The sequence below is a fragment of the Oryctolagus cuniculus genome, chromosome 5 (genome assembly GCF_964237555.1).
Source record: "Oryctolagus cuniculus chromosome 5, mOryCun1.1, whole genome shotgun sequence".
Lineage (NCBI taxonomy): Eukaryota > Metazoa > Chordata > Mammalia > Lagomorpha > Leporidae > Oryctolagus > Oryctolagus cuniculus.
The window spans coordinates 2,620,330-3,773,762 of NC_091436.1; the positions used below are offsets into that span (position 1 = coordinate 2,620,330).

Sequence of the window (1,153,433 nt, forward strand, 5' to 3'; positions counted from 1 at the left end):
CAGGCGGATGTTCCCAGTGCTGAAGGTGAACGTGTCGGGCCTGGACCCCAACGCCATGTACTCCTTCCTGCTGGACTTCGTGGCGGCCGACAGCCACCGCTGGAAGTTCGTGAATGGGGAGTGGGTGCCAGGCGGCAAGCCAGAGCCTCAGGCACCCAGCTGCGTCTACATCCACCCCGACTCGCCCAACTTCGGGGCGCACTGGATGAAGGCGCCTGTCTCCTTCAGCAAAGTCAAGCTCACCAATAAGCTCAACGGGGGCGGCCAGGTAGGTGAGGGGGTGCCCAGAGCGAGCCACCCTGCGCGGCGCGGAGAAGCGATGCGGGAGTGCGGGTGGGGACTCCGCTGGCACCGCCGGCGACTCTGCCTGTCTGCACTCCTCCGGAGTGAAGCCTTCGGTGCCGTTTATTCCGGCTGATAACGGGCCACGACAAGGCAGCGAAGCGGGAGTGGGGCGGCTCCAGCCTCAGAGCCTTCCAGTTCCAGCCCCAAGCTTAGCTGCAAAGGCGGAGGTGGTGAGCAGGCCGGCGGAGGGCAAGGGCCGGCACCAGTGTCCGCCGCCGCCGAGCGCGCCCTTGCAGGAGAGCTTTGTTTAGCCGGGAGTCGTTCCTGGAAGACTCCACGTCCCAGGACAAGTCGCCCTCAAGCCCGGGCTTTTCATGTTATCCGCGGAGGCCTGGCCCTCCTCGGACGCATCCCTGCTGATCCCGGGGTGTGGAGCCAGTGGCGCACACGTCGCTGCTGGCTGCGCGGGGCCTCCTGCGAGCCCTCCCAGAGGACCTGCGGGGCGCAGGGAACCGCCTCCTCCCCGCTTTCGGCCTGGCAGGCAGCGGGACCGCAGGCTGCGTGGCTGTGCCCCGAGGCAGCGCTGTGACGGCTCCTCCGTCTCCCGCAGATCATGCTGAACTCCTTACACAAGTACGAGCCCCGGATTCACATCGTGAGGGTCGGCGGTCCGCAGCGGATGATCACCAGCCACTGCTTCCCCGAGACGCAGTTCATCGCCGTGACCGCCTACCAGAACGAGGAGGTGAGGGCAGCCCAGGAGGCCAGGGCGCAGGCGCCCCGGGGCCGCCCCCACTGGGGGGCCGCACACGCCCAGACCCCCAGGGTTTAGCGTCCTTTCAAATGATTAATAAAGTCCTCTCTCAATCATCTCCCCCTGAATTCTCCATAAAAGTGTGTACACTGCACGCATCTACTAAATGCACGAAGTGAAAAGAACAGCGTTTAGAGTAAGCACTCAGTTTCTTGAAGGAGATGGGGTGTGAGGGGCGTCTTCCCAAAGTCAAGAGGTACAACACCCCAGTGGGGGCAGAATTTGCCACTGGTTAAGCCTTTGTGTTAACCACAAAAGAGAACTAACAGGCCACTGTTTCCAAAAGCAGCTCCAGATGTTCTGAGCCACTTCAAATTTTTTAACCGTGGCATATTGTCAGTGGTGTAGGCTAAGGTTATTTTATAAACGTGCTATTTTAATAGAAAAATATACTCGGGAAGAAGTCAGGTTATACTTGAATATTTAGAGGAGGTTCCTGGTGTTTTCGCTTTCTTGATGCCAGATTTAATCCTGTGGCTAAGAAGGAATACACAAGTTAATGCTGATTCTTGTTTCTCAGATCACAGCTCTGAAGATTAAATACAATCCATTTGCCAAAGCTTTTCTGGATGCAAAGGAAAGGTGAGAGGATCCCAGCTTCCCCTGGGCAGAGAGGTTTGCGGGGGGCGAGCCCTTGCTGCATGATGACCACTCCCGGCACTCTCCCCGCAGAAGCGACCACAAGGACGCGATGGAGGAGGCTGGAGACGGCCAGCAGCCGGGGTACTCCCAATGTAGGTTCCGCGCCCTCTCCGGCACCTGCGCCCTGTGTTGAGAACTCGTAGCTGGAGGTGGAGCAGCCAGCTGCGGGTGTGGGTGGGGAGTGGCTCCCACTGCTGCTGGGCAGGTCACTCGGATGCTGGGGCTGTGTCACCCGTCTCTGCCCTCACTGCTCCCCGGGCTCCTCTGTTCCGTAGCTTGCTGGTCAGGGTCCTTGACACCTTGTGGGGGCTCAGACCCCCTGTCTGGAGAGTCTGGCTCTCCTGTCCTTTTGGGGACGGATGCTGCTTGTGTTAATGTTGGGGAACTGGAGGGCCTCTCTGGGGTGAGGCTTGTGACCAATGTTTCCCTCATCCCACGCTGGTTCTGGGGATGGCGCATCCACTCGCTGGTCTGGTGAGGAGTGTGGCTGTAGGAGGGGCGGCTCTGGCTGCAGGTCTGTAGCGACACTGCTTGTGGAATCCTTCCCTTCCCCCCAGGGAGGGCGCGTGGACATTCAACCAGAGGCCTGCGGGGTTGCTAAAGCCCCTGTTTTCTGGTCACTCCAAGAGGCTGCGCCTGGCGTGGGCCTTTTGCCTTGATGGAGTTCTGGGCTAATTCGGCACACAGCTCCTACTGGGGAGCAGCGTGGGAGGCTGGGCGAGGCTGCGCGCCACTGCCTCCTCTATGGGCCCAAGAGCCGTCTGTAGTTTGAAAATCAGAGCCAAGACTTGTCCCACTGAGGGATATATTCTCTGATTTAAAAAAAAAAAAAAAAAAAAGAGGCCGGCGCCACAGCTCACTAGACTAATCCTCCGCCTTGCAGCGCCAGCACACCGGGTTCTAGTCCCGGTCAGGGCGCCAGATTCTGTCCCGGTTGCCCCTCTTCCAGGCCAGCTCTCTGCTGTGGCCCGGGAGTGCAGTGGAGGATGGCCCAAGTGCTTGGGCCCTGCACCCCATGGGAGACCAGGATAAACACCTGGCTCCTGCCTTCAGATCAGCGCGGTGCGCCGGCCGCAGTGGCCATTGGAGGGTGAACCAATGGCAAAAGGAAGACCTTTCTCTTTGTCTCTCTCTCTCTCACTGTCCACTCTGCCTGTCAAAAAATAAAATAAAATAAAAAAACAAAAAAATTTTGAAGTTGAAGAAGGCAGAGCAGGTCAGACAGGGCAGCTTCAGAGGACTTTCTGACGCCCCAGGCAAGACCAGCGGCTCCCTGAGTGCCACTGAGAGAGGCAGGTGCAGGTGCAGGGCGGGAGCGGGAGTGGCACCCATGGCGCTCTGCCTCTGTCTGTCTTTAGATCACGTTCATTCTTCGCTGGATCTGGGCCCACAATGCTGCCCTGCCCTGGGGGTTGGTGGATCCCAGGAGAGGCCAGGGAAGCCGCTTGACTGGCTGTGGCCCTGGGCACCTATGGGTGTGGGCACCTTGGCTGAGCGGGCGCCTTGGCTGCCCTGGGAGGACATGGAGGGAGCAGCGTGCCCCCTCAGGCTCCCCAGCATTCTTTCCTCACAGCAGGGGGGTGGCTCATCCCCGGACCCAGCGCCCTGTGCCCGCCTGCCAGCCCCCACCCGCAGTTTGGAGGTTCCCTCTCTCTGCCTTCCGCTCATGGCTGCGAGAGGTACCCGGCCCTGAGGAGCCACCGCTCATCGCCTTACCCCAGCCCCTACGCTCACAGGAACAACTCTCCAAGTAAGTGCCGGCCCTTGTCCCCCGGGGGCCTGTGGGTGATGGGCAGGACTCTGCAAGGTGTTAGAACCCAGGACTGAGAACCCACGGCTGAGAACCCATGGCCGTACCAGCTCCCTGGGGCTGCAGAGACGGTCACTTCCTGTCTGCACCACTGCCGGCGGGGCGCTGAGGCTGGGGCCCCAGGGGACAGAGAGCCCAGGGCGGGTCTTCAGCTTTGTGTGTTTAAGACCCTCTCTGAAGTGGTTTTGTTGGATGAGTCTGGCATCGGAGTCCCTGGGCAGCCCAGGAATGTGCCAAGTGTGGTCCCCAGACCAGCCACCAGGGCATCACAGAGTCAGAAGCCCTGGGGGCGGGGGACAGCGGGATGGGTGTGTGATCTGATGCCTGCCCGACTCTCTCTGACTCCCTCTGTTCCCAGACTTCACTTTGTCTGGCTCCCAAAGGAGGAAAAGAGCTGAAGAACACCATAAAACAATTAAGCTATTACAGTGATCGCCAATGAAAGGCACTCAGTGGGCAAGGAAATGCTTGGGACTTGTTCAGCCGTGAGCTGAACTCAGGCTGCACGATCCGAGTTTTACTTTGCTTTTGAAAAAGGTTTATTTATTTTGAAAGAGTTACTGAGACAGGGAGAGACGGGGCAGGGAGGGGAGAGAGAGAGAGAGAGAGGGAGAGAGATCTTCCATCCAGTGGTTTACTTCCCAGATGGCTGCAGCAGCCAGGAGCCAGCGGCTTCATTCAGGGGTTCCCAATTTAAGAGCAGGGGCCCAAGCACTTGGGCCATTTTCTGCTGCTTTCCCCAGGCTGTTAGCAGGGAGCTGGGTCAGACGTGGCGCAGTCTGATGGGACGCCAATGTCTCAGGTGGCTGCTTTACTTGTTACTCCACGGCGCAGTTTTAATTCCGTCCCAGCTGCTACCGCCCATTCAACTCTACATAACAATCCTCGGCAAAAAGGGGGTGGGAATTACAGCCTTTTAAAGTTTTTACAAAGATGAAGCCTCCCTAGCCAAGTGGCTAGGATTCACCTTCTACAGTGTGTCTACCGTTCTGATGATGCATTTCCAAGTGTATACATTTGGCAGTAAATCCTAGCCCTGGGCGACAGTTAGGCACCGCAAGTTTGCTGTCGCTGTTGGGTGGTTCCCATGCGTTTTGCCCTGAGAGCCTCCGTGCAGTGACTCCACTCTCCCGTGCCCTTAGCCTACCCCGACAGCTCCTCCGCCTGCTTGCCCATGCTGCCGTCCCACGACAGTTGGTCCAGCCTGGGGGTGCCTGCTCACAGCGGCGTGCTCCCCGTGAGCCACAACGCCAGCCCGCCCGCCGGCTCCAGGTACGTCTGCTGAGCGGTGTCCGCTGCTGGGAGCTGCGACGGCCCCATGCTCTCTCCACTCCACTCCCCTCCACCCTTACCCCTTACTCTTGCCCCGCCCTGTACCTGCCCATGATTGGGTTCTTGTTTACAATCCCGCCATTAGCCCTGTGTGTCCCTGTGCCCCGGGTCTGTGACAGCTGCCTTTCTGCTTGCTCCATTCTCGGGGAGGACCCGTGTCTTTCTCTAGAACAGTGCACCTTCATGGCGGGGTGGCCAGCGGCCGGGTTGGCTGGCACCCTAACAGACCCCGGCTCTCGCGTGCAGCCTGCAGAGTGGGGTGGACAGCCTGCTGACCTTGCTGAGCCTTGATCTCTCCGTGTGTAAAAAGGGGACGTTAAGTGACCCCAGCCTCAGACTGTCTCTTCCAGGCTCGTTGGAGCCAGTAGGTGTCGTGGGAAGAGAAGAACGGACGGAAACCAGCTGTTAAATTAAGGAAATGAGCCTGCTGGCTTTTCTATCCCAGAGCCCCGCACCCCTCCCAGAATGCCTTTCTCTCCTGGGGCTTCAGCAGGGGCTGGTCTCCGTCCTGAGGACCCCTGAGTAGAGTGGGGGGTGCTAGCTAAAAACACACTGCAGCCTGTCTCCCAGAGCAGAGTGCCCGAGCTTGTGTTCCGAATGTGAGCCGGGCCCAGCCGGCCTGGAGTGGTGGCCACAGAGCCTCGGAACGCTCCGCCCTGAGCCGCGTCTGTGTCACCAGGCCTTTCAGTCTGCGCTGGCTTCCGGCTTGGAGACGATAACTCCCATGCCCCCATGCCGGTCACGCAGTGATTACGGACAGGACTCGGCTCACGGGCTCCCCCATGGCTGCCCTGTGACCCCTGTGCTTTCCCTTCCAGCCAATACCCAAGCCTGTGGGCTGTGAGCAACAGTGCCATCACCCCCGGCTCCCAGACGGCTGCCGTGTCCAGCGGGCTGGGGGCCCAGTTCTTCCGAGGCTCGCCCGCACACTACGCTCCCCTGACCCACGGCGTCCCGGCCGCCTCCTCGGGCTCCCCGCTCTACGACGGGGCTGCCACGGTCACAGACATTCCTGACAGCCAGTATGACGCCTCGGCCCAAGGCCGCCTGCTAGCCTCATGGACGCCCGTGCCGCCTCCCTCCATGTGAGCCAAGCCCGTGTCCTCCAGGACACAGAGGCCTTTGGGGCTGCCAGTGCTGAGCGGATCCAGCCCCGGGGACAGGACGGCAGCCCCGAGGATCGAGGGATTGCAGCCAGGGTCAGCGGCCTGTGAGAGCCGTCCACTTGGAGCCCCACCGTGCCTTGCCGGGGTCTGCTGGCTGGCAGCCTGGCAGCCACGTCTGGACGGTGGGCCGTTGGCCTGGTTCCCCGCTGTTGATGGTGACAAGACTTCTTGCACAGCTCCGAGGGGCCTCGCCGTGCGCTGGCTCTGTTAGTGAGGCGACAGCACCCTGTGGCTCCCTTCCTTGTTGCGTTCCGTGTAGTTAGGGCGGGCTGTTCTGGACAGGAGGGATCGTAGCTGGGGACAACAGGCTGTAGTTGCGTTGTGCTCACTAGCGGGTGTTCATCTGAAGCATATGTAAGCGAACCTCTTGTATTGTGAGACCTATAACTGTTTTATATTTTCCTTTTGACAAAGTAGCCAGAGACAATCAGCAGAAAGCATTTTCTGCGAAATAAAGGCAATATGCAAAGTTTGGTTGCTGTAGTTATTATTCAAACCCCTCTTACTCCTCCGGGTGAGATGTTGCTGTTGAATTTAACTGGTCGTGAAGAATTGGCCCCAAAGAAGCATTGTAGTCTCCTGTGGACTTGTAGATTCTAGCTAGTCAGCCGCGGAAATGGAAGCGAAATTTGCACATGCTTATTCAGTGCTAACTGCCCGCCGGTGCAAAATGTTGAATGGTTTTCAGAAGGTTTGAAAACTCAGGACCAAATCAGAGGAACGTGGGTGACGCCGACGCGCCAGGACCGGAAGAGGCCACGCACCTGACGCGTGGGAGCGCTTGAGTGAGTTCCCAGCTGAAGCAGAGTTGAACAGATGCGGTTGATAGATTTCTGTCCCGCTGCTTGTTTGGGGCTGGATTGGGGTGACTTCTCCATCTAGTGGTGGAACCCTTATTGCAGACCCCCAAACTCCTGCCTCCTAAAAGCTACAGACGGCCTTTAGAGCTGGCTCAGGAGGGGCCGGGACCCACGCAGGGGCAGGGACAGGGGCAGGGGCAGGGGCTCTAAAGGCCAAGTGGGAAGAGACTGGGGCTTCGGAGTTGCTGGAGCTTCTTCCAGGAGGCCCTGCTGGCTCTGCTGCTTCCACTTTAGACTGACATTTCCAAGACAGAAATTAGCTTTTCTGCCATCCTGAGCACAAACGCTCAATTTTTAGTGTAATTTTAGTCGGCTTTGATCTGGGCAGAATATGCATATTGTATGTAAACTTCCATTCGCAGTTCTCCTTGCTTTTATTGTTATTCGTGGTGAGCATCCCCAACTCATAAATGTGTTGGGAGAATATTTTGAGTAGACTCCCCATCTACTGGCCCGCCGGGAGGGAGGTGGTTCCTCCCCAGAGTAGGTGCCTGTCTGCTGGGCACGGGGACCAGGGCCACGGTGCTGCCTTGGGTTCTCAGCTCCCCGGGCCATGGATTTGCAGAGATGCTGTGGGGCACACACCCTGTCCCATCACTGAGGGCTGTGGGGAGGCTGAGTGACATGGCCCCTCCTGAAGGGGCTTGTACAGGTAGAATGAGGGTAGGGTCCTGGTTCCGAGTTCAGATGCCAAAAAGTACAATTTTGCCAATGCAAACAGTGTCTTCCTGGTTATTCCGTGGGGACAGTGGGGCACGCATGGGAAGAGGCTGCAAGTTGGTTCGGAGGAGGGAGAGCTGACCATTAAACCTCTCCTTTTTAAACTAATTCCAAAGAAGGGAATTATAACATTATTGTATAATGAGGCTAGAAAAAAATTCAATTTCTCAATTTGTGGATTTTCTTCCATGATGTTATTCAGAAACATCTGTTGCTAGTAAATTAACTTTATATGAACTCAAAACCTTTAGAAGTGATTGTTTTATCTTTGTAACAATAATGCCTGGACTGCAGAATATGAGAATGAAAATACACAAGTGACATCTTTTAATCCTTTCCAGGATTCGGACTTGAGCACAATGGCTGTCGAGTTCACACTCCCCACACTTCCCTCTCGCCAGATCATTATGTGAATGCGTCATTCCCTAAATGGGCAAACTGTAAATGCTGAGTTTGCCGTTGTCTGTTACATCCGAACAACTCATGGCTGCAGCCGAGCCGTTTCTCGAACACCCCTGAACAAGATCAAAGCTGTTTTTCTTTACTTTTTAAAAACATATTTAAATATTTGAAAGGCAGAGTTAAGGAGAGAGAAAGGGAGAGCCACAGCCAGAGAGAGAGAGGAGAAGAAGAGAGATTTTTCACCTGCTGGTTCACTTCCCAGGTAGCAGCAATAGTAGAGCTGGGCTGGCCTGAAGCCAGGAGCCAGGAGCTTCCTCTGGGTCTCCCACATGGGTGCAGGGGTCCAAGCACTTGGGCCGTGTTCTGCTGCTTTCCCAGGCCATTAGTAGGGAGCTGGATTGGAAGTGGAGCAGCTGGGACTCGAACCAGTGCCCATATGCGATGCCGGCCCTGGAGGAGGCGGCTCCATTTGCTGCGCCATGGCGACCACAGTGCTTCCCTCCCTCCCTGAGTGTGTCATTCCCCTTGGTTCAGGGTCATCTCCTTAGTAATCAGGGTCTGGAGCAAGCCGGCTGCTTCTTTGAAATTTGTGATCTCAGTATTGTCTAACAAGCACCAGTCCTACAACTGCTTAAAATAGGAGCAGAGATTCTGCTAGTCTTGTTCTTCCTCCGTGACAGACAGGAGCTACATGCTGCAGATGGTCTAGAGGCCCGTGGTGCTGCTGTTGGCACTCGTCTGGTGGTTTGGTTGTGATAAACAACACTTACTGTTTTGTACTTGTTGGGTATGTGTGTTGGCAGATACATAACCATAATCCTCCCTACACTGTATGCATGTTGCAATAATGTTTCATTAAGTCAGTCTATGCCCCTATGGGTTAATAATGACCCAATCAATACTTTAGGGCAAATTCTGCAAAATAAGGGGGTGGAAACAGGACTCTGCACAATTGTGTAGGTTTTGCTTTAACAGAATAAGAAGCAGGTACCCTCAGTGTTGATGCTGCCATTTATTTAAAATTTCCAGTCTAATTGCAAAGTGAAGTCACTGACTGTATCAGACTGAAGGTTGAGCCTTTTGGTCCAGGGATGACATTTTACTGAAAGGAATCAGGAGTCAGAGTTGTGGCACAGCTCTGAGCCGCCTCCTGGCACACGGGAACTGGACGTGGGCGCTGGTGCAAGTCCTGGCTGCTCCACTTCCAGGCCAACTCCCTGCTAGTGGTCCCAGGAAAACAACAGAAGATGGCCCAAGGACTTGGACTCCTACCACCCACGTGGGAGACACATGGGGTCCATGCTCCTGGGTGCAGCCTGACCCAGCCCTGGCCATTGAAGCTGTTTCGGAAGTGAACCACTGGATACAAGATCTCTCTTTCTCTCTCTCTGTAACTTCATCTTTCAAATAAATAAATAACTCTTCAAAAAAAGAGAATTAAAAAAATCATGTAAGGTATTATAATTTGCTTTCATGTAAGAATAATGTTCGGGAAATAGTCCTCTAATTCTGACATCAGAGAAACAGCAGGGGCCAGTGTTGTGGTGCGGTGGGTTGAACCACTGCCTTTGATGCTGGCGTCTCATACTGGAGCCCAGTGCAAGTCCTGGCTGCCTGGCATCTGATCCATTTCCCTGCTAGTGTGCCCGGGAAGGCAGCAGAGGGACGGCCCGCGTACTTGGGCCCCCGATATCGATGTGGAAGACCCAGATGGAATCCCCGGCTCCTGGCTTTGGTCTGGCCCTGCCCTGCCGTTGTGGCCATCTGGGAGTAAACCAGAAGGTGGGAGATGTCTTTCTCTCCCTGCCTAACCCTATTTCTCTGTCACTCTGCCTTCCAAATAAAGAAAATAAACCTTAAAATAAAAAGAGCATGAAGCAGTAATGTTAGGAAACAATACACAGCATGTATATAAAAAGGCAAAACAGTAGAATAAATTATACTGGGCATTTTAAAAAAATTTATTTGACAGATAGACAGTGAGAGAGAAGGACAGAGAGAAAGGTCTTCCTTCCATTAGTTCACTCCCCAAATGGCCGCTATGGGCGCTGCGCCCGTCCGAAGCCAGGAGCCAGGTGCTTCCTCCTGGTGTCCCATGTGGGTGCAGGGGCCCAAGGACCTGCGCCATCCTCCACTGCCCTCCTGGGACACAGCAGAGAGCTGGACTGGAAGAGGAGCAACCAGGACTAGAACCTGGCGCCCATATAGGATGCCTGTGCCGCAGGTGGAGGATTAACCAAGTGAGCCACGGCGCTGGCCCCATATACTGGGCGTTTTAAAACTAATAAAGCATATGACACAAGCACTGAAGAAGGGAATTGGAAAATATTATTTGTTGCTTAAATCATTCTAGTGATAATTGACTTAAAATAACAACTCTACAGTGTGGGATGATAACGTGTTGAAGAAAACAAATGACAAAATTAGCTTTAGGGTTGGGGGGAACATTTAAAAAAGGAATAAAAATGTATTTATTTTGGTACAAACTTATTTCTAATCCATGTTTAGTTTTTTTTTAAAGATTTATTTATTTGAAAGTCAGAGTTACACAGAGAGAGGAGAGGCAGAGAGAGAGAGAGAGAGAGAGAGAGAGAGGTTTTTTATCCGCTGGTTTACTCCCCAATTGGCTGCCATGGCTGGAGCTGTGCCGATCCAAAGCCAGGAACCAGGAGCTTCTTCACGGTCTCCCACGTGGGTGCAGGGGCCCAAGGACTTGGGTCATCTTCTACTGCTTTCCCAAGCCATGGCAGAGAGCTGGCTCGGAAGTGGAGCTGCCAGGTCTCGAACCAGCACCCATATGGGATGCCAGCGCTTCAGGGCAGGGCATTAACCTGCTGCACCACAGCGCAGCCCAACATTTAGTTTTTAATAATGTATTTTCTATGAAATGTTTGGAGGCTTCTCATATTACAAGGTTCTTAAGCTATACACAAAACGGTGTAATATTACTTAAAGGTAGAATGTTACAAGTTAAACTCTGATGCATCCCTTAAATCCCAGAGTTATAGGTAATAAGCTGACAAAGAAGATAAAATAAAACCATAAAAGCATTCATTCTGGGGCTGGCACTGTGGTGGTGGGTAAAGCTACTGCCTGCAGTGCCGACATCCCATATGGGCACCGGTTGGAGTCCCAGATGCTCCACCTCTGATCCAGCTCTCTGCTGTGGCCTGGGAAAGCAGCAGAAGATGGCCCAAGTGCTTGGGCCCCTGCACACATGTGGGAGACCTGGAGGAAGCTCCTGGCTCCTGGCTTCGGATTGGCACAGCTCCAGCTGTTGTGTCCACCTGGGGAGTGAACCAGCGGTTGGAAGACCTCTCTCTCTCTGTGTCTCTCTCTGTCTCTCTCTTTCTCTCTCTCTCTGCCTCTGCCTCTCTGTAACTGCCTTTCAAATAAATAACTAAATCTTTAAAAACAAATTCAGTCTGAAGGAGGGCAGAACAAGAGGAGAGAATGAGCGGAGATGGGACTGTTGGCTTCGCTGCCTCAGTCGTCACTGTGAATGTAAACGGTCTACACACCTGAGTAGAAGACACGGGTTGTCAGATCTGAGTTTTAAAAAAGGCACAACCCAGGGCTAGCACTGTGGCAAAACTGCTGCTTGTGACACCGGCCTCCCATGTGGGAGGTAGTGCGAGTCCCGGCTGCTCCACTTCCGATCCAGCTCCCTGCTAATGGCCCAGGACAGCAGCGGAGGATGATTCAAGCGCCTGGGCCCCTGCACCCACGTGGGAGAAAAAGGATGAAGCTCCTGGTTTCAGCCTGGCCCAACTCCGGGCCATTGCTGTGATCTGGGGAGTGAACCAGCAGATGGAAGATCTCTCTCTCTCTCTCTCTCCCCCCCCCCCCCCCGTGTAACTCTGAATTTCAAATAAATCTTAACAAAGAAGGCACAACCCATCTTTGTGCTCCCTACAATGAATGCAATTGATGTAGAAATACACGAGGAGTGAAAGTATGGGAAAGATACACTGTACATTAACAGCAATCAAGGCAGGCCATGTTCCTGGTCCACAAGCCAGTTTCAGGGCCAGAATTAACCAGGACTGAAGGTGGTCGAGCAGATGAGAACAGTGGCTTCGGGAGCCGAGGTTAGCCCACTCCTGGGTCCAGGGTCCAGGACCTGGCAGCAGCTGTCCCACAGGCTACGGCCAGTCAGCGCATTTCTGACCCCGGCTCGTTCGTTCGTTCTTTCTTTCTTTCTTTCTTTCTTTCTTTCTTTCTTTCTTTCTTTCTTTCGGACAGGCAGAGTGGACAGTGAGAGAGAGAGAGACAGGGAGAAAGGTCTTCCTTTTGCCGTTGGTTCACCCTCCAATGGCCACTGTGGCTGGTGCACCGCGCTGATCCGATGGCAGGAGCCAGGTGCTTCTCCTGGTCTCCCATGGGGTGCAGGGCCCAAGGACTTGGGCCATCCTCCACTGCACTCCCGGGCCACAGCAGAGAGCTGGCCTGGAAGAGGGGCAACCGGGACAGAATCCGGCGCCCCGACCGGGACTAGAACCCAGTGTGCTGACCCTGCCACTTTCCAAGGGAGCTCTGCTCTCTCATGTAGGGAAGAGACCTAGTGTGATTTCGGGGATCTCTTTCTCAAAGGAGCTTCACACAGAGCTGAGGTGGTGGTAGACCCTGAAGGGGTGGTTGTTTCCAAGAGGGCGGCTCGTGACCACGGCACCGGTGGTCCTCATTCTTGCTCCTCCCTCATCCGTGTCCTTGGCCGTGTCACCTGCACCGCTGTCACGTGTGGGGGACAGCCAGGGATATGCCAACTCTGAGACAAGGCTTTGGGGGCCTTCCGTGCCTTCGCTTGGGAACGGCTCTGGGAACTCCTGCCTTTCACCCGGGCCTGGGAGGGTCCCCCAGGGAGGGAGAGCCCTGCCCACTGGCCCAGCAGACCCACGGTTCATGGACCTGGTGTCACGTCACAGACTTCCGTGGCAGCTGGATGTGCAGCTGAAGCAAACTGGCACGTAAACTGGTACCCAGAAGCCAAGTGAGACTCAGCCAGGGCCCGGACACCAGCACTGGCTCTGGGGTGTCTGGTGAGAGGCAGGGAGACTTTCAAAGCTGAGCAAGGGGACTGCCTGTGCCACCCGCGGGGGGCTGACGTGCGCTGGTTCTACCTAAAGGATGACGGCGTGAAGTGACACAGACTCAGAAGCCTACTTGGAATTTCGATCTTTTCCCCGGCACTGCTGTGTGGTCTGGTCTTTGTGGCACTGGGCTGTGGCTGCAGCCCCCAGTCAGCCCCACAGTCACGGAGAGGAACCACTGATGGCCCCAGGCTGCGTGCTGCGCTGTGCTCTCTGGCGGGGGGAGGGGCGTGGCCTGCATTCTTCATGCATGGTATTCTGCACTTACGATGGGTTGATCAGAACAAACCCCACTGTGAGCTGAGGAACCTCTGTAGTGTAAAACCCGGGGAGAGCTGTTCACCTGGAGCAACCAGAGAGTAGGAAACGGACATATGGAACCTGTGGCGCTGGGCCAGGTGGTCCCACACAGGACACTGGAAGTGTCATCCGGCTTCTAGCAGCTTGTGCGACAAAGCATGTAAGTTAGAGAGGGATTCAGAAAGCAAGTAGTCAGTTTATGCACGACATTTAGGACGCATGTGGAGACTCTAGAGCTTGCTAGCAAAATAAAACCATCTCTCATTTCCAGTCTGTCCCAAGATCAAATCGAGAATAGCCAGCACGACACAGCGTGGTAGAGAGTAAGTCAAAGCTGAGACCTCGGGACGTATTGTGCTGGGTTCCAGAACTCTCTCCAGCGAGACCGAAGCTCCTACAACTTTACAGGCAGGAGCCTGTAATACCTGATGGATCCGGGCGTCCCACTGGGGGTGGGGGTGGGAGCGTTGTCCCCTGGCTCAGCCATCAGCGGGGGGTTTGCCCAGCAGTGCTGTTGTCCAGGGTCGTGGAAGTCCTTAGTTTCCCCGTGACCTTGACTCAGCAAGCTTGTGCTGGAAGAGGGAAGGGAGGGGGATGGGGGAAGGGGGCAGAGGAGTGGAGAAGAGCCATCAGCCCGGCTCCCCAAGTGTCTTGGACATCAATGTTGCCTCCGAAAACAGGAATGTTGCTCGTGTTGGGGTCACAGTCGGAGCTGGCTGGGAGGGAGCCGGCGTCTTCCATCGGAGCAGTCAGCCCCAGCTGCAGCAGCTCGGACGCGTGGTGCAGGTGAGGATCTGGGTTGCTGCATGCTTTGGTGGCGGAGCCCATCCTCCTGGCTGTGCTGGCCCGCTGAGCAATGCTCTGAAACCCCAGCAAGAAGAAATGTGGCCGAAAGACGCCAGGAATCCCAACCCACGTACAGAAGGAAGAGGAGGGTTGGCTATGGAAGAGGAAGCCGAAGCCGCCAGCCAAGACAGAAGTCCACATTGCCGGCGTGCACGTGTCGGAGGGGGCATTCCAGGGTTCAGGACCACACGTGACTCCATGCTGCCACAGACAGCACAGGGTGGCCTCCAGCAAGGGAGCCATCAGTTTGGAAAGCACCAGGTAAACACTGGAATATTAACAGAACCCGAACCAGCAAAGCCCGGGGACCGAAGGAATCCAGGGACCAAGCACGCCCCTCTGATGCAGCGGCTGGGCTCCTCCGCTGATGACAGAGGAAGCCTTGCACCCGGGAACTACGCACTGGGCTTGCAGCCTGATGAAAGGATGGCGTTGGAAGCCCAGGAATCAGTGGAAACAGCCTAAGAGTCCCCAAAGAAGTCTTCAAAAGTGAAATAAATGTATCTTAATGCATAGGGAAGTCAGGGTGTGAAGGGTGCGAAGGGTGCAAGGGGCATGGAGCAGGCGCCTGTGCCGAGAACAGGGGCTGAGCTGGCTCCAGCAGGTGAGATCCCAGGACCTGGGGCGATGCAGGCGACGTCCTCCCTCCTGAGGGTGGAAACGGACTGCACCCAATCTTGTTCTCAGGTGAGGGGCGAAGAGTATGTTGGTAATCGTGAGATGGCACAACACTCGGGCAAGAAACTCACACTGAAGCAGAAGAAACAAGTGTTTCCTGGGAGGACCTGCATTCACAGCAGAAGCTAAGAGAACCTGCAGCCAAGAGGGTGAGGCGTGGGAGCCCTGGGGGTCTTGTCTGGGTCAAAAACCGGGAGAGTGGCCACACGCGCACCTGAAAACCAAATTTACTTTCTTCCTCCCTCTCTCCCTCCCTCCCTCCCTTCTCTCTCTCTTAAAATTTATTTATTTATTTGAAAGGCAGAGTTACAGAGAGGCAGAGAGAGAGACAGAGAGAGAGGGAGAGGTTTTCCATCCACTGGTTCACCCTGGGTAACCTGCCCGGTGCTGCACTCGCTGGGGTTCCATCTCATCTTCAGCCTCTCGGAGCTCCCACGACAGATGCTGGTTCTCACTCCCATCGAGAGTCGGCAGCTGCAGATCAGGCCCGAGCCTCAGCTCCAGCCCGGTGGGTCCAGGGACGGGCCGGGGCCTTTCCCTCACTTGTCTGTGCCGCCGGTGGGAGCTTCAGTAGAGCCAGACGAAGCTTTTGCTCATGCCCGGCTCTCTGCCCCCCTCTCTCACCTGCTCTGTTCCCCAGAGCGAGTCCCGCGGATGAGCCCTCCATGGGCTGTGCTCTGTGCGACTGTGGTCAAGTGACTCTGTTCTGAACACATCCGTCACTGTCCCACCAGCAGAGAGAGCCACCTGTTAGGTGACAGCCTCGTGCCACCCTTGATGTGTATCATTGAAAAAATATTGAGCTTAAGGTCTAATTAATGAAGCCATGTGTTTGAAAAATAATGTCAAATGTCATTGGATACGCTGTTAAAAATTCCTGATAAAATCTCAAAGGAGGCACCCATTTGGCCCAGCGGTGAAGGTGCCCACGTCCCACACTGGAGTGCCCGGGTTCTATTCCCAGCTCTGAATGTAGACCCTGAGGGGCAGTGGGGACGGCTCACGGGATTGGGACCCTGCCTGTCACATGGGAGGCCTGGGTGGAGTCTGGCTCCGGGCTCCAGCCCCTGCTGTGCTCTGCCTCAGGTGTTGTAGGGGACTGGAGAGAGAACAGCGACTGGGAACTTCCTCTCTCTGTGTCTCTAAATAAACACACACAAACTAAATAAATAACTTTAAAAAAAAACACACAAAGAACACAAGAAAATGGCTGAAGTGGTGAGTATGTTTAATACCTTGACTGTGGTGATGATAACCCCGGGTGTGGGCTGCGTCACAACTCATCAAAATGTATTAAATGTTACATAAATTGTATCTCAATGACGCTCTTACGGAAGCCCTCAGAGGAGGAAACGCTTCTCCATCTTCGTTTCCTTCTTTCCTTATTTGTTTATTTTCATTGTACTTGGAAGGTGGAGAGACAGACCAGGGAGAGGGCACACCTGCTGCGCCACTCCAGCGACAGCCAGGGCTGCGCCACACGAAGCCGGGAGCCAGCGGTGAGCCCTGGTCTCCCACGCGGGCGGCAGAGGTCCGAGCACTCGAGCCATCGCTGCTGCCTCCCGGGGCGCACATTAGCAGGAAGCTGGACTAGAAACGGAGCAGTGGAACCTGAGCCAGGCCCTCGGATGTGGGCTGGCTCTGCCGGCAGTGACTTAGCCGCTGCCCAAGCACCTGCGCCCCGTTTCTGCATGTTCACCCTGAAGCTGCCGCACGCCAGGGAAGTACAGAGGATGTGCCCTAATAAACGTTCTTCTTAAAATAAAATTTGGCTGTAAAAACAAGAAACACTGTGATGACAAAAATACGTGTTAATGGGGGCAGCAAAATCACCCCGGAAACAAGCCAGGCAAACAGAGCCGGACCCTGCTCTCCACGGGGACGGTGGGGACGGGCGTCTGGGCCAAGTCCTCTGGTCCACCCTCGTTGCCTCCCCGAGAGCTCTCTCTGCAGGCGTTTTCACAGCAATGCTTTTTCCTGCCCTCAACATCCATGTACCCCCTTTCTTAGCTCCGCTTGACGAGGTCCCGGGGAGCCCACTCCCTCTCCACCCTCTCTCACTCCGGACAGGGGCTTGCTGCTGACTCATGGACTCGCCTGGCCCAGGTGTGAAACCTCCGGACATCAAACGGAAAGACAATTGGACAATTCAAGGCGTCGTAAAGGCCCCAACACTGCCCCCAATAAACTCCGGTGAGAAGGCACAGGAGGACACGTTCACTCCCAGCACCCGAACACGCTGGCCCCCTACAGAACACACGGGTCTGCAGCCCAGTTTAAAACTGCTGAGTCAGGGCTGGCGTGGTGGTGGTGGAGCGGGTTTAGACATCACCTGTGACGCTGGCATCCCATATGGGCGCTGGTTCGAGTCTCGGCTGCTCCACTTCCGATCCCGCTCTCTGCTATGGCCTGGGAAAGCAGTAGAAGATGGCCCAAGTGCTTGGGCCCTGCACTCATGTGGGAGACCCGGAAGAAGTCCCTGGCTCCTGGCTTCAGCCTGTCCCAGTTCTGGCTGTTGCTGCCATCTGGGGAGTACTTTATTGTCTTTTTTCCCCTCCTGGAATGCTATAGTACTTCTCCCTGAAAGAGGTGACTAACCCCGAGGCCACTCCAGGGTGGCCTGAAGTGGGGCCCATGTCTCCCACCTTGTGTCACCCTGGCAGACGGAGCTCCTGGGGCCTCCCTAGAGCAGGCAGCAGATGCACCCCTGACTCCGGCTCCGGTGCCTCAGTTTCTCTACTGCACATTTGCGAGAGCTCAGGGCAGCGCGCTTTCTCCACTGAAAGGTGACTGGGGGTGTGTTTACCCGGTGGTGCCCTGGTCACATAGGCGTGGGAGGCCCCCCTTGCTCGGGTCCCTCTGCGAGTTCACACACAAAACTCAGCCTGCCCGGAGGCTGCCGCGTGTCCTCAGTCAGCCGCTCCATGCTTCGCTGGGACAACGCCCACGCAGCGCCCGGCCTCCTGGGAAGCTGGCCCTGCATGAGGAGCTCCTACACGTTTCTGTGGCCCCCACTGGACCGAGGGCATTTTTTAGTGCAATGCCTTTTCTATTGGAAAATGATTACAACGGTTTTCTCCTTAAGATGCAGACACTGGGGTGACGCGTGGGGAGAGAGGCACCTGTGACGACAGACAAAGCTGACTGCTTCCTTGTGTCCCTGTGATACTCAGAGCCACGTTGCTGGCCAAGCCCCCAGCCCTGGCCCTCGGGCCCCGTCAGTCAGCTTTTCCCAGGTCCCTCGTGGACAGGTGCAGAAGCGTGTGGCGTGGTCACACCCAGGTTCACCTGCAGCTCAGGTGGCCCTGGCCGTCCAGCTCCGGGACCTGATGGAAGTGGCTGCAAGGAGGGGCAGGTCTGACATGCGCGGCTCTCAGAGTTCCTCCACGCAGCCCGCCTGAGCTGCAGGTCTGGGCTGTTCCAGGAACGACCAGTTTGATTGGGTGGCTCTTGGTGGGCCTTTGTGGGCTACAAGGCTCCGGTCAGAACTGTCTCTGTGTATTCAAGACTGCTTTGAGTTTTCCAAACACCATGAGGTCTCGGATCTTCCTGGGTTAAATGGGATTTTCTCTGCCTCATAGGGTGGGGAGTCCAGGATTCTCCACGAGGCTTTGGGGGGAGCTTAGGAACATAGATACCTTCTCCCTCTCCATCTCATGGTCTTTGCTGTTTTGGTGTCAAGCCTTAGGTTTGCACCTAGCCTGAGGACTGCTAGGTACTTCTCGGTGCCCACTGCACGTTTCCAGCAGGAGAGAACAGGAGGAGCCGTGATTGTCAGCTGTCATTGTTTTTTTGGCCAGAACTGTGTCACAGGGCCGCACCAAACCCTCTGAGAAGCTGAGAAAAGCCCTAAAAATAGCTCCTGTTGCTTCTACGAGGAAACTTGGAATGACAAGAGACACCCATTCCCAGGGCCTTCGGCAGTGCCTTTGTCTGACTGATAGCGGCTCATGTAGGGATTAACTGCGACCCCCATCTCCGTTGTCCCGGCTGCGGCCCCCAATGGCAGTCAGACTAGCTAGAGAAAAACTGCATCCGTCTGACCCCAGCGTGGCGAGACACGGGAGCCTGTGGACACGAAGGAGAGCCTTCGTCCCTTCTGGGCTGTGAGGTGGGCGGCCGTGGGGAAGGCTGATTGACAAGGGCACGTGTGCCCCAAGGGTCCCGCACTGGGGGTCATGGCAAGGCTGTGTGTTCAGGTTCTTCTCTGTGTCCCGCTCCTCCCCTGCAGGTGCAGGGGTGAGGCTCTCACATCCTGCTCCAGGGAGGGCAGAAGGTCCTTCCTAGGATTTACGACCCGCGTTAGGGGAGACGGGAGGGGCGTGTGAGTGAGGCCCTCCTTCTCCTGCTGTGCTCTGAGAAGCCAGGTGCCGGGTTTGGGGTGGCCCCTGCTGACCCCGTCACCAGCTACTCCAGCAGTAGTGAGTGGCATGAGCCACCTGGCTCGCTGACCTGTCTGTGGCTCAGGGACGTCCCAGGAGGCAGGAACGGGGGTGTGGGGAAGCCAGGGCAGTGCCCAACAAGGCGCCTTGTTGAGCCCCCCCCCCCCCATGAACCACCAGCAGGGACAGGAGTGCAGCCCCCTCCCACGCCTGCCCCACGGGCTTTGTCCTCAACCTCTTCTCGAGGCCTCGCAGGTGGGAATTCCACCCGAACTTTCTACCTAGTGACTGCCTTGTGCTGTGCCAGAGGTGAGCCAATACCGATGGAGAAGTCGTCCGTGAGGGGCAGGGTTGCCCTCCGTCTGCATGACTCCTGGCTGTGCCGCGACCTTGCTGGTAACGTCCCTGCAGTCTCTCTGGTGCTATTCGGTCACGCTGTGAGTTTGCTAACAACGGCTTTTTGTCAGCTCCTGCAGGAGACGGGAAAGCACAGAGACCGGGGCTCCCTGGGGCGCCCCGCTGGGCCCTCACTGCCTTCTGGGGGTGGGGAGCGAGCGGCTGATCCTGGAGGCAGGCAGGGCCCGTGCAGGGTGATTTCTGTGTGCAGTGCTGTTAGAGACCAAGTGTTGGAAATGCACGCCATTCCTCACCTAGGTAGGAGAATGTCCTGGCAGGACAAACACGGAGCCAGACAGCGCCCGCCCGGAACATTCCTTGGCTCTGAGTGGCCCGCGGGGGTGGGCTGAGAAACTGCAGGCGGGCGTCCGCTCCGCGAACCGTGCACCGTGCGTGCTGCTGAAGGCGGCGGCGGCCCGAGCCTGCCGTGGGGCTTTGCCGGTGCCGAGGAGAGGGAGCCACGGCTGGGGCCGGGACTCCCCTTTGATTTCTCTGTCAAGGTCTCCCAGGGTCGCTCCCGTTGACAATGAGGTCGTGGGACTTGCGTGTGCCTTTCAGTTCTGCCTTGGGACGAACGTTCTGAGAAGCTCGCACGTACCCACGAACACCCCAGAGAGCAAGGCGTTGTGAACGGAGCCGTTTGTAATACGGCCGTGCATTGCTATTCACCACATTGAGGTGAGCTGAAGACAAAACACATTTAAATTGTTTTGGAATTGGAGATAACCTAGCTCTGTCTTTTTCAAAAGAATATTACTATATTGACGGTATTGAAACAGTCGGAGTAGCTTTTTAAAAATCTCGCATCAAGGGGCTGGCCCTGTGGTGTAATGGGTTGAGCTCTGGCCTGCAATCCTGGCATCCCATATGGCCACCAGTTCAAGTCCTGGCTGCTCCACTTCCTATCCAACTCCCTGTGAATGGCCTGGGAGAAGCAGTGCGAGATGGCTCAAGGCCTTGGGCCCCTGCACCCACGCCGGAGACCCAGAAAAAGCTCCTGGCTCCTGGCTTTGGCCTGGCTCAGCACTGGCTGTGTGGCCACCTGGGGAGTGAACATGCAGATGGAAGACCTCTCTCTCTCTGTGTCTCTCCTCTCTCTCTGTAACTCTGACTTTCAAATAAAGAAAATAAAAAAGTAACTCTAAAAAATCTTGCATTAAGATCATTGTAAGAATTTATTAAATATTAATTATCTATTGGATTTTTAGTTTACTATGCTATCAGAAATCAAATATTTTGAAAATTATTCATATGCTTCAAGTTTTTGGTTTTGAAATATGGCCACAATCTACTTGGCTTTTGCAGGAAATGTGTTGGCGTAACGACCCAGCCTTGCTGGGCTGCTTCCATGCTGCGTGGCATCCTGTCGACACCTGACTCCGGTCCCCCGCGCCGGTTCTCCGTGGCATCCTTGGCAGCCTCCTGCCTTCCGCCCTGCTCTCGTCGGCTTTAGGTTCAGCCCGTGGACGTGGCTCCCCTTACTAACCCACCATGTCCTGCTCCTTCCAGGACACCCCTTCCACGCCTTCAATTCTATTTCTGTTACAGACCCCGAGCTTCCCAAACCAGGCAGGACTGTGAAAAAGCATCATGGTTGGAGCCAAAGTCAGACTCACTCAGTGGCAAAGCTGTGTCTGACGCTGTGTGCTCCACACAGCCACCTGGGGGCATGGACACTGTGACTGGACACACCCCTCCCTGCCTTTTTAAAGATTTTACTTGTTTATTTGAGAGGTAGAAACAGAAAGGTCTTCCATCCACTGGTTCACTCCCCAAATGGTTGCAACGGCTGAGCTTCTTCTGGGTCCCCCATGCAGGTGCAGGGGCCCAAGCACTTCGGACATCCTTCAAGGCTTTCCTAGGCCATAAGCGGAGAGCTGGATGGAAGAGGAGCGGCCGGGACACGAACCTGGCGCCCATATGGGATGCCGGTGCTGCAGGCGGAGGCTCAGCCCACGATACCGCACGCCGGCCCCAACTGGGCGTCCTTGGCTGAGCTGAAGCACCGGGATGCTCCTCTGGGAAGCAGCCTGTTCCGAACTCCGACGTGACGCACAGCCCAGGGAGCAACGTTGATGGCTCACACACGTGCTACCCACGTGGGAGACTCAGCTCGAATTCCTGGCTCCTGCATTCAGCAGTGTCTGGCCCTGGTGTTGTGGGCTTTTGGAGAGTCAACAAGTGGATGGAGTCCCTTTCTCTCTCTCTCTCCCTCTCTCTCTCTCTCTCGTAAAAGTAAGTGCACACAAGTTATAGCAAGAAGACACATATGTGTTGCTTTGTGTTTCACATATTGGGGTGTATTTGGGGGAGGGTAGAAGCTTGGCTGTAGGCATGGGGGCTGCCATAATCCGCAGAGTGGGAGGGCCCCCCAGGCTCCCCCAAGCGGAATTTATCCCAGCCCTGCTGCCCCAGCCAGGCCCTCACTTCCTGTCTGTTACCTGCCATGGGCATGGACACAACTGTGGGCCGCACATGTGATTGACAACGATGACCTAAGACTGTGCCACTGATCGCTTATTTGAGAGTAAGTGCTCATACTAAGTCTCAGACCTCAGGGTCAGCGCTTCTCTGGACTGCACGTGGTGTGACGGCCGGCAGTTCCTCGGTTGGTGGGAGTGAACCCCGTGGTGTTCCTACAAGGATGGAATCGCCCATGGCCCGACTGCTCCTGCCTGGTCATTCAAACAGAATTCATGGTGCCTCCCACGGGACTGGTGGTTCACTCCCCAGTTGACTGCAATGGCTGGAGCTGCGCCGATCTGAAGCCAGGAGCCAGGAGCTTCTTCCAGGTCTCCCACACGGGTGCAGGGGCCCAATTACTTGGGCCATCTTCTACTGCTTTCCCAGGCCACAGCAGAGAGCTGGATCAGAAGTGGAGCAGCCGAAACTCGAACAGGTGCCCATATGGGGTGCTTGCCCTGCAGGTGGCGGCCTTACCTGCTACGCCACAGCGCCAGCCCCTGAACTGTGTCTTTCAAGACATGTACATTACAGAAAATTCAACTCAAATCTAGTTAATCTACAGTCATTTGAGTTCTCTACTTTATCTCTTTTTTTTTTTTTGACAGGCAGAGTGGACAGTGAGAGAGAGAGACAGAGAGAAAGGTCTTCCTTTGCCGTTGGTTCACCCTCCAATGGCCGCCGCGGCCGGCGCACCGCGCTGATCCGATGGCAGGAGCCAGGAGCCAGGTGCTTTTCCTGGTCTCCCATGGGGTGCAGGACCCAAGCACCTGGGCCATCCTCCACTGCACTCCCTGGCCACAGCAGAGGGCTGGCCTGGAAGAGGGGCAACCGGGACAGAATCCGGCGCCCCGACCGGGACTAGAACCCGGTGTGCCGGCGCCGCTAGGCGGAGGATTAGCCTAGTGAGCCGCGGCGCCGGCATCTACTTTATCTCATAATACATCTCATATTTGATGTATTGTCATTTTTATCACTTAATTATTAGCATTAATCTTGTTTGGAGTTTCTTGCTGTATAACATAGCTGAGAAAAATAAAGATGCGGAGGAATGGGAGTTCAGTCATGATCTATGATCGTGAACTAAAAGACGTAACACGGGCACCGGCAGCATCCATAAGTACACCGGTTCAAGTCCCAGCTGCTCCACCTCCAATCCAGCTCCCTGTTAATGTGCCGGGGAAGGCAGTGGAAGATGCCCCAAGCACAGAGCCTCTGCACCCTTGTGGGAGACTTAGATGAGGCTCCTGGATTTGGAGTGGCCCATTGTGGTCATTGAGGAGTGACCAGCAGATGGAAGATCTCTCTCTCTTCTCTCTCTGCCTTTCAAGTAAATAAATAAATCTTTATAAAAAAGACAATATTGTTATGATGTCAGTTCTCAAATTGATGGAGACTTAAGGCTATGCCTATCAAATCCCTGTTTGTTCTATGTTGAGAAGTTAATTTAAAATTTAAATGGAAATTCAAATGACCTAATTTAGTCAAAATGACATTTAAAAAGAATGAACTTGAGGGCTGGCACCGCGGCTCGCTAGGCTAATCCTCTGCCTGCGGTGCCAACACTCCGGGTTCTAGTCCCGGTTGGGGTGCTGGTTCTGTTCCAGTTGCTCCTCTTCCAGCCCAGCTCTCTGTGGTCCAGGAACGTAGTGGAGGATGGCCCAAGTCCTTGGGCCCTGCACCCACATGGGAGACCAGGAGGAAGCACTTGGCTCCTGGCTTTGGATCAGTGCAATGCGCCGGCCGTAACAGCCATTTGGGGAGTGAACCAATGGAAGGAAGACCTTTCTCTCTCTCTCATTGCCTAACTCTTCCTGTCAAAAAAAAAAAAAAAAAAAAAAGAATGAAGTTGAATGTTGAATAATATCCTATAGGATCTCAAGACAACATAAAACTATGCTAAACAAAGATGTATGTTGGAGTTGTAAAGATGGATGAATTAAGTCGGGAGTGCAGAAAGGGATCTACATTTCTATTATTAATGGATTTTAATAATTTTTTTTTAATTTGAAAGACAAAGTGACACAGAGAAATGGAGATACACACACAGACACACAGAGAGAAAAAGAGGGAGAGAGAGGGAGAGAGAGAAAGAGATCTTCCATCTACTGGCTCACTCCCCAAACGGCCACATTTGGAGCTGAACCAGCCTGAAGTCTGGAGCCAGGAACTCCATCTGAACCTCCCACATGGGGGGCAGGAGCCCAGATTCTTGGGCCATCTTCTGCTGTCTTCCCGGGTGCACTAGCTGGGTGCTGGATAGGAGGTGGAGCAGCTGGAACTGGAGCCAGTGCTCGGATATGGGATGCTGGCGTCTGTGCCACAAAGCTGGTCCCTAATCAATGGGTTTTTGACAAAGGTGGCAGGGCAGTTCAAGGGTGATCCCCTCAGCAGATGGTCCTGGGACAGTTGAATAGTGGCGCAACAACCAACCAACCAATCAAACTTGAGGAACAGACCCTGATCTTACACCATTTAAACATCAACTTGAGAGCAGGCACTGGCGAAGTGGTCAGGAGCGCCTGAGTTCACATCTTGGCTCTGCTCCGGATTCCAGCTTCCTGCTAACGTGCATCCCGGGGGCAACGGTGGTGGCCCAAGTAGCTGGGTCCAAGCCACACGTGGGAGACTTGGATTGAACTCCTGGCTCCTGACTTCAGCCCCGAGCAGCTGCTGTGGGCATTTGAGGAGTGAACCAGCAAACGAGTGCTCTCTGCCTCTCTGTCTCTCCCCTTCTCTCTCTCTCTCTCTCTCAAATATAAATAAATAGAGCTGAAAAATCAACTTGAAATAGGTTATAGATCCAAATGCAATAGAAAAACCACAAAACTTCTGGAAGAAAACAGAAGAGAAAATCTTAGTGACTTTGCATTTGGAAAAAATTATTTAAAAGGATCCCAAAGCCTCAAAGTTATATTAAAAGGTGAAAAAAATCAATTTGACTTTATTGATGTTAGAAGTGTTGTGCTTCAAAACACTGTTGTGAAAGTGAAGATAATCCACTAATAGAAAATATCCGTGAAATATATAATATCCAAAAAAATAGCTCTGATTTCTAAATTAGAAGATGATGCAGCAGAATGGGCAGAAGATATGAACAGACACATCACAACCTAAGATGAAGTGGACAACAAGCAGGAAAATGAAGGTGTTCTGAACACAATAATACTTATGTAAATGCAAGTTGGGGCTGCAGTGAGAGACCACCACACGCCTCCTACAATGGCCATATTCAGAAGACGGATCCTGCTACGTGGAGTATGGTCATTTCCAGGGAGTGGGGGAGCTGTGTGCAATTCCGCATCCGTGTTAGAAAATGATTGGTGGTTTCCTAAAAAAATTAGAGACGTCTGCCATATGGCCCAGGATTTTTCCTCTAGAGAAACGGAAACTCTATTCCACATTAACAGCAGCACACAAATGTTCCACGAGGCCTTATCTGCTACAGGCAGACACTGCAAATAGCCCGCGTGGCAAGCATATGCTGATGTAGCCACATAATGCGATGCTACGCAGTCTTGCAAAAAGCAGACTCTCAATACACGCAACAACACTGAAAGATCTCAGTCATTACGCTACGTAGAACAGTCAGAAAGAGAAGTCCAGAGTGCTATGGCACTTACATACAATGGCATGTAATACAAACCTGTGTTTCATGAAGACAGCACAGCTGTGCTGGCCTGAGCGACAGGAAGCTGGGCGGGAGAGCTGCCTTCAAGCAGGGCGAGGAAACACTGGGTGTGATTGACATGTGATTGACATGTGATTGACATGTGATTGACATGTTCATGATCTCAGTTATGGGGATGACTTCCCAAGAGCCCGCCCACATCACATCTTCCAGCTGAGCAGTTGACTACCTACATGTTCATTACATGCTCTCATACACCACCGAGCTGTGAAACATTGTAACAACAGACAGAGTGGAGAGCTTTGGGGCAGCGCAAGTTGGGTCAGACTGGGGAACGCAGGGAGGGGCGAGGGTCTGGGGGGTGAGCAGCAGGCATGAGTGGAGGGAGCAGCTTGGTGGGCTGGTGCCGGCCATGTGGTGGGCACCGGGCTGACCGGTTCTAGCTGGACGGCCTGAGCACACGACAGCTTTCTCCCGTGTGCCCAGCAAGGGGTGCCAAAGTCTCCGAAGGGCATTGTCTGGAGGGGCTGCCATTTTGGGGGAGCATCTCCACCTGCAGGGGTGTGGGCCACGGGGAGGGGATGAGGATGTGGTCATGGGACAGCCACTTTATCTGCACATAACCGGATCCGTACGTGTAGACACATACATATCCATATCCATAGAGAGAGACATAAATACACGCACATTCATGTAAACACACATACATACTACCTCTACCTATTCCTCTACACACATTCCCATTCATGTATGAACAGACTCACACATGCACACAACATACACATTCATATGTATTCACACACAACATAACACACATGTACACACAAAATGCCTGGTCACACACATATCCATACATGCACATATACATATGGATACGCAGAATGCAATATATACACAACAGTATATGTATTCATGTGCGTACACACAATGTACACATATGTACTGACAGACACACAACAGCATCATATTCATATGTGTACACACAATGTGTACATGTGTACTGACACATACACAACAGCATGTATATTTATGTGTGTTCCCACAACATGTACATGTGTACTGATAGACACATACACAACAGCATAGGTGTTCATGTGTACATGTGTAGTGATAGACACAAACAACAGTGTATATATTCATGTGTGTATGTGTACATGTGTACTGATAGACACATACACAACAGCATAGGTGTTCATGTGTGTACGTGTACATGTGTAGTGATAGACACATACACAACAGTGTATATATTCATGTGTGTACACACAACATGCACATGTGTACTGACAGACATGCACAACAGCATAGGTATCCGTGTGTGTACACACCATGTGTACATGTGTGCTGACATGTACACCGTGTACACACACACCTTCACACACACACACAGCGTCTACATCCACACGCTCGTGGCCTCGGGATTCACATTTGTGTTCAGTGTTTGTGTGCACACACCTAGAGCGTCCACACGCAGACGCACAGACGTCCTTGGAAGCCTGCTGCCACCTGCCTGAGCGCTGCACCAGGGGAGGGACCACGCTCGCTGCCTGCTGACGCACAGTGCATCCCGGCTGACTGACCGTTCCGGCACGTCGTCCTGGCCGCCCACTCCTGCAGGTCCAGAGTTCCCCTTCAGGAGACGCCTGAGAGGCAAACAGCCTGAGAATTCTGGCCGCTGTGCCCCAGCGGTGCAGCCCGGCTCCGCTCCCTGGGCTGACAGGTCCTCACTCTCGCCCTGGGTCTCAGCCAGCACCCGCCCCTCTCTCCCTGCCGACAACGCGGCAGGTGTCACGTCCCACCGTCTCTGAGCCATGACTCAGCGTCCCGGCTCCAAGGCTGTGCTCCATGGTCCCCTGGGACCGGGGTCAACCCCTGCCGCTCTGTCCTGTGTCTCCCGTCTCTCCTTGAAGCGGCTGTGCCTGGCACTTCATTTCGGGTCGGGCTGCCCTCCTTCATTCCCCGAGGCACAAGGCTGGCTGGAGGTGAGGGGGGGAGAGCAGTAGGGGACTCGGCTGTTTCAGGAAGATGCTGTTTTTCTCGCAGCTCATTCCCTGGCACATTTCTTTCCTGGGGGGGTGGGAAGGTGGGGCCCCAGGTCCCCCCGGGGGAGGGACAGTGAGGCATGCTCTCTCACCCCCACCTGGCCAGGTTTGCTTACACCCGAGACCCAGCAGCTCCCTAAGCGGGCGCCCCTGCGTTTTCTCTGTGCCAAAGCCCACGCAGCTGTGGCCCAGCCCTGTCACTCCTCTGCCCCGTGACCTGGCATTGTCACTGCGCCATCGCAGCTCTCCGCTCTGTAAGGTGACACTGGCAGGACTGTTCCTCCCAGCCCCGGCTCCCTCTGAACTCCCTGCAGGCTGTCCAGGAGGGGGCGCTGCCTTCTGCTTGCTGTGCTCCTGAACCAGGGGCGCTGGTGCAGGGTGAACAAGACGTGATGGAGAGCAGGGAGGGACGACAGGCCCCGAGCAACGCCCAGGTCTGCCATGAGCCAGGAAGACGGGACAGGCACAGCTCATGGAGACGGAGCCGCTGGACAGACCGCGCTGGGGTAGAACGGACCTCACTGTGCGGCTGCACCACTTCCAAGCGCTCTTGTGGGCCTCCAGGAGAGAGGCCAGGGTCCGGTGTGCTACCTCAAGAAACGCACACGGTTCGTGCTGACCCAGTCACAGCAATTACTGTTTCTAGCTCCTTATCACCTCCTCGTGTTCGGAGCCTTGGAGGGCCTCTCGTCTATTTATTGAGAAGATACGTAATAGGTTACTCGGATCATAGTCACCCCACTGTGCCGTGGACATCGGAGCACAATGATTCACTGATGTAAAATCAAGAATTCCAAGTTCAAGGGGGGGAGATGTGTGTGACTTAGTGGCTAAGAATCCAGTTAGAATGCCTGTGTCTCATATCGGAGTACTCGGCTCAGCACCCAGCTCCGGTTCCTGTTCCGGCTTCCTGCTAGTGTGGCCCCTGGGAGGCAGCGGCGGTGGCTCAAGTCACTGTGCTCTGCATGAGCTTCAGGCTGCCAGCTTCAGCCTCTCCCAGGCCACACTGGGCATCTGGGGAGTGCTCAGACAGAGGAGCTCTCTCTCGGTCTTGGATCCTGTGCCTGTCTCTCCGTCCTGCTGCCTCATAAATAATAAAATATGTGAGAAGGAAATGCTTTGATCAACCCACATCATAGGCCTGTATCAAGTCATCACAGGCTTTTAATAAGCATGCACAGCTGAAGTAAGACTAATAATGCATAAAAGAGAGAGGCCTGGGCTGGAACGCGCACTGGGCACGCAGGTGGACCCTAAGGTCAAAAGCATGGACCGGTGTCTGAAGCTTCGTTCTGGGGGCCTGATGCAGGGACCCAGCAGAGCAGCCTGGGTAAGAGAGGGGCTGGGGGCTGGCGGAGAGGAGGGAGGGAACGGCCGCGTGGCAGGGAGATGCGGCCCTGATGAGCTGAGGAGGCAGCGAGGAGACAGGACCACAGCGCGCTCGCAGCTCCGAGAGATACGAGCCGACCATGGAAGGCGAGAATCCCGCCTCCAGGAAGAGGCCTGGAAGTGCTGGAAGCCGGCTCTGGCTTGCCCTGCTCCTCACGCACCTGCCTCTGGGCAGTCCCTGTCCATGTTCAGCGCCAGCACCAAGAACCAGGTGGCCGCACGGACCACAGGCGGCTCCCAGCCTTTGGAGGCCAGGAAGCTGAAAGGAAACCAGGATTCTCCCTCTGAAGGCTGAGAAGGCCGCTGGAGGCCGCTGGGCCCGCAGCTGTGTCCGTGCTGGAGCTTCGGCTCTGCCCACGTGCAGCCGCCGTGATTCGAAGGTGGGCAAGCTGGGATGATTTTTGTCTTACGTCACACAAGGCTCGCAGCAACAGCAAAACAACGGTTTCCATAGGAACGCAGAGAGCCTGGAAGTGTCGGCGGTTGCTAGGGCTGGGTCGGTGTTGCCTGCCGGCTGGAGCTGTGAGTCAGCAGCACAGGCGTCCACGCTGGCTCGCACGCAGCTCCCAGGGAGAGCTGCACCCCGCCCCTTCCCGACCGGGCGATGGCATCGCAGGGAGAGCCAAGCCGGCCCCGCCGCAGAGCCAACAGGTGGGCAGAGCTCGCCTCTTCCCCCCCCTGCGGCTCTCTCGCCCCCCGTCCTGGGGACAGAGCAGTGGACTTTTTCTCTGCGTTCGTGTCCAGCGGCTGAGCTACAGGTGCTTCTGTGGAGCCGATGCACTCCGCAACGGCGACGGCGACGGCAGAGCCTGCAGCCCAAGGGCGGCAATCCCCAGACGCGCAGCGGGGCGGGAGGTTCCTGGGCTTTGGCCCTGGTCCCGACCGCAGGGGCTTTCCTCAGCGCACGTAGTACCTGAGCACTGATCACCAGAGTGTCGCCTGTCGCGCCACAGGAGAGCTGGACCCTGCGTGTCTCCCTCCTGCTCCCGGGTGCAGGAACACGGGCTCCTGCGTCTGCTGCTCATTCCCACGTGATCGCTACACTTTGCAACATATGTACTTATCCCAGACCTCTCATGGTGATGAACATTTAGCTTGCTATAACCTAGATTACAAACATGCTGCAAGACAGGACAAAATTCTCACATGGGTGTCAGCCAGCTTAACCTAACATTAACAAATCAGTAACATTGTACAGTGGCATTAACTAAGCTGGAGACCCTGTCCATACTCCATCAGTGCATACTCTATCTTATATATTCAGATATGTTGACAGCTACAGATCCATCAAAGCTTTTGGGTGTGTACATGAGTTTTAATAGAACATTTTCCTAGAATTGAGAATTCTGGGCCAAAGGATATATTCTCATGAAATATAGAAACAACAAAGGTATACACATTTTTTAAAGCTTTAGGAGTTTTTTTTTTAAGATTTATTTATTTATTTGAAAGGCAGAGTTACAGAGAGGCAGAGGGAGGAGGGGTCTTTCATTCACTGGTTCACTCTTCAAATGGCTGCAGCGGCTGGAGCTGTGCTGATCTGAAGCCAGGAGCCTGGAGCTTCTTCTGGGTCACCCACGCAGGTACAGGGGTCAACCTGGGCTGAGTAGGACTCAAAATCAACGTAACGTTTACCTGTGATGAGACAGTCTAAAATCGCTTCATGCATGCAGAATGGGGGACAAGTGGCTGATCGTCGGGTGAACAAACCACAGACAGATGTCAACCCTGACGTGCCAGCTGTCAGCAGCGTCAGCCTGGGCCTTTAAGGCAAGCATCGCCATGACGCTCCATGGAGAAACGGCAAACACACTTGAGACAGGGAGAGCGACAGAAGTCGACAGCAAAGAAACAGGAACTGTCTCAACAAGAAAACCTGGGGCTGGCACTGTGGTGTAGTGGGTAAAGCCACCATCTGCAATGCCTGCATTTCATATGGGCATTGGTTCCAGTCCCGGCTGCTCCACTTCCAGTCCAGCTCTCTGCTGTGGCCTGGGAAAGCAGCAGAAGGTGGCCCGAGTCCCTGAGCCCCTGCACCCACGTGGGAGACCCGGATGAAGCTTGAGGCTTCTGGCTTCGGCCTGGCCTAGCCCAAGCCATTTCAGTCACCTGGACAGTGAACAAGCAAATGGAAGATCCTCCGCTCCCCTGTCTCTCCCTCTCCCTCTGTATCTCTGCCTTTCAAATAAATAACACAGCCCTTAAAAGGAAGATCTGCAGCATTGCCACGTGGCGTTTTCAGCGTGTGCAGACCCAGTACTGCGGCCAGTGTAGCCTGCAGCTGGGCGGGGCCCGACAGGTGCAGGTCTCCTCCAGTTTACCTGAAGTGGGGCAATGTTGACTCTAAGCCACATGTGAGACCAGGCACGCGTATTTTAATCTGTAGAGCAACTGCTGAGACACCCACAAAGATATCGCTGAAAAGCACAGAGATAAATTAAAACGGGACACACACAAAACCCCACACACACTACCCAAAAGGAGGGAGCAAAGGGTTAGGGTTATGAGGCACCAGGAAGTGAAATCAACACGGACGCCTTACACCCAGCCAGATCCGTCTTCACATTAAACGCCAGTGGTCTAACCACTCTCATTAAAAGCCAGGGGTGTGTTGAGCACGGGAGGCACCCGTCACACACAGAGACAAAGATGTCACAGAAATGTTCGTGTTTTTATAAGAGAACCTTTGACGCAACGGACAGAACTGGGAACACGGACAACGTCACAGTTAGAGCTTCGAGTCTTCCATCTTCCCCTATCTGCAGCAGATAGGACAAACTAGGAAAAAAAAAAAAATCCGTGAGGAACGGGTGACCCGAGCCGCGCTCCGCAGCGCCCCTGTGCGGCGGGCGCTGGTGCAGCAGCTCACCTGCCGAGCGCGGCGCACAGGCCCTCACCTGCGCACCTGGCGCATCCCCCGGGACTGAGCGCGCTGGGGCCCAGGACACGCGTCACTCAACGCGGAATCTTGCAAAGGCTGGGCTCCGAGCTCGCCCGACTTCGATTAGAAATTGATAGCGACAGGTGCCTAGGAAAACCCCGGATACCTGGCAATCAAACGCGGCGCAGCTCCGAGTGGCTCACGAGTCAGAGGGAATCCCGGGCAATCAGACAGTGCACTGACCGGCAGGACCGCAACACCTGGCAAGGGACGTTCGCGGGTGGCGCGTGGGGAGAACCCGCCGCGGCAGGCCGCGGGGAAGGGTCGGGGCCGAGACGCCTCGGGAGCGCTCGCAGCTGCGGGTGGAGGGGAAGCTGGTCCCCGCGGCGCGGGAAGGCGGGAGCCGCGCTCCACACCGGGCAGCGAGGCCGGCACCTGCGTGACCCTCTGCTCCCGCCCGGGAAGCGCTCCGCGGCAGTACCTCCGGAGGCCACACGGTGGCGGGCGGCGCCGCCTCGTGGGTGCGCGCAGGTGCGCGGAGGCTCAGCCCTGGCTCCCTCTGCCCCAGGGTGGTTTCAGAGCGTGGCAAAGGTTTGAGAACTACAGATCCAGGCCTTCTGGACGGCATGGTGCTGGTGGAGACGCTTCCGGGCCGGCCCCGGCACGACTGCACGGGCAGGGCCCCGGCCCCTGCCACACTAGCACCTGCTGTGACCATGCGGGCTCCTGCTCAGGTACCCATTGGAGCGCATAGGGTCACACGCGCCGTTTCTGCTTCTCATCAGCCTTCTGCACTGAAATCAACTTTTGTTCGCCTGTGATTTTGACTTATTATAAATCCAGTCTGTCCACCCACACATCCATCCATCCATCCCTCCACCCATCCACCCATCCATCCATCCATCCATCCACCCATCTCTCCATCCATCCATCCACCCAACCACCAATCCACTCACCAATCCACCCACCCATCCACCCACCAACCATCCATCCTACCTTTCATCTATCCACCTACCCACCCACCCACCCACGAATCCACCACCCACACATCCATCCACCCATCCATCCACCCATCCCTCCATCCATCCTACCTTCCTCAAATCCACCTACCCACCCACCCACCCAAGCCAGAGTTGGTGAATTGGGATGGGTGCTGTAGCAGAAGAAGGAACTTGGCTGATACCTGGAGAAAAGAAATTTCAGGGTTAAAGGAAAGAAAGGAGATGACAAGGATAAAATCAGGAGCAAAAAAAAAAAAAAAAAAAAAAATCCGTGAAAAGCTACAGCAGTGCAGGTGCTCATGAGGCTGTCCGTCAGGTGGGGAGGCCGGTATTGGCCAAAGAATGGCTCAGAGAAGCGTCACCTTTTAGCTGGGATAGCAGTGTAGGGCGGAGTGCCCAGGACAGCGGGAGTGGGCCCCACCGGGGCACTCGGCACTCACGGAGCTGGACAGTAAACGCTGCCCCACCAGGGGCACTCACAGGGCTGGACAGTGAACCCTGCCCCACCAGGAGCACTCACAGGGCTGGACAGTGAACCCTGCCTCACCAGGGGCACTCACAGGGCTGGACAGTGAACCCTGCCCCACCAGGGGCACTCACGGAGCTGGACAGTGAACCATGCCCCCGCCCGGGGCACTCGGCACTCACGGAGCTGGACAGTGAACCCTGCCCCACCAGGGGCACTCACGGAGCTGGACAGTGAAGCATGCCCCCGCCCGGGGCACTCAGCACTCACGGGGCTGGACAGTGAACCCTGACTCCGGGCCCCCACTGCTGCCCCCAACCACCGCCCCTGGCTGCTCTCACTGTTCCCCAGGCTTCAGCAGATTACCGTGGGCCGCTGGGATGGAGGGGGCATGAAAATCAGAAATCATCCCAATCTCCGAATTATCCTAAACATGCTCATCATCCCGAGAGTTTGCAGTAGCACACGCCCTTGGTACCGTGGAGCCACGCAGAAAATCGCTGGTATCAAGCCAAGCAGAAAATTAAAGAGAAGAAATCAGATCTCTCCCAAGCCCGTAATCCTCTGTAGGACTTCCATCCACTTCCTCCCCAGAGTCCTTCAGCGCCAAGCACAGACCCCAGGGGTGGGGATGGCACCTGCCGTGCATGTGGGCAGCTCTGCCCGCAGTGCCAGGGCTGCCCGTGAGCACTCTGCCTGCTGTGCCAGGGCTGTCCGCGAGCACTTTGCCCGCGGATGGGCCATTTCCATTGAACACAGAGTTGGGTCCCTCGCGTGCGTAGCCAGTCCTGTGTGGGTGGACATGAGCTCATCTCCAGCTTCCCATGATTTTAAATCATGCCAAGGCTGGAATCTTGGCACACACCTGTTTGTCCTGTCGGCTCGATTCTGTACTTTCAACTGTTAACCCGTGACAGGGGCTGTGGGTGGTCCTCAGCTGGGCGCAGCGGGCAGGTCCCTGTCCTCCGTGGTGTGGCAGGGCCAGCACGTGAGGGCTGCCCCAGGGCGGGCTCGGCCCTTGGGAAACTGGAAGTCGGGTGGGCTGGGGCCTCTTCTTGCTCCTGCCCCTCCCTGCTGCCGTGTGCAGGGAGTCTCCTGGGACCGAGTCAGGGGCACCCAGAGGGGCTCCAGGAGGGGAGTGCGGTGGGGACGCCTGGACTGCCCAGCGGGAGGCAGATGGCTCCGGCCCCGGGACTGCCGCGGGCTTCCAGGCCACGGGCCCTCACTGGGGTGCAGGCCAGTGGCTTCTCACCGGGCTGGGCCCTGCCTTGCAACCAGCAGGCCTATGGGAACCGTCTGAGCCGCGTTGTTCTCCCCGTGGGTCAGGCAGTATGCACAACACCCCCCCCCCCCCCCCCCCCCCGCTTACTGCGATGAAGCCATGCGGCACACGATTTCCCGTTTCACCTGTTCTGCGTGTGCAGTCGGCCTGCTCGGCGCGTTCACTCGCTGCCTGACATCCTCCAGAACTTTCTCTGTCCATTCTGAGACCTCTACCCACTAAGCTACCACCCCCTGCCCCCACCCCAGCTCGCCAACCACAGTCCTAATTCCTGGGTCTGAGAATTGTTTTTAAAGATTTATTTATTTATTTGAAAGGAGTTACACAGAGAGGGGGGAGAGAGAGAGAGAGAGAGAGAGAGAGAGAGAGGTCTTCCATCTGCTGGTTCACTCCCCACTGGTTCACTTTGGAGCTGCGCTGATCCGAAGCCAGGAGCCAGGAGCTTCTTCTGGGTCTCCCATGTGGGTGCAGGGGCCCAAAGACTTGGCCCATCTTCCACTGCTTTCCCAGGCCATTGGCAGGGAGCTGGATCAGAAGTGGGGCAGCCAGGACTTGAACTGGTACCGTGTGGGACGCCGGTGCTGCAGGAGCCACAGCGCCAGCCTTGAGATCCTGCTTTCATTTTTGGAGGCACAGCCACAGCCAGGGCTGGCGGATCACGCGGCACCCATTTTAACTTTCTGAGAGAGACTTCCGTGGCGTTTTCCTTAGTGGTTACACATTTTCTCGTCCCACCAAGTGTATAAAAGTGTTCTAATTTCTCTACACGCTTGCTAACCCTCATTTTTGTTTTCTGGTTTATTTTCTAAGAATTATTTTCATTCTACTTGTACATATTTGTGGGGTATAGCGTGATAGTCCAACTCATGTATACAATGTGTACTCGTCAAGTCATCCTAAGATGGCATATCCTTAGATATTGCAAGCTTCTTAAATTCATTAAGGTCCAAGTTTTTGATTCTGTGTCTACTTCCATGATAAAGCACTCATTTTAAAGCCGCCACGAGTGTTATATGTATTGCTCCATCTAAGCCTTTATCAGTGCCCTACACGGAACACCACGTGGCAGCTGTACCTCCTCACGGTTTGCTGCCACATTTCAATCCATGTACAAAGATTGCAGACCAAATCACGGTGATTCTCCTTTCTACTTTGGAGTCCCTGAGCTCCTCTCTTGAATTTGTTCATAGAAAAACGATGGTGTATTCTGAACGCCAACCGTGCACTGTGCTGTGGACGCCACACACCGCCTGCTCTGTCTGCCAGCCTCCTTCTCCGCCCCCTGCCTTCCCGAGATCCTCAGTAACCACTAGTCCACATTCAGGTCGGCACACGGGGCACAGAACGTGTGGCTTTTGTCTTTCTGTGTCTGGTTTATCTCACTTAACACAATGCCCTCCGGGTCCATCCACGGTGCTGCAAGGCTAGGATTTCACTCTGTCAGGGATGGACAGTGCTGCACTGTGCGTGTGGCCCACATTCCCTCCGTCCTCCCGTCCACGGAGGAGGTCGGTTCCGTGTCCCAACTGTTGTGAGCGGTGCTGCGATGGCCCTGGGGGTGCAGGTGTCTGTTTGAAAGGCTGGTTTTGTCTCCTTTGTGTGCACACCCAGACATGACGTAGGAGGACCATACGGCAGACCAAGTCCTAGTTTTGTGAGGATCCTTGTGCCGTTCCCCACTGCGCTGGTTTACAGACCGCCATCATGTCTCAGGGCTCCCACCCCCACCCACACTTGTTATCTTGTGTCTTGGCTAATAACCACGCTAATGGCGTGAGATGACCCTGACTGTGGTTTTTATTTGCGTTTCCATGATGGTTAGCGGTACTGAGCATTTTTTCATAAATATGTTGGCCAGGCCAGCTTCTTCTTTTGAGAAGTGCCTATTGATATCATTGGCTAATTTTTAAATTGGATTTCTTTCTTTCTTTCTTTCTTTCTTTCTTTCTTTCTTTCTTTCTTTCTTTCTTTCTTTCTTTCTTTCTTTCTTTCTTTCTTTCTTTCTTTCTTTTTGCTGTTGCACTTTTTGAGTTCTTTATGTAGTCTGAGTATTAACCCTGTGTGGGGTGAATGGTTTGCAGATTCTCTCTCCCATGCCATAGGCTGTCTGTTGCTTTGCTGGTGGTTTCCTTCGCCCTGTAGAAGACTCTTAGTTTGATAGCATCTCATTTGTCTTATTTTCGCTTTTGTTGTCTGTGCTTTTGGGGTCTTGTCCAAGAAAAGCATCGTCTCTGAGAGTGGCTTGGAGGGCCTCTCTTCTCTTTCTTTTTTTTTTTTATAGATGTATTTACTTATTTGAAAGTTAGAGTTACACAGAGAGAGAAGGAGAGGTAGAGAGAGAGAGAGAGGCCTTCCATCCGATGGTTCACTCCTCAGATGGCTGCAACAGCTGGAGCTGCTCCGATCCGAAGCCAGGAGCCAGGAGCTTCCTCTGGGTCTCCCATGCAGGTGCAAGGGCCCAAGAACTTGGGCCATCTTTACTGCTTTCCCAGGCCATAGCAGAAAGCCGGATCAGAAGTGGAGCAGCCGGGACTAGAACCAGAGCCCATATGGGACGCTGGCACCGCAGGCAGCAGCTTTATCCATTATGCCAAGTGCTGGCCCCTTCTCTCTCCTTACAGTAGTTTCATATTCCAAGTCTCACAGGTGGTGTCTCGCCTGTTTTGAGCTGATCTTCACAGAGTGAGAGGCAAAGGCGGCGTGTGGCTGTCAAGGCTCAGTCTTCTGCATGTGGGTGTCCAGTTCCCCCGCTCCATTAATTTAAACTGCTGTCCTTAGGGGTGCGCTGTGGTGTGGCAAGTAAGCTGCTGCCCGAGATGCCTGCACCCAGCCCAGAGCTCCTGTCAGAGTCCTTCCTGCTGCCGGGCCTGGGAGACGGTGAGTGGTGGCCCCTGCCATGCAGCAGGGGCCTGCATGGGTTCCTGGCTTCAGCCTGGCCCAGTCTCAGCTGTTGCGGGCATTTGAGGGGTGAAAAGGCAGCTGGAAGATTTCTCTCTCTCTCTCTCTCTCTCTCTCTCTCTCTCTCTGTCTCTCTATCTCTCTCCCTGTCTCTCTCTCTCACTTTTGGTGAGAATCACCTGGCTGTAGATGCACAGACCCATTGCTGGGGTCCCTTCTTCAGCCCTGGACCACTGTTATGCCCGTCCCATGCTGTTTTCATTACTGTGGCCCTGTGGAGGGTCTCATAATCAGGCGCTACGGGGTCTGCAGCTTTGCTCTTTCTGTTAGAGACTGTTTTGCCAGCTGGGGGGTCTTTTGCGCCTCCATGTGGATCTCAGGGTTGTGTGTTCTAGTTCTGTGCAGAACGCCGTTGGTTCCATGGGCTTTGGGTGGAGTCTGTCACCTGCTCTGATGGTGGGCGCTCACGTGGGAGGGAGACCACGCAGCGTCTGCCTCTCCGTGTCTCAGTCCGCCCCCCAGTTTCATCCGTGTTGCTGCAGAAGCCAGGATTCCATTCTTGTGCGTGGCTGAACAGTGCTCCTCCACACACACGTGCCCCGCGGTTTCCTCCTTCCCTTCTGGGTGCCTTTGTGGCCTGTGGTCCACAACACAGAGGATGCCTGCGTCTCAGCCGTGCTTCCTGTGTGCCATCTCTTCTGGTGGGCACTGCACCTGCACCTGTTCTCAGCAATGGGAATTATCTTCCCTTTGCTGCTGGGTGCGGGTGAGGTGTGGGTGCGGGGGGGGGAGCATCTTTTAAGGGCGGTCTGGTGCTGATGAATTCTTTCAGTGTCCCCTTGTCTTCATAAGTCTTCATTTCCCGGGGCCGGCGCCATGGCTCACTTGGTTAATCCTCCACCTGCAGTGCCGGCATCCCATATGGGCACCGGTTCTTGTCCCGTTTGCTCCTCTTCCAGTCCAGCTCTCTGCTGTGGCCCGGGAGGGCAGTGGGGGATGGCTCAGGTCCTTGGGCCCTGTACCCCATGGGAGACCAGGAGGAAGCACGTGGCTCCTGGCTTCAGATCGGCACAGCACCGGCCGTTGCGGCCATTGGGGGAGTGAACCCATGGAAGGAAGACTTTTCTCTGTCTCTCTCACTGTCTATAGCTCTACCTGTCAAATAAAACATGAATCTCCTCTCCCTCTCTCTTGTGAAAGGCAGCACTGCTGAGTGTGGTGTATTTGCTGAGAACTCGGGACTCAGCAGCCCTCGCCTGGAGGCCTCTGCCTAGCACTCTGCCGCCAGTCTAACGGGGACCCCGTAAGTGTGCCCGATGCCTTCCCCTGAGGTTCTGGGGTTCTCTTTGTGCTGCTCCTTGGAGTACTGGTGCAGCGTCGCAGTGAGGATCTTTTCCGGTCATGGCTGCCGGGGTCTGTGGGCCTCCCGTGTCTACACGTCCGTCTGACCCCCGAGACTGCGGACGCTTTGAGCTGCTCTCTCTTTGCATACGCTCTCTATGACTGCCCTCCTTCCTGCCTGTTTAGTGCCTCTTTTGCGTCTGACTGGGACGCTTCACAGGACCTGTGTTCCAGCTCCCGTGTCCGCTCTCCTGCCCACTTAGCCCAGTCTGCCGCTGGCTTAGCTCCGCACTGCATCTGACTGTGAGTTCTCTCTTTCAACATCTCTGCCTCCTCGGCGAGCGCCCCCGCTGAGCCAGGCCTCGCTGTCCCGGTTCCGTGCGTTGCCCCGTGCACCCTCTGCTACCTCACCGAGCTCCCTCACCAGCGCTCTTTCGATTCCTTTCCTCTGGAGTTTGCTGCTGGACGCTGTGCTGCTTTGGGGCACGACGGGCCACGGGGACTTGCACGTCCCTGTTTGGATGTCTGCACCCCGGTGGGTCAGCTGCCGCCGCTGCTGTGCCAGCGTGGCCCTCGTGGGGCCGGCCTCTTCCTGCATCAGCCTGGTTGGCTGCTCCGGCTGTGGCCCCAGTTCAATGCCCTGTGTAGTCCCCACACGGTCTGGCAGAGCGCCGGGGCCACATGTGTCCAGTCCCAGTGTGGCCTTCAGGGTCCACCTCCAGGAGCTGTGTCTATGTCGGCGTGGGACTGGGGGATGGGCTCCAGGTCTGGGGTCCTGGGTGCAGGATTCCCCTGCCGTGCTGACCCACCTGCTGTGGGTCTCCTTCGGTTCATGAGGCCACAGCCATTTTTTGGGTGGAATCTGTGGGGCTCTAGGCACAGGGGTGGGCAGGGGCTTCTAAGAACTTCCTCTGCATGGCCGCACCTGGCCACAGCCTGTGCTCAGGGCTGCGCAGACCACGCGAGCTCCTTCTGTGTTCTCCAGGTCTCGGTGTGCGCTCCTCATCTGGGATTACGTGGATCCTCCCGTAGCCAGGGGATGCTGGCGTCTGGTGAGTGGGCTCTCCTCTGTGCCCGGCCCCCTGCAACGGTCTCCCGGGCCGCGGGTCGGGGTCGCAGTGGCTGCCTCGCCCTGTGCTGCCCTCCCAGGCCTGCGTCCTACACGGCTCCCACATCTCCCCTGCTGAGGTCCACCGTTCTCCCTAGGGCACTCACCCCCAGTGCTGGGATCTGTCTGTCGCTTTGCTCGTCTCTGCTGGGCAACTATTTGGCGATCGGCGAGTCTCTCAGCAAAGAAAACATTGTTGGTCTAGCGCTTAATGCTGCCGGCGGCGGGGGGCGGTCGCTGTGCGCAGGGAGAGGCGGGCTCCTTCCTCTATCTAAGGTGATTCTCGCAACTCGGAGTGGCAGCGTGGCCGCGCAGACGCACGCTGCGGCCGCCAGGGGGCGCCCCCGCTCGCCGCAGAAGGGGGATCCGCACAAGCGTTCACTCGCCCGGGCTTTCCTACTGTTTCACGTGACAAAGCGGGACGGGGAAGCCGTGTTTTCCCATTTCGGTAACGTTACCTGTTTTCCAGAACGAGGTCGCGTACGAAAGCCGAGGAAGACAGGGCACGTTGGCTGCTCCCATTCCGTGAGAACGGCAAGAAATAAAACTCCAGGGCTTTCAAAAATTATTTTATATTTTGGTTACTTTTTAAAAAGCTTCCTTTTTATTTATTTTAAAGGCAGGGTGTGAGACGGAGAGAAATCATACTTCCGCTGGTTCATTTCCGAAATGCCGGCAACAGCTGAGGATGGACCAGGCTGAAGCCGGGAACCAGGAACCCCTCCTTGGTCTCCCCGGGATGGGCAGTGGCCCAGTACTTCTGCCTCCCGGGGTGCTCCGTCGCAGGAAACTGGGTCAGGAGAGGAGGTGGGCGTTGAGCCAGCCTCCAGTACGGGTGTGCTAAGCAGTGGCTTTGCCTGTGGCACTGCAGTGCCCGCCTTGCAATTCCTACTTGGAAAAATCACTGTTTTCATTTATTTGGGAGGCAGAGAGACACGCACACACACGGAGACAGAGACAGAACAGAGAGATTTCTTCCGTCTGCTGGTTCCCTCGCCCAGGCCAAAGCCAGGAGGCGGGAGCACCGTCTGAGTCTCCCACGTGGGTGGCAGGGGCCCAGCACTCCAGCCATCGCCTGCTGCCTCCCAGGGTGCGTTGGGAGCAAGGCTGGGCTGCAAACCCAGGCCCTGCACGTGGGGTGCGTGTGTCCAGGGGCCGTATGAACTGCTGGGCCAAGCCTCTGCGCCTCCACGTGCTGTGCTATCCGGGAACAGCTTGTGTGTGAACACTCACCAGCACACCAGAGGGCTCCAGCATGTGCACGGAGAACTGAGACGGAAAGATAACGATTGCTTTCCAGCGTGAGCCCCCCGCAGAAGACACGATGCCGGCCGTTCACCGCCTCTGGAGGGCTGAGAGTCCGGACCCTAACCCCTCACTGCGCCTTTTGTGCACTGGTGCACTGGTGGGTTAGAATTCTTCCAAGTGCCGCCCCCCCCCCACTTTGTTTTTGCTGAGAGGCGTGGGCAGGAGCGTGGACTCCCTGTTGGTGCTCCCTGTGTTCCTCAGCCTGGGCTGACTTCCCTCCAACGCTCCTGATGCTGTTCTCTGGCCTTGCATCCACAGAAACCGTGGCCATGACCTTGGCTCCCAACCGGTCCACTTTCCGCTGCGCTGGTCCACTCTCCCCTCTGGGCGGCTCCGACTGCTTTGTCTTCAGGAGCATCCTGGCAAAGCCGCGTTTCGTCTCCTGTCACCGTTCCACAGACAAAGCTTCGGGATCCCGACCCCCTCCTGAAAACTCCCGTGGGAAGCCTGGCTCGTGTGGGCCCGGCTCGGGTGTGTGGGTTTGGCACTCCTGGAGCAGACAGCCATCCACACGCACCCGGAGGTCTGTGGTGCTGCCCTAACCCGCTGGGCAAGGTCAAGCTGAAGGGGTGGTCTCCCGTGGCAGGCTTCGTCTTCAACTCCACCTCCAGCATCGTCTCACCCCTCCCTGAAAGGGCGGCGTCTGCGCCTGCGCCGTCCCCACAGCCTCTGTAGAGCCCTGGAGGTGTCGGCGTCCTCCCGCCCACGCTGCACGGGAAACCTGGTGCTTGCTTTTCTCCAGGTCTCGCCACACTCACGTTCTCTGACTCTGGGGGCTTCTTACAGACCAATGCTTCCTCCTCCCGAGTGTCTTGGATTAGATCCTGCCCGGACGTGTTACAACAAGCTAGTATGAGTTTACTTTGGGGCAAATAACTTTTAAACCCATGCATTTTTTTCATAGTCATCGCTTTCTGTGAATTTCAGGCCCTTCCTATATGCTCAGCAGGTAAAAGACTGATGGAGTTTAGTTACTTTGCAGTTGCAGAGCATTTTCCAATCTCGCTGTTTAATTGCATTTGCCTAACCATACCGTTTAATTTTCCATACATGAAGTATGCAGTGGAGGGTTTATTAGCAATTATTCTACTTATTAAGTGCTACTATTTAGCAGGCGTTGTGCCAGGTGCTCGCACACTGTTAAATAAGACAGTGTGCGCTCAGCCCAAAGAGCCTGCTGTAGGGCCGAGGGTTCCCACACTGGTGCTGAGAAGGGGACGGAAAGCCTTCCTATGGAGTTTTGTTGAGACACAGAGCCCACGGAGGGCTACGAAGACGAGCAGTCTAGATGGAAGATTCCAGGCAGGGCAGCCAGCACTCGCAAAGGGCCCTCCAGTTAAGCACGGCCTAGGACGTGGCGGAATGCCTTGCGGGTGGGTGGGAGAGAGACGGACTGAGTCGCGATGAGGTTGGAGAGAGACGGAAGGGCCCGGGGGACGTGCGGGGTCGAAGTGACGAAGAGTTTAGGAAACCACGGACGGTCTCCCTAAGCGGAAAGGAGATGGGTGAGGCTGAGGGACACTTGCGTGTGCAGAATGTTGCTGGGTGCCGCTGTTTGTCTCCGTGGAAGACCACGTTGGAGCAGCGGCAGGCAGCTCAGGGTGGATCTTGGCAGGTTGTGTGCAAGTCGAGTGGCTGGGTTTGCCTGGAGTTTGGTGTGACCGTTCAGAGAAGGAGAGCTTGCACACCATGTCTGGTTTCCGTCTGAGCCCCTGGGTGAATGGTGGGACGGAGTAAGGGAGGCTGGTGCGGGGGGCACGTTTCAGTTTCCTTGGGGATGCGCTGGGGTTGAGCTGGCTGGGCTGGCAGCTGGATAGTCAGGGTTGCAGTGTGGAGGGAGTTGTGGGCTGGAAAGGGACAGGGAGGGGAGGAGAAACCCAGGGAGAGGATGGAGGAGGCAGCACCCAGACAGAAGGGGACCCAGCGGGAGTGCCCTGGCAGGAGCCTAGGAGGAAGGTGGTCCCTGCGGGAGTCACCTGCGAGGGTCTCTCTCGACAGATATGGACAGAAACGTAACCAAAGAAAGTCGCGCGTGATGGTGGCAAGAACAGAGCCAGTGGCATAACACGGGTGGAAGCCAGGTTGAAGGGAGGGAAGACGTAGAAGCAGAAATGAGAGCAGCAGAAGTAGGGGTGTCTTTGGAAGGGTCTCTGCGCCTGAGAGCAGGAGCGGGGCAGGATCTTAAACAGCACCACCCTGGAGCTGGCCTTTGCCTTCCCCGGACTCTTCATTAGAAACAGAGCAGTTGCCGGTGCAGGGGCAGGGACCCCTGTCCTGGAGGCTGGGCCTGTGACGGGGCGGAATCCTCGGGTGCAGGTGCCGCTGAGCCTCAAGGCAGTGAGGGACGAGCTGCGACAATGCCCCCCCCCCCCCAACAGAGGCAGAAACAGTCTCAAGCAGGTTCAATGATTTTCTCAGGGTGATGTGGAAAGCAGGGTTCGGGCCAGTTTGCTCGGTTTTGTTCTGCAACAGAGCGTGCCTGGTGTGCGTGACGGAGTTTCTCCTGGACGCTCAGGCCTCCTTAGTGCTCCTGGCTGGATCTCCCGAGAACCCGCTTTCTCGGATTTGTGCCCTCGCCTGCTCCTCTCCTGCTCCCAGCCAAGGACCCTGGGGCTGCGGCGCTGCGGCCATGCACAGACTGGACAGAGGTGACCACACGGATCTCCATGGCCACGCAGCTTTCTGGACCAGTGGCTGAAGTCATCTTTGCTGAAGACCTTGAACTAGAACCCTTGGCAGATTCCAGGTGGTTCTGTTATTGGGAGGAGAACTTGTGGCAGATAGCATCCTGGAATATCTCTGAATATGATGACAAAACAGCAAGGCGGCTGAAGTCTAAATTCCCCTCTCAACAGTTTTCCAGGCCCCAGCGCTGGCCCCAGGAGGGATATTTTAATGCTAATTCTGCGCTGTAGCGCGGTGGGTTAATCCTCCACAGCGACTCTGACTTAATTCTCAGGTGCTTTATAAAGGAATTTGTGACAGTGTTGAGTGTATGTGGTTTGTGGCTGGCCTGTACTCAGGAGTTCCCCTCTCCCCAGTTTCTTATGCATTCAGCAGGTTAACGCTTCGTCAGACGAAGAGTTGCAAACGTTCTCTCCCATTCTGTCCACCCTTCATTGTTTCTTTGCTGTACCAAAGCTTCTTAGTTAGATACAATCCCATTTGTCGATTTCTGTTTTTGTGGTCTTATCCGAAATATCATTGGTTATCTGATGGCTTGAAGTATCTATCTTGTTTTGCCCTGGAAGTTTAGAATTTCAGGTCTTATGCTTGGGTAGCTGACCCATTGTGAACTGGTTTTTGTATGAGAGACAGATGTGTGCGCAGAATCAAGTTCAGTCACTTGAGGATTCCAGTCTTTCCTTCGCCATTCGACCAAGAGCCTGTCCTTTCTCTGATGGAGGTTTTTATGTCTTTGTCAAGTAGCAAGTGACTGTCGATGCCGGGACTTGTTTCTGGAAACTCTATTCTGATTCCAACATCTGTAGTCAAGTTTTATGCCAGTGCCATGCTGTTTGGTTTCTGTAACTCTGTAGCGTGTTTTGAAATCAGGTAACAGGATGCCTGAATTTTGTTTTTTATGTTCAAAAAAAATTTTTTTTTTGCCTTTTAACCATCTTTTTTGATTCCACATGAATGCTCAGATGTGTTTTCTAGGTTTGGGAAGAATGCCATTGGTACTTTGATGGGGATTAGATTGAATTTGTAAATTTCTGTGGGTAGAATGGATTTTTTTAAAGGTTTATTTATTTATTTGAAAGTCAGAGTTACACACACACACACACACACAGAGGTCTTCCATCCGATGGTTCACTCCACCATTGGCCATAAGGGCTGGAGCTAAGCTGATCTGAAGCCAGGAGCTTCTTTTTGGGTCTGTCACATGGGTGCAGGGGCCCAAGGATTTGGACCATCTTCTACTGTTTTCCAAGGCCATAGCAGAGAGCTGGATTTGAAGTGGAGCAGTCAGGACTAGAACCAGCACCCATATGGAATGCCAGCACTGCAGGCAACGGCTTTACCCACTATGTGCTGGCCCCAGGATGGACATTTTAATTATACTAATTCTGGGGGCCAGCGCTGCAGGCTAGGAGAGAATGGAGAGCCATAGTTCAAATTCTAAAGGAAAGAAACTGTTATCCCAGAAGACTGTATCCCATAAGGCTCTCGTTTATAAATGAAGGTGCAATAAAGACATTCCAAAACAAACAGAAATGAAAGAATTTGTCACCACTCATCCAGCCTTACAAATTATTCTCAAGGATGTGCTACACACAGAAATAGAGAATGATAGTCATGATCATGAAAGACTGCAAAGGCAGAATATCTCCTAGTAAAAGTATAAAGGAAATTCAAAGCAAACAGTAGGATTATTTATGGAAAAATGGTAGGATCAAATTGTTACTTATCAATAATAACATTGAATGTAAATGGCCCAAATTCTCCAATTAAGAGACACAGACTGGCTGAATGGATTACAACACAAGACCCATCTATTTGCTGACTGCAAGAAACACGCTTCACCAACAAAGATGCCCACAGACTGAAAGAGAAAGAGTGGAAAAATCGATTCTGCTCCAACAGAAAGTAAAAACGAGCAGCTGTGGCCATCCTAATATCAAATAGACTGTTGAAAGAGATAAAGAAGAATGTTATGTAAAGATTAAGGGATTAATTCACTGGAAGATGTGACTATAATAAATGTATATGTACCCAATGCCAGGGCTCTTGGCTATTTAAAACAAATGTTAATGGATCTAAAAGGAGACATAGACACTAACACAATAGCACTGAAGGACTTCAACACCCCTCCTTCATCATTGGACAGATCAATAGACAGGAAACCAACAAAGAAACAGCAGAGCTAATCTACACTGTGGCGCCAACGGACTAACTGATATCCACATCCCACAGTTGAATTTACAAATTCTCCAGCTGAACGTGGAACTTTATCTAGGACAGACCATATCCCAGACCATAAAGCAAGTCTCAGCAAATAAAAAAATTGAAATTGTGCCTTGTATCTTTTCTGACCACAATGGAATGAGGCTGGAATTTAACAACTTACAAATCTCTAGAAAATATGCAAACAATCAAGACAGACCATGCTCCTGAATGAATAGTGTGTCATGGAAGAAATCAGAACATTCTAAAAGTGAATGCAGATGACAACACAACATATAAAAACTTTTGGGTTATGAGGGAAGTTTATAGCAATTGGTGCCTACATCAAGAAATTGGAAAGGCTTCAAATAAAGGAGCTATTGATGCAACTCAAGGACCTAGAAAAACAAGAGTAGAAAGAAATAATTAAAATTAAAGAGAAGAAATAAACAAAAATGAAGCAAAAAAACACCAAAAATCAATGAAACAAAGAGCTGCTTTTTTGAAAAATTAAACAAAATTGATACACCACTGACTCAATCAATAAAATCAGGGATAAAAAAGGAGATGCAACAACAGACACCATGGAAATAAAAACAAATCATAATTATTACTATGAACAGCTATATGCCAACAACTTAGAAAATCTAGAAGAAATGGATAGATTCCCGGACACATACAGTCACACAGTTGAGACACAAAGACACTGAAAACTTAAACAGACCAATAACCAAGAAGGAGATTAAATCAGTAATAGAGACCCTCCCAACCGAGAATAGCCCAGGACCGGATGGCTTCACTGTTAAATTCTATCATGTTTTTAAAGAGGAACTGATTCTAATTCTTCTCAAAGTATTCAGAACAATTGAAAATGAGGGAACCCTCTCAAACTACTGTGATGCCAGCATCACCTTAATTCCAAGACCCGAGGAAGGCAGAAGAAATGTAGACAACTGTAGACCAATATCCCTGATGAACATAGGTGCAAAAATCCTCAACAAAATACTAGCCAATCAAATCCAACAACACATCAGAGAGATCATTCACTCAGACTAAGCTGGATTTATCTTTGGCATGCAGGGATATTTCTTCTTCTTTTTTTTAAAGATTTATTTATTTTTTATTTGAAAGTCAGAGTTACACAGAGAAAGGAGAGTTGGAGAGAGAGAGAGAGAGGGAGAGAGAGAGAGAGAGAGTGTGTCTTCCATCTGCTGGTTCACTTCCCAAATGACCACAATGGCCAGATCTATGCCAATACGAAGCCAGGAGCCAGGAGCTTCCTCCAGGTCTTCCACATGGGTGCAGAGGCCCAAGGACTTGGACCATCTTCTACTGCTTTTCCAGGCCATAGCAGAGAGCTGGATTGGAAGTGGAGCAGCTGGGACTTGAACCGACACCCACATGGGATGCCGGCACTGCAGGTGGTGGCTTCACCCGCTATGCCAAAGTGCTGGCCCCAGGGATATTTCAACATAGGCAAATCAATAAATGTGATGCGTCACATTAACAAACCGAAGAAAAATTGTATGATTATGTCAATAGTTGCAGAGAAAACATTTGATAAAATACAACATCCTTTCATGATAAAAACCTTAAGCAAATTGGGTATCAAAGGAACATTCCTGAACACAATCAAGGAAATATTTGATAAGCCCACAGCCAGCATCATATTGAATGGGGAATGTTACAAGAATTTCCACTAAGATCTGGAACCAGGCAAGGATGCCCCTTTCATCACTGATATTCAGTATAGTTCCAGAAGTGTTAGGCCATTAGGCAAGAAAAAGAAACCAAAGAGATACAAATTGGAAAGGAGAAAGTCAAATTATCCCTATTTGCAGACAGCATGATTGTATATAGGGGAAACGAAAGACTCCACCAAGACACTATGGAGCTCATGAGAGAGTTTGGTAGAATCGCAGGATATAAAATCCACACAGAAAGATCAGTACCCTTTGTACATGCAGACAATGCCGTGGCTGAGAAAGAACTTGTAAGTTCAGTCCCATCACAGTATCTACAAAAAATTAAATACCTTGGAATAAATTTAACCAGAACATGAAAGATCTCTATAATGAAAATTACAAAACATTAAATAAAGAAATGTAAGAAGATACAAAAATGGAAAAATCTCCTATGTTCACGGATTCAAAGAATGAATATCATCAAAATGTCCATACTACCTAAAGCAATATGGAAACACAAGAGACCCCAAATAGCTAAAGCAATCTTAAACAACAAAAAACCCAGAGAGACATCACAATACCAGATTTCAAGAATACTACAGGGCAGTTATAAGCAGAATAACATGGTACTGACACAAACATATACATGTAGGCCAATGGAGCAGAATAGAAGCCCCAGAAATTAATCCACACCTCTACAACCAGCTCATCTTGAGAAATGACTTGCAATCAATTCCTGGAGAAAGGAAAGTCTCTTCAACAAATGGTGCTGGGAAAATTGGATCTCCATGGGACGAAGTATGAAACAAGACCCTTACCTTAAATCTTGTACAAAAATCAACTCAACATGGACCTAAATATACGACCAGATACCATCAAATTACTAGAGGAAAACATTGGAGAAACTCTGCCACACATTGGCATAGGCAAAGACTTCTTGGAAAAGACCTCAGAAGCACAGGCAATCACAATAAAAATAGAAAAATGTGATTACATCAAGCCAAGAAGATTCTGCATTGCAAAGGCAGCATGCGGCAAAATGAAGAGGCAACCAACAGGATGGGAAAAATATTTCAAATTGTGCAACTGATACAGGATTAATATCCAGAACCTGTAGAGAGCTCAAGAAACTCAGCAACAACAAAAATAACGGAAGCAAAAACCATCCAGTTAAAAATGGGCAAAGGACATGAACAGACACTTTCAAAAGATGAAATTCGAATGACTAAAATACACACGAAAAAATGATGAAGAAGACTAGCCACCAATGAAATGCCACGAAAAACCACAGTGAGGTTTCATCTCACTCCTATTAGAATGATCAGCATTGCAAAAATAAAAAAATAACAATTTCTCCTGAAGATGTTGGGGAAAAGGTACCCTAATACAGTGCTGGCTGGAATGTCAACTAATACAAACTCTTTGGGAAACAGTATGGAGGTTTTCCTCAGAAATATGAAAATAGATCTACCATATGACCCAGCAATCCCACTTCTGGAATTTACTGAAGAGAAATGAAATCAACATACAAAAGAGTTATCTGTACGCCCTGTTCACAGCAGCTCAATTCACAATAGTTAAGATACGGAATCTACCCAGATGTCCATCAGCTGTTGACTGTATAAAGCAAATGTTGTATACATACACTCTATAAAAATGACTGAAATCCTATCTTTTGCACCAAATGGATACAACTGGAAACCATTATATTTAGTGAAATAATCCAGTCCCCAAAAGGCAATTATCATAAGTTTTCCCTGATCTGTGCCAACTAATAGAGTAAAAGAACTGTAATATTTATGAGCAAAATTGACATTTTGAGAACTGATTATTGTTTACATCTTTTGTCTCCACTGTTGAACAGTGTTTTTGTTTTTGTTTTTGCTTTATTTCTTCTTAGTATTTGTTGAATTCTTTATTTAGTGGAGGGTTAAGCTTATGATTATAAAATATGCTGAAATTATGTCATTACAAAAATTAAAAGAAAGAATAAGAATATGAAAGGAGTGAGGAGGGAGGGTGGGGGGAGCATCACTGTGTTCCTAAATCTGTGTATTTGAAATACATGCAATTTGTTCACTTTAAGTAAATAAAAAAATATACAAATAGTAACCTGACTCTTCCAGTCTATGAACATGGAGATCTTTCCATTTTTTGTGTGGGTCTTCTTCAAATTCTTTTGTCAATATTTGATAACTTCCACTGTAAAAGTCTTTCACATCTTGGTTAAGATGGTTGCTAGGATTTCTTTTGCAGCTATTATGAATGGGATTGGTTTCAAAATTTCTCTCTCAGCAAGCTGGTTGTTGGGTTATAAAAGTGTTATTGGCTTTGTATGTTGGCTTTGTGTTCTGCAACTTTACTGAATTTGTTTCTGTTTCTAATAGTTTTTGGTGGAGTCTCTACTGTAGTTTTTTGTATATAGAATCATATCATCTGCAAACTGGGATAGTTCGCCTTCCTCCTCCCTTCCTGTTTAGTCTGTTTTTCATTTCTGTTTCTTGCCTGATTTCTCTGGTTGAACTTCCATTAGTAGATTGAATCAGAGCTGTGAGAGTGGACGTCCTTGTCTTGTTCTAGATCTTGGAGGAAACACAAATTTTCTCCATCACTCAGTGTGATGTTGGGTGTGGGTTTGTGATATGTAGCCTTTATTACGTTGACAGGCAAGCCTCCTGTATCTACATTGTGCAGGGTTTTCTGAAATCATGAACGGGTGCTGTATTTTTTTCAAGTGCTTTTTTGCATCCATTCAGATGATCATATGTTTTTAATTCTGCACTCTCTTGCTGGCTGTGCTATGTTTATTCATTTGCATTTGAGAATCATCTTGCATTCCCGGATAATTCCCACTGGGTCATAGTGAGTCATCTTAGATGTACTTTAGGATTTTATTTGATAGCATTTTATTCAGAATTTTTCATCTCTGTTCATCAAGGATTTTAGTTTAGTTGTTATGTGTTCCTACCTAATTTTTATACCTGGATAATATTTGGTCATATAGAATGAGTTTGGAAGGGTTCCCTCCCTTCAAATTTTTTGGAAGAGTTTGGGAAAAAATGGAGTTAGTTTTTCTCTAAAAGTTGGGGAGAATTCAGCAGAGAAGCCACCAAGTCCTGAGCTTTTCTGTTTTGGGGGAGATTTCTCATCACTGATTTAATCTCATTAGCAATGATTGGTCTGTTCATGTTTCTTAGGTCCTCATGGCCAGTCTGGGCATGTTCTGTGTGCACAGAAATTTATCTGTGCTCCCTAGGCTTCCAGTTTGTTGGGTTTCCATGCTCATAATAGTCCTTGATGATACTTCGCATTTCTGTGGGATCAGTTGTGATGTCTCCTCTCTCACCCCCGATTTTATCAACTTGAGATTTTCCTTTTTGTCCTGGTTAGTCTAGCCAAAGGTTTGTTGGTCATATTTTTAAACACTGACTCTTCATTTTATCCATCTTTTGTATAACAATGCAGTTTCTATTTTATTTATGCTCTGATATTTGTCATTTCTTTCCTTCTACTTATTTTGGTCTTGGTTTGTTCTTGCTTTTCTACACCCTTGAGATAGACTCTTTCTTTTGAGATGTATTTTTACTTTGGTTGTTTATTTTTAAAATTGATATAGACATTTATTGCCATAAAATTCTTTCTTAGTGCTGATTATACCTTATAAGTTCTGGTTTGAAAGGTTTCCATTTTAATTCATTTCAAGACATGTTCACATTTCGCCTTTTATTTCTTTAATGACCCATCATTCACTCAACAGCATGTTGTTCACTCTTCTTGTGTTTGCTTAATGGCTGAAGTTTCTGTTTTTGTTGATTCAAAGTTTATTCCATTATGTTCAGAAATTCATGACACAAATTTGTTGAGACTTATATGGCCTAATAGATGGACTGTTTTCCAGCTCTCTGCTGTGGCCCGGGAGTGCAGTGGAGGATGGCCCAAGTGCTTGGGCCCTGCACCCCATGGGAGACCAGGAGAGGCACCTGGCTTCGGATCGGCACAGCGCTGGCCGTAGTGGCCATTTGGAGAATGAACCCATGGAAGGAAGACCTTTCTCTCTGTCTCTACCTCTCACTGTCTATAACTCTCCCTGTCAAAAAAATATGGACTGTTTTAGAGAATGCTCCAGGTCCTGATGAAAAGAGTGCATTCGGCAGCTGTTAGATGAAATGTCCGATCTGTCTGTAGTAGAGGTAACCCCTGATGATTCTTCAGTGAGTTTTTGTCCTGGATGCTCTGTCTATTGATGCAAGTGGGGAGTTGAAGTCTCCCATTTTGATTGTGTTTGAATTCATCGCTCCTTTAGCTGCAGTAATGTTTGTTTTATAAAATTGGGTGCTCTGGAATGAGGTAATTTGATTTTTTAAAAAGACTTATTTATTTATTTATTTAAAAGGGAAGAGAGAGAGAGGAGAGAGAGAGAGAGTCTTCTGTTCACTGGTTCACTCTCCCACATGGCTGCAAGAGTTGGGGACGGGCCAGGTTAAAGCCAGGAGACAGGAACTACATCTGGGTCATCCATGGGCATGGAATGGGCCATCACCCGTTTCCCAGGTGTGTTAGCTGGTGCTCTGATTTGGGATGTGGGCATCCCAAGTGGCAGTTTAGCCCACTGTGCCCCATTGCCTGCCCTGCAAGTACCTGGTTATATCTCTATTGAATTGGTCCCTAGGTCATTTTATAGTGACCTTATTTGTCATTTTTTTTCTTACAATGTTGCCTTACGGGCTATTTTCTCTGACTTACACATTAAAGCCCTCAAAAATTTATGGAGTAGAATTAAAAGCTTATTTTGGTACAAATTTTTTGAAATCTATGCGTTATTTTCTCACAGTGCACATTTCCTGTGGATTTTTTGAAAACTCTGGGTAGAATTGCTCCTGCCTGCGTTCGGTTCTGTTTGTGTGGAGTGGCCTCTCCCATGCACACTCACCTTCGGTGGTGAAGTGAGTTTCTGCAGGCACTAGTCTGGATCTTTGGAGGATTTTGTCTGTGTGCATTCAGGATTATTGCTGATAGGCAAAGTCTTGCTCCTGTCATTTTATCGGTTTTGCTGTGCTTGGTTTGAACACCCTTTGCTCTTCTCTTGTTGGCCATCTTTGTCATTTGCTGGTGCACCATATCGCCGAGGTCTGGCCTTGTTCTGTCTCTGTTTTTCATCTGCCCATCTAGTTTCTCTTCTAACCTACGCTTTCACATGTTTCCACGGTGGTGTGTATCTTTCTTTTATCTCTGGATATAGGACTCCCTTAAGTATGCTTTGTGAGGCTGGTACGGGGGTGGTGAATTCCCTCATGTTTTGCTTATTTTGGAAAATATTTCTCTTTCATTTCTGAAGATAGTTTTCCTGGTTGTAGGCTTTTTTTTTTTTTTTTTTTTTTTTTTTTTTTTTTTTTGTAATCATTTAATGTGGGTCCTCAGCCAGAGCTGAGGGCCAGATCAGAGTCCAGGTGATCTCCAGCATTTAAATGCTCACTCTTTTTTTTTAAAGATTTATTTATTTATTTGACAAGTAGAGTTACAGACAGTGAGAGAGAGACAGAGAGAAAGGTCTTCCTTCTGTTGGTTCACTCTCCAAATGGCTGCAATGGCCAGAGCTGCACCAATCCGAAGCCAGGAGCCAGATGCTTCCTCCTGGTCTCCCATGCAGGTGCAGGGCCCAAGGACTTGGGCCATCCTCCACTGCCTTCCCGGGCCACAGCAGAGAGCTGGACTGGAAGAGGGGCAAGTGGGACAGAATCCAGCGCCCCGACCGGGACTAGAACCCGGGGTGCCGGCGCCGCAGGTGGCAGATTAGCCTAGTGAGCCACGGCGCTGGCCCCTGGTTGTAGTATTCTTAGTTCTTTTTTTTTCTTTCATTCCATTCCCCTGTCCTGTAAGGTGTCTGTGGGAAAGCTGCTGTCTTTCCAGCTGGGTTCTCTTCGGCGCGATTTGGTGCTTTCTCTGCAGTCTCAGAATTCTCTGTCTTACACTTCTGACCTTGACTGTCACAGGCTGTGGTGAGGACTGAGTTTGGTCACATTTGTTTTCACAGACTCCTGTTCCCTGATGTCTTTGTCTTTCCCAAGCTTGGTGGTGTTTTTATCTATTATTTAATTGAACAAATTTTCTATGTCTTTTCCATTCTCTTCACCTTTTACAACACCCAAAATTTAAGTATTTGTTTAGTGGTGTCCTGTAATGGCTGAAGGCCATTTTTATTCTGTTTTTGGTCTGATTTGGATTTCTAAATACTTAAAATTCAGATTGTTTTCCTGCTTGATGTAGTCTGTTGATTATATTTCAACTATATTTTTATTTGGTTTATTGAGTTCTTTATTTCCAAATTTCTGCTTGATTCTTTTTGTGATCTCTATCTCTTTGCGGAATTTCTCATTCATATCATGAATTGTTCTCCTAGTTTTATTAAATTGTTTCATGCACTCTTAAATCTCATTGAATCTCCTTATAGTCACTCTTAGAATTCTTTTTTTTAAAGATTTATTTATTTATTTGAAAGTTAGAGTTACAGAGAGAGAGGAAAGGCAGAGAGAGAGAGAGAGAGAGAGAGAGAGAGAGAGATCTTCCATCCACTGCTTCACTCCCCAACTGACTACAACGACCAGAGCTGTGCTGATCTGAAGCCAGGAGCCAGGAGCTTCTTCCAGGTCTCCCACATGGGTGCAGGGGCCCAAGGATTTAAGCCATCTTCTATTGCTTTCCCAGGCCACAGCAGAGAGCTGGATTGGAAGTGGAGCAGCCGGGACTGGACTCAGCGCCCGTATGGGATGTTGGCACTGCAGGTGGCGGCTTTACGCGCTCCTCTGCAGCACCGGCTCCACTCTTAGAATCCTTTATGAGGCATTTTGTGAGCATCCTTTTCCTTGGGGTCTGTGCCTGGAGCATCATGGAGTTCCTTTGGAGGGGTCACATTACTTGCTTATTTCACACTTCTGCGGCCTTGTGTTGAGATTCCTGCAGTCCGTGGATCAGCTGTCTTCATCACTTGTAAACATGTATTTGGAGGCAGAGACAGACAGGCAGACACAGAGGCAGACCCTGTCTGTTGACTCATCCACCAAATGCCCACGATGGCTGAGGCAGGTCTGAGGCTGAAGGCAGGATGGGGACCCAATCAAGGTCTCCCATGCAAGTGGCAGAAACTCAGCCACTCAAGCCAGCGTCCACTGCCAAAGTCGGGGGCTGGAGCAGACATCAAACCTAAGCACGGCGACATGGGGTGAAGGTGACTCACCTGACAACACAAACTGCTAGGCCAAGTGCCAGCTCCTTCCACCACGCTGATAAGGTGGCTTTCACAGTTAATGACCTTCTCTGAAGATGTGTTTTAGGGTGTCAGTGTGGCTACTTTGACCGTGGTCCCAGCTGGGTATCATGATAGAGTCTCTCTGTGGCACCTGCAGCTGTGAGTGGTGCTTTGGGCACAGAGCATGCAGCAGCGTTGTTGGGGAGCCCGTCTGTCTTCAGGGGCTGCATGGGATATACCCTGGCATCCCCTGCAGGAGCAGTGCATACGGCAGTGGGGGCGGGCACTCCCCACGTCACCACTGCACCAAATGGAGCCAGTGGGCGCGTGTCTCCTCAGCAGGGGTGGCCGTGGCAGCATGGGGACAGAACACGGAGCGCACGTCCTCAGGCCCGTGGTACTACCAGGGGGACGTGGCCATGAACTGCTCTGTCGTGGCTCCGCCCCCAGGACGGCGCTGTGCTGTCGCAGTCTGGGTTCGGGGGTCTGGGAGAGGACATGGTGCAGCTTCCTCCCCTGGAGCAGGGCGTTGGTCTGGTTCCAGGGAGCTCTCCTACCTGGGCTCCCAGCCCATGGCGGCTGTGGGACTCTGCTGTGCCGGGCTGCATGGTGGCCGCGGTGATGACTGTGCTGGGCTCTCCCATTCACCCTGTCCCTCCCGGGGAACCAGGCCACGGCTGTCTGTGCACCTGCTTCTGCTGCCCTCCCAGGCTCTGCTTCTCACCTCTCCCTCCCTGGGTTCGGCCTCTCCCTCCTCCACACACCTGGAAATGCAGCTGCTACTTTGTTTTTCTTGTTCCTGGTGGAGGACGAGGTGGTGTTGGCACCTCTGTGTGCCTGTCCGTCAACATTGTCCATCCATCAGCATTCCCTAAGCCTTTATTTGTCACGATAAGAAATTCAAATAAAAAAGAATGATTCCAAATACTTGTCAGATGGAAGTGCGCGCTTCTGAAGGCTGGGTCTTCTGGGAGTCCGGGATCCCTCCCAGCTTGGGGAGGGGCCGGGTAGGAAGCAGTTCTGTGAGTGACAGACCTGCGGAGCCAGGCACAGAGGACTGGGGTGCCGAATCTGTTGCTGATTTCTGCGTTCCTTTTTGGGGTCTGCTTGCAGTTAAATCATTTGCTAGATTTCGGATGTTACCTGAGATTTCCCAAAAGGCAGCTAACTTTCCTCAGGATATAAATTTAATTTCCAAAGTGGGACCTCCACTCCACCCATTGGCTCACTTCTTTCCGTCTCAAAGGAGTAAAACCATTGTTCGTGTGCACATGTGATTTTTTGTAGCAAGGCTTTTATTTCACACACAAAATCACACGGACTGAAACCATAATTAGTATCTGTAACTTCAGTAAGAAATTAAAGCCACTTACCCCACATGGGGGGTTGCTGTGTGGGGCCACAGGCCTGTCGCTTACTGCAGCCCAAGTTGGAAATGAGGCCATATAATTTGGCATTTACTGAGCACATCTGCCCTGCGTTTTCTTGGTGTTGTCAACAGCTTCTCCCGTATCGCTGTATTTTTATATTCAGGGTCTGAAAACTGGGCAGAAACTTTGATTGTAAGCGCTCTGAGTGCAGCTTGAGTGTTAACTGTGACTGCAGTGGTCTTTTCTGGACACAAAGACAGACATGTGTTTCTCTCTCTCTCACACACACACACACCACATCCAATCACAAACGCGCACACACAACCACACGTCTAGACACAGTCACATAAGCATACATACACAATCACACATGTGCACAAAGCCACACAATCACAATACACATACAATCATGAATGTGCGTACAAACACATCTAAAGACACACACAAACAGACATTGCATTCTGCCACATAGGCACACACTAAACCATACACACCCCCTGTACTCAATACACCCACACAGGCACACCCATCTGGGCAGTCTGGTTAGGCAAGGTTTAACCATGACCTTGACACCGGAGAAGCAGTGTGGCATGAGTTAGCACTGGAGTGAAATAGACCTTTGGAATCCTGGTGCCCCTTGACCCCCAACTTGCCAATACTTTCTGACTCCCCTACCAAAGATCCTGTCCCCTGCTGGGCTGTTGTGAGGTCCCCTACCAAGGGTCCTGTCCCCTGCTGGGCTGTTGTGACGTCCCCCTACCAAGGGTCCTGTCCCCTGCTGGGCTGTTGTGATGTCCCCTACCAAGGGTCCTGTCCCCTGCTGGGCTGTTGTGACGTCCCCTACCAAGGGTCCTGTCCCCTGCTGGACTGCTGTGACGTCCCCTACCAAGGATCCTGTCCCCTGCTGGGCCCCACTTGTGGCTGCCTCAGTCCTGGTGTGCCGTGCAGCTGGGATGCTCTTGGCCAAGAGCAGAAGGGGCTCCGATGTCCATCTTCCCTGGGCGATGGGTGGGACCTGAGCACAGCCCACGGCTCCTCCAAGCCTCACCACTGCTATTCTTCCTTCATGGATTGATTTGATCCCGCCCTTCCAGTCCACCAATCCTCATTACTCGGACCCATCGGCAAGGGTTAGTAACCTGGCTGTGACGGTCAGGTGGCTGTGGGGAGGCCGTGTGGGAATTCCCTCCTCCTGCTCCTGGCCAGCTCACGGGGAGCCCTGCAGCCGAGGTGCTGTGTGGCGGGGCTCTGGCCAGTGCAGGAAGTGGTGTCCACCCCAGCACACCTGGTCCCTGAAATGCGCGCTCCCTCTCTCTCCCATTCCCTACCACGCGAGTGCAGAGGACTGGGTGAGTGCGCCTCTAGGGAATGTGGTGCTTCCAAGAGAAGCCGCCCGGGCCCTTGATGGGCGACTGCAGCCCCTCCCCATGTTGGCCAGAGCTGGACCTGCTGCTCATCCCAGACACAAAGGACTTTATTTCTTAGTAAACACAGCTCTGTGTTATTAGACTGCATGGTTGGTGTGGCTGTCAATCAACCTGGGTACGCACATGCAAGAAAGATAGGTCTAGCCACGCGCAGGCGGCGGGTGGAGCTGACACCGAGGCACCCAGACGCCGGGTCCTGGCGGTCCTGGCAATGCCTGTTGGTTCCTGTTCTGACCTTCCTTGGACCACCTTCTTGGTTCTTTAAGCCGCGTCTCCCAGCCAGTCGGAGCCTGCGATGAGTTAACCTGTGCTTCCTCCGGTGAGGACAGTCAGGGAGCCACAAAGGTGGCCACCGATCGCCTGAACCACGTCGTCACAGCATCTGGTTTGTACGGCACAGGAACCTCTGGAAGAACAAGGCCCTGAGCAGGTGACCACTGCCCACCTCTGCCTGGGGCTGGGGTGACTGTCCCCACCGAAACGCTCAGGACACCCTGGGGAGACCTTGAGTTGTTCAAGTTTCCAAGTGCAGATTCCACCCGAGCTTTCGGAAAATCTGACGGCCACGCCAGTCTTCAGCACGTGGCCTTCTGGGGCTGAACGGCCGTGAGTCAGCACCGCCCAGGCTGCGCCGCCCTGGGCCAGCTTGCAAGGCTTTGGGGGAGGAAGCGCATTGTGCAAACTTGATTCAAAACTCAATTTTTTTCCTAAGCTTTTACAACCATCAATAAATTTGGTCAGAGGAGTCGGCTAAGCAGCCCAGCGATATTCTTAAAGGTCGTTAAGGATTTCATGGTCTACTAACAGCAGACACAGACCAGAAGGAAAGAGAACAGCAGAAGGGTGGAGAGACCTACATGTCGAGGCTTTTAAATGCAGGACGGAGACTTCAGGTCCTGGGAATCCCCCAACAAACATGAGCATGTACATACTGTGTGCCTGTGTGTGTGTGAGTGTGTGTGCAAAAGTGTTCCTGTGTGTGTGAGTGTGTGTGCCTGTGTGTGTGTCTATGTGTGTGTGAGTGCCTGTGTGTGTGCCAGTGTGTGTGTGCCTGTGTTTGTGCCTATGTGAGTGTGAGTGCCTGTGTGTGAGTGTGTGTGCCTGTGTGTGAGTGTGTGCCAGTGTGTGTGTGTGCCTGTGTGTGTGTGTGTGTGTCTATGTGTGTGTGAGTGTGTGCCTGTGTGTGTGTGAGTGTGTGCCTGTGTGTGTATGTGTGTGCCTTTGTGTGTGTGCCTGTGCGTGCATGTGTGGGTGTGTATGTGCCTGTGTGTATGAGTGTGTGTGCATGAGTGTGAGTGTGTGTGCCTGTGTGGGTGGGTGTGTATGTGCCTGTGTGTGTGGGTGTGTGTGTGTGCCTGTGTGTATGAGTGTGTGTGCATGAGTGTGAGTGTGTGACCTCCCAGTGCAGAAGCCACTCTCCCATTCTGGGTCAGTGTTGATCCTCACACTTATCTGGGAGGGAGAGGTGGCCGTTCTGAATTTCTGGGTGAACAAACAGGTTTTTAGGCCGGCGCCGCAGCTCACTAGGCTAATCCGCCTGCAGCGCTGGCACCCGGGTTCTAGTCCCGGTCGGGGCGCCGGATTCTGTCCCAGTTGCTCCTCTTCCAGGCCAGCTCTCTGCTGTGGCCAGGGAGTGCAGTGAAATCTTTTTTTAAGTTTTATTTAACAAATATAAATTTCCAAAGTACAGCTTATGCATTACAATGGCTTTTCCCCCCCATAACTTCCCTCCCACGCGCAATCCTCCCGTCTCCTGCTCCCTCTCCCCTTCCATTCACGTCAAGATTCATTTTTTTTGACAGGCAGAGTGGACAGTGAGAGAGAGACAGAGAGAAAGGACTTCCTTTTGCTGTTGGTTCACCCTCCAATGGCCGCCGCGGCTGGTGCGCTGCGGCCGGCACACCGCACTGATCTGTAGGCAGGAGCCAGGTGTTTCTCCTGGTCTCCCATGCGGGTGCAGGGCCCAAGCACTTGGGCCATCCTCCACTGCACTCCCGGGCCACAGCAGAGAGCTGGACAGGAAGAGGGGCAAGCGGGACAGAATCCAGCGCCCCGACCCGGACTAGAACCCGGTGTGCTGGTGCCACAGGCAGAGGATTAGCCTACTGAGCCTTGGTGCCAGCCCAAGATTCATTTTCAATTATCTTTATATACAGAAGATCAAGTTAGTATATAGTAAGTAAAGATTTTAACAGTTTGCTCCCACACAGAAACATAAAGTGAAAAATACTGTTTGAGCACTAGTCATATCATTAATTCACATTGAACAACACATTAAGGACAGAGATCCTACATGAGGAGTAAGTGCACAGTGACTCCTGTTGTTGACTTAACAAATTGGCACTCTTGTTTATGGAGTCAGTAATCTCCCTAGGCTCTTGTCATGAGTTGCCAAGGCTATGGAAACCTTTTGAATTTGCCGACTTTGATCTTATTCTGACAGGGTCATAGCCAAAGTGGAAGTTCTCTCCTCCCTTCAGAGAAAGGTACCTCCTTCTTTGATGGTCCCATTCTTTCCACTGGGATCTTACTCGCAGAGATCTTTCATTTAGGTCTTTTCTTTTTTTTTTTTTTTGCCAGAGTGTCTTGGCTTTCCATGCCTAAAATACTCTCATGGGCTCTTCAGCCAGATCCAAATGCCTTAAGGGCTGATTCTGAGGCCAGAGTGCTGTTTAGGACATTTGCCATTCTATGAGTCTGCTGTGTATCCCACTTCCCATGTTGGATCGTTCTCTCCCTTTTTAATTCTATCAGTTAGTGTTAGAAGACACTAGTCTTGCTTGTGTGATCCCTTTGACTCTTAGACCTATCGTTATGATCAATTGTGAACTAAAACTGATCACTTTGACTAGTGAGATGGCATTGGTAAATGCTACCCTGATGGGATTGAATTGAATCCCCTGGCACATTTCTAACTTTACCATTTGGGACAAGTCAGATTGAGCATGTTCCAAATTGTACATCTCCTCCCTCTCTTATTCTAATCATAGATTTAGATCTTTAATCCATGTTGAGTGGATGTTTGTGTAAGGTTAAGGTAGGGGTCCTGCTTCATACTTCTGCATGTGGAGATCCAGTTTTCCCAGCACCATTTGTTGAGGAGACTGTCCTTGCTCCAGGGATTGATTTATCTCCTTGCTCAAATATAAGTTGGTTGTTGTCGCTCCCCGTCTTCGTGGAGGAACGACACAGGACCCTGCGCTGTTCTTTCGTCTGCTCGGCCCTCCCTGGGTTTGCTGCTGGTTCTTCCCGGGTTGGCTACCGTCCTGCCACATTCCCCACTTCCGCGGGGGAGCGGCACACCGTCAGCCGGCTCTCTCGGGGGCTGCACAGGTGTTCCCCTTCGATGTTCCTGGTGCATGCCGTTTCTCTCCTCCTTTATAGTCCTCCTCCGCCAATCCTAACTCGGCTGCCCACACACCGAGTACGCTGCTCTCCTCCAATCAGGAGCAGGTCCTGCAGCTTGTCAAGTTGGTGAGAGGCAGCTGGGTAGAAGCTGTTGCCTCCTCTCCCAGCGCCATATTGTGGGAGAGCAGATGCATAGAATAAGTCTTAATTCCAGTAACTCAGTCCAGTCCGGGTTGCTCCCCACAGTTGTAGATACTTGGAATGATTTCTGGCATTTATCTTCTGTTCCATCGGTCTACCCATCTGTTTTTGTACAAGTACCAGGCTGTTTTGATTATAACTGCCCTATAGTATGTCTTGAAATCTGGTATTGTGATTCCTCTGGCTTTGTTTCTGCTGTATAAGATTGGTTTAGCTATTCGAGGTCTCTTGTGTTGCCATATGAATTTCAGCATCATTTTTTCTCGATCTGAGAAGAATGTCTTTGATATTTTGATTGGTATCACATTGAAACTGTAGATTACTTTCACAAGAATGGACATTTTGATGATATTGATTCTTCCAATCCATGAACATGGAAGGTTTTTTCTTTTTTTTGTATCTTCTATTTCTTTCTTTAATGTTTTGTAATTCTCATTACAGAGATCTTTGACTTCCTTGGTTAAATTTATTCCAAGGTATTTGATATTTTTGTAGCTATTGTGAATGGGATTGATCTTAGAAGTTCAGTCTCAGCCATGGTATTGTCTGTGTGTACAAAAGTTGTTGATTTTTTCTATTGATTTTACATCCTGCTATTTTACCAATTTCTTCTGAGTTCCAATAGTCTCTTGGTGGAATCTTTTTGATCCCCTCTATATAGAATCATGTCATCTGCATATAGGTATAGTCTGACTTCCTTCTTCCCAATTTGAATTCCTTTGATTTCTTTTTCTTGTCTAATGGCTCTGGCTAAAACTTTTATGACTGTACTGAATAGCAATTGTGAGAGTGAGCATCCTTATCTGGTTCCAGATCTCAGTGGAAATATTTCCAGTTTTTCCCCATTCAATAGGATGCTGGCCATGGATTTGTCATAAATCACCTTGATTGTGTTGAGGAATGTTCCTTCGATACCCAGTTTGCTTAGAGTTTTCATCACGAAAGGGTATTGTATTTTATCAAATGCTTTCTCTGCATCTGTTGATATCGTCATATGGTTTTTATTCTTCAGTTTGTTAATGTGATGCATCACATATATTGATCTGTGAATGTTGAACCATCTTTGCATACCAGGGATAAATCCCACTTGGTCCGGGTGAATGATCTTTCTGATGTGTTGTTGTATTTGATTGGCCAGAATTTTGTTGAGGATTTTTGCGTCTATGTTCATCTGTGAAATTGGTCTGTAGTTCTCTTTCTCTGTTGTATCTTTTTCAGGTTTAGGAATTGAGGTGATGCTGGCTTCATAAAAAGAATTTGGGAGGATTCTCTCCTTTCCAATTGTTTTGAATAACTTGAGAAGAAGTGGAGTTATTTCTTTACATGTCTGGTAGAATTTAGCAGTGAATCTGTCTGGTCCTGGGCTTTTCTTTGTTGGGAGAGTCTTTATTACTAATTCAATTTCTGTCTTGTTAATGGGTCTGTTTAGATTTTCTTTGTCTTCATCACTCAATTTAGGTAAGTTGTATGTGTCCAGAAATCTATTTCTTCTAGGTTTCCCAGTTTGTTGGCATAAAGCTCTTTGTAGTAATCTCTGATGATTCTTTTTATTTTTGTGGTATCTGTTGTTACATTTCCTTTTCATCTCTAATTTTATTGATTTGGGTCTTCTCTCTCCTTTTTTTGGTTAGTTGTTGGCCCATCTTCTGTTGCTTTCCCAGGTGCATTAGAGGGAACTGGATTGGAAGTGGAGCAGCTGGGACTGGAACTGGCGGCCATATGAGATGCCAGCACCACAGACAGCAGCTTTACCCACTGAGCCACAGATGGCCCCATGAGGTGGAATTTAAAACGTTGTTCTCAGAGGGTGTAATTATTCAAGGAGAGGAGATGCCGTGTGAGATTAGGCCAGGTCTTACTCTGATGTAACCTCTAAAGAGGAGGGAAAATCGCACACACACAGAGAAAGATGCCGTGTGGAGACACAGAGCATCCAGCAAGAGACTACTGGAGCTGGAGGCAGAGCCTGGAGGGACGGCCAGCAATCAGCCAAACCTGGAAGAGAGAAGGGACCTCCTTGGCGTCAGAGGGAGCAGTGCTCTGCCAACACCTTCGTGTCCGCCCCTGGCCTCCAGAGTTATTAGCCGGCACATGCTCGTGTTCAGGCTGCCCAGGCTGTGGCACTGTGGTGTGGTGGCCGCAGGAGGCCACGTGGAGATCTTCCACGCCAGGGTTCCAGCTGCGTCCGCTCCGTTCTCACCTCCCTCCTCCGTGCTCTGTTCTCACCTCCCTCCTCCGTGCTCTGTTCTCACCTCCCTCCTCCGTGCCACGTGTGTCCTCATGCCCAGCTGCCATTCCACCAGCCCCAGGCCTCTCCACTTGGGTGGAATTTCTCTTCCATCTGCATCGCCAGCTTTTCAGTTTACTTAGGAGCTCCACCCAAGCCCAGGAAAGGGAATCAACACCCGTGTTTGCTGGATGTGCATCTTTTTTTGGGGGTGTTTGACGCAGTGTTTTCTGTTTTAACCCTATGTAACCGTGCTGCCTTCCATCATTTCGCTGACTGACAGGTAACATCTACACAGTCCTTTGGTTATTAGTGGGTATCTGTATACATGTATTTTTAAAAAATACTTATTTTTATTTATTTGAAAGTGAGTTACACAGGCAAAGGAAGGCATGTGCTCATGTGCGTACACACACACACACACACACACACAGATCTTCTATCTGCTGATTCACTTCCCCAATTGGCTGCAATGGCCAGGTCTGGGCCAGGCCGAAGCCGGGAGTCAGGAGCTTCTTCGGTATCTCCCACGTGGTACAGAGACCCAAGTACTTGGGCCATCCTCCACTGCTTTCCCAGGAACATTAGCAGAGAGCTGTATCAGAAGTGGAGCAGACAGGTCTCCAACTGGCACCCATATGGGAGGCCTGTTTTGCCCATGGTGGCTTTATCAACTGTGCTACAATATTGGCCCCTATTTTTTAAAAAAAGATTTAAAAAAGTATTTGAAAGAGTTACACAGAGAGAGGGAGAGACAGACAGACAGACACACAAAGTATATGTGTGTTTTTAATTTTTTCCCATATGGAGCTATTTTAGTAATTTTATGTCATGTGGCAAACTAGTCCAAAACTCGGTCCTGAAACCTGTAACCACTGGTTTCCTTGCTGTTCTGCACTCTGTACTGGGCTCAGCGGGGCAGTTCTTCTGCTCGTCCACTTGGTGTCACTCTTGTGGCTGGGGGACAACTTGACTCACAAATAGGTGTTTCTGCTGTAGGGCTGCCACAGGTGGGCCGCGCCAGGTCTCTTCCTCTCTGCGTGTGATGTCTTCGGGAGGGTAGCCACGTCTTATGTGGGGTCAGACGGCAGTAACGAACATCTGAGGAGGTTTAGGATGTGTGCAGCCTGCTGAGATCTTGGCTGGAAGGTGCCTTTGCCACGCATGTCTGCTGGTCTGGTGGGAAGGCCCAGCCCACGGAACCATGAATGTTCTTGCCGGTCTTCGGTCCCAGGTCTGACTCCGTGCACTGTCTAGCTTCCTCTGTGTTGTAACCCTCTGAGAGGCACTTTTGGAGGAAAACTTTGCATCTGTCCTTAGAGCCTGCCTCAGAACCTCCTCTCCCTCTCAAGAGGACAGTGGTGATGTATCTGGAGGGTGGCAGCCAGCCAGCCTTCCTGTGCCTGTAAGGGCAGCAGCTGCCCATCCTCCTCCCAGATCGGCACAGCTCTGGCCATCGCGGCCAGCTGGGGACTGAACCAGCTGATAGAAGACTTCTCTCTCTCTCTGCCTCTCCTTCTCTCTGAGTGTAACTTTGACTTTCAAATAAATAAAATAAATCTTTTTAAAAAATTGGCAATTGGCCATGTTTTTCTCTTTGGGTGGTGGAGGAACAGAGCCAGACTTCCAAGTGCTATGGTATATGTATTTTGAGTACTAATTTCACAATCCACCTTTATCTTAGGTTTTCTCTCCTACTGGGTCTTGTCTCCAAATTTCTATTATTCATTTCCAATTGTATGTAATTTTTTATTTTAATAACTTCTAGTGTTTTTTTTTTTTTAGACAAGACCAACATTTGTTATTGCACAGGGTTGTCATCTACCTAACATTTAACATTCTCCACTTTCCTAGGGTGTGCTATGAAATACATTTGTCCTGGAGAAGTTATCCTTTCGCTTAGGTACCTACAAAGATTTCACTTGCTTTTCAAGTCTCTGTTCAAAGATTTGGTTGATAACCTTTTGCAACTCTTTATGGAAGACTTAGGTACTCCTTTTCTTGTTGCTGTGGATTTGTTCTGAGAGGAGGAGCATGATGGGGGCAAGAGGCGCAGAGTCACGACCCAGACCCCAGGAGTTGGGTGAAAGTGGGCCAGAGGTGAGCAGCCTGTAGACTCGTTTATTTCAGTTGGTACAGCAGCTTATATAGCTGAAGCAGCCAATCCGGTCAAGGGGTGGTTTATGCCCTAACCAATCACAGCCCATTGCCAGGCAGCTTCTGAAGCCATCCAATCAGAGCCTGTTGCCAGCCAGACTCTGTTGCCAGGTGGTTTCCCAGGGGGTTTCCAAAGCCTCTCCTGAGTAACTGACACTTGCTTGCCAGAGCCATCTTGGCATGGCCCTCTCATTCCACCACATTTTCTGACTCTGTTTTTTAAAGATTTATTTATTTATTTGAAAGTCAGAGTTACACACAGAGAAAAGGAGAGGCAGAGAGAGAGAGAGAGAGAGAGAGAGGTCTTCCATCCTCTGACTCACTCCCCAGATGGCCGCAATGGCTGGAGCTGCACTGATCTGAAGCCAGGAGCCAGGAGTTTCTTCCAGGTCTCCTACACGGGTGCAGGGGCCCAAGGACTTGGGCCACCTTCTACTGCTTTCCGAGGCCACAGCAGAGAGCTGGATTGGAAGTGGAACAGCCAGGACTTGAACTGGCATCCGTATGGGATACTGGCGCTGCAGGAGGTGGCTTAACCAGCTACACCACAGCACCAGCCCCTGACTCCCTATTCTTATCCCTTACGTCTGGTCCATGTTTATCGCACACCAAATATTGCAGGATGACTCTAGCTTTGCTACATATGGCTCATCCGTGAGCAGTCGTTATTCACCACTAATGACCTCCTGCTCTATCATCCTGCCACGCCTCCCTGGGGCCCTACCGGGCTGATGGCTGGGAAAGTCCAGCTGTGTCTGCCTCCGTGCCGACACACAGCACAAAGGACCCTGTGCCGGACAAAGGTTCCAGTTCTTCTGTGTTGCTTGCTCAGCCGAATGACCAAGAGGAGACGTGTGAGATGTCTCCATTGCAGGAGGGGTGTGTGACGACTTCAGTAGACACTTCCTGGATGTTTGGTTCAAAAATCGCCCTTGCGGACGCGGTGCTTTCAGGGCCGTGAAGCCGAGGGCCTCAGCAGTGGGTTCCGACCCCTCTGTGTCTGCCGACGCTGAAGTTCTAGGGGCTGTACTGCTTGTTGCGTTAGTTATTCCCACGTGGTACTGAAGCAGCAGCCCCCGATACAATCTGTGAGCAGGGGCCGTTCGCCAGCCCGCCAGGCCCAGCATTTCCTCGTGTTCTCAGGAAGAACTGGTTCCCAAATCCTGGAGAAGAAGTCCAGGAAATTGGAGATAGTTACAGAATCCGGAGGTGCGTATGATTCTGGTTATTTCAGCTCCAGCGCTCTTACTGAGAAACATCTGTCGGACAAAATGCTAGGGAGCTGAAGTCTTTAACACTTGCAAATTTATGCATTTATGATCTTAATAAATGCCCTCAGTTTCACGAGACCGCCTAGCACCGTATGGGCGCTCCTTAGAGATCACTTAAGGATGTGTAGTGGGGAATCACTTTCTAGGACTGAGGGAAAGGCAAAGCAATGGCTTACTTTTCAAAAAACGGCATCTGCTGGAGTTTTCAGTTTGCGAAGTCCTGAATTGCTGTAAATGAAACTCTTAGAAGAGTGCACACCACAGCCATCCTGCCAGCCGCTGTTCCATCGTGGATACTGTGGCAAAGCCCCCAAGAGTCTTGCTGTGTGGGAGAGGCAGGGGGAGCAGCTGGGACACGGGTGCAGTCCGAGTGTGGCCATTGTCTCCCGAGGCTGGGCAGGACAGCCGGCCAGCTCTCCCAGCCCCTCTCTGCCTGGGCTTCTTTCTGACTCAGGAATTTCAGAGGCCTTCTCTTCACTGTGGTGCTGACAGCAGTGGGGTGGGCAGAGGTGAGGCCGCCCACAGGGGTGCAGGCGTCGTGACGGAGGTGAGCCTGGCCTGGCCAGGGCCTGCGGCCTCAGGGCAATGGGTGAAGACTAGAGGGCTGTGATGCCCCCAGGGTTCCGCTAGCTGCTGGCCCTCAGCCTCCACAGCAGTTGGATGGACGAGAGTGAGAGGAGGCCCCCGCACCAGTGTGTGCTGGCACCAGTCCTCGGCCTGAGGCTGTCATCACACTCACAGATGTTCCCTGGTTTCTGGATAAAGAGGTGGAAAAAATGGAAATCAGAATAATTCCGACTGGGAAGCTCTCGGCCCAAGCCCTTTCTAGGGATTGTTGATGGACCTGTAATTGATGCTTTGTTTCCATTTCTTTGGAAATAAAATGAGCTTAAAAAACCCCATATCCATTATGGGAGCTAGACCAAGATCTGTTATTGCTAAGACAATAGCACACGCATCACACTAGGTAAGAAAACGTCTCACATTGGCAAAGTTCTGGTGAGAAACCATCCTGGCTGTCAGTGTTTGCCTGCTGGTGGATGGAGGCCAGCGGGGCTCCTGGTGCCTCGGGCACGGGACAGTCACATCTGATGCCCCTCGGCCCACCAGTTCTACCTCAAGGGAGACCGTCTTGCTGCCTGGGCAGCCCCATTGTCTCATGATGGGTGGGCTGTGGGAAACCATCTTCCCCTCTGACCCTGGGCTACCTCAGGCAGCCAAACCCGTACCCCAAAGAGAAGGCAGGATATGGAGCTGGAAAGAGATGAATATTGAGTGACCATTGCTTTGGATACAAGGAGGAGTGAAACCATCAGACCACTCTCTCCCCCTCTCTCCCCTCTCTCCCCCTCTCCTCCTCTCTCTCCCCCTCCCCTTCTCTCTCCCTCTCTCCCTCCTCTCCCTCTCTTCCCCTCTCTCCCTCCCTCTCTCCCCCTCTCTCCCCCTCTCCCACTCTCCCCTCTCTCTCCCCCCTCCCACTCTCTCCCTCTCTCCCCCTCCTCTCCCTCTCTTCCCCTCTCTCCCTCCATCTCTTCCCCTCTCTCCCTCCCTCTCTCCCTCCCTCTCTCTCTCTCCCCCTCCCTCTCTTTCTCCCCTCTCCCCTTCTCCTCCTCTCTTTCCCCTCCTCCCCCTCTCTCTCCCTCTCTCTCCCTCTCTCTCCCCCTCTCCCACTCTCTCCCTCCTCCCACTCTCTCCCTCTCTCCCCCTCCTCTCCCTCTCCTCCCCTCTCTCCCTCCCTCTCTTCCCCTCTCTTCCTCCCTCTCTCTCTCTCCCCCCCTCCCCCCTCTCTCCTCCTCTCTGCCCCCTCTCCCCTTCTCCTCCTCTCTCTCCACCCTCCCCCTCTTCTCCCTATCTCCCTCCTCTCCCTCTCTCCCCCTTCTCCTCCTCTCTCACCCTCTCTCCCTCCTCTCCCTCTCTTCCCCTCTTCCCCTCTCCCCCTCTCTCTCCCTATCTCTCCCTCTCTCTCCCCATCTCTCCCCCTCCCTCCCCCTCTCCCCCTCTCTCCCTCCTCTCCCTCTCTTCCCCTCTCCCCCTCTCTCTCCCTCTCTCTCCCTCTCTCTCCCCATCTCTCCCCCTCCCCCCCCTCCTCCTCTCTCTCCCCCTTTCTCCCCCCTCTCCCACTCTCTCCCCCTCTCTTCCCCTCTCTTCCTCCCCTCTCTCCCTCTCTCCCTCCTCTCCATTCCCCTCTCTCCCCTCTCCCACTCTCTCCCCCTCTCTCCCCCTCTCTCCCCCTTCTCCCATTCTCTCCCCCTCTCTCTCCTCTCCCTCTCTCTCCCCCCTCCCTCCTCCTCCATCCCCCTCTCCCCTTTTCTCCCCCTCTCCCCCTCTCTCCCCCTCTCTCCTTCCCTCTCTCTCCCTCTCTCCCTCCTCTCCCTCTCTCCCCCTCTCTCCCTCTCTCCCTCCTCTCCCTCTCTCCCCCTCTCTCCCTCTCTCCCTCCTCTCCCTCTCTCCCCCTCTCTCCCTCCTCTCCCTCTCTCCCTCTCTCTCCCTCTCTCTCCCTCTCTCCCTCCTCTCCCTCTCTCCCCCTCTCTCCCCCTCTCTCCCCCTCTCTCTCCCTCTCTCTCTCGCTTGCTCACCTCTCTGCAGGTGCAATGTTCTAAGGCAGCCTCACCCTACACGTGACAGTCTGGAAGGCAAGCAGCCCCAGTGATAACTGACAGAGGACCGCTGTTTGGCGTCCATGGGGAATCGTCAAAGGCTGTTGCTAGGGTTTGTCCCCACTGAGACTCATGCGGAGCCTGGTGTCCAGCGGAGGCTGTTGAGAGGTGGGGGCACCTGGCGGCCTCCCCCAGGGGAAGAGATCAACAGCGTCCCCGCCATAGCCGGCGGCTGCAAAGTGAGTTCAGCTTGCTCTGCGTGGTCCTGCCTGCTCTCAGCAAGCCTGCTTGCTCCTCCTCTCTCCACCACGCAGGGGGCAGCCTGGGGCCTTCACCAGAAACCAAGCAGACACTGACCCCATGGCCTTGCACTTCCAGATCTTTCTTTAGAAATTGCCCGGTCGGGGCTGGCATTGTGGCGTAGTGGGTTAAAGCCACCGCCTGCGATGCCAGCATCGCATACACATGCTGGGAGTCCCCGCTGCTCCACTTCCGATCCAGCTCTTGGGGAAGCAGTGGAAGATGGCCCAAGTGCTTTGGGCCCTGAACCTACCTGGAAGGCTCCCGGCTACAGCCTGACCCAGCACTGGCTGTTGTGGCCATCTGGGTAGTGAACCAGCTGATGGACGATCTCCCTCTTTCTTCCTGTCTTTCTCTGTAACTCTCCTTTTCAAATAAATAAACAAACCTTTAAAATAAAAGCAGTCTCAGGCATTCTGAGATGGCAACAGTAGGTGGATGAGGACAACTGTGAAGTGTGTGGAACTGGATTAGGAGCCCATACGCCTTGAAAGAGGCCCCCGGAAAAGCCATGAAGACTCTGGGTTCTGTCACCACTGGACCTCTGACTCAGCAGTGTGACATTCCCTTCACCAGTCCCGCCCTTCCAATGTGTGCAGTCGGAGAGGAGGGGGAGAGTTGTGAAAGCAGCCACGGTGGGAGGGGCTGGGGGCAGGGGAGGAGAGGCTGGGACCTGGCCTTGCAGGGCTACCTGCTCCGGGCACTGCTGGGAAGGTCACTCGCTGACCACAGGAGCCACGCTGGTTTTCGTTCCTGAAAAATAAAGTCTAGATGAATCTAAAACGACCGAGCTCAAAACTCAACCATTTTAAAGATTTTCTTCCTTGTATGTGAGAGGGCAAATTCTGCGTGAGTTGAGATCAGGAAGTTTATGGGCAAGAACACACCAAGTTAAAAATAAAGACCATGAAGTAGGAATAGATCAGTGTGGGATTTCACAAACTGAGATGAACTACTGAGAAAGGGTTGCAGGTGTGGAAGCTCGAGAACAGAAGAGAAACCCACGCGAGGATCGTGAAGGAGTGCAGCGGGCACCAGGACACAGCACGTCTGTGACATGGGGGCCCGGAAACCCTCGGCCGGAGCTCAGGGCGAAGGGGCTGAGAAGGCCTGGGGGAGAGGCTGGCCCTGAGTGCTGGCAGCAGTGCTGAGCCAGCTCGTGACCGATTCATCCACATTTCTGACCAAGCGAATGAAAGCAAAACCCAAGAAAGCGGGACCAGTCTCCTGACTGGACGGCATGGGCACTGAACGGAGGCTGGAGGCACTCGGCGGGCCGAGCAGTGAGAGCGAGCAGCAGCGCCCGGTGGGTTTCGTGGTCTTCCCCACCTCAGGGAGGAGGCAGAGCCTGGCTGATGGCGTCCCAAGCAGGACAGCTAAGGGTGACAGCGCATGCACATGCGGGCGCCTGGGAGCTGTGCTCCCTGGTGACTGAACCCACGGCTCTGAATGAGAGCCCCACACTCGGGGAACATGGGCCGCTTTTCACATCTCTTGCCCCAGGAAGAGAAGCCTGATAGACCTGCAACCAAATCGAAGGTCACTGCCCTGCTTCCTGTCTTCGCACGCTGTGCACTGAGTGGTCGGAGTTCCTGGAATAACCCATGACCAGGGGCTTCCTTGGAAGTGGTGACCTCCATGGCCCGGTGGTCGGACGCTGGAGCTGACTACCCAGGACGCGTGCCACCACGCAAACCTCAGATCTAAATGCAGGTGGATAAAACCAGCCAATCAAAGAAACAGCAAAGAGAAAATGCAGGGAAGAGAACTGAGTTCCGTTCCAGACAAAGTATCCAGAAAACCCGGAGAGAGCGCACTCGCTGTCTTGTCTGGCACTGGGCAGGCACGGCTGCCCTCCGCTCACGGCAGGGGCAGCGGGAGCCTGCGTGTGGCAGTGGCTTCCCTGGGGTTAGGGTGCTCCCTGCACCGTCCACTCTCCTCTGACGCATCCGGAGCTGCTGTGAGTGTGTTCAGGAGGAAGGGTTATGTTTTAGCCCCTAAATTGTCATCTGTGTGTTTTGATCAACATGAAAGTGTAGTGAGAAGAAAAATACTTCTTAGAAAATATACTGTTTTCTTCATAGTGATACGCTCATTCAAATTGTTTATATTTCAGTGGATTATTTTGATTTCAATGCTTAACAATAAACAAAGAAAATAAAATTAAGCCTTGCATATGTTCTTTGGATCATTTACACACTTTGCATTTATCAGTCTTTAAATCTACGCCTGACACTCACGGGGCAGTCTGCCTTTTAGTTCGAGTACATCGTTCTGAACAAGCTGACACTCGGTGATTAACCTTCAAGTCAGCTTGCTCTTTTAAGGTTTATTTTATTTATTTGAAAGACACAGTTACAGAGAGAAAGGGGGGGGGGAGAGGAATTTTCCATCCACTGGTTAGTTCTCCAAATGACTGCAAGGGCCAAGGCTGGCTGAAGCCAGGAGCCAGGAGCTTCTCCCTGGTCTCCCAAGTGAGTGCAGAGGCCCAAGGACTTGGGCCATCCTCCATTGCTTTCCCAGGCCATAGAAGAGAGCTGGATTGGAAGTGGAGCAGCCAGGAGTCGAACTGGCACCCATATGGGATGCTGGCAAGGCAGGTGGCAGCTTTACCCACTATGCCACAGTGCTGGCCCCCAAGCTTGTTCTTGTAAAAACGTCTTTTTAGGAAAACTGTGCAGGCCACACACTCTAAAAAACATGGTTGTGAAAGATGGAGACGAAGGGGGTGTTCCGTGGGAAAGGAGGCTGAAGAGACAGGGCCACCAGCTGCAGCCCTGACCCCGGGCTGGAGCCCCAGTCAGGGTCTCGTGTGCTTGCTCCTCTCTGAAGAACGCGAGTGGGACACGTGACAGAATTTGAAAGGGTCGTTAGGCTGACCATGAGCACCGCATCACGGATAGTTCCAGATTTTAAGCATCGCACTGTGGCTGTAAGAATATCCTTGCGTGTAGAAAACGCACACCGAGGTGCTCATGGGCGAAGCAGTATCAAGTCCTTGCCATCTGTGCGTAGTGCAGCAGGTCGCGTGCTGGAGGTGAGGACTACCCAGAGAACAAGAGGAAAGACTCGGAAAGCATCATGGGACTAGTGAGGATTGCCGTACATCGAAAGTGGAGGAACAATGCACAGAATTATAAATACATAGTCTGCACATTTCTGCAATAAGGACTTGGGTCAGTTATCACACAGGACACGCCAGGTCAGACATCACACAGGACACGCCAGGTCAGACGTCACACAGGACACACCAGGAGCAGGTCAGATAACACACAGGACACGGACACGCCGGGTCAGATGTCACACAGGACACGGACACGCCAGGTCAGATGTGACACAGGACACGCCAGGTCAGATGTCACACAGGACACGCCAGGAGCAGGTCAGATGTGACACAGGACACGCCAGGTCAGATGTGACACAGGACACGCCAGGAGCAGGTCGTACCCATTATTAAGCTACACTTGTGACCCAAGGGTTCAGGTAATCCTGAGACTCAGGCAAAGCCAGAAAACTCAGACGCCAACGTGACGCCCAGGTGCTGGGAGAGTCACTGGATCGGGCTGGCACTGTGCGTGCCTACAGTTATGGATTTGACTGGGACACTGTCCGGGACTTGTGTGCAGAACCGAGGTGTCAAGCCCGGCGGCTGGGAGAACCGCGTGCGTGGGAGCGGCCGTCACTGCCCTGCTGGCGCTGGGCACAAGGACGGGCATCCTGCTCACACGCAGCAACAGGAGGTCGCTTCTCTGGGAGTGGGCCACAGAGCACGGCTGGTCCTTCCCCAGCCAGGTTTGTTCAGGAGTCTCTTGTATTTATTTTCTTGATGTGCATCCGGCCAGCACTCATTTTCACTCTTGAAAGTGACACTTTGGGGACTGGTGTTTGGTGCAACGGTTAAGGCACCACTTGGGGTACCTGCACCGCATATCAAAGTGCTTATATTCAAATCCTGTTACTACTTTTAAAAAATATTTATTTATTTGAAATTCAGAGCTACAGAGAGAGAGAGAGAGAGAGAGAGAGAGAGAGAGAATCTGACAGAGAGAATCTGGGAGAATCTGCCATCTGCTGGTTCAGTCCCGAATGCCCACAACGGCTGGAGTTGGAGCCTGGAGCGTCATCGGATTCTTCCATGGGTTCAGGGGCCCAAGCACTTGGCCCATCTTCTGCTGCTTTCCCAGGCGCATCAGCAGGGAGCTGGATGGGAAGTGGAGCAGCCGGGGCTTGAACCAGTGCCCATTTGGGATGCCAGCATTGCAGGCGGTGGCTTAATTTGCTACACTAGAGCTCTGGCCCCTCTACTTCCGATTCCAGCTCTCTGCTAATGTGTGTCCTGGGCAGGAACAGGTAATGGCTCGCGTATTTGGGTTGTTGCCACCCACATGAGGAATTTAGATTGAAATCTGGTCTCCTGGCTTCAGCTGTTGGAGAAATGAACCAGTGGATAGAAGATTAATCTGTCTGTATGTCACACTCTCTCACTGCCTTTTGCATAAAAATAAGTAAGTATGTAAGTAAATAAATAAATAAAGATTTTTTTAAAAATGAAAGTGCTTCAATTTTTTTTTGGCTATTGTATGTGTAATCAATCATGGAAACATATATATATATATTTTGACAGGCAGAGTGGACAGTGAGAGAGACAGACAGAGAGAAAGGTCTTCCTTTTCCGTTGGTATGCCCCGCAATGGCCGCTGCAGCCGGCACACTGTGCTGATCTGAAGCCAGGAGCCAGGTGCTTCTCCTGGTCTCCCATGGGGTGCAGGGCCCAAGGACCTGGGCCATCCTCCACTGCACTCCCGGGCCACAGCAGAGAGCTGGCCTGGAAGAAGAGCAACCGGGACAGAATCCGGCGCCCCATCTGGGACTAGAACCTGGTGTGCCAGCGCCGCAGGTGGAGGATTAGCCTAGTGAGCTGTGGCGCCGGCCCGGAAACATATTTTTAAAAAGGCATTAGGCGCAGATGGTTTTATGCAAACAACTTCAGAAGTTAAAAATTTTGTGTATCATGTACCCTTGCGGGAGATGGAAGAACCGATGGAAATCGTCCTGACACTGGCTTTAAGTAACAGGAACAGCTCTGGCACGACAGAATGAGCAGTGCACAGTGACAGCTGCCGCCCACGTTAACTGGCTCTGGCGGCACACCTGGATGTGGAGTGAATGATCAAATGCAAATGTCTGCTCTGTATTTGCCTCTGATTCCCCAGGTGCTCCTTGTGTGCGTGCAGTCGCCAGTGCACACGGGAAGAGAAGTGCTGGTCCTGAGAACCATCCATCTCCACGCTGTCTTTCTTGTTAACAATGAAAGTTCAGTTAGAACCGTCTTAATCTACTTGTTGATCATGATAACACCTACTGGGTGGCAAAGACAGAGGAAAAGCCAGCAGGAGTTTCATTAGCAGCAAATCCCCGTAAAGCAAGACAGAGTGTGTCTCACAAGGAATTTAGGACGGAGCGGTTTTCTTTTTCCTTTTTTTTTTTTAAAAAAAGATTTATTTATTTACTTGAAAGAGTTAGATAGAGAGAGAGAGAGAGAGAGAGAGGTCTTCCCTCTGCTGGTTCACTTCCCAGATGGTCACAATGGCCGGAGCTGCACTGATCTGAAGTCAGGAGCTTCTTCCAGGTCTCCCACGCGTGTGCAGGGGCCCAAGGACTTGGGCCATCTTCCACTGCTTTCCCAGGCCATAGCAGAGAGCTGGGTTGGAAGAGGGACTTGAACCGGCGCCCACATGGGATGCTGGCACTGCAGGCGACGGCCTTACCCACTACACCGCAGTGCCGGCCCCAGGGAAGAGCATTTTTCCTGAATCAATCAGATGCACTTAGGATCTGAGCTGCCTCGACTTACATTTAATATTTTGTTAATGCCTCTCTTCCCCGCTCTCATCAGGAAAACGTCTGCAAAGCCTCCCTTTCTGCCAGACTCCGGGCGCCTCCGGGGAGGGGACATTTTATTCCCCAAAATGCCCTTCTGGCAGAAGCAGCCAATCATGTTTGTGTGATGAGGGAATTCATTCATCCTTGCGGTCTCCAATCCCTCTTCTAAATTCTGGTATCTGACAGTTTCCGCTCTGACTCCTATTTCAAGCAGATGAAACACAGAGATGAAGATCCTGGTAAGAGTCCTAATTAGGCAAGCTGAGTTCTCCCTACACACAGAGAGGCTTCCTGGAAAGAACGGTTTCCTACCTACTAAGTGAGGGAAGTCTGCTAACCTAATCCCCCGGGCCGGCCACAGACGGGTCTCATTCTTCCTCCAAGACGCGGGCGTTTATGGTTGGAAAAGCATTGCAATAAAATATTGTGTAGGGTTTCTGAACTAAGGGCCCAGAGCCAGGCTGGGGAGACGAGGGCTCCTACAGCCACACTGTGGACATGCACCAGGCATTCCCTGCTGCTGGCTGCCCAGCCCATCCCAGTCCTGACCCGGCCCCTGAGAACCTGGCTTTTCCAGGAGCTGTGAAGACCCCCAGGCTTCTCATATCGACTGTCTCAACTGCCACGGCCCTGTTCCTCTGCCTACTGCCTCCTCCCTCTGTCTATCTGCGCTGCTCCACACCTCCAAGGACCGCCCACCACCTCCAAGTACCACCCTCTGCTTCTGTCATTGCCTTTGTGGGTCTCTTATCAATATTTACATTGTCCCCCCAAAGATCCCAGTGGTCCTATGGCTCCCTGGGTGTGTGTCTGGAATTCAGGCACTGACCCTTGGGCTGAGCAGTTGTGGCAGGGTGCTGGATTGCAGGGGAAAAAACATGGTTTAGCAAATAGCTTTCAGGTCTTCTTAGCAGCATTACCAATCACTACTGATTATAGATGCGCCATCTTTCTGACAACTTGGTACCAAGCATGTTGTAATAATTAAAGGTTGAGATTCAGTTGGGCCCCACAGAGATATTATTATTATTATTTTATGTGAAAGACAATTAGAAAGAATGAAATAGAGAGAGACATCTTGCATCCACTGGTTCATCCCCCGAGTGGCTTCGATGGCTGGGGCTGGGCCAGGCTGAAGCCAGGAGCCTGGTACCTCATTAAGGTCCCAACTGCAGGGCTCCAAGCACTTGGGCCAATTTTCCACCGCTTATTGGCAGGGAGCTGGGTTGGAAGTGGAGCAGCCAGGACTCAAACCAGCACACGTATGGGATGCTGGCGTCACAGGTGACAGCTTGACCTACTACACCACACACAGGCTCCTCCCCAGAGATGAACAGACAGACCCCCAAGCAGATACACAGCTGGGCTTTGTGGTCTTAGGTAGTCCTTTCTGCGGGACTTCAGGTACAACTGTTGAGTCTGACAGCACCCCAATGTCAGTGTGAACCCCGTGTTCCCTTGGCTTGGGCAGGGATGGCCCTTGGTCCTTGCTAACTGGAGAATCTCAGATTTAGAGCCTGCTCCATATGTGTGGCAGGAGACTGAGTGTGCTTGATTTTTTCACTTTGCCAATGCGAGAGCAGAGAACCTGTAAACTCTTCCATGCAATATTCTTCTTGAATATTATTTATTACACCAAACTCATTAATTAAGAGAATCTCTATGGCAGATTTATGTAACAGTGCTCTAAATTCTGGTTACAGTTACCTTTAAAATGCAGATTTCTAATTAGCTACAAATCTCTAAAATTTAAATTCAAAATAAACTTTCAATTCCCCACCCCCCCACCGCCCTTTGTTCTGAGTTAGACCTTGTCATGCCTGGAGGTCCGCATGGCAGGGGCTGTCCTAGTGCTGCTCCAACAGCCTCCAGGAAAGGAAAGGGAGTGGGATCTCTCAGAATTTCCAGCCTGTGTCAATCCCACCAAGGAGAGGACTGAGCAAGGAACGGCTCATCCCTGAGCCCACTGACTGTGTGCCTGTGAGCAAGGGCGTGCGTGACACAAAGGCACAAGGTGTGGGTGACTCTGCCTTCCCCTTTGTCTCTTTTGGAAATAGAAAGCTGATTTATGCTGTTTCTCCTGACTGCTGAAGCTCCTCCAGTACTACGGTTTTCCATCCATTTCTTACAAAAGCATTTTCCACGCCTTTGGAAACAGTTGGTTTAGGCCAAGGACCTCATTAGCAGCAACAATTTCAAGAGTCCGTTTTCTATCGCAGCTATGTCTCCTCTTACCCCCTTCTGTCTGCTTTTAGCAGACGGCTGTGCTGGGCGGTGCTGTTTAGTTGTCACTGAGTTGACGGGCGGGAACCCGGGGGTCCTGAGGACGTGTGCGCATGGGCAGGTGCCAGGGTCCACGCTGGAGTTTCCTCTCCCTCTTTCTCCTTTGTGGACAAGCACCATCACTTCCCTCCACACAGACGCAAATGCCCAAGACACCTCTAACCCAAATGTGAGACCCGAAGAAGATCCAGAGACGAGCTTAGAGAGCCAACATCTTCCCCTGTGAACGTGAGGTCACCCGGACACGGCGGAGAGGCAGGGGCTGGTCTGTGAACCACAGACAAAGGTGTGAAGGGAGCAGGCTTTCAGTTCAAGGTTATTTTCTGTGTCCAGTGACCAGGGAGTGTCAGCTGCCTTGAGCCTGGACTACCGGGCCTCATGTCACCTGTGGAGTCCTTAGAAGGACTTAGAAGGACTAGGAAGCAGAAACACTGGAACCTTCCACACCTATGGGTTTCTGAAGGCAAAATTCTGCCTCCTGGCTGGAACAGAACAGAGCTTGTTGGGAAATTTCCCTTGGTCATGGAAATGCTGGACTCACCCCTATAGTTTGCTTCTAGCACTTGAAGTGTAGGGTGTTTAAGACCCATTCGTATTTGGAGGGAAAGATGGGCAGCGATTTGGAGAGAGGTGGCAGGCACGCTTTCCTTGGGCTTCCGGGTGAGGAAGGCAGGGATGGTAACAGATGTCGGGACTCGAGCACTTTAACCCAAAATTGTCTACTATGGGCTGGGCGCTGTGACTCAGCGAATGTAGGAAGAGTGAGAAACAGATGGTCCCCAAGAGGAAGAGGAATGGAGTCCTGAGACTAGTGACGCCAAAGGCAAGTCCTCACCGCTCCTGTGGCAGGGTCTGGAACTGGGGTAACCACATCTTTAATTGGCGCCTGGAATGTGCAGATAAATATAACGTTAGAACATCTCTCTGTTCACTATGGCTGAAGGCTCAGAAGGTTTTCTTGATGATTTCTACTAAGCTTTAAGAAATAATTAATTCCCACTTTATACAAGTTGTTTCTCCCCAACTATAAAAGAGACCACACACTACAATTTTCCTTCTATTCTGGGTGAGGACAATTCAAGAACAGAAAATCATGGTTATAGTTCATTCTGAACAGAGATGTGAATATTTTAAATAAGATATAAGAAAATCTAACACTATGTTTAAAAAGACCTGAAAATTAATAGAATATTAATGAATGCAAGATGGTGTAGTATAGCAAAATATATAAATGAAATTCACTTTGTCAACTAAGACTACAGTATAAAATTTGTGATTATCTGAATTGATGCAAAAAAAGTTCTTGGTAAATTCAACAAATGTTCATAGTAAAAATTGCTAGCAAACTGGAAATAGAAAAGAATTTGTTCAGTTTGTTGAGGTTGTGTTCCTTAAATATTAAGATATTTTTATATTTCCTCTAAAACTGTGAATAAGTTAAAGATGCTTATCATCACTCTTCTCACTGGACGTTTGTACTTAAGCTCCTGACCAATGCTATAAGGAAAGGAAAAAAACAGGAGATACAAGAATTGAAAAGAGAGAGAAGACTGTTACTATTTGTGGGTCATATAATCATCAACCACAAAATTCCTTCATTGGAAACGGAATGATAATTCAACAACATTTTCAGAAAAAAGAACAACTTATGAATATGAAGTCATAGCACCTTATACATTGACAACACTTAGAAAATTTAGTAACATACTATTCCATATAGCCATCAAAACACTAGGGTACATGAGAACAAATCATTAATACATAGGAATTTTATAGAAAACCTGTTAATTTTAATGAATGACACAGGAAATGAAATGGAAAGGCAACACATGCTCTTGAATGGGACATGTTAATATGATAAAGTATGAACTCAAGACAGTTCTAATAACATTCCCAGTTGAATCTTTTAATAGATTCAAAAATATTACCAGAAAATTTATATGACGGTTTAAAAGTTTGCATAAGGAGAAGTAAAATTTAGAAATGAAATTCAGACAAACGATACTTCCCTGCCAGAGATGAATACGGTACCTGCGGTAAGAGCGCATCTAAGAGCAAGTCAGTGATCAGCGGCAACACCCTATCTCAGGGACAGATCCCTGCATTTATACGGGCACTTAGTGTGTAAGGAAGCTGGTGACACACATGTTCCCTGCATTTATATGGGCACTTGGTGTGTAAGGAAGCTGGTGACACACATGTTCCCTGCATTTATACGGGCACTTGGCATGTAAGGAAGCTGGTGACACACATGTTCCCTGCATTCATACGGGCACTTGGCATGTAAGGAAGTTGGCGACACACATGTTCTCTGCATTTATACGGGCACTTGGTGTATAAGGAAGCTGGTGACACACATGTTCCCTGCATTTATACGGGCACTTGGCGTGTAAGGAAGCTGGCGACACACAGGGGTTGAAAATGCAGACCTTGGGTAGATGGTGTTTGGAAAGCTGACGCACATGGAGGCACGCGTGACCGCACCCCAGCCAGCACCATTCTCGGAGACGAGTGTGCGCACCGTGGAGGTAGCACAGGAGAATGCAGGAGGCTGTCTGTGACGTGCACCTGGCGACACACGTCCTAAACAGAACTCAGAAGCACAGTCCACAGGCGGAAATTGGACAACTGTACTGCATTCGAAAGGCACAGTGGAGAGAGTTAGCGGACGGCAGATCAGGAAAAGACACTTGTAATATTTACAGCTATCAGTGTCCTGCAGACTCGTACATATGACGTCCTTCAGCTGACTGAGGAAATGCTGGGAGTCTTAATAAAAACACCGCTTAAGGATGGGAAAAGGTAATTTATAGAGCGGAAGCTACTCAAGCCGACAAGCACATAACAAAGTATTCAAACTCTTTAACAGTGGAAAAATGCAACATAAAGCAACTATGTCAGTTGATGCCTATTAAATTGGAAACATTAGAAATGTGATGACTGATGCCAAGCCTGGTGTGGTGGAAACGTGGGAAACCTCCTGTGTGAACCAGGAAACCACTTGCAGAGTTACCTGGAAAACTGAGCCAAATTCACACGTTCCCCAAAGATGCTGTCACGTGGTTCTCCACGGATCATCCTGGAGGCTGTTCCTGGCCGTGCTGTTTATGGAGACGGGGGTGGGTAAGATGCTGGCGGCGCACCATGCTGGACGAGGCAAAACGAACGGCTTTCAGAGTGCTAAAGGAATCAAAGCAGAAGCAGAGTAGGAGCTACTTACAGTCTCCTTCGTGTAGTCAAAATACACACTCAGCTCAAATGACCCACATTTTACGGAAAGATAACAAGTGAGAGTACACACAGAGCTAATCAAAGCTACTTAGCGGGGCACGCATTTGGCCCAGCTGCTAGGTAACGGCTTGGGGTGCCTGAGTTCCGTGTGGCAGCACCTGGTTTGAGTCTCAGCTCTGCTTCGAATCCAGCTTCCTGTTAATGTGCAGCTGGGAGGCAGGAGGCGATGACTAAAGCACTTGGGTCCTCCACTCATGTTGGAGACCTGGGTGGAGTTCTAGGCTCCGGTTGGACCTGACCCAGACTTGCCTGATGCCGGCCTCTGGGGATTGAACGAGAGGACGGAAGATCTTGTGTCTGCATCTATTGCTTTCCACATAAAATGAAAATAGAGGGGCCGGCACTGTGGCACAGCAGGTTAAACTGCTGGCAGCAGTGCCGGCATCCCATGTGGGTGACGGTTCACATCCTGGCTGCTTCACTTCTGATCCAGATCCCTGGGAATGCACCTGGGAAAGCAGCAGAAGGTGGCCCAAGTGCTTGAGTGTTTGCACCTGCCTGGGGAAACTTGGGTGAAGCTCCTGGCTCCTGGCTTTGGCCTGGCCCAGCCTCGGCCAATGTGGCCATGTGGTGAGTGAACCAGTGGATAGAAAACCTTTCTCTCTTTCTCTCTCCCCCACTCTGTCTATTCTTCACTCTCTGTAGCTCTGCCTTTTAACTAAAATAACTAAATCTTAAAAAAGATAAATTTTAAAAAAATATTGAATAGCTCATACAATAATGCAAATTCATATATAAATCAAGAAGTAGGGAAATATTTTGTCTTCATCTTTAAACTCTGCATCTTATTTTTTTTTTTTTTGACAGGCAGAGTGGACAGTGAGAGAGAGAGAGACAGAGACAGAGAGAAAGGTCTTCCTTTGCTGTTGGTTCACCCTCCAATGGCCGCCACGGCTAGCGCGCTGCGGCCGGCGCACTGTGCTGATCCGATGGCAGAAGCCAGGTACTTCTTCTGGTCTCCCTTAGGGTGCAGGGCCCAAGCACCTGGGCCATCCTCCACTGCACTCCCTGGCCACAGCAGAGAGCTGGCCTGGAAGAGGGGCATCCGGGGCAGAATCCGGCGCCCCGACCGGGACTAGAACCCGGTGTGCCGGCGCCGCAGGGCGGAGGATTAGCCCAGTGAGCCACGGTGCCAGCCTAAACTCTGCATCTTATTAAACTGCTTATCAAGTGGTAGGGTGAGATGCAGAGTATTCGCTATTTGCCAAATCATCTTTTTCATTGATTTGTTAGAGGCTGTTGATGCGATCCTTTCTGTGAGAGAGCAGCTGGGGCCACTTCCCCTGTCTGAGCGGTGGTTCAACACAGGAACTGCTCCAAGCCCGTGGAGGGACCGTCCAAAGAGGTGATTGCCAGAGCTGACAGGACACCTTCAGGCCCTTGGGACAGGGCCCCCCAGGGCGTGGCAGGCACCCCCAGCTGTTTCCATTGCCCAGGGTCCCCTTCCTCCACCCCTCTCTCTGCCTCCGCTCTCTCCCCACCACTGCTCAGACTGCACTGAAAGGAGACGATGCATGATTTGAGCTGCTGGGAGTGCGAGCCAAGAGGAGGAAGACAGAGAGAGGCTGAGGGGAGTGGACGCTTCCCTCTTTGTTTCCAGAACTGCATCAGGAGCCCACGTCCTTGCTGTACCAAGGGTCACTGAGGTGCAGTTGGTTGAAGCCCAGTTGCTGAGATGGTAACTGCACGAGAAAGGAAGACAGGGAAGAACCGATGTGCTGGGGGGGTGTCTTTGCCTGGAGCCAGGGAGCTCCGCTGTGGCTGCACCTGCCGGGGAGGGAGCAGGTGAGCACTAGGAGAGGGACAGATGGAGGGACACAGAGGTGTCTCCTCTGTGACAAGTCACGTTCTTCCTTTCAGATCCCCTCATAATTCACAGGAACCCAGGGACAGCTACACCCTGGCCGGAAGGAAGTTGTCAGGTAAGCTCCAGCTCCTCCAATCCACCTGCAGGGGTTGTAACCCCACGATGGGAGCAGGCACGCTGCACCAACACTGGCCTGTGCTCATGGCCACTGGTGCCCTCAGCTGCTGCCTGACTGTTTCCAACTTTCTAGGGTAAGGTTAGACTTTTCCCACAGAAACTTCCAGAACAAGCCATCTTCAACTCAGCTGTGTGGCCCCAATGTCTTACCCAGAACTTTTCAGGATATATATTTTTAGAAGATTTATTTTTGCTTATTTGAAAGGCAGAGTTACAGGGAGATACAGGAAGATCTTGCATCTGCTGGTTCATTCCCCAGATGGCTGCAACAGCTAGGGCTGGACCAGGCTGAAGCCAGGAGCCAGGAGCTTCATCCAGGCCTCCTAAGCAGGTGCAGGGGCCCAAGGACTTGGGCCATCCTCTGATGCTTTTGCAGGCACACTAGCATGGAGCTGGATCATAAGGAGAGCAGCTAGGATGGGAGACGGTACCCGCTTTGTCTTCAGTGGATTGTGGAAGTTACTAATCTATAAGGTACCTTCAGCAGCGTCTGGATTGGTGCTTAACGCCTGAGTATCAGTCTAGCCAAGTGGATACAAGCTTCACCATCACACCGAGTAAACTATGTTAAAATATTTATTTGTTGTAATATAATATAATAAATATAATTTACCAAGGGGAATATAACTATTGCAGAGAGTTCTGACTAGTCCTGGATACAATTCAAACTTGCTAAATCACAGGGTGGCCAAGAAATGTGGGGGATGGAGAGGAAAGGGAGTAAATAGAGAAATACATCAGTCGATAAATAAAACAAGGGCAGGGCTGTGCATGGGCAGTGATGGCCGAGGCCCAAGAACTCAGGAACGTTATGAACTTGAACTTTCATAACTGATTCTTCAAGCAGAATCTTTTTAAAAAACTTGGCCCTGATACCCAGAAATCAAATGAAAGGAGTGGAAGCCCACCCCCACTGGGAGGTTCCACAGGAGGGGTGGGTCTGGCTCAGTAGTTGAGGCACTGGCTGATGCCTGTGTGCCACATCAGGATGCCTGGGTTCGAGTCCTGGCTCCAGGTCCTGAGTCCCTCTTCCTGCACACATGATGACTTGTCACAGGACCTGCACATATGATGCCCCATCACACAACCTACCACGTGACAACCTGCACACATGATGACCTGCACATGTGATGACCTGCACACGTGATGACCTGCACACGCGACGACCTGCACACGATCTGCACACGTGACGACCTGCACACATGATGACCTGTCACGACCTGCACATGTGATGACCCATCACCTGACCTACCACACGACGCCCTCTTTCGACCTCTAGCCTACACGACCTGCACACAGACTTGGGGTGGGAGGAGCTGCTGGAAGCCATCCATCTGCTTCCATAAAAAGCGCTCAATGCGTCAGATTCATAGAGCTCAAGAGGGAGCAGGAAGTGTTAGAGGCGGCAGCTGCACTCTGCCGGGTTTGAAGTGGATGCTGGGGGCCTGCCTTCCTGCTCTGATAAACCTCACTCACCTTAGTACTCTAAGTACTGTTTGCTCCCCAAGTCTCTCCTCGGGCTGTACCTGGTGAGAGGCACCCATATGTGGATTGCGATCGGCAGTTTATCTAAGGCTCAGAGAAGGGGGGACTAATATGGAGGCCAGGAAACAAAGGCTTGGAGCAGGTGTCCCGGGGCTGAGGACACACGGGGGAGGCACAGTCTCAGGTGAGCCTGAACCCAGATGCGGAAGGGAACACAGGAGAAACTGGGGAAGCTGCCGACGCCTCTGGGCGAGTGGAACCTTAACAAAGTAACTTCCCACCGGAAATGCACCTGTGGGCTTCCTAGAATCAGTGAGAAGCAGAGGGGAGCGAGGACTCAGAGCTGGGTCAGGAGGGAAGTCGCTCCCTCTGCCTCTTTTCTTCTTTCTTTCTTTCTTTCTTTCTTTCTTTCTTTCTTTCTTTCTTTCTTTCCTTCCTTCCTTCCTTCCTTCCTTCCTTCCTTCCTTCCTTCCTTCCTTCCTTCCTTCCTTTCTTTGACAGGCAGAGTTAGACAGTGAGAGAGAGAGAGACAGAGAGAAAGGTCTTCCTTTTTCCGTTGGTTCACCCCCCAAGTGGCCGCTATGGCCAGTGCGTTGAGGCTAGCGCACTGTGCTGATCCGAAGCCAGGAGCCAGGTGCTTCTCCTGGTCTCCCATGGGGTGCAGGGCCCACGCACTTGGGTCATCCTCCACTGCACTCCCGGGCCACAGCAGAGAGCTGGCCTGGAAGAGGGGCAAGCGGGACAGAATCCGGTGCCCCAACCGGGACTAGAACCCGGGGTGCCAGCGCCGCAGGCGGAGGATTAGCCTAGTGAGCCGCGGCGCCGGCCCCTCTGCCTCTTTTCTGCTTCTGCTAGTGGACATTCAAATCCTGTTGAGTTGGGTTAGATTGCCAACACTGCAGGGCGCATTTCACATTAAAGCCAATGCCAGCATAAATGAGACTCTTAGCAGAAAACATGTCTTACTTCTATCGGGAACTGTACTGGGTTTGTTCCTCCCCACCCAGTTATGCACTAAAATACGGAGAGTCCTGCTGGTTTGTGTGCACACCAGAGTGACAAAGAGGTGAGCTCTTGATAAGCCCACCAGGGCTGACGCTGTGTCTTCACCTGCAAACTGAAGAGCAAAAGGCGAATTCCACGCCTTGGCGAGCAAGTAAGGAAAGTGGGTCCAGCAGCTCCTGCCGTCTTTATCTGCAGGTAGCTGTGTTGTCCTGCTTCGCAGCTCCTCTGTGCAAACATCGTCTTGCTCTCAGACACAGAAATGCAAGACACAGCACAGCGGGGCTGGGCATTTTCAAAGATGAACACTAATGTGTTGAGAAACTGATGTGCAGCTCAGAGTGTCATCAACGGGGCCGATTCACACTCATGCCTGTATTTCTCATTGGCATGGGCAGCCGCCGAAAAAGATAGGACTGAGAGTGTCCGAGGGCCAGCAATTTTCCAGTGGACACAGAAAACTGCAGAAGATGAGTCTGAACACCGAGAAGCAGGAGCGCCTGGGTAACACATAATGGAAAGAGAAGCGAGTGGGAGGCAGGCTGCGTGTGACTCCTTCCCACCGGGCTCTGCCAATTGACGTCAGCGAGCCGGAGCCTCCCCCAGACACTGCAGACCAGCTGGGCTCGCCAACTGTGCAGGCTGCAGGATTGCTGCTAAAATATCTGCAAATGGCTGTGTGCGGCAAACTGACTCCCCGAATCTCGGGCTGTGTTCAGCGTCGCGGGAGCCTCGGAGACTAAACTCCTAGGAGGAAGTGTGTTGTCCTGAACTCATTGTTGTCCGGTGCATAAATCAGAAAATCCACAACTGTAGACCCAGATTTGCATTCAGTCATAAGATCAATGGGTTCACAGCACACATGATGTTGAGTCTCTATGTTGGGGGTCAGGAGTGTGTCTTCCATGAGGTGCACTTCTTTAACTGGGGGAGCTCAGGGCTCAGTCCCTGGGGAGTCTAAGCTGTCACTGATGGGTGCCACCAGCCATTCCTGGGGACTTACTGTGGGCAGGCCACGGCCTAGAGCTTGAACAAAGTCACTGCCCCACAACAAACTCCCCGCCCTCATAGAACTGACAGCCTGGTAGGGGAGACAGAGAAGAAAAGGCAGCTATAGGTAAGCTGTTATCTTGCATCCTGTGTTATAAGATGTTTCTAGACGTCAGGGAAAAAGGCAGAGCGAGGGCAGAGCAAGTGTAGCAATGGGCTGGCAGTTACTGGGCGGGGACTTGAAGAAGATGAAGGAATGAGCCACACAGAGGAGCATGGCTGCGGCAAAGGCCCTGGGCAGAGCCACACTCGGTGTTCACAGAACTGCAGTGCAGGGCCAGGCAGCGCTGAGCTCGGGCCAAGAAGCAGGAGCAGAGCGCCCCCCGAGGGCGCCGGGGGCCCTGCAGGGACCCCAAGGGTGCTGGGGGCTCTGCAGGGACCCCAAGGGAGCTGGGGGGTTCTGCGGGGACCCCGAGGGCACTGGGGGGCTCTGCGAGGACCCCGAGGGTGCCGGGGGCTCTGTGAGAAGCCCGAGGGCACCAGGGTCTCTGCGGGGACCCCGAGGGTGCTGGGGGTCTCTGCGGGGACCCCGAGGGCGCTGGGGGCTCTGCGAGGACCCCGAGGGTGCCGGGGTCTCTGCGGGGACCCCGAGGGTGCCAGGGACTCTGCGGGGACCCTGAGGGCGCTGGGGGCTCTGTGAGGACCCCGAGGGTGCTGGGGGTCTCTGCGGGGACCCCGAGGGTGCCGGGGGCTCTCTGAGGACCCCGAGGGTGCTGGGGGTCTCTGCGGGGACCCCGAGGGTGCCGGGGACTCTGCGGGGACCCCGAGGGTGCTGGGGGCTCTGCGGGGACCCCAAGGGAGCTGGGGGCTCTGCGGGGACCCCAAGGGAGCTGGGTTGCTCTGTGGGGACCCCGAGGGCACTGGGGGCTCTGCGGGGACCCCGAGGGAGCTGGGGGCTCTGCTGGGACCCCAAGGGAGCTGGGGGGCTCTGTGAGGACCCCGAGGGTGCTGGGGGGCTATGTGAGGACCCCGAGGGTGCTGGGAGGTTCTGCAGGGACCCCGAGGGTGCTGGGGGTTCTGCGGGGACCCCGAGGGCACTGGGGGGCTCTGCGAGGACCCCAAGGGTGCCGGGGGCTCTGCGAGAACTCCGAGGGCGCCAGGGTCTCTGCAGGGACCCCGAGGGTGCTGGGGGGCTCTGCGGGGACCCCGAGGGCACTGGGGTCTCTGCGAGGACCCCGAGGGTGCCGGGGGCTCTGTGAGGACCCCGAGGGTGCTGGGGGGGCTCTGTGAGGACCCCGAGGGTGATGGGGGCTCTGCAGGGACCCCGAGGGTGCTGGGGGGGGGCTCTGTGAGGACCCCGAGGGTGCCGGGGACTCTGCGAGGACCCTGAGGGTGCTGGGGTCTCTGCAGGGACCCCAAGGGCACTGGGGGCTCTGTGAGGACCCCGAAGGTGCTGGGGCCTCTGCGGAGACCCCGAGGGCTCTGGGGGTCTCTGTGAGGACCCCGAGGGTGCTGGGGTCTCTGCGGGGACCCCGAGGGTGCTGGGGGCTCTGTGAGGACCCCGAGGGTGCTGGGGTCTCTGCGGGGACCCCGAGGGTGCTGGGGGCTCTGTGAGGACCCCGAGGGTGCCGGGGGCTCTGAGGGGACCAGGCCATTGTGAAGCTCAGCCTTCTACTGGGAATAGCAGGAGAGCAGCAGAGACTTTTGTGCAGAGCCGGCCGGGGAAGGGGCTCTGATTTGGTTTCCCATGGGCGCTCTCAGTTGGATTTGCCAAGGGTCATCGAGGTGGAATCCGGAGACTCGTCCCAGGATGGCGGCAGTGACGGGGAAAGGGTGCTGGATTCTGGAAGCGTTGTCCCTCGGAGGTGGAGGAGTGGAAGGGGGTGTGAAGGGAAAAGAAGAGTGAGGCACCCGTGTGGGGAGAGGAGCCTCTCTCTGCCCCCACTGCGGGTGATGCAAGCGCCAGGCGCCAGCTCCCGCAGCGTGGGTGAGGTCAGTGTGCTCCTGCTGCAGGCCCTGGCCAACTCTTGCTGGAATTCAGTGATTCTCAACCAGAACTCTTAAAAAAATCAGATGAGATAACACTATGGACATGTTGCTGTCCCACCAACGGCCTAACGGGGACTGGGGACATCAGCTCCTCTTGGCGTGGCTGTGGTCCTCAGTGGCAACAGCGGGGGCTTCAGGGACCAGCCTTGGCCAAGGGGGAGTGCAGTGACTGCCTGGCTGGATTTCCATTTGGCAACCACTGGAAGGGTCAGTTCAGCCCAGGACTCCCAGGGGATGAGCTGAGGGCTCAGTGAAGAGGGCGCCATCTTCCTGTCTCGGGACCCAGAGGCAAATCAAGAGTCAAACGCCAGAGAGAGGCCCGTGTCATCGCACAGCGGTGAACCGTCGCCTGGGAGGCTGGCATCCCGTATGGGCATCAGTTCAAGTCCCAGCGGCTCTACTTCCGATCCGGCTCCCTGCTGATGGCCTGGGAAAAGCAACGGAAGGTGACTGAAGTGTTTGGGCCCCTGCCACGCGTGTGAGAGACACGGATGAAGCTCCTGCCTCCTGGCTTTGTTTTGGCCCAGACCAGGTCATTGTGGCCATCTGGGGAGTGAATCAGTGGATAGAAGATCTCTCTCTCTCTCTCTCTCTCTCTCTCTCTCTCTCTCCCCCCCCCCCTTGCCCTCTCTCCCGTTATCTCTGTAACGCTGTTTTTATTTTTCTATTTTTTAAATTTATTCATTTATTTGAGAGGTACAGCTGCAGATAGAGAGAGAGGTCTTCCATCTGCTGGTTCACTCCCTAAATGGCAGCAATGGCCAGAGCTGGACCAACCTGAAGCCAGGAGCCAGGAGCTTCTTCTGAGTTTCTCATGTGGGTACAGGGGCCCAAGCACTTGGGCCATCTTCCACTGCTTTCCCAGGCCATAGCAGAGAGCTGGATTGGAAGTGGAGCAGCTAGGACTGGAACCGGTGTCCATATGGGATGCTGGCGCCATAGATGGAGGCTTTAGCCCACTACGCCACAGTGCCAGCCCCAACTTTACCTTTCAAAATAAATAAATGTTCAAACACTAGGGAGGTCTAACTGAGGTACGCCAAGCTTCCCACGCGGGTAGTGGGGCTGTGTGTAGAGGAGAGAAACAAAAGGATGCAGGCAACAGCACCGGCAGGGCCAGGGGCCTGTGCAGAGCAGGCAGGGGCTGGGATTTCAAAGGTGGCTCCCGGTCCTACCTTCCCAAGGGCTTGTGCGGCACGGGTGCAGACGGTAGGTGAGCTCTGCAGGCGGGGTGCGGCGGTGGGTGCTGTGGGTCAGGAAACAGCTCCATCTTGCGCTGAGATGGTACGAGTCACGTTGTCCAGGGCACCGTGCAGCACAAATCTATAAACCTGGGTTTGTTTACCATACGTGTACACCCAGCCAAACATTCAGTGCACGAAGGCTTCTCTGGGAAGCACAGCCTGTGAGGAGGTCCAGCTGTCCGTGTGCTCACACAGCAGTCGGAGTCGGCTGCGTTTTCCTTCCCTGGGAACCGCCTTGCTGATCTCCCCTCAGGAATTCTTTTCCACGACGGAACACTTGACACTCTGTCACACACAGTGCAAACATGAAGAAAGGAGGACATAGAATTTTGTACGGGAGGGCTTTTTTTTTTTTTTTTTTTTTTTTAATTTGACAGAGTTAGCAGTGAGAGAGAGACAGTGAGAAAGGTCTTCCTTCCATTGGTTCACCCTCCAAATGGCTGCCACAGCTTGAGCTACGCTGATCTGAAGCCAGTAGCCAGGTGCTTCCTCCTGGTCTCCCACGCGGGTGCAGGGCCCAAGCACTTGGGCCATCCTCCACTGCCTTCCCAGGCCACAGCAGAGAGCTGGACTGGAAGAGGAGCAACCGGGTCTAGAACCCAGTGCCCATATGGGATGCCGGCACCACAGGCGGAGGATTAACCAATTAAGCCACGACGTTGGCCCCGAGCGGATGGGTTTCTCTACGAGGTGAACTAGGAACGCCAACATGGTAAACGATGGAGGGAGAAAGCTTAAAAACTTGGGGGTGAATGAGCACAGCGTCAGCCCAGAGAACTCAGAACTCACTTCTATCTTGGGAATGCTGAGAGCTTCCATTCACTGTACTAACTCAGAACGTGCCGGGAACTCCCTCCTCCAGCCCAAAGGAAGTGTAGAGGGAACGGATTTACCCTCTGAGCTTAAATAACCACACCAACACACAAAGTGTACAGCAAGATGGTTGGTAGACGTTGGAGAGCGTGCAGCATGGGAATGAGATCCTACAGGAAGAGAAACAATGAGACTCTGACTGTGTCTGTGCACTCCTGCCCTGTGACTGTGTCAGCACTCCTGCCCTGTGACTGTGTCAGCCCTGCCTGCTCTGTGACTGTGTCAGCCCTGCCTGCCCTGTGACTGTGTCAGCACTCCTGCTCTGTGACTGTGTCAGCACTCCTGCCCTGTGACTGTGTCAGCACTGCCAGCCCTGTGACTGTGTCAGCACTCCTGCCCTGTGACTGTGTCTGTGCTCACTCCTGCCCTGTGACTGTGTCTGTGCTCACTCCTGCCCTGTGACTGTGTCTGTGCACTCCTGCCCTGTGACTGTGTCTGTGCTCACTCCTGCCCTGTGACTGTGTCAGCACTGCCTGCCCTGTGACTGTGTCAGCACTCCTGCTCTGTGACTGTGTCAGTGCACTCCTGCCCTGTGACTGTGTCAGCACTCCTGCCCTGTGACTGTGTCTGTGCACTCCTGCTCTGTGACTGTGTCTGTGCTCACTCCTGCCCTGTGACTGTGTCTGTGCACTCCTGCCCTGTGACTGTGTCTGTGCTCACTCCTGCCCTGTGACTGTGTCTGTGCTCACTCCTGCCCTGTGACTGTGTCAGCACTGCCAGCCCTGTGACTGTGTCAGCACTCCTGCCCTGTGACTGTGTCTGTGCTCCCTCCTGCCCTGTGACTGTGTCTGTGCTCACTCCTGCCCTGTGACTGTGTCTGTGCTCACTCCTGCCCTGTGACTGTGTCAGCACTTCTGCCCTGTGACTGTCAGCACTGCCTGCTCTGTGACTGTGTCAGCACTCCTGCTCTGTGACTGTGTCTGTGCACTCCTGCCCTGTGACTGTGTCTGTGCTCACTCCTGCTCTGTGACTGTGTCTGTGCACTCCTGCTCTGTGACTGTGTCTGTGCTCACTCCTGCTCTGTGACTGTGTCTGTGCACTCCTGCTCTGTGACTGTGTCAGTGCTCACTCCTGCTCTGTGACTGTGTCAGCACTCCTGCTCTGTGACTGTGTCAGCACTGCCTGCCCTGTGACTGTGTCAGCACTCCTGCCCTGTGACTGTGTCAGCCCTGCCTGCTCTGTGACTGTGTCAGCCCTGCCTGCCCTGTGACTGTGTCAGCACTCCTGCCCTGTGACTGTGTCTGTGCACTCCTGCTCTGTGACTGTGTCAGCACTGCCTGCTCTGTGACTGTGTCTGTGCACTCCTGCCCTGTGACTGTGTCTGTGCTCACTCCTGCCCTGTGACTGTGTCAGCACTGCCTGCTCTGTGACTGTGTCAGCCCTGCCTGCCCTGTGACTGTGTCAGCACTCCTGCTCTGTGACTGTGTCAGCACTGCCTGCTCTGTGACTGTGTCAGCACACCTCCTGGGGTCTTTTCCCTACTCAAGCAGTCCAGATGGGCCATCCTATAAAACTTAGCCAAGTGTGTTGGACTCATTGAGCTCACTGAGGCTAGAATATGCAGGTGCAAGTTAAGGAGATGAGATTTTGAGAGGCAGAGACAGGCAGAGGGCTCCTCCTGAGTCACTGTGTGGGCAGTCACCTGTACATACATTAAAGACAATTGCCCATGGACAACTCAAAGAAGAAAGCCACACATAGGAGTAGATAGTACAATATATGTTGCGCTCTTGTAGCTCCCGAGAAACTGGGAATGGTTCAAGTACTCACTAACAAGAGTGAAAGACCTCATAACACACAAGGTGTCCATATCAGCCTCAAACTAAAGACTGTTGTGGCCTTACTGTAACTCAATTTTAGAGACAGCCTCTGAAGAATGTAACCACTGTCACCTGTGATTGAAAAAAAATCAAAGTTTTAAAAAGAATACGAGAAATCCAGAAAGCAACAAAGCAAAATTCATATAACCAGGAAATAATGCAAAGCCACTTGGCAAGAAAAAACAGGAAAACACAAGTCACAAATCAGTAAGTAGCTGCAGAACCACAGCTGGGAGGACTACGGACTTAGCAGAAAGGAGATTTGAAAGCTGCTGCACGCGTGTGGCCCGTTTCGTAAAAGCAGAGGTAGGAAGGGTGTGGTGACGATGTGGAGGACACAAAGGAGACTGTGTTCAGCTTCTGCAGATGCAGGTGCAGCGTCTGCGTGAGCTGTCCCTGGGTGGGGTTAGCGGCAGATCGGATGCCGTGGATTTTGACCTGAGCACACAGAGAACTGAAATTATTCAAGATACAGCGCACAAAGAAAAGATGGAAGATAATGAAGAAAGCCTCAGTGGCCTACGGGAAAGGGGAAGCAGTCTAATAGTGTACAAAACAGCTGGAGTCCAAGAAAATAGGGGAAGGAGAAGAAAAATGTATTCAAAAAAATAGTGGCAAAACAGCTGAAAATTCCAGAAAAATCATAACCCCCAAATCCCAGAAACTTAAAGAACTACAAGGAAGAAAGGAAGAAAAGAGGGAAAGAAAGCAGGTAAAAAAAATTTGAAGGGGGCCGGAGCTGTGATGTAGTGGGTAAAGCCGTCGCCTGCAGTGCTGGCATCCCATATGGGCGCCGGTTCAAGACCTAGCTGCTCCACTTCCAATCCAGCTCTCTGCTGTGGCCTGGGAAAGCAGTGGAGGATGGCCCAAGTCCATGGACCCCTGCACCTGCATGGGAGACCTGGAGGAAGCACCTGGCTCCTGGCTTCGGATCAGTGCAGCTCCAACTGTTGTGGCCAACTGGGGAGTGAACCAGCGGATGAAAGACCTCTCTCTGCTTCTCCTTCTCTTTCTGTGTAACTTTCCAAATAAATAAATAAATAAATCATTAAAAAAGTGAAGATACATTATTAGTAATTTTCTTGAAATCATTATGAAGTGAAAAATCTTAATATTCAGAGAAAAGGGGCAGAGGAGCATGCTAAGAAAGACATCAGACTTCACGTCAGAAGCTGCTCAAGGCAGGACACAAAGGAAGACAGAGAACAATAAAAAACTTTAATCTAGAAGTCTACAAAGTGAAATTTTCAAAATTGTAGCTAAGTGAATACCTTTATAAAGAAACAAAAGATGAGGCCGGTGCCGCGGCTCACTAGGCTAATCCTGCACCTGTGACGCTGGAACCCCGGGTTCTAGTCCCGGTCGGGGCACCGGATTCTGTCCTGGTTGCCCCTCTTCCAGGCCAGCTCTCTGCTGTGGTCCGGGAGTGCAGTGGAGGATGGCCCAGGTGCTTGGGCCCTGCACCCCATGGGAGACCAGGAGAAGCACCTGGCTCCTGGCTTCGGATTGGCGCAGCGCGCCAGCCCTAACAGCCATTTGGGGAGTGAACCAATGGAAGGAAGACCTTTCTCTCTGTCTCTCTCTCTCACTAACTCTGCCTGTCAAAAAAAAAAAAAAAAGAAAAGAAAGAAAAGAAACAAAAGATGAGAGAATTTGTCAGCAGCAGAGTAGCGTTCAAGAAATACAAAAGGAAGTTTTTCAGGCAAAAGGAAATGATTTCTAGACAGAAATGGGATCTAATCAAGGAATAAAAGTACACAACATGGAGGCAGCTTTGTGCCACAGTGAGTTAAGCGTCTCCTCACAATGTCATTGTCCCCTATCAGAGAGGGTAGAATCCTGGCTGTTTCAATTCTGATTCATTTCTCTGCTGGGAAGGCATAGAAGATGGCCCAAGTCCATGGACCCCTGCCACCTACGTAGGAGACACAGATGGAGCTCCTGGCTCCAGGCTTTGGCCTGGTCCAGGGCTGGCTGTTGTGGCCATTTGGGAAGATCTCTCTTTACCTATGCCTTTCAAGTAAATAAATCTTAAAAAGCAAAGTCTACAAATAATAAATACATGAATATATGAGTTTTTCCTCATTTCTTATTTCTTTTTTTTCTTTTTTTTTGACAGGCAGAGTGGACAGTGAGAGAGAGACAGAGAGAAAGGTCTTCTTTTGCCGTTGGTTCACCCTCCAATGACCACTGCGGCTGGCGCGCTGCGGCCGGCGCACCGTGAACAAAGCTTATTTAAAGGATCAGAGAGGCGAGAGGACAAATAAAAAATGGACAGGAAAGTTGGCATTGTCAGTCTGCTCATGTTAATAGCTTCATGGACTGGGAATGACCTAAATACTATCATTAAAGTCATAAAGCAAGGTACAGCTGTTCACTGTCTGTAAGAAATGAGTTTGGGGCAGGCATTTGGTGCAGGTCTTGCGATGCCCACACCCTACATCGCAGTGCCTGGTTCAAGCCCTGGTTCTCCACTTCTGACCCAGCACCCTGCTGATGCGTCCCGGGAGGCAGCAGAGGGTGGCTCAGGTGCTTGGGTCCCTGCTGCCACATGGCACACGCAGACTGAGTTCTCGGCTCCTGGCTTTGGCCTGGCCCAGCCCTGGCTGTTGCAGGCTTTTGGGGAATTTTTTTCCTTTTTTTTTTTAAGTCAGAAATCTAGCTTTATTGTCATAATATTTCATAATCTAAAAACTTGTTTTTCAAATTCTGGAATAGGCTATTCCAACTTCTGTACCACTGACTGACCATGCAGAATACTGGAACGCAGTGTCTAAGCAAACCGAACTTGCAGGTTGAGAGTCTGTAACCTAGCACAGAGGAAAAGAGGAACGCAGGTCAAGTGAAGGGTTCTTCCCTACAAAGCACTTGACAAAATTAGGTCTACTCTCTGGCTTAACCTTGACCATGTTTCTCCAGAAATTTTGGTGGCTCCTTCAAAAAACCAAGTGCCTCAAGTCTAAAGTCAACTGCCCATGGGGACAAAGAAAATGTTTACAAATAAGACAAAAATGTGGCATGGCACCCAGCTGAGGCCATGAGGGATGGATTAGCCTCCATCCCCTGATGAGTCAGCTCCCGTATTTCAACACTAATTCATGCCTCAAAGCAAGCACAGCATATTTAAGACTGTCTCGTGTAAAGTCATAATTTAGTCCTAACCTTAAAGAAACATTTAATAAATGAGTCACAAAACCATTTGTCTTGTGTTTGCAGTAGATATGGCGTTCTGGTGCTTTCTGAATATCACTGGGTACCACTGTCAAAGAAGGCTGACATGCTCCCTATGTATGTTACATGAAAATCAAAAATGTAAGCTACTTTAATGAAAATGAAACAGAAAAAGATCTGGCTATCCCATCTTGGTCATTGCATGTGTGTTACAGGAACTTTTGGGGAGTGAACCAGCATATGGAAAATGTCTTTTCGTCTCTCTGCCTTCCAAACAAAATGAAAAAGAATATATTTTAGATATAAAACCACAGGTTAAAGGGAAAAGGGTAGAAAATGACATCTCACAAAAGCGCTAATCAAAAGAAAGCTGGAATGACTAGTTTGACTGACAGTCAAAATATTTACCGGACAAGTTACGTGACCAGAGAACCAAAAGGGACGTTTCACGGTGTCACTTCAGAGGGACAAGTCATCAAGAGAGGACGATCCTCTGAAAGGCGTAAGAGGTGGAAAACACTGAGGCGAAACCAGGCGGGACAGCAGGGAACTCCCCCAGCTGTGCAGTTGTAACTGGAGGCCTGCACACTCCGTCCTCAGGAGTCAGCACAACAAGTAGAGGAGGGAGAGTGCAGAAGACTGGGGCAGCATTATTGTATCAGCTTCCTACGGCCCCTGCAACACATTGCCTGGTGGTTTAAAACAAAATTAACGAGGTTTATCAATGATGACCAGCGTTGCATTCTGAAGGGGGTGTTGGTACGCGGGAGGGGCAGCTTGCATGGGGAGGGGATGTACAGGGGCTCTCTGCACCTTCCTCTTAGGTTTGCTGCAAACCAGCAACAGAAAACCAAAGGCCTTCGAAAAATAAAAATAAAAACCACCACCACCAAAAACCAATTGATAAGAACAGCACGTGGTTTCCAGGGTTAGGTTTGGGGTGGTGGGAGGGGTGTGCAGGGAGCGCAGGGGAGACTCCGTGGGGGGATTAGTTCTATTCCCCCACTGTGGCACTGGTTTTCTGCATCTACACATGGGGCAAAATGACACAGAAATAGAGCTCCACGCGCATTGCGTCCAGGTCTATCTTTGGCTTTGACATTGCCCTGCAGGTCTGTAACTGCTGGGGCCGGGGGGCACAGGGCTTCTCGGCACTGTCCTGGCAATTTCTCATGAATCTCCAACGATTTCCAAATAAGATCAGCAAGATCACTCTCTGGCAGTTCTGGAGGTCAACATCCGGACATTCATCAGCTGGGAGGCAGGGGAGGGAGAGCAGCCAGGAAGGGACGTCCCGCGGCTCTGGGGGCCACATCCCCTGGCCTTTCGTACTGCTTCAGGCTGCACTCTTTTTTTTATTTATTATTTTTTTTATCTTTTATTTAATGAATATAAATTTCAAAGTACGACTCATGGGTTACAATGGCTTCCCCCCCCATACCGTCCCTCCCACCCACCACCCTCCCCTTTCCCACTCCCTCTCCCCTTCCATTCACATCAAGATTCATTTTCGATTATCTTAATATACAGAAGATCAGCTTAGTATACCTTAAGTAAGGATTTCAACAGTTTGCTCCCACACAGAAACATAAAGTGAAAAATAATAGATGATTTTTTTTAAATGATGATGAAATCAGATCAGACCTATTGTCATGTTTAATCCCAGTGAGAGTCAAGTTGGGAATTGATAATTTCTTTTTTATTTATTTTTTTTTTACAGAAGATCAGTTTAGTGTACATTAAGTAAAGATTTCAATCGTTTGCACCCCCATAGAAACACAAAGTGAAATATACTGTTTGAGTACTCGTTATAGCATTAAGCCTCAGTGTACAGCACATTAAGGACAGAGATCCTACATGAGGAGTAAGTGCACAGTGACTCCTGTTGTTGACTTTACAAATTGACACTCCTGTTTATGGCATCAGTAATCTCCCTATGCACCAGTCATGAGTTTCCAAGGCTATGGAAGCCCCTTGAGTTCTCCGACTCTTATCTTGTTTAGACACGGTCATAGTCAAAGTGGAGGTTCTCTCCTCCCTTCAGAGAAAGGCACCTCCCTCTTTGAAGACCTGTTCTTTCCACTGGGATCTCACTCACAGAGATCTTTTTGCCAGAGTGTCTTGGCTTTCCATGCCTGAAATACTCTCATGGGCTTTTCAGCCAGATCCGAGTGCCTTTAGGGCTGATTACTATACTATACCGCAGTAAGAAACAACGAAATCCAGTCATTTGCAACAAAATGGAGGAATCTGGAACACATCATGCTGAGTGAAGTAAGCCAGTCCCAAAGGGACAAATACCATATGTTCTCCCTGATCGGTGACAACTGACTGAACACCAAAAAGGAAACCTCCTGAAGTGAAATGGACACTATGAGAAATGGTGACTTGATCAGCATAGCCCTGACTGCTAATGGACAACTTAATACATTATCCCTCATAGTATTTTTTTTTGTCTGTTCTACTTAATATGACTGGTTTAATTCTGTAATTATCACACAGTTATTCTTAAGTGTTGAAAATTAACTGAAATGTGATCCCTGTTAAACATAAGAGTGGGAATAAGAGAGGGAAGAGATGTATAATTTGGGGCATGCTCAGGCTGACTTGCCCCAATTGGTAGAGTTGGAAACATACCAGGGGATTCCAATTCAATCCCATCAAGGTGGCATGTGCCAATGCCATCTCACTATTCCAAGTGATCAATTTCAGTTCACAATTGATCATAATGAAAGGACTAAGAGTCAAAGGGAGCACATAAACAAGTCTAGTATCTGCTAACACTAACTATAGAATAAATAAAGGGGAGAGTGATCCAACATGGGAAGTGAGATACTCAGCAGACTCATAGAATGGCGGATGTCCTAAATAGCACTCTGGCCTCAGAATCAAGCTGCACTCTTTGTGTGACTCAGCTTGCGACCCCTTCATCATCGTCAAGCCCAGCAGGAAGCCACCTCAAGTCCCTCCGCTCAGTCTTCAAGCAGCCTCTTCTTCTTCTGTTTCAAATTTCCCTCTGCCTCGCCCTTAGAAGGACCCCTGTGATCATGTGCAGGGCACACCTAGACAGTTCACAATAATCTCCTGTAATTCAAGACCTTGAATTTAGTCACATCTCCAAATCTGCCGCAGGCGCCAGGGATTAGGACTGGGCTGTCATTAGGGGCCACTATTCAGTGCTCTGTAGCAATCACGCTATTCGGTGCAGTGGGTGTTCAAAGCACACGCCAGCCATTCCAGTCCTTATGAGTCTGAACAGATTCAAAGGGAATTAAAGCATAAAGGTGCAATCACCTTTCCCAACAGCAAAAAACTAGACACTGACAACAAAAATAGAGAAAATCTCCAAATGTGTGGATACAGAAGAATACATTGTGAATGATTATGGCTAAGAAGAGATCAGGAAGAGAACTGGAAAGTGTTACTGGTAATAGAAAATGGAAGCAGAAAAACACAATGTTGCAACACTTGCGGCTTATAGGTAAACCGCGCCTAGATACTTTTATATATGAAGGCTTAAAGTATAAAAGAAAATTGGTCTTGGGGCAGTGGGTTAAAGCCTCAGCCTACGGCGCTGGCATCCCACGTGAGTGCTGGTTCTAGTCTTGCCTGCTCCACTTCCAATCCAGACCCTTCTAATGTGCCTGGGAAAGCAGTGGAGGATGGTACAAGTCCTTGGGCCCCTGCACCCATGCGGGTGACCAGGAAGAAGCTCCTGGCTTCAGATCAGTGCAGTCTGGCTGTTACAGCCACTTGGGGAGTGAACCAGTAGATGGAAGACCTTTCTCCCCCCCCCTCTCTCTACCTCTCTCTTTCAAATAAATAAAATAAATCTTAATTTAAAAAAAAAAAAAACAAAAATGGTCTTCAGTCAGTCATCCAGGCTTTCACTCCAAGAAATTAGGAAAGAAGAGCCAATGAGATCTCAGCAATCAGGAAGAAATATTGACAACAGGAGAGAAACATCAGTGAACTAGAAAACAGAAAACCAGTAAAAATCAATGAAACTACAACTGCATTATTGGAAAGGTTTCATGAAATTAATCAACCATAACCCCTTGATCAGATTAAACAGAGAAGACAAAATCTACAGAAATCAGGTGTGAGAGAGGGCCATCCTCACAGACCCTACAGCTATGGGAGAATAAGAAGGAGTACTGTGACTACTTTAATCCACAGCACTAGTATGCCAGTGCAGCGGAAACAGACACATTCCTTAAAGGCCTGAGCTCCCAACGCCGCTCAAGAAGACGAGTGGCTGGAGGGCACTGTGTCCACAGTGCAATGGCTTGTGGTTAAAAATCTCCCCATAAATAAACCAGGGAACAACCCCTCCCCGACTCCAGGCGCAGATAACGTCACTGCCAAAGCCATTCACTCCAGGAGGAAGTGTCCGTCCGGGACACGGAGGGTGGAGGGTTTCCCGGTGCAAATCCTGAGCCGTATGACCCCATCCGACACCAAAGGCAGATCAACCTACCTCACAGAGCCGCAGGTGCGCCTATCAAAGCGTTGCAAATCAAATCCTCAAAAAGTAGCACATGACTCAAAAAGTAGCACGTGACTGCATGGTGGCAAGGTCGACTGCACATTTGAAAGCTGGAGAAGTTCACAACAACAAACTGAAAAAGAAACATCATAGGGGGGTTCCAACAAATGCAGAAGACACGTGGGCAAAATTCACGGTTTACTTTTGAGAAGTCAAATTCTTGGAAAACGAGGCGTCTTGGTAGATTTTATCAGCACGCCACATAAAGAACACCAAAAAGACTACATCCAGCATTGTTCGAGGGTACATCAAAAAGGTTTTGAAAAAGTGGAATTAAAAGATGTTATGTTGGGTGCAAAAAATGAAGTTTGTACACAGCCTTTTCATAATATGTATTTCATAAACGTTTTGTAGCCTCCTCAGATGAACGGATTTCAGAAAACTTTGGACGAAAATAACTTCTTTGAATTTCATTTCCCATGAACTTTGTGAACGCCATCCTCTGTGATGGTGAAAGACTGGAAGTTTGTTCCTGAGACCTGGAGTTAGCAGTGGTACTCATTGTCTCTTCTTTTCAACAGGCAAGGAAAGAGAAGTAAAATCATGCAAATTGGAGCACCAACATTAAGGCTGACCTTATTCACACATTACATGTTGTCTGCAGAGAAAATTTTCCAAGAATCTAAGCAGAAGCGGCTATAACTGTTAAACGATTTCAGCAAGGTTGCAGGTTCATAATCCCAGAGATCAGGTATATTTCTTCATATGATGGTGCTGGTTGACAAAGGGAATAGGAAAGGAAGCTGGTGTTGAAATCCTTGCAGCATTTTCTCATAGCATGCATTTCCCCAAACTCTCTGAGGACATCATGATTGACTGGAAATTAAAAAATTAAACTGTACTATTTATGAAAACACCAGAATCATTGAGTACTTAGGGAGGGATTAACCAAAATCCATGCAAGGCCTCTATGCACGTATGCTGAGAAAAAAAAAAAACATTGTCAGAACAATGGGAGATGAAATAAATGCAAACACCATACTCAGGGAACATGTATGGCCTCATAAAAATTAAAAGAAAAGTAAGACAGGAAGAAGGGTGGGAGTGAGGGAGGAGGAGCAGGTAGGGTGGGGAGCACCATGCTCTTACACTCATAAGGATGAAATACACAAAATTTATTTCCTCTGTATAAGTAAAAATAAAAGGATAAAAAGTTAAGATTTCCTATCTGGTGTGAAACAAATGAAAGTTCCTGGAAAATGTGTTCCATGGAAAAACTATGCGTGTATTTCAAGAACATTTTGAACCAGAAAAAGCTAACTGGAAAAAATTAACGTCAGCTTAGACCAAGCTGCAACTCAGAAGACATCAAGTAGTTTTTCCACTTGACTTTTTTGAGACAATTTGTCAAACTGCTGTCCTATCCCCACTAATACTTGAGTATTTCTGCATAGCTGTAGGGACATTTTCCTATGTAACACAAACAACCATTAATACAGAGGGATGAACAATGGTGACGTTATCCAGCTTCAGCCTCCACCAGTGGAAACAGAGGTTGTGTCAACGTAGCTGGTGACAGTTCCAGCCCTCAGTGAGGTGGCAGCTCAGCTGAACATGCAGAGCCGCCTGACAGGTGCACATGCAGGGAGCCCCGGCCTCTCTGGCTTCTGGAATCACTGTTCCTCTGTGAGCCTCAGCTCTGCTTTCCCTGTCCTCTTCTAGCTCTTCCATCAAAGCTGTGTAGCAAGACAGTTTCCCCCAGGATTGAAATCTCCCAGGTGGGAGACCCAGATGGGGTTCCTGGCTTGGTTGGCTTGGCCCAGTCCACATGGTCATGGCCATTTGGGGGAGTGAACCAGCAGATGGAAGATCTCTCTCTCTCTCTCTCTCTCTCTCTCTCTCTCTCTCTCTGCCTCTCTGCCTTTCAAATAAATCTTTAAAAGAGAATAAGAGTGACGTTTCATTGAGAACACTGATGATACGAAATGCCAAGGAAGCTAGGGCTAAAATAGTTCTGTTTGCCTCCAAGGTTTTCATTCGTTTGCTTGTGGATGTCTCAGCTCCCTCTCTCTGCAGCCATGCTGGGGAGGACTGCACCGTGCAATCCCAGCACTGCGTTGACAGGCGGTGCTTCAGGAGGAAGTCTGCAGAGCCTCGTCTGGCTGTGTGGGCGCATGCGTCCAGGATGGCTTCCGTCAGTCTGGCTCCTCAGTGACCACAGCGAGTGACCACCTTCTGCCTCTGCAGTGAGCCGGAAGCGAGAGCAGGGAAGAACTGCTGTGTCCGTGCACTCGGATTTGGGAGCTGCTCGTCACCTGAGCAGGACCAAGACGAAGCTGACGCAGCCGCTACCGTGCACGTGGGAATCACAGGACTGCTCCTCCCCAGAGCAGCAGTGTTCACACTGAACTGTGGAAGTCACTTTCTCACGAAAAGTACTCTTTCCCAGGGTTGGCACATGCCTCCTGCTCTTCCCACCTGGCTCCCTGGAGGCGGAATTTTTGGCACCTGCTACAGGCACAGTGTTCTCATTTCTTTCTTATTTATTTATTTATTTATTTATTTTTTGACAGGCAGAGTGGACAGTGAGAGAGAGAGACAGAGAGAAAGGTCTTCCTTTGCCGTTGGTTCACCCTCCAATGGCCACCACGACTGGTGCGCTGCGGCCGGCACATCATGCTGATCCGAAGCCGGAGCCAGGTGCTTCTCCTGGCCTCCCATAGGGTGCAGGGCCCAAGCACTTGGGCCATCCTCCACTGCCTTCCCGGGCCACAGCAGAGAGCTGGACTGGAAGAGGGGCAACCGGGACAGAATCCGGCGCCCCAGCTGGGACTAGAATCCGGTGTGCCGGCGCCACAAGGCGGAGGATTAGCCTAGTGAGCCGCGGCGCCGACCAGTGTTCGCATTTCTTAAAGACGAGCGCTGTTAAAGCCTCCAGCGGCTGGAAGAGCAAGGGACCACGTTTCAGCCTCCTCCCTCCCCCGTTCTGTGAGTTAATCTTTCTTCTACAGGTGGAGTTTGCCCTGCTTGGAGGTCTGTCTCTCTTCTCTGTGTACCTGGCCCCCACACGGGCATCGAGGAGACTGCTGCTGAGGACAGCTCGGGGAAGGTGGCCGATTTCCGGGAGTTTCCGGTCCCAGGCCTCTCGGGTGCACTGCAGACACGTCATATTTCTCACCCCCATGGAGGTTTCGCTGCTTATTTTCCATGACTTTATATTTTAAATAAAGACATCAACATTTGGAAATGCGTCATGTCGCGAAATCAGCAGTGATCAGCAGTCCACGTCTTCACGTACATTTAACGATTGTGTGTGTTTACTCTGGCTCCATCAAAGCGCTGCCTTTCGACAGCATCTAGGGGAGTGTGGAAAAACGCGGGCACGATTTTCTGTATCTGAACTCTCTGGGACACCGTTTTCCCTCTTCTTCACCTGGCTAAGCCTCACTCAGATGAAGAACGCAGCCTCACAACCAGCTTGGAGCCTCCTGGAATTTTCTGTAGTTTTGGGAACAATGTCTCCCATGCCACAGCTATGTGTAGTGTCTGTGACGGCACCATGTCACCCACACGGAGGGGACAGGGCCCACGAGAGCAGAGGACACTCACCGCTGTGTCTGCATCCCCAGGAGCCCTTCCTGGCATCAAGCCATGACTCCACATGTGTTGTGTCGGGTTAGTTAATGGGTTCGTTCCATGACGTCACTTGTATTGGGTTAGTTGGTTGCTAATGTGCCTGGGAAGGCAGCAGAAGATGGCCAAAGGGCACATAGACAAACATATAAACACTTAAAAAATAGAAAGTGTTGCAAAGTATGGAATTCTGGTCTTGAAAAATACAGCTAGTGATAACTTTTTTCTTTTTTTTTCTTAATTTTAAATGTATATATTTGAAAGGCAGAGTTACAGAGAGAGAGAGAAGGTGGGACAGAGAGAGATCTTCCATCCTCTGACTCACTCCCCAGATGGCCACATGACTGGGGCTGGGTCAGGCAGAAGCCAGGAGCCAGGAGCTTCATCCAGGTCTCCCACAAGGGTGCAGGGGCCCAAGCCCTTGCTTTCGCTGCTTTCCCAGGCTCATTAGCAGTGAGTGGGACTGGAAGTGGAGCAGCCTGGACTTGAACCATTATCCATATGGGATGCCGGCATCTCAGGCATGGTCTTAACCCGCTACACTACAGCACCAGCTCTTGATGATATTCCAAATTCAAAATCCACAGAAGACGATGGAGCGGCTCCAGGAGCCAGTGCTTTGTGAGTCTCCACATGTGACAGCACAACCAGCCACTGTGAGGACGCCGCCTGTATCCACAGGCTGTGAGTCAGGGCAGGGAGGACCAAGGAGGTGCACAGAGGGTGACGCCACACCCACGGAGCACTCACATTTGAGACTTAGGAAGAACAGGCCCACAGACCATTCCTGATGTCAATTTCAGCAAGTCTGTACCCTGGCTGTGAAAATTCACCCTTCAGTCAAGAGACGTGCAGGCTCTGGGGTTCCCTCCTTGTGGGCTCCAAGTGGGCGTGCAGCAGCCCCAGCCCCAGCCAGGGATACCAGGGAGGGGAAGGAGAGTTTCCATGGGCCCTGAACAGAGGCCGGCAGCTCAGCCCCCACCCAGCTCCCACCACACGGGCAGAGAGAACGCTGGGATTCGCAGCACAGGACAAGAACCGCAGCCTGTGGTCTGTAACGTGTCTAAAGGGCAGGTGCGCCCTTCGCTGGTGAGGGGCCGTGGTCTTGGCTGAGCTGCGCTCTGTGTGGAGGGAGCTGCTGGTCAATCCTCCAGGGCAGGGCGCACAGGAGCACTCAGAAATGCCGCCGTCCAGCTCTCACAGGCGTGAGGCATCTTGGGGCTTGTTCCTGCCGCAGGGCCATGTCCCCTCTGCAAAGGCTGGGTTGCTCACCGGTCCTGTTGCGGGCATCTGGGTAGGGGTTAAGGGTCGTGAGGATGGGGCCCACGGGAGCACACAGGAGCTGTCAGTTCTAGATGTGTTACCCTTGCTCACTTCCACGCACCCGTGTCCTCATTTCACATTTGCCTCAGATGTAGAGTGCTGTGGGACTCCCGGCTGGCTGGGACCCGCCCTTCCAGGGTGCTGTGACCTGCACACAGCTGTGGGGACGCCGAGCTGCGTCCTCTCCCCCCAAATGCCACTGCTGCCATCCGTGGGGCCATGACCAGGGCATGGTGGAGCATCATCGCCTATTAAATGTCGGATTTTTAGCAGGAAGCATCCAACTCCCAGTCTGCGGTGAGATGAACGTGCTGAGGGCTGCATCTCTCCTGCTCACCCTGTTGTCCACACACGGCTGCAGAGTCCATGGAAACAGACGCACACGCTGACGTACTGTGCAGGAGGGAGCCAGCACCAGACGCAGGCCGTGCAATTCGTGACCAGCACCTGCTCTGCCTTTCCGTGTCTCTCCTGGGGCCGTCTGGATGCATCACGTAGCTGACGGGGAATCCAGCAGAATGGCGAACAAACAATCCTATCACACAGCCCTCTCATTTCAGGGTGATAATTGTAAATTATCAAGTTCCCACAGCTCACCTGAAGTTCTCTTATTCCATGCTTTTTATAGCAGACTGAGTATGGAAGAAGGTTTTCACAAGATCGCCTGTTACTTAAGCTCTTGATTTGCTGTTCGCACCCGGACAGACTTCTGAGTGCAGTCCACAGAGCTGAGCCCCTGCCCCCGACTCTGGACCTGAGCACGTGCTGACCTCTGACCTTCCCATCCAGCTCTGGGGCTGGGCACTGTCTTAGCTCCTGGTCACTGTAACATAATGGACGCGAGCCCCTCAGGAGGGCAGAGGCTTGCTCCGGCTCTCAGTTTGGAGGTTTGTAGTCTGAGACCCAGTGGTCCCATTAATCTGGTGCCTGGTGGCGGTGGGCAGTGGCGCAGTGTGTGTGGAGGAACCTCACGTGCCCAGCCAGGCAGCAGAGAGGCTGGGAACCGGCTTGCACCCTCCCTCTCTGCCGCCTCTCCTGATAATGCTGTGATTCGATTATGGGCTCCATCCCAGCAGCCTAATCCAATCCAATGGCTTCCCGTAAGCCCCACCTTCAGACACCACAATTGGATCAGCCTCTACCCTAACTAATCAATCAATAATCCCATAGCCATTAACATTAAACTGGAGTTTAGGGAGCTGAATCCTAAGCTCACGGCAGAGACCATCTCTCCATGGAACAGTAGACGCTCTCATGGTGGACAGTTTGGAGGGTATAGCAAGCTGTAATGTAGAAAGACCACACATGCAGGTGCACACACACACACACACACACACTTGTGCACAAAAGCAACCACAATTAACACTGGGTGCGAGCAGAAGTCGTTCTTGCTGGTGAACAGCTCAAGAGGGGAGAAGCTGGGCTCACTCAGGGTCCCTCCTGGACCAGGGCAGAAAGGGTCCAGTGGTCTGACTTCCTCATGGACACCTGACTCAGGGTCCCTCCTGGACCAGGGCAGGAAGGGTCCAGTGGTCTGACTTCCTCATGGACGCCTGAGTCGGGGAGCACCAGGAGGTCACCCCAGGAGCATTTCGGGGTTTAGGTTTTTGGATCTGTGATGCTCACCCTGTATGTTTCTGAGATGTGTCCCTGCTTTAGTGTGTATCAGGAGCTGCGTCTTTTTGTTAAGTTCCATTGAATGGATTTGCCACAGTTCATTTCCTGGCTCATGAACACGTGGGCTGCTCCCTGCTATTAACGCTGACATCCAAGTCTCTGTGTAGTCACACAGCCTCATTTCCCTACAAGTGGAGCTGCTAGGCCATGTCTCTCGCCTGTGTTTAGCTGTTAAAGAAACTGATAAGCTGTTTTCTAAGTGGCTGCGTGTTGCGTGCTCAGATGTCTCGTATGAAGGTTTCGCCTGCTCGGCACTCTCACCAGTACTTGGTATCGCCTGCCGTTTTGATTTTTAGCTGTGCTAGTGGATATGCAGTATGAGCGTAGTAGGACTTCACTGTGGGCTGATTTTACACTGTTCGGGTCACAATGACATTGATCGTCTTTTGACATACATGTTAGTCATTCAATATCTTCTTTTTGGTGGAGTCCATTCAAATCCATTGCTCATTTTTTTCTCTCAGTTGTTTGCCTACTTATTATTTAATTGTAAAAGTTCTTTCTGGCTGGCGCCGCGGCTCACTGGGCTAATCCTCTGCCTTGTGGCGCCGGCACACCAGGTTCTAGTCCCGGTCGGGGCGCCGGATTCTGTCCCGCTTGCCGCTCTTCCAGGTCAGCTCTCTGCTGTGGCCAGGGAGTGCAGTGGAGGATGGCCCAAGTACTTGGGCCCTGCACCCTATGGGAGACCAGGATAAGTACCTGGCTCCTACCATTGGATCAGTGCGGTGCACCGGCTGCGGCAGCCATTGGAGGGTGAACCAATGGCAAAACGAAGACCTTTCTGTCTGTCTGTCTCTCTCACTGTCCACTCTGCCTGTCAAAAAAAAAGTTCTTTCTACCAAATGGGTAAAAATACATTGTCTTGGGGACGGTGCATGGCATAGCGGGTAAAGCTGCCACCTGCAGGGCTGGCATCCCATATGGGCACTAGTTCAAGTCCCAGCTACTCCACCAGCGGATCCTCTCTCTCTTTCACTGCCTCTCCTTCTCTCTCTGTGTAACTCTAACTTTCAGATAAATAAAAAAAGTCTTCAAAAAATACATTGTTGGTGCAGGTGCTGTAGCATAGAGGGTAAAGCCTCTGCCTGCAGTACCTGCATCTCATATGGATCCTGATTCTAGTCCCGGCTGCTCCACTTCCAATCCAGCTCTCTGCTATGGCCTGGGAAAGCAGTGGAGGATTACCCAAGTCCTTGGGCCCCTGCACCACGTGGGAGACCCAGAAGAAGTTCCAGGCTCCTGGTTTCGGATGTGCATAGCTCCGCTTGTTGTGGCCAATTGGGGACTGAACCATTGGATGGAAGACCTCCCCTTCTCTCTCTGTGTAACTTTGACTTTCAAATAAATATATAAATAAAGCTTTAAAAATACATTGTCTACTTTGTCAGATCTATATTTTATAAGCATTTTCCCCAATTTTTGGCATGCATTTTCATTTTCTTCTTCTTCCTCTTCCTTCTCTTCCTCTTCCTCTTCCTCTCCTTTTACAGGTTTTTACAATTTTACTTGAAAGTCAGAGTTACAGAGAAAGAAGAGACAAATCTTCCATCTGCTGGTGTGTGGGGAGCAACTGGGAGCAACTCAGACTAGACTAAGTTACTGGAATTAAGACTTATTCTATGCATCTGCTCTCCCACAATATGGCGCTGGGAGAGGAGGAAACAGCTTCTTCACAGCTGCCTCCAGTTCAACCAATAAACAGCAGGACCTGCTCCTGATTGGAGGAGAGCAGCGTACTCGGCGTGTGGGTAGCAGAGTTGAGATTGGTGGAAGAGGACTATAAAGGAGGAGAGAGACAACATGCACCAGGAACATCTATCTGAAGGAACACCTGTGCAGCCCCCGAGAGAGCCGGCCGGCGGTGTGCCGCTCCCCCGCGGAAGTGGGGAAAGTGGCAGGGGGAACCGCCCTTCCACGGAGGTGGAAGGGTCGGTAGCCAACCTGGGAAGAACCAGCAGCAAACCCGGGGAGGGCCGAGCAGACAAAAGAACAGCGCAGGGTCCTGTGTCGTTCCTCCACGAAGAGGGGGAGCGACACTGGTGCTCTCCCCAAATGGCCACAATGCCCAGAGCTGGGCCAGGTCAGACCCAGGATCCAGGAGCTTCTTCCAGGTCTCCCTCGTGGGTGCAGGGGCCCAAGCACTTGGGCCATCTTCCACTGCTTTCGCAGGCACATCAGCAGGGAGCTGGATCAGAAATGGAGCAGCTGGGATGTGAAACGGTGTCCTTACAGGATCCTGTAGTCGCAAGCAGTAGCTTAACTCACCATGCCACTATGCTGGCCCCTCATTTTCTTAGTAGGATTACATGAAAAAAAGTGTTTTAATTTTGATAAAATCTAATTATCCATTTTTTCCTTCTATGGTTTGGGTGTTAGAAATAATTACCCATCTTAAGATGCCAGGATCTTCATGCTTTCCCGCTTGTGCAGCAGGGTGCCTTTCCTGTTACCTAACACTCTTTAGTGGGATTCCGCGGCGACGAGACGGCCCAACAGCGGCCTCACGGAAATGCTGGCATCGCGCTTCACTGCGTTTAAGGGGCCGTTCCCCCACTCCCCAGCTTTCACTGAAGCTGTGGGTCTTCCGTCTTCCTGGCTGCTTCCTCATTTTCTCGGAATTCACCTGCCAGGTTCTTGCTCCTTTGAAGAGATCCGTTTACTTCTCTCCCGGCCACTTACTCTTCCCATGATGCACTTAGGTGAGCACGTTGCTCTCATTGCCCTGTCTGAGGCTCACTGGGCTTCCTGGCTGTGTGATGGAGGGTCTCTCTTCAGTTCCGGGTGATGTTTTCTCAGCTATTGCCTCTCTCCTGTCCGATCACGTCCGTCTTTCTGGGATTCTAGATAAGCCAGTTCCGTCCTCTCTAGCATACCTTCCCCTTTTGTGATGTTCATTCCCTGTGTCTTGTGCCCCTGGGTGCCTTCCAGATGGCTCCTGATGCACCCTCTGTCCTGTCATTTCCCTTTAGCTGGATCCACCCACGGGACCCAGAGACTCGTCTGCTGGCTTCTTGCTTTTGCTGATTGCATTGTTTCAGTTCCAGGGTTTACTTTCGGTTCCCTTTCAGACACCGTCTGTTTCTCCCATGTTGTTCAGTTCCCTACTAAAACATCCAGGCTTAGCTTTTACGTCTCCGGCATGATGCTTGGCTCCTCCTTCGTGATGTCCCATGAGACAGTGTCAGTGCCGTCCTCAAACTGTCTTCAGAATGCGATCTCGCCCAGCGCTGCTGTCCCTCTGCGCAGCCCTCGCCTCCCACTTGCACTCCTGCCGGGCCTCCTCCCGGGTATTCCTGCTTCCAATCCCGTAGCTGAGAGGTGCGCATATGATGCACGACCCAGCGTGCCGTTCTCCAGGCAACAGAGCAGTGGTGGCCTCATGTCCTTCAGAGCGGAGCCCAAAGTCCTCAGCAGGACCTGCACGGCTCCTGCTCACCCTGCCTGCTGGCCTCTGCTCCTTGCGCCAGGCCAGCTCTCACCCGGGTACTCCTGCACTGGCTCTTCCCTCTGCCCAGGAACTCCTCACTGGTCTCAACGCTACTGTGATGCCATCTTCCCGATAAAGCCCGCCCCCGCTCTCCTGTTGTCCCGTTGTCTTCCTGTGTCTGCTTTTCCCAAAGCCCCAGCTCACCTCCTACCACGATGGTTCTCAAGTGTTGTCCTCAGTCACGTGTCCGTCATCTAGCAGGGACCACCATCCATAGGTGCAGAGGTGCTCCTGTCCCTGCAACTGGGTACTCCACATATTTATCAAATGGATAAACCCCTTAGTTCTTTAATTTGTCCTTTCCTTCCCTTGGATGAAACTCTTTATAAAACTCACCTATACACTCATGAAACTCAAGAAACTCAAGTGGTGACTTCCAACCTGAGCTGGGAGGCCCAGCATCTTACCGGGTTCATCCTTGTTCCGTGGGGTACATGCGGTTCCGTGGAGAACCTCTTCTGAATGCCGGGATCCTGTGAAATTCAGCTGCAGAGTGCCGGCCTGGCTGTACTGCAAGTTGTCACACTAAGACACATCTTGGTGGCCACTGAAGTGTGGACACAGAAACCTGGAATCAGGGTGCAGTGAGAGACTCAGCGAATCTGCTCACTGTCTGACCTGGTGCTTACGGACAGAGGACGGAGGATGGGGGTGAGGGCAGGGCCAGCAGAGCTCTTGGTGCTGGGTCCTCAACAGAGGACCCAGCCTGGCTCCCGGCACAGCCCTGCCCTCCCTGGTATTTTTATTTATTTTTGGCTGTTGGGAGGAGAGGCTCAGCTGCTTGGGGGGCTGCCTGGGCCACACCTTCGGGGGGACACGCCCCATTCAGAGTTCCCTTCCAGCTGCGAATGCTGGCCTGGTTTTCCTCGAAGCTGTAAACGCCATCAGGCGCGGAATTCTGCAGCTGCTGCATGGTGTGAAAACTCGGCTTCTTCCCTCCTTTCCTGCTCGACTCAGCGGCTGTCGCAGTGGTTCTGTCGGGGGCCGAGCGGTGTCCTCTGGAGGGAGAGACCAAGTCTGAAGCCCATCCCCACTCAGGGTGACCTTCTTGGAAACAGGGTCTCTGAAGATGGAGTCAGGATGGAGTCATTCGGGAGAAGAACGGAGCTGCAGATGGATCCAGGGAGCGGCCGGCTGTGACATCAGAGGAGTGGCCCGGCTGTCAGGCACCGAGCGCCCGGGTTGGCCACATCGCCATTGGCTGGCTGGAGTGGGAAGGACCCTCCCTGTGTCTCAGAGGGAGCCAGGCCCTGTGGACACCTCCACTGCAGATTCGAAGCCTGCAGAACTGAGAGAGAGGAAGCCTCTCATGGGTGGAGCTCCCAGCTTCCAAGACTGGTCAGGTATCCCTAGCAAACGCACACAGTGTCCACTTAGGTCAGTGTCCACTCAGGTCTGCATCCTCCCACGCCGGTGTGATGTCCTCTCATGTCTGTGTCCTCTCATGCCAGTGTGATGTCCTCTCACACCAGCGTCCACTCACGCTGGCGTCCACTCACGCCGGCGTCCACTCTCCTTTCCCGCGGGGTTTCCTCACTCCTGGAAACTTCCACGGTTTCCAAGGCTGCACCTGCACTTTGAGATGCATCAGTCCTGGGGCAGCCAGACCCGAGCACCAGCTCTGCAGAGGAATCCATCGCAGTTTGCAGAAGACCCAGGCACAGGGGGGCCCGGTCGCGGCCTTGCAGGGTCGGCAGCCCTCAGACAGCCCGGCTCTGCGCGCGGCTTTCACACCTCCGTGCCTCTGTGCAAGGCCGACGCGAGGGGCCCGAGGCTTTGCGCTCATGGCCTGCGCTCTGCACTTGCTTCAGTACCCGGGACAACGACACGGAGCGCAGCGGGGCGGGACTGTGGGAAGCCGCGCGGCCGCAGGCCCACGGGGCTCCCCTGGGCCACCGCGGAGCTCTCGGGCTGATCCTCTCTCTGGGAAAAGCATTTAAAGCCGTTTCACGTTTCCGTTGCGGCTCTCTCTCTCTCTCTCTCTCTCTCTCTCTCTCTCTCTCTCTCTCTCTCTCCTGAGTCCTTCCTTTCGGGGAACTGAACTGGAATCTTCCCCAGGCGGCAGAGCGCGGGTCCCAGCCCGCAGCACATCTGCCCGGGACCCGGGTGCGGGCGCCCTGATGCGCAGACCTCGATGTCGCCCGGGCTCCCCCCAACCCTCGCCGAGGGCTCTGATGACAGCGCGGAGGACCTGGAGCGTCTAAGGGACGCTGGAGGATTTCAGGGTCGTTGCTGGCAGGGCGCGTCTGGGACTGCGGTGCGGGCCGGGGCTCAGGCATGTTTCCGCGCGTGTCCGTGCACGCGCGCGCACGCCGCTCAGGCCTCCTGCGGAGACAGGCAGGTATCGCGCGCGTCTCACGTCTGCCCTGGAGGCGCACGTATGCGGGGCCAGCCGTCCCTTCAGGTTTTACCCTGGGTCGGGGCAAAGCTACGAGTGGTCCCGCCCCTTTTCGCCTCAGCATGGCGCCTTGCGGTACAGGCGGCCGCTGGCAGCGCCTCCTACCCGCCCCGTCCTTGTCCTTGGCGAAGGTCAGAGGCAGGACCCCTCACCTCCGCCTCCGTCAAGCCGTTCTCTTCCCCTCCACGCAGGTCCTGGGCTCCTTTCTCCCCACTACATCCATGGGCACCTGCTTCTTCGTGTGCTTGCAAAATGCATCATTTTGCTCCTTCTTTGGATACACAAATTATGAGTTAATAATTTTCTAGTAGCTTCCCTTGTGCCAGCCTCCTAATTTGGCATTAAAAAGCTCGCTTTACAACTGTTATAACTTATTTTATGCAAGTGCTAACTGCCTAAATGGAATCTTCCAGGGACCTGTCTTGTGGCACAGGGAGTTAGCAAATGTCTGCAAAGCCAGAATCTTCTGGGCTGCTCCACTTCCCTTCCAGCTCCCTGCTGAATGTGCCTGGGAAGGCAGCAGACGGAGGCCCAACCCACGTGGTAGACCAGGATACAGTTCTTGGCTTCAGTCTGGCCAGCCCTTGCCTTGTGACCATCTGCCCAGTGAACCATCGCATGGAAGCTTGCTCTCCCTGCCTCTCCCAGTGTCTGAAACTCAGCCTTTCAAATAAGTAAGTAAAACTTAAAAAAAAAAAAATCAAACTTCCACTGAAGTCCATCAACTCACATTTGAAAAAAAAAAAGATTTATTTATTTGAAAGGCAGAGTTAGAGAGAGAGAGAGGGTGAGACAGAGAGAGGGATCTTCCATCCTTTGGTTCACTCTCCAAATGGTCCCAACAGCCAGGGCTGGGCCAGGTGGAAGCCAGGAGCCAGGAGCTGCTTCCGGGTCTCCCATGTGGGTGCAGGGGCCCAAGCACTTGGGCCATCTTCTGCTGCTTTCCCAGGTGCATTAGCAGGGAGCTTGATTGGAAGTGGAGCAGCCAGGACTCAAACCGGCACCTATATGGGATGCTGGCACTGCAAATGGCGGCTTTACCTGCTATGCCACAGTGGCAGCCCCATCATCAGCTCACATTTTAATCCAGGTTTTATATCTATTGCATTTAGTCCACTTTCATCATTCAGATCAGTGCGGCTTATACGGGATGCTGGAGGTAGTGCTTGCAACAGCGTCCTACAGCTACAACATCTTTTAAAAAAGACTTCATTTTATTTACTTGAAAGCCAGAGTGTGGGGGAGGGAGAGGCAGAGTGAGAGGGTGAGACAGGGATCTTCCATGTGCTGATTCACTCCCCAGATGGCTGCAGTGGGTGCCAGGCTGAAGCCAGGAGCCAGAACCTCCATCTCGGCCTCCCACATTGGCAGCAGGGGCCCACGCACCGGGGCCATCCTCTGTGACTTTCGCAGGTGCGTGAGCAGGGAATGGATTGGAACGGGTGCTCCAGTAAGGGATGGTGGTGTCTCACCAGGCACCGGCCCCTGCCATGTCTTCATGCTGGTTTCCTTTCCTTTTTCACCCCCAAACCTGCAGGTGCCACGTTCAATGCAAGAGGCAACATCCTGACCGCCCAAGCCACGGAGATGTCACTATCCATTTTGCTTTCCCACATCCCCTGCTTTAGCCCCTACTGGGCGCCCACCTCTTGCATTGCCTTAATCCTCGTCTCTTGCCAGGTGGAAAGATGCGGGGCAGGTGGGCAGTGGGTAGGATTGCAGCGGGGAGAACTCTCGGCTTCCAACTGCACACGGATATCCCGGCACTGGTTGGGCGGGGACGAACGGCCCTCTGCAGCGGCAGCCTGGCCCTTCAGCTCCTGCCCTGCTGCTCGCCCCGACTCCAGGGCACAAAGGCCTCGCTGCATCTGTTCCCGGGTGCCCTGGGGTGTGGGGAGCACAGGCTGGGAAAAGGGAGCTAAAATTATCATGAGTTCAGTAAAACGAGGCGACGGTGGTCTCCAGGGTTCTTTGCCAGCGAGGCAGCCCCAGCCTGGGCACGTGACAAGCCAGCCAGCCCTTGCGTGGGGAGAAGCTTTGCGCCTCGTGGAAGCCATGGGTGCCTGGCTTCAGAGCCGGCAGGCGGTCACTGCACGTCCTTTGCTGGTCTGGGTAGGGGCCCCCGGGCGCATGTGACGGCTCCTGGGGAGTGGTCCCTAGAGGTGGCACATGTTCTGCGTCTCTTTCTGGAAGCTGGGACCTCCTCCTCCCCAGAGCCAAGAGCGCGGCTCTGCCAGGCATAAAGAAGGGGTTCCTGAGGGATCCTGGGCCGGGTCGGCGTTGGAGGCGGGGGGGGGGCGGGGGGCGCCAGCTCCAGGCTTGTGACTTCTGCTGGCACGTCTGCGTGCGCGCCGACCTCCGCCAGCGGCACAGCCGCGCGCAGCGACGCCCAGGTCTGGCTCTAATCGGATGGGCGAGCGCCACGCAGAGCGCATCCCGCATCGCCCTCCCCCACCCCCGCTCCGGGCTGCGGGACCGCTGCTGACGTCATTGCTCCGGATCCGCAGTCGCGCCTGGGCTTTGGTTCCGCGTCGGGAACGCAGGCGCGGGAGTAGGCCGCCCCGCGGCAGCTGCAGACCCCTGCCCGCACCGCCCCCGCAGAGCCCGCAGCGCGCGTGCGGGGCCGCAGTTCTCGCGCGCTGCCCCCGCAGAGGGCGCGGCGGCCCATCCCCCCGGCTCGGCTGCGCGCGCGCGCGCGCGCGCGCCGGGCGCGACGGCCCTGCGGTCTGATTTATGAGCCTGATAATAAAAATCCCATTAGGCTCCTCTCATTGAGAAAAAGGAGAGGGAGGAAAAAAAAGCCGCGTGTGTCACCGGGCAGCATTGACGCAGGCGGCTCTGACGTCAGCAGCCGCGGGCGGGCAGGCGGGAGTGGGGGGACGCCGGGGAACCAAGAGGGACGCGCGAGGGACGGCGGCCCCTGCGCCCCTGCAGCTCCCGCTCCCGCTGCCGCCTCCCGCGGGACCCACGCGCGCCTTTGGGGTCCCCCTAGTCGCCACCCCTTCCTCGCGGGCCTCCCGCAGCCCGCGGAGGGGGGGTGCCCCCCTCGGAAGGCCCTGAGAACCCCCTCCTCTCTGGCACCCACCGCTGTCCCTGGAGGACACAGAGCAGGGCAGGGGGAGGCGGCGCTGGTGCGCCCTGCGGAGGTGGCCATTCCAGGAGCTCCCTGCAGACCCACCTACACCAGACCTGCGCCCCCCTCCCCCAGCCAGGTGCCCCTTGTTCAAGGCCTGAGAGACAAAGCAAGCAGTCAGGGTTATTTTTCTATTTAGAAAATCAGCAGGACAGGAGGAAAAGTCAGTGTGCTGGGCGGGGCTCGTCCAAGGCAGGAAGGGGTCGGGGGTGGGGGGGATCGGGGGCCAGGCAGGTGGAGCCACCGTCAAAGCCACTTTTGGTGGCAAAGCAGAGCTGACTGAATTTCCCCCAAATCCACCACGTAACATAGGCTTGACCTTGGCCACCATAGTCCAGCCCTCCAGGAAATCTGTGCCTCTGTCCTCTCTCTCCACTTGGGGAGGCAGAAAGGCCTGGAATTTCCCAGCGCAGGTGCCGCCCCCCCGCCCCCCCCCCCCGTCCCTGGAATAAACACCTGCATGTCTGGTTCTCCCACAGCAATATTTGTCTCAGCTCTGTTAGCATAGCCAGGAGGTGGGGACGCCCAGACGCCCAGCAGCTGATGAAACAAAATTGGTCTGTCTACACGGCAGGCCTCACCGGCCAGGGAGAAGATTTGAGACACTGCCGGGTGCCAGGACGAGAACGGCCCTGGAAGACAACGGCGGAGTGAAGTCCTGTGTGATCCCACTCACTCAAGTTCCCTCAGAGTGAAGTCCTGTGCGATCCCACTCACTCAAGTTCCCTCGTGGAGCTGCGTTCCTGGGGAGAGGAAGTCCGAGGCGCTTGCCAGGGCCTGCGAGAGGGGAGTCGCCGTGTGATAACACAGAGCTGCTGTTTGGTGATGGGAAGACATTGGCAGTAGGTGCAGGCAGAGTTTCAGAGCTTCGTGAATTGAACCAGCAGTACTGAACAGGCCTAAGGTTGACCCAGTCAGCAGGAGCGTCTCAGCTATGATACTTTGCCCACGATTGTTCCTCTTCCAGCTGCCCACGAGGCGAGCATCACCCTCCAGCTGGCATCGACCACGGCGGTCACCCCGCCTTAAATGAGCCCCTGGCCCCCTGGGAAGCAGAGCGAGGGGAGACACCAGGCGTCACCAGGACTGGCTTGCCCTCACGTCTCCTGAGAGGTCCCCCTACCTGTTGGGCCGAGCTGGGAGAGGGCTGCATCCCTGCATGGCCGGGCTCGTCCCGGTGACGGTACTTTACCGCGAGCCCCGCCCCTAACACAGCACACATCAGCATCATGGGGTTCTGCTTGGGAGACCATTGTGGGTCCCTACTGACCCAGGTGTCTGTTTCCTACTACTGCTGTAATAGCTCACTACACGTCTACCTTGCGATTCTGCAGGTCGCGGGTCTGAGATGGGGCTCCCTGGGGTGACCCCAGGACAGCAGCTCTAGGAGCTGGCTTCTTCCAGCTCCTGCACGCCTCAGCTGGGGCCCCTTCCTCCGCCCCCTCTGACCACAGCTGGGAAATCCCTCCTTTAAGGAGTCCCATGATTCAACGGGGCAGGCCTTCTGGGTAATTTAGGCTGGTCTGACATCTCAGGATAATCACCTTTAACCTCGTCCACTGAGCTCCCTTGGCCGCGTCGGCTCCTTGCTACGGGCTCTGGGGCTTAAGACACAGACACCTTTGGGGACCTCATCTTTCTGTCAATCACGCAAAGGGATGTCATGACTTATGATTACATCTTCGGGAATGTGACTACCCAAAGACTTTCGAAGGGAATTTGGGGCTGACTGCATGCATAGGAGAGCCGGGGAGCTTCCAGAGCTCTGGAGAAGAGAGAAAGCAGCTGTCATCTTCCTGCTGAACACCTGTCCACGGCTACCTGCCGCCTTAGCATAGACCTAATCCTGAGGACCAGTCACAAGCATAGACCTAATCCTGAGGACCAGTCACAAGGGCTCTCACTCTCCTGCCCGGCCCCTCTTCTGCTGAGAACCAATCACAAGGCAGCCCCTGGGTGTCTGTCTCACCACTGCCTCTGGCAGGCTCTTTCTCCCCTTCTTCTCCCTGAGTTTGGGTGCCCCACCAGAAGTGCCACTTCCAAGGACTCTTCCTGTCCCGTGTCCCGGCCCCGCCCCCAACACCATAGCTCCCTGGCAGGTGTCCTGTCCCTGGCCAGCCGTGGTTGCCCCTGCTGCCCGGAGCCCAGCCACTCCCGGGCACCAGGGAGAGAGTCCGCCCTGATTCTCCCCAGCCTGGGCTCTGGCGTGCGAGGTGCTGCGTCCGGCACGTGGGCCCTGCTCAGCAAGTACATCTTCTTGCAAGCAGCCCTGGGCAATGGGGTCCTGCTTGTCTGGACGTCTGAGTGCAGGTTCCAGCGCAGATCAGGCCGGAGCCAGAGCCCTCCGCTGGGGCTGCAAGCTTCCTTCTCTCTTCTTCCTTACCTTGTTCTATCATCGGTGAACTTCACTCACTGTATCACTCGCAGTTGAAATATTTTATTAGCTATTTTCCACTTGTATTTAAAATTTTTTTATTTTTTATTTATTTATTTTTTGACAGGCAGAGTGGACAGTGAGAGAGAGAGACAGAGAGAAAGGTCTTCCTTTGCCGTTGGTTCACCCTCCAATGGCCGCCGCGGCCGGTGCACCGCGCTGATCCGATGGCAGGAGCCAGGAGCCAGGTGCTTTTCCTGGTCTCCCATGGGGTGCAGGGCCCAAGCACCTGGGCCATCCTCCACTGCACTCCCTGGCCACAGCAGAGAGCTGGCCTGGAAGAGGGGCAACCGGGACAGAATCCGGCGCCCCAACCGGGACTAGAACCTGGTGTGCCGGCACCGCTAGGCGGAGGATTAGCCTAATGAGCCGCGGCGCTGGCCTGTATTTAAAAATTTTTAAGAGAAATTGGTAGATGCAAGCAAAAAGTGAATTAAAAGTGTTCCCTGGTTCCCTGCTTGTGTGGAGTTTCTGCCATCTTGGGTCTTTGTTCAAATTGAATATGTGCATAAGCACGTCTTAATAGTTCCCTTACAGCATCATTGCACACGTATATGTTTTATTTTAACATTGCTATGGTTACCAAAAGAAATCATTGAAAAAAAATTCTTGATCAGAGATCAAATTATAAATGGGTTCCATGTTGTGACCGCGTGTTCTTTCACTTGTACATTAGTCAAAAATTTTAGCATTTCTCCATGGAAAATTCCAAAGCTGCAAAGGACCCGCAGAGTGTCGAGCACTGTCTCGAATCTGGAAGCAGCAACGTCTCGACTTTTGGTGACATATTTACTTATTTTCCATGTCGGAAACCCCTTGTGTTCTCACAGATAGCAGGGGGCGGGGGCTGTGAGACCTTAATGAGTAACAGAGACCCTGCAGGGTTCCAGGGAGCGCTGACTTCCCAAGCAGCCTCACTGCCGTCTGCAGCTTCCACGGCACTAAAAAGCCGTCTTCTTCCCGAGAGTGCAGAGTTGAACACACGTAGTCCAGGTTAACTCTGAGCAAAACGCTGCCTTTAGTTATCCACAAGAAGGGACAATTTGTAAGTTGGCCTAGCAACCCCCCCCCCTTGACAGCTTTCATGTCTGTTCCTAGCTGACTTCTGCCTCTAACTCATTAGCGCTGGTTCTGTTGGAGCATATCCCTTGCTGTTCTGAAGTCAAAATGCATGTGGCACCTCTGTTGACTGCCCTACAAATTGGCCAAAGTCTACAGTCACTCACACGGAACAAGTGACATCTCACAAGGAAATTGGGGTACCCTGAATTAAGGCGTGTTCGGTGTGGGGAGCACAGTACCTCCTGTGCTTGGTTCCTTCCTTGGATTCATGCTGAAGTAGAACATCGGAGCTGTGAAAGCGGAAGCGCCCAGGATGTCAGGCCACACGGGTGGGAGCCAGGCACAGAGGACTGCTGGGCACTGACCAGAGGGGCCTGGGCCTGTGCTCGAGTTGGGAGGGGGAGGGCCATTGGCGGCAGTTCCAAGTTCTGACCTCCCATCTCCTTTTCTGGCTGGCCCCTCCCTGGTCATGCTGGGGAGGTGACAGGCTTAGTCCAGTGACAAAGTCCCAGTGAGGGAGGTAGAACAATCTGCTCAAGGCATCAGGGAAAAGATGGGCGTCCGTCTCTCCCCTCACCCCATACCTCACACAGAAAATGGTGTTGGGGTCTCGGTGGCTAGTCCTGCTGTGAAGGGACCGGTATGGGGGGGAGACAGAGAGACACTGCTGGGCGGCCAGCTCTGGCTGCACTGAGCCCCTGATCAGTGGGCTGATCCCACAGCCACTGTGAGTGGGAACCAGCGGTGGGGGCGGGAGGAGGGTCCCTCGCTCACACCCTCTGCTGGCTGCGAGGCAGTGGGGCCAAGCCTGGGCAGGCTGGTCGAGCCTACTGACCTCATCCCAAGGGGTCAGGGAGTATGTGAGCTCCCAGGTGGAGGCATAGGCGGGACTGGAACCCAAGAGGGCTCAGAGCCAGGGGAGGGCCGAGGCAGGGTGCTGGGCAGGGGCGGGCCTGGTGAGGGTGGGGAGGCACAAGGGGCTGGGGGTCGCCTGGAGAGAGAGGAGCTCTGGGCCAGGGAGGGGGACGAGGCTGGAGGCGCGAGCGGGAGCCTGCGCTGACCACCCTTGAGGGACTTCTTGGATGCTCTGCAGCCAGTCAGACGTCCCCTGGGACTGAGACAGGGACACGCCAGGTGGCCGCCTGTGGTCGTGGGTGCTGAGTTACACCACGGGTGGTGATGGGACACTGAGTGGTGGGATATCTGGGGACAGAGGGGTGTGGGAGAGAGGGGAGAGGGGAGGAGTGATCAGTTTTCCTGGGAGCCGCTGGGAGGGTGAAGGAGACAGAAGCCTGGCACTCAGCCCAAGGGGTTGAAGATCGCCGAGCAGAGGGTACAGTTTGGGGCAAGGGGTGGTGATGCTGAGCGAGGGTCAGAGGGGGCGTGCCCATGGCACAGTGCACGGCTGCCCCTGCCCTGCTCGGCGCAGGCCAGGAGAGGCTGCTCCTCGGATGAGGCCTTTGCAGCCACCGATGAAGCTGAATTTCAGAAGTGCAGGTGCAGGTGCAGGTCGGTGTGAGCGAGGGTGTGCGCTTTCCTCCCACAGCCCACAGGCCCCTCGGATGCTCTGGTGTCACCTGAGCGGAGCATGTGTGAGGGGAGTGGGCCTTGAGACCCTCCGCTCTCCCCGCCTTTCTTCTATTTTTTTTCGGGGGGGGGCAGTCTTTCTTTGCTAGCGAACTAAATTCAGTCATGATTTTAGCTCTCAGGGAGAGGCAAGGAAAAGAATGATGTATTTTCCACAGAGTCAAAAGCGTCTGGTTCCACCCCTCCGAGCTGGAAACGTGATCTTCGATTGAAGACACTGTCCCAGTTCTCTGTTAAAAGTTTCCTTTTCAGAGACTTTATTTCTTGGTGAAGCCCTTCAAAGAGGGGGCGTGGAATTCGGCTCGGCCCTCCGTGCCCTCACTGACAGCCTCACAGGAGCTGGAAGGAGACTCACAGGTGAATGAGTTTGGCTCTCTCCTTTTATAAAGGTGGCGGAGAACACCCAGCAAGGCAGAACAATCTTTCCCGAGTTAAGCCTGAGTTAAAGGTGGCGAGGACAGCCATGAGCAGGCGTGCGGGTTCCCTAAATTCAAATTCTTTCCTCTCATTATCTTGGTAGGTAGTTCTCTTTTTTTAAAGATTTATTTATTTATTATTTGAAAGGCAGAGTTACAGAGAGGCAAAGGCAGAGAGAAAGAGGTGGGGGGGGGAGAGAAAGTCTTCCACCTGCTGGTTCACTCCCCAAATGGCCGCAATGGCCACAGCTGGGCCAATCCAAAGCCAGGAGCCAGGAGCTTGTTCCAGGAATCCCATATGGGTACAGGAGCTCAAGGACCTGGGTCATCTTTTACTGTTTTCCCAGGCTATAGCAGACAGCTGGATTGGAAGTGGAGCAGCTGGGACTCAAACCAGCATATGGGATGCTGGCACTATAGGCGGTGGCTTTACCTGTTCCACCACAGTGCTGGTCCCAGTAGGGAGATGTTTCAAAGATGACAGGCATACATGCCACAGACAGATACTTGCTAGATAGACAGGTGACAGGTAGATAACAGGATCGATATGTAGACAGATGATCAGAAGCCTGATGGATGGTAGAGATATATAGATAAGTGGATTGCTGATGGTTATGCCTTTAAGTGATGCACTGTTTGATCCTGAAGCCTATCAGGAAATGATGGAAAACACTATTTTATCCCTGTTTTACAGATAAGGAAGCAGACGTTTGGTTGTATTAAGGATTTCCCCAGATTCGATGAGGAAGAACAGGATATCCTTGTTGGCTTCCAGTGGACTGATTTTCCAGAGTGTTTTATTCCATCCAAAGCAAATACTGGGTGGAAATTTGTGTGGCCAACTTGGTGGGCAGGTGTTACAGACGCATGCCCTCATGTACCAGGAGCTGCTTCCTGCGTCGCATTCCGAGTGATCTCAGAGGAAGCAGTCCCTCACCCTCATCACTTCTGCTCGGGGAGCCAACTTACCTCCTTAGAACTCATTGAATACTTCCTCATTGAAGGACATCTGCTCGCAGTTGGGGCATTTTATTTATGGTTCTTCATGGAAAGACAACGATGGGCGAGTTGCAAGCCGGAGCAGTTCTCAAACGACCGTGCCCGCCTCGGATGAGACTCTGGGTGCCTGCCCTGTGCTCCAGCTGCCTGCTTCCAGAAAGTTCCCCTGAAGTTATCCCGCCCACAGGATGAAATCATAAACTCACAGAGTAATTCACCACCGCATTTTTGTGACTGGAAACGACTGGAAATCACCTAACTGTCCACACAGGAGGCCGGCTGCGTGTGCTGTGGTCCCTGAACACGCAGGGCAGGGCCGCTCCCAGAACAAGCTGGTGCAGGTGTGGGTCCATGACCCAGAGATGGCTGCCGCCGGGTGTGAAGCCTGCAGCCGCGAATGGGAGAGAGCATGCGCGGTGCGCCGCAGGTGGTGGAGGAAACTCGGACAGTAAACGCACATCTGCCTGTTCCTGGCGGCTCAGGGAGGAACCCAGACCTGAGGCCGAGAGCAGTGGTGAGCGAGGCCGCAACGTTTTCCTGACAAAGTGAGGACGCAGGAACTCCTACGCCCGTGTGCACTCAGACTGGAGTCTTTATGGCCATGGGCCTGGGTCCGCTGTTGCTTCTCCCTGCCTCCCTCTTGTGGGAAAGTGTGGGTGGGGGATTTCTGGACGTGGAAATTCCCCTAAACAAACCCCTCCGGACAGAGCTGGCCCTCGGGATTCTTATCCTGGAGGAGCACGTGGCTCCCTCAGCCCAGGGCTTAGAGCCTTGTCGGCCAGCTGTCTTAGTTCCTCAAGTCAGAGAATTCCTTTTATTTTTTAATATTTATTTAATTTGAAGAGTTAGAGAGAGAGAGAGAGACAGAGACAGAGACAGAGAGAGAGAGCTCTTCCATCCACTGGTTCACTCCCCCAGATGGCTACAGCAGCTAGTGCTGGGCCAGGAGCTTCTTCCAGGTCTCCCTCATGGTGCAGGGGCCCAAGCACTTGGTCCATCTCCCACTACCTTCCCAGGCACATCAGCAGGGAGCTTGATGAGAAGTGGAGCAGCTGGATCGCAAACTGGAGCCCCTGTGGGATGCCAGCCTCCTGGGCGGTGGCTTTCCCCACTGCACCGCAGCGCCGGCCCTGAGTGAGTGCTTTCTGATAAAGGGCAGGCAGGGGCACCTCGGGCTGAGGCAGGCAGACGGGAGGCTGGTCTTGCTCGCAGGGCTTCTTTCCTTGTTCCATTGCACATAAATGCATTTTCTACAAGTTCTCGTGTTCTTCAACCCCTCTTACACAGGCAGGCTACCATCCTCCTAGCAGCCTCAACACGCCCAGCTTCACAGCAAGTCACACAGGTGGATCAGCAAACACGGGTGCTGGGAGCCCCAGTCCTCACTGTGATGGAACCGACGCACACGGATACAATGGGGAGAGGCAATGAAGACCCCTGCGTTCTGAAATGTGTAAGGATCGACCGTGTGCGTCTGAATGTGTGTGTGTGCCTGTGTGTGTCCATGTGTGTGGGTGTGCCTGTGTACCTGTGTGTGTGTGCCCATGTGTCTGTGAGCCTGTGTGTGTGCACCTGTGGCTGTAGGCCTGTGTGCTCTTGTGTGCACCTCTGTGTGTGTGCCTGTGTGGGTGCTTCTGTTTGTGTACACCTCTGTGTGTGTATGCGTACCTCTGCATGCATGTGTGCCTGTGTGTGGGCCTCTGTGTCTGTGAGCCCTCTGTGTGTGTGCCTATGTGTGTGTTTGCCTGTGTGTCTATCTATGTGTGTTGGTGTGCCTGTGTGTGGGCCTCTGTGTGTGTGTGCCTCTGTGTGTGTATGTGTACCTCGGCATGTGTGTGTGTCTGTGTGTATGTCTGTGAGCCCTCTGTGTGTGTGCCTGTGTGTGTGCTTGCCTGTGTGTCTATCTATGTGTGTTGGTGTGCCTGTGTGTGTGCCTCTGTTTGTGTACACCTCTGTGTGTGTATGCGTACCTCTGCATGTGTGTGTGCCTGTGTGTGTGTCTGTGAGCCCTCTGTGTGTGTGTTTGCATCTATGTGTGTGCGTGCCTGTGCGTGTGGATACATCTGTGTACAAGTGTGTGTGTGCATGTGCACAAATGTGTGTGCCTGTGTGTGTGAGCCTGTGTGTGTATCTATGTGTGTGAGCCTGTGTGTGTATCTATGTGTGTTGGTGTGCCTGTGTGTGGGCCTCTGTGTGTATGTGCCTCTGTGTGTGTATGTGTACCTCTGTATGTGTGTGTGCCTGTGTGCGGGCCTCTGTGTGTGTGTGCCTATGTGTGTGTGAGCCTGTGTGTGTGTCTGTGTGTGTGAGTCTATGTGTGTGCATGCCTGTGCGTGTGGATACGTCTGTGTACAAGTGTGTGTGTGCATGTGCACATATGTGTGTGCCTTGATTGCCTAGATGTGACTGCTGCAGGGACACCCCAGCAGCAATGAGCACATCAGGAAACAGGTCTTGGTGTCTAATTCCACGAAAAGGAGCTGTGTTCCTCCCGGAGGTGTCTGGCTCCCTGACAGAAGCAAGGTAGGCTAGGAGGAGCCTGGGACATCTATTTTGCCAGAGTGAGGATGTCCTGGAAGTGGGGGGCTGGCTGTGGGGGCACAGGCACCCACTCCGAGTTCTCTCACTGGCTCTTTTACTGGATCAAATGTGAGCAGCGGGATCATTGCATTAGGGAATGAATTCTTAGCCACTAAAAATGGGCAACACTGCTGACCGGCTGATGAGTAGTTGAGGGGAAGGCTCCCCCCCACCCCCCAGCACAGGCACTGAGTGGCAGAGGCTGATGAGCCGGAGCCCTGAGCGGGTGCTGATTCCAGGAGGAGCCAGGTATCTGCTCCCCATCGTGTCTGCTCACCGACCAGCTGCAAGTGGAGCAAAGTTAGAACACAGACAACGCCTCGATCAGAGTCCCCTGCAACCACGGGGACGGAGGCCACGGTGGGCTCCAGGCATGTCCTGCAGCCATGGGGACAGAGGCCACGGCGGGCTCCAGGCATGCCCTGCAGCCAAGGGGACAGAGGCCATGGCGGGCTCCAGACATGCCCTGCAGCCAAGGGGACGGAGGCCACGGTAGGCTCCAGGCGTGCCCTGTAGCCAAGGGGACGGAGGCCACGGTGGGCTCCAGGCATGTCCTGCAGCCACGGGGATGGAGGCCACGGTAGGCTCCAGGCGTGCCCTGCAGCCAAGGGGACGGAGGCCACGGTGGGCTCCAGGCATGTCCTGCAGCCATGGGGACAGAGGCCACGGCGGGCTCCAGGCGTGCCCTGCAGCCAAGGTGATGGAGGCCACGGCGGGCTCCAGGTGTGCCCTGCAGCCACGGGGATGGAGGCCACGGCGGGCTCCAGGCGTGCCCTGCAGCCACGGGGACAGAGGCCACAGCGGGCTCTGGGTGTACCCTTCTGGAGAGCACAGTGCCTAAGTTCCATGCTGCGACACATCCAGGCCCTGACAGCTGCATTACAACTGGGAAGATGCTCTGCACTCTTCAGAAACATCTATGTCGGCACAAAGGAGGCCAAGGATTGTCCAAGCTGAAGCCAAGGATTGTCCAAGCTGAAGGACTCCCAAGTGGGGAAGGACATGCGATTCTTTGTCCCGGACTGCAGGGGGCGGTAGACCAAGGTACCACGTCAGTGCCCTCACAGATGACAGCCCTGTGTTCCTATAGGGAATTACCTCTGGTTTTAGGAAACCACACAGGGAAGTGAAGGGCCCACAAGTATGTAACTCCCTCTCCTAGGACCATAGAATGGGAATGAGTGTGTAAGTCGTAAAATGGGAGCAAAATGCCAGCAACAGGTGAATCGGCAACAGGTGTTTGTGTATTTCTGTACGGTTTTCATTGCAACTTCTTTGTAAATTTGAAAATTATTTACCACTGAAAACGTGAGTGATGCACAGTGTTTAGCTTCTGAATTTTTAGGTTTTACGGGTTCATTCACAAATTGAGGCATGCTAGTTCAGGTCTGCTGAGTCTCCTGCACTCACTTAAAAGCAATTTTCCATAACTTAACTTAGAAATTCCTTTCGGGCTAGAGATGACTGTGCCAGCACCATGGGAAGAGTGCCAGCTTTTCTACCCATGGGTGCTTATAAAGTGGCCTTTGGGTCAAGGTGCTCTGGTGCATGGGGTCCAACTGCTGCTTGCAATGCTAGCTTCCCATATCACAGTGCTGGTTCAAGTCCCGGCAGGTCCGCTTCCAATCCAGCTCCCTATTAATGCACATGGGAAAGCAGCAGAAGATGGCCCAAGTGCTTGGGCCTCTGCCACCCATGTGGGAGACTCTGATGAAGTTCCTGGTTCCTGCCTTTGGCCTGGCATAGCTCTGACTGTTGTGGATATTTGGGGAGTGAACCAGCAGATGGAAGACCTCTTTCCATCTCCACCTCTCTCTGTGTTGCTCTGCCTTTCAAATAAACAAGTAAATAGAAATCCTTTACAAAATGTCTCAAGGCTTTCCTTATGCTGTCAGGACTCCTGAGTGTGGTTTGAAGGCTTTGTTACATGTTCACCCTTCAGCCACGTGTGCACGGGAAGGACCAGGGCAGTAGTGCCCAGTATTGGCTGGGGAGGTGTCCAGAGAGGATGCGGGTGGGGAGGAACAGCCCTGCTGATACTCCCGACACGCAGCAGACCACTATGGAGAGGCATCGGGGCTGCCCCAGTGTGCGGGTGGGTTCTGGGATGGCCATGGAGCTGAGGACCCAGGAGCAAGGCAAACGAAAGAGACAGGCGCAAGGCCTCTCCCTACCCCCACGCCCAGCTTCCAGGAGCATTTCAGGGTCCGAGCTTCTCTGAGAGGGTTTTAGCAGTGCCGTGGGTTTCAACAGCACAGTCGTGGCTGCTGCCCTGGAATGGAGTGAAGGGGTGTGGGCTGGGAGGGGGCAGCAGCAGCCCCAGTGTGACGGGAGCAGGGCCAGGAGGGAAGACCCCGGGGACACAGGGAATGGGGGTGAGCACAGCGGTCACTGTTATGCTGGTGGCTTGGGCTTGAGGGCAAAGGGAGCAAGAGGTTTCCATCTCCTGAGACAGCGGTGGGTGTGAGGGCAGCTGAGGTTTCAGATCCCCTGGACACCCACAAGGAGCTGCCGTAGAGACGGAGTCCAGGCTGAGCAGAAGTCATCAGTGCCCAGATACCACTGAGAGCCTGCAGGCCAAGTCCTGAGGGCCACCCGGACCGCAGCAGCCGTAGATGAGATCAGGGCACAGTGCAGGGGACAAGGGGTGTGGCAGGGTGTAACTGTGTGCATATGTGCATATGTGTAGGTGTGTTTGTGTATTTATATATATGTATTTTTTTTTTATTTTTTTTTTATTTTTTTTTTATTTTTTGACAGGCAGAGTGGACAGTGAGAGAGAGAGACAGAGAGAAAGGTCTTCCTTTTGCCGTTGGTTCACCCTCCAATGGCCGCCGCGGCTGGCGCGCTGCGGCCGGCGCACCGCGCTGATCCGATGGCAGGAGCCAGGAGCCAGGTGCTTTTCCTGGTCTCCCATGGGGTGCAGGGCCCAAGCACCTGGGCCATCCTCCACTGCACTCCCTGGCCACAGCAGAGGGCTGGCCTGGAAGAGGGGCAACCGGGACAGAATCCGGCGCCCCGACCGGGACTAGAACCCGGTGTGCCGGCGCCGCTAGGCGGAGGATTAGCCTAGTGAGCCGCGGCGCCGGCCCTATATATATGTATTAAAGTGTATGCACACACATGTACATATGCATGTGTGTATACGTATGTGTGCATGTGCACCTGCACATGTGTATGTGTGTATGTATGTATGCGCTGAGCATGTGTCCATGTTCGTGTCCATATGCATATATGTGTGCACATGTACATGAACGTGTATACATATATGTACATGCATGCATGTGTATATGCATATGTGCGCTGAGCATGTATGTGTTTACATGCTTTTGTATGTTAATGTGCACGCACACATATGTGTATACGCACACATGTGTGCATATGTATATGTGTATACGTATGTTTATGCATGTATGCATATATGTGTGTGCATACATGTGTGTATGTGTGCATCTGTTAAGAGCTTGTCTGTGTGCATGCACGTGTGTGTGTGTGTGTGTGTGTGTAGTAAGGGGACGGAATGGTAGGAAATGTGGGGGCTGCTGCCAAGGGCTCCCCCAGGGTAGCACGGGAGTGGGATTTGGTGGCCAGGTGGCCTCCGCTGGGGCAGGGCCAGACCGAAAAGGAAACGGGCCTCCTCCCTACGGCCCGGGGTCAGGCCTGCCCGCTCAGGGCCTCAGGTGCTCAGACACCCCCTCCGGGCCGTCTGCTGTGCCCGACCAGCGCACTGGTCTCACTGAGGTTCACATGGCCAACGTTCGCGCCTTGAGCACAACTGGAAACCACTGGGTGCGTTTATGAAGCTCCCGCAGTGTACAAGACACCGCAGAACCCAGTCCTTCGGGATTCTGTGTGAGGACCAGAAGCCGCGCCCAGCCGGGGGCAGGGGTCGGGTGCCGGGTGGGGGGGCTCGCCCTGCAGCAGCTCTCGCGCAAGCCTGCGGATTCCGTGCGGGCGGACCCCGCGGGGGAACAGGCGCTGCGGCCCCCGCACCCTCACTCCGCGCCTCCTCCTGCTAAGCTCGGGTCTCGCTGCTCCCGGAGCGCGGGTGCGGAGGAGGCTACATTCTGGGCGCCAGCCACTGCCCTGAGCCACGTGGCCACTCTCCTCTCTCTGGCTACCCTCTGTACTGCAGAACGGCCGTGGTCCGGGTCCCCACCCGGGCTCTCGGTAGTGCGGGGGTGGGGGTGGGGGTGAGCGCAGCTCTCTGCTTGCGTTCCAGCATCTTAGAGGCAGAAAAGACCCCAGGGGGTGGGCTCCAGGAACGGGAGAGGGTAGACCTTTGGCCTCTTAAGAGTGCTCTTTTGCCCCCTCCCCCCTCCCGCCCCCATCTGGCAAGGGCGCCCCCAGCGCAGGCCACATCCGCCAGGGCCTGGTGGTCCCCGCGCGCGCGCAGCCATCCATTCATAGACTCCCGGAGCTGCGGCCCCAAGACTCCAACCGAATCTATGAATGGGGAGAGGCTGCAGAAGCCGTGTCTGTTTCCACTCGCTACCTCCCCGCCCCCCGCCTCCCTCCCAGCGGAGCGACCCCCGCACAGAGTGACAAGGGGCGGGGGCGTGCGGAGAGGGTGCGAGTCTGGCTGGAGACCGCACTATTTATATACACTCGCGAGCTCAGGACAAAGCGGGCCGAGCGGAGTCGCCCCCTCCGCGCTCCCCGGCGGCGGCTTTGGCTTCAGCCCCCCTCCCCCGGGGCGGGCGGGCAGGTGCGGGGGTGGGAGCCGGCCCTGCGGGAGCGGCCTCGCCGAAGGTCCGGCTGCTGACGTCCGAGCGCCTGCTCCTGTCAATGAGCGGCAGCGGCAGCCTGGGGACGGTTCTGGCAACGAGGCTGCAAACGTCATCGCCTCCTGTTGGACGCGGGCGGGGGGGGGGGGGGGGGGTCCGAGCAGCCGCGCCGGCTTAAAGGAAAACTCTCCAAGTTCCAGGCGGCCAGGAGAGTCGCACCCCCAAACGCGAAGCGCGCGCGGGCACACGCGAGGCACACACGCGTGCACACGCGTGCACACGCGGCCCCACACGCAGGTGTGTGAGTTCAAAGTTGCTTCGGCTGTGAGCTGGAACCCAGATGGACCGGCCTTCGTCCGCGCTTCGCGCGCTCCGAGACCCCGGGCTGGACTGGAACGAAAGAGGAGCGTTCACGCGGCCCAGGGTTGCGCGCCCCTGTCCGGGAGGATCAGCGCCGAGACCCAGAGTGTCCGTGGCCCTGGGGATGCCCCCGCTGAGTGGACAGACGCGGCGTCTCGGACAGGTGCTGAACTTGGGCCAGCCCCAGGCACCTTTGGCAACTACTTCTGAGCAGTTCTCGCTGCTGCCAGGGACCCTCCTGGCTGCGGGCGCCCCGAGTCCCACCCCCACCCCCTTCTGCACTCGTGAACTTGACATGCAGCGGAGAACAGGGATGCGCTTCTGCACACTTTGGCGGGTAAGTTGACAATTCCTTTTATCTGTTATTTAACCCTTGACGGTTCAGAAAAAACTTAATTCTAATCTTTTCCTTACTTAAAAAAAAAAAAGAAAACATGCCATCATTTCCCTTCGTCCCTCCGGCAATAATAAAATGTGCGTGCGTGCGTGTGGCTTGCTGTGTCCGTGGTCGCCCCGTTTTGGGGGAGGGGCAGTGAGTGGGACCGGGAAGGGGGACCCGGAGTTTGCAAAGCCAGAAGTCGCGAGGGTTTGCAGAGGAGGCACCGGGGCGGCAGCAGCCCGGGTGCACCGCTACTGCCTCTGGCGAATGCCGGGTCCGCCAGGCGCCGGCCCCAGGCTCCGGACGAGGCTGCGCGCCAGCTGCAAACCGCAGCGGCTACCGCGCCAGACCCGCAGGTGCCTCCGGAGGCGGCCCGGACAAGGGCAGCGCGTGCGCCCCAACTTCCCTCTGCTCTCCCGCCGCCCTCCGCTTCTCAGCGGGGACGGGACCCCCTCCCCCGGCTGCGTCTGCCTTCCCAGCCTCTTTGATCCCTGATGCCATAGGGGAGAAAGAGGTCCGGAGTCCCCGCACCTGACAGCGTCACATCGCGGTGCTGCGTTCTGCGGCGCTGTATTGTCTTCATTCCACACAGTTTCCCTGGCAGTCTCTTAGTGCCGCTGACCCCCAACGCCCCTCCCCACCAGACAGAGCACACGGGGCACCCCGCCCCCAGCACACACGGCCAGAACGCAGCTCTTCCCAGAGTAGACCGGGGGCCTGGGGACAGAATCTGCCCTTGCACCAGCAGCTTCTCTGGGGGGGGGGGGGGTTCTGGTCTCTCCTCCCCTCTGGGCTCACCTTTGGAGTTGAAGGAAGAAGAGGAAGGGGGAGGGGGGAGAGAGAGAGAGGGAGAGAGAGGCGCCAGCAGCCCCTAGACGGAGGGCTGCACGGATGAACCGACTCCAGGATTTCTGCACCGAGTCCCTGCCCCCTCCTGCCATTCCCTCTCCCTCTGTAAGCAGCGATTTCCTCCAGGCTGCCTCCCTGGTCTCTTCGCCCCACCCCTCAGTCTCCACCTCACCACCCCCCCTGCTCTTAACCCCACCTTCACTCTCCTCTCCGAGGGGGGAGGGCGAGGGGGGGCTGGAAAACCCCCAAAGCCCCAGCCCTGGGCCGAGATGTCCAAGAAGCGGAAAGCCCTCGAGGGTGGAGGCGGTGGAGGAGGCTCCCGGCGGTCCGAGGAGGAACCCACTGCCTGGTTTGGGGGCAGCGGCAGCGAGGAGCAAGGTAGGGGGAGGGGGAGAAAGCAGAGGGGGCAGCAGGAGGGGAGGGGCTGAGGTCCCTCCCCTGGAGTGCTCTGCCTGGGCCTCGTCCTCCTCCGGGCTTCCATAGCAAGACTACTTGAGTAGACTTAGCCGATCTGTGTGTCTCCGGGGAGTCAGGGTGGGTGGCACTAGCTGCCTAGGCCAGGCTGCAGACCCAGCTCCGGGTGAACTTGAAGCCCTGCGGGGAGGAAGGGTTGCAGAGGTAGGGCCAGGAGGTGCTGGCTGGGGATGGGCTTGGCTGCCCCCCCACCCTGTGGTCCTGTGCCTTGGAGGGGATGGACGGTGCTCGGCATGGCATGCACAGCCTGTGTGAGTGTCTGTGTGCAGGACTCCTGCATCGGGGCGGGGGGGGGGGTGCCGGTGCTGGCCCCTGGGAGGGCCAGCAGGGAGGGACCACGTCCCTGCCCCTCCAGCCCAGGGATGCTCAGGGCTGCGTCATGTGCAGCCTTCTGCCCTGCCCGGCAGGCCTTTCCGAAGCCTCCTCAAGTTGGAGCTGAGGTCCGAGGGAAGTGCACTGGCTGCTGGGATTCCACGGAGGGCTTGGCCGGGGAAGCAGCTGGGTCCCTCCAGGCCGAGAGTCATGCCGATGGAAAATTCCCTGGAGAGACACAAGTGATACTTGGGCATCTGATTTCCACGTAAAAGGAACCCAGACAGACACGTTTTGTTTCACCAAAAGCATCCTGGATTTGGCTAAAGTAGGCCCAAATGAGCAAGTCAAGCTTTTCCCAGGCTGCAGTTATCATACGAAGGAAAACTGGGCTGGCAGCAAGGTTTTGTTGTTGGCTAAGCTGTGGAAAATTTGGTGAAATGACATGTGGGGGCATAATCCGAACCCAGGTGGGTAGGAAGGTGGGAAGCTCGGGGATTCTCCTGCGTGGCTCGGCTCTCGTCTTCCTGTAGCCTGGCCTTGGGCTCGTGGCCTTGGCTGGTGGCAGGTACAGCTCCCGGTACAGCCTGGGAGACACGGGCTCGTGTGTCCAAGATGGAGTCCATGCCCCTTCTCCTTTGATGACACGGTGGTACCGAGTCCCCTTCAGATCTGTGGTGCACTCGGGCCCTTGGGCACGGCTTGCTTGCATTCTGAACACACAGCACTGGGGCTGGCTGCCCCTGGACAGTGGTTTTTGGTGTCGGTAGCAACGGCGGAGGACAGTGCTGCGCCCGTACCCCGATGGAGGTGCCATGCTCCTCACTGCCCTTGGTTTGACTTTCTTCACCCCATTAGGATTTTAGAGCAAAAACCAGTGCATTTATGAAGTTAATTTTACTGGAAAAAATGGTATTTGGTAAGAGCTTCAAGTTTTGCAAATGACTTTGTTTGTATGGTTGGTGTTTTTATGGTTGGTGGAATACCTCGGTATCGCCACAAGGGTCTGGCAAATCCATCAGCTCTGAATGCAACATTTGATTCTGGCTGGAGTGTGCTCCAGAGAGGAATAGACCCTCTTCTCCAGGTTGAGAAGTGATGACGTTTACAGGAAAGGACGTCATTATTACGGTGAAGAGCAACCTGGACAGCTCTAACGCGGTTGCAATAATGAATGCGTGCATGGCTGCAGTCCTAATAGGAAAGAACTGGGTTTTCACAAACATTTTCATTCTTTTGGTGGAAATATGGGCTATTAGAGCTTTTTTATTTAAAAAATATGCTATGGATGTCCTGCACCACCAGCAGCAAATCATTCCTTCACCCCCTGGTGATATACGCTTGGCACAGGGCATTTTGCCAGTTAGAATAGGCAATAGGAAGTACCCATGTCCATATTATTCAGTGCTTAGCATAATTTTGAAGTGACTGATTGTGCAAGCTGGTGTTATTTTAGTGCTTACAACGCCTGAAGGTTTTACTGTACCTCTGTATTTGGCAAATATGGTTGCTCCTTGCTCATTGACTGGGAACGTAACTGCAGAACCCGGCGAGGGTGTGAACGCTCACCTGCTCTGCTATTGTTAATGCATTTCCTAGGGAGAGAGGAGTCGCGGCACACAGCCCAGGTGGCCAAAGCCTGTCCAGTGCTCCACATATCTGATCAACGGCGTATGTCGTGTGTAGCTGACGTGGGGTGTGAGTGCCTGCCAGTGGTTCCGTGTGGTATGTGCTGTATTTGGTATGTGTCTGGCACATGGTTTACATGTCTCGTGTGTGACTGTATGCATACATGACTGCAGTCCTCGACGTGAGAATTGGGGAGGTCAAGTGCGTACTTCTCTTGATGTGGCAGCTGCCATGACTCAGACACTGAACTGCGACCTCGCGGCAGGACTTTGTTGCCATTTTTGTTTCCGCTTTGGGTCTCCGTGCAGGCAGAGGAACAGACAAGGTCTTGTTGGCCTTGAAACCCAGAAGCGGCTTCTTCTGAGTCCTCGCAACTTGGAAGGCTGGTGTGGTTGTCCATGTCAGCCCGTGGAAGTATGTTACAGCATGTGTTAAACTACGAAACTGGAACCTGCGTTTCAGTGGTAGTCACCGATTGTAAGACCACCTCCCGGCAGGCTGGTTTGATCTAAGGGTTTGAACAGCCGGTAAGCATGGATGCTGCCGGAGTAGAGAGTGGAAGGAGCCTTGAACCCAGCCACAAAGCCAGATTGCTCCTTTCTGTGCCCTCAGCCAGCGCCAGTCCGTGTGCAGGCATTCCCCGGGCACAGCTGGCCTCCACCATTTCCTGTGGTTGTGTTGCAATGGTGCCTGTGTTGTTAACGGGTTCTCTTTAGGACATTCCTTCTGGGAATGAAGACAGGCTCCTGAGTGGGTCATTGTGCACACACATGGATGACTTTTCTTTCCTCCCTGACCTTGATAGAGCCATCCTGCGTTATTTAACTGGAGGAAAGGAAAGGGAAGTGCATTATCCTCGCCCGGGCTGAACATGTCTTTGGTTGTCCATTGCAGCTGTTCGATGTGTGTGCACACGTGTGTGTGTGTGTGTGTGTGTGTGTGAAATTGTGATGAGAACATGGTCCTTCCGTGGACGCCAGCTGACTTCAGTCCTGACCTATGTGCAGATTTTACTGGCGTGGATATTTGTATAAAATAAGAAACCCATGAAGGTTGGGACTCTGACTTGGAGAACTTTGGTGTGCAAATGGCCCATGTTGGTCAGAATTTGTCCTCTGCTTGGTTGCTGTTTTTCATTGCTTTGAACTCAGATCTGCCATGTGCTCCAATACACATCTCGCTGTGAGAATGACGAGATGGGAGGGGCAGGGCAAATACTGAATAACTGCGCTTGGTGATCTTGTAAAATACTTCCAATTCTTTGTACATTCTTTTCATAGTAGTCTCTTTCTGAAAATTACTATTTACTTAGAAACCTGCTTAATCGCAAGGTATCTCATCTGTTATTCTTCACCGAGGTTCATTATCAACCCTGGCTGTCCCGCGGTTACTCTGTGGTTAGAAACCTGTTCTGTTAGCCCAGGTAGATTCTCTGAACTCCTGCTCCACTCCCCCATCCCCTCCTCCTCCCTCATCATTCTTTATTGTTTTGTCTTCTGGTTTTGACCCCCATTTCCATTAAGATGGTCTCTGGAGGTGAAATTATGCCAGCTATACATCATTACATTAAGCTAGTCTCATTAGTGTTTTAAAAATAAGCAGTTTCTACTTTGGATGAAATTGGAGGAGATGCTCTCCAGCCCAGCGCCCTGGGTTCCTGCCGCAGTGATGTGTGAAGTCAGGTAATCTGGGGCCTCCAGCAGAGGGGCCTGGACGTGAGCTACTCCGGTTCTCATTCCTTAGATCTCTTGAGCCACAGTGAAGCCATTTATGGGTGGCTCTTCTGTTGCCCAGTGAACCAACGACCGAAGCAAACACATGGTTTCCTATAAGCGTGCCCCTCTCCCGTTTCAGACTGGCACTTGGGTATTGTGGCTTTCTTGTGTCATTAGTGGGGAGAGCCTGCACCTGAGTCATATCTATTCTCTGCTGCCTCAGAAACTGACCTGCATCTACATGGGCCCCTAATGTCGGCCAGACCCAGCTTCCCTACAGACGAAGGCTTTTAGTAGAGTTCATCGGACGACTAGTTTTTATGTCAAATGAAAAACCTCTTCTGGGTGGTTTGCAATCATTGATATTAAGGAGCTGATCTGGTCCTGGGGGAAAGAGATCAGTCTTAAAGAAATCAGACCAGCATGGTCCCAGAGGAGTTCAGTGCCAGGAGGATTTCATCTCAGATTGCTTTTTTGGGGGGGTTGTTTGTGTCTCTTGCGTTCCACACTCCACATCAGAAAGGTCCCTGCCATGGGGAGGGCCCAGGGAGGTGGGAGGGGGGAAGAGGTGAGTCTGGTGAAGAATCGGGACAGGAATGTGGGCTGGAACGGAAGCTGTGGGTCTCGTTCCCTGTTTGGTTCCATCCAGAAAGGAAATTATTTATTTGAGAGGCAGAGTTACAGAGAGAGAGAGAAGTTGGTTGCAATGGCTGGAACTGGGTCGATCCGAAGCCAGGAGCCAGGAGCTTCTTCCAGACTGCAGGGGCCCAAGTACTTGGGCCATCTTCCACTGCTTTCCTAGACATATTAGCAGGGAGCGGGATCAAAAGTGGAGCAACTGGGATTTGAACCGGTCCCCATTTGGGATACCGGTACTGCAGGTGGTGGTATTACTTGCTGTGCACAGCACTGGCCCCTCAACCTCCTTTTCAAAAAGAGTTACTGGAAAGTCAGAGACAGAGACAGAACGCACACGCACAGATTAGATGCACATACACAGTTATCTTCCCCAAAGGGCACCAATCTTGCGAAGTTCCTATGTAGCCGACCGGGAGCAGTCTATGCATATAGAAGTTTGCACAGTCATTTGTGGCTTAACGACAGGCTGTGTTCTGACAACTGCGTGGTTGTGCCATGTTGTGTGAACATCGTGGTGTGAGTCACACAGCCCAGATGGTGCCAGTCCATCGTTTCATGTGGCCCCTGGATGCCAGCGACAGGAGACGTAGGAGGCTGCTGTGCGCACAGCGTGGCATATGCCTTGACAGTGGACTTTTTTATAAGTAGAGGTACGCTCTAAGGTAATGGTAAAAAGTTTACTGTGGTATAGCAACTATATAAATTAGTAATGCAACATTTTATTGTCATTATCAGATGTGTTCTGCACTGTACATAATTGTATGTGTTACACTTTAAAAAAAAGATTTATGTGATTATTTGAAAGACTCTGTGTGTGTGTGTGTGTGTGTGTGCATGTGAGAGAAAGAGAGAGAGAGAGAGCGAGCCAGGGCCAGGCTGAAGCCAGGAGCCAGGAAATCCACTGAGGACTCCCACGTGGTGGCCATGCCCCAAGCATTTGGGCCATTGTCTGCTGCCTTCCAAGTGCGTTAGCAAGAAGCTGGATCAGAAGTGCAGAGCCACCAGTGCTGGAACTGGCACTGTGACAGGGAAGCTGGCAGTGCAAGCAGAGGTTTAACCTGCATCACAATGCTGGTGCACACACACACACACACACACACACAGAGAGAGAGAGAGAGAGAGAGAACTTCCAACTGCTGGCCCACTCCCCAGATGGCCACAACACCGGGGGCCAGACTCCATCCTGATCTCCCATGTGGATGGCAGGGAGCCAGGCGCCAGGTCATCCTCTGTTGCACAGTCGGTTTGCTGAAGACAGATGTTCCCATGCTGGGTGTCCCCGGCAGTAGGAGTTTTCAGCTCCAGTGTAATCTTTCGGGACCCCTGGAATGCGTGCCGGTTGCCATTGACCAGAACCTCCTGTGGGCACGTGAGTGTGCATTTAACACCTCACTCTTCCATGAAGACAAGTGCCCTGTGCACACTAGCCTCCTGCACTTTGCTTTGATGACTTACTTATTGGAAATTTATCAGCATATATAGTTCTGCTTTATTTTCATTATCTGTATGTGTCTTGTTGTGCAGTGTACCGTAACTAAGTTAATTAAGCTCCTGTAGAATGGTAGTCAAGACACCAGTCTTTGGCTTTTAAAGATAATGTTGCAATAAGCAAGCACAAGGCACTTTCTGGACACGTGTATGAATTTATATGTTGGTAAATTCCTAGACAGAGTTGTTGGGTCAAAGTGACGATAGCCATTTCAACTCCACTGAAGACTGGGTCATCCCATGTGGTCGTCAGCCTGGACTCCACACTTCGGGGTGTTTGGTAAATGAGAGCGTATTCCTTGAGCCATTGGTGTGAACTGGTCAACAACAGAAACGGTGGCTGATGCAGGTGCCCAGCTCTGTGGTCGAGTTTGGGATCTATGGGACTGGTTTTCTTTCTCTGTTTACAGTAGCTGTTGGGAAGAACAGTGTTGTGTTGAATAAATGGCCACAGGCTTCTGATCTCACTGCAGAGCACACACTGAAGGAATTTAAGTATGACAGAGAAATGATTGTGCTATTTTAAAATACAATTTTTTTAAAAAAATTTAAAAATTTTAAAAAAGGTCCTAAAAGACTTTTTTTTTTTAAAAAAGATTTATTTATGTGAAAGACAGAGTGACAGAGAGAGTGGGAGAGACACATGCAGAGAGATCTTCCATCTACTGGTTCATTTCCCAAATGGCTGCAATGGCCAGGGCTGGAGCAGGCTGGAACTTGGAACTCCATCTGGGTCTCCCAAGCAAATGTTATCCAGGGCCCCTTCTGCCACGTATTTCTATTCCATTCCATTGTGTTGGTCAGACGTGCCCTGTGGTCTGCCCACCCGCTTGACCTGTGCAGAGTGCTGGGACATGGTGTTGCTCGGTGGCAGGGCCCTAAGTACCTGCTGCTTTCCCAGGTGCATTTGCAGGGAGCTGGATCTGAAGTGGAACAGCCGAGACTCGAACTGGTGCTCTTATGGGATGCCAGCATCACAGGTGGCGGTTTAACACACGGCGCCACAATGGTGGCCCAGAAAATGTGTATTATATTAAAGTAGGATACTGATATTCTTCCTGAGGACAACCATGAAAACTATAAAACTATAATTGATATGATATTGATGTGAATTCTCACAAAACCACAATGTCTGTTATGACTTTTTTTTAAAGATTTATTTATTTATTTGAATGTTAGAGTTACACAGAGAGAGAAAGAGAGGCAGAGAGGAAGAGAGAGAGAGAGAGAGAGAGGGAGAGGTCCTCCATCTGATGGTTCACTCCCCAGTTGGACGCAACAGCTGGAGCTAGGCTGATCCGAAGCCAGGAGCCAGGAGCTTCTTCCAGGTCTCCCATGTGGGTGCAGGGGCCCAAGGGCTTGGACCATCTTCTACTGCTTTCCCCAGCCACAACAGACAGCTGGATCTGAAGTGGAGCAGCCGGGACTCAAACTAGAGCCCATATAGGATGCCGGCACTGCAGGTGGTGGCTTTATCCGCTACGCCACAATGCTGGCTGTTATGACATTTATGCGTTTTATCTATTTAGATATTCCAATTTTTTTCAATAGGATGTAAACCTGTTTCGGGCAGTGGGGGGGTCTAACTGCTGAGTTCCTCTCTGACTTTGGGGACTGCCAATCCCTGTCCTGCTCATGGTTTTGTACTCCCTGGGCCTGTGTGGGGTACAGTGGACACCCAGTGACTTCTTGGTGCCTGAAAGGGTGAGCGCTTCCCAGCTGAGCATCCTGCTTATAGAAGCGGTGGTAGGAGCATTCACGGAAGGAGCATTCGCACTGAGCTGTACGATTCTTCTCTCATGAAGGAAATGTGCTCTGAGGTTAAACGTGGCGAGGTGATTAGAACCCAGTGTCGGGATTAAACATGACAATAGGTCTGATCTGATTTCATCATCATTTAAAAAAATCATCTATTATTTTTCACTTTATGTTTCTGTGTGGGAGCAAACTGTTGAAATCCTTACTTAATGTATACTAAGCTGATCTTCTGTATATTAAGATAATCGAAAATGAATCTTGATGTGAATGGAAGGGGAGAGGGAGTGGGAAAGGGGAGGGTTTTGGGTGGGAGGGACGGTATGGGGGGGAAGCCATTGTAATCCATAAGTCGTACTTTGGAAATTTATATTCATTAAATAAAAGTTAAAACAAAACAAAACAAAACAAAACCAGTGTCACACATTTGTAGTGGTGTCTCCCCGAGGACTTGACTTTGAGTCGCGGATGCCTGGGTGGAAGGATGAGACGGAAGTGGAAACACTGTGCTCCAACTCTTCTACCCACACCTAGGCCAGCTGGGGAGCGAGATCACGCACTGCTCCCTTGGTGTCAGTGGGGAGTACAATCCACACCAGCCGTGGCCAACACGCATGGCCCCTCCCTCCAGCCACACCTGCTAGCCACAGCCAGTGCCACACCTATGCCCCTGCCCAGCATGAGGCTGGTAAGGACCTGAGGGTCCAGGGGTGACTGCTGTGTGCTGACGTCTGCCCGAGTGACTCCAGGGCTTTGGTGGGTCTGTCGCATCGGTAGAAGTTGGCAGTGGCGTCTCGGTTGAGGTGGAGTAGACCTGGTGTGTGTGCGTGGGAGTAGCCGCCGGAGCCTGGGAAGCCCTGCAGACTCCAGTGCAGTGTGTTTCTAGAAATCTTGGCTGTGGGTGTCTCCAGGCGGTGATACTGTGCCATCCAAGGTGGGTCTCCATGTTTCAAGGGCCAGGCTCTGATACTGAGCTGTGTTTAAGCCATATTTTGCCTTAATTTGAAATTAATTGCACCATGTGGAGCACAGTCACAGCCTTGCCTTCTATTTCTACCACCATCCACCTGTGGCTGAGATTCAGGTAAAGACTGTACGGTATTGTCACAGGCCCGGTTTCACTCCGGCTGCACAGATGTCAGCAACTGCCTCACGTCACTGGCGTTGGGTCCCACTCAGCTGTGTATCTTAAATGATAAGATAGTCATTCGTATGCACACACAGCAGTACTTTGTAGCGGCTTCTTTAGCTTCATCGTGAATGCGCTAACGTGTAGGGGGAGGAGTCATCTGCCACAGCACCCAAGACAAATCTGTAATTAACTGACAACGTAGCGCTGTAGCCCTGACGCCTCTCTACTCGCATCAGGCTCTCTTCTTGGGTGTTGCCCGCAGTGTTTGCTCTGACTGTCAGACGTCCAGGATCACTGCTGTGTGCCTGCGTGGAGCACAGTGCAAAGCAACGCACGGGGGAGCTGGAATGTTGTCAGTTGCGGGGATTCATGAAGTCCACGAGAGCGACGTTGGGGACGGCGCCACTCACGCGCCACGCCGCTGAACTCCGTCAGGCTTTCGACGGAAGAAAGAGAATCAGCAAAACTTACCCAGGACCCCTTTGCCCGTTCCATTCTGTTGGTCAGACACCCGAGGTCTGCCCGTGCACCTGACCTGTGCTGAGTGCTGGGGATACTGCAAGAACAGGCCACATCTTGCTGGCCACGCGGGGACGTGTTGACGACATCGCATGGGAGGAGATGACAGAACGTGGAGCTATCTGAGACGCTCTTATTTTTGCTTATGTGTTCGGTTAGCCTCTGCCTGTGAGAACTTACTCTCCGTAAGGGCAGAGGTCTCCTAGGTCTTTGGCTCCGCTCCGTGCTCTGTGGGGAGTTGCCAAATGACTGCGTGAGTGGATGACAGAACTCCTCTCACAGGGGCCTCCCTCCAGGCCCGGTGCCCCCTGCTGTCTGTGCTCCAGTGAGAGGGGAGTATGTCCTGGGGTGGGGGGTCACAGCAGATAAGACCTCTGGGGCTTGGAACTGGGCTTCTTCTCCCCCCTCCCCATTCTCCCAGATCCCAGGATGAAAGGCAGCCAAGACAGAGCCTCAGACAAACTCTCTTGTTCCTTTAGGAAGAAGTAGTCGGCAAGACTAGGTGGACAAGCGCAGCAGCCACCCCTGTCGCCCGCCAGGTCCCTGTTGCTGTCTCTCCTTGCATGTGACAGCTTCTTATACTGTCCAGGGGATGAAGGGGGCTTCCCCACCCCCCGGCACTGGTGCAGAGCCAGGACCAGCGAGGCTGCGTCACTGCAGGGGAAGGCGCCCGGCGGAGTCCTGGGGTCTTGTGCTCCTGCCTCTGCTCCGCTCACGGGTGCCTTCAATCGGCTGCACAGATGCTGGCTTTCCGCAGCAGCTGGCGCCCTCTCTGCCCCGGAACCCTGCTGTCCTCCGGGTCTCTCATGGAGAGTATGAACATCCTTGGGATGCTGCCGTTTCTGCCTCCTCCAGGAAGCCAGAGGCGGGCGCTGGGCGGTGTGGCGAGGTCCTGGCAGTCGTGTCTGGCTGCCTCCGTCCCCCACGTCTCGACCGATGCTGGAGCAGTGGGAGCCGGCCTCACGCTGGTCCGTGCTGCCCTTGGAGGAGCCATTTGAGAGGAGGCCACTGTTTAGATGAGATAGAGACGGAGCCTCTGGAAGTTGTCACTTGTCAGAGACGTATGGAGGAACGATGTGAAGAGGGAAACCAGGCGTGTTTGCATTGCTGAGAGGCGGTGGCTAGCGATAGCGATGGAGGGTGGGAGTTTCCAACTTTACACTAACTGGTTTTATTTGGCATTGTCTGAGAATTATTAACCACGCAGTGGTCTGGTTCAGGTGATGTTTCGGACATGACCAAAAATGTAAGGGTAAAGCCATCTGTTTCAGATAGTGGTTTACTGCATGGTTGATTTTTGAGAAAAAATGCTTCCGTTTTCTTGACAAATTCTGTCATGTTTTTGACGAAGGGGATTGCCTGTGCGTTAAAGAGTTGAACTATGATAAAGACAGAACTTTACGAATCCCGCTTTGGTCACATTTACAAACTCAGCCACGGGTGCCCGGTCACTTTCCAGTTACGTGGATTTCCATAGAGTCCTGTGCTCACCTTCACTGTGGACTGCCTGTCTGTGGACGGCCTGTTCTGCGTTCCCGGGACCCCCCTGCTCTTATCTCCTTGTCATCTCTCAGTGCATCTTCTTTGGACGGCCAGGAACTACGGAGCTTTTCTTCAGATTATCGGTGTTTTACAGAAAGATTTTAAATTTTTGTTAGTGCAACCCATTCCTTAGTTAACTTTGACAAAACTTTGGTCTGTCACCCCCAAAACATGTGCGGTGTCCTTAGCAACCCCAGTTCCGTAACACCGTGGACTGCACTCTGCCAGCGGCTTCAAATCGTGGCCGGCAGCCTGTTTGTAAGTCGTGAAATTCATTAATTTGTCTTCGAGTCCTAATCATGGTTTGAACAACTGAATAGCATGGCAGAGAAAGGGAGTTAGAGCGGAGATCCGGGGAAGGGGAGAGCGGCGGCGCTGGGGCCCAGGCCGCTGGGTCCTCCCGTTCCCCCCTTCCTGTGGGGTCTGACTGCTGTGTCGGGCTCAGGGTGCGAGTCCCGGCTCCTCAGCTGGATGGGAAACAGGTTCCGAGCACACGCAAGTCTTCCTTCCAGCAATAAGCATCGGGCAGGTGTTCTAGGACACACCTCAGCCCAGGTGTGTGAGGTAGGAGCAGGGGACAGTCAGGAGTGTCCACTCTGGGTGCTCTGTCCATGCAGAGAGGGCTTGGTGGGGTCCCTGGGGGCAGAGCGCCCTCCTGCCTGGGCAGGTAGCAGAGTGTCCTCTTCCCTGTCTCCATCTCAAGGAGCCCTGGGGCGTCTCGTGCCCACGCCCGTGGAGCGAGCGGCGTGAGTAGCTCTCTAAGATCACGTCTATGCTCTTGAGAACTTCTCACGCCTGCTTTGCAATCCTGGTTCCAATGGACTTGGGGGTAATTGTGGCTTTTTCTCTTCACGAGGTTCCTTTGGGACCCTTTGTTCCCAGCGCCCGTTCTTTTCACGCCCCCTCACCCCGGGAGGCTGGACTGAAGCCTTGGGTACTTGTACTTTGATTGCTACCTTGTCAGTTATCACTCTCTATTTTATTCTTTATACGCTTAAATTCAACCCATGTCAACACGATGAGTACATGTAGTTCTTTATTTTTGCCATTCAGAGTGAAGCCTGGTGTGTCTGGATTTAATAGGTAGACAGGGAAAATAATGAAATAAATAAAGAAAAGCTCTGGGGATGCCTACCTGCCAAGTTGCAAAAATTATGCAATTCTCTTCGGAGCTGTCGCTCAGCTGTGGCTTCCGGTCCGGGTCTGATGATGCGAACTTTTCAGTTCTCTCTCTCAGCACCAGAATCGACAAATTCTATCACCTTAGCCACCTTCCTCCATCTTTGGTAAAACTCGCGTCTTAGTCACCAAGGCACCGTCACATTGAGAGCTGAGCTTGGGTCAAGGGTCTAAGAAGAGAAAGCACAAACCTCGCGGCCACACAGTGGTGTGCCAGGCACAGGCACTGCCGTGAGTGATGGGCCTGAGCTTACCGTTCCAGCCCGTGAGGAATGTTCAGTCTTTACCGGAAGATAAGAACGTGTTGCATGAGCCATTACGCCAACAGCTTTATGGGGGTCATTCAAAGTGTTTTACGCGTTTCTGGAAGGGAGTGACCTGTTGACTCATGGGCGACCTTGAATTCCGGCTGGAGGTGCTCATGGGTCCGCGAGGAGCCATCCGTCATGTTCAGTGGATTGCGTCTCCCCAGCACAGTCATCTCAGTGCACCGTGGGTCTCCCCCGAACTCAGCAGAGATTTCTTTATGGCATCTTTCGCTGGGTTCACAAAGGCCCACTGCAAATTCCTGTCTTGTTGTCAGGTTATGGATGGGGTCCAGTTCGTGGTCTGGAAATACTTTTTTCACTGCACTGTTGCATTGTGATTTTATCCATTTATCCTTGAATAAAAAATAAATGCACTTGGCAAAAATCCAAAAGATATAAAAGGAATATGATTAAAATAAGTTCTCTCTCTGTGTTCTGGTCAAAGTGTGCCAAGTTTTCCTCACAGAAACTGCCCACTTCCTGTACATTTATTCTTAGTTATGTTTATCTTTTTCTATTGCCCTTATATGTGGAGTTATTTCTTCCATTACATTTTTAAGGTAGTAATTATAGGTGGTGAACATAATGGATACTTTTTTTTTTGACAGGCAGAGTTAGACAGTGAGAGAGAGAGAGACAGAGAGAAAGGTCTTCCTTCCACTGTTTCACCCCTCAAATGGCTGCTACGGCTGGCGCGCTGCGCTGATCTGAAGCCAGGAACCAGGTGCTTCCTCCCGGTCTCCCATGCAGGTGCAGGGCCCAAGCACTTGGGCCATCCTCCACTGCACTCCCAGGCACAGCAGAGAGCTGGACTGGAAGAGGAGCAACTGGGACAGAATCCTGTGCCCCAGTCGGGACTAGAACCCGGGGTACAGGCACTGCAGGCGGAGGATTAGCCAAGTGAACCGCGGCGCCGGCCCCATAATGGATACTTTTATAAACAAATTTCAAAAGCTTGAGATAACCTCAAAGGTACGGGGAGGTTTCAAGTGCAGTAGAAAGAGCTTTATTCCCCAGAACCATTTTCCTGAGTACCTGAGTGTGTGTTTCCCACAGAGGCATTCCCTTGCTCATTCAGATACAACTACCAAAATCAAGAACGTGATACTGCTACGTCTCCACCGTCTAACCTCCGGCCCCATTCACAGTTTGTTGGCCGATGCAGCCGCATCAGTCACACCTGCTTCTGTCTCGTTGGTCTCCTCCGGTCTGGAGCAATGCCCGTCTGCGTGGACTCCCATGCCTTCGGCGTTTTGGAAGATAATGAACTCTGGGTTTCTCGGTTGTCCCTCGGGTGAGTCTGTCCGGTGTACACTGTGGTTAGCTCCCAGCTGTGCCCTGTTGGGAGGAATATCGCAGATAACAGCTATGCTGATCCGTTGGTGGTGGTGCCCACTCTGACCGTCTGAGGCAGCACCTACATGTTCTCTCCGCGGTGCAGTGCACGCCTGTCCCTGGAGCTCCGTGAGGAGTCTGGAAGAAGGTGCCGTGAAGTCGTGTGCACCGTCTCACCTCTCAGCTTCCCGCTGCCCACTCGTATGGACTCGTGGTTCCCTGCTCTCTGTGGTGGTGATAACGCACGGTTTCCTGATCCATTTTGAAGCCCACATTGCCTCCGGTTGGGCCGGTGGGAAGCTCGCCCGGGCGGCTTCGGCGTCTGCTCTCCTCTCGGCCTTGACCTCTGGCTCTGTTTATGTGCGGAGATAAACCAGCGTGCACAGGAACATTAACGGCTGCATTTTTCCTGCATTTGTCTGTGTTCACAATCTGAAATTCGGGGCTGGTGTCGTGTAGTGGGTTAAGCCACTGCCTGTGATGCCAGCATCCTATGTGGGCACCAGTTAGTGTTCCGGCTGCTCCACGTCCCACCCAGCTCCCTGCTAATGCACCTGGGAACGCAGCAGAGGATGGCCCGAGTGTTTGGGCCCCTGTTCCCTTGGGGGAGAGCCAGATGAAGCTCCTGGGTCCCGGCTTCAGTCTGGCCAGCCCTGGCTGTTGCAGCCATCTTGGAGAGTGAACCAGCAGATGGAAGATCTCTCCGCTCTCTCTCTCTCTCTGATTGACTTTTGAATAAATAAAAAAGAAAGAAAAAGAAAATTCATACCAACACTTTGTTCCCATCCAGCGTCACTGAGTTCGGCCTGGTTTGCTCCCGTTCCGTGATCGTAACCCACTTTCCAAGAGTGGGGAACTGGCCCAGCTGCGTGTGTGTCTCCCGTGGCCAGCCGCCCTGTGGAGCACGTCTCTCATAACTGCCTGGACTTGGCCTCTGCGCTCCCCGTCCCGCCCTTGCCTGGGCGTCCACAGAGCAGCCACAACTGCTGTTCATCCTTGGCAAAGCCACTGAACTGCTCAGGGCGAGAGGACAAAGAGGACGGAACGAGATGCGGTGTCTGTTTTCAGCTGTTTTTCCCTAGTCCTGTGGTCAGTGACATAATTTGCATAGTGGTAGTTTTACTTTTTCTTTCCGAGTTTTGTCTCATCCCTTCCTTGTGTGGTTGTGTTGCCTCCTACATCCACAACATCACCAAACAATCCTAAGGATGAAGACTTTCGGGGTTGCTTCTTTGGTTTTCCCACCAGTGCTGGCTTTGGGGAGAGACAGGAGGGCGCCACCTAGAGGACAGTTCTCAACACCCACTGTTTCTCCCTCTGCCCCCAATTAACCTTGGGTGGGTTCCCTGGGACTCTAGGGTGTGGTCTGCGAGGCCCTGTGCACTCTGACCTCTGCCGCCTCCAGCCCCAGCCCAGGAATTTTTATCTCTAGTTTTCCTTTATATCAAAGGTGTGTGCTGGAGACAGAAATGGCATCAGATGGCGTTCTAGTCTCCATAGAGAGAATTTGTGAATTTTCCTTTTTTGTCAGCTTCACCCCGTTGGGATGCTCCCCATGGACAAGGAAGCCGTGGGTCAGCCGCAGCTGTGTTCCGTGTCTCTTGGTCAGGGCCACTCACTCAGAGTCTCCCGGAATGAGTCTGTAGCTCTCCCTCTCCCAGCTGGGAGCCCTCGCTGTGGCAGACAGCTTGGAGTCGTGTCTGATTCTGCTTCTCCTGGCTGGGAGGAAGTCATCGTCCTGAGCGCTGTTGACCTGCTGTCTGGGAGTCCACAGCGGACGCTGGCTCCACATTCCCTTGTGACGGCGGTGGTTGTGCTAGGCTTGTGGAGTCGTGCCGGCAGTGAATAGGGCTGTTGGTGGTGTTTCCATAATGTGAGAGCCTCCACCCATCACTGGCCACTGGGGCTGGGTGTCCGCACTTGAACCCTGCGCGGCCGCACCTGTGTCACCGATGCTGTGCACTACACCCACCCACGTGGACTTCTCGGCGACTCCTCCTTGCCTGGTTTCCGAACACCTTCCTCAGAGCAGAAGTCCGACTCAGCCAATTTCAACCTTTTCGTGCCACTTGGCTGCGAGGTTTGGGTGGCGATTGGCACCTTTCACCCACATGGTCTCCTGGTCTTGGGTCTCACTCTGCCTGCTGGGTTCCCGTGTGTGTCTGATACCCGTGCAGATACGCCTTGGAGGAGGGCTAGCAGAGTACGTGGCTGAGGAACGCTATTGTGAGACCTAGGAGACAGAGTTTGTGGGGAAAACAGCTACCCGTGTATTTACACGTTCAGTAAAACATGGGAATCACTTCCTACGCATAAATGCATGGAACGCGATTGCAGACTGGGAAAATAATACTTAAGTAGTCGCCGAGCTATCTCACAAGCACACTGAAAACCTGGACCCAGAAATTAAAAGATACACACCTATTATTTGGAGAAAATGCCTGAGACATTTCTTTTTTTTTCCCTGCCCTGTATCTCTCATGTGCTGATGTTATTTCTTAATTTAAATCACTCTTTTCTTTATATTTCATTTTAAGAGGTTTTTTGGCTGAGCCTAGTGTTGTGGTGCAGTGGATTAAGCTGCCACTGCATTTCCGGCATGCCGTGTCCGAGTGCTGGCTCTGCCCCTGGCTGCTCGGCTTCTGACCCAGCTCCCTGCTGATGTGCCTGGGAAAGCAGCAGGTGGTGGCCCAAGTGCCTAGGCTCCTGCCAACCAGCTGGGAGACCCGGATGGAGTTCCTGGCTCTTGGCTTGGGCCTGGCTGTTGTGAGCGTCTGGGGAATGAACCACTGGATAAAAGATTCTCTGTCTCTCTCCGTTTCAAATAACTAAGTAAATAATTCTCCTCTCTAAAAGTGCTTTCAATTGTTCTGGAATAAAGTTTAATTTCAGTGGTTCTCAAAGTTTTGTCACCCAAACAATTCCTTTCTGTTTAGTCAAGATTATTTTTTCAGCTCGAGACACAGGCATGAGGGTAAGAATCAGAGTTCAGGGCATGTGTGGGTCCCTGCTGGGCCCCCTGGTGTCCAGCAAGTACTTTGCACCCCGAGTATCCGTGGGTCACTCCTCTCACTCACTTCTAGAAGCCTAAACTTCTGTGTCTTGGCCAAAAATCCAGAAGCTCTTACCATAGCTTTCTCTCTCTCTCTCTCTCTCTCTCTCTCTCTCTCTCTCTCTTCTTTCTTTCTTTCTTTCTCTCTCTCTCTTTCTCTCTTTCCTTCCTTCTTTTTTTAAAAAGATTTGCTTGTTTATTTTGAAAGTCAGAGTTACAGAGAGAGAGAAGCGACAGGGATTTTCCATCTGCCGATTCACTTCCTAGATGGCTGAGCCAGGAGCCGGGAGCTTCCTCCAGGTCTCCCACGTGGGTGCAGGGGCCCAGGTACTTGGGCCATCCTCCACTGCTTCCCCAGGGCACAGCAGGGAGCTGTGTTGGAAGTGGAGAGCTGGGACTCGCACTGGTGCCCATGCGGGGCGTTGCAGGTGCAAGGGGCAGCTTCCCCTGCTCCCTCACGCCGCCAGCTCCTCACACTAGCCTTTTGGCGTTTTACCCTCACTTCCAGGTTGGTCTTGTCTATCCTTCCTCATGCTTCTTTGGTAGTTTTTCTGATCTATTTATTTTCTCTTAGTCTTATGTGTGCATTTTTGTAAGCTGCCCCAAATCTTTCGGCATAAAATCAGACTGCAAAAGTGTGAATGATTTCTGTGAGAGAAACAAACATGGCATCATCTGGGCACCTGGCTCACGTCCTTCACTGCCTTCCCACCCTCGTTGTCCCTGGCGTCCCAGGTCCCAGACTCGGGGAAACGCAGCAGGCACAAGGAGAACCGCGGCAAGAGTGCAAAACCCACGGGCGAGAGCCAGCGGCGGGATTCTAACCCAGACAGGGCTGGGGAGCCTCACCTGCTCCTCCTCCGCGTGCTCTCTCCAGGAAGTGTGCAGGCAGCCGGGGCTGCACCCTGCAAACGCCACTCACAGCTGACACAGCTGAGAGGGAGGTCTCCCCTCTGTGAGACAGAGCCCAGCGCCTGCACGGAAGCTCTGCGAAGCCCAAGAAGAGAAGTGAGGAAAGTGCAGGGGAAGTGCTGGGGGGACCGCGGCTTTCCTGCCCGCCTGGGACTCTGCATTTCCGTGTCTTTGCCCTCGCTGCTGAGCTGTCTGGGAGGATGGGCTCCTGTCTCTGCCCCTTGGCCGTCTGTGTGCAGGTGCTCAGCGGTGCCTCCCCTGAGTCTGGATCAAATAGGAGGCCACAGAACTCACAACCGTACCAGCTGGCCTAGTCACTGACCCGTATCCCCGTGACCTGACCCGCAGAGGGAGCAAGCTGTCCCAGTGCCCTGCTCTGCAGCTCGTCCCCACCCACTCGGCCCGCTCCTGGGATGCCCTTCGGCGCCCTGCACTGCCCTCGGCGATGGCGGGCACCCCACAGAATCAGCCTACTGCTCTGTGTTGGGATTTAAGACCAAATTCAGGCTGTCCTCAGCCCAGACTTTTCTGAATGTGGGCAAAGATTTCTCAGTGCTCAAGCACAAACCCAAAGCCTCTGCTAAATTCAGCTTTCTTGGCTTTGACGTGTCGGGAAAGACAAAGGATTCTAGAGATGCTGACTCTAATGCTAGCACGTGGGGCAGGCAGCAGGGTGTGCCCAGGGCACCACACTCCAGCAAGGGGGTCGTGTCTGCCCCAGAGCCCCCTTCAGCTCTGTATTCCCAAGTTCACCTGCTTGGTGCACCTGCTTCCTGGTGTAGACCTCAGACTCATCAGAACCACAGGTGGCCTCTTGTCTGCTCAGACCAGCGTCTCCTGCTGAACTCTGCACCGAGGGGGTGGTCACCCCATTCACCCCTCATCCATCCTGGAAGCTGGGGTCATCCCTTTTCTTTCCTTAAGATATACTTATTTATTTGAAAGGCAGAGTTACAGAGACAGAGAGAGGTGTTCCATCTGCTGGCTCACTCCCCAAGTGGCCCCAGTGGGTAGGGTTAGGGCTTCCTGGTTTTGGTTCATATGACCTTTAGATGGAACCTTCTAAACTGAAACCTATCAGCAGTGCAGGTGCAGTGCCAGCCTTCAGGGCCACGTTTGGGCACAGAGATCCTTCCTTCCCCCAAGCCTCACCCCCACACCGGGCCGCCACCTGTCTGTCCCACCCCTGTTCACCTGACTCGGCCTGTTCTGCTCTTTCCTTCGCCGTGTCTGCCTGGGGAACGTCTCTCTCTCCTTTAGTACTCGCTGCTGTGGGTTCGCTATGAAGAGGGCCTGGGCTCCTCGGGCAGCGGCTTCACCCTGGTCTCTGCGTCGTCTCGTGTTTCCTGCTAAGGCACGGCTGGCTCTGGGTGCTCAGGGCAGGTGAGGGCATAGGAGATGTTTAAGCTACTGTTTCTTTCACACCTCTGGGGATGGAGGCTCATAGGGCTGCCCCTTCTTTTTTTTTTTAATTTTTTGCCAGGCAGAGTTAGACAGTGAGAGAGAGACAGAGAGAAAGGTTCTCCCTCCGCTGGTTCACTCCCCCAATGGCCGCCACGGTTGGCGCTGTGCCGGTCCCAAGCCAAGAGCCAGGTACTTCCTCCTGGTCTCCCATGCAGGTGCAGGGCCCAAACACTTGGGCCATCCTCCATTGCCCTCCTGGGCTACAGCAGAGAGCTGGCCTGGAAGAGGAGCAACAGGGACAGAATCCAGCGCCCCAACTGGGGCTAGAACCCGGGGTGCCAGTGCCGCAGGCAGAGGATAGCCAAGTGAGCCACGGCACCAGCCTGGGCTGCCCCTTCTAAAGTGGGCACCGCTTAATAATAGGGACCAAGGCTTATAAAGTTTGATATCCCTGAGCTTAGCACAAGGGCTGGTAGGTAAGTGCTCCACACAGTTTTTCATGGTCATGATTATTATGGAGAGAACCAAGTGGAATTAATTGGCAGTTTTAAAGAGTTTCATTGATTTATTTTCATTTTATCTGAAAGGGAGGGAGGGAAGGAGATAAAGGCACAGAGAGACAGAGACATAGAGAGAGGTCTTCTCTCTGCTGGTTCATCCCCTAAATGCCCACAACAGCTAGGGCTGGGCCAGCACAAAGCCAGGAGCCCAGAATTCAGTCTGGGTCCCCACATGAGTGGCAGGGACCCACGTACTTGGGGCATCACTGCTGCCTCCCGGGGTGAGCGCTAGCAGGAAGCTGGACATGGAGGTGCAGCCAGGGCTCAAACTCAGGCATTCTTATACAGGTACCCAAGTAGCACCTTAACCACTGCGCCAAACACACAGCCCTCGATGGGCATTTTTTTTAATTATGACTATTTCAGATCTTACCTCCACCTTTTAAAAACAGAGCAACAAAACAATACAAACAGAATAGAAGAAAACAATTCCAGAGATGAAAGACACCAGGTCCCACGAGAAATAAAAAAAGAGCAACCGAGGTGCCTCCCCCACTCGGGCTCCTAGACAGTGGGGCCCCCCCTTGCCCGCAGCGGCCCAGGCATACCAGGTGGGCTGGCTGATATCGAGCATGGGACCCCATCGGACAGGGCAGGATACAGATGAAATGAAGACTTTCTTGGTGGTAAAAAAGAAAATAATGAGATAGCTAAGGAGGCTTTGTGTCTGTGGACTTTCAACAGAGACGTCCAGTTCCTGCTGGCGCCCCTGGGGGTCCACCTGCTGGGGAGCCCAGCCTCTCCGATGCTGTGGTAACACCTTCACTTCCTGACTCCACCTCTCTCTCGTGCTCGCTCTGGATTCCTGCTGGTGGGTGTCGGGTGGGTCCTACGCGTGCCTTTTCTACGTGTGCCTTCCGTGTCTTTGGGGCGTGTTCCTAGGAAGCGCTGTGCTCTGCTCCACGAGAATTGCTTTGCGGGAACAATCGCCATGTTTGTGTGACTGTTACACTCTCCCCAGCCTTTCGTAATTTTTCTGGGTTAAGAACTCTGTTATTCTGGGACTGGCGTTGTAGCACACAGGGTTAAGCCAGCCACTGCCTGCAATGCTGGCATCTCCTATGAGCACTGGTTCGTATCCCAGATGCTCTGTTTCTGATCCAACTCCCTGCTAATGTGCCTGGGAAAGCAGTGCACAATGAGTCTTTGGGCCCCGGCACCCACGTGGGAGACCTGGATGGAGCTCCTGGCTCCTGGCTTCATTCTGGCCCAGCCCTGGCCATTGCAGGCCTTTGGGGAGTGAACCACAGGATGGAAGAGTCCTCCCTTTCTCTGTCTCTGTCTCTCTCTCTCTCTCTATATATATATATATTATATATATCTGTCATTCAAATAAATCAATAAATTTTTTAAAAAATTCTACTTTTCTATGGTCTTTGTTGGTTCTTGTTTATTTTACCTATTCTTTTCTTTTTAAAAAAGATTTATTTATTTATTAATTTACTTGAGAGGCAGAGCTGGGCTGATCCAAAGCCAGCAGCCAGGAGCTTCTTCCAGGTCTCCCATGTGGGTGCAGGGGCTCAAGGACTTGGACCATCCTTTGCGGCTTTCCCAGAGCAGAGAGCTGGATGGGAAGAGGAGCAGCCGGGACTCAAACTCGTGCCCATGTGGGATGTCTGCATTGTAGGCGGCGGCTTTACCTGCAACAGCTCAGGCTGGACCAAGCCGGAGCCTTTGCTTGTGTAGACCTGACAGCTGGGTGGGGGGTGGACAACATGGCATCCTGTGCGTGAATCCCCAGCTGATTCCAGCGGAGGTGAGGAATGGGGAGGGTGTTCGGCACCTGTGTTTTCAGGGCTGGCTGCTCCTGATCGCCTCCTGGGTGCTGGTCCTCCGCTGAGGGGCTGCAGGGATGGTGGAGCACAGGTGCCCCCGAGCCGCCCAGCCTCGCCTTCTCCCTCCCACAGCTCTTGTCACCCTTACCGCAGTCGCTTCTCCCGAGACTGAGGGTCCGGGCGGGATGTTACTCAGGACACGGACTCTTCAGTGGACTTCAGGAACGCCGTAGACAACTGAGCTCCTGAAACAGGGCAAACACGAGACGGGCGTGCGTCTCCCATTCCATCACCTGGAGCTGGCGTGCAGTCGTCTTCATAGGGAGCACAGTGGACCAGCGGCTCACAGTGTACACGTGGTCAAACGCCGGGGTTCTTTCCACGCCTTCACAGAATCATTAGAAATCGAGAGGCAAGCCAGAGCCTCCACCTGACCCCCACCCCACCCAGCCGCAAGGGAAGATTGGTTCTTGCATGCCAGCGTGGAAACCCCTGGCTGGAGGCAGGGAGCTGAGCACTTCTGGAGAATGGCCTCACCTTCGCTTTTGCCGGCAGAGAACTTATTGCCCGTGTTTCACTCTCATATGGACGCGGCGTGCCAAGAACAGCCCGAGGCAGCGGTGCCGAGCCCCGTTTGCAGTGCTTGGTCGGAACCAAACGCCGACACTCTCACTACACATCCCGGCCACTTGCATCCACCCTGTCTGTCTGGCTGACTCAGCGCACTCAACACAGGGAGAGAGAAGCCTCAGGAAACAGAGCTCTGAGGGCTTGGTCACAAGGGAAAACTCTTTCTTTTGAAAAAAATTTTAAAAATTCTAAAGTTTTGTTCATCCATTTGCAATGCACAGAGTCACACACACACACACACACACACACTCACAATTGTCTTCCGTCGCTGGCTCACTCCCCAAATGGCAGCACCTAAAGCCAGGAGCCTGAGCTCCATCCAGGTCTCCCACGTGGGTGCAGGGACGCAAGCACCTGGGCCGTCTGCTGCTGCCTTCCCAGGCCATCAGCAGGGAGCTGGATTGGGAGTGGAGCAGCGTGACTTGATCCGGCTGGCACTCGTACGGGGTGCTGGTGCCACGGCTGGGCCGCGGCTTAACAGCTACAAACGACGCCCGCCCCCATCTCTTCCTTTTATGGTGCTGTGGCCCACGTCCTCCTCCGGGCTTCTCCCCCCACCCTGGGCCGCTGGGCACTTTGCTTGTGGGTGTCCCACCCTCCTGCCCAGCCTGGCTCCATGGAAGAGCCCAGGGTGGTGAGACCCAGAATGACGGACGCCTGGCCCGGGATGGATTGTTCTGGCCAGGTTGGGCCTCTGTTCATCAAACCCCTGTGAGCGCTCGCTCTGGGCAGGATCAGAAACACGAGTTTTGTGATTCTCCGCTGGGGCTGGGGCTGGGGCTGGTTTCCGTGACAGCCCCACAGCCCAGCCCAGTGCTGCTCCAGGGAGCATCCGGCCTCGGTGCATCGTCCTGCAGCCTTGAGCGGTGCCGAGCTGAACCCGGGAACTGGCTCCGAAGCCTGGGTCTGCACTGTGGCCTGTGCGTAGTTTGAACTCCCACACACAAGAGGATTCCAGGGTGTGATGGAGTCACTTTGGGCTGTAAATATTTTAAATTTTTCTGTTTATTTATCAGAGACAGAGAGAGAGAGAGAGAGAGAGAGAGAGAGAGAGAGAGAGAGAAGCTGATGGCAGGAGTTGGGAACTCAATCCAGCTCCCCATTGTGGGTTTCAGGAGCCCAGCTACTCGGCCATCCCTGCTCCCGGGGTCTGTGTTAGCGGGAAATGGCGGCCAGGAGCCAGAGGCAGGCGGCAAACCCAGGCCCTCCTGTGCGGACCCTGCCCCTTGGCAGCCTGGGAGCCCGTGGGCCGGAGGGCCACCCGGCTGTGCTGCTTCTGTAGGGTCACTCATCCGCGAACCCGTCTGCCGCCTCTGCATCATCCCCTTAACACCCGCAGTGCGGGGCCCAGCACCTGGGGCGGGTGGGGTGCTCATTCCTACGGAGCTGGACCTCGGGAGGTTGTGTGTCTCCCAGCTTAAATAAGGCCATTCCTGCGCAGAGCTCCGCACGGCGACTGGCAGAAGGAGGCCCCAGAAAACATTCCCTAGGCTTCTTTTGGGAGGTGTGCGCCCCTTGCGTGAGTCTGTGAGCAGAGGCACGGCGGGGGGGGGGGGGGCGGAGTTGTGCTCACCCCCCTGCACATCTGGCATCCCATGGAGCAGTGTGCGTTTCCTGCGTGCCGGCAGGAAAGTCGATGTCGCCAAGCCTCCTCCCCCAGAGTCAGGGCAGGTGCTCCTGGCTGGGCTGGCAGGAGCGCGGTGCACCCAGGGCTGGTTTTGGCTGAGCAGTCCGCCTCCGGGTGTCCCTGACCCAGCAGAGGCCTGAGGCCATGGGGGCAGTCAGGCCCTGCGGTTAACCGCTTTTCAGAAAAGGATAGATATTCATCTTTAATTTTTATTTATTTGTTGGAGAGGGAGGGGGGAGAGGCAGAGGGGCAGGAGGAGGGGAAGGGGGAGGGGGAGACAGGGGGAGGAGAGAGGGGGAGGCAGAGGGCAGGGGGGAGGGGAGGGGGAGGCAGAGGGGCAGGTGGGAGGGGAGGGGGGAGGGGGAGGCAGAGGGGCAGGGGGAGGGGAGGGGGGAGGGGGAGGCAGAGGGGCAGGAGGAGGGGCAGGGGGAGGGGGAGGGAGAGCGAGCGCTCCCATCTACAGCCTTGCTTCCATAGACCCACAATGGCTGGGGCTGCAGCCAGGAGCCAAATTGTCATGGGTATCAATTACTTCCCTAGAACTCAAAAACACGAGAAATAGCAGTAATTGGGGTGCTTCTGATGCTACCGCGGCCCCTCCCCTGGACTCTCGCTCAGCCTAATGTGGAGTCAAGGAGACAGAGCTGAAAGTAACATGCGGCTGCCAGGATGTGAATTTTAACAGCTTTTTTTTTTTTAAACATTGCTTTGTTTCTGAAAAGGAACTGTGTCAGATATTTTAAAGCTAGAAGGGAATCCAACAATTTTTCTGGACTCTCATTCAGACTTCTGCCCATTTTACAGGTGTGAAAGTTGAGGCACACACTGTTAGGGATACACTCAGAAATTGTGGCAAAACTGAATGCACAATATGCATTTCCCTGTTACGCTGGAAATTTCATATGAATGGCATGTATATTTTTATGTTAAGTAGCCTAGCACCATCGAGCAGCTCTTTTTCTGTTTGTTACAGTATCTTGTTTCACTGCTTGTTAACATGTTACTGGGATAAAGGCTCTTAAGCTCTCTGGTCTGGTGTAGTTGGTTTTATTTGAAAGTACTCTGGTACTAAGAAATGGCTTTTGCACTCACATTTCAGATACTTTAGTAAGTGTCCTTATTAAAATGTTGCGACGTGGATTCGTGTCTTTTCTGAAGCAGTGGATTTAGTGAGAAGTCGTTATGGACAGAGGGAGCAGCGAAGGTCCTGGGGCAGGATCTGTCACCAGAACTGAACATGGCGAGATCAGACAGGTCGCAGGAGCGGGTGGATGCTGGGCTACGGGCGGGCTCTACCCGGTGGCTGGCGGGGGGGGGCAGTGTAGGCTTCAGAGCGAGGGAGGGAGCAGCCAGTGCTGTTCCAGGAGGATTCCGCTGCAACAGGAGGACGGGCTGGAGATGGGAGCTGGCACAGGAAGGGACCACAGAGACCCAAGTGAGAGAGAACGGGGCCCAGATGAGAGCGGTGAGAGTGGAGAAAGCTCGAGAAATGCCATGGAGATGAACCTTCCCCTCTACTTCCCACCCGACACCAGAGCAGCACCCTAACCACCAGGCCCCAGGGACTTGGCCCACCCAGGCTGAGTCGGGTCCTGGCAGTGCAGGCGTCAGCCACCAGGAGGCAGCCCGGGGGCGCCGCTGGCCCACCGGTCTCCCTTTGTGCCACAGGACAGCCTTGTGCACCTGTGAGGGTGGCTGGGTGGCCTGCGCCACAGCCACGCCATTTCTCCATTTACCTGTGTGCTGCTGCTGTTAGTCTGCACAGCAAGACCCGAGAGTGTGGCCACCACAGCCTCTGCTCCCCGACTGCGGCTCCTGCAACACCTCCCTTCCCAGCCCCTCTGGCTGCCCCAAACCCAGGAGCAACCAACGTGTCCTTAGTGCGTGATGGCACTTCCACATAAAGGCATATTACTCAGCACTGCCCGGGAGCGAGCAGGGCGTGTGGACACCGGGGAACCTTCAATGCACGTTGGCCGTGGAGGAAGCAATCGGAGAAGCCTGTGCTCGCTGTCACCTGACCTTCTAGAAAAGTCGGAACCACAGAGACATTAAGACAGCCTGTGGCTGCCAAGGCCGCAGCGGGCAGCAGGGGGCACAGGTGGAGCACGGGAAATTCTAGGACCAAGAACGTGTCTGTGGGACACCATCGCAGGGGGCACACGTCACTACGACCTTGGTAAAACCTGCAGATTCACACAACACAGACAGAGAGGGAGCCCCTGTGTAAACCATGGGCATCAACTAGCAACACTGTGCCAATACTGGCTCACCTGTTGTAGCAAGAGTGCCAGTGGGAGGAGGTGTGGGTCCATTTGGGAAGTCTCTACTGTCGGCTCACTGGTCGAAGCCCAAAGCTGCTCTGAACAGCCCATTACTTTTTTTTTTTTTTTTTTTTAAAGATAGGTATTGGACAGCTACAAAAAGTAAAAGCTTTCTTACCCCATAGTTGGTACCACATCCATCACGTATTATACAGAATGGGAAAGGGGTGTTGTTAACTAAGCAGGTTAGGAATTCTTGGCAGTCACAGAGCAAATCCCCATTGCACCTTACAGCAGGCAAATGCTGACCAGTCACTTCCGGTCCACGCAGAAAACGGATTTGGGCAGCAGGCTGGAAAGCTGTGGGTGGGAGTGTCTGTTTCCCTCGGAAGCGTGGTTTCGGGAGAGGACGGGAGGAGCTGCTGGGTGGAGACCCGCGCATGTTGGCTGGGAATGCACTGCGCTCATTTTTCACTCCTATAAAAGTAAAAGGCAGCCAAGGGAACCCCTGGAGCAGAACAGCCGAGCGGTTTGCAGCCGGCCGGCTGGCCGCCATCGTGGCTCCGTGGCTGGGACCCAGGCATGGAGGCCACGCGGGAATCTGCTGAGCAGGCAATGCAGGGTGGGGCTTCCTGCCTCTGCCACGTTTCTTAGGCTTGGGGCACACTTTTCCCATTTCACAGGAAAATAAAATTATGCGCTGGAAATTTTATCGCGATGATTGTGTTGAACCGTCACCCCCAGTCAGGTGTGCACATTGCCAATGTGTGTGGCCGTCAAGTTTGGGGCTGTGTCCTGTGCTGGAGTTCGCCCCTGCGCATCAGCCGCAGGCTCCTTAGCAGGGTTCAGACGTCGAGTCGCGATCACGCCAGGCACCCACACGGCTTTTTGGCAGCCACAGGCCCACGTGTAATGAGAGATGCAGGATCTGTTAACCCTGGGGAGTGGCGTGGGCACAAGAGGAAGAATTGGGAATGGGGCAGTGGAAGGCAGGGAGGTCGGGGCCACAGGTGGGACAGAGCCTCCTGGACCCAGGCGACACCTGTGGATCCTGTGGGCACCTGCTAGGTTCACAACCTGGGAAAGCTGTTAACATCTGTGCCTGGCTCTCTCCTAGGAGAGAGAACCTGAGGCTGAAGACAGCACCTCTTCCCGAAAGAACAGCACTCACAATGTAAAGTACTTGCAACATCTCCTGGCGCCGGAAATTCTGGTCAATTCTCCAAGAATGGGTAATAAAATACCACCAGATGAGACACGCTGTCTGTAGCAGTGCCTGGTCCTCAGTCAGTGTTTGTCGAATGAATAAATGGAACCGGGACTGTGGGCCAAAGGGGCGTGAGATCTCCCATGCGTGGATGTGGAAGATGGTGGGTGGGGGAGTTGGAAAGAACCCACAGCAGAGGCCATGCGCTTGGGGAGGTGGGAGCTGCAGGAGACCAGCCCCGAGGGGAAGGTGGGGCGCAGAGGTCCTGGCAGGGGACTTCACATCACAGGCCCGGGGGGCTGTGTGCACCGAGGGCAGCATTGCTCACGGGAACCCTCGGGGCGGGGATCAGCCAGTGGCAGGAAGCCTGCGGCACAGCCTTGAGGACCCAGCTGGGAGACGCTGGGGACAGGAAGGAAGGGGGTTGGTGCACAGGTCAGTGAACACGTGAGAAAGAGGCCGCAGGCCGGGCAGGACCACCGGTGGCAGAGCCAGCAGCTTGCCCTGGAGCTCCGGGGGCTCGAGGAGGAGCAGTGGGTGTGAGGGTGGTGCTCCTGCGGGGTGGGGGTGGGGATGCTGTCGGAAGTGATGCCAACAGCAGGGCATCTGTGGTGCCGACTTGGATCCAAGTTGTCACCCTACGCAACGGGCTTCCTGTCGGTTCCCACCCCTCCCCAGGCCCATGTGCCCGTCCAGCGAGCAGTGCCTGCGTCAGCCTCAGCAGGGCCTTTGCCATCCCATAAACCGACCTTCGGAGCTTGCAGCACCTACATTTTTCATGTTTCTGACCGACGGGAGAGAGCATCGTGCACAGAGAAACCAGTAACTTCCAGAGAGGGCGCAGACTCATCTGCAGGCATTTCCGTTGTTTGTGGCACCAGAACAAATTTATCCTTCAGTTCTGTTTTCCCTGGACTTTCTCAAGTGCGGTGGCATCCAGCCTCCCGGCTTGTCTCCAGGTGTCCGTGTCGCTGAGTTGTTGCCGTCGACTTAACTGTACTTACGCGGAGTCCCACACCTGTCTGGGGGTTTGAGCAGCTTGGCTGTGCAGCACCCCTGACGCAGGCTCCCCCGTCAGGGCTTGGTCCCAGGGCTCGGTTGAAGATGGGTGTAGTTTGCGTTTGTCCTCTGTCTCCTGGTCCAGCCGCCCTCCTCCTGCCCTGACCAAGACCACTTTCTATGTCCCGGGCAGGCCTGGTCTGAGTAGGTATTGGGGCTTCCCACGGAAGGCCACTTGCACAAAGCACTCCATATTCAAGAAGAAAGAGCAGACCGTGGCGAGGCCAGGTGTCCTGTGCAGGGACCATGCCAGTGAGGGGCAGGTGGCCACCCTCAGCCCCAGGGCACAGGGAAGTGAATCCGTCATGCATTCTTTTAGCAGAGACCACGAGCTCAAAGCTGCAGCGGCTCTCCGGGTGCAAACAGAGTGGTCACAGCTACTGAAGACCATGTTACTACGAGCAGATTGTGTTGGCTAAAGACTTACACACAGCAAGCCCTATACGCCTGTGTGTGTGCTTTTGTGTGTGGGGAAAGCATGAGTCATGTGACTCTTCCTGGGCTCCCCTTTGCAGAGTGTGTTCCATTTTATTTTCGTTTCAGACATCTAGAACCCGTGAGCGAGAGACCAGTGTTGGCGCAGTGGCTAAGACGCTGCTCGGGACTCCCACTAGCCGTATCCGAGTGCCTGGGTTCCAGCCCCAACTCCGCTCCCCATCCGGCTTCCTGCTCATGGACACCCTGGGAGGAAGTGTCCACACGGTCCCTTCCACCCTCGTGGGAGACCTGGATGGAGTCCCTGGCTCCTGGCTTCTGCCTGGCCCAGCCCTGGCCATTATGAGTTCTTTGGGTGTGAACCAGCTGATAGCCCCTCTCTGCCTTTCAAATAAATATATATATATATTTTAGAAAAAAATTGAAATAAATGGGACATATTTTTCAAATCAGATTCATTTCACTTTTAAGGGAGGTAATATAGCAATAATGAAGAAATCCAGATTAATAAGGACAAATAAAACAAGAGACTCAATTTGTGAAAATAACTGCTTTTTAATATATATTTTCTTTACGTTATGCACGTTGCATGTATCTCCTTTACACCGTCACAGGAACACAATGGCACCTCCCGACCACCCCTCATGTGCACCAACATTTCTGTTCCCCTGCGTATTTTAGCCACGGCTGGCGCTGCTTTTTCTTATTATTTCATTTTTTAATTTTCCCAGTATCCCAGGTCAGTTTACTTTGGACTGACAACAAAATGTGGGAGGGGTAAAAATTGTAGGCTTTTCTGGTGAAACTCAAAAGATAACTGCAGACGGCAAATGTTTTCTTCTGCAGTGAGTTCTCTTTCCCTCTTCTTGGGGAATTTCTGGACCCTGCTGATAAGACACAGAATTTCTTTTATTGTGCATCCTAAAACCTTTAAGACTCCCCATTAGGTAGCCAGTCGTTCCTAATCAATGAGAATAGAATTCTTTGCAAAAGAGCTCTGGTGTGTTCCTTTAGGGCAGCCTCTGACGTGGGGGCTCCCAGGGAGGCCACAGCCCGCGAGGTCCACTCAGCTCCCTGTGCCGCCGCCTCCGGTGTCAGCCAGCTGTGGTTGAGCGGGGCGGGCGGCAGCGCTTCTCACAGGCCTGCCCTGTGCCCACCTGCAGCCCGTGGGCCTGACTCAGGAGGACCGGGGACAAAGTGCCCTGAGCTGTGGTCGAGGACTGGCCTGCTGGGCTTCCAGTAGACACATTCCAAACGGGGTGAACGCAGCCCATGTGCCGTGGAGTCTCCGTGCCCGTCCACCCTGGGAAGCAATATGCTTCTCAAGGAAAGCAGTGGTTTCTTTTGCATGAAAACTGCTTCTTTTTGTGAACTTGGGATTCTGAATCCATCAGCTCGGAGCTCGGAGTCACCACGCAGCTTTCTGCCCACTCCTTTTCCAGAGCGGCCGCGGTTGCCAGGTGTCCGGGTGGTTTTCTGGCGCTAGGGGAAGACGGTGGTGGTCTGCTGCATGCTGCGAACTGGGGAGGCCATGGCTGCTCTCACCCGAGCCTCCCAGGGCCTGCCTCCGTCCTTCCTGCCCCCTCCACTGAGGGGCCCAGAGCTGCTGCGGCTCAGGGCACTTCTCTGGGCATGGCCGAGGCTGGCCGGTCTTGTGCATCCAGGGACTAAAGGAAGTTAATTTTAAAATTTGAATTTGCTAAGTGACCTTACTCTAGAGACCTTCTTTATCCCAGAGGGTAGGAAATACAAATCGCAATATATATTATGTAAATGTGTATATTATATGTAAATGTGTGTGTGATTCTGTTCATCAGAAAAGTCCATTGTCAAGATGCAGGGGGAATCGTGATTTGGCAAAGTTTCCCCTCCCTTCCTGTAATTTATATATGACATTCTGAGAATAACGTAGAGGCTCATGGCTTCCTGGTCTGTTCCCTGAGACTCTGCCTCCTGCTCTTTTCAGAAGGTTTGGGCCGAGTGGCATCGGCTGTGCCAGAAAGCAAAGGAGATTACAGAAGCTGTCGGTGCAAAGCAACAGTGCACTAACACAAACAGCAAACGTGCTCAGTGAAAATCACCGAGTTCCTAATGATATTCAAAGCAAAAGGCAGGAAGATACTCTTACTCCATAATTGGGGTCGGCTATTAAACCAACTCGTTACATTAGCATTTTGGTACCAAAGAAGAAGAACTTATCTGTCTACCTTGTCTTTCCTCTATAAGTTGATGGCTGAGTGAAATGAGTTGGTAAGAGGAAGCTCTACTTTACAAGAGCAGAAAAGCCACCAAACCTATGGGAGGACGGGTAGAAAGCAGGGACTGACGTGGTCAGCGCAGAGCTGGACATCAGAGAGGAAAAGTGGCCATCTCCTCACCCTCTTACTTCCTTGTCAGCCTTGGCACTGGCAATGGGTCCCCCAGGTCTTAGGTCTGGGCTGCCGGGAGGCGGTGGGTGCAGGGCCAGCGCACAGACAGCCTCCCCGGGACATGTTCTCTCCCAAAAGTCAGCCTGACTCCCTCAAGCCCTTAGAGAGGAGAGAGGGGAGCGAATGAAGTGTCCTTGGGAGAAAATGCCCAGACAGACCCAGAGGGGGCAGCAGTCTCGCCCGGCGCCCAGCGTCTATGCAGAGCTGTGGCAGGGCAGACGCAACCCAGGGATGCAAGAAGGTGGAACGAGTGGTGCTCCATTGGCTATGTGTGGAGGAGCCAGCCGAGAGCGTGCCAGGAGGGACTGGGAGCACTGGAACACGCACTCGAAATTTGGGAAGAGAACCCGGAGCTTATTAACTGAACAGAGCCATTATAAAATCATATCGAACAGCAGGTGGCCCAGAGTGACTTCCTTCTAGGGCTGCATATGGAGGAGATCTGAGTGGCAGTCACGCAGGAGTTTGGGGTGCCCCTTTCTGGGTGGTGGGCGTTTTTATCTTCTTAACTTGGCTTATGTCATGTAGGATAGCGTGCATGCTGAATGATACCTTTACTTTTTGAATTGACAAATTGTGTATATTTGCCATAGCAACACGTTTGGAAATACCAATTTACACTGTGGAATGGTGAAATGAAACTAATTAACATATGCATTGCATCACAATAGTTGCCATTGTGTGGTGAGAACACTTAAAATCTGCCCTCTTAGCATTTTTTTTTAAGAATTATTTTATTTATTTGAAAGACAGAGAGAGAGAGAGAGAGAGAGGTCTTCCATTCTGCTGGTTCACTCCCCAAATGACCTCAATGGCCAGAGCTGTGCAGATCTGAAGCCAGGAGCCAGGAGCTTCCTCCGGGTCTCCCACGCGGGTGCAGGGGCCCGAGCACTTGGGCCATCTTCCACTGCTTTCCAAGGCCATAGCAGAGAGCTGGATCGGAAGTGGAGCAGCCAGGACTCGAACCAGCGCCCATATGGGATGCCTGTGCTGTTGGCTGGGGCTTTAATCTACTGTGCCACAGCGCCAGCCCCAGCATTTTTTTTTAAAGACTTATTTGTTTATGTGAAAGAGTTCAGAGAGAGGGAGAGATAGAGACAGAGAGAGACAGAGAGATCTTCTGTCCACTGGTTCACTCCCCAGATGTCTGCAAAGGCCAAAGCTGAGCCAGGTTGAGTCAGGAGCCAGGAGCTTCTTCCAGGTCTCCCACATGGGTGCAGGGGCCCAAGCACTTAGACCATCCCCTGCTGCTTTCCCAGGCCATTAGCAGGGAGCTGATAGAAAGTGGAGCATCCGGGACTGAACGGCGCCCGTGTGGGATGCTGGAGTCACAGGCCGCGACTTGACCAGCATCCGGGACTGAACGGCGCCCGTGTGGGATGCTGGAGTCACAGGCCGCGACTTGACCAGCTGTTTCACTCCAGCAGCTTTATGTCACCCAGAAACTTTTCAGAGACGTAAAATTGTGAGTCTCTTGCCCAAACCAACCCCACCATGGCTGATTTCAGACTCCCAGTGCAACATCACTGCACACAGAGTTGGGAGCAGAGGCACGGAATCTGCCCTTTGGGGCGAGGGTGCTGGCACGCAGGCTGCCAGTCCTGCTGGGACATGTGTCTGCATTTCTAAAACTCAAAGGCATTATGCAAGATTGTGCGTCAAAAGCCGCAGGGCTCGAGGGGAATGGAGTTAGGGACACGGTGCTCAGAAACCTTATTAGCAACACTTCATAAAGCGACAGGAACCCAATAAAAATGGAAGCAGAGTTTATCCCTGTTAACTGCTTAGGAAATGCATCGACACTATGATCAATGTGTCACTGGAAACACACGTGACGTCTGCTTCCAGAAAGAGTGCTGCATGCTCTGTCCTGCTGGGTCCACCACACTGTTTGCAAGGGACGGGAACAAAGAGAGACATCAAGAGAGAAAGAGCAGAAAGCAGAAGAAAAAGACAAAAGAGGGGAGAACCGAGGAGGCGGGGAAGGCAGGCGGCTGCTTGGCAGGAGGAAGGGTTGAAGAGGGAGGAGGGTTGGCTGATTTCAGGTGCAAACTTGGCTGGCCTGGGGGAGGCCCAGAGAACAGGTGCGGCACCATGTCGGGGTGTGAAGGGAGGGTACTCCAGCTGCGCTCACATCTGAAGCAGTGCAGGGGGCAAGGAAGATCGTGCCCCCCAGCATGGGCACGAGTCCTCCGGTGAGGGTTCCGTGAGGGTTCCAGGGTGAGAAAGAGAGGAGGGGGCCTGTGGCTCCTCCTGCCCTCCCACCCCTGCTCCTCCAGGCTCCTGGCTTTGCGACTCCAGGTCTTGCGTAGTTCCCAGGCTTGGGAGTGAGGGACACCCCCGGCTTCTCTGGTTTTCCAGCTTGCAGGTGGCAGCTCAGAGTTGCGTGAGCGAATTGTCATGAATCTCCTCGTCTCTATCTGCCGCCTGTCTGTCCGTCTCTTCCCTCTTGGAACGTTTCGTAGGAGAGCCGTGGCTAATGCAAGTGTGTCTGGAACTCACCAGAAAGTTCCCTGGCAGGTGCAGGCGTGTGTGGCTCACCATCCCGGGAAGGGGGGTGTGGTGGGATTTGTGCATTCCTTCTGCGATCCCCTGGGGGACAGAACTGTGCATGAGCAAACTGAAATGCACACCACACTCAAGCCATTCCCTAACGTACCAATCAGGTGGCAACCAACGCTCATTTTCAACAGGGGCCTCATAGCTGAGCTGGCAGTAGTTACAATGTAGAAATTGGCAGACATGAACACGGGTGTTTCCCCCTGGAGAAGCTATCCTTAAGTACCAACAAGCACACTGTTGATTTAAAAATACTTTATGCAGCAATTGGTAGACAGTAAGTGCCTAATAAATGGTCAGATATAACATTTTTTTCCAAGTTGGAGGTCAGGTGCACCTTGGATGGAACAAGCTGACAGTGGTAGATGAGTCACAGCGGTGAGTAGGGGCCCAGGGCTGGAGCACAGGGGAGCGGGCCTGTGTGGAGCTCCCTTATGGACAGACAGGGGAATAGAAATTTGCGGAACAGTCTACTTCAGTCTCCTGCCCAGGCAGATACAATGAAGATGGCATGCATAAATCGTTAGCCAGCAGAGGGCCGTGACCCGCTCTGGGGAGGGCGTGGGTCGTGAAGGTGCGCACATCCCCACGTTCTCTACACTGGCATGTTTGAGTCCCTCCCCACCTCCAGGACACGGGTGGTGGTGTGGTGTTCTGCAGTGTGAGTGTTGGCAGCTCCCACTGGAGAATTTAATAAACAAGACGTCAGCAGGCATTTGCTGGACAGGGTTTTTATGAGAACCAAGATGTGTGGCTGTGCAGGTGCGTGTGCTGTGGCTTCTCCGTAGATCGTGGGCCCTGCAGCACAGGGAGCTGAGGCCGCACGGAGGGGGAGACTGTGGAGCCCTGTGGGGCGAAAGGGGCCCCTTCAGCTGGGCACGCTCAGAGGGGCACCGTCCACGGGGCCTTATAGCTGACCACGGGACCGAATTCAAGGCTCAGCGAGGACGTGACGTTGAGGGAGCCGCGCTGCGTGCAGGTGACCCTGGCTGCGTGTGCAGCCCCTCCGAGGGCTGGGTGAGTCTGGTTTGGACAGAGCACTCACGAGGGGGGGTCACGACTACAACACGGGGGTTTCCGTGGGCTTCAGCAAGGCTTGTGGCGATTTCCTCGCGCAGGTTTATACTAACGACTCGCTGATAGCCCGGGTCCAGTCGTCATTCTAAGTGATTTACCTTAGTCTCCTTCAGCCCCCAGGAGTGGGCAGCATCCGTGTGGTGCCAGGGGAGACTAGCTGCCTGGCCGCGGGCTCCTAATGTCCAGGTGCGCCCCTGGACCATCTCATCACTCTGCACCCACTGCGCTCCGCACAGAGAGGCCGTTAGGGAGGGAGAGGCGGCCCCTGAGCCCTGCTCCGTGTGCTGGAGCCGGGGTTTGTCTGATTCGCTTGTCTGGCTTTATTTGGCAGGAGCTAATTCTAGTGTCCTGAATTTTGGCCTTGACAGGTGAGAGTCTCAGAAATTAGCCAGCCAGTTTGGCTCAGAGCAAGTAGCCCCTTAGTTAGATCCTGTTTATGGAACGTAGGCAATGCGTATTTTTAAAGTGTGTTTGCTGCTCTTGACAAGTTTCGCATAACTGACAGCAGCTCTTTCTCTATTTCTATTTAGTTGCTAGAATGACTTTCACTATTCATTCATTGGATAATGACTGTTGACTCTTCATTCAACAAATATTTACCGGGTCCCGCATGTGCCAAGCACTGCACAGGCTACACCGACACTGCAACATGTGCTGTGTCTGCTCTCCCAGTAAATATTTCTTTTGTGAGTTATAAAAAAATATGATTCAGCCACATAAAAATAAGAAGAGATCTGCTAGGGACAGGTTGCTTTTTTAATAGGTAAGTTTGTTTTGGAGGCGGCATGAGGCTGAATTCCTATGCAAAGTTGTTTTCAGAGAATGCAGGTCTCCCCATTTGCACGACTTTGAGAGCGGGTTCTGTGTGAATTCATAGCAGCCACCCGGAAGGCAGAAGGAGACAGTAAAATGTCAATGTTGGCGAGCATCTGCTTATCTTGCATTTTGGCGGGGCAGGTATCTCATTAAGTCTCAGGCGGCTGCCCCCTGGACCGTCCCTATTCAGAATCCGACAAGGGCCTGGGGCGGACGGGGCGCTCTGAGACCCTGGGAGGCTGCAGAGGCTGCCGCAGAAGCCCCTCAGAGGGGCCACGGGCACCGCTGCTCACCCCAGCCTCGGCAGTTCCCTCCTACCTGAGGGGAGGGGCACATTCCGAGGGCCCTGTGGACACCTGACCTCTCCCCGCCCCGAGTCCCGAGTGTGCACTGTTTTCTCCATCCCTGCTGCACAGCTGTGATGAGGTAAACCACCCGCTGAGCATCATGGTTCTAACAACCACAACTCATAAAACAGACCCGTTAGACCGCACACTTCCGTGCAAAGTTAGTGAAAACTGATACAACGTTTCATAAAAGCTTCCAAAAACTTATAAAACATCTGGGATGTTCCACCTGATGTTTTCCATCTGCGGTGGACCAGGGGTGACTGCGGGTCAGAGAGGAGCTCCGTGCCAGGGCTGCTAGGGGCTCCCACACTTGGCGGTCCAGGCTCCATGAGCCCCGGGCAAGACGCCGCTGGTGCATCCTTGCCACGGCATAAACATCTCTGCCCAGCGCAGGCCTGCTGGGCCCTTCCCACGCTGGGCGGTGGACACGTCTGTCTCCCCGTCGTCGCTGCGTCTCCCCCATCGTCACAGCTTCAGGGCTGTGCAGTCCGTTCAGCCTGCCGCGCGGGGCCTTGCTCTCCCTCGGGGAAGTCGGTTGGGTTCCTGTTTTGGGGATGGCACCGCCTGCCTTGGCTACCTCACAGGTTGTGCGACACCGAGTGTGACAAGGTGTGTGAAAGTGTTCCTCAGACTGAAACTTCTATGCCAAAGTAAGAGATCATTGTCATCGCTCTCGCTTTGACTCACTTTCCAGCTTCGGCCCCAAAACCGCAATGGGCAAAGTCGTGTGACTGTGCCGAGTGGTGGGGTGGAGTGAAGGCCGTGGCTGGAACCCCGCCATCCTGAGAACGGGCTGGGCACACGAGCAGGAGGTCTTCTTCGATTTAGTTTTTACATTAAAAACGTGTTTACTTGATTTATTTGAAAGGCGGGGTTGGGGAGAGAGCGTGTGCCCCTCTGCTGGTTTAGTTCTCAATGCCCACACTAGCCAGGGCCGGACCACACCCCATCCAGGAGCCTGGAGCTCCACTCTGGGTCCCCGGTGTGGGCAGCAGGAACCCTACTGCCTCCAGCAGGAAGCTGGGAGCAGGAGTGCGCGGGACTCACGAGCCTCGGACACGGGAAGCAGGCTTTCCGAACGCCCTGTCAGCGGCCGCCCCGGCACCTGCTCCTTGTTGCTGTCAGGTAAGCATGTGTTGCAGCGACCACTTGCTTACGGCAGCTCAGCGATGCACAAACTGAAGCCAGATTTAATAAAGGCAGAATGCAATTAGATCACAGACAAAGGGAGGTCTGTGTCTGGATGGTGAGGTGGACCACTCAGGAGAGGGAGTCGCAATGTAGGCAAGATAGCCATTCACACTCAAACCAGCAAATATGCCTTCATGGTATGAAGACGCCAAGTGAGGCAGAGTGAGGCCGTGGTACATATTGGGGGGGGGCAGACATCTCAGCATGAAAGATCATAGAATGCAGTTGTGCCCGTGTCCCTAAATCTATGCCTGTGACTTGCTCCTCCCACGATGTGAGGGACACGGTGCTGGCCCAGCAGGGCCTTCAGAGTGGTTACCATGGCCTTGACCTTCCACCAGCCATACCTGGGATGTAGCCTGAGGTTTCTCCCTGTGTGCTGCTTTATTCTGGAAGGTTCTAAGAAATTTTGTGGTATGTAAATTTTTCCTATTGTTGTACTGAAAAGACCCATGCATTTTCTGAAGTTTGGGTTGTAAACACCTAGTCCCGTGCTGCTAACTCTTGAAGTGTGGAGATGCTCCTTGGAAGGCGTGTCTTTAATTATTCATATTTTAAAAGCGTTCTCAGGTCTCTGCAATCCCACGTGAGTTTGTACAAATGCTCATGACACATGGGGACTGCTTTATTTTTGAATATATCCTTTCCTTGGAGGTGGGCATTCGCCTGTGTTTTTCAGGAAGGGATAACCAACGTCCACTTGTTCTGAGTTCCTTGTCCTCCACGGTGCCCAGGAGGCTGACGCAGGCAAGGCTGGGATTCCCTGGCAATACCCTGATTCCGCAGTGGGCATCTGCTGTCTGCCAGAGCCTCTGCAGTGGGCTTCCAGGATAGAGAATTTAGTTTCTGTCCTGAAGAATCGCACAGGGTGTGAGCAGACATAGGCACGCGTGGGAAGCGTTTTACTCTCCCAGTGTCAGCCGTGTGGGAATAGAGTACAGGGCCCCTAACCCGCCACGAGGACTCGGGAAGGCTGGGGAGGAGGGGGAGGATTTCAGATGCAGAGGGAATGGCGCCTGCAGTGCTGGGCGGGGCTCTGCACAGCTGGGGTGGGGTGTATGGGGCTGGGTGGGGCTCTGCACAGCTGGGGTGGGGCGGATGGGGCTGGGCGGGGCTCTGCACAGCTGGGGTGGGGTGTATGGGGCTGGGCAGGGCTCTGCACAGCTGGGGTGGGGCGGAAGGGGCGGGGACAGGAGGCTGTGGCGTTGGTCTTCCCACAGCCAACGGCCTGTCACGTTTTCTCCGTGGGCACCAGCAGCACCACCTTGCAGTCACCTGTGAACGTGAATTCACCTGTGAATCTCCCACCGTTCACTCCAGGCACGTGCTTGGTGCCAGGCCCCATCTTCCCCACATTCTATGAGTTTCTTCAGGACATGCACACCACTTCTGACGCCGCGCACGCCCGAGCACTGCTCCAGCAGACACCAGCTGAGGCCCTCTGATTCGGCCTGGACACTGTCTGCCCCTCAGGTGAAGGGCTCAGCCCCACCAGGGCCTCCCCACGTCAGAGGCCAGGGGCAGCCCCTGTTCTCGTGACCCCTCCTTGGGCTTGGTGAACTTGCACAGAGCTCTGAGAAGCACACCACAGGTTATAGAGTACGTCTCAGTGGACGCAGGTGAACAGCTAGAGGGGACAGACGCCTGGGGCAAGGCCAGTGGAAAGGGGCGCAGAGCCCCTGTGGCCTCTCCTGGCCACATGTGCACCCACTGGAAGCTCCCCAGTGCTGCTGTGTGGAGGCTTGCTGCCGAGGCGTGGCCAATGACATCACAGCTGCCAAGGCGTGGCCAATGACATCACAGCTGCGGAGGTGTGGCTGATGACATCACAGCTGCGGAGGTGTGACTGATGACATCACTGTTATGGTGTTGTGACTGATGACATCACGGCTGTGGAGGCGTGGCTGATGACATCACAGCTGTGGAGGCATGGCTGATGACATCACTGCAGCGGAGGTGTGACTGATGACATCGTCGCTGTGGAGGTGTGACTGATGACATCACTGTTAGGGGGTTGTGACTGATGACATCATTGATGTGGAGGTCTGGCTGATGACATCACTGCTGTGGAGGTGTGGCTGATAGTGTCATTGGCCATCGGATTGGCTCAGCGCTCAGCCCCTCTCCCCTCTCTGGAGGTGGAGGGGTGGGGCTGGTTGCCAGGGGGAGCTTTTGGGTCCCACCCCCAAGCCCTCCAGGGGCCCCGTCCATCTGTCATTAGCCTACAGGACACTCATGATTTCTGAAGTTCCAGGGGTTTTAGGATTGTGTACCAGGAACCAGGTCAAAGACCAACGAACAGAACAAAAGATTTCACCTGTTTAAGGGTGTGTGGGAAGGTTTAAGGTTGTGGCCTCTGCATGCCCACTTGAATACTCCTGCTGTCTCTCGGCATCAGCTCCCAGCCCTGCTGTGTGGACCACTGGCGTTCCACTGTCCAGAGATGGGAGGAAAGTGGCTCCCAGTCCATGCTGTCCCTCCCGTTCCTTCCTGCGGTTCTGCCCACTCGAGAGTCCAGCCCAGGGATCAGGCGGGAGAGCCTGGAAGAGGATGCAGTGGGACCTCCCTCAGGCCACACCTACAGTGGTCACATCACTCACTCACAGCATCAGCTGGGACTCAGCCATGGCCACACCTCCCTGCCAGGAAGACAGGGTCCCAGGGGCCCTGGCCCATGGCCGTGCACAAGCTCAGTGGCCCTTCCTGAAGGAAGGTCCACGTGGCCTCTGACCCACGCAGGTTGTCGCCCCCTCAGGGGCCTGCAGGCTCCTCCAAGCCAGTTTTCTGCCCTTCCCCGGGGCTGAGACCTTTCCCTCGCTCTCTTGTGTCCTCTGGGGACTTAGGGGCCATCAGGACTTCTCACTGCAAGCACTCAGGGCCCTTTGCCCCCCTTGAGTGCTCAGCTCTCTTGGCCCGGGGGCTTGCCTCCTCGGTCCTGGCCAGGAGCAGTCTCATTGTCCCCAGGTGCCCTGACCCAGCCAGGGGCTCTGTCACCTCCCCAGCCTGCCCAGGCCACGTTCTCACTGCTGAGCTTTGAGACTCTGTGTGTTCTGAGACAAGGCCTTGCTGGGCAGGGGCTGGGCTGGTTTTTGTCTCTCACATCAGTCCCCTGCAGAGCCGAGTTTTTAATTTTGATGGGGTCATGGTTCGTTTTCTGCTGTGAGGACGCCCGAAGTTAAGGCTTGGCTTGTGGCTGCAGAGGAGGGAAGCCCAAGAGTGTGGGGCCGGCACCTGGGGAGGGCCCCCCGTGGGGGCCGGGCGGGGGAGAGCCAGTGACCAAGAGGGCACTGGGCTCGCTGTGCTGTCAGAGCCATCCCTGTGTGTGACAACAGCGTCATCCCACTGCCGGGGCACAGCGCTCGTGACCTGATTGCCCCGGCACCGCGGCCTCGGGACCAAGTGTCCAGCACGGGTGGTTCAGGAGCCACCTCCACGCCAGAGCGCACCAGGTCCTGGGCCCCGCCCTCCCGTTCATGGGGGCTTCTGGGCTCAAATCGGAGGACTCTGTGTCCTCTGGGTCCCAAAGAGTTTCTCCCTTGTCTTTCTGAGTGGTTTCTTGGGAGTTTCATGTTTTACGTTGAAGTTTGCTACCGATTTTGAGTTAGCTCCATATAAAGGGGATTTAGGTTGGAGTCATTCCTCCTCCTCCTCCTCCTCCCCCTCCCCCTCCTCTTCCTTCTGTAGGTGATGCCCTGGAATTTACTTATCCAACAAACATTTGCTCCATTCACTCCGGGGCCCTGGCACTGCCCCGTCCCCACCACCAGGGGGCGCCGTCTCTGCCCCATGAAACTAGCTGCCTCTTTGGTAGCAAAAGCAGGGTCTCCTGTGTGTGTGAAGCCAGAGTTCAAATGTCAGCTGTGCCTCTCTGAAAGGCCAGGAAGAGCAGAGTGTGCCATGGAGATGAAAAGCCAAAAGGGCTACCTCTGGCAGGCCTGGGGCGCCCTGTGTCGGTGCCCTGGCCGCGGCTCGCCTTGTCCTTGTGTGTTTTGAGCTCCTGTGTGCCGGGCCTCAGCGCCCCCTTTCCAGGGCTTTGGAGGAGAAGCGCAGGCACCCCTCGCACACTTCAGGTAGTCTGAGCTGATTTGGGGAAGTTTCCCAGCTCAGCCCTGACATCAGGAGTGGGGGTGGAGACACAGGGGCAGGCCAGGTCCCAGGTGGCTGTGCACACACAGGGGCCTGCACAGCTGTGTAGCGGCAGCCTCACCTTGACGGCCGTGGCCAGAGACCACACGCAGGTCTGGGCCACAGCCGTGCCACGTGGCAGGTGGTGCATCCCTTGGTCTCATCCCCCCGCTGCTCCCATGTCCCCGGGCTTTAGGCTGGTGTCTGGGTCTCCTGGGTCAGTGGGCAGGGCTTGCTCAGGGTTCACTCCCTCAGTTCCCTGCCTCACTCTGTTACACACCCGGCCGCCCTGCTGTGTAGACTGCCTGATCACCGGGTTCTCTGTTCAGGCAACGGCCCCGTGGGGGTGAAAGATCCCCAGCACGTGGCCTGGGCCCTCTGCACACGCAGCCCTGGGCACTGCCTGCGTGTTCTGCACTGACTGGACCCAGCGGGACACTTCCAGGGTCGGAGTCAGCACCGTTCTCCTGGACTCTGACTGCCCTGCAGCTCCGCGGGGTCAAGGACACCTCCCATGCTCCTGCGCACCGTGCCCCTCAGGGGTGTCGCTGTGACGGACAGCGGGGGTCACGCTCTGATCCGTTGAAGAGCAAACACGTCGTCCTGGTTCATGAAAAAAAGAGGCCAGCCACTCTCGCTGTCGGGAGCGCCCTGCTGTGCCTGGGACGAACCTTCCCTCAAGACAGAAAGTCTGTGTTGGCGCAACCCCGACTTTGTCTCCCCTCTCCGGGTCTTTCTGGGTCTCTCCTTTCTGATCAAGCTCATTTTGCCTTCTGAGCTGGGTCACTGCACCCACCTCCTCCAGTGCTGGCTTTGCTCCCATCTTAAAAATCCTGGAGAAGGTGCGTGGTATCTCGATCGTCCGTGTTTGCAGACGTTATTAGTAACGCAGACTATGCTGCGGGGATCCTGGGGCCGCGTGAGTATAGGAAATGGCTACTTGCACTCAAGTTTGCCATAAGCCCAGCTCTGAAGGAATCGTCTATTAGAAAAGAAAAAAAGGAAGCAGCCATGCTCGGTCCAGCCTTCCAGAGGGTCCGTGCCTGGCGCCCCTTGTGGTTAAACTCCTGCAGACCCCAGAATGTGGAGTTGGCCCGCTCTGCTCCATGTGGTCCGATCTCACCCCGGCGTCATCAGGTTACAGTCACGCTCCTGGGTGGATCGATCTCGGTGGATTGGAGCGCCCCCTGGGGGCCAAAGAGGAGGTGCTGGCAGCGCAGCAGGAGGCACACGGGGCCTGGGCCCTGAGCTCAGAGACACAGCCAGGGCGGGGCCTGGGGAAGGGATGCATGGGTGGGAGTGGGCCAGTGGGCTGCTCGCAGGGTCTGTGCAGTTGTGGGGTCCAGACTGAGGGTCACACTCAGCTGGGCTTTGGAGAAGCAGAGGCTGTGGCTGGGGGGCTTCGGAAGGACCCAGTGGGAGGAATTCTCTGACGCGTCTCTGGGCTGGGACCGCCGGGTCCCAGCTTCCTGCACCAAACAGAGTGCTCGGCCTCTGCTCCTTCTCTGTTCTGCTCCGGTGAGTTCCTGTGAGTCCACTTGTGCAGGATTTGCAGTCCTGCTTCGAATCCATCATCAGCTTCCAGCAGGGAGCTGAGCCCTGCATGGTGAGGGGGGCTGGGCTTGGCACCTGTGGGGCGGACGCTTGCACACTGTTCCTCATCCTGGAGGGTTTCCAGTTCAGCCCACGTTTCTGTCTCGTCGTCCAGCGTGCAGTGGGATTGATCTAAGGGTACCTCTCTCCTCTCTGTGAACCGTGGTACAGCTGGGGCTGTAACCCGGCTCCGGGCTCTGGGGCCCTGCCCTTGACCTCTCTGAGTGTGGGTCTGGGTGCCCTGCCCCAAATCATAGCTGTGGGGCCAGGAATCCTGAAGTCTTTGGAGGAGCTGTCCTGACTTAACCAACCCTGGTACCACCAGCCCCAAGACAGCTTTCCAGAAACCTTCAATTCCGGCTCCCCCACTTCACTTTTCCTGGGGTTTTCTGCTGCTCTAAGGAACACCAAACCTTGACACAGTTGCTGAGGGATGTGACAGTGGCCCTGAACAGAGGGCCTTGTGTCCCACTCCAGTGTCACACCGCGTGGCCCGGCCACACCCCGTTCAGCAAGTTACAGTTCGCTGTGACACCCACATGTTAGTAATCGCTGAAGGCCAAGAGAAAACCATTTTTAAAATTTGGTTTGTTCATTCCTTTTTACAATCTGTCAGAGGGTGGAGGCCGGAGGGCTGGAGGAGAGGACCCCGGGCTGTGTCGGTCGCGCTTTGGTCGTCGTTGTCAGCTGTGGAGTGACCGAGTCAGACCGGGCAGCCGGTTCTGGATTGAGCACTTGCTGAGCAGTTACAGCGGAGAACATGTGGAAATCAAACTTGGAATCGCAGGACGCCACAGACATTTTGTGGTTTTTGGTCCTGGCGGGCTTTACAGAAACTTGTTTGGATCAACAGATTGCAAATGAGGAGCTGGCGCTGGTTCTGACATTGCTGACAACGTGTTTAAAGCATGTTTAAAATGGAATCGTTACACGTTCCAGGGCTCACGTTCCCATAGCAATGTGAGCACAGCCACTTTGTGCAAATGCGGCTCCACGTGGGGTGCTGCTGTTTACATCCTAACGCGCAGCATCCGCTCCTGACAGCAAGGAGTTAACAGTTCACATCCAAATTTCTCCCTCCTGTGGCCTTGTAGCATCTTAACCCAGGACTATCTCAGCCTTTGCACTGTTTCCGAAACACAGCCAAAGAGAGAGGGGGAGGCATGACTGCCAGAGGCCACAGCTCCTCCCCAGGTGAACCCCACAGGTGCGACCCCTGTATGACGGCTCAGAAGGAGAGTGAGGAAGCCTTGATGCACGCACACTTGACCGCCATGAAGTCTTCTGCAACAACCTTGGCTTTCGGAAATGAAGGCGGGGCTTGGGGCAGGGGTCCCACGACGCAGCCTCATGCTGCGCTGATTTTACAGAGTCCGGGTGCTCCTGGGCTGGGGCTTTCACTGGAATGGGACGGCAGGAGGAGCCAGTCGGTACATTGGGCGGTGGCCAGCCCGGCGCCTTCCCCTGCCCTGCTGTGCGGGGAGCTCTCTGGTGCAGAGAAAGCGAGACTGAGTGGTGACAAACCTCAGCAGGTGTGGGACAGCCGCCCCCTCCAACTCCAGCCCTCTGTGCACTCCAAGAGTCTTTCAAAAGTTCATGGAAAATGTGTGTTTTGAAAATACTGTGCAGGAATTTCAAACTTTTTCAAAATTTCAAACCCAAACTACACTATCTTTTAATTCCATGAATGTCCATCCCAGCCTTCAGGTGCGCACGGGGTCTGTGCTAGGTTTGATCTCCTTGCGTTTTCTTGTCTTCTCAAGCTATTTCTCTTTTGTTTACCTTATTTGTCTTTTAATCTGCTGCTTTTATTCTTTTTAACTCATTAGAATTTGAGGGAGGCCCAGCCACTGCCGTCGGTTGCCTTCTGCCTCAGCATCGGCCTTGGCCTTGTCCAGTCTGGTATTTGGACAGGGCTGCGTGGCTCAGGCCCACTGCTCAGTCCAGTGACACGTTTCCCTTTTGCAAAACCAAAGTGGTTTGGAACCCACCCATGTCCTGTGAGAGCTCTGTGCTGCCGGGCAGAGCCCCCGGGACTCGTTGCAAAGTACCTAATGATGCTTGAGTATTCGGGAAGCAGACGTGGGCGAGGACAGCATCGCTGTGCCCTGAAACCAGCGGGCGAACACTGCCAACCCCTGCGTGTCACTTTCTTCCGGAAACGGCCTGCTCCACATCTGTCACTCAAGGAGACCCATTGGGAGAGGGACTGGAGGGAGCATGGGTTCTGGATCCAAACCTTCTGATCTGGCCTGCATTTGAGAGCATCCCAGCCTGCGGGGCTCAGGAACAGGACAAAGCTGGGATGGGCGTGTCTTCCTGCTTCGTGGCCCGGGCTGGGTTTGGGGAGGAGGAGCTGGCCGAGGACGGTGGGCACAGGTCGGCAGTGTTTCCTAGAGTGGCCCCTTGGGGGGGTGACAGGATCACTGGACGCTGTTCCCGCCCTCGCTGCCCCGCAGCTGTTGTAGTCTCCCCGCACTGCCGTGCGGCCGTTGTTTCAACACCTGTTCTGCAGCTGGGAACGTCTGCCCGGGATAACACGAGGGCACGAGGTTGGCGTCTGTAAACCCCTCGAAGGTGAAAGATGCTTTAACAGGAAAAATCCCAGAATCTGTGAAACGCCTTGTAATCCACCCCCGCCCCGTCCCAGGGAAACCGCACTGGGTACACGGACCTTTCAAAACTCGGAGGGCAACTTCGAGATGTGGGCGCAGCCGGGAGGAAGTGTCTGTGTGCTTTCTAACTTAGTTTAGCTCACTGGTGACATCATAAGATCACTGTCACCTAGGCGATGGAACAGGTTGCCATGGGAACCACAAGCGTATGGTAACACGGCTCCCAAATGTTGACAGTTGGAAAAGCTCTCCACTTCCCCGTACTGCCAGCCAACAGAGGTGTGTATGCGGGGGCCGGTGTTTTGTTTAAAATATTAGCTTTTAAAGTTTGCTAATCTAAACTCTTGGGAGATAAATCATTTGTTGACGTCTAAAATATTTAGAATATTGAGATGTTTGAGAAGTGTCACCATCTAGCTGTGTTAAAGGAAGCCCTCAGTTTCTGGATCTCTTCCAGGCCCCGACAACGTCAGAGCTGTTGTCAGAAAGAAGTGCCATCTCTTTGCCACGTGAAGAGCCGTGGACGTGTGGACTGCATGTCCTGGGCAGGGCAGATCTGATAGCCAGCCTGGGACCCGGATGACCGGTTTGGGCACGGCGTCTTCTTGTGTTTCTAGCTTTGAGTTCTCACCTCCTCAGGACGTTGGGTTCGCTGGGGGGACTGTGAAGCCATGAGTTCCTGCCATGGTTTCAACGTGGCCCTCTAGTGTCTGTGTCGGACTTTGCACCCTGTGTAGAGGCGTCTACAGTGCTGAGCCGGCCCCTCTTGCTCTCTGGCTGTCACTCTCCACCGGTGCCTTGGCCTGGTGGGACACTGCTGCAAACCCCTTGGTTTTGGAGTGTGGAGCTTCCAGGACTGTAAGAGATAAGTTCCCGTTCTTCATCACGTACCCAGTCTGCAGCGTTGTGTTACAGCGTCACAATCAGCCAGAGGCAGCCTCCCAGGCTGTGCGTCTTATCCTCCCACGCATGTTCATTCACACATCCATGTGTGCATATAGTGTGTGTCTGTGTACTTCTTTAAACCTTACAAGAATGAGTCTTTTATTTATTCATTTTTTTTATTTTTTTTGAACAGGCAGAGTGGACAGTGAGAGAGAGAGAGAGAGAGAGAGAGAGAGAAAGGTCTTCCTTTTTCCATTGGTTCACCCCACAATGGCCGCTGCGGCCAGCGCACCATGCTGATCCGAAGCCAGGAGCCAGGTGCCTCTCCTGGTCTCCCATGTGGGTGCAGGGCCCAAGCACTTGGGCCATCCTCCACTGCACTCCCGGGCCACAGCAGAGAGCTGGCCTGGAAGAGGAGCAACCAGGACAGAATCCGGTGCTCTGACCGGGACTAGAACCAGGTGTGCTGGCGCCACAGGTGGAGGATTAGCCTAGTGAGCCACGGCGCCGTCCAGCGTCATGAGTCTTAGAAACCCTTTCGTAACACCAGGATCAGATAGGCTGATTTAGTGGTTTGTTTTTGTTTTTATTTATTCATTTGAGAGATGGAGACAGAAAGAGACCTCCCATCTGCTGGTTCACCCCCCAGAGGTCTGTAGCATGCAGGGGCCTGGGAATGCAGTGCAGGTCTCCATTGTGGGCGGCAGGAGCCTAACTAATGAAGCCCCCTGCCACCTCCCAGGCCCGCGTTACAGGAGCTGCAGTCAGGCAGGGCCGGGGTCAGAATCGGGTACCGTACGGGGCCGTGCGTCGTGCTGCAAGGTTCGACGTTAGCCCTTGTTTTGGTAACTGGAAAAGCGCAGATTGGCACCACCGCGCCAGAGCCCGTGCCGTGTGCTGGTTCTCTCCTGGGTGCTGCCGTGACCCCGGTGGGGGCCTCTAGTGCCCTGCGTGTGCACACCAGGATGCCCATCTTCAGATGCTCAGACCAGCTCGGGGCCGCTGGGATGGGACCGAACACACTTGCAGCCCGAGAGCGTCTGCTCCCCAAACCAACATTCTTTTCCGTTGGCTCTGTAAGTGTGACTCTAAATATAAGCCAGATTTTATTGCCGTAATTTGGAAGGTTTTTTTTGGGCAAATTTTAACTCCAATCTAGTTATACAATTTTCTAGTATTTTGGGAGTGGGGTAGGAGTAAAAAAATTGAGGAAGAAAATGCATTTTAATAAGAACTGAAGCATTATCCCTTTTGTAGAACCAATTAAGGCTTCAAAAAAATCTCTTGCTTTTAGCACCTCCAAGATGTTATTAAAAGAAACTCGCAAAGATAGCTTTATTCTGGCAGTGCTGCCTCCAGACTGGTACACACCAAGTACACACACACATGTACACACACACATGCACACACACACACACGTGCACACACACACACACAAAAACACACACTCATGCACACACGCACGCATGCACACACACACATACACGTGCACACACAAACACACACGTACACACACACGCAAATGCATGTATTTTGTTGCCCTGTGAATCTTCCAGACAGAAAGCACTGCACTTGGCAAATGTGTCGTCATCTTATTCAGACGAGCAATCAGAACGCCGACATCTGCTCGCAGGGCGAGGGCTGTGGGTGGACGGACCGTGCCCGCTGCCTGAGCTTTCCGGCCTTCTTGTCGGCCGCGCCACCTGCATCCTGTCCACGGCCACCTGCTGCCTGATTCAGCCCTGCGTCTCTGTCCAGCCTGAGTGGTTCTACCTCTTCACACCACGCCATCCACTCCCTCCGTGCCGTGGCGTGTGGAGCACCTGGCTCGTGTCAGACACTCCTCCTGGCACGGAGAATGCAGCAAAGAACCATTTGGAGCAAGACCCCTGCCTAGTCTTGCATTCTAGTGGAGACGAGAGAACACACACAAGGTCGCTACACTTCTTAAAATCCGCTGAGGCCAAGGGGCCCGGGTGACAAGGGCAGGGCAGTCGGGGAGTGAGCCCTACAGGTCCTGGAGAGAAGGTGGGGAGGTGCCCAGGGCGCAGAGGTGAAAGGTCAGGGGTCTGCAGATAGGGGAGTGGACGGGGGCACCTGCTGGTCGAAGGCTCTTGGCTTCCACTCTGAGCAGACAGGATGCTGATCAGGGGACTGCCTCACGGCCAAGGGACAGCCTTATGCAAGGCCAGGGGAGCAGTTTCTTTCTTTTTTCAAATTATTTATTTTCTTTTAAAATTAATTAATTAATTAATTATCTATTATTTGAGAGACAGAGAGCTGCCACCCACTGGCTCCCTCCCCAGATGCCAACACTGGCCTGAGGCCAAAACCAGGTGTCCTGAACCCAATCCGGGCCCCACCCAGGAGGCAAGGACCCAAGTGCGGAGCCATCGCTGCTGCTCTCAGGGTGCATGCTTGCAGGAGCCTGGAACTGGGAGACGGAGCCAGGATTTGAACCCAGGTGCTCCATGTGGGATGCCAGCGTCCCAACTAGCATCTTTTCTTCTTCTTCTTCTTTTTTTTAAAGCATTTTATTTATTTTTTTTTTGAGAGGCAGAGTTACAGTGAGAGAGGTCTTCCATCTGCTGGTTTTTTCCCCAAATGGCCACAATGGCCAGAGCTAAGCAGACCCTAACCCAAGAGCTAGGAGCTTCTTCCTGCTCTCCCACGTGGGTGCAGGGCCCAAGCACTTGGGCCATCTTCCACTGCTTTCCCAGGCCACAGCAGAGAGCTGGATTGGAAGAGGAGCAGCCGGGACTTGAACCGGCGCCCATATGGGATGTGGGTGCCTCAGGTGGAGGCTTTACCTGCTACACCACGGTGCTGGTCCCCCCAACTGGTGTCTCACCACTGCACCGAAGGCCGGCCGGGGGACCTTTCTGAGCTTGCTTGTCAGCCTGGCTCCAGCTCTGCAGGGAAGCTACTGCCCGGGACGGGCGGTGCGGCAGTGCTGCCCCCTGAAACCTTTGACCAGTGTCTCCCACGCAGCTCAGTAAAGAACCAGCCCATTGCCTCCATCCCCCTTATCCCAAAACCACATTCTTATAAGGCAGGGAGCCAGTTTCCATCTTGTTTCCTAAGAGTGTACTTCAAAGAGTTCATGGAAAATAGCATTAAAAGGCAACTTTATTTTGGGGCCAGAGTTGTGGTGCAGTGGGTTAGGCTGCTGCCTGTGGCATTGGCAGCCTGTATGGCACAGGTTCATGTCTGGCTGCTCCACATCCAAGCCACTCCCCGCTAATGCACCTGGGAGGCAGTGGAAGATGGCCCAAGTGCTTGGGTCCCTGCACCCGTGTGGGTGACCCAGAAGAGGCTCCTGGCTCCTGGCTTTGGCTTGGCCCAGCCCTGGCCTGGCCATTGTAGCCATTTGAGGAGTGGGCCAATGGATGGAAGATCTCTCTCTCTCTCTGTAACTCTGCCTTTCAAATGAATAAGTGGATCTTTCAAAAGAGATACATTTATTTTGACACAGAAGTTTCTGGAAATGCATGTATAGCTTTTCTAATGCAAATTTTCACAAACTTTTTGAGGACCTCTCATATGCATGCATTTCAAACTTTGGTGCACCCAAATTAACATTTGTTAATTCCTCTTTCCACATGTTTCCAGTTACAGTGTTCAAACCCGACAACTAACAAGGCAAGTGACAGAAAATGTATTCGAATTTTGCATCTTGCTACCCAACACTCTCAAGTAGAGACCTTCTGTTCACAGAGTAATAAAAACACGATAGCAGCCGAGGTTTGGCCTAGTGGAGATGCCAGTGGGATGCCCACCTGTCGTACCAGAGTCCCGGCTTCCTGCTGATGTGCACGCTGAGGCAGCAGGTGGTGGCCCAAGAAGTCGGGTCCCTGCCTCTCATGTGGGAGGCCTGCGCTGTGTTCCTGGCTCCTGGTTCCACCTGGCTCCATCCTGGCCTCTGAGGAGTGAACCAGGGGGCGGGCTGTTTCTCTGCCTCTTTAACCAATGAATTACTTTCCTACAAATGCTAAGGTAGCTGCAAGGCATCTCGCCTCCTGCAGTTTCTTTCTGCGTGGCCAGCAAAACCAGGAAAGGTCGGGCTCACGCTCAGCCCCAGCAGCAAAATTCGTTTTCCCTGGAATGCATGCGGCTTCTCTGCTCCCAAGTTGGATGAAACCAAGTCTGGGGCTTCCGTGTCTCCCTTCTCCAACGTTCCATTGAATTATCAAGGCACAGCTTTTTTTTTTTTTAAGTGGATTCTTAAAAAAATAAAGTGAATTCTTAAAAGCTGCCACGTAGCTGGGGCACAGTGCGACAATTCAGTCTGTTCAAATCAGTGTAATTAGCACTTCCATCTCCCTAAATATTTATCACTTCTCGGTGTTAGGACGCTCCCGACTCCTCTCTCCCGGCTGTTCTGAACTGTTTCATAAACAGCTGTAAACCCAGCTCACGCCTGTGCACAGGGCTGCCCCCGCGCTGCGCTGTCCGTCCTCCTCCTCCCTCCCTCCCTCTGCTGACCACTACTCTGCTGTCTTCTTCTAGGTCACAGGGTGCCCACAGGGCCACAGAAGGCCCTGGAAATCATTTGGTCTGGCCCTGACAAGGCTACCGCAGGAGGGACTCCGAATTCAATAACTCTATAGCAGGCTCATTGTTAAGTTGATAATTTTGTATGGCCCAGGAACAACCTTATAAATAGCCACGTGGCCCTTGGCAGAGAGAAGAGTCCAATTCTTGTGTGATGAAAGTCAGTTTTTTTTTTTTTTATTTTGACAGGCAGAGTGGACAGTGAGAGAGAGAGACAGAGAGAAAGGTTTTCCTTTGCCGTTGGTTCACCCTCCAATGGCCGGCGCGCTGCGGCCGGCGCAGCGCGCTGATCCGATGGCAGGAGCCAGGAGCCAGGTGCTTTTCCTGGTCTCCCATGGGGTGCAGGGCCCAAGCACCTGGGCCATCCTCCACTGCACTCCCTGGCCACAGCAGAGGGCTGGCCTGGAAGAGGGGCAACCGGGACAGAATCCGGCGCCCCGACCGGGACTAGAACCCGGTGTGCCGGCGCCGCTAGGCGGAGGATTAGCCTAGTGAGCCGCGGCGCCGGCCAGTTTTTTTTTTCTAAGATTTATTTGTTTATTTGAAAGGCAAAGTTAGAGATAAAGAGAGAGAGAGAGGTCTTCCATCTGTTGGTTCACTCCCCAAATGTCTGCATCAGCTGGGGCTGTGCCAATCCGAAGCCAGGAGCTAGGAGTGTCTTCTGGGTCTCCCATGTGGTGCAGGGGCCCCAGGACTTGGGCCATCCTCTACTGCTTTCCCAGGCCATCAGCAGGGAGCGGATGGGAAGTGGAGCAGCCGGGACTCGAACCCGTGCCCGTATGGGGTGTCGGTGTTGCAGGTGGCAGTTTGACCCGCTACATCACAGCGCCAGCCCTGAGAGTGACTCTTAATTTCCGCGAATGCGGGACAGCGAGCGGTGTTTGTCCTTCCGTGTGTGGCTTGTTATCCGTCCCCGTGGCCACACGAGAGAGGATTTCACTGCTTCCTGTGGCAGAACAGCAAGCCTGCGTCCATCAGGGACGCCTCGGCCAGTTCCGCGTCCAGGCTGATGAAGCCTGCTCCCACAGGCGCTGCTTCTCTTCGAGCTAGGGAAGCGGCCATCTCCCGACCTTCATGTGCGCTTAGGAAATGGGGCCCCACGTGGGCCCCACATGTGTCCACTGCATCAACTCGTAGCTGAAGCTGGCTGGGGCTGGGGCGCCACACAGCCTGGGCTTGCCTGCTCTCCCTGACCGTGGAGTGGCAGCGACTTCCATGGAGTGGCTGTGTCATTAACTCACAGACAGCCGATTGGCCAGCTCAGGTCTTTAACCAGATTTGCCTCCTTTGGGGTCTCCGCCTCGCCCGTGCCTGCTCGTGTGTCCCGAGAGGGGCTGAGTGAGGTGGTTTGCACTTCTGCAAAGTCAGTTACTAAACCTGGCTTTGAGCCTGATCCTGAAGCGGGGGGCAGGAGGGGGCTGTTACCAATCAGTACTCCCTGGGCTAGGGAGGAGGGTCTTCTGCCACAGCCCTCATCCTCTCCCACCAGGCGTGTGTGGGGTGGGGGGCAGGGAGAGAGACGCAGAGCCGCCCCCCGGTCAGGACTCTCAGTTTCTGCTGGGTCTAACTGCACCTAGCTCCCGTGCCTCTGGACACAGGGTTCAGTCCCTGGGCTTCCTTCTAGCACCCTCTCTGCTTACAATGCAGGGGGCAGGGGCACGCCAGGAACCCTGGGGTATCGTGTATGGGAGCCCTGCTCCCTGCCCTGGCCTGGCAGCCCCCTGAGCTCCCACTGGCCTGGCTCATCGGACTGCCTGACCAATCAGCCCTGTTGAAAGGACCAATGAGAGCCGAGGGGACCAGGAGGTTCCCAGGGAGAAAGGAAGACGCCAGGTTGCCCAGCAACCACACTGCGTCAGCACACGGAGAAGCTATTTTTAATCTGAGAGGGTGGCTGCGGCTGCAACCTCCTTGGAGAGCTACATCCCCTCAGCCAAGGTCAGGGCTCCAGGTGCCCCCAGGCCTCAGCTGGGTCCCTCAGAATGCCCTGAACATGTCCTGCACAGTCCGACCAGAGCTGGCGGTGAGAGGGCGGGTGCTGGCTGCTGCACTTCCGATGCAGCTCCCTGCTAATGCACCCACGAAAGCAGCAGAGGACGGCCCAGGTGTTTGGGCCCCTGCACCATGTGGGTGCACCCAGGCTCCTGGCTCTGAACGGACACCTTTGCAGCCATTTGGGGGTTGAACCAGAGAGGAAGATCTCTCTCTCTCTCTCTGTGTATCTCCCTCTCTATAACTCTGCCCTTCAAATAAATCAATCTTTAAAAAGACTAGAATTGGGTTGGCGCCATGGCTCACTAGGCTAATCCTCCGCCTTGCGGCGCTGGCACCCCGGGTTCTAGTCCCAGTCAGGGCGCCGGATTCTGTCTTGGTTGCCCCTCTTCCAGGCCAGCTCTCTGCTGTGGCCAGGGAGTGCAGTGGAGGATGGCCCAAGTCCTTGGGCCCTGCACCCCATGGGAGACCAGGAGAAGCACCTGGCTCCTGCCATCGGATCAGCGCGGTGCACCGGCCGCAGTGCGCCGGTCGTGGCAGCCATTGGAGGGTGAACCAACAGCAAAGGAAGACCTTTCTCTCTGTCTCTCTCTCTCACTGTCCACTCTGCCTGTCAAAAAAATAAAAATAAAAAAAAGACTAGAATTGGCTGCTAGAAAAGGATTTTTGAGTTTTTTTATTAAAGATTTTTATTTGTTTATTTGACAGGTAGAGTTACAGACAGTGAGAGAGAGAGAGGGAAAGGTCTTCCCTCCATTGGTTCACTCCGCAAATGGTCGCCACGGCCAGAGCTATGCCGATCCGAAGCCAGGAGCCAGGAGCTTCTTTCCTGGTCTCCCATGCAGGTGCAGGGCCCAAGCACTTGGGCCATCCTCCACTGCCTTCCTGGGTCACAGCAGAGAGCTGGACTGGAAGAGGAGCAACCGGGACAGAATTCGGCGCCCATATGGGATGCTGGCGCCGCAGGCGGAGGATTAACCTAGTGCGCCACCTCTCTGGCCCCGCATTTTTGAGATTTTCTCAGGAGACCCCTGCACCGGTGGGCTGGAGGAGCCCAGGGTAAGAGCAGAACTGGTGTCTGTTCCCCCGTGTCCGCAGCACACATGGCCTCGCCTGCCCCGTATGTCCCGAGAGTGGGTTAGGGAGCGCACAGAGGTTTATGAATGACTGTTCTAATAAAAACCTTCATTACTACCTGTCAACTCCCATCAAAATACAGGCAGGGAATCAGGGTCCCCTCAGCTAACAGCTGCCTCGATTGCAGCACTCGCTAATTGAGCGTGTCCCAGATTAGCTAATGTGCTTCCACGAAAGCAGCCCGTCACAATGCAAGCAGTCTCCTGGGAGTGGAGAGACCACGGATCCACAGGGCCCGCCCCAGTGGCACCCCCGTTGCCACCACGGACTGTGGTCTGCAGAACAGGGAGGCAGGTGAGGCCATGTGTCACACGGACACCTGGAAGAACTTTCTGGAGATGCAGAGGCCCTGAGGCTGTGAGCTGTGGGCAAGGGAGGAAGAGCTGGGAGCTGGGGCAGGGTGTGGACATGAGATGGAAGGGCCTCGGGGGCCCTGGGAATGGCGGAAAGACAGCCAGACAAGCATGTGGCTGGAGGGAGACTGGTGGTGGGGAGGAAGCTGTGTGAGGCTCGTCGGTTCCGGCATTCACCAGGATTTTTTTTTAAACTTTTTTTTTTCAATTTGTATGAAGGGGAAAAATTTAATTTATACAGATTTTTAAAAATATTTTATTTATTTATTTGAGAGGTAGAGTTACAGATAGGGAGAAGGAGAGACAGAGAGATAAAGAAAGGTCTTCCATCCACTGGTTCACTTTCCAAATGGCTGCAACGGTCAAAGCTAAGCCAATCCGAAGCCAGGAGCCAGGAGCTTCTTTGGAGTCTGCCACATGAGTACAGGGCCCCAAGTACCTGGGTCATCTTCCACAACTTTCCCAGGCCACAGCAGAGAGCTGGGTCAGAAGTGGGGCAGCCGGGACTTGAACTGGTGTCCATTCGGGATGCCAGCTCTGCAGGTGGATGCTTAGCCTACCATGCCACAATGCCGGTCCCCCGGATTTCGTTCTTTTTCACAGTGTAGACATGGAGATTCTGCACCAAACTCCCACACCACAGTCTCCCTGGGGTAGGGACTCTCAGCCCTCTGGTGACTGATGCTGAGCCCGAGCTGACAGCAGCTGCTATGCTAATGAGGACCCCAGAGGGGGTTGCATCCTCAGGGTGTCCGTCCTAGGACCCCTCACCGTCTGGAAGAGCCATCACCAGTGTTTCCTGGAGTTTGCATCCGGAATCGTGGCCTTCCCACGTGAATACAGTACTGGAGACACTGGGCGGCCAGCCCTGAGCGTGGCGGGACCTCTCCTCTGCTCCACTGGCTCCGTCCTGTGGGTGTCGACGGAGCACAGACCTTCCCGGTGGCTCCCGGTTCAGTCTGTGGCCTGTGAAATCCCCTCCCACATGTTTTGCACAAAGCAACTACAAATGCAGGTTTTCCCACCCAGCACTTACGCACTTGACTGTAGGGAACCTAAAGCAGACCTTGACGCTGATCTCCGTTTAATTTCTTCTTGTGGCTGCAGCGGAGTAATGGGGCCCCCGGGAGGCCCCCTGCTGTCGTTTGTCACTTTTGCGCCATCTCGCCAACTTGTCACCTGCAGATCTGATAAACTTGTCTCCCCCGGCTCCTCCGGAACGGCTGAAGAACGGGTGAGACACATCACGGAGACAGACCTGATTCTCCACCACGCGCGCCAGGGCGTGCCGTTCCCGGAGCAGCCGAGCCACTGCACCCACTCTGTCCTCAGCTTTGCTGTGATCTCGAGGGTTCCTGAACCACGGGCACCCCAGGAGGCGCTGCAAATGCATCACTGTCTGTGCAGTGTGGCAGGCAAGGTCGACCAGTTGGCACCGAGAGAGCTCGGGCCACAGCTGGAGGACATTGTTGCCAACTTCGATCCATGAGAGGTCCACAAGCCGAGGAAGCACACAGTGACCACCAGTGGGCAGCAGAACCGAAGAGTCGGCAGAGTCCAATTGGGAAGTTAGAGAGACAACGGGCGATGCTGACGTCCAAAGCCTGAGTCCGCCACAGTACCTGGAGCCAGAGGCCGTACTGAGCGCCTGTGCACCTGGCGGCTCTGGCGCGCGTGAATTTGAGGGTCTCTGGGAAAAGGCGAGGGGAGAGGTGGGATGGGTGATGAGAGCTGGGACGTCCGTGCAGTAGATGTCTGAGCGAGGAGATGTCAAGACCCCTCTGAGGACGCAGCATGGCCGGAGACAGAGCGGGTGCCAGGCTCCGGGACGGACAGATCTGGTGGGAACGCCAGGGCTGCCTGGGTGACCGCCCTCCCGTTGGTTCGCTCCTCTGAGTTCCATCCTAGCCCAGCGTTGACAACCCCAGCGGCCGGGCTCACGAGACTGGGAGGATGAGTGACGCGGAAAGCACCCGACTCGCAGTGCGCTGCACCCACAAGTGGCCCAGCCGCAGCTTCCCGAGGTCTGGCGGTTAAGTAGGGCGGGGACCTTGGCCGGGAGGACCTGCTGCCCTGGGCGTCGCCTGCAGCATCGCGCCCAGTGCTGTCGGTGCCCGCCGCGCGCAGTGCGTGGGCTGGGGCCGGGCAGCCTGTGCTCAGAGCGGCCTGGGCGCTCCCGTCTCAGCTCTCCTTCTCCCCCTGCTCTGAGACCTCGTGCCGGGCTGTGCGGGGTGGGAGAGCATCACGTGTCGGGAGGATTCGGGGCGCCCAGTCTGCTGCCGTCTGCAGCGCAGCACAGATGCCCCTGCAGGAGCTGGGCTGCCGCGGGCCACGGGGCTCACTGACCGCCAGGAACAAGGCCCCTCGCGCACGCACTCGCTCACTCTCCCGCTCTTCGCGCTCTGTGCTACTCCTAGACCAGTCTGCGTGACTTGAGCTCAGTGGGACTTACAGGGCCCTTGTCTCAGACAAGAAGGGCTCACCCCTGCAGCTCAGAGGCGGCGTGGTCTCTCCTGGCCACTAGATGGCAGCAAACACCAGCAGGTGAGCGCTCCAGGCAGGCAGGCAGGCGAACGTAGTTGAGGGAGAGAGAAGTGATGGACGGGGTGAGTGAGGAGTGCCCGAGTAATTGAGTGACCCAAAGCCCTGAAGTCTTTCATGGCAAAGAAGCCAGGAGGTTCCTTCTCACTCGTTCACTAACCAGCCCACTTCACCTCGAGAAAAAGCCGAACGCCACTGGTGAACGCCTCGTTTCTCGCAGCTGATGTCCCCCTGGTGTGGGGGACCCCGCGTGCTAGGAGTGGACTCTCTGACGCTGCTACCGTGGTGAGAACAGGCGACCCCAGGGAACGCTGTTTCTGTGGGCCCTGGGGATGCGGGCAGCGCCGGCCCCCACGTGTGCTGGCCCGTAGGGAAGAAGCCCTGTGCTGCTGCATGTGGCCCTCAGGGCTGAGCTGTGCAGAGCTGGTGGGGTGCACGGCTGGACAGACTGGACGGGAGCTGAGGGAGGCAGCGTCTCCCCAGACAACACTTGCACGTGGTGCTGGCGGGGGTGGGATGGGTGGCCTGGGGATGCCGTGGGGCTGGAGGCGGCCGGGCAGATGTTGAAGGGAAGATTTGGGGTCCAGGAAGAAAACGCGCCTCCCAGTGCGTGTTCTGCATCCCTGATAAGATGGTTTCAGAAGCCGGGGTTGGGGAGCAACGGCAGAACAGAGAACAGGTGCAACAGGGGAGGCTGGGGTGCACGGGGACCTGGGCGTTGTCCTGGGGACCGACGTCACACGGGCGGGGGCCAGGCAGGTGGCTCTGGCGTTGGCGGAGAGCCCGGGTCTGAGGGTGGTGGGAGAAACCCTGGGGATGTGGGGCCGCCTCTGCGTCCACACCCGTCCTTCAGGTCCCTAAGCCTTTCTCCAGCGGCGTCTAATCTGCGTCCACACCCGTCCTCCAGGTCCCTAAGTCTTTCTCCAGCAGCGTCTAATCCGCCGTCCATCCATGCTCTGATGTTGTCCTCTTTTCAAGTGATCTGTTTCACTCGTTTTTCTCTCTCTGGTCTCTGAAAATAGTTTCTGTGCCTCGGTCATGGCTCCTTTACTTGTTAAGTGCAGTAAACACAAGTCTAGCATTGCAGACTCCATCTCTGCAGTGCCGGAGCGACGGAGCCTGCCAGCTGTTGTCCCCGCGTCCCTGTGGGAGCTCATGGCAGTATGGCACCTCTGTGGGGCCGTGGGCCAGGGGCCTGGGGTGCCTGCGCCAGACAGCAGACGCATGCTGTGGCCCCCGATCTGGCCTCACCTGGAAAACACTTTCCTGCCCAGTTTGAGCTCGTGGCATAACCGGGAACCCAGGCCGGGCCAGCCCAGGGTGTCAGAGCCCGAGTTGGGTCCTGTTTACTCCTCACAGAGCCAAGTCCAAGGAAGAGATTTTCCCACTGTGTCCTTCTTTCTCTTTCCTGGGCGTCCCTGGGTGCGGGGCCTCCAGCCCCGACCCCACTCACGGTGCCTGCGCAGCCCCCGGCCGTGGCCCAGCTCCCAGCAGGAGCCACGAGCAGCCCCAGGCTGCCCCAGCTCCAGGCTGCTTTCCTGCATCTGGTCTCGCGTTGCTGTTTTGCTTCGTGGTGGGGGAGTCCTCGGGCTCTCTGAACTGCTGTGACGGTTGCCAGAGACAGATGTGGCTCCTGGGCGCGGTGCAGCGTCTCACAGGAGCCTGAGGTGTGTCTGAGGGGGGAACGTGGGTGAACTACACTCTCACGTCATGTCCCTGTGCGTGACCCAGCCACACGCGTGCGCCTTCATCCACACAGCAGGTGCATGGTCTGAAAGAGAACAGCAGAGAGCAGCTGCCCCCTCCCCAGGGCCTCAGGCCATGTGGACGTCACCCCAAGTGCTGTGAAGCCCTGCCTGTGGCCCCTGTCCCCGGGGGTCTTCAGACCCCCTGCATCCCCAGCCCATCCCCCTCCCCTCCCCTCCCCTCCCTTCCCCCAGGGCTGTCTCCAACACGCACGCTTCTGATGGACTTGGGGGTGAGGTACTCCCCCACACTTGGGGATCTTAGTGGATCTGGGAAACCACAGCACACACCCCTAAAACTGCCAGTTCGCCATTGTGCTGGCTCTGTGTGGTGCACAGCGCCCCCTGGTGGCTCTTGGCTGCACAGCCCAACCTTGGTTAGGCACTGGCACCTGCCTCCTCTCCCCTGCGGGACCCACGGCCACTCGGCCACTAGGTCACTCCCGGAGCTGCCCGTTGTTCACTGAATCTGATCCACCACTGATTGCTCCCAAGGATCCACTGCGCTTGACTTGAGTTCGTCTCCGGGTTCATTTCAGTATCATTAAGACTTCACAATTTGTATGAGTTGGAGGTTTCTTTGTGTGATTCGAACTGATTGAAATCATGTGTGCTGCAGAGTGGTTGCACATGTCCAAGAGGAGACACATGGAGTGGAGAGATGACAGTGGCCCAGCCCCCGCCAGGGCCGTGCCGCTGGATGGGTCGTGCGGCTGTGTCGTCCCGAGCTTCCCCTCGAATGCTCCCCGGGACCCCAAACCTTGCTGCCCTGCTTCTTCCACGGGGGAGTCAGGCTTTCACACGGGAGCTGACGGAAGAGGCTTTTCTCAACACATTTTGTGAAACCCTGGGAAGAAACTCAGTGTCCACACAAAGCCCCCGCTTTCCCCTGCCTTGCTTCCCGCCCTGGGCTTGTGGTCCCCAGCAGGTCCCCTCCGGGAGGCCGCCTGCACTTCCTGGGGTGAGGCTGACCCCAGGCCCCGATGGTGACTTGGCTCCACCCTCAAGCCTCCTGCCCACTTTGGTTCTTTTACCTCCTTGGGTGCACTCTGGGGTGCATCCTGTCTGCTTCTCCTTGTGGGCAGCTTCTCCCTGTGGGCAGCTTCTCTCTGTGGCCCACACTCCTGGGTTTCCTGGAAGACCAGTGGCTGAGTCATGGAGACAGCAGGCCAGAGCCCATAAGGGTCCAGCCTGGGGCATGCCCTGTCCTTTAACCCTGACTCACGGAGGTAGACCCCACTGTTCCACTTCTGGTGTGAGACACCCTCTTCCCACGGTGGACACCCTGAGCGTCCCCCCTTCCCCGGCTGCATCAGTGAGGCATCCGGCTCCCTGAAGGCTGATGGCAGTGCTGACTGCTCCCGGCCAGAGCCCCTGGGGCCACCAGGACGGACGCCTCCACGCCCCACACGGGCTTACCTCACGGTGGGGGTGAGGGGCTCCTCTGCCGCCTCATCCCTGCTGCCCCCAGACCCCACAGGTGGCCCTGCTGCCCCCGCGTGCACAAAGAGGGGGCCACAGAGAAGCCCCCGCCCTCTCCTGGATGAGGCTCCCTGTTAAATTACTAACTCTGTGAGTTTCATTTCCCTCTGTAGTCTGGCTCCTGAGGTTGAGAACAGAGGTGTGAGGAATCGAAGCGTCAGAGTTCCCCCGGAGGCCCTGGGAATGCACTCTGAGAGGGGCTTCAAGGCCAAGGTCAGGGTTGGCCACACGGGGGGGACCTTCTTCTTCGTTCTGAGTGATCCTTTCAGGTGCTAAGAAAGATTCTGGGCCTCATTCTGTTAGCAACGGAAGGGCACTGGATTCCCAGGTGTACTTGCCCGACGCCGTGGGCGCTGCTCTCCTGTCGCCGACCCCGTGGGATCTGCCATGAGGAGCGCAGAAGTGCAGGTGCAGGCTGAGAGAGGAGCCTACTGTTCCCTCCACATCAAGGGCAGGGATGCCTGGCCGACGCCTTTCCTAGATTGGCTGCGTGCCTGGTTCTGCTGCACACGGGCATGCTGTGCTATCGGTTGATGGCTGTGGGTTCCTATGGCCCCGCTATTGCTCTGTGATGTGTTGGCCCCGGGGTGGCGGTGATGGCCAAGATGCCTGGAGAGGCCCACGATGTAGCTGCCGAGGCGGACACGTCAACAGGTGTGTGGAAGCAGGTCCAAGTCCCACGTGTGACCAGGCCACTGTCACCGGACTCCACGTTTCAGCTCATATGTGTGCACGGCGTCACAGATCAGTTGTGTGCTGGGCCAAAGACAGGACAGTGTGGGGTGGAATGAGAGGTGCATGGGAGGGGGCCACAGCCAGGGCGGTCCCTGGTGCTCCAGGTCGCTGGGAGTCACTCCTACACCTTTCTGCCTGGGGCCGCGCGTGGCATGGGGAACCAATATCGCCACCCAGCTTCCAGTTTTCAAGTGCCCCACATTCCGTATGTGTGTGTGGTGGAGGGGGCAGTTGTACAGGCAGAGAGTGAGAAAAAAATCATGCCCCTGTGTGGTGGCAGCAGGAACTCGCTGGGCAGGGAGGCCGCCCTGGAGCGCCCGCCCACGCCCTGGCCTGAGCCGGGGACCCGTTTGCAGAGCCTCCCTGGCTTGCAGAACGGAGAGTAGGTGCTATCTGTCTTGACACTTCCGTTTTCGGAGGGCTGATTTTTTGGGGAAAATTTCCACCACTGGTTGCCAAAGTCTTTCCCAATGTTCCGGTTCACGGAAGAAGGTGAAGTGTCCCGGACACGCCCCATCACGTCTTGCGTCGTCGTCGTCTGTCTTCCGAATCCGCAGCCAATTCAAGTCTTCCGAAACGCTGCCTTTGCTGCTGTTCTTTCCTGTTCAAAAATGCGGCTTTTGTGGTCTGGAGAACAAAAAAGAAAGGCTTTTGAAACCGCACAGAAGGCTTCTCAAACATCAAACGCTCTTGGGAGATGACAGAATGATGAGTGAAGTGTGAAGGAACGAGAGACATGTGGATTGCATTTCCCTTGAAGGCACCCAGATTTTAAAATCAGGGGGAAAGAATGCTTGGCAAAACGCGCTTAGGGCTTCCTGAGCCCGGAAGTTCTGATCAACGACTTGCAGCACCAAACCAGCCGCCAGCCAAGCCTGCGCCAACGAAGCTGGGCACAAGCGATACTGCACACCAGAGACATGGCGTTGTGGCATGGCCACGGGACTGGCCGAAGCAGAGGCAGAGAAACCGTGTCAGCGCCACACTGCTGGCCCCTAAAATTTCACTCTTAATTTTCCAAGTCTTGGGGCCGGTGCTGTGCCATAGCAATTTAAGTTGCGAAGCGAGGCTGGCATCCCATATGGGCACGGGTTTGAGTCCTGGCAGCTCCATTTCTCATTCAGCTCTCTGCTAATGGCCTGGGAAAGCAATAGAAGATGGCCCAAGTGCTTGGCTCCCTGCACCCACGTTGGGAGACCTGGAAGAAGCTTCTGGCTCCTGGCTTCAGCCTGGTCCACCCCAGCTGTTGCAGCCATTTGGGGAGTGAACCAGCATATGGAAGACCTCTCTCTCACTGTCTCTCTGTCTCGCTGTGTGTCTCTGCCTTAAATAAATAAATAAATAGTTAAACATGAATAAAAACACAGAATTTCTGAGTCTTGTCTTACCCAGCACAGGAGCCTGAATGGCGCTTTGTGGGCGTGGTCACCTACGAGCCGTCCCAGCTGACCTAGGAGAGTGCAGAAAGAACGGTCGCCTGGGCACTGAGCTTGAGGCAGCTGGCCCGCAGACACCGGAACTGATTCAGACGGTTTCTGGTGAGGGTGAAGACCTTGCGTTTCTTTTCCTGAGGTGTGCTGGGGTTTGAAACAGGCCACTGGTCTGGTTTGGACCCTCCAGGGAGAGCCCAGGTCCCTGTGTTCCTTGAGGCTGGAGCCCAAGGCAGCTCCTGACCCGGCCTCCGCTCGTCCCCACGCCCCCTGCAACCTCGGCTCCCGACGCACCTGGCTCCACTTGCTGCTTTCCGTAGAGACAACCTGGGCTGCAGAGAGACCCTGCGCTGCTGCAGGCGATGCAGGGTGGGCCCGAGCTCCTCCGTGGTGTAAGTGACTCCGCACCCTTCACCCTGCCCCCCAGCCCCTCTGTGGCCGAGCTGCCTCCACCGCCTCCGTCTTGCCTGTGGAGGCGACAGGTGTTGAAGTGAGAAGAGCTCCAGGGTCGGGTCACGTGTGCTAATGGAAACCAGGGACCTCCATGCTTAGAAAGTGGTGGCCTTGCTCAAATCCCGGCTTCTCTTCCTGTCCGACCTCCTCCGCCACTGGGACGCAAATTCCCACCTGAGCAGCTTGCTGCAGGACGGAGCGTGGACTCGGGGCCACGCTCCACACACAGCTCAAACACAGCTGAGGATCGCAGTCTCTGGGCCTTTCATCTGGGCTCTAACGGTGACCTCCGGCCGGCCTTCCCACCCCCTTCAGTGCCCCGCACTACACTGGGAGACGGGCGCCGCGCGAGGCCCTGCCGTGTGCCCCTGGGGCTTCTCAGGGCAGTGATGGCAGCTCTGGGCCTGCCTCGGGTCTCAGGGTCTGGCCGACCTTGTGTCCCCTGGTGTGGGACACAGACCGAGCCCTGGCCCAGCTCTTACTGCGGCCTCCCCTGCGTCAGCCTCCTCTGCGTGGACACCAATCCGCCCCAAAGCTGCTCTCGCCAGTACCGCCAGCTGGGTGGGATGACAGCAGAAGTGTGTTCTTTCATGGTTAAAGATGGGAGAAGGGGGAAGTCGGAGGTCAAGGCTGCAGCAGACCCTGCCCACACCTCCTCCCCCATACCCGCCCTGCCCCCACTATCTGAAGGTGAAGCAGGCACACGATGGAGGCCCCCGGCTCCCTCTGCCCCCGGCTGAGCGCTGTCATCATTAGCTTTATTAAAAACGTTGTGAAGAGGCAGGGTAGCTGGGATTTTCCTGTGGGCATTTAGAATGATCCTAACTACAAATGTGAATTAAAAAAAAATAAAATCGCATCAATTTATAAGTCCAGAAGGTAAAGCAGGTTAATGAGCTCCATGGAGCCATTCCATAGCAGGACGTCCTTCAAAAACACTGCCATGTGTGGGATACATATATACAATCTTTGTCAATTAAAAAAATGGAAGGCTAATCCTGCGGCACCGGCACCCCGGGTTCTAGTCCCGGTCGGGGCTCCGGATTCTGTCCTGGTTGCCCCTCTTCCAGTCCAGCTCTCTGCTGTGGCCCGGAAGTGCAGTGGAGGATGGCCCAAGTTACTGGGTCCTGCACCCACATGGGAGACCAGGCTCCTGGCTTCGGATCAGCGTGGTGCGCCTGCCGCAGCTCGCTGGCTGCAGCGGCCATTGGAGGGTGAACCAATGGCAAAGGAAGACCTTTCTCTCTGTCTCTTTCTCACTGTCCACTCTGCCTGTAAAAAAAAAAAAAAAAAAAAAAAAAAAAAGAATGGATGTCCGGATGCGAGAAGATTTGGGGAACAAACGATTGGGAAAAACTGACCATGGACATGGTCACTCTGGCCCAAAGAATGGCCGTGAGCATAGGCTGTGGTCACACTGAGCAGAGATTTTAAATGGGTTTGCTGGCAGGTGGGGGCTGAGGACTGGCACCGGCCCAGGGGGGCTGGGGCGTCCCGGGTGACGGACCCCTTGAGGAGGGCACCCAGGGCAGCGCCGGGACAGGAAGAAGCTTCACTCCTGGAAGGCCCAGCCAAGGGCTCGCTAAGGAGCCGAGAGCCTGGAGGCCCACACAGACTCACCCTGCAAGCAGACAGCGCCCCTGGGAAGGACAAGAGAGCCCTGCACGGTATCCCCAGCAGACACACCGGGCCCGCGTGGCGCAGGGTCCGGCCGATTCCCACCCCAGTGCTAGGTCTTCGCGGGCAGGGGGTGACGCAGACACTGACCCCCCTCAGGCCACCCTCAGGTACTCTCAGAAGACGTTTGGTGGGAGGCGAACTTGAGTCTGAGTTGGTGGCCCCAGGCTGTGCCGCGGCGGGGCGGGCCTGCTGGCCTCCGCTCGGGTTAGCCTCCCACTGTGAGCGTGGGGCTGCCGCGGAGGCCGGCTGCGGCCCGCGGACTGGGAGCTTTTCCAAGTGCTTTTGCCTCTTTTGTAGAATTACGCATCCAGTCCTGGGGACACCGCCCTCCCCTGCCGCTTCTCGCTGGCCTCGGGGGTCCCAGGAAAGGCTGCCTGCCTGACTCTGGGCTCGGAGGCCCCGGCCCAGGCCGGAGCTGCTTCCCAGGTGTCTGCGGTGCTAATGGGCTCACACGGTCCTCACACCGCCCAGCTCTGAGGGGCATCTTTAGTTCTGGCTGAGGCTGCCGGGCGCCCAGAGGCACCCCCTTCATCCACGGAAGCTTCTTTGAAACGCCGCTGGACGGGACGGCCTGGGCTGCTGGTCTGGAAGCTGCGTCCCGGGTCCTGGCCCTCACAGCCCTTTCACCAGAAACAAGGCCTCTGGTTGCTCCGACGCCACACTTAAACCTGGCAGAGGAAGGAGGCAGAGCGATGACCAAGTGCCCGGCAGGCACGGCGCTGGGTTCAATCAGAACAAAACCGCTATTACAGGACATCGAGCACAGGGGCAGAAGAGAGGACAGGAGGTGTCTGTTCCCAGGAAGGCCGGACCTCGGAGCCTGCACCGGCTCTGGGAGTCTGTTCCTGGGAAGGCCGGATCTTGGAGCCTGCGCCGGCTCTGGGACTGGACTGCTTTCCCGAGTCAAAGCCTGCAAGATGGATGACTCGGTCTCGTGTTGGTCAATACGCGCTTAGCACTGAACTCACCGAGGGCTGGGAAGGTTTTGCCTCTGAGGACAGAAGTGATTCCCGGGGCTGAGGCTGAGCAGGAGCGTACGCTGGCGAGCACCTCCCGTGCGCCAGGTGGAAGCCTGGCAGCGCTGGCCACGAGGTGGACAGAGAGCCACAGCCAGGGCGGCGGTGCTGAGAGCCGGGCTGCTTCCCAAGGACTTTCAGAGGCAGAGCAAGCTCTCCTGGTGTTCCGGACGGCACGGGTGCAAGTGCCTCCTCACCAGGCACTGGAAGAGAGGCGGCTTATCTGCACAGTGCGGGGGCAAGGCTGACCTCAGCCCATACCACCAATCCCGCAAGCACTGCTCACGAAGGCCGGCTGCCTGCCTCTCTCTGTCTGTCTTAAACATTGCGCACATCTCGTTGTTTCCCCTGCATTTCTTCTACTTCTTATTCTCCAGGAAACTGATAACCAACTTCGTATGAATGGAAAGACCAGCGTCCCTACTGACCCCATATCCTTTCTTAGCCTGACTTCTGTGTCTCATTCCGAGCCCTGGGGAGGTGCGGTAGCAAACAAGGTTACAAGATGCCTTTGGGAATCTGACACCCCAGTGCAGACCAGTGCGTCATCCTGCGTCTCTGACACACCACTGAGAATTCGTTGGAACTTTTTAGTGGGCTCAAAATCTATTTTTAGTTTCCTCTCTGTCTCCCAGTTCCATGAGAATACTGTGGACTGTGCTTGCAAAGTGATGTTAGGACACATAAAATCACCTGCTATTTAACCCTGGTCACCAGCACCACACCTTGCATAACGCGTGTTGATTTTTTTTTTTTTTTTGACAGGCAGAGTGGACAGTGAGAGAGAGAGACAGAGAGAAAGGTCTTCCTTTGCCGTTGGTTCACCCTTCAATGGCCGCCGCCGCCGGCGCGCTGCGGCCGGCACACCACGCTGATTCGATGGCAGGAGCCAGGTACTTATCCTGGTCTCCCATGGGGTGCTGGGCCCAAGCACTTGGGCCATCCTCCACTGCACTCCCTGGCCACAGCAGAGAGTTGGCCTGGAAGAGGGGCAACCAGGACAGAATCCGGCGCCCCGACTGGGACTAGAACCCGGTGTGCCGGCGCCACAAGGCGGAGGATTAGCCTAGTGAGCCGCGGTGCCGGCAACGCCTGTTGATTTTAAAACTGTTGTCTCATGGTCAATTCTATTATTTTGCACAAACCTTGTGATGCCATCTTTCTTACCTTGCATGGAAGAAGAACTGAATTCACAGGATAAATTCATGCCGTTGTTAGCATGTCTCAGGAGCTGAACTTCAGATTGCTGAAATTGTTTTTGATGCAAAATAAATTCCCTTCCTCTGTGTGGGGGAAGAGACTGTGTATTTCTCCCCGGACCAAGTAGGGTCATCAGCTCTGGGTCCCAGCCTTGACCTCCAGTATCCACATCCGTCAACCAGGGGTGGTTGGAGACAAAGTGAGGAAGCAGCTGGGCTGCATTGGCCAGTTTTGCGTGACTACAGTGAAGAACCTGAGGCAGGCGACTGATGAAGCCAAGAGGCTATGTCAGCTCGTGGGGGCTCAGGGCTCCGTTCTGCACGGGCTCTGGCAGCGGCTGCAGTGTGGGCGGGGGAGCAAGGCTCACTATGCCAAGCAGGAAGCCAGGCCCAGGCTTTGTAACAACCCGCCCTCGGCCCCCCGGGATCTCTCTCCAGGAGTCCATCACCCTCTTCAGAGAGCAGCAGCTCAGGGACCCACAGAGCTCCCACGGGGGGCAAACAGAGGACACAGTTCCAACCCATGCAGCTCTTGGGAATAAAGTGGACGTGAACTGCAGTGCCTGTTACTGTAAAAACCGAATACACGCCTGTATGAAGGCTCTGTGAAAAGTTCACAAAGATACATGAATTTTGGTGTAAGAAACTTTGAAATCCATGCACAGTTTTTTTTCATAAAATACACTTCCATGAACTTTCTGAAGACCGTGTGTAACTAGACTTCACAATTTCTTGCACCAAAATAAAAACAAATCTTTTCATCCTATTTCCCTCACCCTCTGGGGTGAGGGTGATTCTGCTGTGTAGTTGTTGGTCCTTGTGTGCAGAGCGGCCGTCAGTTCCGGCTGTTTCGGTTTTCTGGCTGGCTCCCTATCACAGCGATCCCGTCTCCTTTTCTCACACACTGCTGCTTGCTGGGCCTAGAACAGAGCGGCAGCTCCAGCCCCGGGGGAAGAGGGGCTCACACGTGGAGGATGCTTTCCATTTATGGGAGAAGCCACAGCGTTCTCAGCAAAACTCTGGTGGAGCCTGAAACCATGCGCACTTGCATTCCTGGGTGATCTCTGGAGGCCAGTGGGGAAGGAGGCGTGCACGCTCACACATTTATGTGTTTCCCACCAGAGCGTGCACTCCAGTGAATGGGCAAGCCACCCAGCCAGGGGAGAGCAGCCTTGTGTCCGTCATCCAGATGGGTGGACACTCGGCTTTTTATTTTTTTATTTTTTATTTTTTTATTTTTATTTAATGAGCATAAATTTCCAAAGTACAGCTTATGGATTACAATAGCTTCCTCCCCTCCGTAACTTCCCTCCCACCCACAACGCTCCCCTCTCCCACTCCCTCTCCCCTTCCCTTCACATCAAGATTAATTTTCAATTATCTTTATATACAGAAGATCAATTTAACGTATATTAAGTAAAGATTTCCACATTTTGCTCCCACACAGAAACACAAAGTGTAAAATACTATTTGAGTACTAGTTATAGCATTAATTAAACACCTAAGAGTAATTGTGTATTAATTACAGAGTTCAACCAATAGTTTCAAGTAGAATATAAAATGCAACTTTTGTATTGTTGTGGCTTCCCCCCTCAACCTCCCTCCCGCCCGGGGCCCTCCCCTCTCCCACTCCCTCTTCCATCCCGCCCTTCATCACGTTTCATTTTCAATTACCTTCATATACTGAAGATCAACTTAGTATATACTAAGCAGGGATTTCAACAGGCTGCACTCACACAACTGAACCAGGTATAGGGTATTGTTCGACTGGTAGTGTTGTTTTTGAGTTTCATAGTAAAACACATTAAGGACAGAGATCCTACGTGGGGAGCATGAAGCCAGTGACTCCCGTTTTTGAGTTAACAATTGGCACTCTTATTTATGACATCAGCAATCACCCGAGACTCTTGCTATGAGCTGTCTAGGCTATGGAAGCCCCTTGAGTTCACTGACTCTGAATTTGTTTAGTCAAGGCCGTATCACAGTGGAAGTTCCTTCCTCCCTTCAGAGAAAGGCGCCTCTCTCCTTGATGGCCTGTTCCTTCTGCTGGGGTCTTGTTCACCAGGTTCTTTCATTTAGATTGTTTTTTGCCACTGTGTCATGGCTTTCCATTCCTGTGAGACTCTCATGGACCTTTTAGTCAGGTCCGAATGTCCCAAGGGTTGATTCTGAGGCAGGAGTGCTGTTTTGGGCATTTGCCATTCTATGAGTCTGCTGTGTGTCCTGCTTCCCCCGCAGGATCATTCCCTCCCTTTTGATTCTATCCTTCATTATTTGCTTACACTGGTCTTATTTGTGTAATCTCTTTGACACTTACCCTATCTTTTTGATCAGTTGTGTATTTATATTTGTCTCTTTACCAAGTGTGCTGGCATTGGTACCTGCCTCCTTGGTAAGGTTGAGTTGAAATCCCCTGGCACATTTCCAGTTCCACCATCGGAGGTAGGTCTGAGTGAGCATGTGCCGTCCTATATATCCCCTCCCTCTCTTATTCCCACTCCTATGTTTCACAGAGATCACTTCTCTGTTAATTTTTAAACACTTAAGAATGGTCGTGCATTGATTGCAGAGTTCAACCAGTGGTCTTGTGTAGAGCAAACCGAGCAACAACAACAACAACAACAAAAATACTAAAGGAACAAAATAGTAAGTTGTTCCTCAACAGTCTAGACAAGGGCTCGGCTTTGTTTTAAAACACATCGTGTGCATCTCCTTTAAAACATTCATCCTGATCACAAAAAGTCTGCATCAGGTTCAAATCTGGAATTTAGCCCCCAGTGATTATTTTTTTCAAGCCACGGAAAGTTCTTTAAAGACCCAAGTAAAAACTTCCTGTAGTGGAAAGCTACAATGAGGTCAGCAGATGCGCGTGCCCTTTCAAGAGGCGAATTCACACCGTGAGGCAATGCTTGTGCAAATGTTGAGAGAACAGAGCGAGGCTCACGGCCCTCCCTGCAGAGCAAGTTCTGGGAGGAGCCGGAAGCCAAGGGCAGAGGAAGCTCCTGGCTGCCCAGGAGGGTCCTGGCGGTGTGCAGGGTAGTGTTGGATGTGCTGAGAACTCAGCGTTTAAGGAGGCCAAACAGTCGGTGCCTGGGGACAGAGGTTCTTTGATGTGGTCTTTCCTGAGCCTGGGGTATGAGTGGGCACCCAGTCTTCAGCTCAGGACATGGGGGTGTCTAGGATAAGACACTGGTGGGACCCCCTGCTGCCCTTGTCAGTGCGTGTGAGACCTGAGACCACTGGAAAAGGGATTTGGACATGCTGGCCTTCTCCACGGGGCGTTCCCACAGTTGCTGGTTCAGGGCTGGGGCCTGGGCCGGCCTTGGGGGTCTGGACTCTGGGACAGTGCGTGCTGTAAGGGGACAAGGTACATGGGCCTCCGCTTGGGCCCTGACTGTTGGGGCGCTGCTGCTGATCTGGCAGGTCCCCGGGATGAGCTCTGCTCCCACTAGGGCCTCTCTGAACGTCCGTGGGGTTTCAGTTGCATTTCTCTCCTTCCTTGAGAAATCTTCCACGTTGTGTGAAATGCTTGTGGTTGAAGCAAGCAGCTCCTGCATCGCTCAGCAGGGACCCCTCATGGGTGCGAGGCTCGGGAAGCAGGGGGATGATGTGGAGGAGGCAGCCCACCCAGGTCCCCCGGCCCTCCCCAGCGTGCTCAGTGAGTCTTGCGACACCTCCAGCACCCGGACACCCACCAGGAAGTGACAGTCCCCGCCAAGGGAGGGGCTCCTTGCTGCAGGTCCATGGAAGCCACACTTCTCAGCACCTTCCTAAGGTCAGGCTCAGTACCTCTTGTCCAAAATGCTCGGGCCACAGGTGTCAGATTTGGAATTCTTTTTATGTTTCAGATAAATAATGAGGTATGTCGGGAATGAGACCAAAGTCGAAACAGGAAACCATTTGTGTTCTGTGTGCACCTTACACAAATCTGAAGCTAATTTTGTGCAATAGTTTTGGTGCATCTGTTTTGACTGCTGGCCATCGCACAAAGTCAGGGATGGAACTCCCATTGGTGGGGCGAGGTCAGCTCTCAAAAAGTTTCTGACTTTGGAATGTTTCAGATTTCCGCTTTTCGGATGCCCAAGCTGAGCTGGTTGAAAACCAAAGGAAAATGTTTTACTCGCTTTTGTCTGCTAAATGCAAAGGACACAGACTATCACAGAGAAACTGTACATGTCATGAACAGAGCGTGGTGGATAAAAGTCAGAGGACAGTGGCACCGACAGCCCATTATTTCACAGTGGCATGGGACAGCTGGCTTTGTGGCTACCTCTGTTGGGACTTTTGGAGTTACCAGGAGAAAGGTATGGCCATGAAACTAAACGTCACAGCCCCTGCCTGAGCCCCACTGACTTTCTAACTTACTTGGACGCTGTGCAGATGAAGTTTTTGTTTTTTATAATACTCGTTTTCCATAAAGCCTTTGAAGACCCTGTAGTTAAATTCTAAAAAAACTATTGTAAGATCATTAAAAAGTCAAAAGGAAAATTTCAATAATCTAGGAAATTGTTATACGGGGGAAAATACCAGCCTGTAATATTAGGGCACTTCAAAAGGTTAATGGGAAACTGGGAATCAAAGATAAATAACAAGGAAGAGAGGGGCAGTGTTGTGGTGCAGTGGGTCAAGCCAGCGCCTGAGACTCCGGCGTCCCACATGAGGACGCTGGCTCCATCCCAGCCACTCCACTTCCAATCCAGCTCCCTGCTAACATGCCTGGGACAGCACGGGAAGATGGCCCCAGTGCCTGGGCCTCTGCCACTCAGGTGGGAGACCTGGAGGAAGTTCTGGGCTGCTGGCTTCATCCTGGCCCAGGCCTGGCTGTTGTGGCCATTTGAGGGAATGAACCAGTGGATGGAAGACCTCTCTCTCTCTCTCTCTCTCTTCCTTTCTCTGACTCTGCCTTTAAATACATAGATAAGCCTTTAACAAAATAGGAAATGTAAGCGTTTTCCTACATAACCTCCACCAAGTTCAAGACACTTGTTTGTTTGTTTTTAATTTGAGAAGGAGACAGACGAGTGAGAGAAACGGGAGAGAAGCAGGGAGGGCAGGGAAGAAGAGAGAGACACGGAGAGAGAGAGTAAGACAGAGAGAGTGAGACAGAGAGAGACAGAGAGCAGGAAGAGAGAGTGAGACAGAGCAAGACAGAGAGTGAGACACAGAGAGAGAGCAAGACAGAGAGAGAGACAGAGAGAGCGAGACAGAGAGAGTGAGACAGAGAGAGTGAGACAGAGAGAGACAGCGAGAAGAGAGAGAGAGACAGAGCGGGACAGAGAGTGAGACACAGAGAGAGAGCAAGACAGAGAGAGAGAGACAGAGAGAGACAGAGAGAGTGAGACAGAGAGAGTGAGACAGAGCGAGACAGAGAGCGAGACACAGAGAATGAGATAGAGAGCAAGACAGAGTGAGACAGAGAGAGTGAGAGAGAGAGAGACTGAGAGAGTGAGACACACACATACACAGAGAGTGAGACAGAGAGAGAGCAAGACAGAGAGAAAATGAGACAGAGAGCGAGGCAGAGAGAGTAAAACGGAGAGAGAGTGAGACAGAGAGACAGAGACAGAGAGAGTGAGACAGAGAGTGATACAGAGAGAGTGAGACACAGAGACAGAGAATGATATATAGAGACAGAGAGAGAGCGAGACAGAGTGAGATGGAGACAGAAACAGAGACAGAGAGAGAGTGAGACAGAGTGAGAGCAAGACAGAGAATGAGACAGAGAGTGAGAGAGAGAGAATGAGACAGAGAGAGTAAGACAGAGTGAGACAGAGAGCGAAACAGAGAGTGAGACAGAAAGAGCGTGCTCTCACCTGCTGGTTCCTTCCCCAATGCCTGCATGAGCATGGTCTGGGCCAGGTCCAGACTCAGAGCTGTGAACTCAGTCCACAGCTGCCATGTGGGTGACAGGCACTCAACTACGTGAGCCATCATCTTTGCTTCCCAGTGTGCACTGGCAGGCAGGTGGGGCTGGAGCCGGAGCTGGGCCTGGAACCCAGGAGCTGCCAGGTGGGACATGGGCGTTCTTAGAAGTATTTGAACAGCTGGGCTAAACGTTGGCCCCTTGAGAAACTATTGTAGGTGAGGTCATCAACTCTTTGGTGCATTCCTAGAGCTGAGGTTCTGGGAATTTAGCCAGGTCAACACCATGTTTTTCACGTTATAAATAGAAGAACAATGGTGCCCTTGACTTTTTTAAGATTAGGAAAGGAAAAAGATGTCAGGGCTGCAAGGTGGTGCTTGTCAGGGTTCAGACAGGATTTGGCCCCCAAATTCAGGCAGCTGTTTAACCACAAGCTCTTCTGGTAACAGAGACTGGGTCATGCATTTGATGGATTCTGGTGCAGGTGTGATCCAGCTATGGGGTCTGAGGTGGGGCCTCTGGGAAGGGCCTGGAGTGGATTAGGGTGGAACCTGGGGATTGAATCTCGCCAGCTTTGTGAGGGAATAGAGGGCACAGAGAGACCACGATCCTTGTGCCTCTTTGCTTCCTGCTTCATCATGTATTTGTCTCTCCACCACCCTCTGGCATCACCAGACACCCGAACCAGTGGGGACCCCCTGCTCCTCAACTCTGAGCCTCCAAACCAAAACCAAAATAAACCTGCCTCCTTCCTAAGAAATCTCTCGGGTATTTCAAAGGGATGAGAAGCCCACTAGTACAGTGTTTCACAATTTCCCATCAAAACTCTTGCAAAATCACCAGAGATGAGAGGAATGGAGGAGCCCTGCTGGGTGGGAAAGGACTCTTGGTTGAAGTTTCTTAGGCGCTTTTCTGCCGAAGCTTTGACTGACGTCCCCAGAACACTCTCCTAATGAGCAGATGTCACCGTTCACTGGTTAGCTGGAAAGCCAACAAGCCAAGCCCCCTGAGCATCCAGAACGTCCGTCTCCATGCCCCTTGCTCTTGACCCGTCTGCGTTTGCCCTACTGGACCACTTCCACCCCTTGGTAGCCATTGCTTAGATCCTGCTTTGTCTTCAGGATTGTACTGGCAAAGCTGTGTTTCATCTCCTACTTCAGTTCCTCCAAGAAAGGGGGCAGCATTTTGATCCCACTTGTTCATTTCTGCTGGAAGCTCCTGTCTGCCACCTATCTAGGTCCAACAGGTTGTCCCCTGGCGGCAGAGGTTTGCTCAGGTTGTCACCTGGCGGCAGAGGTTTGCTCAGGCTGTCCCCTGGGGGCAGAGGTTTGGTCAGGCTGTCCCCTGGGGGTGAGGTTGCTCAGGCTGTCACCTGTGGGGTCACGGTTGTGACTGGTTCCATTGTCAATCACCGAGGTGAATTTTTAAGTTGATGTTGTGGACTTCGCTCTCAAGGTCATCTGTCCCTTCTGAAGACAGATTATCCATTTGTCAATTGTTGCTTTCTTTGGGGCATTGCACCCGTAAGCTTTTTGTAAAACATCTATGATTGTGCCATTTTCCATGTAAGCTTCACCATAAATCTTATCATTCTTCCCGCTTCAGTTTGCACAATCCACGTTACTCTGACACAGGCTGTTTTCAAATCGAAGGCTCGTCTTTCTCACTGCTTCAAACTAGGCTTTTCCAGTCGTGTTATAACAAGTAGTATGAGTTTATTTTGGTGTAAAAACATTTAGAAATCCATGTATGGATTTTGTACATTCCGATTTTTGCTATTATAACATTCTGTGTACAACTTTATACCTAAACCATTGTCCATGTATTTATTTATTTATTTTTTTTGGCTTGACTCCTAGAGAGAGAATAAATAGGTCAAAATAAGTGAACATCATTAAAGGCCTGCGTGCTTGTCGCATAGCTCTCGAGAGAGGCCACGCACCACCGTTCACAGGCGACTTTTGAGAGCATTGTACACTGGTGACTGAAATCCTGTGCTAGTGCCCTGGGTGGGGACTCGGTTATCTTATGTCTCCTTATGTGGTGGGGTTGAACACCTATTCAGGACCTTAGTGTGTGTTCCAGTGCTTCTATTCAGGTCCTTTGCCCGTTGTCGTGGGGAGAGGGGACAGGTCACTCGCTGTGCATGGGTTCTTGGCCGTGAACCCTCTCCCATTCAGGCACAGAGAGCTATGGCACAGCCTGCAGTTTTGTCAGCGATTTCACAATCCTTTCTGACGAGCCGAAGAAGCACCAGGAAGCTCTTGAAGTCTTTTAAGCAGGTGACGATGAGGTCGGGCTTCCTCTTGGAGGCGTCGCTCCAGCCGCTGTGTAGCCGGAGTGCTGGGGAGGCGAGGTGCAGATCTGGGGCCCGCCAGGTGCCACACAGCCCGGCCTTGCAATACTTTTCTCTGTTTTATTTTAAGAGCTACTGTGCTACATGTGTCACGTTGTCTCTGTTCATTTTGTTTATTGATCGATAGGGGATGATCTAGGACCAGCTCCCATATAATGAAGTAATTGGGAGAAGTGTACGAATTTTAAAAACCAGCAGCAGAGAAACTGTAGATCAGAGAGTGCCAGGCCAAGGAAGGAAAGGACTTACGTGTGCTGTGGTGCCCCAGGAGCCGGGCTGAGCCTCACACGGCTCTGGGCTGCCTGTCCGTGTGAGAGACAGGCGGTGGTGGCGCTGTTGGCGTGGCCTGTGGGGCCTTCCTGACATTTGTTTCCAGTGAAGTTCCGCTCCTGTTCCAGGCATTGGCTCCAGAAACAGCTCCTCATGTAGGTTTCACTTCGGGCTCACGGAGCAGTAAGGACAGCGTCCCCTGCCACGTCCCCAGCAGAGGATCCCGGAGTCCCAACCCCGGCTCCTAGAGTGCCCCAGTGTGACGGCAGAGGCATCAGAAACTGAAAGGCAGGGACCAAGGCTCTGTATCACAGGGGTTAAGGTGCCACTTGGGATGCTACATTCCAGAATGGGCTGCTTGTCTCGGATCCTGGCTGTGGTGGGCATTTGGGGAGTGAACCAGCAAGTGGAAGATCTCTGTCTTGGCCAGCGCTGCAGCTCACTAAGCTAATCCTCCACCTGTGGCGCCGGCACCCTGGGTTCTAGTCCCGGTTGAGGCGCTGATTCTGTCCCGATTGCTCCTTTTCCAGTTCACCTCTCTGCTGTGGCCCGGAATGGCAGTGGAGGATGGCCCAAGTCCTTGGGCCCTGCACCCTCATGGGAGACCAGGAGGGGGCACCTGGCTCCTGGCTTTGGATCTAGCAGCCATTTGGGGAGTGAATCAACCAAAGGAAGACCTTTCTCTCTGTCTCTCTCTCTCACTGTCTGAAAAAAAAAATCTCTGTCTGTCTTGCTTTCTGCCTTTCAAATACATTTTAAAAATAACTTAGAATTTTTAAACCAAGCAAAAGACAAAAAAGTCAGGTGTAGGGTCTGGGCCACCTTGCTACCTGGATCGTGGTCCTCAAAGCCTGGCTCGTAGACATGGCCTGATTGAATTTTCTGTTTTGGACAAATGGCACAGAACTCAGATCTGCAAGTGCTAAAGACATTGTCACTCGAACATGGGACTGAGTGTTGAGATGTGAGCCCCGTGTTCTCTGAACTGCTGGGTGGGGCAGGAGCTCCGTGGGGCCATCCTGAGCTTGGGAGGATTTTGCTTACTGCTCTGTGAGCCCCACCCCCTCCTTCCTTGGTGAGGGGCAGTGGGCATTGTGCGTGGAGGCATGAGGGCACCTGCAGCCTCCAATCCATAAGCCAATCCTGAAGACAAGGTGCACGTGTGCTGCGGTCCCAGCGGCCCAGCTGTGCCGAGGCAGCGAAGCCAGCCTCTTTCTCACCCTTCCTCCTTGCACCTCACCTGACTCCCCCATAAACCCTCCCCCGGGTTTCACCGTCTGTGCCAGCCATTGGCACAACGTATAAGGTCAGCAGAGAGGGACCACTGGGTTGCTCTAAACGCCAGGGTGGTTGTAACGTGAAGCATAGACCCGAGTTCATTTAGAGGCAGTATCTGGTCAGCCCTGGTTCTTCACTGGCCACAAGTTCCTCCTTCCATGGGAACGTGGGGGTGGCTGCATCAGGAGAGAGCCTGAGTTGGAGGTGTGACCCCGGGGTCGGACGCAAGTGCAGGGATCTAAGATTCTCTCTCTTTCTTGAAAGATTTATTTATTTATTTGAAAGAGTTATGGAGAGAGAGAGAGAGAGGGAGAGACAGAGAGAGAACTTCCATTTACTGGTTCACTCCCCAGATGGCCACAAAAGGCCAGCGCTGGGCCAGGCTGAAGTCAGGAGCCAGGAGCCTCTTCTAGGTCTCCCATGAGGGTGGCAGGGGCCCAAACACCTGAGCCATCCTCTGCTGCTTTCCCAGGTGCCCTAGCGGGGAGCTGGATGGAAGGGGAGCAGCCGGAACAGGAACCAGAACCCCTGTGGCGGGCGCGACCTAACCTGCCATGCCACAGCACCGACCTGATGCTTCTCTTTCAAAGGCAGACTGCAAGGTCCCTGCAGCCTGGACCGTGTCCCCCCTGGGCTGTGGCTCCTGGCAGCACCTTCAGGCTCCTCCACAGTCACAGTCCATCCTGGGTCTGACCAGGGGCCTCTGTCCTGTCCTGGACCTGACCTGGGCTCCCCGTCCTGTCCTGGACCTGACCAGGGTCCCCATCTTGTGGTGGGTCTGATTAGGGGGTCTTCATCCTGTCCTGGACCTGACCAGGGCTCCTCGTCCTCTCCTGGACCTGACAGGAGCCCCCATCCAGCTCTGGACCTGAGCAGGGCTCCTCGTCCTGTCCTGGACCTGACCAGGGTCCCCATCTTGGTGTGGGTCTGATTAGGGGGTCTTCATCCTGTCCTGGACCTGACCAGGGGTCCTCATCTTGTGGTGGGTCTGATTAGGGGGGTCTTCATCCTGTCCTGGACCTGACCAGGGGTCCTCATCTTGTTGTGGGTCTGATTAGGGGTCCTTGTCCTGTCCTGGACCTGACCAGGGGCCCCCATCCAGCTCTGGACCTGACCAGGGCTCCTCGTCCTGTCCTGGACCTGACCAGGGTCCCCATCTTGTGGTGGGTGTGCCCAGGGCTCCCCATCCTGTCCTGGAGGGCACAGATGCCCCCCTCCTGGCCTGTCTGCCTCTTGCTCCCACCCCCATCCGTCTGTCCCCCCTATAGCCCCCAGGGCTCTCCTGGGACAGCGGCCCCAAGGCTTCAGCTGTCTGGGAGCCCTGGGCAGCTCGCACCCTGCTACCCACGGCAGCATCCCGGGCAGTGGCAGGAGCCCCCTCCACGGTTACTGAATGAATGAATGAATGAATCAATGAATGCCCCCCCTGCCTGCCGGCTCCAGCTCTGATTAAGTCACAACTCCGGAGGCCGCTCGCCAAACGCTCTTTTGGGAGACGGGGGTTGGATCCGAGCCCAGTTCCTCCTCCTGCGAATGAAGCCTCTTTAGCTCCGCCCTCGCACCGCGTCCCGCCCTCAGGGCCAGCAGGCAACAGGCAGGCGTCAGTGACGGCGAATCAGCTGCGAGGAGCGCACCGTGGGGAATGGGGGCGCCTGCTTCTAACCTGCACACGTGGGTGTTGAGCAGCCGCTGCCGCCCGGGGTGGGGAGCTGGCGTGTGGCCTTGCTGTCCTCGGGTCAGCCCTCGGCCCCCGCAGAGTCCGTGCTGGTGGACGCCTCTGCTTGCCGACCGCAGCACAGCCGCTCCTGCGCCTGGCGGACCTGAGCCAGGATGCGCGCGGAAGCCGAATGTGGGGCTGGCGAGCCCCCCCACGCCGAGGCTGCTCATGGCCCTCGGCGGGCCCCTCCCCGGGCACGGCCAGTGCTGTGTTTCCCACTGTGGGCCCTGCTTTTCGGGCGCCTTTGCCATCGACCTCCGCCCCGAGGGAGCGGGCCATGGGTGGGTGCAGACGCGCCCACGATGGTGGCAGTGCCACGTGGGGAGCCTCTCGCAGCCAGGGCTTAATCGTTTGCCGGGCCGAGGCGTTGTGTGTCTGGGCGTGAGGTGCGAGTGCGGGTTCTCCCGCTCCAGACGCCAGGGATCTGTGTACCCTGAAAGATATGGCGGGAGGCTGGCGGGAGCCCAGGCCCGAGTCTCCCGGGGAGCAGGGCCGACTCTGGAGAGCAAGCGGCCTCCAGCGAGGATTCTAAATAAGCCCCTAAAGGAGGGTCAGAGGTCAGGAAGTGCACCTGGAGGGACCCAGCTGGAGAGACCCACCTGGACACACACCTGGAGGGACACACCTAGAGACACACACCTGGAGACCCACACCTGGAGACACACACCTGGACACACAAACCTGGAGACCCACACCTGGACACACACCTGGAGGGACACACCTAGAGACACACACCTGGAGACCCACACCTGGAGACACAAACCTGGACACACACACCTGGAAACACACACCTGGACACACACACCTGGAGACCCACACCTGGACACAACCTAGAGACCCACACCTGGACACACACCTGGAGGGACACACCTAGAGACACACACCTGGAGACCCACACCTGGACATAGACACCTGGACACACAACCTGGACACACCTAGAGACACACACCTGGCGCACACACCTGGACACACATACCTGGACACCACCTAGAGACACACACCTGGACACACATCTGGAGTGACACACCTGGAGACCCACACCTGGAGACCACCTAGAGACACACACCTGGACACACACACCTGGAGACACACACCTGGAGACCCGCACCTGGACACCACCTGGACACACACACCTGGAGACCCACACCTGAAGACACACACCTGGACACCACCTAGAGATACACACCTGGACACACATCTGGAGTGACACACCTGGAGACCCACACCTGGAGACCCACGCCTGGACACACACACCTGGACACACACACCTGGAGACCCACGCCTGGACACACACACCTGGAGACACACACCTGGAGACACACACCTGGAGACACACACCTGGAGACCCACACCTGGACACCCACACCTGGACACACACACCTGGACACACACACCTGGAGATGTGCCCCTGCAGAAGCACACCTGCAGACGTCCACCTGGGGACCTGCAGGTGCAGGAGGTCGCATGAGGAGCTCCTCCCTCCTACCCAAGGAAAGCCAGGATTTGGATGCGTTCTCTCACTGTTCCGTCCAGAGCTCCCCAGGGAGACCTCAGTGCCTCCGCCGTCTTAGATAAAGAACGGTTCTCCAGTCTGGGTGTTCGCGGCTGTTGAGGCCTTCACACGTGCTCACTTGCCTGTCTTTGGGGTGCATCACTTGCCTGCACACAAGCAGCTTGCAGTGTGTTCCCTGTGTGCTCGGTCTGGTCTCGGTATCTGCGCCTTGCAGTTAGAAGCCCGTGAAGACAAGAGATTGACGTGCTGCCTGCGGCCGTTCGCACCCCTCACTGGGGAGGTCTCAGCGGGGCGACGTAATCGGGCTTGAACTCGAGGTTCTCATAAACAAGAGGCAGACAGCTCTCAGCGTGGAAGGGCACCCTCCCAGGGCTCACGGCAGGTGGCACAGCATCTCTCGACCCAAGGGCATCTGAGAATGGGCTGAGGGTCTACTGCAGGTTGGAGGGTGCAGCTTTGGGAGAGGAGCCATAAAGAATTTCCTAAGTTGTTTTGTGTGTGTTTGTAACATTCCTGTAAGATATCCGTGAGTAAGGGCTGGTGTTGTCGCCAGCATCCCTTAGAAGCGCCAGTTGAAGTCCCAAGTCCCGGCCACGCCACTTCTGATCCATCTCCCTGTTAATGTGCAGCAGGGAGAAGCAGCAGAGGATGACCCCCGTGATTGGGCCCCCAGCTCTGCAGTGAGCTGTCAGGCCACAGGGGCTGATCAAGGTCCATCAGGAGAGGTGGCCTCCGGCCAGGCAGGTGCACGCACCTTTGGGGTCTGGGGAGCACCTGTGGGGCCTGGGGCGCCACACACTGGCAGCCTCTGATTATTGGCTGCCTGGGCAGGGCCCCTCACCCTGGTGTCCAAGCCGTCCTGAGGCGATGCACACTGGCCGGCTTCTGCTCCTTTTCCAGGTCTTCGCCAGGCCAGCGCCTGTCCTCTTTCTGTCCTGCCTCCTCCCAGAAACAGTCGCTTCTCTGAGCTTCTGCAGGAGGCTCGGCTCCCGGGACCTCTCCACTTCTCATCCGAATCCTGCTTTTCTTAGGGCCCAAAGCAGACACCGTACCTCTGAAAGCTTCTGATCCACTGGGCCCTGGCCACCCTCTCCGGTTTCCCCAGGGTGCTATCTTTTCCAAAGGGCACGGTAGCTGCCAGCCACGGGCCCCTCCGACCCCTCTGGGGCCGCCTTTGCAGGGTGAGGCCGTGGGGAGCAGGATACCTCGGACACTGGAGGAAGCGACAAGCCCAGCCTCATCGGGGCCCAGGCCCCTTCCCCACTGCACTCTCAGCTCTGTGCCCGCGCTCACATCCCCAAAAACCACACTCTGTGCCCCCACTGGGCCTCGTGTGGGTGCCACGTGCTTCCTTCCAGTCCAGGCGAGATCCCCTCTGCCTGCTGTCCTGGACAAGGAGACCCCAGCCTCCCTGGGCCCGCTGCTGCATGTGCTGGGAGGCGGCCTGGGGCATCTTCAGGCCAAACCTCCTGCAGGGTCCCTGTGCACTCAGCCCAGTGGGCTCTGGGGTGACCACTACATGCAGGGGCTGCATCTCAGGCTCCCAGCAGAAGCCGAGGGAACCTCCCGCTGCTCCCCCAGCCCTGGCTCATCCCCCCCGCCAGCTCCTCCCTCTCCAGCTCCAGGGTGAACCCCAGGTCAGGCTCTCCATCTGCTGAACCCAAGTGAGGCCTGCTGGTTCTTGGCTGCGGCCCGCTGTGCCACAGGTCACAGTTCAGGGGACTGATCACAGCCAGCTCCCTGTCTCTGGGCAGATGGTGGTGCTGCATCCATCACGGCCCACCCAGAGTCCCTCCCCTTGGCCCCAGGCGCGTCCCCTGGACACCACATGTCCACCCCCGTCCTGGGGAGCCTCAGCCCCCATCTCGCCCCGAGACGCTCCTTCCCCACCTTCCTCTTTCCCTGGTAAAAGCGTCTGCACCGTCCAGGCTCGCCCAGGCCCCCAGAGGCTTTCTCGGGTGCAGAGTGTGAGGGGGAGTGGCCCTGGCTGGCTCCCATTGCAAGTCCCAGAGGACAGGAGGGAAGCAGTGTGGGTGGCAGGGGTTGTCCAGGGTGGATGGTGACCGCTGCTCCGACGTTCAGAAACCCGAAGCTGTTCCCGAGAGCTGAGAGAGTGACACAGCAATGGTGCTCACTGCGGTGTCTCACTGGAAACATGGTTGACATGCAAGTTAATCCTTATTATCAATCTTGGGCTGTTCTGTCGCTTACAAATATTATTTATTTGAAAGGCAGAGAAGGATAGAGATGGAGCGAGACGGATGGACAAACAGACTTTTGGGGTCCCTGCCCAAGTGACAGTCAGGGCTGGGCCAGCCTGAACCCAGGACCCTGGAGCTCAGCCCAGGTCTCCCACGTGGGTCACAGAGACTCAGGTGCTTGAGCCCTCGCCTGCCTCCCTCAGGATGCACATCAACAGGACGCTAGGTCAGAAGGGCGCCTGTCCAGGCCTCAAGCCCTGGTGCCCCCAGGGGCGTCTTCACTGCTCTTCAGTGTGCGGGTTGGTTATTGGCCTTGGCACTTGTGCATATATCTCGATTCCTTAGCCTGTGAAAGACTGCGAAGGAAGGTTCTGCGGACACTGGAATTCGACACAACGCCTCGCACAGAAATCCTGAGCACCACTCCCGTAAAAACACCATGGGGAGCCTCACACAGGACAGTTCTAGACAAGCAGCTAAAAGCACATGTTTTGATAGAAAATATAAGAGCAGTTTTCTTTCTTAAAAAGATTTATTGATTTACTTGAAAGGCAGAGAGAGAGAGAGAGAGAGAGAGAGAGAGAGAAATCTCTCTGCTGGTTTGCTTCCCAGATGGTCACAACAGTCAGGCTGTGCCAGGCCAAAGCCAGGAGCCTTGAACTCCATCAGGGTCTCCCACATGGGTGCAGGGGCCCAAGCACTTGGCCCATCTTCTGCTGCTTCCCCAGGGTCATTAGCAGGGAGCTGGATGGGAAGTGGAGCAGCCGGGACTGAAACCCTTGTCTATATGCATGGGATGCCAGCATTACAGGCAGTGACTTAACCCGCTGCACCACAACACCAGCTCCAGTAGTAAATTTATGAAACTTGAGCTTTCTTGATGTTTTATTAGTTTCTGGTTCATCTGTTTCCATTATGAGACTGTGAGTAGGCGTTGGGACACCAGGTCCTTTATGTAGTTCTCACCCAAACCCAGTAACCCCGCGGATCAAGTAAGCAAATGCTTCTAGTGCAAACGTACAGGAGTCATTACGCACTTTATTCTGAACGAAGAGAAGCTGCCAAGGCCAGAGGCATCGCTCCGATCGGGCTCAGTAGCGGACGGGGCTCCGGGGCCCCAGACTGTGGAGGAGCTCACAAAGGCTCCGGTTATCGGAAGACCCTCGGGCCAGAGAAGATGCAGAGCAAGCTGCTGGCATCATCCTGTCTGCATCAGTGCCTCTGTCGGGTGTTGCCACGTCCCTGGCATGGGCCACCACAGGCGTCCACGAGCAAACACCCGGTCAAGTCGCTCGTGTGTGGGGAACAGAGCAGCTCTGGCTTGAGGCAAAGTGCACGGCCACTGTCTGCCCTTGTGTGGCTGCACCCCCATGTCTCAGGACGACGGGGCTCTGAACCGAACCAAGCAGCCAGGAGCTGGGACGCAGTTGGAAAACACGTGTGAGCTGGCTGTAGGTGGATGACCAGCTCTGCACACAGGGAGGACGGGCCGTGGGACTCGGCATCCACACCCGCCTCCCACCTGCTGGAGCACACCCAGCGGCTTCCTGACCTCCAGCTGACTGCACAGGAAATGACAAGCGTGGCAGAAACCATGAAGAATGCCAAGGAGAGGGTGTCATCACTGCTCACAGAGGGCTGGGCACAGGCTCACGCAAGGACTCCCCACACTGACAGGTGCACGCCGGCAGGTGCACGCCATCAGGTGCACACCAACAGGTGCTTGTTGACAGGTGCACACCAACAGGTGCTTGTTGACAGGTGCACGCCAACATGTGCACACCGACAGGTGCACACAGATGGGTGCTTGTTGACAGGTGCACACCGACAGGTACACACCGATGGGTGCATGCCAACAGTGGGAAAGGCGGTAGTCCAGGACGCTGACGAGGGAGCCTGGTCTTCGTGATGCAGCCATAAAGAAGCACCGTGTCCACACTTTCTGGTGACTCATCTCAGTGCCGCAATCGGCATCGCGGGTGGCCTGAATGTGCGAAAGATGAGGCAGTGTCACGTTTCAAGGCATCGTAATTTTGTTAAAGAGGGCCAACCACCAGGACTGAGACAGTGCACACTCAGCCAGACTGGGCCTTCTATTGCATATACTTTATTTTATTATTTTTTTAAGATTTATTTATTTATTTGAAAGAGTTACACAGAGAGAGAAGGAGAGACAGAGAGAGTCTTCCATCCAGTGGTTCACTCCCCATTTGGCTACAACGGCCTGAGCTGTGCCGATCTGAAGCCAGGACCCAGGAGCTTCTTCCAGATCTCCAATGAGGGTGCAGGAGCCCAAGGACTTAGGCCATCGTCCACTGCTTTCCCAGGCCATAGCAGAGAGCTGGGTCAGAAGTGGAGCAGCCAGGACTTGAACTAGCACCCATATGGAACACCGGCACTGCAGGCGGCGGCTTTACCCACTATGCCACAGCGCCAGCCCCGTATTGCATATATTTTAAAATGATACCCGTGTGCCTAACCGAGTGATAGAGATCAGAGGGAGGGTCAACTCGCCGTGGTCTTCCAAGCCGGAGCAGCAGCCTCAAGTGTGCGACCTGCTAGTGGTTTCGCACAGGAAGGCACACAGCCATGCTCAGGCTGCACTCCAGGGCTGCCTCAGGGGTGTCTCTGCACAGTGGCGTCCACCAGAGCAGAGCTGGTGAGGCGGCAGAAAGAGGAGGAGGCGGGAAAGTGCACCGTGAGAGCCGCAGTGCGCAGGAGGGGCGGGACGTGGCGGCTGCAGGGGACGCACGTGGCCAGTTTCCCCTGCTTGCTGTTGTACAGTCGCTACTATTACTTTTGGAAGGTAGTGCCTGTTGCGCTCATTTACGAAATGGATTCGCAGCATCCCTGACTGCAGGCTTCTGCTTGTGAGCTCAGCCAGCGAAGAACGAGCCGTTTCTGCCTGCTGGCAGTCACAGAAGCTTCGCATCTGTAGCAGGTGAAAGCTCGGGTGATGCGGGCCCTCGCCCGCGTGGACGCCGTGCAGGCTGGTAACGAGTGTTCGGCGTGGCCGGTGAGCCTTCTCAAGTTGGCGGAGCCATTGCGGGGATGCTGAGCACAGGAGCTGGCACCGGACAGAACCAAGCCAGCCGCAGCCGGTGAGCGGGAAGCAGTTCAGTGAGGGGTCCTCGGTGCCGACGAGCCTGACGAGTCTGACGGGGATTTGAATGCAGCCCTCTTGGCGCAGGTGCTGGTGATAAAGTTAGGGTAGCGAGGTAGGCCGGAAATGGTTTCCTTTCAGTACTGTATTTTCTCTTACTGAATCCACCTGTCCACTTTCTCTCCACACACACACACACTCACACTCACATAACACACACTCACGCACACACTCACATAACACACACTCACACACTCACATAACACACACTCACACACATACTCACATAACACACACTCACACGCACACACACTCACACACACACTCACATAACACACTCACCCACATGCACACACACACACTCACATAACACACACCCACATGCACACACACATACTCACATAACACACACACCCACACGCACACTCACCCACATGCCCATACATACACTCACACACACACACTCACCCACACGCACACTCACCCACATGCCCATACATACACTCACACACACACACTCACCCACACGCACACACACTCACCCACACACACACACATTCACATAACACACTCACACACTCACACTCATACACACACTCACACACACTCACCCACACATACACACACTCACACACACATACACACACACTCACACACACTCACCCACACGCACACACGCTCACCCACACACTCACCCACACATACACACACGCCCACACATACACTCACACACACTCACACACACTCATACTCACACACTCATACACACACACACTCACACACACTTGATGCTCCCACAGTAAGACTCTCTCAACTTCCATGGCTCGTGGTGTAAACAAGCAACACAGACACCACGCTTGGTTTTTGCTTTTCAGCTTCCCCGATGGGATGCCTGGACATGCTACGAAAAGTAAACTCTTTCTAATGATGTTTGATACTGAAGAATATTATTGATTCTGTAAACACTTTTCTATTATTGAAGAATAAATTTGTAAACATTTATTTTTTGAAAGGTAGAGTCTTTTCCTCTTTCTGTCTCTGCAGAAAGTGAAAGAGAGAGATCTCTACGCTGTTCACTCCCCAAATGGCTGCAACGGCCCCTGGGCCAGGCTGAAGCCAGGAGCCAGGGCTACATCCAGGGAGGGCCCGAGCCCTCGGCCGCCTCCTGCTACCTGGCCAGGTGCACCGGCGTGGAGCTAGATGGGAAGTGGACTGCAGGGACTCTGATACGGGAGGCTTGTGTCGTAAGCAGCAGCTGAACCCACTGCGCCACAGCGCCGGCCCGGAAGGTTCAATTATTGAAAATAACTGCGTGGTTAGAAAAGCTTTTAATCTCTGGATCGGCTTCTTAAGGGAAACTTAGAAAGGAGCTGGATCTGAGATGAACTACACAGCGCCGACCAGTAGAGGGCGCCCATCCCTCAGCGCTGACTCCTGGCTCTCCTTCCAACCGGAGCTGACGCCACTGTGCGCTTGCCCGCGTTGTTTTTATAGGAAAGAGCGTGTGACCAAAGTGAGCTACTTCTGACTTGGTTTTGTAGTATGTGAGGGATATCGGACTTCTCAGCTCCTGATGATTGCAACTGTGGGAATGAGAGGCCCAGCTCCCCCTGGATTCAGTTCTACAAAGGTGGCCCCTGGACCCCACGGTTGCCGACTCACTGTCAGGCGGTTTGAAAGCCAAGAGGCTTCTCATAGAATCACTAAGCCAGTATCTGCCTCTTCCTTATATTTTTCTTTCTTTTTTTTAAGGATTTATTTATTTGAAAGTCAGGGTTACGGAGAAGGAGGGAGGGAGAGACAGAAAGAGGTCTTCCATCTGCTGGTTCATTCCCCAGATGGCTGCAATGGCCAGGCCGAAACCAGGAGCTTCTTCCAGGTTTCCCATGTGAGTGCAGGGGCCCAAGGACTTGGGCCATCTCCCACATGGATGCAGGAATCCAAGGACTTGGGCCATCCTCTACTGCTTTCCCAGGCCATAGCAGAGAACTGGATTGGAAGTGGATCAGCCAGGACTCGAACCTGCGCCCATATGAGATGCTGGCATTGCAGGCAGTAGCTTTACCTGCTACGCCACAGCACTGGCCCCCAGTGAGCTCAGGCTTTCTTAAGGTAGAGGCATAAGAATGGCTTCAGAAGTTCATGGCAACATGGAATTGAAAAATAAGCCTAATTGGGTTCAAAAGGTTTTTGAAATCCAAATATAATTTTTCCTTAATACAAATTTCGTATGAACTTTCTGAAGACTCCTCATATGCATAGACTTCAAATTTTTTTGCACTAAAGCAAACATCTTTTAGTTCCATTTTCCATGAACACTTTTTCCTCAAATTTTTATTTTATTTATTTGAAAAGCAGAGAGAGAGAGAGAAGAGAGATCTCCCGTCTGTGGTTCACTCCACAGATGCCCACAACAGGCAGGCCTGGGCCAGGTCTGCAGCCAGGAAACAGGAACTCACTCCAGGTGCTCCCCGTGGGTGGCAGGGGCTTAGCTACTGTGCACACCGGCAGGAAGCTGGTCTGCAAGCAGAGCCAAAACTCAAACCCAAATCCTAACCACTGCACCTTGCACTTTTTGAAAAACCTCCCCTCCTACAGAGAGATCCCCGGGCTCCTGGGAAGCCAGACCTTGAAGGGGTTTGCAAGCTAGAACACAGCGTCCTCTTCTGCCTAAGTGTTTTAATTCTGGAAACAGTTGTTCACGGCACTGTGCTGTTGACAATGAGTTTATTGCTAGCGTTTTTAATGAATTAATAAAGAGCTCAAGTTTTCTCAGCATTAATTTCTAACATGGCTAATGTTGATGCCTAAAAGCCACAGTAAAACTCTTTGTTTTTACTTTTATTTGTTTGAAAGACAAAGTGATGGTGTGTGTGTGGGGGGGGAAGACACACACACACACACACAAAGAAACAGAGGGAGAGAGAGAGCGAGAGCGAGAGCGAGAGCGAGAGCGAGAGAGAGAGAGAGAGAAAGAGAATCTCCAAATGGCCATAGGAAGCCAGGAGCCCTGACCTCTGCCATGGATGTCATGGATGGAAGGGCCCAAGTCCTTGGGACATTTTCTTTTTTTTTGCCAGGCAGAGTGGACAGTGAGAAAGATAGACAGAGAGAAAGGTCTTCCTTTGCTGTTGGTTCACCCTCCAATGGCTGCCGCGGCCAGCGCGCTGCGGTCTGCGCACCCCGCTGATCCGATGGCAGGAGCCAGGAGCCAGGTGCTTTTCCTGGCCTCCCATGGGGTGCAGGGCCCAAGCACTTGGGCCATCCTCCACTGCACTCCCTGGCCACAGCAGAGAGCTGGCCTGGAAGAGGGGTAACCGGGACAGAATCCGGCGCCCCAACCGGGCCTAGAACCCGGTGTGCCGGCGCTGCAAGGCGGAGGATTAGCCTGTTGAGCCACAGCGCCGGCTAGGGACATGTTTGCTGCCTTCCCAGGTGCACTGGCAGGGAGCTGGATCAGAAGTGGAGCAGCTGGGATTCCAACCAGTGCCCCACATGGGATCCAGCACAGGTGACAGCCTAACCTGCTGTACCATGATGACAGCCCAACCTCCGCCGCTTTTAAGAAGGAAAGAGCAGCTCAGAGACAAAAATGTATTGGAGCCTCGGGCCATTGCTTGGGGTGGACGCCGGGGGAAGCAGGGCCGTCTGCCCGAGGTGGCGTGACCTGGCCAGGGTCTGTTGGTGCCCCACAGAGTAGCGGGATCCTTCATCTGAACCAAGGCAGACATTAGCAACCTGGAGTCCGGAGTCCCACCGGGCCAGGAGAGAGGAACGGGCCCAGACTAGAAGCCAGGCAGAAGCCCCGGGCTCAGACAACGGCGAAGGAGTCAAGGCCTGCGGCGTGGGCGTGACTCAGAGGTGGGCACCTGGGGTCCAAGGCGAGTGAGGGCCCCATCGGAGGCCCACGTCCAGCACTTTGCAGATACTCTTAGTGAGCTGCCGGTCTATGACAAGCAGGATATTTCGTGTAAATACCTCAACTCCCAGACTTCCGTCAGAACTGGGAGCGGCGGCCAGTGTGGGTCGGCGCTCCCCTCGGTCACAGTCAGCCCCGATTCTCACTGCGATTCTCACCGTCCTCTGGGCAGCCGGCACAGCCAGTTCCAGCGGTTGGTCCCCTGGGAGTGGGGCTCAGAGATGGACTTGGCTCGGACTGGGAGGGGATGGTGGGGCCTTATGATCACCAGGCCTGCGTGACACTGAGCCAGGAGAGCCGCAGTTTCAGCAGGAATACGGGGAGACCGTATTTCCCCGTGGGAGGGGTCATTCCTCCCAAGGGGTGGACACCTGTCCTGCCCCCCTTTCTCAACATTTTCCGGCCTCGGCAGGTACTTAAAACATGATACCCACTCTTGTTCGCCTCCGAAGAAAAAGAGGCCCCGGTGCTACTACAGCGGGCAGAGAACATGACTTTAAAAATAGGGGAGTGAGCGAGAGCTGGGCCTTTCAGAGGCTGCAGCTCAACAAATACACAGTCCTTTAAAGCGTGGCTCTACCAGCCCCACCGTGGTGCCACCTGGTCACCACAGCAGAACCAGTTAACATGCATGAATAAAGCCATCACCATGAGCGATGTCCAGGAAATTTTACAAAGCGGGAAACACGTGCACGTGGTTCTCCCAGGTCCCTGGTGTGCGTGGGCTGTGGTGTTGGGGGGCCGGAGCAGGTGCTTGTGTTTGGTGCCTTTGGCAAATCGCCACCCACCTTTGGCACCTTGCGACCTGCAGGCCAGAAGTCTGCAGTGGGTCTCCAGGGGCAAGACAGGCGTGAGCAGGGCCGGCCCCTCCCGCGGGCTCCTCTGCAGCTGCTGCAGGCAGTTGTGTCCTGGGCCTGGCCTGGGCCCCTCCCCATGCACGGCCAGGGCCCGCTGGTCCTCGTCCCACATCCGAGTCCCCTCTGCCTCCCCCTTCCTGCACCAGGGCCCTTGTGGTTGCCCTGGGCTCGTCTGCCTGGGCTCGGGTCCACGGGTGGGCGGCCAGCACTTGCACCACAGTCTCCATTCCCGCTTGCTGTGTGAGCTCTTGGAGAGGCTGCAGGGACTGGACGTGGAGACCTGCAGGGGCTATTGCTCCATCATGGCCGTGCCCCATGCTTTCACGCATGTGGGCTCAAGGGAACCCTGCTGCAGGCTCCCGTGGGAACCACGGTGCAGCCCATGCGCCCTGATGGGCACCCTGTACCCTTTCCTCACTTCCCACAGAGCAGAAGGTGTTTCCTGGAGCATCTTAGCTGTCAGGATGGGGCCCGAGGCACTCAGGCCAAGTTTGCTGGGCACCTGCTAAGTGGCAGTCATGGTGGCCAGGACAGGATGCTCACGGAGGGCTGTCCCTGTGCACACAGTAGGCCAGGGACTTTCCTGCATCATTCAACAGTCATGAACAGGTGATGCTGGGGTCACCTCTTGTGCACAAGTGGACGCTGTCGTGGTCACCTCTTGCCATGGTCACCCCTTGTGCGGGAGGGGAAGTGGTGTGAGAGCAAGGTGGGGACTCAGGGCTGTCCCCATGGTGGGTGGCTGGGCTCGGCTGGGAGCTCCAGTCTTTCTCAGCGGCCTGGACCACGTGGCTGCTGGCCTCGCGCCTGCACAGGAAGAGGACAGGAACCAGGGACGTCGTCTGAAAGGGGCGGGTGCTGTTGTATGGTGCATTCGCACAGTGGAACACAAATGTTCGCATTATTCAAATGTAGCTCATAAATCCGAGGCAATCAACGCTTCTATACAGCCTGTCGCATCGGCTCAGTTGCGGCCGCTGTGCAGGCATCGGGAAGTGCTGAGCAGTGGTCCGAGGGCCTCCCCTCATTGTGTACCGGCTTCCCATGGACGTCTGCTCAGCCCTGCCACACTCCGAAATAGCTCAGCCGCTTCCTGGGAGCAAAGGGGCAGGAAGGGAATTCAGGCCTCCGGTCGCCATGATTGGATTCCGTGGCGGAACAAGGAAGTTAGCACTGTCTGGGAAGACCCTGTGACCACAAGGCGCAGGGCTGCTGGTGCTGGCCAAGTACCCTGCTGTCAACGCAGCAGCCAGGGGCACATCCTGGGCGGAGGCCAGCCACGCCACGTGGTTTCCTCTCATGCCTGCTTGGGGCTTGAGACATCTTCACCGCGCCAGCAGCAGCTCGGGCAGGGCTGGGCTGCCGTGCGTGCCGTGAGCTGGGCAGTTTCTTCTCAGGGCCGCTGGATCGGCTCCACCGCCACAGGCTCCGTGGCTCTCCCTCCTCATCTGCTTGTGCTTTCGTGGGCTTGGCCATGCGGAGGACTGCCCACGTGCGCTATTGGAGCCCCGGCTGCCAGCCATCCCATGTGCTGGACCTCACGCCCTCGCCCCTGGTGGCTTGGGCAAAGCGACGTGGGTGCAGGTAGGGAGGATCCCCTTTAAGGCCAGTTTTGTCAAGTGACGTAACTTTGCTGACTGCTGCTGGCCGCGTCACGGCTCCCACTCTGGTGGATGGGCTGGCGTGGGGCTCAGGGCCCTGCTCCCCAGAGCACTGCCGTCCCAGGCTTCTGCGTGGGACGGTCACATTTACATCAAGTGTGGTCCCCTGAGGGGCGTGCGTGGCTGCTGGCCAGCGAGGCACAAAGCGTCCATTTTCCAAAGCTCCCAGGAGCTCTGCCAGACGGCGACAGAGATGGATGCGGGCGACGGTGCATTCTGAACACGGCCCCAGGGCGCCGCCCTCCCCAGGTCCCTCGCTCAGCTCCGACTCCTTTTTCTGCTTCTCCATTCACTGTTGGGGTCGCACAGACGGTCGGCGAGGGGAGTCGCATTCCCATTTAATTAGTGAAGGAAGGTTGGGAGGCCTCAGACCTCGTCGGCGGCCGCATTTACAGCCTCCTCGCTAAACACGCCGCGGAAAATACTCTCAGCCATGGCGTACTTAGCAGACGCTGGCAGATTTATGCACCGTAGGAAGTCGCGTGTCGAATGGTACAATTTAATGCTTGTTTCGTGTGTTCAGTTGACTCCAGATAGCTTTAATATTTTCCTTATGAGGTTTAACAGCACATAAATAATGTCCCACAAGCCTGCTAGAAGCTTAAAAGAGAAACGCGCCCCTGGCTGAGCTGCCAGCTCTGCCGACAGCGGCCGTTGCAGTCCCCCCTGGGCCAGGTCCTGGCCGTGCCCACTGCCCCCCGTCCCCGGTCTCCCCAGAAGTGGGTTGCACGGTGTGCCCCGGGCATCAGGAGCGAGGAGCCAGTGAAGGTGTGCTGTGGGGTAGATAGCTCAACCCTTGTTTGCACTGCTCACGCTCCACGTTTCTGAAAATGTGGTTTGCTAAGTTCCCTCCCGGGCGGAGCTATCATTTAGGATTCCACTGCTGCAGGTGTCACGGCCTTGACCTGTGTCCTCGCAGTGTTCAGTGTGGACACGCGTGTTACACTCCACCTGCTTTCCCTGCCTCGTTCAGTATTCACATTTTCTGTAACTTTGCACCACCTGATATTTAAATTCGCACTTCTCACTCTCATACCTGGAGGTCCCTGGAAGCTTCCTGGGTGAGACCTGTGATATTTAAGCCACTCCCCACTGTGTGCTCTTTTCCAGAAGAGGGAGGTGGTGATTCTCAGAGGCGACTCACTGCCCCCAAGTCAATAGCAGTGCCTTACATCTGCACGAGCGTTCGTGTTCAGAATTGCACCGTGTTTGTGTTTTGTGTAAGTCTCTCAGACAGCCTGCCTTGATGTTAATAAGCATAGCACCTCATATTCTGCAAATAAAAGGCAGAATTCAGAGACTGACGTTGTGGCATAACGAAGTAAAGCTACTACCTGCGAAGCCAGCATCCCATATAGGAGCCAGTTCAAGTCCCAGCTGCTCCACTTCCTATCCAGATCCCTGCTGATAGCTTGAGAAGGCAGCTGAGGATGGCCCAAGTGCTTGGGCCCCTGCACCCAGGTAGCAGACCTGGAAGAAACTCCTGGCTCCTGGCTTCCGCCTGGCCTAGCCCCGGCTATGGCACTTGCAGCCATCTGGGGAGTGAACAAGCAGATGAAAGAGCTTTTCTCTCTCTCTCTCTCTCTCTCTCTCTCTCTCTCTCTCTCTCTCTGCCACTCTGCCTTAATCCACAGCAGTCCATGGAAACTGTGTCTGAGGGTTAATTGATGAGGACCACATTTTGTTTTTTATACTTTCTAGGGTCTGTCTTGGCCACGACCCAGGTAGACCAAGTCCCTCTGGGCAGTGGGACCCATGAATGGGCAGCTTAGCAAACTCCTGGGCAGCTTCAGTGCTGGGGTTTTGGTCTCCCTGCCCTGTCCAACAATGCCAGTATCATCAGACTAGGATTTCTTTCGTGTAATTCTGTTCACTCTCCTTACTTTATAACTAAGAGGGAAAAAAAGTGGAAAAAAAAATCAGTGAAAGAGAAGGGAAGCCATCGTGTCCAAGTGTGCAGCGTTTGAGGAGGGCCTCTCTCCTGTCTGCAGGTTTCAGACATGCTGTTAGGAAGACTCTGGTCTCCCGCATCTGGGGACAGACACTGCCTGTGTCTCCCTGTGAGCCTTGGGCAGCAGCGCCCGCTGCTGGCTTCCCTCCTGGCCAGGGACTGCCTGGTCATTTAGGGAGCCCCCTGAGCCCACCTGGACTTCTTGCTGCCCGGATTCCTGTCTCCCGCACTCACTCAGCACCTGATGGGCTGGCTCCCTTCCCCCAGCTCCTGGGACCCCTGGGCGATGTTGTCCTCAGGCTGGCTGGGCCGAGTGGGACCTCTCTCCTGTGTCTCTGTGAGCCCTCCTTTGTCACCTTCGAGAACTGCTCGTACCTGTGTGCCAGCTCTCAGCTTGCAAAGCCTCGCTAGTCTTCACTGGGGCTCTGGGGCTCCGTTTCCCAAGGAAGCATCAAAGCTCGGGGGAGGGGGATGAGTTGTATGAGGTTAGGCGGCTAAGCCTGCGAACAAGAACAAGAGGAGGTGGACGCGCTGCTTCCCAGCCCACGCTAATTGCATGCTACAGTATCGAAGCTCGGAGGCGTGCGTCTTGCCTCTTCTACTTCGAATTTGCTGTGTGACCACGGGCAAGTCAGTGCACACCTCCATGCAGCCCGAGATGGCAATGCAGGTGAAAAGAAACAAACTGGGCACGTGGTCCCTGCGGTGAGTGCTGGGGCTGTTGCAGCAACCCCACTGTAAGGACAGTCACACTCGCCAGCCCAGCTGTGTGCACTCCCTGGGTGTAGGAACCTGGAGGGACTTGCGGGGGGACTCGCATCCTCTGTTGCTCCTCTCAACTGCCGCTGCAGCCTGCATGCAGGGGAGCTGGCGTTCAGTGCAGACGGCTGCATTTCTGATGGCATTTACGGAGCTGCGGAGGGCCCCGGCGGACGCACTGGCAGCACCGAGTGGCTCGTGCAGTGGGAGTCAGGGTGCCCCATCAAGAGGCTGGGTGCACCAGGGGTCACCCTTGTCGTCTTGAGCTCTGAATTACCCGGCTCTGTCTGCTTGATTGATTGTGACAATCTTAGCACTTAAAAACCTATAACATTATCTTCCAAGGTTTTAATGTGTCAAAGACAGGCGAGTTCAGATTTTGCTTAGGTGAAGTTGTCAGGTGTGTATAACTTCAGGGGGACAAGTCACACAAGTTCACTTTTTAAAAGTGCATCTATACGATCTTTTCCAAATTGTGCATATATGCTTTTTCTATCGAAGTGTGGGGAGTGCGGTACAACCGTAGTGTTTCTTAGCAATTCGGGCCGAGCAGAACCCAGTGGAGACGCTGCAGCCATGACAGGCTACTTCATGGTCACTGCTGAGGTCACTGAGGTCCTGCCCTGCTCTGACCATGCTGATTCTGAGAAGCTGGACGCCGGCAAACAAAGGCCCAACCGCTCATTCATTCAGCAGCGGTCTGCTTGTTCGGATGAAAGAATCACGCAGCGTTCTCCAGCTGAGAAGCACCGTGAAAAGGCCTCCTTGCCCATGGGACCTCCTCCTTACATCCCAGGGAGCAAGCGCCCACCAGCCACAGAGAGGACTCCGGATTCTGAGGCCCTGTCTCAGGACGTGTTCCAGCACAAAGGCGAGGCAGAAGGTACCCCTTCTCACGGACTGTGCCGACTTTCCGTGCCGTCTGCACGGGGCCAGACTAGAGATGTCCACATGCTCCAGCCAGACTGAGGCCAGCGGTGGTGGTATCTGCTCCAAAAGCCAGAGACAAGAGTCTTCAGCCCTGGGTCCACAGAGCCCCTTGGAGCAGGGCCCCGCACACTGCAGTGTGGGGAGCAGCACCCGCAGGCCTTCTCTCCTCTCAGCAATGCCCTGACTCGAGGCGCTGACTTTCAGCAGTGATTAAACTGAGTTTGCAATGGTGCTGATCCCAAAGGGACTGGAAGCCCAAAAGGAAACTGGAGAAAGAGCTATTCAGTTCTTAAATTACTGAACACTCGCTGTTGGCAGATTTCACGCTGAGAGTCAAGTCTACCAGTGTAGACAAAACCTGTTGATTTTAGGTGCAGCTAAAAATAGCTGAATTTTGGGGCTGGCTCTGTGGTGTAGTGGGTAAAGCCGTTGCCTGTAGGGCTGCCGTCCCATATGGGCCCCAGTTCGAGTCCCAGCTGCTCCTCTTCTGATCCAGCTCTCTGCTATGGCCTGGGGAAGCAGTAGAAGATGGCCCAAGTGTTTGGGCCCCTGCATCCGCGTGGGAGATCCGGAAGAAGCACCTGGCTCCTGGCTTCTGATAGGCGCAGCTCCAACTGTTACGGCCATTGTGGAGTGAACCAGCAGATGGAAGACCTCTCTCTCTCTCTCTCTCTCTCTCTCTCTCTGCCTCTATCTCTCTGTAACTCTGCCTTTCAAATAAATAAATAAATCTTTTAAAAAAATAGCTGAATTTGAATGCCCTCTGAAGTCAGGGTACAGGGATACTCTCCTTAGAACATTCTAGAAGGGTGGTCTCCAAAATGGGATGCTCCCACCCTACGGTGAAGTTAGGAACTTTCTCTGGGAGTGAAAAGAAAATTTCAAAACATCTCTAAATAGTATCTGTTGTGTTTCCTTTTTTAATTTCAAATTTTAGGGTGTATTTTGTAATCCACATGATATGTTGGTCATCTATTGCTTGAAGTAGGCAAAAAATGGAAATTCTTTTAAGGGTAGAAATAGGCAACCCAAGTCATTTGGAGCCCACTGTTGGAGAACACGTTAGCACTGCAGACGCGCACTCTTAGGGCTGACAGCACTTCCTCTGCATCTTCCCACATCCATCAGCTGTGGTTTTGGTGACCCTGGGGCTGTGCAATCGCGAGGGGAGCCGGCACCTTCAGCTGGCCCCGTCAGGCCAGCTTCTGTTCTTAAGGGGACTTCTGCCTGCCTGCTCTCCTACGTTAAGGGCTGCATGGGACTGTTGAAGACCAAGAGCGTGCAGGCAACATTTCAGGGAAAGACAGATCAGCTCTGGGCTGGAACAAAGGAAATCCTGCAAGAAAATTTAAAATTGCGTGATTTCTCACGCGCCTGCTAGTGCTGAAAGCTGATTCCCAACTGCAAGACAACGAACCCAGCTCTGACATGCCCAGTAGGATTGCAGCCACCTGCAGGAGCTCACTGGGAGAAAAGGACGGAGATGAGCAGAGAGGAGCTGGAGGTGATGAGCACACAGACAGGGGTGAGACGGAGGTGGGGTTGGGGTAGTGATGGGGATGATGATGCAGATGAGGAGATGAAGATGATGGTGGAGATGGAGGCGTCTGGAAATGAGAACAGAGAAACTGAGAGAAGTAGCAGAGGAGCCCGAACCTTGGGGGGACAGCACCTTTTCACCTTTTCAGAACAGCTCCCGAAGTTGCAAAGATCCTGTGTGATTAGTCAATCTACTGAGAGTAGCATTGGATGAAAAGAAATAATTTGTATTTTTAAATGCCTGCTTCATTTTTTTCCCAATTCTTGTATGCAAAAAGTCTTGACCACTTGTTGAAGGGAACATTTGCCATTGTAGTCGGCTTTCCATTAAAAGTTCGAGATAGAAGTGACAGCTCTAAAGGAATCTCTTGATAATTGATGGCGCAGCTATAGTGATTATAATTCTCTGAGCTCCTCTGCTAGAAGGCACTATTTAAAGCACAAAGTACTTTTGAATATTAACTCATGAATTCTAACACCAACCTTGTGGGGAAGGTGGGTGGCTAGATGACACACGCAAGGTCGTGCCAGTCAGTCAGGGAAGAGTTTGGCATCGGGAAGGAGACTTTCTGCACTTTCCTGCACTGTTCATCTCCCTGGTACCATCCTGTCATCCAGGAAATCCACAAAAGCCGCAGTGTCACATATCTGCCCTCACCCATTCAGCAGTCCAGGGTTCTTCCTGCCAACCGTAGAAACCAACTCAGAAGCAGAGAAGGAACCACTGGAAGGACTTGAGCTGGCTCAGGCTCTGGGGAGTCTTTGACCCAAGTCCACGTGACAGACAAGGACAGAGGGAGCCTGGGTCTCACACCACACCCAGGGCCGGTGTGCACCCTGGGAAGCACAGGCAGTGTGGGCAGCGTCCCGGGTGTGCTGCCCCTTTGCATCGTTCAGAGTCCCAGAAGTAATACGGAGAACAGAGCAGGCACCCTAGCAGGCGAGGCTGGGACAGAATGAAGGGCTTCCTGGAAGAGGTGAGATGTGACCTGTAGCCTTGCAGGAGAGGAGGGAAGGCGGGACCAACGCAGGGCCCATGACACAGACCTAAGGGGGAATGGGCGCACTTGACCTTGTGACTGAGGCAGGGGAGGGGAAGGTGGAAAAGGTGAGCCGTGAACCAGATGTGAATGCCTGGCAAGGTGTGCTGGAGACCAAGACAAGGGCCTGGAGGGAGGCAGATTCATAGTGCTGCTCTAACTGGTTCCAAGCCTCTGCTTGCACTGCAGGACCACTTCCTCGCACACTCGCTCCCGCCCTCGTGGCCCGCCCTTGCATCTCTCGCATCTACTCTGCAGAGAGGCGGTGCTGAGCGGAGGCTGGACGCTGTCTGTGGGCAGAGGTTGTGTCCACTCTGCTCAGCTGGATGTGCAGCTTTTCCTACCATGGAAAGTAAAAGAGACAGAAAGAAGAACCAGAATCTGAGGACATTCCCAGCCACTGACTCAGTAACTGAATTTTTAATCTCTTGGACTCTTCTCCTTGGCCTTGACTTGAGCAAAATATTCAGATCTGCAGGGATTTGAATCCTCCTATTTCTGAGTCTCTGCTTTTACTCCTTTTGGGGGATGAAAACCCAGAAACAAAAAGACTGGCTCATGGCGATCAGTCTATGTTAGATTCCAGGGATACCACCATGCTGTCGGTCACCACGGCTGCACCGTTCCACATCTACCCCAGGCGTGCACAGCGATGCCGGCTTCTCCTCGTCCTCGCCAGCTCTTCCTTCCGTGGTTGGTAACAGGGGAGGGTAGCGCTGCCTTCTTTTGGCACCCCGTTCATTTTTAACTCTGAAAGGCATCTTAAATCAATTTCCTCTTTGTACCCCACCTCCTGGGTACCCCAGCTGCTCCCTGTGATGTTTTCTGTGCTGGTTTGCCCTGCACTGAGCTGCCCTGGGCCACCATGAGGGGCACAGACATGAGTGCCGTGCCCCGAGGTGGGCAGGAGCATAGACAGTGGGCTCCACGGTCCCACCTCGGTGGTTCCACTCGCTGCTCGTGGTCCACGGTCTCCTTTTCACACATCCATTCTCATCCATTTTCACGACGGCAGCCCTATGAGTGCCCTTTCTGCACCTCACTCTTCCTGCTTCACAATCTTGGAGATTATGGCACATCAAAGCAATGAACGAACTCAACAGTACTGGTCGCTCGACTGGTGTGCAGTCACCATGTTTGCCCCTGCGCTAAGCACTTACCTGTGTTGACTTCTTTGAGTATTCACATGACAATGGCACGTATTTATAGGGTGCAGCATGGTGTTTTGATGCATAGATACATTGTATCATGATCAAAGGAAGGTCATTATCATCTCCATCACTTTAAACATTCCTTTGTAGTGACGACACTCAAAATCTTGGAGCTTTTCTGAATGGACAGTGCCTTATTGTTAATGACAGTCTCCCTTCTACATCAGAACTTAGCTCTCCCATGCTGTCACATGTGGAACGACCACAGAGGGACCTCTCCCCATGCCTGTCCCCTCCCCAGCCTCTACACCCAACTCACGGCAGATTGCACCTGTGCGCCAGGTCGGGCGGCCTCCGAGGGCGACGTTGCTCCCATCTCTTGAACAACCCCAGAGCCTCACAGTCCCGGCACTAAGGAGACGCTTCACAGAGCTTGCTTTCTTTGTATTTATTTATGTAAGAAGCAGAGGGGTGGAAAGAGATTCGCCCGTCTGCTGGTTCACTCCCCAAATGCTCACAGTGGCTGAGGCTGGGGAGCTGGCAACTCAATCCAGGTCTCCCACGTGAGTGATGGGATCCAACCATGTGAGTCGTCCTGGCTACCTCCCCAGGTCTGCATTAGAGGGAGGCGGGAATCAGGAGCTGGGGCCCAGAATCCAGGCACTTCCTGTGGGATGTGGGCATCTTAACCCCTGAACTAAATGCCTGCTCCCGACAGAGGAGTTTTCTGGGGCCCGGGCTGAAGGACGGATGGGAGCGTGCACTTGCTGCCCTCTCGTGTGCTCCTTCTCTTCTGCCGATCCCTGGAATTCTCTCCTCCCCCACCCCCGCCTCTCTAACCCCTCTGGCTTCCTACGCTAGTTCTACCTCCTCTTACAGCCTGCTGCGGGTTCACCTTCTCCTCTCTAAAGAGCACTGGCCCCTCTTCAGTTCCCAGATAAGGGGAGAGGTTTGCGGGGCCCAGAACCCTGAGCCACAGATGTGCTGGGACCAGCACCCACCTTCCAGCCAGAGCTCCTCGCAGCGCCACACCCTCTTGTTCTCCCCTGCTCTGGATTCTGGGTCTAGCTGCGTTCTAACCAAGGCTGAAGGAGACGCCACAGGCTAATTCCTGGCCCAGCCTGGCAGCCAAGAATTTGGTACTCAGATGGGTTTATGAGCATTTATTTAGTGGGGACAGAGGGACACTGATTTCCTATAAATAAATAAATAAATAATGCATGCAGTGTCGCTGTGAGCTCACATCTTGAATGTACTCATGGTTGAACACAGGTGAACGTTCTAACTGGTGCGGCAGTATCTTCCCCACCGTTTTCCTATTGCTCGTAACTGGACGGCGTCAACCACTTAGAGGAATCAATTCGTTCATTTGACCGGTGTTTATGGAGATCTGTTCCGTGCCATGCACCATGCCAGGCTCTGGAATACAGCAACAAGGACCACAGTCTGGGGTCCTGCTGGCCAGGGCGGGCAGGGAGAGGATGAGGCCGGAGCATCTTCCTAGTGACTACCTGGAGGGAGGGGCAGCAGGGTGAGGTCAGAGACGGTGCTCGAGCCAGAGCTGCAGGGAGGAGAAAGGCAAGAGTGGTCCCAGCAGAAGAGCACTGCTGGTGGGAGCAGGCCCTCGGGAGCTGCTGGAAGGCTAGTGTGGTCGCAGCATGGTCAGAGGGCACAGGCTGGGGGGAGGCTGCAGGGCCTGGGCCGGGCTCAGGCTGGCCGTCCTGAGGTTTTCCAACCGGGTGGGAGTGACAGGGACAGAGAAGTTTGCCTGGGCTGCAGTGTGGAGTGCAGGAGGGAAAAGCTGTCCTTGGGAAAGCCCTGGAGAGAGGTGACAGCCCTTGGAGCTGGCCGGTGCGGTGAGGGGTGAGAGCAGCAGAGAGGACTGGAGATGTCTATCGGGGCGGGGTGGGGGGGCAAAGTCAGGGGAGTGGTGCAGGATCCGTGTGGGGAGGGGAGAAGGGGACACAGACGGTTGGAGCTGGTCTGGTGACTGTCAGGGCACCTGAGAGAGGAACAGCTGGCGGGGGACGGGTTTGGGGCCTGGGCTTGATCTTCAAACCTGAGAGACTGTGAGCCGCCCCTGGGGAGGCACCAGGTGGACGCTGCCCCCGAGGAGAGGGCTGGCCCAGAGCCCAGAAAAGGTAGCTGTGCGGGTGGGCTGGGCCTGCCCGGGGGGTCCATGGCAGCAGGAAATGCTGACCTGGCCGCATGCTCTGTTCTCCCTTGGGTGTCTCCCACACCTGTGTCCGCCACATTTCCAACAGGGGAGCAGGAGGGGAATGCTCATGGAAGCACGTGTGAATATGCACACGCGTGTGTCTGTGGGTGTGTGCGTGTGGCGCCACCAGCTGTCTGAGCTCAGGGAAGATGCAGCCTCCCCTGCTGGGCAGCTGGGCTAGGAGAGGTGCGCACGGGGAGCTGCGAGTCGCTGTGCTGGGCCCTAATCACACCTGCGGGGGCCGGCGGGGCAGCCTCTTGTCGGCGTTTGGGTAGGAGCTGGCGTCCACGCAGAGACGGTTTCAAAGCAAAGGGCCGTACTGGCCTTGGAGCTGGGATGGCCTCAGGACACTGCCACCAAGACCAGCACTTCTCCATGGTACCTTGGGTCTTCCCACCCTCCTGAGATTTTTCTCTAAAAAGAACCTTTAAAAAAAGATTTATTTATTTATTTGAAAGGCAGTCACAGAGGCCGGCGCCGCAGCTCACTAGGCTAATCCTCCACCTTGCAGCGACAGCACACCGGGTTCTAGTCCCGGTCGGGGTGCCGGATTCTGTCCCAGTTGCCCCTCTTCCAGCCAGCTCTCTGCTGTGGCCCGGGAGTGCAGTGGAGGATGGCCCAAGTGCTTGGGCCCTGCACCCCATGGGAGACCAGGAGAAGCACCTGGCTCCTGCCATTGGATCAGAGTGATGTGCCGGCTGCAGCGCGCCGGCCGCGGCGGCCATTGGAGGGTGAAAGGAAGACCTTTCTCTCTGTCTCTCTCTCTCACTGTCCACTCTGCCTGTTGAAAGAAAGAAAGAAAGAAAGAAAGAAAGAAAGAAAGAAAGAAAGAAAGAAAGAAAGAAAGAAAAGAAAGGCAGTCACAGAGAGCGAGCGAGAGAGGAAGACAGAGAGAAAGCTCTTCCGTCTGTTGGTTTACTCCCCAGATGGCCTCGATGGCAGCGGCTGGACCAAGCCCAGGCCAGGAATCTGGAACTGCAGGCAGATCCCCCACAGGGATGCAGGGGGCCAAGCACTTGGGCTGTCATTTGCTGCTTTCCCAGGTGCGTTTGCAGGGAGCTGGATCAAACTGGCGCCCATATGGGATGCTGGCGTCCCAGGTGTCAGCTTAATCTGCTACGGCCACAGCACTGACCCTCCCCTCCCACGGTAAGTTTGACCTTGGTTTTTCAGTCCAAAGCCTGCAGCGTTTGCAACACCCAGACTCACATCAGAGCCCCGGGAGCTCCTCACACCGGCCTCTGACCAGCCACAGAGCTGGGTGGGGAACTCCCCTCCCATTCCCAAGGTTGAGCAGAGTGTCCCCGCCCTCTTGCCCAGGTCCTGCCTGCCAAGTGCTTTGGCACACATGTGCTCCCATCTCTCCCGCCTCCCCCTGCCTAACCACGTGGGAACCCCAAGTCTGCAGTTGAGGCATCAGAGGAGGAGAAAGTCCCAGGGACCAGCCTGACACCTCCCGGGAAGGCAGGAACAATAGGGTGCATAGCCCAGCGCCTCCAAGCCCTCAGGGGCCCACTGCACGGCACAGCTGTCTTCCAGAGTAGCCTGGCAGCCCTGAGAGAACCCTACGTGGTCCAGCAAGGCGTGCTTGCCTGGGCTGCGGGAAAGGACCTGCACGCACAGCCAGTGGGGGCTCGGGGCCCCGTGGGGGCTGATGGGAATGTCTGGAGTTGTGCAGATGGTTGCAAAATCTTCTGACTACACTGGAAACCAGTGGCTTGCACGCTTCAAAGGGATAATTGCAGGGCATGCATATTTTATCTCAGTGAAAACGTGGAAAAATATTATGTTAAAAAGCGGAAAAATATTGTCAAAAATGTCTTACATAAAGAATAACAAAAGTTTTTTTTTTTAATCTTAGAAAATCTTGGTTTACATTCATAATTTCCTGGCTTGGGCTGGTCTCAGCCAAAAGCCACCTCATTGATGTGGGCTTTTTGGTTACTACAGGAAGTGATGAAAGGGGTGGTTTGGGAAACATGACGCCCCCAAGGGGTGTGACCGGGGCTGCACACTGTGGGAACAGAGCGGGGCTGTTGTGAGCCGTCCGCCTGGCAGCTGTGGTAGGGTTGGGTGGTCCTCCAGGGCAGGGAATCCCCACCGCTTGGAGGGTCTTCAAACTCCTGTGAGTCACCAGCAAGGCACCAGCCCCATGGGTAACTGCGAGGAGCTGCAGGCTCCTGGAGAGGTCGGGGGGGGTCATCCAATCCCTCCCAGCTGGGCAGGTCCCACGGCCCCATCAGTGTCTCCAAAATAACTGAGGCAGCAAACGGTTGCTGATATTTTCAAATGGAAAACTCGAGCCAAAGGTGAAACCTAGAGCCAATGTAATGTGTGATGCAGGCAGAGATGTTTGCTAGCGGGGAAACATGGGATCCCACGGGAGATGCGTTTCCATGCCCCCCCCCCCCCCGCAATGTTCCTGGTAGACAGTGTGCCGAGGCCTGGGCACCACGACCGTAGACCAGCACTGCACTCAGGAGCTGAGACACCGGCTGGTGTTAGTGTGTGCCCCGCATGGAGCAGTGAGTACTGCAAAGTACCCCACGGGCATAGCCAGGCCCTGGCCGGGACGTGGTCCTGAGAGCAGGACTCAAACCCCAGGCCCCGGGGCAGGGGCTTGCAGTCCCCATGGCCCTGTCTGCTGGGATCCGGCTGCAGGGCCCTTCCCACCCTCCAGGGACATTCTCTGCAGACGCGTCTGCTCCTTCTACACGCACGTTCCTGGAGGCGGCACCCTTGGTTCCCCTTCAACCCCCGGGAGAGAGCAAGGCCCCACCCAGGGTCTGTGTGGGGAGGGAGGTGCCTGCCCTAGCCCAGGGATGAGCTGTGAGCCAGGAGGGGCGGTGCCTGCGCTCCGGCCCTGCAGCTTCTCCCAGCCACCCTGCACGAGGCCCCAGCGAGGGGACAGCCACGCCATGCAATTGCTCACTGCCTTCCTCTGCCGCCACTCCAGCGGCCAACATGTCCTCCCTCGTCCCTCCCCACGCTGGGCTTCCACAGTGCACTGCACTGCCGGGCCTGAGCCCACCGTGCAGGAAATCCCCCGACCGCTGGGCCCAGCGTAGATCTTCTGGCCAACAGCCAAACTCTCTCAAAGGTAACTTGAGTTTGGCAGCTTCCCATCACATGAGCATCCGTGAATGCCGCTGACAAACTGCAGATCCCACAGCTGAAGAGAAGGGGGCTGATTCAGGACTATGAGATGGAGAACGAGCGGACTGCTGACTGTTACAGCTGCCGACGGTGCTCACGGGTGTGCCGCTGTTACAGCCGCCGACGGTGCTCACAGGTGTGCCACCGGCCTGGCACGGTACACACAGCACACACACACTGACCAGAGCCGTGCATCCACTGGGGCTGGGGCACACCTTTTGGGTGAGTTCCTGGCCCTTTAGAATTAGAATTTTAAATTCTGCAGCATGGAGATCACTCTCTCTCCCTTTCCCTCCCCCCACCTTACACACACGCGCACACACACACACACACTCTCCCACTCCCTCCCTCCCTCCCTCCCTCCCTCTCTTGCTCTCTTGCTCTCTCGCTCTCACTCTCTCTGACACCGGAACCTCACACATGCCCTGATGGTGAATCTTGTAACAGCTTTATTCCTGTTCCTTGGCTGGGCTCAGCCCCCCGGGAGGAAGAGGGCTTGCTGAGGTGTGTGGGCAGGTGAGGCCCTGTGGGGGTCGTCCAGGACCAGCGAGGTCAGGGGACGGAGCTGGGTGCCCCGTCTGGGGTGGGGCTAGCAAAGCAAGGTCCTCCTCCCGTGGAGTACAGTTCTTAATGGCCCAAGGGGAGGCCCCCTGCTCAGTGCACCTCAACAATCTCAACTAAAAGACCACAGACACAAAAGTTCCTAAGTCAGGATTCTAAATTCAGTTCCATGAACAGTTTACTCTGAAGTCTGGGTAAATGGGTGAGCCTCTCTGAGACAAGCATTCACATTGGAGCAACATCAGGAAGCTGAAGGAGAAGCGGGACAGTGCCTCCCCCAGCACGGCCGCCCCCTGGTGCTCTGTCCGGGGCAGGAGCCTGGCCTTCAGTAGCTCCCACATGTACTCAAGAGCAAAGTCTTGGCGCCAGCGCTGGGACCCAGTAGGTTAAATCTCTACCTGCGACGCCTACATCCCATATGGGCGCTAGTTCTAGTCCTGGCTGCTCCACTTCCAATCCAGCTCCTTGCTAATGGCCTGGGAAAGCAGTAGAAGGTGGCCCACGTCCTTGGGCCCCTGCATCCACGTGGAAGACCAGAAGAAGCTCCTGGCTCTTGGCTTCAGATTGGCCCAGCTCCGGCTGTTGCAGCCTTTTGGAGAGAGCTGCAGTGGGTAGAAGACTGATTTCAAATGAATAAATAAATCTTAGAAAACAATGCCAAGTACAGAAGCACTCCCATGTGTGAGAATAGAGATTAGAACTTGGGGTGGGGGGAGAGCAGTCCTAGAGACTTTCCCGGGATTTAGGCTCAGACACTCATTTTCCTAAGCAGCTCTTTGATGTCCCCTCTGACTTCCTGCTGCCCTGCCACTGGGTTTTGTTGTGTTTTTTTTTTTTTTTTCATTGTTGCCTTTTGTCTCTGAGCAAAAACAAAACAAGATGACATCCTGACGAGTGGAGGGCAAGCTGAGCACAAAGCAAGGGCCCCGCTCAGATGTCAGCAGACTTCTGCCCTGGCCAGAGCAGCTTGGCTCCGCTCAACTTCAAAGCCGGAAATTAGTAGCACTGACAGGGCGGAACCTTAATCCAATCACAGAGTTAGGGGCTGGGGCCCGGCGGGAGGGTCAGGTCCCAGGGGCTCTCCCACAAGCTCCTTCTGGAACAGGGTTGGCTCACATGGAGTCGGCCACGCCCCTGGCTCTGCTTCCTGACCTTTGTTCCAGCATCCACCCACCCCCCCCCCCCCCCGAGGCCATGCCAGTGGCATCCTGATCTTGAACTTGAAACTCCAGGACTGCTTCAGATATTTGTTTGTGATAATTAAAACCTGGGGCCCACGCCGTGGTACAGCAGGTAAAGCCACTGCCTGTAACACTGGCATCCCATACGGGGGCCGGTTCAGGTCCTGGCTGCTCTGCTTCTCAGCCAGCTCCCTGCTACTGACATGGGCAAAGTGGAGGAAGATGACCCAAGGACTTAGGGCACCTGCCACCCAGGAGACCCCGAGGAAGCTCCTGGCTCTTAGCTTCCACCTGGCTCAGCCCTGGCCCTTGTGGCCACCTGGGGAGTGAACAAGTGGGCGGACGCTCTCCCTCTCTCTCCCCCTCTCTCTGTAACTTACCTTTTAAATAAATAACTGAATCTTTAAAAAGAAATAATGAAAACCTGACTGATACTGTAGCCAAGACACCAGTATAGAAGGTAAGAGGAGGGATTATCTTTTAATAAGAAAGTGATTCCAACAATTTTTAAGAGTACGGATAGTTACAAAATATTAGAAGAAGGGGTTGGTGTTGTGGCACAGAGGGTTGAGCTACTACCATGATGCTCGCATCTCATGTGGGCGCCGGTTCGAGTCCTGGCTGCTCTGGTCCCCACACAGCTCCCTGCTCATGTGACTGGGAAGGCAGCAGAAGGTGGTCCGAGAGCTTGGGCTGCTGCACCCACGTCAGAGAGCAGGATGAAGCTCCTGGCTCCTGGCTCTGGCCTGACTCAGCCCTGGCTGCTGGAGCCACTGGGGGAGGGAACCAGCGGACGGGAGATCTCTCTCTGCCTCTCTCTGTGACTCTGCCTTTCAAATAAATAGACAGGTGAGCCTTTTCTTGAAAAACATAAATTTGGATGTGAAAGCCTATCCTGGCAATCATTTCTTTTTTTTTTTTTTTTAAACATTTTTTTTTAAGATTTATTTATTTGAAAGGCACAGTTACAGAGAGACAGAGGTCTTCCATCCTCTGGTTCACTCCCCAGATGGCTGCACTGGCTGGATCTACACCAATCCAAGGCCAGGAGCTTTTTCTTGGTCTCTTACGTGGGTACAGGGGACCAAGAACTTGGGCCATCTTCTGCTTTCCCAGGCCATAGCAGAGAGGTGGATTGGAAGTGGAGCAGCTGGTACTCGAATTGGTGCCCATATGGGATGCCCACACTGTAAGTGGCAGCTTTACCTGCTATACCACAGTGCTGTCCCCTAATTAGACATTTTTAATGAAGCAAGAGAAATCTGATTTTTCAAGACTAAATGCAAAATTATCTATACTCAAGGTGAATTTTGACTCCCCCATCTACATCATCAAATTTGGAACTCTCATGTGCAGAACTGTATTGATAATTCTTTATTCAAACACAGTTGTTGGTACTATCACTGGAGATAAGGCCTTGGATGCCTTGGGGTTCTTGTCTCCACTGGCAATCATTTCTTGCCGAAGGTCCTGACTACTTTCTTGAGAGAGGGGCTCTGTTTCAAAGGTTATGGGAAGCTGATTTTATGCAGAAAATGTCACATCACCAGGTCGAATCCTCGGTGGACAATCAGGGAGGATTCCAGGGAAGTCAATGCGCTTCCCTGTGACTCCTCGGAGTTTAGATTCAGTTCTTGAGGTCTGGATGGAAAATGGACGTCAAGAGCTAACAGTCTCTAACTGCTGAGATGAAGCTGTACGCCAGCTCCAGATTCCGCTGGATGACTCATGTGCGCCAGCCTGCCTCTGTGAGAACGTGCGTCTTATTAGCACAGGGAACAGAGGAGAATGGAAGTCTAATTAGCCCTGCATTTATTTGATTTTAGCAGTGTCAGGTGCTCAGATTCTCTACAGGGTAACTGCACAGATCTTTTTGTTTTAAAAATCATTTTTAATTTTTTTATCTGATTGACAGGCAGAGAGAGAGAATGAGAGAGAGTGTGCTCCCACCCACTGATTTGCGTCCTAAAGCCCACAGTGGTCAGGACTGGGCTGGGCTGAAGCTGCGAGCTGGGAACTCAACCCATGTCTCCTGTGCGGTGGCAGAAACCCACAACCACTCGGCCCTCACTGCTGCCCTCCAGGGTCCGCATGAGAAGGAAGCTGGAGGCAGGACTGTAACCCGGGCACCTGGACGTGGGGCATGGGTGCCTTTACCACTAGGTTGAATGTAAGCTCCCAAATCTTCTTTAGATCCGCAGAGAAGGACAGGATAGTAGACACCCAGTACCCTGAGGCCACTGCTCTGACCTGCCCCGGCACAGAGCTTCAGTGGTGCCCAGACCCCATGTGGTGTGCCCCTTTCTGCTCTGCCCGTGTGCCAGTGGAGAGCCCGTGACACAGCACTGCTTCCTGACACCGACGTGTGCAAGTGTAGACGTCGACGTCCAGCTGAGCTGTGTTTGGAAGGACCCAGGAAAGCTGGCTTTCAAATGTATTACGAGTGAGAGTATTAATGCGAATCCCCGTGTCTCATCGACTCACCTGTTAAAGAAGACTTCCAAAATATTTGGGAGGGCACCTGCAGTTCCGGGCTATTATCACAAAAACAAAGTGTGAATTTCAATTTTCACGTTTCCTGGTGCCTGTGTCCACGTGAACCTGCTGAGGTGGCCAGACCCTGGCACTGCTCCTCCACGGGCAGGTGGGAGCCCGGAGGCTCCGATGAGGGCCATTGCCTTTTGCTAGAGGACAAGGGCATCTCCGGACAGGGCACAGGGTCTGCCGAGAAAGGCACCACTGGGGAAAACGGAGGTCCAGAGCACTCGCGTGGGATCTGTCCACAGGACGGGCCCCATCGGCTACCTCGGGTGCTGACAGCTTCTCCACCGAGAAACCCTCAGGACGTTGGTGAGCTGCGGCTGCTTCGTGCATGAGACCCTGCCCGTCTCCTGCGTGTTCCTGATGGCAGAGCCGGGGAGCCTCCTCTGGGAAGTGTTCAGGGAAGGGAGCCTCTGGGTGCTTCTGCTTCTCCACGGTGAGGCTGCAGGCACGGGACACGCACCGGGCTGACTCTGCACGCAGCGGGGCGAGCCGTGACGTCAAGGAGGCTGCCGTGTGAGAGCTCCTGCCGGGCCTGCTCCACCCCAAAGACCAAACGCAGCTCAGGTCAGGGCGTGTCCTCACTGGTGGCTCCACACGCCCCTCCCAACCCTGCCAAGCACTGAGCCCACCCTGATCCAGCAGGGGCCAGATTGCTTGTATCCGCTGCTGTTACCGTGCGTCTCGATGAACTAGCCTGAACTTCTAAACCCCGATGGCTGCCTCACATAAGCCTTTGTCTGCCTGCACAGGGCGTTTCTTTGTTAGAGAAGACTTCAGACAATCCCCAGGAAGGGGACGTTTGAGGGGAGGGAGCTGCTACCCACCAAGCCTTGAAGGAAGATGGGTCTGGAATTGAGGGTGCCAGGTGTCCCTGTCCCCAGGGGACCCTGCTTCCCCAGGGGGCTGTGGCCGCTGAGGTTTCTGCTCAGGCTTGGGCAGGATCTGGTGGAAAAAGAACAGCTTCAAGGAGCAGACAGATCGGGGGGCGGGGCAGATACTCAAACTGCAGTTTTGCCAGCTGGGCGATCTTGTCGATTTTACCTAATTCCTCAGAACGCCAATCTTTTCATAAAATGAGAATTTTAACATCTACCGTTCACCATTGATGTAAGAAATACATATGTGCCTGCAGGCATATACAAGAATAAACACAATTATAAATGCATGTGGGTGTGTACACGTGTGTATGCACACATATATGCACATAGATAAGAACATGGCAAAAAGCTCATGTAAATGGAATTAAAAGATAGGTTTATTTCGGTGTAAAAGCTTTGAAGTTGTGCATTTGGGGGGCCTTCAAAGCGCCCTTCTCGGCAAGTTCACTCTGGGCTGCTGCTGCTGCTCAGTGCCTGTGGCAGTGAGACAGTGATGCCCACTGCTGGCTGCAGGGCTCCCAGCCAAGGAGTGAGCTTCAGCCCCGGCCCCGTTCTCTCACCAGGGCTTGCTCTGGCTTGTGAGAGTCCAACCATTTCTCTTCCACCGCAGGGTGAGCCCTGCCCGGTGCTGACCGCGCCTGTGAGCCCTGCACCAGCTTCCCCGGTGCAGGCAGGTCAGGAAGAGTTCGTTTGTCTAAATAATCTTAAAAATGTGTCAGCAAGAAAATAGACATAAAACCATGCATGGCGTTTGTGGTGCGTGTGCCGGCATCACCTCTCAGCACTTAGCATGCACTAGATTGCGGTTGTACTTGGATCCACTTGAATGAAACTGCTCCTGAAATTCGGGCTTTCCACAGGTGCTGAAGTTCTGGGTTCCTTTTCTTGTTGGTAGGGGGGTCTCCAGTAGGAGGGGCAGGTAGGCATTTCCAAGCGTTAGGAGGGCATGGCAGTGCAGAAGTTGCTTCATGGGATTTCGTCGCTGGTGGGGACGCGGGTGGATGTTGGCACCGTCCCAGCCGCGGGGCACACGGTGTGAGCGGTGTGCATGGTGCCCTGTGCTGCGCACGGTGTAACCAGCATGAAGTCGGTGCGGATGCAGGTGTCGCCTTCATGAGGTCCCTCCCGTGTTGCTGCAGCTGGGGCAGGGGGTGAGCACTGAGGGGTGGTCCCCACTACGGGAGGGGCTATCCTGTTGGATCGCTGAGCGGGGACAAAACACGCCCCTGAGCTCTGCCTCAGGTCCCAGGTCCTGCCCCGAGGTCCTTGTCTGTCTCCAAGGCTGTTCCCCAGGCAGGTGTAGGAAACCCAGGCTGAGCACAGCGGTGCCACTGTAGGCTCCGCGCGCCCTGGCCTGGTGCTGCAGAGTCCTCGCTGTCCCGCCTGTGCCCTCCCCCCACGCCCTCACTCAGTGTCCTCTCCCTCTCCCCCTCTGTGAGCCCCCAGACTCCCCAGGCCGACCCCACCTCCAATTCTGTTCCCTGTGCACCCCCAGCCGCACTCTCCGGGGCTCCAGCTCCATCTGTCCAGCTGGGTGTGGAGACCCGGTGACCATGCACTGACCCCAGCCAGGGAGACCCCTGGGACAGGGGCCAGCCGGACGGCAGCCCTGGATGCCCGGGGGACAATGTGGGTGGAACTCAGGACAGATGGGCGGGTGCCTTCCTGCCATGAACACAGGTGGGGCTCCAGGCAAGGGGCTGCATGAGGACAATGGAAGGCAGAGACACCTCTGGGAGCAAATGCAGACACTGTGCTCTTCTGTAGGAGTCAACCCCTGGCAGGCAGGAGGTGGCCCTGGGGCTCTGGGTCAGTGTGGGCCTTGGGCCCCAGGCAGCTGCTGCAGGAGGCCCCGGGAGGTCCAGGGTGGTCCCCCGAGCAGACACAGCCCATGGGTTGGCAGGGACACAAAGCTGCCACGGCAAGGCCACTGACTGACGTGCAGGGAAACAGGGCTTGGGGCAGAGCAGTGGTGGAGTGGCTTCCCTAGCCCCGCCCAGCCCGCCTGGGGAGCAGTTTGTATTTGTGGCTTTTTACTCTGTGGCTGTCCAGGTGGCGGGAGGGGCCAAGCTGGAAGCGCTAGACAAGAAATTCGAGGGAGGGGCTCCCGAGGAGAGTGTAGGGGAACCACCAGGGGCTGAACCTGAGCTAAATCCGGCTTTGGGGACCACACAGCTCGAGGCCCCACTGCTGCAGCACTGATTTCCAGACCCTCAGATCAGTTGGGCCTTTCTCAGGCAATTAGAAACCACCACACCAGAAGACGGGAAAAAGAGGCCCTCGGCCACCAACAAGTCCTGTTTCTGCCTTGGGAGGCGCTGAGCTAAGCATGGGCATGGCTTAGGGCAGCAAGGCAGACCTCAACCCAAACCCAGCGATGGGGCGGGAATTCCATCTTCAGCCAATGAGCGCCTTTCACCATCATTCAACCCCGCCCCCAAAACTCAGGGCGTGAGAATGAAATTGAAAGCAATCTTTTCTGCAGGAAATAGACATCAATAGATCACCTTAAAAAAAAAAAAAAAAGGAGGGCATGGGGCCGACACTGTGGCACGAAGGATTTAGCTGCTGCCTGCAGCACCAGCATCCCATACCAGGACCCCGGTTCAAGTCCCGGCTGCTCCACTTCTAATCCAGCTCCCTGCTAATGCACCTGGAAAAGCAGCAGAAGATGGCCCAAGTGCTTGGGCTCCTGCACCCATGTGGGAGACCCAGATGTAACTCCAGGCTCCTAACTTTGGCCTGACCCAGCCTCAGGCCCTATGGTCATTTGGGAAGTGAACCAGCCCATGGAAGATTCTCTCTCTCTCTCTCTCTCTCTCTCTCTCATTCTGTCTTTCAAAGAAATGAAACAAATCTTTAGAAAAAAAGAAAATAAAAAAGGACAGGAAACTGTTGAAAAACTCCTTCTAAGAAATATCAAGGTGGCATCAACTACCTTTGTGATGTTGATCTGTGAACCAGGGTGCCTTGGCCAATGCCACCTGCAGGCACCAACAGCACCTGCTTTGTCCTGGGGTGAAGGGAGGTGGGGCCCCTCAGGATGATGAGTGGCAGCCACACAGCTGAGCTGCTGGGGGCTCAGGGCAGAGAAGCCCTGTGCTGGGACACAGCGGGGTGTGGGGAAAGTGCAGCTTCCCGGGCTGCCCCGACGAGTTACCCAACAATTGTGTAATCTGCACCCCCAAACGAAACACTTCTCAGGTCTGCACCCTCCCATTCAAAAACTAGTTAAAGTTTCAGGATGCTTTCTGAAACTTAGAGATGGAACTTCTCTGTTGGAAGCAAGTTTTGCTTGTCTGCTTTACCTTTACCAAATTTAAGTCTGTGATTCCCTGGGAAAAATATTCAGACACTTTGAAGACTGAATGACAACTAAAAATCCAGTTTTGATGAAAATAATCTATGATAGGTGAAGACAACTGGTGAGGCACAGGCGCCATCAAACGCCCCACAAAAACTCCCAGCAATCTCACAAAGAAGGCACTTGAGTCCAGATTAAATAACTTTCTAAAGATCACAAAGCATTTAAGTAGCACAATCATAGCTTTAACCCAGGCATTTCTGAATCCAAAATACTCAGGACTTTTCGACGAGGCAAACCAATGGGACGTGTTTGTGCAGCGGGAGGAGATTCTGCCAGATGCATGGACTGCCCGAGTCTGAGCGCTGACGTGTGGAGGTGTGAGATGGCCAGGCAGCGTCGCAGCTTCCAGTGCAGAGCCCGTGGTCATCGTCTCGCTTCGCGGCTGCCGAAGCCACCACGTGCTTCCTTCCATGAGCACGAAGCTGTCACCACTTTTAGTGACAAAGCAAAGAAAAAGCCCAGCAACCCACTCACTGCAATTGGCGACACGAATCCTCATCAAAGCAGTTATATGCAAGTTACACACGCGAGCGCAGTTCACGCTTGTCTCCTACATCCAGACCGTGCTGCCCCCTGTTCTGTAGTATCACAATTACCAGCAATTAAACATCCAGTGCTTCGTCCTCGAGATGCATTTGTCTTTCGTGTGCTGTCGAGAAGATTTTTAGTTTTTGCTCTGAAGGCAAGAGGGAAGGAGAGGCCAGGGTGACAAGAAGCACGCAGGGGAATTGCATAGGAGGGTGTGGGTGAGGCAAACTCAGCGCCCGTGTTTGCATGCAGCAGCCCCAGGCGCAAAGCAGTCCAGCACGCACTGCCAGAGTCTTCGCCGCTTGTCCTGGCTGCTGCCCCGCGTCCTTCCTCTCAATGCCGGGGACTGGTGGGGCGGGCAGCATCCTCTCTATCTTCGATTTCTGGATAGTGTTCGCTGTGAACAGCCCCTCTCAGCCCTGACACCTGCTGTTTCACTCGCACAGTTTGCATTCTGAGCTCCTTAGGCAGATGGTAATCTCCGCTTCCTAAATGTACAACACCACGGTAAGTGCAGCACTGGGCACTCGTTGTCTGCCAAGTCCTGCTCCAGGCAGGTGGCCCTGCTCAGCTTTTGACAGTTTTGCTCCATGCTAAATACTGCACTGCGAAGGGGGAACATCAGAGGGCGGGTGTTCAACACACTGAGTAAGGCACCACCCGGGACTCCATCAGTATCGGAGTGCTTGGCGGGAATCCTGGCTCCTCCACTTTCCACCCAGCTTCTTGTTAATGCAGTCTGGAGGCAGGAGTGCTAGGGTCCCTGCCACTGACGTGAGAGGCAAGCATTGAGCTGCAGGCTCCTGGGCCAGGCCCAGCCCTGGCTGTTGCAGGCATTTGGAGAGTAAACCAGCCAATGGAAGACCTCTCTCTCTCTCTCTCTCTCTCTCTCTCTCTCTGCCTCCTCTGCCTTTCAGACAAAAATGAAAATAAGTGATTCTAAAAAGGGTGTGAACTTGGGCTCTTATTTCACTTTTCTGGAAGCTCAGGAGAAGGCAAGAGCCTCCCCCAGTTTGTGGGCTTTTGTGGTTCCTGCCACAGACAAGGGCCTGGCTGCAGGTGCACCTCTGCCTCTCTGCCCACCCCCATCCTGCCTGCAGCGGGAGGGGAAGCTGGCGGGTGTCTGCCATCACTCGAGAGCTCCACAATCGAGAAAGAGGAAAGAACAGGTAGTCTGCATCGTTCGCATGTTCTCCAGTTGCCAGAAGGCTGAACGAGACACCAGAAATAATGTCCAGTGCTGTCGCTCATTTATTCAAAAATGTACTGAGCATTTGCTCCGTGCCTTGCAGTGGGCGAGACGTGGTGAGAACACGGCCAGTACGACGCGGCCCCTCCCTGAGGGGTGTCCAGTCCCAGGTGGAGGGGTGGAGGGGGCAGGGCAGCAGAAAGGAAACAGGAGCCAATGGGAGGGAGGAAGTGGCAGAGGCTGTCCTCGGTGTCTCCTGGTTACTAGGTAACCCAGTCCGACAGGAAGTGTGGACCAAAAGCTCTCTTTCCAGATGATCTCACTGCAGTTCTGCTGGATGGGGTCAAATACTCATGTCGTCTGTTTGCAGTCGTACTGGGCTCTGTCTCTCTTGTGGAAATTCATAATTTAATAAACCTCCTGGAAGCGGGGTACAAGTTTTAGGAATTAGCTTATTTCCTGGGCGATGATTTCGAATATGCATGGTTATCAATGAAATATTTTTCCTCCAACTCAAAAGTAGTTTCCCTCTCTTGAAAGACTGATTCTAAGACTGCCACTGGTTCTGTGCGACAGCGACTCAATTCCGTCCTTTCTCCGGAAGCAACTTGGAGTGTGTGCATGACTAGCTGAAGGAGTAACATACTCCTGGCTGCTTTCCAGTTGTCCAAACCTGAGACTTACAGTGTCACATCTGATGTGTATTTGGCTTTAACCCAGTTAAGTTGATTGCACTTAATAAATAGCTATCAAGTCACGTTTGAGTGGTCCCTGAGCTTAAAACATTGACGGCACAGTTAATTGAAGTCTAATGGAATAATATTGCAATGCGCATTGATTCTGAATTATGGTAGCCACTTGGAAAATTACTTCTTACACTCACCAGATCTTAATATTTGCCATATTTTAAGGCTATGCACATGGCAATGAGCGCTGTGACTATTAATGGGATCACTTTGGTCAAAATGTTGCACAGTTAGGGAAGCTTTCAGGGAGAGAGGTCTGGAGAACTGAGCTGGCCAGTGAGCGGGTGCTGAGGTTGCAAGGCTGCCTTTTACCTTCCTGGAGGTGAGCATCCGTCCTTGGGCCAGGGAAGCCCTTGGGGGCAGGCCCCCTGCTCGGGGCCCAGGGTCCTGGGAGGGCCAAGCTCCCTGCCTGTCTCACCGCCCTGTGCTCTCAGTCACAGCCCCGGCTTCCAGGGCCGACAGACTCAAATGCAATCATCGAGGACACTTCCAGTTGGGACTGAATTAGGCAGCTGATCCAGTGCACCTGCAGCAACCTGAGAGAGAGAGAGAGAGAGAGAGAGAGAGAGAGAGAATTTGGAAAGTATAGGGAGGTGCCAGACCACCTGGGAAGGCAGCAGAGGATGGCCCAAGTCCCTGGGGCCCTACCACCCACATAAGGAATCTGGAGGGGGTTCCTGGCTCCTGGCTTCAGCCTGGCCAAGTCCCAGTCTATCGTGGCCATTTGGAGAGTGAACGAGCAGATAGCTCGCTATCCCTCCCTCTCTCTCTCTCTTTCCCTCTCTCTCTATGGAAAAAAGCATAGGGAAGAAGAGGAGGAAACCAATCATTATTTACGCTGACCTTTTGAGATGATTCTGCTGATTTGTGGGAGAAACCTATAGAAGTTTCTCTAATCCTGTCCTCTACAAGTTAATACCATTCCCTGTAGATTTTCCAAATACAAATAAGTAAATATAAGAATGGAAAACCTGCCCTGATCCCGCATCAGTGATCAGGATCCTGCTAGAGCTTCTTGCTTCAGAGACCTGTGCTTCATTCATACACACATTTTTCAGTGGAAAATGATTTGATCATCATGCCCTATAACCCGTGTCGAGAAGTTAACGAATACTTTGACAAACAGCATTGCTGCGTTGCTGAGTAGAAGCAGAGACGAGGAACATACGTGCGATGACGTGGGGCTCTGATCCTGCTGCCGTCTTCATGCATTTACTCATTTGTGGGGAGCTTTCGTGAGACCGCTCGTATGCAGGCACTGGGGTAAGTCTGGAGCCGCCCTGAGTGGGTCGTGAGCCTGCAGTGCAGGCAGTGCTGAAATGGGGCTCAGGAAGCACAGAGGATGAGCAAGTGGACTCTCGTGGCTGAGCCAGGGCGCCTGGAGGTGACCAGTGGGGCAGGTGATGAGGCCCAGGGGACAAGGAGGTGACACTCTGCACAGGTCCTGGGGAGCTGGTGTCATCCCACAGTCTGACGGGACTGTGTCAGGGTGCAGGATGTCCCCTGCCAGGGCTGGCAGTGCAAGGTGGATCTCACGCGATGGGAACAGGCACAGGGGCTACTGGGGCAGGTGCGACAGCCCCAGGAGCTGGTATGGAGCCTCCGAATGTCACGGGGAAGTGGCATTTGTAAAGAAGCCACAGATATTTCAGAGGTAGAAGCAATGAGACGTGGCACTGATGAAATGTGGACTGGGAGAAAGGGGTCAGAATCTATCGTGAGGTGTCCTGCTTGGCCAGCGTGTGGCGAGGGATACAGGGGAGGGCGCAGGCGCACAGAAGATGAACTAGGTTCAGGGTGATCACCATTGTCTCAAATCCTTGGGAGCACAGGTGTTCATGGTTTTTTTAGGTTTTGAAATATTTGCCTATATGTGATGAGGTGTCGCAGGGGGTGGGACCCAGGTCAGACTCACGTGTTTCATATACACCTTTCATACTTAACGATGTGTCGTGGTTAGAATTCTCCACTTGTGGCTGCCAGTGGACATGCCAACAGATCCTGGAGAATTACGCATTTCTGAGTGTCGGCCGAGGGATGCTCAGCCTGTGTGGGGCTTGCTGTGCCTGCAGGACACCCCACGCCCAGCGTGGATGCAGCACTCAGACCCAGGTGGACAGAAGCTTCCGGAAGGCACAGGGCAAATGCATTTTCCTGCCCAGCCCCACAATCCGTGTAGAGCCTCTCACAGTTCATAAGAAATCATGCAACCCAAGCTTTCTCGAGTCTGGACTGATCTGACTGTGCCAAACGTGAATTGCTGCCGTCCAGCGCAGCGGCGGTAGGAAGCCAGGGCCATGTCCGTCTGCCGGTTGAAGGAAGCTTGCGTCCTCTGTGGGACAATTGCTCCCCAGAGGCCGGTGAGGACACTGCCGCCCATCCTCGGTTCTGGCGCCCGAATCTCCAGATGAAACATCTGCATTTCAGGGCCTCCGGTCATCGTTCAGAACATCAGACGATCCTTGCCCTCAGCATTTCCATGGTGTTCGCAGTTTCCCACAGACAAGTAGACTGGATTTCTAATTAACAGCTTTGCACATTCGGTCTGTGCAAGTTAGCTTGCGTTTTCTTCTAGTACTTGCGTCTGCTCAGCCTCCCTCACCCCCACCTCGCCCCTCCCTCACCCCTGGCATTTAAAGCTTTGGTTTTGGCTTTCTCTCCGCTTTCTCTAGGAGAAGCGTTTCTAAGTGAGAGGTGTTTGTGCCAGGACGTGGCACACCCCAGCAGGTGGGAAATGAAATTCCCGGGATATGAGGCCCTCGGGGTGGAGAGGCCTGCTCTCTGCTTCCTGGGACAAGGACCACAGTTCCGGGTCTCTTTATGGCCACACGGAGGACTCCTTCCACGACCAGCTCCCCCAGGAGAGGCACAGCAGAGACACATCTGGGTCTGGCAGCTCAGGACGCTGAAGCTCCGAGTTTCAGTTGTTTTTCTAAACTCTCTGGCAGGCAAAACAAGAACCCAGATCTCCCATTGCTGATCCCAGCGCCCCCAGCTCTGCTGAGCCTGGGGCTGTTCTGTGAGGCAGAACAGGGGGCCGGGCCTGCTCAGCTCCTCCCGTGGCTTCTTCGCATCTGCACGCGGGTGACCTAGAGACACCCACCCTAAGCTTCCTGTCTGGCAGGCCCAGCCCGTCACATCCGCCACGCGCACTCGGGGGAGGCATCCTGGTTGGATGCCCTCCAACTGCCTCCTCTTCTGGGAACAGCCCTGCCCCAGTGCACGCCAGCAGGGCTCACTGTCTGGTCACAGTGCTTGCTCTAGGGTTGGCCTTTGGCCCTGTGTGCTAATGGGTGTCTTCCCAGGGCTGGTGTCCCCGAGGCCACCACTTCCATGGCTTGAGATGACACCGTCAGGCCTCAGCAGGGCTCTGATCTGTGAGAAGAGACGCAGGCCCAGAGAGGTGGGGATGCTCTTTAGAGGGGTGGCTCCCAGGCCCAGGTCTTAACTCTTGGCATCTGCCCCTTCCGCCCACCCCCAGGGTTTCCTGTCTTCCTTTTCCCCCCTAACACCGGCTGATGCTGGGCTCGTGTCCTTGGCACCGGAGCCATCCTGACTGCAGCCCTATCCCCTTCCTATGCCTCGCCCGTCATCCCTGGTGAAGGCCTCTGCTCACCCGCAGGCCCCCAGTGATGAGAAGGCCCCCAGCCCCCTTCCCTTCACGAACCCTTCCCCAAGCCCAGCTTCTTCCTCTCTCTCCACTTTCTTTTAAGACTTTTTTTTTTTGATATTTATTTTATTTATTTGAAAGACAGAGCTATAGAGAGAGGTAGAGACAGAGAGAGGTCTTCCATCCATTGGGTCACTCCCCAAGATGGCTGCAACGGCCGGAGCTGCACCAATCTGAAGCCAGGAGCCAGGAGCTTCTTCCGGGTCTCCCACGTGGGTGCGGGGCCCAAGGTCTTGGGCCACCTTCTGCTGCTTTTCCAGGCCATAGCAGAGAGCTGGATTAGCCAGGACTAGAGCCGGCACCCATATGGGATGCCGGCGCTTCAGGCCAGGGCTTTAACCCACTGCGCCACAGCGCTGTTACACAAAGTACAATGGAGCCATTGCACAAAGTACGCCATTCTGAGGCTGAGGAAAACAGAGCTTGAGGCTGCAAGAGTCAAAGAAGCTGGGTGTCCAGGTGAGAGGACCTCAGACCTCAGCTCTTCCTGCCTTCTTTCCTCCCCTGGGGACACCCCCCCCCCCCAGCCCTGAAGGCCTCATGACATCCAGGTCACACTAGGCACCTTGGGACTCGTCCTGTCCCCTCCTCACCCACGGTCACCCCATCACGCTCGGCTGCTTCTGCCCTCTCTTTTCTCTGGGATCTTGTCAGTCCTGCACCAAAGGGCTGTGCCTGACCTCTGCTTAACCCCAAATCTGGATTCCCATGGCAAGGTTTCAAAACCAGTTAAATGCCGGTCCCTTACAGAGAAAACCGCAGCAAATTCCATGCATTACGATGGCACAGCAGGGAGGAGATTTTTTTTTTTCTGTTGTCAACTGATGGACTCATTCAGTGGCCAGATATTTTCGCGCAGGCGGAGCTGGGTGCAGGGTCCTGGCACGCACTGTGATGAAAAAGACTTTCGCTGCTTTGTAAAAATCTGTTTTTGCTGCAATGTTGACCCCGACGGTGTTTGTTTTGTAAAGATTTATTGATTTATTGGAAAGGTTTTGCATGCACGGGGCCCAGAGGCAAAGCACATGCCTGTAAATCTCTCAGCCTCCTTTCCACACAGGCGCGCAGGGTTCATTCCATCACGTGACTCATTCATCTTTCCGGTGCCAAGGGCCGTTTGCTGATAAAGCACGGGAAGCCTTGGGGTTTGGCTTGTCGGTTCCCACGTGGTTGCTGAGTCCCTGAGCGTCAGCAGAGGACAGGACAGAGGCCAGGGCTGGCCTGCCGAGCTCCACAGCGACGTCTGCTCTCCGACTGTCCTCGCTGGGAGATCGCTCACCCAAAGGCAGACTTTGCAGATGCGTTCGGTTCTGCTCTGTTTTGTCCTTGGTTTTAAAAATAAGAACACCAAATGGAAGAATGTACCAGGGGGTTTCTAGAACTTCTAGATTTTCCTTTCTGCTTTATTGTGTCTGCATACAAAGCAGTTAGGAATTTAAAAATCATATTTAATGAATCACAAGTTCAAGAATACAGAACTGGGGCCAACGCTGTGGCACAGCAGGTTAATGCCCTGGCCTGAGGAGCCGGCATCCGTATGGGTGCCAGTTCTAGTCCCGGTGCTCCGCTTCTGATCCAGCTTTCTGCTATGGCCTGAATGCAGTAGAAGACGGCCCAGGTCCTTGGGCCCCTGCACCTGCGTAGGAGACCTGGATGGAGCTCCTGGCTCCTGGCTTCAGATCAGCTCAGCTCTGGCCGTTTTGGCCATCTGGGGAGTGAACCAATGGAACCCTCTTCTCTGCCTTTCCTCTCTGTGTAACTCTGATCTTAAACTAAAATAAATAAATCTTTAAAAAAAAAAAAAGAATACAGAACTGTGGAGGAAACAGGTTGGCACACAGAGTTTGGTGTTAGATTTTTGTGTTGCTTTGATCTTTCTCCATTGCTCCAATAATTTAATTAGGGTGAACTTTTTTAAACTTTATGAATCACTCTGCAGGCTTTTTGAAATCCCTTATTTCAGTTGATGTCCTATGAATGCTGGGTGGAGCGCAGGGCTGTGGCCATTTCACCGTGTCTATGGCAGTGGGGGAGTGGGGCGCTGGTGGCTGGGACAAGCTGTGTGGTTTGTGAGCAGCACTGTGTGCCTGGGGCCCCACGAAGCTCGGTGGCCTGGCTCTTCCCAAGGCTGGATCCTGTTCCTGCTTCCTCAGGTCCACAGCCTCATATCCAGAGCCCCCATGACCTCATGAACAGCCCACACATGTTGGGCACGATTGTTTTTCAAGTCTTTTCTGCCTGTAGTTGGTTGCTGCATTGGTGTGGAACCTGTGTTTAGCGAGCACTGGCTAGGGTAACGGCTTTCCTAATTTCCAGAACTGCTGCAATCACAACATTGGCCCAGGAAGACCAAAGCCATTAGCATACAGCAAACACGAGTGAAAGAACACACAGAAGTAATAAGGGCAGCGATGGGTCAGGCATTGCCATTGTGGGTACCACGGAGCAAGCAGCCCGCGCCCTTCCCAGCAGAGGAAGCACAGAGCGAAGATGTCCGGTGGTTAGCTGGTTACTCACCTCTTGGTCAGCATGAGGCTTGGTAGTTAGCTGGTTATTTCTCCGTTCTGATCAGTGTGAGGCTTGGTAGTTAGCTGGTTATCTCTCCATTCTGGTCAGCGTGAGTCTTGGTAGTTAGCTGGTTATCTCTCCGTTCTGGTCAGTGTGTGGCTTGGTTGGAGTCCAGGAATAAGGCCTGGTGGCCAGAGGAGGGAGGTGGGGGTTTTGCAGCACAGGCTGTGCCTCACCCCGTGAGTGAGTGGGCAAAGCGGCAGCGGTGGCAGTGCTAATGTGCACTGCTGGCCAACCACCCAGTAGAATCCTGGAGACAGGTCATGGTCACGGGTATGAAGGATATTTTAGGAATTACCGACGTGGATGTGATCGTTGGCCGTGGGAGTTGGGAGTTCTGAGAAAGTGACTCTGGAGTGGATGAAGCCTTGTGGTCTGCAGGGAGGAGCCCCCGGCCGGGAAGGAGCAGCCTGTGCCCATTTCCTCAGAGGAGCAGAGGCAATACTCAGGAGATGTTCAGACACCGTGGCTTCTCACAGCACCTCAGCAGCTCAGAGCAGCTTTGGACCTTCTGTTTGCACAAAGACAAGAGCAGCTGGACAGGCCATAGCAGCCGCACATTGATTGTACCACAACCCAGGCCCTTCTCTGAGCCTGTCAGAAATTAATGTGCTGGGGCTGGTGCCGTGGCACAGTAGTTCATCCTCCGCCTGCGGCGCCAGCATCCCATGTGGGTGCTTGTTTTAATCCCAGCTGCTCCACTTCTGATCCAGCTCTCTGCTGTGGCCTGGGAAAGCAGTAGAAGATGGCCCAAGTCCTTGGGCCCCTGCACCCGCATGGGAGAGTGGGAAGAACCACCTGGCTCCTGGTTTTGGATCAGCATGGCTCTGGCCATTGCATCTATTTGGGGAATGAACCAATAGAAGGAAGACCTTTCTCTCTCTGTCTCTCTCTCTCACTGTGTAACTCTGTCTCAAATAAATAAATAAAAATCTTAAAAAAAAAGAAATCAATGAGCTTCAAACAGTTCAAGGGGGGAATAACACCAGTTCACCTCTCCTGAACCAGCTGCCTCACTGGGTCTTAGGCTGGAGAGTGTGGCTATGGAAATCCTCACTGCTGGTGACAGACGCCCACACTCCCCCCGAGGAGCCCCCAGAGGCTGCGTGGGTTAGCGGCCAGCCAAGCATTCACATGTGCTGCCAACGTAATCCTGTAACACCCCACAGGGCCCATCCATCATCCAAGGGAAAAAGCAATCTCGTCCGTCTTCATTTTCCTGGAGGCGGTTGTGTGTCTTCGTCTTGCTGGCAGAACTGATTTCACAGTGTGCCCGTTCCAGGGTTGGCACTCGAATTCTCCTGTGCACTTTGCCCGCTGTGGAGCTGCAGGAGCCCCAGTAGTGTGTTCTCCTTTCCCTATAAATTTTGAAAAGCGGACCTGAGGCTTCGTTGTTTACAAGTATTTGTTAGAGGCAGAGGAGGGATTGAACCATCCTTGCGGTGTGGCATGGGAGGTGCTGAGAAGCAGGTGTGCAGGGCATGTGTGCAACAGGTGTAACCGCAGGGGCCCAGCCGCAGGGCTCAGAGCAGAGCGTGGGAGTCATGGAGCAGCAGAGCAGCGGGCAGGGATTGGCTAAAGCTGGGCTTTGCTTCCAAGACGTGGGGGTTTCACCTTGACCTGAGTGCCTCAGGGAACGAGGGAAGGAGTAAAAACAAAGGAGTGGCAGGCTCAGCTGTGCAGAGGGGTGGGGGACTGACTGCAGGGGGTGAGGATACAGCCAGGACCCCCCAGCGCTGCACACAGCTTGGCCCAGGGCTGCAGGGGTACAGGGAGGGGCCAGCCCTCAGAGGAGGAAAGCTGCATGGCAGACTTCAGTGCCTCATAGTTCAGCTACATGACCCGTGTGGGCTTCCATTTTAGTCCTGGAGCCAATAAAGCTCGCATGCCTGTCACATACCTGAAATAAACTGTCTCCAACGTCTGTGTGCCTGAAACTCAGGACAACTGGCCGGCCGGAGTTAGCTGTCTCCTTAATTTGCTCAATGCTGGCAAAATGTGGGACAGAGAATGCTTGGATTTGTATTTACTGCCCGCATTGCAGGCCCTACATCAAGGGAAAGTAGCGGGTGGTGATGTATTCCATTTCACATGAAGGAAGAAGCCCAGCCTGCCGTCGGACACACAGCCTTCAACTTGCAAACCGAGAAGAGCATTTTCAAACGGACTCAAAGAACTCTTTCCATTTTGACCTTGGCAAATGTGAGGGCATCAGTCAGTCTACATAAGTGATGGCCTCCTGATTTGATTGCCTTTGGCGAGTAACAAGGAACGGACCTCTGTGATCCAGGAAGTCTGAGGACTTGCATTTCAGCGAGGAACATGATGGCAAATTCTAGAACCATGAGGCCATGCGGGGTAGCACGGAGAGTGCCTCAGCCCCAGACCCCCAGCAGGAGAGGACACGGGTCCAACCGCAGGCTGGACAACAGACTCTCTGATCTGACTTCTTCCATTTTGCAGAGAAGATGGCTTGGGCCTGGAACAGTGGAAGGACCTTACCAAGCCACCTGGTTAGTGTAGAAAGAGGGCTGGGCCCGGTTTGCCGTGCTCCCTGGTGACACCAGGTGTGACTTCTGGGAGGCGTCCCAGAGCAGCGGCAGTTACTGCAGACGCCATCCCTCACGGAAGGGTCACTCGCTCACAACCAGCGTCCTGCTCGGGAGTGGCCCTCAGAGGGTCCTCCAGGGTGAGTGGGAAACAAATGCTCCCCGAGAGCTTTCCTGGGAAGCCTGGGCTAGGAGGGGCGGTCCTGCAACACCAGTGCAAAGCAGGGGACAAAAAACAGAGAGCAGAGGCCCGGAGGTGGTGGCCACAGAAAGCCCGCTGGGCCCAGCCCGACCCCCGGCCCTTGCTGGAAGGCTTCCCGAGCAGACAGCAGATGTGAATCCTGCCACGTGTGCTCTTGCTCTCCACTGCACACCTCTGCCTTCCCAGCACACGGCCACGTTGCATTCAGTGGCAGGGAGCCTGGATGCAGCATCACAGGCACAGACTCACGCGTGGACCCAATCCAGGTGGCCTGGAGGGAGACGCTCGTCACGGCCCTGCGCCAGCCACACCGTGGCTTCCGCACCGAGCTGGAATCTGAATTTCTAAGAGGACGTTGGGGAATGGAAGCGTGTTCTTCTCCAATGTGCCTGAAGCTCTAAATAAACGGAGGCTGACGTTGGTCTTGCCCTTTTCTTCTTTCCAAGTCGTGCTCAGCATTTCCATGAGGCGCAGCCCTCCCTGGACTCCATGCCGTTCCAGGCGGTCCCCAGACCCCTGCCGGGAGCAGCCCCCAGTCCTGGCTCCAAACTTCCCACTAGGCCTGCTGTCCTCACTGCTTCCTTGCCACGGGGCAGGCTGTAACCCAGCCCATGCACCACGTGGAGGCCATGGGGCCCACCTGTTGATGAGAGGCTGCCATCCTCGCTTTGTGGAATTGCGAGTGACTGCCTCCTATTTAGCGTAGCAAAAATCTCCTGGGTGAATCAACTCTGGTGCTGTCAACAGGCATCTTACCAGCATCAAATAGGAGATTATGCAGGTGTGCACACAGCTGCATATTTGACTTATGAACACTGTGCTATTCGTTTCTCCGAGAGAGAGGGAGAGAGAGAGAGAGAGAGAGAGAATCAAATGCACAAGGTAAAGCGATGAAAGGCACAGCGAAGGAATGGTCTCCCAGCTCTGCCTCTGAGCAAGGGTTGGATGTAAGCAGGAAGACCCCTGCCCGACCCTGGGGAACCCTGTGTCACAGACAGCCAAGGCTGTTTCAAGCTGTTGGGAATGGCGCGGGGCCCACCAGGTGGGTGTAGAGTTCAGAAGAGAGTTCAGGTGGGTGTAGAGTTCAGTGAGAGTTCAGAAGGAAGTTAAAAAGGGGGTAGGTTAGACACCTCAGTGATAAGAATTTCTGTCATGGTGTGATCAACTTGTCTGCTAAATTTGCTGAGTAAAATCCGGAATTCTGGCATGACAGGTGCCTTTGTTTAAGTCTGCGAGATCCTGCGAGGCTGCACTCAGAGCCCCGAGGGCTGGAGGACACTCAGGGCCATTGGGGATGAGCAGAACTCATCATCAGGGCAGTGCCGATCAAAACTACATCCGTCCAGTTAGAATGGCCATTGGGGACTGGCGTTGTGGTACAACAGGTTAAGCTGCTGCCTGTGATGTCATCCCATATAAGCATCCCATATAAGCTCCTGACCCAGGAGCCCCTTGCTAATGTGCCTGGGAAAGCAGCGGAAGATGGCCCAAGCACACAGGCACCTGCCATCCATGTGGGAGACACATACGAAGCTCCAGGCTCCTGGCTGTTGCAGCCATTTGGGGAGTGAGCCAGTAGACAGAAGATTCTCTCTCTCTCTCTCTCTCTCTCTCTCTCTCTCTCTCTCCATCTCTCTCTATAACTCTGACTTTCAAAAAATGGCTATTATTAAAGAGACAAAAGATGAGAAGTATTGGTGAAAACATGGAGAGAAGGGAGCCCTTGCATGCTATTGGTCGATTAGTGCAGCCATTGAGGAAATAGTATGGAACCTCCTCAAAAATTAACAGTAGCGTCTCCACATGATACATAGCAATCCCACCGCTGGGTATCTACCCAAACAAAGGAAGTGAAATCAAAATGCGATGAGACATTTGCACTGCCATTCTTGTTGCAGTGTTCCTCACGCTACCCAGTGGCCATCCGCAGAGGAAAGCGTGGACTACAGGCACAGCGACACACTGTTCAGCCATACAGATGGACCGAGTCTGGCATTTGCAACAGGGACGCAACCGCAGGTCATCATGTTGTGTGAATAAGCCAGAGGACTGCAAATGCCACATGGTCACACTCGCACGTGCAATCGAAACATTGATCTCGAAGAAGCTGAGCGGAGGACAGCAGCAACTAGAGGCTGGGAACCGTGGGGGAGAGGGAGGGAGAGGTTGGCACCAAGTTACAGTTACGTAGGAGAAGGAAGTTCCGGGCCCCACCGTAGCGGCATGTGTATGTCTGTTTTTGAGAAATGCCTGCTTAGGTCCATCACCTGTTTTCCAATCATATTGTGTATTTTGCTGTTGAGTTGTCTGAGCTGCTCTGGTAATCTAGCTTCTGACCCCTGGTGCTGTGGCTGTACGTGTTTTCTCCTTTATGTAGACTGTCTCTCACTAAGTCATTGTTTCCTGTGCTGTGCGAAACCTTTTTAGTTGGATGTAATTCCATTTGATTATTTGTGACTTTATTTCATTTTGGAGTCTGACCTGAAAATCCTTTGCCCATTCCAATGTCCAGAAGTGTTTCCTATTTTTTTTTTCAGCACTTCCACAGCTTTTGGTTCAATGCTTCTGTCTTTAATCCATTTGGAGTGGATTTTTGAGTGTGGTGAAAAACAGGAGTCCATTTCCATTTTGCTTCATGTGGACATCCGCTTTTCCCGGTACCATTTACTGAAAGATGGCCCTTTCTCCAATGCATGCTCTTAATTCAGTTGTCAAAGTTTAGGTGGCTGTAGATGTGTGAGTTTACTTCACTCTCTGTTCTGTTCCCTGGGCCTAAGTGGTTATTTTTCTGACAACACTGTGCTATTTTGACTACTATAGCTTTGCAGTATATTTTAAAAATCAGGTAGGGTGATGCTTCCTGCATTTTTGTTTTGGCTAAATATTGCTTTGCCTATTGGGGGAGTGGTTTTATATGAATTTTAAGGTTGTTTTTCCTAGTTCTGTGAAGAACATCACTAGTTTTGTGATAGGGGTTGCATTGAATCTGTGGATCACTTTGGGTGGTATGGACATTTTAATAATATTTATTCTTTCAATCCATGAACATGGGATAGTTTTCCATTTGTTCTGTGTGTCTCTTCAATTTATTTCATCAATGTCTTTCACCCCTTTGGTTAAATTCATCCTTGGCTGTCTTACTTTTTGTGGTTATTGGAAATGGATTACACCCTTGATTTCTTTTTCAGAGAGTTCACTACTGATGTGTAGAAACACCATTGATTTCAATATGCTGGTTTTATATCCTGAAACTTTGCAGAATTCATTTATTAGTTCTAACAGATTTTTGGTGGAATCTTTGGATTTTCTGTACACAAGATCACGTCATTTGCAAACAGGGACAACTTGACTTTGTCCCTTCCAATTTGGATGCCTGTGATTTTTTTCCTTTGCCTAAATGCTCTGGCGAGGACATCATTACTCTGTGGAATGAAAGTGGTGAAGTGGGCATCCCTCCGTTGCCCCAACCTTCCCAGGGAGCCATCAGCTTTTCCCACTCAACACAATGTCAGCTGTGGGCTCCTTACATACAGCCCTGATCACACTGAGGTACATTTCTCCCTGTAAGCCCAAGTTGTTGTTTTTATCATGTGGGGTGTTGAATTTTATCAAATGCTTTTTCTACATAGATGGAAGTAATCGTACAGTTTTTCTCCTTTGTTCCATTGATGCCATGCATCACAATGACTGATTTGCATATGCTGAACTGTCTTTATGTCCTGGGATAAATCCCACTTGATCATAGGGAATAATATTTTTAATGTGCTGTTGGATTCAGTTTGGTGGTATTTTGTTGAGGATTCTAACAAAAGCATAAATCTTTGGCTAATATGGGCCTATAGCTTTTTCTGTTTCCTTTTTCCCCTTCATCCCTCCTTCCTCCCTCCCCTCCTCCCTTTTGTTTAGGATTTATTTTATTTATTTGAAAGGCAGAGTTACAGAGAGCGGTAGAGACAAAGAGAGAGGTCTTCCATCTGCTGGGTCCCTCCCCAGATGGCCGCAATGGCCAGAGCTGTGCCCATCCGAAGCCAGGAGCCAGGAGCTTCCTCTGGGTCTCCGACATGGGTGCAGGGGCCCAAGGGCTTGGGCCATCTTCTACTGCTTTCCCAGGCCATGGCAGAGAGCTGGATCTGAAGAGGAGCAGCCGGGACTAGATCCAGCTCCCATATGGGAAGCTGGCACTTCAGGCCAGGGCATTAACCAACTGATCCACAACGCTGGCCCCTCTTCTTCCCTTCTTTCCTTTCCTCTCCTCTCCTCTCCTCTCCTTTCCTTTTCTCTTTTTCTTCTCTTTTCTTGTGTGTGTGTGTGTGTGTGTGTGTGTGGTTGTGATCTCCTTGTCTGGTTTGGTATCAGGCTAATTCTGGTCTCATAAGATGAGTTTGGAAGACTTTCCTCCTCCTGCACTTTGTGGAACAATTTCAGAAGACTCGGTATTAGCACTTCCTTTATTATATGGTAGAGTTCAGCAGAGGAGCCATCTTTGCTGGGAGTTTTTGTTATTGATCCAACCTTGTTACTCATTGCTGGTCTTTTTAAGTATTCTGTTTCTCCACAATTCAATCTTGATAAAGTGCATGTCTCCAGGAATTTGTCCAGTTATTCTGGATTATAAAATGTGTCGGCACATAACTGCTCATAATAATCTGTAATAATCCCTGTATTTCTGCAGTGTCAGCTGTAATCTCTCTCACTTAACCTTCAGTTTGTTTACTTGAGTCCTCTGTCTTTTTATGGATCTAGATAAGGTTTTTCCGATTTTGTTCACCTTTTCAAAAAACAAACTCTTCCTCTGTTGATTCTTTTGTGTTTTTTTTTAGCCCTATTTCATGTATTTCTGCTCTGATAGTTATTATTTACTTCTTTGTATGAATTTTGGAGTTGCTTTTTCTTGTTTTTCTAGGTCCTTTAGGTGCAGCGATAGATTGTTTGAGATCTTTCTGCTTTTTGGGTGTAGATGTTGATTGCCACAAACCTCCCTCTCCGTGCGGATTTTGCTGCATGGATCTTGGAACGCTGTGTCTCCACTTTCATTTGTTTCAAATGACTTTTAGTTTCCTTTTTAATTTATTCCTTGATCCATTGGTCTTTCAGGAGTAAGTGGTTTTATTTATGTGTATTTGTGAAGTCTCCAATTTTTTCCTTTTTATTGATTTCTGGGTTGACTGCATTCTGGTCTGAAAAGATATCTAGTATGATTTCTACTTTTTTGAAATTGTTGAGACTTGTTTTGTGACGTATCAGATGGTCTGTCTTGGAGAATGCTCCACGTGCTTTTGTGAAGAACATGAATTGAATTCTGCGGCCGTTGGATAGAATGTTCTGTAGATGTCTGTCAGGTCTAGTTGTTTTGGGTAGTTTAACTCTGCTGTTTCTTTGTTGATTTTCAGTCTGGATGGCCCATCCATTGCTATAATTGGGGTGTGGAAGTCCTCCACTATTATCATATTGGCATCTATCTCTCCCTTTATGGCTATTAATATTTGCCTTATATATTTAGATGCTCCAATATTAGTAGGTGTATATATATTTACAATTGTTATTTCTTCAGGCTGAATTGATCCCTTTTTCATTATATAAAGACCTTTCTTGTCTCTTTTTACTGCTTTTCATTTTAAATCTATTGTGTCTGATGTAAGTACGGTGGCTGCTGTCTTTTTTATTCCATTTACATGGAAAATTTTTCTCCATCCCTTCACTCTCAGCCTGGGCACGTCCTCAGAAGTGAAGTGGGTTTCTTGTAAGCACCACGCAGTTGGGTATTTTTTTTATCCATTTAGTCACTCAGTGTTTTTTAACTGGAGAATTTAACCCATTTACATTTAAGGTAATTACTGGTAGATAAGGTCCTATGGCTGCCATTTTGTTACTTGCTTTCTGGTTTTATCATAGTCTCTCACTTTCTGCCTCTCTTCGAGTCTTCTCATGGTTATGTGATTTTGTCAAGTAGTGTGTTTTGATTCTTTGCTTAGTATTTTTGGTGTATATATTTTTTTGTGGTGCCCATGAGGCTTACAAAAATCTTTTGAGTATATGTTATTTTGAAATGATAGCAACTTGATATTAATTATGAAGACAGGAAAAGCAGCAAAAATATAAGAACTACTAATAGAGAACACTGCACTGGCACTGCATTCCTTCCTGAATTTTGAATTTTTGATGTTCTGTTGTACATCTCCTTATATTACATGGAAATGACATAGTAATGTAGTTGTTATTTTTAAGTTTTTATCTTACTACTAAAGATATAAATGGTTTGTGCACTGTGTTTGCAGTATCAGAGCATTTCTGAATTTGTCTGCATGGTCACTGTTCTAATGAGATTTACGCCTTCCAGGGCTTCCTTCCCGCTCATTAGCATCTCTTTCTTCCGGTTTGAAAAACTCCCTTAGTGTTTCTCAAGGGACAGGCCAGCTTTGGTTTGTCGGGGAGCTGTCCATTTACTGTACACTTTGGGGAGACATCTGGATACCCCAGCCAGGCTTCAGAAAGGATCCTACCACTGAAGAATCTGAGGTTGTCCTCTTTTATTCCAGAAATGGGTAGCTCTAGAAATGTGATGTGCTTTGTAAAAGTGAGCTGGTGCTGTTGTAATGGTTTTTCTCTGACACTCGGCCTCTGTGCTCAATGGCCTCAGTTTTGCCAGCTTGGAATGAACATCCTGGGGATGGAGAGGGGGCTGGTGGACTCTGCCTTTGGCAAATGAGCCGCTTCATTGGCAGCGGTTATGTCTGTGTTCTGAAGTTAACAGGACTCACTTTGGTAATGATTGTCTAGCACCAGGGAAAGAAGACATAGAAGAGTCCCCACGTGCAATTCTGGGTCAAGAGAGCACGCGTGTCGATCAAATTTCCAAGGTTAACAAGCTCCCGTGCCTGATGGCCCTGGGAAGAAGGTACTATGTCACTGCTGGAGAACAGACGTGTTGACATCAGCACGCACTACCCTTCCATTCAGTGGGGGTTTGTATGACGGGTGACACCCCAGGATTCGGTGTGGGCAAAGGAACAACAGGTGAGCCTGGCTCAGGCCACTGGGGACAGGACACACAAACTGTCCTTGGAAATCTTCCTCTGCTCTCTGTCTGCTAAGACCCTGGGAAGGGACGGTGACCGTGTCAGGCAGGGCCCTGAGAGCAGAGGGGTGAGTTCATTTCCCCATCTACAAATCTTTGGAGCTATTAATGTAAAGTTTCCCACAGATGGAAAAGAGTATTTCAAATGGCCAAAGAGAGGGCAGGACTCCCAGCTGGGTGAGACTGAGACAGCGCTTCTTGCTGGAAAGAGGACAAAGCGGAGAGGACATCAACATCTGGCTGCTTCAGGCAGATCACGGATTCCTCTTCGCTGCATCTCGGAATTCGGCAGTAGACGGACACCTTTCCAGGTGGAGCTATTTCTCTCCACTTTGGGATGGAAACAGTTGCTCTGTGTGCTCCAGGGGAGTCCACACAGTGTGATGGCTCCAAGACTTCTAGCTATTCAGGGAAAGCCTGGGGAACGTGTCCCATGCTTGTCTGGCCATCGCTCGTGGTCCTGCAAAGCACACCAGGGCTGGCAGAGGGAGAGAGCTGGGGTTACTGAGCACAGCACTTACTAAATTCCATAGCCAGCGCTGGAATGGCTTCCTTCTCTAATTCTTTCAAGAAGCGTAAGACGTACATGCTAGCCTTTCTCTTTAGTTGAAGGACTGAGTTCTGGAAGCTTCTGTCCTGGGTGGGCTCCATGCAGATGTCAGGAACTGGGTCCAGACTTCTCACCCAAGGTGGCTGGACCCCGAAGCCTGTCCCGCATCCGCACTCCAGCCCAATGCTCCTCACTTCTGTGCTGCTTCGCAGACTCTTTCTTGAACTGTGGAAAAGTTCGAGTCTTGGAAGGATGGCGTATTCCAAGCAGAACTAAGTCGTCTTTGCTAACTAGTGCAGAGCTCAGCAGAATCAGGTGAAAGTGTATTGTTCATCTGCCCCCTGGTTCATGTGGCCACACTGCCAGATGTCAGGGTACGGGGACAGATCCAAGCAAGGGCCCTGATGCAGTGTCCACTCGAGCCAGCTGAGCACCCCTTCTCTGCCCCCTCTTACCTTAGGAGAAATGCTCAAATAACTGTAAAAAGAGTAACGAGAGCTCTCAGGCTAGGGGGCTGGAGGAGGAAGGGGAGGATGGAGCTGGGCTTGGAGCTGCCCTACCTGGCCCACTCCGCTGAGGACTGGGCCCCCTCGCCTTCAGCTTGTCCCTGCACCTGCACCCATTCCCAGGCCCGGAAGCCCTTGGAGAGAAGAGGTCCATGCGCATGCGCTGAGGCTCAGAAGCGGGGTGGGGCGGCCTTGCTGGAGGGGTGAGCCTGGCTCCCCGAGTCTCCCCGCTGCAGGCCAGGGTGGCCCAGGCCCGCCTGCTCATGTGACTCGGGCCGGGGACCTCGCTCTGGAGCTAGCTCCTCCAGCGCAGCCTGGTGCTCCTGAGCACTGCGTGGCTCTGCGGCACTGCTCACGCGCACCGTGAGAGGAGGGACATCCCCCATCGTCCACCGCCTCTGTGCTTGCAGGGGACCGGCCCTGCATGGCGGAGCTGGGCTTGCGCTGGCGCCATCCCTCACTGCGCCAAGCTCCCCCTCGGCTGTCTGCCTCCGCCCTCGTGGCGCCCACAGTGTCTGCCCACCTGTGCCACCTTTGCCCTTCCCTCACCTGCCCAGACCCCCCTGGAGCCCGCTCCCCAGGGTCCCTCTCCACCCTCTGGGCATCTGAGGTGTCCAGAGCTTCTAGGCGGTGCAGGGGAAGTGGGCTGTGGCCACATCACCAGAGACCCCTTCTTCCTAGTCCCCTTCTGATGGTTGGCGGCCTTTTAATTGCCGGTGCCTCCCTGCACCCTATACAGCCAGTGAATATTCTTGTTTTCTTACTCAGCATAGGAGCAAAAACCAAAGCAAGTAAAAGCGCATGAGTGATTGCACGTGGGGAAATTATAGTATCAGAATGGAATTTGAAGCACATTCCTGGACCAGCTGTCAACATTGTATCTTGGGTTTGTGAGACAGTGTTACAATTTGAGGACCTTTGAATACAGAATGAGTCATTATTTTCATAAAATATTTCCCCTAAGTCTTTCCCATCAATCTGTCCCATCAGCCCACCCTCCAGACACACCTCTTTCCATGGTTTCTTGGTGTCTAACTTTTAAAACCCATGTTGCCACTTACAAAGTGAAGTTTACTGGAGAAACAGCCCCTGGGTAAACGTGGGCTCACTGCCCCCTCGCTATGTACTTCCTTTATTAGAAGCGCCCACCTGTGGCAGGTGTTCCGCGCAGTGGTTGGGACTCCACCTGGGAAGACTGCATTTCCCACCGGAGCGCCTGGCTTCCAGGTCCTGCGTCCGATTCCAGCTTCCTGCTAATGTGCTCCTTGGGGAGCAGGAGGTGGTGGCTGAAGTACCTGAGTTCCCGCTGCTCACAGGGGAAACCAGGATTGCCCTTGGCTGCAGCCTGGCCCAGCCCTGGCTGTTGCAGGCATCTGGGGACTGAGTTAGCAAATGGGAGATCTCTCTCTCTCTCCCCTTCTCTCTCTCTCTCTCTCTCTCTCTGTCTGTGTGTATCTGTGCCTCTCAGATAAGTAAAATTACAAAAATTTTTTTAAAAACACCTGCCTTGCAATTCTCTGAGATGGAGCCAAGCTCTGGACCAGGGGTACCAGGGAGATTCAAAGACTTGGTGGAGGGTGCAGCTGACATATAGTGCAGTTTGTCCATGGACTTTTTGAATCGCTGGCATGCATTTGAGGGTCATTGGCATGAGTGAAAAAGCTGGCGTCAGGGGAGGAGGAGTTGAAATCCCCTGGGGAGCTGACAAGAGCGAGGACCCAGTCCCGAGACTGTGTCTGTCTGAACGATGGATTTGGGAGGATGCCACTGTGTGTTCTGCAGGCGCTCCTCTGCTAAGACTGGAGGCATTGTAAAAACCACGTAGGCACTCAGAAGCCTTGGTCCCCAGGGATGGGACTATAAAGTCCAATCGTTCCTTCCCCTGCGACTCAGAGCTTTTTTTTTTTTTTTTTAAGATTTATTTATTTATTTGAACGTCAGAATTTCACAGAGAGAAAAGGAAAGGCGGAAAGAGAGAGAGAGAGAGAGAGAAAGAGAGAAAGAGAGAGAGAGAGAGGTTCCATCAGCTGGTTCACTCCCCAATTGGCCACAACAGCCGGAGCTACACTGATCCACAGCCAGGAGCCAGGAGCCTCTTCTGGGTCTCCCATATGGATGCAGGGGCCCAAGGACTTGGGCCATCTTCCACTGCTTTCCCAGGCCATAGCAGAGAGCTGAATTGGAAGTAGAGCAGCCGGGACTTGAGCTAGTGCCCATATGGGATGCCGGCCCTATAGGCAGCAGCTTCACCGGCTACGCCACAGCGCCGGCCCTAACTCAAAGTTTTAATCATGGGTCCTATGCTCCATAGGAAGCCAGGCATGGTGGTATCTGGATTATAAAGCAAAGCCCTGGTCTCTGGGGTCTTAGAATTTATTTGTCACAGTAAATCTAATCTGAAACAATGAAAACTTCCGAGAGGCTGTCGGTGGCGTAGAAGCACTAAAAGTGCCACAATGTATTAAGGAGAGAATTAGGGGAAACCAGTCCGTTAGGAGTGTCCTTATAGAGAAATCCAGACAAATGGGGTCAGGTCCAGTTGGCAAGGTTTCAACTGGGAGAGGGGACTCCAAGCAGAACGTACAGATCCAACTCTTCCGGTGAAGAGCGGAGAGGATGCAGGCCTTGTACACCAGGCACACCGGGCTTGTACCAGATGGCCCGGTGGGGCATGGGCCCAAGCTTGGGACTGCTGATTGGTGATCATAACCGTGGGACACTTGTCTGCAGAAAGTCCCCCAAGGCCATAAACACCCTTGGCTGTGCCCTCCAGCTGGGTTGCAGGGGGAGGCCAGCAGGCGGAGGCCTTCGTATCTCACATGGACCTGGACTGGGGGCGTCCTCACCAGGAATCTGAGTCCAGATGACCCCAGAGGCATCACCGACCTGCGAAGTCTGGAGAGGTGATGCTGGGGAGGTGTGTGGCCTTGAGTTTGGCCTGGCTTCATGCAGTAGGGAGTCCTTCCAAACTGCTGCGAGTGGAGTGGACATCGCGTGGGAGAGGAGAGACGGCCATCTCCATGATCAGAAGTGAGGCGAGGAGAGAGACTGGACCTGTGTCTGATGATCATGTGACATCACCACCACTAAGCTCATCGCATTGCTCACCAGAGCGGTCAGCAGCTATGACCATCTCCTTCATCCATCCCTCCCCACTCCACTGTGGGAATTTATCTGAAAGCAAACCCTCTGGCGTCTTGCATCGCGTTCTGCGTGCCCACCTCCACTGCTGGCCCCGGGAGCACCTACCTGTAGTACCTACTGGGTCGCTTGTGCTGGAGCTGTCTTAGTTAAGGCTCCATGAGGCTTTAATAGAATGCAAGGCCAATGACCATGAGCTTGTGTTTTTATGTTGGATACAGAAAACGTGAAAAGCTCAAAGCCTTAGCCACAGGACCAATTGTTCCTGCAGTTCCACAGCAAAATATGTGCCAAGAATTATCTAAACACAAGGTGCTGACTTGGCTTGAAAATGGGTTTAAACTTGGAGCCACTTGCCTCTCTGAATAGGGTCAGTGACCGTGTCCTACGAGTCTAGCAGTTTATCTCCAGGAAGAATGTGGCTCTGTGCAGAGTTCCTGAGCCCAGCCAAGGGGAAGCTGTGAATGGAAAAAGACCGATGCTGTTGGAACACTGCTCACGCTAGCGACGCGGGCGCAGCCAGCTCCCCGCTGTGAGCTCGCTGTGGAAGGAGACGTGCAGAGAAGGACTTCAGAGGGTGAGTCAGGGCTGGCGACCCCTGCACGACTACTAAAAGCCAATGCCTTCCAGATCAGTCTTCCGTGGGGCACGGCCCCTTTTGTTTCAGACTGGAATCGGAGTTGGAGTCTGCTGTCGGCTCTGTGACTACAAGAACGTCAGTCCGCAGAGACCCAGTTACCGCCTTCGAGTCGGGCCTCTGTGTCCTCAGAATGGAGGGTGCTTTATAAACAGACTCCAACAGTGACATAGTCTAAGGTCTGGAGAGACGTCATCAGCAACCACTCCCCATCCGTTGCTCCAGGGGAACCGAACAGAGGGTGCAGTTCAGTTGTTCCTCAGGGCGTACTGGCAGCTTGAACTTGGACAAGTTCCTTCGCTTCTTAAGTTACATCATGTTACACACCCTGGTGTCTAGACCGTAAACCTCGGCACACATCGGTGGGTGAGACTTCAGGGCCCCAAAGGCACTCTGGCTCCGTAAATCGAGCATCCCCCTGGCTAGATTCCGGGACAGGCTCTGAACGCTGCTTGAGCAGAGTCGAGGCACGTCCTTGGCGCTGGGGCTGTTGCACTGGGGTCGCTGTGAAGTTGGCACCACTCCAGCTGATGGCCTCGGCCCTCCAGCCTCCCTGCCCAACTGCATGTGCCTCTCTCACAGGGCAGCCTTCCCAGCTCACTGTGTGACTCCTGTAATTTCTGGCATCTTTACAGGAGGGTGGTCCCCAGGCCCTGTGATGTGATACAGGCCAGTATAAGAAGATAGAGGAGTTGAGGCCAGTGCTTTGGCATAACAGGTAAAGCCACTGCCTGCAGTGCCGGCTTCCCATATGGGCACTGGTTCTAGTCCCGGCTGCTCCACATCTGATCCAGCTCTCTGCTATGGCCTGGAAAGCAGTAGAAGATGGCCCAAGTCCTTGGGTCCCTGCACCCATGTGGGAGTCCTGGAAGAAGCTCCTGGCTCCTGGCTTCAGATAGGTGCAGCTCCGGCCATTGCAGCTATTTGGGGAGTGAACCAGCAAATGGAAGACCTCTCTGTCTTTCTCTCTGTCTCTCTTTCTCTCTCTGTAATTCTGATTTTCAAATAAATAAATAAATCTTTAAAAAAATAGAGGGGTGGGCATGTGACCTATCAGCTAAGATGTCAGTTAAGACCCCTTCATCCTGTATTGTAGTGTCCAAGGTCAATGCCATCCTCAGCTCCAATTCCTGCAGACCACAGGAGGCAGCAGGTGTTGACTCAGTCACTGGGTGCCTGCCACCCATGTGGAAGACCTAGACTGAGTTCCTATTCTCGGCTTCAGCCCTGCCCAGTCCTAGCTGCTGCAGGTATTTGGGCTGAGGACGAGGGGACGGGAGACACCTCTCTCTCTCTCTCCCTGTCTCTACCTCTTGAATACATTTAGGAAGAGAAGAAAAAGAGTACAGGGCCTGGTTTATGCATCTCTCAGCCCAGACAAAGAACATCTAAGATTTCTTTGCTCTAATGCAGGGCTCAGCAGAGTGTTTCCCTGCTTGGGGAGTTACAGGGGTATGTTTGTATATTAAAAAGCTCTTTAGCCTACTGTAGCGCAACTGTCCATCCTCGTTCCGCGCACCTGTGCTCAGGAGAAAGGTGCCGGCGCTCCCACACTCCAACAGGGAGACTGCAGCGTCCTCCCGGGCAAATCCACCATGCCAGGACCTGCACGATTTAGCTTTCATTTCTGCTCACAAGAGCAAAGCCAGGCATTGCCTGCCAGACATCCCGGGGGAGCTGCAGACCCATGCTCTTCAAATGACCCAGTGAGCAGCAGAAAGCCAGGCCAGGCAGAGCAGTGAGAGGCGCACACTGCGCCGTGTGCCTCCACACTTAATGCGTTTAGTGCTCGTGTCCCGGAGCTGTGGTCTCTTTAGCAAGGATATAGCGGCTGAACAAGGGGAAGAGGGGTGTTCAGCTGAAGTGAGTTTACCAATTTCCTCTGTCTTAAGTCTAATAATCACTTTGCCAAGATGGTTCAAGATGAAGTTATATAGCGTGTGCTTCATGGCCAGTAGGGAAAGCTGTCAAAATCTATGAGTGTGTGCTCACAGATGCCTGCTGCAAATTTCGCCAGTGGACGAGCTAATGAAGAGTTGGTGACACGGTGCTTCATGGATGGAGCAGTACAGAGTCCCCCACAGTAGGCATCTGCAGGCTTCGCCCAGGGGAGCCCTTCCTAATGAGAGAACTTGCCTGTCATCAGTCTCTGGGCAAGCAGGGAACAGTGTGAAGAAGTGGTCTGACACCCAGAAGCAAAACAAAAATAAAACTCTAACTTTGACAGTTTCATTAAGGAAAAATTTCCTCTGTTTCCCTACCCACTTTGGAACTCCTACCCAGTTGTTCATTTTGCAGGATTGCAAACCACTGACCAACCAGGAGTCCTGGATGCCAGCAGAGGTGGAAATCGGCACAGTGTCGACCCGCCTCCTCTGTCTGCTCCTCCTGCACTGTGGGTCCTCATCACCTGGTTTTCACTCACTGCAGAAGCATGATTTGGGCTCCACAGGAAGTCCAGCTTGGACAACATTTGAATGGGAGTAGCTGGTGTTTCCACAAAGTAGCAAAGAATGCACGGAGCAGCTGGTGCTTCCACGGGGTATCTGGAGCTTCCACGGAGTAGCTGGGAGTAGCTGGTGCTTCCAGAGTAGCTGATGCTTCCACAGAGTACCTGATACTTTCACAGAGTCTGCTGTCTTATTGTTTCGGGTGGATAAACATATGCTCATTGAAACACCTCCCAGTAGGCAACTGGCTTAAAGTTAACTTGGAAGTGAGTCCCATGAAGACATTGTATTTTCATGCGAAGATTCCATAATCTTCCTGTTGAGGAGGCAGTGTCTGTCCCCGCTGGTGGAGGGCTCTGGGTTTTGCTCTGCTGCATCTCACACCTGTCTCTAGCCACCCTCTAGTGGGGGAGTGCTATTCTGAAACATTGGACAAGGGTTGCAGGTTCTGCAAACACATGAATGTCTGGATTCTTTCTTCTGGGGAGCTCTGGAAGTGACCCGAGTGGCCATGTCCTGACTCAGGCTGGAACGACTTAAACAGAATCGTCCAGCCTGCAGAAGGCCCTCCTGAGATTGCTCGAAGGGATCTCAAAATGATTGGGGAAAAATGAGATTGAAAGGTTGGGTTATTCAGGTACAAAAAGCTTTGGAATCCATGCATTTAAGACATCTTCACAGAGATCAAGGAAATGCATGCTATGAAATAACTATGCATAGATTTTGAAACTTCCTAGTTTATCTTTTAACTCCATTTCCACAAACTTTTAGAAGTATTCTTATAACTTATCTCCCCAGTATGTCTCTATTACAGTTTTTGTCTTGATTTTCTCCAACAAAAACCCAATTTCAGAAAGTCTACCTTTCTTTATTCACTTCTTATTAGAGCAAACATGCAGAATAAAATTGGGAATTTTATGGCATATATATCGTTGGTCTGGATGAACATTTTGAGAAATACGGTAACATCAGTAAAGTCTTCAACCTTCAGATAACTTGGTTTGCTGGTGAAGCCTGGGCACGGCAGCCTTCTTGATGACAAGTGTGTGAGTGTGGACTGAGAGCCACTGCGGAACCTCAGCCGTGGTTCTTCAGCTGAAGGGAAACCAAAAACAGCACTGCCCACTCTCAGTGCCTGGACTCCAGCTTGCCCGGTGATGCCAGCTGACGACCTTCCCAGTGCCGGCACCCTGGCTACTCTCCTGCATCCTCAGATTAATTAGACTACTGCAGCCCATGGCGTGGGGTAGAGAAACGTCACATGCACGCGCACACACATGCACACGTGCACACGCATGCACACACACACACATGGTGAATGAGCCCAGGCACGCCATTCTACGCTCTGCTCAGACACAGGAGACATTGGGGTTTGAACGTCACTCTTGTCTTCCTCTGTTTCAAGACAAAGATTTGGCACGCATGTAAATCTACTTCCTTTCACTTGACAACTGACCGCAATGTTTCTCCACTTGCTGAGTTTTCAGGCTATAATACACTTCAACTGTTCATCACACTGGAAATTTGCTTGCCTCTGAGGAGAACAGTTATATAGGTGATGGTAAAATACCTAATAAATAATCTTGATGCAGGGGTAATACTAAAAAGAAAGAAACTCATTGTACCCCTATGTGAGGTCACCATTATTCAAGTCCTTGTTTGAAAAATTCTAAATTAAAGGGAAAGAATTTCTCCTGTTTCTGTAGGAGCTTACCCTGGATGATGGGAGAAAGCATTTTATTATGAAAAATACACACTAATTTATGTAGAATAAATGGAGGATACTTGATTTTCAACCCCTAGTTAAATCACAGATCTGACAAGAATCACCAATGCTTTCCAAGACAATTTGATGGGGTCAGCCGTGAAGATGCCACGTGGGCTGCCTGCATCCCTTATCAGAATGCCTGGGTTCCAGGACTGGCTCTGACTCCAGCTTCCGCTAACTTGCACCCTGGAAGTCAGCAGGTGATGGCAGAAGCAGGTGGGGCCCCGCCACTCCCATGGAAGACCTGGGTTGATTTGCCATTCCTGCCTTTGGTCTGCCCCAGCTTCTGTGGGCATTTGGGGAGTGAGCCAATGAATGGGAGATCTTTCTCTATGTCTGTCTGTCTCTCTCCTTGTCTCTATGTCTGTCCTTGCCTTTCAAATAGATAAATTTGTTAATGTGAAACAATTTCATGAAAACTTCCCCAGAGCAAGATTTTCTCAATGTGTCTTTCCCCAAATGATCATCCCCTGGCTTACTTGTTTCTAGCAAATTGTAGAGACCAGGCCGGTACCACAGAGATCAGATGATCTCCATTCTCCCAGTAACAGCATGGTGGCAGCTGGGGACACGCAGAGCTGCCTGCATGTGCCTTGCCTGAACGCTCCTCCTGAACTTGGGCCTTCAGACAGAGAGTCACCGTGCACCTCTTGACTGGGCTAATCCTATTTCCTACTGCCACTACAGTGTAATTGTTAATAATGCCCTTTCACTTCCTTGGTTTGGACATTGATGAAGTTATCCTACTGAAACTTCTAGTACAGGATGCAAAGGGGATAGAAGAACAAGGTAAACGAAACCATGAGCATTCATCCAGAAAACCTCAAAGTGGCAGAACATTCTAGAAGAAAACTGGCCTGGATTGTCCACAGCTTCTGTGTCCTGATAGTGAGGAGAAAGCTGGGGGCTGAGTAGGGCTTTGTGGACAAACCAAGACTCAAAGCACAGAATCAGCGAAGTGTGAGGCCGGAGCCCCGGATGGGCCTTGGTTGGAAGAACAAAAAATAAACACTTCCCTAAGAGCCATTTGGGGCAAACTGGGGAGATGGGAGTGCAGCTGACACGTGAGGGTTATTACAATTTTGTGACAGACACGTTGAGAGGGAGGATTCACCACCAGCTGCGTGGGAATCCCCTGCCTGACGTGTAAGCTCAGTGGTTTGCCCACGCCAAGCCAATGCTGCCCACATTGGTGCAGCCACAAGCAGGGAAGACCTCCACGGGCCCGACCAGAAGAGCACAGGGCACAAGGCGGGGTCTCCTGAGAAGTGTGGAGAGGGAGGTGTGCCGCTTTCCAGCTGAAGACCTCCAGGGCTGTGTGCAGTCTCCCTGTATTGAATTCAGGCTTCCCATGAGAAGTACCAGCAGAACACGGAGGGGACGGCAGCCAGGAAAAGCAAGACTTCAAATGCAATTGCAACTGCAGGCCGACCCGAGGACAGTCTGAGCAGCCTGGGCAAAGTGGGGGCTGTGGGAGGACCTTCCAGCTGGCCCCTTAGGAGCACCCCCGTCAGCCTGTAGTGCCATCTTCAGGGGCCCTTGGCAGGGGGAGCATCCTGGACTCAGCCACTGGACAAGCTGAGGGCCCCATTGTTACCAGTGCCACCCACACTGAGCACCGGAAGTCAGCACCGGGGGTCACCTGTGCTGGAGAGGGTACACACTGCAGTCAGCTCGAGGCCACTGCCACGCAAGGAGGAAGCAAGAAGAAAGAGAGCAGAGGGCGGGAGCCGTGGAGGGTGCGGGCGAGGCCCCCGGCTTGTTCTGTCCCGCAGAGCCACCCCCACCACTGAGCGCTCAGGAACAGGAGCCCAGGGGGTGGGGGGAGAAGCCACTCCCTTCTTGACGTGACAGTGACAGCTCTGTTGTGACAGAGCTCTAAAAGAAGCCCGTGTCATACAAGGTTTTCTTTTGTCACCGAGGGTCTATATAATCTTAATTTTTTCTATTATGGGATTGTGTGCAGTGCAGAATAATAGGTGCCTTCATGTTTATTCATTAACAATCTGCTGAATCCTTTTCAGTAGCATGGTGGGTGCCTTGTCTGAGAAAGTTTCCCCAGCTCTCGGTTTCCACAAAACTGCGACAGAATCGTCGCTTCCCCTGGGACCTGCCCTCTGCCGTGCAGGTGCAAGGCAGCCCCCAGCATCCAGTTGGTCAGTGGTGCCCACGTTGTGCTAAGTAAGAAACTAGTTGTGTGTGTGTGTGAGTGTGTATGTGAGTGTGAGGAGTGAGTGTGAGTGCACGTGTGAGGAGTGTGTTCCAGTGTAGTGTGAATGAGTCGTGTGAGGACTGAGTGTGACCGTGTGGGGGAGCACATGTGAGAGTGTGTGTGTGTGTGTGTGAGGGGTGTGAGAGGAGTATGTTAGTGTGAGTGGGTGAGAGAGGGGGGGAGGGAGGGAGGTTCCTGTGTGAGAGTGTGTGTGTGAGGAGTGAATGTGAAAGGAGCGTGTTAGTGTGAGTGGGTGAGTGTGTGTTTGTGTGAGAGAGGGAGGCTCCTGTGTGAGGAGTGTGTGTGTGTGTGAGGAGTGTGTGTGACTATGGGGGAGTGCGTGTGAGTGTGTGTGTGTGAGGGGTGAGTGTGAGAGGAGTATGTGTGTGTGAGGAGTGTGTGTGACCATGTGGGGGAGTGCATGTGTGTGTGCATGTGAGTGAGGAGTGTGTGTGAGAGGAGTGTGTTAGTGTGTATGAGAGGAGTGTGTTAGTGTGAGTGTGTGAGGAGTGTGTGTGAGTGAGGAGTGTGACTGTGTGGGGGAGTGCATGTGAGAGTGTGTGTGTGTGAGGATGTGTGTGTGTGAGGAGTGTATGTGCATGAGGAGTGAGTGTGACTGTGTGGGGGAGTGCATGTGAGAGTGTGTGTGAGGGGTGAGTGTGAGAGGAGTGTATTAGTGTGAGTGTGTGTGTGAGAGAGCGTGTGAGGGAGGCTTGTGTGTGAGGAGTGTGTGTGTGTGCGAGAGCGTGTGAGGGAGGCTCGTGTGTGAGGAGTGTGTGTGTGTGTGAGAGAGAGAGAGCATGTGAGGGAGGCTCGTGTGTGAGGACTGTGTGTGTGTGTGTGTGTGCGAGAGCGTGTGAGGGAGGCTCGTGTGTGAGGACTGTGTGTGAGGAGTGTGTGTGTGAGAGCGTGTGAGGGAGGCTCGTGTGTGAGGACCGTGTGTGTGTGTGTGTGTGTGCGAGAACATGTGAGGGAGGCTCGTGTGTGAGGAGTGTGTGTGTGTGAGAGCGTGTGAGGGAGGCTCGTGCGTGAGGACCGTGTGTGTGTGTGTGTGTGTGTGCGAGAACATGTGAGGGAGGCTCGTGTGTGAGGAGTGTGTGTGTGTGAGAGCGTGTGAGGGAGGCTTGTGTGTGAGGAGTGTGTGTGTGTGTGAGAGCGTGTGAGGGAGGCTCGTGTGCGAGGAGTGTGTGTGTGTGTGAGAGAGAGAGAGCATGTGAGGGAGGCTCGTGTGTGAGGAGTGTGTGTGAGGAGTGTGTGTGTGAGAGCGTGTGAGGGAGGCTCGTGTGTGAGGACCGTGTGTGTGTGTGAGAGAGTGTGAGGGAGGCTCATGTGTGAGGACTGTGTGTGTGTGTGTGTGCGAGAGCATGTGAGGGAGGCTCGTGTGTGAGGACCGTGTGTGTGTGTGTGTGTGTGCAAGAACATGTGAGGGAGGCTCGTGTGTGAGGAGTGTGTGTGTGTGAGAGCGTGTGAGGGAGGCTTGTGTGTGAGGAGTGTGTGTGTGTGTGAGAGCGTGTGAGGGAGGCTCGTGTGCGAGGAGTGTGTGTGTGTGAGAGCATGTGAGGGAGGCTTGTGTGCGAGGAGTTTGTGTGTGAGAGAGCGTGTGAGGGAGGCTCGTGTGTGAGGAGTGTGTGTGTGTGAGAGCATGTGAGGGAGGCTTGTGTGCGAGGAGTTTGTGTGTGAGAGAGCGTGTGAGGGAGGCTCGTGTGTGAGGACCGTGTGTGTGTGCGAGAGCGTGTGCGGGAGGCTCGTGTGTGAGGACCATGTGCGAGGAGTGTGTGTGTGTGTGCGAGAGCGTGTGCGGGAGGCTCGTGTGTGAGGAGTGTGTGTGTGTGCGTGTGTGCGAGAGCGTGTGAGGGAGGCTCGTGTGTGAGGACCGTGTGTGTGTGTGTGTGTGCGAGAGCGTGTGAGGGAGGCTCGTGTGTGAGGAGTGTGTGTGTGTGTGAGAGAGAGAGAGCATGTGAGGGAGGCTCGTGTGTGAGGACTGTGTGTGTGTGTGTGTGTGCGAGAGCGTGTGAGGGAGGCTCGTGTGTGAGGACTGTGTGTGAGGAGTGTGTGTGTGAGAGCGTGTGAGGGAGGCTCGTGTGTGAGGACCGTGTGTGTGTGTGTGTGTGTGTGCGAGAACATGTGAGGGAGGCTCGTGTGTGAGGAGTGTGTGTGTGTGTGTGTGCGAGCCCGTGTGCGGGAGGCTCGTGTGTGAGGAGTGTGTGTGTGTGTGCGAGCCCGTGTGCGGGAGGCTCGTGTGTGCGGAGTGTGTGTGTGTGTGTGCGAGCCTGTGTGCGGGAGGCTCGTGTGTGAGGAGTGTGTGTGTGTGAGAGAGCGTGTGCGGGAGGCTCGTGTGTGAGGACCGTGTGTGTGTGCGAGAGTGTGTGCGGGAGGCTCGTGTGTGAGGAGTGTGTGTGTGCGAGAGCGTGTGCGGGAGGCTCGTGTGTGAGGACTGTGTGTGTGTGTGTGAGAGCGTGTGCGGGAGGCTCGTGTGTGAGGACCGTGTGTGTGTGAGAGAGACCGTGTGCGGGAGGCTCGTGTGTGTGTGTGTGTGTGTGTGTGCAAGCCCGTGTGTGGGAGGCTCGTGTGAGGAGTGTGTGTGTGTGTGAGAGCGTGTGCGGGAGGCTCGTGTGTGAGGACTGTGTGTGCGTACGAGAGCGTGTGTGGGAGGCTCGTGTGAGGGAGTGTGGGCGAGCGTGCAGGCCGCAGCACAGAGCCGTGAAGCCGGGACGCCGAGGCGCATCGCTCCGGAACCCCGCGTCTGTTTCCTGATGTTGACCAGGTTCCAGTTTCCGCGAGACTCACCGTTAGCTCTGTGACATGAGAAGGATGCTACCCGTTTATGGGACTTCTGTGATGATTAGGGAGGCCCCGGGGGCACACGCAGATCCCAGACCCCGGCCTGTCACAGGGGCCTGGCACCTGCTAGCTCCCGTCACCCTGTGCCATCTCCCTCTCCTTGGATGACTCTCACATGGACATCTCGGCACCGCCTTCGCAAACCCCAAAGAGCCTGCTGCAGAAGAGAACGCGGGCGCCGGCAGCCCCGGGCCTGGGGTCTGAAGCCCCTCCATCCCCCAGGCTCCCAGAAGCCGCTGCTGCTCAGTGGTGCCCCGTGCCCCGTGCACCTGCAGGCGTGACAAGCTCGGCAGTGAGGGCCCTGGGCTGCACTCCGTGGCTCCGGGGGCAAGGTCCTCAGTGTGGCAAAATAACTTCTAACACAAGCCCACATGGCTCTGATAACCAGATTTTCGAATCTGTAAAACGGAACGTTGTCTTCTTCATACTGATGAGGCCTGTGACGTCTTAGGATGAAGATGCAGAAAACGGGAATGGGGAGAGAGGAGGATGGCGATGTTTGGTAACATTCAATGCCTCTCTGCCACCAGTGATCCACTCCATAGAAAGCCAGCTTTTGAAGTCCATCCGGCCAGGGGCAGTCTGTGTGGTCCATTGTGCAAAACGGCCGCGGGCTTTGTTTTTGTCTTTCCATGCATGCTGTTTGCACCGTGGAATGAAGACCTAATTCTTGAGAGCATCGACAGGCACCGTGAGCAGCTGTCCCTCCCGCTTTGCACCTAGTGGGCTTTGTCCTACCAAACAGGACGCGTCTGGAGACATTTTTTTCAATCAGTGGGAATTACAGCAATTAGAAAAGAAAAGAAACTCTTAAGATATTTAAAGGCGTGCTTGTTGGTAAACTATTTTGGCTTGATGCCACAAGAATCACTGGTCGCCCCATCCCAACCTCTGTTACTCTTTCTCTGCCCACACGCCTTTGGCAAGTAGCCAGAGGATGCGCCCCCTGTCACCTCTCTGCATGAGCCGTGGACGCAGCTCTCAGTCGTGAAATGATGGAGGGACACGGCATTAATTTTTAACTCAGCCATGCATGCCCAGCCTGAAAGAACAGATCCCTGGCCGCATGTCTACCTTTTTGCTTAGGCTTTGTTTTCTCGAGCAGTTTTAGGTGTATCAAAGATTTGAACAGCAAGTACAGAGAGTTCTCATAAACGCCCTCTCCTCTCCAGTCCCCCTGTTATCAGCATCCTGCATCAGTGTGGCTGTGGCGCCTGTGTCACAGTTGGGGCGCCAATCCTGATACATTGTTACTCATTCTCCCCTGAGCTGCAGCTCCCATTAGGGCCCACCTGGGTGCTGCACAGTTCCGGAGGCGATGGCGAGTGCATGACGTCCAGGACCCACCCTTGCAGTCAGCACAGCAGTCGCTCTGCCTGAAGCATCCTCCTGCTCACCTTCCATCCCTCCCATCCCAAATACCTGGGAGCCATGATTTCGTTAAAGGTCCCCATAATTTTCTCTTTTTCAGGGTCATATATTTGGACCGCGACAATAGGCAGCCTTTACACGCTGGCTATTTCACGCAGGAGTATGCACCTGAGCTTCCTCCACGTTGTTTCGTGATTTGATTGTTGACTGCTTTTTATCTCAGAACAAGATTTCATTGTCTGGGAAAACGCCAGCTTATTGGTTGCAGTATGAATAAGACTGTGTCTGGGTTTCTGTACGGTCCAAGATCTTTGTGCAACTAAATAAATGCCAAGTAGCACACTCTGGATGCTGCCGGCGTCGCGGGTCATGGCCACCCTAACCGGCGTGCAGGGTCTCTCATTGTTGCTTTAATTTGCACTGCCCTGTTGGTATGTGATGTGCAGTGTCTATTCAAGGGCTTCTTTCCCATCTTTGCATCTTCTTTGGCGAGGAGTCTGCATGGATCTTACGCCCATTTTTAAGTCTTTTTTTTCTTCTTGCTACGTTTGAAGTGCTCGCTGCGTGTTTCAGATGAGGTCTTATGAAATAAAGACTTTCTCCCCATCATGCCTCGTCTCTAGGCTCTTTCACAGAACAGGAAATGTTCATTGTAATGAAGGGCGGTGCATTAACTCCTGCTTTGTGCAAAATGCCTTTGATGTATCCAAAGGTCATCGCCCAACACAGGGTCCCTGGATTTTCTCCTGTGATGTCTTGCAGGTATTTTATCGTGTGTGTTCTACATTTAGATCTGTGATCCATCCGGAGTTAGTGTTTGTGTACAGTCGATGTCTGGGCTCAGGGTTTTGCATGTGGGAGTCCAATTATTCCAGCACCACTGGCTGAAGAGAATGTGGGTCCCCACTGCGTGGCCTGAGCGCCTTTGTCAATGCTGGTTGACTGTGTTTGTGAGGGTCCCTTCCTTGCTCTCTCTCCCGCCCTGTTGACCTGGTTGTCTAATCCCTGAACCACACCCCACACTGTCCAGGTGGCTGCAGTGTCACGCTGAGTCCAGAAGTGGGGCAGTGTCTGCTACTGCTTCCTCTTCACGCCAACACAACTCGCGCACCGCTGGATTCTTAGGGCAGCCCCTATCTGCGTGGCTTGGCCTTAACCCATGCCCTGACTGAGAGGAACGCCCTGCTGCTGTCCGCAGCCCTCCTTCCCCACCTGCCTGGATGCCCCGCTCCCAGTTCTGGAAGGAAGCTGCTTTGACGCCCACACCTGCTTTAGCAGGAAGTCAGCCTCTGCTTCACGCTTCTGCCTTTGCACAGGGCTCCGTGTCTGTGGGTTTTGAGCAAGTGCATTTGAATCGATGCTCCTTCTCCATCTGTGGCCACGCACAGTGGTGAGGGCCCTGCATGCGAGGGCTAATGTTCTGGTTGGGGGTGGCAGTCAGGGGTCTCACTCGTGAAGCCCAAAGGAACATGGCTGCGTGCAGCTCCGTCAGGGAGTCATCCCCACAGCCTGGCATTGACGAGAGGCTGGGAAGGCAGGAGTTCCCAGGGGACACCTGTGGGCAGGTGCTCCAGGCAGAACAGCAGCGCACGTGAGGACCGGGGTGGGGGGCACTGCGGAGTGTGCTTCAGGGAGCTCCAGCAAGACTGCAGCAGGTGCAGTTGGAGTGGAGGGAGCCAGAAGGGCGGCGGGGCCATGGAGGCCTGGGCCTCCCAGGGCCCAGTCGCAATGTGGGACTTGAATTTTATTTTGGGCAATTAAGAAAAATCATTGCAGAGCTGGAGCAGAGGAACGACAGGACAGAGCCCGCAGTTTAAAATATTGCAGGAGACCTCATTTAGAGCTGAGACTGTGAGGAGGGCAATGGAGGAAGCAGTGAGATGTACAACAGGGTGACTGAAGTATTTCAGGTGCGGAACGGTGCCTTTTCACCCATCTTGCAGGCAGAGCCAACGGCAGTGTGGCTAGAGTAGGAGAAATGGGCAGAGGTGGACGCGTCCGAGTGATGGATGGTCAAGACCTTGAGCTGTGTCAGGGCTGACCCTGATGTCCTGCACCTGGAGGGACATGGAGGGTATGGATGGTGCCTGGAGTCGGGAGCTTTGGCTGCAAGACAGCACCTCGGGCTCAGCGCTGGCCATGTCACAGGCAGAGAATGGTAGTGGCCCAAGGACTGAGCCCTGTGGGGTCTGGGGACCAGGAGAGGAATGCATTGGTGGAGGCCGGGGAACAACAGGTGTGGGCTGCAGAGAGAAGCCAAGGAGCACCCTTGCAAACAGAGCAGAGGTTGATGTCATCTGTGCCAGGACTAAGGGCAAAGTCAGCTCTGCCCACCCCCCAGCATTTGTCCTGGGCTTGGGACATCTTGAGTGGGAAAACCTGCACATCTCAATATTCCACTCTGCCATCAGCAGTCAGCACGGGCTGTTTTCCTACATAACGATTTGTTTAAAGTAATGCATCTTATTGAAAATCACTAGGGGTTGGGAATCAAATAATCTGGAGTTGATTATACATTTTCTTTTTTTTTTAAAGATTTTATTTATTTGAAACTCAGAGTTACAGCGGGGGGCGGGGAGAAAAGAGGTCTTCTATCCGCTGGTTTACTCCCCAGATGACTGCAATGACCTGGGATGGGCCAGCCGAAGCCAGTAGCCAGGAGCTTCATGCAGGTCACCACTAGGTGCAGGTGCCCAAGTACTTGGGCCATATTCGGCTTTGTTCCCAGACACATTAGCAGGGAGCTGGATAGGAAGTGGAGCAGCAGGGACTTGAACCGTCTCCCATATTGGATGCTAGGGCTTCACATTGCAGCTTAACCTGCCTCAGTGCTGGCCCAGAGTATCCATTTTCCCCGTAGGCATGGAGGCCCCAGGGAACAATTCCCAATGCATGACAGAGTGTGCTTCTGATCATGTCACAGACTGACGGGAGGGGCTCCACAGCCAGATGCGTGCTGAGCTCGCTCACCTGTGGTGGAGTCCAGCGAGCCGGGTTCTAGTAGATTTGTGTAAATGTGGCTGCATTTGTATTTGCAGGCCAGAATCTGTTGAACAAATCATATATTTTAAGTGAAAAGACATGCGAACTTCTGAGCTCTGCGAGTGTAATCAGCTTTGTAAGGCGGGTTCTCTGCCCACCTCTGTGCTGAGCTGCAGACCCCCGAGCTGCACCACCCTGGCTCTCCCTCGTCCAGAGTCCCTGGGGTGGGCTCTGTGCTCCCCTCTCCCCCCTGTGCTGAGACTCCAGGGACTCAGGCCACGTGGCCATCAGCAAGAATGGCCCCATTCATTACCTTTGCCTGTTCTGTCCCTCCCCACCCCTACCCACAGGAGTGACCCTTGAACCAGGCATCCTGTTTATCTCCAGGAAACACCTGGTTGATACACCTGAGGTTTCCTCTGTCCTCCAGCCGTGGAAAGATAGTGCACCCTAAATCACAGCCCAGGTTGTAGAGTATGAATCTAAAATAAGATGCTTAAACAACCACCACTCTTTAATGCCCGAACTGAGTTACTTCCTCCAGACTCAGTCAGCAGTATTCCCAAATAGTCTACAAATCTGAGGACCAAATTCAAGCCCTGTGAGGGCACGAATTTAAGGACTGTTGGATGAAATGTGCCTTGCAAGCTAACAGAAACCAAAAAATCACACTGGAAAGCAGCGTATTCCTAAAGGATACATCATATGTGATGGCTATCTGAAATACAACTCCAGTTATAAAATATCATTCTAGATATATACCCCAAATTAAAAAAAATCAGGTTTTGTAATTCTTCTATTCTAAATAAAACAAATAGCTCTTTAAATTTTTTTTTTTTTGGCCGGCGCCGCGGCTCAATAGGCTAATCCTCCACCTAGCGGCCCCGACACACCGGGTTCTAGTCCCAGTCGGGGCACCAGCTTCTTTCCCGGTTGCCCCTCTTCCAGGCCAGCTCTCTGCTGTGGCCCAGGAAGGCAGTGGAGGATGGCCCAAGTGCTTGGGCCCTGCACCCCATGGGAGACCAGGAGAAGCACCTGGCTCCTGCCTTTGGATCAGCGCGGTGCGCCGGCCGCAGCGTGCCAGCCGTGGCAGCCATTGGAGGGTGAACCAAAGGCAAAAAGGAAGACCTTTCTGTCTCTCGCTCTCACTATCCACTTTGCCTGTCAAAAAAATAAAAATAAAAAAATAAAAAATTTTTTTATTTGTTCATTTGAGAGGTAGAGTTACAGACAGGGAGAAGGAGAAACAGAGAGAGAGAAAGGTCTTCCACCCACTGGCTCACTCCTCATATGGCAACAATGGCCGGAGCTGAGCCGATCTGAAGCCAGGGCCAGGAGCTTCTTCCACGCCTCCCATGCGGGTGCAGGGCTCAAGCACTTTGGACCATCGTCCACTGCTTTCCCAGGCCACAGCAGAGCGCTGGATCAGGAGAGGAGCAGCCGGCACCAGGTGGAGGCTCGGCCTCCTATGCCACAGCACCAGCCCTCATAGCTCTTTCTCTGATTGTAAAGGTAACACCGACCATTGCAAAAGATGCACTTAGAAAAATATTGAAATCACACCTCAGCTCACGGAGGTCGTATTTTTCTCTATTTCTCTGCAGACTGTGCATAATACAGGGACGTAGATGCCTGTGCTAACCATTGCTACCACGACACGGAGCAATCTACGGAGCAGCAGCAGCAAGTCTGCCGACTTAGGAAAACAGGTCCCGCCACAGGGAGGAGTGCAGGTCTGCAGGGTCGGTGCCCGCTGTGGGTCAGCCGGCCCCTCACTGATGAGCAGGGAGGTGGTCTCTAGCCCATTGGTCTTGTCGTGCTCAGAGCAAATGCACCATGGAGCTTCCGGGGCCAGGAGTGTGGATGCAATCAAGATTTCAGATCATCGAGCTGGTTCTCAGGTGGCCTTCCTCCTGGCCCTTTATTTCTTTTATTCATTCTTTCAGTAATTTTGGGGCGTTTTTTAGGTGCTACCAAAATCAGTGAAGGACCTCCCTAGGAGCAGGACAGGCTCTGGTTGTGGTGGGGAAATCACTGTCAGAAGTACTAGGGGCCGGTGCTGTGGCGCAGTGGGTTAACACCTTGGCCTGAAGGGCTGGCATCCCATATGGGCGCTGGTTCGAGACCCGGCTGCTCTACTTCCCATCCAGCTCTCTGCTATAGCCTGGGAAAGCAGTAGAAGATGGCCAAAGTCCTTGGGCCCCTGAACCTGCTTGGGAGACCTGGAGGAAGTTTTTGGCTCCTGGCTTCGGATCGGAGACCTGTCTGTCTCTCTCTCTCTCTCTCTCTCTTCCTCTCTCTCTCTCTGCCTCTCCTCTGTGTAACTCTGACTTTCAAATAAATAAATATTTTTTTAAAAACTAAAAAAGAAGTACTCCATCTCCGCCTCTGAACGGCGGAAAACTTCATAGTTTCATTTTATTTCTTGTACAAAAATTTACTATTTCTTAACACTCAAAATCTCTAGGACCTTTTGTGGCCAGGTAGTCTCTTGATTTGAGGGAGATTATTTCAGTTTTTCTTTGTAAATGTATTTGTTAATTTGGGAAGCAGGGAGAGGGAGACCTCGAATCTGCTGGTTGAGTCCCCAGATGCCCACTGACCATGACTCAGCCCTGGTCTCCCGTGTGGGTGGTAGGAGCCCAATCCCTTGAGTCCTCTCTGCCTCCCAGGGTCTGCTATCAGTGGGAACTGGTCTGCAGCTGGGGCTGGGACTGGGACTCGACCCAAGCCTTGGAAATGGGATTCGGGCATCCTGACCACCACTCCGATGCCGGTCCCTGCTGTGGGCTGTTCTGATGGCTGTCTGTTGGCAACGTCATGATCAGAGCACCTTGTTTACACTTCTACTTCAGTAGCGATTTCATTCATGAAGTCTCTCCTTACTTCTTTTAGAAACAACTGACGTTTTATTCATGTGTATATCTTCCATGCCATCAACCATGAGACCTCATTCAGTACCCTGAATCTAAAATATCCATTGAGAATAATTAGCAGCTGGAGAAATAATACATTTAATTACTCAGACATCTAGTTTGTTGAATGAATTAAGAAAATGTTAATAAACACTCATTTAAACTACAGAATAGTTACTCGTGTGGCTGCAGTTATGGCTGAACTTGAAGACTGGAACTTAGGAACCGAGTTTAAAATATGAAGGCCACAGTAGTAAGTATCTTAGAAATTCCAAGTGGAAAGACATCTATAAATGTCCAGTTTTGTGATTCAGCATTTACGACTCACGAACGCACCCGTGCAGAGTTGCTTCCCCGTCTGATCTCATGCATAGCAGAGCTCTTCCACATGTTTTCTCTGATGGAAGAAGTCTGGTACCAGCCTCATGTGACATCGCTGAATTTCAGAAACAAAACACTCAAGTTCCGGGCCAGCGCCCTGGCTCACTTGGCTAATCCTCTGCCTGCAGCGCCGGCACCCTGAGTTCTAGTCCCGGTTGGGGTGCCGGATTCTGTCCCGGTTGCTCCTCTTCCAGTCCAGCTCTCTGCTGTGGCCTGGGAGGGCAGTGGAGGATGGCCCAAGTGCTTGGGTCCTGCACCCGTATGGGAGACCAGGAGGAAGCACCTGGCTCCTGGCTTCAGATTGGTGCAGCGTGCCAGCCACAGTGCGCTGGCCGTAGCGGCCATTTTGGGGATGAACCAACGGAAAAGGAAGACCTTTCTCTCTGTCTCTCTCTCTGTGTCTAACTCTGCCTGTCAAAAATAAAAAAAAAAATATCCATGAGGTCAGACCCACCAGTCTTGCTTGGATAAAGAGCCAATTGGTTACCTCTGATTCAGAAAAGCTGCAGGGGAATACCGTTCCAAGAACAATCATCTGGAAAATAAGTTTTCACATGAAGGGAAAATGCTCCTTTACTCTCACAATAAATTTAAATTGCTTCGATGTTCACTGAGTTCAGTGTTCATCTGCAAAATGAGTTAGTGGTGCTTTGGAAACTAACACTGCTGAGCACAGAAACCAAGGGTCACCCCTTCCATGCAGGCTGTGCTGCCTCATAGCATTGTCAACACTGTCTTTATTTTCCTTTTTGGATTTGTTTATTGTATTTAAAACTCAGGGCTACAGAAAGAGAGGGAGAGAAAGAGAGATCTTCCATCTGCTGGTTCATTCTCCAAATGGCAGCAACAGCTGGGGCTGGACCAGGCCAAAGTCAGGCACCTGGAACTCCATCTGGGTCTCCCACATGGCTGCAGAGGCCCAACGACTTGGGCCATCTGCTGCTCCTTGCTAGCAGGAAGCTGGACCAGAAGTGGAGCAGCAGGGACTGGATCTGGTGTTCATAGGGGATGCTGGTGTCCCAGGTGGCGACTTAACCCATTGCACCACCACGCCAGCCCCCATCAGCACTCTGTTAGGCTGAGTCTCCCCAGCCCGGGGGTGGTCGCTCTGGCAAACTCTGGGGCACTCACGGCATCTCCTCCCCAGTTTAATCAGGGACCATTTCTTTCGTGTGAAATTCTCTCTCCAGCTGGACGTGTCCTCTCTTACAGGCTGAGTCTTAGATGATTTCTCTTTGCTCCAGGAAGTAGAGGCTAAGGAAATTGACTACGTAGCTGAACCCATCTTTCAGGCCTGCATTTTAGGAAGCTGCAAGTCACTGAGAGTGTTGATGAGTGGAGTTGAAATGCCGTGACTGCTAATGAAACAGCGGTTACTCAAACAGTTCTGAAACAGATTAGAAAGTGGGTGCTGTGCACGTCGGTCAGGGGCCCGTCGTTTGCAGGATACACATCCTGAGCTCTGTCAGGATGCGGAGGGCCTCCTGTCTTTTGTTGAGAACGTAACACTCTTTGGCAAGGGGCAGCAACTTGATCTAAGGTTCTGTTTTTCACAGGACAATGAGTTTAGAGGCTGTGAAATTTTGATAGTGCCAAGATGATAGTTTGCTGGTACCCAAAGACGTAACATCAACAATAATGCATTTTTATCAGCATGGAGACGTCGTCAGTGAAGCCTCACGTCTTTGTGAGGATGTCTGTGGTGCTACTCACAAGGTCCCCTGAATTAGAACCTGAGCTTTATTTTACCAACTTAGAGCTGACTCAGAGAGCAAGCAGACTTGAAGGCTCCACTTTGCTAGAGTTTCTGCTCGCGGTGGAGGAAAGGAGTGTATAGGGCGACATGAGAACACCCGCTAATACTTACTCAGTAGCTCGTGATGTCGGGCTCTGCTTCATCTGTGTAGTGTTAGAATAACCTCCGTCCGCCCTCACCACAACACAAGGAGGTGCGACTGTAGGCCCACCCACCGTACAGAGCCACGGACGGTGCTCTGGGGCTGCGGGAGCTCTCCAGTGCTACACGAGGTGGACAAGGCCAGCTTCAGGAGAGGAATTCCTTTATCTGATGCCCACTGGGTTCTCCCACTGAGCTTTAAACCTTGTTCCATGATGGAGATGTCCATCCTCCTTGAATGGAGACGTCCATTCTCCTTGAATGGAGACGTCCATCCTCCATGAATGGAGACGTCCATCCTCCATGATGGAGACGTCCATCCTCCATGATGGAGACCGTCCATCCTCCATGATGGAGACGTCCATCCTCCATGAATGGAGACGTCCACCCTCCTTGAATGGAGACGTCCATCCTCCATGAATGGAGACGTCCATCCTCCTGAATGCCATCGAACGAAAGTGATCAACAAAACTATATTTTTGCCTTTCTTCTGCCTTTTATATTCTGCAGCGTTTAAAACCTGTGCACACATCCGCACACAATACAGTGGACGTGGATTTGAAATTCGATGGCTTTCTTTCCTGCTCCCCACACTGGGGACCATTACAATGTGTCTGCAGGTGCCAGGTGGAAGCAGTGACCACCTCGGTGGCACCCTGGAGCCTGGAGTTCTCGATGGTTCAGAGTTCGTGACGGATGCCATGTTATATGTGAGCCTGGGGAGCAAGGATGAAAGGGTGAGCTGAGGCCCCGGCAACACAGGCGATGCCGGGAGCGGGTTGGGTAATTGAGTCCCATGCTCGGCTCTGAAGGGCAAATGAAGAAAAGGAAACCCAGCCTGATGTCGGATGTGGATGCAGCGCCGGGGTCCGTGGGCGCAGCCCTGGGCGCTGCCTCTTCCAGGCAGCTGGTGCTGCTGGTATCACATTGCCCGCCCCCGGCTCTGCTGTGGACTCTGACGAGGTTACAGAGCGCTTTCCAGTTAGGCCGGCCAAATACATTCTGTAAATTGAAGTAAGGCGGCATGTCTACGGAGAAGCCTGCGGGGCAGAGTTGAATTAGCAGCAGGATTTCTCTGAAGCGATAAATCAAATTCGTGAGGAGGCTGACGGTGAATTTCAGAGGACAATTAACTTGTCAGAGCTGCTCGTGACTTCGTCCTTCTGCTGAGCTATATGCTAACTTTGCGATTCAATTTGGAGTTATTAAGAAACTTTGGATGGAAGGAATCCAAGGTGAACGTGATCCCGCGGAGCTTCAGCAGTCAATCAGCTACCTCCCTGCTCTGTTCCTGGTTACCCTCTTCCTTCTGGGTTTTTCCCCTCACTATCTGGGGTGCTGTGTTATTTTTCTGTGGCTGATGTAGCAAAGAATCAGAAATGTAGCGAGGTTTGAAACGATGTAACTTAGGCTTTGCAGTTCTGTGAGTGAGACCAGCCCAGGTCTCCTGGGCCGAAACCATGGCTGATGTTAGCCGAACTGCCTTCCTCCTGGGGGCTTTGAGGAATCTGTTTCCCCACCTGTCCTGGCTTCCAGGGGCCTCTGCTTCCCCTCCCTGAGGCCGTCTGTCTCTGGCACAGCGTGGGGATCGGCTGAGCCGTCTCCAGAGCACCCCTCTGCCCTGCCTTGCCTTCCAGCTGTGACTGGACTCCCAGGAATAAGCCAGGGCTCTCTCCCCTCTCAAGAGCCTTCATTTCATCAGAGCTGTGGCTCCTGTGTCTGTGACGGGGCCGCAGGCTCGGACTCGGATGCAGACGTCCTTGGAGGAGGAGAGCGTGTTGGCCTGCCGGGCGCTCAGCGTGATGCGTGGTCAGTCTTGACTTCTACATCTCAAGATCCCCGGCCGGGAACACTGTTTCTTGCTTCTCTAACTCTTTGCATTAACTTTGGTTCATTTATTCAGGTGCCTGTTGCTGGGGTTGAATGTTCCAAACAAAGCAGTAGCAAAGCCTACACCAGGGAGAGAAATAATCAGGCAGCAGAGGCCACACAGGAAGGCCACAGTCAGGGTCAGACGTGGGACCGTGGGCAGAAGGGGAGTGCAGAGGGTCGGGCCGTGGGCAGGCTCCTGGCCGACAGCCTGGCCCAGTATGGACCTGGTACGGTGGTGGTTAGATGTCTGGGGAGGATTTGGCTTCCTGAAAGAGAACAAAGCCGGCTGAGTAATCCTCGCAGAGGATGCCTGTTTGCAGGTGGATTTTGCTGAACGCTCGAGGTGCGGACAGGTTGGAGCGCTGCCCTCTGGCCTTGCCAGGTGCGCTCCATGGGCCCTCTGCCTTGCCAGGTGCGCTCCATGGGCCCTCTGGCCTTGCCAGGTGCGCTCCATGGGCCCTCCGCCTTGCCAGGTGCGCTCCATGGGCCCTCCGCCTTGCCAGGTGCGCTCCGTGGGCCCTCTGCCTGGCCAGGTGCGCTCCGTGGGCCCTCTGCCTGGCCAGGTGCGCTCCGTGGGCCCTCTGCCTGGCCAGGTGCGCTCCGTGGGCCCTCTGCCTGGCCAGGTGCGCTCCGTGGGCCCTCTGCCTGGCCAGGTGCGCTCCGTGGGCCCTCTGCCTGGCCAGGTGCGCTCCATGGGCTGCTGAACCCGAGAGCCTGAGCATCAGCGCGGCCGTGATATCTTACTGCATCCCTTCCCGTCCCCGCTTTGACAAGTGTTCTTTGCTTTTTTATTTCTTTATTTATTTGATAGTTATGGGGAGGGGAGGGGCAGGAGACAGAGAGAACGAGATCTTCCACCCATTCCCCAAATGGCTGCACCGCTGGGTCTGGGCCAGCCTGAAGCCAGCAGCCTGGATCTCCATCTAGGTCTCCCGTGTGCGTGGCAGGGGCCCACGTACTTGAGCCATTGTCTGCTGCTTTCCTGGATGCATTAGAGGGAGCTTGATTAGAGGTGGAGCAGCCGGGATTTGAACCTGCTCCATACGGGATGCCAGCATCACAGGTGGAAGCTGAACCCATCATGCCACAGCTCCGGCCCCGTGTTCCTTGTTCTCGCATGATCCAGGCTGTTCAGTGTCACTTGGAAAATACAGCATTACAAATTAGTCGTGTTAGGCGTTGACCTGGGGTGGAGATGGTTAGGCGTTGACCCTGGTTGACCTGGGGTGGAAATGGTCATTTAAATACACACTTGTAATACGATTACTGGATTCAGCAACCTTAATAATCATTTCACCCATTGGGATTCACTAAGCATGAACATTTTAGATGGACAATTTGAAAGAAAATGACTAGCCTGTTTGAATAGGAAAGACTATTTTGTTTCATTGCATTTTCATACCTGTTTAGACAGAATCAGATTTTACCAGTTTTTTGTTTATATATTGAATTGAAGGCTCCCTGCAATTTAATTCAAACTCATGGCATGTAAAAAGCAAAGTGATCACGCCATCCGAGAAGGGGAAATGGAACAGTGTGAGGGAAGCCCAGAAAGCGATGCAGGACTCAGCCGTGCACAGGAGCAGGTGCCTCTGCCCGAGCAGGGGTCTCCTTCTGGCCAGCGCGGGGTCTCACACGAGGTGACTTTGATGCCCTCGGACCTCCACGTCTGCCCTCCCAACAGCTGCTCTGAGGTCTGCACAGCAACCTCCGTGCCCTCCCGTTTTTGATGTTGGCTGCGGGCTTCTCCTGGTGGGGCTCCTGTAGGTGGTGTGGCTGTGTCCTGAATACAGCTCCCCTTGTGCGTGACCAGGCAGCCTTACAGGAAAGCCATGGAGGCTGTGGGTGTTCGCACCCCTTTCTGGGGCTCACAGCTCCCCAGCTTGGTTCTGTGCCCAAGTTTCACTGCTGCGTTTGGCAAAAGGGATGCGCTGGGACATGCAGGAAGAAATGCCAGCATTCAGGACCACACCAGCGCCCTTTCTAGTGCCTGCTGTGTGACGTTGACGCTCCATCGCTGTCAATGTCCTGTTAAACTTCTGTCTGGCGCAGGCTGAGTGCAGTGACAGAGATTGCTGTCGGGGTGCACATGTTCTCCAGGTGACAAGCGGAGGCTCCTGAGGGGCATCCCAAGCTTCCATGGCAACGAGGTGCCAGAGAAAGCTGTGCCGGTGTCCGTGTGATCCTGGCTTAGGGTGCACACAGCAGCTTTGGAGAAGCCCCCAGCAGCCCATCACCAGGAGAAAAGGTGAACAAATGCTCTACCCACAAAATGGACTGCTGTGCAGCAGTGGGGATGGCTCCCCACGGGCTGGACCAGGGATGACTCTCAGAAACCAGCAAACAACAAGAACCAAGTGAAAACAAGCGGGTGGTGAGAGTCAGCATCTTCTGCTAAACCCCAAACTAAGCAAACTCAGTGTCGTGTCCTCCAGGAGGTTCACATATTGTGTGACAAAACTACTTTCTCTTAAAATTCGTATCCTTTTATTTATTGGAAACAGAGAGTGACAGAGAGTTCCAACCTGCTGCTTTGCTCCCCAGATGCCCACAACATCCAGGGCTGAGCCAGATGCAAACAAGGAGCCTGGAACTCAATCTGCGTTTCCCGCGTGGGCGGCAGGGACCTGAGGACTTGAGTCATCACCTGCTGCCTTCCCAGGCTCGGTGGCAGGGAGCTGCACTCGGCAGGAGAGCTGGGACTGGAACCACGGTGCTCGCACACAGGATGTGGGCACCCAGTGCCAGAGCCAGGCCGCAGAACTGCTGTCTGAAAGGAGGCGATGATTACACAACATTCCAGAGCCAAGGCACTGGGGCAGCAGGAAGTGGGAGGAGGAGTGGGAGGGTGCAGGCTGGCCTGCGCAGTGGGTCAGAAGCCTTCTGACTCTGGTCTGATGGTTGGCCTGTGCTGGTCGGTTTATCATTGTGCTTCTAAATAGCACACCTCTTTATTTCACGCAGATATTCTGTGGTGCGTGTGTGTTATGATATTAAACAGTAAACGTGAATGTGAATGCCCCAGGGAAGGTCACCCAACCGATCTTGTCTGTCCACTTGGTTTCCGAATAGTCTTGCACATCTGGCATTCTCCCTAGAAGGGGGTGTGATGGGGACAGGAGAGTGTGTGACGGGAAGTTCAGCCCGCTGACTGCGGTTCTCCTTCTGGAGACAGGCTGCCCCTGACAGCAAGGATGAGGCCCTGGCACGTCCCCCTGGCCTGGATCATCAGTGCTGCCTGTGGCTTGTCCTTGTCAGCACGACTCCTTGGGCAAGGGTCTCGTGTGAAAAATTTGGCTGCAACTGTAGCAGAGAGAAACCACTCAGCTTGCTTCCCAGGAGAGAGACCAGCCCTGTGCACCCCTGAGAGGCCTGTGTCCTGTGTCCTCCCTCTAAGCCATCTCAAACACTCAGTCTAGAAAAAGCCATTTCTTCTACTGAAATGCAATTGTAGGGCTGCAGCAACAGGTGTCTGTCCCCATCCTCTCTGTCAGGCTACACACATCCCAGCATTGTGAATGGATTTTTAAAATGCAGCTCATGGGGTGGGATCTGTGGTGCAGTGGGTTAATGCCCTGGCCTGAATCGCCAACATACCATATGGGTGCCGGTTCTAGTCCCGGCTGCTCCACTTCTGATCCAGCTCTCTGCTATGGCCTGGGAAAGCAGTAGAAGATGGCCCAAGTCCTTGGGCCCCTGCACCCATGTGGGAGACCTGGAAGAAGCTCCTGGCTCCTGGCTTCAGATCGGCGCAACTCCGGCCGTTGCGGCCAACTGGGGAGTGAACCATCAGATGGAAGACCTCTCTCTCTCTCTGCCTCTTCTCTGTGTAACTGACTTTCAAATAAATAAATAAATCTTTAAAAAAATGCAGCTCAGTACACTTGGTTATTTTGACCTATTTCTTCCTGAATATACCACTCTAATACAACTAATTACTTGAAGATTTGGGGATATGGAAGTGGATAAGTTTATTAATCAAGTGAGTTCTGTAAGAATACAAACCAATCACTTTCTGGAAGTAATACAGCCGTTGACCACTAAGTATGAGTTTCAAATTAAATTCTAATGCAAGTGATAAGTTGAATAATTCTACATATTGGCTATTTTTGTAATGGTTTTACAGGTATACTTTAATCAATGCCTTTAAAAGATAAACCAAAGAAGGTTAAAATTGCTTAAACAGGAGCCGGCGCCGTGGCTCAATAGGCTAATCCTCCACCTTGCGGCGCCGGCACACCGGGTTCTAGTCCCGGTTGGGGCGCCGGATTCTGTCCCGGTTGCCCCTCTTCCAGGCCAGCTCTCTGCTGTGGCCAGGGAGTGCAGTGGAGGATGGCCCAGGTGCTTGGGCCCTGCACCCCATGGGAGACCAGGAAAAGCACCTGGCTCCTGGCTCCTGCCAGGATCAGCGCGGTGCGCCGGCTGCAGCGGCGGCCATTGGAGGGTGAACCAGCGGCAAAGGAAGACCTTTCTCTCTCTGTCTCTCTCTCACTGTCCACTCTGCCTGTCAAAAAAAAAAAAAATTGCTTAAACAGGGTGGTTTACGTGCAGCTGGACTCATGTCTTCTATCAGAATAATAAATAAAGTGTGAGCCGGCACCCCCAGGACATTGCTTTTCCAACATCCCCCCAATAAAACTGTGCTTTCCCTTTAGCAAACTGTGGGAGAGTGTTGTTTCCTTCTCAGCATGTGAGGCTGTCTGTGCTGCAACCTGATGGGCCCAGCGGATGAGGGGGCGTGGGGTGCGGCCGGAGGAAGCCAGGCCAGCTGGCTTTCAGCTGATGACCTTTTGAGAGTTCATGAACGGTAAATATTCATCCTGTTACCAAAGTGAGGGCTGATTTCAAAGTCCGGGCGTGCAGCGGGTTGCTAAGGAAGCGTTGCCGCGGCTGCTGCTGTGCAGTGAAGTGGTTGTCACAGCCCGTCTGTGCGTTAGACAGATGCCAGCCACTCGGAAGACGGGGGACTCCCACCTGCACCTGCTCCACCGCGGTCATGATGACATCACCGCCTTGTTGTAGCAACAGACTCGCGTCCTCTGATGTGCTTTGGCGTGGTTTGCGTTTGTTTATTCCGTTGACTATTTTCTTGACAATGTTCCCGAGATAAACTAGAAGGAAGAGAAAGGTTTCCCGAGGGTCAGCTGGACATGTCTGCATTTTGGTTTGGTGGGATGGGTTGGTTGCAAGGTCGCCAGCAGGAGCAGGAGCGTGCATGCTGCATCATGGCACCAGGTCATCGTTTCTGTCCCGGATGGCGTTGTGGAAGGGTCTCTGTGCACAGCTCCTGGCCCTGGAAGGGTCTCTCATCGCTCTCTGTCCTCGGAGTCAGGATCTGCATGCTGGTGAACTCTGGGAGTTTTTCTTTTAACTATTAAACAAGCAAAATCCTACAAAGTCATATAAAAAAGTGAGCTCCAGTCCAGCCACCCAGACGTGGGAGTTGTAATTTGGTCAAATTAGCTTCTGTTCTTTTCAAATAGAGAAAAGCCCCAGGCCCCTTTGCACACCCCTCCCCCAGAAGCAATGGCTGTCAGGGATGTGCTGCGCTTATATTTACATCTATAAAGCAAGAGTAGCCCTCCCATGTGTGCTTTTATGGTTGCATTTACTTACTTGAAACGCAAAGTAATGGGAAGAGAGAGACAGAGAGATCGCCTACCTACTGGTTCTCTCCTCAAATGCCTGCAACAGCTGGGACTGGAGCCAGGAGCCGAGAACTCCATCCCAGTTTCCTGGGGCGGGGTGGGGGTGGCAGAGACCAAGCATTTCATCCTCCTCTGCTGCCTCAGGAAGTCACCCCTGGAACCGGCGCTCTGGTGCGTGGTGTGGGCATCGCAGGCTGCAGCTGCACCTGCTGCCCTAGAACACCCCTCCCTGGGGCACATTTAAAATGCACATGGAAATGTATTTACTTCTGTGTGCTCCTGCCGTTTGTCTTCTTCCTTCAGCAGTATCCTGAAAGATAAGTAACTCCAGAGGCCGCAGACCTATTCCCTAAGGGTCTTGGTATTTAATAGTCATCTTCAGCACACAATGAAAGAAGGAACAAAGGAAGAGAATCACTTCCAAGTCACATTCTTCTCCCCTTTCCATTTTTAGACATTCTTTCACTTTACATTGACTTTTTACTTTCTTTTTTTTCCATTTGGTGCTCAGAGCGTTTTAATTTGAAAGGCCTCTCTTTAATTACTGGGAATTCTTAATGAGGTTGATGTCACCTGTAAGTGAGTTTTCCAGACAATTGAAATGCCAGATCTTTTTTTTTTCTAATTGAAAAGTTTTGATGGGAGCTTTTCTGAAATAACATCTTAAAAATGTCTTTGCTTTGAAAAAAAAAAAAAAAGCCAGCGACACTGGGCCGGGTGTTGGGCTCCTGCGATTGGCTGTGAGATGGCACTGCTGTTCTCTGTGCGGTTCTGATTTCCAGACTCTGTGTCCATTCACTGACAGCCGGTTCTGGCTCTGGTCAGAGGCGAGGGCTCTGGAAGGCCTCTTGTTCTTTCTTTCCCTGCTTCTTAATAGACGGTTGTTGGGAATTCTGACAGTGACCTGGTGCGCCAAGCTAATCTTTGATCGGTAATCCATTGAGTGTGCTCCCTTGAGTAAGAGGTCTTTTGTCTTTCTTTATCTTCTGTTCCTGCTGTGTCCTGATCCAATGAACAGAACTTGAAGGTCTGGACTTTTACAAAATTGGATTTGTAAACAGAAAAATTAAAATGTATAAATTAGCAATAATTTCTATTTTTAAGCTTAGAACTTTTGTTCGATAATAGGAAAATGGTACTGACGCATCAGGGCACGGGTTGTGATCCCAAGATATGACAGCAGCCTCTCCGGAAACATGAAGTAAACTTTCCAGGGAATGTCAACGTCAACACACATTTCCCAAATAAATAAACAGAGAAAAACGGTGCTGCCAAGGAAAAGTAATGATTCTTCTTCCGACAAGATGCAGGAGCCCAGACACACGCGTGCGCAGACTGAAACAATCGCATGTGCGCTTCAAGTCAGAGTAAACACAGGTTCGCTCATTTGTGCCTGAGAAGAGAATGAAAATTCAGACGGACGTGAGCTGCCATGGTTCCTCCAGCCAGCCTGTTTTTAAAAGATGATCAGGCCTGGGGAAGCAGCAGAAGTCCGTTTATCTAAGGACAGCAGCTAAAGAGCTCACCATGGTACAAAGCAATTCCTGTGCAAATGATGGCTGTGTCGGGGCAAGTCCCACGGAAGCAGGGTGCACCTGCTTCCAAAGGGTGCCATTTTGCATCTTCTAGAACATTCTTATCAGATTCTACTATCGTATGGCTGTGTTCCCCACAAAATTGGTGACGTGTAAGTTTTCCTCACTCCCTCCTCCTTGCCAAATTTGCTTTGCCATCTCCCAGGCCCACATTTCACAGGTGAGGAGACAGCGGCCCTGAGCATGGGTGAGGGGAGAGGGGAGGGGAGCAGGAGCCTTGGACAGCAGGTGGCGCACTTGGAAGTGGCAGGGCTTTGAGGAGTCGAGTTGGGCTTTTCCAAAATACTTTTCCGGCTTTAGTAAATGAGAATGAATGACATAAATACTGGGGACGTAGAAAAGTCCGTGTAGCCTACAGGACGCATACAATCACAACACGCATCACACATGAGCACCAGAAGTAGTCATTCTAAGGTTTGTGTTTTGCCAGCTCTGTAGTCTCCCCATTGATGTGCTTTGAGAACACAGGGCTTTATCCTTCATCTTGGTCCCGGGACCTAATGTACTTGGTAGTGTTCAGATAAGATATTGTCACGGTCAAGCACTATTTTGGTGTCCCAGAAGTGTGAATATTTGGGGCAGGTGTTGTTCCCTGGGATGCCTGCATCTCACGTGGTAGTGCTGGTTCGAGTCCAGCTACTCTGCTTCTGATCCAGTTCCCTGCTGAAGTGCCCAGGAAGCAGCAGATGGCAGCTCAAGTAGCTGAGTTCCTGACACCACTGAGAGGCACACACAGAGTTTCTGGAACCTGGCGTTAGCCTGGCTCAGCCCTGGCTGTTGGGGCCACTTGGGGAGTGACCAGTGGATGGACGATCTCTCTATATTCTATGTCTCTCTCTCTCTCTCTCTCTCTCTCTGACTTTAAATCAATCTAAAAGAAAAAAAAGAAATCCAAGTATACAAGTATTTAAAAACACACGGTGGATCTTTTAAAGGTGCATTTCAGACATGGTAAAAGGTGTAGACCGGCTGCTTCAGAAAACCTGGTCTGTGAGGAGTGGCCTCAAAGGCAGAGGTGTTGTGAGACCAAAGACAGAGGCAGACAAATCAGGGTCACCAAGAGGAGCTGATGGACAGTCTTGGATGGCTACAAGGCCTGAGAATCCCTGTAGCACGTGGCTTTTATTGAGACAGGTGGCCCAGGACTGATCAGAATGTACCCGGGCCTTCTCAAGAAATATTAACATTCCAGGCATCAGATAAGAGATACATCGTGGTCTCAATACTTTGTTTATCCCAAAGGTTTAGGGATCTCTGCCAGGGTCCTCTGGACAGCAAGATGGAGGTGATAACCAAGATGGCTGCACTCACGTCAAGCTAAGTCCCTCGAGGGCAGGGCAGCAGCTACTGCTGGCCTGAGTCAGAGCCATGTGCCACAGGTGCTACAGCACCAGCCTGGCAGTGAGGCTCCTGGGTGCGGCACACAGGTGCAGGGGGCGGCAGCTTAACCCACTGTGCCACAGTGCTGGCCCCGATACCTTGCTTTTAGACTTCACTGAGAGAGAACCCTCGCAGAATCTAATTTCCATTTTGTGCTTGTGACTGGTGTGCTGTCATTGGCTTGTTTCCATTCCGGGGTGTTTCTATGGCGATGTCTGTGTGGTCAGCATTCCTCTCTGGGCAGAGAAGTGGTTTCCTTGAGAGGTTCGTGGATCTGGGAATACTTCCTCCTCAGAAATTACGTTGCGGGAGAACGTCAGAGCCACACAATACCGGCAATGAGTCTATCTGTAAGGAATTTATGTCTGTGGGCTCCAGCGCTTCAGATCCTGTGCTGTGTGCATGATTCATGACGTTTGTGCTGCACACAAGAGCCGGCCTGGGCTCAGGCACCGGTCAGCGGCACGTTCGCTGACAGCAGAGCCGAGCCCCTCGTGGCAAAGCAGGCTTTTCAGTCTTCGGAGAGTCAGACGCTGCTTCTTGGTTCTCAGGCAGATTTGCTGCTGCTGCACGTTTCTATCGGCGTGTCATCTCCATGAATATGCGCTTTCCAAGATTTTCAGAGGGTATAAAAAACTATTAGCAATTACACTTTTGTTTAATTTTAGTTACGTGTTTGGCAGAGCATGGGGAATATTTCAGCAAGGAGCCCGCGTGTTCTTTCCTTTGGCCGAGAGAGGGGAAGTGGTTCTAGCAATACGCACCGCTGTTTCGATTACCCAGCACAGATTACTCCCAGGGCCACCCTCCTCTTGTCACTGCCTTTGAAACACGTTGTGGTTTCCGAAGACCGTGCGATCTGCCCTGAGACTCACGGTGCTGGTGGCTTTTCTAGCAGGCTGGTACTACTGGACGGCATGCACGGCAGAAGCCACCTGCAACCTGCAGCTATTTAAATTTAACTTAATTAAAATGAAATGATGGGGGCTGGCGCTGAGGCATAGTGGGTGAATGCCTGCATTCCATATGGGTGCCTGTTCAAGTCCCAGCTGCTCTTCTTCAGATCCAGCTCTCTGCTATGGCCTGGGAAAGCAGTAGAAGGCAGACGAAATGCTTGGGTCCCTGTATGGATGGAAGATCTGGAAGAAGTTCTTGGTTCCTGGCTTTGGACTGGCCCAGATCTGGCTGTTGTGGCCATTTGAGGAGTGAACCAATGGATGGAACAGCTCTCTCTGTCTCTCCCTAACTCTGCCTTTTAGAAATAAATGAATAAATCTTTTTAAAAGATATCTAGTTATTTATTTGAAAGTCAGAGTTACACAGAGAGAGGAGAGGCAGAGAGAGAGAGAGAGAGAGAGAGGTCTTCCACCTGCTGGTTCACTCCCCACGTGGCTACAACGACCAGAGCTGTGCTGATCCAAAGCCAGGAGCCAGGAGCTTCTTCCGGGTCTCCCACGTGGGGGTACAGGGGCCCAAGGGTTTGGGCCATCTTCTACTGCTTTCCAGGTCATAGCCAAGAGCTGGATGGGAAGTGGAGCAGTCAGGACTAGAACTGGTGCCCATATGGGATGCCAGCACTTCAGGCTAGGGCGTTAACCCGCTGCCCCATAGTGCCAGCCCCATGAATAAATCTTTTTTAAAAAATGAGATGACATGAGAAATTGAGCTCCTTGGCCATGATAGCCACACTTAAAGTACTCAGCGGCCACGTGTGGCCCAGGAGCCCTGTTGGACAGCACAGTGATGGACTGTTCTGTCGTGCCATGGACGCTGTTAGTAGCATTGACCCGCGTGTCCATACTTCATAGAGGAGGAGTGGAAATGCTTCTGTAATGATGGATGAGGTGCACTGAAGGCAGAGATGCTGTTTCACGTGTATTCTTTGTGGACTAGGACGCAGGGTATGAGACTTTCCGGGTTTTAGAGCAGGCGTACTTCCTGTTTTCACTTCACAGTGCAACTCAATGGGCTTTGGGGACCTCTGCACTCTGGTACATTTTGTTTGGCTTTCTTCTCTAGACAAAGGGAGGGAAGTTTGAGAATAACAAAGATGATTATGCCTCAGTGTTTCTCTGACTTCATACTGCAGGAGTTTGCTCAAACTCGGCACTGCTTTGGGTGGAGTTACTGAGCGAATTTCCCTGAATTGATGTTGATAGGGTTCTTCCTATAGTTGTTCAAACACTACAAATTGTGTCGAATAATCTACTTCTCCATATACGTGGAAACTCGAAAACTAAGTGAAGCACATTAAAATAAACTACCTTAGACCCTGTATAGAAAACATATATCAAAGAGCAAATATGCCAGCTAAAACTATAAAGTTCTTAGAAGAAATCATTTGTATATATCCTCAAGGCCTTGGATCAGGCAATGATCCCTTAACTATGACTCTTGGAGCAAGACAACAAGAGGAGAGAGGGACACAATGGACTTTCCAAAATTAAAAACTTCCGTGCTTCAAGGGGTGTTATCAAGTGAAAAGACCACTCCAGGATGGAGAAATACTTGCATACTGGACCTCAAGTCAATGGTCAATGCAAAGAATGTGTAGAACTCACCCAACTCAACAAGAAAAAGGCAACCCGAGTTTAAAATGGGCAAATGGTCTGAACAGACGTTTCCCTAAAGGCGATTTACAAATGGTCCCTCAGCCTTTGAAAAGATACCGTACTTCATCAGGCCTGAAGGAAATACCAAGCAATATCACCACGGAACACCCTTCCCGAGCCACACAGGTGCCAAACAAGAGAAACCGCAGCAAGCTTCATCGAGAAGCAAGGGCACTTTTGGATGCTGTGAGAGTGTAGAGATGGCACAGCCACTTTGGAAAACATTTTGGCAGTTGCTCAGACCGTGAGACCTGGAGACGACCTACGACCCAGAGACTCCTCTACTAGACACACAGACGGTAACTCAAAGTAAGCGTGTTGTTAAATCTTTGTCTTGGAATGTTCATTGCAGCATCATTAAGAATGACCACAGAGTGGGACAACCCCAGTGACCACCAACTAATGCATGAATAAAGCATGTTCTATGTGTTTCTCCAGGCCCCACCCATGCTAAGACACCCAGGAACTCTGAAAGAAGCTGGTCACAGAAGAACACGTGTTGCACAATTCCATGAGCTTTTGGAAGTCCTGCTGTGTGTCCTACTCATATGAGATGCCCCGAATGGGCCACTCCATGGACAGAGATAGACCATGGTGGCCAGGGGCTGAAGGTGGGAGCCCAGGGGAACAGACTGCTCACTGGCACATGTGTCCCTTGGTGGTTCTGAAAATGATCCTGAATTAGATAGTAGTGGTGCCTGCACAGTCGTGTGAGTACACTGAACCCTCTGCCTTGTGCACTTTCAAAGGATGAACTTGATGGTATATGGACGTGCGTTATTTGCCAATGCAACCTTTAAAAAATATCCATTTGTAGGGACATAATGCTTAGTTGTTCTTTTTTACCACCTAATCTAATCCTAAGACATGTTGCTTCAGTGTCGTCTGACCCCATCGTTCAGGGAACTTGAGGAGAAGATATGCAGGGAGAGTGAGTGTCAGCGGGAAGAGCTCACAGGTGACTCTGGAAGTCTGTGTGTCACCTGCAGGCACAAGGAGATGTCATCTTTCATGCTAGCTGAGAGTACAAATTAGAAGTGGAGATTGCTATTTTTGAGCCAGAAAATTCAATTATAAAACAATGGAAAGTTTAAAAGACTCAAGTAGTTAGCATCTCTTAGTCAAAATCTCACGTTACATAAGTGTTCAACAGTCACATTAAAAAAAGCTCTGAACCGCACAGGATTTTCCCACGTCTCTGAAGTTTTAGATAAATGGAATGGTTCTGAGTGCACTGGCAAACTATTAGACACATTTATTTCAATTTATTTGTCATTGTCTGCGTTTTTTATTTAAATATCTCTGAAGCGCCAGCTTCTCTCAGGAAAAAAAGGTTGAATCACTGCCCAGCCTGCACCTCTGCTGACTTCATTCCCTGGGTTTTGCAAAACCGCAGCTCCAGACTTGCCACCTGCGGGAGTGTTTTCCACGTAACCAATAAACAATAAAACTAGGGGGGCATTCAGCGCAAAAGCACTTGACTTGCTTGCAAAGCGACTGCACCTAGAATTGCACTTAATTTGCAAAAGCTTTGAGATTCCGTGAGTGCCCTCTAAACCTGATCTGGAGCTTCCCTGCTTGGCACCAAATCCTGGCTTCTGTGCCAAGTTAATGGGGAGTTCAGGACCAATCCCACCATAACTCAACGCGTTTACAAAGGGCCTGTACAAAGTGCTAATGACATGCGATTATCACACTTAAGTATAAGGATGGCTCTTCTGTGATCCAGGAGGGCTGGCTCCTTCCAGCCTAAGTGCTTTCTTTCAGAATACTACAGGTGGATGTCGGAGCACACAGGGTGCCCAAACACACAGCCACCTCCTTATCCACAGGGGACACATTCCAAGACCCACTGGATGCCTGGAACTGTGGATAGTACTGGACTTATTCATATTATGTTTTCTTTCCTGTACACATATACTGGTGAGAAAGCTTCATTTATATAGTAGGCGCAGTAAGAGATTAACAGTAATAATGATAAGACAGAATAGTTGTAACCATGTACTGTATTGAAGGCTATGTTAGGAGCTGGCATTGTGGTATAGCAAGTCACACCTGTGATGCCTGCATCCCAGTAGGTGCTTGTTCAAGTCCCGGCTGCTCCACTTGGGATCCAGCTCCCTGCTAATATGCCTGGGAAAGCAGTGGAAGATTGCCCAGGTGCTTGGCCCCCTGACACCCACTTGGGAGACCTGGATGAAGTTCCTGGCTCCTGGCTTCAGCCCCAGTCCTTGCAGCCATTTGGGGAGTGAACCAGCAAGTGGAAGATCTCTCTCTCTCTCTCCCTCTCTCTGTAACTCTGCCTTTCAAATAAGTAAATCTTAATAAAAAAAAATAATGATCATGTTAGCGTGGTCTCTCCCACACAGTATCTCACTGTGTGTGCTGAACTCTCCCTTCTTGTGGTGGTGTGAGAGGATACAATGCCACGGAAAGTGAGACCAGGAATCACAGGGAACCACGGAAGGCGAGACCACCAGTTAGGAGGGACCAGTGCAAGGTGGGGGGAAGGTATTAGTAGTCTAAGAAAAGGCTTCGTTGCTATTGTTTACTTATTCATATTTTACTGAATCTATCCTTAAAAATATATTCTCAATCTTTTAAAGGAAATTTTTGGAAAATGCAGTAATTTTTTTAAAAAGAACTAGAAATGAAAAGTTTTCAACCAGTTGCCTCACTATTTAAATGAATTGCTACAAAATAGGACAAAGGCTGCTGTGTCTAAACTTTGTGGATTTTTCCAAGAGAGAAAAGAAGCACAATGTTGCCCATCGCCTGCGCGTGAACTTTTCTGCAAACAGACTTTTGACAGTGGAATATATTAACACCAATGTGATCCGCTAAATTGGCTGATACTAACATTCCTCGTTTCTCGAGTGCGGTTGAGGAAAGTGCTCACAGCGTCCTTATTTGCCGGATGGCAGAACCAAGATCCACAGATCGCTGACACTTCTAAGGTGAGAGCTGGCATCAGGGCGAGGGCTCGGTAGAGCCCGAGTTCTGCTCCTCTGTGGCAGAGCTCGCAAAAAGGCGGACTGCCAGGTTCCCCTGGGCTCGCTCCCACCACGGATTCTGAATGGAATTTTGGTTTCTAAGGCAGCATTTTGCAGTCAGTCACCACGCCCCCCATCCCACCTCCTACAAATCAAGGGTTCTCAGTTTACGCATGTGTAAAGTGGGGACAATAATGTCATTTCTACTTTTTGATGATTGTTAAGATTAAACGAATGACTGCAAGTGTATTGCCTCGAACACAGCTGGAACTTGGCGAGCATTTGGTGAGAGGCAGCTCTTCCTGCGTACAAAGCTTTCCACACTTAGAGCTCATAGACATAGTACGAAGGCACCTACGTGTGAATGCTTGTGGTGGTCCTGGTGTCGCCGCAGAGACAAAGCTGCAACAGCATGAGCAGGTGCTGCTTGCAAAGCCCTATGGTTGGGTTCTCCAGATAGAACAGAAACATGAAGTGACAAGTGGAATAAAATATTCAAACACGATCTCAAGCAGAAAAGGAGTGTCAGGCTGGGGCTGCCGGGAAACACATGGGGAGGTCTTTAAGGAAGGGAGAAAGTGAGGTGAGCTGACGGCACTCCAGGGGACTGGTGGTAAGCTACGCAGAGACAAGCAAGGGGACCTGTAGGTGTCCTGGGCTCCGTGTGGGACGTGTGCTCTGCCCCATCAGCAACACGGAAGGCATCCCAGCTGCTTCCTTGTTAAGTCCCACTCACATGAGGCCACAAGGCCCAAGAATGTGGATCAAGTCGTGTACGAGTCTGTGGCCAACTTCCCTTTTCCCTGTCCCGAGGCTTTATGAAACTTCCTTGTTGTTCAGTAGGAGTTTGTTCCTCCCTCTCTCTCTCCCTCCCTCCATCCTTCCTTCATTTTCTCCTCCTCCTCATTCCTCTCTCTCTCTCTCTCTCTCTCTCTCTCTCTCTCGAATTCTGTAGCAGTCTAGTCTGTGTCAATAACAGGAAGCAGCATCATTTCTCATGGCCTCCCTGCTCTCTCAGGCATGTCTACCTGCTCGAATGTGGCTCCCTTTAGGGGCAGACCAGTAAGAGGCCTGGAGACAGTTCAGTTGCTAGAGACCAAAAGCCCACGACAGGAATCTCCTCCCTGCAATGGGGCCTGGGCCAAGTCACTGAATGTCTACGAGCTCAATATTATTCTTTTTTTTAAAAGATTTATTTATTTATTTGAAAGTCAGAGTTACACACGGAGAGAAGGAGAGACAGAGAGAGAGAGAGACAGAGAGAGAGAGAGAGAGGTCCTCCATCTGCTGGTTCACTCCCCAGTTGGCAGCAATGGCCAGGAGCTTCTTCCAGGTCTCCCACATGGGTGCAGGGGCCCAAGGACTTGGGCCATCTTCTACTGCTATCCCAGACACATTAGCGGGGAGCTGGATCGGATGTGGATTAGCTGGGTCTTGAACCGGCGCCCATATGAGATGCCAGCAGTGCAGGAGGTGGCTTTACCTGCTACACCACAGTGCCAGCCCGGAGCTCATTCTTCTAAAATGACAGTGCATTAAAGGGATAAGAGAGACCAGGTCTGCAAACCACATGGAGCTGCCCAACAGCTGCTAGCCTTTGTCTTCCTGCATGCTAGGATGCGGGAGTCTTGTCCTGAGTCCTTGAATGCATCCAGCAACAGGTCCAGCACCCATAATAAATAAGCCATCCACACGAGAAATATTTAACAAGGACCTCTTACCCGGGGGGAGGGAAGTCAGAAAATCAGATGGAAGCCACAGAGCAGCTATGTAAGCCAGAGCACTGGCTTGGCTTTGCCCAGGCACTGGTCCCCTGGCCTTCAGTGGGCAGTGGGTGAAGATCTGGGCAGAGGGAGGAGGAAGGCAAGAAGACCAAGGGCAAAAGAAATGCTGGGTGTTGACCATAAGTCCTGAGAGACAAAAGACACCTGTGCTTATGCAGAACGTGACCAATAAAGTCAATTGAAAATAGATCTCAGCAAAAAATAAGAGTGAGAGTAAGAGAGGGAGGAGGAAGTTTGTAACAGTAAAGCTGTATAGTTCTGCATACATTCCCATGGATTTACTTTTTAAAAAAAAAAAGATTTACTTTATTTTATTTGAAAGAGAGTTACAGAGAGAGGTAGAGACAGAGAGGTCTTCCATCCACTGGTTCACTCCCCAGATGGCCGCAACAGCTGGAGATGCGCCAATCCAAAGCCAGGAGCCAGGAGCTTCTTCCAGGTCTCCCACACAGGTGCAGGGGCCCAAGGGCTTGGGCCATCTTCTACTGCTTTCCCAGGCCATAGCAGAGAGCTGGATCTGAAGAGGAGCAACCAGGACTAGAACCAGGGCCCATATGAGATGCCAGCACTTCAGGCCAGGGCATTAACCCACTGAGCCACAGCGCCGAGCCCTGGATTTACTTCTAAGGGTACAGTTTAAAAACTTGCCGTGGGACCTCAAATCCCATGAAGCTGGGTGGTAAAAATACCGTGTTATGTGTTAAAGTAACCACATTAAGTGTTAAAGTGATCATGTAGAAAGGATTAAGTGTTAATAAGGTCAAGTGTATGGTAATAATAATAATAGATAGATAGAAAGGAGAGAATGTTCCAACAGAGGAAGCAGTCCATACAGCAGTCATAGAATGACAATCACTTTAGCACTCTAACCTAAGAATCAGCCCCTTAAGGCATTCTGGTCTGGCTTAAAAGTTCATGAGAACATTTCTGTATGGAAAGCCAAGAAACTGTGGCACAAATTTCCTGTGCGAAGTGAGTGAGACCCCAGTGGAAAGAAGGGGCCATCAAAGAAGGATGCACTTTTCTCTGAAGGGAGGAGAGAACTTCCACTTTGCTTATGGCCCTGTCCCAATACTGACAGAGTTCGTGGATTCAAAAGGCTTCCATAGCCTAGGCAGCTCGTGTCAAGAGCCTCAGGTGATCACTGATATCATACTTCAGACTGTTAATTGTTAGATTAACAACAGGAGTCACTGTGCACTAACTTCCCATGCAGGACCTCTGTCCTCAATGAGTTGTATTATGAGAACTAACTGTAAAACTTGTCTCAAACAGTTTCGTGTGTGTGCAAATTGTTGAAATCTTTACTTAGCACAAAGTTGGTCTTCTGTGTATGGAGTTAATTGAAAATGAATCTTAACAGAGAATAGGATGGGAATGGGAGAGGGAGGAGGAGGTGGGTGGGAGGGTGGGGATGGTGGGAAGAATAACTGTATTCCTAAATTTGTACTTATAAATTTGTACTCATTAAATAAAAGGTTTCTTTTGGGAAAAGTGATAATATCCAACTTTTTGGGCATGGCTGGAATATAAATTGATAGAACCTCACTGATGGGAAATCTGTCTATATGAGTCAAAACCTTCAGAGGAAAACAGTCCACAGTTCTGCTACTGGAATTTTATCCTGAAGAAATAAGCCAGCAACATAAGCAGATGTGTACACAAGTATTTTTGTCACAGCACTGCTTATAATAGTGAAATGCTTTCCTAATCTAATTGTCCATCAACTGGAGGTGAATTGATACTACCAGTTCTAATAAAATGACATACAGCACGAGTTATGTAATAGATGTCTATTTATTAATATTGAATGATGCGCCTAATACGGTAATACAAGTATCAGTTTACAAAAAATAAAAAAAGAGAAGCAGATGACGAATGGCTGCCACGAAGCAAAGAAGTAAATGAAAACCCTGCGTTGCGTGTGCAGCCCGCGATCGGGAGCTGCAGGTGCTGATCTCAGGTGTTCATGCCGTAGCTGGCCTCGGCTGAACAGCCTAGAAATGCGCTGAGCCAGCCCTGCCCCATGGGATTCAGCGCTGGGCTTCTCAGTGGCTGCGTGGATGGCCAGGGGCAGGCGGGAGAGGTCAGGGGTCCAGTGTTTGCTTTCTCAGTGGCTGTGTGGATGCCCAGGGGGCAGGCGGGAGAGGTCAGGCAGCCTTCAGGTTCCTGGAATAAATTACTCTCTTCTTTATCAATTACAATTTTATGGTAATTAAGATGAAAACCGTTGGTGCCTGGGCATGCGGGCTACATTGTTGCACAAAGTAAGAGACTCTGAATTCATATTGGAGATGTTTGTGAAAAAAGAAAAATCGGAATTAATTTCTGGATAAGAGACAGGGTGTTAAGTTTCAAACATTTTATTCTCACGTGAGGTTTGACTTTATGTGCAGAATTATAAGCCTGATACCAGTATCAGTGAATGTAGATCTCAACTGAATAGAAAATGCATTCACATGGAATGAAGTAGGTGACAGACAAAAACAACCCCAGGTACTAGATGAGCTGTGCAGTCCACGTTCTACCCACTTCCACGATGCTTTAATAAAAACAGTGGGAAACGTGAAAGTAGAAAAAAATTAAGTCCAAGAGGTCGGTCCAGGGCCTCTGTGGCCGCGCACACCTGGCAGCTACCTGCAGTCTGACTTCCTGGTTCTCCGTGACGAGCTTGGATGTCTCAACTCTGGGGAAAGCACTTCCAGATGTGGCTATTTTGTGATCTGTCGTACAAGCAAGGCGGTATCGTCAGGTGGACATTGTCCACAGCCACCTGCGAGCAAGGAGCAGGCCGTGGCCAGCTAACCTTCGCGCTGGTGGTAGGTCTGTGCTTTGGAGCCGCCTCGCCACTGGGTGGAAGGAGGTAACCGTGAGGTCAGGGGGCTGTGTTCCCTCCCCTTCAGAGCAGGGCCCGACAGGTGCTGAACTCGGATGGCGGTCCCCGCCCCTGGAAGAGCGGGCAGGTCCTCGCCGGGCCAGTGACCACACAGCAGGAGAGTCAGGACGGCCACACAACCCTTTCCCTGGCGCTACACTTCTCACCTGCCACTCAGCGCACCTGTCAGGGGGTGACTCGGGAAACAAAAGTCATCCCAGGTTATTAAAAGCCACCCCCAGGCTCTCCATAAACACTTGGTGCTACGCACCACCTTCTTTTGTAAATGTGTCTGGGGCTTATCTCAGAAAGCTGTCTCTCCTTTTCCACAACAGAGCTGCCCAAAGGACCAGCTCTGTCGACTCCTCGGGCTCTGCTTCAGGTGCAACACAGTTACTTCTTGGCGGGGGGGTGTGGGCCCGGGTCGGGGTGGCCTTCACACCAGCAACTTCTAGCTGGAGCTGTGGCGGCCAGTCACCGTCTCCTCACATGTCTGCGTGTACAAACAACAAGCATATCTGCTACCTTTTCACTTTTCTGTAATTAAATGAATATTTTCCAGAATTTTGCGAAGAATGAGAAGAATTGGGTTTCTATAGGCAGCTAAAGGAGAAACTCAACACCCTGGGTTTTGCAACGATGTTGGAACTGGAAACATATTTTGAAAAATAGCCTTATTAAAGATCTGGGGTTTTTTTTTTTTTTAGTTGAAAAATACAAGCTGATGGAGGACAGCATGACAATGTCCACCAAAACAGGAAAGACGGAGACCAGGGTTGTACATGGGTGAAGCCACCGCCTGTCAAGGCAACATCCCGCATCCACATTCACGTGCCAGTTCAAGTCTCAGCTGCTCTACTTCCAATCTAGCTCCCTGCTAATGCACTTGGTTCAATTGCTTGGGCCCTTGTCACTCACATGGGAGATCCAGATGCAGTTCTGGTCCCCTGGCTTTCACTTGGCCCAGACCTGGCTGTTTTGACCATTTGCAGAATAAGCTAGCAGATGGAAGTTCTCTCTGGAGGGCCCCTCTCTTCTCTCTCTCCCTCTATCTCTGCTACTTGGCTTTTCAAATAAATGAATGAATAAATATTTACCAAAAGAAAACCCAACAAAAAACCAAACAGGAAAGATGGACAGCTCTGCAAATCTTTAAACCATCTGCCACACCTTCACGTTCAGTGTGGTATTTCTGCAACACAAAAGACCGAGAACAACCTAAGCGTCCTTCAGTATGGAACTAGTTAAATGACATCTGCTGCTTCATCCACCCGTCCATCTGTCCATCCATCCATGCATCCATGTATCCGTCCATCCATGCAATTAAAGAAGAAGGAAGTCTGTGAACTGGAGAGCTCTCACAGACACATTATTAATAGACACATTTAAGATGCAAAAGTTTAGTGTTATAACAGGGAGAAGTATGGATTCATATCTGTGCACTTCTAAGAATCTGGAGGGATGGAAACTAGTCACTATGGCTAACTAATGGGGGTGGTGGGTAGTAATGGTAAGTGGAGACCGTGGATGGGAAGAGGAAAACTGAGACATGATTTGTTTTCCCACTAAAAACTGGACAATGTGAATGCATGCCTGCAGAAACTAGTATTTTTTAAATGAAAAATCAACAGAAAAAAAGAATTTTTGGACATATCCATCCTCCCCAAAGGACTGTGCAAGGCTTCCTGTAAATGAAATTTGAAATAACGTGTCTAGTATTTCCAGCACCACCTTCCTGCCGAGCAGTACACCGTGCTGGCCCACGTGTCCCTGGGGCCTGGCTCACCTGGCATCGTGTGGGCTGTTGGGCTTGCATTCGGGTGGGATTTTCGCGGTGTCTGAGAACATTCTAAGCATCAGGAAAGGGATTCTTGAGCGGCAGACAGGAGCATCCGCCCTGGGCAGAGGGAGCAGGAGGCCGAGGAGAGTTGCTGGAAGTGGCTCCCCGGCCTCCGTGCACACTTTCCTGCCTGTCCTGTGCATTCTTCCAACCGTGGGGTGTGTGGGGCCACTGCGAGCTGTGCCACTCACTGAGGTGACAGCTGGATTCTCCGTCCTGGCCCACTGCCGGGTAGGAGCCTCTTCTCCAAGCGGGCACCCACTCTGCTTTCCACATCCAAGTCCTACAAACACCCCTCGCCTGGCAGTCGCCCCAACCTGGAAACCCTCTGGTTCGGTGGTCTGGATAACTTCTCGTCAGCCAGTCTTCCCACTTACTGTAAAGACACCCCTGTAGCCCGTTTGATGAGGAAGGCCAGACATCCTGTTTCTGTGCAGTGTTTTAAGGAAAAGTGAGACTCTCAGGGTGACGTTCCTGAGTGAAGGCAGAGCCACGCTCAGGAAGAGAAGCAGGCGACACAGGTGTCTCTGTGTGTGACAAGGTCATTTCCCCAGGACACCCCTTTATTTTACCAATCTTAGAAGGAAGTCCATTAAACACTTTGAAGTTAATGCCTTGTAATTGCTCTCTTTCTGTACAAACAGAGGAGCACCGCACACTGATAAAATCTGATGGTCCTTTATTGTCGACAGCCAACAGTGGGCTCCTGCCCCAAAGAACTCTTAACCCCAAAATTCAAAGCAACGGGGTTTATAAAGGCAAAATCCAAAGGCGGGAAGGGGGAATCCATGGTTGCTAGGATTGGGCTTGGGGGGAATACGTGGTTGCTAAGGTCAAGCTGACCTAAGGCCTATGTGAAACTAATATCAATTACAGTCTTGACAATCGACAAATTACAGTCTGAACAGTTGTACAGGTGCAGCCTGTCTGTTTCACGCTTGAGCCATCATGTTGGGGAGATTCCGTGCTCTTTCGGGTGGGATGCAGTGGACTGTCGGATCACAGTTTCAGACCAGAGCCCCAGGGTGGGGGGTCCTTTCTCAAGATAAGTCTCAGGCGCTCTAAACTGCAGTCCCTACTGTGAAGGTGTCGCTTCATTGATGGGGGGTTGTGACCCTCTTAGGGTAAGACCACGCCTACCACCAAGAGTGCTGTTTCCGTGAGAGTTGAGGCTCCATTCAGTGTCGCTCAGGAAGGCTGGGGACGGACGTTCCCCACAGCGCAGGTCCCACTGGGGCTGATGCCTCCGTCTCTTTGTTCTCTGTGAAAGGGGCCACACACATCTTCAGAGCAGCTTGGTAGAGAACCACACACAGTCTTGGGCCTTCATTTCTGTTTCTCCGTGTCTCTCCTGTCCCTATGCTGGCCCCATCCAGAGGGTGGGGGGCTGGGGTGGGGTGGGGGCATGTCCCCTTACTCCCATGGTGTCCTGTGTAGGATGGACATAGAACAAGGCACAGATCAGCCTTTTCCTTCCGCTCCTAATGTAGGGTTGACATCCAAGCTGATGAGAACTGCACAAGTGTTCACGAGGGAACTCAGCGTCTCTTAGGTGAGGGCTTCGTGTACCCATGTCTCTCTCAGGGCCTGCACCGTGTGTATTCCTTGCCTGTGTTAATTTTGTGAATCCGCTTTATCTCTATACTCCAGGTAGAAATATAAAGCTAAATAAAACATTAAGTAGGGGAGTGAGCGCTTGGCCTATCACTTAGGATGCAGCTTTGAGTGCCTGTGTCCCGTACGGGACTGCATTGGATCCCAATTCCAGCTTCCTGCTGAGACAGCTGTGATGGTTCAAGTGGTTGGGTCCCTGCCACCCATATGGAGGACCTTGACTGAGTTCCTGGCCCCTGGCTTCAGCCCGTCCAGCAGTTCTGGCTGCTGCAGGCATCTGGGGAGTGAACCGGTGCATGGGAGTCTCCACTGCCTTTCCAATGAAATAATGAAAACTTAAGTACTTTTTTCCAAATCACAGAACTACTAAATGGTGAATCAAAGATTAAAATGCAGAGAAGATCAGCTCTCCAGAGGGTTTCAATTAAAATTTGGCAATCTTCCAGCCGGGTGCCACCTTTGGCTGGACAGCAATGACTGCCCACTTGTGGACATGACCGTGGGCGACCCAGCTCATGTCTAACAGCGTTAGGTCTGCACAGACTCAATGCCTTATTTCTGTTGTAAGAAAAACAAATGCATAATGGAATCCAAGCAATGCAGCCGTTGGGTTACCGTTCTCCATGGCTCTTCCAAGCCAATTTGCTGTTTCTTGACTGTCATGTACCATGCAGCAACTGCTTGGTTCTCGACTCCCAGTGTGAACACAGAACGGAAAATTGAGATTAACTCAAACACGGACCCAGAAGGGAGCATTGCCATCACCATCTGCACGGAGAAAGGGCCTGGGCGACCCCGAGCCCTGGGTGCAGCACTTGGTGTTGGAGGGTGCTCATCTGAGGCTGTTTCCCATGGATGTCTCTTTGAGGACACTCCCCACACGAGTAGCTGTCTTTCACCCACTATGTGTAAACCCATCTGTCTTATAGTTTTATCTTTACAGCTCTTTAATATGTGAAGTTTGCATAATGCATTTTATTTCTAGGATGTCTACAACCTGTCATATTAGTGATTTGTATGAAGACAAAAGAGATCTGTCCCTGAGTGAGCACTCCCACCTGTCTTTGACCTTGCCTTTGTGGTGGCAGACAGAGGAGCTCCCTGACCCCTGCCTGACCGAGCGAGGGAAACCCCTACCCTGGCTGTCAGTGGACTGAGAGAGAGAGGGAGAGATCTTCCTTCCACCAGTTCACTCCCCACATGGCAGCAACAGCCAGCACTGGGCCAGACCAAAGCCAGGAGCCAGGAGCCAGGAGCTTCTTCCGGGTCTCCCAGGAGGATAAAGGAGACCAAGCACATGGACCATCTTCTACTGCTTTCACAGGCCATCAACAGGGAGCTGGACCAGAAGGGGAGCAGCCAGGACACAAAACTGCACCCATATGAGGTACTGGTGTCACAGGCAGCTGCTTTGCCTCCCACACCACAATGCCTGCCCGTGGTTAGTCTTAACATCAGATATTGTGTAGTAATTAAGCACTCTTTTAGTTCTCGGGGCTTTTTGTTCAGCTTTAAATGTAAACATTTATTGTTAAAACAAAATTCCGTTTTTGTGTCATCTCTTAATAAAATTCAGGATGCAGGCCCTCTGAGAGAAGCTGGTTTACTGTGGCCCACAATCCTAATTTTCAATTCATTAAATGATTTGGTCTAAGATTCTTGGCCCCAAAAGAGCGAGCAGCCAAGTGTTTTACAGGTGTTATCTAATTGATTCCCCACGCAGCACAACCAAGAAGGTGCAGCAGGCTGAACACTGCTAATCTCAAAACCCCAAATCCAAATGCTCCAAGCTGTGACACGTGCTAAGTATGGACATGATACCATAAGAGGAAAATTCTGTATCATGACACTCTAGTTCATGCACAAAATTATTAAAAATATATAAAAGCACCCTCAGCCTATGGGCATAAGGTGTATGTGAAACATAAATGGGCTTTGTGTTTAGACTTGTGCCTATCCCCATGATGTCTCATTATGTATTTACAAGTATCCCAAAGTTCAAAAAAATTGGAAATTTGAAGCACTTCTGATACCAAGCATTTCAGACAGGGTACTCGCCAGCGTTTCACACAGGGTACTCGCCAGCATTTCAGACAGGGTACTCGCCAGCATCTTATCATTACTGGCATTTTACAGATGAGGAAATGGGAGCTTTGGAAGGTGAAGTGCCCTGCCTAAGCATACACGGTTCATGCAGTGGAGCTGCGGCTCCTGATCCAAAATCTGCGTTCTCACCAGCCCTCTCACAGACGCATCCGTGCTTGCGGGAAGTGCCTCTTGGCTGCCCAGACCTCGAGGAGGACTGATCTATTAAAGTGCAAACCTGGGGCAGGTGTTGTGGTGGCCTGGGCTAAGAGCCCTTTGGGTGCCTGGCTCCTATGTCAGTCAGGGTTCCAGTCCCGCCTCTGCTTCTGATCCGCCTTCCTGGGAGGCACCAGGTGATAGATCCTTGTCACCCATCTGGGGGACCCAGAAGCAGTTTTTGGTTCCTGGCTTTGGCCTGACAGTGGAAGGAAGAGATTTTCTCTCTCTTTCTCTCTCTTTCCCTCCCTTCGTCCCTCTCTCCCTCCTTCCCTCCCTCTCTCCCCTCCTTGCCTTTCAAATAAATAAAAATAAATGAATAAGCCCCTTTAAAATTCAAATCTATTTTTTCAGAAGCTATTCTAATGCAGTGCTTGTCTGCAACAATGTGCTGATGGACCTCCAGAGCTGGGACTGGTAGTCTTTGCAAACAGGAGTGATGGTGGGTCTTCCTTCCTTCGCAACAGGGAAATGTAGTTTGTTTCCTGGGAGAGTGCTTCAAGTCTCTTTCAAAAACTACGGAGAGTTCATTATTCACCACCGGCTGTAGGCCGGGCACACGTGTGAGCCAGCCGACCGTGTACCCAATATCCGGTAGAAAGAAAAGCTAATAATACTCAAGGAGAGGCAATTTTCAGATACTGACTGCAAAAACCTGTGCGGGTGATCCCATACCTGGCAGGTGACTATTTCTCAGATGCCTTTAGTGGCTGGTGTCCTCCCAGGGCAGCGTGTGGTTGTGCGTGAATCAGATGCCCTGGGAACACTCACAGGGTTTTCACAGTGGTGCATGGGAAGGGGGGGGGGGGCAACAGGAAGATCTTATGTTAAAGCTCTATCAAGGGGCTGCCCATTAAAACTGCGTCTTACGAGCCCTCACTAATTTAAGACAATGACGGAAATGATCGTAGAGTTATTGTCTATGTTATTTCCAGCCATTTGTGGGCATGCTTATTGCAAAATGGAAAACTTCCAAGTGTAGCAGCATGAGAGGTCCTAGGGATTTTTTGTTTCTGGGGAAGAAGTGAAATTTTGTGACTTACAGGAAGCTAACCACAATTTTAATAAGCCTGCAGTAAATTATTAAAAGTCATGTAGTTACAATGTAAGCAAATTAACATCTGTGGTAGGAAATAAACTAAATACTAAAATTAAGATTATGTCTATTTTCAAAGTAGAGCCTGAGAATTCCTAGCATTTCTACTTAAAATAAGAAGCAAGGCTAGTGAACAAACCTTCCGTTGCAAAGGGAAAGCCCTCGCTCAGCTGGGAGGACCCTGCCTCCGTGGAAAGCCTCCCGTGGGAGTTGGAGCCCTCCTAGCGCTACAAGACTCAGCCACCCAACAGAGTCCAAAAGCGGACGCCATCCAGCTGCCCTTCCCTCTGTGGGGCGTGTTCCCTCCATCCAGGCCACAGATCCCCCAGGGTGGCTGGTGACAGTCATTATTTAATTGGCTAAAGGCTCAATGCAAGATGCCCTTGAGTTATTGGCTGTTACTGATGACACAATTGCCTACAATTTGGGTTATTTAGTTTTACGTTGCATTGCAAACAGGTGATTGAAAGTTTCTCTCAATGCTAGCAGCAAGTCTTTCTTCATGTAAGTCTTTCTTTCATGTAAAGTGTGGACTTCACATTAAAGGTAGTTTCCAGGTACACGGGGACACATACATGTAACATGTGTGTTGCAGGTATATGGCAAGTAAATGGGCATGCGTTCCCTCTTGTGATCTCATTGGGGAATGACTTTGTCTCCAAGCAATGTGGTTCACACTTTAAATAACACCACTGCAAGGCCATCCCTCACCTCTCTGCTGACTTAAACAGCACAAACACATCAGCATTGTCATGATGCTTCCTTCTGCACCAGGCCCTGCAGGGATGTAAGCCAGGGGATGAGCTCCTGAAAACGTTAAACACTCCAGTGTGGATGTGACAATTAAGACTGGTTTGGTGCAGATGAAGTAACCAGTCGTCTGTGTGATCTATTATGTCCCACATTACCTCCTAGCGATTTAAAGTGGAGCGGGTGGAGTGCGTGCAGGTGTAGCCGGCGGTGGTGGAGTGGCCCTCACTCTCCTGGCTGCCTTGCTCTGGCCATCAGAGAGAGCCACGGAGAGGAGGGAAGGGTGACACAGGAGTTCTAGCCAAGGACGGGGTCACACAGGTGCAAACTCCAGACAGGGAATCACCTAAGCCGCCATGGGTTCTGCCTTCTATGCCAGAAAAGGTAAAAGGTGTCATAAAGATGGGGGTACCTCGTAGTGTCTAGGGCAAAAGTGTACCTGGGTCTCTAGATGGCAATGACAGTGGGGAAGATGACTGGGGGTGGCCTTGGTCGCTGGTGGAATGCCACGTGAATGTGCACCTCACACACCTGCAGATAATGGCGATGCCCACACCATCTCCCTGCCCATCATAGCCTGCATGTGCCCCGGCTTCAATGCCTTCTCCACCCCTGCAGCCCCACGTGGCCTGATGGAGCCGCACTCAGGTACTGTCAGATTTCAGTACTGTGGCTCGTGTCTCAGAACCGACTTCTGCCAGCAGCCGCCGAGGACGGTGACAGCAACGCACTGTGTCAGCAGAGCTGAGGGTCTGCGGAGGTTGCCCACGTGGAGGTGTGGGCCCTGTGCAGATGGGGCTCACCTCAGCGGACACTCAGGCTCTGGGCTCTGTGGCTCCTTGTTCCTGCCCTGTGCTGAGATAATGTGAAAAACTGTGTCTCCAAGACGAGTCCAAAGGTTGGGTCTGAGTTGGCACTGCTGCAGAAGCCAAGCCTAAAGGTGGCTGCATCAGAACAGGGAAAGTCCTGTGAGCACAGAGCCCCAGTGTAGTGGCAGCAGGTGTGCCCATGTGCACTTCTGCTGCGTCTGTCCCTGGCATCTCCAAAGCCAGAGCAGAACACAGTCATCCTCCGTGTGGGACAGGGAATCCTCCAGCAACGAGTCTGAGAGCCAGGCCCAGTGGCAGAGTGGCCAGCCCAGCACGTGGCATCATGGGACTGGTTGTGGCCACCTCCCCACCGCTGGACTGGCCTCCCCTGTGGCCACAGAGGCTCCAGCCATGGTAGGGTCCCTGCACCCCCTCACCCACTCAACCCATTTCATTCTTCGACAGACATTTTTGCGAAAGCCCATGAAAACCCTCCAGGACTAAAATCCTCCTCTCACTTCCTTTTTAAAAACTTTTCACTTGATAGTGTTTGACCACTTGGTTTAGGATCCCTTTGACTTTTTACATTGAATACATTGAATTCAGAAATGCTCCCTAAAGAACTCAAGTCTGTTCCCTGGTCTCAGGAGAGCGCTGGCTCTCTCTGCACTCCCTCCCATCAGCATCTTTCAATCCAGTGGGACGAGGGGTTGCTCACGGCCCCCTTCTCCTCTGTGCCATCTCCATGCAGTCCTCATGTCTTCTTGAGCCTTCCACAGCCCATGACTTACCCATCGGAGTGTCCTGTGCTCTCCATTCAAATCGTACCTGAAGAAACTTCAATAGATGGGTGAGGACCAGGAAGGGCCAAGCCAGTGGCTGCACATCTGAACGCCTCCTAATTCATGAGGTCATTGCCTGAGTCTTTATCCCCAGGGTGATGCGAGAGGAAAGTCATTCCCTGTAGTGTCAGGAACTATGAATGCTGGGAAAGTGTAAAGCAGGATTCAGGTTGGAAACCTGAGGCATTTCAGAGACAAATTGTGATGTTTCTCTTTTGTCTATCTAGCATCAGAATTGATAATTAGTGAAAACTCAGGAATTTAGAAAAGGAAATATTTTTCATTCACTCACAAAACTTTAAACAAGTTAGATTGCGTGGCCAGAATTGTAAGTGTGCCAATTTGGAGGTTCATAAAACGGTACATCCAATATAAAATATGTGCAGGCCTGACCAGGAACCATTGTAGTTACCTTTTATTGGATTTATTCTTTCTTCATAACTTCACTGAGAAATAATTCATGGGTGATCAGGATGATGACAAAGGTGATGTTGATGGTGGTGGTGGTGATGCTGATAGTGGAGGTGTTGTGCTTCTCCTGAGGATAGTGATGGTGACAGTGTTGATGATAACCCTGATGTTAATAGTGATGATGGTGATGTTGACAGTGATGAGGGTGATGGTGATGTTGATGGTGATGATGATAGTGGAGGTGTTGTGCTTCTCCTGAGGATAGTGATGGTGACAGCTGATGCTAATGTGTGTAGTGGTGATGGTGATGCTGACAGTGATGAGGGTGATGCTGACAGTGATGAGGGTGATGTTGCAAGTGATGATGGTGATGTTGACAGTGATGATGGTGATGTTGACAGTGATGATGGTGATGACAGTGGTGGTGATGGTGACGTTGACAGTGATGATGGTGATGTTGACAGTGATGATGGTGATGCTGACAGTGATGAGGGTGATGCTGACAGTGATGATGGTGATGTTGTTGGTGTTGATGGTGATGACAGTGGTGGTGATGGTGATGCTGACAGTGGTGATGGTGATGTTGACAGTGATGATGGTGATGTTGTTGGTGATGATGGTGATGCTGACAGTGGTGATGGTGATGCTGACAGTGGTGATGGTGATGCTGACAGTGGTGATGGTGATGTTGTTGGTGATGATGGTGATGCTGACAGTGGTGATGGTGATGCTGACAGTGGTGATGGTGATGTTGACAGTGATGATGGTGATGTTGGTGATGATGGTGATGCTGACAGTGGTGATGGTGATGATAGTGGTGGTGATGATGATTTGGATAGTGAGGACGATGGTGATGATGCTGATAGTGATGATGTTGTTAGTGATGATGGTGGTAATGATGTTGATAGTGGTGGTGTTGGTGATGATGGTGTTAATGATAGGATGTCTTTACTGAGTGCTTTGCAGATGATGTGCTAAATTCTGACCTCATGCTTAGTGCCTCCACCGTGCATTAACTCATTTAATTCTCATAGATCTTGGCAAGAGTGATTCTCTTATTGCCCTCATTTTATAAATGAGGAAACTGAGGCAGAGAAGGTTTAAATATCTTACCAAATCCTGCAGTGGCAAGGACATACATTAGAAACTCTGCCCCTGAGTCTGTGAGTTGAGCCACACCACAGTATTTCTCCATGTCCCACAGGGGCAGGTGACTCTCCCTTCTGCTTCTGAGAGGACTTTCCACTGGTGGATCTCACACACACACACACTCACACTCACACACACACTCACACACACACACACTTACACATGCACTCACTCATACACACTCACACACACTCACACATACTCTCACACACTCACACATACTCTCACACACTCACACACTCACACATACACACACTCACACACACACTCACACTCTCACACACACACTCACACACACACTCACACTCACTCACACACACACTTCCCTGAATGCGCAGCTTCTGAACCTACCGGCCCTGTGTGTGTGCATAGCTCCTGTGTTCTGCTGTTCCCCTTTCCGGATGACTGCTCCTCTTCTTGGCCTTTGTGGCAGTGTCGGTGGCTGTGCTACTGTGAGCAACTCGTTACCACAGCCCACACATTTCACAGAGAAAGCACAGCTCTCCATCACGTCCTTGACACTGAAATAGCAGTGCTGCTAGCAGAGCCAGCGGCTCTGAAGTATGTTGGCAGAGGAGTATTTGAAAGAGGGGAAAAGTGCAAATCTTACCATTCCAACACAGAATTGTGCATCTCCTCTTTGTCCAAAGCATTGGGTGCCTTAGCCCTTAATATTTTTTCATGGTTTTCTGCGTCCATTTTCAGGGCAGGAGCCACTTACTAACACTTCCATGCTCCAGGAGTCTAAGCGGCATAAATAATGAAAAGGGAACAACAGTGAAATGCTAATGGACTTTTTGGGGCAAAATATTCACATTTAAGTAACAGGGCTAGGGACAGCATCGTGGAAAAGCAGGTAAAGCCTCCCCCTGAGATGCCAGAATCCCATATGGGTTTCAATTTGTCTCCCCATTGCTCCACTTCTGGTCCAGCTCCCTGCTGATGGCCTAGGAAAAGTAGCAGAAAATGGCCCAAATATTTGGGTCCCTGCCAGCCGTGTGGGAGACTTGGAAGAAGGTCCTGGCTCCTGGCTCCTGGCTTTGACCTGGCCCAGCACTGGTCATTGCCATCTGGGTAGTGAACCAGAAAACATTTTTATTTTCATGTTTATTTTGAAACAAAGAATGCTAAAGAAAGATACAAATATATCAGATATTTTTTCTGAGTTGTAGTTTTTTTATTCCTCGTTAATACTTTATGAATCTTCCAAGTTTTATATACAGTCATTATATGTGTAACAATTTCCTCACAAAGATAGAAATTGTTTAAAGCAAGATTTTGTATTTAGCATTTATTTTAAAACCGTTGAATTCTTTAAATGGTTCATTTAAGAGACAAAGAGACTGAGCTAGATAAAAAGTGCTTCCACCTTCTGGTTCACTTCCCAAAAGCCTCCAATGGGCCCAGGCTGGGGTTGAAGCTGGGAGCCAAGAACGCAATTCAGGATTCTCCCACGGGTGGCAGAAGCCCAGGTGTTTGAGACCCCACCACTGCTTCGTGGAGACATTAGCAAGAGGCTGGAGTTGGGAGCCGGAGCTGGTCATTGAGTCCAGGCATTTTGATAATGGACATGTGTGTCCCAATGGGCAGTTTAACCACTTGGCCAAATGCCTGCCCCTAAATGCCACTGGATTTTTCAAGAAGCACTTTTACAGAATGTAAAATTAAATTATTTCAGGCTCTGTATTAATAGACCTCAGAATCATAGATTTTCGACGAGTTCCTAGTAAGTATTACAGATATATCAAAAACTTGCAATTTTCCAAAACACAATAGCTCGAAATATATCTCTTTATTTTGAAATATGGCAATCAAATATCGAGAGAATTTGCCAAGCACCTAAATTTCCTTACATCAACTAGAGGCAAAATGGGAGAGGCTCACAGATTCAGGAGTCAGCCTGAGGCCTTGCCCGTTGTCGTCAGCTGTGACCATTCCAGGCTCCCACATCTGCACCTGGCTGGGTCTGGCCTGGCCTGGTCTGGCCTGGCCTGGGTCTGGCCTGGCCTGGTCTGGCCTGCTCATGTAGAAACTCCAGGGACCACGGAGGTCACTGCATCCCCAGTGTCTGGACATGCACTTGTGAGCCAGTGAATATTTGTTGAACAAAGGGAACTCGGTTGTTTGGTTAGGAGAGGCCCCGTCTGCGTGATTAGTCCCTGGAAGAGAAGTGGGAGCCATGTGGGCATTCACTTGGTTCACGTTGTTCTGCACTGTGCTCCTGGGATCCTGTGCAATTTCTAATTTCTGCAAAAAGTAATATTTGACAGAATCTGGAACGAAAAAACACATTGTCTGACCACCACGGGCCCCATTCTAGACCAACGTACTTATTCCTAGATTTCTGGAACGTTTGCTGTGTTACTATTAATATCCCCTCATTTTAGGCTAAAAAGTCTTCCAGGATACAGAGCTGCTCTGTATCCTGGTTGTCCCCTGCCCTAGCTTCTGGGATGTTTATTAAGATTGCAGACATCTCAGACTTCAACAGCCGGGGGGCAAACACACACAAGTCTATCAGTATCCTAAACATATCGCTCAAGCATCGCGTGGTGAGTGCCCGTGTAGCTCCCACCCTGTTGACGCCATCAGAAGTACCAGCCGGTGAGAACAACGCCCGCCCTACCCACAATCATGCGTTCTGTCTCAAGCTCATCACCTTCCCTCTGCATCCATGGCTTCACTGTTGAAAGTTGGTGTTTCTCTTTCTCTCCTGGGTTTTTAATATTTTCACACCATATGAGCTACATGCAAACAACACTTAGTAATGATTTGCAAATTTAAAATGAGGTATAAACAGTATTGTATTTATTATTCTGCAACCTAGTTTTTCTATGTCGATAGTTTTTTTCCAATGCTGTATGAGATTTTTTTATACAAATATGCTTCAATTCTGTTTATTTTTCTTTTGAAAAATAAGCATTGAAAATAATTTTGCTTTAGGTTCTTTTTGGTTTTTTTAATATAAAAATTGGTTCAGTGCAGGTTTTCAGGACCTATCTCCTTGTGAACATTTGTGAGGATTTGGGGGACAGGTTTTCCAGGGGTACAATCCTTGGATCACAGAGTGTCTGTTTTTAATGTTGCCTGATGTGGCCAACTTGCCTTCCAAAATCATCGAGCAGATTAGAAACGGAGCCACATTCACCCTAGCTCTTGGATAGTTTAGCTTTTTGCTCCCCCAAAGTGAGTTATTACCCAAGTAACAGCTTTCGTGTTCTTCAGTGTCCGTTTTGATTACTCCTGGATTTGACCACATTTCCGTGTTTCTTGGATGCTGGAGTTTCGTCATTTGTTTTGTTTTTCTCCTTTGGAGATTTTCTATCTTCCTGTTGTAGTTCTCTCAGTACGCTGGATATTTGTTTTGCAGTTTATACTCCCCCAAACAGCTTGTTGTGTATGTCTTTATTTTTCTCAATTCTTTTTATGTCTGTTGATGAATGGCTTTTAATTTTGAAGTTCCCACTTTTGTCAATCATTATTTTTGATTTGTGTTTCTAGATCCTAAAGATCTTCTCCCAAATTTTCTTCTATGTCTTCTGAGCTATCTCTTATCTGAATTGATCTGTGTACAAGACACAACGTAGGGAGGCAATTTGTTGTTCAAGATGAGACCCAATTGTTGAACTGCTCGTTTAAACGCATATTGTACATTTGTCGCATTGTAATTTCCACTGGTGGGTGACTCTGTTTCCTGATCTCCCTACTGCACCTCATTGTCTTGGTAAACAAGAGCTTAAATAAATTCCTGCTGCCAGGTAAAGAAAGCACCCTCCCCACCTTTTCTTCCTAAAATGGTCCAGGCTGTTTTTGGCTGTTGGCTTTTCCATAATGACTCCAGAGTCTCTCATCAGAGAGACCCTGCTGGGATTTAGGGTACAGCTGCACAGACCCGTCAGCTGAATTGGGGGGAATCGATGCCTTTTTAGTTACGCATCTATCTCAGGAATAGGATATATAGTTTGGTCTTTTTAAGTATTTTTCAACAACACGTTCGTAATTTTCTGCATAATGATAATGAATAATTTTTATTAGGTTTAATACTGGTTACTCTAACTATCTGGTTGCTATCAAAACAGCGTTTGCTGAGTAGTTGTTAGCTCCATGCAGGTGGTTGGTCTTTCATCCAACAAATATCATCCAAAAAAACTTAGCACGTTGTTTTTACATTTCCTTGGGTTTCCTCTGTCATTGGTAATAATACCGTTAAGTGTGACAGCTTTATGTCTTTCACTTCAATAACTAAAATAGTTTATGTCTAGTACTGCCCTGACTAATGACAGTGGACATCTGTGTGACATTTCTGATATGAAATGAAACGCCAGACAGGACATAGGGAAAAAAAATACATCATAAGCTCATCATTCTTATGAATACATACATACATATACAACTCTTTCAAAAATCATCAAATTGCATATGATTGACACTTTAAAAAGCCGTGAGCAAGTTGAACTATTTGTTAAGATCCTCCCATATCAATACATTCAGTGTGCATCCTAATGGATATAGGAAAGTATTGGGGACATTTCTAACCTTGCTGCTCAGTTTTTTAAAAAACCCAAAAAAATTTTGGGCCAGCACCATGGCTCACTTGGTTAATCCTCCGCCTATGGTGCCGGCATCTAATATGGGCGCCGGATTCTGTCCTGGTTGCTCCTCTCCCAGGCCAGCTCTCTGCTGTGGCCCGGGAGGGCAGTGGAGGATGGCCCAAGTGCTTGGGCGCTGCACCCCATGGGAGACCAGGAGAAGCACCTGGCTCCGGCTTCGGATCAGCGCAGCGCCGGACGTGGTGGCCATTTGGGGGATGAACCAGCAGAAGGAAGACCTTTCTCTCTGTCTCTCTGTCTCTCTCTCTCTCACTGTCTAACTGTCAAATAAATAAAAGTTTAAAAAATTTAAAATAAAAACAGAAAATCTAGTATTGAATAGCCACTCTGAAGCTCAGCTCACTCTCCACCTGGTGAGGATTCAGGCATTCTCAGTCAGCTCAGCGATCAGAAGTCTGGCTGTCTAGCTCCCAGAAGCCTCTGCTCCCTCAGAACGTGTGTCACAGAGAGCACTCCGCATTGGGCGCTGGTCTGCTTTTGAGAGGCATGGGGGGGGGGGGGTGAGTGCCCAGTGCAGCAAGCCCACCCAGGCCCTCCAGCACCTGAGCGTGCAGGGTTGCGTGTGCACTGAGTGGCCAGGGGCGTTTCCTGCCTGACTCCACTCCTGGGGACCCAAACACACCGCTCCCCCAGCCACTGTCCTGGAAGGTAGAGCAAACACTGTGGTCTGGCAGCCCCTGCTTTGCCTCATGTGTGTGATGTGTGTGTGTGTTTTTTTTTTTTCTTGACACAGTGGACAGTGAGAAAGAGAGAGACAGAGAGAAAGGTCTTCCTTTTGCCGTTGGTTCACCCCCCAATGGCCTCCGCAGCCGGCGCGCTGCGGCCAGTGCATTGCACTGATCCGAAGCCAGGAGCCAGGTGCTTCTCCTGGTCTCCCATGGGGTGCAGGGCCCAAGTACTTGGGCCATCCTCCACTGCACTCCCGGGCCACAGCAGAGAGCTGGCCTGGAAGAGGGGCAACCGGGACAGAATCCGGTGCTCCTACCGGGACTAGAACCCGGGGTGCCGGCGCTGCAGGCGGAGGATTAGCCTAGTGAGCTGCGGCGCCAGCCCTCATGTTCTTTTTTTAAAAAAAGTTTTATATTTATATAAGGGGAACAAATCTCATGTATACGGGTATTTTTTTTTTTTTTAAGATTTAATCTATTTATTTGAGAGGCAAAGTTACAGAGAGAGGTAAAGACAGAGAGAAAGATCTTCCATCCATCCACTGGTTCATTCCCCAAATGGCCACAACAGCCGGAGTTGGGCCTACCTGAAGCCAGGAGCCAGGAGATCCTTCCGGGTCTCCCACATGGGTGCAGGGGCCCAAGGACTTGGGTCATCTTCCACTGTTTTCTCAGGCATTGCAGAGAGCTGGATCAGAAGTGGAGCAGCCGGGACTCGAACTGGCGCCCATATGGGATGCCAGCACCGCAGGCGGAGGATAAGCCCACTGCGCCACAGCACCAGCCCCCATGTGTGCAGTTTTAAGAACATGAGGATCCTTCCATGCTACCCTTCTCCCTCCCTGCTCCCACTCTCCCTCCTCCTTCCCTTCCCAGTTTTCTTTTGATTTTTTATTATATATTTTATTTAGGATATATATTCCATATATTTCCTTTATACCATTACCCCTACCCATCCTCCCACCCATGTTCCAACTCTTCCTCCCCCTCCCTCTCATTTTTACAATGGTCTTATTTTACTACACTTTAAGATCATATAGCTAACACTACCCGAAGTAAAAGAGTTTAACAAACACAATGAAGAGAAAATAAAATAAAACAAAACAAAACAAAATACGGTTCCTCAATGAAAGAGACAGGGCTATAACCACCACTAACTGTCAAAATGTCTATTTTACTTCTGTACATTATATTTTAGTTAATCTATTCGTTACCTCTGATCAGGGAAAACATACGGCATCTGTCTTTTGGGGATGGCTTGTTTCACTAAGTATAATGTTTCCAGTTGCATCCATCTTGTTGCAAAAGACCTGATTTCATTTTTTTTTTCTTATAGCTGAGTAGTATCCATAGTGTATATATATGATAATTTCTTTACCTAGTCAACGGTTTTTGGACACCTGGGTTGATTCAAGGTCTTAGCTATTGTGAACTGTGCTGCAATGAACATGGGGGTGCAGATAACTCTTTCAGACGCTGAATTCTTTTGGTTTGGGTAAGTTCCCAGGAGTGGATGGCTGGGTCGTATGGTAGGTCCATGTCCAGGTTACTGAGATCTCTCCATACTCCCTGCCACAGTGGCTGCACCAGTTTACACTGCAAAATACTCAGTGCAAGGATCAGTTCAGCAGCTCATTCCCAGCCCTCCGTGCCTAGAGGCATGAGACACTGCTGCGAGGGAGGGTTGGTGTGAGAGCAATGTCCTCAACGTTACATGGGACGTTCAGCAGAGCTTGCACGAGACAGAGACCTCGACGCTGTGAGAATCTTCATGAAAGAAAAGATGAAGATGAGATCCATGGCAACTGGAGCCAATAACCAACTTTTAATTTTGACATCACCTGTCCAAATGCTTGAAAACTTATTATTTGTTTGCTTTATTTAGTTGAAACGCAGGGGGAGACAGAGGCAGAGAGAGAGGGGGAGAGAGAGAGAGTTTCCTATCTGCTGGGTCACTCTCCAAACGCCCACAACAGGCAAGCATCTGGGAGCGGGACAAAGGTGGGAACTCAGTCTGGGGCTCCCCTGCAGCGGCAGGGCCTCAGCTTTGTGAGCCATCATGGCTGCCTCTCAGCGTGTGCATCCCCAGGTGCTGGGATTGAGAAGGGGGCCAGGACTCTGACCCAGGCTCTCCAATACGGCACACGGGCTCCCCGGCCGGCCTCTTCACTGCTAGGCCAAATTCCTCCCCCAAAATCTACCCATTTTTATTTTTATATTTTTAAAGATTTATTTATTTACTTGAAGGACAGAGAGGCAGAGGCGAGAGAGAGAGAGAGATCTTCTGTCTGCTGGTTCACTCCCCCAAGTGGCTGCAATGGCTAGAGCCGGGCTGATCCAAAGTCAGAAGCCAGGAGCTTGTTCTGGGTCTCCCACATGGGTGCAGGGGCCCAAGCATTTGGGCCATCTTCTACTGCTTTCCCAGAGAGCTGGATCGGAAGTGGAGCAGCCGGGACTCGAACCTGTGCCCATATGGGATGCCAGCACTGCGAGCTGCGGCTTTACCTGCTACCCCAAACCATAGCGTTGGCCCCAAATATATCCATTTTCCCTTAAAAAGGGAAAACACTAAAGATACTTTCAGTTACTTCTGAAAAGATATTAGTTAACTGTTCAGAACCAACAATATTCTAATAATTGGAGCAATTTAAGGGAATTACAAAGTGAAAGATGAAAGTCATGACTTTTGTACAATAAAGCCAACACAACTAAAATACAAATAATGTGAAAAATCCTGAAGAAATATTTGTGAAAAGTTATGGACGAGGGTCAAGATGTATGGCACAGCACAGCAGTAGCTGAAAATAATTACAGATGCAGCAAATGGGCAGAGAGAGGGCAAGCGTTTCACATAAAGAAACTGGCGGGACCTTCCCATGATGCTGAGAGCCAAACATGAGGACACTCTTATCAGACTCATAATTTGGAAAGTGATTACATTTGCTGGAATTGAAATACAAGTGGATGGAAACAGCAGTGTACTATTACCTGAGCCGTGTGAAAGCCAGCACATGCTGCCTTGACCATGGAGCAGAGTGCTGGAGAGGTTTCCAGAAGGTGAGTGTGCTAGAAACCCACAGCCGTACCCTAAGTTGGAATAAGACTTTTCTGCCCACGAGACGAGGACTCTCAGTATTAGAAAGCCATCATAGATAAAAGAGCCCAACATGATTAAAAAACAAATGCAGCCGTGGTGCACACCCCTGAGCCAAAGCCCAGGTGACTGTGGTCCAGAGGCCAGCATGAAGTTGGGCTGGGTGTCTGCCCCAGGGTGCTAAGCACCTGGACCTGGCACCCCCAGCCTGACTCCTGAGTCCTTCCCCCATGGCCCTGTGTGGGTGTCCACTGTGAACAAGATAGAAACCCCTCAGTGAGTTTTGAGTTCAAACTTCAGAAAAAAATTGAATTCTGCATGAAAAATTCATAACAATCGTTCAGTGCTTTTTAATGACATAAATGTGTATAAGACCCTTATCTTACAGAGATATCAGCAGTATTCATATCACAAATAAAATGAACATAATATTGCTCTATAAGAATTAGGTAAATTTAAGATTTCCTGTAAACATTACTACTTGTAAAATGGATGTTTTTGCCAAAAATATCAGTGAAACTAATGTATTCTGCCATTTTTCTGAGAGATTTTTAAAACTGCTGTAAAAAATATCCCTTCCCAGTAGATGATCAATTACCCTCAATTTTCCCCAACAGAGGATCAGTCACCATCCAAAGTCGCAATGGGGCTGTGCCTGGGTTTTCCACACACATCCACTGGCCTCTGCGAGGGTGAACGCAGGCCAAGTGGCCTGTTCCTTTTGTCAGTGTCCTACATGGGAGATGCATCTAAATGAAAATAAAGTTAGTATGAAGACAAGGGCCTCTGCCTTTTGATCTTTACAATGAGGATAATGATACCACTTACTAGAACTCGTTGAAGATTCGGGAGGGTGCAGAACATCGAAGAGCGAATCTTTCCATTTAATTCGCTCTGGGATTGACACCGAGTGAACGGTCTGCATGAAGATGCCCATTGCTCCTGGTCTGATCTCGCAGGGGCCACGGCGAGAGTGGAGCTAACTGAAGTGGGCAGGGTGTGCATGTCCTCACTGCACGCGGAACTCGTGGATCCATCTTACAGATTGAGAAACTGAGGCACTAACACCACATAAGAGAACACAGAGCTCTCCTAGCGCTATCGTTCCACGGCTCTGTAGACAGAAATGCAGGCAGGGCCTGGGGGGTACATCACGGGCAAGCATAAGGCCCACTTTCACCACAGTAGAAATTCGAAATAAAGATGGGGTAGAATCCAAATAAAGATGGGGCTCAATGGTCAGTGGAGTACAGACGCTGTATTTCTCAGTCTTGGTAAATGCACCACAGCTCTGTACCACGTTAACCACAGGGGAAAGACGCCAGTTGACACTTGGGAAGCATGGGTGACATTTTTGCAATTCTTCTGTATACCTAAGATTATTTCAAAATGAAAGGTTTTTAAAAAGTGACATATCTGGGAACATTTATACAACCACTGCAGTGGTGCCCAGGGTAGCAATTAGTACCGAGTAGGCTATAATGCTGAGATACGGAGCAGGGAACAGGCACTTGGTTAAGCGGTTAAGACAGTGATTGACATTGCAAAAATTAACAGAAAAATAAGGGAAGGAGGAGGAGGGAGGGTGGGAGTGAGTGGAGGAGGGAGGGTAGAGTGGGAGGTATCATTATGCTCTTAAAACTGTATATATGAAATATGTGAAATTTGTTCCCTTTCTATAAATAAAATAAAAAAGACACAAGTGGAAGTCCGCATCCCCTATCGGAGGTGCCTGGGTTCAAATTCTGCTCTGCCCCGACACAGCTTCCTGCTAATGCAGACCTGAGGAGGCAGCAGTGGATGGTGGCTTTCGTTCCTGCCACCCACGTGGGACACTGGAGTCTCCCCTGTTGCAGGCCTCTGGGGAGTGAATCTGTGGATGGGAGATCTGGCTGTGTATGTCTCCCTCTCTGTCTCTCTGCCTTCCAAAGAAATGATTTTTTTTAAAAGACATAGAACAAGTGTTACGTGTGCACTGTGGTCCGCAGTTCCCTGGGAAAACCCAGTCCCCAGGGTCTCAACAACTTTATAGCAACATCTTTCCCTGGGAAAAGACGAGGGCTCAGCAGTGGGAGCATGAACTGAGCGAGGGCTGCCCACTGAGGGTGACCCGTGTCGTTTACCCTGGCCTACCCCAGGCAGATAGTGCTGCGCATCCGTTTCTGTCCTGAACTTGAAACCTGCTCCAGGAGCGTCAGGAGGTGTCTGGAGCTGGGAGCAGGCATGGTGGGCACAGGTGGCCAAGGCTCACCCCCAGGAGAGCTCCTGTCCCAGGGGTCATCGTGCCTCCTGACAGCAAACCTTCGGCCAGGACTGGAGTCTGGTCTGCGGGAGTCCTCTCTGTCAGATGCATTTTCTCAGGAGTAGTTGTGAAAAGAGCCATCAGTCACCAGAGGCCAGCTGCAGGGCTCCTGCAGTGTGGACAGCCCTCCCTGACCCTAACGGGAGTGGGTGGCTCCAGGGTGGGGTGGCGTGGCGAGGAGCCAGGCTCCTCCACTCCCAGGCGGGTTGCTCCACTTTGGGCTTCAGTCGTCATCCAGAAGTGAGTTAGACAGCAGGGCCCTGTCTGCATAATCGCCCATGTGGGCATGGAGGGACATTGTGCCCAGAGCAGACTGGAGGCAGGGAGGGAGCTGGCAGCACCAGGGCCTCCAGGGGCCCTTTTGAGCTGAGTTAGGAGTCAGCACAGATTTCGACGGCAGACAGACCAGCTCAGTTCAGGTTGTGCTGCTTGGTGCCCTGAGTGTGAGTTTGATCTTGTCTGAGACCGCCATAAATCCTACCTGTGAGATCAGTGTGACGGCGAAATGGGATTAGGACTACCGAGCACCCGGGCACCCGGTCCACGGCTGTGACTGGGAATGTTGCGTGACCTGAACCAAAGCGCCAGGCTTGGTTTAACTCCTGCACTTCTTTCACACCTAGCTGCCGGTGTTGTAAGGCATCATGCATTTTACTGCTTCCATGAATCATTGGTGCAAAGACCTATCAGGAGGATTGAAGTTAAATCTCTCAAGCAAACCCTTCTGCTTACAGTTTCTGACCTTGTATTTTGCACTCAGGCTTTGCAGAGTTTTTCCAAAAAGTCAGTCAGGAGGCCAGCGTTGTGCAGCGGACTGGGTCACACCTGTGACACAGGCGTCCCGTATCAGCACCAGCTCCCTGCTGATGTGCCTGGGAAAGCGGCAGATGATGGCCCAGGCGCTCTGGCCCCGGTCACCCATGTGGGAGACCTGGTTGGAGTTCCAGGCTCCTGACTTCAGCCTGGCCCAGCCCCAGCTGTTGCTGGCATTTGAGGAGTGAGCCAGCAGAATCAGATTCTCTCTCCTTCTCCATTTCAAATAAATAAAACTAATAAGTAAAAATGTTTTCAAAAATTGTGCCTATTTGAGGCCTACAGCATGATGTTTCATTATATGAGTATACATATATGCACATACATACATATGTGATTGACTACCACTGTTGAGCTAATTAGCATATCAGTCTCACATAGTTATCTCTGTGTGTGGTGAGCACATTTAAGATTTACTTACTTAGTGAATTTCAAGTACCCAGGACAAGTTCTACTAGAACAGCCAACACTCCGTGTGACATCTCCCAACTCAATCACCCCACATGACTGGAATGGTGAACTTTTAAGCAACATGTCCATGCACACCCTCCCCAGCCCCGACAACCACATTCCACTCTGTGCTCCTGTGGTCAACTCTGTGAGTCCACACGTAAGAGAAATCAGATGGCAGTCACCATCCTGGGCCTGCCTTCCCCCTAGCCTGTGTCCTGCAAGCTCACCCACATTGTCTCGATGAGGATCCCTTCTTTTCTGAGGCTAAATAATAGTCGTGTGCGCGCGCACACACATCTCACTTTCTGCTTATCCATCATCTGTCCTGGGATGCTATGTTAATGTCCTATCTCGGCTACTGTGAATGATACTGTAATCAATGTGGCGATGCAAGTGTCCCTTCAAGATACTGATTTCATTTCTTTTGGATATTTACCCAACAGTGGGATTGCTGGAGCCTATCCATTTCTGAGGAACCTCTGTACTGTTTTCTGTAGCAGCTGTGCTGTGCATTCCCCGAGCAGTGAGCAATGCCTCCCTTTTCTCCACATCCTTTCTTCACTTGTCCCCTTTGTCTCTTTGCTGTTCTAACTCAGTGTCATTTTGGTTTGCACTTCCCTGATTTTAGTGATGCTAAGCATTTATCATACATCTATTGGCCATTTGTATGTCTTCTTTTAAGAAATTCTGTTCAGGTTCATTGCCCATTTTTAAATTATTTGTTTTTTTATTTATTTGAGAGGTAGAGTTACATAGAGGGATGGAGAGAGAGAAAGAAAGAGACAGAGAGTGAGAGAGAGAGAGAGAAAGGTCTTTCATCCACTGGTTCACTCCCCAAATGGCCACAATGGCCAGAACTAGGCCAGTCTGAAGCCAGGAGCCAGGAGCTTCTTCCAGTTCTCCCACGTGGATGCAGGAGCCCAAACACTTGGTTGTCTTCCATTGCTGTCCAAGGGCTTAGCAGAGAACTGGATTAGAAGAGGAGCAGCAGGGACACAAATCGATGCCCATATGGGATGCCTGTGTCGCAGGCAGAGACCCAGCCTACAATGCCACAGCACCAGCCCCAAATTCTGTATTTTGTTGCTACTGAGTTGGTCGAGTTCCTTTTGTAGTTTGCATAGGAACCACTTATCAGATATACATTTCATAATTATTTTCTCTGAGTCTGTAGGTTGCTTCCTTTGCTGTGCATAAGCTTCTGAAGTTGACGCAATCCCATGTGTCTATTTTTGCTTTTGTTGCCTGTAGTTTTGGAGTCACATCCAAGAAGTCATCATCAAGACCAGTTTTAATGAGACATTTCCTCTGTTTCCTTCCATAGTTTTAGTTTCAAATCTTTGTTTAAGGGTTTAGCCCATTTTCAGTTGATTTCTGCAAGTGGTATGCGATAAGTGTCTGACTTCATTCTTCTGTCTGTGAATATCCAATTTTCACAGAACTGGTTTCTGAAGACCCTGACCCCCATTCTCTGTCCTCCTTTGTTGAAGACTGACTGTCGGAGTGTGCATTTATTCCTGGGCTCTGGGTTCTGCTCCATCTGTCAACAGGTCTGTTCTATGGCAGTGTCACACTTTGATGACGGTTGCACAGGGTGATGCCTCCAGTTTTGGTCCTGTTGTTCAAGATTGCTTGTGACTATCTAGACATTTGAAATTCCATGTGAGTTTTAGGATTTTTTCTATTCCTGTGAAAAATGCCACTGGCATTTTGACAGAGGTCTCATTGAACTCGTGGATCACTTTAGGTGACAGGAACATTATGACAATATTAATTCTTCCAGTCCATGAACATAGCATGTCTTTCCATTTCTTTGGGTCCTCTTCAGTGTCTTTCACCAATATTTTACAGTTTTCACTGTATGGGGTAAGCACTGTGGCATAGTGGGTAAAGCTGCCACTCACAGTGCTGGCATCCCATGTGAGCGCCAGTTTGATTCCTGGCTGCTCCACTTCAGATACAGCTCTCTGCCAATGCACCTGGGAAAGCAGTAGAAGATGGCACCCAAGTCCTTGGGCCCCTGCACCCATATGGGAGACCTAGAAGAAGTTCCTGGCTCCTGGTCCAGCATGCTGGCCATCTGGGGAGTGAACCAATGGATGAAAGACCTCTGTCTCTCTCTGCCTCGCTGTAACTCTGCCTTTCAAATAAATAAATAAATCTTTAAAAAATATTTTCACTATACATATCTTTCACCTCCTTGGTTAAATGTAATCCTAAGGGTTTTTTTTTTCCATATTGCAAATTGTATTGTTTTCTTAATTTATTTTTTGAGTAGTTTTCTGTTAATGTGCAGAAATACAACAGATTTTTATGTTAATTTTGCATATGTAACTTGACTGAATTCCTTCATTCATTCTAACTTGTGTGTATGTGTGTGTATATGGTGTCTTTAGGTTTTCTATGTATAAGATCATGCTATACATAAACAGAAACAATTTTACTTTTTTCCAATTTGTATGATTTTTATTCCTTTTTTCCTAGACATTTGACTTCTTTTTTTTAAAGATTTATTTGTTTACTTGAAAGTCAGAGTTACACAGAGAGAGAAGGAGAGAGAGAGAGGTCTTCCATCCGCTGGTTCACTCCTCAGTTGGCCACAATGGCTGGAGCTGCACCTATCTGAAGCCAGGAACCAGGAGCTTCTTCCTGGTCTTCCATGCTGGTGCAGGGGTCCAAGCACTTGGGCCATCTTCTTCTTTCCCAGGCCACAGCAGAGAGCTGGATTGGAAGTGGAGCAGCCGGGACTCAAACCGGCGCCCATATGGGATGCCAGCACTGCAGGCTGCGGCTTTACCTGCTATGCCACAGCACTAGCCCCATGGCTTCTTTTTTTAAAAAAGATGTATTTATTTATCTGAAAGGCAGAGCTACACAGAGAAGGAGAGACAGAGAGAGAGAGAGGTCTTCCATTCGCTGGTTCACTCCCAGTTGGCTGCAACCACTGGAGCTGCACCGACCCAAAGACTATTTAAATATTTTCTGATCTGTGGAGAATTCCTGCAGGCCCCCATTTCATGTTTTTATAAGCTAAATATCTTTATTTCTTGGTTTTCTTGGTTTAAAAAAATACTTTCCTTTGGTTTTTGGCGCTCCATAGGTTCACCGAGTAAGCAATCTGTGCCTGTTGGTTTCGTGTGTCAACCGGCCTGGGCCACACAGTGCCTGTTGTTCAGTCACACTGCTCTGAGCGTTTCTGTAAGGGTGCTTTGGGGTGAGACTAATGCTCAATATCAAACCGTGAGTGAGTAGACTGAGGAGAGCAAAGTGCGCTCCATGACCAGCTGAAGCCCTGAGTGGAACAAAAGATGGACCCTCCCCCACATGAGAGAGAATTCTCCTAACCGGTGGGTGGCCTTTGAACTGGAGCTTTGGCTCTTCCTGGCCCCGTTTCAACTTCCAGCCTTCAGACCAAACTGGGATGCAGTTCCTACAGGATTGGGACTTGCCAGTCTCATAACCCAGCAGCCAATTCCCGGTAGCAAATCTCTGACCACAGCTGTTGTCTGTCTGTCCGTCTGTGCCTGCATCTATCTCTATCTGTGTCTGCATCTGAATCGTCCTCTCTATGTCTGCTGTGTCTGTCTCTATCAGTCAGTCTGTCTGCCTGAGCTCTTACCGGTTCTGCCTCACTGGTGATCCCTGACACCGAGCCCCAGTGTGGATTTCGTGCTGCTCAGAACGCTCACGTTTTGCCAGTCTTCACGATCCTGAAAATCCTCCACCATCGTCTCTTCCCGTCTTCTTCTTATTGATGTCTTTCTCTTTATTTTCTCCCTCAGATTCTCTGATCAAGAATACACCCGACGTCTCCCTCTGAAATTCATGTCTCAACTTCCTCTGGTTCCTTCGGGGCCGTCCTCAGTTTACCTTCCTGCCCGCTAATTCTCTCGTGAATATCACCCGATGTGGTGTTTATTTCAGCTCTCTGCATTTTGGTTTTCAGAAGCGATTCTTTGATTCTCTCTCAAATCTGCTTCTCCTTTGCATTGTAATGTTTCATTCTTTGTGACTTTGCATCCTTTCTGAGAGGCAGAAACATCTACGGACGTTTTGCTTGCCGTAACTTCTGAAGCCTGGGGAGCCCTAATCACTGCTGTAAGCGCAGATCTCGCATGTGTGTGCTATCGTTTCCACCCCATCTTTTCCTGTGGGAAGTGTGCAGGGCTTAGATCCCTCTGCAGGAGTCCCCTCCTGTTCCTGGCAGCTGTCCTGGGCTGTCAGCTCCCCGAGCCCCAGCGTGTGGTTCCTACCTCACGCATGCAGGGAATGTTCAGGTTCCGCCCCAGGCTGGGTGCAGAAGACAGACCAGGGAGGGATGCTCCTTTGCCGTGCATGGCTCCCTCAAGCCTCCTTTTTCCATGGGGAGGCCACCCTTCAGGTATCCTGGCTCTGTGTGGCCAGCTCATCCCATCTCCCCACCTCGCCTGGACCCCAATCTCATGCCCTATCCATAAAGAAGAATTAAATATTGACCAGGCACGCGGATGTTGCATGTTGGGTCTTGTAATCGTAAATCCAGGTACTGCTGTGGACTAAAGAGCAGCGTGGCCTGCCTGGCCAGACTGTCACCTTGTGGCCCACCTGTGCCAGAACTTCTTTATACACGGCACCTTCTTGACTCCAGTGACAGCTCGGTGCAGGAAGAAGAGGTGGTGGGCTACGTGGGGAATGAGAAGGTGGCATTATATCTTCTGAGACAGGAGAACAGTTTAATTTTCTCCTGTCAAACAACTGGGTGTTTTAATCATGCCAGCCTTTTAAAGTCGGAGACTTTTGAGCTTCCTTACATCTTTGACATGATTTCTCTTTGCAATTCCACCCACTCCTGATGAGAATAATAATGTGCTAATTCTCTGTTCTTCTGCTGCACTCTGTATTCAGGGAACTCCACGCACGCCATTTATCCTCACTATACCTTTGCGTGCGGTGGTCGCCGCTTTGTGAGTGCAAAAGTCTGTTTTTTGGAACATGGAGACAAGGCATCCATTACAACTGCCACCCCTCCCCAAAACAGAATCAGAGTAGACCACGAGTGACAAGTTCACACAGCAGGAAGACAGGAAGTGTCCTTCCGCTAATCCAAGTACAGGCCGGCTGTTCTGATTCAAAGCCACGAGCAAGGCGAGTCGATTCGCATCCCAGGCGTTCTCTAAGGAAGGAGTTTTGAAGGGATGGTTCCTCTGTGTCTCCAGCCCAGGGGGGGGCAGGGCAGCGTGTTCTCCCCGTGATGACAGCAGGATGTACCAGGATCACCATACCAGGAAACATGATGGGGAGCCCAGAGGGTGCATGGTGCTGGCTGACAATGTGCTGGACGAGTGAGGGCATGGCTGGCACCGTTCAGACTCCTCTGAGAATGTTTGGAATTTGGAAAGGTGGTGGTTGTCCACTGACATCCCAGAAAAGTCACAGGGAACAGAGGCTAAGAACCAGGGGGTGGTCCCGACCTTACAAAAGGGACCCCCGGAAGGGGGGAGGGCCCCAACCCTGGAGAGACCAGCTGTACCAGCATAGAGTGACCAGCAGACGATGGTGCCAACCAGGCCCAGGCAGGTGCCCGGGGTTGTCCTGATGGGACAGAGCTGGACAGAGAATTGGAGATGGGGCTGATGGGCCAGGTAGAAGCTTCACGGCCACTGCCACTCTGAGAAGCTTTGGATTTGAGGGAGGGCATGAGGTTGCTTGTTTCCGTCGCATCCAATGTTTCTCTTTGGAAATCTGTACAAGGTCAAGATGGTGCCCTCAGCAGTGGACTCTGCTCTGGCTGCTGCTCTCATTGGGGACGAGCTGATCCAGATCAGAGCTGATGGGGGTCCCGGAGAGGACCTGGGCTTGGCTGCAGGCTGAGCAGGCCACGGGACAGCCTGCTGTCTGTCTCCCCCACGGGGCGCCCAGATGCGAGAGGCTGCTTCATGCCTCTCAGACACCTGGGGCAGGGGTGAGGCTTCCTTTGCTGATGATGCTAGAAGTCAGCGTGTCCACATAGCCAGACCACCCCCCACCCAGAGGGGCATGGGCTCTGTCTCTGGCTTCCTGGTACATCATCAGGTGCCTTGTGGACAGATGGAAAGCGTATGAAGACTGCCAGGCTCTCGTTTCGAGTTAGGGTGAACCGTGCAAGCCCAGGGAGAGCACAGCCACGAAACACGAACACGGCAGAGGACAGGCGGTTCCTCAGAGAGCTGAGTGGCCCGGCTCAGCGCACCGTTTCCCTCGAGCTTCCTGATTGTCTCGGCAAAAACAAAAACAGGAGGAGCTCGTTCGTTCCCAGGATGAGGGTTCTAGTTGTGGTCCATCCTGGCCCATTCCAGCTGACACAGGTGTAATGTTCCAATAAGAGAGCACTGCCAATGTTCCCCACCAAAATCAGAAAAGTCACTCCGAGAGCTTCACGGGGAAAGATCTGAACAAAATCATAGAAAACTACAGCGCCATCTTTATTTGGCTGCTTCTGCACCTTGGATTCTGGTATCAGATGGGAGCACAACATACTGAGTTTTCTGGGGCTGATGCTGCGTCACAGAGGGTTAAGCCTCCGTATTGGGCTTCTGATCTCAAAGACACACTTAAATGTTGATGCATAAATGATGAATTCCGGAGGTTTGTTGCCATTCTTTCAAAACAGCTGTTGGGCTTTCTCTTTGTAATACTGCTATGCGTTGCGGCCTCGCATTCACCTCCCCATTCGTCTGTCACTCACACAAAGCCCCTCTGCTTCTCTCCGCCCACCCCACCTCCTCCTGATTCCTCAACGTGCAGGCAAGCTCCCACCTTGGGGCCTTGAACCGGATGCTTCTGCCTGCCATCTCTTCTCTGGACCGGCACAGGCCCCTCGTTGTCTGCAGCTGTTGATTTCTCCAGAAGGCTGTCTTGGACCCTCCTCCTGCACCCCAGCCCTCCGTGTCATCCTCCGTGGCTGGCCTCCATGGTCAGCCTCCGTGGTCAACCTCCGTGGCTGGACTCTGTGGTCAGCCTCCATGGCTGGCCTCCGTGGCCGGCCTCCATGGCACTCAGCACTGCACGGCATGCTGTGCATCTGACTCCAGTCTGCACTGTGCTCCCTGCAGTGCCTTCAGCATCCACAGGGCTGTGGTTCCCTCCTCGGGGCCACAGGACGGGGACAAGGGCAAGCTCCAGGGGCTCTGGGCTACTGCAGTGCTCCGGTTCTTGACCTGGGGATGGGGGCTCCACACTGTTGGCCTCTTTTTAAATTGTACATGTGCTGGCATTTGTGCATACTGTTATGGCTCAGGATGACACAGAGAGCACTGAGATCCCAGTGAAGGGCTTATCTGACACAGGAAACGGGACTAAGGGACAACTTCAGAGGGAGTGAGTTTTTGAGCTCGGCCTTGTAGGGCGGCTGAGCTGTTGGCAGAGACACCAGGTGTGATGCCGAGCCCAGCGATGGATTATTACCCCTGACCTCTGTGTTTGCTGGGTCTCAACATTTCCCGCCACTTTTAATACCCAGTCTGGAGTTTGTGGGTTTTTTTTTTCTCTCCCCCGCCACCCCCATCTTCTTTTGATTGAACTGCATCTTCTAGCCACTTTTCAGGGAAGATATTTGATGGCATGCTTCTTGGAGATATTTGCATATTCGTATATGCATAAGTCAGCGACTGCATAGATCACTCTTATGTCTGAAACAATAGAAGTGACCCCATTGTTTTCCACCTGGAAGTGTTACCCAGAAGTCTGAGGCTGGTCTTTTTTTTTTTTTAAGATTTATTTTTTTATTTGAAAGTCAGAGAGAGAGGGAGAGACAGAGAGAGATCTTCCATCTGCTGGTTCACTCCCCAAATGGCCACCATGGCCAGGGCTGAGCCAGACCAAAGCCAGGAGCTTCTTCTGGGTCTCCCACATGGGTGCAGGGGCCCAAGGACTTGGGCCACCTTCTGCTGCTTTCCCAGGTACATTAGCAAGGAGCTGGATGGGAAGTGGAGCAGCTGGGGCTTGAACCGGTGTCCATATGGGATGCCGGGTTTGTAGGGGGTGGCTTTACCCACTATACCACAGTGCTGACCATACCCAGCATTTTTTAAAGAACAATTGATTTATTTATTTGAAAGAATTACAGAGAGACAGGGAAGAACAGAGAGAGATCTTCCATCTGCTGGTTTACTCCCCAAATGGCTGGGCCAGGCCAAAGCCAGGAGCCAGGGGCTTCATCTGGGTCTCTCACATGGGTGCAGGGGCCCAGGCACATGGGCCATCATCTGCTGCTTTCCCAGGTACATTAGCAGAATTAGCAGATGTGGATCGGAAGTGGAGCAGCTGAGACTCAATCAGTGCCCATATGGGATTCTGGCACTGCAAACGGCGGCTTAACCTGCTGCGTCACAGCGCTGGCCTCCAAGGCTGGTCTGCTTTTTCCCTTTAAATAACCTAGGTGGCTTTTTCTGCACTTAGTATTCCACACCTACTGTAGTTATTTGGTAGCAAATAGGTAGAAGGATGGATTTTCAGTACTGTCCCTACTTGTTCCACTTGTTTAAAAGGCTCACTTCCGAGGTGACTGCTACTGTGGGCCTTGCTGAACATATGGCTTTCAATGCCCAAGTCTTGTCTCGATTACGGTTCCCCTGAACACCATGATCCCCAAGTCTTTGCATCCCTGTGGTTGGGTCCCAAGGCCACCTATCTGGGTGCCCAAAATTGGTGAGTTTTGGGTTTGCTGCCCCTCAGTGGTAGCAACAGGGAGTGTTCATTTATGATTTTTTTTAAAGATTGATTTATTTATTTGAAAGGCAGAGTTACAGAGAGGCAGAGGCAGAGAGAGAGAGAGAGAGAGAGAGAGGTCTTCCATTCGCTGATTCACTCTCTAAATGGCTGCAATGGGTGGAGCTGGGCCAACTGGAAGCCAGGAGCCAGGAGCTTCTCCCAGGTCTCCCACGTAGGTGCAAGGGCCCGACGACTTGGGCCATCATCCAGTGCTCTCCCAGGCCATAGCAGGGAGCTGGACTGGAAGTGGAGCAGCCAGGATTCGAATCGGTGCCCATATGGGATCCTGGCACTGCAGACAGCAGCTGTACCTGCTACTCCGCAGTGCCGGCCCCTTATGATTTTAAGATTGTGTCTAAATATCTCACTACCCGGTCCTTTCTAAAACAGGTTTCCACTTCTCCATATGGGAGAAGATGTTTCAAGTAATTTATCCAAATACTTTTATACTTTTATGTTTTCTTCTCATCTCTTCACAAGTTGGAGGATAAAATTGGTTGTATAAAAGCCCTTGCTATATTTTTGGGATTTTTCTGTCTGAAGGTTGTTACTGCATTTCACTTGGGTGTAAAAATCGAGTTTCGCTGGAAACCTTTCCGTGCACCCGTTGTCTCCCAATCTCTCTTTAATTAGCTTCACTACAGATGAAGAGTTGCTCGGCCACAGGAAGTGCCGTAGCTCTCACATGACACGAATTAGCTGAGAAAGAAGACTGTCCTGAGGAGTCAGCGGCCAGCTCTTGTCCCATGGTTGTCTCTCTCGGCCCAGAAAGTGCGTCCACCTGTTGTGAGCCTTGGGGCGTGGCATTCCCTGCTCTCCCTGCACCTTCCGAGTCTCATCTGTGCTCTGGACGGCATAAAGTGCGTTTGTGCATTACAAATGTCGGCCTGAGAACATGGTTCCAGAGCGCCAGCGCAGCTCTCCCGCGGCTGTGCGGTCGTTCTCACAATGGTGAGAAGGCGATGATGGCTAGACTGGTATGGCAGACAGAGTCGCTCTCTTCCAACCATCAACAGGTGTATGCTTTCTTGTGAGCTCCCCCAGCTCAGTGGACCCGTGTTGTGCACCGTAGTGGCTGTGCTGGGTGGTGCATCAGGAGCTGACTGAGCGTGTCCCCTCCACAGCTGCACTAGGCTTAAGGTCCCCCCAGTCTTGATTTGCATCCTACGCTATTGCACACTCTCAAAGCATTGGTGTGGGGGCCGAGTTGACTCCAGCAGGAAGTGGGGCATGGGGTGGGCAGCTCTTACGGGGTTTTCAGACATTCTGCCAGGGACACAGTTCTCATGGAGGGCTGACAGTGCACCAGGCGCACTCCTGCCGGCTGCCCTCCATCTGCGCCACCACGCCCCTGGATGGTGTGTGTGTGTTGGCAGTGGGAGAGTCTCTCTCAGACGGTTGGATTTTTTCCCCCTGTTTTTCTACTGAAGACCAAGGCCTCATTGTCTTTCTGAGAAATAATGAACTAAACCTCCTTCTCCATTCCCATATCGCTCTTCTCGTGTTTTCAAAGTTGCAGCGGTCTCAGCACTGCAGGCTGAAGCAGGTGGACGAATCAAATGCCTTCTGTTCTCTCGGGAAACGTGAACGTTTCATTGCATTAGATAAACAGATTAGCATTATTCCTTGCAAGGAATCGAGTGATTGGACAAGAAGGCCAATGGCGCATCCATTCCTACAAATAATGTCTGGCCTCCTGCACATTAGCCACAGTGCTGGGGGTCGGGGGGATCTGCCTGTGGGGCGTGGCCTCACTCAGCCCCTGGGAAACCAGCGTGGAGCGGCCACTCACCACCGACACTTCTCCTGGGCTCCAGGTCCTTTGGATCTGGTTTTCCAACTTCAAGGACCCCTCCCCAGATTGCAACTCCTTTCCAGGGAGGAAGTCAGAGCCTCTGGGGGGCTCACCTGTATGCTGCTGCCCAGTGTCAGGATGGGGGACTCTGCTGTCTGTCCGGCCTGAGCTCCCAAGGGAGCATCCCCACACCCAGTGAGTCAACCTGCCCCAAGCTTGTGAACGTGGCTGAGAGGAAGAGGGTGGCCTCCAGGCTCAGAGGGTCCCCCTCTCCTGTGTCCTGAAGCACGCATGGTCCCTGCTGCTGGTGGCTTCGTTGTTGGTCTGGAGCACACTGGGCTCCTCCGGCAGCTACATTCTGGTCCAACATGAAGTGGAGAACTTTTCCCAAAAGGGATTGCAGCCTGGCTCCCCGTGGTAGGCGTCGGTTCTTGTAAGATGCAGGGCTGCAGGTCAGTTCAGCGAGCGAGGCCTCCCAGAGTGTGTCTGTGTCATCCTGCACCCTTGGGTGTCCAGGGAAGCCGGGGATCCGTGCAGGGTGGGATTTAACCAGGGGCACTCCCTGCTGACTCCAGCCATGATCGTGCTGGCTTCGTACTCGTCTATCAGCATGTGCAGAACCAGAGTGGGTGCAGGGTGCCAGCCCTCCTCCTATCCAGGCTCAGCACCCAGCGTCCCACGGTGCTCAGCTGCGTGGTGCGAAGTCGTGAGGCCATGGTCTGGGGAGCCATTTCTTCTGGGGATTGGTGAGAGCGGCCATGCCCACCACTCCTGTGAAATTCTGAAGCTTTCTGTACGACTATCAAAAATGATCATTTTCCCCGGGAGGAGGTTACCTTTAACAGTGATATTTCCTCTTGGTGTAATTCTATCAGCACTGTGTTTCCTGGCCCTTGTCATGTCCATCTATTTATCTGTGTGTTTGTTCGCTTGCCTCAGACGAGAGACCCTGGAGTCTCCCAGTCCTTCTGCTCTGTTCCTGCGGAAGCTGGGGCCACAGGGCACCGTGGCCTCTGCTCTTCCCGGCCCCAGCCCCTTAGCTCGCGTCCCTGGGTGCGTGCTCTGCTGTGTGCCGGCAGCACGCCACTGAGCAGCAAGATGGCGTGTTCTCTTAGCGAGTGTGTGCACCTCAGAAGGAGACAGGCGACAGGCTCAGTGCATGGACTCCACGTCCATCACGTTGCACCTCGTGGGCAAAATCCCTCAAAGCCTGAAGGTACAGAACCACCCTGCTGAGCTGCTGAGCGCTGTGGGGGACGTCATGGAGCTGGTGAGGGCATCAGACACGGCATGGCGGCAAGAGACGCAGAGCTGGCGTGTGTTCGTGGAGGGTGGGAGGCAGAAGATGGCAGCTGAGAAGCCACGCTGGGGAGGCCGAGGGAGGGGTACGCCAGTGTGGGTGAGTTTCAGGTGACGCGAAAGGAGGGTGGAGACATGGCCAGGAGCTCCTGGGTGCACAGACTCAGCTCCTCATGCTGCACCCTGTGGGGCTCAGGAATCCAGAGAAGTGCTCAGAGAAGGAGAACCATCTCCAACGTGGGACCCACGGGGCTCTGGCTCTCAGTCCTTGGGCAGGGCAGCTGCCTCTGCCCTGGTGAGAGGGACGTCCCTGGACGCCGGGCTATTGACGTGAGCCTCCAGCAGTCTCCTGGCTTTCTGCCCCTCTGCAGCCCCGGACGGCATGCGTGTTTCCTCCCACCTAAACCCTGGTGATACCACTAAGCCCTGTTTGACGGCAGCTGTCTTTGGTCAATGAGGAAACCTGAGCACCTTCAATGGCATGTCTAACGAGAGTTACAGGGCCCGCTGGGTGTGATGAAAGAAACTTAGAATCACATTTGGCATATTCCAAGATGGAATGGCTCAAGATGGAGCCCACACGGCTGCCAGGAAGGAACTCTGCCAACCTGGAGGTAGTGCGACAAGACCATACGCCTGGCTTCCAGCTTTGGCCTTTCCTGGTGTTTAGCTGTCTTCCTCTTGGGCTGCAATAATGATGGTAAGAGGGGAAAAGGACTTAAATGGGAGCTTTTCAAGGGAGGAAACCCAAATGGTCAACAGACACTTGCAAAAATGCTCAGGATCACTAGCCGTCAGGGAAATGCAAATCAAAATCACAAGGAGGTTTAACTTCTCTCCAAGTAGAATGGTTCTCATACAGAAATCAACAAACAGCAAATGCTGGCGAGGATGGGGGGGAAAGACACCCTGATCCATTGTTGGTAGGAATGTAAGCTGGTACAACCACTATGGAAGACAGTACAGAGATAGCTTGGAAATCTGAATATAGACCTACATACGACCCAGCCATCCCACTCCTGGGAACTTACCCAAACCAAAAGAGATCAGTATATGAAAGAGATGTCTCCTCCCTCATGTTCATTGCAGCACAATTCACAATAGCTAAGATATGGAATCAACCCAGGTATCCATCAACTGTTGACTGGATAAAGAAATTATGGTATCTGTACACTATGGAGTAGTACTCAACTGTAAAAAAAAAAAAAAAAACAAACACCGAAATTCTGTGTTTTCCAACAAGATGGTCACAACTGGAAACCATTATACTTAGTGAAATAAGCCAGTCCCAAAAAAGACTAATACCATATGTTTTCCCTGATCCGATGCAACTAACAGAATACCTGAAATGTACTGTATTCTAGCGCAATAGTCATTTGGACAATGGATGTTTTGTTTGTAGCCCTTGTCTCTTCCACTCAGGAACAATCTTTTGTTTAGTCTAGCTTTGTTTTGTTTTCTTGTCTTCCTCTTCATGCTATTTGCTGAACTCCTCTACTTAGAGTAGAGCTCACTATAAGATCACTACGTAAACTGATAATAGATCATCATAAAAATTAGGAATGGGAATCGGGGGGGGGGGTGGAAAGTGGGCAGGAGGAAGGGGAAGCCCCACTTGCTCCTAAAGTTGTATATATGAAATATATGAAACTCATATAACTTAAATAAAAAATAAAGAAAAAGCAATAAAATAGAGAGGTAGTGATGTAATTTGGCATTTGTCAAGTTCTTCTGATGTTCTCGCTACACTCTCACCCATGGGGTACCCTCCTGCATCTCACGGAGGCCCTGCAGTGGCTAGGAAAGATTTTATGACCTTGTTTTTAGAGAGGAAAGCCCCTCGGAGGTTAGAGCAGGTGACCTCTGTTGTCCTTTCCAGCTCTTAACGCCTGCGGGTCCGTGGGTTTAATAACACTCTCCGGTTTGCCCTAACAGGCATTCGGCAACCTCCCAGCCTAGCTGCTCCACGTGGACCCTGTGGATGTGCACACACAAAGTAACTTAATTGTACCTGGTGGTTTACTGACTCATGTCCAGTCCTTGTATCTGAATGTCGGTGGCATACACGCTGCAAACGCTAGGCTCACAGCACCCGGAAGTCCTGGAGAGCCTGGTCCTTGAATAGCGCACTTAGCTCATTGCTTGCACTTTGCAGTGGCATCACCCTGTTCTTTCAGCATCTTATTTTTCAGGATCTTATTATTTGAATAAAAGTTCATTGACCGACCTCAAGGGAAAACAAAGAAATAATCAGCTCCCTTGTTTGTTCCCACACCTTCAAAATTGTCTTGACAATGGTTAAGTGACCAACTCATTAGAAAAAGAATTTGTGTCATAAACAGCTCAAAATGAGAGCGTTGAAATGCATGTCCTACCTTAGTGCTCTGGAAAAACTTAGGGCTTGTTCCTTTTCCATCTGTCTCCAAACTGTAGAGTTTACGCTTGGAACTGGGGGCAACCATAGCACAGCACTCTCTGCCTTGAGCCTGGCACAGGCTCTGTGGTGTGACCAACGGGAGACGGAGTCCCCAGCAGAGCTACTGCATGGCTACACTTCATGGCAGCACCCTCCCTGGTCGATGGAGAACATAAAGGACAGACAGAGTGGGCTGCCTCAGCAGATGACCTGCCCCGTGGGATGCCAGCCTCCCTGCTGAAGGAACTAGGTTCGAATCCTGGCTCCTCTTCCAAATCCAGCTTCCTGCTAATGCACGCCCTGGGAGGCAGCAAGTAATGGTTCGAGTACTGGGGTCTCTGCCACCCACATGCAAGACCCCAGTTGAGTTCTGGGCTCCCGATAGATGGACATTCTCTCTCTCTCTCTCTCTCTCTCCTCCCACCCACTTCCCACCCACCCCCAATCTCTGCCTTTCCAAGAAATACTACTAATAAAGAACAGAGAAAGCAAAGAGAGAATGAGTCACAGGAGGAACCTTAAGCCCCCGGGGATTACCAAGAGCAGCGCTCGGAACTTGAATTCTGCTCCAGAGTAGGGCTGCACAGCCTGTGCCTCTGTCTTTCCCACAGACCTCGTGAGAGAGTGAGAGAGAGAGAGAGACCTCGTGCTGTGCAGCTGTCCTCACCGTGTGCTCTGTAGTCACATTTATCTACTCTGAAGATGAGATGGAGCAGGTGGAATGACCTGACATAATCATGTAGATACTCCTTGAATAACTTGGGAAAAATGCATCTTTGATTAAATACACAATTTTTTTTTTTGTTAAACTCCCATTGAAGGAATCACCTGGAATTCCCAGGATTAGAAGACTGTGGAATGCTGTGAGGTGGGTGATTTCAAGCCCGATGCTTTGTAGCTAGTTGTGGGAAGACGGTAATGAATAGTGCTCAGATGCAATTTTTTGTAGCTTGGGGAATTTTATTAGTATCTTAGTGTCAGTATCTTTTGCATTAGACCATGTTCCCTCTATGTTATCTGACAGACAATGAATGAATTCTGAGAGACATGGCGCATGCACACGTGGGACTGAGCACTGGCTGGGTGCACAGGCACACAGACCTCCCTCACGCATCCAGGACCGTCTCAGGGGAAGTCGACAAGAGCCTGCTTTTCCTGCAGAGGAAATGCATGTGGACTCCACTGCTGTTCTGGCATGTGGGCCACCACAGTCTGTAAGTGGCACGTAGCATACGGCCAGCAGAGAAGAATGGCAGAAGTCTGTCTTGAGCAGTTCAGGAACTCTAAACCCACCAATCTTTTTACTGAATTTGCTTGGGTCTTAACTCACCCCACAGATCATTGAACCTGAAGCAAGTAACAGGCTTGACGGCAGTTTCAAGTTGGGAAGTGATGGATTGGATTGGAGATTAAATCATTCCTAACCAAACACCAGACTCAAGTATTTTCTGAGTAGACAGTTCGGGGTTCAGGGAGTGATAAATACTTCAAATCTTAAGCACTCAGCACTGGAACGTTGTGTCAGCCACATCAGGAATGCTGCGTAGACTTCACCCTCTTGTCCTACCACACAAGGGCCCAGTTTTTTTTTTTTTTTTAAGATTTATTTACTTATTTGAAAGGCAGAGTTACAGAGAGGGAGAGGCAGAGAGAGAGAGAGGTCTTCCATCTGCCGGTTCACTTCCCAGATGGCTACAATGGCCAGAGCTGGGCCAATCTGAAGCTAAGAGCAAGGAGCTTCTTCTGGGTCTCCCAAATGGGTGCAGGGGCCCAAGGACCTGGGTCATCTTCACTGCTTTCCCATGTGCATTAGCAGGGATCCAAATTGGAAGTAGAGCAGCTGGGACTTGAACCAGAGCCCATATGGGATGTTGACACTGTAGGCATTGGCTTTACCCGCTATGCCACAGAGCTGGCCCTGTTTTGTTTTGTGTAAGATTTATTTATTGGAAAGGCAGAGTTTCAGAGAGAGAGAGAGAATCTTCTATGAGCTGGCTCATTCCCTGCAAGAGCCAAGTCTGGGCCAAGCTGAAGCCAGGAGCCAGGAACCCCCTTGGGATCTTCCACATGGGTGCAGGGGCCCACGTATTTGGGCCGTCTCCCGCTGCTCTCCCAGGCGCATCAGCAGGGGACTACATCACAAGGAGAGCAGCCAGGACTCCAACCAGCACTCTGGATGGGATGTAGCATTGCGGGTAGTGGTTTAGCCTGCTGGGCCACAACACCAGCCCCAAGGGCCCAGTCTTGATCCCAGTGGTGTCAGGCAACACCTTTTGTTTGTTCAAAGCTCTTTGAGTGAGTGAGGTCTGCTTCACATTGATTTGCTCCCTCTCCCCCTTTAACTGTTTACCTCCATTGAACAAGGTTCTGACATGTGACCACTCTTCCCTTTGAGACTACGTGCAGATAACTCGTGATCTCGGGCCTCCTGCCTGCTGTAAAAGGACTGTCCAGTCCCTGAACACTGCAGGCCCCTCGCTGGGCACAGGCGATGACCTCTGAAGATTCCCAGGCCACACAGAGCCTGGCCAGAGCGCAGGATGGTGCAGCCATCTTCCATTTCTTCTTGAGACCAGACTTTCATTCTCTCATCCTGAGGTTGGCCCGGCGCTCCCTCCCTCCCTGCAATCACACCCATCGGTGGTTGACAGTTGAGTAAATGCACCTGCAGTACCTACCTGTGCCTTCCTCCCCAGGGCCCCGTGCTTGCCTAGGGCAGCCAAACCCTGGCCCTTTCACGGTGTTTCTGATGGTGTTCATTTCCACTGCACCATGTCACCACAGCTGTTCGCAGGCAAACCACGAGTTTAAAAATTTGATCTTAGGAAATTTCAGGTAGGTTTTTCCCTGGTCCTGTTTTTCTGCCACACTCTCTCGCACTGCTACCATCTTTAGTTTACATGGCTTTAATGGCAGGGCTTATGTTTTATAACAGGGCTGCTGTGTGGTTTCCTGATGTGCTCAGAGCCAATGGAGCTGAAATCCAGCCCCCGTCCTGCCCTTTGGCCCTCTGCAGACCCCATGTGCTGGCCCGGGGCTGCTTCTGTCCCAAAGAAAGAATGTCTTCCTTAACTCGCACGTTAGGGATTGTGTAAACTAGAGGCGACCCCAACAGCAGGGCACAGTGGAACTTCAGAGACTAGAGAGAAGCCACACAGTCAGCCCAAAGAGGTGACAGTTTTTGATAAAATGTCCAGCAGAATGGAAGCACTTAGAATCAGACACAGAATCACCCTCTTCCCTCCTCCTCTCCCGTCTTGCATCCAAGAAACCACCACTTCCAGCCTCTTATTTCCGCTGTTTCAAATATTTCTTCCTTCTAGATCAGACGTTGCACCGGTGTTTCATGTTGGCTTCTTGTTTTCGAGAGGTCATCGTGAGGAAGATTGAATTCTCTCGGCTGTCACCTGGACCGTGCACAGGCTTTGCGCTCCCCAGGGTCCAGGGTCTAGCCGTCACCATGAGCACTTAAAGCTGCAGCATTTGAATTATTTAATCCATGTGCATAATCCGAATAGGACTTGGCTTCTATGTTTTCTCTCGTGTGACTTATTTCCCTATCGTTAACATCAGCCTTGGTTTCTCATGTGCTTATTTTGAGCTACGCATGGGAATTTTCAAAATGTCCTCGCAGATCTGTCACTGTCCTCACGTAGCATATCATCATCTGCTCTTCTTTCCTACTTAGGAGCGAGTCTCTCAGAGACAGGCTGGGGGCGCCCGGGAAGGCTAGGTGGCCCTCAGAGACCCTTGTCCCCGAGCTGGCTGTGTAGGAGGTGAGCCCCTGCCCAGCCAGATTCAGTAACATCCAGTCTTTTCTGCGGCCTGGTTCAGTTTCTCCAGGAAAAGCCCCCATCCCTTGGGCCGAGTGCAGGTGTGCAGTGTAGGTAGGCCTGGGGCATGCAGCCTAGGGCCAGCCAGGGACAGGGGCACCTGGTGGGGAGGAGGGGAACACCTCCCAGTCTGGCGTATTGCCTCCTTGGGTTCTGCTCCCCTCCCCTGCACTGTGCACAGTGTGGCTGAGTTCCAAGTCCCATTGGTTTAGCTACTCCAAGACAAACCCTTCATTGCTTCTGGATATGAGTAGTAGTATCACACGCCAAGTTCATTTTCATATCTTTATGATAATGCCTTTCTTCCCAGGACTTCCTTTCAGTGGGTGCTTCAGCAGCACACTGACTAAATTGTTCAGAGAGCTTTAGCCAGGCCCCTGCACAGGGAGACAGGCAAACTCATAGTGTGTTCCACATTTTAAAGAAAGAGGTTGGAGTGAACCAAAGACCTAAAGTTATTCTAAAATTACAAAGCTCTAAGAAGAAAGCATGGACAAAAGCTGCATGACATTGGATTTCGCAATGACTTCTTGAATATGACACCAAAAACAGAAAAGAAAAAAGGGATGGGGTGGACTTCCTCAAAATTAAAAACATCTATTCTTCAAAGAAGACAGTCAACAGAATGAAGAGGCAATCCACAGAATGGGAGGAAAAAATTGCTAATCAAATATCTGGCAAGCAATTGCTATCCAGACTACATAAAGAACTCCTGCAACTTAACTATAAGCAACAAAACCAAACAACCTGATTAAAACTTGGACAAAGGACTTGAACAGACATTCTCCAAAGATGATTTGCACATGGCCAACGTGTACATGAAGAGATGCCCCACATCAGGAATCATTAGGGAGATGCAAACCAAAACCACGGTGAGACACCGTTGCACTGCCATGAGGATGGCTATTATCAAAACAGAAACAAAGACGAAACACAACCTGGAGAATAACAAGTGTTGATAAGGACATGGAAACATGGAACACTTGTGCATTGCTGGTGAGAATGTTAAGTGGTATAGACACAATGGGAAATGACACAGTGGGGAATGGATGGTTAGCCCAGTGGTTAAGACAGCTTGCAATGCACATCAGAACAACCTGGTTCAGTCGCCACCTCTGGCTCCCAACTCCAGCTTCCCACCACTGTAGATCCTGGGAGACAGCGTGATGCCTCCAATGTTGACACCAGTGTTGGAGATCCGGATCGAGTTCTCAGCTCCTGATTTCAGCCTTGGCCCAATCCCAGCTGTTGTGGGCATTTGGGTAGTAAATCAGCAGATGAGAGCTCTGCCCATCTCTCTCTCTCTCCCTCTCCCTCTTTCTCTTTCACCTCCCCCATCTGCTTCTCAAATAAAATAAAATAATTTTCTAATAGCCATTAGCCAGATGTATAAAAAACAGAAAAGAAAGAAAATAGTTTGGTGGTTCCTACAAAAGAGTTGACGGAGAATTACCTTCTGATGCAGCGTTCCACTTCTGTCTGTACCCCCCGAGGAAGGGAAGCAGAGACAAGAAAAGGGGTTTGTACAGCAGGCCCAGCAAAGGGCAGCAGCCGCTCAAGTGCCCCTCGGTGGATGAACCGCGGTCTGTATGAACAGTGTGCCCCTCGGAAGATGAACCGTGGTCTGTATGAACAGTGTGCCCCTCGGTAGATGAACCGTGGTCTATATGAACAATGGCCACTCCTCAGCCGTAGGAAAGAAGGAAGTTCTTGCAGAAGCTACGGCGTGGATGACTCTTGAGAATACTGTGCTAAGTGACATGAGCCAGTGGGAAACAAAGATGAGGACTATGAGACTCTGCTCACACGCCGTGCCTGCCTGCGCAGAAGCGGTAGGGAGTTAGTGTTGGATCACAGGTGCTTTGGAGACGATGGTGGAGATGGCTGAACACCATGGATGTACTTAGTGCCACGGAACCCAGGACTTTAGAATGGTTGCTTTGGTAAATTTTATGGTATGCAAATCTTAATAAGGTTTTAAAATTACTTTTTAAAAATCAAATATAATCATCTAAAAGAAAAGATTGTGCTTCCCAGATACTGCATTTCACAAAATCGTGTTTGGCTCCTCCTCTCCCTTATGGTTCTTCAAGGCAGAGTTCTCTCTGTCAACACCCACCTCCTCCGTTTTCCTATAGGCAAGGAAAAAGAGCAGTCCTCATCTCTCCCGGGGACCTCACACTCCATCCCTCTTCAAAGGGTCCCTGGTGTGCTCCTCTGAGTCCCGCCCATGGCCCCAGGGTTCTACTGAGACTCCTCCCACACTCACTAATAATGCCCGTCTTCCAATCTACCATCTCTTCCTCCAGTCTGATGCTTGGAACCCTGCTTCTTGCAAATGTTACAGTTGTTTCTCTCTTCCTAGTAAATTCTAAGGCTGCCCGGCACTCAGTTTCAGGCCCTCTGGATGACTCCCACCTCCCTGGGAAGTCCAGGTGGCTGAGCACAATCCAGGAGCACCCTTTCCACGCAGCCCCTCAGTAGGTCTGTGCAGATGCAGGGGTAAAGGGAGAAGAAGGCGTTGTGAAGCAACCCTATCGTGAGTTCCACAACCAAGTCAGCTTCTCAAATCACTTGTGAGTGCTGTGGTGTGGAGACTCCAGCCCAGGCTGCACCTCTACTTGCCGAATGGCCCAGCGCTCAGCAGGCACCTGCCGTGTGCAGTCTCTGCAGGCCCAGGCTGGGAGGCGGGGCTGGGGCTCCATCCAGGGTGCACTCCCAGGCTGGGGCTCGTGCTGGGTTGTTCTGGCAGAGTGCTTGTCTTCATCCTCGGCTGTGGCCCCACAGCCAAAGCAGGGCCTTCCAAGGGAGATTAGCGGGGGTTAGCAGTGCCCTGGACTCCCAGGCGTGGCGAAGAGAAAGGGAGCTAAACTGCTGGTGCAACAGAGGGGTCCCCTCAAGCCACTTGATCTGTCTTCCAAGCTGTGACACGCTGAAGGAGGCTCAGCGCACACATGTGTATATGCATGCATGTGAGCATGTGTTGTGCATGTGTGTGAGTGCATGTGTGTGAGTGTGTGTATACTGTGTGAGTGTGTGTTGTGTGCATACATGTGTGCATGTGTGAGCACACATGTATGTGTGTATTGTATGGGTGTGTATATGTATGTGTGTACATGAGAGCATGTGAATGTGTGTGCATATGAACATGTATCAAAGTGTGTATTATGCTTGAATATGCATTGTGTGTGCATGTGTGTATATTGTATGTGTGCACATGTGTGTGTGCATCCATGCATATGTGCATGCATGTGAATATGTATTATTTGTGTGTGTATGGTGTAGATGTGTGTATGTATATATACGTCCATATATGAATGTCTGTATGTGAATGTGTGTGAGGGTGTACATGTATGTTGAGTGAGCATGTGTGTGTGCATGGGAATTAATGGTGTGTGTGTGTGCATGTGTGCCCTTTTTGCCTTTTCTCTTTCCTCCTCCTCCCCTGCATTTCCTTGGAATGTATTATTTCCCTTCAGGGAAGTGCGCTCCTCTCACTGACTCAAAACACAGCATTGCAGAATGTCCCGACAGCACAAGACATCACAACAGTCGGGGGCGACCTCTCGGGGCACCGGCTCAGATGCTGAGCTGCACAGCTGGGGCACGTGCAGCTTCTGCTGGCTGACTTTCGAGTGCACGGGCAGCGTGTGGTTCCGGGATGAATGTTTTGATTTTACTGTGAAACATTTAGAGCCCTGATTGTTGTCAGTGTAGAAATGATTGCTTGTCCCAGAGTCACACGTCGTCTGTCTGTCCCTGAACTCACCTGTCCAGTGTGAGGAAGGGCACAGGCTGGCTACAGCACTTAAGGCTCAGGAATGTCCCAGGCACGGCCACCACCTGCTGGCCCATGGGCACTTGCCCCGTGTCGTCCTTCCTTAGCTGTCCACTGTGGTCACCCGTCTCCTCCCCTTGAGCTCACTGCCCTATCCTGGCTACCCAGTGGGCCTGACCTCCAGCCAAGGGCATGTCCATCAGCCCTGCCCAGCTCATGCCTTGGAGTTCACCCAGGCTCTGCCTGTTGAGCAGAGCTTTGTAGAATTGGAAAAGGAAGAACCCACAGCCACTTGGCTGGGGAAGGTGGGTGTGTCCTGTTGCTCTGGCCCCAGAGTGGCGCCCTTTGCATATGCACACACAGCTGTGCGCACACACACACACACAGAGCCACGAAAACGCTCACACACATGCATGCACACACATATTCTTCTGCACCCCTTGGTTGGGACTGGGTGACAAGTGGCAGCCGCTTTGTATGCAGGGGGATCCCACCCCTCCAACCTTAGGCACCGGGCAGAATCCAGCCTGTCTCACAGTGTCACTCTCAGCTACAGGGATTTTCTCCCCAGGCTCAAAGGTACCCTTTGCAACTATGTTACCGTTTCTCCTGCTCTGCCAGATACCCTCACATGCCTGAAACTCATCCGATCCTCTGCAGATTCCACCCCTGGAGGCTCCCTTGCACCCTGAGAAGTGGGGTACCATCTGGCTCCCACTCCCGTCCCCCGTGTTATGACCCACAACTTACCAACCTTCTGTTCGCTTCCACCTGCCGCCTCCACGGTGGGATTCCACTCGCTGGCCATTCCTCTTGCTTGAGAAAGGCTGGCTTTGGTCTTAGATCCGGCATCAGGGGAACACTCTGTGATTCTGGAAGGAAGTGCGTGGTCACACACACCAGGGCTGGGGGACTGTGGCTTCAGAAGCAGCAAGCCTGTGACGAGGCCGACTCCTGGCACCCTGCTCTGTGGCTCTGCACGGGCCAGGGCAGCAGAAAGGGGGGAATCCTGACTGCCCACTGCGGCTTGGTTCCGTGTGGGAGGCGTGCGATGGGTTCCGTGTGGGAGGCGTGTGATGGGAGTCGTCTGGTGCTGCTCTGGAGTTATCAGAACACGAGCCACAGACGGCTCACTCCTGTGACGTCCCTGTTGTTTGCACGCAACAGGAAGCCCCTCCCAGTGCTCTGCTGATGATGTCAGTGCTGGTGTTGTGCCCAGCACACTCCCCGCACGAGGACAGGGTATGTGAGCATTGCAGCCCGTCGATGTGGTCTCGGAATATTCTGCGATCTCAGGGGACATAGTTAAACCCGAATTATTTATTATGCCCCAAAGACCCCAGGCCAGTAAGACATTCGGGTGTCTGGCTCGGGACTCAGGAGGCATCTGCCAGGTGCTTGGCGCGTGGTCTCCCCTCTGAGCTTCTGTGACGTCCGCTTTCTTCTGTCAGTTGTGCAGAGATCTGCAAACGCTGCTTCGCAGTCACGTGCGGTCAGCATGCAGAAGTTTGCCAGCGCCGCAGCTCAACAGGCTAATCCTCCGCCTAGCGGCACCGGCGCACTGGGTTCTAGTCCCAGTCAGGGTGCCAGATTCTGTCCCGGTTGCCCCTCTTCCAGGCCAGCTCTCTGCTGTGGCCAGGGAGTGCAGTGGAGGATGGCCCAAGTGCTTGGGCCCTGCACCCCATGGGAGACCAGGAGAAGCACCTGGCTCCTGCCATCGGATCAGCGCTGTGCGCCGGCCGCAGCGGCCATTGGAGGGTGAACCAACGGCAAAGGAAGACCTTTCTCTCTGTCTCTCTCTCTCACTGTCCACTCTGCCTGTCAAAAATAATAATAAAAAAAACATGCAGAAGTCCTGTGTCACTGTGTAGAGGCCTGGATTCAACCTTCCCAAGAGCGCTGGCATCCGGGTGCTTCTACCTGGGCTTGCACTGATGCCCCTCCCTGGGAGTCAGCTTCTCACCCATCCAGGCCGCCCCTGCTCTGTCCACACTGGGCGCCGCCACTCGGAGCCGGCCCCTCTGAGGCCGCACAGGAGTTTCCCGTTGACCACCCCCTTCAAGGCCAGCCAACCTCCTTGGCACTCCTGTGACAGGGGCCACCCTGCTCCTTCCCTCTGTCTGAATTAAATCCTCAGGATATATGCATATTTTAAATTTCTTGTGGTCAGTCCATGTGGAAGTGGACGTACTATCTCTGCAAGGCGGTTCCCTGGCAGGGTGTCCCCACCTGTCCCCTCCTAGGCCACCTGCAGCCACCGCTCCTGGGAGTTCTCTCTGCACTGCCCTGGGGTGTGTGCTCTGCCAACCAGCGTCCCCCAGGACCCTCAGGCCGAAGCCATCCCTCCTGCATTGTTTATGGCTTCACTGCAACCCTGGGACCCTGAGTGGCTCTCAAGCCGTGTCTGTCATAACCATGGGATGACACTGTGCACTACTCTCAGTCGCAGAAATTCCCAGTGCCGGGGCCGTTCCCACTGCATCATTGAAACCCCAGTCCACCTCTCTCCCTCGCTAGAAAGCATTTCAGACTGCAAAGGGGATGTATGAATCATCCCAATTCATTCTTCAGCGAAGGGAAACCTTCCCCATGCTTTAGTTTTACAACTGTGTTTATTGGAACAAATTCTTTGCAACAGTGGAAAAGCAGCGGTTGCAAACTGACCCCAGTCACTTCGGTCTTGCAGTTTTCTGTTCTCACCGTGGATGCCCGGGGGTCTAGTAGTGCTTTTTCAGTTGGGCAAAGAGCTGCTGTCTGACTGTTCCATCCTCACTCCCGATGGAACCTTCTAGATGAAGTCAATCTCATCAAGCCAACAGTGGCAGCAGGCACACATCCTAGGCTCTGAGCGTTCTGTCCGCCACTCCTCGCCAAATGCTCCCCCAGGCAGGTCAGTGTCATCCTCGCAGCAGCGATGAGCCTGGCTAGATGCCAGCCCTGCCCATGAAGCCCACGTTAGCCTGCCCACCTCTCTTGACTTCTATTCCTTTTGCCCCGAAACCCATGACTGCACCTGTGCCGCCAGCCACAGCTCTTGGGCACAGACCAGTGGTGAGGAGAGACAAAGGACACTAAACACCTACAAGTGTGTCGCCCAGCAGGGGCCCAGCTGCTAACCAGTTGCCTCTACAGGGTAGATGGGAACTGGCCAGCACACGGCCGCATGCCAGCATTCATGCTACAGCATTTTACAGATGGATCTGTGTGTGGGTGGGTCTGTGTTTGTGCATGTGTGGGTTTGTGTGTGGGAGGTCTGTGTGTATATGAGTCTGTGGGGGGCTGTATATGGATTTGTGTGTGTGTAGATTGTGTGTGTATAAGTCTGTGTGTGCCTGTGTGTGTGTGGATCTGTGGATGTGAGAGTTTGTGTGTGGATCTGTGTATAAGTCTGTGTGTGTAAGTTTATGTGTGGGTCTGTGTGTGTGTGGGCCTGTGCATGTATGTGTGTGTATATATATCTGTGTGTGTATAAGTCTCTGTATGTGTGTGGGTCTATGTGTGTGTGAGTCGTGGGGGTATCTGTGTGTGTGTGGGTCTGTGTGTGTGTGTATCTCTGCGTGTGTGGGTTTCTCTGTGTGTGTGTGTTTGTGTGTGCGTAGATTGTGTGTATAAGTCTGTGTGTGTGGGTCTATGTGTGTGTGAGTCTGTGCGTGTATGAGTCTGTGTGTGGGGTTTGTGTGTGTATGGATTTGTGTGTATGTAGATCTGTGCGTGTGGTTCTGTGTGTGTGTGGATCTGTGCATGTGTGGGTTTGTGCGTGTGTGTGTAAGTCTGTGTATGTGAAGAGGGGTCAGTGGGGGAGGATCTGTGTATGTAGATCTGTGTGTATGTGGGTTTGTGGGGGGTCTTTGTGTGTGAGGGTTTGTGTGTGGGTCTGTGTGTGTGACCTGTGTGTGTATAAGTCTGTGTGTTGTGGATCTGTGTGTGTGTGGGTCTGTGGGGGGGTCTGTGTGTGTGTGTGTGTGTATCTGTGTGTATGTGGATCTGTACCTGTGTGTATAAGTCTGTGGGAGGGTCTGGGGGGGATCTGTGTGTGTGGGGGTCTGTGCGTGTGTGGGTTTGTGTGTGTGGGTTTGTGTGTGGGTCTGTGCGTGTGTGGGTTTGTGTGTGGGTCTGTGAGCGTGTGGGTTTGTGGGGGGGATTTGTGTGTGGGTCTGTGGGGGGGTCTGTGTGTGTGTAAGGATCTGTGTATGTGTGTATCTGTGCGTGTATGGGGTTGTGTGTGGATCTGTGTGTGTGTGGGTTTGTGTGTGGATCTGTGTGTGTGTGGGTTTGTGTGTGGGTCTGTGTGTGTGTGGTTCTGTGTGTGCGTGGGTCTGTGTATGTGTGTGGGTCTGTGTGTGTATCTGTGTGTATGTGTCTGTGTGTGTGTGTGTGTGGGTCTTGTGCGTCTGTGTGTGTGGGTTTCTGTGTGTGGATCTGTGTGTGTGTCTATGTGTGTGTGTATGTGTGTGTGTATCTGTGTGTGTGTGGGTCTGTGCATGTGTGGATCTCTGTGTGTGGGTCTGTGTGTGTGTGGGTCTGTGGGGGGGTCTGTGTGCGGATCTGTGCATGTGTGGGTCTGTGTGTGTGTGGGTCTGTATGCATGTGTGGGTCTGTGTGTATGTAGACTGTGTGTGTGGGTATGTGTGTGTGTGGGTTTATGTGTGGGTTTGTGTGTGTGTGGGTCTGTGTGTATGTAGACTGTGGGTCTATGTGTGTGTGGGTCTGTGTGTATGTAGACTGTGTGTGTGGGTCTGTGTGTGTGTGGGTCTGTGTGTATGTAGACTGTGTGTGTGGGTCTGTGTGTTTGGGGGTCTGTGTGTGTGTGGGTCTGTGTGTATGTAGATTGTGTGTGTGGATCTGTGTGTGTGGGTCTGTGTGTGTGTGGGTCTGTGCGTGTGTGGGTTTGTGTGCCCCACATTTTGTGGAGGCTGTGCCTGCTCCACCTGTAACGAGGCGAGAGGGCCCCACATGGAGGGCAGTGGAGGCTTGGTCACAGGGTTCTCACCTCTGTGCATGGTCCACCAAGACGGAGACGTCCAGGAGAGCCCAGCTCGGGACGGGTGCGGGCAGCCGTCCGCCGTCCGCCGTCCGTCACTAACGCCGTCCTTGTTCTCTCAGCCAGCTGCCTGCCCTGCACGCTTAGCAGTGGGAACAGAGGACCCGCCCTGCTGGCGCTGCGAAGCCGGACGGACTCCCAGGAGCAGATGAGCAATGACCCAGCAGAAGGCGCCCCGGACTCCTGCCACGCCACAGGTACCCGCATCCCTCTGCTTTGCCCGCCTCCCTGGGGACTGCGCCTTCCTGTGCCCCACGGTGCTGAGCTGGGACCTTGTGGACAACGTGGCAAGGAGACTCCCCCGATTGAAAAGGAAATGGGGGTGCCAGGTGTTAGGGAGGGCCTGGGAGTGTAGACTCAACCGGACGTGAACGTCTTGAAGCCCTGCATACGGATATCTCCTCGTTGATTTTCTGAAGTTAGGTCCTGCACTTTCTTCATAAGAACAGCTGCCAGCTGGCAATTTAATGTCACAAAGAACAGCACCCGGGCTTGCTACCAAGCCGGTCTTTAAAATACAACACAAAGGTGCCGTTCTCTGCAGGGAAGGTGGTGACGGGACAAATGTGTGTGCTGTGTTGAGAATGGGCGAACACTGACTTCTCAGCCGTCCCCTTCTGCATGCTCGTGAAAACTAGGCTTCGTGCACGGCCTGTGGAGGGCTCCGTTTGGTTAGAGTGCTCCTCAGGCAGCCTTGTCGGTCCAGGGTTGAGTCCTGGTGGTGTGATGGTTGGTCCTAGTCGTCCAATTAGGACCAAGAGATGGTCCCTATCCCCCTGGGGCTTACGTACCTGGGGAGGCAGATGCTGGACCAGCAAACAGGTGCTGTCGTTTCAGAGAGTGGTGGTGTGTGAAGAAAAGCAAGCCAGGTGAGCGGCCAGCTAGCCCAGCAAAGTCCAGTGCTGCCGGTGACAGTCAGGGAAGGGCGTTCCCCACAGGGACAAGAACGAGTCTCTGCTGGTGCGCTCAGAGGCTGAGCGGAATGCAAGGTGGTCCAAACAGAGCCAGCATGGGAAGGGTGGAGGTCAGCCTGCGGAAGGAGCAGGAGCCTCTGTCCTTGGAGGCCACGGGGCTCGCCTTCCAAGCTCTGAGGAGTCCTGAGCGCATCGGGAGCCGAGAGTGAGGTGACGCGACGTGGAACTTTGGAAGAACCCTGGGTCTGGGCTGCCCTGAGTGGCAGAGATGCCAGCGAGGCAGGACAGTGGCCGCAGCCCAGCCGTGGGGTTAGGCAGCGGTGGCCTCAGGTGCATTGGCTGCGATGGGGAGTGCAAGAAAGGGAAGAAGGAATCTTCCCACGTTTGTGGCACGTTTTCCCCAGGGCCCCTTTGTTATGATGGAGCAGAGTAGGCAAGGTAGAGATTTGGGAACCAGAGACACTGAGAATTGTGTGCTGGGTGAGCTATGAGTGGGACTCAACCATCCATGCAAATGGCTCCGGGAACACAGCAAACTGCGGGGTTTTGTGGGGTTTTGGGAGGGGACGGGTTTGAGCCGAAGGTGCAGACTGGGAAGCCATAGGGAGGTAGCTGGTGTGTGACATCATCGTACAGCACGCAGTCTCCCAGGGCGCAGAATCAGCGCACAGCTGAGTGAGCCTCCGGGTGGGAGAGGATCTGGGGACAAGGAGAGAGGAAGGAGTGGATGCCGCAGGGGCACGTGGCGCTTCCAGGGAGTTTTGTTTTCAGAACAAAGAGTGGGACGATCCCTGGCAGGGAGGTGAGGGTCGGGCGAGTTTGTTGGTTGTCTGGTTTCTTTGAATGCAGTGTGGATTATTCGCAACCCCTCAGCAACACAGTGCTTGTCTCAGCCAGGGAGAGTTCTGATTTGTAGGAAAAGACAACTTTTATTTTCAGCTTTGAGCACAGGAAACAGGCTGCTTATCCTGGTATTCTTAAGCCCTCAAAGGAAAAGAGACTTCCGGAAGCTCAGCAAGCATGTGCAAATATGTCAAGCTCACAGCAGGTGTGGAAAGCTGTGAACATGTTCTTAGGTGATTTGGTAGCCTCTGGCCATGTGTGGCTGTTGTAATTTAAGTCGGTTAAAACTCGGTGAGATTCAACCTTCAGTCTCTGTCACACCACGTGTTGCAGGTGCCCAACAGCATGTGTGTGGAGTGGCTACCCTGGGAAGAGCTCAGGGCGGGGCTGTGCCCATCATCACCCCAGGGTCCCTTGGTCAGCGCAGCTCTCGGTCCTAAAGGAAAGGAGGCTTAGCATGGACAGGGAAGAGGTATTTGCTGGAAGGGTCCGCTGAGAAGAGACCCCTCCCCTCGGTCCCGAATGCAATGCAAGCAGAACACAGTGAAGTACTAGGAACTCCCCACTTCCCAGGCCTCCCCCGAGGACCTGAGGGGGACTCCAAGCCCCTGACTGCTATTCAGAGTTGCCAGAGGCAGCAAACCAAGCAGAGATCAGAGAAAGTAAGGACAGGTGCAAGCACCACATCCCAGGTATACTCTTATTTCAGTTCCGTCCTGCAGCTCAGAACACATTTCCTTGGGACAGACACTGTTCTGACTTACGGAGGCGCTCCGGGTCCCCGCCAGCAGCATCACTGAGTGGTGGGAAGTTATTTTAACAGCTGCGGCTGGGGATGGAAGTTGAGGAGGCCCTCTGAGTCGTGGCTCAGGGCTGTGATGGGGTTGTAGGCATCCCTGAGTGAGCTCCACACAGAGCTCTATGAGCAGGGCCCTAACGAGGGGCTGGGGACCCTGAGCCCTGGTTCTGAGCAGAGAAAGGCTTCGAGCTGGAGCAAGACCAGACCAGGACTGGGGGCAGCTGCCGCGGCTGGGAGCAGCTGGGACCCAAATCAGGCGTTTGGTCAGGGTTCAGCTAAGCTCACTGCAGGTTCTACCAGCAACAGAATTCAAAGGCGGAGGCATAGAGACGCTCGGGGCAACAGGAGTTCTCTGGAGCAAAACAAACGTGCAAGCTCAAGACCCAGGCAGTGCTTGAACTAAATAGCAAAAATGCAAGAAGGCCCTCCAAAAGCCCCTCTTTAAGGAAATACTTCCAATGGCAAAAAATCCTGCAAAGGAGAAACCCCACAACCCAGAAAAAGCCTTCCCTAAGGGAGAAGCCCCCTCCACAGGCTTAGGCCAACCCTTTTAGGCCCCAGATGCACTGGGGGTGACGTCTGAGGTGGAGCCCTATTGGATATTCAAGAGGGGGCGGGGCTGAGGAAGGACTCTAGCACCGCCCATTCTCCTGCCCATTTTAGGAAGCGGCAGGAATCTCAAGGCACCAGATGCATGATGGGAGTGGACGTGCCACCATGGCATCCTGCGGCCATGTTGGAGATTTCCAGCTAGGTGGGCAGCATTGGGGAATTTGCCCTTTCTGCGGCTCCAAGGGCTGGGGCTTGCTGGTACATGGGAGCAGCGGAACGAGGCTGAGCGGTCTGGACGGGCACTCCATCCCCGCTGCTGTGGGATCCCAGAGCCGTCCCGGGGCCCAGCTGAGAAAACCTTTTCGTGACTTGGGCTCTTTCGTCCTCTTCCCCAGATGTAACAGCGTGCATTTCCGAAGCCAGCTTGTGCACCCCAGAGGCCCGTCCCTACGTTCATAGGACAGTTACTCTCCCCGTGTTTCAGAGCTGTGTTGTCCGGAGGTAGCCGGCCTCCCTGGACGGCCAGCGTTTCCTTTTCCTCTGAGTTCTTGGAGGAGCTGAGGACAGGAAGTGCGGCAGCTTGGGATTTGGTCAATGCAGTCTCTGTCCCGGCTGTTGCACCTGCGCGGTTATTGTAAACAATCTGTTCTTTTTAAGATTTATTTATTTATTTGAATGTCAGAGTTACAGAGAGAGAAGAAGAGGCAGAGAAAGACAGAGAGAGAGAGGAGAGAGAGAGAGGGAGAGAGAGAGAGAGAGAGAGAGAGAGAATCTTTCATCCCTTGGTTAGCTCTCCAGATGACTGCAACGGCCAGGGCTGGGCCAGGCCACAGTCAGGCGCCAAGAGCTTCATCCGGTCTCCCGTGTCGGTGGCAGGGCCCAGACACTGGGGCCATCTGCTGCTGCTTTCCCAGGCCATTAGCAGGGAGCTGGACAATCCCAGTTCTTGATGGACGGAGAGAGCACTTTGATTCTGAATGCACATGAATAAAATTCACATGTCTGTGTCGATGGTGGTCTTCATGTGCCCAGCCAACTGTAGCATTTCTAAAGTTATGGCGTCTTTTCTAAAAGAGGGCTCCACAGTTTGCCTTTTGTCAGCGTTATGTATCGCCTACACTGTAACAACCCCCTGAAGAGCCAGTGCTGCCGCCCAGTGGATTAAGCTGCTGCTTGGGATGCCTGCCTCCCCTAAGAGTGACAGTCCTGGCTGCTCCACTTGTGATCCAGCTTCCTGCTGCTGTACCTCGGAGGGCGGCAGATGATGGCCAAGTACTTGGGTTCCTGCCACCCACCTGGGAGACCTGGCTCCTGGCTGTGGTGGTTGCAGGCATTTGGGCAGTGAACCAGTGCATGGAAGAGCTCTCTGCCTCTCCCTCTCTGTCTTTTTTAAAAGCAGCCATCTTGGGGCCAGCATTGTGGCGTAGCATGTTAAGCTGCCACCTGTGTTGCTGCCATCCAATATAGGTGCTGGTTCCTGTCCCAGCTGCTCCACTTCAGATCTAGCTCCCTGCTAATGGCCTGGGAAAACAGGGAAAGACTGTTCAAGTGTTTGGACTCCTGTACCCACTTGGGAGACCAGGAAGAAGCTCCTGGCTCCTGGCTTTGGCCAGGTCTGGTCTGCAGCCATTTGGGGAGTGAACCAGTGGGTGGAAGATTCTCTCTCTCTCTCTCTCTCTCTATCTCTCCAAATAAATAAGTAAATCTTTAAAAAATAAATAGAAATTCATCTATCATATCAAAAGAATTATAAACAAAAGCTACATGTGGCTAATTTTCCTGTTGAAGGTGTGCATCTTGTCAGTATATCCAACACAGCACACTTTGCTTACATCAAATTGTGTGAATAATAATTTGGCCTTACCACTCCAGCAAGGGTTCTGTGAAGACCCATTCTGCATTCAATGGTGTTGCAGGTGCACAGAGTCTAAAACAGCACCTCCGGTTTAAAAGGGTTTATCTTAGAAAGCTTCCCGATAATCTCCTGCCCACTGCCTGGGTAGTTGTGGGCGGGACGCTGGGGTCTGGGGAACTGACAAGCAGCTCCCACTCCTTCCTGTCTTGGTGAGATAAAAGGTCTGGCCAGCCACACAGCTGAGGTGGTCTCTGGCTGTTCTTAACCTCACCTGCTCTGGAGCAGAAAAGCATGCAAGCCCCAGCACGGGGTGCAGTGGCTTAGCCCACTCCTCAGCCGGTTGCTGGCGCCTTCTCAGCCGGCACAGAGCTGGGGCTGGCAGTGCGGCGAGCACACTGTGGGGACAAGGCTTTCCTCTGGGATGCGGGGGCACACGGGGCAGTCAGGTTTGCTGTGAAGAGGACACAAGGAGGGAAACCCCGTAGTTGCTAGGACCAGGTGTCTGGCCCGTGGATGTCACGGAGGGTAGAATTTGCTTTTTCAGTTTTTAAGTCTGTTTTTCCCCCTTGACCGAAAAGCACAAGAGGATCGAGCTCATCATAAGATCTCTACATTTACCTGATTAGTGTTGCATCTCTGTGTGTTTATTTTCATCCCACCCCTCCCTGTGGAGCCACAGAAAGGGGTATTTTCCTTGCGTTGAAACCTGTTCACAAAACCGCATCCACGGGATTTTGTCTTTGGGTGCTGGAGACATCGTGCTGGTTCTCTTCCCTCTTGGTGGCTCACAATGGCATGTTTGCAGGTGTTGTGGTAAGGGCCAGGATGCCTCTGACAGGGCAGAGGGTACTGTGTGTGAACCCTGTTTGAACTGCTCTGGGAAAAGACTCCCCTTACTGAAATCCAAGGTTGTGGTGAAATTTGCACCCCTATTATTCTCACTGAGTGGTTCCTGAGGTCATCTGGGGCGTGGAGTCCTCTGCTGCTCACTGGGTTGGGCCACCACGGGGCCGGGCGTTTGCTTCGTAGCTGAAATGGGCACCTCCTGCGCTCCTGTCTCTGACAAGGAGCACAGCCCATCCTTCCCTAGCCGCGGCCATTGTACTAGCCTGTTCATCTGGCTGTGGGCATTGTTCAAGGCCTGCGGCCAACAACTCCCACAGTTTGTGCTGGCCCCGAGCCTGGGAGCTTGAGCCAGTTCCCAAACGCACACAGAACCCCTCTGTTAGGACACCACATGCCGCTGTAGGTGACACCACCACAGCTCATCTACCCCCGCCTCGGCGAATGCCTGTGAATGTGTTTGGGTGTGCCTGGCAGCCCTGACACCGTGTGGGGAGAGGAGTCGCGGGAGGCTGCTTTTCCTCCTGCCACCGATCGCCCGTCCATTCATGCCCTCATAGGCTTTCCTGCCTGCACAAGTCACACTCTCGCAGTGTGGCACCTGCCCCAGAGCACCCAAGGGTGTGAGACTAGGAGAGATGGGCCACTGGCCACAGTCTGCCTCTCAGCCCCACACCCTCCCGTAGCCGCCAGAGCGACGAGGAGCAGCAGTGACAGGGACGGCTGCCCACAGAGCTCTGAGAGGCAGGGCAGAGACGGGGGATGGAAGGCCCCGTGCAGGTCAGGTTGCAGTTTCTTGCTTTTGGTCCAACGCCAGGATTCACAGAGCAAAGAGCAGGGACAGCAAGACCTTTGCAGTCAGTTCACAGCCAGGACATGGACTGCACATGCGAGAGTGTGATGTTTCTTACCTGCATCCTGAAGAGCCAGCAGCCACCCAGTCACTTCCCATCTGAGCCCACTTCCAAGCTCACTGGTGAAACTCGGGTCGATCTTCCGCCTGTGCTGGGCCTCGTCTGCCCTTGGCCGGCGTCGGGAGGAACGTGCGTTCATGGCAGGGGTGAGTGACAAAGGCCACGCAGCCAGAGCTCAGCTCTGTGCTCTCCCCCTTGGGGCTGGACTCACAGAACCCTTGCACACCTGGGAGCCCTGGCGAGACCATGTATGTGTTCAGGAGGGACAGGTAGAGGCCACAGCCACAGCTGTGTGCCTGGACCCCTGAGAAGAGCAGCCCCTGTGGGGTCACCAGCTCAGGGTGGCGGTCGTGTTCAGCCTTTCCCACTGCAAGGGTCATAGCTGTGTAGTGGGGGTGGCAGGGCCTCATGTGCATGGGGTTCTCATGTGGATGAGCTCAGGAGAGAGACCACAGAGCTCCTCTTCACGTGGCGCCTCCAGCAGAGGTGCTAGGCTGGCTCCTGGCGTGACCAGGGGTGTGGGTGGTGAGGGATGCTGTCCAGGCCACGTGTCAGAGATTAGAATCAAGCCCTCAGGGTGGGCGGTGAGGTCCTCTTTCAGGTGAGAAGCCCATTGACGTCAGCAGCCCGGGAACAAGGTCGGGCTTCATGTGAAGGTAACAGTGCTCGCTGTCAGAAGGAAACGGAGAGCAGCCAGGGTGTTTGCAGAAAGTCACGCTGAAAACAGGAGCCTGCGCGGCTTTCCCGGGCCGCCTATGGCACCCAGAGCTCGGCCTTTTAAAGCAGCCCTCTGTGGTCTCAGGGCGCGTTCCAGCCTCACCAGCCCCGATCTGCAGGAGCACCACCCTCTAGGGCTTGGGGGAGAACGCAGCCTCCAACAGCTGACCCAGCCCTGCCTTCCCCTGCCCCTGCACCCCACGCGGCGGCAGCCGGTTCCAGGGGGCAAGCTGTTTCCCTGCAGGCTGCCTTCTTGGTATCTCGTGGGGACCCCGTCTAGCCGGGGGAGTTCTCCTACCTTTATATCAATACCAGGCATTCTTCAAGACTCTCCTCCCCTCCCTAGCCCTACTACACACACACACACACACACACACACACACACACAAGGATAGAAAGCCCCTCACCTCGCACCTTGTTCTAACACTGCCTGCTGCCCTGCTACCTCTGACCTCTCACTCCCCTTCCAGGCTGGCTCGCCTGGTGGCAGAAGCCGTCCTACTCACTTCTGTTCCCAGCACCTAGCACAGTGTCAGCACATGTTAGAAGTTTTGGGGGAGTAAAGAAAGAGTCCAAGTCCAAGCTCGCCCTGCCCACTGCTCGCCTGTGCAGTGTCTTGAGAAACACAAAGAACAGTGACAAGGATCGACGTTGCGGTTGGTTTTCTTGGCTCTGCACTCAGAGGACAAAGGAAGCTCGGGTACCTGTGGCTTGTGGCCTCCCCAAGTCCATTGGACGGTGTCTGTCAGTCGGTGCCTGGACAAGCGGCTCTCCTGACAGCTCTGATATTTCCCCAAGAATGTTCTCCCAAGCGTTTGAAGTCAAATGTTTCTCTTTCTTTCTATAGAACAGTGGGATGCTTTATACCTGGTCTGTTTGTTTTGTGTCTCTGAGGCATTTTACTGAGTTGCTGAAACCTACCAGGGACAGAGAGTTCAGGATTGCATGAAGGGTCTCTAATTTTGTCCTTTATATAACACTGGCTGGGTGGAGGTTTCGGGTAGACGATGACTTCCCTCAATAGTTTTCATAAGGTGGATAAGCTAGAATCACATGCTCTTAGTTTCTGTTCATCTGGATATTCTTCATTTTGCCTATAGTTGTAAATTACAGTTTTGTTAGATTTAAGACTGTTTGAAACATTTGTTTTTCTTCTCCCAGAACTTTTAATATATGGTCCCATTGCTTTCTGGCTTTTGGTGTTCAGTTGAGAAGTGAACACACAACCTACTGGGATTCTTTTATGGTACATTACTTTGCTTTTTCTTCTTTTGAGATTTTCTCCTTTGGCTTTAATCACTTTTGTTATGATGTATATTTTTGAGTTAACCGTAGTTGAAGTAAATTAAGCTTCCTGGTTTTTAATTGTCTCTCAATAAATTTAGGAAGTTTCATCCATCTTTGTTTTAGTTTTTTTATAATTATCCTTTCTTTCTGTCATTGTGGTAGTTCCATTGTGTGTATTCCAGTGGCTTATGTGGCACCTGCATCAGTCCATTTCTCATTACTGTAACAAAATATTGGAAGCAGACTAACTTTATAGAGAAAAGACATTTATTTAGCTCATGATCGACGGCACTGCCTTTGGCTTGGCAGTGGTGAGGACAACATGGCAGATGGCAGGAACTCCTGTAAAAGTAATAGATCACATTGATACAAGGAAGCCAACAGCAGCGCAAGGGTCAGGCTGCCTTCTACAATACCTCACGCTTGTGAGGGCTAAGATCCTGTACCCCTCCGAGGGTAGCGCCTCTCATGACCTAAGGATCTCCTGGTAGGTTCCACCGCTTAAAGGTTCCATACTGTCCCTCAGCACTGCCCTAACACTAGAGATGAAGCTTCCAACACATGAACTGCTGGGAAATATGTTCCCAACCACAGCAGTACCCCATTGTGTCTGAGGCTCCGCTTGCTTCTCTTGCTTCTTCGCTCTGTTCTTTAGCTGACGTAAGCTCTGTCAGCTGAGTTTCTCCGTTCTTCCTCCTGTTGGTTCAGTGCTACAGCTCAGCCCCTCTGGTGGGTTTTTTATTTCAGTCATTATACTTTTCAACTCTAATTTCCACTTGGCTCTTTTTCATAATCTCTCTTTCTTTATTGATGTTCCCTACTTGATGCAACATTGTCATCGTATCTTCCTTTACTTTGATCATGTGTGTGTGTGTGTGTGTGTGTGTGTGTGTGTTTGGTTTTGTGAACATATTTATAACGGATGGTTTGGAATCTTCCCCTGTTAAATCTGACGTTTGTCTACTCTCACAGCACTTCCTGTTACCTGCCTGCTCTTCAGCTCTGCCCTGTTATATGGGGCAAGCTTTCCTGCTTCTTTACATTTCTTGTAATTTTGTCGTTGGATATTGGGCATTCCGGATAATATAGCAATCCTGGGTCCTGGTCCTTCCTACCCTCAGGGACTATGATTGCCATGTGCTTGTGCATTCGTCAGCTACTGGCTGGATTATTTTTGTGATACCTACCACACACACACACACACACACACACACACACACACACACACAGATATGCCTGTAATGTTGCCCCTCAGGGAGGCACAGCTCTGTGTACAGTCACTCTGGGGTGAAATAGTGTTTCTTCTCTTTCCTTAACCACACAGCAGCTGTTCAACTCCACTAATTGCCTTTCTGGCTGATTGCTCAATTATTTTCACCGGTGCCCCGGGGCATAAATTGCTGTAGAAACGAATTCAATTCCTTGAAGGAATTGTTTCCGAGGTCAGTTTTTGATATTTGTTCTGACCTCGTCGGAGGCCTCCTGCCAGCTGCCTCACTTCCTGGCCGTCTCCTGCAGGCTGGCCAGTCAGCCGTCCAGGCTGTGTCCTCTTTAGGGCCACAGATCACTTCCCTGTCACCTTCACCACCATCTTCACTGTTCTTGAGGATGTCCTCTGGGTTAAACTTCTCCAGACTCAGTGTCAAACACAGTCAGTTCCTCTGGGAGGAGCTGGGGGTCACCTTGTTTTCCAGGCCGCTTCTGCCACCCCAGGCCAGCAGCTAGCTCTCCGATGCTCCCACCCTAGCCGTTCGAGGGGGAAACAGAGTGGGGATCTCAGTATTTTGAGAGGCCATAGCCAAGGTAGAGTCTCCATTCTGTATGTGGGGTTCGAGCCTGTCCACCAGGCTCACCTGGTACTTGGTCTCAGCTCCAGGCAGCTGCTGTCCCCAGGAAGAAGGCCCTCCGCTGGGTGCCGGGGCAGGGGCCCCGCACTTCTGGCTGCAGCCATGTGGGTAGAACGTCCCCTCTGCCGGCGTGGGGCCAGGCAGCCAGGGAGCAGAGTGGCCTCCTGTCTCAGTGCCCAGCCTCTTGCCTTTCCTTCCACATCTCAGCAGCTTTTCTTGAATCGCGTTTCTTCATCTGCTGTGTGCTCCGAGGACCATTTCCAGAAGCGCTAAGTGATTGTTTTCTTATAGTTTTCAACACTTCCACCGGGGAGCAAGTCCAAGGGGCTCCTCTCACTGCCGGGCAGGAAGTCGGTCTCTACATGACTCACGCAGCGTTAGGCATGCTGTTTGTCTTAGAGCAAAAAGTCTCCTTTATGTCTGCACACAGCAAAATTGTTCACTTCAGGGGAAGGCGTCAGAGAAACGTGGCTGCACAATAAATGCAATTTTCCATTGACTTCATTTTCAAATAACAGATTTATTCCCAGGGAGGAAAATCCCGTAATTGACTGCACTGAAGCTGTGGCCAACACGGGGGAAAGCCGTCAGCTGGTAAATGTCGTGCTTCCAGGGAGCCGACGCTCTCAATGAGCAGAGCTTTGCCTTATGTTTTGTAGCCTGATTTTGGTCTAATTTTGCATCTTCTCTTCACCATTAATGTTCCCTTCTCATCTACCCTCTGCCCCAGATATTTTAAAAATAAACAAAACAAAACCCTCCTGGGTGAGGGTTTTGACTCATCGAAGCTCGCAGCTGAACAGGAACTTGGAGCTCCGGCGTTCAGTCTCCCCTGGCTTTATAGATGAGGAAATGAAGTCCACAGGGGTGAGCAGGTTCCTTGTAACGGCTGAGTCGCGGGGCAGCCAAAGAGAGACGGAAGCAAGGAGAGGGAGAGGGAGACTGGCCGGGCCTGCAGCGCCCACCTGCTGCCTCGCTCTCTCTGTGACAGGGCCCAAGGCGCAGCACCGTGGGCTTCTGCGGCCTGTGTGTGCCTCTGACCTCTGCTGTTGCGGTGCCAGTGCAGGCCGGCTGCTCTCTCCCTCCTGGCTGGCAGTTTCTTACAGCTGACGCGGTGCACGACGGCCTAATGATGTCTGATTTTAGAGACAAGAGTGACTTTAGGTGAAGTAAAAGGAGTCGCTCTTTCTCTGATGTGGTGAGTTTGTCTCTGCGTTTGATTGGCTTAGCCTGAGATCCACATGTGCACTGCCCCGAGAAGGGACACTCGGCAGAGAGCCAGCTGGTGTCTGCTCTGGGCGCCTTGAATCAGGGACTGGCTCACACGTGCACAGAGTGTGGTGTGGTTTTATGTGATGGTCAATGCGTATTCATTAAGAGTAAAACATTTAAGACCTAGAACATATGGTAGAAAATAAGTTTGCTTCCTAGAATGATGTGTTAACTGGGGTGTGTGTGTGTGTGTGTGTGTGCTGAAAACGTTCCTGGGCACTGTGGGGACCACTGGTATCATCGGAGGTCTGAAAGCTGCCTCCTGGAAGGCCCGTGGGTGTCTCGGTTGCTCACCTTCTTGCCTGAGGTTCACTGGCCACACTAAAGCTTAGAATGAAACAAATGTGATTGAAGAGAACACAGAGCCGCCCGTGTAGACTGGCGAGCACTGTTCAGACAGATCAGGGCCCCAAACCAACGACGGAACAGCCAACTCATGCTACAAGTTTTAAAATCATAGAGTAAAGAGAACCAGGATGGCCACCTGGAGCATGATACCTGCCTCCTGTGCGTGTGCTAAGCAATTTAGAGCCGCTCCAAATGCTTCAGTAAATGAATGATTCCATGTCGCGTTTCCCTGAGCCAAGTTTACACATCACCAACTCATACATTCAACACGGAAAACAAATAGGAGGACACAACTAGTTTTTAAAATATCCAAAATTTAAAAATATCCACTGGGACTGATGCATCTTTTAGGCTGATGGTCATCTAGACCCATCCTTTGCTGTCTGTGAGGTTGTAAGGATGAGGAGGGCCCCGTCCTGGGAAATGTGAAACCCCGCACATGTGTGTCTGCGGTGCAGCCACCGTGGGCCTGGCTAGAGCTGGGGAATAAACCCTGCCCCCCCTGCCTCCTGCTTATTAGACTTTCCCTTGGTGTGCTTTTGCTCCAGTAGAAAAGCAGGCAAGGATCAAAATGACTACGAATGCCGAGCTAATCTTGTTAGTGCGAATTTTCTCGTGAGCACAAAATCTACTAAGCTTAGCAGGGCTTGTTTCTGCATCGTATTGCTGAGGAAACGCTTTATGATGGAGGGTGGGAGGGCGAGAGGCTTTGGCCAGCCGAAGGGCGGGGCTCGAGAGCCCCTGTGCACGCAGTGGGCAGACGGCATCCGGGTCAGCGACCCGGACGCTGAGCCAGCACAACCAGGGTGAGCCAAAGTCGCCATGATGACGGCATCACGAGGGCTGCCATGCCCTCCCCCACCGATGCAGGGAGGGGACAGTGCGTGCAGGCTGACCCCTTTGCCCACCCCCTCAGCGGAATCCCTGATCTGAATACAACAAGAACCTAGCAGGCACTGTTCCCCCGTGAGGCTCCCCTCTCCCCAAGGCTGGGACCCACTGTCGCCTCTACTGCAGGCAGGCAAGTCTGAGGCTGAGCAGAACTGAACCCGTGTTCCCCCCCTCCTCACATCCTCGCTGCCACACTGCCCTCTGCACTCACTGGCTCGAGGACCGGGTGTGTATCTGAGAGCTGGGCCACCACGAAGAAGGTGCTGCTTAAAGTCAAATCTCAGCTTAAAATTACTGAGCAGAAAAAGGGGTGTGTTCAAGAGCTGATCCACTGAGCACTCCTCAAGGCACGCTGTGAGCTGCCTGCCCTTCTACCGTCGTTCAGCGCGCGGAGCCTGTGCCGGACGCGATGGGAACCACTCGCTCAGGAAGTGCTCGCTGAGTGCTGGGTTCTGAGCGTGGCAGACAAAACGGTAAACCGTTCTGCATACTCAGGGGTTATAACCCAGTGGCTGTGCTGGGAGCTGGGAGGGAAAGACCCTGGCAGGAAGCCCCCGACAAGGTGGCTGGTGCTGGGGGCTCCGTCGGCAGAGGCCTCCTGAGGTCATCGCGGCTGAGGGCAGCAGGAGCTGGCCAGGGGGTCACTCAGGCTACCCCAGGGAAGCAGAGACACCAGGGAGTTGGACGCCCTGACTCTGCAGGCTGAGAAGCCCGGGCTCTGCCCGCCAGCAGGCTGAGAAGCCGGAGAGCCGATGGTGCACGCTCTAGTCTGTGTCTGGAGGCCCGAGGCCCAGGAGAGCTGGCGGCCACACTGGGGAGGGCAGCCCACCTTGATGTGTCCATTGGAGCATCGCTCTCATCCAGAAAAGCCTTCCAGATTCTTGGCAGCACATGGGGCGGCCAAGCAGACGTGTGAGATCAACCCGCAAGCCTGTTAAGGTTAGGAAGCAGCAGAACAGGAGGATGGGGCAGCTTGTGGGAACACCTGGGAGAGGAGGGAGCCGCACGTCCCGGACTCGGCAGCGGGGCCGCAGACCTCCTGGACTTCCGACCAGCGCACCGTCCGGTCTGGACTTGACCCCAGACTTTTGAGCAAGGAAGTGGTAAAATCAGCCTGATTCCTGAATGAAGGGGGATGGGGGAGAGGCAGGCTGCAGGCAGGTGAGAGACATGGTGGCCCCGGAATCATCTGGTGTGAGAATTCGTGCAGAAGGTTCCAGGGGAACAGTGGCTGAGCAGCTGCGTGGTGAAGATGATGGGAAACCACGCAGAGGGCAGGGGCGGAAAACGTGCTGGGGACCTGGGAGTGGTCCTGCCCGGCTGGCCCGTGGGGCTCGGCTGCAGCGATCCGGCACAGCAGGGAGACAGGAGGAAGCTGGGGAGGCAGAGGCAGGAGCTCCGACCTCAGGCCGCCTGGATCTGAATCCTGCCTCTGCCGATTCTGCTGTGTGCTGAAGAGAAATGGCAGCACCTCACGGGGGCGGGGAGGGGGGCAGACCCTGGAGAGGGCACGTTCACACGCCCAGCAAATAAAGCCGTACAGAGCCCAAAGCAGCCTCCCTGAAGACAGGCAAAAGCAAGCGACCTCAGCCATCAGAGAAGAGAGGCCCAGCTCCCAGACCCTGGAGAACTGTGCTCGGAAATTGCACCAAAGTAGGAGCTATGGCTGGGTACAGTCACTGCCCACTTATCTACACTTGCACCTCCCACTGCTGCACGTACCCACATTCAGACAAGTTCTGAAAACACTGAATGGAAAATTCTAGAAATAGGCAGTTCCTAAGTTTTGAGTTGCATGCATTTGAGTAGCTAGCGTGATGACATCTCACAGCATCCTGCTCCATCCCACCCACGATGGGACACATCCCTCGTCCAGTGTGTCCATGCTGCATATAGCTGCCCATTGGCCAGTCACTGGGTGTCCCTGCTAGCACGTGGAGTGTCACCTGAACACAGGGCTTGCATGCCAGTGACCCTTATCTTAGTTGATGATGGCTCCGAAGCCCGAGAGTAGTGATGCTGGCAATTTGGGTATGGCCAAGAGCAGCTCTAAAGGGCTTCTTTAAGTGATAAAGTGACAGAGAGAGACAGCATTCCTACAACTTTTAATCAGCTGTTAGTTTCAGGCTGTGCATCACAGGTGTGTACTTACAGGGAATACAGCACAGGGAGGACTTGGAGCTTGCTGCAGCCTCGGGGGTCCACCGGTGGTCTTGGCTTCTGAGGATAAGCGGAGCGGGCCACTGCCTGGTCGTGTTCTGAGCAGGTGGGATGAGCTGAGCGCTTTTAGAGACCTTACTCCAATGACCCTGAAACAGCATCAGGGTTCCAGCCGTCGTCTCCTTGTTGAAGGTATGGAGGAGACCATCACCGAGATTGCACAGCTTGACCACAGCCGTGCAGCCCCTGAGAGGCGGAGTCTAAACTCTACCCAGGCATGAGAGATGCCAGTGCCTGCAGTAATTCTCACATGCACAGGATACACATCCTACATCAACGTGCCAGTGGAGGGTAGGGTTTGTGTTTCTGTTTCTGTTCAACACATGACTTAACTTTTTTTAAAAAAAATTTAAATTCAAATTATTTGAAATAAAAGGGATAAAAGAAGGCTTGGTTCAGGAAGTCTCATACCCACCCCTGCTACCTTTCATCACGGTGCCGTCTGCACACACAGAGGGAGGCAGGGAGGGACAAGACAGACCCGATCCTTGGACAACTTCCCCACGTCCCTTTCCACAACGTGTGTGGGCGTGGCCATCTACTGTTTTGCTCTGTGCCTCACCTTGCTTCCTTCATTGACAGTGTGTCCTGGAGATCTTTCTAGATCAGTGGGTGGGTCAGTGAATTCTGTCCCCATGGTTGTGCATTAGAATTGCTCTACTTGGCCGCGACGTCACAGGACTTCCCACTGAGCCCACGCAGGCTGCTCTCAGCTGGGCTTGGCAGCCTTCGCTTTGACTTGGAAAATCTCAGGTCTCAGCAGCTTCATCAGCAAAACCCTGAGAACGTGCATATGGGCCCCTCAGGAGAAGGGTCTGACACACCCATTTCCATTTGGGATCTGTTGAAATCTTGCGTGGGCTCGGTGTCTGACCCGATGGTCAGGTGCCGGTGGGACTCCCCAACTCATACCGCAATGTCTGGGTTTGATTCCAGCTCTGCCCCCGACTGCAGCTTCGTATTAACGCAGACGCTGGGCGGCAGCAGGTGGTGGCTCAGGTAATGAGGTTCCTGCCTCCCGGACGGGAGGCCTGGGTTAAGCTCCCAGCTTCTGGCTTTGGCTCCAGCCCGTCCAGTGCTGCCATTCGGAGAGTGATTCACTGGAGGAAAGCTCTCTCTGCCTGTCTGTTTCTGTCTTTGAAGGAAAATCTTAAAAACAAAATCAGAAATTATGCTCAAGTTAGTTCCTCATTTTGCATTTTCCTCTTTTGGACTTCTTTTCAATGGCATGTAAACCGATTCTCTATGGATGCTTGAAAGCACACGAGACGCAAAGGCCTGGGGGTTGGGACAGAGGTTAAGCTGTTGCTTGGGACATCTGCATTGCATCTGGGGCTTCCTGGATTGAGTCCTGGCTTTGCACCTGATTCCAACTTCATGATAATGTGCACCTGGGAAGGCAGCCCTGATGGCTCAAATGCTTGGGTTTCTCCTACCCACGTGGGAGACCTAGAGTGAGTTCCTGGCTCCTGGTTCAGGTCTGACAAAGCCCTATCTGTTGCAGGCATTTAGCGGGGTAAATAAGCAAATGGAAGATATGTCTCTCTGCCTTTCAAACAAACTAAAGAAAACATTTTTTAAAAATGCATCACTATACCGGGTAGAGACGGAGCTGCTCGTAGCTCCTCACAGGCTGCTTCTGTGCAAGGAGAGGGAGCCCTGCCGGTGTCTGAAGTCGCTCTGCTTTATTGCACCAGGTGGTGGTTGGGTGAGCTGTGGAGTCAGAACTCAGGGGCTCACAGTCCCAGCCCAGCTCTGCCACCGGCCCCCTGTGGTCACCAGCCGCCTCCTGACTTCTGTGGGCCTCCATTGCCCAGTTCCCACCTCAGCAGGCTGTGCGCCGAGCCCATGAGTGAATGTTTGGGAAGCACTTAACGTAACATCTGCCCAAGAGCAAGCACCATATGGTGTTTATTTTAAAAAAGTGAACCTCTCCAGGACCCTTAACCTTGCACTTGAGACTGTGCACCTGGACTATGCGGCCAGGAACAATAAACTGTGGGCTGTGTGAGATGAAGTGCATGGAAACAACTTCGGAGAGAGAACCTTGGCACATTACACACGTGTTCAATGGCCTCTGTGTTGTTGCTCCTCAGCCGGTGCCTTGGTAACACCATCAACTTAGTGAAAGTCCACACAGATCTGAGATCACAGCTTGCTGGTGGGAGGGAAATGGGTTAGACTGTATTTAAAGTTTGTGTCCCTAGATGGGGTGACGGCTCAGAGCCGAAGCCTTTCATTCAAGGGTCTTCTCAATGTTGAGTCTACAATTCTTAACCCGTGTGGAATATGATGTCGTTACCATTTGCTTTATTGTAAAGATGTTTGAGTCCATTGTTAGACAGTCTTCCTAAGCAGTGTGGGTATAAACTTGCACACCAGTGGTGTGCCTCCTGGCTCCGTCCTTGCCCTGAGAGGCTGGCTGAAAAAGAGAAAGTCGGGAGCTCACGTCAGAGGTGTGTCCGTGGGGACACAGGTGGCCATGTGTGGGCAAAGAAGGGAAAACGGAGGGTGTGGGGAGCGGCCAGCTCTGGGTGGTTTGGGGGCCCAGATTCACAAAGTTGTCGACCTCTCTCTCTGGCTGTTCTGCAGAGCGACTCGAACAGAGCACATTTTTAGACTCAGTTGAAGGACCGATTCTTTCAGCTGGGTAAACCGTGCCGCTCTCCTTACCATGCATCTCTTGTACGTCTTCCAAAGCCTTCCTGAAGCAGACGCACCAGCTCTGGGGAAGCAGTGGACCTGCAGGTGCACACGTGCAGGTGAGGGCTGATGACCGTAGCGAGCTGCGGGGGCCGTTAGCAACCAGCAAATGAGTCGATGAGGCTGTGTTTGCATTTGTGCTTTCAACCAAATGGCCTGTGGCTGCTGCGCTGTCTGCGCACTTTACAAAAAGCACTTACAAAAATGTTGGAAACAAAAGCACCGATACAACGTAATCCACAATTTGGTGAGAACACTTTTGTTTTTCTTGTGCCTCTGATACTATGGTCCTTTGTTTTAGAAACTCTGCCCTCCTGATACGTGATTCTAAACATTGCTGCTGCAATAAAAACTGACACACTGCACTCTGGGAGTGTGGCCCCAGCTCCTCTGAGAGCAACAACAGGGTGCACACACCTGAAGCTGAAAGTAAGACTCAAACAACACATGCAGCAGCCAGGATGATGAAGATAGAGGCCAGAGGCAGCAGGCTTGATGCCCTGTGGGTCTCCCATTATCATCAGGCACTGGGTCCTGCACAAAAGACCCACGGGTTTAAGGCTGAGATTTGAAATCCATGCTACCTCAGGACCTGCACTGCAGTGTGCAGAGGGTGCTGGCCTGGGCGCATCTCAGGTGCGGTCCATCCCAGTATGTGGGCGTCTCCGGTCAGGCTAAGGATGCAGCCCCATCAAGTACGCGTAGCACGAGGAAGCACGTTTCGTCCAAAGGCAGCCTGAATTGCACTGCCGTGACTACAGCCGGTCCTCAGATGAGCCGCTCGTAAACCTGGAGAATGACTGCCTGTTCGCCCAGCTGCTCACAGAAACAGGTTCTGGGCGGGACTTCATTTTCATTTATTTGAGAAGGAGAGAGACAGAGCAAGATCTCCCAACTGCTGGATGGCCTCAAGGCAGGAGCTGGGAACTGAATCCACGTCTGCCCTGTGGGTGGCAGGGACCCAACCTGAGCCGTCAGCTGCTGTTTCCTCGGATGCACATTCGCAGGGAGCTGGAATTGGGAGTGGAGGTGGCACTGGCACCCAGGCACATCCGCTTGGGATGTCACATGCCTGCCCCCAATTTCCTCCTCTTCTTACGTGTTGTAGCTTTTATAACCATTGATCTGAATCTAGTAGAACGGGGAATCAGATGGCTCATGACACACATCCAGCTTGGCTTCCTCCGTCGACATCTGAAGGTTCACACGCACGTTGCCAGCTGAGTGTGTTTGGGAATCACACTCCTCTTTCCGGCATCCTCCACAGGCACTGATGTGTGTGCTCCACGTCCGTCTGGAGCTCAGGGTGCCCCCCATGCCCCTGCACCCCAGTCTGGACAGTGGTCTGCAGTCTGCCACTTGTAGGGGAGCCACTGCTGGCTAGGTTGGGTGCATGGAGCCCAGGGTAGGGCTGTGGTGCTGCAGCCGTCAGAGCACACACGATGCTTTTGTCTGTCTTTAACCAGTGCTGAAAGTGGGCAAACCTTCCTTATTTAATTTGCAATCACAATTCACAGTCCGATTTCCCCGTGATTAATTTTGGAATTACATACTGAAACATGGCCTTAGGATAGACACAACACATGCACACACCTGCACATACACACACAAGTGCACACGCAGACACAGAGTAAACCAGCAAACAGAAGGTTGCAGGGGCCTCTACATGTGACTTATCTGCAAACATGGACCATTTCTACAGCCAATGTTTTTCTTTTTCCTTAAAGATTAATTTTTTATTTTTTTAAACGACAGAATTAGAGAGAAAGGTAGAGCCAAAGAGAGAGGTCTTCCATCCGCTGGTTCACACCCCAAATGGCTACAACAGCCAGAGCTGAGCTGATCTGAAGCCAGGAACCAGGAGCCTCTTCCAGGTCTCCCATGCAGGTGCAGGAGCCCAAGCACCTGGGCCATCCTCCATGGCTTTCCCAGGCCACAGCAGAGAGCTGAATTGGAAGTGGAGCAGCTGAGACTCGAACTGGCACCCATTTGGGATGCCAGCACTGCTGGCCAGAGCTTTAACCCACTGATCCACAGTGCCAGCCCCACAGCCAATGTTATGGGCTGATGAGGTATTCTCTTTTGGGGAATTTTCCAAAATCTAAGTGCTCAGGTTAACAGTTCATCAGAAGCTAGCTTGTTTGCTGTATTCTTATGTGAGCCAACCATTCCCAATTTTCACAAAATCAGACCTTTGGCAAATGGAAAATCAACCCTTCAAGGACTCTCAAAAGTATTGGCAGGTACAAAGAGCAATGCGGCACAGATGACGCTGGAATTGTGAGCAGCGCTGGCAAAAAATATAATTTCAGAAATCACACATGCATTACCGTAGCTCACGGAGGTGTTGCGTGTTGAGCAGCCGCGTCGTCAGCATTCAGGAAGTTAGCGTCTCACTGTGCCTTTCTTGGTTTCCAGTTACTTCAGTGACTCAACTGATGGCGGTGTTGTTCAAGTCCCGGTGCCACGCCGGAAGAGATTTTAAAAGAAATCTAAAATTGCCATGCGGCACACAGAGCTTTCAGTGTGATATCTGCATCAGATACGTCTGTGGGAAGTCAGACACAGCGCATTCATTCTGCTCAGCTAACCTTTCAGTGTGGCCTTGAGGGGAGTATCTCTAATGCACCCACACGTGTTTCCCTGAAGGTTCTCCTCCCACCAGCAGCAGCAACAGTACAGGGAGCACAGGGCTGGGACAGCCTGGGCCACTGTGCGGTGACACAGGAAGAGTAGACCAGAGCACCCCACCATTCCAGGGGCAGGGGCACTGGCTGCAAATGGGCCACCACGGCAGGGAGGAGCCACCGGGACAGGGCTGTGTCGGTGTGAGAGCAGGGCAACCATCCTGGAGAAATCATTCATTCAACCACTTATTCCTGAAGCATATTTCTTGATTTCTGGGTGTGTGGCAGGTGCTGCTGATCCCTATCGGACATCCTCACTCGTGGGACAGTATTTCTGAGCGTCCACCTGAGCGGACTCTTCTGCTCTCTAGGAGACAGCGGGGAGCAAACCACAAATCCCCCTGGTCTTGGGGACCTCAGCCAGAGGAGACGCAGTCTGTTCCTAAACACAGTGCCGCTCGGGTCTGACAAAGGTTACAGAGAAAGGGTTGGCCAGAGGGCAGAGGGCGGGCGCCGTGGCCGGAGGCCTGAGCGGTGGGAGCAGGTGAGTCTGGGAAAACCTGGAGAAGGTGGGTCTCCGGATGAGGAATGTTCCAGATGGAGCAAGCAGCAGGGCTGTGGGCCGCCAAGCTTCTTTCCTGCCTCAACACCGGGCGTATCTGAGAAGCAGCAGGGCGGCCGGTCAGTGTGGCTGCAGCAGAATGGACAGGGGGAGATCATGCAGGGTGGGAGATGAGTCACCGGAGTCGTGGGGGGTGCGGGAAGTGGAGAGCAGCACAAAGCTCGCCGAGCGATGTTTTCAGTGGCGTGTTCACGGGCAGCATGGAGTGAGTGAGCCTTCGATTCGATCCAGCCCTCCAGCCCTGCCTGCAGGACCCAGAGTCTCAGCCCGGGCTCCTGGGAAGAGTGAGACTTGGTTCTGCAACCTCAGTTTGTGAAGTTGGGGATGTTTAGGACACACTCTGGGAAGTGCGCCACTTTAAAAATCACAGGGACAGGTGTTTGATACAGCGGTCAAGATGCCACTCGGGGCACCCACGCCCATGTTGGAGTGCCAGCGTCAGAGTCCAGCTCTGCTCCAGACTTCGGCTTCCTGCTAACGAGCACTCTGGCAGGCGGCAGGGCATGGCTCAGGTACTTCAGTCCCTGCCCCCCATGATGAGAGACCTGGTCAAGCTCCAGGCTCCTGGCATCTGCCTGTCTCCACCCCAGTCACTGAGGACATTTGGGGAGTGACCAGCAGATGGAAGATGTCTCTCTGCCTTTCAAAGAGAATAAAAATAAATAATATTTTTAAAGAATCGTAACAACATGTGGCGCTTCATCTTTGTGCATCCGAAATAAAAACTATGTGAAATTTCAGCAGCATCTAAAGTTAAGTACACCTGAGATGAAGCTTTGCCCTCCCCACACGCCACACCCACAGCACTGTGACAAGTGTGGCTGCAAAGCTGCTTCACTGAAGTCTTGTAGAGCAGTGTGTGTGAGTGTGCACGTGAGTGTGTGAGTGTATGTGAGTGTGAGAGTGTGTGTGAGTACATGTATGTGTGTGAGAATGTGTGAGTGTGTGCAAGTGTGCATGAGTGTGCGTGTGAGTGTGTGAGTGTGCATGAGTGTACATTGTGTGAGTGTGTGTGCGTGTGTGTATGTGTGTATGTGAGTGTGCATGTAAGTGTGTGAGTGTGTGTGAGTGTGCAAGTGTGTGTGTGAGTGAGAGTGTGCGTGTGTAAGTGTGTGAGTGTGTATGTGTGTGTGTGTGTGTCTTGCTCTAGCGTCCCACCCACGGGGCTGTCCCCTGGAAGCCCATTTGTGAGCTGTCCACCAGAAGGTCTCCAGTGTGTCCTAACTGCCTTGTGGTCCATGCCACTGTTGAGTGCATCCTTGCGTTTGCGGTTGGAGAGCCATGGTGGACCCCTGCTGACAACTCTTCCAGAGAACTCACTGTGTGAGCGGCTGGCTGGACCTTCAATCTTCCTTGCTGCCCACCTTCCATCCATGCCTCCATTCACAAATAACCTTGTGACTGTGTCCTTGGGCAGGCGCTGTGCTGAGTGTTGCAGAACCTCGGCCCTGCAGACCTGGCTCTGCCCCCAGCACTTCTACATTTGGTGGGAGAATCAAACAAGTAGCCAGATAGTTTCAACACAGGCTAGATGCTATAGCAGGGGACAGTTTAGGTGTCTATGTGAGCAACTCAGAGAGACACCTAACCCAGCTCAGAAAGTGCAGGTCCAGATGGCTGGAGCAACAATTGGTCAAGTGTGAGCCCACGGTCCATCAGATTCCCGATCTGCATTGTTGGGAACCCTCACGCTCCTAGTGTGTGATAAATGTGGGTGTATAGCTCGTGTAGGCCACCAGGCTGCTGTAGCCATATATCCAGGACAGAATGGCTCCTAAACAACAGAATGCATTTCTCACAGTTCTGAAGCCTGAGAGGTCACCGTGAAGGCACCGGCAGATTCAGTGTGGAGTTGGGGCTGCTTCCTGGGTGCTAGGCAGCCATCATGTTGGTGTCTTCACAAGGCCTGCCGGCCAAGGCAACTGCTCAGGGTGTCTTCCCAGGGCACTGATCCCGTCCGAGAGGGGCCTGCTTCCATGATCATGACAGAGTCATCTCCCGAAGCTCTCACCTTCCACACCAGCAGACCTGGGGGTCGGATCCAGCGTGGGAATTTGGGGAGGGCCTAGCCATTCCTCCTTTCACAATGGACAGATCTGGCTTCTTTACAGACTGGTGGAAAACCAACCGTCAAAACCAGGGCAAAGGAGAGTATTTTATCACAGCTAGATGGAGTGTCTTCTGGAATTCCACTCACCATTCTGGGAGGCAGCTTCTCTTTCTGATCATGATAAGCGATTTCAGATAAACGCGTTACCACCAGCACACACAGGTGACTCTTCGGGTTGGTTTAGAATCTCCGGAGCCTGTCTAAGCCTCTCACCTCGGCTAGCAGTTCAGTGACCTGTACCTGCAGGCCAGGCCGGCATGAGAGGGCCTTTGTGAAGTGGACCCGTTCACTGTGCAGTCCAAGGGCTCACCGACCAGAGCTGATTCTGTGTGAGTGCCCAGCAGACTGCAGAAGACTAACTCACAAGTGCAGGCTGCATCCCGACCCTGGTCTGCTTTTGAAAGAAGGAAATTTCATCTAAAACAGCTATGGATTCTACCAAGCTTTTACAGAATAATAGCCCAACGCTGGGCCAGCAATAGTGGTATCTCCTGGGACGCAGTCGGAAATGCCAGTTCTCTGTCCGGTCCTCCGTTTGGCCTGGAAGCAGTTCACCCGGGACGTTCCTGGTTTTCTGTCTGGATGAAATGTGCTTGTTGAAAGCAGGGTGTTGCAGCCCCTTTCTGCTAGTGTGCTGAGTCTCTCCCTTTGGGCCTATTCGTGTCTGCTCTGTGTGTATAGATGCCCCTATAGAAGCACACATTTATAATCATCACAGCCTCGTGCTGAATCATCCTTTTATCACTGCATTAATAGAATGACCTTCTCTGTCTGCTTTCACAGATGTGGCATTCAAATCTATTTTATCTGCTAAAAGGTCTTCAAGGAGCTCATAGACATGCATATTATGAAAAACATGCATGGATTTCAATTTTTTGCACTAAGACAAACATCTTTTAATTCCCTTTTTTTCCTTCCATCAGCGTTCAGAAGTCCCTTTGTGTGATACTCCTGCCCCTTTCTGGTTGCCGTTTGTGTGGCCTCTCCTTCCCACACCTTCACTTCCCTTCTCTGTGTAGGAAAGGTACAGTAACCAACAGTGGGTTGGGTTTGGTTTGGTTTGGTTTTACTCCATTTGGATGCCCCATGTTTTACTTGGAGAATTTAATCCATTTTCATTCAAGAATCATTATTGCTAGATGAGGGCTTACTATTGCCATTTCATTCGTTGTTTTCTAGTGGTTTCTATATCCTGTCCAACTCTACTATTATCTTCCTTTGTGGTTAAAAGTGATTTTTCTCTTTTTCTCTAGTAGCATGTTTTTGGCTCCTTGCCTTTTATTTTTAGTGTATCTATTACAGGTTTTTGCCTTTTGTTACCATGAGGCTTATAAAACCAACTTAAAACAGGTTATATTAATCAGATCACAACTCACCTTTGATCACATAAAAAAAATCCTCTAAACATTAATTTCACTCCCACCTCACAATGTGAGTTTTTAATGTCTCAATTTGCATAGTTTTATAATGCATATATCTTAAAATTATGGAGTTATTACTTTTAACAGGTTGGCTTTTGGCCTTCATGCCAAAGATTCAGTGGTTTGTATCCCATCATTAGATTATGAGAATCTTCTCATCTCATTGTATACTTGCTTTCACTACCAAGTTTCAGATTTTTTCTGCATTACTCACTAGCATCCTTTTCCTTCGGTTTGAAGAAATCCCTTTAGCATTCCCTACCAGGCAGGCCTGGAGGTGGGGTGCTCTCCCAGCTCTCTCAGCTTTTGCTTGCCTGTGAAAGTCTTTCCCTCTCGTTTATTTCCGCAGAAGAGTTGTGCAGGCATCGTGTTTTGGTTGGCAGTTTTTCCGCTCAACGCGTTGAGGGTCCCCTCCTCTCTCCTGGTTCGTGAGGGCTCTCCCGGGAAGCTGGCTGCTCCTTATTCGCCATTTGCTCCCTTTCTCTTGCTGCTGCCTTCAGGATTCTTTCTTTGTTTTAGAATTTTGACAATTTGATCATAATATGTCTAGGAGCCATCTCACTTGGATTGACTCTAGTTGGTGAACTTTGACCTTCCTGTGTCTGGATATTTGTGTAATTTTCTGGGTCTGGAAAGTTTCCAGCAACAATTTTGTAAAATAAGTTTTCTATGCCTTTGCCTCCAATGACCTAGTAGACATCTACAGAACATTCCCCTTAACAACTGCAGAATGCCCACTCTTCTTAACAGCACATAGAACTTTTTCCAGGGAAGGTCATATGTGAGACCATGAAACAAGTCTTAACACATTTTAAAGGCTTGAAATAATTTCATGTGCCTTTGCTGACTATGGTGGTATAAAACTAGAAATCAGTAACAGGAGGAACTTTCAAATTTTTACAAATACATGGAAACTAAACAACATGTTCCTAAGCAAACCAATAAAGCAGTTAAAAAGGGAGATTTTTAAATCTCATTAGAAGAGTAAAAAATGGAAAGATAACCTACCAGACCTCTGAGATGCAATGAAACCAGGTCTAAGAGAGAAATTTATGTCATAAACACCCACATCAAAGAGGAAGAAGGACCACGGATATACGAGCTAACATTGCACCTCAACAAAATAGAAAAACAGAACAAATTGGACTCTAAAACTATGTAAGGAAGAAAATGACACAGATCAGAGAAGTAAGTGGAATACAGACTACAAAACAACATAAGAGATGAACAAAATGAAGAGCTGGTTTTTCAACAGATAAACTAAATCGACAACTTTATCTAGATAAAATAATAAAAAAGAAAGAAGACCCAAATAAAATCAGAAATGAAAAAGGAAACATTATAACTGATACCACAGAAATGCAAATAAACCTAAGATACTATTATGTACAATTATATGCCAAGAAACTGGATAATCTAGAATAAATGAATAAATTCCTATACACATACAACTTACCAAGAACAAAACGTAAAGAAATAGAAAATATGAACAGATCGGTAACAAATAAGGGGGTTGTATCAGCAATAAGGTAGTTTCCTATCATAGACGAGCCCAGGACCTGGCCAGTTCACTGCTGAATTCTACAAACATTTAAAGAAGAAAAACCCATTCTTCTCACATTATTTCCAAAGATTGATGAAGAGGGATTTCTTCCAAACTCGTTCTATGAAGCCAGCATTACTCTGATCCCAAAACCAGGTGAGGAAACAAGAAAGGAAACTACAGACCGCTGTCCCTGATGAACATAAATGCAAAAATCCTAAGCAAAACACCAGCAAACTGAATTCAATAGCAAACTGAAAGATCCTTCACCATGACCAAGTGGGGTTCATCCCAACTGCAAAGACGGTTTGTCTGTAGAGAAAAAAGGGTTAGAGATAATCTACATTCCTTCATTACAAAGCTCTCAGGGAGTTATGCGTGGAAGTAAAGTACCTCAACATAGTGGAAGCTATGCATGACAAACCCACAGCTGACATCACACTGAATGGGAAAAAGTTGAGAGCTTTCCTTTAAAACCTGGAGGAAGACAAGGATGCTCATTATTTCCACTTCTATTCGACACAGTAGTGAAAGTCCTAGGCAGATCAACTGCACAAGAGAAAGGCGTGAAGGCATCCAGATTAGCAGCAAAGATGTTAAATTTTCTCTGTTTGCAGATAGTATGATCTTATTATATAGAAAAATATATAATATATAATATATTATATATTATATAAATATATATTAAATATATATTAAATAAATTTATTTAAATAAATTAAATATATAAAATATATTTATATATTTATATAAATATAAATATACATGTATATATTTCTAATATATAGAAAATACTAAGAGCACTATTGAAAAAGCCTGTTAGAACTCACAAGTGGAGTCATTAATGTCACAGGATGCAAAATCAAAGTGCCCATACATGTCTACATAATAATAGCAAACTGTCTGAAGTAGAAATCAAGAAAACAATCCTATTTACAGTAGCTGCAATGTTTCTTTTTTAAAATTTTTTTACTAATATGAAGAGCTACAAATTGCTTTAAAATACAAATGACTTAACCAGGGAGGTAAATTATTTCTAAAATGATAACTAGAAAATATTGATAAAAATAAGTGAGGAAGACACAACTAAGTGGAAAGTTATCCTGTGTTCATGATTGGAAGAATTAATGTTGTTCTTGCGGCGCCGGCACACCGGGTTCTAGTCCCGGTCAGGGCGCCGGATTCTGTCCCGGTTGCCCCTCTTCCAGGCCAGCTCTCTGCTGTGGCCAGGGAGTGCAGTGGAGGATGGCCCAAGTGCTTGGGCCCTGCACCCCATGGGAGACCAGGATAAGCACCTGGCTCCTGGCTCCTGCCATCGGATCAGCGCGGTGCGCCGGCTGCAGCGGCGGCCATTGGAGGGTGATCCAACGGCAAAGGAAGACCTTTCTCTCTCACTGTCAACTCTGCCTGTCAAAAAAAAAAAAAAAAAAAAAAAAAAAATTAATGTTGTTAACATGTCCTGCTTACTCAAGGCAATCTACAGATTTAGTGCAGTACCAATGAAAGCATCAATGGCATTCTTCAAGAAATAGAAAGAAAATCCTAAAATTTATATGAAACTGCAAAAGACCCTGACTGTCCAAAGAAATCTTGACTAAATACAATAAAATTGGGGGCATCACCCTACCTGATTTCAAACTAAACCTCAAGCATGGAGCAACCAGTCAGCATCACGAGAATAAAAAGAGGCACGAAAATCGGTGGAACAGAAAGGACAGCTCAGAAACAATCCCATGAACCTTCAGCCAACTGATTCTTGACAAAGACACCAGGAGCACGCACTGGAGAAAGGACGCGCTTTTCAATAAATGGGGCTCGGAAAGCTGAATATTCGTGTGTTTCCACATGGGGTTAGATGCTTCTCTCTCACCGTACACAAAAAATCCACGAAAAGATTTAAGACCTGAAAGTATAACAGTACTAGGAGTACACGTAAGCAACAAAAGCAAAAATGCACAAATAGAATCACATGAAAAGTAAACACTCCTGCAAAGCAATGCCGTAATCAACTGAGTGGAGAGACACCCTACAGTAGAAGAAACTGTTTGCAAACTATTCGTTTGATAAGAAGTTAATTCCAAAATAAGGAATTCAAAGAAGTTAATAGCAAGAAAACAACAAATAACTTGATTTAAAAATGAACAAGACTTGAATACAGACTTTTTTTTTTTCCAAAGAAGACCTACAGCTGGCCAACGGGTACACGAAAATATATTCAGCATCACTAGTTGTCATTGAACACGAGGCAAAACTACAGAGATATCACCTCACCCCAGCTGGAACGGCTACTGTCAAGAAGAGAGCGGCCAGCCGGAGGCAAGGCTGTGAAGAAAAGGGAACCCTTACACACTGTTGGTGAGAACTGTAAATAATTACAAACATTATGGAAAACAGTATGGAGCGTCCTGAAATGATCGGAAATAGAACTACCCTATGATCCAGAAATCCCAGCACTGAATATGCATGTATAGCCAAAGGAAATAAAATCAGTCTGTGGAAGAGACATCCGCATTTTATTTCAGAATCATTTTAAATTTAAAAATAAAAATTAGGAAGCAGTACAAAGAGTCCCCTGTACCCCACACCCAGCTTTCCCAAGTGGTAAATGCACTTGGGTTTTTATTGTAGCCTGCTCACAATAACAAAGATGGAGAATCAATGTAAGTGTGCCAGCAGATGAATGGATAAAGCTGATGCAGAAAGTGTACACTGTGGGACATTGTTTGGCCATAAAGATAGTTATACCTTGTCACTGTGCTGTGTGCCCTCACCCACAGATGAAACCTTACAAAGCTGATAGTGTAGAAGTCCGGAGTAGACTAAAAGGGTACTTCAAAAAGTCTGTGGAAAAGTGAGATTAAAAGTGAGATTATTTGGGTGTAAAAATTTTTGAAATCCACGTATGGGTTTTTCTTAACATTTATTTTCCATTAACTTTTTGAAGACTCATTCATGTATGTAATTTCAAAAAACTTTTAACTGAAATTAACTTACTGTTTAATTCTGCTTATCCACAAACCTTTGGAAGTCCCTGTATGGTGGTTACCAGAGGCTGGGGGGGGGTAGGTGTGGAGTGATGAGGGGGGCAGCTGGTTCGTGGGTCCGGGATTACACAGAGGGAGGCTTAGGCCCTGGCGTCCTGGTGCACTGTAGATGACTACGATCAGCAGCAACGTGTGCGTCCCAGTAGCCAGAAGAGAGGGTCTTGATGTTCTTGCCACAAAGAAATGATAAATATTTCAGGTTATGGATATGCAAATTATCCTGGTTTGCTCATTATACAATGTGCGAAATATCACACCACATCCCATAAACATGTACAATTATTATATATCATTCAACGATGAAGCAAAAACTTACGAAAAGGAATACAAGTTCTTCGCTCTGCACCAACCCTACTGAATTCTGGGGCAAGGGCTGTTTTGATATTCTCCAGGTGATTCTGAACCATTGTTGTAAGGGAAAACACACACACACTCACACACACCCTTGCACAAACACTTGAAACATTTTTTCATAATTACTGAGGTTAATATTGAGACCTAAAAATATAGTCTTGACATTTCCTTTGAAAAGTTCTATCTTCTTCTATAGCTATATGGAACTAAGTATGAGGAAACTGGTTTTTAAGCTCTGTTTTGAACAGCAAATGTTTCTATACCATCTGGAAAACCAACTGAATTCTACAGACTCTGACAGCTATCACCAGGCATGTTGGCTGTGGTGGACCCACATCCCTGCAGCTCTCTCTTGACGCAGGCATTGTTATCATCAAAGGAGATTGGGAGATTGGTATATAACACGCTGCTAGGGAAAGTGTCCCGTGGGTTCCATCTAGGAGCTTTACCTACGCAATTTACCAAATTATTTGAGAGTCCTCAGAATTGCAGCCTCCAAAGCAGTGTAAAGATATTAGCATGTAAAAGCATTTTCTTCAAGCTGGCCACCTGAAAATACCTAAGAGGAAATAGGTGTGTTTAGGCAGGAGGTAATGAGTATTTTTGAAAGGAAGTATTGTTGTGTGTATTTGTTAGACAGTGGTAGAAATTGTCCAAAGTTCCTGTATCTTTATCTAACAAATGTCTACAGATTATGACTCAAGTTCCACGTCAATTTACGTAAACACAACTCCATTTATCTTTTGTCCCGTACCCATCTCCAGAGAAAACACTTCAAACTGTAGCTGGAAGCTTGCCTTCTGCTGAATCGGAGAGTGTAATGCTACCCTGATTTTCCCTAGGGAGGCTGCTACAGTTGAGTGATGGTCCTTTTTTGATTTGTTTTGGCACTTACTCACCTAAATTTTAGAGCTTGCAAAATATTATATTTGGCCTGATTCTCTTTTTTGCTGCAGTGTTACTCTCAAAACATTACAGGGGAAATACCCTAATGGGGTTTTGCCTTTATCTGATGCTATATTCCTTAAAAGAAAGAATAAAGAGTTCTATTTTTCTTCATCTCAGTTCCAATGCTGTGACTGTACCATCATAAGTACTCAGCAGTACTCAACATGTACCCACCATGGGTACCCAGCCGTTCTCAGCAGTACTCAGCACAGGTACTTAACAATATTCAAGAGCACCCATTATGGGTACCAATACAACATATTCAATAGTACTCCTCACCGGTGCTTGGCAGTATTCAACAGTACCTACCATGAGTACTCAATAATACTCAACAGTATCTTCCGAGGATATGCAACAGTACTCAGCAATAATCACCACGGATACCTAACGGTTTTCAGCAGTACTCATAACAGCTATTCAACACTACTCAGCAGTTCCCGTCATGGGAACTCTCCCAACATTACTCAACAGCATTCATAATGAGTACTAGACAGTACTCAACAGTTCCCATCATGGGACCCCAAATACTCGCAATATCCATCATGGGAACCCAGCATCACTCCACAGCACGCACCATCCATTGTGGGAACCCAGCATCACTCCACAGCACGCACACGTCAATGCAATAGTGTTTGTTGTGATCTGTCAGCAGTCAGTCCTCTGGAATCATGGTCCTTTCTTGGCTGTTCTGGCATTTTCCTGGGGCTAAAGTGGCTTCCCTATATTCAGCCATCTTGGATTCCCATAAAGTGGAAACTATTCCAGCATTGCCACCAGGACACTGAAACTGAACCCGTGAAATCTCCTGGCCCTGTGTCCTAAAGGAAAACAAAAGAGGGCACTGTGTGTGTGGCAGTGGGCCATGCAGAATCACCACTGGAGTATCAGCAATTTCATAGGTCTGTCTTTCTGTGTTTACTCCAGCTGTGAACTACAACACACATTGGCATTAAGGGGATTGTAAAGTATTTCCTCACAGGCTTGCTAAGCTCATGCATCGCCGGGGGGTTTCTGTGACGCGTCGTCAGCTCTGCAGGCTTTCAGAGCTGGAGGGGTAAAAGCTGGGTTAGGATCCAGGATTTATGCTTCCCAGTGGTCTTTGGGAACCTGGTATCTGTCTCCAGCTTTGACAGGTTACAAGGAGGTTCTTCCCTCCCTCTGTGAAGCTGCTTTGTTTTCTACCAGTATAAAGGACTACTTAGCATGTATAACTCTGAGGTAAGGATTGGGTTACCTGGGTTTAACCTAAAACTTAATCTGTGGCTGGCGCCGCAGCTCACTAGGCTAATCCTCCGCCTGCGGCGCCGGCATCCCAGGTTCTAGTCCCGGTCGGGGCACCAGATTCTGTCCCGGTTGCTCCTCTTCCAGTCCAGCTCTCTGCTGTGGTCCGGGAAGGCTGTGGAGGATGCCCAAGTCCTTGCACCCGCATGGGAGACCAGGAGGAAGCACCTGGATCCTGGCTTCGGATTGGCGCAGTGTGCCGGCTGTAGTGGCCATTTTGGGGGGTGAACCAACAGAAGGAAGACCTTTCTCTCTGTCTCTCTCTCTCACTGTCTAACTCTGCCTGTCAAAACAAAAATTTTGAAAAACTTAATCTGCATAAATTTTTTATTCTTAAGTGGAGCTAAATTACGTCAATCTTCTCTCACCACTTCACCTGTTACACGAATTTGGTCTTCACTACCTTCCTGTGAGGTCGTTTTGGAAAAAAACCTGAGATGTTCTGTAGGACAGTCCCTTCTGCAGAGCACTCCAACCCCCATTGCCTCAGCTGGCCAAACGCTGCCAGCATGAAGTGCCTGTCATGGCGAATGCGCCTTCAAAACACTCTCAGGGAAATGCAGAATCTCCACCAGGATCCTTTCAGTGGGATTTTTTAACCAGACAGCCCCCCGCCTTCTTTCATCTAATAATGCACTTCTTAACATAAAGGAATCTGGAAAAGTCTGAGTGGTTCAAATCGTCTTTGAGAAGAAAACAGACCAGATCCTTGCTGGATGACAGTTGATCTGGCGCTGTTGCTAGGATAGAATTTCATCCACATACAGAAAGAAATGTGCATGCTAATTTATCATTCAAGGGGATTTTTTTTTTTTTTTGGTAGGAGCTGATGTACAAAACCTGTCAGTACAAAGAAAGAAAGAGAAAGGGAGGAGCTGAGTGTGGGTGGTGAGGTTGGGTCTAGTCCTGAGTCTGAGGTTGAGCTGCAAAGGCACTGGCTGCAGATCAGAGGTCAGGACAGAAAGTGTAACGAAGGATTTTCCCTGCCTCCACCAGTGGCGCGTGGGGCGTGGGTGAATCACTTTACTTTGGAACCCAAGTGAACTGGTGGTGGGGACTGGAGCTTTTTCACTTCTGAGAAATAGGAGCGATGGAAGAGATACACACAGATGAAAGTATACACACACTATACCCACACACATATCTATACACACACATGTGTATGCAGTAACACACACATACACAGACTAGCACACACATATACACAAACACATGCACGCACCTACCTGTCATACACTAGCACACACTAACACACTAACACATACATGTACACACACCAGCACATACATATATATACAAATGTGCATACAAATCACCACACACACATACACAAACATACACACACAGCAGCACACACATACACACACTAGCACACACAAACACACGCATACATGTATACACCAGCACACACATACACATATATATACAAACGTGCATACAAATCACCATACACACATACACAATACTTACATACACATTAGCACACACATATTTTATACAAACCATACACATATAGATGACATACATATATAGATGGACATACACACAAACACACACACAAAGGGTCTTCAAAGCATTCATGGAAAATGTGCATTACCTTTAATTCCATTTTCCATGAACTTTTGTTTAAACATGCATTTATTTATTTGAAAGGCAGAGTTACAGAGAGAGAGGAAGAGACAGAAAGAGAGAGAGGTCTTCCATCAGCTGGTTCGCTTTCCAGATGGCCACACTGGCTAGCCGTAGGCCAGGCCATAGCCAAGATCCAGGAGCTTCAAACAGGTCTTCCATGTGGGTGGCAGGGGCCCAAGTACTTGGGCCATCCTCCTCTGCCTTTCCAGGCCATTAACAGAGGGCTGGGTTGGAAGTGGAGCAGCCAGGAGACAAACCAGCGGCCATGTGGGATGCCAGTGTTGGCAGGTGGCAGCTTTACCCGCTATGCCACAACACCAGCCTTTCATGGACTGTTTGAAGCTTCCTGGTGAGGACACACAGAGAGAGGAAGGAATTGACTCACACAATTGTGCCACTGAGTCAAAATCTGCAGAGATGCAGGGAGGAGTTGATGGTGAGGGTGTGGCAGCATCTGCAGGCAGGATTCCGTCTCCCTTTGTGGACTGCAGCATTCCTCTTAGAGTTATTTGTATTATTTAAAAATGTATTTATTTTCATTTTATTTGAGAGGCAGAGAGAGAGAGAGAGAGAGAGAGAGAGACCTTCCATCTGCTGGTGCACTCCCCAGATGCACACACGAGCTAGGACCGGACCAAGTTGAAGCCAGGAGCCCAGAACTCCATCTGAGTCTCCCACGTGGGTGACAAAGGCCGAAGTACTTGGGTATCTTCTGCTGCACATTGGCAGGAACCTGGATTGGAAGCAGAGCAGCTAGGATTCGAAGCAGGCACTCTGATATGGGATGCAGGTGTCCCAAGAAGTGATGTGCGTCGCTATGCCAAAGGCTTGCCCAGAGTTTGCTCTGAAGGCCTTCAGCTGAGTGGATAGAGCACACTCACAATGCGCTCCTCTGCTTTGCTCAGTCAGCCGGTCTCCATGCTGGCCTCCTCTGCAAAGCCTCTGCGGCAACGTCGCAAACAATTGGGAGGAGACAGCAGGTCACTCCAGCTGCACTTTTCCTTCGGAAGTTGTTCTCAGAACAGACGCATTTCTCGGGAATGAGCGAGTCCTGGCCCTGCGGTTGGGTCTGGGTCACCCTCAGCTCCCTTGAGTTTTGCTGCCTCCCAAGGTTGCCAGCCCGTCCTCACCCAGGAGGGGGCGACAGCGTACCCTGCCCCCTTGCCAGCCCGTGGTGCCCGTGCCTTTCCACAACAATTCAGCGGAAAGACGCACACGACACGTGGTGGCTCTCAAACACACGAGTGCAGAGACGTGGTCCAGCAATGCTTCCCCGCTGCACACAGCCTGAGAGGCCAGGTCCCGGGGCCTCACGCAGTCCACGGCTGGGGGGCCGCTCCCTTGGCGACCATCCCTGAGCCGTGTCCCTTCTCCTGGAGCCTTCTCCACTCTCCTCCTTCCAGAGTGGGGGAGCCACCAGCTCACAGGGCCCTGCCCCTCCTGCTGGCACTGTTTACCTAATGAGGCTGCTGGATGCTTTGTAGTCTCTGTCCTTGGACGTCAGCTTCATGGGAGCAGGTCCTTTGCCTCCATCATGTTTTCCAAGAGCCTAGAATCGTACCTGGTGCGTGGCAGGTGCTGAATGAATGAGTGAATGGATGCGTTTTGCAGTGGGACCTAAGGCTTGGCAGTCACTACCCCGAGTCGCTCGCTGACCGTTTCTCGTTTCCCCTCATTGGCCTGGTGGAGGTTCCACTGCTTTTCTGTCAGCAGCGCCTCACACACAAACACCCTGGGAGAGGACTCACCTATCAGATTTTTTTAAATATTTATTTGAAAGGCAGACTTAGAGAGAGAGGGAGGGAAGGAGAGAGAGAGAATTTTCCATCTGCTGGTTCACTCCCCAGCTGGCCACATTAGTCAGGCCAAAGCCAGGAGCTAGGAGCTTCATCCAGGTCTCCCATGTCGGTGCAGGGGTCCAAGCACATGGGCCATCTTCCACTGCTTTCCCAGGCCATTAGCAGGGAGCTGGATCAGAAGTGGAACAGCCAAGATACAAACTGGCACCCACATGAGATGCCAGTGTCACAGGTGGTGGCTTTACCCACTACACCACATAGCCGGCCCTCACCCATAAGATTTTAAATGATTGTATTTTAACTAAATATAGAATACACATATATAAAAATGAGCTTAATTTTTAAAGGCTTCTTCCTCTTTCTTAATATCTAGAGTAGACAGGGAATAAAACACTCTTATCTTATTAAATAAAAACAAACCCTAATTTATAGGCCTGTGCATCAACACTGCTCACGTCTCAGCAGCATGCAGCCCCATTTATATTTTACAAGGATGAAATGTGCAGTTTAACGTTTTAGTCTTTTTGCTTCACACGTGTCTTCCAAAACGAGAAGCAATCAAAGCAGGTGCTTAAAACTCAGGCTTGGAAAAGTACATAAGGTTTGCCTGTTTGCAGAATAATAAACTCGCATTACTGAGTCAGCCAGATTCTCAGGGCAGACTCAGGAGAAAATCCGCTGGTTTTCCAATGCAGATTATTTGGGTGTCTCCTCCTCCTCCTCACTGGGGTGGCTGCCACTGAAAACTCCAGCTTGAGGCTTAGATCCCTCCACTCAGAACAAAGTGTCCAGGCAGTGCAGTGGGCTGGTCACACCACGGGCGTTAGGATAATAACAGCAAAGTCTCAGAGACGGGGTGAGGCCTCCCGGTGGATAATGAAACCCCTCAGATGACACCGGTCTTCCAGTGGCTAAAAGAATCGGGGATGAAATGCCCCCAGCACGCAGGAAAACCCCGATGTGACGTTAGTGCTGGAAGCCAGCCTCACAGAACCCAGGGGTGGCTGTGTCAGTTCTGCCTCCGTGCTCTGGTGTGGAGGAGCGGTCACGGCCGCGGCATTGTGAGCTGCGGGTGCCTTCCATCCACCCTTCTTGGCTGTAACTTCGCCAGCTTCTGTCAGGAGTGATGAGCTAGGCTGCAAGGCCATCAGTGAGAATCCAGGTCAGTGTGGGTCGTGTCACTGCACAGTGGGTCCCAGCCGGGTGTCGGCTCTCTGCCGTTCCCTGCATGGTCCCCGAAGCCCGACAGCTCTGCCTCCGGGTGTCCCACTGTCCAGGTGTCCCACTGTCCAGGTGTTCCACTGTCCATCGCCAGAAAACTCAGTGTGCAGTGACGTGGCTGAGAGCACCCAGGACGTGGCAGATCAAATTCAGAACCAGGCCTGTTCTGACGGCAGAGACAAAGCGTGCTTTTTATTATTATTATTATTATTATTATTACCCAACATTGCTGTTTATGAGTGCTTGCTGCATGCCAGGGACCATTCTTGGCATTTTTGCCCAATCTTATCCCAGGTAACTTTCACAGCAACACTGAGAGGTGCATTTTGCTACCGCTCTCATTTTACAGGTGGAAAACGAGGCTCAGAATTCTCTGTTTTGTCCAAAGACGCAATGGGCAAGCGATTTGTCTCCAGAATACAAATTTGAGTCTTTGCTTCTGCGTGAGTCTGACCGGCTCTGATCCCCCCCTCCCCTCAATGTGGGGCCTTTATAAAGTTTTATCATAGGTGCGAACATGAAGAACGCTGTTTTTTTTTTTTTTAAGACTTATTTTATTTTTTATTTGAAAGACAGAGTTACAGAGAGAGGTAGAGACAGAGAGAGGTCTTCCATCCACTGGTTCACTCCCAGATGGCCCTAACGGTCAGAGCTGAGCTGATCCAAAGCCAGGAGCCAGGAGCTTCTTCTGGGTCTCCCACGTGGGTGCAGGGGCCCAAGCACTTGGGTCATCTTCCACCAGTTTCCCAGGCCATAGCAGAGAGCTGGATCGGAAGAGAAGCAGCCAGGACTAGAACCAGTGCCCATATGGGATGCTGGCGCTTCAGGCCAGGGTGGTAACCTGCTGCGCCCTGACCAATAACACTTTTTCACAGAATCTAAGAATAGAGATATTACAGGTCCTATTCTTTTACTATAATGCAATAATAATAATAATAATGTAGCTGAAAATGTCAACTATTTGGGAAATAAAACACACTTCTGTAGAATCTCACAGATCAAAGAGAATGTTATAAATTAAATTCAAACCATTTAGAAACTTATGAGCCAGGGAAAATTTAATGGGGTCCCTGAATGCTCATCTCAGGGAGGGGAGTGGACAGAAATGCCTTCGATATTAAAGAAGAAAGACTGGAAGACAAAGGAGCTAAATGCACATCACAAAAACACGCAAAAACCAATGTGTGGTGAGAATCAACAGCTGAAACTGATAGCAGTTACACTAGGAGAAAATAAAAGCAAATGCATAAACTGATTCTTTGACACTGGAAGTAGCTAACGATGCCCACGGACCCAGGCTTGGGCCTTCTCCCAACCCCACAACACAGGCACACGGAATTCCACAGAGATACACCGGGAGGGTTTGGGCACTCTGGGGAACCTGCAGTATTCATTTCTAATGAATTATCCTGTTCGCATGATCACTCTCTGAGTCAGTTCACCTGGATGTGACAGCACTAGGACTTCTTAAGTGGTTCATCCCAGGCCTAACTGCTAAGGGTAGCAGGAGCAGCAGGGGCCTTATTGAAAGAGGTGATATTCTTCTGTACCCAGCAAACACTGACAACCCCAGTCGCCCACAGAGAATCCCTGAGATTATTTTTAAAGGCATTGGTCAAGCTAAAAGGTATTGCTTTAAACCAGTGTAAGAGATAAATGAAGCATGCAACTCTTTATGTAGCAAGTGAATTTGGTAAACTTTTGGAAATCTTTCTTATGGATAGAACCAAGTCCTAACGGCAGGACACAGTCTTCAGTGTTCATGGGGAGAGTTGAGTGCCTCACAGGTTTCCCTGCTTGTATTGATCTCTCTTCTGAAACGTATTGATACTGGGTTTGTTTAAACTGGGTTTCAAAAAACTAGATGGGACTTCACCTGTATTTTATAGTTGCTTCAGAAAAAGGCTTGACTGAAAGCAGATGGGATATATTTTCACAGCATATGTTCCTGTGCTTTTTTTTTTTTTTTTTTTTTGACAGGCAGAGTGGACAGTGAGAGAGAGAGAGAGAGAGAGAAAGGTCTTCCTTTTTGCCGTTGGTTCACCCTCCAATGGCCGCCGCGGCCGGCGCGCTACAGCCGGCGCATCACGCTTATCTGAAGCCAGGAGCCAGGTGCTTCTCCTGGTCTCCCATGGGGTGCAGGGCCCAAGCACTTGGGCCATCCTCCACTGCCTTCCCGGGCCACAGCAGAGAGCTGGACTGGAAGAGGGCCAACTGGGACAGAATCTGGTGCCCCGACCGGGACTAGAACCCAGTGTGCCAGTGCCGCAAGGCGGAGGATTAGCCCAGTGAGCCGCGGTGCCGGCCTCCTGTGCTTTAAACAGTTTAGACAGGACAACTCCACGTGGCAACTTGCTTTTCCTATGGAAGAGAATTTTGAGGCCCCAGTGAATTTGAATAAACACAGAAACCTGGGGGTACTGACTCAGAAAATAAAGTACATCATGTAAATATTTAAAGATGGCATCCAAATCTCTAATTTGTCCTCAAAAGCTGCCTTTTTCTAATTAAATCAATTTTGTGATCCTTATGTACAAAATCTGTGAAATGGGCCTAAATCTTAGTTTCTAAAGCTGCCTCTAGGCCTCGTATGCCGGAACCCCATGTGAGCCTGGGTTCAAGTCCCAGCAGCTCCATTTCAGACCCAGCTTCCTGCTCAATGCATTGGAGAAAACAGTGGAGGATAGCCCAAGTGTTTGGGCCCCTGCCACCGATGTGGGAGACCAGGCTGGAGCTCCAGACTCCTGGCTTTGGCCTGGGCCAGCCTGGGAGGTTATGGACATTTGGGGAGTGAACCAGCTAATGGAAGACCTGGCTGGCTCATTCTCTCTCTCTCTCTCTCTCTCTCTCTCAAATAAGTAAATCTTTTTAAAAAGAAACTAATAAAAACTGCCTCTAGGACTACTATGAGTCGTGATGAGAGTGAATTAATTGAGTCTTTGGGTAGAGTCATAATGAAAACTTCCCAGAGAGATATACAAAATAACCAGAATGAAGGGGACAGAAGGAGCAATTTATTTTCTCTTCCTGGGCTGACTTCCCTCAGAAGTGGCTGTGTAAGTGGAGTTCGTGCTCATTCATTCCTGTGTAGGATTCAGGCTGTTCAGAGGTTATATGAGGGCACATCAAACAGTTGGTGAGAAAAACAGAATTGAAAAAAAGATCTGGTTGAATGCAAAAGAATTTGAAATCCATGCAGTTTTTTTCATAATACACATTTCTCATGAACTTTTTGCAGACTCCTCATATCTACAGATTTCAAAAGTTATTTGCACCAAAATAAGTTTATCTCTGCAGTCCATTTCCATGAACTTCTTGAGGTGCCTTGGTACTTACTCTGTGATCATGCAGAGTGCTCACTATATGCCTAAAAGATAAAATTATCGTGTTTACCAATCAGAGGAAGAGGGCTAGAAAATTTAATCAAATAGTTAAAAAAAAAAAAAAAACAGAAGAAAAATTGCTCTAGCCTCTCACTGGATAATATTTAGAAAGGCGAGCAGACTTTGGGAAAGTATGTCAAAGACCATTTGCTCCTGATTCTTCAAAAATTGAGAACTTCTTGCCAAAACAGGTGGCTTAATGTTGATAGACTGAAAACCTCTGAAATTAGTCTCCTCACCCAGCCGTCTCATCTGAAAGGTGGGTCAGATGACTCAGGCCACGGGTATGTAAAGTGTGCCCACTTACTGCACCCCAAATCTTAGAAGGCAGTGCAACGTGATCCTCATCAGCAGAGACATCGTGCAGCTACAGATAATGTGGTCGACACCCCTTCTGTCTGCCATACTCATCTGGAGGGCCCCATTCCACTTTAGCTTCTCAATTTTCTTGAATAATTTTTTAAATATTTTATTTATTTATTTGACAGGTAGAGCTACAGACAGGGAGAGAGAAAGACAGAAAGGTCTTCCATCTGCTGGTTCACTCTCCAAAAGGCCACATTGGCTGGAGCTGGGCTGATCCAAAGCCAGGAGCCAGGAGCTTCTTCCGGGTCTTCCATGTGGGTGCAGGGGCCCAAGCACTTAGACCATCCTCTGCTGCTTTCCCAGGCCACAGCAGAGAGCTGTATCAGAAGAGGAGCAGCTGGGACTCAAACCAGAGCCCATATGGGATGTCCTTGCTGCAGGCAGAGCCTTAATCTACTACGCCACAGCTCTAGCCCCTGAGTGCTTATTCTTCACTAGAGGTTTGCAGAATGCTGGCAGCTTACAGTAGCTGAAGACCTCAGTTTAGTCAGTGGCCATCACTACCACTCCTAACCTGCATAGTTTCTGTATAACAATGCCATTGCTCTCAGTAAACCCGGAAACTAGTGAAAAACATTCATAGGAAATATTCATTTTTCAATAAGCTTATTATATTATGATTTATTTGTCAATTATATGAGATTATCAGATAACAGTCCCTGTGATTTTTGGCTGACTTTTCATCATTCAATTCCATTTTTTTAATCAAGTAAGAGAGTCATTCGGTATGCACATGTTAGCATTGCCTAAATTTGGTATCAAATGAGTTGAATGTAAGCTAATGATGTTACATTGTATTTCTCAGTGCACCTATTGTTACGATCTTTGTGGTAGGGGTGGGCAAAACAGCAGCAGCTGTTGAATGGAGACTAAGACCGATTGCCTTAGAGCCATCCTTGCCTTAAAGCCATCCTTGGTTTCTTGTGTTCCATTCAAATGCACTTGTGAGTCAGGCTAAGAAGTGTATTAGGGAAATGTCAGCCTATGTGCAATCAAACAAATGTCCTTGGATCAGGATGCTCCGTGTAGGACCAGAGCCTGCATCAGACAGTGGGGAAGAGAGCTTGTACAACATCTACCCTGGATGCACCAACTGTTGGCCTGCCTGAAGCTTTTGCCCTTTGATGTGCCAGGAGCCACCTTAGCCTGATTGCCTCTTCTGGCTCCCTGCAAAAGCAGCCTCCCAGATGTGCCTTCCTGCCCAGCTCAACCACAGGGGCACATTCCTGGGCATGGGCCAGATGCTCCTTTCAGAGATGACCAATAGGACATGGAAAGCAAAACCAGCAAGTACTTCAGTGGTGTTCCGCCTGGGTGTGGTCTTCTGTCAGCTTTGAACGGGTCTTGCTCACTGTCATCATGACCTTCAACCCGGGGTTCTCAGGGTACAGCGGATGATGTCTCACAATAAGTAGGAGGTGACACTGAGGTCTATTGTGGGTAGGTCAAGGTCAGAGAATGATCTGATTTTTAATATTTTTTTCAACTAGGGATTATGTTATATGTTATATATATATTATAACATATATATATATGTTACAAATAGCAGGTTATTTGAAAGGGGTGAGAATTTTTATTAAGAATTATTTTGAAGGCTAGAAGGCATCGTGTGCCAGGAATACAAGACTCCTGAGTGGGGATTTCTGGAAACTTCCACTGAAAATCTCTACCAGAATTGGTCATGCTGGATGCAGGAGAAAGGGGTCACCATCACTGACCTGGAGACATGGATTCGAGCGAAGAGTCCATCTGAGTTCAGGAGGTTCCGCAGCACTCGGCTGTCACGCCGTGCCTGTTGGCTACACTCTGTCTGAAACACTGGAGCACCTGTGGATTACTGCTCAGGCGAATCTTCCACTGTTGGAGAAGAACAGGAGCGCCAAGAGTCCCCAGGGTTGGGGGAGAGGGAGAGGAAATGTCCTACTGTCAACAGTGCCTTACTCAACTCCAATTTCAGAACCAAAGAAAAGAAATTGACGAGCCATTCTCCAGGTGCTTTGCCCAGGGTCAACTCCCCTGCTTTCAACTCCCATCTGACCCAGGTTGGCAGAGTTCTCTTGCTCTCTGTGAAACTGAGACGAGGAATGCTGGGAAAACGCCGCCGATCCTGTGGCTTCTGAGGGCTCTCTTCCTCATGAGGGTCCATGTGAAAAGGCTGAGTCGGTCTGGACTTAGGTCTCCATACCAGAAAATCCAAGCCTTTGAAAGCGTGGCCTGGACACAGTGTCTGACAGCGTCAGTGGGACCTCAATGGCAAGAGGGCTGGGCTACTGTAGCCCTCTCCTTCTTCCTGTTGGCGCTTTAACAAGACAAAGCTCAGCACAAAAAAAGAGTTGCTTTCTCCCCTTTGAAAGCTGTCATCCTTAGAAGTCCAGGCCTGGCATCCAAACAATTCACCCAAGTGAATGAACCCTGCCTCAGCCCCATGTCCTTAAGTGTCCCTTTGTGGGGAGCAATCCGGACTGGACTAAGTTACTGGAATTAAGACTTATTCTATGCATCTGCTCTCCTGTGGGGAGCAATCCGGACTGGACTAAGTTACTGGAATTAAGACTTATTCTATGCATCTGCTCTCCTGTGGGGAGCAGCCCGGACTGGACTAAGTTACTGGAATTAAGACTTATTCTATGCATCTGCTCTCCCACAATATGGCGCTGGGAGAGAAGTAAACAGCTTCCGCACAGCTGCCTCCAGTTCAACCAATAAACTGTAGGACTTGCTCCTGATTGGAGAGCGGCGTACTCGGCGTGTGGGCAGCCGAGTTAGGATTGGCGGAGGAGGACTATAAAGGAGGAGAGAGACGGCATTCACCAGAAACATCTATGGGGAACATCTAGCTGAAGGGAACCCGTGCAGCCCCCGAGAAGAGCCGGCCGGTGGTGTGCCACTCCCCTGCGGAAGTGGGGAAAGTGGCCAGGGGGAACCGCCCTTCCACGGAGGTGGAAGGGACAGTAGCCAACCCGGGAAGAACCAGCAGCAAACCCGGGGAGGGCCGAGCAGACAGAAGAACAGCGCAGGGTCCTGTGTCGTTCCTCCACGAAGACGGGGAGCGACACCCTTCAGTTCTGGTCTGCAGGAACAATGCTCTGAGTGCCTGGACTGTGCCTTGCCTCCCCTCCACCCCCTTCCCCACCTCACCCCTTCCCTTCCCCCTCTCCCCTCCCCTCCCCTCCCTCCCCACCCCATCCCTTCCCTTCCCTCCCCTCCTCACCCCTCCCCTCCCCACCTCAGCCCTCCCCTCCCCTCCCCACCCCACCTCATCCCTTCCCTTCTCCCCCTCCCCTCCCCTCCCTTCCCCTCCCCTCCCCTTCCCTTCCCTCTCTTTCTTTTTTCTTTCTGAGATTAATAGGAAGGAGAAGTGAGCCATACTGGTCCTTATTTTTGAGACACATCTGGAAAAGCCAAAGTTCCTTCTTTTTCCATAACTACCTCAGACACATCATGTACATGTCCTTGCCCCTTGTGAAAACCTGGCCTGGTTATTCACATTGACAGTGTTTTCACGGCAAAGATCCTTGAGTGGTAGAGGAAGACCTGCTTATTCCAAACCATGCTGACCTACAGGATCCAACATCACACCATGATCAGTCAGCACAGTGGGGTGGAGGCAGCTCTGGCTGACCCTGGATGTTCCTTTGCGTGGAGGACATTTGTGGAGAACAGGACATGCTGTCTGCCGTGACTTCAGCCCGTGGAACCCATTAGAAACCAAACCCTCAGATCACTAATGTCCTCTTGGTTCCCTTCCACTCCAGTGCTTCACCCGGACGTCAGTCATCCACAAGAACACTTTCTTTCAGCCTTATTTTATTATTATTTTGAGATACAGTTCTCTCACGCTCCTTTCCTCTGATTCTTAAGACAAAGTCAAAGAAAGTTCCTAGACCTGACTTGTTGAAGTCTATGGAAAGCACAGGTTAGAAGCAGAACTCACGATTGTCTTCTGATGGGTATCGGGTTTTGAGAACAGAGGATTTTCGGCACTCTAGAAATACTCATGACTTTGACATTTTTTAATGGCAACATCTCTGAAATGGAGTTCTGTGGCATAGAATGGAGCGTGACCTGTGAGAACTGATACTCGGTTGCTTAGCACAAGAACTTAGAATCTATTCTAGAAACCCAATAGTGCTGTGATCCCCAGGGCTACATACACACAGACATCATGCTTACGTCAAGAGGGAATTAAATGTTCTTCTTTATTTGCAAAAATTCCTACTGGGATGTTATTTGAATCAAAAAATGGAAAACCCCCTTTCTCAGATAGAATAATTACTGAAGATGATTTGGAACATGCCTATTTTAGCCACCACCTACTATTAAATATATTCTAACAGTTGATACTAGTATATTATATTCATATTTGAAAATTAGATACTATTTTACTGTTTATTAAATTAAGAATCATATAACCTCCACTGGTTTTTACTTGTGTTGTAACACAATCAAGTGATAATAAAATAGGAATTTGTTTCATAGCTAATTTGTTTGAATTCATAAAAATAACTTACTTGGAATTGAAATTCTAGGAATAGTAGTGGTAATTGAAGTTTTTTTTTAATGTTTAGTCTGTTTTCAAGACTGTCTCATTCAGTGTATTGACGATAATATTTTCCTACTAAAATTATAATGACCTTGGGGCATTTTAGGCTTGACTGTGGTAATACCTTAAGAATGTACCCCTCACTTCAGTCAAGATTGGTTAGCATCAACAGTAGTTGAAATTTGTAAGGTATTGGCATGCAGGGGACAAGAAGGATAGCAATTATTGAGTGCCTGCGGTATGCTGACCTTTTTTAAAGGTTATGAATGATAAGAGAGGTAGGACTCCGGATGCCAAGCTGTTTAAAACACAATCGTTGATGCCAATTACGTGTGCCTTTGATCTCTTCTTAGGAAATGTAATGCAACATGTTAACATGTGCAGACAAAACACCTGCGTTCCAGGAAAGGCGACAACAGAGCTGTGGGGCTGGGGTAAGATCGGGGCGAGAAGGATTGCAGGAGAGCTCTTGGAAAGAGAAGCTTACAACCAGTAGTGAGCTTGGGAGCAGCTGAATGAACGCCTGGAAGCTGAACTCCTTTTAACTTAGCAGATGGTGAATAAATTATCTTACTAGCATGCAGAGAATTTGTGTGACAGGACATACCACACTTGAACGGCATATATGTTCATAACCTACTGGCTGTGACACTGAAGGTCTGACATGTAAATTCACATGTTCTGATTGAGCTTGGGAACAACGTCCACTGTTTATGGGTTATTTTGCTGTATACTTAAAATAAATTACAAAATGTTTTAACAATGTAAAAGCAAATGCCTTTAAAATAGATTTTATTTCTATTAGTAGACAAGTTCAACATTTAATTTTTATTTTTATACTTATAGAGAGGTAGTTTTCAAGAATCAGTGACAGCTGTGAGTCCTACTAATGACTGCTGTAAAACAAAATCAGTTGAGACATAGTCCTGCTTGTTTGCCAAAACGTTCCCAGAATATTCACCATGTGAATTCATGTTAGGAATCTAGCTGTTAGGTTATTAAAAGGGGTGCATGGTTAAATTATCATAAAGAAGGCTTACAATTTTTTGAGGAAAAGAGTCTTTAAAAATGTCTTGGGCTCTCCCTTGATCCACGTTTTTAATTGTTTTTTTAAGATCATATGTTCCAAATTAGGTAGTGATTAGGCAGGTGTCATCTCCTAAAAATGCATTTTTAGGAATAAAATGCTGAAGGTAATATAGAGTTAACCTCATCTAAACGTGTGAAGAAAGTCTGGAGAATTTAAATCAACTTATGGTTTACGGGTCCACTATGCAGGGTTTCACTGTCTGCACGGAACTTCCCTGGTCATCTTCCTTGGCAAACGGTGGCGACCAAGCCTTCCCTTCTCTGACAACGCTGAGCTCCGTCCTGCGTACCCGGTGTCTGGCCCCTGACCGGTTCTTCATTGCCATCTTACTGTTCTTCCGGTTCTCAGTCCCCGCGACCCGGCCGGCGTCGCCTCAGCAAAGAGTGATTCCCCAGGAGGACGCCTCACTCTTCCTAACTCCAGCGCCTGCGCTGCGGTCCCCTGGCTCTCACAGAGAGCCCTGCGCTGGCCGGCTTGTTCTGGACAGGTTTGGAGTCACGACACAGTTTGGGGGAGACACAGACTTTGCCCTTTCCTGGTACACGCTGGCGAAGGGGAAGTAAAGAAGAAACGCGTTCAACAGGTGTGGGACACCTGCGCAAGGCAGAGGGGCAGAGCGGCAGTGCGTGTGTGTGTGCGCGCGCGCGCGTTCTCCACCCGCACGTGGGATTTCCCAGAAGAAGGCAAAGCGGCTGAACACGGATTAGGTTTCTATTCACAAACGTGGACTCTCATTTGGGGTCGGGACAGCCCTGACCCGAATTCCGTTGTCGGTCAGAAAGCATCTCCCCTGCGTGCCCCTAGTCCGTTGTGCTGCTCTGCGATCTTTGCTTTGTCCAGGGGAGCGCTGGAGAGGAGAAGGACATACGGACAGGAAGAAGGCGGAGCCCGGGACAGGGTTCGTGAGGATCCCACAGTCTGCGCCCGGGTGTAACGGAGGCCCGCGGGACACGGGCTTGACGCCTTTGCTCGCCTCGCTGCGCCCACCAGGTGGTTGGGACCCAAGTGAAATGCGTATTTTCCTGGAGCTGCAAACTCGCCCTCACGAATCCAAAAATACAACTAGGGAAACCCCCCTGGCAAGGAGAAACATTTTGCTTGTGAGGGAAGGACCCCCTAAACGCTGGCCGAGAAGCTAGTCCTCCCGCAAAGCGTGGACGGCCCCCGGGGACCGCGCCCACCGCGTCCACTCCGCCTCCGCACAGATGACGGTGATGGGGGCAGCAGCGGAGCCCAAGCCTGGGCAGCGCGCTCCATCTTTCCGGCTTTTCCTCCTGAGGGTGGGGTGGGAGGAGTATATAAAAAAAGCAAAATCGACGGAGGCGCCGTCCCCTCTTGCCCTGGCGAGGTAAGATCCGCCGCAATCCTTCTCTTGTCCCACAAACCAAGGGATTCGGATCCTACGCGTGTCAGAGCTGGCAGCCGGACTTGCGACACCCAGAGTCAGCCTGGGAGACGCGGGGACGCCGTGGAGTTTCCTGGGGGCAGGAGCCGCGCCGTGGCCCCAGAGTCCCACCTGCTCCGCTTGGAGCAAACGCGAGTGCGCCCTTTCCCGCTGTCCGGGTCTGGGCCAGAGCTGGTGGCAGTGCTAACGATGTCTCTAAAGCACGCTTTCAAACAAGAGTCGTGAATCTGGAGTTTGAAGGAGACCCGGAGGGCGCGGCTGGGAGCAAGCCGGGAGCTGGAGACCTTCTGTCCGCGGGGGCCTGGGCGCACGCCTGGAGCTCGGGTGACGCCCAGCCCTTTGGCTTGCGGGCAACACCACAGGGAGTCCGGCCCGCCCGGCCCACCGTGGGGCAGCAAGGGCACCGCCCCCACAGGCCCTGCCCGCCTCGGGGGCCCAGCCGCCTGCACCCACCCGGCGCAGACACCTGCGCATCTTTGCGTGCGCTCCAGCGCTCCCACTTCCCAAACTTCGCGCGCCTCCTCCTTCCGAGCGCCTGCTGGGCGCCACATTTCCCTTCCACAGCAACTGTCTGGATTCTTGGCAGAATCAGGGGACGGCAGGGTCCCAGGAGAGCCACAGTGGGCGAGGGGGTTTCAGTTTGGAGGCGAAGGTCTCCTGGTTACCCTCCAGCTATAGCCGCGCTCCCATTCTGTAACCCCTGCGGGGCAAACCGGGCGTGCGCACTCTCAGCTCCGTTGAAAGTGGGGATGGGACAGCGAGTGCTGGGGACAAAACCTCCTCCAAACCTTAGGATTGTGGGAAGCACCCGGAGTTGCCTAAACTATCAGCAAACGTCCGAGTTCCAACTCTCCTCCTGGGAGTTTTGACTGAGCGCAGCTCCCTTGGAGCTGCTGGCCGGCCACCAGGATGACTCCTGGCTCGGGCGACCCACAGGCCGACGTGGCTGGCCCGGGAGCCCGCAGCGGCTGCAGCTGCAGGGCTGCGGGTTCAGAATCCCGAAAGTTGCCCCAGCTGGGACAACGCCCCGCAGACCCCCGGCTGGTATTTTGCCCGCCGGCCGGCCAAGCAGCTCGCGGCGCGCGGAGGGCCGCGGCGGTGCAGGGGCCTGGGGCCCATCGGCCGCGTCCCGGCGGGGCGCGCAACGTGGGCGCGGGCGGCAGCGGCGGCGGCGGCGTGGGGAGCGCCCTCTCCGCCAGTGGGCGTCTTCTGCCGCCGCCGCCGCCACGGGCAGCGGCACTGCGGCGCTTCTCTGCGCGCTTTGGAGCAGTGGCCCAGGCACAGCCGCCCGAGCGCGCACGAACCGCGCCACGCCCGCAGGCAGCGTCTCCGCAGCCCCTCGCCCCGCCGGCGAGGACGCCGATTGTGCGCGCCAGCCGGGAGCCGGGCGCAGCCGCCGAGGACGCGCCCCCCGCCGCGGGTCCTCCCGCACCCGCCGCGGATTCCGAGCGCGATGTGAAGCCTGAACCGGGAGGGGAGGACGAGACGGCCGAGCGGGACCAGCCGGACGCTCGGGCCGCCCGGCCGGGGAGGGCAAGTCCTGCGGGGGCGGAGCCCGCCGCGCCCCTCCCGCCCGCGGCCTGCCCCCGCCGCGGCCCAGGGAGGAGGGCCATGGCCAGCCCGGAGGAGCTCGCCGCTCCCCGCCCCCAGGCGCCCCTGCCAGCGGCCGGGGACGAGCCGGGCTCCGGCCCCGGCAAACTCCGCCCGGAGCCCCGGCGCAGCGCGGCCGGCGGGGGGAGCGCGGCGGGCCCGGGCCCGGCCCCCGAGCGGCCAGGCCGCGGCCGGGCCGAGCGCGCCGCGCCCCCGCGCCCGCCCCCCGCCCCCGCAGGCCGCGCCGGCCCCGCTGGGGGCCCCGGCGCGCTCTCTGCGCTCGGCGGCTGCTGGGTGGCTGCCCGCGCTCCCTTCGCGCTCGCCCTCTCCTCCCCCGTCCCCTCCTCCTCTCCATCTTCCTCTTACTTCTGGCCGCCGCCCCCCCTGCCCCCTCCCTCATTTCTCCCCTCCGCGTCTGCCTTTCGCCTCCCCGTGCGTCTCCCAGGGAGGGAGGGCGCGGCGGCGGGAGGCGGCGGCGGCGGCGATGCTGGCGGCGGCGGACAGGAGGCGAGAGCTCCGCTGAGCGTCCCCGCCAGCAGCAGTCCCCGCGGCGGCGGCGGGCGGCGGCGGCTCTTCCTCTCGCCTGCGCTCCACGGCTTGCTGCTCCCAGCCCGCGCCGGGCCGCGGCCGCGGCCGCCGCCGCCCCGGCTTCCCTTTGGCGCGGCCGTCCGCCGCGCGGGCTTCCCCGGCTTCCCGGGCGCTGGCGGGGGCTGCTCCGGCCCCGGCCCCGGCCCCGGCCCCGGCGGCGGCGGCCGAACTCCACGGCGGCCCGGAGGCGCCGGCTTTGCGCTCGCCTCGCTGCTCTTCGGCCCCGACATGGAAGATGGACCTTCTAATAATGCGAGCTGCTTCCGAAGGCTGACCGAGTGTTTCCTCAGCCCCAGTAAGTGGCCTGGCTCCACGTCCCGGCGCCCGGGGCGGGCGGGAAGGGAGCCTGGGGGACGGGCGGCGGGCAGGGCGCTTGTGCCTGGGCGGTTGGCGCCCAGCGGCCTTCTCCGGAGGGGCCGGGAGCTGTCGGCACCCCAGGGGCGTGCGGGAGCGGTCGTCAGCGCCGGGACGCTGGGGCTCCCCCCAGCTTGAGCGTGCGACCGGGAGAGCAGCGGGAGCCGGGCTTGGACGCCTGGACCTGCCGCCCGCCCCCGGCCCCCGGCCCTGCTCGCGGCCACGGCTGTCCCGCACGGCTTTCTACGCTCAACTTTGTGCTGGGGGTGAAACACGCTTTCTTCCACCTGGCGGTCCTGCGGCCGCGGCTCCGCAGCCTTGCGCCTCCAGGAGTGAAGACATCCGCCCTTCCCCGGGGGGGCTGTGCCGGCGTCCCGGGCCCCTCCCCGCAGTGGCCGTGGACTCGCCCGGTGGCGGCGGGTGCACCTCTCACTCCTCCGCCCGGATTCCACTTGGTGTGGAGCCTGGGGGCTCGCGGGGGGTCGTGTTTGTGAGGGAAAGGAAGCACAATGGGGCGCTAGCGTGGAAAAGACGCCGCCGGTTCCCACCCGCCAGACGCGCTCCCGGCCGACCGTGCGGGGCCGCTCCGCCTGGCCACTCGCGGGCGGGGGGCTGAGGGCGCGCCGGGGCAGGGGCGACAGCAGGCATGTCACAGGGGCCGGGGACGAGATCGAGCAGAAAACTGAACGTCGAGCTGCGCTGGAGGGAAAGAGGCAGGCGGGAGACTAAGGAGAGAGGCGCCCGGCGCGCACCGGGATTCGCCGCTGCGGTGGATGGAGGGCGAGCAGGGTGAGGACGGAAGCCCCGGGCGGGGCCGGGTGGGAGCGCCTCGCGGTCCGAGAGGTCGCACCCGTGGGGCAGCGGGCGGCTCCGGCGCCAGCCTGGCCGGGCGCGGCTCCCCGAGGCCCGGAGCGCGGCTCGGGCGCCACCGTCCACCGCGTGCGCACCCGCGCCTTTGTCTGCTCCTCGATCGGGAGCGCGTTTCCGCGGCGCCTTCTCCTGGCAGATTCTCTTCTGAGGTGGCCCTTTCGGCTTCCTGCTCCCAAGTGCTGCTCACTCTGCGGTCCCAGCTGACCCGCAGCTCCCGGGTACCCGAGGTCAAGCCGCTAGTCGTGGCCTGGGGCTGGTCCTGGCCCACTGGCCCTGCTCAGCCGCCTTTAGGCTGCAGCCCCTTCCCGGGAGCCTGGGCAGGGCAGGGCCGGGCCGCCCCCAGCTTGCCTGCCTCCCAGACGCGGCCGGGTCCCCCAAGATCTCGTTCCCCTGCGCCAGTGGACTGTGGCCGAAGCTCTGCTGGTGCTTGGGGGTGGACTTGATTGGCCGGCGGGCGGGCGTGGGCCCTGTGCTGCCCGCTGGGCGTTGTGTCCAGTGCCCGCCGCCCCCAGGTGGCGGTTGAATTAATGGATGCCGCTCTTGAAAGCCATGTGGGTCTGGGTATGAATGGAGTGAGCTGTGGCCACGCCTGCCGCCCTCAGATGTGGTCAGGAGAGACTGAATTGGCTGTGAATTGAAAGTGGTGCCCAGAGTGCGGGGCCCACCAGCTCTCTGTGCTGGAGGTTGGTGGGGGAAGCCTCAGCCAGCCCTAGGACTAGCGTTCCTGCAGGTCCGCTTCCTGGACGCGGGTGAATTCTGTGGAGTAGCAGGCTGGCGAGCAGTCATCCAGGATGGCGGCTAGGTTGCCCAGGGCATCTCTGGCAGGCTTCCCTTGGAAAGGCACTGTGCCTGCAGCAGGAGCCAGTGGTCAGAAGGCGTCCACTCTGCAGAGTCCCCCGGGAAGACCTGCCAGCCTCAGAACCTTGAGGGGGGGGGTCCTCCCACTGGTCAGGAGGAGCCCAGGGCCACCACTGCACTGGTATTTGGGGCAGTAAGTTCCAAGATACTTTTAGACAAAATGTGTCCTTGGCCTTACTCACTGGATAGTGGGGAGAGGAGAGGCTGCCTGTCCCAGGGCCTTACTCCCGGGCCGTCCCCGCCCTCGGGTCTCTGTTTCTGTCTGTTGCTGAGACAAGCTCCCATGCCATGTGCTGACCTGCCAGAGTTCCAAAACTCCACACTCTTTTTTTTTTATCTTTGCCATTCAGAATGAGCATTGTTGAGAGGAAAATTCTAGATCCTGTAAGAAAGAAGGAATGCCCAAATGTTAAGTATGTGTTCCTTGCTTTCCTTTCCCATCGACTTCTTCAGCTGACAACCAAGGCTGCCGTTGTCCACTTACTGTTTGCTGTCAGCACGCAGATCATGTGTTAGAGGTCTAACATCCCAGTTTGATTTTAGCCCTCTGTTTGGTTCATATTAGTCCCAGCTAGTGGGTCTCAGCCTCAAAGAAGCAGCCTGGGCATTAATGTCTAGGGCCACAGGTGGTCGCTGGTCACACGCCTGATGACTGCATGGTCATTAAATTAGTGACGTTCCTGATATCGGCCCATTTCCTGCCATCTGCCCTTAATTCCTTAGTCCTTAATTCTGCCTCAGACACTCAGCCTCACGCTTCATTGCTGGGAGCATTGCTGATTGGAATAGAAACAAGTCCTGCACACGGAGAGCCCAGATCTTCCCTGCACGCAAAGTTTGAAGGTGCAAGTGTGTGTACAAAGAAGAGCTGAGAAGCTACACAGGGAGAGGCTGGTGTAGCGGCATTCACTCTTTGCGACAAACGGGTCCCTGGGCTGTCTGCCCTAGGTGGTCAGTGTCCTTGTTCCCTGTGACATGGCTGGACAAGCACACACCTGCAGGAGAAAGGACTTGAGTTGAGAAGCTGCCTCGGGGACACTCAGATACCCCAAATCTGTTCTGTATCTATTTCACTAGTTTGCTGCTGTGAGTGACAGCAGTGAGGAAACAGGAAGACACAGAGAAGGAAAAAAGATGAAATGAGATACGTTAGTCTGGGGCAGATTTCTGAATGCAGATGGCAGGTACCGGAAGGCAACAGTTCTTGTCATGTAGTTCTCAGCTATTCAAAGTAGAGCCCGCGTGCAACTCCAGGAATTGTGGATTCTAAATGTGGTCCTCGCCCATCACTCACCACTCTCACTGTTCTCAGGACAAACGATACTGTGTGGCCAGCACGTGGACAAACTGAGATAGATGCAGTCCCTCCTGAGAGCAAATGCGTTTGCCACACCGAAGTGACTTTCACAGGCACAGGAGTGCAGGCCAGCAACACAGCAATAGGAATGGGTCCAAGCCAATCAGCAGCCAGCCTGGAGATGTGTACTGAGCACCTGCTGGGTGGAAAGGGTTTGAGGGAGGTGAAAGCAACCAGTGCGGTTCCCTGGAGGACAGGAAGTGTGGGTCTGGGTGCCTGGGACGGGGAGCAGCAGGGCAGGCCTGGGTGTGGGCAGTGGTGACATCCAGGGGCCAGCTGCTCTTTGGGTCATCAGATGGGGTGGAGTTAAATAGAATATTAATAATGTAATTTCACTTTTAATCTGATGCAACAGCTCATCCCCACAGAGGTGAACGAGAAGCAGTAGGAAGATGGTGTCTTCTGTTAGCTCAGCCTGACGAACGCGGTGACATTTTTTGCACAGACAACCTTTTCTACCCCATTAGGCCAAAAAAACTGCAGTGCAATAGATAGAGAAATACTGGGGTTTTGTTTACTGTATGGCAGATTAAACGTGGTGTTGTGAACATTTCACCAATTACTGCACTGTGCATTTTTGTTTAAAAGCAGCTGATGCAGTTTGAGAAGAACAGAGGAAGCAAAAGTAATATTTTCCCTTAAAAGGAAACTCTTAGCTGTAATTCACAACATTTTAATTTCTTTTAAAATGCTAATCAGGCTCCTTGCAGCTTGACTGTAAGACTGTCTAAAGGAAAGCTCTGTAGTGACACAGGAGCTCCTGATCCTGCAGAGAGAACGGAAGGAAGCTGTCCGGCCGGCGCTGGCACTTACCTGTAGCACTTGCCATCTCCTGGCTTACTTTGCTCACTGACTGGCTTACCTGCTGTTTGCTGATCTTGCGCTCTATAAGGTGAGCTCAGCAGGCATCTGAGGGCAGGGTTTGTCACTTGTGATTATAACCCTGACCCTGACAGTGGCTGACACCAGGCTCTCAAATATTTGCTGGAAATTCAAAGATCAAGGCAGAACCTGGTGCCTCTCTTCCAGGAACGTAGAAATGGGTGAGTGCTGTTGAATGCTTACTTCATGCCAGCATCTTCTAGGGACCCAGGGGTCAAAACGGACAAAGCTGAATTGGTCTTCCAGGGAGCACGCGGTTCATGAACATGTTCCTGCCGGGGGATCACATGTGACACTCACAAGCTGCCTTCTGACCATAAGCCTGTGAGATTTCACCCGAGGTGGACGCCGTGCCTGGATCTGGAGTGTGGAGGGCTCTGGAAGCCCACGGGAGCCCTTGCAGACCAAGAGACGGGTTCCTTCTGAGCCTGCAGACTGGGAAAGAGCCTGGGTAGGAAGAAGAGAGAGAGGAAAGAGATTCTTGAGCTAGGCTAACAGTCTGCCAGGAGCCCTCAGAGGACTGCACAGAGCAATCACGGGAGGAAGGCAGGAAGACCACTGTCAGTGGTGGGACTGGGGCTCCCCGTGACGGAGCAGAGGGCTGGTGGCTGTGGCAGAGAGGAGGAGAGAGCTTGCATCCAGACGGGGACCATGGATGTGAACAGTCCAGGGTGGTGGAGGTGACCGGTGGCAGATCACACTAAGTTGGCTGGTGACTGACCGAGGAGGGAGGACGCAGTGATTCCCAGGTTTCTGGGCTGGAGGTTGGATGTGTGTGGTTGGGTATAGCAGTGCTCAGAGAAATACCAGAATGGCAGCTATCAGAATGGACCCCCTTCGTGTATCCAGCAGTGTTCTTAGAGTGGGGCTCTCTGCTTGTGTGGGGCCTGGGCTCAGTGGTGTAGACAGAAACACAGCAAGCAAGCAAGCACATCAGAGGAGCTGTGCAGGGGCAGGCGTTGGGTGCAGCCATGAAGACTGTGCTTGGGTCGCCCGTATCCCACAGCAGGGGCACCTGGGTTTGAGTTCTGGCGTGGCCTCTGTTTCTGGCTTACTGCTGATGTGTGCCCTGGGAAGCTGCTACCCTCTAGGGAGATCCAGATCGAGTTCCAGGCTCCTGACTTCAGCCTGGCTTTTGCGTGTTTTTGGGGAGTACTTCAGACTTGGAAGATCTGTCTGCCGGCGAAAGAGCTGTGTGGCGAGTTAGCAGAGTGAGCTGTGTGGCTCCTTCAGTTTGCTCTGGGAAGGACTCTGGGTTGGTGCAGCTGAGCCGGGATCTGAATGACCCAGTATAGCCCACGTGCAGATATCGGGAGCAGAGTGCCCTGGGCAGAGTGAAGGCCATGTGGCTACAGCTTCCCTGGTGCCAGGAGGTGACCAGACCCAGCGTGGAATGAGGCAAGACCAGCAGTCAGGACAGATTAGGGGTTTGTAAACCAGGGGAGCACTGCATGTACAAGGGGAAGCTTTGGAAAGTTTGGAGCAGATGGGGGCTGTGTGATCTGAGGTCTCAGAAGCTCATCCCAGCTGCAGTTTGGTGACTGGATCCAGGGAGCTGTGGGTCAGACGGAGTGTGTGGAGGCTTCTGGAGCAGTCGAGATGCTAAACGATGTTGAGAGTAGAAACCAAGTGCAGTGGAGATGCAGGAGTGTGGTGGTGGAGTGGATAAGACAGCAGGTGCGTCGGATTTGTGGTCAGGGGAGGAGGTGAGGATCCCGGCCTGGGTTTTTGGCTGGGGCAGCTGGTGCATGGTGCAGCTGTTCACAGGGCTGGGAAGGGGGCAGGAGGAGCCCAGTGGGACTGGGTGCAGAGTCAGGAAGCGCATGTGGTGGGGTGAAGTCTGAGATGCCCACGGCACAACTTGGAGGAGAGGTTGGGAAGGCAGTTGGATGAGCAAAGCCTGGATCAGGGCCAGATCAGGAGTGGAACAGTGATGGAGCTGGGATTTTGGGGACCGGACACCGCAGGGGGCATGTGTGGATGCTTCCTGTGCAGTCTGAGGGTCTGGAGGAGGGAGTCCAGAGAGAGCTGGGTAATGAGCAATCTCTGGGTGCCGTGGGAACACACAGCTAAGATTTGGTGGATGGAGGCTGGCCCCCTTGCGTTCTGCAGGGTGACCTGCTAGAAGTGGAGATGGGTGGTTTTTCGGCACCGAGGTAAGAGTTGAAGCTGCAGTGGAGATGAACAGTGGGAGTGAGAAGAGGGCAGAAGACAGGTGCGACAGGAGACGTGCGGAGCGCCCTGAGCAGCAGTGGTCTGAGCGCGGAGGGGACATGGAGCAGAAGGCACCACGGAGCCCGAAAGAGAAGCCTCGGGGTGGGAGGAGCCCAGTGCCCTGGAGGTCCAGTAAGTTCCAGCCAGCGGGTCCTGAGAGGAGAGATGTGGAGTGGCCGAGAGGGAAGTCCAGTGTGGGTGGGGTGAGGAGCTGATGACCATGGAAGCTGCAGGTGTGTCCTCGTGGGTTCCAGAGCTGCTTTTCTGGAAGACTGACTTGAGAGTGTCCATGTGCTGAAGAGAGGAGTGAGCAGCAAGAGGACAGGGCTGTGTGTGCACCAGGTGCTCTGCTCTGCCCTACAGAGGTGCCCTGTGCCCTCACCAGGTGGGGGAGGATGGACGTGGGTGCTGAGGCATTTGCAGGGGCCACAGGGGGTGTGAGGCATCACCCGTGTTCCCTGCACACACTACCAGCTCCCCGGACTGGGTGGCATCACTATCCGAGAGTGAGCTGCAGAGGGGCCGGGTGGGAGGCAGCAGGGATGGGGACACAGGAAGAGGAGAGGACCCACCCAGTGCCACAGAGAAAGGCAGGCATGCGGAAGGCCCTGCTGAGCTCCCGCGATGCTGTGGGAGGTGGGCGGAGGCTGGGAACCTAGGAAAGTTCTGTGTTTGAAGTTGTGGTGTGGGAAGGTTTATCCCCTAGCGGTGTGCAGAGGCGGCTGGACTGGGAGCCGGCGTGGAGTGATTCACGTGCTCCCTTTGCAAAGCAGACTGAGTGAGCCTGAGCGTGCACCTGCATCAGCACGCGGGGTGGGAGCCTAGTGCTGAGGCCTGTTTGTTATGTGGCGCGTGCACGAGGGGAAGAGTCTGGGGGAAGAGAACCCGGGAGGGCCGAGAGGCGGCAGGGAGCTGCCAGGGAGCAGGAAGCCAGAGGAGGCCTCCAAGCAGCAGAGGAGTGGAGACGGGGCTGGTGTGGCCCGGCAGGGAGAGGTGGCCCTGCCTGGTTGTGGTCAGCCACGCTGTATATTGGGGGAGGGGACACACAAGGATTTCCTGTTAGCACCTCACCGTGGCAATGCTGATGTCAGCAGAGAGGCGCTCTGTGCCATCTCAGGATGATCCAGACAAGATAAGAGGTGGTGATAATCAGCTGCACAGCACATGAGTGGCCCCTGACGGGGGAGTGCTCAGAGGGGACCCAGCACGTGTCGTTCCAGTGAGGCCAAGGCTCCTATACGCAGGCCCATGGACCACTCAGCCTCTTTGCCCCAGCGTCAGACTTCTTGGAATGGTGACCAGGGTATACTCTCCTCTGATCCAGAGTGTTGCCTCCTGGGGGCCAGCTGCTGGTCCCTGGGAAGCTTCCTCCCGAAGCTTCCTCATGGGTGCTTTCAGAATGTCTGCTGTCCACTGCTTGTGCTTGTCTCCCATGAGCTGTGTCCTCCTTGGAGGCAGGGGATGCATCTTCCTCCTTTTCTTAACTTTGGAGCCCAATACACTGCCAAGCACAAGTCTCGCGATTGAGTAAGAGCAGGTGTTGTAAGTGGACGAGTGTGATGGAGACGGCCCTTCAACAGTGCTCAGTTTTCCCAAAAGCAGAGAAAGTATGAAATGAGGAGGTCGTAAGATTTCACTGGTGTGACTTGCGTCTTTATTCAATCCATGACTGTTGTTATTAATGTAATCAACACACATTCTTTGGTACCAGTGACTGGGGCTCCTGGGATGCCGTGGGCTCAGGACTCCCTGTGCAGGTGCATCAGCGTGGGGCACCCTGGAGTCCGTGGGGCGAGGGAGACAAGTGCTGAAAGCCACTGGGACACCTCAGCTTTCTTTCCGCAAGCAGAGAGAAAAAGCTTTTTGCTTTGGTGAAGTCATTTTCCATGTGGCAGTGAGAAAGTGTTGCTTGTGTGGTGTGGTGCGATGCCGTGTGTTTGGCTCGGATGCATTATTGATGGAGACACAGATGTAGTCGGACGTTCAGGCTTGGTGAGTGCGGGGTGAGAAGCACTTCTGCAGGAGGCGCAGCTCACTGTGATGGGAAGGGGAACACGTGGATGGGAAGGGGAACACGTGGGATTGTAGCCCAAGGAGGGTGGAGGTTGCTGAAGAGTGAGGGGGGAAGCAGTGTGCTTGCCTGGCCTTCAAGTTGCGCTTGTTTGTGTCTGAAGAAATTCCGTGTGTTTCTCTATGACTGTTTTGGTGACTTCCGAAATAAACATTCCAAATGACATCCAAAGGGGCTGCCTTGGCGTCCTGGATTTGAGAGTGCTGTAGCACGGCTGCTGCTTTTAGGGTTACAGACATGTGCAGGTTTACTGTGTGTTCCACAGCTGGAGTCTACTTACACCATAGGCATCCTTGTGCAGTCAGGCACCATGCCTTTTCAAGACCCTACTCTGTTTCTGTTGATGAAATAGATCATCCCCCTCTTTAAAGGTGTGCCAGAGACCTGCTGCAAATCTTCAGCGGTTCAAACAGCCTAGTTCTAGCAGTGGAGGGATATATTAATCAGTGCAGCTGATCAGACAAGTCTTTTTTTTTTTTTTTTTAAACAATTTATTTAGTTGAGAGTGGGAGTGAGAGAGAGTGTGTGTATGTGTGCTCCCATCCTCTGGTTCAGTCCTCAGATGGGTACAACAGCCAGGACTGGGCCAGGCCTATCTTCATCCAGGCCTCCCATGTGGGTGGCCAGGGCCCAAGTAAAAGCCTTCTGCTGCTGCTTTCCCAGGCCATTAGCAAGGAGCTGGATTGGAAGTGGAGCAGCTGGACGTGAACCTGCACCCATATGGGATGCTGGCGTTCCAGGCACTGACTCCACCTGTTCTGCCACGACACTGGCCCCATCAGAAAAGTCGCTCTTTTAAAAAAAAAAAAAAAAATCAGTTACTTATTTGAATGGCGGAGCTACAGAGAAAGAGAGAGATGGGTGGAGATAGAGAAATCTTCTATGCACTGGTTCACTCTCCTAATGACTGCAATGGCTGGAGCTGGGCCAGGCTGAAGCCAGGATCCGGGAGCTGCTTCTGGGGATCCCACATAGGTGCAGGGGCCCAAGCCCTTGGGCCATCTTCTACTGCTTTCCATGTGCGTCACCAAAAGTGGAAGGCAGGACTGGAACTAGCTCCCATATGGGATGCTGGCACTGCTGGCAGCGGCTTTACCCGCTGTGCCACAGCACTGGCCCCAGAAAAGTCTTAAATAGACTCAGGCACAGAAAAGGAGGCAGGATACTGTGACAATGTCATTTTATAAAGTAGGAGGGGAGACAAGACTATTGAATGAGTGATTTGGAGAGTGCTGGACAGCTATCTAGGAAAGCCAGAATTCCTTCAACTGTAGTTCCAGGATGTATTCCAAGAGTCATATGTGGGGGATTCAAGACATTCATGGGAAAATGAAAATTAAATCTGTTTCGGTGTAAAAAAGCTTGGTAATCTGTATGTGCAAGGTGTCTGGTTTAAGTTTTTGGAAAATGTGTTGTATGAAAAGAGCTATTCATGGATTTCCAAATTTTTTGCCCCCAAATAAACTTATCTTGTAATTCCATTTCCCACAGATGGTTTCAAGTACTCTCATGTATTTCAATGTAAGGAAGGAGAACCATAAAAGGAAAAAAAGTGTGAAGATTCCTTCCTTGCCCTGGACTGAGGAGAACCTTTGACTGTGACTCAGAACTCAGAAGTAATCCAAGGCTAGATGAAGCTAAGAAACAAGGCAGGTTGTTACAGCCCTGCGTGGCAGGAATGCAGCAGCAGTGCCCTGTGGGAGCTCCCTGTGGCTCCCCTGCCTTGCCCCCCGGACCCCCCGCCACAGCCCCCAGATTCAGTTCCTGTGGGGTCTGAAGCTCCAGCAGCACCACACTGCCTTTCCTCCTTCAACCTTAGCTTCAAACAAACAACCTAAAGCTCTTACCACAGCGTAGGACGGGCCTCCTTGATGCCTAGGGAGCTCCTAGAAATGCTTACGAAAAAGAGCAACGTGCCATAAAAAATAACCATACCCAGTTCACCGAAAAAGAGAAGTAAATGGTTCATTGAGAAAGTCAGACGTTCAACTTCTTTCATGATTACTGTGTTAAAATAACTCCAAGGTGCTATTTTCGCTTGTCAAGTGTGCACAAATAATAAACATTGTGACACACCGTGGGCAGTGCCGTGCAGAAGCCGGGACGCTCATTCACCCGTCAGGGAAGGACCAGTGGCCCAGCCCAGGTGGCCCTTAAAGAGTGCACTTTGGCAGTGTCGATCGAAATTAAAAATGCATGCAGCCATTGAGCCAATGATTCTCTTCTGGGAATCTTTCATTCAGATCGGCTCCCATGTGGGCGAAATAGCAGTAGGCATTAATACAGTATTGTTTGAAAGAGATCATTGCAAGTTGCCTGAACTTCTGTCAGTAGTGGCCTGGTTCAGTAACAGCTGCAGCTTGCCAGCTAATGTACTGTGATCTTCCAAGTGCATTGCTACGTGGAGGAAGCAGGGCACGAACGGTACACATGCCCGCACTCTCACATGAGTTTTTGTGTTGAGTAAAAGTGCATGCTTGCTTGTATTTGCTGGTAATTGCATACAGAAACTTGGAGGAAACACAAGACTCTCTCAGCAACACTGGCCAAAGGGAGAAGGGGACGGGAGTTGTAGGGAGACTTTGCAGGGCGTACTGTTTTATAGCTTGTGATTTTTGAATCACGTAAATTGATACCTGTTCACAGACTGAGTTGAAGAATTCAGCGAGGTACTGCTTTACTCTGTCGTCACCACTTCATTGAGCTGAGTCTTCCCATTGAGCACATGGTTTTATTTGTCAGCCCCTGAAGCGTGTTCAGTTGATTTCTGTCTTCCTCCAGCCTCCCACTTAGCTCTGCTACACACAAGATCCCCAGATGTCATTAAAAAGGATCGCATGCATCAGAACCCCTCACAGTGATCTGATCAGCTCCTTTTCTACGTCACAGGCAGATTAGAGACTGGAAACAAAGACGCTTCTGTTGTGTAATTTCCGACTCTGACAGCCTCAGCGGTTTTGTATTTAAGAGGTGAACCTCTTAAATACACTCACGGAGGGCTGCCCGCCGGCTTCATCTGGGGGGATTTGGAAATCAGTACGTTCTGGCGAGAACCCCAATGTCTTCCTTGTGAGAACAAGTGCGTTCCACTCCTAGTGCTTGAAAGTGGAACCTCCTGTGGTGTTTGCCATTTAATGATGCCACCGAAGGGGGTCCCAGTAGCTTGTGCTGAACAGCTCTGATGTGACAGTGATTTGATTACTGGTTCAGAGCAGGGACCATGGGACGTCTGTCTTCATCCCTGTGCCAGGTGCCAGGCCACGGAGGGGGTCTCCTTGTTCTGATCAGCTCGGATGGACCACGGCCTTGCTTTGGGGTGGAACTGGAGTGCTTTAGGTCCTTGTGTTCCATGTCTTTCCTGTCTGTTTTGGGCTCAAGTTGGGACTGCTTGGATTTCTTTTCTCCCCCTTCCTCATTCCGCACTTTGCCATGGAGATCGGCCCTGCTTATTTTCCTGTGTTGTGCTCATAATGTTGACATGTTTCTTTGTCTTATCACTTAATATTATTTCCTTCGAGTCTACCCGTCGGTTTTATTTTAGCTGCTACTTCCTTCCTGGTTCCTGGATTTTATGAGGACCCTTTCCTAACCTTGAATGGCAGCCTGCTGCTACCCTGGCACTCTCGTCCCCTCTCCTGAGGTCTCCAGCGTGAATCCACGCCGCGTGTCCTGGGCCTCTTCCTCCCAGGCTCTGTCTTCTCATCGCAGCCCGTGGTTCTGGTCAGCCGGTCTGACTGTTCTCTTTCTCTCGGCATGGAGCCGGAAGGCTTGTCTGTGTCCCCCCGCACTCCAGCTTGGAGCCACCTGGAGGTGTTTATGCCGAAGGTGCTTTATGAATTGTGAGGGTGCCCCGAGTCCGCTTCACTTCTCACCAGGCCCTACTGTATCTGCACCATGGTGTTCCTTTTTACCATCAGGGCATCTGTCAGTTTTTTTCTAAATGAGTTTGAATTTTCTTTCTGCTTCTGTTGTATGCTTTAGAATGTATCCAGGCCAAAGTTTTGAGGTGCAGAGCTGTTGTGGCTTCCTCTTGTGGGTCGCAGCCTGATGGGACGACTGCGTTTTGCCAGCACAGTGAGCTCTGCACCACCGGGTCTGGGTGTGACTTCGGGTTTTCCTCTTCTTTCAGAGATTTATTTGTTTATTTATTTGACAGGCAGGGTTACAGAGAGGGAGAGACAGAGAAGGAGAGAGAGATCTTCCATCTGGTGATCTTCTCCCCAAATGGCCACAATGGCTGGGGCTGGACCATGCCAAAGCCAGAAGCCTGCAGCTCCATCTGGGTCTCCCACGTTGGAGGCAGGGGCTCAAGCACTTGGACCGCTCTCTGCTGCCTTCGCTGGTGCATCAGCATGGACCTACAGCCTAAGGCGAGCCGCTGGGCCTCAGACCAGTGCTTATATGGGATGGAGGTGCTACAGGCAGCAGCTTAATCCCCTGTGCCACACCATAAGCCCTCATGATCTCTGTTGTTATCTTAATGGTATTGTTGGATTCAGGTCAGCTTCAGGCAGGGGTGTGTAGACAGAGCTACAGTTTACTTATTCCAATGCATAACAATGTGTCTGTGTTGATAGACTGTTGGCCCTTGGCATTCGCCTTGGACTTGTAACTGGTAACTTCTCAGCAAGAGTGGGGAGTCTGATGAGTGGAGAAGTGAATTTTGTGTCTGTAATAGTCAGGTGCGTGCACAGGAGGTGAGACAACACAGGGCCCAGTTACCAGTCTGGTTTCCTAGTGGGAGGCACCTGCTCAGGGGTGCTGCCTTGGCCCCATGTGCAGGGAACCTATCCTGGTCTGTCGGTGTTCACGGTGATGCAAAAGTGTCCAAGCCCGTTGACCCGGGTCGTTTCCTGGGATTCTGAGTCTTCTCTGAAATGGTAGCCCCCGCTGTGACGTCCAGGGGAGGGGGCATGGCCGGGAAACCGAGGGCAAGGCTTCCAGAAGCACCCGCTTGGCTGGGAAAGGTGTTTCTTTGTAGTTACAGGAAGCGCAGCTCCTGGAAGTGGTGACATCAGGAAACGCTGGAGTCATCCAGCAGTTGTGTTTTCTTGGCAAGAAATTAAAGGACAATGTGTTGAAAATAAGAGGGAAGAATTTTTAGAAAGAGAAAGAACTAAAAACAAACAAACAGAAAGTGGTTGTCACTAGATTTCTTCCATTTAGGGGAGCTGTTTTCCGAGAGGCTGTTGGAGTCATTTCGCACTGAAGGAACCACTGTACCTCCCAGCTGTGCCCTCTGCCCCCCACCCCCACACCCCCCGCACCCCCGGCTCGAAGCCTTCACATTCGGGTAGCCCTGGCTGAAGGAGGAGTGTTCCTGGGCCTCCTGCCGCCCAGGACGGTGGGAGCCAGGGGCCCAGGTGGGGTACATGTCTCCTCCTGCCCCGTGCCCGGCCTTACCTGGCCCTTATCTCCTGCACGCTGCCACTGAGGAGTGCTGCACGTGGTCCGTTTCTCTGGGCGCTGGTCATTTGTTTCTTTGAGATTTTGTAGACCACTGGTCTGGATTCTGCACCTCTTCAATCAACAGGGACGGCGTTAGCCCCCTGGGTGCATCGGAATTTTCTGTTGTCGTCCACTGCACTGTCACAGAAGAAAAATGAGATTGTGGCCACCAGAAACTCTCCCCTCCAGGTACCTCTAAAGAAAGCTGTGCTGGAAGTCCCTTCAGAAAAGCCAGTCTCCATCTGGTCTGCATTTGTCTGAAGCAGAAGGGTGCATTTGTTCAGTTTGAAGCTCAGGAAGTCCCTGGAGGACCGCACCTTCACCTTGCGGGGTGTTTTGGGATTCCTTAATGCTGTAGAACGGACACGTGTACTTCTTGGCAAGTTACGACTGGCTGCTGTTTTGCAGTGGGCAGCATTTCATGAATGGCCGGAGGAACTGGCCACAGGTGCTCCCCTGCATGGCCAGGGCCCCGTGCTCCTCTCCTGTCCTCTGCCCAGAGCACCAGGTGGGGAGAGCAGACAGCAGGGCCCACTCCCTGGGCTCTGCCTTTCCTCCGTGGTGAGCTCAGCCTGGGAGGGTTTCTGGGGGCACGTGCACCCGAGATGTCCGTGCTGGATACGACTTGGCCTCAAATCTCAGCTCTGTTGAAGTTTGTAGAACTTCAGTTTCCGCTAACAAAGTTGTTCAATAATTTTTTTTCCTTCCAAAGAAGAAATTGTACACTTGCTTTTAAGTTGTAAATAGCTTGGAATTTTCTTAAGGTGCAAACATTTTACATTTGCAGTGTACTTTATATTAAATAGGAGAGGCTCAGCTTTTTTTTTTTTTTTTTTTTATATATCAAAAGAGGAAAAAATGGACAGCGGCTTTCAGAAGTCTTTGCAGGGTTGCTTCTGATCTTTCAAAGGAACTGAGACTTCACCGAAAGGTCTATAAATGAACCCTCATGCGCCAGGCGGGGATGGAGCTGCCACGGCCTCTGCCCTCCCGTTCCTGAAGCTGCGTGAATCCTTCCCGGCCTCTGCCGCTCTGGCCCATTTTCCTGAGCAGACTCGGAGGCCTATTTTGGGATCTGACCTGCGTGCAGCTGGCTGAGCTGTGCCCGCGTCCTGCCTTACATAAGGATGTCGTCCTTGGTGGGCGCCTCTGGGCAGGTGTGTCTGGGAGCCGCTGGGTGGGTGTGAGTAGCTGGTGGAAGGAGGTGAACTTGGATGGCCAGCGTGGGTTCTGGCTGAGCTTTCGTGAGTGCAGTGGGCTGACATTGGATGGCGATTTCTCTGAATCACGCGGCTTCCCTGAAGAGAGAAGAAAGCACTTTGGGTTTCTTGCGCTGGGTTTCCTTGAAGTCAGAGCCTGGCATGAGGACAGGTAGCTGGGCGGAGAGTGGGGGAGAGGAGGGGGGGAGGCAGCAAGGGTCCTGGGCAAGGGGGCAGCAGAGGAGGGCAGTGTTGAGATTGCCCTTGACCGGGGCGGGGTGGGGGACACTTGATTCCTGCGGGACCGCTCCCCCCCAGGGACGGGGCAGCAGCACCCCAGCTCGGCGTGTCTAGGGGCTTCCTGCTACAGGGCCCAGTGGGCACCCCTGGCCTTGCCGGGGGCACTGGGTGGAGAGCGGTGAGGCCAGGTATGGCCTGAAGTAGGGTGAGGAGTGGGCAGTCAGACCCTAAGGGGAGAGGATGCTAATTTTCTGCATTCCACTTTGAGAGACCAAAGCAAACAATACCCACTAGTCGTTTTAAGTCCTGAGATTTTTCTTGAGGTCGGTGTGTGTCTGAATAGTTGCACTTCTTAGTCATGTGCTTTGAGGTGAAGTCGTGCCTATTCAGAGGCAAGGCGTTTCACTCCCAAAGAGAGGCTAACTTGTGTTCTGTTAGAATTATTTATTCTTATGTCAGGGAGAGGCAGAGAGAGACAGAGACGGACAGACCTCTCCTCTCTGCTGGTTCACTCCCCCCAAAACCAGCCAACAGCCAGGGCTGGGCCAGACTGACGCTGGGAGCCAGGAGCTTAATCCGGGTGTCCCGTGGGGAAGCTGGAGTCCAGAGTGCAGCTGGGACTCAGATCCAGGCACTGTGGGATACAGGTGTCCAGAGCAGCATCTTAACTGCTGCGCCGAGGGCCGGGCCCTTGTTTTTGTTCATTTATGCCACGTGATGAAGTGGGAATGTGAACAACGACACTTTAGAAAGGGTCCTAGCCCCTCCCCCCATCCAAAAAACTTGGAAATAGAAAAGATTTTCTGATTAACCCTCAGTGCGAATGCTCAATGCGTGAGAAATCTAATGAGAGAGCTTTCCAAGTACCAGGTATTTCCACCATTTTCTGCTGTTTTCATGCGTCTAGTCTTCAGCTTTTAAAAATGACTTTTCTAGATACTGTGTTGAAACTGCATGGGGGACGGGCCTCATGGCATAGTGGGTATGACTGCCCACTGCCTGCGATGCCAGCATCCCATGCAGTGCACCGGTTCGAGTCCCAGGTGCTCCACTTCCTATCCAGCTCTCTGCTGATGGCTTGGGAAGGCAATGGAAGGTGATCTGAGTGCTTGGGCACCTGCACCCACACGGGAGACCCGGATGAAGCTCCTGGATCCTGCCTTGGCCTGGCCCAGCAGTGGCCACTGTGGCCATCTGGGGAGTGAACCAGCAGGCTGAATATCTTTGTCTCTCTATGTCTTTCCCTTTCTCCTGGTAGCTTTGAGTTTCAAGTACATACGTAAGTCTCAACAGCAGTAATGAAATAACCACGTAAGGAAAGTAGCTTTGCTCTTAAGTTTGGCACAGATGGGATTTAGTTTAGTTAGGAAGCCTTTATTACTGAATTTTTCTGGATCAAAAAATTATATACAGTGATGAATTGTGAAGGGATAACTGCGAGACTGGTGATAAAGAGACTGTCTAAAAATAAACACTGGAAACAGTGTATCTTCTGTGACGGTGCCCTGTGGAGGAACATCGCCTTTCCCGGTGCAGGGCCAGGTCTCTGCATTTTAGGCTGTGTGAGAGTCATCGTCCCTGTTGCAGTTCGGACATCCTGGTGTTTTGTTTTCCCTTTGAAATCCTGATCGCTGGTCCCCGTGCAGCGGTGTGAAGTGTGCAGTGTTCCGTGTGATTTAGACAGGCTAGGAAGCTTTCCGCAGGCCTTGGGCAGTGCGTGTGCAGCACTCCACGTGTGCTGTCTAGTGATGCGTGCCCACTGTGGGACGCGGTATCTAGCAGCAGGCAGTGACGAGAGAGTAGCAGCAGCCTCCAGGGACGTCCGGTGTCCTCATGTGTGCAATGCCCACAGAGGACCCTGCGGGGCCCTGTGTGTGTGCACAACACCCCTGGAGGAGGTCCATGTTCAGGGCAGGTGGAGGGGCACAGCAGGTCCTGTGGGGTCTCCAGGGGTGAGAATTCTCCGTTGGCTTCCTCAAGCCACTCTGTGCAGAGCGTGCAGGGCAAAGGGGACCTTAAAGGGAGCAGTTTCTGTATTTCTACCTTCGCAGAGATGTTTTAAGAATGGATTTGCCTGAGAATGTCTGTCTGACAGTGGCAGGTTTGCCACTTCTCCCCTTCTGACTTTGAAGAAAAAATATTTTAATTTAAATTTGACAAACAGTAACTGCCTATGCATTTGTCTGTGGGACACCATGTGATGTTTTGACATCTGCGTACGTTGTGGAATGATTAAATGCTGCTCATTTACTTTGTGGTGAGAACAGTCACAAGTCTCCTTCCGCGGTTTTGGAACATACACCTGGCGGCTGTTAGCTGCGGTCAGGTGCCGTGCACTGGAGCTCTGGCACTCCTGGGGTCTGGCTGCACACCTGCGTCTTCCTCCCCTGGCAGCCACCTTTCTGCTCTGCACATCTGTGAGGGAGTTTGGCTTTTTCAGGTTCTGCACAGGTGGCCTTATCTTTCCACACCTGCTTTCCTGTTCTCCACTGCCCTTCCCCATCACGGGAGAAGAAAGGTGCACCTGTTGGCTGCGCAGAGCCTTGCCATGGTGGTGGTCAGGGCCACCGAGGGCAGGACTCTGCCTGCATATGAGCCCAGGGAGGGACGGGCAGAGAGCATCTGTGACTGTGGAGACTCCCACCTTACGGAGCCAGCAAAGTCCGGGCGAGGCTGCCTGCCTCCAGCCCCCCACCCCCCCACCCCCCAGCTCAGGCTTGACTTCAGAAGCGAGAGGTTGTCACAGGAATGCGAGCTGGGGTGTGCACTTGAATGATGCCGTAGCCTTTTTGGCTGGAAGTGGGGTCTGACTGACAGTGAAGACGGCCTTCTTGGGGAGGTTGGATGGTGGGTAGGCTCCGTGAGCTCAATGAACAGTTCCTCTGTGCCCAGGTTTTGACAAAAATACCCATAAGGCATAGTGGCTGTAAAAATAGGTGGGAACGCACATCATTCACAACTACTTACAGCTTGTGAGAAAAATTTTTACATTGTCAGTGTACAGATGTGTGATTGGCACTTTTTTTTTTTTGGAAGTTTGCTGCCTAAGAGTGAGTAAGTGTAAATGGAGCTTTTGATGTGAATTAAGAGGCTAGGTGTGAGTGGCCCGCCTGGCCCAGGCGTTGGGCCTCCTGGAGTCTGAGAGCCACCAGGCCGGGCGGCCCACCAGGCTGGAGTTTCACACCTGCAGGAGAGAGTTTTTCCTGCCATGTGCATGCAGGTCTCTTGGAGAGCAGAGAGCACCCAGAAGAGCTCGTGCCACTCCCCAGCGGGGACACCACCGCCTGTTGTGGGCCCCCCGCCCATGCTGTCAGAGCACACCGCACATCTCTGATGGCCATTTTATGGTTGTTTATTGTAATTTCCATGTTGGAGTTGCATTCAGCAAATGTCTTTGAGTACCTCCAAAGGATGTAAAAGTCTTGATGTTACTTAGGTGATAATACAGAAGCAAGGGGCCTACAACTTTTAAAGGATTTTTGAAGAACTGGTAAATAAAAGGCATTAAAATTGTCATGATTTGAGGGGTTAGCATTGTGGCACAGCCGGTTAAACCACCGTTTGAGATGCCGGCATCCCGTAGGGGCTCTGGCTTGTGTCCAAGCTGCTTCAGTTCTGATGATCCAGTTCCTTGCTAATGTGCCTGGGAAAGCAGTGGAAGATGGGCCACGTGGTGGGCTCCTGACACCCACGTGAGAGACCCAGAAGAAGCTCCTGGCTTCAGCCACCCAGCCCTGACCATTGCAGCCATGTGGGGAGTGAACCAGCGGATGGACGATCTCTCTCTGTGTAACTCTGCTTTTCACATAAATAAGTAAATAAATACTGACAGCTATTTACAAATATTTTCATTTAGGAATTACGTGTTAATTCAGTCTACGTATTTTGTCTCTTAATGGAAAGAGTAACACATGTGCAATTTGAAGAACTTTGATCCATTGATGTTACATAGATTGTATGTCTACATTTTAAATCTTGATTAATTACAGCTGGGAATTATAATAGTTATGGTTTCCTGTTAACTTGAAATTATTTTTACTTGTAAAAATAATGTGGTATTTTAAAAATAGATTAATTATTAGAGACAGAGACAGAGAGAGGGAGAGTGAGCGAGCGAGCGAGCGAGCGAGAGCAGGCTCCTGCATGAGTTCACTCCCCAGATGCCCACAGTGGCTGGGGCTGGGCCAGGCCGGGCCAAAACAGGGAGCTGGGGACTGAATCCAGGTTTCCCAAGTGGGATGCAGGAATCCAGTTTCTGAGCTGTCACTGCTGCCTCCCAGGGCTGGCGTTGAGGGATATCGAAGTCAGGAACTTGGGTCGGGAATCAAACACAGGTCCTAAGATGTGGGACAATGGCATCTTTTTTTAAAGATTTATTTTTATTTACTTGAGAGAGTTAATGAGATCTCTCCCATCTGCCGGTTCACTCCCCAGGTGGCTGTGGCAGCCAAGGCTGGGCCAGGCTGGAGGCAGGAAGGAGGTGAGTCTCCCACATGGGTGCAGGGGCCCAAACCCCTGGCTGTCTTCCGGTGCCCATGGGTGCCTCCTCACGGCTGGCCCAAGGCCTTCTCCTCTTCTCTTACTTAGTTTTTGATTGTGGAAGCTCATGTGCCCATCAAGTGGACGCAGCAAACCAGTGAACTTCAGGGATCAGAGGTCATGTGAACAGCCTAAGCCTTGCAATCCAGGGGCCGGAATTTGATTTTTAGTGTTTGAGTGTGGGTTGCATTTGACTTCTGAAAAGTTTTCCTTCATCTGCGAAATGGCAGTGATGTTCTGTTGTGCAGCTCGATTCCCGCTACCCCCTTCCCTCCCTTCCGCCCTCTCTTTTCTCCCTGTTGCACCCTTTTTGGCCAGGATGAAGCTGAAATAATGAATGTGGAAGTGCTTTGTAAACTGTGAAATTCAGCACAAATACGATGCATTGTTAGGGCATCGTTACGCAACCCGAGGGGCACAAGGTATAAACGCTAACGATCCTCGTTATGTAATGTTGGAGTGGCAGTTGTGTGTTCTGGGTACTCAAAAGACTTCAGTTCCCCCTCCCTGGAGTGGCTTATTTGCTGCTGTTCTTGGAATATTCTATTTCAGATTGCTAGGTAGGCAACTAAATACATACCTGATTATGCAGTGTGGGCGTCCTGTGGGAGACTTCACCTTGGGGTGACCAACGTAAGTTTTCCCAGTGCATGTTTGAGTGACGGAGTTCCGGATGTCGCAGTGTTTGTCCGCGTTCTGTTTTTGGCAGTGGCCTGGCTGGTGACCTCAACAACGTAGCATGTGGAGCGCCAGGGTTGTGTGTCGGCAGCCGGGGCCGGTGAGAGGGTCCCAGCCCGGGACTGAGCCTGTGTGCGTCCTCTCGGAGCACAGCGCCCTGGCAACGATGGGTGGGAGGAAGTGACATTCCTTTACTTTGACAGCTAGATTTTCCTGGATGTCAAATGACTGACTCTTTTCTCCCTCCCCTGCTCTTTGTTAAAAATCTGTTTGCATTTAGCTTGGAACTGTACTGTGCTTAAGGTGAGCCGAGTTCTAAGTGGAAATCTGAGGGAAGATGGGTGTGCTGCATGGCAGACTCGTTCCCAAGCAGAGAGGGTTAAAAATCTCCCCCTCTTTGCAGGCAGAGGGAGGAATGGGGGTGGGGGAAAGGCAGGGAAGGGAAAGGAAACTGCTGAAAGGGGGCTGATGGTCCTAGAATCTGGTTAGATGCCATTTGGAGTTGGCCAGTTTCGCCCGGCATAAAGGAATTCTGACCCGTCTTTGAAAGGGATGTCACTGACAGCATTTCCCAGCAGTCCTCTAAGGAGCAGGAAAGCCTACGGGAAAATAAGATTGTGAAGAATAATTGCTAAAAAGCCTTTTCTTCTTTCCGGAGGTAGAGACAGGTGTGTCATTAGAAATTGTTTTCTGGCTGTGGGGAAACCAGAGCCGGGTTTCGCCCTGTGCCCTGACGTCCTGTTCATGGTAAGCTTTCGTGGAGGAGCCATGGGTGGCTCTGTGTCGGCTGCCCACTGCAGAGCTCCAGGCCTCGGCCAGTCCTCCGTCCATCCTTTCTCTTTTCACCTCCCATTGGGTGAGAAGACCTATGGGGTCCTGGGGCAAAGCTGCTCAGGCTAGGGTTAGGGTCAGGTCTAGAGTTAGGGTTAGGATTATGGCTAGGGCTAGGGCTAGGGCAGGTTAGGGCTAGGGTTTGGTTTAGGGTTAGGGTAGGTTTAGGGATGGGGTTAGGATTTCGGTAGGATAGAGTTAGGGTTAAGGCTAGGGTTAAGATAGGTTTAGTGTTAGGGCTGTTGGGAGTAGGATTAGAGGTAGGTTTGGTTTAAGGGTTGGGTTTGGTTAGGGTAGGATTAGGGATAGGGTTAAGGTTTGGGTAGGATAGGGTGACAGTTAAGGCTAGGGTTAGGGTCTGGTTAGTGGTAGGATTAGGGTTGGATAGGTTAGGGTTAATGCTAGGTTAGGGTATGGTTAGGGATGGGATTAGGGGTGGATAGGTTAGGGCTAATCCTGGGGTTAGGGTATGGTTAGGGGTATGATTAGGGTTGGATAGGTTAGGGTTAATGCTGGGGTTAGGGTATGGTTAGGGGTGGGATTAGGGTAGGATAGGTTAGGGTTAATGCTAGGTTGTGGTAGGATTAGGGTAGGATAGGTTAGGGCTAGGGTTAGGGTACTGTTTTTTGTTTTTTTTTTTTTTTTGTTTGTTTGTTTTGACAGGCAGAGTGGACAGTGAGAGAGAGAGAGAGACAGAGAGAAAGGTCTTCCTTTGCCGTTGGTTCACCCTCCAATGGCTGCCGCGGCCGGCGCGCTGCTGTCGGCGCACCGCGCTGATCCGATGGCAGGAGCCAGGTGCTTATCCTGGTCCCCCATGGGGTGCAGGGCCCAAGAACCTGGGCCATCCTCCACTGCACTCCCTGGCCATAGCAGAGAGCTTGCCTGGAAGAGGGGCAACTGGGACAGAATCCAGTGCCCCGACCGGGACTAGAACCCGGTGTGCTGGCGCCGCAGGGCGGAGGATTAGCCTATTGAGCCACGGCGCCTGCCAGGGTACTGTTAAAAATGGTGCCTGGTGGTAAATACGAGCTTTTTCTTGTGACCCTTTGAAGCCGTTGACTCCTGGGAAGTCTCTGAAAAACTGGGATGGGTATCAACTGAAAGATTTAGGTCCAGTGGTGGGTAGTGTTTGTCACCATCAACCACCATGAAGCTTAATTTTGGGAAGGGAGCAGGTGGCGTGATCTTTTCGGGGGTGTGGTCCTTGCACATTACCTGGAGTTGCTGGGTTACAGCACACGCCCTGGAAGTCCAGGTGGCCCTCAGCAGTGCTGCCCCGCTCGTGGCAGAGATGGAAGCCTGTGTGAGCTGCGACCCTGTAGGACAGTTTCTTTCTGTGTCGGCCTCCGCCCCGCTTGCTGTCAGGTACAGCGTTCCCAGGGTCACCCTGCCTCGCTTCAGTCCTGGCTCCATCTCTTGCCATCTGAGAGAAACCAGTGGCCTTGCCACATCTGTAAAATGGGATGGAAGACGTAGTACCAGTGTCATTGCCATGAAGTCATCACTTACACGTGGTCACGGTCACTGTCATCATCAGGTGTGGCCTTTGCGGTCAGCTAGAGAGGTGGGCCATTGCAGCCATCTCATTATTTCATGGGCAGGAGAGGGGGTGTGAAGTGGTTTATGCTTTGGAGGCAGGGGTGGGTGACTGGGCTGTGCGGGCTGTGGGAAGAGGTGCGTGCAGTGGGTACTCGTGCCTCCAGTTAGTTTTCCGCAGCCGTGTTCATGCGGGTGTGTAAACAGTCTGTGCCGTTTGTGCAGAATAGTTGCCTGTGTGGCAGGTTGCCGTCTCTGAGCTGTGAGTGTGGCACTGGCTGCAGGAGCCGGAGGGGAGCAGACAGCTGCTGTTCCTGGAGGTTCCGCTGGGGCCTACTCCGTGGAACGCCTGGAATGTGAGGTTTCCTGTCAGGGCTGGTTCTGCCTGCATTCTTCCTTGGGAAGATTTTTCCAAAAGCTGTAAATTGTAATAAGATTAGAGGGCTGCTTTTTAAGTGATTGGTATTTAATCCTCCAAATTCCATATCACTGGAAAGACTTGGCAAATGACATTTCTATTATTTTTTTACCCACGGTTTTGTTCCTGAGAATTCTTAGAACTTGGGTTTGAGGTGGGTGGGTATTTTTGTGTCTGAACATTTCCTTTGCAGGGAGCCAATGGGACTAGCTTGTGTGCTGGCCAGGGACACACAGGGACATCTGTTGCCCAGGGTTTGTCCTACCTGAGGACAAAGAAGAGGTGCTTCATTTGATGAAGTAGACCGAGGCCCCTGGCAGCCAAGAGATTTTTCTCGACTGCAGGAATGCGAGGGTCTACCTGCAGACTGAGGTACGTCTCTGAGATTGGTGGAGACAGAAAGAACCAGAGCTGGGGGACTCCCAAGAGGTCCTGGGAGTGGCTCTGATGACACTAAAATGCTTCCCCGATGCTGGCGCTGAGCTTGTGAGAGTTCCAGTTACTGCAGTTGGGGTGTGAGGCAGTGTAGCCTTTGTCTGTTACAACATGGAATCCTTTTCCACGGAATTAAGTTACGAGATTCCAACCTCTTTTTTTGTTTTTTGCTCTTATTTCTTATTAGATCTTATTATAGATCTTATTAGATCTTATTATAGATCTTATTAAAAGCGAATATACTGCTGTGCTCACTCTGGTCTCAGGAATTCTGACCTGCATAGGTCTGTATGTGTTCGTGTAAATGCAGCCATCGTCTCCAAGAAAGAATTCCCCGTCTCTGGATGAAAGTTACGAAACAGGCAGGTGAGAGAACACTTAGATTTGTCACTCATCCCTTTGGACAAGTTGAAAGTAGACATCCCTTCGCCTGAGGCACCCTCTGCTGTGTGCGGCGTGATTCCAGACCTGTGATACTCGCGCTGGCAGGGGTTTCCTGGAGTAATTGTTGACAAATGCACACCTTAGAGTTTGTGTGGTTTGCTACCTGCTCACTGAATGAATGGACGGGTTTTGCTTGCCCGTTCATTGAGAAGTGATACACACACACACACACACACACACACACACCCCACTTGGCACCGTGAGGACAGATCCAGGCTGGGATCCTGTGCCTGTGCCAAGACTAAATCGGTGCTGACATTCTGTCTTATGAAATGATAAATACGGTCCGCTGCCCCCACTAAGGGACTCAGAAGTAATATCGTTGTGTTCACTCAATCAGAGCAAATCTGCACGTTCTTCCAGTGCAGTTCACCAGGTCTGGCCCCCACCAGGTAACACCCGGGGCTGCCTCCCAGTGATGGCCAAGCGGCCTCGGAATATCCTCCACCCGTCGGCTCCCCTGTGGCAGGTGGCAGCCGGCAGCCGGGAAGAGCCCTCGTCTAATCCCCTGTTCTTCAGGCTGTGTTGACCCCGCTGGACCCCGTCAGTGGAAGCATAGGTCTGTTTGGGGGGTGCTGTGATGGGATTGTGTCTCAGAGGTTAGTTAGGAAAGCCCGTCGCTGGGGGTCGTGCTTGTTCACGTAGCACCAGGGATGAAGTTTCTCTTCTGCCTTTCCTTCTGTGGAGTCTGCGTTTTGTAAGTGACCAGTTTACATCTTCACCTTGAAAGTTGCTGGCCTTTTCTGTGGTTGCTGTTTGCCTTACCTCCGTTCCACCTTCTGTTGATGTCCCTATCTTTTGTTGGCTTGCTTCGTTTCTGTTTAATGTTAGGCTGCCTTTGTCTCTCTCTTTCAGGTGCACTTGTACACTCTCCAGTATTCTCTAGAGAATCTTCATTGAGTCATTGTTTGGGACGATCTGGAGACAGTGGAGTGTATCGCATTAGGGTGGTGCGCTGTTTTGGGGTCACTTAGCCGAGGGAGTGAGGTATGGGGCTGAGCCTTGGCTTTGGGCCTCTCTCCTGGGAAGCCCGGCTGTGAGGTGTTCTCTCTGGGGAAAACCAGCACCCAGGACACAGCAGCCCGTGATACTCCATACACCCGAGCCTCAGGCTGGCGTGAGGGACACCCACTGCCCAAATCCAGCAGGTGCCTTCCAACCACAGGGTCTAAGGCAGTGGTTCCCAAAGTGACTGCTGGGAGTTCACAAGAAACAGATTCCTGCCCTCCTCCCCAGACCTATTGAGTCAGAAGCTCGCGGGGGACCCAGCAGTCCTTGTTCCTCCACTTGCTATTCCTGGCTTCCCAGTCACTCAGGAGAGTCCTCACGTTGGAGAAATGATTGTTTCGCTGATAGGATTTTCTTAAATGCAGGTCCTGTTCTACTGTTCATGTCCACGTTCAACTTGCAAGGACTGAGTTTGTGTCTGTGGCTTTAGTACGGTGTCTGTTGTGGGCAAAGGGGAATTTTATAAAAACGAAAGTGATGTCAACTCTTCCTGATCTCTGGCATTCCTCCAGAAGGCCCTTCCCTGTTTCCCTTGGAAACGTTCTGGCTGGCTTTTTGAATGTTTATTTGTTGTTTGGCTTCATCTCTTCAGGTATTCCACGTGCAGTCTTTCTTCTGAGGGGAGTTCCTTCTGTAACTAGAAAGCAAAGCTAACCGGTGGGGAAGGCTTTGGGCTACACGTGGAGTTCCCAGCCTTGCACTGCACCCTCAGCTCTGATTGATGGCTAAGTGACTCCCGCCATCTGCCTTCCCTGCTGGGTGTGTCCTTGTCCACTCACTGGTGGCACGGGGCTCCTGGGCTGCTGTGCTGGGGCGTGCCACCTTCAGCCTGCAGAGGCCACTCCAAGCGACAGTTCAGGGATAGGACCCTCGTGGGCCCCTCACGACTGACTCTTGACTTTCTCTCGCTGCTTTTGGAGCTAAAGGCACGGAAAGTCTTTGAATCGGCATCTCACAAATCTGTCATCCACAGGCGTCTGCTTGATTCCACAGGGCTAAGGTCCCACGAGACGAAAGGCTACCGAGGCTGTGCGGTCAGCTCTTCCGACAGATCGGTTTGCCGAAATTCACAGGGGCTGCGGGGGTGCTGTGACTCCTGGCTGCCCCTGTGGCTGCCTTGTGTGGTTAGGCTGGATCCGAGATCCCGTAGTGGCAGATCATGGGTGTGTGGCACCAAAGGGCAAACTGTATCTTGCAGGAACGTCCGTAAGCCCTGAAGGGTTCTTTCTATCTTGAGTTTCTGTGCCCAGAGAACCAGCCGTTGTTGTTTGTAAGGAACTTACCAGACGCATGCATACTTCTGTCTCCAAGCCACGTAACCCCACGGGGTTGGGTCATTTGGTGCAGAAACCTTCTGACCCAGATGTACCGAGATAACACAGGTCACAGTCACAGAGTAAGTACATCTTTTTTTGGTTCCTTTTCAAAATTTATTTAGTTTTTGCATCTTATTAGAAAGGCCGAGACGCAGAGTGAACTCTCCATTTGCTGGTTCCTTCCCCAGGGTTGGGCTGGGCAGAAGCCTGGGAACTCAATCATTTCCCACAAGAGTGGCGGGGATCCAAGTACGTGGGCCATCACCTAGTGCCCCCCAAGGCGTTCATGTGTAGGAAGCTGGATTGGAGGTTGTGAAGCTGGGGCTTGAACTAGGCACCCTGACATGGGGTGCGGGTGTCCCAAGGCATGACCTAACGGCCGTCCCACGTGCCTGTTCTGGGTTCTTAGTTCCGAGTCGCAGGATTATCCTGAAATGCAGAGACTTGTGAGGAGCCCTTTTCTTCTTGCTGGCTGCTAAGACTCAGCACATAGTTCTGGTTTCTTTAGGAGTCTCCCGTTCATATTTCATAATGCGTCCCTGCGGTATAAAAAGTCTGTGAAAATTACCGTGCAAAGAGATTTCCTGGTGGGGAGAAGGTCCCACTGTAGTCTTCCTCGGGGATGTTCTCTGCAGCTGTGATGGAACATGGCCTTCGTACCTGAGCTTTCTCGTGAGCCTTCAACACAAACTGAATGTTCATATCCTGTGATTCAAGACCAACATAGCTTCTTTTTTTTTTTTTTTAAGATTTATTTATTTATCTGAAAGTCAGAGTTACACAGAGAGAAGGAGAGGCAGAGAGAGAGAGAGAGAGAGAGAGAGAGAGAGAGAGAGAGGTCTTCCATCCACTGGTTCACTCGCCAGATGGCCGCAACAGCTGGAGCTGTGCTGATCCAAAGCCAGGAGCCAGAAGCTTCTTCCGGGTCTCCCACATGGGTCCAGGGGCCCAAGGACTCAGGCCATCTTACACAGTTTTTCCCAGGCCATAGCAGAGAGCTGGATCGGAAGTGGAGCAGCTGGGTCTCTAACCGGCACCCGTATGGGATGCTGGCGCTGCAGATGGCGGCTTTACCTGCTGTGCCACAGTGCCGGATCCCCAACATAGCTTCTGTGGCTTCTCACTTTTCAGGCACACACCCCAGTCTCCTGTAATCTGTAATTGTCTGTATCTCTTATTTTTAAGAAAAGATTTATTTATTTAGTTGAAAGGTAGAGTTATAGACTGAGAGGGAGAGGCAGAGAGACACATAGACATTCCATCCACTGGTTCACTCCCCAAATGTCCACAATGGCTGGAGCTGTACCAGGCTGAAACCAGGAAACTAATTCTATTTGGGTAAACTACAGGGATGCCAGGGACCCCAAGTGCTTTGGCCATCTTCCATTGCTTTCCTAGGTGCATTATCAGGGAGCTAGATCAGAAGCAGAGCAGCATGGATTTGAACTGGCGCTCTGATATGGGTTGCCAGTGGCTTAATCCACTATGCCACAAAGAAGGCCTCTCAGGGGTGGCTCTGTGGTTTAGCAGGTAAAGCCTCCACCTGCAGTGCTGGCATCCCACATGGGCTCAGTCCCAGCTGCTCCACTTCCCATCCAGCTCCCTGCTGTGGCTTGGGAAAGCAGTGGAAGATGGCTCAAGTGCTTGGGCCCCTGCACCGTGTGGGAGACCCAGAAGAAGCTCCTGGCTCCTGGCTTTGGATCAGCGCAGCTCTGGCCATTGTGACCATCTGGGGAGTGAACCAGAAGATGGAAGACCTCCCTCTCTCCTCTCTCTCTCTCTCTCTCTCTCTCTGCCTCTGCTTCTCTGTAACTCTGCCTTTCAAATAAATAAATAAATGTTAAAAAAGAAGGCCTCTCTCTGTATCTTTTTAAAAAAGTGTTCAGTGAAGTTATTATCACCTCTAGGTGGGTGCTATCTTGTTGCTCATTTATATTCCATTTCTACCTGTGTAAGGATATTTCTGTTAAACTTAGAATTTATGAGATGGAATATCTATCTGATAGACATTTGTAAGATGCTACAGAGGTTATGCTCTTCTTCCTTCTCTTTACTCTGGATAATTGCTGGAAGTTCTAATTTATTTGTGTAATGTTACTGTTTATTCATGGCTCTGTAACAATAAGTTTAATCATGTAACTAAAAACATAGAAATTATGCAATGCAGACATGCAAATAATTACTGTAATTAATATATCTACTCTCTTGTGGGTAATGCAGCATTTCATTTTTGGAAGGAAATCTTTGATGATGGCTTGCTTTAACTAAATTGTCTCATTTAGAAAATGCCAAGGGAATTGATATTCACCCTTACTCCCAGGGTAGATGTTAAGGATAATGGGTATATTTCTTTGGACCTAGAAATTTTAGTAAGTTTTCTAAAAAGAAAAAGTTTCATTTTAGAAATGTATGTATGTAACAGTTCTTGTCAAAACAGATTGAGATTAGTACATATGTCATTTGAAATTATCATGAAACCTGGGGTTTAAAGATTATGCATTGACTCTTGGACCAAACTGATGATCTCAATAATCTATGATATTGAATAAATTAGCCTATTTCTTCAAAACTGTCATGCAACAAAGAAAAACATGAAATGCCCAGGGTTGAGCTGAAATTCTATCAGAGAAAATTGTCAGCTGGCTTCATACACACAGCACAGGAAACCAGTGCTTCCATTATTTGTGGTCCCCGACATCTGGTTTATTGCTAAGAGGATGCAGCGCTGTGGTCTTGAGCAGGTGAGGATTCCACGCGGCTGACTCTGGAGGATTCTGTTTGGATTCTGTTGGGCCTCTCTGAGGTTTCCTTTGTTGTTGGCCTTGGCTGCCTGGAAGGGCGTGAGTGGAAGGGGCCTGGACCTTGACCTTCGCTGGGCTGCCACCCTCAGGCTTTGTGTGGGGCGGCTTCCCCTGTGTACGGCGGGCATGCCGAGTGTGTGTCTGAGAGTTTGCACCGTGTTCTCACGGTGCAGGTCACTGCGGTCCACGTGCCGTGCAGAGTGTCAGGGTTGTCGGATCTGTAGCCCCGTGGTAGGTGTGCCACTCCCTCGAGTCCCTGTGCTGCAGACAGCACAGATTCACAGCGGCCACTTTCCGTGGAGTCACACTTCTCAGGTGCGTGCAGATGGACGTCGGGTCACTGTACTGTCTCAGCTTTTGTGCTGAAGTTCCGAGTCTTAGAGGAGTTAGAAGTGCTGTGTCAGGTGATGACTGTCTCACAGACGAGTTCCCTCATTGCGGACGAGCTTCCGTATTGACAGTGTCTTGCAACCAAAGTGACTGAGTATGATATCAATTCAAAGCTGTTAGTGTGTAATTGGAAGCGATGGCTGCTCCTCAGCTGAGTACCACTCTCTGGTGTGCTCTAATGAAAAGCAAAAGGTTGTAATTCAGACGAGGATCATGGAAAGTAGTTTTTTTTTTTTTTTACTAACTTCAGGGTTCACTTGGACAGTGTGTAAACTAGTTTAAGTCTAAATAAGAAGAGAAAAGTGATGTAGATTTGAAGATGCCAGGCACGTGACCGTTTTCTGGCTGTTTGGATGCAGTGGGGTGACGCCTCACAGCCCCGGTTCAGGGCACCCATGGCTGCTCATTAGACTCATCCCGGGCACACTTCCTGGAATTCTCGTTCCCTCATGCCGTTTTCGCCAGGTATCGAAGCAGCGGAAGGGGCTGTGGGGAAGACTGCTCTGCAGGTGTTGCCTTGGTGCTGTGCCTCTGAGGGCGGTGCCGCTGGCCTTCGGCCGTGTCTTGTCTCTCACAGTGCATGGATTGGCTTTTCCAGCTCCTAGGAGCTCTGCAGAAGTTTGTTCAACTATTAGTCATCACGCCCTCCCACACCATCCGCCCACTTGCACATCAAAAATCCTGAAATAGCACAAAGTCATTTATCTCTGTATTTAAAAAACACCATCAAATCGTGATATTAGGGATTCTGACAACTGTGACAAAAGTCTGGTCTTTTTAAATACAGATCTGCTGCCCTTATTTAACTAAGGGGTCTTTCAATATCTGGATTTTTCTTTTTTATATAACACTTTGAATATTCAGAGTATTACGATTCTTTTTATTTATTTATGTACTGTGAGAAATGCAATAGTAAAACCTCAGTTATCTGCAGTCCTGGATCAATTTAGTGGATTAGTGAACTGCACTTGAAATACTTGGCAACATTTTAAATAATTAACCATTTTGGGTGAAAATCTTCTAAGTGTTGTTTAAAAATGATGCATGCTACTCCGGGTTCCAAATCAAAGCAGACTAGTACCATGTAGCCTTTCCTTTGAGGCACTGTGCCAAGCATTCTGCCTGGGATTTTTATTTAAGCCCGAGTACGTCCCTGCCAGGTAGTAATGACTGTCATTTCCATTGCACATTTAAGGAAAATGTGTGTTAGCAGCTGGCCTGTGAGTGGTGAGCACACTGAGTTTTAAAACTGAGCCCCGTGGCTCCTAGGGTGCTTCTCTGTACTGTTTTCTTGAATTCTGGTGATTTAAGGCTATTATAACTCACGGAGGTTTGTTGTCCTCATGCTGAGGGACTCTGATGGCGGTTTACAAGCCAGTAAGTGAGGTCTTAGCGTCGTGTGTGCAGCAAGAACAAGTTGCTTTCCAGTGCAAGCCTGGGAGCAGCCTTGTTAGTAAGCGGTTTTGGCTTTTCTGATGGGACTCCTGGCAGCTTCAGCGGCTTCTTGAGACAGCATTCGGGCTTTTCTCTCGACTCAGAGTGTCGTTCTGAGAGGTACGGTTGCCTGTTGCAGTAGAGGGAGAGGCTCCAGAAAACAAAGATATTTCCTGGCATTTCATTGAGCATCCTCAAGGGTTAGCAGGTCTCCTGCTGTGAAACTCACATGAAAATCCCTGCAGGCTGGAGCCGCTGCTCCCTAGGCTAATCCTCCGCCTAGCGGCGCCGGCACACCGGGTTCTAGTCCTGGTTGGGGCGCCGGATTCTGTCCCGGTTGCCCCTCTTCCAGGCCAGCTCTCTGCTGTGGCCAGGGAGTGCAGTGGAGGATGAACCAAGTGCTTGGGCCCTGCACCCCATGGGAGACCAGGAGAAGCACCTGGCTCCTGCCATCGGATCAGCGCGGTGCGCCAGCCGTGGCAGCCATTGGAGGGTGAACCAATGGCAAAGGAAGACCTTTCTCTGTCTCTCTCTCTCTCACTGTCCACTCTGCCTGTCAAAAAAAAAAAAAAAAAAAAAAAAAAAAAAAAAAAAAAAAGAAAAATCCCTGCAGTTGATAGACTGAGTGTTTCTGTGTGAGGGGCTTGAGTGCAGGGAGAAGTGGCCTTTCTGTCCTGGGGTTGATTTGATGCTCTGTTACACCTGTGTAGCAGTGGTTGCGATGTTTGCAGGTAGCCTGTGGACATGCAGGCCCAGGGAGCAGCGTTTTCTTGGAGTTCCCATTTGCTTTGTAAGAATAAGTAGCATGACGCGATGACTGTTGACCACTAGGCTGGAGCGCAGATTGCTTGGAAACAAAAGGTATTAGCAAGGTTGTGTTTCCTAAAGAATCGGGTTGTGCTGTATCGCGAGACCTTCAAAAAAAAATGGCTAATGTTTTATGTCTCTTTCCTCTCACTTGCATTGTCATTAAGGCCTCATATAAAGCTTCTGTATGTCCCCAAGACAGTTGCGTGGGTTTTGAGCCCATGAAAAGTCAGCCAGAGAACTCTGATGTGGTGGAGTGATACTTTGAGTTTCTCTGCTGTCTCCGACCTGCTGCTTGTCCAGGGCTGGTCTGCGTCACTGTTGGAAGTCTTGCCTGTCCTTGAGACTAAATGGAGCCTGCATCTAGAAGGATCCAGAAGGATCACTGAGTGCCTCCCGCTTCCCCATGCAGGGGTCTGGAGACCCCTGGTGCTGGCTGTCCCCTCTCCCCACCCCTCCTACCCCTGGTGCTGGCTATCCCCTCTCCCCGCCCCTCCTACCCCTGGTGCTGGCTATCCCCTCTCCCCGCCTCTCCTACCCCTGGTGCTGGCTGTCCCCTCTCCCCGCCCCTCCTACCCCTGGTGCTGGTGGTCCCCTCTCTCTGCCCCTCCTACCCCTGGTGCTGGCTATCCCCTCTCCCCGCCTCTCCTACCCCTGGTGCTGGTGGTCCCCTCTCCCTGCCCTCCCTACTTCTGTGAGTTGTCATAATAGGAAACAGTGCCTGAAAGGGAGACCCCCCTACCCATAAATGGCTTTTAGTTTCTCTTAACCCTTAGTGGTAAGAAATTCTTCTGTTTTTTTTTTTTTCCTGACAAATTAATGGTTTCTACTGTAAGCTGTGAAAGCCTAGAGAAGTGATTGCTGTCAAGAAGAAATAATTATCCCCTTTCAAAAAAATTGTACATTCTAAATATTTTCTCTCTGTGTTAGGCTAACGAAAACTCTATTATTTGAACAGTTGTTTCCTATTACTTGTGATTATTAACTCAGAATTCTGCTATATGACTGTGTTTATTTGAAAGTTTTATAGGAAGATTGGTGATCTGCATGTCTTCTACAGTGGAGCTGTTAATGTTGGAACATAGGAGAGGAGTTGTACTCAAAGGACAGAAATCTTAACATCTAATCCCAAAAGAAGGCATCTGGGATAAACAGCTTCATGAAAATCTGTTCAGCGTTTATTTCAGGCTTTTGTGTGGTTTCCTGGGAGTCCCTCCCTGATCTGAGACTTTTCCTCCCGGGAAGGGAAGAGCTGGGGATTGGCTTTCTGTGGGTAGCATTTGACAAGGCTGGTGGCTCCTCCTCAGCTCAGCCCCCAGCAGCTGGGAGGCTGCAGGGCCAGGCCTCCTGCCCTTTGCACACCGCCACCTGGTTTTCATCTGTTTTCGCCATTCTCAAGTTCATCTGCAAACTTTACCTTTCAAACCATTTATTCAGCATTTTCATTTAAAATTAGGTGTCTGAGACTTGTTCAAACCTAGCCCTGAGCTGGGGCCCAGCTCTGGAGGTCCTGACTCTCCCTGCCCTACCCTCCACCTGCCGGCAAATCTGCTCGCCTCCAGCTCCACCAGCCCTCACCGCCTGTTGCTGCTGCTCTCGGCCTGGCACTTCTTGCTGGCCTTCGGCATCTGTCCTGGCTCTGTACGCTCTGTGTGGACAGGAACGAAGGTTTGCTTAATTCCCTGCGTGCTGTCCCCAGTGGAGTAGGGGCTCAGTACACTTCTTATGAATGAATCAGTGAATGGTTAGTGATTCAGTTACACAAAGTTAGGACTTAAAACTCCTAAGCTGGTAATAAACATCATCTATTCAAGGTCTCTCTATTTTTTTTAAAACATTTATTTATTTATTTGAAAGAGTTACACAGAGAGAGGAGGAGAGGCAGAGAGAGAGAGAGAGAGAGAGAGAGAGAGGTCTTCTACCTGCTGGTTCACTCCCTAATTGGCCACAAAGGCCAGAGCTGGGCCGATCTGAAGCCAGGAGCCAGGAGCTTCTTCTGGGTCTTCTAAGCAGGTGCAGGGGCCCAAGTCCTTGGGCCCCCTTCTACTGCTTTTCCAGGCCATAGTAGAGAGCTGGTTTGGAAGTGGAGCATCTGGGACATGAACCGGCACTCATACGGGATGCTGGCACTGCAGCCGGAGGCTTTACCCACTCCTCCACAGTGCTGGCCCCGCTTTCTATATTTTTTTAAAGATTTATTTTTTTTTTTGAAAGTCAGATTAAAGAGAAATTGAGATGAGATCATCCATCCGCTAGTTCACTCCCCAAATGGCAGCAATGGCTGGCCCAGGCCAAAGTCAGGAGCCAGGAGCTGCATCTGGGTCTTCCATGTGGGTGCAGAGACCCAAGAACCCAGGCATCTTCTGCTGCTGTCCAAGGCACATGGAGAGAGCTGGATTGGAAGTGGAGCAGCTGGGACACCCTTTCGGATGCCTACATCACAGACAGTAACTTGACCTGTTATGCCACAACACTGGCCCTTGTCGCTCCCCCATTCGCGGAGGAACGACACCAGACCCTGCACTGTTCTTTTGTCTGCTCGGCTCTTCCCGGATTAGCTGCCGGTCCCTCACTCGTGGAGGAACGACACTGCCCCGGGTAGTGGTGCTATGATATGGGATGCCAGTGTCCCAACCTGCTGGGCCAGAATGCCAGACATAGGAGCCTTTTCGTACAAGGGACTTGAGTGTCTGAGGACTCTGGTGTCCACAGGATGTCCCAGAGCCAACCCCTGGAGGAGGCTGTGTGTGTGTGTGTGTGTGTGTGTGCGCGTGCGCGTGAGCTCAGGCACCTGTTTGTGCCTGGATGAGTGAGCTCTGCAGAGCAGCAGCCTGCAAGCTATAGAGGGTTTCCAGGTTGCAGTCTCGAGGAGGGATCCTTCTTGCTGGGGGGATCTCAGTGTTTACCCACCAGGCCTTCCACAGATTGGATGGGGCCCCTCGTGCCTACAGGGTCATCTGCTGTACTCAGTGCTAGCTGACTGCAGTGTTGGTCACACTGAATAAACACCTTCCTAGCTGCGTCTCCACTGGTGACTGACCAAGCCCCTGGGCAGCACGGCCAAAGTGACAGAAAAGTAATTACCACGACGAGATAGGAAACGGCTTAGGGAAGTGATTTGTCAGTCGGTCGGAAGCAATAGTTAGGACAGAAAACGAGGGCAGGTGGCGCGTGCATTGGGGGTTTGGTCCTGGGACTCCATGTCTGCCGATTCTTTACCGACAATGTGGACCTCGTAGAACCTGTTGGAGATCTTGGAGAGCAAAATGGGTTTTTCTTTTCTAGAAACTTTTGACTTCCTAAATTTTGCATCATAAACAATACTTTAAGAAGCTTAGTTTATTTTTTTTAAACTTAAGTTTTTCTACATGAGGATTTACTGACACACCAATGCCATTTTTTAAAAGGAGTTCGCTAAATGTTTTGATTGTGTCTTTGAAATGCGTAGATTTTTGTTTTGTTTTGTTTTACTGGACTGAAAAATCAGTTTAACATCTCACACTGACCAGATTAATTTGATGAAAGTCTTCTAAAACTTTGCTACCCGGTCAGTCCTGGCTCTACTGTACTGGGCACCACGGCAAGCAGCAGCCCACCTGCTCAGCCTCTGCCTCTAAATACATGTGTAGCTGCTGTCCTCTGTCACATTGTATCCAGCCCGAGTGTAGATACTGTCTTCTGTCGCACCGTATCCAGTCGCTGTGTAGATGCTGTCCTCTGTCACATTGTATCCAGTCTGAGTGTAGATACTGTCTCCTGTCACACCATATCCAGTCCCTGTGTAGATGCTGTCCCCTGTCATACCACATCCAGTCCCTGTGTAGACGCTGTCCGCGTCACACCACATCCAGTCCCTGTGTAGACACTGTCCCCTGACAAACCACGTCCAATCTGAGTGGAGACGCTATCCCCTGTTATACCATGTCCAGTCCCTGTGTAGACACTGTCCGTGTCACACCACGTCCAGTTCCTGTGTAGACACTGTCCCCTGTCACACCACGTCCAGTCTGAGTGGAGATGCTGTCCTCTGTCACACCACATTCGGTCCCTGTGTAGACACTGTCCCCCGTCACACCACGTCTGGTCCGAGTGTAGATACTGTCTCCTGTCACACCGTATCCAGTCCCTGTGTAGATGCTGTCCCCTGTCATACCACGTCCAGTCCCTGTGTAGACGTTGTCCCCTGTCACACCATGTCCATCTGAGTGGAGATGCTGTCCCCTGTCACACCACGTCCAGTCCCTGTGTGGATGCTGTCCCCTGTCACACCACGTCCAGTCCCTGTGTAGACACTGTCCCCTGTCACACCACGTCCAGTCTGAGTGGAGACTCTGTCCTCTGTCACACCATGTCCAGTCTGTGTAGACGCTGTCCCCTGTCACACCACGTCCGGTCCCTGTGTAGACACTGTCCCCCATCACATCACGTCCAGTCCGTTATGTAGACACTGTCCCATCACACCACGTCCAGTCCCTGTGTAGACGCTGTCCCCTGTCACACCACGTCCAGTCTGAGTGGAGACTCTGTCCCCTGTCACACCATGTCCAGTCTGAGTGGAGACGCTGTCCTCTGTCACACCACGTCCGGTCCCTGTGTAGACACTGTCCCCCGTCACACCACATCTGGTCCTGTGTAGACACTGTCCCCCATCACACCATGTCCAGTCCCTTATGTAGACGCTGTCCCGTCACGCCACATCCAGTCCCTGTGTAGACGCTGTCCCGTCACGACACATCCAGTCCCTGTGTAGACACTGTCCCCTGTCACACCACGTCCAGTCCGTGTGTAGACGCTGTCCCTGTCACTCCACGTCCAGTCTGTGTAGACGCTGTCCCCTGTCACACAAGGTCCAGTCCCTACACTGACACTTCTGTCTTCCTGTGTCCCCCGTGCTCTATATAGCACTCCACCATTCCTACCCCCTCAGGTACACTTTGTGGCTTCAGTTGGTGCAAGACTAGCAAGAAATTGCTCAACTTTGTGGTGTTCAAGATACTTCATTCAGATACCATTCAGATACCTTCATTCAGAGGACATATTTTTCTCTTCCATTTCTACCACCCATCATCCCTTCCCCCTCCTCACAACTCCTGGGGTCTTGTGGGATACCGGGAGATTGACACAAGAGTAAGCACAGTCTGCTGTGTTTGGTGTTACTATCCTGTGAGCGTAGAGACTGGCCCTGCGTCTGCAGTTCGTACATAGATGACAGGGATTGACGGGAGTAAAACCCCCAGTGGAGGGGACTGAGGGGTCGGAACAGGGCCAACTGAAATGTTTCACAGCTTCTTTTCTTTTCTTTCTTTCTTTTTTTTTTTTTTTTTTTTTGATAGGCAGAGTGGACAGTGAGAGAGAGAGAGAGACAGAGAGAAAGGTCTTCCTTCCGTTGGTTCACCCTCCAATGGCCACTGCGGCCGGCACACTGCACTGATCCGAAGCCAGGAGCCAGGCGCTTCTCCTGGTCTCCCATGAGGGCGCAGGGCCCAAGCACTTGGGCCATCCTCCACTGCCTTCCTAGGCCACAGCAGAGAGCTGGACTGGAAGAGGAGCAACCAGGACAGAATCCGGTGCCCCAACCGGGACTAGAACCTGGTGTGCTGGTGCTGCAGGTGGAGGATTAGCCTATTGAGCCGCGGCGCTGTCCTGTTTTCACAGCTTCTTTGGAAGAGAGTCTTCATGTCAGAAATCTGTCTTACTGTAGGTTGAAACCTTGAAAGTTGGTGTAGGTAGTTATTATGTCATGAAAGACTGGGTGCTTACCTTTCTAAAAAAGTTTATTTATTTGAAAGAGTGATAGATAGAGATCTTTCATCCATTGGTTTATTCTCCAAATGTCCATAAAAGCCGGGGCTGGACCAGGACGAGGTCAGGAGCCAGGAGCTCCATCTGGGTCTTCTGCATGGGTGTCGTGGACCCAAGTCCTTGAGTGGTCATCTGCATCCCAGGATGCGTTAGCAGCGAGCTGAATCCCCACTGGAGGCAAGACTGAATCCCAGGCACTCTGATATGGGAGTGGGCAAACCCCTCGCAGACTGGGTGCTTGTTAACTATCCTCTAACCAAGTCTTATCGCGCCCTGAGATCCAGATGCTGACGCACACGCAAAGTCCCGGCAGCCTGTCCCGGGCACTGTGTGCTGGGTGAGCACACAGGTTTGTCCCATTGCAGAGCTTACGCCCTTGGTTTCAGCCCCACTCGTTGCTTGCAGTCTGACCGGGGACGAGCCCACTCTAGCCCATGTCCTCAGGGCTCCTCTGGCTGCCTTCTAACATGGCTCCCCTTCCTCCTTTATCCAATACTCCCTCAACCCATTTCATCTGTCATGTGTCCTCTAAGGGTTTGCACCTTTAGCTTTGCCTCTGGAGTGGACCAAGCTCACTTGGGAGAGGAGCAGAAGCCAGGACAAGGGGAGCAGAGATGACTAGGGACAATGCTGTCACGGAACCGAACGAGCTGACCTTGGCTGGAGGCCAGCACATGCTGTCTGTGGGGGGTCCCAGAACTTGATCTTGGAGGCTGCCCGCGTGGACGGGGCCGGGCGATCTTTGCCTGCTGGCTCCGATCCTCCCTTCCTTCGTGTGACTCCTGAAGGAGAGAGGGCGTGTGTACGTGAGTCGCAGCTCGCGGTGCACCTGTGGGCACTGAGGCACACGCCAGCGTGGCTGCCAGCTCTCTGTGGTGATTGGATATACAAGGGTGGGGTGGGTGGTGGTGTCAGGCTCAAAGTTTAGACCCCAGAATTGCTACTGGACAGCAAATTCCTGCCCTTTCTATTCCACCTGTGTAGTCTGTTAGGTTTTTGTTATACTAAGTTAAAGGAAAAAAAAAAAACAAAAACAAAACAGAAACCTCCCAGTTTCTACAAACTCCATGAGATCAGGTGGTTTCCTTAGGTATCATCGTTTTCCCATTTAGCAAATACACTTTTTTTTTTTTTGACAGGCAGAGTGGATAGTGAGAGAGAGAGAGAGAGACAGAGAAAAAGGTCTTCCTTTTGCCGTTGGTTCACCCTCCAATGGCCGCCGCGGCTGGCGCGCTGCTGCCGGCGCACCGCGCTGATCCGATGGCAGGAGCCAGGTACTTATCCTGGTCTCCCATGGGGTGCAGGGCCCAAGCACTTGGGCCATCCTCCACTGCACTCCCTGGCCACAGCAGAGAGCTGGCCTGGAAGAGGGGCAAGTGGGACAGAATCCGGTGCCCCGACCAGGCTAGAACCCGGTGTGCCGGCGCCACAAGGCGGAGGATTAGCCTGTTGAGCCACGGCTCCGGCCCAGCAAATACACCTTTAAACAAATCACAGCAAAGACTGACAGGTGGCACTGCTTGTCCCTGGCTGCTATCTGAGGGATGCTGAGCCGGGCGGGTACATGGCGTCACCGCCACTGAGTGCACTGGGCAGCTTTACGGCTGCCATCACACGTGCGGTCTGTCGTGGACTGAAGCTCTCTGTGGGAAAGTCCGGGTGCACACGAACATACATTTAATAATGTTTGGATGACGTCACTGTGTCTTCTCTGCTTGTTTCACTGGTCACGTTTCCTCCCATGTAGTTAACGCCTGTGCTTTGTTTGGGGTCCGGCAGCCTTGGTTTCTGCTTGGTGACTTCGCTGTGGCTGCCGCTCTGCTGAGGGTTCTTGGACTACACGGCAGTCCTCGGGCGTGAGGGGAGCCGGGCTTGTCCCGCCTGTGCAGGTGACCTCCGTCTGCTCAGCCAGGGCTGTGCAGGTGAGGCTGACCACCGGACTTCCTGTCTTGGCAGCGACAGTCCCAGGCAGACAGGGATGGCCGCTCACCCCTGGTGCCAGGCCTGCCTTCCTTCCTGTGCACTGCCGCAAGTCGCCAGGGTCAGCCGTAGTGGCCGATTTCAGCTGGTGCATATTACAATTAAATGTGCTGACCCTGTGGTAGGTGTTGTGATTCCCACAGTGGCCCCTCTTCCTGCTGTTTGGACATGGCTTCCTTGATTGTGTGGCCTTTGTAGGGGTCAGCGATAGGAAGTAGCTCTTCCTTCTATAGGAGCAAACGGGCTCTGTTCTCCTGGGCTTGTTTGAGCGCTGCTCCTACAGTCTGTGTTTGGAGGTTGAAGGTGACCGCATTGGAGGAGGGACTGCGCCCTTGAGAAAATTTGAGTCTTTTCTTTGTCACCGCGAGTATCTTTAACATTTAGATATGTTTTCTTGGATTTATGCCCATAGCTTTGATTGTAGCCACACAATACGGAATTAACAGGATTCCGCATGTAGAACAGAAATAGCGTTGACTCATTCTGAGTACATTGAAGACACGTTTGGCAATGCAATTAGAAATATTTTCACTAAAATCAACTGAGAAATTCTCTGTTCTAAAATTTTGTGTACATTTTAAAGTCTTTTATGGGAACTCTGGTGGTGTGCAGTATCTGTGTGCCTTTCTCTCTGTAGATCAGAGATCAGCTCTGTTTTCCTTTTATTTGTGTAGGAACCTGTACTGCGTTTTCCTATCCAAGTTTTTGGACTCGGTACAAACTGATTGTAGTAAGTTGTCTATTAACAAAATAATTCATTTGTGCCAGAAGGAAACTAGACTTTGAAATTCAGTAGCTGGATAATCATTGGCTAGTAGGATGTTAATTTAGCATCCAAGCCAGTGCATGTGGCTGTGCCACTGTCTGTTCCCCTTGCAACCTGTGTGCTGTTAAGTCTGGTAAACACGAGGAGACTGGAGAAAAGTCTGCAGATGGCCCCTCCCATAGGCTGGCTGCCTGAAGGAAATGGTCTCCTTAGGGAGTGACTGCAGGCTGGGGGACGCGTGAACTTTTTAAAGGCACGTTTACTAAGTAGTTTTACGCTTGCCTGAGAAGGAGCAGTTGTGTCCTGAAGCTGTGCAGGGGCTGCCAAAGGTAGCTCCTGGCACCTGGCAGTGTCTCCTTGCTAAATGTGGCCAGGGGGCGGCACCCCTGTTCAAACCAGGCTTCGCCGCAAGTGGAGCACTCATTCCTAGAATAATTCTGTGAATTGGTTCCTGATTGTATTCTGGGGAAGGACAGTGGAAGTGTGGATTTGAACACTCATGGGGATTAAAACACACCTGGCCTGGAAAACGCCTTTGTGCAGATGGAAAGCAAGAGAAGAGGAAATGGGGCTGAAACAACTTTCTAGAAAGTCAGTGTTTCCAAACTGTGTCAGGTGTAAAACCGGAGAAAACAAATTTGAGTTTGTGGTAACAGTCTGGTTTTCAGAGTATCAAGTGTAAATCAATGAAAACAGATTTTGCTCTCTTGCCCTCTGTTCTGGTCTAAAGGGTGTGGATTCATGCATTCCCCTGCAATGCTGCAAACCCACCAAGAGCATGAGGTCAGATCATAGTGGCCAGAGAATGAAAGTGACCACAAACGGGAACTGGCGTTAGCTCAGAGCAGAAACTGAGCCAGGCTCCGAGAGAAGGCAGCATCAGTGTGAAGTATACTGAGTGGTAACCCAGTGGAATTAACATTAACTGAATCTGACCACATTTTCTTCAAATATTTTGATATCGCTCATTTTCAAAAGGAACTCCGATTCACAAATATAATGCTTTATCCCTAAAAACTCATCTTAAAAAAAAAAAAACAAACAAAGTGAAAACGCCCACTTGCTTTCATCATAAGTGGATAATCTTTGCCTCCTGCTTCTGTTTGTTGCAAATGGAAAAGAAAAAAATCCAGACTTGACTTTCACCAGTTTGGTATCAGAAACATTTGACAGAGTTTTTGGAGAGTATCTGAGTAAAACATGTTTTAAGAAAATAGATTTAAAAATGATAGATTTCTGGGGCCAGCGCTGTGGCGCAGCAAGTTAAAAGCTCTGGCCTGAAGTGCCGACATCCCATATGGGCGCCGGTTCTGGTCCCAGCTGCTCCTCATCCGATCCAGCTCTCTTCTATGGCCTGGGATAGCAGTGGAAGATGGCCCAAGTCCTTGGGTCCCTGTGCCCATGTGGGAGACCCAGAAGAAGCTCCTGGCTCCTGGCTTTGGATCGGTGCAGCTCTGGAGTGGACCAGCAGATGGAAGACCTCTCTCTCTGTCTCTATCTCTCTTTGTAACTCTGTCTTTCAAATAAATAAATTAAAAATCTTTAAAAAAAGCAACATATAAGAAAGATAGATTTCACCTAATTGTTATGACTTAGCCACCCGATTGTTTTATCTGAAAATAGTGACTGGAATTAAGCTGTTTATCTTCTATGTATTTCTGTAAATTCTGTGCACTGAGTCTGACATTCACTTGCATTCTTGTTGCATCATAACACTTTGCAAGGAATGGTTCCTGCGTTCAGCTTGGTCAAGAGTCTCTGAGCCTGTCTAGGGATTTATAAATATTTTCTGCATTTCAAGTCATTTAATCATTTGTTCAAATTGTCACTGACTGCCTACTATGTGCCAGGAACTCTGCTAGATGCTGGAGCTATCACAGGGTACGAAAAAGTAAACCTTCTTTGCTGGAAGGAACACCTGTAACCCAGGCTTGCTGTGTTGGGGAGAAACTTGACTGGAGTTAGTGCTGTCCAAGTGAGGCGTGATAAACCACGAGGAGGAGTTTACCTGGCTGGGACAGAGGCAAGGCTGCAGGAGAGTGGCTGTTCTGGGCCAGGTGTGATGCACGCGTGTGTGGCACATCCTGGGGCTGACACAGCCCCTGTGCATGCAGGAAGGCAGCGGGGAGCTGGTGGTGGGGAGGAGCTGGGAGGGGATTCGGATCCACTGCCCGGAGGCTTTTCGACTGGATGGGAGTGCGGAGAACATTCAGTTAGCATGGCACACGGATGACTTTGGCCCTTATGAACAGGGGTCTGCAGAGAAAGAACTGGAGGCAGAGAACAGCTGGCAGAGGGGTGGGATACTCCAGCGGAGTGTTTATCAGCTAGCAGTTGATGAAAGCAGTGGGGACACGTGAGAGATGTCTGGGTGGCATTCTTAGCACAACGTGGGGATTATGGCTGTATGTGGCAGACATGTGAGCTTGGGCTGGGGTCCCAGGGGGACCTCCAGTTCAGGCCAGTGCAGGTGGGTGGGCAGTGCACAGGGGAGCAGGCTCAGGGAGAGAGATGCGGAGCTCAGTGTGGGGCAGCTGGCTCTGTGGCACTTGCTGGACAGGTGAGTAGAAGCAGGTAAGAGTAATGTGTTGTGTCAGTGGTCAGTGTAGGGCTCTGACGCTGAAGACCGGGCAGTAAGGCTGCAGTGTGGCTGCCACTTGAGGCAGGTTTTCCACTTTTACGTTGCCTTCTGGAAGTGGACGCCAGGGCTACGTACTGACTACCATTAGGAGAGTGCGCTCCTAGTTTTGAATAGTAAGTTTCATAACTCCTACAATAGTATGGTTCTTCTGCTTGGTTCACTGGGTACTGGACTGTGCAGTGTGATACATTAAAGAATATCCAGATGCTTGCGAAAGAACGTGCAGCATCGCTCTTCAGAAGACAGCTTCTTCTAGGAAAGCAGCGCCACCGTCTCTTCCATCACATGGTATAAGGGACAGAAGTAGAGAGATTTGTTTTTCAGTGTAAAGTGTGCCTGGACAGAGGAAAATGGGTAAGTGCAAAAGAGAAACCATCTTCTGATTGAAGAGAGAATATCCTTTTGGGTTTTTGTTTTCTTTGTCATATTGAATGTGTTTTTTTTTTTTAAGACTTATTTATTTATTTGAAATGTAGAGTCACAGAGAGGCAGAGGTAGAGGCAGAGAGAGAGAGAGAGAGAAGGAGATGTCTTCCATCGGCCCCAAATGGCTGCAACAGCCTGAGCTGAGCCGACCCGGAGCCAGGAGCCAGGAGCAGCTTCTGGGTCTCCCACATGGGTGCAGGAGCCCAAGGACTTGGCCCATCTTCCACTGCTTTCCCAGAGAGCTGGATTGGAAGTAGAGCAGCTGGGACTCGAACTGGCGCCCATATGGGATGCCGACACTGCAGGCGACAGCTTTACCTGCTATGCCACAGCGCTGGCCCTGTATTTTTCATCTTTAAACATTAATTTTGATTGCTAGTGTAATAAAGGACTTTGTTAATCATTCGCATTTGATTTGTGGATAATGTGTTTGAATTTATGCCACATTAGTTGGAATGGTTAGATTTTAGTTTCTGTATGAATGCCTAGATAATTTTATAGTTAATCATGAAGGAATTACAGTGAGATGAGACACCAGCCAGAAAAGGTACTTTGGGGGCTATTTCAGTAGTCATTTCCGTATTCATGTTCATTTCTCACATTTTCTAGTGTGAGAACTAGAAACCCGTGTGCTAACAAGAAGCAGAGCGTTCCGATGTTTGCTTGCACACTGTCGGGTTGGGGAAGGGTGGCGCAGTTGGGAGTCGAGGTCGTCACAGGTGTTTCGTACTTTCTTTTATCCTCTGGGCAGCGTGCGTCTTGTTTGTTCTATTTTACATTTCTCAAGGTGATTTAGCGTGGATAGTCTTCTGTCTACTGATGATCACTGTTTGGCATACAGTGATCTGTGTGGTGATAATGGGTGTGTTCCAGTACGAAGGAGAAAAGGATGTGAGGGCTGTGCAGGGACAGCGGGGGAAGTCACTGCTCCATACTGGCCGCCAGATTCCGATGTCTGCAGCATGCTTGATGGCGGGGTGATGGTCAAACGGAAGCAGTAAAGTTGTTTAACAGGCTGAGAAAGGGTTGATTTGGAATGAAGGAGATCGGAGAACCTAAGCAATACAGGATCTCCGTGAAACAAACCTCATCCAGTGCAAACACGGTGGTAGGATTTCTTACAGAAACTCATGTCAGTGCTTTTTTGAGGATTGTGTTTTGCTTTCGAGGAAATGAGGGTGTGAGGTGGCTATGCTCACAGTGAGAGGGGCTGGGAGGACCGATGGCTGAGGTGTCGTGTTGGATTTCAGCGAAGGACCTCTAGGTGGTAGTGCTATCGCTCGCTCTTTGTGCAGCCAGCTTTTGCAGACCCTCAGGCAGCACATTAGCAGGTGCGCCTGGGCCCAGCACCCCAGAGAGTCCATCATCAGGCAGGGCATGGGTGGACGGCATGGGAAGAAGCGTTCCTACTCCACTGCAGCCACGAGGCAGGGGTGGCTGGGGCGCAGAGACACCTGTGACTCGGGTAGTGCCGGCTAGGTTCTGATCAGAACAAGTGCCCTGGACATCTCAATTGCTTGGTTTCATTAATGCAGAAATGTACTTTTCAGACACAGCTTGCCACACATCCAGGTGATAGCTTCACAGGTCAATAACATTGTTTAGAGGAGCTGTTGTGTCCCAGGGTCCCACAAGGGGGCTTTCTTTCTGCTCTCCATTTGTGAGCGCTGGGAATGATCTGATCAAAGTCACGCTCTGTGACTCCAGACCCCGTGTTCCTGAAGGCCGTGCTTTCCCCGACCCGCTCGGCTGTGGAACCCCACGGAAATCTGTAAGCACCTGCTGCGTGCCCAGCTCTGTGCCGGGTCTGAGGATCAACCGATGAGGCAGAAAAAGGTTGTGTAAGGTAAGGGTCTTCCAGGGAGGAAGAGAACCTGAAGCAAGTGCCGTGTCACAGAGCTCATGCAGCTTTGTGAGCCCTGGCAGGCTGTGCAGGGTAAGTCTGTGTCCTTCACTGGTCTGGGACAGAGGTCTCAGGGTCTCTCACCTCATCCCCCTTCTAACTTCTGTTTTCTGATTCCTAAATGTGGAAAACTTTAAAGTTGTATAAGCTGTATGCTATACATGGCTACCTTCCTCAGTAGCATTGGTGTGAAGCCCTGGGCACTCAATAGTGGATGAGAAGTGGTACTTTCTGATTTTGTGTTTTAGTAGAGCACAGGGGAAGGAGAGAGAAACTTGAAACTTGCCCGAGGGAAGAGGAACAGAGGAGTTTACAGGCGATGACGGCATTTGGCTTGCATCCTTAATCAGAAGCAGTTTGACTGTGACGTGGGGTCTAGGGAAGGGAAGTACATTCCAGGATAAAGGAAATAGCACAACGTTGTGAAACATTTGGGGAGCTACCACAAGTTTATTGTCAGAAAAATGTGCAGTACTGCAGTTCACATGGCAGGAGCCGTCCTGAGAGGCACTGGACAGCCTCAGCTGACCGAGCCTCCTTGCACAGGCCGCCCAGAACCACGGGCAGGGTTCTAGAAGCAATGGCAAGGACGGGAGGGGAAGGAAGCCGGCTGGTAGACTGCTGGGGATGGGGGGAGAAATGATGGAGACTTTGATTAAGATAGAGATGACGGAAAAAGATAGGACAGACATAAGCAGATCAGACATTCAAATCGGTCAGACGTAGTCCTACATTACCGTTTCAGGAGTGAGAGGAAAAGGGCGGCTCCAAAGGCCTCGCTTGTGGGTAGCTGGGAAGATGTTTGTAATTAAGATTGAGGGAGCAGAAACATTTTTTTTTAAGCTACGAGCTTTCTTTTCTGAGTAGGGATTATTCACTTAAAAAACTCAACCTCGGGTGGGGCGTTTGGCACAGCATTTAAAATGCTGCTTGAAATGTCCGCATACCACATCAGAGTGCCTGGATTGGGGTCCTGGCTCTGCTCCCAACTCCATCCTCCTGCTAACACACGCCCCGGGAGGCAGCCGCTAGAGCTCTGCTCACCCAAGTGGGGGGACCTGCATGGAGTTCCTGCTCCTGGCTTTGGACTGGCCCAGTCCTGGCTCTGGTGGGCATTTGGGGAGTGAGCCAGTAGATGGGAGATCTCTGTCTCTGTGCATCTCTCTGCCTTTCAAATTAATTAATTAATATAACATAAAAATGTCCAAAGGGATAAATAATACTCCCCATGTGTGATCCTCCTAGCTTTATACATATATTTAAATATATTTATTCAAAATCACATATATGTTTAATGATCATCTTCAACATTCTTTTCCAACTGTCTTTTGTGATTTAATATCAAGAGCAATATTCCTGCTATTCACTTGAGTACACGGAGCTGCTGGATCCACCTTACCCATTAGTGTAAGATGATCAGTATCCCATTCCATTTAGAGGTTTCCAGCTTAATTTTTTAAACTTTTTTTTTTTTACAGGCAGAGTTAGACAGTGAGAGAGAGACAGAGAGAAAGGTCTTCATTCTGTTGGTTCATCCCCAAATGGCTGCCACGGCCAGTGCTGCACCGATCCGAAGCCAGGAGCCGGGTACTTCTCCTGGTCTCCCATGCGGGTGCAGGGCCCAAGCACCTGGGCCATCCTTCACTGCACTCCCGGGCCACAGCAGAGAGCTGGCCTGGAAGAGGGGCAACTGGGACAGAACCAGCGCCCCAACTGGGACTAGAACCTGGAGTGCCAGCGCCACAGGTGGAAGATTAGCCCAGTGAGCCGTGGCGCTGACCTATATTTTTAAACTTTTACAGGCTATCAGAAACATTCCTCTGTCTCTATATGCACCCTTTTGATGGCACAGAAACATTTCTGAAGGCAGACGGTCTGCACCTGTGCATGTGGCTTCTACGGTAGTTAATGGACACTCCTGTGGTTACATCAGCGGGGCAGCTGGACCAGAAGGGACTGCTGCTTAGGAGAGGCGTCTGAGCCAGAGTCAGGTGTTTGTAAGGCATCAAAACGGAGCTGGTCCTCGATGGTAAAGGCGTGGTTCCTTTTTAGAGAAAGCCTATTGAAGGTGTGTAGTTTGGCAGATCTGGTATTATCCTTGGGGTACAGTGGTTCCTTGCCTCCCACATCTCTGCTGCAGGATGAGGAAGAAGAGTTAGTGAACAGTCACAAATAATTTTTTTTATTGGAATTATGATAAAAGTTCCAAAAGAAGGGTGCCAGGAAGGAACCTGATTTTTGATTTGGTGGTAGAGGACTGTAACCTCTCTCTGGTCCTTTTCTTTGCTAACCACAAATAGTATATTTTTTCATGTACATCTTGATTGTTGCACTTGTCATGTATCCTAGAAGGGACTTCATAAGAATTAGCTTAGAGGCCAGCATTGAGGCATAGTAGGTAAAGCCATTGCCTGTGATGCTGGCTTCCCATATGGGCACTGGTTCAAGTCCCAGCTGCTCCTCTTTTGATCCACCTTTCTGCTTATGGCCTGGAAAGCAGCAGAAGATGGCCCAAGTGCTTGGCCCCTACACCCATGTGGGAGACCTGGAGGAAACTCCTGGCTCCTGGCTTTTGCAGCCATTTGGGAGTGAACCAGTACATGGAAGATTCTCTCTCCCTCTCCCTCTCCCTCCCTCTCCCTCCCTCTCCCTCCCTCTCCCTTTCCCTTCCTCTCCCTCCCTCCCTCCCTCCCTCTTCTCTCCCTCTCCTACCTCCCCTCCCCCCTCCCTCCCTCCCTCTCCCTCTCTCTCTGTGACTCTGCCTTTCAGATAAATAAATAAATAATTTTTGGGGACCTAAATGAAAGATCTCTGCGAGTGAGATCCCAGTGGAAAGAACGGGGCCATCAAAGAAGGAGGTACCTTTCTCTGAAGGGAGGAGAGGACTTCCACTTTGACTATGACCCTGTCAGCATAAGATCGAAGTCAGTGAACTCAAAAGGCTTCCATAGCCTTGGCAACTCATGACTAGAGCCTAGGGAGATGACTGACGCCATAAACAAGAGTGTCAAATTGTTAAGTCAACAACAGGAGTCACTGTGTACTTACTTCTCATGTGGGATCTGTCCTTAGTGTGTTGTCCAATGTGAAGTAATGCTGTAACTAGTACTGAAACATTATTTTACACTTTGTGTTTCTGTGTGGGTGCAAACTGATGAAATCTTTCCTTAATATATACTGAATCGATCTTCTGTATATAAAGATAATTGAAAATGAATCTTGATGTGAATGGAAGGGGAGAGGGAGTGGGAGATGGGAGGGGTGCAAGTGGGAGGGAAATTATGGGGGGGGGTGGAAAGCCAATGTAATCCATAAACTGTACTTTGGAAATTTATATTTACTAAATTAAAAAAAGGAAAAAAATAAATAAATTTTTTTGAAAAAGAATTAGCTTAAACAAGTGGAACAGTTGCAGTTTGGTTGATGCGGTTGGATAGCAGTCCATGTTTTATTACTTGCTTCAGCTACTTGAGGGATAGTGTTCCATTGTTTCCTTACACCACTTTTAATTTATCCCTTTCCTCAGTGGATGCATGTTTAAGTTACTGCTAATTCTTTGTTATTAGTAGAAACACACACGGCGTTGAGCTTGCCTGCTTTCTCAACCTTCCAGCCGTGTCTCTGTGTCCAGGAGTGGGTGTGGCCGTGGCTGTGGTGATGTCACTCTGGAGTCTGCAGTGTTGTTCCACCTGGGCCCGCCGCAGATGCCCTTCCCGTGAGCGATGTGGGAGAGGTTTCCAGTGCATCTTGAGGGCTGAGTGCTTTCTGGAAGACTTCCTTGGGTTACTAAAAAGCTTTCTACGGAGAATATTTCCTGTTTTCACTGGAGTGCATTCCAGTTACAACCTGGGGTGCTAGAATTGTCATCTTTGCTACTGCATGTTACTTCTCTGATTCTGTGTTTTCAGTGCTTCCTGCTTGTGGGTTGCTCTTGCCTTGTCCCTTATGTAAAGTAGCACTGCATTTTTAAGGAGTTGCTATGGGGTCTAACCCTGGAGGTCTCTGGCGGGGCTCACTGCTGCCGGTGATTCAGCAGAGCGTCCCTGTCCCCGCCCTAGACTTATCCATGCAGATGCGGCGGGAAGTACATTTTGATTATTTTGTTCTTTTAAAAACCAAACTTGTTTTTATTTCTTGTGTTCCTTCTTCTAAAACTTAACCAGATTTTGTATTCAATTTGGAGGGAACACAAATTCTGATGTTATATGAGTATAAAAAAAATACAGCACAAACGAGGTTAGACTCCAGGTAGGCAGTCTGCCTCGGAACCGGAGCTCACAGCTGCTCAGGAGATAGTGTTGGGACGCTGGGATTTTGTGAGGTCTGAGCCTTACATCACATGGGGGCCCTCGTGTTGGAAAGGATACAAAAATACCTCACTTTTACAAATTTCACAGAAATGCCATAATGTGAACTCAGTGCCAGGGTCACTCCCAGGACCTTGGTAGGGGCCTTCCCGAGCACTGGGCCTGTAAAATGAGCACTTTCGTCGATCTGTCTAATCTTCCCCAAAATAGTGTTCCCACTCAGTTTCTCCAGTGACTGAAATTGCACGTTTGGAAGGATACTCTAGTGGTACATTTATTTCTCTGGAACTCTTCCATTATAACTGAAATTCCCCTTGAGAGACCAAAACACTTAAGCCACAGAGGCAAATAGATTTATTCTCCAGGGCCGGCTTGCATGGGTTGGCAGCTCCATCCCGGAGTGCTGTGTTGAGAAAGGAGTGTGAGAAAGATTTGCGGGCCAAGGGAGTAGTGAGAAGGAGGAACTGGACGTGTTCGCGTGCTTTGCCTTGCTCGTCCTGCTTGCCAGCCAGCGGGAGCCACTTCAGGGTCTGTGACGTTGCTCTCTTCCGTCACTGTCACTGCCTGTGGAGGATGCAGTTTGAAGACAAGCGGACCATGGACTTGGAGGAAAAGGGCTAGATGAGAGCGCCAAGGAGACGAGCTGCCGAGTGCTCCTGTCTACTCTGTCTTGTCTTACTTCTGTCCTTAAACATACTGATTATCAAAGGCAGGTTTTGTTCTCTTTTCTTTCTGCCCCTTAGCATCTGACAGTAATTACTGCATCCAGGAGAGATGTTGCTGTGGTAGATAAGGCTCTTCAGTTCTAGGGCTGTTTCTGTGTGGAGACTTTGAAGGGAGGCGGTACATGGTAAACTATCACGGATAAGTGAGACGGGCACTGACCACTTGCAAGTAAACGAGCACCTCAGAATACAGGAGACAGTCTGCCTGACCCATGTTTGCACATTTTCAGAAGGACTAGGGAATTCTCGGCTAGCAAGTTCTGAATGTAAAAACATCGGTGGGGGAAGGAGGAGCTGCAGCATCCAGAGACCAGGGAGTCTGCAGTTAACCTGGCCAGATGAATGTGGGGCGGGGCAGTTGCTATTAGAGCACTAGAGTCTGCTGGCTCTTGGACGTGTTAGCTTCTCATCTGTCCCCTCACAGGGCTGCTGTAAGCATTCTACACTGTAGTGACACCAAGTCACCTAAACACTGCAGAGTACGTGGCAGGCACTCAGTAAATGTTAGCAATTGTGGGTGATACAGAGGTGTTTGCAAAACAAAATGTTAGTATTACCATATTTGACTAAGTGGAGGAAAAATACTGAAATCATATTTAAACCTTTGTGCACCAGATTTGGCCAACAGTGCTATCAACATCAGATTTGTTTAGACAGGTCTATTTGTGAGGCAGGAGTATAGGGCACAGAGTAGGAGTAACGCTTGAAAACACTAATTTTTGATTGTACCTTACACTGTCATGTCACAATGCTCAAGGTCTAGCAGGCCCTGCAGCTTCCACTGTGGGAACACACTTCAGTTCAAGGCCGCATCGTGGGAGTGGGACAGTCTGATGAGGAACCATGAGATGGAAGTCTGCTGGGGAAAGATTAGTGGGATGAAGCCAGGCAGTGGAGGCCAGGAGGTGCTGGCAGGACACGCTAGGGAGAGGGTGAGACAGGGCGTGGGCCTCTGATGTGCAGTGATGAACCCCGGAAGGCAGTGTGATGCCCTGTGAAATGCAAGCACACTAGGCAGTGTGACATACCTGCATGCATGCGCACACACACCCACACTCACACCCACACCCACACACCCACACCCACACACACACCCACACACCCACCCACACACACACACACACACCCACACACACACACACCCACACACACACACACACACACCCCAGGCTGAGAAAGCAGCCCATTTCCCCATACTACTAAGTCTTCCCAGATCTGAAACCTCACTTCATAGAGAACTCATTCACTACCACCTTCACGGACAGCCGCTCTCCAGAACCGAGCACCGGCCTGCCACCCTCTGTCTCTGCGGGGCAGTTGGGATCTTGGAAGGGCTGGCGGCTGTCTTGGCAGTGTGCCCCAGCCTGTAGCGCTGACACCCAGCGAGTCTTCCGTGGCCCTCAGACTCACGAGGAGGGAAGGCGATTGATCAGGAGTCAGAGTCTTGTTTGGAGAGGAAGTGTTGATCTGACAGAGGCGAAAGCCTTTGGCTCGAGACCGCCGTGAGGTGTGGAAGGTGAAGATTCCAGGGTGGGACTGTGATGTCAGCAGCCCTGGAGGGAACGAGCTTGTACTTGGCCTTCAGCAGTTGGAATCTGTTGGAGGTCGGTTGGTGGATCTGTGGCCTGAGAGAGTTGGGCGGTGCAGGACCCCAGCAGGGTGTCACCTTTCTCTCTGAGGAGGATCGGTGCAAATCCGTGGTCCCCGGACAGTCTGCACAGCTGATGCCAAGCCCGGGAGTCAGGCTTTTGACGAGGCCGGGCTGTTGGCCCGGAGAGCCTTCCTGCCCCTGCCTGCGAGCCGGCGGTTAACGGTTACCTGTGGTATGGCAAGATTATATGGTGAGGAGGATGCTCGTCCAGCTAATAGCAGTGAATGTTTGCTAAGCTCTCACTGTGTATCAGGTATTCTGCTAAGCCTGTTCAAAGACCCTAGGTTCTCTAAGGAGTTTTCCTTTTCTTAAGTATCCTAATTAATTTGGATGGGTTAAGTGATGGAAGTAATGGCTTCAAGGGTTCCTCTGGCTCTTCATTACTCCAGGAGGTCAAAATAGAGACTGGTGAGGAAAACAAAGCCAAAGTGGATGTGGTGAGTTATCAGAAGCCTAGAAAGAGGTAGTGCTGAAGGAGAAACAGAGACAGCTCCAGAGGTGCTCTGCTTTCCTGGAGCGGAGAGAGGCGTCCCTGCTGCCAGGAGCGGGTTGAACCAGTCAAGGCTGCACGTGGAGGTTTGTCTGTCTCGTGACGGGGAGGGCTCATGCTTTGCGCCTGCTGCTTTTGGTCCGCTTGCCTTTGGAAGTGTTTGTGTTCACAGGGCACTGACCACATGCCAGACACACAAGCAGTCTCGGTGGCGAGAGAGCTGGCGTAAAATCCGTTACGATCGATTGTGCCCTTCAAAAGTCATTCACCGTTGTCCTGTAGGGTGATAGTTCTAAGATTATGAGAACAAAATGCGAGGGTGCTTCAGAAAGTTGATGGAAAGATGGAATTAAAAGATGGGAGGTTTATTTGGTGTTGAAATCCACACATAGATTTTTCATAATATGCATTTTCCGTGGATTTCCTGAAGACCCTTCTTGCACGAGGAAGTCGGGTTCGTGTAAGGCTGGTCTGGGTGTCCACGGCGTAGGGCTGTTTCTTGGCTCTGTTGAAAGCTTGGAGAGGTACCGCTGCGGAAGGAGAGTGTTGAGACAGACTGGAGACCTCTTCCAGGAGTGAGCGGGTGCCGTGGTGCGGAGGCGGTTGAAGGCACTGACCCCATGGCTTTGTTTTACTTAAGTCAGCATCCAGCAGCACACCCAGCTGGTAGCAAAGCCGGGCCTTCTAATTCCCAATCCACCTTTAGTAGCTTTTAAAATTTTCCTTTTGAAAATTATAGGAATAATGGATTTTTTCTTTTACAATTGATTTGTGATTCTTCCCACGGTAGAAACCATTTATTGAGCAATCATGTGCCACAAATATGTTAAGAATTTGACATGTTCTATCCTAGTCTTCATGATACTTCTCTTACGATTGGTGCTATCACTGTTACTTTACAGATCTGAATGTTAGGAAGGATAGATTCATTGCCCAAGGCAGGACCATGATTTGGACCCTGATTATAAATGAAGGAAAAAATTTCATGATGTATAGCAACTTCTATATCAGTGACTTAAGTTTGGGAACTTTAAAGTCCAGTTTTGTTAAAAATATTTTCCCTGTTTCAAAAGAAATTTTGGCATGAAAATATCAATGCCTTGCATGTAGCTCCTACAAGTTACATCTTTAAAGATCTTTTTGATCTTCTTGATGTTTTGGTATTCCCTCCATGATGTAGAAATAAGAGGAGCCAAAATTAAATACAGATAGCGAAGTTTGTTTTCAAACCTTGCAACAATAAATGCTACCATTTTCATATGCAGTTATGAATCACTAAAATGCATATTGGTATTTTAAGATATAGCCAGCAAACTTATGGATTTGGGTCCCCACCAACAAAAACATAAATGGAAAAAAGTTTTTAAAGCCAGACTGCTGCGTGGCTGCGTGGCTGCATGGCATGGAGTGGTGCAGGAGACCAAGACGCTGGTGTTGCTTCTGTCCTTGTGCTTCCTGTGGCTGCACGCGTGTGGCTCACGAGACATCGACTCTTGCGTGTGGCTGGCCTCAGGAGATTTTCCTCCTCTTAATCAGTCACATTTATTATCTTATACAACTCATCTTAATACTTACTCATCAACTCAGATAACCTAAAGAGAGAATTTTTAAAATAATTTGTTGTCCTACTCTTTTTTTTTGAAAGCTGTATTTATTTGAAAGGCAGAGTGACAGAGAGGGAGGGAGAGAAAGATCTTCCATCTGCTGGTTCACTCCCCATCGCTCAAAACAGCCTGGCCTGGGCCGGGAAGCCGATGTGGGACTTGATTCCAGACACTCCAGTATGGGAGGCTGGCGTTCCAAGCAGTGGCTTTCCCTGTGGCACCACAATGCCTGCCCCAGGAGAAACATTTGTTATAGCTGAAACTTGAGGTCCCTGTAGGAAAGTGCCCAGGTGCAAATAAAACAAGTCCATTGGCTTTTCTGCATAGTCTTTTGTTTGTTTGTTTTTAGGAATTGAGGTAACTTTGCGACTTGTTCAGGGTTAAGCTTGACGTGGCTTTTAGTACTGTGTATGGGTAGACAACAACAACAAACCTTCCAGAGGATAATTTTCTTTATGTGTAAGTTTATCCTGTTTTTGTTTGTTGAACACATATTAGGTACCTTCAAATGCCAGGCATGTTTTGAATAATTGGGATTATAGCAGTAAAAAAATAGATTTCAAAAAAAAAAAAAAAAACCACCCAAAGTCACTCTCCTCCTGGATACCGACGTGAAGGGTGAGAGGGGATAAAGAACAACTCAGTAAAATCCCCAGGGAGTCAGAGGGTGACAGGTGGTGTGGAAGGAAGAAAGCAGTGAAGTTGGATATGGAGTGAGGTTGTAGTTCCAATATGGGTGGAGAAGGCTGCACCAGGATCCGAGCCAAGGTTTAGAGCAGGCAAGACATGCAGATGGCTGGTGACGAGCGTTTCAAGCAGAGCAAACAAGCATCAAGTGCAGAAACTGCAAGCATGGCTGGCCCATGTGAAGACATCGCAAGGAGGCCTTGTGGGTGGGGGGAAAGAGCCAAGATCTCACGGGGTGTTGAGGGCCCAAGATCTCACAGGGTGTTGAGGGCCCAAGATCTCACGGGGTGTTGAGGGTCCAAGATCTCATGGGGTGTTGAGGGCCCCGTGGAGGCTTCTGTCTGTGCCTTTAACTAAGAGAGAAAGCCACTGAGGGGCTGGACACAGAGTGGCCTGACCACTTAGCAAGACCGCGTTGGCTACAGTGTTGAAAATGGACTTAGCAGAAGTGTCCAGAGTGGTACACGTGTTAGGAGGCCAATAAACTACCTGGGCAAAGGAGGAGGGTGGCTTTGCTTACGAAGGAAGCAGTAGACTGGGTGAGAAATCGACAGACTGTGGATACGTGTTACAGGTCTAGCTAACAGGATTTCCCAGTGGACCGGATGTGAGGTGGGAGGGAAAGATGTCAATGATGGTAGCCAGGTTTTCGCCTATGCAACTGGAAGAAAGGGGGACCAAGGTCAGGAGGAAAATCAGGTGTTTGAGTTGGATGCTGCTATGGTCTGAATGTCTCTGCTCCCCCCTCCCCAATTTGTGTGTGAGAAATTCAGTCACCAAGGTGATGGGGGATTAGAACGCAGGGTCTTTGGAAGGTGATTAGGTCATGAATGGAATTAACGCCCTAATAAAAGAGCTAGCTGCCTTCCCCTGCTGCCGTGTGAGAACACACAGAAGGCACAGTCTGTGAGGAACAGGTCCTAACTAGACCGGAACGTGCCGCTGCTTTGATCTTGGATTTCCAAGCCTCCAGAACTGGGAACGATAGGTTTCTGCTGTTTGTAAGTTTTGTTATGGCAGCCCGAGTAGATTAAGGCAGACATGTTGGTTGGAGAGGTTGAGGAGTTTTCTGACTACATTATGATAGAAGTGTAGAAAGCTGATTAGAATGAGCATTGCTTTTCATTTGAGGTTGTATTATAATGGGACATGGACAAGCACTTCAAAGGTATCTATCATAATTGATTTTATTCACAAACCGATGACAGTAATAAAATGATAATTGCTTACGTTTGGTTGTTCTATAGGCCTGTTTTCATGAACTGTGCAGGGATCCCTCTGCATGATAATTGAGCCCGTTTTCTTGGGTCTGTTACATAGCCAGAGATTTGCAGCCACCCTTTCCTAACTGCTGTTGCACAGCTGTAGTGGGGAGGCATGGGAGTCTGAATTTTGTAAGAGTGTCCTAGAGACAAGTAGGTTTGCAAAGGAAGGTAGGAGGCTAGGGTAGATAAGCAGCGGTGTTGGCGCCTGAAGGATTTGGGGAGTGTTTAAAGCAGCAGTCTACGCATGACTGGACCTAGGCTTTAGACCTAGTGATGTTTAGGGTTGCCAAGTCTCTGACGTCAAAAGAATCTGAATTTTAGAATCAGATTGACTTGGTTCAGGTTCCAGCTTTGCCACTGTGCCAATTCCTAGATAGTTGACTTTGGAAAGACTCCTCTGCATTTCAGTTTCTTCACCTGTCGATTGTGGATGACATTAACTTTGTGATCAGGATCTTGGTTACCGTACAAGACTTACCTCCTGACATTCCTTCCAGTGTACTTCTCTTTCAAATTAGGCAGGAGGGTATGTGGTTCTAGGACTTGGCACAGATTCCCACTGCATCACATAATGTCGTTTCTATTTTGGGTGATGCTAAATTTGCTCACTAGGTTCAGATGATGGCTTCCAGATGTCTCCACTGTAGAGGTATCTTTTCTCCTCTGTAAGGAGTCATCTGTGGAATGATACTCTGAGACTGTAACTGTTGTGTTTCTCAACACCCTGCCTTTCAGTGATTTTTTTGCATTCATTGAGGATCTTTGCCTGAATTAATGCTTACTTTGGGCCTTATAAAATGATGTCTTTTGGAAAAACTTCTTGTCCTTTGACATTTAAAGCTTGAATTCTTCTGCAAAGAAGGGCTCTCTTCCCCTCCTGCCTTTTAGTTTTGCTTTGGGTATCATCACTTACGGACTCATGGAATCCTCTTACACTCAGTATTATTTTACATTGTTCAATATTTTTTCCTTTTACACTTATATCTTTTCCCCTTTTTATAATGTATTACTGTGTTTATTATTTCTGATCATAAGACTGCCCCAAATTTGGCTAATCTGATTGTTTTTCAAAACTTGTTCTTATTCTGTTTGCATGTCTCCATTGGCCTTAGGTACTTGCTTATTCTTCCAGTACAAAATTTTCCACGTTTGCTTTATGCTTTCCTATCCTAGACCTGGAGTGGACCATTTCTTCCAGGAGTCCTGCTTCTGTTCACTGGGGAATGGTATTTGTTAGCTAAGGCCTGGGCACCAGGTGTGCTCATTGCCACATGAATGTTATTCCTTTTAGCTTTCTTGGTGGATAAAGCTAGAAAATTTGTATTTACGTAATGAGTCTATAATGCCACCTCCAATTCAAAACCAGTACCATAGGGTTCTTCCTCACCAGCAAAGACAATTTACAGATTCTTATGTAGAGTAACTGGTATAGGAAATATTTGCTGGAAACCTTATATATTATAGGTTAATTTGATTTGATGAGAATCTTGTTTTATGATACAGGTATTAATGCTGGTGATTTAGCTCACTTAGTAGAATAATTTATTTTGTGGCCCTTGATCGAACAAAAAATCTGAGGAAAGTTTTCATTATCTTCAGAATTATAAATGTTGCAAATGAGGCTTTTTTTTTTAAGTGTGTCAAGAATGTTTTTCCCCTCTTGGTTTAGTTTTTTTTTTTTTTTTTTTTTTAAGATTTTTTTATTTGAAAGGTGGAGTTACAGAGAGGAAGAGGCAGAGGCAGAGAGATTGGTCTTCCAAATCTTCCATCTACTAGTTCACTCCCCAGATGGCTGCAATGGCTGGAGCTGCACTGATCTGAAGCCAGGAGCCAGGAGCCTCTTCCAGGTCTCCCTTGAGAGTGCAGGGGCCCAAGGACTTGGGCCATCTTTTACCACTATCCCAGGCTACAGCAGAGAGCTGGATCGGAAGTGGAGCAGCTGGGACTTGAACTGGCGCCCATGTGGGATGCCGGCACTGCAGGCTGCGGCTTTATCCGCTATGCCACAGCGCCGGCCTCAAATGAGGCTTTGAAGAAATTGAAATGTGTCTCACATGATGTCTTAATGTTAGTCTAGATTTTGGTTATGTAATAGTTAAGTATATGCCTTATTTATTTATGGTTTATTTTTAAAGTTTATGAACCTGTGTTTGTGCTGCTTTGTGCACACTGGAGTACTGATTCACGTGATCAGCTCTCTTAATTAGGATTTTCTGAACTGTAGGTTGATCATATATATGTGAGGTGTTCAGTTAAAACTGATTATGCTGTAGGGATTGGTTTTTATCTACTAATATAGTTTTTTTGTGTGTATTTGCACTTTAAAATAGATATTTGATCTTTTTGTGAAGAAGATACCCAAGTACTTTGAAAACTTTGTGGAATAATGGAATCTTAAGTTGAATTTTTTTGAAATTGATGCATAATTTTTTAAGGATATGCATTCACATGCACTTTATGTAAAAGTCTTTGGTGAATGAATGGATCAGTCTGTGGATTTTAAAGTTGCTTTACCGTAGTAAGCAGCATTAAACCCACAGATGGTAATGACCGTAGGTGGCACGCATTCCTAGTTTGTATCCGCTGAATATAGGCAGCGGTTCTGAAAAGCTGTTTTTCCACATCATTGGAGGTTTCAGCTCCCCTTCTCGTGCGTCCCGAGTGGGAGGTGAATCTGACATTGCCTTTTGGCCAAGATTGCAGAGCAGGGCAGGACCAGATGAGTAATGCTTGTGGTGCCGCAAGTCTCTGGCGACCCGATCCATACAGCTGTGGTTCTTGTCACGGAAAACCTGGGCTTCCCAGCCGCGACAAGCTGGGACTAACAGGTTCACTTACAGTAGTGGAGCAGGGAAGATGAGAACAATGCACGGTTTCTATGCTGACACCCGCCACAGCCTCAGCAGGTTTACTTCAAGTGCAAAACTTAAACCTCATTCCAGGTTCTGCCTTCAAAGAATAACAAACAAAGGCTCCCTGAAAATACTTGTCAGGGAAAAATGCTTGAATCCATTCAGCCATTTTTCTTTCTGTGAGAGAAACTTTCTCTGGGCTGGCCTTAGGACCTGACAGACAGGAGGGTTGGAACTCCACCCCCTTCCCAGCGTGCTTTCAATCTCTTGGGCTCCATCCCTCAGTCTCCCAGTTCAGGCCACCTTCTGCTCCTCCCCTTCTTGTCCCTGAAAATGCCTCGCCTTGCTTCGCTGTTTCTGTACCGATGTGGTAACAGTGAGAAAAGCATCAGGGTGAAGTGACCGTCGCATTTCCTAATTTATTTTAACTACTTTGTTAACTGAGGGCGAGTAACTATACAGAGGTGTGATGTCATCGTGGTGACTGGCATTGGGTTAAATGTGTAGACTGCTTTGTGTAAAATGATGTTTCTGAAGTCATTTTTTTAAAAATTTTTTTGACAGGCAGAGTGGACAGTGAGAGAGAGAGACAGAGAGAAAGGTCTTCCTTTGCCGTTGGTTCACCCTCCAATGGCCGCCATGGCTGGCGCGCTGAGGCCGGCACACGGCGCTGATCCAATGGCAGGAGCCAGGTACTTCTCCTGGTCTCCCATGGGTTGCAGGACCCAAGGACTTGGGCCATCCTCCACTGCACTCCCTGGCCACAGCAGAGAGCTGGCCTGGAAGAGGGGCAACCGGGACAGAATCCGGCGCCCCGACCGGGACTAGAACCCGGTGTGCCGGCGCCGCAAGGCGGAGGATTAGCCTAGTGAGCTGTGGCGCCGGCCCTGAAGTCATTTTTTGTTGTTGTCAGATTGTGAATTTATGCATTACATGAAGAGAACAGGGAGCCGCCCCAGAGTGGCTGTTGGGTGGAAATGCAAAGCATGTGCTGTGCTATGGGCATGCGTGATGGTGCAGTTGGCTCCACGTGTGGCTCTGGATGCAGAATCTGTGTTTCAAGTCCAGCTCTGCCACAGACTAGCTGTGTGACGACTGTTTGACTTCTCTCTGCAGTTTTCCTTACTGTAAAGTGCGGAGGAAAATAATTCTTATTTTACAAAATTCTTGAGAAGAACTAAATGAGTTTATATGCTAGTTCATTATGACTTCTTTCCTGTAAATCAGTAGTATCTGCCTCTGTATTCTCTTTCTGAATTTCTTCTAGTTTGTATAAATACCTGTGAAAACATATTCACCAATAATCTAATAATTTACTCCAATACAACTGAAATTCCAAATTCTTCAAGTAATTTTCCAAAGAATCTAATGTCTTTTATACTTTTATTCTGGTTCATCATACAAACTGAAATAGCGTGGTATACCTATTTAAACTTTATAGTTTAATTTCTGTAGTATTTTCTTGTATTTAACTTTTCATATTTTCTTGAAATTAGTTGTATACTGCAAAGTAGAATTTTAAATGTAGCTTACATTGTTTTATGTACCGGGATAGTCAGACTTGTTGAAAACCTATTCTCTTGCCTTCTCGTTTGTTATTTACTCTGAAACATGTTCTTTGGCCTAGGCACACAGAAAACTCCAGTCTGTGACTTCTTTTTCAAATTTATACTTTTTCCCATCTACCCATTCAACCAACTTTCCTTCCTTCTTTCCATCCCAAAATAAACATTCTTTGTTCCAGGCACTGGTATGTGTCTGGGGGCTTAAATGTATTCCTAATTAGTTAAAATATGTGAAGGAAATGAACACTCAAGGACTCACAAACCAGCCTGAGAAATACTAACTTGATTTTGAAAAGTTAAAAAAAAGTTGTGTTCATTTTATTTGTTTCGATTGTCCTTACTTAAAGCTAAAAATGAAATCATAGAGAAAGCACTTTTCTAAATTTGAACAAGTTTTAAATTGTAAAGTAATAAAATCTTTAAGAGAATGATGAAAAACAAGGGCACTGAATATTATCCATTCCTCCAGCATGTGGAGGTCATGTGTGCTGAGTGCTGTAGGCGACACAGAACCAAGCACGGAGACCCTGTGGAACTGACATTCACTGTTACTCAGATCATTTTACCCAGTTAAACTTTTTCCCGTGTTTGTCCAATAAATGGAATTGGAAGCTATATAATGGCTTATGATATTTTAATGTTTGCAATTGATGAACTTGATGAACTATGGTAGTATTTTAGAAAAATGTGTAAATGAGTTTTATATGTTGGCAGTATGTTCACTTGTATTAAATGTGTTAGTTCTGTGGCCATAGCTGATTTGAAAGGAACTGCCTTCTTAATGATCTTACTGGATAATAGATTTTTGTTTTATGACTAAAGATGTTTAAAGGGCTACATTTTTTGTGACTGCTTTTTTCAGATATTTTCTGAGTATTTCTTGTGTATTAGGGTTGTTGTAGGACCTTTACCTAAATCATCTCATTTAACACTCAGAAAGCCTCTCTAGTGGAGATGAGATTATTCAGAGAGAGGTTATGTTAGTAAGTGGCAGAGTTGAGAGTCAAGTCCATGTGTCGGATCTTAGAACATGTCTGCTTTGTTATATCAGTAGTTCACAGGTGTGTGAATTTCATGAACCAATAAGATTATTTTTCTTAAAATAGAAGAGTGACCTAGGTTCACCACTTTTATTTTGCTGGCTATAATGTTAACATTATCATTTTATTCAAAAAAATGGTTTGCCATCCTGAGAGTGGTAAGACATCATCTTAGCATAAAAGGCGGCTCTTGGAACAAACAGGTCTGTGAACAGCTCATCCAGTGAGTGCACCTCTGCCGCTGCAGGGCACCTTGTACCGTTCCTTCTCCCCTGCGCTACGGCATCATTTGTTCAGTTAGGGAAGGCTTCACTGAGGTGCTGGCCCAAGGAAGGACACAGCAGGTGCAGAACTAGCGGAACCTGCAGCCTGTTCTGCAGGCATCCGATGCTGGACTCTTCATTGGGTGTATTTTACTCACATACACTGTTGGGCTTCTGGGAAAGATACCACGTGTGAGATTGTGTGTATTTCAATATATGGGTTTGTATTATTGCCAGGGGTTGTTGACTTGCTGTCTGAATCGCTTAAGTGAATATTAGAGCACATTTAGAATTTTTCATGTTTCTTGTACTTTTCATGGAGTTATGACTGGCAACATGAACATGATTTTTTTCTTAAAAGGAGTGAAGAAAAACCTGATTGTCATAGAGTCTTACTTATGTAAGAATTTTATATATTATACATATGTTGTACATAATATACATTCTATGTACATATATTATAGACCTTTTATATAATATATGTGCCTTTAATGATGTTTTGTATATTTATACCGGTATAATATATTATATACACTTAGATGGAGTGTCTATATATAGTGGTATGTGCGATCCTTTTTCCTAGAGCCCTTATAACATATGGGAACATGTATGTTACATGCAGTTTAAATGTAGCCTGGCTTACTCATCTTGGAATGTATCTGAGGAGAGGATCCAGTCAAGTCATGGGGCCGACTTGATTTCCCTGACTCCATAACACTTGCATGCTCTCAAGATGTTCAATTTTCTAACAGTTAATACTCCTATAACATGTTTCTCTAACTTGAAGGTGGAGGAGGAGGGTACCTTCCCTGTATCAATGATAAAAAGGATAACTTAGTTGGAGAGGTGAAGATATGGTTAAAGGTATCTGTCTTTACAGCGGCATTTACTTTGAGATGTTCTTCTGGTTGTTGATAAGAAAAATATAAATCATTATAAAAAGATGATTTGATAATGGTCACAGTATAACTGAGTCATTTAGTTTGATAAGGAATGGCAGCAAAAACAAAACATAAAGAAAGGATCTGGGTTTGATTGCTGGGTCTTTGAGTCCCGCCTGACCTCGACATTCATATGTCAGCAATGTTCCCTGGGTGTTTTCTGTGTACAGAGACCTTTATGAAGTGTTTAACCTCATTTAACCTCTGTAGTTTGCAGCTAGAATTTTAAAAGGCCAAAAATGATTGTTTCTCTTTCCTGGAATACATGTAAAAATTGTACCTTGTATTTTTTTTTCCTAACAGTTCTTTCCCAAAGGCCTTATACTTATGTTTTCTGTCGTAGCAGTCAGGCAAGTCAGAAATTCAGAGTTTGAATCTTTTCTGTGTCTGCTGTCAGGTGCTCTGGGAAAATATCCCCTCTCTCCCCAACCTTTGCCCTGAGCAGTCATCTTCCTTGCAAGGCTGTAGAGTGGAGCGTCCCTCACAGCCAGCCCTGAATCACTGTGGGTGGGTCTGGAATCCGCTAAGTCCCAGTTTTACTTGATGCATTGTGCAATGATTACATCTTCTCTAAGTCCTACTAGTGCTAATAAAACAAAATAGTAGATTGCACGAGAAATTCCCTTATCTTCTTAAGGAATAAATGCTAAAAGTCTGTAGCAATATAATCATTTATCCTAATTTAATATCTGAGAGCCTATGGAATTGATTCATTTTGTTTTCCTTGAATTGCTCCTAAGGATAAGAAATATAACAGTTAAATGTAACTTTGAGAACTGGGTTTTGGTATGTAGCTTTCTCCTTGAACTGTTCTAACTGCTTTTTCCCCATGGATATTTTCAAAAAGTCTGTGCTCTTCCCCTCGTTCATTCCATTTTCCTCTTCTCCCTCCTCTTGCATGTGCTGACCAGTCCATAATAAGTGTTTATTGAGTGGCTGTTTTGTTTCACACACAGGAGACATGGAGAGAGCAAACAGGGCAAAAACTCCCACCCTCCAGAGCTGTCTGTGTGTCTGTCTGCTCTCCTCTCCCAGTCCCCCAGCTCTGCCGTTTGAGAATTGAGCTCCCTCGATGATCCCAGTGTAGCGCTGACCTCCCAGCCTGCTGACCCTGAAGAGGCACACATCACGTGCAAGGGACGGACTCCAGAAGGCTGCTGCCTCAAACTTGCTTGTAGGCTGATTGTCCACACTCAGATTTTAAGATAAGGCTTCCACGATTCTCTTTGGCCATGAGCTCAGCACCTTTATTGCTGGTAAACACTGATGAGATGGAAGGAAGACTGCCGTAGATAACATGGATGATCACATTCTAGATGGGACTTTTTGTCGTTTCAAATCCAGTAAATGAGGTGGTATTTCAGCTTTTGACAGAGCCAGCATTCTTGTGAGAAGTCACTTATGAGAATCACATACTTAGGGGGCTTCCCCACCTTCCCCGCAGGTAGGTTCTTTGGCAAGCTGCAATGTCGTGGTATGCTACAGAACATTATTATTACAGTTCAGTTTCAGACATTTAGAATGTCATTTGCCCTTCTGGGCATCATTAGACACTTTATATTAGTGCTTTGATTTCCGTATTTTAGGCGTTTTTAGGCAGAGTGGCGGTTGGCTTCTGAGATGTGGTTATTTTCCAAACGGGATCAGAGCCCTGAGGAAATGGGAACACAGGAGAGGAAGTATTGAAGCGTTCTGGAATTCGTGTATGAGGAGGTAGGGGAGGGAAGACGTCTTGTCTTTGCATGTTTGAATAAGGACTCCATTTTAAAGACTGGGTTTATGTATGCAGTGGCTTAATGGAAGCGTGGACCATCTTGGTCTTTCTCCTTGATGCTACCTGACTCCTATTCTCTGCTTTATTACTGAGTAACTGTGGGAGTCTCCTAGGGCAGCTGTAACACATTCCACCAAACTTGAGTTTGTCCTCTCATAGTTCTGGAGAACAGAAATCTGAAACCCAGGGACAGGCTTTGCTCAGTCTGCAGGCTCCTCCTCACCTCCTGCAGCTGCTGGTGCGTCCAAGCCTCCCTTAGCTGTGGCTGCCTCTCTCCAACGTCTGCCTCCGTCCTCGCATTCCTGCCTTAGGATGCATGTGATCACATCGAGGTCCTGAGGGCCCGTCTGGATTATCAAGGATGATCTCCTTTAGTTTGTCAGATAAGCGTAGTTGCTAATCACCTCTGTAAAACCTCTGTAAAAAAAAGTTGCTTCAGAGCAACTCTTTGATTAGTGTTTGATTGGAGGATATTAGGCTAGTGAACTTCACACATGAAGCTGAAACTCAGAGCTCATATCTTACAAATCTGGCGCTAATACACATCTTGTTAGATCCTATTTAATATCCAAATAAAGACAACAAGGTTAGACTTCCATATAGCATGATTCAGCTATCCTAACCCGTTCCCCAAACAAGAGTGCAAAGATTCTTGATGTCCTGTAACATAAATACTGTAAAGTTAAGTATCATTAATATATCATATGTTAGATGATAAGGGGGTAAGATACAGAAGAAAACAAAAATATGTGCTTAAAAATGTAAGTGAATACACATCACAGTCACAGTCCTCATTTCTGCAGCTGGCTGCCTGGTCTTAGCTGCCTTCTGTTCTTACTTTTGTTCTAGAGCACCTCAGCTGGCCACAGTCCTTTGCTTGTACAGTATTCTACACCTTTATTACTGTGAGGGCCTGCGTCATTACCAGTCCTGCCAGAACTGGGTTATTTTCTCATTCACTGTACTACTTTTTTTTTTAACGGAGTTCTGTTAGCAGGTTTTATTTATATTGGGGATGTATGAGTCAATGAAATATTTTTTTAAAAATTAATTAATATAGACAACAGATTTTATACATTCCATAGGTATAGTTTCAAGAAGAAACCACACTTCCTTCACCCCCCTGCTACCTCCCCCCCCCCCCAGTTTCTCTCTCCCTCCCTCCCCTCTGAAGAGAGGTTTTGCTAGGATACAATTGTGATCTACTCTATATTCACAGGCTTAATCTGCCAGTAATCATAACATTTAACAAGTAAAAAAATAGGAAGACCTTAGTTCCACAGTAGTGTAAACAAGGGCTAAAAATGACAATCATATCCCAAAATGATCACTTCGTTCCTGGTATTCTATATTAACTGCTACATATCAGAGAACACATATGATATTTGTACTTTTCTGACTGGCTTATTTCACTAAACATAATGGGTTCCAGTTGCATTCATTTTGTTGCAAAAGACAGGATTTCAATTTCTTTTATACAGCTGAATAGTATTTCATAGTATATACAGATCACATTTTCTTTCTTTTTTTCTTCCTTTCATTCATTCATTCATTCATTCATTCTTTCATTCTTTGATTTATTTGCAAGGCTGTGTTACAGAGAGGCAGAGGTAGAGAGAGGTGGTTCATTCCCCAAGTGGCCGCAATGACCTGATCCAAAGCCAGGAGTCAGGAGCTTCCTCTGGGCCTCCCACATGGGTGCAGGAGCCCAAGAACTTTCCCAGGCCATAGCAGAGAGCTGGATTGGAAGTGGAAAAGCTGGGACTCAGTACACTGCCCATATGCAATATTGGCACTGCAGGCAGTGGCTTTCCCTGCTACGTCACAGTGCCGAACTTCACATTTTCTTTATCCACTCATCAGTTGACAGACATTTGTGTTGATTCCATATCTTGGCTATTGTGAATTTACCCACAATAAACATGGGAGTAGAGATAACTCTTTCATTTGCTGATTTTACTTCATTATGGTAAATTTCTAGGAATCATATGGTAGATCTATTTTCAGATCTCTGAGGAATCTCCATACTGTCTTCCATAATAGCTGTACTAGTTTATATTTTCACCTATTAGGGTACCTTTTCCCCATATTCTTGCCAGCATATTTTTAAAAAATTTTGATTGATAGCCACCATAACTGGGTTGAGGTGATACCTCATTGTGGTTTTTATTTGCATTTCCCTTATGGCTAATGATCCTGAGCACTTTTTAAAGTGTTTGTTGGCCATTTTATTTCATTCTTTGAAAGTTGCCTGTCCACGTTCTTTGCCCATTTCTTAATTGGCTTGTTCTGTTGTTGAATTTCTTGAGATCTTTATAGATCCTGGATATTAACCCTTTATCAGTTATATAGTATGAAAATATTTTTTCCTATTCTGTCATTTGCCTCTTCTCTTTGCTCAGTGTTTCATTTGCAGTACAGAAGCTTCTTGGCTTGATGTAACCCCATTTGTGTATTTTCGTCTTTATTGCCTGTGCTTCTGAGGTCTTCTCCAAGAAGTCTTTGCCTGTGCCACTGTCTTGGCAGAGTTTCCCCAATGCTTTCCTCTAGTAATTTGATGGTATCAGGTCACAGATTTAGATCCCCGGTCCATTTTGAGTTGATTTTTGTATAAGGTATAAGGTAGGGGTCTTGTTTCATCCTGCATGTGTAAATCCAATTTTCCCAGCACTGTTGAAGAGACTGTTCTTTCTCCAGGGATTGATTTCATCTAATTTGTCAAAGATCAGTTGGTTTAATTTCTGGGGTTTCTATTCTGTTTTATTTGTCTACATGTCTATTTTTGTGCCAGAGGCAGGCTGTTTTGATTATAACTGCCCTGTGGTATGTCTTGAAGTCTGACACTGTGATGTCTCCAGTTTTATTTTTGTTGCTTAAGATTGTTTTGTTTTAGCTATTCAGGTTTCTTGTGTTTCCTATGAATTTTAGCATAATTTTTTCGAGATCTGAGAAGAATGTCCTTGATATTTTGATTGGGGTCACACTTTCAGTAGTATGGGGGCATTTTGATTATATTAATTATTTTAGTACACAAACATGGAAGATTCTTCCATTTTATTGTATCTTCTATTTCTTTAATGTTTTGTAATTTTCATTTTAGAGATCTTTCACATCATAGGTTAAATTTATTCCAAAGTATTTAAGTTTTTTTTTTTTTTTTTGGTAGCTGTTGTGTATAAGAACTGATCTTACAAGTTCTTTCTCAGCCGTAGCTTGTCTGTGCATACAAGGGCTATTAATTTTTGTGTGTTGATTTTATAACCTGCAACTGTACCAAGCTCCTATCAGTTCCAGTAATCTTAGTGGAGTCTTTTTTTTTCTTTTTGACAGGCAGAGTTAGACAGTGAGAGAGAGAGAGACAAAGAGTAAAGTCTTCCTTCTGTTGGTTCTCCCCCCAAATGGCCGCTATGGCTGGTGTGCAGTGCTGATCCAAAGTCAGGAGCCAGGCGCTTCCTCCTGGTCTCCCATGCGAGTGCAGGGCCCAAGCACTTGGGCCATCCTCCATTGCACTCCCAGGACACAGCAGAGAGCTGGCCTGGAAGAGGAGCAACCGGGCAGAACCAGCGCCCCAACCGGGACTAAAACCTGGAGTGCCGGGGCTTCAGGTGGAGGATTAGCCTAGTGAGCTGTGGCGCCAGCCACTTAGTGGAGTCTTTTGGTACCCCTATATATGGAATGATGTCATCTGCAAACAGGAATAATTTGACTTTCTCCTTTCCAGATTGTATCCCTTTGATTTCTTTTTCTTGCTTAATGGCTCTAGTTAAAACTTCCAGAACTATATTGGATAGCAGTGGTGAAAGTAGGCATGCTTGTCTGGTTCTGGATCTCAGTGGAAATGCTTCCAGCTTTTCCCCATTCAGTATGATGTTCTCATCAAATGGTGCTGACTTGTTAGTGTTCCATTTTCCCCTAAAGAGTGGTTCTTCAGGAGAATCAGGTGTGAATGGGTTTGTCACAAATTGTCTTGATTGTGTTGAGGAATGCTTGGTCTATATATAATTTGCTGAAGTTGTTTTTTTTTTTTTTCATGAAAGGATATTGTTATCAAATGCTTTATCTGAATTTGTTGAGGTAATCATATGGTTTTTATTCAGTTTGTTAATGTATCACATTTATTGTTTTGTGTATTTTGAACTATTCCCGCATACCAGGGAAAAATCCTACTTGATCCAGGTGAATGATCTTTCTGATGTGTTGTTGGATTTGATTAGCTAGTAGTTTGTTAAGAATTTATGAGAATTTTTCATCTATGTTATAGGGATATTGGTCTGTAGTTCTCTTTCTTTTTTGTGTCTTTTTCTGGTTTTGGAATTAAGGTGATACCAGCCCCATGGAGGGAGTTTGGAGGGATTCCCTCCCTTCAATTGCCTTGAATGTTTTGAGAAAATTGTAATTAGTTATTCTTTAAAAGTTTGGTAGAATTATTCCATGTATCTTGTCTGACCACATTGGAATGAAGCTAGAAGTGAACAGCTTTAGAAAATAAGCAAACACAGTGGAAACCAAGCAACACACTCCTGAATGAACAGTGGGTCATAGAAGAAATCAAAAGGGAAACCAGAAAATTCCTGGAAACTAATGAAGATGACAACACAACATATCAAAACTTATGGGATACAGCCAAAGCAGTGTTAAGAGGGAAGTTTATAGCAGTTAGTGCCCACATCAAGAAATTAGAATGACATCAAATAAATGGTCTATCAGTATATCTCAAGGACCTAGAAAAATAACAACAAACTAAACCCAAAATTAGTAAGAAGAAAGAAATGATTAGAGAAGAAATAAACAAAATGGAAACCAAGAAACAATACAAAAATCAGTGAAATGAAGAGCTGTTTTTTTGAAAAAATAGACAAAATTGATATACCACTGGTCCAACTAATCCAAAAAAGGGAGAAGACCCAAATCAATAAAATCAGAGATGAGAAAGGAGTTGTAATGACTGATACCACAGAAATAGAATCATTAGGAATTACTACAAACAGCTATATGTCTACAATTGGAAAATCTAGAAGAAATGTATAGACTTCTAGACACATACAATCTACCAAAATTGAGTCATGAACACACAGAAAAACTAAATAGACTAATAACCAAGCTGGAGATTGAATCAGTAACAAAGACCCTCCCAACAAAGAAGAGCCCTGGACTGGATGGCTTCACTGTTGAATTCTACCAGACTTTTAAAGAAGAACTAATTTCCATTCACTTTCATCACAGCCATGATAGTACTGAGATGCCTTAAGGGATTATTGGCACTTTGGATGTGCTCTTCCTTCCCTCCATTGTGTGTTGACAAGCACCCAGGGACACAGGTAACAGCACAAGGGTCAGACCAGTGATTAAGCCTTTATTCACTTGCTGGGACAGCGAAAGCAAGAGACACCAAATGGTGCTGGCTTGTTAGTATTCCATTCTCCCCTGCAGAATGGTTCTAGGAGCGACTTAGGTAGATCCGCTCAGGTGGGGAATTACTTCACCAATGAGGAATCCCAAACAAAGGGCTTCTGCCTCTTGATGGGTTTGTTAGCTGCAGGAAGGGCTTTCAGTGGAAAAATACTGAGCATGAGTATGAAGGTCACTGAGTGGTGGCACCTGGTCTAAGGATGAAGCTTTGCGAGGGAGGATGGCTGACCCAGTTGGGGAAACCCCTTCCAGAAAATGACAGTGCACCAAGTCTGGCCTGGGGTTAGGGGGGAGGGTGGTGTCCCATGAGGGCTGCCAGGCAGAGCTTTGTAGCTGCCTACAGTTGGACTTGAAATATCACGCAGTGGGTTGGGGCCTGGAGCTGGACCTCTGAGTGGCAGCCAGGTTTCCTGTTGGCATTCAGGATTGCCCACCACAGTGACCACAGTAGCCACTTTCTCTGCCTGTTGGTTCAGAGGCATCAGGACTGCAAAGGGCCTGAGGGACAGTCCTCACTCCAGTTTGGTGGAGTTGTGTGTCTTTCAGTGCAAACTTTCCTCCTTTGAAATTAAGAACTCTTGCCAGGACCAGAAGGCATCAGTTTCTGGGACAGGTAGTACAGGTTTCAGCAGGAGAACACCAGGTGTAATAGTGAGCCATTCCCATCTGGATGGTGGTTTAGGGCCTCATAAGCAGTCTCACAGAGGACACTGCCCTGCCCCACGGGCTGCCCTACCTTGCTGCGACTGAGTCTGCACAGCTGTTCTACTTTATCATCCAGCCACTTCATGTTAGGGCAGCAGGGTTTGACTAGTGAGTTCCATGATCTTGGGTCCATGGCCACAGCTCATTCATGGTTAAGTTCCTTGATCAGAGGAATGCTTGGTGGAATACCATGGCAGTGCTTACAGTTAGAGCCCACTTGGATACTGTAAAGGGAACTCCTCCTCTCAAGATCTTTAATCTCATATTTTGCCATGTAAGGTGATATTCACAAGTCCCACAAACTTGATGTAGATATCTTTTGAGAAGTCGTTTTTTCACCTACATAGCATCTGACTCTTTTACTTATAAATGAGAGGCAGTGAGGCTTGAGAGATATTAGAGAGGATAGGTGCTAAAATGTATGGAATCTGAAGGAACACTAATTTGATTTGAAATGTAGCCTAAGTACTTATTTGCTGGGTAAACTCTGGACAGTTACGTAACTTCTTACTCTTCTTTTCTCCTGTAAAATGAGGATAATGCTAACACTTTATCATAGGATGATTTTGAAGATTAAGTGATTTGGTAAATGTAAAGTGATTAGAATAGTGCCTGACATATAGTAAGTACTCAATAGATATGGACCAATGGTAACACAAGCAGTTGGCTCAGAAAAGCTCTAGTTTTTGGAGGTAGATCCATTTGATGTATTTGTATTTATGAAGGTTCAACCAGTTATTTGCCACATGGAGAAACATTGGTAAGACACACAGGGAGACAGCTGTCTGTGTGTGGTGGGGAGAATGTGGTGGGATCGAGACTACTCCCGATACATTTTTCAGTTGTTTTAATTGTTCAGTGTATGCACATTCAAAAAGGACAACTAAATTAGAGAAAGTTTGATATCAAAGTTCTTATTAAAAACAAATTAGTAAAAATACCCAAAATATAGATTTTTTGTTTGTTTGTTTTTCAGGTCTGTTCCAATGACTCATGAATTCACATTGTTTCTTTTGGTAGATGGTGACTTTTTTCTCTTGTTCAGTTTTTGTACTCATTATTCTTTCTAAGCAATTTTCCATTTAAATGCCATTAGTTTTTAAAAAGTTGTGCTTTTACTGCATTTTAGAAAAATACAGTTAATTTGAAATACATTCTTTTAGTTAACTTGTTACTGACATAGAAATCATATGTTTATAATTTAAAACATATGCTTCTGCATACTTAAGCCTCATACAGTTTTTATTTTTTCCATTTTTGGTATCTTTTAATGTTACATCAACTATAAGTTAACACTGTCTTGCAATTCACTGGCTTTTTTTAAATGTAAGACTTATTTTGTGTATTTGAGAGGCGGAGTGATAGGGAGAAAGAGATAAAGATGTCTTTCATTTACTGGTTCACCACTTCCCAAATGTCTGCTAGAGCCAGGGCTGGGCCAGGCTGAAGCCAGGAGCCTGGACCTTCATCTGGGTTTCTCATTGGGTGGCAAGGGTCCTTGTACTTGGAGATCTGCTGCTGCTTTCCCAGGCACATGAGCAGGGAACTGGATTGAAAGTGGAGTAGCTGGGACACAAACTGGCACCCAAATGGGATGCCAGCATTGCTGGTGTGGCTTAACTTGCTATGTCACACTGCTGGCCCTCACTCACTGATTTCTTATTGCGTGGCACTGTATTTCTAGATGCTTTATTAAGTTCATTATTAAGTAACATAATGACCACACTGCCCACATGGAGAAATGTTATGGTCAACAAGTGCCTTAAAGTATTGGCACTTTACTTCTGTGAACAGCTTTATTTTATTTTTGAAAACATTTTAACAATTAATTTATTTTTCTTATGTATTTATTTTCATTTCATTTGAAAGAAAGAGATATAAACACAGAAATCTTCTGACTTCTTATTCATTCTCCCAAATGCTTGAATCAGCTGGGGTGCTGGCCCAGGCTGAAGCCAGGAGTCAAGGACTTATTCTGGATCTCCCACAAAGGTTACAAAGACCAAATACCCAATAATCCACCACCTGTTGCCTCTCCATGTGTGCATTAGCAGGAAGCTGGATTGAAAGAGAAGCTGCGATTCAAAAATAAATGGGATGTTGGCATCCCAGCTAACATCTTAACTGCTATGTCTGTCGCCTGCTTGCACAGTTTGTTTATTTAAGCTTAACAAAAGCTCTGGGACATAGGTGGCTCAGGCATAGCTAGTGTTACTTATCTTTATCTGTTCTTACCGTTTCTCTGCTTGAGTAAAAGGCAAAGGTTGTATTTTTGTCATTCTTAGATTTCCTTTAGTACCTCGCATATTGTTGGCATGCAGAAAAGTTACTGAATGTACAAATAAGTGCACAGTTGGATGGAGAAGTAAGAGCAGTCACTAAGTGTGATATTAGTGTAAGATTTTGTATCAAGTAAATGGAATACCTAGAACCAGAACCCATGTTCTTAGACTTATACTCAGTGTTTGCTTTAAATATGAGATAAGTTTAGGGTTATTCAAACCCTTTGTACCAAACAGAATAAATTAGTCCCTTGTCCATGTAGATTTAGCAGTTGTGTTCATGAGAATAATCAAAGAAAATTCATAGTCTCTGATACATGCTAAATTATTTTTGTTTTACTGTTTATCATGGGTTTTAAGCAATATGTGTCTTCCTATCTGTCTTAGTCAGTTTGGGCAGCTTCAAACAATAGCATAGGCTGGATAACTTAACAAGCATTTCTTTCTCTCAGCTTTGGAGGCTGGGAAGCAAGATGAAGGTGCCAGCAGATGCAGTTTCGGGTGAAGGCCCTCTGCCTCCTTTGCAAATGGCTGGCTTCTCACTGTATCTTCATACTGATGAGAGAGAAACTTACACTAATGCCAACATGAAGATCCCACCTTCATGAGATCATTACCCCATCCTCTAAGTCCTCGGACACTTGGGGATTAGGTCTTCAATATATCAATGTTGGAGGGACATAAACATTTAGTCTGTAGCACTATTCTCAACAAAGTGTAGTAGTGTCCAAATTAGTATTATATGTTCCAAACTATACTTTTTAGCTGGGAAGATTTAAGTTGTTAATGGGACATTTTTATTTTTTTTCCTTGGTAGGGTATTGTGGCAGGTTATTGTTAAAACAGTTAACAGGAGCCGGTGCTGCGGCTCACTTGGCTAATCCTCCGCCTGCGGCACCAGCGCCCCGGGTTCTAGTCCTGGTTGGGACGCTGGATTCTGTCCTGGTTGTTCTTCTTCCAGTCCAGCTCTCTGCTGTGGCCCGGGAGTACAGTGGAGGATGGCCCAGGTCCTTGGGCCCTGCACCCGCATGGGAGACCAGTAGGAAGCACCTGGCTCCTTCCGTAGCGGCCATTTGCGGGGTGAACCAACGGAAAAGGAAGACCTTTCTCTCTGTCTCTCTCTCTCTCTCACTGTCTAACTCTGCCTGTCAAAAAAAAAAAAAAAAAAAGAAAAAGTTAACAGGTTTCTTACCTCAAATTTCTCTCCATGGTGTCACCATATGAATCTAAAGAGAAAATTCATGTTTATTTTATCACCTGTTTTTATTACTGAATATGCCAAAAATTATTTCACTTGACATGTCCCAAATTGAATTTACCATCTTTTATTAGTTATGCCACACACAGAGCTATGCAAGCATGAAAGCTGGTACTCACTTCTAGTCTCAGTCACTGCTGCCCTACCACATTTAATCAGAAAGTCCTGCTGGTTATGTCTCTGAAATGTATCTCCACTGGCTTGTGTAGACATTATTTTTTCCCTAAAATTAATCATCCTCCATAATATTAGAGACTTTGTTTTCATAAACTCACAACAGACTTACTTGAGCTAGGATACCAGGCATTCTATAATCTAGAACCTTGGCTAGTTGGTAAGTACCAACCTCATTTCTACCTCTCTGCCTCTTACTTAAGTTCAGAAACACCAGGCTATTTGTAGTTCCACGCATGCCCTATTTCTTCCTTTGAATCCATGTCTTCTCACGCTGTGATCCCTGTCTGGAAATTCCCAAACCACTTACATGCTTGTTTAGTTTCTTCTCATTTAGATTCAGCTCTGAGATTTTCAGCAGAAGTCATAACTGATTCCTTCCCATGCTTATCTCTTGACACCCAGTGCTGGGTTTATTTGTTCAAACATTCATTGATTTAAATATTTATTATTAAGCACCTATTCTAGGTGAACAAAAGATTTCTAGCCTTGTAGTTCGCATATTCTAGTAGAAGATAAAAAGCTAAATAAATTATGTAGAATGTCAGAACATTAGAATGACATGGGAAACATGTTTAAGTAGAACAGAATGAGGATCAAGAGCTGAGTCAGTGGGGGTTGGGAGACAGCAATACTAAATCTTGTTGTATAATTCTCATTGGGGGTAGTATTTTGAACAATAATTTGAAGAAGGTGAAGGGTTTACCCATGTAGATGTCTGAACAAAAATGAGGCAGCTCAAAGGTCCCAGAGTGGAAGCCTGATTTGTTCATGGAGGTCCAGGAGGTCGTGGGGCAAGGCATGAAGGGCTTCACAAACCATCATGATGACTCCGACTGTTACTTGTGTGAGCTTAGGAGAAAGGCAGCATGATCTAAGTTAGGTTTTGACAGGGTGGTATGTTGAGGCACGGCTATCAGTAAGTGCAGGTTAGCCAGCTAGGTGGCCATTGAAATATCCAGATGCAAGATGCTGATGGCTTGGATCACAGTATGGACTGTTGTGATGGTGACAACTGGTCAGATTTGGGATGCTGTTGTGAAGTTTGAGACAACAGGACTGCCTAAAGGTTTAGATGGGAAGTGTGAGAGAAAGGAGGCAAGGATGATTTGGGGGTTCCTTACTCTTATTGTCCTTAATCCCGGGCATCTTACTGGTATCCAGTCTTGTCAGTCTACCACTTAATTATTCTTTTATTCCCCTGTTGTTCTTTGTTTCTTTTTAAAGATTGTTTATTTATTTGAAAGGCAGAATTACAGAGATAGGGGAGTGAGGGAGAAAGAGAGAGAGAGAGAGAGAGAGAGAGCGAGCGAGCGAGAATCTTCCAGCTGCTAATTCACTCCGCAAATGGTCTTATTGGCTGGGGCTGGGCCACGCCGAAGCCAGGAGCCAGGAGCTTCAACCAGATCTCCCATTTGGGTGGCAGGACCCCAAGTACTTGGGCCATTTTCTTTTTTCCCAGGAACACAAGCAGGGAGCTGAATCAGAAGCATGTATGTGATGCTGATGTCACAGGCAGCAGCTTTACCTGCTGTGCCACAGTATCTGCAGTAGTGGACTAATGGGCAAGACTTCGCCTCAATCAATTCCTTTTATGAGAATACAAGTAATTTTAAAATATGAATGTTTATAGAGATTTATAAGAGTGATGTGTATCTTTTCTGAGGTGAAATCCTGTGTACTTTCAGTTGTTTGCAGATAAAAGTCTAAATCCTTAGCATAACATGCAATATCCTAAAAGTGCTTACTGTGAGAGCTGCATCTTCCACCTGTTCTACCTTCCCTTTATCCTCTATAATTCCTGAACTTCTGAAAGGTCGATCCTTCATGCCTCCTTGGGAAGGTAAGTGCTGTCTGTCCTCCGCATCTTGCTGGTTAGTGCACTTCTAGGCCAACTTTGGGTGTCCAACTGTGAGAGCCTTCCCTGACCCTGGTTCTCACCTAGTTCAGGGCTTTGCTCCTTTTCCTGTGACCTCCTGCACAGTTACTACACCTATTCCGCTGTGTTGTAGATGTCTGGGGTCTGTCTCTGACAACTTTTCTGAATGCTTAAGGTGGGAGCAGCAGTAGTAGTACTGGTATCCAGAACAGGTCCAGGTTTAGGCTGCTGGGGCATGAAGGCAGAAGTGGGTAGGAGATAGTGACATTCATTATGTACCTAAGAACGAAAGAGGAAAAAGTTTGTTTGGTGGCCAAAAATGGTAGATACATTCGGGGGTTAAGAATTGGGGTCTAAATGTAGTTTTCACGTCAGTGTCAGAGCCGCAGGCAAGGGGGGCTTGCAGCAGAAAATGAAAGTAGTTGGGGGCCCAGTCATGGAGATGCCTCCACATCTCATGAGTTTTTCACTGTTCTGATGGTAAGGAACTGATCCAATACTTTTCATTTTTGTGAAAATCTCAATATTGTCGTCCTTTGGTGAAAACGCACTTTGCTTCTCTTCTGTTTCACTGGGTCATAGCGCTTACGAAAGGTAATTTACCAAAGTCCACCAGGCCTCTGGGTTCTGCTGGGAGGTGAGGAATGGGGGCGGGTGGGAGAAAGGCGTCTCCCTGAGGAAAGATCTGACCAGCTGAACGGTCCGGGGCGCCCGCGTGGCCAGGCCGGCCGTGGACAGTCAGGCGAGGCAGGCAGTCCCAGCAGGCCCGCTCAGGTGGGCTCCTGGACCATGCCGTCCTTGGCCAAGGCTGTGGGAGAGGCCAGGAGCCAGGAGCTGTGGGCAGCACGGTGGACGCAGGCAGCGGGCAGTTCTGGGTTCTGGCCTGTCCTCTGGCCATCGGCCGGATTCAAGGCGTGGGGCTGGGCCCGCCTCGGCCGGAAGAAGCCTCCTGCTGCGTCTGGGCGCCTTTTCTTGGAGGCCTGAGGCGGGTAGCGGCACTTCCGGGGAGGGCTGGACGACGCCGGAAGTAGCGCTGTGGGCTTGACGACGCCGGAAGTAGTGAGTGCCATGGGCTGGATGTCGCCGGAAGTAGTGCCATGGGCTGGACGACGCCGGAAGTAGCGCCGTGGGCTGGACGACGCCGGAAGTAGCACCGTGGGCTGGACGACGCGGAAGTCGGCTGCCTGTGGTGCCCGAGGCTTGTGAGCAAGGTGGCTGCGGGGTGCGGGAGGACAGCGGCCTCAAGGGTGTGGGCTTGGCCTGGCTGGGCCTTGACGCACTCGGTGCTCGGGAGGCCACGCTGTGTGACCCATCACTGACCTCCCTGGTGGGGGAGGCCGAGGGGCAGCGGCCCGCAGCCATCTTGGGCCGGGCAGCTCAGGGGCAGCCTGCGTAGCTCGCTTGCGGAGACGGGTCCCGGTGCCCCCAGAGCCCGGGCGTGTGACGTTGCCCCGGCGCGGTTAGTGGCAGCAGGGCCTGTGATGGGGACGAGGACGTGGTTCCAGCCTCCCGATGTGCGGAGGCTGTCAGAGGTTGCTGACTGACCTGGGCGTGGAATGGCGCGCGGAGTCCCGCGGTGTTGATATTGGAAGTCAACGCTGCCAGCGTGCGTGGCACCACGGGTGTCTGGGTCACAGACTTTGGACTCGAGGACACCCCCGCCCCAAATTCCCGCGAGTAGAGTGAAGAAAGATTTATCAGCAGACTGGAAATTAGGAAGGCTGGATTTCGAAGGGGACGGGTAGTTTGACAGGGTTCCTTTTGGCAGGAAGGAGAAGAAACATGGCTTCAGACTGTTGAAGCAATAGGACATTTCATGTCCAAAAATGAGAAACCCTGAGGCAGGGCAACCCCAGGACTGATGAACCTCCCTAAGGAGCCATTTTTATCATTCCCATTCTCATTGGCTTCATTTTGATGGAGGCAAGATAGGTGCTTTGACTACAGGCCTGGTGTGCACCTTGCAGAAGAGTGGACTTTTTATGGTGATTGCTGAACAAAGAGCTTGCAAGGGAATGGGAGTATCGTGATTGAATTGCCTAGTCGGGCAGATGGTGACCTTTGCTACGAATGCAAAATGGTGGTCAGCAGTGTTTGGAGCAAAGGCAGCGTAGACATCTTGTGGAGGAGTTGATGCAGGAATTGGATGATTTCAATTTGGAGACTGGAAGAGAGGATGGATTGAGGAGGTCTCAGGTGAGGAGGAGGTGGCAGAAAATTTCTCTTAGACACAAACACAGTAGAGGGAGCAGCAGAGTCGTGAAGGCTGAGGGATAGTGGTGCAGAGGGTTTTCTCATGTTTGACTCTTGTGTTTGTTTTGTTTTGTTTTGTTTAGAAGCTAATGGTATAGATATAGAAGTCACCCACAGAGATGTTACAGTTGAAGAGATGGGGGTAGAGAAGACTTTGAAGGAAAAGAATGTAGAATGAGGATAGAAGAGAGGAAATCCCAACATTTCACAGGTGAGTAGAGGACACTAAGTCAGCGAAAGAAATTTAGAGAGTACATTCAGATAGGCAGCAAAATAGTACTTCGTAGCTATAAGTTTTAATTACCAAAATCATTAAATTATCAGTTCACTAGAATTTGCCCTCATCATATGTTTGATTTGTTTTGAACTCTCCCACAGCATTATAGGCAGGGTTTTGCTGTGTTAAGTTTATGGTATTTTATGCTGGATGGTTACTTTTAATAGCTTTTGAGTGTTTCTATAAAGTTCTTGTTGGCTGATTTTCATTTTGTTTTTCGTAGGATGGTTGGCCTGTTTAATATTTGCTTTAGGCAAATTGATTATTGGCAAACTGCCTGCTTCTTTGCTATGTTGTTTAGGAGTTTTTTTTTTTTTTTTTGAAGAAAATAAGGGATTGGTTAACAATATCTGATACTGTTGAGAACAAGGAAGATAAAGATTGAGATAAAAATCAGATTAGATAATGCTCTTTAACAATTTGGGCAGTTTAGTTTGGTGTATATGTTAAAAATCAAATGCTTTCAGTGCAGTGCTATGCATGAATTAGTGAAGGACATTAAATTACTTGTTGGACTTACTGCTTTGGCTTTTATGGCAAAAAAAGAAAAAAATGAAAGTATGATGGGCTTGCCAGGTTTTAAGATGTTTTATTTTTGTTGATGGTGATGTTTCAGAATTGGGGGCAATCAGAGCATTTTTGAAATCTAGTAGCAGGGATTAGAGAGTTTATAGACATGAAACATGGGGAGGACTAACAGAATGAGCAAGGCAGAGAAGGAATCGAGACCTAAGAGGGGGAGCTAGCTGAATCAAGAAAGAGAATAGAAAGTGGTAGCGTTTCAGAGGAATGTTGAAGAGATGAATTCCCTCAGGAAAAAAGCAGCCCTCATATGTCCAGGAGATATTGATGTGTATATGGGTGCTCAGCGGTAGTGGCATGGCCTTTGTTAGTTGCTGTGGAATCAGGATAGGTTGTCATCCAGGGGGAATAAAAGAATTGCTATGACTGTTTTTTTTTCAACCAGTTAGAAATACTAGTGATGAAAATTGTTTGGATGGGTTTACCTAGTAGTGAGGATAAGAAAGGGATTCTATGGCACTTGCTAAGGTGCCATTGGAATAATTGGCAAAGGTTTTCAGACTTTATAATATTATAATAGAGAGATGGAATTAATCCATGTGGCAGGGAAACCAGATGAACAGAGACAAAAGAGTATAATGGAGGGCAAAAATCAGACTTACTAGTAACGAAAGAAAGAACGAGATATAAGGATAGCATGGTATGATCAGGCATGGAGTTTTGTCATGGGAGGAAGAAAACATGTTTTCTGTTTATTCATAGTTAACAATAGCATAATTTCCAACCCATGTAGAGGAGTGTCTGAGTACAAATTAATTGTGAACTTGAAGGCATAATAAATATTATGCTTAAGGTAATATTAGATATCTCTTGTTTTATTGGCTTTATAAACAGAATGCCAGTGTAGTTTGTAAAGTATAATACTTTAGAATAGTTGTAAATCATAGTATAAGTATGCCATTACTTTTTTTTTTAATTTAAAGGCAAGATTTATTTTTTATTTATTTATTTTTTTCTTGATAGGCAGAGTGGACAGTGTGAGAGAGAGACAGAGAAAGGTCTTCCTGTGCCGTTGGTTCACCCTCCAATGGCTGCTGCGGCCGGCGCACTGCGGCCGGCACACCGCGGCCGGCACACCATGCTGATCCGATGGCAGGAGCCAGGTACTTATCCTGGTCTCGCATGGGGTGCAGGGTCCAAGCACTTGGGCCATCCTCCACTGCACTCTCGGGCCACAGCAGAGAGCTGGCCTGGAAGAGGGGCAACCGGGACAGAATCCGGTGCCCCGACCGGGACTAGAACCCGGTGTGCCGGTGCCACAAGGTGGAGGATTAGCCTAGTGAGCCGCGGCGCTGGCCTAAAGGCAAGATTTATTTATGTCGGAGACCTCCTGGCAGAGTGGACAGGAGGGGGGCTGTAAGAGAGGCAAAACTCAAAGGGGCTGGTGGTACTGGGTTTTTTAAGAACAGTTTTGGAGAAGAAAAGAACTTGACAGGTTGACATTTGGTTACAAGGCTTGAACAAAACCTGCTGAAAGAGCTGATCTGTAATCTTACTTGCTGAGGAGGTGGGATAGGTAACTGGTTTTTACAGTAAACTGAGCTAGGAAGGATGGAATCGCCACTCCCTTGCTATTCGCATGGTAAAAATGGAAGCTCCTAGGGAGTGAGGTGGGCACTTGACCTTGATAAAGATAACTTCTGGGGGAAGAAAGCATTTTGTGTCCTAAATTTCCATTGGGACCAACCTGACTGCCTGTTAATCCGTCTGACTCCTCATATTCCCTCCCCGAGAAGAAGGGACCCTAACTTCTGCCCTGGCTTCTTCAAGCTGAGTAGGGGTAGAGAGAGTAGGGAATGGCAGTCAAGATGGGGTTCCAGCAGGAGGTGGCCTCTTGGAGGGGACGTGGTGCCAGCTTGCAGAAACTGCTTCCATTTGCCTTTTCATGTCTGTTACAAGTCTGGAAAAAATGGATCTAACAAGCAGATTAAATACACAAGATCTAAAACAAAGTACATGGTCATTATTAGAGGACCTAAGAAAGGTGTTGTCTAAGCCTCCAGGAAGTTTCTCATTGAGGGGCAAATAGAAACAGACAGGAGGTTGCTTGATGATAATAAGGGGGGGCGTTAAGGCCTGGCCAGACCTACCTATCTCTTCACATGGGGTGCTGGAAGAGGCAAAAAAGGAAGGTGTGACCCTCCTTAGGGAAAGCACCCTGCTGACCTCCATTACCTAGCTGGGCTGGGAGGACAGCTGGCTTGAAGAGAATGCCAGTGTCATCGCTAAAGGAAATGTACAGTTCTGCCTGCAGAGTTGCTGACCCTACTTGGCTGACCCTCAACAGTGGTGGTTCTTTGGAAGCTGTGCCGAGTGTAGGGCTTTTTTTCAGCTTAGAGCCAACAGGATCTGTAGCTCTGACCAGGAGTCCTTCAACCCCCAGGACGGTTTTGTTTCCAGTGATGCAGATCTTGGGTGGAAGAGCTGCCAGGGCTTTTCATGGGCTGGCTGCTGTGTGCAGCTGCAGCCCTGGCTTCCACACGGAAGTCTGGTGCATTTGGGCAGGCTGCAGTTGGGTCTCCTTGCTGCAGATCGCTGAGGAAAGCCTGCCAGCTGTCCTGCACTGCTCCTGCTGCCCAGCTTGCTCCTTGTCCTCCTGGTTTCGCTAAAGTGGACCACAGAGGCAGCCTTCAGTGCCAGCCAGGAGGGTGCTCAGTCCCCTCCTTAGTCTTTGGTGGCTTGGGCTAGAAGTCTGTAGTTACAGACATGTTCTGATAGTGGTTTTTCTGTGAGGTAGACAGTGCCCATGAGAAAAGCTATGACCTCACTTTAAGAGCAAACATGATGATTGCCTTGTCTGTAGATTTTGAAGTCATGGTGAAACTTTCTCTTCCATAGGGTGGTTTAAAAAGGAGGTTTTGCTTGTTTACTGTGCCCATGGTGAAATAAGCTACATAATTTCTTGTATATGTAACAGTCTATTATTACAGAAATTTGTTCTCCATCCCTTTTATAAGGTCTAAAGATCAGATTGCACATCCTGGAGACTCCTTCAGAATAGAGTTAGTTTTCCCATCTTTGATGAGAACAGAGAAGAAATGAGGGAACAAGTCAGGCTTCCCAGATTGCTTACTCTTGGTAACCTAATATCAAGAGAAAACTTAATAAGCAGTTTTAACTGTTAAGTAACAACTATGAAAATATTTACCAAAAGGCCCAATGCCTTCCATAAATTTCAAGAAAAGAATACATGATTTGGACACATTTCTTAAATGTCTAACTCAAGTGTAACTTTTGACCAGCAGACCCAAGCACAAACACCTCAATGACTTAAACACTGTTAGCTTCTTTGTACCAACAAATTTAAAGCATCTGATACAGAGATTTATTTAGGTCACATGAACCAAAAAGGTATCTTTAGTTAATTTAGCAGTTTAAATTTCTGAGTAGTCTTTTATCCATAAGCCAATTAAAACATAGCTCTTAATAAATTTTCCCATGTAGACATATAATATGTACACATGTATAATATAACATGCAAGGTAGAACAATAAATCAATTTCAGTAATAGCTTTTTAAAATCTTTAACTTTTCAAAAAAAATTACCATCAATCAATTAGAATTATTTCCTGCTCTTAGTAATCTAATTTTGTCATACTTTTTCTCAGTTGGAACGTTACTATAATTTTTAATAGAACATTATTTTTTAACTTTTATTTTATTTTAAAGATTTATTTTATTATTTATATGAAAGTCAGAGTTACACAGAGAGAGGAGAGGCGCAGAGAGAGAGGTCTTCCATCCACTGTTTCACTCCCTAATTGGCCGCAACAGCTGGAGCTGCACCGATCTGAAGCCAGCAGCCAGGAGCTTATTCAGGGTATCCCACATGGGTGCAGGGGCCCAAGGACTTGAGCCATCTTCTACTGCTTTCCCAGGCCATGGCAGAGAGCTGGATTGGTAATGGAGCAGCTGGGACTTGAACTGATGCTGGCACTGCAGGCAGCAGCTTTACCCGCTACACCACAGCGCCGGCCCAATAGAACATTATTTAATATACAGTTTGAGCTGAAACAAGTAAATCAAAATCTTTATTAGCCAAGATATTTGTTTACTGTTGACAAAATTAGTTTTCACTTAGCAAGCGTGGTGTTTCTGTATTTGTTTTAAAATGATTTTTTAATCAGGGACAAGTTTTTAAAAAGAATTAATTTGTGGTGAAGTCGTTTTTATGACAGTGTTTTTTCTCGTCAGGAAACTGTTTCTTAGAACCCTTCACTCCTGGTTGGAGTGGTATGACTGAGCTGCAGTCAACTGTGGGTGACTCTGCCTCTGGCCCGTGTTTAGACATTAATGTTGCAGTTTTAATCCTACTGCTAACCCCCAAATACCCTTTTTTCCCCAAGCTAATGTTAGAGTCATCTGGACATTTTCTACATTTTCTCACAAATTACTTTTTCTGAAACCCTTCTAAATGAAATGTAACGAAGCAGTAGCTTGGACATTCACCCGCATAAATAGGAGGAGAAGCTGTTATATATAGCTAGAGCACTCTTTTGAAGAAACCTCACAGGTTGAGTTTGGGTTCGACACGTTCAGGATAACTAATGTAATATGTTGGACAGTTTGTTTTGTTAGTAAGTTGCTAAAACCTGCTTAGCTCATAACTAACCTGTGCCCTCTCAGTTACATGCACACCTTCCTTCCTTCAGCGTTCACACACTAATGGCTGAAGTGCCAGACACTGTGAACTGATAAGATAAGAAGCACATGGTCCATTGCCATGAGCCAGGGGTCCGGACGGGGCCTGCTGACGCACGCAGTCCTCCCCTGATGTCAAAGGGCTGATAAGTAGCACCTTGGCTCCCTTCCCAAACTTTCTACCAGAGCGGGAAAAGACTCTTTGTCTGCAAGGCAGCTGGATTGAAGGATTTTTTTTTTTAAATGACTGCTTTTCTTGACTGAAAGCCAGGTTCCCGTCTGTTTAAATGGTTTAGTATTATTTCTGAATTGTTTGGCAAAAATAATGTTTGTTAGCAAAAATATTGTGAATGCATTTACATGATATTTTATGGTATGTTTGTTGCCACTTATAAGGCGTCACACTTGGAATTTTTTGGTGAGAAAATAAATGTGGCAAAGATTTATAAAAGGTAGATTTCAGTAGGTCTTACATAAAGAAACTGTGGTACTGTTACCAATGTCTCTGCACTTACCCCATTTAAATACATCTACAAGGAGGGAGAAAAGCTGAATATACACTAGTGTCATTTCAGCAACCCTTAACATCTCACAAGTATAGCAGGAAGTATCTCAGCATACTTACTGGCATTTAAAAATATCAGAAATATGGTGAAATATTATGTTTGTGACATTGAACTGTTAAAATCAAGTGGTAATCTTCCAGTGTATATATCAGACATTTTTTGTTCTACTGATAAAGAATCTGGACATGAGAACTTGCTCTACAACCAGACTTGTCCTTACAGTGGTAAGGTCTGAGCAGTGTGTCAGCCTGTAGAATGTCTGCTTAACTACTTTAACGGCTCATTAGGAAATCCTAAGGAATGAAGATAACTGGAAGCCTGTAACTGACTATCTTGTTCGAAAGCAGGGTGCCTTGGTAAGAATGAAAAATCGGAAAATCTGAACAGCCTGGTGTGTTATATAGCAAGAATTATCAGTAACTGATGATGGGATCACCCCAAGTTAGTGAAATTTAATTAGTTTCACCTTATCATCTAAACCTGAATTCTCATTGTACACACTAGTTGAATAAGGTTAGCAATGAGCATTGTGGATTACAGTAAGTATATATAACTGGTTAAAACTATTAAGGATGGTTACATGCAGATATTGAAAATGAGAGAGCTGAGGACAATGATTAAATAGTCATTGTCCATATTTTTGTTACCATCGAAGCCAAAAAAATGGAACTGAGAGCTGCCACTGAGTTCTTAAGATGTAATTTTTGAGTTAAGATGTATTACTGAGGGCACTCTGGTAGTCTTGTGTCTTTTGCTGACTCATGTTTATTGATGTATAAACTAGTGTTTTATTCATATCGTGCCTAGTAATAGCTGATAGGTACTGACCACTATTGTTAGCAGTTTTCATCTGTGATCCATATTTAGCCTTTAAAACATTCTGGTGAGGTATAAATATTATTTTTATCTCTGTTTCCCAGATGAGGAAATTGAGGCACAGAAATGTGAAGTGACTTGTCATAGTAATTCCGTAGGTGCTAGCACTAGGAGAACCCGTGAGTCTGTCTTTGACAGCTCAGATTTTATGATATAAATTAAATTAAATGGGTCTGACTGGCCAGGCCAACAATGCCACCTTTCTTCAGCCATTCTCTGTACTGGATGGCTTAGTACTGGAAGAGGAAATTGGAGTTTTCCAGCTTACAGGATGCCGCACATGGAGCTTTCTCGATAGTAGAAGTACTGTGTTTATATTTGAATCTTTTTCTGTCATATAAAAATAAGTGAACGCAGGTTTGTGCCTTTCTACTTCTGTGCACTAAGTTCACATTTGTAATGGGCAACATTTATTTTATGCTTATATCCCTACTCTTAGCATTTCTTGGTCACCAGTGGGAATTTGGCCCTCTAATTGTCAAGTATTAGCAGCTGTTACAGTGGTTTAGCAAGATGTGTGAGAATAGCTTAGCAAGTGAGGGCTGAGTGAACTGGAACAGCGCCAGCGGGGACAAGTGGATGGTGACTTTGGGGTATTTGCAGCATAAATTCAAATGGATTATGAAGTAAACACAGGCAGATCACCAGTGCCAAACATATAGGATTAGGAATTTTTTTCAGTTTGCCTAGGTGAAATGTAGTATTTTGTGAAGTTATCACAATGTGCTAAAATAGCTAAAGTCACGAGTGAGAGAACTCTCTCCAAGATCAAAATGTGATGAGAAGTTACCCTTCTGTGTCAGCCACTCTGGCCTGACGTGGACTCAGATAACATTATCCATAGCAAAGATACTGACTGTTAGGTATAGGTCTGTTTTTAACATCACAGGGTCGATACCTGAGTTGTGTGTGATTTCTTTTTCTAGTCTCCTGGCAGACTTGAGTTCTTAGGTGTCCCAACAGAGTTTTGTGGCATGCTCTTCCAGTGTTATCGTACATATGACCTAAGAACTAGCAACATAAACAAAGAAAGTAACCTTCTGTGCTAGACTGGCAAGGCTGAGACAGCTGACGTAGTTCCTGTAACCCTAGGCTGCTTGACTGCTCACCAGTGGCTTGGGACATGATAAATACCATTTTTGCCCTGCTGACTTCAGTGTTCCAAGAGTGTTTCTTAAACAAGAATGAAATAACAAAACTATCAGTAGTAATGAGAGCACCTTTATATCATCTTGGTTTCATTCATTTGCCTATGAAACAGTTTTTGAATGACTTCTGTGTGAAAGCATCTTCAATCCTCATTATTTGTGGGTTCGGTACTTGCAAATTTTCAGACTAATTAAAATTCATTCGTAATCCCAGAATCAATACTCATCCTACATTCACTGTCATTTGTGGGCATACACATGTGTGGAGAAAGGTTATTGGTTGATGAAAATATTGTCACCAGAGGCTTACAGGAACCTAGGTCTATTTCTGCTAGGTCAAATGCTTCAGGATTTGCTGATTCAGTGTTCAGGTTATACACTATATTTATTTCAACAATAACTGGCTGTAATTACAAGGCACTAGGAATAGAGGATGAATTAGGTGTAGTTTCTACTTTCAAAGATCCTGCTAATGGTGGAGACAGAATTTAAGCAAGTGTTTTATAAAACTGATACACAGGGTCCTATAAACATAGTATTTAAAAGATTTACTTATTTGTTTGTTTATTTGAAAGGTAGAATGACAGAGGGAAGGATCCAGAGAAGTCTTTCATTTGTGGGTTCATTCCCCAAAAAGCTGCAGCAGCTGAACTGGGCAGAGTTGAAGCGAGCAGTCGGGAGCTCCATCTGGGTCTGCTGTGTGGGTGGCAGGAAGTCACATACTTAAGTCATCGTCTTCTGCATCCCAGGCGCATTAGCAGGAAGTTGGACTGGAAGCTGAGCAGTGGGGACTCAAACCCACACTCTGAGATGGGTGTGGTATTGGGCAGCAGCTTAACCAGGCTGTGTCATAACACCTACTCTTATAGCATTTATTTTTTAGCAAACTTTGGTGACTCTTATATGTTGAGGTACAGTTTATTAAATTTATTAAGGAGAATATTTTCTTTTTAAAATCAAGTGTTTGAAAAGTTTGTTTTGATTCTAGAAACATTAATCTTTCTTTTTTTAATATTTACTTATTTATTTTAAAGGCAGAGTTACAGAGAGAGAGGGAAAGAGAGAGAGAATCTCCTATCCACTGTTTGACTCCCCGTATCGCCACACAGCTGGGGCTGAACCAGGCTCAGCCAGTCTGGCAGTGGCCCAGGCATTTGGGCCATCCCCTGCTACTTTCCCAGGTGTATTAGCTGGGAGCTGGGTCCAAAGTAGAACATCTGAGACTTGAATCAGTTCGCATATGGGAGCCTGGCATAAAAGATGGTGGCTTAACCCATTTCACCACAGCATTGGCCCCTGGAAATATTAATCTTAAAATAAATTATGTTGCTTCCTTAACATTAGTAGAATAATACAGTGTGAATTGTGAAATTCAAGTCTATGCTTTTTGAAAGTATCTGGTGAAACATTATTATTATATGTACTGCATTAATTTTTACTCAGGAACTGTCCATTTATCATGGTTCATTCTCTTGGAGGGTTCAAATGAATTTAGTCTTGTCTTACCTGTTTTAGGATTGAACTAATCATATGTGTTTTTACATGTTTATTATCCATTGACACAATATTCAATTATTAAGATAATTTATTCTGTCTTTTGAAATTTGTAGGCATATGTGTAAGATTTTCCCCAGAGCATTACTGCATTAGCCTGTCATGCTCTGGCGGGGGCTGGGGCTCATTGCAACTGAAGCATCTCTTTAAAGGCCCTATTTACAAATACAGTCACATTTGCAAGTATTAGAGGTTAGGACTTTTTAGAAGTTTTGGGGGAACATGACTTACCCCATTACAAAGAGAACGGCTTGCAGTTTAGTTTCTGTCCTAAGCTATCTAGACTATCCACTGCGTAAAACACGCCACTTCTGTTACCTCATATTGAAAATCCCTCCTGGTTTTTCCCCTGTTCAGAAAATAAAAACTTTTTGGCACTTTCATTTTTTTCTATTTTCCCCAACAGCAACAATCAGGTGTGGATTTATACAACTTTATGCAGTTTTGCTTCTCTTCCTTTTATAATGTTCATTGATAATATCTACAAACATAAATCATCTGGATGTGAGGAAGAGTCAACTAGAATGAAAGTATGAGAGTGTCCCAGAAGGTCAATGGAAAAATGAAGTTAAAAGGTTTTTTTGGTGAAAAAAAATTGAAATCTTTGCATAGTTTTTTTTTCCTAAACATTTTTTCTTGAGTTTTCAAGTTTCCTTGCAGGAGTTAACATTTCCTGTTAAACATTCTTCCTTGGTTAAAAAACTATATTGAAGATGGGATTTGAGAAGAGATGAGTCTTTTACAAGACAGGGGAAACATTTCATGTTTCAGAGACAGGAAGTTGTCCATCTGCCACAACCGCCAAGTGGACGACAGGGAGAGGCACAGACCGGGGAAACAAGGCGAAGGTGAGATGAGAAGAAAAGGAGGAAACTGGAAACCAGCTGTCAGTTTTAATTCTCAGATGATAGAAATAGAAGGGATTAAGTCAGAATTCATGGAATGTGTTTCATAGTTACATTTCCAGAGTAAAATTAAGGAAGTATTGATTAAATAGTATAACCTGCCTAAGAAAATAAATGCAGTAATGGGAGTTGTTTAGGACAAACAAGGTTGTCTCAAAATGCTGAGCCTGGGACTGGATCAGAAGGCACATCCAGTTGTGTTGTGGGCTAGGTTGGGCCTAAAGTTCTTTTCCAGACTCTGTCTTTAACCTAGAGAAGAATTCTAAGCACAGGCACAAACACAACGTGCAACATGACAACATTTACAAAATGAGGAAAATACACAAGCTTTATTTAGGGAGGAGTGGGCCAGGAAAGGTAACGAGGGACTTTTATACCCTGTTCACTCTGGGTACAGGAGAGAGGAGAGCTTCCACTTTACCTGGCTTCTTAATGAGTTAGAAAACGGAAATGTCCTGGGTACGGGGAAGTACTTCCTGCGGAAAGAGTCATCTGATTGACAAGTGGTAGATGCAATAACACTGAGTGGGGGAGGTGTGGCTTCCAGCTTATGAACTTGATTTGTCTCCCCACTATCCCACATCAGTTGGGTCAATTGACAAACAGACCTGTGACATTTTGAGACGGGAAAGTATGGAAATGTGGTTTAACTGAAGGAATAATTCATTGTAGTCTTATGGACAACCCAGAAGTTTAGATGGGAGGTTAACAACTGCTGTGGTTGGAATGCATGGCCCTAGAAGCATGTGTTGGAAACGTGAGCAGCAGCACTAGGCATACGACTTGAAAGTAATGTGTTCAGGTCTTGAGCAGGTCCACCTCGTGAATGGATTTACGCTGATCAGCGAAATGCTTGAGGCTGAGTTTGGTTCTCTCTGTGCCCTTCTGCCCTGGGATAATGCAGCAAGAAGGCACTCCCCAATGCTGGCCCTGGATCTTAGATTTCCCTGTCTCCAGAGTAGTGAGCTGGTGTGTTTTGTTCATTATAAGTGGTCTAAGCACAAAATAGACTAAGGTAGTAGCTTTTATGAACACTCCTGGAATCAGTGAGAGGATGTTGTCTACCACTCGTTCCTCTCTGATGTTTTGCAGCATGTAAAATGCCAACCTTAATGAGCAACTGTTTTATTTCTTGAGCCACACTGCTTCTCAGTCTGTTCTCCTGTTGACATTTCTATCTATTCTAACATTAACACTTGAAGGAAATGTGAGCTAAACAAATATCTCAAGTCCAACATTTTCTCCAGAGATTAATTAGTATCAGCAATGAAGGGTCACCCACATGTGTGAGGTTCTTCCGGCTCATCTTGCTCTGAAGAGAACTTCTGTCCCCTGTGTTGTAAGTGTGTGCTGCAGGTGTGGCAGGTTTTACTGTATTCTTAAGTCTGGTGCCAGTTATAGGAGGAAACAAGGCTTTGATGAGAGACTTTGTCTCCCTTTCTGCAAATGGTTCAAGTGTTCTTTTCAATAAAACATTTAGTAGGTGTAGGTCATGCAGAGCAAGCTAATCTTTATAAAAGGTTTGCAAATTTGATTTGTTTCTTTAAGTAAACTTAGTGTTGAGTTCTTTTATAAATGAAAGGACCCTTTTGTGATGCACACATTCATCCTTTTAGTGAATTCAGAGTTTCACATGATAGTTTGCTTAAAGCGTGCATAACAGACATTCAGTTCATAAAATAACCCCTGATATCATTTGACTGAAGGTATACATCTGGAAGAAGGATGGGGGTGGGTGATGTTACACAGTGCTGGATGGTTTACTTCTTTTCTCTTTTTGTCTTTGATGATCATAAAACTCCCATTAGGTGGGAAGGGCATCGGGCATAGTGGTAAAGATGCTGCTTGGGATGCCTGTATCCCATATTAGAGTATCTGGGTTCAAGTCCTGGTTATGCTCCCAATTCCAGTTCGTGTTAATTTGCATTCTGGGAGACAACAAGTGGTTCAGTTACTTGGATCTTTGCCACTCTGTGTAAGACCTGGATTGAGTTCTGGGCTCCTGGCTTTGGCATGGCTCAGCCTTAGATGTTGTGGGCAATTTTTGTGGAGTAAACTAGCAGATGGGAACTATCTCTGTCTCCCTCTCTTCCTCTCTCCTTCTCTCCCTTTCTCCTTTTCTCCTTTTCAAATACATGTTTATAAAAGCTATCAGGCCCATGTCCTGTTTTCTGTTAAACAGAAGATACAGTTGAGCCCAGAGAGATTGAATAATTTATCCAGAGTCACACAGTTACCAAAGGTTAGAGCTACTTTCTTGGTACAGGCATACCTGACTGCAGATTCATACTTTTCCCTAATCAGTAATCAAAAATGTTTTTTTTTGATTGTTCTTTTTTAAAAAAAATCATTTCTGGAAACATAAAGCAGGATATGTGAACTGGAGGCTATGTTATGGAACATTCAAAAAACTGGCTGTGTTACGAAGGAAGGTAGACATTAGCCTATGGGTTTGAGAGGGGCTAGAAAACAATAAATCTTTGTGCAGTTGAATGATGGCAGAAGCTTAGAAGCAGGCCTTGGAAGCAGATCCACCTGTGCTCGACAAAAGTTTTGCCCAAGTCCTGTGATCCTGTTAGATGGGTCCCAGCCTTCTTCTGGGGCAGCTTATGGGAAATCTTCCATCTCCACTAATCGTTGGAGGAATAGCTATGGAACTGCTGAAACTGGGCTCGCTCCCTGATGTGCAGCGGGCCAGTTACCCTGGGGTGGTGGGAAAAAGTAAGTATTTATTGCAAAGCTCAAAGTGCAGATCCAGGCAGTTGTCACTCAATTTCTGGGCTCTTTAGGGTTCTTGTAGATTGGGGTAAAGGTTCTTGTAGATTGAAGTTGGGGTTGAGAGGTATGTGTTTAGCTTGTGTCCATGTTACTCATTGGTCTGTGGTATTCATGGCCCTCCTTGATTGCTCAGTAATATCATTTGTAACGCTATTTTCATGATGGCCAAGTAGGCTCCAGTTAGCCTGGGAGCTGTGTGCAGGTGGTAGATAATTTTTGCTAAAAGAAACTCCTCAATACAATACTGAACATCAAGATGATCTCTGTAGGAGAAATAAATGACCTTATGAGTCTTTTCAGGGATTTTGTAGGGCTGCCCGCACCACTCCCTCATTTTAGTGAGTTAATTTTGTAAAAGCAGATCAAGGAAACTTGAAGGGAGGACAGCTGGAAGACCGTGGGAGATGAGGACCTGCTGGTATTTAGCATCTACATCAAAGGTGCTGGGTAGGGTCTTGGTGTTAGATAGGTAAGTCACCGGTCAGAGCCATAACTGGTGCAGGAGGTGGAGGTGACAAACAGTTGAACCTGTGAATGTCAGTCTTTGCAAATGTTGCTAAGCTATGGACCTTGAGATGAAATCATCTGGATTACTCCAGTTGGCCTTAAATCCAGTGACAGATGTCCTTCAAAAGAAAGGCAGAGGGACATCATAGAGATAAAGGAGGAGGCAACAGTGTGACCATGGAGGAAAAGATTAAAATGATGTTGCCACAGGTCAAGAAATGCCAATAGGCAGATTATCTGTGGAGTCCTCCTGATGTAAGAGAGTGGATTTCTGTTTCAACCACCCAGTCGGTGGTAATTAGCTTTGGCAGCCACAGTAATCTAATACAGGGAGTAATTGCTCCTTCTGAGGCACTGCCATGAGGGGCCTGCTAACCTCACTTGAGTCTCCTCCTCTGCCAGCGACTATCCCTGTCTCAGGTTTGTCGTCACAGTAGGGAAGGTGTACTGCATTGATGTAATTTGCTTTTTATGAATCCAGTGACTGCTGTTTGTTGGATCTGTGGTTAAACACTCTTCCTCCATTCAGGATCCTATAACAAAACAGCTGAGACTGGGTGGCCTGTAAAAAGCAGACATTTGTTTTTATAGTATCCAAACTCGGAGGTTGGGAACTCCCAAGATCAAGCTGCCAGCATTTTCAGTGTCTGGTGAAGGCCTGCTTTGGTTCCTGAGTGGCTCCTTAAAGCCGCATATTGTGCAAGCAAAGGAGAGAGTTCGCTGAGGATCTCTCCGAATCAGGAGGGCTCTGCTCTTGTGAGCCTATGATCACCAGAAGCTCCGCCTCCGAATTCTAGGACGATGAGGAGCAGAGTTGAATGTGAAGATTTTGAGGACACATGAACATCCAGACCAGTGTAGTCACTTAAAAATAGTGAGGTCAAGATTACTTTTCTAGTAAATTGGCAAAGTTGGAATGTACACTTTGAGCAGTAATAAGTCTTATGGCAACATTGCAAGAGAAGAAAAAATAGTAAATTCCACTTTTCCATGCAGAATCCAGGACAAAGGATGGCAGCTGTGTGGGCTGTCAGTTTCTTCTATGCATTTTAGTAGTCACTGTTAAGGTAAGGGAAATGAGATCTTGAATAAGGGAAAAAAGTGATCCTTAGAGCAGTGCTGCCCGATAGAAATGTAAGAGGAAGCAAAGATGACAGATCAGATACAAATATTTTAGTGGACACTTTAATTTGTAAAATTGATTTTAATGCTAAATTTCACTTACTCGAACATGTCTACAATATTAAAATTTTAGCTCATTATTATAAAATAATTTAATGAGCTATTTTACATTATTATGTTCACACTTTTATATTCAGTGTATATTTCATACTTATAGCTCATCTCACTTTGGAAGAGCAACTTTAACTTTGCAAGCATTTAAGGATGACATGTCCCCAATGGCTACAATGTTAGACAAACAAGTCCTATAAACTTTGTGATACCAGATTACAGTGTCTTGTTAGTTTTCTTTCCCCAGAAAACCTCACTTGGTTGGTATTTGTTGCTGTTCTAACTCAGCCTTTATCATACCTGTCAGTTAGGCCTCGTTGGGTGCCTGCTGTATGCCATGCACTCTGCTTAGGGCAGTTGTTACAAAGGACATAAAGACTCGGCTTTCAAAGAAGTTAGAATCTTGAAAGCAAAGCAGATCACTTATCCATGGATAAACTGGAAGATGAAAATATGTATAATACAGTAGAAAGATCTTAGGATTTAGGTTCAGAAAGGCTTTAGTTTGGATACTAGTTTTAGTGTTTTTAGCCATGTGACCTTGGATTATTTCTCTCTTCAAACTCCTTTGTTTTTATTGAGAAAAGGCTGATCAAATGCACATCTAGTAGAGATTTTTTTTTGAGAAAACATTGGGATACACAAAAGCTATTAACTGTTGAGAACATGATGGAGCAACTGGCAATGGTTTTGTCATAGAAGTAATGAGTAGATGTATACATGGAAGTGATCAGGAAGTGAAGGACACTACTAACAATGGCATAAAGGCGTAGGCAGAAATAAAATGTTTGTTAAAGAACGTTACAACAATTTTTATGAATAGTTTTTAATTCACTGCCGTATTTTTAAAGATGTATTCATTTATTTTGAAGGCCAGAATTACAGAGTACAAGCTGGGAGAGAGACACACACACACAGAGGGAGAGAGAGAGAGAAAGAGAGACAGAGAGGGAGAAAGAGAGAGACACAGAGAAAGAGAGGGGAAGAGAGAGAGAGAGAGAGAGAGAGAGAGGTCTTCCATCCACTGGTACAAACCCCAGATAGTCAGTGGCCAGTGCTAGGCCAGGCTGAAACTAGGAGTTTTATCTGGGTCTCTTCTAGGTGTGGCAGAAGCCCAAACAGTTGGGCCATTTTTTTTTTTTTTGCAGGCCGTTAGCAGGGAGCTGGATTGGAAGTGTAGCAATCAGAACATGAGCAGGTGCCCATATGAGATGCTGGTGCTGCAGGTGGAAGCTTCACCCACTACACCACAATGCTTCCTCCCATTGTTCTGTTTTACAAAATGAGATAAATCTAGGTTTCTCTGTTTCTACCACTTACTCACTTAGTTGTAATTTAACTTCTGAGTATTAGCTTCTTTTTTTTTTTTTTTTTTTTTTTTTTTGACAGGCAGAGTGGACAGTGAGAGAGAGAGAGACAGAGAGAGAAAGGTCTTCCTTTTGCCGTTGGTTCACCCTCCAATGGCCGCCGCTGCAGCCGGCGCACCGCGCTGATCCTGGCAGGAGCCAGGAGCCAGGTGCTTTTTCCTGGTCTCCCATGGGGTGCAGGGCCCAAGCACCTGGGCCATCCTCCACTGCACTCCCTGGCCATAGCAGAGAGCTGGCCTGGAAGAGGGGCAACCGGGACAGAATCCGGCGCCCCAACCGGGACTAGAACCCGGTGTGCCGGCGCCGCAAGGTGGAGGATTAGCCTATTGAGCCACGGCGCCGGCTAGCTTCTTGACTGACAAATGGGGGTAGTAAACATCACTTTTCACTTCTTTAAATACTTAGGAATAGCTTAAAAATCACAAGAAATGGACGATTGTTTTTCACAGTGAAACCATTCCTGTTAGCAAGATCTGAGAACTCCAGTTGCTCCTCATGCTGGCCAGCGTTTGTTGGTCTACTATAGTCATTTTAATGGGTACGTGGAGGTGCCTCATGGTGGCTTTCATTTGCATTTCTCTAGTGGCTAATGAATTGGGGGTCTTACTTGCTATCTATATATCTTTGGTAAAGTATCTTACCAAGTCTTGCTTATTTTTTAATTGTGGTGTTTTTTTTTAATTGATTTTTGAAGTTCTTTACATGTTGTAGAAACAGGTCTTTTGTTGCATGTGTGGTTTACAGATACACTTAGCCAGTCTGTAGATTGTGATTTCATCGAACAATTTACACATCAGAAGTTTTTAATTTGGTGATACCTAAAATTTGTCATTTGCTTTCATTTTAGTGTTAGATTTTTGATGTCCTCTTTAAGAACGGTCTGTGTAATTTAGATATATTCAGTTTTCAGTTATTTCTGTATTTACTAGACATTGTCTTGGGCTGTTATGCTGAAGATTAAATTGCTTCAGTCAGTGTTTTGACTATTTTTATTTTTTTAGAAATCTCTAGTTGTCTATCTCAATAGTCCTTTTCTCCTTATTCCCTAGAAATGAGGGGAAGGGAAAAGATGGGGAGGAGGGGAGAGAATGAAGGAAGGAACAAAGACAAAAACCCCATCTTTTTTTTTCAGTTTGATTATGTTTGTTTATTTTTCGTTTTAAAATTTGACAGTTTTTAACATTCTGTGATATTCTTTTCAAATGCTGACCATAATTATATACATACACATATACTTTAGGATAATGCCATCATCACTTCCATTATAAGATTTGCTCCCATGGTGCCCCCTGGGGAATGTCTTTCAAAGCTAGCCTATTTGGTTACCTTGAAGTCATGTAAAATGACCAGAGCTCTGTCAGTGGTCCTGAACCTTGAGGATGTGGTCTCTATAGTCCGGAGTTAGAAAGATGGCACAGTCTTATTATAGCACTGTTATTTTGGGTTTTCCCACGATGGACAGCAGAGTTTAATCTTAAGTATTACAGAGGTAGCTTCAAGTCATGGTACAAGGGCAGGTGATCCCCACCACCCACCCATACCTCTCACTTCATGCAACAACATACTTTATGTAGGTTTTTAAATCAACTGCCATATAGATCAGATCTGAGTATTCCTTGAGCAAGATAAATTCTCATTAATTCCTGTGAATTTAAAGAAAAGGTATAATTCACACAAAACATGAGTAAGTCATGTGTTTGGCTATTCCGTAAAAACAAACATGGTTAATGGCTAATTTAAATGTCTTTATTATTTGGTTATCATATGTTGCTGGAAGTTAGAAAATCAGATTGCAATAAAAATTACTTCATTTAACCTGAACTAATTTTATAAAGTGATTATTACTCAAGTTATGAAATAGTAATAGGTAGAAAATAATGAACTGGGACTAGCATTGTGGCATAGCAGGTAAAGTCATCTCTTGTGCTGCCTGCATTCCAAGTGGGTACTGGTTTGTGTCCCAGCTGTTCCACTTCTGATCTAGCTCCCTGCTGTTGGCCTGGAAAAGAAAGGCAAGATGACTCTGGTTGAAGCTCCTGGCTCCTGGCTTTGGCCTGGCTCAGCCCTGGCTATTGCGGCCATCTGGGGAGTGAATCAGCAGATGGAAGATTGATTCTCTCCCTCTCTCCCTCCCTCTCTCTATGTAATGCTGCCTTTCAAAATAAAAAAATCTTTTAAAATAATGGACATTTCCAGAAGATTGCTTTGGTTGTAAGTTTTAGCGCTTCTTTTCACTAGGTTATCTTAGTTTAATATTTGTAAGATGGAATCAGAATATTTCCTCCAAAGGTCGTTGTGAGCATTAAGTTATATATTGTCTGTAAGCTATCTTCAAACTGGTATGGATGTTATTCTGTCTGCTTTATGTTATAGTTAAATAATTTTGTTCTTTTTGCTATATGTGATGGTTAGCATAAACTCTGATGATCTATAATTTGAAGGCTTAAAGAATCCACTTTTTTGATAACTATTTCTGCAACTGATAACAAGTGTTATTCAGTTGTTGCATGACTACAACTTTTTTCCTGTACTGATGCTGTGAGGTCCAGAGAGATAGGACTTCAAAATTTTTTATTTCTCATATTGCCGAGTGTACCTGCAGTACTCAATGGTTTGATGAATCTTTCTGTTATTTTCATGACAATGAAGCTGAGTTTTGTTGTTACTGTTGTTTTAAATTGTGTTGAAATTCATGTAACATGAATAACTATTGTACAGTACACATCTCATTGGCAATTAGTATATTCACAGTGTTGTCTACTCCATGCCTCTACTATGTTCTGGACATTTTAATCTACAAACTCTGTACCTGTGAAGCAATCACCCTCTCTTTGCCTCTCCCATTAGTCCCTGGGAAGCATGAGATTGATTTCTGTTGATGGTTTTCCTTGTTTTCTCATTTACATAATGTATTCAAGATTGATCCATATGGTAGCATCTACATGTTTCATTCCTTATTGTGGCCGAGTAACACATACATGCACACTCATATATGCATGCAAATGTCTGTTTACCTTTTTACTTGTTGCTGGGCATTTGGTTGTTTCAACCTTTGACTTTGGTGATTATAGTGCTGCTGTGAACATTTGTATATAAATATTTGATTGGAGAACTGTTTTAAGTTAATTTGGCTAGGATTTATGTTTCTACAGTGAGTGGGGGTTTCAGTTTCTCAGCATATCCTCACCAACACTGTTTTCTGTTTTGTTAGCTTTATTTTTTTAGCTATATTTTTACTTGAAAAATATTTTTTTGACAGGCAGAGTGGACAGTGAGAGAGAGAGACAGAGAGAAAGGTCTTCCTTTACCATTGTTTCACCCCTCAATGGCCGCTGCGGCTGGCGCACCACTCTGATCCAAAGCGAGGAGCCAGGTGCTTCCTCCTGGTCTCCCATATGGGTGCAGGGCCCAAGCACTTGGGCCGTCCTCCACTGCACTCCTGGGCTACAGCAGAGAGCTGGACTGGAGAGGAGCAATTGGGACAGAATCTGGCGCCCTGACCAGGACTAGAACCTGGTGTGCTGGTGCCACAGGCAGAGGACTAGCCTATTGAGCCGTGGCACCAGCTTTGAAAAATATTAACAATAATTGTACCTTTCAAGACACGTGTGCAGCATGTTCTGAACACATCAGGGTAATCAGCATTTCCCCTTCCTTGACATCACTTTATAATTGGACGCTTGGAACTCTATCCTCTATTTGCTTCTAAAATACCTAATAAATTATTGTGGACGATAGTTGCCTGAATGTGCTGTGCAGTTAGGAGCGTATTCCTTTAGTCTAGCTCTAATTTGTAACCCATTATTCAAACTCCCTCAATTACTTACTGCCTCTTCATTCTTCTGTTATTGCTATTCTGTGTTGATTGAGTTTTAATCTTACACATTCGAGTGAGAACATGTGGTATTTGTCTTTCTGTGTGTGGCTTATTTCATTTAACATAATGTTCTCTAGTTCTATCCATTTTGTTTAAATTTTTTTGCAAATGACAGGATTTCATTTGGGTTTGAGCTCTTAATATATTCTAGATTTTAATCCTTTGTTTGATAAGTAGCTTGCGGATTTTCTTCTGTTGGGTGTCCCTTCCCTCTGACGATTGTTTTCTTGGCAGTGCAGAAGCTTTTGAATTTGATTTAATCCCATTGTCAAAGTTTCCTTTTGCAGTTTTGGGGAATTATAAAAAATAATAGTCTATTCCAAGGTATTTGACTGTTTCCCCTCTATTTTCTTCCAGAAATTTCATAGTTTCAGGTCTTACATTTAGAGCTTTGATCCATGGTAAGTTGACGTTTTTATACAGTGACAAGTCAAGATCTTAATTTTGTGTATATCCAGTTTGTCCTTCACCATTTGCTGAAAAGATTATCCTTTTAAAATGGCTGGCACAGTGAGGAGCCAGAAATTGCATTTGGGTCTCCCAGATGTGTAGCAAGGGTCTGAGAGCTTGGGCTATCATCTGCTGCCTTCCCAGGTACATTGGCAGGGAGCTGAATTAGAAGTGAAACATCTGGGGACTTGAACTAGCACTCTGATATGACATACTGATAGCAAGCAACAGCTTGAACCTTAAGCTACAAGAGTAGTCCCAAAAATACTATCTTTTATCTGAAAAAAGTTCTTAACATATTAGTAAAAAAATCCGTTGGCTGTATGTACATGAATTAATTCATGGGTTCTCTGTTATTTTCTGTGGATCTATTTATAATTTTTATGCCAGGACTATGCTATTTTAATTAATATAGTTTTATGGGATGATTTTAAGTCATATATTGTGATCTTCCAAGCTTTATTTATTTATGTTGTCCTCAGGATCACTTTGGCTATTTTGTTTTTTTGTTTTCTAGTGGTTCCATGTGACTTTAAGGGCTGTTTTTTCCTCCCAGTTTTATAAGGAATTTCATTGGTATTTTGATTGGGATTACATAGAATTGTAGATTGCTTTAGATATTGTAGACATGTTAACAATGTTCTTTCTGTTCATTAACATGGAATGTCTTTCCTTTTCTTATGTCTTCTATTATTTTTCTTTAGTTAAATTTATTTCTAAATATACCTTTCTATAGCTTTGTCAATGGGTTTGCTTTCTTGATTTCCCTTCAACAATGTCATTATTGTTATATAAAAATTAGCATTTTTGCATGTTAATTTTATGTCCTGCAACTTTACTGAATTGAGTTATCAGTTTGAACAGTTTTTTATTCGATTGTTGAAGTCTTTCTACATATAAAATCATGTCATCTGCAAGCAAGGATATTTTGATTTCTTCCTTTCCATTTTGGATATCCTTTATTTATTTCTCTCCTGTAATTGCTCTTGATGATTCTTCCAATACGATATTGAATAATAGTATTAAAAGTTGAGGTCGGCGCTGTGGTGCAGTGGGTTAAGCCCTGGCCTGCAGCACCGATATACCATATGGTGCTGGTTTGAGTCCCAGCTGCTCCACTTCTGATCCAGCTCTCTGCTATGGCCTGGAAAAGCAGTTGAAGATAGCCCAAGTGCTTGGGTCCTGTGCACTCATGTGGGAGACCCAGAAGAAGCTCCTGACTCCTGGCTTTGGATCAGCTCAGCTCTGGCCATTGTGGCCATTTGGGGAGTAAACGAGCAGATGGAAGACCTCTCTCTCTCTCTCTGTAACTCTTTCAAATAAATGAAATAAATATTAAAAAAAGAGTGTTAAAAGTGGACATTCTTATTTTTTTTCTATATCTGAGGGGAAATGCTTTCAGGTTTCTACAGTCTGATGCTGGTGGTAGGTCTTTTCTAACTTAATAGCTTTTTGTTTTTTTTTTTGGGGGGGGGATAATATTTTTAATTTACATTAAAGACAAAGGCTTAATGACTCTGCTAAACAGAGTTCAACAAATAAAAAAAGCTATTACTTTGATATGTGTTCCTTCTATACCTAATTTTTGAGAGTCTTTATTGTGCAAGGGTGTTGGTTTTTTATATTTAAATGGGCCATTTATTTTTTTAAAAGAAGTATTTTATTTTTGAAAGAGTTACAGAGAGAGGTAGAGATGGGAGAGAGAGAGAGAGAGACAGAGAGAGAGAGAGAGAGAGAGAGAGAGAGAGAGGTCTTACATCACTGGTTCACTCCCCAAAGGGCCTCAATGGTCAGAGGTGAGCTGAACTGAAGCCTGGAGCCAGGAGCTTCTTCCAGGTCTCCTATGTGGGTGCAGGGTCCCAGGACTTGGGCCGTCCTCTGCTGCTTTCCCAGGTACATTATCAGGAAGTGGAGCAGCTGGGACTCAAACTGGTGCCCATAAGGGAAGCTGGTGCTGCACACTGGGGCTTTAACCCATTGTGCCACAATGCTGACCCCAGTTCTTCCTCCCTTCCCCTCCCCTCCCCTCCCCTCCCCTTCCCTCCCCTCCCCTCCGCTCCCTTTCCCCCTTCCCTTCCATTCCCCTTCCCCCCTTTTTAAGATTTAATTATTTGTTTGAAAGGCAGAGCTGCAGCGAGAGAGATGGAGACAGACAGTGAGAGACAGAGAGATCTTCCATCTCCTGGCTCACTCCTCAAATGGCCACAAAGACTGGGACTGGTGTCCCACGTGGATGTCAGTGGCCCAAGTACTTGGACCATCTTCCACCACCTTTCGAGGCATAAGCAGGGATCTGAATCAAAAGTAGAGCAAGCAGCTGGGACACAGTGTGGTGCCCACATGAGATGCTTGTGTTGCAATCAGTGGCTCAGCCCACTGTGCCACAGTGTTGGCCTGAAGGGATGTTGGTTCCTTCAGATGCTTTTTCTGTATCTATTGAGATGATCACCTGGTTTTCCTTTTGTCTCACTTAAGTACAGCCATGATAGTGGGTGTGAAGTCATATTTTATTGTTATTATTTACCATTCCTTAAAGACTATAATGATGTTGAACGTCATTTCATGTGCTTATTTTCTTTGGAGAAATGTTTACTTGAATCTTTTGCTCATTTTAAAAACTGGGGTGTGTTTTTTCTTTCTTTTATTTTAAAATATTTATTTATTTATTTGAAAGAGTTATGGGGGGGGGGGAGAGGTGTTTTCTATCTGCTGGTTCACTCCCCAGTTGGCTGCAACAGCCGGAGCTTCACAGATCTGAAGCCAGGAGCCAGGAGCTTCTTCTGGGTCTCCCACATGGGTATAGAAGATGGTCCTTGGGCCATCTTCTAATGCTTTTCTGGACCACAGTAGAGAGCTGGATTGGAAGTTGAGTAGCCAGGACTCGAACCGTTGCCTGTGTGGCATGCTGGCACTGCAGGTGGTGGCTTTACTCACAATGCTGGCCCCAAGTTGGTGTTTTCCTTTGTGTTGTTGAGCTGTCATGATTCTTTGTATATTCTGGATACTAGACCCTTATCCAATATTGATAATGTCCTTTGATAATACTTAATATGATTTCATTGTTTTTAAATTTAGTGAGTCTTTTTGGTTCTAACACGGTGGCTCTCTTGGTAAATGTTCTGTTAGCCCTCAGAAAATATATACTCTGTTGTTAATGGGCAAAATGTTTTGTATAGGTTTGTTAGATTTAGCTGGTTTATAATGTTTATCAAGTCCTCTATTTCCTTATTGATTTTCTGTCTAGTTTTCCTATGCCTTATTGAAAATGAGGTCTGGAAGTTTCCAACTAATATTGTAAAATTATATTACTCCTATCAATTCTGTCAATTTTTGCTTCATGTTTTTGGAGCTGTGTTAGGTTTGTATATGTAATTAATCTTGGTGCACTGATTCTTTTTTTTTTAATATTTATTTATTTACTTGAAAGAGTTACACGGGGGTGGAGGAGAGTGAGAGAACGAGAGAGGTCTTCCATCTGCTGGTTCACTCTCCAGTTGGCCGCAACGGCTGGAGCTGTGTTGATCCGAAGCCAGGAGCCAGGAGCTTCTTCCAGGTCTCCCACATGGGTGCAGGGGCCCAAGGACCTGGGCCATCTTCTACTGCTTTCCAAGGCCATAGCAGAGAGCTATACTGGAAGAGAGGCAGCCAGGACTAGAGCCAGCACCCATATGGGATACCAACACTGCAGGCAGCTGCTTTACCCATTATGCCACAGCACCAGCCCCTGATTATTTTTAATATATAATGTCCATCTTTGTCTTCTAAAAACTTTGATTTAAATTCTGTTTTGTGTGGTATTATTTTAGCCATCTTAGCTTTCCTTATTTTTTTTGACATTTTAACCTTTGTTTCCTATCTAAGACAGTTTCTTATTTTTCAATAGAATTTTAAATACTTTACAATTAAATACATTTATTTAGTTTAAATTTTTGATTATCACCTGTATGCTTTTATTAAATAATTAAGCTACTTTAAAGGATAGAAATTTTTATCACAAATAATAGGTAATGTGGAAGGGAATAATAAATATTATTACTATTGTGACACTTATCTCTAAGTTTCCTCACACAAATTAAGAAAAACAGTTGTGTTTTCTAATTCTTAGTGAGAGGTTTTAAAAACTAGACTTTGTTTTTTAGAGCAGTATTAGGCTTATAGCAAATTGAGTGGAAGGTACAGATATTTCCCAAGAACTATGTGGCTCTCCCATTATCACCATCTCCTAGGAAGGTGTTAAATTTGTTATAATTGGAAAACCTACATTTATTTATTTATTTGAGAGACTGAGCTCACATCTGCTGTTTATCCTCCAAATGTCCACAGTGGCTGGGATGGTGTCAGGCCAAACTCAGTCTAGGTCTCCTACGTGGGTGGAAGCCCCCATCGGCAAAGCCATCACCTGCTGCCTCCTACAGTGCCTGTGAGCAGAAAGCTGGAATGGGGACAGAGCACATCACTGGGATACGGGGCAGGGGTATCAGGGTCCTGACAGGTAAAATGCCTGTGCCTCATCGGTGTGTCTTTTTATGAGTAGTGTGTTCAGATCATTAGTCTTCATTTTTTTTTTTTTTCTGATTGAGTAATTTATTTTCTTACTCTTAAGCTTTAAGGGTCCTTTGTATATTTTAGATAACAGTCCTTTATCTGATGGATGTTTTGTACATGGTTTCTTCCATTCTGGATCATCTTTCATTCTCTTGAGAGTGTCCTTCATGGAGTGGAAAGTTTTAATTTTATAGAAATCCAGCCTTGATGCTGCATCTAAAAAGTCAACACCAAACCCCCAAGATCGTTTAGATTTTCTCCTGTGATATCTTCTAGGAGCTTTGTACTTCGTGTTTTATATTAAGGTCATGATCCGTTTTTTTGTGTTAATTTTTATGAAGATTGCAATGACTATAGTTTTTTCTTCTTTTGTACGTGGCTATACAGTTGTTCTGTCACAATGTGGTAAAAGCTAAGTTTTGCGTCATTGCATTTCCTTTCCTCCATTGTTAAGAATCAGTTCAATATATGAGAGTACTTCAAAAACTTCATGGAAAAATAGAAATTATAAGATTATTTTGCTATAAAATTTTTTGTTTTGAAACCCATGCCTATGTTTATCATAATACCCATTTCTTTGAACTTTTTAAAGTCCGCTTGAATGTGTATGGGTCTATTGATGGCTTCTTTATTCTGTTCTATTAATCTATTTGCCTGTTCTTTGCCCCAGTAACTGCACTGTCATGATTATTATAGCTGTCCACTATGTCTTGAAGTTCAGTATTTACAGTATTCCAACTCTGATCTTCTCTTTCAGTATTGTGTTTGCTATTCTAGGTCTTTTGCTTTTCTTTGTGAACTTTGGAATCAGTTTCTGAATATGCACAAACAACTTTCTAATACGTTCATTTTGGTTCCATTTGAATGTACATACGAGAAGAAACGGCATCTAACACTTCGAATCTTCCTGTGCATCAGTATGGGATAGCTATACACTTACCTAGTTCTCAGAGTTTTATAATTTTCTTCATAAAGATCTTATGTGTGTTTTGTTAGTTATATCTAAGTACTTAATTTTGGGGGGTATTAACGTAAGAGGTATTATATTTTTAATTTCAAATTCTACTTGTCAATTCCTAGTATATGGAAAACAGATTGACTTTTGTGTGTTAATCTTGTCCTGTAGGCCTGCTATAATTGCTTATTAATATTAGGAATTTTTGTTGATTTTTCCAAGTTTTCTTTGTATTCTGTCATGTCATATGGTAACAAAGGCAGTTTTATTCTTTCCAAAATGACAAAACTTTAGTTTCCTTTTTTTGTCTTAGTGCCTTAACTAACTTCCTAGCTATATTTTGGTTGGTATTTTAATGGACTATCTTTTTTCACTGTTTAGCTCCTTGTCAACTGATACCAGGTCCCATGCTGGGCATGTGGGCTGCCAACTTCAAGGTTGCTGACAAGCCAGGGACTTGGTGCAGGGCAAGGGGAAATCAGAATGCTGCAGATCTCTTCTGTTGTTGTCTTGTAGGTGTATTTTTGCTATATTGATTTGAAATGGAGAGATAGATAGATAGACTGACCATTTGATCTATCTTCTTCTTCTTCTTTTTTTTTTTTTATTTGACATGTAGAGTTGTAGATAGAGAGACAGAGAGAAAGATCTTCCTTCCGTTGGTTCATCTCCAAATGGCCACTATGGCTGGCGCTGCACCGATCTGAAGCTAGGAGCCAGGGGCTTCCTCCTGGTCTCCCATATGGGTGCAGGACCCAAGCACTTGGGCCATCCTCCACTGCCCCCCTGGGCCACAGCAGAGAGCTGGACTGGAAGAGGAGCAACAGGGACTAGAACCAGGCGCCCATATGGGGTGCTGGTGCTGCAGGCGGAAGATTAACCAAGTGAGCCATGGCGCCGGGCCCTTGATCTATCTTCTATCTCTTGGTTCACTCACCAAATGCCAATGACAACTGGGGCTGGGCCAGGCCAACAGCCAGGAGTCGGGAGCCAGGAATTCCATCTGGGTCTCCCATATAGGCATCATGGGCCAAGCACCTGAGCTATCTTCTGCTGTTTCCCAGGGTGCATATTAGCAGGAAGCTAGATGGGATATGGAGGTGGGACTCAGTCCCAGGCATATGATACAGGGTGTGGGTGTCCCATCCTGAGGCTTAACTCAGTGTATCACAGTGCCTGCCCTCCTTCCACTATCTTTAAGTTGCCTTTCTCTTGATTCCACATTTGTGTGGTTGCTGTAAACATCTGACCGTTTCTCAGGGTTCTGACAAAGTTGATTCTGATAGTTATGTTTGATGTTTCTGAGAAAGTATAATCCCTTGGAGCTCCCTGCTTGGCCATTGTTGTTCACCCTAAGTATCTTTAAAATTGACCTGAATTGATTTCAGTTTATTCTCTTACAGTGAGAATTACTGTGATTTTGCCCACTGAACATTCCATGTAAACATTTAATTATTTTTAAAAAATATCTTTTGCCTTGTTCAGAATACTTCCACTGTGCTGTCTTTTGAACTAAGGGATTTGTATTGTGCCAAGCTAGCAGCACATGATAGTCTCAGAGGCAGGAAATATTTTTATCACCAATGGCATTGTGGAAGTTAGTATAAATTTGAAAGTCACTAAAAGGCTTAAAAAGGGCCATGAGGAATCTTTTATTATTTCTTTAATTAAAGCAGAGACTTAGAATTCTGTTGGAGAAGAGATGTTACACAAAGCGGCGGCACATCTGGGTGCTTCTATGACTAGCTCACATGCTATGGTCCCTTTTCTTGACCTTGTACATGTTGTGGTGTATAACATAACATCTCGATACAGATAGATCCCATAAGCCTCCCACAATTATAATTCCTATATTGGAAACATAAGTGTCCACCAGTTATCTTACTGTGCTGTAGATGCTATAGAATATCAGAAGTTACTGCTGTTATGCAGGTGGACTCCTGAAACTCATAACCCATCTCTTTCCAACACCTCCTGCCCCTCCTTCTCCCAGGCTCTGTAACCACTATTCTACTCTCTGTTTCTGAGATCAACTTTTTAGCTTCCACATGTAAGTGAGAACATGTGATATTTGTCTTTGTGTCTGACTTATTTCAGTTAACATAATGTACTCCAGTTCTCTCTCTGTTGGCACAGATGGCAGAATTTCATGCTTTTTAAATGACTGTAATATTTCACTGTGTGTGTGTATCATTTTCTTTATCCATTCATCCACTGATGAACACCTTGGTTGAGTCCATATTTTGATTATTGTGAATTATGTGATTGAGATACTTCTTTGATACACAGATTTCCTTTCTTTAGATTATGGTCATTCTAATTCTGTGTTTTTGAGGCAATTCCTTACTGTTTCTCATAATGGCTGTACTATTTTACATTCTAACCAACAATGTAGGAAGATTTGCCTTTCTCTTCATTCTTATCAGTATTTGTCATTTTTTTGTGTGTTTTTGATGATAGCCATTCTGAGATGATAATATCATTGCCATTTTGCTCTACTTTCCATTGATGAGAGAAGTTGGGTATTTTTTCATATATATTAACTTTTTCATTTATATGAATTTCATATATAAATATCTTTGGGCATTTGTATATCTTCTTTTGAGAAATGTCTGTTAAAATCATTTGTCCCTTTTTACTTTTTTTATTTTTGCTGTTGAGAGTTGAGTTCCCTGTGTATCTTGGAAATTAATCCTTTGTCAGATGAATGATTTACAGACATTTTTCCTAACATGTAGTTTGACTCTTCACTGTATTGATTGTCTCTTTTACTATATAGAAGATTTTTAGTTTGATGATCCTATTTATGAAGATTTTTAAAGATTTATTTTATTTATTATATAATAAGCTGATCTTCTGTATACTAAGATAATCGAAAATGAATCTTGATGTGAATGGAAGGGGAGAGGGAGTGGGAAAGGGGAGGGTGGTGGGTGGGAGGGACGGTATGGGGGGGAAAGCCATTGTAACCCATGAGACGTACTTTGGAAATTTATATTCATTAAATAAAAGATAAAAAAAAAAAAAAGATTTATTTTATTTATTTGAAAAGCAGAGTGACAGAGAGGGCAGAGACACAGAAAGAGATCTTCCATTGTCATTCCCAAATGGCTTTAACTGCTGGGGTTGGGCCAGGTAGAAGTCAGGAGCCTATAATTACATCCAGGTCTCTCCTGTGGGTGATAAGGACCCAAGGACTTGGACCATCTTCTCCCACTACTGCTGCTTTCCCAGGCACATTAGTGGGGAGCTAAAACAGAAGCAGAAAGGCCGGGACTTGAATTAGTGCTCCAAAGTGTGTTTCTGGCTTTGCAGCCAGTGGCTTAACCTGCTGTGCCACAGTGCCAGCCCCCCATTTGCCAAGAGTTACTTTTCTTGCATGCTTTTGGGGTTGTTTACAGACCAATGTTCTGAAGCATTTCCCTTACGTTTTCTTTTAGTAATATCAGGTATTACATTTAAGTCTTTGATTCACACTGATTTTTGTGTATGGTGAGAGATGGAGGTGTATTTTTCAAATTCTGAATAAAAATACCTAATTTTCCTAGCACCATTTTTTGAAGAGATTTTTTTCTGTTTCCAGTATATGTTCTTGCTGCCTTTGTTGAAAATCAGTTGCTTGTAAGTATGTGGATTTATTTCTGAGTTTTGTTCCATTCATCTGTGTATTTGTGTGTGTGTGTGTGTGCATGTGCCAGTGCTGTGCTCTTTTGGTCACTATAGGTTGGTAGCATTTTTTTTTTTTTTAAGATTTGTTTATCTGAAAGAATTACAGAGAGGGTGAGGCAGAGGCAGAGGCAGAGGTGCAGAGAGAGAGAGAGAGAGAGATCTTCCAAACGCTGGTTTACTGCCCAAGTAGCCACAATGGGTAGGGCTGGGCCAGGCTGAAGCCAGACGCCAGGAGGTTTGTCTAGGTCTCCTATTTAGGTTCAGGGGCCCAGAGACTTGAGCCATCTTCTGCCTTCCAAGGCACGTTAGCCGGGAGCTGGATGGGAAGTGGAAAAGTCAGGTCTTGGCACCAGTACCCATTTGGGATGCCAGTGTCGCAGGCAGAGGCTTAACCTACTATGCCACAACAACAGCCCTGTAAAATCTAATTTTAATCATGAAACTCTGTATGTTGGGGGGAGGATGTTATGTGGTTAAAATATATAAAATTGAAGTTAATATGATTAATAATTCATAAGTTGATGTTGGTGATCTTGGCCTAATTTCAATTATCTGTTGTCAACATAATGTTTTAGAAAAATTAAAATTTTGTTATTCATAAATGCTGAATGCTCTTTCAGTATTGCAAGTCACAGGTATTTTGACTTTACTTGTTTCAGTTCAACTCAGCTATTTTTATTTCGTTTTTCTGATGAATTTGCAGATGGAACAAAGTTGTATACCTCGGCTGCGGCTTGCTATGCTGCGGACGGGGAAGGTACTGACTGACATGTGTCCTTGTCCTGGAGAGCAGACAACCTGTCCCATGTGTCTGCATAGGCCCCAGGTTCTGTTGTTTGGATGAAGACTTTCATTGAGTAACAGAGAAGGTCATGATTTGGGGATATGCAATGAAGAAATTTCTTCTTCATAAACCGTAGCCTTGAAGATCTTTAGTATGGACTGAGTCTAAGATAAATTAAAATTGATCATCTACGAGAAAAAACTAGGAGCATTCATTCATTTCTGTGGAGTTCTTTTCATTTCCTGAAAGAACAGTTGTTCATAGCTTTTCTCTCCATGGGCATTTGTATCCCTTTCTCTTTTTCTCTCTATTTAAGAGACATTTTAAAGATCAGTTTATGCCTCAATGTAGAAATATATTTTCATATTTTTTCAAAACTCATCTAATTTACTTGTCAATGACAAGTTGACTTTCATTAGAACTCTTTCATCCTACAGAATATTTTTGGTGTAGCCAGATTTATTTCTGAAGTAGAAATTCATTGATTATAAAAATGCTGCCTTCAACAGCAGGAGTCGCTGTGCACTTACTCCCCATGTAGGATCTCTGTCCTAAATAAGTTGTACTATGCGAATTCACAGTAAAACTAGTATTCAGACAGTACTCCATACTTTGTGTGTCTGTGTGGTTGCAAACTGTTGAAACTTTACTTAATATATACTAAGTTGATCTTCTGTATATAAAGATAATTAAAAATGAATCTTAATGAAGAATGGGATGGGAGAGGGTGTAGGAGATGGGATAGTTTGTGGGTGCGAGTGTGGTTATTGTGGTAAAAACCACTATAATCCAAAAGTTGTACTTTTGAAATTTATATTTATTAAATAAATTTTTTAAAAAAGCCCTAAATCTTAAAAACTAAAAGAAATAAAAGGTTGACTAAACAAAAAAAGCTTCATTACCTTTCTGCCAGAATATGATGATTACAATTCAGCAAATATTAAAAGTAATAATACTAACATTCTCTATCCTAGTAGTTCTTTAGTTTTTATAAAAATATAATGGAGTTTTCTTGTGAATAAAATATGTAAGTAAATGAATTTTGAAAATCTGAAACAGGTGTCCTAATTCTTCTCGAATATGTTTCTTAAACACCTGAAACATATTAGTTCATTATGTAGAAAAAAATGTATTACGGGGCCAGCACTGTGGCATAGCGGGTAAAGCCACCACCTGCAGTGACAGCATCCCATATGGGTGCCTGTTCGAGTTCCAGCTGCTCCACTTCTGATCCAGCTCTCTGCTATGGCCTGGGAAAGCATTAGAGGATGGCTCAAGCCTTGGGCCCTGAACCCGCATGGGAGACCTGGAAGAAGCTCCTGGTTCCTGGCTTCAGATCTGTGCAGCTCCGGCCATTGCAGCCAACTGGGGACTGAACCAGCTGATGGAAGACCTTTCTCTTTCTCTCTCTCTCTCTCACTCTGTCTCTCTCTGCCTCTCCTCCCTCTGTGTAACTCTGACTTTCAAAGAAAGAAAGAAAGAAATCTTTAAGCCAAAAAGGGAAAAAATGTATTTTTAGTTTTTACAGCAATGAATATTAGTTTTTAGTGTTATTTCTGTTTTTTAATTTTGGCCAATTCCAACCATTTATGTGATTTTAATCGAGTCATTCTTTGACTCTTGTTTATTTATATAGAAGTCACTTTAATGATATTTTAATTGGGAGTCATTTAAAGATACACACATTCATTCATTTAATGGATCTCTGCTGGGTCTTTATTCTACATCAGGAACTGTGCTTCTGTGAGAAAGCAAACAACAGTGGTAGTTAGCAGTACCCTCCAGGGCTTCACTTCCCTTGGTTTCAGGTACTTGTGGTCAACTGTGATCAGAAAACATTCAATGGAAAATTTCCAGAAGTCAATAACTGATATGTTTTAAATTACCTTTAAAATTGTGCATTGTTATAATTGTATTAATAGCTATTGTTATAACTCTCTTAGTGCATCCAATATATAAATTAAACTGTATTACGTAATGTGTTACTGCCTCACTTCCTGGCCTCTACTACTATTTTAAAATATAAGTAAATTCAGAATCCTTTTTAAAAAAGAGGTAAAAGTCACTGAAGCAATTCAAGATGCTCGGGTCGAAGAGCTCTGCTTTGTACTCAGATCTGGAACGTTTTCCAATTTGTGCTGCGACCTAACTGAATACTTAACATCTCCTCTGCCCTGCTTTTCAGGAAGCCGGGCTGGACGCTCGCCATCATCTGCTGGGGCCGTCCCAGGAGTTAGGAGTATTCCCCTGCTATGCGCTGTGTTCTCTCGGAGTCACACACAGATTTCCTCTAGCATTGTTGTCATTGTGCCACTCTGCATTTCGGTGCTAATATTGGGGAAAGTAGAGCTGTTCTTTCCTGAGTTTGTGCTTCCATTAAACAGTTTTTTTTAATCCTTTTAACAAATTTGACAACTCGTGGCAGTTGTACTTTTTGCTAAACTGGTTAAAGATTTCATAGTTTTTAGAACTATATTGTGTTCCTTTTAATTGGATTAATAATAAATGTAATCCAAGTTTCAAACGTACACCAACTTTTTTTTATTGTCTCCTAACAAAGACATCACAAATGTAGTAGCTTAAAACAGTAGCCATTTACCGGGTCACAATTCTGTAGACCAACATCTGGCGTTGTATGTTGTTTTTTCTATCCCAAGAAGGAAATCAGAGTGTTGCTCCCCCTCTTCATGGAGGAACGACACTAAACCCTGCCTAGGCTTCATATCCGAGTCACGGCACCATTATGTCGCTCCCCCTCTTCGTGGAGGAGCAACACAGGACCCTGCGCTGTTCTTTCGTCTGCTCGGCCCTCCCCGGGTTTGCTGCTGGTTCTTCCCGGGTTGGCTACTATCCCTTCCACCTCCGTGGAAGGGCGGTTCCCCCTAGCCACTTTCCCCACTTCCGCAGGGGAGTGGCACACCGCCGGCCGGCTCTCTCGGGGGCTGCACAGATGTTCCTTCAGATAGATGTTCCTCTTAGATGTTCCTGGTGCATGTTGTCTCTCTCCTCCTTTATAGTCCTCTTCCACCAATCCCAACGCTGCTACCCACATGCCGAGTACGCTGCTCTCCTCCAATCAGGAGCAGGTCCTACAGTTTATTGGTTGAACTGGAGGCAGCTGTGCGGAAGCTGTTTCTCCCTTCTCAGCACCATATTGTGGGAGAGCAGATGCATAGAATAAGTCTTAATTCCAGTAACTTAGTCTAGTCCGGGTTGCTCCCCACATCAGAGTGTTGGCCATACTCAATTCTGACCAGCAGGCTCTGGAGAAAGTTGCATTTCAGAAGTCACATTTGCCAGTGGAAGCACTCAGTTCTTTGTCGCTGTGGGACTCGGGGGGGACATCTGTAGCCATGCCCAGGAGAACATGGCTCTCTATCTTCACATCAGCCATGGCTCTTGAAGTGTTTCTTGTGCTTTGAATTTTGGGCTACGTCTGCCACCAGCAGGATGAAACTGTTCTTAAAGGACTTGTGTAGTTAGGCCAGGCTCAGTTGCATGATCTCCCTGGTTTAAGACCAATCAGCAGTGTAGCATGTCCCTGCATGAGAGTAAGATCCAGGTTGTCAGCCCTGTGGTACAGAAGCTTAAGCAACCACCTGTGATGCTAGCATCCCATATGAGCGCTGGTTCGAGTCCTGGCTTTTCCACTTGTGACCCAGCTCCTTGCTAATGCACCTGGGAAGGCAGTAGAGGACGGCCCAGGTGCTCAGGGAATCTAATGGAGTTGGAGGCTACTTGGCTTTGGCCTGGCCCAATTCCAGGCAATGCAGCCATTTAAGGAGTGAACCAGTGAATAGAAGATCTCTTTCTCTCTCTGTCCCTCCCTCCTCTCTCTCTGTAACTCTGCCTTTCAATTTAACAAAATAAATCACTTTTTAAAAAGAGTGAAATCCATTCTTTTCATGGTCCTGAGGATTATGCAGGCTGTAGACATTGGGACAGTCTTAGAGGCAGTCTAAAATTTTTGCTACCCACGGGAGGCTATATTATAAATTACTAAGTGTGTAGTTTTGATTTTTAAATTTTATAAAGGGAGGATTGATTAAAGGGTGTACTAGATTGAAGTTATCTAGAATGACTTAAAAATCTTTTTGACCACAATAAATAATTTTCTGTTACTATTTTTTTAAGGTTTATTTACATATTTGAAAGAGTTACACAGAGAGAGAGAGAGGCAGAGAGAGAGAGAGGTCTTCCATCCAATGGTTCATTTCCCAATTGGCCACAGTGGCCGGAGCTGCACCAGTCCGAAGCCAGGAGCCAGGAGCTTCCTCCAGGTCTCCCACGCGGGTGCAGCAGCCCAAGCACTTGGGCCATCTTCCACTGCTATCCCAGGCCATAGCAGAGAGCTGGATCAGAAGAGGAGCAGCCAGGATAGAACCGGCGCCCATATGGAAAGCCAGCACTGCAGGCCAGGGTGCTAACCTGCTGCGCCACAACACCGGCCCCGTGTTATTATCATTATTATTATTTGTATTTTATACTTTTTTACTTAATAAATGTGAATTTACAAAGTGCAACTTTTGTATTGTTGTGGCTCCCCCCCACCTCCCTCCCTCCCGTGGCCCTCCCCTCTCCCACTCCCTCTCCCATCCCGCCCTTCATCGAGTTTCATTTTCAATCACCTTCATACACAGAACATCAACTTAGTATACACTAAGCAAGGATTTCAACAGGCTGCACTCACACAACCGCACAAGGTATAGGGTATTGTTCGACTAGTAGTGTTGTCTTTAAGTTTCATAGTAAAACACATTAAGGACAGAGATCCCACGTGGGGAGAATGTACCCAGTGACTCCCGTTGTTGATTTCCATGTTATTATTTTTAATAAGAATGCAGAACAAAGATGGAGTGAACAGTTTTTTTTTTTTTTTGCAATATGCAATATGATACTTCTTGGAAATAGAATCCATGTGCAACTGTTTTCACTATGGATTACTCCCAGGTACTCCTCCTTAACCCTTATTTTCTTTCTAGCAGCAGATTTATATTTCCTACAGAACTGAAGTCTCTTTGTAGATGTCCTATGTCTGTAAGCAGATCTAACTAAAACCAGTTTCTTTTGCAGAAATCCTCTCTGTTGCTATATTTTTTATCATGTCTGGAATCAATGTCTGGTCAGTTTCTCAAGATAGAAACCTCAGAGTCTGCTTTGACATACCTTACTGCTTCATTGTCTTTTCTTTCTTTTTTTTTTTTTTAAGAGATACCTTTTTATAAAGATTTATTTATGTATTTATTTATTTGAAAGGCAGAGAGTTACAGAGAGGAGGAGAGACAGAGATCGATCTTCTAGCCACTGGTTCACTCCCCAGATGGCCGCAGCTGCTGGAGCTGGGCTGATCTGAAGGCAGCAGCCAGGAGGTTCCTCTGGTTCTCCCATGTCAGTGCCGGGGCCCAAGTACCCTGGCCATCCTCTGCTGCTTTCCCGGGCTCACTGGCAGGGAGCTGGATTGGAATTAGAGCATCTGGGACTTAAAACTGGCACCCATAATGGATGCCAGTGCGGCAAGTGGCGGCTTTACCCACTGTGCCACAGTGCTGACCCCTTCATTGTCTTTGCCACCAGTTCCCGTTGGCTAGGCTTAGCCAGTGTTAAAGAGAATTAAAAGACTAAGGTTATTGATACTGTTTGTTATGTATTGTGTGTGTATCAGTTATGCTGGGCATGGGTCACTGATATCTGTCCATTTGATTATTGTTCATAGCTCTTGCCTATATTCCTGATGAACTATGGCCTTGTTACTTCTTGAACTCTTTATTTAGTAGAACATTAAGCCTTTAACTATAATGTAAGTTGAAAATATGTTATCTCAAAAAGAAAAGAAAAAGAAACCATCCCAACTAAAGAACCACTTGAACTCTGTTGCCATCATCTGAAAAATGGAACTTTATTCCTCCAGCTGTCTTCAAGATGAAAACCTCAGCTTTTCCTGGATTACTTCTACCTTCACCCTTGGCTGCTTAGTCCTCTCCTGTTTTTAGCCACCTGGATTCATTTCTTTGTGCAGGAAAGGCTCTCAAATGCACTTATAAAGTTTCCTCTGCACTCAGGGCTTTTGCCTTCTACTAGCCTTTGACTGCACATCTCTCTGGCTGTAACTGACTGGCTGAGGCAACCATGTGTACCATGTACCCTGCCATGCAGTCCAGCCTACAGGTTCTCCCTCTGTGCGCCCTGCTGGGTACTGTAGCCTGGAGGATGTCTCTAGTGCCCCACTCCTGGTCCAGCTCCCCCTCTGTGCGCCCTGCTGGTTACTGTAGGCTGGGGGATGTCTCTAGTGCCCCACTCTTAGTCCAGCTCCCCCTGTGTGTGCCCTGCTGGTTACTGTAGCCTGGGGGATGTCTCTAGTGTCCCACTCCTAGTCCAGCCTGCAGGTTCTCCCCCTGTGTGCCCTGCTGGGTACTGTAGGCTGGGGGATGTCTCTAGTGCCCTACTCCTTGTCCAGCTCCCCCTCTGTGCGCCCTGCTGGTTACTGTAGCCTGGGGGATGTCTCTAGTGCCCCACTCCTAGTCCAGCTCCCCCTCTGTGCGCCCTGCTGGGTACTGTAGCCTGGGGGATGTCTCTAGTGTCCCACTTCTAGTCCAGCCTGCAGGTTCTCCCCCTGTGTGCCCTGCTGGGTACTGTAGGCTGGGGGATGTCTCTAGTGCCCCACTCCTTGTCCAGCTCCCCCTGTGCGCCCTGCTGGGTACTGTAGGCTGGGGGATGTCTCTAGTGCCCCACTCCTAGTCCAGCCTGCAGGGTCTCCCCCTGTGCGCCCTGCTGGGTACTGTAGCCTGGAGGATGTCTCTAGTGCCCCACTCCTAGTCCAGCCTGCAGGGTCTCCCTCTGTGTGCCCTGCTGGGTACTACACCCTGGAGGATGTCTCTAGTGCCCCACTCCTAGTCCAGCCTGCAGGGTCTCCCTCTGTGTGCGCCTGCTGGGTACTGTAGCCTGGAGATGTCTCTAGAACCCCACAGCCTGTAGGTTCTCCCTTTAGACTTGCTTTAATTTCCTTGAAGTACACACTGAGGTACGCTGTTTGTCAATGTGATTGTTAGCTGGATGATTTTTTGATATGATAATTTTCAGTTTCAGTACTCCTGGATATATCTAAACCTTATTCTGAAATGCACGTACATGAAATGTTCTTGCATATAGGTAGATGGAAGATTTGTAAAGTCATTTCACATTTAAATAGTAGTACAGTCTTTTGTATTCAAAAACCCTTTCTTTAACAATCATAGATCTTTGTGGTTCTTCATACAAAATTGCTCATTGTCACGAAGGTAGATGGTATGGGTATAACTGTTGGGTAATGATGTGTTCAGATATTTGTATATATCCTAGGCCTGCTGAGTTAGTATTATTGGGGCCATTGTCGTTTCATGAAAAATAAGGCTTACGGGGTTGACTTTCTGAAGGAAAACAGCCTGTATTTGTGTATCTGGTGACTCAGGGCCCTGAGCCTCCTCAGATGTTACAGTAGGTTTGGTACTACATGAAGCTAGAGGTGGGAGTACTGAATTGTTCACAGGATGTACCCTGCACCTGAATGTCTGTCTCCATTTCAGACTCCTCTGTGGAGATAAGGCTTTCTGAGTTACAAAAGGGTAAATTTTCTGGGTTTCAGATTACTCTTAATGGCTTTACTTGGAAATTGTTGTTTTCTTCTTTAGCTTTTCACTCTGAGCAGCTCAAGCTTGTAGTTCGATTTCTCAGTGAAAGAAACTCTTGTTGTCCTCATCCAGGTTAAAGCCTGCAATTAATTTCATCTTGGTTAGAAATACAGTGTGCAGTTTATCTTCTGATAAGGACAAATTATAAACACTGGAAACAATGTCTTCTTTGTAGGTCCTTGAGCTGTTAATTTACTTGAAATAGGTAATCAATTATATAGGTCAGAATTCTGGCAGTGTATTAAACTGAGGTTCATTAAGGGGCTGTTTTCTAGGTTATAGGCAGGTCACCTTTCAATGGGAATATACTAGAGTAGAGAGCAACTACTGAGGTGATACATGAGAGGCAAAGGTAATTACAGGAAGTTGTTTACTTTTACCTGGCTCTTTGTTTTCCCTTCATGATCACAATAATTATATTAGTGTCTTTGCAGTTTCAAAAAATCTGAAGAAGCATCTCATCTCTTTGATTCTGTAAAAATTTAGAATCTTTTTTTTTAAAAAAAGATTATTTATTTGAAAGGCAGAGTTACAGAGAGAGAGGGAGAGACAAAGACAGAGATCTTCCATCTGCTGTTTCACTCCCCAAATGGCATCAACAGCTGGGACTGGCCAGGCTGAAGCCAGGAGCCGGGAACTGCATCCAGGTCTCCCACATGGGCAGCGGGGACTCAAGTGTTTGAGCCATCTTACTGCTTTCCCCCATGCATTAGTAGGGTACTGGATCCAAAGTGGAGCATCTGGGACTCAAACCAGCACTTTTATGGAATACTACCATTGCAGGTGGCAGCTTAACCTGCTGTGCCACAATGCCAGCCCCTTTAAAGACATTTTAATAAGAGTGAAGACTGTTTATATTTAGTCATGTGATAGCCTCCATTCATTTCATGCAGTGGACTTTGACGTTTTAAATAAAGGCAAAAATAGGCTGGCGCCGTGACTCACTTGGCTAATCCTCCACCTGCGGCACTGGCAACCTGGGTTCTGGTCCCGGTTGGGGCGCCGGGTACTAGTCCCAGTTGCTCCTCTTCCAGTCCAGTTCTCTGTTGTGGCCCGGGAGGGCAGTGGAGGATGACCCAAGTGCTTGGGTCCCTGCACCCTCATAGGAGACCGGGAGGAAGCACCTGGCTCCTGGCTTTGAATCAGCACAGTGCCGGCTGTAGTGGACATTAGGGGAGTGAACCAACGGAAGGAAGACCTTTCTGTCTCTCTCTCACTGTCTATAACTCTCTCTCTCTCTCTGTCTAACTCTGCCTGTCAAAAAAAAAAAAAGCCAAAAATAAACTAAATTTAGAGCCTTTTCCTTCCCTTGTTTGATAAGTGATTATAAGAACTGCTTTAAATATCCTTTTGTTTAGAACTTTTATATAAAGGATGAGATGCTATACTAGGGAAATATTTACAGAATTAGTGGGAGTTATTGGGTGTTAAAATTAATAAAGTATACTTGACATATAAAGATCCTAATTTGTCAGAAAACTTGATACAGTTCTTTAAACTCTTCAGAGAAGGTCGAAGTCAAAGAAAGAAAGGAGTCTGATGTATACTCGGGCAGGAATAGAACTTAGGCCAGGGCAGCAGGCTACCAGTGAGTATTTGGGCGCTTGCTTGAGGACTTGGATTGCTGCTGGGCACATCTGAGATGCTGAGTACTGGCACCATTTCCAGCAAACACTTGCATACCGCCCCCTTCCCAGCCTGCTGTGGAATCACGTAAGACAGAACTGCTCACTGATTCACTTACTTAATGATGGTGGTTCCCGTGTTGGAACTGTGTCCCTACAATTACCCTTAAGTCTGCTGGTTCATTAGAAAGATTCACAGGACTTGGTTTAGAGTTATACTCGTAGCTAAGATTATTACAGCACAAGTATATAAGGCACAATCAGCAAAGGGAAAAGTACACAAGCCGAAGTCCAGAAGAAGCCTGCTGCAAGGTGCTGGGAGCCCTCCTGCTGCAGCCCAGGACGCGCTTAGTTCTCCTGCAGTGACCTGCAACCTTGCACGTGCAGTGCTCAGTACCAGGGAACCGTGGTGGAGTCAAGCACATACCACACTGGGGACTGATTGTGCAGGCACCCTCTGCCTGGCACATCCCAAAATTTCAGACTTACAGAAAAAAAACAGGTGTTCCACATAACCTCCACTGCCTGCCCTTTGCTAACTATTGACTGAGAACAGTCCCAGAGCCAAGATCCCAGATGCCAGTCAGGGACTGACCTTCCAAGCTCCCTTTTCAAGGAGAGCACTCAACAGGTCTGTGGTGTTAACTCTTCTTGCACAAAGCCAGCCACCGTGCTGTGTGCAGAATGAAACAGCTCCTGTGCTGCCTTGATGGGGCTGATAGTGGGGTTGGAGAGGTGGATGTTTACCAAGTGCCTGCTGAATACATGGGGGATTGCAGCTCATCATGAGTGACCTGAGTGAGCAGGGCATGGTGAAAGGATGGTGCAGCAAGGCAGAGGTGGACTGTGTGGCTATGAGCATCCTGGGAGACTCGCTTTTACGTTCCCTGAACGTCTGTCTCAGCTAGTGACGAGTGGACGATGCCATGAATGGGGAATGGACTCAGCACGTCGGAAGGGAGAAATGAAAGCAGCGTGGGGGAAAGTGGGGTCATTTCCACTGCCCACCCCCTTCCATCTCCAAGCAGGTTTATTTTTAGGACTAGCCACATGGTTCTGGGGGAGTTTCTGCCATAGAGATTCCTTTTTCCCTCATTATCAAAGCCCGAGATTTAATAGTCAGGTTTTTCAGTAGATAATTTAAAGTAAAATGTAGTTTCAACTTGGACGTAACACTGACCAATGGCAGTCCATTAAGGTGTAGTAAGTTTATGCAGGAGAATGTATGGACTCTTTAAACAAGAGGCAGTTTGGCTTTAAGAGGTGAACTCTTGGGCTTCTGTCTTTGTTCTGACCTTAATTATTGCTTCTGTAGCCAAGAGAAAATCCAGATAGTTAACTTCTCTAGGCTTCATTATAATTCATTTATTCATCAAATATTTACTGAGCATTTACCATTTGCTAGGCACATAATGTTCTGAGACCTTCAACAGCGTTGACACATGTAATGTGCATAGCACAGTGTCTTCTGTGTGGAAAACTCGGGGAAGGTTCACTGTCACTCCCAAATGCTGTTAGCTGTTGTTTTTCCTTTCTACTAGGGAAGGAGGTTAAAGGGTTGGAGGTAGATGTAAGGCAGGTAAATTTACTGTACACATCTGCACATGCTCAGGTTGGTGGCAGTATTGCTCTTAGTCAGTGTGGCAGTCCAGCTTTGTTTCATATGACACAGGTACTTTCAACCTGATGCATTTAACCTTCATATGTTAAAATGATGCGTTGATATTGAAACATATATTAAGAAAATCCTCCAAAATATATTTTGGAACTTTCTTTTAAAACTAGCAAGAATTTCTGATGTGAGTTTGTGTATACCTGAGTCTCAGGTACTGGAAGACGAGATGATGTCTCAGCCTGGGAATCCCTCTCCCGCGATTGGACTTTCCTCTCACGGAGCCTCTGCCCTGTCTCCTGCAGTGGCTCCTCCAGTTAGAGCAGCTTCTTTCCTTAAACACTTTGCTTAAAGTTGGGAGACTGTCTGCCTTCTAAACTGCTTATTGAAACTTTCCTCCTGGGTTAATACATGGAAAAGCAAAAACAAATAAACCAAAATCTGTTCAGCTGTTTCTCTGCATAGCACTCAGAATTAGCAGCAATAGTGCCCACACGAATCTCGTGTTCTGCAGTGAACCATTTGTGTTCATTCACCCACTGCTCACGTGACGTGTGTCTCAGCATTGCTGCTCCGGGGAGTTCAAGCTGTTCTTTGAGAGTTGAGCAGTTCCAGTACAGTACTTGAGAACATGGATGGTATCCCCCCCCCCCCCCAATCTGTCTTACTCTGGGACTAAGACTTTAAGAAGCTCCAGATGATTTTCCTTATGGCTCACATCTGGATGAAACACTGAGGAAATCAGAAAATTGAGACATTCATTGGACAAACTCAGGGAAAAGATTTTCGGTTACATATACCTAAAATTTTTAAGAATAGCGTTTATGTTGTGGCTGAGATTAGTTACAGTGAGATAAAAGGAAATCAGTCCCTCTCCCCTTTTCTGTGATAGTGGAGGGGCAGGGGCTTGGTAAGAACCCCTCCTTTGGAGGACAGAGTTCCTCGAGGCCAAGAAGAACTGGGTTAGGATAATGTAAGGTGGACTGTGACGGGGAAGTTTAGGAAGCAGAACTCAGTTGTCTGGGAGACAAGGCACCATGAAAGCAGAGGGAGGCTGAACTGAACTCTTGATGTTTTCAGCTGGTTCTTTTAAAAGTCATAGAGACACCAGATTGTGCTTTCTTCCATTTAAGATGACAGAATTAGTACTTGAAAAATAATGCCTTTTTTCTGTCTTTAACAATAACTCTTTTGGTACCTGTGATTAGTAATTTAAAATTATTCTCAGGGGGAGAAAGCAGTTCCTTATCATCTTATTTGAAAGTGATTTTAAAAGAAGTAATTTTCATGGATATTAAGGTGCTAAGCCTTCAGAAGTAAGTGCTTAAGCATATAGATAACCTTTTTCAGAATAATGTTATAAGAAAGACATATTTAAAGATATATCTGAAATGAAGCCTAATTTGCATCCAGTGGGTGACGTAATTGCAGAGAGAGAACAATTCCGGGTGACTTGAAAGAGCAGTGATGTGCACACCTGTGGTGGGATATTTCCTAAAGGACAAGCATACCCCATATGCTTACAGGGCTCATATTATATGGTGCGATAGACAAATGAGTAATTCTGTGACCTGATTCCTTCAGTTTCTAAATTTGAAGTGCCACTGCCCACTAAAAGAAACCACAGATCCTGAGGAAAAATGTCCGAATCCAGACAGATGTGGGGCACAAAATGAACAGGATGCACCCGAAATATCCTCTCCTAGCAGGTGGGAAGGAGGCTTTAAGGGAGTACTAGGTTCTTGTCAGAATGTCCTAGACCCAGCTTAAAGAGATTCTTCCCACTGGTTGGAAGATGGGGCAGTTTGAGCACCAGTGAGAATGATAGTTATAGTGGAGGAAACAGATCAACACGTGCCAGTCTAAAATTTCAAAAGAATGCTAGTGTTTTAGTTGCTTCTGCCGGGGAGAATGTTACCATAACCATGCATTAATCTGAAAACTGGTGAGGGGCAGGTGTTGGACTTGGTAGTTAAGACATTGGATACCCACATTTCATATCTGAGCAACTGGGTTCAAGTCCTTCCTGCTAATGCAGACACTGGCAAGGGAGGTGTTGGTTCAGATAGTTCAGTTGTGCCGCTCATTTAGAAATGTAGATTTAAGTGCCTGGCCCAATCTTGACTGTTCCAGACATCTGGGGGAGTAAACCAGGGAGTAAGAGCTTTCTCGCTCTGTCTTTCAAATTCAAAAACAAAATGATAACTTATACAAAAGAAGAACAAATTATGAATTTGTCCTGTATTATCTGAATTGACCCACTGAGTAATCAAACAGTAGATGAGGTAAAGTTTCTATTTAAATTATTCCAGAAAATAAATGAACACAGTGTAATAGACTGAGGAAATCACCATTGTCAAGCCCTAAAGAATTAGTTGAGTCACTGGGGCCGCTAACATCACAAAAAGAGAGACAGCCAGATGGCTTGAACTGTGACAGCAGAACGCATAGCTGTTACAGGGTCACTCAGCTATAAGACTGAACCCCCATCTCTGCAGGCTGGGGATGCAGGGGGAACATGTGAAATAATACCACGGGAATAAAGTAAGAAAAATCCAGACTGAAATAAACCCTGGGACCAAAGACATATTTTCTCCAAGAAACAATCAAGAAAACACAAGAGATGAAGGGGGAGCATACAGATAAGAGGAATTAAATATAACAGACAATAAATCAAATAACCCAGCTGAGGTGAGTGTTGTTCTGCAACAGGCTAAGCCACTGCCTGCAGTATCAGCACTGGTTCAAGTCTCGGCTGCTCCACTCCCAATCCAGCACCCTCCTAGTACTCCTGAGGAAGCAATAGAGGATGGCCCCAGTACCTGTAACATTCGGCAATAATTTCTCTGCCACCCACACAAGAGACCCAGATGGAGCTTCAGGCTCCTGGCTTTGGCCTGGCCCTGTGCTGGTTATTTTGACCATTTGGAGAGTGAACCCATGGATAGAAGTTTTCTCTTTCTCTATCTATCTCTTACTTTCAATAAATAAATAAATATTTAAAAATAACCCAGCTACTTTTTACAAGTAGGTCTTTCTTGATCCTGATTCAGAATAACAGCCTGTAAAAATATTGGGAAAAGGGGAGATCTAAGATGGCTGCATAGTGAGGAGACACATTGACCTTAGCTGCAGAAAGATGCCAAAATATCAGGGGAAGGACCACGCTCCTAGGGAACTGCCTGAGAGAAATTGCCAGTGGAGAAGAGGCAGACAGATAGACTCCACAGGGCAGTGAGGAAGGAGGGTGGGCACGCTGCCACAGCTGGCAGCGTCCCAGCTGGGAACACCATCTTCCCCAACAAGGTAGAAGAAGTTGCTGTGGTGTCCGAGCTGTAGTGCCCTACTGCCTGCAGCCTTAACGGCAGAATTCCACAGTCACTCACACACTTCAAGTCCAGCCTGTGCAGCTGACTGTGGTCTGATCAACTACTCTACTCCGAAAAGGGAGGCTGTGTTGTCTGACCCCTAGAAGTGCCAGACTCAACTGGCTCTGGTAGAGTCGTGGGTGGAATGTGTTCCAATTCAGTAGACAGTGAGCAGTCATGCTGTTGCCACAAGCGAGCAGAGCCAGAGTCAGGGCAACTGAGAGGGTGGAGAGCAGATGCCCTGCCTCCTGCGACTGTGGGAGTTCTGGGCGTCAGCCCTGCAGCTGCACTCAATCACGCTGTGTGATTGGAAGGCTTTCCTCAGCTTTGTGGTGACAGAACCAGCAGTATCCCATAACAGAGTGGAGCTGAACTAACCAAGTTTCCTCTGCACTTCCTGACTCGAGGTGCGCAGATCCCTGAGCAAGAGCTCCAGCAGCACCTTTGCACACTGTGTGAGGACTGAGGGCAGTTCCAGCTGTACCATGCAGAGTGGGGACTGTTTGGGATCACAGTCTGGAGCAATTACCCGTAGTATCTGAAGTGCTCTATCTGCATTGCCCTGTTTTAATCAGGTGGCTACCAACATCCCCATCACGTGGTCCCACCTGGGAGATGTGAGTAATGACTACTGTACCCTGCAACACCAGGGCTGTGACATTCAGCACTAATTTCCTCAAACCCCTGGATCCTACCCAGGGGGACTTAGGGAAGGAAGTGCTAGCATACCACCTCTCCAGACCCATTGTGACTCCCCTACAGAACTCTGCAAGGTTCAATTCATATCCCCCAGTCCTGGGTCTAGGGCCTTTGGATCCATAAACTCTAATACCAGTTGGACTATTCCAACAGGACCTGTTGAAGATCCTATCCACATCACAAAGTCCTTGAGCCATAGCTATTGGTGCATCATGCAGGCTTGGCAGTGGGATCTTTGTATCCATCAGTACTGAGAACAAGCCCCGGGCTTTCAGAATTCCTAGTGTAACTGACAACCAGCTCTCTGAGGACTGAAAATACATACCGTATGAAGCACATATTAACCTCAGAGTCACACTTCTACCCCATGAGCTGCTGAAGACTACACTGTGTCACTCACAGACATAGCTGACATTGATAAAAATCAATACAGATCACTCAGAAGTTACACTTTGGAGCTCACGTTGAACCAAAGCCAAAGCAAGAAGCCAAGTGATGTCTTGCATTCAATATAAACAATAAACTCTTTTCCAATAAGATGTTTTCCATGAAGAAGGTGTGATTATTACATTTGCAAGGTGTCAAGATAGGGACATAGGAAACATGAAGAAGCGAGGTAACATGACACCTCCAAAGGAACACAGTAGTTTCGCAGAAAGAGATCTTGATCCGAAGTAAATCTATGAAATGTCATAATAGAATTTAAAGTGATGATTACAGGGAAACTCATTGTGATGTGAGAGAATACAGATGGATAGCTTAGGGAATGAGTAAAACAATGGGTGACTTGAATGTGAAATTCACTGAAGATATAGAAATCATTAAGAAGAACCAAATAGCAGTTTTGAAAGTCAAAGCTTCCCAAGTCTTAAGAAACATGGACATCCTAATACAGAAAGCTTAAAGAATCCAAACCAAATACAACCACAAACGATTTTTTCTAAGACATATTGCAGTAAAATTGTCAAAATTTAAGGAAAAGAGAGAATGCTAAAAACATTGTGAGCGAAGTGTCACATTACATAAAAAGGAAAACAAGTTAGACTAACATCAGACTTGTCAGAAATTTACAGGGTAGAAGAGAGTGAGAGAGTGGGATGATGTGTTCAAGATACTAAAGAGAGAGGGAGGGAGAGATGGAGGGAGGGAGGGAGGGAGAGAAGGAGGCGGGGTGGGGGAGAGAGAGAGAGAGAGAGAGAGAGAGAGAGAGAGAAAATGTTCCAGACAAGAATGTTGTATCCAGTGAAGCTATCTTTTAGAAGTGAAGAAGTAAGGTATTTCTTTGATAAGCAAAAACTCACAGACTTGTCATCATCAAGCCGATATTGTAAGAAATTTGGAAGGGAGTCTTATGTAAAAAGTAAACGTATGGAAACATGACATTACTAGGTCCACTAACAAAGCAGATAAAATTGGTAAGTAGTCTGCACAATGACAGGTGTTAGTTTTTATCTGTCAGTACTAACCTTGAATGCAAATGGCTTATGGATTAAAAAATACCCAAGATCCAACTATCTGCTACTTAGAAATAACTCACATCACAAAGATACATATAGGCTGAATGTGAAGGGCTGGGAAAAGATATAGCAGGCAAACCAAACTCTAAATCAAACAGGAATAGCTGTACTCATGTCAGGTAAAACAGACTTTAAATCAAAATTGGTAAAAATAGACAAAGTATGACATTATATGTTGATAAAAGAATCAATTCAGCAATAAGATTTAACAACCATAAATAAATATGCACCCAAGACCACCTAGATATATATAGCAAATACTATAAGACCTAAAGGGAGACATAATTCTAAAACAGTGATAGTGGGGGATATTAACACTACATTGTACCCAATGGACCTATCATCCAGGCAGAGAATCAATGGAGATAACATTAGAGTTGAACCATACTATCGATCCCATGCACCTAACAGACATTTTATAGGACTATAGAATACACATTCTGCTCATCAGCACATGGAACATTTTCTAGGTTAGGCCATATGTTAGGCCACAAAATAAATCTTAAGTAAATTTAGAAACATTGATAGTATAACTAAATTTATAAACATTGAGAGTATACCATGTATCTTCTGAGATCACAAAGGAATAAAACTAGAATGTAACAGTGAGAACAATAGAACATTTACAGATACATGGAAATTAACATGCTACTGAATGACTGAAAGATCATTGAAGAAATTAAAAAGGAAATCAAAAAATTTCTTGAAGTAGAGGTGAAAACCTGTTCACCACAGCAAAAGCAATATTTAGATGAATGTTTGTAGCATTAAGTGTTTATAACAAATAAAAGGGAAAGGTATCAAATGACTTAATGATGCTCCTTAAGGACTTAGAAAATGAAGAATAAGCCAAACATAAAATTATCAGGAATTAAGAACTAATAAGGACCAGCGCAGAAATGATTGAAATTGAAACCAAAAAAATAAAAAGTGAAAAAACCCAAAATTAAAAAAAGAAGCTTGTGTTTTGAGAAGATAAGCAAAATAGAGCTTTAGCAAGATTTAGAAAAAAAAAACATTTCAAATGATATTAGAGTTGAAAAAGGATAAAACTAACACAACTGAGATACATGTAATCATAATAAACTACTATGTACAACTGCACACTAAAAAATTGGAAGAGAAGTGGATAAATTCTTGGACACATATAACCAGCCTAGATTGAATAAGTATCGTGTAGAAAACAGACCCGTAAGAAGCAATGAAATTGAAGCAGTAACTAAAGTCTCCTATCAAGTAAAAGTTCAGGACCTGATGGTTTTACTACTGAGTTCTGCAAAACATTTAAAGATGAATTAACTACAATGCTTTTCAAACTGTTCCAAAATACTAAACAGATGGAACTGTCTAAACTCTTTATAAGAGAGCAGCATACTATGATATCAAAATTGAACAAAGGCACAACATGAAAAGTACAGACCTATATACTTGATGAGCATAGTTGGAGAAATTCTCAGCAAAATACTAGCAAACTAAATCCAAAACCACATCAAAAAGATCATGTGTTGTGATAAATTGGGATTTATTCAGAGATGCAAGGATTGTTCAACATTCAAAAATCAATAACTGTCATAAATCCAATCAATAAAATGATGAATAAAACCGATATAGTTGTCTCAGTAGTTGCAGAGAGAGCATTTGATAAGAGTCATCATCCCTCCAGGATCAAGAGCTTCCAAAAATTATAGAAAGATGTATATATGTAGAAGAATGAAATTTGACTCCTACCCCTCACCATATAGCAATGTTAACTCAAAATGGATCAAAGACCTAAATTTAAGACTTGAGACTATAACGTTGCTGGAAATGTAGGGGGAGCACCTCAGGACATTGTTGTAGGTGATGACTTTTTGGATATGATGACCTCCACCATCTCCCCACCCGCCACCTACAGGCAGAAAAGCAAAACTAGACAAATAGGATTAGATCAATCTCAGGAGCTTCTATACATCAAAGGAAATGATCATTAAGGTGAAAAGACAGCCAACAGAATGCAAAAAATATTTACAAGCTACCTGTCTGACAAAGGATTAATATTCAGAATATATCAGCAACTCAGAAATCCTCAACAAAACCAAAATCAACCAGTTAAGAAATGGGCACTGGACCTCAATGGACAGTTCTCAAAAGAAGGAATTCAGATGACCAACAAATATATGAAAAAATGCTCAACATCACTAGCCATCAGGGAAATGCAAATCAAAACCATAAAGAGACATTTTGTCAACCCTTGTCAGGATGGTTATTATCCAGAGACAAAGAGTAACAAATGCTTGTGAGGGTGTTGAGAAAGGGGAACTCTGTGGGAATGCAAATGAATGCGGACACTGTGGAAACAGTGTGGTGATTTCCTAAAAATGTAGACAGGCCTGTCGTACGATCCGTTAATCCCACTGCTGGGTATAAACCCCTAAAACATGAACACGTGGTACCAAAGAGATGCCATGTTTATAGCATAATTGTTCACAATAGCCAAAATATGGAATCATCCATGGTGTTGATCATCAGATGAATGGATAAAGAAAATGTGTATATTTACAATAGAATATTACTCAGCTGTAGAAAATGATGAACCTCGTTGTCATGTAGATGGTTTCAGTTGGAGGACATCATGTTGAATAAAGTAAGCTGGGCACAGAAAGACAAATAATGCACGTTCTCCCTTATATACGGGAGTTAAATTAAAAAAAAAAAAAACAAGAAACAGAAGCAAAAAGAACTGTTTATGTATATGTTTTGTTGCAGATATAGTGTTTTGTCAAACTTTTAGATCTTTGTTACATTTTTAAGGATAATATGCTACTAGTAATGAACTGTACTTTTAAATTTATGTAAGTGAAATAGATATCTTTACAGTTTTTTAATTTGTGTATTTGAAAGGTAGAGTTACTGAGAGAAGGGGGGAGGGGAGAAAGAAAGAAAGAGAGAGAGAGAGGGAGGGAGAGTCTTCCATTTGCTGGTTCAGTCCTCAAATGCCCACAACAACCAGGGCTGGGCCAGGCTGATGCCAGGTGCCAGTAATTTCATTTGGGTCTCCCATGTGGGTGCAGGAGCCCAAGCATTTGGGCCTTCATCTACTGCTTTCCCAGGCCATAATACAGAGCTGGATTGGAAGTGGAGCAGCTGGGTCTCAAACCGGTGCCCCTTATGGGATGCCGGCCCTGGCCATTGCTTTTATTCCTGCTGAACTGTGGTGTTTTAATCCTTGCTTGTTGAACTCTTAATTTAGTAGAAAATTAAAGTTTTGGATATAATGTATATTAAATGTTAATAAAAAAGTGAAAAAGAATTAACAATAAACTTGAATAATACCTAACTATTTGATGGCAATAAAAAGAATAATTTATCTGTAGGTGTGATAATAGCACTTATGGTTAAAATTGTTCTTCCTTTTAGAGATAGATACGGAAATATACAATATTATTGAAATGATGTCTAAGATTTCTTCAAAAATATACGAGGGTGAATGAATGGGAATAGGGATGGGAAAAATTGGATACAAGTTAGTAATTGTTGAATTTGCTGTTGAATACATTAGATCTATAATATTTTCTCTGAGTTAAAAAAATTTAAATTTATATATGTATATCTGTGTGAACACACAATATCTGTACAAAAAAGAAAGTTGAATTTTGTGGCTTGTTGCAGCAAATCCCAAGGGGTAGCATAATTAATGTGTTGCATATTTAGAAGACTAGTATTTGAGGACACAAGAAAGTAGACTAGAGTGTTACATTTTCAAGAAGATATAATAAAAATAGGTGGTCAGAATTGCTAGTATTTTGTCATTTATATTTTCTCTCATCATATATGGAAAGCTACTGGTACTAATCGTTTCATCACCACCCTGTAGTTTACTAAAAAATATTGAAGTGGGAGAAATCGATGTGGCTTTTATCTGTCTCTCTGTCAATCGGATTCTTTAAAAGAATTACCAAGCATCAGAGTAAAGCTTTTCCTTCTCTGTCCCCAGGACTGCTTGCTGGGTTGTTAGCAATAGAGGAGTTATCTTTCCTAAAACGTTTAGCAGGCCTTGCAGTGTTCAATATTCTCTGTTGTTTATCCTCAGGTTAAATGGTAAGTCTACCCATGACATGTACCACTCTGCCTTTCAGCTTTGTTTTTGTTGAGATTATAATCCTTCATGGCAGTTTCAGTGAACACTTACATATTTCAATTAAAATTAATGAAATTAAAATTAAGGAAAAGAAAATTCATTATAGTTACTGAAACCCACTCAACTTTCCCTAACTCAGTCTGCTCACTCAGCTTACCAATACCTTTTTGCTTCTCTTTGACTCAGGACTTTAAACCAGCCCCTGTTCCTTAGCACCTTAGCCAGGTGTTAAAAAAATGGAAGACGAGAGTCAGTTTAATCAGTTAAACTCATGCAAAATGTTTTATGTAGTTTATCAGCAGAAATGTAATATCTTACATTGCATTGGTTCAAACATACATATTACCTTGGAATAGTTACGTATACTATTACATTAATTTATATGATTCATTGTGTGGGTTTGGTGATCAATTTTCATCATTGGGCTGCTCTAACATTATCTTACGCATTTCTGTTCCTGTCCTAAAATCAACCATTTCTCCAAGGATTCTTAGTTCCTTTTATTGGAGAGCAGCATTAGAAACAAGATTTGGGTACTACAAGTGCCCCGTGGTATTGAATGTTGTTTCTAGGGCCTCTCAGCTAACATAGCAAGCCAAAATATGTGTGTGTGCTAACTTGAGTCTATATGCGTATTCTGATCTATAACCATCTGCATCTATATTGAGTCATTCATGAATTCATAGTGACATCGCCAACTCTAATCCATTGCCTCACAGATCACGCTGAGCTCCTGTCATTCTGAGTTCTTACTTTCTGTACATCAGACTCTGCTGTTGAGAGATCTTGTTCCCTTTATTTAGTTTTCCAATTACAGTGTACCTGCATGGCGGTGTCAGAAGTGCTGAACTCTGCTCCCATGGGATAACAACTCTGTCAGCTAAAGTTCAGTGCTCATGCACAGGTTCTTTTGCGTTTAATCTTTCATTCTGCACTTATTAACAGGTATACAGTCAGTGCATTATGCCTCTGCCCTCTTCAGTAGGTTTTTTCCCCCCAAACATTTGAGTAGATTTAGATCCTTTTATTACATTCTACCTTCCATCCTAGGATTCCCCTAATATTCTAAGTGATTTTTTTTTTCAAAATTTGCTTATACCATGATCTGTTCATTGTGCAGTCAAGTTTTCTGAGTTTGGACAAATGCATAGTGCCATGTATTCATCATTATAGTATCATACAGATTAGTTTTATTACACTAAATATCTCTTGTCCCTCACCTGCTTAACCTTTCTCTCTTTTCTTAGAGCCCTTGGTAATTCTTCTTTCCTAAAACATTTGGTAGATATATCTAGACAATATATAACCTTTGTAGACTGTCATTTTTTATCTCAGAAAAGAGTCATGTCTATTCATTGCTTGTTAGCTAAATAATACTTAGTTGTGTGGACATATTACAGTTTGTATATGTTTGCTTATTGAAGGATAGCTTTGGATTTTGCAGATTTGAGATATTATGAATAATGCTGCCATAAACATTCATTGAGTGTAAGTCTTCGTATCAGTTGGGTAAATATCTAGCATGATTAGATGGTGTGTAATTGTTAGTCCTACAGAAACACTGTATTTGTTTTTGTCAGCAACTGCCAGTCTTCCAAAAAAACTAGAAGTTTACTTTATTATTAGAAATGAATGAGAAGTTTTATTGTTCTTCTTATTTGCCAACAATTGGTATTGTAGTTTTCTCCTCTCCTCTCCTCTCCTCTCCTCTCCTCTCCTCTCCTCTCCTCTCCTCTCCTCTCCTCTCTTTCCTCTTTTTCCTTTCTTTCCTTTCTTTTTCTCTTTCGATTTTAGCCATTCTAACTGGTGTGTAGTAGAATGACATTTGAATTTGAATTATTGTATTTTATTTTTGCTTATTTTATTTTATTTTTAGGAAAGCTTTTATTTAATGAATACAAATTTCATAGATAGGTGGTGGTTCTTCCCCCCATACCCACCCTCCTACCCCCACTCCCCTCCCAGCCCTACTCCCTTCCCACCCCCCACTCGTTCTCCCATCCCATTCTTCATTAAGATTCATTTTTAATTATCTTTATATACAGAAGACCAACTCTATATTAAGTAAAGATTTCAGCAATTTGCACCCACACAGTCAAAATATAAAGTACTGTTTGAGAACAAGTTTTACAGTTAATTCTCATAATACAACTCATTAAGAACAGAGGTCCTACATGGGAAGTAAGTGCAGAGTGACTCCTATTGTTGACTTAACAATTAACACCCTTATTTTTCACGTCAGTGATCACCCGAGGCTCTTGATATGAACTGCCAAGGCTATGAAGGCTTTTGAGTCCACAAACTCTGTCAATATTTAGACAAGCCCATAAACAAAGTGGAAGTTCTCTCCTCCCTTCAAAGAAAACTACATCTATCCTTGGTGGCCCCTTTCCACTGTAGTGTCATCCATAGAAGTCCTTCATGTGGAACATTCTTTGCCCCGTCTTGGCTTTCCATGCCTGAAATGTTCTCATGGGCTTTTCAGCCTGATCTGAATTGCCTTAAGGGCTGATTCTGAGGTCAGAATGCTGTTTAGGGCATTTGTCATTCTATGAGTCTGCTGTGTGGACTGCTTCCCATGTTGGAACTTTCTCTTCTTTTTAATTCTATCGTTATTAGCAGACACTTGGTCTTATTTATGTGATACCTTTGACACTTAATCCTATCTATATGATCAATTACACACTTAGTATGATTACTTGAACTTGTATGATGGCATTAGTACCATCCAGCTTAATGGGATTTGGAGTCCCATGGCAAGTTTGTAGCTTTACCCTTAGGGGTAATTCTGTGGGAATGTGTGCTGTACAGCTCCTCCTTCTCTTAGTCCCACTTTGATTTTTTGCAGGAATCCATTTTCAATTGACTTAATACACCTATGATTAATTCTATGTTAAGTAAGGAGTTCAACCAATGGTATTAAGTAGAGAAAAGTAATAAAAATAAAATAAAATAATAAATTATTCCTTGACAGTCAAGACAGGGGCTGTTCAGGTCATTGCTTCTCACAGTGTCAATATGACTTCTACAGGTTTCTTTTTAGGTGTTGTTAGTTATTACAGATCAGGGAGAACATACGGAATTTGCCCCTTTGGGACTGGCGTATTTCACTAAGTGTGATATTTTTAAGATTCATCTATTTTGTTTCAAATGCCTGGATTTTTTTTTTACCAATGTTTAGTATTCCATAGAGTACATATCCCATAATTTCTTTATCCAATCTTCTGTTGATGGGCATTTAGGTTGATTCCATGTCTTAGCTATTGTGAATTGAGCTGCAGTAAACATGGGTGCAGATAACTCTTTTATTTACTGATTTCATTTCCCTTGGATAAATTCCAAGCAGTGGGTTTGCTGGGTCGTGTGGTAGAGCTATATTCAGATTTCTGAGGTATCTCCAAACTGTCTTTCATAGTGGTTTTACCAATTTGCATTCCCACCAACAGTGGGTTAGTGTCCCTTTTTCCCCACATCCTCACCAGCATTTGTTGTTTGTTGATTTCTGTATGTGAGCCACTCTAACCAGGGTGAGGTGAAACCTCATTGTGGTTTTGAAATGCATTTCCCTGATGGCTAGTGATTCTGAACATTTTTTCATGTGTCTGTTGGCCGTTTGGATTTCTTCTTTTGAGAAATGTCTAAGTCCTTTGCCCATTTCTTGACTGGGTTGTTTGTTTTGTTGTTGTTGAGCTTTTTGATCACTTTATATATTCTTGTTATTAATCCTTTTTCAGTTGAATGGTTTGCAAATAATTTCTGCCATTCTGTCAGTTGCCTCTTTACTTTCATGTTTCTTTTGCTGTATAGAAGCTTCTCAATTTGATATAATTAACATTTGTTAATTTTGGCTTTTATGGCCTGTGCCTCTGGGGTCTTTTCTAGGAATTCTTTGCCTGTCTTTGCCTGTACCCGTGTCTTGCAGGGTTTCCCCAATTCTCTCTAGTAACTTGATGATATCAGGTCATGAACTTAGGTCTTTAATCCATTTTGAATGGATTTTTGTGTAAGGTGTAAGGTAATGGTCCTGCTTCATACTTTTGCATATGGAAATCCAGTTTTCCTAGCACTGATTGAATTTCTGTCTTGGTTAGTGGTCTGTTTAGGTTTTCTATGTCTTCCTGACTCAGTTTAGGTAGGTTATATGTGTCTAGGAATCTGTTCATTTCTTCTAGGTTTTCTGATGTGTTGGTGTACGGCTCTTTGTAGTAATTTCTGATGGTTCTTTTTATTTCTGTGGTGTCTGTTGTTACATTTCCTATTTTTATTTTTTATTTTTTCCTCTCTCTCTCTATCTCTCTCTATTTTTCATTTTGACTGCTTTACAAAGTCCAAATAAGAAAACTGATACGACTCTTTATAGATTATTACAGAAAAGATCTTCAGAATCAGACAAGTAATGTAGGTGACTACTATGAAGAGCACTGTGTCCTAGATTTTGATGTAGGCAAGGCCTTTATGTCATCCCATTTGGTATTTCCCAAATGTGGTTACACATTGAGTATTCAAAGGAATGAGAGAGAGAGAGAGAGAGAGAGAGAGAGAGAGAGAGAGAGAGACTGATTTTCTGACTCCTTTCTTAAACAACTGAATCTATAGTGGAAGATAGTGGAAGAAGACTACATTTCCTTTTTTAATCTCTTAGTTTTATTGATTTGGGTCTTCTTTCTCCATTTTTTGGTTAGTTGGGCCAATGGTATGTCAGTTTTGTTTGTTTTTTCAAAAAACCGGGGAAGTTCTCTGTTAGTATTTCATTGAGAAGGCCTTCTAATCCTTTCTCTGTACACCACCTGGAATTCTTAGAATCCATATGTTGGATTGTTTGATAGAATCTTGTAGATCTCCAACTGAGTTTTTCAATTTCCTAATTTCTTTTTGTGTTTGGTCTGACTGTATTATTTTCAGAAATTTGTCTTCTAGTTCTGATATTCTTTCTTCTGTCTCACTCTATTGTTAAGGCTTTCCACTTCATTTTTTATTTGGTTTATTGAATTCTTCATTTCTAGTATTTCATCTGACTTCTCTTTCATATCTCAATTTCTTGGGGACAGTTTTCATTTAGATTATAAATTTGTTTCTGATTGCTTCTAAGTAATCTGACAATTAATGATCTGAATTCCATTTCTGGCATATCCTCAATCTCTTCTTCCCCTTCGATTATTGAAGAAGAGTTGTAGTGTTCCTTTGGGGGGCTCATACTGTCTTCCTTATTCTTATTAAGGTTTTTGCCTTTGTTGTTTTTTTTTTTTTTTTTTTTTTTGACAGTTCCTCTTGCTTTTCTCTTTATTATATCTTGGTGCTTTTGGTGAGATTTTCCTCTGCTATGAGCTGCTGTGTGTGTGTGTGTGTGTGCGTTGCAAGTGGTATCACGTAGCCCTGCCTCTGGGAGTCCTGCTCACTTCTCACTTCTTCATGATGGGGACCGTACAAGAGCTCTGGTGCACTAAGGCATGCCCACGGCGGGGGGCAAGCTTCACTTCTCAATCATGCGTGAGACGAGCTCTTGATTTCAATATTTAGGACTACTTCTTGTTGTACAGCTTGCATGGTGGTGGTGGGGGGGGGAAATTTCTCTGAATGTAATCCTTGTTCCAGGGTGGGAGTGTTGTGAAGTGGCCCCCACAATTGATGGCGTGTGCATGGGAGGCAAATGTGGTAGCCCCTTGCTTACATCTGTATATGTAAACCCAGAATATGGCTTTTCCCATCTAGCTGCAGGTCTGATTGTGGAGTGGGAGGGAGATGGACAGGGATGGGCCAGACCCCTCCATTTTTTCTCCTGTTCTTCCCATTTGGAACTAAAAACAGTTTGCCAGACTCCCCCGCCTGCTGCTGTCCACAGCTCCGTGGACTCTGGACCTCATGTCTCACTGGTCCTATGGGGGGTAGGGAGTGGTGGCAGTCTCCCCATTCGGCTTCGCCACCATGTCTGCACTGTGCTCTTCCACTTTTTGCTACCTCAGCATGGACCTGCTCAGTCTCTGTTGGACTCCTGGGCTTCTCTGTGCTAAGTTCTCACGGCTCTGTCACCAGCTTGTATTCCCTTTCCTTATTAACCATCTATTTTGCCCCCCCATGACTCAGAATGTCCTGTTGCTATATTGCCATCTTGGCCTCAAGTCCCAAAAGATAAATGTATTTTGATGGAAAAAAATTTGAAATCCATGGATAATTTTTTCATGAGTTTTCCATGAATTTTTAGAAGACACCTTTATTTGTTGTATCTGCATATCTGCAACTTTTATGACATGTCTGTACAAATATTTGGCTCATTTTAAACTGGGTTGTTTGTCTTATTATTGATGAATTGCAGGAGTTCTTAGCACATTTTGAATGCAGGTCTTTCATTTGATACATAATTTGGTAAGTAAGTTATGTATGATAATACAGTGAGATGAAATGAGATGAAAGAGAGGAGTGAGTCAGTTTTGACCTTATATTTTCAGGCTAGGTTTCTGGGAAGATGGAGAAGTGAATACAAAAAGAAAAATTGAGAGTGAGAATCTCTTGAAGAAGAAGTGGAAAGGAGATGACTCATTCAGTTTTGACTTAAGCTTGAATATCCAGTGACTGCATATTAAAAATATAGTAAGATTTATGTTACCAGTTTTGGTATAATCATCATGGATTGTTGAAGAGCAAGCAGAAGTATAGAGCAATTAGACAGTTTGGGTAATGACCATTTAGTGTTATGTCATGGAAATGACAGAAGAAAGTTTTAAGAAGGAACAAAGAGTTGAATACATCCCACTGTGCAGAACATAACTGAAGAGAGTGTGCAGTTTTCATTGTCTGAGTTCTTGAAGGTCAAGTATGCTATCAGGTTACTTCAACATCCTGTGCGTTTTGAGTCAAGGGACCATAACTTGCTGGGTCAGGAGCATGTTCTTCTACTTTAATGTCTCCTACTTTTAGCACCTTGCAGAATATCTCAATTTGAATTCTCTATCACTGAGGCGCTTTTGCAGGGTGAATGAAGACAGAGGGGTCTCATATTTCTTCTTTTGAACACTATTATTTTATATGACTTGTGTGTGGGTTGTATATATGATTATGCACCTGATTAGTCTGTTGTGTTTGGGGTTGTTTAATGAAATAGAATACCCAAAGCAAGGTAATTTTACATGTTCATCATGAAAGCAAGGAAAGTTCTTTGTCTGAATGTCCTGTGTAGATTCTGTGGTTACTATTAGACTATGAAAATTATTTTAGTGAAACTGGCTACATATATAAAATATTAATGAATGAATGCCATGTTTATGCTGAATTGAATATTTATTATACCACTAAATTTGCTGGCCCTGAGAAAATTAAGAATTTGTTCCAGAAGACAATAAAATATGAAAATTTAATCAATAACATTTTTGACACCTATGATGTTCTGGAGCTGCATCCTTCTGTTTGTAATATTGCTAGAGTTTTATTTGCTTTGACTATGACAACTATTAAAACTTTATAGAAATAAATATTTTGTAAGGCTTAATATACTTCACATCAGGGCACAGCATTGATTCATATGTAACCCTGATATTTTACTGCTGGAATACAGTTATGTAACATGATGTAATATCTATAATTTAATGCCACTGAAGTTCTAATTTTGCATTCATTTAAAGAAGGCTTTTATTGCAGTAAAATATTTATGACATGAAAACACTATTCTAATTGATTCGAGTGCAGAGTTCAGTGGCATTAATTATACTTATGATGCTTTGCAGTTATCTTACCACGCTACTTGTAATACTTAGCCTTCATCCCAAACAGGAACACGTTCCAGGAAACAATAATTCCTCGTTGTAATGCTCTCCAGCCCTCTCCAGCAGATTAGAGGTTATTGGGTCTTAGCATAATGTGTCATCATACTGCATCTTTCACATTCATGAAGGTATTGCTTAGGTGAATTTTATTGTCTTCAATTCTTTTCCAGGTTTGACAGATGAAAAAGTGAAGGCGTATCTTTCTCTTCACCCCCAGGTATTAGATGAATTTGTATCTGAAAGTGTTAGTGCAGAGACTGTAGAAAAATGGCTGAAGAGGAAGAACAACAAACCAGAAGGTAAGATCTCATGTAGATGGAGTGTGGAACAATTTTAAACTTTTTTCCTAGTTTATAATGATAAAAGAATGAACATTTAATCCACTATAGAAAGCAAAAACATCGAATAGAAGTATTAGCATTTTAATTCTGTCTTTTACTGTGTTTAAAAAGCTAAAGTAACTTACATAGAGGAAAAATCAAACATAAAAGTAGGATTCTGGACCTACGAAAATCTTCACAAACAATTCTTGAGAATTTAGCTGATTGAGAAATGACCACATCGAAAAGTGTAGAAGTCAGTGCTCTACAGATTGAGTTTCCCTTACCTGAGGAGCTCGGATTCAGAATTGTCAGATTTTGCAAGCGTTTGGTTTTCAAATATTTGCATAGACTTTAGGGTTGAGTGTCTCTAATCTTAAATCCAAAATCTGGATTTAAATCCAAGTACTCTGGAATCTAAAGCTTTTAAGAGTCATTTCTGCACTCAAAATATTGTGGATTTTGAGTTTTCAGATTCAGGATGCCCATTTGTGCTTGATTTTATTTAAATGTTTATTGTTTCTTGGAAGCTATTATTTGTATTTATGTTATTACATTATTGTCAGCAGAAGTCTTAAAATAACTTCTATATATTTATCCCATGGAAAGAACTGCTGATTTGACCTCTGACTTTTCATTAACTATCATAAAGCTTTAAGATGTGGAAGGAGGATGCTCTTTTCTCTATGAACTACAGGGAAGGTAGACCATGTGTGCAGAGGCTCAGCTTTAGGTTTCGAGTTTCTGGAATTTCGAGCACATTGTGCTTTTAATTTTCTGCCATGTAAATGTCTACAGGAGGCTCCTTTAGTATTTTTAATGCAGACACTGCTTCAAATTCAGTCGTGTTCATAAAGAAAGGTAAGGACAAAAGGAATGTGAAACAAAGTCAATTCTCCCTTAAACTGAACATTTATAAGTGTATTTGATTTGAATATTATTGTATTATTTTTTCCTTCTAAATGATTTTTATTTGTTTGAACATGGCGCCTCATTTCTATGAATATGGTTTTTACAGTGCCAATTATTTTTATATATGATTTTGACTATATATACAACTTCATTATTAAAGTATGAAAATATTACTTTTGTGGAAATTGTATTAATGTAACAAAGATGCTCTATCTAAAATACAAAAATGGTTGTTATTGAAATTTTCAATGCTAGAAGTGTTGGTAACTTTTTTCTGGCTTTTATTTTCTGCAATTTTCTTATATAATTTTTACCATAAGAATAAGTATACAAGTAAATTTTTAAAAGAGGGCTTTCACATTGAAATTTGAAATAGTTTATAAAGTGAGTGTTTATGAATATGTGTGTATATATGTAATGTGTGTATATGTAATGTATAATGCATATCTATACACATCTATAATGTGTCTGTATATATATATATATACACACACACACACACACACACACACAAGTATGTGCCAATTGAGAAGGCTGGAAGGGGAGACATAAAATTAGAGAGAGGGATTTCTTCTCATAACAGCCATAACACTTACTATCAAGAGCAAATCTTGGCATAGCACGTTTCACTTACTGTAATCCTAAAACCTTCAAAAACAGCTTGAGATGCTTGACTTCTCTACAGTGTGGCTGAGCTTTGCTTAACACCCATCGTGAATGAAGGGGTAGACTTCAGCCTGCTGCGTAATGAGGAATAATATGTGTAAGAATATGTGCTGCCTGTAGCGTATGAAATTTTGTGCAGGTCTTAGGAAATTAAGACTTTACCTCCTGTGTTAATGATACTGTGAAAGGTAACTCTTGACATTTTATAAATATTTATGTGTGTCATCCCTATTACTTAAATCCTTATTTTCTGTATTTGTTCATCAAATAGTACTTTAAGCTATTGAGTGCATATACAAATGACTTAAATGAGTACTAAGAATAGCAGTATGTAACCAAAACCATTTTCAGTTAACACCGCTCCCCCTTTGTACCCCAGATTACCCTTATAAGGAGGTATTAGGCCCAAAGGCAGGGCTAATGCATCCTGCTCCCCAGGTGAGGTTTCTTTCCTCACCCTACAGAGGGTCCGAGACCAAATGGACTGAGTGAGTTGGGGCTTGCAGCTTGCCCTGCAGAGGGGGAGGCAGGCACACAGCGGAACGCGTCGGAGTAAACAGTGCAGGTCCTTGGCAGGGTTGTGTATCTGAGGGAAGCTGCAGCTCAGCTGTGCATTCTGGGAGGAGCCGCTCGACTTGGTCTCTCCAGCGCTTTCCTCAGGGGAGGCATCTGCCTGTAGCACCCCGTGCCCTGGGCGCTGCAGCCCTGAGGGCTAGGAGCAGGGCTGCCTGCCTACGCTCACTCCACCCCTCCCTCCTTTCTGCGCTCATTTCTTCCCGTTATTTCTAAAATTCCTCTTCTCGGCTCGCCCTTATTCCCCCGCCAAGCCTCTTCATTGGAAACTTTTTGCGGAAAGGATCTTTAGGGAGTGTTTCCATGGCCCTGCTGGATCCAGGCAGAAGCTGTGAGTGATAGAAGCCGTGTGATAGAGAGCAGTGTGCCAAGCGTGAGACCGGCTTATCCTGAGGATTTCCTTTTGGTCACTCAGAAAACAGAAAACAAGTAAGGAAAACTGTGCTGCAATAAGTAAGTTGTGCAACACTGTCCGGTGCAGCCGTCCAACATTTGTTTTTCTTTTCTAACAGCTGATTCACCAGCCTGATACGGAAGTGATGTATGCTATAGAAACGAATGGTGTGTCAAGGCAGATAGTACCTGAGAAAATCATATCTAAAAGCTCACATTTGTAAGCAAAGGGAGCCATTTTTTAACATCTAGAGCTGCCTTTCATTCTAGAACGGTCAGCGTCTCTGTTCTGGAGGCTGCTCTGCAGCAGTGGTGGTTTTGTGGAGAAGGCTCATTTCCCTTCCTTGGTGCTTTATTGATCACCTACTGTTTGACTGGTATTCCCAAACAAAACGTTACTTTTGCTTGAACCACACTCTGCTGTTTTTAGTACATCAGATGTGTTCAGAGGGCACTGACGTTCATCGTCTGTCCGCCCTTTCCAGGGAGTGACTCCGTGAGCGTCAGGTGCAGCCGTGCTCATCTGGGAGCTGCTGAAGCTGCCTGGGGAGCCAGAGGGTTTCTGGAGATGAAGCATCTGGTTTGTGGAAGGGACAGCGCAGTCAGGGCAGGGCTGTGCATCGTGGGTGTGTCATCCCTCACCTGAGCACACGTCTGACACATGGGGCCTGCGAGCGAGCCCCCTCAAGTGAACGCGTAGATGAGGTGGGGGAGACCGGAGGAGACTCTGACCGTCCAGAGGAGCTCCCACGACACTGTGAGTGGACGGCCAGCACACTGTGCTGGCACAAGAGCTGCTTTCTTTGTTCTTGATTTTTTTTGAAAAAAGATTTATTTATTTTATTTGAAGGAATTACAAAGCAGGAGAGGTAGACACACCACACACACACACACACACACACACACACAGAGAGAGAGAGAGAGAGAAAGAGAGAGAGAGAAGGATTTTGCATCCACTGGTGCACTCCCCAGATGGCTCCACGGCCAGGGCTGAGCTAGGCCAGGCCAAAGCCAGGAGCTTCGTCCAGGTCTTCGTGTGGGTGCAGGTGACCAAGGACTTGGGACATCTGCTGCTGCTTTCCTAGACACATTAGCAGGGAGCTTGATTGGAACTGGAGCAGCTGGGAATCGAACCAGCGCCCATATGGGATGCCAGCACTGCAGGTGGTGGCTTTACCAGTTTCTTCACAGTGCTGGCCCCAAGACCTACTTTGATACCAATCCGATCTCCCCCATAGTCATTTAAAAGCTCTGTTTTAAGAAAAAAATTTAGTAATTCTTGATTCAAGATGACTGTATAGAGAAGCCCAGCATTTGCCCCCATCTTCCAATGCGAGGAAGCATACACACAGCTGGCTCATATGGTAGATTTATTTTAGTTTTCTGAGGATTCTCTTTACTGTTTTCCATAATGGTTGTACCAGTTTACATCACCACCAGCAGTGTATAAGGACACCTTTTTCTCCACATCCTCAACAGCATTTGTTATTTGGATGACTGTCACTCTTAACTGGAGTGATTCCTCATTGTGATTTTTATTCACATTTTCTTTTATGTATAGTGATCCTGAGCAATTTTTCGTGTGTCTGTTGGCCATTTTATTTTACCCTTTAAAAATGCATGTTCATATCCTTCGTCCATTTCTTATCTGGATTGTGTTATTGTTGCTAAGTTTCTTGAGTTCTTTATATCTTCTGGATATTAATCATTAATCTTTTATTGGATACATAGTCTTCAAATATTTTCTCCCATTCTGTTGGCTGCCTCTTTACATTGTTTCTTTTACTGTACAGAAGCCTCTTAGCTTGACATAATCCCATGTGTCTGTCTTTGCTTTTATTGTGTATGCTTTTGAGGTCTTATGAATGATTAGAAATAGGTATATGCTAACAGGCAATGGATAGAATTCTGGATACATATAATTTACCACAGCTGAGGTACAAAGACACAGAAAACATGAGTAGACAAGTGACCAAGGCTGAGATCGCATCTGTAATAGAGAGCCCCTCAACAAGAAAAGCCTTGGGCCTATGGCGTCACTGATGAATTCTGCCAAAGTTTTCAGGAAGTACTAATTTCAGGGAGTCATTTCAAGCTCATTAAATGAGGCCAACATTACCTTAATCCCAAATCTACAAAAAGATATGAGAAAAAAAGGGAATTATAGATCAATACCCCTGATGAACATAGATGCAAAAATCCTCAACAAAATAGCTAGCAAATCAAATCCAAAACAACATATCCAAATGATCATCCACCCAGACCAAGTGGGATTTATCTAGGGATGCAGGTGTGCTCCAGCATATACAAATCAGTAAAGGTGATATATATCATAAGCCAAATGAAGAATAAAAATTATATGATTATTTCAATAGATGCAGAGAAAGATTTAGATAAAGTACAACATCCTTTCGTGATAAAAACATTTTAAAAATAGCATAGATGGAACACACCTTGACATAATCAAGTCCACATGTGACCAGCTGACAGCCAGCATCTTATTTAACAGGGAAAAGTTGAAAGCATTCCCACTAAGATCCAAAACACACAAGGATGCCTACTCTCACCATCATTATTCAGTTTAGTTCTGGAAGATTTAAGTATGGCCATTAGGCAAGAAAATGAAATCAAAGGGATACAAATTGGAAGGAGGGAAGTCAGATTATCTCTGATGACATGATGTCAGATGACATTATCTTTTATGTAGGGGAACCAGAAGCCTCTACTAACTGTTGGAACTCATAAGAGAATTCAGTAAAGTTGAAGAATATAAAATCAACACACAAAATTGAATAGCATCCTTATACAAACTCTTAACAATACTCTGGCTAAGGAAAGACTTGTACACTCCATCCCATTTACAGTAACTACAAAAAATTGAAGTACCCTGGAATAAATCTAATAAAGGCTGTAAAGGATCTCCCTTCAAGGAAAACTACAAAACCTTTGTGAAAGAAATAGAGGGAGACATAAAGATGGAAAAATCTTACATATTTGATGATTGAAAGGATTAAAACCATCAAATGTCCATATTCCATAAAGCAGTTTATAGATTCAGTGAGATCCAAATCAAAATTCTAAAGACATTCTTCACAGAATTAGAAAAATAATCCTAAAATTCAGGTAGAAGCACAAAAGTTCCAAATATCCAAACGAATATTAAACAGTAAAAACAGAGTTGGTGACATCACAATGAGATTTAAAGACGTAGAACAGGGCAGTTATGATCAAAATAGCCTGATACTGGCACAAAATAGGTGGACAAATGGAACAGAGTAGAAGCCCCAGACATTAATCTGAACATCTAAAACCAATTTTTGACAAATGAGCTACAACAGTTCCTTGGAGAAAGGGCGGTTTCCTCAACAAACGACGGATTTCCACATGCAGATGTTTGAAACAAGTTCCCTACATTATGTTCAACACATAATAAATGAAGAATAAATGGAAAACTTGAAACCATCATATTATTAGAGGAAAACATAGCCGGAAGCAGTCTAAGACATTGGCCTAGGCAAAGACTTCCCAGAACACAGTATAACTTCTATGCAGGATTTTAAACAGATTTTACCAAATAACTAAGCATTTATTAGGAAAAAAAATCTTAAGAATGAAAGAACATTATTTAGTCATTTTTGTTTCACTAAACATGATACATTTATGCTAACCTTCATGCAATAACAGGCCCAATTTGTACTATTCATGACTCAGATTACTGAATTATTTACAATCCATACATCTATACTTTTAAAATTATTTTATTTATTTGAAAGGCAGAGTTATAGAGAAAGAGAAAAGGAGATGTACTGGCTCACTCCCCAAAAGGCCAGAACAGTCAGGGTTGGGCCAGGGTGAAGCCAGGAGCTAGGAGCTTCTTCTGGGTCTCCCACGTGGGTGCAGGGGCCCAAGCACTTGGGCCATCTTGTGCTGGTTTCCCAGGTGCATTAGCAGGGAGCTGGATCAGAAGTGGAGCAGCTGGGAATGGAACCAGCACCCATATGGAATGCAGGCACTGCAGGCCGTGGTTTTAACAGACTGAGTAGCAGTGCTGATGTTTACACATCTATAGTTACATAGATTATAGAGATAAAATTTTTAAATAAACACTGGGATGTTATGGGGAGCCAGTCTTTTGCATTTTTTGTAAGAGCTACTGTGAGATGGAACATATTTTTTCATCCCTGATGCCATTGTAATATTTGAGTTATGTGTGGGAAGAATCATGAATTATTTTGAATATCAGAAATGTTTCCTTTGGTTTCAAGTGTAGAAAATATTTTCACTGACACAACGTTGGCATTAATAGAAAGGGTCCATGAAGAAGTGGACATCAGCATGACTGTGCTTGGCAACATTTGATATTAGCAGACTATTCAAAGTAAGTAGTTTAATTAAGAAATTTGCAAAATATAATTGTTATAATAATTTCATAAGAAGGGGTTTATTTCATACTCCAGAGCATGATTGATTAATCTTTTAACATTTAAATATTACGAGAATGCTATCTTTTGTGGCCAGTAATTGGTATTATAGTTCAATTTCTAGAATATTCAGAAGACCATGTCACTGTCAATATACCTGTAAACTTCAAATAATTAATAATGAAAATTTTCATGCTATCAACTGCCATAAGTTTTTTGCAATAGTACATAAATAGTATTCTTTTTAGCACAAATGTAATTATTATATATTTCTTCTTTCTGTTATTCTAGAAATAGAATTTAATTTCCATTCAATATAAAACTGTTGGATATGTCATACTTAGAATAAGTAGGATTTAAATTATGCTGTTGAAATCTACTATTTGATAGCCTAAAATTCAGATTAAACTAAAGCATTTGTACTGTTTAATTTGTAACAGATGATTCATATGCTAGTATGTGTAATGTGATGGGCAGTTCAACTAATGGTTCATAGATCACTTTGCCAAAACAAGCAGTGTTGTTATAAGGTGTAGTAAGTAGGAAATTAATCAATGATGTGTTAACTATTAGTACATATTATAAAGAGATGCTCTGTAGAAATAAATTATGACATTGCTTTTTCTCCTTTTCTTGAAACTACTTTGTAACAATTACGTAAATTATTTTCTCTCATAGGACATGTGTGTACTTAGTTTATTTTTATTGGTAATGGAAACCAGAAAATTTCTTGAATCTTTTAATATGAATTATAAATAGACATGATAATATCTATGAACAATTCTATTGACTTCTAAAAAGTACTGTAAAATGGATCTCGAATGGGTAGAGAGACAGAGGGAGAAAGAGAGAAAGAGATCGTCTCTGCTGGATTACTCCACAAGTGTCCACAACAGCTCAGGCTGAGCCAGGCTGAAGCCAGGAGCCGAGAAATCAATCCAGATCTCCCACAGCGGTGGCGGGACCCACGTTCTTGAGCCGTCACCTGCTGCCTTCTGGGGTACTCATTAGCAGGACTGTGAAACTGGAGCTATAACTTACACCCAAGCACTTCAGTATGGGGTTCAGGCATCCCAAGCAGTATCTCCTCCTTTGTGCCAAATGCCACACCCTGCACTTAACTTTTAATTCCGTTTTCCATGGGTGTTTGAGGTACCCTATACTTGTTTTCATTGGTATTCCTTTTCATAACAGCTTTGGATTTGTCCATTGTACATGTAATAGAAAAAAAATGTTTCCTAAAAGTAATTATATTTATTTAATAGAATTCACATTAGCATTTAAAAATAAAATTCCCATAAACATTTTTTTTGACAGGCAGAGTGGACAGTGAGAGAGAGAGAGACAGAGAGAAAGGTCTTCCTTTAGCATTGGTTCACCCTCCAATGGCCACCATGGCCGGCGCATTGCGCTGATCTGAAGCCAGGAACCAGGTGCTTCTCCTGGTCTCCCATGCGGGTGCAGGGCCCAAGCACTTGGGCCATCCTCCACTGCCTTCCCGGGCCACAGCAGAGAGCTGGCCTGGAAGAGGGGCAACTGGGACAGAATTCGGCGCCCCGACCAGTGTGCCGGTGCTGCAGGCGGAGCGCCGGCTCCCATAAACAAATTTTTAAAAAATGAATTTTAAACCTGTAAATATAAATGGCATTAACATTTAGTTTTTTTTTTATATTTACCTCTTAAATGCTTCCTTAATATTTAAGTGATTTAAATCATTTGATCCGAGATTGAACAGTCATTATTATAAACATCCATTTAAGTGGCTGGTTGTACCTACCTGGAATGTGATCAACTACTACTTTTTTTTTTTTAACCTAGCTAGCCATTTAAAATGCCAATTTAATAAGGATTTATTGAGTACCTACTTTGAGTATTAATTGGATAACAAGAAATATAATAGAACCTTACTCTCTTGTGTTGGAGAAGTCAGATAATAACTACATAATCAAAGAATATTACTTAAGTATTTGCTGACTATGTATATTGGGAAAAAACTAGCATATTTTCTAAAAATGCAAATTTTAAATAGAATGAAATTTTCTTGAAATGTAAAAATCCACATTGTTTGCTTTTAGCCTGGAAGGATGGGCTCACAGATTAATTTCGCAGTACCTGTCTCACTTGTCCTAGACTCTTTATATGTCAACAAGATCACTATTTCTTGTGCTACTTCCTTGAAGCACTCTTCTGTTCCTGTGAGATATGTTACTACAGGTTGAGAATCCCTAATCTGAAACCAGGAATCTGAAATCCTCCAATATCTGGAACTTTTGGGCATTGGCAGCATGTCACCTTGGAAAATTCCACACTCAATTCATGTGATGCATCAGAGTCAAAATCACCTTGTCTAATGACAGGAATGAAGCCTTGCCATCGTGGCACATTCTCTGTGAAGCTTTTCCAAGGTTTTTTTTTTTTTTTTTTTTTTTTTTAACGATTTACTGACTTTCTGAAAAGGTGTTATCATACATTGGTCCTCTAGAAAAAGCCTGGGGCACCCCCAAAATGGTGGTCATGGTCTTTGGTCTTCACCCCTCCCTTTTGTTTTGACTGTACCAGCCATCCCTGGACAGCCATTGCTTGGTTTTCTTTGTCTTCAGGATCATACTAGTAAAACTGTGTCTCATCTCTCATTTCACTTCTCAGAAGAAATGCTTCAGATCCTTGATCCCACTTTTTAAACATTTCTGTTGGAAGTGCTGCTCTTGTCTGCAGCTCATCTAAGCACAACAGTGTTTTCAACCATGGAGCAGAAAATTCACCTCACTTTAATCTTCCAGTCAGAATTATGTGAGCTGAACCAACTGGGAAGTCTGTGTGCTGACTGTCGGTTTCTACTGTTAATTGTTGTTCTTTCCAACTAGAGCATGGACAAGTTAATTATTCCCTCACAAATCGATGTGGCGAGGCTGCCATTGCACACTTCCTTTTCAAAATGGTCTCATCTTAAAGTGAGTTAACTTCTTGGAAACTGCAGCTTAATTTAGAGCATGGTACCCCTAACTTTTCTTAAAAATCAATGATTTCACCATTTTTCATCCAAGTTTCATCATAAATTTAATGGTTCAACTGTAATAGAACATGTTGCGCTGATAGGGGCTTTTTTTTCAAACTGATATGTTTTTCATCTGCATTTGATCTTAGCCAAAAGGCCGAGAAGCTGATATTTTTTTTCTTCTTAGTGGTTCTAACTAGATCCTGTTTAGACATGTAATACCAACTTAATATGAGTTTATTTTTGTGAAAAAAATTTAAAATCATGTAGTTTTTCATAATACACATTTCAATGAATTTTTTATGGAAAGCTTTTATTTAATAAATATAAATTTTATAAGCACAACTTTTGGATTATAGTGGTTCTTCTCACCATTCCTGCCCTCCCACACCCAAACCATCCACTTCCTACTCCCTCTCCCATTCCATTCTTCATTAAGATTCATTTTTAATTATATTAATATACAGAAGATCAACTCTATGCTAAGTAAAGATTTCAACACTTTGCACCCACACAGACACACAAAGTATAAAGTACTGTTTGAAGACTAGTTTTACTGTTAATTGTCATAGTACAGCACATTAAGGACAGAGGTCCTACATGGGGAGCAAGTGCACAGTGACTCCTGTTGTTAACAATTGACACTCTTATTTATGATGTCAGTGATCACCCGAAGCCCTTGTCATGAGCCGCCAAGGCTATGGAAGCCTCTTGAGTCCACAGACTCTGACCTTATTTAGATAAGGCCATAATCAAAGTGGAAGTATTATCCTCCCTTCAGAGAAGGGTACTCCCTTCTTTGACGGCCTCTTCTTTCCAGCGGGATCTCACTTTCAGAGATCTTTCATGTAGATCATTTTTTGACAGAGTGTCTTGTCTTTCCATGCCTGAAATGCTCTCATGGGTTTTTTAGCCAGGTATGAATGCCTTAAGGGCTGATTCTGAGGTCAGTGTGCTATTTACATGATTTGTCATTTAAGAGTCTGCTGTGTGGCCTGCTTCCCATGTTGGATCGTTTGCTCCTTTTTAATTCTATCTATTATTATTAGCAGATATTTGGTTATATTTATGTGATCCCTTTTACACATATTCCTATCTTTATGATCAGTTATGAACTTAAACTGATCACTTTTGCTAGTAAAGTAGCCTTGGTACCTGCCAACTTAATGGGATTTGGAGTCCCATGGCAAGTTTTTAGCTTTACTCTTAGGGGTAAGTCTGAGGGAATGTGTGCTGAACTATACATCTCCTTCCTCTCTTATTCCCAGTCTTATTTTTAACAGGGATCACTTTTCAATTGGATTTAAATGCCTAGAATAATTCTGTGTTAAGTAAAAAGTTTAACCAATAGTATTAAGTAGAACAAGAAAATAGTAAAAAGAATAACATAGTAAGTAAGCTGTTCCTCAACATTTAGGACAAGGGCTGATCAAATCATTGCTTCCTATAGTGTCAGTTTCACTTCTACAGGTTTCCTTTTAGGTGCTCAGTTAGTATTCACAGATCAGGGAGAACATATGATATTTGTCCCTTTGGGACCAGTGTATTTCACTTAGCATGAAGTTATCCAGATTCCTCCATTTTGTTGCAAATGACCAGATTTCATTTTATTTTTTACCACTGTAAAAAAGTCCATTCTTCCATTGACATTTAGGTTGATTCCATGTCTTAGCTATTGTGAATTGAGCTGCAATAAGCATTGAGGTGCAGATAGCTCTTTTATTTGCCAATTTAATTTCCCTTAGGTAAATTCTGAGGAATGGGATGCCTGGGTATGGCAGGGTTATATTGAGATTTCTGAGGTTTCTCCAATCTGTCTTCCATAGTGGGTTTATCAGTTTGCATTCCCATGAACAGTAGATTAGTGTCCCTTTTTCCCCACATCCTCACCAGGATCTGTTGTTTGTTGGTTTCTGTATGTAAGCAATCCTACCGGGGTGAGGTAAAACCTCATTGTGGTTTTGATTTACATTTTCCTGACAGCTATTGATCCTGAACATTTTTTCATTTGTCTGTTGGCCATTTGGATATCCTGTTTTGAAAAACGTTTATTTAAGTCCTTGGCCCATTTGTTAAGTGGGTTGTTGTTTTCTTGTTGTGGATTTTTTTGATCTCTTTGTAGATTATGGTTATTAATCCTTTATCAATTGCATAATTTGCAAATATTTTCTCATATTCTGTTGGTTGCCTCTTCACTTTCCTGTTTCTTTTGCAGAACGGAAACTTCTCAATTTGATGTAATCTCATTTGTTAACTTTGGGTTTGGCTGCCTGTGTCTCTGAGGTCTGTTCCAAGAGGTCTTTGCCTGTACCAATATGTTGCAGGGTTTCTCCAATATTCTCTAATAATTTGATGGTATTGGGCCATAGATTTAGATCTTTAATCCATGTTGAGTGGATTTTTGTGTAAGGTGAAAGGTAGGGGTCTTGTTTCGTACTTCTGCATGTGGAAATCTAGTTTTCTGAGTACCATTTGTTGAAGAGACTGTCCTTGCTCAAGGGATTGGTTTTACCTCCTTAGTCAAATATAAGTTGGTTGTAGGTTCTTGGATTGATTTCTGAAATTTCTGTTCTGTTTGATTGGTCTGTCCATCTGTGTTTGTATCGGTACCATGCTGTTTTGATGATAATTGCCCTGTAGTATGTCTTGAAATCTGGTATTGTCATGCCTCTTGCTTTATTTTTGTTGTATGATTACTTTAGCTATTCGAGGTCTCACGTGCCTCCATATGAATTTCAGCATAGTTTTTTCCAGATCTGAGAAGAATGTCTTTGGTATCTTGATTGGGATTACATTGAATCTATAAATTGCTTTTGGAAGAATGGACATATTGATTATATACATACTTCCAACACATGAACATGAAAGATTTTTCCATTTTTTGTGTTATCTTCTATTTCCTTTTCTAAAGTTTTGTAATTCTCATCATAGAGATCTTTAATATCCCTGGTTAAGTTTTTCAAAGGTATTTGTTTTTTTTGTAGCTATTGTGAATGGGAGTGATATTAGAAGTTCTTTCTCAACTGTGACATTGTCTGTGTATACAAAGGCTGTTGATTTTTGTGCATTGATTTTTTTAAAACTTTTATTTAGTAAATATAATTTCCAAAGTACAGTTTATGGATTATAATGGATTTTACCCTCCATAACTTCCCTCCCACCCACACCCCTCCCATCTCCCACTCCCTCTCCCATTCCATTCACATCAAGATTCATTTTCAGTTATCTTCATATAGAGAAGATCAATTTAGTATGTATTAAGTAAAGATTTCATCAGTTCGCACACACACAGAAACACAAAGTGAAAAATTCTGTTTGAGTACTAGTTATAGCATTAATTCACATTGGATAACACATTAAGGACAGAGATCCCACATGAGGAGTTAAGTACACAGTGACTCCTGTTGTTGACGTAACAATTTGACACTCTTGTTTATGGTGTCAGAAATCTCCCTAGGCTCTAGTCATGAGTTTCCAAGGCTATGGAAGCCTCTTGATTTCATTGACATCAATCTTATTCAGATAAGGCCATAGCCAAAGTGGAAGTTCTCTCCTCCCTTCAGAGAAAGGTACCTCCTCCTTTGATGGCCTGTTCTTTCTGCTGGGATCTCACTCGCAGAGATCTTTCATTTAGTTTTTTTTTTTTTTTCTAGAGTGTCTTGACTTTCCATGCCTGAAATACTCTCATGGGCTCTTCAGCCAGATCCAAATGCCTTAAGGGCTGATTCTGAGGCCAGAGTTCTGTTTAGGACATCCGCCATTCTGAGTCGGCTGTGTATCCCACTTCCCATGTTGGATCGTTCTCTCCCTTTTTGATTCTATCAGTCAGTATTCGAAGACACTGGTCTTGTTTGTGTGATCCCTTTGACTCTTAGACCTATCAGTGTGATCAATTGTGAACTGAAATTGATCACTTGGACTAGTGAGATGGTATTGGTACATGCAATCTTGATGGGATTGCATTGGAATCCCCTGGCACATTACTAACTCCACCGTTTGGGGCAAGTCCGATTGAGCGTGTCTCAAATTGCATCGCCTATACAATGTAATACTTTATCCCTTTTAGTATTTTTTTTTTGTTCTAGTTAGTACTATTGGTTGAACTCTGTAATTAACACACAATTACTCTTAGGTGTTGAAATTTAACTGAAAAGAGAGGGAGGAGATGTGCATTGATTTTATATCCTACTAATTTACCAAACTCTACTATGAATTGCAATAGTATCTTATTGGAGCTCTTTGGATCCCCTAAATAAAGAATCATATTATCTGCAAAGAGGGATAATTTGACTTCTTCCTTCCCAATTTGTATCCCTTTGATTTCTTTTTCTTTTTTAATGGCTCTGGATAAAACTTTCAGTACTATATTAAATAGCAATGGTGAGAGTGGGCATCCCTGTCTAGTAGCAGATCTGAGCTGTAATTATTGCAACTTTTCCTCATTCAATAAGATGCTGGCCTTGGGATTTTGTTGAGGAATGTTCCTTCTACACCCAATTTTCTTAGAGTTTTCATCATAAAAGTGTGCTGTATTTTATCAAATGCTTTTTTCTGCAACTATTGAGATAATCATGTGGTATTTGTTCAGAAGTTTGTTGATATGGTGTATCACGTTAATTGATCTGTGAACGTTGAACCATCCCTGCATACCAGGGATAAATCCCACTTGGTCTGGGTGGATGATCTTTCTGATGTGGTTTTGGATTCTGTTGGATAGAATATTGTTGAGGATTTTTGTGTCTGTTCATCAGGGAAATTGGTCTGTAATTCTCTTTCTCTGTTGCATCTTTTTTTAGCTTTAGGAATTAAGTTGATGCTGGCTTTGTAGAAAGAATTTGGGAGGATTCCCTCTCCTTCAGTTGTTTAGCATAGCTTGAGAAGAATTGGAGTTAGTTCTTCTTTAAATATCTGGTGGAATTCAGCAGTGAATCCATCCAGCCCTGGGTTTTTCTTTGTTGGGAGGGCCTTTATTACTGATTTAATTTCTGACTTAGTTTAGGTCCTTTTACATTTTCTGTGTCTTCATGGTTCAATTTAGGAAGGTTGTATATGTCTAGGAATCTATCCATTTCTGATAGATTTTCCAGTTTGTTGGCATACAGTTCTTTGTAGTAATTTCTGATGATTCTTATTTTATTTTATTTTATTTTATTTTAACTTTTATTTAATGAATATAAATTTCCAAAGTACAGCTTATGGATTACAATGGCTTCCCCCCCATAACGTCCCTCCCACCCGCAACCCGCCCCTCTCCCACTCCCTCTCCCCTTCCATTCATGTGGGGAGCAATCCGGACTGGACTAAGTTACTCGAATTAGGACTTATTCTATGCATCTGCTCTCCCACAATATGGCGCTGGGAGAGAAGTAAACAGCTTCCGCACAGCTGCCTCCAGTTCAACCAATTAACTGTAGGACTTGCTCCTGATTGGAGAGCAGCGTACTCAGCCGAGTTGGGATTAGGCGGAGGAGGACTATAAAGGAGGAGAGAGACGGCATGCACCAGAAACATCTATGGGGAACATCTAGCTGAAGGAACACCCGTGCAGCCCCCCAGAGAGCCGGCCGGTGGTGTGCCGCTCCCCTGCGGAAGTGGGGAATGCGGCCAGGGGGAACTGCCCTTCCACGGAGGTGGAAGGGATAGTAGCCAACCCGGGAAGAACCAGCAGCAAACCCGGGGAGGGCCGAGCAGACGAAAGAACAGCGCAGGGTCCTGTGTTGCTCCTCCACGAAGAGGGGGAGCGACATAATGGTGCCGTGACTCGGATATGAAGCCTAGGCAGGGTTTAGTGTCGTTCCCCCATGAAGACGGGGAGCGACATAGTGGTGCCGTGACTCGGATAGGAAACCTAGGACGGATAGAAAACTTAGGAGGGAAGAAACGTGACTCGGATAGGAAACCTGACTCGGATAGGAAACCTAGAACGGATAGCAAACTTAGGAGGGAAGAAACGGGAAGAATTGGGAAAATATCGGAGAGAGAGACTAGCAAACAGCCTAGGGAAAATACCGGAGAGAGAGACTAGCAAACAGCCTAGGGAAAAGCCGGACGAAAAGGGTGCCGGAAGAAGCTATTGAAAGCCTAGGCATAGACTCGGATACGGACTACGGGGGGAAGCTGGGAGGAATCTCTAAGGTCGAAAGCGAAAGTGAAAGCTAGAACAAACAGACTCGGACGCGGACTGTGGGGAGAGGCCAGGAGAAATGAGGGAGGAATATCGTTGGAGGAAAGCTTGGGGAAACATACCGGGTAGAGAAAAATGTTAGGGAAATTGAAGCCGCGGGGGGCAGGCCAAGGCGGAAACGAAAGCCACTTTGGGATTCTCAAGTTAGCCCGGGAATAGGGGGCGAAAAGTTAAAACCAGAAGCTGAGACGCAAGCCAGATTGGGATCCGTCTGATTAGCCCGGGGAGCAAAGGACGGGAAGCCAAATCGTGGGGCGGAGACGTACGCTGGGTTGAATTCGCCAGGCTAGCCCGGGGAACTTAGATTGAATCCTAGTGGCGGAGACGCAAGCTACGCTGTGTTACTCGCGGAAGCCGCCGCGTGCAGAGAGAGCACGGGGCGTGAATAGATAGGGAACGCTGGCGTAGGCCGTGGTTTAGACGCGAAAGGGTTAAGCGTGGAGACCGCGGAGCGCGCGAAGCCGAGCCGCGCAAAGCCGGGAAGCTGCGCAGATGAGAGAGGCGCGCGGGCTGAAGCGGCGCAGAGCCGGGAACCCGCCGGCGGGGCGAGGTGCCGGAAAGCTGCGGGGATAAGAGAAACAGAAGTTTGGAAGTGAAGTAAAAGAGAAATGGGAATGCTGGAAGATAGAAGTGAAATGGGAGAGGTAGGAATGCCCGGAGATAGAGAAATAGAGAAAAATAAGGCCTCCCCTCAACATGCCAATTGGAAGGCTTGGATTCGGTCTGCCCGATTAGTGAGGCGATGAGCACCTGGGCGGCTAGCCGCAGGTCACCGAAGACAGGCACGAATTAACATCAGTAAGGCTTCCCCACAATACAACAATATTAAGCTTGGATTCGGTCTGCCTGATTTAAGGCGGTAAGCGCCAGCAAAGCTCGACCAGAGTATGAGCTGCAGGTCACCGAAGATAGGCACGAACCAACACTAATAAGTCTCCCCCACAATAAGGCAATGAGAAGGCTTGGATTCGGTTTGCCTGATAGGTTTTGTAAGCCCCTGCGGGCAGAGCAGAGCATGCGCTGCAGGGCACCGAACACAGGCATGCATCAGCGCCTAAAAACCTCCTCACAATGGCGAAGAGAGGACCCGGATTCGGTTTTCCTGATTGATAGGACTTGTAAGAGCCTGTGGCAACTCTAGCAAGTAGAGCAGAGTGTGTTCCGCGGGACACCGAAGACAGGCGCGTATCAACGCTAAAAAATAAAAAGAAAGGGGGATCTGTGGGGAGCAATCCGGACTGGACTAAGTTACTCGAATTAGGACTTATTCTATGCATCTGCTCTCCCACAATATGGCGCTGGGAGAGAAGTAAACAGCTTCCGCACAGCTGCCTCCAGTTCAACCAATTAACTGTAGGACTTGCTCCTGATTGGAGAGCAGCGTACTCAGCCGAGTTGGGATTAGGCGGAGGAGGACTATAAAGGAGGAGAGAGACGGCATGCACCAGAAACATCTATGGGGAACATCTAGCTGAAGGAACACCCGTGCAGCCCCCCAGAGAGCCGGCCGGTGGTGTGCCGCTCCCCTGCGGAAGTGGGGAATGCGGCCAGGGGGAACTGCCCTTCCACGGAGGTGGAAGGGATAGTAGCCAACCCGGGAAGAACCAGCAGCAAACCCGGGGAGGGCCGAGCAGACGAAAGAACAGCGCAGGGTCCTGTGTTGCTCCTCCACGAAGAGGGGGAGCGACATAATGGTGCCGTGACTCGGATATGAAGCCTAGGCAGGGTTTAGTGTCGTTCCCCCATGAAGACGGGGAGCGACACATTCACATCAAGATTAATTTTCGATTCTCTTTATCTACAGAAGATCAGTTTAGCATATATTAAGTAAAGATTTCAACAGTTTGCTCTCACACAGAAACATAAAGTGAAAAATAATAGATAATTTTTTAAATGATGATGAAATCAGATCAGACCTATTGTCATGTTTAATCCCAGTGAGAGTCAAGTTGGGAATTGATAATTTCTTCTTCTTCTTCTTCTTCTTTTTTTTTTTTTTTTTACAGAAGATCACTTTAGTATACATTAAGTAAAGCTTTCAACAGTTTGCACCCCCATAGAAACACAAAATGAAATATACTGTTTGAGTACTCGTTATAGCATTAAGTCTCAATGTACAGCACACTAAGGACAGAGATCCTACATGAGGAGTAAGTGCACAGTGACTCCTGTTGTTGACTTTACAAATTGACACTCCTGTTTATGGCATCAGTAATCTCCCTAGGCTCCAGTCATGATTTTCCAAGGCTATGGAAGCCCCTTGAGTTCTCCGACTCTTATCTTGTTTAGACAAGGTCATAGTCAAAGTGGAGGTTCTCTCCTCCCTTCAGAGAAAGGTACCTCCTTCTTTGAAGACCTGTTCTTTCTGCTGGGATCTCACTCACAGACATCTTTCATTTAGGTTTGTTGTTTGTTTGTTTTTTTGCCAGACTGTCTTGGCTTACCATGCCTGAAATACTCTCATGGGCTTTTCAGCCAGATCCGAATGCCTTTAGGGCTGATTCTGAGGTCAGAGTACTGTTTAGGACATCTGCCATTCTATGAGTCTGCTGAGTATCTTGCTTCCCATGTTGGATCACTCTCCCCTTTATTTATTCTATCAGTTAGTATTAGCAGGTACTAGACTTGTTTATGTGCTCCCTTTGACTCTTAGTCCTTTCATTATGATCAATTGTGAACTGAAATTGGTCACTTGGATTAGTGAGATGGCATTGGTACATGCCACCTTGATGGGATTAAATTGGAGTCCCCTGGTATGTTTCTAACTCTACCATTTGGGGCAAGTCAGCCTGAGCATGTCCCAAATTGTACATCTCTTCACTCTCTTATTCCCACTCTTATGTTTAACAGGGATCACATTTCAGTTAAATTTCAACACTTAAGAATAACTGTGTATTAATTACAGAATTAAACCAGTCATATTAAGTAGAGCAGACAAAAAAAAAACTACTAAGAGGGATAATGTATTAAGTTGTTCATTAACAGTCAGGGCTATGCTGATCAAGTCACCGTTTCTCATAGTGTCCATTTCACTTCAACAGGTTTCCTTTTTGGTGTTCAGTCAGTTGTCACCGATCAGGGAGAACATATGCTATTTGTCCCTTTGGGACTGGCTTACTTCACTCAGCATGATATGTTCCAGATTCCTCCATTTTGTTGCAAATGACTGGATTTCGTTGTTTCTTACTGCGGTATAGTATGCTAAAGAATACATATCCCATAATTTCTTTATCCAGTCTACCGTTGATGGGCATTTAAGTTGGTTCCAGGTCTTGGCTATTGTGAATTGTGCTGCAATAAACATTAGGGTGCAGACCACTTTTTTGTTTGCCAATTTAAATTCCTTTGGGTAAATCCCAAGGTGTGGGATGGCTGGGTCGAATGGTAGGGTTATATTCAGGTTTCTGAGGAATCTCCAGATTGACTTCCATAGTGGCTTGACCAGTTTGCATTCCCACCAGCAGTGGGTTAGTGTCTCTTTTTCCCCACATCCTCGCCAGCATCTGTTGTTGGTAGATTTCTGTATGTGAGCCATTCTAACCGGGGTGAGGTGAAACCTCATTGTGGTTTTGATTTGCATTTCCCTGATTGCTAGTGACCTTGAACATTTTTTCATATGCCTGTTGGCCATTTGGATTTCCTCTTTTGAAAAATGTCTACTAGGTCCTTGGCCCATCTCTTAAGTGGGTTTTTGGTTTTGTTTTTGTGGAGTTTCTTGATCTCTTTGTAGATTCTGGTTATTAACCCTTTATCTGTTGCATAGTTTGCAAATATTTTTTCCCATTCTGTCGGTTGTCTCTTCACTCTCCTGACTGTTTCTTTTGCAGTACAGAAACTTCTCAATTTGATGCAATCCCAATAGTTGATTTTGGCTTTGACTGCCTGTGCCTCCTGGGTCTTTTCCAGAAATTCTTAGCCTGTGCCAGTATCTTGAAGGGTTTCTCCAATGTTCTCTAATAACTTAATGGTGTCAGGTCGTAGATTTAGGTCTTTAATCCATGTTGAGTGGATTTTTGTGTAAGGTGTAAGGTAGGGGTCTTGCTTCATGCTTCTGCACATGGAAATCCAGTTTCTCCAGCACCATTTATTGAATAGACTGTCCTTGCTCCAGGAATTGGTTTTAGCTCCTTGATCAAATATATTTTGGCTGTAGATGTTTGGGTTGATTTCTGGTGTTTCAATTCTGTTCCATTGGTCTATCCATCTGTTTCTGTACCAGTAGCATGCTGTTTTGATTACAACTGCCCTGTAGTATGTCCTGAAATCTGGTATTGTGATGCCTCCGGCTTTGTTTTTGTTGTACAAGATTGCTTTAGCTATTCGAGGTCTCTTGTGCCTCCATATGAATTTCAGCATCATTTTTTCTAGATCTGAGAAGAATGTCTTTGGTATCTTGATTGGTATTGCATTGAATCTGTAAATTGCTTTTGGGAGAATGGACATTTTGATGATGTTGATTCTTCCAATAAATGAGCATGGAATATTTTTCCATTTTTTGGTATCCTCTTCTATTTCTTTCTTTAAGGTTTTGTAATTCTCATTGTAGAGATCTTTAACGTCCTTGGCTAAGTTTATTCCAAGGTATTTGATTGTTTTTGTAGCTATTGTGAATGGGATTGATCTTAGCAGTTCTTTCTCAGCCATGGCATTGTTTGTGTATACAAAGGCTGTTGATTTTTGTGCATTGATTTTATATCCTGCCACTTTGCCAAACTCTTCTATGAGTTCCAACAGTCTCTTAGTAGAGTTCTTTGGTTCCCCTAAGTAAAGAATCATATCGTCTGCAAAGAGGGATAGTTTGACTTCTTCCTTCTCAATTTGTATTCCTTTAATTTCTTTTTCTTGTCTGATGGCTCTGGCTAAAACTTCCAGAACTATTTTAAATAGAAGTGGTGAGAGTGGGCATCCCTGTCTGGTTCCAGATCTCAGTGGAAATGCTTCCAACTTTTCCCCATTCAATAGGATGCTGGAAGTGGGCTTTTCATAAATTGCTTTGATTATATTGAGGAATGTTCCTTCTATACCCAATTTGCTTAGAGTTTTCATCATGAAAGGGTGTTGAATCTTATCGAATGCTTTCTCTGCATCTATTGAGATAATCATATGGTTTTTCTTCTGCAGTCTGTTAATGTGGTGTATCACACTGATTGATTTGGGAACATTGAACCATCCCTGCATACCAGGGATAAATCCCACTTGGTCTGGGTGGATGATTTTCCTGATGTGTTGTTGTATTCTATTTTCAAGAATTTTATTGAGGATTTTTGCGTCTGTGTTCATCAGGGATATTGGTCTATAATTTTCTTTCAATGCTACATCTTTCTCCGGCTTAGGGATTAAGGTGATGCTGGCTTCATAGAAAGAATTTGGGAGGATTCCATCTTTTTCGATTGTTCTGAATAGTTTGAGAAGAAATGGAGTCAGTTCTTCTTTAAACGTCTGATACAATTCAGCAGTGAATCCATCTGGTCCTGGGCTTTTCTTTGTTGGGAGGGCCTTTATTATGGTTTCAATTTCTGTCTCAGTTATCGGTCTGTTTAGGTTTTCTATGTCTTCCTGGTTCAATTTAGGTAGGTTGCATGTGTCCAGGAATCTATGCATTTCTGATAGATTTCCCTATTGGCTGGCATACAACTCTTTGTAGTAATTTCTGATGATTCCTTTTATTTCTGTGGTGTCTGTTGTTATGTTTCCTTTTTCATCTCTGATTTTATTGATTTGGGTCTTTTCTTAGTTAGTTGGGCCAATGGTGTGTCAATTTTGTTTATTTTTTCAAAAAACCAGCTCTTCGCTTGGCTGATTTTTTGTAATTCTTTTTTTGGATTCAATCCTGTTAATTTCTTCTCTGATTTTTATTATTTCTCTTCTCCTACTAGATTTGGGTCTGGTTTGCTGCAAATTTTCTAGGTCCTTGAGATGTGCTGAAAGCTCATTTATTTGGTGCCTTTCCAATTTCTTGATATAGGCCCCTATTGCTATAAACTTGCCTCTCAATACTGCTTTTGCCGTATCCCATAAGTTTTGATATGTTGTGTTGTTATCCTCATTTACTTCCAGAAAGTTTCTGATTTCTCTTTTGATTTCTTGAATGACCCATTGTTCATTCAGGAGCATGTTGTTCAATCTCCATGTGTTTGCATACTTTCTGGGGTTTCCTGAGTTGCTAATTTCCAGCTTCATTCCACTGTGGTCTGAGAAGCTTTATGGTATGATTCTAATTCTTTTGAATTTGCTGAGACTTGCTTTATGACCTAGTATGTGATCAATCCTAGAGAAGGTTCCATGCACTGCTGAGAAGAATGTAAAGTCTGTAGATGTAGGGTTGAAAGTTCTGTAGATATCTGTTAGATCAATTTGGGCAATAGTGTCGATTAAATCTGCTGTTTCCTTGTTGATCTTCTTTCTGGATGATCTATCTATTTCTGAGAGTGGAGTATTGAAGTCCCCCAGTACTATTGTATTGGAATCTGAGTCTCCCTCTAAGTCCCTTAACAAATCTTTTAAATAAACCGGTGCCCTGTAATTAGGTGCATATACATTTATAATAGTTACATGTTCCTGTTGAATTGAACCCTTAATCATTATATAGTGCCCCTCTTTGTCTCTCTTAACAGTTTTTGTATTAAAGTTTATTTTGTATGATATTAATATGGCTACACCTGCTTTTTTTTTTGGTTTTTGTTGGCATGGAATATCTTTTTCCAACCTTTCACTTTCAGTCTGTATGCATCTTTGTTAGAGAGATGTGTTTCTTGTAGGCAGCAAATAGTTGGGTGTTGTTCCTTAAGCCAGTCAGCCAATCGGTGTCTTTTAACTGAAGAGTTAAGACCGTTAATGTTTAATGTGACTATTGATACATAGTGACTTTGCCCTGCCATTTTCCTGGAGATATTTTCTAGTTTATGCTTTCAGCTTCCCATGCTCTTTTACTGGTAGGTGTTCTTTCTTCATATTGATGGCCGTGTTTCTGTGTTTCTGAGTGTAGCACATCTTTAAGTATCTTTTGCAGGGCCGGACCAGTGGCCGCAAAGTCTTTCAATTTCTGTTTGCTATGAAAGGTCTTTATTTCACCTTCATTCACAAATGAGAGCTTAGCAAGATATAATATTCTGGGCTGGCAATTTTTCTCTCTTAGCACCTGTGCTATGTCTCGCCATTCCCTCCTAGCCTGTAGGGTTTCTGATGAGAAGTCAGCTGTGAGTCTGATTGGAGATCCTCTGAAAGTAATCTGACGTTTCTCTCTTGCACATTTTAGGATCTTTTCTTTATGTTTCACTGTGGTGAGTTTAATTACAACGTGTCATAGTGAGGATCTCTTTTGGTCATATTTACTGGGGGTTCTATGAGCTTCCTGTACGAGGATGTCTCTGTCTTTCTCCAGACCCGGAAAGTTCTCTGCTAGTATCTCACTAAAAAGGCCTTCTAATCCTTTCTCTCTCTCCATGACTTCAGGAACTCCTAGAACCCGAATGTTGGTTTTTTTAATAGTATCCTGTAGATTCCCAACAATATTTTTTAGATTTCTAATTTCCTGTTCTGTTCTTTGGTTTGACTGTATCCTTTCCTGTTCTCTGTCTTCTAAGTCCGATATTCTCTCTTCTGCTTCACCCATTCTGTTTTTAAGGCTCTCTAATGTGTTTGTCATTTCATCTATTGAGCTCTTCATTTCATTTTGATTTCTCTTCACTATCACACTTTCCTGCTCTACTAGTTTCTGTGTTTCATTTTGATTCTTCCTTAAAATTTCATTTTCACGAGAGAGATTCTCAATCCTGTCCAATAAGGATTTCTGTAATCAAGGATTTGCTTTTGAAAACTTCTAAATGTTCTTATCATAAATTTTTTGAAATCCGTATCTTGCATTTCTTCTAACTCATCATCTTCATAATCTTGGCTTGGGGTGTTTTGTTTATTTGGAGGCATCATAATTTCATCGTTGATCCTGTTCCCTCGATGTCTGTGTTTATTGCTTGGCATGGTTTATTCTGTTTCCCTCACTGTGAGGTTTTTTTTTTTTTTCTATTATACTATGTCCGTGTTAAGTGTACTGCCTGCTGTTGGAGGAGCCTTGGAGGCTTGAGATGGGTGTGGCCTGAGAGCTCTGCTTGGTTCTTCAGGGTTACAGGTGTGCAAAGGTGACACCCTCAGGTTACGCGTGGTAAATCTCTCTTTATTTACTTATTCATTTATTTATTTTGTTTTATTTTATTTTTTGTTCAGGAGGTAAGTAATACTGCAAGGCTGAGCAGAATGGATGGTATTTAGGTTCCACTGGCTTCTACCCAAAGAGTCTGTGCAGGCTTGGTTTCTCCTGTGGACTCCCACTGGGTTGCCTAGGCTACTGAATTGTAGCCTTAACTCTCCCCTTTTATTATGTATATCCCAGCTCTTTGTCTCTTGCTTGCCTTTGCAAGGTTGGAGGAGAGTAGAACTTTTCTGTACCAGTATGCCCCCACCTTTTTATTTATTTATTTTTCCTTCTCTCCTGTTGTCAGTCTGTTGGACTTTCCCCCTTCAAAACTCGCGTCCCTCTAAAATTCTGTCCACCGTTTCCCCGCCAATGTCTCCGGTTACTGAGCTCACCTCCGCTTCCAGCACCGATGTGTGGACTCGGAGCCCTGGGCATCCCTCCTCTCCCCGCTGGTGTCTTTGTCACATAGACTCCCCTTCCCGCACTGGCGCTCAGACTCTGCGGCTCCCGCGGTTCGGTTTCCGCATGGTGGGCGACCCTGCTCTCCCAGTAGGTCCTTTGAGTCACGGCGAAAAGCTCCGGAAGAGTTTCCTCTGCAATTTTTCCTGATCCTTTTTCTGAGGCTACCATAACTCCACTTTTATTAAACTAAATTTTCCCGGACTATCGGTGCGCGCCCTCACTATTTTGCCATCTTGGCTCCGCCCCCATCGATGATTCTTTTTATTTCTGTGGTGTCTGTTGTTACATTTCCTTTTTCATCTTTAATTTTGTTGATTTTTGTCTTTTCTCTCCTTTTTTTGGTTAGTTGGGCCAATGGTGTGTCAATTGTGTTTATTTTTTCAAAAAACCAATTCTCATTGTGCTGATCTTTTTGTTTCTTGGCTTCAATTTTGTTGATTTCTTCTCTAGTTTTAATTATTTCTTTCATTCTACTGTTTTTTGGTTTGGTTTGTTGTAGTTTTTCTAGATCCTTGAGTTGCATTTATATCTCATTTATTTGGTGCCTTTCCAATTTCTTGATGCAGGCTCATATTGCTATAAACTTTCCTCTTAAGACTGCATTTGCTGTATCCCATAAAGCTTGATATATTGTATTGTTATCTTCATTTGTTTCCAGAAATATTTTGATTTCTCTTGATTCTTGTATGCCCCACTGTTCATTCAGGAGCATGTTGTTCAGTCTCCATGTGTTTGTATATTCTTTAGGGATTCCTGAGTTGCTGCTTTCCAGCCTCATTCTATTATATTCCGAGAGGATGCACGGTGTGATTTCAATTTTTTTGAATTTGCTGAGGCTTGCTTTATGGCCTAGTATGTGGTCAATCCTCGAGAAGGTTCCATGTATTGCTGAGAAGAATGTGTATTCTTCAACTGTAGGATGAAAAGTTCTGTAGGTATCTATTAGGTCCATTTGGTCTATAGTGTCGATTACAACTGTTGCTTCCTTTTTACATTCTGTCAGGTTGTTCTGCCCACTGCTGAAATTGGAGTGTTAACGTCCCCCATTACTATTATATTAGAGTCTATGTCTCCCTTTAGATTCCCTTGCCATTTCTTTTAAATAGCCAGGTGTCCTGTAATTAGGTGGATATACATTTATAATAGTTACATCTTCCTGTTGAATTGATCCTTTAATCATTACATCGTGTCTTTCTTTGTGTCTTTTAACAGTTTTTGTGTTAAGGTCTACTTTGCCTGATATTAGGATAGCTATGCCAGCTCTTTTTTGGTTTCTGTTGGCATGGAATATTTTTTTCCAACCTTTCACTTTCAGTTTGTGTTGCATCTTTGTTAGTAAGATGTGTTTCTTGTAAGCAGCAAATAGATGGGTTTTGTTTCTTAATCCATTCAGCCAGTCTGTGCCTTTTAACTGGGGAGATGAGGCCATTTACATTCAATGTGACTATTGATAAGTAGTAACTTTGCCGTGCCACTTTCCCAAAGATATTCCTAATTTATACATTTGAACTTCCTTTGATCTTTTACTGAGAGATTTTCTTCTTTTACCTTCTTTTGTATTGATGACCATGTTTCTTTGTTTCTCTGTGTAACACATCCTTAAGCATCTTTTGCAGGGCTGGACGGGTGGTGAAAAATTCTTTCAATTTCTGTTTGTTATGAAAGGTCTTTATTTCTGTTTCATTCACAAATGAGAGCTTTGCAGGGCATAATATTCTGGGATGGCAGTTTTTTTTTCTCTTAGTTGTTGACCATATCTTGCCATTCTCTTCTAGGCTGCAGGGTTTCTGATGAGAAGTCTGCTGTGAGTCTAATTGGAGATCCTCTGAAAGGAGTCTGGTGTTTCTCTCTCTTGCACATTTTAGAATCTTCTCTTTATGTTTCACTTTGGTGAGTTTGATTACAGTGTGTCTTGCTGAGGATCTTTTCTGGTTGTGCATATTGGGAGTTCTGTGTTCTTCCTGTCCTTGGATGTTCATTTCTTTCTCCAAACCTGGGAAGTTTTCTGCTAGTATCTCACTAAAAAGGCCTTCTAATCCTTTCTCTCTCTCCATGCCTTCAGGAACTCCTAGAACCTGATTTTTTTTTATATAGTATCCTGTAGATTCCCAACAATATTTTTTAGATTTCTAATTTCCTCTTCTTGTCTTTGGCTTGACTGTATATTTTCCTGTGTTCTGTCTTCTAAGTCTGATATTCTCTCTTCTTCCTCACTGATCTGTTTTTAAGGTTCTCCATTGCATTTTTTATTTGTTCTATTGAATTCTTCATTTCATTTTGATTCCTCGTTAAGATCTCAATTTCGTGGGAGAGACTCTTTCATGTCCTGCATGAATTTCAGTATTTCATGCATTTGCTTTTGATTACTTATATGTAATATAATTATGATCAATTTTTTGAGTTCCATTTCTCGCATTTCTTCTATCTTGTATTGAAGTGTTGTGTTCTTTTGGTAACATGATGTTGTCTTCCTTATTCTTGTTTCTTTGATTGTTGCATTTGTTGTTTGGCATTTGTGGAGTTACCCGTTGGTTTCTTCTCCCCCCACCCCCGGCTGTGGAGGCTTTTATCATTGTACCATGGCTCTGTAGAAAAGTGGGCTGTCTGCTTTCAGTGACACTCTAGAGGCTTGTGCTGGGTGTGGCCAGAAAGCTCTGTTCAGTTCTCCAGGGTTAAGGGTGTGTCTAAAGTGACACTCCCAGGATTGGTGTGGTAAATCTCTCTCTCTCTCTCTTTGTTTTAATCTGCTCAGCTGAGCTCTTTTCCTCAATGGAGACCAGTGCCTGAGCGCTAGCCCCAGTGGGTATGATATTCGTCTGCTCTGTCCCAAGCACCACACGAAGGATCTGTGCAGTCCTCAGTGTAAGTTCAGATTCCCCAGCAATGTCTCTCACCAGGTAACCAGGAAACCCTGAGTTTGTGGCGTCTCCCACTGAGACTGCTCAAAGCCCAAGCCACAACGTGAGTTCTCCCACACACCCTCAGTTTTTTTCAGTCTTGGTTCAGAAGCTTCACACAGTCACAAGCTCCTAGCCCCCAGTTGTTTGCCCCCACCAGAGTCGGGAGATTCCACTCGGCTGGTTTGCGGGTGCTGACTTAGCTGGTGCAGCTGGTACACATATCCAACATGGTGTCCACTCTTTAGCTTGTCACAGTATACCTTGGTAAAGTGATCGGAGAGAGAGAAACGTGTCTATCCTCTCCTTTTTTTTTTTCCTCTTCTAGTTTGGCTGCTACACTTTCCCCCACAGGTCTTCAGGCCTCATTTTCTCTAGGCTTTTCCTGCTGCTTTTTTGTCAGTGGCTTGGGCTGTTGTGGTCTGGTCCCACCTCACTTTCCAGTGCTGGTGTGTAGGCTCTTGACTGCTGAAGTCCCGAGCCATGGGTGCCCGTGCCCTGCACATAGATCCACTGTATCCCTCTAATTTTGGTAGCGTTTCCTCTGCCATTTTTTTCCTAACTCTTTCCTGAGAGTACACTTTCTTCACTTTTTTAAAAACTATCTTCTCGGCTATAGCAGTAAGCTCCCTCCCTACTCTGCCATCTTGGAACCTCTATCTCCGTAAATTTTTTAGACAGCTTCTGCATAGTACCACACATTAAAATATTTTACTTTAAAAATTAATTTCCATAGTTTTATTTATATTAATGTGATTATATTTTCTTCAACATTTTATTTTATACATTTAATGCCTTCATTGAAGTTGAGAATCTAGTTTTTTTAAAAACATTTGTGGAAATACTTGCTGCCTATTCTAATTTGTTCTTAAATGCCACTGATATCAATGTGAAGATATTCACTATAACTTTTCACATCCCAATGTGAAATGACAGGTTCATGATAGATCACTGTATTTACTAAACATTATGTTACTCCCTTTGATTTTTACAGTTTTAAATGCTTTCAATTTAAGTAAATAAATATTTTTCTTTATCTGTCCATAGTCATTTTTAATTTGTAGTACATATTTTTTTTACCTTAATTTGTTCTGTTTTTTATAATTCATAAATTTAAATAATGTTGTAATTTTTAGAAGATTGTCTTTCAGATATAGTGTTCAAAAATATTTTATGTAGTCTTTAGAATTAGAGAACCTTGGTTTTTTATTTTTTAATTTTATTTAAGATGCACAAATTTCATGTATTTCATAGATACAGATTTAGGAACATAGTGATACTTCCCACTCTACCCTCCTCCCATCCATGTTCCCACCTTTTTCCTCCTCTCTTTCCAATTCCCACTCTGAATTTTACAAAGATCTACTTTCAGTTTTCTTTATACTCATAAAAGTAACCCTACACTAGTATGAAGAAACCAAAAAAAAAAAAAAAAAAAACCAAAAACACTGTTCCTCAACAGTCGAGACAAGTGCTGTAAAGAGTCGTTGAATATCAAAACGTCAATTTCATTTTAATACATTACATTTTAGGATAACTTTCATTTTAAAATTGGTATCTACCAATTAATATTTTGCTTAGTAAACACATTTTATTACTTAACCTTGTCTTAGTCTCTTTCCTCAAAGCTTAAATGGAAATACAACCTTCACATATTTATTTTTGAATAGTATTTTGTTGTATATTCATACAGTAGTTTGTCTGATTACCTATTAAGCATATTGGGGCTAGTTCTGGTTTCTATAAATTATGAGTAATATTAATGAACTTCAAGTTATTCTTTAGAATGATGGCTTTCCAACTATAGAAATGATCCTTGAAAGTATAATCTTAGACTGATAGCTTTCTGTCTGCCAACAGTGCTGGGTCGTAATTATTCTTACTGGTATTTATATGTGCTGACAACTTGTCTTACGTTCTTTGCCTTTGGTATTTTTTTAACTTTTATTTAATGAATATAAATTTCCAAAATACAGCTTATTGAAATATCCTCTCTTTGACAGAGATCTGACAGTCTTCTGAGTCCATTTAAGACTTGTCATAAGATGAATTCAACCTCATGAAAAACTGTTGTATTAGTATTTATTCTATTAGCTTAGATTTCATAGACATATATATGTTACTAGTTTTCAAACTCTAGGAAGGGATCATTTGGAGCTGGTGCTGTGATGTAGTGGGTTAAGCCGCCCCTGCAGCGCTGGCATCCATATGGGCACCGGTCCAATCCCAGCTGCTCCACTTCTGATCCAGCTCCCTGCTAATGTGCCTGGGAAAGCAGTAGAGGGTGCCCAAGTCCCTGGGCTCCTGCAGCCATGTGGGAGACAGTGAAGCTCCTGGTTTCTGGCTTTGGGTTGGTCCAGCTATGGCCGTTGTGGCCATTTGGGGATTGAACCAGTGCATGGAAAATTCTCTCTCTCTCTTTCTCTCTGTGTGTGTGTGTGTGTGTGTAACTGTGCCTTTCAAATAAACAAATAAATCTTAAAAAAAGAAAAACAGAAGGGATCATGTGATGGCATAGATTCCCTGCATAACTATCCTTGAACAAGGGGGTGTATTAAACACTCATTTCTGGAGTAAGTATTTAATGAATAAATGAATAATTCAGAAGCATGGCTATGGTAAGATAATGATGTATGGTTGTATTTTTATCACATTATGTTAAAAGTATATTTCTTTATATTAATTGGAAATTTATATTGCTTACCACAGAAAATGAGTCTTAGTACCCTGGGATACCTTGTCTAAAGGCAGGTTTTATTGTGTTTTGCTATGGCCTTGTTGTTACTGATAAGAATACAGTAAAAGTTATTATGCATTTGGTTTAAAGTAAAACTTTGGAGCAAACTTCCAATTGATTTCATGGGGCTAAATAATGCAGGGGAGATGTGTGACCTAATCTGAAGCACCTGAGGCTCTCGTGTTAACTATGTTCTTCTTTCTGTTAATGAAAATGACTTTTGGAGATGTGAAAACTGCTTAAAATTTGTCCTTGGGTTCTGAATCTGTGAGGTGGGTCAGACGGTTAAGTGCTTTTGTGTTGTCAGCAGCAACACTGCTGTGGAGAAAGCTTTTATGTGTGATGTGCCAGAAGGCTCTTTAATCTGGATCCATAAAAACAGAGGTGAGAGCCTCTTTTTATGTAGATCTTTGGGCATAATGTGACACACTTGCAGATAGAGCAATATACGGAAGTCTCTTTAATATATTTATTTATTTGAGAGAGAGAGAGTTTTCTGATCCATTGGTCATTCCCCAAATACCTGCAATGGCAAGAGCTGGACTGAGCTGTAGCCAGGAGTCGGGAACTCCATCCCGGCATTTCACATGGGTGAAGTGAAGTGGGCCATCACTGCTGCCTTGAGGGGAGTGTTGGCAGGAAGCTGGAGTCAGGAGCCCACACTGGGCTTAGACGCCAGGTGCTGCAGTGAAGGATGTGGGTGTCCTCATCAGCGTCTTAATTCCTGGACCACAAATCTGCCCCTGCGTAAGTCTCCTGAGGTTTGTGCAGAAGGAGAGGATGGAGGTCGTCATATCTGGAAGGTGGGGTTTCCTTTTGTTTTAGCAGGGGAGCAGTAAATCCTGTCTGTGTGCTGGGGGAGGATTCGGGGGTGAGGGAAGTCCCCACTGATGCAAGGGCAGGTCCCGGAGCTGGTGCTCGATCACAGGCAGGGACGGGTGCGGCACTGCAGTGATGGTCTCAGAGGAGAAGTGCAGTGATGCAGTGCATTCATGCCGATGGAGCCACGCAGGCTTGTGCGGTGGGGGAAGACTGTGGGCGTTTTCTCAGGTGGCATCAGTTTCCGTTTAAAGTGGTAAGTGCATGGAGGAAGTATTATAAGGTTCAGAAAACAGCAGGAGATGGGACTGGTTGTCTAGGATCATAACGTGCCCCAGGTAAACTGTGATGTGCAGCACTGATGCCCCATTGAGAACTGAGCCATCTCTACAAGCAAGCATCAGCTATATGTGCTGAGCTGTGAAGCGGACACAGTTGGATGTGACCAGGGCTGGGATTGTGGACGAGAGGAGAGCAAGACAGCAGAGTGGAGGTGAGGGTGGGCTATAGTGATGTGTGGAGTTGAATCTGGACAAGTTAGCAAGAGCGAGCATTAGGAAAGAGACTGTGTGGAGCACAGGCCAGCAGCCGCTCAGTTCATCTACAGTAGGGCACATCTGGTCCATAAATACCCACCTGTCTGAAAAGAAGTGGTTGCCCTGCATTCCTCGAATGGCCCTCCCAGCTCCACAGCTCTCACTCCAACCCCCACCCAGGATGTGGCTGCCCTTTTTGAGAAGTTGTGTCCCTTGGAAACCCCACTCTGAGATGGAGGTGAATGTGGAAGAGGTTTTCCGGGAATACTTACCAGGTGGACACCTGTGGAAGGAAGGAGAAAGAGTTCCACAGGGAAGTTAGGCAGAGCGCAGCTGGCCCCACGTGGAGTTCAGAACTGGTATATCCAGAGATGGAGTGAGCAGGTGGGCCTTTCTTTATAGCTCAGTCCAGCCAGGCACCAGATAGAACCTCTTGGGAGGGAGGGAGGAGAGAGGAAGGGAGAGAGAGAGAGAGAGAGAGAGAGAGAGAGAGAGGAGAGGGACAGGGGAAAGCAGGGGGAGGAGAGGGGAGAGAGGAGGAGAGGAGAGCGCTGACTTCGTCACTGAGGAAGTCCTGATAGAGTGGGCTTTATTCTGCAGTATTCCCAGCCACTGGGGATATCAGCCCTCCATTGCTGAGAGGGAGTGGAACGATAACCCCTCTGCATCCACTACGGAAACAGGAGCACAAAGGGCATTGTCAGGTCTGCAGCACCCACAGTTCAGCTTGTGTTGGAAGACTGTCAGTTAAGTGTGGTGTAATACATGAAAGACTTGTGAAATGTTGCTCCCTCTTCCAGCTCTCTCCATCATGTACTTGTAGGTATGGATTTCAACAAGTTTTGGCTCCCAAATAACCTTAGCTTTCTTTTTAAAAATATTTTTATTTAGTTGAGAGGCAGAAATGCACACGCACGTGTGCGTGCACACACACACAGAGAAAACACTCCTCACTGCTGATTCACTTCACTAATGCCAGCAGTGGCCGGGGCTGAAGGTGGGAGTTAGGAGTGCAGCATAGATGTCTCATGATGGTAGAGGAACAGCATCAGTTGAGCCATCCTGTCTGCCTCTCGGGGTGGCATTAGCCGAAAGCTGGAGTCAGGAGCTGGAGACACAACTCAACCCACGTGCTTGGATTAGGATGAGCACATCTCAGTCACTGTGCTACCCTCCTTCCCCTCCCTCTCTTTTCCTCTCTCATTTTTCACAGATATTTTCAGTTAAATTTATACTCCTAAGATTAACCCTACCCTAAATACAGAGCTCAACAAATAGTATGAAGAAAAAACCATGAAAACAAGAACACTGCCCCTCAGCAGTGGAGACAAGTGCTGTTAAAGGGTGGGGTGTGGGCAAGAGGAAAGAAGGTGGAAACTGCCACTCTGTTCCTGGATCTGTGTCTGTGAAATACATGAGATTTGTATACCTGAAATGAACTTGAAAAATTTTTTAAAAATCACTATGCTACACACCCACTCCTAAACTTACCTTTTAATTCCATTTTCCTTGAGCTTTTGAAGTACCTCATTATTTCATCTGAAATTACATACCACAAAAGGTTAAGTGTAAAGCAGATTAGAGAACCCAGCTTTTTTTCAGTTAAGCCAGTCTTTTAAAAGCATTTACAAAAAGTAAAATTATGCCATGTTTCCTAGTATATTTTTTAGAATATAGTAATTTCTCATAAAAATTTATATGTACATTACCCATAATAGGTTCCCTGTTTTTAAATAAATTAATAAATAGGCATTTTAAATGAACAGTTTTATCTTCTATATCAACACTTCTAAATATGTTGGTGTCTTTGGGATCTTCATTAATTTTTAAGGTTGAAAGGGGTTTGTGCTGACTTTGCTTCCTGGCTGCAGCTCCTGACTCGGATCTTGCAAATGCAGATCCTGGGTGGCAGTGACTGCTACCCACGCAGGAGACCTACACTACATTCCTGGATCTTGGCTCCAGCATTGACACAGCCGTGGCATTTGCAGACCTTTAGGAAGTGAACCACTGGGTGGGAGCTGTCTGTATGTCTCTAGGTCTGTATCACTCTGTCTGCCTCTCAAATAATTAAACAAATGCAGTCATTAAAATAAAGTGATGGGAGATAGAAAGTTTAAGAACCAGTTCTATGTATGAAATTTCTGTATTTCCCATGTCTGGCTTTGAATCAAGACTAAATTTCTGTAAGAAATTGTGACCTGACAGTGGAGGATGGCCCAAGTGCATGGGTCCCGCACCCACATGGGAGACCAGGAGGAAGCACCTGGCTCCTGGCTTTGGATCGGCGCAGTGCACCAGTCGTAGTGGCCATTTTGGGGGGTGAACCAACAGAAGGAAGACCTTTTTCTCTGTCTCTCTCACTGTCTAACTCTGCCATATAATAAAAAAAAGAAATTATGTCCTGAAAAGAGAATTCTGTATACTTAATATAAGTACCTTTAAATTTTTTTAAAAAAATTTAGTTGAAATACAGAGTTACAGAGAAAGAGGGAGAGAGAGAGGTCTTCCATCCACTGCTTTGCAAAGGCCAGAGCGGGGCTGATGTGAAGCCAGGAGCCAGGAGCTTCTGGATCTCCCATGTGGGAGCAGGAGCCCGAGCATTGAGCCATCTTTCACTGCTTTCCCAGGCACATTAGCAGGGAGCTAGATAAGATGTGGAGCAACTGGGACTTGAACCAGCTCTCAAATGTGATGCTGATGCTGCTGGTGGTGGTTTTACCTGCTGTGCCACAGCACAAGGCCCCGTATATAAGTACTTTATTAAGTAGAGTTCATGATGTGTATAATCATCTGGTTTACCCAATTCTATATCCGTGTTTATTTTCTGACATTGTTTGGTATACACTACATGATGTGTTTGTCCTACTTATGCTGGTTTGTCTTGCTAAATGAAGGTCAATTTAATACATTGGTGACATTTTTATTTGCCCAAATTATTTAACATAACATCTTAATATATTTGGAATCCAAATCTAAAAAGTGTTTGAATAGCTAGAGGGAGAAGTAATCTTTGAGAAATGTACCATTCTTTTAAAAAGTATATTCATTTTATTTTTCTTCATAAAACATGAAAATCATCACTTTATAGTTGCTATGCAGTTAATATCAATCATGTAACTTAGGATTTTCAATCTTATGACCGTTTCAGGAAAAGTTTATAGTCTATAAAATAGTTAACTTTGCTTCTTAAATGTCTGGCTCATATAAATGACCCACTTCATAAATCTTGAAATGTATTTTTTCTTTTTATATTATATTTACATAATTGTGTCTTAATCCATAAGATATGTAAAGTAATTCATTAGGGGGCGGAGCCAAGATGGCGGAACAGTGAGAGCACGCAATGATAGTCCGAGAAAAGATAGTTTAATAAAAGTGGAGTTACTGTAGTCACAGGGAATGGGTCGGGCAAAAAAAATTGCAGAGGAAATGCTTCCGGATCTAGTGGATGTGGTACAGAGGACCTACAGGGAGAGTGTGGGGAGCAACCCGGACTGGACTGAGTTACTGGAATTAAGACTTATTCTATGCATCTGCTCTCCCACAATATGGCACTGGGAGAGGAGGCAACAGCTTCTACCCAGCTGCCTCTCACCAACTTGACAAGCTGCAGGACCTGCTCCTGATTGGAGGAGAGCAGCGTACTCGGCGTGTGGACAGCCGAGTTAGGATTGGCGGAGGAGGACTATAAAGGAGGAGAGAGACGGCATGCACGAGGAACATCTAAGGGGAACACCTGTGCAGCCCCCGAGAGAGCCGGCCGGCGGTGTGCTGCTCCCCCGCGGAAGTGGGGAATGTGGCAGGGGGAACCGCCCTTCCACGGAGGTGGAAGGGATGGTAGCCAACCCGGGAAGAACCAGCAGCAAACCCGGGGAGGGCCGAGCAGACGAAAGAACAGCGCAGGTTCCTGTGTCGTTCCTCCACGAAGAGGGGGAGCGACATAATGGTGCCGTGACTCGGATATGAAGCCTAGGCAGGGCTTAGTGTCGTTCCTCCACGAAGAGGGGGAGCGACATAATGGTGCCGTGACTCAGATAGGAAACCTAGGAGGGAAGAAACGGGAAGAAGTGGGAAAATACCAGAGAGAGAGACTAGCAAAGAGCCTAGGGAAAAGCCGGACGGAAAAGGTGCCGGAAGAAGCTATTGAAAGCCTAGGCATAGACTCGGATACGGACTGTGGGAAAGAAGTTAGGATTTAAAGTGAAAGCAAGAAGAAACTTAGACTCGGATATGGACTGTGGGGAGAAGCCAGGAGAAATGAGAGGGGAATATTGTTGGAAGAAAAGTTAGGAAACATGCCGGGTAGAGAAAAATGTTAGGGAAGCCGCGCAGAGCTGGGAAGCAGCCTCGGGGCGGGCGCCGGGATGCCGCAGGGATAAGAGAAACAGAAGTATAGAAGTAAAATGAGAGAAATAGGAATGCTGGCAGATAGAAGTAAAATGGGAGAAATAGGAATGCCCGGAGATAGAGAAATAGAGAAAAATAAGGCCTCCCCACAACACAGCAATGAGAGAGCTTGGATTCGGTCTGCCTGATTAGTGAGGCGGTGAGCACCTGCGGGCGGCTAGCAACTTACGCGTCGCAGGTCACCGAAGACAGGCATGAATTAACATCAATAGTCTCCCCACAATACCACAATGAGAAGGCTTGGATTCGGTCTGCCTGATTAGTAAGGCGGTAAGCACCAGCAGGCAGCTCGACCAGAGTATGAGCTGCAGGTCACCGAAGATAGGCACGAATCAACACCAATAAGCCTCCCCACAATATGGCAATGAGAAGGCTTGGATTCGGTTTGCCTGATAGGGCTTGTAAGCCCCTGCAGGCAGAGCAGAGCATGCGCTGCAGGGCACCGAACTCAGGCACGCATCAGCGCCTAAAAACCTCCTCACAACATGGCAAAGAGAGGACCCGGATTCGGTTTGCCTGATTGATAGGACTTGTAAGCACCTGTGGGCAACTCTAGCAAGCAGAGCAGAGTGTGTGCCGCGGGACACCGAAGACAGGCGCGTATCAACGCCAAAAAATAAAAAGAAAGGGGGATCTGTGGGGAGCAACCCGGACTGGACTGAGTTACTGGAATTAAGACTTATTCTATGCATCTGCTCTCCCACAATATGGCACTGGGAGAGGAGGCAACAGCTTCTACCCAGCTGCCTCTCACCAACTTGACAAGCTGCAGGACCTGCTCCTGATTGGAGGAGAGCAGCGTACTCGGCGTGTGGACAGCCGAGTTAGGATTGGCGGAGGAGGACTATAAAGGAGGAGAGAGACGGCATGCACCAGGAACATCTAAGGGGAACACCTGTGCAGCCCCTGAGAGAGCCGGCCGGCGGTGTGCTGCTCCCCCGCGGAAGTGGGGAATGTGGCAGGGGGAACCGCCCTTCCACGGAGGTGGAAGGGATGGTAGCCAACCCGGGAAGAACCAGCAGCAAACCCGGGGAGGGCCGAGCAGACGAAAGAACAGCGCAGGTTCCTGTGTCGTTCCTCCACGAAGAGGGGGAGCGACATAATGGTGCCATGACTCGGATATGAAGCCTAGGCAGGGTTTAGTGTCGTTCCTCCATGAAGAGGGGGAGCGACAGGAGAGCAAGGATGCCCACAGCTTAGAAGCCCAGCTGTGGAGTCTATGCACCAGTGCTGGAAGGGGAGGTGAGACAAAAACCTTGGTAGCCTGAGACATTGGCAGGGAAATGGCAGAATGAGCTTAGAGAGAACAAGGCTTGAAGCCCCGCAGGCTGACTGGAGGAGAGAAAAAAATGAATAAATAAGGGGAACCTGCACGGACACGAGCCTCTCTCTCCACTCACCTTACAAAGCCAAGCGAGACAAAGAGCAGGCGCCATTGTGGACATTCATAAAGCGGCGCCTGCCATCAGCCAAGCAGAAAAACCTGACTCTGGTGGGGAGAAATAACAGGTTAGGACCTAGTGAAGGTGTGGAGCTAATGAAGTGAGACTGTGAAAATCTGAGGGTGTGGGAGAGAACTCATGGAGTACACAAACTTGGTAACCTTGACAACCCAGTGGGTGACTGCAGAGAAATTTGAGACCACACTGAGGGCTGCATAGACCCTTTGTGTGGTCCTTGGGGTAGAGCAGACGAATACCCACAGGGGTCAGATTTCATATATCGACTACCCTCAATTCCACTCAGCTGTGCAGAATTACTTCCCTTCTGAGTCAAAAAAACCAAAAAGAGCGAGAGCAAGCGAGAGAGAGAACAACCTGGGTGAGTCACCTTTGGCACACCCTTAACCCTGAAGAACCAAACAGAGCTCTCTGGGCACACCCATCACAGCCTCTAAGGATCCATCAAAAGTAGACAGTCCACTTAATCTAGAGTCATAGTATAATGAGAAAAACCACTACAGCGAAGAACTTAAAGAATATCTCCACAATGCCAAACAACAAGCGCAGAAACTGAGGAAACAAGAACAAAGAAGACACTATGATGCCCCCAAATGAACAAGACACCCCAATTCAAGATTATGAAGATGATGAGATAGAAGAAATGCAAGAAACAGATCTCAAAAAATTGATAAGAACATTAAGAAGTTCTCAAAAACAAATTCTTTAAATCCAGAACTCCTTACTGGACAGGATAGAAAATCTCTCGTGAAAATGAAATATTAAGGAGGAATCAAAATGAAATGAAGCAACTAGTAGAACATGAAACTGTGATAGTGAAGAGAAATCATAGTGAAATGAAGAATTCAATAGATCAAATGACAAACACATTAGAGAACCTTAAAAACAGAATCAGTAAAGCAGAAGAGAGAATATCGGACTCAGCAGACAGAGAACAGGAAAGTATACAGTCAAACCAAAGAAAAGGAGAGGAAATTAGAAATCCAAACAATATTGTTGGGAATATACAGGATACTATTAAAAAAACCAACATTTGGGTTCTAGGAATTCCTGAAGGCATGGAGAGGTGAAAGGATTAGAAGGCCTTTTTAGTGAGATATTAGCAGAAAATTTCCTGGGTTTGGAGAGGGACAGAGACATCCTAGTACATAGAACCACTAGTAAACATGATCAAAAGAGATCCTCACTACGACACGTAATTAAACTCACCACAGTGAAACATAAAGAAAAGATCCTAAAATGTGCAAGAGAGAAACGTCAGATTACTCTCAGAGGATCTCCAATTAGACTCCCAGCTGACTTCTCATCAGAAACCCTACAGGCTAGGAGGGAATGGTGAGATATAGCCCAGGTACTAAGAGAGAAAAAACTGCCAGCCCAGAATATTATACCCTGCAAAGCTCTCATTTGTGAATGAAGGTGAAATAAAGACCTTTCATAGCAAACAGAAATTGAAAGAATTTGTCTCCGCTCATCCAGCCCTGCAAAAAATGCTTAAAGATGTGCTACACACAGAAACACGGTCATCAATATGAAAGAAGGTAAAGGAAGAAAACCTCCCAGTAAAAGATCATAGGAAGCTCAAAGCATATACTAGAAAATATCTTTGGGAAAATGGCAGGGCAAAGTTGCTACTTATCAATAGTCACATTGAACGTTAATGGACTCAACTCTCCAGTTAAAAGGCACAGACTGTCTGAATGGATTAAGGAACAAAACCCATCTATTTGTTGCCTACAAGAAACACATTTTTCCAATAAAGATCCACACAGACTGAAAGTGAAAAGTTTGGAAAAGATATTCCATGCCAAAAAAAGCAGGTACAACCATCTTAATATCAGACAAAATAAACTTTAACACAAAAACTATTAAGAGAGACAAAGAGGGGCACTATATAATGATTAAGGGTTTAATTCAACAGGAAGATATAACTATTAAAAATGTATATGCACCTAATTACAGGGCACCGGTTTATTTAAAAGATTTGTTAAAGGACTTAAAGGGAGACTTAGACTCCAATACAGTAGTACTGGGGGACTTCAATACTCCACTCTCAGAAATAGATCAACTGGACCGAAGATCAACAAGGAAACAGCAGATTTAATCGACACTATAGCCCAAATGGATCCAACAGATATCTACAGAACTTTCAATCCTACATTTAAAGATTTTACATTCTTCTCAGCAGTGCATGGATCCTTCTCTAGGATTGACCACATACTAGGCCATAAAGCAAGTCTCAGCAAATTTAAAAGAATTAGAATCATACCATGCAGCTTCTCAGACCATAAAGGAATGAAGTTGGAAATTAGCAACTCAGGAATCCCTAGAGAGTGTGCAAACACATGGAGATTCAACAACATGCTCCTGAATGGGTCATAGAAAAAGAGAAATCAAAAACTTTCTGGAAGTAAATGAAGATAACAACACAAGATATCAAAACTTATGGGATATAGCAAAAGCAGTGTTAAGAGGAAAGTTTATATCAATAGGTGCCTACATCAAGAAATTGGAAAGGCACCAAATAGATGAGCTTTCAACGCATCTCAAGGATCTAGAAAAACTACAACAAACCAGACCCGACCCAAATCTAGTAGGAGAAGAGAAACAATTAAAATCAGAGAAGAAATCAACAGGATTGAATAAAAAAAATTTACAAAAAATCAGCCAAGCGAAGAGCTGGTTTTTTGAAAAAATGAATAAAATTGACACACCATTGGCTCAACTAACTAAGAAAAGACCCAAATCAATAAAATCAGAGATGAAAATAGAAACGTAATAACAGACACCACAGAAATAAAAGGAATCATCAGAAATTACTACAAAGAGTTGTATGCCAGCAAACAGGGAAATCTATCAGAAATGCATAGATTCCTGGACACATGCAACCTACCTAAATTGAACCAAGAAGACATAGAAAACCTAAACAGACCCATAACTGAGAAAGAAACTGAAACCGTAATAAAGGCCCTCCCAACAAAGAAAAGCCCAGGACCAGATGGATTCACTGCTGAATTGTATCAGACATTTAAAGAAGAACTGACTCCATTTCTTCTCAAACTATTCAGAACAATCGAAAAAGATGGAATCCTCCCAAATTCTTTCTATGAAGCCAGCATCACCTTAATTCCTAAGCCGGAGAAAGATGCAGCATTGAATGAGAATTACAGACCAATATCCCTGATGAACATAGACACAAAAATCCTCAATAATATTCTCGCCAATAGAATCCAACAACACATCAGAAAGATCATCCATCCAGACCAAGTGTGATTTATCCTTGGTATGCAGGGATGGTTCAATGTTCCCAAATCAATCAGTGTGATACACCACATTAACAGACTGCAGAAGAAAAACCATATGATTATCTCAGTAGATGCAGAGAAAGCATTTGATAAAATACAACACCCTTTCATGATAAAAACACTAAGCAAATTGGGTGTAGAAGGAACATTCCTTAATACAATCAAAGCAATTTATGAAAAACCCACTTCCAGCATCCTATTGAATGGGGAATAGTTGGAAGCATTTCCACTGAGATCTGGTACCAGACAGGGATGCCCACTCTCACCACTGCTATTCAATGTAGTTCTGGAAGTTTTAGCCAGAGTCATCAGGCATGAAAAAGAAATTGAAGGAATACAAATTGGGAAGGAAGAAGTCAAACTATCCCTCTTTGCAGATGATATGATTCTTCATTTAGGGGATCCAACGAACTCTGCTGAGAGACTGTTGGAACTCATAGAAGAGTTTGGCAAAGTAGCAGGATATAAAATCAATGCACAAAAATCAGCAGCCTTTGTATACACAGGCAATGCCACAGCTGAGGAAGAACTGCTAAGATCAGTCCCATTCACAATAGCTACAAAAACAATCAAATACCTTGGAATAAACTTAACCAAGGACGTTAAAGATCTCTACGATGAGAATTACAAAATCTTAAAGAAATAGAAGAGGATACCAAGATACAGATGTTGGCAAGGATGTGGGGAAAAAGGGACATTAACCCACTGTTGGTGGGAATGCAAACTGGTTAAGCCACTATGGAAGTCAGTCTGGAGATTCCTCAGAAACCTGAACATAACCCTACCATTCAACCCAGCTATCCCACTCCTTGGAATTTACCCAAAGGAAATTAAATTGGCAAACAAAAAAGCTGTCTGCACCTTAATGTTTATTGCAGCTCAATTCACAATAGCTAAGACATGGAATCAACCTAAATGCCCATCAACGGTAGACTGGATAAAGAAATTATGGGATATGTATTCTTTAGAATACAGCAGTAAAAATCAATGTAATCCAGTCATTTGCAACAAAATGGAGGAATCTGGAAAACATCATGCTGAGTGAAGTAAGCCAGTCTCAAAGGGACAAATACCATATGTTCTTCCTGATTGGTGACAACTAACCGAGCACCAAAAAGGAAACCTGTTAAAGTGAAATGGATACTATGAGAAACGGTGACTTGATCAGCCCTTGTCCTGACTGTTGATGAACAACTTAATACTTTATCCGTTTTAGTATTTATTTTGTTTGTTCTACTTAATACCATTGGTTGAATTCTGTAATTAAAACACAGTTATTTTTAAGTGTTAAAAATTAACTGAAAAGTGATCCCTGTTAAATATAAGAGTGGGAATAAGAGAAGGAAGAATGTACCGTTCAACACATGCTCAACCAGACTTGCCCCAAACGGTGGAGATAGAAACGTGCCAGGGGATTCCAGTACAATCCCATCAAGGTGGCATGTACCAGTGTCATCTCAGTAGTCCAGGTGATCAATTTCTGTTCACAGTTGATCATAATGATAGGACTAAGAGTCAAAGGGATCACATAAACAAGACTAGTGTCTGAAAATATTAACCGATAGAAAAAAAAAAGGGGAGATAACGATCCAACATGGGGAGCAGGATACACAGCAGATTCATAGCATGGCAGATGTCCTAAACAGCACTCTGGCCTCAGAATCAGCCCTTAAGGCATTTGGATCTGGCTGAAAAGCCCATGAGAGTATTTTAGGCATGGAAAGCCAAGACACTCTGGCAAAAAAAAAAAACACACACACACACACACACACACACACACACACAAAACCTAAATGAAAGATCTCTGTGAGTGAGGTCCAAGTGGAAAGAACAGGTCATCAAAGAAGGAGGTACCTTTCTCTGAAGGGAGGAGAGAACTTCCACTTTGACTATGACCTTCTATAAGTAAGATCTAAGTTGGCGAACTCAAAAGGCTTCCATATCCTTGGCAACTCATGACAAGAGCTAGGGTGATTACTGATGCCATAAACATGAATGTCAAATTGTTTAGTCAACAACAGGAGTCACTGTGCACTTACTTCTCATGTAGGATCTCTGTCCTTAATGTGCTGTACATTGTGATTTAATGCTATAACTAGTACTCAAACAGTATTTTTTACTTTGTGTTTCTGTGTGGGTGCAAACTGTTGAAATCTTTACTTAATATATACTAAATTGATCTCCTGTATATAAAGATAATTGAAAATGAATATTGATATGAATGGAGTGGGAAACAGATCAGTAGATTGGAGGGGTGTGGGTGGGAGGGAAGTTATGGGGGGGAGCCATTGTAATTCATAAGCTGTACTTTGGAAATTTATATTCATTAAATAAAAGTTTTAAAAAGTGGCAATTCATAAGGTATTTGTATGATATAATTAAATGAAGGAGTATCAATTGAATATTTTGAATTTTATCCACATTAATAATCATTTTTTGGAAGACTTCTGTGAAAGACTATTGTCTACACCAATTAATTTAAAGATATAAACATAGTGTTTACTTCTTCTGTAAGTGAACTCTTGCACACAGTTAAAGTTCTCATGTTTGAGCCATTCAGAATTGTATTATCATTTTCCTTTTTGCTTCAAAGAAAATCTGTGAAATAAATATTTTTAAAGGTAATTCCTAACCCATGCTTTGCTCCATGTGGCTTTTTGCCTGCTCTCTGCCTGGTATGGTTTATGCTTCTGCACTCCTTTCTGTCTTAAATAAAGCCCTCACCTCTCTGTGTATTTCTCTCACTAAATACATACTGAATGTTAGCAAAAAAATTCTGAAGCATTTAAGAGATGTAGCAGTAGATTCATACAAAGAACAGACATTACTTATTGAACTTTCATGGTGTCATGAGAACACAGAATTTTATAGAACAATCAATTTTTGACAAATTTAAATAGAAGGAATGACTGTGTGTTGGAGAGAATTGTATTAGCTCAGCCAACTGATAAATTTCTGGGAAATTTATGAATCAATGTATATCAAAGTTGATAATTTAAAATCAGCCCTGGCATGAAGTGTTTACATCGCAAAATTGGCAATGCTAAAAATCAGGGGTTTTTGTTCTTTTCAGAAACACTTGTTAAACATTTTCTAGCCCACATTTGGATATTCAATGGATCTACTATACCAGCAAAATTTTTAGGTGTTCAGCGATCTGAGTCATTATCTGCAAAGTAACATGAAAATTACTGCTTCTTGCACTTCCTTCTACAAAGAAGACAGTGCACTCCTGGCCGTCTGTTCAAGTTCTGGGAGGAAGAACCCCTGTGGACATGCTCTGTCCTGGATCTTGGATCCTGTATCGTGGACGACAGGAAAGGCTGGGCTTCAGCTGGGGTCTGGAGCAGGAAAGCTCTCTGCAGCAGATCCAGTCTCTTTGGCCATGGGATGTGGCGTATCATATACACATCTTAGGTGGAAGAGAAGACACTGTGCCGCACACCAGGGAAGGAGGAATATGCTGGCACTCAGGTCATTGTTGTAAATGGGAAGTGAGAGCCCCCAGTGGGTCTTTAAGGATCATTTCAAAACTTGACCCTGGAAATTGCACATGAAATGAAAAGATCTGTTATACTCACAGGTCCTAGAGAGGGAGGCATGGCACATCCGGAGATCCATGCAGATTAAACCAAAAGCTGCAGATTTGGTCAAGGCAGGCAGAGAGGGAGCAGACCACGGACCTGTGGGAAAGTACCACATTCAGAGTCCTGGGCGGGATCGTCCTCTGGCAGAGGGGCAGCGTCCCTGTTGTGGGATTTGAATGTGATGCACCGTGTTTGAAAGCAAGGTGGGATAAAATGGTGAAGGCATCCTGAGGCTTACGGCTTGAATACACTCGTTGGGGATGGGTATCGGAGTTAGGCAGTGACTAGGTAAGGACAGCAACTCCCGTTGCCAGTACTCAGGGAGTCACTGAGACAGCCAGTAATGGCCTCACACTAATGGTCTACCTGGGTGCCATCAGGTGCGCTCTTGTTTCCCCTAGTGGGTGGTCAACCCGCAGGTTCATCTGAGACCCCCTTGAGTGGAACAGGCTTTACATTTATTTCTCCACAAGTTGTGAAATACCCTGAAAATCATTTAACACTTATATTTGTTGCCTAATGTTTACGTGAGAGGTTACATGTTTTGTGAGCACAGTGATAACCAGCATAGTGTGGGTCATTTTCTTCCTTGGTGCTAAGCCACCAGCACTTCTGCCTGAGGAAATATCAGTTTTCCCAGAATAAGCTATAAAACACTCTAGGAAGGTATTCAGTACTTTGAATATTTTGCACAGTTTGTCTTCATTGCCTAATATTCACAAAAAATCATGGGTCATTAGAATAAGACAATGAGTCCAATCGTAACTATAGATTGTTTACTGTAAGAAAATTTTGCAGATTATTACCTTAGTCTTTATGTGTGCAACTAAGTCTCTAATGAGTTAGTGTGTCATTGGAAAAGCAACAACATTGTGATTTCTCTGACTGACTTTTTATACAGCACATTTTCAGCAGTGTCAACATTACCACCTTCTCAGCAGTTGTGTGTGCTGGCCAATAATAGTAGTAACAATTGCAGTAACAACTTTCCCTGAAGTCAGGGTTTTGACATTTCTAGTTGGAAAAACTACCGAAATTCGGGGCTTCTAAAGAATACATCATGTTTACATTGAAAATATTTAATTTCTTCTTCCTTACACCCTGAAAGATTGGTTTAAAAACAACTTGGAGCTTAACTGGTAACACAGTACAGTTTGGTACCAGTTTCTACTGCATTAAGGCAGGAAAAGGCAAATTACCAAAGCAAAATGAATGATATTTGATCATGTTTTTGTTTCTTATTTACAGTTTCAGTTTTTTTAAAGTAAATTTCTCTCTTCCTTTAATCAGAGAATCTACTTATATGTCATTTTCATCCTCTTCAGTATTTTTAAGTATAAATAATGCAGTGGTAGGTTAAAAAATTAATTAATCTCATTTTTAAAACCAATGATTCGGTCTTAAATAGAAGAAAATATATTATAAATAAATTTTATTTGGTGATACAATAATTAAAACATTAACATAAATAAAGTAATAGCTTGGATAAAAAGATAGACATTTTACATTATTTTGTGGCTGCAAATGATTTGGGGATTTGCAATAACTATTTGATATTAGCAGAGTTACAGAGATTACAGTAGGTGTAACCAAAGGTAATAAGTAGGAGCACTGTAGAAATATTGAGACTGTATTGGCTAGCTGCTAAAGGCCTGGACACGTGTTAAACTGGACATAGAAGCATTTTAGAAACACGAGAACACAAGCTCAAGGGATGCCCTCTGCGAGCCGTCAGCATCATGTGGCTTGTGAACACTGGAGTGTGCACTCTTGGGAGCACAAGGGGAAGTGATTGGCGTGGAGAGTCAGGGGGAGAGCAGCTGTGGTCTGCGTGCCCTCTGCCTCGGCGTCTGAGAGCACAGCACCGAGAACTGCAGCCTGGAAACAATGTGGAGGTGGAAAGGCTGGGCTTCAGCTGAGGCCAGAGCAGAAAGCGACAGTCTGCCTTCCCAGAGTGGCTGTGAGGGGGACACGTTGACAGAAGGGGCCATTTCAGTGCTCCAGAAGCTGTTCCACGACATACAGCAGTCCCGAGGAAAAAGTACCCATGGAAGATACTTTGAAAACTTCATGGAAAATGGAATTCATGATTGAGTTTATTTTGGTGTAAATTTTTTTAAATCTATGTATTGTTTTCTTCTAAAACTAATTTTCCATGAACGTTCAGAGTGTACTTTGTATGTATGAGTTTCAAAACATCTTATACCAAAGCTGTTACCTTGTAAAATTGTCCCCCTGGGATTTTTGAAGTACCTTTACATGCTTTAAAAACCGCTGACCTTCAGTAGTCACTGTGACCATTTCTAGTGTTAACAGCTCAGAGCTGCTTTCATTTCCTTCCATCCCCATAGTTGGCTTGATGCAGATTCGGACAATTTCTCTTCCACAGTTGAAGATACTCAGTCGACTTGAAATAGTGACCATCCTCTCACATCCCTCATCCAATGGCATGATTGGGGAAGGCTGACCAGTGATCTAACTCTTGTAGCCTGAGCTTTCCATCACGATTAGGGTTGACCTGTGCAGTGGAGACTGGAAAAGACACTCTCCTCCCCACCCCATCTCTTTAGAGTTGCCACTGGTCAACCCTTGAAGAGGGTCCCAGGGGAACATACAATCAAGTAGATTTGAAAGTGGCCTGAGGTCTAGGTATGCTCTCCCCTACTGATGTAACAGAGCAATGCATAAAGGATGGAGCATGACCTACTTTATGCCAAAAGTTAGAGTGCTTAACTGAAATGGACAGATTCCTAGAAAGATGACAAACTCTAAAACCCAAGAACAGATAGAAAACCTGAACAGACATTTAACGTGTTCCCACAACAAGAAAGTTGGTCCCAGATCTCAGATCTCTTCCTATTGGTGAATTGTATCACATATTTTAAAAAGTAATAATTCCAATCCATCACAAACTCTCAGAAAACAGAGGAGGAAAAATTTCCCAACTCATACTGAGTTCTCTTATCAAAACCAAGATATCACGAGAAGACCTCAGATCAATGTCCCTCGCAAACAGAGATGCGGCAGTCTTTAAAAAATCAGGAAAGCTAAATGCAGTAAAATATTGAAAAGGTAATATCAATTAGTATTTCTCCCAAGAATGCAAATTTGGTGTAACATCAACAAAGTAATATAGTAGACCATATAGATAAAAGCACAAGAGAGAAAGGTCATCTTTATGAATACAGAAGTGCGTTTGATAAAATTCAAAAACTGTTCCAAATTTGTTAAAAACATCTAAGCAAATTAATAGAAGGGAACTTGTTAACTTGAGCAGTGAGGTGAAAAATATATACATATTTGAATTTTAAGAACTAAAACTGTCTTTTGCACAAATCATGTGACCATGTATGTAGAAAATTCTAAATATTCCACAAAAATACTAAAATTAATGAGTTAATGAGGTATCAGAACACAAGGTCAATATGCAAAATTCAATGGTACTTGTATTTGTGTGTACAAAAACCAACCATTTGTAACAAATGATGACATCCTTACTTTCATCAGAATTACTTAGGAATAAATTTATGAAATTTAGCAAAATAAGTGTAAAATTCCCATTCTGAAAACTAAATAAATGGTCATTTCTCATGGTCATTCACAAAGGACTAAAGGACTTGTACTATACACACACACACACACACACACACATATATATATATGATCTTTTTTTTTTTTTTTTTTTGACAGGCAGAGTGGATAGTGAGAGAGAGAGACAGAGAGAAAGGTCTTCCTTTGCCATTGGTTCACCCTCCAATGGCCACCGCGGCCGGCGTGCTGCGGCCGGCGCACCGCGCTGATCTGATGGCAGGAGCCAGGTGCTTCTCCTGGTCTCCCATGGGGTGCAGGGCCCAAGCACTTGGGCCATCCTCCACTGCACTCCCTGGCCACAGCAGAGAGCTGGCCTGGAAGAGGGGCAACCGGGACAGAATGCGGCGCCCCGACCGAGACTAGAACCCAGAGTGCCGGCGCCGCAAGGCGGAGGATTAGCCTAGTGAGCCGCGGCGCCGGCCAATATATGAGCTTAAGCAGTAAGAAACATATGTATAGTCTTAACAAACAACTCAATTTAAAGTGGGGTTTGAATATATTTATCCCAAAGAAGGTATATGAATGGTTAATAAATATGCTTAACATTATTATTTATGTAAATTCAATGAGATGTCAGCTGCAGTCATTAAAATAAGTATAATAAACAGTAGCAAATTTTGTTAAGGATAAGGCTTAGTGGTAACCTTTCTGCATCAATTTGGGAAAATAAAATGTTACAGTACTTTAGAAATCAATTTATCAGTTTCTTATAATCATGGCACTTATGTAACTCATCAATTCCACTTTGAGAATCTACCCGAGAGGCAAATATGTCCATGTCAAGGCATATATCCAAATCTTCATAGCATGATTCACTGTTTCTCCAAATTGTAAATAATTCGATGGTCCATCAGCTGGTGAATGGATAAAATAAATGTGATATGCCCATATAATGAGGTACTATTTGGGTATTTTATTGAGCAATAAAAAGGAAGATTAGGACATGGATAAAACTCTGTGGCACTGTGCTAATTTAAAGATACAGGATATAATGGACGACATTGTCTTTGATTCTGTTTCTGTGCAAGGTCCAAAAAGTAAGTCTGTGAAGGAGGAAAGCACGTGCCTGTGGATGGGAGCAGGGCATAAACGGAAGGGAACTTGGTGTGGCAGTGGGTAAGTGTTGGTTATTGTGGCGTCCTACAACAGTTTCAGTTTGCCACCATTGAGTTGTATACTTAGAGTGGACCAGTTTATGACATGTAAATTAGACCTCACTGAAGCTGCTGATGAAACATCACAGTGAGATGTTACTAACAGAGTAGCTGAAATTCAGCAGACTGACCATCCCAAGGCCTATAAATCATGGGGGTGTCCTTGACTGCTCCTGTGTTCCCCAAGGAAGTATGAAATGTCATATCCATGTGGGAGAACGTTTGGCAGTTTCTTAGAAGTTAGACCCTATCATGGGACCCAGCCATTCTTCCTTTTATATTTACCAAAGACCAATGAAAACTTGAGTCAGTGCATAAACTTGTGCAGAAGTCAAACTGGAAGCAGCTCATGTGCAACTAGAGGGGAGTGGGTGCATTTCCATACCCATACCGTGGAGTTCTCCCCTGTAGGAGGACTGCCTGACTGATGCAGGCAAATGTGGGTGATTGCCTGGCAGTTCTACTGAGTAATGAGGCCATACAGAGGACTGCACTGTGCTGCTGTTCCTCTAAAACTTCAGGTAATGCAGTGTAGTCCATAGTGACGGAAAGCAGATTGGCGGTTGCCCAAGAATGGGAGTCAGGAGGGATTACAGAGGTTCTCTGGAAGCTTAGCAGGGGTGGGGATGATACCCAAGTAAGTTATTTGAATTCTGGCAGTGATTTCATGTTTGCATTCATATATTCAAACTTACCAATTTGTTTGCTTTGAAATTGTGAAGTTTATTTTGGTAAAATATATGATAATAAAACTTTTTTGAAAATAAGGATTTTTTAATAGCTGTTTTTTGCCCAATGTTCTCCAGTAATTTGATGGTATTGGGTCTTGGATTTAGGTCTTTGATCAATTTTGAATGGATTTTTATGTAAGGTGTAAGATGGGGATCTAGTTTCATATTTCTGAATGCGGAGATCCAGTTTTTCTAGCATCATTTGTTGAAGAGATTGTTCTTGATTCAGGGATTGATTTTAGCTATTTTGTCAAAAATAAGTTTATATCCTTTCCATTGCTCTACAAGTCTGTTTTTGTGCAAGTACCAGGCTGTTTTGATTATAACTGCTCTTTAGGATGTCTTGAAATCTGGAATCACAATGCCTCAACCTTGTTTTTGCTGTATCAGATTGATTTAGCTATTTGGTGTTTGCTGTGTTTACATATGAATTTCAGCATCTTTTATTTCTAGAGAAGAATATCATTGGTATTTTGACTAGGGATCACATTGAATATGTAAATTGCTCTCTATAGTATGGACATTTGGATGATGAGTCTTCCAATCTGTGAACATGGAAGATTTTTTCCATTCTTTTTGTATCTTCTACTACTTATTTAATGTTTTGTAATTTTCATTGTAGAGATCTTGACATCCTTGGTTAAATATATTCCAAGATATTTGATTCTTTCTGAAGCTATTGTGAATGAGACTGATCTTAACAGTTTCCTCAGCCATGACATTTTCTGTACTGTTCATTTTTGTGTGTTGAATTTATACCCTACAATTTTAGAAAACACTTTTATGAGTACCAATAGTCTCTCAGTGGAGTCTTTTGGACTACACACACACACACACAGGCATTTATGTATGTGTGTGTATATATATATATGTATGTGTGTATATATATATATATACACACACAGAGAGAGAATATGTCATCTGCAATGAGGAATAGTTTGATTTCTTCCTTTTTGACTTGTATCCCTTTGTTTTATTTTTCTTGCTGAAAGGCTGTGCCAAAACCTCTAGGACTACAGTGAACAGCAGTGGTGGGAGTGGGCATGCTTGCATGGTTCTGAATTTTAGGCAGAATGCTTCCAGTGACTCCCCAACAATAGGATGCTGGCCATTGATTTGTCGTAAATCATCTTGATTATGTTGAGGGATGTTGTTTCACTACGCAATTTGTTGAATATTTTCATCATGAAATGATGTTGTATTTCTTTTTTTTTAACTTTTATTTAATGAATATAAATTTCCAAAGTACAGCTTATGGACTACAATGGCTTCCCCCCCATAACGTCCCTCCCACCCGCAACCCTCCCCTTTCCCACTCCCTCTCCCCTTCCATTCACATCAAGATTCATTTTCGATTCTCTTTATATACAGAAGATCAGTTTAGCATACATTAAGTAAAGATTTCAACAGTTTGCTCCCACACAGAAACATAAAGTGAAAAATACTGTTTGAGTACTAGTTATAGCATTAAATCTCAATGTACGGCACACTAAGGACAAAGATCCTACATGAGGAGTAAGTGCACAGTGACTCCTGTTGTTGACTTAACAGATTGACACTCTTGTTTATGGCATCAGTAATCACCCTAGGCTCTTGTCATGAGCTGCCAAGGCTATGGAAGCCCCTTGAGTTCACTGACTCTGATAATTTTTAGACAAGGCCATGGTCAAAGTGGAGGTTCTCTCCTCCCTTCAGAGAAAGGTACCTCCTTCTTTGATGACCCATTCTTTCCACTGGGATCTCACTCGCAGAGATCTTTCATTTAGGTTTTATTTTTTCCCCAGAGTGTCTTGGCTTTCCATGCCTGAAATACTCTCATGGGCTTTTCAGCCAGATCCGAATGCCTTTAGGGCTGATTCTGAGGCCAGAGTGCTGTTTAGGACATCTGCCATTCTATGGGTCTGCTGTGTATCTCACTTCCCATGTTGGATCGTTCTCTCCCTTTTTTATTCTATCAGCTAGTATTTGCAGACACTAGTCTTGTTTATGTGATCCCTTTGGTTCTTAGTCCTATCATTATGATCAATTGTGAACTGAAATTGATCACTGGGACTAGTGAGATGGCATTGGTACATGCCACCTTGATGGGATTGAATTGGAATCCCCTGGTATGTTTCTAACTCTACCGTTTGAGGTAAGTCAGCTTGAGCATGTCCCGAATTGCACATCTCTTCCCTCTCTTATTCCCACTCTTATATTTAACAGCGATCACTCTTCAGTTAAGTTTCAGCACTTAAGAAGAATTGTGTATTGATTACAGTATTCAACCAAAAGTATTAAGTAGAATTCAATAAATGCTTTCTCTGCATCTATTGAGATTTTGTTCTTTAATTTGTTAATGTAATAATGTTACCAGCTTTATTGATTTGAGAGTGTTGAACCATCCCTGCATACCAGGGTAAATCCCACTGGTCTGGGTGAATCATCTTTCTGATGTGTTGTTGGATTTAATTAGCTAATATTTTTGTTGAGGATTTTTGCATCTGTTTTCATCAGGAGTAGTCCTCTATAGTTCTCTTTAGGAAACTCTGCAAGGCATTGACATAGGCAAAGACTTCTTGGAAATGAAGCATGGGTAGTCAAAACCAAAATTGACAAATGGTTCACTTGAAGCTGAGAAGCTTCTGCCCTTCAAAAGAAACATTTGGCAAAGTGAAAAAACAACTGACAGAATGGGAGAAAATATTTGCAAACTATGTAAAGGATAAAGGGTTAATATCCAGAATCTGTGAATAGCTCTAGAAATTCAACAACAACAAAACAAACAGTCTAGTTAAGAAATGAGCAAAGGACTTGAACAGGCATTTTTCAAGAGAAGAAATTCAAATGGCCAACTGATACTTGATAAAATGCTCAGGATCAGTAGCTTTCAGGGAAATGTAGATTAAAACAACAGTGAGGTTTCCCTTCACCCTAGTGACAATGGCTATCAAACAGAAATCAACAAACAACAAATTCTGGTGAGGATGTGGGGAAAAAAGGTACTCTCATCCATTGTTTGTGGGAATGTGAACTGGTGCGGTCACTGTGGCAGACAGTATGGAAATACCTCAGAAATCTGAAAATAGACCTACCACATGATCCAGCCATCTCACTCCTGGGAATTTACCTAAACCAAAAGATGTCAGTACTTGAAAGGGACATCAGTGGCCCTCATGTTCATTGTAGCACAATTCAAAATAGCTAAGATATGCAATCAACCCAGATATTCACCAACTATTGATTGGATAAAGAAATTGTGGTATATATACACTATGGAGTACTATTCAGCTGTAAAAAACAACAAAGCAATAACAACAAAAAAATGAAATCTTGTCTCTTGCAACAAAATGGATACAACTAGAATCCATTATACTTAGTGAAATAAGCCAGTCCAAAAAGATACTATATGTTTTTCCTAGAGTACCTAAAATGTAATGCATTGGAGTGAAATGGACATTTTGAGACTCATTGTTTATTTACAGTCCTTGGCTCTTCTGTTCAGGAGCAGTTTTTTTTTTCATATTTTTGGTGAACTCTTCTACTTAGTGTAGGGTTAACTTTACGATCATTAAGTAAAATGAAGTAGATCTTTGTAAAAATTAGAGTGGGTATGGGAGAGGGAGGAGGAAGAAGGGTTGGAGTGGGGGCAGAAGAGTGGGCAGGGTGGGAAGTGTCACTGTGTTCCTAAATCTGTAATATGAAATACATGAAACTTGTATAACTTAAATACGGTTTTTAAAACATAAAGTTATTTTTTGGAGATAGGCAGTTAAGAGATGGCTGCCATCTGCTGGTTCACTCCCCAGATGTCTTCCAAAGGCCTTGACTGGGTTGAGGCAGGACCTAGGAACACTCAGGTTTCCCACATAGGTGGCGGACGTTCTATTATTTGAGCCATTACCACTACCTCTAAGGATGAGCTTAGCAGAAGGCTTGAATAAGGAGCCAAAGCCAGGAATTATTCCAAGTGGGTGGCATGAATGTTCTAACCATGAGGCCGAATGCCTGCCCCAGTAATGACTTCTAAATATTGCCTTCCTGTTTCAGTAATGTCTGTTCCATACTCCTGCTGTTTATATAGATGTATTCTTTGAAGTAGTTTATTTTGATATACTCTTTTTTTGAGATGGTTTATTTAAAGTTTAGAAAAAACATGTTTTATTTTAGGTGACATTTTGTACATAGCTCCAGAATTTGTTGATAAAAAATGTTACAATTTGTATAAAATTTCAAAGCCTTTATTAAGAGACTGAAACATATGAAGTATTTATATACTCTAAAATTCCCCAAAATACTAGGATATATTGATGAAACTTGCTGGTTCCCAAGAAGTGTGCAAAGTGTTTAGTTGGAAAGAGACATAGAAAGGACAAGGCGCTAAAAGTCATCAGCTGCGACAGTGCTTCCTGTGCAGTTCAAGTCTGTGATAGGGATCGGGACAAGTCTGGCAGACAGAACAAAGCCCTGCATGACTGCAGAGCTTCTGGTAGAGACTGCTGGTGACGGTGGGCATAGTATCGGAGGGTGCTGCTGCCTGGGGCGTCTGCTTCCTAGTTGATCGTAAGTGGTGACTTCGGCATTTCAGAGGAAGATGAGCATGGCATTAGAGAAGACAGCGTTTGCCAGTTCTGTCCACTCAGCTGTCCTACACAGAAGTCAGAAAGCTTTGTCCTAGGTGTCGCTCCCCGTCTTCATGGGGGAACGACACTAAGCCCTGCCTAGGCTTCATATCCGAGTCACGGCACCATTATGTCGCTCCCCCTCTTCGTGGAGGAACGACACAGGACCCTGCGCTGTTCTTTCGTCTGCTCGGCCCTCCCCGGGTTTGCTGCTGGTTCTTCCCGGGTTGGCTACTATCCCTTCCACCTCCGTGGAAGGGCGGTTCCCCCTGGCCACATTCCCCACTTCCGCAGGGGAGCGGCACACCGCCGGCCGGCTTTCTCGGGGGCTGCACGGGTTCCCTTAGATGTTCCCCATAGATGTTCCTCGTGCATGCCGTCTCTCTCCTCCTTTATAGTCCTCCTCCGCCAATCCCAACTCGGCTGCCCACACGCCGAGTACGCTGCTCTCCAATCAGGAGCAAGTCCTACAGTTAATTAGTTGAACTGGAGGCAGCTGTGTGGAAGCTGTTTACTTCTCTCCCAGCGCCATATTGTGGGAGAGCAGATGCATAGAATAAGTCCTAATTCCAGTAACTTAGTCTAGTCCGGTTGCTCCCCACACTAGGGTTTAAAGTCCTTCCTCTCTATACTCCGTGGCAGTGCCTCCTCTGTGCAAGAAGGTACAGGCGTCTGTGTTGTGAAGAATCAGTCTGCTCCAAACAGGTCTCCAGCTCGCCTCAGCTGTGGGAACAGTGAGCAGGGGATAGCCCTCTGTGAATACCTCCGCCCCAGATGGGGAGAAGACTCTTGTGGGAGTTACTACGCAGCCCGTGTGGGTGTTGCCATGCACGTTGGGATGTAGGGCATTACAGTCGTGGTTTGAAGCAAGTTCTAGGCAGGGGAACAGAATTCTTAATTGTGAGACAGCAGGAATAACTGATGATCTCAGCCAACCAGGACTCTTTCCAGGATCACCAAATGGTGCTTTTCAACAGTGTGAAGCCTACACCTCCGCTGCTAATGGAACCAGGCACTTAGAGCCCCTGGCTGGTCATTAGTGGTTAGAGGACAGTCTGGGAGACCGAGCTTCCAGAACAGAGGCATCAGCGGCTGTGGTGTCAGGGAATGGGGCAAAGACAAAATTCTGGGATTACTATGACTGTATTTCAATGTACTGGAATAAACCAAAGAGAAACCAGTGTGTTAGCTGTCCAAAATTAAAATATAAAGGGCTATGTATACTCTTCTGAATGACAAAAAAGGCACGTGGTCTTATTTTGGCTTAGGCTGCTTGAAAGCAGTATGAAGGCAGAGCTGGTAGATGCCAGGGGTTGCCTGAGACTGGAAGCTCCTCCATCAAACACGCATGTCAGTGTGTCTTTACTTGGAAGCAGTACTGTGTTGTATGTGCCCACAGTGCTCTGTGCTTATTGTCTGTTGCATGTTATACGAATTCTGCTCTGCATGAAGTAAACTTTCATCTGTAACTTTTTCCTGTAGGAAATAATATTTTTAAAGTAGCGAGAATGTCCCATACATGGCACAATTTTTAAAATGTATTTTAATTGTTGTAATGAATGGCATATTTATTTGAAAAGCAGAAAGAAAGATGAAGAGCAGAGAGATCTTCCATCCACTGGTCACTCCCCAAATGGCTGCAACAGTCAGGACTGGGCCAGACCAAACCTAGGAGCCAGGAGCTTCTCCTGGGTCTCCCACAGGGGTCCAGGGACACATATACTTGGGCTATCTTCCACTGCTTTCCCAGGCCATTAGCATGGAGGTGGATTGAAAGTGAAGCAGGTGGGACTCGAACTGGTAGCCATATGGGTACCACCATTGAAGGCAGTGGCTTAACTCACTACACCATAATGCTGGTCCCTATTTTAATTTTTAAAATTTATGAGATTTCGGTCAAGATGGCGGAATAGGAAGGGAGCACACTGATAGTTCGGGGAGAGATAGTTTAATAAAAGTGGAGATACTGCAGGTTCAAGGAAGAGTAGGGGAGGAAACAGCAGAAGAAACTCTTCCGGAACGCGTGATTCACAGTGGACCTGCGTGGAGAGCGTGGGAGCCCACAGTTCGGGACACCAGCGGCAGACTCAACACACCAGCGCTGGAACGCGAGGTGAGCCGAACCTCAATAGCCCGAGACACCGGCAGGCAAGCGGAGAGAGGAGACTAGAGGGAACGACCCCCGGGGGGGGGGGAGTTCACCAGGCTAACTGGAAGAGAGAGAGAGAAAAAAAAAAAACAAACGTGACTGGTATGGACACGGGTTTCTCTCTCTCCACTCACCTCTCAAGGGCGAGCAAGACAAAGAGCAGGCGCCATCTTGGACATACGTCATAAGCAGAGCGACCTCAGGTCTGCACCGGCCCTGAGCCTAGCAGAAAAACCTGACTCTGGGTGGGACGAATTAACAGGAGATTAGGACCTAGTAAATTTGTGGTGCTACTGAACTGAGACTGAAAAAAGAGACGGTGGGGGAGAGAACTCACGGAATTCACGTGAGTACTCTCCAGAGACGCTACAATTCCGTAACTTTGGCAACCCAGTGGGAGACTGAAGGAGAATTTGAGCCCACTCTGAGGGCCGAACAGATTCCCTGTGTGGTCCTTGGGAAAGAGCTTCTGATCTCTGGCTCCTGGGGGTATATCATTTGCCTGCTAACTACCTGGAGGTAGTTGGAACTTCGTTCAGCTGTGCAGAATTACTTCCGTTCTGAATCAAAAAGGAAGAGAGAGAGAGAGAGAGAGAGAGAGAGGGGTTTACCACGCCTAACCTGGGAGTGTCACCTTTGGCACACCAAACAGAGCTCTCAGGCCACACCCATCTCAAGCCCTAAGGCTCCATCAAAAACAGATAGTCCACTTAATCTAGAGTCATAGTATAACAAGAAAAAGCACCACAGTGAAGAAACCAAATATCTCCAATATGCCAAATAACAAACGCATAAACCGAGGTAATAAAAACAAGGAAGTCACCATGACGCCCTCAAATGAAAAAGACACCCCAACTCAAGATTATGAAGATGATGACATAGAAGAAATGCAAGAAGCAGATCTCAAAAAATTGATAAGAACATTAAGAAGTTCTCAAAAACAAATTCTTGAACTACAGAAATCCTTAATGGACAAGATAGAAAATCTCTCTCGTGAAAATGAAATATTAAGGAGGAATCAAAATGAAACGAAACAACTAGTACAACAGGAAACTGTGATAGTGACTGAAGTGAAGAATTCAATAGATCAAATGAAAAACACAATAGAGAGCCTTACAAACAGAATGGGTGAAGCAGAAGAGAGAATATCGGACTTAGAAGACAGAGAACAGGAAAGGATACAGTCAGACCAAAGAAAAGAAGAGGAAATTAAAAATCTAAAACATATTGTCGGGAATCTTCAGGATACTATTAAAAAACCCAACATTCAGGTTCTAGGAGTTCCTGAAGGCATGAAGAGGGAGAAAGGATTAGAAGGCCTTTTTAGTGAGATATTAGCAGAAAATTTCCAAGGTTTGGAGAAGGACAGAGAAATCCTAGTACAGGAAGCTCACAGAACCCCTAATAAACACGACCAAAAGAGACCCTAACCATGACACGTTGTAATTAAACTCTCCACAGTGAAACATAAAGAAAAGATCCTAAAATGTGCAAGAGAGAAACGTCAGATTACTCTCAGAGGATCTCCAATCAGACTCACAGCTGACTTCTCATCAGAAACTCTCCAAGCTAGGAGGGAATGGCGAGATATAGCCCAGGTACTAAGAGAGAAAAACTGCCAGCCCAGAATATTATATCCTGCAAAGCTATCATTTGTGAATGAAGGTGAAATAAAGACTTTTCATAGCAAACAGAAATTGAAAGAATTTGTTGCCACTCGTCCAGCCCTGCAAAAGATGCTTAAAGATGTGTTACACACAGAAACACAGAAACACGGTCATCAATATGAAAGAAGGTAAAGGAAGGAAACCAAGGAAGGAAACCTCACAGCAAAAGATCACAGGGAATTCAAAGCATATATTAGAACTTATCTTTGGCAAATGGCAGGGCAAAGTTACCACTTATCATTAGTCACATTGAACGTGAATGGCCTGAACTGTCCAGTTAAAAGACACCGATTGGCTGATTGGGTTAAGGAACAAAACCCATCTATTTGCTGCTTACAAGAAACACATCTTTCCAACAAAGATCCATACAGACTGAAAGTGAAAGGCTGGAAAAAGATATACCATGCCAACAGAAATGAAAAAAGAGCAGGTGTAGCAATCTTAATGTCAGACAACATAAACTTTACCACAAAAACTGTTAAGAGAGACAAAGAGGGACACTACATAATGAATAAGGGATGAATTCAACAGGAAGATATAACAATTATCAATGTATATGCACCTAACTACAGGGCACCGGTTTATCTAAAAGATTTGTTAACGGACTTAAAGGGAGACTTAGACCCCAATACAATAGTACTGGGGGACTTCAATACTCCACTCTCAGAAATAGATCAATAGGACAGAAGATCAACAAGGATACAGCAGATTTAATCGACACTATTGCCCAAATGGATCTAACAGATATATACAGAACTTTCAATCCTACAGCTAAAGATTTTACATTCTTCTCAGCAGTACATGGAACCTTCTCTAGGATTGACCACATACTAGGCCATAAAGCAAGTCTCAGCAAATTCAAAAGAATTAGAATCATACCATGCAGCTTCTCAGACCATAAAGGAATGAAGTTGGAAATTAGCAACTCAGGAATCCCTAGAGCATACGCAAACACATGGAGATTGAACAACATGCTCCTGAATGAACGATGGGTCATAGAAGAAATCAAAAGAGAAATCAAAAACTTTCTGGAAATAAATGAGGATAACAGCACAACATACCAAAACTTATGGGACGCAGCAAAAGCAGTGTTAAGAGGAAAGTTTATATCAATAGGTGCCTACACCAAGAAATTGGAAAGGCACCAAATAGATGAGCTTTCAATTCACCTCCAGGATCTAGAAAACCTACAGCAAACCAGACCCAAATCTAGTAGGAGAAGAGAAATAATTAAAATCAGAGAAGAAAACAACAGGATTGAATCAAGAAAAACATTACAAAAAATCAGCCAAACGAGTAGCTGGTTTTTTGAAAAAATAAACAAAATTGACACCCCATTGGCCCAACTAACTAAAAAAAGAAGAGAAAAGAACCAAATCAATAAAATCAGAGATGAAAAAGGAAACATAACAACAGACACCACAGAAATAAAAAGAATCATCAGAAATTACTACAAGGACTTGTATGCCAGCAAACAGGGAAACCTATCAGAAATGGATAGATTCCTGGACACATGCAACCTACCTAAATTGAACCAAGAGGACATAGAAAACCTAAACAGACCCATAACTGAGACAGAAATTGAAATAGTAATAAAGGCCCTCCCAACAAAGAAAAGCCCAGGACCAGATGGATTCACTGCTGAATTGTATCAGACATTTAAAGAAGAACTGACTCCAATTCTTCTCAAACTATTCAGAACAATCGAAGAAGAGGGAATCCTCCCAAATTCTTTCTATGAAGCCAGCATTACCTTAATTCCTAAGCCGGAAAAAGATGCAGCACTGAAAGAGAATTACAGACCAATATCCCTGATGAACATAGATGCAAAAATGCTCAATAAAATTCTCGCCAATAGAATGCAACAACACATCAGAAAGATCATCCACCCAGACCAAGTGGGATTTATCCCTGGTATGCAGGGATGGTTTAATGTGCACAAGACAATCAATGTGATACACCACATTAACAGACTGCAGAATAAAAACCATATCATTATCTCAATAGATGCCCAGAAAGCATTTGAAAAAATACAACACCCGTTCATGATGAAAACTCTAAGCAAACTGGGTTTGGAAGGAACATTCCTCAATACAATCAAAGCAATCTATGAAAAACCCACAGCCAACATTCTATTGAATGGGGAAAAGTTGGAAGTATTTCCACTGAGATCTGGTACCAGACAGGGATGTCCACTCTCACCACTGCTATTCTATATAGTTCTGGAGGTTCTAGCCAGAGCTATTAGGCAAGAAAAAGAAATTAAAGGGATACAAATTGGGAAGGAAGAAGTCAAACTATCCCTCTTTGCAGATGACATGATTCTTTATTTAGGGGACCCAAAGAACTCTACTAAGAGACTATTGGAACTCATAGAAGATTTTGGCAAAGTAGCAGGGTATAAAATCAATGCACAAAAATCAACAGCCTTTGTATACACAAACAATGCCATGGCTGAGGAAGAACTTCTAAGATCAATCCCATTCACAATAGCTACAAAAACAATCAAATACCTTGGAATAAACTTAACCAAGGACGTTAAAGATCTCTACGATGAAAATTACAAAACCTTAAAGAAAGAAATAGAAGAGGATACCAAGAAATGGAAAAATCTTCCATGCTCATGGATTGAAAGAATCAATATCATCAAAATGTCCATTCTCCCAAAAGCAATTTATAGATTCAATGCAATACCAATCAAGATACCGAAGACCTTCTTCTCAGATCTGGAAAAAATGGTGCTGAAATTTATATGGAGGCACAAGAGACCTCGAATAGCTAAAGCCATCTTGTACAACAAAAACAAAGCCGGAGGCATCACAATACCAGATTTCAGGACATACTACAGGGCAGTTGTAATCAAAACAGCATGCTACTGGTACAGAAACAGATGGATAGACCAATGGAACAGAATTGAAACACCAGAAATCAACCCAAACATCTACAGCCAACTTATATTTGATCAAGGATCTAAAACTAATTCCTGGGCAAGGACAGTCTATTCAATAAATGGTGCTGGGAAAATTGGATTTCCACGTGCAGAATCATGAAGCAAGACCCCTACCTTACACCTTACACAAAAATCCACTCAACATGGATTAAAGACCTAAATCTACGACCTGACACCATCAAGTTACTAGAGAACATTGGAGAAACCCTTCAAGATATTGGCACAGGCAAAGAATTTCTGGAAAAGACCCGGGAGGCACAGGCAATCAAAGCCAAAATCAACTATTGGGATTGCATCAAATTGAGAAGTTTCTGTACTGCAAAAGAAACAGTCAGGAGAGTGAAGAGACAACCGACAGAATGTGAAAAAATATTTGCAAACTATGCAACAGATAAAGGGTTAAAAACCAGAATCTACAAAGAGATCAAGAAACTCCACAAAAACAAAACCAACAACCCACTTAAGAGATGGGCCAAGGACCTCAATAGACATTTTTCAAAAGAGGAAATCCAAATGGCCAACAGGCACATGAAAAAATGTTCAAGGTCATTAGCAATTAGGGAAATGCAAATCAAAACCACAATGAGGTTTCACCTCACCGCAGTTAGAATGGCTCACATGCAGAAATCTACCAACAACAGATGCTGGCGAGGAAGTGGGGAAAAAGGGGCACTAACCCACTGTTGGTGGGAATGCAAACTGGTCAAGCCACTATGGAATTCAATCTGGAGATTCCTCAGAAACCTGAAGATAACCCTACCGTTTGACCCAGCCATCCCACTCCTTGGAATTTACCCAAAGGAATTTAAATTGGCAAACAAAAAAGCGGTCTGCACCCTAATGTTTATTGCAGCTCAATTCACAATAGCTAAGACCTGGAACCAACCTAAATGCCCATCAACGGTAGACTGGATAAAGAAATTATGGGATATGTACTCTTTAGAATACTATACCTCAATAAGAAACAACGAAATCCAGTCATTTGCAACAAAATGGAGGAATCTGGAACACATCATGCTGAGTGAAATAAGCCAGTCCCAAAGGGACAAATACCATATGTTCTCCCTGATCGGTGACAAGTGACCGAACACCAAAAAGGAAACCTGTTGAAGTGAAATGGACACTATGGGAAACGGTGACTTGATCAGCATAGCCCTGACTGTTAATGAACAACTTAATACATTATCCCTCTTAGTAGTTTTTTTTTTGTCTGCTCTACTTAATATGAATGGTTTAATTCTGTAATTAATACACAGTTATTCTTAAGTGTTGAAAATTAACTGAAATGTGATCCCTGTTAAACATAAGAGTGGGAATAAGAGAGGGAAGAGATGTATAATTTGGGACATGCTCAAGCTGACTTGCCCCAAATGGTAGAGTTAAAAACATACCAGGGGATTCCAATTCAATCCCATCAAGGTGGCATGTACCAATGCCATCTCACTAGTCCCAGTGATCAATTTCAGTTCACAATTGATCATAATGAAAGGACTAAGAGTCAAAGGGAGCACATAAACAAGTCTAGTACCTGCTAACACTAACCGATAGAAAAAATAAAGGGGAGAGTGATCCAACATGGGAAGTGAGATACTCTTCAGACTCATAGAATGGCAGATGTCCTAACTAGCACTCTGGCCTCAGAATCAGCCCTAAAGGCATTCGGATCCGGCTGAAAAGCCCATGAGAGTATTTCAGGCATGGAAAGCCAAGACACTCTGGCAAAAGATCTCTGCGAGTGAGATCCCAGTGGAAAGAACAGGTCTTCAAAGAAGGAGGTACCTTTCTCTGAAGGGAGGAGAGAACCTCCACTTTGACTATGACCTTGTCTAAACAAGATAAGAATCGGAGAACTCAGAGGGCTTCCATAGCCTTGGAAACTCATGACTGGAGCATAGGGAGATTACTGATGCCATAGACAGGAGTGTCAATTGGTAAAGTCAACAACAGGAGTCACTGTGCACTTACTCCTCATGTAGGATCTCTGTCCTTAATGTGCTGTGCATTGAGATTTAATGCTATAACGAGTACTCAAACAATATATTTCACTTTGTGTTTCTATGGGGGTGCAAACTGTTGAAATCTTTACTTAATGCATACTAAACTGATCCTCTGTAAAAAAAAAAAAAAGAAATTATCAACTCCCAACTTGACTCTCACTGGGATTAAACATGACAATAGGTCTGCTCTGATTTCATCATCAAAAAAATCATCTATTATTTTTCACTTTATGTTTCTGTGTGGGAGCAAACTGTTGAAATCCTTACTTAATGTATACTAAGCTGATCTTCTGTATATTAAGATAATCGAAAATGAATCTCGATGTGAATGGAAGGGGAGAGGGAGTGGGAAAGGGGAGGGTTGTGGGTGGGAGGGACGATATGGGGGGGAAGCCATTGTAATCCATAAGTCGTACTTTGGAAATTTATATTCATTAAATAAAAATTAAAAAAAATAAGAAAAAAAAGAAAAAAAATTTTAAATTTATTCAATTGAAAGGCAGAGAAAGTGAGTGAGGAAGCACAAGCTTAATAGCTCCTATCTGCTGGTTCATTTTCCTGATGCCTGAAACATCTGGGGCTGTGCCAAGCAAAAACCAGAACTTAGTCTCAATTTGGATTTCCCCTGTGGGTGGCAAGAACCCAACTGCCTGAGCCCTCAACCTGCTGCCTCCCAGGAGGCACATTAGCAGGAAGCTGGAATTGCTAGTGAAGCCTGGGGTCAAACTCGGATGCTGGTGTCTCTCAGCAGTGTTATCTGCTGTGCCGTACGCCTGTCCCAACTTGCCAAGGTGTTTATTGGAGTCTTGCTTATAGAATATGATGATTATATTGAGAAGGTTGAGTTAGAGACCAGAAAAGAACTGTTCCAGAAGTTAGCATGGGTTATTCCTGAGGGGCAAGTTTGGGATTAGAAAATGGAATTGAAATATTAGAACAATAACATCAAGTAAAGATTTCAATCGTTTGCACCCCCATAGAAACACAAAGTGAAATATACTGTTTGAGTACTCGTTATAGCATTAAGCCTCAGTGTACAGCACATTAAGGACAGAGATCCTACATGAGGAGTAAGTGCACAGTGACTCCTGTTGTTGACTTTACAAATTGACACTCCTGTTTATGGCATTAGTAATCTCCCTATGCACCAGTCATGAGTTTCCAAGGCTATGGAAGCCCCTTGAGTTCTCCGATTCTTATCTTGTTTAGACAAGGTCATTGTCAAAGTGGAGGTTCTCTCCTCCCTTCAGAGAAAGGCACCTCCCTCTTTGAAGACCTGTTCTAACTGATCTTCGGTAAAAAAAAAAAAAAAGGAATTATCAATTCCCAACTTGACTCTCACTGGGATTAAACATGACAATAGGTCTGATCTGATTTCATCATCATTTAAAAAAAATCATCTATTATTTTTCACTTTATGTTTCTGTGTGGGAGCAAACTGTTGAAATCCTTACTTAAGGTATACTAAGCTGATCTTCTGTATATTAAGATAATCGAAAATGAATCTTGATGTGAATGGAAGGGGAGAGGGAGTGGGAAAGGGGAGGGTTGTGGGTGGGAGGGACGGTATGGGGGGGGGAGCCATTGTAACCCATGAGTCGTACTTTGGAAATTTATATTCATTAAATAAAAGATAAAAAAAAAAGAACAATAACATCATTATTTTTCTTCACCATGTATTTGTTACTGCCTTATTGGTTATATGTATGCCTTGTGAATGAATGCTACTTTTAGATTACAAAGTAATTTTTTAAAGATTTTTTTCTTAAAAGTCAGGATTTAAAATATTTTTTATAGCAAACAACTTTGAATGAATCCAATTTACAACTTGATGATTAGAAAACCCAAGCAGATGCTTGTGGCCCTATGAAATTCTGTATGAAGTTTAGGAGTGTATATCCCTATTTTTGAGAGGAGATCAATGAGGAATTTTGGGCCAATGTGGTTATGACTAATTCTTAGAGAAAAAGTGAGAAACCACTTAGTGAGGAAACATGTGGACATGCCTGGGCTGTGGTGCAGACTAACTCGGTGTTTTCAAACGACACCAACTTTCCCAGATGTGGTTTTGTGATTTGTCTACATTCTGTCTCTGGTGCACATGAGCACATTTACTGTGGGGTTATTCACTTGTGCCTGTTCAAAGAGTAAAACAGACATTCTGATCCCTTCTAAAATGCTACGTGATGGCAGCATCAGCCTTGAGGCATTTTGCTTTGCCACGCTGTGGTTTATCTTCCTCTGACTCAAAGCGACAGGCTCCTGGCTGTCCCCTCTTGGCCTTCCAAACTGCACTGCCTGTGGCCGTGACCCTATGAGAATCCCATTTTCTGAGGGTCTTTTACCACCTTGTGTCTCTTTGCTTGTTCAAAACCTTGAAATGACAATATCATGTATCTGGTCCTCCTACCATCTCTGTTCTTTGAAACTTCATCTTCCCCTAGAGTTTTCCCAGCTCTGATCCTCTTTTTTTTTATTTGACAGATAGAGTTAGACAGTGAGAGAGAGAGGGAGAGAGACAGAGAGAAAGGTCTTCCTTCTGTTGGTTAACCCCCCAAATGGTCGCTACGGCCGGTGCTGTGCAGATCCGAAGCCAGGAGCCAGGTGCCCCTTCCTGGTCTCCCATGTGGGTGCAGGCATACAAGCACTTGGGCCATCCTCCACTGCCTTCCCGGGCCACAGCAGAGAGCTGGACTGGAAGAGGAGCCACCGGGACTAGAACCCAGCGCCCATATGGGATGCTGGCACCACAGGCGGAGGATTAACCAAGTGAGCCACGGTGCCGGCCCATCTGATCCTCTTTTGGTTCCTGTCAACACTGACTGAACCTAGCATTTTTAAGATTAGACCACGTTAGAGAAATGGCAGCCCTGGCTGAATTTCTGCATAACCTTGCCTTCTTGCCTTCTCTACTCCTCTCCACTGTGCCCCTGCCAGATGGTGAGTGGAGATTGACTACCCCATTCCCCTGCCAGGAGCAGGCCATCCTGGAGCGGGAGGAACATGTAGCCAGGGAACACAGTGGCCAGGTGACAGTCTGCACTGGCAGTAATGTAGGAGACCTTATTATTGTTTGATCGCAATCGACAAACAGATGGGAGTAACTACTGCACACCAAGCAGGAACCTAGGCACAGGAGCTGCATCACTGAGCTGAATCCGTACCCCTGCTTGTCTTGTGGAACTCAGTTTTATGGTAGTGAGGAAGGAGATGATTTAACACATCAAAACACTTAAGTGGAGTTAGCAGGAACGAGGTGCGAATGGTGGGAATCAGGGTGGGCACTGGAATCAGGGCAGATTTTGGTCTTCCATCAGCTTGCAAAGCTCCAGGGAAAGAGGCTGCACTGCTGCTCCATAAGTATCTTCTGGCAGTAGAGATTTTGTGGGTTAGGATTAGTAAGTGGAAATTTTCTGGATGAGCATTAAAATAGTATTACTTTAAACCAATCATCCTACTGGGAAAAGACTGCTTTAGAAACATTTTTAAGAAAGGATGTTGTTGGTAGAAACCAACATTTTAGGACTTAGATTTATTATCATGAACAAAATACATATAGCCACACAGGTGTGCACACAGATTGTATCTTTTTGTTTGTTTGTTTGTTTTTGACAGGCAGAGTGGACAGTGGGAGAGTCTTCCTTTACTGTTGGTTCACCCTCCAATGGCCACTGCGGCCAGTGCACTGCGGCCAGCGCACCGTGCTGATCCGAAGGCAGGAGCCAGGTGCTTCTCCTGGTCTCCCATGGGGTGCAGGGCCCAAGCACTTGGGCCATCCTCCACTGCGCTCCCTGGCCACAGCAGAGAGCTGGCCTGGAAGAGGGGCAACCGGGACAGAATCCAGCGCCCTGACCGGGACTAGAACCCAGTGTGCCGGCGCTACAGGCAGAGGATTAGCCTATTGAGCTGTGGCACTGGCACAGATTGTGTCTTTTAACAGAGTGTATATGACACTGGGAACTTGTGTGTGTGTGTGTGTGTGTGTGTGTGTGTTAAATCAATAGAATCTGACCAGCAGAATACAATGTGGTGCTTCATTTTATTTAATATATACACAATGCAGCATACATATACATTAGAGTACTACTGTGTACCATTATCATAAGATGATTTGTCATGCCTGTATTTACTTCCATTTAAAGGTTTTGATAATATATTTTAAGTTAAAATTAAATAATTTGTATAGAGTGGCACTTCTCTGAAGTCTCAATTATATTCACATGCTTCTTAGGCAGAGAATGTAGGAGATACTGAAAAGCTTCAGGATGCTTGCCTGATTTTTATGTTATTGAGTGACCTAAATTTTGGTTTTATTATATTTTTAGTTCTACTTTGTACATGTGTTATTTATAGACCAAAAGGAAATAATTCAAGTTTACATTGTACTTTTATGAGCATGTCTGAAAGTATCAGAAGATTGTGATTTGATTTTTTCAAATATTTGCTATACATACATCATAGCTTTATAAAAATACAAATAATGAATATGCCAGTAAGTCTTTGCCTGTAGAGTCAGTGATTAGAGATGACTAGAAGATCTAAAAAGAAATGATGGTGTTCCTCACCGTTTTCATTTATTTATGGGTAATGTAAGTGAAATTTAAATTATCTGATGTATTTTCAGAGGGTCATTAAATTTTCTGTTAATATGATAGTGGCTTCATCTCTATTGTACAATCAAATTATTTCTGTGTATACTTTGGTGCTGTGATATATATACAAATTTTTAATTAAGGCAATTTATTGTAGGAAGATACAACTTTTAAAATCCAAGAGAAATAGTTGAAAAGTTGAAATTTATGTGTCAATATGATTTATGTAAATCTACTTGAACTTTATATTTAGTGAATGAGTAAGTTAAATCATTAACATGTTTCTGGTTATCAATGGAAGACCAAATGTAATTATCAGGCGGTTGAGTTGGTAGGGGGAACAAAACTGCAATCTGTTGAGTACACAGATTTTGTCCAGTCTGCAAGAACTTTATATACATTACCTCATTCAATCCAAATATTTTAAATCATCTCATGTCATAAATAGGAGGTAGGCAGGATTGGAAGGGTTCAGTAACCCACACGTCATGGTAAATCTGACATCTGAAACGAGACCTTCATTGACTTCAGTCCTCTTTTTATTTTCTGTAGTTCCTGTCTTCCTATTTTCTGTAGGAATTTAAATATTCTGAGAAAAGAGGGATCAGTGGGTCTGGTGCTCTTGTAAAGACCTCATAGACAACTGGAATTTGAGCTGAACTGAGAAAGACATGATGTTTAGAACGTGGAGTCTGTGCTCTGTGGCAGGTGTGCAGCAGGGTCTGCTTGGGGGTTGCTGCCTTTGCTTGTGATGCTGCAGCCCCCCCCCCCACTGCCTTCTGACCCCCATCCCACTGGACCCCTCCCCTGCCAAGCACTCAGTGCTTCCAGTGTGTCGCAGACTTCAGTTCCCGTCAGCTGTGTCCTCCCTTTAGAATAAGGCTTCATAAAGACGAGGACCATTGTGTTTCTGGCTTTTGTCCTGAGATATGGTAAGCACATACTTAGCAGGTGCTCACCTGAAGATATGAAGAAGTGGAATTGATGGGCCTAGTGAGATCAGTCCTAATGGAGCAGAAAAGGAGTCTTGCATGGACTGGATTCCCATTGAATAAATACAGCAGAACTGGGTTGTTAGGGCATGAATATGAAACAAAGGAATTTGTTTCTTGTTTGTTAGGAGCAGAAGAATTTTCTGAAGATTTTATTTTAAATAACAGTGCATTAATTTAATGTCATAAAATAATATCCTAGTAACATTTGATGGCATTGCTTTTTGAATGCTCTTGAATTTTTTTAGACATTTATTTTATTTTATTTTATTTTGAAAGAGTGTCAGAGAAAGAGTGGGAGGCACATTTATATTATCGGGATATTGTTTCACTTCAGATCTGTAAGGTGACAAAAGACGTTAGACACCCTGCCCAAAGCAGGACAGTCAGTTGCCGTGATCTGGGTGTCCAATTGTAGCTGTGCTCGGAGCCCCTGTGGAAACAGCTCTGCTTAGGTGTTTCAGCAGTTCAACTCCACAGTGGAAGAGACGCTGAAAGTTCTATCTCAGGCAACAGATTCCAACTAAGTAGAAATACAAGTATAGGAAGTAAGCTAGAGGGTTCTCTTATTCTAGAACATTCTGCTGTACTCACTGATTTCCTCAGCTTTCTAGAATACTGTATTCCCAACATAGAAAAGACTTGTCATTTGTTTAATAAAAACTAGCTGCTAAGTTGGATGCAGGGATAGGAAAGTGGCTGAAGAGGCGAGATGGCTTGTGGCTACCTGGGGCCCCTCCTCCCGGGCACCTACAGGAGGAGTCTCTCTCCTCGCCATCAGGCGTAGAGATACTTCATATATAAAGTCTTGACATTTGGTGTGTCTTGGAAGTGCAGGGGCACACCACCAGCTGCCCCTGGGGTCCTTTTTTATTTTCTGAAAAATCACTCCCGGTGCTGCGGTCCTTGCTGGTAGAGGCATATGCCCCAGTCCCTACACCACCCCTGCTGTTGCCTGGGTATGCGTGAACCTGGAGGGCAGTTCCTGTAATTATTAAACATGAATCCAATTAAGAAATAGATGTCTAAGCTCATAAGATTAAAAAAATCCAGAAATCATCTATAGGCAAAATTTCTCTCATTTTTTTAAAATTAAGGGAGTCCATCAAAACAAAAAAATTGTTGGTTTTGTACATATGTACCGGTAGGATATCATTCACACACCCAAGTTTCAGAAGCACCAACTAATCAAAACTACCAAACAAAGCAAAAGGAACATTTACTTACACATGTCTGGGTATTTCAATTACACTTAATTGAAACGACTTTCATGTTTGTTGTAATGATTACTAGAGAGGAGGAAACTCCAAAGTGCTGTAGCTTGATAGATTCCCATCTCAGTTCTCAGTTTTCTATGTATTCACCAGGTCCTGCTTTTCATTATTTGACCTTCTCATCCATGCTCGTTGAATTTCTTGCATAAAAACTTAAAATAATCCAAATGATATGAGCTTCTGTACCTTTAGAATATGTTAGTAAACCATATGAGCTTTTGTACCTTTAGAGTGTGTTAGTAGCACTTGTCACAGTGGTTATACTAGGCCTCTCTTCAGAGATTTAAGTTCTGATAAAGTGTGAAGAGTTGAAAAGTAAATGAAACATTTTTGTAATGTGACTTCAGTGTAGAAGATAAAATGCATTTTTCCTATAACATTGTTATATTAGGGAACTCAGATGTAATACTGTAAACATTTTTCAACAATTGTAGCATATATAAATGAGTGTTTATTAATCATGAAATTAAAAAATGGACACTGTTTATTGAGTGGCTACTGTTATCTGATAGCACTGAGCTTGGTAAATTTTGAAAGGTTCTCAGGTTAAGTCAATGTTTATATTGCTGAAATCCAGTATAATTTAGGAACTTAAGCACTTGAGAGGTATAATAACAAATATTTTTGAAAGACAAGCTTGGAATGAAAGGTAGTGGGGGTTGAGGGTGTGGAAAGAAAGAACTTACTCATGCTTGCACGCTGTGTAGGCATGATTGCCAATGCAGAGTCTAGATTGAGGAGCCAACTTGGATGCTACTGGTTGGTGTATGATTTGAGACTAGACCTGTGGACACAGATGGTAAACAGTAAACCCAAGGCTGTAGAAAAGAGGAAACTTGAGACTCACTGATTCGGTTAACGTGGACTTTGAAGGAGAAAGGAGAATCACAACCTTGTGTGAGCCTGGGGAACAGAGATGAAAGATGTGGTTTGGGCTGTGTCAAGTTAAGTCAGCCCGTGCTTGGATAGTCACAGGTATGTTCAGTTTTAGACATGTTGAGGGACCTGGATGGTGACAGCAAGTCTTGCAGACCTATAATTTGTTGCAGGGAAAAGGGTGCAGCATAGCAGCAGCACTCGATGAGAGGCCACGTCCCAGAAGGCTCTGGAGAGGTCAGGCTGTGCTCCAGTAGCCACTCCTCTGTCAGAGCCAGACGCCTTGTCTAGGGTCAGAACCAGTGAACTCTGCATGAGGCACTGAGAACCAGTGACGCTGGAGGAGGCCTGCAGCAGCTGGCGTGTCCCAATGAGAGAACCCACGGGGGTCTCACTCAGACCAGGTGCACACCACCAGTGTCCCCGTACCAATAAACAATGCTAGCAAATTGGTGTAAACAGCTGGCACCCCTTGCACCGTGGTACAAGGCAGCACTACCTTGGCCAGGGGACTGAACAGGTGCATTCAGTTCAGTGAAACAGCCAGGGCCGCTCCAGGTCATGGCATGAGGGACAGTGGTTTTTTTGGATATTCGTATGTGCTGCACCTTGAGGAAAACTCCAAGTGTTATAAATCCCATGGTAGGGTTTTGGTATACTTGGGTATAGCACAGTACAGTTTATAGGCTGTTCTGGTTGAAAATTTCTTAAAAAGTACTCTGGAGAAAGGCTGTGTATTTCATTTGCCCTCTGAAGTTCCTGTATACTTCTAACTCTTTAAGTTTGGTATGTTTAACTTTTTACAATTAAAAAAAAATCAAATTGTGAGGTTTCAGCAAAGACACCATTGCGAACGAGCCTTTGAGTTTCTTGAGCCTGAGTGATGTGTCCTGTATTTCAGTAGTTACTCAGCTTCTAACCGTGTCTTCCCTTTCCTCTCCCCTCTGCAGATGAATCGACTCCTAAGGAAGTCAGCAGGGTAAGTGCTGTGAATTTAATTTCTACCTGCACTGCCATGAGCAGGACATATTGGCCTCTTCTGTACATTTTCCCAGTGTACTCACATGTTAACATATTGGAAAAATAATAAATATTAACGACTAGTGAATTCAGCCAGTAGAGAGAGGATGCAGATCGGAGGCCTCTGGAGGCCAAACATAGCCAACAGAACACTTTGTTTGATGTGCACGCGTGTATGGAGTTGTCTGAATCAGTTGCCAATTTTTAGAAGTTGAGAGGCTTCCTGTAAAGATTGGATCTCTGGTTCTCTTGACAAACCAGAAAATGAAGCAGCCTGGATGCAGCATGCCCACGGGGCAGAGCCTCCCAAATCAGGTAGCAGAAGTCGGTTCAGATGCCTGCCCTGCTGTCCAGTCCTCACCTTCCTTCCCTGAGCTTCATGTAACCCCTGCCTTTGAGCCCATGCACCTTTCTTTTGGGAGAACAGAAAACTAAAACTCACATATTGAAGGCATGACATTGCTTGACACTTTTAGAAATATTAATTGCCCTGGTTTTTATATCCTACAGAAGCACCTAGTTTTAATGTTAGGAGACTTAGCAAACTTAAAAAATTCATAGCCAATGAGTAGTAAAAGCACTGCAGAGTTCTTAATAATAACATGTGGGTAAAGTATCTGGTTTTCTGCATACAGATAAAGATTCTAAATGTGGATTGTATAATAAAAATAATCAGTCTGAATTGCATATAAGCAACATGGTGTAGGAGATCCCTCTTTACTGTGAGGTATAAGCTAAATAACTGCAAATGGAGTTACATCTGTAGACCTCATCCTTTATTTTTAATATCTAAAATGGCTAGGTCCAGGGCTGGGAAGAACTGCCCGGGCTTGGCAACCAAATACACCTGTAAGATTTCTCTGCATTGCAGAATTCCACTGAGTACCTTCACTATTAATGTCACATTCACAGAGCTCACCCCTGGATAGTTCCCTGGATAGTATCAAGAGGTGGATTGGTCAGCCTAGAATTTTAGCAGCCTCTAGGAGCCACAGAAAATGCCAGAGAGTCATGCATGAGGATTAAAAGGAGATTTTCACAAGTGAACATGGGCAGAGTTATAAAATAGTGGGGTATTGATGTTGGCAAAGCTGCTATTACAGATTTCTGAAGTAGCACCATGCATTTTATAAACCAGGGGCCATAAAACTGCAATTCACTCCTCAATAATCCTCTTTTGTAAAATCCCAAGCTAACTTTACTGCACAGGAAATGCCTAAGCTCAATTTAACTTTTACAGCCTTGAAGGGATTTAAGATTTTGGTGTTATTTTTGAGGGAGATTGGAGGAGGAAAGTCCAGGCCAGATGTTTCAGATCCATCCTTGTATTTTCTTTACATCCTGTTTAACATAAAGGTTGGGATTGCACTTCTGACACCTTATTTGTGTCAGTGTTTCACCTCTGTTCACCTGTTTGGTGGAACAACATCTCTCAGCCCCTGGATCCCAGGTTATGAAGATTTCGTATCATAGTAACATCACAGATTCTGTAATTTCTTCCCACTCCTTCAATGGCAAACTATATTGTATATGGAGAGAATAGTAATATGGGCAAAGAGTAGATTTCTTATGTAACAGAAATGTGTATATTTTCAGTTACACAAAACATTTCTTTAGAGCCTCTTGGATCCTGAGTGTTGCATTGTGCAGGTGCTTCTTCCTGCGTCAGGGCTTATTTCTGATTGAAGAGGGAAGAGACAGTCTGTTCAGCCAGGGCGGCTGATGATGCTGTGTACTATCTTTGAGGCTGTTACAAACAGTGATGCGAGCATACATTGCTGTTATTTTGTAAGATTCTCTTATGCCAGATTTGGAGAAAGTGCATCTCTGGGAAGTGCTGGCTTTCTGGGCTGAGGACCTAGAATGCCACCAGTTGGTGGTGTTTAAAGCTCTTTCTGCATATGTGCCATATGCTGCCCGATGCTTCTTTGACTGATACTCAGAGAGAGATAGTGCAGCACTGCTCTAAACTGAGAGCAAGAATCCGCACTGTGGTGCCTGCCCAGGGCTTCGCGCTCTGGAGTGAGGCAGGTTGTTAACCACCCAGGCGGCTCTGACAGTGAGAGAGAGACAGAGAGAAAGGTCTTCCTCCCGTTGGTTCACTCCCCATGACTGTATGTGTTCTGTTTAGTGTTTTTGTATGCCAGGTTAAAGGAATGTTCAGTTATGTTTGTACACATGAAGTTTCTGTGGGTCTTCATTGTGTCTTTCTGAATATAGGGCCATTTTGGAGAGAGAGCAGGAGCTTATCTAATTGGTATCATGTCCAGCAGAGTTGTCAGGAAAGTTATGGCATGCAGCAGTGACAGTCACCTAATTTCATTACTGGTTTAGCTTCCTTCTTATTTTTACATTTCTTTGAATATTTAGTAAAGTGAGTAGGTAGAAGTTTATAGGATGCCAACTTTAAAATAATTGTTTTTTTTTTTCCAGTGTAGCTGGTCTTTTGCTTTTGTTTATTGAATGTCAGTGCATTTAATACATTGTTGGGTTATCTACTTAATACCCATGAGTGCTTGTTTTACAAATTAATCTGACAGTATGTGACATGTGATAATCCTCCTCCTCCTCCTCCTCTTTCTTCTTCTTCTGTTACAGGAGGCACTATCACCAGGAAGGCAGGACAGTTTGAGTTAGGGCAAAAATGGAAGCATTGTTCATTTCTGAGGAGTTTGAGAATGGAGTTTGCTGTTGACAGTGAGTTCTAAGGACAGTTTGGTTGGCAGGGTGGTGTGTCAGATGGGTAGATCAGTGGAGCCTTATGGATTGAGGGTCCAGGTGATTTGATCCATTGTAATATGAGATGGAAAAACTGTAGCCTGGAAGCACTTAGCTATTTGCTTGTTGTTTTTTACCCTCTTGTCTCTTGCTTTCCATTTCTCCATCTCAGTATCAGAAATTTATTGTATGTTTTCTTCAATATAGAAAAGTAATTCTATTTTGTTTATCACATTGCTCTTACAGTAATATTACCTAGAAGTTTAGTATAGTAACATCCATAGAATTACCTATAAACAATGTTGGTGGAGTTAGCCCTCATTTACTCCTAACTAGAATTTGAGTAAAATAGATTTCTTCCTTCAAAATATCTTTACTACAAATTCAAACTGTGAGAGCGACAGATAATTTTAGACAGAAGGAAAAAAGTTTATGAGGAGCTGAGTGCCATTTCTTTGAGGACTCTTTATATAATTCCACAAATTTTTTTCTCCATGCTACTCAAAACTTATTTATTGTATTATCTATATTCTTCTTTGCAATTTAACTTTTTTTAATTCAGCACTTTTGGCAACGTGTTGGGCCCTGAGCGATTGGGTGGGGCTCCCACCGTAATTGGCGTCTGCTCTTCCAGTGCAGGCTGGGACCCTGTGGGTGTCAGGTGGAGGGAGCGATGCTTTGTACTTCAGCTGTCACGTATGCATCTCCTCTCAGAGAGGAGGGCACCCTCTAAAGAGCTGCCCTAGACGAGGGGGTTAACGGGATCAGCTGCATTGTGTGACTTCACGTGGAACATCTGCTAGATGGCCATCATGATTGTGTTTAGTAACAAATTGGAGTCAGGGATAAAGAATGTAGAATGGCCAGGGTTTCTGTGGGAGTCTGTTGGGAAGTTTCCTGTCAGTGAATGAATGACTTTGCAATTAAGAGCACCTGAGCCCTGTGCCAGTCATCAAGCTGCAGGGCAATCGCTATGCAAGCTTGTAACTCTTCTGGGAAGGGCATTTTCTTAGAGCACAGTGTAGAAATCCCAAATCTCTCCCATACACTGTTCTAAATGCCACCATTTATTTAGTGGTTACTTATGTCATTATGTTTTTTCCATTTGAACATGGGCTTCCTTTGTTGATTGGGTGTATTGTTTGCCTGTGCTTGATAATACTCAGATTGGCTTGATGAGATTGAATTATGAGAAAGGTGTTGTAGAGGGTTTTTATCCCCACTTAATCATCCACTCTAACCTCCTATACACCATTCTGAAATTACAACTGCATCTATATTATTTTTAAATGTTTTTTTGAAAGGCAGAATTACAGAGAGGCAGAGGCAGAGAGATATAGAGGTCTTCCATCCATTGGTTCACTCCCCAGATGGTTGCAATGGCCAGGAATTTCTTCCAGGTCTCCCTCACGGTACAGGAGCCTAAGGACTTGGGCCATCTTCCACTGCTTTCTCAGGCCATAGCAGAGAGCTGGATCGGAAGTGGAGCAACTGGGACTTGAACCGGCACTTGAACCAGCATTGCAGGCAGCGGCTCTACCTGCTATGCCACAGTGCTGGCCCAACTGCATCTATATTTATGAGAAGACTAACACTGTTTGACATGAACTCATTTGGTTTTCCTAGTTTTTCTATCAGAATGTCTCTCTCTTCTTATTTCTATACTCAAAGTTTATCATCACTTGTAATTGACCCTGCAGAGGCTTGACCCTGATCCCATCCGCTTCCACCAGAGCCGCCTGCGTGTGTTCAGTGAAAATCACTTACACTGCATTTTTAGAGGTCAGAAGTATGTCTGTGAAATATAGTGACGCCACCGTAGTTGCACGAGTAATATTAATTGGGAGTATTTCTTCTGATTGACTCTTTAATGCTTATGTTTACATAGTAACTATTACAATGCTTGTTAACTATTTTGATTTTTTCTTTGAATTATAACAAACGTTTACGTTATCTTATGCCACATAATATTATCTTTAATGACTAAAACTATCCCTTTGACTTTCTTGTGGTTATTTTTTGCTTAATTTTTTTATTTGATCTTTGGATTGTTCTTAATTTTTCATAGACCAGTTCCTTTATGTATGCCACAGTTTTACTGTTGTGAAATAATTCCTAAGGAAAAATGCTGGAGTTAGTATGCTTGCTAGGTCAGATGACATGACTCCTTTATGGCATTTAATAGACATTGCTAAAATAGCTTATCAAATTATTGCTTCAGATGAAGATGCCATTTTAACTCCAGTAAAATAGCAGTTACACATCTTCCTACATGCAAATGACATGGCATCGTTTTTAATGTTTTTATTTAGAGTAAATTAGTATACCATATGCTAACTAGCAGTATTTCCACTTGTGTGAATGCATCTTAGTGTCCTCTGTTTGTGACACATTTAAAAGAGCTTTTCTCATATAGTGTACATCACGCTTAGACAGGCATTCCTGCTGGATGAAATGTTTGGAACACCTTTTGAAAATAACTTAAAAACTTCAAGTGTAGCATGAGAATAAAGCTTATCAAACACAGTGGATGCATCAAAAATAAGCTGAAAATTTAAACTTGCATTTAATTATTTGAAAGTCAAAAAGAAACTTTAAAAAAATAACAGAGGGAATAAGTTAATAAAATGTGAGAAAATGGGCCCAGCGCTGTGCTGTAGTGTGTTACGTTGCCACAAGGGATGCTGGCATTCCGTATTGGAATGGTTATTGGAATCCAGTCTTTTCTGCTTCCAATCCAGCTTTCTGCTGATACACCTGGGAAAGCAGCAGATGAAGGGACAAGTACTTGGACCCCTGACACCCACGTGGGAGACCCACATGGAGTTCCAGGCACCTGGCTTTGGTCTGGCCCAATTCTGGCCATTGGGGGAATGACCCAGTAGATGGATAATCCCTGTCTCTCCATGTCTCTCTGTCACTCTGCCTTTGAGATAAATAAAATGAATCTTAAAAAAAGAGAGGAAATTAATTGAAGTTAAACAGATCAATTAAAGAGTATCATTGGCAATGTATTCAAGAACTTAGAAAATGCAATCATGAGGAAGGAGAGAAGAGCCCACAGGCAGGTTGTTAGTAACTTATAGAGAATGCAGTTTGCTCACATATTTGAAAACCTAGATGAAATGACCAATTTGGGAGAAATTATGTGTTACCCAAATTGTTTGTAGGATATTTAGGAACCCTCAACATACTATTAGCCAATGAAAAAACTGAAAACTAAAATACCACCTGAAGTAGTATTATTTCAAAAGGTTTTGCTGGATCATTGCCACCAAACATTAGAAAGGAGAAAATTCCTGTGTTACATGAAGTCTGTATTTCAAGTGCTAGAAAAGGAGCTCATTCCGTAAGGGAAGATTATTCATGACAAAAAATTAGGCATAATAGGAAAGTGTTATTAATCAGTTTTATGAGTGCAAATGTCAGTGCAGAAATACTAAGTGGATGAATCCAATAGTGCCTTAAAAAGTAATCTTTCATTGTCAACAGTGCGTGGTAAACAGGCTGTTGCCATCAGTCTGGGAAGAGACAAGGGTGGTCTGGAGGCGGCTGGTGGTGAGAGGGGAAAGGAGAAATGCTGGTATTTGATAGATATCCTGAATTCTGCACATGTTTTGAAGGGGGAACTAGCAAGATTGGCACTTAATCCAGATGTGTGGTATGAAAAAGTGAAAGGAAGGAGGGCATCGGGTTTCGCCTGAGCCGCGTGGGCAGCTGGTGGTTACGTGGGAGGCCTTGCGGGCGACACTCAGGGTGTCTGTGTCTTGGGTCACTACTCAAGTGCTCGTGTTGGAGAAGCCAAGTTGGGACACCTAGAGGATTTCGAAAGTGAGATGTTAAATGGGAGGTACCAGTGTGAGTCTCCTGTAGAGGTGAACTTTCTGGGTTAGAGATAGAAATTTGAGATCCGTAGTGGAACGGATAGTTTAAGAAGTGAACTGTGGACCAGCTTGAGTCAGGACCTTGAGAAGTCTGATAAGAAGACTGAAAGGAGGTGCCCAGGAGGCGGGAGGAGAGCCAGGGACACGCGTGCCTGCAGTTGGGAAGTACAAATTCAGATAAAAGATGCTATTGTACTTCAAGGCGGAGGAACACCGAGAGTTGACCTCAGGATTCGGCAGTGTCAGGGCATCAGTGACCACAGGGAAAGCCCTTTCATTAGGGCAATTAGAGTGGGTTTCAGAGAGACTGAGAGAAGAGAACCCGCATGCGGAAGACATTGTTCCACAGAGCTTTATCTGACAAAGGAGGAGAGAAATGGAGTGCTAACTAGACAGGAAGGGAGTGAAGATAAAGGTTCTTTTTAATTGTTTTTAAAAAATGGGGCACATGACAGCATGCTTTTATATATGGAAAGGAGTCAGTGGAGCGGGAGAAGGTGCTGACAGAGGACAGGGAGCGGAGTCTGACTGCAGAACCATCCTTAGAGCCTGGAGGGGCGGGTCGACTTCCTGAAGCCTCCCCAGCGCAGCCCTCCTTGTCTTTCAGATCTCACCACCCTCAGCTCATGTTTGGATTCCTTCCTTACTGTGTCATTTAAAAGAGATTTTCTAATTGGTTCTCATCATGTCAGTTATAACAAAACCAACAAAACAGAGGAAGAAATAGAAAGAAACAAACTAACAATGAATGCTTTTCTATGAACGAGTAGAAAACCTGGTTTTGAATTTCCAATTGAAGAAGACTAGCCAGCTTTCTTCAAGTCAAAGTCTGCATCAGCGTGCAAGTCCACATTTATATATCTGGTTTACAACTGTCTTCATTTAGGTCAAATGCGCAGTATTAAAATGTGTTTCAGCGTTCAGTAAGTGAAGGTGACCATACCGATTAGTGGGCCGTGTTAGAATTACGGGGGTAATGTCTCCCTCCAGCTAATACCCACAGTGTTACTGTGATGTAATCTAAGGAATGAAGTGAGAGCACAAGGAGAAGCTGACAGACGCATATCTTTTAAAAAAATCTTTCTAAATATGATTTTCTTTAGATCAGTCTCTAATAGCTGGGTTTGGGGCAGTTCGAGATAATCCTGCCAGATGAGAACTTGGCGGCAGGAGGTATTCTGTCCTCTTGTTCATCAGTGTATCTGAGATCTAGAGGAAAGGGTGCCTGTTCCAGGTAGGTGAAGCGAATCTTGATAATCAAGCAGCATTTTTACCATGAAAGGATGCTGAGTCGTATCAGATGCTTTTCTCCACCTATCAAAGTAATCATAGTGTTTTTGTTCTTCATTTTGTTGATGTGTTTTATGACATTTACTGATTAGCAGATGTTGAACCACACTTGTATGCCTGGGATAAATCCTTCTTAATTGGGATGTATAATCTTTTTGATATAGTGTTGGATTTGGTTTGTTAATATTTTATTGAGAATGTTTTCAGATATGTTCCTGAAAAATATCAGTGTGTAGTGTTTTTTTGTGTATGTATCATGTTTTTGATTTTGGTATAAGAGTAATGCTAGCCTCATAAAGAAAGTTTGATAGACTTCCATTCTTTCCAATATTTTACAATAGTTCAAAATGTTTTGGAGTTATTTTCATTGTAAATCTTTTGTAGAATTCAGTTGTAAAGCCATCAGGCTCTGAATTTTATTTGATGGGATACTTTTAATTACTACATCAGTCTTACTATTTGTTATGAATCTGTTGATATTTTCAATATCTTTTTGATTTAATCTCCATGGGTTATAATGTATCTAGGAATTTACCTATTTCTTCTAATTTTTCTAGTTTGTTAGCATCTATATCATGTTACATCACGTTACTAGCATAAAACCTGACAAATAGGTCTAGGAAATCTAATAGAGAGCCAGAAATAACCCCATACATAACAGCTTAGTTTTTGGAAAGATGCCAAAAGCATACATTGGAGAAAGGATAGTGTTTTTAATAAATGTGGATGTCAGAACTTGACACATGTAGAAGAAATTAGATTCATACCTCTTACTATGTAAAAAACAATCACCTGAAGATGGATCAAAGACTTCAATATTATGACCTGAAACTCTGAAATTTCTAGAAGAAAACAGGGGAAACACTTGAAGTCATTGCTATAGGAAATGATGGGTTTTGGGGGGGTTAAGACTTCAAAAGCACAGGCAACAAAAGCAAAACTATATAACTGGATTTTTATCAAACTCGGAAAGTTCTGCAATTGAATGAAGAGATGTCTGACACAGGGCCTGCTCTGTGGCACAGTAGGCTAAGCCTCTGCCTGTGGCGCTGGCATCCCAGGTGGGCACCAATTCCTGTCCTGGCTGCTCTTCCTCTGATACAGCTCTCTGCTATGGCCCAGGAAAGCAGTAACAGATGGTTCAAGTCCTTGGCCCCCTGCACCCATGTGGGAGACCTAGAAGAGGCTCCTGGCCCCTGGCTTCAGAATGGCCCAGCTCCAGCCGCTGTGGACATTTGGAGAGTGAACCAGCAGATGGAAGGCATTTTCTCTCTCTTTCCCTCTCTCTGATTGTAACTCTACCTTTGAAATAAATACATAAATCTTAAAAAAAAGATATTTAACAGAATGGAAGAAAATATTTGCAAGCTACTTATCCAAGAAAGGATTAATATCCAGAGTATATCAGGAACTCAAAAAACTCAACAACAAAAATAAGCAATCCAGGCCGGTGCTGTGGCTCACTAGCCTAATCCTCTGCCTGCGGCTCCGGCACCTCAGGTTCTAGTCCTGGTCAGGGCCAGATTCTGTTCCAGTTGCTCCTCTTCCAGTCTAGCTCTCTGCTGTGGCCCGGGAAGGCAGTGAAGGATGGCCCAAGTCCTTGGGCCCTGCACCCACATGGGAGACCAGGAGGAAGCACCTGGCTCCTGGCCGTGGTGGCCACTTTGGGGGGTGAACCAATGGAAGGAAGACCTTTCTCTCTCTCTCTCTCTCTCTCTCTCTCTCTCTCTCTCACTGTCTAACTCTGCCTGTCAAAAATAAATAAATAAGCAATTCAGCTAAGAAATGGTAAAAGAAACTGGATAGTTCTCAAAAGAGGAAATACAGATGGGCAACAAATATATGAAAAGAAAATACTAAATAACACTAGCAATGTGATACTACCTCACCCCTTTTAGATTTGTTATTGCCACAAAAAAAAAAAAACAATATCAGAGATGCTGGTGATGTGGAGAAAAGGGAGCTTTTATACACTGTTGACAGGGATGTAAACTGGTACAGCTAGTATGGGGTTGCCTTGGCAGGGCCAGACCAAATGATTTCATGCACTTTATATGGCCTGCAGGCCAGACATTCCCCATCCTTGCTCTGTGGAGTAAAAAGGCATGGAATCATTTTATCAGAGAGATGCCTGCTCTACCACATTTGTTGCAGCACTATTCACAGTAACCAAGATATGGAATCAAACTAGGTTCTCACCATTGGATGAAGGAATAAATAAAATGTGGTATATATTCAAAAAAGATACTCTTCAGCCATTCCAAAGAGCAAAAACAACGTTTTGTCATTTGCAACACAATGGATGAAACTAGGGGACATCATATTAAGTGAAATAAGCCAGAGATGCATATACCACATTGTTCCTCATATGTGGGAGCTAATAAAAATTTTAAAGAAATAAACAAATAGGCCAGCGCCGTGGCTCACTTGGCTAATCCTCCACCTGCGGCGCTGGCACCCCAAGTTGGGTGCTGGGTACTAGTCCTGGTGCTAGGTACTAGTCCTGGTTGCTCCTTTTCCATTCTAGCTTTCTGCTGTGTCCCGGGAGAGCAGTGGAGGATGGCCCAAGTTCTTGGGTCCTACACCCGGATGGGAGACCAGGAGGAAGCACTCGGCTCCTGACTTCAGATCGGCACAGCGCCGGCCGCAGCGGCCATTAGGGGAGTGAACCAACAGAAAGGAAGACCTTTTTCTCTCTCTCTCACTGTCTATAACTCTCTCTCTGTCTCTCTCTAACTCTGCCTGGCAAAAAAATAAATAAATAAACATAGTGGGAGATGGTAGTCACCTGCAGTTAGGGAGGAAGGAGCCCTCAGGACGCTTGCCAGGGGAGTCCCTGTCCTTACTCACAGACTGGAGCTCTGCAGGTGCTCGACCTTGTGTTTTCAAAACCCTCAGTAATAATTCTTTATTGCTTTGTTTTGCTTTCTAAATATTTTATTGAAACACAGCATACATACCAAAAACTGTTCATGGCTGCACAGATAAATGAGTTTTTGGTCCTCTGATTACATATCCAAAACCCAAATTAAGAATAAAGCATCACTGGCCTCCACGAGTTCTCATTCTTCCTCTCTTCATTTCTTTCAGTGAAGCACAGTTTGTAACTATGTTCCAAGAGGTGTAGCACCCACACAGTTTTTATACTCTGGACGAGGCTGAAGCCAGGATCTGGGAATTCAGTCTGGGACTCCCACAGGGACGGGCAGGGAGCCAGGTTCTTGAGCTGCCACATGCAGCCTCCCAGGGTATGTGTTACTAAGAAGCTGGAATCAGAAGTGCATCTAGAACCTGAACCCAGGCCTTCAACGTGGGCTGTGGGCATTACAAGCAGTATGTTAACCAACCCACCAAATGCTCCCCTTCCATTTTAAAACTTTCTGAAATCAGCATTAGCAAAGGGCCGGTAGCGCCCTCTGTGCTGCCTCCCACTGCTCTACCCCAGGGCTGGAAAGCTGACAGATCTTCCTAATTTTTTTATTGTGCTTGTCTGTGATGTTTGTGTGATTAAAAATTGGCTTTATTTATAACTTACTTTCTTTTAAACATTCTAAAATCATTTTTGATGACCTTATCCTTAAGCATATAAATCCTGGGAAAAGGTTTGGCAATCTTCTGTTAAGTGAATCATGCCTTTACCATGTGACCCAGGAATTTTGCTCTGGTGTTTGCCTAAGATAATTGCAAGCCTGTGTCCAAAAAAAAAAAGCCTTCTACAGGGATTTTCAGAGCCTCTCTATTCACAGTAGTCCGGAACTGGAAACATGATGTCCAGTGACAGTAGTAGATCTATACGTTAGAAGCTGTGAGTGATGGAGAGGAACATCCCACTGAATCACGGGCTGGGATGGGAGGTCTCACTTATATCCCCCGGAACAAATGCACTGGGTTCACAAATGCACATGTCGCTTGCTTGCTTCCATTTACATATACTTCCCAAAACAGCAAAAATTTATGTGTGGTAGAAAAAAGTCAAAAAAGAAAGGCTTCCTTCCAAGCAAGAATTGTTTAGAAAGGACTATGGGAGAAGCTTTATGAAGACTGAGGTATTCCGGGTCCTGATAGGGTGACTGTTAAAAGGATTCACCCATTTGCCAAAATGGCATGACTTGTATATTCCAGTGTACTTGTAACTGTTATTACCTCACCCCCAAAAAGAAACCCTCTAAAGTGTCCTTCTAGTTAGAAGGATTTGAAAGGCCACCATAAAACACAGCAAACACTGGAGTTAAAGGAAAAGTTTATTGTTGGGGGAGAGAGAGAAGGAACCCAAAGGCTGGAGAGGGGCAAGAGAGTACAGCTTTGCAGAGGTAAGGAAGTGGGAGCTGCGAATCCCATTAAGGTAGGGGTGGAGCTGATACTTGTGGTTGGGCCATTTGGTCACCTGACTTCTAGTAAGCCAAGCTGGGCTTAGGAGCAAAGCTATTGTACAAGATGGCTGCTGAACTAGAGCCTAAGATGGCACACAGGGCTTAAGATAAGATGGTGTCATTTCACTAATGTGCTACCCCCATTTTTTTAAAAAAATGTTCATTTATTTATTTTAAAGTCAGAGTTATACAGAGAGAGAAGGAGAGGCAGGGAGTGAAAGAGGTTTTCCATCCACTGGTTCACTCCCCAATTGGCTGCAACAGATGGAGCTGCGTTGATCTGAAGCCAGGAGCCAGGAGCTTCTTCCGGGTCTCCCAGGTGGGTGTAGGGGCCCAAGGACTTGGGCCATCTTCTACTGATTTCCCAGGCCATAGCAAGAGAGCTGGATCTGAAGTGAAGAGCCAAGACTCAAACCAGCGCCCATATGGGATGCCAGCAATGTAGGCAGCAGCTTTATCTGCTACGCCACAGTACCGCCTCCCCCCTCCCCTTTTTTATAAAGCAAGTGTTATATGGGATTACATTGCCCCCCAAAAGTCCAGGAAGGGTGGAAGGACGTTAATCTATCTTCTGGAGCTACTTCCTGCTGACTTGGAGTGACGAGTCTCTCTCCACTTGTGGGACAACATCTCAAGTCATGATCTCCTGGTTGGGGAGCTGAGTACATCCCTGTAGTAGCAATTGGTCGATCACCTAGTTGATGAAGGCTTTGGTTCTTTCTATTATCACATCCTATAAACACTTAAACAGACAAGGCAGTATAGAAGCCAGGGTGAGGATAGCAGCCAGTGGTCCTAAGAACAGCATTAACCAAGTAATGAGAGGGCTCCATAAAGAGGGAGGGAGGAGGGATTTTGGACCCTGGGGCAAATTGTTAAATAGATGTGGCAATTTGTTGGAGCATTTTAAAGTCTTGTTTTACCTGGCCTGATTGATTAATTAATAGCAACATTGTTCTCCCAGAAAGATACAAGTCTGCCCCCTCCCATTTTGTTATGAGGTTTAAGGTCCTTCTATTCTGTAGTACCACACCTGTTAGGTGATTTGGCTTTGGAGACCTTAGATGGCATCAGCTGAGGTCTCAGTGGTTCTAGTGACCTCCTCTTGTAGCTGTTGGAGTTGTTTTGGAATTGGTTGGTTGAGATAACATTGTGGCCCAAAATCTGTCTTTGAGATCGCTACTGGGAGAAAGGCTGCTCGTCTCTTGTGGGTAGAGGGGTTTGTCTGTAGAAAAAATTATGAATAATCATACAACATTAAGTGGGGGAGATGACCACCAATACACATGGGCCGGGAGTAAAGCTATTGATTTAAGAGCAGAGGGGATGATTACAAAGGAATGAGGTCCCTCATGGGCTAGACAGAGTCTAAAAGAAAGGACAGAGTCATTATTAGTCTAAACCATGAGCCAATTTTCCCTCTGAGTGGGCAAATAGAAACTGGCAGAAGAGGCTTGATAATCAGTTGGGCTTTAAGGCCTTGTCAGTTAGAACAATAAAGCAGTTTCAATAATAGCCAGGAGCCCACGGCCTTGCTCCAGGTTGTGCCCAGTCTCACGAACCAGTCAGTCTCTGAGGAAGGGAGAACAGAATGCAGTTTTCACACACAATGGCTGAAAACACATCAGAAGACCAGATGATTCTGTCTGGCATGCTCATGCTAGGACAAAGAATGGGACAGGTGACTGTTTTACAATAAACTGTGAGCTCAGAAAGTTGGAATTGCCACTTTCTTGCTATTCTTACGGTAAAATTGGAACAGGAGGGGGAGGGGCCAAGGCGAGCTGGAGGACGGGCTGATGGCCAGAGGAAGAAACTACCTGAATATCAAACTGATAGAGTATGTCTCCTCCCAGAAGGGGGGTAGGACATTGAAGAATAACAAGGAAGGAGTGAGAGGTGGGCACCTTATCAATCATGCAGAAGAGATTGAGAGTCTGTAGAGGTAAGTTTTTCCTCTGCCTCAACTGTGAAGGTTGAGGCAGTAGAGGCGGGCCCCCAGTAGTGGGAAGGTTGAGGCAGTAGAGGCGGGCCCCCAGTAGTGGGTAAGGACTGAGAAGGTTGCCTCTGTGTTGAATAAAGGAAGAAATTAGCCTACCTCCTACCATCACCATTACCCTAAGCTCCCATGAAGTGATGGTCACATCAGGTGGTGGGAGTCCAGTCTTCTTTAATCCTGGAGGCCAGTCCTAAAAGGTCAACTCGGGGCATTGATGGAGTGGATGGCCTACTGATCTGATGAACAAGAGAATAATCCACTACCCAGTGGCCATATTTAAAGCATGGACCCGGAGGACTCCTGCAGTCAGTGGGTCTCCTGTGGTTGGTAGAGTTACTGGAGGCAGCAGGCTGCTGAAAAGCCTTTTGTTTTGAGCACTCTCATCCCTCCTGTTGTGCACCTTACAGGCCAGCTCTAGAATTTCTGCCTCAGGAATTAATAGGCCCCTCTCGAGCTGCTTTAACTTTGTCTTTCTGGTGGATTTTTTTGAGGCCAGCTAATAAGCAGGTAATGAAATGATTTCTGGCAGTTATGCCATCGAGAGTCTGGGGTCTTGTCTGGGTCTGCATCCGCTCCTCTGGGATGGGCTGAGTCAGTTTGATGAGTCTCATCGCATGAAGATGAGCCTGTTCCCAAACTCACCTTTGTTTCCCAGAGGGGAGGGTGTTAAAGAAGATTGTAGATAAATGTGGGAGTAGAAGTGGACAGGGCCTGGTCCTAAGATAAGGGTGGGCAGGACACAGAGGGAGTGGAAACAGATGTCTGCAGGACTGAAAGCAGACGAAAGGGATTTTGGCCTTTTAGTGGGAGCTTTGGAAGTTACGAGAACCTGAGCCAGAGAACATGAGGTATAAAGAGAGAGTTTAGAATGGAGATAGGAGAAGACTTCGACATAGGGAGTCTCCTTCTGCTTTCCTGAATGCTCACAGAAATGATAGAGATCCCGAAAAATGTCGAGATCAAACGTGCCGTTAAGCGGCCATTTGGACTGGTTGTTGAAGTCATACCTGGGCCACACCTGATTACAAGGAAAGATGAGGCGATGGCATTTGAGATCTGGGGCCAGTTTGAGATGGAATGTGTGACGAGGAAGTTCCCATAGCGACCCCTGTAAGACTGGCTGATAGCAGGCGTCCCCAGTATCACGGCAGTCCAATGAGGAGAGCAAAGAGCAGAGCAGAGGGTGGGGTCATCACCTACACCCACTGTTACCCAAGGTGTAAACCATGGAAGGGCATAAAGCCCATGGGAGGTTGTGGTGCCTGGTACCAGGACTTCGGGACGAAGCAAAGTGGGGCCACAACCCATAGTAGAGATCACTGTGAGAGAACTTCCCATTCCCTCTCTTACTTCAGAATTTTGGAGAGCCAGTGTGTGGATTGAATCTCAGACCATTCAGTGGCAAAGAAGGAGGTGCAGGGGTGTTTTGTGGTTGGCAGGAATCCAGGAATCAAAAACAGCTCAAATCCCTGAGGGGAGAGCAATGCTGACAAGAGAGCCTGTCAAAAAAAAAAAAAAAAAAAAAAAAAAAAAAAAACCAGAAAGAAAAGCAGGGAATACTGTGTAGACACTGTGTTGTTGATTGGAACTGGAGGTTGGCAGAGTCCAGCTACAGATTTTAATCTCTTCCTATATGTATCTGTGGGTAGACAGATAAATGGAGGATTACATGATATGTTTATATACACTAGCTGTGCGTGTTTGTGTGTGTGTATGTGTGTGTAAAGTGACAGCAGTGTTCGCACACAGCTCTTGGATTTTATGTTGTTCTTGGGGCCGGCATTGTGGTGCAGCACGTTAAGCCTTCTCCTGTGATGTTGGCGTCACGTATGAGTGCCAGTTCCAGTCCTGGCTGCTCCATTTCCAATCCAGTTCCATGCCACTCCTCCTGGGGAAGTAGCAGAAGATGTCGCCAGTATCTGGGCTCTCGTCACTCACGTGACAAGGGATGGAGTTCCAGACTCCTGACCTATCCCAGACTGTTGTATCCTTATAGGGAAGTGACACTATAGATAGAATCTCTCTTTCTCCATCTCTCGCTCTCCTTCCAGCTCTGCCTTTCAAATAAATACATAAATAAATCTTATAGTAAGACTAAATAAGTACTGTTCTTTCCTGAAAGAAAACTTCTTTGAGAATTAAAAATGACTAGATTCAAGAGGTGGCTAAGTATGAGATGAGAAAGTTTCGCAAGAATCATAAAGACAGGTCACAAGGGTACAGGAGCTATTGTGAAGGGCTGTTGGCTAAATTTGCAACAGTTGGAGTACCCAACTAAATGGCAAGGTTATTGGATTAAGCCCTGTTGAATAAAATAAGAATTGGTGAGTGTGAATTTATTTTCATATCAATGAATAAGGGAGGATGGAAAGCTCTTCTTTCCAGAAGAATACGAAGTAAAAAATACATCAGGGATGATGCAGTATCTGCGTCCTGGCTACATTGTATCGCTGCCAACAATGAAGAACCTTAGTCAAATGTTGAGAAAACATCAGGCAACTTCATACTGGCCCATGTTGTTAAAGAATGTCAAGTTCACAAAGCACAAAGAAAGGCGAGGGACTGTTATACTTTCAGAGATACTAAGGAGACCTGATAGCTAAATGCCATATGTAATCTGGGACTTGAACCAGGACAGGAGGTGAGACACTGCTGGGACGGCAGATAAGATGTGACGGTGGCTTTTTAATTAATTGGTATTGCAGCAATATCACATTTTCTCACCATGGTAACTATGTTGTGACTGTTTAAGAGAATGTTGTTCTTCTTGGAATATGTACAGTAAAGAGTTCAAACACAGAGAACCACACTAACGTGCACTCAGCTATTAAGAAAATTAATGGTTATGGGGCCAGTGTTGTGGCATAGCTGGTTAAGCCCCCACCTTTGATGTTGCATCCCATATGGGCTCCGGCTTGAGTCCTGGCTGCTTTACTTCGATGCAGCTCCCTGCTAGTGTACCTGAGAAAGCAGCACAAGATCGCCCAGGTGCTTGGGCCCTTGCACCTACGTGAGAGATCCAGATGCTGTTATAGGCTCCTGGCTTTGGCCTAGCACAGCCTTGGCCATTGCAGCTGTTTGGGGAGGAAGCCAGCAGATGGAGGATCTTTGTCGCTGTTAATCTATAACTCTGCCTTTCAAATAAAATGAATCTTTGAAGCAATAAAAGAACAAGATAGCCATTATTCCCCCTCTCTCTGCGTGTGTTATATGTGTAGATATAGAAAGATAGCTAATATGAATTCACTGAGAGAATGAAAAAGAAAATTTAAAGCAAGTGTGTGTTTGTGTGTGTGTGTGTGCGTGTGTGTGTGCACAATAACAGGCAGTTATTCCTCACCTTTCTGGAGACTGAGACATCTGAGGTCCAGATGCTGGCAGGTTCAGTACCCTGATTTCTACACAGCCATCACCATACCATATTCTCAGGTGTTGAAGAGCAGAGATAGCAAGTTCATGTCTATCCTTATTACAGCCCATTCATGAGGACTGCATCTGCGTGACTTAGTCATTCAGGGACTCTACATACTAACGTCATCACATTAGTGACTAGAATTTCAGTACAGAAATTTGAGGGTATGTAGACATTCAGGAAATAGCACTGAATAATTTGCATAAGGTGTTTCTTGTATTATTTTTCAGTTTTCTGTTAGATTTTTCAGTTAGATTTTATTTATTTGAGAGCTAGATAGAATTACAGAGAGATGGAGAAACAGAGATAAAGGTCTTCCATCTGCTGGTTCACTCCCCAAAGGGTAGCAATGGCCAGAGGTGTGCTGATCCAAAGCCAGGAGCCAGGAGCTGTTTCTGGGTCTACCACATGGGTGCAGGAGCTCAAGTACTTGGGCCATCTTCTGCTGCTTTCCCAGGCTATAGCAATGAGCTGGATCAGAGGAGGAGCAGCTGGGACTCAAACCAGTGCCCATATGAGTTGCCAGTGCCATAGGCAGAGGCTTAGCCCACTATGCCACAGTGCTGGGCCCATTTTCTGTTAGATTGAAATCATGTCAGAATGAAAAAAAAATAAGATAAATTTGATAAACCATTGAGGTTTATATTAGAAATTGAGAGCTTCTTTGTGGTGTGAAGTAATTATCAGATTTGATATTTGTCTCAGGCTTGCTGAGTGACCTACAGTTGGCCTTTAGGATGTGCTGTTGCTATGCTGTTGCATCAGGGATTCTCAGGACTGATGGAGATCATATGATCCCATCTGATTCGTGGTTGCCATGAACTGTTCTGGATAAATGGGCTTCCAGTCTGTCTTTAACGACCTAGCTCACCTTAACAAGACTGAGAACACTGGTTTGCCTGAGTAAAACACCTTTTACGTTCTTTGAGAAGCAAGGATTGATACTAGTGCAACCATCATCATTATATCTCATAAAATATTATTTTCCCCTGGGTAAGAGAGTGGCTCTTCCCCTAATTCCAAAACTGTGTCTCAGATGCCCTGGGACATCACAGCAAACTCACAGGGGGCCATTCAGGCCACATTAAAATTCCTGTCAGGCTGCCTTCATGTAGTTTACAGCTTGAGACTTAGCTTGACACAGTGTAGTTTCACTGTAGAAGGGCTCCTGGCCATTCATTGAGGTTGTTTCTTTGCAAAGTTGTGTTTTTAGTGGTATTTCTTGTAAAAAGCAAGTGTTTCATGAAATGAGTATGGAATAGAAAATGAAGATAGAGGTTTCCAATTTGATGCCAAGATTTGAGAGTTTGAACAGTGCCAATCTTGTTCTACCTTAGAATTCTAACTCATCTTGAATTATAAATATCACGGTGGTATCTAGTATAAAGCTTATGTGGGTTCCTATAATGGTAGGAAATAACCTTTGTGAAGTTTAAAGTGCCATGCAAATACCAGTGCTTAACAAGTCATTTTAAAATGCTGTCATAATTTTCTTTGTCAAGCCATTAAGCATAAGGCTTATTCAGTCAGAATGAATTGGTTTTTACTTAGCTTGCTTTATCTTTGTAAGAGCAGCTGAGAGTCTCAGGGAAGAGTTAAGGAGAAAATGGCAGAGGAAAACCCATGCAAATTAGAGGGATGCAGTGGACACATGGAAAGTGTGGATGTGCACAACTCAGGACCCCAGCAGCTGAGAGTCTCTGCACCAGCTCTGGAGAGTTAGATGAGACCAGACTGCAGCACCCAAGACACTAGTGATAAAGCTCCAGGAAGAGCCTGGAGGGAAGCTGGCTTGGAGCTCTCTGGGGGATAGTGAACCTGCCAGAATAGAGGAGAAAAAAAGTGATGATGATCTCTCCCCAATCATCGTGCAACAGTGTCCTGTAACAAGTCAATAGAGAGCAGGCACCATTTTGGACATACTTAACAGCTGTGCCAGTTCATGTCCACACCCAGCAACCAGCCGAGCGGAGACTCCTAAGTCTGGTGGAGAGAACTGACAGGGGGCTGAGTGCTCGTGACTGGGAGGCTTTTGTGCTGGCACGGTGAAAACACTGAGGCTGCATGGAAGGGTGCAGGGCGTGGCTGGGACTTTGGGCAGTCACTGTGGGAGGCTTCACATACTCAGGGCTTCCTGGTTCCCTGGGAGGCACATTGCTGGGGAATCTGAGCTTATACCGAGGTCCACACAGATCCTTTGTGTGGTCCTTATGGCAGTGTGGATGAATGTTATACCCACTGGGGCTAATGCCCAAGCACTGGTGTCTTTTGAGAAGAGGTGGTGAGCTGGGTCTATGCCAATAGAGCAGAACAAACCTTCCCTCTGATAAAAAATAATTAGCACTCCCAACCTGCATGTCACCTTAGACACTCCCTTCACACTGGAGCACTGAACAGAGCTCCCTGGCCATACCTACCACATGCCTCTAGGTATTCATTGAAAAAATAGACATGCCACTAATCTGCAGAGGAATAGTCATAATATAAAAACCACCACAGTGGAAAAACAGAGAAGAAACCGACCAGTATCTCCACAAATGCTGAATAGTAAACACACTGATTCAAGAAACAAGAACAAGGAAGATAACATGACACCCCCAAAGAACACAACACCTCAATACTGGATTGTGAAGGTGATGATATTGAAGAAACACTAGAAATCCAGAAATGGAATTAAATTAATCATATGATTACTTAGAAGTAGAAGCAAATGCACGAACTACTGAAATGTGTATAGGACATGAAAGACAATTTTTCCCATGAAATTGAGATCTTAAAAAGAAATCAAAATGAAATCTTGGTAATGAAGAAATCAGTAAAACAAATAAAAAATGAGTGGAAAGCCTTAACAAGCAGAAGAAAAAAATATCTGACTCTGAAGATAAATTGTAGGAAATTATATAGTCAGAGCAAAAACAAGAAGAATAAATTAGAAAACTAAAAGACACTGTTGTATTGGGAATCTACAGGACACTGTCAAGGAAACTAACATACGGGTTCTAGGAGTTCCTCAAGGTGTACAAAGAGAGAAAGGATTAGAAGGCCTTTTTAGTGAAATAATAACAGAAAACTTCCCTAATTTGGAGAAAGAAAAAGACATGCAAGTACAGAACGTGCATAGAACTCCTAATAGACATGATCAGAAAAGATCATCAACATGACACATTAAAAGATGTTAAAATGTGCATGAGAGAAATGACAGATTACTTTCAGAAGCTCTCCAATTGGACTCACAGTAGACTTCTGATCATAAACCCTACAGGCTAAGACACAATGGCAAGACATATTCCAACTCTTAAGAGGAAAACTGGAACAACAGAGTTAATGGATACTACAGACCAAATGAGCCTAACAAATATGTACAGAACTTTATATCACACAGCCTCAGAATGTACATTCTTCTCACCAGTGCATGGAACTGGAATGCTGTACCCTGCAAAGCTCTCATTTATGAATGAAAGTGAAATACAGAACTTGCATAACAAACAAATTGAAAGAATTTGTCATCACCCATCTAGCCTTGCAAAAGACACTCAAGGATGTCCTGCACACAGAAACACAGAAAGATGGTCATCACTACAAAAGAAGGTAAAGGCAGAAAATCTCTCAGTAAAGTACAAAGGAAATCCAAAGTAAAAAATAGGAAAAATGGCTGGGCAGTCATTACTTATCAATAGTTACCTTGCATGTAAATGGACTCAATTCTCCAGTTAAAAGATGCAGTCTGGCTGAATGCATTAAAAAGCAAAACCCATCTGTTTTATGCCTACAAAAACACATCTCACCAACAAAGATGCATGCAGACTGAATGTAAAAGGATGGAAAGATATTCCGTGCTAACAGAAACCAAACAAGAGCTGGCATAGCCATCCTAATATCAGACAAAATGGATTTTAACACAAAAACTGTTAAAAGAGACAAGAGCACTATGTAATGAAGAAGTGATCAATTCAACAGGATGATGTAACTATTATAAATGTATATGCACCTAATTATAGGGTACCTGGCTATTTAAAAGAAATGTTAAGGGATCCAAATGGAGACACAGACTCAAATACAGTAGTAATTGTCTTCAGCATCCCACTTTCAGCAGTGGACAGATCAACCAGACAGAAAATCAGCAAGGATATGGCCTTGGAGAGCAGTAGAAAGTGACCCAAGTACTTGGGCCCCTGCACCTGCATGGGAGACCCCGAAGAAGCTCCTGGCTCCTGGCTGCAGATTGGCCCATCTTCAGCCATTGTAGCCATTTGGGGAGTGAACCAATAGATGGAGACACCTCTCTCTGTCTCTGTCTCTGTCTCTGCCTCAGCCTCTCTGTAACTCTGCCTTTCAAATGAATAAATAAATAAATAAATCTTAAAAAATAAAGGAAATCAACAAAGAAACAACAGAGTTAATGGATAATACAGACCAAATGAGCCTAACAAATATGTACAGAACTTTATATCCTACAGCCTCAGAATATACATTCTTCTCACCAGTGCGTGGAACTTTCTCGAGGATTGACCACATACTGGGCCATAAAGAAAGTCTTAGAAAATTAGAAAAAAACTGAGATCATACCATGCATCTTCTGAATGACAATGGAATGAAGCTGGAAATCATCAGCTCAGTAATCTCTAGAACATGTGATACACAGGGAGACTGAACAACGTGATTCTGAATGAACAGTGAGTCATTAAAGAAATCAAAAGAGAAATCAAAATATTTCTGGAAACAAAGGAAGATGACAATACAACACATCAAAACTTATGGGATGTAACTAAAATAGTGTTAAGGGGAAAGTTTATAGCAGTTGGTGCCTAATCAAAGAATTAGAAAGGCAGGAAATAAATGAGATATCAGTGCATCTCAAGGATCTAGAAAAAACAACAGCAAACCAAACCCAAGCTAGTAGGAGAAAAGAAATAATTAAAATTAGAGAAGAAATGAACAAAATTGAAACAAAAACAATAAAAAGGTCACTAAGACAAAGAGCTGTTTTTTGAAAAAATAAACAAAATTGGCACACCATTGGCCCAACTAACAAAAAAACTGTGAGAGCAGACCCAAATTAATAAAATTAGAAATGAAAAAGTAATGTAATGACACCACAGAAATAAATATAATTACCAAAAATTACTACAATGTTCTCTATGCCAACAAATGCAGAATCTCATAAGAAATGGATAAATCCCATACAACCTACCTAAACTGAGCCATGAAGACACAGAAAACCTAAACAGGCCCATAACCAAGATGGAAATTGATTCAGTAGTAAAGACTCACCCAACAAAGTAAAGCCCAGGCCCTGATGGCTTCACCGCTAAATTCCACCAGAGAACTAACCCCAGTTCTTCTCAAGCTATTGAAAGCAACTGAAAAGGAGGGAATCCTCCCAAATTCTTTCTATGCAGCCAGCGTCACCTTAATTCCTAAATCTGAAAAAGATGTAACAAAGAGAACTACAGACCAATTTCCCTGATGAACATATATTCAAAAATCCTCAACAAAATTCTAGCCAATCAAATCCAGCAACATATTAGCAAGATCATTCACCTGGACCAAGTGGCATTTATCCCTGTTATGCAGGGATGGTTAAACATTTGCAGATCAATCAGTGTGATACAGTACATCAACAAACTGAAGAACAAAAACCACATATTATCTCAATAGATGCATAGAAAGCATTTGATAAAATTCAACACCCTTGTGGCAGGCACTGTGGTGTAGCCAGTAAGTTCATTCTCTGCAGTGCCAGCATCCCGTATGGGTGCTGGTTCAAGTCCTGGCTACTCGACTTCTGATCCAGCTCTCTGCTATAGCCTGGGAAAGCAGTGGAATATGGCCCAAGTCCTTGGGCCCCTGCAGCCACATGGGGGACACAGAAGAAGTTCCTAAAACAGACAGAATGGGATAAATTATTTGAAAACTATGCAACTGATAAGGGATTAATAACCAGAATATACAAAGAGATCAACAAACTCCACCATAACAAATCAAACATAACAGTTAAGAAATCGGCAAGTGACTTAAACAGACATTTTTCTTTTTTTAAAAGATTTTTATCTATTTATTTCTAAGGCAGAGTTACAGCAAGGCAAAGAGAGAAACAGAGAGAGAGAGACAGAGAGAGACAGGTCTTATAGCCACTGGTTCACTCCCCATGTGGCTGTGATGGCCGGAGCTGGGCCAAACTGAAGACAGGAGCAAACAGCTGATTCCAGGTCTCATACAGGTGCAGGAGCCCAAGCACTTGGGCCATCTTCTGCTGCTTTTCCTGGCCACAGCAGAGAGCTTGATCAGAAGTGGAGCAGCCGGGTCTTGAACTGATGCCCTAATGGGATGCCTGCATTGAAGGCAGTGGCTTTACCGAATACGCCACAGCACTGCCACCTAAACAGACATTTTTCAAAAGAGGAAATCCAAATGGCCAACACACATGAAAAAATGCTCAAGAATACTAGCTGTCAGAGAAATGCGGATCAAAACCACAATGAGGTTTCACCTCATCTCTGTTAGTATGGCTTTCATACAGAAGTCAACAAACAATAAATGCTTGTAAGGATGTAGGGAAAAAGGTACCCTAATCCACTATTGGTAGGGATGTAAACTGGTAAAGCTACTATGGAAGATAATATGGAGATTCCTTAGAAATCTGAATAAAGACCTACCATATGACACAGCCATCCCAGTCCTGGGAATTTACCCAAAGGAAATGAAATCAACATATGAAAGAGTTAACTCTACCCCAATGTTATTGAAGCTCAGTTCTCAATAGCTATGACATGAAATCAACCCAAATTCCTGACAACTGAATACTGGATATAAAATTATTGGATATGTACAATGTGGAGTACTATACAGCAGTAAAAAAAATCTGGTCATTCACAACAAAATGGATGAAACTGGAAAACATGATATCTAGTGAAATAAGTCCATTCCAAAGAGCCAAATGCCATATATTCTCCCTGACCTGTGATAACTAACAGAGCACTTAAAACACAATCTGGGCCAGTGCCGCGGCTCACTAGGCTAATCCTCTGCCTGTGGCGCTGGCACACCGGGTTCTAGTCCCGGTCAGGGCGCCAGATTCTGTCCTGATTGCTCCTCTTCCAGTCCAGCTCTCTGCTGTGGCCCGGGAAGGCAGTGGAGGATAACCCGAGTGCTCAGGCCCTGCACCTGCACGGGAGACCAGGAGGAAGCACCTGGCTCCTGGCTTTGGATCGGTGCAGTGTACCAGCCATAGTGGCCATTTGGGGGGTGAACCAATGGAAGGAAGACTTTTCTCTCTGTCTCTCTCTCTCACTGTCTAACTCTGCCTGTAAACAAACAAACAAACAAACAAAAAACACAATCTGTAGAAGTGAAATTGACACTAAGAGAAGTCATGTCTTGAAGAACCCTTGTCTTGACTGTTGAGGAAGTTTTTTTTAATACTGTTTGTTGAATACTTTATTTAACATAGGGTTAATAATATATGTATAAAGTCACTTGAGAATAGATCTCAGTATAAAATAAATAAGAGTGGGAATAAGAGAGAGAGAAGAAAGGGGGAGTGGGAGTATCGGTGGGAGGGTGCGCATGGTGGGAAGAAATCACCAAGTTCCTAAAGTTGTTATTATGAAGTATATGATGTTTGTACCTATAAAACTGTATAGTTAAGCATACATTCCTACAGATTTATATCTAAGGGTACAGTTTAAAAAAAATCCCCTTAAGCTGGATGGTAAAAATACCATCTTAACTGTTAAAGTGATCATGTGGATAGGAATAAGTGTCTGGTAATAATAATAGATAGAATTAAAAAGGGGTGAATGCTCCAACATGGGAAGCAGTCAGTACAGCTGACTCATAGAATGACAGTTACTTTAAGTAACATCCTGACCTCAGAATCAGCCGTTAAAGGCATTCTGGTTTGGCTGAAAAGTCCATGAGAGCATTTCAGGCATGGAAAGCCAAGGCACTATGGACAAAATGTCCTACATGAAGGACCTCGGTTGCTGAGACCTCAGTGGAAATAAGTGGTCATCAAAGAAGGATGTACTTTTTTCTGAAGGGAGGAGAGAACTTCCACTCTGCTTATGGCCTTGTCTAAATACTGATGGAGTTTTGGATTCAAAAGCCTTCCATGGCCTTGGCAGCTCATGTCAAGAGCCTCGGGTGATCACTGACATCATACATAAGAGTATTAACTCTTAAATTAACAATAGGAGTCACTGTCCACTAACTTCCCATGCAGGACCTCTGTCCTCAAAGTGTTGTATTATAATTATGTCTAAGTGCTCACAAAAGATGTATTTCTTGGGTCCTTCTCCAACGTTAATTAAGTTTATAAAAATGAGAAGTGAACTTGTATAAGCAATGACTTTGAACAGCCTTGTCTCAACTGTTGAGGAACAGTTTGTTTTTTGTTTTCGTTTTTTGGGGTCTTTTTCATGCAAATTGGAGTGGAGAATGGGACTAGGAATGGGAGAGGGAGGAGAAGGAGGGCTGGAAGTGTGGGTGGGAGGGTGGATATGGTGTTAAGAATCACTATATTCCTCTGCTTGTACTTATGAAATGCATAAAGTTTGTATTCCTTAAAGAAGAGTTTTATTTGGGAAAAAAGAGCAGCTGAGAAGTGTACTGTTTGACAGTGATCTTCGTTTGTTGCTCTGCCTTTCCTGTCATAGCAGTACTGATGAGTAACAAAATAATCCTAAGGCTAACAACCAGATATTAATTATCCCTGTTATTTCATGTTTGAAAGTCATTGCAATTTTTATACTATATGATTGTTTGAATGATTCACTGAGTACGTAGATATGCCCCTAACTTGAGAGTTAATGTTATATAAACAGAATAATAATCATAGTAAAATATTTTGCTGTGATAATATTTATACAATTATAATCAGCAACCAAAGGAAACAGGATGTGCTAACATATTTTTTTAGGTTAAAGATTAGAATTTGAAGCCTATCAACAAAATAATTTAAAACCTTGGTCATAAATTATCATAGAAAGTTAGTTTTGAAAAGTATTTTAAAGATAATATGATCCATCCTTCTTGTTAAACAAATGAAAAAATGACAGCCCAGACATGTGAAGTGAAGCTTCATGATAAATTGTCCATACCCCAGAATGTCTCCATGTTCTCAGTTATCATGACATCCTGTTCCCTGCCCTACAGTGACAGATACCAGCTGGGGACTGATCTGAGCACACACAGGGTCACTGTTAAAGCTCCTGTTCTTAGAACTGCATGGGGAGAGAAGAAGTCAGTATGCCAGCTGCATAGGGACAGGAGCCCCGTCCTAACCTACCCAGGGCTCCTTCCCGTACCCCCACCCCAGCATGAAGAGCTCTTCAAAGAACGTGTTGGTTCACATAGAAGACGTGTCTGGAGTAGGTTTATAAGTATGAGAGCTTTCGCATGGCTGCATCTGGGGTTCAGTGTCTGCTTTTGTAACTAAGTCTGTCTCATGACTCACCATTGCTGTGCATTAGAATCCTTTTCAGATAAGCTTGTTGGGGGAGGGGTTACAGAACTAGTGGTTCTGATTAAAGCGGGGTTATGTTAGAGTAGAAAATTTTATCTGGAGTCCTTCAAAACTTGGAAAACACTCTGATAGGATCTTGTGCATAGTTGATAAAATAAACACCTGTGACACTACACAATGCTGCCATGTGTTAGAGGCATCTGAATCTTGGCTATTAATGATTTCCATGAAAATTCTAACAATCCTAACACTACTTGTCTAAGAACTGAACTTGGAAAGAATCCGGAGCTAGAACATAGCTCGGAAGTCATGGCTGCTAACGGGGTAAAACTTTAGCAATGGGAAGTCAACAACTGCATCTGAGTGGTGTGGAGGCAGTGATTCACCATGGCTGTGTGTGCAGCCAAGTTGGTGAGGTCCACGAGGCTAAGTTAGGGGATATCAAATCTCATATACGCATAGCAAAGCCCAGGAAAGCAGTGGATGTGAGGCCAGACACACCTGAGAGCTAAAGTTCGCTCTGTTCAGAAGAGATTTGAGTGGCAGCAATAGGGAGGAAACTAATAGTAGCAGGCAGTGATGAAGCATAGAAACAAAGAGCTGACAGGGATATGGGAACTGCTGCCATTCAACAGGGTTTCCTGATTCAAAGGAAAGACACGATGTTGGTGTGGCTGGGCCCAGTGGCAACACTGAATATCCTGAGAAAATGTGGGTGCTGGTACTACAGTGGAGCTGGCATTGTGGTGTAGTGGGCTAAGCCTCGGCCTGTAGCACTAGCATCTCATATGGGCCCTAGTTCATGTCCTGGCTGCTCCTCTTCCAGTTCATTTCTCTGCTAAGGCCTGGGAAAAGCAGAGGAAGATGGCCCAAGAGCTTGGGCCCCTGCACCCACGTGGGAGACACAGAAGAAGCTCCTGGCTCCTGGCTTTGAATTGGCTCAGCTTTGGCCATTGCAGCCATTTGGGGAGTGAACCAACAGATGGACGACCTTACTCTGTCTTTATATCTATGTCTGTAACTCTACCTCTCAAATAAATAACTAAAAAAAGATTTAAAAAATAAAAAGTCATGGCTGGGCTGATTTCTAGCTTGCTGCTCTTTGGCCATATTCTTTTTTATACCTCTAGTATTTTTTTAATCCCTGTCTGGGAAGGTCTTCCATCAGATTTCTGCAAGTCCACTTTCCTATTTGGAGATCCCTCTTCACAGGGACTCTGCCAGTTTTCTCAGCATGTCTGTCTGAGAAGTATGTTCTAAAACTGTGGTTTCCACCAGGTATGTTTGAGAAATGAGTGGGCTCGGTTAGGAGATGGACCTGAGCCAAAACTCTGATCACCTTATCAGCATAAGCCCTCTGTCTGGTGTACCCCATGCTGCTAGGGTCTCTCGAGAATCATTGTGCGTGGAGAGCTCTGCCCCCATGTGCAGTTACCAGGGAGACAGCTGCAGCCCTTTTGTGGGAAGGTAGGGGATAATCTGTGCTGTGAATCAAGACCCTTCTTCATTAACTTTGCTCACATCTAGGCATCCATAGAGGTTTTCTGACTTTCTTTTCTAAACAAGTCAGACTTATGTGTGCTTATGCCAGAAGTTTACTTCTTAAACTATCAAACCCCAATACTTTTGTAGGCTTCACTGTTTGCTTCTAGGGACACCATGATCAGGTAGTCTATGATGAAGATCTCTGCTGTCAAATCAGGTTGCAGCTTCAGTTCTGTCCACTGTAGTACCAGCACCCACATTTTCTCAGGATATTCAGTGTTGCCACTGGGCCCAGCCACACCAACATCGTGTCTTTCCTTTGAATCAGGAAACCCTGTTGAATGGCAGCAGTTCCCATATCCCTGTCAGCTCTTTGTTTCACTGATCTCTTATATCTTTGGCTACAATTTTGTTCATTCTCTAATTTTAATTATTTCTTTTCTCCTACCAAATTTGGTTTTCCTATTAGTTTTCTGGGTCTTGGATGCAATGATAGTTCATTTATTTGGAGTCTTTCCAATTTCTTGATGTAGGTACCCATTGATATAAACTTCCTTCTTAACACTTCTTTTGCTGTATCCCATAAGTTTTGATATATTGTCATCTTCATTCATTTCCAGAAATTTTTTTATTTCTATTTTGATTTCTTCTATGACACACTCTTCATTCAGGAGCATGTTGTTCAGTCTCCATGTGTTTCCATATGTTCTGGGGATTCTTGAGTTTTTAATTACCAGTTTCATTCCATTTCACTCAGAAAACTTGCATAATAGGCTTTCAATTTTTTTTTAAATTTGCTGAGACTTGCTTTATGTTCTATCCTAGGGAAAGTTCCATGAACTGATAAAAGGAATGTATGGTTTGCAACTGTGTAATGAAAGGTTCTGTAGATAACAGTTAGGTCCATTTGGTCCATAGTGTAGATTAGCTCTGTTGTTTCTTTGTTGACTTTTCTGTCTAGTTGATCTGTCCATTGAGGAAAGTGGATGTTGAAGTCACTCATTATCATTGTATTAGAGTATGTGTTTCCCTTTAAATCCATTAACATTTCTTTTAAATAGCCAGGCACCCCAGCTATGCATATACATTTATTATAGTCACATCTTCCTGTTGAAATGATCCCTTAATCATTGCATAGTGCTCTGCTTTGTCTGGTTTAACAGCTTTTCTGTTAAAGTCTGTTTTGTCTGCTATTAGCATTGGCTATGCCTGCTCATGTTTGCTTTCCATTAGCGTGGAATTTGTTTTCATCTTTTCACTCTCAGTCTGCCTGCATCTTTGTTGATGAGGTGTTTCTTGTAGGCAACAAATTGATGGCCCTTTTTTTTTAAAATCCTTTCAGCCAGCCTGTATCTTTTAATTGGAGAGTTTAGGCCATTTACATTCAAGGTTACTATTAATAAATAATGGCCTGGCCTGGGCCAGCACCATGGCACAGTAGGTTAATCCTCCGCCTGCAGCGCCAGCATCCCATATGGGTGCTGGTTCTAGTCCCTGCTGCTCCTCTTCTGATCCAACTCTGCTGTGGCCTGGGAAAGCAGTGTAAGATGATCCAAGTGCTTGGGCCCCTGCACCCGCTTGGGAGACCCAGAAGAAGCTCTTGGCCTCTGGTTTCAGATTGGCTCAGCTGAGACTGTTGTGGCCATTCGGGGAGTGAACCAGTGGAGGGAAGTCCTCTCTGTCTCTCCCTCTCACTGTCTGTAACTCTGTCTCTCAAATAAATAAAAAAATAGAAAAAAAATGGCTTGGCCCTGTCATTTTTCCATAAATATCCCTATTATTTGCTTTGGATTTGCTTTGTATTTTTACTGGGAGATTTGCTGCCTTCATATTCTTTCATAATAACTGTCTTTCTGTGTTTCTCTGTGTAATACTTCCTTAAGCATATTGTAATTCTGGACAAGTGGTGACAAATTCTTTCAACTTCTGTTTGTTATGGAAGGTTTATTTCACCATCATTCATAAGTGAGAGCTTTGCAGGTTACAGTATTCTGGCTTGACAGTTGTTTTTTTTTTTTTTTAAGACTTGCAATACATATCTGCATTGTTTCCTAGCCTGTAGGGTTTCTGATGATAAGTCAGCTGTGAGTCTAATTGGAAATTCTCTGAAAGTAATCTGACATTTCTCTCCTGTACTTTTTAGGATCTTTTCTTTATGGTTTACTGTGGGAAGCTTGGCTACAATGTGTTAAGCGGAAGATCTTTTCAGGTCATGTCTGTTAGGATTTCTATGTGCCTCATGTACTTGGACATCCCTTTCTTTCTACAAATTAGGGAAGTTTTCTGTAGTTGTTTTACCTAGACCTTCTAATCTGTTGTGCCTTTCCACACCTTCAGGAACTCCTAAGACCTGTATGTGTTGGGTCATTTGATAGTATGCCATAAATCTCCAACACTGTTTTTAATTTCTCCAATTTCTTCTTCTTCTGCTTCTGCTTCTTTTTCTTCCTTTTTTTTCTTTTTTTGGTGTGACTAAAAAATTTCCAAAGATTTATCTTCTAGCTTGGGTATTCTTTCTTCTGCCTCACCAAGTGGGTTGTTAAGGCTTTCCACTGTACTGTTTATTTGACACTGAATTCTTCAATTCTAACATTTTACCTTGATATTTCTTCAAAAGCTCAATGTCAAGGTAATATTTTTCATCCATGTCATTTATGAATTTATTTAACTCATTAATTTGCTTCTCATTGCTTCTGAATGATCCTGTCATTAATCTTTAATTCAGTTTCATTCATTTAATTAATATTTTTGTCTTTGAATTCTAATATTGAAGTGCTGTTGTGTTCCTTTTGGGAGGTCATCTTGTTTTCCTTCTTGTTTCTTGAATTTATGCATTTATTTGTAGACATTTGTGTAAATGGTTGTTGGGTTTTCCCTCTGAAGTCTTTTATCTTTGAACTGTGCCTCTGTGTCTTAGAGGAGTGTCTGTCCTTCCAGTCAGTACCTGTGGTGTGTTATGGGTGTGGACTGGGAGCTCTGGTCAGTGCTCTAACACGGGGCAAGTCTCCAGGGTGACACCCAAGTTGAGTGTGAGAGATTTCCTGTTATTAGCAGAAAGAAGGGTATGACCACCTCTGTTGGCATAATCGCACCTTCACCGACACACACATGAGCCTCTGCAGTGGGTACTGATGTCACAGTGGTCCTTCTCCCCACCTGTTGACAGCTGCAGGCACCCCAGCTGCTGCCACCACTACTGCTGACAAGATGGCCTCTTGTCCCCGCCAGTTGCTGGGCACACACACAAGTGCTACTGAAGCTGCTCCTTATGTCCAAAATGGCAGGCACCCTCTGTCAGCCAGTTTCCAGACACCACTGGGCTGGGGATAAGGAAAGAGAAATATGCCCCTTCTTTTCACTGTATTAGCAGGTACACTGTGTTAACCCCCTTAGGGCTCCAGGCCAGGCTCTCCATCCAGCTGTAACACCAGTGGAATGGGCTGTGACAGTCTGATCTCATGCATTCTCCAGCTCTCAGCTGCCGGATCATGCGTTATGTCCATGCACATCTGCAGCTTCTGCACACATCTCCTGTGTCGCTCTTCCTTCCATAGAATTTCCACTGCAGTTTTCTAACTCTCCTTTGAGAATGTACTTCCTCTTTATTTTATTTTTTTTTATTATTATTACTTTTACTATTTTCTCCTAGTGTAGAACATTATTCTCTTTCCCTGTTCTACCATCTTGGAATCCCGTGGAAGATTCTTGAACATAATTTAATTTTGTTCACTGCTACAGGATCTCTACTGCTTAGAAGAGTGCTTGCTGTAGTACATCGTCAGGATGTTTGGTGCATTTTTGTTGAAAGATTGACTGGTTCATTTTTTTAAATTTATTCCACAAATATTTATTGAGAACTGTGTTCAGGAACAAGGGGTGAAAGATACTTGAGAGAAAGGTGGCTGGGGTTGCGACAGTGAGGCAGAGGGGACTGGGAGGTAAGGAATGAAGCTTTCAGGTTGGGAGATGACCACATTTTGTGGGGTGTGGCGGGCCATCCTTGGGGAGTTGTGTACAATCCCACATGCAGCGGGGGAAGCCCAGGAGTAATTTAAGCCCAGGAGTTATGGCATTATATTTTGTTTTGCACGTTTACAGTGTTTGTTGTTTGGAGGATCAGTTTACTCAGGCAAACTTTATAGAAATTAGCCAGAAGCGTCTGTTTCATGACTTTAGAGAAGAGACAGCACAGCTTGTCCTGAGACGGGCTGGGGACTGGGGGCTGCCTATTCAGCTGCTGTTGTCGCCTAGTCAGGGGGCCTTCCTGTGGGACAGCGGCAGTGGAAATGGTGGGTGCGGTGCAGGCTCCCTCTCCTGTTTAGGTACTGAGCTATGAGTGAGAGCAGAGAAGCCTGGAGCAGGTGCAGTGCCTGGGGCTGACTTCCCAGTGTATTACCCTTCCCACCCTTGCACACTCTGTACTCTCTGTGCTAACTCAGTAGCCTACTACATTACATATGAAACGTCAGAGACAAAATTATAATGTTAACATTTAGTATAATAATTTGAAATAAATCATAGCAATTGTCATTCTGTTTTATATAATAGATGATTATATTTTAATCATGCTCTAAAAGCAGCTGGTATATGAAGTCATATATTAATCGTATATCTTACAAAGCAATGCTGTTTGTTGTATACTATTTAGCTCTGTCATTTATTTTTTTGTTATTTTTTATTCAAAGTACCAAGATACTAACATGCAAGGGGTTGTGTATGAACTGAACAGCTACATAGAACAACGGCTGGACACGGGGGGAGATAACCAGCTGCTACTCTACGAGTTGAGCAGCATCATTAAGATAGGTAAGGAGTGTTGGCATTCCTCACAGAAGTGTCTACCAAAGATTCTTGTACTCCATTGTGAAGTAAGTGGAAAAAATAGTTAGCTTACTAAGAGACAGGTGGAATTCACTTGTTTCCTTCTATGGTTGGACTGAGTTTGAAATGAAAATATTTTGTGATGAAACTACCAGAATTAGTCAAACCTAAAAATTCCTAAATTGTTTAATTTCAAGCAAATATCTGCCTGGTGTATAAAGGAATATACTATTATCTTCTAACACCTAGTTTTGAGTAGAAAATATTTTTATTGAATCAAATCACAGGTTTCTAAATAAAACAGTTGATTCTTAGGAGAGAATAAGTATTTTAAATTTATTTAGTAGATTAAAAACTTCATATTCTATGTAAGAAATGGCTGGTATTGTGAATAGAATGAGGCAGCTTATATCAGAAAATAGGTTTTTAGAAGGATGCACTTTTCTTATTAGCACATGATTTTTTTAAAAATACCCACTATGATAATTGTATCTTTTAACTTTTTATTTGAGAATAAAAATATTCCTGTTATAGGATAGTGATAACATTTATTATGTTCTAAACCACGTGGTAGGTACTTTCACATGCATATTGTGTATTAAATCACTTCTTTTATTACAAACTTATGAAGTGGTTTCTATTATTGTCACTGTTTTGCTAATGAGGAGGCCATGGAATAGAGAAGCTAAATATCTTACCCAAAGCACACAGGTGAAAAGGAGCTACACAGCAGTTTATATTCAGGCAGTACCCCTACGAGTAATGCTGTTAATTCAGAGACTCCTGAAACGGTATCAGATCAGACACATCGGGCTCACTTTAGGAGACAGGTGAATGTATACATGATTCTTTTTTGTTGAAGTGTTTTGAATATCATTTCTGGTATTTCTTAACACCTTAAAAATTAAATACAGTTCTCTAATTTAAGAAATATTCTCAAACTTTAATATTTGAAGCTTAACATAGACATTCTTATGCATTATGTTGATTGCTAGATGCACTTGAGGATGTTAAATCTTAAAAATTGCAGTCATTGATGAAAAATACATGAAAATATCCTAAGTATGTTATTGAAAAAAAACCATGAATTACCTTATTAACTGCATGGACATTGATCATTTTCACAAATCCATTCAAAAGATATTTATATTCTGAATCTGATTTGTGTCTTCTGATTATTGAAAATTCATGTGTTCTGTTCTTTCACTGAGATCGGTGACTTCCCTTTTTCTTTCTTCGGCAGCCACGAAAGCTGATGGGTTTGCACTGTATTTCCTTGGAGAGTGCAATAATGTAAGTATCTAAATTTAGACTTTGGTGCTCCAGATAAGAAAATTTAAGCTCTTAAAAAGAAAAAACTCTTACATTACAGTTGACTTAACACCCATATCAGAAATAGATGCTGTAACTCGTTTTTACTGTGTTTCTATTTGGGGTTGTTCACAGTCAGGAGTTTTTCTGATGTGACAACATTTAGGCCTGACCTCTTGCAGCTTACACACTTGTTGGCTTCGGTTTGCATTTCCCTGCATTACAAACAGCATCTCTTGGCCGAGTCTTTTGTGTTGGATTTATTTCAGCACTCTGGGCTGGGGCTTCCTCCAGGAAATCCTGTCCCCTTTCTACAGGGGCCTACAACTGAAGACAGCACAAGTTCGTCATTTCTATGTGATTTTTTCAGGTTTTGAAAGCCCGGGGGTAGAGTTACTGAGTCTCTCACTAGAATACAACGTCATGAAGGGAGGATAATGCTTGGGCAGTAATTACTCTGCTTGTTCCTGTATTTTCCCAGCATGCACTCTTTGCACCGAAGTAAGTGGGCCCTTCCTGTTCCCTCCGCCCAGGGACTTCTGGGCGTGGCAAGCCCTTGCTGAAGTCGGGTTCACTCAGGCATTTCTTTCCACCTCCTTTGCTCCACATTTCTTCCTGCATCTCAGCTCTTTGCTTTGGGATCATCTTTAAAGCGTGTGCTGATAGGAAGCACTCCCCATTTTTGTTGTCTGAGTGTGTCTTTTGCCCATTTTCTTGAAAGTACCTTTGTCTGATTCAAGTTTCAAATCCGCCCTCAGATGAGAGTTTTATTTTCCCTCCAGTACTAATTTCAACATCACTTGGTCTTTCTTTTTTTTTAACCTTTATTTAATAAATATAAATTTCCAAAGTACAACTTTTGGATTACAGTGGCTCCCCCCCCCATAACTTCCCTCCCAACCACAACACTCCCATCTGCTGCTCCCTCTCCCATTCCATTCACATCAAGATTCATTTTCAATTCTCTTTATATACAGAAGATCAATTTAGTATATATTAAGTAAAGATTTCATCAGTTTGCACCCACACAGAAACACAAAGTGTAAAATACTGTTTCAGTACTAGTTATAGCATTAATTCACAATGAACAACACATTAAGGACAGAGATCCTACATGAGGAGTAAGTGCACAGTGACTCCTGTTGTTGACTTAACAAATTGACACTCTTGTTTATGGCATCAGTAATCACCCTAGGCTCTTGTCATGAGTTGCCAAGTATGGAAACCTTTTGAATTTGCCGAATTCAATCTTATTTAGACAAGGTCATAGTCAAAGTAGACGTTCTCTCCTCCCTTCAGAGAGAGGTACCTCCTTCTTTGATGGCCCGTTCTTTCTGGTGGGGTCTTACTCACAGAGATCTTGTATTTAGGGTTTGTTTTCTTTTCTTTTCTTTTCTTTCTTTTTTTTTCCCCAGAGTGTCTTGGCTTTCCATGCCTAGAGTACTCTCATGGGCTTTTCAGCCGGATCCACATGCCTTAAGGGCTGATTCTGAAGCCAGAGTGCTGTTTAGGACATCTGCCATTCTATGAGTCTGCTGTGTATCCCACTTCCCATGTTGGATCGTTCTCTCCCTTTTTGATTCTGTCAGCTAGTATTTGCAGACACTATTCTTGTTTGTGTGATCCCTTTGACTCTTAGACCTATCAGTGTGATCAATTGTGAACAGAAATTGATCACTTGGACTAGTGAGATGGCATTGGTACATGCCACCTTGATGGGATTGAATTGAAATCCCCTGGCACGATTCTAACTCCACCGTTTGGGGCAAGTCCGATTGAGCATGTCCCAAATTGTACATCTCCTCCCTCTCTTATTCCCACTCTTATATTTAACAGGGATCACTTTTCAGTTAATTTAAACACCTAAGAATAATTGTGTGTTAATTACAGAGTTCAACCAATGGTACTAGAACCAAAAACATAATAAAATGGATAAAGTATTATGTTGTACCTCAACTGTCAGGACAAGAGCTGATCAAGTCACTGTTTCTCAAAGTGTCCATTTCACTTCAACAGGTTTCCTTTTTGGTGCTCAGTTAGTTGTCGCTGATCAGGGAGAATATATGGTATTTGTCCCTTTGGGACTGGCTTTGTTCACTCAGCATGATGTTTTCCAGATTCCTCCATTTTGTTGCAAATGACCAGATTTCACTTGGTTTTTCTTGCAGTCCCTTGGTGGGACTAAGTGGCTTTTCCTTCAGCCTCAGATGAGAAAGTAGCCTGTTGTCTTCCTGGGCCCTGTGCAAAGTTTCTTGTGGCGCTTCCCACGTAGAAAGGTTTGAGTTTTGTCTGCAGTCATATATTCACCCTGGGAGTTGTCCAGGATGCCGTTGATGCCCTCATGAAGAAGTCAGCTGTGGGATTCAGTTACCTCACAGGGGCCCTTTATTTCCTTTTAGATTTTCTGTGAATTGTTCCCATTCTTCCCAGTGCAAAATGTATTATAAATTATTTGTAACATTTACTCTATTCAAGCTTTAAGTAATTTAAAACTTTTCCAAAAATGATTTTTTGAGAGACGGAGTTAGAGAAAGAGAAAGAGACAGAGACCAAGAAAGGAATCTTCCAACTGCTGGTTCACCCCCTACATGGCTACAGTGGGTAGGGCTGAGCCAGGCTAACGCCAGGAGTCACATATTCCATCCAGGTCTCCCTGTGGGTGGCAGGAAGCCAAGTGTCTGGGCCGTCACCTGCTGTCTTCCCAGGCACTTAGCAGGGAGCTGGTTTGCAAGTGGAGGACTAGAGCTCAAACTGGTACTCACCCGGGATGCCAGTGTCACAGGCAGCAGTGTCACCCACTGTACCACAACTTGCTTAATTTTCAAGAGTGTTGATCAAATTATCTAATCTGTGTTTCTTGCAAAGAAGCTCTATACTTTTGATATGTAAGCTAACCATACAAAATAAAATAAAGCTTTTTTTACAAGTAAAAATTGATACTGCATATTTTCTTACATTCTTTGTTTTATACATAAATAATTATCAATCTCCTTAAAAGTGGACTTTTTAAAATTATAGCCAGTAAGTCTTTCTTAAATAATTCAATTTTCAAGACAAAAATTACATACTTTAGCAACAAAAGTATAATAACACAACTCAAACACACTGAGATAAAAATTTTCAGGCTGTATAAACTAACATCAAGTGATAAGGAAAAGGACGAACATTCAGTGCAGTGTTTAAAACGCCACATCTCATTTTGGAGTGCCTGGGGGTGAGTCCTGGTTCCACTTAAACTCCAGCTGATGTGCACCCTACGTGGTTCCAGGTGATAACTCAAGTGCTCGGTCCCTGCCTCTCACGTGGGAGAACCAGACTGAGTTTTGGCTCCTGCCATCAGCCAGGGCCAGCTCGGGTTGTTACAGCCGTTTGGAGAGTGAACCAGCAATTGAAAGATCACTCTCTCTCTGTTCTCTAACTGCTTTTCAAATAAATATGTAAAAGAGAGTAAAGATGAGAAGCATTATAAAATTTTAAATAATTTTTATTTAGAAATCACAGAGCGAGAGAGAGAGAGAGAGAGCGAGCTCTCCCAACTGATGGCTCATTTCCAGTGTCCACAACTGAGGCTGGGCGAAGTTAAAGCCAAAAACCAATAACTCAACTGGGCCTCCCTTATGAGTGACAGGGGCCCAAGTGCTTGAGCCATTACCGGCTGCTTTCCAGGGGTCACATTAGCAGGAAGCTGGAACAGGAAGTGGAGCCGGGACCTTAACCCAGCCCTCCAAGATGGGATATAGGCATCCCAAGCAGCATCTTAAATACTACACCAAACAGCCACCCTGGGATCATAACACTTTGCACCTAAAAAGTAATTATTTATTTTTCTTGTAAGTTAATTTTGAAATTGATATGAAAATTATAATTTAAATTTGCTAGTAGAATTCACAGATGATAGTCCCATTACCAGAAAGGGAAAATTTAAAGAAAACATGGAAAGGTAGGCGGAAAATAGAAAGCAAACTAAATAGTTAATGCACTAAAAATTAAGCATAAAATATGATTGTGAAATTCATTATGTAATTCCAAGAAAATTACAAGGGTGGTAGACACAGCTATTGAAAGAAAAGCCCTGTTAAATCAGCTTTACAAAAATCCAAATTGTCCTTTGTTCCTGGAAAGTGCAGACCAAAGGAAAGCAGGTGCCGTAAAGTTAATCAGGAAGTTTAATTCAATGAATAAATGAAGTAAATTGGAAAAGGTCACTTTTTGTTTGTGATTGGTTTAGTCTACAATGAAGGGAGAGCTGTAATGAAGTTTCTACAATAGATATTTCGTGGGTTGAACTTTATAAAGCAAAATGCCACATACAATGGTCTTTCTGCCTTCTGCTTGTTGAATTCATTAAGTGGAGGACTAAGCCCATGGCTGTAAGGTAAATTAAAAGTACAGTATCACAGAAATTAAAAGAATAAAAGGAGGGATAACAAATTATGGGCTTATAATTGTATATATGGAATATATGAAATCTGTTCTCTTTATATAAATAATGAAAGATAGCTTTAAAATATTGCAATCTTTGTATTTAGATTTCCATAGTTATGAATGTTTTCAATTGCATGATGCACTCCAGTGGGTTTATTTTTAAGAATTATGGAAAGGAAGCTAGTTATTCATATTTCAAGTTCCAGAGGAATGTGGGACCCAATCATGCCCATCTGCGTAGAATTTATTTACTATCCAGTGCCATCTAGTGTTTCCGAAGGGGAATTACAGTGAGCGTAAATGTTTTTAATCTTAAAAAGTATTTCTAAAATTTAACTGGTTGTGAGTTGAAGTGTTCCCATTACAATGAAGTTTTATGGATAAAGTGATCTTTGAATTGCATGTGGAAAGGAAGGTGAGAGCAAGTGTTTACCAAAAGAAGTGGACATCTATTTGGTAGATACCAATAAATCAAATTTTCACATTTCATTAAAAAATGATGTTTTATAGCTTCATTAGCATGTTCTTTTGTTGATTTTCCTCCAAGTCATTTCTTTCTGCCACATTGTTTTTTATAATTCGAATGCTTTTACATGACATCACTGAATCAATTTACTTGTTATGACTACTAGTTGAAGTCATCTAACTTTAGAAATATGCACACAGTTTGGCTGTTTCGTGAGAAAACAGAAAAATTAAACACCATTATGTTTATCCCCTAACGCTAGCTGGCCTCCGATTGAGTTGACTTCCCGCTCTTGAGGCAGTGTCGTCTGTGTGAGTTGGGCCATGGGGGTGATAGCTGTGGTCCCCCAGCCCAGTTCCCAGGTGTGGGTGAGGATTCCGCACAGCCCTGCCCAGGCTGATGCCCTAGAGGCAGCTGGTCTCCTTTGGATAGGGTAATGATGGGTGCTGTTTGAATTCCCCCAATTTTTCCCTGTTTATACTTGTTTTTGTCTCCAGCCTAAAAAATATGTACACTAATAACATTTTTCATAAATCTATACAATATTAAAGTAAAAATTAATTGCAGACTCAATTCATGCTAGATTTTATAGATGAATTAGATACAATAAACACATGCCTAGGAGTCTTCCGGAAATATTATCTGAAGATGATTTCATTTATCCTTTTATGAAAATAGAGGGAGTATAATATTTTCATTTATCTTCTATTAACCTGAATTGTCTCATGAGTGAGATAATGATACTGGCAGGTTAAGCTGTTGGGACACTGGCATCTCAGACCTGAGTGCCAGTTCAAGTTCTGGCTACTCTGCTTCCCATCCGGTGCCCTCCTAATGCACCTTGGGGGCAGTGGATTAATAACCTGCAGTACTTGAGTTCCTGCCACCCATGTGAGAGATATGGACGGGTTTCCTGGCTCCCAGCTTTGGCCTGGCTGAACCTCAGCTGTTTCATCCATTTAGGGAGTCAGCCAGGGTCAGCCAGTGCATGCAAGATCTCTTTCTCTCTCTTACACACACTTTGTCTCTCAGTGCCTGAATTCTAGTCCTGGCTCTACTCTGGTTTCTGGCTTTCTATTAATGTGCACTCTGGCAGATGGCAGATGGTAGCCTAAGTTATTTGGTTCCTGCTTCCTGTGTGGAGGACCTTGACCGAGTTCCTGGCTTCTGGCTTCAGCCTGACTACGCAAGCATGGGCCAATGGATGGAGGCTCTCTTGGTCTCTCTGACTCTCAAATAAAATAAATAAAAAGCAGACCTTATTTAACAACAAGGAAATTTATATCATATTATAGAAAGCTCTAAAATTCTATTAATTTTTAAAAATAAATCCCCTTCCCCTTTTGTAAATTTCTTGAAATTTAGTTACACATTTCTGAATATTAAAGTAGACTTTTCACTGATGAAAAATGCTGCATATATATATCTTTATTTAAATTATTATTTTGAAATATTAAGCAAAGTAAGTAAGACTTGCTTTGATATAAAATGTACAAAAATTAAAACAGTCTGATGGAAAAATTAACCCAGTGTTGTGAAATTGAGTATTCAGAAACAGAATCAATTATACTGGAGGATTTGGTATATGATGAAAGTGGCAAATAAATAAGTGGGCGGAAGATAGCTATTCAATGCACGACTGTTCAGGGGACTATCTCTGTGTAGTAAATACAGCTAGATTTCATCAACCTTTTCCCATCCCTAAGTCTGTTTAAAATTCAGCCTTCCTCACTATCTGCAATTAACAGGAATGTATCAACTTATTCAGCTACAAAACAATAATCATAAAAATCAAATGTCACAAAACATTCGATTCAAACCAACAATTAATCTTCAGTCAGAAATGAAGGGAGCTTTTACATGGATGAATTGAATGGAGGCAAAAACGAGTCAATAAAGAGTGGAAACCCCCTGGTAGAGAGGACAGAAAGTGTGAAGTGTGCAGTAAACACGGGAAAAGGTGTTTGTTCTTAGATTAGTCCTCCTTTCAATTCTGCCTACGCTTCCGGCCTTCGTAACACAATGTACTCAATATCTTATTAACAGTTACCCTCGGCCAGCGCCGCGGCTCACTGCACGGCTCACTAGGCTAATCCTCTGCCTAGCGGCGCCGGCACACCGGGTTCTAGTCCCGGTTGGGCCGCCGGATTCTGTCCCGGTTGCCCCTCTTCCAGGCCAGCTCTCTGCTGTGGCCAGGGAGTGCTGTGGAGGATGGCCCAGGTGCTTGGGCCCTGCACCCCATGGGAGACCAGGAAAAGCACCTGGCTCCTGGCTCCTGCCATCGGATCAGCACGGTGTGCCGGCCGCGGCGGCCATTGGAGGGTGAACCAACGGCAAAGGAAGACCTTTCTCTCTGTCTCTCTCTCTCACTGTCCACTCTGCCTGTCAAAAAAATATAAAAAAAAAAATAAAAATAAAAATAAAAAAAAGTTACCCTCAGCTTTCTTTGGAAACATTTTTTTGGTAAATAGATGAATAAAATCATGAGTTAACTAGTAAATTAAGTATTCAGTTCCCACTGCAAAGAATTCCATAATTTTTCATAGCTATTGTGTATAGAGAAAGTTCACAGATTTTCTGAAATAATGAAAAGGTTTTTTAGTCTTTTATTTCAGCAAGCCTGATAGAAAGGCTAGCTTTCCATATACCCTGGGATGTGGCATTTGCTTATTTGTTGTGCATCACATAGAAACTCGACTTAGAGATAGTTTACCTTTTATAATATTAAATAAATCATCATATAATAATAGAAGAACATTTAAGGTATTCCACCATTATTGAACTGTACAGCTAAGTATAGCTTGAAGATGTTAAATTTAGCCATAAAATGCCCCTAGCTAAGTCATCTGGAAAAGACGTGTTATGTTTAACTTCAAACAAGCCAAGCCAACAACTAGGACTCAAAAAAGGGAAAAAAAAATCCAACACTACTGTTGGAAGCTTGTTCCAGAGTTTGCTTTCTGTTACTCTCATGGCATGTTGTTTTAAAAGTTTTTCAAACCACTCAGTTCAGTTTATTTGCTGCGGTTGTGTCTTTGGTAGAGAAAAGGAACAGTTGCTCGCATCCTTCTTATGATTAGCTTTCTCATGGTCTGGTAAAATCACTGTCAGTTCTGACTTTTCTTCATGGTAGATATACCATAGCTAATTTTTTTGCAATCATTCTCTTACTGTACTAGGATCAATTTTCTACTCTTCCTGCAATCCTAAGACAGAGTGACGACAGCTGAGTTATACCTAGACAATGACAGATATGACATCTAGTGACAGAGCTGCTTTTTCTATCCTATTTGAATATTGGTTCATGATAGAAATACAGTAATGTAAAAAACATTGGCACTAATTTCTAGTTTTTTAATAAAAATATGTTCTTGTCATTTACCATGTTACATGTAATTTTTATCACAAGTACATAACGTGCTTAAAACTTAATCCTATTTAGGAGAATCACAATATATTCTTCAGAAGCATTATACAATAGCAGATACTAATAAACCCAGCCTTAACCTTGTATGTACACTTGGGAATGTAAGAATTTTGAAATTAGCTTCTAATCACTTATAGTGGTGATTTTTTTTTAAAGCAGCCAGGGTTAAGCCAAGTTCTGCTTCCTTTCTCTTTCTTGCTGGTTTAGCTAAGGAGTTCAAGTTGACGGGATTTATTATCTTACAATTCTAAGAAAAATGTTTGAAGAGTTTTCTGATATTACAAATATTGAAAACTACTTATTTGTTAATAGATACTTGCAATTCACCATCTCACTCTTAAAATTACCTTGATTATAGTGAATATTAGTAGGAATATGTTTAGTTCAAGAAGGTTGTATAATACTGATTGAAAAGGTCTTCAGTCTTTTAAGTAACAGCAATCCATTTGAGATAAAGTAAAATGAAGTATAAGGAGAATTTACCTAAACTTTAATCTTTTTCAAATTTAGTAGATAATCCTGATAAATTATATTAAAATATTGCCCCCAAACCTTAAAGGATTTATTTCAATTAGCACTTTTTATTTAGTGGAAAATTGAGAATTATTATTGCTTTCATCAAAATAATGATCCTACTTTTAAAAATATCTTCAGTACTTTATTTTCCCACCCAATAATTCGAAAAATTTTGAAACATCACCCAGATGTGCCAAGAAGTTTGCACAGACTAAACCTGACTCTCTGTTGAGAGGCACTGGCATTGTAGTTCAGTGAGTTAAGCCACTGCCTGTGACGCAGGCATCCCATGTCTGGGTACCAGTTAAAGCCCCAGGTACTCTGCTTTCTATCCAGCTGCCCCCTGATGTGCCTGGGGAGGCAACAAGAGATGGCCCAGGGTCCTGGGCCCCTGCCAACCATTTTGGAGGCCAAGATGGCTTCTGGCTGCTGGCTTTGGCCTGGCCCAGTCCAGGCTGTCATGGCCAGAGTGAACCAGTGGATGAAAGATCTCTCTCTCCTCCTCCTCCTCCTCCCTCCCTCCATCTCTGTTGCTCTGCCTTTCACATAAGTTCAAATAAGTACTTAAAACGGATTCTGCCAAGAGAGAAATAATGTCCTGTGACTTGTAGCCACTGCTCCTGTTTCCAGATACACCTTGTGTCACATCTGTAGGAAGTTTGGGCAGAGGGTTTGTTTTTGGTATGAGATCGTGAGCCCAGTGACAAGATACATTTTTCTCCCATTTTGTTAATTTTTTAAAGATTTATTTATTTATTTGGAAGTCAGAGTTATACAGAGAAGGAGAGGCAGAGAGAGAGAGAGAGAGAGAGAGAGAGAGAGAGAGAAAGTCTTCCATCTGCTGGTTCACTCCCCAGTTGGCCACAACAGCCAGAGCTATGCCAATCCAAAGCCAGGAATCAGGAGCTTCTTTTAGGTCTTCCACATGGGTTCAGGGGCTCAAGGACTTAGGTCAAGCTCCGCTGCTTTCCCAGGCCATAACCGTGACACCACCTGGATAGGAAGTGGAGCAGCTGGGACTCTAACTGGCCCCCATATGGGATGCCAGCACTGCTGGCAGCGACTTTCCTCACTACGCCGCAGCACCGGCCCCTGTTATTTTTAATTTATCTAAGTAGGAGGCTATCTGAAGGGATTTTGCACATGTGCTTTCATCAGAGACCTGTTCTGAAGCTATGACATTGTGTGTGAGTTTGAAATATGAAGGAACTTCTGTCCCAGGTACTCCAGTTTAATCGTGAAGCACCTTCCCTTGTTCCACATCTTTTCTTTTTCAATTGGCTCACAGACTTCTCATGGCCACTAAGTAACACCCAAGTGCCTTTTTGTACTGTGCAAATGTACAGGAAACTCTCACTCTTCCTAGAGCCTGTGTGTGTTCACCCCGCCGGGCTTAAAGGAAGGCAGGCCCCGCCTCGTCCCTGCCGGGCCCATCACCCAGGGTACGACCATCTCTGCCTACGTGGCCAAGTCCAGGAAGACGCTGCTAGTGGAAGACATCCTTGGGGTACGTGACCTTTTGACTCTTTGTGACAGTTCTAACCTGAAGTGTTTAGTTCAGAAGTAAGATATATATATATATATATATATATATATATATATATATATATAGTTTTTATATTATAGTTTAAGCCATTTCATTTTTTAAAAAGGAATGAAGCAAGATATAGATGAAAAATGAAAAATGAGTGTATATGTAAACTCACTTTTTGTGTTCAGAAAATCCTGTTTTACAATGCCCACTACGAGCTGCATTTGGACAATTCTTATTTCAGCACACGATGGTATGAATAACACAAAGCATATATTTATAGTCATTTAAGCTGAATGACTGCTGTGTTGTGTTTCGTGTCTTGCCAGGATTTATAAGGATAGAAATGAGTTAGCTATTGCTATTGGCAAACGACTTAAAAAATTTTTGTGATGTTATACATGTCCACCTGTTATTTTCATGAGTGTAGGGCTGGGCCACTCAGCTGATCTGGGCTGCAGTCTGCTGGGATTGCCCTGACTGTGGGGTCAGTTGGTCATCCTGTTGGGTGCTGGCTGGTCTCTGACGGTCCCAGGTCTCTGTGTATCTCACACCTTTCCAGGAAGGCCAGCCTGCAGTTTCTTATGAAGAAGTAGCTGGAGTCCAAGTGAAGTGAGTTTTCAGGTGTCGGCTTCACCACATTTAGTGCCCTCTCTTATGCAGAGCAAATCGCATGAGTGAGCTCAGGCTGTGCTGGGGGTGCTGACAGAGGTTCTGGGAACAGAGAGACAGACGTCCTCAGTGCAGCCTTCCCCCCACACACAGGGCTCTTCAAGACATCCATGGGGGTGTAGTTCGCAGAGCAGGTGTTGTGGTGCCCAAATAACTGAAATCCACATGTATGAGAGTCTTAGGAAAGCTAATGGAGTGTGTATTATGCAAAAGCTATGCACGGATTTCAAGGTATTGCACCAAAATAAATTTATCCTCCAATTTCATTTTCATGAACTTTTTGAAGTACATGGGAACATGTTAACGAAATGACACCACCTGAAGTACAGACTTTAAAAGCGAGAAGTACCAACAGGTATATAGATGTCAGGAATTGGCTCTGAGATAGCATTAAATTGAAATCATGTAACACGAGCTTTAATTTCATTTTTGCCACTAAGTATCTATATGACCGTCAACAAATCAGCTAGCTAGTTATTTTATGGAAAAAAAGAGAGAGTGAAAGTTCAAAGTAGGTGCTATATATATTCATTTGAAGATGCCCTGTTGTATATGTGAGTTTTAAATTATCTGTAAGTTGAAGTAGAGATTTATAGTGTTGTTGATTCATGAAAAGATCTAATTCACACCTAACAGTTTCCTGCAGGCAGCAGGACTTCAACAAGTAGAATTGGTGTTTTTGATATTATTGCATTGTTTCCCTGTTTCCTTTGTCTGATTTTGCTAAGACAGAAAATTATTGAAGTTGGAGAACCAATTTCCTTTCTTATACTAAATAATTGATAATTATTAGATGATTTGAATATTTAACATGTGCTTTGAGATTCAATTTAGTGAGTATTTTTAACTTATTCTGTGTTGTCTTCACCTTAAAACGAGAAGACACAAATGTTCATGTGTGTTCCTGATCTGGTGTGTATGTGTAGACTAATGTTCACTGTGACATTGTCCATGTGCAGCCCTGAGGACGCTAGTGCACACAGAAGGTGATGGATAAGTGTCAGCCTGTATGATTACTTTTCACATTATTGCACAAAGTTAACCTTCCTTGTTCATTTATTAATTTTCTGCTACACCAGATAAAGACAAATTAAAGCCTTATTGACTTAAAGGTTTCAATATTCCTACAAATAAGCATTTTCTTGAACATAATTGGTGGTAACCATCATCACTTAGCTTTCCTTTGAAAAGACCTGCATATCATGGGTTACAAAACCATGGCAATTTCTGATAGAAATAAGAATCCTAACGTAATGATTTTGTTTCTTTCACTGACTTACAGCTTTTCCCTTTGGTTTTTCAGGATGAACGATTTCCAAGAGGCACTGGGCTGGAGTCAGGGACTCGTATCCAGTCTGTTCTTTGCTTGCCCATCGTCACTGCCATTGGTGATTTGATTGGCATCCTTGAGCTGTATCGGCACTGGGGCAAAGAAGCCTTCTGCCTCAGTCACCAGGAGGTGAGGTCTCCAGGCTGCCATTAGGACGGTTACCTGAGCCCCTCTCGTTAATACTGCTCATGAACACTCCCTGAGTGCATGAGTGAGTGTGTAATGCCACGGTTTGCTCAGCAGTGTGTTTCTACTGGTGCCGATGCTTGTAAAAGCCTGTTTCTGTTTTGCTTCACAGTTATTTGTAGAAGAAACTGCTGAGATGAGGAATTCAGTGCTTTTTTTAAAAAAATTGTGGAAATACATTTTAATAATAAAAAATATGCCACACTGTGAGTCAGATAAAGAAACGGGATAACTCTGGAGAGTTTTGGCCTCCTGGTTGCCATTATGTCTTCTTGAAATCGTCCTCTTCCTAGACTCTGTGTCCTGAAACACGGATCCAGTGTCCAATGTGTTTGGAAAACAGTGAGCTCCATTCACTATTCACTGAGCTGGAGCTGGCTCATCAATACTGAACCCAAACACTGAAACCATGTATTTAGCACGGCCAGCGTGAGCCCTGTCCACTTGCCTGAATGGCCGCATATCTCACCGGCTCCCCCAGGCTGGGCACTCCGGAGGCCTGCGGCCCAGGGCTCAGCCTTGCCTTTGCTCTTCCGTCTAGTGGGCGAGTGCTTGCCTGTCCGCTCGAAGCGCCCCCTGCAGGAAGCTCTGGGGTCCTGGCTGAGCACTTCAGGGATGTTGGCACCGCTGCTCCTCTGGGGTGCCTGCGGTCACCGGGGTACACTGCAGCGGTCTCCTGTCTTGTCTTTCTCCCCACAGCACGACCGAAGCCCTGCTGTTTGTCTTGTTTGGTGTACTGCTACTGGCAGAACCTAGAAGCTCCCTGTTGTGTCGTAGACACCTCGTGTGTCTGTGAAATGGATCAAAAACAAAAGGACTAATAGCCAGTGATTTAGAACTTTTCCCCTGGTACAGACACACGGCTTTTGCTTTCTAGAAATATCTCATCGGTTTCAAGTAGTCATTAGAGGCTTTCCTTAATATTCTTTTCGTTCAACTGAAGCATAATCATTTTATTTTAAAATCATTGTACTGTGGCTCTTTTTAGCAATCAGTTTGTCTTGCTGTTTATCCTAAAGTAAGACAAACAAGAGAGCATTAAGCTTAATTAAATAGAAAAGGAAGTATGGAAAGAAACATGTGAGTATTTGACACTTTGCCTTTGAAGAATATTTGAAAGTTCAGTGACCTTAGGACATTCTTCACATACATTTATGCTGAAGTCCTTTGTTGGGATGCCTACACGTTGCTAACAAATGCTTGTTTTCTTTATAAATACGGCCTTTTCAGGTTGCAACAGCAAATCTTGCCTGGGCTTCGGTAGCAATACATCAGGTGCAGGTGAGTCTGCAGTGATTTCCAGGGCTGCTGAAGAGAGAGGAGTGTAGCATTGGGGCCTGGAGTAGAGGTTAATAAAGACCTTAATGGTTTATTAGGCTGTTGTGCTGTTTCCAGTTGTTTGTTTAATCACTAAATGCTTTTCTCCTACCTTACATATCTTATGATTATTTCTATGGATTCTGTGTACATTAATGATAAATAATTCCTGAAACTTACATGCTTGCTAAACTTCTTATTTTCCACTGAAAGCAAGTTTTCACTGAAAATGAGCTAAACAGCCGCTCTCGTATTGCAACTTTCTGAGCATGGTGTGAAGTAGTTCTGAAGAGAGCTGGCAGTGGACTGCCTGGATCTGAATGCTGGCTCCACTGCTGGTTAACCCTGGAGTCTGAGTAATACTCCCAGCATCTTTACACCTCCGTTAGAAAACGTCAGATCCCAAACTCACACGGCTTTGTGGTGATGGAGATAACGAAGTGCTTATAAGCCTAGAGCTATGTTTAGCACAACTGAAGTATTCAGTATATGTTAGTAGTTACGTTATTACCTTTTAAAGCAAGTTAGTGTGTTACACCATTCTTCAGTTAATAAGGTAAGTGGTATTCTGGGAGTTTCCTTGTTAAATGAGCAGTATCTCTTAGAATTAATAGCTATTATTTTATATGGCAGGTGTGCAGAGGCCTTGCCAAACAGACTGAATTGAATGACTTTCTACTCGACGTATCAAAGTAAGTGTTCATTTCTCAGGATGTGGCGGCCCTTATCGATCAGCGGCCTGAATTAGGTGCAGGCCCTGGCAGTGATAGATTGCTCTCTACTGTGGCCAGTAGCTGCAGAGACACAGCTGTCCCAAAGAATGGTCCCTCCTACTGTGAACTGTTCAGTCACACAGGAAACGGTCCCTCCTACTGTGGACTGTACAGTCACACAGGAAGAACAGTCCAGCCTTCTGTGGACTGTTCAGTCACACAGGAAGAATGGTCCCTCCTACTGTGGACCGTTCAGTCACACAGGAAGAGCGGTCCCTCCTACTGTGGACCGTTCAGTCACACAGGAAGAACGGTCCATCCTACTGTGGACTGTACAGTGTACAGTTACATTCTCATCCAAGTTCATTTCATAGGTGACACAGCTGTCCAGGAAGAATGGTCCATCCTATTGTGTTACATTCTCATCCATGTTCATTTCATAGGTGAAGGACTGCAAACGTCCATGTGTATGTCATGATCTTAATTTTCAGTTTGACTTGTATTTTCTCAGTTGATTAACTTAGAGCACATTGAAAATACTAAAAAAATCTCATTTTTTCAAAGAGAATACTGGTGATGGTAGGAAAAAAAAGTTCTAATTTATTTTTCCTGGCTGGGCCAGGCCAAAACCAGGAGCCAGGAGCTTCTCCTGGATCTCTCACATGGTTGCAGGGGTGCAAGGGCCCAGGCATTTGAGATAGCTTCCACTGCTTTCCCAGGCACATTAGCAGGGAGCCGGACAGGAAGTAAAATAGGTAGGACTTGAACCGGCACCATGTGGTATACCAACACTGTAGGCAGAGGATTAACCTAAGCCACAGCACTGGCCTCTGTGATTCTGGATATTAAATTCTTGTTATAGAGGAGACTGTCTATATTTGATCCATGTAATTAATTGCTGAAATATAACCATTTTTTTTTGATCCTCTAAACCAACTCTTCTACCAAACAAAATTAAACATAATGCCTCTGGGACATGATATTATCACTTCAGAATGCATAGAGAAGGCCGTGGTCCTTTCTTGCTCGGTATTCTAATATTCCGCAAGTTGCCCAGAGTCAGCTGAATCCCTCACATGATACTTGAATCCATTCCCTTTCGTTTTCTCCCCAGTGGGAAATTCGCTCACTTCACCATCTTCCTTGTATTCTTCAGTGCATAGTGTAATGAAGTGTGCTCTAAATTCCAGGGGCTTCACGCTAAATAATTTTCCTTTTAAGTAAAAGGTATTGTCCATTACTTATGCGTTATCTTAATCCTGAGTGCATGGTTAATACACAAACCTAAACTGAAAGCATATTTATCCAGCAGCGCTGAATTGAGTTCTTTGCATTTTCCTACAATACGTGTCTATTGATTTATCTTTTTATCAGATTTACATTTTAATGTATGTGCCATATACCTCTCATTTACTTGCATTCATAAATGATGAATGTATATTTTATTTATGTCTAGTCATGAGATCTACATCATTACTTACATTCTGATATTTCTTCTCAAATTAATTACATTGTTTAATACAGTTAAAGTAAAATTTAACTTCTTTCAACTTTCAGTGATAATTTTTATTTTAACTGTGTTGATCAGTGGTGAATATACATATCAATTATTCATGTGTGATTTTAGTTAAGTGCCTCAAACTTTCTATCTGCATTGGAATATACCAATAAAATAATTACCGAATGCCTCCCCTGGGGTGAGGGTTCTTATGGTAAGGCCCTGATAACTTTCATGTGTCTCTTTGAAATAACCTTACGGATTGCTTCCACAAAAGGACAGAGTGAAACAATGTATGCCTTGATGTTTATTATTTAAGTATAGACAAAGTCAGGAAATGTATTCAAAGTTTAAGATGTACTATGATCTAAATTAAGATTACTTACAGGATTTATGTTTTTTTTTTCAGAACATATTTTGATAACATAGTCGCAATAGATTCTCTACTTGAACACATAATGGTATGTTGCCATCTGTTTTGAAATTTATTTAAAATTATAGGCCTAATGTATGGTGTAACAATTTAATCTATTAGACACACAAGCTCTTTTAAATATTACAGAATGTGGTACTTAGGAATCCACTTCGATTTGTTTGTTACTTCTGCTAGTTTTATGTGATTTGCTAATGTTCTATGCCATTCTAGTGGATTGTCTTCATCTTCTTAATGTCTTTTTTTTTAAAGATTTATTTTTTTATTTGAAAGTCAGAGTTACATAGAAGAGAGGCAGAGAGAGAGAAAGAGAGACAGAGACAGAGAGAGAGAGAGAGAGAGAGGGAGAGAGGGAGGGAGAGGTGCCTTCCGTCTGCTGGTTCACTCCCCAAAGGGCCTCACGGCCAGAATTGCACCAATCCAAAGCCAGGAGCCAGGAGCTTCTTCTGGGTCTCCTCACAGGTGCAGAGGGCTTGAGCCATCTTCTACTGCTTTCCCAGGCCACAGCAGAGAGCTAGATTTGGAAGTGAGGCAGCCAGGTCTCAAACCAGCACCCATATGGAATGCCGGCACTGCAGGCAGTGGCTTTACCCGCTACACCACAGCACCAGCACGTTAGTGGTTTTTAAAACAACCAAGAAAGGGGCCGGTGCTGTTGTGCAATGGGTTAAAGCCCTGGCCTGAAGTGCTGGCATCCCATATGGGCACCAGTGCGAGTCCCGGCTTCTCCTCTTCCGATCCGGCTCTCTGCTGTGGCCTGGGAAAGCAGTAGAAGATGGCCCAAGTGCTTGGGCTCCTGCACTCATGTGGGAGACCTGGAGGAAGCTCCTGGCTCCTGGCTTCAGATTGGCGCAGCTCCTGCCGTTGCAGCCATGTAGCCATCTGGGGAGTGAACCAGCGGATGGAAGACCCCTCTCTCTGTCTCTGCCTCTCTGTAACTCTGTCTTTCAAATAAAATAAAATAAAATAAAGCTTTTTAAAAAATAAAATAAAGCAACAAAGATGAATTTTTAATTTTAGTGAAAGTCAATTATCTTTTCTTGTGTTGCTCATGCTTTGGTGTCATATTTAAAAGTCCAGTGCCAAATCTGACATCCTGAGGTTCACCTGAACGTTTCTCCTAAAGGACTTATGGTTTAAGCTTTTACACGTGGATCTCTTAAATGTTGAATTAATTTTTGTATATGATAAGAAGTAAGGGAAGTAAGGTTACAGATGATTTTTTCCAGGTGACCATACAGTTTTCCCAGCACCTTTTGTTAAAAATAGTCTCTCATCTTTGAATGGTCTTGCCAAAACTTATTTGAGTATAAACATAATGGTTTTATTTCTGGACTCTATGAAGGAGTAGTCAAAAGGTCATGAAAAATTCATATTATGAAAAATAAATGGATGAATGATTTTTATTTTTTTTTAATTTTCATTTTAGGGGTATTTATTGGAAAGGCAGAGTGATGAGACAGAGAAAAGGATCTCGCATCTAGTGATTTACTCCCCAAATGCCCACAACAACCAAGGCTGGGCCAGGCTAAAAGCAGGTGGCAAGATGGCAGTTTGGGTCTCTCACTTGGGTGCAGGGAGCAAACCTCTGGAGTCATCCTCTGCTACCTCCCAGGGTGCATATTCATGAGAGGCTGGGATCAGTAGCAGAGCCAGGACTTGAACCAAGCACTCTCAAATATGGGATACACGCTGCCCAAGGAGCATCTTAACTGCCACACAGCATGTCTACCCCAGATATTAAAAAAATGTACCAATAGAAACATGTATTGATTCAAAATTATCATGAACTTTCTGAAGTCCTCTCGTATATCTGTTTTGATTCTAATACTACAGTGTTTTAATTTGGGGTATATCATAACAATATTGACAATATAATATTATTAACCCACATGAGCATGAACTATGTTTCAATTTACTTTAGTTTTCTTAAGTTTTTCAACATTTTTTAGTTCTTAAAGAGTGAATATTGATTTCATTTTGGTCAAATTATTCCTACATATTTTTAATACCTATAAAAATGGAATTATTCAATAAAATTTATTGTGGCATATTGATCTTGTATCCTACCACCATCAATGAACTCATCATGAGTTATAAGAATTTCTCAGTGTATTCTTTAAGATTCTCTGTATATTTGATCCTATCATCTGTGACTAGAGAAGGTTTCATCCCTTCTTTCTAATCTATATGTCCTGTTTCTTTTACTTGCATTAATTACCCCTGCTAGAATCTATGGCTCTATATAGAATAGAACTGGCAAGCGTTGACATTCATATCTCGTTCAGTTTTTTTGTTAGGATTTATTTATTTATTTATTTATTTTAAAGACTCTCTCTCTCTTCTCTCTCTCTCTCTTTCTCTTTCTCTCTCTTAAACACACACACACACACACACACACACACACACACACACATAGAATCTCCCATCTCCTGGTTCACTCCCCAAATGGGTGCAATGAACATGGCTGAGCCAGGCCAGACAGAAGCCTGGAACTCCATCTGGGTCTCTGACATCGGTAGCAGAGGCCCAAGCACTTGGGCCATCCTCTGCTGCTTTGGCAGGTGCATTGACAGGGACCTGGATCGAAAGTGGAGCCGCTGGGACTCTAACCAGCATCCTTGTAGGATGCTGGTGCCACAGATGGTGGCTTTACCCACTGTGCCATGGCACTGGCCCCTGTGGACATTCGTGTTGTGTTCTTGCTCTTAGGGGAGGAGCATCCAGTTTCCCATGATTATGTAAGAAGTTTGCTCTGGGTTTCTCATCGATGGCCTTTTATCAGGTTATAGAAGTTGCCTTCTATCCTAGATTTTTAGATTTTGTCAAATAATTTTTATGTATCAAGATCTTTGTTACTATTTTTTATCAGTGTCAATACATCAATTATATCTATTGATTTTTGAATAGCTAACCTTGCATTCATGTGATGTATGATTTATTAATTTTATAGAAAACCTGAGTTTATACCTTCAGCATGGTGATTTACCACCCAAAACCATTCTCTTATTTTTAATTTATTTTTTAAAGAGACATTTATTTATTTAAAAGGCAGGGTTATGTGGGGTGGGGTGGGGGCCAAGGGAAGGGATGTCTTACATCTGCTGACTCACTCCCCAAGTGAGGACATAAGCAGAGAGCTGGATCTGAATTTGAGCAGCAGGGACTCAAACCAGTGCCCATCTGGGATGCCGGCATAGCAGGCAGTGGCTTAACCTGCTGCACTACAACGCCGGCCCCTAAATTTCCTCAAAACATATTTTAATGGATGTAGTGATAATGATGCCTCATATTTATAAATTATTTTTCTGGTTTATAGTCTTGGATTTTTAATCTAGAGAGTGATTTCTAGTGTTGATAATCGTAGGAATAGTTCTCGTGGTTCTTCTTCTTCTCTTCATGCAGCACTTGCTTCCGTTCTAACACCTAGGAACTCTGCTGAACGGAAGTGGTGACTAGCAAAGTGAATGTACATGTTTGCCTTCATACTTATAAATTGCTATACATATTTGTCATTAGTCCCCTAGAAGATACTACATATGAATTAAATGTTTTCTCTTTATCCTTACATGCCATGAGTTTGATTCTGATTGAGTGTTGGATATCATCAAAGTTGGATACTGTCAAAATTTTACAAGCAGTTGTTAAAATAATTCTTATAGTCACTTGGAATGGGAAATTATTTTATTACTCAAATGTTAAATCACTCTTTCATTGATCTTAGAAAACCTATTTAATTATAGCATATTCTTAAAAATACCTTTTATTGGGGCTGGCGCTGTGGCGTAGCAGGTAAAGCCAGCACCTGCAGTGCCGGTATCCCATATGGGTGCCGATTTGAGTCCCGACTGCTCCACTTCCCATCCAGCTCTCTGCTGTGGCCTGGGAAAGCAGTAGAAGATGACCCATGTGGGAGACCTGGAAGTAGCTCCTGGCTCCTGGCTTTGGATTGGCACAGTTCCAGCTGGCCAATTGGGGAGTGAAAAAGTGGATAAAGACCTCTCTTCCTCGGCCTCTCTTCTCTCTCTGTAACTCTGACTTTCAAATAATGAATAAATCTTTAAAAAGAAAACTTTGATTTATTTTCATTGTATTTTAAAGGCAGAGAGAGGTAGAGAGAGACAGAGAGAGACAGAAAGATACCTTTTATTTGCTGATCTACTTCTCAAATGCCCCCAACAGTTGGAGAAGTGCCAGACTGAAGCCAGGAGCCTGGAATTTAATCCAGGTCTCCTACGTGAGTGGCAGGGAACAAAATACTGGAGCCATCCCTGTTGCCTCCCAGGGTGGCTGTAAGTAAGAAAGTGGAATCAGAAGGAGGAGCCGTGATTTGAACCCAGACTCTCCAACAGGGGTGTCTAAGCAGTGTCCCAACTACTGCGCCAGTCATCCACTCCTGTCATGTATTCTTAACTACTGGATTGGTTATTAATGTTTACTTCAGATTTTGCATTTCAGTAGTTTCCTTGTTTTCCTATTCTTGGGTAGTTTTGGCATTGGGTCACGCCTCTCTTCATCAATGAGACATTGTTCATTCTTTTATGTGAAAATGGCTTGAATAATATATGAGTTGTTTTCCCTTTATGGTTTAGTATGAATCAGTTGTAAAACCATTTAGGTCTTACTTGGGGGAAGATCTGATTCTATTTTAAGTATATCCTATGATATTGGCTCCTACAGGTCTTCATTTACCCACTAATGCTGTATTTCGTGGATATCTGTTATATTCCTCAAATGGTATAGCAGCTAGAATTATAAACTGGTCATCAAAAACCTTCAATATCTCTGTCCTCATTGAGACACTGGTCTAATGGGGGAGACAGACATAGTCAGATAGCAGCACATATGTAAAATTGCAGTCCCAGTGAGGGCTTTGCTGCAGCTGAACACGGTGCTCTAAAAGCTCATAAGAAAATCTGACCTAATTGATGAGACTGTGTGAAAGTTACAGCGACAAAGACAGAAAACGGGGGTGCTGCTTTAGGGGAGAGGCATCAGGAGACCTAGAAGGACCAACTTATCCAGACTGTGGAGGGATTTTTTTTTTAATTTTAATGCCTTTTAAACTACATGGTGCAAGATCAGATCGGAATTTGATCCCCTATGTTAGGGGAGGTGAGAGGAAAGTCTTCGATAATATAGATAAGATTTCTCTTTTCCACATAAGCAGATGTTCAGATTCCCAGGTGATCATTTATTCTACCTCAGTGTTCTCAGTGGAGGTGATGCTGACACTTGGAGAAGGTTTATCTGTACACAAGGGTGCCCTGGCCATTACAGCTGTGTGAATCAGGCACCAGGCATACCCGATCTTCACTGGCTCGTTGTAACAAATGGAGATGCCTGCACTTGTTTCAGATTTTTCGTGGTCTAAATGGCTCAGCTCCCAGTTAGGAATTAGTGAATTAGACTTTCATATTGAATTTTATGCATTTTCAGTTACTTATATTCCTGTATCTGAAAACATTAACTACTGCATTCAGGTTATCTTGAAAGAATCAAAGGCTCATATCAATTAAAAGTCCTTGAAGATTGAGAATTCTATAATTACTGGACATGATGGCTCAAATTATATTGTCAGGAATGTGTCTTTTACTATTTTCTTGTTAAGCTTACTTCTGTAATCCTTATTCTCAGTCTCTGTGTGCTTGATGGCAGTCCCAGCCCTGTTTTCAGAGGAGATATTTAGTTTTCTGATCGACTCCCATGCCTTAACAAGAAAAGAAAATGTAGAAATCATACACAGAGACTCAACAGCATTCTCCTGAATGAACAGTGAGCCATAGAAAAAATCAAAAGGGAAATAAAAAATTCCTTGAGACAAATGAAAATACAGTATATCAAAACTCATGGAGTATAGTAACCAGTGTTAGGAGGAAAGTTTATAGCTGTAAGTGCTTTTATCAAAAAAAATGGAAAGGTATCAAATAATCTAACAGTGTATCTCAAGGATGTAGAAAAACGAGAAAAAAAAACTAAATGCAAAATTAGTAGGATGAAAGAAATAATAAAAATTAGAGAAGAAATAAACAGATAAACAAAATAGAAATAAAAATGCAAAAGTCAGTGAAATGATGACCTGTGTTGTCAAGAATAAACAGTTTATCAACCATTGACCAAGTTAAGAAAAAAAGAGAAGACTCAAATCTATAAAATCAAAGATGAAAAAGGAGATACTACAACTGATACCACAGAGATACAAAGAATCGTTAAGAAATATTATGGTGACCAGTGCTGTGGTGCAGTAGGTTAGTCCTCTGCCTGCAGTGCCAGCATCCCATATGGGCACTGGTTCTAGTACCAACTGCTCCTCTTCTGATCCAGCTCTCTGCTATGGCCTGGGAAAGCAAAAATGGAAGATAGCCCAAGTGCTTGTCTCCTGCACCCATGTGGGAGACCCAGAAGAAGCTCCTGGTTTCAGATTGGCCAAGCTCTGACCTTTGCAGGCATTTGGGGAGTGAACCAGCAGATAGAAAACCTTTCTCTCTGTCTCTCCCACTCACTGTAACTCTGCCTCTCAAATAAATAAATAAAAATATTAAAAAAAATTATGAACAATTATATTCCAACAAGCTTAAAACTCTAGAAAGAATGGACAGATTTCTGGACACATGATTTACCAAAATTGAGACATGAAGACTTAGACAACCTGAATAGATCAATAACATAAGGTTGAAGTTAAATTAGTAATAAAGAGTCCACCAGCAAAGAAGAGTCCATGACCAGATGGCTTCACCACTGAAGACTACCACACTTTTAAGGAGGGAATAGCACCAGTTCATCTCAGACTACTCAAAACAATTGAACTAGGCACCCTTCAAAACTCGTGCTTTGAGGCCAGCATTACATTAATTCCAAAAGTATCAAAGATATAATGGAAAAGAGAACAATGGTCCAATATCCCCGATGAACCAGAGATGCAAAAATCCTCAACAAAATACTAGCAAATCAAAGCCAACAGGACATCAAGTGCAACAGAATGGATGCAACTGGAAGCTGTTATTCTTAGTGACATAAGCCAGTCCCCAAAAGACAGATTGTTTTTTTCTGATATGTGGCTTAATATAAAATACAAAAATATGTACAGGAATGAAACAGACATCTTGTGATACTATTGTTTTTAAGCGCCTGTTTATACTCTTGTGGAATGGTGATCTTCCTACTTTTTACTTGTTGAATATTATAATTACTGAACTAAGCCTATGATTATAGATGAAATTATTTCTTTGCAAAAATTAAAGAAAAGGGATGCAAGGAAGGAAGAGGATTGAGGGAGAGAGAAGTGAAGAGTGGAAAGTATGGTTATCTTAGAACAATACCTATGAAATACATGATATTTGTTCTCTTTATATTAATATAACTTTTTAAAAAATAATCAGAAAAATATGATACTGACATAAAAATACACAAGTAGACCAATAGAATAGAATAAAATAGAAACCTGAGAAATCTACAACCAACTAATCTTTGACAAGTGTGCGAAAACCATTCTCTGGAGAAAGAACAGTCTCTTGAACAGAGTGTTGGAAAATTTGATTTCCATATGGAGAAGTTTGAAGCAAGACCCCTATGTTACACACTATACAAGAATCAGCTCAAATTGGATCAAGGATTTAAACTTAGCACTTGAAATTATAAACCTACTAGGGAAAACAAAAGGAGAAAACTGCAAAACATTGGCCTAGGCAAAGAGTCTGGAAAAGACCCTACAAGTGCAGGCAATGAAAACAACATAGACAGATTTTAAGAAGCTAAGAAGCTTCTGCATGACAAAGGAAACATTTAACAAGGTGAATAGCACCTGACAGATGGGAGAAAATATTTGCAAACTCTGAAACTGATAAAGGATTAATATTAGGAGTATATAAGGAGCTCAAGAAACTTAACATCAAAACAAATAATTCTATTAAGAAATATAAAAAGGATATGAATAGATTTTCTTTTCAAAGAAAAAATACAAATGGTTAATAGACACATGAAAAAATGTTCAGGATCACTTACCATCAGGGAAATGCAGATAAAACCACTATGTGGTATCATGTCACTCTAGTTAGAATGACAGTTATCCAGAAATCCAAAAACAATCAAATTTTTGCAAAGTTGTGGGAAGTGTACACACTATTGGTGGGACTGCAAATTAGTACAATCATTGTGGAAGACAGGGTGGAGATTTAAAAAAAAAAAACAAAACGATAGTTCTGTGTTGTTCTATATGTGTTCCCAGCTATCCCACTTCTGGGAACACATCCACAGGATGTGAAGTCACGTGGGAAGGACACCTGTACTCCCATGTCCATAAGCTGTCCATTTCATAGCAGCACAGCTGTGGAATCAGCCATGATGTCCATCAGCTGATGAACAGAGTAAGAAAAGGGGTGAGATATTAGTCATTAAAGAATGAAATCCTAACATTTGCACCAAAATAGATGGAACCAGGGATCAGCTAGACCCAGAAAGACAGATATCATGTTTTCTCTTATTTGTATAAGTTAATACAGAATCACTATGTTCCTGCATCTGTACATATATAATTTATATACCTTAAATAAAATTTAAAATAAATGAATGAATTATTTAATAAGAAAGTAAGATAAAAAAGAAAGGCAATACAGAGCACAGAAGGTGTGCGGTTGTCGTATTAGTTGGTATATGGTTGCAGACCTGCTTCACTGAGTTACACCATGTAAGATGACAGAGTACCCTTCTCCACCGTGTGCTCATTGTCATGCGTCTCATACCTTGTGATAGTAACATCTCTGTGTTCTAGAAAAATAATGTATGTGTGGATGTGTATAATATCTGCGCGTGTAGAGTGAATTTGTGAGAATGTTAAAATTGACAAATCTAAACTTAAAAAATTAAAAACCTAATAAATGGGGAAAAAAAAGCTGATTCTCTTCAGCTATTATATTTCTTCTTGTTTCTCAGATGTAACATAGGCCCCTAACATCAGTTGTCAAGATGTGCCTGATAGCAATCTATCCAGTTAACTTTTTAAAAAGATGTATTAATTTATTTGAAAGGCCGAGTTCCGGGGGTGGGGGGCAGAGGCAGACAGACATAGAGAGACACGGAGTAAGACAGAGACATCTTCCATCTCCTGCATCACTCCCAGCAGCTGCACTGGCCGGAGTTGGACCGGAGCCAGGCCCGTCTGAAGCCAGGAGCTTCTTTTGAGTCTTCCTCATGGGTGCCACTGCCTTCCCAGACACAGTAGCAGGGAGCTGGATCAGAAGTGCAGCACTCAGGACTCGAACCAATGCACGTGTGGGAAGCAGGCGTCTCAGGCAGCAGCTTTGCCTGCTGTGCCACAGTGCCAGCTCTTATCCAGTTAACTTTACTAATGGTTTTTGTGATGTTTGACATTTACAAATAATAATAAATTAGCCCAATACTGAATTATTAATTGTTCATACATGAACTCTTATAACTTTGAAGTGTGTGAATACACAAATAGGGCCTTCATAAGTCAGTATGTAGTTTTACAGCTTTTATACAGAGGAAACTTGAGGTTTTAGTGCAAAAGTAAGGAAATTCCGGAGTTTCAGACATATTTTAAGTAGTGGAACCAGAACTGAAATCCAGGTCTTATTTCAAAGCCTGTGAATTTTTACTAAGTTTCCCCTCAGATGTGATGCAGTGATAATTCCACACCTCACACAGCACTCTCTCCTTTAGAAAATGCTTTCATTTATTTTATGTCAGGTGCTCACACCACCAGCTCTAAGAAGGCAGGGCAAGCATTTTTTTCCGATTTGACTAGAAAATGCTGTTGAATATAGTGTTACACAACTGTAATGTGAAGTTATCAATATCTGTTTTTAAAGAGTTTCAAATTTTTTATTTTTTTAAACTTTCATTTAATAAATACAAATTTCCAAAGTACAGCTTTTGTATTACAATGGCTTTTTCCCCCCATAACCTCCCTCCCACCCACAACCCTCCCATCTCCCGCTCCCTCTCCCATTCCATTCACATCAAGATTCATTTTCAATTATCTTTATATACAGAAGATCAATTTAGTATATATTAAGTAAAGATTTCAACAGTTTGCACCCACACAGAAACACAAAGTGTAAAATTCTGTTTCAGTACTAGTTATAGCATTAATTTACATTGAACAACACATTAAGGACAGAGATCCTACATGGGGAGTAAGTGCACAGTGACTCCTCTTGTTGGCTTAACAATTGATACTCTTGTTTATGGTGTCATTAATCACCCTAGGCTCTTGTCATGAGTTGCCAAGGCTGTGGAAGCCTTTAGAGTTCGCCAACTCTGATCTTATTTATACAAGGTCATAGTCAAAGTGGAAATTCTCTCCTCCCTTCAGAGAAAGGTACTGTTTTCTTTAGTTATCAGTATCTTTAACAAAATAGCCTTGAGAAGGAAACAAAGAAGGACCTTGCCCTACGTTGGAGTGCCTGGGATAAACTCATGGTTCTGGCCGCTGACTCCAGCTTCCCATCGATGCTGACCCTGGGAGGTGGTGATGATGGCTTCCTGCTAATGAGCACTCTGGGAGACAGTGGGAGCTGGGGTGTGGAATAGGTGGTTGAGTCCCTGCTACCCATGTGGGAGAATCAGACTGAGTTCCAGGCTCTTGGGTAAGGCCTGCCCCAGACCAGGCTGTTAAAGATAGATGGGACATTGGGACATTCGTATTCCCTCCCTCCCTCCTTCCCTCCCTCCCTCTCTCCCCACCTTTCTCCTACACCCCCAGCTTTCAAATGAAAAACAAAAAATTTAAAAATTGTCTTCCACTTACAAGTAATTGTACATGTGTGGGTCACTTTTACAATGACTTTTTGATGGCTTAGAGTTCATGACTATTATATAGCTGGGTGTCTCTTAAAGTCCTTTTCAGCATCTGAGGTTTATATTGGACTGGAAACCTACATGGGGTAGAAATGTAATGCTAGTCATATTTAAAGTCGTTCATGTTTAAGCATAACCCTGTTTAACCACCTATCTGTAACTGATGTTTCCAGATTTTGATATATGCCGTGACATCAGCAAGTAACAAGCATGTTGCATCTCCTGTATAAACCTCAAATGTGTTTTCTTGCTTAAATACATGCTAGTAATTGTAACGTATCTGTATCTTAATCTTACCAGATTTTACGGAACATAACTTAATCTTTAATTATGTCAGATCATTATTGTTCTTGAGTAATTCAGTCTCATGAGTTTATAGAGCAGCTGGGTATTCCTTCTTGGTGGGGTTTTACATTTTCTAAGCCGATGTCAGCAGCGTTTTCTTTGCTTCGGGACAGATAGTAAAGTTTATGCTTTGTGGCCCACACCGTCTTGCAGCTGCTCAGCTGTGCTGTAGCAGCACCATAGATAACACAGAAATAAATGAACATGGCTGTGCCCCGGTGCAACTTGGCTCACAAAAACCCAGTGCACTGGGCTTGGCATGTGGGTTGTAGTTGGCTGGCTGTGCCACGGGCCTTTGGAACATGAAGAGGGGAAGAGAAGCGGCTGATGGTATCATAGAGCTCGCAGGCTGATCCTGGAGGCCAGAGTCATCTGGGCTCTGCTGCTCATACCCCTCCGAGTGTGCAGCCCTGCAGAGCAGGCACAGCCAGTATTTTCTGAGTGGATGAGTGTAGTTTTATAGTGGAAGTAGGCACAAGCATGTATTACAAAGGTGGTGAAGCGTACCTACCCACTCTGATTTCTTTTTATTAGATCTGTAAGTGAATTTTTATATGGGACTTTGTATTTTCCTCTGGCTGCCAGGGGGGCCATGTTCATTTTGCATGCATTTTTATGAAAGGTGTTTTTCTAGAATTCTACATCTCTGAGGAATAATTTCATGGCTAGATCTGTATAGTAGAGGTTGATAGAATTCTCAATATAGGTAATGATAGTATTCATGGCATAATTGTAGCCTCAGCTCAGGCAGCGGGAGATGTTAGGCATTAAAGAAATGTTTGTTGAAGGAAATAGACAAATGATGAAATGAACATACAGTTTTATATTTGGAAATGTAAAAGCATTGGCCAAGGAAATTGCTGGTATGTGTTCAAATGCTAAATCCACCATTTACTAGCCATGTAAAAGTAGGACACATTACCTCTCAGTGCCTGAATTTTCCTAAGACGTAAAACTGGGATAAAAATTTTCCCTGGCTTAATATTGTTATTGTGTAAGTTAAATTAATGCACAAAAAGTACATAAAGATGTGATGCATGGTAAACACTCAGTAGTAAACAGAGAGTACTGAAAATAAAATTGAGCCGATGCCAGTGTGAAAGCTGGGTGTCATCAGTTTGTGGCACAGACACCAACCAGTCAGAAAAGACTCTGACCTGTGCTGACAGAGGCTCAGACCAAGCACCGGGAGAGGCTTGAGCGGGTGTAGGAGAGGGTCTCAGCTGCAGTAGGGCGCTTGGCAAGTTAGGCCATTACTGCTGACCAGCCAGTGTGGCTGTCAGGTTTGTTCTTGTTGGCATCTGCTGGCATGAGCTCAGAACAGTGACTTCTGGATACAATGTGTTTACTGTGTCAGTACCCCACAGTTAGAGTATAGCACCGCTGAGCTGACATCAATGTGTTCTTCATAATAAAGTTTCCCCTCACAGTCTTTTCTCTCTGCCTGACTTTCTCTTTGTCATTTGTCTTTAGATATATGCAAAAAACCTGGTGAATGCCGATCGTTGTGCACTTTTCCAGGTAGACCATAAGAACAAGGAGTTATATTCAGACCTTTTTGATATTGGAGAGGAGAAGGAAGGAAAGCCTGTCTTCAAGAAGACCAAAGAGATCAGGTATAATCACGAGTGGCGCGTCCTAGAGCATCCTCTGCTCTGAGTGCAGAAGTGCAGGTGTTCTGTTACCCACTTTCCTGTGCCTATTCACAGGTATGCTGACAATACTTGTCATACTGTGGTATCATTCCCACCAGGACCCGCCTCCTGAAGGTAGTACTTCTGGGAATGACATTGCAGTGCCAGCGAAACCGCGCCCTGAAGCTTTAGCGTCAATCCTGGAAATGCCGTCTTCCGGAGGCGGTCCTTTTGGAAATCTTGTTGGAAAAACTTGCTAGTGCTCCCAGGTAGGTCAAGGTACACTCCACCTGGAGTCTGTAGGCTTTCTCACGATTTGGAGCAAGAGGGTAGTCAAACAGTTTGGCCCCCATCCCTTCCCAGCCTGTGGGGCTGTCAGGCCGTCCAGGCAATAAAGGAGCTGGATCAGGTATGCTGGATGACACGCACGCTACAGCTGAGCAGTCAGTTTACCTGATCCTGTAGCACAGTCCTGTTGCATCTGGAAACTGAAGCCTCCCTTGGTATTTAATTGGCAGCTGTCGTCACTTAAATGAGCAGAGTGGAAATTATTTTGTCGGTGGAGGCGGGCATGGTGGCTGAATTGTATCACAGTCTGGATATCTACAAGGAGCACTGTCCCAAAACTTCTAAGAATTAAGCTTAACATTCAAAAGTTAATTTTTTTTAAACATTTGAATTCCTTTTGCTTTCTGCATTTTATTTGCTTTTCAATGTAATCCTGTAATGTTCTCTGGTAATTATAGCATGCTAGTAATACATTGTTCCTTATAAATTAAGAATTGTCATTCACTTGGGCTGTCTCTCATATAAGGAATTAATGCCATGGGAACTTGAAAGTGCGATGCACCGGGGGCACTTCCAGTTCTCTTTCCTTGGGTGGCAAAGCCTATATTCCGTGCTCACCCAACTCTGAAATCTAGGTACTATATACATGTTTGAGGGTTTTTACAAATATTTTGTTTTTTAAAATCTGAGCATATCAACTGGATATAGTCACTTTGTTAAAGCATTCTCTTGCTGAAGCCTGGAGGTTTGAGTGTTCCTTGGCACCTCCAATACTGGTATAATTTGTGTATACAAGAATAGAAGCAACAAGAGACTGTAGCTTCCTGTCCTTCTGACACCAGTCAATGTCAGCCAGTTATGTAAGGGTGCACTTCTTAATAATGGGTTGCTAGTGAGCCTTGCTGGCAAACTACAGAGTTTGAATAGAAGTTACAGTTCCGACTGCTCTCAGACCAAGACAAACAAGCATAAATCAAGAAATAGATTTTGATACTCTTGGCTCATGTCACTCTAGTTCATTGTGTTCATGTTATTCAGAGCACCACAGGAAACCAGGAAAAAGACAAGTTTGACTTTTATGCAATGTTTGAGTCACTCTTTGGTGTGTTAAGTTGGTTCTCTTGTGTCCGTTCTCTTTAGAATATTCATGATAATCTCTAGGGTGGTGCTTTATTTCAATTATGATTATTTCTTATAAAGTAAAAAAATTAGTGTGATTTGAATTATTTCAAACTTTTGAAAACTTGATGTGGCTGATTAAATTATGGAGATGGGTGCATGTATGACAATAAGGAAAAACAATTTGTAAATATGATAATGTATTTACAACAAAAATACTGACAATGGATAACAAAAACATAAGTAAAAATAATCAGATAATGCTCATATTTTGATTGTTTTAAAATTAATAAATTAAAGACATAAAAATACTAAAAGTATTGCAAATGCAGTAAACTTTAAGGCCTATGTGGCATATCAAGGTTCAGGTATAACCTGTGAGTTTGGTTATGTGTGGTGAAGATCTCACAGGTATGTACCTGTGTTCTGGTTTTTATTGTGCTACTTACATTTTAGGGATGTTGGTAAGTTTTGAGCACACATAGGCCCTGGTTTTCACTTCATTGAGAATCCACTAAAATTATCTGTGGAGGCATTTCCTAAATTAAAATGTACTTTGCAAATGTAATGGATTATCACTGGTCAGTACAGGATAATGCTGGTTAATTTTAAATTTCAACTTGTATTCCAGATTTAATTTAATAGATTTTGGATTATATCTTAAAACAAGGTTCTCAAGAAATTGCTATGTAATGTTTTTTCTGCTTTATTTTTACATATTTTCTAATAAATTGATTTAGGATATGTAAATATAAGGTTAATGCTTGTATTTAAAACACAACAATGCTTTTTAATTAAACATTTGGTAGCAATGAAGTGTTTCAAAACTTTTTGCAACATCTATATTTTAATTAGCCTGCCCCTCTCTTTAATATGTGCAGATTTTCAATTGAGAAGGGAATTGCTGGTCAAGTAGCAAGAACCGGGGAAGTCCTGAACATTCCGGACGCCTATGCAGATCCGCGCTTCAACAGGTGAGAGACGGCTGTGTCCTCCAGCACTGGCCCCTCGGGTCTCCCACCTGCCCACACCTCCTCCAAGGAGCCCCAGTTCTCACGTTCTTCCCTCTTAAATTTCCTTCCTTCTTTCAACCGACTCTGTGATCAGCTAAGTCATTAGTATGTAATGGTATCCGCATAGGTGTTTCAGTTGTTGCGAAAGCAAATAAAGGGCAGAAGTGTCACCTTGCAAAGCTGCTACATCCTTTCACTGCAGTCATTTTCCACGGAGGCTGCTGCACACACACGTGACTTTGACGTTGTTCTGTCTAGATTTGAATCACGGTGCTGCCATCCTGCCATCCTTTATCTGTGCAGTGCGCTAGCATAAATTAATTTCTCTGAGAATCAGTTTCTCATTTGAAATGTGTATGGGAATGCCAATTCTGCAGATTATTTTTTAACATTACAGATAATATTCCTAAAAGCTCTGAAAAGTTTGCATTACAGACAGGAAGAACCCAGTAAGTCACACATTTATTGGGTATTATTCAAGTTGTATATTAGGAAGGCTTATAAATATTTTGATTGTTTTATTTTTAATTTTGTTTGGGTAACTGGAGAGCAAATTATATAATCTGGTTTTCATAAGTCTCTAGAAATTGACAATCACAAGATTAATGCTGTATGACTATTAGATTATAATATTCAGATATTTTGACAACAATGTTAATTCAACTATTTGGTTGACTTTAATATATAACATAGGTGATAGGACGAACTCTCATGCATTCTCATGCAATGAATGTAAATATACACAACTCATCAAAACAGAACCATATTCTAGTAAATTATTTTACCAATAAAATGCAAATGGATAAAATGAAAATAAGGTGCAATTTCACTGCTAAGGTATGGAAAATAAAATCTGTACATAAAATTTATGAGTTAGACTGTTAAGAAAATAAAAAGGGAAGCAAAAGATTGGTGAAAAAATCTTCTAAGCATACATTAAAAATATGTACCCAGGATATATAAGAAATTCTTCTAATATAATAAGACACCTCAGTTAAATAAAAAAGCAGATCTTAACAGATATGAAGATATACAAGTGACCATTAAACACAAGGTAATATGTGCAAAGTGAGGGGGATGTACATTGCATTTACAGTGAGATGCTACCACTCACCTATCTGAATGCCTGAAGTTTTAAAAGATGAGAATTACCCAGGATTGGTAAGGATGTGGGGGACTGGGACCCTTCTGCTTTGCTGGTGGGAATGTGTGATGCTTGCAACAACTTGAGAAGACAGGTGTGACGTTTCCTGAAGTTACATGCACACTTACTGTGTGACTCATCCATTAGCTTCATTCCTAGATATTATTCCAAGAAAAATAAAAGCATGTGTCCACACAAAAACTTGGATGCAAATCTTTAAAGCAGCAGTATTCATAATTGCCAGTAACTGGCTGTTAACAAATATTATCGTCCATTAACTGGTGGATGGATAAATAATTCGTGAGGTACCCATTCAGTAGAGAGTAGCACTCTGCACTAAAAAGGATGGAACCTCTGACAATATGTTAACAACATGGCTGAATCCTGAAACATCATTCCAGCTGAGCAAAGCCACACCCTGAAGACCAGTGTGTAACTGACGACCTTCAGGCACAGTTTGCCTTGGTGGCACTCAGTCTGTTTCACAAAGCGTTTACAAAGTGGGATTCAGCCTCATGATTAAGACACCTATATCTCACATTGGAGTAGCTGGGTTCGAGTCCCTGCTGCGGCTCCTGACTTCAGCTTCCTGTGGTCGCAAACCCTGAGAGGTAGCAGTGAGGGCTCAAGTACTTGGGTCCTTGCCACCCATATGGGAGACCCAGATTGAGTTCCCAGTTCTTGGCTGTGGCCAGATCCTGTCCTGGCCATTGTGGGCATTTGGAGAGTGAACCAGGTAGTGGGAATTCTTGTCTTTCTCACTTTCTCTCCCTCTCTTTTCTTAATAATTTAAAAAAAAAGTGTTTTTCCTCAAATCAGGAGTCTATAAACCTTTTCCGTTCAGTGTGAGGTAATAGGTGTTTTTGGCATTCCAGCCATAAGGTCTTTTCTCCCAGACCTCAGCCGAGAGCACGCCAGCTGACACGGGCGGCCCCTGAAGAAGAGGTGTGGCTGTGTTACGTGAAAACAGCAGTGGGCAGTAGTGTGCTCAGCCTGGCTTCACAGCTTTAACAGTGGAAACCCCACTTCAGTAGTTCAGAAAATTGCATCTCTTATAAACCTGGTCAGGTTCAAAGGAACAGGTCCTTTTGCCACATTGACTTATATTTTGTGTACTTAGCAATACTGAATATGCCCTGTGGATAAGGTGGACGTCTCCGCAAGACTGTCCTAGAAAAATCCACATGAAAGAATGGTTTCAAGAAAAGATTTTAATCGGTTTAAGAAAACACATTCTGGGATGGATATATTAATATCACATAGCATGGAATTCATGGCAAATATCATAAAATGAGGAAAGAAGGGAGTGTTATTATGTACACAGTATGGTGCATTGAAGACAACATTTATAGATCCATGTATGACACATGGTATGCAAAATACGGAAGCCACACTTTGTTTTACTACCATCCCTGCTTTCAAAATAAGTTGTATGTATCAATAATGTTTATGTATGAGGCAGATTTGGAAAACCATGAAAAATTGTTAAGTCTGCATGTGCCCATTAAACTCTTGTCTGAACTTTCCTGTATATCTGAAATATTTTATATGAAAAAAAAAAAAAGAGAGACACTTCTGGATGTTCCCTTGCCCCTGACTTCAGAAGTTCACAGTGCCGTTAAAATCACTGTTGCAGCAGCCGAGTTGAGGTCTGATTGAATACGCCGTTAGTGTCTTCTGCCTGTTTTTCTGTTTTGTCTTTGCTTATTGTCGTTCTGTGACCTTCCCACAGAGAAGTGGACTTGTACACAGGCTACACCACTAGGAACATCCTGTGTATGCCCATCGTGAGCCGCGGGAGCGTGATAGGCGTGGTGCAGATGGTGAACAAAATCAGCGGCAGTGCCTTCTCAAAGACGGATGAGAACAACTTCAAAATGTTTGCTGTCTTCTGCGCTCTCGCCTTACACTGTGCTAATGTGAGTGCCCCTCTACGTGCCTTCCTTACTACTCACGTGGACTGAAAACCTTTAACCCCTGTAAAGTCTCTTAAGGTGTATTTCTTTCCATTTACATTTCCTTTACAAACCAAGCACAGTGATACCTGGTTGTACATTTTTTAGGAATTCCTTAGAGGAAAATGTAACTATCCTAGTATTTTACATTTATTCTAAGATGTGAATTTGTTAAAAAAAGAATAATGAAGTTACCATGAAGGTAAAATGTTCAAGCATCAGGCTTCTTTGACACAGTCTGTACTGAAATGTGGAAGCAAAATGTTGCCTACACCCTGTGGTTTCTCATATGCGCTGTGTCTGAGGTCACTACAGGAACTGGTCATGGTAGCCGCTGTTTTGACACAGAGTGGGAAAACGTCGTAGTGAGGGAAAGTGAGGCAGTGTGCGGAGCACTGATGGACGCGTTATGGCTGTTGACTTGTTTGCTGTTCTTGACCGTCCTGCCTGGTCCACTGAAGAATCAAATCAGGGTCATTTTACATTGTGAAGTCCCATTTTAAAATGGTGGAACATATGATTTTTCTTTACATTGTTATATTTTACATGATTTGAACATTTAATATTTTTAAACTTTGTAGAATCCTGAAGTAAGGGAAAATGTTCATCACCTTGTATGAAGCCAGCACAATATAAATGGTGGTATAATGGGTTAGGACACTGCCCTCAATGTCAGCATCCACCTGGATGACAGTTCAAGACCTGGCTACTACATTTCTGAGAGTTCCCTGCTAATGTGCCTGGGAAAAGGAGCAGAAGGTGACCCTAGAGTTTGGGTCACTGCAGCCATTTGGGAGACCCAAAATAAGCTCCTGGTGGTCCCTGGCTTTGGCCTGGCCCAGCCCCGGGTGTTGGAGTACATGTACATTTTTCAGTACCAGGCTGTTTTGATTATAACTGCCCTATATATTTCTTTAAATCTGATATTGTGATGCTTCTGGCTTTCTTTTTGTTGTATAGGATTGCTTTAGCTATTCTGAGTCTTTTGCGTTTCCATATGAATTATAGTATCATTTTTTCTAGATCTGAGAAGAATGTCATTGGTGTTTTGATTGGGATTGCATTGAATCTGTAAATTGCTTTCAGTAGTATGGACATTTTGATGATATTAATTCTTCCAGTCCTCAAACATGGAAGATTTTTCCATTTTTTTTTGCATTCCTCTATTTCTTTCTTACATATTTTATAATTTTCATTGTGGAAATATTTTACCTCCTTGGTTAAATTTATCCCAAGTTATTTCAGTTGTTTTTGTTGCTGTGTGAATGGGGTTGATTTTCTAAGTTCTTACTCATTCAGACTATTGTTAATGTATAAGGATTGATTTTTGTGTGTTGGTTTTCTATCCTATGACTTTGTTGAATTCTCTTATGAGTTCTAATAGTCTCTTGGTGGAGTCCCTTATCTAAAGAGTTGTGTCATCTGCAAACAAGGATAATTTGGCTTCTTGTTTTTCAATTTGTATCCCTTTGATTTTTTTTTTCTTGCCTAATGACTCTGGCTAAATTTTTCAGAGCTATATTGAATAACAGTGGTGTGAGTGGGCATCTGGTTCCAGATCTTTAGAAATGCTTTTCCTTTTCTGTGTTCAGCATGATGTCGGCTGTGGGTTTGTCATACATTGCCTTCATTGTATTGAGTTGTGCTCTCTCTATATTCAGTTTTTTAAAGTTTTTGTCATGAAAAGATATTGTATTTTATCAAATGCTTTCTCTTTATCTATAGAGATAATCATATGATTTTTATTCTTCATTTTTTTTTCTTTTTTTAAGATTTATTTATTTATTTGAAAGGCAGTGTTAGAGAGACAGATCTTTCACCTACTGGTTCACTCCCCAAATGGCCACAATGGCCAGAGCTGGGCCGATTTAAGCCAGGAGCCCGGAGCTTCTTCTCAATCTCCCATGTGGGTGCAGGGGCCCGAGTATTTGGGCCATCTTCCACTGCTTCCCCAGGCATGTTAATAGGGAGCTAGATAAGAAGTGGAGCAGCTGGGACTTGAACCATCAACCATATGGGAGCTGGTGGTGGTGGCTTTATCCACTGTGCCATGGCTCCAGGCCTCCTTTCATTTGCTTGATGTGATGTATCACGTTTAATGATTTCCTTGTGTTGAACCATGCTGCATCCCAGTGTTAAGTCCCACTTGGTTCTGGGTGGATTATCATTGTGATGTGTCACTGGATTCAATTCACTAGTATTTTCTTGAGGATTTTGACATCTATGTTCATCATGGATATTGGTCTATAGTTCTCTCTTGTTGTTGTATCTCTCTCTAGTTTTACAGTTAAGACCATAGCTGGCCTCAATCTTGAGTTGGAAGAGTTCCTTCTCTTTCAGTTGTTTTGAATAGTTTAAAAATTTGTGGAGCTAGTGTTATGACATAGTGGGTTAAACTGCTGTCTGTGACAGCAGCATCCCATATGTATGTGGTGTCCTGTCTACTCCAATTCCAATCCAGCTCTCTGCTGTGGCCTGGGAAAAGCAGAGCAAGATGTCCCAAGTGTTTGGGACCCTGGCACCCACATGGGAGACATAGATGAAGTACCTGGTTCCTGTCTTTGGCTTTTCCCATCCCTGGCTGTTGCAGGCATCTAGGGGATTAAATGGCAAATGGAAAATCAATCTCTCTCCCTCCCTCTCTCTCTCTCTCCCTCTCTCCCTCTATCCCTTCTCTCTCTGTCACTCTGCCTTGGAAATAAATAAAATAAATCATTTTTAAATGAACTGGTATTATTTCTTCATTAAAAGTGTGGTGGGAGCTTCTTTATAATACTGATTCAATATCAGTGTTGGTTACTGGTCTATTCGGGTTTTTTATGTCTTCATGTTTCAATTTTGGTAAATTATATGTGTCTAGAGATCTAGCCATTTTTTTCTAGATTTTCCAATGTGTTGGCATATAGTTAATGGCAATAATATGTTAGGATTCTTTGTTCCTCCATGGTATTAGCTGTGACATCTCCTTTTTCAGCTCTGATTTTAGTAATTTCAGTCTTTTTTATTTAGTTGAGCTAATGGTTTATCAATTTTGATTTTTTTCACAAAACTAGCTCTTCATTTCACTGAACTTTAGTTTTTGATTTTTATTTTGTTAATCTCTTCTCTAATTTTTATTATTTCTTTCCTTATTATTATTTTGAATTTGGTTTATTCTTGTTTTTTGAGATGCATCGCTAGATTATTTGATATCCTTCCACTTTTTGAATGTAGGGATTTATCACTGTAAACTTTCCTCTTATCACTGCTTTTGCTGTATCCCATTAGTTATGATATGATGTATTTTCATTTGTTTAAAGGAATTCTTTTTGCTTTCTTCTGTGACCCACTGTTCATTGAGGAGGATGCTATTCAATTCCCATGTGTTTCTATATATATATATATATTTTTTTTTTTTTTTGGACAGGCAGAGTGGACAGTGAGAGAGAGAGACAGAGAGAAAGGTCTTCCTTTGCCGTTGGTTCACCCTCCAATGGCCGCCGCAGCCGGCGCACCGCGCTGATCCGATGGCAGGAGCCAGGAGCCCGGTGCTTTTCCTGGTCTCCCATGGGGTGCAGGGCCCAAGCACTTGGGCCATCCTCCACTGCACTCCCTAGCCACAGCAGAGGGCTGGCCTGGAAGAGGGGCAACCGGGACAGAATCCGGCACCCCAACCGGGACTAGAACCTGGTGTGCCGGCGCCGCTAGGCGGAGGATTAGCCTAGTGAGCCACGGCGCCGGCCCTCTATATTTTCTTTTTTTTTTAACTTTTATTTAGTAAATAAAATTTTCCAAAGTACAGTTTATGGATTACAATGGATTCCCCCCCCCATAACTTCCTTCCCACCCACACCCCTCCCATCTCCCACTCCCTCTCCCATTCCATTCACATCAAGATTCATTTTCAATTATCTTTATATACAGAAGATCAATTATTATATATTAAGTAAAGATTTCATCAGTTTGCACCCACACAGAACATAAAGTGTAAAATACTGTTTCAGTACTAGTTACAGCATTAATTCACATTGGACAACCCATTAAGGACAGAGATCCCACATGAGGAGTAAGTACACAGTGACTCCTGTTGTTGACTTAACAATTTGACACTCTTGTTTATGGCGTCAGTAATCTCCCTAGGCTCTAGTCATGAGTTGCCAAGGCTATGGAAGCCTCTTGAGTTCGCTGACTTCGATCTTATTCCGACAGGGTCATAGCCAAAGTGGAAGTTCTCTCCTCCCTTCAGAGAAAGGTACCTCCTTATTTGATGGCCCGTTCTTTCTGCTGGGATCTCAGTCGCAGAGATCTTTCATTTAGATGGTCGGTTTATTTTTGTTTGTTTGTTTGTTTGTTTGTTTTGCCAGAGTGTCTTGGCTTTCCATGCCTAAAATAATCTCATGGGCTCTTCAGCCAGATCCGAATGCCTTAAGGGCTGATTCTGAGGCCAGAGTGCTATTTAAGACATCTGCCATTCTATGAGTCTGCTGTGTATCACACTTCCCATGTTGAATCGTTCTCTCCCTTTTTTATTCTATCAGTTAGTATTCGAAGACTCTAGTCTTGTTTGTGTGATCCCTTTGACTCTTAGACCTATCAGTGTGATCAATTGTGAACTGAAATTGATCACTTGGACTAGTGAGATGGCACTGGTACATGCAATCTTGATGGGAATGTATTGGAATCCCCTGGTGCATTTCTAACTCCACCGTTTGGGGCAATTCCGATTGAGCATGTCCCAAATTGTACATTTCCTCCCTCTCTTATTCCCACTCTTATATTTAACAAAGATCACTTTTCAGTTAACTGAAAAGGAGCCTAATGGCTCTTTCTAATACTTCCAGTACTATGTTGAATAGCAGTGGTGAGAGTGGGCATCCCTTTCTGATACTAGATGTCAGTGGAAATGCTTCCAACTTTCCCCCATTCAATAGGATGCTGGCCGTGGGTTTTTCAAAATTGCTATGATTGTATTGAGGAGTGTTCGTTCTATACCCAATTTGCTTAGAGTTTTCATCATGAAAGGGTGTTGAATTTTATCGAATGCTTTTTGTACATCTATTGAGATAATCATGATTTTTCTTCTGCAATCTGTTAATGTGGTGTATCACATTGATTGATTTGCGAACACTGAACCATCCCTGCATATCAGGGATAAATCCCACTTGGTCTGAGTGGATGATTTTTCTGATGTGTTGTTGTATTCTATTGGTGAGAATTTTTTGAGGATTTTTGCGTCTATGTTCATCAGGGATATTGGTCTGTAATTTTCTTTCAAAGCTGCATCTTTTTCTGGCTTAGGAATTAAGGTGATGCTGGTGCTTCATAGAAAGAATTTGGGAGGATTCCCTCTTTTTCGATTGTTCTGGATAGTTTGAGGAGAATTGGAGTTAGTTCTTCTTTAAATGTCTGGTAGAATTCAGCAGTGAATCCATCTGGTCCTGGGCTTTTTTTTGTTGGGAGGGCCTTTATTACGGTTTCAATTTCTTTCTCAGTTATGGGTCTGTTTAGGTTTTCTGTGTCTTCCTGGTTCAATTTAGGTAGGTTGCATGTGTCCAGGAATCTATCCATTTCTGATAGATTTCCCTACTTGCTGGCATACAAGTCCTTGTAGTAATTTCTGATGATTCTTTTTATTTCTATGGTATCTGTTACATTTCCTTTTTCCAGCCTTTCACTTTCAGTCTGCATGCATCTTTGTTGGAAAGGTGTGTTTCTTGTAAGCAGCAAGTAGATGGGTTTTGTTCCTTTACCCAATCAGCCAATCTGTGTCTTTTAACTGGAGAGTTGAGTCCATTAACATTCAATGTGACTATTGATAAGTAGTAACTTTGCCCTGCCAGTTGCCAAAGATATTTTCTAATATATACTTTGAACTTCCTGTGATCTTTTGCTGTGAGGTTTCCTTCCTTTACCTTCTTTCATATTGATGGCCGTGTTTCTCTGTGTAACACATCTTTAAGCATCTTTTGCAGGGCTGGATGAGTGGCAACAAATTCTTTCAATTTCTGTTTGCTATGAAAGGTCTTTATTTCACCTTCATTCACAAATGAGAGCTTTGCAGGATATAATATTCTGGGCTGGCAGTTTTTCTCTCTTAGCACCTGTGCTATATCTCGCCATTCCCTTCTAGCCTGTAGGGTTTCTGATGAAAAGTCTGCTGTGAGTCTAATTGGAGATCCTCTGAGAGTAATCTGACGTTTCTCTCTTGCACATTTTAGAATCTTTTCTTTTTTTTTTCTTTTTTGACAGGTAGAGTGGACAGTGAGAGAGAGAGAGACAGAGAGAAAGGTCTTCCTTTTTGCCATTGGTTCACCCTCCAATGGCCGCCGTGGCCGGCGTGCTGTGGCCGGCACACCATGCTGATCCAATGACAGGAGCCAGGTACTTATCCTGGTCTCCCATGGGGTGCAGGGCCCAAGGACTTGGGCCATCCTCCACTGCACTCCCTGGCCACAGCAGAGAGCTGGCCTGGAAGAGGGGCAACCGGGACAGAATCCAGTGCCCCGACTGGGATTAGAACCCGGTGTGCCGGCGCCGCAAGGCAGAGGATTAGCCTAGTGAGCCGCAGCGCCGGCAGAATCTTTTCTTTGTGTTTCACTGTGGTGAGTTTGATTACAATGTGTCGTAGTGAGGATCTCTATATTTTCTTGATTTTATTCGTTGTTAATTTCCACCTTCATTACATTGTGGTTAGGAAAGATGCATGATATGATTTTAGTTTTTGTAATTTATTGAATCTTGTTTAATGCCCTAGTAAGTGGTCTATCCTAGAGAACGTTACATGCACTATTGAAAAGAATGTGTATGTTTGAGCTGTGGGAGTGAATGTTCTGTTTATATCTACTAAATCTATTTGATCTATAGTGTAGATAAGTTCTGTTGTTTGTTTCTTTTTTAAAAAAATATTTATTTAAAAGTCAGAGTTAGAGAGAAGAAAAGACACAGAGAGAGGCAGAGAGATCTTCCATCAGCTGGTTTACTCCCCAGATGGCCATAATAGCTGATGCTGGGCCAGGCCGAGCCAGGAGCCAGGAAATTCATCCAGGTCTCCCACGTGGGTGCAGGGGCCCAGGCACCTGGGACATCTTCCACTGTTTTTCCCAGGCCATTATCAGGGAGCTGGACCAGAAGTGGAGCAGGAGAGACAAGAACTTGTGCCATATGGAATGCCTGTGTCACAGGTGGCTGCTTTACCCACTACAGCACAGTGCCTGCCCCTTCTTTGTTGCTTTTTTGTCTGTTTGATTTGTACTTTGATGCAAGTGGGTTATTGAAGTCCCCATTTTTATTATATTAGAGGTAATGTCTTCCTTTAGAACCATTAACATTCATTTCATGAAATAAGTGTACTAGTGTTTGTTGCATATACATTTACTATAGTCATTATCTTTTTGTTGAATTTCTCCCTTGATCAACACATAATGACAGGCTTAATTCACTACTAATCATAATCAACAGGTAAAAAGTAGGGGGGCCGGCTCTGTGGCCCACTTGGTTAATCTTCCACCTGTGGTGCCGGCATTCCATTTGGCCGCTGGGTTCTAGTCCCAGTTGCTCCTCTTCCAATCCAGGTCTCTGCTGTGGCCCTGGAGGGTGGTGGAGAATGGCCCAGGTGCTTGGGCCCCTGCACCCGCATGGGAGACCAGGAGGAAGCACCTGGCTTCTGGCTTTGGATCGGTGCAGTGCTGGCCATCGCAGCCATTTGGGGGGTGAACCAACGGAATGAACACCTTTGTCTTTGTCTCTCTCGCTCACTGTTTGAAACTCTACCTGTCAAATAAATTTAAAAAAAAGTAGGATGACCACAGTTCCACAGGAGTATAAATAAAGGCTACAAATGACAGTTGTATCCTCAGATGACCAATTCATTCCTGAACATTTTTGATATTCTATATTAATTGCCACATATCAGAGAAAATATATGATATTTGTCTTTTTGAGACTGGCTCTTTTCACTAAGCATGATGGTTTATTTTTATGTATTTTAAAGTCAGAGACAGAAATAGAGAGACTGATTTTCCATTCACTAGTTCATTCCCAAAATGGCTAGAGTGGTTAAGGCTGGGCCAGGGAGAAACCAAGAGTCCAGAACTGCCTCCCATTCTCCCAGGGAATGATCAGAAAGGGAAGTGGGACTGAATCCCAGGCCCTCCAAGATGGAATGTGGATTTACAAAGGGCAGCTGGGTGCATTAAGCCACATAACCTGCCCCTGTGCCCTTTTTGTAGAAGGATACAGTAGGTCTGAGTAGTCCAGTTAGTTGACACCTGTTAGAGTCTGTTTGAAACACATGATGGCCTGATCTCACCAATAGAAATTTTAACATTGTTCCTTTGTGTTTCTGAACATGTGTTTCTGTTACCTACAAGTGTTTATTCTAATATATTTTATACTTCAAATATAATTTAGTTACCTTAAGATAATATTCTAAAAATACTTAAGTATTGAAATTAATTTTGTATTGTAATGGTGTATATATATATATATTATAATTAGTATATTTGAGAGGTCTTCAAAAATTAATGTAAAATGTATATTATGGAAACAAAAATATTTTGCATCAGAATAAACAAATCACAATTCATTTTTACAAGCTTTTTGAAGTCCCCTCAATGTCATCAAAGCAACATAACTATTGTAAGATTTTCATAAATAATTATCAAAAATTTTTTAGAATATTATTGAAATTATTGCTAAAATGGTAGCTTAAAACAACAGTAGTTAACATGCTTCTTCCTTAATTTTACTTGTTTCTTAGGTTGAAACTAGGGTTTAGCTTAGTTATATACCCTTTTGTAGTAATTTTGTACAAATGCAAAATTGTGAAAATAGTATAAAAGATTCTTATACCTTTATCTCTGTTCCCCCAACGTTAATACACACACCATTTTGCTTGGATATATTCTCTCTCTTTCATTCTCTCTCTCTCTCTTTCTCCATCCCCCCAATGATTACTCGCTCTCAGTCTCTCTTTTTCCTACATAGATACTATTATGGTCTGCTTAAAAATATGTTTCAAATATAATGTCTCATAAGCCATAAATGCTTTATTTTATATTTTCTAGAAACAAGGGCCTTATATTTTCACCAAGTAATTCATATTAACGTACCAGTTTGCCAGGGCTGCTATAATAGATAGCACAGACTTGGGAGCTTACGTGACAGAAGGTTATTCTCGTGCAGTTCTGGGGGCTGGAAGTTCATCATCAGGGTGCCTGCAAGGTTGTTTTGCCCTGAGGTCTCCTAGGCTTACACACAGGCACCTCCTTGCTGTATCCTAATTTGGCTTTCCTGTGTCTGTGTGCGTTCCTGCCTGTCTGCATCGTGATTTCTTGCTATAAGGATGCTGTTTGTACTGGATTGGCAGAATTTCATCTTACTTTCATTATCTCTCTCTCTCTTTTTTTTTTTTTTTGACAGAGTGGACAGTGAGAGAGAGAGACAGAGAGAAAGGTCTTCCTTTGCCATTGGTTCTCCCTCCATTGGCTGCCGTGGCCAGCGCGCTGCGGCCGGCGCACCGCGCTGATCCGATGGCAGGAGCCAGGTGCTTCTCCTGGTCTCCCATGGGGTGCAGGGCCCAAGCACTTGGGCCATCCTCCACTGCACTCCCTGGCCACAGCAGAGGGCTGGCCTGGAAGAGGGGCAACCGGGACAGAATCCGGCGCCCCGACCAGGACTAGAACCCAGTGTGCCGGCCCTGCAGGTGGAGGATTAGCCTAGTGAGCTGCCGCGCCAGCCCACTTTCATTATCTCTTTAGAGGCCCTGTCTCAAAATCCAGTTGCCTTCCAAGGTATTGGGGGTTAAGACTTCAGCATCACAAATTTTGGAAATGTGTAACTCAACTTGTCACAGATGCCACACTTACTGTTACCTAATCTGCCGACCCCTTGAGTCACCTTTCATCGGGGACCATTTTTATCCTTTGTCTCTCCTGATCTGGGTATTATTGAGGAATATAGACTGACTGTTTTGTGGAATATTTCTTAACTTTGGTTTGTTTGGTGTTTCTTCATGACAGTGTTCAGGTTATGATTGTGACGTGCGTGTCACAGAATGATGTGTCCTTGGTGCGTCCCCTTAGCAGCACTTGTCCCACAGTGGATTAGGTCCATTACCCACTTAGGGTAATATCTGCAGGACTCTCATAGAAACCTTTCCTACTTCTTGTCTATTTCTTCAGAAGAGAATGGACACAACCTGCCGCCCTTCTTCCTCCTCCCTCTTCTATTCCCAAAAGATATATTTTCAGTTACTTTATACACACAAGATTAACCCTATATTAAGTAAGGAGTTCAACAAGTAGTATGAAGAATAAAACTCTGTTCTTCAACAGTCAAGAAAAGGGCTGTTCAACATCATCACATGTCACAGTGTCAATTCCACTTCTACAGTTTACCTTTTAGGTACTCTATTAGTACCACAGATCAGGGAGAACATATGGTATTTTTCTTTTTGAAACTGGCTTATTTCACTAAGAAAAATAGTTCCAGTTACATCCATTTTGTTGCAAATAACAAGATTTCATTTGTTTTTACCACTGTGTAGTATTCCATGGTGTACATATACCATAATTTCTTTATCCAGTCAGCAATTGATGGACATGTGGGTTGATTCCGTACTCTTAGCTATTGTGAATAGAGCTACAATACACATGGGAACAAAGATAACTTCATATGCTGATTTCATTACCTTTGGGTAAATTCCCAGGACTGGGATGGCTAGGACACATGGTAGGTAGGTCTATGTTCAGATTTCTTAGGTATCTCCATACTGTCTTCCACAGAGACTGTTCCAATTTACATTCCCATCAGCAGTGGATTAGGGTACGTTTTCCCTTCATCCTCACAGGCATTTGTTGTTTGTTGATTTCTGTATGAAAGACATCCTAACTACAATGAGGTGAATCCACATTGTGGTTTTGATTTGCATTTCCCTGATGGCTGGTGATCCTGAGCATTTTTTCACGTGTCTGTTGGCCATTTGGATTCCTCTTTTGAAAAATGCCTGTTACATCCTTGTCCATTTCTTTACTGGATTGTTTGTTTTGTTGTTGTTGAGCTCTTTATAGATTCTGTATATTAACCCTTTATCAGTTGTGTAGTTTGTAAATATTTTCTCCCATTCTGTTGGAAGCTTCTTCACTTTGCTGAGTATTTCTTTGGCAGTCCAATCACTTCTCAGTTTGATGTAATCTCATTTGTCAATTTTGCCTTTTATTGCCTGTGCCTCTGGGGTATTTACCAAGAAGTCTTTACCTATGCCAATATATTGTAGAGTTTCCTCAATTTTCTATGATAATTTCATGGTAGTGGGTCATAGATTTAGGTCTTTGATTCATTTTGAGTTGATTTTTCTGTAAGGTGTTATGTGGGGGTCTTGCTTCATACTTCTGCATGCAGAGATCCAGTGTTCCCAGCACCTATTGATATCTCATTTATTTGGTGCCTTTCTAATTTCTGATGTAGGCACCAATTGGTATAAAATTCCCTCAACATTGCTTTTGCTGTGTCCTGTAAGTTTTGATACATTGCACTGTCTTCATTTGCTTCCAGAAATTTTTATTTCTCTCTTGATTTCTTCTGTGACCCACTGTTCATTCAGGAGCATATTGTTCAGTTTCCATGTGTTTGCACGTGTTCTAGAGATCCCTGAGTTATTGATTTCCAGCTTTATTCCATTGTAGTCAGAGAAGATGAATGGCATGATTTCAGTTTTTTTCTTTTTAACTTGCTGAGACTTGCTTTATGGCCTATCATGGGACTCATAGATTATTTACAGCTGCTTCTTCCCCCCAAAAAGATAAATATTCAAAATTTGCCTACCTTTTCTGATGACAGATAGCAGTCAATATTTTGTTATTTAGAGATATTTTCAAAGAAACAACATTTAATTTGAACTCGCAATATGCAAGTCACATTAGCACTAAATGAGAAAATAATTGCTTTTCTGAAGATATTCATGCAGTGAAGAGAGCATTTTGAAAGCAGATGTTGGTAAGATTTTCAATGTCATGTGACTTTTTGCTGAAATTGATGTGTCATATATACAAATTTATCACCACATCTATACCCTTAAAAAGAGTGACAGCCAAACATTTTTGAGTTCTTCTATTTTTTGCTTTAATATTTGAGATTTATTTTAGTTTCTGTTCATTGACACAAAACTAATTGAGATGGCATTTACAAAAGCTCAGTTAAATATGTACCCAAAATAACCACAGTAAGCTTTAAAAAATAAAATTAACTGATTATAGTTGTTACAAAAGGCTAAAACTATAAAACAATGCAAATAGTAGCAGGCTACTAATTGGTAAAAAAAAAAAAAGAGGGGAAACCATTTCAATAATCAATCATTTCTGTAACACATAGTAGTCTTAGGAATCAGAGGAGCCAATACCAGAGAGTGGGTGCTGGCTTTGTTGGTGGCTTGGAATACTATCCAGCTCCGACCCAAACTTTCACAGAAAGTTGTATATTTGTATTTAATTGGGAAATCCACGTATGACTGTGGACTGAGTTGAGAGTCCTTCTTGACTCTGGATGTTAAACTAAATTTTGGTAAATTATATGTGTCTAGAGATCTAGCCATTTTTTTCTAGATTTTCCAATGTGTTGGCATATAGCTAATTGTAATAATATGTTAGGATTCTTTGTACCTCCGTGGTATTAGCTGTGACATCTCCTTTTTCAGCTCTGATTTTAGTAATTTCAGTCTTTTTTTATTTAGTTGAGCTAATGGTTTATCAATTTTGATTTTTTTTTTCACAAAACTAGCTCTTCATTTCACTGAACTTTAGTTTTTGATTTTTATTTTGTTAATCTCTTCTCTAATTTTTATTATTTCTTTCCTTATTATTATTTTGAATTTGGTTTATTCTTGCTTTTTGAGATGCATTGCTAGATTATTTGATATCCTTCCACTTTTTGAATGTAGGGATTTATCACTGTAAACTTTCCTCTCATCACTGCTTTTGCTGTATCCCATTAGTTTTTTTAGCTCTTCCAGATGGACTGGCCTTTGACTCAGAGGCCAAAATGGACCTTTAAGTAATGCTTCTTAGTTAAGTTCCTCTATTAACATCCATGACAGAAGCATAGATTTCTCCTAAGAGAATCACACTTCATTAAAAGTCTTTGGTAGGAGAGGATGCCCACAGATGTCTGCACAGGAGTTCCTCTTGTGGCTCCCTGTGCTTCCCACACACCACCCCTAACCCAAACCCCTTGTTGAGATACCTCAGGTGGCTCACCCACATCCCCACAATCTCTAGGAAAACACGTTTAAATGCTGTTTGTCTTCATGGGAGCTGTCTCCTTCACTGCCATTTCTAAAGACAAATTCCTCTGTACTCTTTCTGCCTAAGAAATGGTATTGCTGAAAAGGTTAAGCTACGCATTCTCCATGCAATACTCATATGTCCACCAGCTGCCAACCCTCCTAGTTCCTGAAAAGAAGATTCCTTTCTGTTCTTTTTAAGAGCAAATCCCAACATACACAAGGCCATAGCAGCCAGTGGCCAGAAGGAGCTGTGTTAAGCCTTCATTCAAGTTGCATCCAGATATCGAAAGAAAGCAAGTCCTCTGCAAAAAGTAAGAGAATCCTAAGACTGTCCCTGTGCGAGGCACATGTGGAAGAGTACGGGAGCTGTTCCTTAAGAGCTTAGTTTTGGGGGAGACCAGAGGAACATGAGATATAGTTGCCCTGTTTTGCTGAAGCTCTAAAATGAGTTGGTGGCATTATCAGGAGCTATATGAACGAATGGAAAGACTCATGGGCTGGGGCATTTAGGAAAGCACACAGGAAAGCTTGGGTTGCCACACCCCCCAGAACAGGTGTACTTGGGAAAGACAAGAGGAGGAGAAGGGAGAAAACCCAACAAGAAGTAAGCAGGAGAAGCTGGGACGTGAAGGACACAGCAAGAATAAAGGTAGAGAGGCATAGCTGGGTGCCTGACGAGAGCTGAGGCCGGGTGGGGGGCAGAGAGAGGGAGGAAGGCGTGGATCTGCAGGGTCCTGGACACCAAAGAGCTGTAATTTGATTCTCTGGGCCATGAGACGTACAGACAGAAGCTTCAAAGCAGGGCAAGTATTCTGGAAAGAGCAATCTTTCTGAGATTGGTTTTCTTTCCAACGTGATGGACAAGGAGGATAAAGAACAGATCCATTTCTGGGAGATAATCAGAGGGCCCTCTGATTAGTCAGACCTCAAGAAATTGGAATCCTGTTCTGTATGGTCAATCGTATGCAGTATTGTCAAGGAGAAGACTAAGCCATCGCAATCTGTAATCTGATCATCAGTAACATTTGGCAAAACGCAGCAGAAAGGGATCAGAGTGAGATTGTAGAAGTCCCAAAGAGAATAACTGGCAAGATAACAGAGGCAACACTTACTAGACAAGTTGAATGGTGGAATCAGCAACAGGAGAGATGAGATCAGGGGGAACGTGGGTGTGCATTGAGAAAAAAGTGCAGGTGGACAGCAGCAGCCAACACTAGAGGAGACGGGCAATGGTAGGGAAGTGGGAAGCACAAGCCAGGAACAAACTAACTGTGGTCTTAGGGATGCTAGGGGAGCCTGCCAGCAGATCCCTCGGGTCAGAGGGAAGTGTTGAGATGGGCACACAAGCGCAGAGAATGATGCTAAGAATTAAGAATTCTTCCCCCATCTCTGTGAAGTGTGCTACCTGCCACGTGCACTTTTAAGTGAGGTGAAAAACATGACAGTTGAGTTGGCCTCTCCTTCAGACTCACTTCTTCAGCAGCACAGAATTCATATTATCCTCACCTCCCACATGCTTATTAGTTCCCGGAGATCAACTCAGACACAGCTCTCACCTGAGTCTGCAAGAAAGTGCAGGTGTTTAAAGTGTAGAACCTGATACACATGCACACCCGGAACCCAGCACAGTGAGGAAGAGCGTGTCCAGCACCTGCAGAAGTCTCTGTGGACTCCTGTGGGATCCCTCCCTTGTGACTGCCTGTCTTCAGGCAACCACACTGATCTGCCTTCTGTCACTGTAACTTACTTGGCTGTTGCTTGTACAGAATTATTTCCTCTAAAGATAATCCAATTGCCATTCTTTTTGTCTGACTCCTTTTATTCAGCATAATTATATTGAGATTCATCACTCATGTTGTGTCTATAAATAGTTGGTTCTTTTTTATTACTGAAATGTTATTCCATTGTGTGGATACCGCACAATCATTTATGTACCTGTTGATGGGCATTTGAGTGATTTCCAGCTTTTGACTGCCACCGTGAAGCTGTGGTGGGCAGTTAGCTTGTGCACAAGTCTGTGCGTGGGCAGAGACAGTCATCTACGTTGGGTAAGCACCTGCGTGGACACTGCAGGTCTGATGGTGGGGATGTGCTCAAGTGTTTAACAAACTGCCAAACTTCTCTCCAAAGTACTCTGCCTTTTATATTCCCAAAATCACCCTCTCCATTCTGGGGCCCTCAGGTTTGCCTCCTTCACATCATCCTTGTTGAAGTGTCTTCGTTGATCTTTTGCCTCTTATTTGTGGTTAGTTGTATGATGATTGAGGTTTCTGGCTCTTGTGTGTATATATATCCTAAATGCAAGTCCTTTATCAGACGTATTTCAGTTGTGGATCCTAGTCTTTGGCTTATCTCTTCATTCTCTTAGTAGCTTATTTCTAAGAACAAAAGAAATTCATTTGATATATTTTTCCTTTTTTTAAATCTTGCTCTCAGCATTGTGTTGAGTAAATATTTGCCCAACCTAAGGTCACAAAGTATTTCTCCTTCGTTTTCTTCTGGAAATATTATAGTTTTAGGTTTTATGTTAAGGTCTATATCAATTGTGAGTAAATACTAAGATATGATACGAGGTCAGGAACATTTATTGATTTATTCTTTTGTATTTGGATATTTAATTATCCTACCACAATTTGTTAAATAGATGATCCTTTTTCTACTGTTTTGCCTTTATACTCTTGTCAAAAATCAAGCAACCTCATGTGAGAGGTCTGTTTATACTCTATGTTTTGCTCCTTTGATCTATTTTGTCTCTTGCTGCCAGAATGACACTATTTTACTCTATAGTAAGTGCTGGATTCAGACAGAGTAATTCCTCTACCTCCATCCCTCATTTTTAGAGTTGTTTTGGCTGTTCTAGCCCCTTTGCATGCATTTCTGTATAAATTTTCGAATCTGTTTAGATAAGTTACAAGGATGGTTCTGAAATGTCTAACTGTGATTGTAAATTTGTTTCTTTATTTTACTTGAAGTTCTCTGATTGCTGCTTGTTTGAAATTTTCTTATTAGTTTCCTCATATTTATGATAAGTTTTCTCAATGATCCAAAGACTGCTATAATTTCAAATGACCTTCTTTGTCTGTATTAATTGTTTTTGCTCTGAAATATACCTTGTCTGCTATTAAGAATTCCAGTACCTAGTTTATGTCCTTTTACCTTATTTGTGTCTTTATATTTAAAGTAGAATGCTTTCTTATTTTTTAAAAATTTTATTTATGAGGCTAGCATTACGGTGCCACAGGTTAACTTGAGATGCTGGCATCCCATATGAATACTGTTCAAGTCCCAGCTGCTCCCACTTCCAATCCAGTTCCCTGCTGATGTGCCTGGGACAGCAGTGGAAGGTGGTCTGAGTTCCTGGCCCTGGAACCCATGTGGGAGACGTGTGGAGGTCCAGGCTCCTGGCTTCATCTTGGCCCTGCCCTGGCAGGCGTGGTCCTTTGAGAGTGAACCAGCAGGCCAAATCGCTGTCTCTCCCTTTCTCTCTGGGACTCTGCTTTTCAAAAAATAAGTAAATCTTTTTAAAAAAGTTTATTTTCACAAGAGAGAGGGAGGGAGAGGGAGAAGGAGAGAGAGAGAGAGAAGGATAGGAGGGGGGAGAGAGAGAGAGAGATGCATCTCCCACATCGTCCATCCACTCTGGTTCATTCTCCAGATATGCACACAGCCAGGCCTGTTTTTAAAGTTACTTAATTCTGAAACACGTATCGTTTTACCATGTTATCTCTGGGTGGTGACATTACTTTGTATTTCTCTTCTTTCCAGTGGTCTGCACACATTCCCAAAGTTTTAATAAAAATGCTAAAGTAAAAACATGTCTTTTATTATCAAAAAGTAAAATGTGTGTGACTAATATTAAAGAATATAAGACTTAAGTGCTTCTATGTCTGCTAAAACAAACAAACAAAAACACTTTTAATAATCATTCTTCACCTGCATGTCCAAGTAAACTTTCTTGGGAAGAATTCACCATTTCCTTCACCGCACAGCGAGTCTTGATTTAACTGTTTATTTTTTCTGTCTTTGAAGTACTGGATTTTGGGTTTTGCCAGTACCAGATTAATGCTTTCAGGTGTGTAACACAGATTTGTATATTTTAGTCAAATACACATTCGTATGTTTCATCATCCCATTAAACTCAGATATGTGTGCAGGTGTACTTTTGCAAATAACTAAACCGGTGTGACAGATAAACCTGTTCTGGAGCCAGTGGAATAGGTCCCTGTTTACACTCGTGAATCAGTTAAAAGATGCAATTAACTGGAAAAGGGGTAACTTATAGGGGATTTTAAAAAAGTACCCTGTAAGGTGACACAACACTGAAAACAGTTACGATGGGTGTCTTGCTTCTGTCTTCAAAGTCATCTGTGTACGTACCCTCTGTGAACACACACGTGGAAACCTTTGTTTCAGTGACAGAACCACGTCAGGCATTCTCTCAGCTTGCTTCCCGCTCACGTGCTCTCTCCCCTTGCCAGATGTACCACAGGATCCGTCACTCGGAGTGCATTTACCGGGTCACCATGGAGAAGCTGTCCTACCACAGCATCTGCACAGCAGAGGAGTGGCAAGGCCTCATGCGCTTCACCCTGCCCTCGCGGCTCTGCAAGGAGGTTGAGCTGTGGGTATCGCCTTGGCCGCCTTGGAACAGGTTTCTAACCTGGGTGAACTTGAAGTGACGCAGGTTCTAGGTGCACAGACGCCGTGCCTGTGCTGTATGTGTGGTTTCATGTGTTGCCATTTCCCCTCTGAAGGGATTACCTCAAAGAGCAGAATCTGAACTCCACTGTGAAATGAATTGACCTAAATGTGGGCATTTCTTACTAGTCCATTGCATGTTCTACACTGTAAAATGTTAAATACTGAAAAATGGCATTGAATATCAGATGTCTTTAAGTTCTCATTTCTGTTTAGATTTAAACTTTGCAATAAAATTGAAGAATCTAGAAATTAGTACAACTTTCACACCTTGTTTTCCAGTATTATGCTGTATGTTTAAGTCAGTACTGGTAGGACGTGTGATAATTTGTGTGTCCATTCTCAGCATACACAAACACCTTTCACTAAATAGGAAATCTGCAGAAGTGACCCAAAGCTGATGGATGCCTTAGAATTCAAAATATAGTGTCAGGATACTTTGAAAAATTTGTGGAAATGGAATTGAAAGAAAAGTTTATTTCAGTGCAAAAAAATTGAAATGAATGCATAGGAGGGGGCTTCAAAAAGTTTATGGAAAATGTGCATATCATAACACTCCATGGATTTAAAAATATTTTCCCAAAGAAATAAACTTACCTTTTAATTCCATTTCTAAACAAGCTTTTGTACAAGTACCCTCCAATATACTTCACTGTTTATAACAGTTGAGTGTTGGTAACTAAATTAGCACATGAAAAATAGGTAAAAATTTTAGATGTTTATGAAGTTTTTTTTTTTTTTTGACAGGCAGGGTGGACAGTGAGAGAGAGAGACAGAGAGAAAGGTCTTCCTTTGCCGTTGGTTCATCCTCCAATGGCCGCCGCGGCCGGTGCACCGCGCTGATCCAAAGCCAGGAGCCAGGTGCTTCTCCTGGTCTCCCATGGGGTGCAGGGCCCAAGCACTTGGGCCATCCTCCACTGCGCTCCCTGGCCACAGCAGAGAGCTGGCCTGGAAGAGGGGCAACCAGGACAGAATCCGGCGCCCCGACCAAGACTAGAACCTGGTGTGCCGGTGCCACAAGGCGGAGGATTAGCCTAGTGAGCCACGGCGCTGGCTATGAAGTTTTCATCTTGGTTTAATAGTAGGAGATAGAACCATTTCAACTCTAAAATAATTCATTGATGAGGCTTTTCCCATCTTATCTATGGGTTATGTAATACATGGGTAACATTCATAGTAACATTTTGTACATATTTATTGTAAAAATCCTGATTTTACGTGTTATTTAACAAAAACTAATCAATGGCTTATAAATCAGACCCAGTTCTACAGGGAATATATGAAATTTCCTGCTGGAAGTCTTAGTACAGGAGAGATGGGACCAAGAAGGCAGACCGGGGATGGCTGAGCTTCCTCTTTTAGTGTCTTTATAAACAAAAGTTGAATGCTTTTTCTTTACTCTGTATGTTTGTACTAAGTATATTTACTAACAAACTGCCTTTCTTTATTTCAGGTTCCACTTTGACATTGGTCCTTTTGAGAACATGTGGCCTGGAATTTTTGTCTATATGATCCATCGGTCCTGTGGGACATCCTGGTAGGAATGAGCAAAACACTTCTGTCTTCTCCTGTTGAGCAGTACAGCCTCCTCCCTTGCACCTGGATGCCTCACCACCTCTTTGCTTCTAATTATCTTAGAATTTGGCATGTATGATTTTTTTCTAATTATTTAATTAAAAAAGGACTCTGGTTGTTAGACAAAGCTTCAGCCTACTCAGAGTCCCCATGGAGACTCCTGGGTTCTCTGGCAGTGTGCTTGGCACGTAGTTAAACAAGCACACATCAGAGAGGCTGTTGTAGAAATAGGTATGCAGACTGCTTTGTGCTGGGAACCTGAGAGTGGCAGGGGCACCACTGAAAAGAATTATACCCCTAAAAAGTATCTTCAGAATACCATGTGTGGCCATGGCCTTGGCTTTCAATTACAGTATGTATCTGTTAGACTGGAGTAGTAGAACGAAGTCTCCTAATTCAAACCATGGTGCTTTCTCGGTAATCATGGCACCATCTCACTGCAGATCTTCACCACCCACCGTGGCCTGCACTCACTGCACTTCCTGCCTTCTTGTTTGATCTGTAGCCTTAAAGGTACAAACTTAAAATTCAAGGAATGATTTTTCTGTGCATTTTTCTTACTCATTTAGGCTTTCAGTACCTTTTAGGACGGCTTAGTTTGTCTAGGACTAAACTGTCCCGTTTGGATTCTGTGTGTTCTCTGTCACTTCTCTTGGATCCTGTGTGGTGTCTCTGACTTCTGTCTGTGACATTGACATTAGAAGAGGATGCACACAGGATAAATCACTTCAGTCATTTCTTCAACACCAGCTAGGAAATTGACCAATTGGCTCTTCACTGCTGTACCTTATACCATAGGACACTGAAGAGTTTCAATTTGGATTCACTTTGAAGGAATAATCACTTATGTAGAAAAGAATCATGGTAGAGATATTTGCAGTCTGTGAATCTAGATATGCTTTTTGGGCATACTAAATGCACACAGTACTCTTGGGCAGCGTGATACTCTGTTGGCCTTTGTGCATTTTCGAGTGTAGACAATGCTTGCACAACTTCATGAGGATTAATGATGGGTGACTGCGTGCTGACTCTGTTTTTACCTGGTACGACAGTTAACCTATCAGAACAGAAACTGTAGAACAGTCTTCTTTCTGGCTGGAGAACTAGAAGGGAAACTAGCGGTGAGTTTCCAGTGCTCACGGATCCCGTCCTGTGGCGATTTCTCCTGCGAGGCTGGCAGGGTACAGACAGGCATGTACCTGACCTAGGGGGCGCTCGTCGCCTGCAGTGATCCTCTGCTGGCTTCAGTCACAGCAGTTTCTTTTCCCCCCAGCTTTGAGCTTGAAAAGCTGTGCCGTTTTATCATGTCTGTGAAGAAGAACTACCGGCGCGTTCCTTACCACAACTGGAAGCACGCGGTGACCGTGGCACACTGCATGTATGCCATACTGCAGAACAGCTACGGGCTGTTCACAGACCTGGAGGTGGGTGTGCACTCGCTTTTTTTCCCTCTTTCACATAATCTAAGAGGGTTTAGTGCTCTATCTAGAGCACATTTTATGACACAGATTTGTGGTCTATTCTATCAGGATGAATTTGGGTCCATAAATGAATAGAAACATAATGTTTAGATTCCTGTACCCAAGCATTTAGCATATCTTTTGTGTAAGAAAGGTAGATAAACAAGCTTCGACTTCACCGAAGTATTCCCTCAAGGGATATAAAGTTTTGTAGTTTTCTTCCTGATTAAAGTTTTGAGTGCTCTGCAGAGATGTGAACAGAGTGCACTTTTCTTCTTGTCCAGTTAGTCCTGGATGACCCTACTGATTGGACAGCTGAGAGCACTAAATCAAATGGGGATGTGAAAGGTCTGTTGTCTCCTCCAGCAGCAGGAAATGGGCTCTGAGATGCTCCACTGATTCGCTTGACTTTGGGTACCCAGAGTTGATGACATAACCAAAGCTGTCAACAACCCACAATCTAGCTCCTTGGAGACTGCATTGCCCGTTCACTTCCCATAGCCCAGTCCCTTTGCACAAAAGCCCATCCAAGTGATGAGTGATAAGGCACTGCTTGGCCACAAATGATGCTCATTCCACATCTGCAAATCCTGACCTCTGCCCACACTGGTACCGGTGGAGCTTCCTCCCTGGGTGGCATGCTCGCTCTCTCTCTCTCTCTCTCTCTCTCTCTGTAAAGCTGGTATCACACTCCAGCTGATATCCAATGTACAGTGGCCAGAAGTCAGTTGTGCTTCTCTCAAGGCCACATTCAAATGGAACCGAGTTCCTGAGATCAGCTTACCCCTCTTCTATCTGTCAGAGCAAATTCATAGTCTAAGCAGTGAACTTGGAAGTTGCTTCAGAACCAAGAATAAGACACCATTTTAATCTGTAAGGAGTCAAAAATTTATGGTTTTTTTTGGTCAGAATTTTGTTGTTGTTGTTTAAAATAATATTTAGTTGATGTGGTGTTTAACCTAGTGAAAATTTATTATTTATCACCCCCAAAAAATGATTTGGATGAAATCTGTTTTGTTTTGCTGTATACATTTGATTAAACAATTTTATATTTAATTAAACCCTGTATGTCTGAAAGTTTTGACATTTTCTCCATTCATTTCCTTTGAAAAAGTGATCTAATTGTCTCTCTTTTTGCCAAAGGATAGCCTGTCAGTTTAGGAACTATCAAAATTATACTAACAAATAACGTTGAAATATGTATATAAAAAGAAAAATTCAAAGATATATAAGAAAAACTTTGTTAATGTTTAGTGACTCTCATTTAAGTTCCTCATTCATTTGGGAAGTATGTCATTACATATTCCAAAAGCCTCAAGTCTTTTTGGATAAAAATAATCTCAAAATTATATATTTAAATTTTTAAAGTACAGAGTATAAAGAGTCATCAACTTAATCTCTAATAAAGCTATATTAGACTTTTGTCAGTTAATTATTTTTAGGGGAAATATAACAAAGGTAATTCTTTACAAATTATTTTCACTCAGGGCTGGCGCCTTGGCTCACTTGGTTAATCCTCCGCCTGTGGTGTTGGCATCCCATATGGGTGCTGCAGTCTAGTCAGGGTTACTCCTCATCCAGTCCAGCTCTCTGCTGTGGCCCGGGAAGGCAGTGGAGGATGGCCCAAGTGCTTGGCCCTGCACCCGCATGGGAGACCAGGAGGAAGCACCTGGCTTCGGATCGGCATAGCTCCAGCAGTAGCGGCCATTTTGGGGGGTGAACCAACAGAAGGAAGACTTTTCTCTCTGTCTCTCTCTCTCACTGTCTAACTCTAGCTGTCAAATAAAAAAAAATAAAAAATAAAAAATAAATTTTTTAAATAAAAAAATATTTTCACTTGCATGACTCTGGCATAATTTTACCAAGACTATGGAAAGTAATTTCATTAAAATTGGGTTAAAATTGGAAAGATGAGAATAATAGATTTTACTCATGGTGCAGTGTTTGTTTCTGTTTTTGCTTAATTGAAAGGCAGAATGATAGAAAGAGATCTTCCATCTGCTGGGTCGCTCCCCAGATGCACATGGGAAAGCAGCAGATAATGGCTGGTGTGCGCTGGTCCCTGCTACCAAGCAGGAGACCCAGGTGCTCCTGGTATTGGCCTGGCCCCCCCTTGGCTGTTGGGGGCATTCGGGGAGTAAACCAGAGAGCGGAAGATTTTGCTGTCTCCCTTTGTCTCCATCACACTGCCTTTCAAATCAGTCAATAAATCAATCTTTTTAAAAATGTTGCGCTTGTGCGAGCTTCCTGGGCACTGCCCTTCCCACATGGCAGCATTCCCACTTGGCAGCATCTGCCCTTGGCGGGCTCTGCCTTGAGCACTCGCAAACACCAAGTTCCACCCTCCTCTCCAGGGCAGACCCTGCATGGTGTCATGTCTGTCCCCTCCCACCTCTCAGAGAATGCTCCCTAGCCATCCAGTCCCGTTTTTCTGCCTCTGCCATGTTTTCCTTGTCTGCTGGCTCTTTCTCATCTGCACACAAACATGCAGTTATTACTTCCAGAGTGCAGTACTCTCTCCATCTGCTTCTCTGCTCAGCTGCTGCCCGATTTCCTGCACCTTCTTTGCTGCAAACCCCATACATAAGCTGCTGTACTGTCTCCAAAGTCTCTCCTCTCTCTCTTTCTGAAGCCAACTCTGATCAGGCCCTGACCCCAGAGTCACAGAAAACACGCAGGTCCAGGCCACCAGTGACTGGCACCTTAGGAGAACAGTCAGTTCTGTTCCTCCTTAGCTGGCGTCTTCACCTGACTCCAGGACAACCAAGGATCTTGCTTCTTTTCCTCTGTTCATATTGGCTGCTCCTCTCTGGCTTGGTTTAGTTTGCTGATTCTATATCTTACTCAGGCTTCTTAGAGTTGCGGTACTTGAGGCTTCAAACCCTGGCCATCCGCTGTCCTCAAACTATAACCTTCTTGAGGTCAGCTTGTACCTGAGCTTTCAATGGCATTTGTACACCGGCAGTTTCATTTTTGCAGCCAATAGCTCAAAACCACTTTCCATGTACCAGATGTCTCACCTCAATTCAGACCCAAACTCCTGCCCTCTCTCCTGAAACCTGTCCCACCTACAGCTGTCTCGCATCACGGGACAGCAGGCATGGCAGTTTCTAAGGGCATAGACCAAGTCCTACTTCGCACCTGCCTTCCCTGCCTTTCTTTTCACACCCAGATGTCAGAAAATCCCATTGACTCTGCCTGCAGAATGCATGCGGACTTTAATTCCATCGTGTAAGCGTCCTTGTTGTCCTGCTCTAAAATTCTGCTGCATTTTGCCTCAGTTCCTGTGCAAGCCTTGGCTCTTGTCTCTCTCACCCTCCCAGAGTCTCATCTCGATACAGGTGCCAGAATGAGTTTCTGTTTGTTTGTTTCAAAGATTTTATTTATTTGAGAGGCAGAGCTACAGAGAAAAAGAGAGAGAGAGAGAGAGAAAAAAAAGAGAGAGAGAAATCTTGCATCCACTGGTTCACTCTCCAAATGGCTGCAATGGCCAGAGCTGGGCCAATCCGAAGCCAGGAAACAGGAGCTTCTTCTAGGTCAGGGCCCAAGCACTTGGGCCATCTTTTGCTGCTTTTTCCTGGCCATTAGCAGAGAGCTGGGTCAGAAGTAGAGCAGCTGGGACATGAACTGGTGCCCGTATGGGATGCTGGTGCTACAGGTGGTTGCTTAACCTACTACAACACAGTGCCAGCGTTGCCAGAATGAGCTTTTAAAATGTGCATTAGGTGATGACTGCTCTGTGGGAACCCTTGTGAGAGTTCTCTTGACCACCCAGAATGAGAGGGCCTTAGGACAGCCTCCTCCCTGAGCCTCTGCTCAGGCCATGCTCCCTCAAAGGGTGAAGTCTGCTCCCCTGCGCGTGTGCCCCTCTCCCGGGAGCCCTCCTGCTTCCCCCCGCCCATTCATGTCTTTGCTCATATCTGACCTTTTTTCATGAGCTAGAGCCTGTCTGCTGTGTCTAATAGTAAGCCTGCTTCCCTCGCACCCCCTTACCTTGCTCTGTTCCTTAGATGCACCTGTGAAATGCACCATTTTTACAGGCTGTGCGATTTACTTATTTAAAATAGCAGTTACATTGTCAGAATTTTTTTTTTTTGACAGGCAGAGTGGACAGTGAGAGAAAGAGAGACAGAGAGAAAGGTTTTCCTTTGCTGTTGGTTCACCCTTCAGCCGCGGCCGGCACACCGCGCTGATCTGATGGCAGGAGCCAGGTGCTTCTCCTGGTCTCCCATGGGGTGCAGGGCCCAAGCACTTGGGCCATCCTCCACTGCACTCCCTGGCCACAGCAGAGAGCTGGCCTGGAAGAGGGGCAACCGGGAAAGAATCCGGCGCCCCGACCGGGACTAGAACCCGGTGTGCCAGCACCGCAAGGTGGAGGATTAGCCTAGTGAGCCGTGGCGCAGGCCTACATTGTCAGAATTTAGCATTGAGTTGATTTTTGGATGAGGAACTGAAACTGATTATGAAGGAGATACATTATCTGCAGTTTTGCAGATTCCTAAGGTTGCTGGCTTTTTTAAACGGTCGAAATAATATGCTATGGCTGTGAGCTGCGCGTCGCCTCGTGGCCTGTGTCTTTATTTGAACATCTCTATGTTGTATTATTCTTTTAAGCGCAAAGGACTGCTGATTGCGTGCCTGTGTCATGACCTGGACCACCGGGGCTTCAGTAACAGCTACCTGCAGAAGTTTGACCACCCCCTGGCGGCACTGTACTCCACCTCCACGATGGAGCAGCACCACTTCTCCCAGACGGTGTCCATCCTCCAGGTGAGACGCCGTGCCCCTGCCTTGTCAGAGCCCACCAGGGCGCTGTGCTGCTTTGTCAGGGAAAGAGGGGTGCTCTGATGACTTAAAAAACAATGGCTACATTTTCTCGTAGAGCCTGTGTTCAGAGTCACATTTAAGTAATTGTATTTTCAGATAAAATCTTTCATCAAAAATATTTATAGAGATTTTGCATATACAAGTATGCACGTTTGCTTTGTAGGTATTGTATCAGTTGGTCCACAACACTATCAAGAATAATAACATCAATCTTCAAGAATGAGCAAAGTGTATTCCAGATGGTTTATTTCTATGGATTGTCATATTTTTGAACTAGAGTATATGGACAGTAAATCTTAAAAGCTGAGTAAATTTGAGATTTCAAGTGTCTGGAAGTCCTCTTTTGCTTCTGTGTGTTTTGTTTTTCATTTGCTGCTTTTAAGAGACCACCTTGTGATAACCTAGATGTTGGCAGATAAGGTACATGCGCTGCTGCTTTCATAAACCTTGCTCTTCAAACCCACTTTAATAAGGTAGCTGTTAGGTCTTGAGTGGATTCCTGTCAGAGACCATTTTAAAAATATGATCTGTGTTTGCCTCAGTAGTGGACCCTACCACTTCCTCTCAATGTCAGCACCTCGAAGTAGGAAGGGAGTCCTCCCTAGGTCTCTGGACGTGTCCAGGAAAAGGGTCTTGAGTTTCCAGGGTTGCACAGCAGAACCCTGGCGGCAAGCTCTTGCAGCCACCACGACTCTCGCAGCAGCTGACAAGCAAGTTGTGAGACAGAGGCTCTTGCCCCTGGAACTTTGCCATTCTTGTATAGGCCAAGTGCCCCTCTGAGCACCTAGGACTTGTATGTTTAGCCTCCCCTTCAGCTTCCCAGTGACTTCTCCTAGTGCCTCGCACTTGAGCCTGCCTGTCCACGTGATGGGGAGTACTGCATGCTCCACAGCGGAGCTTACCTGCTTACCTGTCAGCCCTGAGCAAGTGAGCCATCGCTTACTCAAGGGCAGGTGCTGTTCTAATCACCTGCTGGGCAAAAGTGAGAGGTATTTTAGATAGGGAGCGATTTTACTCACTGGAACGCCATGTCCAGGGGGTCACTGAACATTGCCCTTCCCATGGCACATTCTGTCCCTGAAAGCAATGTGTAGCCATCATTCCTGATGTTTACTTTTATCCAGTACTTTCTTTTCTAAATCAGGTATGCATGGATGGATAGATAGATAGACATATGCACACATATGTGGATACATGCAAGCATACATGGAAATTTAAGTAGGATAAAATATGTGAAATATGATTTGTGTAAATAGGTGAACTCTATAGAACTTATGACAGTTTATTTCTCCTTGGAATTCACTCATCATTTGAAGCTATCTGTATCAGAAAGAGAAATGCCAGAGTAACACTGGGATGCTTTCATTTAAAGATAATTTGACTCACTGAATTAGCATCCCATGTCCTAGCTGCATTCATACATTTGATGATGACATTCATGGCAATTTAAATTACAAATTAATTGTAATAGCTTTTGTAAAGTTTCCTTAAAAAGTCTATTTTAAATATAACAGAATAAGTTTTGAAGTAGGCCAGAATTGCTAAGTCTGTTACCACGGAGTAGATTAAAAAAAAAAGAAACAACGTAATAGAGCAGATATTACAAAGCGGTAGGTCCACTGGAGCCCTAGGAAGTTGCTGCCATCAAAAATGGAGGCGCAGGTCAGTCTGTGTCCATATAGCAATCTCTCAGTGATGTGGGGATAGCAGAGTATACATCAGAACGATCCTAAAATAATCAGATCATTGTGCAGGGACTCAGGGCTGTGAGTTAAGTTCAGATAAGCAGATCGCTGGCAGTTTTGGAGAATGGCTAGGATCCAGGTATTATAGAGGTGTTTCTGTCTGGTGAAGAGAGGTAAGGACAGCCTTGTTCTGAGCAGTGGGCTGGGGGGACCAAGCACCGCTGCCGACTCAGGTGGAAGCACCATGGGTTTCAGAACAAATGCATCCACGGGGATGCTCAGACACCTGTGTGTAAGCCCTGCCAAGGAGAGGCAGAGAGATCTGGGGACCGCAGTGGACAGCCCATTCTAGAGGACAGCAGGATTCAGAGAAGTGCTCCTTCTTCTGAAAATGGCTGTATCCTTGGCTGGTTTTGCTTGAATGTGCAACACGTTGCAGAGTGTTTATTCTCAGACTCTCCCAAGTATCCCTTGACATTCAGTTCAGCAGTCCAATAGTTGGGCACGTTTGTCTGCCAGAAGCTGTTTCAGGAACCGGGGATATCGTAATAAACAAAGCAGGCACCAATCCCTGCCCTTCTGGGGCTCTAATCCTGAGAGAGGAGGTCCTTGTCCCTGGCGTTCTGCTGTCTCATGGTCTACCTTGTCCACCCATGGTTCTGGCACCAGTAAACTGAGGGTTCTCAAACCACTGGACTCAACACTGGTGCTCAGTAAGACTTGTATTTTGAGCCACGTGAACTCAGCATGTTCTATGGCCAAAAGCATGCTGCTCATCTTTCCCTAGATACCTTCTCTATTTTGTGTCTACTGTGGTAGGGACCTTGTCATCCAGCCATCCAGGGTGGTGACCGTAGAGTCATTGTCTTCTGTCCCTTTGCCTTCAACCACTCATCCTGTCACCAGTCCTGCCAATTTTGTTTTGTGAAAAGGCCTTTCCACGCTTGACCAGTTCAGGTGATATCTTTGGGTAGCAGTCACTAAAACAAGGCAGAACACTCTGAAGTTTGCTTATACTCAAAGTACTTCTCCAGTGCTATCCCGATCTTTGCAGATACTTTATCTGCATGATTACACAGATGATGGTGGGTCTGGAACCATGAGCCAGATAGAAGATAAGCAACTCAGCATCTATGTGTGGAGATATTCCGGTCAGGCATTGTCTGTGTTGAGCACACATCATGGTTCTGCTGATGTGGGTGCCCAGCTTCACCATGGCTGCCGCTGATACATCTCCTGGGAAATGTGGGTGATCAGACTTCTTTTGGCCAACACAGGGACAGACGCAAGCAGGAGGCAACAAGCAGTGTCTAAGGAGACCTGTTTTTGAAGCTGACCTCCAGCATACCACACATAGACACAAAGAGACGCCTACTACAGAAAACCTGGAAGTGTATAGCTGAGCCTAGCTCACCTTGACGGTGGTCACTGTGAGAGGGCAGCAGTCGGAAGACCTGTGTGGAGTGGGCCATGCACAAGGTGAAGTCATGAGTAAGATCAGGACAAGAGTGGCTAGGAGAGGATAAACCTGCATTCTTATCTTTTGCTGGGCTTCCTGTTACCTCCTCCTACTGAGAAACAGGAGACTGCTTTGCTGGTGATAGGGGCCATTGCTGTGTGGAGGCCATGGTGGACATTCGGAAAACTCCCACTGGAGGTGGTGCCCAGTGCCAAACCGGGCCCTGTGCCCACTAGAGCTTTCCAAATTCTGTGAAGCTCTTCCCCCACACAGTCTTCATCATACCGCATCTGTGGGTCTGTGAAGGTAGAACCTACCTGTAAGAGAATTGCGAGGGGGAGAGCAATGTAGTCAGAGTTGGAGACCAGAAACTGATGAGTCGCTGTTGGGGACAGTGAGTAGATACAGCCTGTTGGATAAAGGGTCCTTGGCTGAGCAGTGGGGAGTGGAAAGACAGCGCGGACAGTGGCATCCACGGCAGCAGGTAAGCTTCATTTTCCAACCCAAAACATAGCCACATAGTTTTAGTAATTATGATAGTACCATTATTGTTAGAATACTGTATCAATTCATTCTTTTTCCTAATGAAATGTTAATGATTGTTTTAAACATTGAAGCCATACTTTTTCTATATTTTGCCTCTTGAGAATACCCATCTTCAGTACTAAATAGTCAAAATTTTATAAAACAGACTGCTTAGGATTGATTATTCTCATTATTATAAATGTTCTTAATATACTGTTAATCTGGAATTATCTGGTTTTTCTTAAAATACGTGATGAGAGTTCAGAAAGTTATCTTTACAGCAAACACTTGTGACATCATGTTTTTTTCATTACTTATTTTGCAGTACATTTTTTCTGAGTCAACAGCAGAGTTCTTTCAATTCATCTTAACCAGGTAGAATTTACTGTTGTCTGCTGCAGTCATAGAACATGGGTGCTCTTTTATTCCTCCCTACCTTTAGTATCATCTAAAATGTGGTGGTGGGCTGACCTGACGCCGTCCTTCCTGCAGAAGTGTTCTGAATAGACGTGCCTTTGGCAGTCAGGTTCACGTCTGCAGAGTCTGGTTTGTTGGTTTGTTCAGTCGTCCTTCACTCTCTCACACAACTCTACCTGGAGAAGTGACACTGGTATGTTATTAGTAGCATCACATTTTATCAGGTATCAGGTGCATACTGTGAACCCCAAACTGAAGTATTTTTACATTTCATTTTTTAATAGTATCCTTAGGAGATTGCTAGTATTCATCTACTTTTTACAATAAGAGGAATATGTATGGGACAGATTAATTAGCTTATCCATTTCTCACATAGTAAGTGGTGGGACAAGATTTAAAATTAAAATAGTCTGATTCCAAAACCTGTGTTCTTAGTTACAATTCTGTAATGCTGTTGAATGTGGTTTGATGCACTAGATGCTTTCCCAGGCCATAGCAGAGAGCTGGATCGGAAGTGGAGCAGCCAGGACTCGAGCCCCCGCCCATATGGGACGCCAGCACTGCAGGCGACGACTTTACCTGCTACACCACAGCGCCGGCCCCAGTGTATGTCTTTTAGAGGCACTGTGAGTGTTCAGTGTGACTAGTTGCATCATTGACTTGTTTCTTCCCTGAGCCCCTGAATAATTCAAAATATACCATGGCTTCCTAGCATAGGAATTTCCTACTCATTTGGGGCAGGATTGCTAGGCACGCAGGTATGCAAATCTGAACTTCAAGGTCCTTCTGTAAGAATTTCTTTTATATGGAGCTTAGCAGCAGAGGGCTTTGGGGAAATTATGATTGACGGTATTTTTTAAAAACTTTCTAAGGAAAGGATCAGTCTCCCTGCCTTGGTTCTTGCCTGTACCTCCAGTTCATGTAGAGCAATGGTTCTACAACAGAACCCTTGTCGTATCACCACCACCTCACTTAAAATCATCAAGGGCTCCTTATTACTTTCAAGATAATCAGTTCCCGACTGAGGCCTTCTTATAGCTCTTTGTAATCTTTACAATTTTCCTATTGTGCGTACTTCATTTCTGTGGAATTCTCGGCTGTAATCTCTGTGGTCTCAGCTATCCCATTTCTCTTGCTGCTCCTTCTGCATAGACTGCTCCTCTGACTTCTGAGGCCCTTCAGAATCAACCAGCAAAACCTCCCTCCTGTGTTCTTCCATAGTTTATTATTTTACTCAATCACAAAAGCCATTCCACTCAGTTTTTATATGATATTACTTTTTCAAAACTTTTATTTAAGTTATACAAGTTTCATGTATTTCATATTACAGTTAGCAACACGATTTCACTTCTCCCCCAACCTCCCTCCCACCCACACTCCAACCCTTCCTCCTCCTCCTCCCTCATGAATTCCCACTCTTAACTTTTTACAAAGATCTGTCTTCAGTTTACTTAATGATCGTATAGTTAACCCTACACTAAGTAAAAGAATTCAACAAATAGTGTTAAGAGAAAAAAATAATCACTGTTCCTCAACAGAAGAGACAAGACCTATAAACAATCATCAAGTCTCCAAATGTCTATTTCACTCCAATTCATTACATTTCAGGTACTCTATTAGTTACCTCGAATCAGGGAAAACATAAGATCTGTTTTTAGGGACTGGCTTATTTCACTAAGTATAATGGTTTCCATTTGCATCCATATTGTTGCAAAAGACAGGATGTTTTTATAGCTGAGTAGTATTCCATAGTGTATATATACCATAATTTTTCATCCAGTCAGCAGCTGATAGACATCTGGATTGATTCCATATCTTACCTGTTGTGAATTGTGCTGCAGTGAACATAGGGATGCAGATATCTATTTCATATACTGATTTTTTTTTGGTTTGGGTAAATTCCCAGGAGTGGGATGGCTGGGTCATATGGCAGATCCAATTTGAGATTTCTGAGGTATTTCCATATTCTCTTCCACAGTGGTTGCACCAGCTTGCATTCCAACCAACAGTGGACCAGGGCACCTTTTTCCCATATCCTCGCTAGCATTTGTCATTTGTTGATTTTTGTATGAGAGCCATTCTGACTGCAGTGAGGTGAAACCTCACTGTGGTTTTCATTTGTGTTTCCCTGATGGCTATGATTCTGAGCATTTTTTTCAAGTGTCTGTTGGCCATTTGGTTTCCTCTCTTGAAAAATGCCTGTTCAAATCTTTTTGCTTATTTCTTAACCAGAATGTTTTGTTGTTGTTGAATTTCTTAAGGTCTTTATAGATTCTGGATGTTAACCCTTTACCAGTTGTGTAATTTGCAGAATGTTTTCTCCCGTTACATCAGTTTCCTCTTCACTTTGCTGAATGTTTCTTTTGCAGTGCAGAAGCTTCTCAGCTTGGTGTAATCCCATTTGTCAATTGTGGTTTGACTGCCTGTGCTCCTGAGGTCTTTTCCAATAAGTTTTTGCCTGTGCCAATGTTTTGCAGAGTTTCCTCAATGTTCTCTAGTAATTTGATAGTATTGGGTCATGGATTTAGGTCTTTGATCCGTTTTGAGTAGGTTTATGTATAAGGTGTAAGGGAAGGATCTAGTTTCATACCTCTGCATGTGGACATCCAGTTTCCCCAGCACCAAACTGTCCTTGTTCAAGGGATTGACTTTAGCCCCATTGTCAAAGATAAGTTGATTGTAGATGTGTGGGTGGATTGCTGGAGTCTCTGTTGTTTTTTGTTGGTCTACACATCTGTTTCCATGCCAGTACCAGGCATTTTGATTATAACTGCCCTGTGGTATGTCTTAAAATCAGGTATCCTTGTTGGCCTTCCTGCTTTGTTTTTGTTGCATAAGGTTGCTTTTAGCTATTTGGAGTCTTGTGTTTCCATATGAATTTTAGCATCATTTAAAGAACTAAGTCCAATTCTCAAGTTACTCAAAACAGTTGAAAGAGGGTACCCTCCCAAATTCCTTTTATGAAGCCTGCATCACCTTAATGCCTAACCCAGAAAAAGATACAACAGAAAATGAAAACTACAGACCAATTTCCCTGATGAAATAGATGCAAAAATCCTGAACAAAATATTAACTAAGCAAATCCAAAAACACATCAGAAATATAGTTCACCCTATCTCTTCCACTAAACTGTGAACTCCTTAAAAATGAACTTATGGGTGGCTGTGTGGCATGGTAGTTAGGACACTGCTTGGGATGCCCTCATTGCACATTAGAGTGCCTGGGTTTGAATCCTGGTTCTGCATCCAATTCCAACTTCCTGTTGAGGCACAACACGGAAGGCAGCAGGTCGTGGCTCAACGGGTTGGGTCCCTAAACCATGTGGGAGGCCTGGATTCAGTGCCAGCTCCTGTTGTGGCCTGTTTCATCCAGGCTGCTGTGTTTTGGGGGAAGTAAATCAGAGGATGGCAGACCTCTGTCTTTCTTTGCCTTTCAAATAAATTTATATTTACTTCTGACTTTAGATTTACTCAGTGCTAAACTAATGCATTTATACAAAGCAGAACACATGAGCTAGGTACCTGCTGAACAGATGAAGATAGCGTGGTGTGTTGTAAAGCGAGAGCATGCTGTGGTAAGAAAGTTGCAGTTCCCAGATGTTCCTGCAGTGGACAGGATGTGAAGACCCACAGAGGCGTCATATTTAAGGGCTGGAAGTAGCCTTAAAGATAGCTGGTCAGTGAGCCTCGCATGAGAGCCAGGTCAGGACCAGAGCCAGTCCCTCCATGGTACACATGATGGCGGGTCTCATAAGCTCTCAGCTGCTTAGAGTATCAACAAACAGAGCCACTCACATGTTTTAATAGAGATAAAAGTTGTATGCCATTCAGTTATAGAACCATTATAGAAACATTCTCAGTGTAAAACCTCTGTTGTCTCATGCTTGATTTATGCAAAGTTGGATCAACTTGAATTAACTTAGAATAGTTAATTCTGGAATAGAACCTGTACTAGACTGATCTATATGATGCTTATTAAAATATCATATGACTTTGTGGGGTGTAGCACGTCTTTACTTATGTGAAGTTGGAGCCTTAAGGAAGGACTAAAGCTGTTTGCTTGTCTGGGGTGCTTGGTTGCTATTCTCCCTTCCTGATTTTCTTTTGTTTCGGTAGGAGCAAAGTGCTAGATTTCCTTAAAAAGGATGGGGCACTTGTTATTTGTTGATTTATTCATTCATTTCTTTTACTCTTGCACAGTATAAAGGAGGCAGTACAAGGGTCCTGGTGACAGCTTTTCATTATAAAGGCTCTCTACTGATATTTTTATTTTTCAGCTACTTTCCTTTAATTTTGAAAAGCAATAAAAGAAGTAATGAATCTGAAATTGCTGGCAGGATATACAGATTCTTTAAAATGGATCTTAGTTTGTTGTGAATCAGGAAGACGTTGAAAATCAGATGAAAACATGAGCTTACAGATGAACAAGTCAGTATATTATGTAGAATTGTAGTAAGCTCCTGGCTCTGTGGTTCCCCTGAAGAATGTATAGAACTCAAACAAGGAAGTCTCTGTTTCAGAGAGGACTGTTTAAAAATTTCAGTAGCATGCTAGAGCAATTTTAAATATTTTAGCTGGTATTGTGGTAAGCGTTCTGTTACTGTGGTAAGCATTAGTGATAGGATAAAGCATTAAAATATATCCTGAAGCATAAAAATGTTACCAGCTGTGATTCCCCTCGGATGCCCTGATGATAGCCGATGTGCACATGAGCACACCTCAAACGTGTTCCTATTTGAAAAATGTTTATGAAGTGGAAGATACAGGTCAGAAAGCATTAGATGTTGAGAAAGGCCAATTGCCTCACTTCAGCTCTGATCAAACCAAAGGAAAGCAGAATCCACAGCGTGAATCCGAGCAAGGATTTTTCTTTTTTGCATCTAAAGATGGAGGAGAGTTGAGAGTGAAGTGCCTTGAGAAGTAATCAGGCTGAGCCGCCTACCAGGCTTGAACCCAGCCCCTCGCCTCCCACGGTCATAAGCCAGCCTGGTCAAAGCATTTCACGCATGTTCCAGATGTGGGACATTCGCGTGGTGTGGTGGTTCTTTGTGTCGAGCTGAAGTCAGTACTCACCACGTCTACCCCTTTGGCCCCATCCATGACTTCAGATGAGGCTGCAGTATTTAAAATGGCAAAAAGTGGCCACTTTATATAACAGCTACAGTTTATTTGTAGTCATTGAAACATCGTTAGAATTTCTGCATATACTTCACTCTGGATATATATCAAAGGTTCGTACAGATTTTAATGACGTGTTTGAAAGTACTTTTGTGTAAAGCCTTACTGTTATTGTTGTCAGGAAAACAACAAACTCAAACAGTCCATTTGTTGCATTTATCATTAATTTCAGCATTTTTAAGGCCCTAATAAATGATAAAGATTCCAATGATTGAAAAACCAGTGGTACATGTACAGCTTTATTTCAGAGTAGGAAGTAGACAGTGTTCTGGTGAGGTGTCTGATCTTATAAAAATTCACTTTAGAGGAAATTTGAAGTCTTAATTGCATTTTATCGATCAACAAATGTAGATCGAGAAAAAGTAAAATTGATTAAAAATCAGTTTGATAGCAAGACTATTTACTAGTCATGAAATCATTGAAAAATAATTGATGAGTTCACAAATTAAGTATTTCTTAATTGCCCCAATGTGAAGTTTGCATAAAAACTTTTTAAAAATACCAATCATGAGGAAACCCCTTAACATTCTGTAAGGGAGAAATTATTATAAAAGATTTTAAAACTGTTCACAGGGAGAGGAATAATTTTGACGTACTAGAATCAAAGTGGCCAGTATTTTGGTCTTGTTTAGAGTATAAGCGGCCATTTCCCATCTGCTCTAAGGAAAAAAGAGACGGCGAGCACTTTGCCCCTTCAGTGACTCATGTTTTATGTAAATATGTTCCTGCCTCTAGAGAGAGTTTCTCAGGTGCCTTCATAAGCATCATGTGATTATTGGTACAACCTGAAGCAGATGAGGGTGAGGAAACCTTTTTAAGGCCTCTAAAGTACAATGTAAAAGTTCCTGAACTTTAATTTTAATTGCTTGAAGACATATTCCAGTCCTTTAACTACTAGAAATTTATGAAAGCTAGATATATTTAGATCACTGGGATTTTCTGGTAGCAAATGAGGTTGCCGTGTGTACCAGAGTTCATTTAAGGGGGGTTTAATTGTCATGGCTCAGCTGTCATAGCCATGCCTGCACTCTGTCCTCAGAGTGTACTTTGAATTAGACTTTGCTTGTAAATAAATCTCGTTTCTTTGCTGACCTTTAAAAAAGAGAGAGAAACCAAAATGCCATTTTATTTACAGTTGTCTCGAACTATCCTCATGTTCCTCCAAAATCTGTCATTAGTACTTCAAATAACATTGACTGACAGTATTGTCTCAAGTAACTGAAGTAGTCCTAGGATCAGAACTTGTGCTTGTTATTGGTGGTTTTTTTTTTTTTGTATTTTTTTCCTAGTTGGAAGGGCACAACATCTTCTCCACCCTGAGCTCCAGTGAGTATGAACAGGTGCTTGAGATCATCCGCAAAGCCATCATTGCCACAGACCTTGCTTTGTACTTTGGAAACAGGAAGCAGCTGGAAGAGATGTACCAGACTGGATCGCTAAACCTTAATAACCAATCACATAGGTAAAAATAATTTTTAAAGTTTAGAAGCCCAGAAAGTGTTGTCTATAATTCATTGATTTTTTTAAATGTACTTTGGCATGAATTTATGTTTGGAAACAAAAATGCAAACTTTATTTATTTAGGCTTTATGTGTATTTTGTTTATATTTATTTTGGACATTTTATTTCTTACAGTTGCTGACAGTGTTTTGTGAGGATAATTTAAATGCAATTGGTATTTAAATTAGTCACACTGGAATAGGACTTACAAAGGGAAAGCCTGGCAAATGGTGACCGAGGCGTTCCTCTTCGAGTTTACCTCAGTCCAGGTGTGGTCACTGGCCTCAGAGATGCAAAAGCACATGGAAATGGATCAGTTTTCCAGAATCCAAATCCTGGTAACCAGGCTAATGTGACCGATGTGTAGAAATGGAATTCCAGTCACAAGGATCAGAAAATTGGCATTCTGTGTGGTCAGGGTTATTTTGGGAGCCAGGGAGCAGTGAAAAATGTGTTTCATGAACATGGATTCAGAACACAGAGAATGAGAGTCGCTAAATGATCGAGCCTGACTTGGGAGGTGGATTCAGAACCCTGTCAGGTATGTTCCTTGTGAGTGCGTCCACTCGCTTGTGTTAGCTCAAGGCCAGTGGCTAGCCTGCCTTCTCTCCTTGCAGTGTCCGTGTAGTGGCCAGCAGCTTCTGTTTCGGTTCCTGTGCCCTGTCCACACCACCTCCTTCTTGTGTGATGCTGTCTTTACTCCAGATCTGTGAGCACCCATTACTGGCGCATGCCACCCTTGCTGAACTTGAATGCTGCTCCTGTTCAGCTGCTTTGGGTGCTCCTCTGTGATCCATGAGTCCTGATCTCAGCGCTTGTTTCCAGGGGTCCCTCTCTTTTAAAGTTCCGAGACACAGTTCTCCCAGGTGCCCCCAAAGCAGTTAAGCCAACACCTGGATAGCTCCATCTCATCCAGGAATGCCTGGATTGGCTGTGCTCCAGATTCCAGCACCCTGGGATGTGGCAGGTAACGGCTTCGGAAGTTGGGCTCCTGCCACCCACAGAGGAGACCTGGATCGAGTTTCTGTTACTAAGCTTTTTTTCAGTCAGAGAAAATTAAATATCAAGTACAATTATATTATTTTGATTCTTAATGTACATGTATTGTGTTAGTAATATATTGTGTATACTTATATATCATTACATAATTTTTGAAACTTAATAATTTTAATGATATTTTCAGCAATTTCAAGAGTGTGGATGATTATACAAGAATGAGCAGTATTCTGCTCTTCTGTGCTACAGCACCAGCTGCCTGTCTGTGTACTCTCCCTGCCGTCTGTTTCCTGTGTTCTCCCACGGGTGTGCGTGTGCGTGTGCGTGTGCGTGTGCGTGTGCGTGTGTGTGTGTGTGTGTGTGTGTGACAGTATATGGAATAGATACATACACACATTCTTTTTTAATTCTCCTTTTTTTGAAACCAAATGTGGTTATACCAAATCTATTAAGAAGTATATAATTATATAATATAATGTGGAGTACTATAAAAAGGTTTACTTAATTAGCGTTTCCTGTATTGATGACCAGTGTTTCCAGAATTTTGCATGAAAAATAATGCTGCAATGCATTCTTGCTTACATAGCCACAGTTTTACCTATGGATTCTTTAAAAAATGTATAACATTTACTGCTATAAATTTATACACATTATAGACCTTCTGAAAAGACTGTAACATAATGTGAAAAATCTTTTTCATTAAATATGCCAGTCTGTGCTCACTGTTTGGAAGATCATTCCATGTTTAATTACCTTTATAACTTACTTGTATGTATTTGTTTATAACTTTTGCTTATTTTTGTTGAACTCTTTACTTTTAAAAAATCAGTTTGTGTTCACATTTTGGGAAGGATATTAAAATGTTCTGTTATATTACTAATTTCCTTTAGGGTATTTTAAAAATTTTTATTAATTTTCTTTAGAAAACAAATAATTTTAGTGTCCTCAGGTCAAACCTATTATAATTTGTTTTTATCAGATCTCATGGTGATATAAGTAGCATTTCAATTTTTCCTTGTGTATGTTTATAGTTTTATTTTTATATCTTCATTCTTTTAGAGTTAAGTCTATCAGTATGCCTTTTTTATGTAAACTTGGATGATTTTTGAACCTCTTCAGCCATTTATTGCTCATTACCGAATCCTCAAATGTACTCATTTTTTGATTCCTGAACTGTGTTAACTTGTCATACATGCCTGGTAAGATAGTCCTTACCTTTCATTTACTTTTGAAATCTTTCATGGAAATCATCACTTAATAATGTTTTCTAAATTTTCTAAAATGATTTTCAAATGGAGATTTGCACTCATACCCACTACCTAGTTTCAGGGATTAAGATTTTGCTATGGTTTTCTGTCTCTTTCTTCTGTTCTGTACTAGTTTGAAGTAAACTATATGCGTCATGACCTTGCACCCCCTTCATCATGAATATTTTAAAAGAATCAATATTGTACTTCAGGTTTTTTATTTCAATCAACAAGAATCAATTTGACTTTTTAAATTATTACTAGTATTTTTGAGACACAGTGAGAGAGCTTCCATCTGCTGTCCACTGTCTCAGCAGAAGCCAGGAGCCAGGAATTCAGTTCGGGTCCCCCATGTGGCTGGCAAGAACCCAAGGGGACCTGAGTTGTCCCCTGCTGCCCTCCAGGGTGCACAGCAGCGAGGTGGAATTGGGAATGGAAGGAGAACTGACACCCAGCACTCTATAGGAAATGTGGGCTTCTTGGACTGGGTCTTGTCTACTAGGGCAAATACCTACCACCACACTGACATTTTAATTGTATTTACTTATTCATTTGAAAATGAAAGAATAGCATCTTCTTGTATAAAACATGGTATGATTTGTCGTGAATGAAATTTGTAGTTTATTTTAATCCATCCAACAGCATTTTTCATAAAAATATCACTTCTTTATAAATTTCTATCCCTTACAAATGTATTTTCCCATTTCTAACTAGAAATCCAGTTTCCAGTAAAGATAAAGCTAGAGATTTTTCATATATTGTCATTTTTGCCATGTGTGTTTTGAAACTTTGTTATTGGATGCTTATACATTTACATCTGCTATCTCTTCTCAAGGCTTTACTTTCTCATCAAAATGAAATTTAATATTTTTTTCTGTTAATAGTTCTAAGTTTGCTGTGTCAATTTATGTTCAGAGAAATCATGTTTATCATTGCCTAGTGGCTTTATTTTCTCTTTGACCTTTTGTTCTGTATTTTTGCATTCTCCCTTTCTTTTTTTAAACTTTTATTTAGTAAATATAAATTTCCAAAGTACAGTTTATGGATTACAATGGCTTTTCCCCCCATAACTTCCCTCCCACCCGCAACCCTCCCATCTCCCGCTCCCTCTCCCCTTCCATTCACATCAAGATTCATTTTCAATTATCTTTATATACAGAAGATCAATTTAGTATATATTAAGTAAAGATTTCATCAGTTTGCACCCACACAGAAACACAAAGTGTAAAATACTGTTTCAGTACTAGTTATAGCATTAATTCACATTGAACTACACATTAAGGACAGAGATCCTACATGAGGAGTAAGTACACAGTGACTCCTGTTGTTGACTTAATAATTTGACACTCTTGTTTGAGGCATCACCAATCTCCTAGGCTGTAGTCATGAGTTGCCAAGGCCATGGAAGCCCCCTGAGCTCGCCGACTTTGATCTTATTTCGACAAGGCCATAGTCAATGTGGAAGTTCTCTTCTCCCTTCAGAGAAAGGTACCTCCTTCTTTGATGGCCCATTCTTTCTGCTGGGATCTCGCTCCCAGAGATTGTTCATTTAGGTGGTTGGTTTTTTTTGTTTCTTTGTTTTGCCAGAGTGTCTTGGCTTTCCATACCTAAAATACTGTCATGGGCTCTTCAGCCAGATCCGAATGCCTTAAGGGCTGATTCTGAAGCCAGAGTGCTATTTAAGACATCTGCCATTCTATGAGTCTGCTGTGTATCACACTTCCCATGTTGAATCGTTCTCTCCCTTTTTTTTCTGTTAGTTAGTATTAGCAGACACTAGTCTTGTTTGTGTGATCCCTTTGACTCTTAGACCTATCAGTGTAATCAATTGTGAACTGAAATTGATCACTTGGACTAGTGAGATGGCATTGGTACATGCCACCTTGATGGAATTGAATTGGAATCCCCTGGCACATTTCTAACTCCACCACTTGGGGCAAGACCGATTGAGCATGTCCCAAATTGTACATCTCCTCCCTCTCTTATTCCCACTCTTATATTTAACAGATATCACTTTTCAGTTAATTTAAACACCTAAGAATATATGTGTGTTAATTACAGAGTTCAACCAATAGTATTAAGTAGAACAAAAAAAATACTAAAAGGGATAAAGTATTAAATTGTACATCAACAGTGATGACAAGGGCTGATAAAGTCACTGTTTCTCATAGTGTCCATTTAACTTCAACATGTTTCCTTTTTGGTGCTCAGTTAGTTGTCACCAATCAGGGAGAACATATGATATTTGTCCCTTTGGGACTGGCCTAATTCACTCAGCATGATGTGTTCCAGATTCCTCCATTTTGTTGCAAATGACCACATTTCATTGTTTTTGACTGCTGTATAGTATTCTGTAGAGTACATGTTCCATAATTTCTTTATCCGGTCTACTGTTAATGGACATTTGGGTTGATTCCAGGTCTTAGCTATTGTGAATTGAGCTACAATAAACACTGAGGTGCAGACAGTTCTTTTATTGGCCAATTTAATTTCCTTTGGGTAAATTCCAAGAGGTGGGATGGCTGGGTTGAATGGTAGGGCTATATTCAGGTTTCTGAGGAATCTCTAAACCAACTTCCATAGTGGCTTAACCAGTTTGCATTCCCACCAGCAGTGGGTTAGTGTCCCTTTTCCCCACATCCTCGCCAGCATCTGTTGTTAGTTGATTTCCGTATGTGAGCCATTTTCATCAGGGTGAGGTGAAACCTCATTGTGGTTTTGATTTGCATTTCCCTGATTGCTAGTGATCTTGAACATTTTTTCATGTGTCTGTTGGCCATTTGGATTTCCTCTTTTGAAAAATGTCTATTGAGGTCCTTGGCCCATCTCTTAAGTGGGTTGTTTTTTTTTTGATGTTGTGGAGTTTCTTGATCTCTTTGTAGATTCTGGTTGTTAATCCTTTATCTGTTGCATAGTCTGCAAATATTTTTTCCCAATCTGTTGGTTGCCTCTTCACTTTCCTGACTGTTTCTTTCTCCCTTTCTTTTAATTCAATGTATACTTTCAGTGTTCTGTTCTACATCCTCTTCTGTCTTTTATTTTTTTTCCCTCTTTATATTTTCAGGTGGTTTCTCCTTGGTTAGATTATACTTTTTTACCAGCACACTTTGTAGTAAGGTTAATTTCTACGCTATGTAAAAATCATAAACATGAAAAAATCATTAAAAATTCTTTTTTAAAAGATTTTATTGATTTTATTTGACAGTGAGAGGGAGAGACAGAGAGAAAGGTCTTCCTTCCATTGGTTCACTCCCCAAATGGCCGCAATGGCTAGTGCTGTGCTGATCCGAAGCCAGGAGTCAGGAGCATCTTCCTGGTCTCCCACATGGGTGCAGGGGCCCAAGCACTTGGGCCATCTTCTACTGCTTTCCTAGACCATATCAGAGAGCTGGACTGGAAGTAGAGCAGTGAGGACTAGAACGTGTGCCTACATGGGATCCTGCACCAAGGGCAGAGGATTAACCTACTGTGCTACGGCGCCAGCCCCCGGAATTCCTTTTATAACCCCTTTTCCTTTTCATCTATTGTTATATATTAAACTACTACATACAAGGGTAGTTTGAAAAGTTAATGTAAATTGAGTTAAATGGTATGTTTATTTTGGCAGGAAACATTTTTGAAATTCCTGCTTAGATTTTCATAACATGCCTTTTTCTTAATTTTTGAAGACCCCTTATATGCATTGATTTCCAATGCACCAAAGTAAACGTACTTTTTAATCGTATTTGCCATGAACTTTTGAAGTACCCACTTGCTGATGTTTTAAGGTAGTTGATTAATGAAGATGTGTGCAAACTGGTGTTCAGTGTTTTCCTGCAAACATCCCATGTTCCATGTTTCTCATCCATTCAGGCAGATCCACCTTTCCATCTCGTGCGCTTTCACCTCAGCCCAAACAACTTCAGCTAACATTTCTTAAAGTGTGTTGGTGACAGGTTCTCGTCATCTTCTTTTTTAAAAACATGTAAGTGCTGTTAGTTGGCCTTACTTTGGAAAGCTCCATCTGCTGAGTGTGGAGCTGCAAGCCGGCAGGGTTCCTGAGTGCTGCTTCACTGTGTTCTGGCCTCTGCCTCTGTGTCCCGGAGGAGACCGCAGCAGGCATCGTCCCCAGGCCCTCCTGCACCGCCCCTGTCAGTTTCCTCCACTGTCTCACCAGTTTATCTTCCTTGGAGGCCTCTGAGGTCCCTGCAGGTGTGGGCTGCTAATCCCAGGAAAGTTTAGGAAAGTTTTAACCATTATTTGTTTCAAAGTTTTTTTCTGTTACTTTATGTGCCTTTTCTTCCTGGATTGTAATTAATACGTATTAGACCACTGAATGACTCGTGGCAGTTTACTGGGGATCTGTGTCATTTGTTCAGCCTTTTGTCTCTCTGTGCCTCACTTTGGATTATTGCTGTGTGATCTAATTTCCCCGGTCATAATACCCTATGCAGTCTTGTTTTCAATCCCATGCCTTAATACTGTCTTCAGTTGTGAGCTTCCTACTAGGCTGCGTGTGTGGAGGAGGTCTTTTTTTTTTCTTTTCAACGGTTATTTAATAAATATAAATTTCCAAAGTACAACTTTTGAATTATAGCACATTTTCCTCCTATAACCTCCCTCCCACCTACAACCATCCATCTCCCACTCCCTCTCCCATCCCATTCTTCATCATGATTCATTTTCAATTATCTTTATATATAGAAGATCAACTTAGTATATACTAAGTAAAGATTTCAACAGACTGCACCCACAGAAACACACAAAGTATACAGTACTGTTTGAGTAGTAGTTTTACCGTTAATTCACATAGTACAACACATTAAGGGCAGAGGTCCTACATGGGGAGCAGGTGCACAGTGACTCCTGTTGTTGATTTAACAATTTACACTCTTATTTATGACGTCAGTAATCACCCAAGGAACTTGTCATGAGCTGCCAAGGCTATGGAGGCCTCTTGAGTTCACCAACTCCGATCTTATTTAGACAAGGCCATAGTCAAAGTGGAAGTTCTCTCCTCCCTTCAGAGAAAGGTACCTCCTTCTTTTCCGCTGGGATCTCACTCACGGGATTTTTCATTTAGGTCATTTGTGTGTGTGTGTGTGTGTGTTGTTTGTTTGTTTGTTTTTGCCAGAGTGTCTTGGCTTTCCATGCCTGTAAATTCTTTTTAGCCATATCCGAATGCCTTAAGGGCTTTTGCCATTCTATGAGTCTGCTGTGTATCCTGCTTCCCATGTAGGATCATTCTCTCCTTTTTAATTCTATCAATTATTTGCAGGCACTGGTCTTATTTATGTAATCCCTTTGACACTTAATCCTATCTTTTTGATCAATTATGAACTTAAACTGATCACTTTAGCAAGTAGGATGGCATTGGTACATGCCACCTTGATGAGACTGAATTGGAATCCCCTGGTACATTTCTAGCTCTACCATGAGGGGTAAGTCCGAGTGAGTATGTGCCGAACTGTACATCTCCTCACTCTCTTATTCCCACTCTTATATTTAACAGGGATCACTTTTCAGTTTCATTTAAATGACTACGAATAATTGTGTGTTAATTAAAGAGTTCAACCAATGGTATTAAGTAGGACAAAAAAAAAAAAAAGAGCACTAAAAAGAATAAAATAGTAAGTTGTTCCTTGACAGACAACTTATATTTGATCAAGGATCCAAAACCAATCCCTGGAGCAAGGACAGTCTATTCAACAAATGGTGCTGGGAAAACTGGATCTCCACATACAGAAGCACGAAGCAAGACCCCTACCTTACACCCTACACAAAAATCCACTCAACATGGATTAAAGATCTAAATCTATGACCTGACACCATCAAATTATTAGAGAACATTGAAGAAACCCTGCATGATATAGGCACAGGCAAAGACTTCTTGGAAAAGACCCCGAAGGCACGGGCAGTCAAAGCCAAATTGGGATTCTGCTGTGCATCCTGCTTCCCATGTTGGATCATTCGAGTTCAACGGCAGATGTCCTAAACAGCACTCTGGCCTTGGAATCAGCCCTTAAGGCATTCGGATCTGGCTGAAGAGCCCATGAGAATATTTTAGGCATGGAAAGCCAAGACACTCTGGCAAAAACAAACAAAGAAACAAAAAAAACCAACCACCTAAATGAACAATCTCTGGGAGCGAGATCCCAGCAGAAAGAATGGGCCATCAAAGGAGGAGGTTCCTTTCTCTGAAGGGAGGAGAGAACTTCCACTTTGACTATGACCCTGTCTGAATAAGATCGAAGTCGGCGAACTCAAAAGGCTTCCATAGCCTTGGCAACTCATGACAAGAGCCTAGGGAGATTACTGACCCGATAAACAAGAGTGTCAAATTGTTAAGTCAACAACAGGAGTCACTGTGTACTTACTCCTCATGTGGGGTCTGTCCTTAATGTGTAGTTCAATGTGAATTAATGCTATAACTAGTACTGAAACAGTATTTTACACTTTGTGTTTCTGTGTGGGTGCAAACTGATGAAATCTTTACTTAATATATACTAAATTGATCTTCTGTATATAAAGATAATTGAAAATGAATCTTGATGTGAATGGAAGGGGAGAGGGAGTGGGAGATGGGAGGGTTGCGGGTGGGAGGGAAGTTATGGGGGAGTAAAAGCCATTGTAATCTATAAACTGTGCTTTGGAAATTTATATTTACTAAATAAAAGTTAAAAAATATAATTGGGATTACATCAAATTGAGAAGTTTCTGTACTGCAAAAGGAACAGTCAGGAAAGTGAAGAGGCAACCAACAGATTGGGAAAAAATATTTGCAGACTATGCAACAGATAAAGGATTAACAACCAGAATCTACAAAGAGATCAGAAACTCCACAACAACAAAACAAACAACCCACTTAAGAGATGGGCCAAGGACCTCAATAGACATTTTTCAAAAGAGGAAATCCAAATGGCCAACAGACACATGAAAAAATGTTCAAGATCACTAGCAATCAGGGAAATGCAAATCAAAACCACAATGAGGTTTCACCTCACGCTGGTTAGAATGGCTCACATTCAGAAATCTACCAACAACAGATGCTGGTGAGGATGTGGGGAAAAGGGACACTAACCCACTGTTGGTGGGAATGCAAACTGGTTAAGCCACTATGGAAGTTGGTTTAGAGATTCCTCAGAAACCTGAATATAGCCCTACCATTCAACCCAGCCATCCCACCTCTTGGAATTTACCCAAAGGAAATTAAATTGGCCAATAAAAGAACTGTCTGCACCTCAGTGTTTATTGTAGCTCAATTCACAATAGCTAAGACCTGGAATCAACCCAAATGTCCATTAACAGTAGACCGGATAAAGAAATTATGGAACATGTACTCTACAGAATACTATACAGCAGTCAAAAACAATGAAATCTGGTCATTTGCAAAAAATGGAGGAATCTGGAACACATCATGCTGAGTGAAATAAGCCAGTCCCAAAGGGACAAATATCATATGTTCTCCCTGATTGGTGACAACTAACTGAACACTTAAAAGGAAACCTGTTGAAGTTAAATGGACACTGTAAGAAACAATGACTTAAGGGTGGTCTTTTTAAGATTTTTTAATTTATTTATTTGAAAGTCAAAGTTAGAGAGGGAGAGTTCAGAGAGAGCATCTTCCATCTGCTGGTTCACTCCCCAAATAACTGCAACTTGCAGGACAGGGCCAGGCAGGAGCCAGGAGCCTCTTCCAGGTCTTCCATGTCGGTGGCAGGACCCAAGCACTCGGGCCATCACCACTGTTGGATCTCCCCGGGAGCTGGATCTGAAGTGGAGCTGTCAGGACTGGAACTGGTGCTGTTGCAGACAACTGGGGAGTGAACCAGTGGATAGAAGATCTTTTTCTCTCTCTCTTTCTCTCTGCCTGTCCTCTTTCTGTGTAATCCTGACTTTCAAGTAAGTAAATAAATATTTTTTTAAAAAAGTGTATGGAATCTTTGAAAAACAGAGCATTGTAATGGTATTTTTAATCTGTTTGCATTCCTATGTGTTTCATAACTAGCATGGCTAGAACCTCTAATGCAATGTACCGATTATAAGTACTAGGAGCAGATCTCGATCTTTTCTTGTTCATCATCACCATTAAGTATGATATTAGTGGGTTTATTTTTTGTAAATGGACTTAGCAGGATGAGAAAGTTTCCTTCTGTTCTAAGTTGTTGAGTGTTTTTTCCCCTTCAGTAATGGTGTTACTTTTTTATCCAGTGTTTTTGCTATGTCTGTTGAATTATCAAGTAGTTTTTGTTATTTGTTTTATTAATATGATGCATTACACTAATTGATTTTCAAGTGTGAAACCAACTGTGCATTCTTATGATAAATACTGCTTTACAATGGCATATAATTGTTGTTGCATATAGCTCACACTTGTCTTGATAGTGCTTTTTTGAGTTTCATTTCCATATTCATAAGTCACATTGGTCTGTAGTTTTCCTTCTTGTGATTTTGGTCCGGTCTTAGTCACAGGGCAATGCTGGCCCCGTGCAATGTAGTGGGAAGGTTTCTCCTCCATTTTTTTTTGAAGACTTTATAAAGGATTACATTAATTCATCTTTGAACGTTTGATAGAATTAATCAGTAAAGTCTTCAGGCCCTTCTCACACACAGGCTAATTTGTAGCTTCCTGTCTAACACTTCTACTTTCTTATGGTTGATACTTGCTTGATATCCTTTTCTATCTTTTAACTTTCAAGCAGTTTGTGTCTTTGAATCTAAATTATCTCCTTATAGAAGACAGCATACAGTAGGGTCTGTGTTTTAATCCAGTCTGACACACTCTGCCCTTTGGTTGGGTCCTATATCCCTGTTTCTTTGTATAACAAATTAGAAACTAAATATTTTAGACAATACAAGTTGTCTTCAAAAAGTCCATAGGAAATTCATATTTGTAGAAACTTATTCATGGGTTTCAAATTATTTTTGCATGAATAAATTTACCTTTTAATTCTCTTGCTTGTGAACTTTCTGAAATACTCTGGTATATTATAACAATTCTGGGTTGGTTACTCCCCTCTATGACTAGTTATTGTCTTTTGTTTATGTGTTTGGTGACTGGCTGGATTGTTGGTCCTCAGGGGGCGGTGCTTGGCTGTGCCCACAGCTCCCTGGGATGAAGGGTTCCGGAAGGTCTCTTCTGGACTGCAGTAGTTTCAGTAGCTCTTGGCCAGCTGTTTTATGTTTACAGTAGTGCCCAGGGGCAGCAGTTGCCTTCCTGGGGTGTATTCAGTTTGGCTGCTTTCAGAGGATGGTTCCTGAGGGCAGTGATGCGATTTGCTCTGACCACAAGATGGCTCTTCCCACCTGTCTGTTTCTCTTCACCAGACTTTGCCACCTGCAGTTTAGACTACATCTCTAGTGAATCTATTTATGGTTTCCTCATTGCCTTCTCACTGCTCATCCACTGTTTATGAGAGTACCCACAGACAGCTAACATTGGATGTTAACTGATAAATGACTCTAAATATATATATAAATACAAAAATATTAAAGATTTTGTTTATTTGAGAGGTAAAGTTACAGACAGAGGGAGAGACTAGAGAAAGGTCTTCTATCCGCTGGCTCAGTTCCAAAATAGCTGCAACAGCTAGAGCTGGTCCAGTCCAAAGCCAGGAGCCAGGAGCTTCTTCTGAGTCTTCCATGCAGGTGCAGGGGCCCAAGGACCTTGACCATCTTCTGTTGCTTTCCCAGGCCATAGCAGAGAGCTGGATGGAAAAAGAAGCAGCCAGGACACGAACCAGCCCCCATATGGGATGCCCACTCAGCAGGTGCAGGCTTAGGCCACAGTGCCACAGCACTGGTCCCAGTGACTATAATATTTGAAAGAAGGGAAACAAATGGGCTGACTTGTACCTGATTTCTTGAAATGGGGTAAGGAAGGGGAGCCAAAGCAGAGCATAATAGAAGTGCTGAGTAGAACACTGGGCATGAAGGAATTACACAGAGGGGTCAGGATTATTTAACAGGTCCTCATGGGTCAGTGCCAGGAGCTGGGTTACTCACACCCAGAATAAGACTGTGTGAGCCCAAGCACCTGGGCCAACAATCCTGACTACAAGGGTTGAGAGTGGCACAGAGGTAGTCAGGATTGCATGGTGTTTTGGAGCAGACTTCCGTCTCGTCAAGAGTGAGGAGACCTTGTGAACACCACACTCAGGGCACTTGCAATGATACAAGATAGGCAGGCAGCTGGTTTAGGGTCTGCTGAGCTGGAGGGACCGGCAAGCCACTACCACCAACCCCATGTGTAATTCTGTCCCTCTCCTTTCATAACACCCCCTTTCCTGGGATTGATCTGCTTCCTCCAGGACTTACTGGGAAATGCTGTGAAAACACATACATTACACTCTACATGGAATTTTATGGAGGGATCATAAAACTCCCAGGTGGCTTCACGTCTGTAGGGACAACCCCCGCCCCCTGATACAAGGAGGTGCTGGGAGGTGCTCTCTCTCCTGCCACAGTCCACAACTGGAGGAGGTGCTGGGGTGCTCCCTCTCTTTCTGCTTCCCAGCCCTATCTCCTCTGGGATTCTCTATGACTTCATGACAGGTGTCTTTCTGTGTGGGACAACCCATGTCCACATGCGTATGTATGTGTCTTCACTTTCTCACACTATGAATAAATTTACCTGATACATGTCAGCACCTAGAATTCTTATCTTTGTGCGTGACAAGAGCCTGGAATGCAAATCTATGCATCCCACTCCCCACTGCAAGACCTTGGCGTTGTGTGGGCCACACCACAGATGGTCTTCCTGCCCTAAGCCTGAGACCCAGCCTTCCAAGGACAGCTACTGATGAAGTAATTTCCTGGCAGAATAATATTTAAAATGAAGACAACATCTCCACATTCCTGAGGAAGGACTAGTAATATCAGGGGAAGACATAACCGTATCAAATGTACGTGCATCTGATGACAGAGCTTCAGAGATACACACAAAAAATGACAGAACTAGGCAGGAAAGTACATAAATCCAAAATCACAGTTGGGTGGTTTTTTCCCTCTTTAAGTGCTTTATTTATATGAAGAATTACATGAAACTTCAGCAAAGCTAATATTCTAAATGACACTATTAACATGGCCTATTTTGTATTTATAGAACATTACTTCTAAAGAGTGTGCATTCTCTCCAGGTATATACCTTGTGTTTTTACGAGATAAACCATGTTCTGGGAGATAAAATAAATTTTAATAAACTTTAAAAGATTGAAATCATGTGGTGATATTTCTGACCATAATAAATTTAAATGAAAATTACCAATAAGCTATCTTAAAAAGCCCCAACTATTTGGAAATTAAACAGCAAATTTCTGAAAATCCCAAGGGTCAGAGAAGAAATTTTAATGGAAATCAAAGAATATCTCAAGCTGAATGATAATAAAACACAACCGTGCCAGAATTTGTAGGATCAGCTAAAATAATGACAAGGGAATTTATGTCTTTAAATGCCTACATTGATCCGTCATTTCAGATAACACTTGCAGCAGTTGGAAAAAGCAAATTAAAGCCTTTGAGGGAAACAAGCAATCGATGTGGGTGTAGAACAGTAAAACACAAAGCGGGAAAGGACTGGAGAAAGTGGAAAATGCCAATACTTGATTCTTTGAAAAGATTATCAAAATGGATAACCCTGAAGCTAGACTAAGACAGAGAAGGGAAAACAGACCTAATCACCAGTCTCAGGAGAGAAGGAGGGTATCATTACAGATTACAGGCATTAAAGCAGGAGTGCGAGATGATTACAAACACTGTCATGCAGGTGAATTTAAGACATAGATGAAACTGGTAAATTACTGGAAAAACACAACTTACTGTCCTTGTACCAAAAAGGAGCCAACTATCTGAATATTTCATTAAGGGAATTTAATCTTGAAACAAGCAACCAAGACTGGACTTCATGGCTTCACCTGGGAATTCTATTAATCAATATTAGCAAAATCTTTCCAAAAAATGGGAATGGGAATAATTTCTCTTACACCAAATCTAACAAAGACATCACAAAAGTCATCAAAGATCAGTATTCCTTGTGAATGTAACCACAACGTTTATAACAAAGGATAAAATCGTTCAGTAACATGGAGAGATTTATCCTAGCAAATGAATCTTATTGTAAGATTTCAGTGATGGCAGAATAATCTTAATTAACACAATATTTTACCCCACATGATCATCCTAATAGATCCAGAGAAAGCACTTGACACAATTAGATCTCCACTCATTGGGAGCGGTATCTCAGCAAACTAGGAATACGAGAGAAATTCTTTAATTTGGTGAAAAGCATCTTTGAAGCACCATAGCTACCATGATGATAAGTGATACAGGCACACCTTCTAAGACTAAAAACGGTGGTGCCCACTCTGACCGCTTGTGTAGTACCTGAGCTATAACTCCTAAACAGTGCATCACAGCAGGAAAAAGAAACATATGGTCTGTGGATTAGAAAGTAATAAATAAATCTGTCTTCACTTGTCAACGTCATACCATTACTAGATCCTAAGGAATCCAAAATTTGTACCAGGATTACTAAGTGAATTTAGCAAGTTCACAGGAGATGTGTTCAACATGTGTAAAAATCAGTGTTATGTTTGCATACAAACAACTATCAGTTAGAAATCAGAATTAGCAAACCAGTCATATTTGCTATCTAATAAAGACATCACCTACTTGAGAATAAACTAAAAATCATGTGCAAGTCACTCTGCTAAAAATACAAAGCGTTTTCAAGTCCTGTTCAAAACTGTGAAATACGTATCATGTTTATGCAAAAGTCATTTTTTCTTTTTTTATATTATTTATTTGACAGGTAGAGTTATAGACAGTGAAAAAGAGAGACAGAGAGAAAGGTCTTCCTTCCATTGGTTCATTCCCCCAAATGGCCACTATGGCCAGAGGTGCACTGATCTGAAGCCAGGAGCCAGGTGCTTCCTCCTGGTCTCCCATGTGGTGCGGGGGCCCAAGCACCTGGACCACAGCAGAGAGCTGGACTGGAAGAGGAGCAACCAGGACTAGATCCCGGCACCCATATGGGATGCTGGCGCCGCAGGTGAAGGATTAACCAAGTGAGCCATGGTGCTGGCCCCGCAAAAGTCAATACTGAAGTAACAGAAATACCATTTCCCCCGTGACGAGGACGGAAGCTCCCCACTTGGTCTCTTCAGATAATGCAGCTTTGACTTGACTGTTCCCAGTGGCATCGTCTGCACCTGGACAGTCCTTCTTCCAGGGGTGGCTTCAGCCTGCAGATGAGTATTTTGTACATTGAAGTGGTAGAATTGACTTGGCCGTTTACAGAATGGATAAACAGCACCTCCAGTTTGCATCAGTTTTTACATCTACTCCTTATTTTCTTGCTTGTACAGTGGGAGTTACTCTTTATCTGTGATAACTGATGAGTTTTCTCCACACTATTTTACAAGGCTACCTCTCCCAATTTATCTCTATTAGTGAAGGTGTCATTTCTAAACTGAAGTACAGTTTTAGACTGCTTTCTGAACATCTGTTTCCCTTTGCTTATAAATGTGCTGTCATTATTTGGTTACAAACTCTTGTTTTCTTTGGAGACTTAGTTCCAACTGCTGTTTCTAGTGCAGTCATTTACTGCAGCCTACTCATTTTTCTTCTTAAGTGGAACAATAGTTTTTTAATTAATGAACTTTATTTTTAGAGCAGTTTGAGATAAAACAGAAAAACTGTGCCTTAGTCCCTTTTCTATTGTTATAATGAAATATCTGAGATCAGGTGATTCATAAAGAATAGAAGCTGGTTTCACTCATGGCTCTGGAAACCAGAACGTCTAAGGCCCCGGCACCAGCATCCCCTCAGCTTCTGGTGAGGGCCTTTATGCTGGATTTTTTTTTTTTTTTTTTTGGACAGGCAGAGTGGATAGTGAGAGAGAGAGAGACAGAAAGGTCTTCCTTTTTGCCGCTGGTTCACCCTCCAATGGCCGCCATGGCTGGCGTGCTGCGGCCGGCGCACCGTGCTGATCTGAAGGCAGGAGCCAGGTGCTTCTCCTGGTCTCCCATAGGGTGCAGGGCCCAAGCACTTGGGCCATCCTCCACTGCATTCCCTGGCCACAGCAGAGAGCTGGACTGGAAGAGGAGCAACCGGGACAGAATCTGGCGCCCCAACTGGGACTAGAACCTGGTGTGCTGGCACTGGTAGGTGGAGGATTAGCCTATTGAGCCGCGGAACTGGCTTGGATCTTTTTTTTTTTTTTTTAAGATTCATTTATTATTTACTTTGAAAGCAGAGTTACACAGAGAGAGAAAGAGAGGCAGAGAGAGAGAGATTTTCCATCGCTGGTTTGTTGCTCCCCGTCTTCGTGGAGGAACGACACAGGACCCTGCGCTGTTCTTTTGTCTGCTCGGCCCTCCCCGGGTTTGCTGCTGGTTCTTCCTGGGTTGGCTACTGTCCCTTCCACCTCCGTGGAAGGGCGGTTCCCCCTGCCACATTCCCCACTTCCGCGGGGGAGCGGCACACCGCCGGCCGGCTCTCTCGGGGGCTGCTCAGATGTTCCTTCAGATAGATGTTCCCCTTAGATGTTCCTGGTGCATGTTGTCTCTCTCCTCCTTTATAGTCCTCTTCCGCCAATCCCAACTCGGCTGCCCACACGCCGAGTACGCTGCTCTCCTCCAATCAGGAGCAGGATCAGCTCCTGGAGGTCATCACTCAAGTTGGCAAGAGGCAGCTGCGTAGAAGCTGTTTTCTCCTCTCCCAGCACCATATTGTGGGAGAGCAGATGCATAGAATAAGTCTTAATTCCAGTAACTTAGTCCAGTCCGGGTTGCTCCCCACATGGTTCACTTCCCAGATGGCTGCGATGGCCAGAGCTGGGTGGATCTAAAGCCCGAAGCCAGGAGCTTCCTCCTGGTCTCCCACATGGGTGCAGGGGTCCAAGCACTTGGACCATCTTTACTGCGTTTCTGGGCCATAGCAGAGAGCTGGATTGGACGTGGAGCAGCCAGGACTTGAACCAGTGCCCATATGGGATGCCAGCACTGCAGGCAGAGGCTTTACCTGCTACACCACAGCGCTGGCCCCTCCATAAGCAGAGGGCATCGCACGCTGAGACAGAGCCAAGTCTTTCCTTTTCTTATCAAGCCATTGCTGCCGTCGTGGGTCCCACTCAGGACCTCATTGAATCCAAATTACCTCCAAAGCCCAATCTTCAAATACCATTAAGGTAACCACTTTGGGGATTAACTTGCCAGCGCATACACTTTTGGGCAACACATTCGAATCACTGTAAGGGGCAGTAAGAGTTCCCATGTGCCCTCTGCCCAACCCTTGAACAACCTCTCCTGCAGTTTTTTTATTTTTTTTTTTAACGTGAAAGCCAGAGAGAGAGAGAAACAGAGAGGGAAAGAGAGAGATCTTCTGTCTGCTGGTTCAGTCCCCAAATGCCCACAGCTGGATCTGGGCCAGGCTGAAGCCAGCAGGTAGGAACTGGTGTGGGAGGGACTCAGGTTCTTGACCATCCCAAGCCGTGTTTCTACCATGCCCAATGCATGTTACAAAAAAAAAGCTATGCATGAATTTCAAAAACTTTTTGCAAAAAAAAATGCAACTTTTTGATTATGTTTTTCCATGAATTTTTTGAAATATCTTCATATGAAGTTTGCTGTAAACATGTTTTTAGGTGGACATAAGTTTTTAACTCCTTTGGGTAAATGCCAAGGAGTGTAATTGCTGGTCATTTGGTGAGTTTACGTCCAGTTTTATAAGAAATGTACCAGACTGTCTTTCGGATTGGCTGGTTTGCACTCTCACTGGCAGGGATGAGAGTCCCTCTTGCTTATCCTTGTCACTAGCGTTTGGTCTTGCTGTTCTGGACTCCGGCCATTCCGACTCAGGCTCTCGTCATTGCCTTAATGTGCATCTCCATGATGAAATATCACATTGAAAATCTTTCATGTGCTAATTTGCCGTAAGCATATTTTCTTTGGTGAGCTATCTGTTGGGATCTTTGGCCTATTTTTAAATCGTGTTGTTTTCTTATTGTCAAGAGTAAGAGTCTTTGTATATTTGTGATAACACTCTTCCATCAGGTACGTCTTTTGCCAATAATTTCTGCTAGTCTCTGGTTTCTGTTTCCATTGTCTTGACAAAGTGTTTTCTGAAAAGAAATTTTTAATCTTAATGAAATCCAGCGTACCCTCTTTCTTAGATTGTGCCTTTGGTATTATATCTAAAATGCCAGCACCAAACCCAAGGTTGACAAACCCAAATTTCCTCCTGCGTCTGCTTCAGGAGTTTCACAGCTTTGTGTTTTACATTTGGGTCTATGATCCATTCTGAGTCATGTGTAGTCTCTGATGTATTTTTTTCTATATAGATGTGATGTTGGTTCCAACATTTCTTGAAAATAAAGCTATATTTTTCTTTTTAAAGATTGTACTAATATAAATATAACAAGTTTCATGTATTTCATTGAAATAATTCTAGGGCAACCATACTTGCCTTCTTTCTTCCTTCCCTCAAACTCACTCTCCTTCTTTTCTTTCCTGTCTTTAATTTTTGCAAGAACATTTTTTTGTATTTCACAAATACAGTTTTAATAGCATGATGATACCTCCCACCGTGCCTTCCTTCCCTCCCTCACTCCCACTCTCCCTCCTCCTCCTTTTCTTATTTTGCTTTCAGTCTTTACAATGACTTACTTTCAGTTTTCTTGGTAATCACACGTGTGTGTTGAATACCTAATTTAGTTTTATTTAATAGTTTTAATACATTGGTGTCAGATATTGTTGGAATCTTTTTAGTTAAGTTTATGATAATATTTCTTAGTTGATTTTTTCTAGAGACCCTGACATCATTTCTTTGGGTAGCTGAGGTTTGGGAGACTATATGTCCTCTCTTTATAACTGGAGTCAATAATGAGACACAAAACCACAATGACATTCATTCAAAGAAATAAATGAGACTTTAGCTAAGAATTTAAGTTACACAATATATCAAAAAATGCATCTGTTCTTCGAGATTCATTGTATCTCTGAACCATAAGTAAATGGTGACATTAAGGTAGCCACTTGTAATAGCATTTTTAGTTAGATGTGCACATCAGATATCTTTTTTTTTTTTTTTCATCTTAAATCAGGGTGGCAGTATGGCCCAAGAGTTCAGCTGCCAGTTGGGATTTCCACATCCAGTATTGGTGTCCCTGGTTGCAGTTTCAGCCCTGTCTGGTGATTCCAGCCGCTTACCAGTGTGCACCTGGGAGCAGCAGGTGGAGATCAAGTAGTTGGGTCCTGCCCATTCATGTGGGGAGTGGGATTGAGTGCCCAGCCTAGCCCAGCCTTGGCGGTTTGCAAGCATTTGGGAAATGGACCAGTGGATATGAGTGCTCGCTCACTCTCTCTCTCTCTCTCTGATTTTTAAAATGTTTAAATGGATATGTTTTCTTCACTTATTTATTTTGGAAAAACTTAATATTTAAGGTTACTGTTTGGCAGAATCTTGGAGGGACCACACTGTCCAGTTTGCTGATCAGTCTCAGCTGCCGCCTGTGGCTCTGATGTAATTCCAAGCAGCTTCCTATTGATTCTCAAAGCTGTGTGGTCCTGGACATGAGCTTACGTGGTACAGAACCCTCACTGTGTGGAAGCAGAGGGTGGGATTTCAGGGGACACAGAGAATCATGCTGTGGACGCTCAGCCAGTGGTGGCATCCAGAGTTGTGGAAAATCGCGAAGTGATTTCCAAGAAGTGGATATTCGTAATTATTTGTCAAGAAAAAAAATCCAAAATGACAGTTTATGAAAGGTGTGGCTTTCTAATGTGATTGAACACTCGTGTCCTTGATTGTTCTTGTGTTGTGTCCTCCTGCGGTTGTTGTGTGCCATCGTGGTGCTAAGTGCATTCCTAGTGCTGCCCAGCCATCACCGGCAGCCCCCTCACGACCTGCTCTCCTGTGTGAACCGGCATCTGCCACCCAGCATTCACTCCCCTCGCCATGGTTTGACACTAACTACTTTAAGCAGAACCACAGTCTTTGTCTTTTGCAGCTGGTTTATTTCACTCAGTGTAATGTTCTGTACATTCGCCCATGTATGGGAATCCATTTTACGTTTACATCACAGTTTTCCTAGTGTAATAATAAGGAAGTGTCACTCCTCCAGCTTTGTTCTTCTTTGAGATTGTTCTGTCTATTCGAGGTGACTGAGATTCCACATGAATTTTAATTTGAGCTTTCTATTTCTGCTCTATCCAGTTTTGGTAATGTTTTACATGCACTCACAAAGCAGGGCACCTGGTCTGTTCTAGAAATGGGCAGTATCATATCAGGTAGCTCCAGTGTCAGTCAAAGCCTGGTCTTCTTACCACAAGTGTGCTCTAGCCTGTGGTAGAAAATATTTTTATAACCGAAAGAGATAATATATTCTCAGTAGAAGAAGTGACCTTGTGTACTTGTGACTGCTTTATCCGTTTGGAAATCATTTCGTCTAAGAAAGATAAATGATTTAAAATCCCAAAGGCTTAAAAATACGGAATTGTATTACTTTTTATCACACTGTAAGATGTCTGAAGATCTTGGCTTGCTTAACTTTACTGCTAAGTGACGCTGCAGAAAACCAGACTTTCTGTCTTTTTGCTCTGCCACCCCTGGCCTCCTGGCCTCCTGGCCTCCTGCTGGTTTCTTACTCTCAGGTCAGGTGGACTTTCCCAGGTCACTCTTCCCTCTGTTGATCTCCAGTCTTTGTTCCCTTCCCTCTGGGGCTGAGCACCACTTGTCTTTTCCCTGTGTCGGAAGCCCTCAGCTTCTGATACTTGCTCCCTGCCTTTTATCCTTACCAGGGGTCCTTGCCTCCTGCCCCTAACACTGGCTATGTCACTTTCCAGTGCTGACCCCTGTGGCCACGACTCCGCCTAGAAGATGGTAGCTGCTCTGGTTTGAATGTCCCCTTCAGAATTCATTCTGAGATGCAATGGCCATTGCAACAGCCTTAAGAGAAGGGGACACAGGGCAGGAGGACACCCCACTGATGAACGTGTTAAGGTCTTGATTGCTTCCCTGGCTCTCTGGCTTCCAGCTGGATTTAGCCACTGGAGATGAAGACAAAAGATGGGAGGGTGGGGAAGGAAAAACCTGATGTGTTTGCTCCTCTGGCTTCATCCCTGCTGCCCCGTGGTTTAACAGTGCTTGAGAGGGAGGCTCTCCTCCAGTGCAGCCCTGCCTGGGTCTGGCAGTTCCCTCCCTGCCCCTCCGGAAGTGGTGACCTCCCCCTCTTTTGCTGCCCCTGAGTGTCTTGCCCTGCCCTGGTTCCCCTCAGCCCTGACTTTGTGAACAGTCCCTTCCTGGATGCTCCGATTGTCTGGGTGGGCCACCTGCCACCTGTTTCACATTAACAAGGGGCTGAGACACACCCTTAATAAAGGAGGTAAAGTTACAATGTTGTCAAACTGGGCCACATTTCTAATTTTCCCACATGTAAAATGATAGTAGACATTTGGGAGGTGGGTCCACACCTCTCTGAAGTGTTCACAGGGCCTAGTATGAATAGCGGAGGTAAGAGTTAAAGGACTTGAATCTTTGATGTCCAGCTCCTGTGGAAATGGTGCCAGCCATTCGGTCTTTTCTACTTGGATACACTCACACAGTAAGAATTGCTGCAGCAGTCACGTGAGAGAGTGTTCTGTATTCATCCCCATACCTCCACCCGACACCTGTTTAAAGGTACTTCTGTGTTCCATGTGGCCCAGCTGGGTGTCGCTGCTTCTGTCCCAGTGAGACATCAGGTCCGCAGCCAGGTGGCTTTCTAGAGCGTGTGGAGTGGGATTGGGGTGGACGTGGGTCTACTTATTCCTCCGTATAATCCATTTGAGATCCTGCATGCTGTGCAACCCCTTTTGCCTTCCTTTTGTAAAGCTGTGTGATTTCTCCCATCTGATTTGTGAGAAGAGGTTTAAACTTCCCTGCGCATGGTGGAAGCTCCTCCTTCTGTCAGCTCTGCACGCCTGCCGCAGGTCTTCTGCTCCTTATTTGTTCCTCCTGGGGTAATGCATGGGGAGGGGGAGGCAGGGGGAGAAGACTGGGGGAGAGAGAGGTAGCTCCTGTGCAGTTCATCTCTTTCATCTTGGCGCTGCCTCCAATGTCTGGACTCCTGTGGCTCATCTCCACCAGTGTCCTGGACCACAGCCGCCATCTTCACTCAGTGGAACTGCTCTGGTGTTCTCCTGAGTGAGCTCTGGGCGTCTGCCCTGCCCTCCTCCAGTTCCAGGGATCATTCTCCACCTTGGGGGACAGCAGATCCTCCCTGAGATGTGTACGTGTCACTTGGGAAGGGCTCCCACGTCCTGACCTCCAAACCTGGGACAGCAGTCCCACTGCTGCCTTGGCACCAGCCGTCTCTCCAAGCCCTCCGCGTTTCCTGTTTCACCTCGTCCCCTCATGTCAGCCACAGGGTTTTCTCTGTGTTCCTCGAAGGCCCCAGGCTTGTTTCCACCTGAGGACCTCACTCATGTTGCTCCCTGCTGCAGCTCGCGGGGATCACCACAAGGTTTCTCCTCCTCCCATTTATTTACGTGGCACTGGCTGCTGCGTGAAACTCTGTCTGCTTATTGTCTCCAGTTTCCTGCTAGAATATTAGTTCTGCAGGAGCCAGACCTGTTCTGTTCATGGCTGCAAGTGTCCGATACGTGTGTTTGGAATATATGAATAAAGTGAGACCCTCCAGGATCACTGTACTGAAATGGCTTGTGTCACAGGCAGCCTGTTGGGCTCCTGCTTCATTGTTTTTATTTACCGGGTAAAGATCAGGGCAGGGATATGTTATGATAAACTCAGTCCCTTTCACAATTGGTCATTAAAATGCATCAAGAATTAAATCTCTACACCAGTTAGGTCTGTATTCCATTCCTGGACAGAATTAAAAGCAATCCCAATTCATGTCAATATTTCTTGGCAACCATGACTGTGTGATTTGTAATTCAGAATTAAAAATAAAAGTAACTCTACTTACTAAATGCATTTAATGCCAGATTTCTAATCTGTTTAATGTTGTGGTTAACAGTGTGAAAGCTAACTGGTAAATTGTTTCATCTAACTGATTTTGATGGGGCAGTTTAAAGGATAGCATTTCATAACCTGTCCAATACTTGCAATAGCAACTGTACATGTGGAATCATTTTCCGTGAAAACGTTCTTTTCATATGTTGTGCAGTATCCGGTTGGATTAGCATTCCTTTTGTTTGACAGATTTAGTAAATAAGAACTCATTCATAAGATAAAGTTTATTAGAATATTAACCAAAAGAAATAAATATTAATTTTTGGATGAATATAGGTGAAATGAGATTGGATTATTCTAGTCACATGAAATAATTATTTGTAAACAAAATAATAGATTTATCACATTCTGTTTCTGTTTAAATGAATCTACCTTTATGAAGACGGGTCATATACCATTCCTACAGAAACCCAAATCCAAGAATATGCTTAGAAAATTCCTCAGTAAGAAAATCTTGCAGTTCCCGGATCACTTTAAGAGATTTGGTTCTTCATGTGTCATCTGGGCAGGTTGACAGGAAGAGTATAGACAATTCTAATCAGTATTTTGAGAGTTAATGTAGTCTAATGTGTTAGAGACTTGCTACCCTTTTTGAAATGTAACTCACCAAAAGTAAGGCTGTAAAAAGAAAAACACGGCTCACTAGGCTAATGCTCCACCTTCGGCACCAGCACCCTGGGTTCTAGTCCCAGTTGGGGCACCAGATTCTGTCCCGGTTGCTCATCTTCCAGGCCAGCTCTCTGCTGTGGCCTGGGAAGGCAGTGGAGGATGGCCCAAGTGCTTGGTCCCTGCACCCGCATGGAAGACCAGGAGGAAGCACCTGGCTCCTAGCTTCAGATCGGCACAGCGCCGGCTGTAGCGGCCATTTTGGGGGGTGAAACTAACGGAAGAAAGACCTTTCTCTCTCTCTCTCTCTCTCTCTCTCTCTCTCTCTCACTGTCTAACTCTAACTATCAAAAAAAAAAAAAAAAAAAAAAAAAGGAAAAACGAGTTTATAAACGGCCTAAAGGAAAGTAGCCGATGGAGAAGAGATGACTTTGGTAACTTTTGGATAATGGTTCCTGGAAAGAAGCAGGGTCCCTCTGAAGTCCAGGAGCCTTAGCTGTTGGGAGCCCATCCAGGTCAGAGGTGCTACTGAAAACCAGGCCGGGCTGCTCAACCTCAGGGCACAGGAGGAGGTGCCAGGCCTCGGTGTGCTCGGGCTGCGGGCAGTCCTGGAGCACTGAGCTGAACAGACTCCCAGCACCTCCCGCTTCCCTCCCCACAAGGGCAGGATTGGTATAGACTTCCTCTCAGAGTTCTTCCCATGAAAATCTAAACGTGGCTGACGGCCGTCAGCGTGGCACAGGGGTTTTGATGAGAGCGGAGCCACGAGCCACCCTGGATTTGGTCTCAGCTGTGGTGCTGAGGCAGCAGGAACAGGTGATTCACCCCCATGGAACTGCTGATAGATGAACGCACTGTTGGTTAATTCCATTTCCCTGTCCTGCTGTTACTTGTGCCTGGCCTTTTGTGCCCTCTCCTCCCCCGATTGAGTAACTCAGGCTTAAACCTTACTCCTGAAAACAGAGTCTTTCTAGAGCTGATTGTGAATGTGCCCATGCTGTGCTGACCAATCTTACGTCATTGTCTTCCAGAGACCGGGTAATTGGTTTGATGATGACTGCCTGCGACCTTTGTTCTGTGACAAAACTGTGGCCGGTTACAAAGTTGACAGCAAATGATATATATGCAGAATTCTGGGCTGAGGTAAGTCTCTGATTCTTAGTTAACATAGTTAATATCAAGAAACAGGAAGTATTTGAAGAGACGCTGAATATATGGGCAGTTTACTAAAGTCTGCTAGTTGCCAGTGTTGTAGCTATTTCAGAAAGGGTGAAGGATTTAGCAGGTACTCAGATCCAAAGTGATCTCAGTTACTCTGCGCTGTGTGCGTGGTCAGTTTCCTGGTCTCAGCTGCAGCACTCCGGGACCTTATCCGCAGAACAGCAGTGCAACAGTGCCGGTGGTTTGTCCGCTCAGTCCCTAACCACTCCAGGACATCCGCCTTAGGGAGGCAGCAGACAAAGCCTGCAGAGGAACTCAGGATAGATCGTGGGCCGTGGCTGCTGAAGTAGACACTTTGGAGAAGCTTCCTTTTGGACCATGGGCGGAGGGAATATGCAAATACACACACAGGTCAGTGCACCTGGAAGCTGAGTTCTGTGTGTCTCCTGACACAAGCGTGTGAGGGGCTGCGTCGTCTAACGTGTCAGTAATGAGCGAGCGTTCACTCCTCAGCCTGCTTCCTGAATTGTGTGGGAGAAACAGAACACATTTCTCCTTTCAGATGAGCCACACCTCGGTCCCTACACCTGCAAGTATTACCGGGGGAGGGGCACTAGGAATCCCTTGGGAACCACCTCTAGCCAGAGAAATGAAAGTAAGTTTGAAAGGAAAAGAGTTATGTGGTTGGTGACTCAGCCACACATCCACTCGTCCAGAGGAGCAGGTGTGAGACAGAGACCCAAGAATCGTTCCGCCACGGGGTAGCAGGCCTGCTCTGTTAGGTTTGGTCGTTTCATGCCGGTGGACCCAAGTCTTGCCGCATGAGGACCACAGGACCGAGTTGACTGTGTCTGTGCTGCTGCTTCTCCAGAATGCCTCTGCATTATGCCTGCCTTAGTAAGATATGTTTTCTTTATTGTGTGTTATTAGAACCTAATTCCTACCAGGCTCAATTAGGAAGACTGTTTCGGATGTACATGCATTAACTGTAATATTTGATTTCATTATTGAATTCAGCTGAATTTGCATGTTTGTAACCTAGAATACATTCTGTAAATATCACATAGGAAAAGTGGCCTGAAGCTAGCTATTGTATTATACATAGTTTTACCTAACAACGATACATTTTTAAAAAAAATTTTAAAGATTTATTTTATTTGTTTGAAAGACAGAGTTACAGAGGGAGGTAGAGACAGAGAGGTCTTCCATCTGCTGGTTCATTCCCCAGATGGCCACGGTGGCCGGAGCTCCCACATGAATGCAGGGGCCCAGGGAGTTGGGCCATCCTCTATTGCTTTCCCAGGCCATAGCAGAGAGCTGGATCAGAAGTGGAGCAGCCAGGACTAGAACCAGTGCGCATATAGGATGCAGGTGCTTCAGGCCAGGGCTTTAACCCACTACGCCACAATGCCAGCCCCCATTTTAAAAAAATTTTGACAACTCTATTTGTATTATAAGTGTTGATTGACATACAACAGAGGGACAGGTGTTGGCCTAGTGGTTAAGATGCAAGGGAAGAATTCTGCACCAACACCAGATTGCCTGGCTTTGATTCCCAACTTCAGCTTCATGTGTCAGGTCTGTGCTAATGCAGACCCCAAGAGGCAGCAGCTGGTGGGATTCCTGCCACCCACATGGAAGACCTAGACTGAGTTCCTGGCTACTGGCTTCAGCCCCAGCCATTGCAGGCATTTAGGGAACAAGCAAGTAGATGGGATCTCTCTCTTTCTCTTTCCCTCCCCTTCTCTCCCCTCCTCTCCCCCCTCCACTTCTTCCCTCCCTCCCCTTCCCTCTTTTCTCCTCCTTTCTCCCTCCCTTTCTCCCTCTCTCTCTTTTTCTCTCCTTCCTTTTCTCTTTCTTTCCTTCTGTCCCTCCCTCCATCTCTCTCTCTCCTTCTCTGCCTGTGAACGTGAAAAGTGGCAGACAAGTAATGTAGACCCCCTCCCCCCGTTGTAGTCCTCCTGATCATTCAGTCCACGGGTGTGGTTAAGGGCCCATGCCGCTCACAAGCACAGTCTTCAGGACCTGGCCACCCTGGAGGCAGGGAGGTGACTGAAGTCCCGCCCGTCATCTAAATATCCACAAAGCACCATGAGCTCTCAGCTGCACCGTCACTCCCTCCCTCAGACCACCACCGAGTCCTGCCTGCATCCGGCAGCTTGCTGCCTGGACTCTTCTCTCCCTTTGGAATCAGCATGGTGGTGGCTGAGTGCGTGGTCTTCAGTGTTGCTTAGACTGCAGTCCTGCTAGGGGGTGGGGCACTGCCTGTGCAGCCTCGGGCCAGGTTTCAGACTCTTCCCTGTGCCCCAGTTAACACATGGAATGAAATTAACAAATGACGTTAGCAAACCGATGAAAAGATACACTTATTTGGGGGCAAACACGTTTTGAAATCCATGTGCAGTTTTTTCATAACTTTGACCAGACCGCTCTTCAATTCTGATTGCATCAACATCAGCTTCAACCCACTTCACTCTGCTAAAGACCAAGAACATGACCTGGGTGCCCAGAGCCCCACCTACCAGGCCCCTGCCCATTGCCTGTCTGGACATAGCCCTGTCTCGGCCACTGCTTGTCTTGACCCGGCCTCTCTAATTGCTGTTCTGGCCATTTTTCCTGACTGTGCCCAGAGCACTCTCCAGCCCTCTCCCTGTCCCTGCTGTGTATGCGGTCACTTGTGCTCTGTATTTTCCAGTTTCACGTTGATCCTTATTGTAAGTTTGTATCCAAGTCACTGTTCACTTAAAAACCATGTTCCTTATCCAACCTGTAGCTTCCTTGATGCTGAGGGACTTTATATGTTTCATTCCCTTAGGATGGAAAAGAAAAAAGGATTGAGACCACTGATGTCAATCAGTAATAAGAAGGCAGCAGTCCAAGCGCCTCCCTTGCTAGGACGGGTGTGCTGGTCCTTTACATACAGAGTTTTAGTGTGGATTATAACAGTTTGTTTCTAGACCCCATTTTAGCACATCCAGGGAGTTTTTAGTCTACACCTGTATTTTCTGGAAACAAGGACATTAAAAATTGAAGAAATAACAAGTATGAGGGAAGAGTAGGGAGTTAGGAGAAACCACAACATGTTCAGAAAGATGATTTTTAACAAGATTTAGAAAATAAATAAAAAGCACGATAATCTGGAAGCCCTGTAGGGTGGGGATGATGTGTGCTCCTCGAAGGTTTAGTGAGTACTGGATGAAACACTGCCGGCCAGTGCTCAGCCCAGCGCCTGCAGCGTGCAAATCCTTGTGAGGATGATCTGTGGCAGCATGCGTGACGATGACATGTACACTGCACCTCACCCATGCGTCCTGGCTGACCGCCACCCATTCCTCCCCCAGCAGTGTCCCTCTGCCAAGCCTCTCTGCTTCTGTCCAGAGCAAAACCCTTGGCAGATCCGCGGGGAAGGCCCTGAGGCCCCTCCACGTCGGGTGGTGCTCGTCCCTCCTCCCCATCCCTGCATCTCTTCTGCTTCCAGCGTTTACTGCCGTGTGCACAGTGAAACCAGAGGAGGTGGCTGGGAGCCTGGTGGGTCAGTACCAGGAAAACACACCAGGCAGCAATGCATCAAGGCTTTCATCTTCTTACCACGTTCCAACAGCCGATAACCAGAAACATTGTTTGTCTTGAAGTGAATTAACAGATAGAGGGTACAACTCACCAGTACTACAATTCTGTAATGATTTGAGAATTGAAGAGCTGTGATTTCCCTCCCTCTTCTTTATCTTAGGGTGATGAAATGAAGAAGCTGGGAATACAACCCATTCCTATGATGGACAGAGACAAGCGGGACGAAGTCCCTCAAGGCCAGGTACGAAACACAGTCACATTGTTCTTGGTGACGTCAGAGAGGGCTGGCTGGCCACACGATCGTGCATGAAAAGGAAGCATACCCCTTCTTGTGATGTTTGGGTGTGGGCAGTGGGTCTTTTCAGGCCTCGCGTTTACTGCAGAATTGTGGCGATTGGTCTTGGAGCGTCAGAGAAGTGGAGTAAGGGCAGCCCTGCACTGGGGATGCGGTCCACTGAAGTGAGCTTCCACAGGCACGCGTGCTCCTAGGTGTCCAGTCTCTACTGGGACCTGGACTCTGAACGAGTGTGATTTGTCCCCAAGGCTGCCAGCCAAAGTAGGAGATCCTGAAGTGGAGGGACTCTGTGCTCGGCGTCAGGACCTGCAACCAGTCAGACCCTCTCCATGTAGATGCTGCTCAGGGAGTAGAGAGGGTTGGACTGAGAATTCACAGCTGCCTTCGTCATCCCTTTCAACAGACACAATTACAATGGACAGGCTTTCATTTCTGACGTGAAATAGATGGGAGAGATGAATAGACGTTAGTGTTTTCAACAGGCGGTAAATATTTTGTCATTAGCTGTATGCTGCAGATGTTGATTTAGGCCCAGCTTGCTGTAACGGACAATGCTGAGTATCTTAGTTACCTTGCTGAGTCTTATCACAGCACTGATGGCTTTCCAGGACCTGCTACACGGTGCTGTAATGCTTTGAGAGCCCTTGTACCTGGTGAGCTTTGCGCGGGTTTGCGTGCTGTGTCAGGGTCTTCCTGAACTACCGACCTCCCAGTGGTGTAAGGGTGTGGTCAGTTATGAGCGGGTGATTATGATACAGAATCGGTTTAGAAAATCTTTCCGAAAATCCATAGGATAATGGATTTAGGTAAGTTCTTAAAATTTCCTACTTTATTTAAAGTCAGTTTATATGAAAGTCTGGACAAGTGCCCGGTCGCTGCAGGGCAGCAGCACAGGGAAGAAGCTGAGCGCTGTGCTCACGGTGTTTGCCTCTGATGAGCAATCTGTCTGCAGCCTTAGCTCGCTCTGTGCAGGATGCTCACTCTTCCTTCTGTGTTTGACAGCGCAGCTGGCACAGCCACCCCCCACACATACTGCACTTTTATTTTACAGTTTGATTGTGAGCTTCCTCACACGTGTGGCCGCAGCTCTTTGTCTTTCCTGCCCGGTTCCTGCTTTTCCATCTCCATCACATTTGAAAGTCCTTTCCCACCTTAACATCCCATAAACACCTGCCTGTTTTCTTAAGTTATTTTTTGTTTCATTCTGTTTTGTTGGTTAGTTGATCTGGAATTTATCTTGTTATGTAGTTCAATGATGGGGACCTAACAGTTTTTTTCTTTTCAAATATTTAAACAGTCAGCTCAATGGAACACAGAGGACAGCTGACAATTTCTCATTGATACTATTGGGGTATGGCTCCTAGTCTAGGGATTTTAATAATAAAATAGGGGTTTTTTTATACTAGTTTGGTTTTTGCAAAATTCCAAGTCCATTTACAGATAAGATAATTTTAAATTAAATATTTATGTGGTCAACTAATATTTTACCTACCACATTGCTTCTAGATTGTTGATTACTGTGAAATTGTTCTTCACCTTAACAGTGACATCTCTACCATGCAGTGATTTTCTTGTTCTTAGAATCTTACGCCCCTGGCGTCTGCTAATGTCACAATAGGAAAGCCTGTGGGGGGCCAGGAAGTTAAAGGTGTGGATGTAGAGACACCACCCTAGCAGGATCATCGTGACCATGGCCTTGGCGGCAGGAGAGGCAGCTCTGATCCTCCTTTCTCCTTTGACGCATCTCATTGAAGTTCAGTTCTGTAAAGCAGTTGGACAGCCGAGGTCTGGGGTCTCCTCATGGAGGACCGCTGTTTTGTTTTGTACATATTAGGAACAGCTAGGCAGTCACTTACAGCTGGCCGGACCGTGTGCTCTCACCAACAGTCGGTTACCTCTGCTCCTCATAGGCCCTTCTCAGGGGGCATCATGTATGTGCACAGTGACTCACTCAGAATTCCTGATAAAACGTCCTTTCACCGATCTTTAAAGTGCTGTAGACTGTTAAACTGTGAAATCTGATATACTGAGAGAACAATAACCCAAGAGAACTGTGACCTTTGCTGTAGTTCCAAACCCAAGGAATGAGTGGAAACCAAAGTAGGTGGGGGGTCGAGTGTCACACAGAAATCCCCACGTTCTTCCTGAGCGTCAGCTCGGAGGAGGCAGGCGTGTGAGCGAGAGCAGGTTTGAGTTGACCATGTCCAGGAGAGCGCTAAATCTGACCGAGACAGCAGCATGACTGGGATTACGACAGGACCGATCTGTGAGTAGAATCTGTGTAATGCATTGGGTTTGAAATTTCAGTGAGTATGAACTTTGTAATATGCCCAGGCTTTGTATGTGTTTTATTTCTAGGATATATTTTAATCCACTTTAAAATGTTCTACTGTAGCAATCACCTTCCCAAACAAACTAAGGCATCTAATTTTATAGTTAGACCTCAGACAGAAAATTCACTTAGGATACCCAGGTGCCTCTGTGACCACTAACGTTCGGTGTTGTTTCTCATCCTGGTTTCTGTGTGGAGGCAGCTTGGATTCTACAATGCTGTAGCCATTCCCTGTTACACCACCCTCACCCAAATCCTGCCTCCCACCGAGCCTCTGCTTAAGGCATGCAGGTACGTACCAGACACCACGCTGTCATGTTACCAAAAAAAAAAAAAAGCAACAGCTTTGCTCTTCATCCTGACCGAGGCTGTGTGTGTCTTATCTGCCGTTTACAATGGATGTCCGAATCCTATGGGCCGTGTGTTTGCCTAAGTATTGAGTTGTGCTGTTCATGGGCTGTGGGAGGTCCTAGCTGAGTGACTTCCCCAGGGCAGCTTCTCTCCTGGGTCTGACTGATATCAAAGAGGGATCTTGGGCACTGACTCTCACTTTGTTCTTGCCCTGTCTTCACAACAGCACAGAGAGAACAGGTGGCAGCATGGGCCTGACACTGCAGGGGGTCAGCTGTCCAGCTGACCAGAGGGTGTCTATCCAGAGACCACTCAGGGTTGGGGGGATCCTTTCCCCTTTTTTGTATCTGCCTGCATGCATTTTGTCCTAAGGTTTGTGACCATCACATCTCTGCCATGAGGCCTTATCTCCTGGGCCAGGCTGCGTCCCACTGCCCATGACCCAGAGCTGGCCACCAAGGCAGAGTGGCCGTGGCCTTCAGGAATCACGCAGCCTTGACATCCTTGCAGCTCACTGCTCGCGTACATGTGAGCAGCATTTACTCTTCAAGTCAATCACGCACCACAAGGGAACAAGAAGACTGGTTTGGTTTTTGTCACAAAGATCCCTACTCCATACTCTTTATAAAAAGACAGGGTGGTTAGGTCTCGTAGGGGAGCTTGTTAGGACAGGACCTCGGCTTCAATCGCAGTTTGTTGTTTAAATGGAAGAGGGGGAAACTTTAATTAAAAGTAACGTTGCTACCTTCTTCCAAAAAATACTGAAGCCGTTCTGTTACCTGTCTGGCTTCGATTTCCCCGTCCTCTCCTCGTCTGGTTGGAAGGCTGACCCCAGGAATACTGGGACTTCACAGAGATCCTGTCGTATTTGTAGGAGTTCCCCTCGGGGAAGGCGTTCTCTAGCAGAGCGGGTGCAGGAAGGATCTTCTTGCCCTTGGCCGGCTCTGCCACAGCAGAAATCCAAGCTCTGTGCTCGCTTTCTCTGCTGTCGAACTGACTTCACGCGTCTTCCTTAAGGAAGCAAAACAGACCAACCCAGCCAGCCCTGGGCAGGAGAGCGAGAGCGCCTGCCCGGCCGTCGGCAGGGCTGCTGTGCTGGGTTGTGCCAGGACAGCTTGGCCCAGGGCTCCTGTCTGCAGCCTCACCTGTCACTGCGTCTTCCATCCCTAGGGATAACCTCAGTCAGTGGGAGAAGGTGATCCGAGGAGAGGAGACGGCGCTGTGGATCTCGTCACCGGCCACGGCCCCCGACCCCTGTCCTGGGAAGACGGAGGACTGATTGTGGCCCAGGGCCTCATCCACCTGGAGTTCCATCGCTTCTTTGACTTTCTTTCCTTTTGTTTTTGTTGGGGGGAGGGAGGGGGAACCTACACCTGGTACGTGGGGTGCAAAGCTCTTCAAGATGGTAACATCAGGGACACACGTCAGGCAGCTGACTTGCTGCCAGCCTCGGTGGAAGGCATCGCAGACAGAACACCCAGCGGCCCCCGGACTCTGAGGTCAGCTGGCCGCGTGGATCCAGGGACTCTGCACAGTGGCCTTTGCCAACAGGCCCACGTCACTGAGGCCATCATGGAAATGGACACAACGATCCCTAAGGGTACTTCTCATGGTTTCTTCCGAGTGGGGGTTAGAACGGTACTGTCATGGCTGCGTTCTGTGGCCTTCATGGTGGGGTTTGTTGTTGGCCGCCTGTGGTGGTGAGTCGGAGCCTGCAGTCCAGGACAGGCGTCCCTGAGGCCACAGAGCAAGCAGGGATGGGAAAAAGCCTTGTTTCAAAGCCCGGGGAATTCAGGCAGGCAGACAGGAGTTGTTTGAGTTTGTACCAAAGGGCTTAGACGCATCAATGTCACCATAAGCAAAGTAGACTTCTACCCTTTTGAGAAGAGAAGCAGGTGTACATCACGGCAACTCTCAGCACTTCAAGTGTCAATCCAGAAACTGTCCGAGAACTTTTTTTTCGTTGTTTTTTTCTTCACTGTAGTCTTCGCAAATTGACTGAAACTTTTGCATAAAGAACAAAATAAAAGCAAGGCATCTACTTTTTTTAACCATTAAGTCTTATGGATGTGAAATGTGAATTTTTAATAATGATTCCTTTATATTTTTACTTTGTGTCACTGCAGAAATTTAGACTCATTCAAAAATGAAAGGTTAAATCTAACCATTATTCAATTAAAAGACCATATATTTCCCTCAAAATCACTTGAGACCATAAAGTTCAGTCTCCTGTAAGTTCGTCTGGCTCTGCTGTGTTTGTGGCGGCTGCTCCGACCTCAGGGCAGGAGGGAGCGGCAGTGCAGTCCTGCTGCCCCGGGTGTCTGCCCTCCTCACTCTGCCGCAGAGCAGACACCACATAGAGCTCGGTGGTCTGGCTGGTGGCTTCTGTGTACTTGGAGGTCGGCTGATATGACTGTGCATTGTAAATGTTGTGAAAAGGCATAAAACCGATACTCCGGACCCCTTCCTACAAAGATGATTGGGCAGTCACTTCCAGTGCGTGTTAGTATGTCACAGGTGTTTGGTACGATGGTGCAGTAACTTCTAACTGGTTACTTCCAACCTGAAGAACTTAGAATCTCAAGAAGTGACAAGACAGTCCTTGACAGACAGCCCATCACAATGCACATGGCTGGAAACTGATAAAGCTAACTTTTACAGTTTGCTTCTACATATTCAATGTTGTACAGAGTGATACTCATGAGCTTGGCTTTACAAAACTAAATTGGAGGCTTCTGCAGCAATTTATTTATGTTGCAGCAGAGTTGGCTGTCCATCAGTATTGTTCTTATTTTAAAGTTAACACTGTGTGTTCAGTTTCATTATGGGCTTCTGAACGTTGCCATTTCCCTAGATGAAGCTCCATTTGCTATTGGAACTGCAGGCTATGAGGTAGAATGCATTACAAAAGAGAGGTATACCACTGTGGCTGGACACACACACACACACACACACACACACACACGTATGTATGTAATGTGTGTAGAAACACATAGATGTATATTTGATACACACGTATGTATGTACATAGACATACATGTGCATGTACATATATGAGATATACACCCATATACGTGAGAGACTGGCAGAGACACACAGAGGCATAGGGAAGCAAACATATATGAAAAGTGAGAATCAGCCCTGTTCTTCAAAGTCTCTGTATTGGGAAACATCTGTTGCCTGATAAGGAGTTGATTACAAAGCGGGATTTTTGTGTGCATTGTCATATAGCAGCGTATTTTTTTTCTGCACATAAATTTGTGAAACTGGATCCCCACGAATATAAAGTGAATCCCATACTTTAATCCAGTCATCTAATTTAACTTAGAGGCTGAATTGCAGGAGAAGGAATAGCATTTAAGATTTTTTCTTTAATCAGCTGCAGGAATTCTCCTTTGTGCAGAACAGTCAGAGAAGTAGGACTCTCTTGGCCATGCTTGCCTTTTAAAACTGCTGTTCTGATGAGACGATTACAAAAAAGCTGTCTCAGTCTGATGTGGTCAGACACGCCAAGTGACGTGACCTCTGCTTTGCACCTGCGTGGACTCATTAGTGAGACTCTGTCACGACAGAACACATTCCAGTGAAAACTGTTAACGTGGCTTTCCCCATGTGCTGGATTTACTAAAAACGGTCCAGGGTGTAGTGGTATTTAATTAATAATTTGTGGGGAAAAGTGCAGCATTTTTGGTAGATATAGTTAGAATGCACACTTTAGAGTCCTATTTCTTGTCTTTTTCCCAGATCTTAAAAGGACAGTGTGGCACCAGAAGCCTGGAAGGAGGGTGTTTTGTTTTGTTTTGTTTTGACTACTGGAAGTTTTGATGAGCTTCTCATTAGGGTGATATATTTCACATTGAGCCACATCTTCTGTGTCCAGTTTAAATTTGGTAACCCACTGTGACTGTAGAACGTTCACTTTGCAGAAATTTATATGGTACACACTGATGTATAATAGGCAAGTTTTATGGTTCCATGCAATTATCGCATTATCTTTTCAGAGTTCGTGAATATATTTTAAAGTTAGAAATGTTCTTGGAAATATAAATGTATGCCAACAATGATGAGAAACATTGAATTCAAGCAGTGGAAGAAAATCTGTAAAAAAAAAAACGGAAGCATCTTATTAATGAGTAGTAGAGTAGCAGACTCGACAAGTTCATTCTAAAAACTTGAAAGGAAACACAGTGGATGTGGACACCAGTGGTCCAAAGTGTTCCGTTGAGTCGGGCAGGGACTGTGAGCTGTTGCATGAGACACCACTGCCGGACAAGAGCCCAGGCTGAAATCCAGCCCCGTCGCCCTCCTCCCGATGCCCGGGGGGAGCGGATCTGTGCAGGAGTTAGAGCGCTGCTCCCCCACCCCACTTCCACAGCAACAGAAGCAGAGGTAGATTTGCCCAGTGTGGGTCTCCTCTTTTTAGCATGCTTCCTGAAGTTTTCATTGTGGACAGTCCCAGTGAATTTTGCTTTACTGATGTGTTCATATTCACTAGATACGTTTGTACAGGATACCCAGAGATGCATAGATCCTTAGATACCCGCTTTTCCCCCCATAGGTTTACTTATGAGTATTGTGTTTCTGGTCTTTTTAACTCAAAATTAAGGTTTGAGCTTTAATAGGACTAAATTATTCACCATGCCTTGAGCTGTGCCTTTGTTTTTAATATTCTCTATTCATGTACCCATTATTTTGCTTTTCTTGCTTAACTATAACTGAGAACACATTTAAGGGGACACACTCCTGGTCAGCTGTATCAACCTGAAAGAATAAGACCTTCTCTCCTCGTCAGACTTCTGTACCTGATTTTACTTCACTGATGTGTACCCTGATGATAATCAACTATTAATGGACACCTCAGATTCAGTCTCCTTTGCAAGAATTTCTAAGAACTGTGACACTGGTCATGATACGATTGTGTTGGGTTCAGGTACATAAGCATGATTTAGATTCTGAAAATCACTTCTTTGTTTATATGGTTGAAATGTGTTTGCTTTTTATATTTCACCAATTTGATTTAAGGTTTAAAGACAATATTCAGTTAGTCATTTTAGTGGTCCCTTCTATTGAAAGCTCTAGTCTGATTTTAAAATCACTGTAAAATGTAAATCAGCTTGAGTAAGCTCTGAGGCATTGTTTTACCACGCTTGTCAGCACACGGCTGTTATACTTTTACATGTGCTTAAGTTTTTATCCACATAATTTTTCTGACTCCTTAGACATTTATTAAGCTTAAACTAATGGTACCCAATTCAGTACACAGGTTTCTGTTTCCCATCATTTCTTATGCTGCATATCTTGGTTGTCTAAAGCATTGGATACGTCATATATGACGATGACAGTAGCGCAAGAAGGAAAAACGGTTCAGTGGTGGTGTGGTTCCCGGTGAAGAAGATGCAAGAAAGCAAGCGTCACTGCCTTTCCTCTTCTCGACCTAACAGTGGAGAGCAGTTCCTTCCGAGCTGTACAGGGTCTGCCTGCTGTTAACAGTGAGTGCGAGAACACTGTCGCTGAAGGTGCGGGCCTGAGCGTGGCTCCGGGCACGCACAGAACAACGCCGCCCAGGCAGCAGTGAACAGCCGCACCCGGGGTTTGTCACGTAGGGAAATCCCTTAACGTGTTTCATTTCTCCACTAATAATTTTGAAGTACTGTATATTTGCAGAAGTTTGGGTGGATAGTTTTTATTCCTGATGTAAGTTAACTTTTAAAAGTGTATCTCTAATACTCTAGCCCACCTAAAATATCATTAGATCATGGGCCCTGCAACCTTTGTTGTGTTGTGTTTTGTTTTCAGTCAGTTCAACGCCCAGTCCTGTTCTGTATCTCAAGTAGCTTTTGTAAACGGCGTGCGGGAATCTGATTTTCCATATGGTCTGCTGTGTGGCGTGTATGCTGTGTTCGTTCCGCGTGCGATTACAATACACTAGATTTCTCCATAGCAGGCATTGCTGCACAATGCCCCTACCTGTTCCAAATTATGTGCTTGCCCAAAACACTGTGAAACAGTTACCAAAATTGTACAAATGCAGCATTTTGATTATTTCTGACAAGACAAGGTGACTTTCTTTCCATGAACTCATGAACAAGAGAGGTCCTATATCCACACCAAGCATCTCGGAGTTGCTGCCCAAGCGCTCCTTACTGACCAACCGTGGCTGCAGATCATCCAGGCCGTGGGCTATCAGAAACATCTGCCCTGACGAACTGGTTTGCAGAGTCCGTGGATCTGTGTCCAGAGTTGTAACGGGCTCTCTTTTGGAAGGACAAAGAAGTTCAAGTTCACAGTATCCAACTTTATTATAGTTGATGAGTTAGCAAATTTTAAAAGATGATTTTATATAGACATATACAAATCTTTGTAAAATGCGCAAGTGCAATAATTTAAAGAGGTCTTAACTTTGCATTTATAAATTATAAATATTGTACATGTGTGTAATTTTTTCATGTATTCATTTGCAGTCTTTGTATTTAAAAGAAACCTTTGCTGTTATGTTTGTATAATAGAACAGTAACCATTTATTATAACTTAGGCAAGTTGTAAATAAATTCATACTTCAAACAGCCAGTATATATGCATATATGGGTGTTATATTACAAAATTTCTATTTACTTAACATGCTTAGAGCAGTGAGAAGCCCTTTGTTGATATGTAATTATACATATAAAATATATATATGTATGATACATGAAATATATTTAGAAATGTTCATAATTTTAATGGCTATCCTTTGGTGTGAATAATTGAATACAGTTTTTAAAATACCACCTTTCACGTTTATCATTTGCTCTCATTCGTGCGGAAGATAAGAAACATTTTGTAAAAGTTCATTGAAAACCCTCCTGGCCTTATTTGCCCAGAGGACACCAGGTTAACCGTGAGTTCATGTGCTTGGACAAGACAGCACCAGTGTCAGGTTCTGACCTCACTATATAAAGTTAAAGGTCAAAGACTCTCTGGGGAAGCAGTGATTTTTAGAATGATTGCTTCCAATTACAAAGGCAGCATCACCAAGTTCTGGACCCAGGTGGCCCCAGCGGCTCCCTAGCCTGCCCAGCTGCTGCAGCCACAACCCGAGTGCGCGTGGGCAGGAGACTGCTGTGTGCACGTCTGTTGTGCGCGTGTCGGGGCTCTTCCTGCTGTGGTGGACGGTGCACCTAACCCGTGCACAGGGATAGCTGGACTCACGGCTCATCTTTAGAAGTCTGCTCGCAGACTTTCATCTTGACTATCTCTGCTCGCCATCAAGAGGACATGCAAATGGTGATGCATACTTAAGGCTAAAAGGATTCCATGTGTCTTCAGATCCCTCCTTACACATACTAGAGCTAAACTTGGGGGTTAAAACCCCAGGTGTTTACTGGAATAAAGACCTGTTACACTGATAAGTAAATTGCCCACAGCCTTGTGAGTTAGAAGGGCGATGTAGAGTCTCAAAATCAAATTCCAGATGTTCACTAATGGAGTGGTCCCTAGATGTGTGACACTGGACCTGTGAGAGACAGGGGTTTTGCTAAAGGCTCATTTCCTGGCCGGCGCCGCAGCTCTCTAGGCTAATCCTCTGCCTTGTGGCGCCGGCACACCAAGTTCTAGTCCCGGTCGGGGCTCCAGATTCTGTCCCGGTTGCCCCTCTTCCAGGCCGGCTCTCTGCTGTGGCCAGGGAGTGCAGTGGAGGATGGCCCAAGTGCTTGGACCCTGCACCCCATGGGAGACCAGGAGAAGCACCTGGCTCCTGCCATTGGATCAGCGCGATGCACCGGCTGCAGCGCGGCGGCCATTGGAGGGTGAACCAACGGCAAAAGGAAGACCTTTCTCTCTCTCTCTCTCTCTCTCACTGTCCACTCTGCCTGTCAAAAAAAAAAAAAGGCTCATTTCCTGGGCAATGGAAATGCTTACTGTGTTAAAAATGAATTCCATGAGCTCATCTATACATCAAATTATTTGGTAATTAGAACTGTAGATTGGCACCCTATAAAGCTGATTTTGAGTCAAACCATCTTCATAATGTATACATTTTATTTTTCCCCCAACTTTACTATGTCTCAAGCGTTTTCAGAATAGCAGTATTTTTCATCAGATCTGTTTCCTGACCCAAAAGCAGCACTTGTCCAACACATGGACAGCTTACTGTGGGGAAGGAAGGGGTGCAGGGGAGGAGCTGGGGAGTGGAAGGCAGGAGGAGAGTTTCTGCTGCTTGGGGTTTGACTTCTCATGCAGCCTCCAGGCATGTTGCCAGTGCTTCCTACGCGCTTGTGCCTGTCTGGCCATAGCTACTGGAAGACCAGAAGGCCAGACATTTAATAAGACAGCTATATATTTTTTCAAATAATACACAGTAGATACTGGTCTCTTAAGAATGATCTAAGCTTGGTGAGACAGAAACCAAACAGAAGCACGTTCCTCACGCCCTGCTCTCCTCTTCCCACACTCTTGACGCACCCACCATCAAAAACAGAAGAGATGCCTCCCACAAGAGACTGAGACTTTTTTTGATTGGTGTAAGAAGCACGGGAAAGTGACTAAAAAATATTAAGCATTGGTTTGAAATAGCAGCTTCCAAATTTTTAACTGGTAATTGTACACATTCACGTGAGATTTAAAGTTGATGTTTGTGTCACTAAATAAATAGAACCCTCAAGATGGTGTCCTTGGGACATGAGAGTCATTCACAAGAAGACCCAAACATTTTAACCTGCAGGTCTTTATGTACTTTAAGAAAGTACAATTTACCTGCTTAAACCTGCATTGACTAAAAAAGCTGTGAATGAGAAAACCCCATTTCTTTTGTGTTCTGGGTTTTGACTATGACAGGTCACAAGTGTTAGGGGTGGGACCTGACTGTCTTTAGTACAGACTCCCTCCAGACAATGCAAGATGCCTTCTTTGCCATTTCCGGTAGGTGGTCTCCCAGCCACGCACCCTCACAATGCAAGCCAGACCACTCTCAGAAGCTCAAATGTTGCTTCCTCTGAGAACCTTTTCTCCCAGTTGGTGATACGCTTCGTCCTGAATGTGGTCCTCTCCTCTCCTGTGTTAGGGGAAAGGGCTGTGATGGGCAGCATGCCCAGAGTGAGATGAGGGACGGAACACACTTGAGCATTACCACCTGCCCGGCACTCTAGCCTGCTTGTACCTGTGAATTATTCATAATACCGCCCATTGTCTTAGGCTACTCCTTTTACTCCAACAGAACTCCTGAGACTAGATAATTTAGTTAAAATGTAGAGATTCGTTTTGGCTCATGGTGCTTGAAATCCAAGAGCCTGGTGCTGGTATCTGCTGGGTTTCTGGTAAGGGACGCGTGGCAGGAAGACCGTGTGTGTGTGTGTGTGTGTGTGTGTAAGGGAAGTACGAATTTTATATATTTATAGTGAGAGATAGCTCCCATGGGAAAGAGCATTAATCCCTGAGATGACTTCATCACCTCTTAAAGACCCCCGAATCTCTCAGTGGTGCCACACTGGAGACCAAGCCTCAGTACAAGGCTCGTGGGCTCAAGCATAAAATCTCTTGTAAAGATGAAGAACTTGAAACTCAGAGGCTGAGCCGCCAGGAAGTGAGACAGCAGGGGTAGGCACCCAGGCCTGCCAGGTTCCGAGAGTGCGTGTCTGTTTGCGACTGCGTGTTGGAGTGCTTCACGGTACCACTTGCCCCACCACAGTTTCTAAGCGTCCCATCTCGACTAATGCACTCACAGAGGGATGTGTCAAGATCCTGATCCCAAGGCACCTGCTTCTCTCTGATGATCCTCGTTCACGGTCTTTGCCTTGGTGCAGATTCGGGAACTAAAGGAATAGCAATCCATTTTTCACACTGAAAACAAGGTTTTGAAGTTGACAGTAGATGAGATCTTGAGAAAACAAGCTTTTGTGGGTATTCATGGTTAACGATGTGGTTTACATCGGAGCTTTTTCCTTACAAAGGAGGTGGGGAGATGGAGGCTTGGATGCTGCGATGGTCATCTCCCCACGATTCCACTCTGAACAGCTGTGCCTGCACCAGCTCAGCTTCACGAGAGCACCAGACACCATGTGGAGCCTGCAGACCCTAATTAGTATAAGAACGAGGTGCTGATGAAAACAAGGATCGTCCCCGGGTCACCCCTCCTCCACTTCCAGGCACCACACCATGAAAAGGGACACCGTGCCCCCCTCCTTTGGAGAAGGAGGGTAATTACATTCAGAGCTTAGACCTGACACGCGTTACTAAGCCTGCCATGATCAAAACCTGACCTCTGCACAGGGCTTTATGGCTCCCATCTCCAGACCGAGTCAACAGGTCCCCTTTAGCCAGGCAGCCATGGAACCACCCCTCTGCCACCCATTCCCAGTCTCTTCAAGGCAGCAGAGCAAGCCTGCAGCCTCTGGAGAGTGAGGTAGAGTGTCAGGCCCAGTCTTGAGAGACTGAATATGTGATAAAGCCAGGCCAGTGCCCGCAGCGGATCCTCTGGACCAGCCCCAGCACTAAACCCACAGCGCCGTGAGACTGGCTCATTCTGCTCTGCATGCCTACCACCCTCACACAGCCTGGTGTTTACCTGTGCGATTGCACAGGATCTGGTTGTGGTGAGACCCAGTTGTGCCTGTTTAAACTGCCTTTATCACCCTTCCCCAACCATGGGCAGGCAGCAAGGAACCACAAGACGGGGTCTTGGTACTCAGTGCTGGGCTGGTGAGAGCCAGCGCTAGGAAGATTCTCATGGTCACCGTCCCCAGGCCAGTGACAATGGAAGGAGCCTCTGACCCAGTTGAAGTGAAGTCCTGTTGTCCAAACTGACTGGGATTGTATGCCACCCAGTGTGAGCTGTGACTGGCTAAATGGCTTTGGGCTTCCAGGCCACATCAGCAGCCTACAGACAGTAACAGTGTGGGCTTTGATCCTGCCCTCATGCAGTGCTGGTTGCAATGGACTGTGGGCTCAGAGTGGGATCTAGCATTGTGCACTGTTTGTCCAGGCCTGCCCCAGAAGGAGGTGTGCAGGGAAGGGCTACCTCTTCTTAGATACTTCCACAGTTTATCTGAGCAAACCCCAACGACAGATCTGGGAAAGGTCTAGGCTTGCAGCATCCTGTAGTGCAGAGACAGCAACAACACACCAACAGTGGGCTGGTAGCAAACCCGACTGAGGGAAGAATCTAGTGCTCAGGTAGCAAAGCAGCCACAGGTTGGGAGAAAATAAGGAGCTGTTCAGCATATCTGGAAGGGCAGCCACAAATGAAGCCAGATTATGATAATGGAACCAATAACCAATCCTGAGGTGCACGATGACATCGTAGGCCAGTAGCATTGGGAACTTTCGGGGAAACATGACCTCATCCAACAAACACATGGTGCCAGAATCCAGCCACCTGGGTCTGATGTTGTCAAATGCTAGGATGAAGAATTCAATATAGCTGTTCTGAGGAACTCAGTCAAACAATTCAGTACTCCAACAGACTTGACAGGTGGAAATAACTTTTAAAAATCAAGTCCTTCAAATGAAACGTACATTAGTGGAATTTAAAATGCAAGGCATCAGTAGCAAAATAGATCAAACAGAAAAAATAATCAGTGAACTTGAAAGAAGTCAGGTGAAAATATACAGTCTAGGAGCAAAAAGCAAAGAAAAAAGTGAAAGCTTAGGAGAATTTTGGGACAGCACTGAAAGTGCAAATATCCAAGTTGTTAGGTTCAGAGGACTTGAGAAGTCAAAGGTGTGGAAAGTATATTCAAAGAGGCACTAACAGAGATTCTCTACCAAGGGGAGAAAGATACAACTGTCCAGGTCCAAGAAGGCCAGAGGTCACCATCAGATTTACCACATTCAAGCCTGTCTCACAACATAGCCATGTTCTCCAGTGTCAAAGACAGAGGTTTCTCAAAGCTGTAAGAGGAAAGAAACAACACAAGTGTTCCGATTTTTCTGACTACAGACACATCAACGCTTACAGGCCTAAAGACAGAGCAGGAGGCCAGCACTGCGGCTCAATAGGCTAATCCTCCACCTTGTGGTGCCGGCACACCGGGTTCTAGTCCCAGTCAGGGCTCCAGATTCTGTCCCGGTTGTCCCTCTTCCAGGCCAGCTCTCTGCTGTGGCCAGGGAGTGCAGTGGAGGATGGCCCAAGTCCTTGGGCCCTGCACCCGCATGGGAGACCAGGAGAAGCACCTGGCTCCTGCCTTCAGATCAGCACAGTGCGCCAGCCGTGGTGGCCACTGGAGGGTGAACCAACAGCAAAAGAAGACCTTTCTCTCTGTCTCTCTCTCTCTCTCACTGTCCACTCTGCCTATCAAAAAAAAAAAAAAAAAAAAGACAGAGCAGGGTGAGACTTTCACAGCACCGGAGGACAAAAGTTCCCACCCAGATCACGTAGGCAGCAAAGTTATCCTTTAGTTATGAAGGAAAGAGCAAGACTTTCCCAGACAGAAATCTGAAAGAATTTATCAGCGTTAGGCTCATCTTACAGGGAATGCTAATAGTAATCAACTGACAGAAATGCTAATGGGTAAGAAGAAAATACCAAAGTAAAAAATCACTAGTGAGATGAATTGTAGAAAAAAGCAGGCATGATCTAATGTAAACATGATTTCTACACCATTCACATCTTTACTAGGATGACTACAACACAATCAAAATGACTATGTTAATATGTTAAGACCCAGGTCATACAAAAGATGTATAGTCAAAAGTTCAAAATAAAGTATAGAATTCCTTACTACTATTTTTATCACTTATTTGTTTCTTTTCACATCTTTATAATTAATGTCAAGCTGCTAACATTTCAAAATAGTTTGTAATAACCAAAAGATTTTTTTTATTTATTTGAAAGTCAGAGTTACACAGAGAGAGGAGAGGCAGAGAGAGAAGAGGCAGAGAAAAAGAGAGAGATCTTCCATCTGATGGTTCACTCCCCATTGGCTGCAACAGCTGGAGCTGCGCTGATCCGAAGCCAGGAGCCGGGAGCTTCTTCCGGGTCTCCCACGTAGGTTCAGAGGCCCAAGGACTTGGGTGGGCCATCTTGTACTGCTTTCCCAGGCCATAGCAGAAAACTGGATTGGAAGTGGAGCGGCCAGGCCTCGAACTGGCGCCCATATGGGATGCCAGCGCCTTAGGCCAGAGCATTAACCCACTGTGCCACAGCGCTGGCCCCAAAAAGATTTTTTGTAAACATCATACCAAACATGAAACAAAAAAAAAATCTGTAATAGACTTACCAAAAATTATCAGCAAGGAATCAAAACAGACCACTAGAGCAAATCATTGTATTACAAACGAAGATCTTAAGAGAAGTGAAAGGAATGAAAACACAACAACGCTAGAGAGCAGTGACCCAGCTGGCAGTAGTAAGACCTTATCACAATTACCTTGCATGAAATGGACTAACTTCTCCAATTGAAGAGGTAGAGTGACTGAATCCAACTATGCGCTGCTTACAAGGCACTGCGCTCCTAAGGACACACATAGGTCTGAGAGTGGGGGAATGGAAGTGGAACCTAAAGGAAAGAAGAAACAGCCATACTGCTAGCAGATAAAATAGATTTTAAAGTAAAAGCAACAAAAAGAGGACAGAAAGGTCACAATATAATGATAAAAGCTTCAGTGCAACAAGAAGAAATGATTGTAAATACATATGCACTCAGTATAGGAGCTCCCAGACACAGAAAGCAAATATCAATAATCTTAGAGGAAGAGGCTTCAACAACCGACTTTCAGAAACGAACAGATCATCCTGGCAGAAAACCAATAAATAGCAGAGAAAAATTATATCCTTATATCCAAGATGATTTTGGCCCGACATATGCCAAACACTCCATCCAGCAGCTGCAGAATACACACCCAACAGCACATGCGGCACGCTCCAGAATCGTGCACATGGTAGCTTTCAAAACAAGTCTCGGCAAAACTTCTAAAATTAAAATTTTGTGTATCTTTTCTGACCACAATGAACTAAAACTAGAAATCAATATTAAGAACTGTGGCACCTGATTAATACATGGAAATTAAACAACTTATTCTTGAATAACCAATAGACATTTAGGAGCAAATTTAGAAATTTCTTAAATTAATGGAAAAACAAGCATACCCAAATCTATGGAATATAGCAAAAGCAGCCCTAAAGGGAAATTCATAGCAACAAATGTTCATATAACAAAACCAGAAATATCATAAGCAATTTATCATATTACCTCAAGAAACTAGAAAAATCACAGTGAAAATTAATAAGAAAAACAATAATTCCTAGTATAAATAAATAACAGAGACATAGAAAAAAAAACAAATACAAAACAAAAAGCTGAAATAAAGAGCTGGATCTTTTTTTCTAAGATAAACAAATGAACAAATCCTTAGTAAGACTCTTAGCCAAAAGCAAAATTTCAAATACATAAAATCAGAGCATGAAAAAGGAGACATTCCAGCTGACACCATGGAAAAGCAAAGTATCATTAGAGATTACTATAAATATTTATTTGGCAACCAACTTGATAACCTAGAAGAAATAGACAAATTCCTGGACACATGCACACATCTTACCAAGATTGAATCATGAAGGAATACAACACCTAAACAGACGGATCACTGGTGAGGTGGAATCAGTAAAAGTCTCCCACCAAAGAAAATGCCATGATCAGGTGGATTTACTGCTGAGTTCTACCAAACATTTAAGAAGAATTAATACCAGTCCTTCTTAAATTATTTCAAGAAATAGAAAAGAGGGAATTCTTTAAAACTTGTTCTACAATGCCAACATTACCTTGAAATGAAAAACCAGACAAGAACATGACAAAAAAGAAAGTTACACAGATGTGGAAATACACAAAACAAATTATTAGGAAATTGAATCTAAAATCACATTTAAAATATTATTCACCATGATCAAGTGACATCATCCCAGACACGCAAGTGTGGTGCAACATATGCAAATCAGTAAACTATGAGACACCACGTCAACAGAAAGAAGAATGGACTCCAAGTCATCTCAACAGATTCAGGAGAAGTACTAGCATTCAAGCATCCCTTCACGAGAAAAACTGAACAAACCAGGTAGAGAAGGAACGTACCTCAACACACAAAACCCACTTACAGCGAGCGAACAGCATACTGACGGCAAAAGCTGAAGGCTTTCTCTTTAATACAGTAAGTAAGATAAGGATGCCCGTCTCTACTGTTACGCAACACAGGACTGGAAGCACTCGCAAGAGCAATTAGGCAAGAGAACAAAATAAAGGATCTGCACATCAAAAAGGAGGAAGTAAAATTCTCACAGTTTGCAGACAACATGATCATACAAGTTTAATAAAAACCTCCACCAAAAGCCGTTGGAATAACCAAATTCTGCAAAGTTGCAGGATATAAAATCAACAAGCAGAAATCAGCTGCATTTTTATACAACAGTAAGAACTGACTGGAAGAAGAAATCAGGACTGTGTGGTACCATTTCCAGTTGCTACCAAAGAAAACACCTAGGAGTAAATTTAACCGAAGAGGTGAGGAATCTCTACAAGGAAAGCTATAAGTGATGGATGAAAGAGAAAATGAGGACATTAAGAAATGGAAAGCCATTATGGTTTACAGAACGGAAGAATCAATGTTATTAAAATGGCCAAATACCTGAATGAGTGATTTACAGATTCAGTACAATTCCTATCAAAATACCAGCAGCATTTTTCACAGAATTAGAAAAACCAAAACTACAATTTGTATGGAACCCAAAAGACCCTGAATAGCCACAGCAATCTTGAACAAAAAAAAAAAAAAAAAAAAAAAAAAAAAAATAAAAAAGAGCAAAGTAGGAAGCATTGCACTACCAGATTGAAAAACATATTTCAAAGCCACCATAATTTTTTAAAGTATGGTATTGGCATAAAAAGTCACATAAACCAAGGGCCGGCACTGTGGCACAGCAGGTTAAAGCCACGGCCTGCAGCGCCAGCATCCCATACGGACGCCAGTTTGAGTCCCAACTGCTCCACTTCTGATCCAGTTCTCTGCTATGGCCTGGGAAAGCAGTGGAAGATGACCCAGGTCCTTGGGCCCCTGCACCCACACGGGAGACCTGGAAGAAGCTCCTGGCTCCTGGCTTCGGATCAGCTCAGCTCCGGCTGTTGCAGCCAATGGGGAGTGAACCAGCGGATGGAAGACTTTCTCTCTCTCGCTCTCTCTGGCTCTACCTTGCTCTGTAACTGTCTTTAAAATAAATTAAAAAAAAAAGTCACATAAACCAATAAAGCAGATGAGAACCCAGAAGTACACCTATGCATCTGCAACCACTGAACTGTGGCAAAGGTGTCAAGTACGGGCATTAGTAAAAGGACAGTCTTTTCAATAAACGGTGCTAGGAAAACTGGATCTCCACATGAATAATAATGAAAGTAGAGCTCCTGTGTCTCACGGTGTAAACTCTCTGAGGCCAAGTTTCTGGGAATCGAGGGTGCCAGTGGCTACGTCTCAGTCTGAGGGCAGAAAAAGCATCATGCGTGAGCTCCAGAAGCCAGGCTGGCATTCTGGGGCAGCAGGCGAAGCTGCCTCCCGGATGCTGGCCTCCTGTGTCAGGGATAGGTTCCATCCTGGCTGCTCCGCTTCCAACCCAGCCTTCCTGCTAATGCTCCTGGGAAAGCAGCAAAGGATGACCCATGTACCTGGGCTCTCGTCACCCATGCGGGATACCTGGAGGGAGTTTCATGCTTATGGCTTCAGCCCGACCCAATGCTGGCCAATGCCTTTGGGGGAGTGAACAGTAGATGAGAGATTGTGTGTGTGTGTGTGTGTGCGTGTCCCCCTCTATGTTGCTCTCAGAGAATAAACTCCCTCTTGCTCCTCTTTTTATTCTGTTAAGGCCTCCAACAGACGGGATGAGACCTACACACCTGCTTCCTACCTGTTCATGGCTGTGTTCCGCCCCCACCCCGTGCCCCATTCGTTTCCTGAGATGCAGTCCCCAGTGTGGGAGGGCTGAAGGTGGGGCTCTGGGGGGCACTTGGGTCATGAGGAGGCTCCTCAGGAAGGACATCCGGTCCTGTGTGGAAATCCGAGGACAAGCCAGTGGGCCCCCAGCAGAACCAGACTTGGGTTCATGCTGACCTGGCTTCCAGCCTCGAGAACTGTGTAGACCACACCTCTGTTGTTGATGAACCATTCGGTTAGAGTACTCTGTTTAGCAGCCTGAGCTAAGACACTGCCCATTCAAACATCAGTCCCACCCAGAATCCTTCACAGGCACGCCCAGAGTAATGCTTACTCGAGTACCAGGACACCCTGCTTCCTGGTCAAGTTGACCCACAGAATTCAGCACCCAAGCAGGGTGCCGCTTCCTCTGTCAGGGCACGTACTGTAGTTTGTAAAACACTAGCTCTTTACGCACATGTGGCCTTCAACTATGTGTGTTCTCTCTTTTATTTTCACTTGGTTCTTCTGCAGCCGTCCAGTGTGCACTGCAAAATTCCAGCTGCTCCATCTCCTGTGTGATCCTGCAGCTCTGCTTGGGGCCAGTTGCCCTGCCTTTTGGCTCTCTGACATTTCTGATGCTGTGGCGAATTCTGGGTCTGAGCCTGGCTCTGTTCCACACGTGGGCCATTGCCATGAATACAGCAATTAAAGAGCTCAGCTTTCCACACCAGTCATCTCGAGGAGCAGGATGATGACCAAGCAAGCCTCTGTGTCACGGAGGTGCCAGACAGTGACAGCCGCAGTGAAGAAAACCAGAACAGGGTGAGGGGCAGGCGGTGGCGGCCAGCAATGGGCACTTCTAATGAGATGGCCTCTCCACAGGCATTTGTCAACAGGGCCTTGTGGGAGGCCATAGGTTCTGGATAAGACACAAAAACCACTTGCAACAGGAGGAAAAAAATCCATGAATCAGGATTACTAAAGCCAACAACCTCTGCTTCTCAAGACGTCGCCAACAAAGTAAAGAACGGAAGAGAAAGTCTGCAGAAATGATATGAGTGGGGCCAGCACTGTTCCACTTCCAATCCAGCTGCCTGCTAATGGCCTGGGAAAGCAGCAGAAGATGGTCCAAGTGCTTGGGCCCCTGTACCCATGTGGGAGAACCAGAAGAAGCTCCTGGCTTCTGGCTTTGGATCAGCCCAGCTCTGGTCGTTGTGGCCATCTGGGGAGTGAACCAGTGGATGGAAGACCTCTCTGTCTCTGTCTCTCTCTCTCTCTGTAATTCTGCTTCTCAAATAAATAAACAAATAATCTAAAAAAAATCATGAAAGTGCTAAGGGACGGTGGTGATGCAGCTGTTGCACCAAATGCTACCCCAGGTGTGCAAACCACAGAAATAACTCCATGACTCAACTAATGACTCCATTAGGATGAAGATGGAGGATTTGAATAAATATTTCTCCAAAGGTGCCTAAGTGACCAAAGAGCTCTGGAAAGCATTCAAGGTCATTAGTTATCAGGGACTTGCCAATCAAAACCGCCATGATAGACCACCACACACCCACTAGGATGGGTAAAATAAGAAGGGTAGACAATAAGAAGTGTTGATGAGGATGTGGGCAAATTGCAGCTCTCACACATTGTTCACGGGAGTGTAAAATGGTACAGCCACCTTGGAAAATAGTTTGGCACCTCCTCAAAAGAGAAACTAGGGTTTTGATACAACCAGGCTATTCCATTCTTAGGTATAGGAACATAGCCAAGATAAGTGAAAACATATGTCTACACATAAACATGTCCACACGTGCCCATGCAGAGTTACTCAAATGTGGAAATGCTCCAAACGTCCAGCAGATGACGAATGGACACCAGCAGTCCGTCTGTGCCACGGGAGCTTGCTCATGAAAGGAATGCCACACTGAAACAAGCCGCCACATGGATGAACTGTAAAAGCATCATGTTAAGAGGAGGGAGCCAGTCACAAAGACCACATACTGCACGACTCCACTCGTGCGAGCCATCAGAAGGAGTGCATCACAGAGACGGCCCCCGCCCGAGGCCTGGAAGAGATAACGGGCAGTGATGGCAAAGGTGTAGCCACTGCCAAAACAGTGGATTTTATAGCATGTTAAATACTTCCCAATGAAACTGAATGACTGTAATCGATATTACCCTGAATAAATACAAAAATCCCACAAATCCATAACTACACTAAAAATAGAAAGATCAATTCGTTAGGCAGGGTTGGAGGTGAGTACTACACTAATCCTCACTGAAACAGTGGCAATGAAAGGAATAGAATAAAATACTTTTCACTGGGAGTGTGGATGACGCGGGAGGGCCGTTTCGCAGACGGAGTCAGTGTGAAGGCGATGGGAGTCATCTGCGTGGAAAAATCGCCAACCTTGACCTCCCGAACCTGAGGGACTCGGGCAGGAGGCACCCAGACAGGCTCGTGGGAACTGGAGAATTTCACAGCTTCCTGAGTGCTCTTGCTAATTGCAAAGGGGGCTGCTTACTGTGACAACTGCAGGGTGTGGCGCCACCACGCCTTGTGAGCCCATCTGATCTTACTCACCGCGGGAAGTGGGACCAAACTGTTCGACCGAAACATAATCAGTTGGGCCTCACCAGACTTCCACTCTACTGGTGGAAAACACAAGGACAGGTGGGCCCGTTCACCCCCACCACAGGAGGTGACAATCAGATGAGTTCCAAACATGGACTGTGTGTAAGACCACCAGCCAGGTCTTTTCAAATTGTTAGTGTCGTTGACAAAATGGGAGCCTTAGACAAAACAGACTGGCTGACTGGACTGACAACTGGTACACTGAGCACTTCATGTGGGTGAGTTGTGTGTGAATTATGTATCGATTGGTGGAAAACACAAGGACAGGTGGGCCCGTTCACCCCCACCACAGGAGGTGACAATCAGATGAGTTCCAAACATGGACTGTGTGTAAGACCACCAGCCAGGTCTTTTCAAATTGTTAGTGTCGTCGACAAAATGGGAGCCTTAGACAAAACAGACTGGCTGACTGGACTGACAACTGGTACACTGAGCACTTCATGTGGGTGAGTTGTGTGTGAATTATGTATCGATAAATTATATATCAGTAAAGCTGTAAAGGAAGAAGCAAAAACTGTGTGTATGGAGTCTTGCTTGGATGTTTTGTGGCCTTGGGGAATGAATCCGCCAGGTGCTAGCAGATGGTAGGGAGTTGATTTTCTTGGGTACATGCTCTGTGTTCACGGAGGAAAATGTATTTTAGGAGATGCACACTGAATGTGAAAGTATTTTTGGAATAAAAACTCATGACCTCCGAGCATCATTCTCGAAAGCCAGAAAGAGTGAAAACTGCCCTCCGCAGTTAAAGTCACTCCTTGCTTTCACATTTAGAAGCTCAGCTTCCCATTATACATTCTTTTAATGAGCCAATGTGTGTTCCCTGTGACAGCGCCAGCAACAGTAATCGAGGTTCAGGAACAACAAACAACTCATAACCCCAAGTATTTGTCAAGGCAGTTGGTGGAGAGGACGTCTCGCTCTCCCACAGATTACCGACTTTCTGTAGCCAAGTGACGGCCGGCTCCTGTGCTGGCGCTGTGGTCCCATGGGTACCGCCCATGCCTCATTCTGTGAATCCCGCTCCTGTGGGAGATCCCAGGGCATCGCTCTTGGAAAAGCCGGGCTGGGAAGGTTCCTGTGCCTCAGGGCACTGCCCTGCCTCCTCCCAGGGCACAGCCTCGTGGCTGGCTCCTCCTGCTTCCAGGAATGATGTGACCATCAGGATGAACCTGACCGGGGCCACCCTCTGCTTTGGTTTGGTTCTCCAGAAGGAGTGGATTTCTTTCTCCCTCTTGTGCCCAGGGCATCCTCTGGAGCAGGTGACAGGGCCCAGTTGGGGTCCTCAGCCCTGGAATCCCATGCCCCATTTTGCTTTGCTTGGCAGTATTTCCTGCTGGCCGACCCCATTCTGTAAGCAGGCTCTAAGCTTTCCAATCATAAATGAATCCAACAACTGAAACCCACCAACCTTCCACGAAACCCAGCATCCTGTAGACAGTTCCCCCTTCCCCTGGCCCCCGGGGGCCTGCCGTGTCCCTGCAGAGCTGAGTCCGGGCGAGCTCTCTGCACCGCAGCCTCCAGCGTGGCCTCTGTGCCTTCCTGTTGTCACTCCTCGTGCCGGAATCCTCTTCCCTGGGCTCTACAAGCCCTGCTCTGGGAGATGTGGTTGGCAATCATGGATCCCAAAAAAACTCCACACCATAACTGGAGACCTGGCACAGGGGAGCTAAGGCCTCCGGTGGGGGATGGTCGCCAATCAGCACTGCCCAGGCCAGGGCCATCACAAGAGCCCTGATGCGGGAAGGGAAGGCAGAGGGGAGTGTGTGATGTGAGGACCAGTGCGCCCCGGCCTTGCCCAGGGAGGCGCCCAGGCCAGGCCCAGGATGAAGCTGCCTCCAGGAGCTGCAGAGGAGCCCGCGGGAGGGGCCGGCCCTGCTCACACCTCGGTTTTGCCCTGCGAGATCCATGTCAGACTTCTGACCTGCAGGGTCGGTTGCAAATACATTTGTCTTCTTTCAAGCCTCTGACTCTGTAGCAGTGGCCACATAGAAAGGCCTTCTCTGGCCATGCTTCCTGAAACAGAAGACTGACCACTGCGGCTCCGTGGTTGTTCTTGGAGGTCTTGACGGTGAATTGCGCATCCCCCTCTCTGTGGCCAGGGCACCGTGGCATTCTGTCCCCTGCACTGTTTGGTGGTGGACAGGTGGGGAACTGGCCATTCTCCTTTCTCCTGGGCTGGTGGAAATTGGGGAAATCCCTCTGCAGGACAGGGGGTGAGGTTTAGCAGCTCTGGCAATAACTCCCCTACCCAGGGAGTCTGGTCCAGGAACTCACCTCCATACGTATCCATGGATTCAGGTGGGAAATGACCCAACCACAAGCCATGGGAGCCAAGGGATGAGAGCAGCACAGCTGTCTGCAATTGTCCGCGATGAAAGAAGTCGCAACGCAGCCAAAGGAACTCCACACAGCTGCTCAAAGCCAGGGCCTCATTAAAAACCTGACATATAGCAAGTGCATGGCATTCCAGCTCTTGTGCAGGGCTCTTCATGCTTGTCATAAAAACTTACACTAGGAATGGTCTGCTTCCCAGCCAGCGTCCCGCGCACATCCTGGGAGGCCGCCACCGCTGTGGGGGGTCCAGATGGAGCTTGGGGCTCTGGCATCAGCCTGGCCCAGCCCTGGCTGTTGTGGGCATTGAGGAGTGAAACAGTAGATGAAAGATCTGTCTCTCCTGTCTCTCTGCCCCTCTCCCTCTCTGCCCCCCTGCCCCAGCCCCCACCCCCCACTCCGCTTTCCCCGCCAGGCTGCTGTTGATTTTCACACCGTCTGAACTTTTGGAAGCATAGCCCTGCATTCCCCCAGGGCACAGGAAACCCTGCTGAATGTGTGAAGTGTTCCCCTGGGCACAGTCCTCCCAGCTGAGCAAGCCGGGACTGGACACATTCCTTTCTGGACAGCTCACCTGGCCTGCACCTGCTGGTCCTGACCAGCACCCAGGCTCTCCTTCCCAGGTACGGAGCTCCCGCTCGGCCGTCACAGATGGGGTCCCTCCAGCCTCCCGGATTGGTGTCCTGTGCCCCTTTTCCACTGCTACCCGCCTCACACCGTGCATGACCTCTGCAGCGCCCCCTGCTCACGGCACATCTTCAGTTGAAGTCATAGGTTGTGTGATTCTGCATTCTTAGTGGGGCCACAGGAGCAGCCAGTGTTCCCGGCCCTCCCCCCACCCCAGCAGGGGGTAGGATGTAAGGACCCTGGCTAAGGACTCTGGGCACAGAGAAGTAAGTCTCAGGTGGGGCCTCAAGGGTTTCACGGTGTCTCCAGGCGCCCTCTAGGGGGCACAGACAGAATGGCACCTGGGTGGGGAGCCGCTCTTGCTGACTCCTACACAGCCGGCCTGGATTAAGGCCCAGCGTGTGTCTGGCAGGGAAGTCCACCGCATGGACACTGTGGCCGTCGAAGACTTCCTGCCCAGACACGCTCGGTGGGATATTTAGCAAGAGGAGAGCATCAGGTGAGTTCTGAGCCCTGTAACCAATTTGATCACTGACTTCAATGTGTGGAGAAGGGGTGGACTCACTGATGTCGGTTATCTGTGTGCTGAAAGCAAGCTATTTATGTCTGAGCTAAACCAAGACTCTGCAATTCCCTGTGCAACGAGTGAGCTCCATCCCGAGGGAGGGCAGCAGGCTGGTCCGGGGCCTCACGACTGTCTCTGCAGACGCTAAGGAGCGCCCGGTCCCCGGTGCCCATCTGTGGGAGAGGGTGGAGAAACGTGCTGGTCCCCTGTCAGCAGAATCCACACAGCAGACGTTTCATCCACTAGCAGGCACGTCTGGGCTCTCTTCTTCATCTGCGGTGAGCGCCGGGGAACGCGACAGAAGCCCATGGCAGGAGGCGCGTCCCTCTGCAGCCCGGGCATGTCCCCGCCAGCATCTCTGGTCATCAGTACTACGGCCGTCACAGAGTGGTCAGTCGATGCCTTTGGTCACCTGCTCACAGGTTCAACTCAAATGCACCTGAAGTTACAGAGCTGGGGGCAGGACAGCTTCACGGCCCCCATCGTTAAAGCACCTGGCTGGCATTTCTGGAAACACAAGCCGACAGTCTTCTACACCCCCAATCCTGCTGAGCCCCACCCGCTGCCACCCTCACAGCCCGGCCCAGGCATCCTGGCCTTGCTCATCTGAGAGCCACGCGTCTCCAGTCTCCACAGGACCTCTGAGAGCGAGCAGGGTCGGCTCCAGTCCTTTCTGGATGCAGGAGTTTAACCAGAATCTCACTTTTCAAAGAGGAGGGAGGATTTTGCTTTTCCCCTCCCGCATACCTGGGAGAGGCAAAAAATGTGCATTTGGGTTCTGCTCCCTGCTGACTGATCCTGGGCGAGTCTGCACCTCCTGGGGGCACATGGATAGTGAGACTGAAGAGGCTGAACGACCACTGAGCAGCGGGCCCTGCCCTGCGCGCAACTCCCAGGGAGGGTCGGGTGCGTTGTGCACTGTGCAATCTGCTTCTCTTACAAAGACGCGCGCGCAACGCCGGTTCCGTTCTTCTCTGGAAGCTTGGAGAGGAATTCGGGAGCATGAAGATATCTGGACGCTCCCCAAATCACAGATCGTTTCTTCTTGCAGAGTAAAAGAAGCCGGCAAACGCCCGCCCGGCGCTCCCGCTAGGAGAGGGTCTGCGGTGGGCAGCAGAGCGCGGGCCGAGCCGGCTGTTGACGTCTCCATGGCGACGCGACCGCGGCCAGCGCTCCGGCAGCAGTGGGACCATGGCCAAGGACCCGGAGCCCGAGTGTAAGTGGGCGCCGGCCAGGCTGGGGACCCGGGGCTCGGGTGTAAGTGGGCACCGGCTAGGCTGGGGGTCTGGGGCCCGAGTGTAAGTGGGTGCCGGCCAGGCTGGGGGCCCGGGGCCCGAGTGTAAGTGGGCGCCGGCCAGGCTGGGGGCCCGGGGCCCGAGTTTAAGTGGGCGCCGGCCAGGCTGGAGGCCCAGAGCCCGAGTGTAAGTGGGCGCAGGCCAGGCTGTGGCCGCGGGGCTCGGGTGTAAGTGGGTGCTGGTCAGGAGCCCGAGTGTAAAAGTCTGCGCTGGCCAGGCTGGGGACCTGGGGTCCGAGTGTGAGTGGGCGCCAGCTAGGCTGAGGACCCAGGGCCCAGGTGTAAGTGGGCACCGGCCAGGCTGGGGGTCCCGAGGCCAGGGCCCAGGTCGCAAACTTAGTCCTGGAGGCCTCCTTCCTTCTAAGATGGCCCAGGGTCCTGGGGTGGGGGTTGTACTGGAGGCTCCGCTTGCGGGGCGGGGAAGGGAGGAATCTCAGGGGGAGTACAGGGGGAGTGTGGGGGGTCTGTGTGAGAGTGTGTGTGTGTGAGAGAAAGACAGAGTGTGTGTGTGTGACAGTGTGTGCATGAGACTTGTGTGAGTGTATGTGTGAGAGACTGTGTATGCGTGAAAGTGAGTGTGTGTGAGAGACAGTATTGTGAGAGACAGTGTGTGCATAAGACTATGTGAGTGTGTGTGTGGGACAGAGTATATGTGTGAGAGACAGTGTATGAGTGTGTGTGAAAGTGTGTGTGAGTGTGAGAGAGACAGTGTGTACATGAGATAGTGTGTGAGAAAGCTAATGTGTGAGTGTGTGTATGTGTGTGTGTGAGTGTGTGTTTGATAGTGTATGTTTGTATATGGCAGAATGTGTGCGTGACAGAGTGTGTGAGTGTGTGTGTGAGAGAAAGCGAATGTGTGAGAGTGTGTGTCAGGGTATGTGTGTGACTGTGTGTGCATGAGACATAGTGTGTGAGAGTGTGTGCATGAGAGAGCATGTCAGTGTGTGAGAGAGAGAAAGCAAATGTGTGAGAGTGTGTGTCAGGGTATGTGTGTGACTGTGTGTGCATGAGACATGGTGTGTGAGAGTGTGTGCATGAGAGAGTATGTGTGTGTGAGAGAAAGCAAATGTGTGAGAGTGTGTGTCAGGGTATGTGTGTGACTGTGTGTGCATGAGACATGGTGTGTGAGAGTGTGTGCATGAGAGAGTATGTGTGTGTGAGAGAAAGCAAATGTGTGAGAGTGTGTGTCAGGGTATGTGTGTGACTGTGTGTGCATGAGACATGGTGTGTGAGAGTGTGTGCATGAGAGAGTATGTGTGTGTGTGTGTGAGAAAGTGATCTGTGAGAGTGTCAGGGTGTGTGTGTGACAGTGTGTGCATGAGACTGTGTGTGAGAGAGACAGTGTGTACATGAGAGATTGTGTGTGTGAGAGTATGTTGTGAGTGTGTGTCCTGCAGCCACGGTGACTGGATTCTGACAGCCTCGGGAACCGGCCTGGGGTGACTTCCCGGGAGCCCCTGGGAATGCAGCCCCGAGCAGAGGCCTCCACCTGGCCCCCTGGCCGATGGCCACCTGGGGGCCCAGGAGCTCCTGTGAGGAGGCGGTGGGTCGGGGGTGGTTTCGTTTCTTCTTTTTCTCCCTCATACAAACGTCATGCATTTCATAAACACAACTTTAGGATTCTTCCCGCTGGGGGGTTTCTGGGGACCACGAGCAGGGATCAGAACCCCTCATTCTCTCAGGGCCCCTTTTCCTCTACTTGGTGACAATAGACCTGGATACCATGTGACGTGACGGTGGCTGCTATGGCCAGAGACTGAACTGGACGTGGACCTGGACGTGGCCTGGGTCCCAGCGGGTCTGGGGCAAATGTAGCTGTCAGGGTAAGCGGGCTGCGTTCAGAGACCACGTCTGCTCTTGGCAGGGGTGGGGTCCTGACCCCTGTAAACAAGGTCCCCCAGCCTTCCTCTCACAACTGGGGATGAGAATGGGGACAGACGGGCTTGTGTGGGGACTCACAGCAGTGACAGCTATGGACCTGAAGACGTGCCTGGGTGTGCAGGCCGAGGCAGCCCTGGAGGCTGGGGGTTGGGGGGAATAGGGGTCTGGCTCCTCCACCCTGCAGCCAGAGCTGCTCACGGCTCTGTTGGCCCCAGGGAGGCCTCAGCCTAGCCGGGCAGATGGACATCCGCTCGCTTGCTCCTCCAGGGGCTCCAGGGAGCACAGGCCTCCAGCCAGCTGCTCAGAGGCTGCAGCCGCACAGCACACAGTGTCCCCGACAGAAGTTCCCTCTCCTCCCCTTGGAAACAGCACATTGCAACAGGGCCGAGTGAGACCCATCGGGCGTGCTTAGCAAGGGCCCCTGGAGACTTCGCCCCAGCTGGGTGCAGCTGCAGGGCCTCCATCATGTGTTTCTGTGCCAACAGAGGTGCCCTCGGGGGTGCGTGTGCCGTTTGTGAGACACCTGTCCTGCCTTGCAGAAGATGGCAGTGAGGATGAGAGTGATGACGGGGTGGCCCCGGGCCCTCGCAGCAAGGGGCTGATGCAGAAGCCGAGGTTCTCCCAGGTGTTACGTCCTAGGCCTCCCCGGGCACCTGACTGGCCGAGGCCCTGTCCACACTCCCATGGCATTCGCACTGTGGGGACAGCACAGGGAGGGGTAGTGACCCCGGGTGACTGGGGGCTAGCTCAAGGCCTCCTAAGACATTTTAGGATTAAGGGGAAAAGCCCGGCGTTTACTCCTTGGCGTGTCACGTGGCAGATCTTAAGACAATGGTCCTCAAGCGTCACCGTATGGGTGTGGTGTGGTGGCTACCGCTCCGCCTGGGTCGCCTGCATCCCGTATCAGAGAACCTGATTCCCGGTCTGGCTCCTTTCCTTGTTTCTGTTCCCTGCCTGTGTGCACCCAAGGAAGCACAGGCTCAAGTACTGAGGTCTCTGTCTCCCACGTGGGAGACCCAGATGGAAGTCTAGGCTCCCGGTATTGCAAACATGTGGGGAGCGATCAGGGAGTGGAAGATTTCCGTCTCTTCCTGAGCCCCTCTTTTTCTCTTTCTGCCTTTCAAATTAGTTAGAAATATTTGGTTTTTAAAAATGAAACAATTATGGTTATATTTTTTGGGCTTTTCGTCCAGAACTCTTGCTAATACTGTAAGGAGCACTCACTGCGCCCTCCCGCCTGGCTTCTCAGGTCTTAGGCTGTGCGGGCTCCTCTGTCACGTGCACCCTTTGCCCCCCTCATTGCAGCCACACCTCAGACCCGGCCGGGCCGTTCCCTGTGCCTGCCTTTCCCGGTCTGCTGCGCCCTCTGTTGGGTGTGAGGCAGGCCGGCTCTGGAAACTCACAGAGCAGCTGGCTGTGGAGCTGGCCGTGGGGCTCCTCAGCCTGGCCCTCTTCCCTGAACAGTTGACCTTAAGTGGAAGCACTGTGAGACGCCGGGGGTCAGGACCCTGTGCAACCTGTCCAAGCTTCTGAATGGCATCCAGAGGGCGCACAAGGAGGATATCTGCCAGTACACGTCTGGGCACCTGAACCCCAACAAGCTCTACAGGCCTCCCGAGACCATCCTGCAGCACTGGGCCAACGCCAACAGGCCCAGGCAGGAGATGGCACCGGGAGCCCAGTGGCTGTCCGAAGGGCAGACCCAGGAGATGAAGGACGCCTGGGCCTATTTCACCCTCCACACGGCTCTGGTTCCCGCCGACGTCCAGGATGCGCAGCTGTTCAGGTATCTGAACCCACCAGCACAGACCGTCTGCACCTCAGAAGAGAGCCTCACTCCAGCGAAGGCTCCAAGAGGGCAGGAGGAGGCCGCAGGGCACCCGAGAGAGGAGCTGCAGCTGCTGGACGTGAAGGTGCTGCGGTACCGGGCGGCCGAGTCCAGCCGTCGGTGCGTCCTGGGGCCGCCCGCCAAGGACCGGTACCAGTACGTGAGCTCCTATCTGGCGGGCATCACGAAAGCAGACAGGTACAGAAAGTTCCTGAGCTTCCAGAGAGAGGTGCTTGTAAAGGAGGATCTCCCGAGGAACGAGTTCAGCACGCACAAGGCGGCCCTGTGCCACGAGAAGAAGTTGGCAGAGGTAGGGACACCTGGCGTGGTCGCTGGCGCTCCCCCTGCAGGGGCCGGGTTCAGGAGCTGGGCTTTCAGGGGCAGGCATGGTGACCACGTTTCCAGCAAGAATGCAACACGGCTGCCCCTGGCTGAGAGTCTGGGACCTGATCCACAGGCGGTGACGGGGTGACAGGACAGAGGACACAGGTAAGTGGGAGGCAAGTGTGCAGTTCGCTACCCTGGATGCCAGCGAAGAGGCAGCCAGAGCGGGGCAGCAGAGGTGTGAGCGGCGCTGGCTGCCTCCCCGTGGCAGGGCGGGATCAGCAGGTGGTGTGTGGCAGGCAGCGTCTGCCTGGGAAACTCACGTGCCCCCCGGGAGATGCACGCACAGCGTGACCGGGAGCGAGGGCGCCTGCCGTGTGCTGACCACAGGTGTCACACCCCGGGGCCATGTGCAGGAAGAAGAGCAAACAGCAGTCTCCACCCTAAGGTGCGAGACACGTGGATTTCAAGTCTGTGTGACAATGAACTTCACTCCCTCTCCCAAGGCCTTTGTGACGCGCCCGGTGTGAAATAACCAGATCTTGAGGGTTTGGACTCTGGGAACTGCAGGATAAGTGAAAGGGCCTTGGGGTGCTGTGGAGGCAGAGGGTGAACCTGAGTGTGCGATGCCGGGAGCTGGCACAGAACAACCCCTCAGGTGACAAGACAGGGCACCTGTCTAGGAGGAGTATGAACTGTACATGGCCATACTCCTGGGCACCTGAGGAAGGCACTGGGTTTTACCGGCCCTGTGCAGACCACGCCTCTGCGTCTGGCCCGGGTCCGTTCTGATCTCATCCCAACAGCCTCTGCCCTGAAGGCCCAGGCAGGCGGCCTGCAGTGGGCTGCTGCTGTTTCCCCGCAGGAGCTCCAGAAGGTGTGCACCTGCAACCCCCTGCAGCTCAACAGGCTGCAGGTCTTCGGGGAAGTCTTTGAAGACGTGTGCAACAGTTCTCTGATATTCGGGGACCTCCTGAAGGAAGTGAAGGTACTGGAGATGTGCATTTCCCGTAGAGCAACAGAAAGCCTGCCAGGGATCTCCTGCCTGTTCCTGGGTTGGGTTGTCACTCACAGGGGCCCACAGTCCCCCCAGCTGGCAAAGGGCCACGTGCAGTGAACGCCCAGCTGGCCCACCCCAGAAGCTGAATACGTAGGCTTTTACAGATGATGTGTATGTGACGTTTGTCCTTTTATAGTTACACCTCCCCTTTCCATGTGGCTCTCTATGGAGTGGCAGGTTTGCTGTGATGGCGGGATAAGGGGACCGTCCTAGGGATCTGCGTTGAGATCAGCTTGCTTTACAGAGCCTGCTTTTCTGCTTCCCTAACCACAAGCCGTGCTGACCCGCGGTGCCACCATGGCCCTTTCTCCCGAGACGCCCTCATCCCTGGGAAGCTCCTGCAGTCAGTGGGGCCCAAATCCATGTAGCATCCATGTGTGCGACAGGGATGCCCCTGCTGTATGTGTGTCAAGGTCGTTTTAAAATCACAGCTGAGGCGGGCAGTAATCCTCTGCCATGCTCCAAGGACAGTGAGCTTTCACACATCTGAGTGTGTGTAATGCTTGATGAATTGTAGCAGCTCTTAGATCCTTTTCTGAAGTGTTCTAAGTGGCTGTCCCTAACCTCTCTGTACTTGCACAAGCGGCAGTCCCTCCTAACGTGGCTGCATTGGACTCTGTTTGTGTCTAGGAGGAGTACGAGCTGTACATGGCAATACTCCTGGACTCCCAGCCCACAGCACAGCATAAGGTAACAACCCACGACCGGGTGTTCCAGTAGAGCCGAGGTGTGCTCCACATCGCATTTCCTGAACCGTGGAAAGATTCTGAATCCAGGAAGCCCCATTTGCGCCTCCACAACGTGAGATGCTGATGTTTTCACTAGAGAGGGTCTGTGGACCACTGTTAGGATGTTAGTGAGAAGGGACTCAGCACTGTGTACATTTCCAAACCAATGGAGCCACTCCACACACACGGACAGCTTGGCATGGAAGCAGTGCTGTTAGCAATTACCAGAAGCACTGCCCCATGGCGCGTGCATCAAGGTGGCTGCCGTCCCTGTGTTTAACTGGTGCCACCTGCCCAGGTCTTCCCTCCAGGGCCAGGCATGTGATTGGAACAGACACTACAGGCATGCCCTTACACTTACAGAAACCGAAATAATCTCACACTGGAGCTAAGGCGGCTTCCTACTGTGCACTCAGTAGTTTAAGAATCCGGTCTTGTGCGTCCGAGTTACTTTGTGTGTGTCGAGAACCCAAGCCCTGCAGTGAGGTCGCTGCTGCCCGGCCCCTCTCCAACGTCATCTGTCTGGAGCCTTCGCTGGTGCAGACGTTTGTTTGTTTTTCCAGATGTAAAGGCTATAGCTGGGGATCTGCCCTGTTCCTTATGCTTGAGGTTGAGCCTAAAAGAACGTATGAGGGTTCTAAAGAAGCTAATGAAAACCTGGAATTAAAGAGCTTTAGTTTTGTGCAGTGCAATCTGAAATCCGTAACTTTTTTTAAATAAAACACATTTTTCATGAACTTTCTCGATATTGTTGGAAGCTGGAAACCGAAATCTGCCGATGCTCGTCTCTCGTATAGATTTTGTAGTGTTTGCAAATCGCCTGTGTGCATCCTCCCAGACACTTAAAACCATCTCTGATCATCCCTAAGTTACTTAAAACGCCAAATCCCATAAAAATGCTACATAATTTGACATTATACTTCCCTGTTTAGGAAATAATGACAGGAAGCATGTCTGTGCATGTTCCACGTAGAGGCAGGTTTTCTGAGTATTTTTGAGTTGCAGTAGCTTGACCCATGCACCCTGGGGATGTGGAGGGCCGACCTCTGGCCCACGGCTCAATCCCACAGCAGAAAATAATCTGTCAAGAAACCCTCCGGACCGGCAGCCACCACCCCAGGAAGCTGACACCTTTGTTGGTCCGTGTTTCTACACGTGTTTTGTGTGGGAATGAAGATCATTTCTCACTTAAAGGAAATAGTTGGGGTGCACCTGGGCACTTCAGTCCCCGGGTCCTTTCTCCTCACCAACGGACACTGGAACTCCCTTTCTTAGGAAGAAACATTCCTGAAATAGCGAAAGAGAAATTTAACCAGAACCTCACTGGGGTAGCCTCCCCTCCCCCACGGTCCCTCCTCCCCGAGTCCTCCCAGTTCGCCTGCTTTAACTAAAATCCCCTTTCAACCTGGAGCCTTTGCGCACACAGCGGTCACCGGGAAGGCAGGTTCTCACATATTCCTGTGTGCCTGGCCCTGCCTAGACTTTTCTGGCTGAAATCAGAGGACTGGAGAGGAGTCCTGTGCAGACAGCGGACGTGGACCACGCCAGGGAGGAGCTGAGGCGGCTGGGGAAGGCCATCAGAGCAGCCATGGAGCGGAACGACAGGTGAGAGGCACCGATGGCCACATCCGGCTGCGAGACTGGGGCCCGTGTTGGGCCCAGTGACTGAGACGCTGCCTGGGACCCCTGTAGCCTGCACTGTGGTGCCTGGGTTCCGGTCCTGGCTCTACCTCTCACTCTAGCTTCCTGTCAGTGTGCACCCAGGAGACAGCAGGTGATGGCTCATGTACCTGCGTCCCTGCCAGCCCTGTCGAAATCCTGGATGGAGTTCTGGCTCCTGGCTGTGGCATGTGGCACTGTCCAGCCTCAGCTGCTCTGGGCACTTGGGGGGTGAACCAGCAGATACATGATCTGGAAGCTCTCAGTCTGTCTCTCTCTCTCTCTCTCTCTCCCCAATTTTCTAATAAATTGAAAATGAAGGGGCTGGGGCTGGGGCTCACTGGGTTAACTATGGCCAATGAGGCTGGCATCCCATGATTCATGGTTGGTTTGGATCCTAGTTGCTCCACTTCCTATCCAGGGTTCTACTTATGCTTCTGGGAAAGCAGTGGAAGATGGCCCAAATACCTGGGCTCCTGCCACCCGCATGGGAGACCCAGCTGGAATTGCAGGCTCCTGGTTTTGGCCTGGCCCAGACCTGGCTTTGTAGCCATTTGGGGAGTGAAGCAGCAATGGAGATCTCTCTCTCTCTCTCTCTCTCTGTAATTCTGCCTTTCACATAAATAAATGAATAATAAATAAATAAATACATTTAAAAAATAAAGTAAATCAGAAAAGAATGAACAGCAGATACCAAGTGTCAGTGAGCCGTTTTTCCACATTCCTGTTGCAAACCTCCGTGTGAGCATTTGGGGAGGAGAGAGGAGCTCGTGGAAGGCCTGGAATTGTTCTAAAAGCATTGCCAGAGAGTGCGGAACCCACCTAGGTGAGAGGACCACGGTGGGCTGACGGATTGAGTACTGGAGCAGGAGGGTGCCCACAGGGGGCATGGAAGACGGAAGCGGTGCTGACCCGGTGAGGCTCCGAGAAGAGGCCAGCATCCTCGTCACGGCTCCGTGAAGGGAGAATGAAGCGAGGAGGGGGATCCGGAATTTGGTGAAAGGTCCTACACAGGCTGCCCACACTGTCCTGTTTTCCCTGCAAGCAAGCGAGCTTCCCAGTAATATCAACCGAATCAGTGCAACCGCAGAATTCCCGGAAAACAATGCAGAGCACCACACGCTGCACTGACGGGACCACGCCCTCCCGACCCAGGAACCTCGGCCACTGCTCCAAGTCTCCGTGGGATTAGAGTCCAACCAACTCCGCTGGGGAGTATTCCTGCCCCCCCCCAAACGCTAATAAGCATCTAACAATAACGATGTGCATAATAATAATAAGCTGGAGAGGAAGTGACTGCAAGGGCACGGCAAACCGTGAGCTAGTGCTCTCCAAGGGCCCACAATCTGGAGCCCGAATTTAAAAGCTGAGCACAGAGATCGGCAAGAGCAAAGGAAGAACTGCAACCAGACTGGACTAGGGGGGAGGATGGCTGAGGACGCCAGAGCCGCGTCACCAGTCAGGAGACAGTGATGACCCACCCCCGGGAGAACACCCGGGCAGGGACTTGTGTGAAAGGACATGGCAGTCGGGAACACGGCCCAGAGATGGAAACGAGAGGAAGAAGTAGAAGAACAGATGGTTTAAACAGAAGACAGGCAGTGCCAGCGCTATGGCGCAGTGGGCTAAGCCTCCGCCTGCAGTGTCAGCGTCCCATATGGGCACAGGTTTGTGTTCCTGTTGCTCCTCTTCCGATGCAGCTCTCTGCTGTGGCCTGGGAAAGCAGTAGAAGGTGGCCCGGGTCCTTGGGCCCCTGCACCCATGTGGGAGACCTGGAAGAAGCTCAAGGATCCTGGCTTTGGATCTGCACAGCTCTGGCCATGGCAGCCATTTGGGGAGTGAACCAGTGGACAGAAGACCTCTCTCTCTCTCTCTCTCTCTCTCCCTTTCTCTGTCTGCTACTCTACCTCTCGAATAAATAACTAAAAGTTAAAAAAAAAAATGGGAAGATAGTCAAAGAAGATCTGATTTGCACATAATTAAAGTCTCTGAAGGAGAAAAATAAGCAACAGAATAAGCAATATTTAAGTTTATAAGGCCGGCGCCGCGGCTCACTAGACTAATCTTCCACCTTGCGGCGCCGGCGCACCGGGTTCTAGTCCCGGTCAGGGCGGCGGATTCTGTCCCGGTTGCCCCTCTTCCAGGCCAGCTCTCTGCTATGGCCAGGGAGTGCAGTGGAGGATGGCCCAAGTGCTTGGGCCCTGCACCCCATGGGAGACCAGGAGAAGCGCCTGGCTCCTGCCATCGGATCAGTGCAGTGTGCCATTGGAGGGTGAACCAACGGCAAAAGGAAGACCTTTCTCTCTGTCTCTCTCTCTCTCACTGTCCACTCTGCCTGTCAAAAAATAAAAAAAAAAAAATTTTAAGTTTATAAAAAATGAAACATTTCAGGAAACTAACCCCAAATACACATGTTAAGAAGTCTGTTATTAATCTTCCATCTTGTTTTATCTTTTAACAAATATATTTTTAATAAATTATTATAAACATTTGAAAGATAGGGAGACAAAGAGAACAACAGATCAGGAGAGCTCCAATTTGCTGGTTTTTTTCCCATTGCCTGCCGTGGGCTGGGGACAAAGGTTGGAGCCAGAAACTCAAGCCAGGTCTCCCACGTGGGTGGCAGGAGCCGGACGACGGGAGCCATGAGCACTGGCTCCCAGCGTCTGCATCGGCAGGAGGCTGGGGTCTGGACCAGAAGCAGGGCTTGGCCCAAGCACAGTAGTGTGGGGTGTGCACCTAACAAGTGATGTCTGAGCTGCAGGGCCAGGCACTCCCCTGAGCCCCTGATGCTGCTGTGTTTGTCTTTTAATGTGTGACGAAATAAGCTGACGTGTGTGAAAACCACAAGCCATTAGGCCCGTGTAGACTTGTGGCATTAAGTGACAGGAGTGGGCTGATATTTTTACCTGAATCACAGTGCTCACCTAGGTAAATGAGGCTGTTCAAGAATATCCATGGAAAATGGAACCTTCCAAGAAGCTTATTTGGCTACAAAAATGTTGAGATGTGTGGTTACAAGGGCTGCTTTAAAACTTCAAGGAAAATTTGTATTATGAAGAAACCTTGATGTGTGCATTTCTAAAGTGTCTGCTTCAGGAAGAATTTGTCTTTGGATTTCATTTTCCATGAAATGTTGAAGAACCCTTGTATGTAAAAGTTACTAGACTTTTTCCTCTTTAAATCTGATAGAAATAAGATAGTTGATTCAATTGAGTTTGAAACATGAAGCTACAAAGAGGTTAGAGGGCTTTTCCCCCCTCTTCCTTTTAAATTTCGATATTTTATCTTTAGTTCAAACATAGTGTAAATTGTAAATTCCACTGGTGGGGAGGAACCACAACACACAGGGAAAATGCATGTGTACCCCAGCATCGGCCCTGGGTTTGCCTTTCACCTCAGCATCTAAATGATAGTTTATTTGCCTACTTTCCTCCAGGAAATTCAGGTCACAAAAATCATACCAAGAAACACACACTGGAAATAATCGATTTTAGATCAATCGACTCTTTTAAACAACAATGTATGCAGCCTTGATGGGTAGGTTTGTTCAGCTTGACTGACCCGGCTCTCAAGTTACAAATATTTTCAAGTTACTTTATATGTTAGAGAGCGAAGAGGTCAGGGGCTGGTGTTGTGGCCTAATGGGTTAAGCCGCTGCCTAGGGCACTGGCTGCCCCCCTTCCAATCCAGCTCCCTGCCAATGTGCCCGAGAAAGCAGCGGAGGATGGCCCGAGTGCTTGGGTCCCTGCTCCCACATGGGAGACCTGGATCCGGTTCCAGGCTCCTGGCTTTGGCCTGGCCCAGCCTTGGCCGTTGCGGCCATCTGCATAGAAGATATCTTTTTTCCTCTCCCTGCAGCTCTGCCTTTCAAATAATTTTTTTAAAGTGAGATCAGTTTTTGACTCTCAGCTTAATCAATGGCTTAAAACAAAAGATGAAAAGGTTCAAACGGGGCGTAATATCTCACCGTGGGTGTTTATTGTAGGCTCAGAGAGGAGTTAGCGGTGGAGCAGGAGCTGCTGCGGTCGGCTAGGAAGAAGTCAGGCAAGTGCTTGTGGGAAGTGTGCCCCCTGGGTGCCCCCGAGGCCTCTGTGAAGACCGCTGGCCCCTGCCCCTCTCTGCGTGTGGCCTCCTCCAGCAGTGTCTCAGGGATGCTGCTACATTTTTCCATTAATATCTCCCCTGCACCAAGTACTTTAGGAGGAAGCCCAGTTTTCATGTAACACGGGTTGTGCGTCCCTAATCTGGAAGCCCAAAGTCAGAGTGCTGTGTATCACATGACGGCACAAGAGGGGCTTCCACGCCTGACCTGGTGCAGCGGGCTGTGTAGCAGGACCTTCAGGGGTGTGCGTCAAACGTGGACACAGCACACGTGAACTTCATGCTGAGATTTGGGTTCTGTACCCAAGGTGTGTCACTATGCTTCTTCAAGAATTCCCCAGTCCTGAAAAGATCCTCCCTCCTGAGCACTCCCAGTGCTGGGCATTCAGGCCAGTGTTCCTCACCCTGTGACCTGTGCTTGAACCACAGGACATAACCCACCTCCTCAGAGGTCCCAGGATCCATCGCTTCGGGTACATCCGGGTGTTTACTGTCCCTGCATCCGCATACAACACGTGCTCTGTCTCACTGTCGTCTAAGATCTTTAGGCTCCAGCAGGACACTGAATTGATTCAGATCTCTCTCACGTAGAGAATGCTCTCGTCTGGAGCAGGACATTTGGATCAGAACCCAGGAAAGTGGGCCAAATGATATCAGTATGAGAATCAGATCCCACAAGGAACCGTGGAGGGATCAGAAGTTATTTATCCTAAACAAAGTGTCTGGAACATGTAACAGACTTCCTAGGGAACAGTGGGCCCTGCTGTGCAAACCCATCTGGGCTGGGGGTACAGGCACAGTTGCTGGGAACACTGTCATTTCCAGGGCACCAGCAACCGAGACAGAGTGTTCTTGCCTTCAGAACCTTTGTATTTCTCTGGCTTGAACAAGCCGGCGAACCTCTGTGGTGTCTGAATCTGGGATGCTGTCCACCCTGCCAGCAGGTCCCCAGCCTCTGCCCTGCACGGCCCCACCTGCAGTGACTGGCAGAGCAGGGCTGGCTAGGGCTGGGGGCAGCTGCCAGGACCCCAGGGCCCTCACAGTCACTGCACATGGGCGTGGCCACCTCCTCACGGGGACTCTGAGCTTCTCAAACTCACTGCCCACTTGTGAGGCTATTGAAGCCGACCCTTCAGTGAGGTGCTCTGTGAGGGTTGCACGTGGTCATCTGTGTAAGGAAAGCACAGACTGTGGAAAGTGACCCTGCCTGAGACCACCTATCCTCCAAAGGGTGGACCCAGGAGCCAGGAGCATGAGAGATGCAGAGAGCGAGGTGTTTGGTGACACCTGGTAGAGGGAGCCGTGACCAGCAGGTGGAAGCAGGCAGCTCCCTTGGACACTGGGCTCCTTTCTGCCCTACCATGCGGAGGCCCTTCCCCCAGTCCCTCACTGGTTGAGAAGCATGGGAGGTGCATCCTGAACCCAATAGGGCGTGGGAGAGGGAATGGGGGCGGGTGTTGCTGGGCAGGTCTTGGACAGGGAAGAGGGAGTTGCACTGTGGTATCAGCAAGGCTAATATCTGTTCTTTGCTGACTTCAGAACAGCGGCAAGTCACAAAGACAAGTGGTTTGGGGGTTGCAAGGCAAACTTAGCAGTTGACATACTTTGAGGGTTTCTTTTTGCAACTCTATCCTGTGTGCTTCTGAGGCCCGGTGTCATGGCCAGACTAAGGCTAAGCCGTCTTTCATGAAAACACACCGTGGTCATTTCTCCCACAGACCCTTCCTGGTCCTTCTTCCTCTTCACACCGCTTAGTGGGAAACTAATTGCATTTTATCAGCGCCTATGTGTGAAATGGATAGTAAATTGCCTTAAATGCAGATAAACAGTTTATGATGTGATCAACCCAGTATTATGTATCTCCCTGTAATCGTGAAGATGGTTCCTGAGAACTCAGTCAAATGCCACTTGTGAACAGAGCACTGGGCTCCATCATCGTTTTCTCAGCATCTCTAAGGACACGAACCTGCTCCGGCCGCTCCTAGCTCTGCGCAGATCACAGCCCTGACGAACGTTTCCCCGGCACCTGCTTCTCCTCTCCTTCCTACCAGCAGCATCCGTGGTGCTCACGCAGCAGCGCGTCTGTGCCAGGGCCTTTTGCTTCCCAGAATGCAAGTTCAGGAAATAACCACGGCTGCTAATTATATGGATGAATTAAAGGAGGAAGCGCCCCGTTCTTGGCTCGGATGGTTTTTATTGACCTGCTTGCAGCTTTATTTTATGGCTATAACATACATACTATTATTAATGACACACGATGCTGTTGATAATAAAAGCTGCCGTTGAACACTGCAATACTCTGCTTTGAACACTATTTCCAGAATCCTCCGAGGAAAATGCGATTGATGAGGAGCAGCTTACGCTGACCCAGAAGGTAGAAAGGAAGAGGTGTGAGATACTGAACAAGTGGGATGAAATTCAAGCTCTTGAAAAGCAAATTAAAACAACTTTGGTTCACACAAGAATTTCAGATATCACGGAAAATGGGATTAAGAGCATAGAGGTATGCCCTTCCTCCCTCCCTCCCTCCCTCCCTGCCTCCTCCCTCCCTCCCCCACTTCCTCCCTCCCTCCGTCCCTCCCTCCTCCGTCCCTCCCTCTTTCCTCCCTCCCTCTCTCCCTCCCTCCCTCCCTCCCTTCCTTCCTAACTAGATGATGCCCTGTGAATAAATGCTGTAATTGGTTTTTGAAGCAGTGAAAACTAATGAGTTTATAAATTTATTTGTTGTGGGCATGGTATAATGCCAAAATCATGTGAACTTTAAATCATAATTGAAACCTGTTTAGAAAGGTTGAATCTAGGAAATAGAAGATTCTCCAGTGCTAACTTACATTACTTTAGCTATAATTTATATTTGCTCTTTTTTTAAAGATTTATTTATTTATTTGAAAGTCAGAGTTACACACAGAGAGAAGGTGAAGTAGAGAGAGAGAGAGTTCTTCCATCCGCTGGTTCACTCCCCAGTTGGCCGTAACGTATGAAGCTGATTTGATCTGAAGCCAGGAGCCAGGAGCTTCTTCTGGGTCTCCCACGTGGTTGCAGGGGCCCAAGGACTTGGGTCACCTTCTACTGCTTTCCCAGGCCTTTGCAGAGAGCTGGATAGGAAGAGGAGCAGCTGGGACTCGAACTGGCATCCATACGGAATCCTGGCACTGCAGGTGGCAGCTTTACCCCCTATACCACAGTGCCGGCCCTATTTGGCTCTTTAATTCAAATACTAGAATGTTCAATAGAATTGCATGTATTAACTATTATGTAATCATTCTATGGTTTTGCATTTGAAATAGGCCATTTCTAACCAGAAAAATAAAATTAAAAAATAATGAATTGTATTGAGACTGTACATAGATGCTGTTGTGAATATATATATATATATATATATATATATATATACAGGTAGAGTTATAAACAGTGTATATATATATATATATATATATATACAAACACACAGGTAGAGTTATAAACAGTGAGAGAGAGAGAGACAATAAATATATATTTTTAAATATTTACTTAGTTACAAAGAAAGAAGGAGAGACAGAGAGGATCTTTCACCTGCTGGTTCACTCCCCATTCAGCCTTAATGGGGATCCTGGAACTCCATCCAGGTCTCCCATGTGGGTGACAGAGGTCCAAGCACTTGGGACATCCTCCACTGCTTTCCCAGCCACATTCGCAGGGAGGTGGTTTGGAAGAATGAAGTAGCTAGGATTCAAACTGGAGCTCAAATGGGATGCTGGCTCCTATGGTGGAGACTTATCCTGCCTCACCACAATGCTGGCCCCTATGAATATTTTTAAATCCTGTTTTATTTAATTCTTAAAAATACTTAAGATGTCTCTTCCATTATTAACTCTCTATGAGAAATGAAGATCAAAGATGCAAATAACTTGACTGGGGTCACAGCAGGTGGAAGAATTAGCATTGCAACTCAGCCTAGCTCTGGGTTATACACTTTCCTGCCGCCTTATAATTATTGCTAATATGTTGCATATCTAGAAGAGCAAGTCTTTGAGCCCCTTTGGCCAGTATTACTTTGTTTACATTTAATGTGGATTTATGTCAATTCACTTGGGAGTAAGTGACAATTCTCCAATATTAATACTTCTATCCAGGATAATTTTATACTCATTTAGTTTATTCCTATGTTTTAGTCTTAAGTCATTTTTATGTGCTTATTTTTATGGCTTTATGGGATCTGTTGCTCTGATGAGTGGAAGTTGAAGACTTATTTTACAGTTAACGATCAATTGTTGCTGGTATATATAAAAGTGAATTAAAGATCAGACACAGTGTGTGTTCAGTACCAGACTTCCACAATAATGAGGACATTGCAATGCAGGGGTCACATGAAGGTTCTATCTTCCCAGAGCATAGAAAAGTGACGTTTACACCACACTGCGGTCTATTGTAGAGGCAACAGCAATATGTTTAAAACAAGATGTATACACTTCTATCAAAAATATTTACTGCTAAAAAATACTAACAGTCATGATGGCTGGGAAAAATGATGTCAACAGGCTTATTCAATGTAAGGTTGATTCAATCAATAAAATCCAACACAAGTGTAACACATCAAAAAAGCAATGAAGGGATGCATGCGAGTATTTGCATTTATATATTGTTTCCAGCCATCTTAACAAATTCTGTTATTAGGTTGGAAAGTGAGAAATACTTCTACTTGGTAATTTCGCTAAAATTTTCTGGTGTTTTGAAGCATCAGCATCTACCTCTTCCATTATTTGATCCAGGGAGTCAGGCCCCTTTCTTTATAATTTCGCCTTCATTTTATTCTTTATGTATCCATCTGTCCTTAAATTTTATGCCATTGTATATTCATACAATGCTTTTTGTTCCATAGATGAATATGATTAACATATACTCTTACTCAAGTATCTTGCTTTTAAAACCTCTTTTCCTATAGAATGAAGCTTTGAAGTTGGAAACATCAAATAAAATTTTAGAGAAGAAAATAAAAGTAAGTGTTTTTGTTGAATCAGTATTTATCAATTTAAACATATCTTCAAGGACTTGCTTGTCTGTGTCATAAATCAAGGAAGAAAATATGCATTCTTTTCTTAAATGATAATTTTCTGTAATACCAGGCATATCTGCTATCAGACATTAGTTTAAAGCTGGAGAAGTTAAGGCTAATGCATTTATGAAGAAATTGTACATTCAGTTTTAATTGCTGGGTGTGCTACCCATTGCTGGCCATTTCTCTAACCCTTCCATGCATTGTCACTCCATGTAATGAGCTGATTGGGTGACAAGGAGTATAATGAACAGGGTTCTCTGACGACTTTCAAAGTGCCCCTCCTAACTGCACGTTAATAATTTGTTGGTTAACATGTTTTGGTTCTGTTTCTATTACACGTCGAAGCAGCTAATGATAATCTCTCTGTTATATATAGTATGAATTAATGTTATACCTGATGCTAGAAGTGGTACTGTATTTACATTCAGTATTATTGACATTGTATTACATGATCACTATCAAGGAATTAATTACACATGGTGAGTTGATTTTTAATTCTTGGCAGATTATTGAAAACCACGTGAGGCACAGCATGAGAAGGAACAAGATCAGTGAGGAGGATCAGCAGTGAGTACTGGCGTCTTGATAAGAGGTAGAACAGTGTCCTGCGAGTCTCCGACTGGCTGAGTCAAAGCTGCATTAGACTATTCGAGATGTTCACACCCAGGAGTATTTACATCCTTTCATATCCTTTCATTGTGCTCAAGAATGCCCATCCTAAGATTTAAAACTCAGTCTGCACGTATCATTTACTGATATTCATTAGAAAAAGTTGAGTTATGGGTGAATTCTCACAAGCAGAAATCAAGAAAATGGGGAGATACATGGCTGTGGGTAGATTTCTTTTCTTTCTTTCTTTTTTTTTTTTTTTTAAAAGATTCATTTATTTATTTGAAAGGCAGAATTGCAAAGAGGCAGACACACACACACACACACAGGGCGGGGGTGGGGGCGGAGGAAGAGTTCTTCCATCTGCTGGTTCACTCCCTGGATGGCTGCAATGGGTGGAGCTGGCCAATACAAAGCCAAGTGCCTGGAGCTCCCTCCGGGTCTCCCACGCAGGTGCAGGGCCCAAGGACTTGGGCCATCTTCCACTGCTTTCCCAGGCCACAGCAGAGAGCTGGCTGGATCAGAAGTGGAGCAGCCGGGACTTGAACAGGTGCCCACACGGGATTCCGGTACTGAAGGCAGCAGCTTAATTTGCTATGCCATAGCACCAACCCAGCTTTCCTTTCTTAAGTAATATGACTTTAATTATGATAAAACTTTTTAAAAATATTTATTTTTATGTATTTGATAGACAGAGTTATAGAGAGAGGTAGAGCCAGAGAGAGAGAGAGAGAGCGAGAGAAAAGTCTTCCATCTGCTAGTTCACTCCCCCACATGGCTGCAACAGCGTCTTCCGGGTCTCCCATGCGGGTGCAGGGCCCAAGCACTTGGCCATCCTCCACTGCACTCCCAGGCCACAGCAGAGAGCTGGATTGGAAGTGGAGCAGCCGGGAGTCAAACCGGCGCCCGTATGGGATGCCAGTGCTGTGGGCCAGGGCTTTAACCCGATGCTCCATAGCACTGGCCCCGGCGATAAATGTTTAAACGTTGTACATATACTACTCTGAATTTTTAAATTTAGAAAGTGAGTAGTTGGTTCGCATCGACTGCTGCGCAGTTCCTATTCTGCAGGATTACTGTTCCTGGAGTTGCTGCTGCCGCTCCGCTCTCGGGATTTGGTTTGTTTGGGAGGCACAGAGCACACAGAAGGTTAGAATGCGGAAATACCCACTGGGTGTGACCACTTAGGCCCAGTGATCGCATCCGGGAGCCAGGGTTCTTCTGCTTTCCTGTCCTCCTCTGAGTTCAGTATGGCTGTCTCAGGGGTCAGGTCCACACTCCACCAGGGGAGACACGGGGGTGGGTGGCCGAGAGCTTCTGCCCTTGAGGACTGTCTGTCTTATTTGGGAAGGAAGACCCTTTCAGGGAGTATCACCCTGCGTCACACTGGCCAGCGCTCTGTCCCAGTGCCACCCTTAGCTGTGAGGGAGGCCGGAAAACAGAACATTCCACTCACTAGCCTGTGTGCTAGAGAAAGCCGGGGGAAAAAAGCATTAGGAAGGTGTTGAGAGAGCTATGCAGGTGGATCCTGGTTAGTGGTTCTTTATATCCAGATAATAATAACAATAATAATAATAATAATGATAGAAACAGCAGAGCTGCACCTAACAAGTTTGAAAAGCTCCTTTCACAGCCAGAATGTAAACAGTGCCCAATTCGACCTTTACACACCCCCGTCTCCATAATCGGCCCCTGTGGTCACACTTACTCTTAGTCTGAAGATGCCACAGCGAAAGGCACCTACTTGTTCAGCAAATCTGTGATGCATTTGAGACTACAACGCCACTGAAAATGTTCATTAAAGCAAACGTATATTTCAAAGTCCCATCTTGTCTGCTTTTGAGCAAATGTGACCTGGAACAGATGTTAATTTTGAAACTTTCTTTTTTTTTTTGCTTAGTGTATTTTTCTAATCTATTGTTTTCATTTGCTATGTATTTTAAGGGGCCTTTGGGAATTCATTAAGGGATTCATAAAATTAGAAGAAACAGAAAATCTCTCTCAAGCGATGGGAAAAGCAAGTGATGGAGACTCACAGCTGCCACACACATAGTGTGGGTATTCGCTGACGCGTACATGGGTGGAAGATGCGTCTCACGTTGTCAGCCCTGACTGCTCAATAAGTTAATATGGTTTGTGTGTTCTGTGCAAGGTATTACAATAAATATGTGTCCACACACTTTGTTTCACTTTTGCATACATAGTCACGGAAATACAGTTCTTGAATATTTTCTGCTTTCACTTAATAACTTGCCACTGGGGAAAATATTTTTTGATTGATGAGACCAAACAATTCAGTACACAGACACACAGGTCAATCTGCTTATTCGCCAGCACACTTTGCATATGCATTGATATACTTTAGTGATGCTGTGCTTAGTAGCCCCTGGATGAGATGACACTGGCCGGCTGTTCGGGGCTGCTTTGCCTGCCCATGTCTCCGCTGATTCTGGTCCACGTGACAGCCTTGTGACTTGGGCTTATTTTCCCTACTTTGCCAGTCTAAGAGTCTAGAGTAAGCGCAAGTTTGATTCCTCTGGACCTACATAGGCCTATTCTGAAGATCACATGGAACTGACTGGAAGCAAATAATGTTAGGAAGTATTGAGTTTTTGTGGGGGTTTTGCTGACCAGGAAATCAGGAACCTTGGGTTAGAAAGCTCAAAACCTAAAACAACACTTGGTCTCTTGACGTTCCATGAAGAGGAGCAGGAGGAAGCTGAGAAAACCGTGTGCATCCTCAAAGCCACTGTGTGTGTGTGTGTGTGTGTGTGTGTGTCCCAAGGGAGCAGAAACGAGGGCCAGGAGGGACAAGGACAATGGACCAGGAGCTCTGTCCAGAATGCAGAAGCAGAGCTTAGGGCCTGCTGTGTCTTCTCCACAGGACGGGAAATGCCGTGAATGAAGGAATGCCGTGAGTGCGACCTATTTCCCCTTCCTGCCCCAAACCTCGTTTGTAAGTGTGCCGACGCGATCCTGGATTGTGAGCAGGGGGCAGGGTTGGATGCCACCTCGCTTCCCAAGAAGAGTGTGTTCCATGCAAGGAGAGGAGTGAGAAAAAGGGCTCTGTCAATCAGAACCGTGGCCCTGAAGACGCTTGCTTGTTGTGGAAGCTGCGGAAGTTTTCTGTCCCAGGCGATGGCTACAGAGACGTTGGAGCTTCTGCAAACCCTGGGTCCTTGAACAGAGTCCAGCGCTGTGGGCAAACAAAATGAGTGACAGATAAGCTTGCTTATGTCAGGTCTGTGGCTATTCGGGTTAATTTGCTGCTACAATCTAACTCAGTCAAGCCCAATCTGTAAACACTTACCCTGAAAACACTCATGGACATGTGTGCATGGAGATTCTCTCTCTTTCTCTGTCTCTGTCACTGTCTCTGTCTCTTCCCCCATCCTCTGTGTTGCTGGTTTTATACTTACCTATCATCTGTCCATCTACCTGAATACCTGAATACCTATTGATGCCAACTGTATATCTGTGGCATGACAATGGAAAGAGCGTGATGGCTCCTGAGTAGGCAGTGATGGTCCTGGTGGTTAAGTCTCACTGGAACACTACAAAGTCGTTAAAAGACACATGGCTACACAGGCAACGTGGGCTAGACTTCAAAGCCATAATGTTGTATGAAATGACGGCAAGTTTCAAAGGGATTCATACTGATTAGTATCATTCAACAGAAAACTAAACAATGCATGTGAGTAAGCATGTGTTGGCTAAGACTCACTAATTTAGGATGTTGATTAGCTATTAGAGGTGCCGGTGTTGTGGCATAGTGGGGTTAGCACTGCCTGCAGCACTGGCATCCTCCATGGGTGCTGGTTTGTGTCCCAGAGGTTCCACATCTGATCCAGATCCCTGTCAGTGGTCTGGAAATGCAGTAGAAAATGACCCAAGTGCTTGGGCCCCTGCGCCCATGTGGGAGACCTGAATGAAGCTCCTGGCTCCTGGCGTGGGCCTGGCCCAGCTCTGTGGTTGTGGCCAACTGGGAGCTGAGCCAGCAGATGGACAATCTCCCTTCTTCTCTTTTTGTGTCTCCCTTTCTCTCTGCAACCCTTTCAAATAAACAAACATTTTTTTAAAAAATTAAAAAGAAGAGGGAGAAGAGATGAGAGAGGACTGAGTTAAATATTTTCATGATATACTATTTAATTTTTCCTTTAAAAAGAAAAATTTGAAGCAAATATTACAAAATCATAATGCATATTTAGGCCAGTGCCGTGGCTCAATAGGCTAATCCTCCACCTGTGGCGCTGGCACACCGGGTTCTAGTTCCGGTCGGGGCGCCGGATTCTGTCCTGGTTGCCCCTCTTCCAGGCCAGCTCTCTGCTGTGGCCAGGGCGTACAGTGGAGGATGGCTCAAGTGCTTGGGCCCTGCATCCCATGGGAGAAGCACCTGGCTCCTGCCATCGGATCAGCGTGGTGCGCCGGCCACAGCACGCCGGCCACGGTGGCCATTGGAGGGTGAACCAACGGCAAAGGAAGACCTTTCTCTCTGTCTCTCTCTCTCACTGTCCACTCTGCCTATCAAAAAAAAAAGGTAAAAAAAATCATAATGCATATTTAATATTGATAACTGATCCATAGATGTTGGCAATTTTCCTACACATTGCCTTCTAATGATGTTGCTTTATGACACTTATTAAGCAGATATCATAAACTAGACACTATTCTAAGCACTGTATTTGTATCCATCTATTGAATTCTCCAGTTACTATTCTCAGTACTTTATTAAACAATGAATGCTGTCTAGGTATATGGAAAGTACAAAGGTAAACTCAGAACTTGTCAGCCCTGTCCTTGGTGGGAGAATGTCAGAAAGGCTGCAGGACCTTAGAGTCCTAGAGGATGAGAATTGACTGGAATGGTGTTTCTCGGCAGAGGAAGCTGTTCAAGGTAAAGACAAGCACATGTTCACTGGCTTGTGAAATGGTGATGGTGGTGGTCAGTGGTTGTGGTAGAGATGGTGGAAGTGGTGGCACTGAGGGCACTATGGTGGAGGTGATGCTGGTGATGGAGGTGATGGTAGTAAAGGTGACAGTGGTGGTGAGGATAGTGTTGGGAGTGGTACCGGTGGTGATGGTAGAGATGGTGGTGCTGGTGGAGGTTATGGTAGAACTGGTGATGGTGTTGGCAAAGATGGTGATGAGCATGATAGTGGCAATGCTGCTGTTGGCGGTGGTGAGAGTAGAAGTTATGGTGGAGATGGAAGTGATATGGTACTGGTGGAGGTGATGATGGTGGTGATGGTGGTGATGGTGGTGAGGGAGGTGAAAGCGATGGTAATGGTCGCTGGGTGGCTGTGGAGGTGGAAGTGACGGTGATGATAGTGTGGTGGGAATGGCAGAGGTTTTGGTGACATAGAAGTGATGGTGGTCACGTGGAGGTGATGATGGACGTGAGGATTGTTGAAGTGGTGGCGTAGGTGGAGGTGGTGGTCATGGTGATGGGGTGTTTTTGAGAGTGTGAGTATATGTATGGGTACTGACAGTGTTAACAGATTAGAGGGGATTAGGACAATGAAGTGTGCATCATTGCGAAAGGCACTGGAGGAAGGCAAGGCCTGCAGTGGGTTCAGATGCCCAGCAGGTGTGTGGCCTGTGCGACTGCACTTAGATAAGGAACGCTAGAGGAGGGCGGGTTTGCGGGGTGGGGGCAGGATCATCCCATTAGGGACAAACAGAATCCTAAAGTCTCTGGGAATTCTATTTACTTGGAGATGTGAGCAGAGTTGGGTAGGTGACCTGGGTGCTGTGAGAAAGGAGATCTGAGCGTCACCAGCAGGGGGCGGGATCTCATGGAATCATGAGAGGAGTAAATTGCCCAAGGAGAGCCCATGGAGAGAAAGAAGTTGATCACGCTTGGCAGGCTGAGCCCCGAGGAGCAGGGCTTCGTGTAAGAGATCCTATTTCACCATGCTTAGCTAACACCTGTGGGCATTACTTCAAATTTGTTTTTTTAAAGAAATATTTGTTGAGGATTTAATATGGGATGAACTTATTATAGGTAAGGGAGATGGAGATTGCATTGTAGTGGGGAGGGACAGGCAGCCAGGTACATCTGTACGTATGTAACATGTTGAGTAGTGCTGTGAGAGTAAAGTGGAGGGAGTGGGAAAAGCGGGTGGGAGATGGAGGACGTTGCCATCTGATCCTGAGTCATGAGAGAAGTTCTTTGTAACATGATGTTAGAGCAGACGCAAAGGAAGAGAGGGAAGTCGCGGAGTGTCTGGTGGAGGCATTCCAGGCGAGGCAGAGTGGGTGGAGAGACCCTCATAAGAAGGAGGTGGTGAGTCTGAAGCCCAGCTGTGTTGGGGAGATGGTGGCAGAGGAACAAGCGAGAGAGCGATGCCCAGCAACCAGACGGCGGCTCCTACTGTGAGGGTGGCAAGACCAGTCCATCTCCTGCACTGAGCATGGACTGCAGGAGGCAGGGATGGCAAATTTATGAGCCACTTTGAGCCATGGTGCCAAGGACTAAATGAAACACGAGTCTAGGCATCTGTGAGGGTGTCTCTGTAGCTCTGGTTAACATCTATAACGTGCTGCTGTTAGGCAAGGGGATGACCCTCCCGGTGTGGTGGCCTCATCCAGCCTGCTGAAGGCAGTAACAGCAACATTGGTGGTTTCCCTGAGAAGAAGACATTCTGTCTCAAGATGGCAGCCTCTACTCCAGCCTGCTGGTCCAACCCAAAGATTCCAGATTTGCCAGCCTCTACATTTCATAGGCCAGTTTAGTCTAATACATTCTCTCTCTCTCTCTCTCTCTCCATATATTCTTAATTCTATATAGTAAATATGTATGATGTTTGTTCTATATCATGTGTGGGTGTGTGGGTGTGTTTACTAAGAGGGTGCTTCAGCATTTCATAAAAAATTTGCATTGTTGGGCAGGTGCTGAGGCATAGCAGGTAGAGCCGCCCATATGGGTGTTGGTTCGAGTCCTGGCAACTCCGCTTCTGATCCAGCTCTCTGCTATGGCCTGGGAAAGCACTGGAAGATGGCCCAAGTCCTTGGGTCCCTGTACCCATGTGGGAGACCCGGAAGAATCTCCTGGCTCCTGGTTTTGGATCGATGCAGCTCTGGCCATTGTGACTAATTGGAGAGTGAACCAGTGGATAGAAGACCTTTCTCTCTGTCTCTATTTCTCTCTATATATAATTTTCAAGAAAATAAATAAATCTTTAAAAAATTTGCATTGTCTTTTAGTTCCATTTTCTCAAAATGTCACTGAAGCACCCTTGTGTGTACAGTCTCTGGATGGTTGTTATCTGGAGAAACTGGAGCTGGAGGTGGAGTTGGCAGATGGAGATAGGGATGACAGGTGGGAGAAATGGGAGTTGGAACTGGACGTTGCAGGTGGGGGAATGGCCACTGGATGTGAAGATGGAGGATGGGTGAAATGGGCATGGTTGGTGATGGCAGGGCGTCATTGGGGGTGGCAGGGCAAGTTGGAGGGAGGGAAGTTGGAAATGGCAGGTGCAGGAGACAAGGACGGGGGTTGAGATTTGTGATGGGGGAAGGCGTTGGAGGTGGCAGGTGGAGGGTGTTGGAGATGAGATGGAAGGTGGAGAAAAGGATTGTCGAAGGCGGAGCTTGCATGTGGAAGTACTTGGAGGCAGAGACTTCAGGTGTGAGAGACTGGAGTTGAAAGTGGAGGTGGCAGGTGGACAGAAGTGGGAGTGCATGATGATGACATCAGGTAGAAGAAATGGGGTTGGAAGTAGAGAGGCAGGTGGAGGAAACGGCGATTGCAAGTGGATGGGTTTGCTGGCGGTTTGGGTGTGAGGAATGAGGTGCACAGGAATCAGGGTGCCTCGGGGCTTTCCATTGGAGCAACTGAATAGGAGCATGTGTGACACACGGCTTTTGACGGATGGTGGAGAGGGGGTGGGAAGTAATGATCAATTTTCTTATAACTTGTTAGAGTTTTCATCTTGCTTTTAAAATGAGGCTTCATCTTGCCTTTTCAGTTCATTTTCTGCTCATTTACAAGGTTGATCATTTGCAGATAGTAAGACAGACTTTATAAAGTGTAATATAATCTATCAGAGAGATAATCTATAGTATATAAAAATAACTTCTAGAGGTGAACTCTCCTATTTTAGTGGTGATCTCTTTGAAGTTAATATCGGAAAAAAATTTTGTTTTATTTATTAGAGGAGAGGGAGAGAGGGAGAGAGGGAGAGAGGGGGAGAGGGAGAGAGGGAGAGAGGGAGAGAGGGAGAGAGGGAGAGAGGGAGAGGCTGACAGAGAGAACTCCTATCCACTGCTTCACTGCACAAATACCTGCACCAGCCAAGACTTGGCCAGGCTGAAGTTGGAAGCTGGGGACTCAGTCCAGGTCCCTCATGTGTGAGGTAGGGACCCAGCTTACTTGAGCCATCACTGCTGCCTCCCAGGGTCTGCATTGTCCAGAAGCTGGACAGCTGGACCCAGGATCCAGAGCCTGGATGAACCCAGGCAATCTGACATGGAATAATGGTCTTCTCGCCAGCAGCTTAACCAACAGGGCACATGCTCCCCTCTCCGGGAAGTTTGTAGTTTTAAATAATGTTTGTCTGGTGTGTAATTGTCCCATGAGCTCAGTGTTTGACATGATGTACAGTGTCTTAGATGGCTAGGATTGGTAAAATTCCAGATTAACTTTTCTCAGACTGACAAACCTCTTTCAGTGTCACAGAAATACAAATATTATGTTCATTTTTTGTAAAATTGAGCATCTTAAAATAGGCTAGCTCTTGCTTTTACCCCTCTGTGAATTTTCCAACACACAGTCGATACTCTATTTTAAACTGCATATTGACTGCCCATTTATGTCATGCCCATTTGTTTGATGGTTTTTTCTTCTTAACCCTGTGGAACTCAGCATATGTGCCTTGTGTAGCATTCAGCAAATACAAACAATTGATTTCTATTTGGAAAAAGAGCAACTGAGACAGCTGGATTCCAGTTTCTTAAGTAATCATTAGTGCATTTACCTGCCAATACTACGAGAGGCATACAGTATCAGCGCCGTGTCATTTCTTTAACTAAAACCACAAACAAGAAATTACATTCTGTTTGTAATTTAAACACAAAACTCTCATTTCTCTCTACAGCATGCACCTGCCCGAGTGGACCATGATGTATTTGTGGATATGGGTGGTTTCATTGCAGTCTGGCTGGCCGGCTGGCTGTTGGAGCACAATTACCTCTGCAAATTCAGTTGTAGAGGGACCCCAGCATCCTGTTTTTAAATTGTTATTTATTTCACTCTATTTGAAATGGGGAGAGAGAGAGAGGGGGAGAGAGATCTTCCATCCACTTGTTCATTCCCCGATTGCTTGCAATAGCCAGGGCTGGGTCAGGACAAAACAAGGAGCTGAAAACTTAACCCAGGTCTCCCACATGGATGATAAGGACCCAGGTTCTTGGGCCGTCACCTGCTGCCCCCTTGTGTATGCATTGGCAGGAAGCTGCATGGGAAAGGGAGCTGAGATTCTAACCTAGGGTCTCTGGTATGGGATTCAGGCATCCCAGATAGCATTTTTTTTTAACAGGCAGAGTGGACAGTGAGAGAGAGAGACAGAGAGAAAGGTCTTCCTTTGCCATTGGTTCACCCTCCAATGGCCAGCGCGGCCGGCGTGCTGCAGCCGGCGCACTGCCCTGATCCGATGGCAGGAGCCAGGTACTTATCCTGGTCTTCCATGGGGTGCAGGGCCCAAGCACTTGGGCCATCCTCCACTGCACTCCCGGGCCACAGCAGAGAGCTGGCCTGGAAGGGGGGCAACCGGGACAGAATCCGGCGCCCCGACCAGGACTAGAACCCGGTGTGCCGGCACCGCAAGGCAGAGGATTAGCCTAGTGAGCCGCGGCGCCGGCCACAGATAGCATTTTAAGCACTGTGCCACACACCCACCCCAGCCACCAGCTTCTTAAGGAGCTGTACTAGTTCCTTGTTCTCAGAGGTGATTAGAACCTCTGGAAGGCACCTGACTAGCACTTCAAAATTAGGTTTATTTTCATGATAGAGATGAGGCGATTTGTCCTCACCTGCCACGGAATCAGGTCACACGCATCCCCTGTGAAGTTCACAAACAGAGGATGCCAGCGGAGATCAGTGACTCAAAATGAAAGACCTTTGCCTTGCCTTTAGCTGCAGGATGGCCCCACAGCCCTGCCTCACCCACGAGGCAGCCTCACTCCCTCCTGCAGACCACGCCTCCCTTGCAGAAGGCAGACGGGTGTGGGGGCACTGACACAACTCTCTCCACCTTCCTGCACCCCAAGTGCGGCACGACGCATTTCCACACTCATTTTGTCTCCTCCCCATCACTCATCAACTAACATGATGGCAGTCACAGCGTGGTGCTGTGCTCAGTACTCTAAAGAGACCGAGAAGATGCTGGAACGATTCTGAACCACAGATGGGGAAACCAAGCCGTGGGGACGCAGAAGGCTGCCGAGGGTCAGAGAACTGAAAGCAGCAGAGGGATGGCCTCTGGACCCAGGGGCCCTGCTCCTGAGGACTTCACGTGTGGGTGTGGCCTCCTCAGGCCACGCCTCTTCTGCAGAGGACACCTGTTCTCCCACGGGCCCCATCCTATTCTCTGCTTTGCAAATCCTCAGCTCAGTAGGTTCATGTACTTCCTGGCATTGTCAGATCACACTTTTTAAAAACTCAATTTCTTCACATCAGGGTGAAAACATTTATAATTCTCTTGCTGAGAATAAAAGGAAGCTCAGAACTGCTTGGCTTATTTCCCTGCCTGAGGATAAATCTTCATTTCAGAGCTCATCCTCTTCATGGCACCTTGCTGTTTCTTTGGCACCTGTCAGCGGATGCCTGCACACTGAAGGCTGGGGCTGTGGGAGGGACTACGCGTGCTCACCATGCTGAACAGCGGATGTTTCCCTGCGTGCACTGTGGAAGGCAAGTGTAAAAAATGGTAAAAAACATGATTTTTCCACAACACTCCGGGAACACCAAATTGCTTTATTTATAAGACAAATTAAATTTAGCTCTGAAGTAAGAAAGCTGGATAAAGCTCCAGGCTCCTGGCTTTGGCCTGATTCAGACCCGGCCATTGTGACCATTTGGGGAATGAACCAGCAAAAAGCAGATCTCTCTCTCTCTCCTTCTTTCTCTCTGTAACTCTGCCTTTCAAATGTATCAGCATCTTACCCTCCTCCTGACAGGATAGCTCACATGAGTTATTATAAGGGTTGCGGTTAAAGTGATCAGCTTAAGTTCATAATTGATCAAAAAGATAGGATTAAGTGTCAAAGGGATTACATAAATAAGACCAGTGTCTGCAAATAATTGATAGAATTAAAAAGGAGAGAATGATCCTACATGGGAAGTGGGATACACAGCAGACTCATAGAATGGCAGATGTCCTAAACAGCACTCTGGCCTCAGAATCAGCCCTTAAGGTATTCGGATCTGGCTAAAAAGCCCATGAGAGTTTTGCAGGCATGGAAAGCCAAGATACTGTGGCAAAAAAAAATCACCTAAATGAAATATCTCTGTGAGTGAGATCCCAGCGGAAAGAACGGGCCATCAAAGAAGGCAGTACCTTTCTCTGAAGGGAGGAGAGAACTTCCACTCTGACTACAGCCTTGCATAAATAAGATCAGAGTTGGAGAACTCAAGAGGCTTCCATAGGCTTGGCAGCTTATGACAAGAGCCTTGGGTGGTTACTGATGTCATAACTAAGAGTATCAATTATTAAATCAACAATGAGAGTCACTGTGCACTTGTTCCCCATGTAGGATCTCTGCCCTTAATGTGTTATACTATGAGAATTAATGGTAAAACTACTACTCAAACAGTACTCTATACTTTTGTGTCTTTGTGGGTGCAGCCTGTTGAAATCTTTACTTAGTTTATACTAAGTTGATCTTCTGTATATAAAGATAATTGAAAATGAATCGTGATGAAGAATGGGATGGGAGAAGGAGTGGGAGATGGATGGTTGTGGGTGGGAGGGAGGTTATGGGGGGAAAAGCTGCTATAATTCAAAAGTGTACTTTGGAAATTTATATATATTAAATAAAAGTTGAAAAGAAAAAAAGAAAGAAAGAAGAAATAAAAGGAAACAACTAGGCAGAGAAAATAATAAATCAAGAAGGCCAAAGGAGAAGTGAAAAACACAAGAGTTCCATCCTTTTGGCTTTAGGAAAGACTTGAAGCTTCTCTGAGACTGAAAGGCATTTAAAAAGAGCATTTTTAAGAGTTGAGTGCATTTCCTCTTTTGGCAATATTCCAGGGAAGTACAATAAGGATGCATATTGCGTTCAATTCTCTTTGGCTACAGGAGAGTCATTTCAGTTATTTCTTGGAATATGATCCTATGCTAAGGCTCTTTTCAGAATGAGGGTGCAAACTTGCTGGGACTACAAAGGTTATGTAGTAGCTTAAAAAATTTGTTTTACTTTTACAAAAACGGGATACTTTTCTTGTGTTATGTGGCTTGATTTTCATCAATTATCAATAGCTTGGCTTCCCCAACCTGTGCCAAGACATAATTTTTTAAACCAGTTTTAAATGTTTTAAAAAATGAGGAGGAAGCTCCTGGCTCCTGGCTTCAGATTGGCGCAGCTCCGTCTGTTGTGGCCATTTGGGGGGTGAACTAATGGAAGGAAGACCTTTCTCTCTGTCTCTCTCTCTCACTGTCTAACTCTATCTGTCAAATAAATAAATAAATAATCTAAAAAATGTATTCTAGTATTCTATGGTGTAGATATATAATAATGTTTCATTATTTGCAATTGTGTTCTAAATTACTAAGAAAGCAGGAATTTTTATGTTGTATTTCATTCTGCAGGATCCAAGGTGCTGAGACTGAGGCCTTAAATTAAACTGCCAAAAAAAAAAAAAAAAAAAAAAAAAAAAGGTTGCGCTTCCCAGCTCTTGAATTGTCCACATGCAGATTTGGAGGGTGGTGACTTTATTCTCCCTAGAAATCCATAACATGATTTTAAATTTATTTGGAAAGTGAAAGGACAGAGGACCAAGAACTCAGATATCTGACTTCAAAGCTTAGCATAAAGTTCATCAAGAGAGTGTGCAGTCGGCAAAATGATAGATTCTTGGGACAGAGAGTCTGGTAGATGCCTCACCACCATACATCAGAGGATGAGTTTTAGAGGCACCAAGGCAATTCAGTGGGGGAAAGGAAAGCATTGTCCCTCCCCAGCTAATGCTGCTAGAACTCCCGTATGTACACCAAGAAGGAAGCCTTACACAGGTGCACCAACCTGAAACCCAAACAGCACAGATGGAGTGCCTGCACTGCATGCATTGGAACGGGGAAGCCACTGCAGAGACTGTGGACACAGAGAACATCGCCAGGATTGGTTCAGGGAGGGCACAGAAAAGCATGAAACAAACAAGAAACCCCCCATGCAATGTGGCTTCCCGCCGTGGTTCCTGGAATAGAAGAAGAACCTTAGAAGAAAAACTGGTGAGATCCACTTCAGCCCGGGAGTTCAGTTAGTAGCAGTGGGCCTACAGTTTTAATGAATGCACCATGGTTTTGTAAGACCACTGGATCCGAGATCGGATGCCTGGTGGCACAGGCCACAAGCTGGAAGAACACTGGTGGGGCCCTGGGTAGAGGGGACATGATTCGCTCAGCCAGCTCCTCAATGGCTCATGTGGTGGGGCCATGGGTAGAGGGGACATGATTTGCTCAGCCAGCTCCTCAATGGCTCATGCAGTGGGGCCATGGGTAGAGGGGACATGATTCACTCAGCCAGCTCTCAATGGCTCATGCAGTGGGGACATGGGTAGAGGGGACATGATTCGCTCAGCCAGCTCCTCAATGGCTCATGTGGTGGGGCCCTGGGTAGAGGGGACATGATTCGCTCAGCCAGCTCTCAATGGCTCATGTGGTGGGGCCATGGGTAGAGGGGACATGATTCGCTCAGCCAGCTCCTCAATGGCTCATGTGGTGGGGCCCTGGGTAGAGGGGACATGATTCGCTCAGCCAGCTCTCAATGGCTCATGTGGTGGGGCCATGGGTAGAGGGGACATGATTCGCTCAGCCAGCTCCTCAATGGCTCATGTGGTGGGGCCCTGGGTAGAGGGGACATGATTCGCTCAGCCAGCTCTCAATGGCTCATGTGGTGGGGCCATGGGTAGAGGGGACATGATTCGCTCAGCCAGCTCTCAATGGCTCATGTGGTGGGGCCCTGGGTAGAGGGGACATGATTCGCTCAGCCAGCTCTCAATGGCTCATGTGGTGGGGCCCTGGGTAGAGGGGACATGATTCGCTCAGCCAGCCCTCAATGGCTCATGTGGTGGGGCCCTGGGTAGAGGGGACATGATTCGCTCAGCCAGCTCCTCAATGGCTCATGCTGTGGGGACATGGGTAGAGGGGACATGATTCGCTCAGCCAGCCCTCAATGGCTCATGCGGTGGCCTGGACAGGCTAAAGCACAATGCTAGAGCAGTTGTGGTTTCACACATCTGTATTCTCACAGCAGCAGGTGAGAACAGGCAGGAAACACATCTGCTTGGTGGTGGCAGCCAGCAAGCTACAGAAAAGAGGGCCACACCCAGCTCTGTCCTCAGTGTCTTACATATGTTTAACAGCCATCAGCGGCAGGCAGCCAAAGAGCGACATAGCTGAACTGTTAGCAGTTCCTGAGCCCAATATGTATCAGCCTTCTGGGCCAGCCTGGGCCTGCCTAGTTGCCATTGCAACAGTTGCCATAGAGGCACAGATAAGGGAGCATGAAGCCATGGGCACTAGATAGACATCGTCTTCCCAAGTTCATCTCCTCAACAGAGGCACTCACATTAGAAGGGTCTGGGGGCGCTGGTGCTGTGGTGTATCGGATAAAGCCGCTGCCTGATGAATTCTGGCTGCTCTACTTCTGATCCTGCTCTCTGCTATGGCCTGGGAAAGCAACGGGAGATGGCCCAAGTCCTTGGGTCCCTGCACCCATGTGGGAGATGCAGAAGAAGCTGCTGGCTCCTAGCTTCAGATTGGTGCAGCTCCAGCTGTTGCAGCCATCTGGGGAGTGAACCAGCGGATGGAAGACCTCTCTCTCTCTCTGCCTCTGCCACTGTGTAACTCTGACTTTCAAACAAACAAATAAATCTTTAAGAAAATAGAAGCAGCAGCTGGGCAGGGTGTACAGAGGTTCTTGGTACTGTTTTGTACCTATCTAGTAAATCCCAAGTTATCCCAAAATAAAAGTTATTAAAACAGTGAACACACATATTCATTTTTAAAATATTTATCTTTTTATTTGAAAGAGTAACAGAGGGAGGGAGGGGGAGAGAGAGAGAGAGAGAGAGAGAGAGAGAGAGAGAGAGAGAAAGAGAGAATTTTCCATCCACTGGTTGACTTACATCCCAGATGGCTGCAACAGCTAGGGCTGGGCCAGGCTGAAACCAGGAGCCAGGAGTTTCATCTGGGTCTCCCACATGGTACAGAGGCCCAAGTACTTGGGCTGTCTTCTGCTTCTTTCTCAAGCACATTAGTGGGGAGCTGGATCAGAAGTAGAGCAGCTGGTACACTAACCAGTGCCTATCAGGGATACTGGCGTTGCAGGTGGTGGCTTTACCTGCCATGCCACAATGCCAGCCTGAAGACACATTTTTTTTTTTTTTGACAGGCAGAGTGGACAGTGAGAGAGAGAGACAGAGAGAAAGGTCTTCCTTTTGCCATAGCTTTACCCTCCAATGGCTGCCGTGGCCGGCGTGCTGTGGCCGGCGCACCACGCTGATCTGATGGCAGGAGCCAGGTACTTATCCTGGTCTCCCATGGGGTGCAGGGCCCAAGCATTTGGGCCATCCTCCACTGCACTCCCTGGCCACAGCAGAGAGCTGGCCTGGAAGGGGGGCAACCGGGACAGAATCCGGCGCCCCGACCAGGACTAGAACCCGGTGTGCCAGCGCCGCAAGGTGGAGGATTAGCCTAGTAAGCTGCGGCACTGGCCAAGACACATTTTAATTTCAAGGATGCGAAACCCAGGGGAAGAAGGTTCCAGAGTAAATTCAAGGGTGAACAATGTATCAGATCTCCCTTTTCTCTCCCAGTTTCTAACATCCTAAAATTTGGGTTAAATTGAGTTTTATTCTCTCATGGTGAATGGGTCACAGCTAGGAGACACTGGGTTAGTCCTGTCTTATGAATGAGGGGAACCCTTTGCAGGAGCTTTCAGCAGACCTCCAGGCAGGGCGCACAGTATGGAATCTGTTGAGTCGGGTGCCAGCAGGAAGGAGCACACTCAGATCAGGGAAACTGGAGAGCAGCTGACTGACATCAGCTGACCTGGTACAGCCTGCAGGATGGGGTTGCTACCGCTGCCTTGTTAGCATGGAAAAGTTACTGGGCCCACAGGAGGGCTCCACAGAGGGAAAGGTGTGGGAGTCTGTAGTTTTAGCTGCTTGGGTTTGTGTCCCATGACCAAGATGAATGTTTAGCATGGACAAGGAAGGGTGGGCAGAGAAGCAAAGCTTCTTGAAGCAAGAGCAAGCTTGGAGAAGACTGCTGTTCTGGGCACGTTGTCTAGGGGTTTATATATCTGGGCAGTGAGGAAGTTTCTACAACATTCTGCAAACCTGTCCGCTGGTCACTGATGACCTTCTTGTTGCCGGTATCTTGTGGATGGGTCCAGCTGTAACAGCCTGCTGTTTTGTTTTCAGCTCCTCTGTCTTATTTTCGAGTAGCAGTGGTGTTTTGTTCCAGGTGTGTCCTAGAATCTCCCGGGGACTCTGAGGCCCTGACCATCTGCCTGGGGTTACGTCTTGGCTGTCTCCCATCTCTATCAGGGAGACCAGCTCCAAAGGAGCTGGGGTGAGGGGCCACATTGCTTGCCAACCAAAGCAGGTGCACATGCACTCTGGTCTCCCATTCAGGCCTCTCCTGATCTCGGTGGTGCAAATTCTGAGCAAGCTCGATGTCGAAGAGCACGGGCAAGGGGCTGATTGTTCTGAAGGGGTCCACACAAGGCATCGGGCATTTCCAGCCCGCACAGTAGGAGGTGCAGAGCAGCCCTGCTCCTCTAGGCCTGCACTGAGGGGAGGCTTCACACAGCTGCTGGCATGCCTCTGTGTGCCTCCGTGTGTGGAAGGACGGTGATGCTCCCGCTTCCTGCAACTGGGATTGGGTGGAGAAGCAAACGTCCAAGCAGCACAGCAGCTGGACAGTGGCCAGTGCTTGGCAAGCATCAGCTGGAGCTAGCAGTACCTGGAACACGTCTCCTTCCTAGGCTGGGGCTCTTGCCCCACGTGCTCAGTGTAGACTCTTTGTTGCCAGCCATCTCTGCAACTTTGGTTTTCAGAGTGTGGTCCTTGGATGGGCGGCGCCAGCAGCACAGGGAACTCCTTAGAAAAGCGGATTCTCAGGCTCACCCAGGCCTACTGAGTTCGGTGCTCCCGGGTGGGGTGATGTGCTGCCGTAACTAAGGACTCCCGGCAGGGGAAGCTAGGAGAGCTTGCATCTTCGGAGCAGCACGGCCCTGCTGCTGCGTTGATTTTGGGTGTCCGGCATCCACAACTCTGCAAGCAGTGGTTCTTGATTAAGCCACTTTGTTACAGCAGCCTTAGACACTCATACAGCGAGGAATCCATGTGTGTGGTTGATGATGCTGTGAAGCAGTGAACAGGGAAGCCACGCCTGCCTGCAGGAGTGGGGCCCCGATTCTCATCCAAATTCTGGGAGAGGCGTGTTCAGAGCAGGGATAACGGGTTAGTCAGAGAAACAGAACCAACGGAAGTCACTGCCTGTCTATCATCTGTCTGTGTAACCATCTATCCATCATCCGTCTATCATATCAAGACATGAGCTCACTTGTACGTGGAATCTAACAAAGCCAACCTCATAGAAGTCAGGGGCTGGTGGGGGGCATGGGGGATGTCGCCGAGAAGGTCGAGTTCCAGCTGGACAGAGGGAAGCTGGGAACGCTGTATAGCACAGTGACCACAGTCAACAGTGTGTCCTGAACTTGGAAATTGCCGAGGGGTTGGTCCTAGGTGTTCTCGCCACAGATATCTGGGATATGTTAATTATCTTGATTCAACCACTTTTACAGTGTATACATATATCATATAACATTACAGTGTATATATATATATATATATCATATAACATCAGGTTACATACTGTAAATATGCAATTTTTGGCCAGTTACACTTAATAAAGGGGGGGAAAGGTGTAGGAGGCACCTGTCATACAGCCTACACTTACTCATGACAGAAGTTACTGAGTGCAGTGCTCACTCCTTGGCCAGACCTCCGTGCATTGCTCCAGGTTTGCATCTTTGTCCTGCTGGGCATGAGCCAGTGGTGGATTTGCTCCAGACACACAACTATTAGAGGCATTAAAGTAATACCAGTAGGTATGTCTCTCCTACACATTTCTTAACCCATTATGTTATGTCATCCTATAAGACACCCATAAGAGCTTAAATTGACCAACAAATATACCACTCTTGGTAACTTTTAAATAAATATTATGTTGTTGAAATATTTACAGAATTGGGGCTGGTGCCGTCACTCACTTGGTTAATCCTCTGCCTGCAGCGCTGGCACCCCATATGGGTTCGGGTTCTAGTCCCAGTTGCTCCTCTTCCAGTCCAGCCCCCTGCTGTGGCCCAGGGAAGGCAGTGGAGGATGGCCCAAGTGCTTGGGCCCTGCACCTGCATGGGAGACCAGGAGGAAGTACGTGGCTCCTGGCTTTGGATAAGTGCAGCACACTGGCCATAGCGGCCATTTTGGGGGGTGAACCAACGGAAGGAAGACCTTTCTCTCTGTCTCTCTCTCTCTCACTGTTTGAAACGCTACCCATTAAATAAATAAAAATAAAAATCTTTAAAAAATATTTACAGAATTAAAAACTTGGAACTTAATTGTTCAGCTTCCTTTGTTTCTTTCTGCTTTTTAATAGATGGTGTTTATTGACACACACTATTTGTGCATGTTTATGGGGTGCACGACAACATACTGTATATTCCAGCTTCCTTCTCACTCGAGGCGAGAGGTCAGGGCTGAGGCCCAGGCTGTGTCCTCTGCCTGACTTCTGCACTGCCCAGTGCACCAAGCTCTGTTTCTGTTCTTGACTTCCAGGTTTCCGGCTTCCTAGTCGCCCCCCGGAGGCAACAATGGGACTTCCTACATCCTCGAGTTGAAGCTCTTGTCTCTGTTGGGAAGCTGCACATCAATGAATGGAGGCAGAGTTTTGCATAGTGCAAATATCTGGCTGTGTAAAGTTGCTGGATATAAAAATTGAGATGCTAAGTAGAAATTATGGGGCCAGCGCCGTGGCTCACTTGGCTAATCCTCCGCCTGTGGTGCCGGCATCCCATATGGGCGCCGGGTTCTATTCCCGGTTTCTCCTCTTCCAGTCCAGCTCTCTGCTGTGGCCTGAGAGGGCAGTGGAGGATGGCACAAGTGCTTGGGCCCTGCACCTGCATGGGAGACCAGGAGGAAGCACCTGGCTCCTGGCTTCGGATCGGCGCAGTGTGCCGGCCGTAGTGGCCATCTGGGGGGTGAACCAATGGAAGGAAGACCTTTCTCTCTGTCTCTCTCTCACTGTCTAGCTCTGCTGTCAAATAAAAAGTACATAAATTATGAGCATAGTTAATAGCCATTAGGAACACTGAAGTGGTAAAAGACGCATTTGTTAAGTTCCTAAATGCGGATGATTTAACTTGCTCTGCTGACTGGTTTCTCAGGTTCCTCCAGCAAACCCCATGGCTCTTCTCTCCCATTCACTTTCTTTTTTTTTCAAAGATTTGTTTTATTTATTTGAAAGACAGAGTTACAGAGAGAGGTAGAGATAGAAGGAGAGGTTCTGCTAGTTCACTCCCCAGATGGCCGCAATGGCCAGAGCTGTGCTGATTTGAAGCCAGGAGCCAGGATGCCGGCGCTTTGGGCCAGGGCTTTAACCCCCTGTGCCACAGCACCGGCCCCAGCCATTTGCTTTCTTCCACCTCTCAGCTCCTTTCCCTCACTCTGCCTTCTTCCTCCCAAGTCTTTATCATCTGCCAACTTCCTATATAATTTATTCACTTTCTGCCCCACATCTGCTTCTTGAAGGTAAAGGTACATTCCACACAGCACCTGGCGTGTGGCAGTGTGCAGGTTTTCACATGTATTTGATGAATGTTATTCTCTAGGTGTGCTTGGTCTTCATTTGCAATAGCATTTTTCATTTCATTAAAACCCTCTCCTAACCTCTGTCAAACCGAATGGAAACCATTGCTCTGTAACTTGTCAGCGGTCAGTCCTCCAACACACGGACTCAAGACTGTGCCAGAATGCAGAGGCTGCAAATAAGATCTTCCCACAGGGCTCCTTTCACCTATCTCTGGTATAACTTAATCACCACTCATGCAGAGAGCACAGCAGGATAAAATACATTCAGCCATTGGACTTGCCTTGCATGAGGAAAGCTATCAATCCAAGCAAACGTTTCCCACCAAAAAGCACTCATTGCAGGACTTCCTAGCTTCTCTGGGTTGGAAGTGAAAATGGACACAGGTGGATGTGATTAGCTGCTATGGAAAGATTATATAAAGGAGGGGCAAGCATGAGATGAAACACAAGGCAGCCAGAAAATCTCAAACTCCAAGCAAATTTACCGATGTCTACCCTGGGGAAAGTCATCCACAAGTGGCTTCAAAAAGTTTGTGTGAAACTGGAATTGAAAGATACATTTGAGTATAGGAATATTTGAAATCCATGCCCATTTTTTTTTCATAATGCATGTCTTGCATGAACTTCTTGGTGCCGGCGGGGAAGGCCAGGCAGGATTCGGTGGCTTTGAAAAGGCACAGATTCAGCTGTCAAGATTCTGGAGAGCAGGAGAGGTGTGCAGGCTCTGGACACAACCGGGACCAGCAACCACGACAAGTCATCCACGTGAGGGGAACAGGGCAACCACGCCTCTGCCGTGTTCTGCTCGGCACAGGTGCGGACGAGTGGGCTTCCTTGGTTCTGAACAGGGCTCCTGTGTGTCCCGCACCATTTTCCTCAGGCACAGGGAGCAGCAGCTCCTCTGAAGGTGGAGGGGTCAGTGAGGCAGGAGCGGGCGTTTGCGAGGTGGCACATGTGTGCTCCAGGAAACTGCACTCACTCCGGGAGGCTGAAAGCAGTGGCTTTACCTGCGAGAGGAGGAGTGCAGTCAGCTCTTCCAGCTCCCTGTGCTGCTGTGGCCGCTGGGGACTCCTGGAGCCAACTGCGGTTTGTGGCGTCCCTTGCCAGCATCCTGTCCTGGCAGCCAGCCTGGGTGTGGGACAGCACGTGGCGGGGGGATCCTTTTGTGATGGTTCTCATGTTAGGCATCTGTGCCCATGAGCCCTCCTTTCTTTACTCCTCACTGGGTTTTCTTTGGGGCCAACACAGGGGATCCCGTCTTGACACTGACACTAGATTTTCACACCTCCCAGATTTCGTGTCTGACTGTGAGCAGTTTGTGTGTGGACCTGACGACTTTGGGTGAAAGGCTGAAGGTCGCTCGTAGCTCCGTAAAGGGCAAGCTCAGTGGGCATCTCCTGTTGGACCGGGGCCAGCAGAGGCAGCACCTCCTGTGTCCAGCTCCTCTCGCACACCTGTTGCTCCCAGGTGCGGCTGCACTGCTGGCAGTGTTTCCACAGGGTCCAGGCTCCACCTGCAGCCCCTGGTCAGCTGTGTGTGCTGCGACTGCGGAGCGGGGGTGGGGGTTTATCAGCCCCACCCCTCCCAGGGCTGCTGTGGCGAGGGACACTCCAGAAGCATCTGCTCTCAGGGTCTGGAGCCCCGAAGCCTGGGACCAGCCCTCTGCACTGGGAGACGTCCCTCCCACCTCCTGCGGCACAAGGAGTCCTTGGGCTCCAGTCTGTCTGTACCTGCCCAAGCTGTCTTCTCATCTCTGTCTCTGAGCCCTCAGGGGAGGTGTCCATGCCCCTGCAGCGGACAAGGGCCCCAGTGTCTGGGTTGGAGACCACCCCGGAGGCAGGAGCCTCCTCACACCTGGACCACTTCTGGATGGAGTCGCATTCGCAGTCACTGGGTCCACACGTAACGAGGAGGTTGCTGTCAAGTTTGTTGAAAACGCACATTAACTGTTCGTTCCACTCTTCCCTCCCGTTTTCAAAGGACCCTCACCCAGTCCTGTGTCCCCAGCACTGGGCACACATTGAGAATCGTGTCTTTAGGCGGGAACAGCGGTGTGGACGTAGATAGGCTAGGGGACCCAGGGTGGCCTCTGGGTTTCCCTGAGACGGGTGGGGCTGCTGCTTCTGAGCGGAGGGAACTCTGAGCTGAGACGATGGGAAGACACCGCCGTGTGGTGGTTTGTTCTCGCCAGGTGCACTGCTTCCCTGTGACCCACAGCACAGCAGGTGTGCTTTACCTGTGTCACCACGCTGTCACCGTAACTGCCACGGCCCCAGGGGCCTGAGATTTCCACTCCATCGTAGTCTGCCTGGACCACCATGACACACACGGCCAGTTGCAGACTGAAACACTCCACAAGGTGCCTGACTGCATCTTTTGGGGGTACATGGTCCAACCCAGCAGGGGGCCTGCAGGCCCTCACTGCTCTCCTGGGGGCTGATTGAGCCCCTGGTTGCTCAGTCTTGCCAGCCGGGTGGTGGGCAGAGGACTAGCCGGGGGCTCCCAGGTCTCTGCTGCCTGCAGTCCTCTTGTACCTGGTCCTGGGTCCCCTCGGCCAGCCTGGCTGGCTGGTCAGGAACAGATCCCTTTCCCCGCTGTGGCCGGGGACTTTGTGTTGCTTTAGGGTCCTGGAGCCAGGGGTTTTTTCCTTTTCCTTTACTTTCCCCAGGATGTAGGGATTTTTGTTTGCTCTCAAATGTTCCACTTTCCCAAGCTGCGAGGGATCATCAGGCACATACGATGTCTCTTTGGCTTTGCTCCTCTGCCAGCGGCCAAAGCTCCCTCCTCGCAGGAGGGAAAGAGGCTGGCAGCTCCTGTGGGCCATCCCCTCCCCAAGCTGGGACCCAGCCCTGCCCTCAGCGTCCTGCAAGTGCCTCAGGTGGCCTGTGAGGAGCCCCCCAGTGAGTGTTGTCCCCTTGTCATCTGTCTGTGGCTTCTGGTGGCCCCACCCCCTCACTCTTTACCCCACAGGACCTGCAGGAGTTCTGGAGGCCTTTGGCTGAATTCCTCTGTCAGCTTTTGTAATTCCCATCCTCGCTTCCTCCTGGCTCAGCCATGGGCGGCCGGGCTGTGTCTCACTGGTCCTGGCACAGCTGTGCCGTTGGATCTGAGGCTCCTTACTCGCTCTGGGAGGTTAAAAGCTCTCTGGGCGGCGAAGCCCGCGGTGCAGCTTCTGCAGATCTGGGGTAGTTGCCGGGGCCCTGCAGGGGCGCTCCACCGCCATCGGCAATCTGGGCAGACGGGGGCCTCCTTTCTTCGGTCACACTTTTGGTGATGAATCGGCACAGATGACTTCTGGCGCATGTTGTTGATAGAGTTTTTGCATTTTTTTTACAAAGATAATCCCGAGGAATGGAAAATCTCCACTGGTCTTTGGAATCGTGGAAAAGTCTCAACATTATCTCTCATGGCTTTGGGGTTTTCAACGCTAAATATTGACTGTGCTTGCAGAGTATATCCTTTGGGATTCCCAAACCTCCAGACTCCCCAGGAGCTGAGGGGCTGGGCAGCTGGCCAGGCTATCCCCTGGGAGATGTGGCCGGCTGCCCTGCTGTCTGCACTGCTGACCTCCCTGTGTGTAGGGCTCTGCCGTGTCTTCCTGGGTGGCCACTTCTCTGTTGTTTGATCACAGATTATTCCTACCCTCTCACGCCTCAGGCTGCCCTCTGCCCTACTCAGACTTCTCCTTTGCAGACTTTTAAAAAAGCTAAAGCTGTCTTCTATTTTGCACTGCATTTACACTTACCATAGACTTTCCCAGGAGCCACTTCAAGTCACAAAGACTCACTCCTCTTGGAGGGCGGGATACTCACCTCAGACCTCATTTCTGCTCAATAGCTTTCTTGTGACATGTCTGTGGTCACCTATGGTGTGATACAAATGGTCAGAATGGGGTGGTATTGAACAGAGGGTTTTAAGAAAATTCAGGGCCTGTCAGTCTTGCTGAAATGCTTGTAAACAACACTGACTATTTCATAAAAATTTCCACGGGGTCATTGCTTACATCTGAAGTTATGACACTACGTTTGTCCTTTTTATTTAAATTTACTTAAGTCTTCTTCCTAAATGCAATAAGTTTATAGACATATGGATGCGTAAATGTGTCTATTGCTATTCATTTTGTTAGGTTTGGGGTTTAGGAAATTCAACAGAAATACTAAATTTCACTCAGTAAGTCATTTTCATGGATTCATTACATCATGTATCCTGTAAGGACAGTAATAAAACACCTTGATTAAAAGCGTCAGGTCCTTCTATTCTTGTGGTCAATTCCAGGCCCCTTCCAGGCCTACACATGTAGATGAACAAGGTTCTGTCCACATTGTTGACGTCCTCGTAGACATGACCAGGGTCCAACCAAACTGTCCATGTAGTTTTCATTATCCTCAGTGGGTAAAGGGAGTGATTTTATTTCCACCTGGCAGATTAGCCTCTGTCGCATTTGTTAGGATTTAGATTTTAGGGTTTGAAGAAGAGGAGACAGCTAGTTAACACAGAAAAGACTTTGTTTTAGGGGGACAGAGGGGAGGGTGAAGAGAAGGGGGCTGAGCCTGCCTAGACAGAGGGCAGGGGGTCTGAAGCAAGACTTCTCTCTGTCTGAGCAGCCCACAGAGTCCTCGCTAAGCTGCTGGTTGGGGGAGCGGCAGATCGCCCAGGGACCCTGATAAGGGCGGTGGGAGATGTGCAGACTGGCTCCCTGGTGGAGTTCAGGGTGCCGGTGCAGGGCTTTCCTGAGCAGTGAGCCTCCCACTGGCCTTTAGATGCTCCCCCTGCAACCAGCGTCTTGGGGCCTGGGGTCCAGGCCCAGTGACCTGCCAGGTTCTATCAGCCCTCAGTGGCTAATGGGTTCCAACAACACTCACTTCCTGTGCTATTGCAACATTTAACTCATTCAAATGGAAGTGGTGGCCTCCACTAGGGTTTTTCTCCTAACCAGTTTAACTTTTATTCTTCTAATTCGTGGATGAGGAACCTTTATTTTCTTCCTACAGCCATTTGGACATTTATAACGTGATTCATGGGCCATACAAAGTTATCAGCTTCAACATCAGCCTACTACAGATGTACTGAATTTCAATCCTGCCTGCCGCTGCCTCTTCAGGGCCAGACCACGTGACTTTGTGGGCCTTGTAAGGCCTGCGGGTCCATGTACCCCACCCTGATGGATTGAATTGATTGGCGGCTTTGTCTCTGAGCAAACACAGGCAAAGTAATTTTTGAGCTGCCCCAGGGTTGGTGTTGTCAGCCCCTATACTTTCATGCAGAATTGCTCTGTGGTTTGAAATAGGCACCCTCACATGTCCCTCTGTAACCCATTGAGCTCCGGAAGGGTTTACAAATGGCTCCAAGGAGCAATGATGACGTTAAACACAGGGCACACTTCATTGCTACCTTTTATTAGTCACTCTGAAAACATTCAAACTTTCCTGATGCCTCTGGTCCCCACAAGCAGGCTTGAGCATGCGTCCCAGGTGGCCAGGTACAGAGGTGTGAAATGACCATTCCTGTCACCACTTCCCCTGCTGGCCACAGTAGAATCTCCTCATTGTTCTGCCATCCCGACCCCCCAGGAAACACCCTCATTCTGAGCAGGCTCCCTGTGCCATCTCCTGTGTGGCCCCTCGGTGATGTGCCATGCCTGCCTTTCCAGGACTGTGACAACAAGAAATCCTCTACCTTCACAGGCCTCTCACCCCCATTTACAACACACTCCCTGCACCGTCAATGCGTATCTGAGTGCATTTGCTGCACATCCTGTGAGAGGCCAGAGGCACGCCATGACAGGCTTCTCACAAGACAAAGGAACTGGCTAGGCCCAGGACACGCCTGGTACGAGAAGGCAAAACCTGGCCCCGGGCAGTCCTTGGTCCTGCAGGGCCAGGTGGGGGCAACCAATGGGGGAGGGCATCAATGTATGACGTATGACCATATGAGGAAAGAAGGAATGCGGACGTAATACTTGTTTGCCCAGGAACTGTAAAAACCCCGGGAACAAAGAAAGGGGGTCTTTTCTTCATGGCTTTAACTTTCAGAGTGGCAAGGAACCACGGGCCAGCAGGTAAGTACACCACTATTCCATTAGCAAGTGCTGAAAAACCCCTGTATGTTCAAACAAAACTGGCCCTTCCAGCCTTGAGCTGCAGGACTCCATCGGGGGGCTGGTGGAGGCTTGGAAGGCGTGCCTCCCAACTCATTCCTCAGGATCCTAACTTCTGAGCTGTACCCATCCACCCCCAGACTGACTCCCCACGGCCAACCAAATGGGGCAAGTGGACAGATATCTCCTGGACTTCAGGCCCCTGTAAGTCACCCTGGGGTGCTCCGAACTCAGGCCCACCTTTGTGTAGAAAAGGGGGGCTTCTGTTGCCCCCCTCTGTGTGAGGTACCTGTCTGGTGTCTTAATGGAAGCGAGGACGTATGTGGTGTGAATGTCTCTGTGGCTCCGTGGCCCTGCTACGGAGCCTGAATGAGCCCTAACCTGCGATTCTGTGTTCTCTGCAAGGAGAGTGGCCAGGCGGGTGAAGCTATCACAGTCCAGATCAGTGCCTGTTCCGGAGGTCTTTGTCTCTTGTTTTGCACGACCAAGGGGGACACATTACGGGAAAATTCAATTCAAAACCAACTGTTCTAAAGTGTGTGATAAAAACTTTAAAAGGGTCACAAGCATAAAACTGTGTTTTAAGTAAAAGAGCGACATTTTAGACTTTTAACTCTCTCTGGTTTGTGGTATGTTAACTCCACCCCTTTGCTGGGAGTCGGGGGATGAAAGGTGAGCCGTCTGTCAGCGTGGGCAGTGATAACTTGAAAGTCTCCTAAATCAAGTTCACAATCTCCAGTGAGCTGCTAACCCACGACACCCCGGCCCCCGGCCCACAGTCACTCTTGGGACCCATCCTGCTGCTGCCTGAACCACTAGCAGAGATGCTACCAAGTATCTGACTGATGACTGGGTACAGCTTGGGACACTTGTTCGGTGAAATTCTAGGCTCCAATTCAACTTATAGTCTAGGGAGACATACTTGATAAATAACAATCTCATACATAAAATTGCTAGAGTTATGGCTTTTATAAACACCAAGTTTAAAGAAATTTACATTTAAAACTAAAAGGGCCACTATTTAAAAAAAAGTGTTTTTTCTGTGTAATCTGCCAGGCTGGTTTTTTTTTTTTTTTTTTTTTTTTTTGACAGGCAGAGTGGACAGTGAGAGAGAGAGACAGAGAGAAAGGTCTGCCTTTGCCCTTGGTTCACCCTCCAATGGCCGCCGCGGCCGGCGCGCTGCGGCCGGCGCACCGCGCTGATCCGATGGCAGGAGCCAGGAGCTAGGTGCTTTTCCTGGTCTCCCATGGGGTGCAGGGCCCAAGCACTTGGGCCATCCTCCACTGCACTCCCTGGCCACAGCAGAGAGCTGGCCTGGAAGAGGGGCAACCAGGACAGAATCCGGCGCCCCGACCGGGACTAGAACCCGGTGTGCCGACGCCGCTAGGCGGAGGATTAGCCTAGTGAGCCGTGGCGCCGGCCTGCCAGGCTGGTTTTGTTACTGGGTTTAGCAGGTCCGGCAAGGTAATAATGCGTAATCAGAGCTTTATTATGGCCTCTAAGGCGGATCTTACAAAGTTAAAAATTTTTGGTTTAATTTAAGAAGAGTCTATAAAGTAAAGGGTCAACTTTTAATGTAAAATAACTGTAAAGGTCACTTCCCATCTAAAAATAAAGGCAGAGCCATCACCGTCACTGCTGTGGCTATGGCTCTTCAGGGAAACCTGTACAAGGTACAGAGAAGAGTGGCCATGGGCCACTGGGCCCAGCCAATTAGATGGCCTGAGGGCCTAATGTGCTCAGTGCCAGGCATTGTAAAGGGCAGGATGGTGCCTGTGATGTTCGCTGCCCCTCCCACTCACCAGGGAGCCCGAGCCACCTGCTGGCCCAGCAGAGGGGAAATGCCCAGGTCCTTAAGGTTGCAGCCCTGCTGGGCTGAGGGTGCTGGAGCCCAGCACAGCAGCTCCGGAGGTCACTGGAGGTGTACCTGGTGATAACCAGATAGGCAGAGCACCCAGATAAGTTCCTATATAAATTCTTGTTACAAATTGCATTAAGTCAACCTCCTTGGATATGGTCCTGTGCTAACAGATAGGAATGGAGCAAAATTCTTGTGACCAGGACTCAGCCCTGAGTCTAGAGATCAAGGCCCCACCAGGACTTCCATAGCCTCTCCACCCATTCTCCAGGGAGAGCCAGAAGAGGCCCCACTACTGTCACCTCCCCATCTCCTTCCTCGGAGGCCAGAGGCCCCTCCTCTCCCAGACGGGGGAAAGGCCACTAAAACCAAATTGAGGGCCTGCTGCTCCTGGAAGCAGCCTGGGAGCCGGCAGCAGTGCTGTTATTCACTGCCGGGATGGAGGGTGGCTTCTTCCTGACGGACGCCTTTTGTCCCAGATTACCTGGCCTACTGCCTGCTTCGTCAGCTTCATGGAAACGCTCACATGGGGAAAACAGCTTAGAAGCCCTGGTCAACTGGTATTATATGACTGTGCTCCCCATGCTTGACAGAAATGTAACTCGGAGATGCTAAACCTGTGCCTGCAGCAATGCCAGACAGGGGCCCTCACAGCCACCAGGAATACGAAGAACAGGACGAAGCCTGTTTGGAGGCCTAGAGATAGACTTTGCTAAACTACTACCCTGCAGAGGCTAAGGACACCTGTTACTACTGTTTGTATGACTCAGGCTGGGTGGAGTCCTTCCACACCAGAACAGAGAAAGCCAGAAAAGACACCAGGGTTCTGCTGACTGAGATTTCACACAGCTATGGGGTGCCTACCACTATTAAAAACTAAGGTTAAATATAGATCAAAAAGTCAACAAACGGTAAAAGGTCACAAGTATAAAAGCATGTTCTTGATAAGGAAAGTTAAAAAAAAGAGATTTTTAAATAAAGGAAGAACATGTTTTGTAAAAATTGTTTACCTTAATGGCTAGTCTACTCTAGACTGGAATGGAAAAAAAGAGAAAGGTTTGAGTAAATTACGAAAGGTCTGAAAAAGTCACAAAACGTTATGCGAAGAAGAAAATTTTGGTTACAAAACAATTTTCTTTGACATAAAATCAAAATTGAATTAAAGTAATCTATTATGTTCTCTTGATGTCTCTGTTAAATTCTAATTGTTTAAAAGCAGCTAAGTTTTTATTAAGAGCTACAGATTATTTAAAGAGGATTATTTAAATATGTACTGATTTTCAGGCATTCAAATAATCACCTTGTAACAATGATCAAATTTGGCCTATATTATGTCATCATGTTAAGAAAAATCTTATTTCAAACATTTAGACTTTAACAATTTACAGATTGGGCCCTGGAAGACACATGTCTCTCATCTGGTAGAGATACCAACTAATCAAGCTATTTAAATTATGTTAGAAGTACTGTCAAGATGTAGAGTGGTGCTAAATTTTAAGTGATAATAATATAAAATACTACTGCTACGAATGTCTAAAAGTTAAAAAGTCTAATGATCTTGAATTAGTACACATAATGGTTATCTTAAGAAAAGGGGCCCTAAAGGCATACAAGGGTTAAATACTTTGTAAAATCCTACAAATGCTTTCAAAAATGCTGTGTGAAGTAAGAAAGTGACTCTTGTTAAGTTTATAATAAGTTTGAACATAACTACTTAAAGTCTTTTGTCATCCCCAGTTTTGTCATAGGTGCCGATGGACTTTTTCCAGCCACTGCTATTGTATTCAGTACTTTGGGATGGCCCTGTAAACAGATGAAGCCGATAATGTATTACAGGTACCAACTGAGAGAAAGTATGGTTAGCTGAGGTTACTAAGAGCAGAAAGTAATTTAAATCAATTGGTAATTTAAAAAAAGGATTTAAAGATTTTTTTAAAGGTTAATACTAAAACTGCTTTATTGTTCCATCTTGTATGTTATGATATGTGTATACACATTGTATATCTACATGGAAAATTCATTAAGAATTTTATTTTAAATGGCTTATGGATAAAAATTGTTCATAAATTTAAACTGCCAAAATTAATCAAAGATACATTTTGATTCGTGTGACCTGAATCTCTGTATCAGATGTTTAAATCTGTTGGTTAAAAGAAATTAAAATCGTTTTTATATGTTTGTGCTTGAGTTTGCTAATTAAACTAGCTACACCATGTTAAGTATTTAAAAGCTGTTTCCAGATACATGTATTCTTAAAATTTATAGAAGGCATTGGACCTTATGGTAATTTTTTTTCCTAAGTTGTTATCTGATGGTTAAAATTGCTTGCTAAGTTTCCATTTGATGTTGCTACTGTCAGCAAACAATCTGGAACTTGCTTCCTCATTTCTCTATTCTCTTTAAGATGGGAGACTGACTATTCTGAAGAACTCTGTAAGTGTGCAGTTTGGTTTTTAGATCTTATAAAAATAGCTAACATTTCTGTAATAATAGTATAGCCAAAAGGAAAGTTTAAATTATAATTTCACAGCTAGGCTTACTTCGCCATGGGCACAGTAGACAGGCAAAACTTCCCTTTCAGACCAAACAAGGAAAAAAAGGTTTAAAATGAGTGCATAACTTTCCTCATGGGCATTGTCTGCCTCAAACTAAAAACTATCAGAACATGCCTGTGACCGTAGACTTCCAGTTTAGGCCACAAAGATTAGAGATGGGATTGAGCATCCCCTTGACTTACACCCTCTGGTCTGCTCTAACAAAAACCAGGAGGAAGAGAAAGCTAGACATCAGAAATGTGAAGACGGGCGGCAGGCCTATTAAAGGCTGCTCTGTACAGTGATCTGCCATCAAGGAGACCCAACAGGCCAGTCCACTGCGTTGGTTTTCGACGTGGAAATTCAGGGCTTCCGCAGCAGTCAGCTTATGAAGAGCCCTGGCAGCTCTGCCAGCCAAGAGTTGGCTCTCTGCAAGTGGACCTGCCCTGGAGTCGAAGGACGCCCAGGTCAGAGCCACAGATCTTGTCGGCTCTAAGCTGAAAAACTTCACTCGGCCCAGCTTCCAAAGTGACCACTGCTGCAGAGGGGACGGCCAAGTAGGGTCAGCAACACTGCAGGCAGAACTGTAAATTTCCTGTTAAAAATGTCACCTGCCTTTACCGGGCCAGCTCTCTTCCAGGCCAGCTGGGTAATTAAAGTCAACAGGAGGCCGGCGCCGCGGCTCACTAGGCTAATCCTCCGCCTTGTGGCGCCGGCACCCCGGGTTCTAGTCCCGGTCGGGGCACCGGATTCTGTCCTGGTTGCCCCTCTTCCAGGCCAGCTCTCTGCTGTGGCCAGGGAGTGCAGTGGAGGATGGCCCAAGTGCTTGGGCCCTGCACCCCATGGAAGACCAGGAGAAGTACCTGGCTCCTGCCATTGGATCAGCGCGGTGCGCGGGCCGCGGCAGCCATTGGAGGGTGAACCAACAGCAAAAGGAAGACCTTTCTCTCTGTCTCTCTCTCTCACTGTCCACTCTGCCTGTCAAAAAAAAAAAAAAAAAAAAGTCAACAGGGTGCCTTCCCTAGGAGGTTCACACCTCTCTTAAAATGTACCCCATGTAAAATAAATAAATAGTCCTGGGCTTCATAACTAATAAGGCCTTAAAGCCCACATAAACTTTGAGGATGGAGGAATGTTGCCTTTATGCTGATTATACAGGGGTAGTCCGAGAAAACATAGTGAAGGTGTGGAAAGTTTAGCCAGACGAGGAAGGAAATGGGTGTCACAGGAGGGATGGTTTGAGGCCTGGTTTAAATGGCTGACCACCCTTATATCCACCCTTCTTGGACCCCTTTTGATGCTAGCTTTGACCATTGGCCCCAGTATTCTTAATAAGTTTGTAAACCTGGTAAAGGAGAGAGTGGACACCGTCCACCTCATGGTTTTAAAGCCACAGTATCAATCCTTTTTGCCCAATCCAGAGGAGGATTCCTCTGTCTAAGTTACCTGTCAGAGGGGGGAATGTGAGAGGCCAGAGGCACGCCATGACAGGCTTCTCACAAGACAAAGGAGCTGGCTGGGTCCAGGATGCGTCTGGTACGAGAAGGCAAACCTGGCCCTGGGAAGTCTTTGGTCCTGCAGGGCCCGGGGGGGGGGCAGCCAATGGAGGGGGTCCTCGATGTATGATGTATGACCATATGAGGAAAGAAGGAATGCGGACGTAATACTTGTTTGTCTGGGAACTATAAAAACCCTGGGAACAGAGAAAGGGGGTCTTGGTCGCCCAGCACTGCGTTGCACAGGAGGCTGGGACCCCAGCATGCTGGACCTACAAGTAAAGTCCCTTTGTTCTTTGCATTTCAGTGAGTCCTGCTGGTTTTTTCTATCTGGACGATCCGGAACACAACAATCCCTGGCCAGGATGGGTGTGCAGAGACTTTAAAGTCATCACTGGTGGAGAACTGAGCAGTGGGCTCATTTTGAGAACACCCTTAGCCTAAAAACAGGAATTCGTGTCAGGGGAGTCCTGGAAACTTAGCTTCTGAGATTTTTTCATTTCCCAGGGGCATTTATTATGCAAAAGTCTCCCACCCCAGGCCAAGGGCATTCCGTTGAGTAAGATTTGAAGAGCAAGACAGAGACAGAAACCTTCGGACTCACAGTCAGAACAGGTTTATTTGTAGGTAAACTTGAGAGGGGCTCACTATCAGTGAGCACAGGGGGTGAACATTTGGCAGAGACTTCAGCTCTCCTACAGGCTGAGGTTTATATAATTAAGCAGTAGAGCATCATGATTGGCTAGGTGTTAGGAGAGTGTGTATGCACAGACTTTGCAAGCGTGGATGGCATGGGCTAACAGTTGATGCAAGGTTGAGCTGGTTTAAGAAAAAATTTAGGGGGTTGGGAAGTCCTTTGGAGGTGGGATCTGCTCTCAGTTACAGAGGCAAGGACTGGAAAGAGATGGGGTGCTTTAGATCTGTGTTTGTCCTGGCTCTACCACGTTGCTCAGCTTGCTAGTCAAACTTCAGAGACTGGAGCATTTTACTGCACTGTGAATTCAAGACAGAAACATTGGGTGATGATTCCACTGGGGAGGACAGAGTTAAATATTATGGGAAATATTAAATCAGTGACTGCTCTTTGAATCTAATAAAAGCAGCCAACCTAGGGGAATCAATACTGAAATTGCAGATTTAATATGCTGTCCTCTTGGATGTTACCTAAGGTTCCTTTGGTCCACAGACTTTTCTATATACCTCATTTTCTGACTGGGAAGAGCTCTTTTCCCCCCTAAAGACTCATCTGTTTATTTGAAAGGCAGAGTTGCAGAGAGACAGGGAGAGACAGAGAGAGAATTCGTGCATCTGCTGGTTCACTCTCTAGGTGGCCATAACGGTCAGTCCAGGGCCAGACCGGAGCTAGGAGCCAGGAGCAAGGAGCCAGGTCTCGCATATGGATAGCAGGGGCCCAACAACCTAGGCCATCTTTCACTGCTTTTCCCAGGCCATGAGCAGGAAGCTAGATTGTAAGTGGAACAGCTGCAACAAGAACTGGTGCCCATCTGGGATTCCAGCATCACATGTGGTGGCTTTGCCAGCTACACCACCATCCTGGTTCCAGGAAGAACTCTTTGAATGCTATTTTCAGTGATGACCACTGTCTTCCTGCCAGCATCTTCTTGGGTTTGGGACCATTCAGATTCCCTGTTCCTGGGGTAAAGCCACCAAATCAGATTCTGTGAGGGTGAGACACGGGAGTCCCCACCTTTCATCTGCTTCACCTCTATGGGCTTCCACGTTTGTATTTTAAACCAGGGGTTGGAATGAATTCAGCATATGGATTCAGCATATCAGGCAGCCACAAGTTGTAGGGTGCTGACCGAGGCTGAGAGCTGGAAGGGAAGAACCATTCTCGCCTAGGGCCTTGCTGACACTTTGATTCCAGCTGCCAGAACCGCCTGACAATACACCTCTGTTGTTCTGTGTCAGAAGATTGTGGCCATTTGTTGCAGTGGCCACATGAGAGAAGGAAGTGTGAGGTGGTCCTAGGAGTGTGGAGGTGGTCGCAGGACAGTGACCCAGCTGAGCCCAGGCAAAGGAGACTGGCAGGGGAGACGAAGTGGCTGAAGTGTGCAGGGCAGAGTGCAGAGGAGCTGGGAGCTCTGTGCAAGCTCCAGCGATGCCCTGAGGGCCTTTTGAGTGGTTGCTTCATGCTAATGTGTTAGAGGTGTGACTGGCGGCTCATCTGCATGGACGCTCTGCTCCTCGCCAGTGCTGTGTGGTGTGAATCCCCACAGAGCCACGAAAAGAGAAGAGCCACTGTGGGTGAACGTGTCAGCACTCACAGGGTGAGCGCTAAGAGGTGCTTCAATCTCATTCAGCCAGAGGAGAAGGCCTCCTAATGCTACGGCAGCCAGTAGATACAGCAGAAAGTTCACGTCTTATGATTAGAACTAAGTTGGCCCAGCAGTAAAAGATGCTTTAGAACACAACATGATGAAAGGAGGAACTTAGAACCCTCTGCTGGACACATAATGATCTGTCAAAGACCAAAACAGGACAGAGCGAAAATGAAACAAGAAACAATCCAAAGCATTTGTTTTAATGTATCTGACAGACAATATGTGTGTGTGTGTGTGTGTGTGAGAGAGAGAGAGAGAGAGAGAGGGAGAGAGAGAGAAAGCACGATCATGGTCATTTACTCCACAAATGCCCGCAATAGCCAGGCTGGTCCAGACCAAAGTCAGGAGCCAAGAATTCCATCCAGGTCTGCCCTATCAGTGACAGGGTCCCAAACACTTGGTCCATGATCTGCTTTCTCCAGGGTGTGCCTTAGCAGGAAAGAGGATTGGAAGTGGGGGTGAGACTCAATCCTACGTACTCCGTATTGGAAGAGGGAGTCCCACGTGGTAGCTTAAGCTGTTGTGCTAAAATGCCTTCCCCACAAAAACATTTCTTAAATGTAGAAAACATAATCAAACACCTATCAACTTAACATTCACATCTCCATCTCCATCGTACTATAAAATGTTATCAAGATGTCAAGAAATTGTAGACTGTGTTCTGTAAGAGGAACATCAGTCAATACAAGCAGACACAGAAACGACAAGGACCTTAAAGTAGATGTTGCAAAAATGCTCACAAAACTAAAAGAAAATGTGCATAGAATTAAGGGGATAAATGAACACATAAAAATAATGTGTTACTTCTAAATGTGAAAGTGACACTTCTTAATGTGTCACTGGATGGAATGATAGCCTAGGAGACCACAGGAGACACAAGTCCACGCAATGACATTGTTGTAGAATATATTCAAGCAAAGAGCAGAGATAAACATGACTGAAGAAGCTTAATAGGCTCTCAGTGTGGGGTGATTCAACCACTCTAACATACATAAAATTGGAGACCAGAAAAAAAAGAGGGAAGAAGATATATTAGAAGAAATAGTGGTAAAATTTTATTTGCATTTGATGAGACTATAAATTCACAGACTGAAGAAGCTAAAAGTTGTTTAATGTAAGTGATAAAGACAAAATCTTTTAAGTAAAGGGGAGAAAATAGTGCACAAATGATGGAACCCAATATAAGAATTACTATAGACGTCTCCATAGAAAAATCACAAGCTAGAGGCAGTGGAACATCTTATAAATGTTGGCAACGTTTGGGAACAAACCCCTGCCAATCTAGTACTATACATAAGTAAAAAAAATTTCAAATAAAAACATTTTCAGGAAAACAAAAGCTGAGGATGCCTGTTATCTGCTGATCTGCATTACAGAACCTTTGGGGAGCTTCCTGATGGCCAGACTGGATCTACATAAAGGAATGGAAACGGTCAATATTTGGGTAAGTAGAAACTATTTTGCTTTTTCCTGCTTTGTCTTTTCTTTAAAAGACAATTCACTGTTTTAAGCAAAATAATAACAATGTATGGTGGAGTTTATAACATGTGTAGAAGTTTAAAAGAAGAGTAGCCCAGGGGCCGCTGCTGTGGCACAGCGGGTTAAAGCCCTAGTCTGTAGTGCTGACATCTCATATGCGTACCAGTTCGAGTCCTGGCAGCTCCATTTCCAATCCAGCTCTCTGCTATGGCCTGGGAAAGCAGTAGAAGATGGCCCAAGTCCTTGGGCCTCTGCACCTGCGTGAGGGGCCTGGAAGAAGCTTCAGGCTCCTGGCTTTGGAAGCATAGCTCCAGCTGTTGTGGTTATCCCGTGGGTGAACCAGTGGATAGAAGACTTCTTTCTTACTCTCTCTCTCTCCCTCTCTCTCTCTCTTCCTCTGCCTTTCAAATAAATAAATAAATCTTAAAAAAGAACAAGAACACAAAGAATATTAAGGGGAAATGCTTTAGGGTACTTACCTGTATATGAAGTGATATTCAACTATTTTAACAAAGACTGTGCTTATACGAAAGTGCATATTATAAACTCTAGAGCAACCACCAAAAACATAAAACATAAAGGCAAAAAATTATGTATATCGAGGCTGGGGTTGTCATGCAGCAGAGTGAGCTGCTAATTGCGAAGCTGGCATCCCAAATTGGAATGCTGGTTCAAGTCCTGGCTGCTCCACTTCTGAACCAGATCCCTGCTAATGAGCCTGGAAATGCTGCAAAAGACGGCCCAAGTACTTGGGTCTTGGCTACCCACATGGAAGTCCTGGATGAAACTGCAGGCTCCTGATTTTAGCCTGGCTCAGCTCTGGCAGTGGCAGCATCTGGGGAGTGAGCCAGCAGATGAAAGATCTCTCTCTGTCTCTCCTCCTTTCTTTTTATCACTGTGACTTTCAAATAAATAGATAAATCAATAAATAAATCCTTTTAAAAAGTATAAATCTTAAGAAGGCATGAAAAAGAGCAAAACAGGGAAAATGAACAGGTGGGTCAAATAGAAAACAAATAAGAATGTAGATATAAACCTGACCCATAGACAATAAACTACAATAAATGTTAGTACTCTTTGCTTTCAGAATGGGCACCGTTTTGGATAGAGGTGAAACTCAATCAAACTTCTATCAGAAGTTCACTTTTGCTATACAGATAGGGGACAAGCATTTAGCCCATCAGTTAAGGTGCCATTTCTACCCAAGTCCCGATGCCTGGGTCCAAATCTCTGCCCCAATTCCAGCTTCCTATTAATGGGCAACCTGGGAGGTGATGGCTCCGGAGACTGAGTCCTTGCCACTCAGTTGGGAGACCTGAGTTGATCTGGCTTTTGCGGGCATTTGGGGAGCAAACCAGCAGATGGAGCACTTTCTCTCTGTCACTCAAAAATAATTTGTTTTAAATAAAAATATTCTGGGGGCTGGCACTGTGGCCTAGCAGCTAAATCAGCTGCCTGCAGAGCCAGCATCCCATAGGGGCACCGGTTCAAGTCCTGGCTGCTCTACTTCCAAATCCAGCTCTCTGCTATGGACTGGGAAAGCAATAGAAGATGGCCCAAGTGGGAGACCTGGAAGAAGCTCCTGGCTCCTGGCTTCAGATTGACCCAGCTCTGGCCATTGCAGCCAATTGAGGAGTGAACCAGTGGATGGAAGACCTCTCTCTCTCTCTCTCTGCTTCTCCTTCTCTGTATGTGTAACTCTGACTTTCAAATAAACAAATAAATCTTTAAAAAATAAATAAAAATATTCTGTTAAAGGAAATAGATAGCCCTTGCAAGGTCTATTTCAAAAAAAAGAACACCTGATTTTTGGCTAAATAGATTTTTTTGGCAAAATAGACTTATCAGTGAGGAACATGACTAGGCAAAAGGGCCAGCATTTCATTGGAATGAAGAAGGTGTCACTTCTTTATGATGACACAGCAATCCTAAATATATCTGACAAAGGGGTGGCATTCAGAATATGGGAGAATCCCAATAACTCAATAATAATAACAGAAATAATAATCATAAATTTACCCAAATTAAATAAAAGTAAAGTATTTGAACAGATAGCTCATAACAGATGATATTATACATTTGAAGGTTTATGGAAATAGAATTAAAAATAAGTTTGCTTTGGTGGGTGCAAAATTTCTTGAAAACCATGTATATAAGGGATCTTAAAAATCGTCCTTGAAAGCGCATATATTATGAAAAAAAAGTATTACCAAAACATTTTGCAACAAAATAAACATCTTTCATTCCATTTTCCACAAACTTTTTGAAGTGTCTTCATATGTACTATACTATATAACATATAAAAGATAGGCCATATGGCCAATGCATATATGGAAAAATGCTTATTGTTGACAAGAGAAATATAAATTACACTGATAGTGAGATATTACATCCTATGACCTGGATCAGCAGAAATGATGAAACTAACATTGCAAAGTAGCAAACGTTCCCATGAATGAGGGGGCAAGAGGCATCATCATTCCTTGCTTATGGCAATACGAAGTGATGTATCCACATCTGTATATGAGGTGATATATCCACGTGGAAACAGGTCTGGCAGCTCCATGTAACACTATCAGTGCAGGCACACTGGGACCCGTGAAGCTCCTGGCTACTGACTCAGAGAAGGGAGAAACATTCACGCAGAGAGCTGCACACACCGTTGTGACTGTCCCAAATAGCAGCCATGCTTCCATGCTCAGGCCAAGAAGGTACAGTGGTGATGTGTGTGTGCATATCATGAAACACAGCTCAGCAATAAGAAGGCTGCTACTGAGACCACAAAGCATGGATGAGTCTCAAAAGCACTGTGGCAAGTGGAAGAATTTGGGACTCAGAAAACGCTGATTCCATTTATAGGACATTCTATAGCAGGTATGTACGAAACACAGTGAAAGGATAGTCAGGACTGGTGTATGTGCGAGGGTGGGAATTTGTAGCAAAAGGCGTGAAGGAAGCTATTGGGATGCTGGAAAAATTTATTTGCGGTGGTGGTGGTTGGTTTGCACTTTCCAAAACCTGTTGAATCATACATTCATGACATGCGAGTCAATAAATCTGATAGATAAAAATGTGTCTCATGAACTTGTCCTGAGTTCCAACTTAGTGTTCAGTGACACCATGGAGATGGTTGAGGTTGAGCCAATCTGCAGTCCTCCCCCCTCCCTTCTTATTTCTATTCTTCGGAACTTTCTGTTTGTTGAAGCAGGGACAGCTTCAAACCTTGGAACTCTACCTCTGTTTTTTGAACAGTTTTTCTCCATATGAGCCACAAGATGGCAGAGCAGCCTGCTTTATTTCATTGGCCATTACACAGTGGTTCCCTGTATCCAAACCACACCAAACTCCAAGAATATGTAGAATTTTTATATGTCTGTTAATTTTAAAACAAAACTTTAATAAAGTATCACAACATAGAAACAAACACTCTACCTAGACTCACGGTCGTCTGGGGGAAGGTTGTCATGATTCTAGCGATGGTTATTTGATACTTTTGGTGGCAAACTTTTCTGTGTGGCTAGATGCCAAAAGAGAGAGTCATTCACACAGCAGGGACTCCCAGCCAGGCCTTGCGCATTAGAAGATCTGTGCACAGAGAGCTTTTGTGGGCCTTGCATTTTTATTCACCTCAAACACCACCCAGATTCTTCGGGAAGCATCTACACGGGGACGTCAGCCTTGCTGAGTGTCACCCAGCAGACTCTCCTGCGGGTTTACGACATGAGAACTTCTCGTAGTCACGATTTCACTCAACACACAACAGGGGTCTGTTGTCCCCAAGTCTTAGTGGCTGGGTCAAGAGGCTGCATTCTGATGGAAGCTCTGGCTGGAACCGGCTTCTAGCACAGACTTTGGGTCCCCAGAGTGCTTACCCTCACACCTGCTGCGGCTGCCACTGCCGGGGGCGGGGGCTGGCAGCGGAAGGGCTGGGGCGGGGGACACAGTAGGGCCTTATTCCTTCTGCCGGCTCAGGAGGGGGTTGGGGGAGGAACAGCCAGTCTGAGCCAGCTCCTTTGCAAATGTCTCCTCTTCTGCCAATCCCCGCTCTACCCTCACCAGCAATTTCTGCACTGCGGGAGGTTATTCATCTCCAGCCAGGATGGAAGACGGAGGAAGTGTCTAAAGAAAAAACTACACACAACAAAGAACAGACAAACATTAAGGCCATCGGCCCCAGCTCCTGCAGCCAGAAAGTGGAAACTGGGCAGTGTGAGGCTTCCGTTTCGAAGCAGTCAGAAAACTCGCAATTCCACTGAGAAGTTATTCTTCACGTTGCTATGAGTCAAAGAGGTTAAAAAAACACAAACTTCTCAGAACAGCCCAAGAGTCAGTGGTGAGAGATTTCCTCTGACCACGATTTTCACGGAGATCTTTATGCACCTTCCAGCAAGGCCGTATTTTACAAATGTTTGAACAGAACAAATAAGAAGTGAATTATCTAAAGGAACAGAAGATAGAAATAATTGCCTTTGAATTTGAAAGGCTGCATTTTATGAGTGCTGATGTGATGGGGGTGCCTCCCCAAGGCTGAATGTGTATTTTTCTCATTTTCATTGGAAGAATGCTGGATCTTGGCAGGGGCCGCGGCTCACTAGGCTAATCCTCCACCTGCGGCACCAGCACCTCTGGTTCTAGTCCTGGTTGGGGCACCGGATTCTGTCTTGATTGCTCTTCTTCCAGTCCAGCTCTCTGCTGTGGCCTGGGAGTGCAGTGGAGGATGGCCCAAGTGCTTGGGCCCCTGCACCCGCATGGGAGACCAGGAGGAAGCACCTGGCTCCTGACTTGGGATTGGCACAGTGCGCTGGCCATAGTGGCCATCTGAGGGGGTAAACCAACAGAAGGAAGACCTTTCTCTCTGTCTCTCTCTCTCTCTCACTGTCTAACTCTGCCTGTCCAAAAAAAAAAAAAAAAAAAAAAGAATACTGGATCCTTGAAGTACACTCCAGGATGAGATCAGCTATAAATGAGGAACACGGGTTTTTCTCAGGAAGGAGAAGCAAGGCAGATGGTCTCCGTTACAGTGGAAGGCGTGCAGACAAATGCTTCTGTTTTGGAGGACACAGAGCAAAGGTGTTCTGCCCTCGCATTCGGCTCCTAGAGAGAAGAGGAAAGTGCTCTGGCTCTGGGTGTGGTGGCTCTGGTGCCTGCTCTCAGGGCTGCTTTTGCCCTAAGATATGCACGTGACCAGATGAAGCTCCCCCAAGCAATGACGCGGAATGGGGTGAGAGTCTGGAGGATGGGACCCTTGTTGCCGGGGGCTGATGGTTGAGCACAGTGTGGGCCACACCAGCCCCGTCGACCACCTTCCAGCTGTGTCTCAGCCTCATGTCCCCAGTGCTCCTTGCTCCACACCCCTGTGGATGGGGTTGGTGCCATGAGAGAGAGTGAGGGACCAAGGTGCGGTTTCCAATCCTTCTGCAGTTGAGAACAATAGGCTCTTGGTCGGCGCCGCAGCTCGCTAGGCTAATCCTCCGCCTTGCGGCGCCGGCACACCCAGTTCTAGTCCCAGTTGGGGCACCGGATTCTGTCCCAGTTGCCCCTCTTCCAGTCCAGCTCTCTGCTCTAGCCAGGGAGTGCAGTGGAGGATGGCCCAAGTGCTTGTGCCCTGCACCCACATGGGAGACCAGGAGAAGCAACCTGGCTCCTGCCTTCGGATAAGCGCGGTGCACCGGCCGCAGCGCGTTGGCCGCAGCAGCCATTGGAGGGTGAACCAACGGCAAAGGAAGACCTTTCTCTCTGTCTCTCTCTCTCACTGTCCACTCTGTCTGTCAAAAAAAAAAAAAAAAAAAAGAACAATAGGCTCTTAAGAAACAAAGTGAAATGTGGAGAGAGCTGTTAGCTGTACGAATGTTCATGGAAAATGAAATTAAAAGATAAGGTTGTTTTTGGTGCCAATATTTTGAAATCCAAGTATAGTTTTTTCATAGTCTTCCCTTGAGATTTTTGAAGTGCTCTTGTGGGCTCCAGGTCACAGATAGAATGCCTCATGGAGCGGTAACAAAGGGCAGATGCTTCCTGGAGTTCTGTTTCCACTGATGTAAGCACGTGGCCTGCATGCCTGCTGTGGCTCAGTGAAGGCGTCACTAGAAGCCCACGTGGGTTCCTAGCTGGTGGAAACCAGACAATGTCACTGGCCCAGAAGTGTCACCGTGGACCAGTGCCTGGGCCACCACCCTCAGCACTCTGCACTGCAGCATTTCCATTTTATCCATGTGGGAGGGACTCATTCGTTAATCCCAGAATTTTAGCCATGGACACTTTGCAATTGAGTAATTATGCCCACAGGTGTACAAGCACCTGAAAGTTTGCACTGAGTGCAGTTAGTGTAACACACACGATACAGTGATGTATGTGTGCATATTTATTATTTGGAAGGTCAGGAGGAATGGGAGACTTGGAAGAAGCTCCTGGCTCCTTGCTTTGACCTGGCTCTTCCTTGGGCATTGTGGCCATTTGGGAAGTGAACCAGTGGATGGAAGATCCATCTGTTTCTCTCTCTCTCTCTTTCTCTGTTTCACTCTTCCCCCCACCCCCCATAACTCTGTATTTCAAATAAATAAATAAATCTTAAAAACAAGGAAAGCTAGAGAGACAGAGACCGACAGAGAGCTCCCATGCACTGGCTTATTCTCCAAATACCTGCAACAGTCAGGGCTGGGCCAGGTTGAAGCCCAGAGCTGGAAAATCAACCGAGGTTTTCCATTGCCGATGGCCCTGGCCCAGCTACTCAATCCATCACTGTTGTCTCTCAGGGAACATGTTAGCAGGAAGCTGCCATTGGAGCGGAGCTAGGACTCAAACTCAAGCCCTTCCATTCGGGACGCAGGTGTCTCAAGCAGTAACTCAAGTTGACTCAAGTAACTGCCACGTGAAATGCCCACCCTAGTTGTTTATGTTGATGTGTCTACTTCTCTCTCTCAACCAGGAGGAAGACACAGTTGTCATAGTCACGTTACAGAGATGGGGGCCAGGCAGGAACAGTCCTTTAGAGCGCGGCATTTAAGTCAGACAAAGGATGGCTCAACTTCCTCATTCTGGTTTCCTGGACTGGCTTAATGTGACTACCATACAAGTAAGGCCTCAATGTTACAGAATTAGTGATTTTTCATTGTAGGAGTTCATGGAGTCCACCACTGCCACAAAAATAGATGAGGCCATTGACTCGCCATAAAATTGAAAGTCAACTGGTAGGGTTACTTGCTACCTAAAAGCAGCAGTCGGGGAGCTGTTGTCAGCAAAGGCGCATCCCTAATGCCTGGGGCTCCAGCCAAGGCCAAGGGGGTCAGGTAGCAGAGCAGCAAACACACACCATCTGGACCTTCAGGTGCTTCACAAAGGCCACAGAAAAATGAAGTTACAGGATAAACTTAGGCGTTTTGGTGGAATCAGTTTAAATAATCAAATGCTTATTACTTTGCTAAACCAAATGCAGCATTCTTTAAAAATGCTAATAGTCTGTGAAGATAATCAAGGTGGTCATCATTTTTATCTTTAAGTATTTTTTTTAATTCACACACAGCTTTTTCATAGGAATTTTTCAAGAATGTTCTGAAGGCCATGTGCTGGGAGAAGTGTGCTCAGAGGCCAGGTGAGCTCATGCTACTTAACGTCATGGCTTAGTCAGATTGCAGTGGAGGCAGCTCACGTAAGAGCTGGGGAACAACTGAGTTTCAGGGGTGGCTAAGGGGCCATCCTCAGGGCTGGCGGATCAGGGACAACCATCATGAGAGGGATTTGGAAGCTGAGTCCAACATCACCAGCAGAGTTCTGTCTCTGCTTGCTTAGAAACGTCTCTTCTAGTGCAGAGGTGAGAGAGCAGACGACTCGTGTGTTATGCATTTGCTACGCCAGGCACAGATGTACATGTATACAGTTTAGAGCTGTAGGTGTCTGAGAGAACACATCAAGCAAGCTGGCGAGGTGTTTAAAAACAGCATGCTCAAATATCGCCTGTAACCAGACATATTAGTGTGCATAATCCAGAGAGTAATTTGCATTCCATATATTCAAATGAGCACAGCTTTGATTTGGTAAGTTGTCTTCTAGGAATTTCTCTTTGAAAATAATCAGAGATGGGCATATGCACATTGCAAGGATAACGTTAAAATTTCTCAAGTTATTAAAAGACATGTATTTGATTCTATTTTTAGCTTAATAAATATAGTAATCATTATAATCCATGGATTAGAAGAATATGTAGTAATTGAAAAAGTGAGATTCTCCTTTCTGAGTGATGGCTTATAATTGGGTTAATTTTTTAAAAAACTCTTTTATATTTCCCAAATTTGCTGCAGGTTTAAAAAGGGACCCTGGCAAAAATCTAAGCAGGAATGGCACAAACTTGATATGGTGTTTACAAAAATCAAGAAGTCAAGACTCTAGCTTTTTGTATTTCTGAGCTGAACCTAACAGTCAACAAGTAAAGCAAAATCAAAGAACATTGGGTTCAACTCTTATACAACATGGGCTTAAGACAAGAACAGCTTTGCCACCTTGACAATCTTCACGGAATATTAACATTTTACGATAATTGTGTATTTCTTCTGTCAACATACTACGTGCATCTCTTAATTACTTGACGTAATGGCAAACGTTCAAGTTGTTTCCTCAACTAGGCTATGTGAAATTACCTACAAAGCCAATTAGCATGTGTGGTGATTCATTATGTGTCATTTATTCTACCCTTCCAAGCTTCATTTCTGTCTAACTCATTGTTAGTCCTGGGTCACGCATTGCGCATCTTCTTTTCTTCCGATGTGTAGAACTGTTTTGCTATCACATCCCTTCCGGTCATTTCTAGAGATGAAATGGTTCATCCGATGCCTCCCAAGAATTTAGCTCTGTGAGGACAAAACCACAGGTGGGCACTCGGTGGCGGCTGGACCGTGAGGACGATGATGCTTCGTAGGCTGCGGGCAAGCATGCCTGTCTCTGGAGGAGGAGTTCTCCTCCACGTTCAGTACGCTCATCTCTCCAAACACACGGGGATGACTTCACAGATTCATTTCCACCTAATCAGTCTTTTCCCGATCTCCTGCACCTTGCTTCAGCCTCTCCTGTTTTCACCGGCTGCCTCAATGCTTTTCTGTAGACGTCTTCATCTTATTTGTGAACAATGTCTGTCTCTGGTTTGGCAGGAACTTTTATATTACTAGACTGAGAGTATTTTGCTGTAGTAAAAGAACATCCTAAGTGATTCTCAATATGCACGTTCTTTTACATTTTGAAAACTTACCTATTTGAGAGGGAGCAAGAGATGGGGGGTGGTGAGAGAGAAAGGACAGAAAGACAGACAGAGCTCCCACTCTCATCAGCTGACTCACTCCCCAAATGCCTGCAGCAGTTGAACCTGAAGCCAGAGCTGGGAACTCAGTCTGGGAGGACTGTGGGAGTGGTGGATCCCAACTACAAGAGCCATCGCTGCTTCCTGTCAGGGCTCACACTAGCAAGAAGCTGGAGTCGGGAGTCGGAGTTAAACCCAGGTACGCCAGTGCTTTAACTGCTGGGGCTAATGCTCCCTTCAACACATGTATTCTGAAGCAGTGTATTTCTATGAAAGAAATGACAGTTGGCTGATTGATGAGTAGTCAGAAGACAGATTGTAGAAAAGCAAATATTTATTTCTTAATAGTTTTGGTGCAACTGTCTTACATCTAGGTATATAGTTGGGGAAAATGTGTACTAGTAGTAGAAAAGTCCTACACTTTTTTTTTTGAAAGGCAGAGTGGACAGTGAGAGAGAGAGACAGAGAGAAAGGTCTTCCTTTTTGCCGTTGGTTCACCCTCCAATGGCCGCCACGCTGATCCGATGGCAGGAGCCAGGTGCTTCTCCTGGTCTCCCATGGGGTGCAGGGCCCAAGCACTTGGGCCATCCTCCACTGCACTCCCGGGCCACAGCAGAGAGCTGGCCTGGAAGAGGGGCAACCAGGACAGAATCCGGCGCCTCAGCTGGGACTAGAACCCGGTGTGCCGGCGCTGCAAGGCGGAAGATTAGCCTAGTGAGCTGCGGCACCGGCCTGAAAAGTCCCACACTTGTAATGTCTCTTGTACAAGACTTATACATCTGCAGTGACTTGAAAAAAAGAAAATGTACCTTGTTTTTTTCTTTCTCTTATATATATACACACATATACATGTGAGATATATACGTTGAGATGTTTATTCAATGGTATCTGCTTAATTGTCTTTTATACACTCTGATAAAATTAGCCTTTGAAAACTGAAATTAATTAGTAAAAATTCACCATTTAAATGTGAAAATGGCATTATGGTTGATAAAGCATAAATGCTGGCAGAAAAATATGTTTCAGTATCTGTATTGAAAGACCTTAAACTTCTTGGAGACCATACTTACGGAAACGTGTAAAGCTAGGTGCAATGTGGCCGTTACACAACTCTTTTACCAAATGATTTAAGAAACCATTTATTAAATTTAAATTGACTTTCATGCCAAAACAGTTTTCTCAAATGAAAACACATCTTTTTCTTTGGTAAGCAAAGTGGCACAGTTTATCTTTCAAATGGATTTGGCTATAAAACTCTAAAAATTTATCTTGGTTAATTTCTACCTAGAAGAGTTGTCTCAGAAGAGTTGATTTACACTTAACAACATCCCGTGTATTCGATAAGTAAATAATCGACATTGGAAGAAAATTATACGTTGGGTATGTATGCAAAATAAGTGACAAATTGTGATAGCAAAACCAGAAATATTATTCATGGGTGATTATGACATTGATCAATGGGAAAAAAATCAATGAAAGTGTGGCAAAGAAGCATGAAAAAGATCGGCAACACTGCTAGACCTTAGGGAAGGCAACTTGAAACCACGAGAAGAATGAGAATCAGAAAGTCTGCCAGGAAAAGAGTGGCCGCATCCAGTGTCAGCCAGGGGGTGGGGGCCCGGAAAGGGGGCCAACCACTGTGGTAGCGACTGCAGCAAATCTCAGGAACTTGACCATGCACCTCCACAAGACCACCGCATTGATCCAACGGTATGAAGTGCACAGCTACACAGGGGTAGCTAGGAAAGGTCATGGAAAACAGAATTAAAAGATATTTTGTTGCCTTTTTAAAAAATCCATGCATATTAAAGAGCTTTAAAAATTTTATGTCCAATGTTTGTTATGAAAAAAACTATTCATGGGTTTCAACAACTTTGAAAAATGTTCTTTGTTTTCATTTTATTTGAAAGGCAGAGAGATGATGGAGAGGGAGACACACACACACACACACACACACTTCCTCTTTGCTGGTTCACTCCCAAGATGCTGGCCACAGCCAGGAACGGGCCAGGCCAAAGTCCAGGAACCCAAAACTGACTCTGAGTCTCTCTCCCAAAGAGTGCGAGGGACCTACGTGTCTTAGCCGCCATCTTCTGCCTCCCAGGTGTGCATCAGCAGGAAGCTGAATCAGAAGCGGAGAGCTGGTGCTCCAAGCAGGCACTCGGATAGGGGATGCATGTTTCCCCAGCTGTGTCTTCACCACTTTGCCAAAACCTCAAAGGATTTCAAATCTTTTGCACCAAAATACACTGATGTTTTAACTGTATTTTTCCATGAGGTTTTTTTGAAGCTGACTTTTTTACAGCAGCTTCTTTTCATTATCTCTGAAGTCTGTAAAAAAAAAAAAAAGAAAAAAACAAAACAAAACAAGTGCCAATTAACAAATGTGAAGACAAAGCACACATTGATGAGCAAATTGTGATCGATCATGCAGTGGAACCAGCCAGCAGTAAACAGGAAGACAAATGGCGGGCGCTATGCGATGAGCGACTCTCACGGTGTCTGTCCAGATTGAAAGCAACTTAAGAAAAAAAGGCGCCCACACTGGGTGGTTCCCTTTATGGGAAATTCTAGGAAGCACACACTTTTCTGCAATGACCCAAAGCACATGAATGTTTTGCTTAGGGATAGGGCTGGAGCGAGAGTGAAGCCAGGAAAGGATTTCAAAGAGGCAGAAAGCAGCTTTGTCCGCGGTGCACACATCCGTGTCCGTGACTGGCATGTAAACCAGTGAAGATTATCAAAGAGTATGTGCTGTGTGCCGTGTGGTTTGTGAAACTCCACGAAGCTGTTAAGAAACACACGTTAAAAACAAAAACAGACCCAGAAATACACATCCTGGAGACTCTGAACTGCTCTCCCCAACAAAATAATGATTATTTTTGCAACTGTGTAGCCCGATGCCTCATTTTTCTGACCTTGAGTTCTTCGGCTTCTGGAAAGTGGGCCTGGGCTGTTCTGTCTTGCGCTTCAACTGCTCTGTGGCTTGGACCTTTGGGCATCGCTTGGTGTCGTTCATCTGACCAGCAATGGCCGGTGGCCAGTGGCCCTTGTGTCATGGGTGACTGCGTACATTACTTTGTTCCTAGTACCAAGTCAGGAATCCTGAATTCTCTGCTCCTTTCTGTTTGTATGAACAGCTCTCATGGTTCTATTTTTTTAAAAATCCAAAGTGCACAGCTGATTTTTTGTTGACAGCTAATTTGTTTCAGTTTTGTTGATTTTCTCCAGGCACTGGATCCACGCTGGCCACGCAGGGCTCAGCCCGGGGGATCTGGCAGGGCAGTCCAGAGATACCTGTGCGGGCAGGCATGGGGAGGGTGCTGCACTCCTTCTCGCTGGGGTTCCGGGTCTCCACTGACTACACTGGTTAGGCTGGGGTCGCACGAGAGCCCGTCAGTGGTGAGCCATGCCTGGTCTTCTGTGGCCTGAGTCTCCAAGGCTCAGCCCCTAAAGCTCCGTGGCTCCTGCCCCTGCTGTAGCCGAGGGCTGGTTGGCAGGGACCCCTTCTGGAGCTCTGTGATCCCCAGCTCCTGTCTCTGGAGCTGTGTGTCCCCAGTGCACAGTCCTCCGACTCCCAGCGCTCCCACCACGGGGCCAGGGTGCAGAGTGTGCAGGAACCCCGTCTCTCCGCAGGCCAAGTCGTACACAGCCAGGCCGCCACACTGCTTCTGCTCCGGGTGTTCCTCGTGGAGCAGGAAGCAGCGAGGCTTCTCTCTAAGGTCCAAACGCCACACTTTTGCTGGAGGCAGGTTGCCTGCCACAGCAACCCTCACTCAGAGCCGGCTCTGAAGCCAGGCCGTTTTGTTTCTGGCCACCTGAGAAAGGCCAGTCCTCGGTCGTCCTGCAGCCTTCAGATCCCGGATATTTAGTCACGCTGAGCCACTTCTCCTGGAGCTTTGATCTCTCCAGTTGCAGTGTGAATTTTACATCTTTTTTTCCCCAGCATACTTTGTTTTATCACAAAGGACGAGGACTCTGCCTTTGATAAGTTCTCATTTGCAGAAGGAGAGTGAAAAGAAAAAAAAGCCAGCATTTGGGGCCTTATGAAAAAATATGCCAATTTTGTGCTGACTTTTCCCTGTGTGATGGTTTTGAAGTTTGAGGGAGGCACACACAGGCACACACACACAAACACGCACACGCATGACACACACAGTCACTGACACACCTTCCAGCAGGAACAGAATTTGAATAAAATCCGGCGCTGCGAAAAGGATGGAAGCGGGAAAGTGACGTGCTGACAGGCCTTTTCTTCATCCTCTTGAGCTAATTGTGTCAGTTGACACGCTGGCATCAGGAATGCTGAAATTCTGACAGGCTAATTTGAGCTTGTGGTTCCAATGAAAAGTACATAAGGCACTTGTTATAGTTAGTGACAATCAGTGTCATTTTCTGCTTGGAAGCCGTCATTTATGTGGTCGCCTGTGAGTGCAGGAGTTCTTCCGGGTGAGGCAGGAGCCCTAGTGGGGCTCTGCTTGGCGCGGAGAGCAGAGAGGTGAGCCCTGCACCTCTGGCTGGTCTGGGTGGATGTGCAGGGCAGGGCCCGTGCACACTGTGGGTGAGCCCGGCTGTCCTGCCTTTACCTGGCAGTGACAATGGGGCTTGGGCCTCACCTCCACGTCTGTAAAAGACAGGGTTGCACAGTGGTTCCAGGGGCGGTTTTCTTTGACTGTAAATCCAGCTGTTGTAGCTTTGAAGTAGAATGACAGAAGCTCAGGCTTTATGGATTCAGACTTTATGGATGCTAGACTTCAGAAAGGGAAACATGAATAGAACTCAAGGGGGCGTGTTGGGCCAGTAGGTGGCAGCATCCAACCACGTCTGAGCGCCACTTCCTGGCATCGTGGTAATCAGGGAGATTAGAGCCGTATAAAATTTCCCATTGGCATCGAAGGTGAAGTCAAGGGTTGAAACAAAGGCCACTTTTAGCCTTTGAAAACGCTGCCTGTCAGCAGCTACCGAGACTGACCCCTTTACAATCCCCTAGGGAGAAGGACGCCCAAGAGGTCACTGGAGCAGTGTTCTGGGCTCAAAGTGTCTGGTGCCAGAGGGGAAGTCTGGCCAGCCCCTCTCATCCCCCTGTCCTGGCCATGAAGTGTCCCCATCCATGAGCACATCTGGAAGCTCCCTTCCGTTGTGAAAGAAAGAACCATATTAGCAACTAATTTATGCAGCGTGTTCTGCAAAAAATAGACAGACGATATTCTAAATAATACATTTTCTGAAGGCTGATCCCGTGTGTGTGTGTGTGTGTGTGTGTGTGCGTGTGTGTGTTTCCCTGCTCTCCAAAGGAGTCTTAGTGCTCGGAACATCGAGGGTGCTTGGGTCAAGGTAGTTTGTAATTACACTGCCAGATGGGAGGCTGTTTCTGCCAACCACGATTCTAATTCAGTGCTTTCCGTTAGCCAGCACTAAATTGACTCTGCTTAATAGAGCCGCACACCGCCCAAACCGCCACTCTGCCTGCGCGGCATTCTGATTTGCACCCATCGCGGAACGTCTCGGAAAAGCCACAGTTTGGGGTTGAATGAGGATGAAATAGGCGTATCAGAGGAATGAGTAAGTGCTGGAGAGACTGTCAAAGACTCACACAAGGCACGGACGAGGAAAAAGTGACTCTCCAACCTGGGGAAACCTTCCCAGGAGGCCAGAGGGTCGGTCCGACCGGAGCGTTGTGGAGAAGCTGCTATTTCCTTAAAGCCAAGCCCACACTATCCCAGCAAGATGTGTTGCTCAGAAGCCTGTATGGGGCCAATTTCTTTCCCCCTTACTGAGAGTGATCATCAGCCAAGGCTCCAGTTAAGCCCCTCGCCCGCCAAATCACTGTAGTTTCAGGGCAGTGATAGGTGGTTGAGTCACAAATGTGTCATTTTTCTGTATCAGTGTCCAGCAAGGAGGGATTGGTGGTCTGGCTGTTTTCTAGGGAGGTGTGCTAGTTCCAATTTGTTAGGGGATAATAAAGCTGGGTACAGAGATGTAAAATAAAATAGAACTTGAAAAGCTAGGGAGACAGGGAGATCAGAGGAAAGCCAGTGTCGGAGACATGGGCAGCCCAGCACAGGGAAGCACAGTGCAGGAGCCCTGTTTTGTTTGGGTTATTTTCTTTCTTTCCAGAGAAACTGGACTACTATGTAAATCAGAGTCCCAGCGAGGCCATGATGCCATTCCCAGTCCATGTCCTGAGCGCCATCCTTGGTCACATGAGCCCTCAGGCTAACAGCCCTTCCTGCCCAAGTCCCGGGCTTCACTCATCCCTGGCCAACAGGTCACAGCCCAAGGTGCAAGCTCTCCCAGTTTCCTCCCTGAGGGCAGGGTCTGGACATGGACCGGAAGCTCAGGCACACCTCTCAGGTCTGCCGGCAGCTGGTTCTGGGCTGCTCTCCGAGGCAGAGCTGGCTGGGCTACGCCGACGCCACCCCTTTCGGGGTCCCTCCCTCCCATGTTTCCAGACACCCTGGGAGTGGGGTGTCAGGTTCTTTGCCACCTGTGTGCTCCCAGAAGGCCATCCACCGTGATTCCCTAACAGTCCCGTCCTCACGGCCTGACTGCCACCCTCTCCCAGGGGATGGCTGTGCCCACGCCGTCTGAGAGAATGTGGAGGCTCTCTGCCTCAGGAGTGAGGAAGTCCTGGAACACAAATGTCGTGGAGTTCTCCTGGATCTACCACACCTCCTGCTTTCTGTCCTCAGCGGCGGTGTCGCTTCCTTCCCAATGCTCGCAAGGCGCCGAGGGGTCTTCATTTCAAAGGCTCCCCCTTCTGCCCGGCAGCCCTGCTCCCTTCAAGATCTTACTCTTTCAGTTTCCTTTTGTCTCTCTTTTATCTTAAAATTCTCTGTCACCTCTTGCTCCTTCTCTGTCCTTGTGGATGTAGTCAGATATTTCACTTAAGGGAAGGAAAAAAATAAAGCTCTACCCTTGGCTGAAATGTGGTCATCACTCCTAACGCGTGAATCAGGGTTCTTTCTCTGGAAACACCGCCGGGAGTCCGTGACTCCCTCTGAATTCTGGCAGTGGCCACACAGCTGGTTCCTTAACTTGCGTTTCTGTCCCCTTCATCCTATTCCCCCACATCAAGCCAAATACAAACTTACCATGTCACTTGCTGGCTTCCTATGTGCGGAAGTCTTCCAACTACCATGAGAATAAAAACCCAGGTCTGTATCTTGTGTGTGAGTTCCAGTCCTTTGGAAGGTGGACTATGGGGTGTTACACCCCACTCTGTGCCGTGTCCCCCCTCGTCTGTCTACTGAGTATCGGGCCATGGAGCCCCTTGTTCCCCTGAGAGGCGGCTGCATCTCCAGGAAGCTCTTTCCTGCTCTCCAAGGGGCACCTTTCCTGCCTCCAGTCTTGTGGAATGCAGCTGCTTCTCTCCTTTCCAGTACATACTTAGCACAACGCATGATTTATTTGTGAACACACTTGTCTAGCTCCAGACTCCTCTTAAATGTGAGCTCTATGAGGTGAGGGATATTTGGTGTCCAGTGCAGTGAATACTTTTAGTAAACAAGGTGTTGAGTGAGAAGTGAGTAGATGAACCAATGAACCAGTGGTAGACTGTGTGCCCAGTGTTGGCTGAGCCATTTCTTTTTCTTTCTTTCTTTTTTTTTTTTTTGACAGGCAGAGTGGACAGTGAGAGAGAGAGACAGAGAGAAAGGTCTTCCTTTGCTGTTGGTTCACCCTCCAATGGCCACTGCAGCCGGCACACCACACTGATTCGAAGTCAGGAGCCAGGTGCTTCTCCTGGTCTCCCATGCGGGTGCAGGGCCCAAGCACTTGGGCCATCCTCCACTGCACTCCTGGGCCACAGCAGAGAGCTGGCCTGAAAGAGGGGCAACCAGGACAGAATCCAGTGCCCCGACTGGGAGTAGAACGCCGCGGGCGGAGCACTAGCCTAGTGAGCCGCGGCGTCGCCAGGGCTGAGCCATCTCTTCATTCTCCTTCTCTGAGCGTCCGCTGTCTGTCCCTTGGTTCAGCTGCAGCTCATTTTAAAGGCACAGATGCCCCCTTTCGTGGGTTCTAATTGCCCCTGGTCCTGTTCATTTTTAATTACGGTCATCTTTCCCTTTTCTCTCAATCGCGTTTTATTTTGTGCCATTTGGAAAAAAGGCAACATTTCTTGAAAACATGGTTTATTCTCTCTACTGATTTTGCCTTGAGGACAAAAGCTATGTTTACTGTCTTTTTCAATTTAACGAAGCTCTTTAGCTCTATGGTGGCTGATGGATAGATTTGAAAAGGAAGACTTTGAAAGAGACGGGCATAATGTCTAAACTTTTGTCAAGATGGAGTAAGTCACCTGAAATCAAGTGCCTGTGACTTTCCTAATCTTCATGTGCTTTTTCTCAGGTTTCCTTGTACCATGATGGGAAAAAAATGACTTTGTACAAAGAGCAGATGATAGTCAAAGTCCTTCAGCAGGTGTGAGAAATCTGGGACACGCTGGCGAATGGCGTCACGTCGTCAGTCCTGAGGGCTCTGACTTCTGAGACATGCCTCCCCTCCCTTCTTTTTAATCTTCTAAGTGGAGCAGGATGCTCATTACCCAAGAAAACCAGTGGAGGAAGTCAGAGAACAGATTGTTGCTGTGTTCAGAGAAGAAATTCTCGAATGGCCTTTCAAACAGCAAAAGGCAGCATCGTCTCTCTGTGGCAGTGAGGCTGGGAGTGTAGCTGTGTTTGCGGTGAGGACCTATGCCTATGCAGCGTGCAAGCCGCTCACTGTCAGAGAAGAAGGGACTGACATGGATCCACGTGGCTGTGTGGCTCAGCTCTGATTCACTGTGGTGGAGCGATAGAAACCACCACAGTGCACAAGGACACTGCTCAGGTTCCGCTAATCAGGATGCAGTTGAACAGGGTACCAGAAGGCAGTACCATGAATGAATGATGAAAGTGAGACATCGAGCAGAGATGCTGGGGATGAGTTGGAAATCGAGGTAAAAGGTTAGACACTCAATTGTTTTACCTTTTATTTAGTAAATACAAATTTCCAAAGTACAGTTTATGGATTACAATGGATTCCCCCCCATAACTTCCCTCCCACCCGCACCCCTCCCGTCTCCCGCTCCCTCTCCCATTCCATTCACATCAAGATTCATTTTCAATTATCTTTATATACAGAAGATTGATTTAGTATATATTAAGTAAAGATTTCATCAGTTTGCACCCACACAGAAACACAAAGTATAAAATACTGTTTCAGTACTAGTTATAGCATTACTTCACATTGGACAACACATTAAGGACAGATTCCACATGAGCAGTAAGTACACAGTGACTCCTGTTGTTGACTTAACAATTTGACACTCTTGTTTATGGCATCAGTAATCTCCCTAGGCTCTAGTCATGAGTTGCCAAGGCTATGGAAGCCTTTTGAGTTCGCCGACTTCGATCTTATTCCGACAGGGTCATAGCCAAAGTGGAAGTTCTCTGCTCCCTTCAGAGAAAGGTACCTCCTTCTTTGATGGCCCCGTTCTTTCCACTGGGATCTCACTTGTAGAGATCTTTCATTTAGTTTTTCTTTTTTTCTTTTTTTTTTTTTTTTTTGCCAGAGTAGACACTCAATTTTGAAAAGGTAGCATGACTGGTTGTCAGTCAGCTCTGGATAAATAAGGCCCATATTCTTGGGGGACGGTAGAGTTAGAACCAGTTAATCAGACTAGGGTGAGCAGCAGATGTTAATTCAGAGTTCAGAAGCAGGGACAAGGCCAGGAAAGGGCTGCCCAGTCTTCTGGCTTCTTTATTTTCTTTAAAAAAATTTTTAAAATATTTTATTTATTTGAGAGGTAGAGTTACAGACAGAGAGAGGGAGAGACAGAGAGAAAGGTCTTCCATCAGCTGGTTCACTCCCCAAAAGGCTGCAACAGCCAGAGCTGGGTGGGCTGATCTGAAGCCAGGAGTCAGGAGCTTCTTCTGGGTTGACCACATGAGTGCAGGGGCCCAAGCACTTGGGCCATCTTCCACTGCTTTCCCAGGTCACAGCAGAGAGCTGGATCAGAAGTGGAGCAGCATCCAGGATGCTGGTGCTGCAGGCAGAGGATTAACCTACTGCACCACAGTGCCAGCCCCCTGGCTTCTTTCTAAGTGGAGAGAGGAGGCAGGAGACTGGTCAGGTTGGTTCTCTCCTCTGCTTCACCTGTGCTGTTCTTCACCTAGACAGGGAGCCTTCTTTGATCATCTGACAAGCTCCTCACTGAACGCCAGTTGTGCTTCCCTGAACAGTTTCCAGCAGAAGAGATTCACTGGTGAGCAAAGTGGACAGACAATCTCACCCTCCAGGAGTTTGTACTCTCATCCATATGGTGGTGGCTTGAAAACAGAAAGTCACAAAAGCGTGGTGTGTCCAGGTTATAGCATGTGATGAGGGCCAGGAGAATACCTAGAGAGCAGGTAGAGTAGGTAGGGTGGTGAGGATGTGGGAGTGAGAGAATGGAATGCACCTGGCTAAGGTGCTTGTTGGAAATGACTCACTGAAATGTGCACGTGGAACAATTATAGTTTTCTTTTGCAGAGTGCCAACTATTTTGGGATAGAGCTGCGATTGTCAATTTGCATTTAGTGTAGACCAGATAATTTCTTACAGAGAAGAATTGCACAGCCTAAATCTAGCTAATGAAACTGGATCACAAGAGAAAGTGGGCAGAGTGTGGATTAGGTGGTAAAAGCCACCTTAAGCTAGATTATTAGTACGTTAAGTATACCACTGCTTTTCTCAGCTCCTTTCCACGGAGGGAAAATCTGTGAAGTTGAGCTGGTGCTGTTGGTCTCAGTGAACCCGGATGGGAGGGGACTCAGGACTGTGAAGCAAACACTGGACTCTGTGCCTCTTCAGTGACACCATAGTGGGGAGCCCAAAACTCTCATGGCTGGTGAGAACAGGAGGCCATGGTTCAAACAGGTGGGCGGAAGGAAACTCTGGTCAAACCCAAGATAAGGAGCGGTGGCCAGGCACGCACATGCTCAGAAGACCGGCATATACTTGCAGAAGTCCTATGTGTATGAGACACAAAAGGAGGTCTGTCTCCTTAATTACTTACATTTCAGATGGCTTTATTATTCTTTCTTTTTTTATATTTTAGATACCTTTATCTTTGGGTTATTGTCTTCATCTTGACTATGAACTGATAACTTACCTGAGTACAAGCATTGGTTTCTGTGGGATCTGTCTGGTATTACAAGTGGACAATAGGCACAGGGATTATAATAACACACAGTCACCTTAATCTTTGGGATGTAACAGTAAGTCAAGAGTGGAGGTCAGATGAGTTTTGTCCTAACATTATTCTGTCCTTGGATCTCACATGGTGTCTAAGTCTCTTTGAACGCTGTCCCAAAACACCACATACTGGATGGCTTGCAAACAATGGGCATTCATTTCTCACGGTTCTGGAGGCTAGAAGTCCAAGATCAAGGTGCTGCATGCTTTGTATCTGCTAAAGGTTCTGTCCTGCTTCATAGATAGCCATCTTCTTGCTTACATTATAGAAGGGTAGGGTGTGGGGGCTGAGATTGCACTGAATTCTATTCAGAGGGGGAGATTCCCAATTTTGAGGGCTCCATGCTCATGAGTAACCTTCCAAAGGTCCCACCTGCTAATACTATCCCTTAGGTGTTAGAATTTCTTTTCTTTTTTTTTTGAAAGATTTTTTTTTTTTAATTTGAAAGGCAGAGTTACAAAGAGGCAGTGGCAGAGAGAGCTTTTCCATTTGCTGGTTCACTCACCAGGTGGCTGAAATGGCAGGAGCTGGGCAGATCCAAACCCAGGAGCCAGGAGCTTCTTCCAGGTCTCCTATGTGGGTGCAGGGGACAAGCACTTGGGCCATCTTCTATTGCTTCCCCAGGCCATAGCAGAGAGCTGGATCAGAAGTGGATGAGCCAGGTCTTGAACCAGTACCCACATGGGATGCCGGCTCTGCAGGCAGCAGCTTTACCTGCTATGCCAGCTACTTGCTCCTTTAGGGAGACATAAGAACTCAGTTCATTGCATCGGGGAAGCCCCCAGCCAGCAGAACCAATGGTTGAACAAAGGAAGGACTTAGCTTAAGTTTCCATGAATCAATTTTTGGGTAAGTTTTGTATGAGTGTGGGATTAAAATAAATACATGTCAAGTTTTCAATTAAGACCATTCACCAGAAAACCAAAGAAGATATCCAGAAGCTGGAAGTGAGATCTTGATCTTGGAGTAGGGAGGGGTTCTGCAAAGAGCAGAGCCACGGCTGCCAGGGAAGCGTGAGTGAAGAAGTCTACAGAGCTACATGACATAGGTACAAACCAGCTGTGCATCTGCACAGAGCTGTGCACATTGTCCCACTGCAGAGAAGGGTGATTGTCACTCCCCCATTTCACGGAGGAATGACACAGGACCCTGCACTGTTCTTTCTGCCTGGCTCTTCCCGGGTTAGCTGCTGGTCCTTCCCGGGTTAGCTGCCAACCCTTCCACCTCCGTGGAGGGGCGGCACCCCCTGCCACTTTCCCCGCTTCTGCGGAGGAGCGGCACACTGCCGGCTGGCTCTCTCAGGGGCTGCTCAGATGTTCCTCAGGTGTTCCTTCAGATGTTCCTGGTGCATGTTGTCTCTCTCTTCCTTTATAGTCCTCTTCCACCAATCCATGCTCTGCTGCCCACACGCCGAGCACGCTGCTCTCCTCCAATCAGGAGCAGGATCAGCTCCTGCAGCTTATCAGTCAAACTGATGAGGCAGCTGTGTAGTTGTTTGCTCCTCCCCAGCGCCATATTGTGGGAGAGCAGATGCATAGAATAAGTCTTAATTCCAGTAACTTAGTCTAGTCTCAGTTGCTCCCCACAGGTGATTATGGTGGGGAAAGCCTTTGACTCCACTGCCTCGGGCTTTCAAGGTGAGTTGGGTCCATCTCTAAACAAACGTGCTGCCTGGAGCCCTGGAGTGCTGGCCTTTCTCCGTATCTGCACAGCCAGAGCCTCTGTCATGCCCGCACCTTCTGTCCCTCCCCTTTCCTTGTGCCCATCCATAGACTGGGTGCTGTCTGCCTGCCATCCACAATCCCCGGAACCACTGATTTCTTTCTCCCCACAGAATTGCTACAGTATCTCCCCCAGACGTTCCCTTTCTTTACCTTAGGAGCCCAAGAGCCCACACTCCAACTGTTTTCAGTCACAGCAACATGTTTCCAAGAGCTGCCATGCTTTCTGTCTGCAGTTCCTCAAATTCTTCTTCACTCTGAAACCCAGTCTAACACACTTTCACTTCTCAACACTCCCTGCAGCAGGATGTCAGGACGGCCGGTGGCCTCCACGCCAACCTGACTTCCTTTCTCCCTTCCCTGAGCACCTGAGTGTTCAGCAGCACCTGACGCCAGCGACTGCCCAGTTTGTCTGGAGCAGTGGTTCTCCAATGGAGGTGACCTCACGATGGGGCACTTGGCAACGTCTAAAGATATTTCTTGTGGACTTGAGTAGGGAGGGGCACCACTGTGGGCATCTACTGGGTAGGGGCCAAGAAGCCTCCATATAAGGACGATCTGACCCAATATGTCCATGCTGTCCATGCAGCCTTCCATTTGTGACTCTGATGAATTCACTGGGCTCTCTCCAGGCTCATTTGCTGACTTGTATTCTAGGGAACCTCTAAGTTTTAGGTTCTTATAGGGTTTGGTCCTGGACCTTGTTCTCTCTCTACATCCTCTCATGGGTCACAAAATATGTTTTCATTTTTTAAAAACTCTCTAGTTCTAAACACTCAATGTCCTCTAGACCCATATTTAATCACTTACTTGACATTGGCATCTAAATGTGTAAAAGGCATTCCCAGCCGAATAGGTACAAAATAGGATGTGGATTCTTTTCACACTTGTTCCTTCTCCACTTTCACTGCCTTGGTCAATGGCACTAACTCACCTGTATGTGAAGTGTGAGGTTCTAAGCACTATGCGTGGTTCCCTCTTCTTCCCCAGCCTCTTATGTTGCAGGTAACTCCAGTTCCATGAGCTCGTTTAACAAAATATTTCCGAGCCTAACTGAATTTCTCCAGTTCTCCAATTGCTTATACAAGACATCGTCCAACACCCCCACATTGCTGCAATTGCTTCCATGTGATCACTGTTCTGTCTTGACCTTTGCTACCTGTTTCCCGCGAGGCAACCCTGAGGACTCTGTCAGTCACACCAACTCACAGGAACTTTGATGCACTAAGAAAAAAGGGCTCCCCCTCCTTATCAAACCCTCACAACCTGAATGATGTGTCTGTGCCCATCAGAGACACAGATGGCACGGATGGCCCTGAACTCTGCCCTTCCTGGGCTCCTCACTCTTTGGTTCTCAGAAGTTTCTCTCTGCAAAAGACAGTCTGTGTCTGTAGTCCATGCATCTGGATGGCCTCTGACCGCCTGTGTCTAAAGAAAGACAGCAAAGGGACCTTGGGTCCTGTCTGAATCCTCGCAGCAGGAGGCCAATGGTGTTCTTGCCAATCTCTAGGGTTACTGCCCAGCCTGTATGGTGCTGCCTGTGGGAGGGTGGGGGAACCCCATGGAGGAGAGGCAGGAGATGGCAGGTGAGGATGTCACAGGTTGAGAAGTCCTCAGTGTAACAGGCAGCTGACCAAGGACTGGCATTAGCCCAGATGAGACCAGTGTTCAATCTACGTGATCCTGCCCAAGCTGCAGAATCAGAGAACTGTGAGTCACAGTAATCGCTGCTGTTTTAGAATATTAAAAATTTGGGTGGTTGCTATTCGGCACTCCCTGCGTGGAAATGTGGAACAAGTTCCCTCCCCTGGATCTTTGTCCTCTGCCTGGAATACTCTGCTCTTAGCACTCTGTGCTTAACTGCTTCTGAGCCTTCACAGTCTGGAAGAGACTACTGGAAAGTTGCTACATGCAGTATCTCATTTGATTGCGACAATGTTGTTATTTACATGTCACCAATAAGAAATTCAAGATGCCAAAAGTTTAAGTATCCTGCTACATTTTCTAAAGTAGTGAGTGGAGAAGATAGAACTCAGATCAGGGAATCTGGGGCCAGCGCTGTGGCGCAGGGGGTTAAAGCCCCGGCCTGAAGCTCCTGGCATCCCATATGGGCGTCATCTCGAGTCCTGGCTGCTCCTCTTCCAATCCAGCTCTCTGCTATGGCCTGGGAAAGCAGTAGAAGATGGCCCAAGTCCTTGGGACCCCTGCACCTGTGTGGGAGACCTGGAAGAAGCTCCTGGCTCCTGGCTTCATATCAGCCCAGCTCCAGCTGTTGTGGCCAACTGGGGAGTGAACCAGCAGATGGAAGACCTCTCTCTTTGTTTCTGCCTCTCTCTGTAACTCTGTCTTTCAAATAAATAAAATAAATCTTTAAAAAAAAACCCAGGGAATTTATGAATATATGAACCTATGCTCTTAACAATTACGCAGTTCTACATGGTGAGGTGGTAATACATATTTGTTAAATGAACAGGTCAGTAAAGGAATGCGTCTGACAAACAGATCAGAAACATGAGTGTAGGAGGCACATTTCAGGGATGCTAATCTGGGGAATAAAATTTTCAGAAAGTTTTACTTTTTTCACCTATACTTGGAAGCAAAAAACGGATAGACAGAGACAGAGAAACAGAGACATAGAGAGCTCTTGCATCCTCTGGTTTATTCCCCCAAATGCCTACAACAGCCAAGGCTGTGCCAGCTGAAGCCAGGAGCCCAGAACTCCAATGGGGTCTCCCATTTGAGTGGCAGGGACCCTAGTGCTTGAACCATCACCTGCTACCTCCCCAAGTGCCAGGTGCACATTAGCAGGAAGCTGGATGGAAAGTAGAGCCGGGACTTGAGCCAGGCTTTCCAATGTGGGATGCAGCATTTTAACTCCTGCATCAGACACCCACCCCAAACCTTTCTTAAGAAACTTTTCATGCATTCTTTAATGTTTAGCACATACTGGGCAGGATAATATATTAAGGCAAGGTTATACATTAATGCTCCCAGCAGGTTTATTGAAAGATCTGGGCTCTGAGTGGCAACATGAAGAAGAAGTAGCAGTATCTTACTTCTACAATCTCCTTCAAACTCTCCTACAGCACGGCCTCCCCTCCCTGCAGTGTCAGCCCTGGAAAACCTTCGATTCATTTCCTACGTTGACAGAGCCTCACCTGAAGAAAGCACCTTGCGGTCCAAGCAGAGCTTCGATTTCTCATCCAGCTGAAACTCGCGCTTTTTCAAGGGTCTCCTGTCCTGACCCAGGCTTGAAAGCCAGGAGTGAAGACGGAAACACTCTTCTTTTTCATCTTTGCTCTGAAGGGGGCAGGGGGATTTCTGAAGGGTCCTGCATGGCAATTCCAGCTCTGAAGGGGGCAGGGGGATTTCACGGAAGTCAAGGTCCTGCATGGCAGTTCCAGTGCCATCCGGCAGGGGCGCTGCTGTTTCATCATTGTAGGGAGCTCGCCTGGTTCTTCAACACCTGGTCCCCTTCCTGGGCCCTCAGGCCACGCCCCTCTCGCCTTCTCCCCTGGGGACACTCCTCACATAGATGCTTTCATCACTTCTCCCTGGAGCGCCCTCTTTCAGGACGGCTCATGGGCTAAGTTTCCAGGTCACTGCCCTGGCTCATGGCCCACTGCTCTGCAGGTGGCTGTGTCTGCTCCCTTGTCCATCACAGATAGCTCCACCCACTCCTACCAGAGAAAGGTACTTTTTAAGCTGTGTAGAGAAAATGGCACGTGCCCCTTTACCTGGCTTGGATTGTAGGGAAAATTCCCCTAGCCTGGGTGAGGGGCACCTCGCAGTGTAAAAGCCTTTCTCCAGAAAGGTCTTCACCACCAGCCCCGCTGCCCTGCCCTGTGCACAGGCTGTGGAGAGCGCAGGAGCGGTCTGTACCTCTTTAGAACCCTTCTGTTCTCAGCAGAGATCCCGACTGGGAAAGCCATTGCAGGAAAGGATAGAGAAGCCCGAGCCTGTAGCGGATTGCCAGGATGCTGCCCCGGGCTCCAGAGCGTCCCAGGTGTGGGGTGGTGGGGACCGTGCTGTGTGCTGGTGGCGGCAAGGCAGGCAGTGCTCACCCCAGGGCACCGCGCAGGTCCCAGAGCGAGCATCATTCGTGCGCTCTTCCCAGCAGTGAGGTAGCAGTGTTCTGTTGAGGACAAGGACCACAAGACGACACCCTTTACCTCGTTGTCACTGTTCCCTAGGCAAATGAGAGGACAAGTACTTTAGTAACATCGATCAAGGTATTATCACCTAACAAACATGTGTTTTCTATTTTCCATTTGATAAATACTTTTCATCACACTGCTGGGTTCATTACACACACTCTAATGAGTAGAAGGATAATGAACTTTAATTTCCCATATGCTATTCATGTTAACTTTCATGTTCCATTTCACGCTGGATTCTCATCTACCAGGTGAGGGATAAACTGCTTTGCTATTGGAGAGAACTGACCACTGTACTCAATGCCCATACTCATGTATTCCAAAGCTTTCCCAGTCCAAGTCATTAAAAATACTAATCCAAGGAAACCTCCCAGTGTGCTCCCTGTTTTCCCATCTCCCTCCCCCAAGTCCTTTTAAAATGACCTCCCTCTCATCCACTCCAACATGCATCTATTTTGGTGATGCTTATGTGCCCTGGGAGCCAATATTCCTTCAGAATGAGGCCAAAGCACTCAGTCTAAGATTCCAGAGGAAACGAATCATGTACGTGTTATCTGAATGCACACAGAGAATGTAAGAACAGTTGTCAAGCGCTTTTAGTGTATGTAGAGATAAGAGATTTCCCCCTCACCTCCCAATTTATCACTGCCCACTGGAACGCTTATCCAGTGCTGAGAGACCTGCCCCAAGCTCTCACTCTCAGCTTTAATAGCCTGACACTCACAGGCACCCGAGTGGCTTTTATTTTCCAAGATAGCCCCATAGTCATCATTTAAAACTGTCTGCTGATGAGATATTACTTGACATAAGAACTTGACTGGGTTCTTAAAATACATGAGACAACACGGGTGGGATGCAGGTTTTAGGTAGTTTGGAGGGAACGGCATTGTTTCCCGCATTTCTTCGTCAGATGGCACTTCTCCCGGCGTCAGAAATGTGAATATATTAGAGCCACACCATCAGCCTTTCCTATCAGAACTAATGGGAGGAAGAGTTTAAACAAAAAATAATCACAGCAAGGCTGCCGGCATTGCTGTCAGAGAAACAGCTGTGCTAACATGCTGTCGCCCCTCTCCCCAAACCTGTCTGCATGCACCCTGTCAAAAGGGCACCGTTGCTTACGGCTGCGACTCCCCGAGATCTTTCATCAGGATAACCAGCTCCCAGCTGATGCCATCTGTCTCCATTTATCTGGGCAGAGTGTCCAGTTCAGAAAAATGAAATGCCTGTCTGAGTTAAGACTTTGGGAGAGTGGAAACCAAGCTGAAATCTCTATCAATTAATTTTCCCCATGCTATTGTCTAATCCACTTTAATATGGTAAACATTAACTGCCCACAAACGCAGGAAAGAAAATGCTTTGCTTTAGATGTAAAGCAGAAAGGCGTTCTTACAGGGGCAATTATCATTATTTCCTGGAGGATGACTTGCAGAAAGACAGCTCAAGGGTCTTTGTGAGCTGCTTCTCCCATGCTGGCTGCAGCCAGAAAGGTGACTGGTGCAGGGTGGGGTGGGCAGCAGGGGCGGCGGCAGTGCAAGGGACAGCCGTCAGGGAGAGTTCCCTCAAGGTGCAGCTGCCGAGGCCAAGTTCTCAAACTGGAATGGCCTTGAGGATATTAGGGACACAAAAATAATGACTCGAACTGAAGACTGCCCTGGTCACAGGAGCAAATGCGCCATATCTCACAAAAGCCGTCCAGGAGGGCTCTAAAAGAATTTACTCTGGTGTGTGCTTGCTCAGGCGGCCGCGACAGTTGCCGTCTACAACGCCCTCTTCACCCGAGCTGTTTTATTACAGATAATAATTCTGGCTCAATTTCTCTATATCTACTGTTGGAGACACACATTTAAAAGTTTCATATGGCCATCACCCACACGAATTCAAAAAAAAAAAAATAAAAAACTTGACCATGGCATGGGTCAGGGGATGTTTAGAGAAGAGTAGAGCAGACTATCCTTTTTAGGGTGTTTGCCCACGCGTTTCTCTCTCTCTAACCATTTTTCCATTGCCACTGGCCGCACTCCAAAGGAAGCAGAGTGAGTGAGATTTAAGATCGCTGGAGGCTGCACCAGTGTTTCTACCTGCTGCTGCCAATCATTTCTTTGGGCCAGAATGTAGCCACTGCCTAACCTATTACCATAATGATAAATGAACAGGTGACAACTTCTGAGCCATCCTCCCCAGAGACATCGGAGCCCAGGCCAGAAGAGAGTCACTGCTTTGGGAAGTACAGTGATTGCAGAAGCACATTGTTTTATAAAGGACAGTGTCTAAACGAGTTTGTCCTCTAGAAGGAGGCCAGAGCTGGAGAGCCCAGGCTCGGTGAGCAGGAGCTGCCATGCCGGAAACCATGAGGGGGGCGAGGGCACCTCTGGCTCCCTGCGCTGAAGCAAGGTCATTCTTCTTCTCAGCTTCTGCTGTGCACAGCCCCGGGGATGGCGAAACTCAAGACCTCCCGCAGATGACATGTTTAGAAGAAAATGAGTTAAACTCAGAAAAGTTTGTCTCTCTTATGCTGAAATTTTCCAGGGTCCAGAGAGGTATCATCAGCACTTCTGTAAACTATTATATAAAAGTATTAAGTAATTAAGTGTTAATATAGTAAGTATTTAAGTATTATTTTAGTATTTTTCCCAATCAATTTAATGTCCTTTTCATTCCTAGCTAGACCATTTCAATAATTACAAATACTATTTTTTAAATACCAAGAAGAGCTTGTTTTGGGAGAGCAAATTATAAATACTTACTACATTTTTTGCCTAACATCAATTACTTAACTCTCTAAAATTCAAGCCATAGCAAAGGATATTTCGTGAACAGTATTTGGGTCTTCCTCAACAAGTGTGTGCCGTGTGATCACCTGGAGTTTTCTTTTTGGTTTTTAGGATGAGTCACTGCGACAATAATTAAGTAGTTCTTCTATCAAATGTATGAACTGAAGACCTCAACTAGGCCAGATTCTGAGGACATACAGAAAACGCATGATGACGGGTTCCTACTCTCAAGGGATATCTGATAAATATATTACGGAGGTTAATATTGTTTATCTTGTTGGTGTTAAACCAGCAGTTGTAGCAAAGTACAATCTGTCACTGCTGAACTCTCTAGTCTAGAGCAATTACTTCTATTGGCTATTTTACGATTAGACAATCCACCCACCCATCCACCCATCCATTCATCCATCCACCCACCCATCCATCCACTCATCCATCCACCCACCCACCCACCACCCATCCATCCACCCCCCATCCATCCACCCATCCACCCAGCAACCAGCCACACATTCATCCAATTAACATTTAAAAATTTGGTCCAGCATATTTGGGTGATGGGAATATAAATATGAATAAGACCCAGGGTTTCAGAGGAGGACAAGGTCCCATTCTGAAATAAATGCATGATAAATTGTTAGTTTTTAGGGAAGATGTAAAAGTGGGGAACAGATCGGAGGCGTCCTTTGCAGGGATGATTAAGAAATTCCCCCATTGTTGTGCCCTTTTCTCACTCTCCTCCTCCCACACACAGAAATGGGAGAACATGGCAAGTTCTCCAGGCCTGTTTCTCCTTACATTTGTCTTATCTTCACTGTTGATGCTGCTCTTCTTCTTCCTGGCTAAATCCTTTGACCAATGTGTCTGTGTATGTGTATTCTTGCAGGGAAATCTGACTGTCTGCTGGATCTACCTCAGGGGAGAGAAGCTCAGAGTGTTTGTGAGGAAAACTGCCAAAAACCTGGGGAACAGCTGACAGTAAGGAGTGAGCCAAATTTTGTAAGTTTAACTTATATGTCTACATATAAGTTTCTACAGGGAATTAAATGTCTATAAGTGTTTAATTTCTCTGTCTCTATCATTCTTTTTGGAGCAAAGGTTGGAATAACAAAATATAAGGTTGGTGGGAGAGGAGTTTCCTTTATTTTATATAGTCTCAGTTTTGGAAAATATAAAAAAGATATATATATATATATGTATATGACTTTCATACACAGCTTTAGGGATATGAGTCACATACTGCAAGTTACCCCTTTAAAGTGTACAAGTCAACATTTTTCAGGGCTTTCCTGAAGTTGTGAAACCTTCATCATAGTTTATCACCTCCTCAAACCCACACCCCTTAGCACTCACTACCCCTCCATGCCCCACTCCCCTCAGCTCTTAGCAACCCTTTCCTTCTATGCATTTTCCTCCTGTATATATTTCACAACAATTGAACTACACAGTGTGATGTTTAGTCACTGGCTTCTTTAAGTTAGCATAATAGTTTGAAGGTTGGTCCAGGTTGCAGCTTATATTAGCTCTTCATTGCTTTTTCTGTCAAATAATATTCTATTGTATGGGTCCTACCACTTTGGATTATCTTATTCATCAGTTGATAGACACTTGAATTGTTCCCCCTTTTTTGGATACTATGCTTCATATTGATAGTAAAATTTATGTATAGGTTTTTGTGTAAATGTATGCTCATTTCTCTTGGGCATATATATATATATATATAGTTGGAATTGTTGGTATATATATATATATATATATAGTTGGAATTGTTGGTGCTATATATATATATAGGTGCATATATATATATATATATATATAGTTGGAATTGTTGGTGCTATGATTTGAATGCCCGAGTCTTCCAGAAAGTGGATGCTGGAAACTTAATTCTCAGTGCAGCAGTGTTGGGAGGCAGAGTTTACGTCACGAGGTTTCTATTCTCAAGGGTTGGTCAAGGCTGATTATGAAAAGTCTTGAATCAGGAAGTTGCCTCTTTTGTTCTCTTGGCTTCTGCCCTGTGAGAACACAGCACAAAGATCCTTCCTGGGTGCCAACACCTTCTGTCAAACTTTTCCATTTCCAAAACTATGAGTCAAAAATTTCAGTTCGTTACAAATACCTGGTGTCAGGTTTTCTGTTATAGCAACACAGGGTAATGCAGGACACTTAGATCAAGTGGTTATTCTGTTTCCCATTTATAGGCAATGCCAGACTGCTTTGCAGAGTGCCTGCGCCACTGTACAATCCTGCAGTGTAGGAGGGTTTAATTACTTCACATCTTGTTACTGCCCACTTTTTTATTTACCCTTAGCCATCATAGTGGGTGTTAAGCAGTATCTCGTTATGGGTCTGATTTGCACCTCCCTAATGAATAACGAAGCGGAGGATCTTCTTTGTGCTAATGATATGCTTTCAGGGAAACATCTATCCAAATCCTTTGGCCATCTTTAATTGGGTTGTCTTTCTATTATTGAGTTGTAAGTTGTATATTTTATATGTTTCCTACTACATACAGGGTTTACAAAGATTTTCTTCCATTCTGTGAGTTGTCTTTATACCTTTATGAAGGTGATCTTTGATGAACACCAGTTTTTAATTTTGACAAATTCCAATTTATGTCTATTTTGTTTTGTTGCTTGTGTCACATGGAAAGGCTCCGTCTGATTCAAAATAAAGGAAAGGTGCTGTCTAGAGCATGGTGTGAGGAAGTGCAGCTCTGTGTGGTGCTCCTCAGAGGGTGTAATTCTGGGACCATGTGGTTGGCCCAGGTTTTCACAGATATCTCCATGTCTCTTTCCCTTTCTATCTGTCAAGCTATCTGACCCTACTGGCATCACATCCAGCTCTTAGTTGACTAATTGCTAGCTAATTTGCTGTATTGTTTTCACAATGTCCTGGACATAAAACGTACCACATTGTGATCCAGGCCCCTACAGGTGTAATTTTTGAAACTGGTTTTTGTGGTTTGTTTTGACTCCCAGAGGGCTCTTTGCATTCCAGTTCCATGGTTCTCTTTGGGAACCTTCTTGCTGGTTTGTGGTTTAGCTTGTTGTTTAGCCTTTTCCTGTTTTCTAACCACCAAAACCTCCTTGTTTTCAGGAACACCCTTAGGTTTGAATTTTGTAGACAACTGTGGGGAGCAGCTCGGACTAGACTAAGTTACTCGAATTAAGACTTATTCTATGCATCTGCTCTCCCACAATATGGCGCTGGGAGAGGAGGAAACAGCTTCTACACAGCTGCCTCCAGTTCAACCAACAAACTGCAGGACCTGCTCCTGATTGGAGGAGAGCAGCGTACTTGGCGTGTGGGTAGCAGAGTTGGGATTGGTGGAAGAGGACTATAAAGGAGGAGAGAGACAACCTGCACCAGGAACATCTAAGAGGAACACCTGTGCAGCCCCCGAGAGAGCCGGCCGACAGTGTGCCGCTCCCCTGCGGAAGTGGGGAATGTGACCAGGGGGAACCGCCCTTCCACGGAGGTAGCCAACCCGGGAAGAACCAGCAGCAAACCCGGGGAGGGCCGAGCAGACAAAAGAACAGCGCAGGGTCCTGTGTCGTTCCTCCATGAAGAGGGGGAGCAACAGACAACTTTCTTGGCAGCGACTCCTGGAAGCTACTCATAACTTTCTGTTATTATACATTATCCGTTTTTGTTTTTAGAGTTTTGATACATGGAGTCACAAAGTATATACTCTCTTGTGTCTTTCACTATTCATTATATATTTCAGATCTTTGCTGTAGCTTGTGACAAGAACACATTCCTTTTTATTGCTGAATGGTTTTTCCATTGTATCAATATGGCATGAATTGATCATGATGGGTATTTGGGTTGCCTGACTTTTGAAGGTTTTGGAAAAAAAGCTACTATAGTCATTCTGTACAGTGATTTGGAAAGCTTTGGCTTGGGTTAAAACCTAAGAGTCTCATTTCCCAAAGTGACAGTCCTATATTGTGTGTCTGGGAGACAAGGATAAGAGTTCCTGCAGCTCCACATCCCCAGTGGTGGTTGATATTGTCAGTTAACAAGGTGCAGTCATTCTAGTTGGTATGTAGAGGTATCAAGTGGTAGTTTTAAATTAGAGTCAGCTTATGGTTAATGATGCTGAGCACCCTTCATGTGTTTATTTATCACTTTTACAAGAATATCATTTGGTGAAGTGTCTACATCTTTAGTTTATCTTTCTATTGGGTGTTTATGATTTTCTTTACAGAATTGTAGCACTTCTCTAATATATTTTGGATGTAAGTAACTTATTAGAAACCAGATTTAGAAATTTTTTCTCCCCACTTACAATTTATCTTTCATTTTCACGAAAGGGCTTTTGAATAACAAACGTTTTGTACTCATCCATATTTTGCTTTTTTTTAGCTAAGAAATTTTTGCCTAACAATGCTTTTTTCTTCATGTTTTTCATAGTTTTATTTAACAACTGGATTTATGATTTATTTTGGATTAATCATGTCACAGGGAGAGTCAAGAATTGTGTTAATTTTTGTTTGATCTATGGATTTTCAATCTCTAGTAGTATTTGTTGAATGGACTGTTATTTCCCCATTGAAAAGCCATGGTGCCCATGTTGAAAATCTATTGAGGCCGGCGCCTTGGCTCACTAGGCTAATCCTCTGCCTTGTGGCGCTGGCACACCGGGTTCTAGTCCCCGTCAGGGTGCCGGATTCTGTCCCGGTTGCCCCTCTTCCAGGTCAGCTCTCTGCTGTGGCCAGGGAGTGCAGTGGAGGATGGCCCAAGTGCTTGGGCCCTGCACCCCATGGGAGACCAGGGCAAGTACTTGGATCAGCGTGGTGCACCGGCCACAGCGCGCTGTCCGTGGCGGCCATTGGAGGGTGAACCAACGACAAAAAGGAAGACCTTTCTCTCTCTCTCTCACTGTCCACTCTGCCTGTCAAAAAAAAAAATCTATTGAACATGCTCCACTCTGCTTCAATGACTTTTTTGTCTATCCTTATACTAATATCACACCCCCTTGATTACTGTAGCTTTATATGATTCTTGAAATTTGTATAACTACTCCAATTTTGCTCTTCTTCTATAAAATTTCTCTGATCATTGCAAATCCTGTGTGTTTCCAGCTGAATGTCAGAATTTTATTGTGGTTATAATGAATCTGTAGATCAATTTTGGGGGAAGTGTCCTTATAATAATTCTGAGGCTTCCAATCTATTAATATGAAATGCCATTTCACTACTTCTTTAATTATTCTCAGCAGTGTTACCTAGTTTAATGGTACATGTACTAAACAAATTTTCATAAAGTTATCCCTAAATATTTGATATTTTGGGGTTTATTGTAAATGCATTTCCCCAAACTTCAATTTCTTACTCATTGCCCATATGCAGAAATATAATGAGTTTTTGTGTATTTACTTTGTATCTTGAGATCTTGCAGAACTCAAGTCAAGAAAAAGAAATTAAATCAGGTAAATGACAAAGAAAATGTAAAACTCTCTTTATTTGGAGCTATTCTGATTGTGTATGTGAAAAATATGAAAGAATCTGTTAATTTTAAATTAAACCTTACAGCTCAAACACCTATGACAATGGTTCCCAATCAGTGTCCCTAAGCCAGAAATTACAAAAGAGCTTCCAGCTGTATTCTGTCCTGCCCCACATCTTACGAGAGTTGTGTTTAAACAATCAGGGGAAGAGAATTTATGATTTTTATCTTTGAAAGATTTCCTAGGTTATGTGTACATATAACCATGTTTCCTTAAGCTTAGTTATGGCATGTAGGGGTGAGAGAATCATGAAGATGCTGAGTGGATTCCCAGGTTTATTTGGAGGGTCCTTGGCAGTGATATATTCATTATCATTGAAAAACAAGTTTCGGGGGGGAATTTGAATGGATGCAGTCACTTCAGTTGGGGACATGCTGTCTTTTGGATGCCTGTTAACACCCAGGCACACGTGTCTTATAGACATCTGGTATCCCAAAAGATCTTTGAGCTGGGGTAATGTAATTGAGATTCTGGAAGTAGAGAGAGAGAGTGATTACTTTGTGCAATGATGGCTCTGACATAGAAAGCAAAGTTCAGTGTTTTGCTTTAATTTTGAGGGGAAGTCTGAGCTTTTAAGATGAGATGCATTTGTAGAGTGCCAGAGCACTTAGAAGTGACCTTGTGATGTGTCATCGTCTGGGCAAAGCTGCTCTATGCCATAAATTCAGGATTTATTTTGCGCCTACCTTGTTATTAAAAGCACTTCAGATGTTTTCTAGAGTAGAAAACTTTTAAGGATATTGAGCCATTTGATGATAACAATAATGAAGAAGCGAAAAGAGGGGGAAGAGGTAAAAGAGGAGATAGAAGAAGGGGAGGGAAGGAGAATGGGAACAGAACACAGACGAGGATAATGCTACAGTGTGTTTATTAAAGCTTGTGCGTATTTTATGAGCAAGTCCCAAAGAATTCTGGTAGTTCGTTTGACAAAAACTCAATTTTTTTGCACAAAATGAGCATATTTTAATTCAATTTATCAGGAAATTTTTGAAGTACCCTTGTATAGGCAGTCATCCCTTTGTATTTGTAGATCTGTATCTACTGTTTGGACTCAAGCAATGGAAATATTTGGAAGAAAAACTGCAGTGTTACTGACATGTACTATGTAGTTAGACCTCTGATAGTCTTATCTTTACTGAACAAGTACAGAAATGTTCATGCATTTATTATTCCCCAAATAATACTGTATAATAAGTATCTACACAGCCTTTCCATTGCATTGTGTGTTATAAACACTCTAGAAGTTCTTGAAGGTATATGGGAGGATTGTGTAGGCTCTCTGGGAATGCTGTGCCACAGAGACCTAAGCATCTGTGAATTTTGGCTTCCTAGGGGGTGCTTGAATCGGTCCTCCATGGATGCTGAGGGATAACTATACATACACATTAATTCCAGCACATATATTCATATATGTATGCACATACATGTGCATTCTAATCGCAATTAATTAAATTTAATTATTCAACAGATGAAATTAGAATTGAATCTGATCAGGTGACAATTCACCCTGGAGAGTCAAATGAAGAGTTTGTTTCTATGTAATGCAATGAGCAAAATTCTCAACCAAGCCTTTCCAACATTAACTGAGTTCTGGTACAAGAGGGCATCTGTCTCTACTGAGCATTCCGATCACATGGAGGATGCTTGATTACAGAAACACCTCTGGTCTCCTGGCCTCTCGCTTTGTGATTTGGTGGAAGGCAAATCTTGCCATGAATGGCACAGACGCTGCCTCTTTCACCCCTTCTTTGAAGCGAGCTTTCTACTGGGAAATGGACTACGCTTTGTTACTAACTCTTATTCAAGAATTTCCAGGGCCAGCAAGACCAATGGGAGAGGATGCCAACCCGTGATGGGCATACCATGTCAGCCTCTCTTCCAATTTTGTGACTCAATCTTAGGACAGGTTGCACACCCCTAATTTGAAAATCTGAAATCCAAAATGCCTCCAAATCTGAAACTTTTTGAGTGCCAACTTAACATCACAATGGGAAATTTTACTCCTGACCTCATGAAACCTCAGTCACAGAGAAAATGTAGATCCAGAAAAAATAATGTATGAAATTCCCTTCATGTCATGTGTGTAAGGTAAACAGGAAACAAAAATTAATTTACTGTTCAGACTTGGGTACTAACCCTGAGATATTTTCTTATATATATGCAAATATCTCAAAATATGAAAATACTCAAAATATAAAACACCATGATGCGGAGCATTTCTGATAATCTATTGCTTGGTGATTCTTTTTAGATTACTTTATCAGTCAAACGATAATGTGCTAGATTTCCATTTTTTGCTTGTTTATTTGTTTCCCAACTGGCTTTGAACTTGTATTGGGAAGGGATGCTGATGTACAGGGACTCTTGGAAATGCAATGACTTTCACAGAATTGTTTATTTCAACAGAAATAAGTGTAAGCTGATATCATCAAAAGAAAATGCAGTTTGCTGTAATTAAATCTACCATGATGACATGTGATATTGGTGTCTAGTATTAACTGGATTAAATGGCCAGTCAACATGGTCTCATTCTCTTTGCTAGAAATTAATTAGGAGAAGCACTCATTTTGGATGCACGAGGCCTTCATTGCCACTGTATCCACGCTTCTGGCTCACTGATTTTGTTCAAGCCCAGTATCATCTTGGGAGCTCAACCCTCTTCTCTAAGGCTCTGCTTCCCAGTCTAAAGAACATCACATCTTCCCAAGAACTTGTCCTGTGTTGTGTCCTTAAGATACTGAGCTGGAAGGTCTGGTGTGCGATTGCTAAATTTGAACTTGATCCAGGTTCATGAAATTAGGTTTTTTCTACTTAAGAATCTGTGGTTCACTGAACTTTTAACTGACGGATGGAATTTTTTGTCTCATCCTTTGTATGTCACCAACCACCGCATCTCCAGCACAGTGTTTGCCTGCATGTCTTTATGGAAAAGACTTTGTAAACTGCACGGTGATATTGGCTGATACCAATGTGTGTCTGTGGCAGAGCACGACATCAGGGTCCTTCAGTTACCCTGAAGCTGAAGGCTGCAGATGAAGCAGAGCCACGGGCCTGTCCACTGGGCGTGGTGCAGGGAGTGACGGGTGACGCATGATTTCGGCAACTAGCTGATAGTTCTGGGCAGCCAAGAACTTAGCCCCACCTGCCTCACTGCAGATTACTGACTCCTCATCTGTTCATGGTGCTTCATGAAGGAATGAGAGCTGCCCTCTGGAGGACTCCGAGGTCTCCCAGTGGAAGTTTGACAGCATGCCTGTCTCCTGGCTGCTCCTGACGCAAATAAGGAATCTTTTAGACAAATCGTCTTGTCAATCTGAAAACTTGCATAAATAGGATTTTTTTTTTAATGTGGCACCTCGGGGCAGACCCACAAATGCTTTGTCAATGTGCTAGCTAATATGAAGACAGTCTGGTGTGAAATCAGTGATGTCATGGCGGGCCACAGTTATTTCCTATCTGATCAAGAAGGTCTCACGAAAAGGGCGTGGTAAGGGACAGGGCACACTAAAAATAGGAAGAAAGTGGTTTCATTTCTCTTTGTTCCTCCATAAAATGACAAGACATAGATTATCAACCCATTTGTTGTTGGCTGTTAGACTATCCACAAGGAGCCAAGTCAGATCTGCAAAGAGGAGGTGGGTCCTTTTCAAAGACATGCAGTGAGTTTTCTGTGACAACAAAGTTAGTTGATGATAGATCTAAAAACACAGATCATTCACGTTGTGAAATAGTAGCAGGACATGTTTTTCCTATGAATTTCTAGCTCTTTCTGTATTATTTTTCCGTTTCTTTGCTGCCATAACCTAAGTATGTAATATCTGATAGTTTCATAGTTTAAGCATTAAATGCATTACCTTTATGTAAATCATTTCCTTATCGGTTTGTCAAGTGTGATCCTCGTGTGAGTGACTTGGTGGGCTTCTGAAATGGAACAAAACTTTGCAAAATTTGATTGACATGGAACCCTAGGGGACTCAAAGACAAGGAGAGTCCTAAAACACTAGGGAGCATCAATCTTTCATTCAAATATGCATTTCTGAAAGGATTCAGGGATTATCCAGTATTAATAAAGAGCATTAAGATAAAAGACTGTGTGAGGTACAGGCTGGGGTTGAATCTGGGACACTCGGTGTTTATAGCGATGATAGAATAGCCATGGAATCAGCATGTCGTCAGCTTAGCTTAGTTGTTGCTACGCACTGAGGTTCTAATTAAAGGCTGCTGTGAAAAGGCAGAGTTCCCAGAGACCCCATTAGCAGTCGTCATAAACAGAAAGGCCCAGAAATACAGGTCTTGCTTCTGTTTTTTTTTTTTTTTTCTCTCAAGGAGGTGAAATGTGCTGAAAATGGCTGTTGTGTAATGGATCACGTCACCCTGTCCCATGTTACATTTCACACCTATTTCCTTTGTGGGGGAAGAAGTAGGAATCCAAATGGGGCAAGATTGAGTGGAGCTCCTGGTTTTCAAACACCACGCCACTGTCCATGTACAGGCAAGTGGCACCGGGTCTCGTCACCACACAGGGTCAGAGATGAGATGCGGCAGTTCTTCCTCCTGCTGGAAGGATGGAACTCTTTGTCTCATTTCTGGGGAGAAGATGTCTTCATTTGCAGTCTCAACACTGGCCTTCAGCTGAAATTCATGCAGTTGCATCATCTGTGGTATGAGATTGGAGGGTAAAAAGATCCCATCCCCCTCTCACTCATAAGCTCGGTTTCTCATTCATCATATGTGTTTTGAGCACCTGCTACCTAGGAAGAACTCTGTTAGGCGCTATGTTCATGCCAGTGTGAATCAGACACGGATGAGTTGTATGCTCAAGGGCAGGGTAAGACCCCAATTCCTTCCAAGGTGGCCTGAGAATAAGTGCAGATCTGCTGCTTTCTCCCCTCCATGTATTACAACACTCAATGTCAGCTACGCAGAAAATGTATGCTCCTTCCTTGTACCATGGGGTCACCACTTAGCCAGTTTTCATCCTTGACAGGTCTAGAACTTTGGGAATTTATTATCGTGCCTCCCGCAACAGTTCCCCCACCATATGTCCCCTCTCCTATGCTGGGGCATGGTAATAATCTGATTCTGTTTTGGAGCAGTCATCTCCCTTTTGAGATGAATTCCCTATCTCATTGCCCCCCACCCCCCACCCCCCACCCCCCAGCTCCCTACCCCAGTCCCAACATACAATTGAGAAATGTCTGTGGTCACTAGGTGACTATATTTGTTTCAAAAAGCACTGTCTTTGCTATGCTGCTTGGTATTTTTGACCATTTTAAAAATGGGAAATTCGGTGTCTATTAACATCAACATCAAATTCACAAGGCTCTGAAAACCCTACAGTTTTTGATAAAAATAAACACTGCCAAATTAATCTGATCTCTCTTCTGGGACAGAAGGGAAATTCTAGCTCACCAGGAAGGCCAGGTTTTAGTGCACACTGACCCGCATAGATGTTTATCGTGAGAATGTTCATGGCACAGTCAGAAACAGCAATGAATGACAAGCAGAAAACCCAACCCAGATTAGGAGACGTGGCAGGTCCTGTGTCAGTCACATCAGGGCCATTGCAGCCACTCTGCCAGCTGCCCTGTTTCATGTCACTGGGTGGATTTTAAGTGTTTGGGCTAGATTGTATTTTGTTTTATATTTTAAGAGGTGAGCTAGCGCTATTTCTTGACTGAAGACTTAGCTGTGGTCTTGGGAATCCCAATCCTCGGGTCTGTTTGTCTGCCTGTTCAGTTTTTCTTGAGAAGACTATCAAAGGCAGGGAAGAATGGTAACGGGTGATACACAGCTGCAGGGGGAAAGCCCTCAGGCTGTCTTATCAAGAGGAATAAGCTAGAGTTAAGTTTTGGGATCATCATGAACTCTTAACACAGATCCACATCGTGGTGAATCTAAGACTGCTGTTACTGGGGCCAGTGCTGTGGATTAGATAATTAAGCCCCCGCCTACAGTGCTGGCATCCCATTTGGGTGCAGGTTCGAGTCTTGGTGCTCCACTTCTGATCCAGATCCCTGCTGATGACTTGGGAGAGCAGTGGAGGATGGTTTACCTGCTTGGAAGAACCTGGAAGAGGCTCCTGGCTCCTGGATTCAGGCTGGCGCAGCCTCTGCCATTGTGGCCATTTGCAGAGTGAACCAGCAGATGGAAGATCTTGAAATCTCAATCTTTTCTTCCTTCCTCCCTCCCTCCCCTCCCTCCCTCCCTTCTTTCCTTCCTTCCTTCCTTCCTTCCTTCCTTCCTTCCTTCCTTCCTTCCTTTCTTTCTTTCTTTCTTTCTTTCTTTCTTTCTTTCTTTCTTTCTTTCTTTCTTTCTTTCTTTCTTTCTTTCTCTTTTTTCCTCTCTCTCTCTCTCTCTCCCTCTCCCTCTCTCTCCTTCTCTCTGCATCTCTGCCTTTCAAATAAATAATAAATCTTAAAAAAATCAAAAATCCTATCATTTGGAATCTTATTTTATTTCATCTTATTGATTTTATTCTGATGCCCTTAATTAAATTCTATTCAAATGCTGGAGTACTTTGGAAAGCATGGTATCCTATTCACAGGAGCATATAGGTTATGAAGAACACTTTAATATGGCAACTCAGTGCATTTTCCAGGCAATCCAAGGCCCCTCAAGAATAGTTCTGCAGTCCTCATCACTCCAGGATTTCAGCAGGGAAGAATAAGTGGAGGAAGTCAGGTGACAAGACTCACTAGGGCCAGTGCACGGCATGTGCTGTGATGATGGCTCTCCTGTATTCTCCAGCTGCCTAGGGCTTTAGCTCTCCATTGTGACATAACAGCCCACTGTAAGACCTAGCACATCTCACACAATCTGAGGGTCTGTGTATTGGGAATGGTGCATCTGGGTGCTTCTGGCTCAATTTCTTATTAGCATCCAAGGTGCTGGCCAGGGCTCCACTAACTGAAGACTTGATGGGGCCGGAAGATCTGCTCCTAAGCTCGCTTGCATGGCCCTGGGTAGGAGGCATCTATTCCTCACCACGTGGGCTTCTCATGACACAAGAGCTAAGTGCTTCTTTCCAAGCATGTGATCTGAGAATAAGTGTGTGTGTGTGTGTGTGTGTGAGAGAGAGAGAGAGAGAGAGAGTATATCTAGCTTCAGATGGAACACACCATTACCTCTGCCATATTCTATTGGTCATTTGGACCAACCCTGAGACAAAGGGAAGTGGGAGTCACTGAACCTGTCTTGGAGCTAATCATCTGACTGATCTATGGATTTATTAGACAACGGTACCCATCCTGTTTTCCTTTCTGGACCCATTAAATTAAAAGCAGTATACCTTAAGATACCCAGCCTTGCGCCCTATGCAACAGGAAGTGAACTACAGATGTATTGGTCTAAGCTGAAGGCTGGAGCTGACCGCCCATGCTGACTCAACAGGGGAGACCAGAATCCTGCCGATGACGAGTGGCACTCCTGGTATGGCATAGAAGCCAGCGGGTCCTGGATGGCAGTGACGGTTGAGCACACCAAGTGGAGGTGTCCAAGCAGGTGCTGACAGGAAGCAAATTGGACAGAGGAGTCAGTGTATTAATCCGTAAGCCGAGGGGAAGATGGGTAATGATGTTGCTCCTCTGAATCAAAGCCTGAAGTGTGTGTGGGTGGAAATCGTGGGAGTTGTTCTGTGTTGTTCTCCCAAAGGGCCTTTTTGCCAGTTCCTGTAACTCAGGGTCTGGCTGGGATCCTCACACAGAGCAGTCTCTGGCTTCTGCCAAGACATCACTACATGGCAATTGCGTCTAATGAGATGGAGTCCCATTGTAGGATAAGATTAGTGATTATGTAAGATTATGCCCCATCCTCGGGCTGTAAGAGGCTTATGCAGCAGTGGAGATCTGTGTAAATGTTATTAACTTCAGCTAATTAGGATCCTTCTAAACCTGAGAAATCTGGATTCCAGAAGCAGAGATGAGAACTCTTGGACTAGTTTACTGATTACCAGGCAGCTTACATTTGCCTGTGGCTGGTGCTTGTTTATCTCTTCAAGGAGTAAAGGTTTTAGCAGAGAATGTTCAATCTAGCCGGAATAGAGCACCTTTCTTCAAAAAATTGGATTTATTCATTGGAGACACCAAGGTTTGTTGAGTATTTGTAATTGTACAAATGTGGCTTCTCTGGTCCAGAGTATTCCACAGTCTAAGGAGGCCCATTTACCTTCAGAGAGCGTCTATTGAGGAGCCGGTGCTTGCTGATTAAACTGCCACTGAGGTCCCATGTTCCACGTCAGAGTAGCTGGGTTGAAACCCCAGCTCCAGTTCCTGAATCCAACTTCCTGCTACTGCAGAACCTGGGAGGAAGCGTGACAGATCTGAGTTGCATCCCCTACTCCTCATTTTGGCTATCCCACTGCTGTGGGCGTTAGTAGAGTGAACAAGTGGATAGGAGCTCGCTCTCTCTCACACAAATGAACAAATAAAAATGTAAAACCACACATCTGTTGAATGCTAAACCTGTTTTCTGGATTGGAAATGCAGAGCTTTATCTTTAGAGGTCAAATGTCATTGAGTGGCACTACTCTTGATCATGCCAGGAAATTCTGTTTTTTTTTTTTTTGTTTGTTTGTTTTTTTGTTTTGCTTTTTTCAGTTTCTACCTGATTTTGGGGTAATGCTTACTGAACACTGGGGAAATCGTCCTCTCTCTTGCCCACTTCTGTCTCTTGCAGATTCCTGATTTTTCTCCATCAGTCTGTTGATTTTGCCCAGTGCATTGAAGCCTGGGTCCTTGCCGGCTTGCAGAACATCTATGGGGCCAGTGTGGAGTCAAAATCCAGTTATGATGCCACAGTAGGAAGTGGCTTCTGCTGTGGTTTGTGACTTGTGGATGCCGGCATGTGTTGCCAAGGCTGCCCACTACTGCACTCTAAGGACCAGCTCCTGTCGGGCTGCTGGCTTCAGGGCTCCTCTCTGAGCTGAATGCCCTCATGGCCTGTGCTTTATTTTGTGAGTTTTCTTCCATGTAGGCCTTTGGTGAGGATGTGGAAAAGGGACATGTCTTGATTTGCAGTCAGTGTGGGGTGGAGACTGGACCTTGGCGCTGAAGCAGGATCACACTGTGTAGCAACCTTGACTTATTCCTATCAAAATTCTTGCTCCTCCCATGACTGGGCAAGGAAGCTAGGGGTATAATGGACACACATACAGACACACACACACACACACACACACGCATGCAGCATGTCTGCTTAGCATATCATGCTGACTTTGCCATAACTCAGACTATGGCTATCTAATTTGCTTGGAAGTCTAGTGGTAGACTTGGAAAGTGATAAAGAATTCCTGCTCCCAGGACAGCCATCCCTGCGATGAGTCCTGTCTTTCCTCACTGTCTGACCTTGAGCAAGTTACTTGACTTCAGTGTGTGCCAGCTTCCTCACCTGAAAAATGGGTATTTATGTATCTATCCAGCTATCAATCATCATCATTCAGGTCTTGTAGTTTTTCCAGAGTAATAATTTCTGCTTATTAAATAAATGACTTTCAATTTTACTGGCATATCATGTGGATTCTTCTGGAGGTAATAATGCGGTGAGATACTAGGAATACTCAAGTTTAAGGGAGAGCAGCATTGCAGTTCTCTGCCCAATTTTTTAAATATAACATCCTTTGTTGTTGGAGAAATAGGAGAAATAAAGAGAAAACAATTCTCCTTTGATTTTTTGACATTTTCCCTTTAATGCAAGCTCGTTTTTCCCAACAGCCTGCTGTATGCATGCAGGTGCATGTTCAATCATGAACTATGACACCGCACTTCTTAGTTCCTCTTTTATAGAGCAATACCACACCAGCATGCTTATTGTGTACTTTAAAGGTACAAATCTAAGTTTACATGCAATCTTCAGAAGCATGGTAGCTGTTAAATATCATTGGTGCTTATTGAGAAGTGACCTCAGCCTGTCTCTAAGCCCACTTCTCGACCGGGAGATTCTCTGGAGACTGAGCATAGGGGTGCTAATCCCTGGGAAATTGCCCATTCTGTCATCATTATAAACTAATATATTGGCATTCTGTGTTGCAATCTGCTGGTCTGGCCTCTGGAAGGCTGGGTGAGTTTAAATCAGCTCCCCAGAGCCCTTGTTAAATGCTCTTCATCCTCCAGAATTGCGAATGAAAAGAACATCCCGCAGTGGAGGTCAGGAACAAATTCTGCTACAAAATGAAGTAGATCAGGTACATGTGAAGACTGAACAGGTCAACTTTTGGGTCCCCCTCCTGGTCAGAAAAATCTAAGATTCTGCCTGACTTTGTGCATAAGGATATAATTATGTTATGATCTTGGCGTGTATTGCTCCCTCTTTGTGAGTGCTATTTCTATACTGATGTTTAATTCCTAGCCAGACACACTTGCATATTTTAATAGTCAAGGCATATTTACAACAGAACAACTGTTGTCTGTGGATAACAGCAAGCGAGGACTGAAAAAAAATTTCCGTCAGCACAAATGCACTTTCTTTTCCTACCCTTCATGAATTAGAGATCTTAGTCAGTGATTGCTTTAAATTAGAGGCTCCTCATCTTGCCACCTAGCAGCCACATAATTATGGAATCCTTATCTGTTGCCCACTAATTTTCCATTTGTAACGTGTATGCTTTGGAATGAGAGACACATTCTAAAATAAGAAAGGGAATAATGGCAAAAACTTCAGAGGTCTAGAAATATGAGCAGAGCCCCTCTCCTTGCATCTCCTCCTCCGCATCCCCTGCTGACCTGAGGACTCCAGCAGCGTCTCAGGTGACCGCAGCAAGACCCTCCTGCTCCTGAGTAAAGCAGTTCGACACGACAGGACGGTGGGCTGGCACAATACAACAGAGCGTGAAGAGATTCAGTCTGGAATGTTGTTGGAGATGTGCTGGCTGCTTTCTTTCCTTGAGACTAGTTGTAGAGATATCATTGCTAATGTGGGTAATTTTGCATGTATTTGTTTTTGGATCAAGCTAGCACTGTAGGTTTTTCCCTATGAGTTTCATAAAACAAATCAAGATAACTGAAGCCCGGAACCTACCTGATATTTAAAATATAACAAACATTTTAACACACCAGATTTTTAATGTGAGTGTGTTATATACTTCTTTTATTCCACTGAAATAACTAAAATAACCATCTGTGTCTAAAAGTTAAGAAACTAAAGAAGATAACTTAATTGGATTTGTTAAGGTGACATGAGCAGAAAGTGTGGCAGGTTATCTTACAACAAAGGATATGCTAACTTCAGATACAAAGTTTTTCCCTGACTCTCTGACTTTGCATGATATTATCATTCATATTATAAGTGAATCAGTGGCTGTCATCACAATCAGTTGTTTTACCGATAGTCATGGAAAGTAATATGCAATATGAGTTGAATAGATGCTGGGAGAACCTCTGAGACCAATGCTTGAAAATCTATATTATAGAATGATCATTTTGGAAATAAGTGACTCTAATCTGCCTGCATTATTACTTCTTCATAAATGCATGCAACTAATAACAGAAATGTAACAACTTTCTGTATTCTTTGTCACATTACTAATATGGCCGTAGTCCCAGTATATGAAAATAAAAATTGAGATTTTATTACTAGCAAGAAAAAATGAATATTTGTAATAGTAATTGAGGTTTCCAATATATCAAATAAGAGTTAGAGAATGAGATAATAAAGTGTTGGGGAAGAAGTAATATTCAAAAAGAGAATGAGTGAAAATTTTGAGAACTGAAAAAAGTTTGAATCTTCAGTATAAAAAAAGCACAGTGAGTCTCAGTCATAGTAAATAAGAGCAGCTATTGGTCAGCATGTTATCAGAAACCTGCGCAGAGGAGGGGAGGGTGTGCAGAGGAGTGACAATGGAATGTGCACTCTCCCACAGAGGTGAATGAAGAGGAAGACTGGGGAGGCAAAGGTATGGGTGCCAGGGACAAAGCCTTCCTGGAAGAGCCGAAGTCGGGTCGCATGTAGGACTGGCCATCCTAATTGCTCAGAGGTAGAGAGGAACAAGCGTTTCAATTTCCTAAAAGCAAAGAAGTAAACTCCAGATTCTAGTGGCGATTCCATCACCATTGACAGCTGCTAGGTGAGGACAGCAGGACCCAGGAGGCATCAGAGAGCCCCAGAAACGCGGAGGAGGGGAGTAGGGCGGGGAAACTCAATGCCTGCTACATCCCTAGCAGAGAAATACAGCGTGGACTCCACACTGTTGAACCTTGAACGGCAACTGGCCCCAGCAGGGGAGTTAGAGTGTGAGCCCCACTGGACCACATGGCTTCCAGAAACACTGCTGTCCAGGGAGACTCAGACACCAAACTGTTCATGGACAACTGGTGTTGAAAGACAAAAATAAAAGATAGAAGCTCTATTTCTCATTATAAGCTTCTTCCAGTCCAAGACAGTTCTGTAAGTAGTGATAGCAGCCTTGTAGTCTATCCTTACAGAATTGAGGGCCCTGAGGATTCAACCATGGCCCTGTGGCCATGTGGGCTTTTTTTTTTTTTTCCTTTGCTTTACTAACTGAAAGAAATGTGGTTGGGCTTTAAGGAATTTTTAAGATTTGGAAACAAAAAGGAGGCAGAGGATGCTAACCAAGACTGTAATGTGGATGTCTGATAATTTTGCACAGAAACTGGTGAAATTGTCTCTTTTTGATGAGAGGAATGATGTCGCCTGGTGAAGATCTTCTGGGCATTTTTCTGCTACAACTTTTGCTAACTTTCCTATGACATTCTCATAAAAAGCAGATATTATCATCATTTGGCTCTCCAGAAAGTCAGCAGGCAAAACGCCTTGGAATCCCCCAAAACCGTTGCTGCCGCAACCTTTGCCCTTGACTTGTAAGCATTTGTGTTCACAGGGTCACTCCCAGCTCTCCATAGCCACTGTTATGGTCATGCTTTATCTTCAGTATCAGCCTGGCTGCAGTGTTTTTCATCTCCCCTTCCAAGTCTTCTAATAAATGCTTCGGGATCTTGACCCTCCTTTGTCAAAAATTTTTGTTGCTAAGTCTGCTCTTGTCTGCAGTTGATATTTTCTCTGGCAGCTTTGCGAATCCTCTTTTAAAGTTGAAGAGCTAGATTATAACTTGTCTTGGGGTAGACTTAGTTGAATTTGGTGACTTCAGATCATGCTGTACCTGGATGGTTATAGCCTTCTTTAGATTTGTGAAGTTTTCTGCTATTAGATAAGTGAAAGTTTCCGTTACTATCCCTTTTAATATTCCTTCTACCTGCTTGGCATTCTCAAGTATCTGTTGAATAGCAATTTCTCAGATATTTCCTGTAACCTTTCTTATTTCTCTTAATTCTTTTTAATTTTTTTAAATTTTCCTACTGCGTATTTTCCATTGCTCTCCTCTCTCTATCAAGTATCTCAGAGTGTTATTTACCTGTGTCCTTTGAAATTCACTGCATTTCCTTAAAGTATTATGCATTTGAGAATTTGACTGTGTCAGATCCAAGGTAGTGGCTTTCCTGCATCGTCTTCTGTTCATTAAGTCAAGTCATGGTTTCTGAGTGTGCCTGGTGCTTGTTGGCATCTGATGCCCCTGTTTATGAAGGCTAGCAACTTTTTCCTATTCTTTGTAGTCTGCCTTCATCTGTGGATATCCTGCCAGAGATTCTAGGCATTTTTGATTTTTCTCTGAGTCCGTGGATTCTTCTGCCACTTCAGGACTATGTGGCACCATAAGTTGAGCTGTGCCATAAGCCCACTGCCAGTGCCCAGTCCCTACCCCAGTGACACCCTGAGCTAAGTTTTGTCCCAAATTTTCAGTTGACATGCCACTCAGAATGAACTGGCGAGGTCAGCAAAGGGAGAGCTGCCCACACAAGCCTCCCCCTGTGCTAGGGCAGGCACAGATGCCCAGTAGTTGGTCACCAAAATTGCCAAGGTGGCTTACCCTCAAAGCCCACAGTCTACTCAGACATATACAACATGGGGGCAGGACCAAAGCCCACACTGGTAGTGTGTATGACGGACTCATAGCTTGAGGCAGCTGAGTCTACTCACATGTGCTGCTAGCTCGAAGGAAAATGCTATCCACCAGGATCACATGACTTCACTCAGCACTGGGGAAGGCCCAGAAGTTTCAACAGTGGACATATTATGGGTGCCAGGAACCACAAGGGTACGTCTGATGTTTCACCAGTCTGTCACTGAGTCTCAAGGCACAGTCCTGTGGTTCCTTGCTGTCTACTCAAGGGTGGGGCAGGATAAAGGCAATCCCTTGGCTGCCCAGGTTGGCTCTAAACTGAGTCACGAGTGAGTCTCAGAGTCACCAGGTCCTCTGCAATCTCAGGGCTGCCCCCCAGGCCCGCATGAGACTAGCAGAGATATGCGGTGACAAAATGTGTCTCACCAGGGCACCACGCTCTGACTCTGGGGCAACTCTGGAGCCTTATTTGCCAGCACTGACGCAGGAGTAGAGCGAGGTCTTAGGCTTTAATCAACGCAGGGCCCAGCTCTCAGCATCAAGGTGAAGACCTAAGTTCCCTTTCCTGACCTACACCCAAGGAGCAGGAATCTTACTCTGCTGTTTGCTGGAGGTTAAGAGAAGGGGGGCAGCTCCTCACCTGCCTGGCTTCTGTCGCTCCTGTGAAGCTGATGTGGAAATAACTTTAAATTCATGTTTCTGTTGGGAGGTGATGGCTAAGCATCTTACCCAGCCACTCTCCTGTTCCACCTCCTGGGTGCAGCAGACCTGGGTGCACCTGTGGCTCCCATTAAGCATATAAAGTTGGCTCCAGTCAGAATTGGGTTAAGCTGAAATAATTGTGGTGTCTATGGCATTGGCTATGTTTTCTTCTGTTGATTATTGGTCCTCTTCAGTCAGGGCATGATGATGTTTGGCTTTCCTGAGAGTGTGGAAGTTCAGCAAAAAAAAAATATAATGAAACAAATCATTGTAATGCTAAAACTCATAATAAAAATTTAACAGTGTGAAGATCTGTGTATTACATATATAAACAAAAGGCATTAGAGAGGCAATGAGAAATGGATATATACAAACTAATAATAGAAAAATTTAACAGAGCACAGTAATTAAAAGGCCAGGAGTACACAAAAAAGTAAGAATAAAAAGAATCTAAAAAACATGTGGAATAAAGCAGATATCATGTGTGTGTGCATATCTATATCTCTCTCTTTGTGTCTCTTTATCTAACAAATCACACTATACTGAAAAAATTGCATATTTGCATGTCAGTCTTATAGTACATCACTAAGACAGCATGGTAAACCTCATATAGCAAATATGTTACAAACAAAAAGCTCTCTGATAAAAACATTAAAAACCTGCAGATTTGGGACTGGCAGTGTGGCACAGTGGTAAAACCTCACACTTGTATTGCCTTCATTCCAATCTGTAGTGCCGGGATGGAGTTCTACTTCCACTTCCCATCCAGCTTCTTGCTGATGTGCCTGGGAGGAGCAGATGATGTCCCAATACTTGGGTTCCTGTAGCTGGGACACCTGGATGAAGTTCCTGGCTGCTGGCGTTGGCATGCCTCAGCTCCAGCTGTTTCAGGCACTTGGGGGAATGAACTAATGGATGGAAGACCAGTCCCTCCTCTGATTGTCTCTTTATCACTGTGACTTCCAAATAAATAATCTAAACCTTAAAAAATTCTGAAAATTTAAAATGTAGCTATTGAAAAATAATTCAAAAACTCCTTCCATGGGAATTTAAAATCTTGTATTAAACAATTCTTGGGCAAAAGAGGAAATATGAATTTGAATTTCAGAATTTCTGGGAAAATTAACAAGACAATAAACATATAAATCAATGGAATAAATTTAAAGCAGTGACTAGAGGAAAATTCATAGCCCTAACTGCTTTAGCAATAAAATCAAGAATGAAAATAAATGAAATTGAAACTTAAGTTATTTTAAGACCAACAGGAAAAACAGAATAAAACAACAGTAAGATAATAAAGATAAATGAAAAAGTAATGATGTATAGAACAGAAAAATATTAGATCAAACTAATAATTCAAAATCTGGATTCTTTGAAGATATTAACAAATGGATAATTTCATGAAGAAAAATGGACCAAAGCACAAATATACAAAACATCTATTGATGCAGATGTGACTTTGAGCAATGTAAAATATTATATTTTACCTCTAAGCAAGTACATTTCTTAGGAGAGTAAAATTTATCCAAATTGATCCCAGTTAATAATAATTAAAAAAATTCTCTCCAATTCCCATAGCAGAAATTGGAAATATTTCAAGGCATTATCTCATGAAACATTACCTGGCTCATATGTCCCCACAGGGAAATCCCGCCAGACCATTAAATGACCAAATAATCTCGATTTCCATTTTTTCTAGAACATAAAAATGAGCAAACATTTCTAAATTCATTTTATGAATCAAGACTAAAATTGACAGTAGTTGATATAATAAAAAGAAAACATAGAGAGTGGCGGGTGTTGTGGCATGATGGGTACAACTGCTGCCTGCCACACTGACATCCCACATGGGCACCTGCTACCCATGTGGGAGCCAAGGATGAAGCTTTGGCCTGGCTCAGCCCTGGCATTGCAGCAACTTGGGGAGTGAGCTAGCGGATGGAAGATCTCTCTCCATTTCTCCCTCTCTCTGTCAACTCTGACTTTCAAATAAATATATCTTTAAAAAAGAAAACATAGAGAAATGATGCTAAGGAAAAATGATGCAAAATTTTAATTATAATATTAATGAAATTGGAAAACCATTTTTTAAAAATTTATTTGACAAGCAGAGTTAGACAGTGAGAGAGAGAGAGAGACAGAGAGAAAGGTCTTTCTTCCATTGGTTCACTCCCCAAATGGCCGCCACAGTCGGCGCTGCACTGATCTGAAGCCAGGAGCCAGGTGCTTCTTCCTGGTCTCCCATGCAGGTGCAGGGACCAAGCACTTGGGCCATCCTCCACTGCCCTCCCGGGCCACAGCAGAGTGCTGGCCTGGAAGAGGAGCAACCGGGATTAGAACCTGGCGCCATATGGGATGCCAACGCTGCAGGCGGAGGATTAACCTAGTGTGCCACGGCGCCGGCCCTGGAAAACCATATTAAGAAACAACATATACCACGAGCAAGTGAAATTTATACCATGAATGCAAATCTGGCTCAAAACTAGGAAATTTATTAATATAACCCTACATATTAATGCGTCTAAGAAGAAGAATCTTATGATTATCTTCAAATATATTTTAGAAATGTTTGGCAATTCAAACACCATCCTATTAAAAACACTCAAGAAAATAGGTAGGATTGATATTTTCTTAACATCACAATGTACAAATATTTCAGTTTTGAAGCCAGACATTCAATGGGGGGTGGAGGCATTCCCTCCACGATCAGGAGCAAGGCAAGGATGGTCACAGTCATTATTAACCGCCTGTTACTGGAATTCAATGCAATTAAGCTAGAGGAACAATGCAAGGTGTTAGGAATGAGAATCATGGTTTTATACCGTGATTAATAGCTGATGTGATAGTGTATCTGGAAAGCTGTAGAGAAGCAGTAATAAAGCTAATTCAAACAATAAAATAACCCGTCAGCGTAGAAGAATATAAACTTTACACACAAAAATCAATAGCCTTTGTATGCAGAAAAAATAATCGATCAGAATATAAAGGATAAGAAAACCACATTTATAAGAGTAACAAAAAAGATAACATACTTAGGAATAAATTTAAGTGCATAAATGAATTAACTCCATCCATTAAAAGATAAAAGGAAGAAAAATACTCTGCATTGTTTTTAACAGGAACAAGTAAAACGTTCCACAGCAAAGACACTTCTCTCAAAATGTCCAGGGGCGAGAGGGTGGTGTGTTATGTTCACATCAAATGAGTCACTATGTGCTCAGTGGTTACTCCGGCATGTGGCTACTGATGAAGAGGAACTGCTACACTGTGGGCGAGGTTACACAATGTTTTCACTCCTTGATGGCTAGTCTTTTGAACTCATTGCTAAAAATTTGCTAGCTGTCTTTAAAGAGCTTGTATGTAGCTTTCAGATAAGAAAGGGTGTTTGATCCTTAGGATTTTAGAAGAGTGCACAAAGGATGCTTGTAGTTTCCTTGAAGTCTTCCACAGACCGTCTGGTCCAAAGTCAGGAGCCAGGAGCTTCCTCTGGGTCTCCCACATGGGTGCAGGGGCCCAAGCACTTGGGTCAACTTCCACTGCTTTCCCAGGCCACAGCAGAGAGCTGGATGGGAGTGGAGCAGCCGGGGCTTGAACTGACACTTATATGGGATGCTGGCAATGCAGGCAGCAGCTCAGCCTACAATGCCACAGTGCTGGCCCCTGTCACTGCCTTCTGCAGAAGTCTCTTCTCAAGTCTGCGTCAACCTGTACACTCTGGGTCTCCTAGTGTGTCATTCATTCAGATTGCAGGTATTTTTTATTTGCTTTTATGGCTCAGGCCGTCTGTAAGGGCTGTGGATGTATCAGTGAAGAAACGAACAAAGGTCATGCCTGGTAGATTCCTGCTTCTTCCTATTGTAGGGGTCTTGAAAAATCCAGTGCAGAGTAGCCTAAGAAAGAGATGCGGGGTGGGGGGGAGTCAGAGGAAGGCCTTCTAGTCGCTGCAAGGGGGCAGTGTGGGCACGGGTGCGGCCCCTGGGATGCGGTGCCCAGCCCCAGGAGCAGAGTCCTCTACTGGGTTGGCGTCATGGTCAGGTCTGAATGGTTTGTTGTCCATGGTCACATGAGTACATTGTTGTCCCGCCCTGTAGAGAGCACTTCTCCCCCAGCATGGAGCTCTTCTCACTTGTTGCTCAGAGTGAGGTTTTCCTTTAAGACTTCTCTCTTGCAGAAAAGATCTGTTCATGCCTCTCTTGTGTATGGCACTCCTCCTTCAGACAGCAGGCATTCAAGTAGCTTACAAACATGGGTCTTTCTCTTCCATGACCCAGATCTAGTCCTGCGGTCTCTGGCTGTGGCGAGAATATGCGTATTTGCTTTGCTGGGAAAATGTTTAAAGCATTTCTGATCCTGCCCCAGGCAAACGTATGGTCTACACCCCAGCCACACTGTCTGAAGTGTCCTTGTAGGATGGGGGGAGAACACGCCTGGCCGTGTGAAGCACAGGGAGATTAGATGTCTTCCCAGCTGTGGTTTTACTCCTCAGTTTCAGTTTTCCATGGTCATCATGGTTTGAGCATATTAACTGGAAAATCCCAGAAACGACTGACGGATGGGTATTAAATTGCACAGTGTTCCGAGTAGCGTGGTAGAATCTCTATCATCCTGTTCTGTTTCACCCCAGACCTGAGACTTCTCTCTGTGCAACGTGTCTATGCTATTTAAACTACCCACCTGTTAGTCACATGCTCGGCAGGTCCACTGCTGAAGAGTTGCAGTGCTTGTGTGCAAGAAACCCTTATTTTATTTAACACTGACCCACCGTGCAGGAGTGATGAGAAGAAATACAGGGCCAGCTAGAGGGGAAAACTTGAAATTTCTTGACTTGCTAAGGGAAGGAATAAAGCGTATGCTGAGGCTATTAAGATCTACGTTAGAATCAAGCTTTTATACATGATCTAGTGAAAAAGGAAAAAGAAATTGAGGCTGGTTTTGCTCTTGCACCCCAACTGCAAGTCACAGCTGTAGTGTCAGGGCCTTAATCATTCACCTCACTTCAGCCAATGCAGGCAATGTGTCCTCTTACATCATAACCAGGGGAACGGTACAGTACAATGAGATGTCTGAGATGTGGAGGTGTACGCACATAGAGATAGCACTTCACATGTTTTACCATATGATCACAATTATTCTGTTTTATTGTCATTATTTTTTTTATTTATAGTCATTATTTTTAATCACTTATGGTGCCTAATCTATAGTTAGGCACGTATAGGTAAAAACAGACCACATGTATGTGTGCATGTCTACAGTGCCACCCACACTTCCAGACATCCACTGAGATGGGTTTTTGGTACAGAACCTTGGAGTGGCTTCTGCCACTTTGCCTGCTTTGTGGATTCATCAGCTTGTACCACGTCTCAGGAATCTATTCTCTTCTGTTGACACATATATTTCACTTTAGAGATTCACCATGTTTTGCAGTGTTAATTCTTCTACAGAACTTATCATCAAGTCATCTGTGCCTGGGCTTTTACTGTAGAAAACTCTTGATTGCCAGTTGAATCCATTTGTTATGGGTCTATTTCCTATTTTTATATCTTCTTGTGTCCTTGTGGTGGTTTGTATCTTTCACAGAACTTGACCATTTTACCTAGATTGTCTAATTTTTTGGTATACAAGTTTCATCAATTTCTCCTCTTAGATAGAAATGTTTAATCTATTTACTTTTTTTTTTAAAGATTTATTTACTTATTTGAAAACCAGAGTTACACAGAGAGGAGAGGCAGAAAGAGAGAGAGGTCTTTTTTTTAAACTTTTATTTGATGAATATAAATTTCCAAAGTACAGCTTATGGATTACAATGGCTTCTCCCCCCATAACTTCCCTCCCATCTGCAACCCTCCCCCTTCCCTCTCCCTCCCCTCTTCCATTCACATCAAGATTCATTTTCGATTCTCTTTATATACAGAAGATCAGTTTAGCATACATTAAGTAAAGATTTCAACAGTTTGCACCCACATAGAAACACAAAGTGAAAAATACTGTTTGAGTACTAGTTATAGCATTAAATCTCAATGTACAGCACACTAAGGACAGAGATCCTACATGAGGAGTAAGTGCACAGTGACTCCTATTGTTGACTTAACAAATTGACACTCTTGTTTATGGCATCAGTAATCACCCTAGGCTCTTGTCATGAGTTGCCGAGGCTATGGAAACCTTTTGAGTTCACCGACTCTGATCTTATTTAGACAAGGTCGTAGTCAAAGTGGAAGTTCTCTCCTCCCTTCAGAGAAAGGTACCTCCTTCTTTGATGACCTGTTCTTTCCACTGGGATCTCACTCGCGGAGATCTTTCATTTAGGCTTTTTTTTTTTTTTTTTTTTTTTTTTTTGCCAGAGTGTTTTGGCTTTCCATGCCTGAAATACTCTCATGGGCTTTTCAGCCAGATCCGAGTGCCTTAAGGGCTGATTCTGAGGCCAGAGTGCTGTTTAGGACATCTGCCATTCTATGGGTCTGCTGTGTATCTCACTTCCCATGGTGGATCGTTCTCTCCCTTTTTTATTCTATCAGCTAGTATTTGCAGACACTGTTCTTGCTTATATGCTCCCTTTGGCTCTTGGTCCTATCATTATGATCAATTGTGAACAGAAATTGATCACTGGGACTAGTGAGATGGCATTGGTACATGCCACCTCGATGGGATTGAATTGGAATCCCCTGGTATGTTTCTAACTCTACCGTTTGAGGTAAATCAGCTTGAGCATATCCCAAATTGACTGTGGATGAACAATTTAATATGTTATCCCTCTTAGTATTTTTTTGTTTGTTCTACTTAATACTTTTGGTTGAGAGAGAGGTCTTCCATCCATTGGTTCACTCCCCAATTGGCTGCAATGGCCTGAGCTGCACCGATCCAAAGCCAGGAGCCTGGGGCTTCTTCTGGGTCTCCCACATGGGTGCAGGGGCCCAAGGACTTGGGCCATCTTCTACTGCATTCCCAAGTCATAGCAGAGAGCTGGATTGGAAGTGTAGCATCTGGGACTTGAACTGGCACCCATATGGGAAGCTGGCACTGCAGATGGCGGCTTTACCTTCTACGCCACAGCATCGGCCCCAATCCATTTATTTTTCCTGTAATTATAAATGAAATTAAAATCTGTTCCTATGATTACTGTTTGTTTTCTGTATACGTTGACTTTTGTAGTTTTATAATCCTCTATTTATGTCATTATTGTGTTTATTAAAATATGTTGTGTGATTTAATTTTAATTACTTTTTGCTTTTACTATATTTCTGAACTAATTTTTTTAGTTCTGGAAACTATAATTAACATTTCAATTTATAATAATTTAGCTTGTATTAGTATCAATTTAACTTCAGTAGCACACAAAAGTTTGATTTTAGAGTCACTGCTTTCATTTCCCTTGTGCTACTATTGTCATCCAAATCATGACTCTATTCCGAGCAGACCCATTAACGCAGAGGAATTATCACTTTTTGTAGTTTTTATAGGAAAGAAAAGAGCTATATGCAATGATCCGTGCTTCCTGTCTTACTTTCCATGTTGTTACCTTCATTTCTTCATTCTTATTTCTGGGACTGCCTAACGTCTTTCATTTCAGCCTCAATGAGTCCTGTTCATGGAAGGATGCAGGCTGCCAACCATCCTCTCAGTTTGGCTCATCTGCAGTATCTTGGCTTACCCCTTGGCTTCTGAAGAGAAGTTTTGTGGGATTGCTAATACTTCATGGGTATTTTCTTCCTCAGAACCTTGAGTATCTTATTCTGCTGCCTCCTGGTTTCCAGGAGAAATAAACCATCACTTTTTTTTTTTAAGATTTATTTTATTTATCTAAAGATTGAATTATGGGGAGAGAGAGCAAGAGTGAGATCAAGAGATTTTATTTATTTATTTAAGTTTTAACGATTTTGTTCAGTGTGAGAAATGCATAGGACAGTGAAGGCTCCATCTAAGGGAGAAAGAAAAGTCTAGAAATTAAGGTGGAGCCCTAGCAAGCAGAGAGTAGGCCAGAAGACACGTGCAGCTAGCCTTTGGTTATGAGCAGCCACGAGTAGCTTAGCAGGAGTCATGAAGGGAAGGCAGACAGCAGTGGCCCTAAGGCCAGAGTACCCTGAAGGCACAGGGTACCAAGGGCAAAAAGGAGCAATAATGGTGAAAAAGGAGTAAAAAGGGAAGGGCCCACTGTGTTCCAGGCCTTTTATCCATTTCCAAAGTGGTGTGGCCACGTAGCCTGATTGGCAGGTGGGCACACAGGTAGGGTCAGGTAGGGGCATGAGATCACACAGTAGGCGTGGTAAAAGTGTGATCTTCAGCTCACAAAAACAGAATTACAGAGAGGCAGAGAGAATGGGAGAGAGGAAAGGGAAGGGAGGGAGAGAGAGGGAGGGAGGGAAGGAGGGAAGAGAGAGAGAGAGAGAGAGAGAGTCTTCCATCTTCTGGTTCACTCCCCAAATGGCCACAATGGCCAGAGCTGGGCAGATCCAAAGCCAGAAGACAAGAGCTTCCTCTGGGTCTCCCACATGGGTGCAGGGCCTAAGAACTTGTGCCATCTTCTACTGCTTCCCCAGGCCAAAGCAGAGAATTGAATCAGAAGTGAGCAGCTGGGACGTGAACTTGCACCTGTATGTGATGCCGGCACTGCAGGTGGTGGTTTTACTTTCTAAGCCACAGTACCGGCCCTGAAAGCAGAGATCTTCTATCTGCTGGTTCACTCCCCTAATGGCCGCAGTTGGACCAGACTGAGAGGATAAGGCTGGCACTCCATCCACGTCTCCCGTGTGGTGACAGGGACCCAAGTAGCTGGGTCACCATTTGCTGCCTTCCCAGGAACATTAGCGAGGAGCAGATTGGGAACAGAGCAGCCAGGACTGGAACCAGTGCCCGCTTGGGATGCTGACACTGCAGGTGGAGTTAATCACATTAACAATTTACAGGGTATCTTTTACATGACGATTTGCTTCTTTCTTGATTAAGTTTCTCTCTTTGACAGTTTGATATTTCATGTATTAGTCTATATAGCTTTTGCTTCTTTTCTACTTAAACTTTGCTCTGCTTCTTGGATGTGTAAGTAAAAGTTTTTCATCAGATTTGAGACATTTTTAGATATCGTTTGTTTAAATAGTCTGCTCTTTCTCACTTAGTTTTTTGGGGGGGGGCAAAGAAGATTGATGGTGAACCACAATTCACTTTCCTTCACTTTTTAAATTTCTAGTTCAGTGAAATCTGCTATTAAGTCTCTGTCATGAACTTTTCAGCTGTTACTGTATTTTCCAGCGTTTGAGTTTGGTGTTTTCTCTTCATATTTATCTATTTTTGTTACCCTTATTTAGATGAGATGCTGCTCTCATGTTTTTCTTTTAGCTTTTTTGACATGCTTTCTTTTAGTGTTTGAAAATAGTTATAGCTGCGGATGCAGTGTTTTTATCAGAAGTCCACAGTGTGGGCTGCCTGTGTCTCCTTCTCCCCTCTGCACGGGCCATACCCAGCTACTTCCATCCTGTCTTATGACATTTTTTTTTGGTTGCTGTTGAAAACTGGAATTTGTAATTATTTGGCAACTCTGGAAATCACAATAATTCTTCTTCATAGTATGTTAATGTTGATTTTTTGAGCCAATTTTTAAAGATTTTTTAAAATTTATTTGAGAGGTAAAGTTACAGAAAGAAGGACAGAAAGAGAGGTCTTCCTTCTGCTGGTTCACTACCCAGCTGGCCGCAACTGCTGAACTTGAGCTGATCTAAAGCCGGGAGCCAGAGGCTTCTTCTAGGTCTCCCATGTGGGTGCGAAGGACCAAGCACATGAGCCAACTTTCACTGCATTCTCAAATGCATTAGCAGGGAGCTGGATCAGGAAAGGAGCAGCCGGGACACAAACCAGTGCCCACCTGGGATGCTGGCATAATTGGAGTCTTAGCTTACCATGCCACATGGCCTGTTGAGCCAGTTTTATAAATTCTGTATTCCTATGTCCAGTCATTGAAGTTTCCACATTGGTTGTCCTAGTCCTCAGCTAATGGTCAGACTGAGATTTCTTTAAATTCTGTAAACCAATCCATCTACAGTGTCTATTTAGGGGCTTCATATGGCGTTTTTGTTGTGGGCCCACTTTCCGTGTTTCTCATTTCCAACTCTGCCTTAGTCTGAAGTTCCTGCTCCCTCAGTACTTTAATGTTCCCCAGTGGTGAGATTTTTGGACCTTCTCAGTTCTCTTCTGGGAATGTGCACAGCCTGTGTGTATGTGTGGGTCTCTAGATTCCCAGGGAAGTGCACAGCCTGTGTGTATGTATGGGTCTCTAGATTCCCAGGCATGGATTGGAGCTTTCCAAAGCCTTTTGTTCACCTCTCACGCCTCAGATTTTCTTTTACAGTTGTTTTCTGCATGTGAGAGTTTCTTATTTTCTGCACGTTACCCACTCCTCTGATAGCCATGATTGTAAACAGCTGCTGCTCTATTTGGAGTAAGTGTCTGGGGAAAGCACTTTGCAGTGCAGTGGTCCTGTGTGAGGTCAAGTAAAGAAAAGTGCTGAATGAGGTTTTCCCCATGGCTTGAGGCATTTCATGGAAGGGGAGGTCTTGCAGGGGATTTCTCTTCTCACACGATTCCTCTGCAATCAGTGGCAGCCTGGCTCCTGGTCTTCAGACCTCCTGTTACTTTGAGGCTGTTTTTTTTTTGACAGGCAGAGTGGACAGTGAGAGAGAGATAGAGACAGAGAGAAAGGTCCTCCTTTTGTCATTGCTTCACCCTCCAATGGCCACCACGGCTGGCGCTCTGCGGCCGGCGCACCGCGCTGATCCAATGGCAGGAGCCAGGTACTTCTCCTGGTCTCCCATGGGGTGCAGGGCCCTAGCACTTGGGCCATCCTCCACTGTACCCCCTGGCCACAGCAGAGAGCTGGCCTGGAAGAGGAGCAACCAGGACAGAATCCGGCGCCCCGACCGGGACTAGAACCCGGTGTACCGGCGCCGCAAGGTGGAGGATTAGAGGCTGTTGGTTTTTAAAACCACCAAAAAAATGGGTGAGGATGAGGGAAAGACGGTGAGATAAAATACCAAAACTTCACTGTTTCAGCTGAAGTTCTGTTGTTTCCCTTGAATAAATTTGACTTGGATCATTGGGAGTCATTTAATTCCCACAGTTCCGAAAGAGCTGATTTTCTGTTTTCCCAGTTCCCTCATCACAACCATGGGGAAAGATATTTTCTGGAGTCCTTACTGCACCATGTTGGGTGCTGCCACCCTTCTCCCATTTTTACAATCCGTAGTGTGGAACACAGGTCTGTGGTTGGAGAAATACTTCATGGAACAGTCCTCCACCTCCATAGAGAAATAAATGCCTTATTATTGAGGCCAGTGTTTGATTTTTGTTGCTGTTGTCATCACTACAGTGTATGGCACAGATTGCTTGTTCGATAAGACATCTTTGGTAACATTAAGAGATGGATCATCTCAATTACGTGAGACTAACTATGGGTTCAATAGGGAACGCTTCCTTCATGACGGTTTCTGACAGCTTATTGAGTGGATTCATTGGTGTGGAGGCTGTTGGTGGTCATTGTGCAGGAATTTTATGGGCAGAGTCTAGGTGGGAAGTTTGAGGGTACAGGATGGGGAGTGGCACAGAGTCTGCAGAGTAGCGGATGAAAGGGGCTGGTGAGGAAATGCAAGTTGCATGGTGGAAGATGAATTGAGAAAGTTACGCCAAAGCCAGATGTGAGGTGTCTTCAATGGTATGTTAAAGGGTCTGACCCTTCTGACATATGGAAATAGGTGGAGGAGCCTACCTTTTTCCTAAGGAAAACTACTTATATCGGAGCTACATATACCGTTTCCCTGTCTTCCAGCTCTTGCGTGGCATGGACAGATATGACTGCCCAACTTCAACTTCACTTTCTCTACAGAAGCATTAGAGCATGGCCACCAATAACCATGAACACACGCCCCTCAGATTGACCCCCACACATGATAACCATCACTCATGCCAGGGTGCCTTCCCTCATCAATGATGGGAGCACTCAGGAGAAGGGCCATGTTTTTCCTGAGACTCCCAAAATTTGCATGGATACAAAATGAAATCCATTAAGGATTTAACTAAAAGATTTCCAAATAACACACTGTTGTCCACAAATTTTCACAATAAATCCACATGCCTCCTTAAAATGCAGAACAACAACATTAAAAATCAGAGCAACAGCAACACCCTCCAATGGCCGGCACGGCCGGTGCGCTGCGGCCGGCGCACCGCGCTGATCCAATGGCAGGAGCCAGGTGCTTCTCCTGGTCTCCCATGGGGTACAGGGCCCAAGGACTTGGGCCATCCTCCACTGCACTCCCTGGCCACAGCAGAGAGCTGGCCTGGAAGAGGGGCAACCGGGACAGAATCCGGCGCCCTGACCGGGACTAGAACCCGGTGTGCCGGCGCTGCAAGGCAGAGGATTAGCCTAGTGAGCCGTGGCGCCGGCCATTAGGCAATTTTTAGTAAAAGTGAAAAATATGAGGATGGCTAGTCTTTATAGCACAAGAAATTTAGGGGAAAAATACAAGGTGTTCACATGCAAATCATTACCACACACAAAGTTTACTTGACATACACCTGGAGTAACTTTTAGAAGCTTCAAATACTAGGATTGCTATTAGTTAACTGGAGCCTGCTTTTAGGTTTAGTCCATGGAAAGTCTACATAGAATCTGTTATTTTCGGGGAATTAATATTTGTATCTATGAATTCACTGACTGAGGCTCAGTAATGATACAGGCTTCTCGTCTGGGAATATCATACCTAGTAGGTATATAGTTTAAAAAGAAACAGAAAATTCAAGGGGAATTGATCCTTTTTTTCCCCGTGGAAAAACTCTACGCAGTGAACAACGAAGATTGATACGTGAGGATAACATAAGCATTCAAGCAAACCTGCCCTTCCACCCTCTCCTACATCTCTCTCTCAATGTTTAATCAGCTCACAGCTCCACAAACCTTTATCTACAGGCTCAGGTCAGATTGCACAACAGAAGCAGTTACTCCCCACGATCACCTGGGTTTCAGCCGAGCAATCATTTCTGTCCCTGGGAGAATGCACAATGTGGAAAGCTTCAGGTTTACTCTAGGTCTGGGAAAGATGGCAAAATACTATCTCTTTAAATGATGTTTGAGAAAGTATTTTTAATACAAGCCTAATGCCATCCCTCCAAAGAACAGAATACCAAAATATAACACACACACACACACACAGCAAACATGTACAAATAAATAGTTATTTCAAAGAAATATACTTTGTGGCATATTTTTTACCCGACAAATAACTTAGAATTTTAGCTAAAATTATTATTTTTTCTGTTGCACCTTAAAACAATGTGCTTTTCTTGTTGAGTAATTTTAGCAACTGCTCTCCAGTAGAAATTTCTACAGTGGTTTTTGACATGTGTTTGGCGTAAATTTCACTTTGCTTTGCTATTCATTTTTTATTATTACTTAATTTTATTAGATCCAAGATGCTAATAATTGTGACCACACTGAAAAGTACAATTCTATGTAAACTCAGTATGTAGATCAAATAATTGTAACTGTTATTAGCATGATGATAAAATGTTACCTGGCTTATCTTTGAGTGCACATTTCTTCTTGAGTTTCAGATAAAGGTCTTTAAGAAGAATATTCAGGTAAATTGTCTTTAAATCATGGATTTGGCTTTCTGTGTGTATATGTGTGGAATATATATACACACACACACACACACTCACACACGCATATATATATATATATATATATTTGATATATATTTGTGTGGGAGGAGAGGGGAAGTGATAGAATGTGCTATTTTGTGTTGTTTCAAAATTAAGCTTTATGATATATGATTTACACATAAAATTCATACATTTTTGTGATGATTCAATGAGTTTCATAAGCATTTATAGTTGTATGACCACCACTGTAACCGTGATGTAAAACATTTCCATCAGTGCAAATTCCCATTGCAATTATCCATGCTCCTCACTACAAATAACCTTTCTTTCATTTTATGTGCTTTGTTCCCTGCCTGACTGTATGTCTTTATCTATTTTGTGGTCTGTTTAGTAGCTTGTTATTATTTATTTATAGGAAGGGAACATATTTCCTGTATTTCATATACAGAGTTTTATGAGCATAGTGACATTTTCTATCATACCCTCCCTCCTTCCATCACTACCATCCTTCCACCTCATTCCTGACTTATTTTTATTTTAATTTTTGCAGTGGGTTACTTTCAATTTATTTTATAATCACAAGGCTACACCTCCACTAAATAAAGAATTCAATAAGAAGTAAGTAGAAAAACCACTGTTCCTCCAGAGTTTAGAAAAGTGCTATAAACAATAATCAAATGTTAGCATGTTTATTTTAATCACACATTACATGTTTTTGTTCTCAAAATTTAGTTGCCACAAATCAGAAGAAACATGTGATATGTCTATTTGGGACTATCTTATTTCACAAAGCATAATTGTCTCCAATTACATCCATTCTGTTAGCTAAGAGGATTGCATTCTTTCTCATGACTAAGTAGTATTCCATCATGTATATATATTACAATTTCTTTAACCAGTCAATAGTTCATGGACATCTGGGTTGATTCCTAATCTTAGCTATTATGAATTGAACTTCTATTAACATGGAGGTACAGATAATTACATATGCTGATTTCATTTCCTTTGGTTAAATTCCCAGAAGTGGGATGGCTGGTTCAGATTTCGGAGGTACCTCCATACTGTCTATCATAATGGCTCTACTAGTCTACATTCTCACTAACAGTGAGAGGTTACCCTTTTCCCCGTATCTTTGCTAGCCTTTGTTGTTTTTTGATTTTGGGATGATAGGCATTTTAAAAGGTTGAGGTGAAACCGCATTGTGGTTTTGATTTGCGTTTTCCTTATGGCTAGTTATCCTGAGCATCTTTTCATCTGTCTGATGGCAATTTGTGTTTCATTCTTTGAAAACTGCTCATTCAAAATATTAGACTACTTCTAACTGGATTGCTAGCTTTGTTGTGGTTGAGTGTCATGAGCTCCTTATATATTCTGGATATTAACCTTTTATCAGATGCAAAGTTTGAAATATTCCATTCTGTCAGTCGCCTCTTCACTTTGTTGAGTGTTTCCATTGCTGTGCAGATGCTTCTTAGCTTGATGTAATCCCATTCACCTATTTTGGTTTTTATTGCTTGTTCTTCTGGGGTCTTATCCAAGAAGTCCTTGCCTATGCCAATGTGCTCTACTGTTTACCCTCTGGTGTTAGGTCTTAGATTTAGATCTTTGTTCCACTGTGAGTTGAATTTTTTAATAGGGTATAAGTATTAAACAAGACATCTGCTTGACTCATAATTCTGCTTGTGAGAATTTGAGTCCTAGTTCATCATCCGGATTTTCAATATTTTGTTTTTTTCACTTGTCAATGGACATTTGGGTTATCTGCATTTTTTTGTGTGCGACAAGCATGATCCAAGTCTATCTGAACATGACTTATAAACTTATTCCATCAGATTACAAGACATTGCTCAGTTATGTGATACATGCATTTCAAAATTAAAATGAAATTTTCAAATTGTTTTCTAAATAAATTGGTTTTACAAATTTTGCTTTCCTACCAGTGACATGAGGAAGTTCCAGTTTTTCCAAATCTTTGCCAACATATGTATTACAGTTATTCTTCTTACTGGTAGCCATTCCAGGTCAGACACACTAGTCTACCAGTGCACTTCTAGCTTTCACTTGTCCAATAAGTGCTGACTGAAGTTTCTTATCATCTTGTGTGTTTCAGTGCTGTCAGTTGTAATGTCTTCGTTTTCATTTCTAATTTTATTTATTTTAATTTATTCTCTTTCTTTGTTAGTCTGGCTAAAGTCGTCTATCTTGTCGATGTTCTCAAAAAACTAGGTTTTTGTTTGTTGATCTTTTGTGTTTTTTTGTTTCAATGTTGTTTATTTCTGTTCTGACCCTTACTATTTCTCACTTTCTGCTGATTTTGTTTTTTTTTTTGTTTGTTTGTTTTTCTAAGTCTTCAGAATACATCATTTTATAACTCATTTGAGATATTTCTTTTTTAATGATAGCACTCAATATTATAAACTTACCTCTTAAAAACTGCCTTTACTATATTCCACAGGTTTGGATATATTATATTTTCATTTTCATTATCTCAAGAAAGGTGTTGATTTTCTCCTATGACCCATTGGTCATTCAGTAACATGTTGTTTCATTTCCATACATTTGTAAATGTTCTTTTATTCTTCTTGTTAATTTCTAGTTTTAGTTCTTTGTGGTCTGAGAAGATATGTGTATGATTTAAATTTTTTAAAATTTGTTATACTTCTTTTGCAGCCCAATATAATGTGTGTATATAAATATATACATATATATCAAGCATTTTCTATATTACAGAATATAACAAATATACATTATATATTATGGCATTTTATATTATAGAATATATAGTATAATACATTATATATTATAACATTTTCTATATTATAGAATATAATCACACATGCACACACACTTATAGATATATAAAATGTGGTATATAACATATAACATTTTCTATGTTTCATATGCTAATGAGAAGAGTGTGTAATCTGTAGCTCCTGGATGAAGTGTCCTGTAAATTTCTGTTAGATACATTAGCTTAATAGTATGAGTCAATTCTGATGTATCTTTGGTGATTCTCTGTCTGGATGATCTGCCCATTGATGACAATGGGGTATTGATGTCCCCCACTATTACAGTATCGGAGTCTCTGTCTTATTATTGACCTGATAATATTTGTTGTATATGACTTGGTGGTCCTTTTTGGATGCATATATATGTGCAGTAGTTCGATCTTCTTGCTGGATTGATCTTTTCATGAATATATAATATCCTTCTTTGTCTCTTTTTAATTTTTTTAATTTGATGTCTGTTTTATGTGATAGGAGTATTGTTACTCCTGTTCATCTTTGGTTGTCATACCTTTTTCTAGCCCCTAACTTTTAGCTTATGTGTATCTTTATTTGTGAGTTGAATTGCTTGTAGGCAGTATATAGAGGCTTCTTTCTTGTTTTTTCATTTAGCAAACCTGAATCTTTTGGCTGGGGAATTTAATCCATTTACATTCAAGGTTAATATTGATAGATGAGAACTAAATCCTGTCATTTTGTTGGTTGATTCCAGTCCTATCTGCTCTGTTAGTGAATTTGGTAGTGTCATTCATTTTCATGTTTACTTTGAATGTAGGGCTCCCTTCTTTCCTGTAAGACTAGTATGTTTGTGGTGAGTTCTTTCAGTTTTGCTTATGTGGAAAATACCTTCTCCTTCACTCCTAAAGGAAAGATTCACTGAATATAATAGTCTTAGTTGTAAGATTTTTCTTTTAAGATATTGAATATAGTACCCCACTTTCTTCCTGTCTTAGGATTTCTCCTGAGATGACTGCTGTTAGTCTAATTGGTTTTTCTTTATATTTAATTGGATCTTTGTATAGTACTATCTTTAGGACTCTCTCTTTATCCTTCACTTTTGTCAATTTGACTATAATATGCCTTGGAGAAGATCTTTTTTGGTATGTTCTGGGTGTCTTTCTAGCTTCCTGTGTCTGGATGTCACGTCTCTTTCAAGACCTGAGATATTTTCAAATATTATTTCATTTAGCAGGTTCTCAATGCCGTTTTCTTTCTTTTCTTCTTCAGGATTCCCTATACTATGAGTATTTGGTCATTGAATGATATACCACATTTCACATGGTCTTTATTCATTCTTTTAACTTCTTTTTCTCTTTTTGTCGATTATGTTATTTCAAAAAATGTATTCTCCAGGTCAGAAACCTCTTTTCTTCACTTTGTCTGTTCTAATATTGAAGCTCTCAATCATATTTTTTTTATTTTCCTGTTTGAAGTTTGCATCTCCAAAATGTCTAGTTGTTTCTTCTGAATGATTCCTATCATTCCAATCTCTTTAGAGAATTTTTCATCTAATTCATCCATTGGCTTCTCATTTCTTTAAGTTGCCTATCTGCATTCTCTTGCATCACACTGTGTTTCCTGACAGTCATCATTCTGAATTCTATTTCTGGCATTGCACAGACTTCCTCTAATTTGGGGTACTGTTTGTTCTATTGCGGGTATCATGCTAGCTTGCTTCTTCATGTTTCCTGCGTCCCTTTGTTGACAACTGTGCATCATGTGAAATTGTCCCCTATTAATGGAGTAGGTTTTAGGGAGAAGAGTCTGTGCTTTAGAGGGAATACAGGGTATCACTTGTCTTGTTGCATTGGCTTTAGTTCTGGGTGAACCCAGAGTGCACACCTCTGCATGGTTTCTTGAGTCAACTGTGTCTGTAAGTGGCATAGTAGTCTAGTTCAGCTGCAGTTCATAGGGGTAGATTTGTGACTTTGAGGTGAATGTGGGCTTCCTAGGGTGTATCTTTCATTCCCAGAGAGTTAACTGTCAGTTACATTAGGTATTATGATAGTCAGGGCCTTGTTCTTAGAACTGTAGACAAAGAGGGAGCAGTCTCCTTATTCCACCCATACACCTGAGCGATTTTGTGGCTGTGGCACCAATGTCTGTAATGAGGATGAGTCATCCTGCAGGTCCTGCTTGGGGAGTGCGCTGGTGCTGGGATTATAGCACCAAGATCCCTAGTCCCAGGACCTGGGGATGCAAATTGAAGCTAGCTCCTGCCCCTCGGGAGACTACAGTGTATACTGGAGATTGTGTACTAGCAGTTATGGGTCCAGAGATTGGAATACAGGCAGCCTCTTCCCTGGGTTCCAATGGGTAGGTTCCAATGTGTTTGAAGAAATTAACACTGATTGCTCTAGTCTGGTGTTGTATGGACAGACGGTTATTACTTAGATCTCCAAAGATACAATCCATGTGTTGAGAGTAGTTGTAGCCACCTGTCTGAAGCAGAGCAATACAGATAGAGCACTCCAGGTATCATGAGTGAGTGTGTATTACTCCAAAGATTATAATCCCAACATAAACAGTCCAAATTCCACAAGGCACAGATGAAACTGCCACCAGTTCTCACAAGGCATGTAAGGTGGTGCTGGAATTTGTGCTTGGTGATCCTAGCACACAAGCTAGGGAGTACAGAGGGAACTCTTCAGGTCAGGTTAGCATTTTTATGGACTCTTGCTGGTGCTAGCCCCAAGAAGTTGCGGGGAACCCCCACCCAGATCATGCAGATTGAGTGAGCATAGCTCTGGGTCTGATGCTGAAAATTCCCATAGTTGCAGGATTCAGGGCTTGCTTTCTGTACAACAAATTCCTTGACTCTGGCTCTGGTTGCTTCGGCAGCAGCAGAATAGAGACTACCGGTGTGACTCTGCACCAGCAATTGAGTCTGTGGTCTGTGAGGGTGAGCAAAGTGAGGGAGACCACGTGGCTTCCCTTCTCAGAGCCGAGCTGTCTCCTAGACCCCATTGAGCCCCCCAGGCTGAAGTTAAAGTCAGTGCAAATCTGTGGACTTATCCCTCATCTAAAGTTGCCACTGGTGGGGCATGAAGCAACTTCTTCCCACCTTGTCTTGGGAGGATGGTGACTCCAGCTGGCCAGAGCAGTGTATCTGTCCTCTTTCCTTGCTGTGCCATGACGGAGTTTCCCTTCTATTCTGCCACTTCTCCACTGAAAATATCTGCCCCTCAGTCCCCTGAATGTAGACTTTCCTTTGTCTATCTTGTATCCTTCTGTGGCTGAGATCAGTAAATCTTCCCACTATTCAGCCATCTTGGCTCTCCCACATTTATGCTATGGCTTTTACCCTCAGAATTTTTTTCTTAACTCACAGTCATAATTTTTTCTCATGTATTTTTTCTCAAAATTTTACATATTTGATTTTACATTTAGTCATATGTTCCATTTTGACTAAAATTAGTTACAGTTTAAGTTGAAGATTTGGCTTCCTTTATTGATTGAGTACCTTGGCAATACTGTCAAACATTTATTGATTATATATGCATGTGTCTGCTTCTAAACTCTATACTGAAATCTCTGTTCTGTGTTCCTATCTTCTATTTCTATCTTATTATATTTTTAAAAATTCTGTTATAATCTTCTGTAGTGGATTATGTTGTGTGCAATGAAGAACAATACCTCCCAGTAACCTAAAAATTTTTTCCCTGACAAGGTATTCTTTTGACTTAAAATTTCTTTTTAAGATGTTATTTATTTGTTTGAGAGACAGAGTTAAAAGCAGTGAGTTAAAGACAGAGAGAAAGGTCTTCCATCTGCTGGTTCACTCTCCAAATAGCCACAAGGGCCAGAGCTGGACCGATGCAAAGCCAGGAGCCAAGAACTTCTTCTAGTTCTCCCACATGGGTACAGGGGACCCAATCACTTGAGCCATCCTCCACTGCTTTCCCGGCCATAAGGAGGGAGCTGGATTGGAAGAGGAGTTGCTGGGACATGAACTGGTACCCATATGGATGGATGTTGGCGCTGCAGGTGAAGGCTTACCCTACTACACTGTTACAGTGGCCCCACTTTCCACTTTAAAGAATCAACACTGGGGGTATGTGGGATATCTCTATGTGTTCTCCTCAGTTTTATTATGAACCCAAAACTTCTCTTAAAAATGAAGTCTTTTGAAATGTCCAATGAAAGCATATAGCTGGACATTTTAGGGATGCTTAGAGATTAGAATCATCATCAGGAAGCGAATTTTGCTTCAGTTCCACACTATGCGCTTATTAAGCAGCAAGCCAGTGTATTGACTGTCATCTGTGAGGGGGCTTCCTCCCTCACTGAGCGTTGTATGAGGCGTTATTCAGTTCTTCCACTAAGAAGAGATGAGGTGTCTCCTTGTGAATCAAAGAAACCCAGTGTCTGCTCATTGAAGTGGTGCTCGAAATAATTAATTTAGTTTAAATCCATAGAAAAACAATAAAATAAGCTTCAGGAGTGTTCCCATTCTTAATCTCATGAGTTACCTAGAAAAAAAGAGTTAGCACTTGTTTTTTACTGGTGGGGGGAGAGGTAAAATTTTAGGGTAAAATTAACCAGCTTAAAATAGGTACTAAGTCATGAATTTTTCCAGAGGACACACTTGGTTTGAATGCTGGCCCTTCCAGAACCCACGCTGAAATGTAATTGCTGACGTGAGGGGGAGGGGAGGCCTTCAGAGGTGAGCAGGCCAAGAGGGCTTCACCCGCACGCGAGGGTTTGGTTCCTCCATGGAGGGCTTTCAGCACAGGCTCCGTGGTTCTGCTGCTCGAGCCTTGTGAAGAACGCGGTCTCTCCCCTCAGCCTGGGGGGAAGCAGGCCCCTTTCAGTCAATGGAGTTTATTTTAGTTAGAAATTCCTGATTCTCAGCATTCACTACCAAGAGCAGTGTACCGCACACAGCCCTTATTGCCTTTTTGCTGCCAGAAGACAGCAAAACACCTGTTTCTTGGAGATTATGGAATTATTTAAATGATTTAATAATCACGACCTTATTCCATACGTCCCATCCCAAGCACTGCCAGCCTGCATTCCTCTATCCTCGCTATAGCATGTCATAGCACCTAGACTCTGTTTCTGAAGTTGACTTTATCTATTGACAATCTTCTACTTAGTACTTCCTGGTATCCCAGTGCATACGACACCCACCTTGCTGATGGTCAGATATTCGTGAATGAAGAGCGCTTTGAGCACAGGCTTGAGAAATAAAACTGAGCCGTGAGTGAAAGCACACCTGCAGACTTATCTGGCTTTTGTGTTTATTTCGTAAGCCTCTCGGTCTTATCTTTCTAACTGGATCAAAACCGCTGCAAGGACAAACCCTGTTTCACATGCCTTTCCCTCACTTTACTGTTTGCAGTGTTGAGTATCCATCCCATACCGAGTAAATGCAAGTGAGTGACTGCAGGACAAGATTGTTCTAGACTTTTTCAGAGACCGGAGGGCTCATGCTTAGAGAGGGAGAATGAAACAGATCCGGCTGGCTGGTGTGGCATGAACACCAAGGGGGAAATACCTGTGAGCCAAGATTTTTTAAAGGCTTATTTATTTATTTAAAAGGCAGAGTTACAGAGAGGCAGAGGAAGAGAGAGAGGTCTTCCATTCGCTGGGTTACTCCCTAGATGGCCGCAACAAAACCAGGAGCCAGGAGCTTCTTCCGGGTCTCCCACACGGGTTCAGGGGCCCAAGGACTTGGACTATCCTACACTGCTTTCCCAGGCCGTAGCAGAGAGATGGATCAGAAGTAGAGAAGGCGGTACCTTTCTCTGAAGGGAGGAGATAACTTCCACTTTGACTGTGGCCTTGTCTAAATAAGAACGGAGTTGGCGAACTCAAGAGGCCTCCATAGCCTTGGCAGCTCATGACAAGAGCCTCATAAATAAGACTGTCACTTGTTAAATCAACAACAGGAGTCAGTGTGCACTTACTCCCCATGTAGGATCTCTGTCCTTAATGTGTTGTGCTATGTAAATTAATGGTATAACTAATACTGAAACAGTACTTTATACTTTGTGTTTCTGTGTGGGTGCAGTCTGTTGATATCTTTACTTAGTATATTCTAAGTTGATCTTCTGTATATAAAGATAATTGAAAATGAATCTTGATGAAGAATTGGATGGGAGAGGGAGTGGGAGATGGGATGGTTGCAGGTGGAGTGTGGTTATGGGGGGAAAAGCTGCTATAATCCAAAAGTTGTACTTTGGAAATTTATATTTATTAAATAAAAGTTAAAAAATAGGCCGGCGCCGCGGCTCACTAGGCTAATCCTCCGCCTAGCGGCGCCGGCACACCGGGTTCTAGTCCCGGTCGGGGCGCCGGATTCTGTCCCGGTCGCCCCTCTTCCAGGCCAGCCCTCTGCTGTGGCCAGGGAGTGCAGTGGAGGATGGCCCAGGTGCTTGGGCCCTGCACCCCATGGGAGACCAGGAAAAGCACCTGGCTCCTGGCTCCTGCCATCAGATCAGCGCGGTGCGCCAGCCGTAGCGCGCTGGCCGCGGCAGCCATTGGAGGGTGAACCAACGGCAAAGGAAGACCTTTCTCTCTGTCTCTCTCTCTCACTGTCCACTCTGCCTGTCAAAAAAAAAAAAAAAAAAAGGAAAAAATAAAAGTTAAAAAATAAAAAAAAATCCTAAAAAAAAGAAGTGGAGCAGCCGGGACTCGAACCAGTAGCCATATGGGAGGCTGGCACTGCAGGCAGCAGTTTTACCTGCTACTCCATAGTGCTGGCCCCTGTGAATCAAATCTTAGTCTGGTGAGCATTGCCTCCTGGGGTGGATGGTGAGGGACTGCATTGAGGGGTGCAGGTATTGTAATTAGGGTGACCTGAGATTGGTGAAGCTGCCAATGGGATGATGGTGAGAGAAGTTAGGGGAGTGTGAGGCAATGGTCACGAGCCCAGAGTAGACCTCACCTCTCGCGGTCTCTCATGTCCCCTGAGAAGCAGCCCAGCTCGCACACGGGCAGCTCTCTCTGCTCTCAGCACCCTCTACCCGCTGTGGAACATAGTGGGGCTGGCATCAGGGCCCTGTGCCGGCAAAGGCTGAGCCCTGCTGCTGTGTCTTCTCTGCGACGTCACACAGCTACGCTTCTGCCACGGGGTGGCAGCTGCTCTCCCTACTCCAGTTTCTTCTCTTCCTGTGATAAAACCTCTGATGTTATCACATGATAAAAGGAATTTCTGTTACCTGGATATCCTTCACTGTCTTTCACAGTCTGGCCTCTGCTTCCTCATTCCTTGTTTAGACTTTTATTCACAGAAAGAGTTTCTAAACATCTTCACAAAGTGGAACATAGCATGGCAGAAATACAGAGAGAGGTTCAACATAGAACACACCTGCCACGATGGATCAGATGACCTGTGATTTCACACTCTCCCTTTGTGTCACAGGCAATCCTGTCTGTGCGTGAAGGTCTGGATCCCACAGAAAGTGCTTCAGAAAGCCTCACTGGATTCCCTGTGAGAGTGGATCTGCGTGCATCAGCCTCACGCAGGGCTCTCTGCTTCCACACTCTCGGTACTGTGGTTGCGTTTCCACTGGAGCACGTAGCGCATTTGCTTTCTGTGATGGCAATTTGTAAAACACTCCCAGAAGGAGGAACTCAATTTCCATGTGAACGTTCCTCAAAGGACTTAACACAAGGAAGAGTAGGAGATTTCACTGTCAAATCTTTGATGAGTAATCCTAAACTAGAATAAAGAAAGCATCAGGCCCTCAGAACAGAGAAGCCCGAAACAGTGAGAGGCGTGCAGACGCTCCATCACCAACCCAAGGTGACTGCCTAAGAGGTTCATTTTCTGAAATAAATTTTTGCTTATGTCAGCAACAGGGCTATCTCAGTTCCCCTCATTAGCAGTTATGAACAGAAACAACATATTTTTAACACGCTTCTCATACATACTGCGTTTTTTATTAAGTGTGAAACTCCACCACTGTTTGATTTTGCTAACGCTTCTTATGAAGAAGGGAAACCTTAAGGAAGTTCACCTTGAAACAAACCCACAAACCAACAGCCTAATCATTTAAATCAAAGATTTCTTAGCAGCTGACTCCTACACCAACATTGATCATTACCTGTAACAGAAACGAATCGTATACAGAAATACTTTTGTAAATGTGAAGGATATTAGTATTTTTTAAAAAGAATTATTTATTTATTTGAAAGTCAGAGTTACACAGAGGAAGGAGAGGCAGAGAGAGAGAGAGAGAGAGGTCTTCCATCCGATGGTTCACTCTACAGTTGTCCACAATGGCCGGAGCTGTGCCAATCCAAAGCCTGGAGCCTGGAGCTTTCTCCAGGCCTCCCACGTGGGTGCAGGAACCCAAGGACTTGGGCCATCCTCCACGGCTTTTCCAGGCCATAGCAGCGAGCTGGATCGGAAATGGAGCAGCCAAGTCCTGAACCGGTGCCCATATGGGATGCTGGCTCCTCAGGCCAGGACGTTAACCTGCTGCGCCACAGCACTGGCCCCAAAGGCTATTAGTCTTACAGGTACAAGTATGCACACACACAAGCACACACATGCACACACACAGCCAACTCACCCATATGCATTACAGTTCTGTCGTTCCCTTCAGGATAATAAAGTTTTTCTCTCAAGTTGAGCTGGAATCAGTTTCCACTGCCTCCCTTCTGCACTGTGATGTTGCCGGACTCTATCCAGAGTCGGGTTTTATTGTCAGACTTCCAGCTTTGGTTAAGACATCTAAGAATTCTCTTGACTTCTGCTCCATGACCAGCACATTGCGGTATATGATTTACTTGCAATTAAAATAAGCAGGAAAAAAGAACGTGATGAATATGTCTACAGCTAGAAAGTATTCATTTAATATGTACAATTTCCAAAATATACATAGTATAGTAAACTATGTATTATATAAACTATGTATATTTTTCTCACCAAAAGGAACAAAGTAAAACCTCAGTGAACTTTAAATGTTTGATTAAAAAGAAACTTGTTAAGGAAAATAAGTTGTGTATATTAAAGTGGTGGATAGTGAAATCCACAGTACCAAGTTGGTGGCAGTAGGCCAGGATGGGAATCCAGAGGTTTTCATGTGGCTATGTTGAGGAAGAAACTATACAAAAGCATCAGCTGAGTTCAACAAATGAACTATTCCACAAATATTGGAGCAGAAGATTGGTGGCCATTGGGAGGTAAACTATAAAATCCATTTTAATACAGATGTGTTTTCAACTTGACAATACACTTAACAAGGAGCTGGCACTGGAGCATAATATGATGTGGGAGTGGGTCGTTAGTTCATAGGATAGTTTCTTTAATTTTTCTTCATAGATTTTGTTTGTTTGTTTTTGTTTTTGATAGGCAGAGTTAGACAGTGAGAGAGAGAGACAGAGAGAAAGGTCTTCCTTTTCCATTGGTTCACCCCCGCAAATGGCCGCTATGGCTGGCACTGCCCCGATCCAAAGCCAGGAGCCAGGAGCTTCCTCCTGGTCTCCCATGTGGGTGCAGGGCCCAAGCACTTGGGCCATCCTCCACTGCACTCCCGGGCCACAGCAGAGAGCTGGACTGGAAGAGGAGCAACCAGGACAGGACCGGTGCCCCAACCGGGACTAGAACCCGGAGTGCTGGCGCCGCAGATGGAGGATTATCCTAGTGAGCCATGGCACCAGCACTCTTCATAGATTTTTTAAAGACTTATTTATTTATTTGAAAAGAATTACAGAGAGAGAAAGAGAGAGAGAGAGAGAGAGAGAGAGAGAGAGAGAGAGGTCTTCCATCCACTGGTTCGCTCCCCAAATTGCTGCAACAGCTGGAGCTGGGCTGATCTGAAGCTAGGAGCCTGGTGCTTCCTCCAGGTCTCCCAGATGGGTGCAGGGACTCAAGGACTTGGGCCATCTTCTGCTGTTTCCCAGGCCACAGCAGAGAGCTGAATTGGCAGTGGAGCAACTGGGCTTGAATCCACACCTGTTTGGGATACTGGCACTGCAGGCATCAGTTTTACCTGCTATGCCACAACGCTGGCCCATTCCTAGATATTTTCTACTTTGATGAAAACATTTATAAATTTTACCCTTTTGCAAAAACAAATGCAGTATTTATTTCATTTTACACCTTACCGAACTATTTCATGTACTATTATCTCTTCCGTTTTCAGTAAGTACACATAAGTTTTCCTTAAGGATTGGAATTGTAAGTTGTTACAGTGCAAAGTTGAGTGTAAAGGAAAATGTTTTGTAATTCCCAGAAACCCCTGATGCTGTCAGAAGCACAGACAACACTACTGATTGTTTTGAGAACTTTAGAATTTACTTTTAATCTTTCATTTTTCCCAGTGAGTTTGTCTCCTAATGTATTGAACAATAGGGATATTTTTGTACAGATTTTAAGAAAATAATAGAAGCTAACACATGTTAATTGTAAATAGAGTTGCCTATCTTTTCAATCTGGTTTTGTTTATATCACTGCACCTCTTGCAACTTTTATGATTGAATTCTTGCAATTGACTTTTCATGATTATACAGTGTTTTAAGTATTCTATGAAAAATTGATAAAGAATCACTTTCTTTGGGTTTTCCAATTTAATTATGCATTTGAATTTCTCTAGGTACTATTAGTTATTTGATAGGCTGATAAACTACTTGACTCTGAAGACTTGGCAAAAAATGAAATACTGAAATTACAAATTCTCAAGCTTAACCTGTAGCTCTAATCCTACATTAACATGCACAACAATTGAAAAGCAATGAATCTTAGTCTGACTTTATTGGAGTTGACATTGTCATTCACCTTCAGAGCATTTTTAAAAAATATTTATTTATTTATTTATTTGAAAGTCAGAGTTACACAGAGAAAGGAGAGGCAACGAGAGAGAGAGAGAGAGAGGTCTTCCATCCAATTGTTCACTCCCCAATTGGCCACAATGGCTGGAGCTGTGCTGATCTGAAGTCAGGAGCCAGTAGCTTCCTCCAGGTCTCCCACGTGGGTGCAGGGGCCCAAGGATGTAGGCCATATTCTACTGCTTTTCCAGGCCACAGCAGAGAGCTGGATTGGAATTGGGGCATCTGGCTCTTGAACCGATGCCCATATGGGATGCCAGCGCTTCAGGACAGGGCATTAACCCACTGTGCCACAGCGCTGTCCCCATTGCACTTTTTTTTTAAAAAAGATTTATTTATTTATTTGAAAGTCAGAGTTGCACAGAGAAGGAGAGACAGAGAGAGAGAGAGAGAGATAGAGACAGAGACAGAGAGTCAGAGAGAGGTCGGTCTTCTATCCACTGGTTCACTCCCCATTTGGCCACAATGGCTGGAGCTGCACTGATCCGAAGCCAGGAGCCAGGAGCCAGGAGCCAGGAGCCTCTTCCGGGTCTCCCATGTGGGTGCAGGGGCCCAAGGACTTGCGCCATCTTCTACTGCTTTCCCAGGCCATAGCAGAGAGCTGGATTGGAAGTGGAGCAGCTGGGACTCGAACCATCACACATATGGGATGCTGTCACTGCAGGCGGCAGCTTTACCTGCTATGCCATAGCACCGGCCCTCAGAGCACCCTTTCACCCATTTCCCACTGAAAAGGCACATGCTCTCCCTGGAGGCATGGCTGGTGGGGGGCAGGGCAGTAACTTGGACCATCTATTGGGCCCTCGACACAACAGAGTAGGCTTCCTGTCTTCCCTTTCTGAGTGTGAGATCCTGCGCCTGGTCTTCAGCTCGTTTTCCTCTGGCTGCAGGCATGCGTGTCTACCTAACTAGCATCAAGAAAGTTCCCTGACATACACATTGTGATCTAAACTTCGAAGGATGGACCTGAGCCTGCCATTTTATCTCTTCAAGGAATTCATGGCTCTTAGCAACATCCACCCAGATCCACAGTCCTCGTAATTCCTTAGCAATGCCTCCATGGGCGTTGCCCTCTTATTTCCACCATATTTTATTCAAACAATAGGGAAACTGCCAAAGTGGATGCCTCTCTTTTTTTGCTTGTTCTCTTGCAGATCTTCCTGCAGGAAGCCTGAGCCCGCAAACAGCCACTGCCTTGCTCCCTCTGTCTGTCTTGCTCCCTGCCTCTCCCTGTCACCACCTGTTTCTTTGCATCCCCCTCCCCTCTTTTCTTCTTACTTTGAACTAGTCATAGACACAGCAGCTTGGAAGCAAAGGAGCAGATGGAGCGACAACTGCTGGAGCAGATGGAGCGACAACTGCTGGAGCAGATGGAGCATGGGCATGTTGGCCTGACTGTGGAATCAGAACGTTCCCTCCATCCCGGCCACCCACCAGACCACTGGTTGTCCTCCGCCGGCAAGAGCCTGGTACGTGTGGCTTTGTGGTCGAAGGACACAGCAGCTCCCGCTGACATCAGCTCTGGTGAGCTCCTCGTTAGACGTTCTTCAAACCCCGAAGAACAGAACAGACTCAGAGGCTGTGTATCTGAGTTTACTTTAGGATTTCACTTGGAGTCCGAGTTTCCTTCTGCTGTCAGTCTCTCTCTGTTTGCAGCCTGGATAATGTGGAATTTGGAGATAAAATGCATATTATAAAACAAAATCCCAGCTTGGAGATGGATGCTCTGCAGTTTGGATACTCTTTATTATGACTGTGTTCTGACTCTTGTTTCATTTCCTTAATGGTCACCTGAAAAACCCAACATGGCTAATAAGTGTCACATTCCACGAAACAATGCCCAAAATGTCTTGTTTTCAGAGGCAAGATATTGAATTTTTAAAAATCTTTAGTAAACAAGGACTCATGGGGACTCTTTCTGATATATCAGACCATTAGACCAATGCCACCTTCTTATTTCTGCTATTTTCTGTCCTTTTACTAAATAGATGGGCAAAACCCTGATAATAACTACAGCTCAGGAAAAGGGCTTATGCAAAGTCGTCCCATGGAACAAACCCTTGGTACCTTTAGCCTGCCTTTCCTTGTGGGCCCTGCTTTCTGTTTGGAGCCCCCTGTGCTAATGCAACAACAGAAAAATGAAGCCAAAGAGGCGCCTGCTTCCCCAGCCTGGGGCACCTGAGCTTGTGGGCTCCACACTGAAGCTCTGAGCGGACCCTGGGCAGGGCACTCGCTGTCCATCCAGACGTCCTCTCGTGTGGACAACAGACTCTCATTCAAAGCACACACAGCTGAAATAAGAGCTGAAGAAATTCAAAGGGGAGAACTACTTTTGGTGTAATTTTTTCTTTCCTGCCCCTTTCCCATTCCTAAGGCTAAAATTTTGCAAAGATAAAGATAGAGCAAAAATGCAAGATCTCAGAGTGATGAGCAAACAGCCATGGCTCGGTGGGCCTCAGTAATCAGGGTGACTTGCAACTCCGTCAAAAGCGCCGAGAAACCTCCGATATGTCTTCTTCCTCCTTAGGTCCAAGGCTAGGAGAAGGCCAGAGACTCCTCAGAGAAAACACTGTTTGTCCAGGTTTTTTTCTCCCAAGGAAACACATGCTTGTGGCTCTGCAAGACAGCTGGTTGCGACGACAATGGCAGTAATGGACTGAATCCGTGCCATCGTATGCAAATAACTGGCAGGGATTGATTTGTGGGTTTTCTCATTATTCCAGAAGGTGTTCTTCAAGAGGATACAACCTGTTTCTATAAGAGAGACTGGTAATTTTCTTCCTCAGGTCACTGGGGTACGACGAAACTCACTATGCCGTTATCCTCTCATTACCACAGGTATAAGATCTCTGGCTGCTCAAATTCCCGAAATAGGGAGCAGGCATTTTGCCTAGCAGTTGGGACACCCCTGTCCCACAGCAGAGTCCCTGGGATCCTGACTCCAGCTTCTTGCCAATGCAGACCCTGGGAAACAGCAAAGTGGATAAAGTCATTGGATTCCTGCCACCCTTGTAGGAGACCTGGACTGACTTCTGATTTCCAACATTAGCCCTGCCTTAGCCCTGGTTGCACATAGAATGAATCAGGGGATTGGATCTCTGTTCTTCTGTATCTATCTCTCAAATAAACAGAGTTTAAAAATTATTTATGTGGAGCAGCATGGTGTGTGCATGTAACTTGTCCTGTATAGTAGGAGTCATCTCCGCACTACTTACAATACCTAATACAATGGAAGTATTTGTTGCACACTGTTGTTCAGAGAACAGTGGCAGGGAAACATACACCTGTAGTAAAGACTCAGCATCCTAGGGCTAACCCCATAGCAGTAGTGGGAGGAGGGCAAATGATGCTCAAACACAAGACACAGGAGAGAAGGGACAAGGCTGCCACCACAGGTGTGCCTACACATCCCTCCACTCACACGGATTCTCTGTAGTTCTTGTAGCAAATTTCAGTTTGGCTTTTGGAACCTGTTGGGATTTTTCAGGTATTTTCTCTCTGCACCCTGTTGAATGTGCAGATGTGGAAGCCATAATTCTGAGGCTGGCCACACTGTTCAATGAAGATATCTTTCATGTGTTTTCTGTCTGCTGTCCTAGCTAATCAGTTAAACCTCAGTTTGCAAGGAGAAATTCCATTTGGCACAAGGGGTAGGGGGCATTGTAGTTTGAGGGGAATCAGAAGGACTTAGCAGGTATACACATGCATGGAAGACATAATTTTTCCCAGGTTTCACTGGGGTATATTCAAATGAATGGAATCACAGAATGAATTTGAGCCAAAGTCTCCCAGAAAAATCTTAAATTAAAAAATCCTCAAGTTTTTAGATTCTGTATGGAGGCTAATGCGATGGATTAATGTTAGAAAACCATTACTTTCATCCAACTTGTCTCTGAAATCTGATGCTATGATGACTTATGTGGATTAGATGAGGGTGGGATGCATTTTAGCTTTTGGTTTAGAGTTTTCCCCATCACATTTTTTATTTTGTTCCTTTCTTTTTTAACACTGACACAGGAAAGAGTGAGAGTGGCCATATCCCCTCCAATTAAAATGCAAACATCTATTTTTATGCAAATGACTCCATCTAACAGAAATTTCCCCTTGACAATGTGGACACACTATATATGTTGATAATAAATAGCAATTTATGCCTGGTATTGTGCAGAGGCAGTCACAGAAAGGTCTCAGATCCCTCTGGACCAAAGTAGATAAAACGGGATCCTACAATTAGCAGCCTCCGGGGAAACATAAAGTGAAAGAGGTATACACATTTTTCTTCCGGAAGGATTTTAAGAGAAGTAAAGTAAAGATGGATATTACTGTGGCAAGATAATGGCTTCTTTTAAAAGTCTGCCAGGGTAACAGTGACCATTGTTATGTGTGTGAAAAACATTCATTACTCGTTTAATGGTACACTGAAGGGTAATAATACTAATTCAATATTTTAGCTCAGAAATCATTTCCAAAAGTTGTTCTCACCATAAAATTAACCCTGAAGATTAGAATTGGCTCCATTGCCATTTGCAAAAAGAAGCCATTACATTAGTTTCTACTATTTTAGGAGATTCCAAGTTAAATTCTTTGTGTAATGTTATGGTATTCTCAATGTCACTGAAACAATAGTTTATTTTTGTAATTTCAAAGATATAAATCTAATTTAATTTTGAGGATCACTTAAATAGCCAAACACGCTCTTGAAAAACATGTGAAGAATCATGTGATCGCAGAACCCAGCTTGGAATTGTTGACTTATGGGAAGAAATCAGACACTCATTCAGTTTTATAAATTTCTTTAAAAAAATATTTATTTATTTCTTTGAAAGAGGAGATAGGGAGAGACAGAGAGATCTACCATCCGTTGGTTTATTTCCAAAATGGCCACGAGAGCTAGGGCTGGGCTAGGCTGAAGCCTGGAGCCAGGAGCTTCCTCTGGGTCTCCTATGTGGGCAGCAGAGACCCAAGCACTTGGACTGTCCTCCACTGCTTTTCCAGGTGCATCAGCAGGGAATTGGATCAGAAGTGGCACAGCTGGGACTCTAATTGGCACCCATAGGCTGCAGGCATTGCAGGCGGTGACTTAACCATCTACAACACAATACTGCCCCCAATTTTGCATGTTTCTAAGATTTTGAATTCAAAGTATCACAAAACAAAAAGGCTGTGACAGATTCCAAACACGGAGCTGGATGAGCACCCACTTGGGAGCAAACCCTGGGACCCGCTGTTCGCAGTTTGAAGTGGAGCACTTCACATGTTCAGGAGATTCTTCATGTCCTATCCCTGTTACCACCTCCTCTCCCATCACCATTTCCTCCCCACAGGTTATCCCTGCCGGCTTCCAGCAAGAAGAATAAATGCTACCTGGACTGAATCATACAGAAAAGGTACTTTATACATGCACACACACGCACACACACACACACACAGATATTTCTTTGTATCCTCTTTTGTCACTCAAAAATACCTTTGTAGGTTTTATACAGGTTGCTATGTGTAGAGAATTTTGTTGATTGCCATGTCTGTGTGGGTCAGCTATTTGTTATCACTCTAATGAAATGCCCGAGGCAGGCTACTTTATACAGGAGAGAGGTTTGCTTTGGTTCTCAGCTCTAGAAGTGTAAGGTCTCAGACTCTGCCTGCCGTCAGAGTCCCCAGGCAGCACAGGGTATCACATGGCAACAGGCAGGGAGTGCATGTGTCCACGTCCGGGTGTTCTGTCCTTCCTTCCATGTTAGCCCCCAGGATTCAAACAGGTGCCTCTGCCCTACGACCTTAGCGTCTCCTAATCATGTCCTTTCGACCCCACTTCCAAATGCCACAGTGAGGTTAAGCTTCCAGCCTTGTAATGGCCCACAGTGGGGTGAAAATGCAACACCTGAAGCCAGGGAGTTTCTCAAACCAAGTCCAAATCATAGCAATTTTATTTTATTTTATTTTATTTTATTTTATTTTTATTTATTGACAGAGTTAGACAGTGAGAGAGAGAGAGACAGAGAGAAAGGTCCTCCTTCCATTGATTCACCCCCCAAGTGGCCACTATGGCTGGAGCTGTGCCAATCTGAAGCCAGGAGTTAGGTGCTCCTTCCTGGTCTCCCATGCGGGTGCAGGGCCCAAGCACTTGGGCCATCCTCCACTGTACTCCTGGGCCACAGCAGAGAGCTGGACTGGAAGAGGGGCAACTGGGACTAGAACCCGGCACCCATATGGGATGCTGGCCCCGCAGGCAGAGAATTAATTAACCTTAGTCTTTCTGGCTGGTGTGCCGGGAAGCTTGTTGTGGTTTGAATTACCAGTCCCTGATGACTCATGACAGAAACACTACTTCCTCCACTGTTCTGATCCTTCACTTTCAAGCCATTTGCCCACTATTTTCATTGCTTTTGTAAATTTTCCATTGACTTCTGGGAGGTTTTTCTTTCTCTTTTTAAAAAATATTTATGATTTATTTATATATACATTTATTTATTTGAAAGAGGAGAGAGGGAGAGACAGAGAGATCTACCATCTGTTGATTTATTTCCAAAATGGCCATGAGAGCTAGGGCTGGGCTAGGCTGAAGCCAGGAGCCAGGAGCTTCCTCTGGGTCTCCTACGTGGGCAGCAGAGACCGAAGCACTTGGACTGTCCTCCACTGCTTTTCCAGGTTTTTTTCCGTATTTATTTATAAATAAGTAAATAAATAAATAAATATATTTCTATGGACACAATGGCCAGGGTTGGGCCAAGACAAAGCCAGGAATGTGGAGCTTCTTCCAGGTTTTCCATGTGAGTGGCAGGAGCCCAAATATTTGAGTCATTTTCTTCTGTTTTTCCCAGACCATTAGTAGGGAGCTGTATCTGAAAAGGAGCAGCCAGGACACAAACAGGTGGCCATATGGGATGCTGGCGTTGTATGAGGTGGCTTCACCTGCTGCTCCACGACTTTGGCCCCTACAAGAGGTCTTCACAGAATCTGAGTTTGGCATTTTAGCCAGCTGAATCTGTCGTGTTAACTTCTCTGACTCTGTGGCTTAGCTTAGCCTTTGCTCTTGCAATACTTTCATTTGAATAAGTGAAGTTCTTGATTTAAATCTGGTTTTCTAATCCCTTCCTCCATGGAGACCATCTTTTGTGTTCCGTGAAGAAGTGTCCTCTTGCCCTGACGTCATAAGGAGGTGCTCTTACTGTGTCATGCTGAACTGAGCTGTTCTGTAAAGTGGCCATCAGCCAAGTGTAGATATTCTAACCCAAACTTGATAAAATCAGTCACTGGTTAGTTGACACCAGCCACAATTCTAGGACCAAAGTAGCAGGTGGCTAGCAGCACCATGTTGGACAGTACAGACACGTTAAGCATTTCATTTCCATCAACAAACACAGGAAACTCTGTTGGGAGATTTTCCAAGGGGCTCCATTTTTGCTTCCCGTATGTAGATTTGCAGTACATGAGGATAGCATTTTTGGTGCGATGTGGAGTAGGGCTCATTTTGCCGCTACCCCATGTTGATATCCAATTTGCCTGGCAGACTTTTTTGGAAAAAACTTCATCCATTCTCTACTGCTGTGCAGTGCAAACTTTGTCCTAATGAAAGTGTTCAGTTATAAGACGTTCTTCTCTGGCCTCTTCTTCCGTTTGATTTCTATTTGTCTATACTTTCATCAATAACATGCTCTCTTAATTACTGTGGTTTTAACCAATTATCAGTGGCTTACCTTGAACTAATCCTGGCCCTTCGTTTCTGTGTAAATGTTAGCACATACCATGAATTTCCCCCAGCCTGTTTTGTGCTGATATAACAGAATGACTGAAACTGGGTAATTTATAAAGAGCAAAAATCTATTCAGTGTAGTTCTGGAAGGTGGGAAGTGCAAGATCAAGGACTTCAACTATTGGAAAGCAGATGATGAACTGACGCTCCATAGCCCCTGAATCAGTTACCGTGCACCTTCTGTGGTGTCACTCCCCCTTATAGCCATAATGCAGCCCTCTCGGCAGGAACAGGGACCTGGGCATTATGATAATAATCAGCCCTCATATAAGGTTCAAGTGTCTCTAGTTGTCCCTCCGTCACACTCTTGCCAAAGGACGCGGCTCAGAATTAGAGAGTGGAGGGAGTTATCTAGTGTCTTTAATGCACTACAGCCTGGAGGGCTTCTCAGTATTTGACTTTCATGAATTCGGCATTTTTGAAGACTAGAGGTCACCTATTTTGTAGGCTGCTCCTCATTTGTGTGACTCCGGATTCTCCAGGATTCATTCCACGACTGCATGTTGTCAGGGAGAAAGCAGCGGTGGTTCTTTCTTCTTCCTCTGTGTCCTAGCAGGAGGCTCACTGTTTCGATTCATCTTTTTATTAATTATGACTGCTTGGGGCATTTGATTAATGTGCTTTCTGCCGGATTCTTCCACTCTGAAGTTACTCCTTCTTGGTTTTGTAATTACTTAATAGGTGAATGTGCATGTGTGTGTGTGTGTGCCCATGCAGGCATTTCACAACATAAACATCAAGTCTGTATGAATGAGGATATTTCAAAACTGCCTGAAAAATGGAATTAAATCATAAATATATTTTATTGCAAAATATTTGAAATGATCCATGACTTTTGAAAATCCACTTCCCACAAACATTTTAAAAACCCCTTGTATTATTTTATCACAGACTCATGGTTTCTTGTTTTACCTAATGGGTTGGAATTCCATTTGTTTACTTAATTTACTTTGTTGCTCCAATCATCCCAAATTTGGCAAGCAGATGTGTTTCACAGTGGGCCTTTAGGAATGTATTTTATTTATTTATTTATTGAGAATGCTTTTGTTTTTGGGAATAACAAGCCATTCCCAGCATTTTCTTTACTTTTCCGGCACTATACCTGAAACCAACCCCATTCTCCAGGGAGTTGTAGCTCCTCCCGGTAGGAAATGGTGTTACTACTATGAGAACCAACCCCATTCTCCAGGGAGTCATGGCTCCTCCTGGTAAGAAATGGTGCTACTACTATGAGTCTCTGCAGCACCAGGGCTGTGGTTGCCTTCAGGTCTGAAGCAGGTGATGTTAGGGAGCATAAGTACGCATGTCTCTGTGCATGAGTGTGCACACTGCTGCATTTCTTCTATCCTTTCTATGATATTGAAATACATATTGATTAACACTGACATTTCTAATTTTGATTCAATAGTGCAGTTATTTCTAATTTTTTCATCTCTTATATTTTCAAATTTTAAATTTAGTTTTGATTATTTGAGAGATGGCAAGAGAACAAGAGCAAGACTGAGCGAGACAGAGATAGAGAGATGGAGACAGAGACAGAGAGAGACAGAGAGAGAAAGAGACAGAGATAAAGACAGAGAGACAGTGTGTGTGTGTGAGAGAGAGAGAGAGAGCGAGAGTGATTTCCACTCCCCAAATGCCCACAACGGCCAAGGCCAGTACCAGGAGCCCCCCATGAATGGCTGGGACCTAAGTACTTGCCATCATCTGCTGCCTCCATGGTGTGCATTAGCAAGAAGCTGGATCAGAAACTTGATCCCAGGCCCTCTGATATGGGAATTATGTGTCCCAAGAAGCAGTTTAACCCATGTGCCACAACACTTGCTCTTTCTTTTCCATGTTTATTAATTCATTTATGAGTTAATTATCTAACTAATTAGGACATGGATAAATCTGCTCTCACTCCCTAGAATGTATTTACTGACTTGGTTGATTCCCTGGTATAATTTGGTGTAGTTTATAGAATGTGATGAATGTATTAAGTTAACATGGTAATTATAAAGGAAACTGGGTGTAGGATATATGAAAAACTTTAGTACAATGCCACAATTCTTGTTTTGTAAATTTAAAACTATTCTGAAATAAAAAAATTTTAAAAAAGGAGAAAAGTAGAAGTTATTTTCTGCATTTTGTTTTTATTAATTGCTGGTATAAAATGTTCTTGAAGTTAACATTTTTTCTCTTGTATTTGTAGAACTAATACTAGATAGAGTAAATTATACATCAATTCATGTGAATTTCTTGGGCTTGTTTTATCTCTAGCACAAAAATTTATGCTTGAGTGCAAAAATTTAATTTCATAGTTAATTTTTTTTACACTTTGAAACTCTTTGATTCTAGCAGAATTCATGTTGCAATGATAAGGGCTGTTTTCAAACTGATATAAGTACAACAAGCTATGTAGAAGAAACTCCAAGAGATCTAACCCTAGATACATCATAGTCAAGTTGACAAGCATCAAAATTAAACAAAGTATCTTTCCTCTCAAATATTTCCTTTCAGTTTATTATCGTTATACTTCAGATATATTCTGTGTGTAATTTTAATGATATGAATCCATTAAACATAATCTCAGAAGAACATTTTCAACATGTTAACATTGAATTTTTTGCTGACATATTTTATAGACCCTTTATCAATTATTACTCCCATTTTTAGTTTACTAAAAGATATTTTGCTAAAATATATATTTATTTGAAAGAGTTACAGAGTGTGAAGGAGAGACAGAGAGAAAGAGATAGAAGGAGGGGGGGAAAGACAGAGAGAGAGAGGCAGAGAGATATCTTCCATCCACTGGATCACACTCAGATGGCTGCAATGGCCAGGACAGGTCAGGTGGAAGCCAGGAGTCAGGAGTCAGGAACTTTTTCCAGATCTCCCTCGTGGGTTGCAGGGTCCCAAACACTTGGGCCATTCTACTCTGCTTTCCTAGGCCATTAGCAAGAGCTGGGCCAGGGGTGGAGCATCCAGGACTTGAACCAGAATCCATACAGGTTGCTGTCTTAGGCAGGTGACAGCTTTACCTGCTATGCCACAATGTTGGCCCCAATGAAAGCAATTTTTCAAACAATGAATAGGTGAATTTTAAAAATATTTTCTAGGTTATTGATATAATTATGTGGATTTCCCTACTTATTCTATTTGCAGAATTACATTGCTATAATAAAATGGCCGTGCTTTTGAAATCAAGTCAATATATCTTAGTGTACTATATTTTTTAAAAAAATATTCATTTTAGCCGGTGCCACAGCTCACTAGGCTAATTCTCCGCCTTGTGGCGCCGGCACACCAGGTTCTAGTCCAGGTCGGGGCACCGGATTCTGTCCCGGTTGCCCCTCTTCCAGGCTAGCTCTCTGCTGTGGCCAGGGAGTGCAGTGGAGAATGGCCCAGGTCCTTGGGCCCTGCACCCCATGGGAGACCAGGAGAAGCACCTGGCTCCTGCCATCGGATCAACACAGTGCGCCGGCCGCGGCGGCCATTGGAGGGTGAACAAACTGCAAAAAGAAGACCTTTCTCTCTGTCTCTCTTTCTCACTATCCACTCTGCCTGTCAAAAAAAAAAATTCATTTCATTTGATAGACAGAGAGAGCTACAGAATACAGAAATCTTCCATCCACTGATTCACAGACCAAATGTCTGCTATAGCCATGACTGCCCCAGGGCAAAGGCAGTAGTCTGGATTTCTTGTACATGGAAGGCAGGGACCCAAGTAATTGAATGAGGGTGCACAGTATCAGGAAGTTGACTTAGAAGAGGAAGAAGAGGAGGGGCTGGGATTTGAACCAGACACTCTACTCTGGAATGTGGGCATCTGAACTCATGACTTAACTGCTGTACCTAACGCCCACCCTGGTGCATGGTCCTTATTACCTATTACTTGACTCAATGAATTTTTTTTTTTTCAAATAGCTAAAGCAATCGTTTTTTTAACTTTTATTTAATGAATATAAATTTCCAAAGTACAGCTTATGGATTACAATGGCTTCCCCCCAGTAACGTCCCTCCCACCCGCAACCCTCCCCTCTCCCACTCCCTCTCCCCCTCCATTCACATCAAGATTCATTTTCGATTCTCTTTATATACAGAAGATCAGCTTAGCATACACTAAGTAAAGATTTCAACAGTTTGCTCCCACACAGAAACATAAAGTGAAAAATACTGTTTGAGTACTAGTTATAGCATTAAATCTCAATGAACAGCACACTAAGGACAGAGATCCTACATAAGGAGTAAGTGCACAGTGACTCCTGTTGTTGACTTAACAAATTGACACTCTTGTTTATGGCATCAGTAATCACCCTAGGCTCCTGTCATGAGCTGCCACGGCTATGGAAGTCCCCTGAGTTCACTGACTCTGATCATATTTAGACAAGGCCATGGTCAAAGTGGAAGTTCTCTCCTCCCTTCAGAGAAAGGTACCTCCTTCTTTGATGACCTGTTCTTTCCGCTGGGATCTCACTCGCGGAGATCTTTCATTTAGGTGTGTTTTTTTTTTTTTTCCCCAGAGTGTCATGGCTTTCCATGCCTGAAATACTCTCATGAGCTTTTCAGCCGGATCCGCATGCCTTAAGGGCTGATTCTGAGGCCAGAGTGCTGTTTAGGACATCTGCCATTCTATGGGTCTGCTGTGTATCTCACTTCCCGTGTTGGATTGTTCTCTCCCTTTTTGATTCTATCAGCTAGTATTTGCAGACACTATTCTTGTTTATGTGATCCCTTTGGTTCTTAGTCCTATCATTATGATCAATTGTGAACAGAAATTGATCACTTAGACTAGTGAGATGGCATTGGTACATGCCACCTTGATGGGATTGAATTGGAATCCCCTGGTATGTTTCTAACTCTACCGTTTGGGATAAGTCAGCTTGAGCATGTCCTGAATTGCACATCTCTTCCCTCTCTTATTCCAACTCTTATATTTAACAGTGATCACTTTTCAGTTAAGTTTCAGCATTTAAGAGTAATTGTGTATTGATTACAGTATTCAACCAAAAGTATTAAGTAGAACAAACAAAAAAAATACTAAGAGGGATAACATATTAAGTTGTTCATCAACAGTTAGGGTGAGGGATTTGGAAAACATTATGCTGAGTGAAATAAGCCAATCTCAAAGGGACAAATACCACTTGTTCTCCCTGATTGGTGACAACTAACTGAGCACCAAAAAGGAAACCTGTTAACGTGAAATGAACACTATGAGAAACGGTGACTTGATCAGACTCAATGAATTAATACATTTGGATTTTGGATTTATGTATATTCATCAGTGAGACTAACCTTAGCTTGCTTTCTTGTGAAGTTCTCAAGGTTCTGTCCCCTGTCATTATTCTCTAGAAGACTTTATATAAAATTGCCACCATTTCCTCCATAAAGTTTGAATATAATTATTTGTAAAGTGCCCTGGGATTGTAGTTTTGTTATGGTAGAGTTTACTCTTTTAAATTTTCATTTATTTGAAAGGCAGGGAGACACATGGAGAGCCCTCTTCTGTCAGTTCTTGTCCCACATCCTACAATGGTTGGACTGTACCCGTCCAAAGCCAGGAGCTGGGAGCTCAATCCAAGTCTTCTGTGGAGTGGTAGAAACCCAATTCCTTGAGCCTCAACTCTGGCTCTCAGGGTTTGCCTTAGCAGGAAGCTGGAGTCAGGAGCTGGATATGGGAATCACACCCAGGCATTCTGATGTGAGTCACAGGGGTCTCAACCCCTACGGCCAAATCCCTACTCTGGAAAAGTTGTAATACACGTTTTCTTGCTTTGACCACAAAAATAATGCTCAGTTTACAAATTTTAGTAGAATTTTTAAACTCATTGGTCACAACTAACATAGCAGCAACTTCTGACAGTATTTCAGCTGTTCAGGGCTATGATTCTGTGGCATCAAACATGATCCTGGCTGGATTTTTAAAAGAAAATTTAGAAAATTAAAGGGAATATTGGAAAATTCTGATACATTTCTTGCCATCGGAAAGGCTGTATATGTAAACTAAAGTATCTTTATAAGCAGGAAAGACATTGAAAGGTGCCAGCAATTCACCTCTGGCTGACCTTGAGGCTGTGCACAGCTAGATCTGAAAACTTGGGCTGTGTTGTGAACCGCCTGGGGTTTGAAGCTGCGTACCTGTACAGATTCCTTGGAAATGGGTAGGCAACATGCAGACAAGGCAACAAATAAATACTTCCAATCCATCATCTTTTGGCCATCACCTTATACCCATCCAGGTGTGACATACTGGAAGCCATTCTTAAAAAGTAGAACAAAGAGAAATTTTTATCTCATATATTTCTTTTTTTTTTTTTTTTTTGACTCTAAGAGAGGACAGTGAGAGAGAGAGACAGAGAGAAAGGTCTTCCTTTTGCCGTTGGTTCACCCTCCAGTGGTTGCCATGGCCGGCGTGCTGCGGCCAGCGCACCTCGCTGATCTGATGGCAGGAGCCAGGTACTTATCCTGGTCTCCCATGGGGTGCAGGGCCCAAGCACTTGGGCCATCCTCCACTGCACTCCCTGCCCACAGCAGAGAGCTGGCCTGGAAGAGGGGCAACCGGGACAGAATCCGGTGCCCCGACCGGGACTAGAACCCGGTGTGCTGGCGCCGCAAGGTGGAGGATTAGCCTAGTGAGCCGCGGCGCCGGCTGCATATATTTCAATTAAAGAATCTACAGATTGAGTAACAGAAAGAGCTAAACACGTAAGCTACAAAATGGAATAATAACACTACCAACAGTCACAAACCTGAGATGCCTGTGTGCCTTTGTGTGTGTATGTGTGTGTATTTCTATGTATACATGAAAGTGTGGGGAAATTAGTTACACGAGGCAATTCAAAGATGGCGCCCAAAGGAATTAAGGTGGGCGGAATCCAAAGTTGTTTACCACCAGAGCTGATTGGCTACGCAACATCAGGGGAAGTGGCAACAACTGATAACGAGGGTACAGACACATGGCCAGTCCTATAGAAATCGCCCTGTAAAGTGATCTTTTAAGTGATTGGTTAGTCCTTAGCCCTGCCCCAATGACTCTGCAGTTTTGTGCTTTAAAAAGCTCGGTTATGCGCGAAATAAACGAGTTTTGCTTGACTTGGCTCCCCGCTGCATCTGATTGTCTCCGGGATCGGGAGGCTGGGGAATGGGCGAGCGGCGCACTTACTTTTCCTCGGACCCAGACCATCCTTGTATGGGTGGACTAAGACCCAGCATGAGGAATCTAGTATGAGAGTTATTACAATATATAATCTAAAAATGTTCAGATTCCAACAAAAATGTTCAGACATCTGAAGAAAGAAAAGATAGGAGGGGTTTTCAAAAGGTTCTTGGATAATTCATATTAGGAAAAAAACTATGCAAGGATTTCAACATTTTTTCAGTCAAAATTAACTTATTCTCCAGTTGCAACCATTTTGATGCAAATGATGTAATCCATTTTTAACAGCTGAATAATATTTCATTGTGTAGATATGCCACATTTTCTCCGTTCATTCATTTGATAATGGACACCATGGTTGATTCCATTTTGGTTATAGTGGACAGTGCTGCAATAAACATGGTGGTGCAGGTATTTCTTTGATACAATGTGGTCATGTCTTTTGAATATATATTCAGTAGTGGGATTGCTGGATCATGTGGCAAATCTATTTCCAGTTTTTAAAGAAATCTCCATGCTGCTTGCCACAGTGGGTGCACAAATTGACATTATCTCTACATCATCGCCAGCATTTGTTACTCTCTATTTGTTGAATACTAGCCATACTGAGAGTGGTGAGGTACCATCCCACAGGAGGACATCATGTTGAGTGAAATAATCTGGACACAGAAGGACAAATACCACATGTTGTTCCTTATATATGGGAGCTAATGTTTTAAAAAAAATTAAAAAAGAAAAAGAAAAAATGCCCGTGTGTATATGTTTTCCTCCAAATATGCTTTTGTGTCAAATTTTGTTTTAAATATTTGTCACACAATTTGTTAAGAATGATATACTATTGTAATTTTAATAATCTGTGAATAATTTAAAATTTACTGAATATGAGTGAAACAGACATCTTTTCCTTAGAAAAAAATAAACTTATATCTCAGTTCCTGTTTTCCACAAACTTTCTGAAGTCCTTTTATAAGTCACATTAATAATAAAAAGTGCAATTTGCAGAAAATGTTCTTGAAGTGGATTTGTAGACAAAGATTGTCTACAGAGTTAAAGGAAAGTATGATAATAATTTCTCACCAAACAGAGAACATCAATAGAAAGAGTATACATGACCCAGATAGAAATTTTGGAGGTTAAAATAAATACCTGCGATGAACAATTCTCTATCTGGGCTGTTTGAACAATGGTTCCAAGCTGGCAGCATAAGAAATAAAGAGTCAATGAGCCTAAAAACCTGTCAATAGAGAATCTAAATTTGAAGGAGATAGAAGAGCAGTAAAAATTGAACAGGTCTCAGAGAGCTGGAGGACACCATGAAACATCACAGTAGATGGATAATGGGCATTGCAGATACGTAAAAGGGAGAGAAAGAGGCTGAAAGAATGTTGAAGCAATATTGTACAGAAACATTTCAACTTTGATGAAAAATATTAACCTACACATTTGAAGTCTATGTAGGACAAAGTAAGTATAACAAGAATCTAGACCCACATTCATCATAGTCAGACTGACAAAAGCAGATATAGGAAAATGACCCATGGGGTCGGGCGTTGTGGCATAGTGGGTAAAGCCACTGCATGCAACCATGGAACCCCATACAAGAGCCAGTTCATGTCCCAGCAGTTCTACTTCTGATCCATATCCCTGCTAATGGACTGAGAAAGGCAGTAGAAGATAGCACAAATGTTTGGGCCCCTGCCACCCACATGAGAGACCTGGAAGAAGCTCCTGGCTCCTGGCTTTGGCCTGGCTCAGCCCTAGCCATTGTGCCCATCTAGGGAATGAGACAGATGGAAGATCTCTCTCTCTCTCTCTTTCTCTCCCTATCACTCTTTCAAATAAATAAATAAATCTTTAAATAAAAAAAGAAAATGACTTATTACAGACCCAGGCTCCTTGATGATAAAGAATTTCACTTCCCTTTGAAGATGGAAAAGACTGAGAGAGTCAACTAAAAAAATTTTATATCCAGCAAAATTATCCTTCAAAAATATATGAGGAAATGAAGATATTTGTAGGTAAACAAACACCTAAAGGATTTATCACTGTCCAAAAAGAATCAGAAAGGAGTCTTCAAGGCTGAACTTAAAAGCTGCTGGACAGCAACGTGAATCTGCATGAACAATGAACTGTGCTGATGAAGGCAAACACTCTGGAAAATAGAAGAGACTGCCGGGAGATAGCTTTCAATCTCGTTTTTCTCCAGCAAGGTGGAGAACATTTAGCTAAGAAAATCAAAGAGAATATTGACAACACTCAAGTCAGAAATGAAAGGCAAGGCAGCAACACCTGTGTTCTAGGATGGGCTAAGCATGATGCCCTCACACGGTGCTGGTGGAAAGTAGAATGGGCAGTGGCTTGGAAGACTGTTGGCAGTTCATAAGACAAAGCTGCAGAATGACCCACAAATTCCACTGCTGGCCTCTCCCTGAAGACTACCTGCTACATGATTGTACTTACGTGAAGTGTCATAGAAATCAAGCAATTAGAAGAAGTCCAGTGATTGGCAGGGATGAGGATGGGATGGGGGGAATTGAAGTGTAAGATAAGGAGGGGGTCATGAAAATATCCTAAAATTAAGCTGTGGTGATGGTTGTGTGACTCTGTTGAGAAACTGATGAGCTTACCATTCTTCAAACATCTGTATTTTTTTCTTTGAGGGAAAGAGGTGAGTGGAGGGGGGAGAGAGAGAGCACGAGGGAGCATGCTTAACCGCTGGTTCATTTCCCCAGTGCTGCCAATGGCTAGGGGTGGGCCAGGGCCAAAGGTGGGGTCTGGGAACTCAGTCCAGGCCCTGCATGGAAGGCAGGAACCCAGCATCTTGCACCGTTTCTGTTGTCTTCTAGAATCCCTATGGCAGGAAGCTGGAGTCAGGAGCTGAAGCTGGAACTGAGGTGGGAGGTAGGCATCTCCATTCTGGGGCTAAATTCCCGTTCCCCTGAACTGTACATTTTAAATGAGTTATTTTGTGGTATGTGGAGTATGTCTCAGTCCATCGTTTATATATAAAATAAAACACTTAAGGCCTGCAGATTATTTTCTCTGTTAATTATGCCTAATAACACACGAGTGAGGCCAATCATTCAGAGTCCACTAAGGGACTTTAAGGGTTGACCTGATGTGGTGGAGGTGGCCCTTGGCTGTTGGTCCTTCAGCTATGTTTGTTAGTGCCTGTGCCTTGGTCTGCACTCCGACCTCCTCGACCTACTTTCTGCTGGCACTCTGGCCCCATTCACTGTGACACGGCTGGAGTCGGTGTGAAGTCCTCTCACTTGCATTCATCCTTCCAGGACAAAAACTCCTCAATGTCGACAACATTGGACATTTCCCACAGTTTTAAAGTGCTTCTGCATGCGTTCTGATTGCCTGTTTCTTTCATCTGCAGGAGGGTTATTGCCAAGCTGATCATCTGTGGTAAGAACTGGAAATCCTCCTGTCACGATGGCTTTCTTCGGTAGAGAATTTCTAGAATTCTCTTTCTGTAGAATGCTCTTTCTGTAGCAAATGTCCCTTATTTTTTTAACGCTGATTTATTTATTTTCATTGACTTGAAAGTGGGGGAGGAAGGCAAGGGAGGAAGATATATATATACATATATATATGTATATGTACATATGTGTATGTATATATATACACACACACACACACACACACACACACATATATATATATATATATATAGAGAGAGAGAGAGAGAGAGAGAGAATATTTGGTTCACTCCCCAAATGATTAGAACAGCCTGGGCTTGGCCAGGCTGAAGCCAAGAGCCTGGAACTCCATTCCTGTCTCCCACATGGTTGTCCAGACCAAAGTCCTTGAACCACCACTGCTGTCTCCCAGGGTGGATGTTAGCAGGAAGCTGGACAAGGAAGGGTGGTAGCCAGGACTCCATCCTCAAACCAGGCTGTGCGTGTTAACCACCACACATGAACAGTTACAAAAGGCAGGAAAAAATGAAAGGAAATTGACTGGCTAAACAAGCATTTTTAAAAGGGGGGGTTTAAAAACCGCTTGGTTTTACATGAGAAAGAAAGGCTGAAATAAGAACTCAAAATTTTAGAAAATACTAAGAATCATGAGAGGGAGATGGAGGAAGACGCCCTCTCAATATACTGCCTTGGAGTCAGGGAGAATATTGGTGAAAACTACATTTTACTCTCGTTATGAGGTCCACACCTGGAAATGAGAAATGAAAATAAACCAGAATTTGTTTTCTCTTTGTTTCCCCCCCATTTGATCAATCTACTATGATTATGTCAGCTTACTGTGGAGTTTGACATATTGGGAATATTATAACTGTGTACTTATGTGTAACTACAATAATATTAAGAAAAATGCTATGCATTATGGTCTGATTTCTTCTTTTAGTGAGAATTAGTACATCTTGTATTTTTGTACATCTCAGAGTGAATAAATTTGATTTTCCTATCATGGCTTAGGTGATAAAAGAAAAAAATGTACATATAAACAAATTAAAGTATTCCTTGATTAGGTTAGCTATTGAACGATGCAAAGCTTTGACTACAAAATAATCTACCTTATCTATATCAGTACTGAACTTGCTTTTGTTCTTATTTTGCTGTTTCTCTGTCATGTTATCTACATCCTAGGAAAGTACCCTCTTGTGTTATTACAAAGAGAAGATGTATTTTCAGGTTGTATACAGCTGTGCTCTTGAACTTGTGGTATTTAAAGGGCAATCGCATGCTAATGTGACTAATAAAACAGAAAAATGGTTTCGTAACAGTCCTCAGGATCCCAGTGTCTTCTACACTTCTATTTTAAACCGACTATAGTTGACAGCTTTATTTATAAAGATTGAAACAGAGAATCACTGTGGATTCCAATTGAAATAACACTAAAACAAAGACATTTCTTACCTTTCAATAAACAAGTTGTCATGTTCTTCTCTTTCTCAGTGAGAAAAAAAATCTATCAGGAGAGAGGTGAAGAAGTGTGTTTCTGTGAGCGTGGTGGTCTATAATGATTTTTGAATCACTCTGGAAGCCGATAGGTTGCAATCCAGAAATAATCCTTCTTTGGTAATTGATTTTTGTACTTTCATTTGAACACACAAAATTGGTTTCAGGGCTGATGCATTATAATGGACTGTTGAGCAAGGATATTGATAACAATGAAACATGAACTCCGCACGCTCTCGGCTGCGGTTGCTGTCCGTGCTTGTGCTCGGCGTCTGACGCCAGGTCTCAGGAAGGCAATCGCTATGTGTCTAAAGCTAAAACACAGGCACTTGGTCTACCAAAATTAAGTGCACATGCAGGAATATTCACAACCACAGAGTTACTCTAGATACATTCTATCTTACAGAGAAAATGCCACACACTTACTCGCTGGTTCATGTATTTCTCTGGAGATATTTGGTGACTCTCACCAGACCCCGGATTGGGAAACTGGAGATGGACTCAGAGTTGGGTCTGCGATCTTAGGAGCCCATTGTGGGTCTTCCAGGAAGCAATGAGAATGAGTGGATCCTACTGACTTTGGCCATGGCTGGGGGTGGTCTTTATGACAAATGAGGTCATCAAGGAGCCTGTGAATTCTGTGGTTTGCTGAGCAGGACAGGAGGACTCGGAGACGGCTGAAATGGCTCTCCTAGTGTGTGCCACATGATTTCTGTGTGTGCTTCCTGGTCAGCCACTGCTGCTTGATGCCCAGCTTGGCAGGCTGACCTATGTGTATGTGGATGGTATTCTGGCATTGGTTGATGAGAATCACAGGAGGAGGTAGGAGAGGAGGTGATGGGGCTCAATCACCAGCTCCCTCCCTGCTGTGCCACGCAGATCTGGGCACTGCCCTGTCTGGGTTTTGGTGACAACTTCCTCCCTTTAGGTCCAGAGTGATAAAGGCTTTGAGGGTTGTAGGCCAGAGGGCACCTGACCATCCCTTTTGTGTTTCCTTTAAATGCTGCAGTTGTGTAAATTGTCCCTTAACTGAATACTTTTAAGTTATCTCCTTGGTGTGGCTCCTCCATTGCCTGCCAGACCATGACTGGATCAAGGCAAAGATGCAGCACCTCTGCCAGTCTTAAGGCAAGAATGCTGGGACCTATGCATGCGGCCTGCTTGGGCCAAAGGGGCTGGATGCTGGCCAGGTCGGTCATGTTTTTATTCATTAGGGAAGGATTATGCATAATTGAAGATCCACTAAAATTAATAAGAGGGGGAAAATGGTGTCAGTAGGGTCCTTGGTGATGCTGAGAGCGCTTGGTTTTAGATCTCTTGAAGCCTACTGAAGACTGTGTAAGATCCACCGATAAGTAAGCAAAGAGCTAAAAGTCTCCTGTTGTGACCATTGGTATAGCACAATGCCTCTCTATTCAATGTGCAATTTGAAATGAAAAGAATGATGCAATGGATCAAATGGGTGTGCCCAGGTCAGTTTTTCTATTACCACTGCAGTTGGAAATAGGTCTTCCTGCAAATAAAAAAAAGAAGTTTAAAATACTACTCTCATCACTGTTGAGTGTAGAATGCTGATTTTAGTAGACAGAAGCCGCTGACTCCACAGGAAATGCTGGTGTGGGACAGAACTACAGCCACACACAATGGTTTCTGTTAATTAGAACTGGAGGCCCTGGGGAAGGGGACCACCCAAATTAAATGATCTTTAAGGATGACTCTTTGACCAAGTGGGTAAGGGGAGGCGGGCTAATTGGAGCCCTGTATAGAGGAGCAGATGCTGTGTGTAGGAGACGGGTGGAGACTGAATATCCAAGGAAGAAAAGAAGAACCTCATCTGTTTACCTGGGAAAGTGATTAAAGGTTAGTGAAGAGCGTCCTAGGGAATCCAAATCCTGGTGCAGCGTGTTTTACGTGAGCACAGGCCTGCTGCTTGTGTTTCTCATTTCATTTTCAGTAATTCCTACCGTCATTGTGTCATCTTCTCAGAGTCCAGCACTTGCAGATCTTGTTAGCTGCAAGCTCACACACGTGCCCTCACACCCACGCTGGAGACAGGAGTGGAGGTGTCTGTGTGTCGCGTGAGGTACCTGGACATGCTTTTTATTTTACTTACATTAAAGGGCCATTTTTTTTTCCTACAGAAGAGTTTCTACTTTCCTTTTAACTTTTCCAAAATGACCACACTCTCTCATGTTTTTACAAAAATGTCTTATATGACCCGCAGTTTGAAATATTTTTAAGCCTAACAGAAAAGTTGAAAGCCACATAAATACACCTGCATTTTCTCTATTTGAATTTACCAATGGTTTACAGTTTGCCCCTTTTGCTTTCTTGCATTTTGTCTTTCTACTTCTTTCTGTGTGTACGTATAATTTATACACTTTATGCATCCATAAGTTAAATTATACACAACATGCATGTTTTATTTTCAGATCCATTAGGGAGTATCTGAAGGCAATGCTGCCACATTTCATTTCTTCCCTGGGTGAATACACACTCCTTACTCTCCATGATCTGCCTGAAATTGTTTCCTCTGTTTCTGTGGTCTCAGCCAAACTCCCACGTCGCACTCATTTACTCCTTTCCGTGTCCTGTGATCAGGCCAGGGCTATCCTGTTGATTGCCCTGTTTTCAGTCTCATCACCACATAACAGACAGAGTGCTCGCCACTCAGAAATATGATTCCATGACTCCCCCGTCCAAAACTTGTGCACAGAAAGTGTCTCAGGAGAAAATGAACCTTCACGGTGAGCATCGGCACAGTGGTTTAGTCACCATTTGGGATGCCCACCTCCTGTACCAGAGTGCCTGATTTAAAGTCCGATGGCTTAGATACTTGTGTCTCTGCCACACACTTTCAGGATCTGGATTTAGTGTGGGGTTTCTGGCTTTGTCCTCACGCAGCCCCAGATTTGTAGGTATTTGGGAAGTGAACCAGTAGATGGGAACTCTGTCTGTTCCTCTCCTCCCCCTTTGGCCACCTATAAAATAAAATAAAATTCAAAAACAATATCGGTCTTCTTGTCTTGTGAACTCTATAGGCAGACTGCTACTTCATATGTACATAAACACACATATGCTGTGAATTTCTGTTCAGGTATCACAAATGTTTTTAGAGCATAAATTGCCCCAAAGCTAGCTGGTTGTTGGGACATTGCCAGAGATGAAGACCAAAATGGACTGGATATCAAAAGTGCTGTGTTGGTGCACTCAAAACTTGAGAAGGCTTAGACAATCAGTGACTGAAAATTCAGCTGGAAGCCAGAGTGGCACACTGACCCTAGCAAGGGTGGTGCTGCAGGTTGGAATGAAGCAATGGGGCATCGAAGCTCAGCTGTGTGAAACCTTAGACGGGCAGGCAGAGGGCGAAAGGGACCTCTGTTCTTAATCAGTGGGGCTGTCTTAGGCTGGTGACAGCTGCGCACCAGGTAGACAAAAGAAGGGCTGTGGATGGCACATGCTCCAAGCAAAGATGCTAGTCCCAGAGAACCAGGAACACTGGGAGGTGACGGTGGGCGTAAGACAAGAGTGCTCAAGGTGCTGGTGTAGACATGGCGAGAGCCACGAGGGCCTGGGTCACATGCAGGAGGGAGGAGGCAGCCCTGAGAGCGTCTGGACTTTTCCGGAAATGCCCGCTCCTTTCTCTGTGAAGTCACTTGTTCCTTTTCCAGGCTTACTAGTGTGTCACTAGTTATTGAAATACTTGTTTATGACTATTTTATTCAATATGTTTAAAGCAGATTAAATCAGTATCCTGCTGATTTGAAAATGAAGGCTTTTAAAGTAATCTTTGAAGGGACTTTTACTAGAGCATTTAAAAAAACTCCAGTGAAAATCTATTGTTTCAATGAAATCTTACTGACAATTATTGTTAAAATCAAGACATCCCAAGGTAGCACATTTCACAGGTTTTCAGTTCTTCTTGTATCTTTAATCGTTTCTTTTACACTACTGGAAAAGGAAGAAATGTGTTCTGGAAAATTAGAAAATAATGAAGGCTTTGTGAAAATAGGTGTTGTTGAAATTCAGGTAAGAGCACACTTGGATAATTCAAACAAAATAAAATTAGTGAGTCCAGATGGCATTTAATGCAGTGCTGCAGCTGAATTTACCAAAGAACATATTCTAATACTTCAAATTATTTTTAGAGCACAAAAATAGAGAAGCTATCAGAAGATCAGAAAATTGGAAGTAGGAAATATCTTTTTATAAAAAAAGAATAACCATGGTAATTATCCTAAATGAGTGCCTCTTGTTAATTTTATAGGAAATAATAAGACAAAATAGCTCATGAGTCTGTGGTCTACTGGTGCTATTGAAGGTACAATTCTTCAGTTTCAAGGGCTGGTAAAGATTCTCCCAGAGGACGGCTTATGTCTCCTTCACCACTAAACTGAGCTCTTACCAGCATTTGGTCCCTTCTCCACCTCCTACTACACCATTTCTGCTTCTTGGACCATTCATCTATCTATCTATCTATCTATCTAATTGAAAGATTCTCTTTATTTGAAGGGAAGATCAATGCAGAGAGAGGGAGAGACAGAGAAAGATCCGCTGTTTCACTCCTCAAATGGCCACAACAGCTAGGGCTGGGTGAGGCTGAAACCAAGAGCTGGGAACTTAGTGTTCCATGTGGGTGGCAGAGGCCCAAGCACCTGAACCATCCTACACTGCTTTCCCAGATGCATTAGCAGGGAGCTGGATTGTAAGTGGAGCAGCCAGGACTTGAACCAGCACTCCGATGTGGGCTGGGGGCATTGCAGGCAGTGGGTTAATGCACTGTGTCACAATATCAGCTCCCCGGCACTCTTGGTTGCTTAGACCATCTTTCCTTTTGTTTTACCTGTGTCTTGTGCTCTACATGGAATTGTCACCTAGAGGCCTGTGACTCAGAGCCCGGCCCACGGTTCTCCTTGCAGTGCTGTTCTTCCTGGTCCGGACTCCCTCTGCTGCCCTTCCTAGCCCGAAGTACCCTGCTGTGCTCAGTCTGGCCCACTCTTGCTGCCCTCAGATATGCATCCCAGTGTCCTGCTTCCGTGAGGTCAGTGGAGCAGACGTGTGCTGAGTCTCTGCTGCAGGGTGGATGTCAGGGCATGGATGTCGATGGACTTGAAGGCCCAGAGTCTGCCCTTGACACACATGCCCCTTCTCCTTGCGTCCAACTCTCACGTCTGCCACCACGTTTTCCTCCCTGTTAGCTCCCTGGCATCTCTTCCTGGCCTCTCCCTCAGCATTTCCAAATATAGCCCGAAGAGCACTAATTCTTTGTAATTTCCACAATATTTTTTCTTTATTAAAATGCGTTAAGTGGTCAAATACATCTGGGGGTTGCCGATTTCAATGAAGTTAATTAGATTTCTTTATCACTGGATTTCTCGAGCTTTCATATCCTAATCTACATTTGGAAGCCTCAAGTGGGAGCTCTCTGGAAGTCTTAGATTTATATTTGAGCGCAGATTCGATTTTGTGGTCTGACAAAGGGGACATGCATTGCACAGAGCACATCTGAGGAAAGCCTGTCCCCTGGTTTGCGCTGTGTCCTTTGCTTACTGCGTTTCATGACAGCCTGTCGTTCCGTTCACACCTGATTTCTGCAGTGGTGGCCACAGCCCTGTTCTTGAAGACTGTGCCTTGGGCTGCTTTGTACTTCACAAAGCAGGACCCACCCTGCCTAGACCGGCACACATGAGGCATGACTGCAAATAAAAGCAAACTGCTGCTTAACCAGAAGTTATGGTATGGGGTGGGGCGTACAACACAAGCCGGATGCTGGGAAAGCTAGTATCTGGAGCCCTGGCTGGTTTAGGGAGAGACAGAGGTAGGGCTGGAGCCTGCAGCATCTGTGTCCACGCCAGGCCTTCTGAAGCAAAGAGGTGGCGGGAGAGCTCACTTTCAGGGGAACAAGGAGCTGTCCACAGTCACACAGCACGGATGACTGCTATGTTGATGTCTTCCCCCGAGGCCGTCTACAGGGCCATGGTGGTGCAGTAAACAGACCAACAGTGAGGGACTTCACACAGCTTCCTCTTTGTGCACAACTCACAGGCTGAGCAGGTCACAGCAGGTGCAGGCCAGTTCCCAGGATTCAGAGACAAGGGGATCGCAGATCAGCACCCGCGATTTGGGGCAAATCATCTAACTTCACTAGGTCCTCATGCTTCAGGAAGAACTCGCGCCCCACACGCACACAAAGCAGGGTTTGCTGTCCCTCTTTGCGTGGAAACACAACCACACTGGACCAGAATCACCACTTTCCTCTACTTTTTGAAAGGCACCCAAATGATGAATGCCCCAATTTTGAAGAAGCATCAAGTTTTCTGTCCAAGAAAGACACTAAAAATGCTGAGAGGATTATGACAAAGTAATAGGAAAATGAATCAATGGGTGTGGGAATGGGGCTCATTATGCATCGTTGGTAAATTTTGATTGGGATACAATAAAAATTCAACTCAGGCATAGAGAGGAAGATGAAAAATGAATTAAGTGAACATATAATTAAACAGTGACAGTGCATACCATCCTAGTAAGAAGTCAGATTGCACATGGATTAGCACTTTAACAATAATGAAAATTTCAAACCTATTATGATGAAAATATGACTTTTGAACTCCAGAGTTTTATAAACTAACAACATTATGCTTATCTAATATTTCATTATAATGATTTAAAAAGTATGCATTGCAAAATTAGATTTTTAAATTTTAAGTGGGAAGGATGAAATTGTCCATGTTTCTCCAAAAGTATTCCTTCTCCCAATTATTAATACAGGAACAATATGGTTTATCTGGATAAAAGGAATATTAATACTTAAAAATTTCAAGAATGGTGAGGAGCTTAATTACACAAAGGGACATATGATCATTTGCAATAAAATTTTAGGTGACTTCAATATCTTCTCATTTTTGTTATCCCTGTATGGGACCTCAATATTGGTATTGAAGGAGTTTCTCTTAGTTCACCAATAGTCCTTTTAATCTGGGATTTATAATTGCTATTATCTTCACAGAGAATGCCCAATGGTGGAGGTTCAGTTCACTGATGGTGTCCAAGGGGGAGCTTTGCATTGACTTTCACACATCCTGTGGGTAAGACACTGGGGTAAAGCATGTAGCAAGAGAGCTGGGAGACAGAGCCACACCTTTTGTCCCTGGGCTTGGGCCTGCCTTAGTCCAAACACCATGACTGGGGTCGTTGTAGCAAGGACATTTAGGCTGGTAAGTACATGCCAAGGTGTTAGGAGACTCAGTGTCTGGAGAGACCCCTCTGTGGCTGCAGATCCACCTTCTCTTATGTCCTGCACCATGGAAAGGGGGAACCTGACTCCATAGGCCTCCTTTAGGAGGCACAAATCCCATCTGTGAGGGCTCTGTCTTCAAGATTTGTCACGTCCCCAAATGCCCGGCTCCCAGCACCATCTCTCTGGGGTAGGGGTCCCAGCAGAGGGATTTGAGGAGGGGCCACAGGCACTCAGACGATAGTGATCCTGTCGATGCAGGCAGCGTGGGTTGTCAAATTGTAGCCTGTAGGCCAGACTGGAACTGCTGCTGATTTCCATAAAGCTGTTTTTGGAACATGGCTGCACTACTTATTTTACATGTCGTCCGTGGCTGTTAGTGCACTGTAGTGACAGCAACCACATGGCCAGCAAAGCCTAAAATATTTACTATCTGGGCTTTTACAGCAAATGTTTGCCTATTCTGACCTGGAGCATGTGTGGTACAGAGATACTGTTGTTCCCTGCCCAGCGTCCAATTTCCCTCTTTTCTGGTTTTAGCTCATGTTTCCCTTTTGGATATACAACTTCCTACCCTCTTAGTCCGTGTTCCTTGACGGCTCCCATCTGCTCCAGCTCCAGGAGCAGGCACTTGGCCCAACCTGAAAGATCAGTGTCAGGCATAGTCCCTAGTTTAATTTGAGCCAGTGCAAGACCTCTGATAAACTTAGTTGCTGTAAAATAGTGAGCTTTTCTTTTTTTCTTTTTTTGGCCTGGCTTTCTGAGTTTGTAAGAGATATGCTGATTGTTACTATGTTAAGAGAGGCTACCTAAGAATGAAGACCACTAATGGAAAGGTGGTAGCACTGGAGAGAAAAATAAGAGATGGAGATGGAATCATCTATCTTTATAATTTACAATTGAAGGTCTGTATCTAAGTGTATCTACCTCTATCACCATATTGTATGTGTCTCTAAGTCTGTATCTATTCTATATCATGTCTACCTCTATCTGTATATTTACATATGTGCTGACACTAATGTGAGAGTAATTCAGAGGAATACCGTGTTAACAACCTTTATATAGGGTGAGTCTTCCAAATTATTTAAAATAACTTAAAGCGTTTTTGTTTTAACAGTATTATTACATTCAATTAAACACCCCAGTGGATTTTAAGACATAATGGCCTTGACGGTGCTGAGACAGCTGTGGGATTTAGACTTGAAGCATTTGTACCTGACTGCACTGCTTTGTGGAACTATGTCAAAGACATAAGGCGTAACAGGTTATTTTCTGCTTTGTTTTTCTGACCTGGTATGAGAGCACCTGGGATAGAGGACAAGCAGATCATTACAGTGAGCAATTCTTGCTGTTGGAATGGCTCTGACTTGGACCAACACAATGCCCAGCAATCTTGCCTCTGCTCCCTCCACACTGTCCATGGTGTCATGGGAACCCACCATTCCTGCTTTACAAATGTGCACTTGTTTTGTGATTCCCAGTGGAGAATATCCCATGGGGCATCCTCTGGGGTTGGGATTGCAATGGAGCTATTGGGATGCATAGGAAGTTACACACTTCATTGATTCAAAACCAAAAGCATGCAAAACAAACACACAAGAATAACTTATTTGAAAAGCAGTCTCCAAGCAAGTTTTCAGGATCGCGAAAATATATTCTAACCCCTCACATTCTCAAACACGGAGTTGCTCACCCACTGAGGGATCCTGAATTGCCCTTGCACTGAGCAGAAGGCCACCCTGCTGTGCGCTCCTCTGGGGCTGATGGGGGCGCAGGGATGACCCCTCCACTCTGCACATGCCCAAGAGCTTGGCACACTTCTGAGACAGCCCCCATTCCTGTGGGTGGGATCTCAGGTGAGAGTGTGTATGTTCCTATGTTAATTATGTGAAAGGTAACTGTCAGTTAATTTAAATAAAAGTGTCCCATAAACACTAGAGTGGTGTATTTCTCTTCTACATCAAGTTATCATTATGCTTCCTGTGGACATACAACAGCTGGCTTTAACCATCTAGTGAAAGACACATGACATTTTAAGAGGCGAGGAAAAATATCTTCAGTGGACTCCAATTACTGTGTCTTTACTTCTTCCCAAACTCGGTGCTGAGTGCCAATTCTGAGAGTGTCATGCTTAAATGCCATTTTCCGCTTGTGTCATTTTCTTAAACCTAAATGTCTAACCTTTTTCTTGTAAAGAAAATCCTTGTCCTCTTCTTTACCAAATAAATAAGAATTAAAAGCATCAGATTTAAAAGGCCTGAAAATGTAACATTTTCTCCAGTGCAACCTACGGAAGGGTGCACCTACTGACATAAGGTTTATTATCTTCAGAGGAATCCAGGCAAGCAGCTCAGAGTGGGTTCGTGTCGGGTTGCTCTCGGTGCTTCTTGGTGAGAAGAACTTCCAAATAAGCTAATGATGAAACAACCAGGGTGCAACTCTCACCCAGTCCCTCCCCATTTCAAATACTAACCTGGAGGCCAGTGGAGAAAAATAATTGTATGGGGAGGCGTTGAGATAGTGCAGTCTGCATTCCTCTGCAGGAGCTATTTCAGACCCTTGGATTGGCTATCCGAATGCCGTTTAAGGTGGTCTGCAGTTTCCTCTGTGTGCTTCTGAACGCCAGCTCTTGTGTGAACCACGGAATTTTGTTAACCTAAGTAGCGGCCTGACCTAGCCAGCTCAGTGAGCATTTTGATTCCACATCAAACTGTGCCGATGACTTTCTACCATTTCTAGCATTCAGCTTTCTTCTGATACACAGGAAATGCAATTATCTTTAAGACAATGAAAATTCATTCGAAGAAACAAAGGATGCTACTTGTCTCCTTCTATGACTCAAGGAAGTCTCACAATATCTCCTAAATCCTTTAACACATCCAGACAATCCTGTGAACACATTTTAGACCATTACTTGTATTCCAAAAGGAATAGGGTAGAATGACCCAATATCTCTGTCAATCAACATTACAACTACACAAGGTAGCATACTGTGGCAATTGTAACTCCCTATCCACCCATCCATCTACCCATCCATCCATTCATCCATCTATTTATTATTTAATTTATTCAAGAAACAAACATTGAAAGCTTCCTATGTACAAAGGATTTTGTTAGCTTCTTGGTGCAAATTGAGAATACAACATGGTTTACTTACTGTTTCATGAAGACTCAAACATATAAGTAGACCATTTTAAGGAATTTAATTCTAGAAAACCATGCTGTGTGCAAGTCAGCAATAAGCTAGCATGAGAAGGGTTTAGCTCGCTCAGGCCCTTTCAGAAAGTGATCTAGAGAAGTGATCTTTGTCCGTCTCAGGGAAATTCAAGATTGCTTGCAGGCTGCCTCTACCCTCACACCTTTGGATTTGAGGTGTGGAATATTTTGTGGTGGTTGCAGATATTGAGAGTTTCAACTCAAATCCTACAGTAGTAGTAATTATTATGGGTGAAAATGATAAAAATGGTATAAATAGCTTATGAATTTCAAAAGAGATTTAACATTTAAAGTTGGAAACTTCGGTGGCCTTTATTTACAGTGGCTTATTTATGGCAATAGGCTTTTTCAGACTGTGAGTTTCATTGAAGGGAGATGTGTCCATTCATCTTGCTATCAGAAAAGAACAAGAGATTCAAAGATACAGCCTGGAAAAGAAGTTATGTCTCCAAAGCAAAAATCTGTAACTTCAAAATATTTTAAGCATTGGAAAATATTCCACAAGAAAGAAAAGCACACTTCAGGCAGTGTTGGTAACTGAGGCTGCTGAAAGTGAAAGCGCAGGGCGGTTTCTTGCGGCAAACATTCACGCATTTTCTAGAGCGCAGCGTCCAGCCCACCATTCCATCAACAGCCTAGCCATGGGTGGGCCTTCAGAGCGGATGCCTAAAAACCAGATGTAAAGTGGAGGTTCCATACTAAGACTCAAGCCAGACTTTTTTTTTTTTTTATTGACTACAAAACTTACCAAAATTTGGAAGTTTTGTGGAACCACTTTCATCCAGTACAACCACCTAAAAGAACTATGCCTTAAATGACACCTTGTTGGTTGACAAATGTGCATTTATGTTGCATAGAATTCATGATTTTCCTTTTGTTTCTGCATCAGGAACAGCCTCAGGCAGAGGGAAATCACCCATGCCACCATGTATTTTCTAATGCAGGAAAACTTTAATTAGGTATAAATGAGTTTGATCAATGAATAATTAACTTCTATTAAAGCTGAAGTGGATTGCCTTACCTGGCCACTTCATTCTGAATTTAATCTGGTATTGGTCTGATAATTAGTGTTAAAGAGTTGCTGCCAGAGGCTGTTCTTCTCGGTCTTCTAACCAAGCAGAGTTGAGTCAGCGTAAAAGTTAATTTGAGAGCCTACTTCTCTGGGCTAACAGGCTGTAGTGCACAGTGTTACCATGAAGCATGGCCTGTGGGAAGCTGACCATTCTGTTTGCCTTTGGGGCCTCCTTGTTTTCTGTAGGCCTGGTGGTCCTTTAGGGTGCACAACTGGTCTATGTTTCTCAGAATCTCACATTTTAGAATACACTTTCCAGTTACACTAAGCAATTATTCATACAATTGTTCATATATATATTGCCTTTTACTTTATAGCTTTGATAGGTTGGTCACATGCTAGTTACTGAGATTAAACTATGGAACAGGGACAGACATTTGACCTACTACTTAAGATCCAGTGTTCTATACTGGAACGACTGGGTTCAATACCCTGATCCGAATCCTGACTCCAGCTTTCTGTTCATGTAGACCCTGGGAGGCAGTGATGATGCCTCAAGTAGTGGGGATTCGCTATCCAGGTAGGAAATCTGGATTCACTTCCCAGCTCCGTCATCATCCATCCGTCTCTCTGTGTGTCTTTTCCTTTGAGATAAGTTGCTTTAAAAGATTTAGTTTTTATTTATTTGAAAGGCAGAGTCACAGAAGAGGAGAAGGAAAAGGAGGAGAGGAAAAGGAGGGGAGGGTGGCAGAGAGAGAGAGAGGGGGAATCTTCCATCTGCTGGTTCACTCCCCAGGTATGGGACTAGGTCAGGCTGAAGCCAGGAGCCTGCAGTGTCTTCCAGGTCTCCAAGTGGGTCCAGGGCCATGTTCTGCTGCTGTCCCAGATGCATCAGCACAAAGCTGGATCAGAAGTGGAGCAGTTAGGTCTCAGACCAGTGCCCATATGGGATGCTGGCATTGCAGGTAGAGGTATAAACCTGCTACAGTACTATGCTGGCCCTCAAATAAGATTTAAGAAGTTAGAAAAAATATGATCTAAACAGAGTCACATCTTAGCAGAATTTAAGATGTGTTAGAAAATTTCTGGAACATTTTAACTGCAATTTGACAGTGCTGTTTTAAAGGTTCATAAAATACTAAGGATGCATGGAAAATATGCTTGCTAACAATACTTGGGGGGATAGTGATTAACAATCTGAGGTGTTATGATTATATTTTCTAGCAATACTTAATCACTCAGTTGTAAGAGTGGAAGTAAGTTTGGGGATGTGTAGAGTAGCAATATGAACAGATATTAAGGTGTCTTAAACTTGAAATAGTGCATATTGGTGAAGTGAGGAAATATCATCATCTAGACATTTGATCTCTTCTTATCAATTACCTAAGTTAACTCATTTTAAAAATTAAAAATTGAGTAATTCAGTGCACCTAGTTATATAGATGGTAAAGGTAGCAATGACAGCTCTTCACCCTCATATTATGTCATTCACTGTGAATAACATAAAAACTCTGTTTTGGAGAAAGTTAAGCACTAAATTTTTAGAAGCCTTATCTTGTAGCAGTGCTTGTGCTTAATTTTGCATCTTTCAAGTTTTATAGGAAAAAATAACAATAAGCAATTACTGAGATATATGCAAACCTGAGTATTGGAGTCAGTTATGTTTTCAGTGTTTTTGCTGCTTTGTCCTGTTATTCATTAGCCATGATAAGCACAGTGTATTGAAGCTGCTTCTGCGCATGTCAGTAGGGTTTCATGATGATAGACACCACTTATTCACGGGCAACTACGTGAGAAACTTCTAAACTTTATGTCATTTCATTAGTGGATCATAGAACCATAGGAAGTGGTTAGGAAACTAAGGCCCAATTTAACAACTTACTGAAGATACACATCTAGTGCTTAAAGGATGGAGATTTAGCACAGGGCCTGTCTACCAGTTTCTCTGTGATGAATAAAATGAGAGAATCATATGTTTTCCGAATCAGGGCACTTGTAAAATTAGCCATTATTAATAAATTAGTTGATAACTATGAAAAAAAACTGGTGTAAGCTGTTTTCATATTGCAGAATTCCATGATATCTGGCATTGCTCCTTCAGACCAGAACACGGCTTTTTATTTTTACCTAGGGACATCCTGAAACTACCTGGGACATGTGTATTATGAAAGCACTACATGGATTTCAGAGTTATTTTTCTTTTTCTTTTTTTTTAACTTTTATTTAATGAATATAAATTTCCAAAGTATGGCTTATGGATTACAATGGCTTCCCCCCCATAATGTCCCTCCCACCCGCATCCCTCCCCTTTCCCACTCCCTCTCCCCTTCCATTCACATGAGGATTCATTTTCGATTCTCTTTATATACAGAAGATCAGTTTAGCATACATTAAGTAAAGATTTCAACAGTTTGCTCCCACACAGAAACATAAAGCGAAAAATAATAGATGATTTTTTAAATGATGATGAAATCAGATCAGACCTATTGTCATGTTTAACCCCAGTGAGAGTCAAGTTGGGAATTGATAATTTCTTCTTTTTTTTTTTTTACAGAAGATCAGTTTAGTATACATTAGGTAAAGATTTCAACAGTTTGCACCCCCATAGAAACACAAAGTGAAATATACTGTTTGAGTACTCGTTATAGCATTAAGTCTCAATGTACAGCACATTAAGGACAGAGATCCTACATGAGGAGTAAGTGCACAGCGACTCCTGTTGTTGACTTTACAAATTGACACTCCTGTTTATGGCATCAGTAATCTCCCTATGCACCAGTCATGAGTTTCCAAGGCTATGGAAGCCCCTTGAGTTCTCCGACTCTTATCTTGTTTAGACAAGGTCATAGTGAGAGTGGAGGTTCTCTCCTCCCTTCAGAGAAAGGTACCTCCTTCTTTGAAGACCTGTTCTTTCCACTGGGATCTCACTCACAGAGATCTTTCATTTAGGTGTTTTTTTTTTTTTCTTTTTTTTTTTTGCCAGAGTGTCTTGGCTTTCCATGCCTGAAATACTCTCATGGGCTTTTCTGCCAGATCGGAATGCCTTTAGGGCTGATTCTGAGCCCAGAGTGCTGTTTAGGACATCCGCCATTCTATGAGTCTGCTGAGTATCTCGCTTCCCATGTTGGATCACTCTCCCCTTTATTTATTCTATTGGTTAGTGTTAGCAGGTACTAGACTTGTTTCTGTGCTTCCTTTGACTCTTAGTCCTTTCATTATGATCAATTGTGAACTGACATTGATCACTTGGACTAGTGAGATGGCATTGGTATGTGCCACCTTGATGGGATTAAATTGGAGTCCCTGGTATGTTTCTAATTTTTTAATTTTTTTTTTTTTGACAGGCAGAGTGGACAGTGAGAGAGAGAGACAGAGAGAAAGGTCTTCCTTTGCCGTTGGTTCACCCTCCAATGGCCGCCGCGGCCGGCGCGCTGCGGCCGGCGCACCACACCGATCCGATGGCAGGAGCCAGGAGCCAGGTGCTTTTCCTGGTCTCCCATGGGGTGCAGGGCCCAAGCACCTGGGCCATCCTCCACTGCACTCCCGGGCCACAGCAGAGGGCTGGCCTGGAAGAGGGGCAACCGGGACAGAATCCGGCGCCCCGACCGGGACTAGAACCCGGTGTGCCGGCGCCGCTAGGCGGAGGATTAGCCTAGTGAGCCGCGGCGCCGGCCTGGTATGTTTCTAACTCTACCATTTGGGGCAAGTCAGCTTGAGCATGTCCCAAATTGTACATCTCTTGCTTCTCTTATTCCTACTCTTATGTTTAACAGGGATCACATTTCAGTTAATTTTCAACACTTAAGATTAACTGTGTATTAATTACAGAATTAAACCAGTCATATTAAGTAGAACAGACAAAAAAAACTACTAAGAGGGATAATGTGTTAAGTTGTTCATTAACAGTCAGGGCTATGCTGATCAAGTCACCATTTCTCATAGTGTCCATTTCACTTCAACAGGTTTCCTTTTTGGTGTTCAGTCAGTTATCACCGATCAGGGCAAACATATGGTATTTGTCCCTTTGGGACTGGCTTATTTGACTCAGCATGATGTGTTCCAGATTCCTCCATTTTTTTGCAAATGACTGGATTTCGTTGTTTCTTACTGCGGTATAGTATTCTAAAGAGTACATATCCCATGATTTCTTTATCCAGTCTACCGTTGATGGGCATTTAGGTTGGTTCCAGGTCTTGGCTATTGTGAATTGTGCTGCAATAAACGTTAGGGTGCAGACCGCTTTTTTTTGTTTGCCACTTTAAGTTCCTTTGGGTAAATTCCGAGGAGTGGGATGGCTGGGTTGAACGGTAGGGTTATATTCAGGTTTCTGAGGAATCTCCAGACTGACTTCCATAGTGGCTTGATCAGTTTGCATTCCCACCAACAGTGGGTTAATGTCCCTTCTTCCCCACATCCTCGCCAGCATCTGTTGTTGGTAGATTTCTGTATGTGAGCCATTCTAACCAGGGTGAGGTGAAACCTCATTGTTGTTTTGATTTGCATTTCCCTGATTGCTAGTGACCTTGAACATTTTTTCATGTGCCTGTTGGCCATTTGGATTTCCTCTTTTGAAAAATGTCTATTGAGGAGGTCCTTGGCCCATCTCTTAAGTGGGTTGCTGGTTTTGTTTTTGTGGAGTTTCTTGATCTCTTTGTAGATTCTGGTTATTAACCCTTTATCTGTTGCATAGTTTGCAAATATTTTTTCCCATTCTGTTGGTTGTCTCTTCACTCTCCTGACTGTTTCTTTTGCAGTACAGAAACTTCTCAATTTGATGCAATCCCAATAGTTGATTTTGGCTTTGACTGCCTGTGCCTCCCGGGTCTTTTCCAGGAAGTCTTTGCCGGTGCGAATATCTTGCAGGGTTTCTCCAATGTTCTCTAGTAACTTGATGGTGTCAGGTCATAGATTTAGGTCTTTAATCCATGTTGAGTGGATTTTTGTGTAAGGTGTAAGGTAGGGGTCTTGCTTTATGCTTCTGCACGTGGAAATCCAATTTTCCCAGCACCATTTATTGAATAGACTGTCCTTACTCCAGGGATTGGTTTTGGATCCTTGATCAAATATGAGTTGGCTGTAGATGTTTGGATTGATTTCTGGTGTTTCTATTCCGTTCCATTGGTCTATCCATCTGTTTCTGTACCAGTACCGTGTTGTTTTGATTACAACTGCCCTGTAGTATGTCCTGAAATCTGGTATTGTGATGCCTCTGGCTTTGTTTTTGTTGTACAAGATTGCTTTAGCTATTCGAGGTCTCTTGTGCCTCCATATAAATTTCAGCATCATTTTTTCCAGATCTGAGAAGAAGGTCTTCGGTATCTTGATTGGTATTGCATTGAATCTATAAATTGCTTTTGGGAGAATGGACATTTTGATGATATTGATTCTTCCAATCCATGAGCATGGAAGATTTTTCCATTTTTTGGTATCCTCTTCTATTTCTTTCTTTAAGGTTTTGTAATCTTCATCGTAGAGATCTTTAACGTCCTTGGTTAAGTTTATTCCAAGGTATTTGATTGTTTTTGTAGCTATTGTGAATGGGATTGATCTTAGAGGTTCTTCCTCAGCCATGGCATTGTCTGTGTATACAAAGGCTGTTGATTTTTGTGCATTGATTTTATACCCTGCTACTTTGCCAAAATCTTCTATGGTTCCAATAGTCTCTTAGTAGAGTTCTTTGGGTCCCCTAAATAAAGAATCATATCATCTGCAAAGAGGGATAGTTTGAGTTCTTCCTTCCCAATTTGTATCCCTTTAATTTCTTTTTCTTGCCTAATAGCTCTGGCTAGAACTTTCAGAACTATATTGAATAGCAGTGGCGAGAGTGGGCATCCCTGTCTGGTACCAGATCTCAGTGGAAATGCTTCCAACTTTTCCCCATTCAATAGGATGTTGGCTGTGGGTTTTTCATAGATTGCATTGATTGTATTGAGGAATGTTCCTTCCAAACCCAGTTTGCTTAGAGTTTTCATCATGAACGGGTGTTGTATTCCATCAAATGCTTTCTCTGCATCTATTGAGATAATCATATGGTTTTTATTCTGCAGTCTGTTAATGTGGTGTATCACACTGATTGTTTTGTGCACATTAAACCATCCCTGCATACCAGGGATAAATCCCACTTGGTCTGGGTGGATGATCTTTCTGATGTGTTGTTGCATTCTATTGGCGAGAATTTTATTAAGGATTTTTGCATCTATGTTCATCAGGGATATTGGTTTGTAATTCTCTTTCAATGCTGCATCTTTTTCCAGCTTAGGAATTAAGGTGATGCTGGCTTCATAGAAAGAATTTGGGAGGACTCCCTCTTTTTCGATTGTTCTGAATAGTTTGAGAAGAATTGGAGTCAGTTCTTCTTTAAATGTCTGGTAGAATTCAGCAGTGAATCCATCTGGTCCTGGGCTTTTCTTTGTTGGGAGGGCCTTTATTACTATTTCAATTTCTGTCTCAGTTATGGGTCTGTTTAGGTTTTCGATGTCTTCCTGGTTCAATTTAGGTAGGTTGCATGTGTCCAGGAATCTATCCATTTCTGATAGGTTTCCCTGTTTGCTGGCATACAAGTCCTTGTAGTAATTTCTGATGATTCTTTTTATTTCTGTGGTGTCTGTTGTTACATTTCCATTTTCATCTCTGATTTTATTGATTTGGGTCTTTTCTCTTCTTTTTTTAGTTAGTTGGGCCAATGGGGTGTCAATTTTGTTTATTTTTTCAAAAAACCAGCTCCTCGTTTGGCTGATTTTTTGTAATTTTTTTTTGGATTCAATCCTGTTGAATTATTTCTCTTCTCCTACTAGATTTGGGTCTGGTTTGCTGTAGGTTTTCTAGATCCTTGAGGTGAATTGAAAGCTCATCCATTTGGTGCCTTTCCAATTTCTTGATGTAGGCACCTATTGATATAAACTTTCCTCTTAACACTGCTTTTGCTGCGTCCCATAAGTTTTGGTATGTTGTGCTGTTGTCCTCATTTACTTCCAGAAAATTTTTGATTTCTCTTTTAATTTCTTCTATGACCCATTGTTCATTCAGGAGCATGTTGTTCAATCTCCATGTGTTTGTGTATGCTCTAGGGATTCCTGAGTTGCTAATTTCCAACTTCATTCCTTTATGGTCTGAGAAGCTGCATGGTATGATTCCAATTCTTTTGAATTTGCTGAGACTTGCTTTATGGCCTAGTATGTGGTCAATCCTAGAGAAGGTTCCATGTACTGCTGAGAAGAATGTAAAATCTTTAGCTGTAGGATTGAAAGTTCTGTATATATCTGTTAGATCCATTTGGGCTATAGTGTTGTTTAAATCTACTGTATCCTTGTTGATCTTCTGACATGTGTATTATGAAAGCACTACATGGATTTCAGAGTTATTTTTATTTTTCTTTTTTTTTTAAAGTTATTTGTTAGACAATGAGTTAGACAATGAGAGAGACACAGAGAGAAAGTTTCACCCCCCAAATGGTCGCTACAGCCAACGCTGCGCTGATCTGAAGCCAGGAGCCAGGTTCTTCCTCCTGGTCTCCCACGCGAGTGAAGACGGCCAATCACCTGGGCCATCCTCCACTGCCTTCCTGGGCCACAGCAGAGAGCTGGACTGGAAGAGGAGCAGCCGGGACTAGAACCCGGTGACCATATGGAATGCTGGCGCGTCAGGCGGGGGATTAACCAAGTGAGCCACAGCGCCAGCCCCATTTACTTGTCTTATAGCTTCACTTTCACATGAAGTTTTTTGAAGTTTCCTTGCACATCTTTCCTCGTCTCACAGGTTACACATTTTGGTAAAAGAAATATATGCATAAACTGTGCCTCCAGTCTTCTATCTATAGCTATCTGGAAAAAGAGAGCATTGATTCTTTGCCTAATGGATGTTGAAACTGTAGATTTTGACAGAGGTGAAACCTGAGGTTGGGGAGTGACTGTATCAGAACCTGGCAGCGAGTTTCCAGCTAGGTTTGCTCCTGGGGCTTCCTTGCCCCATGTGGAAGACCCACCCCTCTCTTCTGTGGGTGAAGGTGCAGCCGCACAGTTTGCTGGGTCCAGACCTTCAATGTTTTGGAAGAGGGCTGCTTTGGGAAGCCACGGCCCTTATGTAATTGAGGTAAATGGCACCTTTTGCTTCCCGAAGAATGTTTGACTTGACAACTTAAGAAAATAAATCTTGCCAAAAAGACTGTTCTTTCTCCAGGGACTGATTTTAGCTCATTTGTCAAAGATTAGTTGGTTGTAGATGTGTGGATTCATTTCTGGAGTCTCTAACATGTTCCATAGTTCCACGTGTCTATTCCTGTGCAAGTACCAGGCTGTTTCTATTATAACTGCTCTATAATATGTATTGAAATCTGGAATTCGATGTCTCTAGCTTTATTTTGATTGTTTAATATTGCATTAGCTATTTGGGGTCTCTTGTGTTCCATATGAATTTCAGAGTCTTTTTTTCTACATCTGATAACATCTTTGGTATTTTGATTGGGATCACATTGAATCTGTCTGTAAATTGATTTGGGTAGTATGGACAATCTGATGATATCAATTCTTCCAATCCATGACCATGGAAGATATTTTCATTTTTTATGGCTTCTTCTATTTCTATATTTAATTTTTTATAATTTTCATGGTAGAAATCTTTCACCCATTTTGTTAAATTTATCCCAAAGTACTTGAATATTTTTGTAGTTATTGTGAATGGGACTGATTTTACAAATTCTTTCTAAATTATGGCATTGTTTATGAATACAAGTGTTACTGATTTTTGTCTGTTGATTTTATATCCTGCAACTTTGCATGCAGAATATGAAACAAGACCCTTACCTTACACCCTCTACAAAAATCAACTCACAATGGATGAGGGATCTTAACCTAAGACCTCAAACCATCAAGTCACTACAGGAAAACACAAGAGAAACACTGCAAGACATTGGCACAAGCAAGTACTAGTTAATTAAGACCACAGAAGCACAGATAATAAAGGCAAAAATAGACAAATGGGATTACATCAAGCTAAGAAGTTTCTACACAGCAAAGGAAAAAATCAACAAAGTAAAAAGGCAATTGACAGATTGGAGAGAATATTTGCAAACTATACATCTGATAAAGGATTGACATTCGAATATATAAAGAGCTCAAGAAACTCACACACACACACACACACACACACACACCACCCCACCACTACCACCACTACCACCAAACAATCCAGTTAAGAAGTGGGATAAGAATATGGGCAAGCATTTTTGGGCAAGCATTTTTACAAAGGATAAAATGCAAATGGCCAACAAACACATGGAAAGATGCTCAGGTAGGCTGGCACCATGGCCTGGCTGATGAGGCCGCCACCTGCGGTGCCAGCATCCCGTATGGGCAGCAGTTCAGGTCCTGCCTGCTCTATTTTGTATCCAGCTTTCTGCTGTGGTCTGGGAGACTGGTGGAAGATGGCCTTGGTGTTTATACCCCTACACCAACGTGGGAGACAGGGAGGAGGCTCCTGGCTCCTGGCTTCAGATCCGCTCAGCTCCAGCCTTTGTGGCCATTTGGGGAGTGAGCTAGCAGATGGAAGACCTCTCTTTGCCTCTGCCTCTCTGTAACTCTGCTTTCAAATAGATAACTAAACCTTTTTAGAAGAAGAGAAAAAAGAAAAGATGCTCAGGATCATAGGTCATTAGTGAAATGCAAATGAAAACCACTATGTGGTTTCTACTCACTCCAGTTAGAATGGTTATCATCCCCAAATCAAAAGGTACAAATGTTGGCGAGGATATGGGAAAAAGTGTACCATAATAAACTGCTGATGGGAATTTTAAACTAGTATGACCATTATGGAAGACAGTATGGCGATTCCTCAGAAATTTGAAAATGGATCTGCCATGTGACTCAGCCATCCCACTGCTGGCAATTTCCCCAAACACAATAAAATCAGAACACGAAAGAGTTAATCGTACCCCCATGTTTATTGCGGCTCAATTCACAATAACTAAGCTATAGAATCAACTCAGATGACTGGATAAAAAAAATAGTGACACATATATATATAAATACTAATATACATATATACTAATATATACATTAATATACTAATATATATATATATGAATACTAATCAACCACAAAAATAAAGAAATCTTGTCTTTCCCAACAAAATGGGTGCAGCTGGACATCATTGTGCTTAATGAAATAAGCCAGTGCTGAAAAGGCAAATAGCGTACGCTTTTCCTGATTTGTGGTAACTAATATGGAGTACAAAAATGCAACGTATATGAAGGAAATTGACATGTTGAGATTCGATTATTGTTTACAGCTCTTGTCTATACTCCTAAGGAACAGTGCTTGTTCTATTTATTATTTGTTGAATTCTTTACATACTGGAGGATAAAGCTTGTGATTATAATGTAAATTGAAAAATAAGAAAGGAAGGAGGAGGAATTTATCCTCTTTATATAATTTAAAATAAAATAAAAATCACTATTAAAATCAAAAACAAAAAGTCTATTCAATAATTGATTCATCTTTTGTAAATAACACATTAGCTTCTTTCTATTTTGTTTAAATCCCTATGAAAAGAAAAAGAAAAATGACTGTGATGAATAATTTTCCTATGGTATAGATAGGTAAAAGGTGAAGATATTGAAAAACCCCAAAAAATCTCTAATGACTGATTCCCAAGCCCTCTATTTTCACATGCAGCCCTTTAACGTCTTATTGAAGTATAACTGACATGGACTAAAGTATGTGTGTATCTGATGTGTACAGTTTTATAAGCTTTGAAATATGTGCACACAGGTGAAACCAGTACCTCAATCACAATAACAAGCAAGTCCATCACCACCAAATTTACCTGGTGCCCCCCACCCCAAGGTCCCTAGGCACAGGAAACCATCCGTTTATTTTTTGTCTGCTTTCTTTCATACACATAATTATTTTTGATTTCCCTTTGCTGTGTGCATGAATATTCATTCAATTTAGTGTAAATCATTTTCTAGAAAACAATGCTCCACAGCTCATCTATTTTTGTTTATTGTCACATATCTGTTTGGCTTCCACAGATAAAGTTGCTAAGGGCATAGATGTAAAAACCTTTATATGATCATTCCTTTTCTTTCTCTAGACCTAATGTCTACAAGTACAATGTCTTCATCACAGCGTTTAACTTTTTAAGAAACTGCTACATCATGTTTGCAAGTGGTTGGATATGGAATGCTTGCAGTTTTGTAAGGCAGAGCTCAGCTCCACGGAGACTATGTTCAGAATATGGCCAAAGAACAACTGTGGGGCTGACTGTAGATTCATAGCTCTTTACTAATGACAGCAGGCTACCACATGGGGGTCTATGCCTCTGAATGTCCACAGTGGGCTATGCCCCCAGGGTCTTACATATCCTTTCCAGCAATAGTTACAGTTACTGTGTCAGCTTCTGGTCATGCTGATGGGGAGAAATGTATCAGCTTCACGGGGAGGCAGTCCCCTTGAAGTGAGGATTCAACGAAAGCCAACCCAAGCCATCCCACATTGAACACTCCAACCATGGTCGGGTTTTATCATATTGCTCTTGGACTGGGATCTTCATGTGGGTGCCAGTGTTGTTTTTTTTTTTTTTGAAAGGCAGAGTGGACAGTGAGAGAGAGAGAGATAGAGAGAAAGGTCTTCCTTTGCCGTTGGTTCACCCTCCAATGACCACCGCAGCTGGCGCACTACGCTGTTCCAATGGCAGGAGCCAGGTGCTTCTCCTGGTCTCCATGGGGTTCAGGGCCCAAGCACTTGGGCCATCCTCCACTGCACTTCCCTGGCCACAGAAGAGAGCTGGCCTGGAAGAGGGGCAACCGGGACAGAATCCGGCGCCCCGACCAGGACTAGAACCTGGTGTGCCGGCGCCGCAAGGCAGAGGATTAGCCTAGTGAGCCGCGGCGCCGGCCGCCAGTGTTGTTTTATAGCAGGTCAGAAGAATTCTATCCTTCTAAGTCCAGTTTTGGTTAGTGGCTGTGATTACCTCCCAATGTAGCCTACTTGTACAGCTTATAGGTAACTTGGTGTACACCCAACAAGATTATTGGTTAGTTACTGTTGCACAAGTGTGTGTCAAGTCCACTGGGGTGTTCTAAAACAAAGAAGCAAGTAGCACTAACAATGGTAAATCCCTAGTTGGATAGGATACAGGTATAGGATTCACCTTGAGACAACACCACAGCTGGCAAAGGTGGCTGCCCTGGCATCCTATAAGAGATTCAGTGGGGCAAAGCTTTTATGGGTAATCTACATGTAAGGGTGATGGGGGTACTGAAGAGGTTAGCATTGGTCATAAAGATAAGGCAAATGCACCCTTGGGCAGGGCAGTGGCTCCTTCCTTGTGTGAGTAACGTGCCTTGACCAAGGTGGGCCACTTGGCCTCTACCCATGGTGTCCCTCCACATCATGTTCTATTCCTGCTTGCCACACTGACAGCAAATCAAACTAGACCTGGTTGGCTTTCTGTATTTCCCATGGCCATTGCCAGGTGCCATATAACTGTCATATAAAACTTGGTTTCCACAGGAGGTCAGTGGTTTGCATTTTCAATTGAATGGGTGCTGCTGAATAATACAAGGGATCCTCCACAGGGACAGATTCCCCAGTCAGGGGAACACAGTCCACCGTCTCTTGGTCCATACAACCAGGGAGCCTGAGTCAGCTTTCCTTCTAAGGCCTTGCTTCAATAGACCATTGTATCAATCAATCATCCTGGCTTCCTGGAGATGGTATGGCAAGTGTAATTTCCAATCAATGGCAAGACATTTATCCCAGCTTTGCACTGCTAAGTTGGCAAAATGTGTCCCACAGTGACCCCCAATAACCTGTGGTCTTCCGTCCATGCACGTAATCTTTCCAAAGCTCCAGGATGCTTCTTGTATTAGTTCCATAGCAGTGTGCACACAGGTATCAGGGTACCCTTACCCATCAGATTGGGGCAAAGGTCCAAGAAACTCTTTTTTTCCACCTTTCAAGAGGCACTTTCTCCTGTATCCCAGGTCTATGACCACTGGCATTTGATCAGGTACTCCTGGCAACAAATGGTCCGGTTTTGCACCATCCAGAACCTCCTGATCGATTCCTTTCCACAAATGGGATTGCGACCTGATTGACTGTCTTAATCCTTTATGCTGCAGCCAAAGGCCCTAACAAACCTTTCTGCAGTGATGTGTCTGTTGAGCTCACGTGGACAGTTGCATCAAGCACGTTGAGGGCAGGCATGGCCTCTCCTTCCACTTAGCTTCTGCCAAGGCTGCTGGCTCTTGCTCACCCATTTCCACCTGATGCCCTTCTTTCCCAAATGGTACAAAGGCTTTAGAGTTTGTCCTGGATACACGATAAGCACTCCCCAATATTCCATTGATCCTACAAACTCCTGCAACTGCTTTATGGTCTTTGGAGTGGGGAGTCCTGAATTTTGTCTATAGCTGCCTCAGGAATGACCTCCATCTTACATGACCAGGTAACTCTCAATAATTTGGAAAAAAATCCAGTTCTCTGCATTTTGGATTCTTTGACTTCTCAGCTTCATGTAACTCAGTGAAGTGGGTATAGCTGCTTCCAGATCTGCAAGATACTCTCAGGCTAACATCACATCATTTGCATAGTGGAACAAAAGGAGTAACTTCCTTGGAGCTTTGCTGAAAACCCAAGCTGTGCTTCCCTGGTCCCCATGATGGGATGGCACTGTGGGAGGAGCAGAAGCAGTAGTGGTATTGGAGGGAGTAGGCATGGCAGTGGGACAGGAAGTGGTAGGTGCCGTGGTGGCAAAGGCCCTGCAGTGTGGGGACAACGTACTGAGCCACAGCTGCCACCGTGTCACTCAGTAGAAACCCAGGGCTCTGGTCTCTGCATGGGTTTGAGAGCAAGGTGCCATCCATCCCTACTTCCCTCAGTTGAAGCTCAGCTTTGCACTCCTAGCTGGCAAAATGTGTCCCACAGTGACCCCCAATAACCTGTGGTTATTATAGTCTTTATTTATAGGCTTATGTGTAGTTGAGGCAGCGAAGTTTCAATGGATCAGCAGCCTTCTGCCTAAATTTAGCTCAGACTGAGTATATGGGTAGAACATCGGTTGCTCTGACACCCAGGGTGGGGGCTGTAGCTGCCCCAAGGAGTCTTAACCTTTTGGGTGACTACTGGATGGGCCTTGGACGGTACCAGAGGCTCAGCATCGTCCTCATGATTGGAGGAGTTAACTCCTGCAGTATTGATGTGTCTCTTCAAGGTGTCAGATGCAGCTCAGATGGTGGCAATCCCTCCCTCCAGGGTGCAAATGGCATCTTCCATCTTCTTTGATCCTCTCTCGGCTCCTCTAAGCTACACTGCAGGCCCTGTTCTCCATCTCCACCTGTAACCTACTATTGCTTTCTGCCCAAAAGGTAGCTAGGAAGACAAACCTGCTGCTGTCAGGGCAGCTTCCTGCTTTGAAATAGTGGGTGGGCCACCCATCTCAGCCCACACCTGAGAGGGAACCCAGGCCATGCCCATAGCCACCAAGTGCCACATGTTCATGACCAGCAACCCTGTCGTCCCACCCTCTGGTGGAGCCCTCTGGCCTGAGACAAATCCTGCCAACTACGTCAAGTGTAATGCAGGAGCCCAGCTCCAGGGAGATCAGGCGCAGGTTTGGGCCGGCCGCAGAGCAACTGCAGAGCTGATGAGGAGTCACACCTCCTTTCTCACGGAGCCAGGCAAGCACATGCAGAGGTTCACCTTCCTGCTTGTGTCAGGGGGTAAGCACACAGCAGGTGTGCCTTTACTCACAGTGGTGGATGGATGCACATAGAGGTTCTGGCTCAACTATACACCAAACATCTTACATGCACTTACACACAACAGTGTCAGGCAAACACTTACATGTCAAAATTTTATAGGTGTTGGGCCTAGGTGACTAGCAGAAATGTATTAGCTTCAAGGCAACGGAGATTGACTTCACTTTCCCAAACAGTTTTAAACATCATCTTCACCTAGAATTTCCACCACTGATTTGTTTAGTTTGCTTTCCATTCTCACAGGTATGTATCAGCACCTCTTTCTGATTTTGAGTCACGTGTCTCTTAACGGCATACAATTTTTTTTTTTTGGACAGGCAGAGTTAGACAGTGAGAGAAAGAGAGAGAGACAGAGAGAAAGGTCTTCCTTCTGTTGGTTCACTCCCCAAATGGCCGCTATGGCCGGCGCCATGCCGATCCGAAGCCAGGAGCCAGGTGCTTCCTCCTGGTCTCCCATGTAGGTGCAGGGTCCAAGCACTTGGGCCATCCTCCACTGACTTCCTGGGCCACAGCAGAGAGCTGGACTGGAAGAGGAGCAACCGGGACAGAATCCGGTGCCCCAACCTGGACTAGAACCTGGGGTGCCATCGCTGCAGGTGGAGGATTAGCCTAGTGAGCTGCGGCGCTGGCGGTGGCACACAATTTCGAATATTGTTTCTTGTGTTTAGTTGCAGCCTATATAGTTTCTCTATTGAAATGTAAATTGTTACCTTTTCACCTACACACCTTTAAATGTAATTGATATTTCTGGTTTTACTAAGAGAAAGCAGTGAAACTCTACAGAAACTTTGGAATCTCAGTTGTTCCTCAGGGATTTCCATGGCTTCTTTTCTGAATGGAGTGATAGAATATGTCACCAATATTTTTGTGCTAGTTACAATGTAAAGCTAATTGTATTTTTGAATTCCATATGTTCTCCAGCACTTTAACACAGAGAAACAATAAATCAAACTCTGTCAAAAACAAATAGATCATTCTCTCCCTTTTTTATTCTATCAGTTAGTATTCGAAGACTCTAGTCTTGTTTGTGTGATCCTTTTGACTCCTAGACCTATCAGTGTGATCAATTGTGAATTGAAATTGATCACTTGGACTAGTGAGATGGCATTGGTACATGCAATCTTGATAGGATTGTATTGGAATCCCCTGGCACATTTCTAACTCCACCATTTGGGGCAAGTAGGATTGAGCATGTCCCAAATTGTACATCTCCTCCCTCTCTTGTTCCCACTCTTATATTTAACAGGGATCACTTTTCAGTTAAATTTAAACACTAAGAATAAATGTGTGTTAATTAAAGAGTTCAACCAATAGTATTAACTAGAACAAAAAGATACTAAAAGGGATAAAGTATTAAATTGTACATCAACAGTCAGGAAGGACAAGGGCTGATCAAGTCACGATCCAACATGGGAAGCGGGATACACAGCAGACTCATAGAATGGCAGATGTCCTAAACAGCACTCTGGCCTCAGAATCACCCCTTAAGGTATTCGGATCTGGCTGAAGAGCCCATGAGAGTATTTTAGGCATGGAAAGCCAAGACACTCTGGAAAAAAAAAAAGAGGACCTAAATGAAATATCTCTGTGAGTAAGATCCCAGTAGAAAGAACGGGGCCATCAAAGGAGGAGGTATCTTTCTCTGAAGGAGGAGAGAACTTCCACTTTGACTATGATCTTGTCTAAATAAGATTGAAGTCAGCGAACTCAAGAGGCTTCCATAGCCTTGCATAGCCTTGGCAACTCATGACTAGAGCCTAGGGAGATTTCTGACGCCATAAATAAGAGTGTCAAATTGTTAAGTCAACAACAGGAGTCACTGTGTACTTACTCCTCATGTGGGATCTCTGTCCTTAATGTATTGTCCAATGTGAATTAATGCTGTAACTAGTACTGAAACACTATTTTACACTTTATGTTCTGTGTGGGTGCAAACTGATGAAATCTTTACTTAATATATACTAAAACGATCTTCTGTATATAAAGAGAATTGAAAATGAATCTTGATGTGAATGGAATGGGAGAGGGAGCAGGAGATGGGAGGGGTGCGGGTGGGAGGGAAGTTATAGGGGGGAAAAAGCCATTGTAATCCATAAACTGTACTTTGAAAATCATATTTACTAAATAAAAGTTTAAAAAAAAACAAATAGAAAAACCCACACAATTCTCCTACTGGCCATTTGATACATGTGAATATGCAAAGATGTGTGGTCAAAGATATTTATTCCAGCATTTTTCTAGCAAAAATCAAAAATAGGCTATCAGTAGGGTATTGGGTAAAGACTTTACTTAGTGTGCATGTGCAATTTGGAAAAGATGGAGCTGGGTTTGCACATACCACGGTGATTTGAAAGCATGTTGTAGGAACAATAACGAGCCCACATATGGAGCAGCTAGCCCTGGGGTTGGTGGGGTTACTTTCATTTCCTATTTATATCTTCTGTAGTAATTTATGATGGACTTGCATTATGTTATATTCAGAAATAAATATTTAAATAGAGCAATTAAATTTTAAAAGCATATATCACTTAGGACAAGGAGTTAACTTAAGATACATGAATACCATACTGATGAAATCAACATTGTAGTGATTTATTAGGCACTGTATTTGCAAAAATAAATTATACCACTGTTAATGCATTAGTGTCATAAATCACCAGGCTGTATAATTCTGTGAGAAGTCCCTGAAGCAGAAGTCAGGAGCCCTAGACTTTCCCCATAGCCTGGCCAGCCGTGGTGTCATTCACACATCAGCTCTTTGTCTAAGGGTCGGGGCTGTGAATGCAGATGTCCCTTGGGCATGTGGAGCAGTGGTGATCCTGACGACATCTCCCAGACACACCGAGCAGTCACAGCATCTCAGATCCTTGCATATTTTTGTTGTGGCAGCTTTTTTGGCTGTTTATTTGCTTTCATCATTGTTTTCCTGTAGAATCAAAAGAGATCATGTGACACTTGAAAAGGGCCAGGCCTCCTGCTGAGTGACACCCCAAAGGCGGTGATGGGTTGGGATTTCAGGGTGGGGTTTTCTGGTGCCGTTGCCTCTGTTGAAAGCTGAAGGGCTCCTTTCCTTGGCTTTCCTCTCCTTGAGTTTTCAAACAATCCCCTCTTCATTCAAACATAAACTTTTCCATCCTCCAATGCCGCTGACGGGACTATGCTCTGTTATACTTGTGTCATACTCCATGTGTATGTGTGTGTGCCTAGCTGAACACACGTGTTCCATTGCAACATGTCTGTTGGCTGGATGATTAAACAGGTTTATCTCTTTCCTTTATGTGTCATTTGAATAATTTAATTTAAAATTGCACTTAAAAACCAGAAAGTGGTGTTGCCATTGCTCCATGAAAGGATAAAGTCCATGCCTCAGGTGGTAGCAGCAGGTTGCCTTGTTTTTTTTTTTTTTTCCTGGAAGATTTATTTATTTATTTTGAAGTCAGAGTTACAGGGGGAGAGAGAGAGAGAGAGAGAGATCTTTCATTTGCTGCTTCATTTTCCAAATTGCCACAATGTCCAGGGCTGAACTAGGCTAAATCCAAGAACCTTGAATGCCATTGGATTCTCCCACGTGGGTGGCAGTGGTCCAAGTAGTTATCCCATCATCTGCTGCCTTCCCAAACTAATCAGCTGGAAGGTGGATTGGAAGCAGTGTAGCCAGATATAAACAGTTGCTCCCATATAGGATGCCAGTGTTGCAAGCAGCAGCTTAACCCATTGTACCACAACACTGGCTCCCAGGTTGTCTTTTTTTGTATCTTGAAGCAGGGCTCTGTGGGTTCATCACAGACCTGCAACCATACAGACCATACATCTGCTGAGGCCCTGAGACTGGAATCCATGTTCACCAATGAACAGTAGTACTTTCAGTCTCTAAGATTCTGTTGGTTTTGTCAGGCAAAGTCCAGAGAGACCTAATTTTACCAAAGGAAGGAGACTCAGACTGTGGTTAGCCAAGAATTAAAGGATTTCTGGAATAGTGACCACAAATTTTGACTTCTAAGCAACTTTCACAATTTCACACAGTTTATGAAAATTCACATTTGTTGGAATAACATCAGTATAACCAACTTAGTCTCCTTCTCTCACAGACAACTCCCTCCCAACCCACACACAGACACACAGACACACACACACACATTATTCCATCATGTGAACTTACATGTACAGACATGGAATGGTTACCTCTCTGCACCTATATTTTTATACCTAATATTTTGAAACTTTATACATTAAAAAATTCATTTGCAAAATAAATCTTCCTTGTCAATGAGTTCTTTTAATTCCATGTTGCAATTGTTTTAATTACAGATTTCTCTTAAATCTAAACTGCATTCTGTTAAAGAGCCATGGCAACTTTGTCAGAGAAAACTCTTTGCCTTCGACTACATGTGGTGCATTGCACTGTTCACGCCCTCTGGGTGAGCGACTGCTGGACTATCACAGCTGCAATGCCGAGTGTTAGACGAGGTATCTTAATCTAAAAATTTATTTTAAAGTCAGAAAGAAGATACAGATAGAGAGACATCCCATTTGCTGGTTTACTTGCTAAATGCCCACAGCAACCATGGCTGTGTCAGACGTAAGCCAGGAGCCGGGAACTCCATCCAGCTCTCCCATATGGGTAGTAGGAACCCAAGGACTCGAGCCCTAGCCTGCTGCCTTCCAGGCTGTGTATTCATAGGCAGCTGGAATTGAAAATGGAGTTGGACTCAAATCCAGGCAAACCCAAGCAGTGTCTTAACCACTGTGCCAAATTCCCACTCCCACGGAAGAGATTTAGAAGTTATGGAACTTGAGGTTTGTATCCTAGTGTTTTTAACTAAAGTCCTTGTCATTTTTACTCTAACACTTGGGAAGTACTTTAAGTGTGAAAGGTGAGTCGATTCTCCTATAATGCAGTGTCCATTTGAGAGAACACATAAGGAGCTTCAGCAGTGCTGCCAAGGCTTGGCATTCTTGGTTAGCTAAGCTTCCTGCAAATTTCAGATATAACAATATAGAACAGAGAAGTTTCTAACTCCACTATGGAGTAGTGGAAGTTATTCCCATGCAGGCTATTTGTTAAAATAAGCCCATTCCATTTAGAAGGAAAGGGTTGAGACAATTTCTGCAGAAAATTCAAGAAATAATTGAGAAATTGTGGAATCTATTGATGTCCAATTGGGAAAAAGAAGTAAGATAATGTTTGTTATAAGCCACAAATGATAGAGTTGAGGATATAGATACCCCGTTCATAGGTATAGAATATATATATATAGGTATAGATATATATAATATATATATATATATATGTTATATATTATATATATATATACAGGCCAGGGTAAATGCACACACTCTGGGAACTAGGGAAGTTCAGAAATCAGACATGTACAGTTTTTACCATAATGTTTGCCCATCCAGTGAGCAAAGAGAGAAAGCAAGTGCCAGCACAGAGAGAAGACAACACCCCTTGCTGGAGAAAGGGTGGGCAATCATCACAACAGGATGATGCTCTGTGTTTCCCTGTAAATCCTATGTTAGGGAATTCTGAAAGTTTTTCTGCAGAGTGAGGTTGAGGAATCAGACAGGATGTGGTGTAATAAAGGAATGAGGAAGCACCTAACGTGGAGTTGAGAATTTTGCACACTGCTGCCAGTAACGCCTAAGTCTTTGACTGAATCAGGCACACATCTATGTTATATTATGATTTAATTTTGTAGATTTGGGCAATGGCTTGAGTGTAGAAGCATTTTCATGATTAGCTTCTTGTAATGAAGCACTTTAGGTGTGGAAAAACCTCTTACCAATGTAAACATCTGGAGGTATTATTGTGTTCAGTCATATGGTCTCTGTCAACTTGGTTAAGAAATGTTTATGTTTCAACTTTCCAGATTAAAAAGACAACTGGAGTTCATTTGGGGAATTTTGGGAGTTTTCCAAGTTCATTATTCAAGAGGGAGATGCAAATTGACACTGAGTGAGGGAGCACCTCACACCTGTTAGAATGGCTGCTACTGGAAAAAGGAACATGAGGAGTGCTGGTGAGGATGTGGAAGAAAGGGAACCCTTGTACAGTGCTGGTGAAATTAAATCAGCCATGTAATACTGGAAAACAATATGCAAGTTGCTAAAAAGTTAAAAATAATGTTGCCATATGATCCAACAATCCCACTTCTGGGTAAAATCTAGAGGCAATGAAATCAGTAGGTCAGAGGAATGTCTCCACCCCCAGTTTGTTTCAGCACTAATCACGACAGGCAAGATATGGACTCAGCCTAAGAGTCGATGGCAGATGGGTGGAATAAGATGATATGGTGTATACACAGTGGGACAGTAGTTTACTTGAACAAGAGAGAAATTCTGTCATTTACAACAGCATAGGTGAGCCTGGGGGGTATTGGGTTAACTGAAATAGGCCCAGAAAGTCAAACACCACATGATCTCACTTACATGTAGAATCTAAAATGTGCAATTCATAGAAGAGTATCATGTTGGATAGCAGGAACTGGGGGCTGCAGATGGAAGAGGGATTGTGAGCTGTTAAAGGACACCACGTTTCAGTAAGACAGGAGGAATACCATCTGGAGATCTGTGGCCGGCATGCTGAGCAGAGTTAATAATGCATTACATACTTCAGCCGGCGCCGCGGCTCACTAGGCTAATCCTCCACCTTGCGGCGCCAGCACACCAGGTTCTAGTCCCGGTTGGGGCGCCAGATTCTGTCCCTGTTGCCCCGCTTCCAGGCCAGCTCTCTGCTGTGGCCAGGGAGTGCAGTGGAGGATGACCCAAGTGCTTGGGCCCTGCACCCCATGGGAGACCAGGGGAAGCACCTGGCTCCTGCCATCGGATCAGCGCAATGCGCAGGCCGCAGCGCGCCAGCTGCAGCGGCCATTGGAGGGTGAACCAATGGCAAAGGAAGACCTTTCTCTCTGTTTCTCTCTCTCTCTCTCACTATCCACTCCGCCTGTCAAAAAAATAAAAAGAAATGTATTACATACTTCAAAATTGCCAAGAGATTAAATATAAATATTCTTACTTTGGAAAATTTCAAGTATGTAAGATATGGGAAATGGTAACTATAGATGTGTACATTTTGTAATGTACATGTGTACCAAAACTTCATGTTGCTCACAGTAGATATATCATTTTTACATGCAATACACCTTAATAAAGTTTGGGGAAATTGAGTTCTATCTGACTGTGAAACAGGAAAAGAAGAGGCAAAATTAAGTTAGAAGAGGAAATTACAGCAGGTAAAGTGGCAGAAGTCAAAGAAAGAATGGGGTGGGGTGGGGATTAATGGATATGACCAGGAGGGTTAAGGGTGGATCCAAGAGTATGGGGAGCAGAAATAAGATGGCATCCTAAAGCCTACAGGTCAGTTCAAAGTCAAAGGAAATTGATAAGAAAAGTATTGCTGAATTTTCACAATACCCTACGAGAAATGACATATGTGGCTAGGGAATTTGTGTTTGGAAGGGGGAGAAACGAAAAAACCTCCTTACTTGTGAGAATGATAAGTAATAGCAAGGTGCCAAGAATATGGGAGTGAATAATGGTAGTCACATTGAGCTCATGAGTTCCAGCGCCAGAGACTGTGTGACTGCAAAAACAATAAAGCCTTTTGATGGTTGTCCTGTGCAAATGCAGCTCCAACCCTTCAAGAAGGTTGCTGGAAGCCAGAAAGAGTTGGATTGAATGAGCTGCATTGGAGGTTTTCTGCGATTAATTTACAGGTGGCCACCATTGAGTGAGTGCATGGCTTCTCAGCTGTGAATTCTGCACTGCTTTTTGGAACAACATTACTCAGAATTGCTCCTTGATTTCTCACCATCTTCAAGCTTATTTGTTCAGTGTGCTCCACGCAATTTTGATAAATTGTTCTGTAATTGTTTAGTCATTTCACATGGCATCTCTCTGAAAATATCTCAAGTTCCTCAAGGTTAAGGACTTTGCCCTCTATTTATTTTGCATTTATAAACTCCATTTCTCACTTTCCATATTTTTCTTTCTTCCCCAAAACATCTGTATATATTTGAATATGTGCATACACACAGACACACACAGTACTTTATGTGTAGAAAATGACCTAATGATATTATTAAGACTGGGTTATTGATGAAAGACTGGAAAAACTCACAGTGACTCTTTGCATCAAATAGAATTAAAATTTTATTTTAAAAACAAATATTGTTAGTTTTTTTTTTTTAATTTTTCCTGTGAAAAGATACAGTGTGGGGCCTGCATTGTGGCTCAGTGGCTTAAGCTTCAGCCTGTGATGCAGTTTGAGTTCCAGATGCTCTGATTCCAATCCAGCTCCCTGTTAATGCACCTGAAAAACAGCAGATGATGGTCCAAGTACTTGTGGGAGAGCCAGATGGGGTTCCAGAGTCCTGGCTTTGCCTGTCTCTGTCTCAGCCATTTGCAGAGTGAACTAGAGTATGGAAGATCTCTTTCTTTATGTTTCTCCTCAATTACTCTGCTTTTCAAATCAATAAATACAGCTTTAAAAAACAGAAAAAGCACAATATAAACAGTATTTTACACTTTATGTTCTGTGTGGGTGCAAACTGTTGAAATCTTTACTTAATATATACTAAATTGATCTTCTGTATATAAAGATAATGGAAAATGAATCTTGCTGTGAATGGAATGGGAGAGGGAGCGGGAGATGGGAGGGATGAGGGTAGGAGAGAAGTTATGGGGTGGAAAAAGCCATTGTAATCCATAAGCTATACTTTGGAAATTTATATTTACTAAATGAAAGTTAAAAAGAAGGGCTGGCGCCGAGACTCAATAGGCTAATCATCCGCCTTGTGGTGCCGGCACACCAGGTTCTAGTCCCGGTCGGGGTGCCGCATTCTGTCCTGGTTGCCCCTCTTCCAGGCCAGCTCTCTGCTGTGGCCAGGGAGTGCAGTGGAGGATGGCCCAAGTGCTTAGGCCCTGCACCCGCATGGGAGACCAGGAGAAGCACCTGGCTCCTGCCATCGGATCAGCACAGTGCACCGGTCACAGAGCGTCAGCCGCGGCGGCCATTGGAGGGTGAACCAATGGCAAAGGAAGACCTTTCTCTCTGTCTCTCTCTCTCACTGTCCAGCCTGTCAAAAAAAAAAAAAAAAAAAAAACCAAAAGACTAAAATATCATTAATATTTTTATATTAGCTGCATATTGAAATAGTTATTTTAGACACATGGGTTAAATGAAAGAAATTCTAATTAAAAAAATTTTGAAAGTGTTTGCACTGAATCTGACATGAATACTATGTTAGAAGTTGGTACACATGGGTTTTAATTCTGACATGCCTTCACTGTGTGAGTTTGGCAATTTATTTACTTTTGTGTGATATCAATTTTATCATCAATAAAATGTGATTTTCTGTTAGGCAATCTGAAATTCTTTCTCTTCTGTTAGTCTGCAATAAAATATCTTGCTTTTTAGTTACACATTTTTGTCTCTATTGAAGCGTAATTGACAATAAGACGGTGCACATTTATGGTATACAACATGACGTTCTGATGCATACATCATAATAACAGCTCTATTTTTAAAAGAAAGTGACAGAGAAGAGATAAAGGATAGGTTAGAGGCAGTCAGTCAAATCCTGAAGTGGAAGAAGGGTGGAAATTGACCTCAGAAAGGAAATGGAATCCCATGATCACTCTGTGTTGTATGTATTAGCAAAGGGCATTATGGATTTATTTTTCGTGCTCCTCACTCCTTCCTTGCTTCTCACATCCAATGAACTATCAATTCAATCCCAGATACCGACCACTGCTCTTAAAATAGCCCGTGCCACTTCTCTGTCCCTTTGAGCACACAGCCGTGTTTATCGTGTAAAGAATTGTTTCTCACTTTGTTACCATAAATTTCTATTATCATCATTAACTTATTTGTCATCATGAATGCCTCTGTGTCCCTAATGTTCTTTTGTGTACTTTATATTGATGTGGGTATTGGTAATCAAAGCCTGTTCTCAGAGGAAAAAGAGTGGACAATTTTGAGAAGATTTGAAAACCAGCATCACTCTACACATCTCCATGGAGAGCTGCCACAGCACACCTGCTTTGAGGTCACAGTCACTGGAGTCTACCAAATAAAATTTGCCACATCATGCTTGTTTGCTTTCACTAGGAGAGTTGAGGAATATTAGTTGATCAAGACTTTTGCCAGCTTCTCTTGTAGTCCTGAGCACCCCTCTCTTAACTCTGATTGACCTGGAACCCATTGTAACTGTTTTTGAAAACCTTGCTCTCTGCTAATCCCACCTTCCTACACCAATATCCTTAGGCACCACCACATCAGCTGTCTACCACCCCACATTATTTTATATTTTATATTAAAAATATTTATTTTAGAGGTAGAGTGACAGAAATGAGAGGGAGAGACAGAGAGAAAGATCTTCCATCTGCTGGTTCACTCCCCAAATAGCTGCAAAGGCTAGAGCTGGGCTGATCTGAAACTAGGAGCCAGGAGCTTCCTCTGGCTCTCCCACATGGGTTCAGGGGTCCAAGCTCTTGAGTCATCTTCCATTGCTTTCCCAGGCCACAGCAGAGAGCTGGACTGCAAGAGGAGCAGCCGGAACTTGAACCTGTGCCCTAACCTCTGCATTCTTGTTATTGCACTTCTTTCTCCTCCATTCTCTTTCTTCAAAGTCCTATTGCACAACTGCTTCTCCAACCAGTCCTCTGCACCCAACAAGCCCTACTACCATGCTGGACACGTGGCATCTTGCCTTCTTCCCTGCATGCTTCCTGCAGGGGCTTGCTTTAGCTGTCGTGTGTACTGTGTGCTGGCCCTGCCATACCTGTGGCCAGTCTACACTCATGCCAACTAATCCTTACCTTCACCCCCATCACCTTCATAAGGGGACGTTGATTTTTTTCTTCATCTATATTTCTACTTTCAGACTATAAATGAGACAAACAAAAACATCCACCAAAACTCACATTTAAAAACCTCAACTTAAAAAAAAGAACTAAAGTAAAGCTTCAGCTTTCCCAAAGTATGCATGACATCACACACTTCCTATTCGTGTGACAGATCTGCCGTGGTATCAGGAGATCCATGACACAGCCCATCAGCCACTGAAGGTCTTAGTGGCAAACTCAGTTTCTTGTCCACAGGACTCTTCCCGCAAGCCTGCTGTGGCTTATGCCGTCAGATTCTACCTTCCTCACACAGCTCTTTCCCTTCCACTTCTACTTGTATTTCCAGATCTCACACGCAGCCTTCCCCAGGGAAGTTGCTCCTGTAGGTCTCCCAGCCTCCAGTTTCTGCTATTCCGTGTTTATCCTACAGGTCTGTTAGGGCCTTGGAGCTCTGTGTAGACCCTGGGCCCAGGACCATGCCCAGCCCCTTCCAATACCCTTCGCTGCCTCACCATGTGCATTCGGTCTCATCTGATCTCCTGGTGACTTGATTTCCAGTTTTAGCTGGGTTTGGGCAGTAGAATTTTGAGATGGTTCCTAGTTAGCTCTTACTCCGCAAACCCATCTTACACTGACTTACACTGCCTTGAGAAGATGCAGCCTGTTATTATCAGAGATCTTTCAGTTCCTTGCCATCAGATTTAAATGTGTGCCTCCATCTTCATTGGCTTTTCCTTCTTTCCTTGTGTTACCGCAGGGGAAGCATCCCTTCTCCTGGCCAAAGAATCCTGTTTATCTCTGGATCCAATACCCACCTTGCACCTTCCCTCAGGGCATCATTTGCCTGATCTTCATCCCCTTCCCTCATTTTCTCCATTCTCCCCTTGGCCATTGAATGACTCTGTATGACTGATTGACATTAACAAGCTATTCATATTCAGTAACATATCTCCATTGTCTTAGAATTCCTGATACTTATTCTCAATCACCAGCTGCTCTACTTCTTATAATTCAAATTCAGAAGTCTTTTTAGAGAGTTGCCCATGTGTGTTTTGCACATTACAGCAGGCCTGACTCACTCTTGAATCCAGCAAATTCTGGCTTCTACATTGCATTCCAACTCTCAGACTTCATTGCTTAATACAATTATGAGACTTTATTCTTACTTTCCTTGGCAGAGTTTGGTAAGGATACCTGCTCTCACTTTCCTTAAATGCTCTCACTTTCCTTAAATGAAATCCTGGATTTTATGGTATTGTTATATTGGGTTTTGCTTTTCTTGTCCATTCTTCCAAGTCTTCTAATCACTTCCTCTAATCCATAAATATTACTTTTATCCTACTAATCTTTTTTTTTTTTTACTGAACACATATTCCTTATCAGTCTCTTCATTATCAATATTCTAAATCACTCTTCCTCAGCTGATTTCACTCATCAGCCTTTTTTGTTGTTGTGTTTTTTTTTTTTTTTTTTTTTTTTACAGGCAGAGTGGAAAGTGAGAGAGAGAGACAGAGAGAAAGGTCTTCCTTTTGCCGTTGGTTCACCCTCCAATGGCCGCTGTGGCCGGCGCACCACGCCTATCCGAAGGCAGGAGCCAGGTGCTTCTCCTGGTCTCCCATGGGGTGCAGGGCCCAAGCACTTGGGCCATCCTCCACTGCACTCCCGGGCCACAGCAGAGAGCTGGCCTGGAAGAGGGGCAACCGGGACAGAATCCGGTGCCCCGACTGGGACTAGAACCCAGAACTCCGCCGCAAGGCGGAGGATTAGCCTAGTGAGCTGTGGTGCCGGCTAGCCTTTTTCTTTTTCAAGCTGGTTTTCTTGATCTCTGTGTCTCCTGGTTACTAAGTTCCCCATTTGACAACCTGCAGATACCTGCAACCTACTATGCTAGAGACTCCACAGTCACTCTTTACCTCTTGCAGCAACTGTCCCTGACTCAAATTCCAGCCTTGGATTTCATTATGTCCAATGCATTTCCACTCTGCCAACAGGGTCGTCTTTCTGTATATCACCCTCTTCTTAGAAGGCAATTTCTTTGCATTAAGAAGTATTAACCTCACTCTTATAAGCTGCCACTGAGTGTCCATCCCTACACTGTGTGTTCCAGCCACAAGACTCTTTTTTGCATGCAAGTCCTCAAGCACATTATTCTCTCCATGGCGTTCTCATGTTTTTACTGTGGTTTATTCCTGCTCATTCTCTGAGATGAGCTATCTCATCCTTTAAGAAGCTATTCCTGAATCTGCAAACAGGGTCTCTCAGAGCTTGTAAGTTCCAGGGTACCTGCACCACCTTGGCTGCACATTTTCACCTTCTGATTTCTCTCTTTACCTTTATCTCTATCACCTAGTGATAATAAATAAATAAAATTACATTCTATAGCAAGTGCCTTGAGTTAAAAAGTGGATTTTGCTTATTATTTTATGTACAGTGCCAAGCTGAGGGCCTGGGCAAAATGGACACTTACTAAATATCTATTGAATTAAATAATTACTCTTTTCCAGACATCATGTCGATTACTTCATTTTTTTTACAAAGTGTTTGAATGTTTTTAAATACTTCAATAAATTTCTTCCAGAGAAATAGCAGGCCCTTGGCCGTAGCTGACATTGATCAAATATAGGAAAGTACTTTATGACTGCACTGTGGTGGTGAAGAGTGGCAGCCATGAAGATGATGAATACAAAACCAAAGTATGCTATATGTAGTTTAAATCCGATAAAAACTACAAAATAATTTTCTCTGAAGTTTGATGATGTTTTTGCAGGATCACTAGCCAAACCAAATCAAACCACACCAAAATAAAATAAAACACAACGACAAAGCCATACTTCCATAGCCTTCCAGGTGTGTTTGGTGGACACTTTACCAATGTTGACCAGGCGTAGGGTGGAAGCAGGAAAGCTCTGGGGGATTTAAGTCAGATCTGGGTTAGAATCTTGGTCAAATAATCTATAGATGATTCTGGATTTTTTCCTTAGTCTGAGTTTCTACATCTGTGAAGTGGAGATAATTAAAATGATATGCTGTACAACTTATAGTGAAGTCAAAATGAGAAAATGCACGTGCAAACTGCCAAACATAGGAGAAACCCAAGCCCATGAGAGTGTCAGTTGAAATACTCAGAGAATGATCAGAAACCCGCAGCTGAAGTTCAATCAGCAGCCCAACTGAGGACTTACGTCCAGAAACAAATCATCAGTTGCCCCAGTTCTGCAAGCCAGGATTTGGTTACAGCTTTCCTACTTATAGGATGGACACATGCATTGAGTAAGAGTTCAGTCACATAGATTTATGTATGATTATCAACCATATTGAAAATTGAAGAAAACTTCTCTAAAAGTCAAACACTTGGCAACAGCTAACAGCTTCAGCTACAGATGAAGAGGGGTGCACCACATTCCCAGATGTGCTCCCATACTCCCTGTGATCTCCATGCGGGGAAATGCACGCAGTGGGCCCATCTACCACTCATCCACAGTGCCCTGCCATGGAAGCTCACCGCTAAGGTACTGTAGATGTTTCTTTGGTCAGGCTTAGAGTTTGCTGAGAACTTCTGCTTCCTGGGAACCAGCAGCAGGGCCTTTTCACAGTCAGACATTGTTCCTCTGTGGTCACCCTTCTGTTCTCAAGGCCCCAGGAGTTGTTCTTGTGAATGCGGTTGCTTTTATGCAGCTATGTGTTTCTTAAAAGCTGGCCACTGCTCAGAAGTACAAGCGGACATTAGAACGCAGGGAGTGAAAGTCATAGGAATGTACGTGTTTTTCCTTTCTGGTTTTTTTTTTTTTTTTTTGTCCTGAAGTGGAATAAATAAAATTAAGTCTATTTGCAAAGGAAGAAGTGTCAACAGATGATACTGCTCAAAGAAAAGAATTTTTTTTTTTGGGTCAGCAATTTTTTGTAAACTGCATTTTATAAAAGGAACCTTTTATTCATATATTTCCACTTGGAAGAAAACACTTTTTTGCCTTTATACGTAAGTGAAGTTTTGTAAAAATTAAAGAGATGACATCTATGAATCTTTCCCCACTACTTGGAAGAAGAAGCTTAAAGCTACTTCAAAGGATATGTTTTTCTTTGAATAGTTATCTTTTTTAATGAGGTGACAAACATTTTAAATGTTACATTTTCCCCTGTCTTGAAAATATTTTATTATTCTTAGCAATTTTTTGTTTGTATATAAAGTTGGAGATGTCATAGAGGGTGCAATTAAACAAGTCAGTTTATTGGTGCTATTATTACTGGAGGTTTGGAAGTCACAGGTTTCAGGGTAACAGGTGTTATGTTCAATGTGGGAGGAGATAAATAGTTACCTTGAAGCAAAGTATGGATTTTGCTCACAAAACAGAAATTCGTTATTGTGTTTGAAGGAAGAATGTGAAAAAGCAAGGCCAGTTCTTACCAGTTCACTCTGAAGGGATGGTGTGAATCGTACTTTCTCATATTACTTACTTATTTACTTGGCAGAAAGAGAAAGAATCAGACAGCGAGAACTCTTCACTAGATCCCTCCGAAGTTTCCTGCAATGAATGAGGCTGAGCCAGACTAAGTCTGGAGCTGGGAACTCATCCCAAGACTCCTATGTGGCTGGCAGGGACCCGACCAGCTGAGCCGTCACCGGCCGCCTCCTGGAGTATGTCCTAGTAGGGAAACAGATGAGAGAAGAGTCAGAACTCCAGTTCAGGCACTCTGAAATGGGATGTGGGCACCTTAACTGGATTCTTAACTGCTGCAACAAACACCTACCCCTTTTCTCTTATTTCTAAGAGTCATTCGGAAACCTTTTATATCATTGAAGAATTTCCAGGGATGGTCAGGTGGTAATTAAGGATTAAATTGCACAGAATTTGAGGCAAAATAATATGGTGTGATGAGGGTACTACAAAAGTCTGTGGAAAATTAAATTATAATATGAGATTATTTTGGTGTTTTTAAAAAATAATATTGAAGAACCTTAAAATCAAACCAAGATGGAGTGACTTAAGCTAACGCTATTAAAAACAAGAAGTCACCTTTGCCCCAAATAAAATTAAAGTTTAAAAATTATAGCCCTAAACTTTTTCCCCCAAAGCTAAAATTAGGTGCAGCTATAAAAATAAGAGACTCTATGCTTAGCTAGCTGCGACACTTGTGCCTGGCTGTGCTAAGACCTAACCCAGTTTGTATGCCTCCTAATACTCAGATAACGGTGTGGGAAGTGGGACGCTGCTCTCCCTCCAGGGGAACGAAGGGAGCGAGACGTCGTCCCCCTCAGGGTGAACAAGATGACGCTGACAGGGAAAGGAACTGCTAAAGAAGTAAACAACAAAATGGCGACGAGGTGCATGCCTCCCATGTCCCGTAGCTGATTGGATGGAGGACGCATGCCTTTCACATGATCAGCTCACTGATTGGATGGAGGACGCATGCCTTTCACATGATCAGCTCACTGATTGGATAGAGGACGCATGCCTTTCACATGATCAGCTCACGGATTGGATGGAGGACGCATGCCTTTCACATGATCAGCTCACGGATTGGATGGAGGACGCATGCCTTTCACGTGATCAGCTCACGGCTTGGATGGAGGATGCATGCCTTTCACGTGATCAGCTCACTGATTGGACAGAAGGCACATGCCTTTCACATGATCAGCTCACGGATTGGTCGCTGCGGGTATATAAACCGTGTGTCTCTGTGCTGGGGGCGCTCTCTGGACTCCCGAGTTCAGGAGGCCCATCTGCGCAGATGCCGAATAAATCCTCTTGCTTTTGCATTAGCCAGTCTGGACTCTGAGTCTTTGGGGTGTGCCTCTCGATGCGTTAGCATCCTCACTCAGAGGGTCTAACAATATGTGGAAAATGCATATTAGGAAAGATACATTGATTTCAAAATGCTTTTTATACCAAAAGAATCTTATATGTTTAAGTCCATTTTCCACCAACATTTCGGGATGTCCTTATGTTTTAAAAACTGTATTAATAGGTTTTCAATAAGGATAATGAAAAATCCCCAAAACAAAGCAATAAACATAATGCAACTAGTTTGGATCAAATGCAATTTGCAAATGTGAGGGTAAATGAAGCTCTGTGGTGCCTTCTGTTGGTGACTCCTCCAGGTTGCCAGCATCAAAGGGGGCTGAATGTGCAGGGTTTCTGTTGGTTTGGCAGCATACACATGTGCAATCAAACAAGGTTTGGAAAAACAGTGGTGTGATAATGAAGAGCTTGAAGTCATGTAGGCATCTCTGAGTCTGTGCCCATCGGTGGCAAGAATGTCCTTTGTCTTTTGCTTGCATTTAATCTGTAAATTGCTTTAGGTAATATGGACATTTGATGATGTTAATTCATCAATACATGAACATGGAAGATTTTTCAATTTTTTGTCTTCTTTAATGTTTTGTAATTTTTATTGTAAAGGTCTTTCACATCTGTGGTTAAATTTGTTCCAAAATATTTAATTTTTGCAGCTATTGTGAATGTTACTTTTGATCTTATAAGTGCTCTCTCGGCCATGATATTGCTGTACTTACAAAGGCTATTGATCTTTGTTGATTTTATATTCTGCAATTTTATCAAGCTCTCATGAATTCCAATAGTCTCCTAGTGCATTCTTTTGGTTCCCATATAGATAGGATCATATCATCTGCTAATAGTGATAATTTACTCTCTCCTTTCCAATTTGTATTCACTTTTTTTTTAATTTTTTTGACAGGCAGAGTGGACAGTGAGAGAGAGAGAGACAGGGAGAAAGGTCTTCCTTTACCGTTGGTTGGTTCACCCTCCAATGGCCGCTGCAGCTGGCGTGCAGCAGCAGACGCACCGCGCTGATCCGAAGGCAGGAGCCAGGTGCTTCTCCTGGTCTCCCGTGGGGTGCAGGGCCCAAGCACTCCCAGGCCACAGCAGAGAGCTGGACTGGAAGAGGGGCAACCGGGACATAATCCGGTGCCCCGGCTGGAACTAGAACCCGGTGTGCCGGCGCTGCAAGGCAGAGGATTAGCCTATTGAGCCGCAGCGCCGGCCTTGTATTCACTTTGATTTATTTTCTTGCCTAATGACTCTAGCTAAAAATTTCAGAACTATATTGAATGGTGGTGGTGGTGGTGGGCATCCTTGTCTGGTTCCAGATCTTACTGGGAATGCTTTCAATTTTTCCCCATTCAATAACATACTTGCTGTGGGTTTGTCATAAATTGCTTAGATTGTGTTGAAGAATGTTCTTTCTGTGCCCAGTTTGTTTAAGGCTTTATTTGTCAGGAAGATCTTTATTATGTATTCATTTTATCTTTGGTCTATTTAGGTTTTCTATGTATTCATGACTCAATTTTGGTAGAGTGTATGTGTCCAGAAATCTATCCATTTCTTCTAGATTTTCCAATTAGTTGGCATACAACTCTCTGTAGTAATTCCTGATGATTCTGTGGTATCCAATGTAACATCTGCTTTTTCATCTCTTATTTTATAAATTTGAATCTCCCCTCTCCACCCTGTTTTGTTGGTTAGTTGGGTCAATGGTGTATCATTTTTTTTTTTTTTTCAAAAAGCCAGCTCTTCATTTCACTAATCTTTTATATGGTTGTCTTGGTTTCAATTTCATCTCTAATCTCTTCCATATCTATCTCACGGCAGAATTTTTCATCCATGTCCTGTATTGATTCTTTAACTTGTCTATTTTATAATTTTGTTTTAAGTGGTCTCATGTTCGTTGTTGTGAATTATTTTTCAGGCGTTTCATCAATCTGTTTCTCTTCATTCTAATATGGAACTGTAGTTATGTTCCTTTGGGGGATCATATTGTCTTTCTTACTCATGTTTCCGTATTTCTATGTTTATTTTCAGGGATTTGTAGGAACATTTGCTGGTTTTATCCTCCGATAGTTTTCATCTTTGAAATATGCCTCTGTTTGATTAATGGAGTGTCCACTCTTTCAGTTGATATTCAGAGGCATATGCTGTGTAGGGCCTGGGAACTCAGGCCAGTGCTTGAGGGTGGGGCAAGAGTCCAGGGTGACACCACGTTGGGCATTTTAGATATCCTTTACCATCAGCAGGGGCGAGGGTATGATCATGGCTACTGGTGTGATGATAGCATTAGACCCTCTCTGTCAAGGTGAACCAGCCACACAGGGGGAGCCCACAGTGCCCAGACGCCTCATCCACGCAGGCCCATGAACCTCACAAAGAATCTGCGTGCTCCTCACTGTGGGCACAGAACCATGAGCCTCTGAAGCTGGATAAGGTGACTTCCCAAAGACCCAGCCGCATGCTGTCTCACTTCCTACGGCACAGTCACAGGATTCCTGTAGGCACAGCGTGCTGGTCTCTCACAGTCACAGGGTGCAGGGGATCCACTATCAGCCTCGCTGCTGCGGGACTGCTCTGTGGTGTCTTCTTTTTGCAGAGTTTCCACTACAAACTGGGCTCCAGCTGTCCCCTGGGAATGCAGTTCCTCTGCCTTTTTTCCCGTTACCTTCCTGTGTCAGAATCAGCACATCTTAGAACAGAGATGCAGAAGCCAAGGAATGTCCTGGAGCCTCTGGATATTTTCCTTCCATTGACCCACCACTCACAGAAAAAGAAAACATGAAAGAAACCGACTGTCTCTAAACTAATTCTCAATGCAGTGGCCTCTGTCTGCGTTCTGCTTCCTTCATCTCTTCTCCAGGACGAGCTGTGCTCATCCTCTCGCCTGGATCACTGAGCGACCTCCAGCTCTCCTGGCATTGGCTCGAGTTTGTCTCCTGCGTTGCAGCTGGAGCTCGTCCACAAGGCAAGTCTGTCTGAGTGAGCTTTTGCTTAGGGTTTCACCCAGAATCTGTCATGTGAGTGGTGGAGCATTGCCTGGCCAGCCCCTGCCCACCTCTCTCGTCTTATTCCCCAGCTCTCAGTGACGTTTTACCACCTTAGAAACCCCACCACATCCATGCCACCAGCTCCTTCCCGTGCTGCTCACTCCCACACCAGTAGGTTTTCCTCCTCCTGCTCTGCCCAATTGCACTCAAAAGCAGCTTCCTCCAGGTGTCTGCTGATCTCCCTGATTAGGGTAAATGTTCCACTGCCTGCATTTAGGACATCTTTTTATTTCCATACTTACAACTGTGATGATTATGCATCTATTTTTGTGGTTGTTGGATAAGTATCTGTTTCTCCGTAGACGGTAGGCCATAGAATATCAGGGATCCACATACATAAGTTCACAGCCAACGTCTTACTGAATGGGGAAAGGTTGGAAGCATTTCCTGTACAATCTGGCACCACACAAGGATTTCCATTCTCTCAACTCTTACTCAATGTAATCGGAAGTTTTAGCTGGAGCCCTCAGGTAGCAGAAATGAAAGGCATACAAACAGTAAGGAGGAAACCAAAGTATCCCTGTTTGCTATGACATGGTTCTATATAGAAACAGACCAAAGATCCACCAACAGACGAAAAGAACTGGTAAATTCAACACAGCTGCAGGATACTGAGTCAATGCTGAAAAATCATTAGTATTGTTATACACCAACGGTTTACTGAAAAAAACACTTACAATAGCAATTCTGTTCACAGTACCCACAAAAGTAAACACTTCGGAATAAATTTACCAAAGGGTGTAAAAGGCCTCTACAATGAAACTTACAAAACACTAGTGAAAAAACTAGAAGACCCACAAAAATGGAAAGACTTTCTATGTGCATGAATTAGAATAATTAATATTATTAAATGTTAAATATATTAAAATTAATATAAATATATAAATATGAAAATTATAAGATATAAAAATGCTTGCATTAACTATGCAAAGTAATTATCAGATTCAATGAAGTTCCCGTAAAAAAAACTCTGACGGTCTTCAAAGAATTAGAAAAAAAACTTCTTTAATTCACATGGAAACACTAAAGTCCTTCTATAACCAGAGCAGTCTTCAGAAATAAGAAATAAACTGGATGCATCTCAGTACAGCCTTTCAAGACACACTATGGAGCTATTGTAACCAAAGCAGCATGGTACTGGCCCGAAAATAAACACACAGGACAATGGAACATAATAGAAAAAACAGAAATAAATCCCCATATCTACAAGCAACTTATTATTTATACAGATGCTAAAAACACTTTGTAAAGAAAGGCAAGTCTCATCAATAAATAGTTCTTGAAAACTGGATTTCTACTTGCAGAATTTTGAAACAAGACCCCTAAGTCTAACTCTATACAAAAGGGAATGCAAAATGGGTGATGGACCTAAATATACAGCATGGAACTATAAACTACTAGAGGAGAATATAGGGGAAACATTGCCAGGTGTTGGATAAGACACTGAAAGTATAGGCAATCAAGGCAAAAATTGGCAAATGGTATTTCATCAAACTACAAATCTTCTGCACAACAATTGAGTAAAGAGACTACCAATAGGAGGGGAGAAAATGCTGGCAATGTATGCATCTGATAAAGGATTAATATCCAGAATACACAGGGAACTCAAAAAATTCAACAGCAAAAATCAGATAATCCAGCTAAGAGAAGGGAGAAAAGATCCATATAGACATATTTTAAAAATAAGAAACACAGATGGCCAATGCACAGATAAAGAAAGGCTCACTATCAATTGCCATCAGGGAAATGCAAATAAAAACCACATGGAGGTATCATCTCACACGAGTTAGAATGGCTATTATACAAATGCAGAGAATAACAAATGCTGGCGAGGATGTGGAGTAAGGGAACCCTAATACAATATTGTGGAAATATAAATTAGTGCATTCTCCATTATGAACATTCTCAGTTACAGAGAAGAGTAGATGTACCACGTGACGCAGTTATCCCATGTATTGGAACATATCCAAGGGTGATGGAATCAGGAGGTGAAGGAGATGCTGAATCCCCATGTTTATTGTAGAACCACAGCAGAGGTATGGCGCTGATATTTCCATCAATGACTGAATGGATAAGCAAAATGTGTGCATACACACACACAGAGTGGAATATTACTCAGCCATAAAAAGATTGAAATTCTGACATTTGCAGTAAAATGAATGGAATTGGAAATCACTATACTCATGTGAAATAAGCCAGAGACAAATATTGCATGTCTTCTTTCCTAAGTTGAAGATTTATATATAATGAGTCTATACTGATTTATTAAATACTATGTATAATAATATGTAAACAATGCGTAGTATACAATATATAAATACAGATGTTCATCATGAACCTAAAAATAGTGGTTGCTGGAACGTGGAAGTGGAGGGAAGGGAGAGATTGCACACCCAAGCGGAGTCTTGTGAAGGCGGTAGGTTCTGGTGTCCCACACAACAGTAAGGTAACTACAGTCCACTATAAAGGGAGTGGAAGGGCTAACTACCTGTATGATTACTTTGTGCTTAAAATATCTGTTCAAATACTCCATAGTACTTAATAAAATTTATATGCATTACATGTTAATCCACAATCTAAATAATAAATTACTGAAAACAAAAATCCTTTGTTTTAATTTTATTGTATCATGTATAAAATGCAAACATTTTTATTTGCTTATACCTACACAAATGCAAAAAAATAAAGGTATTGGATTTAATTCTGGGGAAAAAGAAACAGCTGATGTTGTCCATCAGTTTAAGCTTCAGACCTAGAACAGTGACTGAAATGCAGGGGTTATTTAACACACACTTTACTTACTGAATTCAACATTTTTTTTCTAACTAGCGTCACCTTAAACTTTGACTGAAGGAAAGCTATTCTGGATTGTATTCTTGCTGCATAAACATGTTGAGAAAACACTCCAGGGACGTAAACTTTCAATTCATTTGTACTTGTGCTTTGTACATTTTATATGTGATATGGACGTATTTAAAGCTTACCTTTGTGTGAACTCGCAGGCTCAAGAGAACACACACACACACGGGCACACACACGGGCACACACAAACACACACACGCACGCACACAGAGCACCTGCAGGATTCTAACTCATCCTAACGCGTTTGGGCTGCCTACTGTGAACTTCCTGCTTGAAGAAGCTGCAGGACAAAGCTCTGTGCTGCATTTCATCACTCATTTGCAAGCAGGAGGCTGTGGGCACTGGCTCCCCCTTCCCCTGGATTACAGGTCCCCTGGGAGAGATTCTCTTCTCTTTGCCATTGCCGCTGCCCTTTGGTGGCTTTTACCTCTCCCTCTTCCTGCCAGTTATGGCTGGGTCCTTCCCTATACGAAGCACATCGTTTCCTGCATTTTACGAGTCTCGAGCAGGGATTCTTCACTCCTCGTGAAGCTGAGCACACGTCTAGTGCAGTGCTAAAGCAATGGTACTGTTGAAGGGGAAAAACTGTTTTCCTCTCAGATGGACTTAGAGAGTGAAGGAATGATGGTGAATACGTTGCCATGTCGTCTTGCAACACATGTGCCCCGACTTCCCATTACCCAGGACAAGCATTGCCAGGAGCAGACACAGTGCTGTGCTTGCCATTAACTTCTCTTCAGGCTACATGGCACCAAGCAGGCCTTGTTGACTACCAAGGAAGAGCTGTCCTGTATGCCTTGTCCCTCCAGTATGCCATACTCATTTTCTCAAAAGCTGCTACTTGGTGAGAACAAACGGTTATTTCCTATTATCCTTTTGATTCGGGTGCGGTGACGACGGGGAAGGGTCTGCTTTTCCTCCTTTGCCTGTTTTTCTTTCTGAGCTTGCCTAGAAATTGCACTGCGGGTTCATGTAATAACATTTCTTCCTTCTCAAGACCTCTTCTTCATGCTCTATGTGCAATCTGAGCACAAGATAAGAAAATGAGTTCAAACGAGCTGTTGGATTAATTTGAAATCTCTCCCTACAAGTGGAGGATATAAATGTGTATTGGACACATGAACTAGACACTTAGTAATACTTGTTAATAGATCGATTTTTATGTATATGAATAGATTTTAAGTTTAAGACTATTTATATGTTAAATAAAAATATCTATTTAGTTTATTCAAGAAAATTAATTTTCTGGCATAATTTAATATTTTATGGGCATAGCTCAACCACTCAAATTCTGTGATTATGTCAGTTAGCTGTTGTGAAACAAAGAGCCGTTCCAGAACCTCAGGGCTTAGAAGAATTACCACTGATGTTTCTCATGGCTGTGGTGCTCTGTCGGGTCACTCTGTGTGGCCAGGCTCAGCCAAGGCTGAGGAGCTAGGAGGCTGTCACCAGGATCTGGTTCCTGGCAGGGTGTGTGCCACTGTGGGTGGTGCTCAGCTGATTTGCTCATTGCTGCTCTGTGATTTATCTTGTCCTTATTCAGGCTCGTCCAGGTTTCTTCATATGACACAGGATTCGATAAGCTTGAGAAAGCAAGCCATGATGAACAAGCCTGTGTCACATTTACTCTTGTAAATCATGTAGGCAAGCTCAGACTCTGTGGGAGGGGACGGCGCAGGTGCATGGATGCAGGAAGGTAATTATGGTAGACACTTTGCAAACAATCAGCCACAGTGACATATGGTGAGTCAGGGAACATTTTGGAACTATGACTCATGATTACACAACTCGTGTCTACTTTATGACTAAATGACCTGTTTTGTATTGATGTTTCCCCCTCCCTCCCCACCAGGGATGCAGCTTGAACCAAAATATAAAAAAGGTCCATCCAATAAGGTTATGGTACATCTATTATATATTAAATAACTTTTTATGGATTCATGCAAATGTGATCCTACTCAAAAAATAGCAGGGAGCAGATATGAGTAACAATGTTCTTAGTTAAACATGGAAGCTCATTCTATTTCCATCAATCAGCTACTTCTTAACACTTGGATCTTGGCATTCAAGGATGTCTGAATGTGTTGGAGATACAACAGGATATGAAGCATTCTCAGCTCAGAGGTCTCACAGTGTGTGAGGAGAACTGACCAAGGCTCATGCTTCCAGAGTTCAGTGTGGTAACACATGGGGAAAACAGTGCTGGAAGGTGAACGGATGAGAAGCAATGAATCCACATGGTGGAGTAGGGAGAGGTCAGCAAAGGTTTAATGATGAATCTAGAAAGAGATTAGCAATGAGGTCAAAATAATGGAGGATCTCTGGATGGAGGGGATTCGAAGGAAAGGGAAGCAGGCATGGTGAGGTCAAGGTGGCAGTGGGTGGGCATGGCTGAGCGGAGGGTGGATGTTGGAAAACAAAATCGCAGGGAAGCAGAAGCAGGACCATGTGCTCAGAAAGATCTGTGAGACCCAGCCTTGCTTCTTTTGCTCACTGATCCCATACATAACCACTGAATGCCTAAGGAGTGAGGGACACAGCGGCCAAAGGCTCAAATGGATATTGTGCAAGTCCAGGAAACTTACGCTCAGTCATGGAGGAGAGGATGGAACAGAACCACACCTACACGTGATGGTGATCACCCACTGCTTCATGCAGCAGGAAAGAGGTTTGCACTGTGTCCTTGGAGAGCAACAGAAATGTTTTGGAAAGAAAATAGATTGATCTGTTTTTAGTCTGAGAAGAAGAAGACAGTCATGGAGGCAAGAAAGAGGGAATTTCAAGGGAAAGCAGGGAAAGCAGATGTTGCTCATGTCAATCAAAGTGTCCATCATCAGATGAATGGATAAAGAAAATTTGGTGTATATACACACATGTGCACATACATACAATGGAATATTATTCAGCTATAAAAAGAATGGAATTCTATTATCTGCATGAAAATGGTTGCAACTGGAGTAAAATACACTGGATGTAGGTAGACAAATACCACATGTTCTCCCTGGTAGATGGGAGAGAAATATTTTTAAAAATGAAGAAAAAAAAAACAAAAAAAGAAAAAAAATGCATGTATCAGTTTTGCTCAATTTTCTTTTAAATCTTTGTCAAACCAATGGAGAAGATTGAAATACTACTATAGTTTTAACGACTGTGACTGTTTTAATACTTACTGCCTAAAAGTGAAATTTACATCTTTTCATTTGATTGCTGTTTATAACCTTGCCTTATTCTCCTGCTAAAGTGTGGTCTTTTCCACTTCTTATTTCTTCAACTCCTTATTTAGTGGAGCATTAAGCCTTTGTCTATCACATAAGTTGAAAATATATTATCTCAAAAAATAAAAAAATAAAATAAATTTTTAAACAAATTAAAAACTGGAGAGATTTAAGACATAAAAGGGGATGGAAATGTCTGCTGCATTCACAACCCAGAAGCTGTGTGATTGGCAACAGAGCACTTAGTTTTCAATGTGTTTTACAGATACTTTAGCACTTCAGACTGTCTTCTGTGGTAGATTATGTCAGATGTAATGATAGAAACCAGATTGTGCTCTGATGAGCGACACACCAGAGAATTCAATAGAAACTCAGAAAATGACTGAGTTATTAGAGTACAAGGGGAAATCTTCACAAAACATGTAAAATCTAAATTTAAATCAAAGACTAAAAGCATTGTAGGAAACTGACATCTTACAATTTGATGAGAAATGGAAAATATGCATATGAGAAGATTTAGAAGTTCAATTGCAAATGACAGAATTCAGAAGCCCAGATGAATGCACGAAAATAAGTTTTTTTGCTTAGTATGATAATTGACCACCTCTTTGGCTTCAAATATGGCATCAAGAATCTGTTCTCTGTGTGAGCTCCACGTAGCCCTGTGATGACTTTATCGTGGGGCAAGCAGTCCTCTTTGCATGGCAAGAAAGAGTTCTGACGACTCCTGACAGTGCTAACCCATCACTAGGTCTTGGAAGCAGATCCTTTAAAGGGCTGATAACTGACCCTGCTCAACCATCTGCTCAGACCTGGGACTCTACAAATAACAGCTGATCATTGTACTCAGCTGGTGTAGAATCTGTGTATGTACGAACCTGAGACCCGACATGCAGTGGTGCATTGACGGGAGGTAGGTGTATGGAGAGTTCTGCCATGGTATTCAAAGTACATTGTTTAGAATTGCAGGTGCGAGATAATAATTAAAAGTAGACTTTCAATATGTAAAATACATTTAAATTTAATACATTTAAATATATCTAATATATTTAAAGTGTAAAAGATCTTTTTTATTTTTTTCAATTCCCTGTGGAGAATGCACTCTTTCATTCTCTCTCCCAATTGGTACATGACCAAAAGAAAGTTCACTTAATCTTCTGTTTTTAACTTTTTAATAGCAACTTTGACATTTTTGTTCCTTCAAGGAGAAGGCTATGCTATTTCCTTTTCCTCACATTTACACAAATGTCAGTTATTGCAGAAGATAAAATTCTGTGAAATAATGTAAAATTAAGTCCACAAATAATGTGTTGGGTCACAATGGTTTGAGAAAAACAAAATTGCACAGCAGAAAGAATCCACTAAACCAGAATGAGAATCAACAGCTTTGGTACACATCTATTCCCATTTTATGCAAAACTTTACTCTTATTATCATGGCAATCAATATTCTCTTTTCCAGCTTTTGGAAACTTTAGAAAATCAGTGACCAGCTCTGGGTGGCCTAAATTTCTTTAAGTGCTAAATGTCAATTCCTAAGACTTATGGTGCTTATCAGCAGATATGATGGTTACAAGGCATTAAGTCTACTGGTGCTATGTCTGATTGCAGTTACAGTGCAGAGAAGGCAACTTCACAGAGGCAGTAGATGAGTTCTGCCATAATCCTATACCTTGAATTGAAATTAGGATTTTGGTGCTAAACGGGTAAGACCATGCACACTCTACTTCACTACTCTGTGATACAGGTGATAGAAAATTTGAGCACTAGCAAAGCCCACTGTAGCACTAACCATGTTTAAAGTCTGCATATATTAAGCTTGCAAAAATACTTGGAGACCTCTTTCGTTACTAAGGTATGTTTGGCTGTTTTGATTTTCTATGGGACAATCTGGAAGTCCTATCATGACTCATTAGAGCATGCATTTAATCTATTTGACCCCAGGATTCACAATGAAGTCCAGCATGAGTTCAAACAGGCAGTGGAAAAATTCCAGGGATGGAAAATGAAGTGCGTCTGTCATCATTAAGACAATTACTTCGTTGCTGGCATGTTCTTAGAACTGAGCCAAATGAGATGCGTCAGAGCATTTTAGTGTGTGCTGTGTGCTGATTGCAAGCCCTGCTCCAGGATGTGTGTATGAGTGACCATGCGCATGCTTGCATGCTTGTCCCTTGTTTCCCCTTGTGACATTTGCATATGCAGCCTCCGGCATTTGTCTCCCTTACCCACTCCTGTCCAGGTTAGGAGGCACAGACTTCCCCATGGGATTGCTTGTCTCCACTGAACATGTGATATTTTTTGCTCAAAGCAGTATGTGTCTCTGTGGGAGGAGGTTTGGATCTTCTCCTCAGCCAGTGATCCGGCGAGTCCATCTGCCCTCACATTGAGCCATGCTCTCCAAGGGTTTTATTAGCAACACACACAGTGTTTTGACCTCAATCTGTTTAATTGTATTTTTCAAGTGTTTCTGTAACACAGGAAAGAAAAAGTGGTGTTATATAGCAATATCTGCAGACTCCAAGATGTGGGGTTACGTGTGTGTGTGTGTGTGTGTGTGTGTGTGATGGTACAAGCGATCCACTATGAGGAAAACAGGGATGCTCCAAATGCCGTTTTGCACTTGCTTTGAGGGAGAACCTGCTTGTGAAATGGGTTGCATTTGTCTTTGGAATCTCAGCCTTTTCATTTTGCTTCATTCTCTGCCTGTACAACTCCTTTGTGGCCAATTCAGCTTCCTGTTCTGCAGCTCTTTCCTTTTCTCCCTTTCTGATCTGTGTGACCCAGTCGGATGGGAGCATCTGTGAATCTTAACGTGAAACACTGTCTAGTTGTCAGATAACAACACACCATGGATCCTGACTTCAGTTTTCATGAACATTTTGAGAATTTATGTTCCTTGTGGCTTTAGTTAGAAATTCTATTCATTTGCAAATAGTAAAAAAAGAACTGCCAAAAACAATGCACTTTAAAAAAATTATTTCTCACATACCTAGCAGCTGGAGGTTGTGATGCAGGACTGGAATACACTCCTGCTCCCCCATTTCCTGCATAATTGTAGAACTGAGTGTGTGGCAAAGGAAACACAGCTAAAGAACAGTAGCTCATCTGGGGTACTTGAAAGCATTAAAATATTTATTTATTTATTTGAAAGGCAGAATGACGCAAAGAGAGGGGGAGAGACAGAGAAGAGAGAAAGTTCCCATCTGCTGGTTTACTCCCAAAATGGACACAACAGCTGGGTTTGGTCCAGGACAGAACCAGAGCATAGAACTCAACCAGATCTCCTACATGGCTAATAGGGACCCAAGAACTTGAGTCAACTTCTGCTGCTTTCCCAGGTGCATTATCAAGGAGCTGGATTAAAGAAGAGCATCTGGGATTTGAACCACCACTCTGATATGGGTTGCTAGTGCTGTAGGCGGCTTAACCCTCTGTGCCACAAAATATGCCACAGGGAGTTAGAGTTTTAATAGGGATCACACCCATATAACAAAGGAATTAGTTGGCAGAGCTCCTTGCTGTATGCTAGATGCTAGCCAGCTTTTAGAGCTGGCCATATTGAGGCTGTGGGACTTTTCCAAACCTCTTGCCATTGCACCATGTGGGCAGGAAAAAGCTATGGGGTAATTGATAGTTACTTTAATTACTATCATTAGTCCTGATGTGCTCAGTGCACTTGACCACAGACAATATAATTTTAACATGAGGATAAAACTGGTGACAGTATGTTGGTGTAACGATGTTATCATCAACATGCAGATTCAATAGGATATTTTAATGGCCACTTGAATATTTCCATTGGTCTTGCACTGCTGACCTTTCTCTCTGTCTTTTTCTTGCTATGTCCTATTGTCCCAGATAAGAGATGAGTAGGAAGGAAACAAGGGCTGGGAATGGTGAAGTCTTGACTTGTGACCTTCCGTCTTTGTTGCTGCAGTTGCAAGACATCTTTGCCTGCTTCAGGACCTTCTGAAGAGAGCACAGAGACACAGGGAACACCTGGGAGACTTAGGAAGACTCCAAGATAGAGTCTCTGACCCCTTTCTATAGCTCCTCTTAGCACTGCAGCTTGAATAGTTTCCATTCTGGGGAAACAACAGTTTTCTTACCATGCAGTAATTGCTTCTCCAAGGTCAAGGTTATTCCTATCAAGTTAATACGAACTAGTCTAGTTTTTGTAGGTTTTTGGTAAAGGCCTGCTTGAGTCTTGGTAGCTCATAGAGAGGAGTGGTTTTAACATGTAGTATGCATCAACAGTCAGGACAAGAGCTGATCAAGTCACTGTTTCTCATAGTGTCCATTTCACTTCAACAGGTTTCCTCTTTGGTGCTCAGTTAGTTGTCACCAATCAGGGAGAATGTATGATATTTGTCCTTTTGGGACTGGGTTAATTCACTCAGCATAATATTTTCCAGATTCCTCCATCCTGTCGCAAATGAACGGGTTTCATTGTTTTTGACTGCTAATCAGCTCTTGTCCTGAATGTTGATGTACAATGTACTTTATTCATTTTAGTATTCTTTTTGTTGTAGTACTATTGGTTGAACTCTGTAATTAACACACATATATTCTTAGGTGTTTAAATTTTAACTGAAAAGTGATCCCTGTTAAATATAAGAGTGGGAATAAGAGAGAGAAGAGATGTACAATTTGGGACATGCTCAAGCTGACTTGCCCCAAATGGTGGAGTTAGAAATGTGCCAGGGGTTTCCAATATAATCCCTTCAAGGTGGCATGTACCAATGCCATCTCATTAGTCCAAGTGATCAATTTCAGTTCACAATTGATCACACTGATAGGTCTAAGAGTCAAAGGGATCACACAAACAAGACTAGTGTCTGCCAATACTAACTGATAGAATCAAAAAGGGAGAGAACGATCCAACATGCAAAGCGGGATACACAGCAGATTCATAGAATGGCAGATGTCCTAAATAGCACTCTGGCCTCAGAATCAGCCCTTAAGGCATTCAGATATGGCTGAAGAGCCCATGAGAGTATTTTAGGCATGGAAAGCCAAGATACTCTGGAAAAAAAAAAGAAGACCTAAATGAAAGATCTCTGCGAGTGAGGTCCCAGTGTAAAGAACAGGGCCATCAAAGAACGAGGTACCTTTCTCTGAAGGGAGGAGGGCACTTCCACTTTGACTAAGACCCTGTCTGAATAAGATCAAAGTCAGCGAACTCAAAAGGCTTCCATAGCCTTGGCAACTCATGACTAGATCCTAGGGAGATTACTGATGCCATAAACAAGAGTGTCAAATTGTTAAGTCAACAACAGGAGTCACTGTGTACTTACTCTTCATGTGGGATCTCTGTCCTTAGTGTGTTGTCCAATGTGAAATAATGCTATAACTAGTACTGAAACAGTATTTTACACTTTGTGTTTCTGTTTGGGTGCAAACTGATGAAATCTTTACTTAATATATACTAAATCGATCTTCTGTATATAAAGATAATTGAAAATGAATCTTGATGTGAATGGAATGGGATAAGAAGTGGGAGATGGGAGGGGTGCGAGTGGGAGGGAAGTTATGGAGGGGGTAAAGCCATTGTAATCCATAAACTTTACTTTGGAAATTTATATTTACTAAATAAAAGTTAAAAAAAAAACATGTAGTGTGCAATCATTGCTGACTGAAACTGTGAATGTCTTGGAATTGGGGATAATATGTGGACTCAAGCACTTGCACAAGTGATTGCTTGTTGCACAACAGGGCAGAAGAGACCATCTGTGGACAGAATGCTAGTGATTACCCAGGGAGTGTGTAAGGAGAACCAAATACACCTTTTCTTTTCTTCTCTGATGTTATGCCACTCCCATACCATTCTGAAACTCAGATTGTGATTTTCATATGTGGAACTGATACTTCTAACCTGATCAATATTCTGTGAACAAACTTCATTACCCAAGAGTTAGATAATTAAAGTTATCAGTATAGTGATCTATGTAATTTTATTAAAAGCCATTGGTGAAATACGTGCGTGGGGCTCTCACTGTGGCTCAGCGTGTTACTATAGCATCCCCTATGTGTGCCAGTTTGTAGAACCCAGTTCCCTGCTAATGCACCTGGGAATGCAGCAGAAGATGTTATAAGTACTTGGGCCCCTGAAACCCATGTGGGCTACCTGGATGGAGTTCAAGGATCCTGGCTTCAATCTGATCCAGACTCTGCCATTTCATCCATTTGGGGAGTGGACCAGTGATTGAAGCATTGTCTCTTCCCCCATCATTCTGCCTTTCAAATAAATAAATACATAAATATTTTAAAAATATGCTCAATTATTTCCAATACTGTTCTGCTTTCAATGATTTAAAGATTTCACTAAAAATCCTTAGGATATTCACATTATACAAGCCAACATTAGACAAAGACGTAGCACTGTGGTGAGTCTATTTTGCCAGGTCACTCAGATTTACCTTTCTTCTTGAGAAAACCATGAGCTTTTTTGTTTGTTTGTGAGATGGGGCAGAAAAAAAGTTTGGGGGAATCCATTGGTAAAGCAACCAAACTATCAATCTACTAAGAACCAGAAAGGTACAGAAGAAATATGGAATCAGCAGAGGAAAGAACATCTCGTTGTCATCATTTGCACTTTCAGATCCTACTGAAGGAATACCATCAGTGCATCCCACTCAAGCATTCAGCTAACATAATGCCAGTTGATGTTAAATTCCACTGATTACTTTTTAGTGAAAAATTAAGGTGTTCAAGTAATGCTGGAGTGCTTTTTTCTCTCCTACAATTTAACATGCACTGTAAACATGTTTTTGTCTAACACTCAAAATTTTTCCTTGAAAATAAATCTTTTTTCTTTTCTTTTTCATTTCTCATGCAATAAAAAACCCAGAAATTTAGGGTTATGTATACCTGTGTATTAGTTGATATTTTTCTTATAAATTGGTAAACTTGGGTAATATTATATTGATCAAATTCATCCCCATGATTTATCTATATTATTGAAAAAGTTGAAAGGACATTTATTACTTCATTTTTCAACTTGGCAAGTGAAGGGGGAGAAAGGTCAAATGGCAGAAATTAAAGAACACATAGAAGAAGCCAAAACATAATCTCAAGTCCCAGAGAACCCAATTTCTTGCCAAAATAAGCCTTTATGGTTTGTTTGTGTCTGCATTACATCCAGGTTTTATTGAACTGGTACATTTCATTTTCCCTAATGCACTCACTACACTGAAATAAACAATCTCAGGAGTGCTTTACCATCTTCTAATTATGAAGCAATGTACTTTAATCTTCAGTTGTCAATCAACCTGTTTCCACGCTGGCTCCAACACTTCTACCATTTCAAATTCCTCATTAAAGTACTTTCTCTTCAGCTTAGTGGCACCCCTGTCTGCTCCCTCTCCCTTTTCCTCAACTCAAGCTGCCTCACCGGGGTGTTGTGAAGAGAGGTCTTGATGGCTCCAGGGAGTTTCTTGCTGTACATTTCAGATATTGCTTTACTTTTTTTTAAAGATTTCTTTAATTTATTGATGTGAAAGTCAGAGTTACAGACGGTGAGAGGAGAGACAGAGAGAAAGGTCTTCCTTCAGTTGATTCACTTCCCAAATGGCCGCAATTGCCGGAGCTGCGCCGATCTGAAGCCGCAAGCCAGGAGCTTTTTCCTGGTCTCCCAAGCAGGTGCAGGAGACCAAGGACTTGGGCCATCCTCCACTGCACTCCTGGGCCACAGCAGAGAGCTGGACTGGAAGAGGAGCAACCAGGACAAGAACTGGCATCACATGGGATGCTGGTGCCTCAGGCAGAGGATTAACCCACTGCGCCACGGTGCTGGCTCCCAGATATCGCTTTACTTTGAGTGGTAATCCATCTATAGCAGTATCTTTTAAATGTTTTCTTCCCCGGTTCTGTCTAGTCATCATGGTCAGCCAGAAAGAAAGTGAGCAGAGCAGAGAGACATCAAGGAGTTTCACACTCTCAGAGAGTGCATCCAACTGCTGGGACATTGTCAACGGCCACGGGTGAGGACAGGCCCAGTGCTGAAGGGACACAGCTTTCTCTGTCCATTGCCAGGAAGGAGATAGATAGATCTTCCATCTGCTGGTTCACTCATCAAATGGCCACAGCCGTGGGAGCTAGGTAGGTCCGAAGCCAGGAGGAGCCAGGAGCTTCTTCTGGGCCTCCCATGTGGGTGCAGAGGCCCAAGGACTTGGGTCATCTTTCACTGTTTTCCCAAGCACATTAGAGGATCTGGCCAGGAAGTGGAGCAGTCGGGACATGCACCGGCGTCTATATGGGATACCAGCTCTGTAGGTGGCAGAACTTAAACTGCTATATCACAGCACCGGCCCTCAAATACCTAGTCTTTACACAGCTATAACTCACATTATCAGTTGATGAATTGGCATTCTGGATTACAATCTGGATCAATCTCTCAGAAATTTGGTGATCATAAATCATCTTGTTCAAACTTGATCACTCGGGAATTAGCAGATAAAAAGAAGCATCACATGGTGTGAAATTGTAGGCTGCTGTATGACAATAGACAGGTGGGTTCTGTACTAAAATAGTAACCAATTATATCTCCTGGAAGGTTTACTACTGCTAAGGTCCTGGCAGGGCTGCCCTCTCCAAAGACGTGCTAGATTTTAGCATCAGACGCCTCATTCCGTTTCTTTAAAAAGGGACACTTGTACCTGATGGGGTCCCTGCTGTTTCTTGAAGGGGTTTCTTTATTCCATTGGTAAGAACTACATTTCCTTATACACTTTACGTGCAACCAGAGATTCCAGTTTAACACACTCGTCTAAACACTCCGCAAAAGGAGAGCAATTACATTGTTTCCTGATTTCCCTCACCAGTGTCTGGGAGTTGTTTTCCTTGAATCTTGTAAGCAATTCACTGTTTAGTAAATATTCACCACAGCTCAGACAAGGAAGCAGAGAATAACACATAATTTTTAGGTTAATGTGTTCATCTGTAGTCCAAAGGGTATTATAGAAACCATAGTACTCTTTTCTCATTCCCAAATAGAACCCTACAGTGCCAATACATGTTGGTGAGAAGACTGCTTTGGGTCTAATAAGTGAAAGGTAAACATGCAACATTTGGAAAAGAAAAAGAAAACAGAAAAAAACAAAGCTAACATATTTCTAGTTAATGTGTCAATGAAGAGTGTTCCAACTCTGGGATGCCTTGATGATGTGTCTTAGGCTCCGATACCTACCGAAGTCCCCAGGTTTGAGGGGAGGGTGGGCAATGTCTGCTTAGTGTGACAAGTAATTTGGTGCCCACTGTCTGTAACTGCTCTTGTTTGTGGAGAAATGGACAGGGAGACATTGAAGAAATGCATAGCAATTATAGGACCACCCTGTGAAAGCAAAAATCCACTTTTCTAGACTTAAGGTTGATGGGGCTATTTCTGTTTTGGATAGTGCTTCTAGAGACATGGGGGTCTAGGCTCTGGCCCAAGCAGACACAGACATGCCACAAACACCCCACCATCTCTTCACTTGGTAATTACTTACTGAGGGTCTTCCTTGGGACACATGGGACACAAGAATATGAGTGGTTAGCGATTAAGACAAAAATTCCTGCACTCAGGAACTTAGGTCCTATTTGACGGTGTGGTAAGACAAATGAGCAGTCTCCAAGGATGAGAGTCCACTGTTAGATTGGGTCAGGGAAAACTTCTCTGAGTAGAAGATATTTAAGTAGAGAGCATCTGAGACACTTAAGTGCTCATTTCCTTCATTCTGGAAGGAAGTCTCTATCAGAAATTGCTGCTCCTCTTCCTGATTGTCCATCACTCCCAATGTGAGACTCTATTTTACTCTTTATGGAATGTTTATAGAAACCTCTGTCTATTCATAATAATTGTGCATTGTAATTCATTGTAATGACAGTCATTATTGTCCTAAAAGAAATCATCATTGGTTGAACTCTGTAATTAACACACAATTATTCTTAAGTGTTTAAATTTTAACTGAAAAGTGATCCCTGTTAGGAATTTGGAAAACATTATGCTGAGTGAAATAAGCCAATCCCAAAGGGTCAAATACCACTTGTTCTCCTTGATAGGTGACAACTGAGCACCAAAAAGGAAACCTGTTAAAGTGAAATGAACACTATGAGAAATGGTGACTTGATCAGCCCTCACCCTGACTGTTGATGAGCAACTTGATATGTTACCCCTCTTAGTATTTTGTTTGTTTGTTCTACTTAATACTTTTGGTTGAATACTGTAATCAATACACAATTCTTCTTAAGTGCTGAAACTTAACTGAAAAGTGATCGCTGTTAGATGTAAGAGTGGGAATAAGAGAGGGAAGAGATGTGCAGTTTGGGACATGCTCAAGCTGACTTACCTCAAACGGCAGAGTTAGAAACATACCAGGGGATTCCAATTCAATCCCATCAAGGTGGCATGTACCAATGCCATCTCACTAGTCCCAGTGATCAATTTCTGTTCACAATTGATCATAATGATAGGACTAAAAACCAAAGGGATCACATAAACAAGAATAGTGTCTGCAAATACTAGCTGATAGAATAAAAAAGGGAGAGAACGATCCAACATGGGAAGCGAGATACACAGCAGACCCATAGAATGGCAGATGTCCTAAACAGCACTCTGGCCTCGGAATCAGCCCTTAAGGCATGCGGATCCGGCTGAAAAGCCCATGAGAGTATTTCAGGCATGGAAAGCCATGACACTCTGGGGGAAAAAAAAAAAAAACCTAAATGAAAAATCTCCGCGAGTGAGATCCCAGTGGAAAGAATGGGTCATCAAAGAAGGAGGTACCTTTCTCTGAAGGGAGGAGAGAACTTCCACTTTGACCATGGCCTTGTCTAAAAATTATCAGGGTCAGTGAACTCAGGGGGCTTCCATAGCCTTGGCAGCTCATGACAAGAGCCTAGGTTGATTACTGATGCCATAAACAAGAGTGTCAATTTGTTAAGTCAACAACAGGAGTCACTGTGCACTTACTCCTCATGTAGGATCTTTGTCCTTGGTGTGCTGTACATTGAGATTTAATGCTATAACTAGTACTCAAACAGTATTTTTCACTTTAAGTTTCTGTGTGGGAGCAAACTGTTGAAATCTTTACTTAGTGTATGCTAAACTGATCTTCTGTATATAAAGAGAATTGAAAATGAATCTTGATGTGAATGGAAGGGGAGAGGGAGTGGGAAAGGGGAGGGTTGCGGGTGGGAGGGATGTTATGGGGGGAAGCCATTGTAGTCCATAAGCTGTACTTTGGAAATTTATATTCATTAAATAAAAGTTAAAAAAAAAAAACAAATCATTGTCATCATTTCTATGGTCTGAATGTTTGTGTCCTCTCTAAATTCCTGTATTGAAATCACATTCTCAAGGCGATGGTATTAAGAGTTGGAGATCATTGAGAGATGACCAGCTCATGAATGGAATTAGTGCCCTGTGTGGAAAAAAAATCCTAGGGAGTTCTCTCTCTCTCTTCCACTGTATGAAGAGACAGCCAAAGACAGTACCCAGATACTAGAAGACAGAGCCTAGGTACCAGAAGAGAGTCCTTGCTGGCACTCTGATCTTGGGCTCCAGCCTCCTGAACTGTGAAAAGTAAATTTATGTTATTTATAAGCCACCCTGTCTATGCTATTTTGTTATAGCATCCCAGGCTAAGGCATGATTTAATGGGGGTACTAGATAGTATTTTTCTTAAAAATCATCATCATCATTATCAGTCAGCAAAGACACTGCATTAGCCATATCTATGCAGACTGAACAGAGAAACTTATAGCTGATCTTTGTTTTGTTCAGTCACTTGAGAGTTCTTTACAGGCAAATGCAGGGGTGTGTGTGTGTGTGTGTGTGTGCATGCCTATACATACATAATAAGTATTGGGCTGGTGTTGGGAGCTGTCAGTATGAATTCTTACTTTATATCTATGGGGGTGGTAAGAATGTTTGTAAATATAACCCAGGGATTACAGATAGAAGGGAGCCCAGAACAGGAGTTAGAATTACTGGTAAGAGCGCCGGTGCCGCAGCTCACTAGGCTAATCCTCCACCTGTGACACCAGCACCCCAGGTTCTAGTCCCGGTTGGGGTGCCGAATTCTGTCCTGGTTGCTCCTCTTCCAGTGCAGCTCTCTACTGTAGCCCGGGAAGGCAGTGGAAGATGGCCCAAGTCCTTGGGCCCTGTACCGCATGGGAGACCAGGAGGAAGCACCTGGCTCCTGGCTTCAGATCAGTGCAGCGTGCCGGCCGTAGCGGCCATTTTGGGGGGTAACCAATGGAAGGAAGACCTTTCTCTTTGTCTCTCTCTCTCACTGCCTAACTCTGCCTGTCAAAAAAAAATTACTGGTAAGAGCTACAAGAATTAAACCCCAGTTATATTTTGACTTCCTCCTTCCCGATTTGGATGTTCTTTCCTTCTTTCCCTTGCCTAATTACTCTGGTTAGTACTTCCAGTACTATATTAAATAAAAGTAGTATAGTAGAACATCCTTGTTTTGTTCCAGATCTTAGAAAGCCTTCAACTTTTCCCCATTCAGTATCATGTTAGCTATTGGTTATTCCTATGTGGATTTTATATGTAGGGGTATGTTCCTTTTATGTCTAATTTGCTGAGAATTCTCATGACTAAAGATTGGTGATTTTCAAGAAATACCTTTTGGGGGCTGGCATTGTGGCATAATGGACTAAGCTTCTGCCTGCTGCACCAGTATCACATATGAGTACCTGTTCATATCCTAGCCATTCCACTTCTGATCCAGCTCTCTGCTATGGCCTGGGAAAGCAGTAGAAGATGGCCCAAGTCCTTGGACCCCTGCACCACACGGGAGACCTGGAAGAAGCTCCTGGATCCTGGCTTTGGTTCAGCCCAGCTCCATCTGTTGCTGTTATTTGGGATATGAACCAGCAGATGGAAGACCTTTCTTTCTGCCTCTCCCTCTATCTGTCTACAGCACTATCTCTTAAATAAACAAATAAAAATCTCTAAAAAGTACCTTTCCTGCAGCTGTTAAGAAAATTCATATGCTTTTTGTTCTTCACTCTGCTAATGCAGTGTATTCCGTTTATTGATGGGCAAACGTTCAATCATCTTTGCATCCTTGAGACGAATCCCACTTGATCACAACATTCTTAATTTTTGGAAGGTGCTGTTGTATTGGATTTTCTAGCATTATGTTGAATATTTGTGCATTAATGCATAACACAGATATTGACTTACAATTTCTTTTTTAATTAAGTACTGGTCTTGTTTTGATATCATGGTAATGCTGTCTTACTGAATTTGGAAGAAGTCTCTTTTCTTCACTATTCTGAAATAATTTAAGAATAATTGGAGTAAATTCTTTAAATGTTTGGTAGATTTCAGCAATGAAGCCATTTGGTACTGGTTTTCTTCCTAAAAGGTGATTTTATTTATTTATTTATTTATTGGTTATTGATTCAGTCTCTCCACTTATTATTCTGTTTGAGTATTATATTTAAATCTTGATGATTCAGACTTGGTAACGTGTATGTGCTCAAGAATTTTTCTATGTCTTCTAAGTTATTAAATTTGTTTCCATTTAATTGTTCATAGTATTCTGTAACTCTTTCTCTTTTTTATTTTATTATTTTTTTTTGACAGGCAGAGTGGACAGTAGAGAGAGAGACAGAGAGAAAGGTCTTCCTTTTCCATTGGTTCACCCCCCAATAGCCGCCGCAGTCAGCATACTGTGGCTGGTGCACCGCGCTGATCTGATGGCAGGAGCCAGGTGCTTCTCCTGGTCTCCCATGGGGTGCAGGGCCCAAGCACTTGGGCCATCCTCCACTGCACTCCCTGGCCACAGCAGAGAGCTGGCCTGGAAGAGGGGCAACCAGGACAGAATCCGGCGCCCCAACTGGGACTAGATCCCAGGGTGCCTGCACCGCGGGCGGTGGATTAGCCTATTGAGCCATGGCGCCGGCCAACAACTCTTTCTCTTTCTGTGGTGTCAGTCATAGTGTCTCCATTTTCATCCCTGTTTCTGTGTATTTGAGTTTTCTCTATTTTTCTTAGTATAGCTAAGACTTTATCAATTTTTATCTTTTCAAAGAAGCAGATCTCCATTTTGTTGCTTTTTTGTGTGTTTTTAGTCCGAATATTATTTACTTCTGCTCTAAGTTTTATTATTTCTTTCCTTCTACAAAGTTTTTATTTAATTTGTTATTGTTTTTCTAATTCTTTAAAGTTCAATCATCAGGTACTTATTGCAAATCCTTTTCCTCCTCCCTCTTCTCCCTCTTCCTCCTCCTCCTCCTCCTCCTCCTTCTTCCCCCCTCTCTCTCTCTCTTTCTCTCTCTCTTCTTCTCTGATGCAGGCATTGATGGACATAAACTTCCCTCTTGGTACTGATTTTGCTTTGTCCCACAGGTTTTGGTATGCTGTGCTTCATTTTCATTCATCTCAAAAATTTAAAAAAAAAATTCTTCCTTCAGCATTTTTGGTTGTTCAGGATTATGTTCTTCAATTTCCATGTAATGATTAGTTTCCAAAATATTTCTTGTTATTGAAATTATTTTTATTGCATTGTGCTCTGAAAAGATAGTTACATGATTTAGATTCTTTTAAGTTTGTTGAGACTTTTTTTTGTGACCTACAATATTCTCTTTCCTGGAGAATGTTCCACATACTATTGAAAAAAAAATGCATTCTATGGCTGTTGTGTGAAATGACCTGAAGATATCTGTTAGAGCCAACAGAATTAGAGTGAAAATTAACTCTGCTGTTTCTTTATTGATTTTTTTGTCCAGATGATCTCTCCTTTTCTGAAAGTAGATGGTTAGTATTCCCTACTCTTCTGATCTATCTCTCCCCATATGCCTATTAATATTGGCTTTATATATTTTAGTGCTTTGATATTTATAAGTGTTATGGGGCCAGCACTGTGGCATATTAGGCTAAGTCTCCACCTGTGGGGATGGCATCACATATGGGTTCCAGTTCTAGTCTCAGCTGCTCTTCTTCTGATCCAGCTTCTACTATGGCCTGGGAAAACAGTAGAAGATGGCCCCAGTGTTTGGTCCCCTGCACCTGTGGGGGACCCAGAGGAGGCTCCTGGCTCTTAGATTCAAATGAGGCCATTTGGTGAGTGAACCAGTGAATTGGAAGACCTTTCTCTCTGTAACACTACTTCTCAAATAAAAAAAAAAAAAAACAATTTAAAAATGTTATTTTCTCTGCCAGTATTGAATTATCCTTTTATCATTTATTGCTTTTGATTCAAAATCTGTTGTATCTGCTAGAAGTGTTGCTACACCTGTTTTCTTCTTTATTCTGTTTGTATATCATTTTTTGTACACTTTCACTTTCAGTCTACGTGCATCCTTAGAGAAGTAAATTTCTTGAAAGCAACATATAGTTCTATTCTGATTTTTTATACATTTGGCTCATTATTTCCTTAACTGAGCAATTTAGCATGTTGAAATTAATTATTGGCAGGTGATGTCTTACTACAACTATTATTTTCCCATAACAATTTTTTATTTAATGAGTACAAGTTTCATTAGTACAACTTTAGGAATATAGTGATTCTTTCCACCATATCCCCACTCCCACCCTACCTCCTCCTCCCTCTCCCATTCCCAGTCCAATTCTCCATTAAGATTAATTTTTAATTCACTTTATACACAGAAGACCAACTCTATACTAAGATTTCAACAATTTGCACACATAAGCACAAAAAATGCTTGAGAACAAGTTTTATAGTTAATTATCATGATATAGCTCATTAAGGACAGAAGTCCTGCATAGGAAGTAAGTGCACAGTGACTCCCGTTTTTAATTTAACAATTAACACTCTAATGTATGAAATCAGTGATCACCCGAGACTGTTGACATGAGCTGCTAAGGCTATGTGAGCTCTTGAATCAACAATCTCTGTCAGTACTTAGACAAGACCATAAACAAAGTGGAAGTTCTTTCTTCCCTTCAGAGAAAAGTACATCCTTCTGTGATGGCCACTTCTTTCCACTGGGGTCTCTCTCACAGAGATCCTTCATGCAGCACATATCTTTGCCATGGTGTCTTGGCTTTCCATGCCTGAAATGCTCTCATGGGTTTTTTAGCCAGACCAGAATGCCATAAGGGCTGATTCTGAGGTCAGAGTGCTATTTAAAGCAATTATCATTCTATGACTCTGCTGTGGACTGCTTCCCATGTTGGAACATTTTCAACTTTTTAATTCTATCTATTATTATTACTAGACAGTTGATCTTATTTATATGATCCCATTAACACTTAATCATATCTATATGATCACTTTAACACTTAAGATGACATTTTTACCACCCTGCTTAATGGGATTTGGGGTCCCATGGCAAGTTTTTACAGTGTATCCTTTGAAGTAAGTCTCTAAAAATGTATGCAGAACTATACAGCTTTACAGTTACAAACTTCCTCTTCCTCCTCTTCCCCCCCTTAGTTTTTACTGAGATATATTTTCAATTGACATTATACACATATGATTAAAGCTATGTGAAGTAAAGACTTCAACACAGAGTATGAAGAAGAGAAAAAAAAAAAAAAACCTGTTCCTTGACAGTCAAGATAAGGACAGTTCCAAGTAATTGCTTCTCAAAATGTCAATTTCTCTTCTACAGGTTTCCTTTTAGGTGCTCTGTTAGCTATCATAGATCAAGGAGAACATATGAAATTTGTCCTTTTGGGACTGGCTTATTTCATTAAGTATGATGTTTCCCAGATTCATCCATTTTGTTGCAAATGAGCAGATTTCATTTTTTTTTATCACTGTGTAGTATTCCGGAGAGTAAATATCCCATAATTTCTTTATCCGGTCTTCAGTTGACTGGCATTTAGGTTGATTCCATGTCTTAGCTATTGTGAATTGAGGTCTAATAAACATGGAGTTGCAGATAACTCTTCTGTTTGCTGATTTCATTTCCCTTGGGTAAATTCCAAGGAGTGCATTTTTATTGTAGCTCCCTTCTTTCTTTCTGTTTTGTTTATAATCTTCCTTTGTAGTTAACTGATTTTCTCCAGTGGTGTGCTTTTATTCCATTCCCAGTATTTTTGATCAGTCTATTTTAGGGTTTTGCTTTGTGGTTACCATACAGCTTAGGAAATAATTATTTTGGCTATAACAATGTCATTGTCTTGACAACATCTTAAAGTTGATTATAAAGATAAGGAGAGAGACAAAAATGGTATAAAATATCATATGTTATTACTTAACTGTGGTAACTAATATATAGAGTAAAAAATGTAATGTATATAATGAACTTGACATTTTGAGATTTGATTATTGTGTATAGCCCTTGTCCATATTCCTGAGGAACAGTGATTTTTCTGCTTACTACTTGTTGAACTCCTTATTTAGGCTTGACTATACTTGTGATAATAAAGTAAATTGAACATATGTCATTTCAATAATTAAAAGAAAAATAAGAAAGAAAGAGGAAGGAGGGGGAGAGTGAGGGAAGGAGGAAGGGTGGGAAGTGTATTTATATTCTTAAGATTTTTATATTAAATACATGGAAGTTCTTAACTTTACATGAATAATAAAAAGATTCAACAAAAAGAGATGCTGATGAAAAATGTACATTGTGTTCCATGCTCCCCACATTTTGAATTTTGGATTCTACATTTTACTTCTTTCTATATGCCTGTCTCCTAACATCTTCATATAGTAATTACATTTTTGGTCTTTATTCTAAAAATATGAAGGAGTTACAATATTAGAGCAGAAGGAGAGTTTTTCCGGGTACAGAGTTTTTGGCAGGAAATACTTTTCCTTCAGTACTGGAAAAGTCTCCTCACACTCCCTCCTGATCTGTAGGGTTTCTGCTGAGAAATCTGCATTCAGATGAACTGGGTCTCTTTTATGTGTTATTTCTTTCTTTTATCTTGGAGGCTGGAGAATTGTCTTTTATCCTTAATCCTGGAGAGCCTGATTATAATGTCTTTAGGTAAAAATGGTTGTACTGAATCTCCCTGGTGACCTTTGACCCTCCTGTATCTGTATAGTTGTATCTTACTCCAGATTTGGGACGTTTTCTGTCATTATTTTTTTGAATATATGCTTCCTACCCCTTTGGCATTTCCAAGTCACTCCTGAACCACATTAACTGAGATACTGCTCCTTTCTTGCTGTCCTAAAAAAATTCTTCTCCAACAATGTGTTTTCAAGCAGCCTGTCTTCAAGCTCACGGATTCATTCTTCTGCTTGATCAATTCTGCTACTGATAACATTTTTTTTTTTTTTGCATCTTTGACTACACTTAGTGTAATTTTCATTTCAAAGATTTCTGTTGGATTTTTAAATAATGTGTTTCCATCTCTCTGCTAGAGTACTAAAGTTATTTGAGTTTCCATAAAAGTGTTATTTTTACTTCTTCAACTGAAAGTTTGCAAATATCAGTTGCTATCTAGGTGATTTCTTCCTCCCTATTTTGTTCATTTCATGAGGTCATATTTCCCTGAAAATTCTTGATGTTTGCTGGCCCATGGCATTATCTATGCCCTGAAAAATGAGATATTTTTCCAGTCCTGACAATCTGATATGATTGTTGCTGTCCTTCAGGAAATTTTGAATTGTCTTATTTTCTCTGAGCCTGAGACTCCTTTTGCTGATTCAGTACTAGAGGAAAAGTTGCGTTTTGCCATCTACTCGTGGTTTGTTGTCACTGTTTCAACCCTAAAGGACACTGCAAGCCCAGTTTGTCCCCAGTCTGCAATTGGTGTGTTGTTCAAAAGTTTTGAGCATTTTGAATTAAAAAGAACCAAAACAATGTAACCCATCCCTGCAAACCTCCTCCTGGCAGACACAGTTTCATAGGACTGTGACTACAGGCACCACAGTGTTAGGTCGTGTCTGGAGCCTCAGGCCCTAGGAACACTGAAGCTCAGACGTGGGACCCATCAGGCACTTCTGGGTGCTGTCTGCTGCAGAGGTGCTCTTGCAGCCAGGGTCACTGCAAGCATCCACAGAGCATGCTTTCTGGGTGATAGATGCAATGGACTGGGCTCACGGTACTCACCCTGGCACTGGGGTAGGTCTGTCTGGCTATAAAGAGTCCAAAGCTTAGTGTGTAAACACTGGTCAGGGGCAGGTGCTGTGGGTCTCTGTCCAGCAATGATCTTTATCATGATTGATTGCTTCTGGCTTTCAAGTCTAAAATCTGGATTCAGTTTCCTCTCCCTGCCCATAGTGGTCACTAAGACATCTCTCTCCATGCTGCGCTATTGGGAGCCAGGTGAGGGATGGTGCTTTCTTTCATGTGTCTTTTATCATGATTATACCAATACTGGCCCCTGTGATCTCTCATCTGGCTCCCATAGTTTTTGTGACGGTGACTTGCTGCGTGAATAGGCGTTGAAACAGTGTTTTATGAGGAGACAATGGCCAGGTCATCCAACTCAGCTGCCATCTTGTTCTGCCCCCTGGCCTATTTTGATTAATGTTATCTTTGTGTATATTTTTCATTCTTTTATCTTCAATCTATGTGTGTATTTATATTTAATATGGATCTCTTGTAGGCAACATATAGTTGTGTCTTGTTTTTTTGGTTAATGCAGATAATCCGCTTTTAAATTTTGTGTGTTTAGGTCACTCACCTTCAAGGTGATTAATGATAGAATTATATTAACATCTATTATAATTGTTACTGTTTGGTGTTTGTTGTTGCTGTTCTTTGCAGTTATTTGTCTTTCAGACTTTCTGGCATTTCATGATTTCAAATGAGTACTTATACTCAATTTATGATTAATCATTTTGTCTTTTCTTAGGCTATGAATTTAATTTTCATAGTCTTTAATTTTTTGGAGTTTATGATACACATTTTACAAGTAATCCAACTTTGCTTTCAAGTAACATTCAGCTACTTTATAGGTGATAAAAAGTACTTTTTAGTAACAAATTAATCCTAATATTTCCCTTCTGCCCCCTCTATAATTGCTTTTAAATGCTGCATACACACACACACATATGTATACACACATAAGAAATATATCACATTTAAAAGTATTTTTAATAAAAATATTACCCATAGTTAACCACGATGAGATGATCAACTGATTGTTTTTGTCAAAATCTTTATCAAAAATAAATGTGCCACAGGGAAAAGGGTTTCTGTATTTTGTTTACTTTGATTAAAATAATAAAAATAATTTTATATTAAATTATCAATGTTTGAAAGTATGAGCCAAACTGATATGTTTTGCTAACTTCCAAATATTTAATAAGAAATTTTAGATTTAGGGAGGCTATTGAAATCTTAAAACAAGAATGTTGAACACACTGGTTTGGTCTTTCAGCTCATCTAAGTTTGAAAATTCCTAGAGATAGTAGAGACTGGAGTTCTGCTTTTGAAATAAAGATTGTAATGGCTAAGCAATTTTAAAAAAAAGAACAAAAAACCCCAAGCTTTCCCTTCGTGACTTTAGAAAATAATTTAAGAAGATCAGTCTGTGCGTGTAATTACAGAACACACAGGCTTATTGACAGCAGCCCCATGAAATGCGTATCTCAAGTTTGATGCACATTAGGTCTTCAGAAATTGTGCCTTGTGGTAATTGCCTTCTTTATTGAATCATCTTGGTTATATTTTACTCAGTCCAAACATAGTTATATTCTTCACTTAAGTTTAAAATTGATAACCTGACCATCATTAGTAGAAAAAATTGGTTTTTCAAAGTTAATTAATGGTTATTGAATGTCAACAATTAGCAACGAATACTGTCAGCATCATCCAGCTTTACCAAAAATCAGGTTATCTTTACAAATGATTCTGAAAGATTTAGAGTAGAATTAGATTTGAATTGCTAATTTCCATCCAAAATGGAAACGACATTCAGCTTGGCAGTGCTGGACATTTGGCCCTTATTTTCAGGAATTTTACCAAGTCAAACCAACTGGATACGGGGCAGAACAGAATGCTGTGCTGGAGCAGGCCCAAAGCGAATGAGTGTCATCAGTCTTTAATTTATGGTGCTCCAGTGGTCTGCATTCCTCCAGGCTTTGGAAGAGCTTTACCCATTTTAACACTGTCCATATGCCGACAGGCTGCGTGGCTCCAGCTGGCACACTCACACACTGGGGCTGGTTAGTGTACAGCCCTGCAGGTCCACAATGACTTCAGGGACCATCCTAAGAGCTGGTTAAAAACAAAAGTGCCAGCAGCAGACTCTCTGTGTGTGTACAAATGTCCTGACAGGCTTGGGTATAGTGTTGGTAGTTTTCAGTAACTTGGAAATCCCCAAAATATTTAGGGAGAGGTTTGAGCTTCCATCAGAAATTCCAGCTTCTCTAAGGAGAGCACATTCAATTCCATTCGTAGTAAGTGTTCCTCGAGAAGATATTGAAACATTGATTTGCTCTGAAAACAGGGATTGGATCTAGGAAAGTCATAACCACCTCAAGATGACTGTAATTGTTGTACAAAAGTTGGCTCTGGCTTCATTCCTGGTTGATCAAAGCACTTGGATTTATTGCAAGTGTTGCCTTTGGGCATCTGCTGTGTAGAAGCCGTATACAAAACATATATGACATTTATTTGATAGCTTCAAAAAAGGAAAGCTAGGAGAAGACATGAGTGGAAATTTGTAGAGTGGAGAAAGAGGACTTGAATGGAGGCTTTTAACCTCGAGACCTTCCCTTTTCTTGATTCCTGAGCTCATTGTCCCAGAACTGTAAAACACGAACTTCTTGTCTGGGAGATGATCTGACAAATATGAAATTTTCTTTTTTTAAAATTGTAAGTGAGAAATTGTACTTGTTGCTTATTATGAAAACATACACACAGGTATTGTGTACATTTTATAATTTAAAAATTGTAATTTATACCCAGTTGTTCATGAGTGGCATAGAAAGTCCCGTTGTACTGAAATAGTACTGATTGTTAAGTCTATTTCTTCAAAATTTAACTCTTTTTTGGGCAACATTCACAAACTTATGATTGATTAAATTGGTAATTATTTTTACTTTTATTTAATAAATATAAATTTCCAAAGTGCAGCTTTTGGATTACAGTGGCTTCCCCCCCATAATTTCTTTCTCACCCACAACCCTCCCCTCTCCCGCTACCTCTCCCATTACATTCACATCAAGATTCATTTCCAATTATCTATATATACAGAAGATCAATTTAGTATATATTAAGTAAAGATTTCAACAGTTTGCACACACAAAGAAACACAAAGTGTAAAGTACTGTTTGAGTACTAGTTATAGTATTAATTCACATTGAACAACACATTAAGGACAGAGATCCTACATGGGGAGTAAGTGCACAGTGACTCCTGTTGTTGAATTAACAGTTGACACTCTTGTTTATGGCATCAATAATCACCCTAGGCTCTTCTCATGAGTTGCCAAGGCTATGGAAGCCTTTTGAGTTCGCAGGCATCGATCTTATTTAGACAAGGTCATAGTCAAAGTGGAAGTTCTCTTCCCCCTTCAGAGAAAGGTACCTCCTTCTTTGATGGCCTGTTCTTTCCACTGGGATCTCACTTGCAGAGATCTTTCATTTAGGGTTTGTTGTTGTGTTTTGTTTTTTTTTTTTTTTTTTTTTTTTTTTTGCCAGAGTGTCTTGGATTTCTATGCCTGAAATATTCTCATGGGCTTTTTAGCTGGATCCGAGTGCCTTTAGGGCTAGTTCTGAGGCCAGAGTGCTGTTTAGGACATCTGTCATTCTATGAGTCTGCTGTGTTTCCCGCTTCCCATGTTGGATCATTCTCTCTTTTTTAATTCTATCAGTTAGTGTTAGCAGACACTAGTCTTGTTTATGTGATCTCTTTGACTCTTAATCCTATCATTATGATCAATTATGAACTGAAACTGATCACTTTGACTAGTGAGATGGCATTGGTATATGCCACCTTGACGGGATTGAATTGGAATCTCCTGGCACATTTCTAACTCTACCATTAGGGGCAAGTCTGACTGAGCATGTGCCGGACTGTACATCTCTTCTCTCTCTTATTACCACTCTTATATTTAACAGGGATCACTTTTCAGTTAATTTTAAATGCCTAAGAATAATTGTGTCTTAATTAAAAGCGAAATTTTCTTGTTGAGGAGTTGACATTCTGGTGGTGAGAACCAAGGAGGGGAAATCTCTTGACCTTGTGGCTCTTCATTTTTTGACTAAGAAAGACAGAGACACGTACACCCTTAGTCTGAGGGGACACTCCACATACAACAAAAGACAGCTGGAAATTAGCAACTCAGGAATCCCTAGAGCAAATGAAAACACATGGAGACAGAACAACATGCTCCTGAATAAACAATGGGTCATAGAAGAAATCAAAAGAGAAATCAAAAACTTTCTGGAAGCAAATGAGGTAACAACACAACATATCAAAACTTATGGGATACAGCAAAATCAGTGTTAGAGGAAAGTTTATAGCCATAGGTGCCTACGTCAAGAAATTGGAAAGGCACCAAGCAAATGAGCTATCAATGTATCTCAAGGATCTAGAAAAACTGCAGCAATCCAGACCCAAAACTAGTAGGAGAAGAGAAATAATTAAAATTAGAGGAGATATCAACAGAATTGAATAAAAAAATTACAAAATATTAGCAAAGTGAAGAGCTGGTTTTTTGAAAAAATAAACAACTAACTAAAAAAAGAAAAGACCTAAATCAATAAAGTCAGAGATGAAAAAGGGAATGTAACAGCAGACACCACAGAAATAAAAAGAGTCATCAGAAATTATCACAAAGAGTTGTATGCCAGCAAACAGAAATGGATAGATTCCTGGACACAAACAACCCACCTAAATTGAACCATGAAGACATAGAAAACCTAAAGAGACCCTAAGGAGAAGTTGTCAGTAATAAAGGCCATCACAACAAAGAAAAGCCCAGGACAGGATGGATTTACTGGTGAATTCTACCAGACATTTAAAGAAGAACTAACTCCCATTCTTTTCAAACTATTCAGAACAATCGAAAAAGAGGGAATCCTCCCAAATTCTTTCTATGAAAGCAGCATCACCTTAATTCCTAAACTTTAAAAAGATGCAGCATTGAAAGAGAATTACAGACCAATATCCCTGATGAACATAGACAAAAAAAAAAAATCCTCAATAAAATTCTGGCCAATGGCCGGCGCCACGGCTCACTAGGCTAATCCTCCGCCTAGCGGCGCCTGCACACCGGGTTCTAGTCCCGGTTGGGGCGCCGGATCCTGTCCCGGTTGCCCCTCTTCCAGGCCAGCTCTCTGCTGTGGCCAGGGAGTGCAGTGGAGGATGGCCCAGGTGCTTGGGCCCTGAACCCCATGGGAGACCAGGAAAAGCACCTGGCTCCTGGCTCCTGCCATCGGATCAGCGTGGTGCGCCGGCCGCAGCGCGCCGGCCGCGGCGGCCACTGGAGGGTGAACCAACGGCAAAAAGGAAGACCTTTATCTCTGTCTCTTTCTCTCACTGTCCACTCTGCCTGTCAAAATAAAAAAAAAATAAAATAAAAAAAAAAATTCTGGCCAATGGAATGCAAGAACACATCAGAAAAATCATCCACCCAGACCAAGTGGGATTTATCCCTGGTATGCAGGGATGGTTCAACATTTGCAAATCAATCAATGTGATACACCACATTAAAAAAACTGCTGAAGAAAAACCATATGATTATCTCAATAGATGCAGAGAAAGCACTTGATAAGATACAATACCCTTTCATGATGAAAACCCTAAGCAAACTGGGTATAGAAGGAACATTCAAAGCAATTTATGAAAAACCCATGGCCAGCATCCTACTGAATGGGGAAAACTTGGAAGCATTTCCACTGAGATCTGTTACCACACAGGGATGCCCACTCTCACCACTGCTATTCAATATAGTTCTGGAAGTTTTAGCTAGAGCTATTGGCAAGAAAAAGAAATTAAAGGAATACAAATTGGGAAGGAAGAAGTCAAATTATCTCTCTTTGCAGATGATATGATTCTTTATTTAGGGGATTCAAAGAACTCTACTAAGAGACTATTGGAACTCATAGAAGAGTTTGGCAAAGTAGCAGGATATAAAATCAATGCACAAAAATCAATAGCTTTTGTATACACAGGCATAGCCATGGCTGAGAAATAACTTCTAAGATCAATCCCATTCACAATAGCTATGAAAACAATCAAATACCTTGGTAAAAACTTAACAGTGACTTGATCAGTTATTGTCCTGACTGTTGAGGTACAATGTAATACTTTATCCATTTCAGTATTTTCTCTTTGTTTTGTTCTAGTACTATTGGTTGAACTCTGTGATTAACACACAATTATTCTTAGGTGCTGAAATTTTAACTGAAAAGTGATCCCTGTTAAATGTAAGAGTGGGAATAAGAGAGGGAAGAGATGTGCAATTCGGGACATGCTCAAGCTGACTTACCTCAAATGGTAGAGTTAGAATCATGCCAGGGGATTCCAATACAATCCCATCAAGGTGGCATGTACCAATGCCATCTCACTAGTCCAAGTGATAAATTCCAGTTCACAATTGATCACACTGATAGGTCTAAGAGTCAAAGGGATCACGCAAACAAGACTAGTGTCTGCTAATACTAGCTGATAGAATCAAAAAGAGAGAGAACGATCAATCATGGGAAGCGGGAAACACAGTAGACTAATAGAATGACAGATGTCCTAAACAGCACTCTGGCCTCAGAATCAGCCCTTAAGGCATGCAGATATGGCTGAAGAGCCCATGAGAGTATTTCAGGCATGGAAAGCCAAGACACTCTGGCAAAAAAAAAAAAAAAAAAAAAAAACCAACAACAAAAAAACCACAACTAAATGGAAGATCTCTGCGAGTGAGATCTCAGTGGAAAGAACAGGGCCATCAAAGAAGGAGGTACCTTTCTCTGAAGGGAGGAGAGAACTTCCACTTTGACTATAACCCTGTCAGAATAAGATCGAAGTCGGCAAACTCAAAAGGCTTCCATAACCTTGGCAACTCATGACTAGAGTCTAGGGAGATTTCTGATGCCATAAACAAGAGTGTCAATTTGTTAATTCAACAACAGGATTCGCTGTGTAATTACTCCTCATGTGGTATCTCTGTCCTTAATGTGTTGTCTAATGTGAATTAATGCTATATCTAGTGCTGAAACACTATTTTACACTTTGTGTTTCTGTATGGGTGCAAACTGATGAAATCTTTCCTTAATATGTACTAAACTGATCTTATGTATATAAAGATAATTGAAAATGAATCTTGATGTGAATGGAATGGGATAAGAAGTTGGAGATGGGAGGGATGTGAGTGGGAGGGAAATTATGGGGGGGGGGAGTCATTGTAATCCATTAACTGTACTTTGAATATTTATATTTACCAAATAAAAAAATAAATAAATAAAAAAAACTTATCCAAAGACTTCAAAGATCTCTATGATGAAAAAGAAACAGAAAGAAAGAAATAGAAGAGGATACCAAGAAATGGAAACATCTTCCATGCTCATGGATTGGAAGAATCAATATCATCAAAATGTCCATTCTCCCAAAAGCAAGTTATAGATTCAATGTAATACCAATCAAAATACCAAAGACATTCTTCTCAGATCTGTAAAAAATGTTGCTGAAATTCATATGGAGACACAGGAGACCTTGAGTAGCTAAAGCAGTCTTGTACAACAAAAACAAAGCTGGAGGCATCACAATACCAGATTTCAGGACATACTACAGGGCAGTTGTAATCAAAACAGCATGGTACTAATACAGAAACAGAGGAATAGACCAATGGAACAGAATAGAAACACAGAAATCAATCCAAACATCTATAGCCAACTTATATTTGATCAAGGATCCAAAACCAAATCCTGGAGGAAGGATGATCTGTTCAATAAATGATGCTGGTAAAACTGGATTTCCATGTGCAGAAGCATGAAGCACGACCCCTACCTTACACCTTACACAAAAATCCACTCAACGTCGATTAAAGACCTAAATCTGTGACCCAGCACCATCAAATTATTAGAGAATATTGGAGAAACCCTGCAAGATATAGGCACAGGCAAAGACTTCTTGGAAAAGACCCCAGAGGCACAGGCAGTCAAAGCCAAAATTAACATTTGGATTGCATCAAATTGATAAGTTTCTGTACTTCAAAAGAAATAGTCAGGAAAATGAAGAGGCAACTGACAGAATAGGAAAAAAATATTTGCAAACTATGCAGCTGATAAAGGATTAACAACAAGAATCTACAAAGAGATCAAGAAACTCCAGAAGCACAAAACCAACAACCCACTTAAGAGATGGGCCAAGGACCTCAATAGACATTTTTCAAAAGAGGAAATCCAAATGGCCAACAGGCACATGAAAAAATGTTCTGGATCACTGGCAATCAGGGAAATGCAAATCAAAACCACAATGAGGTTTCACCTCACCCCGGTTAGAATGGCTCACATGCAGAAATCTACCAACAACAGATGCTGGCGAGGATGTGGGGAAAAAGGGACACTAATCCACTTTTGGTGGGAATGCAAACTGGTCAAGCCACTATGGAAGTCAGTCTGGAGATTCCTCAGAAACCTGAATATAGCCCTACCATACATCCCAGCCTTCCCACTCCTTGGAATTTACCCAATGTAAATTAAATTGGCAAATAAAAGAGCTGTCTGCACCTTAATGTTTATTGCAGCTCAATTCGCAATAGGTAAGACATGGAATCAACTTAAATGCCCACCAATAAAAGACTGGACAAGAAATTAATTATGGGATATGTACTCTATAGAATACTACACAGCAGTAAAAAAACAATGGAATCGGGTCATTTGTAACAAAATGGAGGAATCTGGAAAACATCATGCTGAGTGAATCAAGCCAAAGGGAAAAATATATGTTCTCCCTGAACAGGGAAATAGAATGTCAAAGCAGGCCAGATCCTGTGTTCTGGCTCATGTAGTGTAGGCACCTGCAGGACCCAGAATTCCAAGATGCTTGCCATGGTCCTAAGTGCATCTACTTTACAGTCTGAGTGGAGCCTGCAGACGTGGTGGATCCACATCATGCTTATGGTCTGTTCTGTGACAAAGGTAAAGGGACTTTTGCTTATGTGATAGAGGCCCTTTGTGAAAGATGATAAGTTAATCCAAAAGCCCATGGGTGGGCATGGCCTCATCAGTTGAGTGTCTAAACGGGTTTGGAAGGCATCACTGCTGTCTCCTGCCGTCCTAGAGGTGCTAGTCAGCATGAGGTTTGCAGATGTAAGGAAATGAACACAGCACACAAACTACGTGAGCCTGGGACAGCGAGAACCCTGAGTCAGAGATGAGACCCCAGCTGCAGCCCACACCCTGATCCCAGCCTTCTGATACTCTACGTAGCAGATTCAGATAAGCCACGCCCAGAAACTTCACCCTCTGATATGGTGGTATAACAAAGGATATTATTTGACCTGCTAAATTTTTAGCCACATATGATTCAGCAACAAAAATCAGCACAGGTTCTAATTAAATCACATTTTGATTACAACCATCCTAGACTTACTGGTGTTGTTGGCACCTGGCACTTAGTCTTCAACCAGCCATTCCGCACTTGCATAAGGCAAGCAGCTTCTGGATACGGCAGCACCCCTGAATTCCATGTGTGTGAGCCCATTGCAGCACTTCTTTTGGGGGGGAATAAAAAATGTTCTTAGTAGAAAGTGTTTTCTGGAATACCTTGGCATGCTCAAGCATCCTGCTGGCCTGAGATGGTGATGCTGCCACAAGAACTGTGGGTAGACTCAATGTGTGCTCTGGCCCGGACAAAACTCTGGAATAGAAGGGCCTGTCAGTCTGCCGCAGGTGTGCGTCTGTTGCTTTCAGGAGCAATGCCATGCTAGGAGCTCAGCTGGATCTCTTACTGGCACGTTGCACTTCAGTGGCATCCTTAACAAATAAGCATTGCGAGATGTCTGCGGCTGAGAGCCCACTTGGCGCCCTTTCCTGCTAATAGGGCTATATTCCACTCAAGCCTCAGTAAAACCCAGGTTGAGCAAGAAAATGACATCCGCAGGTCACCACCAAGTCTCCCTGGCTTCTGAATGCTTTCTCCTCTGGGACACTCCTCGTTTAGTGTCCACACAAAGTTTTCGCACACTACATCCATTCCAACAGGTCCAACTCTAGGTCTCTTCCCTAGAATTTCTAGCCACCAATTTTTCCACCTTTTCTTTCCAATTTTTTCACATTTGACCAGAGTGATAAATTCACTATCAATCAGTATAGATCAATATCCGCTAAGGGCTAAATGTATATATGACCTCCAACATCCCATGTTAAGACCTAACTCCCAGGTGTCAGGAGATGAGGTCTTTGGGGAGAGAATTAGTTAATGAATACAGAGACCTCAAGAATGGTATTTGGAGGCTGGTGTTGTGGCATGGTATGTTAAGCTGCCATCTGTAATGCCAGTATCCCATATGGGTGCCAGTTGTGTCCTGGCTGTTCCACTTCTGATCCAGCTCCCTGCTAATGATCTAAGAAAAGAAATAGAGGATGGCCCAAGTGCTTGGCATCCTGCTACCCACATGGGAGATCCAGATGTGGACCCTGGTTCCTTGTTTTGGCCTGGCTCAAGGCTGACCATTGTGGTTATCCAGGGAGTGACCCAGAGAGTGGAAGGTATCTGTCTGTCCATCTCGTGCACTGTCTGAAGATCTTCCCACCTGTAACTACTATCACTTGCTGCCATCAGCCTACCAAGTGTTATAGCCTACCTTAAACATGCTATGAATACTCACACTAGCCTGAATTTGGGCAAAATCATCTCACACAAAGCCTATTTTATAATAACATGTTGAGTATCTCATGCAGACACACAAATGGAAATTTTGTGAATATAATGGATGTAAAAATACAAAATGCAACATTCAAAATATTCTGGAAATGCAGAACTCGAAAGTGCCAGTTACTTGTCCCCCTGACCAGGTGGCTGACTGGGACTGGTAGCCATTGATATTGTCCAGAATCAGTACAAAATATCACACTTCCTATTGCTAGCCCAGGACAAAAAAACAAAATTAAAATTTTAAGATCAATTTCTAATGAACCAGTGCATGGAAGACCTCTCTTTCTCTCTCTCTCTCTCTCTCTCTCTCTCTCTGCCTCTGCCTCTGCCTCTCTGTAACTCTGACTTTCAAATAAATAAATAAATCTTTAAAAAGGGACATTGACCACTCCAGCTGTGTTAATTTCTAATGAACTGCACCATTATAAAGTCAGAAGTCATCTGTAGTGTAAGTCTCTAAAAGCTTATGTCTGTTTGATAATAATGACAGAAATTTGAAATCTGTAAAACAAACATCAATGATTCAATAAGAGCAAATGTGCAAGAATATTGTTACTGGAAATATGAAGTATTAAATGTTTTATGAATTACTAGGATATTGTTGAGTATACTAGGATTAGTTACTAGGATGTACTCTAAACTCTGTGAGCAACTCTTACATACATGATGCAGAATTATACTGAAAGCATTGATGGTGGAGATAATTGGAATATAAAAAACAATTCAATAGCTAAAAATGCAAGAAAGGAGAAAAAAGAACACAGAACAGATATAGCAAGTAGAAATTTCATGCAACTATGTCAGACTTGAATGTAAAAATAGAGATTATTATAAAATACATATACTAAATATAACAATTAAGTGGCAGAGTTTCAGAGACTGAATAAAAAGGCAATATCCAACCACATATTATTTAAAAGCAGCACACTTTAAATATCAAAACACAAGTGTTTGGAAGTTAAAATATGGAAAAATGTACTCCGCAAAAACTGAGTGTGGTAAGAATCTTTGACTAACTTAATAGCAGATAAAAGGAGAGCACCAATAGTGCTAAGGAATATATTTTATTATAATACAAAGATCAGTTAATCAAAATGTAAATGCACTTAAACTAAATGCCTCAAATATAAGAAAGAAAACTAAGGGGAAATATAGGCTGATTATTAGTGACTAAAATGCATAGTCATAGTTGAAACCTTTAATAACCATTTTCCATGATAGAACGAGTCCATAAAACATTGGTATGGAAGATTTAAATGCACATGGAACAATGTGACCTAATTAATATTTGCAAAATGATATACCAACAACAGTAAAATAATTTTTTATAATCAAACCATATGGAATATTCACTAAGGTAGACCATATGCTAAGTCATAAATCATGTGTCTATGAACTTGCATAATTTTAAACAAGAAAGCTATATTCACTGGCTATAATGCTATTCAGTTAAATATTAAAATTTGAGCAATTTAAATAATGAAGCCCTTTAATGAAACAGCACACCTTTAAGGATTGTATTAGGAAAGAACAAAATTCTTCAATCAACAATCTCACCTACTGCTTTAAGAAGCTAGTAAAATCTGTGCTATTTAAAGCCAATATTAGTGAAAGAATGGAAACAGTATATGTAAATGTAGAAGTAAAAAAAAAGTAAATGTAGAAGTCAGCAAAATAGAAAACACAAACATAATAGAGAAAATCAATAAACTCAAAACTTACTGTGAGGAGTTAGGTTGATAGGCAGTCAGGTTGGTCATGGTAGAAATGGAGGGTGCAAAATGCTTGCTTTCCCCAAATATTATCTTTAGCAAGGTCAAAAGTGCCTGCCTACCCATTCCTTGGGTGCTTCCAGTCTTATCATGAGAATAGCAAGGGAGTGCTGACACCATCCTTATGAGCTCTCCATTTGCTGTAAAACAAGTTAGGTATCTCACCCTTCTGATGGCTCTTCTGTTTTATCATGAGTAAGCCAGACAGGGTAAATAAGATTACAAATCATGTCTTCTGATGGATTTGTCCCTGCTTTTGTCCCTTCTCCAATGTATGTCACAGGGACCAACTACTTGAGCCATCAGTGCTACTCTGGGACCACAAGGGCAGGAAGCCGGTGCCATGACATGAAGTGGCATAGAAGTCAAGCACTCCAAAATGTGGATGTGCAAACTGCAAGGTAAATGCCTACTTGCTGAGAAAAATGTAAGAGATGCAAATAAGTGGAAAATTATGTCATGTTTGTGGCTAAGAAGACTTTATTGCATCAATCATTTCCATATGGGTCTATTGACTCTTCTTTCTTTTAAAGATTTATTTATTTATTTGAAAGTCAGAGTTACACAGAGAGAGGAGAGGCAGAGAGAGAGAGAGAGAGAGAGAGAGAGAGGTCTTCCATTCACTGGTTCACTCCCCAAATAGCCACAATTGCCAGAGCTTCGCTGATTTGAAGCCAGGAGCCAGGAGCTTCTTCCGGGTCTCCCACACAGGGGCAGGTGCTCAAGCACTTGGGACATCTTCTACCGTTATTCTAGGCCATAGCAGAGAGCTGGATCAGATGTGGAGCAGACAGGACTTGAATTGGCACCCTTATGGAATGCCGGCACTGCAGATGGTGGCTTTACTGGCTACACCAAGCGCTGACCCTGTCTATTGACTCTTTGTGAAAGTAGCCAACATCACAAGTTTTTCTAAAAATTATTGTGTCACTTTTTTTAATAAAATTATTTTGAAATGCAGTAGATGTAGAACAACCGAAACATAAAAACTTAGTCCAAATTTATAGTACTCAATATAAAAAAAGAGGTTATTCATGAAAAGACAGATAGATAAATAGATCAGAATATTCATGCTTTTAGTTTACTGGTTTACTGAGAGTGTTTATCATGTCTATCAAGAACAGAGATAGAGTCTGTTCTGTGTGCCTACATACCTACATGCATATATACCAGATAGATAAATAATCAAATGCATGTTTTTCACAAGGAGACCAAAGAAATCTGATGGAGAAAACAATCAACCTTTCTTATTTTGCATTTTTAACACTTTTCCATGCTGACATCAATGTGTACATTATATATATATATATATATATATATACTTTGCATGTGGATGAATGTATACATTATATGCATGCATGTTGCCATGCTGACGCTAATGTATACAATATATACATAAATTTTTCCATGCTGACGTCAATGTGTACATTATATGCATGCACTTTGCCATGCTGATGTCCATGTATACATCAGATACATGCACGTTGCCATGAGGACGTCAATGCATACATTATGTACATGCACATTGCCATGTTGATGTCAATGTATACATTTTGCGTGCAGGTTGCCATGTTGATGTCAAATCTATACATTACATACATGCACACATACACTCTTTTCTCTTGAAGTTAGAGACACTGATATCAGAGAGATGGTGACTCAGGACAGTGAACATAACGTGGAGGCAAGAAGGGCAGGCAGTCCTTCATGGTACATGATTCAGTGCAGCAGTATCTATAACTAAATACCAAACGGTATGACATCCACAATTCTCACACACTTCTATATTCTAACTTCTACCAGTAAGAGAAAACACATGGTGTTTGCCTTTCTGGATTTGGCTTATTTCACTTAGTATTTTTGATTTTAGATAGCCATTGGAACTGGGATGAGATGGTACTTAATCGTGGTTTTTATTTGCATTTCACTGATGGCCAGTTATCCTGAGCATTTTTTCCATAAGTCTGTTAACCACTTGCAGTTCATACTTTGAAAAATGCCTCTTCTTATCCTTCCCCCGTATCTGTACTGGAATGTCCATTTTGTGTTGTTGAATTTCATAAGCTCTCTATATATTCTGTATATTAATTTTTCTTTGGATGGATAGTTTGCAACTCTTTTCTCCCACTTGTTACTTTAGTCAAGTTGTTTCTTTATCTTGCTGAATGTTTTCCAACAGTGAAGAAGCTTCTTAGTGTGATGTAATTCCATTTGTCTATTTTTGCTTTTCTTCCTGTGCCTCTGGGGTCTTATCCAAGAGACCTTTGCCTAGACTAATGTCTTGCGACATTCTCCTGCGTTTCCATCTATAAATTTGATGGGATCATGTCTTCAGATTAGCATTTTGCTCCACTATGAGGTGACTTTTGTACAGGGTGCAAACTTGCTTCAAACTCTTATGTATGGGCATCCAATTTTTCCAACACCATTTGTTGAAAGGACTGTACTTCTTTCAGTAAATAATGTCAGCTTGTTTTAGCTTGTTCATCAAAGATTAGTTGTTGATTCATGGGTTAATTTCTTGGGTTTCTCTTATGTTCCATTGGTTTACATGTTTATTGTGAATGTTTTTATTTATACAATCCTTTAAACGTATCTCACAAGTTTCAATATGTTAAATTTTTATTTTCACTAATTTCAAGGGTTTTTTAATTTCCCTTTTGATTTATTCTATGGGTCACTTTTATTCAAGAGCATGTTGTTTATATATATATATATATATATATATAGAGAGAGAGAGAGAGAGAGAGAGAGAGAGGTTTTTTTTGTTAGTTTCCAGGTTCATTCCATTTTGGTCAGAAGAAACATATAATATGATTTCATTTTTTTATTTGTTTAGACTTGTATTATGGAGTAGTATATGGTCTATCCTAGATAATGTTCCATGCTCTGATGAAATTAATGTATATTCTACAGCTGTGAGGTGGGATGTTCCATAGATTAGGTGCATTTGGTCTATACTGTAGATCAGTTCTGTTGTTTCTATTTGGATTTGTTTATCTGGTTGACCTGCCCACTGATGGATGTGGGATATTGAATTTTCCCATAATTACTGTATTGAAACTTGTGTCTCTCTTTTAGACTATTTATTTTATAAAACTTGATGCCTTAGCATTACTTGCATGTACATTTACTATAGTCACATCTTCTTGTTGAATTGATTCCTTAATCTTTACATAATGACCATAATCTCTTTTAATAGTTTTTGTCATAAAATCTATTTTGTCTGATAAGAAGATACCTACTCCTGCTTGCTTTTGATTTAAGTTTGCATGGAATATCTTTTTTGAGCCTTCTTTTTCAGTCTGTGTGTTCCTTTATTGGTGAAATACGCATCTTATAGGAAGCATATAGATGGGTCTTGGTTTTTAATTCTTTCAGACAGTGTATATATTTGAATTGGATAATAGAGTCCACTTATGTTCAAGATTATTACTGGTGTGTAATGAATTGTTCCTTCCATTTTCCCACCAATATTCCTAATGTTTGTTTTGAATCTCCTTTGTTCTTTGGGGGTTTTCTGCCTGCATAGTCTTTCATGGTGCTGTCTTCCTCTCTCCCTGTGTGTAGTATACATTTGAGTATCATTTGTACAGTTGGATGTGGTGACAAATTCTTTCAATTTTTACTTGCTTACAAGAGCTTTATTTCATCTTCACTTATGAATGAGAGCATCACTGTGTAAAGCATTCTGGGTTGGCAGTTTTCATAACTTGGACTATATCTCTCCATTCTCTCCTGGTCTGAAGGGTTTCTCTTCAGAAATCTGCTGTCAATCAATGGAAGTTAAAGTTGATCTAGTGTTTCTGTCTTGCAAAATCTAGGGCAATATCTTTATGCTTCACTTGGTAAGTTTGACTACAATGTGTCATGATAAGGATCTTGTATGAGCGTGCCTATTTGGGGTTGTATGTGCTTCCTCTATTTGGATGTCTGTATCTTTCATTGAAATAGGGACATTTCTTCAGTTATTTCATTGAGTAGGTTTGTAGGTTTATTAAGTCATTATTTCTTCCCTATCTTCAGGAACTACAAAATTTCATAAATTTGGTTGGTTGATGGCATTCCGTAGTTCTCAAACACTGTTTCATTCTTTTTACTTTTTTCTTCTTATTATTTTTGTCTGAGTGAGATATATCCAAAGACTTGAATTCTGAATCAGCTATTCTTTCTTCTGATTCATCAAATTATTAGGGCTTTCCACTGTGTTTTTTGTTTGACTTATTTCTGATATTTGTGTTTAGCTCTTTTTCAGTATCTCTACCTCTTTGCTGACTTTCTCATCAATGTCAGGAACTGATTACGAATTTCATTAACTGTCTCTCTGTATTTTTGAGTAGCCTTATAATCATGCTTTTGAATTCTTTCTGTCACTTTTTCAAACTCCATTTCCTCACAGTCCAAGGGAGTTCTAAAAACTGCCAGGGCTTTATTTTTTAATGATGCTTTTGGGGCTCAGGAATACCTGATGCTTACACGTGATCTGCAGTGTTGGTTGGGGCCAGGGAGCTTAGGACACTAATCCCTCATACTCAGAAGAAAACCTGGTTTTCTTCTGTTGACTTTTAAAGGTTTATATTTGGTATACAATTAGTTTGTTTTATTAGTATTTTGAAATCTCTACACAATATCACTTTCTTTTTCTGCTTGAGAAAAAAGTCTGCATTTATCTCCAGTTTAGTTGCAGCTTGCCCTTTATGTTTCCATCTCACCGCCCAATCTAGTTCTGTATTTCAGTAGAATGGGCAGCCCATCACATGGACACACATGGTCATTCAGTAGATTCCTGTTGTTCCTCATAGAGGCTCTGCGGTCCCCAAATATCTTTCTCTCACATTTCCCTGTGGAAATTTTCTGGGGCCATCTGCTCAGAGTCCCACAGACAGAGAGCTGTGGAATACCAAGGCCAAGATCAGTGAGCTTGTTGGGTTTTCACAATAAAAACATAGACATGCAAAAGTGTCAAGTGCAGCATTCCTTCTTTACTGGTGTTGATCTATCTACGGTGACCCTCGTTTGTGGACTTACTCTGTGTGGGACCACTTGGGGCCGTCAGGGACAAAGAGCCCAAGTGACTCAATCCTGACACACAGAAGGAGATGAAAGACTGATGTATAGAATGACGTGGTTGGAACAAAATGACCCTACTACTCAAAAATGAGATAGAGACACTATGAAAGCAAAACAAGATGTGGTTACAGCTGGACCCACCCAGCTCCAGATACCAACTTTCCAGCAATGAGAACATCATAGGTAACTAACTGACATGTTTGTAAAACCCTGTACGACATCCCCTAGTCAAGAGGATATAAGATCCTAGACAACGTGTCCTTAGCAGTATTCCTGATCAGGAACCTTCCAATATAGGAGTTTCTTTTGCTTCATTGAAACTTTGTTTCTCTCTCTTCATTTCCTTGTCCATGCTTTTCATTCTTCATGGTCTTGGGACAAGAAACCAAACAGCTAGAACTACAAATTCTTTCTACAGGGCTACTCTGGCTATACTGGCCTCATAAGGGTCTTGCTGAAGACAGGCCAGGTGAGCAAAAATTTCCTGTGTAGGAGGAACCTGGCCAGATGCTGAGATGATAATATTTTGGGGGAAAATTATTCTTGCCAAACTGACTTAGCAGGGCTGTTTGCTAAAACTGGATTTTGCAACGAAGTGTGCAGATGGGCCTGGGAGAAGATTCAGGCCAAATTTGGGTAAGCAATGAATCCTGTCACTTTGTCCCCATGTTTTAAAAATTGATTGACCTAACTATTCTAACCCTGTTGTTTTCTCTGTTTTGTTACTGTATTTTTTATAAGTTTGGAGGGAGAGGGGCCACATGAGTGTATTCCATTTTTTATTTTACACTAGAAACCAAGTATTTTGCCTTCCACAAAGGTCATTAGTCCCTTTTTTAAACAAGAGTCTTTGATTTTGCAGAACTTGTTGAAATAACTCACAAGCACACCTGAGTTCAGGGGTCTATGTGGGCGGGAGCACGCCTTTATATGCATCCTCTCTCCTGTCTATCAATGTTGCTTCCATGTGTTTACATCATGCTCTGTATCATACTCTAGAGAGCGCCTTGCTTTATACACATTCTTAATGTGCTACTGGAATGATCAGGGACTGTGTTTTTCAGTTCAGACTTTATGTAGAGAATTCAGATGGTAAAATAACAAGAAAAGTTTTTTGGAGAAGGTAGTCCCATGATCGGCTCAACTTGGGTTTATATTGCTATCCTGTTGAAGGAACCTATCACTAAAATCAAATTCTTAAATTTCTTTATATTTCATTCTTCTCTGATATATGGCGTATATTCACTTGGAGATATATATATATATATATACATGCATATATGTGTGTCTGTGTGTATATATATACATACATATATATGTATATATACATACATATATACACACACACATGAGAGAGAGAAACAGCAGTGCAGGTAATATTACACTGATGTCCTGATTTATTTTGACTCAGGAAAATTGACTTTGATTTTGGCTCCACATAGTTACTCATAGCGATCACATGCATGCATAATCTTGTAGCTGAGAATTTGAATATGACTGCATCTGAAGTGCATAAAGTCTAAGCTTAATTTAGGAGCAGTAGGAATGGGAGGTTTTCCATGAATAAAATTTCATGTTTCATCTCCAATGGGCACTGGACACTTTTCTCAGTGCAGAGAAAACACAATTTTCAATTCACTTTTACGGAGAGGCTTTCTCGTTTATTTCCTCCCTGACCTTGTCTACAAATAGAAACATCCTAAGAAAAGTCTCCTACGAGGGTTAATTTTTAATAAGCACAGGTTATTTGACCAATACAAGTCACGCAGGTATGTCCTTGTGTTTCCCTTTTTTTTCCACCTAATTTGGTTTCTCAGAATTCTTATGTTAGATTTTTATTTGCTAATCTGGTTACACATAGCAAGCACTGCTTGGAATAACTGTTGTATGGTATTTCCCATTTTGTGCACAACCAAGTTCTCCGTTCATTATACGCTAGCCTATCTGGCAAGTGTTCTACATGTGCAAAAACCTGCAGCCCCCTCTGACATTTGCGCCGTGGGCCACTCCTGCAGAATCTCACCACCGGAGGAGAATTTAAACTTACATGGAGGTCAATGGTTAATATTGCAGGGCTCCGCAGCAAAGAGCAGACAGCTTCCCACACACTGGGTCCCAAGGAACGCATTCTCACTAATAGCTGATCATATTTTGCAGATGTAAGTGAGGGTCTCAGGTAGCCTCAGAGAAAGTGGTTCTTCTCTGATGTCTTCCTGTCTTCCTGATCATTTCTACCAAGGCTTGCATCACTCTCACGTATGCCTGCCACCACGCAGTTCAGGTGCGCCGTGAAGTCCAACAGTCACATTCTTCCCTGAGGTAACATGGGACCTCTGAGCTGGAATGGTTGGAAGCTTTTAGAGAAATGGGGTTCTCAGCAGAGTTATGGCACCAGTCGAATTCCCTAGGAGGGCAATAAGAACTGTAATTAAACATAAAAATGGGGAACAATTCAACTAGAATTATATGTAATCTTGCACAAAACCACTTATGCTGCTATTCTTAGATCTCTTTTTGCTGTATAAATTGATTTCCATTCCCCTCCGACTCACTGCTACTCTGTTCCTCCTGACGTGCGGATGGCAGCCCACACCACTGTAAGGAGCCGCATCTCTGGAAGGGTTGCTGCTAATTACACAGAAAATTGTTACCCAGAGCGCAGAGTGCCGCGACCCACACATCTGGCCAGGAAACAATTTTGACAATTTTTCTTTGCAGTGCTGATGATGCCATAGAGCTTTACGCGGTTCATCAGAAAGCATTTATTTAGGAGGATTTTATCATGCTTGGAGACTTTCCACTGTCTTTCATCACCAACATCGTCCTTCCATTTTTTCTCAATTGATGAATTTATATGACTGCTTATTGCTTGCTTTGCTCTTAATTTTTCCTGGTATCTTTCTAAAACCTTTATTAATTTATTTCAATTTATTTATTTGGAAGCCAGGGTAATGGAGGGGTGGGAGAGGGGAGGAGAGAGAGAGAGAGAGAGAGAGAGAGAGAGAGAGAGAGAGAGATGTCTTCCATCAGCCTCTTCACCACTCAAATGTCCACAACAGCCAGGACTGTCCCAGGCTGAAGCCAAGAGCCAGGAGCTCTATCTGTGTCTTCCAGATCAGTGACAGGGACCCAATCACTTGAGCCATCGCCCACTGCCATCAAAAGGTGTGTATCAACAGGGAGCGGAATTGGAAGTGTGGCAGGGACTCAAACCCAGGCATTCTGATAGGGAAGTGGGCACCCTGAGCATCCTCTTAACTGATCCTCTAAATTCTCATCCCACTATTCTTTTTTTAGAAGCTGAGTTTTGCAGTTTCTGTTTTTTCTATGCCTGTTCCTTAGGCCATTTCAGACTCTGTAGCCAGTGGCTTGGACGGCTTGTAATCACCAGAGATCTATGTCTCACACTTGTAGGATGTAGGATCAAGGCCCGGACAGATGTGAAGCCTGGTGAGGGCCTGCTTCATGGCCTGCACATGGACAACACCTGCTCATTGTGTCTTCACCCGACAGACAGAACAAGGCAGCTCTTTGAGGCCTGTCTTACAAGGGCACTGATCGCGTTCATGAGACTCCACCTGTGCCCTGGTGACTTCCAAAATCCCTGCCTCCTAACACTTCCATCTTGGGGAGGGGGGTGCATTTTGACATATGAGTTTTGGTGATATCTGGACATTCAGACCATTGCAGCCAGAAAACAGTGTCTGGTTTTTGAATAAAATTTACTAATTGCTATGACAGAGAAAGGAATGTGGCTTTTATTTTTCCCCTGATATGCATCATCATTGCGTTCATCCTACCAAACCCTCCAAACAGTAAGTGCTATTTCACCATTGGATTTGGAAGTAAAGATAAGAAATACTTGGAAATTAATCATCTAAAAACATGTAGATTATCAAAAGTGCAGCTAAAATTCAACTGGGCTTGGAGTTCTTTGCAAATCATTGAGAAAAGCAAAGATTAACTTGTAAAAAGTTGTTGGCTAGTGCCATTATCAGGTTAGTCAAAATAGCAAATAAAAGAGGATACCTAGGCAAACTTGAATTTCAAATAAAAAACAAATAATTGCTTAGTTTATATAGCACCATGCCATACTTGGGATTGACTCATACTAAAAAGTTATTAATAAACATAAACTTAGGGGTTGGCATTGTGCTGCAGCAGGTTAAACTGACACTTGGGATTCTACTTTCCATACTGGAGCACCAGTTTGATTCCCAGCTACTATGCCTCTGACCCCCTCTCTGCTAATGTCTCTGGAGGCAGTAGATGATGGCTCAACTACTTGAGTCCTTGCCACCCATGTGGGAGACTTGTATGGAGTTTCTGGCTTTAGGCTGTCATAGTCTCAGCTATTGAGACCAAGTTGAACCAGTGGATGGAAGATATTTCTCTCTATCATCTATCTATCTATCTATCTATCTATCTATCTATCTATCTCTCCATTTCTATGTATCTTCTGGATAAATAAATAGATCTCTAAAAAATAAACAAACATAAATATACTACAGGATCTTGCAGTATTTGCCTTGAATTCACATTTACCCAGATATCTTCTATTTTGACTATCATTATCTATGTTGACTTCACAAAAGACAACAACAACAACAACAACAAAAAAAAAACTCATAAAAATCTGATGAGCCTGTTTGCTCCTCTCCTTGATATAAATTTTAGATATCATCCAGATGCATATTGAAGTTTGATGTCTTGGAAATAATCTTAGATTTTCATTATAGTTTTCTTTTGGTAACATGTTGTCATATTCTTCAACAGTCTGACAAAAATCTTGATTAATATTTATTTTTATAGGGGAAATTCTCAAAATACTTTCATTGAATATGTAATAAAATTATTTATTTACATGGATACTTGAGCAACTGCTTGGACTGAATTGAAAGTTTGGTGAAAATTTCAGCTGTTTTTTCTTGATAGCTTACTTTATGGAATGGTACCTAAAATTCAAAGTAAAATATGATACACTTATTAACTGTAAAAATTATGAACTGTAACAATTACCATGAATCAATCCAATTGAAAACAAAAATGAGAAAGTGATGCTTCATGTCTACATAGTGTAAAGGACCTCAGTGATAAAATAATTCTAATTTAAAAAGATGCAAAGCTGTCCTTCAGTTGACAGGTGGGGAGTCTCTCATGTTTATCCTGCCTCAGGTTTCAGATGGCTTTGCACTAACTGGTAAACATTTGCTGACTGATCTGTGGCACACTGTTGCTCCCCACAAAAATAAACTAAAATGAAAAAAAATTATCCTAAATAAGGGAATTATAGTTCTTTGAAAACTTCAGATCCCATTTGAAAGAGGCGAGAGTACAATTTGCTTTCAATGTATTAGATTCCGCAGCAGTTTAAGAACAGGAGCTAATCTGTCCAACAGTAAGGAGAAAGCACTGGGAAGGGAAAGGGGTTGGTGGAGAAGCGTCAAGAGAAAAGCCAGGAGAAAGAGGCAAAGCAGGGATATTGGAAGTAAAAACTAGGGTTAAGCTGACACCAGTGATCCCAATATTCCATACGACTACCAGTTCAAGTCCCAGCTGCTCCACTTCCAATCCAGCTTCCTGCTAATGTACCTGGGGAGGCTGTGGAAGATGTAGGAGACCCGTATGGATCTTCAGGCTCCCAGTTTTGCCCAGCCATTTGGGGAGTGAATCAGCAGATGGAAGATCTCTCTCTGCATGTCTCTCCCTCTGTCTCTCTCTCTTTCTCTCTCTCTGTCACCACCCCCCAACTCTACTTTTCAAATAAACAAAATCTGAAAAAAAAAATGTAGAAATGAAATTCAAGAAGGGCTTTTTTACAGGGTAATTTGAGAAAGCATGAAGGTTTGAGAGCACATTTGGATGAAAATACGATTTAGAAGGGTGAACTTTGAGTAACATAGATTGCCTGCCATCGTATGGGTGGGCCACATGCAATCAGTTGGAAACATTGAGTAATTCAGTGTTAGAATCTGATATTCACATTGATCCCTGAGTAATTTCCAAAATTATTATAAATTTAAATGACACAAAAAAGGTTAGTCATAAGAAGTTAGCTTCCCAAAAGTATCAAGCATTCATTGCTTCATGCAAAACAGAGCAGTGCACATTGGGAATGCGCCTCTGTTGTGTGAGCTGGGAAAGGCGAGGATGACATCAGACGAGGTCCACAACCATGAGGATGTCTGCTACAAGTGGGTGTCTCACTGTGGTGTCTCTCTGTGTGGAGGAGGGACACCATCATCAAAATGCTGGGGAGGATGAGGAGAAAAATGTACTCTGATCCACTGCTGGTGGGAATGCAAACTGGTGCAAGCACTGTGGAAGACAGTACAGAGATTCCTCAGAAATCTGAATATAGACCTACATACGACCCAGCCATCCCACTCCTGGGAATTTACCCAAACCAAAAGAGATCATTACATGAAAGAGATGTCTCCTCCCTCATGTTCATGGCAGCACAATTCACAATAGCTAAGATATGGAATCAACCCAGGTATCCATCAACTGTTGACTGGATAAAGAAATTATGGTATATATACACTATTCAATGCCACTCAGCTGGAAAAAAAAATCCTTTCTTTTGCTCAACAAGATGGTCACAACTGGAAACCATTATACTTAGTGAAATAAGCCAGTCCCCAAAAGCCAAATATCATGTTTTCCCTAATATAATTCACATTATAATAATGCAATCATAATATATTATAATTATTATAGTAACTTAAAATATTATAATATTATATTAAAACATTATAATGTAATGTATATTTCATTATATATAATTTACTTTTAAATTAAATGTTATAATTTAAAATATTAAAATATAATAATAATTAGTAATGTATTGTAATTATAGTATATTATAATGTAAATTATAATATAATGGTTGTTTATAGCCCTGTGCCTTCTACTGAGGAACAATTTTTGTTTATTTATTTATTTTAACTTTTATTTAATAAATATAACTTTCCAAAGTATAACTTTTGGATTATAATGGCTTTTCCCCCATAACCTCCATCCAACCTGCAACCATCCCATCTCCCACTCCCTCTTTTGTTTAGTTTTGCTTTGTTTTGTTTTGTTTTGTTTTTTTTCTCTTCATACTATTTGCTTAACTCCTCTACTAAGAGTAGGGTTAACTATAAGATCAACAAGTAAAAATTAAGAATGGGAATCAAGAGTGAGGAAGGGAGAGGTTGGAATGTGAGTGGGACGGAGGGGAAGCCCCACTTTGTTCCTAAATCTGTATATATGAAATGTGTGGGCCGGCGCCGCGGCTCACTAGGCTAATCCTCCGCCTTGCGGCGCCGGCACACCTGGTTCTAGTCCCGGTTGGGGCACCGGATTCTGTCCTGGTTGCCCCTCTTCCAGTCCAGCTCTCTGTGACCCGAGAGTGCAGTGGAGGATGGCCCAAGTGCTTGGGCCCTGCACCCCATGGGAGACCAGGAGAAGCACCTGGCTCCTGCCTTCGGATCAGCGTGGTGCACTGGCCGCAGCGCACCAGCCATAGCCGCCATGTGGGGGATGAACCAACGGCAAAGGAAGACCTTTCTCTCTGTCTCTCTCTCTCACTGTCTAACTCTGCCTGTCAAAAAAAAAAAAATGGAAATATATGAAACTTGTTTAACTTTAAAAAATTGAATTATGAAGATATAAAAATTTAAATGTGAAAATAACAAGATATGAGACTGAATCAGTGATAAAATATCTTTTAAAAATAAAAGTGCTATTATTCTGCTGACCCCAAGTCAAAGACTTCTGACCGGAAGCAACTACAGGAAATCTCTCCATCCTGGACACTTTCATCAGCAGTGCTCTTCATAAAAGCTGCCTCTTGGCATCAAAGAGAACATTCCAGAAGAGAGTGGAGCAGGGCCATGGACAGAGTCCAGGACAGCCTGCGTTATTCTAGTACCACATTTCACATGATTAGAAATTCATGCTTATTTTAAAAAATAGCTTTAAATGGCTTACAAAAGAAGGAAATCTATGGTTATTAGATTTGCCACGATCCAGTTAGCTGATCACTCTTTTAGTCCATGTAAATTTTATCTGTGCCCAAGGCCAAGGACTAATGTGTACTTGTTAATGCTGTGGATGACCTGTTTGGAAGGTTCTTAGATACAGCAGAGATTTGCCACCTGCCTGACTTGTCACAGACACACATTTCCTGACATAAACAGGCCACCATTTTGTGGACAGAGGGTAACAACAGTGCAAAGGACCCTGGGTAGCCTGAAACCAAGCAGTGACTTGATCCATTCTCACATGAACAGTGGTTAGCCTGATGTTTGCCAAGGACGCTTATGGGAAACTCTTCAGCATGTTTGGCTGTGGCTGCATCTATCTCACACTACCTTGCAGAACTCCACAGTTTGCTTGCAAAGTGTGTACTCACTCTGAACCCCAACAGTAGTTCTTAATGGCAAATCATACTTGGTGAAAACTTTTAAAGGTGAAATTAGCAGAGGTCTAGAAATCTAAAGAAAAACCAAATGTGCATTAGTAAGGAGAGATATGTTAGGGACATGACTTAATGGGTTGTACAGACTTCTTAAATATATGTGGCTTATAATCCTGCAGGTGGAAGTGGAGTTTAGAACAAAGAAAATATGCTGGGATCATGGTAGTGAAATATACAGAGTAGAGGGCCCGTGCCACAGCTCACTAGGCTAATCCTCCGTTTGCAGGGCCGGCACCCCGGGTTCTAGTCCCGGTTGGGGCACCAGATTCTGTCCCGGTTGCTCCTCTTCCAGTCCATCTCTCTGCTGTGGCCCGGGAAGGCAGTGGAGGATGGCCCAAGTGCTTGGGCCCTGCACCTGCATGGGAGACCAGGAGGAAGCACCTGGTTCCCGGCTTCAGATCCGTGCAGTGCGCCGACTGTAGTGGCCATTTTGGGGGGTGAACCAACGGAAGGAAGACCTTTCTCTCTGTCTCTCTCTCTGTCTCTCTCTCTCTCTCTCTCTCTCTCTCTCACTGTCTAACTCTGCCTGTTTTATAAAAAAAGAAATACACAGAGTAGAGTTCTGGTTCTCCTAATCTATCAAGATATATAAATAGAAAATGTAATTTGCTCTGGATGTGAGTCACAGGTTTCTTTGTTTTTGTTTCTTGGCACATCCAGTCACTTTTTTTCGTTTACAGCTTGGATTTAAAATGGTCGTGGGTCTGAGTTGCTGTCACCCTTCAAAGATTTTTGGACTTGATCCTGGCGGGCAGGGAATGGATTCACGGTTCAGTTTGCGTTCTTCATGATGTGTTTGTTTCAGTCTTTGTTGATGCTGACCTAGCATTGCCTATCACACAGTAAGGATGTGAGCAAACACTGAGGATGCCTCTCTGGGGGGCTCTGTCTCTCAACTCTGGTAGGGTGGACTTGAGCCATTGCCAGACCTCTGAGTGCTCTGTGACCATTCAGGCCAAGGTTTCCAGCTATTTCACGTGAACTCCCTACGTTACTCCTCCTGGTATTGGACAAAGACTCAAGGGGATCTTTATGACGGCTTTTGGAGCATTCTTTGTGGGTAACATCTCGCAACCTCTAGACCTCAGGTTCTTTCAGGTCTACTCTCTGTCTCCTTTCCCTGAGGACACCACCATTCTCTGTGTGGGACTCCCTCGCTGCGCCACGGTCAGATTTGTGCTGACAGCTGAAAATGTTCTGTGAACATAAGGATCACCACGTTTGCTCTCTTTCTCAAAGGTATCATGGTGCCGTGCTGACTGTGGTCTAACGCCTGCAAAGGTTGATTCATATATTTTGTTCCCAGTGTCAAAGGGGGGTTAGATGAGATCTAAACCTTTAAATATGCCGGGGAAAGATAATCTGATGTGGCTGGAACTCAACAGGAGACATAATAGCCAGAAAATACTACAGGGACAAGTGAGCCTTTTCTTGCACTGTCGGAGAGGTCCTTTGCAGACGAGCCTTGCAGATTGTGAGCATGGGACAATGATGGCCACATTAGTCTGAGGGGCTGCTGGGAAATCTTTGTCCACCTATTTATTTTTTGATTTATGAAAAGGCATTTATCAAATGCCCCATGGGTATCTACTCAGCAATGAACATAATTTAAGATAATAAACCCTTCTTCTCTGTAACATTTTTTTTCTAACATGCTGAGAAAAGAAAATGCTACAGGGAAACAATTTAACAGAGGAAACCATATGAGCATTAGACAGAGTCATTAAAAGTTGTACACAGGGAAATATAAATGGGTTTCACTGAATACTTAATCAAAATTAATTAAAAAGAAATCTCTCACAGGCTCATATTGACTTTCTGTATGTCTACACAGTATTAGAACCTACTGGTATATCTAATAACATGTGCCTAATGGTGATATTAAATGCTATGCATATGAAATATGTAGGCTAATAGTATAGGTACAGGAAGAATTGCAAATACTGTCAAAAGAGTTCTTTGTGTTTTGGTTTATAAATCTTTTTCCCATTTTAATACCAATGACCTAAAAATAGGTCTGTATGTCTGAGATTGGATTGGGTGGGAGGCTCTGGGAGCTGTAGAAAGAGAAGAGAACCATAGAATACATATTTGACCAAGAATCCTTCCACATCACATGGAGAGTAAGATGTGCCAAGGGCTGGAGGTGTGTTTGATAGCAAAATGGAGATGAAGGAGAGCGTGTTGAGAGAGCCACTGAGTGCCAAGAGCAATTATTTTCATTTATATCTAGTATTTCCCTGATCATATGAACAATATAAATATTTATACACATGGTGACACAAATAAAGTAGCAATGATGTTGTGTATTTTTAAATGTCTTCCCATGTCATTACTTCTCAGTTTTCAGTGATCCAAACCTAATGAATATGATTTATAGGTTGAGTATCTCTTATCTGAAATGCTTGAGACCAGAGTGTCTCAGATTTCAGATATTTTTGATTTTTGAATATTTTCATATACATAAAGAGATATCTTGGGAATAGGACCCAAGCCTAAACACCAAATTCATCTATGTTTCGTAAACATCTTGGACTGCAGGAAATTTCATGCCGCACTTCCAGCGCTTTCTTGCACGAAGCAAAATCTCATGTGCAGAATCTTGCACTTGTGATGTCATGTGAGTACTCAGAAACTTCTGAGTTTTTGAGCATATTCAATGTTACATTTTTGGATGAGTGATGGTCAACTAGTAAACTATGTAACTACATTTGAGTGAATGGGTTACCTAGAAGATTAGATAGAACTAATATCAGAATTTCATTAAGTTACTCCTAATTATACATTAAATATTTCTAGAAATTTAGTGAGGTGATTTAAAATAATCATTTATTTATCAATTCCATTTTTTGTTGTCTATTTATTTTCATCTTCTTGAAAGGTAGAGTGAAAAGGGGTGGGGGGAGAGGAGAGGAGAGAGACAGAGAGAGAGAGAGAGAGAGAGAGAGAGAGAGAGAAGGATCTTAGATCCATTGGTTTACTCCCCAAATGTCCACAAAAGCTGCCTGGCCCAGGCTGAAGACAGGATCCAGGAACTGCGTCCTTGTTTCCAAAGTGGATGGTAGGGGCCCAAGTACTAGAACCATCATCTGTCTCCCAAGATGCATTATATGGAAACTGGAATGGACTGCATAACCAGTTGGACCACACACCACTTGAGGTCTCTTACTTTGAAAAGCATAGGAGACTTTGTTATAGAAATACAGATTGTATTAAAGAAATGTGGATCTTGTTGATACAACAAAACTTCCTTTGTATTTTAAAAGTTTCTATTTTCACAGTTTTTGAATGGGAAATTTAGGATTAGGAAAGATTGTAGACCTTAATCATGTATAGTCACCCCTTGGTGACAACATGCAGCCACCCACACAATGTTGATCATCTCTACATTATCATAATACCTAATACAATGTAAACCCTGTAAACAATTGTTCTACTGGGGAATTAATGGCAAGAAGAATCAGTACGGATGAAATTGTTTTAACAGATGTTTTCAATCCACCGTTGGTTGAATTCATGGATGTGGAATTAGTCATGGGAAAGATCAGCCATAATTGGAAAACACACAAGGGTTGCTCCATGAAAACGTGCATATCAAATGTTAGTAAAGATTAAATAAGAAGACAGTTTTGAAATCATCATGAAAAAGAAACAAAGAATACAAGAAAAGGGGGAATGTTGTTCACAGATGTTCTAGAGCCACATGCATCTTGATTTGGTTATATCACTGATTTGCTTCTGAAAATAGAGTTATGATTAATATTAAGCTAACTATACATAGACCCCATAAAAAGCTTCCAATAATTTGTGGAAAGTGGAATTTAAAGATCTTTATTTTGGTGCAAAAATAGTTTGAGACGCATGCAACAAATTCTGTATACTGTGCATTTTCCGTCACTTTTTGAAGTCCCCTCATACTTAAGCAAGGAGAGAGATGGAGGCATTTTTTATTTTCCCATCTGGCAAGAGCTGCTATGGGCAGTTTGTGGAAAGGGGCCAAGGATACAGCTAATAATGCACAATGCATACACAGAGAGCCACAGAACTGTCTGCTGTGCATGTCAGTCAAACTGAGGTTGAGAAAGGAGATGTGGTTTCCTAATTAGCCCGGTGGTGGTCCATATGTGCCAATGATAGGTCTGTGGGGTTGCCACTGCTAACTTCATACACAGAGATGGCAGGACAAGTGGCTCATGCCCTCAATACTGGGGAACTTGTTGCCTGGCTCTTCGGATATTTTTGTGCCCACCAGACACACAGGATCAAGAAAGGCATAGCCACGCCTGCAGATCCATAGGGAAGGGATGTCCAGCAGTGGTGAATGTTGAGACAACCTTAAAATACTGACCAAGGGGGCACCTAACCACCACGTGTGAGTTGTGCAGCTCACTTCACTGGCGAGTGAGTGGTAACGTTCCCTTGCTGCCTGTGCAGTGTCCTGTTGAAGCTGACCTACCCCTGAAGAAGAAGCATCTCCACCTCTCTGAGAAAACAGAGACTTCTGAAACTACTCCTTGTAGGGGAATGGAAATATTTTACCTTTGAGAGAAGGGATCATCACAGACTAAAATTTACCGCACACGTCATCTATTTTACTGTTCAGATCAAGGCTTGTCTTTAGCAGTTGAGGAAAGTGTTAGTGCTAAATTCACGTTGTATCCAGAGACAGAAATTCACTTCTATAAGGAGGTAGCAGCAAGGTGTGCATATGAGAGGGTCCGTGGAAGCACGTTTGTGTTGTGCATCTGTGTTCATGTGTCACAGTGTAAGCACACATGTGTGAACATGTTTGGGAGAGTGTGTTCTGTGTGAGTTTGTGTATACACGTGTGCATATGGGTTTTCGTGTGTGTACACATGTGTGAAAATGTGGATGTGTACATGTGTGTATCTACTACTACAGCTTCTTCAGAGGAAGCAATCATGTTTTTTAAAATAAAATTCTGAAAGCACACATGAAGACAATGCTGTTGGAAAAATGAAGAGGCATTGAGTTTCCTGCAAACCACTTCTGTGTGAGAGGGCACTTCCTGCCCTTGATGAGGTTACCACATCATCTCTAGGAACAGGACTGGAACAAAAGGGGTCATTGTAGAGAAGGCAGCAGGTACCACTTGGCAATGAAGCTTCTCAGAACAATGATACTAATCACTATCACTTACAGGTAGCCTGACACCTTAGCAATGCCTGTTAACCAGGGCAGAGCTCTTAGAACCCAGGAAGCTGTGTGAAAGCAAGGGCCCTTTATTTCAAGTCCCTTTTCTGCTTCTCCCCCGGGCTCCTAATGTACAAAGCATCACAAGATGAACACTTGAATTCACCTCAGCCCAGACCTATTGCTTCACAGATGCCAGTCAGTATGCTCAGATCTACAGGCCCAGAATTGGAAAAGCTTGAATTCCTTGGGGAAAGAGCCATGCTAAAATATGCCATAAGGTAATGACTAATATTGATAAGGACAGCATTGCTGATGCTGTTGTGAGAATTCAAATAACCAACTTATATTTGACTGTACGTTACTAACTTTGAAGAGCTAATAATATGACCCAGAACACACTAAATATACCATTAATAGCTATTATTACTTAGCTGTTTTTACTCTTACCATGATAAATATGTTAGTTACACAAACACAATTTTCCCCTAAGAAAGGGGCTATTCTCAGCTCTCCCTATTTAGCAACTCACTGAATTCTTAGCAAAATTTTCTGAATAAGATACCATTATTCCTTTCATTGTGATGATGAGAAAAAGGAGAGAACAATCCAACATGGGAAGAGGGATACACAGGAGTCTCATAGAATGGCGGATGTCCTAAATAGCACTCTGGCCTCAGAATCAGCCCTTAAGGCATTCGGATCCAGCTAAAAAGCCCATGAGAGTATTTCAGGCATGGAAAGCCAAGACATTGTGGCAAAAAAAATGACCTAAATGAAAGATCTCTGTGTGTGAGATCCCAGCAGAAAGAATGGTCCATCAAAAAAGGAGGTACCTTTCTCTGAAGGGAGGAGAGAACTTCCACTTTGACTATGACCTTGTCTAAGTAAGATCAGAGTTAGCGAACTCAAGAGGCTTTTATAGCCTTTGCAGCTCATGACAAGAGCCTAGGGTGATTACTGACGTCATAACTAAGAGTGTCAATTGTTAAATCAACAATGGGAGTCACTGTGCACTAACTCCTCATGTAGGATCTCTGTCCTTAATGTGTTGTACTATCTGAATTAACAGTATAACTAGCACTCAAACAGTACTTTGTGCTTTGTGTTTCTGTGTGGGTGCGAACTGATGAAATCTTTACTTAGTATATACTAAATTGATCTTCTATTTATAAAGATAATTGAAAATGAATTTATGTGAATGTAATGGGAGAGGAAGTGGGAGATGGGAGGGTTGAGGGTGGGAGGGAGGTTATGGTGGGGGGGGGAGCTGCTATAATCTAAAAGTTGTACTTTGTTTTTTATTTTTTAAAAATTTTTAATAGGCAGAGTTGACAGTGAGAGAGAGAGACAGAGAGAAAGATCTTCCTTTTTCCGTTGGTTCACCCCACAATGGCTGCTGTGGCCAGCGCACTGCGGCCAGTGCACCACATTGATCCGTAGCCAGGAGCCAGGTGTTTCTCTTGGTCTCCCTTGCAAGTGCAGGGCCCAAGCACTTGGGCCATCCTGCACTGCCTTCGCGGGCCGTATCAGAGAGCTGGAATGGAAGAGGAGCAACCGGGACAGAGTCTGGCGCCCTGACCGGGACTAGAACCTGGGGGTGCCAGCGCTGCAGGCAGAGGATTAGCCTATTGAGCCATGGCACCGGCCCAAAAGTTGTACTTTGGAAATTTATATTTATTAAATAAAAGTTAAAAAATGCACAGAAATGGAGAATGAAGAGAAGTTACCAACAGCTAATTTTTACCGAGAGAGAGATGCGAGAAGGTAGGATAGCAGCAAAGGAGAGGAACACATCAACAGGCAGAGGGTCTCACTGTGGCTAGAGATATGGATGATTCCAGGAGGGTAAAGTCTGAAATAATATGGGTCATGTCTATGGCAGAGCACCCCTCCAGAGGGTGGGCACAAATGCAGCCTGCAGTGTGGTTGTAAAATTAATGAAAATCTAGAAAAAGAATCTGGTTGGAGTCAAGTTTAGCAGCAAAAGGAAGAAGATAGCAAAAGTGGAGCTTGCGCAAGCAAATGACAGTAGAGAAGTGATGAGGATTCCAAGGTACCCGGAGGTGCTCCTCTCCTCAGCTTTGTTCATTTGGCCACTGAGACTATGAAGCCTATGAGAGGTAGCATCATGCTAAAACCTCATTGCAAACCTATGTATGGGTGAAGATTCTGTTAATATGTGTGGGTGATCCTGTGCCTGGCTGGGAGACTGCCTGCCTAGCCCATGCAGGAGGTTAAGAGGGCATGGCACACCATGCCTTCCGGGAGAGACCCTGGTCAGGGGCTCAGTACACTGAGTGTCGCACGTGACCTGAATGCTTGCAGGTGGCAGGATCTCCAGGCACATTTCCCCCACCCCCACTTCCTGTAGAAGGGCCTTGTAATTGTCAACTAGGTAAACAGCTCTCTCTGGCTGTGGCCCAGACCCATCAAGACCACCTGTAAGTCTATGTAGGCTACATGGCCTTCAAGCTGATTGGAGACGTGTAGAGGCACAAGTATTTGCTTTATTCTATAGAATTAGTGTTTCCCTGAACTAGCCACTCCCCTCTTTGCCTGCCCTTTGAAAGCTTGTGACTGTTAATAAATGGACATGTTCACTGAAAATTGTCTGTGGTTCTTCTTGTTGAAGAACGCCATCACCCCACCATCCCAACAGAGTGGGCCTTGTAGGCTGAGCTGCAAATATGCAGGCTTTGGCATGGCTCAGACCACCCCACTCAGCCTCAAGCGTTGTTGCTCTGTCTTTAACTGAAAATAAAATGCTTCGTCATTTAAGACAGTGTTCATTTCATGTCTGCAGAGTGCATTTTTTCACTGGTGTGCTTTTCATTCCAAATCCATTGCTTTCAAAATATTTTCAGGATTATATATGTACAAAAATCACTTACAGTTTCATCGTTGTGGATTCCTCAATGAAATGTTACACTCTGCATTTAAACTGAGTATCATCGTTACAGTATGATTTAGAATGAGTGCTAAAATAAGACTCTGTCTTGATTCGTGTGAAACTCCCAAAATAGAAAGCTGCACAGGAGCTGCTAAGGAGCCCTCAGGTCCAGGGCAGGCTGAGGAGCTATTTCTCCAAAGCAAGTGCAGAGACCGCAGATGGATGCTGCCAGGACTGGCACATTTTCCACCCCCAGCCTGCACAAGGGTTCCTGCTTTTGCACTGGCATCAGGTGCTTCTTTGTAAGATTGTTCAGTATACTCTCTCTCCCACACCTTCCCTGCAGGAAGAGCATGGATAATTTTCTCTTTCTTTAAAATATGGCACCTGATTCGTGCCAGAACAACTGAACATGAAAAACCATGCCTGGCCGGTGGTTGTGGCATGGCCAAGCATGGCAGTAGCGTTGCAAACAAGTCTTTTACACCAAGGAGGTGTTTTGAGGAGTTTATAGGAGGGTGTTTCAAAAAGTTCATGAGGAATGGATTAAAAGTTAAGTTCAATTTGATGCAAAACAAGTTTGAAATCCATGCATACAAGTGGTCTACAAAAAGTTCTTGAAGGAGTAAGCACTTAGCCTAGCATTTCAGTTGAGTTGCCCACATCCCATAGGGAAAACCTGGGTTCTCGTATCTGCCTCATAATTACAGGGTTAATGCACACTCTTGGGGACAACTGTGATGGCTTAAGTAGCTGGGTTCCTGCAACGCACTTCAAAAACCTTTATTGGGTTCTTGGCTCCAGATTTGGCCCAGCCCAGTGCCACATGGGCATTAGGGGAGAGAAACAGGCCATGAGAGTTCTCTATCTCACTCTTTATTTTCCTCAGTCTGCCTCTGTGTCTCCCAAATAAACAAACAAACAAATAAATAAATAAATGCATACCATTGAGAATATATAGATTTCAACAGTATTTAACAGCAAAATAAACATTAACTACATTTTTATCTTGAATTTTTTTTTGATCTTTCCTTCAAGTGGATCCCATGAATGAATCCAGATCATCTCTACCAATTGGGAGAGCGAGGGCATGGAAAGACTGAAGTCTGGAAGAGGGGGTTTTTAGGCTAGAAACAGACGTTTTCCAAGATACAGGAGCAGGTAACTTCCAGAGTTCCAGGCCCAATGTGCCACCCACAGACATCACCCAGCACTAGGAAACAAGGCCTTTTCTATCCTTCGGAGTCAGTCATTGCACAGATATAATCTCTGCACTTCACCACGGTCTGGTGTGTGGGTGTAGAGGAAAGCAGCTTCCAAGTCGGAGCAGAGTGGATGGGAAGTGGGAAAGGAGCACCCCATGGAAATGGGCCCTTAAGTCCAAAGTGGATCCAAGTCGAGGAAAGCAAAGAACCTTAATAGTGCCTGGATTGTAAGCTGGGGCATGTCATGCAGGATTGAACTCACCCTAAATGGCTAAGGAATGAGAATGAGGTTTCCTTCATGGGGTGAGAAATCAGAGAATGATTTCGGCACTGTTTAGTAAGTACTAGGAGCAAAATATAAGTTTATTTCTAAATTTCACTTATAAAATTGCAATTCTTAATCTGGTCACAACTTGAAGGGACTTTCTCATCACCACAGAGTCAGACTAACTGTGGTACTTATGATTTAGAAATTATATTTTTAAGTATCACTTCACACATCAGAAGACTAATGTTCTTCGTTTAAGTCTGTGGGTTATAAAAATTTGAAGATAATTATATGCTTATGGGGACTGAGGTGTTTATGTCTCATGGATGACAACAATCAAACTCAGGAAAAAGTAGATAAGAAGTTACCCTTGTACTTACCAGGCAGAAATTCAAGAGGGTGTTACCACCATCCTAATCATGAGAAAAAGCTATAAAACCTGCAAATTATAGCTTTCCTTGAGCGCCCCCCCACTCAAGACAACAGCCGATGTTCTGAGCTGTGAAGTCTGGCAACGCCTTTCAAGGAGAGAAAGAGAACTCAAACTGTGTTAGCCCTAGGAGAGCAGGCAGAATGACGCAGCTATCACATTACTGAACAAAAGGGAAGCAGCTAAAATGTTAGCTTCTTTAACAACAGCAGTGGAAGTTTACACCACCTAGGGGCTCTGTGCGTAAGAGGAACCCACGCTCACTCTCAAATACTTTTCCATGGACCTCCACTGGGTGCTCATGGGAAAACTGGGGACAAGGCAGGAGTCATGAGAATGTCGTCCTTGGATGAGACAGGAATGCTTGTGGACCAGCTAAGAAGCATCGTTCACATCCTCAGACCATTTTCTGTAAGAATGAGAGCTTTACATGGAAGGCAGCTAAGACTCCAGCCTCCAGAGTCCATGAAAACTGCTTTGCTTCTGATAGAGGATTGTAAGCTCTGCAGCGAGGAGAAGGAAACACAAACCACCTTCTCTAGGACGTAAGCAAACATGCACAGCATGAAAGAGGGGAGAAGGAATATTCCAAGATCATGGACCAACATAAGCACATATCTTCCAGTGGAAATGAAAGGAAAAGTTGTGCTCAACAGCCTTCCCAGATACAAGAGTTGAATAGCCATAGGACCAAGGACAAGGAATACATCCTGGCATTAATGTGGATCAGAAAGACTCTTGAAAGCAGATAAGCAAACAGAAACACTGAGGTTAAAGCCTCTGTCACCTGAGCCCCAAATACTAGAATCAAAGCAGCAACACTGATGAGTTGAACATCTGAAAGCAATAACCAAGCCAAGTGCTGCTCAACTAATTATATTTAATCACATTTCTACAAGTGGACTTTGAGAACAAGAGGGATGCCACTTTTTTGGATTTAAGTAAAGTTGTACCATTTAATTTCCTGTATGCAATAAAAATTACAAGAAATACAACAGAAATAAATAATAACAAAATCAAATGTCAAGACATAAAGCACACAACATAACATATTTAGAGAAGATGCAAATGTTGGAGTAGTCAGATAGGGACTTGGAAATAACAGTGCTTATCATGATAGAAGATATAGTGGAAAGAAATGTACAGTTACACATATGTAAAGAAGTAGACAATTTTATCAGAATTCGGATACTATAAAAACTCAAAGACATATGCTAGGATAAAAACATAATATCACAATGCAGAAAGTAATCTCCTGAAGAACTAGTAATGATATGGGAGCCAAACCTTACCAGGTTGTCTCCTTCATTTGAGCCAGTATTTAGAATTCTTGTCTAAATAAATGGCAAGGACCCCCAAAGTATTAATTTCAGTGTATACTAGCTAATACCATTTGGTGACCACCAAGAGTTTAAAACTGGCAACATGGTAAGGGACATTCAAATGGCTTCATGCAGCTCCTAAATTCTGAAAATCTTTCTGTCTCCAGCCTCTCTTCTCTTAGCTTTCATGGTTTTAGGTACTTGGTTTCATCTCTCTCAGAGATTAGCCCAAACCAATGCATGGAGTTTTGCTTCAGGTGGCCTTGGTTTCACAAATGACAGAGCTCAGGTGATTTTTTCGGTTTCTCTCAGTGCTTATGGTTTTTGGGAAGAGGCTGAAAAAAATGCAAGTTTTTGTTTGTTTGTTTGTTTGTTTGTTTTGGTGTTTCTCATTTTGGTAGCTGTAGGATAATGGGATATTTGTGTTAATGGAATTTGGGCAAGAAAGGTGGGAGAAATATGCTAGTGGAAGACCAGTTTGCAAAAGTTTATCAATATATAAATGCTTCCAAGTTGTTTGTGATGTTTTTAAGGACATTTTAATGTATATTGTAAGGGGAAACTTAAAACTTTTTTTTAAGTTTTATGGAATGGATTTATGATTTCCCAATCAAACATGCTTTCAATTGGTAAATTCTGGTGGGGGAGCAGGTTCCATCACCTGGTAACTTGGTAGCGTCAGGATGTTGGAGATTTAAACACTTCCTGCCATGGATGGCGGGACTTCCATCCCAGGATGGCAGCCTCCCTCAGAAACACGTGAATACCAAGATGGCAGCCTCCATGAAGGACACAGGGTTGTCAACATGGTGGCCCCCATGGGGACTTCTGCATTACTGGAACATGGGCAACAGACACCCCAAGATGGTAGCCCACTGGCCAGCCACATGCTGTGTGCCTGATTATTGGAGTGACTTTTATTATGGCTTTTTTATTGTAGCTTCAATGCTGGTTTATTATTTTAATTTCTTACTTTGGCTATATTCTGATTCAGTTTTAATGTTGGTTTATTATTCAAAATTTTTATTTTGGCTATATGACAGTTCTCTTGACCTCCCAGGTATGGTGGCCCTTCTGAGAGTTCATCTCAGACCAGGCCACTTTTTCTTTGGCCTCCTGAGGTTCGGCACCCCAGGAGTGGTATTTTCTCTTTGGCCTCCTGAGTTTTGGTATTTCAGGTATGGTGGGCCTTCTAAGATTTCTTCTCGGACCAGGCGGTTTTCTCTATGGCCCTCTGGGATGGTATTTCACAGAATAGGTAGTGTTTTCTTTTGATTTATTTTTATTTGGTATGGTGTTTTAGCTTTGTGCTTAGTAAAAAAATAATAAATAAATAGAAAAAATTGGTAGCCCCCTGAGTGGGCTGAGTAAAATAATGGGCTCCATTTTATGTACAAATGGAGATTCTAAGGTGTCAAAATTTGCCTGCTTAAGGGATTATAGCTAATACAATGCATCCAAGCCATGCACTTAAGGATAATTAAGATTGCCAGGAGCTGGCCGGTCCATGGCTCACTTGGCTAATCCTCCACCTGCGGTGCCGGCACCCTGGGTTCTGCTTATTCTGTGAGCCAATCGAAGATTTTAAATACCTCTTCAAAAAGCAAAAGGTAAGTAAAGCTTTTGCCTTCATCACACCAAGAATGTTGCACTTTGAGGCAGACATGTTGTACCCACCTCTTCTTCTGATTATTTCTGAGAGCTGTTACTGGCAGGAAAACTCCTTAGTGAATTCTGCTATTATAATGATTGAAAATCCTGATGAACTGCATGAAACTGGTTTTAAAAACTTCATCATAGCTTTGGGTAATTTGGCCTACATTTCAGGCCAACTTTTAAAATCAAGTACTTACATCAGTGGACACTCTGTCCAAGGTAGTTATGGACAATAGACAGGCCTTGGAATATATATTAGTAGAACAAGCAGGAACATGAGCAGTGATTGGTGGAATCTGCCATCTTTACTCAAATAGTAGCATGTTCACTGAAAAAGACATAAAACATCTCTATGCTTAGGTTAAATGGTTTTGCAATCTGCATAAGGAAAGTCTATCACCACCTACTATCTGGGAGTCTATAAAAATGTTCTTTCCATCTTAAGGGGCACTCTACTTTTTAAATTTATTTTGTTGCAGCTTTGCTTGTGCTTATTGGTAAACTTGTGTGTTTCAGAACTCAACAACTCCTGAGGGTAATGATGACCATGCAGGGGACACAGCCATTGGTGGCGACTGTGAGTCCTCCAGCTCATGACAGGAATTCATTAGATGAGATAGGAAGCAATTTCTGGACCAGGACCAGCAGGTGCTGCATACCTGATCAGCAAGAAGTAGCTTTAGTGGATATAATGTTCCCTTAAGATTAAGCGCCTGGAATCTCTGGGTGGGGAGCCAGTCAGAGAGATAGCATTAGATTCATTAGATTCATTAGCTGGAGACCATGCTCCTCCTTACCCCCACATGATTTCATCTGTATCCACCCACCTGTCAATCAGACTACATAACCACTCCCCTTCTGGAAGTGAGTAAGGGGCATGGAGTGCCGTGGGACCACCCTGTTCTGTGTGCCACCATTTTTGCAGCTGCTCCTGCTCGCAGCTGCTCCACATGGGTCTGCCTGCAGACTCCCTCATGTGGCCCCTGATGTGCCCTCTGAGAGCCTGGTATGGAGCTCCCAGTTTAAATTTCTGACCCCTTTCCCTTAATAAAGTGTATTTTTTTCACTCTCTAAATAAATCTTAAACCTTACAGTATTGCCTGTTTGTGTCTGAGTTTAGACTGCTTCTCTAACCTGGAGACAAAAACCCAAAATATTAATTTTTGGTTGAATTTACACGATAACATTAGTCTTAACACAGGAAAAAACTGTATTAGTGAAGTTAAATTTAGGTTTAAAGTTAATTAAAAAAGAAAATGATATTTAAAAATAGAATACAGTATTCAAAGGGTATAGGACAACTCCATGTTATCTAACAGAACTGGAGTTACAAGTTGAAAAGGAGTAGAGAGAGAAAAAAGGAAACAGAAAAAGAATGAGTGAAAACTTTGCAAAATTAGTGAAATAACCAAGAGCATAGGTCCAAGATTGCCATAAACTTCTCTCTCTCTAAAAACAAACAAACAAACAAACAAACAAAAAAAACCAAAAAACTCTATAATGAGACATAGCAAATCCAGGGAGACAAAGCTAAGAAGATAAAGAAAAAATTTCTTTGCTACTGAGGAACAAAGAAAACTGACAGCAGTCTTCCAATCAGAAACAATGATGACCAAAGGGAATTAAACACTTCTTAAGAGTACCCCAAATGGAAGAAAAACAGTCAACTTAGAAATCTAAACTCATCAAAAACTCATTCATTAATTACTATGAAATGCAGACTTTTGATTAAAAGCAAAATCTGAAACAGCCGATTCCCAGTAGATTTGCATAAAAATATTAAGAAAATTCTATGAGCAAAGGGACATAACAATAGATATAAATCTAGATCTAAGCAGAAACACATGTCACGCAGCAGCACAAATGAGGATACATACACTCTATTCTTTCATTGCTTTAAGCAATAATTGTTTAAAGACAAACAGCAACATTGTTTCAGTGTCAATGATGACATGGATAGAAAAGTAAACGGATGAAAGCAATCACACGAAGGAAGGGGGGGAATGGCGAAGTGAAACCCTGCACTGTTTGTAAAGTGCTGTAATGATATTTGAAGTTGTTCTATGTCAGGATGTATTTTCAGTGTCCTATATCAACCAGTACCGATAAAATGAAATCATAACGATATTAAATTAATCTAAAAAGAGGAAAAGTAACAAGCGAAAGGTAAGAAAATAGGAAAAACAAAAAATTACAACCACATCACACCTTGGAGATGAATGTTCACAGGGTGTAGAAATGTCTATTGTCTTAATTTCAATTATCTTTGTCCATATTAACCAAATTGTAAAACTTAAAGAGATATATTTTACCAATTAGGAAATACACCACATCACAGAGCTGGCATTGTGGTGCAGCGACTTGAGCCACTGCCTGTGATGCTGAGATCCCATATGAGCGCCAGATACAGGTCTCAGCTGCCCCATTTCCAACCCAGCTCCCTGCTAATGCATCTGGGAATACAACAGAGGCTTTGCCAGCCTCTGGGGCTGCAGCCTGGCATAGCCATGCCTGTTGCAGCTATTTGGGGAGTTAAAAAGCAGATGGAAGATTTCTCTCTCTCTCTCTTTCTCTGTAATTTTGCTTTTCATATAAATAATGTAAAATGAACCTTTAAAAATACATAACATTAAATTTCATTGAAAATTTTCTAAGAGGTATTCTATTCTGTTATTCTTAGAGGTATAAAATACAATACCAAAACACAAAAATTATTTTTACCAAAGTTATTTGATTTCATTTAGGTTTTCATTTATTCAATTATATATATATAATATATATGTCTATATCAGGCAATGTAAATTCTAAAACAATTAATAAAAGTATGTTAACTATTCCTTAGAAGTTACATATTCACTATTACAGAATTAATTAAGGGGAAAAGAAGGAAATTGTGATGCAGTCAAAATTTAGCTTTATTATTTTCGCAAATTGTATAATCAGTTTTTCTTTTAAAATGAATAAAACCTAGGTATGTAATGTTAAAGTGATCATCCACTGCTCCATCCTGATGTTCTTATTAAATTAATGCATTTTAAAATTTATGGTGTTTCAGAACTGAGGAGAGTGGGTAGTAATTCAAGAATAAAATGCTGCATGTTGGATCTTTTAAGTGCACTTTGAATTAATTGACCACGCCTAGAATGGCAGAACACTTTTACAAATGCATTGCAGTGTGCATTAGGGTCCGTCCTCTCATGACCAGCGTGCTATGAGATGTGTCCCTTTCTTGTCTCAGAATGTCCGCTTGGGCTCCTTTTATCTGCTCCGATGTCCCAGGTCTCCACGGCTTTTAAATCAGGTTTAATTGCCTTAGTTTTTATCAAACACCTAGATCACACTCTAAAAATACCTGTATAGAGTCACATTTGGTGAGGCACAACCAGTCCCAGATCAGATTAATATTGAGCTGTCCTGGATATAAAGTGTTCTTTCAATTCAGATCAGATGATCTGTAATTTCAGAATTCCCACTGTAACAATTCTGGAAACATGAAAGGAATAATTTCAGTGTTTTTGCTGTTGGAGTTAGAAATTGCCCCTGGTTTTTGTTTGTTTGTTTGGTTGGTTTTTATTGCTTTTAATTTGTGAGGGAGAGAGACAGATAGAAAAAAACTACCATTACCTGCTGGTTCACCCCTCAAATTCCCAGAATGACAGAGGGCTGTTACTATGCACTGGTAACACAATCCAAGTCTCCCACGTGGGTGGCAGGAACCCTGCTACTTGACTTGTCATCACTGCTCATCAAAGTGCACATTAGTAGGAGCTGAAATAAGGAGTTGGATCCAGAAACTCAGATGTGGGATTTGGGAGTTACAACTGGTGTTGCAATCAATAGGCTAAAGGCCTGCCCTGACCCATTTTTTGTTATTGAAGCAGACGTAGTCTTTAACTTCTTAGGTCTGAAATATAAGCTTGGTCCTTCATCTCAAGATGTCTCATTATTACTAAAATTCTATATGCACATGTGTGGGGAGCAACCCGGACTGGACTGAGTTACTGGAATTAAGACTTATTCTATGCATCTGCTCTCCCACAATATGGCGCTGAGAAGGGAGAAACAGCTTCTACGCAGCTGCCTCCAGTTCAACCAATAAACTGTAGGACCTGCTCCTGATTGGAGGAGAGCAGCGTACTCGGCGTGTGGGTAGCAGAGTTGGGATTGGTGGAAGAGGACTATAAAGGAGGAGAGAGACAACATGCACTGGGAACATCTATCTGAAGGAACACCTGAGCAGCCCCCGAGAGAGCCGGCCGGCGGTGTGCTGCTCCCCCACGGAAGTGGGGAATGTGGCAGGGGGAACCGCCCTTCCATGGAGGTGGAAGGGACGGTAGCCAACCTGGGAAGAACCAGCAGCAAACCCGGGGAGGGCCGAGCAGAAAAAGGACAGCGCAGGGTCCTGTGTCGTTCCTCCATGAAGAGGGGGAGCGACATAATGGTGCCGTGACTTGGATAGGAAACTTAGGAGGGAAGAAACGGGAAGAAGTGGAAAATACCGGAGAGAGAGACTAGCAAAGAGCCTAGGGAAAAGCCGGACAGAAAAGGTGCCGGAAGAAGCTATCGAAAGCTTAGGTATAGACTCGGATACGGACTGTGGGAAAGAAGTTAGGATTTAAAGTGAAAGCAAGAAGAAACTTAGACTCAGATACGGACTGCAGGTTGAAAGTGAAAGTGAAACCTATAAGAAACTTAGACTTGGATACGGACTGTGGGGAGAGGCCAGGAGAAATGAGGGAGGAATATTGTTGGAAGAAAACTTAGGGAAACATACCGGGTAGAGAAAAATGTTAGGGAGGATGAAGCCGCGAGTGCAGGCTGAAGCGGAGATGTAAGCTATCTTGGGATTCTTCAAGTCAGCCCGGGGAGCAAAAGGCGAAAATCTGGAACCAGAGGCAGAGACGTGGGCCGCCAGGTTGGAATTCGCCAGGTTAGTCCGGGGAACTTGGACTGAATACCGGTGGCGGAAATGTGAGCTACACTGTGTGATTCGTGGAAGCCGCCGCGTGCAGAGAGAGCATGGGGCGTGAATAGATAGGGAATGCGGGGCTGGCGCGAGGCCGTGGTGCGGGCGCGAAGGGCGTGGAGACCGCGGAGTGTGCGCGGGAAGCCGAGCCGCGCAGAGCCAGGAGCCCGCCGCAGGGCGGGCGACGGGAAGCCGCGCAGATGAGAGAAGCGCGGGCTGAAGTGGCTCAGAGCTGGGAAGCCACCAAGAAGCAGCCTCGGGGCGGGCGCCGGGAAGCCGCAGGGATAAGAGAAACAGAAATTTAGAAGTAAAATGAGAGAAATAGGAATGCTGGCAGATAGAAGTTAAATGGGAGAGATAGGAATGCCCGGAGATAGAGAAATAGAGAAAAATAAGGCCTCCCCTCAACATGGCAATGAGAGAGCTTGGATTCGGTCTGCCTGATTAGGGAGGTGGTGAGCACCTGCCGGCGGCTAGCAGCTTATGTGCCGCAGGTCACTGAAGACAGGCACGAACCAACACCAATAAGTCTCCCCACAAGACGGCAATGAGAGTGCTTGGATTCGGTTTGCCTGATAGGGCTTGTAAGCACCTGCAGGCAGTTCTAGCAGAGCAGAGCATGCGCTGCAGGGCACCGAACACAGGCACGCATCAGCGCCTAAAAACCTCCTCACAACATGGCGAAGAGAGGACCCGGATTCGGTTTGCCTGACTGATAGGGCTTGTAAGTACCTGTGGGCAACTCTAGCAAGCAGAGCAGAGTGTGTGCCGTGGGACACCAAAGACAAGCGCGTATCAACGCCAAAAAATAAAAAGAAAGGGGGATCTGTGGGGAGCAACCCAGACTGGACTGAGTTACTGGAATTAAGACTTATTCTATGCATCTGCTCTCCCACAATATGGCACTGAGAAGGGAGAAACAGCTTCTACGCAGCTGCCTCCAGTTCAACCAATAAACTGTAGGACCTGCTCCTGATTGGAGGAGAGCAGCGTACTCGGCGTGTGGGTAGCAGAGTTGGGATTGGTGGAAGAGGACTATAAAGGAGGAGAGAGACAACATGCACCAGGAACATCTATCTGAAGGAACACCTGAGCAGCCCCCGAGAGAGCCGGCCGGCGGTGTGCTGCTCCCCCACGGAAGTGGGGAATGTGGCCAGGGGGAACCACCCTTCCACGGAGGTGGAAGGGTCGGTAGCCAACCCGGGAAGAACCAGCAGCAAACCCGGGGAGGGCTGAGCAGACAAAAGAACAGCGCAGGGTCCTGTGTCGTTCCTCCACGAAGAGGGGGAGCGACACACATGGTTTTCATTTCTCCTTTAAAATAACAGCAGATTATGTATTATATCTTGGAAAGGTAATAAAATAAGAGAACTAGCTTTATTTTATTGATGACATAATGCACTTTGAATATTAGCAGTAGAACATGTCCCTGACTGTGGAGGATAGAGAGTTTGGGAAACATCGCACACCAAAACGTTGCAGTTAGTCCAGAGGTTTGGGAATTCACCCTCATGAGGCCAGAGTGTGACTCCTCACTCTACAAGTCCTAGCTATACACAGTTATAATCTCCTAAAGGATATTGAACTGAAGGAGGGCACCTATAGTGCCTTCTTTACCTATAGTGAAGAAGCCTCGTGAACAGCCCTCAGCCAATGACTCAAGGCAACACCAGTGCTGAGAAGCATAGGCAGCACTGTATGGGCCCCTGGAGTGACGTGAGAAGAACACTTGCCCTCTGTGCACTTCCTCTTCTACACCCGTAGCCTAAGTCTAATGATTAGAAACAGCGCCAGAGAAATCCCAGTTGAGGAATATTCTCAAAATGCTTGAATGAGATCCCTCAAAATTGTCGAGGACAAAACAAAGAACTTCCGGGAAACCATCAGAGCCACAAGGTGTCCAAGGAGAGAGGAAAAGTCATTGCCAAGTGGTACTGGATGAGTTTCTGAGACAGGAAGCGGACATTAGGTAAAACCAAGGAAGTCTAAACATGATGTGGACTTCAGATACTGACGTGTGACAGATGTGCTTGATTAATGTAAGAGATCAATCATCGGAAACCTGTGTGGAATAAAGGAAAACCTCTATACTCATATATACTCACAATTTTTTCTTACTCTAAATGATTATAAAGTAAAAATTGCATTTGAAAAATGCTGGGGGTACAACCACTCATTACAATTTAATGTTGTCCCTCTTAAGTATTCAAGGGACTGTTTATTTCACTTTATCCATTTTATTCTTATGTACTCTAACCCATTTTGTATTTTTCACATTGCTTTTTATTTACTTTCTGAGACTTCTTGTTCCATCTTCACCTTCCCATTGTCATGTTTTCAGGGCAACAATTAGCATGAGATGTGACTGCCCTAAGTGCCTCAATTAGCTAAGCTTACCGTTTAGAATCCTGTCTGCAGTACAAACGAATCTTAAAGAAGTTTGAGAACAACTTCTGGTCACAACATTCAATGGAAGATCTACGATTAAAACTCATATTGCTTGAATTTCAATTTATTGAACTTTTCATTATAGCCTAACTCACAAAGAAATATTCCTGATGGATTAAATATAGTAGGATCTAGATTATAATTAGTTCCATTACTTGAGATGACTTTAGTTTGTTTCCCTGTAGACATTAAACTTTTCAGGTAGTTTCTCAAATGGGAAAGTCTTCAACAGGGAAAAATATCATCACCAAAGGAATACCATCCTTGGTTTATTCAACATCATTTTTTAAAAACTTTATTTATTTTGAAGGTCAGAGTTAGAGAGAGTGAGACAGAGATAGAGATTGATAGAGATAGATGATAGATAGATAGAGAAAGAGATAAAGAGATAGATAGATCAATCTTCCATCCACTGATTATTTCCCCAGATGGCTGAAGTGCTGCTGGGCCATGCTGAAGCCAAGAGCCAGGAGCTCCATCTGGGTCTCCCACATGGGTGGCAGGGATCCAAACACTTGGATCATCTTCTGCTGCTTTCCCAGAACATTAGCAGGGAGCTGGATCTGAAGTGGAGCCACCGGAACACAAATTGGAGCCCATATATGACACCAGTGTCACAGGCAGCAACTTTACGTGCTATGCCACAGCTCCAACCCCAACATCAGTTTTTATTTTTAAGCAAATACTTTCACTTAAAGAATTTTATAGGAGAGGCAAGTGATGCAATGGATAAGATTTTGCCTGGGATGTATACATCCCATATCAGACAGCCTGAGCTCCAGTCTCCACCCTACCTCTTACTTGGCTTCCTGCTCATGTGCACCCTGGGAGACAGAAGATGATGGCTCAGGTACATGAGTTCCTGCCAACCATGTGGAGACCCAGATTGAGTTCTAGGCTCTTGGCTTCTCCCTACCTCATTTCTGCTTGTTGTGAGTGACTGGGGAAGTGACCCAGGAGATGGAAGATCTCTCTCTCTCTCTCTCTCTCTCTCTCTAATAAATTCCTTTCAAGTAAATAAAAACACACATATAAAACTTATAATAATTTAATTGAGAAATTATATCATTGTTTGAACTGTCTTTTTCTGGTTCTTTTTTTAAATATAGAAAATCTAATAAACCTGAAATGATTTTAATTGTTAGACATTCATTGTAAAATTGAACATTTATTTAATAATTGTCATTCAGAACATATTTAGAGCATAGGTGTTTGGAATTATTCTTCCCAAATACCTAGGGCCCTCTACTTACCTATTTGCAGGTAAATTTATTTGGCTTAACATACAGGGCACTCTGAAGATCTGGAGCATCATTTTAACATATTAATCCAGCATTTCTTGACAAAATAAAGTCAATGTTAAAAAAGGAATAATTTCTTTTGTGTAAAGATTTTTCCTTCTTACATAAATGTCAGAATCAAGTGAATGGTATTCTATTATTATTAGATGTTAGACATTTTACTGACAAACATTATGCATGAGTAAGTGTTTGGTTGAGTGTACTAAATACCATAAATCAGGATTTTAAAAACTGTAAGGCAAGCAGACTCATAGAATGGCAGATGTCCTAAACAGCACTTTGGCCTCAGAATCAGCCCTTAAGGCATTCAGAACTAGTTAAAGAGCCCATGAGAGTATTTTAGGCATGGAAAGCCAAGACACTCTGGCAAAACAAAACAAAACAAAACACCTAAATGAAAGACCTCTGTGAGTGAGATCCCAGTGGAAAGAAAGAGCCATCAAAGAAGGAGGTACCTTTCTCTGAAGGGAGGAGAGAACTTCCACTTTGACTATGGCCTTGTCTAAATAAGATCAATGTCTGTGAACTCAAAAGGCTTCCATAGCCTTGGCAACTCATGACAAGAGCCTAGGGTGATTCTGACGTCATAACTAAGAGTGTCAATTGTTAAATCAACAACAGGAGTCACTGTGCATCTGCTTCCCGTGTAGGACCTCTGTTCTTAATGTGTTGTACTATGCGAATTAATGGTAAAACTACTACTCAAACAGTACTCTATACTTTGTTTGTCTGTGTGGATGTAGTCTGTTGAAATCTTTACTTAATATATACTAAATTGATCTTCTGTATATAAAGATGATTGAAAATGAATCTTGATGTGAATGGAATGGGAGGGGGAGCAGGAAATGGGATGGTTGTGGGTGGGAGGGAAGTTATGGGGGGGGGAAGCCATTATAATCCAAAAGCTGTACTTTGAAAATTTATATTGATTAAATATAAGTTAAAAAAATAAAAAAAATAAAAAACTGGTAAGGCGGTTTTAATTTGATACACAATCTGGAATTAAAAAACACCAAAAAACTAAAAGCTACCCATGCTTTTCTCCTTCAAGCTGATCATTTTGGAGAACTAGCATACCCCTTGCTCTAATTCCACAACATTTATAGCAAACATATTTTGGTGAAAGTTTGGGAAAGCCACATAGAATACTGGTAGTCTGATGCATGGGCACATGTGTATTCCAAGGAGGGCTGAGAGCCACGGATGTTTGCTAGAGGGAAATCCTCATCTACTGAGAAATTAGCAAGGGTATTATTCTCAGCCATAGGACAAAAATGCTGGTGAAACTGCAAACCAGTAACTTTTCTTGAATTCAATACAGACATGAAATCTCAGGAAAAGCAATTAGCTTGAAAATCGCAGATAGTACAAATGCTCCGACTATGAGAATCTGAGTAGCCTCAGCTCCTTCTCAACTGTGCCCATAGCACAGCAGATGGTGGCACTTCGGTTGTTCCCCTCCTGTGTGGCACAGGCTGGAAGCTCTGTCTGCTGCTGTCCCACATGAGGGTAGGATCAGCTTGCATATAGGTAGCTCAGGAAAAGTTCAAATTCAGAATTTTAGTATGCTTTCTACTGCATGTATGTGGCCTTCATCCCTTTGAAAATTGGGCAACCTGTAAGTTGAACCTATAAGTTTACTTTGAGTTTATTTTGTCAAATTCTTTGTGATTCACTAAAATGATGTCTGTGTGTTGGGAGAGGGTTGCTTTCCCATATTTGTAAGGTTTTACTCAGAAATCTCAGTAAGTACTCACTGAGACTGTCCAGGAGAATACTGAAGAAGTTCCCTCGATTGTCTGAGCTGGAAGATGGCAACCATGGGAGGGAACGAGTGGACGGAAGCCTGTCTGTCTCTGTCTCTGTTTTTCTCCCTGTCCTCCTGGCCTCTCACACAAAGAAAGCTGTGCTCCTGTCTAAACATTAAAAAATGTGTCAGAACTCACTGTATGACCCATGTTGAAAGGGCAAAGCATTCATCAGAATTTGTCACAGGTACAAAATAATGCTGGGATTAAAAGATGTAGAATTGAAAATAAAATTAGGATTAGTACCTTTTATGGACTGAACTCCATACATTGAATCCTAACCCCCTGTGTGATGATTTTGGAAGTGGATTTTTGGAACCTGGTTACCCTTTAGACGAGGTCATGAGAGTATAGCCCCAGGACGGTATTTAATTATGGTTCTTCTAAGAAAAGGAAAAACATGAACTCTATCTATCTATCTAGTATCTATCATATATATCTATCTATATATTTACCTATCACTTATGATCTCCATCTCTCTCTCTCTCTACTTCTCTACCTACACCTGTCAATTATAATCCCTAGCCATCTATGTGTATATATCAATCTATTACCATCTCTCTATCCATCCATCCATGCATACATCTATTTCTAGATCCCATGGCCTTATGAAGACAGTGAGAAGACAGAAGGTACATTTCGACAAGCAAGGAAGAGGGTCTCCACCAAGAAAAAAAATATCTTTGCACCTTGATCTTGGGCTTTCCAGCTCCCAGAACTGTAGGAAAAAAATCTTTGCTAGTTTAGCCACTGTGTGATGATATTTTATTATAGCAGTCTGAGTGCACCATGATAGTATGTAAAAGCCTTATATGAAATGAAGAAATATGCAACATTAGATAGGTATTTTAGGTAGAAAGAGGCAAAATTGTAAGAAATACTCACATGGAAATGCTAGAAACAAAATAATAATATCAGAGGCAAAATATTATTTTGTCAGGCTCAAGGCAGACACAAAGAACATGAAACAAAAATTATGCTGTTACAGATAGGTCATTGAAAGTTACACAACTTAAAACATGCAGTGTCAACACAGAAAAGAGAATCCCAGAATTGTGGATAATTTCCAAGTAATTCAATATACTTGAGATTAAGATCCTATAGGCCAGAACAAAGCTAAGTAATTTTCAAATTATCATACAAGATTTTCTGAAAGTGTTTATGATACACATATCAGGTAAAACATCCCCTAAATAAAAAATTCAAAATAAACAAAACACAAGAGCAAAGTAAAAGAAAAACAAAAAATGAAGTTACAAAAGCTATATTAATCTCAAAAAGTTTAGAATGAGAAATATTTCTAGGGATCCAGAATGTAAAATATTTTCAGGAATAAAATAAGATGTTACATAATGGTTAATGGTTGACATAGAGTATAAAGAAGTAAAAATAAATCTGTACACCAGCAATTTTAAAGTAGTTTATGTAGTGCTTGTAATTAATATGTTTGTTTTAAGTACAACTTTTGCTACTTTAACACTACTTCAGGGTTTTCTCTTAATGTCTATATCATCATCACCACCATATTTCTGCTGTCTCTATCAAGTTTGAGTAATAGAAATATTTTCAGTGTTATTAAAGAGTAAGTGGAGATTCAAAGATGGCAGAATAGGGAAGGAGCTCATTGCTCTACTCTAGCGAAATATAGTTAAAAAAAAAAGTGGAGAGATGGGGCTGGCACTGTGGCACAGCAGGCTGAAGTCCTGGGCTGAGGCGCTAGCAACCCATATGAGCGCTGGTTCTAGTCCTGGGTGCTCCTCTTCCAATCCAGCTCTCTGCTGTGGCCTGGGATAGCAGTAGAAGATGGCCCAAGTCCTTGGGCCCCTGAACCCATGTGGGAGTCCCGGAAGAAGCTCCTGGATCCTGGCTTTGGATCGGCGGAGCTCTGGCCATTGTGGCCATCTTGGGAGTGAACCAGCAGAATGGAAGACCTCTCTCTCTGTCTCTACCTGTCTCTGTAACTCTGTCTTTCAAATAAATAAAATAAATCTTTAAAAAAAGTGGGGTGAATGTAATGTCAGGGAAGAGTTAGGGAGAAAACTCCAGAGGAAACTCCATGCAAATTAGAGGGACACGGTGGATCTACATGGAGGGTATGGACACGCACAACCTAGGACCCTAGCAGCCGAGAGCCTCAGCACCAGATTTGGAGAGTGAATGAGACCAGGCTTCAGCAGCCCAACCTCTAGTGATAAAGCTGCAGGCGGAACCTAGCTTGAGTATGGCTTGGAGCCCTGTGGAGGGCAGTGTACCTGCCAACCTAGAAGGGGGGAAATGGGAGAATGCATGTTTCTCCCTGACCACCCAGTACCAGCATCCTGTCACTAGCAGAGAGAGGGCGAGCTCCATTTTGGACATACCTAACAGCTCTACCAGCTTGTCTCCCTGTGCCCAGTAACCAGTGAGAGGAGAAACCTGAGTCTGGCAGAGCTGGATGCTTATAACATTGGACTGTATGTGCTGGGACTGGGAAACACTGTGGCTGCATCGGAGGGTACAGGGTGTGGCTGGGACTCTAGGCAGTCACAGTGAGCAGCTCCACACACTTGAAGCTCCCTGATTCCCTGGGTAGGGTCATTACTGCAGGATCTCTGCTCACACTGAGGACTGCACTGATCCTGTGTGTGGTTCTTGTGGCAGTGCAGATGGATATTACCCTTGTAGGAGAGGAGGTGAGCATGAGACCATGACAACAGAGCTGATAAACTCTCCTCTCGAACAAAAGAAAAGAGATTTACTGTGCCCAACTTGGGTGTCCCCTCGGACACTCTCCTCACCCTGGAATATGGAACAGGGCTCCCTGGCCACATCCAGCACATGTCTCTGGGTATCCACTGAAAGAGTACACACTCCACTAAGCCACAGAGGCATAGTCCAAAGATAAAAGCATCAGAGGGCAGAATAAACTATCTCCACAAATGACCAAAATGAACACAGAAATTCAAGAAACTAGAATAAGGAAGTCAACATGATGCCCCTTAAGGAGCACAACACTTCAATAACAGTATGTGAAGGTTGAAGAAATGCCATAAAAGGAGTTTAAAAAATTGATCATAAGACCACTTAGGGAGTCGGCACTGTGATGCAGCAGGTTACATCCTCAGCTTGAGCACCATATCCCACAAGGGCACCAGTGTTAGTCCTGGCTGCTCTGCTTCCAATCCAGCTCCCTGATAATGCATCTGTGAAAGAAGCAGAGGATAGCCTAAGTCCATGGGCCCTTGTACACATACGGGATACCTGGAAGAAGCTCCTGGCTCCTGGCTTCAGATTGGCTCAGCTCCAGCTGTTGTAGCCATTTGGGTAGTGAACCCATATATGGAAGATCTCTGTGTGTCTCTGCCTTTCTCTGAAACTCTGTCTTTCAAATAAATAAAATGAATATTTAAAAAAAGATTACGTAGAAGTAATAAGAAGCAAACCCATGAATTAAAGAAATACATACCTGAAATGAATGAAAAGTTTTTCCAAGGAATTGAGATTTTAAATTTTAAATAGAAATCAAAATGAAATATTAGAAATGAAGAATTCAATAGAACGTAAAAAATGCAGTGGAAAGCCTTAACAACAGACTCAATGAGGCAGAAGAATGAATATCTGAGTTAGAAGACACAGTTTTGGAAATTTTAGTCATAACAAAATAAAAGAAAAAGAAGAAGTTAGAAAACTAAAAAAATAGTGTTAGATATTTATGGGATACTATCAAACAATCAAACATATGGGTTTTAGGAGTTCCTGAAGGTGTGGAAAGAGAGAATGGATTAGAAGGCCTTTTTAGTGAAATAATTACAGAAAACTTCAGTAATTTGGGGAAACAAATGGACATCCAAGTACAGGAAGCACACAGAACTCCTAATAGACGAGATCAGACAAGATATTCACCATAACACATTGTAATCAAGTTCTCCACAGTAAAACATAAAAAGAAAGATTCTAAAATGTGCAGAAAGAAACACCAGATTACTTTCAGAGGATTTCCAATTAGACTCATATCCAATTTCTCTTCAGAAACCATACAGGCTAGAAGAGTATGGGAAGATATATTCCCAGTCTTAGGAGAAAAAAACTGTCAACCCAGAATACTGTACCCTGCAAAGCTTTCATTTATGAATGAAAATAAAATAAAGACATTTCATAATAAGCACAAATAGATTATCACCATTCACCCAGCCTTGTAAAAGATGCTTAATGTTGTTCTATACACTGAAACACAGAAACATGATCATCAGTGTGAAAGAAGGTAAAGGTAGAAAATCTCCTAGTAAAAGTCCAAAGGAAATCCAAAGTAAACAAGAGAAATACTAATGGAAACATGGCAGGGCAAAGTTGTTACTTATCAATAGTCTCCTTGAATGTAAATGGCTTCAGCTTTCCAGTTTAGACACAGACTTGCTGAAAGGACTGAAAAATAAGGCCCATCTCTTTGCTGCCTACAAGAAAAACCTCTCATCAACAAAGATATGTGTAGACTAAAGTGGAAGGATGGAAAAAGACATTTTTTTGCTAACAGAAGCCAAAACAGAGCTGGTGTAACCATCCTAATATTAGACAAAATAGACCTTAACACAAAACTGTCAAGAGAGATAAATAAGGGCACTATTTAATGATTAATGGATCAATTCAACAGGAAAATGTGACTATTACAAGTGTTTACGCACCCAATTACAGGGCATGTGGCTACTTAAAAGAAATGTTAAGGGATCTAAAAGGAGACATAGATTCCAATAGTAATGGAGGCCTTCAATACACACTTTCAGGAACTGGACAGATCAACCAGAGAGAAAATCAGCAAGGAAACAGAAGAGTTAATCAACACTGTAGACCAAATCTAGCTGATGTCTACAAAGCTTTCCTCCTACAGTCGCAGAATACACGTTTTTCTCACCAGTGCATGGAACTTTCTCTGGGATTGACCACATGCCACGCCATAAAGCAAGTCTCAGCAAATTCAGAAAAATTGAAATCATACCATGAATCTCTCTGACCTCATGGAATGAAGGGGGAAATCAACAACTCAGGAATCTCTAGAGCATATGCAAACACATGAGACTGAACAACATGCTCCTGAAAGAACAGTGGTCATAGAAGAAATCAAAAGTGAAACAAAAACATTTCTGGAAACAAATGAAGATGACAGTACTTATCACAACTTATGGGATACAGCAAAAGCAATGTTAAGAGGAAAGTTTATAACAAATAGTGTCTATGTCAAGAAGTTGGAGTAGCATCAAATAAAGGAGCTATCAACCCATCTCTTAAGGATCCAGAAAAACAACAGCAAACCACACGCAAAATAAGTAGGAGAAAAGAAATATTAAAATTAGAGCAGAAATAAACAAAATTGAAATAAGAAAAAAGCAACACAAAATATCAATAAAGAGCTAGTTTTTTGAAAAAATAAACAAAATTGATACACCATTTGCAAAATTAACCCCAAAAAAAGAGGCAGAAGACCCAAACCAATAAAATTAGTGATGAAAAAGGAACTATAACAATAGGTAGCACAGGAATAGAAAGAATAATCAGAAATTACTGCAAGGAACTGTGCACCAACAAATTGAGAAATCTAGAAGAAATGGATAGATTTCTGGATATATAAAAACCTACCTAAATTGACCCAGGAAGACATAGGATACCTAAACAGACCAATAACAAAGACAGAAATGAAAACAGCATTTGAAAGAGTTATTTGTACCCCCATGTTTATTGCAGCTCAATTTTCAATAACTAAGATATGGAATCAATCCAAATTTCTGTCAACTGAAGACTGGGCAAAGAAATTATGAGATATGTTCACCATGGAATACACTACAGCAGTTAAAAAAATGAAATCCTGATCCTGCCATTTTCAATAAAATGGATGTGACTGGAAAACATTATACCTAATGAAATAAGCCAGTCCCAAAAGGACAAATTTTCCCTGATCTGTGGTGGCTAATAGAGTACCTAAAATGTAATCTGCAGAATGAAATTCATTCATTGAGATGTGATGTCTTTGAATAGTTCTTGTCTCAAATGTTGAGGAACTTTTTTTCTTTCTCTCTTTTTTTAAGATTAAATTATTTACTTGAAAGTCAGAGTTACAGAGAGAGAAGGAGAGGCAGAGAGAGAGAGAGAAAAAGAGAGAGCGAGAGAAGGGTCTTCCATCCACTCTCTGGTTCACTCCCCAATTGTCTGCAATGGCTGGAGCTGTGCTGATCTGAAGCCAGGAGCCAGGAGCTCCTTCCAGGTCTCTCACTTGGGGACAGGGGCCCAAAGACTTGGGCCATTTTCTACTTCTTTCCCAGGCTATAGCAGAGAGCTGGATTGGAAGAGGAGCATCCGGGAATGGAACCAGTGCCCAAATGGGATGCCAGCACTGCAGGCAGAGGCTTTACCTGTTAAGCCACAGCCCTGTGGTCCCGAGGAACTTTTTTTCATACTAGTTATTGTACACTTTATTTAGTATAGGGTTAATCCGCTGTGCATAAAGTTAATTTAAAATAGATCTAAGTACAAAATAAGAATAGTCTTAGTCAAAGTGGAAGTTCTCTCCTCCCTTCAGAGAAAGGTACCTTCTTCTTTGTTGACCTGTTCTTTCCACTGGGATCTCACTCGCAGAGATCTTTCATTTAGGTATTTTATTTTATTTTATTTTATTTTATTTTATTTTTGCCAGAGTGTCTTGGCTTTCCATGCCTATAATACGCTCATGGGCTCTTCAGCCAGATCTGAATGCCTTAAGGGCTAATTCTGAGGCCAGAGTGTCAATTTGTTAAGTCAACAACAGGAGTCACTGTGCACTTACTCCTCATGTAGTATCTCTGTCCTTAATGTGTTGTTCAATGTGAATTAATGCTATAACTAGTACTCAAACAGTATTTTACACTTTATGTTTCTGTGTGGGTGCAAACTGTTGAAATCTTTACTTAATGTATGCCAAACTGATCTTCTGTATATAAAGATAATTGAAAATGAATCTTGATGTGAATGGAATGGGAGAGGGAGCGGGAGGTGGGAGGGTTGCGGGTGGGAGGAAGCTATGGGTGGGGGAAAGCCATGGTAATCCATAAGCTGTACTTTGGAAATTTATATTTATTAAATAAAAGTGAAGAAAATAAAAATAAAATACTGTTCAGATAAAAAATAAGAATGCTGTAGGAGAAGGGGGAGAAAAAAGGTTGGGAGTGTGGGTGGGAAAGTGGGTATGGTAGGAAGAATCACTATGTTCCTAAATTTGAATTTATGAAATGCATGAAGTTTGTATGGCTTAAATAACAGTTTGCTGGGTAAAAAATGCAAAGAAAAATAATAAAAAGGAAAATAAAACAAAAGATTAAGCTACACTTTTATTTAGTTATATATGCATGCTCATTCCCAAATATTCCTAAAATCTTCCATTTCTTCCTGGCGCATTTCTTACCTGAGTGTTTCTGACAAGGTTATTTTAATTTCATTCCCACATGTAAGTGATATTTACCTATGTAAAATTCTAGTTTCTTTCCAAAAACATGCTTCCTTTATCTCGCTGAAAGCTTCAACTACACTTGGTGGGGAGCCTAGAATATCTTCCTTTGTTAGGTGATTAGTTTCCTATGGAGAGCCCAGAAACTCTCCTTTTGTCTTTGCTATCTTTAAATTTCTTTGTAAAATGTCTAGGGTGAGTTTTTTAAAAAAATCTGTATCTATGTATTCTTTTTTAGCTTTTCAATAATCTGTAGCTTTTCTCTAGTGTTTGGGAAACTTTCTCATCTCCATTCACTGCTGTAACAAGCAGCCGCACACTTGGTGGCTCAGAACAAAGCATGCTTATTCTCAGTGGGTTCTGCAGCTCAGAGTCAACAGTCAAGTTATTCCGGCTGTGGAGGATTCTGGTCTATTCCAGTGTCTGCACATGGTCTCATTCCTGGCTGACTCCATCCTCTTGTTTCCATCATCACATCTCCTCTTCCATAGCAGTATCTCCTCTGACTCAGGTGTGATTGCCTAGACAATCCTGGTAATCTTCCATCCCAAGACACCTTAGTTGTTCAGATCTGTGAGTCCCTTATGCCACACAGGGTCACATTCATAGGTTCTAGGGGTTAGGGCATGGGCTCTTCTGGGAGACCATTTTCAGTCCACTGCATCATTGCTTCCAAGAATAGCTCACCTGGTTTGTGTTTTGTTTGATCTTTTTTTTTTTCCTGCTCCTGGGAAATTTTAGTAACCCTTTTCTTTTAATCCTTGTTTTCAACTGTGAAACATTGTAATTCCATGAACTAATGGAATTCTATTAGCCAATACAATTTCCCAGTCTCAGGAGAACCTCTTATTTCTTCTTGTGCCTACTTTCAAAGTTGTTCCTTACATCTTCCTGTCTCTGGCACCACAGAATCATTTTCTGAAGAAAAAATGCAGGAAAGCAAACAATCAAGAAAACAAAACATCAGGACAGAAAGCAAGAAAACAAGACAGTAAGGAAGGAAAGCCTGTTGCTCCAAGCTCCTCATGTTCCTTCCTTGCTATAAGCCTTCCCTGAGACAAAGTAGCATATTGTCTGACCATCTGCTGAAATGAGAGGGAGGGGGAAATGGATAAAAGAGAATAACTCCTGACAGCAGTGAAAGTAACAAATTCCAGCTTAAATCTAGATTCTATCCTAGCTGGTGGATCTGGGGCTTTGTGAACAAGAGGGATAATGATGCCTGAAGTCTTTGTAAAGCTGATCAAGGGTGGTAAGCATGGTGGTGTGGTATGTTTTAGCTGCATTACCTGTCGGGGCGCCTGGCTTGAATCCTGGTTAACCTGCACTTCTGATTCAACTTCTTACTATTATGCCCGGGAGGCAGCAGATGATGACCCAAGTACTGAGTCCCTGCACCCACATGGGCGACCCAGATGGAGTTTATGGCCCCTGCCTTTGACCTGGCTAGCCCCAGTTGTTGTGGGCATTTGGGGAGTGAACCAGCAGGTGGAAGATACGCCTGTCTGTCTCTCCTTTCTATCACTCTATCAAACCTTTAAAATAATGATCAGTGAACCTGCAAGTATCGTGCAGGTCTTTATTGTTTCTATAAAAGTAGGAAAAGAATTATTCAGCACCTTCTTTATTTCTGGCATTCCTTTTTTTTCCTGCTTGCTTTGGAGTTGCGATACAGAGAACTGTGATAGAATGAGTGGGAAATATATTATTTTTCTTTTTTAAATGGAGAGGAACACACATTTCCAAGCTACTTGTTAATGTTCATGAAATACTGCTGTATTGACCTCTACTGGATTATTTTGTTGCAAAGCTATGTGAGACTGACCTCAATGAGGCAATCGATGTTTTCACAGTTCCTCGTGAAGCCCTTTAGGCAGGTTTCACCGTGAGTCCATTAAGCCATTGAGAGCCATTGGCACCTTTTATGACTGGTAATATAAAGAGGTTCATTAGCTCTCAGCACCCTCACAGTGCAGAGACCCAGGGCTAAGGGGCCAAGAGAAGCCCTGGGCACTGGCTTTGTACTTTCTGCTTATTAGCACCTTTTCATGGACACTAAATTAGCACTTTGACTTGTCTGTTCTGGAATCCTTTCCCAAAGAACAAACACACACAAGGGCATCAGTGATCTGCTCATCCGCTCCTCAATGTGGGAAACAAACGTCCACGATGCCGCAGACAGGAAATAGTAGAGAGCTGCATGGAAAGTCAGCTCCATCTAGAATTGCTCAGCTTCTCTCCTCATGCCTTCTTGACGTGGAGACACAACACGAGCTGGACAGGGACTCGTTGCTCCATCACATAGTGGAAGTGCTTCCAACTTAGGTGCAAATATGTGTGCTTTATATCAAGCTAGATTTTTCTAAATAATGGATGAGGGGGAGATATTTAAATTTAGAGCATTATATGGAAGAAAAATTAAAACCTGAGAAGTCAATTTTCTCTTTAATTTGCTTACCCAATTTTGTGGGAAGTCTAGTACAAGTGTGCTGGTAACACGGGGGCTCTTTCAGTGGGTGACATTGTGATTCCTTATGTTTTGTCCACAGTTCAATATTTTACATGCATCCAAACTTTATTCATTTTTTGCTATGTAAGTAGCGCAACTTTGGAAAATATATGCAGGATTATAAAAATTAAGAAATTATCAACTTCGTATCACATAGAATTCAAAATATATTTCTTTGCATATCTTTACCTGTACATGTATTTTTTGTTTATTTTTCTATGTGTATTAGGAACACTTTTTTGGTTAGTGAAGAAACGAGTCATTGTTTTTAATGGACACACATTATGAAATTTCATGGGTGCTGTGAAAGCTTGGATGTTCTAGTGTGCTCAGCTTTTTTTCCTTCCTTCTCCTCTTCCTCCTCTTCCTATTTAAGATCAATGCAGTAAACAGGCATAAATGGTGGTGACATACAGATTTCCAGCACATGGTTGGCCTAGACTTTGAGTTCGCCTCTGGCTTCAGTCTGCAGATACCTGTGAGAGCCTGGATGTGCTCATTGTTGCTGAAATAGTTTAGTTCCTTCATGCACACATGCTCTGGGAAGAGGAGCTGGAACACTGTTAGGGAAGAATTCAGCAGTATTCTCTGAATACGGAGCCCATATTCTGCATGCATCAATTCAATATATAATTAGGTATCTGCCTTCGTTGGGATAAATACCCAAAGTTAGAATTGCTACCTTTAAAAACTGTTTGATGCACAATAGGAAAATTGTTTCAACATGAATCATAAAGAGTATACTTGGATGCCAATTTTTACTTATTTTAGAAATACTGATATTTAGTTGAAGATAGATTTGGTTAAAAAATCTCATTATTAATTCCTATTTCTTTGGCTGTTAGTGAGATTGTACTTTTTTGTGATACCCATGTGTTTATTCAGGAACTGTAATTTTTCCCGGAGTCTTGTTTATCATGCATCAATCTGATTTTCTATTAACAGTAAGAAGTAAGAATTGTAACTATTTTTGTGATATAACTTTTCTATTAACAGTAAGAAGTTAGAATTGTAATTATTCTGGGGATAAAAGTTGCAAGCTTTTGTTTCAAATTCTTATTTGCTTTTCCTTCTTTTTGTGTTTGTTTTTACAGAGTTCTGCACTATTACATTAGCCATGTTGGCAGCTCTATTCATCATGGTCTGTGTGATTTTTGTCATCAGGAGTCGTCACTGAAAAGTGTCTTTCTGTCCTATGGAGGATCAAAACGGGTTCAGTGTCACAGGTTCCCAGTTCATATTTATTGAGAACTTTCGTGGAACACTTTCCTATTCTGAGCAAATTTTAAATATGACAGACACATAAGCCAACATTGTCAATGCTGATGCTAACAACAAAGATTAGTATAGTTTCAGAGGTCAAGAATTAATGAGAGCTTTCACACATCAGGAGAAAATCTTACAGTTCAGGCTTTTACACTGAAGTCAGTTATCTGCATTATGAATTGGGAAAACTTAAATATTTCCTAGCATCCAGGTATATGCATTCTGTATTAGATCTTACCCAGAGATTAAAAGAAAACAAAAGACACAGGACACTTTCTATAACCCCCCAAATTTATAAATATTCATCTATATTTTCAGCCCTAACATGGTTCTCAGTATACAATTACACTTTAAAAATTTTTACTTATTTAATTTATTTGAAAGGAAGGAAGGGAGGAAGAAACACACATACACACACACACACACACACACACAGAGAGAGAGAGAGAGAGAGAGAGAGAGAGAGCGCCAGAGTCTTCCATCTGCTAGTTCACTCCCCAAGTGACCTCAACAGATGGGGATGGGTCAGGCTGACATCAGAAGCCTAGGACTCCACCCTGGCCTCCTAAGTGTATGGCAAGGACTCAGATACTTGAGCCAACATCTGCCACTTCCCAGGGTATGCATTAGCAGGAAGCTGGAATCACAAGCGGAGCCGGGACTTGAACCTAGACATTCTGTTCTGAGATGTGGGCATCTCAGTGCTATGCCAAGTGTCTATCCCCTATAATTAAAATTTTAACTATATAAATATTACATTGATGAAGTTTTCAGGGGAGATCTATAATTTAACTCCTTTTTAAGTTGGCTAATTGGATCATAGAAAACACACACATATGTATATATATTCTAAACAGATTTATTTATGCTTTGAATGGCAGTGTTTGTGTGTGTGTGCACGTGTGTGTGTGTGTGTGTGTGTGTGAGAGAGAGAGAGAGAGAGAGAGAGAGGGAATGTGACTCACTACCCAAATGTCCACAACAGCCAGAGCTGGACCAGGCCTAAGCTATGGCCAGAAACCAGGAACTCCACCTCAGACTTCCACCTAGATGGCAGGGACCCAAATCCTCAGACCATCTTCTGCTGCTTTACCGGGTGACTTAGCAGTGAGCTGGGTCAGAAGTGGAGCAGTTGGACGTGAACTGACACTGATGTGGGATGCTGGCATTCTTAAAATAGCAAAACCCACTGCCCTACACTGCCAGCTCCTCATGAAATATCTTAACATCATCCATTTTTCATTGCACCTACTTTCATCATTATTAAATTCTTCTTTTGGAGTTGGATTTTATATTCTATTTCAATATTATGACTGTATATTTTGCTATTTTCACAATTCTGTGTAAGATAAATCTGGAGATTTTATCTACCAAAACACCCTTTGGGAGAACCTGTGTTTTTTAAAGAAGCCTGATAAATGATTGAGAAACAGAAGTCAAGGACATCAGATCCACTTGATGCTTTGGTGTCAGGAAGGAGGTGATACTACTCTACACTAGACAGATAGAATTTGTATAGCTGTTCTTGGGCACTGCATTCCCATCAGCTTTGCCTGTGCTTGTTTTACAAGGAATAGTCAGCCATTGCAATTTATTAGTATAACATAGTTCCTTCCCTAATTTAGTAATTTTTTAAAATATTCATTTGAGGGTCAGAGTTATAGACAGAGAGAAGGAGAGACATAGAGGTCTTCCATCCACTAGTTCACTCCCCAAATGGTCTCCCATATGGGTGCAGGGCCCTAAGCACCTGGGCCATCTTCCACTGTTTCTCAGGCCATTATCAGGGAGTTGGATTGAAGTGGAGCATCTGGGACTCAAACTGGTGCCTATATGGGATGCCCGCACTGCAGGTAGAGTTTTAATGTACTATGTCACAGCACCAATCCCAGTAACAATTATTTTTTATTTAAAAATCTTATTATTATTTTGAGGGGCAGAAAGAGACAAAAACAGCAAGGACTCTCATCTTCTGGTTCACTCCCCAAATGCCCAAAATATCCTGACCAAACTGGGCCAGGGCTGAAAGCAGGAGCTGGGAACACAACCCAGGTCTCCCACATTGAGCAGCAGGAGCCCTGTAATTGGAGCCCTCATCACTGGCTCCCAGAACCTATACAAGCGGGAAACTAGAGCTGGGAGTTGCAGCTAGGGCTTGAACCCAGGCATTCAGATGTGAGTTATAAGCACCTTAACTGCTTTGTTGCATGTCAACCATGATTACTCTTTTTAGATATTAATAGTGTGTAACATTAGTATCGTGGCTTTGCTGAATATTAGTGTTAAGACTTTTTTCATTTACAGGGAATTGTAAGGCATAATTCTCACCTATTTACTCATTTTTTTAGTATAAGTTTGTTTAATATGACCTGAAACTAGCTATATTTTCCTTAAAACAGCTGAATCTTACACAATATTACTTCGTATCTCAGCCCGGAGTTATATTGTCTGACATTTTAAATTTTGCATGTCATTTTAGTAAGTTTTTGAGTATTAATTATTCAGGAAGTGTTGGGAAATTATAAGAGGTTCTTTTATAAAAATTGTATTAATATAAAGAGAACAGATTCCATGCATCCCACAGGTATATTTCCAAAAAGACAACCATGCTTTCCTCACTCTCCTGCTCCACCCCGATCACCCTCCCCTTTCTTAATCAATTTTTGCAAAGAAATAATTTTAATCTATTCTTTACGCACAGGCTGAATTTGCCACCAATCATAATATTCAACAAGTATTAAGTAGGAAAACCACAGTTCCACAGGAGTATAAACAAGGACTAAAAGTTACAATCACATCCCCATATGACCGTTTCATTACTACACATTTTTCATAGTCTATATTTGCTGCCATATATCTGAGAAAATATATATTTGTTCTTTTGGGATTAGCTTGTTTCACTAAGGATAATGGTTTCCAATTGCATCCATTTTATTGCAAAAGACAAGATTTCATTTTTTTTTTTTTTTTTTTTTTTTTTTTTTTTTGACAGGCAGAGTGGACAGTGAGAGAGAGAGACAGAGAGAGAAAGGTCTTCCTTTGCCGCTGGTTCACCCTCCAATGGCCGCCGCTGCAGCCGGCGCACCGCGCTGATCCTGGCAGGGCTCAACAGTATTCTATAGTGTATATATACACAGCATTTTCTTTATCCAGTCATCAGTTGATGGACGTATCAGTAGATTCTGCATCTTATCTATCGTGATTTGAGCTGAAATAAACATATGGTTATTTCATTTCCTTTGCATAAATTTCCAGGAGTGGGATGGCTTGGTCATATGGTAGGATCTATTTCCAGATTTCTGAGAAATCTCCATACTGTCTTCCCTATGGTTTTACTCGTTAACATTACCACCACTGTGTATTAGGGTACTTTAAGCCCACATTCTCACCAGCATTTACTGTTTGTTGATTTCTGTATGAGAGCCATGCTGAGTGGGGTAAGGTGAAAACTCACTGTGATTTTTATTTGCATTTCCATGATGGTAATGATCTTGAGCATTTTTTTCATTTTCCTATTAGCCATTTGAATTTCCTCTTTTGAGAAATGCCTGTTCATGTCCTTTGCCCCTTTCTTAACTGGATTGTTTTGTTGTTGTTGAGTTTCTCGAGCTCCTTATAGATCCTAGGTATTAATCCTTTATCATTTGCAAATATTTTCTCCCTTTCTGTTGGTTGTCTCTTTGTTGAGTGTTTCCTTTGAGGTGCAGAAACTGCTTAGGTTGATATAATCTCATTTATTAGATTGACTTTGATTGCCTGTGCTTTTGTGATCTTTCCCAATAACTCTTTGCCTATGGCAATGTCTTGCAGAATTTCCCCAAAATTTTCCTATAGTAATTTGATGGTATCAGGTCAGAGATTTCAATCATTTTGAGTTGATTTTTGTATAGGGCATAAGGTACTGCTCTTGGTTCATACTTCTGCACACATACATCCAATTTTCCCAGCGCCATTTGTTCAGATTTTTCTTCTTCCAGGGATTGATTTTTGCTACTTTGTCAAAGATTGGTTGGTTGTAAATGTGTGGATTGATTTCTGGGGTTTTTATTTTGTTCTAGTGATTCAAATGCCCATTTTTGCGCCAGTACCAGGCTGTTTTGATCTTAATGGCCCTGTAGTGTGTTCAAGTCTGGCATTGGGATGCCAACAGTTTTTGTTGTTGTTGTTGTTTAAGAAAGCTTAGTTTTCTGAGTGTTTTGCATTTCCATGTGAATTTTAGAATCTTTTTTATATCTAATAAGAATGTTTTAAGTATTTTGATTGAGATTGCATTGATTCTGTAAATTGCTTATAGTAGTATGGGCAATTTGATGATATTAATTCTTCCAATCCATGAATCTGGAAAATTTTTCAATTTTTTGTGTCTTAGTTTTTCTGAAATGTTTTGTAATTTTCATCATAGAGATCTTTCAATTCATTGGATAAATTTGTTCCAAAATAGTTAAGATTTCTTGCAACTATTGTGAAAGGGACTGATCTTACAAGTTCTTTCTCCTGTTTGCTGCCTATTATGAGAGATCTGTATAAATTATTTTTTTTTACTTTGGACTTTTTTTTTTTGACAGGCAGAGTGGACAGTGAGAGAGAGAGACAGAGAGAAAGGTCTTCCTTTGCCGTTGGTTCACCCTCCAGTGGCCGCTGCGGCTGGCGCGCTGTGGCCAGCGCACCACGCTGACCTGATGGCAGGAGCCAAGTACTTATCCTGGTCTCCCATGGGGTGCAGGGCCCAAGTACTTGGGCCATCCTCCACTGCACTCCCTGGCCACAGCAGAGAGCTGGCCTGGAAGAGGGACAACCGGGACAGAATCCGGCGCCCCGACCGGGACTAGAACCCGGTGTGCCGGCGCCGCTAGGCGGAGGATTAGCCTAGTGAGCCGCAGCGCTGGTTGCTTTGGACATTTTTATAATGGTACTAGTATCTGATGTATCTGAAAATAATTTTTACTAAGTCTAAGAGACCTTAAAATCAAATACTTGGTCTCAAAATTAGAAACGTTCTTTCATTAAACTTTCCGACACTAGGGACAATTTACCGAACCAAAGTTAGATCCGAGAAAAAAGATCAGTAGGATTATAGTCCAAATTTAAAATAATGATAAAGTAAATTATTTAATAATTGTTTAATGATTAATACTTTGGAATAGTTGAATATTTAATGGACTGAATTATTGAAACTTTTGAGTAAATAATTCATGTGGCATGGTAGGCAAATCTCCAGTACAGAAGAATTCCAAATATTTACATTGGTGAACTGTCGGTCAAGAGCTTGAGCAGCTCCTCCGTCCTCACGTGTGGGCCCTACCAAGGGGACATTCTCGTAGGCAGCAGGGCGTGAAAGTGCAGGAATCTCACAATAAGGAAGCCTGAAAATACCACCCCAGCCCGGGGAGGGAGACCGTCACCAGCAAGAACAAGTCACGTGATGCACACCTTTGAAGCAGAATGGTGAGAACAGCATGCTGCCTCCTGGGAGGGGCATTTCCTGAGAAACCACATCTCCACACTGTTTTCTACCCCAGAAATTATTTCAACCTACTATTTTTCATCTTATTTCTATTTTTTCTGTTTAAGATTGGAGTTCATATATAGAATATAAAAATGTCTTAAAGATTTGGGTTAATTTCCTGTTGATATTCAAATAGAAAACTTCTAGAGTAATTATCGGTCAATATTTACAAAAATGTTAAAAATGTGCCATTTATTGATTGCTGTTTCAACACTTTCACACAAATGCTATTAGTCATACCCAGTAATACGAGTGTACAACTGGAAACACACAGTTTAAATTTATTGTAATATGCGTGCATAGAAGCCACATTGCCTCTTCAATCTCAAGATTTCTGAAAGAGTTCATGGTCTCCATTCTGGCCTTTAACTCACGTCATTTTTTGAGTATTCTATTTTGATTATTAGTATCACTTTTTAGTTAAACAAATATAATGTTTGTGTATCCTTCCTTACAATTCATCTGCCACTGACTTTTCTCAATTTCCAATTTAATTCTCCGGTTTGACTTTTGCTTACACCAAGGTTGTCAAATATCCTACAGAGGATTGTCACTCACATCTGTGCTTCTGATGAAATAAATATCAAGATAACACCTTTACAAAAAATTTTTAAAAATGAAGAGATTATTTGGTATTTCAGCATTTGAGAATTACTGACAAGATAGAGATGTGGCAGATTTTACCCATTAAATACTATCATCTGGATTATCTAAACAAATGGAAGTAAACAAATTGAAGTCTATCAAAAACATCAGTCAGCTGAAAAATAGGTGTGGGGTCTAAAACCTGCTGAATGATCTTAGGAATCTTATATCTGCATCAGATAGAATAGGTGATCAAATTATATTAGTTATGTGATCTATGCTAGGATGAAAATTGAAGGATTTCAGGATGTAAAGTCACAGAAACATGTGTTACCTTGGCCTGAGGTTCACAGGAGAATCAACGCCAAATACAAATCTTAGTTACTGTACTTGCATCACTGATGCCACACTGTGAGAGAATGACCACAGGCCCTGTGTGAACCAAGTTAAGAAGAATTATGTGCAAGATGAATCACATGTGTATACACTAACGATGAATGATCACAAAAAAAAAAGGCAAGGGAAAACCTCCCATTTCCAAAGTAGCAAAAAGGATAAAACACTTAAGAAAAAATAGCAAAGAGATCAAACACTTGTCTTCTGAAAACTATGAGACATTGCTGGGGCAGGTGTTTGAGGTCAAGATATTGGTTGAGGTGTCTGCTTTCCACGTTATATACCCAGTTCTGGATCCAGACTCAGTCATTTCAGTTAGTGCAGACCCTAGAGGGAGCAATGTTGGATCAGATAATTTGGCTCCTGCCACCCATGTAGGAGAAGTAGATTGAGTTCCTGACACCTGGCTTCAGCTCCCTGAATATTGTAAGCACTGAAGGAGTGAGACAGCAGGTGATAGCTATTTCTCTTTCTCTCTGTTTCTCTGCCTCTCAAATAAATAAATAAAAATCAATAGAAAACATTGCTGCTGAAGAAATTATTGATACAGATAATGGAGAGGTATCCAATTTCATGGCTCTGAAGAATTAATGTTCTTAAAATGTCCATACTTCCCAGTGTGTTCTCACGATTCAACTAAGTCCTACAAAGATATCAAAACATTTTTTTTTCAAAATTCAGATAAGACCATCTTAAAATCCATATGGAACTCAAAGGACCCCAAATACTCACAAAGTATAGTACAAAAAAATCAAAGTGTGAAGCCAGAAGTCTGAATTCCTGATTTAAAGCAAATTACAAAACTACAGTAATCAAAGTATTGTGGCATTAGCACTAAAGCAGAGAAAGATCAATAGATAAGAATAGAGAGATAAGAAATAGATTCTTCCATACAAGAGCACTTAGAAAACTTATAGAAAACGGAATTAAAAGACAAGTTTATTTTGTTGCAACAATTTTGTTTTTTGGAATCCGTGCATGATTTTTTTCCATGTTATGCACTTTCCATAAACTTGTTAAAGACACTTTATATGTTTTGGATATGTTTTGAGTGTCTCAATGAGTTCATGTTTTGGAATCTTGGTCACTAATGTAGTAATGTTGGAACCGGTGGATCCTCTGTGAGGTGGAGAGTAGTGGTAGGTCACAGGCGGTAGCACCATAGGAGGGCTTAAGTTGGTTTTTGTGGGACACTGGTTAGTTCTCGTGAGAGGGTTGTTAAAAAGGAGCATCACTTGCCCTCCAAACTCATTCTCTGTTCTCCTGTCTTGCCAAGTTCTACCTCTTTGTCACATGTCCTCTTGCCATGATTCCATAATGATGTGATGCAGTCACGGGGCCCTCATTAGAGCCACACAGACACCAGTGAACTGCTCTTCAACCTCCAGAACTGTGAGCTCAGTTCATCTCTTCTCTTTAGAAGGTACCCAGCCTCAGGTCCTCTGTTACCACCACAGAAAATGGGCTGATGATATGTATGTCAAATGCTTCTTCAGTACAAGTGTCTAGCATGCAGAATGAGAAAAGGACAGTCTCTTGAACAAATGGTGTGGTAAAAACGGCTATCAGCTGTGGCCAGCATTGTGGAACCATGGTGCTGGTTTGAGTCCCAAGTGCTGCACTTCAGATCCATCACTCTGCTGTTGCACGTGGGAAAGCAGCAGCAGACGGCCCAAGTTCTGGGCCCCAGAACCCACGAGGGAAACCCAGACGAAGCTACTGGATCCTGGCTTTGGCCTCACCCAGCCCAGCTGCTGTAGTCATTTCAGTGAGTGAACCAGTGGATGGAAGATTCTCTCTCTCTCTCTCCTCTCTCTTTCTCTCTCCAACTCTGCCTTCCCAATAAATAAAATAAATATTTTAAAAAAACTTGGCTATCCCCATGAAAATCAACTATAACAACAATAAAATCAAATGAAGTTGGACCCTTATTTACATTATATAGAAAAATTAAATCAAAATAGACTAAAGATCTAAGATACCAAACTATAAAATTTCTAGAAAAAAATATTTCACATAAGTGAAATATTTAATTATATTTAGTAAGAATTTATTGGACATTATACCAAAAGTACAGGACACAAAAGCTAAAATAGATCAATGGTAGCACATTAAACATAAAATCTCTGCTTAGCAAAGAAAAAAGGAAAGTGAAAACCAATCTGGAGAATGGGAAAGATATCTAATAAAAGTTATTGTCTGATATATACAAAAACCCCTACAACTCAACAACAAAAATCAAAGTCTTATAAAAACAGACATTTTTCGATTGAAGATGTGCAAATGGTTAAAAGCATATGAAAAAAATGTTCAATATCACTTATTGTCAGGGAAGTGACAATGAGATATCACCTCACACCAGTTAGGATGGCTACCATATAGACAAAATAAGCCAAAACCAAGAAAAGATAAATCTAAAAATGAACCAAGAAGAATAAGTAATGCTGGCAAGAACGTGGAGAAATCAGGTTCCTGTGCTTTACTGGTGGAAGCATAGCATGATGCACCTGCTGTGAAGAATGCTCAAAAAAGTAAAAATAGAGTTACTATGTGATCTAGAAATCTAATTTTTGAGTATATGCCCAAAAGGACTGAAGACAGGATGTTGAAGAGGTATTTGCACACCAGTGTTTATTGCAACATTATGCAATATATATTGCAACATTATAGCCAAATGGTGGAAGCATAGTAAATATCCTTCTATAGATAAAAATATTCAAAATGTGGCATATATGTGCAACAGATCTCATTCAGCTTAAAAAAAGAAGAAAATCTTGTCATATGCCACAGCATAGAGGTGACTGAAGGTCAATATGCTTGATGAACTAAAGTTGTTGCATAGACAAACACTGCATGATCTCACTTATAGGATGTACCTACAGAACAGTCAAATTCTTACAAATGGCAGGTAAGCATGGTGGCTTCCAAGATCCGGCAGAGGGGGAGGGGGAGGGATGAGTGGAGTTGTTGTTAAATGGGTATAGTTTAATTTTGCAAGTTGAAAAAGGTCTAGAGATTAGTTGGACAACAGGATGAATACCATTAACATTACATTGTACCATTAAAAATGGATACATTGGCTCATTTTACATTTACTTTCTAGAACAACAAAAAAACTGCAAAGGAATTTTTTTGGAGGTTTTTTTGTTTTGTTTTGTTTTGTTTTTGACAGGCAGAGTTAGACAGAGAGAGACAGAGAGAAAGATCTTCCTTTACCATTGGTTCACCCCCAAAATGGCCACTATGGCCGGTGTGCTGCGCCGATCTGAAACCGGGAGCCAGGTGTTTCCTCCTGGTCTCCCATGTAGGTGCAGGGCCCAAGCACTTGGGCCATCCTCCACTGCCTTCCTGGGCCACAGCAGAGAGCTGGACTGGAAGAGGAGCAACCAGGACAGAACCAGTGCCCTACCGGGACTAGAAACTGGGGTGCCGGCGCCACAGGCGGAGGATTAGACAAGAGAGCCGCAGCGCCGGCCTAGGGATTTTTTTTTTTAAGTTTGTTATTCTAGCAAAGTTTACTGATCTCCTGTGAACTTTTGTCTTTTCCATAAGATATGTTAAGACGGAGTCCATTTTTAATAAATATGGGAACAAAAAAACCTCACCTTTCTTCTTAGGAAGTGTGATGTATTCAAATATGTTTTAAGAAAAATATAAAGCAATGCTATCTAGAAGAAACTTGGAGAAAATGCGTTTTTTAAAAAGGAGAAAATTACGTGATGTAATAAAAACAGCATGTTTCTGGCACAAAAATGGCACGTAGATCATTGGAACAGAACAGAGAGCCCAGAAATGAACCCACATACATACAGTCAATGGATTTTTGACAAAGATTTCAAAAACACACTTCGGAGAAAGTATATTCTTTTCAATAAAAGGTGTTGCCAAGGCTGTGCATTATATGTTGAATAAAATTATATCCCTACCTCTCATCATAAACAAAAAGCAACTTAAGATTTATCAAAGGCCCAAATGTTAGACAGGAAACTATGAAACTATGGAAGAAAACACAGGGGAAACCCTTCAAGACACTGCCTAGAGATAAGAACCCAAAGCACTGGCAACAAAAGCGAATTGTATCAAATCACATGGTTCTGTACATCAAAGGAAATAATGAATAGAGTGAAGAGAAATTCAACAGGATAGGAGAAAACATTCGCAAACTACTTGCCTGATGAATGATTAATATCCAGAATATATCAGAAAGTCAAAAAACTCAACAACAGAAGCAATCAATCTTCTTAACAAGCTGGAAAAGTATTTGAATAAGGAGTTCTCCAAAGAAGAAATACAAATAAATGGCCAAAAACCATGACTTTTTCTGAATAAGATCGAAGTCGACAAACTCAAAAGGCGTCCATAGCCTTGGAAACTCATGACAAGAGCCTAGGGAGATTACTGATGCCATAAACAAAAGTGTCAAATTGTTAAGTCAACAACAGGAGTCACTGTGTACTTACTCCTCATGCAGGATCTCTGTCCTTAATGTGTTGTCCAATGTGAATCAACGCTATAACTAGTTCTGAAACACTATTTTACACTTTATGTTCTGTGTGGGTGCAAACTGATGAAATCTTTACTTAGTATATACTAAATTGATCTTCTGTATATAAGGATGTTGAAGATGAATCTTGATGTGAATGGGATGGGAGAGGGAGCAGGAGATGGGAGGGGTGCAGGTGGGAGGGAAGTTATGGGGGGGAAGTCATTGTAATCCATAAACCGTACTTTGGAAATTTATATTTACTAAATGAAAGTAAAAAAAAAAAAGAAATTCAATATCACTCTCCATCAAGGAAATTAAAATCAAAACCACAGTGATTTATCACCTCGGCTCTGTTAACATTGCTATTATCAAAGAGACAGAGTAACAAATGGAGAAAAAGGAACCCTTTGAGGAGGACACTGTTGGTGGGAATGCAACATAGCACAACCACTGTGGGAACAGTAAGGAGATTTCTTAAGAAACTAGAACAAGAATTGTCATGTGACACAGCAATCCCAGCACTGGATATAAACCCACAAGACATGAATTCATGATATCAAACATGTGTCTGCTCTTCATAGCAGCACTATTGACAATAGCTAAGATATGGAAGCAACCAATGTGTCCACCATCAGCTGAATGGAGAAGGAAAACGTGATACATATACACAGTGGGATACTACTCAGACATAAAATTAATGAAATCCTGTCATGTGAAGCAAAATGGATGGAACTGGAGGACCTCCTGTTAAATGACATAAGCCAGACATGGAGGGACAAATGCCATTTGTTCCCCTCTATATATGAAAGCTTCAACATACAACTGAGAAAACACACAAAATGCTGATTAATAGATTCTGGTAGGAGTGTGAGAGAAGTTTAAATAAAATATATAGAGGAGTCTGGTGTGACTCATTAATTGTGTTAGATATATCACAATAATATAAGATGAAATATTATTGAAAGCTAGCTATGGGATATATGGAAACTCTTTGTAGTACTTCACAATTTTTGTTTTCTAAGTTTAAAACTGTTCTTAAAAGTCTATTTAAAAAATAAGAAAGGAGGGATTGATGTTGTGGCACAACAGTTTAGGTCGCTGCCTGCAACACCAGCATCTGGTTATGAGTGCTGGCTTGAGTCCTGACAGTTCTGTTTCCAGTCCAGCTCCCTGCTACTACAGCTGGGAAATCATGGGAAGATGGCCAAGGTACGTGGGCCCCTGACACCCATGTGGGAGACCTGTATGGAGGTCCAGGCTCCTGGCTTCAGCCTGGCCCAGTCACAGCCCTTGCAGCCAGTTGGGGAGTGAACTGGTGATGGAAGATCTTCATTCTCTCTCTTTCTCTCTCTCTCTCTCTTTCTCTCTCTCTCTTCATTTCTCTCTTTCGCACATCACTGTTTCTCTGTAACTGGGCCTTTCAAGTAAAAAAAAAATAAATCTGTGTTCTAACAAAAGAATAAAGTAACACAATAAAATTAACGTTGGCTGCAAAAATTTAAAAAAAATACAAAAAATCATAGAAACAAAGACTATACCAGGAGAATAGTGAGAAAAGAAAAGTTAGTATGGAAATATTACTAGCATAGCAATACTTAGAGGAGGCGGTGAATCACCAGTTAGGACTCTGGCATCCTTTAGCAGAATGCCTGCTGTGAGTCCTGGCTCCATCGTTTCCAGTTCCAGCTTCCTGCCAATTCACAGCCTGGGAGACAGCAAGAGACAGCTGAGAACTTGTGTTCTTGACACCCACATGGGAGAGTCAGGTGGAGCTCTAGGCTTCTGGCTCCAGCCTGTGCCAGGTTTAGCTTTTGTGGCTATTTGGGGAGTGAACCAGCAGAAAGAAGATCTCTGTGTGTCTCTCTGCCTTTCAAATAAAATGAACATGAATAAATTTAAAAATGTACATTATTTAGGGGAACTAACACTGAATACTAATAATGGTAAAAAGTAAGTATCAGGGGCCGGCGCTGTGGTGTAGTGGGTAAAGCTGCCTCCTGTAGCACCGGCATCCCTTATGGGCACTTGTTGAGTTCCGGCCACTCCACCTCCAATATAGTTCTCTGGGAAAGCAGTAAAAGATGGCCCAAGTTCTTGGGCTACTGTACCCTCATGGGAGACCTGGAGGAAGCTCCTGGCTCCTGGTTTCAGTTGGGCGCAGCTCCAGCCGTTGCGAACATCTGGGGAGTGAACCAGCAGATGGAAGACCTCTCTCTGTTCTTCCTCTCCTTCTCTCTGTGTAACGCTGCCTTTCAAATAAATAAATCTTTTAAAAAAAAAGTAAGTATCAGCTGAGGACCAATATCATCATGGGAGTGTATGAAGGAAATGAGAGAATTTTAAGAATTTTAAATACATAAAATGAGTAGAATTACATGAACAAAGCTTTCAATTCATAGGTCTGTTAGCTGATTTAATAATCTTGTCTCGAAAATTCACACTCTGAGAGGCTGGCATTGTGGTTCAGCATGATAAGCCACTGCCTGCAACACCAGCACATCAAATGAGTGCCAGTTTGGGTCCTGGCTGCTCCACTTCTGATCCAGCTCTGTGCTAATGCGTCTGGGAAAGCATCAGAAGATGATCCAGGTGGAGGCTCAAATGGAGACCCAGGTCCCTGGCTTCAGCCTGGGCCAGCCCTGGCCATTGTGGCCATTTGGAGAGTGAACAAGAGAATGGAAGATCTCTTTGTCTCTCCCTCTCTCTGTGTAACTCTACCTTCAAATGAGTAAATCTTTAAAAAAGAAGAAAAGAATGTGGTGAGTTGTTTATTTTTAAATTTATTCATTTTACAAGTAGAGAGACAGAGATCAAGGGGGAGAAAGAGAAAGAGAGAGTGCTCCTATCTGCTCTTTCACTCCCCAAATACCCACAAAGGCCAGGCCAGGGCTATGCCAGGATCTGGAAACCATGTCCAGGTGTCTCATGTGGGTTGTAGGGAACCAACTATGAGTCGTCACTGCTGCTACTCAGGGTCTGCATTCTCAGGAAACTGAAATCAGGAACTGGAGCTGGAGATGGGGCTTGAACCCAGAGACTCTGGTGTGGGATACGAACCTCTTAACTGGCATTTTAACCACTAGACTGAGTGCCTATCCTCATGGTTTGGTGTTTTTATTTAAAGATTTATTTATGTATGTATTATACCTATTTTTATTTGAAAGAGTTACACAGAGAGACAGAGATATCAGAGAGAAGTCTTCTATCCTCTAGTTCACTCTCCAAATGGCCACAAGGGCCTTGTTTAGGCCAGGCCAAAGCCAGGAGCCAGGAGCCAGGAGCCAGGGGCTTCTTTTGAGTCCTGTGTGTGGGTGGCAGGAACCCAAACACTGCATTTCCCAGGCCGTTAGCAAAGATCTGTATAGGAAATGGAGCAACTAGTACACAAAGCAGCACCCACGTGGGATATGCTGTCACAGCAGCTGTTTTACCCTCTATGCCACAATGCTGTTTTTTTAAGGCAGTTGAGGAGGAACACTGAAAGTCCTTTGTTGCTGTGACTGATGGAGGTGGGGGAGCCCAGGACAGTTATCAGAGGGTTGGGGGTCCTCAGTGAGGAGCCATGGTGTCTTGGCTGCACCATGGTTCTCCTCCAAACCTGTTTGTCAGGAGTCCTGGTGAGTTTTGAAGCTACCTGACATTATTCAATAGGATCCTCTTATTGCCTAAGGTGAAGAAGCAAAAGGAATAAGTAGATAGATACAGTATAGTTTTGTAAAACTTTCTTTTATACCGTTGTCAAACAGATGATTAAGAATGTTATAGTACTATAGTCTTAATGATCTGTAATTACTTTAATATTTACTGTATATGGGTGAAAAAATAAAAATAAATAGAAAATGGTGGTATTAAAAATAGTGGGTAAAAACTAACCAAGGACAAAGAATAAATAGATGAGTTAAGAAACTTTATTCTCTATCTATAATCTATCTATCTATCATGATCTATATTCATGAATACTATATTTATACAAAAGTAAGGAAAGCATACTGTTTATAAAAGCACATGGAATTTCTGGAAGGGTGAATGAGAAACGACCAATCCCACTATCAGAGATACAGAAAGGATGTTATTACAGATCCTGCAAACATTGAAAAACACATTAAGATGATACATTGTCCAATTGCCTCAACAAATTGTGAAGTTTTAAAGAAATGAACAAATGAACACATAGGATGGGATTCCTGATCAATTGCTATCCCCCAGGACTCAATACTTATGGATTGAATGGGTAGATGCTGATAGTGATGAAATTGCCGCAGAACTATCCCCTTTCAGTATCATGCGTTATTAAGGGCCATCGGGAGCTTTACTTGAATTGTAGCAATCTCTCCAAGGTAAAGGAGGGCAGCAAGTCTCAGGTGACAGCTAGGACCAAGACAAGAAGCCCATTTAGTTAGGGCGACAGAGAAGAGCCGTGGCTGGCTGCTGTTTTAGTTGTTATTAACATCACTATTATGAATTCATTTTTAGCCAACTTATCCCCCAGATTGCATCTATTAATTATGAATTTCAGTGGCATGGAGAAACAACATAATGCAAAATGCGGCGGAAAAGGAGTTGATTTGAATCCCCTATCTGCTGTGCTTTATTTGTAAGTGACAAACTGCTTAATCCTTCCAAGTCACTACTAATTTAGTTTGCCTCTAACAGGCTAAGCTACATAATTTTTAAAAAGTATTTATTTTATTAAAGAGAGAGAGAATAAGAAAGAGAGAGAATGCTTCCATCTGCTGATTCACTCCTCTAGTGCCTGTAACAGCCAGGACTGGGCCAGAGCAGAGCCAGGAGCCAGAACTCCATCTAAGTCTCCCATGTGCGTGGCAGGGGCTCAGGTACATGGCACTCTGCCGTTCCAGGCACATTAGCAACATCTAGATTGGAAGTAGAGGAACTGAGACGCTAATCAGCTCTGACATGGGAGCCCAGCATAGCAAACAGCAGATTAGCCAGCTGTGACACATCTCTGCCCCCTAAATTAGGGAATTTTATATTATCTTCTAGTTTTAATATTTGTGATTTTGAGAAAAACTCAGTTTTAGCCATGATCAATGAGCTTGGATGAACACATGTTTTCATTATCAGACAACCCATTGTGACGTTTTAATTGCCAACTGCATTACATTATGGATTAGCTGGATGTCCCCTTTTCTCATCCTTATATGACTACTTTTATTGTGGAAAAGTAAGTAGCTTGGGAAGGAGCTAAGGTTTGACCCCTCCTCGCAGACCTACGTGACAGTATGAGTCACTGATGGACAGCTCCAGCCAGCTCAGCTTTGCCAGTTCCGTAGAGCTGGCATCCACACCAGTTGTGGCAGGACAGCTCCTTGCCCACACATGCGATGCTGGGGTCTGATATGCACAGCCCCAGCCTATCCACTGCTGTCAGCTCCTGGATGGAGGAGGTCTTTGATGGATAGCCCTGAGCAAGTTGTGTTTGACAGCTGCAGCTGGCCCTGGGGACAGCCTGGCCTGGCCCACAGGAATACACCCTTCTGGGCACGGCACCAGCAAGGCACTGTGCCTTCCCAAGCAGAGGGAGCTGCAGGTCTTACAGCTTCGCCAGAGGGAATGTCCAGCACTCCTGCACCCTGTGAGGCTCTGAACTTGGGTCATTATAATGTCATTATCATAAAATTACCACAGGACACGCCCATCCCTGTCACACATCAGGCACCACACGTTTCTGATATTATCTGAAAAGGGCACAGGAATGGGTGGGGCTCGAGTCCAGCCCTTAACTCCACCCCCTCTGAATATTCAATAGGACTGTACCTAGGACAATACCTGCTGTGTCTTATCTGGGTTTTTCCCTTTGTGGGAGGCTTTTTTTCTTTTATAAGTTTTTGCCTGGAAATGGGTTTCTCTCTGGGGCCTCTTTGCTTTCTGGGTTCGTTTGTTCATGGCTTGGTTCTTTAGATGGCAGTGTTGTGTTTCTGTGAATCACTCCTGCTGCCCTGTGCACCTCTCTGCCTGTACCTTTGAATGCTGTTGCACGTGGAGGGAAGGACCCACAGGAGGCCCTGCCAGGAGCCCCTGCTTTTCCAAGCATCTCCATAAACTCAGTGTGAGACTCTTCAGGGAATCTGCTCCCCAAAGCCACAGGCTGCCCTTGGGACCCAGTTTCAGATGGTCCAAAGCCACGTCTTTTTCTCTCCTGCACTGTCGCCTGCCCAGCCTGGAGCTCAGTGACAGGGCAGCTCCTGCTGAGGCCACAGCAAGGCTGGGTGATGGTTACTGGGAGCCTGGGGTCTGGTGGAAGCACCCTGGGCCTGGGGCCTCACAGGGACTCAGCTCCTGCTGTGTCCGAGTGTGGACACAAAGCTCAGGGGCAGCTGCTGTCCTCTGGCAGCAGGGAATGGATGTACCATCACAGCTGCCCAGACTCCAACGAGTGCCACTCACTGTCACCCTGATGCCCCTAAACATCACTTCAGATTATCTCATGTTCTCTTCTTTTAATTTTGTAATTGCATCTGAGAGCTGAAACGTATTCTACAGATAAGCCCCATCGCTGGAACAGAGCCCATGGTGAGAGGGCCTCATTTTACTGAAAGGACATATTTGAGACAGGATAACGATGCCAGGTCTGAGCGCGTGGAGTAAGTTGTTCTCATGGATTTCTGTGTCCTGGGTGAAAAAGCAAATATGGGAAAGCTTCTGGGATATGCTGTCGACTCTGTCATGCTGTGAGTGCTCAGACGGCCGCAGGTGCCCAGCCCCTGCACTCCAGCACACAGCAAACACTGCCTCTCGCGATGCTGGTGGTCACATTGTCACCTCTCTGTTAAGGAAATGTGTCTTGTTGCCCATAGGAACATACATGAACCCGTTAACAAGTCACTCGGCATCTCCAGGGACTGATTTACTCTTCTTTTCCCCCGACCCCCATCACACCAGCCTGCTCTCGAGAGAGTAAGCCTTCCTTCTCCTCACTTTGAGATTTTAGTCATGCATCTGTTTTACGCCATTCTTCATCCTACTCAGAGTCCCTTATTTTCTCTCCCATAATGTGAGTATTTCTTTTCTTCTTGGGGATTTCCAACATATATAAAGCCCTCATAAATGCATCAGCGCCTTTGGCAACTCCAAATTTGGGTTAAAATATATGCAAAGCAAACTCCTCTGTGATAGAGTTGGCAGAGTGGTATTTTGTCGTTGTCATTTTAAATTTGAGATTAGCTTCAAAACTCTGCATTTGATTTCTAAACATGGCAGCTCTACTGTATCACACGCACCTGAATTTTCGATTGCAAGCATGTCAGAACCGTTAATTTTGCAGGTGCTTCTTGCGTGGAATGTTTTGTTTCCTGTTCCACAAAGCACTTTCGTTTGGATATCATTGTAACCCTTGTGCAAAGTCATAGCCAACATGAGGTGTCTAAGTCCCCTGCACAGAGCCCTTGAAAGGGTTCATGCAGCTGGGCAGAGGGCTCCAGTGCCCGAGGCTGTGTTGCAGTGGCAGCACTATCTATAGCACCAGATGATAGAAACCAGAAGGCAGTACATTTCCCTAATGTTTGGCAGTGCCACTTCTGTGTTATTGTTGAACACTTCTGTGAGGATGGAAGCCAATGTTTTTTAAAGATAAATTAGAGTTATTAAGTTAATTTTATGGTAATGCCTGTATCAATAGCTACACATGTGCATGAGACACTGTTTCTAATTTATTGCCCTGTTCGTCTTAGTTTGCTTTCCCTTTCTTTCTTTCTCTTCCTTCCTTCCTTCGTTTGTTCTTTCTTTCTTTCTTTCCTTCTTTCCTTCTTTCCTTCTTTCCTTTCTTTCTCTTTCTCTCCCTCCCTCCCTCCCTTCTTTCTTCCTCCCTCCCTCCCTCCCTTCTTTCTCTCTCTCTCTCTCCCTCCCTTCCTCCCTCCTTTCTTTCTTTCTCTCTCTTGCTCTCTCCTTCCCTTCCTCTCTCTCTCTCTCTTTCTTTCTTTCTTTCTTTTTTCTTTCTTTCTTTCTTTCTTTCTTTCTTTCTTTCTTTCTTTCTTTCTTTCTTTCTTTCTCTCTTTCTCTCTTTCTCTCTTTCTCTCTTTCTCTCTTTCTCTCTTTCTCTTTCTCTTTCTCTTTCTCTTTCTCTTTCTCTTTCCTTCCTTCCTTCCTTCCTTCCTTCCTTCCTTCCTTCCTTCCTTCCTTCCTTCCTTCCTTCCTTCCTTCCTTCCTTCCTTCCTTCCCTTTCCTTCCCTCCCTCCCTCCCTCCCTCCCTCCCTCCCTCCCTCCCTTCCTTCTTTTGAAAGGAAGAGCTATAAAGAGAGAGAGAGAGAGAGACTGACAGAGAGGAAAAGAAGAGAGAGAGAGAGGTCTTCCACCCTCTAGCTTACTTCCTAAATGGCCACAGTGGCCAGAGTTACACCAGGCTGAAGCAAGGAGCCAGGGGCTTCTTCCTGGTCTCCCACATGGGTGCAGGAGCCCAAGCAGCTAGACCGTCTTCTGCTGATTTTCTAGGCACATTAGCAGGGGGCTGTTTTGGCAATGGAGCCACTGGGTCTCAAACTGGTGCCCGTATGCGATGCCAGCACATCAGGCTGCACCTGCTATACACAACACTGGACTTCATGCTTAAAGCATGAAGCTTTAGAGTCTGCTTGCAGTTATGGCCCTAATTCTGACTTAGATCTGCCCAATGCAGGCAGTTTACTGTCCTGGGATTCAGAATCATGTTACAATGTACACACTATGCATTATGCGAATGACTATAGCTATGTACAGAGAAGGAGTGGGAGGGGGCAGTGCCTCCTCCCAATCGAGCGGGTTTCCTCCCTTTCTCTCTGTCCCTTCAGCCTTACCACGAAAAGCACTTGTAGTAACAACTTCTGGTCTTAGAATCCATGGCCTTCATTTTTGTGAATGGAGATCCATTTCTTTTATTTTTACATTAAACATCTAGCAAATATTGAATTATACAGTACTAAAATATGCTTAACATTATAATGATGTAAAATATTTCTTTGAACTTTCACAGCTCACATAAGGGATGTACCAGGGCTGACACAAATCTGCTGGGGATCATCAAATTAAAGATTATTCTAAACAAAAATTCACAGGTTGAACACATGCACTAGTGCTGATTATTTGTATAACTACTTCAGTTTTTATTAATATATGAATGTTCAACTTGAAATTATGTATCACATTTTTATTAAATTTTTCTAAAAATTGTTGGATAATTTACCTATGAAGGACTGCAAACCTTGCACATGTGTAGTACATGAGACTATGCTTCCTATTTCATTATTCCTTTGCTAAGTTTTGGGTAGCTTTTTATTGAATTATTCCAATGATAGTGGGTACCCTTAAATGAATCAGTGCTTAGCTAGAAATATCAAACATCTAGGCAGTGAACAAGTATTCATTCTGATTAATAAAGTGTTCATAAATATATCATAGATAAAATAATTGAATAACAATTTCATTTACAAGCTATAGATTTCTGATAGAAAAACAAAACATCTGAAAATTCTTTTAAGGGACAGAACTTCTAATCCAAAAATATGCAATAAATTTCCTTTTAAAAACATACTCTGTTATTGCAGCTTAGGAAAAAAACCCACATATTTTTAGATAAACTATGACAAAAGATATATTAGAATAATTGCTGCCTTCCACATTCAAAATTGCTATCTTTAGATGCCGCCTGCTCCACCAGTCTTGGTGGTTATTCGGGGCATTTTCAGCATATTTCCAAAATTCCCTGTGCAGTCTGGGACACTTTGTTCTAAAGATGCCAAACGGAGAAAAACTTTGTAACTGCGTGTGTGTGTGTGTGTGTGTGTGTGTGCCGGGGTGAGGTTATGTTTTAACATAAGTGCTTGATGGGTCAACCCTACACTATTTAAGTCTGGAAATAAGACATGCTTATAAAATGCTGAAGTTTATTCTGTTTCTTACAAACGGTTCTTGAAGTCAGTTCTCCAAGACACGTAATGCAATCACCTTGAACAACAGCAGCTTGTTGTAGCAAGTATGTCACCTGTTAAAGGAGTAGTCTGAATGGCACGGTAGATGAGAGAACATCAATTCAGGTGGGCCTGTGTCACTACACAACCTATTAGTTCATAGGAACAGCGAGACTGGGTCCAGCACTGGTTTCTGCCTCTCTGCTCCACTCAGCTCCATTGACATTGGTCTCTGCCTCCATGTAAACACCAGATAAGAGGTCAAGTCTGGTTCAGAACAATCTGCCTCTACCAGCAGCTTCAGACAAGCCCCATGACTGACCATCAAGGATCACGTTGGACTCAGGTGGTAGAATTGCACTATTTTATGGCCTAATGATGATGCTGTATGTCCCATTCTCCTCCATGGGCTAATGTTGGAGACCCACCCCACCCCGGGCCTGAACAGAGTGCACTCATTCCCTCAAAGACCAGCCCCCACATGTTGAGATCCCTTTGCTGAAGTGCCTGGTAATGGAAGAAGTGTTTTCAATTTTAGGATTTTTCATATCTTGGAACATTTGCATATGCCTAATGAGACATGTTAGAGAGGGAACTCATGTCTAAACACAAGATTCAGTTATGTTTCATATATATCATCTACACATAGATAATAATAATAATATAATAATGAAAAAGAGAATTTTTTTTGACAGGCAGAGTGGACAGTGAGAGGGAGAGACAGAGAGAAAAGTCTTCCTTTTCCATTGGTTCACCACCCAGTGGCCACTGCGGCCGGCACGCTGCGGCCGGCGCACCACACTGATCTGAAGCCTGGAGCCAGGTGCTTCTCCTGGTCTCCTATGCGGGTGCAGGGCCGAAGGACCTGGGCCATCCTCCACTGCACTCCTGGGCCACAGCAGAGAGCTGGACTGGAAGAGGAGAAACCAGGACAGAATCCAGCACCCCGACCGGGACCAGAACCCGGGGTGCCAGTTCTGCAGGCGGAGGATTAGCCCATTGAGCCGCGGCGCCGGCCGACAGAGAATTTTAAACAATGTTTTTAGTGGATCTATGTTTTGACTATGACCCATCACAGGAAGTCAGAAGTACAGTTTTCCACTTTAGATATCAGGTCAGTACTCAAAAGTTTCAGATTTTGGATTTTGCATTATAGGGTTGCCTAATCTGTATTAAACTAATAAATGAAAATGAAGGGAGTGGGCATTTAGCCTGGAGGTTAAGGCACCCATGTCAAATACTAGAAAGCCAGAGTTTGACTCCCAGTTCCAGCCCCTGAGTTGTAGTTCCCGCCAATACAGACTCTAGGGAACAGCAGTTATGGCTCAAGCAATTGGATGCCTGCCAGCTATGTTTCATCAAGGATTTGCCTGAGTTCTTGGTTCCTGGCTTCAGCCATAGCCAGGTTCAGCTGTTATGGGCATTTGGGAAGATGACTCATTGGGAAATAGCTGCCTGTCTCCATCTCTCTTTCTCCCTGTTTCTCTCTCTGTCTCTATCTTTTGCCTCTCAAAATAAAAAAAAGTAAAGTTTTAAAATTAAAAAAGAAGGAAAATGAATGCTAAAGTGCCAATAACAATCTAGTAAATCTACTAAGTAATGTATTTGAAATCAATTTTTGAGTTTATGAAGATAAATAGTTTTTTCACATCACAGTACTGTAAGAAATCACATGGGGATTAAGATAGGAAAGTGTGAAAGACAAACCTGGTTTGAAATTGGCCTTAATAAAAGTATTTTTAAAATGTTAATTGGAATCAAAATACATTGTGCTGTTTCTCCATTCATCACAGCCTGCAGAGCAGTTGCAGACTTGGAAATGCTTCCTTTGTTGTGGGGATGCACATCTTTGGCAAAGAAGCCAAACTCGACATTTCAGGCACAACTGAGTGTCTTGGGACTTGTACAATATGATTTACAAGTCAGTATGAATTTTTTCTCTTGTGACTGATTAATTTAAAACCTGCAGGAAATTCTGTTTGTGTTCATATATTTATCTTCAAAGTATTACTCTATGAGGCCTTAATTTTTCCTATAATCAACTTGTTTTGCTTCTTTATTTCATCATAAGGTACAGGTTAGCCCATGGAGAGTTCTTCCTTATATAAATGCCAATTTAGAATATATTTCTTCTTTTCATACTGCGTTTACAATAATTCTCAAAGTATTCACTGTCTCAGGAAGTCCCTAGACTATGTACCTTTGTCTCTTCCCATTACAAAGTGATTTTTTGATTTCCCATTTTGGTAAAATATACAGCCCCTTATCCTCTGAAGATTTTGTGAGAGGAAATAGAATAGGGAGTCACAGGGTAAGAAAGAAAATCCAACCTTGCTTCCTGATGGAGCGAGAGTCAGCTTTTGGGGACTGCTGGTCATATTTGGCTGTGTTCTAAAATTGTGCTGTTTAGTAACTGGGGTTTTATCAGATGCCCATCCCACACAAATTATTTTCCCCCATACTTGTTATATAAATGTCAAAAAAGGCATTTAAATGTAATATACATCATATGCTGAGCACAAAATTAATTACTTCATTCCTCCTCTACCATATTTCAAATAAATATAGGCTGCTGGGTATAAAATATTAAGCTCTTTCAATTTTTTTTATAGATTTATTTATTTGAAAGTCAGAGTTGCACAGAGAAGGAGAGGGAGAGAAAGAAGGAAAGAGAGAGAGAGAGAGAGAAAGAGAGAGAAGTCTTCCACCCACTGGTTCACTCCCCAGTTGGCTGCAATGGCTGGAGCTATACCGATCTGAAGCCAGGAACCAGGAATTTCTTCTGGGTCTCCAACATGGATGCTGGATTTGGGCCATCTTCCACTACCTTCCCAGGCCATAGCAGACAGCTGGATCGGAAGTGGAGCAGACAGGACTAGAGCTGATACCCATATGAGATGCCGGGAAGGCAGGTGGCGGCTTTACCTGCTACGCTGTAGCACCGGCCCCACTCTTATAATTTTGATTTCATGTTCATTATTTAGTATTTCACATTATTTTCCCACTTTATGCTAAATGATATTCAAATATTTGTAGGATGGGTACAAATTGGGATGAGGAAAGTTTCTACTGTTGTATCAATTTGGTTTTACCACATTCCCAGCTACACCTGAAAATATTTTTATCTGTTCAATTAGAAAACTGTAGGTTGTTTTTCTTAGAAAAGAAGATAGAAAAATGTATTCCTTTAGTGTATCATGATTGCTTCCTCATACTCCCTACTTGCTAAGTAACCAGTTTTCAACAGAAGTAGTAAATGCTCACCTAACAGCTTTGCGTCTCCCTGTGGTTCCTGGGTTCAGGAGCCACCCGAATAGTTCCAGCCAGCAGACTCTGAACAGCAGTGGGCCCCACGCAGCTCTTGGGCCATGACGATCTTGGTAGCGGCAGGTGTGCCATGGCACAGCCTTGGGATGAGGAAAACTGACCCATTGAGCTCGGCTTTGTCTGAAGGAGACATACAAAGTGCCTTATTAAATTACCCGTGTTTTAAGATTTGCAGATGTAACAAGTTAAATTAATCCAGGAATTAGACCGCTTTTTTTCTAAATATTTGTCGTACTTTTAATTTGAAAAGTCCTATGTGACACTGTCAAATAAAACTTCGAAAAAGTAAACGTATGAAAAGGCAGCCACTGCACGCCAGCAGAGTTGGTGCTGCATTCTTGGTTTTTCTGAAAGCTGTACCCAGGGCTAGTCCTACAGACTGCAGTTCTAGTCCTACAGAAGGCAGGACATGTGCTTGAGACTGACTCTCAGGGGGTCACAGAACTCTGCTATTATGATAGAATTCCCGGGCATCACGAAAAGTTTAAACTGGACCTCACCTTACTTCACTGGCACTGATTAATAATGATAAAAATATTGACTTCAATTCTTGAGCAAGGGATATTTTAGATTCTATGTATTTTTGGACTTTTTCCTTTGCTCCACCTTTGTACTCAGCCAGGGTACATCCTATTAGTTTAATTTTTAATTGTGAAACATTTCAGATGTATGACATGTTGCAAGAAAAGCAAAATAAACAATGTTGATGAATACAAAGCCCAAGTTAATAATGCAGGCAAAGGACTACTAGACATCTGTGTAACATCCCAGCCCTTGCTGCTTGTCAGTCACATTTCCCTATATGACTAGAGGCAGCAATAATCGTGAATTATGTATTTAACACTCATGCATTTTATTATGGAAACTACACAATTTGTAAATCATACAATTTATGACATTTCTGTGTTCATATAAATCATTAATATGATTAATTTTACTCATGTATTCTGTTCTTTAACCCACTGTTTTCTCCAGCACCTAAAAACAGCTTCTATAAAAAGATAGGCAGCTGATAAGCATATATCAATTCGAATCAAATGTGTCTTAAACTGCTCATTTTAAGGCACCTAAGATATTTGAGAACATATTCATCAAAGTATATTCCTTTATTATTTCTCTTTCTTTCTTGAAAATTTACTTTTGGGGACTGCATTGTGGCATAGTGGGTTAAGCTGCCACCTGTGGCACGGACATCCCGTGTGGGTGCTATTTCAAGTCCTGGCTGCTCCACTTCTGGAAGAGGGGCAACCGGGACAGAATCCGGCGCCCCAGCCGGGACTAGAACCCGGGGTGCTGGCTCTGCAAGCGGAGGATTAGCCTAGTGAGCCGCAGCACCGGCCTCCAGTTGTATTTTTGTTTTGTGTTTCTGAGTGACTGTCTAGAACCTCTGATACAATGCTGATTGCAAGTGGTGAGAGTGGGGTATTCTGTTTTGACAGCTAAGTACAGAATTGGTTTTTAATACATTCCTTGCTTACATTGAAGGATTTCTCTGCTGTTAGAAGCTTTATAAATTTTACCATGAAAGAGTGCTGTACTTTGTCAAATGTTTCTCTGTGTTTATTATGGACATTATCAGTTTTCCCCTATATCTTATTAATATCATGCATTTTAATGATTAATTTTTATATATTGAAGCAGCCTTACATTCCTGTGATGAGTCATCTCACTTAGTCATGGTCTCCTGCATATCTTGTTAGTTGTGATATGCTCACATGGGGTTGAGGAATTTGTTTCAATATTTAAAAGGCATATTGGCTTGTAGTTTTATTTCCTTGAGATGCCTCTTTGATATTGTAGGAATACATGCATAGAAGGGTTAATTGGGAAGTGGGCCTTCATCTTATTTTCGCAAAGGAGTTTTCATAAAGGATTAGCATTAATGCTTCTTTAGACATTTGGAGAAATTCAACAGTGAACTCATCCAGTTAAACTTTAGTTTCTTTTTTCATTGAATAATTTATTGTCTTTACCTGTCATAATTTTGCTTTTCTTAGGTTATTAGTGATGACCTCAATTTAATTTATGATTTAAGAAACATGAGTCATTTGATTTGGGGGGGGGGGGGACTGGCTAGTTGAATGTGTACCATTTTTTTCATCTCTTCAAAGAAAAAAGTCAGTGATATTTTTTCTTTCCTTATTCTATATTTATTTTACTTCAGCTCTAATATAATCTATGTTGTCTATTCTAATATGAGTATTGAAAATCCCGGTATGTGGAGAATTGCTTCTCTCTTTCTGCTTTAATGGCTTGCTTTCCTTTGACTTTCAGCAGTTTGACTGTATGCATCTGTATGTGGGTATTTCTGGGTTCCTATGCAGAATTCATAAAGTTACTTAAATGTGTAGATTTTGGTTCCCTTTGGATTTGGGAAGGCTTGAGCCACTCCTGTTTAATTGTCTTGTCTGCCTTTCTCTTCTTCCATGGTAACACCCTCATTCTATGCATGCTAACATGCTGCATTATACGACACAGATCTCTCAAGCTCTGTACGTTGCTCCTTATTTTTTCTGTTTTTAAAAATGTGTATTTCAATCCACATACCTTCATAGGTGATAACTATTTTGTAGGGAGTTACATTCGCAATGTCTAGTGGATTTTTCATTTCAACTATTGAATTCTTCATCTCTAGAATTTCTATGTGGCTTTTAAAATATAATTTATTTTCTTTATTGATATTCTGTATTTGATGGGACATTGTTCCACAGTTTCCTGTAACTCTTTAGACATATTTTCCTTTAGATCATTTAATACATTTATAATAGATAATCGAAACCTTTTCTTAACAATTCCAAAATGTTTTCTTTGTCAGGTATATTTCTACTCTATGGGTCATATGTTCCTAGTTTTACCATGTTTCTTTATTTCATACTTAATATTCTTTTTTTGAAAACTGGAAATTTTAAGTAACATAGCAATTCTGAAAATGATATTCTCCTCTAACTAAAGGTTGTTTTTGTCATTAGTGTCTGTTATTGTTAATGTGGCTGTTTGCATTTCAGTGACTTTACTGTAGGAATTCTGTGAAGTCTGTATTCTTTGCTGTGTCAATGAGGTTTCTGTTTGGATTATCACTCAATCCAATATCACACAGAAATTACCTTAAATGCTTTGCCCCTGAAGTGGTCAGGTTGTCCAACAGCTAAGTTGTTGGTTAGGACACTTGAGTCCCAAAGCAGAGTGTCTGGGTTCACGTCCTGGCCCTGCTCCCAAGCCCCGCTTCCTGCTAACATGGAACCCAGGAGGTAATGGCTCAGGCAGTTGGGTCCCTGCCACCTGTGTGTGAGGCCCTGATTGGCTTTCAGGTTTCCAGTTTTGGCCTTGTCCCAGGATCAGCATTGCAGGCACTTGGGGAGTGAATCAGCAGATCAGAGCTCTCTGTCATTCTGTCTCCCTTGATTATGTAATGCCTTGCATCAGTAGGTTTTCAGCCTCATTAAAGAATGTGTATATGTTTTGTCAAGTACTGGGTCCTCTGGTGGTTTACAACTCAGCCTTACACTTCATTTCCTACTTGTATAAACCCTAATAGTGAGTCAAAAACAAGGTTTGAAGGCCTTCTCAGAGCTGTCCTGGGAATGCGCACCATCCGGGACCTGCACAGGTGTTTCCAGATCCCTGGAATGTGGGGGCTTTCAAAGTCCCCTATAAACATCTCACCTCCTGTATTTCACACATATTACATATATTTTACATATGTTACATATATATGCTTCTATTTGTAGTCCTTTCAGGGTTCCTATGTAGAGTTCATAAAGTTACATATATATATATGTATATATGCACACACACATATATATATATATGTTGTTATATATATGCTGATATGTATATATATTTATATATATGTTGTTCAGCTTCTTGTTTGCTTCATCTGTTATCACTGTCTCACACAGCAATTATGTTGAACTCCTGTCACTGATTATTTTGGCAAATATAGCACGCTGGCCACAGTGCGCCAGCCATAGCGACCATTTGGGGGGTGAACCAATGGAAAAAGTAAGACCTTTCTCTCTGTCTCTCTCTCTCTCTCACTGTCTAACTCTGCCTGTCAAAAAAAATACAACTGGATCCTACTGGAAGAAGTAAAACTATTTCTGGTTATAGATGGCATGATTTTGTATATAGAAAATCATAAGGCAAACACAAATACATTGTTAGAGCTAATAATAAGGTTTTAAAATATAAAAATACACAAGAGCCATATGCAGAAATATTTCTATCCACTTGCCAAGAACAATTTTGAATACAAATTTAGTGAACACAATCAAAAAAGATTAACTTGCTTAGCAATAAATTTAACAAAAGGGATGGGCACTGGTCTAGCAGGTAATATGCAACCTAGAATGCCTGCACCCCATATTGAAGTGCCTGGGTTTAAGTTCTGGCTCCACTGTGCAACTCAGCTCCCTACTAATGTACACTCTGGGAGGCAGATGATTCTTCAAATAGTGGGGTCCCTAGCATTCATATTCTCTCTCTGTCTCTGTCTCTGTCTCTCTCTCCACTCCCCCTTAGTCTGCATTTCAAATAAAATACAACACATGAAAAGTATAAAATAGTCTAATGAAATTAAAGAAACCGTAAACAAACAGGAAGACATTCCCTGCTCATACATCCAGAGATTCGTGTATTTAAGATGATAACACATCCCAGCATGCATGCAGATTCCACGTAAATCCTGTAAAACTGACACCTGACCTTTCCATAGACATGGAAAAGCTAATCCTCAATAGACAAACAATTTCAAATTTAAAAAAATGGAAAACTAACTAAAAAATCCACTTGAAATCTATAGTTAATTAGCACAGTATGATACTGGCATATGAATAAACATGTAAATCAATTAAATGTAAATCAATTACATAAAGGAATTATTAGAAATTTTGTATAGAAGCCATCACTTACAATTATGCTAATTGATTTGAAAACAGATTTTCAAAACAATTCAATGGAAAAAGAATGATCTTTTCGTCAAATTGTGTAGGAAAAACAATTGAAAAAAAAAGCCAATTGAAAAAAATGAAGATACATATCAGCTCACCACTCACATGAAAATGTACTTATACTTGATCATGGACATAAATGCAGTAACTAATCTTTAAAGCAGTTTAGTGGGACTTCCAAGATGGCTGAACAGGGTGTAGCCACCTTAGCTTCAGCTGCTCTGGGATTTGTAAAGAACAAAGGAAGCACCATATTTCCAGGGGCCTGATGGATGGAAATTTTCAGCAAAGAAGAAAAAACACATTGAAGACTCCATGGGAAAACAAGAGAGAACACAGAGACACCTCTGTACCCATCCATGTGGTACAGCCAGCTGCTGGCTGCAAGCTGCCATCTTGCCCCATCGAGGTAGGAAAAGATTGCCGTGTGCCTGACCACTTGGAGTTTAAGCTGAGAGGGAACACCACAGTCACGTGCTCACTTTTCCCTCCGCTTGGAGACCCGACTGGGGTCTGAGCAAATGCCGGGATTGGAGCAGGGAAGCTGCCTTGCTTCTTCCTTTCCCCCACCCCGCGGCCGTCAGGATGAGACACCATCTTCTTAGAGGTGAGAGGAGTGAAGAACCTGTGTCCCTGATGATATTGCCTCAGGAGAACCTCGTGGTCACATTGACTTTGAGTCTGGCCTGGGCACTGGTGGAGGGCAGGGCACCCACCTAACTCTGTGAAGGGAGAACACATTGCCTGCTTTCCTTTCCCCCAACAATGGCTCCCAGCAACAAGCAGGGAGGAGGCACCAAGTTGATGGGACCTGTTCAGGCAGCCTCAGCCCATGTCCACGCAAGTAGGAGATTTTATCTGAGGGGTGAGTCTGTGGTCCCTGCTGATTTTAAGTCTGTCCTGGAATGGCTTGGCAGGGGGGCGTGTATCCACTAAAGCCTGTAAGGCATTTTCCTCCCCTAACTCTATCACAGGCGACTATGAGCACACTGCCAAGGTGGAACACGGAGAGGCAACAGGCTATGGGAACAGCTCAGCTCTCTCCACGGACAGAGCAGGCTCCCAGGGCTGAGAGTGGATCCTCTGCTCCCTGTGACTGTGGGAGCCCTGCATTCTATGACTGGGAATTCTGTAACTGCAAAATAAGGCAGCCGGTGTAGCTGGGTCTCTGGGTAATAACTCTGTCTGTCTTCAGAGGACTAGAGTTCCCTGACTGCTTGAGCTGGATCATGGCAGAGGGTCCTGCACTTACACTTAGGACCCCACAGATCCTTTGCATGGCTCATAAGCCCGAGTAGGTGTTATGTGCAGCCACTGTGGGCTCAGTCCAGACATTGATCACCTTGGCACAGAGATGATGAATTTGCTGACAGTAAAGATCTACCAAGCACAGTTGACTGTCACCCTGGACTCTTGTACCACTCCCAAAAGCTGAATGGGAAATTATTTTTTTTCATTTCAGTTTTTAATGAAAGTTGCATATGTAAGATTATTTTATTCTTGCGTCTTCTCAATCGTTTCTTCCTTGTATTTGTTCTTCACCTTTCCTACTTGACGAGACTTGGCTTTCTGTTCCAGGATCTTTTTGTGGTCTTCGTCCAGTTTTAGCCTAGTGATAACCACCTTGCTGGGGTGAATGCCCACATGGAATGTGCCACTGGCCTTTTCTCGCTGCACCTGTTCAATGTAGATGATGTATTTCTTCCTGTAAATCTGGACTACTTTGCCGATTTTCTCACCCTTGTAGTGTCCTCGCACAATTTGCACTTCATCATCCTTTCGGATAGGCATAGATCGCTCATTGTACTTCTGTCTCAGCTCTTTGGAAAGGGGAGAAGACATAATCTTCCGGCGAATATGGGAAGGGGCATTGAAATGCCTTTTCTGGTTCTTGCTCCCATCAGAAGTCACAAAGGGATTGAACTTCATTTTGGCCACTTAGCTACAGAGGCATATTTCAAAGATAAAAGCCATTAGGGGAGAAAGCCAACAAGTGGCTCCAAAAATGCCTAAAAATAAATGTAGGAATATGAGAAACAAGAACAAGGAAGACAATATGACTACCGCAAAGGAGCACATCCACACTTCAATATTAGAATATGAAGACATAAAGATTGATGAAAATTCAGAAAAGAAATTCAAAAGAATGATCATAAGATCATTCAAAAACAATGAGGGGAGCAGCACTGTGTTGTAGTGGGCTGAGCCTCTGCCTGCAACACTGGAGTCCCATATGGGTGCCAGTTAGTGTCCTGGCTACTCCCCTTCTGATCTGGCTCTTTGCTATGGCCTGGGAAGGCAGTGGAGATGGCCCAAGTGCTTGGGCTCCTGTACACATGTGGGAGACCTGGAGGAAGCTCCTGGCTCCTGGCTTTGAATCTGCCTAGCTCTGGCCAATGGTGCCATTTGGAGAGTGAACCAATGGATGGAAGACCTCTCTCTCTCTCTCTCTCTGTATCTCCTTCTCTCTGTCTGTAACCTTACCTCTCAAACAAATAAATAAAGTCCTTAAGAAAATGAGAAACAAATTCATGATTTATAGAAATTAATACATGACAAGGATTAAAATTTTTGTGAGAGATAGAGGTATTGAAATAAATCTGAAATATTAGAAATGAAGAATTCAGTAAGTCAAATAAAATATACAGTGAAAAGACTTAAAAATATACTTGGTGAGGCAGAAGAAAGAATATATGAGCTATAAAGCACATCATTGTTTACACAGGAGCAAAGCATTACTTATAAATAATAACCATGAATGTAAATGACCTAAATTCTTCAATTGGACTGGCTGCATGGATTAACAAACAAGACTCATGTATTCACTGCCTAGAAAAATACTCATGTATTTCCTCACCAGCAAAGATATGCACAGACTGAAAGTGAAAAGATGGAAAAACATATTCCATGATGACAGAAAGCAAAAAAGAGCAGGAGTAGCCATGCTAATTACAGATAAAATAGACTTTAACAAAAAACCGTTAATAGAGACAAAGAAAGGCATTCTGTAATGATTAAGGGAGCTATTCAGCAGGAAAGTGTGACCATATAAATGTATATACACCCAACAACAAGGCAGTTGACAACATAAAACAATAATTAATGGATCTAAAGGGAGACATAGGCTTCAATACAATAATAAATGGGGAATTCAACATCCCACTTACATCAATAGACACATCAACCAGGCAAAAATCAACAAAGAAACAATAGATCTCATCTACACTATGGAGGAAACAAACTTAATTGACATCCATTTAACATTTCATCACACAGCTGCAAAATACACATACATTTCATCAGTGCATCCAGGCCCGTCCTTTATCTAGGATAGACCATACAGCATGCCATGAAACAAGTCTGAGCAAAGTCAAAAAACTTGAAATAACAGCATTTATGTTTTCTGACCACAATGGAATGAAGCTGGAAATTAACAACTTAAGAAACCCTAGAAAATATGAAAACAAATGGAAACTGAACCCATGCTCCTAAATGAACAGTGCCTCATAGAAGAAATCAAAAAAGAATTTAAGAAAATCCTAGGCACAAATGAAGATGACAAAACAACATATCAAAACTTATGGGACAAAGCAAAAGCAGTGTTAAGAGGGAAGTTTAAAACAATTGGTTTTCCTGCATCAGGAAATTAGAAAGACTTCAAACACATGATCCAACAATGCATCTTATAAACGTAGAAAAACAAGTTAGGAGGAAACAAATAAATAAAATAAGAGAAGAAATAAATAAATTTGAAACCAAAATAGATAAAGAAAATCAGTGAAATCAAGAACTGGTTTATTTAAATAAAGAAGCAAAACTTATAGACAATTAATGCAAGTAACCAAAAAAGAAAAAAGATCAAAATTAATAAAATCAGAAACTAAAAAGGAGATGTGTAACAATGGATATCACAGAAATAAAAACAATCATCAAGAATTATTAGACAGCTGTATGCCACCAAATTGGAAAATCTAGAAGAAATGGATAGATTTCTGAACATGCACAATCTACTAAAATTGAGTCATGAAGATATAGAAAACCTAAACAGGCCAATAAGCAATTGGAGATAAAATGATTGAATTAGTAGTAAAAATTCTCCCAACAACGAAAAGCTTTGCTGCTAAATTCTACCAACTCTTTAAAAAAGAAGCAATTCCAGTTTTTAAACTAAACAATTGAAATGGAGAGAATCCTTCCAAATGCCTATAAAGGCCAGCATCACCTTAATTCCAAAACCAGAAAAAGACACAATGAAGAATAAAACTATAAATCAGTATTCCTGATTTACATGGATGCAAAAATCTGCAAAAGCATACTAGCTAATCTAATCCAACAACACATCAGAAAGACCATTCTCCTGGCCCAATTGGGATTTGTCCCTGATGTTCATGGATGATTAAGTGACATGGAAATCGCTAAATGTGACATATCGAATGAACAAACCGAAAAATAAAAACCATATAGTTAACCCAATAGATGAAAAGAATGTACTTGGTAAAATATAATATCCTTTCATGATAAAAACCTTAAAAAATTGGGCATAGAAGGAACATTCCTTAACACTATCAAGGCAATATATGACAAACCCATAACCAACATCATACTGAATTGGGAAAAGTTGGAAGTGTTTCCACTAAGATCTGGAATAGATAAAGATGCTCACTCTCAAAATTGAATTAAATGTAGTTCTAGAATTTTCAGCCAGAGTCATTAGGCAAGAAAAATAAATCAAATAGATAACAAATTGGAAAGGAAAAGTCAAACTATCTCTGTTTGTATATGACTTTATCCTGAATAGAGGGAAATAAAAAATTCCACTAAGAAAATGTGGGAACTCAAATGAGTTAGGTAAAGTTGCAAGATATAAAGTAAACACTCAATAATCAATAGTTTTTACATGCACAGACAAACACATGGATGAGAAAGTCTTGTAAGATGAGTCCCATTCACAATAGCTACAAAAATTTTTATATAGCTTGGAATAAATTTAGCCAAGAATGTGAAAGATCTCTGCAATGATAAACATAAAACATTAAAGAAAGAGATAGAAGAAGATACAAAAAAATAGAAATAGTTTTCCATGTCTGTGAATTGAAAGAATTTATATCATCAAAATGTCTATACTACCCAAAGCAATTTACAGATTCAAGTGGTTCCCAATAAATGTATCTGACATTCTTTTTAGATATAGAACCAACTGAGGCTAAAATTCATATGGTAGCACAAGAAAATTTGCATAGCTAAAGTAATCTTAAACAGTAACAACAAATCTGGAGGTATCAAATACAGAGAAGTTTTAGTCAAAACAATAAGTGAGAGGCACAAAAATAGACGCATAGACCAATTGAACAGAACATAAACACCAAAAATAAATCCACACATCTACAATGAACTGATCTTTGACAAACAAGCTGAAATCAGTCCCTGAACAAAGATAGCCTTTTCAACATACGGTGATGGGAAAATTGGATCTTCATGTGTGGAAGTACGAAACAAGACCCCTGCTTTACCCCTTATACAAATATCAACACAAAACTGATAAAGGATCTAAATCTATGACTTGATGTCATCAAATTACCTGAAGAAAACATCAGGGAAACTCTGTAGGACATTGGCATAAGCAAAGAGTTCTTGGAAATGACCCCAGAAGCACACACAATAAAGACAAAAATACACAAATGGATTTTATCAAGCTAAGAAGAATCTGCATAGCAAAGTAAACACTCATCAAAGTGAAGAGGTAACTGACAGGGAGAAAATATTTGCAAACTATGCATCTCATAAAGAATTAATATTCAGAAATTTTAAAAACTCAAGAAACTCAACAATAACAAAATAAACAATCTAGTTATGCAGTGGCAAAGGACATGAACAGGCATTTTTCAAAGGATGAAATACAAATGTCTGACAGACATATATAAACTTGCTCAGAACCACAAGCCATTAAGGAAATGCAAATAAAAACCCAAGTCAGCAGATGATATGATTCTTTATTGAGGGGATCCAAAGAACTCTACTAAGAGACTATTGGAACTCATAGAAGAGTTAGGCAAAGTAGCAGGATATAAAATCAATGCACAAAAATCAACAGCTTTTGTATACACAGACAATGCTATGGCTGAGGAAGAACCTCTAAGATCAATCCCATTCACAATAGCTACAAAAACAATCAAATACCTTGGAATAAACTTAACCAAGGACATCAAAGATCTCTACAATGAAAATTACAAAACCTTAAAGAAAGAAATAGAAGAGGATACCAAAAAAATGGAAAAATCTTCCATGCTCATGGATTGGAAGAATCAATGTCATCAAAATGTCCATTCTTCCAAAAGCAATTTACAGATTCAATGCAATACCAATCAAAATACCAAAGACATTCTTCTCAGATCTGGAAAAAATGATGCTGAAATTCATATGGAGACACAGGAGACCTCGAATAGCTAAAGTAATCTTGTACAACAAAAACAAAGCCTGAGGCATCACAATACCAGATTTCAGGACATACTACAGGGCAGTTGTTATCAAAACAGCATGGTACTGGTACAGAAACAGATGAATAGACCAATGGAACAGAATTGAAACACCAGAAATGAATACAAACATCTACAGCCAACTTATATTTGATCAAGGATCCAAAACCAATCCCTGGAGTAAGGACAGTCTATTCAATAAATGGTGCTGGGAAAATTGGATTTCCATGTGCAGAAGCATGAAGCAAGACCCCTACCTTTCACCTTACACAAAAATCCACTCAATATGGATTAAAGACTTAAATCTACTACCCAACACCATCAAATTATTAGAGAGCATTGGATAAACCTTGCAAGATATAGGCACAGGCAAAGCCTTCTTGGAAAAGACCCTGGAAGCACAGGCAGTCAAAGCCAAAATTAACATTTGGGATTGCATCAAATTGAGAAGTTTCTGTACTTCAAAAGAAACAGTCAGGAAAGTGAAGAGGCAACCGACAGAATGGGAAAAAATATTTGCAAACTATGCAACAGATAAAGGGTTGATAACCAGAATATACAAAGAAATCAAGAAACTCTACAACATAAAAACAAATAACCCACTTAAGAGCTGGGCCAAGAACCTCAACAGACATTTTTCAAAAGAGGAAATCCAAATGGCCAACAGACACATGAAAAAATGTTCAAGATCACTAGCAATCAGGGAAACGCAAATCAAAACCACAATGGAGGGTGAACCTATGGCAAAAGGAAGACCTTTCTCTCTATCTCTCTCTCTCACTGTCCACTCTGCCTGTCAAAAAATAAAATAAAATAAAATAAATAAAACAAAAAAAACCACAATGAGGTTTCACCTCACGCTGGTTAGAATGGCTCACATTCAGAAATCTACCAACAACAGATGCTGGCGAGGATGTGGGGAAAAAGGGACACTAACCCACTGTTGGTGGGAATGCAAACTGGTTAAGCCACTATGGAAGTCAGTCTGGAGATTCCTCAGTAACCTGAATATAAGTAAGTTCTTGTTAGGATGTGCGAAAAAATGCTCTCTAATCTACTGTTGGTAGGGATTAAACTAGTACAACCATTGTGGAAGACAGTATGGAGATTCCTCAGAAATCTGAAAATAGAACTACCATAGGAGACAGCAATCCAATTCTGGGGATTTATCAAAAGGAAATGAAATCGGTGTAAGCTATCTGAACCTTCGTGTTTATTGCAGACCACATTACAAGATTCTGTGCACAGAAAGGCAATTTTGAGAATTTAAAGTCCCCTATAAAGCAGCTCAGGAACTGGTTTTGGAAACATGTAACCTGTTGCTTAGGGGCACTGTCATTTATTTAATAATGAAGACGAGATGTCCTATCAGAACCTGAAGCCCCTTGGCTGGATACCACAGGGTGGTTTCATTGTTAGCACAAACACACACAGATGCCTGTGAGTGCAGAGACGTGATGATTCCGGTAAGGGCACAAGGAGAAGCAGTTCTGTACATTTTACTGAATAGCTGCTCTGTGTGCCTGAAGTCTGGAATACAGAATTAGTGACATTCAGTGCATACAGTCAAGGAGCTCGGAGTTCAGTGGGGTGTAGGCATGACCATGTAAGTCAGATGCAATATGGCAAGTGCTGTAATCATGGAGAACCCCAAGAGCCAGGAAAGGAAAGCACTCATCCTGAGTACTTGTGGTGTCTGCAGAGAGATACTGGAGGAAAAAATATTGTGACATTTGAGTTTCACAAATGTGTGGCCAGGGAAGGGAGGGACATGTCCATTAGAGACTGACCAGGACAAAGACAGGGCAGGGGGCATGTGTGCGAAAAGAACAGGTGATAATGAGCAGGATGCCTGTAGAAGACTTTTGTAACTGGGAGCTGAGTAGCAAAAGCCATTATATCATGCTAATGATTCTTTTACTTATTTCTGAAAGGCATTAGCAGTCATCTACAATTTTTGATTAGGGAAATCTAAAAAAAATAGAGAAAAAAGTACCACATACTCTTTTCCAAAGAGCTTCAGAAATGATCAACTCATGATGAACTTTGTTTTATCTACACAGAAAAGCACACAACACACATTCATACATGCACATATTCTCCATGCTCGAGTTGAACACATATGTACATTTGCACACACATAGATTTGCATGAACTCACACACATGCACCAGATATACACATTTTCTCTAAGATTGAAACAAAAGAAAAACATCAATTAATTTCATCCATAAATATTTCTGTGTATACTTATTTAAGATGGTCTTTTGAAAATGTAACAATTCTGTTACCTCATGAAAATGATGAAGTGCATTTTAATATTAACAACCAACTGGCTGATATTCAACTGCCTTATAATTAAAAATATGATTATGGAGTCATTTATATCATACTTTTCAGAGGGTGTGGGGAGCAACTGGGAGCAACTCGGACTAGACTGTTACTGGAATTAAGACTTATTCTATGCATCTGCTCTCCCACAATATGGCACTGAGAAGGGAAACAGCTTCTACGCAGCTGCCTCCAGTTCAACCAATAAACTGTAGGACCTGCTCCTGATTGGAGGAGAGCAGCATACTCGGCATGTGGGTAGCAGAGTTGGGATTGGTGGAAGAGGACTATAAAGGAGGAGAGAGACAACATGCACCAGAAACATCTAAGAGGAACACCTGTGCAGCCCCCGAGAGAGCCGGCCGACGGTATGCCGCTCCCCCGCGGAAGTGGGGAAAGTGGTTAGGGGGAACTGCCCTTCCACGGAGGTGGAGGGGACGGTAGCCCACCCGGGAAGAACCAGCAGCAAACCCGGGGAGGGCCGAGCAGACAAAAGAACAGCGCAGGGTCCTGTGTTGTTCCTCCACGAAGAGGGGGAGCGACATAATGGTGCCGTGACTCGGATATGAAGCCTAGGCAGGGCTTAGTGTCGTTCCTCCATGAAGACGGGGAGTGACAAGAGAGTGAAGCTACTAGATGTGACTCAAGTTTATTTCAACACCCATGTGGCCCACTCCCTCATTATTTTTTACTTACAGTTTTATTTGTTGATGAACCTGGGTCCTTTGTCCATAGAATCTCATGGGGTAATTATAATTTCATCCCTTTAGTATCCTTTAGTAGGTTCTTCTGTCTCCTGAATCTGTTGTCAATCGTGGTGAGACCAGAAGGCTTAATCTAAAATCAAATTTTGCAAGTATGCTTGGAGGGTTTTACTGTTTCATTTCACCAGCATGAATCTTGGGTTGTCTTGATTTTGTGGTAAAAATAACTGCTGATATTTCTAACCTTGGCCGAAAGTTTCATTAGGTGTCCTAAAATGGTGAAAATCGAATCATTATAATTTATGTCTTCTTTTTATGTGATCTGGGACTTTTATCAAGAAAAACTTCACAGCACATTTTATTTCGCTATGAAACAGTTCATAAAATAGACAGGAAAATGATTTTTGCTTATTGTTCTAAATGGTTTTCTAACTAATGAGCTGGTTCTTTTGTGTCTTAACAAGGAGATTTTAAAAGTCATTTATTTTAGTATTCTTAGAACTAAGCTACTTATGTGTATTTACGATATTCAAATCGCCGTGGTTATGATAGTCACTGGTGTTCAAATTCCAAGCAATTTTCGCCACTTAGTCCCTCTGTGATCTTTTTTATAAGCACTTTTTATGGAAAAACAAAATACACATAGAAAATGCCTGTCCTTGGTGGGCAGCTTGCTGAATGTTCACAAGCTGGGAGAATCAGATCAAGAAGTCCATTGTGAGGCCCCAAAAGGTAACGAATGGCAGCTGTGGAGAGGGCGCTGGAGAGAGCATGTATGCCCATTTCACAGAGCCTTCCCACCTGACACAAAGGGGGCCACACAAAACATCTCTCGGGAACAGCGTGTGCAGTCTTCACTGGGGAGAGACGAGCGTCCAGGGTATTCCTTCCAGTAGAGCCATCTGACCTGGGAATGAGCTGGTGTATTTCTAAAGGAATTGTGGGACTTGGAATGCTATTTGCATGTGGTGGTAACTATTTAAGGGGAAGTTCTTCTTTCATAAATTAATTTTTAAGAAGATTCTCCAAAGGCTTCCCTTTGCCACAGGAGTTACAGCTCTGAGTTACTTGCCAATCTTGAGTGATTCTGGGAAGGGTTGAGTCTACATTAACTTCACTGCTGAAAGAATTTACAAACAGATGCATGAATTCTGGTGAAAAATAGGAAGCCAGCATCCATTAATGCTGCTCTGTACCCGATCAGATCTTTGGTACTATCCTTCAGTGTCCAAACTGAGCTTTGCTGGTTTGAATCCCGGCTGCTCCACTTTTGATCCAGCTCTCTGCTATGGCCTGGGAGAGCAGCAGAAAACGGCTCAAGTCCTTAGGTCCCTGCACCTGCATGGGAGACCTGAGAGAAACTCCTGGCTCCTGGCTTTGGATCAGCCCAGCTCCGACCATTGTGGCCATTTTGGGAGTGAACCAACAGATGGAAGACCCCTCTCTCTCTCTCTCTCTCTCTCTGTGTGTGTGTGTGTGTGTGTGTGTCTTTCCCTCTCCCTCCCTCTGCCTCTGTGTAACTCTGCCTTTAAAATAAATAAATAAAAACTTTTAAAAATAAATGTCTTTTTTAAAAAATATCTAGATTTAAGTCTGTGGGTCATAATCCAAGTAAAACAAGAGCCTAGGGTGATTACTGATGCCATAAACAAGAGTGTCAATTTGTTAAGTCAACAACAGGAGTCACTGTGCAGTTACTCCTCATGTAGGATCTTTGTCCTTAGTGTGCTGTACATTGAGATTTAATGCTATAACTAGTACTCAAACAGTATTTTTCACTTTATGTTTCTGTGTGGGAGCAAACTGTTGAAATCTTTACTTAATGTATGCTAAACTGATCTTCTGTATATAAAGAGAATCGAAAATGAATCTTGATGTGAATGGAAGGGGAGAGGGAGTGGGAAAGGGGAGGGTTGCAGGTGGGAGGGACGTTATGGGGGGGAAGTCATTGTAATCAATATTCTGTACTTTGGAAATTTATATTCATTAAATAAAAGTTAAAAAAAAGAAAAAAGAAAATAAATAAAATAGATGAATAGATGGGTAAAAAATAAAATAAAATAAAAAGCTGAGCTTTTGCAGAATTCCTTAGGCAAGTAAATTTCTTAATTTTACAGGTAGGAAACTAAGGCTTTAAAAACGTGTATTGATTAATTCAAGAGCATGTAACTGGCAAACGATTGACCCTAGAACCTAAATTCTTCTACTGTGACATTCCTATCTATTATAACACATCACTGCTTCTCTTCACTCTCAGGCTGCGTGAAGAAAGACTGTGGTGAGAGACTCTTAAAATGGGCTGGAAACTTGCCAACGAAGTGTTCTGACACATCCATTGATAAAAATCAGTGGGTTCACAGAGCCAATTCCATTAAGATTATAGAGTACACTATCTCAAGTGATCAATTCTTGCCTACATCTGTATGTAGTCACCCAAGACAGGAAGAGCTCTGAGACATTCTGTGCCAAATTCTGCCTATACCGACTCTGCTATTGGCAGCCTGAAAGATACTCATTGCAAAGGACCGTGGGCTCAGAAACTTCATAATGAAAGCCACAGAGGCAACGTCAAGCACTGTCCATAATGAAGATGCTCCCTAGTGGCAGGGAACATTAATCTACGGGAAGCAGTCCCCCCCATGGTTACCTGGCAAAAGATAGAATAAGTGGACATATTTTCTCATGGACAAGCTCGCTTTGAATTTTTATTACGCCACCTGGAATGTCACTGAGACTCCACAGAAAAATAAATAGCGATTCATCTTTATTTTTGCTGTGTAACCACATAGCACGCCCAGCCTTGCTTGTGTCCAAGAACAACACTATTAGAAAGGGCCAGTGGCAGTTGCAGTGACTAAGAAGAGAAGTATATTTTGTTTGTGCTTGCCCAAGGTGACACAATATGATTTGTGGCATTGATCCATGCCAAGAATTTGCATTCACAGTGATTTTCACTAATAATGCAGTTCACAGCAATCAGGCACTATTGTTAAAGATTTTATCACATATTGATATTCCCGTTGCTAATCACAAAACTTCCTATTTAATGATTGAGACGAAGATGTTCAGAAGCCAAATTGTGAACTGAATATTCTGTTCCATCAGCCTGATTCATGGGCTCTTATTTACCAAAATCAGAAAGAAACAGACAAGCATTTTGAAGAAACAGGGCTTTTTTCCTCAGTGTTAACATTGGAGAAGAAGCTCACCCAGAATATCACAGAAGCCTGCATGCAGTGCAGGCTTGGGCAACCGTCTGCAAAGAGCAGCTGCTGCCTCACTCCTCAGGCCCCAGAGGCAGGCGCAAATACCTCAGTTAGTCCTCTTTCATTGTAATTCAGTACCTGGAAATCAATCCCTCCACAAGGAAATGGAGCTGAGGGAACACTGCCTTTTAGAATCGAATGATCTTGTTTTCTTCCTTTAAGATAATCCCTGTCATCATTCTGCTTCCTTTCAGGGTTTGTTCAAAGTTGGAGATAGTCCCAGCTAATCCTGGCAATTTGCTACTGGATTAACATATGCTTAACAGAGAGTGCAGCAGTAATAGTTACATTGTTTTATGCCTAGTGGAGAGCTTGACAACTTCATTGTTTATTTATTCCTGTAAGAAACCAAGGTGTTGACCAATTGGAAAGGAAAGACTATGAACTCCCACCTCTCTTTCCCAGTCTCATATGAACTTTCAGAATGAGCAGGCAATGGAAACGTGTTCTGTGCGAGTTTACTGTGCAAACTGTCCCAGGAAAGATTTATGGATCAAGTACTTGAGTGGCATGAGTGGCTGATAATGATACCATATATTTTATCATCTGTTTACCTTTGGATACTGATGTGATTTCCTAAAGCACTTGGGGAAAACTGTTCAGGCAAGGACGTAAGTGACTACCTGTTTGGTCACCTATAAGAGAAGTACTTTCCTAACACTCTAGTGTCAGTCTGTAGACTCTAAATGTTCTTGGTCTCTGTCTTGAAGTCTCAATCCCTTTCCTCCTTGGGTTAACTCCAGGATCATTCAGGTCATCCCCTGTTGACTTGTGTGTTGACAATGTGTAATCTTTTCTATGACATCAGATCTGATGGACACTTGCAGATAACAGGACCCAGAGACTGTTACATTTTCAATTAGTGATATTGTGACTTTTGTCTTTAAAAATACATAACAGTGATTTTATTCCTACAAAAATTATTGTTCCTGTGCATGGTTAACTAGCTTTGATCACTCTGAAAAATAATCATATTGAATAATTGCAAATAAAACTCATATTTTTGGTTCTTGGTTGTATTATTTTAGCTGCTTCTACTATTGCAAAGTTAAATGTTGGAATTGATTTACTGTTATCCATTCAGCAAGTCACAGATTTAAGTCTTGTGTTTACATAATTGTAAAGGCAGCTTCTGAAGGAAAGACTTGCTTCCTTTGCCCTGTGATAGAGATGAAATATTTTAAGAGACGGAAATCACGGCCTCAAGCTCCCTAATAATTGGCATTCATCCATTCATGCATGTAGAACCATCGTGACCTAAATATCTCCCAGTAGGCTCTACCTCCTAACACTGTTACTTTGTGGTTTCAGTTTCCGACATATGCTTTCGGAAGGGGACGTAGTCAAAGCACAATAGCTTCCACCTAACGAAATCAGAGAAAGAAGACAGAGACAATTATACTATAGTGAGCATTAAAAATAGTAAAACTCAGAGCAGAAACCAATGCAACAGAGAAAACAGAAAACTTGTTCCTGCTCGGTCTCACACGCACTTGCCTTCTGCCATGGGTGATGCACCAACAAGACCCTTGCTGACGCTGGCGTCTTGACACTGGCTTCTGGAATTCAGAAGTGTGAATAATACATTCATTTTCTTTATAAATTACAAAGTCCCCAGTGTTCTATTAGAGCAGCACAAAACAGGCCAAGATCAATAACTGTTTCTGCAAATTATAGTGTTGTTAGGACAAAACCCCAAAAATTTAGAAGTGGAATTGGATAATGGCTAGAGAGCTAGAGTCTGGACCAGTTTTAAAGTGAAAAAGCTGGAAAAATCTGTCTTATCATAAATGGAATATGAGGTGCCATTCTCATGAGGCTCAGAGGCAGACATCTGTAGGAATATCTGAAACTTCCTAAAGCTTCCATCAGTCATTGTGAACAATAGTGGTGGGAACATGGATATAAAGGCAAAATGGGGAATAGGGCTTTGGGTGCTGAGAAAAGACCAATTTTTGCAAGTTTTCCACAAACTGGGCTGAGTTGTCCCTATCCCTAGGCATTTCTGGAAGGCTGAATTTAAGAGCAGTGAACTAGGATTGCTACAGAGGGAATATCTAAGCAGCCAAGCATCAAGGGGCACTGCATAGCTTCTTTTAGCTGTATATGGTAAAATGCCCATGGAGAGAGATGATTAAAAGATGGAATTTATGGGGCTGGCACTGTGGTATAGCAGATAAAGCTGCCTCCAGAAGTGCCATCACCCCATGTGGGCACCAGTTCAAATCCTGGCTGCTCCACTTCTGATCCAGCTCTCTGCTGTGGCCTGGGAAAGCAGTGGAAGATGGCCCAAGTCCTTTGGCCCCTGCATGGGAAGACCCAGAGGAAGCTCTTCGCTCCTGGCTTCATATCGGCGCAGCTCTAGCTTCCTTCCTTCCTTCCTTCTTTCTTTTCTCTCTCTTTCTCTCTCTCTCTCTCTTCTTTCTTCTTCTTCTTCTTTATGAAGCTCCCATTATGTATCTTTTACGTCTTATGCTTTTCAGCTTCAGAAGTTTCTTTTGACTTATCTTCAAGGTTCTTGATTTTTTTTTCCCTCTAGTCATGTCATCTATAGATGGGCACTCTTCATTCCTGTTACAGGGTATTTTTTTTCCTAGCATTTCCGTTGGGTTCTTTCTTTCCTTTATAAACATTTTTTTATTTTTTAACAGATTCACTGTGCTTTGTAGATATAATTCTAAGAACACACTGATAATTACTTTCCTCCTCCCTTCTTCCCCTCTTCTTTCTTTGTTTTTAGTTTTTGAGATAACATCTTTTAAATTTAAGTTACAGTAAAAAGTCTTAATACATTTCCAGATAAGTTTAACAAGTGAAAAACAAAAATACTTTAGCTTAATGGGGATATAAACAGCACCTATAAGTAATAATTGAATATGAAAATGACCATTTTGCCCATACACAGTGAATTTTAAGATAATCTTTTGTTTCTTTTTAAAATGTCAGTCTCTTTGTCTACACTACCCATATTTTCTTTCATGCTATTACCATTTCCACTAGAATTGTAGCACATTGATCATAGTTATATTGAGTTCCTGGTCCAATGATACCAAAATCTTTGCCATATCTTAGCCTCTTCCTGACCCATGGTTGTATTTGTATTAGGGACCGGGGTGCCCCTAGAAAGGAAAGAATGAACAGGTGGTAAACCTGTCCAGGAGCTCTGAGGGAGGGGAGGATGGGAGAAACATTACAATGTAATCCTCAGATGCTGAGTCAGCTGAAAGGAACTGGTTGTAAACTCTGCACTCTTTCAGGAAAAACAGGCTACTCCAATGTCAGTTCCCTGATTGGTTCATGTAGCACGTCTCATTATCAAACACTTAAAACAATCAGGGAGGCCGGTGCCGCGGCTCACTAGGCTAATCCTCCACCTTGCAGCGCCGGCACACCGGGTTCTAGTCCCGGTCGGGGCACTGGATTCTGTCCCAGTTGCCCCTCTTCCAGGCCAGCTCTCTGCTGTGGCCAGGGAGTGCAGTGGAGGATGGCCCAAGTGCGTGGGCCCTGCACCCCATGGGAGACCAGGAGAAGTACCTGGCTCCTGCCATCAGATCAGCACAGTGAGCCGGCCACAGCGCGCCAGCCGTGGTGGCCATTGGAGGATGAACCAACGGCAAAGGAAGACCTTTCTCTCTGTATCTCTCTCATTGTCCACTCTGCCTGTCAAAAAAAAAAAAAAAATCAGGGAGTACTTCCTCCTTAGAATCGCATAACAGCCTGAGTCAGTCTTGAGAGACAGCTCTGGGCAGCCAGCCCTTCAGGGCAGCCCTGTCAGCTGTCCCAGGGCTTTGTTCACTCCTTCCTTGTCTGTGTGCCACGTTCATGGTCGTGAGGCAAGGGATCTGGCAGAGAAGAGAAGCAGCAGCCCAGAGGACAGCAGTGCTCTTCAACAGGCCAGCAGAGAAGAGAAGCTGTCACAGGGCTTTGGTGCAGAGAGCTGCAACGGGAAGCTGTCCTGCTCCTGAAGAATCCAGCAGCAGCACAGGTTGCCGCATCTGTCCAAGCCAAGCTGCAGAGCCTGACTCCTGCCACTCACTTCTCCCGGAACACTGGAACTCCCACAACAGCTTGTTTCTCTAGACTTTGTGTATCTCTTCTTTGGTCTGCACCCCTGGTTCTTCTTTATGCAAGGTGAACACATTTCGTTTATTTCATATGTACAAATTTAGGAGCACAGTGACACTTCTCACCCTACCCTCCCACCCTCCTGTGCTCCCAGGCTCCCTCCTCCTTCCTGTCTTATTCTTTGCTTTAATTTTCACAATGACATATTTCAGTTATGATGCATTCAGTTAAAGGAATTGAAGGAGACAGATTTCAAGGTGAAGTCTAGGACTGGGGCTGCGTTTACTATATTTGCTGTAGCTGTGACATCAGAAGTTAGAATTTCCTCTAGGGGCAGGAGTTGTGGCACAGTTGTTTAAGTCACTCCTTGGGGCACCCACATCCTCATTTGGTGGGTTGTAGTTAGAGTCTTAGCTACTCTGTGCTCCAGATCTAGCTTCCTGATAATGCTTCTGGGAGCCACCCGATGGTGGTCCAAGTGCCACTCATGTGGGACACCCAGAGGAGTTCCTGGCTTCTGATTTTGGCCTGACCCAGACCTAGCTATTGTGAACATGAAGAGGAGTGAAGCAGCAGTTGGAAGCTCTTGTTTTCTCTCTCTTTCTCTCTGTACTTCTGTCATTGTACATTTCAAGTAAATAAATCTTTGAAAAATTTTCTCTAGGATGTTTGTTTTGGTCTTTCCTGTTCTTTTAGAGTGTCTTGAAACTGAGTCTTGTAATTCTTTATCTTACAGTAGCCAGGATCAGCACTGTAGCTTACCAGGTTAAGCCTCCACCTGCAGCACTGGCATCCTACATGGGAGCTGAATCGAGCTCTGGCTTCTCCACTTCGGATCCAGCTTTCAAATGACCTGAGAAAGCAGTGGAAGACGGCCAAGTGCTTGGGTTCCTGCACCCACGTGGAAGAGGCAAGGAAGCTCCTTTCTCTAGGCTTCAGATCTGCACAGCTTCGATCATTGCAGCCATCTGGGGAGTGAACCAGCAGATCTCTCTCTCTCTTTCTTTCTTTCTCTTTCCCTCTCCCTCTAACTGTGCCTCTCAAATAAATAAAGTGTTAAAAAAAGAAAAATTTGTAGTACCCTATTATTATGCTGAAGACCTAGTAAGAGCGTTGGAGAAGGGAAGTACTTAGGGGAGGCCCCAGGGTCTGCATTCATGGTGTATCTTTAAGGTACAGTGGACACAGTGCAATTCACAAACATTGAGAAATGTTTTCCACAGGAAAGCAAATTGGCACATCCATGACCCTTGCACACACCGCCCCGTTTCCTCTGTTCAAGCTTTCGATGAGCCAGAGTCAGGAGACCAGTTGGATTTTAGGAACCTCTGGCATGTGTTGTCTGGTAGAACGGTTTCCTTGGGCACAGGCCTGGCCGAGGAGAGCTGTGAGCTGAGCTGTGGTCTTACTGCAGAGCAGTTCCTTTTTGTCTCTGCCTATGAGAGCCGCTAGGGTCTGTCTCTTCTTAGAGACTCTGGGAGGCTTCTGGAAGGAAAACTTAGGACACTGCAGGGTCCCCTTGAAACTAGAGTATTCAACACTCAGGATCCTTCCCCTGAGCCTCCAGCAGTTCAGTAAGGACAGCATAGGGTGCACTTCCTTCATACTTTGAAGGGGCTTTGGTTGTGGGCAGAAGCACCTGCTGTCTCCCTCCATTTTCCCGGGCTCCTGTATGCCCTGGAACCCCCATTCTCTGAAAGACCTTTAATCTCCTACTGTGGATGCAGCCGTAGAGTCAGGGTGAGTACAGCAGGGATAGCTGAATATGGAACGGAGTCCATGACTCAGATCTTTCTTTGATAGTGTGACTGGGCTGAAAACCATGAGCTCTAAATCTGGGAACTCTGCAGTTCAGTTTCCAAGGACATGTCCAGATCTACGAATTGAAATTAAATACTAGCAATCAGGGAAATGCAAATCAAAACCACAATGAGGTTTCACCTCACCCCGGTTAGAATGGCTCACATTCAGAAATCTACCAACAACAGATGCTGGCAAGGATGTGGGGAGAAAGGGACATTAACTCACTGTTGGTGGGAATGCAAACTGGTCAAGCTACTATGGAAGTCAGTCTGGAGATTCCTCAGAAACCTGAAGATAACCCTACCGTTCGACCCAGCCATCCCACTTCTTGGAATTTACCCAAAGGAAATTAAATTGGCAAAAAAGCGGTCTGCACCCTAATGTTTATTGCAGCACAATTCACAATAGCCAAGACCTGGAACCAACCTAAATGCCCATCAGCGGTAGACTGGATAAAGAAATTATGGGATATGTACTTTTTAGAATACTATACCGCAGTAAGAAACAACGAAATCCAGTCATTTGCAACAAAATGGAGGAATCTGGAACATATCATGCTGAGTGAAATAAGCCAGTCCCAAAGGGACAAATACCATATGTTCTCCCTGATCGGTGACAACTGACTGAACACCAAAAAGGAAACCTGTTGAAGTGAAAGGGACACTATGGGAAACGGTGACTTGATCAGCATAGCCCTGACTGTTCATGAACAACTTAATACATTATCCCTCTTAGTATTTTTTTTTGTCTGTTCTACTTAATATGACTGGTTTAATTCTGTAATTAATACACAGTTATTCTGAAGTGTTGAAATTTAACTGAAATGTGATCCCTGTTAAACATAAGAGTGGGTATAAGAGAGGGTAGAGATATACAATTTGGGACATGCTTAAGCTGACTTGCCCCAAATGGTAGAGTTAGAAACATACCAGGGGACTCCAATTTAATCCCATCAAGGTGGCACATACCAATGCCATCTCACTAGTCCAAGTGATCAATTTCAGTTCACAATTGATCATAATGAAAGGACTAAGAGTCAAAGGAATCACATAAACAAGTCTAGTACCTGCTAATACTAACCGATAGAATAAATAAAGGGGAGAGTGATCCAACATGGGAAGCGAGATACTCAGCAGACTCATAGAATGGCGGATGTCCTAAACAGCACTCTGGGCTCAGAATCAGCCCTAAAGGCATTCCAATCTGGCTGAAAAGCCCATGAGCGTATTTCAGGCATGGAAAGCCAAGACACTCTGGCAAAAAAAAAAAAAAAAAAAAAAAAAAACAAAAACAAAACAACAACTAAATGAATGATCTCTGTGAGTGAGATCCCAGTGGAAAGAACAGGTCTTCAAAGAAGGAGGTACCTTTCTCTGAAGGGAGGAGAGAACCTCCACTTTGACTATGACCTTGTCTAAACAAGATAAGAGTCGGAGAACTCAAGGAGCTTCCATAGCCTTGGAAACTCATGACTGGTGCACAGGGAGATTACTGATGCCATAGACAGGAGTGTCAATTTGTAAAGTCAACAACAGGAGTCACTGTGCATTTACTCCTCATGTAGGATCTCTGTCCTTAATGTGCTGTACATTGAGACTTAATGCTATAACGAGTACTCAAACAGTATATTTCACTTTGTGTTTCTATGGGGGTGCAAACTGTTGAAATCTTTACTTAATGTATACTAAACTGATCTTCTGTAAAAAAAAAAAAAAAAAAGAAAAAGAAATTAGCAATTCCCAACTTGACTCTCACTGGGATTAAACATGACAATAGGTCTGATCTGATTTTATCATCATTTAAAAAAATCATCTATTATTTTTCACTTTATGTTTCTGTGTGGGAGCAAACTGTTGAAATCTTTACTTACTGTATGCTAAACTGATCTTCTGTATATAAAGAGAATTGAAAATGAAACCTCATCTGAATGGAAGTGGAGAGGGAATGGGAAAGGGGAGGGTTGCGGGTGGGAGGGACGTTATGGGGGGGAAGCCATTGTAATCCATAAGCTGTACTTTGGAAATTTATATTCATTAACTAAAAGTTAAAAAGAAAAGAAAAAAGAAAAGAAACAAAAAAGGCTTCCATAGCCTTGGCGACTCATGACAAGAGTCTAGGGTGATTACTGATGCTATAAACAAGAGTGTCAATTTGTTAAGTCAACAACAGGAGTCACTGTGCACTTGCCCCTTATGTAGGATCTCTGTCCTTAATGTGCTGTACATTGTGATTTAATGCTATAACTATTACTCAAAGAGTATTTTTCACTTTGTGTTTCTATGTGGGTGCAAACTGTTGAAATCTTTACTTAATGTATGCTAAACTGATCTTCTGTATATAAAGAGAATTGAAAATGAATCTTGATGTGAATGGAAGGGGAGAGGGAGTGGGAAAGGGGAGGATTGCGGGTGGGAGGGACGTTATGGGGGAGAAGCCATTGTAATCCATAAGCTGTACTTTGGAAATTTATATTCATTAAATAAAAGTTAAAGAAAAAAAAAGAAATTAAATGCTATGAATACGTAGTAATAACCATGACTGTAATCGGGGTGTGCTGCCCAGAAGCTGCTGGCTTCAGCTCTCCTTTGTGTCCTGATCACTTTAAAGCAACATCTACAGGGGCCAGCGCCATGGCGCACTAGGTTAATCCTCCGCCTGCGGCGCTGGCATCCCATATGGGCACCGGTTCTAGTCCCGGCTATTCCTCTTTCAATCCAGCTCTCTGCTGTGGCCTGGGAAAGCAGTAGAAGATGGCCCAAGTCCTTGGGCTGCTGCACCTGCATGGGAGACCAGGAAGAAGCACCTGGCTCCTGGCTTCGGATCAGCGCAGCTCAGGCCGTTGTGGTCATTTGGAGAGTGAACCAACTGAAGACCTTTCTCTCTTTCTCTCTCTCACTGTCTGTAACTCTACCTGTCAAATAAATAAATAAAATCTTTAAAAAAAGCAACATCTGCAGCCCATAACTTTCTTTTCAGCTTAGCAAACATTGTCTCAGTTTCCAATTGTTCTCTGTCTAGATAGCAGGGAAATCAAACTCAACAGCTCGTCCTTCCACACAAATTATTTTTCATTAAATCAAATTAGCAAGCATTTGAAACCATAATGAAAGTTAATAAAGATGCAGTGAGTTAGTACTTTATCTATTAGAGAAGCAGAAAGACATAGAGGAGAGAGAGAAGGAGAGAGAGAGAGAGTGAGAGAGAGCACTCCCATATGTTGATTCATTTCTGAAATGTCCACAATAGTCAGGAATAGGCTAGACCAAGTCTGGGAGACTGAAATGCTATCCAGATGCCCCACGTTGGTAACAGGAGCCCAACTATAGTCATTACTTCTGTCTCCTATGCTGTAGCAAGAAGCTGGAAACAGGAGTCAGAGCTGGGAGTGGAATCCTTTCACTCTTATATAGGATGCCAGTGTCCTAACCAGTGTCTTAACCAGTAGATCCCATGACCAACCCCCAGTTAGTACTTCTATGTATTGTTTGTGAGGTTTCAAATTCTCTCATGAAAGTATTTTTGCTGTATGTGTCAAAATTGGATGATATTCATAAATGTTATCAATATGGAAAATACTGTTATATGGTTAAAGGGGGAAAAAGTGGACCCAACCTCTGTATATTGAGGTCCAAAATAAACATGTACATGTGTAGATTCAACATACTCACAGGGGAAAACATGAAGAGTTCTATGCTAACTATGCTATGACTAATAATACGATACTGTCAACCATTATTTTTCTCTTTATACATTTCTCTAATTCCACATTTTATAACTTCGATACAAATAATAAATACTACAGAAAAAATGTATCTTCTCAGTTTGGAAACACTTTCTTTTTCTTTGAAGACCATCTGCTTTCTTAATATTTTTGTTCAAATTCAGCAGCTGGAGACTGATGCTTACCTTTGATTTGCTTGTGGTTTATTTTTATGGTTATGATTTTATTGCTTATTAGTTTCCCTCATACATCAGGCAGAATAGTGCACATTGTAGCTCTCACATCAGAAAGCCCACGGGATAACACGTGGGAACTGTGGGGGTCCTGGGCAAGATACTGAGTCCTGCAGCTCTGAGGTTGGAAATGTTGGAGCTATATGCCACCAAATCCCCATGGGATTTTCCCCATGGGAGCTGGAAAGTGCCCTACTGCATACTGCTGCTCCTAACCTGTGCTTCCCAGTGTACAACCCAAACATTACTTGCATGTGAACACTGAGACCCATGTAGGGTCTCTATGGGATCTTGCAGTTCTGGGACTTTAACTGTTGGTTCTCTAAGTTCTAGGGATACCTGTGCTTGTCCTATAGGACATGGGAAGGCTCTATACCAATTTCACTGCTGCACGCCCCTGGCTGCCAGTACACACTCTCCAGCATAACCTATGCTTTTGCCCTAGGACCTGGACAAGGTATCCTTCACACCCTACAGCTGTTACTATTAGTGCTATTTTCCACAAAGCCACTGTAACTCACCCTGCAGGACCTGGGGAATATCCTGCTCACATTCCCTGCCAGTGCATGATCCCAGCATCATCCTGTGGTACTGAGGCAAGATTCCCCTTCATGTCTCTAAGTGCTGGGACTCGGGCTTTTGGGAATATAAGCCCCAGCCCCACCATTTTCCCCCAACAGGGCCTGGAGATGGTCTCTTCTACTTCACAGAGTTCCAGTGTCACATCTTTGGTGCTATAGCCCCAGCATCACTCAAACATACCTGGTGGGAAAAGCGGGACCATCCCTTCCATGTGCTACAGCAGCAAGGTAAAGGATACTGCCATCACATGCACTAATGTGATTGAATCCCAACTCTCTGGGCACAAACACACACACCTCAATAAGTTCATGTTCATTTCAAAGTCATACTACTACCTCCACAAACTACTATAGATTTTACAACTGTGACACTGGTAGAAACTGCTGACACATATTATATTGGAAGAAGTCACTCAGAGGTTATACTTTTGGGCTCATCCAGAACCCAAACCAAGACTACTACCCAACTGATATGCTACTTTCCAGCCAAAACAATGTCATTACCAGTGAAATATTCTCCATGAAAGAGAAGGAATTGTTAAAATAGAATGTGAAGAAACAATGCAGCATGACACCCTCAAAAGAACATAGTAGGTCTCTAGAAATATCTTGTTCTAAGTCTTAAAAATGATATGGTTATCCAGATAGAGGAACCTCAAGGGACCCAACCAGACTCAACCCTAAAAGGACCTTCTCCAAGGCATAAATACTCCAACTGTCAAACGTTAGGGAGAGAAAGAGAGTCCTAAAGACAGTGAGTGCTGTAAGTTACAGATAGAGAACCCCTTAGACTATCAGCAGGTTCTTTAGCAGAAACCTTCCAAGCCAGAAGAGAATCAAGTGATATAGTCAATGTACTGAAAGAAAAAATAAAACCTTCCAGTCAAAAATTCCATATCCAGCAAAGCTATCCTTTATAAGTGAAGCAGACGTAAGTCTTTCCCAGACAGCAAAACTGGGAGAATTCACCAAACCAGCCCTAGGCAGTCTTACATTAGCAGTAAAAGTATTATAATAAGCATCATGAAAACACACAACAGCACAAAATTCACTAACAGAGCATATATACCAAGAAGAAAAGAAAATCTAACTTTATATTGTCCAGAAAATACCAAAATGTGAAGATAAATAATGAGAGGCAGAAAGAAACAGAAAATATATATAACAATCAGTAACCAAAAAACAAAATGGCAGAAGTTATCTGAGTTAATTATCTTCCATCATATTAACCTTTAAACAGATTCAATCCCCCAGTAAAAAAAAAAATACAGATTGGTCAAATAGATAAACAGGACCTCTGTATGACATTTTTTCAGGAAATGATACACACTGAAAGTGAAAGTTTCATAAAATATATAACATGCAAGTAGAAACCAAAAATGTGCTGGAGTGATTATGCTCATATCACATAAAACATACTTTAAATCTGAAACTGTAAAAAGAGACAAAGAAGGACATTATATATGGATGATGATAGACTCAGCAAAAAAATACAATAATCATAAATACATTTACTCAACACAGGACCACCCAAATATATAAAGCAAATATTATTCCAGTCCAGCTCTGCTGTGGCCCGGGAGGGCAGAGGAGGATGGCCCAATTGCTTGGGCCCTGCACCCGCATGGGAGACCGGGAGAAAGCACCCGGCTCCTGGCTTCGGATCGGCACAGCGCTGGCCGTAGCAGCCATTTGGAGAGTGAACCAATGGAAGGAAGACCTTTCTCTCTCTCTCTCTCTCTCTCTCTCTCTCTCTCTCTCGCTGTCTATAACTCTACCTGTCAAATTAAAAAAAAAAAAATCTGAACACAGAATGGTGGTGTGAATTGTAGGGGAAAGAGTGACATTGAGTAATGGATACCAAATCAGAGTTAGATAGCAAGAATAAGTTCCTAGGATTACTCTGAATAGTGGCGTGACAGTTCTCATAACTTTATTTACATTTGAATGGACAAATAAAAGAAGCCATAAAGAAGCCATAAGCTTCCAATCATAAAATGATGGCAAAGAATTGGCAAGGTTGATAGAGCTGTTTGATCTGTGCACACTGTATCCATGTATTGAAACATTACACAGTAGCCCATAACCATGTATAATTTCATGTTCGTTTTTAGAATGTTTTCAGCCATTTCAGACACTCTGGCAATTTTGAGGCAGGGTGGACAACATGGCATAGTACATTTAGCTTCTGAGTGCACCTGTTACACACATATGTTCTTACTTATTGTTCTTGTGTTGCCGAGACAGAACATCCTAACTGCGTCAGACCCAAATCCTGTGTCTGCAAAATGGGGACGGTAGCACAGATCTTACTGAGCTGCTCAGACTAGACATGGTATTGTCTTGTACCTGGATGAGACAGATGCTCAGTGAACACTAGAGTAATAAATAACAGCTGGAACATTGATCAGCTGCCTTACTCCTAAATGCCTTGTGCGCAGGAACCCTCTGACTCAGCCATCATCTTGAAGAAACTGGCCCACAGGGAGAGCGACACATCTGAGGTCGCCCAGCTGTAAGGGACAGAGGAGCACTCTCTCCCATGTTGGATGTTAGAACCTTGCTCTGCTGATCGAGCTCACGTGGTGTCTTTCCTGCAGCCCAGCTCCCTAGGAGCATCTTTAACCGGAGAGACTCCGAGGGGAGATTAGGGTGATGTGATTCTTATCCCTGTTATCTGCAAAAAGGGACCTAAAAAAGGACAACTGAGCCCGCTGCCTTCTGGAGCGTGGGGGTTTGCGGCCAAGCTCTCCACATCCCAGTGCCCTCAGGAGTACAGCCATGCCTGTCCACACTCCGTCGGCAAGCAAGTGGACCCCACGGGCAGGGTGCACCGACACCTTTTCCACAGCAGTCACTCCACAGGTGGGCAGCTGTACTAATTGCTGAATTACTCTATTAGGAATGCGTGCTCTGTCGTCACCCCTTTTAATGAACTTTTCTTTGAGTTCCTCAGCTGGGAAGGAAGCCCACTGCATTCCCCAATCCACAGTGCGTTCTGCATAGCACTTCCTGGTTGGACTGCCTCTGTGGTGCTCCTGCAGCCTTATTAGCCAAGAGGAAGGTGCAGTGGGAGAGTCTGGTGGGTCAGCCCCAGGGGGCTCTGCCTTCCAATGACCCCTTCCCTCACACCGAGGGCATTTCCCGGATGCAAGGTGTTTTTATGATATTAATTTTGGAACTCTCTGAAGCTGTCCTGCTTATATTTTAGGCAAACTCTTTCTATCTGGGCGACTAGACAAGTGCGCATTTATCCTGTCCTGTAAGAAATGCTTATTGGACACGAAGCAAAGACGCGAGCCTGCTACAGAGGAAAACTAGAAACGAAGATGACTTGGCCTCTAGCTGCTTATATGCTTTTTTTTTTTTTTTTTTTTGACAGGCAGAGTGGACAGTGAGAGAGAGAGAGAGAGAGAAAGGTATTCCTTTTTTCCGTTGGTTCACCCCCTAATGGCCGCTGCAGCCGCCGCACCGCGCTGATCCGAAGCCAGGAGCCAGGTGCTTCTCCTCCTGGTCTCCCATGGGGTGTGCAGGGCCCAAGCACCTGGGCCATCCTCCACTGCACTCCCGGGCCACAGCAGAGAGCTGGCCTGGAAGAGGGGCAACCGGGACAGAATCCTTGCGCTTCGCCCTCTGCGGTGAACGCAGCTCGGGAAGCTTGGGGCTCGCCGCTCCCACGGCGGGGTAGGTGCTGCACCTCCCGGCGCGACCAGCCTCCATGCTCACTCCATCTGCACACGTCGTCGGTCGCTTCCAGTTCTCAGCCCGCGGGTCCCAGCACCCGGGGCGCTGAGCGCAGCCTTGTGCAGGCGCCAACCGGCCAAGGGCGCGCTCCTCACCGCGTGGGAACACAGAGAGCAGGCAGTAAAGTGAGGATTTTAAGTAACTGCCTCGAGTTCGCCGCCATTGCTCTCGGTCCCTGCGCTGCCCCTGTCTCGGGCGCGTTTTGCTTAGATTTACCGAGCAGAGTGTTTAAAGGAATCCCTAGGCGAGCTCCCGGAACAGCGCAGCCCGGAATCCGCACGAGGTCCCTTGGTCTTTGAAGTCTGGCATGCGCGCCGCTGGAGAGGAGGCGGGGAAGCAGGCGCGCGCCCAGGCAGGTGCGTGGGCCCCGCAGGTGCGCCGCGCGCGAGCCGGCAGGTGGCGGCCGAGCCTCGGAGTTGGCCGTGCGAGAGCGCCCCTCTGCTCCGGTCCATCAGTCTCCCTAATTGCTTCCTGCAGATCTGACTCTGAAATGGCAACCTGTAATCCTTTGCCTTATATGGCCAACGTTTCTCCCTTTTGCCTCCTATCAGTGGCGCGGATTCGGGACACGCAGGGGTCCCGCTGGCTTCAGGCCCTCATCCGCTGGAAGGAGACCCGCATCAAGCCAGCCGCTGGTGAGAACAGCCGGCCCGCGCCGGCCGGCAAGGGAGGGAGAGCAGCAGCGACTTGTGCGTCTTCCCTTGCTTCCCTCTTCCATGGCGCATCTGCTCTGTGGTCAAACCCAGGCTTCTGGTTCGCTCAGCCCGGGGCAAGTCCGTCCACCCGATGCAGGGTTTTTAAGGGCCTCTTCCCAGGGAAGTAATCAGAAATGAGTGTCCGGGCTGAACCTCACATGGGCAGAACCCGGGCCCTGTTACCCAGTCTCCTTTCAGCCTCTTCTGAGGGGCCCAGGGGGCTTGGGAGAGGACACGATGTCCCTGGGCATCCCCCAGCTCTAATTAATGTAGGGTTCAATGGATGAGCTGGCGGGGGATGGAAGACCTTGTTCTCAGAGGTCTCCACTTTTGACAGCATCAGGTATTGCTTACTGGACTGTCGTGAACTACAGGACTGTAGACGGTGCCGCAGAATCCCCCTGACCATTCCAGTGCCGCCATTTGTTGAAACCCTTCCATGCCCCTTGTTTTTAGGTGTCTGGGGCGCTGTGACAGAAAACACACTGCACAGAGCAGAGATAAACAGAGGCCAGGTTCTAAATGAAATCATGGGAAACGAAATTCGGGAAGGAGGAAGTCAATGCGTACACACGTGGTTAATTTCGGACTCAGCATTTAGAAGAATTTTCAAGGGAGGTGACAACCACGTTCTACGGGAACTGAATGGCATTCTGTGCTTTGCTAAAGAATCACGCCAAGGTGCTAGGAGATTCCCCTGAACCATACAGGAGGCATAATTTGTCGTGAAGCAGGTGTTACATCTCTCTCTCTCTCTCTCTCTCTCTCTCTGTGTGTGTGTGTGTGTGTGCATCACCTTGTCCCATCCATGAGAAAATTTTCCATGGACAGTTACATTCAGTGCATGTAGGTCGCTGGAAATCTGTCCTCATCCCTCTCCAGTGCCACTGCCATCAGATCTGCAGTCATGAACCTAGGAGCGTGACATTTGGAATGTCACAGATCAGGTTACAAAATGACAACATCTGGGGAGAAGGCATACTCATATGTGGCATATGCATGTGTGAAATAAATACAATTTCTCTGATGATGAAAAGTCTATTTTTAATTTTTCTCCCGATGTGGTATGAATGGGATGCATGCAAAGATAACAACCACACAATATTCTAGTTCCTTGGAGGCAGAAGGCATTTGGGGAAATGTAGGCAGAGCTCGCTAGAAATAGCTACCCCAATGGTTATGATGGGCAGGTGCCCCACCAGTGGGGACCTGGACCACTTCTCCAGGCGCCCTTATTTTCTTGTAGAAACCTGGTCTTCTCGCATAGAGCAATGCTTCTCCAAACCCAAGCAACATATTTGCCACTAACAGATTGCTCTGTACTGACTTACTTCACCAGATATCCAGAAATCTGTTTTGTCTAGGAAAAAAAGTTTTGTTGCTATTTTTAAATTTTTATTATGAAGCATATATACCAAACACTGCACAGAATAATAACATTTCTAACTTCAGAATTTAAATACTGGGAATGTGGCTGAAGCCACACAGTGCTGTATCCCAGCTTAAGCCTTCCTGATCATATTTTCTGACAGAATAGAATAGCTTTTTGAATATTATATTGATCATATTTCACTTTTATTTTATGATTTTACTTAACAATGCATATATCATTAAGTCATTATGATATAATGTGAATATTAGTTATTAAATAATTGAAATAAGCGGTTTTCCAAAGTTAGTGAGATTAATCCATGTTGATATATGTAGTTCATTTTTTTGGTAAGATTTATTTTATTTATTTGAAAGGTGAAGTTACCAAAAGAGATAGGGTGAGACAGAGAGAGAGAGACATCGTCCATCTGCTGGTTCACTCCCCAAATGGCAACAACAGCCAAGACTGGGCCAGGCTTAAGCCAGTAGCCAGGAGCTTCATCTGTCTCCCACTTGGGTGCAGGGACCCAAGCACCTGGGCCATCTTCCACTGCTTTCCTAGACTCATTAGCAGGGAGCTGGATCAGAAGTAGAGTGACAGGGACTCGAACTGCAGCCCATGTGGGGTGCTAGTGTCACAGGCTGCAGCTTTACCTGCTGCGCCACAACCCAAGCCCCATGCAGCTCTGATTCTTGTATTTTTACAGTGGGGAAGTATTCGTTTTGTGAAAAATACCGTGGTTTACAAAAGTGCTTCAAACGTTTGTAGAGAATGGAATTTAAAAATGTTTACATGGTACCAAACAATTTGAAAACCACTCATTTTTTTCTATATCACACATTTTCCATGAACTTTTCAAAAATCTCCCATATATATGGATTTTTTCCACCAAATTAAACTCATCTTTTAATTGCATTTACCCTGAGCTTTCTGAGATCCTATTGTATGTGTGCTTTCCTTTATTATATTTTTGTCACTTCTGTAGATGGAACATACAAAGATGATGTTACTGTGTGTCCACTGGTGAACATGCGAAAGAACTGCTCTGGTGGGGCTGGCGCTGTGGCGCAGTAGGTTAATCCTCCACCTGCAGTGCTGGCATCCCATATGGACTCAGGTTCTAGAACCAGCTGCTTCTCTTGCAATCCAGCTTTCTGTTATTACCTGGGAAAGCAGTAGAAAATGGCCCAAGTCCTTGGGCCCCTTCACCAACATGGCGGACCTGGAAGAAACTCCTGGCTCCTGGCTTCAGTCCTGCCCATCTCTGGCCATTGCAGCCATTTGGGGAGTGAACCAGTGGATGGAAGACCCTTCTCTGTCTCTCCTTCTCATTGTAACCTACCTCTCAAATAAAATAAATAAATCTTTAATAAATAAATAAATACATCTTTAAAAAATCTTTAAAAATGCTCTGAGACATTAATATTAAGAAATTGGCCAGACTCTAATATATTTGACCCTTCAATTTGAAGAGATAACCAAGTTCTCTTCACGATTATTGTCTAATGCTCTATGCTTGTCAATGTGTGAGTAAGCTTGCTGGTTCATGTTATCCTACATGAAATCTTAACATCTTAGCTCGTGCCAGTCTGATGAGTGAGAGATGGATTATCATTTTATAAAAAGTGTAGTTTTTGATTACTTTTGTAGTTAAAACTTTGTTAATGTGTATACCTTGTATTTCAATGGGATTCCAAGAAACTATTTTCTGTTATGCTGACTTTTCTTGCTTTTCCCTGAACATTTATTTTCTTCATTTTACAGGTAGAATTACAAAGAGAGAGATGGAGAACAGATAGATCTTCCATCTGCTGGTCCATTCCCCAAATGGGCGCAATGGCCAGGGCTAGGCCAGGCCAAAGCCGGGAGCCAGGATCTTCTTGTGGGTCTCTCATGTAGATGGCAAGGGTGCAAGGACTTAAGTCATCTTCCAGGCTTTCCCAGGAAAATTAGCAAGCAGCTGGGTGGGAAGCAGAGTACCCAGGATTTGAACTAACATCCAGCTGACTTTACCTGCTATGCCGCAACACTGACCCTCTTGCTGACTTTTTGTCCTGCTGTGTATGATGCACAGTCTAGTGTGTTTTGTTGGTTATACGTGTTATAAAAATCTTCAACTCTGAATATTATCCTTTCAATTCCTTATTTATGTTTAGATATAAAATAACTCTTTGCTATTGATAATACTGAATTTATCATTCTCTATTGTATCATATTCAAAACAGAATTCACAAGATCACAAAGATATTTTGTTATAATCATTCCAGTACTAAACATCTTTTTCATTTGAAATATTTATTTAAACATATCTTGTACAGGGTGTTAGGTGTAAATCTAATCTGATTTTTCTTATAAAACAGAATTGTCAGTTTTCTTAGTGTCATTACTGACTATCCTGCATTAACACGTCATTCTGTAATCTCACTTCTGTAGGCACAAATTTTCTACATATATGAAAAGCCTCAGCTATCTTTGATTTTTGTTGTGTTTTGCAGTATTTTGCACTCCTACTCTAACATTATAGAATCGTGTTATCTGTTGGAACAAAATCCCTTACTCATAATATTTTTGATTATTCATTTTCTGAAGATTTATTTCATTTATTTAAAAGGCAGAGTGGCAGAGAGAGGGAGGGAGAGAGAGGGAGAGAGGAAGAGAGGGAGAAACAGAGAAACCGATTTCTCCCATCTACTGGTTCACCCCTCAAATGGCTGGAATTGTCGGGGCTGGGCCTGGTCAAGGCCAGGAGCCTGGAAGTCCATCTGGGTCTCCCTTGTGTATGGCCTGGACCCAAGCACAGTGGACATCATCTTCTGCTTTCCCAGGCGCATTTGCCTGAGGCTGGATCAGAGGTGGAGCCGCAGGGACCAGAATCAGTGCTCTGCTGTGGAACGCCAGCGTTTCATGGAGCAGCCTGGCCAGCTGCACCACCAAGCTGGCACTTAACATTCTTGATTATCTATTGTTCTATGTAAGTCTTCTAGTCAGGCTTTAGATAAAAAATTTACCAGCCAAAATCTATAGCTTCTTATGAATTTTACATGTATAAGTGATAAAACCAGAGTGAAAAAATCGTTATAACGTATTTCTTTTCCCTGCTTTTTTGTGCTAAGTGAGACATCAGTGCAGTATGTTGAATAAGCACAACATTAGCACACACACTTGTCCTCTGGTCTTAAAGGAATTGTGTTACAGTTTTAGCCATGCATCTTCTCTGCTGGCAACTATATTTGCTGCTGTTTCTTTGAAATTGTGTAGTACATTTTGCAAGACTAAGGGAGATACCTTTGCTTGCAATATGCCAGGAGAGAGAAATTTCGAGTGAATTTTCAATTGTATGCAATACTATTTACCAATTACATTAATGGACTTTCTAATTGAATTAATTACTAAAATTTTGAGGTTAACCTAATTGGACTATATTATATTCATTTCACATATTTGTATATGTAATACATTTATGGTAATTTTATGTTAATTTCATATATTTATGGTAATGAATCTAGTCATTTGCTTTTCTCTCTTCTAATGTCCATGGTAGGCTTAGTACTATAACTTTTTGTAATACCAATTGGGAAATATTTCCTGATTTCTAATGCTCGGGAGGAATTTGTGTAGATTCAAGTTAACTTCTCTGAATGTGTGGTTAACACAGTTAATTGACATGGGTTTGTGTTTCACTTGTGAGAATTTAAATCATTATTTGAATTTGACTAAGGGAAATAAGACTACCTTCTAGAGTCATTTTGGAAAACTGTACCTATTACTTTTCTCCTTTCACCTATGATTTCCAATATATTGATGTACAATTTTATAAATATCTTTCATTATCATTTTAACATCTACAGCACATAGTGTATTGATCTCTTGTTAATCTTTAATATTCCCTCTGTCTTGAAATTCTTGATTGTTTTTGAGAAATTAATATTTCAATTATTTATTCATTTTTCTTTTAATTCCTTTTTTTTTTTTTTTTTTTTACAGGCAGAGTGGACAGTGAGAGAGAGAGACAGAGAGAAAGGTCTTCCTTTGCCGTTGGTTCACCCTCCAACGGCCGCCGCGGCTGGTGCACCGCACTGATCTGATGGCAGGAGCCAGGTGCTTCTCCTGGTCTCCCATGGGGTGCAGGGCCCAAGTACTTGGGCCATCCTCCACTGCACTCCCTGGCCACAGCAGAGAGCTGGCCTGGAAGAGGGGCAACCAGGACAGAATCCGGCACCCCGACCGGGACTAGAACCTGGTGTGCCGGCACTGCTAGGTGGAGGATTAGCCTAGTGAGCCGCGGCGCCGGCCTTAATTACTTTTTAATTTTAGTTTTTTTAGTTTTTAAAGGATTCAATATATTTAAAAATACTAATTATTAAAGCAACAGTTTTTAATTTTTGGTAATACACTGCTTCAAATGAATTTCTATTTAACATTTATTTTTTTCCTATGGATTCCTGTTTTATCTTCAGTATTTTATTACTTTCTCTTAAATGATTTATCTATGTGAAAGCAGAGTTACAGAGAAACAGAGGCAGAGAGATAGAGATAGAGATAGAGAGAGAGAGAAAAGAGAGAGAGAGAGAGAAGAGAGAGAGAGAAAAGAGAGAGAGAGAGAGAGAAAAGAAGTCTTCCATCCGCTGGTTCACTACCCAGTCTGAAGCCAGGAGTCAGGAGCTCCTTCTGGGTCTCCCACATGAGTGCAGGGGCCCAAGAACTTTGGGCCACTTCTACTGCTTTCCCAGGCCATAGTAGAGAGCTAAACTGAAAGTGGAGCAGCCAGGACCAGAACCAGAACCAGAGTCCATAGGGAATGCTGACACTACAGGAAGCCACTTTACCTGCTAGGCCACAATGCCGGCCCCTACTTTTACTTTCTATAGATTTATTTTATTGATAAATCTCTATCTCAACTTCTCGAGATAACTTTCAGCCATTAGTGAGTCTAAAATAGTCACTTGATTCTCAAATCTGTATATGTATGTCTGTTTATTTTCACTTAAGGTAAATTTTTGATGCATAAATAATGAATGATTTTTTTGCTAGATATTCACTTTATTTCCTAATTATCTAATTTAATCACAGTAAGACTTGAAGACTAACTTTTTTAGAAATATTCCTTTGAAATCAGTTGTCCCTTGACCCATGTATTTGGCTTTTAGAAATTATATTTTCTGCCCGTGTTTCAGGCATAGCTTTCAGGTTGCCTAACTTCCATGCTAGCCTCAATAGCCTTAGGCCCCGGAGGACCAATGTCCAGGCTGCTCCAGCAGACCCAGGGTCCAAAGCCACCCAGGTTGACCTCAATTAAACACCGGACCCCATGACTGAGGTTCAAAGGCCATCCCAGAATAGCCTCCATGGACCTAGTACACAAAGTCACCCTCAAAACCTCAGGTTCCAGACCTGTGCCAGTGACCCTAGGCACCAAGCCCACAGTAATACCAGTCTAGCAGATAAGAACCCAGATGCAAGACCATACTAAAGGATTCTGGTGTGTTATCCATCCAGAACATGACTATCTCCCATAGATTTAGGTCCAAGGGAAAACTCAATACTAAATCAGTCTCTCTGGATTCAGACTTTTGAATCTCCCCTTGGATCCAGGTTTTATTCCCATCCTGGTGAGTTAGAGTAACAGGTCCATTTCAGTAGGGCTAGCCTCTGAAGCCTAATGTGATGGAATCAGGCGCCAGTCCTGTCCACTGATGAACCACGTCCCAGGACAGCCTGACTTAGAACTCTGACAGCTCACCTAGAATTTATGAATGGGCTTTCCCAGAAAATGCAGTATGCAGAAACTAAAATAAGTCACCATGTCCTCAAATGGACAAACATACTGTCATGCAGCATATTCCTTGAAAAGCCAGGGAAATATGGGGACATATAACAGCACCAAAATAACACAATCGCCTCCCAGTAACTAAGATAAGATATGCAGCTGTACTAACTGCCATGAAAGATGTAAAAATCAGTATTTTAAGGAAGCTCAGCAAATATTAAGAAAATGCAGAGGCAATTTAGTGAAATCTGGAAAACAGAAAATAACTAAATGAGAAGTTCAATAGAGATTAAAATCACAAAAATAAACAGAAATTCTGGAACTGAAAAATGCAATGAAAATAATGAAAAATGTAATAGAAACATCAGCAGCAAAATTGACTAAGCAGAATAAAGTATGTATTTGAAGTCAGATTACTTGAAAATATTCGAGGGAGTTTCAAAACATTTGTAGAACAATGGACTTAAAATATAAGAATATAAATGTATTCTTTATTTCTCAGCATAAGTCACATCAAGTTAAAGATAATTTTGTAAGTAACACTACCAGCCATTTTTTAAATCCTAAAGAACTGAAGGTTGTAGGGATTTAACTTTGTCAGTGTAATCTTTTTAATGATATTGAAGAAAACTTGCTGCCCTTTAAAAATATTTTTATGATTAGGAAACAAAAAAAGTTAGAATGACTCAAACCCTGTATAAAGTGAATTCTTAATTTCTAATTTAAATGCTCACAAAGCTGTCAACGTTTGATTTGAGTTTTGAGCTGAAACATTGCCATGATGGAAAAAGACAAACTGATGAAGCTTTGCTGGGTGTTTTCCTGCTATGACATTCTCTGACTTCCTCAAAACACAATTCTAACGAACAGATGTTATCATTCTTCAGCCCTCCAGAAGGGCATCAATCCTTGTGTCTCCAAAACAAACAAACATCAACAACAACAAACCCATACCTAACTCTAGGCTTTCTGCAAAGACTCATTTTCCCTGTGGGTGTACAAATAGACTGAATGTAAAAGGGTGGAAAAGATTCCATGTGAGTGGAAACTAAGGAGAGCAGTAGTAGCTATACTTATATCAGATGAAACAGGCTTTTAGGCAAAACTATAAAATAAAATAAGACAAAGCAGGTAATTATGTAATAATAATGGGGTTAATTCATCAAGGGGATATACTAATAGGAAATATGTATGCACTCAACATTAAGGCATCAAAATATAGAAAGCAACTAGAAAGAGATCTGAAGGAAGACATACACTGTAATAGAATAAGAATAAGGGACTTCGGTAACCCACAATGAGGAATGGACATATCATCTAGACAGCAATCGGTGAAAAATATTGGACTTGGTCTGTACTTTAGGCCAAACATGTAGCAGATCTCTGCAGAACTTTTCATCTATAAGTAAAAGAATATACATTTTAATCAAGCTCACAGAGAACTCTTTATGATAGACTGTAGTTTAGACTATGAAACACATCTTAACTAATTTTGTAAGACTGAATTAATATCAAGAATTGTTAAATACTATAATGGTTCAAAACCAGAGATCAATAGCAGGAGAAATTTCAGGAAACTCTGACATAAATGAAATCAAATAAAATGCTTTTGAACAACCAATGGGTCAATGAAGAAATTAGGAGGGAAATAAAAAAAAAAAAACAAATCTCTGACAAACAAAATCTAAACAAAACATATTAAATGTATGGAATACAAAAAAAGCAGTACTAAGATTAATCATTATAGCATTAAATGTGTACATCTAGAAAGAAGGAAGATTCCAAGTGACCAAACTAAATTTACATTGGAAAAAAAAGAGAAGTCAATATTAGTAGAAAGAAGGAAACAATAAAAAACATAATGGAAATTAATGTAAGAGACTAGAAAAATAATAGAAAATCCTTAGAAGTTAGTTGATTTTTTAAAAAATGCGAACAATCTCAATGAAACTTTGGTTAAATTGAGAAAAGAAAATACTCAATTAAAAAGCAAAAATGAAAAAGAGATGGCATCATTGATAACAGAAATGGAAAGGATTGTAAGAATATATAATGAACAGTTATAAACTAACCTATTGGATAACCTAGGAGAATTGGATAAATTCTCCAACAAATAACATCTTTCAAAATCAAATCTTGAAGAAATAGAAAATCTAGCACACTGATAATAAATAAGTAGATTGGATCAGTAGCACATAATCTCCGGTTCAAGGAAAGCTGGTGCCTTCACTGTTGAATCCTACCAGTGTTTAAGGAAAATTGAATACCAATCCCTTTTAAAGTCTTGTAAAAATCTGAAACAGAGTGAACACTACCATATATGTATTAAGGGTTTCATATTTCTTTGATATCAAACTCAGAGAAGGACATGATAAAAGTGAAATCTATAGTACTATCTTGTTAACAAACAGAGATTAAAAAATCTTCAACAAAATAGCAGCAAATGAAATTCAACAACACATTAAACTGATCATTCACATGATCAAGTAGGACTTACCTCTGGGATACAATATTGGCTCAACATATGCAAGTCTATGAGTTTTACATGTCACATTAAAAGGATGAAAGACAAAAACCATACAATCATTTCAATGAATGCAGAAAAATACACTTGACAAAATTCAATATAATTTCATGATAAAAATTCTTAACAATTAGAATGAATAAAGTCCATGTAAGACAAATCCAAATATAACATTATACTCAATAGTGAAAAGTTTGAAGATTTTCCTCCAAAATCATAATGAAATCAAGGATGCATACTCTCATCACTTTCATTTGACACAGTATTGGAAAACTTTGACAGACAAATTAGCCTAGAGAATAAAGAGTAAGAAACATCCACATTGGAGAGGCAGAAGAACAATTATCCAAATTTCTTTATGGCATGTTCTTTTAAACAGGAAAATCCAAAGATACTGCAAAAAAACTTGTCAGAACTAATAAATTAATTCATCAAATTTGTAAGCTATAAAGACAACATACAGAAAAATCAGTATTAATTCTATGAACTAATAATGAACTATCTGAAAAAGAGATTAAAAAAAACAAAAAAAAAGCAATAGCTTCAATAAATTACATAGGAAGAAATTAACAAACTGGGTATAAGGTCTATCCACTGAAAACAATGTAACCTGATAAAAGAAATTAAAGACACAAATAAATGGATTATATCTCATGTTCATAATTTGAAATAATTAATATTGTTAAAATTTCCATAATATCCAAATTGGCATACAGAATCCCAAACAAAATTCCAGTGATATTTTTCACAGAAACTGAAAAAACAATCCTCAAATTCATAAGAAACCACATGGGAAAACAAACAGTGACAACAGTCTTGCACAAGAAGAATAAAACTGGGAGCAGCACACTTCCTGTTGTCAAAATCTACCACAAAGTTAAAACAATCAAAACAGTATGATCCTGAAATACAAGTAGATGTATAAACCTGTAGAACAGAATAAAGAGTCCAGAGATAAATTTATACATTTATGGTAGATTTTCAACAAAAATGTCAAGAACATGCAATGGAGAAAGGACCATGTTTTCAATGTGTTGGAACAATGAGTGTCCACCCGCAGATGACGTAAGTGGACCCTTGTCTCACACAATGCTACAAGTCATTTCAGTGTGGGTTAAAAACTGAGAACCTGAAAGTGTAAAATTATTAGAAGAAAACAGGGGGAAACTCCAGAAAGTTGTCTGGGAAATGATTTTTGCATGCGAACCCAACAGTACAGGCACAGAAGTATAAATAGATTATATCCAACTAAAATATTTATGCACAAAGAAAAAAATCAACAGAGTGAAGACACAGCTAAGGGGTGGTAGAAAATATTTTCAAGCTACTCATCTCATTGGGGTAGTAACAACTATGCTAGGAGTTCAAGCATCTCTATGGTAGTAAAACAAATAACGTAAGGGAAGGGTAAAAGAAAGATCTGAACAGACACGTCCAAAATACACAGATGACAAACAGATATGTGAAAAAATGCTTGCTAGGATCTCAATGTGTCCCCAAAGTTCATAGCTGAAAATATTTTTGCTATTTTATTTGAAAGTTGAAAAGTAGCAAGATCTAAAGAGAGAGGTAGAGAAAGAAAGGGATCTTCCATTTGCTGGTTCACTTCTCAAATGTTTGCAACAGTCATTTCTTGGCCAGGTCAAAGCCAGGAGCCTGGAACTCAACTGAATTCTTCCAGGTAGGTGGCAAGGTTCCAGGTAGTTGAACAATCACCTGTTGCCTCTAAGAATGTGCAGGAAGCTGAACTGGAGGCAGAGGAGCAGGGACTTAAACCAGGCTCTGTGATATGGAAACAGTGTCCCAACTAGCATCTTAACCACTGTGCCAAATGCTCACCTCTACATTTTGAAATTCAGTCTCCACTGCAATAGTGCTAAGAGTGAAGCCTTTATGGGGGGATTAGGTCCTGAGGAATCATCCCTCATGAGTGGGATTGAGACCCTTGTAACAGAGGCTTCAGACGGTATCCATCCGTTTGCTCTTTCTTTTTTTCTAGCTTGTGAGGAGCTGGAGATCACCATCAGTCAGGAAAAGGCCTTTGCAAGACATTGAAGGATTGATCTTCTGCTTCCCAGCCTCCAGGGCCAGGAGACATGAATTTCAGTTGTTTATAAATTACCAAATCTCAAGGCATTGTAGTATAGCAAATAAATAGACTGAGAAACAGTGCTCAAATTGCTAACATCATCAAAGAAATGTAAATTAAAATTATCAGATACTGATTTGCTCACTAGAATGGCTATTGTTGAAAAGTGTAAATAACAAGCTTCGGAAAGATTGTGGAGAAAGGGAACTTTTCACACTGGGTATGAGAATCTCAATTTTATGGTGAGAATGTAAGTAAGTACAGCCATTATGAAAAATAGTATGAAGTTCCCTTAAAAATTAAAAAAAAACATACAATCCAAAAATCTTGCTAATGGATAAATAGCCATGCAAATGAAATGAAAAAAAGTTTTGCTCCCATCAGTAGTCAAGAGATGCACATTGGTTTCTATCCACAAGGGACCATTATTCAGCCTTGAAAGGGATGGGATTTCTGTCATTTGCCACAGCATGCATGAGCCTGGAGGACATCGTGCTAAGTGAAATAAGCCAGGCACAAAACCATGCCAAATGAAACAGCATTTCACTTCTGTGTGTTGAATTCACGCAGGTAGAGGTAGAATGCTAGTCACCATGACCGGCGGTGGGGTGGGTGTCTGGGGAATGCTGATCTATAGATGCGAATTTTGGTTCCCATAGGAGGAATACATTTCTGTGACCAGTGTGTGTATAACAATGTGTTGTATTCCTAGAAATTGCTGACAGTAGGTTTTCAGCTTACTCACTACAAAAATGTAAGTAGGAGGGGTAGTGTGTATGCAAATTAGCTTCTTTAGCCATTCTACAATGTTTCCTTATTTAAAAACATGCTGTACATGGTAGTACATATAATTTTTATTTGTCAACTTAGAAATGTAAATACATTTAAAAAACACGGAACCTGTGGTTGAGGATGCAGGTTCTAAAATTGTTCTTGGCTGAAGCTTGTTAATTGCTGTAGATTTTTGTTTCTTTTGTATATCTACTTCACAGAGAAATGCTTAATTCTTTCATGTAATAGCAAATTTATTATTTTATGCTAAATGTTTCATTAGTTGCTAAATGTTTCATTAGTTTTCACATTGTGTATGTTGAGGTAATTTCATGAGCACATCCATATTAGAATCTTGTACTTTTCCTGGGGTGTTAAGCATTTCTGCCACTATTCTTATATATCACCCTTTCCTGGAGAGTTGGACCCTGTCACCCAGAGTCTATGGAAAGCTTCTACAAAGTACTCTCTAGATAGCCCTGTTTCACCATTTTACATTGGCACTTTCTGCTTTTTCATGTTTTAGATCTATATTTTACACATAGCATAAAATTTCTGAATTATAAAACTTAATCCTATAATCTCTGTCTCTTAACTGGAGTACTTATTCCTTTTTATGTTATAATAAATCATTTGATGGACGTTATTCTACTGTTTTGTGTTTTCTCTGTATCTTGCTTTAAATTTTGACTTTTCCCCCCTTTTTTGTGGGCAGAGTTTGTGGGAAGTACAGTGTGGGGAAGCAAGTGTGTGCCTGGAAACCAGTGACAATAAGGTGTCCCAGGTCACTGTTTTAAGTACCCTGTGATTTTTTGCTAATGTGTGTGGATTCTCTGTGGCTAAGTTTCAACTCCTGCTAAATGTGAATATGATTACCTATCTCTTAGGACTATTAAAGGAAATACATTTAAAAACTGGCTAGTAACAGTTCGTCATGTGGTAGGCATCCTATAATCCTGACAGGATCCTACTGTGTGGATGCAGCGTGGACAGTGAACATGTGTGCCATGTTTGCTGCGACTGAACAAACTGTTCTATTCTGCATAGGTCGCATCTTCCCAATAATAGCAAATACTAATAAGAATAAAAGGCATCCAATGACCACTGAGCATGAAATACTCTTACAACAACCTGGAAGATTATTTTATTTTCACTGAGATTTTCCTTTCCAAAGATCTTTCTTTTGCTGCAGTTTTGTGGACACTGGTTTTGTAGTCCATACCCTAGTGATGATTCAGCACCTTCCTGCAGTCCGATTACTCATACCCAAAACCGCAGCCTGTCTGTGAGCTGGTGAGAGGGGCTCAGTGTCTCAGTGCAGCTCTGCAAGCTGCAGGGTAACCTGCAGACACTTAGCTGGGGAGGAGGTGATTATCTGTCAGTCATGTTTGGACTTGAATCTGTATTGACAACATAAGGCTTCCCGGAGAGATGATGACTCAGTGGCGATTGCTCTGCCTCTTCCCCCAGCTGATGGTTGGCACCCTTCTTTAGCCAGTGGACTCCTCAGCCCACAAAGGAATGCACTTCTGTTTTCAACTTAGGACCCATCAGAGTCCCCGGGGTGTGCGGAAATGGACCAGGCTATCACCTAAGAGTCCCAGGACCACTGACCACCTGTAATTCTCTTATCAGAGCCAGCATGCCTCCCAGCTTTCGGCTAAAGGCAGGGAATAGTCGGTGAAGATTTGTACAAGTAATATACTTTGCTTGCAGTTGCTCTTTTGAGCAGTAATTTCCCCAATCATATCTCCTTTCTGGGATTAAAAAATGAAATAGATATGAACTGATTTGCCTGATGCCAGCAAAGAAAGTATAAAACTGGTAACTAGTCTGCAGAGATGAGAAAGAACTCTCAACAGCCCAATAAATTCCGTGGTTCATTATTTGTTATTCATCACATAAAAAAAAACACAAATGAAAAGACCTGACCTTTCCCAGGAAGCAGCTCTGCTCTCACAATAGTCAATAGTAACAGCTAATAGTGTGCAATTTAAGATCTGCCGTATAATGATACATTTGTAAACACATTTTTTTTTTCCCAGAGCAATGCGAGTAGCAATGTACTGGCAGCAGGTATAAAAATAAAACATCTCCTTCCTGCTGGCTGTTATCCCTTCTGCTATAATTAGAATTCATGGGAGATTCATCCAGAGAGAGATGAGGCCCAGCGTTGGTGAGGCGGCTGCAGGAGGAAGGCGGCTGCCACGGGGAGGCAGGCACTCTGTGCTTACTGTGCCAAAGACTTTTATCGACTAATAGTCTGTAGTTCCAGAAATGTCATGGTGACTCTCGGGTGGAGAGCAGACTCTGATGGAGAGGGAGGGGGTGTGAAGAACACACGTATTTTGGGAGAAGTGGCAGAGGTGACAATGATGTCGCTGGAAAAGCAATCTGCTGTCAGATTCACTTTCAAGTCAAAGGTGCTGCGTCTCCATCTATTTCAAGTGCCTGTGAGCTTTCCTGCTTTCAGGTGGCTCTGCACTGTCCCTCTGTAAATATACACATGTGCTTGAACGTTATCTGTCAAAATAAATACCTGTTTGTTTCATTTTTGAGTTGTAGGTTTTATAGGCTTGCTAATTTCTCTGTGCATGTAAGCTGGCAGTCACTATTCTTGTACCTGCCCTGTTGGCACTTCGTCAGGAAATCTGCCAAAATCATCAGAAATGCTTAACATGGGGTTTGGACCAAATGCATGCCATCAGTTCAGACAAGAATAGCAGAAAACTGAAAGAAGTAGAATGGTGCTAATTTGTTCTAAACATTAGTTACTCCTTCTCCATCCATTCATACTCATTCATACATGCACATACAACCCATTAGAAGCTTCAAAATTAACTAAAACCAAATAACTCTCTCTTCACCCAAGCTCACAAATACATACAGAGATAGAGATGAGCCACCTAGGACTCCTTGCTTGAAAGAATCACAGTGTAGTTGAAGAAATAGGCACACACATAAGGTACCAGAGCTCCTCAAATAGACATCCCTGGAGTGCCAGGTGGAGGCGTAGGTGATGAAAAGTGTTATCTAGAAGGGACCCACTGAACTAAGTCTCATCTTCCCCTGCAGACGCAGAAGCAGCTGTCTTTGAACAGATACAAGGACTGGAAAAACAGTTCGCACAAGAAAGACTGCAAGTTGTCTGCTGTGTCTGGGGCTGCCACCAGGCATTGGGGTTCTGTGAGGGAGGAGGTAGGAAGAGTAGCCAGAAGCTACCACGGAAGCTTTTCTCTGAACCTTCACTCTACACTGGGGAGAGCCGCTGAGTGGAGGCTATCTTGGCTCTTTGGCTGTCCTAGAGCAATCTCTGGGTACTGACTGTGGTCACTAGTTTGATCACATATGCTCCATTTAATTAATTTTCCTTGCTTCCCACTCCTTCACATTTTTCTATTGGTTTGATTGGGAAAGTATTACATAAAATGCAGCCAGACTCAATTTGTATTTTAGTGACTACTTAAAGGAATAAACTTTATAACAAAAAAAGGACGATGAGAGTGCTTCCAAGGGTAATGTTGAAGAGGAAGAATGACTTCTTGGGCCACGGTTGCTGTTGGATTCACAGAATAAGGTAAAGGTGGCATTGAGGACTATGAGGCTTCTGGATTAGACAACCTAATGTGTGGTGCTGCCACACACCAAGAATGGAACAGAGCAAGGCAGCAAGGTTGAAAGGGAAAGTAGGCGTTTGTCTTTGGGATTTGTGGGGCCTTGGACACACTCAAGATCAGTATTCTTAACCAAGCACCTATGACCAAGGACTCAGGGAAATAAAAAAGGGTGTTTCTGGGTGGTTAACGATGCAGCTGAAGTCATGGAGAAGACGGTTGGCAGGGGAAGGAGATGACGGCACTAGCAGGTCCCTAGGAAGGAGCAGAAGTAGTGTCCCACACTGAAGGCCTGGGACACAATAGTATCACAGAGCCACATGAGGAAGCAAAAGCCACTCTGCAGTCAACTGAGACGAGTCGCAAAGTAGATGCTGGGGAATGTTGGATTGTGCAGGAGACCCTGGGGGATGTTGGATCAGCTAGTTCATTGCATGGGAGGTGCAAAAGTGAAGACTGCATGAAATGAAGAAGTGCAGGCAGCATTAATTCAGGGGAGACGTGGGGGCCTTGAACAGCCATGAGGCCAGGGGTGCAGCAAACCAGGACAGAGATGCCCTGTAGCTCTGGTGCAGGATCCCAGAGAAACTATGGGCCCTGGGGTGCTCTGTCTACTTGCTAAACTCTGGAACATAGGAGTTTGGGAGGAGGAGAGCAAGGGCAGGATTCTTGGATGGTTAAGGCCACTGTTGTTTCTCAATGGGTTCCTACTACCTATCCTTGCTGTCCGTCCTGTGTGCTGCTGGAGTCTGGTGTCAACCTGAAATAATTAGTTAAAATAACCTTGACCACGCAATTTCTCATGTGCCTAGGACAGGTAGCTGTTCTAGCTTGAGGTGTGGCTCCTGGTGCATGGAGCATGGATAGGACAGGGTGGGAGGCACAGAGTGAGTGCAGGGTGTTGGCAGCTCCCATACAGGTAAGATTTGCAGAAAGAGGAAAGAGAAACAAGTTGAAAGTGAGTTAAGTTTTATGTGAAGTCAGAGCACTCTTAGCCGTCAACTTGTTTGTACACCGCACATGGTCTGTGGACCCGCCAGGAGGGTTTGGGAAGAATCAGGCCTGGGATCTTTCCTTGATATGCACCCAACTGCTTATTTTCCTCTTTCTTTGGGAACAGAAGAAACATTTAACACTCACCCCTCTCCGCATCCATGTTCTCCAGTGCAGAAAATTCATGAACACAAACTTGAAGTCAGTGTGTCTGTTTGCTTCCTAGACCTGCCTCTCTATCATGCAGCAAGTGGACTCCAGTCTCATGGCTCATAATAGTTACTCCCTGGTCACTTTAGAAAGGGCAATAGATGTAGAAAACCTGGACTCACAGGGAAGGGTGGGTCCTCAGGTGTGACTCAGGGTGCAGGTCACCAGGCATGCTAAGTTGTGAGTATATTCCCAGGTGTGCAGATTCTGTTTTTCAGGTCCCTGGCGTGCAGGTCTCCAGCTATGGTTTGTGGGTCCCCAAGTGTGCAGATTCCCAGGTGAGTTATTTTATGTGGGATATCAGGTCTGCGGATTGCCAGGGTGGTCAGGTGTTTCTCTTTGACTCAGGTGGAGTCCTGGCTGCCAGTTCATCCAGGTAGACAGCCTGACTCCCCCGAGGCTCAGAGACAGATGTTGGGGATATTCCAGACCCACATAAAGCAGCGAGAGGTCACATTTGGAGGGTTATGCTCATACTCACTCATGCTTTTGGGAAATAGACTGTGCATCTGCCCACACTCTTTTCCTAAGAGGAGACTTTGTACCCTTACATGGAAATCTTGGCTTGTTTAGAGTGATATTAATTACAACTGCACATAGTCACAGCTGCAAACAACTAAACAGTTCATTTTCCTATACTTGAACTCTAAAACATCAAGTTTGCAGTAGATTAACTTTAGGAAGTAGCCATCTCCTCATCCCAAGTCCATTTGGCACTTTCCCTTAGCCATCCTAGCGTCCTCATCTGAGAGACAGGTCGCCAGTCGATCAGGGACATTGCTCCAGACACATGTCTCAGGGATCTCCTGGCAAAGGGCAGCTAGAGGGTCTTCATGGCTCACTCTTGTGATGGGAGAGAGACAAAGGCTTCAAAATGGGTCTCAGGGATGACCTGGAGCAGTCCCTAACATAATGTTTCCTGCTTTTTTTCTTGGCATCTCTACAGAGAGCTTTATGTTTTGGATTCCAATGCCAATGCCAGGGAAATGTGAATTTCTGGGCATATGTTGGCTGACCTCTCTCAGTTCAGTGAATCCTTTCTTTAATATCCCAGGATGCTGCTAGAACACATACTTGTCTTTCCCATTCACCGTTTTGAGAATGATGAAAATAATTGCATTGCAATTTTGATAAAAACCCACCACAAAATGTTCTTATTTAACTTCCCAGAAAACATTATAGTCACTTGACAATCTTATTTTTCCTTTGGGGATTCAACCAAATGGTTGAAAATATCTGGACACCTACATTACCCGAGTTTCTGCAAATTAAAATAAACTACTGGTGAAGGAATTAAAGAGTGTGTATGGTATCAGTAGCGCGAATAGGATCCTTGATCACAATATTCAAAAGCAAGTTAAGAAAAGCCGTGGTGGGAAAGTCAGGAGATGCTATGGGAAGATGGCATATTGTCCTTGAGAAGCTACTGTGTATTCTGCATCCTCTTTGAGCTCCTACTCTCAGCTTTCATTTGATATACAACCTAACTGTCATGTGGTTGGTACCACAACAAGTTAGCAGTAGCTGCGAAAAATCATCCATGTAAATGCCAGATTCTATGTGCACAATATCTGCATTTAGTTCATCTGATTTGTAGGTAAATCAGAGAGAGAGAGAGAGCGCGCGCGAGCACTGAGACAGGAGACTTGGCATCAAACTGAAAATTCAGGGTAATCACTTCCTTAAGCACAAACATCATGTGGGTTTATGTGTATGTTGGCTTTCTAAGTAATTGCCAGATAATCTTTATCTTGCATTCCCTCCAAATGCTAGCTTTACTTTAGAAAGCTAATTTTCAACATTGTACTGCCGTATTTATTACTATCATTTACATAACACTAAATCCTTGTTACTGAGATGGGCATATTCTCATCAGTTTACAAATATATTCCACAAACAAAATGACACCCAGCCTTTAGCATTCCATTCCTTAGGAGGACAAGCATTCTCACATTTGAGCCTGAGCTTCCCTTAGTTGATTTTGTTTGACAGTTGTAGAACAAAAATTATTTTGATTGAATTTTCACGGATCCTATTGATAATTTTGATGGTGGTTAACAGCATCATAATATTGAGTCTTCCAAGGCACAGAAGTGGAATATCTTATTCAAATCTTCTTAAATTTTCCTCAACTGTGTTTTGTAGTTTTCAGTTGGTAGGTCTTTCATATTGTTGGTAAAATGAATTGCTTCTTACTCTGTATTTTATGCTATTGCATATAATAGTCCAATGTCCATCTGTTCATTGATAGTGTGCAGAATTTCAGCTGATTCTATTTTAATTTTCTACCCTGCAAGTTGGTCAGCTCACTTGCTAGATATAGTCTCTTCTTTGTAGAGTCCATTAAAGTTCTTATGTGAATGACCTTGTAATCAGTGAGTAAAGATAGATCCACTTCCTGTATAATGCAGAGGTCCTTTATTTCTTTCATGATTATACTAGCTGCGTATGCTGAACAGACTTTTGGAGTGAAATATATTTGCTCAATTATGATCTTGAGGGATAAACATTATTTTTCCATTAAGTAAAATACTAGCTTGAAGGTAATTTTGATTTTTGCTTGTTTGCTATGTGTATAGATGTCCTTTATCAGGTGAGGAATCTACACTTCTCTTTCTACTTTGTTTAATGTACATGGCAGTAAATGTATGTACATTTATTGTGCTTCTGAGATTGTGTGTATTTTTATAAAATATTTTAAATTATACTGATACATTTCTGTATGGTAAACCAACCTTGAATTCCTGTGTTCATTCACATTTACTCATGAATTTTTTCCCCTTTTTATATATTGTTGAGACATTTGCTACATTTTGCTAAGAGTTCTTGCATGTGTGCTCATGAGAGATTTGAGCCTATATTTTTTATCTTGCAATTTCTTTTTCTGGTTTTGGTGTCATGTATCTGGTTTCTGGCTTCACAAAGGGGGCTGTGAAGAACTCCGTGCTCTTCTCTGTTTTTGAATTACTCAAGTAGAGTATGTTCTGTCGTAAGGTGCACCAATATTCAGGATTCTTCTGCCACTTGACTAATTTAGTCCCTAATTGTAAAATAACATTATTCCTGATAATACTTCATTTGAAATCTTTGATGTTAGTGTAGCCTCTCTGATTTCTTTCAGACTGGAGTTGAAGTGACACATTCTATTCCATACTATTTTTATATTCAAAGTGTATCTCCCATAAGCAGCAAGTAATTGAATTTCCATTTTTCATTAGTCTGATAATCCCTCTTTTTTAATCATAGCGTTTGGAGCATCAATTTTTAAATTATTGATGGAGTCACAGACTTTCTATCATCTTCTGGCTTATTTGCAATTGACCCTATTTGTTTCTTATTTCTATTTTCCCCCTTTCTATCTCCTGTTGAAGTAATTAAAGTCTATTATAAATCCATGTTATATCTTTATTAACTCCAGTTTTTAATGTTTTATAATTAGCAGTATTTATGGTATGTCTGAAAAATGTCTTGTTTTTTACTGTTTTAGCTGAAAAGTATATTCTTTGGATACAGATTTCTAGTTTGGCATGTTTTTCTTTCCATTCCTTAATGATATCGTGTCAAGGGTCAACTTCATGGTATAGTGGGTAAAGCCAATGCCTAAAATGCCAGCATTCCAAATAGATGCCTGTTCTGTCTTAGCTGCTCCAGTTCTTATCCAGCTGCCTATTAATGTCCTGAAAAAGCAGACAAGGTCAAGTTTTTTTTGGCCCCTGCTACCCATGTGAGCAACCTGGATGAAGCTCCCAGCTCCTGGATTTGACCTGGCCCAGTGCTGGACATTGTGGCCATCCAGAGGAGGGTTTCCAGTGAGGAATCTCAGGCATCTATTTTGTTGCAAAGGACAGGGTTCCAATTTTTTTATAACTGAGTAGTACGTATACATAATGTAGTAGTACATATACATAATGTACATATACCTTGTACATATACCCTGATTTATTTATCTGCTTATCAACTGATGGATATCTGGGTTGATTCCACATATTAGCCATTCAGAATTGATCTGTGTGAACATGGGGTACAGATAACACTTTAACATACTGACTCCCTGTTGTTTGGATAATTTCCTAGGGGTGGGATGGAGGGGTCATATGGTAGATCTATATTCAGATTTTAGATATATCTCCATACTATCTTCCACAATCGTTGCACCAGTTTACATTTCCACCAACACTAGATTAGGGTACTTTTTCCCACATCCTTGTCAGAATGTATAGTTTGTTGATTTCTGTATGAGAGTCATTCTAACTGGAGTAGGTGAAACCTCATTGTGGTTTTGATTTGCACTTCCCTGGTAGCTAGTGATCCTGAGAATTTTTTCATGTATCTATTGGCTATTTGAATTTTCTCTTTTATAAAATGCCTACTCAAGTCTTTTGCCCATTTCTTAACTGAGTTGTTTGTTCTGTTGTTGCTGAGTTCCTTGAGGTCATTACAGATTCTGTATATTAATCCTTTATCAGTTTTGTAGTTGGCAAATATTTTCTCATGCTCTGTCGGTTGCCTCTTCACTTTGCTGAGTATTTCTTTGGCGGTGAAGAAACTTCTTAGCTTGATGTAATCCCTTTGTCAAAGTTGGCTTTGATTTCCTGTGCTTCTGGGGTCTTTCCAAAATTTGATTTACTATGCCAATATCTTATAGAATGTCCCCAATGCTCTCCATTATTTGATGGTATTGGGTCATAGATTTAGGTTCTTGATTCATTTAGAGTTTATTTTTCTATAAGGTGTAAGGTAAAAGTCTTGTCTCATACATCTGCATGTGGAAATCCAGTTTTCTTAGCACCATTTGTTGAAGAGACTGTCCTTTCTCAAGGCATTGATTTTAGCTGCTTTGTGAATGATCAATTGGTTGTAGATGTGTGGATTGTTTTCTCAAGTTTCTATTCTGTTCCACTGGTTTATATGTCTATTTTTGTGGTAGTACCAGGCTGTTTGATTATAACTGCCTTATAGTTTGTCTTGAAATCTAGTATTGTGATGTCTCCAGATTTGTTTTTCTAACTTCGTGCTTAACTATGGTCCAGATTCTTAATACATATGCAATTTATAAATATTGAACAAAAATATGTTTGGCATATTGTCAGCTCTCCATGAGCAGAGGTCAGACCTCAATTACCTCACTTCAATGTGACACCTGGCAAGTACCAGTGGCTCAGTGCATTAGCTGAATGAATAACTAAATGTTTATGCAAGAATTCATTGATCATTCCTTCAGTTACAATATCTGCAAATGACCCCTAGAGCTGCCTTGCATTTTGTGAGGGGCCTCAGTTAACTTAAATTACTTTATAAACATTATAATTAGCATGGCACTCATTGGTGTAAAGCTGATAATATTCCAAAGCCAGGACAAGGTGTTAAAGTTTTCTGAACACATCGTCTACCATAATACACTTGGGATGAAAAGTCTTTTATATAAAATTAATTTTGTATGTATGGTAAACAATATATTAATACTTTAATATTTAAAGCACTTTTACAAACCAATGAGAAAAGTAAATATATAGCAATTGATTCAATGGCTTAAAAATTCAAACAGTAATTTCTCTGTATAAGAAATACAAAGAGTATGGACTTATACAAATATTTCTAATGTGTAGTGCAATGTAAATAACCAAATTGATTAATAAATAAGTGAATGATAATACACATTATAAATGACCCTTAGGTGAAAAATGCAATATTATAAACCTTTAGAAAGAAGAAAAAATGATTGAAACTTTTTGAGGAGTAATTTAATAGTTATTAAAATTCTTGACCAAAAATATTTCAATAAAGACAGCCAAAAATATGGATTTTTCAGATTCTTAGTTTTGTGTAATATACAAGACAATTCATAAAAGTTTGGTTTGCCAAAAGGAAATTTAACATAACAGCAAATGGAGAGATTCCAAGATGGCAGATTAGGGAATGACATACTGCACTAGGCTAAGGATAAATTGTAAAAAAAAAAAGTAGTAAGTGCACTCTCAGGGAAAAATTGGAGAGAAAACCACACACTGGAAATCTTACAAGAGGAGGAAGAACACCATGGACCTGTGTGGAGAGCCTGGACATGCAGCAAAAACATGGACACAACACATGACTGCAGCAGCAGAGCCAAAGTGGGTGGCAGTTTGGAGACAGAGGTGAGACCAGACTGCCGTAACCTGTGGTGATATAGCCTGAGTAGCAAAAGTCTGGACTGATACCCTGGGGGCTAGCAGTTGCTAGTGGTAGCCTAGCAACTCCAGTGGAAGTAGAGGGGACACATTTGTCTCACTCCAACTTCCCCACAACCGTACCTGCTGCTTGGCTGAGAAAGGGTGGGTGCCATTTTGGCTTTGGGTTGGAGATGCAGAAGACTTAATATATATGCATAGAAACTGGCTGAGACAAGAGGCAATGTTCTTGGCAAGGTTGGTGGCAAAACCAGGGAGAGAGTAACATTTGACCAGTTGCTCTTGTGTATGCGTGATCCAGGAATTCTAGTGAAAAAAAAAATCTGCAGTCCTCATTGAATTTGAGTCTGGCTAAGAGATGGCTGGGCACCCACTTAGACTGTATGGTGAACCTGCCTCCTAGAATCATGAACCCTAGGTGCAGCTGGCTTGGGGAACATCTGTCTCTCTGTTGACAGGCTGGCAGGGCAGAGCAAAAAAAAGAGGAAATTAGAAGACTTAAAAACTGTTAGAGATTGATGGGTTACTATCAAAAGACCCAACATAAAGATGTTAGTAATCATGAAAGTGTGGAGAGAAAGAATGGAATAGAAAGCCTATTTAGTGAAATAATTATAGAAAACTTCCCCAATCTGGATAATGGAACAGAGCTCCTGATAGACTTGACCAGAAAGGATCCTCATCACTACACACTGTAGTCAAATTTTCCACAGCAAAGCATTGTGGGGAGCAACTCGGACTAGACTAAGTTACTGGAATTAAGACTTATTCTATGCATCTGCTCTCCCACAATATGGCGCTGGGAGAGGAGGAAACAGCTTCTACACAGCTGCCTCCAGTTCAACCAGTAACCTGCAGGAGCTGATCCCGCTCCTGATTGGAGGAGAGCAGCGTACTCGGCGTGCGGGTAGCAGAGTTGGGATTGGTGGAAGAGGACTATAAAGGAGGAGAGAGACAACATGCACCAGGAACATCTAAGAGGAACACCTGAGGAACATCTGAGCAGCCCCCAAGAGAGCCGGCCAGCGGTGTGCCGCTCCCCCATGGAAGTGGGGAAAGTGGCAGGGGGAACCGCTCTTCCACGGAGGTGGAAGGGACGGTAGCCAACCCAGGAAGAACCAGCAGCAAACCCGGGAAGGGCCGAGCAGACAAAAGAACAGCGCAGGGTCCTGTGTCGTTCCTCCGCGAAGAGGGGGAACGACATAATGGTGCCGTGACTCGGATAGGAAGCCTAGGCGACATAATGGTGCCGTGACTCGGATAGGAAACCTAGGCAGGGGGAGCGACAAAGCATAAAGAAAAAAATTCTAAAATGTGCACAAGAAAAATATCAGATTACTTTTAGAGGATCTCCAATTAAACTCACAGCTGACTTTTTTTTTTTTTTTGACAGGCAGAGTGGACAGTGAGAGAGAGACAGAGAGAAAGGTCTTCCTTTTGCTGTTGGTTCACACTCCAATGGCCACCAGGACTGGTGTGCAGCAGCCGGCGCATTGCGCTGATCCGAAGCCAGGAGCCAGGTGCTTCTCCTGGTCTCCCATGTGGGTGCAGGGCCCAAGGGCTTGGGCCATCCTCCACTGCTTTCCCAGGCCACAGCAGAGAGCTGGCCTGGAAGAGGGGCAACTGGGACAGAATCCGGCGCCCTGTCTGGGACTAGAACCCGGTGTGCCGGCACCACAGGTGGAGGATTAGCCTATTGAGCCACAGTGCTGGCCCACAGCTGACTTCTTATCAGAAGCCCTACATGCTAGAAGAGAATGGTGAGATATAGTACAAGTCTTAAGAGAAAAAAAAAAAAAAACTGTCAACTCAGAACACTGAAGTATTCTGCAAAGTTCTCATTTATGAAGGTGAAAGGAAGACCTATCATAACAAACAAAACTTGGAAGAATTTGTCACCACTCATCTAGTAGTAGAAAAGATTTTTTTAAGAAATACAGAAAGATAGTCATCATTATGAAAGAGTATATTAGGACAGAATATTCACCAGTAAAAATACAAAAGAAATCTAAGCAATAGGAATATTTATGGAAAAATGGCAGGGCCTAGTCATTACTTATCAATAATCAGCTTATATGTAAATGGCCTCAACTCCCCAGTTAAAATATACACCTGGCCAAATGAATTAAAAACAAGATCTATTTATATGCTGCCTACAGTAAACACATCTCACTAACAAAGACACAACCAGAGTGAAAATGAAAGGATGGAAAAAGATACCCCATGCTAACAGAATGCAAAAGGACAGGTGTTGCCATCCTAAAATTTATTTATTTTTTATTTATTTATAATAAATGCCTATGCACCCAATTAAAGGGTGCCTGGCTATTTAAAAGAAATGTTAATGGATCTAAAGGGGACATAGACTCCAATACAATAGTAATGGAGGATTTCAACACTACACTTTCGTCAGTGGTCAGATCAACTAGTCAGAAAATCAACATAGAAGCAAAAGAACTGATAGAATGGACCAAATGGACCTAACTGATATCTATAGAACTATTCAGTCCCCAGTTGCAGAATACACATTCTCATAAGAGCATGGAATTTTCTCTAGGATAGACAATATACTAGACCATAAAACAAGTCTCAGCAAATTAAAAAAAAAAAAAATTGAAATCGTACCGTGCATCTTTCCTGACAACAATGGAATGAAGCTGGAAATCAACAACTCAAGAATCTTTAGGTCATATGTAAACATGTGGAGACTGGACAACATGTTCCTGAATGAACAGTGGGTCATAGGACAAATCAAAAGAGCAAACAAAATTTTCTGGAAGTGAATAAAAATGGCAATATACAAAAATTTATGGGACACAGCAAAAGCAGTGTTAAAATGGAATTTTGTAGCAATCAGTGCCTTACCTGAAGAAAATGGAAAGATTACAAATAAATAAGCTATCAACACATCTCAAGGACCTTGAAAAATGACAATGAACCAAACCTCAAATTAGTAGGAGGAAAAAATAATTAAAATTAGAAAAGACATAAACACAATTGAAAACAAAATAACAATACAAATGTCAATTATAAAGACCCTCCCAAAAAAGAATAGCCCAGGACAAGATGTCTTCACTGTTTAATTCTATCATACATTCAAAGAAGATCTAATTCCAATACTTCTTAAACTATTCAAAACAACTGATGGGAGGGAATCCTCCCAAATTCTTTCTATGAAGCCAGAATCACTTTAATTCCTAAACCAGAAAAAGATACAATAGAGAAAGAGAACCATAGACCAATATCTGTGATGAACATAGATGCAACAATAGTCAACAAAATATTAGCTAATCGAATCCAACAAAATATCAGAAAGATCATTTAGCTGGACGAAGTGGGATTTACCCCTGGTATGCATGGATGGTTCAACATTAGCAAATCAATTAATATGGTACATCACATTGACAAATTGAAGAACAAAAACCATACGGTTATCTAAATAGATGCAGAGAAACAATTTGATCAAATATAACATCCTTTCATGATGGAAACCTCAAGAAAATTTCATATAGAAGTATAATTCTTCAGCACAATCAAGACAATTTAGGACAAACCCACAGTTAACATCCTACTGAATGCGGAAAGTTGGAATATCCCCCTAAAAACCAGAACTAGACAAGGATGCCCACTCTTGCCATTGCTATTTAATATGGTCTTAGAAGTTTTACCCAGAGTCATTAGGCAAGGGAAAACAATCAATGGGATATAAATTGGAAAGGAGGAAATTAAACTATCCTTATGTGCAGATGACATGATTACATAAATAAAGAATGCACGACTCCACTTAAAGACTATTGGAACTCATGTAAGAGTTTGGTAAAGTGGCAGGCTATAAAATCAACACAGAATAATGAATAGCCTTTATATGCACAGAAAATGCCATAGCTGTGAAAGAACTTGAAAGATCAGTTCTATTCAGAATAACTACAAAAAATTAAAACCTTAGAATAAGTTTAACCAAAGATGTCAAAGATCTCTATAATGACAATTAAAAAACAACAGAGAAACAAATAGAAGACATTAAAAAATGAAAAAAATCTTCCATGTTCACAAATTGGAAGAATTGACATCATCAAAATTTGCCACCACCTGTAGTGCTGGTATCCCACATTGGTGCCAGTTTGAGTCCTGGCTGTTCCACTTCCATCAAGCTCTCTAGTATGGCCTGGGAAAGCAGTGGAAGGTGGCCCAAGTCCTTGGGTCCTAGAGGAAGTTCCTGACTCCTAACTTTGGATCAGCTCAACTCCAGCTGTTGCTGCCATATTGGGGGTGAACCAGTGCATGGAGGACCTCTCGTTCTCTCTCTACCTCTGCCTCTCCGTAAATCTGCCTTTCAAATAAATAAGTAAATAAATCTTTAAAACATAAAATAAAAAATAAAAAAATGGGCAAATGACTTGAACAGGCATTTTTCAAGAGAGGAGATTCAAATGGCCAACAGCCGCTTAAAAAATGCTCAGGCACACTAGCCATCGGAAATACAAATCAAAACCATGTGAAGTTTCACCTCACTCCACATAGAATGGCTCTCATACAGAAATCACCAAACACATCCTGGTGAGGATGTGGGGAAGTGGTACCCTACCTCACTGTTGGTGGGAATGTAAACTGGTACGGCCACTGTGGAAGACAGTATGGGTATACTTCAGAAATCTGGAGATAGACCTACCATAAATTCCTGGGAATTTATTGAAACCAAAATAAATCAGCATATGAAAGAGTTATCTGTAGCCACATGTTCATTGCAGTACAATTTACAATAGCTAAGATATGGAATCAACCCAGAAGTCCATCACCTGTTGACTGGATAAAGAAATTATGAGATATACATATATATATATATATATACACACACACACACACGCACACACACTATGAAGTACTACTCAACTGTAAAAAAGCAATAAAATCCTGCGTTTTGCAACAAGATGGAAGCAACTTGAAAACATAATACTTAGTGGAATAAGGAAGTCCCTAAAAGACAGATCTATGTTTCCCCTGATCTGAAGTAACTAATAGAGTACCTAAAATGTAATGGAATGGGATGAAATGGACACTTTGAGACTCAATGACTTTTTATAGCCGTTGTCTCTTCCTTTGAGGAACAGAGGTTTTTTTTTTTTTCCATATTATTTGTTGGACTCTTTTACTGTTGCAGTTTTAACTTAATGATCATTGAGTAAACCTAACATAGATCTTTGTAAAAGCTAAGAGTGGAAAGGGGAGAGGGAGGAGGAAGAAGGGCTGGGACACGGGCAAGAGGAAGGGTAAGGTCAGAAGTATCCTTATGTTTCTAAATCTGTACATGTTAAATATATGAAACATGTAAAACCGAAATAAAATCAAGAAAAATAAGAGCACACAAATAGCACACCTACCCATGCAATATTATGTAGTCAATTAATAGTAATATTTCACAATATGCATATTTATCATCAAAACACTAGGTACTATATAACCTCTTTCAGAGAGAAAAGAAATAATAAATATGAAAAGGACGACATATTATGCTGAATTTATGAGAGAATATTGCTGTTTGTGATTTTTTAATTTTATTGCTTTTGTGTATGCTTTCATTTACTTAGCTACATACTTATGATATAAACAAATTTGTTTTGAATGAGAACAAAACAGTAATGCTAACAATTAAAAAAAAACCTGAAACTTCAGGGGCCTGGATGGAGTCAGTGCTTCCTTGATTGACAGTTACTCCTCACCAGCTGAAGGGGCAGATAGTCATCTGCCCGTGATTTTGACAATATACTCACTAAAACCCTGAAAATTATCTCATGCTCTCTTCAGCTTCTCTTGATAATGTATTATAGACTGTGTTAGATGACTAAGCAATTAACCCTCAGTTGCAGGTTGGATATAGATTACCCTTCTCAATCAAAACATAAACAATTAACAATTAACTCATCTATTTGATATCTAGCTGACATTCTTGGAGTTTCTACTGTTTGGCTAGAAATACGTGGGGTTTATGATAAGTAAGGCTGAATGCTTGCCTTTGGAGAGCTTGTTATTTGTTCACCATCACAGATCACCTTAATACATCCTGATTACTCATCAGAAATGTGTCTTAAAGTAGGAATAAAAAGTTTAATCTCAAAATTATAGCATCTATTAATTAGCTGCATTGTTGCATTCATTATACTTTGTCTTACTATATATATATAATTTAAAGGTAGATCTTCTAAATGACTTGATAAATGTGTTTGTATGATGTTTGGAATTATTTTTTAAGGTCTTCTTACTTAACAAAGAGAAAATACGTATGCAGGATTCCTGTACTAACCTTAATCTTTTACTCTTACATACTGCTTTGAATGATCTTCATATTGTTTATACTTATTTATAAATGGAGGAGCCAGAGCACATTTTTAAACTTTACAGAATTAATAAAAAGAATCAGTGTTGGAGGAACCAACTGAAACTATCATTTTTAAATAGAAGGGTCACATAATTTTGAAACAAGATCAGAGGAGAAACAGCACATTGCCTGGATTCTATGTTGGAAAAGGAATGGGCATACGGTGCGGGAATTGAATTATTAACTCCTTCATGGATATGGAACATAAAGTAAAAGATGATGAACAAATAACAATATGGTCCATGTTGTCTATTTCTTCTATGAAATCCACTTTTCTGGTTGACATAGTGAGGTGAAAATGACCATGGTGTGCCGAGAATTCCAATGCAGGTGTATCGGATCAAAGATTTTCTTTAGAAACCCAAGAACTTTTTAAAAATGCAAAGAGTCCTTCTGAGTTTCCCATTTAACCAAAGCAGCTAAGCAGTGATTATGGCCAAAGGCTGTCTTCCTCTCTTTTGATATGCAAGCGATTTAAGTCACCATCTCTCTAATCACACCACAGAGTACTGCCATAGACTTTTCTGAAAGAAGATAAAAAAAAAAAAAAAAACCTGCCTTATCTTTTTCTATGATAAAAATTCAGTTCTGTATGGAACTAGAAGTGCTTTTCAAACTTCATCCCCACAGAAGGCTGAGTGATCTGACATGACAGTAACAGAGTCTCAGTGGAAAGAATAATTGTATCTGCGGTCCTCTGCATGCTGCAGAGGATCACGACAATCTACCGAGCTTTGTCTCACTGCAGTCCAGCAATCTGCACTAGAGGCCGCCTGATGCCCATTTCACAGTGAGAACCTCCATGGTTTTGACTTTGAGTGATGACGGTTTCTGAATGAGTTTGGGGCAAATCTCTCTAGCATTGTTACTTTCTTCTGTGTATAAAAGAAAACTTGAACTTAACTTGTTAGAAAGGTGGCCCAGACTTGGTAAGCATTTGTAGTGTACTTGTTTGAATAGCAGTCAAATGAACAGTGGGCTTTCCTATTTCTAATCTTCATGACTCCAATGCAATATGATATTCCATTTGATTACTTTTAATAATTAAAATTCTTAGTCACGTGATTTGCTGACTGAGAAATGTACTCCAGAGTTCACCATTTGTCGATACCACACATAGGTTGAGCTACAACACATTCACTTTGGTATGGAGCATAAGACCGGTACTGGGACAGTCTGGACATGACAAAGGGAGGTCTAAGACCAATTCGTAATGTAGGGATTTAGAAGTCTTTATGCTTTGGGAACCAGACTTCTACAGGTGGTGGGGTCAATGTCCACAGAAGCAATAAACCAAAAGCAAGGCAGGCCATCGGAGAAACGTGCATAAGATCACAATGAGGTTTCACCTCACCCCAGTCAGAATGGCTCATATATAGGAATCAAAAAGCTATCACTGCTAAAGGGTGTGGGAAAAAAGGTTCCTTAATCCACTGTTTCTGAGTATCCAAACGAGTTCAGCCATTGTGGAAGGCAGAGTGGAGATTCTTCAGAAAGCTGAAAATAGGTCTAGTCTTCCCACTCTTGGAAACTCACTCAACAAAATGAAATTTGCACATGCATGATCTCTCACCAACGTTTATTGCCATTCAGTTTACAATATCTAAGATATGGAATCAACCCAGATGTCCAACAGCTGTTGACTGAATAAAGAAAATGTGGATATATACACTGTGGAAATCTATTCAGCCATGAAAAAGAATGAAATCCTGTCTTTCACAACAAAATGGATGCAACTGGAACCCATTAGATTTAGTGAAATAAGCCAAGTACCAAAAAAGGCAAATACCATATGTTTTTCCTGATCCTTGTAACTAATAGACTAGCCAAAAACGCAATTATTTTCATTGTAATCTGTATGAAATTATTCCTGTGCATAAACTGAGGAGAAATGGTTTAAAGTCTAAATAAACTTCAGTAACCACACAGGAAATATTTAGATATTACATTGTAATTAAACCTATTTCATGAAAAGAAATTACAAATGCCTAATTGACAAAAACCCATATTTGGGTGAAATGGTCACTTTTCCACTCAGTTATTATTTATAGCTGTCATCCACTAAGTAGGATCTTTTTTTTTTGTTAAACTTTTTATTTGATGAAGTATCAAGTCTTTTTACTGCAATATAAATTTAAAATGTGCTGTCTCAAAAAGTAAAAATAAAATAAAAAACAAAGAATGATAGAAGGAAGGTGAATAGGAGTGAGGAAAGCAAGGAGGGAGGAAGGGACATCATTATGTTCTTAGACTCGTATCTACAAATCATATTGAATCTGTTACATTTAATTAAAATTAAAATAAAAATGAAAAAAGCGAAGCAGGCAAGTGAGAGGCAATTAAATGTAATAAGAGCAGTTGAGCCAAGGCCAAGAAGCAGAGTTGTCATAAATTACTGATTAAACTGAGAAGAATCGAGAGAATTAGGGAAGACGGAAGATCACACATTGAGTCACAGCTGAGAACATTTGAGAGAACCTGGAATCGTTGGGGCTGGCGCTGTGGCGCACTAGTTTAATCCTCCACCTGCAGTATCCCGTATGGGCACCGGTTCTAGTCCTGGTTGCTCCTGTTCCAGTTCAGCTCTCTTCTGTGGCCTGGGATGGCAGTGGAGGATGGCCCAAGTGCTTGGGACGCTTCACCCGCATAGAAGACCAGGAAGAAGCACCTGGCTCCTGGCTTCGGATTGGCGCGGCTCTGGCTGTTGCAGCCATTTGGAGAGTGAACCAACAGAAGGAAGACCTTTCTCTCTGTCTCTCCCTCTCCCTGTCTATAACTCTAGCTGTGAAATAAATAAATAAAATCTTTATGAAAAAGAAGAAAGAAAAAGGAATCTGGAATCGTGCAAGCAATGACCTTCACAGTCAGACACATTGTGATGTTAATAAAAATGATCTTTCGTTTTTTACCTTATTGTGCTCTGATTTCACTTTTAAGAGGAGGTCAAAGGGTCAGAGGGTTAAGGGGCACAGGGATGTTGTGTAGTTATATCTAACCTGCTTCAGTGAAAATGATATATTAATCACTATGAGTTGAAGGACAAGTGAGGTGCAGTTTTTCTTACTCATTTTATTCTATGTCATATTCATTTGACAAAATAGGTTACGCAATTGGACACATGGTATTATATAAGTATCATCTGTACTATAAGCCTAAAGCATCTTAATATGTAAAATAAATATAGATTGCCATATCAGATTAAGATGTTTTCATTTGAACTAGGAGTCTTTTATGTGGGTCTTGGGATAAATCTTAGAGACATAATTGGTTAATAGTGCCTGTGCAGCCTGGGCATGGAGAGATAAGAGAAACTTCCTTAACTGATGTAATACATTCAATTAGCTTTTTCTTAAGATGTTTTATTTTACATTTCTAAGGAATAATTAGCTACTTGCTATGGTTGTCTGCTTCCAGAAAGATAAATAAAATTTACAAAGAAATTTGACCATCACATGTTTGATTAGTGGATATCATTTGTTATTTGAAAGGCAGAGTGCAGTCAGATGTAAAAAGCAAGCTCCCTTCTTTTTTTAATATTTATTTCTATTATTTGAAAAGCAGAGTTACATAGAGAGAGAGAGAGAGAGAGAGAGAGAGAGAGACAGAAAGAGATCTTCCTCCTGCTGGTTCCCTCCTCAGATGGCCACAACGGTTGGGGCTGTGCCTGGCCACAGCCAGGAACCCAGAGATTCCTGGATGCAGAAACCCAAGCACTTGGGCTGTCTTTCCATGCTTTCCCTGGTGGATTAACAGGGAGCTAGATCAAAAGTGGAGCAGTCAGGTTTTGAACCCATGCCCACATGGGATGCTGGCATTGCAGACAGCCGGTTAACCTATTATACCACAGTGCCAGCACCCATATGGGATGCTGGCATTGCAGATAGCCGGTTAACCTATTATACCACAGTGCCAGCACCCATATGGGATGCTGGCATTGCAGACAGCCGGTTAACCTATTATACCACAGTGCCAGCGCCCAGAGCTCTCTGAAGATTCAATCCCCAAGTGCTCACAGTGGTCTCCCAGCTGCTACCAAAGGTTGCAGCAAAGAACTCAATCCATATCTCCCACATGGGAGGCAGGAAACCATGCATTTTAACTATTACCACTGCCTTCTAATCTGCATTGGAAGGAACCTGGAGTCCTAATCTGTATTAGGAAGTCAAGAGTGAGATTTAGGAATAAAACTCAATTACTCTTTTTTTTTTTTTTTTTTTTTTTGACAGGCAGAGTGGACAGTGAGAGAGAGAGACAGAGAGAAAGGTCTTCCTTTTGCTGTTGGTTCACCCTCCAATGGCCACCGCGGCCGGCGCGCTGTGGCCGGCGCGCTGTGGCCGGCGCACCGCACTAATCCGATGGCAGGAACCAGGTGCTTATCCTGGTCTCCAATGGGGTGCAGGGCCCAAGTACTTGGGCCATCTTCCACTGCACTCCCTGGCCACAGCAGAGAGCTGGCCTGGAAGAGCGGCAATCGGGACAGAATCTGGCGCCCCAATCGGGGACTAGAACCCGGGGTGCCGGCGCCACAAGGCGGAGGATTAGCCTAGTGAGCCGCGGTGCCGGCTCAATTACTCTTATAAGGGATGTAGGCAATTTAACCAGCAGATTAACACTAGGTCAAATGCTTACCCTTGATTAGTGGATATTTAAATAATAATTATTATGATGTGACTCTTAGACTTCTCATCTACTAGTTTTATTTTTTTTAAAGAGTCAAACAAAAAAAATTCTTTTATTTTCTGCATCCTTATTGTTTTTTTTTAACTTTTATTTAATGAATATAAATTTCCAAAGTATGATTTATGGATTACAATGGCTTCCCCCCCATACCGTCCCTCCCACCCACAACCCTCCCCTTTCCCACTCCCTCTCCCCAACCAACAACCCACTTAAGAGATGGGCCAAGGACCTCAATAGACATTTTTCAAAAGAGGAAATCCAAATGGCCAACAGGCACATGAAAAAATGTTCAAGGTCATTAGCAATCAGGGAAATGCAAATCAAAACCACAATGAGGTTTCACCTCACCCCGGTTAGAATGGCTCACATACAGAAATCTACCAACAACAGATGCTGGTGAGGGTGTGGGGAAAAAGGGACACTAACCCACTGTTGGTGGGAATGCAAACTGGTCAAGCCACTATGGAAGTCAGTCTGGAGATTCCTCAGAAACCTGAAGATAACCCTACCATTCGACCCAGCCATCCCACTCCTTGGAATTTACCCAAAGGAATTTAAATTGGCAAACAAAAAAGCGGTCTGCACCCTAATGTTTATTGCAGCTCAATTCACAATAGCTAAGACCTGGAACCAACCTAAATGCCCATCAATGATAGACTGGATAAAGAAATTATGGGATATGTATTCTTTAGAATACTATACCGCAGTAAGAAACAATGAAATCCATTCATTTGCAACAAAATGGAGGAATCTGGAACACATCATGCTGAGTGAAATAAGCCAGACCCAAAGGGACAAATACCATATGTTCTCCCTGATCGGTGACAACTGACTGAACACCAAAAAGGAAACCTCTTGAAGTGAAATGGACACTATGGGAAACGGTGACTTGATCAGCATAGCCCTAACTGTTAATGAACAACTTAATACATTAGCCCTCTTAGTAGATTTTTTTGTCTGTTCTACTTAATATGACTGGTTTAATTCTGTAATTAAATACACAGTTATTCTTAAGTGTTGAAAATTAACTGAAATGTGATCCCTGTTAAACATAAGAGTGGGAATAAGAGAGGGAAGAGATGTACAATTTGGGACATGCTCAAGCTGACTTGCCCCAAATGGTAGAGTTAGAAACATACCAGGGGACTCCAATTCAATCCCATCAAGGTGGTATGTACTAGTTTTATTTTTAAGTGATGTACCAGGAACACTGTTCCTCAGGGGACAAATTGTTACTGGCAACTCCTTCCTACATTACCACTTGGAGTCTATCTATAGGTACACGATTCAGAGTTTAATTTTGCAAAGTTATTTATTTATTTGAAAGAGTGACAGGAACAGAGAAACATACACAGAGAGACAGAGATCTTCCATTTTCTGGTTCACTCCTCAAGTGTAAGAACAACCAGAGCTCAGCCAGGTTGCAGTTAGGAGCCCAGGCCTCCCTCTGGGTTACCTATATGGATGGCAGGGACCCACGTGCACAAACCATTACTTGCTGCCTCCCCAGGTGCATTAGCAGGAAGTTGGATCAGAAGCTGACAAGCTGTGACTTGAACTGGTATCCCAAGTGCACCACAATGCCTGCCTGTGCATTGCCAACTGAGACATGGTCTGTTAGGTCTACATGTTTTCTGATGTTTGTACCCAAACTAGTCTTCAATATGGTGAGACCCACATGTGTTTCTTAGGACCACCTAAGATTCCAAAAGTACAACTGTTTTTTCTTGTGGACACAGAGTCTGCTTTCAAGGCATTCCAATTTTGCTGGTCAGGATCAGTAGTGAAG

At 46.2% G+C, this 1,153,433-nt stretch overlaps 4 protein-coding genes and 4 long non-coding RNA genes across 26 annotated transcripts in view; 5 read left to right on the plus strand and 3 right to left on the minus strand.

Annotated features, from left to right (window-relative positions):
* The window catches only part of TBXT (T-box transcription factor T), a 7,089-nt gene extending 614 nt beyond the window's left edge, over positions 1-6,475 (plus strand). Inside the window, exons 2-8 of one of the 3 annotated variants that reach the window (XM_051854186.2) lie at positions 4-268; positions 896-1,030; positions 1,620-1,681; positions 1,772-1,833; positions 3,315-3,491; positions 4,694-4,823; positions 5,702-6,475. In XM_051854186.2, coding sequence (XP_051710146.1) covers positions 4-268; positions 896-1,030; positions 1,620-1,681; positions 1,772-1,833; positions 3,315-3,491; positions 4,694-4,823; positions 5,702-5,972 — 1,102 coding nt within the window. In that variant the 3' untranslated portion in view covers positions 5,973-6,475. The remainder of the gene's footprint in view (positions 1-3; positions 269-895; positions 1,031-1,619; positions 1,682-1,771; positions 1,834-3,314; positions 3,492-4,693; positions 4,824-5,701) is intronic. The other 2 variants (XM_002714985.4, XM_070074492.1) reach the window with 2 other exon arrangements.
* A 31,433-nt stretch (positions 6,476-37,908) lies between these two features.
* On the plus strand, positions 37,909-41,164 carry LOC127492929 (uncharacterized). The gene is made up of 3 exons (XR_011388919.1): positions 37,909-39,076; positions 39,301-40,166; positions 40,321-41,164. It is a non-coding gene; the product is annotated as an uncharacterized lncRNA (long non-coding RNA).
* Positions 41,165-130,465: 89,301 nt separating this feature from the next.
* On the plus strand, positions 130,466-761,706 carry PDE10A (phosphodiesterase 10A). 12 transcript variants are annotated; one of them, XM_070073294.1, is made up of 23 exons: positions 130,466-130,960; positions 357,414-357,548; positions 544,935-545,063; positions 617,157-617,185; positions 650,536-650,656; positions 651,915-651,964; positions 662,183-662,323; positions 664,323-664,478; positions 665,766-665,816; positions 666,486-666,544; positions 668,473-668,524; positions 681,133-681,275; positions 683,582-683,674; positions 686,590-686,776; positions 704,549-704,691; positions 706,222-706,305; positions 707,617-707,767; positions 712,418-712,573; positions 723,183-723,355; positions 748,262-748,373; positions 752,122-752,202; positions 754,791-754,879; positions 756,110-761,706. In XM_070073294.1, the coding sequence occupies exons 2-23, from the start codon at positions 357,500-357,502 to the stop codon at positions 756,216-756,218; spliced, it is 2,358 nt and encodes a 785-aa protein (XP_069929395.1). In that variant the 5' UTR covers positions 130,466-130,960; positions 357,414-357,499; the 3' UTR covers positions 756,219-761,706. The 12 variants fall into 12 exon arrangements, with proteins under 12 accessions (XP_069929395.1, XP_051711107.1, XP_002715028.3 ...); XM_051855147.2 differs by lacking the exon at positions 130,466-130,960 and adding an exon at positions 131,868-132,229; XM_070073296.1 differs by lacking the exons at positions 130,466-130,960; positions 357,414-357,548 and adding exons at positions 459,546-463,035; positions 485,778-485,905.
* Positions 176,749-177,769, minus strand: LOC138849550 (uncharacterized). Its single transcript, XR_011388418.1, has 2 exons — positions 177,618-177,769; positions 176,749-177,530 (listed from the first exon to the last, which is right to left on the minus strand). It is a non-coding gene; the product is annotated as an uncharacterized lncRNA (long non-coding RNA).
* On the plus strand, positions 287,249-303,556 carry LOC138849774 (uncharacterized). The gene is made up of 2 exons (XR_011388920.1): positions 287,249-289,266; positions 289,507-303,556. It is a non-coding gene; the product is annotated as an uncharacterized lncRNA (long non-coding RNA).
* LOC103349952 (uncharacterized) lies at positions 455,967-459,199 on the minus strand. 2 transcript variants are annotated; one of them, XR_011388417.1, is made up of 3 exons: positions 459,013-459,199; positions 458,332-458,458; positions 455,967-457,441 (listed from the first exon to the last, which is right to left on the minus strand). It is a non-coding gene; the product is annotated as an uncharacterized lncRNA (long non-coding RNA). The 2 variants fall into 2 exon arrangements; XR_518056.4 differs by having other exon boundaries at positions 458,856-459,199.
* Positions 761,707-778,969: 17,263 nt separating the features above from the next.
* On the plus strand, positions 778,970-798,650 carry C5H6orf118 (chromosome 5 C6orf118 homolog). Of its 5 annotated transcripts, none has more exons than XM_051855152.2 (12): positions 778,970-779,167; positions 780,958-781,068; positions 782,320-783,264; positions 784,144-784,266; positions 784,969-785,028; positions 786,547-786,671; positions 790,714-790,772; positions 793,151-793,332; positions 795,751-795,804; positions 796,370-796,431; positions 796,927-797,023; positions 798,418-798,650. In XM_051855152.2, the coding sequence occupies exons 3-12, from the start codon at positions 782,791-782,793 to the stop codon at positions 798,436-798,438; spliced, it is 1,257 nt and encodes a 418-aa protein (XP_051711112.1). In that variant the 5' UTR covers positions 778,970-779,167; positions 780,958-781,068; positions 782,320-782,790; the 3' UTR covers positions 798,439-798,650. The 5 variants fall into 5 exon arrangements, with proteins under 5 accessions (XP_051711112.1, XP_051711113.1, XP_051711111.1 ...); XM_051855153.2 differs by having other exon boundaries at positions 782,591-783,264; XM_051855151.2 differs by lacking the exon at positions 780,958-781,068.
* Positions 798,651-1,090,963: 292,313 nt separating this feature from the next.
* On the minus strand, positions 1,090,964-1,091,398 carry LOC100342301 (large ribosomal subunit protein uL24-like). The gene has a single exon (XM_051855154.2). It carries the CDS (start codon positions 1,091,396-1,091,398, stop codon positions 1,090,964-1,090,966), a length of 435 nt encoding a protein of 144 aa, XP_051711114.2.
* Between the last annotated feature and the right edge of the window lie 62,035 nt (positions 1,091,399-1,153,433).

Bases quoted from the DNA above. Each gene is read 5' to 3' on its own strand.
- LOC100342301 (XM_051855154.2), bottom strand. From the start codon at position 1,091,398: ATGAAGTTCAATCCCTTTGTGACTTCTGATGGGAGCAAGAACCAGAAA.
- PDE10A (XM_002714982.5), top strand. From the start codon at position 406,357: ATGGCCAGCCCGGAGGAGCTCGCCGCTCCCCGCCCCCAGGCGCCCCTG. The intron at 704,692-706,221 runs GTGGGTATCGCC...TCTTTATTTCAG, and splicing joins CTCTGCAAGGAGGTTGAGCT to GTTCCACTTTGACATTGGTC. The intron at 706,306-707,616 runs GTAGGAATGAGC...TTTTCCCCCCAG, and splicing joins CGGTCCTGTGGGACATCCTG to CTTTGAGCTTGAAAAGCTGT.
- C5H6orf118 (XM_051855148.2), top strand. From the start codon at position 779,143: ATGGCCAAGGACCCGGAGCCCGAGT. The intron at 790,773-793,150 runs GCAAGTGCTTGT...CACTATTTCCAG, and splicing joins GTCGGCTAGGAAGAAGTCAG to AATCCTCCGAGGAAAATGCG. The intron at 797,024-798,417 runs GTGCCCACACGG...ATGTATTTTAAG, and splicing joins AGCAGCCGGGACTTGAACAG to GGGCCTTTGGGAATTCATTA.